The 1,153,433-nt window shown below is 38.8% G+C and overlaps 8 protein-coding genes, 2 long non-coding RNA genes, 1 other non-coding gene and 2 pseudogenes across 25 annotated transcripts; 7 read left to right on the top strand and 6 right to left on the bottom strand.

The window, feature by feature from the left end:
• The first annotated feature begins 16,336 nt into the window (after positions 1 to 16,336).
• Positions 16,337 to 28,914, top strand: MLANA (melan-A). Of its 3 annotated transcripts, none has more exons than XM_019727151.3 (5): positions 16,337 to 16,987; positions 18,447 to 18,548; positions 22,686 to 22,782; positions 27,209 to 27,322; positions 28,612 to 28,914. In XM_019727151.3, the coding sequence occupies exons 2-5, from the start codon at positions 18,472 to 18,474 to the stop codon at positions 28,678 to 28,680; spliced, it is 357 nt and encodes a 118-aa protein (XP_019582710.2). In that variant the 5' UTR covers positions 16,337 to 16,987; positions 18,447 to 18,471; the 3' UTR covers positions 28,681 to 28,914. The 3 variants fall into 3 exon arrangements, with proteins under 3 accessions (XP_019582710.2, XP_074186556.1, XP_019582711.2); XM_074330455.2 differs by lacking the exon at positions 16,337 to 16,987 and adding an exon at positions 17,082 to 17,293; XM_019727152.3 differs by lacking the exon at positions 16,337 to 16,987 and adding an exon at positions 17,083 to 17,349.
• Positions 28,915 to 37,043: 8,129 nt separating this feature from the next.
• Positions 37,044 to 119,415, bottom strand: BRD10 (bromodomain containing 10). Of its 4 annotated transcripts, none has more exons than XM_019727148.3 (8): positions 118,534 to 119,415; positions 94,645 to 94,845; positions 79,317 to 80,734; positions 68,606 to 68,685; positions 60,754 to 60,843; positions 48,774 to 48,889; positions 43,231 to 43,358; positions 37,044 to 41,367 (listed from the first exon to the last, which is right to left on the bottom strand). In XM_019727148.3, the coding sequence occupies exons 1-8, from the start codon at positions 119,124 to 119,126 to the stop codon at positions 37,727 to 37,729; spliced, it is 6,267 nt and encodes a 2,088-aa protein (XP_019582707.3). In that variant the 5' UTR covers positions 119,127 to 119,415; the 3' UTR covers positions 37,044 to 37,726. The 4 variants fall into 4 exon arrangements, with proteins under 4 accessions (XP_019582707.3, XP_019582706.3, XP_019582708.3 ...); XM_019727147.3 differs by having other exon boundaries at positions 43,171 to 43,358; XM_019727149.3 differs by lacking the exon at positions 60,754 to 60,843 and having other exon boundaries at positions 43,171 to 43,358.
• Positions 119,416 to 121,912: 2,497 nt separating this feature from the next.
• RANBP6 (RAN binding protein 6) lies at positions 121,913 to 126,643 on the bottom strand. The gene has a single exon (XM_019727145.3). It carries the CDS (start codon positions 126,535 to 126,537, stop codon positions 123,220 to 123,222), a length of 3,318 nt encoding a protein of 1,105 aa, XP_019582704.1. The 5' UTR covers positions 126,538 to 126,643; the 3' UTR covers positions 121,913 to 123,219.
• A 101,228-nt stretch (positions 126,644 to 227,871) lies between these two features.
• IL33 (interleukin 33) lies at positions 227,872 to 262,054 on the top strand. 4 transcript variants are annotated; one of them, XM_074330452.2, is made up of 8 exons: positions 227,872 to 228,000; positions 250,182 to 250,325; positions 254,775 to 254,900; positions 255,499 to 255,633; positions 257,013 to 257,123; positions 257,670 to 257,720; positions 258,583 to 258,680; positions 260,040 to 262,054. In XM_074330452.2, the coding sequence occupies exons 2-8, from the start codon at positions 250,229 to 250,231 to the stop codon at positions 260,241 to 260,243; spliced, it is 822 nt and encodes a 273-aa protein (XP_074186553.1). In that variant the 5' UTR covers positions 227,872 to 228,000; positions 250,182 to 250,228; the 3' UTR covers positions 260,244 to 262,054. The 4 variants fall into 4 exon arrangements, with proteins under 4 accessions (XP_074186553.1, XP_019582701.1, XP_019582702.1 ...); XM_019727142.2 differs by lacking the exon at positions 227,872 to 228,000 and adding an exon at positions 228,008 to 228,154; XM_074330453.2 differs by lacking the exon at positions 227,872 to 228,000 and adding an exon at positions 247,382 to 247,513.
• Positions 262,055 to 297,379: 35,325 nt separating this feature from the next.
• Positions 297,380 to 306,520, top strand: TPD52L3 (TPD52 like 3). Its single transcript, XM_019727170.3, is given in 3 exon segments — positions 297,380 to 297,472; positions 305,587 to 306,227; positions 306,229 to 306,520. Coding segments are annotated over 3 exon segments (1,026 nt in total).
• A 32,723-nt stretch (positions 306,521 to 339,243) lies between these two features.
• Positions 339,244 to 343,494, bottom strand: LOC148755008 (uncharacterized). Its single transcript, XR_016019293.1, has 3 exons — positions 342,614 to 343,494; positions 339,963 to 340,078; positions 339,244 to 339,344 (listed from the first exon to the last, which is right to left on the bottom strand). It is a non-coding gene; the product is annotated as an uncharacterized LOC148755008 (long non-coding RNA).
• Positions 343,495 to 343,524: 30 nt separating this feature from the next.
• Positions 343,525 to 411,900, top strand: UHRF2 (ubiquitin like with PHD and ring finger domains 2). Of its 2 annotated transcripts, XM_019727140.2 has the most exons (16): positions 343,525 to 344,037; positions 349,921 to 350,154; positions 359,746 to 360,005; positions 376,864 to 377,082; positions 385,765 to 385,874; positions 388,244 to 388,430; positions 391,059 to 391,182; positions 391,498 to 391,605; positions 393,896 to 394,000; positions 398,124 to 398,230; positions 401,573 to 401,735; positions 402,457 to 402,597; positions 404,988 to 405,087; positions 405,411 to 405,568; positions 409,751 to 409,849; positions 410,869 to 411,900. In XM_019727140.2, exons 1-16 carry the CDS (start codon positions 343,885 to 343,887, stop codon positions 411,013 to 411,015), a joined length of 2,415 nt encoding a protein of 804 aa, XP_019582699.1. In that variant the 5' UTR covers positions 343,525 to 343,884; the 3' UTR covers positions 411,016 to 411,900. The 2 variants fall into 2 exon arrangements, 1 of the variants encoding a protein (XP_019582699.1); XR_012495715.2 differs by lacking the exons at positions 409,751 to 409,849; positions 410,869 to 411,900 and having other exon boundaries at positions 403,057 to 405,087; positions 405,411 to 405,459.
• Positions 411,901 to 422,797: 10,897 nt separating this feature from the next.
• Positions 422,798 to 496,937, bottom strand: GLDC (glycine decarboxylase). Its single transcript, XM_019727139.3, has 25 exons — positions 496,329 to 496,937; positions 495,651 to 495,729; positions 481,129 to 481,264; positions 472,968 to 473,132; positions 471,770 to 471,847; positions 470,640 to 470,787; positions 470,123 to 470,319; positions 468,657 to 468,753; positions 466,056 to 466,161; positions 464,555 to 464,694; positions 463,886 to 463,966; positions 461,855 to 461,952; positions 461,265 to 461,349; positions 461,052 to 461,093; positions 459,950 to 460,092; positions 447,701 to 447,776; positions 441,913 to 442,038; positions 440,327 to 440,476; positions 438,965 to 439,077; positions 437,443 to 437,584; positions 434,955 to 435,066; positions 428,687 to 428,782; positions 425,772 to 425,944; positions 424,044 to 424,124; positions 422,798 to 423,508 (listed from the first exon to the last, which is right to left on the bottom strand). Exons 1-25 carry the CDS (start codon positions 496,599 to 496,601, stop codon positions 423,365 to 423,367), a joined length of 3,081 nt encoding a protein of 1,026 aa, XP_019582698.3. The 5' UTR covers positions 496,602 to 496,937; the 3' UTR covers positions 422,798 to 423,364.
• On the top strand, positions 451,270 to 452,608 carry LOC109445131 (DCN1-like protein 2; annotated as a pseudogene).
• A 1,972-nt stretch (positions 496,938 to 498,909) lies between the features above and the next one.
• On the bottom strand, positions 498,910 to 519,093 carry LOC148755009 (uncharacterized). The gene is made up of 2 exons (XR_016019294.1): positions 516,699 to 519,093; positions 498,910 to 503,160 (listed from the first exon to the last, which is right to left on the bottom strand). It is a non-coding gene; the product is annotated as an uncharacterized LOC148755009 (long non-coding RNA).
• On the top strand, positions 516,328 to 900,283 carry KDM4C (lysine demethylase 4C). Of its 6 annotated transcripts, XM_088793095.1 has the most exons (23): positions 516,328 to 516,505; positions 519,111 to 519,173; positions 589,206 to 589,366; positions 592,332 to 592,507; positions 593,594 to 593,708; positions 621,467 to 621,660; positions 640,813 to 640,862; positions 653,088 to 653,191; positions 657,423 to 657,560; positions 734,651 to 734,844; positions 737,781 to 738,019; positions 740,062 to 740,375; positions 743,413 to 743,521; positions 759,256 to 759,437; positions 761,054 to 761,267; positions 763,097 to 763,173; positions 784,842 to 784,897; positions 787,129 to 787,237; positions 840,051 to 840,236; positions 861,882 to 862,052; positions 890,597 to 890,716; positions 893,839 to 893,931; positions 899,205 to 900,283. In XM_088793095.1, exons 3-23 carry the CDS (start codon positions 589,223 to 589,225, stop codon positions 899,379 to 899,381), a joined length of 3,162 nt encoding a protein of 1,053 aa, XP_088649221.1. In that variant the 5' UTR covers positions 516,328 to 516,505; positions 519,111 to 519,173; positions 589,206 to 589,222; the 3' UTR covers positions 899,382 to 900,283. The 6 variants fall into 6 exon arrangements, with proteins under 6 accessions (XP_088649221.1, XP_019582697.3, XP_088649222.1 ...); XM_019727138.3 differs by lacking the exons at positions 516,328 to 516,505; positions 519,111 to 519,173 and adding an exon at positions 553,477 to 553,739; XM_088793096.1 differs by lacking the exons at positions 516,328 to 516,505; positions 519,111 to 519,173 and adding an exon at positions 553,930 to 553,950.
• On the bottom strand, positions 524,112 to 526,452 carry LOC141571233 (prefoldin subunit 6 pseudogene; annotated as a pseudogene).
• Positions 843,998 to 844,071, top strand: TRNAT-AGU (transfer RNA threonine (anticodon AGU)). Its single transcript has one exon. It is a non-coding gene; the product is annotated as a tRNA-Thr (tRNA).
• Positions 900,284 to 1,153,433: the final 253,150 nt, after the last annotated feature.

Genomic DNA, 1,153,433 nt, shown 5'->3' on the forward strand with positions numbered 1-1,153,433 from the left:
AAGTGGAGAAACATTGTAAAGCAGACAAAACTCTCTACGAGACAAAACATTCTCCCACATCAGATTCCTTCGCCCCCTCCCTCACCCATCAAAACCCACTGTCAAAAAAAAAAAAAAAAAGAAAAAGAAAAAGAAAGCTCGTTGATAATAGAGTAGAAGAGATTGATAGCAGTTTTGCTGAGCTACCCTGCCCAGGGCTATTTACATTTAATATATCTAAAAACTTTAAGCTAAATGATCAAAGCTGTCAAAATGTTAGGCCTTCACCAACAGATGGTAGAGACATTTGCGGGGAAAGAAACCAGCCTTTCCAGATCTATGAGAATTTTAGCACCCTCCTTACAAGGAGGTGGGCTGGTCTGCTAGAAGAGGGTGATCACTGGACAGAAGGTTTGTGTTTCAATATTAACCCCTGGACTCCCAGACACTGAGTTCTAAACTTCGGTTAGCAGGTGCCCTGCAGAGTTCCTTGGGACTATTGGTGCCTAATGTGTATGTGTTGATGCTGAGTTCCAGTGCAGTGACGTGATGTGAAAATGAATAAGCTAAAAGCTGTCAGGCTGCTTCAGATAGAAGAGGGGATCTAACCGTTGACCCAATAATATTTCTCCTGGGAGTTGTTTCAAGGGAAACATTACTATGGAGAGAAGAAAAAAAACCCCGTATTTATGAAGATGTTTATTGCAACACAACTGGCCAACCACTCAGAAATGGGATAGTAAATTATGGTGTAAAACTGCTGGATTAAAAGTTATGCAACCACTGTGATCTCTCTCTCTCTCTCTCTCTCTCTCTCTCACACACACACACACAAATATTATTCAGTCATAAAAGAGGAGGAAATCTGCCTTTTATGACAATATAGATGGACCTTGAGGACATTATGCTATATGAAATAAGTCAGAGAAAGACAAATACTGCTATGTTCTCACTTATAAGCAGACCCTAAAAAAGCCAAACTCATAGAAATAGAGAGCAGAATGGTGGTTGCCAAGGGTTGGGAAATGAGGAGATGTTGGTCAAAGGGTACAAATTCCCAGTTACAAGATAAATAGGATCAGGGGATCTAAAGCACAGCAAGGTGACTATAATTATCAATATTGTTTTATATACTTGAAAGTTTTTAAAAGACTAGATCTTAAACATTATCACCACACACACATACAAATCATAATTATGTGAAGGGATAGAGATGTCAACTAACCTTATTATAGTAATCATTTTGCAATAATATATACATGTATCTAACCATGACACTGTATACCTTAAATTTACATGTTATATGTCAATAGTATCTCAATAAAGCTGGGGAAAAGTTATGTAACCATTAAAAATCATCATCAGGACATGGGAAAATACTCTTTATATAAAGGTAAATGAAAAAATTGTATATGCAAAACAGTATATATAGTATGATGACCAATTATACTTTATAATCTAAATGCAAATGAAAGAGTCTAGAAGGTAATAAACCAAAGATATCAGAGGTTATGTCTGAGCTCTGAAATTAACATTGATTTAAATTTTCTTCCTTACTCTTTTTGCACTTTCCAAGTTTTTGGTAATAAGTATGTATTACTTTTAGAATAATAATGTTTCTTTATCAAAGAAACTATAAACATTTTTATCACTATGTGATGGTGTATATGGTAGAATATAAATGAATAAAAGCAGGTTTCAAAAACTTAGTCATGCTATTATGCATAGTCATTACACATGTAAAAGATTCAAAGTAACCAGAGGGTAAGGGGGGTGGGGGGTGGGAGATGAGGGTAAGGGGGATCAAACATACGGTGATGGAAGGAGAACTGACTCTGGGTGGTGAACACACAATGGGATTTATAGATGATGTAATACAGAATTGTACACCTGAAATCTATGTAATTTTACTAACAATTGTCACCCCAATAAATTAAAAAAAAAAGATAGAAAATATAAAAAGGATTCAAAGTAAACTCAGGGAAAGGAAAGCCCTCCAGTTTGGGGGTTGATTGTGGGTGAACCCTTCCTTTTACATCAGTTTGCGTTAGTGTTGGGACTATGGGTCAGCTGAGTTACCTCAGGCAGTTTTGGGAGTGCAAATAGGCTCATGCGGGAGGCTGGGTACAGGGACCCAGGCCACCGGGTAACAGGCTCTCTGGAGGGGATCCCATGGAGAAGGTGGGGCCTCACGTTTCTTGCTGGTCATGTCACTCACTGTCTGGTAAAGGCCAAGAGCAAGCAGCAGAGAAAGAAAATCGGATTTTTCTATAGGAAAAATTGTTCTAATTTAATGCAAAATAATATGCTAAAACAGAATACCAGAATTAAAAAGTAAAATGCACTCATCTTAAGCAATTTAGAATGTGTAATGAAGAAAATAAAATTATTTTTGTGGGGTTCTTTTTGGCCGTATGATTATGTATACATAATATTATATAATTGGACACAACAGTATAAAGTACATTAAATGATATATCCTTATTTTCACATATCAATTACTTTTTCACATCATTAAGTATGTTCTTCAAAATAGTTTTAATAGCTGCAAAGCATCCTATTGGATGGCTGGACTATAATTCTTTTAACCATTATTAGACATTTAGGATAGTTCTCTCTCTCTCTCTCTCTCTTTTTTTTTTTTTTTTTTTTTACAGCTATGAGCAATGTAGCCCTAAACCTTCTGTAGTTAAATATATGTGCATATCTCTGATTATACCCTGGGGTTGAAATCCTAGACACGACTCACTAAGGTCCTGCACTCTCCTGCCAGTAGAGAGGGAGCACACAAACTTCCCCTTCCAGGGCACCTTGGGAATGAGGAGAAGGAGGTGGACGGCTGACACAGATCCACGCAAAATCATTTCAGGACATAGTGCTAAAAGGTGAGGGTCTCAGTGATGACAGGTTGAAACCCATGTGTCCACAGGAGGGCTTCTCTGTTGAGATTCTCACTTCGGGAGTCTGTTCTCTAGGCTCCTGGCCTGTTATATCAGACACCCACCTCAAATTACCTCAAGCTAAAGGGGAATTAATTGGAAGAATACTGGAGTATCTTATGAAATCAAAAGAAGGGCGTGTAGCCAAACCATGGGAGGGCACAGACATAGCCAGGCCTCCGGGGAAGTAGGGACCAGGAGCTGAGTGATGTCAGCACATCTCCATTCTGGATAAACCAACCAATCCAGTAGGACAGGTTCTATGAGAACATGAAAACTCCTGCATATGCCTCGTGGCATTGGGATAGGGGTGTTCTCAGAATAGGGGCATGCTGTTCCATGGAGAAAGGGAAAGGTAATAGCTTGTGGGGTCTCTTTTTCCAAGAAGTTGAGGTGGCATGGTGAACCTGGGCCAGGCCTGGGACGTCTGGGAGTGCTGGGGGTGTTGAGTCCAGTTTTGCTCAAGGCCTCAGGGAGGAACATTCTCTTTTCACTGGGGTTGTCTTTCCCTGTTTCTTCCTGCTGTCAGGTGGTGAGTCCTCTAGAACGAAAATTAGGGCATGGACCTTGGGACAGAGGGGAAGGCAGTCAGGAGAGGGGCTAGGCCTCAGCTCAAAGGTATCAAATTAGTGCTTCTGGGTCTCATGAGCTTCAGCCAGCCCAGCACTCCTGGGAGGGGGGGTCCACACACAGGGGGTTGGGCTCAAAAACTAGTCAATAGCAACTGCCACCCCGTGCATATCTGCCTCCTGCACGTGGGGGGGCAGAATGCTGAGGAGGGCTAGGAGCCCATGTCTTCATGGCTATCAAAAAGGGAAGCACATTTTAAAGCTTTTGAGATATCGCCAAAAATTGCACCAATTTTACACCCGGTCTGGTAGCCAATGAGAGAGTCCAACCCAGGCGCCTCTTGCCGTCCTGGACTCAGCACCATCTCAACTGGCTGCAAATAGCACATCCGTGTTCTGCACGGTTTGGCGTTTTCCTCAGAACCAATCCATCAAATATGATGATCACAACCATACAATGTCACCTGACAAAATATTGGGCTGGTTCCTTTTACTTAGTTTTTTTTTTTTTTTTTTTTTTTTAATAAATTTTAGGGGGCTGGTGTATTTTCAGCTAGTGTAGCATTCAGAAGGATTTCTTTGGGAACTTTGTTTTGCTGTGCTTTTTTCTCCCACTGAAGTTTTCTATCATGAGCACAGGCATTAGCACTTGGGGTGTGGCCTTTCTGCTTTTTCAGTGGTTGAGATCCATTTTCTGAAGACTGGGCAAATGTGGATGGATGCCTCATTGCAAGAGCTGCCTGCCATGACTTTCCTAAGCAAACATGATGGGACTGACAGTGGGCTCTCAGAGCATGTGAGGGGCCCATGCCAGTAACCAGACTGGTAGTGGCACATCCAGCCCTGTCTGTAGTGGCATGATGGAATCAGAGAGTGGCAGAACTGGAAGGACACTTGGACACCACCTATTCCAACCCTCTCCACCAGAATCTATGCACCTTATGAGATGAAGGAACTGAAAGAGGGAGTGGAAATGGCTTGTCCATGATTATACATACAGAGCAATCAGGCAAAAATAAGGTCTGGGTCTCCTTACCCCCAGACAAGAGCTCTGTCAAAAGTTAAATATGTATTTAAATAAGAATTTAAGTTGTGTTGCTTATGTGCCAAGATTTTAACACACATGAAGAATGGTCAGTAAGTCAGGCCCCATATAGCCCCTGTGTGCAAATACTTTGCAATTCCAGGACTCCAAGTCTTAGTGGGGAGAAATGCGCTTGCAGGAGGTTTCACTACAGACCAGTGGTAACCGTACAAGTGCGTAAAGACATCTCTGCTTATAGTATTTGTTAATGATTATCCGTTGTTAGTGGCTACGGGGTCAGATTCATCCTGTATAAATCAAGAATGCTAGTTTGAGGTCACAAGACTAAGTTCAATTCAATGCTCTACTTCTTTAACTATGGGCCCTTAGATAATGACCTCTCTGAGCCTTAGTTTTCTCATGTTTAAAGTGGGGAAAATAATCCTTGCCTCATGGGTTAAAAAATAATGAATGTACGCAGCCTAGTGGTAGGGTACGTAATGCCCCCAAAAATATCCTGGTCCTAATCCCTGGAACCTGTGGATGGTACCATATATGGGAAAAGGGTATTTATAGATCTGATTCAATGAAGGATTTTGCGATGGGTAGATTATCCTGGATTATCTAGGGAGGCTCTAAATACAATCAGAAATGTTTGTATAAGAGGAAGGCAGATGGAAATTTGACTATAGACAGAAGATAGAAGGCAGTGTGATCACAGAGGCAGCGATGAAGCCACAAGCCAAGGGACACTGGCAGCCACCAGAGTCTGGAGGAAGCGAGGGGGAGATTCTCCTCTGGAGCCTCCAGACGGAGGGCAGCCCTACCTCACCTTCATTTCAACCCAGTGAAACTAACTTCGGACTTTTGGTAATTTGTTACAGCAGCCCTCGGAAACTGAAATAGAGCCCATTGAAATATAAGAGGATGTTTGAATTACAGGTCCAGTGATGTCTTTGACTTCCCCAAAGTCCAACAGTTCCCTGAAAATTAGAAAAATGTAAATCCCCATGCTCCTACGCTAGCCAGTTTGCTAGAGAGAAACAGAGGCAAAATTTAGGAGAAATATGGTTCAGCGCTGAGGGCAGGCGGGTCAAGTTCAAAACTGAGGTGGCTTTCCTGGGGCTTAACACACTTCTTCACAGGAGACGGAGAAGACTGCTCTCATATGCCTTTCAGTCAAAGCACTGTGTATCTTTAGTGACATTACAAAAGGAAGAAAGTGAGGCTCCAAAGGCCCTTATGGGGTGGGTGGAACTGTCCTGCTAGAAGAGGGGCAAACTTTCTGTTGGTTTTGCTGTGATTGAGGGGCAGAGAGAAGAAAGGGAACAGAATGAGCTAGTTGCCAGAGGGCGGATTGCCTGTGATGCCTCTTTCAACCACTTCCATCTTCGTTTTGGTTACAAAAATCATGAAATGCTTTGTGTAATGGATTCCACCCCCTCCCTGGATTTGACTATGAAAATTTTCAAATACACAGAGAAATTGAAAAAACTAATTTTTTCAATGAATTTTTTCCTAATCCCTGGAAACTGTGGATGTTACCACATACAATTAAAGTCCTTTCCCATCATTAAACTCATATATCCACGACTTAGATTTTCCAATTAACATCTTACTATATTTGTTCCATAAATACTGTGTTTCCCCCAAAGTAAGACCTAGCCCGACAATCAGCTCTAATGCGTCTTTCGGAGCAAAAATTAATATAAGACTCTGTATTACACTATATTATTAGATTAGATTATATAGTAAATCTTATATATTATATTATATTATATTATATTATATTATATTATATTATATTATATTATATTGTAAAATAAGACCGGGTCTTATGTTAATTTTTCCTTCAAAAGATGCATTCGAGCTGATTGTCCAGCTAGGTCTTATTTTCGGGGAAACACAGTAGTCATTTATGTATGCGTCCTTCCCATTCATCCAATAATCCAGCTGATGCATTTCTAAGGTGCAGACATCAGCATCCTTCGTCCCTAAACTCTTTAGCGCGCACATCTTTGTTGAAGTGGTTTGAGTCGATGTTGTGGTGAGAACCACAGAAGGTGCTTGGCTTTGCTTCTGAACTGATACAAGGAAGAACCCAGGCAGCAGATACGGACATAAGAGCACAGGTAGAAGCATGAAGAAGTAATGCCAATCAGGGCACTGAAATCTGGGCAGGGGCTGGTTTTCCACAAGGCCAGGAATTGGATTTGGAGATAAGTTCAACCATGTTTCCCGGGGGCAGTGGGGATTCCACCTGATGTCTGTACTGCAAAGGCCAAGGGTCTTGTGATCTGCGTGTGGGCAGATGAGGGTGGAATGATGCTTATAAGCTCATTCCTATGGTGGACACGCAGTAAGCACATCCATCAGTGCAAAATTTTAAAGGAAAAGGATCCCTAATTTAATTTTTAAGATATCACCAGAGGCAGAAGAAAAAGGACAGAAGAGATATTTGAAGAAATAATGACTGAGAATTTTGCCAAATTAATGTCAGACACTAAATCAAAGATCCAGGAAGCTCAGAGAACACCAAGCAGGATGAATGCAAAACAAACAAATAAACAAACAAAAAACCAAACCAAACAACAACAAAAACAACATTAAAAAATTACACCTAGGCATATCATATTCAAATTGCAGAAAATAAAATACAAAGAAAAAATCTAGAAAGAAGCCAGAGAGGAAAAACACCTTACCTATAGAGGAGCAAAGATAAGAATTACATCCAACTTTTTGGAAATCATGCAAGCAAGAAGAAAGTGGAGTGACATATTTAAAGTGTTGAGATCAAAAGACCACCAACTTAGAATTCTGTATCCTGTGAAATTATCCTTCAAAGGGTGAAGGAGAAATAAAGGTTTTCTCAGACAAAGATAAGTTGAATTTGTTGCTGTTGGACCCACCTTGCAAGAAACGTTAAATTCTTCAGAGACAAGGAAAATGATATGGGTAAGAAATTTAGATCTAAAGAAAGGAAGATGTTAGAAAAGGAATAAATGAAGGTACAATTTCACATTCCTGAGGTAAAACACACACACACACACACACACACACACACACACACACACACACACATTCCCCATGTCATGTGATTTGTGAGTATTATGGCTGGAGAGGGGAAGGAAACATGACTCAATGACTAGCAGCCTTTGGGGGAAGACTCCCTCCAGGAAAATGGAAGGAGGGAATTTTCCAGAGCTAAGAGCCTGGAACTGTGACTTGGCTCAAGCTTGCATGAGGGGGACTTGCTTCTGCCTGGGCTGGGGGCCTGGCACTCCCCTGGGTGGGGAGAGCTCAAGAGGAAGGCTTAAACCTGCCCATCAAAAGATATCTTGTCCCACCAGAAGCTGGATGTTTAGCTCTCAGGGAGGCTGGAGGAAAGAAAAAAGCAAGAGAGGCCACGTGAGGGAGGCCTCTGATCATTGGAAGCAGCAACTCCAAGGCACTACCCAGTGGCCACGTGAGGGCTGGGGGTGGTGAAAATCTTAGACACCCCAGACGTGGCTCTGCGTCAGAGCAATGGGATGGGTGCTGTGGACCCAGAAATCCGCATGAGCTTGCCTCCATGTTGTCCTTTCCTGTCCCTGTAGCTTGAAGTGGCCAGAGGGGAAAATACAGGGGGTGCCAAAAAATGTACACACATTTTAAGAGTGGAAAAAACTATTAAAATTGTAATAGTATATACTGATAGCAAAAGATGAATACAAGTCATGTTTGACGTCTGCGATTACAAGAGGTGCTCAAAGTGGTTACCGTCAGCGTCCAGACACTTGCGATTACAGCAAACTACTGCTTGAGCAACATTGACCAAAGTGTCCACTTGTACGCATTTTTTTGATTCATAGCTTTCCTCCCTGTGTTTTGTGCCGTGTTAGCTACAGACAGGGAAATCCCCAGGCTGGAGATTTGAACTTCTAAGCTGAAATGGAATAAGAGGGCACAGGACACCATTTGGAAGGGAGAAGGGGAAAGTTGGGAAATGGAGCCGGGAAAGGCCTGCTGGGTTCACCTCTCGGAGACCGTCCTGCCCTCAGAGCTGACTATGCTGGCAGAAACAAAGACAGGCTGGGTCCCTCCTGCTGGGGACTGTCTCCCTCTGTTCAGTCATCTTCTGTCAAAGATGATCAGACTGCTTCGTTCAGAACCAATATGTTGGTGTAGGTATTTGCCTCATTATGTCACAGGACCACCAAGGTAATACCAGGGATGGGACTTGCAATGCTAATGGATGTGAGTCTTGGTAGGTGCCAGGGGCACTGGCTTCTAGGCCTGGCTGGGCCATTGACCTTTGTGTGACCTGGGCAGGTCATCTCACTTCTCTGTGTCTCTGCCTCTGCCATAGGAAGAGACGTTCATCGCCTTCAATTCATTGAGACCAGCCCATTCTTTCTGTGAAAGACAGAAGGCGGCGCTGGGCTGGGTGTCTGGTGGAAGGGCAGGGTACCCTTGTCCTTACAGCTACTATACTCAGATTGTGAGGTTGAGAATGTTCCCACAAAGGCCTAGTCTTAGCAGACATCCGGCCCAACACTGAGGGTGTTAACTTGCTGGGAGGGATGGGTGTGAGGCCAGCAAGGGGCAGCTTACGCTTACGGGACACCCCTGGCCTCTAAGGAACAGGATGCCCAGGCCTGGGGCTGTTCAGACAGCTTTCCTGGGAAGCTGTGGGTGGATTCACTGCTTGGGATGGGGTTTTCCAGGGCTTTCCTTCATTAGCCTGCACTTCTGCCCATGCCAGGGAACTGAATAAAGTCAGATACGGACATAAGAGCACAGGCAGAAGCATGAAGAAGTAATGCCAGTGAGCTTGTGTTAGAATCACCAGGAGGACTTGTTAAAACAGATGGCTGGCCCCACCCGCACAGTTTCTGATTCAGCAGGTATGGAGGAGCCCTGAAATGCTTCTGTAAGCACTCCCAGGGGCTGGAGCTGCGGCTTGTCGAGACTACACTTTGAGAACCACTTAACCACAGGAAACCAATTTTATTTCATGTGTCACCCGGGTAGACACTATATCATCTCTCTTTCTGCAACAGAATCAAAAGCCTCAGTTATAAATGGTCGCTCACCCAAACTACAAAAATAATGGGAACTTGAAAATGTCAGCCCTTAGAAGCCAGAATTTTTCACGAGACTAAAAATTTGGTGGCCACGGAAGGAAGGTTGGGAAAAAGTGCTTCCAGAGCGGAAGATGGCAGCCCAATACTTAAAATGTTTACCACTTACAAAAACTTCCGGAACGCCTTTAACTTTTTGATACTAAAGGCAAAGAGGGAAGCTTGGAGAGCACTGCTGTCTCCCCAGGGGCGCCGGGACCCAGGGAATCCTCAGGGCTGCCCTCCGGGGCATTCTCTCCTCTGAACACTGTGCCTGGCAGGGACTGTTAGAGTTGTGAACATTGACTAAGTCCTTTCCCATCGTTAAACCTCTGCCAAGTCTTCTGAGCAATATCGATCAAAAAAGGTACCTGGCTTTGGGTGATGGTAGTTGGCTACGGAAAGGAGGATTTCTTTCAAACTTAAAGACAAAAGTATACAGACACAGACAATTGTTGTCCTTAGTGTTGAAATGTCATTTTCTTTGATGGTGCTACTTCTTAAAAACCTCATTGGAAATGAGATCTGAGCAAAGGTTCAGTTCTCTGAGTTTCTACCATGTGCCAGGGTCTGTGCCACGGAGACACAGAGCTATGTAAACCCTCTCCCCTGGGAGCTCAGAACCCACGGATACGTCAGAGATGAGCAAGTACATAGTCAACATCACGCAGTAAGTGGTGGAGGGGGAGTACAAACAGGAAGCGCCTGGCAGCCTTCCATAGTCACTTGCAGGATTTCCTCTCACCGGGCGCATTAGGAAACAGCAGAGGCTAGGGAGACTTCTCAGGGATAAATCCCAGCTTAACGAGCCCTACATAACTGCACTGGCCACCATTTGCCAAATGTTGTAGCAGACACGAGACACAAGCCACCCAGACAAGATTCTCTAAGGAACCTTGTCATGCGGGGGACCCTGCTCGTTGTGCCATTTGTCGGGCGGGGCGGCCTGCGGGGTCTCTGCTCCTGCTCCCCACACAAGAACACAGGATATGGTGAGGCCAAAAAGGAACACCCACGGAGCCATAGGTAGGGGAGTCATACCACTCTAGTCTCGCTAGCGGCCCGGTTGGAGACACAGGATGCAGGAGCCACACGATCCGCAATCTGCCATCCACTTCTCTGCCAACCAACCCACCTTGCCAGCGTAACCACGGCAGTTGGCCAGTGGCTAACCGGTAATAGCTGATGGCCATCCAGCCACAGCAGATGGCCATCTGCTACCCGAGCTGGCACCTTTCCATGTGAGACCGAGAGCTTGGAAACTGCTCTCTGGGACTTTGTCCATAGAGTAGGATACCTTCATGACCTCCCATTAATTTCCTTATACCCTTAAGTAGCCAAGGTTGAGTTTCTGTTGCTAGCAACCAAAGAACCCTGATACAAGAGTTCATTCCACACCAGGCACACAAACCCTCACCTAATAGCCTCCCCAAGAGACAGATACTGTGTTCCTATTCTGCAGATGAAAATACTGAGCCCGAGAGTCTTGTGTACCTTAGGATACCCAACCAGCCCATGCTGGAGCCAGCATTTGAATCAGAATCTGAAGCCCAGGCTTTCTCCTATTCATCCCTCCACGTCACCAAATCTAACGCCCTGTCAGTTAAAGACAAGCTGCTGCTTCTAAATCTCATGCCAATATGATCTACGGTTTACAAAATGTTTTCACCCAGTAACACATGTAATCCTCACAGCCACCTGGAAGGAAGATATTTTCATGACACTGGAGAGTACGGTGACCCCAAGTCTGATCAGCCCCGATTTTCCCCCCATTTAAAACCTTTCTGTGACTCAATGCAGCCAGCAAAGTAAGTCCAAAAGCCTCTGCATGGTGTTCCAGGTGCTTTGAGATGCAGGCCCCCGGCTTCAGTCTGCACCTTCTTCTTGGTACTTCGAGTTCCGGCCGCTAGAACGATGTGCCGTGCCCCAAACCTGCTAGGCTGCTCCCCACCTCTGAGCCCACCCTCCACCTGAATGTCACCTTCTCACTCTCACCCATGTCGTGACTAGTGAACTCTACTTATCCTCCACGTGGAATGTCCCCCATCCCATCTTGTGCTTGCTGAACCCTGCTTACCTTTCCAGACTCAAACGGAGCTCTTCTTCCTCTGGGAAACCTCTCCTGTTCCTGCTGCCTCCAAGAAGAACCAATATCTCCACTGTACGTTGGCTGGAATCTGGAGATAGCTCCGGCATTATTTGACACCAGAGTGGACATGGAAGTTGACCCCTCAATATTGTCCATCCCCAAAGTCATTAGAACCCAGTCCTGCAATCCTGTCCTTCTTGGTAATGACTGGCCAGCAGTGACCACGGGATTATTAAATCCCATTTCTGACTGATTGGGGCTCTTCTCTGCCCACTGGAACAGCCTTAGGACCTGGGCCATTGTTCTCACACTTAAGTCAACTTCTGTGCACACGTGGGAGCTGACATTGTTTCTCCTGGAACAACTTTCCTCCTGGAATGGGAGCTGACGGAGTCCTGCCACCTCCTTCTCTGGAATCCAGACTCTTGTTCTTCTGCTGTGCTCCAGTTGCCCCCAGGCTGCCAGTGCTTCCCCATTAGGTCCCCACATAGACACACTTTCATTCTGTTCCTTCTCTACCTCACCACTGCCTCTGCACCTTCAGAACTTCTCCACCCCATATCCTTTTATGCCACAGGCAATAACTTGTTAGCTGATTAGCACTTAGCAGCTATCAGGTCACAGCTGACCCCGAGTTCATAGGCTTATCCAATTATCCTTCCTTCTCAAGGCTATTTGCACATTTACAGGAGATCTCAGAGGTACTAGCTTTTCTCAGGTTTCAGCAACTTGCCAGGCACTACACTAGATGATTTTACACATTTCTCATTTAATTCTCACAGAAATTTTATAATGATTATTTATTCTCATTTTGTAGATGAGGCTGTTGAAGCTCAGAGACATTAAGTAACTTGTCCAAGGTCACACAGGTATAATAGGAGCTGGGATTGAAGGCCCTTCTGTCTGGGTCCAGGATCCCATTGGGGGTAGGGAGGAATTATTGTCTGCAGCCTGCCTCAAACACTGCAGATGTGCCTACTTGTCTTCTCTGCCTTCTGAAAAGCCAGTTTTGTTTTACTAGCTTCTCCTACAAAAGGGCAGCAGCACCCATCTCATTTAAAGCAATGTCTTTATAACATTCTAGCATTTTCTGGTAGTGTGTGTGTGAAAGAGCAAAACTCACAGTCCAAAGTCACACAGATTGAAAAGATAGAGCACAGGCAGTTTGGACTCTAGAGCCCCTGCTGTTAACCTGGGGGAGGGGGACGTGATGACATAGGGGGTGAGGGAATGGGGTGGGGCACTGCACTCCCAGAGAAGAAAGTAAGTCGCTAGGAAGTATGGAGAGTCAGGGCAGGCAGGGCCTGGCCTTAGCTGCTCTGGGGCAGAGTCAGAGGCTATGCCAGTTCAAGAACAGTGACTTGCGCTGAAGAAGGTTCTAAGCCCCAAGAAGGATGAGTGAAAAGGATTCCGGCTCCTGAGCACGATGAGTGGGAGAGTTCTGTAAAGATCAAGCGGCATCTCTGCAATCAGTCTCGCACTGCTTCGTCCGGTGGGCCTGTGATGCAAGGCCAGGTCCACCAGGTGGCAGCAGAGAACTAGCCAGTAGCGCGGAAGGAGTAGCTTGGTTCAAGCTCTAACCCTGGGGCTGGGGCAGGGGAAGTGGCAGCGCCACATCCAAACGCGAGGCAGGTTTGAGCTGGGCCAAAGGCTAGTGGGTCAGGCAGCCTGGCGGTAACAGCTTACACTATGTTGCTAAACTTATTCTGTGCCAGGCACTATGTCAAGCACATGGTAAGCAGTCCCTTGTAACTCTCACTGTAATTTAGGAAGTAGATAAATTTATTAGCCCTGCTTTCTTAGATGCAGGCAGTGAGGCTCCAAGAGGTTTATGACTTGCCCAAAGTCACACAGATTGAAGTGCAGGCAGTTTGGACTCTAGAGCTCCTACTGTTAGCCTGGGGGTGGGGGTGGGGGGGCTACACTGTCAGAAGTCACTCAGAAGCATCAAGGATGAGAGCAGGTAGGGCCTGGGCTGGCTCTGGGTTAAAGCCTGAAGCCTAGGCCAGTCTAAGAACCCTGACTAGGAGCATAGTGAAAGAGAACTTCTGGGGGCACTTCCAGGAAACAGGATGTGGTTGAATTTTCAGGCTGAGGTTCCCTGGGAACCCTTATTTGAAGAGACCACCCCAGCCCATCCTGGGCACTTTACCCTGACAGGACTGGGCACCTCTGAAGCTGCAAAGTACTCAAAGACCCAAAGAGATGCCCTTGTAAGATCTGATCAGGACTCCCTTGCCGAGCTCCGAAAAGCAGAAGAGCTAGAGAGTATTTCCCCAGACAGGTCCTAGTGTCCCCATGGTGCTGGATCTAGTCCTGTAGCCCCCCTCTGAAGGAGGGGATGATGCCACCTGCCTTGTGGTCTCCATCCTGGAACAATGCCCAGGCACCCACAAGGCCCCTGAATTAGCACCCATCCCCAGAAGACTTGAGCCAAATCTGGGAGCTTCCCCTTTCCCTGAGATCCAGGTCAGTACTTCCCTCCTCTCTGATCTTGCTGCCAATCATCCAGGGGCCCATTTAATTGTAGAGTCCAGCTTAGTGCAAACCTTTGGCTTCTTGGCTCAGAACTTCATCCTTCTTTTAGACCTGTACCCACCATGAGGCCTTTCTGGGAGTTACCAGACATAACCTCAAGGTCCCGTTGAAGTTGTTCTCCCCAAATCCATGGACACCAAAGGCTTGTATTGTCCCTGATTTTTGAAAAAAATGTCCTGAATCAGCCTCAGTTCTGGGAACCCAGACTAAGTTATGTTCTATTACTCTGCTTCAGGACCTTTGCACTGGTTCTTCTTTCTGACATGCTGTTCCTCTATCTTCAGATGGTTGACTCCTTCTCATTTAGATCTCAGTTTACATTTTCCCTCCTTTTCCGAAAGGTTTTTCCTGTCTGGTCTAATAAGGATCAATGCCCTCCTTGCCATTTCCATACAACCTGGAAGGAATGGAGTTCTCAGATGTTATGAGAAAGGGGAACTTAGTGGCCATTTAACCTAAGTCCGTAGCAGATGAGAACTTCACATTCCTTAATTCTGGGGGCTGTTTTGTTTGTCCACAATGGTTACAGAGAGCTGGTGAGTGAAGGTAACTTCTGTCCCACTGAAATGCTTCTGGGCTATACACATTTGACAATCAGGATAGATTATAGTGTCAGGTCAAATTAGTTCTGGTTTCAGTTAGAACCTTTAAAGAAAAAATTTTGTCTGCCCCTTGCAAATGCACAAAATCCACTCTCCTCAGGGGACACTTATCTCTGAGGATGTTACAAAGAAATCAGGGATCTTCTATTTCTTCTTCTTGATCAGGAGGGGGTGGGCCTAGATGATATCTAGGTCTGAGCCTAAAGGTTCTTTAACCCTTTGAGGTGGGGATGAGGGAAAGTATAAGGTACCCAGTTACATCAGAATTTCAGATAAACAACAAATAATTTTTTGAGTAAAAATATGCCCCATGCAATAAGTGGGACATACTTATACTAAAAAGTATTGTATGGGGCACAGTTATACTAAAAAATTATTCATTGTTTTTCTGAAGTTCAAATGTAACTGGGCATCCTCTATTTTATCCGGCAACCCTATGAAAAAGGGATGAGCATTTAAAACAAATGGCTTCCCTAGGATGAACCCTGGGCTGGGGAAAACAGAGGCCATACTTTTTTTTTTTTCTTCAGATTTTTATTAAAATATAGCTAACATACAATATTATGTTAGTTTCAGGTGTATATCATAGTTATTCAATATTTGTATACCTAAAGAAGTGATTGCCATGATAATTCCAGCAACCATCTGACACTGTACCATGTTATCACAATATTATTGACTATATTCCCAATACTGTACATTATATGCCCCTGACACATTTGTTTTATACCTGGAAATTTGGACCACTTATTGCTCTTCACCTTTTTTCTCCCTTTTTAAATTTTTCAATTACAGTTGACATTCAATATTGTTTTATGTTAATTTTAGGTATACAGCATAGTGGTATGTATATAATTTAAGGAGTGATTCTTCTGACTAGTCTAGTACTCACCTGGCACTATACATAGTTATTACCATGTTGTTGACTATATTCCCTATACTTTACATCCTGGTGACCATTTTGTAACTATCAATTTGCATTTCTTAATCCCTTCACCTTTCACCCTGCCCCCTAACACCCCTCCCATCTGTCACCCCGATAAGTTTAGTGCCCATCTGACACCATGCATAGTTATTACAATATTATTGGCTATATTCCTTATGCTCTACCCTACATCCCCATGACTGCTTTGTAACAACCAATTTGTACTTCTGAATCCCTTCCCCTTTGTCACCCACCTCCAACCCCTCTCTCATCTGGCAACTAACTAAATGTTCTCTGTATCTATGAGTTTACTTCTGTTTTGTTTGTTTATTTTCTTTGTTAGATTCCACATATAAGCAGAATCACATTGCATCTGTCTTTGTCTGTCTGACATACTCCACTCAGCACAATACTCTCCATGCCACCGCAGGTCCATCCATGCCACCGCAGATGACAAGAACCATTCCTGTCCCTGGCTAAGCAATATTCCACTATATATATATATATCACCTTCTCTTTATCCATTCTTCCATGGATGGACACCCAAGCTGCCCTCATACCTTGACATTGTAAACAATGCTGCAATGAACATATGGATGCACATGTCCCCTCGAAGTAGCATTTTGGGTCTCTTCGGATAAATACCTAAAAGTGGGATTACTGGGTCCTTCTTTGTCTCTTCTTATAGCCTTTGTCTTAAAGTCTATTTTGTCTGGAATAAGTATTGCTACCTCAGCTTTGTTTGTTTGGGTTTTTTTGTTTGTTTGTTTGTTTGTTTGTTTCCTTTTTCATGAAATATCTTTTTCCATCCCTTTACTTTCAGTCTGTGTGTGTCTTTTGATCAGAAGTGAGTCTGTTACAGGCAGCATCTGTAAGGGTCTTGTTTTCTTATCCATTCAGCCACCCTATCTTTTGATTGGAGCATTGAATCCATTTACATTGAAAATAATTGTCGATAGCTATGTAGTTATTGCCATTTTGTTATTCATATTTTTATCTTATCTTCCCCCCCACCCCCATCAGAGCCCACACTTTTAGAGGGGAGAAATGCCATTGGTTTCTTTCATACTAATTAAGCAGTCACAGATGACCCCAGTAGAAATCCAAACTCATGACTAACATGAGACTCAACACCAGGGGGGAAAAAAAGATTAAGGGCCAGAGAAGCAATCTTCACACACAGAGCCAGCTGCACCCAGAGGACAGTCGCATCCAGGAAGGTAAGTGCATCGCCTCCTCACGCTTGGTTGTGGTCCTGTTCTTTCAGCACAGGGTTTGGGAAGTTCTGGTGGACTGTCCACCCTCCCCCATGCCTCCCTGATGATTGGCTGTCAGCAGAATTTCTCAACGTTTGTAATTCTCCAAGGGCTGAAGGTTCACAAAGTCTCCTCCTAGGAACCTCTCTCTAGACTGCCAAGCAGCAGAGCAGAGAGCCCCAAAAAGCCATGACTCAGGCTGTAGCGCTTGTGAGCAGTGCGGTTCTCCCGCCATCTGAAGGACCTGAAGGACCGTGTCTTCTGGTGCGGGTGGGGTGAGGGGCATTTGCTGTCCCTACACTGTTTGCCTTGACTCTGAGCTGGAGGTACAGATTAACAAAAACGTTTTCACACAGAACTAATTGGGCTTTGTGCCTGTAATTTTGAACATAGCGTTCACCTCTAATTATTTACCTGAGCTGAACAGTGAGTTCAACTGTAATTTCTTTTTTCCACTGGGAAGGGTAAATTATACATGAAATACCCCAATGGAAAGGGTTCAGGTGGTGAATTCCCCACTGTGCTCTCCCTCTTCTTTCCTGCTATTCTAACCAGGCTGATTTATAAAACTCTACGGGGATCAGACCTTTGAAATTCATAAGAATAATAAGAGGGAAGAAAAATACATAATAGCAAGGAAAGAAGAAAAACTGGTATTGGTTTTTAATAAGCACACTTTCATATGACCACTGCAGTTCATAAGCTTTTTATTTGTATTATAGTTTAAATTTGTATATTATATGTTTTATATTATTATATATATATGTATATATTGGAAACCCCAGTCATGAGACTTGAATGAGGGAAAAGCAGCAGTTGATTTCAGTGGGAGGGACAAAAAATTGTTAGAAAAGTCAAGTCGTGGGCTTCCTCAGCTTGTTTTGGGGGGAAGGTGGACTTGACCAGGAACCTGCATGGGGTACTTTCCTTTGTTGGAAAGTGGGTTTGGGGTTGCTGTTCTCAAACACACATACATTACGTCATCATAACCTTCTGTTTGTCCAAGGATTGATATCAAACACCTTTGGAGAGAAATTACTTCTTTTCTTTTATTAACCAGTCTTGGGCCAGGGAAAGGAAGGACTGAATAAAAATGCTTTTTGTTTGCTTGTTTCTTTACAATTTATGTTATAGAGTGAAACTGAAGGCAAATGAAGAGCATTTTTCACCCAAGTAATAACTCAATTTGTAAGTGTTTTGCTTTTGTTCGTAGTTTCATCTTTGAACTTAATTTTTAGTTGGTGGAAGGGGTTAGAAACCTGAGCCATTCCCACTCTATATCAATGCTAGAAGCAGGCACACATCCTCTCACAAAGAGAAACCAGAGACACGCTGAGTGGAAGTGTCTTAGTGGGTCTTTGTGGCATGATGAGCAAGGACGCGCTGGATGCACTAAATGATGCATGTGTGCCTCTGCTCTCAGGTGTCCCGTGTCCTGACCCCACAAGATGCCCAGTGGAGAGGCTCACTTCGTCTATGGGTACCCCAGGAGGGGCCGTGGCCATTCCTACATCACAGCTGAAGAGTAAGTTCAAACCTGGGCCCTGCGGGGTTGCCATTTGCTGACATAGCCTCTGACTCCACCGGCACAGGCCTGGGCATAATTCTCTCTAGTGTTCATTTCTGCAGAGGGTAAAAACCGTGGCAATGAGGTGAGGAGACGCTGTTGTTCCACAAGGGGTTCACGAAAGCTTCACTGAGGTCCAACAGGCAAGGAGGTATGAATGGTCGAAAGTTGGAGCTGGCCATTTTTGCCTGCATTCTTGGCTGTAAGGCCTTTGCCATATGCTCCCAGGCTGAAATACATCTGTCTGGGAGTAAGCTGCCTCTTTCCTTAAGCTGTGTTCTGTCTGCTCCTCTCAGGCTCCTGGAGATGGAAACAGAACCAAGGTGAGTTGCCAAAAAGTGAGTGAGCATGAAGGGCAGGTGTGTGTGATTCCACCTGCGGACTGACTCCAGGGCGAAGATGATGGTCAGAACCTTTGCATCATAACTTTATCCCATGGAAAGGCATTTGGTTAGGATATTATGAATCAATGAAAAAATAAGTATTTATGTGACTAAGCATTTCTAAGTGCTAAGCATTGTATAACCCATCCAAGATGCTATTCTTGTCTTTGAGAAAAGTCTTACAATCTAGTGGGAGAGTTAGGCATGAGAATAATTTCAGCAAGAGTAAGTGCTGTAATGGGAACACAGACAGGGACCTGCTCTGTGAGTGGGCAAGGGTGTGGTGGTGGGAAGGGCTCCACCCTCGCCCACAGGCAAACAAGGAACCAGTTGTTCATTTGGACCATCTCTTAAGTGGTCTGTTGAGAACTTCCTGCAAACCTACTCTCCCTTAGGGGAGAACTGTTGATGAATCTTTACTAGAGGGGCAAGCAAGCCGTGGAGCCCTTCCAAGGCACTGAGGAAGCATTCAGGCTGGGAGCATTTCCTCAGAAGACCCTAATGGGATTCTCTAACATCCCTGCATGGTCAACTGGGGGTGGGGGTGGGCAGATCTTCTGAGGAAAAAAAGCAAAAACATGTCCCAAAAGCAAAATTATATACTTTGGGGGGTACACTGCACATGGTATTGGGTAGGATATTGTTCTGGCTTTTCCATGATGACTCAACAGACTCAATTGCTGTGAAACCTCGTAGCGAGGGATTCTCTCAGTTGAGAGGGCACAAGTCACCCATGGAGCTTGAAGAAATGGTTTCCTAGGCACTGCTTCCTAGAGGCTGATTCAGTAGGACTGGGGGTGGGAGCCCAGCGTCCGCACAGTAACTTGCATCTCAGGTCACTCCACAGACAGGTATTTGGGTGACACTCTGAGGCTCCCAGCCTAGTGAGGTAGTGAGTTCTTCTGGCGTGTCTGGTGCATGCTGGTGTTCTCCGCTCTCAGTCAGTCACTCTGTGTGTGTGAGTGTAATGCGGCTGTGTCAAGAGCTGAAACAGAGCTCCGTCTGTGTGAAGATATCCAAGGAAATAACCGCAGAGCTAGGGGATAAACTCAGAGCGCAGGCATGCTGGGAATCGCATCAGCTGCCTTCAGTCATGAGAGCCAGCGCCCTGGGTGCTCCTCGTGACGGCTTCATTTCAACAAAGGGTGATGCGGCAGGAAGAGCGCTGGCCCCGGAGATGGGAGTCCTGGGTCTGGCCCAAATCCTAGCACTCAGTTGCTGGCTATCTTGGGCCAGTCGCTTTGAAAGCTGGTTCTTCCCCTTACCTGTTGTGCAACCTCAGGCATTTACCAGCCTAAAGTCCTGGGATGTCAGTTGTGAAATGAATATCATACCTACCTCAGAGGATGGTCGTGAAGATGGAATAAAAGCATCTGTGTGGGGGCTTGGCACAAACTGGTTCTCAGTGAATGGTAGAGTGGCCGCTAAGGGGTTGGTGGTCGGGATGAATCGTGGTAGGTTTCAGCTTTATGATCTAGAAAGTGGGGCGACTGGCCTGTGTAATTAGTTCAGAGTTTTATCCAGTATTGTCATCTCATATTTCTCTCTCTCCAGTTTGGAGATGGACAGGACAGGCTTTCTGCCTCTCTGGCCCTGAGATGGAGGTGGTCCAGTAGGTGGTACAGGCTTCCAGCAGAAGCCTGTTGGCTCTTACTTCGCCTGCAGCTGCTCAATCTCTTATAAGTCACCCAGCTCTGGAGAGCCTGTCTTTAGCAAGACACAGATAAAAGACTTGGCACTTTCCACTCTGTTGATGTTGCTCATGCTGTGAAGTGGAAAATCAGGCAAGGGTTAGTTAATTGACAGTGTTATGCAGGGAAAGCAGAGCCCCAGGCCCTGGAAACAGGGTGAGTAATGCTTCTCACGGGCCACTGGACACAGGGCTGAAAGGCTGGCTTAGCCTCGGGATTGCATCCTGCTGCGGATGATCAGAGCCCTCTCAGGGATGGTACAGCTTTGCTCCAGGTTTGGCTCAGACACTTCTGCCCAGGGCTGATCACCCGCCGCCCGCATTGCTGTTTCCTTTATTAACCCAGCTGAGAGGTGTTTACTCTCTACAGAGTACCTGACTCCAAATGTCAGCTGGCCTCTATGACTTCGCAGTCAGGCCGGCTGGTGGGGTCAGGTCTCTAATCTCTGCCTCCTAAGGGCTCTGCCCTCAGCTCCATTTCGACATGCCTCGTCCAGGTCACTCAGGTGAGACTAGAGTAAGGAGCAAGCACTGACCCATCTGGTCCCGTCCTTGGTGACCTGCACTGGATTCCTAGAGCAAGTGGAGGCCTGATAGCAGCTTATTTGGCTGAGCATAAACATGGGACGTGTGTCCTACCAGCTGGGCTGGGCTCTGGCATCCCTAAGCAATGGTTATTGTCTCAGAGACATCTCAATCCCACAAGACCTACTTCCATGCACAGTCAGACTATGCCAGCTCTAAGACCTCAGGGGCTGGGTTTCAAGCTCTCGCCTTCTCATTACCTTCTCTCCATCCCAACCAAAACCTGCCTGTGGAAAGCTGCCAATCTCCTCATGCTCACTCGAGTGTCAATGACCTACAGAGGTTAAAGTAACTTTCTGCCACAAACCCACATGTTTGTAAATAGTTATTTTAAAGAAGACAGTAAATGGCTCATTCATTTTGCAGAGAGACTGGTGTGATGGGGAAGAGGATATGAATTTGTAATCAGCCATAATTCATTTGTTCATTTTTTATTCATTTGTTTGGCCATCCATACAACTGTCCATCTATCCATCCATCCATCCATCCATCCATCCATCCATCCATCCATCCATCTTCAGGAATGTTTCTTGAAACACCTATGTGCCTGACCCTTTTTAGTCGCTGAGGACACAAATTAAAAAAACAAACAAACCAAAACCTAACCAGCACCCCCGGGAGCTCTCTCTGCTATTTCTAGAAGGGGCAGGTGAGCACACTGCTGATTACCACCGCAGGGCTGCCTGTGAGAGAAGGCAGGGTGGGCTGCCATCATACTGGGAGGAATGATGCTGAGTCTAGGAACATGAGTAGATTATTCAGGGCAGGAATGGAGAGAGGAGATGGGCAAGGACTTGGGGAGGGTGGGGTTGGGCAGAGAGGGCACAAACGCAACTGAGATAGACTCAAGTTCAAATCCTAGCTCTGCCCTGTGCTATCTCTGTATGACCATCAGCAAGGCACTTAACCTCTGCATTTATTTCTTCATCTGTGAGATGGGGAGGATAAGTGATGCCTACCTTACAGGGTTGCTGTGAGAATCAAATAAGCTAATACCGCTAGTGTGTGTAGAATGTCTAGCATTACACCCAGCGTGTAGTAATTAAGTCAATGAAAATTTCCATTTCCTTTTTGATAGTGGAGAAAATGATTTAAACCAGCCCTGATGAAAAGATAATTCAGTCGCAATAAATATATTGCCCACATAAGGGCCAGTTGCTACGGCACCTCTTGCACCAGGAACTTGGGTGCTTGAGCCCATGCCAATTAGTACGCCGCCCGTTGGCACATACTTGAGAGGCTTCTAGAGGAGGTGCTGTCCCTGGACACGAGTGTTGGGGGTCTGGGTGGTGCCTGGTGTGGCATGGGTTGGGAAACTATTTGGGGACCAGGAGCTGCTGCTCTGGGCTGGCGAAGCCCCAGTGGTGAGAGAACGGCTCATCACAGTGTGGAACAAGGCTTCTGCACCAACACGGATTTGTCTATCTCTTGGGCCAGGGCCGTGGGGATTGGATTCCTGACAGTGATCCTGGTAATTTTACTGCTCATCGGCTGCTGGTATTGCAGAAGACGAAGTGGATACAAAATCTTGAAGGTTGGTCAAATTCCTGCTGCTGGGATCCTTCCCGATCCAGAACCCTGCTTCCTCTTCTTTCTCTGAACTTGTGGGGAGTGGGGTCACGCTCTCATGATCACCTCTAGCTCTGATTCCTGGTTCTGATCGGTGCTTCTCTACATTGTACTTCTCGCAACTCCTCCTTGGCCTCTGCCCAGGCATGAACCCAAACCAGGAACTTGACCCCTCCTTGGTTCCGCTCATAGCAGACTCGAGTGCCGGGCTGTGTGTAGCTGAGCAGTGACAGTCCGTGGGGCACAGGGGAAGGGTTTTTGGGCTTGTTCTCTTGCACATCCAACAGGCATGTGAGGCGCTCTGGGTCCTTCCAGTCGGGGGTCTCTCACTGGCTCTGCTACTCCACTCAGTGGCCTGCTTCTCTCCCCGGGCCTCTTCACACCTTTTCTCTCAGGCTGCCTGGGAATTCCAGGTTCTTCTAATTGTGTTACACCAAGCAACCCAGAGTACCTAGGACCCATGTAGCCATCAGTGCCATGAGGAGACCATCCACTCCTGAGCAGCAAAGGACCACCAGGTTTTTAACAGGCTCCATCCTCCTTCGATGGCCAATGTGGTTTTAACAGGATGTTTTCCTTGTTTGCCCATATAAACAGGAAGCTAACAAATGACACAGTCTGGTCTTGGGGCAGCAGGTTCTACCACAAATGAGAAACTGAGGCTCTAAACTGTAAAAACTACAGATTTCAGAAACCTCGCTTCAAAGCCAGGTAGCACTTAAGCATCCAAAGGCCCCCCCCCCCCTTCTTATAATTACAGATCTGAAAGCTTCTGAGATTGATACATAACAGGGAAAAAATTATCTTTACAAAAGATGTTGGAAAGTCCCATTCCTCACTCAGCAAGCACCTCATTCAGAGGAAAAGGTTCTGTGATGGAGGGGAGTTGGTGTGGGTGGCAGGCAGAGCTTTGAAGACTGAGGAGGAGAAGAGGCAGGTGTGAGCTATAGCTTCAAACTCTTCTCCTTGCCAGGAAGCTCGGGCAGTCCCATGTGTCCCTTTCCTTAATGCCCACCTTGCCAGAGTGTCCCAAATACAAACCAGAGAAGGGCGAGTCAGGGCTGGCATGCCACCGAGCCGCAGCCCTCCGGTGTGTTGGCATTCAGTGGGAAGGAGGGGAAGTCCTGAGTCTGAATACGAATCCACACCAAGCAGCACAGGAAAGCCGTGCGTTAGGAGCTTTGGGATGGGACTCCCGCTCGCTCCGGTGACACCTCTCTGTGGCTGTCCACAGACGTTAGTTAGGGAGGGACTTGGCTGGACTTTGCTGCAGAACCCCACTTGTACCTCTAGCATGGGGTTATGACATTGCCTTGTCGTTGGCTATTGTTGCCTTTTCCACCTCTTCCCTTTCCCCCATTTACGAATTGGAACAGAGACTATTTGTTACTCACCTTTGTGACCCCAGTGCCTGGCATACAGCCGTCACCCAGTTGTATGCCATCAGGACGTGGTCTCATTGTCTGCCACTGACTTGCTTCGTGACCTTAGATTTTAACCTGTCTGAGCCGCCTTTTCTCTTCTATACCTAGACCTACGCATGTGATATAACATGATGTATTATCAGTTTTTATGTAATATATATTTTCCCTATATATTTTTTATTTCATTCTACGTTTCTATATAAAAAACACAATGATTTAGTTTTTCAAGGAGTGAAAGTTTTACAGACTCACTACGTTAGTGCCCATTTCCTACTGTCCCACAATTGCTGGCTTGACGCTACTGGACGAAAAAACAATTTTTTTCCTTTCTGCTTCAACACTCTCATCTTAAACTCATTCAGTTTAAGAATAACCAAGAACCTTAACCTCATGGGTTCAGACACTGGGAACATTTTACTTCGTAAAGTTCAAGTTCAACCTACCGTGCCTCCATTCCTCTGGATCTAGAACAGTGATTTGCAGAATTTCTGGAATTTTTATGAGATAGAACTGTGTTTTTATTCCCTGGTTTCCCTACAGTCTAAAAATGCTGTCATTTATTTTTTAAATTAATAATAAAATCTTGTTTTGAGACTTTCCTATCTCCTGAAATGCCAGATTGGAGATCAGCGATCTGAGAAATGTAGGCAAAATTATGTAAAATAGTGCATTAAGTACTGCATTTAATTACATAATTACCTTCCTGTCTCTCTTTGGTGATTCTATTTTCATTTTAAAACAGAACATAAATGACAATAAATGCAAGCTCCCAGGACCTGAGTTACTCACCTTTAGCAACCTTCATTAAGCTTTGAAATGTCTGCTTTCCCACGTTCAGTGACCACAGAAAAAGATTGGTTGGAATTAAGATCTCCTAAAATTTCTCCCTTGGCTAACAGTTCCCCTTAAACCTGGACAACATCTTTTGAAAGGAAAAACTGCTTTCTGCAGCAATGTGTTTCTGCAGGAAAATGATTTGTAAGGCACTGGAAGTTGGTTTTTGTAGTTACCAATTTTATTCTTTCACTTGGAAGTTTAGAACATAATGCTTTTGATTCTTGGAGATGATTCTCGAGACCCCTGCTGTTTCTCAGTGGTCAGGGGCCGCTGCCCTGGAATCACCTGGGGCTCTTGCTAAAATGGCAGATTCTGGGACTGTCTCTGGTGGTGAGACCCAGGAACCTGCGTTTAACGGGCACACTGACCTTGAAGGCAAGTGCAGAGAGCTGGCAGTGAACTGGAGGAGCGGATCATGCTCCCATTCTATGGCAGGTGAGAGATTAAAAAATAAATACATAAAATAAAATAAAAGCAATAATTGAGTCAAGAGAGAGAACACATTAAATACCTTTTCTGAGGTGCACGGCTGGAAGTTGGGGAGGGGGGCAGAACTGCCTTGTGTCCTCATGTCAAGATTAGGGAGGTAGGATCAATGCTCGTTTCAGGCCAGAGTCTAGGGAAACTACAGTCTGCAGACCGTGTAGGTATCAGGCCAGTCCATATCTCAGTCTCATCAGATTGACAGTCCAAACGCTTCTCCTCCCTGGGAAACCTGCTTTGATACCCTTCTCGTCTGACATGGTAGCTAGACCTCAAACATTGGCCACGGTCTGCAGACAAGCCTGCAGAGCCGCTCGTCACCCACACAGCCTCCCTGTTCCAGCTCCCTCAGCCAGTGCCCCAGACAGCATGCCGCTGAGGTCCCACGGGCTGGATTTGGCTTGCAGATATATTTGGGCCTGTGTTTTTAAAAATTGAATTAGGTGCCAACATTTAAAGTAATATTTTACATAAAAATCTCGATGTCTTCTTATTTTTTTTTAATCAAAAGATCTGGGGAAAACTGGCAGCTATGCAGTGGTTGTCCCTTTAGATGGGATATATACTCCCTCCTTTCCTATGGCCCCCACCTGGCCCCCTTGACCCCCTTGCATTACTTGCCTTGTCCCTCTAAGCTTAGCTAAGTTGATCCAGGCGCAGGTAACATGGAGCTGCGTTGTCTGTGGGGCTGTGGGTCTGTGTGGCCCTGAACCAGCAGTACCACCTGGTAATTTGTTAGAAATGCCAATCTGTGGGCCTCACCCCAGACCTATTGTGTCAGAAAATCTGGGTGTGGGCCCAGCAATGTTTACCAGGCCCTCCGCGTGACACTGATGCATGCTGAAGTTTAAGAACCACTGTTGTAGAGAATTTAACAACAATAAAAGCGACTAAAAGTGAGTCTTTTATTATCATGATATGCCAACCATTTAAACAATGTCAGTGATAAAATACCTCACCAGGGAGGACCGCTTCTGCAGTCTCCACTTTGGTTTATGTCTCTGTCTTGTACAAACTGTTGTCGTTCTATTCTAGGGATGGAGAGTATCACCCTCGAAACCTACGCAAAGCACTGAGCTTTTACCTCCCCTTCCCCCAATAACTCAGGTGCATAACTTAACCTGAGACTGCCATGTCATGTTGTTACAACTTGACTTGGAAGCTCAGGGCAACAACCCCAGCATTTCTATCACATCATGTGCATTCGTAGAGTTTAAAATATTTTGCTGTCATTATAGGGAAGGCAGAAATTGACAGTGTGTCCCTACTGTCAAGTTGTCATACGCTTGTCCTCACTATGATACCAGCTCCTGTCTCACTAGCTCTGGTCTACTCCACTTGCAATCATTCTCTGAGGTTCGTTTTTTAGAGTCACTCTTTTTCCCCCTTCCCTTTAAAAATATCCATTGACTAATGGGAGTCAGGCACGGTACTAGGTCTTTTACCTTTAGTTAATTCCCACAACTCTGACAGGTAGGTGGTTATTATCTTCATGTTACAGATACAAAAACGAATTCAGAGAGGACACACAGCAAGTAAGTGGCAGAACCAAGATTAAAACCCGTTCTTAAAACTTTGGCTTCTTCCTTTTTTAAGGAACTCAATTATTTCTTCTCACCCATTGACCTTCATGAATTCACATTTCAGGACAAAAGCTTTTATGCTGGGACTCAAAGTACTTTAATAGGAAGGTGTCCACTTCAGGGGCTTGGTCACCTGGGCAGCAAACTTCCTTTTCAAGAGAACAATTGTGAACCTGTGGTAAGTTGAGATCTTGCATCTTGGTATTTTCATGTATGGCTGCTTTTAACACAAATAAATAAAATTATTTCCATTTAAAAAGCAAGGGCAATGTGAATATATTTAATACTACTGAACTGTAGACCTGAAATGGTTAAAATGGTAAATTTTATATTATGTATAATTTACCGTAATAAATAATAAAGGTAAAAAACAAGGGAAAAACAGAGATTTTCTTAGATTGTATGTATCCTGTCTCACCCAGATTTTCCAGAGTCAATTATGAGAACCCTACTTGTAAGATTCAAAGGAAGAACTTGGTCCAGGATACAAAATCCTTTTGTCTTATGTTTTTAATATATTTGTTGTGTCCTGAACATAGATATATCTAAGGGAGAGAAAGAAAAGGACCAATTATTAATTGTATAGAGCTGTGCTGTCCAGTAGCATAGCCACTGCCACGTGAAACACTGTAGTTTGAATGAAGATGTGCTGCTGTACATTACCAGATTTCGGACAGAGTCTGAGTTAAAAAACATAAATAATTCATTGATGATTTTTATATTGATACATGTTTAAATGATTAAAATTTTGATATGTGGGGTTAAATAAAATGTATTATTAAGATGACTTTTACCTGTTTTATTTTTTTAATGTGGCTACTAGAAATTTTAGTCACATACGTGATTAAAGAGTGGGGCACTCTTTCTGTGGCACAGCGCTGGTACAGGTGCAGTGTACCAGTGGTTGAGGGCATGGACTCTGGAACCCAATTACTGTGCTTGTTCTTAGCTCCACAACTTACTAATTGTGTGACCTTGGGCAAGTGACTTAACTTCCCTGTGCCTCAGTTTCCCAACCTATAACATGAAAACACTCCTAGGATTATTGTGAGCAATAAATGAAGGCCAGCCGCATTTGCGCTGTCGATAGCAGCGATGGCCTTTAGACAAGACTACAAGGATGTATCTATGTGGTAAAGCAGCAATATGTATGAGTGTATGTAAACAGGTTCATGGATCCATTATTTAGGGCTTGGGCTGCCACTGACAAGGATAATCCAGGTATAGATTTTTGAGATTTGGGGAAGCCCCATAGCCCTGTTTTCCTCTACTCTTGCCCCCAACAATGTTTCAACATATTGTGAAATTTAACAATGATTATCTCGGGTGGAAATTAGATGTGGACACTTAAAAGTTTCAGTCCAGAACAAAAGTATAAATATGATGCTAACTATTTTGACTTAATCACTCGCCCAGAAACATATGCACTGTTGCCAAGCCCGTACTCTCCCTTTTTCATTCTCACAGGTTCCCAATGCTCCACCTGCCTATGAGAAACTCTCTGCAGAACCGTCACCGCCACCTTATTCGCCATGAGAACCAGCAAGGCCCTGGAGAGATGCTGAAATGATTTCCCTCACACTTTTGCTTAAATTTAATATGGTCATTTAATGTCCTGCTTCAGAATGCTGTAGAAACAGTGTACATCATTTCTAATAATAAGCTTATGTTAAATTCTTAGTAGGGCAACTAGCAATAACAATTGAGGAAATGATGAAAAATATTAAAATGGGAAAACTGTGTCAATAAATATTGTAATGCATTACACTATCTGTGCCAGCAGTAATGCTAGTAAACCTACAGTGTTATTTTCTGAGGGATAGGATTCAAGTGTGTGTTCTGGGACCAATCAATTTCTTTTTAGTTGAAATTTGGCTAATAACTAACAAACTACTATTCTGATATTTGAAGAAGAAACCTCTTGACCAAATTGAACTCGAACGGAATTGTTATAGGTGAGTTTGTGCTATGGAATGCTCACAAAGGATACCTTCCCAGATTTAAGACCAAGAGCTGAATGACCCACCAGATTATATGGTCAGATTCATCTGATCAGGAACGGGGTCAATAGGGTCCCTTTGTGTTCTAAAATTCCACGGTGCTACAATAATATACTACAGAGATCCTGTATCTTAATACATATAATGCAGTTCCAATTACATTTCACTTCAGGGCTCAATGCTATCTAATTCATCACAAGAATTTTTTGTTAAGAAGGTGGTGTCAGAATTTAAATAAGTAAAAGCTACTATAGTCTGATGGCGTGCCTTAAATGTCCCAATGACAATTTAGTTCTTTTGGACTCCCAAATCCCTCTCAAAAGAATATATAGAAGAAATGATGAATAATCAGAAATTCCGGAATAGTATCATTATTTGCACAGCGACATTATAATTTATTTTGTTGATATCTACATATCACCAATACTACTATTTATCTAATATTTCTCTTTCAGTCAGCTCATTTAAAAAATTTTTTGGCTTAAATTTATATCACCACCCTAAATGGAAAATCAGTATCATTTTCCATAAGTAGAGGATGACTATACAAATGAAAATAATGAAAACAAATTATTTTTATTAAAACCTAGGAAGATACTGATGAACGCAGAAGACTGTCAACTTGAGAGCTGCTCTTTGTTAAAGAGGGAGATTAGCAAGAATCAGAGAAAAGCTTTTAGCGTAATTAAAAGGCTTGCAAGGGAACGAAATGACTGTCTCACCATGTGACTCAGTGTTATCTAATGCTGAGTCAGTAAACCACTTAAAATCATCTTGTGTCATTGGAAACACCAGTGTAGCATAACTGCATCATTTTCTACAAAAGATTGCACTGCAGAGAAAAAACACTGAGTAAAGAGACTTTTTACACACACTGAAAAAAGTGTCATTCAAGAAAATACTAAAATACCCACTGCGCTTTCTGATTCTGTCTAGTCTTTTCACTTAAAATAAGCCCTGCCCCTCCCATTTCGAACAAATGAATTCTAAACAAAGTAAACTCCATCAGGCATTTGGCCAGCTCCTCTCATCGCAAGGCCTAGTCTGAGCTTTAATCCTCCACATTATAGAATAACCTGTGGCTTGACCCCTGGACTCGTCGAAGGTCCCCAGACCACCATCTGCTGAGTTCTCTCCTTTCCCTCTGGACACAGGAGTCCTCTACTGCTGCCTGACCCACCATAAGGCCCTGACACACTCGTGGGCAGAGAATGGGTAATGGCTGGCACTGCTTTAATCTCCTAGGTTTCCTGCAGGATCAGGTTAGGACTAGAGTGGTCAGAGCTCACGGCTGGTCTCCTCCGGCTGCAATCATTGTTTTCTACTTGCCCAAATGCACTGGACAAATAATATCACTTTCTATTGTGCACTGAGCAAAGTTAGTGAGCTCTGTTTTATAAAACCTGGTCTTCCTTCCTCTTCCCGCTCCCCACCAGCCCTCAGATATTGTTGTCTGATGCTTGATTCAAGGCCCACGTCTCTATAGGTTTCCCTAGGAGATTCTCATATGGATGCTCTGATTGTTTTTAAAGTAAAGAGCAGGCATACTTTAAAGAGGGAGAAAGAGCCAAAAGATTCTCTGCCAGGTTAAAGTTCAGTGAGGAGATGAGACTAATTATACAAACCAATGAAGCCCTTGAGTCACCTGCAGGGGATACTAGTCCCCTGAAGTTTGCCAAACACTGGGTTTGGCAGCACTTAGAAATATCTGGAGAGGTCCACTCATCACTTGAGAATATTGCAGAACTTTTCCAAAAAGAAAATAAGTGGGCACCCTAACCTTACATTTCATGTGCTGACCTTAAGGACTGGCAGTCACTCTAAAATGCAGCAAAATCCCTCTAAAAAAAAAAAAAAAAAAGTCACTCAAATGCAGCAATCTCAAGTGACTGATGACAAAACATCTTAAAAGCATCTCAGAAGAATGCAGAACTACTTCAGAGGGAAATCCTGGATAGTTTGTATGAAAACACTCATTTTTAAGAAAGCGTAAAACTCCTATCCCAAGGAGCTGTGAGATCGAAGTGTGGGAAATGAAGGAACAAAAACAAAAACAAAAAAACAAAAAACAAACAAAACTAATTCTTGACCACTTGAAAACACGAATGAAAGAGGCTCTAAATGAAAAGGAGAAACCATTAAAAAATCTCTGAAACTGCACTAAAGGTAAGTCTGCCTACTTTTTTAGAAACGATTACATGGATGATGGCAACTTGAAACTGGACAAAGAAAAAATAAAATTGAGACCCCCTCTACTATCAATCAGAAGTCAGTCAATTTGAAGAAATACATTGATCCTGTTAAGTGTTTCATTAAAGAGGTTTGAAGGAGAAAAACAAGGACTCTTTAAAAAGTTAAGTGAAGAAGACTAAATGAACAAATCACAGTTCATTTGGTCTCCAAACAGAACAAATATATGAACAGTTTGAAAGCGAGATTCAAAAGTTCAGCTAAAACTTCAGCTACTGCCTGAACTACGTCAAGAACATGTAATGCAGGAGCGGCTGGATGGCTGTTGGTTACAGCGCGAGCTCTGAGCAACGGGGTTGCCGGTTCGATTGCCACATGGGCCAGTGAGCTGCACCCTCCACAACTAGATTGAAGGCAATGAGCTTCTGCTGAGCTTCTGGAAGGGCAGCTGAACGGCTCAGTTGGTTAGAGCGTGAGCTCTCAACAAGGTTGCTGGTTCAATTCCCACAGGGGATGGTGGGCTGCGCCCCCTGCAACTAAAGATTGAGAACAACGGCAACTAGACTTGGAACTGAGCTGTGCCCTCCACAACTAGATTGAAGGATAACAACTTGGAACTGATGGACCCCGGAGAAACACACTGTTCCCCAATATTCCCCAATTAGAAAAAAAAACACAAAAAACCACGTAATGCAAATTTGCAGAAAATCAATTGTAGAATTTACTGCTTAGAAATCTAGAAGAAACTTCCAAGTGTATGAAAACATTAGCCATATACATCAGAAGTACAACTCCTACAGGAAGATGGCCTTACGAGGAAGGAAACACTCTCCCATGAGAAAAAAGCTCAAGAAAGATAGTTGGCAGCCTGGCTGAAAGCTCCCTGAGCCAAGAAAAGAGTCACAACAGACCAAAATTGGCTGAAGAAGTTTAAATTCCAGCTTTTCCCAAGTGGACCCCATTGTTCCACATGCAGCCCTGGGCAGAGGCTGGGGAGTGAGTACGAGGGCACCCCCTGAGTCATCAGGACCCCAAGGAAGGAGGGGAGTTAAGCTGTGAGGGCTCAGCCATCTGGGTCACCTGCAGGTTTGATTCAGGTTTACAGCAACCAACTCCTAAATATCCACAGCAGGATGTTTTCTCTTTAAAAATAATTTAGATCAATCTTTCCATTTACTCTTTTTACTTATTTGATGCTACATTTGCTCATATTGAAGTTTGACAAGATCATTATTCCTAAAACAGTGTTTTGAGGATCTAGATGATTTTAATAAAATTATGATGGAAATTAGACCATTTCATTAGATTTTCTAGAATTAGATCCGTATTATATTTAGATAGAACTAAATGGTCCACTATTACTTAAGCCATAAATGAATTTTTGTATCAGGGAGAGACATTTAAATCAATAAAGACCATTTGTATACGCTACAAACTATTAGAAGAAATCTGTAAAAACTTAGTATTTACAATGAATTTTGGTTTAAAAAAATGTAAAACAAGAACTCCATTAAAACCCAAACTGAATAAAACGCCACCCCAACTAAACCTATTACTATTTTGTAGCACTAAATTCATAGATTTAGGGGAGACTAACACTCTACTCGTGATATTCTTGGCTGTTTAAATGTTTCTAAATTTTATGCAGTCAAAATAAAAGCTTTCCCTTAGGAAAAAAAAAATCCCTTTCTCTATCCTTCTCAATCTGAATACAGGTCTACCTCATGGATATTGCAGTTCAGTTGCAGACCACTGTAACACAGAGAGTGCTAATCTTTTTGCTGGTGGAAGGTCTTGCTTCCAATTTGTGAAAAAATGAAACATCTGTGAAGCATGACAAAACAAGGTTAAGCTTGCAGGGTTTTCTTTCTTCTCTACTTCTCCCATTACTGTCAGAAAACAGGTCTTCACACCACCTGGTAACTTCCTAATTGGCCTCCCAATAGCAGCTACTATTTATTATGTGGCAGGCATTGGGCCAAGTGTTTTACATAAATTATCTAATCCTCATAGCAATCCTGCAATGTCATGATTTTCATTCTACATGTGAAGGTTATTACCCTTGCTTCAAAAGCTTCAGTAGCTCCCCAATTACTTTCAGAATATTTTTTAGTCCTCTATCACCCAACCCAGACTATTTTTTAAATCATTGGTGCGCTTAACCCATAATATTCTTTTCAAACTCAATTGCTTTATTCCCCATATGCTTGTTTTTTTTTAATTGATATAACTGACATATACTGTTGTATTTGTTTTAGGTGTACAACATGACAGCATACGTATATATTGTGAAATGATTACCACACAGTTAACATCCATCGCCACACAGTTACAATTATTTTTGTGATGAGAACTTTCAAGATTTACTGTTAGGAACTTTCAAATATACAATACAGTGTTGTTAACTTCCTTGTGCTTTTCTAAGACCAAGTCTGTGTAGGCCCAGTTTTAAACATACTTTCAGTTCTAGCACAAATGTCACCTCTTATCTGAAACCTTCTTTGGCATCTCCCTGCAAAACTCTTGAGAGTTCTTCACTCCTCTATTTAAACTTGTTATATTCTCGTGTGTGTGGGTATGTGTGTGTGTGTGTTGAGAACAGGGATGGGACTTCACTCGTCAGTGTTGTTCCCATAGTATGTTCTGTATTTTATGGTTCTCAATAAATGTGTAGAATGAATTTATACCTCTTTGAATTTGAATTCATATTGATAATTATGCTTTGAATTTACTTGATAATTATTTTAAGAATATTGAAGATCACATACATGAAAATACATACTTTTGATTCTCTAGCACTTCTTCACATATTGCTTTTAACTACAGAAGTTTCTCACATTCAGATTTTGTCTCCAAGTAAACTAAGAACCTGAACTATGCCATGTCCTGCACCTTTGTTTATTGAGAAAGCATCAAGCACCACCCTGTGCATAATAAATGCTTGTTGAATAAATTAGTAAAATTATTTGGGGCAGATGACAACATTATAGTGACAATGAGACTTCAGGCTCATGTGATGGTAAAACTTCTGGAATGACTTATGGTAAGTCATTGTGTATCATCTGTTATAGTACGGTGTAATTTTGTATAATGTCCCCATAAAATTTCTTAGATCACTTTCAGAACTTGCCACATTTTCAAGCTTTTAATATTAAAGATTTCTAAATTCCCTCTCCAAGTCAATGCTATATTGGATCAAGTAAACATTTTCATTTATCTTAGTGTACATATTATAGACATCACTGCTTTAATCATAAAACTATTGATGTCAATTAATTGTTAAACATACCAATAAAATTGGAGGCTTTGAATGGAAGCAGGGATCTAAACTTAGTATTTATATACATTTTAAAAAATTATTTTTTTAACTAATCACAAAAATTGATTTTTGTGTGTGTGCAGGAAAATCCATAGGAGAGAAAAGAGAAGAGCTAACACATCAGAAGGAGATATATTATTTCAGTGTGTTTTAACTTAGCATTTAAAGTGATACTGAACAAACATCCAAACGGCCTAACTCTATACTAAGTGTGGAAATATACCCTTCTAGTATCGTGAAGCCTTTTAGGCACCATGGTGGTGACTTTTCTTTCTTTTCATGCATGCCTTTATGGATGACCTTTAAGGAATAGTTAATGATAACTGAATACAAAGAATTGAGGAATTTTACTTTGTACTTTTTGGCCAAGATCCCAGAAATCCACATGACCTACCACACTGGAAGCAAAGGGAAAAGAATTTGGCTTTCTGATTACATAAATCCATTAATTTAGTCAAATTTCTAGTAAAAAATGGAGTATTATTTTCAAAAAGTAAACTAGATCTTAAATAATATAGTTACCTAGATTTCTCACTCACTCAACTGTATTGGATGTCTACTGTGTGCCAGTCGCTGGGGTGACAATGATGAAGACCACTGACAAGGTCTCTTTGTAAGAAGTTACATTACATAAATGCATTACATAAATGCATACATAAATTTTTACTACAGTTGTGAAGGAGTGCTATGTCCTTTTCAATCTGTCCTCAATCTGTGAATGACTGCAATATCATGCTGCTGGCTGGGGTATGGTAAGAAGAGGGAGTTATGTAATACGCAATGACAACCTGCAATGGAACATTAAGTCAAAGAGAACAATGGAAAGAACTTGAGGTGTCTCAAACTGTCTAGGAATTAAAACAAACAAACAAACAAACACAAGCAAAAAACAGCACAATCAGCAAGGAGAATAGGTTGAAATGAAGCTGGGGAGGCAAGCTGGAAGAGAATGAAGAACCTTTTAAGCCCTAAAGGGGGAGGGGAGCACTTCACACCAAAAGGTTCAACAGATCACACAGAGCTTTGAAGGTCGTATTCAAAGTTTGGGTTTAGGAGTTAGAAAAGAATAAGTGGTTAATAATTAGTTTAGGTCCTTCACTGAGATTAAAGTTGGACCATAGGTAATTCAGTAAATTAGTTCCTGGAAGTGGCTTAGATAATTCTATTCAGACAAAAGATAGTTTTAGGTTGTTTTGTTTTAAAAGTTGAGCATATAAACAACAATCACTTATTGAGCACCACCTATGTACAATGTAATGCACTTCAACATCACCTACTTCCTCCTGAAATCCAAGGTTTTTCTAAACTGACAGGGAAAGGGGGAGGGTGTCTACAGAGTAGAACACAGATGTGATTGATAAAAGTACTGTCTTAGAGCATAAATATAGGTTTTTGGAAGCCTTTAGCAGTGAGGGAATACCTTCACTGCCTTCTCCATTTTGATAACTAATGCATTTCAATGTAGTTTCAAAGGAAGTCTTTAAACCTATTCTTCCCTACCATTTACACCCTAGACTATAACTCCATGTAATGAGGTTTAACATTATTATAAATGGAACGTGGATGAGTATAGTGCCCCAAATAAGATAATGGATATAAAGATCCAATTAATATAAAAGCTATCCTTTATTTAAAATGAGGCATATTCTGAAATACCACAAAGTCAAACCCTGAGAATAAGCTGACCCATAAAAACTGCTTTATGATGGAATTTAAGTAACTGCTCTGTAATAAAAAGCAAAGAGTACTTATAAATAACTGAAGGTGTCCACATTCGTTACTCTGAACTAAAAAAAAAAAATGTTTTTAAAAATACCATATTGAAAACTCTGTCACTATGAACCAACACCTTAATATTAAAAAAAAAAAAAATGGGGAAACTAGGTCAACAGTACATGCGACCTTTCTGTACTATCATTGCAATTTCCTGTGAATCCAGAATTATTTTTAAAGTTAAAAAAAAAAACGTATCTGGGGTGTATAAACAGAGTCTAAATAAGTTGGCTTGAAAGATTACTTATTTTGGTTAATGTAGAATTTGGTGCTGGACTGAGAAAAAAACTTAAAACAATGAACTCTAGAGTAAAATTTTATAACAGAAGTAATGTAAAATCATGGAAAAAGAATTTAAAGCATCGTGTTCAAACACGGGCTCTACCACCCACTAGCTGGGTGACCTTGGGGTACATCACGTAACCTCTCAAGGGTACTGTGAAAATCCAATGAGATATAAAAGTAAAGTTTGTAAACTGTAAAGCCTCGTACAAATGCTATTATTAATTCAAATTTCACAGCCTTAATTCATTTTTGTGAAGGACTGTCTTCATTTTATATCATATTTTTTCAGTGGAACAGAAACGCACTTTAAAAATGGTATCCAAACAAACAAATACAGCAACTCAGTTTATTACATGCAGATTCTTCTGCATTGTTGCTAACAGTTCACTGGTCCAAAATTACTAAAATACTTAAAAAACTATACATTATGTAAACAAAACATAAATAAGACAGCATAGTTCTTTGTACATATAGTTTAGTACAGGTTGTTAGGGATTTAGGAATATGTACAATTTTACAACATGGACTGCATTTTCACAATGCATAAATATATATATATATATATTTTTTTACAGAAACAAAAATAAGGTATCACTAATGACACAGAATACAATATCAAAGATACGTGCCCCAATAGTCCAAATTCAAGAAGAAACATGTCAATGTAAGTGTGCAAAAGGCTAGCTTACTCCAAACTAGTCAACCTTGACTTTGTTTAGTTTATGTTATACAGACAGGTAAATCCTGTCTACTTGAAACAACCTCTGAAAACATATTCATACCAATGAGTGAAATGGAACATATTTTTCCCTCCCCAAGAAAATAAAGTCTTGTTGCAAGCTAATGAAAAAATACATTAAAACACATACACACACACACACACAAACAAACACACACACACACACACACACAAACTATGTATAGTATGTTTTCAACAGTATAATAAACAGTTAAAATTTTTATGGGAGTTAAAACAATGCCCCATTATTTAAAAACTGGCTCGTTTAGTCTAAATTCAAGATGCAGCTGTGTCAGGCTTCTCTAAGCCGGATGATTGAAAAGCAGGGAAGACAGAGGCAGGATTTCGACTGGCAGATACAACTATTTGAGAGAGAGATGAAGAGAGTGAAGAAACTTTAGATGCTGGAGTATTTATGGTATTCAAAATGGCTCCTTCTGGACTAACCAACAATTTTTTGACTGATGTGTCCAAATGAAACACTGAAGTGCTACTTGGCAGTGGAGGACTACTAGAGCAAATGGCAGAAACCAAAGATGTCTTAGCTAAAAGAGTAGCTGGAGGAGACTTAATTACTGAAGTCAATGACACCGTCGATACAGGAGGCGGAACAGAAACTTTAGCAGTTGTATTTACGATTTGTGGTGTTGTATGTACTGTGGGTAGAGAACTTGCATTCCCAAGAGAGTTTACAATTTTTGTGGAGGTTCTTAGAGACTGTTTTACAGGTTGTCCACTTAAAGAATTATTTGATGCTAGTGTGATCTTCTGGCCAGGATTATCTACTGGTGTAGGCTGAATGCCGTGGCCACTGTTAAAAACTAAGGGAGGTCCATATTTTGGATTAGTAGATATAAGGAGAACATGGCTGCCAGCTCCAAGACCTTGTGGTGGAACAATAAACCGGGTTCCATTAATCATGATTTGAGTACCAGGTGCCAAGGGTGTACTGGTGTTGATGACTATTTTTTGCTGAATACAAGGTTCACTGAACTGACCGCCCCCCACACCAGTTACATTTGATGGTGCTGTAGCAGTGTGAACAGCAGAGCCACCTGGAGTGGAACTGTAACTGGAGGTTGGCTTTACTAAAGCAGGGGACATTTGCTGGTTTGGCAGAGAAGAAAAATTGGAAATATTAATTATTTTACCTGGGTTTGGTGAAAGGGATGGCAATTCAGTTTGAGGTTTATTTGTGTTTATATTTGTTGGCACTGTAGCTGAAATCCCTGGTGACTGAAACTGGACAGAGGTCCGAGATTGTCTTTTAGAAAGAGATACAGAATGTGTGGTTCCTGGTACTGTTGCCACTTGTGGAACTGTGTTGATTATTTTAGGGGATATAGTCACAGGTGTAGGCAAGGCAACAGTAACAGGGATTTGCAAAGCTGATGTTAAACATTTAGGAGACACTGTTGGTTGTGTAGTTGAAATCAGAACAGATGATGCAAGATGTCCTGTTTTCACAGTTGATATAGCCACAGTGTTTCCGAGATTTGACGTGCAAAGTCTATTTGACAAAATAGGCATAATTCTTGAAGAGGTATCATTTCCACTGACTAAAACAGGAGGTCGTGTCCCAACTGAAGCAGAGGTTGAGGTCACTGAAAGAGAACCCAAAGATACATTTGCTCCTGTTACTGAAAACATGTTTACTGCTCTTGCTGCAGAAACCACTGATTCATTAACAGGAGTAATATTTTGACTCACAAAATTTGAGCTTACTGGAATTGAATTACCACTTGTTGACAATGGCAAAACATAGCCCTTGGTACTTTTTTCTTCTCCTTTGGGGGTTACCTTTTGCAGTATGTTAATTGATGGTACAGCTGGCACACTGCCTGAAGTATTTACAATTGCTTGACCTATGTTTAATCCGATTTTCACATCTTTTATCTGAGACACAGTTGGTGATGAATTTATTTTTATTGGTGCTCCCACTGTCGATGGAATCAGTACTATCTGGGGTTGTTCTGGAGCCTTAACATATGTTTTATTCAAGGGGGGAGGAAGAGTCTGTTTTAACGGTTCTGCCACAATAGTTGGGGTTGAAGTGCCACTGGGAACTGGAGCATTAATAAAAACTAATTTCTGGGCAGAAACACCTGTAGGTGTTGGTGCAGGTGTCACAGTAATTGCAGTTCCACTGCCAGAAGAAAGAACAGGTGGAGCAGACACAAGCATAAGTTTCTGAACTGTAGTCCCACTGATCACATCTCCATTTGTTGCTGCTGTTGCTTCTGATCTTGTAACAGGCTGACTTTTTGTGATATAATCTACTTGTTGCTGTTTAGTTGGAGTATGAATAACATTTGCATTGGTTTGTCCAAAATTTCCTGTTGATAGGCTAAGTACGCCTACTGAACTACTTGCTGTTGATGGGAGCAAAGTGCTAGAAGAAACAGAGGACTTTAAGGGAGAAGAGGGCGTGTGTGAAGTTTTATCTATTATGTGGGCCAAATTACCACTGTAGGAAGGTTGACCTAATGTGAGTTTGAGATTTTTCCCTAAGGACGGATTAAAGCCAGCTGGAATGGAAACAGAAGTTGGTGTTTGACCAAAAGGTGGGAGACTAGATGCAGCAGTCGTTCCAGACACTGGTGAAAAAGCAGAGGATGATGAAGTTGTTGATTTTGGCACCAGAAATGCCTGAAGCTGAGGAGCAAAAGTGAAAACTGAACTTGGAGATAAACTGTTGGGTGAATTTTGATCTGGATTGGTCTGTACTTTTACAACTCCAGTGTTCCCACCTCGTGTCCTAACCAGAATTGACTGTGAATCTCTTATACATACAGTTTTCAGTTCTTGCTTCACTTCAGAAGAATCAGCAGTTTGTTGTGCAAAACAGTTGAGGGAGCTACCAGGATTTGTAGATCCACTTAGTGTTGTTGCTGATAACAGAGGCTGAACTGTTGAGGAAATGGTGGGTGAAGCGATGGGCTGGGGGAATGTGGCTGCTAAAACTGCGTTCTTGACTTTTCCTGCCTCACTCTGGCTATTTTTAACTGGTGGTAATAAATTACTTACGGAGCTTACAGGTGGCAAAGGCTGTGGTCTAGCATTACTCAAATTTGACAAAGGTGTAATCGTCTTGTTGAAAACTGCATTAGGTAAATGCGTAGAAACAGCTCCTGCTGAGTTGGCAAGGACTGAGGCTAAGGAAGAGTTTGTATTTGCTGTCTGTGGGAAGGATAAACAATGTTGTTCTGTACCTTTTTGTTGAAGCGGTGGTATTTCTTTTGCAACTGCTCTCCCTTCCTTGTGCTGAATCACAAAATTCTTAGGCAGAATGAGAACCTGCTGCATGATTTTTTCTCCTGTTTTAGGATCTAGCACAGGTTGCATCTGAATCTTTACAGAGCTGTTATGAAGATCTATGGGCAACCACTGGCCACAGGGCATTTTGTATACCATCTGTAAAGGACCTTTTGTATTGGTGTGGCAGGTCAATGCTGGCTTTATGGGGCTTGCTTCTGGAGGAGATATAACTGGCTTTTCTATAGCAGAAGCACTTCTACCTGTGGAAAGGGGCAGTTGATTTGTTAAGGTCACTTTGTTCCCAATATTCTTTGCAAGCAAGGCCTGAATAGGTTTGGTCCCTTTTTGGAGAGTAGACACTGGTGTTGAATCCACTGAGGCAAATGACTCTGGCAACAGTGGCTCTGTATGCTTCGATGCATTCAAACAGTCAATCTGCATATCACTTTCCGCATTCTCAACTGTTGTCTCATTTGTGCTTAACTTTGCTTTCTTCCTTGGAGAAAGCTCTTTTGTGCTATCATCCAGATAACTGGTTTGTTTTGACTGTCGCTTAAGTGTTTTAGGCAGTGTCTTCAGTACATCTTTAGAAGGCAATTCCTTTTTCAACAACTTGCTTCTGGCCATAGGAAAATCTATTTCTGACAATTTCATATCATCTGAAAATTATAAAACAAGCGTTTTGTTAATATAAAACAGCAAGTGAATAACAATAAGACCAATTATAAAAAAGAAAGTCAATCTTTGAACTGGTAATTTATGAAGAAATCTATAGGGTGATTCAAAAGCCCCAGCACCACTGGTGGAAATTAAGGTAAGGTGATCTTTGACATGGTAATCTTGATATCATATGCATTTCCAAGAACAACCTATTATTAATAAGAAAATTACTTTTGGTCAACTTCTGCTAATTTTAAGACTACAAGTGCAAAAGGAAATTTTACCTCCTTAAAGAGATCAAACCAGCAAGTAGGGTTCAGAAATTTAGATTTGGAAAGGAATCTACCCTAATTCTCTTCTATATAGGGAAACCTTGATATTAAAGAGAGATGGTTCTCCATTATTTTATTTATTTTTAAAAAACTTTTATTTATTTATCTTAAGTGTTTTTCCAGGACCCGTCAGCTCCAAGTCAAGTAGTTGTTTCAATCTAGTTGTGGAGGGCGCAGCTCACACTGGCCTATGCGGGAATCGAACCAGCAACCCTGGTGTTACAAGCATCGTGCTCTAACCAACTGAGCTAACCAACCACCCCAATGGTTCTTCATTCTAATCTATTTTTAGAGACTCTAAAGGATGAACAATATCTAGCTTTTTTTGGTGTTTAATTATCCCAACAGTAAAATAAAATTATGTTCATATTTGGTTGAAGCAAGTTGACGAGAAGTAACTCTTTTCAATTTATCAAAGACATAAAAACAACAGATTAATTGATTTGTAACCATAAAATTTCATATTAACCTCTTATATAACTAAAGAAAGTTATTTAACTAGATTTACATAATCATAATATTTGATGAGTTGAAATGAATTTCAGATAATCTAATCCAGGCTCTTTTAGTAGAACTGTGTGTCTAAACGATGTGTCTAATCTCAGGTCTCATTAGGCCATCAACCTTGGTCATTCCTTATAAAAAAATCTTCAAAGTATTAGGGACTCGTCAAGTTCCATTTAAAGCAAACATCATAAACAGTGCTTCAAAAACAGTGATAATAAAAAGAAGAGGATGGGCCGGCCTGGTGGCTCAGGCGGTTGGAGCTCCGTGCTCCTAACTCTGAAGGCTGTGGGTTTGATTCCCACATGGGCCAGTGGGGTCTCAACCATAAGGTTGCCAGTTCGATTCCTCGAGTCCCACAAGGGATGGTGGGCAACGCCCCCTGCAACTAAGATTGAACATGGCACCTTGAGCTGAGCTGCCACTGAGCTCCCGAATGGCTCGGCTGGAACGCGTCCTCTCAACCACAAGGTTGCCAGTTCGACTCCCGCAAGGATGGTGGGCTGTGCCCTCTGCAACTAGCAACGGCAAGTGGACCTGGAGCTGAGCTGCGCCCTCCACAACTAAGACTGAAAGGACAACAACTTGACTTGGAAAAAAGTCCTGGAAGTACACACTTTTCCCCAATAAAGTCCTGTTCCCCTTCCCCAATAAAATCTTAAAAAAAAAAAAAAAAAAAAAGAAGAGGATGAACCTATTTCAAAGGAATTGAAGACCAAGGATGTGTGGTCTGTAATGAACAATGATACACCTACAGTTTGGGGTCAGGCACTGGCTCCAGAAACTCCTGGAAATATAATAATGACTTCAAAGAATCTTTTAGAAGGAAATAGTACACCCTCAAAACATATCAGATTTCCCCAATCAATATACGTCATTAACCAGATTATCCTTTATCTCCACAAACGATATAAAAACTTCTCTTTGTGGTTCTAGTGTTGATTTAAAGAAAGTTTTAATGCCTACCTGAATCAAAGTGATCTTTCTCCAGGATATCTAGAGGTTCTGTTGAGTCTATAGACTTACTGATTTCTATTTTAGGAGATTCTTTACCAGGATCTCCTTCACCTTCTTCAGTAGTCCATAGTTCTCTAGTAAATTTTTCATGATCAGGATGTCTTCTGAAATCATCATAGTCTTTCTTTAGGCGGCTCCTGAAATATATGTTTGCCCAATATAACAAACAATACATATGTATTAAACTAACTTTTAACATTTTAAACTATATATTAAAATATTTTCAATTAAGTCACTAAAAACTGTGTTTTAATCTCAAGTGTGTCTAAGAGGCTTACTTAGTTCAGTCTTGCCAATTATTATTGTTCAAGAAGACAAAACCCAAGGTTTAAGGCATAAGACACTGAAAAGATTATATCTGCAATTTCAGAATAAAGTGTTTGCACATACCACCTATTTGTCTTCCTAAAGGCTGTTGTTAAACCTAGTAAATGAGAGAAAGGTAATTTTTTTTCTAGGTACATTGGTAAAAATAAATTTTAGACAGTCTTAAAATTATTATAGTTTAAAAAGGTCATTTAAAATAGTTAATCAAGAAATTCTAAGAAATGGTATCTATTATTTTTTACTATTATACAGAGAATAACAAACAAAAAACTCCATCATTTAATCCTGAGAGTAATTATACCTAAACCTTTGGGTCTCTCTAGAAATACTTCTTTATTAAGCATAGGGAAACAAAGCTGAAAGATGGTCTTCGAGATCCTTTTCACAAACAAACATAATGGAAAATTTCCAAATGATCATATGATGTTGTAGAGATCCTTTATTATTCCTTTTGCTTTCAACTGACTTTCTCTATTCTACCCCTAACTTTTATCTTTAGCTTACCATTTTGCTTGTTCTTTTAAAACAAAATCTGAATGTACATTCTCCAACTTATATTTGCTACAAATTCTTGTGCATAATGATGTTTAAGTCTCACCTCTGTTACTTAACAGTTCTAAGACTTTGGGAAAGTACCTTAAGCTTTGTAAGTGTCAGTTTACTTATTTGTACAATGGGGATAATAACAGAGCTTACCTCATAGTATGTGTGGCACATAAATATTCAATAAATGTTAGTTAATAATTACTCTCAATTTATTTGTTTTAAATTATTACTTAAGGGTTTTATGGAGATGAGGGCTATAAGATACTAGAATGTGTTACACCAAAGGATAACTGTAATATGAATTTCCTTTTAGAAATATCTACGCAGGAGTCGTATAATTTCCTCCCTCCTCAGTCGTTTCAGCTAGTGACTTTGATTATTTCAGGGAAAAAAGAAACAATCAGACAAGAACTTTCACAAGTCATCTGCAACTTAAGACCTTCATTTGTCCTTATGTTCTTTGTCTTCCTATTTAAGCTAACCGTTCCACTTAGGCATCCTCTCTCACCTCTTCAAGAATATGACTCTACCAGTGTCCCTTCCTTTGCTTGAGTCCATTTTTGCCTCTCTATTAGATAATTTACACCAGGATACAAACATATTATTTCTACCATTAAAACAACAACAAAAAGCACCACCTCTTGACTCCAACCTGTCCTTCTAAGCACTGCCCTATTTCTCTGCTCTACTTCATAACAAAACTCAAATTCCTCTCCCCTAATTCTCTTTGACCAACTTCTCTACCCACACAGGTAGCTCATCAAGGTCATCAATGACCTCCATGTTGCCAAATGCAATAATGAATTCTTAGTCCTCATATTCCTCAATCTACCATGATCAGACCTCTTTCTTTACCTGGTTTCCAAGACGCCACTCTTTCTATTGGTCTTCTACCTATCATACTGAACATTCTGCTTTTCAGTTTCTTCTGCTAAGTACTATTCATCTCTACCACCTCTAGATGTTGGAATGCTTCAGGGTTTTCAGTCTATCTATGCTCTATCTATGCTCACATAACTAGGTGATTTCTTTTCCAGTGTCATATCTTAAATATAATCTATATCCAGACAATTCCCACTTCCTACTCAATAACTCTAATTAGATGTCTAAAAAGTGTATCAAACTTAACATGTTGAAATCTAAACTCCTGAACTCCCTTTTCCCTCCCAAACCTGTTACTCCAGTTTCCCCTATCTCAGCTAATGGCAATTCCATCATTCCAGTTGTTTAGGCTAAAAATATTGAGCATCATCTTTTCACTCCTTTTTTTTTCTTTCTGACACTCCATATCCAAGCCTTAAGCAAATTCTATCAATCCTACCTTCAAGATATATCCAAAATCCACAACTACTTGCCATCTGCTCTGCAACGATAATGGTGCAAGCCACTGTCATCTTTTTTTTGGCTTGGATTATTACACAGTACAACTGATTTCCCTGCTTTCACCTTTGCCCCACTACACTAACCTTAACATAGTAGGCAGAGTGAGTGCTTGAAAACGTAAGTCAGATCATGTCCTTCCTCTGCTTAAAACACTCCAATGGCTTCTCATCCCAGTCAGAGAAAAACCAAAGCCCTTAAAAGACCTGCATGATCTGGTGACCTTTCCCTGTACTTCTCTGACTCTTCATTTTTACCACTTTCCTACTCACTCACTCACTCTGGTTACACTTTCCCCTTTGCATTTCCTCTAAATGACAAGCATGTTTCCAATCTTAGGGCTTCTGCATCTTCTTTTCCCTCAGATAACCATATGGCTCTCTCCCTCATTTCCTTTAGATCTCTGTTCAAACATCAATTCATCAGGGAATATACCTGACACCCCGGTAAAAGAGCAATCATCATCCCATCCAAACCAGACATTTTATACTTCCCTTACCCTGCTTTATTTCTCCTCATAGCACTTATTACCATCTGACATTTGAGTTTGTGTTTGTTGTGCATTAGAATATAAGCCACAGAAGAAATCAGTAACAAAACAAAAACTGGAAAATTCATAAATTTGTGGAAATTAAACAACATACTATTAAACAACCAATGGACTAAAAAACAAATCATAAGGGAAATTGGAAAATACTTATAAATGAATCAAAATGAAAACACAACATACCAAAATGATGGGACACAGTGAAAGCAGTGCTAAAGAGAAATTTTATTAACTGTAAATGTTTACATTAAAAAACAAGAAAGATCTCAAATCACCTACCTAACTTTATAACTTAAGAAACTAGAAAAAGAACAAATTAAACCCAAAACTAGCAGAAGGAAAGAAATAACAAAGATTAGATAAATGAAATAGAGAATAGAAAAATAAAATCAATGAAACCAAAAGTTCGTTCTTTGTAAGGCTCAATAAAATTGACAAACCTTTAGCTAGAAGGACTCAAAAAAAAAAGAAGACTCAAATGATTAAAATCAGAAATGAAAGTGGGGCCATTAGTACCAATTCTGAAAAGGATTATTAAATGAACTATGAACAACTATATGCCAACAAATTGGATAACCTAGATGAAATGAAAAAATTCCTAGAAATATAAAACCTACCAAAACTAAATCATGAAGAAATAGTAAATATGAATAGATCTATAACTATTAAGGAGATCATATCGATAAACAATAAAATCTCTCCACAAACTAAAGCCCTGGACCTGATGGTTACATTGGTGAATTTTATCAGACATTAAAACTGAAACGGAGGAAACGTTTCCTAAGTCATTCTTTGAGGCCAGTATTACCCTGATGCCAAAGCCCAACAAAGACACTACAAGAAAACTACTGACTAATATCTCTTATAAACACTAATGCAAACAACCTCAATAAAATACAAGCAAATGAAGTTCAGCAGCATATTAAAAAAATTATACATCATGACCAAATGGGGTTTATTTCTGGAATGCAAAGATGGTTTAATATGTGAAAACTGATTGTCATATACCACATAACAGAATGAAGGAAAGAAACCACATGATCATCTCAAGTGTTACAGAAAAAGCATTTGACAAAATTCAATATCCTTTCATGATTAAAACAATCAACAAAGGAGGAATAAAAGGAAACGGCCCTTAGATGAGGCTAAACGGGGTCAAATATACAGTGATGGAAGGAGAACTGACTCTGGGTGCTGAACACATAATGTGATATATAGATGATGTATTACAGAATTGTACACCTAAAACTTACATAACTTTACTAACCATTGTCACCCCAATAAGCTTTAATTAAAAAAAAATAAAAAAAAAAATAAAAGAAGGAAATGGCTTTAAGAAAAGCCATACATGAAAAACCCACAGCAAACATACTCAATGGTGAAAGACTGAAAGCTTTTCCTCTAAGCACAGAACAAGGCAAGGATGCCTGCTTTTGCTACTTCTATTCAACACAGTACTGGAAGTTCTAGCCAGAGCAATTAGGTACAGGCAACAAAAGAAAAAATAGACAGGTTGGACTTCATGAAAATTAAAAAAAAATTTATGCATTAAAGGTACTATCAACAAAGTAAAAAGCTAACTCAAGGATGGGAGAAAATACTTACAAATCATATATCCAATAAGGGACTAATAGCCAGAATACAGAACTCCTAGAACTCAACAACAAAAAAACAAACAAGCTGATTCAAAAATTGGCAAAACTCTTGAATAAACATCTCTCCAAAGATATACAAATGGTCAATAAACACATGAAAAAATATTCAGTATCACCAATTACTAGGAAAATGCAAATCAAAACAACAATATACCACCACTTCATACCTGTTAAGATAGCTCCTATAGAAAGAAAATAACAAATAGTGGTGAGAATATGGAGAAACTGGAATCCTGTGGGTAATTGGTGGGAATGTAAAATTGTACTGTCACTGTGGAAAACTCAAAAAACTAAAAACAGAATTATCATACGATCTGGCAATTCCATTTCTGTATATACCAAAAAAACTGAAAGCAAGGTCTTGAGATATTTGTACATCCATGTTCATAACAGTATTATTCATAACAGCTAAATCATGAAAGCCACCCAAGTGTCCACTAACAGATGAATGCATAAGCAAAATGTTGTACATGCACACAATGGGATATTATTCCGCCTTAAAAAGTAAATTCTGACATATGCTGCAACATGAACCTTGAGAACATTATGCTAAGTGAAATAAGCCGGTCACAAAAAGACAAATATTGCATATTATATGAGGTACTTAGAGTAGTTAAAATTATAGACAAAATATAGAATGATGGTTGCCAGGGGCTAGGGGAAGGGGAGAATGTGGAGTTATCGTTTAATAGGTAGAGAGTTTCAGTTTTACAAGATGAAAAGAGTTCTGGGGATGGATAGGGTAATAGTACACAATATTATGAATGTATTTAATACCTCTGAACTGTACACTTAACACTGGTTAAGATGGTAATAAATTTAGTTTATGCATTCTACCACAAAAAAACAAACCAAACCAAAAGGAAAAAAAAAAAAAAAAAAAGGAATGTAAGCCACAGAGTAGGAGTAGGAGTCTTGAAAAAAAAAAAACAGTATTTTTTTCAGGGCTTAGGAAGTTCCCTGCACATAGAGGGCACACAAAATATCTGCTGAATTACAAATCAATAGAAAACTACTAAGTGATTCCAGGATATCTTCCCATAATCCTTATTTAAGAGTTCTAAAATAAGTAAAATAGATTATAAAGCTTGAATTACCTGTTTCTTTGAAAAGCTTTCAATAACTTTGGTTCCCATGGCAGCAATTCATTTAAAAGACGTATCAATGTACTATGCAATTCTTTTACAGCTTGCCTCCGATGATACCATTTGCCCTAAAAACACAATTTTAAAAGTAAATCCCTTAGATTTAATCTAAAAGTGAACGTCAAACCTTCTTTTCTGAGTAAAAAACAAAGCACCAATACCCGTCCAAGTGTCTCTTCTTTAGGTTGCAGAAAGGAGAAAAGTATCCTGTAGTAAATCTTATTTGATATATTTTAAAGATTGTCAATTCTACAGGAGAAATTAAAATCCATTTAGTCGAGACAAAATTTTTTTAAAAGTTTGTAATTGGGTCAACTGTAAATATTTTAATAAATAATTTACTAAATACAGTATGTCACATTTACATAAATTCATTAAATATGTAAAGGCTATGGCTCACTTCTGTAAAGTTTTTCTATTTTTTCCAAAGAGTGAGGGAAAAAAAGAAAAGTCAGGATTGTTATCATCGAAAAGCAGTCTTCTTAATAAACTTCCTTGGGAAATTTTACAATTTTAAAATGTTTCCAGCACAGAAAAGCAAACAAATGGTCACCATTTTCAATATTATGATGCTACACTAAGAGTTACTAATTACTAACATCCTCTCCATTTGCTAAGTATTACCTGAAGTATTTCCTTCATATATACAGTGTGGGGGGGGGGGGAGGGAGAGAGAGGGAGGGAACGAGTGAGCATGACAGCGCACACACACTCTAGCTGTTAAGAAAACCCTTCTGAGGTATGTGCATTTTAGTCTCACTTAACAAATGATGAAACTAAGGCAGGCTCACAGAGATTAAATGATTTGTTTAAGGTCTTATGACTTGAACCCAGATCTGTCTGATGCTGAAATCCATGTTCTTAGAACTATATCACTATCTCTTAAAAACTGTATCACATAAATTCAGTATGACATAGGTTATAAAACCCGCTAGTAAAAATATACCACCAGTATTTTTACTGGTATTTAAAATTATCCAAATACCATAGGATAAATAAGTTTATGGAAGTTGTATCTCTAGGTACCCACGTCTCCCATTCTCCACAATGTTAGTGTACACCTATCCACATCACCATCATCATCATTTACAGTTATGTAACCATTCGTATTTTTTTCTGTAACAGCTTTGAGATGTAATTCCCATATCATACAGTCCACTCATCTTATTTCTTTTATAACAAAAGACACCCAACTGTATGTTACGGATCACATTTAGCATGCATAAAATCAGATTTTATCCCATAGCAACTGTTGAGTCCATTTGCATGCATGTAAAACATGAAGGCAGAAAAATTACCACTCCCTAGAGATTTATGTATTCTAAATCTATACATAAATTTCCCAATTGTATATATATCTGAAAGCTTCAACATTTCAGTCATGGAAATTTTAGTCACATACAAACCTAAGTATAGTTCCTACGCCCCCAAAACTTTGCGCTTTGAATCGACAGAATGTTTATACACATAAAAGTAAACAACTATATTTCTACCCTTGAGGGTTTTTTTTTTTTTAAATCTTGGAAGGGAAATTCTTTATTAGAAGAGTAGGAAGATGTAGGATTTTATGTGCATATGAATATAGAACCTAGGCTCACAAAATGAATATAGAAGAACCTAGGCTCATTAACTCTGTCTCTTCTTAGTGGCATGACAAATCATATGGTAAAAACAACTTTTGAGAAAAGTTTACTTTGTATAATATACTAACCTACACAGACATATCTTCCCTGTTGTCAAATGCTTTCTAAAAGAACCCAACTTCACGAGTTATACTTCAAACTTTTATTTTTTCTTGAGGAAATGTTATAAAATAGTATAAAGTGCTTACTATAACCCACGAAAACAAAACTATTAAACAATAAACAATAAAATTGAACAAGAAATAACTTTTATCCAGGGAAAGCTAATTGAGGAATGCAAAAAGACAAATGTCAGCCACTGTAAATCCTTTGTGGAATGGGGGAGGGTTTTATTTCAATAAACAGTAGAAAATAGAAAGTGGAGATCTGTTCCCTTAACGAGGCATGTCAGCGTAATTTTTCTAGTTCTTAACTATTATTTGGCACAAAAATGAAACGGTGAGAGTAGAAGTAAACTTTTCCTAGGCTAAACAGAGCAAAAAGAGGAAAGGAATGAGGAATGAAAGTGGGGAGAATATCCTTTTTCTGGTAAAGTTAATTGAATAAGTGTTAAAAGACTAGGGAGTACCAGGCATGCTACATTCTTTTTAATTAGGGGTTATTTGGGGAAGAATGGCAGATGCAGAGTTAACCTGGGCAGTAAGGTTTCTATTATCTAGATTGGTGGGGTGGTGATGGGGTGGGGAAAGCAGAAGGACTAGCAGTATTATGGGATCTTAGGACTAGGTAGATGAGGCACAAAAGGGGAGACTGTGTAGCTGGATGTTATTTTAAGACATTTGTCAGCTGTGTTTATGTCTCTAATAAATTACAATATTAATTTTTTGTAGAAAAGAGTTTAAAAAAGATTAGGAAGATTTCACCTTTTGGTTTTATTTTGGTTATTAAATTTTAATTAATCCATTGCCCAGAAAATATATTACTGAACTAGCCGACTGTATACAGGGGAAGGGGTCATAAATATTAATCAGAGAATAGATTTCTAATTTTCACATAATTCTGTCTTACCCAACGACCTGCTTGGGAATGTCTACGGCCTTCTAACAATGTATTTTTTGGCTTTCTTCCTTTTCTTTATATTGCATATTCCCAACTTGGGGTAATGGTGGTATGGTATTTCATTTACATCTGAAAATGCATATTTAATCATTCTGTATTTGGAAAACAAAAAGTCTATTATTTACATAACAAAAATTACAGAGTAAAGACTGATAAAATGTTTTGACTGGAAGATACATATAAATAATACATTGACCTTGACAGAGGACATCCCTCTACCCTGCCATGGGGCATGCGCATCCATTGTTTTTAGGTTGATCAAAAGGGAGCACAGGTTTTAAAAGTTCAGAATCACTGCTCTGGGATTGGTATTTGAGGTAAGGTGCTTTAACTACTGGACAGCAAAAGAGAAACTTACATTGCTTATTTCATTTATCATCTTCTTTGGTCAATACAACCCAAATGGTATTAAAATATGTCCCTTTCTACCTAGTGATAGTCTCAAGAGTGTCACAGTATACAATGGAACAAATGTAAAGAGAAGAAAAATTATGAACTTTCAAAAGTCAGAGATGGTAACAACCTACCTTAACTGCAGTCTAATATAAAAATCTACTTATGCTAAGTGAAATAAGTCAGACAGAAAAAATCGAGAACCACATAATTTCACTGATATGTGGTATATAAAACTGAAAACAACAAAAGAACAAGACAGAGAAACAAAAACTCATAGACACAGACAATAGTTTAGTGGTTACCAGAGGGTAAGGGGGAGAAAAGAGGGTTGTAGATGAGGGTGAAAGGGATCAAATACCATGTTTCCCCTAAAATAAGACCTAGCCAATCAGCTATAATCAGCTCTAAAACTTAATATGAGACCCGGTCTTATTTTACTATAAGACTGCTTTTATATTAAGTTTTGCTCCAAAAGACGTATTAGAGCTGATTGTACGGCTAGGTCTTATTTTTGGGGAAACACGGTATATGGTAATGGACAGAGAACTGACTCTGGGTGGTGAACACACAATGTGATATATAGATGATGTATTACAGAACTGTACACCTGAAACCTATGTAACTTTACTAACAGTTGTCACCCCAATAAACGTTAATTAGAAAAAAATCTACTTAAAATCAAGTAACTATTTTCTGAACTTTAAATCAGGTCATTCACTACAGCTTTTCTTACTGATCAACTTCATTTACATATATGGATAATGGAAAAACTAAGAACACTTATCATGTTTCTCCTAGGATAAAATTATTAAAGCTAAAAGGGAACTCAAAGGACAGAATTTTTATAGAAGGAAACTGGCTAAAGTAACATACAGGGAAGTACTTGTAGACAGAAGTAGACTTGAGAATAGAATTCTAGGTCTCCTCAATGCTAAAATCCCCTTCCTTCCATTGCACAATGCTCTCTCTCTTGGCCTATACAGAAACAATTCCGAAAGAAGAAAGAGACAGTATTTTGTAAATACCTGTATTTACATGTAGGTATCTATGTAATGCAAAAATCAAAATCTTAAATAGTGATCTAAAATTTAAAAGTGAATTAAAAAATAAGGAAAATAGCAAGTTCCCCTATTTTCAAACACATGAGAGAATATGGATGCAATAAAAACCAGAAGGATTCTTACAATCTTTATCCGCACTAATCAATAAACATGGTAGGTAGAAGGAGTAGTAAAAGGTCATTTGTGGAACAGTGCTATGTTTCTTTAATAAAACATACATTAAAAAGCTTTATAAACAGGTATCTGACTTTCTTTATAAACAGGTATGTGAACGTGGGGATAAATGAACTGTTTTCAATGTTAGAATTCTATTTCCAGAGATAAAAAATATTTTCTAAGAATCCTAATGTGTTATGTGAACTTAATAATTCAAACATTTACTGAAAATCACTTTTAAAAAGAGAGTAATTTTTTAAAATGAATTTATTATCAAGTTTAACATAACATAGAGTATGAATTTCAAGCATACACCATGGAACCAAAAGCATACAATATGGTTTCAATTTGAAGCTTACCTTTCAATACTTTCTCATCCAATGTCCACAGCAGCTGCAGATTGCCAGGTCCCTTTCCAGGAGATGCCCCAACTGTCAAACAGTGGAGGTTTTATAACCTCATGGGAATTACTACAAAAAGGAGCTGGTCTATGGTCACACGATAAGGTCTTTATTGTATTATGCAGTTTTATAAGTTTTAAATGTGATACATTAATAACCTAAGGTATCATATGGAAAAGAAACTTTAAAAAACTTACAAAACTACACAATATTGTAAAATGAAAAGCTAAGTCTGCGTGTGTGAAATGAGTGGGGAGGGAAACTTACCTTATAACTAAAGAACAACTCCATTCTGCTGCGGTAATCTGGGATGGGTATGACAGCACCAGCATAACGCTGGCTGGGGTGCTGCAAGGAGAGGGAGTTGGCAATCTACTGATGCTGGGGACATTGGTCACCTAAAAGGAAGAAAGAGAAAATTTTAAATTCCACATCTATTAAGTATCTCACCACCATGGCCATATTTGCACATATCGATAAATTTAGATGGTTTGAATGTTAAACTTAGGTGAAAATAACTTTTTTACACAAACCATCCTGTTACTTACATAGGTTTTCTTATAACATTAGATCTAAACAAAAATAGGTATTAACAGTTATATGAAGGAAAAATTAAAATCATCTATAAATATACAAAGAATGGTATTTTAAAATTGAGAGGGATTAGTGCTAAAAAAATTTTTTTTTGTAAAAAAGAACAGAAACATGACGGATATAATAAAAGTGTACCAATACTATTTTTCTCCATGCTTTTACTTACAAATATGTTGTTAGAGCACAGAAACATGGATCACGTGACAATTTTTTTTTTTTTTTTTTTGCACACTTGGGTCTTGTCCCAGACATAAATACCATGGTGAACAAGGGACTAAATAACAATATAGCATGCTTCTCAAATAAAATGCAAACAACTTTTAGAAAAGTCAAATGGATCTGTACACAAAGAATTCTCATTTAAAATCACTAGCAATATCCAACGGAAGGTTGCAAATAATTAAAACTCATATGTATAAAAACACACAAATCAAATCAACTGTAATTAACTGTTTTAATAAACTAATCATTTGACATTTTCCTAGTCTAAGTAATATTAAATAAAAAGGTAATAAATATATATTTTTTCTTATTGCTTATCTTAAGAAACTACCACCACATTCATAAATTCCTGCATATTCAGTTTTGGAGGTAAAACATTGCATTCATCTTGTTGGTAAACAGTTCCTTGAAAAAGTGTTAATAGTATGACAGTATAGTGAAATGTCTGCATGTTAATATGGAAAAAGTTAAGCAGTATTTTAATACTGCCAAATGTTCTAATATGAACTATCATATACTAATATTTTCTCTTGAGGTACTCTCACACATTTTCAATTAAGACTAATTTAACAGAAAAGGAAAGCATTTATACTTTATTTTAAAGGCATTCCACACTGAATAGCATATAAAACATTTCCATTATATTTCTAAATTAGAATTTAATTATAAAGTATGAAGACAATTACATCAACACTCACAAGTTTCAGTGTCATTTGGCTTTGTAGAGAGGAAAAACTTAATTGCATAGTGAGGTAATCACTATTATTGGGGAAGAAAATCTAACAATATATATGTAACTGACAGTATCTAGCTATTTTTATTTACAAAGAAGAAAGAATTGTTTTGGAAATTAACCACTGGCTGAATATGTGAATTTGATAATTTTCAGTAAATTGGTGGTCAAAGAAACTGATAAAATTTTATCAGATCTATACCTGGTATCAGAAAGGTAGGCTCTGCAATTCACTGTACAATCTGAATCACTTAAGTAATGTTACACTTGGTATCATCAGAGTTCCAAGTAAGTGAAATTAAGAGTGGGAATATCGTAAAAGCAGGGACACTATCCTACTTATTTTTACTTTCAGATTCTATCACAACACTTAGCACAGAGTAGGCCCACAGTAAGTATTCAAACTTCATAGGTAAATTTCTTAGCTAACTGAGCGTTTCTCCTTAGATGTAAAAGACTTAAAAATTGATAGAAATGTTCCTAAGATACATGTCTTCCAGATTTTCTGAATATACAGTGATTATAACTTAACTGTTGATGACCTGGGTCATCATTATGGACAAATTAATGTGTTGTATTTTAACATAGGGACTGTCAGGCACTGTTCAGGTTTCTAGGGTTACACTGCTACGTTATTAATTATCAATATGTTTGGACTCCTAAGATCTGCTTTTGTAGGTTTTTTTCAATTGTCTATCAGTGTTTCATGCTGTCAATAAGTCTGCCTCAAACTGCTCTTGCTTTAATTAAAAGTTCCTACTACTTGTTAGAATTATATCTTTACTATGTAAGGAATCACTTTTCTATTTTAAAGTACTAGAGTATTTACGTGTGGACTCTCTGCCCTCTACGAAGGCTACTTTCTGCTTGCTGCTGGATTCTGGGTTAATTTTCCTTCAAAATATAATGTATCATTTTTTTATTTTTCCGAAGGCTCTGGTAAAATGGTAGGCAAGTTTTATTAGTGTTCAATCCTCTCAGTTTTGTGATGCTATTTCCCACTTCACAAAAAAGACACTGAACTATTTTACCTCTAAATTTTAGGGTCTTTCCAAAGATTTTGGTATCCTGTAATATAAAAAACGAGAATGATGTGAAGCTCTTTTTTTTTTTTTTTTTGGCCTTAAGCACCTCAAGGATTTAAATTCATTTTTTTCAGAACTCTGGTCTGTGAAAGACAGTAAAGTAACTATTAAATAGATGATAATACAGATTTTCTTGGGGCTTTGAAAAATATTTGACATTTTAAAATTGTTACTTGTATTTGAATAAGAATGTGCGATTTGTAATTCAAAAGTTTAAGGCAAATTATAAAAGCCACACTATGCAGCTCTAACTTGAGAAGACTCTGTTGCCTAGTTCAATTCTTCCTTGAAGCTCATTCCATGGAATATACAGCAATTCTCTGCCTAATGTAAAAATACCAAACAACTCTTTTCCCTTTTAATTGGAACTTTCTTTGGAAGAAAAGAGGTTTGAAGTCTATCTTAAATCCTGCTCAGTGTTGAAGTGCTTAATTGCTAAAAGATGTATTAGAAAAGATATTGCGTGTAGCTGGAAGGGCTCCCACGCAGAAGGACCTTGAAGATGGGCCACCCCACCCAGCCACCACCCTGCACACCCCTCCCCAGAAAGGCAGGTCAGACTGGGCTCAGTCCCCACACTCTATGTGATGACTTCTGTGAAATTTTGCTGTAGCGATGACATTGTTTTCAGGATTTCCAAAAAAAAGAAAGAAAAGATATGCTTATATTTCTATTTCAGTTTATCTATATTGGTAACACTATCATTTACCATTATATAATCCAGACAAAGTGTCTTTTCTTATAAATATTAGTAACATCTTTTTTCTTCCAAATTGTTCACTTTTCCTTATACTCATTCTCTATACAGATCTTTTGTTATTAAAGAAAAAAAGATGGAAACCTCTTTGAAAATATAAACTATGATATAAAACATAAGGAAATAAAGCAGATGTAAGAAAAAAAGGATCACATGAAAAACTCAAAATATACCCACTTCTGTAAAAGCTTGGCAAAATCTTCCAATTTTAATTATAAAATAACAATGTATAATAAATTGCAAATTAACAGGATCAAATTTATGAATATCTTAGCTTTATATTTCTGAAAAACTAATATATTTCCTAGATTAAATAGGATATTTTCCAATAATTAAGCAAAATGTAAATTCTTTCTCTAGACTACCACAAAAATAAAAATAAAATGCTATAATTTCTCCTTTAGCTTACTAAAGAATCCTATGATCTAAATAATAATGAGAAAGGTAAAATTAAAGGACTTTGTCAAACTACATCCCTCTATTTATCTCAACCAAATGTCTCACTTTAAACAAATCTCAGTTAGATAATATTAGGTATAGCACCGTAGGATCTAAAGGATGTTAAGCATTTTTTGAAAAAGCCCCTAAATGAAGTAATGGGATCAAGTGAACTGGAGCAAACTCAAGCAAATTAAAGCATTTTTCTCTCACCCCATTATTAACCATAAATAGAATTAGTTGTCTTGCAAGAATGAGTAAACAATCTACATTTTAAAAGACTGTAAATCTTCCAATACAAGAGCAGATCAATGGCAGAGGCTCTAAGTGGTTAAGGAAGCTTTTTTAAAGGAATATTGACATAGGTGAGGAAATGAGATAATTCTTCTTTGTTGCTTTGGTAGGAAAAACTATTTGGAAAGGCCCTGCAGAGAAGAAGTCCCCTACAGCAACCAGGTATTTATATGAATCCATGTTAAATTCTTCCTCACATATATAATTTCTATCTTTAGTAATCACATTTATGACAACCAAATGTTTATATAAAATATACCCTTTGTTATTGGAGCCATGACTGTAAATCTGAAAGTTAATAATCAATAAGACAATTGTTTTGACTCTAAATACTAGTTTAGTTTTGACAGTGATATTCCTATTAAAATCAATATTAATACTTCATTTGTCTGACACTAGTGAAGGAAGCCTACAAGGCAAGAGATCAGTCAAAATGGCTATCATTTTCACCAAGTTCATGCATTTCATTTCTAAGAAAGGCTCCCAGTTCCTTACCATGAACTCAATTCTAATAAATATGGTTACTTGCTTTGTTATCCATAGTATATATCAACTAAGGCAAGTACATGGACACACACAAGAAATGACAAGCTGACAATGAAGAAAGAAGCAGAACAAAAGCAAAAATACAAACAAAAACCTTCAAAATATATAGCATATTTTGGTGAATGTTTAGAGTTACTCATAGCAATAGATGTTTAGGGCATCGGTACAATTATGGATACCATAATGATCCTTGAGTCATCAAGAAAGGGTTAAATTGTGTCCAATATAACACAAGGAGACAGGGAAGTTTTTCATTAAATGATTAAAAGAGCTTTAGTACTAATTTCAGTTATGTAGAAAATTCAGTTATGTGGAACACCTTACTCCTGAATGATGCCAGACAAATAAACTAGTATTCAACATTAACATAAACATTCAATAAAGTTAATTCCTGTAACTAACATGGATCACACTCAGTATTAGCTTTTGTAAAAAATAAGGAATTATACTGAGATGCAAACTTTTACTGTCTATTTCCTTTATCTTGTGTGGCCATTTCATTGGTTGGGATAAGCTGTTCATAAAAACAACCTTTTAGGCAGTTTAAATTAAAGGGAAATACCTCATATGTTGATAATCTCAATAAGCTTATCCCCATTAAGTGCAATTCCAAGACTTTCTATTTCTTGAAGAGAAGAAATCATATTTTAAAACTGATACACAAATATCAGGAGTAATGGACAAGTTTAAAATTTAGATATAGAAAATTGAATCAATTAAACCCTACATATACCTTAAACTTTTCTGATAAACATGCCCCCAAGCACTAGAATATTAAGTATTTATAATTTGTTTTCTTTTAGTCCTCTTCTATTTGTTCCTGTGAAGGAAGGCAATATGCTTATACCTCATACTACATGGAAGTGAGGTGGCTGGCTTTACAGAAAAACTCTAGGATGTTTGCAGAAGTCTTTTTCTCTTAAAATACATACCATAAGTACATAAATCAATTATGCTTAAAACTATCCACTAAAAACAAATCCCTAATTTATAATATGGAAACAAATTTAGATTCCATACATTGTTTAACTGTAGTATAAAAAACAATTAGCAAATTTATTTAACAGAATTCTGTTTAGAGTCATGAAGTATGGACAATGTACTAAAAATAAACAACTTTTGCAAAATGCTAGGAATAACACCCTGATTAAAAGATTATTCCTTCCTATTAAAGAACAGCAGTCCTTTATGAGTATGTGATATCAAATATATTAAAAAAACTTTTGGCTGAGGATAAAATAGTCTATTATAAAGATGTTCGTGAAATATGTTACAGAGGTAAATTTTAAAACAACACTTGGTGTTCCACATCAAGAGATAATCCATATACCAAATATGTGTGTGTGCACGGGCGTGTGTATTTATATTTACACACACACACACATATACACACGAAAGAGTAAGAGTCTAATAAGGGTCTAAACCATTTTAATGGAAATATTTCTAAAACATACAGTTGTCTGCGTTCTCAGATTGTATACTGAACATAATGTTTTCTTGTTAATTGATGGCTATCATGAACATTATTCTCTCTCTCAGATTATAGCAATATTCTCACAGGTATCACATGAGAGACTTCTGAAATGTTTAAAGTTGTTTTACCTCATATCAAAATAACCTCAGAAGGTTGTACTTTTATGGTACTTCAATCTCCTCCCTTCATAGTGCTACTAGTCTTTTCTAAACAGCATATAAAATGACTACTACAAATCTGCTGATACAAAGCTTGCTGTATCACTAACCTTATTTTATACATAATTCTAGATTAACAAACAGATTCTGAACAAAGATCTAAAAGTGGCTTCAGGACATTCTTAAGGCATAAAACAAAGGGATTTTTTTAAAATGATAATTTTCTTCAATGCTTTATTGGTGTGTAATTGTGTTTCAAATCTATGATGTAACTGAACTATAAATGTTAGTTAAATGGGTATTACTGATATAATAAATAACATAATTGAGTGTTTTACCAAGTGTTGAGTGAATAAATACAATACCCTTATACTCTATTCTCTCAAGAACAACAAAATAATGAAGGTAAAGATTGTGAATCAATTATTTAGACTATATAGTGAAAGTTAAAAAAAGACCTTCAGCTGACAAAGGTTCTTAAAAAAGACATTGTTAGACATATATCAAAAACATCTGGGGCAAGATTAAACAATTTACATCTGTTATTTATGTCACAGCTAATTAAAATTTTGTTACTAAGCAATAAAATTCCATTAAAAGCACATAATTATTAAGAATATTTGCAAGGTAAGCATTACCCCAAAAAACTACCAGTCAGAAAACAACCAACCAGTATGTTGGGAAATACCTGATATAAACCAGGCAAACAAAATTAATTTACTTGCTCCAGCACCATTTTTGTCTATTAAAAATGAAAACTAGACCACACAGGAGAAATAAAAGAAATAATGTTTCTATTGTTCATTGCAAATTTTTATGTTATCCAGGAGAACAAGATAAAAAAGGCTTTAGAAAAAAGCAGGAATAAATTTTAATGCTGACAATAACAGATAGAACTTTTGGATCAACACCTACCGATTTTTTTCTACTGTTTTCCAGATCTTTGAGTTCATTCTCGATTTTTGTGATTAATTCCCTGAGTTCATCAAGATTAGTGCAAATAAGCTAAAATAAAACACAAAAACACAGCTTGATAACACATAATATAAAACACCCAAAATGTGGTAACAGAAGTTGTTTTAACACACACTGAATTCACAATTATTTGTCTTTGTAATAGTTAAAAGTAAAGAAAGCTCCGCAGTTTGTATTTTAAAAAGTATTTACTTGTTATGATGTATGAACTTCAGGCTTAGTATAAAAATAGCTGAAATTTCAACATTGGTGGTTTCATCCCATATCCCCACCTCTCAGTTTGCTTTATAATCTAGGTACTTTCTTAACATTCTTAACTTTCATCCCAGAATGACAAAGATCTGGAAACTCACCCTAGATTTCACAGGTTACTGAATCACCTTGTAAGAAATGCTTCAAGCAGTCTCATAGTAGGTGAATAAATGCACCCGTGGAGAACTGTCATTATACTTTGCTTTGGTTTGCTAACTATACAATTAAACAAACTGTATTATTGCTGTTGGGATTGCTAATAAAGAAGGAGTTCAACTACATGTGATATATGCAAAGAAGTAAATGAAATTAAGCAAATGATCTTAATATTAATATGATTCTTAATATGATCTTAGCAGTCTTGAGTAAGAAGACCATTTGCACAAACAGCATCTATTTCGTTTCATAATTGTGTGGCTCATTTTATTTCACTGCTGAATTACTAAAGTTTTAAACAATGAAGTGTCAGCAGCAACAACAAAAATATTAGTAACTACATTTCAGTTCTTATAAAATTATACTAAATTTTTCCAATTAGCTCAATATATTTAACTTTTACACTAAAGTAATTTAAGCTCATATTTTAAAATAAAACATGTTTACAACAAAATTGCAACCACATATAGAAGTTTTAGATTAATGAAAGTCTTGTTGTAATGTTTATACTGTGTGATAATTAAAAATATATACTATACTTATAAAGCTATTAATTCACCACTACTTTTTATCAGTCATGTTTGTTACATTCATTAATTTATGTGTAAGGGTATTATTTTCCTAAAGGGCATACTTTCTTTTAAAAGAAAACTAACAAAACAACAAAGGAAAGAGTAGGTTAAAACAAGATCATTCCCAGAGATTACTGAGTGACAAAACTGGGAGACTAGGAGCCCCTTACACTTCCTTTATTATTAGGTTGAACTATATGAAATTGCCTTCAATCTACAAAAATGGCAATATGGTTCAACCTAACAGACTAAGGAAAATTTATCATAGATCTTATAAATTGTAATTAGCATTAACCATTATTAGAAATATTTACATAACTTCAAACTTACAGAACTGACAAAGCAGGAAAGATGTATTTAAATAATCCAAATTAAACAATTTCAGAGGAGAAAACAGTACACAATGATGTAGTAGGACAGTGCAACTGATACTTATTACAAACTACACATTCCCAAATCTAGAGTTAGGGAAGAAATGCTGCCAGTCAAGCAGTGGAGTGGCCAACTATGTAAATGCCTCTAGAACTAAATAATGTCTTTAACTTCTATTTATAAAGCCTAAGAACAATGTTGGCCTTGCACCAGGTGTTTAGTAAGTACTCAGTGGGAACTGAACTTCCCATTGTATAATCTGCTATTATGACCACCATGTCAAATTTGTCCCCGAGCTTGCAGATGATTACACCCTTTTTCACTGAACTTGGTGTACTAGTTAATATCACAGCAAAGATTTTTCATTTGCACACAAGGCAAAGCTCAGAGGAATTTTCACTTGCATCTAAGCTATCTCATTATACAAGGAACGAAGCATATTTTGCATGCAGTTTTTAGAAACTTACAGTAACAATGAAAACATATACCCTTACAACTAAACACACCCTTAAAAAGTTCAGATCTAATTAGCAATTAGTCATGAGGTCAACACATATTTGTATTCCATTTAAAGGAATAGATAACACAGTTCTGAAGTCAAAGCATGAATGATTTCCACTGCCTAAGAGCAATATAAAATAACACTTTCAAGTGGCTTACCTAGTTATTAAATTGTTATAAATTGGTGCTTCTCAAACTTTAGTTTAATGTGCATAAGAATCACGTAGGAATCTAGTTAAAATGTGGTTTTTGATTTACTACGTCTGAGTTGGGACCTCAAATTCTGCAATTCTAACACGTTAAGTTCCCAGGTATGGTCTGCAGATCACACTTTTGAGCAGTAAGGTACTGAATGATTGAGAATTACAAACATGCATGCCTACTGAAACCTTCTGGTACTATGGAGCTCATAAGTACGAAAATTCAAAAAGATTAATTTCCAAATAGGAAATGGAATATTGAATTAAATGCACAACGATAAGACAAATGTTCCTTAAAATAAATGACATGAGTTTTAAACATAAATTTTGTTGAATTTGAGGGTCAAATATTTTTAGCAATATTTACTTTTACGTTATCTTAAAATGATTTAGTATCTACATAACAATTTACACTCTTTATATATACCTCTCTCTATATATATTTGTTATAACCTAATATACCCAAAACAGAGTCGAGTTAAGCTATTAGAAAACTCTTGTATAGGAACATAATTCTAATTTTGCTACTAACATTGAAAGAAAAAATAATTTGATTTATGTCAATTCTGTCATATACACCATCTATTCCTTCTCTTTTAGAAAGTAAGGCATACATGTGTCTTTTAAACTCAACTTCAAATGGTACTTTTAAAAATAGAATCAACCCAGTAAGTAAAGTTAACCTTAAAAAGACAACAGATGCAGTTTTTTGAACCAAGCAAAACACCTTATTAAAATCTCCTTCTCATTACATTGAATCTGAAAAACATATCCGAGACACAGGGCCTCCAGGGGTGAAAAGGAAAGCTCCACAGCAGCTCAGATTACAGTTGGGTCACACTGCTAACATTCATGAGAGAAGGTTTCCATCACAGTGAAGAGTTTACAAGAGTTTTATCCCCCAGGAAGAACTTCTTTATAACAGTCACTCTCTCTCCTCAAGTTCACCTTTCATGCGATGCAACCCATGACAGAGCCACAAAATTATAAATCTTAGGGCTGAGAGGGACCAAAAATAATGTAATTTGGTCCAAACGTTGGCCTAGGCCAAAAAGGTGTATCTCCAATTCATATATAGGCGAATTAAAACTGACAGAGGTCAAGTAACCTAAGATGACACACTGGTACAGAAAACTATAGAACCTAGATTCATCCTCCTCCTATGTCATATTCTTTAAGGGGTCTTTCTAAATAAAACAAAACAAAAAAAATCTAACAATTGAACATGGATTATAGCTTTAGGATTTAATTTATACCTAACCTTTCACTTCTGTCAAATGGTACATATTAAAAGGCCCTCTCTACAACTCAAGAAGCAAAAATGTACGTATGCAGTGGGGGAGGGGAAGTCCTGCAGATATCAAAAGAACTTCATGACCACATCTCAGAAAAATTACAAAATAAATCATTCCTTACTTTATTACTACTTCAAGCTAGAAATTATGCCCTTTGGGCATATACTCAATAGGTGTGAAAGGTACTTATTTTATTCTACAAAGGACATAGGAAGCATACAAAAATAAAATATAGTAAATTAGATTAAAAAGCAAAGGGAAAACAATGCAGAAATGTAAAAATGAACCAGTCCAAATGAAATGGATCATATTCACTACCATTCTAATAAAACAATCCTACAATTTATTATAAAAATTGTAAGCAAAACACTAAATGCCTGGTATAAATTCACAATTTATATTGTATTTAAACTAAAATTATATTAACATCTGTTAAAATTATGAGAAGAAAATTCCTTCTCACTTCTTATGATCACCATAGCGTCAATAATGAATACTTCAAAACCTGCAAATAAGGATACCAATGTGTGACGTGAAAAATAAGTCTGATTAACAAGTTAAAATATTTTTATTACTACATGATTCAATAACAGACCTTTCTCTTAACGCACTATATTTAAAAATTAAAAGAATTTTAAGGGGGAAGTAAAAATCCACAGTTGTTAAAAGTGAAACAAGCTGAAGTTGAAAATACTTCTTTTAAGAGGTGGCAATTCAAAATATTAATGTAATCAAAAGGTCCTTAACACAGTGAAGCAGTTAAATTCTAATTTTAATTTTGGTCCCAATTTGTTACACTGAGAGCAGTATTGTATTTCATATCCCTTAGTTTCTCCACTGCTTAAATGGAGGAACATTTATTTTTTTAGAGGTCTATTAAGGATTAGTGAGCTTATGCTTACATTTGAAAACACTACTACTACATAAGTCTTAGCAGCTGGATTCTGGATTTCCTCTGCAAAGCAGCCTTTAGAATAAATGACACATATAGAACAGGAGCAACTATGTATTACATGAAAGATTTTGGTTACCGATGAAATGGTAACTAAGGATCTTAAATTATTTAAAAAAATACTGAAACTTGACACTCTAAGTTTTTAAAATACTTTCTATGACTTTGTTACAACTGTGTACAAAAAGAATTCATGTAATATTAGGTTTCTCTAATATTAAATTTAAATAAAAGGCTTTTTGGTAAAAATTAACTTTATTAAGAAAATTGATATTCACTTCTCAAACAGTCTTTATTACAAAACTGATAAAATTAAAAACTAATTGAGTAAATTTAACAAAGTCATAAGTAACTGGTAAATATGATGTGAAAGCTTAAATCACCAAATATGCTAAATACTAAAAACAAAAATATTTCCTAATTTTTTGCAACTATTGCTAACTAAAAACATCTGACAAGTTCCCCTACAGGACAACTGTATAACTCACCGTAACACTAGAGTGGGGCTAAGCATAAGTTTTTCCCTCTGATTAAATATAATGATGCAAATACTATTACTTGGTTTTTCACTTTTCAAATTCTTGTAGGATTAATCATGGGATTTCATGATTTATGAAATCTGACCAAATCCAAGATTTATTCAAGGTCTTAAGTAGCTGGAAGAAGTGGTAAAGGTCAATTAATTCATACTCTTAAGACCATTCTTAATTGATTTTCCTACTCGTAACACAGTATTTTTTTTGTCTGAAGCATCTGGCATGCTTTTTGAAAAAATAAATAATGCAAATAAATAAAATAGTCAGCTCTATCATTTAATCTTAACAACCCTTTGAGGTAGGTACTGTTATTACTTGATTGTATAGATGAGGAATTGAAAGCACAAAGAGGTTAAGTAACTTACCTAAGGTTACAGAGTTAGAGGTAAAGTTGCCATTCAAACCCAAATAGCCTGGTTCCAGAATCCATATCCTTAACCATTATGCAGATTACTGGTACCCACCCAAACCCACTGAATCAAGGATGAATCCAAGGAATTTTCATTTTTAATAAAGGTATTAGATTACTTTTATACTGCCCAAAGTTTGAGAACCGCTGACATAACTTAGGAAAAACTGACACAGATAAGGTTAGGCCTTTTATATTACACACAAAAATATAAATCCAATCTACCATGTGAATACCTACAGTGTATACTTTAAATAGGGGTGGGATGATCATTTTCTGAAAGTGAGGTAATAGATATTAGATGTGTATATAAATAAACCTGGATTCTTTCTTAAGCAAATAGGCAGACAAGTTTGATTTCTAGCTTAGGTGAGGTCAAAACAGGATTCATTTTAATTCATTAGGACTTAAAAAAACAAAAAAACTTCACAATTTAATCCCTGAATTTTTCTATCTAAGCACGTTTTACTGTTCATTTAAAGATGACCAGCCCTTTGGCAAATAGGTCAGGTTTTGCAATAGGGATCTAATATCTATCCACCAACAGTTTCATTATTTTAAGCAATAGGTATTTTAGAATGAATACTATGAAGAAAATCTTCTGGCTAAACATTTCTATGAAGTATTTTTATGTTTAATATTAGAAATGTGATACTTAAAACAACTTGGATAAAATAATTTGCAGAATCTGAGGGTGCTCAATGTCATAATGTTACAGCTTTTGCGAAGGAAATAAATTCACTTCTGTATTACATAATAATCAGTCTTCTTACAAGTGGGGAACTTGAAAATAATTCAAGAAATAAACTCTACATAAACTTATTTTGAGAGTCAAAACTGTAAGTTTTGCATGTAATAACAAAGTTTACTAGTGACTAATACTACCTCCTATTCTTTGCTTATTTGAAACAAATGACCTATTTCCTAGGAGATAGCTGTCATTTTCTTTATGAATAATACCATGGTATTCAGTGTAAACTATGCATAAGAACCACTGTTCTCATAAGTCTATTTCCTACCCCTAGCCAAACACACACACACACACACACACACACACACACACACACACACACACACATATCGAAACCAAAGTTTTATGAAACAATATTACTCTTACAATATTTGACACATTCTTATAATTTCTTTTCTATTTTAACTTTATTAGCTTAAAAAAATGCTGGTCATACAATCCAATAAATTTATTTCATGCCTCACTAATAAATACCATCTGCTTATTTTAAAACATTGTCTATGGCACTTATTACATATAGAAGTCCATACATATGAAAGGATACAAATATCAACATCGAACCATATCTGTTCTGAGATAAATAGTCCCAGGAGAGATTAAGAGATTGAGGGAAAAAATGAGAGAAATAATAAAGGCTAGCATGACATCAGTGAAAAATGACAATATACTATTATAACATTAAATAACATGTACAAGCAATGGTACAAAGGCCTCCAAGTAAATAGTAAATACACATTTTTTACTGACTATGCTGAAAACAACGTTACTTTATATGAAAAAAATGTAGAAATGTTTGTAAATCATCCTAAGAATGTCATTAAAAATACTCCATTTTAAAATACTAAGGGAAAAATATTAAACTTTTACAAATTAGTAACTTACTTAAAAACTCTTCCAAAAATCGAACTTTTTACTGAAAAATAGACATGTCTACAGTTTTGGATATATGTAAATGTCAAACTCACATTACATATTATCAATATTTTCATAGTTATTGCTCCTTTATTTTCTATTTTCTTCTTTACTTGAATTGAGACAAACAAATTCATTTTAACATCACTTTTGTTTTTTGGCAATTAAGTATTAAGTTATAAAAGGTTTGAAAATGGACTGGAAACACTAATACAAAGGAATTTTTAAAGAAAGAATCATTTGTTGAAGAAAACGTATCTTTTATAAAATAAAAAATAAAAATATTTAATTAGGGTGAGATTCTCTGCTTATTCTAATACCAGCTTCAAACAAAAAACTTCACATAATCATATGGTAGTCATGTAATTATTTTTTCCTTTCTGCAGAAATGTTTAAAGGCCATTCAACTAACCTTTACTTAATAGTCTCTCTAAAGTTCATATATAGCTAAGAGTTAAAAGTTTTGTTTTTCAAAGTAACAAGTCTACCATTTCTACAGTGCTGAAACAAAAGAAAATGGAATACCTAGGCAATATTACACCATGTACATACTGTGATTTATTCTTGGAAGACTTTTGTTTACACATTTATTTTTATATATATTTCTATTAAACTATTTCTACAAAACAGTATAGTATATAAAAAACCACAGAGATTTTTGACTATCAAGAGACAAACATAGACGTAAAAAATTTTGAAATCCTAGCAGATTAACTCATAAATACTAGCTGTATCTGCACTTGTAGGGAAAAAAGTCATAGTTGGAAACATTTCATTGAAAGTATGTGTGCTACAGTGGAATTTAGCCAAGCTCTAGAAGAACCATATAAACATTGAAACAAAAGTTAAACTAAAAAATGTTGAGACAAAATTGAAACACTTACCTGAAATTCTGGTACAGTAGGTGTCTTTATGACAGTTTTCCTCTTCTTTGTGACTGCTTTTTTAGATATGGATTTTTTTCCTTTTAAGATTAAAAGAGAAAAGCTTCATAATGCTGTTGCTAGCACTTCATTAACAAAAACCAAATTACATAGAACCTTGAAAGTTAAATTATAACTAACAGACGGATCCTAGTGAGTCAAATAAAAATGATGAATCAAAACAAGCCCTAGTAAAAGCAAACATTAAACTATAACTACCTGTAACAGACATATTAACAAACATTGTTTTCCTTATATATGAACCAAACTATTACAATCTCCACAGTGCACAGTATCAGACTTTATTACAACAAGATTTGCCAAAAAAGTCACATTACTACTACTCAGTTAAAATCTAATTCACAACTTAAAATGAGGTTATATAAGGAAAAACCTTACCTTTAACAATAACTTTGGTAGTCAGGAACTTGCACAGAACTATACTCTGAAGACTATGGCTTTTAGCCAACCCAATGTGAAAATCCTCTCAGTAGAGCTCAGGAAACAAGGTTTTTCTGTCTCTTAGCTCTGCACTCACCTAACTGTTCTTCAAGGGCTGCCTTAAGTATTCAATAACCAATTTTAAAACAAGGTAAACATCTCCCTTTAAAGTGCACCTAATCATTTGTGCAATCAGAAATCACTGGGAAAAACAAACCTACATTCTTAAAAGAACTCCAAGTCATAGCACAGATTAAAGTGTATCACTCTGTGTATTAAACTTGACAAAAGATACATATATATATATATATATATATATATATATATATATATAAACTTATTTTTAGTAAGGATCATGTTAAAGTAAATATGTTTTTTCCCATTTGCAATGAGCAAAATCAATTAATAAACTGGTTGTTAATTATTCAACAAACACAACATACATGGCACTGTACAATTTATGGGGACAACAAAGAATTATAAAATGGAAATCCTGTCTTCCAGGAGCCTACAATCTATGCAAGGAAATAAAAAATTAATTGGAAATACTTAAAAGTTAATTTTAGTTCACAATCATTTGAAGGCTAAAATCAATTTAAACGTACTTTGCTTTACATACACCACTATTGCTCCTTTATAAACATTTTCCTATACAGATAAGATCTTACATGAAAACAGTCAATCTGATCACAAGATTTTATTTAAGTTGTAGGCACAATTCCAGTTTACAAAATAATTGTGTTTTATTCTGTATTTCTTTTTAAATATATCACAGAACTGTAATTCAGTTTACTAACTTTTGACTCAATGAAAAGCACACACTATACTTGACTACTGCAAATTTTGAGTTGCTGAGGTTCTCATGGGTTTTACCGTCTTGTTCTAATAAGTATAACCTGCTGTCATTTGACATTGTTTTTAATTAAATTAAAACAACCTAATACATATATTTTTCTCATCACTGTTATTTGCTTCTGTGCTTACACGGTACATATACCAAAACTAACTCCTATAAGAATAAGTGGGTGGGCTGCTTAAAACAATCAATATTCAGGGAAAAGTGATTCAACTCTTGGTATCCCTATAACACAGCTAGTAAAATTAATTTCTAAACTGGGTACAATAGGCACCTCTTGGAGGATGCAGGAATCTGAACACCAGGATGTCTTTTCTCTACACACTACTTTCACAATTTTTTAAAGTTCATGGGAAAAGATTTAATGACCTTACTGATCGAAAAGCTGGGAAGGCCATCAAGACAGCAATTTGAAGGAAATGAAATCCTTCCTTAATCTCATCTCCTTGATGCCCAACACCCGAGCACTGCTCTAATTAGCTTTTTTTTAATCATGTTACTTTTTTTTTTTTAAGATTTTTTTTTTTTTTTTTAAATTATTATTGGGGAAGGGGAACAGGACTTTATTGGGGAACAGTGTGTACTTTCAGGACTTTTTTCCAAGTCAAGTTGTTGTCATTTCAATCTTAGTTGTGGAGGGTGCCATTCAGCTTCAAGTTGTTGTCCTTTCAGTCTTAGTTGTGGAGGGCACAGCTCAGCTCCAGGTCCAGTTGCCGTTGCTAGTTGCAGGGGGCACAGCCCACCATCCCTTGTGGGAGTCGAACCGGCAACCTTGTGGTTGAGAGGATGCACTGCAAGCAACTGAGCCATCCGGGAGGCAGCTCAGCTCAAGGTGCTGTGTTCAATCTTAGTTGCAGGGGGCAGAGCCCACCATCCCTTGCGGGACTCGAGGAATTGAACTGGCAACCTTGTGGTTGGGAGCCCACTGGCCCATGTGGGAATCGAACTGGCAGCCTTCAGATTTAGGAGCATGGAGCTCTAACCGCCTGAGCCACCGGGCCGGCCCTCTAATTAGCTTTTTAAAAATTATTTGATTTTATATTTATTTATATGCACAATAGCGGTCGCTCTTGATATTTCCAATGAATTTCATATTGTTGTCACATAGGCACTAAACTCAGGTACTAAATTCTCAGTTTATTGTAGCAGCCACTATATTTGAATGGATTAAGAAGCTGAGGTGGTAGTCACTGGGCATTTTCTTTCACCATGTCATTAGGATACTTAAATGTTATTTAGCAACTGGAGGTAATACTGTATAGTGGTTTTAAGTTTGAGTTTTGGAACTTAGCTACCTGGGTTTGAATACCAATTACAATCACCTACCAGCTAGCTGTAAGACCTTGAAAAAACTGCTTTATTTCCTTATGCAGTTTCTTCATCTGTAAAACAGGGATAACTCTACTTTGTGAGAATTAAATGAGTAAAACCTGTAAAGAGCTGAGACTACTGGTAGGCACATGGTTTAGGGATCAGTAAATGTTAGTTATTATTATCTGCCTTAGCTAAGAGTCTAAATAAAATATTTAATCTTCTTCAAATTTTTTTATTAATTTACGCCTTCATCTTAATTCTTCTTGCTCATATGTCCTCTGTACTACCTCTACTTTGTACACATCAATTAATACAATACTTACCATACATTATTATAATGATCTGTTTGTTTCTCTTACTAAATTGTGGATGATTGATGACAGAAATCACATTATTCATTTTGTATTCATAGCATTTAGCATACAGTAAGTTATGAGAAATGATCCTTAAATATAAGAATCCTACTTTTCATCAGAATCCTACTTTTCACCAGTCTGGGGATAGGAAAAGGGAGGCAGGTTTACTATTGAGACCATTTACTATCCATCCGAGACCATTTTATAAAGGAAAACATTGACAATGATTTTAAACAATTTACAGTTTACCAGAGTTTCACAACATGACCTCGGTGTGGCAGTAAGAAAACATTTATTGAGAGCCTACTGTATATCAGACACTTAATAAAGTGATTTTATAAATTATCTGATTAATTCTCAAAACAACCCTCCAAGGTAGGCAATTCTCCATTTTAATGTGGGATTACTAAAGATCAAAAAGATTATTTAATTTACTCGTTACACTGTAAGTAAGCATCACAGACAGGGATTCTAATGCCAAAGTCCAAGCTTTTTCCCTTATGCAATTCTAACTTCTCAAAAATCATGTATTGATTCCTACAACGTGCCAAGCACCATGTTAGAATATGCTTTGCTATTCCACTTAATCTTTGTAATGATACAGCAAGGTAGGCATTACCTCATTTTTCACAGAGAAAGAAACTGGCTATAAACAGGTAAAAAAATCGATGGAGGACTTATAGCTAACATGCACTGGAGCATGTATTTGTACTAGATCTGTCTCACTTCAAAGCTGTGCTCTTTTTATGGTAAAATACTGCATTCTTTCAAACTTTCTGCAGGGATGTAATCTGTTCTGACTGATTTCAGAGCATTCCTTTTTATTAGGGTTAGAAGATTTGCATATTCAGTATTAATCTCTTTAGTCTATATACTCATAAAAACAATTTGAATACAAAATTTCCTGTATTCTTCAATAAAAATCATCTCTTCCTTTTTACTGAATATTTACTTTTAAAATGGAGCATGGGATACTACAAAACCACACAGCTTTTATCTGGTAATCTGTTTTTGTTCCAGGGAGATACATACAGGACAAGCTACACACTGCCCCCCAATGGGCTTCCGCAGTGCTAAGTCACCTGCTCCCATAAAAGAGAATGTAATTCTCAGAGCGAGGATTGTGAAATCAGAGGTCAGTTTAAAACATACACAGAATTTCAACTTAATTCTTGAGCTTAAAACACACACATGGGCAATAAATTGAGTGTCAACTTGTACCTAGAATATGGATAAGGAAAACTTAATATGGCCTAGTAATTAATGTTACAAGTGCAGCCTAATGAAGCTTTTTAGAACTACGCTTAGAACAGCTCTAAAAAAGAAAGCTCAACTTGAGAAAGAAAAATATAACTAAAAATATACTTCACACTATAACTTAGGCACAAAACTCTATTCTTCTAGAATGTGAAGATACACCTCTTACTAGAAAAATGAAGCTGATCTTATAAATTATCATCCCCAATCCAACTCCTCTTTCCTCATCTTTCTCTCTTCCTTCACAGGGCTGCCCTCCCTCCCGATCTTCACTCCTGGCCCCTTGGACTATTCAGAGACTTCCACTTCAATGTCCTCCTCGATTTATTTGGCCCTCCCATGTTTAAGAATTATCCCGACACATTCACTTCCCTCTCAGTGTTTTCGTTTTAGGACTCATAAGTGAATGGACAATAAGACATTAATCATTATTAAAAGTAAAAAACCCAAGGGCATTTGTATTACTAAATAGTAAATCTGGGAAGTACCCAGAATGTGAAGCCACTACTGGAGTCTAAACTTGACTTTTATTTACTAAATGCGCATATCTTGAACTAACATTTATATTCTATAGGAATTTCTGGAATGTTCTATCTTTAAATAAACAAGTTGGTCTTAACAAAACAGTTGATTTTCCTTCCTCTGAACGAATTTCGCATCATACTGGCCATTTTTTAACCGTATCATATAATTCAATAACTGTTGAATACATATTTCCTTTTTTCCTCTCTAATTTAGAATAATGAATGAGTTGTTAATTTCTGCTACTTATTGAAACATCTCTCAAAAATTTTTTTCTGTCAATGTGATAGAAAAGTCACACAATCACTCCTACCAGGATTTAGAATTTCCTATTTCTGAAGTTATCTTCTATCCCTTCATCTAAACCCTGCCAGTTTCTTTTTATAACTCTTTAATGATGTCCTTCCTAATTACCTTGCTAGATCCTTTCTCCTAATCTTGCCACTTACTAGCTGTCTGACCCTGTACACACTAATAACTTAGTTTTTTTAACTCTGTTTTTTTAACCCATAAAATCTATATAATGGAGAATAATAACAGCATCTACCTGATGGAGTTTTTATGAAGGTTAAATGACACAATATGTATAAAAGCTTAGAATAGTGCCTGGCACACAGTAAGCATTATATGATTATTCACTTTTGTGGGGGTGAGGTGGGGTGGGGTGGAGGAGTAGAAGGCACTAAAATAAAAGGACATAGAATACAGTTTATCCTTTCACTCTCATATTATCTTGGGATCTCAAGCTGGTCCTTTGGTAAGTTTTCCCCATAAAGACACACAGTTAGGTTCTATAATGCTACCAACACAGAACTACACAACCTTTTCACAAATATGGGCCTGGATGTAATTAAATGTTGTAGACTACATTACTTTCTCAGTCATTCCCTATAAATCAGCTCATTGCTTTTTACACATTTAATAAATCTTATTTCATGCTCATTTCCTTGCACTGGGCTCCTGATTGAATTATTTAAAATAGCACCAACTGCCCAGAAAGATATCACCCCAAAATGGCATATTCTCATCACTCAAACAGCTTCTTAAAACCTCAACTTTTCCTTAAGTGTTTTTCCTGCGCTAATTTTTTCAGTGACACTTGGCTTAATTATACCTCCATGCTTTTGCTCACGTTATTAAGCGTTTTTCATCCATCCAATCCCCATTATTCTTCAAAGCCCTTCGTCCTCAGTGAAACCTTCCCAGACTCCTACAGCACATACTGATTTACCCTTTACTTGACATTGTATTGAATGGTTTTTATTATGTACTTAACAATTACTAGAATGAGGTTATTTACCATTCTGAATCTTAGTTTCTTCACCTATTAGAGAATAACACCACTTGTCTTACTTAATCAGTTTAGAGAAGATACCACAAAATGATTTGGTTGAAAATAATGACCATGTAAGGAAGGAAAAAAACCCTCCAAACCAAATAGGCTGAAATGAATAACTTAAAACACCATAAGCTTTTTGTAACAATTAATGTATGTTTAATAATTTTTGTCTGTTTCTTCAGGCCTTATAAAAAGTCCTCTACCTTTTAAATTTTCTAATTAATTTCAGTCAACTCTACCTGCTCTACAATCTATAATAGTATATTATTGAAAACAATCAAAATGTCCAATAAGGAGGTTGGTTAAATAACTACAAAATACACATAACAGAACCATACACAGTCATTTGAAATGCTGCTGCAGAAATCTACTTACTGCACAAAGATGTTCATGGTATACTATTACGTGGAAAAAAAGCAGATTGTAAAATGGTAGGTATAGATCATATTCAAAAATATAAATGCCTTGAAAAGGATGTGAGAGATACATATCAAGGGGTTAATGTTAGTTTTAACTGGGTGAACCATATTATGTGTGCACATTTATTTATTCAATAGATTCCTACACAATGTGTCAATCACTGTGCTAAGTATTTGGGATGCAAAACCAGAAACAATTCTTCTGTCCTCAAGAATGCTATAGAATATTGAGAAACAAAACATAAAAAATAGCTAACCTGTATATAGTCAAAACCTAGGCTTTTTGGTCATTTGCATGATATCACCATTTTCCAAATAATACCCAGGATGTTCAGTAATTCTATGACACAATTTCATCAGGCTGCAGAGAAACAGGTCCAAGCCCATTGTGGAAGAAAAAGAATTTGCTTTGTATTTTTACCTGCCTAAATCATGTATTTCACATTTACTTCGATAGAACTTGTACAGGAGGAGTAACATTCCTCCCTCCAAAACAATACACTAAATTTTCATACAATGACTAGATATTAGGTTGGTGCAAAAATAATTGCGGTTTAAAAAAGGTTTAAAAAAAATTGCAAAAATCGCAATTACTTTTGCACCAACCTAATAATTACAACATCAAGAGGTCAAGATCAATGATTCCAAGGCTGGCCATAAATTCAACTTCTAGTGACAAATATAGTTTCCAATTTTAAGTAATAAACACTGCTCTCCATAATAAATACTGTAACAAATGTAGTACCTTGTAACACAAACTAATGGTCTCAAAATTATTAGTCAATGGTTTTTCCAAGATTTATATTAAGTAAACTTTTCACTATTACAGGAAACTCTGCCTTTCTAGAAAATTGACTTAGCCTGAAAATCAACTCTATGATGACTAGATACACGTTAAATATAAGTTTAACCCCATTTTTTTGGTAACTGGTGTATAAATATTTTCTAATCTTTCTACTCTGTGTAAGGTAATGCTTGCCTTCTGAAGCGCACTTTCATCGACAACTTACTATCCTTTCGAATTTACTGCTATAGAAATTATTAAATTTAATTTCAATCAAGGCTAAGAAAAGAATGTTACAGAATAGAGGGGAGACAATCACCAAAATAAGCTAGACACAAATGCAACTGTTATGACTAAATCTTATAAATAAGTATTATGAAGAATTATCTGATGCTGTTAAGTACAAAAAATGAGGAAAATTCTGATGTTTTCCTGTTTCATGTTTCCAAGAGTAAAGAACAGGCTAAAAATGAATTCAAAATTCAAAAAGCAGAAAGAAAACTCCAATTCTGAACAATGGATAAAAATGCTTAGAAGTTGCAAAGCTGCCTCAAAGTGCACTAAAATTATCAAATCACTTTCAATCAATTTGTCTTTGTGCCTTCTACTAAAAATTCATCCCCCATCACAATAAAAAGGCTTACTAAATTTGGAGAACTCCACCAAAAAGAAATCCTGTAGTGATCAACATAAAAGGGCCCTGATTAACTACATATAGAATTTAGTCCACCCTAAGTTAAGGTTCATAAATCAGTCATGGATGACACAGCTTATACCAAAGTATATTCTGCAGAATACTATTACTTGAAGAAAAAACTCTACGTTCAAATAAATTTGAAAAATACTAGGTTAAAGAAAACTCAACAGTTTTCGTCAAGACTTTCCAGAGTCCTTAATGTTCAGGCCCAGAATCACTTGTCCACAATTCTAAAGTCCAAAAGATTCTGAAGTTTAAAAAAATAATTTATATGGTAGCAAAACCTGACCTGAGCAAAACCTGACCTGAGCTTTATAGTCCTCCCTTCATTTAATCTGACTATTCAACACTTTTCTGTAGAAATTATGTTTGATTACAGGGAATGCACGAAGCTACAGAAGGATGTTACTTAATAAACACTATATACATAATGCCCTTCTAAAATCGAAGATTTCTGAATTCCCAAACGAATCTGTTACAAGAATTTGGTAAAATGTATTGTGAACCTGTAATGATGCACAATGTGAATCTATAAGAGGAGTATTTCCCAAAGCTGTGACTATGGAGCTCACTTTTTAAAAGAGTGAGAAAGGAAATACTGGATTAGGGTACGCTCCAAACTGACTACATATAAAAGGCCACAGTATCTCATACCTAATAAAGGAGCCCAGGGCAAAGCCTCAGAAAGATGAAGCCTCAGAAAGACGAGTGTACTGAAAATGATGTAAAACAAATGTTTTGTTGTTATAACATTTTATGTAACACTGTAGTAACAGAAAGGAGTTTAGTATCTGATGCATCTGATGAAGAAAGAGAATTGGCCTCTGCTTACCCAGCATAACAAGGGAGAAACTGTCCTTGCCACATCCAAGTATTTCTGTCATTAAAGACTGACTTTCTAAAATTTGCTCTGAAGATAACAATGAGTAAGTCTATAGGCAAGTGCATTATTTTCTTCTATTTCATGCCTGTAAGCCTTCACTCAACTGAACAGGCACAGAGAGGGTACATAAGTACTTGCTGAATTTGCTTCTGAGTTTTTTCATTCACTTGTCTAGTATTGGACATGAAAATCCCATTAATTTTCTCTGATCTACGTTCTGAACTTCCATTTAAAAAATGTAGCAACACTTTATTTCCTTACAATATAAATTCCTTTAAATCCAATCCTTAGCAGTTAATATTTTTTTCAGCTACTGGTACAGTCTGTATAGGAGCTATATCAATACTATTTTATTTTATAAACTACTTTAAGTCATATTTACCTTTTAACACATGAATAGTAGGTTATAAATAAACACTTAATAAAAGTAAGTAACAATGGTATTAATAAAACAATATTACATATTTTATATTTTAGAATTGGAAAACTTTTCAAATTTAAAAACATTATTTAATATTTTAGAGGTTAACATTTCAAAGAGAACTTGCCAAATGAATCAAACTGAATTTATATAGCCTAATGAATGGCTTGTAAAATTTAAAAGGCTCACTTCTGAAAGTTTCTTTAAAAACTTGTAGCTTTTCATTGTTTGGATCAATGTGGACCACTTTGCAATTTTCAGTTCAACAAATTAAGCCTATTCTTGATGGAAAATTTTATACTTCTTTATCAATGATACATTACATATACATTTAAAAATACATTCAATTGTATTTAATGATATAATAACTAAGGTAGAATAGCAACTACATCAGCTAAAAATAATTCACTCCCTCATTTGCCAACTTATTGTCAAATCTTAATCATTTTTGTTACTATTGAGGGAAGAAATAAAAACTGAAATCTGCAGATAATGATGATAAACCACAACTCATTTTTAATAAGCAATTCAAGTTTTTCCCAATCAGGCAACTTTTATTAGGGTTAATAAAGTTAATCATCAGTTTTTTATCTCACCTATCCTCTCAATAAATGAAACATTTAAAGTGATTAAAAGTCAAAGAATAGGAAAAGCAAAGCACCTGAGTAATTAAAAACCAGAGCGACCAACCACTGAACACTTTACTTACAGGATTTTTTGTTTTTATTGTTTAAGCAGGCTTGTGACAAATATATTGGGTATGTAAATTTGGTGTAAGACAAGCTTACAAATCCTTTAAAAAAATGATTCATGTCTTATTTGTTATAATTCTTTCCTTAGATTTCACAACATTTTTCTGGATATGAAAATATATACTGAAAACAGAGTGCTGGGAAAATAATATGATGTGAGAAAAAAACTGAGACCCAGAAAGATAATCTGAATTGCCTTGGTTTAAGAAGCTCGTTGCTATGAACTTTAGTCCTCAGAATGCTTTTTCCTGATAGTGTTTTTTCATTGCATTGTACTGCCCTTACCCAGGGTAAAAACCAAAAACAACAACAACAAAAAAACCTACTTCTCATCAGTGATGGAAAGCATCACTTCTGGAGAAACTGGTCCAAAGAAACGTAAAAACATAACGTCCAAAGACTTGCAACCGAGAATTAAATTCAAATGTACTGCACCAGTATTTTTCTGTTGGTAATAAAAAACCTCTTCTGCTCTGGGTTTTAATCACGGGGAATAATATAAAACTTGAGCCTTAAACACACACACACACACACACACCACTTCATTCTGTTCATCAGAGCCTTTCATGATGCTTAACTGAAAGAACTGAAGTATGCTAAACGTAATTCTCACCCATTTGTGTTGGCTTACCAGATTTGTGCTTCTTGTGTTTTGCTTTCTTTTTGATGATCAATAACTTATTCTGTATCTCAGGTTTGTAAGACTTGAATGCAAGAGAATGAAGACCTTCACGCTTTCTCTGTAAGTTTTCATTCAAAACATCTTTCAATTTCTTTTTTTTCTTTTTCTTCTTTTTTGCCCTCATTTTAGTTAGTTTGAGTTTCTTGTGGCTCTGCAGTGACTGCTCTAATAGAATATCCCTTACAACTTTGTGGCAGTTAATTTCTGGATGATCACTGTGACTTCCATTTACATGTATTTGGCAAGATTTTAGAGCATTTTCTTTGAAAGAACTGGGTTCAGGTTTCACTCTGGAAGCTTCACCGTATCTTTCCTGCTTTTCTATAAACCGTATTTCCCCTGGACTGAGAGGCTCTCCAAAGTCAGTAACTTCCCCTGGACTCCCTGGTTTCTCTAAATTTTCTTTACAACAATCAGTTTTTTTAATTTCGCAGGGCCTGCGAATTCTAATTTCACAATTGGATTTCACTTCCATTTCAAAAGAGATGTCATGATTATCCAAGTTCATTTTATCAGGGTAGCAAGTTGGATCAAAATTAATTTCTTGCTCTTTCTTGAAGGAAGAGGGCAAGCTTTCTCTACCACACTTATGCTCTCCATTACTTGTACTAAAATAGTCACACTTGAATTTCTCCAGTTTAATCCGAGGTACTCTTTGTATTTTAATGGGTGGAATTGGAAATTCTGGGGCCTGAAAAGGTCTCTGCTTGTAAATCCGTACATCTGCACCACAGAACTGTGGAAAATGTACGTAAGCATTCTCCAAATAATCATAACCAAGGATAACTTCCCTGCATTCATGAATAGGCTGTCCAAGTACAGCATCTTGAACTTCTTTTTGTGTTTCATACACAAAGTCACAAAGACCCTTAAGTAACCATACTTTCTGGTGGAAAGATAGTTCGTGAAAAGGTTTTTCTTCCAATGGATTAACTCCTCCAAGAACTTTAAAAAACTGAGGACACAACCCAAGTTTTTCAGCACAGTTATTGGGATTTTCAGTCTGTCCTACAGCAGTGTACCACTGCTGTACTTTCTGTCTCAGTGCTGCTTCCCAGGTCCTATAAGGCAAAGTAGGTTTTCGATGTAAGGTAGGTCTGCGATGAGGAGGACTTAATAGAGAAGTCATTATTTTAGATAGGAAAGCATTACACTGAGGCATCAGAAGACAACGTTCCAATTCGTAAAAGACTATTTCTGGCAAATTTAGAATTTGCTGAGCTAAACAAAGGAAATGACCGATAGCTGGAATTTCCCACATGGTCTCCATACAAGTTGGAGCTGCTTGAGCTAGAAGTTTTCTTTCCCATTCTTCAACTTCCTTTTGACTAGCTTCTTCTGCTTCTTTTCTTTCCTGCTCCCGAAGCCTAAAGAAAATTTAACAAAATACACTATTATTGCTTAGAGTAGAGAATATCATAAAATACTACATTTTAAGTATGTCATAGTATTTATCTTCTGTCAACAAGGCAACTGGCTGTTCCAGTTTTCAACATCAGTACAAAATGTCCCAGTAGATGTACCACTATTTTTTTTCAGAAGAAAATATACACATTTAACTTGACCATGGGTTTTGATAGATTATCACTGACAATATTGCCACTTAAAGTAAATTCTTCAACTTATAATGTGCATCAACTTCAAAATAAATGAAAAAAATTTCAAAGCCTGTTTAATAAACAAAAGCACACTTTAGTGCTTTCTAGAAGTAATGTGACCTCATATAGGAGTTGTAAAGATGTTTACATTGTTTGATCCCATAATTCCATTCCTAGAAAATTAAACTAAGAAAATAATTCAATAGAGGCAAAAAGTTATGTGTCTGTCAGTGTTAACTGGAGTTTTGTCATATAACAAAAACAAAACTATAAAGAAGTTGTGGGCCGGCCTGGAGGCTCAGGCGGTTACAGCTCCATGCTCCTAACTTCGAAGGCTGCCGGTTCAATTCCCACATGGGCCAGTGGGCTCTCAACCACAAGATTGCCATTTCAATTCCTCGAGTCCCGCAAGGGATGGTGGGCAGCGCCCCCTGCAACTAAGATTGAACACGGCACCTTGAGCTGAGCTGCCAATGAATTCCCAGATGGCTCAGTTGGTTGGAGCGTGTCCTCTCAATCACAAGGTTGCCGATTGACTCGAGCAAGGGATGGTGGGCTGTGCCCCCTGCAACTAGCAACGGCAACTGGACCAGGAGCTGAGCTGCACCCTCCACAACTAAGACTGAAAGGACAACTTGAAGCTGAATGGCACCCTCCACCACTAAGATTGAAAGGGCAACAACTTGACTTGGAAGAAAAGGCCTGGAAGTACACACTGTTCCCCAATAAAGTCCTGTTCCCCTCCCCCAATAAAATCTTTAAAAAAAAAGAAAAGAAGTTGTATTCCACAACTGGCAAATAAGCTGGCTATATTATGTAGCCTTAAAAATTGAAATTACAAATATCATATATAAACACAAAAATATAAGAACACAACATAGTACTTAACAAATAATAGCAATAATGAAAATATGCATACACTGAACAAGGACATGACAGTATTTCAAAAATAAATTATTCCTAGGTTGATGGGATTATGGGTGTTTTGTCCCCCTTAAAAATTTCTTTACTGACACTGCAACAAAATCTTCTTAATTAAAACAATTTAAATTAGATGAAAAGAAAGAAACAAATCTTTGTGATCTTGTATTAGGCAATGTGTTCTTAGATATGACACCAAAAGCACAGGCAATAAAAGAAAAAATAGAGAAAATTTTTGCAAATCATATATAAGAAACTTCTATGTAGAAAATATAAGGAACGCTATAACTAAATAATGAAAGGACAAATAACCTGATTAAAAAATGGGCAAAGGGTCTGAATAGACACTTCTCTTAAGATATACAAATAAGCACATGAAGAGATGCTCAACATTGTTACGCAGACAGAAAGGTAAATCAAACCCACAGTAAGATACCAATTCATACCCATTAAGATAACTAAAAGAGAGAACCACAAGTATTGGTAAAAAGGTAGAGAAATTGGAAACTTCATACACTGGAAAGGATACAGCTGCTTTAGAAAACACTCTAGCAGTTCCTTAGAAGGTTAAACAGCATTATCATGTGAGCCAGCAATTCTACTCCTAGGTATGTACACCAAAGAAATGAAAATTTATGTCCACACAAAACAACTGTACATGAATGTTCATAGCTGTATTATTCATAACAGCCAAAGAATGGAAACAGCCCAAATGTCTATCAACTCCTGAATGGATAAATAAAATGTGGCATATCCATATAACAGAAAATTACTTGGCAATAAAACAAATGAAGAGCTGATACATGCTACAATATGGATTAACCTTGAAAACATGATACTAAGTGAAAGAAGCCATCCACAAAAGACCACATATATTGTATAATTCATTTCCATTTATATAAAATGTCCAGAATCTATAGAGACGGAAAGTAGATTAGTGCTTTCCTAGAATTGGGGAGGTCAGGGAAAATGGGGAATCCCAGTTAACAATCTTGCTTTTTGGGGTGATGCAATGTTCTAAATTTGACTGCGGTGATGATTGCACAACTCTGAATATACTAACAACAACTGAAACTACACTCTAAGTAGGTGAACTGTATGGTGTACGAATTTTACTTCAATAAAGCTGTATAAAAAAGAAAATAAAAGTTTTGGATGAGAAATTAGAATAACAACAAAGGAGGGAAAAATGTAGTAATTTATCTTACTTTTGCTTTTTCAAGAGTGAGAACACTCCTTCTAGAAAAGATGTATGAAAACATTGAAATGTGACTAATTCTGGGCTCTAAGTGAAAACTGAAGTATGTCTGACAGCCGCTATTTTTCTGTACTATCATATTGCACTTTGTTAAAACAAATACACAGTAAGAACATTATTTTAGCAGTATTAGGATTTTTTTTTTTAAGCCTACTTTTACATTTTTAGCTGACAGGTCACACTCTTAACTCCTTGCTATTACAGATATAACAAAATTATCTGATCAAATAATGTTAGTTCATTAAAAAAATTAATAAACTCATTTATGATTTGGCACTTACGTATATTAATCACATTTAAACATCCAAATAATGCTAGATATTCTTAATAAAATTTGTTTCTGAAATGTGCTTATAGTTTTAAAAAGTTTTAATTTTTTACTGAATGGGCGTGGTGGTGGGCTGACAGAATCTGGCTTCCCCAATACAAAGCTGGGACTCCAAAAGCCCACATAATCAGTAGGAGTGTGTACTAGAAACAACACTTCCTTTCCCCGTCCCCAACTAGGGGACTGCAAGGAAAATTATCTTCACAATAGGAGTGGTGAATGGAAAAAAATAATTAAAATCTGTCCTAAGATTTTATAACTACAAACTGACTCTCATGTGGATTTTAATTCCTCCAGTCACAAATCCCAGGGTGCTCAGAAAAACATCACTAAGAAATGTGTTTAATGTGATCTCATGCCCAAACTGTTGTCAGAAAAAATATCAAATCTATAAAGGAAAGAAACTTATACTTAGATCTTCAGAAACTCCCACTGATACAGTGACAAGTTCATAGTCAAATATAACAAAATATAAAAGGAAATAAGGTACTATGAGGTGCAGGAAAAAAACATGGCCCCCCAAAAACTACAGATATAGAAATTATAGGACATGGACGATACAATACTTAGTGAAAAGAAATTGAAAACATGGGTAAAGTCAAGGAGAGTATAAAAAATTTTTTTAGAAAGACAGAGCAGTAGTTTTCTATTGTTATTTTTTAAAGTGTATTTTTCCAGGACCCATCAGCTCCAAGTCAAATAGTTGTTTCAATCTACTGTGTTTCCCCCAAAATAAGACCTAGCCGGACCATCAGCTCTAATACATCTTTTGGAGCAGAAATAAATATAAGACCCGGTATTATATTACATTAAATTACATGATATATTATATTATACGAGGTCTTATATTAAAATAAGACCAGGTCTTATATTAATTTTTGCTCCAAAAGACACATTAGAGCTGATAGTCCGGCTAGGTCCTATTTTCAGAGAAACACGGCACTGGGTGAAAAAAATACTAACAGAAGCTGTGCCTAAGGTTATTTTGGTCATGTATAACTTAGTAGGAATATTTCTAATGAGCTTTACAAAAAAAATTATGTTTTAAAATATCTTAATATTAATGTTACTACTTTTTAAAACTTTTATTGAATGATTACCATGTGTGAGGATGCAAAAAGGTGAAGCTCTTTAAGAAAACATATATAGGAGCTTTAATCCAAAATAATCCATTAATTCAGGAACCAAAACAATGTATGCAAATTAGTAGCATGAAAAATGAAAGACATTTATTTATATTTTCTAGAGTGACTAATACATGATATTGTATTTTAGGAAAACCAACCATGCATTTTTTTTTTTTAATTAAATTTACTGGGGTGACAATTGTTAGTAAAATTACATAGATTTCAGGTGTACAATTCTGTATTACATCATCCCAACCATGCATATTAAGTGTTCAGTCAAGCTTCCTACGTAGCTGCCAACGAAAGAATTTCTTCTGATTAGTCAAAGCAGAAAAGGAATTTATTTAAAGATTAATAGGGAGCTTACATAAACTCTGTTAAGGATCAGAGAGCCAAATTTAGAAGATAGGAAGATTTAAATCCCAATTACACTTTGGGAGACTCTCCAGGAAAAACTAGACTGTTACCATTACTTGGCACCTCTGATACTAGGAACCTAGAAAAACCAGAAGCTCCCACCACCACTTGTATCAAAACACACACTCCCCTGCCCAAGACTGCCACCTCATGTAGCTCCCAAGCAATTTCAAGTGTGAAGAATATGACTGGCCATATGCCTCTATTTTAGCTGTGTTGAGGGTATAAGGATATAAATTTTCTGGCTTCTACTTTGGGAAGTAAAACTTATGAGAAGTCACCAAAATGTACGGAAGATGTTCAAAAATGTTGGGTGGTTACAAACGATGAATGTGTACTTCATTAAGTCACTTTGTTACTTAATGTTATGGAGAATTTGAAAATAAATCACTTAATCATACATCATAGTTTCATTTCACAAAAATATAGAAAACATTTTTGTTTTAACTCCAGTGATTTCCAAATCAATAAAATACCAATAACTTTATACAAATATATGAAACAAGAGTATAAAAAACATATACACTATTTCTGGTATCCAGTTGGCAAAAAAGCATGGTTAACAGATCCAATATTTTGTGTGTGTGTGTGTACACACACATGTGCAAATACACACACATCATTTTTTTATTTTTTTTTTTAAGGAGGGCGCAGCTCACTGTGGCCCATGCGGGGATCGAACCGGCAACCTTGGTATTACTAACACCATGCTCTAACCAACTGAGCTAACCGGCTACCCCGAGATCCAATATTTTTTTCAGAGCTGGTGCTCTAACCAACTGAGCCATCTGGCCGCCCCGAGAGCCAATATTTTTAATGCAGCTAAAGTAAACTTTAATGATTAAAACTGCTAATAATGTCATATTTCAGATTAACAGAAATTTATTTGATGAGAGCTAACATTTAATTTTAACCAATTTTATTGTTTAAATTATCTAAAATGTATTATATACTTTCCTGCTTATTAAACAAGGTATATAAAATACAATTTTTCCTTAATGGCTCAAGGTCACCATTATAAACAGAACACAGTAGTTATAAGTACCTTAAAAACTGTTTCAGCAACTATAAATTAATCAGCCCTTTCATTCCGTTTCCCCAGAACTTTGACTTGTAAGTTGCTGTCTCCTAATCAACAGTGCCTCTGCATACCAATCGGCTTCAAGATCACTTGCTGTCCTATCAGCATTTACCTGAAGATGGTCAGACTATGAAGCCATACTCAATATTTATTCCTCTTTGTTCAACATGCATCATCTGTCATCTCCTTTGCATTGGTTTCCAATGCTGTCCAAATAAAGATAGTAATAGAGGAATGCCAGGATTTTGGATTTTTACCATGTGATATAAGAAACCATTATTTGTTATGGCATATACTGTACAACAAGGAAAACTACTGTATAAAAGTTAAAATATGGAGTGGGGACTCCCTTCCTTTAACTGGAACTGAGCACAAATCAGAGACCTAACTGTTGGACTTAACAGATTAAAAAAAAATTTTACTTTTAATATGTATTAGAATTGTTCAGCTTGCTGTCAATGTGGATTTCTGATATAAAAGTTGTTTTAAAATACTTGGGTTGGAAACTTTATCTTCTTACCTCTTGTGCCAAAGGTTTTAATGAAAAAAAAAAAAAAAAAAAACCTATGCCCAGGGCTAAGGCAAAACTACAGTAATCAATTTTATGATCTTTGCACTCTTCCCTGTCTTCCAATATGACCTTTCCTTATGATGATTTCAAAGTCCCTTTCTAGACCTAATTTTACACTATCAGTAATCTCTACTAGCTTCTGACTAACTCTTGACAGAATATTATATTGATAGAATTTCAGGTATCATGATATGGGACGGTAATTGTAAAGAGGAAGGGAGTCTTTGTTTAGCAGTCCCATGTATTTACTGCTTAAACGTCACACTTTCCTTCTGAGGACTCAAAAGAAATCTTGGGATAGGCTTAAAAGACATTTAAAACACTCTGCCTGTTGCACATTACAAATTTTAATACTTCTTCTTATAATTTTCAATTATAAAAGAAAAGCATGCTTACTTTAGAAAATTTAGAAAACAGGTTAAAAATCCCACCAATCTTGATGTATTTTACAGGTGTTCTTATGTGAACTCTAAATTTGTATGCACATAAAGTTAATCTTTTATGTGGCACTGAAGAGAGGAAAAGCAAGCCACTGTAGCTACGATAACAAAAATGAGGGAAAGATTATGAGATTACAGAGGTACGATGAGGCCAAAAAATGAAAGCAGGGTCTTATAAATTACACTTAGTCATTAAAGTTTTTTGTGTGTGCAGCTGACTCATGAACAACACAGGTCTGAACTGCATGGGTCCACTAACATGAAATTTTTTTTTCAATAAACATATTGGAAAAATTTTTGGAGATTTTCTTACTACTGTGAAGCTTGTACTGATTACATGAGGCTACCATAAAGCAATCATATTGCTGTTTCTTCATTATTAATGCATAAATCATTATACCTGTAAACAAATATGAATTTCTTTTTCACATTATCTTTTCATTTTTGATGTCTAATGTTAGTAATATACAGTGTTTTGTATATAAGACAATACTGATATAGGTACTGATAGACAATTCGTCTTATAAACAGATGACATAATTTACAATATTAGTACATTACAGTAAATGTGTTTCCTCTTACGATTTTTTCTCTAGCTTATTTTATTATAAGAATACAGTCTATAATGTATATAACACACAAAATATGTGTTAACCAATGGTTTATGTTATTGTCAACAGTAGGCTATTAGTAAAGTTTTGGGGGAGTCAAAAGTTTTATGTGGATTTTCGACTGTGCGGAGGGTCAGCACTCCTAACCCCTGTTGTTCAAGGGTCAACTGTACTTGCTTTGTTTTAGGTATATGGTAGGTAATGGAATAGGTAAGTGGCATGATCAAATTTACATCTGGAAAAGTTCATTCCAGCTTTAATGTGAAAAAAAGACTGGAATGAGGCAAGCATTGACATTTAAACCAATTAAGAGAACAGTAGTCTACATGAGAGATGAAGGAACTGAATGGAGACAGAAAAGATAGAAGGAAGTGAAGTGGGCAGACTCAGGAGAGATTTAGGAAATAAAATTGTCAAGATTTGGAGATGGATTTGATTTATATGTGAGAAAAAGTAAGGTGTCATAGATGAATCCGTATATAACTAAGTAAGGTTCCTAAATTGCATAATCCAATAGACAATGGAGCCACTCACCAATATAGGGAACATTATAGTAGGATCAAGTTTCAAGAGGAAAGATCATCCTTTCATAGTAAATTTTAGATGTAATCAATTTGAAGAAGATATCTATAACCAAATCTTTTGTTTGCCTCCAGATCTACGCTCTGCCCTTCACTGTATATTTTATCTATATCAACAAGCAACCTTACTCACTAGATTTTTTTAGGTTCAGTCAAGGAGGGCTGGCAGGTGATCAGAGAAATTAGGGTAAAGTATTTATTCCACTGGCTCCCTCTCTGTGAGGTTGAATTGGGCTGTGTCCTTCAAAAGAAGGTATCATCTCAATACAGTCTCTTCTTTGTAACTTTCTCCTGGGTACCAGTAGCTACTCCCTCTAACTCGCCCTGGTTAACAGCCTTATCTCTTAATGTCCCGCTGTATGTATCCCAACCCCTTTGGAAATAAACCCTCTTTGGAATATCCTACTTTGAATGCACCACATATTTCCTGACAGATAAGAGACACTGACACTGACAGATAACACAGAGAACAAGTAGGCAATTAGATCTGAAACTTAGAGAAGTCTGGGCAAAAGGCATGGATCTATAAGTCTTCTGCATATAGGTGGTATGGACATGGATGAAATCACTCATGAAGAAAAGTATAACATGAGAAAAGAAGAGGCTCTTGGACAAAAATTTGAGATGTGGGTAGTTAAGAACCAGATAAAACTAAAATATTGGACAATGATGACATTTAAGATTGAGAAAGAGTGCCTGGAGTTAAAAAGTCTGAAAATTGATGTGTTGTTGGGAAGGAGGTACATTAAGTTTATTCTTTAAGTTAAGGATACATGACATTTTATTGGTATAATTTAGTACTTTATATAGAACCAATATGATGGTAACTACTTTATCAACATAACCTCAACTTTATCAATATAACAACTTTAAGACCACATTATGGTGATCAACATTCCCTAAAACATTAAAGAACTTGCCATGACCATAAGATACAAAGCAGACTGAATATATACACACACAGATACAAATGAGGTTGGACAATTAAGTTCATGAACTCATCCTAGAAAAAGTGCTACATACTTCATTGCTGAATATCCCTACAGTCACCTTCAAAGTACTCCCCTTGGGAAGCTATGCACTGATGCCAGTGCCTAGTCCACCCTTCAAAGCAATTTTGGAACTCTTTTTCTGGAATGGGCATCAGGACTGTCGTCGTATTACCCTCAATGTCCTGAATGTCATCCAAATGTCTTCAATATTTCCTTCATTTTCGGGTAAAGAAAGGAGTGCTTGGGGGCCAGATCATGTGAGTAGGGAGTTATTTGTTTACTGGTTAAAAAGTCCCTCACAGACATTGCCATGTGAGCTGGGGTCGTGATGCAAGAGCCATGAACTGTTGGCGAAAAGTTCAGGTCATCTAATTTTTTCACGCAGCCTTTTCCAGCACTTCCAAATAATAACTTGGTTAACTGTCCAGATAGTAAAATTCGTAATGAATAATCCCTCTGATACCAAAAAGGCTTAGCAATATTGTTGCAACAAGTTCGGGAACTTAATTGTCACATCTCCTATTACAGAAATGTACACTTGAAACCTATATAATTTTACTAACCATTGTCACCCAATAAATATATATATATGAAACCATGTTTTTTAGACACTGAATATCAAACAGTCAGAACTGTGATCCCCCAAAAAGTGAAAAAAGGTGATCCCTGTAATCACCTGGCTTTCTGACTAAAGGCAATTTCCACACTACAATAGCAGGGAAGGAAAACCCCAACAGTCCAGTGGAGTTGAGTTGAGGAGATGGAAATATGCACTGGGGCAGGATAAGGCACCTAGAAGTTGTAAGACAATTCCAAAAAGAAGGAAGCCGTGCAGGAAAAAGCTTCAGAAAGCTACAGAAGCATCCCCTTGAGACTTCTGAATAATAGCTCGTGACTGCGTAGAGTAAAACTTGACAAAGTTTGACAAGAATGGCCAGGAAATTGTAAACTCAGAGAGCTTACACACAATGGGGAGACTAGATGAAGTGGATAGTCCTCAGTCATCACCTGGGGGAATTCAGTGGAGACCCCCAAGAGGTCATACCTCATTAGTAGGGTTGAACTGGTAAAGGCTATTCCAGATCCACCCTAGAACAGTTTAAAACCTGGACTTGAAGGGATCATCAAATTGATCCAAATTCCCTGCAAGAACAAAGCCCAATCCCCTTAACTCAACAAGGTAACATTCACAGTGTCCAGTTCCCAATTAAGAAAACAAAAACACCGACTGTTCCAAGAAACAGAAAAATGTAACGTATAACCAGGAAAAATACCATTCAATTCAAAGACCTAGAAAAAACTAAGACCTAGCAGATAAAGGACATTAAAACATGAGCATAATGATGAGAAAAGAAGATATTAAAAAAAGAGCTAAATGTAACTTATAGAGTTGGAAAAATACAGTATCTGAAATAAAAAGATCCCTGGATTAGACACTGCAGAAGAGAAGAGTAAGCGTGAAAACTTATCACAGAGAGGAAGACTGAAAGCCTATAGCATAGATCAGAGAAGCAAAAAACCCTGAGCAAGATAATCAACACAAACATACATAAACTCAATCCCAAGCCAAAGGCACATTACAATCAAATTGCTGAAAATCAGTACGATAAAATCTTAAAAGCAATCAGAGAAATAAGATAAATTATGACTAGAGGAACAAAGATAAAGAGAACAGAAGACTTCCCTTCAAAAACTACATATGGTAAAATATGTCATGCTTAAAATACTGATAGGAAAAAAGAAAAACCAAAAAAATAAACAAAAACCTGTAAACCTAAAATCATTCTCCTTCAAAACATAAGGCAAAACAAAAACTTTTTCAGACCAAAAAAATAAAAGCTCAGAATTCATCACTGGCAGACCTACATAAGAAATGCTATAAGAAGTTCTTTAGGCAATAGAAAAATGACAACAGACAGCATTATGGATTAATACAAAGGAAGGCAGAAAATGTTGGGAAGGGTAAAGGTATAGATAAATATAAAATACTTTTTCTCCTCGATCTTAAATTTCTTCAAAAGGTAACTTTAAAACATACACAATAACAGTTTATTGGGTTTATAACACAAGTAGAAGTAAAATGTATGACAACAGCGTAAAAGATGGGAAAGGTAAATAGAAGCATCCCATAAAGTGGTACAATATTCGAAGTTAACTGTGATTAGGTTAAGCACATCTTGTAAACCCTAGAGAAGCCACTAAAAAAAATTCAAATAATGATGTATAGCTAATAAGCCAATAGTGAAAATAAAATGCAACATTAAAAAATGTTACAAATATTATCAGGGATAAAAAGGGACATTCATAACAATAAGAAAGAAGTCAATCCATCAAAAAAAACAAAAACAAAAAACCCTAAGAATCATAAATATGTATGCATCCAATATCAAAGTTTCAAACTACCTGAAGCAAAATCTTTCAAACTCAAGAGTAGAAATAGACAAAAGTTTTTTGATTTTCACTATACTAAAATCAATTGTATTTCTATATATTAACAACAAAAAATTATAAACTGATTTTAAAAGTAATTTACAATTGCATTGAAAACATGAAATATGTAGGGACAAAGTAAACTAATATGTGGAAAATGTGTACACTGAAAACTATAAAACACTGCTGAGAGAAATTAAATAATTATCTTGAAATAAACTGATAAATTCCACTCAATCTCAATCAAAACTCCCTCAAGCTTTTGGTTTGTTTTTGTTTTTTTTTGTATGAATCAACAGTATGATTCTGAAGTCACACAGAAATACAAAACTCCTAGTATAGCCCAACAATTTTGGGAAAAAAACACACCAGAAAGTAAAACACAAAGTTGGAAGATTCATATTATCAAATTTCAAGGCTTTCTATAAGGCTATAGTAATCAAGTCAATATAGTATTAGCATAAAGACTCACCTATAGATAAATGGAACAGAAGTCCAGAAAGACTCACAAATATACGTTCAACTGATTTTCAACAAAGATGCAAAAGTAATATAGTGATGAAAGAACAGTTTTTTTCAACAAATGATACTGGAACAACTGGCTATCCATACAGGAGAAAAATAAACTTTTATCCTTACTTCAAACCACATGGAAAAATTAATTTCAAATGGATTATAGGCCTAACCATAAAAAAATAAAACTTAGAAATTTCTGGGGAAATAAAAAGGAAAAAAAAATCTTCATAACCTTGAGTAAGCTAAGATTTCTTAGATCACAGAAAGCCCAAAACATTTAAAAATAAATAAATAAAACTCAAAGCTAGTATTTTCTCTTCCTCAAAAAACACTGAAAATGAAAAGGCAGGCCTTGGACTGGAAGAAAACATCTGCAATGCATACACCTATATGACAAAGAACTTCCATCCAGAGTATATAAAAGAACTGTTATGTGTTTCCCCGAAAATAATACCTAGCTGGCCAATCAGCTCTAATGAGTCTTTTGGAGCAAAAATTAATATAAGACCTGGTCTTATTTTACTATAAGATTGGGTCTAATATAACATATAATTAATATAATGTAATATAATATAAAATACCTGGTCTTATATGAATTTTTGTTCCAAAAGATGCATTACAGCTGATTGTCTGGCTAGGTCTTATTTTCGAGGAAACATAGTAAAATTACAGGGAATCTTGATTATACATGTTTAATTTCTTTAAAAATTGCTCAGTAGTGAGTACATGGGCCTTTATTATAATTTTATTTATTCTTTGATCCATGCTTAAAAGACTTAAAAAAGAAAAAGTAAACACTGTACACAAAGAGAACTTAATTCATATTACTCCATTACATTATCATAGTCACTAAGACATTTAATGAAAGATTTCCCCCCATGTTTTATTCACTTATGGACACACAAAAATATATGTAAAATTGGAGAAAAGAAAAGATGTAGTCATATTTGTATTTTCCTATTAGCCATTCCTTCTTGGATGCTTAATGCTGTCTCATCACTTCAAACAAATTATTAAAAACCAGAGTTCACTGATCTCTCCCCACACCACAGACTCAAGCTCTTCTTTGTTCTTTGCTGGTTCCATCATCTTACAAGTTACAAGAATAGCATATTGCTTAAGAGCACAAGTTCTAGAGCCAAACTGCCTGTGTTCAAATCTTGACTACCACTCAAAAATTGCCTGTCCTTGGTCAAGTTTAATCTCTCTGTGCCTCAAAATAAATGTTGAATCCATATAAGGTGCTTAAGAGCTAAGCCTGGCAAATAGTCATACTCAATAAATGTTACTTAATCTTTTTTTAAATCTTCTTATTGCTATTATCACTATTATTACAACTACATCCTGACTCATCTTTTGTTTCTTCCTTGTTCCTCCTATATCAAGGAAGGTACTAAGTCCTAACGATTGTTCCTAGGACAATGACCTCTCCATATTTCTGGACTCCAGTAGTGGAAGCCTACCCAGACTACTTATAGCCTTCTTCCCACAAGACTTCCTTTTCTTTAATTTCTCGCCATTCTACTCTATTACAAACTATTACCAGATTAACCTTTATTCCTTTCCATTAAATCCCCTTTGCTATAGCACAAGTACGAAATGCTAAAGTATTTTACAGTGGGTTCTCAATTATAAAAACTGTGGTGGTATAAAGTCTCAAGGTTGAGTGTTAATCCTACAAATATCAAAGCAAGCTATATTTATTACTATGAGAGGAGCAACAATATATTATAAATTGCCTTTTAGTAGCATTAGCAGTTCCCTATTACATCAACAATCATTCCTGACATAGTTTAAGACTTGATTTAGTATAAAAATTAGCAGTCTCTTTTGAGTGCTCACTTACCTGTTTGGACTCTAGTCTCTTTTGTCTTAAGTAATAAGTATCATCAATCTATGTTCCCAGACCCTAGAAGGTTAACACTAATTGAGCAAAACATTCGTTCCTGACGAACCCCAAGTAAGCATAGTTATCTGGGAAATTAATATCACTGGAGGAACTCGCAGAGGTGAACCTATGTGTCATTTTAAATTATGTAATCTATGGAGTTTCTCCTAATTTTAAAGGTCTATGAGTCTATTCTAAAGCTATACAAATCTATATACAATTCCTCTAACTTAAAATTAATAATTCATTTGAAAGAAAATCTAGAAAACATTCTGAAATCTTTTATAAAAAGTATTTTTGTATTGCTTCAAAATAATTTGGTTTAAAAACTGTATTTTTAAACAAATTCATGGTGATATTTCATTATAAATTCATACTTAGGTAACAAGGCATTTTGGAACACTACTAAAACGGGCCCAGAAATTTGATACGGGCACAACAAAGTTACACAGCTACTCTTTGAAAAGTAGTTCCTGGAAATTTGAACAACATGAACTTAATTTTTTTTTAACATTTACCTTTTTTCTTCTTTTGCTCTCAGCTGTTCTTCCTGTCTCAAAACTTGAACCATTATAGATTCAAAAACTCCACTTGTCAAGCCTGCCAAACTTCGAGTTGTTGACCGACGCCTTGTTGAAGTACATGCAGTTCCCTTCTCATCCTCCAATCCATAATAGCCTCTAGATGTAACTGCTATCGTTGTCTTTTCTCTCAAGTGCCTTGGAGAAGAATAAGTCAATTCACAAGGTCAAACCTTCTGGGTAAGCAACAGACCCCCTTAACCAGCATCTTAAGAAGAATCCCTTTTGCTAACTATATAAACCTTACTTAGCTATGCTCCAGATTTTTACCATCCTGACATATTTTATAATTTTCATGTCACAAAATCAGTCTGAGTGATAGTCCCTTCCCTACATTTAAAAAAATATAAAACTGAAGCATTAAAATTAAGGATTAAAGCACTATCTCTTTAATGGAAAAAAAGTTTACTGTTTGCAAAATTAAATGTAGCTTATCTTCACATCTCTTCATGTATTTCATACTACCTACCTATCATTGGTATGTGAAAATGTACAATAATACAAAAAGATTTGGGGACAGAAAATTTATGATAAACACTGAAGAAATTATAAACATGTGTACATATTCAATGGAATACTACTCAGCTAAAATAAAAGATGAAACACTGCCATTTGTGACAACATGGATGGATCTTGAAAATATTATGCTAAGTGAAACAAATCAGATGGAAAAAAGTCAAGAACCATATGACTTTACTCATATGTGGTTATCTAAAACTGAAAGTGACAAATGAACAAGACAAACAAACAAAAACTCATAGACACATACAACAGTATGGTGGTTACCAGAGGAAAGGGAGGTGAAAAAGGGTAAAGGGGGTCAAATATAGGATGACAGATAAGACTTGACTTTGAGTGGTGAACACATAATGCAATATACATAAAATGTATTACAGAATTGCACACTTGAAACCTATATAATTTTATTAACCAATGTTACCCAAATAAATAAAACTAAAAAAACATTAAAAATAAAAAATATATAAATGAAGCATTAAAATATATAATTAAGTTGTAAGCATTACACTATATAATTGTAAATTTGGAAACCTGATTAAACTATAAAAAGAATCTAAGAATCTAGATTTCCTCTTCAAACTCACCACAACTATTTGTCTCCCTGTTCTATATTTTATTAATACAGTAAGCTACTAATCTGATATTTAAAGATATTGATGAAAAAGTTTCTCAGCAATTTGCTTTATCATCCATAAATCCCCTTAGTGAATTTGAAATAACTGATTAAAACCACTTACATTGTAAAAAGAAACATTACATTAAACTTTATGAAGTATTTAAGTCTAGACTAAAAACTGACTTCTGAATTTGTATCTGTATTAATTGTAAAAAGCACCAAGGAAAATATCTGCTCTTCTACCTTTGTAAAATATACCACAGCCTCTGAAGCTTTTGTATGTGTTGTTGTTTCCACAATGGCAAAATCAAGTCAATACTCAAAGTAAGTATTCAATGTGCTGGATAAGAATCTATATAAATTAAAAGTTGACCTTGTAGTTGTATTTTCCTGCTTTCCTATAGATTTTAATATAAAATAGGCTAAATGTTCACCAGAACATAAACCTTTATAGCATGAAATACAACCAAACGCCTGTCCATCTTGGACTATGTCCACAGTGGTTTACTACTCTTAGAATAACTTTGTAACAATCTTACACAAATGGTGTGATTGCACGGTTCTATTGAACTGTGCTCTATCATGTGTTTTCTCTGTTATAAGGAGATATTTTGACTAATACAGCTTTAAGGCATGAACTTTAAAATGGTTTGCCAGTACTTCTGAAGAATTTGGGCTAATCTAACCATACTCTTCAGGCTGTGATTCTTTTATGCACAAAAACATTACATCTGTATGATGTAAATTGGGCTGGGAGTAAGGAGCGTAGGTCTAAAGAAAATAAGATGACTGGCAATAACGGATACTAAATGGATATATCATCCTTGGGTTCATTTTAGGAAACGGTTTTGACTGGTGAACTAGGTCTGTAATTTTAATTACTTCCTCATCAATACTAATAGAAGAGAACATTAATAAACAATATTACATTGAACATGATAGCATCTCAAGAGGTCACAGTGTATGTAGAATATTGGCAATAAGGAGAGTTGAGGGAAATAGTAAGTCATATGGCTAAATTGTTACATAAACAAGCCAGAAACTCAATTTTACCCTTAACTTCAGTCTCGTAAGTAGAGAAGATGAAATTATAAATTATTTTTAATAGTATTTTCTCAGAAAAAGACCACAGAGGAATGAATATCCTTTATTACTCATCAGAAATAAAAATTTATAAGCTTTGATACTTATCGTTCATAATTAAAAAACAAAAAAGAAAACTATGATGTTTCTCTCAAATCAACAAAGATTAAAAGACTGATATTTTTTTAAAAAGACTCATATTACTCAGTGTTGGAGCAGGTCTAAAGAAAGAAAAATTCTCATTTTACATTAGTGAGTGTGTAAAATTGGCACAGCCTTTTTAGAAGTCAATTTGGTAATAATCATGAAGACTTAACTTGCATATATCCTTTTACCTATCATGCACCTAGGAATTTACCCTATTAGACACAACATGGAGCAATTACACACACACACACACACACACACACACACACACACACAGTGTTTGTTATTTAAAAAGAACAACCTAGAAATAAACATCCTTTGATATGAGACAGATCAAATAAGGTAATGTACCGAAAACATGAAACAGCATCCACCCATTAAAAGAAATTAGGTAAATTGATATGTACTCATTATAAAAGACATCCATATTATACTGCTAAATATAAAAAAGAAGTTTCTGAACTATATCTTTTTAACCCAAAAGGAATTATATACAAGTATATATATAAACATACATACTGCACTGAGTAGTGTGTGTACTTGTGTACATGTACGAGTTCAAATTCTCCCCTAGACTATTGCACTCTCTTCATGACAGGTCTCCTGAGTTCTACTGTGATCTCTCTACAGTCTATTCTTCATGCAGTGACCCTGGCAATCCTTTTATAAGGCAATCAGATCATGTCATTCCCTGCTCTGTCTCCTCCAAAGCCTTCCAGGCTACTTAAAATATAATCCTAAATTCTGAAGGCCTACAAGACCTAGTGTGACATGGCCCTCATCTACCTTTCCAGACCTCATTGTCTACCACTCTGCCCTTAGCTTTTTGTATCCTGGCCACAAAAGTGTCCTTGTTATTCTCAGTCACACCAACAACTACTTTGCACCTCATCTTCCTCTTGGAAGGCCTTCTTCCCCCAGATTTTTGTATGGCTAGGAACCATCACTTCACTCACATCTCTGTTCAAATGCCAGCTTATCTGTGAGGACTTCCTTAACTGGTATAGGATCCCCAGTCACTCTCTATTCCCTAACCCTGGTTTTCTTTTCTTCATATTATCACTACATTGAATTATATAATTATGTATTTATTTGGTAATTAAATTAATTAAATCTCCCCACAAAAATGAATGATCCGGAAGGATATGGACTTTGTTTTGTTAATAGCTATTATCTTCACAGCCTTGTGTGTGTGTGTGTGTGTGTGTGTGTGTGTGTATTTGTACACATGGTATTTGGATGGATACAAGCCAAGCTGTTTATTTTTCATTTTAAATTTACAAGCATAATTAAAGTCGAAAATTCTAGTCATCTATTTTGTCCATAGTAAAAAATTCCTAAGTAAACATCTGTTACTAACTACTTGAGTTTCATTTATCGGGGAATAAAATGCAGTGTCTCACCTTCAAATAAGAATTGTCAGATAATTAATCAATGATCAAATAATACACTAAAATAACTCTCCCTTTCTAAAAATTCAAGGTTTTTCCTGCATATTAGGAAAATTATGTCATGAAATCAGTCTGCTAGCAGTTTGAAAATAATAGACTGCTACCTATAAGCAGGAGCTCTGCAATAATTATGGTTGACTCACTGAGTTTTATAGTTACCCTTTCTTTTCCTTTATTTCCCCCCACAAAGCATGAATGGTCTTTTCTGTGTTGTTAATACATTCCAAATATGAGAATTCAGAGACTCAGTTCTGTCTGAAATTATTAAAATAAGTATTAAGAAGGAAGTGAACTGATAGTAAGCTCTACTTATGGTTAACATATGGACTAACACTGGCCCCCTACTAAAAGCAGATGTTTGGAAAGTTTTCCACTATTATTTAATTTTGTTGTTGTTGTTATCAAAACAATGATGTAAATGTGTCACTTATAAAAACTGAATCTGTACAACTAAAACTTGGAGACAGAATTCTCTAATCTGCTTTAAAATATTCTAAGTAGTTTCAGTCACTTTTAAAAATCCATTTACTTAAAAAATATTAAAATGCAAGTATAATCCTCAGGGTGCTGGCAAGAAAGAATACTAAAAAGGAAGTGATGTTTAATGAAGAGACTATTTACAAATGTACAGGCAAAGTTAAGGGAAACTATGAAGGGATGGTGAAGCACTCCTGGGCTAGCCAGGAAGCTACCATCATTGTAGGCCCAATAGAGGAAGGAGAGGCAATAGTTACTGGAACTAAAAGAGCTGTGATTGTAGAAGAGCATCACACAGTGATTGAGCACTTACTGACAACCTGCAGTCTAGCAAAGAAAAGGCTGTTAGAATAAATATCCCTACCGCTCTGTCCTCCTGTCAGTGCCTCCAATTGACTGACTCCACCCAGAAATCACAGGACAAGGCAGACTAGTTGATGCAGTCCTTAGAAATCAGCCTCCTGGGGCCCAGAGCACAGTGCACAACGGTGCAGAATGGATTTGAAAGGGCAAATGAAGGTTATGCAGCACAGCAGAACCTTAATATTAGTTTTCAGAAGCAACTAACTGAAATTAGGAAAGACAGAACTTTTACTGGTAGATTTCAACAAAAAGTTCTGCACATTTGCTTGATAAGGATCATGATGTAGTCAGCCCAACCTGCAACAAATGCGCTTCTTCAATGTGAGTTTATGTATCTTCATGAATTGAGAACTACAACAGTCAGTAAAACCAAGTACCAAAATAAACCTAACTTAAAACAAGCCTTTCAAATAGCTCTAACAGCCAAGTATTAAACCAAGATTTTCAAAACTAATGAAATACCACAAGCCCTCACTAAAACTGTTTGTAATATTAAAATTTAAAAATTACTTTAAAATATGCTTATTCTCACATTTTAAGTATCTAGTTTAATGTTTTATGTTTTACAATATATAAAACATAATAGTACATAATAAGTATCTATATAGGATTGATTTATAAATAAATATGCATACATTGGGGGTACATACTAAATTTTTTCTGCTTAGAAGCCAGATAATTAAAGTTTGGAAACGTCTGCTCTCATCTGCAGCTATATACTGGATACCCAAAAAAGATTTTGGGGAAAAAAAAAAAGTCTTCATTCCTACAAAATAAAAAAAAGCATTTATCACAGACTATTAAACTTATTTCCTACTTGATCCTCTTTACCTTTTATTCTCCCTGTTGTTACTCTTATTTCCCCTACATTTTTAACTCATCATCACCCAGACCTCCAATTCCATATTTGATTCCTTCATTTGCTCTAACATAATTCAGTCTCTTTCAGTTATTCATATAGATAACTAGTTGGTACTCATTATACGAGTACATGACTTACCTCTTCTCTTATCTCATCTCCCTTAACCAATTATCTTTCTGGCTCAGGCACCCAACGGTTCTCTTGCATCTCATCCAAAAGCTCCTATACCTCCACTACTAAGCACTGTAGGAAAAAGTCCACCTGTAATGTTGTCTAACTGTAACCTACACTGGGCTCAATCCTGGCTAAGATGATTTCTTTGAAGGAAGTCAACTCCCTCATTGGTTCTCCATAACAGCAATTTCAAATGCCATCATTATTTAAAAGCTTTACCCCACCACCCATCATCACTTACAGTTGAGTTTGCCTACCACTTATTTCATAGAGAAAATGGTAGTTTTTAAGAGCTCCATTAACCTAATGTTTCTCTAAAAACAAAATTATCTGAATCCAAACAAAACTATCTGAATGCAACTTTAAGTTGCTGTGAAAAATGTGCCTCCAATCCTCTTATCAAAAACGTATCCACTATATTGGCTCACGCGATTGGAGCTCCATGCTCCTAACTCCGAAGGCTGCCGGTTCGATTCCCACATGGGCCAGTGGGCATCTCAACCACAAGGTTGCGGTTCAACTCCTTGAGTCCCGCAAGGGATGGTGGGCTCTGCCCCCTGCAACTAAGATTGAACACGGCACCTTGAGCTGAGCTGCCTCCCAGATGGCTCAGTTGGTTGGAGCGCGGGCTCTCAACCACAAGGTTGCCAGTTCAATTCCTCAAGTCCCGCAAGGGATGGTGGGCAGCGCCCCCTGCAACTAAGATTGAACACGGCACCTTGAGCTGAGCTGCCGCTGAGCTCCCAGATGGCTCAGTTGGTTGGAGTGCGATCTCTCAACCACAAGGTTGCCGGTTCGACTCCCGCAAGCGATGGTGGGCTGTGCCCCTGCAACTAGCAACGGCAACTGGACCTGGAGCTGAGCTGCGCCCTCTACAACTAAGACTGAAAGGACAACAACTTGAAGCTGAATGGCACCCTCCACAACTAAGACTGAAAGGACAATGACTTGAAAAAAAAGTCCTGGAAGTACACACTGTTCCCCCAATAAAGTTTGTTCCCCTTCCCCAATAAAATTTAAAAACATAAACAAAAACAAAACTTATCCACTATAGATTTTCAGAATTTGTATTTCATTAATTATCTTCTGCATCTTCAACATGGACCTGCTAACTGCCTTTAGCATATAAACATATCTAAGTTTATATTAACAACAAACCATTCCCCTTGAAAAGAGGATCCAAACTGCTGGTCTGTCACCTTTCATTTACACCTTAATCTGATATTTTGCATGCATCTCCTCTACTGAAACCTGTCTTCACAAATGATCTCCTGGTTATGAAATGTAAATGATATTTTTCAATTCTCTTTACTCAATCTCTCTATACCACCTGATTAGTCTTTTGTCAAGAACTTGAACTGAACATTGCAGAAAGAACAGCTTTGGATCAGTAAGAAAGGAAAAGAAATACTAATTAAGAAAAACATATTCAAATTCATTCAAAATTTACTGAGTGACAGGGATTCAACAATGAACATGATGACAGTTTGTATATGCGGAATGAAAGTACAAAAATAAAAAATGACTTTGATATTACTATATTCAGGTTGAAACAATGGTGATACCATTGGGGGGAAAATGTGAAAGTTCAAAAGAAAAACAGAAAATTGGGAAGCAGATCTGGGTTAGAAATATGTAGTTTTTTCCATTTTGAGATAATAGTTGCACAACAAACTGGAAAAGTTCTATGGACTGAAAAATGAAACTAAAACAAAAGGAAAGCTTCAAGATATTGATTTGAGAGTCTTAGTGATCAAGTCTTAATTAAAACTAAATGATCTCTCCACAGAGAAATAAATATAGGGAGATAAGATCTAAAGGCATAACTTTAGGGATTATCCACAGTTACAAGGGAAAACACAGTCAAAGAAGGGGAAGACTCAAAAAATAAGAAATAGTTTAAGAAATAGCACAACAGAGGACAAAGGGGAAAAGTTTTAGGTACTAAGTGATCTAAACAATTAAATTTTCCAGATATATGGAGAAAGAACTAAGTAAAGCCAAGGATTAAGATGACATTCATTAGTAAAATTCAAGAAGGCAATTTTAATAAGGATATAATTGCAAAGGTCTTTATATGTTTAAAAAAACTTTTCAAGGCCTTTGTTCATATCTGACGGGGTACCAAATAAATGACTCAATTCCCCCAAAGAAGACTGAAGACCATCATAATTATTAAAAAAAAATTTTTTTTTGCTTAGAATAAGTTTCCATTTCTTGATTTTGTCTTTCTAATTTAGGCACAAAGGTAAATGTAAAGTTTTTAATTACATAGAAATGGTATTTGAAAAGTGCCTTAACAATCTCAACAACCTCAATAAGCATTTTTAATAAATTAGGACTGCTCTGCTGAACATCTTACCACCACAACTATTCCTCACCATACGCAATCAGGAGTTCTCAGTACAGGCAGAACAGAAGGCTTTCTAGGTCACCCACTCTCATACAGTTATGTTCATGTTCCATAGAAGATGCTCAAGTTGTGACAAGTCTGCAAAGTGGGAAGGTAGATACTTTAGCTTCTTGTTCTTGGCCAACTCCTCTAACCATCTGCCAAGTATAGCTGAAGCTTTAAAGTAGAAGACTGTACATACAGGACACTTTCAGACTGAGGCACCGGGAGAAAGGAAAAACAGGAAAGCCAGGGCAATTCTTGCCCTTGCCTACCTGAAATAACAGGTCATAACAAAGGAGGTAGGGACCCGGCAGGAGCTGAAGACATAATTGAACTTAGGAGGATGTGGCAAGTGGCTATTATGATGTCCATGGAATGGGAAGAGTATCATTTTATTCCCCACAAAGCAGTGATTTCTATTGTTCTCTCACATATTTCATATGCCAACTGACCAAAACATGAATGATGCAAATGTTGATTCCACTGTACAATTTAAAAGTACAATTTTAATATATTATTAAAAATATATTACACTATTACAAAGTATCTTATGGAAAAATAAATACATAAAAATTTAATTTCTGTAAAATTCAGAAAAAAAAAAATCCTTTGACAGAGGACTCATCCTACCAGATATGAAAATGGATTTTTTAAAGTTACAGTAATAAAGAAGTTTAATATAGGAAGATAGTTAGACATACCAACAGCACAGTGAAGAGAGTACAAAAATAGATCCAAACACACCGGCAATTTAATGTATTACAAAAATGGTAAATGAAAGCAGTAAAGAAAATGGACACTGTGACAACTGGCTGGAAATGAGGAAAAAACATAAAGCTGGATTTCAACCTCACTTCTTGACCAAAACAAATTCCAGATAGATCCACTCATTTGTTCATCCATTCATTTATTCCTCCATTCAATATTACTTAAGTACTTACAGGCAGCAGGCTAAGTATTGGCATCAACACCTATAGGCAAGATTCCTGTCCTCACCAAGCTTACATGCTAATAATACACAAAAAATAAGCAAACAAATATGTACATACGTAAGTTCTAAGTTAGATACTATAAGTTCTGTGAAAGAGAGGCAAGAATAACTTATCTGAAGCACTGACAGGAGAAGGAGCTAGCCATGACAAAAACAAACTTTGGAAATAGAGTGCTCTAGATAAAAGGAAGAATAACTGTATAAAGGCCCTCAGGTGAGAAGTGGCTTGGCAGGTATGTAAAGAACAGTAAGCTAAACACCTTACTATAGCCGAAGTGCCACTAAAGTGCTTTAAGCAGGGTACTGACTTCTCTTGATGTACATTTTAAAAAATTCACTCTGGCTGCTGAAAATGTACTCTAGGAGGAAAAAGCAGAAGCAGGAAAACAAGTCAGGAAACTACAGCAGTATTCCAGGAAAGAGATGATAATTTTGTACTTAAGTGGTGACAATGGATAGAAATGGACAAGATTTAAAATACCCTTTAGAGGAAGGAAGCTAGGAACTGGTTCATATGCTTAATATGGGAAGTAAGTGAAAAGATAGAATCAATGAAAAAAGCTAGCTTTTTGCCCAGAGCAACTTTGTAGATAGTGGAGTCATCTCAGAAGATAAGAATAGGCTTAGAAAAGCAAAATTAAACAACAAACCAGAAGTTCAGTTTTGAACATGTTAAAATTTGAAATGGCTACTGAATACAGGAAACTAATAATAGTAGTAGTCTCTTAATGGTAGGGGACCATGGGACTGCTGAGAGGAGGAGATATTTTTTTATTGTATTACCTTTTGTACTGTTTAATTTTTGCCACCAGATGTGCACATTATTTTTTAAATTAATAAACTAGTAATAAAACAAACACCAATCACTGGATTGCTATACAAAGTCCATGTACAGTAGTTACACTTCACCTACTTCCTTTACATTTTCATAATAGTTGTATTTTATATGCATAATAATTTTAATAATTTATACTGCAAATGCTGTCAATCCTACCACCACAGGTATCTGAATGCTCCCTCCTCCTTGAAATCTTTTATAATCCTCTCTCCCCAGCCTCTCTCTCAGGTAGAAAAGCTCCTTTCTCTCAATCCCTACAGCTCTTTATTCATAAGCATCATAGCACGGTGACTAGGTACCCGAGCTCTGGGATCAAACTGTTTGGATTCAAATCCAGGTCCTGCCACTAACAAGTTTATTAATCTTTTGTGCCTTGTTTTTTCATTTGTAAAACAGGTTATGTAAATCAATAATTACCTCAAGAGTTGTGGGGATTAAATAATTTAATATAGGTGAAGCACCAGAATGACAGAGTGGCACTCAATAACTGTTAGCTATTACTAAAATTATGATAAATAAAACGTTAATTTCAAACTTGCTGCTGGGTTTTTGTGTATTAAACGCAGCCAAAACAGGCTGTTTCTACTCCTTGCTCTACACTGGCAAATTAATCATGAGTTCTGTTGAAAAGGATAGTTATAAAACATAGTAATAAAAATATTGGAGAGCTAGCTAACTTGTGTGATTAGAAACATTAAAATATATTTTTAAGGTATATTCTTACTATAAATTTTACTAACTCATCATGGCATGAATGATGGCTTCAACCTACTTCTTAATGACTTAGGCTAATTTTTACTGGAAGTGGTCTGTCATTTTTTTTGTTGGTAGTGAAACAGCAAAATATAGCAAATCCATGTGGCATAAAATAATTTTTAAAAGAAAAAAAACAACAGAATCAAAACAAAAAGAACACTATAAGGTCCTACTGCTGTTATCCTGTCACTTACATGTAAAAACATGTAACATCTGATTAACTAACAAGTAAAATAAAATCTCATAGGTAATAAGCAGAGTATAAAACTGCCTACATGGCAAATCCAAATTTTGTACTTAAAATTTTTTTATGTGTAAGTAATACATATGCATATAGATGAAATCAAGAAAGCTAACAAGTGATTACCTCTGTCTGGTAAGATGGGTGATTATTTTAATTTTTTGACAATTTTCTATTTTTTTCCAAATCTTCACAGAACATGTAGAATGCTTAGCAGAGTACTTAGACCTCAGTTACTCTATAATTTACAGTTTTGCCATGAAAGTTTTTATAAAATAAGACTTGACTATAATAACTTTTGAGTTAAATTTCACTACCAACCAAATTCCCTACAGTGCAATTAATAAGTACAGGAAATTACTAAGGTACTGGCTGACAATTGTACCATAATCAGGGATTTAGAGAAATTGGAGTATATGTAGTTCTCATACTTGTTCAGTTCTCTGTGGATCACCATGAACTACTGTAATATTTGTTTCTAAAAACCTTTTATTTTGGATGTTGTATTATTAATTTTACAACTATGTTCTTCTAAGTGTCTGTTACAAATATAGATTTGGATCTATAAAAACCACACTGTCAAATTTAAGTATAACCAACTAATATTGTCAATATGTGCTTGCAATTTCTTAATTATATTTGTTATATTCATTTTTTTATTATTGGCAAACAAAGTTGTTGAAAATAAATTGGTATAATTCTGTATTTAACGTAATTTTTTCCCCTGAGAACTGGGAAAAGACTAAAATTATGCAATTAAAGAAACAAAACAACTAAGTCCAACCTAAAATATTCAGATATTTAAATCTAGCATATTATCTAAATTATCTGGCAAAAGAAAGTACTGTCTTTCTCTTCTTTCTAACATTACTTGGATTTCTGCTTAATATAAAACAAATTTTTCCAGATATATTTCTATGTAATTCTTCACCAAATCTGATACCTGAGGGGAAACAAAGTCAAATGCAAAATTAAAATTAAGATGAAAATTAAGAGATGGGAAAAGACCAAATTGATGTTAGTTTTCCCCTTTAACTCATCTCATGTGTCCTTTGTAATTCTCTAGCTTAAAAGCTTTTAATAGAGTAACTCGCTAAAATGGAATATCAAACTCTGTAACAGCACGACCTATTTGGCCCTCTATGATCTGGCTCCATAACCTGGAGCTCCCAGTCACACCTGTCACTACTTTTCTCTATATATACATATATAACTAGACTCTGGCCAAATTAAACTAATTGCCATTCCCTAGCTGTATATAGTGGCTTTTTTCCCTTTGCACTTTTGAACATGCTATTCTTCTTGTTGCCTGGAAGGACCTCTAATCTACATCAACTTGGTTTATCAACTCCCATCTTTCCACATTCATCTTTGAATCCCTCTACAGTGCCTATCAAATAATAATAAATGTAAATGTATGTTGAATAAAATGAACTATATCTGTCTTACTACATGAACCACACACTACCTTCTATTACGCTTTTAAATACTGTATCTACCCCTTAAGGGAGCATATGGTATCTGCATTCAATTTTTAGCATATGTGCTGCCGAAGCGAGCACAGTATCTGCATTCAACTCAACAAATATCTACTGAGCTTCTTTGCACTTGAGGTGATACAAAAATGCATAAGACAATCTTAAAATGTAGGGTGGCAAACAGACATGCAAACAGATAACTTCAATTGATCAGTTTTCAAAACCTTCAGTACAAATCATAGGACTCCAAAAGGTGAGTTCTATAAGAACAAAGGAATATACATAACCCATGCTGAAAAGAAGAGGGAGGCAGAGATGTGCAGAATTTTCCTCAGGTGATGACAACTCTACTGAGTTTTTTAAAAAGCGGAATTTTGACTTGATATAACTGAGTATTTCATTTGCTTTTCTTTCATATGCTCATTTATTTTATTAATTCAACAAATATTAAACAACTACTATGTATGCCCAAACTCCTGGACATACAATGTTGAGTAAGACATATCCTCTGCCCTCACAGAGATCACACAATACATACAGGGAGACAGACATACCCCTATTTTTTTTAAATGTTAACAGATGCAAAACAAGGAATCATGGACTACAGGGTAAAAAGCAATTAATTCTGCATCAGGCTTCGTAGAGGAGGAGGTGTCATCTGAGCTGAGCCTTAAATAATAATTAGAATTTCACTAGACATAAAAAAAAAAAAATAGACTTCTAAGTAAACAGGGAAAAAGGCACTCCAGATGTTTTGAAATTATTCTGAATTTGATGAAGTTAATGGCCAATGACAGTAAATGGAATTCTAGAGAAAGCCAATGTCTAATTCAACACAAATGTCACTGGCAAAACCAGAATTAAACTCACTTTACTCACAGAGAGAGGTATGACATCTCCACTACAATAAGTGATATACTAAGTCTTTCAGAGTTCTAGAATACCAAGAGAGCTATTTCCAAGACATTTTCCCTCTAGTGATTTACAAGACCAGATCAACTCCCTGGCTAGCGGCAGTCATACTACAGAAGCGCTGAGGAGTACAGCCACCCAAGGTGGTATCTGTCTAACATTACAAGAGAAATGTCGTTTCTGGGTAAATAAGCCTGGGGCAGTTTAAGAAAACATAGGAAAACTAACAGATCAAGCCTCTAGACTTAGGAGCAGGCGGCTCAATGCAGAACAAAACCACTACTTAAGTTAAGCAATTCTCCTTAAACAACTTACAGCATAAACATGAGCATAATGTAAGAATATTTATCTTCAGGTACTATTCAGATTCTCTGTTAAAGGCCTAATTTTTTCTTTAGTTAATTGGAATTTTCTCCACTTTAACCAAACATCATCACAACTTATTCTGTGGGTTAAACCTATGATTGTTAACCTTTTTTGGGTCTGGGCCCCTCCACTAACCGAGTAAGGTTTTGCACCCTCTCTTCAGAAAAACTTAAATGTGCATGCACACATACACGTACACAGTACACGTGTACATACATACACACACACAGACACACACTTTTGCACACTATATTTGTGAGTGGGAAGGTGGGGTTTAGAACACCAGTTAAAAACTTTAAACTTTATAAAGGCTTGTAACTCATACTGAGCTATAAAAGAGAATCACAAAATTAAAAAATCAATCAAAAGGCTATGAAGTCAATTGATATAATACTTTACCTAACACCTTGGATCTCTTTTCATTGCTCCCAAAAATCAAATGAGAAACACAAAGAATAGTATTATTATCCACAACTGATATATAATGTAAGATCATACAAACAGGTTTAAATGGATACAAGTGGATGGGAAAAGGAACCAGGATTTTTAACTTCAGGCTTTTAAAAAAATATTGATGCTATTTAACATACTAGCTCTATGTAACAGAGATTACTCATAGAATTAATGCTTTAATGTAATTCCAAACTAAAATCAATTTTCTCAGATTATAAATAAAGTAGCTTGCTCTAGAAATTAATTTCATGTTCTAAACTTCACTGAAGGAAGAAACTTAGAATAAATTGCTTGTCATATAAATTTCAATAGATGAGTTTAAATGTAAAGAAAATAAACAAAAACCTTATTATAAAACCACTACTCATTAACTTTTTAACAAATTCAGCAAAATTACATTGTGCCAATGTGTTAAACCTAATAATTCATAATTGATTTAAAACATAAAACCAGAAACAGATGGATGAACACATTACCTAAGGAGGTAGACTTGTCCCCCCCACCTCCAAAAACAGGTGGTCCTGAATTTTATGGAGCTTCTAGAACAAACTATCAATTTATAGGAAATACAGAGGACAAAAAAATGGGATGCTATTAGCAAAACCCAAGACTATAGGAGACTCCAGACAAACAACCTTGTTTCTTCAACAAAATCCTTGCAAGAAAGAAGGGTGGGGGGTAGGAGTGGAGGGAGAAAAGAAAGGAGAGGAAAGGGAAATCTATAAATTAAAAACATATGAACCAATCACAAAGTTTGAATTTATTTGGATCATGATCCAAACAATAAAAACATTTTTAAATTATAATTTTTCAAACAATTTGAAATGTGAACACTGACTGGCTATTTGCTATGAAGGAAAATTTTTTGGTTTGACATGGTATGGTAGTTACATTGTAAACAAGAGGGTCCTCATCTCTGAGAGTTAAAAACTGAAGTGTTTATAGAATAACCTGCTGTCAATGATTTGCTAAAAATAATACAGAAGGAAGGAATATAGAAGGTACAGATGGGGCAGAACCAGCCATGAATGAATACTGTTGGAGACTGGGTAATGGGCACATGAGGGTTCAAATATTGTTTTGCTTTTTCATATGTTACAAATTTTGATAAAAAGTTTAAAAACTATGTAAAAACCAATCTAAAAATAGAGATTGCTTTGTGTAACCGTCTATGACAAATTCATGAAATTTCAATGTTTCTCCATTTTTTTTATGGAGAAATACAGGTTGGTGCAAAAGTAACTGCAGATTTTTGCAAACCTTTTACACAATTACTTTTGCACCAACCTAATAATTCAAACACCTACCTAGTATCATATCATGTCTCCTTACCTATCCCACTCCCCAACACGCTCTCACTTTTTACCAGTTACCTCTTTAAGTTATATTCCACATAAAGACATGAGTGTGAGTCTACTTCTCACTTCTCTGCTGCCTTCCCTTCATTCCAACTATAACCCAAAATACAATGCTAGTAAGCGTTAACAAGTATAAAAGCAGGGCTAAAAATTACTCCAATGAAAGGAAAACTCTAAACTGTGAAGTGAAATCAAACATGAAACAATGTTACTATATGCTGAAGCATCTGACTTCAAACTTTATTGTGTATAAAAATCAATTAGGGAGCTTTTTAAAAATGCAGATTCCTAAGATCCCACTCTGAGAATGAGTTAACAACTTTAAACATGCTATTCTGGGGCCCAGGATTGACTTTTCAACAGCATTCTAATGCTGGCAATCTGGGAAACACTGTTTGAGAGAGAGACACTGCTCCTCAAAACCTTTTAAAATGACCTGTAGATCTTATAACCACTTACTGCTTAATTTCAAGTCAACATTTATAGAAATCAAACAGCAATAAACTAAGCAGAAAAAGTCCCTGCCCTCATAGATTTTACATTTTAGTGAGAGGAGAAAAAGGTATATGTAATTAAATCATATGTTAGGTTTCAATAAATGTTATGAAGGAAGGAAGTTACCAGATGTTGAAAATTGCGCTTATGGATTAACATGAAAACAATTTATATAACTATTTCTATGGGAAAATATTTCTATGTAATACATTTTTCAGATGGTCTGTTTCTCTCCTTTACTGCAAATGAAGTGGACTCTGTTCTTATTTTTAAAACAAACAAGAGAAAAGCCCCTTGAATTCACCAGGAATTGTGTATTTAGCAGAATTTTGGTGTTCCTTACTCTGTTAGGCAATGTACCACAGAAATTGAAAAGCAGTTTAAAAACATAAAACATGAGACGCCACAGGGAAAATAATCCCAATATTCTACCGGTATGCACATTTTGTGGAAGGGATTTTCTTTCTGGTATCAAATAAAAGAACTGAGAATGTACACCACTACCATAAGTCAATGCACTAAGGTAGTATACATTACAAAATTTAAATAAAACTGTTCACCTTTAAAGCTTTTGCAAACCCAAATGTAGTTATAAATTGAGGTTTACCATTTGAAAGAAAGCTGATGTCTAGCAAATTAGATGTACCTGAGACAGAGTGGATGCTATCCTTTGGAAAGAGATAAGATCCCCCAAATAAAATACTTCCTGTGCTAAATAACAGTTCAAACACTTTCTGCATTATATCTTGACAGTGTTTTATCACTAACTCAAATTTAGAAGGCTTAAACTCTCACAGAAGAACAATATTAGTACTTACAAAATAGCAAGAGGTTTGTTTATAGTTAAACAGTTTTACCTTAAACTGGTTTATCTCAATCTGTATTCTCATCTTTTTTTTAAATCTTGTAATGGGAAGCCTACACAGAAATGAACAAGTCTGACTTCCTAGACAAACATTTAAAGAGATATAAAAGCTATCAGAAGTTACTTTTGTCTGAAGGTGCCTTCAGATAGCTGTACTCAAATGCTTTAAATATGAAAGTTTAACGTGAGTTCTTAGCACTCGCTATTTCAAGTCCTTAACACTGTACCTACAAAATCTATAGATTTTACATTTTGAATAGTATTAAAATAACAATAGTAACACATGGTCACTGTAGAAAAAAATTCGAAAGAATGCAAAGGAAAATTAAACATCACCCACAGTTCCACTACCCAGTTACAACATTCAGCATGAGTGTACTACTGTCTTACAACTTTGGTGATGCATATTTTTAACCCAATTTTTTACTGGTATAGTTTATTCAAAGTTGTAAATACTAATTTCCTTTAAATAAAATCTTTAACCATAAAAGTAATATGCTTACTGTAGAAAATCTAGGACATTCAGAAAAGTTAAAAGAAAATGAAAAATACCCAGTCTCTTTCTACTTACAAAATAACAACCACTATTAACACTTTGTTGATTTTCCTAAGTCTTTTTTCAAAGTGTACGAGTATATGCTTAATAACCTTACTTTTAAGCATGATTAACTCTGGAACATTCATAGGTCCCAGGTGGAAGATGATATACAAAGGGCTATGTGACAGACAATACTACCAAAGGGGTTTATTATCTTTCCCAATTAAAAAAAAAAAAAAAAAAAAGAACCATCTCAAGTAACTTAATAGGTATTTTAAAGATTCCTATTACTATGCAAGTTCCTTAGAAATTAAATGGCTATTAATCGCTCTGTGCACCTCTAATTTTATGGAGATAGCCTACAGATGATTTGAAAGCTAAAATACAACTATGAAAGGGACTCAACTGTCCCTCCAAAAAGAGTTTTTTTCCTAGATTTTTTTTTTTCCCTCTAGATTTTCCTTAGAAATGAAAATAGGGAGTATTTGAGATCTTGTTCCCAGGCATATGGCATCAGTTTGGCTAAAAAATTCTTACAAAAATTAAAAAAAGAAAAGAAAAATACGAGGGCACAAATACAATGAGAAACGGACAAAAGGTAAAACACACCATTCTCAAATTAGTATTATCAAATGGAATAAAATCTTCCAAAATACTAAAGTCTACTACGTTTGTTATATTCTAAATAATATCTTTTACTTATTCCAGAATAAATTCTTTTCAGCTTTATTAACTGCCTTTTCTCAGTTAAGCATTTCAGCTTTTAATATAAATCATACACACTTTATCATATTCTTCTAAACTTTCGTTTTTCCAGGTTGAAGACACTCAATCCTTACACAAAGTCTGCCTTTGGTCCCCTTGTGTTATACTAGACTCTGTCCTGGGCAATCTCATTCACTATTTTTTTCAAACGTCATCCTTCTGCAGGTTAATTCCTAAATAAACAGCTCTGATCTAGCCCTACTCACGCTACTGAGCTCCACATGCAGCCTTCCAATAATTCTCAGCTTCCTATCTTCAAATGAATGCCTCCTCTCATGTTCCCTCAGCATCACCATCATCTGGGCTCAAATTCATTCTGGACATCATCTTTCCACACCCCACATCCATAACTTGCCATTTTACCACTTTCACCTGCTGAATGTACATACCTCTTTTATATCCTCATCCACCTTTTTATTCCTACTGCTTGTTATCTTTTGATGGAATTAACTCAATAGCCTTTTACTTGGTTTCCTTTCTTCATTCTCTCTCCTTCAATTTCAGCTTTCAAACTTCAAAATACTAGTAAAATTATATCACTCTTTTAGCTAAAACCCGTGGATCTATATCACCTATATTCTAAATTCCTCAGCAATCAAGAATCTCCATAATTAGCCCCAGCCTATCCTTCTAGATTTATCTGCCACTACATACAGCCCCTCATCATCCCACAATCTAACCACTGGGTATAAACTGTTACTCTGCAATACTCTGTACTTTTCTGGCTACATATCTTGGTTTATTTCCCTTTACCTACCAGCTTGACATAAGGGATAATGTCATGTTTATCACTGTATCTACAGGGCTTTACATACTACCTATCATAGACTAATTTAATTAATTACTTAATGAACTCCTCAACTTCACCTATCAATATTCTACCCACCCTCCAAAACTATAATCTCTACAATAAAATCTAATAAAGTGTTTTCAGCTTCCTCCCCCCTCCCCAGTTAAAACTCCTCTGCACTCCTCTAACGTTCTATGATAAAGCTCACCACAGCAGTCTTCAAAGTATGCACCCTTGGAACGTAGTTATTTCATGAGCTGAACCAAAATGTACTATCCAAAAGTGACTAGGGCCTCCCAATTTGTAGGGGGAATAAAATAGGGTATCAGAATCTCTCCAATTAAAGGTTTCTTCCCATAATTTTACAAAGCCTTTTGGATCCCCTAGGAAAAAATCATTGTGATACAACTAAATATATCAATATTTCAGGGTGTTCTACAAATAGTAGGATGACTTCCAGGGGTTCTGACAATGTAACAATTTCGAGAATGAATCAGTTTTAACATATTTTACCTTTTAACCTAACTGTACCATCTTTTAAACCTCTTGGGGGCAGGAACTGTCCCCCCAAGTCCTAGAACAAAGCAGGGACTCAATAAATATCTTGTTAATTCAAATCCTTCATCCTATTATCACTGCACTTAAACATTTTCTGAACCTTCTCTAAGTGACACAACTATTTTTTTTAACAATGGCAACTATAATAAATAGAACTAGATGGAGTATCAAGCTCTATCTAACATTTTATAGTTCTGAACAAGAGGCAAATCCAGATTCGATTACCAAATGTCCTCAATTTTTAAAGATTTACATAAAAAAGAGAATTAAACAATCCAGTGGGGATAGGAGGAGTTAGACTACTAGGGAGAAAAAAAAGACTACTAGGGAGAAAGAAGCATCTTGTTAAAATTCCCAATTAATTTCTGGATTTTGATATTGAGAATAAGCAAGTCAACAAAATTAAAATTTAACTCAGGAGGAGGTTAAAATTGGTCTATGAATTTCATTTGTATTTCAACACTACTTGTACTTTGAAACTTCTATTTTTACATTTTTAAGGCTTCAGGATGATGCTTTTGTACTCTGATCCCCAAGAAAAATATTTTGCCAATTAAAAATCAATTATAAAAGTAAATAACCTTTAGCTCTATTTTAAGAAAGCCTTTTTACCTGTGTACCATTTAACAACTTAATTTAGAACCAAAAAAAAAAAAAATTTAAAAATATAATAAATATATATATACAAGGATATATTATATTCAAGCTTATTTTCACCAAAATATTGTTTAAAATGGCCAAAATTAAAATTTTAAGTTCAGCTCCTTTGAAGGTCACTGGTGATGTCTCTCCTATAATTACAACCTTTTAAAGCTAGGAAAGGCCATCTTCTGGCTACATAGCAATATTCTTAAAAGCTTTAAAAAAATATCATCATTTAAATTTGCAAGAGGTAAAAATTCTTATTAATATTTCAGTTTTTAAAGCTCGTTACATATCTTCCTAATTATTATTTTCTATTCCTTTCCACTTAGATTTCCCCTTTTTTCTAATGTTAACTGGTATTTCTGTTGTCTCAAATAAATGAGATCCCTTCTAAAATATAACTTTCTTCAAAATAGATTCGTCATCTAAGTCTTAGTCCTAGTTCTATTACAAATATTAAACATATTGTTATATTACTAATATATCTTTATATATAACAAACTATACTTATAAACTACAGATTATATACTAGTGCTATTAAAAACACCACAAAAAGCAAACCAAAAATAGGAATTTTAAAAGGATAAAATAAAATGAGAATATACTGAAGTTGTAGTATTTTATTTCTCCGGAATCTATCGTCCTGCATACTCCCTGGGGTGCTGACACTACTCTGTAGACCATACTGTAGCATCCAGACATACCTGTAGTTCCCAGAAACACTATGCAGTTTCATGCCTTGTATTCACTACAGTTCAGCATTCTGGAATGCCCATCTCAAGCTTCCAAAAAAATCCAGTAGCAATATTCAATTCCTTCAAGAATTGGTTCAAGTGTAAACTTCTCTACGACACATTTTAACTACTGTTGTCTCTTTCCCCCTTCTCCTCCTTTCTCTCAATTCCCATCCCTACACTTACCCCCCCACCACCCCCCTTCAGATTTAGGTCTCTTTCCTCTTAAATTTGCTTTGTACCTTGTTTATATGTCCATTATAGAATCATTATCTTTTTAAGTGTCTGGTTCCACACTACACTAGAAACCACTTAAGGGCAGAGAACTTATCTTTTGATATCAGGGACCTGAATGTCTAGTTCTGGCAGATACATATTTGTACAACCAACTAATCTATCCTAACACTCTCAAAGTACAGATGAAGAAACCGAGATTCAAATTATACAATGAGTCCAAAGTACAACTGGGCTGCTCTGTAATGATAATGTGGCATCTTCTTTATCTAATGTACCTTGTTTCTTACTCAATAAAAGGCTCACGAGTATATGGAACAGCTACAAAGTTCTCCTTACAGTAAATTTGAAAATAAGAGTTAATTCAGTATACTACAAATATATACCAGAAGACAAAAAAAAGCCTCAATAAAATCTCAGTGATTGTTTTTTATTACTAAAATAACACATAGCACTTCTTTACAAATAAGGTATCTGAGTCATCCAATTGCTGAAAATCATATTCATGTGAACAGTCGACAGAACATTGTTCTGGAACATCTATATACTCTAAATGCATACCAAACAGTTGTCATCTATGCTTTTTCTCAAAGCTGCACCTACCACTTTGCATTTATTTAGTAATGACTCAGATTTCAGGCTAGTACATAAAAAGAAATGATTTCCTAGTATCAATGAGTGAGGTCTGGCAAAAAATTTCATATTATTTACGAAATGTTTGTATACATCAAATACAAAAATGTGAGAGAATCAAAACTTTAATCATCTCTTTGAGACCATCATATTACTTTTGCTACTAAAAATGCAAGAATTTTCTCTCTCTTGGACTAACAATATCAGAAATACATTATGTTTATAAAGAACAGGATGTTTTAAGTTTAAGATCTAAGTATGGATGCTATATGATTTATATGGGAATACGGTATTCTGAGCATTAGCCAATGGGAATGAAAGCATTTAGAAACTCACCTTTATGTAAAAGAGAAATAGTCCCTCTGCTCTTTTGTAGGATTCATGAAATGGCTTATTATACTTTATGGCACTGCTTTTGAAAATAAACCTATAATTCATTCAAACCTATATGCTACTTCTTAGCACTTGCATACAGCCATTCTTTTGCCTCATTCTTAGTCTCTGTTTCCACATCTGTAAAACTAGAAGCTTGGACTACATGAACTCTATAGTTCCTTCCTTCTAAAATCTTGTGACAGCAATTTGGAGTATAGTTTACTACTTAAAAATAATGACATGTATGGATTTTTATGTCAGACATAACTATAAAGCACTGTGGAGTCAAGGGTAACAAATATACTACACAAATATAATGTCACTAAAGTATTAAAAGTAATTTACAAAGCAAATTTGTGAATAATTATTGTTACCAAATAATTCTACTTTATGAAAGGATTCAAGAAAAGGTCCTTAGTGTAAATAGAACTTCCCTGAGTAGAGCACTATGTTAATTCTTGTTTTCAGTGAAAGAAGTTACTGATAGTCTTGAAAACAACATACAGAAGCCAAGGACAGATGAGATTTTTTTAAAATTACAACTACAAATCAAGAACCAAAAAATTAACACAACTTTTCAGGAAGTATTCCATAAAAACACTAGTTAGTACAATGCCCAGTTCCAGATATGAGGAAAATATTCATTTTATTCAACTACTACTACTATTATAATGGTTAAAACTTATATTGGGCTAACTATGGGACAGGCACTGCTGACTTTACACTTTAACTCAATTAAACCTAAGGCAACCCCGTAAGTTAGGTACTATTATTATCCCTATTTCACAGATGAGGAAACTGAAACCAAAATGGTAAAGTAATTGTTCAAATTTACTTGAACTGGTAGAGTCAAACTACTGTTCAACTACCACTTCCAACAACAGTCAATTATTTTTCTACTCCTAAAAAACTACCTTGAGAAATGAATTTAACTTGTATCAATTATAATTATAAGTTAATAAGTTTATCTCAGTAGCTCCCGTTATTTCCTCTTACTAAAGAAAAACTGACTGGCTATATGGGTGAAGTACACCAAGAGCAGGGTGCCACCTAAATAGCCTATGATTTCTTGTAGAATAAACACAAACATCTAAATGTACTAACAATTTTGCACTGATGCACCCACTATCATTGCAAAAATTCAGTCTCCTCAGATGAAGCTGAGAGAAAAAATCAGGAGTACACCAGAGGAATCCTTAATCATTTAGTAACACTTCATAAATCTCCGATGGCCGCGATGGGTAGTAAAATGAAACGATTATTTTTACTGGTTTGCAACAACCACCTGTTTACATAAACTAAAATTATTTTTCTAACGATATTTTATCCTAAAACTTTTAAAACTCTCATGCTAAAAAGAAGTCTAAAAGTTGCGGGTCCAACTTCCATTCCACTAAAACTTTTCCTCTGCCTGGCCCTGTAATTCTTCCTACGGGCACCATTTCACTTTTCATCTACAAACTTCACCTGCTCTTCAGCGCTCTGGCCTCGGCTTCCTTCTCAGCTTTTCAGTTGGGTGCTGTGTTCTTTGGCTCACACCCACCACACCCCAGAGGGACCCTGCCCAGCGCTGCTCCTCCTCCCTGGGTTCTCCAGCACAGACTCAGCACCTATCAGCGACGCCCCCAGTCCCCTGGCCCAACCCATCCTCGGACACGTGCGAGGGTGTGTTTGTGTCAGTCCTTCAGTCCCACCTGAGACTGGGCTCACTTACCGAGAGAGAAGCGCCAACTTCTGCTCCAGCATCATCTCCAGCTTCTGGCCCTGTCTGGACATCCAATGGTCCACTCCATGAAGGCGGTAGCACATCTCCAGCATCGACCTGAAGTCGGCCACGAACTCGGTGATGCCCCCGTACTGGCCGCTAGTGAACTTCTCCTCCATCTTCAGCAGACACATGCCCTGCCCCGGCTGCTGCGGGAGGGAGCGACTGCCCCGGCCCCCGCTGCGCGGTCCCTCAGCCTCCTCCTCCTCCCAGGTGGCAACGCCCCCCAAGGGTTGCAGGAAGGGGGCGGTGAGGCCCCGGTGCTTTTCCTGCAGGAACTCGCCCAGGATGCGGTAGCCTTGCTGCAGCTCGTAGGTCAGCTCCTGCTCCTTGCAGCCACCACCCTCGACCACCATCGCCTCCTGCACCTCCTCCTCCTGGTCTTCTGCGCTCTCCCGCGAGGAGGCACTCCTCCCTTGGGCCGGCCCTGAGGCCCGGGCCGCAGCTGCCACCTCTTCGTCGTCCTCTTCCTCCGCCGCCGGTGGCGGCCGCTCCTCCTCCCCGGCCGGCTCCATCTCCCCCGGCGTCTCGGGCACGCTCATGCCCCCGGCAGGCCCAGGTTGGGCTGTATGGAGCGGCCGCTCGAGGCGCCGGGGGACGCGTGAGTGAGGGCCGCTTCCTCAGGGCTCGGCCGCGCCGCGCAGCCTCAGCCGCATCGGGCCTCGCTCTCCTCAGCCGCTAGCTCGACTCGGTGCGCGCGGGGGTCTCGAGCTCGCCGCCGGCGGGGCGGGGTTACATGGCGCGCGGGGGAGGGGGGAGAGAAGAGGAGAGCCTAGGTGCCCTCCTCTCCCCTCCCCCCGGCGGTGGCGCGCGCGCGGCCCTCGCCTGCCTCACCCGTCCGCGCCCCGCCCGCCCGCCCGCCCGCTCTTCACCCGCCAGGCCCGGCCTGGCCGCCGCGGCCTTGGCGCCCCACCCCCTCCCGGGCCGACTAAGTGGCTGGGAGGGGGCGAGGAGGAAACGGTGGGGGTCTTCTCTCGCCTCCCCGGAGGGGGCCGCAGCGCAGGGCCGCGGCGGCTCGGGCTCCTCCTCCTCTTCTCCCCCACACCCCCTCCCGCCCCTCTCTACCTGCGGGGGACCCAGGCAGGAGGAGGCAGTGCGCCGACCAGGCCGGGCGACAACTGTCAGTTAGAAGCCCCGCTGGGCGCTGGGGGGAAGGGGTGAAGGGGAGGGGCAGAGAGAGAAGGAGGAGGGCACTGAAGCTTCCCCCACCCCAGACTGGGGCGAGCTGTGGAGATAGGCAAAGAAAGAGGCACCGTCGCCATCCACGGTGCGCATGCGTATTAGACCAACCAACCACCCCGCCCCTCGCTTCGCGTCCCGCCCCGCTACGGGAAAGCACGAACTTCGGCTCAGCTACAGGTCCCCAGGCCTGGTAGGTTGCGCGGACCAATGATGTCATCAGCATGTAGACGACTATAAAGGCGGAGTGGAGGGGGAAGCAAGGCGCCTGCGCAGCTTTACTCGCCACCTCCAGAAAGGCCAGAGGGCTTTTAAATGCAAGTGCTGCAGTAGGGTATTTCTTTTGCGAGACCCTCACTGGCCCTAAAAACTTACAGTAATCCAGAAGGATCTTGCTAGATAACCTTTGTTAATAGCAAATGAAAAGTAATAAGGCACAAAATGTAAATCCTATCGTATTGTAAAATTCACGTTTTCTTTGCACACAACCTCCCCCTTGTGACTAACGGTTTAATAAAGCTAGAATTTTGAAAAGTGTAAAAAGTTTCAAGAACGAGACCAAATGAAACACGTTCACGTGTAAAAGAAAACATTATTGTAAAAGTCGAATTTCTGAAACTCCTGCCTCCAGTTCTTAACATCAATTCCTATTTCGGAAATTAACCTCATGTTTTCTGGTAAAATGAGAGAACATATTTCCACATTTTTGAGTCTTGAGATCTGCTAAGAATAGAGGAAGGAGATGCAACCTCATTTAAAAAAAGACCCTTGGCACTAAAAACAGTCTTCAAATATTTAAAGTTCTAAGCCGTACCGCATTAAAAAGTCATTAGTGTGGCCTTATCATCTCACTACACATTAAAAAAATTACTGTTTAGGTAATGTCTAAAAAATGGACATTAATTCACATATTGCTTAAAATAAGTGGGGAGAAAGGAGTTAATAGTTCTAAAAAGCAGATAATTCTGTTTTCTCACGTTCTATTTGTAAGATGCACATAATACTCTTTATACTTAGAACGTTCTTGCTTGAAACCTAGAATTACTTAAAACACAAAAACGAAATTCTAGAAATGAAGCATTTTTACAACTAAAAGCTATATAACCAAATGGTCAGGATATTCTGACTCAAGATTGTTTCTCACTAATGTGGATCTTTTAAGACATTTGTAACTTATTAGGAATTTATAGCATTCTCATCTTAGAACCCATAGAATCACCTCACCTCACTGGAACAAAGGCAGAAATCAGTCCTATTTCAGCAACTGGTAAACAAAAATGTGTCTGGACATCCCTCACTTCCTTTGACAAAGCCCAAGAATCTGGACCCACCCTACACCAGCAAATATCCCTTCCACTTTAGTCACCAACCGTTTCAGGACTCTCAATAATATTAGCTTGCATTTGTTGAACCCTGTGCCACTAAGCACTTTTTATATCTTCTTTAATTCTTACAACAATCCTATGACATAGGTATGTTTCTCTCATTTTTCAGATGGAGAAATTGATGCTTAGGTGAAGAAGTTTGCCAAATTTCAAATCTAGGTTTGTCATACTTAAAAATTCTACAGAGATCTAATTACAAGTCATCTGGCAGAATTTCCAATTTTGCATGCACAATAGTGTAGGAAACTGCTAGAAATGTTTATCAAGGGCTTTGTAAGAGATACTAAGATAAAGAGGTATGGGTGAGTTGAAGGAACCTCAGTTATATAGGTCATGGAGAGGCCAAGATGATTGTGATCAGGTCCTTGAATAATAAAATATATATATATATATATATATATATATATATATATATATATATGAAATATGTTGGTTGTAGGTAAATTAGAAAATATAGATAAGTGAATTTCAAGAAAAATTGCCATTTATTCCTAGAGAAAACCTCTATTATTGTGGTGGGATTTTTCTTTTTGCCTATACTTTTTTATCTTAAAATTGTGACTATACTGTACTTAATGTCCTTTTTCCCCTAATTAATAAATAATTGTAGGGAATGGACAGGAACTGCATATCTAAAATCGACCATATCTCTGACCACAATGGCCTACACGACTTGCTTATCTGAACTGGTAGAAGGCGAATCACAGAAATTTTAATGTAAAAGGAATTCCAAACATAAAAAAAAACCAAAAACACAGTGGAGGTACAAACAACAACAGCAATGATAGCTACCATTTATTAAGTACTTAGTAGGTCTTAAATACTTGCCAAATACTTTACATACACAGTACTCACAATGCTGCCAGGAAATCATGACATGTATTTTTTCTTAAATTTTGGATCAACAATTTGCTGAATAGAAGCTTTTTTCTACCCTACAAAAGCTCGACATTAAAGACTGACATTCCAATTAATATAATTAAACCTAGATTTATAGAACTGTTTTCTTATAATGTATAATGCACATCTAATGCTAAATGTCAGGTCTCAAAGCTGTTTTCTTTTTCGTGTTTAAAGATAAAATTAAATTTGCTTCCCTTTCATTTTCACAGAATACTCTTCTGTGCTACTATAGAATCTATTTAGAACTTCTTCAAAATAGAAATCTATTTAAGCCCCATTTTGAATTAGGACTTCTCTTCTTGTTGAGCTGCTTTGCAGGGGAAAAATAGCATACATATACAATATTCTGCTCAAACACGTAACATTGATTGACTCCCATAAACATTGATCACTATCTGTCAAACACTGTGTTATAAAGTATGTTACATGCTATCAATGTTAGACGTACCAAAACACCCTTTTCAGTAACCATGATTCCTAGAGTCTTAGATAACTTAACAAATAAAGACCAGTCTGGCTAAGGAGATTCTAAAATTCTCCTAACTCTCAGCTGGACACCTTGGGAACTAGAATATAGATACGTCTCACCCAGCTCTCAAGAGGGCGTTATGAAAAAGTTCATATACATTACAGAGAAAACTCCCCACATCCACGGCAATATCTCAAAACTCTCTCCCAATTTCAGCATCCTCCTATTACCATGAAAACCAGGAGTATTATCAAGGAAGAATAAGCCTGGCACTATATTCTTCACCCATCCTAATTCCAAAGATATTTACCCTGGAAGTTCTGCTATCCTATCTTTGTGAAGTCTTAGCATCTTGTGATAGGCAGCATGACATTTTGACACCAAGTATATTGCTTGCCCAGCACCAGTAATTCAGACAAATGGCAACACTTTGTATACTTCACATCAACTAGGGAAAAGATGACAAACATTCTAAGACAATGGAAGCACAAGTTATCCCCAAAGTCTGTGTTTAAGAGATAAAACATGCAAGGTGGACAGAAGGCTATAACACTGACTAATGCTGGAAAAACATGGGGAAGGAGTACAAACTGCTTAGCAGAGAGAGAACAGTTCTCTCAATTATAATGGAATCCATTCACAACACTTATTTGGAGTTACTTTTACGGTAGATGATAATTCAAGTGATATTAAAGTGCTTCAAGCAAGATTCAGCAACTCCTGTAAGGCTTCCCGATGCTCATCATCAAGTTGCGATACACATTCCAACCATAATTCTTCAGAAGTTTGTACCTGACGCACAACATTAGCTAGGCGTTTGGCACAAGGATTTTCATAGTTAATAGTCTCATTAATTTTTCCTTCTGCAATTATACTGATTATTTTGGGAAGATTGGAATTATTTGGACCGAGTACAACTGGGTGGTTACTTTCAATTAAGTCACAGAGAAAACTCAAAGTCTGAATAGCTTCCTCTTTATCCTCATGAAGTGGAAGCCATGACAACCAGTGAGGAAGAACTTCATCTACATTTACACAGTTAGGCTTAAACCTCAAAATCTTGCCTACTGCTGAGATACAGTTCTCCGTAGCAATGACATTTTTTTTGGTTTTGGAATTTGCACACTTAATAACTTTTACCAGCAGTGGAACAGCTTCTGAACATAAAGAACGGTAATCATCTCCACCAAACTGTGCCATAACACCCAGGCCATAAGCAGCAGCTTGCCTGACTTCAGGGTTGTTATCTCGCATATTTAGTAGCATCGGCCACCGAAAATATTCTACATATTTAAATGAGGTTGGACTACAGTGCTCTATGATATCATCAAATATGCATAATCCCCACTGTCTGTCTGGCCATGGCCTATTAGAACAAATTAGATTTACAATTAATGGAAGCAGTTGTTCAAACCATGGTAAAATCTTTTCCTTGTAAGTACTAAATAATGAGTGCAAAATGTCAGATACTTTGGTCAGAATGTAAACATCACATTCATCCTCATCTTGCAGAGACATTTCAACTTGTTGGTCATAGTTTTCTTCCTGTCTTTTAACCTGCCTCAATTCTTGATTTTTAAAGTGACCTTCAAGTTTTGCTTTCAATATTTCTCTCAGTTCTTCCAACTGTCCATCATTAAGGCACCCATCTCCCATTACTTCAATGCACTTTGCAAAAGAATTCATTATTTCTGAGAGTACATCTGTATCAGGTTCAGTCCCAATAGCCTTGATTAAGGGATCACATATGAACTGCCACATCTGTGCAAGATATTCTGGGCCACGAATTCTTGCACATTCCAGGAGAAAAGGCATGGACTCAGCTGCTGCCACTCGAACATTGTCATGGAAATAAAATTTCAGTAAAGGAACCATCAGCTTTACAACTTGTTCTGTATATTCCACAAATCCTTCCCTTAATTCCTTAGCATAGTAAACCAACATCTGGCAAGCAGTTGCTTTTGCTTCAAGTCCTGAAGTTTTAATTCCAAAACTTTGCTGGTCTCCAAGATTTACAAATTGCCAGCCATCATCATCACTCATATTCTCCACATCTTGTGTGTCTAAGAGAGCAACATCAGGTTTAGCTGAAGCAGTCTTAATAAGAGGCTCAATAACCAGTGGAAGATACTGTTGAAAATCATTTCCAAGAATTTTACACATTCTAGCCCACGCTGAAACCACGTAAGAGGTCTGAGGATCATCATCTTCCATATTATTTAAGTCTGATTGTGTCTTCAACAATAGTTGCATCACATTTGATGCATCTTGCATAAATTTTTCCTTCCCAACAGCAAGACCAACATGGCTAATGCACTCAATAGTTTTTCCTTTCAGAAGCTTGAGTTCTTTTTGAACAGCAAGCTCAACAATGTGCTTTAGTGAGGGCATAAATATATCATAATATGGAATAAATTTTTCTTCTATTGTATCCGCAACTGAGGCAATGGTTGTCACAAGCTGTTCTAAGGCCAACTTAGTTCCATTCCGAATCAACTCTTGAAGTTTAATCACCAAGATGGAATGTAGATTTCTCACCATACTATCCAAATACAGAACTAGCAATGATTTGGGGCAGTCTTCAATAAAAATAACAAGTGCAGAAGCTGCATGTGATTGCACACGCTGATTGCCTTGATTTTCCATGGTACGCAACAGAGCTGCAATCACTGTTTCATGGAATTTCTTTTGGAAGTTAGGCGCAAAATCTGTAGCCATCTGTCCAAGTGTAGTACAGGCTGCAGCCCTCACCCTTGGATGAGGATCCTGAAGAAAAAGCAAAACAGAGTTAACCATTTCATCTAGAATTGGTTCCATTTGCTGATGGCATCCTTCTCCAATGGCGGATAAGGCCATTAATCCAGCATGTCGATATTTCCAGTCAGGGCTCTGAAGCATCTGCATGATATGCTCCTTAGTGATTGGTAAAACAAGTTTTCCACCGAGCCCGCAAGCCAGTCTGTCTAGTGCACTCTCAGCTGCAACTGCATTGCTATCAAAATCATCTTCTTCCATTTCATCAGCATTTACCCAGTCCTCATCATCTTGTAGATCAACCATCATTGCTAATATATGAGGAACTGCCTGTGCAATAATATTTGTATGTTTTTTCAACATTGGGGTTGCAGTTTCAGACAAGGTGACTATTACTTCAAGGGCCAGCTGGCGTTGCAGATTACTAAGCCTTGAGTCTCCACATAACTTTAGACTCAACTGCAGAGTATCTTCTAAATACGGACCCAAGTATTTAGGTACAGTATCTGCAATTTCAACAAGGGATTCTAGCACTGAATCATCATCCTGGTAGCATGAGTCATTCACAGCCTGTAAGATTCCAGGGAGCAAGTCTGCAAAGTCTTTGAAAAGAGCAATATTACTCTCATTGGCAAGTACAAATGCAGCTGCAGCTCTAGCGGATAATGTCCTGATTGCTGGATGTTCTTGATCTTGAATACACTGGTCCAACAACCGTTTGATGATATCCAAATCGTGCCGCTCTTGGTTCCCAAAAATCCCAGGAAAGTGCCAGAAAACGTGAAGTGCAACTTCCCACAGAACCACATTTTTAGAGTAGATTGAATCAATAAGGAACTTCAGACCTTCAGGCCAGTGGTTAGTGCCATCCTCATCTATCAAATTCCTGGCCAGCACCGCAAAAATATCACAAAGTTTTTTCCTCATACTAGCATGTGTTTCTAACTTAACAGCCAGTATCAGTTCAATCTTCACGTCCCTCTGAACATCAGAAGGCAGATTTGGATAGACTTCCTCAAACCCAGAGGACAAAAGCCGTCGTAGCAGTGCGGCAGCCATTTGTCTCACCTCATAACCTGCTCTTCTATTTCTGACGGCATCTAAGAGGAATGTAGTCTTACACAGACCTGGGATGTTTTCATAGATTTCCTCTGCCTGCCTCCGCACCATACAGCTTGGATTGATCAGGTTCTTCAGAAGCTGGTAAAACTCTTGCTTTCCCGACACGGTCGCCGGTGCCCCTGCAGACCCGGCCGCCGCCATCGCGCTCTGTCAAAGCAACCGCGACCCGGAAGGAGGGAGGGGGTCGTGGCTCCCAGCAGTGACGCAAGCGAGGCGCCGGCGGGGATAGGCGGGGCCGCTTCTCGCTCCGCTCCGGGCGCACTGGCTGAGCTTTGAGAGGTGGGGAGCGGGGTCCGAGTAAGGGGCATCCTCCATCTGTTTAACAGATAAAAATGCACATGCAAAAGGGGGAAAAAGTACAATTATGATGTTGATTGTATTAGAATGGGATTATGGGTGATTTTTTTCTCCTTTGCTTTATTTCTAAATTATCTCTATTGTTACCCTGATAATGTTAAAACAGGTACAAGATGACAACAGGCTAAGTGAAAGAAGCTGATCACAAAAGGCTAAATATTGTATGATTCCATTTATATGAAAGGCCTTGAATAGACAAATCTATACAGAAAGTAGATTAGTGGTTGCCAGAGGCTGGGGCGAAGGGAGGAGCAGGGAGAATGAAGAATGATGGCTGTCAGGGGGTTTCTTTTGGGGTGATGAAAATGTAAAGATGAAAATTGATTGTGGTGATGGTTGCACATCTCTGTGATTATACTAAAAACCATTGAATTGTACTATTTAGATTGGTGAATTGTATGGTATGTAAATAATACCTCAATAAAGTTGCTTATCAAATAAGTGCAATAAAAGATAAAGACGATTATTACCACCCCACTACCATACCTAATGCAATAGAACAGTGGTGATCAAACTCTGGCATGTGTCAGAGTCACCTGGCCTCTGGATTATAACAAAGAATGAGAAAGACAACTGAGTAAAGTATGGTGGAAAGTGACCTGAGCTAGTAATCAGAAGACTTGAATCCTGCTCTTACCTCTAAATTAATTTTGTATCCTTGGTCATGTCACTCAAGGTTTTCCTTGCACGTTGCCTAAACTGTAAAATGCTTTTACAGTTTTCCTTTCAGTAGGAAGCTGCTGAAATTATTCCAAAAAACAAATTCCTCTGAGGCTAAATATTATTTCTTTAATTCAGGACAGGTGTATCAATCAAAAACAATGATCATTCTTTTAACAATGATTCAATTTTACTTTTGTATTATTCCTGTGCCATTCTGTCACTCTGACCCTTATGCAGGTTTGCAAGTTTGGTAGAATAGGTATAACACTATATAATTTTAGATGAGAAATGGAAACTCAGGGACATTAAGGGCTTTACTTAAGATAACACAGCTGAGTCTCAAATTCATCTCTTCTGAAAGCAGCACCAATGCTCTTTTTCTGTACCACTTTCCCATGATTACTCTTGGTTTTGCAACATGATAAGAGGTCTTCACCTATTGCAAAGTCTGTCTTAAACTTCTCCAAATGGGTTTACTTTTAATTTTGTAAAATGCTGCTGTATATACCCACAAAGATAGAAAAACGCAGCTTTAGCATTAACCAGGTGATAGACAAAGTAGTCAGTCTCATAAATTGCATTGTAATATATAATACTATGCTCCTTTAGGAGGAGACCTTATTCTATAAACAGTGTTTATCATTCTTTGGACTGAAAACCAACTGCATCAGAATCACTTGAGATACTTACTTATAGATATAGGTCCCAATCTCTAAACTACTGTATCAGAATTTCTGGGAAATGTAACCCAAGAGTGTTCATTATTAACAAGCCCACTGGGTTTTCATAAAATACCAAAATTTGAGAACTATTGATGAGATCGATTGCAATTCTGATTCGAAGAGCTTGACTATCGTTCTGCATCTTGCTCCAGACTCACTGGTTTTCTTATTGCTCCTTGAAAAAGTCTAACTGCAGGGCCTTTGCATTTGCTATTTCAGGAAGTGTTCATAAGTATATGTGAGGGGAAAGGCTTCTCTTAACACTATATCTATTAGCATACTAAAAAGTTATTAAAAGCTATGATGAGATACCACCACAGACCCACCATAATGTTTTACATTTAAAAGACAATATCAAGGATTGGTGAGGATGTGAAAAAACAGGGAACTCAGTTATGTTTTTGGTGGTAGTATAAGTAAATTGGTACAACCACTTTGAAAAAAATGTTTGGAAAATGCTGGGTTAAGATTATCCAATAATTCTTTTGTTCTCTCAGCAAACATTCATTGAGGTTACACTAAAGCATGGTGCTTGGTGCTGGGAGTACAGATGAAATACATGAGGATATTCATGAGAGACAGTAAATGTCACAGTGTAGTGTGGTGGTCACTGTGGTGATGGCGAGTCTGCCATGAACCACATGAGGTTGTGGAGGCAGCTAATGCACTTTGGGTGTGGGGGAGATCAGGGAAGCCTTCCCAGAGTGGGTGATACCAGAGCTGACTTTTGAAGGATGAATCTTCATTAACTATTTGAAGAAAGAGAAGAAGGTTTTTCTAAGTAGAGGAAATAACTTTGTTGAAATGCAGAGAGGCCTTACAGAGTAGTGTGGTGAGAGTTCTGCCAGTATTTCAGAACTACTGGAGCATTGGATATGGGACTTGAGAGGGCTGGGGGATGACACAGGAGGCAGGAAGGAGGGAGACAGAAAGTTAAATAGAGGCCAGATTATGAAGGTTCTTATATTCCATGTTAAAAAATTTGGATCTTTTTTCTAGAGGTAATGAGCTGTTTTAGGCTTTTAATCAAGAGCTGTAAAATATTCAATTTTTAGAAAGATGACTTTGATAAAAGTGTGAAAACTGAAGTGTGAAGACTGGAGGTATTTAGGAGAACAATTACCTATTTTAGTCAAACTGAAAGTCTAAACCATAGCAGTGGTGGAGGGAAAGAAAAGAGGGCAAGGATTGGAGAGGTTTTAAGAACATATCAATAGCGCTCAGAGGGAAGGAGAAGTGTAGGAAATCTCCCCAATTTTCAGCCTGAGCATCTGGTTGGAGGTGCTGTGATTTACCTATTTACCTGTATATGAATAAAAAAAAAACACAGTGTTATTGCAGACCAAAAGACTACTAACTCTTTCCTAAGGCTTCCCTAAGAGGCTTCCCTAAGAAGGTGAGTCCCAGAATCTGTATTTTGGTAATTTACCTATTTACCTGTATATGCTCTGACATGCTATACTGATAGTCATCATTTCAATAGTAGAAGCTAAACTGAATCCATTTTAGGAAAATCGTTTATGATATTTTATTTAAAAAATACATACACTGATTTAAAATCTTAAGGTACTTCCTCTCTAGTTTGCATAATTCTGTTATATTTATTTTTTGCATTATTTCCTTTCTTTTTTCCCCTAACGAGGGCACATGATGCCAAGATTTCAAGATAGGACTTGCAGAATTGGTTAGAGTTGAACAACTTTATTAGATTTTGTAATTAAAATAATTGGCTTTTAAAATTGTTTGAACTATTGAGAGGCCGTTTAAGAATGTTTTCATGAAGTGGCTCAATACCAGACAATGCAAATGTTTGTTAGCAACCTTCTAAATGGGGAAATACAAATAAGTTGCAAATTTCTTCCAAGATCTGAGAGATTTAGAGTCAAATAAGAGGGATAGAATTAAATTGACATAGTTGACATTTTTATGAGAATAATCCAGAATAAATAAAAATACAGCAAACAAAAAAATATCATGAAGGCTTCCGTTGGCCTAAAATGGGACAATCTAAATATCAAAAAGAACAGTGCCTGCAATGGATTAAACCACACCAAATATATAAAAAGTGATGAGTTTCTAATATTAGTTCATTCATCATCTTTGGAGTTTGCTAGGTCACCAACTCTGAAAATTGATGAAGAGAATTAATAAATATTTTTCTGTCTTTCCTGTACAAACTGTATTTCAGGACAACTAACGAGTTGATGAGGGTACATTCTTCTTTATAGAATTCCACCTAATAAATGCACAAAGAATGATAAAAACAGAAAATTGCTGTGTCGTAACACCAAATGAAATAATGAATCTAGGTAACACTAAGCAACGGATGCTAAAGCCGTTAAATGAAACATTAATTGGGAATTTAATAATAGCAGGATTAAGCTTAAACCATCTGAAATTACTGATTAATCTTAATATTATTAAAAGTGGGATAAACCACGATGTCATTTACCTGTTGTCCTTCAGCTACACCTCCATACATCCTATAATTTGTTTTCTTATGCTGAGATTAGGCTCTGGAAACAAAATTTCTCTTTTCATATCTGAGTCCCTGGTAATTTCCATCGATAGGAGCCACTAAAGATGGGAAGATAGAAAAGAGACAAAAAAGGGATTAATCATTCCTGGGGTTTTTTTCTTTTTTGTTTTTTCTAGTTTTTTTATTTTTTCTAGTCTTTTTTTGTTTTTCCTTTTTTGTTTTTCTAGGCCCAGCAGAGGCCCTTCTTCCTAGTGGCAGCAGGAGGGAGTTATCTCCTCTAAATTACAGATACAAGTTCTGTTTTGTTCACTCAGCTTTAGGGGCGAGAACAGCTCCTTCAGTTATCATCTTTTGATTACCTCAGCGCTATTTATTTACTGTGTAATAAATTTATTTGGTTATTTATTGTGTAACCAATTTATTTATTGTGAAACCAATCTTTTAAATTATATCTCCCTTTGAAGTGCTTAGTGTGGTTTGTTTTCTCAAATAGACCTTGACTCATATACTAGGCATGAAGTGATGCATTAGGAAGTACACTGCACCACTTATAAAGTCTTTTTATTTTAAATCAGGTTTATTGAGGTATAATTCATATGCAATAAAATTCACCAATTATAAGTGTATACTTAGATGAGTTTTGACAGTCAAAGTAATCATGACCACAATCATATAAAACACTTTCATTATCCCTAAAAGGTCCCTGTGTCCCTTGATAGAAAATCTCCTTTGCACACTCCTGGCTCCAAGCAACCACCGATCTGATTTCTGCTGTTTATAACTGTGTTTTTTCTAGAATTTCATGTAAATGGAATTATTTGGCATGTGGTATTTTGTGTCTGGCTGTTTTTGCTTAGCACAATGCTTCTGACATTCATCCACTCTGTTGCATGTTTATTCCATTTTATTCTATTATATGAATATACCACAATTTGTTCATGCATTCATTAGTTGATAGACATTTGGATTGTTCCCAGTTTTAGGCTATTATGAATTTATTCCTATAAACATATAAATAATATGTTATACAAACATATAAATACAAGTTTTGGGTGAAAATATTTCATTTCTCATTACAAACACTAGGAGTGAAATGGCTTGGTCAAATGGTTAAGTGTAGATTCATTTAAAAAACTGCCAAATGCTTTCCAAAGTGCTTGTATCATTTTGCATTCTTCCAGCAATGAGTGCAAGTGCCAGTTGCTCCACACATTTTCAGCCTTTGGGATTGTCAGCCGTTTAAATTTGAGTCATTCCACTGAATATGTATGTTGTGGTATCTGTGAGTTTAGTTTACATTGCTCTTGTACACTAACAGTGTTGAACATCTTGTTTTATGTGTTTATTTGCCAATTGTATATCTTCTTTGGTGAGGTGTTTATTCAAATCTTTTGCCCATTTTTTTTTTTTTTTTTTTGAGATTTTTATTGGGGAAGAGGAACAGGACTTTATTGGGGAACAGTGTGTACTTCCAGGACTTTTTTCCAAGTCAAGTTGTTGTCCTTTCAATCTTAGTTGTGGAGGGTGCCGTTTAGCTTCAAGTTGTTGTCTTTCAGTCTTAGTTGTGGAGGGCGCAGCTCAGCTCCAGGTCCAGTTGCCATTTTTCTAGTTGCAGGGGTCGCAGCCCACCATCCCTTGCGGGAGTCGAACCGGCAACCTTGTGGTTGTGAGGTCGTGCTCCAATGAACTCAGCCATCTGGGAGCTCAGCGGCAGCTCAGCTCAAGGTGCCCTGTTCAATCTTATTTGCAGGGGGCACTGCCCACCATCCCTTACGGGACTCGAGGAATTGAACTGGCAACCTTGTGGTTGAGAGCCCACTGGCTCAGGTGGGAATCGAACTGGCAGCCTTCGGAGTTAGGAGCATAAAGCTCTAACCGCGTGGGCCACCGGGCCGGCCCCTGCCCATTTTAAAAACCTAATTTTTTGTCCTTTTATTATTGAGTTTTGAGTTCTTTATATATCCAGGATACAAGTCTCTTATCAGATATATGTTTTCAAATATTTTCTCCTTTTCTTTTTGAAACTGTGCTTTAAGAATCAGAAGTTTTTCGTTTTGATGACGTTCAATTTATCAATTTTTTAATTTTAAGAAATTAAATGTGCTTTATATGTCCTATTTAAGAATCTTTACTCAACTCAAGGTCACAAAGATTTTCTCTAATGTTTTCTTCTATAACTTTTATAGTTACAAGTTTTACATTTAGATCTAGAATCTATTTCAAATGGATTTTTGTATATGGTGTGAGGCATGGGTTGAGGTTCATATCTTGTTGCATATGTATTTATACTTACTCCAGTTTTACTCCAGCGAATAACCTTGAAACCTTTGCTGAATAGCTTTCCAGTAAATCTTGAACCCAACTAGTTATAGTCTATCATCTTTGTTCTTTTTGAAAAAGGACCCAATTTCTCATCCAAAAAGAGAAGAAGGATTGTTATAGAATAAGAGGCATGAGAGACATAAAATCTCTCCCGTCTATTGAAAATGTCAGCTTGAAAAAATATCTAGTAGAGATATTCATTGTTCTTTCATTCATTTGTTCATTCATTCATTCTAATATCTTTTTGTTATGAACTCATCTCTAATTTTGCATCCACAACCCATTTTATTAACTTGGGTCTTTTTTTCTAGCTTTTTTGTGAAGAATAATTATTAAATAAGATACTAGAAATCACTGAACACTGTAATTTTTAGAGAGTACTCTCCAGGCTACAGTAAATTTAAGGTAGTTTTAAGCTACTTGAGGTCCATATGAATATATGAAATTTAAGTAAATTAGAAACTTTTTACAATTTATATGTACTGTGCATTGAAAATTTACATACTGGGCTAGATAAAACTAAAAGCAAATTTCCTAATTTATTTTCACTGTATACTTATTTAGAATAATATCTCAACTTTTCCAAACCACCCAGAACTTGTCCCAAAAAAACAGCTAAGGAGAAAGTTATTCTTGATATCTGGGGCTGTATCCTGAATTAGCTTATGCTTTAACTTACAATTTTTATATAAATATAATGTTCTAATTGTTAATAGTTTCAATCCCTTTTTCATATGAAATGTTTTCTCTCTAAGCCTTTCACTTCATTCATTTATTCAACAAATATTTTGAATACCTACTATGTGCTAGGCGCTGTGCTAGGCATTAAGGAAATAGTGAATAAAATAGAAAGAATGCCTACCGTCATGAAGTTGACAATCTAGTCTAGAACTTCTTAGCTCATACCAGGAAGACCAGCCATTTTTAACTTGTGGTTTTGTGTATTTTCCAGCATATTATCTCTTACCTCCAGGTATATGAAAAATACAATAGTAAAACACTGCTATCATCTTTAAGAACTGCATGGCAATAATTCAGAATATCAAAAGTTGAATAAAAATATAATGAATTGGAGGGAACAGAAAACTTGCTATGTGAATACTCAACTGGCTTCTGCTCCAGATGGTTGAAAATATTTACATAATAATTGTAAGTATTAATTGACTTAATTCTTATGAAAAATAAAAGAGATACATATATATGTATACAATATATATGTATTTAATTTTCATAAGAAATAAAGGAGATAGGTTTAAAATGTTTTATATGTAGATTCAATAACAGACCTAGAGGAAAGTTATAACAGTGATGGAAGATGTCAACCATCCAGGTATTTGATGTCATTTTGTTCTCCTAAAATTAGAATGTTTGGCTCCTATTCCCAGAGTTAGACAGAGCCCAGTTGAAGCACTGCCCAAGGGCAGAGGTAATCGAGAATGAGGAAAAAACCAAAGTATGAATCAGATTGGGCCCACTCAAAACAATCATTTATAAATTATATTAGCTGGAGTTTTAAGAAAGAGACAAAGCAGACATATTAAACTGCCTTATAAAGATAAAACACTTTAAAAAGTGACTCTGTAATATTAATACTACTACTAATAATAATATTAGGGTTACAAAATGAAAATATATCTGATTAATTAGAGAAAATGTTTTCGACAGTTTCTTGGGTAATAGACAAAAATGTAAATTATAGAAGGACCTGTCAGTTAGGTAATATATTTGGTAAGATCATCTTGGAAGATGCCAAAACATTTCATCTGTATCTTTAGCTGGTGTGAGAAGCAACCCTGACTTTCTAGGTAAGTTGAAGAAATTATACCATGAGGAAGAAGTAGTAATAATAATGAGATGTGCAGAAATGTGAGAGACCATGAGTATCAGTATGTGCTGGTTGTTCTCCATTGTATTTCTCTCTCTGTATCTTCTCTGCCATTTTCTGTAGCCCATGAGTCTGACATCTATAGACTGCACCACTCAGGCTCCTTTGCTCTCTGGCTTCTGGTTGGATTGGCCAATAAGATGCATCAGCAAAAGACTGGGAAGAGGGGCTAAAGTATTCAGTCTCCATCTCACCACCCTGTTCTGTCCCCACCTTGTTGCTGTTTGGGTACTGGCTGCATTCCACAGTTACAGTTCTTATAAGGGGTGGGGGGCTGCTTCCATCTACAAACTCTCTCTAGGCTCATTCTCTCTCATATTCCCTTTAGGCTTAAAGACAATAAAAGTGTATAATTCTTTCTAGCCCCTGTGCCTTGTTACAGTCTCTTATCCTTGCCTGCATTTTTGTAAATAATCCTTCCATTACATTCTCTTCAGTAACACTTCCTAAATATGTTTTCTGTTTCCTGCCAGGATTCTGACATGAACTCATAGATTCAATTAATCTTGAAATGAGAAAAACCAGAAATCAATAAAACCAAGGATTAGAAAGGTAGTTTAACAAAAAAATATTAAAAATATGTATATACCATTATCCTTAATGTGCTACTTTATGCAGATATATTTCTACAAATATATGAAATCAATACCAATGAAACCCTTTTAGGATAAGTTATAGAATATGACTACACAGTGACAGTGAAATTATTTGAAAATTCAAAGATTCCAAAGTACAAAAGATTTATATCCTACTTGATAAATGGCCAGAGAAGATGATCTACCAATAAAGAAATATAGACTATAAGTCTCAACATGAAAAAATTCCCAATTTTGGTAGTAATTAAAGCAAAGCAAATTAAAGCCACAACCACATCTCCATATAACTAGCCAAGATAAATCCCACCAACAACACAATATATTGGTGGTCTATTGTAACATAAATGTATTGCTGGTGGCCCCTGATGACAGCTGAGAATCTAGAATGGTGATTGTAAAAGTCTTTAATGCAGCAGTTCCACCTTGGGCAATAGATCCTAAGTAGACGCTACAAAAGAAGACAAAAATGAGATGCGTGTTTTTTAAAACAGATGTAAAATTAGATTAATTTAAAAAATTGAAAATAACCCAATAATGGGTAGGATAATTATTGAATACACCATGATATTTTAAGACCTGTTGAAATGTTTATGTGGAGAAAGGATACACAATACGTACACACTTACTGAACACAATATACTTTGTATAAAATATGGCTCTATGTTCATTGTGTTTTGTTTTCCTATGAAATTTCTTAGATTTCTGACTTATTTTTAAGGTGTTAATTTTCATAGCAATTTAGTGCAACATTAAGTTTATGGCATTTACTTGGTCTTGATCTATGTGGTTTTTTTTGTTTTTTTTAATGGAGAAAATGATTCATCAACAAAATTAATGAAAATGTTATAGAAAGTGATAGAATAATGACTGGACCCAGTGAGTACTCCTAAAGAACAATAAAAAACCTTATAGATTAGCATAATTGCAAGTCATTCATTGACAATGGGTACAGAAGTTTTCCTAGGCTCAGAGAAGTAACTGTTTTGGCAATCACAGAAATTCCCTGGCTGGCCCAGCATCTAAGTGCCTTCCTCCTTTTATTTATATGGAAGGTAAATTTAAAGCAACATCAGTTAATTTCTTAAAATATTTCTAATCATTGTAGTCTTTCTGTGGAGCTTAATTCTATAGAGCAAGACAGATGGGAATATACCAATGACAAATAAAAGACCACTGAATAAGCAAGACTCTTTTCTTGATAAAAGAAATAGGAATTGAGGATTGAAGGTCAAGAATCAAAATAAAATTATCTATACTGATTACAGAGAATTAGTAGTGGAAAGGGCTTCGGAGACAGACAGGGCTGGATTCAAATTTGAGCTTCATCCCTTAAGGGATGTGAGACTTTTGGAGAGTTACTAAACTTCAAGCCACTGTTTGCTCATTTAAAGGGGGGAACAATAAGAACTAGTTCACTGGGTCACTGTGACATCTAAATGTGATAAAATGTAGGTGTAGAAAGCTGTTTTTTTGAAAATCAATTCATGTGGGATTTTTTTTCTCTATTTTTTCCCCTTTCCCATTTTCCAAGAAGGTCCTTTGTGTACCCCTTCCTTGGAAATTATTTACAAGGAAGAAAGCAGTTGTCCGAAGATGGATGTTTTTCCTGTGTTTTGTGAAAGCTTAAACTCATCAAGGAGATTGTTTTAGGTATGGGGGTGGCATAGGGTTAGGTGCCTTTACAGAGAAAGAAATAGGAACAGAGAAAAATTGGAAATTGTTCCCAAGTTTATGGGAGATGAAGACGTTCCATGAGGATGGGGAACTACTGTTCTGGTGGCTGGATCCCCACAGGAGTGTGGTGTGTGGGTGAGACTGGATGCTAATACTGGGGCTCCCCACCCTGGGAAATATTACTGTGCACAAAAGGAGCTAACTGGATACTTCCAAGGGACTACTTGGGCTTGGGTAATGTACATCTCAAGTGGTAGACCAAAGCCTGGGAGGTTTCTCCATTTATTTTGCTCTTTATAAGACCCATTGGACCTTTATGTAACTCAATTGGATGGGAGTGTGTCTTTGTCTATATTCCGTTGAAATCATAGCTTGAGACAAAAGCTTCAGTGTGGGTAATTTATTTGGGAAGTAATCCTTCGGAGTAGGAGTATGACATAGGGAATGAGGGAAAGTTAATACAAGGTTGCATTACCAGGTTGGTTACTGGCATGGGCTGAAATCAAACCTGTCCCCCAAAGGGACTAGGAGCAAGAGGGAGAACCATTTATTCATCTGCTCCTGCCTCCCATTGGTTGGAACATTAAGCTCTCTGGTTTGTACCCATGTAAGTGCTGAGCAGGCACTTACAGGATCTCACAGAAAGGGATCAGAGAAGCCTGGAGGTAACAAGGGACAGAAACAAGACACAAGCCTGAGGTGAGGTGCTGTCATTGCAAAGAAGGAGAAAGCCTGCAGGAAGCTGTTTGCAGCAGCTATGGCTGGAATCTGAGTTGCGGTCTAGAGGATATGAAATGGGGCTCCAGTTGTCTGATACAGGGAGAGAGGCCCAATAGAGATGAGCAATATGGAGCATAAAGACTTAAAAGCATTATTTTTTTTCCTGATTAAAAAAGTAACATACATAATTTGGGGATAGAAACAAATTTAATTTGAATAAATACAATTGTAATCTTTCTGACATATCCTCATTTGGGGTCTAAGACTTAATACTGCTATAGTAGCAAAATGCCTAACATAACACATGCTTAAAAAACAACAACCAAGGTTAGTTCCCTTCCGCTAATCACACAATACCCATAAGCACATACACACAACACATATGAGTACAACCGACCCTTGAACATCACACCACGGGGTTTAGGAGGGCCCCCACCCCGCAGTTGGAAGTCTGTATATAACTTTGGATTCCTCTGGGATTGGTTCCAGGACACTCGCGGATACCAAAATCCAAGGATGCTCAAATCCCTTATACAAAATAGAACAATGCTCCTTGACAGAGCAATCAGGCAAGAGAAATAAATAAAAGGCATCCAAATTGGGAAAGAAGAAGTTAAATTATCACTCTTTGCAGATGACATGATGCTATATATAGAAAACCCTAAAGACTCCACCAAAAAGCTATTAGAAACAATCAACGAATATAGTAAAGTTGTCGGCTACAAAATCGACGTACAAAAGTCCATTGTGTTCCTATATACTAACAATGAAATCTCAGAAAAAGAAATACAAAAAATAATTCCTTTTGCAATTGCAGCAAAAAGAATAAAATACCTAGGAATAAACTTAACCAAGGATGTGAAGGACCTATATGCTGAAAACTATAAGACATTTTTGAAAGAAACTGAAGAAGACACAAAGAAATGGAAAGACATTCCATGTTCATGGATTGGAAGAACCAACATAGTTAAAATGGCCATATTACCCAAAGCTATATACAGATTTAATGCAATCCCCATAAAATAAAACAATGCATACAGTCGACCCTCTGAATTTGCCAGAGTCCCAGCTGCAGATCAACAATACTCTTTTCCATCTGTGGTTGGTTGAATCTGTGAATGTGAAACCCAGGGACAGAAGGCTGACTGTAAATCCACATATAAGTGGACCTGTGCAATTCAAACCCATGTTCAAGCGTCAACTGCCTAAAAAGAAGAGGAAAAATTCTTAGGAAGTGCTTTGATTCCACTGTAAATGGAATTTGTACCTATGTGTTGTTAGCGTTTGGCTCTGAACCTCCAAAGAACTGGCCTCGGACCTATCTCCCTGCTTCCCAAAAAGAGCTGTTTTGGGATCTGATGTATACCTCCATTCATTGTTCTGAAGAGAATCCCTATAGGGAATATTGCTTCATTTATAAACTCTGTCCTATAGAGTTTATTACTGCTTTTACTGCTTTTTTTTACCCAAAGCAATATACAGATTTAATGCAATCCCCATAAAATAGAACAATGCATACAGTCGACCCTCTGAATTTGCCAGAGTCCCAGCTGCAGATCAACAATACTCTTTTCCATCTGTGATTGTGGTTTATGGGGATTGCATTAAATCTGTATATTGCTTTGGGTAATATTACTGCTTTTTAAAAAACTTACATATTACATATAAAACTTACTTTATTGATATTATTTGTGTATTTAGCCAAGAGATTTTTGATCAATAATAAACATATGTTGTGATTTCTTAAACTTATATATATTTATATTCCTTTGACATGACATTGTTATCAATGTATATAGTTTAATCTTAACCACCTTTACTTTCAGTCATTAGCACATTCTTTGAAGTGCCTTTGTCTTTTGCTATTGCACATTGCTAAATAATTCGATTAGATATTGCTAAATAAATTAATCCCCCCAAAAAAGAGAACAGCTTCTCAAACTTTAATCTGCATACAAATCTCACAAATAGATGTTCATATACAACCCCAGTTTTGTGTTTCTCCTTAGCACTTATCATCTTGAAACATATTACATATAAAACTTACTTATCACAGTTATTGTTTGTTTCCCCAGGTAGAATGTAAACTTCACAAGTTTACATTGTGGGATTTTTGTCGGTTTGAATCTCTGGTGCCTAGCTTATAATAGGCACTACATAAGTATTTGTGGAATGAGTGAATAAATATTTAATTCATCAATTTAAATTGCATTTTAAAGTATATTGAGCACTTGCTAGATAGATATCAAGCAATGTGAGAGGTGTTTTGTGGAATAAAAAGATAAAGTAACACTGAACAAAAAGAAAAAAATAAACACTGGGCCTTCCCTTCAGGAGTTGATAGGTTAGTGTGGGAGACAGACATATACAAATAAATGTAATAAAGGCAGAATAATCAAAAGCATGGTTGAGATGCAGCCAAGTGCAGAAGGAGCCCATGGAATCAAGTATCTCTTCTGACCTGGGGCTGCACAGAGAGACTAAATGGAGGCGGTAGCACGTGAATGATGGTAGAATTTTTACCTATTGGGAAGAGGAAGAAATTCCAGGTAAAGGAAACATCTGGAGCAGAGATCTAGTGACAGAAATATTCTTAATGTTTTATTCAAGGGATAATTTCTCTACTGTAACTGCAACATGGAATTGGGTTTTGTGAGCAATAAGTTAGAAAAGATTGGGTGGGGCCTGATAGTAAAGAAACATGAAATCATAGTCTTTGATATTATGGTCCTTATTGTAGCCAAATATAAAAAATACACATGCCCAGGCCTGTACTGAACTACGCATGTGTATATGCAAAGCTCCACCGGTGGTCCTGATGGGGAGCTGGAGTTAAGAAACACTAACTGAAAAGATGACTTGGGAGGCAGTTGAGAAATGAGACGACTAAGAGGAGGCAGAGGCTGGAGGCGAGGAATCCAGGTAGAAGACTCGCAAAGCCCAGGGAGGATTTGTGGGGAAAGCAAAGAGGAATCCACTTCAAATTAGTGAGGAGAGGTTGGTAGGACTCTTACCCACTAAATGCTGAAGATGACTCAGGATCCACAGGCTAGAAACAATCTTCCCTCTCGCCTTCCTGGTTCTATGCATTTATCCTGCTTCTATTGGGACCACGTCATGTAGCTTCGAACAGGTCTTGGGACGTAGGATGACAGAGTAATTAAGGAGACATGAGGTAGAGTCAAAGGACTCACCCTGCTACATGACCTTGGGTGAGTCCTTAAACTCTCTAAGCCTCAATATCCTAATCTGAAAAATAGGAAGAAAGGAAATACATGTATGAAGAGGACTGAACATGAAAACACTTAAAGCATTTAGTTGAGTACCTGGCTGTGATAGTCAAGATGGTTTGTGTTTAGCTACAGTAATGAGTAATTCCCAAACATCTGTGGTTTAAAATGAGATTCATTTTTCGGTCATGCTATACATCCACTGTGAGTCAGCAGGGGAACTCTACCCCTTGTAGTTACCCAGGACCCAGGCTGACAGAGTAGCTACTATCTTGAATATTATCCTTCTCTATGTCAAAGGGAAAGAGAATTCTGGATGGTCTTACACTGACAAATAAATGTTTGACCCAGAAGAGATACATGTTTCTCCTGCTGACAACTCATTGGCCAGCACCAATTGTATGTCCCATCAACTACAAAGGGGCTGACAAGTGCAATCCCGCCGTATGCCCAGGAGATAGGAGAGCCTGATATATTTGGTCAGTCTTTATTATTGCTATTTACTTATAACCTAAGATCTGTAGTGTTGTCTTCCTTCCCACACCCCCAGCCTCCTCCTTGAGCCCCCATTTCAGAGGGCTTCAGTCCAATAGCCACCCCTCACCTGACCGGCAAGAGTCCTCACAATGCCTTTTAGTGGTACCTGGAGGTGTCTCTGAGGGAACTTAACTCGGAGCTCTCCAGAACAGAATTTACGCAGCAGAGCTGTATAACAGCATTAATTGTCCACTTCGCTCCCCTTTGTAGTGGGCCTCAGACAAGCACACAGGGCAAGCCCTTATGCTTAAGATTATCTTTTAGGAGTCCTGTGAAATCCATGCTTTCTCCTTGGCAGGAGTATCCAAATTTCAAGTATTTAAAGGACCTGGATACAAAACCCAACTTTTTTCACTGTTCAGACTGTTTTAATTGCGTAGAAACTCTTCTGTTTCCAATATTACCATCTCCCGTCTTATAATATATATTATGTATATAAATATTCATAGACATTAAGCCAAAACCATTACATAATTTCTGAATGCCTAACTGCAAACATTGTTAGAATAAAGATCTTCAATTACAAGAATAATAGAGAGGAGTTGCTTCTGAAAGAACCATAATTTCATGTTCCTAGTTTCCTATTACAGCTTCTGAACTGGAGTCCATGGACACCTGGCTACAACACTGTTTACATATAAATGGTTTCCTTTGTAATTCTATGTATTGTAGTTTATGCATTTAAAAACATTAATCTGAGAAGATGTTCAAAACTTCACCGGACTGCTAAAAAGTTCTAGTGTGAGGAAATATTTTCATCTTACCACAGGGTGGTGCTATTGCTTTGAGAGCAAGGAAGAGTAAATCAGGCTCCTTGAACAATACAAATTACCTCAGAGAAGCTTGAGGAACAAAAAGGGGTGATGTGGCTACAGAAAGTTACAATAGTCTTAGTCTTAAGAGAAAGTTTCAAGTTATAGCAAATAAAATGCAAATCCATTATTATCTAGTACATAAAATGTGATTAGTAATGGGTTTTACTATTTTAAAGCAGTATATAACACAAAAATGCAAGGTTTTGAGGACCTGTTAGCAAACCAATTCTCTAAATATTTATTCTACACAATATTATAGATTTTCTTCAACATAGAGATAGCTCACTATGGTATCATTTTCCTTCCCCATGTTGCCAGGGTTTTATTTTTCCTGTTAGCTCCATTCTGGATTTATGTGTGTAGACATCATACTTAATATGTACTGAATTCTAGCTAGGTTCAATCATCTATTTGATCCACATGGCAAGTTCAAAGGTAGAAGATACAACTCCTGAATAGAAACTGACAATTATATGATGAAAATTGCACGAAGAACCCAAGGAAGAAACATAAAACAGAGCTCTTTATGTTAGCAAAAGCAACAGGTATGCCCTGCTTTTTGAAAGTTTGAGTTACACCACTTCGCTTTTCTGAAAGATGTACATTAGTGCCTCTTTTTGCTAACCGAAAGAAATCTGAAGAGGATTTTTGAATTTACGAATAAAGGTGAAAAGCAAAAATAGCATGCAGCGTTTGTTTTGCAGTGAGGCGTTACAGAGGCAGGGCACACCCTGAGCAGTGAGAGCGGCCCTGCCTTGCTCCTTCCCTGCAAAATCCACTCAGCATCTCAGCATCAAGCCCCACAGCTTTGAACTGTGTCTATGAGCATCTGTACTGTATCTTAATTTATTTTGAGCATTTCTCCTTTTGCTAGATGATAGTGTTATTTTAGGTTTTATGTGTTGTTGTGATTAAATAGGTTATTTTTGGAGGTCTGGGAATGCTCAAAATTTTTTCCATATATATGAATGGTAATTGCCTTTTTTTTTTTTGCTTTATACCATTTTGGCTTATGAAACATTCATAGGAATACTGTACTTTCGGATAGCAAGGGAAACCTTTACTTGAAACAATTTGCTTCAAAGCAATCTGTAGGGGAAGATGGTGGTGGGGAGTGGGTGGTGATATAGATGAAATAAGATGACTATGTGTTCATTGTTAAAGCAAGGTGTTAGGTAAGTGGGGGTTCATATAAGATCTTTATTTTTGTATACGTTTGAAATTTTTCATAAAGAAAATTAACACACACATAAAATAACAAAATTCTGAAGGGCTACATAAATGAATTTTTGGTGATTAGAGTCAGGTTTGTGAGAATACACACCAAGACAGAATTAACGGAAGGAAAGGATGAATACTGATATAGAAAATGTTGTATGGCACAGGAAATGAATAAATTGGAAGAAAGTGTGATCTGGGTTTGTATTACTCAATCTTCATTTAAATTAAACTCTTTTAGTGAGAAAAAGGTTTTATAACATTTTTCTATCAGATCTAAAAATCAGTTTTTAAGAGACTTGAACTCTCCTGACTTTTTATTTGGGGCAAAAGGATTTGGTGAGAAGGTCAACAAAGAACTACGTGTTAAGAAGCACAAGAGACACTATTTCCTGTATTTTTAGGCAAAAGGGGCCAGAAGAAAGCTGGTCTTTCCAATTAGCTTTGCAAATTCTCCATGGCTTTAAGAAAATATTTAATTTATTTTTATTATCTACGATCCACTTGAAGATATTTGTTTTGAGAAATTTGTGTTATCTCCACGGACTAAAGAAAATCTTCCCAAGTTGTTACACATGTGTGTCTATGGGATTTAACATTTTTTGAAAGATTAAATTAAATTTTTTTTTAATCCATAAATACCTCCATTTCTGCTCTAACTACAAGGAAAACAATACCTTTAGTTTAATTTTTCTTAGCACTCAGAAAACTCATTTTTCACTTTTTGCAAGATAACATAAAGAAGACATTTTTATTTTTAGTTTTACAAGGATAAGTAGGAATCAAAACTTACTTTCTATCACTACAAGAATCACACTCCACCTTCTTGAAAAAAAAAAAAAGATTAATAGTAACACACTGCATTTTTATTTAAGCCAAAAATATTGATAACCCAAGTTACTAATGCTATCAGTTCATATGTGTGTGTTGTGGGGGCAGGGGGGACGGTGTAATATTTTAGATTACCTCTAATTTAAGTTGTATCAGTGGTAAACTGAGTTTTTTTTGCCTCCAACACCATGTCCATCATAAAGGTTTAGCCACGAGGTTGGAGTCTGGAAGAAGGAGAATATGACTTACAGGAAGTGGATGTCCAAATGCTGTCCCTCCTGGACTGTTTTAGCTGTGGTTGTCCAGAGAAACAGATCCAATAGGATATTTGTAGATATATACGTAAAAGGAAATTTATAATAGAAATTGGCTCACGCAATTATGGAGACTGAGAAGTTCCATGATCTGCCATCTGCAAGTCAGAGACTGGGAAAGTCAGTGGGGTAATGCAGTTCAAGTCCAAACTGATAGTATAAGCTCCAGCCCCAAAGGCCCAAGACATGGGAGTATCGATGTCCGATGCCCAAGGGCAGAAAAAAATGAATGTCATAGTTCACTCAAAGAGAACAAAATTGCACTTCCATCCTCTACCTTTTTGTTTTAGTCAGACTATTAATAGATGGGATGATGCCCTCCTACATTGGGTAAGGCAATTTTTTTTACTCAGTTTACCAATTCAAATGCTAATCTCTTTCAGAAACACCATTACTGACACATCCAGAAACAACGTTTTACCAGCTATCAGGTCATCTTTTAGCCCAGTCAAGTTGACACATAAAATTGACCATCATATGGCCCTAGGGAATTGTGGGGGAGGGGGAGACTTTGAGGAGAGATAAGGGCTGAGGATCAAATGGCCTAGTCTCCCCTTTTTGAGCTTTGGCCAGAATGGGACCATCCCTGGCAGAGGACTTTGCCTCATTCCGCATGTGGGGCTGCAGAGGGAGCTCTTGCACCAACCTGGGGGCAGTCACAGCAAAGATACCAGTGGCACAGCGTGACTGCACAGTGGTGGGGTCTGAGTTTAGCTTTCCTGAACTGCCTGTAGTTTCCAGGTGGCAAACATTCCAGGAATATTCCTGCCTGCCCTTGAAAGAAGGGGAGCCTGCCATGGATCTGCTGTAGCAAATGGAACAGCTTAGGTGGGCATCACAGGTCAGAGCTCAACAGGAGAGGCAGCCTTTTAGAAGAATCTTCATCATTAGGAGGAAAGATCAAAGAAGCCAGGGGAGATAAACACTGTGCTTGCCTCATCCTGTGAACAAATCAAAATTACAACTAGATTATAGAAGAACTGCAGAACCATCTGAAGACTAACTGAGCAGAAGTTTTATATCTAAGGGTATAAAGAAGAAGCCATGTCCAGACTGGTAGGAAGGGCAGAGATGTGAAATGGGGTGGCCCCAAACATCTGTGTGGTGGTTGAAAATTGGGAGGGATATCTCAGCCATAGAGGTTTCCTATGTGGGGCAATGAAGGGAAGATTAATTATACACCAAATAAGAAATTACGTATTTTCTACATATCAGAGAGTAGTGTGAATACTTTTGAATCCTTATTTATACAACTATAAATAAATATGAACATTTTTCTTTACAGAATCTAAAGACTTTTTAAAAAAACTAGGACTGTGTATAATGGAAAAGTTAGTGAAAACTTCCTTTAGTGGTGTATTCATTCTTTAAGTTTATGGTTTATACTGCCTCTACTTCACAAAAGGAATTGAGATAGTGTACAATAAAGTAATGATAGCTAATATTTACTGAATGATTTCTCTTCCTGCCAGGCACTGTTTTAAATGCTCTAAAGTATATCATTAATCTACAAAATGAGTGATTTGGATTATATTCATTTGACAAATGAGAGAAATGAGGCTCAGAGGTGGAGAACTGGCCCAAGTTTCTTCAGCTAGGAAGCGGAAGAGTTGGGCTACAAACCTACTTAGCCTTCAGAGCCTCTGTTTTTTCCACAGTGCTATTGAAATAAAAACTTAAATACCTCGGGGAGAAAGATAACAATTATATCTAGAGATGGCTAACATATTTGTCATAACCAAACATTAAATTTAACTTACTCTACCTCCAGGCCAATTAAAATGATCTTTGTTTAATCAGGTGACCAGGAACTGAACTAAGAGGGATTTATGAAATGTGACATTGGACATTCTGCTCAATAATGTTCACAGGAATTTTTTAAGAGTCCAAGATAATAAAAATATCTGTTAACTAAAAGTAGCTTGGACTTTTTGCAATGTGTCAGGCATTTTGTCAAATGTTCCATGTGAATTATCTTCTCTAATGTTTTTAATAAACACTCTGTAGGTGGGACTTTATCCTTATATTATAGATAAGGACACTGAGTGTGGGGACAGAGCCAGGAGTGCAGTTTCCAGGCTCTCGGCCTCACATGGAAAGGTGCTGGCTCAGGTAGTAAATGGCCATCAGCTGTGGCTATTTGGCCGTCAGCTGTAACCAGTGAGCCATTGGCCACTAATATAACTGCCATGGCTATGCCAGCAGAAAATGGGGGCTGGCAAGAAGATGGTGGCTGGCAAGCGTGGACTGCAGTTAGCACAGCAGAGTGCGAGTTGCGGATTGCAGAGAAGTGGACGGCACGTTGCAGATAGTGTGGCTCCTGCTTCCTGTGTCTTCAACCCAGCCGCCAGCGAGACTATGGTGGTATAACTCCCCTATCTATGGTTCCGTGGGTGTTCCATTTTGGCCTCACCGTATCCTGCGTTCTTATGTGGGGAGCAGGACCAGAGACCCCGCATGAGTCCCTGCATGACACTGAGGTTCAGGGAAACCTTTTCTTTCATTTATAAAGAAAAAGTTTATTTTCATCACAATAAGTACACAGACTATATACAGTACAAACCAACAGAAGTAAAAAAAGTGCATTATGCGTCTTCTGCGAATTCACAGTACAAAAGATACTGCCTTTTAAATAACCCAATATAATTTAAAAAATAACTGATATTACACAACATACTAGAACCCCTGGCAGCTTCTGAAAACCAAAGGGCAACCTACGTATGTTGTGTCCTGATTTGGGGGGTGGGGTCTCTGTACCTGCATTTTGTTGCAAAGAGCTCAGGACACCAGAGAGGAATACAGGGTGGCCTAGGTGGTGATAAGAATCTATATGAAAGAAGAGTTCAACTGTGTGATAGGAACGGGTGAGGGGCTGGGCTGCGTTCTTGAGGGCGCATGGACCGCGCCCCCCGCAGCTGGCTAGCACACCAAGTTTTATTCTTTCCTCACTACTGTGGGACTCAGAGAGAGCCAGCGCCTGCCTCCCCTGCAGGAACTACCAGTGCCATTTCTAGCAGTGGTCCTTGGACAGTTGTGGGCACAGGCATAAGACTGCACAGCAGATGAGCACAGGTACGGGACAGGGAAAACTCCAGCCCTAATGCCAGCCACCACTGACAAGGCAAAGTATCCAGTTGCAGAAGGTGAGAGCTTCACAGTTTCTCAGAGTGAGCTTCTTGAGGGCCCATAGGAAAGAGCAGGGTTGGGATTTGATCCTGTATGCTGACATAACACTGTTCCTGCAACTACAGAACATCATGATGTTTATTACATGGTTACTGCCCGGACTCACATGCGGGTGCAGCCAACACAGATTTCTCATGATTGACATCCATTGCAATTGGTCTGTGCCCTGCTGTTACTTGTTATACATTTCTAATATTGTCTCTGTCATCTTCTGGTGAAAAGAGTAGGGCACAATAATAGATATTGAAGATATGGTGCTACACAAGGCAGACATATTTTGGATGTAAGTCTTTTGTCAGATAGATGTGTTGTACATATATTCTCCCATTCTGTAGGCTGCCTTTTCTTACTGGTGTCTTTTGAAGAGTAAAATATTTTAATTTTGATGAAGTGTATCAATTTTTTTCTTTTATAGTTCGTTGTTTTTGTGTCCTAGCAAAGAAATCTTCGTCTGCCCCAAAGATTTTCTCCTATGTTTTCTTCTAGGAGTTTTATAGCTACTTCTATTTTATGGTTTGTGGGAATAATTTATCACCTGGTTTTGTCGTAAATGCTAACATTTTTTAGCTTACTATTTAGTTGCTCTGTTTTTATGTGGGGATTCAAAGAGATTTGAAAGTTATGTCACTACTACTGCTGTATTTCCAGAATGCCCCTATAGCATTTTATGACTTGTAAAACTGTTACATCCCTTTAGTAATAATTATCTTTATTTTTATTTGCTTAGTGCTCTGTACCTTTCACTAATTAATCTCAAAATTTCACAAAGCTGTATATCTATTGTCAGCATTGACATATTAAATAACCAGTTCCATTGTGCTCCTGGAATCTTTTATCTTCCTGATCCAATCAATCTATACCTGTGTCTTTGAAGCTTTCTGCACTACTCTTGTCATGGGCCTTCCCTTCACTGTCAATATGGAAAATTTCCACTTTTCTCCTGTGGTAGATTGCATAATTCCTGGATCCCACATCTTCTACTTGTTTGGTTTATTTTTTGTGAAGAGATTGATGGTTGCCTGCCTGCTTAATATTTATTGTTCCCTATGGAGAATCCACATTTATTTGTGGGTGATAGTGAGTCCAGCCTAAACCCATATTTTTCAGTCCACTTGTAGATAAATATAGCCATGTGACACAGTTCTGGTTGATGCTATATAAGCAGAAGTTGTTGGGTGAGGCTTTCTAAAAGAGGTCTTTAAAAGGTAGGGGTATAGACACTTTCAGGTGGTGCTGGAGGGAGACTGGAAGGCTGGAGAAAGCAGAAGGGCTTGGTCCTTCTTGTCTTTTTCCTCTCTCTCTCTCTCTCTCAACTAAAGTTTATTGGGGTGACAATTGTTAATAAAGTTACATAGGTTTCAGGTGTACAATTCTGTAATACATCATCTATAAATCCCATTGTGTGTTTACCACCCAGAGTCAATTCTCCTTCCATCACCATATATTTGATCCTCTTTACCCTCACCTACCACCCCCTCCCCCCTTACCCTCTGGTAACCCCATTTCTCTCCTTGCACCCCAGCGAAGGATCTTCACCTTGAATTCAGTGCATCCCATTGGCCACAGTTGATTCTAGTTTGCAATTTCCCTACAGTCCTCGAACCAGCTCCATTGCACCTCTCCAGAGACACCAGCCTCAGCTAGCTCATGTCGTTTCTTCAGAGGTCTCAGTCCAGCTCTGTGGTCCCTCCTCCCAACACCCGGAGCCCCGCTAACCGCTGAGCAGCACCCCCTCCTCAGACATCTGAGTGCCAATCCTTAAAGGCTTCTCCTTGAAGTTTCTCAGATTTGATTTCCAAACTCTTTTCTTCATTCTCCAAGCTCTAGCAGTAATAGCTGCTTTCTTCCATTTCCACGATACCTTCAGTGTTCCCTGTTTGCCTTGTCTGTTCTCTAATACCTGTCAACAGTTCTGTACATTAAATATGTGACAAGATGTCATTTAAGTCACCACCAGGGAACTTCCCAGACCATTTGTGCATTTATTATTCATCTCTCTCTCTCTCTGTTTATCTTTCTACTGAGCTAGTTAGTACATTTTTATCAAGAATTTTACATGTTTTGTAGAGACCATTTGACAGTTCGACTTGATGTAAACAATCCTTTTCATTGTGTGGTTTGAAATATACCTTCTGGCCCCAGCATATCTCCCTCCCTTAGGAGAGTGTTGCCTACTAAAATTTCCACCCTCAGAGGAATCATCTGTTTAGGATGAGTTTTGCATCTCTGGAAATACTCTTACAATGCAAATATTCATCAGAAGATAGAGTATGATATCATTTCTATTATAACATAGATTAATTAGTAGATCATACTGGAGTACAGATCACTGGAGTGTAGTTCTCCCAATTGGCCTATGAACCTTTATCCTGCGTGTCCTCCTGTATTGTCCAGGACCTTCTGGGCGACTTGTGCACATTATGCCCTCAATGAGTATGTGTCAAATGCATGGGGCAGTTGAGGTGGGGAAGAGTTGGTGTGGGGCAGGAGACAATGTTTAAGTATGTGGACCTCACAGCCAGGAAGCAGACTGAGAGCGATGGCTCCCTGACAGGGGGGAGGAGTAAAAAATGGCAGGAAAGAATGATGAGGGTAAACTTTGCTTACTTCAAAAGTCTTGGCTCAGGTTGGCCCCCTGAGGCAGAGATTGTGCTGAAGAGAAATTAAATTGACAGTAAATAGTCTTTTCTGGCTGCTGTGATAAGAAATGATCACAAACATCAGGATATTGACACCCTCCCCCACCCCACCCTTTCTCTATTCCATCATAATTAGTGTAAAATTAGTCATAACGTCAGATTTCTCATGAATCATTGACTAAGGTAAACTCAATATGTGGAACAAATCACAGATTAAGAAATTGTGTTTTTTTCTTCAATCCCTTTTCTCCCTTGGGTAAGACCAATTTTCCTTAAGCAGTTGTGAAAGTTTGCAACTGACGAAGAATTACTCACCTATCCCTTGTTATCTCCATTTTTATTTCATTCTCATTTACAAGGTTTCCAGCATTGACACCTCGCTCTCTTTTTAAAATTAGTTTCAGGTGTACAAAAACAATATAGTGATTAGACCTTTATATACTTCACACAGTGATAACCCCAATAAGTCTAGTACCCATCTGACACTATACATAGTTTTTGCAGTATTATTGACTATATTCCCCATACTGTACTTTACATCCCTGTGACTGTTTTGTAACTACCAATTTGTACTTTTCAATCCCGTCATCTGTCTCACCCAGCCCCCAAGCCTCTTCCCATCTAGTAAGCACCAGTTTGTTCTCTGTATCTATGAGTCTATTTCTGTTTTGTTTGTTTATTTTATTCTTTAGATTCCACATATAAATGAGATTGTCTTTCTCAATCTAACTTATTTCATTTAGCATAATACCCTCTATGTCCATTCATGTTGTTGCAAATAGTAATATTTCAATGGAATATGTCATGTGGGGAGGCCTGCGGGGTCTCTGCTCCCGCTCCCCACATAACGCAGGATATGGTGAGGCCAAAAAGGAACACCCACGGAGCTATAGGTAGGGGAGTCATACCACTATATTCTCTCTGGCGGCACTATACTCTCACTGGAGGCTGGATCCACACTGTCCGCAAACCGCCATCCACACTTGCCAGCCCAGCCACCATCTTCTTGCTAGCCCCCATTCTTTCTCTCTCTGCTAGCATAGCCACAGCAGTTATATTAGTGGCCAGTGGCTCACTGGTTACAGCTGACGGCCAACTAGCCACAGCTGATGGCCATCCCATCACAGTTGATGGCCATTTACTACCTGAGCCAGCACCTGTCTATGTGAGGCCGAGAGCCTGGAAACTACTTTCTGGGGCTCTGCCCCCACAGTGGGTCATAGGTAGTTCTATTTTTAATTTTTTGAAGAAACTCCATTCTTTTTTCCATAGTGGCTGCACCAATTTGCAATCCCACCAATGTTGCACAAGTGTTCCCTTTTCTCCAAATCTTCGCCAACACTTATTTGTTGATTTATTGATGTTGCCATTGGTATTTTGATAGGGATTGCATTGAATCTATGATTGTTTGGGGTAGTATGGACATTTTAACTATATTAATTTTTCCTATCCATGAGCATGGTACATGCTTCCATTTATTTGTATCTTCTTTAATTTCTCTCTTCAATGTCTTACAATTTTCTCAGTACAAGTCTTTTACTTCCTTGGTTAAATTTATTCCTAGGTACTTCATTATTTTTTTTTGATGCAATTGTAAATGGGATGTTTTCTTAATTTCTCTTTCTGATAGTTTGCTATGGGTGTATGAAAATGCAAACTATTTCTGAATATTAATTTTTTATCCTGATACTTTACTGAATTCATTTATCAGTTCATAGTTTTCTGGTGGAATCTTTGAGGTTCTCTCTATATGGTATCATGTCATCTGCAAATAATGACAATTTTACTTCTTCCTTTCCAATTTGGATGCCTTTCATTTCTTTTTCTTGTCTGATTACTGTGGCTAGGACTTCTGGTACTATGTTGAATAAAAGTGGAAATTGTTGTCTTGTTCCTGATCTTAAGGAGAATGCTTTTAGCTTTTCCCCAGTAAGTATAATGTTAACTGTCATACATGGCCTTTATTATATTGAGATATGTTCCCTCTAATCCCACATTGCTGAGAGTTTTTATCATAAATGGATGCTGGATTTTGTCAAATGCTTTTTCTGAATCTATTGATATGATCATATGATTTATATCTTTCATTTTGTTTACATGGTGTATCATGTTAATTGATTTGTGGATATTGAATCAACCTTGTATCCCAGGAATAAATATCACTTGATCAACAAATGAGAAACAGAAACTCATAGACACAGACAATAGTTTAGAGTTACCAGAGGGTAAGGGGGGTGGGGGGTGGGGGGTGGGAGATGAAGGTAAGGGGGATCAAATATATGGTGATGGAAGGAGAACTGACTCTGGGTGGTGAACACACAATGGGATTTATAGATGATGTAATACAGAATTGTACACCTGAAATCTATGTAATTTTACTAACAATTGTCACCCCAATAAATTTAATAAAATAAAATTAAATAAAAAAATAAAAAAATAAAATAAATAAATACCACTTGATCATGGTGTATGATCTTTTTAATAGATTGCTGAATTTGGTTTGCTAATATTTTGTTGAGAATTTTTCATCTTTGTTCATTAGGGATATCAGCCTATAGTTTTCTTTTTTTGTAATGTCTTTGTCTGGTTTGGGAATCAGGGTAATAGTGGCCTCATAAAATGAGCTTGGCAGCCTTTCCTACTCTTGAATTTTTGGGACTAGTTTAAGAATAGGTGTTAATTCTTCTCAAACTGTTAATAGGTGATAATAAATCCAGAATACCATATTACATTTAATCATATTTCCTTAGGCTCTTCTTGGCTTGACAGTTTCTCACATTTTTCTTGTTTTAGATAGCCTTGACATCAAAGAGTACTTGTCATGTATTTTGTAGAATGTTTGTCAGTTGAGATTTGTCTGATTTTTTCCACTCATGATCAGACTGGGGTTATGGGTTTTGGGGAAGAAGACTACGTAGTAAAGTGTCATTCTCGTCACATCATAGCCAGCATACATGCTATCAATATAGCTTACCACTGTTGATCTCAACTTTGATCATCTGGCTGAGGTAGTGTTTGTCAGGTTTCTCCACTGTAAAGTTACTCCTTCCCCCTTTCCATACTGTATTTTTTGAAAGGAAGTTATTGTGTACAACTTACACTTAATGGAATGCTACAGTATGAAGCCTTTTCAGATGGGCTCATTTTATTTATCAATATGCATTTAAGATTCATCCATGTCGTTGCATGGCTTTATAACTCATTCTTTTTTATTGCTGAATTATGTTCCATTGTATAGATGTATCACAGTGTGTTTGCCTATTTACCTATTAAGGACAACTTGGTTGCTGCAGTTTTAAATGATTATGAATAAAGCTGCTCTAAGCATTTATGTACAGGTTTTTGTAGGAACATAAATTTTCACATCAGCTTAGGTAATATTTAGGAGCATGATTGCTTGAATGTATTGCAAGACTATGTCTAGCTGTGTAAGAAACTGACAAATTATCTTCCAAAGTGGCTGTATCATTTTGCATTGTCACCAGCAACAAATGAGTTCCTGTTGCTTTGCATCCCCTCTAGTATTTGGTGTTGTCCATGTGTTGTCTATTCGCTATTCTAATAGGTGTGTAGTAGTATCTCATTATTGCTGTAATTTACATCTCTTTAAAAACAAATATATTGAGCTGTTCACATGCTTATTTGCCATCTACATAACTTCATTGATGAGGTATTTATTCAGATCTTTTGCATTTTTTTATTAAAGTTTATTGGGTGATAATTGTTAGTAAAGTTACATAGGTTTCAGGTGTACAATTCTGCAATACATCATCTATATATCACACTGTGTTTTCACCACCCAGAGTTAGTTCTCCTTCCATCAGCATATATTTGAAATCTTTTGCATTTTTTAAATTGGGTTGTTTGTTTGCTTATTGTTGAATTGTAAGAGTTCTTCGTACATTTTGGATACAAGCCCTTTATCAAACTTATGATTTATGAATATTTTCTCCCAGATTGTGGCTTGTCTTTTCATCTGCAGAGTAGAAATTTCTAATTTTAATAAATTCTAGCTAATAATTTTTTCTTTCATGGATTATGCTTTTGGTGTTGTATCTAAGGACTCATCAAAAAACCCAAGGTCACATCAATATTTTCCTTTTTTTTTTCTAGAAGTTTTATAGTATTGCATTTTACATTTAGGCCTATGATCTCTTTTGAGTTAATTTTTGTGTAAGGTATAAATTCTATTTCTGTGTTCATTTTTCTGCAAATGGATGTCTAGTTGGTCTAGCACTATTCGTTGAAAAGACTATCCTTTCTCCATTGAATGCCTTTGCACTTTTCTAAAAAAATTATTTGACTATATTTGTGTGGGTTATTTCTAGACTATTTGTTCCATTGATTTATGTGTCTATTCTTTTATCAATACCATTTATCTCATTATTGTAGCTTTATAGTAAGTCTTGATGTTAGGTAGTGTGAGTTTTCCAGCCTGTTTCTTCATCAATATTGGATTGGCTATTCTAGGACTTTTGCCTTTCTACATAAACTTAAGAATCTGTTTGTCAATATATATGAAACTGCTTGCTGGGATTTTGATGGAATTGTGTTGAACCTATAGATTAAACTGGGAAGTAGTGACATCTTAGCAATATTGAGACTTCCTATCCATGAACTTGGAATATCTCTACATTTATTTACATATTCTTTAAATTATTTCTTCAGTGTTTTGTAATTTTTTACATATAGATATCCAGATATTTTGTTAGTTTATACTAAAGTATTTGTTTTTTGGTGTGATTGTAAATGATACTGTTTTTAAATTTTTAATTCTAATTGTTTATTGCTGGTATATAGGAAAGTAGTTGACTTTTGTATAATTGACATTGTATCCTGTGATCTTGCTTTTTAGTTCCAGAATTTTGGGGTGGGGTGTTGTAGATTCTTTTAGGTTTTCTATATAGATAACCATATCATCTATGCACCAAGGCAGTTTTAGGTCTTCCTCTACAATTTGTGTACCTTAAAACTCTTTTCTTTCCTTATCGCACTACCTAGGACTACCACTATGATGTTGAAAATAGGGGTAATAGAGGACATCCTTACTCAATCTTAAGGTGAAAGCATCCATTCTCTCATCATTAAGTATGATATTAGCTGTAGGTGTTTTTGTAGATATTGTTTACTAAGTTAAGGAAGTCCCCAATAATTCTTAGCTTGCTAAGAGTTTTTATCACAAATGGATGTTGAATTTTGTCAAATACTTTTTTTTGCATCAGTTGCTATTACCATACATTTTTCTTTTTCAGTCTGTCAATATGGTAGAGTACATTGACTGATTTTTAAAATATTGAACGAGCTTTCATACCTGGGATAAATTCCACTTGGTTTTGGTGCATAATTCTTTCTATGAATTATTGGATTGACGTGCTAATATTTTGCTGAAGATGTTTGTATTTATGTTCATGAGGGATATTGGTTTATAGTTTTTATTTCTTATAATGTCTACACCTGATTTTTGTGTTAAGGTAATATTGGTCTTAAAGAGTGAGTTAAAAAGTGTTTCCTCTCGGGGGCCAGCCCAGTGGCTCAGGCAGTTAGAGCTCCATGCTCCTAATTCTGAAGGCTGCCGGTTTGATTCCCACATGGGCCAGTAGGCTATCAACCACAAGGTTGCCAGTTCAATTCCTCAAGTCCCGCAAGGGATGGTGGGCAGCACCCCCTGCAACTAGTAATGGCAACTAGACCTGGAGCTGAGCTGTACCCTCCACAACTAAGACTGAAAGGACAATAACTTGAAGTTGAATGGCACCCTCCACAACTAAGATTGAAAGGACAACAACTTGACTGGAAAAAAGTCCTGGGAAGTACACACTGTTCCCCAATAAAGTCCTGTTCTCCTTCCCCAATAAAATCTTTAAAAAAAAAAAAAAAAGTGTTTCCTCTCATTATACTTTCTGGCAGAGATCATAGAGAATTGGTATTATTTTTTCCTTAAATGTTTGGTAAAATTCGCCAGTGAACCATCTGGACCTGGAGGTTTCTTTTCTAAAAGGTTAATTGATTATCCATTCAAGTTATTTAATAGATATAGGAATTTTCAGATTATCTCTTTCTCCTTATGGTTTAATTGTATCTTTTAAAGAATTGACCCATTTTAGATAAGTTGTCAAATTTGTGGGCATTAAGTTGTTCATAGCATTCATTTATTAATCTTATTTGTTGGAATCAGTAATCATGACCCCTCTTTCTTTTCTGATATTGGTAATTTGTGTCTTCTCTCATTTTTCCTTGGCTAGACTGACTAAAGCTTTATCAATTTCATTGAAGTTGTTAAAGAACCAGCTTTTGGTTTCACGGATTTTCTTCATTGTTTTTCTTCTTTTCAATTTCATTTATTTCTGCTCTAAGTTTTCATGACTTATTTTCTTCTATTTGCTTTAGGATTAAATTGTTCTTTCTCTAGTTTCTTAAGATGGAATCTAATTCATTGATTTTAGATCTTTCTTCTTTTAATATATTAATCTAATGCTTTAAATTCCCCTCTAGTCTCTGCTTTTGCTGCATCTCACAAATTTGGATAAGTTGTACTTTCATTTTTATTTAGTTCAAAGTATTTTTTGTTTTCTGTTGAGACTTGGTCTTTGACCCATGGGTTATTTAGAAATGTGTTGTTTAATTTCCAAATATTTGTGAATATTCCAGCTATTTTTCTGTTGCTTATTTCTAGTTCTATTTCATTGTGGTCTGAGAACATTCTTTGTGTGGTTTATATTTTTTTACATGTGTTAGCCCAGAATGTGGTCTATCATGGTGAATGTTCCATGTGCGCTTGAGAAGAATATGTATTCTGCTGTCATAGGAGTGTTCTATGAATATCAATTAGATTAAGTTGACTGATAGTGCTGTTCAGGCCATCTATATCCTTTCTGTTTTTCTGCTTTCTTGATCTATTATTGGCAAAAGGGTATTGAAGTCTCTGTTCCAATAAAGTGGATTTGTCTTTCAGTTCTATTAGTTTTTGTTTTGTATATTTTGACACTTTTGTTAGGTGCATATACATTTAGGATTGTTACGTTTTCTCAGAGAATTTACCATTACGTAATGCCTTTATCATTCTGTAATGCCCCTTTTTAACACTGATAATATTCCTTGTTTTGAAGTCTTTTATCTGAAATTAGATACTCCATATTTCTTTTGATTAGTGTTAGCATGGTACAGCTTGCTCTATCCTTTTACTTTCAACTTAATGAAATCTTCATCTTTAAAGTGGGTTTCTCTGTTTTTTTTCCCCTCACTCTGATCATCTCTGTCTTTAAATTGGTATAGTTAGACCATTCACATTAAAGTGATTATTGATAGTTGGGTTAATAACATTCATATTTGTAATCATTTCCTATTCATTGCATTTGTTCTTTGTTTCTTTTTTGCCCCCCTTTTCTGCCCCTCCTGTTGTTTTTTGTTGTTGTTGTTGTTGTTGTTTTGTTTTTTGCTTTTTACTGATGTAAACCAGTTTTATTGAAAATTAGCTTCAGTATACTTAAATTCAGTAGAACTCTCCTTATTAACCAAAGTTAGTCTGTGTTCATATCAGCTTAATTTTGCATGTTTATTTGTAGGTCAAAAACCTTTTATATGTCTGTGACTGATTAGGATTAGGTGTCAACATTTTAAAACTTATTACTCAACACATTAACCAGAAAAGTTAATCATGGACTCTAAAACTACTAAACAATCAAACTGGTGACAAGGCCATACCACCAGCCCAAACAATGAGACAAGTTTACTTTTTTAAATGTGTCTGAGAATGTTGCTTTAACAATAAAACATACAGTTTAAGGAGGCAATGGGTATTAGCATGTGACTAATCTTTATACAGGCACATTTTAGTAGACTGGTCTCATATTTAGTTAAGAGGCTTTTCCAATTGATGGCTGATATTTTGCAGAAGTCTTTCAGCTCCCAAAAGTTTTCTTCCTTTGAATAACAGCTGGAATGCTGGATGAATCATGTTTCCTTTACATTTGGCTCTCAGTCATGAATACGTGAATAATATTTATGAAGCTGTTTTAAATTAGATAAGAAATATGCTGCATTACTAAAAGAAGATTTGCTTTCCTTAAGTTTATCATATTTTATTTGTTTCATTGTGGTTCTAACTATTGTGCTGGCAGGGCTGTGGTCAGTAGTGCAGGATTTGGAATCAGATCATGGCTCCCCTACTTCTTAGGAGTGCGACTATGCGCTGTTACCTCCCATGCCTTGGGTTGTTCACATGTAAAGTTAAAATAATGATGTGCTCCTTTTTTCTTTCTATGTGTTTTCAAAATATACAGATATACCTCATTTTATTTTGCTTCATTTTATTGTGCTTCATTAATGTTGCATTTTTTACAAATTTATGGCAAGGCCCTCCACCAGCAAAGATTATGACAAGTTTTGTTGAAATATTTACTTTATTGTAGTGGTCTGGAATCAAATCCCCAATATCCCCAAGGTAGGCCTGTACTTTTCAACTTCTAAAATTGTATCTAGAAAAAGAACTAAAGAGGCTGGTCTTTAAAATATGCCTGAGTCTTATTATATAACCTTATTGTATTAGTAGTGATAACCCGCTTTACAGGATTATGATGATTAATGAGTTAATATGTAATGCATTTAGGATGATGACCAACATATATAAGAAGTTTTATTTTTTTAATTTTAGCTATAATTATTATATTGTCTTTAATTTTCTTATTTTGGCCTAGGCCAATGAAAGGGCCAGCACCTTATCATGAGCCAGCACCTGTCCATAGACTAGATTTGGAGACCAACAAACTAGGTACCAATTCCTCCTTCTTCTAAATTTCTGTGCAGCTATTCTTTAAAACTTAGTACTTAATTATAGGCTGTCTTTTCTGATGCCACTTTCTCAAGCTATTTAAAACTTCTGAAGAGCAGACAGCATATGTGGTACTGCTTATTCTTCCACTGCTTTACTGCCAGTCTACCAGCTCACACAACAGTCCTGGCCAATTGTCTTCTCTTGATTTAATTGAATATTTTATGTGATTCCACTTTATCTCCTGTTTTAGCCAATCAAGTATCCTTTAAAAAAATTGTAGTGGTTGTCCTGGAGTCTACAATATACATTTTATTTCAAAGCCCCTTTCAGATACCACTGTACCACTTCACGTGTACGGATACCTTAAAACAGAGCATTCCCAATTCCTCCCTCTCATCCCTTGTGACATTGCTGTCCTTCGTTTCATTTATCCATATGCTATAATGACTGAACACATTGTTATTATTATTGCTTTAAATGATTATCTCTTATGTCGGCTAAGATAAAGAAAAATGAAAGTTTTATTTTACCTTCATTTATTCACTCTCTAATGCTTTCTCTTTGTTTATATAGGTCTAAGATTCTGAGCTATATTTTTTTTTCCTGCCTGTAGAATATCTTTTAATATTTCTGCTGGTGAAAAATTCTTAGTTTTTGTTTGTTTATTAGTTTTTTGTCTGAGAAATTCTTTATTTATTCTTTACTTTTGAGGAATAATTTCATTAGATATGGAATTCTAGGTTGATGGGTTTTTTTTTCTTCACAACACTTTAGCTATTTCATTCCACTTTCTTCTTGTTTGCACGGCTTCTGACAAGAAGTTCATTGTGATTCTTATCTTTGTTGCTCTATGGGTAATGTATTCTTTTTTTCTATATATTCTTTTTAAGATTTTCTTTTTTGTCTTTGGTTTTCTGTAGTTTGATTATGACACACAGTTATATATGTATTGGGGTTAGGTTGTTATTTAGTTTTGTTATTTGTTCTTCTTGGTGTTCTCTGAGGTTTCTGGCTCTGTGGTATATCTGGTATTAATTTTGGAAAGTTCTTGGTCATTATTACTTCAAATATTGCTTCTGTCCATTTTTGCTTTCTTCTCTTCTGGTGTTCTAATTACATGTATAGCACACCTTTTGATATTGTTGTTACCGGACTGAGGACCAGTGCTGCTTGCTGCTCAAAGCCCAAAAAGTTTGATGATAAGGGTTGGTGAAGAGAAAAGTGTCCTTTATTCTAAATGCCGGCAGCTAGGGAAGATGGCCGACTAATGTGCAGAAAAAAACACCTTCCCTGAACGGAGAATAATCAAGAGGTTTTATAGTCAGGCAGGCAGGTGGGGGAAAGAACAAAAAAAGTGGAGTTGGTCATGTTAGTTTCAGGGCTGACAGTTGAGAAATCACCTCTAATGGCCTGATCTGCTTCATGTTATCTCAGATTTAGCAGCCATGGCTGGAGTGTTTCATGCATCATCAGCAAAAACTGTAAGGGAGTTGCAATCATGGATCCTGGTGTCCAGGTACCTGAGAATTGAGAAATTGTTCTTTCCAGGTTAGTGCTCTGCTGATTAATTAGATCAACAAGGTAGTATGTACAGTCTTAAGAAAGGGAACAAAGCAGAGTCATTAAATCAAACAATGAGGGGGAAAACAAAGAGAAAATAGTGGAATATCAGGTGGCTAAATAGTGAGCTATGAGGTGAATCAAACTGCAAACTAGCTAAGTCTAACTACGTTATTGATACCCTGAGTTTTGCCCTTACATTGGTACACCTTTTGATATTGTCTCACGGTTTTTGGATATTCTGTTCTGGTTTTCTTGTCTTTTTCACCTCTTTGCATTTCAGCTTGAAGAGTTTTTATTGACCTACTATATTCAAGTCCACTGATTCTTTCTTCAGCTATGTTGTTTCTACTGATGAGTCCATCAAAGCCATTCTTTATTTCTGTTACTATTTACTTCTATAAGAACTTGGCCCACAGGCAGATGAACTGGCATGTAATCAAGGTCTCCTGACTCCATAGGAACACTGCTTATCAGACAATCAGTTGTGTATGCTGGCAAGCAGTCAGGGTCTCCTGCCTTCTTGGGCTGCAGTGTACATGAGAGTAGGCCCTGCAGGCCTGATGATTTCTCCCATGAAATGTTCTTTGTTTTCCTGATACTGTATAACCCTATTTCTTCTCTGCCAGTGGGCAGATCACTACCCCTCTGGCTGGCCACCATCAGAGACTCTTCCCAGTCAGCACGTCTCAATAAACCTGTGTTTTGCACTCGGGCACCTTGTATGTTCTTTGGGCTCCAGACTTCTCAGGCACAAATCTTGGAACAACTCAGACTCAGTCCGAACAATTTCTATAACTTCTTTTTTTATTCTTTCTTAGAGTTTATGTCTCTGCTTATATCCTCCATCTGTTCTTGCATGTAGTCTACTTTTTTCATTACAGCCCTTAATAAGAATCATTGCTATTTTAAATTCACTCTCTGGTAACTCCAATATCTAGGTCACATCAAATCTGGTTTTGCTGATAGCTCTGTCTTTAGACTGTGTTTTTTCTTGCCTTTAGGGGATTAAAATTAATCTGGTTAGAAGTTGAGCAATTTTAAATGTTGCCTGTAGATATCGGTGCCAGAGGCTTCAAATTCCTATCGGTGTCCTAATTTTTATTTCATCTGTTGACTGTGGGCTTCCTCCTCACCCCCGTTCTACTCATCAGGGAGTCTGTGCATTGCCTCTCTTTCAGCTGTAATCCACTGTTGTTCTAGTTCAGCCCCATCAGTGTGATGTGGGTGAGGGGGAGCATTTTATTACCCTCTGATTATATCTCAGTTTTTTAGTGGGCCTATGTCTTCAGCTGTGACCTTCACGAGTGTTTGTTCAGAAATATAGTTTTTCCATCCTACCCCCTACTTTCTGCCCTGATTTCATCTTTCTAAACCTACCTTTGTGAGGCCTTGATGCCTGTTGATTATGCTCCCCACCCCAAAATTATGTGAGACAGGAAGGCTAGAGGAGGCCGAAGTAGAAGAAATGCCCTTTCCCACTTGTGGTAAGGTTTTGTTTGACAAAGCACTTTCATCTAGAGCAGGCGTGTCCAAACTTATTTCAACGTTTTTCACCCAGGGCCATATGCGGTAAAATACACAAACAGCCGGGCCACTCACTCGAGGTGAAGTATGTATTGCCTCACCTGGTTTATTTAAGTAAGCCGCAGTTTGGACACCCCTGACCTAGAGGGTGAGTCTTTGTTATGCAGAAGATTCTGGGTGTATTTCACAATGTCTATTCTGCATTTTTCCCTGCCAGAACCACAAAGAAATCTTCCTTAGCTCTTTACTGTGAGAACCTCATGGGGTAAAAGCCAAAAAATTGTAGTGGCCCCTCACTTTCACACTAGTCCATTAATCCACACAGCTTCCAGCAATTCATCAAAATTACCACATAAGTGTTATACCAGTTTATGGCTCTAGTTAATGGCTCCAGCAGCTTTTGTTTTAGGTAAAGAGATCTCAGCTTTGTCTCTCTGAATGTGCCTGTATTTCCAAATTCCAGAGTGGCAGTTTTTCCTGCAACCTCAGTTATCTGATGGGTCCATGAAAAGTTGTTAATTTTCAGTTTATCTAGCTTTTTCTTGTTGTAAGAAGAGGAATGATAAATTCTAAGCTGTTTAGGTGTCAGAGCTGAAACTAGAAGTCATTTTCCTCTATCTTTTCTTTAATAAATTCAATCTTACCAGCCTTTATTGAATTTTTAAAGTTTTGGTATTTCTATTTTTTATTTTCAAGAGCTTTTTCTGGTTTTCTAAGGATTTAAAAAAAGCATCCTGTTCTTGTTTTATGAGTGCCATATCTTCTTTTATCTTTCTAAGGATACTAATATTTAAGTAGAATTCTAAAGACTGTATGGATAAGAGTTTTTTGGCGTTTCAAAATTTTACTTTCACAATTTAGAATTAATTTTTTTCTCACTCTGTTTGAGAATAGGTTTGCCTCATTAGAAACATTATTATATTGGAAACCACTATTTATTTCAGATTTTGTATTTTTAACTAGTTATGTCTTAGCAGATATAATATCTAGCGAAAACTAAAAACCTTAGTTAAGTTTTAAAAAATTTTGGTTTGGACTATAGATGTATTAAATAATTGTGTACAACATATGGACAGCTCTCTTTAACTCTTTGCAGATTCCAACAAATGTATAAAACTTAAAATATCTGCACAGAAATACAAAAGATCATACAAGAGTACAATGAAGGACTATATGCCACCAAATTCAACAACATAGAAGAAATGGACAAATTCTTAGAAACATATAGCCTTCCTAGACTGAATCAAAAGAACTAGAAAATCTAAATAGATGGATCAACAGTAAGAAAATTGAATCAGTCATCCACAACCTCCCCCAAACCAAAGATCCAGGACCAGACGGTTTCACCAGTGAATTCTACCAAACATTCAAAGAGGATTTAACACCTGTCCTCCTCAAACTCTTCCAAAAAATTGAAGAACAGGCAGTATTTCCTAACTCATTCTATGAGGCCAACATTACCCTGATACCAAAACCTGGTAAGGATAACACAAAAAAAGAAAACTACAGACCGATATCTCTGATGAATGTAGATGCAAAAATCCCAAGCAAAGTTCTAGCAAATCAAGTACAACAATGCATTATAAAGATTATACATCATGATCAAGTGGGGTTCATCCCAGGGGCACAAGAATGGTTCAATATACACAAATCGATCAAAGTAACACACTACATAAGCAAAATAAAAAATAAAAATCATATGATTATATCAATACATGCACAAAAAGCATTTGACAAGCGACAACATGCATTTATGATTAAAACACTTAAAAAATGGCTATAGACTGAAAATACCTTAACATAATAAAAGCTATATATGACAAATCCTCAGCTAATATCATAATTAATGGTGAAAAACTGGAGGCTTTTTGCTCTATGTTCAGGAACCAGACAGGGTTGCCCGCTTTCACCACTGCTATTCAGCATAGTATTGGAAGTCCTTGCCAGAGCAATCACACAAGAGAAAGAAACAAAAGGCATCCAAACTGTGAATGAAGAAGTTAAATTGTCACTTTTTGCAGATGACATGATTCTTTATATAGAAAACCCTAAATACTCCACCAAAAAGCTATTAGAAACAATAAATGAATATAGTAAATTTGATGGCTATAAAGTCAATGTATAAAAATCCATGGCATTCCTATATACTAACAATGAAATTTCAGAAGAAGAAACTTAAAAAAAAAATTCCTTTTGTAATTGCAACAAAAACAATAAAATACTTGGGAATAAACTTAGCAAAGGATGTGAAGGACCTATACACGGACAACTATAAGACATTTTTAAAAGAAACTGAAGAAGACACAAAGAAATGGAAAGATATTCTGTGTTCAGGAATTGGAAGAATCAACATCATTAAAATGGTGATATTACCCAAAGCAATATTCAGATTTAATATAATCCCCATTAAAGTCCCAATGCATTTTTTAAAGAACTAGAACAAAAATTTCTTCAGATTTGGGTGGAATCACAAAGAACCCCAAATAGCCAAAGCAATCCTAAGAAAAAAGAACTGGAGGTATCACACTCCCTGACTTCACCTTGTACTACAAAGTGACAGTATAATCAAAACAGCATACTGTTGGCAAAAACAAACAAACACACAGACCAATGGAATAGAATTGAAAACCCAGAAAGAAATCCACATATATATGGGCAGATAATTTTTGACAAAAGAGCCAAAAACATACCATGGAGAAAAGAAAGCCTCTTCAATAAATGGTGCTGGGGAAATTGGAAAGCCACATGCAAAACAATGAATCTAGACTGTTATTTGTCACCAAGTAACAAAATTAACTCAAAATGGATCAAAGATATAAACATAAGACCTGAAACAATAAACTGCATAGAAGAAAGCATAGGTACTAAACTTATGGACCTTGGGTTCAAGAAGGATTTTATGAATTTGACCTCAAAGGCAAGGGAAATAAAAGCTAAAATAAATGAATGAGACTATATCAAACTAAAAAGCTTCTGCACAGCAAAAGAAACCATCAACAAAACAAAGAGGCAACCAAATGAATGGGAGAAGATATTTGCAAACAACACCTCCAATAATGGGCTGATATCCAAAATATAATACATAAAGAACTTGTACAACTCAACAACAAAAACCCAAACAATCCAATTACAAAATGGGCAGAGGACCTGAACACACTTCTCCCAAGAAGACATATAAACAGCTACCAGATATATGAAAAAATGCTTAACTTCACGAGCTATTAGGGAAATGCAAATCACAACCACAATGAGATATCACCTCACATCTGTTAGAATGGCAATCTTCAACAAGACAAATAATAAGTGTTGGAGAGGCTGTGGAGAAAAAGGAACCCTCATACACTGTTGGTTGGAATGTAAATTGATACAACTGTTATGGAAAGCAGTATGGGGATTCCTCAAAACATTAAGACTAGAATTACCACATGACCCAGCAATGCCTCTCCTGGGTATCTACCCAAAAAATCTGAAAACATTTATCTATAAAGATATAAGTACTCCAATGTTCATTGCAGCATTATATATGGTGGCCAAGACATGGAAACAACCAAAGCGTTCTTTGATAGATGACTGGATAAAGCAAATGTGGTATATATACACAATGGAATACTACATGGCCGTAAGAAAAGATGAAATACTGCCATTTGCAACAACGTGGATGAATCTTGAGATTATAATGCTAAGCAAAATAAGTCAGACAGAAAAAGTAGAGAACCATATGACTTCCCTCATATGTGGGATATAAAACTGAAAGCAATAAAGGAACAAGACAAACAAACAAACAAAAACTCATAGACACAGACAATAGTTTAGTGGTTACCAGAGGGTAAGGGGGGAAAGGAAGTGGTAGAAGAGGGAAAAGGGAATCAAATATATGGTGATGGAAGGAGAACTGACTAGGTGGTGAATACACTGTGATACATAGATGGCGTATTATAGAAGTGTACACCTGAAACCTATATAATTTTACTAACCATTGTCACCTCAATAAATTTCATAATAATAACAACAACAATAACAACAACAACAACATCTGGGCAAAGAGAGATTAATAAGGCTGTCCTTAAAGTGGAGGAAATTAGCATTGCTGTCAGAGAAAAAATTCTTTCTAGTTCTTACAGGTGATAATTAAAATCCTTCAATCGTTTTGTTGTATTTTGCAAATAACATAAAATGCCAATGAATCTCTGGCTAGAGATAACCATAAGGCTGCTATTTAAAAAAAATTTTTTTTTTGCATTGTGGACTTTTGAGAAACATCTTAAAACATCTTTTAAATAATTCGTCACTAAAGACTCTTTTGTGGAAGATGTCCAAGCTTGACATCCAGCATTTCTGTAGTCTAAAACACAAGATTGTTTACCTCTACATGCAAAAGTTTCTGTCAATATCAATACTGTTAGTTCAAAAATAGAAAAACAAACAAACTGCTGTTATTACCATCTGCCATTTGTTGAGTCCTGTTAAATGCCAGATACTAGTCTAATCTTGAAAGATAACTAGTATTGTACTCAAATCACAGAAAAGGAAACTGAGGAATAAAGAGATTAATGACTTGTTCAAAGTCACGAACTAGATCAGTCAGCAGCCAGAACTCTGGTCCACATCTCTTGGCTTCGTCCACTCACTGTACCTCCTCTATTTTCAGATTTGTGGCCATTTTTAGGAGTCTGTTAACATTGTGAATGGTTTTATGTAATTTTCTGTTCATGACTATTTTCTCATTCAGCCAAGAAATTTCAATTCTAAGATCTCTTCATCTAAAGTTTTCAGAATTCAAATTTTTTATATCTGTAGAAAGTATTTTTGATTTCTTTACAAAGCAGTACTCTATTTAAATTGTCTTTTCCTGTGTAAGACTTCAATGGATAAGATTTCCATAGAAGTAAAGAAGGCAGTCACAAATGCAAGGACCAGGAACACCTCCTCTATGAGATACTCCATAAGTCTTTACTTACCATTGGCTTCTGTGAGACTGGACTTTTAGACTGTCCTTGAAGTGGAGGAAGAGGAGCCAGGTGACACCTGAGTTTGGGAACCACTGTAACAAGTCAATCACTGTGGCTACTGGGAGTATGATTCAGAGTTACTAAAGATGGCTGAAGCTTATCCAAATAATGACCTGAAATAAAGCACACAAAACCAATCATCTCCTAGGAAATAGTCACTATCTTTTTGGACAGTGCAGCCAGCTACCAGCCCCATGAAAGATTAGAGGAAAGCAGTGGGTAAAGAAGCCTCCCTGGAGATAATAAAATACAAATGGTCATTCGTCCACTGTGAGGTATGCTGAAAATAATCAGATAATCAATCTAGTACCCATAAGAACCTGCACAAATCATGGAAAGACAGAAGTGCATCTAAAATGTATCCAAAAACTCCAGGAAGGCCAAGTTTCCTCTGAGAAAAGATGAAGAAAGGGCAATTCCATGAAAACCAAAAACTCCAAGAGCTACAGCAACTTCACTTGTCTCATGCATAAAATTTAAACAAATTGCCATATTTTATTATAGCCAATAAATATTTAAATTGGTGTGTGATATTAGTTCTAATTGTATTTTTATGCCAAACATTGATGCTTAGATTTGAACTAATTTCTTGATATCTCATCATTTCAGCTCCAGAGAAATGTAATGCTGTACCCACCTAATTGAAGACAAGCTAGTTCTCTACAGGGAGGTGCAAATTAGCTTAAAAGTCACAGATTATTTATTAACTGTGAAATAGAGGAGATGAGTGCCTTGTAGGAAGAAGGATTTGGACATTAGAAGATATATCTAACTTTTTAAAACCAAGGGAGTATTTTGGGGATGCTGTCTCAATTTAAAAGGGACTTTTTATCCATCACTGGCATCTGAATAATCATTTTTCTCTCTCCTTTTAAATAACATCTTTATTGAGGTATAATTCACATATCCTCAAATTTACTCTTTTACGGTATACTATTCAGTGTTGTTTAGTATAGCCACAGAGTTGTGCAATCTTCATTATCCAAACCCAGAACATTTTTGTCACCCCATAAAGAAACCTCATACTTATTAGCAGTCATTCCCTATTCTGGCCTCCTTTCCAAATATGGATTCAGTCTCTTTGGTTCTGCATATTCTGGATATTTCATATAAATGGAATAATATAATATAAGGCCTTTGGAGCTGGCTTCTTTCACTTAGTGTAATGTTTTCGAGGAACCATTTTTTTTCTGTCTTTTATCTTTTGAGCAGAGTTTTACAAGGTGTTCTTGCCTGCCCTGCACCCTGTGGACTCTCTATTCAAGTGCAAATTTCTATGATCTGTACTTGAATCATTCCGCTCAACTTTGATTCCATCATTGTCCCAACTCTACTTACCTGACTCTACAGAGAAAAATACCAGTCAGATACCATGCCCTCCAAGTGTGTTCGGAAACTCCATGGGAATGTGTCAATCTATGACTTTCTGTGGTTTTCCAAGAAATATAATAAGTACATTAAAAATATATTTGGAATTATAACTACAAAAGGAAGCTCTTTGTGGCAGATATTGTTAGCTTGGAGCAGTTTCCCAAACAAATGCTTATAATTTGACTAATGTATATAATACAGTAATATACATGTCCCTGCTTTGTTAAATGATTGAAACACTTCCATAGTTTATTAAAAATATCAGATGAATAAGGAGATTTCCAGTCAAGATGGCAGAGTAGGTAAATGCTGTTCTCACCTCTGCTCAGGACCACATCAATTACAACTAAACTACAGAACAACCATCAGTGAGAATCACCTGAAGTCTAGCTGAACCAAAGCCCTACAACTATGGACATACAGAAGAAGTCACATTGAGAATGGTAGGAGGGGCAGAGATATAGAACGGGCTGGTCCCACACCAACGTGTGACCATTAAAAATTGGGAGGCATATCTTGGCTCTGCAGGTACCCCCCAGAGGAGCAACGGGTCCCAACTCCATACCAGGCTTCCCAGCCCAGGGTTCCAGTGCTAGGGAGAGAAGTCTCCATAATTTCTGGTTGTAAATACCAGCAAAAATTGTGGCTGAGTCAGATGGAGGGTGGCTGAGCTCCCAGGCACTCCTTTTAAAGGGACCACACACAGACTGACTCACTGACGGACTCACTCTCCAGTGCGGAGGCAGCAACTTGAAAGGTGCCAGGGACATATGGGGACAAATTGAATTGTATGGCTTTAGTGCAAGGGCTGGAGAGGCAACTTTCTCCCAGACAGAAGAGCTGGTGGAAGCCATTATTTCTTTGTTGAGTTCTCCCCCATTCCTGCATGCAGACACAGGCAGATTTCACATCTGAGTCTCTATATCACCTTTTGTCTTCCCCACCTTAGTGATTCCCAGAAACCCCGCCCCTCAAATGTTCACAAAACCCAAACAAGCAGCATCTGGCTTCTGCAAGTCCTGTATCTTTGGATAGGAAGCCCTAAGCCTGACTCCAGTCACAGCTGGTCTTGGTTCACAGCTTAGTCTCTCAAGGCACCTCTATGCTCAGTGCAGGTGGCAGCCATCTGCGGATTGCTTTGTGGCTCATACCAGGCGGCCCTGTAAGAGCACTAGCTGTGGCTAAACTTGATCTGCAGTGGGTCCCCTTCCAGGAGGCCCCAGGGCTGGGACACCTAGTGGCCAGTTTTGGACCAAGCTGGAGCATCACTTGGCTACCTCCAAGGATGACACACTCAAATGGAAGACCAGGCAGGCACCAGAGCCCCTCTAAATTCTGCTCTGTAGGGTCAGCCCTTGCACCACAGCTCCTCTACTACAGTCACAGCCAGTCCTCACAACAGTCAGCCTGAAAGTCAGTCCCTCTCAATGGCGTGCAAACAGCAATCAGTGCTCAACTACAACAGAGGGCACACATAACCCATACAAGGGACACACCTGGAGCACCCAGCACTGGTGACCAGGAAGACTGCACCACTGAGTCCCCCAAGGCACCTATTACATAAAACCACTCTACTAAGACTGAGAAGCAGAGCAGCCCTACCTAATATATAGAAACAAACACAGGGAGGCAGCCAAAATGGGAAGACAAAGAAACATGTCCCAAATGAAAACATAGAACAAAGCTCCCAAAAAAAAGGAAGTAAACAAAATGGAGACAAGCAATTTACCAGACGCAGGTTCCAAACACTTGTTATTAGGATGCTCAATGATCTTAGGGAGAACTTCAATAAAGAGATAGGAAACATAAAAATGGAGATAGAAAGCATAAAAAAGAACCAGTCAGAAGTAAAGAATACAAAAACTGAAATGAAGAATGCATTAAAGGGAATCAACAATGGATTAGATGAAACAGAGGATGGAATCAGCAATTTAGAATATAAGGTAGCAGAAAACACTCAATCAGAACAGCAAAAAGAAAAAAGTATCCAAAAAATGAAGAGAGTTTAAGGGGCCTCTGGGACAACATCAAGCATACCAACATTCATATTATAGGGGTACAAGAAGGAGAAGAGAGAGAGCAAGGAATTGAAAACCTATTTGAAGAAATAATGATGAAAACCTTCCCTAACCTGGTGAAGGAAATGGACATACAAGCCCAGGAAGCACAGAGAGTCCCGAATAAGATAAACCCAAAGAGGCCCACACAAACACACATGATAATTAAAATGCTGAAGGTTAAAGACAAAGAAAGAATCTTAAAAACAGCAAGAGAAAAGCAGTTATTAACCTATAAGGGAGTTCCCGTAAGATTGTCAGCTGATTTCTCAACAGAAACTTTGCAGGCCAGAAGGGACTGGCACAAAATATTCAGTTATGAAAAGCAAAGACCTGCAACTAAGATTACTCTACCCAGCAAAGCTATCATTTAGAATTGAAGGACACATAAAGAGCTTTCCAGACAAGAAAAAGCTAAAGGAGTTCATCACCACCAAACCAGTATTACAAGAAATGGTAGTGGGACTTCTTTATAAAGAAGGAGAAGGAGAAGGAGGAGGAGATGGAGAAAGAAAAGGACAGGGAGAGGGAGAGGGAAAAAGAGAGGGAGAAGGAGAAGGAGAAGAAGACAAAGAAGATAAAAAATATGTAGCGTTGTGAAGCCCTTTGCTCTACGTTCAGGAACACGACAGGGCTGTCCCCTATCACCTCTGCTTTTCAACATAGTGTTGGAAGTCCTCTCCAGAGCAATCAGGCAAGAGAAAGAAATAAAAGGCATCCAAATTGGGAATGAAGAAGTTAAATTGTCACTCTTTGCAGATGACATGATGCTATATATAGAAAACCCTAAAGACTCCACCAAAAAGCTATTAGAAACAATCAACGAATACAGTAAAGTTGCCAGCTACAAAATCAACGTACAAAAGTCCATTGCATTCCTATGAAATCTCAGAAATAGAAAAAACAACAACAACAATTCCTTTTGCAATTGCAGCAAAAAGAATAAAATACCTAGGAATAAACTTAACCAAGGATGTGAGAGACTTATATACTAAAAACTGTAAGACATTTTTAAAAGAATTGAAGAAGAACACAAAGAAATGGAAAGACATTCCGTGCTCATGGATTGGAAGAATCAACATAGTTAAAATGGCTATATTACCCAAAACAATATACAGATTTAATGCAATCCCCATCAAAATCCCAATAACCTTTTTTAAAGAAATAGAACAAAAAATCATCAGATTTGTTTGGAACCACAAAATACCCCGAATAGCCAAAGCAATCTTAAAAAAGAACAATGCTGAAGGTATCACACTCCCTGAATTTCGCTTGTACAACAGGGCAACAATAATCAAAACAATGGTATTGGCAGAAAAACAGACACATAAACAAATGGAATAGAATTGAGAAACCAGAAATAAAACCACATAAATATGGACAGATAATTTTTGACAAAGAAGCAAAAAACATACAATGGAGAAAAGACAGCCTCTTCAATAAATGGTGCTGGCAGAATTTGAAAGCCACGTGCAAAAGAATGAAACTGGACTGCTGTCTATCACCATGTACCAAAATTAATTCAAAATGGATCAAAGACTTAAGCATAAGACCTAAACAATAAACTGCATAGAAGAAAACATAGGTACTAAACTTATGGACCTTGGGTTCAAAGAGCATTTTATGAATTTGACTCCAAAGGCAAGGGAAGTAAAAGCTGAAATAAATGAATGGGACTAAATCAGACTTAGAAGCTTCTTCACAGCAAAAGAAACCATCGACAAAATAAAGAGGCCACCAACTGAATGGGAGAAGATTTTTGCAAACAGTGCCTCCGATAAGGGGCTAATATCCAAAATATACAAGGAACTCATGCGACTCAACAACAAAAAAACAAACAACCCAATTGAAAAATGGGCAGACGACCTGAAGAGACATTGCTCCAAAGAGGACATACAAATGGCAAATAGACATGTGAAAAAATGCTCAACATCATCAGAGAAATGCAAATAAAAACCACCATGAGATATCACCTCACCCCAGTCAGAATAGCTATCATCAACAAGACAAATAGTAACAAGTGTTGGAGAGACTGTGGAGAAAAAGGAACCCTCATACACTGTTGGTGGGAATGCAGACTGGTGCAACCGCTATAGAAGGTAGTGTGGTAGTTCCTCAAGAAATTACGAATAGAATTACCATATGACCCAGCAATCCCTCTCCTGGGTATCTACCCAAAAGATCTGAAAACATTTATCCATTAAGACACGTGCGCTCCAATGTTCATGGCAGCTTTATTTACGGTGGCCAAGACATGGGAACAACCAAAATGTCCTTCGATAGATGAATGGATAAAGAAGTGTGGTATATATACACAATGGAATACTATTCGGCGGTAAGAAAAGATGATATAGGAACATTTGTGACAACATGGATGGATCTTGAGAGTGTAATGCTAAGCGAAGTCAGTCAGACAGAAAAAGCAGAGAACCGAATGATTTCACTGATATGTGGTATATGAACCAAAAACAACAAAAGAACAAGACAAACAAATGAGAAACAAAAACTCATAGACACAGACAATAGTTTAGTGGTTACCAGAGGGTAAGGGGGGTGGGGGGTGGGAGATGAGGGTAAAGGGGATCAAATATATGGTGATGGAAGGAGAACTGACTCTGGGTGGTGAACACAAAATGTGATTTATAGATGATGTATTACAGAATTGTACACCTGAAACCTATGTAACTTTACTAACAATTGTCACCTCAATAAACTTTAATAAAAAAAAATATGTAGAGCTGGGGATGTAGTCATGGGGATGTACGGTGTAGCATAATGAATATAGTCAATAATTTTGTAATAACTATGTATGATATCAGTTGGGTACTAGATTTATTGGGGTGATAAATGGAAGGGGGTTGGGGACAGGGTGAAAAAGGGGAAGGGATTAAGAAGTACAAATTGGTAATTACAAAATAATCATGGGGATGTAAAGCATAGAGAATGTAATGAATAATATGGTGATAACTATGCATAGTGTCACGTGGCTACTAGACTATTCAGAGAGATCACTTCTTAAGTCATAGAAATATCTAACCACTATACGCTGTACACCTGAAATTAATATAAAATAATGTTGACTGTAAAAATAAATAAATAAATAATAAAGTGTAAAAAACTAAATAAAATAAAAATATCAGATAACTGACAAACTATAAAGTAAATGAAATAAATATAAAAATCACTTGGAAATCATCTATCCATTTGCTTTGTAGTTAACCATTTCCACCTGTAGAAATAAGGATGACTCTTCATTTCCCGCTATTTATATTATGCTTTTTCTTCACCTACATCAAGCATTTTTTAAGGATCAAGAAGAAGAAATCTTTTTAATCCAACATTCTCATTTTTATTTTGTTTCTATTTTAAAATTACAATGTGTATTAAAGTAAATTTTTTAAAGTAAAATATCCATCCATAATCCTGACACTCCTAGTAAAATCGTTACTATGTTTCTATTCTTTTTTTTCCCCAGAAACACACATTTTTTTGTATTAATTGTCTTATATGCCTTTATGATAACTTACCACTGTTTTTCATTTGTTTTAGGAAAACTTTTGGAACCACCCATGAAGTTTCTTTCACATATCAACTATAAAAGATTTATTTCCGTCTTGTAGGTTTCTGACAGGCTTGTTCCTACAAACACGAGAATCTGACAAATGCTATTTTACATGATCTGTAACAAAATTCCTTTCCATGTGGGCTTTTCCGTAGAGCTTCTCACAACCAGGGCACCAGCAAGAGAACATACTCCTTTTTTACCTACACATTTTCTCACAGCTATAACACACCTTGCACATATTTTTGTGTCCTTATTTTTCCATTTAACCCAGTTACTTTTACTTATCCCCTGTACAATATGATTACTTTAACAGGCTCTGATTTTTCTATATTTTACATAATATTTTTACTTACAGATTTTCTGATTTGGGGGTAATATGGTTGTCTCAAATTTTTCAAAAGTATAATTTGGGTAAGGGACACTTTGAGACTACTTGGGAGAAGAAACGAAGGCACCACACATTGAGTTTAAGTCTCCCCACTAGATAAAGGGAGATTAAGGCTGCCTTAGGGTTAGAGCCTGGGAGGAGTAGTATAGGAGGTACAAGGGGAGGCCAGGACCTGTTGTTGATGTCCGCAGCAATTGAGAAATGTGGGGCAGCATTCGAGAAGAGTGTTCACAAGATTATCTCTCTTCTTCCACCTACTTTCCAAAGAATTCCTGTCGGTTCCTCCCTAGAAGCAGCCCCAGACTCAGGTTGACCAGGTGGTTGCTTAATGGCTAAATCACGTAGAGGGCATTCTTCCCAAGGGCTGGGGAAGAGCTGGCCCATCTGCAGGGAGTAAGTTCTTTCCCCTGGGGAGAAGCCCCATGGCTCTCAGAAAAGTGGTTGGATTCAACGGCACTGGCAAAGATGGGGCAGGAACAGAGCCGGTGACTGTCATTTGTTACCCTCTGAAGCCAACTTATCATTTTTTGTCCAACTCTGTTTGAGTTCAGCAAGTCCTCCTGGGCTACAGAATGTACGACAGGTCCCACCATCCATCCCGTGACTCACATGGCAAACCTGGATGTCCACATAACACTGTCATCTTCTTCAGCTCCTCAAACCCAGCCAATTAAAAGGTCTTGATGATTCTGATCAAGTATTTCCAGAAGCACATAGGAATATTTCAGTAAATAGGGAATCTAATCCATGACCAAATACTGTAAAGTGGCTGAAGGAATTATTAAATAAGTGGACTAACACTTATTAAAGATTTTTCTTTGTGTAGATGTGAAAAACTATAGATATTTACGGATATATTTATTACTAGACTCTTCCATTTAGATTAATCTTCAATTAAAACAATCCTGACCAATCATAGTTTACTTAAGATTGCTTGCATCTGAAATATAGGAAGAGTTTCATCAAACTGGTATGGTTTTCACATGATTTCCACAACTAACAATTTTTGTTTTATTTCTGACTGAAGACAGTAATTCAAATGAACAGAACTACTCTTTTGCTGTGTTTAAAACTTTAATATTTTAAAAATATTCTATCTAGTTTCTTTGACAAATAGCAAGGGAAAAAAGAGGGGAAGATGAACCTATAGAAAACCAAAGAAACATAATAACAAATGCAAGAGGAGGGTCTTGTTTAGACCCTCATTTAAACAAACAGAAAGTTAAAAAAAAAAAGTATGAGACAAGGAAATCTGAATTCTGACTGGATACTTTATAATGTTAAAGAATTAATGCTATTTTTTAGATGTGATAATGGAATTGTGTTTTTATGCTTTGAAAGGAGTCCTTTAGAGAAAGACAAATACTACATGATCTCACTTAAACTGTGGAATCCAAAAAAGCTGAACTCAAAAACAGAGTAGAATGGTGGTTGCCAGGGGCTGGGGGTTGGGGGAAATGGGATGTTGGTCAACAGGTACAAACTTTTAGTTATAAGATGAGTAAGTTCTGGGGAGCTAATGTACAGCACAGTGAGTATAGTTAATATTATATACTTGAAAGTTGCCAAGATCTTAAATGCTCTCACCATAGACATACACACACGTACACACTCACACACACACACACACACACACACACACACACAAAGGTAATCATGGTGAGGTGATGGATGTGTTCATTTTATTGTGGTAATCCTTTTACAATATATTCGAGTATCGGATCATCCTGTTGTACATCTTAAACCTACACAGTGTTATATGTCAATTATATCTCAATAAAACTGGCGGAATAAAGAGTCCTTATACAGAAACATAATGAAGGATTGACAGATGAATTGAGATAATGTCTGGGATTTGCTTCAAATAATCTAGTAGGGTGGTGGTGGGTGGATGCGTGGAAAGTGGATGAAACAAGACTGGCTCATGTGGCGGTTTGGCTGGCCATGACCCCTCATGTTCCCCCTCCACCTTGAGGCCCTGACTCTCCCCACTTCATGGCTATACTCTGCATCCTTTTGACTTTAGCTTCTGATGGTAACTACCTCAGTTACTCAGTTACTAATTCAGAGGTAGCAGGAACTTGGAGCTTGAAGCCCCATCTCTTCTTTAGTTGGATCTGACAGCTCAGATTACTCTCTTCGGGGCAGAAATGATACTGCCCATGCATTTGACAGGCTTCATTTAGCTTAGTGGCTTTTCAACTTTTTTCCACAGGCAGAAACCTGTTCTCAAATATAATCTTACATAAAACTTCTGTATATAAAAATACAGATGTGAAGCCACTGTAATTGACCACTCATTAAGAGAATTCCTATGCTGGTTCATATCCAGTAAAGTGCGTGTTCTAAGATAAGCCAGGAGGGAAGATAGATGCAAAGCTACATCAAAGCAGGGCTCTTCCTAGAAGTAAGAAATGAGGAAAGAGAAGGTACAGTCAAGGAATTGGAGTAGGCTTTGGGCACAGGCTCTGCACTAGCCTGTGGTCCTTCCTTTCCTCCAGATCCCCTGTTGTTGGGGAAGTTGCTTGGTGCAATTTCATCCTCATCGTGGGAACCACTCTACTCTTGCCCATTATGACTGTTTGCTCATCCTATGCACTCAGGCAGAGGCATTTCTCACTCCAGCTGTCCCTGCTCCATTTTTCCTGGTACAGGTTTGATTGTCGGACTGATTCATCACTCAGTCCCATGCCAATGTGGGTCACGTATTACGTAACGTCTATACATGGCCTTATTTTCAAGAACTGGTTAGTTTTTTCTTGGCCAGATTTAGGATAGCTTATCATGTATAGGAGAATCCTTTCTTTGGGAACTTCGGTTTTAGTATGTACTAAGCTACCGGATAGAATCATGGTTTTCTTCTTTAGAAGCATCCATGGAATGTGAATCCCAAGGCCCAAGATTCTTTGCCAAAAAATTGCTGGAGAGGAATGCTACAGATGTGGATCCCAAAGGCTTAACTCTCTTGATATTTACTAGTGTGTTATGTCAATACACATCTGCAACTTTTCTCATTCCTAATTTTAACATATACTCACCAGCTGACAAATTCGACTGTAGTACATGGTGAGGTAAACAAAATAGGGACTCATTATTATTATTGATATTAGTGTGGTTGTAGTTATGGTGGCTTTTTAAAAAAACTTCATTTTTAAAAAAGTTTTAGATTTACAGAAAAATGTTTTATTTTGACCTAGATATAATCCCTGTGCTAATAGCACAGGAGACTATAATTATCTTCTTAGAGTCAACCATTCAGTTCTGCCCCTTTCACCAATATCCCAATCTGTAAGCACACTAGCCAAATCACTTTGGGTCTTTTGGCAAATCCCACTCACCAGGGTCCAGTACTCCAAAATCAGACTCATGGAGGAGAGAGAGTGGGGATACCAGACATGGTCCATAGGATATACTCTTAGAATCATTAACAGAAGGTTCTTGATACCGGCCAAAGGGACCAGTTAGTGCATACCAAAAAGATAGGTAGGAAGGAGGAAACCGACTGCAAACTGAGGGAGGGAGTAAAGGCGAAGCCAGCAGCCCAGGGTGTCAGACTAACACAGGCTGGAGCAGAGGAAAGTACGAGAACTTCAGGAGGGTTCACCACAGAGCCAACAGGGCTGGCATGAGGCTCGGGCAATCGAGGGCCCAGCTTCACATTCTTCAGAGGTGCTAGGTCCCGATCACTACGTGCGTTTCATGCATGGCTTGATTGCTCTGAAATAGTTGGGGCTCAGCTGGTCCACAGAGAGAATGCCCTGCACAGCAGTGCCCTCAGCACTCTCATTCCCTGCAGCTTCCAGAAAATTACCTGCCAGGCTCATTCTCCAGAATGGTAGGCTGAACACTGGACTCATCTAGGGGCTTTTGAACTTTACCAATGTCCAGCCATGGTTATGAACTACCACTCTCAAAGACCAAGCTTTTTCTTATGTTCCCGGAGTGAAGCCAGAGAGAAGGGAAAAAGACACAGGAACCATGGAAAACTCTTGGAGGGGAGAAGGAGGATGACAGCTTCCTGTCCCCAGTACCTCTCCCTAGACATCTACCACCTCCATCAGGGAGGGATCTACCCATCATGGCCCCATCAGCCAGCGGAGTGGGAGAGTGGCGAAACTCCAATCCAATTCCAGGAAAGAGTCAATATCAAAGAGTCTTCAAATCTGAGGGTGTGGGCCTGTAAAGTGGAACTGTAAAGTGGAAGGGCTATCAGATGAAGAACTAGGCACATCCAGAGAAACAGAAGAAATGAAGAAGTTCTGACCCAGGGCAGGCACCAGCGCTGCTAGAAATAAGGCAAAAGGGTCGGGCTGCACTGTGGCTGCTGGCCAGATGGATTCTTTTCTGGCTCAGGATCCATTTTCTGCTATCCCAGCCCCCCACATCTCTCCTGTGCCCTGATCCACCTCCTGAGAACAGCTCCATCCATGCATTCTCTAACTCTGTAATAAGGCCCTATCAAACAGATCCTATCAGGAAAACCACAGCACCCCAAACAGAGAAACTGAGGGTTAGTAAAAGAATCTGTTCCCAAAGTTTGGGAAGGATGAAGGGAAACGAAGGATGGTGCTGCTTCCTGTGCAGGAAGGGTCAAGGAGAAGAATCAGGGCTGGGGCCAGGGAGCACAGCTTTAGAAAGGGACTTTCTGGTGGCAAGTGAGGGTTCAGCACAGGGAGTCTGCAATCTGCAAAGACTTGGTGAGGAGGGAGTCCAGGAAATAATAATGCTGACCTCACTCTCTTCCTACATGTCCCAGAAGTGACTGATCCTTGGACGAGAAGACAGATGTGTGGAGCAGACCTGCAGTGCTCTCACACCCCTAGTTGAGCCACAGAGCCACATATGTGCCACCGTTAGCTTAGCCCTTGTGACCATGAGACAGAAACAGATATTTGCTGTAATAATATGAGGTTGTTGGCTATGCAGCATCACTTGGTAGAAACTCACGAAATCCCACCAGAAGCCCAAGGGTAAGATTGCCAAGCAGGGCAGCCCTTAAAGTCAGCCTCTGTGGTCATGGAGCTGGGTTGTGGGGGGTGGAGGAGTGTGGGCTTGGAGGGGCACAAAAGGCATCCAGCCCAAAGGTAAGGGGTCCCCATCTCTAGCTGTCTGCCCTGGGCAGACATCTCTACTAAGGACCAGAAGACTAGCCTGAGGCAGAGGTGACAGCTTGGTTCCAAGGTCACTGGGTGTCTTCCTGAACTGACACCCCTCTCCTCGGGGAAATTCCTAATGGCTCCTCATTCTTCCTTGTATCTTCTGTGCTCAGCACTTGTCCATGGAGATGTATTAAAGATGTAGGCACTGAGTGTGCATAGAACCACTATTTCTGTCACATTAGTTTCAGAGGATCATATTACACTAGACCCTCTGGATAATCTCTTACAATTAATTTGAAAGGTTTTTCCCCTCATTGTCAAAATGTTTGTTGAGCAGAGTGTGGTATGACTGGATAACGTGCTACTCAGTTACTGTATGCGCTCTGTCTTTAGTCTGCAGCTGTTAGCTCTTATTCTTCTTTGATTCCACAGGAACCAGGATTGCTGAAAGGTTGGACTTCTCTTGTAGTAAACAATAGAACACAAAGTCTTGAGGTCAGCCAGGGTAGAAAAAGCTAAAGTTTAACCTTCAAATGCTTTATCAGGAATCACTAATTCTCTTCCAATTTTCTCTTGACTTAAAGATCGTATTGGGTAATCTGGACCTGCACAGATGCTGACAGATTAAGTGGCAAAATTCACAGGTGTGTCTGCCTCAAAAGACATTTTAGTAAATAAGAGCTGTGCCTGGAATTTCCCGCTTTTCTGTTCCATTGGTCTATGAGTCTGTTTTTGTTTTTGTTTGCTTTGTTTTGTTTTGTTTAATATGAGGTTATTTATTTGGGATTTTTCTTGTTTCTTGAGATAGGCCTGTAATGATACAAATTCCCCTCTTAAAACTGCTTTTGCTGCATCCCCAAAATTTTGGTAGGATGTATTTTCATTCTCATTTGTTTCTATGTATCTTTTGATATCTCCTCTAATTTCTTCTTTGACCCTGTCGTTCTTTAAAAGCATGTTGTTTAATCTCCAGGTATTTGTGGTTTTTCCTGCTTTCTTTTTGCAGTTGATATCCAATTTCAAAGCCTTGTGATCAGAGAATATGCTTGGTATGTTTTCAATCTTCTTAAATTTGCTGAGGTTAGTTTTATGTCCCAATATATAGTCTATCTTTGAGAATGTTCCAGGTACACTAGAAAAAAATGTATAGCCTGATGTTTTAGGGTGAAGTGCTCTATAAATGTCAATTATGTCCATTTCAACTAATGTGTCATTTAGAGCTGCTATTTCATTTTCATTATTTATTTTCTGTTTGGATGATCTACCCATGGCTGTCAATGATGTATTTAGGTCCCCTAGTATAATTGTGTTTTGGTCAATTTCTCCCTTTAGTTCTGTTAGTAGTTGCTTGGTATATTTCGGTGCTCCCTGATTGGGGGCATACATATTGATGACTGTTACGTCTTCTTGTTGTGTAGTCCCCTTTACCATTATGAAATGTCCATCTTTGTCTCTTGTTACCTTTTTCACCCTGAAGTCTGTTTCATCTGATATCAGTATAGCTAAACCTGATTTTCTCTGGATACCATTTGCATTGAAGGAGTGTCAATTTCCACCCTTTCATGTTGAGTCTATGTAGCTGAGATGTGTCTCTTGGAGACAGCATATGGTTGGGTTTAGTTTTTTGATCCAATCTGTGCCTTTTTATTGGTGAGTTCAGTCCATTTGCATTTAGGGTGATTATTGATATGTGAGGATTTCCTATCATTCTATCTTAAGTTTCTGGTAAGACTGTCTCCATTGTTTTTTTGACTTTTTGTTGTTGTCTATTATTTCTGTGTGGTGGTATTCTATGATGTTTCCCTCTGTTTCTTCTTTTATTACAGTATATATTTTATTTCTCGATTTTTTTTGAGTGGTTACCCTTAAGTTTATGTAAAAGAAAGTTTGATATTTAGAGTATTCCATTTTCTTCAGCGTGCTTACTTTCTCCATTCCCATATTCCGGTTCAGGCCTTTACTCTCCCCCTTTTTATGTTTTGGTTGCCACAAATTGTCCCTGTTGATGGTGGTTGAATAGCCTCCTTTAGTATTTCTTGTAGTGCAGGTCGTGTATTAGAAAATTCCCTCAGCTTCTGTATGTATGGAAAGGTCTTTATTCCTCCTTCATATCTAAAGGATATCTTTGCTGGGTATATTATTCTTGGCTCATAATTTCTCTCTTTCAATAGTTTGAATATTTGGTTCCACTTCCTCCTGGCTTGTAGAGTTTCTGCTGAGAAATCTGATGATAATCTAATGGGCTTTCCTTTGTAGGTTACTGTCTTCTTTTTCCTGGCTGCCTGCGACGGGCCAGCCGTCACGAGTCGATGGGTTCCCGAATGGGGGAGTGGGAATGATTAAAAGACACTCTCACATATGATGGCGATCGTGGAACTTCAGTGATCCTGAAGACCCTAAGTTTATTTTACTGCACCCATATAAGCAGTTTGAGCACGTGCAAGTATGTATTAACATAACAAATGTAAATTCTTTAACTTTCACATAGAGGATACAACATTCACGAAACTCTCACAAGTAATTATCTTATCAATTGCCCTGATAGGCATCAGCCTTCTGTGTCTGGGAACTGGCCGCTCCCACCAAATTCCTCAGCAGCTTACAAGCTCAAGATCCCCCCAGGTGCAGGCAGAGACAATTGCCTCAGGGGGAGGAAACAGGTAGCATAAACGGAGCCATTCTGCAAAGCTCAGAGTTTCCTGTAACCATGGCTCCGAGCCCACAGCTGCCTTGAGGATTCTTTCTTTGTCGTTGATTTTTGACAGCTTCAATACAATGTGCCTTGGAGAAGGCCTGTTGGGGTTGAGGTAATTAGGTGTTCTATTTGCTTCTTGGATTTGAGGATCCAGTTCTGTCCACAAGTTTGGGAAGTTCTCATCGACTATTTGTTTGAATATACTCTCTGTTCCCTTCTCTCTTTCTTCTCCTCCTGGTATGCCCATTATTCTTATATTGCTCTTTCTGATGGAATCAGAAAGTTCTTGTAGAGTTCTTTCATTTCTTTTAAGTCTCAAGTCTCTTTCTTCTTCCATCCATGTCATTTCCAGGTTTCTATCTTCGATGTCACTGATTCTTTCCTACATCTGGTCAACTCTACTACCTAAGCTGGCTATTTCATTCTTAATTTCTTCTATTGAGTTCTTAATCTCCAGAAATTCTATTTGGTTCTTTTTTAAAATTTCAATCTCTTTTGTAAAATGTTCATGTTTTTCTTTGATTGTGTTTCTGAGTTCATTAAACTGCCTTTCTGTGTTGTCTTGTATCTCGTTGAGTTTTTTAAGAACTGCAGCCTTGAATTCTCTGTCATTTAAGTCACATATTTCCATATCTTTAAGTTCCTTTTCTGGAGACTTTTCACTTTCTTTCTGAGCTGTCTTGTTGCCTTGGTTATTCATGGCAATTACTGATTTATTATTTCTCTTCCTAGACATCTACAGGAGTGGGTTCTGCAACAGGTTGATAGGAAGAGGTCTTTCTTTTGTTTTCCAGTACGTGTTGGTAGAATGTTTTATTTTCTCTCCGACTGCAGCCTTTTTTTCTCTCTCACACTGTAGTGTTATGTTTTCTCTGCACTATTCCAGCTTCTCACACAATTGGGGGGATTCCCTGGAAGGCGGGCTTCTCCTCTGTTTACAGTTTGCCTGGGTCATAGGGCACCACGTCCCTGTGGGTATGCGGAGAGCTTTTGAAGTTCCAAAGCTCTTCCTGCACCAGATTCAGAGCCGGTGTGTTTCAACAGTTCTGTCTACGAGTCTGTTTTTAAGTCAGATCAGTCTGTTCCTGATTGGAGTAGAAAAGAATGCATTCACCAAATCTTTGGCTGTATACCACTTGTTGGAGGCCTTATCCATCTTCTTTAGTAAGGATACCATGCCTGGCATTATGGTTGGGTAGTTCTAGTTAACATCAAGTTACTTTGTACTCTGAAGTGTAACAGATTCATCCAAGTGGCTTTCTGAGGAACTTTAACCACAACCCCTTCACATTTGTACTTGTATTCAAAGTAGAAATATTTATTTCAATAAATATTTTCTGAGTGCATAAATGAATGGGGGGATGATTTTCTGAAGTCTTTCAATAAGACTTTTTACTTCCATGACCATTGCTTACTTTGAACCATGCACCAAACTAAACACCTTACATGTATTATCTCCTTTAATCCCACAATAACTCTACGAGGTAGATATTATTTATCTTCATTTTACGAATTTATAACTAATGTTTAGAGATGTTAAGTGACTTGCTGAGTCGGCTTTCATAACATATTCAGAATTTGCTCTTTTGTTACCACTTCCACTGTTCTCCAAGTCACCATCACCTCTTACTGGGGTTACTGCTATCGCCTCTTCTTAGATCTCCCTGTTTCAACCCTCATCCCCTACAGTCTATTCAGATCATGCCACTCCTTTTGCTTAAATTCCTGCCCTGGGTCCCCATTTCCCTTTGAGTAAAAGCCAAGTCCTTTTATTGAGCCTAAAGCAGTGCCTAAAGTGCCCCAGTTAATTACCTTATACCTACCATGTCTCCCTCAACTCTTCTCCTTGCTCAGAATGGACTTACTATTTCTCAAACATGCAGATGTGTCACTCTAGCCTTGTGGCCTTTGTCTCAGCTATTTCCTCATACTGGAACACTCTTCCCCCAGATAACCTGCACGACTAAACTCATCTCCTTAAATAATTTATTTAAATGACACCTTCTCAATGAAGTCTACCCTCACCTTCCTATGTTAAACTGCAACCCACCTGCTTTATCCCTCTGCATCCCCCACCTCTCTTACTTTCTCTACTCTTTGCTATTTCCATAGCACGTATCATGTTCTGATATACTATATGTAATTTATTTACTTAAGTTTAGCGGGGTTCTTTTCTGTCTTCCCTACCTCCCCATGCTAGAATATAAGCTCCATGAGGGCTGGCAATTTTGTCTATGTCATTCACTGTAACCTAAATACTTAGGACAGAGCCTGGCACATAGTAGGTACTCAAAACACATTTCCTGAATGAATGAGCTAAGTCACAGGGTGATAAGTTGGATCCCAGAGAGAAACCCAGATCTGACTGACAAAGCTGATATTCTCAAACAGATATACCACCTGGTGCCCTAGAGTAAGCATTATGGTCTATTTAGTCCACTGTCACTATGAACCACTTCCTGACCCTTCTGTTTCCTGTCTTAGTCTGTTTCCACTGGTCTTAGCATTCCAGAGCTTTCCACCTTGCCTGGTATGAAAAAGCTATAGATATATGAACATATGATACTTTCAGGCTCTGTGGGAGCCAGATCCCCCAGGGTCAGTCTGGATTAAAGTTGCCTCTTATGCTTACTCCAGGAAGCTGTTCAAGTTTTATTACCTTCCATGTGTGCTAAGTGAAAAAGTTTGGCAAGCACTGCTTTAAGCAATCATGTAGATAGTTTAAGTTCTCTGATTATCTTATTGTTAAGCAAGAAAGGTACACAAAAGAGAAGTTAATAACTAAACTTGCTTTAAAGTCTCAGAGAGATGCTTTTAAAGGCTCAGAAAGATCAATATTCTTAGGTATGAAATGGAGTGAATATTTAATTACGTATGTTGCAAAAAATCAACAAAGCTAACATAATTCACATAATGTGGTATTGGCACAAAAACGGACAAATAGATCAGATTGGTGTTTTCCTTTCTTTTTTTTTTTTTTGTTGCAAACTTCAAGTTTACAAAACATTTTTAATTTTTTGAGGAACTGCCATACTGTTTTCTACAGTGGCTGTGTGAATTTACAATCCCACCAACAGTGTACAAGGTTCCCTTTTCTCCACATCCTCACCAACATTTTTTATTTTTTGACTTTTTGATAATGCTATCCTAACAGGTATGAGGTGATTGTTCATTATGGTTTTGATTTGCCTTTCCCTGATAATTAGTGATGTCGAACACCTTTTCACGTACCTGTTGGTCATCTGTATATTTTCTTTGGAAAAATGTTTATTCAGGTCACTTGCCCGTTTTCAAAATTGGTGTAGAGGAAAGACTATGCCTTGACATGAATGCTCCTGAGTAATGCCAGACTTGCCAGCTAGATTCGGGGCAGAACAGAGATTGCTTGCCTTAAATTCTCTCAGAGATTGTCTGATCAACCCTCCTCTTTGCCCCACAGCCTTCTAGTTTGTGCTGGTTTCTGCAACAGGCCAGAGTCCTGGCTGGCACAAGTGATAGGCATTTTCACCTTTTCTGGGGTGGGTCACTACCCAGTACCTCTATCCATCCTGCCCTGCCCTATATAATCCGTTAGCGCCTGCCCCTCATTGTGGAGGATATCCATTGCATCTGTCACAACCCTGGATGCACCTCATATATATGTTCCTTAATAAACTCTTAATGTAATGATAGAGTTGTCAGCCTCTTCCTCTGATCTCTCAGCCATGGAAAATTTTTCCCAACAGTTGGGTTTTTAGTTATTTTACTTTTTTTTTTGCTATTGAGTTGTATGACATTTTGGATACTTACATATTTTGGACATTAGACCCCTATTGGATATATGGTTTGCAAATATTTTCTTCCATTCCATAGGTTGCCATGTGACATTTTAAGTCTCTGGTTTTTTGTTCTGTTGATTGTTTCCTTTGCTGTGTTGAAACTTTTTAGTTTGATGAAGTTCTACTTAATGATTTTTGCTTTTGTAGCCTGTGCTTTTGGTTTCAAATCCAAAAAATCGTTGCCAAGACTGATCAATGTCAAGGAACTTTTCCTCTGTTCTCTTATAGGAGTTTGATTAAATTATAAAATGGTCTTATGCTTTAAGTCTTTAATATATTTTGAGTTTATTTTTGTGTATAACGTAATATACAGGTCCAATTTCATTCTTCTGCATCTGGATATGCAGTTTTAGCAATACAATTTATTGAAGAGACTATATTTTCCCATTGTGTGTTCTTGGTGCCCTTATCAAAAATTAGTTGACCATATATGTTTGGGTTTGTTTCTGGGCCCTCTTTTCTGTTCCATTGGTCTATGAGTCTGTTTTTTTGTCAGCTGAGACTGTTCCTGATTGCAGTAGAAAAGAACGCATTCACCAATTCTTTGGATGTATACCACTTATTGGAGGCCTTATTCATCTGCTTTAGTAAGGATACCATGCCTGGCACAGCAGCTGTTATTAGGTTACTACTTGGTTGAGCTTGTAGTAGTTACATCATCCTTCAGGATCTAGCCATGTTCTGCAGGAGACAGACTGATAAATCAAATGGAGATATGATAGGGACAATTACTGATGTGTCCTCTAGGCCTTTAAAAGTGGCACTAATTTCCACTAGAGCCTGCTCCTTCAAGGATGAGATGCTGTGTTTTTTACAATTTAATCAATATCTTGGACATGTGGGTTAGGGCAGTTTCAAAAGTTTTTACATCTTTTTCCTACTATTATAGCTCTTTCCTCTTAGGTCAAAGACCCAATGTGGGGGTTACTCCAAATGCCAAGCATATAAATTCTAATTATACCCTTGGGATATAGGGAAATAACAACTGGGTGGGTGAGTGAACCTACTGGTCCCCTCTATGAGCTGGACTTGATCATAACTATTATTATCGCTCTATCAAAGGCCATCATAATATTATGTGTCTTTGGGTCTTTTGTTATCAATGTTACTCAGACCCTGCATCTGAGAGTTCCCAAAATGTTCGGGCATTCCTCTTTCTCCCGTGTATAGTCACCTGAGTAAATGGTCATAAGAAAGAGCTTAAAAAAAATCATTATAGTATATACTTGCTATCATGTTTCAGGGTCCTTCCTCCTAGGTACCAGGCCACCTTTTCAATTAATGGAGTCTAGATCTAAAACTCAGCCCAGGTCCAGGAACTGAGTAAAGTGAGAATTATTGGAGCTACTGCCCTCAGCTTCCTTGTCCTCCATGCTTGCCCCTCCCTTTTTTTTTTTTTTTTTGCTTGCACAGCACTCTTGTTACGAGTGCCTGCCAGAATAGCTGCCTGTCTGTTTTTCTCCTGGAGGTGCCAAACTCCACGATCATTGCCACAACTTCCTACAGATCAAGCTTTCTTGGCAGCCCCTGTGATTTTGCTGGCCATTATGATCTATGTGACTCCTTGGCTTTTGGTAGTTAAGCACTACCACATGGTCTCTACTACCTCAGGGACTCCATCATCCCTATGGATATACGAGTAAATGAGCCCAGCTCTGTGATTTTAGCTTCTATGGTCAACCCAGGCATGTAAAGAAGAGCTACCACTGAACTTCTTAATGATCCCGGTATCCTTCTGACCAGTGCATTCCTAATAGCTTGGTGAATGACATGTTCTGAACCCTTCCATGGAACATAACACTCTGGAGATCTTCTGGTTTCACATACTATATTCATTTCAGCATGCCTACTTCCTTCAGCCTCTTTCTTTATTCTGCTACCTTCTGGGAAACTGCATTAGCCATCACTCTTTCCAAGCTACTAAGAGTCACCCTGTCGGAGAGTTTGTCCTATCCCCTGGAATCCTTGAGAAGATGTTAAATCTCATATTCCAAGAAAGTGTTCCGAAATCATTGAATTCTTGCTTATCCAGTTTCACATTCCAGGCCCCTTGATCAAGCACCCTTAACATTCAATCTCGGGGTAGTCCCCAGGCACCGGCTCACACATGCTAGCTAATTCTTGCAACTTGTTTGGTATATGATATTTTCCCTGTCTGTAGGCTCAGCTTAACCCAACTGAGTTATGCTGAGATTTAGCCCTAGGACCAACTTAGTGACTAGGGGAAGACATGAAGCAACTTCTTAGAGGAAAATATGATCATAAAGAATGAAAAGATGATACTCGCAGCAGAGAAATTGAAATTATTAAAAAGAAATGAAAATGGTAGAACAAACATGTACAATAACAAATTTAAAAAAATCACTGGATGGGCTAATGAGATAATTGCTGATGGCAGAAGAAAGAGTGAACTTGAAGTCGAACTGAGAGAAATGATCCAATCTGAAGAATGGAAAAGAAAAAGATTAAAGAAAAATAAATAATCTCAGGGAGCTATGGGACAACATCAAATAAGCTAACATGTGTATGATTAGAGTCTTAGACAGAGACGAGAGAATGGGCAGGCAAAATCTTTTATGAAATAATGGTCCCAAATCTTAAATTTGAAATTTGACAAAAACATCAACATCTAAATACAAGAAGTTCAGCAAACTCCTAGCAGAATAAAATACCCATAAAAAGTGCACATATGGGGCTGGCCCGGTGGCTCGGGTGGTTGGAGCTCCGTGCTCCTAACACTGAAGGCTGCCAGTTCGATTCCCACATGGGCCAGTGGGCTCTCAACCACAAGGTTGCCGGTTTGACTCCTCCACTCCCACAAGGGATGGTGGGCTCCGCTCCATGCAACTAAGATTGAACACGGCAACTTGAGCTGAGCTGCCTCCCAGATGGCTCAGTTGGTTGGAGCATGTCCTCTCGACCACAGGTTGCTGGTTCAACTCCTGCAAGGGATGGTGGGCTGTGCCCCCTGCAACTAACAATAGCAACTGGACTTGGAGCTGAACTGTGCCCTCCACAACGACGATTGAAAGGACAACAACTTTACTTTGAAAAAATCCTGGAAGTACACACTGTTCCCCAATAAAGTCCTGTTCCCCTTCCCCAATAAAATCTTAAAAAACAAAAAAAGTGCACATATGTGCTCTACCTGCCCCTCCCACCTTTCTCTCTCTCTCTGTTTCTCTGTCTCTTTCTGTCTCTCTCTTCTCCCTCTCTCCTAGGCACATCATAAACTGCTAAAAACCAAAAGTAAAGAGAAAAGTATTAAAGTGCCAGAGGAAAAAAGATACACTAACATATATGGAAACAATAATATGAAAAACAATGTTGTACAAAGACAATGGAATGAAATTTTTAAAATGCTGAAAGGAAAAAAACAAAATTCTGTCAACACAGGATTCTATAGCTATCATAAATATCCTTCATAAAAGAGGGTTTTGGGCCTTTACCTTATGCCATATAGAAAAATTAACTCAAAATGGATCAAATATCTAAATGTAAGAGCTAAAACTATAAAACTCTTAGAATAAAACATAGGGGAAAGTCTTCATCACTATTTGGTGATGACTCCAAAAGCAGAGCAATAAAAGAAAAAGTAGATAAATTGAACTTCAACAAAATTATAAACCTTTGTGCATGGAAGGACACTCTCAAGAGAATGGAAAGACAACCCACAGAATGGGAGAAAATATTTGCAAATCATATCCATAATATATGATATCCAGAACATATTCAACGGCAAATTCATAGAAACATAGAAGTATAATAGAGGTTGCCAGGGGCTGAAAGGCAGGGAAAATGGGAGTTATTGTTTAGTGGATACAGAGCTTTTGTTTGGCATGATGAAAAAGTTCAGGAAATGAATAGTGGTAATAGTTGTATAACATTGTAAATATACTTAACGGTACGGAATTATACACTTAAGATAGTTGAATGGTATATTTTATATTATGAATATTTAACCACAATATAACAAAGTTTAAACATCCTCAGATAAATGAAGGCCTCAAGAACTTATCATGCACTGTCCTTGAAGCTTTATCTGTATTATTTTACTTAATTCTCATACTAACTCTAGGAAGAATATAAAGTTTCTATTGTACAAATGAGGAAACAAAGTCTTAAAATAGTGACTTGCCTAAGATCAAAGAGCAGTAAGTGGATAAATAGTGATTTAAACCCAGGTCTGCATGTTTCTAAACACATGAACTATATTCTTTTTTTAAATTAGTTTATAAATTCCTAAAGACTATGATCACTTTACTTTTCTCTGTTTTTATAATATTTCTCTGTTGACTTCTAATCACCTCAATAGCCCATTGCACTGTTGATTGGAAATGTTAAGACAATTTATTTTTCTTAATAGAAACTTCAAATGTTCAGAAGTTTCTGGGTAATATTTAAGTTATAGATGAAGAATCCACCATTTCATATCCAAAATTTGATTCTTTCCCTTTATAAACTTTGTTTTTATTTCAAAATGCAAATCTATTTTTTATTATAAATAACATACATGTTGATATTTTTAATGATTTTAAAAGAGCAGATAAGTAAATAAAAGTGTCCTCATAATCTTATTCCCCAGAGATAACCCCCCCAAAGCATCATTTGAATATTAGATCATTTCAATTGTGTTTCAACTTTATATAGTTTTGTGAATTTTTTATATAATTGTAATTTTTTTGTTTCAATCCCTCTCACTGAAACAAAAAATTACAAAGTTATTGCCTGAAGTTCACAAAATTAAGTAAGTGTAAAATTAAGTAATTTTCAAGGAGTCGTTTTGCCAGTTTTTAGCCTACTTCTAAGGTTATCACAGTTTAAAAACTTCACTGAGATTTTTGAGACATTTGTATTTCCAAGTCAATACTATAACTTCACCTTGTTTATAAACCACAACATAATTTCGTTGGAATAGATATGCCACAATACAAGTTATTTCTCTGAACCAGCCTGAGTTCTGTAATATAAAATGAGAATAACAAAAGTCCCTCTTAAATTGTTGTAGGGGTTAAACAAAATGATGCTTTTTAATGCTGGAGGGAGGTGGGTAGAGACATGGATAAGACTTTGGGTATAGTCACAGGATCACCCTCCTAGCTACCCCTACCTTAAAAAGAGGTGCAGCAATTTGGAATGCTTTTGCTAAGCTAGAAGCCCATGCTCAGTCAGCAGATTCTGAAAGATGAAAGCTTGTTTTAAGAACCTCTCATACCAGACTTAACTAGGTAAATCATAGGTCCCGATAGAATCCAGTAACCACTCAAGCTTCACTTGATCAACAGTTCAGATCTAAAGCTGACAAACCGAGCATCACTAAGGACAATAAATGCAGTGGATTAAAACATTGAATATGTTTAAAACTATGCATTCATAATCATGCAAAAAAATCTTAATAAGATGCTAGAGAACCAACAGATTATTTTGAAAATTTGTAAATAAAGAGCAAGACTCAAGCATTTATCCTGCCTTTGCAATACAGACTCTACTATTAGATGACTAAAAAGTAGATGAGGGAAAGTTTCTCTTGATATAATAGCTAACATATAAATGAAGGATAAATGATAAAATTGGAGAACAGCATTTTGCATATCTAATGAATTAAGGATCTAAACATTAAGCATCAATGGCTGCTAACAACTCAAAGCAGTCATTATATGCCTCTTACTGCACAATACCACCTGTGAAGCAGTTTTCACTCTAAAAAATCAAACTTGATTCTGATTATCCCAACTACCAATTATTGGAGATTTAGAGGACAGAGATGCACACTTGAGTGATAAAGCTATAAATAAAAGCAAGGAAGTGATTACTGTAAAGTGATTACTGTAGAGTGGTTATTCTTAGTGAGGTGTGGGGGTTGTGTTTGGGAGAGAGCTCATGGGGAGCTTCTGGGATGGCTGGTAAGGTTCTATCTCCTTTGATGGGTGGTGGTTAAAGGGATGTTTGACTTAAAATAGTTCATTGAGTGGTATATTTGTTTTATGCCATTTTTCTGTGTATGTGTTAATTTACCAATAAAAACACTGAAATAAACCATAAAGTCTGAAGGTTATGGCAGATTGAGATTTGCAGAGATACGAGATTGGACAATTAAGTTTGCAAACTCATCCTAGAAACAGTGCTACATACTGCACTGTTGAATATCACTTTGGTCACCTTCGAAGTATCCCCTTGGGAAGCTCTGTACCGATGCCAGTGCCTAGTCCACCCTTCAGAGCAATTTAGGAACTCTTTTTCAGGAATGGCCATCAGAGCTGTCATCGTATTACCTTTGATGTCCTGAATGTCATAAAAATGTCTTCCTTTCAATATTTCCTTTATCTTTGGGTAAAGAAAGAAGTCATTGGGGGCCAGATCCGCTGAGTAAGGAGGGTGTTCCAATTCAGTTATTTGTTTACTGGTTAAAAACTCCCTCACAGACAGTGCCATGTGGGCTGGTGCATTGTCATGATGCAAGAGCCATGAATTATTAGCAAAAAGTTCAGGTCAACTTTTTCACACAGCATTTTCAGCACTCACAAATAGTAAACTTGGTTAACTGTTTGTTCAGTTGGTATGAACTCATAATGAATAATCCCTCTGATATCCAAAAAGGTTAGCAACATTGTTGCAATAAATTCATGAACTTAATTGTCAGACCTTGTATGTACTCTAGCAGAGTAAGGCCAAGAATCAGTTCCAAGAGGGCAGGTTGGAGAGAGTAGGAATAGAGTAAACAGAAGCATCATGTTTCAGGGCATCTTCCAAGAAGAAAACAGCAGCTTTATTCACTTTTGGGAAATAACAGCCATGATTTCCAGCTCAGGCTCTGGGAATTGGAAGAGGATCAATTTATTCTGGGAACCCCTGGGCTAGAGGGTGACGATGGTGAACTGCTCTTTCAAGGTGTTGAGGACTGTCAATCTAATAAGGCTGGAGATTCCATCAATAGTCACATTCCAGCTGTGGAAACACTTTAACAGTTCCCCATAAAAGTTAAACATAGATTTCCCATATGATCTGGCAATTCTAGTCCTAAAGAACGGAAAAGAGGTACCGAAACAAATACATGTACACACTGTTTATAGCATCACTATTCACAGAAGACAATAGATGGAAATCTGAACGTCCATCAACAGATGAATGGATAACCATATTGTGATACTAACATACAATGGCATGTTGGTCAGCTATATAAAAGAAGTACTCATACATGCCACAATGCGGCTGAATCTTGAAAACATTATGCTAAGTGAAAGCAGCCAGACACAAAGGGTCACATATTGAATGATTCCACTGTTATGAAATATCCAGAATAGGCAAATCTATAGAAAAAGCAAACTGATGGCTGATAGGGATTGGGGGAAGGGAGAGTGGGGGAGTAACTACTAAATGGGTAGGAAGTTTGCCTTTGGAATAATGAAAATGATTTGGGACCAGATAGAAGTGGTGGTTGTACAACAATGTGAATGTACTTCACATTGAAGTGTACACTTAAAAATGGTTAAGATGGTAAATTTCATGTTGCGTGTATTTGGCCACAATTTTTAAAAATTTCTTAAAATTTATAGTTTAACTTAATGTTACATGAATTTCACCTTAATAATAATAAAAAATAACCATATTGTTTCATTTACCTGACATCCACTGAGTACCTCTCCTGTGCACATGAAAGAAAAATGGCTCCTGATTTCTGAATATTAATTTTGTATCCTGCTACTTTGTACACCTGAAACTAATATGAGTGAATGTCAACAGTCAACTGTAACTGCAAAAAGAAATAATTAAAAAACAAAGAAGGAAAAAAGAAAACTTCATGTGAAAAAGTCATGTCAAAAAAACAAAAAAACGGGCCCCAGCCTATAAGGCACTCATAAACCAGCCAGTAGGACAGAGGGAGTGCATATGAATCCCAGTGCATAAAGGTGGAAGTGCAAGAAATAAAACTTGTTATGTTTCTCTCTCGTTCAACCTAATTCTTATTTGAAGCTTTTAACTAGAGTGATTTCACCAAATTTGGGGTTCTCACCTCCTTTTTCCAGATCTATACCTAAATTCCTGGGACTTACCTAGTGCGAAGGCACAAGGGATGCAGTGGGCCCAGTCAGGTCTTCAGTCTCTGCCTCCTAGATAACTTTCAAGGCATCCAGAAGCCCAGCTGGCTTCTGGACCAGAAACACAGCGTCTGTGATAATGTCGTGATAAAAACAGGTTGTCTTCCATAGTGCTTATTATGTGCGAGGCATTATCTATACAGTTGCAAACATTATTTAAACAGCAATCCTTCAAAGTGGTACTCTTTACCCCAATTTTACAGATGAGGAAGTCAAAGGACATAGAAGTTACCTGATTGGCACAAGGTCACACAGGCTGGCAAATGGCAGAGATGGTACTGCAACCCAGGCAGTCTGGCTGCAGAGTCCACATGACCAGGAGGTACCCCATCCTATCCCTCATGCCCGCTGTGTGGCTCCCTCCAGGAGGCCAGCTCTCTCTGCTGTTTCCCTGACAAACTCGGAATCTCGATAACCTCTCTGCTACCTCTACCTCTGGCCTCTTTTCTAGGTATGTGCTGTTTGCTGGCCAGGTACTCTGCCCAGATATTGGGGACAGAGCCACCTGCGCTTCAACTCGCATCAACTTCCTTCTCTTTTGCTCCTCTTGTCCCTGAGGAATCCTTTTCTAGTCTCTAGGGGGGAATTCCCTACCTCTATTAATTTTGCTGTTTTCCCTAAACACTGTTTTGTTTTTGGACTTTGATTTTTAGAAACCAAATCAAGAAATAGACTCCTTAAAATGTGTGTGGGGAATGGCATGGGGAGGGGCGGGGAGGATGGCAAGAAGGGAAGGGAGGAAGACATAGGGAAATAGCAAATAAAAGAAAGAAGTTAATTAAAAAAATATTCTGCCAGTGTCTTCTGGTTAAAGTTAGTGGATTGACCACCATGTTTATGGTCTTCCTGAGTACTCCTAATTTTTTCAGGGTGTCCTCAAGGACATTTTGTGTGTCCTCAGCCAAGCAGTAACAATGCTTTGGTGTCCTCCCAGGGGTCACTGGATGCGTAATTTTTGGTGCATGTGACTGCCACCTTCTCACTGATGTTCGTGTGGCTTTAGTTATTCTTCCTTTTTGTCACAGCAATGAGTACAACAGGAAATAGGTGCTGTTTGGTAAAAAGCTGGGAGACTGATGTGGTAAAGGGATTACAAAATAGTCTCTGTTTTCTTTCTGTGTACTTACATTACATTCTTTGCAATATGATATTGCAGTCACTCTCACAAAGAAGTGGCATCTATTTCTCCACCCCTGGAATCTGGGCTGGCCTATGACTTGTCCAAGAGTCAGAATTGTCTGTACTGCTTCTAAGCCTAGGCCTCAAAGGCGTTACATACATCAGCACTCTCTCTCTCTCTCTCTCTCTCTCTCTCTCTCTCTGCCTTCACTGTGGGAACATGTTGAAGCAACCATTTTGGAGGATGAGACACATGGTGCAGAGCCATTCTTTCCAGACAAGGTCACCCTAGATCAGCCAAAGGCCAGTCAACCACTCAATAGGAAAATGAGTCCCTGGTGCAGCCGTTATGGAAGGCAGTGTGGAGGTTCCTCGAAAAATTACGAATAGAATTGCCATATGACCCAGCAATCCCTCTCCTGGGTATCTACCCCAAAAAATCTGAAAACATTTAGAGATAAAGACACGTGTGCTCCAATGTTCATTGCAGCTTTGTTTACGGTGGCCAAGACATGGAAACAACCAAAATGTCCTTCGATAGATGAATGGATGAAGAAGTTGTGGTGTATATACACAATGGAATACTATTCAGTGGTAAGAAAAGATGATATAGGAACATTTGTGACAACATGGATGGATCTTGAGAGTGTAATGCTGAGCGAAATAAGTCAGACAGAAAAAGCAGAGAACCATGTGATTTCACTGATATGTGGTATATAAACCAAAAGCAACAAAAGAACAAGACAAACAAATGAGAAACAGAAACTCATAGACACAGACAATGGTTTGATGGTTGCCAGAGGGTAAGGGGGGCAGGCGGTGGGGGGTGGGAGATGAGGGTAAGGGGGATCGAATATATGGTGATGGAAGGAGAACTGACTCTGGGTGATGAACACACAATGGGATTTATAGATGATGTAATACAGAATTGTACACCTGAAATCTATGTAATTTTACTAACAATTGTCACCCCAATAAATTTAATTAAAAAAAAAAAAAATGAGTCCCAGCTGTGAGAGAAGCAACACCCAAATCTGCAGAACCATCCTGCCAACCCACGGAGTTGAAATAAATGGTTGTTTTGAGTCACCAAGTTTTGGGGTGGCTGGTTATAGAGCTTTATTATAGCAATAGATAAGTGTTCCAACAGGGTTCTCTCAGTATCTTACAAGGTTCCTAGGTTGGGACATTATCTGTTTTTAAAACTCACCTTCGCCAGTACCTTGCTGCAAATTCCTTAACATACTGATTTGAGAGGTTAGAGCAACCCACCTTAGGGCAGGAGTATAGGAACCAATGCCCTGGGAGTCCCTTTGGTGCTGAGAGTGAGGGGCAACTTATCCATTTGAAATATTTCAAAATAATGCCAGCCTTTTCTTAAAGCCTCCAGACTTTAATAATTTACTTCTTTTCTTGTTCTTTTCTCTTCGGTCTGAGACAAGTAAAGTGGGATTGCTCGTTTCCTGCAGAAACACCAAAGTGGATGCTGGAATCACAGACCTTATTTTGAAAACTGCTTTATAACAGTCTATTGTCTTCATTTTCCCCACTAGATTGGACACTATTCAAGAGCCGAAATCATTCATCTGTGTCCCCAGCACTCAAAACAATGCCTGGCATAGAGAAAATGTTTAGTAAATGCTAAAAAAGATGAATGAATCAATGAATTACGAGGTTCAAGACATTCAAATCACCTAAGAAGAGGTGTATAGAGGGGAGAGTGTGGGTATCTGAGTGCTGGATGTTGGGACTAGCTCACAAAGAGTAAACAGTGTGTACTCTCTGCCCTAACACAGGAAGAAATCTTGAGGCCCATTGGCATTCTCCTTGGATGTCACAATAGTAAACATATATTGCTAATGGAGTAAGGATTCATACAGACATTTATTTAGATCAGATAAAATCCCTAAAGAACCTATAAAGTCCAAGAGGCTGTAGTACATTGAGATGATTTTAGGTGATTCCATGGGTGGATGTTGTTATTTTAATAGTTATGCTGATTAGTTTATTTTCATTCATTTCAGTAAAAAAAAATTCTAGGACATCAAAGTTATGAATTTATGACTATTGTTTTGAGAAAGGTCTCATCTATTTAAGTAAGAAAAAGATGAGATTAAAGAACAATATTACATCAATAATATTGATAGGGAATAAGGAAAAAATTGTGAGAGTCACAAAGGAGGCTCAGCTACTCCCCAAAAGTTTGCAACAAAAGCAACTAAAATGTTAACTCTTCAATCTCATTAGTAATGCACATTTGAGGTGTAATGACTTGTGATACCATTATAAACCTAACAGTGAAATCCACTGAGGCACTGGGCTCCAAGTAACTGATGTGGATAATTCAGACTGGGAATAATAATAGTAGCTAACATTTGTTGAGTGGTTAGGATCTGCCAGGAATCATTTTAAGTGCTTTACAAGTATTAACTCATTTGAGTCCCTATAAGTATGTGTGTCATGTGTTGTTGAGTTGGCTTTGACTCCTGGCGACTATATGAATGAGTGATATCCAGTCTCCTGTCCTCACAGCCCTGCTCAGCTTCTGTAGACTCATGGTTACTGCTTCTTTTATGGGGTCAATCCATCTAATACTTGGTCTTCCTCTTTTCCTGCTGCCTTCTATTTTACCCAACATTATTGTCTTTTCCAAAAAAATCCTGCATTCTCATGATGTGCCTGAAGTGGGACGGCTTCAGTTTTGTCATTTTGCCTCCAGTGATGTTTCAGGCTTAATTTGCTCTAGGATCCACCTGTTCATCATTCTGCTCATCCACGGTATCTATAGAGCTCTCCTGCAACACCATATTCCAAATTAATCAATTTTATTCCTATGAAGTAGTTAATTCCTTATGAGGTAGGTAATTATTATTATGTCCATTTTATAGATGGGTCTACTGAGGCATGGCGAGGTTAGTAACTTGCCGATTATCTACCATTAGTATGTCACAGAGAACCCTCTTTTTCCTGAACAAGTCTCACACCCCACTCTGCTTATTTTGAAGTTACACTGGATTTTAGTTTCTGGATGCTATAGCTTATTTGTTCTTAACTTCCCAGTTTTAGCACAATATCTGGTACTTGGTTAAAAAAATGAAATAAAAAAATAAACGAATGATGGTAGTGGTTTGAATGACACTAAAATTTTTTCCACATATAGTTATTTTCCATTTAGAACCATAGAATCTAGGCAACTCAATCAAAGAACTGAATGAAGTCCCTTGTCAAAGGCTTCCCGCCTCCCATAGATTAGGCTATGATTACTGCTAGGACTGGGCAAACCCGCAACTCAGCTGCTTAGAAAATACAGCATAAGCTGAGGGTTTGAATTGCCCAGATGTGTTAAAAAGTCCACTTTTTCCACTGATGCCCTATGACCTTTTCAATATGACTACATCATTGCTGTCATAGTTCTCTTCCCACATCACCTCCCTTCATTAAGAATGTTCCCAAGACCAAGAAGAGCTTCTTCCAAATGGTCAGTTCTTCTGCAAAGTGAAAATGTGTGGTTACCACAATGCTATAAGAGAGAGGTGTAAAGGGGAGTAGGGATAATGACACTTAAGCCTGTCTTATGTATACCAGGTATAGCCTCCATGACTTTAGGACCAAGGACCTTGAGTTGGGGCTCTTAGCTATAAAGTGAGTGAGGTGTTTTCTGCTTTCTAAGTTGTCTACTATCCTTGGCAGTTAGCCCACTGCTACATAAGTTAAGAACAAATATGAACTTTTGACCCTTTTAACAAGTGAATTCAATCTCTTTGCACTACGCTCATACTTAGTAGAGCAGGATAACACCTTCATTCCACAACCTCCACCACTCATTTCTCCACCCTACCTAAATTGTGAGTAAATTGCATACCTTAAAGCAGACACGTCATTTCCTGCTTTCATAATTTGTGGCTGAAACCTGGCAATTATTAAATCAATGTCATTCAGGAACAAATATGAACTTTCATCCCTTTGTCAGATAAAGACAAAGCTTTTTATACAGACCTCAAGAATGTTGGTCATGTTAAGGTCATGTTAATCTAAGGCTTTAGAAGAAAATAAACTTTCATTATTCATCGTATTGATTTCTACCCATGGGCCCTTACCCGGAAATTACTCATTGATGGGCAAGGACAGAGAGAAAACAGATACAGGTCCAGAATCTTCTTAAGACATTTCTATTCTCTCTAACTTCATTTTTGTACTCATTCAGTTATTCATTTAACAGATGTTAACTACCTTTGATGCTCTATATTTAGCTGAGTCAACTGGGCCTGATTCTAAGCTGCACATTGGTTCCGTGGGCTCCCAGCACATGTTTTTCTTCAGGGTGATAGCAGAAGTGCAAAAGAGCAAGCCCAGCTACACAAATGCATTTCTAGTTTCTGACGGTGTCCAGTCTGCTAACATGTCATTGGCCAAAGCAAATCATTCAGTCAAGCTCAAAATCAAGACAGGTAAGCACACTCTGTCTTTCATGGGAGGAATTGTAAAGTCACCTGGCAAAATGTATGGATACATAAAGGAATAAATAATTGGGAACAATTACACAATCAATCACACTGACAAAAGACACAATGATATAGTTTCAAAAAGCCCAATGAACCCCAAGAAGTATAGAATACCTAAAAAGTCAAACTTAAGCAGGTCATAATAAAACTTTCGAATAACAGAACCCAAATGTTTTAAAATGTAGGTTTTATTATTATCCTGGTATGTTATGGCTAGCAGAGCAGGAGATGATTGCCATTGAAAAGATAGTTTGTTACTCAAACTTCCCGAGCGGAGCGGGCATGCCGCGTCACATGAGGAAGCATCAGCGACAGTCAGGAGGTGGAAAGAGCAAGGGGAAAACTTGGGCAAGTCTTTATTGTGGTTTCTACAGGAAGGAATGTGCAAGGCGGTGTGGTTTCCGTGGGAAGGAACGAGTCGGTTAGAATTGGGTAGTTTGAATAATTTCAGTGGGCTCTAGAGTGTTGGATGTGGAGAGCAGGATATAAGCTGACATAGTCCGTGCAGCCTCCAAGGTCATCCAGGGAGGCCTCGCCTCAGCATCTTCCCCCAGAAAGAACAAGATAACACAATTACAGCCACAGGCATACAAACTTACATATTCACAGAACAGTATGTTCTAATACTTGCTTGTTCTACTAATACTAGCTTGTATAGGCAATTGTTCTAAGACTATAAAAACCATGTGAGAAATAAAAACTGCGCCACTGCTCCGCCATCCATGGACAGTGGACCAACCTCCTGATCCCAACCTTCCTGTCTCTGTGTTTTTCTTAATCTCCCACCCTTCCCCCTCAGGCCTAGCCATCCTGTCTGTGCTGGACTAACCAATTGGGACTGTCTCTATCTGCCTAGTAAGTACATAGGGTGATTAAAACAGGGAGATAGTGGCGTGGTATTATGAGAGCCCAGGAGCATAGGCTCTGGATTAGTTGGTTTGCATATGAAACACACTCCTAGGCAAGTCATTTACAATCTCCAGGATTTCGTTAGCTTTTGGAGGTGCAGTCTCTCCAGGGTCAGCAAGGCACCATATGTCAACGCGTCAGAAGAGGGAAAAAAGAAGACATGATTAATACACCAAGGGAATACCTTAAAAGCAGTCAGTGAATGAAGGCAGATTTCATTCAATGAGCAAGTAAACTGATAGATGACTTCTCAGCAGAAAGAAGTAAGAATACAATATCTTTAGTGGACAAGAAGAGAATAACTGCCAACCTAAACACTCTATGTCTAGAGAAACTATTCTTCAGAAAGGAAGTTCAAATAAAGGTATTTTCAGACAAATGAAAACTGAGAACTTATCACTGCTAAAGGAAATACTAAAGAGAGTTCTTCAGGCAGAAGAAAAAGGAAACCAGAAAGAAAAAAATTACTTAGAGGGCAAATAAATTATTAGAATGAATTTTGACTGTAAATAAACAACACTAATAAAGTTTTGTGGGATATATGAACTATAAATGTAAATATATGATTTAACATATTGTTAAAACACATGTAATCATTGGCAAAAAAGGCAGGCGGCTGAGGGGGGAGCAAATGGATTTAAAGTATTCTAAGGTCATTACTTTCTCCCAAAATTTATCTGTAAAATCAATGCAATCCCAACATAAAACTAAATAAGTTTTTTTGGAGGAAAGAATAAGAAAATAGAATTATAAAATTTATATAAAAATACAAAGGGCCAAGAATAGCAAAACAATTTTAAGTCTATTATTGTGGAAAAAGTCAAACATATACAAAACTAGACAGAAAAATATAATGAACCTGTCACCCATCTTCAGCAAATATAAGGTCATAGTCAATATTGTTTTATTTACACCTCCACTCACTTTCCTTCTCTTTGAATTATTTTGAAACAAATCTCAGACATCACATCACTTGAACTGTAAATATTTCATTATGTATCTAGAAAAGATAAAAATTTATTTAAAAACAACCACAATAACATAATACCATTAAAATAAAATAAAAATAACTCCTAATGCTATCAAATTGTGCACCCTATTGCCAATGTCCAAATTTCCAGTTTTCTTCTAGATGTCATAAATACATGTATGTGTGTTTATAGTTTATTGTTTGCGTCATGATCCCAAAATGTAATTAATTGATATGTCTTGTGAATGTCTTTTAATCTACTTAATTTTTCCTTACAATTTATCTTTTGAAAAGCCAAGGCAATCTTGAAAAAGAATAAAGTTGGAAAAGTTACTTTAACAGATATTAAGACATGTTATAAAGCCACAGTAACTATTGAGTGATGATAAAAGTGGTCCCGCAAAGCAGCAGGAAAAGTATGGTCTTCTAAATAAAGGTTGATGTGACAGCTGCATACCCTTATGGAAAAAAGAAAACATAACACTTACCACATACTACATATAAAATAAATTTCAGATGCTGTGTAAATCTAAATATGAAAGATAATACAATAAAGCTTCTGAAAGAAATTATAGAATAATGTTTTTATAAGCTTGAGGTAGGGAAAAATTTATTAAGCAAGACTTAATAAGCCCTTCCAATGGCCTTTGCCGCCCAGGCCAGGAGCCCTCTCCCTGCTCCACCACTCCTGGAAAGTTAAGTTTAAAGATAACAAAAGATGAATACAAGTCATGTTTGACCTCTGCAATTACAAGAGGTGCTCAAAGGGTTACCCTCAGCATCCAGACACTTCTGATTGCGGCGAACTACTACTTGAGCAACGGTGACCAAATTGTCCACTTGTATACATTTTTTGGCACCTCCAGTGTGTTTGTACTTAGAATATATATAGAACTGCTACAATTCAATAAAGAAAAGACAACTAGAAAAATGGGCAAAAGATTGACGAGACAGTTCTAAAAAGAACATATTTAAATGACTAATAAATACATGGTAAGGTGCTTTATTCATAATTGCTAAACTGTAGAAGTTATCCAAATAATAATTAGTGAGTGGAAAAACAAATTTTGGGTCATCTATACCATGAATACTATTCAGCAATAGAAATGAACAAACTATGGATAGATGAAACAATATGGATAAATCTCAAAGATTATGCCAGTCACAAAAATCTATGTGACAGATGACCGCTCAAAAGAAAGAACCAGTCAGGAAACCATGGAAATATAGTTTTTATGTGCTAAAGAAAACTAATTATCAAACCAAAAATTCTATGTCTAAAGAAAATATCCTTCAAAAAGGAAGACCATATATGATGGTTAATTTTGTGTCAACTTGACTGGGCCACAAGGTGCCCAAACATTTGACCAAACATTATTCTAGGTATGTTTCTGAATGAGATTCACGTTTGAATCAGTAGACTGAGTAAAAAAGATTGCTCTCCCCAATGTGAGTGAACCTCATCCCATCATTTGAAGATGTGAATAGAACAAAAAGCCATCTAAGAGGGAACTCCTGCTTGACTGTTGAGCTGGGACATGTCTTTTCCAGTCTTCTGATTTGGGCTGAACATTAGATCCTTTTGGATCTTGAGCCTGTTGGCTTTTAAACTAGAACTTACATCATCAGCTCTCCTGATTCTCAGGCCTTTGGACTCAGGCTGAAAACACACATCTGTTCTCTACACATTTGGTTTCCAGCTGGGACTTCTCAGTCTGCATTGCAGATCTTGGGACTTTTCAGTCTGCATTATTACATGAGTCAATTACTTATTATAAATACTCTGGAAAGCCCTGACTAATACACCAGATAAAATCATTTTCAGATAAATAAAAACCTTGAGAATCTTTTATTGCTAAAGGATATACTAAAGAAACTTCTTCAAACAGAAGGAAAATGAACACTTATAGCTGCACAGAGGTGAGAAAAACCTTGTTTCATGCATAAATGCAATCTTTTTTCCTTCTTGTGTTTACAATATTAATGATTAGATATATATTACTGAAATGGAATATAATATAAAAATCATTAAATGAAAAATTTAAATGGTTTTATATTTGGAACAACTGGATATCTCGGGAAAAAATCTGAACTTTGATTCCATGTCCCACCAATGGGAAAAATATTAATTTGACCTGGATTGTAGACCTAATTTTGATAGTTAAAAGTATAAACTTCTAGGGAAAAAAGCCAACTGTAGAATGTCTTGAAAACCTTAGAGTAGGCAAAGATTCTTAGGTCATAAAATGCAAACAAAAGAAAAATGCTGAAAAATCAGACTTAATTAAAATTTTCTGTTCATCAAAAGTTATCATTAAGAAAGTGAAGAAGAAAATGAAATAAAAGACTTCCTGATTAGAGGAAGAAATAAAATTATATTTTTATATGACGTGATTGTGCATATAGAAAAATCCTAAGGAATCCACTAAAAAACTATTAGAACTAATAAATGAGTTCAGCAAGGTTGCCAGATACTAGATTAATATATAAAAACCAATGGTATCTCTATGTAGAAGCAATGAACAAACAAGAGAGCAATTTTATTTCCAGGCATTAAAGAAAATTACTTAAAAACAAAATTACTTAAAAAAAAATTACTTAAAAAAATTACTTAAAAACAAAAGAAGCTCAAAATTTACATTTGTGAAACTATAAAATATTATTGAAAGAAATTAAAGATCTAAAGAAATGGGACTATATCCCATGTTCATATATCATAGGACTTAGTATTAAAATGCACTTACAAATCTTACAAATTGATCTACAGCTTCAGTGTAATTCTTATCAAAACCTCAGCTGACTTCATTGCAGGAAGTGATAAACTGATTCTAAAATTCATATGGAATTACAAGAGATTCCAGATTCTTCTTTTTTCAATCTTGAAAAAGAACAAAGTTTAAGTATTGACACTTCCCAATTTCAAAACCTACTACAAAGCTACAGTAATCAACACAGTGTGGTAGTGGCATAAGGACAAACATGTAAATCAATGGAATCAAATTTAGTGTCCAGAAATAAACCCTCACATTTACAGTCAATTGATTTTCAACAACGCTGCCAAGACAACCCAATGGGACAAACAATAGTAATTTCAACAAATGGACTGGGACAACTGGATATTCAAGTGCAAAATAATACAGTTGGACCCCTACCTCACACAATATACAAATACTAATTCAAAATGTATCATAAACATAAATGTAAGAGCTAAAATGATAAAACTCTTAGAAGAAAACAGGCATAAAACTTCACAACTTGGGGTTAGAGATGACTAAGAGGTATGGTGTTTCTTTATAGGGTAATACAAATATTCTAAAATTGATTGTGTTGATGGTTGCACAAATTTGTGAACATACTAAAAACCATTGATTCATACACTTTAAATTGGTAATTTGTATGGTATGTAAATTGTATCTCAATAAAGCTGTTTCTCAAAATGAAAAAAAATGATGTTGCAGACAAGGGGAAAATAAGGCAGTACTTATACTAGTTAAGACTTATATCAAGAATAAAGAAAATCTACAAGTCAATAATGAAAAGAAAAGCAAACCAATAAAAATGTAAAAACAAACAAACAAACAAAAACTTGAAAAAGCAGTTTACCAAGGAAGATATCTAGAAGGCCAATAAGCATACAAAAAGGTGCTCAACATTAGTAGTCACCAAGGTAATGTAAATTAAAACCACAATGAGATCCACTGCATACCCTCCAGAATGACTAAACTCTAAAAGACTGATAATACCAAATGCAGGCAAAGATGTGGAGCAAAAGGAACTTTGATTCACTCACTGATGGTGGGATTGTAAAATGGTATAACAACTTAGGAAATCTATTTCGCAGTTTTTAATAAAGTTAAACACACATTTCTGTTGTGATATAACTTTTCCTCTATTATGAAAATGGTAGAAATAATTGAGAAATTATGCATATGTCCACAAAAAGACTTGTACATGAATGATCATAGCAGCTTTATTTACAATAGGCCAAAAGTGGAAATCACCTAAGCATCCATCAGCAAGTGAATGGATACTGGGATGCTATTCTGGGATACTGGGATGCAATAAAAAGAAATAAATTATTGATGCATGTAGCAACGGGGATAAATCTCAAAAACGTGTGGAATAAGAAAGCCAAATACAAATGAATACAGATTGTATGACTTCATTTTATTTTTTTGTAATTCATGGACAAAGAAAAGAAATCTATGGTGTTGAAATAGAGATTGTTCACAACAGAGATTACTACTGGTGTGGGTGTGGAGGAACTTTCTAAATCAATCTGGGTGATGACTATACAGATGTACACATTGCATACAGATGTAAATTCATTGTAATATACTTAAGGTGTGCATATTTTATGGTATGTAAAGTACATCTCAATAAAGCACTATTAGCCAAAAAACTAAATTAAACTAAAATAAACTAATATATCATGTTAAAATTCAGAATAGTGTTATTCTATTTTAAGAAATTATTATGAGATCAACTTCCAGCACAACAGCGTGCTGACCTCCCCCCGAGTAAAACTGGTGAAAATTATAAAAAGAAACCAAAATATTTAAAGCCTCTAGACGTGGTCCTAAAGGCAAACAGCAAATGAAGAAAACAGCCCTTCAAGAAAATGTTCAAAATTTGGTAAGAAACGTGAGAGTCTATGTTATTGGAACTCTCTTCCCCTTTCGCTCAGGGAAGCTGAGATTCCTCTCCAAGCTGCTGCAGCCAAGAATACAAGGTCTCTCTCTTCCCCCAGCTGCCAGTCAGAAGGCTTTCTTCCCAAGAGGAGTGAAACTTCAATGTTCTTCATACTGTCCCAGCTACCTGTTGCTGAGGCTAACTTCCAGGAAAATGTGGTCAAGAGGTGGAGGCTCCGTTTTTCCGTCCAGCCCCAATGTCTGAAACAGAGGCTCTATGTTGGGCATGGTGTGCTGAGAATACTGGGGACCCAGTATAGCCTTGCCTGCCTCTTGAAGTGGCAGCTCCTTTCCAGGAGAGGAAGCTGAGAGGACCTTAGACTTCTGCCTGCCCCCTCCACTGAGCGCTCAGCTTCTAGAGTGGGCTATCGATCAGAGAGATGTGGGCCACTGTCCCCACTCATATCCAGGGCCCTGGCTCAGAGATTTTGCCTGAGAGAAGCAGGCCCTTTAAACATGTTTAATGTTTCCTAATGTTTTTCCAAAAGAATTGACTTCATTTGCGATACAGTGTGACGTTCAAGCCTAGGCAAACTCTCAAGAAGAGTGGAGGATTTGGTAAAAGGCAATTGGGAGGAGATTTAAAGAAGATACCTTCTAGACTGTAGGTTGGTTAGTTTTCAGAAGAGAATCAGGGAACAAGACAGCTAGGAGGAGCCTTCCTGGGGTCAGAATATGTGTTTAACATTGACCTCAGAAACTAGAATAATTAATGTCCCAGGGCATTGCTGAAAACAGACTCATCAGCCAGTAAGTAGTGGTTTCACAGTTGGGTGTGACCAGGGAAAACAGAAGAGAGTCATACTTATACCACTGTCATCCTAGGGTGACTGTGGACATAACCAAAGCTGTGCCTCCCTAAGGAGCAACATTAGAGACTTAACACTCTGTGTGCACAAGTGTGTGTGTGTGGGGGGGGGGGGGGCGCAGGGAGGGCAGAGATAGACTTTACTAAAATGATCCAGCCAATCACCACGCAAATAAACAAGTGAAAACAATAACAAAGCCTGGAATGAGGATGGGGAAGGACCAGTACCCAAAGTTGCTGCAATATATTACCTAAAATATCCATTTACCAATGAAAAATTATGAAGCAAGCAAGGAAACAGGGTAGTATAGCCAATACACTGGAAAAAAGCAAGCAACAGAAACCGCCTGTGAGAGCAACCCAATGTCAGATTTAACAGCAATAGACTTCAAAGTAGCCATTTGTAGCTATGCACAGAACTAAAGGAAAGCATAATTAAAGAAGTAAAGGAAAGTATGAAAACAGTGTCTCATCAAATAGAGCAATTTGGAGAAATTGGTACCTCCATACAATGTTGGTAGGAATGTAAAATTGTACAGTCACTTTAGAAGACAGTCTGGCAGTTTCTTGAACAATTAAACAGAATTGTCATATGATCCAGCAATTCCACTTATAGTCATATACCCAAGAGAAATGAAAACATATATCCATGGATGTTCATAGCAGCATTGTCCATAATAGCCAAAAGATGAAAACAACGCAACTACCAATCAATTGATGAATAGATACACATAAATAAAATTTGTTATAGCTACACAATTGAATACTATTCAGCATTAGTAAGGAATGGAGTACTGATACATGCTACAACATAAAGGAATCTTGAAACCATACTAAGTGAAAGAAACCAGTCATAACCTCTATCTTTTCCTACAATCCACAGCAATCCTTCACTAAGTCTTGCCAGTTCAGCTTTCTTAACGATTCCAAAAATTATCCTTGTTATTCAAGACTCTTTTGGTTGTAAGTAAAAGAAATTTACTCAGACCAACTAAATCTGAAAGAACAATTTATTAAAAGGACACAGGTTGGGAAATGTGTCTCTTCCTCGATCTCAAGAGAAAGAGAGAACAGCCAAGTTCATGAAAGACTGAACTGCTTTTCCCACGATCATCAATGATCTTTCAATAATCAAAACCAAAAGACTCTTCTATTTTTATCCTACTTGACCACTCCACAGAATTTGATACTATTTATTCTTTCCTAGTCACACACATATGCTCTATCTATCTCAGTATGGGACACATTATTTTACATAACAAGAAGTTCCAATATATGGTGGCTCCAGGATTAGTTAGTTCATTGGTATAATATCATGAAGAATCAAGGTTCTGGAGACAACCAAGGTGGCGCAGTAGGTAAACGCTGTGCTTTTATCTTCTCTCACAACCACATCAAAATTACAACTAATCTACAAAACAACCATTATTGAGAAGCGCCTAAAATCAAGCTGAACTGAAGCCTTTCAACTAAGGGCTTTCAGAAGAAGCCACCTCCACACTGCTAGGAAGGTCAGACATGCGGAATGGGCTGGTTCCACACCCGAGTGTGACCATTAAAGATCAGGAGGGCTATTTCGTCTGTGGGGGTTCCCCCAACCCCCAGAGGAGCAAGAAGGCCCAGCCCCACCCCAGACCAGGATTCTAATGAGAAGTCCTCATAATTTTTGGTTGTGAAAAACAGCGGAGATTGAGACTGAATGACACAGTGTGGCTGCACCTATAGTCTCTCCTCTTAAAGGGATCGCGCACGGACTTACCTACCAATGGAATCACTGGCTCTGAGCTCCAGTGCTGGGGCAGCAGCTGGAAAGGTGGCAGGGATGTATGGTGGGGAATTCAGTTGTCTGGCTTCTGATGGGGGCTGGAGAGGCAGCTTTCTCCTGGATGGGGAAGCTGGTGGAGGCCATTGTTTCTTTGTTGAGTCCTTCCCCTTCCTGGTGTATGAAGACAGGCAGCCCCCATTTCTGAGTCTCCACCACTTTTTTGCCTTGTCCTGGCGATGTGAGACCTGGTCCCACCCAACTTTCGGGCACATCCAGGCTGCTTTCCATGGCTTTTTCATGCAGACTGTTTGCCTTGGCTCAAGCTGCATTTCCTTAGGGTCTCCCAAAGGTTTGCGGAACCCAGACAAGACAGCATCTGACTTGAGTGTGTCCTGTACCTTTGGCTGAGCAGCCCTAAGCCAGCTCTAGTGGCAGCTGGCCTTGTTTCGCGGCTTCGCCTTTCAAGGAAAAGCACAGCACAGGTGGCAGACATCTGCAGATTTCTTTCTGGCTCCCACTAGGTAGCCCCAGGTGGCATCTGGGCTGTGGCTAAAATAGACCTACAGCAGATACCCTCCAAGGTGGTCCTGGGGCTGGCACCCCCAGTGCCCAGCTTCAAAATGAGCTGGAGCATCACCTAGCTGTCTCCAAGTACGACACACCCAAGGAGCGGATTGGGCAGGCACCAGAGTCCTGCTGAGGCAGATCCTGCTCCATAGGACCAGCCCCTGCACAACAACCCTTCCACTGTAGTCAAGCCCAGTCCTCACAACCAGTGAGCCCAAGGGTCAGTCCCTCATATTGATGTGCAATTATCAACCAAGGCTCAACTACAAGAGGAGGGCACACACAACCCACACAAGGTGCATGGCTCAGGTGACCAGAAAGACTGCACTACTGAACCCCACAGCACACCTACTACATAAGGCAACTCTACTAAGACTGGAAGACATAGCAGCCCTACCTAATACATAGAAACAAACACAGGGAGGCAGCCAAAATGGGAAGACAAAGAAACATGTCACAAATGAAAGGACAGAACAAAGCTCCAAAAAAAGAATTCAGCAAAACAGAAATAAGCAATCTATGAGATGCAAAGCTCCAAACACTGGTTATAAGAATGCTTAATGATCTCATAAAAATGGAGATGGAAACATAAAAAAGAACCAGTCAGAAATAAAGGATACAATAATGGAAACAAAAAAATACATTACAGGGAATCAACAGTAGGTTAGATGAAGCAGAGGATCCAACCAGCGATGTAGAAGATAAGGTAGCAGAAAACACCCAACCAAAACAGCAAAAAGAAAAAAAGAATCCAAAAAATTAGGAGAGTTTAAGGGGCGTCTGGAACGACATTTGCATTATAGTGATACCAGCAGAAGCAAGAGAGAAAGGTATTAAAAACCTATTTGAAGAAATAGTGACAGAAAACTTCCTAACCTGGTGAAGGAAACGGACATACAAGCCCAGGAAACACAGAGAGTCCCAAACAAGATAAACCCAAAGAGGCCCACACCAAGACACATCATAATTAAAATGCCAAAGTTTAAAGACAAAGATAGAATCTTAAAAGCAGCAAGAGAAAAGCAGTTAGTTACATAAAAGGGAGTCCCCATAAGACTGTCAGCTGATTTCTCAACAGAAACTTTGCAGGCAAGAAGGGAGTGCCAGGAAATATTCTAAGTGATGAAAAGCAATGAAATACAACCAAGATTGCTCTACCCAGCAAGGCTGTCATTTAGAATTGAAGGACAGATAAGGAATTTCCCAGCCAAGAAAAAGCTGAAGCAGTTCATCACCACAAAACCAGTATTACAAGGAACCTTGGAGGGACTTCTTTAAGGTGGGAGGGAGGTTAAGGATGAGTGAAAGGGGAAGGGATTAAGTACAAATTCATTGTTATACAGTAGTCATTGGGATGTAGGGTAGAGCATAAGGAATATAGTTAATAATATAATAACTAGGTATGTGCCACAGAGGTACTAGATCTATCAGGATGATAGATGGGAATGGGGTGGGGGGCAGGGTGAAAAAGGTGAAGGCATTAAGAAATACAAATTGATAGTTAATACAATATGGGGAATATAATCAATAATGTTGTAAAGATCATGTAAGGTGCCAGATGGGCACTGGACTTGTCAGGGGGATCACGTCATAGACCGTGTAGATGCCTGACCAATGAATGTGCTATATGCCTGAAGAGCTGAAGTAGGATAATATTGAATGTCAACTATAACTAAATATATAGGTATATATAATCACAGAACATGGAGTAAAACATAGGAAAGATAGTCGATGGTATTGTAACAGCCATATAAGATGTCAGACGGGAAGTAGCAGCTTGGTGGGTGGATTATCACTTTATGAGGGCTTTAAATGTCTAACTATTATGTTGTTTTGTACACCTGAAACTAATAAAAAGAAGGAAAAAATATTTAATAAAAAAACACAAAGAATCAAAGTTCTTTCAGAATATCTTTTTGCTCTACCACCCTCCATTAGTCAGCTTTGTCCTCAAACTAGCTTTCCTTGTGTTCAGATATACCTCATTTCCTATTGAATCTTAGACCTTGATTCTGGGATCATTTTTTCCTTCCAGAAGTAAATTCTTTATATTTTCTGTTTTTAAGTCATCTGACAAAGAGTCTTTATTTTACTATTTCTTAAAGGATAGTTTTGGTAGGTGAACAATTCAAGATTTACAGTTCTTTTTCTTCTCTTTTTTTCTCTCAGAGAGTGAAATAATATCCTTAAATAATAGCATATAATGATATTATTTCACTCTCTCTGCCTTCCACTGTTACTATTAAAACAACACAGTTACCAGTCAAGATGGTGGAGTAGGTAAATGCTGTGATCACCTCTCAGGACCACATCAATTACAACTAAACTACAGGACAACCATCATTGAGAATCATCTAAACTCTAGCTGAACCAAAGGACTACGATTATGGACATACGGAAGAAGTCACCTCGAGACTGATAGTAGGGGCAGAGACATGGAACGGGGTGGTCCCACACCTACATGAGGGAGGGATATCTCAGCTGCAGAGGTCTCCCTGCAGGAATGAGGGATCCCAGTGGCACACCAGGCTCCCCAGTCCAGGGTTCCAGTGCTGGGGAGAAAAGTCCCTGTAACTTTAAGCTGTGAAAGACAATGGAGATTAAGGATGAGTGAGCCAGAGGGCGGCTGCAGTCCTAGGCACTCCTCTTAAAGGGCCTGCACATGGACCTACTCACTGATAGACTCACTTACTCCAAGCTCCAGCACTGGGGCAGTGACTTGAATGGTGTCAGGGATGTATGGAGAGGAACTGAATTGTCTGACTTCAGGGCAAGGGCTGAAGGGGCAGCTTTTTCCCAGATGGAGGAGCTGGTGGGAACCATGTTTCTTTGTTGAGTCCTTCCCCATCCCTGCGAACAGATGCAGGCAGATGCCACATCTGAGTCTCCATCAAAATGGCCATCACTTTTGTCTGCCCCACTCTAATGATTCTTGAAGAACCCACCCTACCCAACTTTCAGGCACACCCAAGTCACTTCCAGTGGCTTTTCCATACAAACAACCCACCTTAGCTCATGCTGCGGAGTTTCATAAAATCTCTCAAAGGTTCACAAAATCCAAACAAGCCACATCTGGCATTGGCGTGTCCCATACCTCTGGCTGAAAAGCCTGAAGACTGGCACTAGTGATAGCCAGCCTTGGTTCACAGATTGGCCTCTCAAGGCACCTGTAAGCCCAGTGCAGGTGGTGGCCATCTGTGGATTGCTTTGTGGCTCATACCAGGTGGTCCTGTGCAGAGCACAGACAGTGACTAAACTTGGCTTGTAGTGGGTCCCCTCCCAGGAGGCCCCAGAGCTGGCACACCTGGTAGCCAGCTTTGGACTAAGCTGGAGCATCGTCTGGCCATGGCACACCCGAAGGGCAAACTGAGCAGGCACCCCACTAAAGCAAACCCTGCTCTGTAGGGTCAGCCCTTGCACCACAGCTCCTCCACTGTCATCACAGAGTACTGTATGATCTTACACGTGAAATTTTAAAAATATGAACTCATAGAAACAGAGTACTGATTGGTGATTTCAAGTGGCAGGAACTTGGAGGTAGGGAAATGGATGAAAGTGGTTAAAGGATCAAACTTCCAGTTATAAGATGAATAAGTTCTGTGGATGTAATATACAGCATATTGACTATAGCTAATAATACTGTATTGTACACTTGACAGTTGCTAAGATAGATCTTTAAAAAGTTCTCACCATAAAAAATGTAACTATGTGAGGTGATGGATGCGTTCAATAAACTTATTATGGAAATTATTTCATAATATATACACCTACCAAATTAGTACATTGTATACCTTAAATTTATGCAATGTAATATATTAATTATATGTCAATAAAACTGGATTAAAAAAGAAAATGTAATGTATAAACAAAACAAGAGCAATCAGTCCAGAAAAAGAAAAAGGCATCCAAAATGTAATTTTCAGGCCCAACCCCAGGCAATTACAAAAGCTTTACCAGGGAAAAAATGCCCTCCAGACATCTCCAGAAAAGACGAACATCAGATGTGGTGCACAGCCAACGCACTGCAGTCTCTAAAGGAAGTTGTAGTCAAGGACTCAATATCCCCTGGCCAGCCATGCTTTTATATACACCTGCATCTCCATTTGGAGGGCTCATCAGGGGACTTAGAAAATACTTTCCCCAAGCTGACATAGTATTCAGTATTTTTCCACTCCTAGCCCTCCCCTTCTTTCTGTCCTTTGGCCCTAAAGTCCATAAAACTGCAGGAGCGTTTTGTTCGAAGCTCCCTCAATAGTGAGTCAACCCCATCCTCACACCATTCCATGGTGGAAAATGAAATGGAGGGAGCTGACACTTTCTCTGGTTTTAGCCTCTTCCTTGTACTATTTTGTAAGACTTGACTGCTTACTTTCATTTTGGCTCATTTTTAATCAGCTAATCAACACAAGACAGCTCAGCTTTCTCTGGCTCAGTTGAGCTACTGACAGAGAGAAGCATGTGGATTCCAGAGATACTTGGAAGATAGAGTTGATAGGTTTGGTTATTGATTAGATTCAGGGTGGAATGGGTAGAGAACAGTTAGGGAAGATAAGAATCCAAGGACGCTGCCTAAGTTTCTTATTTGTGTAACTGAATAGATAATGCTTCCATTCACTGGAACGTGAAACAGGAACAGGAGAAGAGCAGCAGGGAGATACTTCCATTTGGAATCTGTGGGCCATCCAAGTCAGATGTTCAGTAAACAGTTGGATATGTGAAAAGGTATTTAGGGGAAAGGTCTAGATTTTGATATGGATTCGCGAGTCACTGATTGATAAAAGGTCATTTTAGCTATGGATATGGATAAAATGGCCCTGTGAGAATATACAGAATGAGAGAAAAGATGGTCTGAGAAAAGGCCCACCATCATCTCTTCTTACAGGTGACCTCTTGAGGTTCTCTAGATAATTCTTTAATGATGCATTTTTTCTGACTCTATCAAAGCTTTTGTAAACTTACTGAATAAAAGAGAGATAGCAGGTTATGATGGAGAGCAAACATTTAGAGTCAACCTCATCATCCCTCTTCTCTGACCTCCATATCTCCTCCCCCAAACCCCCACAAGCTGGAGGATGATGGACCCAACCAGGCCATTTTTTCTGTTACGTTTCCATGGAATCACACAATCCTGACCTTCCTTCCTTTTGGGCCAAGCAAAGGAATGGCCAAAATTTAGAGTTCAACTCTTTCAGATTTTTTATCTGACAACAGAGATAATAACACTTAAAACTGCATAACATTCTGTATTAAATGAGGTAATGTAGATAAATTACAACATCCATGACAGAGCTTACAGTGTGGTAGATACTCAGTAAACATGAACACCCTTTCTTATGAAATCTGTATCTCAGAGTTGTTTTAAGAATCCTAAGAGCTGATTAAAGTACCTGGTTAATGGCAAAGCTGTGCTTAAACGAAAGCATTTGTCATCACAATTACAGATGGTATATTTGTTTCATACATTTATATCAATTGTGTGGAGGATTATTTCTTTTGGTTCACAGCAAAGATTACTACCTCTAAACCAAACCCGATTAAGCACATTACTCGAGGGGAGGAATCATGTCTCTGAGTAAAACTGCAGAGTTATTTCTTGAATCTTTTTAATTTTTATTTTCTATTTTCTATTGGCAAGCTGAACAGGGCAGAAGGCTGAATCCCCAAATAGCCAGAAATATGGGGGGAAGGTCACTGTGTATAACTTCAACTTGAAATGTTGAGATTAAAGCACTCTGATAAAGACAGGGATTTCCTGATTTTCTAGTTCTATTTATATTATCACATCCCTTTGTTTTTGTCTCATAGGCACTTTCGAAACAAAGATCTGGCAAGAAGCCTGAGTAGACTCTCTGATATCTCTTCCATCTCCTGCGTCCCCAGATGGAAGGCAGCATAGATCCCACAGTTCTATGGAAATAACACAAGTTTTGGAATAGGCAGACTGGGGTTCATGTGAGCCTCACTAACCAGATAAGTGACCTTGGATCAGCCACTTAACCTCTCTGAGCCTTAATTTTTCTACCTGTGCAGTGAGAACTTGGTTGGGGTTCTGATGTCAATTAAATGAAATAATGTGTATAAAACCCCAGTTATACAGTAGGTGCCCAATAAATGGCAGCCATGATGATATTTATAATGGAGCTTAGTCCAGTCAGGAGAATGGAGCAGGCCCAGAAAACATTCCTTGGCAGGAAGACAGAAGGGAAAGAAGGAGGAGTAGACAGAGTATAAAGAGAATGTCATGACTTTTTATTAACTTCTCATGGAAGTTGGAAAGGACCATGAGGATGGAAGGGTCACTTGGGGAGCTCTCCTGGATAGAGAGGATGACAAGAAAGGTTCATCAGGTCAAAGAAGGGAGTTAAAAGTTCATTAAAACTTACATTTGCATCCTAAAAGAAAAATTCTATTTAGAGATGGGGCTGAAATTCTCGGGGAGGAGAAATGGATACTATTTTCCCAGAGAAATCTTGAATGGATTCAGAGTAGAAGGAGGACACTAGAGAAAATACCTAGCAATGGGGACTGCAAAGGTAGCTGATTTTGTTTGTTTGTAGGTTTGTTTGGTTTATTTCCTGCCCAAGAACCATTTCCATATCTTTGGGTGACAGATCCCTATTTCACTTTGGGAAAATGACCCTTCCCAATGAAGTTGTCATCCTTTCTAAGATTGACCAATTTAATTATCACGTCTTAGACTTTAAATCTTCAGTAGAAATTAAAAAATGAAAAATAGTAAAGTGAATTCCTCTAAGCAAGGGTGTGTTGCAGAGCTCTTAACCCTCACCTTACCCCCATCAGTTCCTGTTTCCCAGATCTGGTTCTTACTAAACTGCATTCTACAAATGTCCTCTCAAGTCTGTAGTCACCCAGTGTATGAGTACTTCCAATGAATCTTGTTTTTGCTTAAGTATGAGATGGAAATCCAGTTGTTCAGTGATGGCACTAAATCACTCTTACAATGCTCTCTGAATGATGAGAAAAGAGGCCTCTAAAACTAAGGGGAGGATGGAAGTCAATACTATATTACTCCCTGGGAAAACTGATTTTTAGCTTCATTCTTGCCCTTCAGCATTCTCTGTATTGCAGGGTGCTGGAAATCTGCAAGCTAGATTTTCTAGGTTTCCTTACCAGGTAGATTTCAACTAGATTCCACCAAAGCCAGATCCTAGAGAAAGACTAGAAGGCAAGAGGAAGAAAAAAAAGACATCTTTTCTATTTACTGTCTTTGGATCTAGGAGTGGCAGCAGGCAACCATAAGCTTCAGAGGTTCTGCCAGTGAGTCTAGGAGCATTATGCAGCTATGGGCTCCCATGTTCTTGCAGCTTCAGGAAGAGTGAAGATTCTCGGCTTTCTCAAAGACAACAGCAATCGTGACAGCAATCACAGAAGGGATCCAGCAGCATAGCCTCACATTCTTGCTCCCTCTGGCACTAGCACCTGCATCAGGTGTGCAGACTGCTATCTTCATGGCTGCCACTGATCTGGGAGAAGAGGAATGGCTAGTGGGCAATTTAAAATACCACAGAATTCTCTTACTTCAATATATCAGCTTCTTTCTTCATTAAGCTTTACATGATTGTAAATTTTTACTAGATTGCAGGGTTATGTGAAATTTGATTTTAACAGTTTTTGCCAGCTTATTAGTTGCTTTTGTGGAAGGATGGAACCCTAGGATTGCCTACTCTGATATATTCAGTGACATCAACTGAAATTGTTCTGCAACTTACTTTGTGAACAAGAATATGCTTAATTTTGTAAATGTTCTATGTGTGCTTGAAGAGTATGCAATCTCCATTCTTAGATGGAGTACAATTCATATATCCACATGACAGTTTATTGATTGTATCATCTAAAATTTTTGTATTGTTAGTAATGTTTTTCCTGCTTAACAATAATTGCTAAGATATATGTATTCAGTTTCTCACTAGAATGATAGATATATGTATTTTTCCCTGTAACTCTGTTTATTTTTGTTTTATATACTTCGGACTGTGTTAATAGGTGTTCGTTAGTTTAGATATATTTCTTTCCAGTGAATTGAACATTCAGTCATTATTCAGAAACCTTTCTTCTTTAGGTGTACTTTTTATCTTAAAGCATAACATGAATGAAGCAGTATCAGCTTTCTATTGATTAGGATTTAACAGCATATATTTTTCTATCTTTTAATTTTAACTTATAGATTTTGTATATGTCTCTTAAAAACAGCACATAGATAGATCCTTTCTTTTCAAGTCTAATAATATTAGTTCTTTCATTGGAGCATTTAATTCATGTAATGAAATTATTGATATATTAGGATAAATCGATTACATTTTGTCTTTTCTCTTTGTCTTGCCTTTCCTATGTTTTATTCTCTCGCCTTTCTTTGTTTTTATTCTATAGACTATTTTTTTTTCTCATTCTATTTTTCTTTTTCAATAGTTTGGAAATTAGTGTCCAAAATTAATTATTTTGAAAATCCTCCTGGAAAATGAAATATGCATAACTTAATGTATATCAGAGCCTAAAATTCAGGTATTTTTATCCCATTCCTGAACAACACATGGTCTTTGGGAACTCGCATCCCTATCATCACCTCTCCAGGGCTATTTTTGTCATGCATTTAGTTGTACCTTATTTTTCTTAGTATTACAAGATATTATTATCATTACTTACAGTTAATATTTATTTAGCATTACCCCCATATTTATCATACTCTTTATTCTTCAATTCTACTTGAATCTCATTTAGGTTCAAATCCCTCTGTTTGCAGTATATCCTTTACAATTTCATGTTTTAAAGTCTGTTAGTAGCAAACTCTCAGTTTTAGCTTTCTTTCTATTTTAGGAACACAATAATATCACCAGATCTATTATGTGTCTGTCGGTCATCAAAATTGCAAACAGTCTCCTGTATACCTTGCATCTACCCTGAAAGGAGGCAATGGTAGAGCAGATTTGGTATTTGAGAAAGAACAAAGGAGGAGGAAGAACTATATTAAAAGTCATAATACCTGGTATGACGATATCTCAGTGTTCATCTATTACTCTGGCCTAATTACTAATATGATTCTTCATTCTCAAAAGTTTTATGGTTTAGATAATAAATTCTCTGCTCACATGAATAAAGCCCAAATCACTTATAGTTCTCCTAGTTTCTGGAGCCATGATTTCATTTGTATTTAACTCAAACAGCTAGGGACTTTCACTTGTGATGGAATGGAATAGTTTGTGGCAGTCCAATGTTGTCACTTGAGAATAAGCAGAAAAAGCAGATTAGGGAAAAAAAAAGATTGGAGGAGACGTCATCAAAATGGCGGCGTGAGGTGAGCCTCTGTAAATCTTCCCTGGAATTTACAACTAATCGAACAACTATAACTCCACAAAGGACTCCCTGCACAGCAGACAGGCAAGACAAAGAGGCCCACTACTGAATTCACCTAAAGGTGGGCGAATCACGCGAGCAGGGGAGGAGGGAAGGGAGAAGTGCGGAGACAGAGCAGCGCGGACGCAGGACGCAGACCTAGCTCAGTGCTCCAAGCTCGCTGCATGCTGGAACTATCGCAGCTATGGGAGAGGGAAGAACTCGGACTGCTAGGGCTCCGTTTATGGCCCACAGGGCTGAGGGGACAGCATATAACACGGCTGAGCCCAACGCTCACGGCAGAGACCTTGGAGAAAAGACTGAGGGAAGAAGGCTGAAAATGGTGCTTTAAGCCCTCTTGCCTAGCAGAGAATGGAAGCCTTAGGCACTGAGACTAGCCGCCCCCTCCTTCCCCTCCCAGAGCTCGACCCGCCCCCACCTGCCCAGTGCTAGAAGCGGAACAGTAGCAGTGTCAGATCAAAAGAACAGAATATTTGCTGTTCTGAGAACTGTGGACTGCAGACACAGATTCGCAGCCCAACTAGTCCCAGAAAAGGGGAGGGAGCTGTGGAAGCAGGACCGGCTGTGGCGGTGATCACCACCATTGCTCTGGGCCACCTCTCAGAACTCACCCTGCCCCTGGCCCCCCTATCTGGGCGGATCCCTGCAGGAGTAAACAGAACTGTTGAAACACACAGGCTCTGAATCTGGTGCAGGAAGAGCTTTGGAACTTCTAAAGCTCTCCGCATCCCCACAGGGACACTGCACCCTGTGACCCAGGTGAACTATTAACAGAGGAGAAGCCTGTCTCCCAGGGAATCCCCCCATTGTGTGAGAAGCTGGAATAGTGCAGAGAAAACATAGCACTACCATGTGAGAGAGAAGGCTGCAGTCAGAGAGAAAATAAAACATTCTACCAACACGTACTAGAAAACAAAAGAAAGACGTCTTTCTATAAACCTGTTGCAGAAGCCACTCCCGTAGATGTCTAGGAAGATAAATAATAAATCAGTAATTGCCATGAATAACCAAGGCAACAAGACAGCCAGAAAGAAAGTGAAAAGTTTCCAAAAAAGGAACTTAAAGATATGGAAATATGTGACTTAAATGACAGAGAATTCAAGACTGCAGTTCTTAAAAAACTCAATGAGATACAAGAAAACACAGAAAGGCAGTTTAATGAACTCAGAAACACAATCAAAGAAAAACATGAACATTTTACAAAAGAGATTGAAATTTTAAAAAAGAACCAAATAGAATTTCTGGAGATTAAGAACTCAATAGAAGAAGTTAAGAATGAAATAGCCAGCTTAGGTAGTAGAGTTGACCAGATGGAGGAAAGAATCAGTGACATCGAAGATAGAAACCTGGAAATGACATGGATGGAAGAAGAAAGAGACTTGATACTTAAAAGAAATGAAAGAACTCTACAAGAACTTTCTGACTCCATCAGAAAGAGCAATATAAGAATAATGGGCATACCAGGAGGAGAAGAAAGAGAGAAGGGAACAGAGAGTATATTCAAACAAATAGTCGATGAGAACTTCCCAAACTTGTGGACAGAACTGGATCCTCAAATCCAAGAAGCAAATAGAACACCTAGTTACCTCAATCCCAACAGACCTTCTCCAAGGCACATTGTATTGAAGCTGTCTAAAATCAACGACAAAGAAAGAATCCTCAAGACAGCCAGGGAAAAGAAGACGGTAACCTACAAAGGAAAGCCCATTAGATTATCATCAGATTTCTCAGCAGAAACTCTACAAGCCAGGAGGGAGAGGAACCAAATATTCAAACTATTGAAAGAGAGAAATTATGAGCCAAGAATAATATATCCAGCAAAGATATCCTTTAGATATGAAGGAGGAATAAAGACCTTTCCATACATACAGAAGCTGAGAGAATTTTCTAATACATACCCTGCACTACAAAAAATACTAAAGGAGGCTATTCGACCACCATCATCAAGGACAATTTGTGGCAACCAAAACATAAAAAGGGGGAGAGTAAAGGCCTGAACCGGAATATGAGAATGGAGAAAGTAAGCGCGCTGAAGAAAATGGAATACTCTAAATATCAAACTTTCTTTTACATAAACTTAAGGGTAACCACCCAAAAATATTGAGAACTGAAATATATACTGTAACAAAAGAAGAAACAGAGGGAAACATCATAGAATACCACCACACAGAAATAATAGACAACAACAAAAAGGCAAAGAAACAATGGAGACACGGCCTTACCAGAAAACTAAAGATAGAATGACAGGAAATCCTCACATATCAATAATCACCCTAAATGTAAATGGACTGAACTCACCAATAAAAAGGCACAGAGCAGCAGATTGGATCAAAAAACTAAACCCAACCATGTGCTGCCTCCAAGAGACACATCTCAGCTACAAGGACAAGCATAGACTCAAAATGAAAGGGTGGAAATTGACACTCCAAGCAAATGGTATCCAGAGAAAATCAGGTGTAGCCATGCTGATATCAGATGAAACAGGCTTCAGTGTGAAAAAGATAACAAGAGACAAAGATGGACATTTCATAATGGTAAAGGGGACTATACAACAAGAAGATATAACAGTCATCAATATGTATGCCCCCAATCAGGGAGCACCGAAATATACCAAGCAACTACTAACAGAACTAAAGGGAGAAATTGACCGAAACACAATTATACTAGGGGACTTAAATACATCGTTGACAGCTATGAATAGATCATCCAAACAGAAAATAAATAACAAAATAACAGCCCTAAATGACACATTAGATGAAATGGACATAATTGACATATATAGAGCACTTCATCCTATAACATCAGACTATACATTCTTTTCTAGTGTACCTGGAACATTCTCAAAGATAGACCATATATTGGGACATAAAATCAGCCTCAGCAAATTTAAGAAGATTGAAATCATACCAAGCATATTCTCTGATCACAAGGCTTTGAAATTTGATATCAACAGCAGAAAGAAAGCAGGAAAAAACACAAATACATGGAGATTAAACAACATACTTTTAAAGAATGACTGGGTCAAAGAAGCAATTAGAGCAGAGATCAAAAGATACATAGAAACAAATGACAATGAAAATACATCCTACCAAAATTTTTGGGATGCAGCGAAAGCAGTTTTAAGAGGGAAATTTATATCATTACAAGCCTATCTCAAGAAACAAGAAAAATCCCAAATAAATAACCTCATGTTACACCTTAAAGAACTAGAAAAAGAAGAACAAGTAAAACCCAAGGTGAGCAGAAGAAAGGAAATAACAAAAATCAGAGCAGAACTAAATGAAATAGAGAACAAAAAGACAATAGAAAAAATTAATGTGACAAAGAGCTGGTTCTTTGAAAAGATTAACAAAATTGACAAACCCTTGGCTAGACTCACTAAGATAAAAAGAGAGAAGACACTAATTAACAAAATCAGAAATGCAAAAGGGGAAGTTATCACGGACACCACAGAAATACAAAGGATCATCCAAGAATACTATGAAGGACTATATGCCACCAAATTCAATAACCTAGAAGAAATAGACAAGTTCTTAGAAACATATAGCCTTCCAAGGCTGAACCATGAAGAACTGGAAAATCTAAACAGACTGATCACCAGTAAAGAAATTGAGTCAGTCACCCAAAACCTTCCCAAAAGCAAAAGTCTGGGACCAGATGGCTTCACTACTGATTTCTACCAAACTTTCAAAGAGGATCTAATACCAATCCTGCTCAAACTCTTCCAAAAGATTGAAAAAGAGACAGTACTCCCTAACTCATTTTATGAGGCCAACATTACCCTGATACCAAAACCTGGTAAGGACAGCACAAAAAAAGAAAACTACAGACCAATATCTCTGATGAATACAGATGCAAAACTCCTAAAGAAAATTCTACTGAATCGAATACAACAATGCATTAAAAAGATTATTCATCACGACCAAGTGGGGTTTATCCCCGGGGCACAAGGATGGTTCAACATACGCAAATCCATCAATGTGATACATCATATAAACAAAATAAAGGACAGAAATCATATGATTATATCAATTGATGCAGAAAAAGCATTTGACAAGATACAACATCTATTTATGATTAAAACACTTAATAAAATACGTATAGAAGGAAAATACCTTAACATAATGAAGGCCATATATGACAATCCCTCAGCTAATCTCATAATTAATGGTGAAAAACTGAAGCCCTCTGCTCTACGTTCGGGAACACGACAGGGCTGTCCCCTATCACCTCTGCTTTTCAACATAGTGTTGGAAGTCCTTGCCAGAGCAGTCAGGCAAGAGAAAGAAATAAAAGGCATCCAAATTGGGAATGAAGAAGTTAAATTATCACTCTTTGCAGATGACATGATGCTATATATAGAAAACCCTAAAGACTCCACCAAAAAGCTATTAGAAACAATCAATGAATACAGTAAAGTTGCTGGCTACAAAATCAACGTACAAAAGTCCATTGCATTCCTATATGCTAACAATGAAATCTGAGAAAAAGAAAAAAAAAACAAAAAAACAATTCCTTTTGCAATTGCAGCAAAAAGAATAAAATACCTAGGAATAAACTTAACCAAGGATGTGAGAGACTTATATACTAAAAAACTGTAAGACATTTTAAAAAGAAATTGAAGAAGACACAAAGAAATGGAAAGACATTCAGTGCTCATGGATTGGAAGAATCAACATAGTTAAAATGGCCATGTTACCTAAAGCAATATACAGATTTAATGCAATCCCCATCAAAATCCCAGTGGCATTTTTTAAAGAAATAGAACAAAAAAATCATCAGATTTGTTTGGAACCACAAAAGACCCCAAATAGCCAAAGCAATCTTAAGAAAAAAGAACAATACTGGAGGTATCACACTCCCTGACTTTAGATTGTACTACAGTGCTACTATAATCAAAACAGCATGGTATTGGCAGAAAAACAGACACATAGACAAATGGAATAGAATTGAGAACCCAGAAATAAAACCACATAAATATGGACAGATAATTTTTGGCAAAGAAGCAAAAAACATACAATGGAGAAAAGACAGCCTCTTCAATAAATGGTGCTGGGAGAACTGGATAGCCACGTGCAAAAGAATGAAACTGGCCTGCTATCTGTCACCATGTACCAAAATTAATTCAAAATGGATCAAAGACTTAAGCATAAGACCTGAAACAATAAACTGCATAGAAGAAAACACAGGTACTAAACTTATGGACTTTGGGTTCAAAGAGCATTTTATGAATTTGACTCCAAAGGCAAGGGAAGTAAAAGCTAAAATAAATGAATGGGACTATATGAAACTTAAAAGCTTCTGCACAGCAAAAGAAACCATCAACAAAATAAAGAGGCAACCAACTGAATGGGAGAAGAATTTTGCAAACAGTGCCTCGGATAAGGGGCTAATATCCAAAATATACAAGGAACTCCTGAAACTCAACAACAAAAAAACAAACAACCCAATTGAAAAATGGGCAGACGACCTGAAGAGACATTGCTCCAAAGAGGACATACAAATGGCAAATAGACATGTGAAAAAATGCTCAACATCATCAGAGAAATGCAAATAAAAACCACCATGAGATATCACCTCACCCCAGTCAGAATGGCTATCATCAACAAGACAAATAGTAACAAGTGTTGGAGAGGCTGTGGAGAAAAAGGAACCCTCATACACCGTTGGTGGGAATGCAGACTGGTGCAGCCACTATGGAAGGCAGTGTGGAGGTTCCTCAGAACATTATGAATAGAATTGCCATATGACCCAGCAATCCCTCTCCTGGGTATCTACCCAAAAATTCTGAAAACATTTATCCATAAAGCACGTGTGCTCCAATGTTCATTGCAGCTTTGTTTACGGTGGCCAAGACATGGAAACAACCAAAATGTCCTTCGATAGATAAATGGATAAAGAAGTCGTGGTATATATGCACAATGGAATACTATTTGGTGGTAAGAAAAGATGAAATAGGACCATTTGTGGCAACATGGATGGATCTTGAGAGTATAATGCTAAGTGAAATAAGACAGAAAAAGCAGAGAACCATATGATTTCACTGATATGTGGTATATAAACCAAAAACAACAAAAGAACAAGGCAAACAAATGAGAAACAAAAACTCATAGACACAGACTAGTTCAGAATAGTTCAGTGGTTACCAGAGGGTAAGGGGGGAGGGGGGTGGGAGACGAGGGTAAGGGGGAACAAATATATGGTGATGGAAGGAGAACTGACTCTGGGTGGTGAAAACACAATGGGATTTATAGATGATGTAATACAAAATTGTACACCTGATATCTATGTAATTTTACTAACAATTGTCACCCCAATAAACTTAAAAAAAAAAGAGAGAGATTTCAAGGTAGGAGAAAGTTGCTAAAACTTTGAGGATGAGGAGCCAAGATTCAAAGGAGAGATGAGCTGACAGTTACTGCTGCTTTTCCTCCAGAGGCTTTTGCCAATTCTGTGTGTGCAGCAGAAGGCCGGGATTCTGAATTTTGTCTAGGAAGAAGGCCACTGCTAGGAGACAGAGAAATGAGCAAAGCCTTTGATTGTCTTCTGGGGCTGGATAGACAAAATTGGAGGCTTCTAGGGCGAAGAAGTCAGTGAAAAGAGAAGACTAGAGAACTGAGCCTGACATAAAAAGAGTTAGCTCCTTAAAACATTTGCCAAATTATTTAGTTGCATGAGGCAGAGACAAAATAAATAAATTAAATTAAAATAAAATTGGAAATCCTCTTGAAAGCAGGGCTGAAGTTTGGGTAGTTTTTTTTGTTTGTTTGTTTATTGGTTTTATTTTTTGTTTTCCAGTGTTACTCTACTGAGGAGACAGGAGTTATAATGTATGGGAAAATTTCATAATTTTTTAAATTGATTAATCCATAAGAAGGAAGAAAAGGAAGAAAATGAGGAATAAACCAGGGGGACAAAACAGAGAAACAAAAGCAAGTTCGTAAAAATAAATCCAAAAGTATCAGTAATTACAATCAATGTAAATAGACTATTTCAGTTCAAAGACAATGATAGTCAAACTGGTGAAAAAAACACACCATATACTGCTTATAAGAGACAAATTATTTTTTTTATTGAGGAATATTGGGGAACAGTGTGTTTCTCCAGGGCCCATTAGCTCCAAGTGATTGTCCTTCAATCTAGTTGTGGAGGGTGCAGCTCAGCTCCAAGTCCAGTCGCCATTTTCAATCTTAGTTGCAGGGGGCACAGCCCACCATCCCATATGGGAATTGAACCGGCAACCTTGTTAAGAGCTCATGCTCTAACCAATTGAGCCATCCCACCGGCCCAAGACACTTCTTAAATAAATAGATAAAGAGGGACATTTTATAATGAAGAGTTTAGCATACATGATAAAGCCACACTGTTTATCCCTTATAATCTCAGTATCTGTAAGAATTCCCAGGGTAAAGAATGCTGACATTCCCTTGTCACTTAACATTATTTGTCACCCTGACATTATTTGTCACTTTTCCTTCCCATTTACTGCACACAGTGCAATTCCCTGTCAGCACGTGTCATCTCGGCCTCCTGCCTGTCTGCCTTCTGTCTCCACTGCTTTACCCCAAGAGTGGACACAGCCCTCTTTCCTCATTCCTCACAAACATAACACTATGGCTTGTAGCAGTTAATTGCTCAGGTTTGGGGATGACAAAAGCACATTTCTACACAGAGCAGGAAACAGTTTTAAACTAGATAAGAGATTTCCATGTTCCTTGGTTGTTTTTTCTCAAGGGGACTCTTATCACAGTCATAAGTTTCCCAAGCCCTGGCCAGCTACCTGTTGCCATCTTAGCTTCACTTTCCCCTGGATTTTAGAACCCTAAAATTCTATTCCTCACTATGCCAAGAGTAAAATGAAAAGATTCCTGTTATTTAATTTTACAGAACATTTTTTCTGCCCCTTTGTTTCAAGTTCATCCTTCTAAACTTGTGGGTTGGATAGTTGTGGGGGTTTGCTAGGCCTGCGTGTATGTAACAAACAGCCCATCACAATATCCTTCTAAGTACAACAGCAGTCTTTCTTTGGATGTATGATCTTAGGATATAGAAACAGCCCGAGTTTTTAAAAAGCATCTCTTCATCTCTTTATTTCCTACTATGGTTATATTACAGATGCCAAAAGAAAGGGAGAGAAGGCATGTAGGAGCAACATTTTTCATGAGGTAAAAAGAGCTAGGATCTATACAGTTCAGGACTTGCTTTTGCAACTAAAAGCAATTATCTTCTGTGAGATTTTTTTGAGGTGGATGAAAGGATAAATAGACAATGAGGAGCAGAGAGGCAGGTCAGATATGTTGAGATGCATGGACTATCTGAGGGATCTTATTTGCAGATAAGCTGCATATTACTGATATGCAATAGGAAGTGACCCTATGCATAGAATAAAGGTCAAAGAATAGAGGTATAGAGGTCAAAGAATAAACTGACCTCTTAGTGAAGAATGTAAATAAAAAAAGCCAATGGTCAAAAGTATAAATAAAGTGACAAAAGAGTTTCCAAATAAACAGCACTGAAGGGAAGTTATTAAGTTCAACACTGAAGGAAGCCAAGTCGACACGTGTGCGGGAAGAGATAAGATATTGAGTTGGAGATGGGGTGGGGGTTGCATTTGAGGTGATTCTGATGTGAGTTGAAAGGAAAAAAACAAAGACCATAAAATCCATAATTGTTGGATTAATTTAAGATGGAGATGGGGAGAAGGCAGAAAGCAGTAAATCACAGAGGTTGACAGGACTGTAAAGCTACTGGCTTTTTACAGGCAAGTAAAACCCTTCTAAAATCTCACCCAATCAGATTTCCCTTTTTATGGTAGTTTGGTTCTTTGCCAAACCTTGGGCAACAAATAAAATCTGCAAGCTCTCTTAACACAAGGTTGCAACATTGCAGGGCAGATATCAAAACAAGACCACAAGGTAAGAATGAAACCACTATTCAGATATATTTTTGTCAGGTTTTGCAAAGTAAGATCTTGGGAACCATGAAGAACTGTGTTTTTTTTATTTGTATAAAATGAGTTAGGCTGATTTCTTATTATTGTCAATAGCAGTATAAATTGATGGTGATAATTGCTACTAACTTGTAAGTCCATTGTAATTTCCTTTGGGGATTTGGAAAATTATTGATTGCTAAAATAAATTGTAATCGTCTTATAGTAAATGTTCCTCTCCCCACCACAAATGTTGATAGTTCTACTTCATACTCCTAATGCTTATCCAAGACAAACTTAGAATTGTTTGGGTGTCATCCCCTCAAAATCGTCTGTTCAAAAATAAACCATTTGTGAAAGAAATAAGGAATTGACATCCTAAACAGGTAAGTTCAAAATCTCATTAGTTTTGCTGCTCTTCTTCATTTAGATTTTCCTTTAAAGTTCATTTTGTTCTCTATTTCTTGCTGTCTACCTTGTGGCAATTTTTTTCTCCTTGCTCTTTTATCTGCCTTACCTTTCCATGCATGAATATACGTCGTCAGACTCTTTTAATAAATACAATGGCACAAAATCCAAAAGTTGTGTGGCTGTACACAAATTCCAGAAGTTCTTTGGAGACTTGAGAGTGGAGTGTGTAGGATAGGACTGGATCTTCCTGACTCTCACTCCTTCCTCAGCACTGTGCTGCTTCAGCTTAAAGTAACCCTGTATGCCACTGTGGTCCTATGCTATTTCCAGCATCCCTCCCTATTGCTTCTCACATTTGTCTTTCAGATACTTGATGTTCTTCTTTTAATTTCATCCCAGAAAAGGCAAAACTGAACACAGGTTCAGAAAAATTCAGAATTCTCTATTTCCCAAAGTTTGGGGTGCTTGAACCGAATCACATAGCTGGGTAGTATCCTTTAAATAGTTAAGAACTCTGCGCAGGCGTCGCTGTCTACAACTCAGATTTCACATTTTCTGCATTCCTCTTTAAAAAGGCCCCTGGATTTCCTACTTGACTGGTAGCTGAATAATCCATTTTCTCGGCAATGCATTGATGTAGATATTTCGCTCTTTCTCATCATTGTTTAACTCACAATATCCACAGCCAGAATGTACTTCCTTTCCCTTCCCATTTATACAGAGGGAAGAATTCTGAGGGGAACTTTCACTTAGGGGTGGATATGATAGGGCTGAGAGTAAGGAAAAGACTGAGAAATGGGAGCTGCCACTGCAGAGGGTTAAAGAAACAGCTTGCAACTAACTTCAGGGGATGTGCTTGAACTTCAGTGGTAAAAAACGTTCTGCTCCCTTGACATGATTAAGTCATTGCAGGAAAATACAGGGGTTGGGTGAGTGGGGAAGAAAAAATACTCGTGTACATCTGGGAAATTTTATGCTGGTAAATCTGATAGCATGAGGTCGTTTTTGGAGATATGAATAGGATTGTGTCAAAATCAATGTATCTTTCATTCAACAAGCTGAAATTTTGGCAAACACAGTGGGAATTAAGCATGTCAGTCAGAATTCTCCTTTATATCAGTTTGCAGCAGGGACATTTAAAAACATTAACACCAAAAATCATCTCCTTGGACAGCAGAAAGAAACCTTAATTCTGTTAAAAACTAAAAGGATATTTGGTTCAAGGACTTCACGAAATTATGGTAGAACCTATAACCTCTTTTTGGTTTCCCTCTGGCTCTCTGGTACTGATACCTGCATGCAAAAGCAACCTTTTAAAGGGACACAGCTATAGAGGACAGGCAAAGTTCATTGTGGCGTAGGGAGTAGTAATGGGGAGTGAGGAGTGTGGGGTACCTCCTCCCTGTAGCAGACTCCTATCACAGGCTCATATACTGGCCTTATTATTGTTGGTAGATCATGCTATATCTGTGAAGGTTTTTATTTTTGTTTTAAGTAAAAAGTAAAGTAAAGCATAAGAATAAAAAACACAGATTTTTTTTTAGAGTGAGACAGGTCTTAAATCCATCATCTATCATTGACTAGCTGGGTGATTTGGGATCTTACTTAACTTTCCTGAGCCTGAATTTTTTCTCTGATGCAAAATGTAAAACAAACAAATGACCACAAACCTCCTTACCCTACAGAGGCACTGTGATGCTTATGAAGGTAAAGCAAATCAGAAGCATTTTGGTAAAGGTAACTTACTAACCACTGAACGTGTTCTAAATGTGAGCTATGCTTCCCACATTATCCCATTTTATCGTTACAGCACCTCTGTGAGACATATTTGTCCTTCTCCATTTATAAAATTAAACAAGTGAGATTTGGAAAGATTGTACTAACCCAAGATGACATAATCAGTGAATTTCAGACCAGACATTAAAACGCAAACTCAAGTCCTATGAAGGAAAAAGAACCATGAAAGAAGACAGATTCCAAATAACACATCTCTTATCTTCTTCATTTAATGCATCTCTAATCTTTGTGAAACCACTTTCTGTTCAGTTTCCATCATTTTCAAACATAAAAATATTAATGGGATGACATTAAAACCTAACACGTATTTTCTTTAGGGCTACATTCATTGTCAGCTGGGGAAAAGGATACCATGTCAGCCACCATTCTCTTATGTAACTTTCATTTGCCATTTCCATTGGTATTGCCAGAACTAAGAGGAGTCAACCCACAAACTTGGCTAGGTGCTTCATTTTTAATCAGCACACTAATCTACATTCAATTACCCTTCACTTTGTACACCTCATAAATTACATGATTATCACAATTTTCCCTAGCAATACTAGTGCACCGGAGACATTTTGCAATTGTAAGAATGTTTTGCTCATTACTTCTCTTGGATTTCCTAACCAAGATTCAATGTTTTCTTAAAGACTTTAACAGAACTTCATAGTTTTCCATGTCTGCTGCGTTCCAGCCTCAACCATTCTAACTTCTTAGCCTGCTTGTTTATCAGTGTCAGTTGTTTAAGAAATGCTATTTAAGCAGTTTCTACTTCCTTTACAAAGAAGAGATCATGTGTTTTTTCTCATGTTCACAAACACCCAAATCTATAGATAATTTTTTATAAGAATTTATTTGAGCCAAACTGATGACAATGCCCGGAAACTATCTCAAATGCTCTGGGGAGAGACAGTTTTGCAGTTTCCTTTATTCCTTTGGAATTTAGGAGGGAACATAAAGAAGATTACATGAAAGCAGACTACAAGATTACAAGAGAAAGCAGGTGGGGATTGGATTACAAAATAGTTAACAAGATTACATGCTCTCTTGAAAGTAGTTTTGCCTTAAAGTGCTATTACTTCTGCTGTTTCAAAGGTGTGTTAATCTAGATGCACAAGAACAATGAACAGGGCTGGCTTAAAAACCTTTCATTAAAAAAAGTGTTAAAAGACTACCCTCTATGACCTGCCCAGTTAGGAATTTGTAGTCAGATCACTCTGTGAGATTACTTTCGGTTAGACATATTACAGCTCCCCTTTTTCGTCCACACCCCAATAATAAAACACAGATTTTTAGAGTCAGACAGGCCTCACATCCATCATCTGTCTTGACTAGCTGGGTGATTTGGGATCTTACTTAACTTTCTTGAGCCTGAATTTTTATTCGTCTGGTGCAAAATGTAAAACAAACAATAACAAGGCCTCTTTCATTTGGGGCCAAACATGAATTTTCCTCTAACCTGAATTTATTGTAAAATTTTTCCTCCTGAGGTAAAATTTTTCCTCCTGAGGTAAAATTTTTCCTCCTGAGGTTTTATTTTTCCATTATTGTTTATCCGTATAGTATGTATTACTTGTCCACATTCTTTAGCAATCCTGTTTAAACAATACTTGATCAGTACAGCATGCATGATTGCTTCATGTCAGTAAATTACTAGTAGTAGTATTAAATTTCCTTGAGTACTATTTCTTTGTAATCTTTTAAAAAAAGTTTCAGCCACAGACATAGGTGCCAAAATTCATTCCAATATAACATAATGGCTATCTTCAGCTTCCTTTTTAAAAAAATTTACTATTACTTGTATAAGATCCATATTACCTGAATATGTGTGTAGCACTACTTTATCAAAGAAGGTTCATATTTTTTCTTCACTGACTTACTCAAGAGCTATATGGTTTATTAAACCATAATTGTAATTGTCACCGTGTGCTGGTCATTTAATAGAATAAATTGGATGTTAGTAACTCAAAAGGAGTATAAACTGTTTTTCTCAGAAATTCTGGAGGGTCCCATGCCAAGACATGACATGTAGTGCTTACATCTGGCTGTCCCATTATTACCATCTATTACATCAGCTGGAAGGATTTCTCCTCAGTATTATGAGGCCATGAGAGCAGATTCAGCATTTAGAAGCAGTAAAGTCATTTGCATTGTGATGTCCCAGTGGGGAAAAATATTGTTTATAAATCCTTCTATCTCTTAATTCATAAAAGTATAAAAATTAGATAGAAGTCCATGTTTTAGCAGCATCCAATTTTTTTTTGCCCCTGGTTATTTGTGGCAGATGCTCCTACAAGAGTTTAGACGGGGTTTAGACTCATTGGCTCTCCCTACTATCTAGGCAGAACCACGCAGTAACTAGTGTAACTTCTAGGGCTGTGGTTCATAATTAGGTCCGGATATCTTTTGTACCTATTATACGCAAGGCCTCTTCTTGGCAAAGGAAGGGACATCAGTTACATTTCTTTGCTCTATATCGTTGGGTATACTCAGAAAGAGGTCATATCTGTCCAGAGGAGGAAAATGATTAAGGCTTAGCTTGAAGAATAAGACACAGAGGACTGTGTGTAGTACAGTTTTCCCACTTTAGTAGTTTTCACCTCAAACCCAACTACCAGGTAACAAAGAGTCTATTTAGAGTCTCATGTAAAGGATGAAGTCAGCAATTTGGGGAACAGCTGGAGCAGTCCGAGGTGGGAGACAGAGGCTTGTCATACCATGGTGGGCACATTTCCAGACCTCTGGGCTGTGTTTTCTGATCATTCACAAGGCAGCTCTGTTTAAACTTTTATGGGAATTATGTATCCAGGGTGTGGCTTGTGGCTCAGTTTGTTCAGGTCAATGACCAGAAACTCACCTCTGTGAGTGGAAAGCTTCCGTACCCTTAATTTTTAAATGTCTTCGAATAATCAAATTTAATATCATCTGATACACGGTTCAGTGTATTACTTGGTGGTGATCACATTTTTTGGCTGTGAAAAAGAATCTCGGGGTCTATCCAGGGGTGATGTTCAAAAACGTTTAATAGCTGGTATGGCATTAGCATAGGTAAATGAAAAAGGAACCAGCCACATGGAGCATGTGTCCGTTTCCCATCTGACTATTTTCCAGTCAGCTCATTTCATTCTTAAATACAGATATTGACAATCCTTTAATTTTTTTCAACCATGAAATAGAGTGCTTATTTAATTCTGTCAGTTAGTCTCGACCACCACACTTGAGAATGTGGGATCCATATATTTTAAAACCTGCTGACAAATCATTTCCTTCAACTTAAAAATAAATTTCATAGGATAAAAATCTTCCCTAGGATTGATTGTAATTTTGGAGCTGAGGTACTTCTCTGTGGTGTCCCACTCGCAAGGCAACATTAATTAGGGAAGAAAATAAACCATCATATTGTATTGAGGTTTCAGAAAAAAAAAAAAAAAGTCAGGAATCACTTTTTTAAAAAATGTTATACGATAATAGAAAAAACAAGGGTTGTTCTCTTAACCCCATGGTCACAAATTGAATTTTGATAGACCTTGAATATAACACATGTTAAGAAAATTTAATCAAGTTATTGTTGATCATTATGAGCTAATAAAACTCGACCTTCAGTAACATTCTTAATTAATACATTGTTCAAATAGCATATCATTTAACAAAGTATCTGCTTTGTACAATTTATCACAAGTATTTGATAAACCTGATCATATAGAGGTTCTACTTGTGACATCGAAGTACTAAACGCCGATTGGTTGACACGTTTGTTTTTTGTTTTTTTTTAGCACAAGGACAATTCTTATCTTCTTGGATGTCAGGATCTTTAAAATACAAAGTTCAGGCAAAACAAAGTGCATTTTTGAAACTTATCCATAGTCTTCTTAGTATAATTAGCAAGCACTTTACTAAACCAGTAGTTGACTTCCATTCTTAAGGAGAAAACTTTTTTAAAAGAATGTTTTTATTTTTAAAGCAGGGCTGGTCCATTTATCTTCCACCATTGCAAAGTTTTGCTACCTCATCTGGTGCTTGGGGCTTCCTTCTCTTGCTCCAAGATTATAGAGACTAGAGTCTTTCTTTCCCCTTTTCCATAAATGTCTGGCTCATTCTTTTAGAAACTCCTCCTGTTATTCCTTAGTATTCCAAAGTGGTTTGCAAATGAAGCCTACTAGTTCCCAGGATCAATTCCAGAAGTATCTAGTAGTATCCACTGGGAATGGAAGTTAGGTACACTTTCACTGGCCTTAAACATATATATGTGGAATCTGGAATAAATTTCATCTTATCAATGTTGTAGGTGGTTGAAAAATATACCATACCCAAATCAGCCTGCTTCTTTACAATGGCCAATTTAAAGATATATATTGCACTCTACGTTGAAGATGAGCTTCAAAATCTAAAGCTTTGCCTGTCTAAAAATCTCATGTTTCTCTTAAAAAACAAACAGCAAGTCACCTGATAGAATTTAGAATAATGCCCAAAGAACCATATCTTTGTTAGGATTTGGAATTGTGCAAATATTAAAGCATTTTAGGCTTCGGAATCTGGGCACTATTCCTAGACTCAAGCTGACATTAATGCATAAGTTTTTATCCTCAGTTGAGCTATTTGTTTTGATTGTATTGTTGCCAATTCCAGATGTTTTCACACTTGTTGGCATATATTTGCAGACAATTAGGCAAAATCTACAAATAATTCATCCAAACATTCATACACATACACACAGAGATGCAATTACTATCTTTTCATGAATAAACAGAGATGATACATTTTGATATATCAGTATTGACTACCCTTGCAAGTTGTCTTCTTTTGTGGATCTAGGTTTAAACTTTTTAGAAAGCAAAACAAGCCAGGTCTAAAGCAGTGAACTGAATTAAAACAGATTGGATTTTACCTCCAGTTTTTAGTTGATTTATGATCCATGACTCAGGTATATGCCCATGCTGTGACTGGCCACCTGCTTTTTCCTTGATTATTTCTCAGCAAAGCATTTATCCAGGCGGACATTTTGTTCCCACAACCTTGTTCCTACCATCTTGTATAGAATGCTGTTCCAGAACTATTTGTTGTGACTCAGCTTTAATCACATCTTCTAAAACCTTTCTCTACCCTCATGCTGACTTCCTTACGAGCTAGAAGTAAATGAAAAAAAGGCTGCATCCCCTTACGCCCATTCAAAAAAGTGAGCAGTTTCCTTGGTTCCTAGAGATGGGATATTGCACCATGTAAGAATGTAATCAGTTATTAAACCCCGTACATGAGACACAGAGACAGCACCAAAAGGTTCCCTAACAAACTGGAACTGTTCCCTGTACTTTCTTTATACTTTGTTTGTCTTGCTGTTGTTTAATATTTTAAAGAAATAGCAGCAAGATACAGAGGAAAACGCAGTCACCGATATTGCTCCATGAGTTGGAAGAACTGAGTTCTGGTCCTGGCTCCACCCTATACCCACTCACTAGTTGTGTGACTTTGAGTAAGACCTGTCCTGAATGTCACTTCCCTCATCTGTATAATGAGTTTTAGTCCAGCTCTGCAGTTGTCAATGGTACTCAGTGGACTACAGAGGTAGTTTATTTGTTCTGCAAATATCTGATGTTAACTTCACAGGTTCTGGGGCTACTGTAAGACTAAACATCCATCTATACACCCAATCAAAATTCCCTTTTTGCTTATCCAAATAGTTTCATTGTCCTCACTGACTGACATTACAATCTTATTTTTAAAAATGTTCTGCAATTTTATAATTAATATATCAAGATATGGATTTCTTTCTTTCCTTCTTTTCTAACCTGCTTGGGATTCATTAGGATTCTTGGATCTGAGGAATGGAGTCTTTCAATAATTCTGGAAAGTTCTCAGCCTTTATATCTTCAAATATTGTTCCTTCTCTATTCTATCATCTCCTTCTAAAATTCCAAATAGTTACACATTAGACTGTCTTATTTTGTCCTCCAAGTCTCTTACCCTTTTTTACATATTTTCCATCTGTATGTGTCTCTGGATTGTATTCCAAACAATATCTTCAGAAATATTTTCTAGTTTACTAACTCTCTTCATCTGTGTCTAATCTGCTGTTTAATCAATCCATGGAGCTTTAATTTCAATAATATAGTTTTCATTTCTAGATACTTTATTTTGATCTTTTTCAAATCCATTTGTTCTTTGTTCATGTTTTCAATCTTTTTAGAACTCTACCCAAACATATCAAAATCAGTTGATTTACATGTCATTTCTGATTATTCTAATACAAGAAGCCTTTGCAGGTTGGTTTCTGCTGTCTGTTCTTACTGTGGGCTCTCACCATTTAGAGGCTCTTATCTTAGTATTCTTATACTTGCTTTATAAGTCATAACTTAAATCTACTCATTCACCTTGAAAATTTTGCTGTGTGAATACTTTGTGGCTTGGGCTGCAGCTCAGTTCATCAAGATAAGATTTGTGTTTGCCTTTCCTATTTGTCTTGGAACACTATCAACTTAAAACCATTTTATATTAAATCCTCTATTTCAGACTTTTGGAAGCATATAAGCAGTGTGATTTCAGACTGTAAACCCACATGGGAGCTGACTTTTCGTAAGGAGATAAAATCTCAGAGGAATAGTTTTCTTCTAGAATTGAGACAAACAAGCTTCCTAGCTATCCCCTTCTGCAGGTTGAGTTTATTTATCTCAATCACCTTTACACTGTGAGTATATCCCTTTGGGCATCCACGTTTATGCAGCAGTTTCCTATTAGAATCCCCACCTTAGGCATATTTTGGGTTACATCTCCTGGCCCCTACACTTCATGTAGTTGTTTGTCTTGTCCCTAGCATTTAGCAGACAACTTTAGGAAAAAGACAAACTTGCTTGCCTTCCAGTGTTTTAGACACCGTACATTCTTTACTTTCATGTCAGCTCAACAGTGAGTTTGGAACAATTTTTAAAACATATTTTTTTAGCATTTTAGTTGTTTTTGTCAGAAGAGTTGGTTATAGTAACTAAACCATTATTATGCTGGAAACAGAAGTCTCTGATTAATTGACTATAATGAGCAAATGTTATAAATTTAAACATATAAACCATATTTATCTTAATTAATAAATTTCTGTTTTTTATCTCTTGGGGATTTATGCAATATTTCTTTTTCAGAAAAGGATTTTATTCCTTTAAAAGTTCTGAAAATTCCCTCTTCCAACCATAAAGTGTAGTGATTTCTCCTTATAATGCTAGTAAATCTACTCACTAGCTAGACCACCACTGATGGTATATGAATTGGGCTTCTGTCTCACTCTCTTTTATAGGGTCATATAATCCAGGTGGCATGAACCCATACCATGTCTTCTAACTTTCAGTTTTGTTTTCTTAGTAGCAAAATATTTCTGACCTAGAAAACTTTTAAGCAGAAGTTCAGTATGAATAAGGGGGTTTCTGCTCTGAGTGTGCAGGGTAGGAAAGAACATCTGAAACCCAAAAGGTTTGGATTCCTTCACCCCTTTCCTGGAGCACCTCATGAATTTTGAAAATGTTTGCTTGAGGTTTTAGCTGTGGGACCTTGGGAAAGCTATTTGATCTCTCTATGCCTGTTTCCTCATCTGTAAAATAGGGGAAATGAGAGTACTTCCTGACAAGGTTGCTGTGATGATTGAATAAGTCACTTAGTATATATAGTTCTTGGCATATAGTCAACACCATATAAGGGTTAATTTTTAAAAACACAGAACTTTTAAATCTGCATACTCCTATTGAATATTTTATACTCCTCTGATTTTTTTTTACAAAATTCATAATTTGTACATTATGTGTCCAATTTTACTTATAACAAGAATTTTAAAAGTAAAAGAAAGAAAGATCTCAACTTTAAATTTGAGTTAAACTAAAACCAAAGACCTATTCCTGTTCTATGGTGTTTCTTTCCCACACAGTGCTTTTTTCTAGCATTTAGAGCTTTCTGAATCCAATATATATATATATTGGTGGATATATATACCGGATATATATATATATATATATATATATATATATATATATATATATATATATATATCAGGGGTGCCAAAAAAATGTATGCAAGTGGACACTTCGGTCAACATTGCTCAAGCAGTAGTTTGCCATAATCAGAAGTGTCTGGACACTGACAGTAACCACTTTGAACACCTCTTGTAATTGCAGAAGTCAAACGTGACTTGTATTCATCTTTTGTTATTGGTACATATTGAGTATTATAATTTTAATGGTTTTTTCCTTTCTTAAAATATATATACATTTTTTGGCACTCTGTATATGTGTGTGTATAATATATATATATATATATATATATATATATATATATATACACATATATACACACACACACACACATATATATATATTTATATTTATAAACTTTTCTTTTCAATGTAATTTTTCCTAAGACAAAATGTAGTCAAGTCTGTGGCTTACCTGGATTTCAGATCTGCCTCGGGCTAAGACATGACTCCAGGTTATTTCCCCATTGTCTGCCTGCCTCATCCTGCCTGCTGTAAGGTTAGTGAAAGGAGAGGAGAACACAGGGCTGAGGCAAGGCTTGTGCATTTTCCTGCAGGTGGCATCTTTGGGTGGGCAAGAGGCTGGTGCAGCTGCTTGTATAGAAGCGGGCCCAGAGAGAGGGGAAGGAAGGGGCTGAACCGGGAGCCTGTACAGGAGCACAGGAAAAAGAGCCAAAGGGATAGAAGAGACTGGCTTTCATGCACCCTCTTTGTTTTTGAGATAAAGAGACTGAGACCTGGAGAAATCCTGCGTCTAAGCTTCAGAATGGGAGGTCATTCTACCTCTGCTTCTTCAAAAATCACTAAAGACTTGGTCCAACACAACTGGATCTCCAAAGTAGATGAGGCATAAGGAAAGGTGCTGGAGGGGAATGAAATGATCTGTTGAACAGAAATAATTAGAAATGTTTGGTCACATTAAATCCACCTGGCCATAAGCCAAACAGAAAGTCAGCTTCTTTAAATGCTTTTATAAGGGCACTGGCCTAAGAACAAGAAGACTTGGGTTCTGTTAGGCTGAGGCACATAAAACTGTCATTTTGGTAGATCAAAACGAAGTAGTGGCATTTACATTGTTCAGCTCCATCACTCTGTAGAGCTTTGGGATTTGGACAGGGTTTCCACATCTGTCCAGTAGGCGATGCCTGCCTTACCTAGTTTGTAGGGTTTTTGGAAGAACTGATCCAAACGACATAATATTTATGAGTACCTGCTATGGATATTTGCTTGGGAAACAAAGATGACTAAAGTACAACCTTTGCTCCCATGGAACTAGCAGCCCAGCAGAGGATACTGAGAAACAGAGTTGGATCTGATAAGCAAATAAGAGAGGAAGCAATACATTCTGCTTGATTGTGGGTGATTAGGGAGACAAAGGCATATGAATTGACTCTAAGGGTTAAATAGAAGCTTCCCAGGCAAAGAGGAAGAGGCATCTGTAGCAACAGGAACAGCTTGAGCAAAGGCACGGAGGTGTGAAAGTGTGTGGTGAATTGAGGAATAGTAAAGCCGTCCAGTGGGTCTAAAATGTACAGGTGTTGAGAGAAGGGCTGCATGAGGCTAGAAAGGTTCAAGGGGCAGGTAGTACCAGTGTATAAACATGACTGGATAAGAAGACTGCATCCAGGAAAACTACAGAAGAACATAGAAGTGCTTTACAAATGTTACATGAAGATATAAAAGGAATTTTCCTGAAAAACTCACCATCCCTCCCTTCCTCTCACAAGGAACTTGGCTTGAGTCATAGAATGATTTGCCTGATTTCTTTATAGAATGTTTCTCTACCTAGGAGAAATGTTCTCTCCTGGGTCCAGGTAAGTGACACGTAGGAACTTGCAGAATGGAGAAGAGTGTATGTGGGGGGTGGGGGGTGGGAGGGGGATAGGGAGCGTGAGTGGGGAACAGGAAGTAATTCATTTGGGGTAAGGAGAATGCTGTCTCATTGCTCCCTGATCGTCATTCTCCCTTTCTTCCACGTCACATATTTATTCTGCTCTGCCCCAAGAAAGAAGTGAAACCACTACACCCAAAGGGGCAGAGGGTTAGTGTTAGTGCTCTCCCCTCTCACCCTCTCCTTTCTGCTCTTCTGCAAAATCTCCCAGAATGAAGCCATAGAGTGTTGCTAAGTTTAGTCATGCACCCTATTTCCTCTCCCTCCTACCAGCCCAGGCCAGCATGGGGTCACTCTCTTCTTCCAGTAATATTCTAGTACCCACACAATGGGTTCACATGACCCTCCCAGGCCATCATCGATCCTCTGCCCATACAAGAACATGCAAGCTTGACAAGACAGTGAATAGAATTTAAGAACCAGGAATTCAATTCTACTTCATTCTACCAGTGGCTCCCATGGAGTAAGAGAAAGAACCAGATGGGCTGGATTTCAGATTCTGGCTTTGCTCCTTATCAGCTATGTGGCCTTTTACAAGACACTTAATCTCTCTGACCCTCTATTTTTTCACCTCGAAGACAATCATACTCAAATACCAGGGTCCTGGTGACAATTAGAGATAATGTAGATAAAGTATCTGGCCCACAAAAGAGGACCAAGACACTGGAACTGCTATCACCACTATCATCATCACCATCACCGCCAATATTAAGAGCTTGAACTAACGCAGACTCAGACTCCTTGCTGGTTTTATTTCTTTCCTCTTACTACCCTCCATCTATTCCTCACATGGCAGCTAGAGTACTCTTTTGAAAGCATCCCATATTACTTAAAACCCTTCTTTGGCTTCCATTTGCACTTTGAATAAAATCCAAGCTCTTTCTCCAGGACTCCAGGATGCAGACTCCCCCCACACCTCCTTTTACCTTCTTCAAACTTCTGCTCCCTTCCATCTCCACCCTCATTACATTATATTCTCCCATTGCCCACTCCACTCCAGCCACAGTGGCCCTTTCATTTCCCAAGACATGACAGGTTTTATCAACGCCTTTGCCCCTGAGGTTTTCTCTGCCCAAAAGGCACCTTCTGTCCCATCCCTTGTATATGTCTTCTCATCCTTTGGGTACAGCTTAAAGGCCACCTTCTGTGACCATACCACCTTAGTACCACTCTACTCCTGTATCTTCTTTATCAGCCGAATTCCTATTTACCGCTGTTCATAAACGATTTATTTGTATGACTGTTTGCTCCATGTCTAGCTCCCCAAAAAAGAATAAATTCTAGGAGGGCTGGAAACAGTTTGCTTTGTTCACTGCTGTATCCCCAGCACCTAGTCGAGAATGAGACATGTGTCTGATTTATTATTGTTGTCATTATGAGGCTACACTCTGTGGTTTAGTACAAACAGATACAAATCCAGCATCATTTGTGACCTCAAGATCTCAGGGAGGTAGGATTTCCTTATAATGACTACTAGTCGTGTTTCTTTTCAAAGCGTTTAACTGTTTACTAGGGCATCAAAGGTTGAACTTTCAATTTTCTGTATCATCCATATTTCCCATAATAAACATGTATTTTTAATAAAAATTTCTTATAAACTCTATATTTTAACAATACTCTTTATAGGAAATCAATCTGATTGAATGAATTTGTTTTAAAAGTAAAATTTACAATAAGGAAAGAAAGACCAACAGACAACTTAACATTCTTATGGGTATCAGTATTTTAAGAGGAAAAATGCTAATCAAAGGGCATTGTCTGAAATATAAGAGAAGATTAATGGTTCAATAAGTGATTTTCCAGTTGGTTAAATGTAGATAATATGACAAAGTGAAATGAAAATTTTCATGCAGTGCCCCACAGGGCAGTGCTGATGGAATAGATAGTCCCTGGCATATAATGAGCATTCAGTATTTGTTGAATGTAAGTTTCTGGAAGCCTCAGGCCAAGGAGGCAACCCCACATATTGCAACATTGGAAAGGACTATATGCCATACATTTTCGTTGTTGCTCAGAGGTGAATTTCTATTTAAGATACTATTTCTTAATAGATTAAAATCTTCTTTCAGGGTTTTTAAATAAATAATTTAAATGTACGTCATTTCCTCTGGCATGTTCCCTGCCCACACACATGCACACTCCTTATGCTCACCCTCCTTTTTTCTTAAAAAGCTTTTTCCATTTCCTTTTATTATCTAAAACGTGGTTTTCCTCTGGTGACACCCTGACTGTGTGCCCATCTCCCAGAGCCAATGGAGAAGCTGACACATTTCTCATTTTCCCACTGCCCTTGCTAGCCCAGCCCTGGGCCCAACTACTTATGCTCATTTCATTCTATTCTGGTCACCAGGAACCTGGATGTTCTTTTCTATTTCATGTTGCTTCTGCTGTCATCACCCTTGAAGACTTGAATACCTGTTTCGATGATTCTTTAATACTCTTCCACAGCTCATCCATGACACCTCATCCTAACTACCATTATCTTTAGAACATCTCTTCCTCTAGGATAGAGAAAACGGGAGTTTTCCACCCCACCCACCCCATCCACCCCTGTCTTTCTACTTCTCCCCACCCCACCCATCCCTGTCTTTCTACTTCTCCCACTCATTTTTTAAAAAGAAATGTTTAATAGTTTTCAAAATTGTGGTAAAATATACATAACGAAATGCACCATTTTAACCATTTTTAAGTGTACAGTGCAGTGGCATGAAGTATATTCACATTGCTAAGCAACAATCACCACAACCATCTCCAAACCTTTTTTCATCTAACAAAACTGAAACTCAATGTCCATGAACAATTGCTCCCCATTCCTTCATTAATTCTTTTATACCTTCTCCAGGGAGCTGTTTCAGACTTTTCCTACTTGTCCTCAAAAATTCAAACTCATGCTTATTTCTCTTAATCTCTATAACTCTTCTCTTAATCTGCTTTATGTAGATTTGAGCCATTTACAAGACCCTCAAGTTCATGTTCCTAGAACTTAAAATTTCACATCTCTCTCATTCTCTCATTTTTCCTCCTCCCTTACAGAAAGAAGTATGCCTCCCCCTTTGCAAAGTTGACCCTTTCACTAGAGTATTTTCCCTTCTCTCTTCTCTGTCTCCTCTGGGACTTTATTATATTAGTTTTCTCCTTTTCATTGGTTCCTTTCTCTCTGCATTAAAACATCTCCAAGAGTCCTATATCACAATAAAAACATCAGTAAAAACATGTATTAAGTTCTTACTATGTGCCAACTACTGTGATAAATGTTTAAAATATACCTTCTCATATAATTTTCACAAACCCAATGAGTTAAAAATATTATGAGGAAAATTATTATTATGAGGAAACTGGGGCTTCAGACATCAAATAACTTGTCCAAGACCAGCTGGCTAGGAAGCATCATCTTCCCTTCTTCATGCTACTCTGTCAAGATACCATTCTCTCTTTCTTTGTTTCCCTTTCATTACTATAGTTTTTTTAAAAAAGTCTCACTTCCTCCTTCACACTGTGTAGTCCAAACAGTTTCTTGGAGATTCCCACCATGCTTAAAGCACTCTCTCCACGGTGTCTAATCTCCAGGTGGGTCTCTGTAGGAACATCACCAAATGTTCCTTTAAAAAATTTGTTTTACTAGTTTCAGGTGTACACAACAACATAATGATTAGACATTTACACCCCTCACAAAGTGATAACTCCCCAAGTCTACTACCCATCTGACACCATACATAGCTGTTACACTACCATTGGCTATATTCCCTACGCTGTACTTTACATCCCGTGACTACACACATATATATATACACATATATATATATATATACACACATATATGTATGATTATATATTATATATAATATATATGTGTGTATATATATTTAATTATAGTTGACATTAGGGATTATTTTACACCAGCTTCAGGAGTACAGCCCAGTGGTCAGGCATTTACACAATCTATGAAGTGATCCCCCAGATAAGTCCAGTACCTATCTGGCACCCTACATAATCTATACAACATAATTGATTGTATTCCCCATACTGTATTTCACGTCCCTGTGACTATTTTGTGAGTAACAATTTGTAGTTTCCAATCCCTTCACGTTCGCTCCCATGCCCCAAAGCCCCTCCCATCTAGCAACCGTCAGTTTTTTTTTCTCTGTATCTCTGTGTCTATTTGTTTTGTTTGCTTGTTTATTCTGTTATTTAGATTCCACATATAAGTGAGATCATACGGTATTTGTCTTTCTCAATCTGACTTATTTCACTTAGCATAATAACCTCTAGGTCCATTCATGTTGTTGCAAGTGGTAAGATTTCGTTCTTTTTTATGGCAGAGTAATACTCCACTGTATAAGTGTACCACAATTTCTTTATCCAATCATCTCTTGATGGGCATTTCAGTTGTTTCCATGTCTTAACTATTGTGAATAGCACTGCAGTAAACATAGGGGTGCATACAGTTTTTCGAATTAGTGTTTTGGATTTCTTTGGATGAATACCCAGGAGTGGAATTGCTGGATCATAAGGTAGTTTTATTTTTAATTTTTAAAGGAAACTCCATACTGTTTTCCATAGTGGCTGCACCATTTTACAATCCCACCAACGGTACACAAGGGTTCCCTTTTCTCCACATCCTCGCCAACATTTGTTTGTTGATTTATTGATGGTAGCCATTCTGACAGGCATGATGACATAATATCTCATAGTGGTTTTTATTTGCATTTTTCTGATGATTAGTGACGTTGAACATCTTTCCATATGTCTATTGGCCATCTGTATGTCCTCTTTGGAGAAATGTCTCTTTATGTCCTCTGCTCACTTTTGAATCGGGTTTTCCAAATGTTCCTTTTTGAGATGATTGTCTCCTTTAGCCTTCATAATATGACCTCTTCTTTTCTCCTGCTTCTCTTTCTGGTCTTCTTTGCTAACTCATTTTCTTCTTTTACCCCTTAAATGTACAATTCTATCTAGATACAGCTTTCTCTTCCTGCTCCACACTCAGCTGAGACAATCCCGTTCAATCCCACACCATCACACTTATGCCTGCACAAATGAAGAGCAAATCCACATGGCTAAGTCTGCCCGTCCCCCCCCCACACACACCCAATTCAGTTCCAGCTCCCTTCTGAAATTCCCATATAATTGTTCTTCAAGTAACTCAAACTCCACCTGCTCCATACCACACTCACAACCTGTCCCTGTCAATGAACTCCCCACCTGATTTTCCTACCTGGAACTTCTGGCACCACTTTTATTTCCCTTCACCTCCCCTCTCCTCCAGTCCAGAGCAGATATACCCACATTCAGAAAGAGCTGTGGAGGCGCCGTGGCAGACACAACCTGAACTGAAGTGAGACTTGGGTTCTAATCCTGCCTGGGCTGCTAGGGGCTTGTGACTTAGTGGAGCAGGAACAGAGATCTCTGGGCCTTTTCTCATGCTAATATTCAAGGACGTCTGAAATGCCTGCAGCATTCATACCTTCATCCCCCTCCTTAGCAGCCTAATGTTGCCCTGGTTCTTTCTTGCCTGGGCTATTTTAATTGGCCTCCAAACTGGTCTTCTTTCCTGTCTCTTTTGTCTTTCCTTCCTTCAGATGGTCTTTCACACAGCCATAAAATTACATTCATAACACACATTTAAAAAAAATTATGTGTCAGTTGCTTAAAAAACTTTCAAAAGATTCCTGCTGGCTATAGGATAAAATTCAAACTTCTTACTGTTGCACTTACAGCGCCCCGCACGCAAGTCTCAACACATGAAACTTCACTTTGTCTAAATTGGATTACATATGTGGTTAGGATAAGCACTTGAGGGAAAAAAATCTCTAACTTATTCTTTGTACTAAAGGTAATAGTAAATCAAACATTTAGGCATTAAATAGTAAACAATAAATATTTTAGAAAATGGCATAATAAATTTATAATCTTGGAGAAGGGCAATTCTTTTGAAGCAAGACACAAAACCTAGAAGTTCTAAAAGAAAACTGATTAAATTTTAGCACATAATATTTGAAAAATTATGTATAGAAAAAAAATGCCATTAACAAAGTCTAAAAATCAATGGTATTGGGGAAAGTTTTTCAATATGTATCACAGACAAGGGTTTCATTTCTTAATTTATGAAGAGTTCATATAAAACAACAATGTACAGAAATCGACAATAAACATGGTTTTTAAAAAGATGCTCAATCTCATTAAATAATTAAAGAAATAAAATTTGAAACTATGAGATATTGTCCACTCTTTAGAAAGACAAACATTTTAAAGGTGATGACATCCACTGCTGCTCAGGCAATGGAGAAAAAGGCATGAACCTGGATTGTTGAAAAAATAATAAATCAGTACAAACCATTGGAAGTCAATAGGTAATATCTATTAAAATAGAAGATGCATGTACCCTTTGATCCGCCAATTCCACTGCTAGGAATTTATGCTACCAATAAAATTACAAACATTTACCAAGAATCATAATACACACACACACACACACACACACACACACACACACACACACACCTGTCAATTGCAGCATTGGTGATATTAGAAGAAAAGAAAGGGAAAAACTGGGAAAAGATGAAGTGTTAATCAATAAAAGATTAGTCATGGTATATTTCTATGATTCAATGCTATTTATAATGCTTCCTATAAAATATTTCAGACATCAAATGTTCATGATGTAGTGTTAATTGGAAAATGAAAAAAGCAGCTTACAAAATAACATTTTGCAGTATGATTCTATTTTTTATTAAAAAAATAGATATGCATAGTATTTCTACATTGAAAAAAAAGTCAGGATCTATAGCATATATGCTTTCCTGTCATTTACACATTTTCTAAGTGCATATACATCATTTTATAAACAGAAAAAAATTATTTAAAAACTTTTCAACTTTCTGCACGAAAGAGAAAGGCAATTAAACAATCTGTGCCCTTGTATACTCTATACGAGCAGTAAACACTAACTAGAGTCCTGCTATAAAGATATGATAAAAATTAATGATTAACTCGCTATCATTCATTGAAAGTACTATAGCTAAAGTAATGTAAAAGCTCTGTTTAGGATTTGGCTGTGGGAATAAGATATACTCCCACTCATTCTAACCCATTCGACTAGTTCTATTTGCATTGCCTCATTTATCAAATGCTGTCACCCAATGTTGCTTAATCCAAGTGTGTGTGTATATATAAGTAAAGTTGGAATATAACTGCATCAACTACTACCAGTGTTAACGACAGGAAACCTCATCATTTGAGACCATCCCTTCACATTTATAACTTAGGTGAGTATCATAACGAGTGTGCAAAAGTGTTTGCTATAAGTTATTAGAAAAGCAGCACAAAAGAACCAGTGATGTTGATGTTGCCATGTATTCTGAGATATTTCTGATTTAAAAGGAGGAGAGTAAACAGTAAATTTTAAGTCTGAAAAAATGGTGAAAGGAGTGATCACATATTTAAAGGTAAAAGATTTGTGGGTTGTTTAAAGAGAATGCTTTGTTTTGTAGAATAGGATTTGAAAACGTTTCCTGACTATACTTTTGACTTATTACGTGATTCTTAAAAAACAGCTGACTTTCTCTGTGTCAATGACTCCGTTGTAAAAAACAGCTGACTTTCTCTGTCTCAATGACTCCGTTGTGATTTCAGCTGACTTTCTCTGTGTCATGACTCCATTGTAAATGTGTCATTTCTTATCTACCTTGCTTAACTCTGCAAGCTAACATTGGTTTAGAGCAGAGTTCCTCCAATTGTGTTCTTTTAAACTAGTCTATGGGGGTGTTAGTACAGGGGCTGGGGCGGTTACAAGATAAAATAATTACTGAAAATAGTTAAACAAAGACACCCATGATTCTTCAATGAAGGACTGTCAGCACCTTTACTACCTTAATGTGAGTTCTGACTTCCCAAGAGGTGGACTATAGATTGAACTATTTCCCAGATTTATTTGAAAATGAAACATTTTTTTTTTTTATGTCCATCCAGGATAATTTGTTTCTAGGATATAAGGATCCTTGGATAAAAGAGAAAACAAAGAAACAAATAAAAAATTTAGCAATGAAATTTTCTTGTTATCTGTAAAGTGTCACCCGAACACCTACTGTGTTCAGGGTACTATTTGAACTGTTTTCTGTGAAATTTAAAATTTAGCTACAATAAGGTTACCTAACTACACTATTCCACATGTTATGATTACCAATTAACTACCACATTCAGAAATTTATTATTTCAAAAAAAGTTGAACAACTGGTTGAGTGTTTGAAATTTCCAATTCTGATTATTTTCTTCCTACACTTGATGAGGGAGAAGAGGAGACAGGATAGGGAAGCTCTGGCATAGAAATGGAAGTCAGAAGACTAGATTCTGGCCCAGTTCTGTTTTTGTGATCCTGAGCAAGGCACTTAACCTTTCAGTCTTAACCTGCTCACCTATAAAGTCAGGACTTAGGAAAGTGATGTCTAAGGTTCACTGCTTCTAAGTGTTCTTGATCAGTAAAGGTGGGAGAATCAAAGGAAGATAAGGATTGATGTGAGGTCCTCAAGCTCTGTGAAGATAATATTCACTCCCAGGGACAGAAAAGGGAGTACTCAACTGCTCTACCACTGAAAGATTTTGCTCACGGGACTGGCTGTACATAGGATGGCTGCATGGAAGATTCTAGTTCCATCTAGACAAGAAAATTTGGAGTTTCAGCCTATTGGGGGTTGTCCAGGGATAAAAATAAATGTGCATGGAATTTATCTTCCAATGATTTCTCTAACCCAGGAACTCAATGTTTCTTCCTTACTTTGCTATTAGGTTGGAACAAAGGTAATTGCGGTTTTTGCAATTATTTTTAACCTTTTAAACTGCAATTACTTTTGCACCAACCTAATAGAAATTTATAAATATGAAGTTTATAAAAGTTTGAAATGGTAACCAGTCCTGGGATAATTTGGATTTTATCCAAATTGTATCCAAAAAGAGGGCAATGCTTAATAAAAAAGTAATAACTATTAGCAGAATTTCAGGCAATGTCACAGAGAATTTAAGACTGGAGAAGAAGTCCTGCTACCTTCACAAGCCATAGCACTACTGCCTCACCTTGATGACGAAGCCAGGTTGCAGTACCTTACTGAAAGAATATGGTGTTCTCCGTCATGAATTTGCAGAAAGCGCCATGTTCTTTTAATAGGGGACTGACACCCAGCTTGATAATCAAGATACAGCATCCACTGATGATCCTTGCCTGAATCAGTGTTAAATTGGGGACTGTAAGATGGTAATGTTTCTAATATTATCATTTCTTCTGTAATGAATACATCCCTCATTCATTCTTTCTTGAGAACTGCTATGGACTTGTGGTTTTCCTTTTTCATTCAATGATTTATAGTCAATTCCCATCATTATTCTTTTTGTTGCTGAAATTGTACCAAATTTAGCCAGCAGGAGATCCTTTCGACACCACCTCACTAGATTTTGAATGACTCACTGCTTTGTGGAACAACAGGATATTCATTGTTCACTTCTATTTTTCCAGACCATATCTAGAGTCCTGGTTCCCATTAGTGGAGAAAGTATTTAGAAACTTAGATGAGTGCACACTGATACTGCTGATTCAAATGTAATATTACAGGGATATTTCCCCCACGGCTTCTTTTATTTTATATTTACATCTCCATTCTCCTACAATGAAAATCCTGTAACATCAGTACATCTACTTATTTGCTTTATCATATAGTATAACAAAACAGTCCCAGAATTCCAATACCAATATTATCACTAACAAAAAACCCACTAAACAACATTTAATATTTCTGTGCAGTTCTTTTTGTCCTGTGACTATATTCCAGCATTGATATATATTCAGAATACTATGTTCAAATTTTACTGAAATAATTATTTTCTCTAGGTGGCTATGTTATCAATTTTACATTGAGTTAATTACAGTTGTTTCTGTTTGTTTTCAAGTTGAAACAATTGAACTAATATATTTTAACTCAACGGAAGCCTGAAAAATGAAGCGTACAATGAAGTATTCAACCACCAAAATTTCCTCAGCAAGGATGAACATCTCATCAGGCAGAGCCCTGGTAAAAGCTTCCAGGTTGAGAAGTAAGGCCTTAAGAATTTCTGATTGTTTACACACTGGTTTTTATCTGTTATCAAATATTTATTATTCCAATTTTCATACATGCTGCCTTCCTTGCCAAAAGTTACTAAGAATATAAGAGCTAAAAATTGAAAGGGAAAAAAAAAAAATTGAAAGTGATGGCTCATAAGTGTGTAATACAGCAGCCTTTGGTGTTAAACAGATTACGTAGAGCCAACTCTGGCTTATTTGATAAATCACAGGACAGGAATGGCTCAGATAATTTAAACCTGCTAATAGTGATAAAGCATAATTATAGCCCTTCATATCAATCCCTTCTTTCTAGCCACACCTCCTGCCACCAAATCCCAAAAACCTTTTCCCAAATTAGCTAACCAAATTTAAACTGATCCACTTTCATTCAAGGAACATTTATTAAGACCTTTGGTGTATCAAGCTTATGGTCTTAACTTGTCATTTTTGATAAAGGGGAGAACAACAAGTGAAGATATTTGTATAGTCAAGGCCCAAAATAAAGCAGAATTGACCAAACGATGCTCAAGTCTATCCAGTTGCAAACTCAAAGGGTGTGGAATAAATTGAAGAGTAACTGAAATCAGGTAGTAGCCATACTTTTAAAATGAAAGGGCTATATAACTCTTTGATCCTTAAATTGTCTATCCTCAGAAAGAATTATGCAAATTTATATTAGTGTTTTTCATACAGAGGAATTACACAAAAGTGGACTAGAGCAAAAAGGGAGGATGAGGAATGACGGTGGGGACTGCATACCCTTGTCCTTCGGTTCCTCTCCATTTCCTTGAGCATCTTTAAAGCTAGAAGAGAAAGCAGTGCTAACGTTTATCATTTCTCTCCTCCCTAAATCTCCAGCACACCCACATTGTTCTTTGGTAACCTGGGAAAATACTAATGCTTGTGGTTTCTAAACGGCCAGGAAATCACAGTGAAGCTTGTCTTTTTATCTGAGTCTGAGTCAAAATGCTCTGTTGTAGAAACAGTGACTCAGTGGAAGTGAGTCTGCATCCTCAAATTCCCTCTTAATAAATAATGTATTTTCTTTTCTTTCTTTTTTTTTTTTAATTAAAGTTTATTGGGGTGACAATGGTTAGTAAAGTTATGTAGATTTCAGGTGTACAATTCTGTAATACAACGTCTGTATATCACATTGTGTGTTCACCACCCAGAGTCAGTTCTCCTTCTATCACCATATATTGGAAGAATGTATTTTCTTTGTACTTCAGAAGACAGGCTCTTGAAGATGTTGGAATAAGGAAACAGGCTGGAGTTTATGTCAGAGTGATGCAAAAATTAAAATGAAACTCCTTTTTTCAGGAGTGCAGTGGCTTATTTACACCATTTAGAAAAATAGTCATAAAGATAACCCCCAAATCACTTACATGACTTTGGAATGCATCCTATTTTTATTGTCCCATAGCAGATTTTCCTTTCCAATAATACTGGCTCCGTTTAACACTAAAATTTTCATGATTTAAACACTCGTTGCCAAAAACTCAATGGGTAGCTGTGAGGTGTGTGGCAGGTATGAACTATTTCTTGTGTGTGGCAGGTATGAACCCCTTCTCAAAACTCAAGGTGCAAGAAATGTCACGTATTTTTCTAAACTGCTCTCAGCCCCCTAGCAAGAAAACATGCCAGCTCATTTTAATTTCTTTTCCGCCCTTGGGCTAGCAGGGTCTGCCACAATCCACAACTCACAAAGCCACAAAACTCATTATCTGACCACGACAGGGATCCATACAGGACCCTTGTGAGTTCTGGTCACCAGCAGGGCATTTCACTTGTATTGACAACACGGTACAGGAATTCACGAGCTGTAGGAAAGTCCCTTCCCAAACTCATCCTCTTACCCGTTTCTAGGAAGCTACTCCCCAAGGTCAGGCCATTCTCCTCTGCTACTTTCTCTCCCCCACATCCATCAACCCTTTCCTTTCCCTGACAATCCAGCTTCCTTATGTGCACAGCCAGAGGTCACAATGTGGGAGTCTTGAGACAGATCCACCCAGCAGGAGTATTTTATTTGGCCTGAATAGTGTGACTGATGCTGTTTTTTAAATTGAGACAACAATGAAAAACTAGGAGATTTTGCATAAAAATCTGAATGTGAGGTTTTTCTCAAAAAATCTGAAGATCTAGCAACACTGGCCTTATTTTCCTGCATGGCAATAGTGGGGGATAGAACTGAGCAGAAATCACCCCCCTTTAGTTTGGTTCTGTCCATGGAAGATCTTCTGTCACAGTGAAGGAGTTTGACTTTATCCTGTGGAGAATAAGGAACCATTGAAAGTGTTTAACTGAGGGGAATGACAAGATGTTTTTATTTTAGAGAGATCACATTGGTGGTGGTGTGAAGAGAGAGTGAGGTGGCAAGAGCAAAAACAGAAATGGGTCAGAAGTCTACTACATTCATCCAGGGGACTGATAATGAGGACCTGACCTAAGACAACAGAAAGGAAAGGAAGGACTGAATTTCAGATACATTCAGAAGGTGAAATCAATAAGATTTAATGACACATTGAACAAGTTGAGGGACAGCAAAAGAAGGAAAACATGGATGATTCTCAGCTTTCTGATTTAAGAATTGAGCAGACAATGGTAGGTGGTGGTACTGTTTTTTCAACATAGGGAATTCAGGAGAAATATACTGAGGGTAGGAAAAGATAACAGGTTTTTTTGTTTTGTTTTGTTTTTATAAGTATATTTGAACTTGGAGGAAGCATGAGTCATTCAGGTAGAGATGTCCAGAATTCAGAATGCTCTATAGAGATAGAGGCAGAGATCCTTGAAAGGAGCTAAGTCAAAATGCCTTGTGCAGAAAGAGCAATGGATACAAAGCTCAGGAGAGAAACTAAGGGGAGAATTACAGGGCGGGGAATCATCAGCATATAAAAGATGACTGAAATAAGAGTACTCAGAAAGAAAGTCTAGAGTAAGAGGAAAAGACAAAGGACAAAATCCTGAGGAACAGCCACATTTTAGCAGGCAAAGGAGGAAGCACTAACAGAGACAGATGATTGACCAGAGGGAAGCAAGGAGACAGATGACATGACAATGAGGGGAGAAGGGTTCACATAAGAATGTGATCCCCAAAGTCAAATGCCACAGACAGGTGAAGGGTAGTAGGCAGTTGAAGATACTTAAATGTAGATGCCCATCTAAATTGGCATCTATAATTAGCTACTAAATTCCAAATAGTAGCTTACAAATGTTTATTCCACTTGACTTTGAAAAGCATACTAGAGAATAAAAAATGATCATAGAATGGATCCAAAAGTCACACTTATTATTTTCCTTTTTTTATTACTGTGAAAAATTGAAATTTGGCTAGCTTGAAATTTGGCTAGTTTGAGATACAAATTGCTTGATAAGTTATTTACTATCATGTTGAAAGTCAACATTCTATGACTCAAGTATTACAACATTCTTTTCTATTTGACTCTGAAAAGCTTCTGATGAATTCCAAGTAGCAAATTTAATTTTTTTACTTGAGACTTTAATTTTTCTTTGGCTAAATGAAATTAGAGCTACTGAATCACTGATTACATTTTTTACTTTAACTGATTTAATTTGAGTTTGCATTTTGTTAGTCCCTAAAATTGCACTGTTGTATTTTCTTAGATGAAGGTAGGTGGAAAGAGTAGCTTTACTCTTAATATTAGGCACAACTGAATCACAGCTTCTCACCAGACCTGTAACCTTGACTTTGTGTTGTCTGCTAAGAGCTTCAGATCATCATCTGTAAAGTGAGGAGGATAATATCTTAAATTACTGTGAAGGATTAAATGAAATAGTATGTAAAATTATTAACACAGTAGTTGGCCCACTGTAGACACTTAGTAAATGACAGGTATTTTTAAAATCAACTTTTATAGGCTACAGATATCTCTTCAAAATTATTGAAAGCGTATTCTAGATAAGTAGAAAAGATTATAGACATCATATGGCCATAAGAGTTCCCCCTCAGTTATGCAAAGATTCATATACGTTAGATGTAAAGCCACACTCCCCAAGATGGAATTCTGAAAACTCCAATTTTTTCTAAAGATTTAAAGTTTTTCATAACTCATTTGGCAGTAAAATGTGACCTGAACTTACTAGACAGTTAAAGCCTAACTTGAACAAACATGAGGTCTTTATTTCACTTTATGTAAATTTTCCTATGTTTCACTACAAAATTATTAATTTTTTATTCTGGGGTACTGCCCGAGTCCATGCTGGGAGTGCTACATATATACAATATATGCTTTACATGACAATTCTAAAATCTAAAAGACTGAATTTTGAGACACAACTGGCCCCAAGTTTTCTGATACATGTTGTAATAGATCTGTAGTTGCTTTCTTGGTTTGCTACACTCAGGGTTTGTAAAAGGATTTGTAAAAGGATAAAGATAGATGAAATGAAACAGTATCACAATATTTTCATTGGTTTAGAATCCCAACAGAGGGCTGGAGAAGTTTGCCAGATGTACTTTATGCAGCTACGCTCTGGCTTTATCATAGAAAAGAAGGCCTGTTTTTTTAGGAAAGAAACCACCAACGGGTATTCACCAAAAACAGGTAAGGGGAAACTATATTTCCTGGTAATTCTTCAATATAGTGATTCAGAGCATCTACTTGTCTTCTGCTGCCACATCTAAGTATATAATTTGTTTTCCCTCACCCAAATTTTCCCTCTGGAAAAGACTAGAGATGATAAACTAATTTTAGCCCATTTTTAAAAAGCATATAAAGAGTGTTTAATAGCATGGGAGAAATGGTTATGTTATCATGTTAAGAGAAAACAGAGGATATAAAATTATATATACAGACATACCTTGGCGATATTGCGAGTTTGGTTCTAGACCATTGCAATAAAGTGAGTATCTCAGTGATTTAAAGGAAGTAAACTAAAATGTTACTAGTGGTTGCCTTTTGGGTGCTGAGACCATGGGTGACTAGTTTTATTCCACCTGGCCTTCCATGGGTGTGTCCTTCTGGGTGTAATGTGCCAGGAGGTATTGATCCCTTCAGACCGGGGTGGCCGAAGACTTGGGGCCCATCAGCACTGTCAGCAAGCAGCCTTGCCTGGGAATCCTCAAAGCAGGAATAAGGGGAGCAGGGAGGGGGTCTGGGCAGAGTGGGGACTGACAGTGCACTTCTACCCCTACCCCTGCAGCTGGAAAATACAAGGAGTCACATTTGGTATTGGCTGACTGTCCGCAGCACCTGGAACGGTCTGTCGAGGGCCTCAGCTTTGATATATCTATGGTCCAGAAATATATGAGAGCAACTGGTTATTCAAGTATCCAAGGTGTGACTGGTCACAGGGGTGGTGTGGGGATGAGCAGGGACCTAAGACACAGGATCCTGTCCTGGCAAGCGCCAGTCTAGGAAGCAGCCACAAGCTTATGTCTTCATGTATATCAGAAGCTTCTACTCTCTCTGTCTCCTAGGTGAGGCTGTCTCCACCAAAACAAAAACAAAAACAAAACAAACTTCTGTCCATTTGCTGCTGATGTGCCCATTTGGTGGCGTACAAAATAGGCGCAGGGTAGCTGCTCTAACAATGCACGTGCATGCTATAGTTAGCACGCCATCGTTAGTTTGAAATGCTTGCTATGGATTGGCATCCCATATACATTTTCCTGGGGAAAATATATTATCCTGGGGGAAAAAAATACATTATCCCCCTCAAATTTCAACATTTTGACAACAAAAGAAAAGGAAGCGCTATTACATTTGTGAAGTATAATTTTGACTCTTAAACATTTAAAATAGTTAAAATGGTTTTAAATTGTGTCACCTACTTGTGTGAATAAAGTCCAAGTTGATGGCGACTGTCAAAAAGGGAAGAGGTCATTAAGAAAACTTGACTGGGAATTGCATGTTGCCATTTCAAGCATTATTCCTGATATAAATGTCTTAAGTTCCCAGAAGCATATTGAAATTTCTCACTATGTATTTTTAAATCATTTTATTTTATACAAATTCAATATTTAATATTCTCCTGAACATTTTGTATACTTTTCTTAGCATAACTCTATAATGCAAAGACAATAGAATACTTTTTTTTCCTCAGGACCCAGAAAGGTAGTCCCTAAATCTACTCCAGTTTACCCCAGCATGCTCATTTTCTATGTGTGCTGACACATTTGAAAAAGTTGGGAGTACTACTCTGTCTCTGTTATTTAGCCAGAGGACAGAGTGGGGGAATTCTATTTAGTCCTAGAATTCTCTAGGACTGTTGAAAGTCTCTCAGTAACTCCACACCTTACAGGTAGGAATTCATTTATCCACGTCTATTTCAATACAGTCCCTTCTTGCCCACAGTCCCGTTAAGGGGTAGTCCAGAAGTGGAAGTTTCCTCAGGCAATGTCTCACCTTTCCAGGTTCATTCTCCCTACCAAATCTTCCCATAAACACACTAACATAGCCTCCCCTGGCCTTCTGCAAGAAATTAGCATTTTTAATCCCATTCAGGTGGCACACATCAGACTTTGAGACTTTTAAACTTGCACCAAAGACTTTCATCTCTCCAACAGTGATGGACAAAGTGTAGCTCAAATTGGAAAACAAAACAAAAAACAAACAAAAAAAAAACTTTGAGGAAGTACTTTTTAAAAATTGCTAAAAGATTGTTCATGAGAACAAGTTTTGAACTTTTAATGACAAGATTTTCACTTGTTGCAGAACGTTCTGTTTCCCTGAGGACATTCAACGACCAATGCATTACTTTTCCTTTTGCGGCAGATGGAAGTTATGAGATCTCTGTTGAAGATTCGGGAAAAAACCAAAAGAAAGGTAGAATATTTATTTTTGTCTATAATCATATAATGATGACTAATAAGTAAAAAATGAATCTACTAAACCATAAACAATGGATTAACTCAGGTATGGTAAATAGATTTCATGACGTGTGCTAACTCTGATGCATTGCAATGGATGCCTGAATATCACTGCGTTGAGGAGGATTCAGATGCTTAGTCAGGGTTTGTCAGGCAAGAACACTGATACTGAGAAGTGGTATCTGTTGTGAAAGATGGAAGAGGACCGCACATGTTTGATACCGCTAAATTACTACCTGATCTTTCCAGCCTTATCAATGTCACCAAAGTAAAAACTCTAGTGAAAGGATATACCAGAGATATGAATATTTTAAATATTTTAATAATTGTATTGGAGAATTCATCAGAGCATTTTCATACATGTTGGAGACCTTCCTCAAAACCATGAAAGTTTTGTTTTTGTTGATATATATAATAAGATGGCATTTTCTGATATTATGTGTATGTTAGAACTGGAATCTTTTGATAAATCACCCAAGGGATTTTATGCATTCTCTTTCAGACAAGGTGTTATTCCGTTTCTATGATTCGCAAATCTCCACAAGTGAAACAGGTAACATGGAGGTCTGGGTAGCTGTAATGCTTGCATTCTCAAATTTGGGTGAAGACAAATCCAAAAATCCTCCCTGAAAAAGGAAGGCAGTCTTGGAAGGTTCTCTTGAGCACAAGTTCATAGTAAAATCTCAGATTCTTAGAGGATTTACTGCATCCCATCCACTTTACAGCTTAATAGGATAAAGATTTGGCTACATTTAATAGAGATCCAGAATAACAGTGGTTTAATCTACAATAAACTTTATTTCTTAGTCAGGGCTGGAATGGCACCTCTGTTCAACAGGTTGTCCACGGACCCACCTCCTTCTCTCTTTGTGGCTCTGCCAACATCTACATGGTTCAAGATTACTTGCTACCATGTCAAGGTCTAATTGGCAGTTCAGAAGAAGATGGGTACATGAATTCTCTTTCCCTTTAAGGACATGACCTGGAAGTTGCATCTGACACTTCCACTTGCCTCACATTGGTCAGAATTTAGTCATATTGCTACACTTAGCTACAAAAAAATAAAGAGGCAGGCTGGGAAATGTTCTATGATTATATAAGAAGAGAAGCTGGCTATTAAGGGACAATTATCAGTGGCTTGACATGCAGACAGAGAACCTGACACCCTGAGAAACACTCATTAGCGTCACAATTCTCAGTTAGAAAGCATATTTAAAAAAAACGAACCTCTCTTCTTCAAGGGACTTAGAATTATCCCCTATTTGTCCAATGACTCTTGAGTTTCATTCAGGTGCAAATATTTCTGAAAGAAGCAGTTAGTTTATATAACTAATTCTTTTCCTGGGTGTCACATTGAGTTAAATTAAAATTAGTTACAATTCTTAACTTCGTGACTTATATTTTTTAATTGCAAGGTGATGGTGTTGATGGTCAGAAGTTAATGGTAAACCTGAGTCCTACAAAAGACAAAGACTTCCTGCTGCTTGCCAATAACGAGGAACACTCTGTGGAGGTAACAGAAATACGCACGTAATTGTCATGATTAGTGCCACTCATTTGTGCAGATTTGGGTGTGTGGGGTATTTTGAAGAAGCAGTTTTGTTTGTGCTATTGTATGTACAACACAGCCAGTCATTACTAGGAACTTGCTTCTGGAGTAGGGAAGGGAGGGAAATGGCTGGTCCAGCCTTCCTCCTGAAGGTCTGCTCTCTGCCAGCCGTACGGCATCACCCGGGAGCTTGCAGGATTTCAGGCTCCCTTACAACTAAATCAGAATCAGCATTTTAACAAATCTCCAGGAGAGCCACATGAACACTCAAGTTTGAGAAGCACTGCTGTATAGAATGATCTCAGATCCTTCCTATTTGGCTTTAGGAACTACTCTGTTCTTCCAGGATGAGTTTCTTTGTAAAATACAGTTTTCTTAGGCAAATGCAAAAATAATTTTACACTCTGAGTCTGCTAAAGAGAAGGTCATAAACATTTCCATGTGCCAAGATTTATAGAGAGCATAGTAACTTACACTCTAATCATAGGATTCACTGCATAGTCTTCTTCAGCTAGTAAGTGGCAGTATTATATTGGTCATGATGAAGAATTAGAAACATCTTGAAGAACAAAGAAGCCAAAAGTGGTGACAAGGAAGAAAACATGAGAGTATAATATAGAAGATAAATTATATAAATACACAAAATGATGAAGCTAACTCATACAGCCATGTAAGTTATCGACATGAACACTGAATGGTAACCACAATCTCCTTTCACATTTCTAAGTGAATATAACAGTGCTTGGCATACATAAGTACTCAATAATAAGAGCCAACCCATACTGAGCTCTATTATATACCAAGCATTGTGCTAAATGTTTTATAAGTACTATCTCATTTAATTATCAAAGTAACTCTATGATGGAGTTATTGTATTGGTCAGGTATTACTGTGTAACAAACCAATCCCAATGTTTACTGACTTAAAAAATAATCATTTATATCACTCACATGTCTGTGGGTAAGTTGGGGTTTGACTGATCTCGAAAACTGGTTCAACTAAAATATTAAGGCCCAGGTCTCAGAGATAATACAGGGCAAAACAGGAGTACTAATGCAGAACTGTTGCACCCAGATCCAGTCATTCTAAGTTCTAATGTCTCTGAAAGTATACTATCAGTGAATTAAGTCAAATCCTCCCTCTTTGACCCTCTACTTACTTCTTACTTCCACCCCTTCCCATCCCCTACTTAGTAATAAAGCAGGCTTGCTAGAAATACCAAGTTACAAATAATTATTCCCCTTTAGGTTCTAACACAGGGATGTGAAGTTGACTCTGGACTTCCCACTCATATATTGGTTGCTTTCTCTCTTGTTTCCTAAGCTACAAAAATGTGAAGACCCGTTGCCAGACCAGACCTTCTTTCTGCTTCACAGGGAGCCCTCGTCCTCCAAATACGTTTCATTTGAATGTAAGAGCAATCCTGGAGTGTTTATAGGAGTAAAGGATAACCATCTTGCTCTAGTTAAATTAGGGGACCAAACTGGGGGTTCAAGTAGGGAGAATATCATATTTAAGCTCTCTTAAACTTAATGCGATGGAAAGCTGTGGACACTGGGTTGGTAGCCTAAATAGCTACCACTGAAGAAGGGATGAGAAATTTTAAATACAGAAATAGATAACATTTAAGGGAAATAGAGAATGCTTAGCATACTATGGAATATTTTCCTTTTCATGTATAAAAATACTTTTTATAATCCTTCAGTTCTGTTTTTTATTTCTCTTTGTATCACTGCATACCCAATACAAGTCTTAGTGTGTTAAATATGGTGTTGGTAAAGAGACTCACCAACATTCTGAAGAGATATAGACCTTTACTTTTTGCTACTTTCAGTCCAGAAGGAAATTCATATTTATAGTTGAGACCTCTGGAGAGAAACAAGGGTCTTAGCCCAAGTCTCATTTTAGACAAGGATCCATTTTAAAGAGTTACATAGGGACATAATTTTCCCTGGTTGCAAACACTAGAGCTGCTAGTAAAAACACAATCAGATGCTTCATAGATTGACCATTTCACAACTGGAATAAAACACCATGTTTGTAGATAATCTGAAACTTCAGATGCCTACATGACTAGGCATGCAATATAAATATGTGAAAAAGGCAAGGATAATTTTAAAATTAAGAAAAATAAATCCATATTTGTAAAGTGAATAATTTCACCTCTAATTGTTGCATTTTTAACATTTTGATTTGTATAGACTGAGTTAACTATAAACAAGGCACTCTTACATTAGGAAGTGAAATAAATTTTAGTTCAGACATAGAATTGGAATCTAACAAACTAAAACATTTTTTAAGAGAGTACTAAGCCACAACATAAGAAAGTACGATGGTGGGGCCGGAAGTCCTCTAATCCTAGTAGATCCTAGTTGGGACACAGGATCAACATTATAACGTCAGTAACTGGCTAGCCCTTATGTTTGTGGCATACCATGTCCTTCTGATTCAGGCTTCCAGGAACCAATGACTTAACATACTTGTCACCTTGGACAAAATTTCTTCTAATCCTTTCCTCCCATGTGCACAAGTCTTTTTGTTGGCCGGCTTCCCAATGACACTGCTTACTATGAAACATTCATTTGATTTCTGTTCTTTCTTCATTTCTTCTGACCAACCGTGTCCTTAATATATCTTTGGCACACCCTGAGCCTCACTTCATGTCACCCGACATCTGCATGCCGACACCTTTATTCTGCTTTGTCTACCTGATGTTGTAAAATTTTACATAAACCTATTGATGGCAATATTTTTATTAAATATCTTCATGTTTTACTGTGAGTAAAATTCATACTCAATCATATAATAACATTTTCAACTACTAATGGAATAGACTTTGCTGATTTTAAGACCTTAGCAATTTCTAGTACAATGTTCCATAGGCTTAACACTAACAATAAATGGTAAACATAACAAAAGAACACTTACGAAATGACTTTTTCTGAAAAATGTAGGCTTTTTTATTTCTCATTTATTGAGATCTACGGGTTATAATTGCTGGTGGAAAAAAGATAAAAGAGGCTGAGAATTACTGTGTGGGGGCAAATAATTGTAGAACATATCTTTATTTCATTACTTTGTCAATAATTTTACTATAGAGACAAAAGTAAAAGCAGAATTTATATCAGCCCTTTCGAAAAACACTAAATGTTGACCATGTGCATCTGTATGATATACTTAAAATGACTATTATTAAATAACCAAATATATCCATTACATTGTTTATATTGTTCAATAAACTATTTTTCAAAAGTATGTAAAGCCATAATGATTTTATCAAAAAATGACTTAACATTCTGAAATTCTTAAGTAAAAGTAAGCATATCCTAATCCACCAATCTTGGTATCTGGAGTTGTTTATTTGTCTGATAGTTTTGGTGATTCAAAACTAATGCGATTTTCCAGAGTAGGGATTGTGTCTTTTTCACCTTTGTACCCCCAGTGCCCATCTCGGTGATCAACATACCCGAGATATTCAGTGACTTTAACCCAAGATCAAATAGCCAACATGCACCTGCATTAGAACTTTAACCCAAGATTTCTCACTCCTTATTTAGATACCTTTCAACCTGGCTACTTTCCATGTTTAATAGTCCTCTTCCTAAAAAATACTTTCCACCACCATTATTGTCGATGTTATTTGATTACAATATTCAAATGTATGGTGACCTTTTGTTGTTTACCTGTGTCTAGAGTAGGACATGTCTTTCGACGGTCCATAAACACATTACTGGAAGGAATTGTGCATGTATCAAAAGAAAATTATCTAAAAACTTATTTTCCCTCATGTTATTTATAGTCTTCAGATTTTTATGTGTTGATTAAATACCTTGAAATAGTGTCAAGAAAATTTTATTTGAACAAGTGACTTAGAATTGGAAAAGAAAACTGAGAGTTGAGATTTGGGGGATTTGGAAAGAAAATTGGTAACTTAATTAGAATGCAACAGCTGGTTAAAGTCTAAAAAGATTGATTAATAACCCCCACATATACAGAACAAAACAAGCCAAAAAAAATAACAATTTCAACCTTTGTGCCTCATGCTGAGAAATTGTGTGATGGATAGAAAAATCTTCAAGTGGGGTACTCCCCTGGGAGTTGGGACAGGCTTGTCTCAAAATTCATTCTTTCCTCATACTATTACCTTTATAACTCAGAAATCTTATCTTCTAGCAGTTAGTCCTTAAATTCATGCCATGTATGCTGGACTCTGCTAGGTACCATAAAAGCACAAAAGAAACCTTAGCTATGTTCCTTGTCTACATGGGACTTAAAATATGTACAATATGTATTAAAACTCCAACTCTGCAGTATATAATTGCCCAAAGATGAGAGAGATCAATGCGAGTTTCTCATTAAGGAAAGAAGTAGGACTGAATTCTCTGTCTTCATGCCCTAGTACCCACCCTTGAGCTATTCATATATCCATTCCCAAGGTCATGCTAAACACATTCCTTCTGTAGATCTCAGGCAAAAGGAGGTAAATTTGATTGTTCCAAATCCCTAGTAGTCAGGGTTGGAGCTAAGGGATTTAAGAAGCTGAGGAATGAATGCAAAAGATGAAAGTGAAAGCCAATTGGTAGAAATAGAATGAATGAGCTATTTCCTGTTGAGGTGCCAAGGTGATGAAACACTTGTTCAAGTCCAATAATAATCCCTAGCCCAGAGGACACTCCCATAAAGAGAATGCATGAATCACTGCCCAGCATATTAAAAACATAACCTTAGTTTACTCTTTATAGTCAATGCAACTTCACAAATTATGTAACCTCTCTTAATCTCTGTTTATCCTCTGTAAAATGAGGAGGTACCACATATTGTAGTTGCTTGCCTAATACCCATCACCACCACCCCAACTTCCTTACTAACAGAACCTCGTTTTGTACTGGGAAGCAATATGCTAAACTAAAAACACACTCTTTCCCAGACTCCCATGTAATTGATGTAGTAACCATTTGATATTGTTTTGGACAATAAATGTAGGCAAGATAACAGTTTGAGAAAAATTTTTTTGAAGGGGACATATTCAACTGGCATGTCCTTTTTCAGTCTTTCACTCGCTCCCCTTCCTCCTACCCCAGACTACAGATACGGGGTTGAATGTACAACAGCCAACTTCTGACCATGAGGTGATGAGCATGGGGATAAAGGCCTACACGTTGAAAACGGCAGGAGGAAAAGTTGGAAGAACTCTGGTGTAGTGAACAATATAGGTGTTCTGCCCAAATCCCCTTAGATTCCTTTAGACTGGGTTCTTTAATAATATATCTGTGTGTACCACACACCCACACCACCACCACCACCACCACCACCATCTTCTGGGTGCTTTCAATATCCAGCAATTGCAGCTCTTCTTATAAGAACTGCTCTATGGTACTGATGCTGATTTGCCCTCTTGCATGGAGAGACTCAAGTTTCTGTGAGTTTGCATTCTTCCCATCAGCCTCTCAAAGCTTTTGAAAGCCCAGCTTCCTTGTCTTGGGTGAAATAACTGTCTTAAATTTCACTCAGAAATTCCCCTATAGGGTTCATGCTGAAGTTACCTCTGCTAGACTTCATCAGAAGATCACATTCTTACTTAGATTCCTGTCCATTCCTGTCCTGCCCAACTTCCTTAGCAGTCTTTCTTGGGAATATTTCCTTAGTAAATCACATGCTCATAAATCCCTAATTCAGAGTCTGCTTCTAGGGAATCTAATAGAAGACACCATGTTATATGTGACACTATTTTCTGCCTTCCTAGTCTTAGAGTATGAACTTTAGATATTCTTGTTGAGAGAGAAAAATAAACCCATGTGTGCTTTAGTGTTGGGTTTTCTGCTGAATGTGGTTTAAAGCAAACGTTATCTGTAGAAGAGACAGTGGTCACATCTGATTATTAGGACAGTAATAAGAATTGGCTTTTATATTGCAAGGACTCAGTGAATGTTAGCTTAGAAAGACAGGCAAACTTGATTGATAATAACTGAGAACAATTTTTCTCAGGTACCATTAAAACCTAAAAAAACACAATCAAATTCCTCCATGACTTTAAGAGAAGTTACCCTGTAAGTGATAAAGTGAGGGTAAAATCAGAATAGATGAGATCTGACTGGCATAGAAGTAATCCACCAAATTCACAGGTGTTTATTTGATTATACTGAACCTATAAATAAGATATATTTAGTCTTTCATACATATCAATATTACATTATAAATATAAAAATATTTAACAGTAAAAATGAAAAAATGACCCATATTCCTTCAAAAGATCATTGGATAATATAAAAGAGGTCATGGGGCTGTAATGTACAGCACATGGAATATAGTCAATAATATTGTAACAACTGTGTATAGTGTCAGATGGGTACTAGACTCATTAGGGTGATCACTTTATAAAGCATATATATGTCTAATCACTATGTTGTACACCTGAAAAAATTATAACATTTTATGTCAACTGTAATTGAAAAATAAACTTTAAAAAAATCATTGGAGGGGCGGCTGGTTGGCTCAGATGTTTAGAGCACAGTGTTTATAATACCAAGGTCACCAGTTTGATTTCCACATGGGCCAGTGAGCTGCACCCTCCACAACTAGATTGAAAAGAATGACTTGACTTGGAGCTGATGAGTCCTGGAAAAACACACTGTTCCCCAATATACCCCAATACAAATTTTTTTTAAAAAATTGGATAAAAGTATAGGTGTTCTAAGATATAGGAATGGAAAACCAAAAAAATTATGTAATAATTTATTATTATTCAATAGTCAGAAAAACAATAGAGCAATCAATGAAACCAAAACTGGGTGTTGGAGAAAAATCAATAAAATTTATAAACTTTTAGCCAGACTGATCAGGAAATAAGGAGATGATACAAATTACCAATGTTAATAAGAGATTTGGCATCGATATAAATTCTAAAGATATTAAAAGGATAACAAATGGGACTATTATGAACAATATTTTGACAATTTTCATGAAAATAGACAAATTCCTTAGAGGCACAAACTATCAAGAAGTCACTCAAGAAGAAACAGATAACACGAATAGCCCTATATCCAATTTTTAAAAAGTGAATTTGAAGTTTAAAATGTTTTCATAAAAGAAAAATCAGTCTTTATTGGTAAATTTTTCTAAACATGTAAGGAACAAATAATATCAGTTTTAAACAAACTGTCAAAACATTGCAGAGGATTGAATTCTATTGGACTCATTCTATAAGGCAAGAATTACATTGATATCAAAACCAAAGATATTACAAGAAAAGAAAACTACAGACAAATATTTTTCATGAACACAGACACAGGAAATCTAAATAAAATTTTAGCAAATGAAACCCAATAATATTGAAAAAGATATATAATATGTATAAAGGATATGCATATTAAAAGAATATAAAATACATCATGACCAAGTGGGTTTATCCCAGGAATATAAGATTAGTCTAATATTCAAAAATCAATGAACGTACTTTACCATTTTAACAACCTAAAATAGAAAAACAATTTATCATCTCAATAGATGCAGAAAAGCAGTTGACAAAATCTTACATCCATTCCTGATAAAAATACTCCATAAACTAGGAATAGCATGAAACTTCCTGAGCCTGATAAAGGGCATAGACTGAAACAAACTTACAGCTAACATCACAATGAAGAGTAAAAGACTAACTAGGAAAAGACTAAATAAGATCAAGAACAATAAAAGAATGTCTACTCTCACCACTTCTATCCAGTATTTTACTGGCAGTTCTAGTCATTGCAATAAGCCAAGACAAAAAAAATAATAATAATCCAGATTGGAAAAGAAAAAGTACAACAGTCTTTATTTCAAAACAACATGATCATCCATGTAGAAAGTGTGATAAAATCTACAAAGAAGCTAATACCGTGTTTCCCTGAAAATAAGACCCAGCCGGACAATTTTACTATAATGTAAGACCTGGTCTTGTATAATATAACACAAGACCGAGTCTTATATTAATTTTTGCTCCAAAAGACGCATTAGAGCTGATTGTCCGGCTAGGTCTTATTTTCAGGGAAACAGGGTAGAACTAATAAATGAATTTAGCATGAATGCAGGATGCTACGAGATCAATACACAAAAATCAATTGTATGTCTATATAATAACAAAAGACAATTGAAAATTGAAATTTTTAAAATACCATTATAGTACAATTAAATTTTTTTAATGATTTAGGGATAAATCTGATGAACATGTGCAAGACCTATACACTAAAAACTAACTCAACTTAGAGAAATTAAAGAACTAAATAAATGGAGAGACATACTTTGTTCATGGGTCAGAAGACCCAATATGATTAAGATGTCCATATTCCCCAAGTTTATATATAGATTTGGTGCAATCCCAATCAAAATCCCAAGTTGATTTTTAAATTTACATGGAAATGAGGAAGACATAGAATAGCCAAAACAATTTTGAAAAAGAACATTAGAGGTCTCTACTACTTGCTTTCAAGACTTACTCTAAAGTTACATTTATGCAGTCTGTGGTGTTTCCATAAAGATAGACAAATGCATCAGTGGAATAGCATAGAGATATCAGAAATAGATTCAATCATATATAATAACTAATTATTTACAAAGGTGTAAAGGCAATTTGGAAAAAGGATAATCTTTTCAACAGATGGTGATGGAACAATTAGATATCTGCATGCAAAAAACAAAAACAAAAAAACAAAACACTGAACTCCAATCCATACCTTGCTCCATATACTAAAATTAACTCAAGATGGATCACAGATATAAAAAGTAAAACCTAAAAACTATAAAACTTTTATATAAAAACATAGGAGAAAATCTTTGTGATATTGGATTGGGCAAAGATTTCTTACATATGATATGAAAAACATGATCCATAAAAGAAAAAGAAACAATAAATTGGAATTCATCAAAATTAAAAAGGTTTGCTTTTAGAAGGCCACTGTTAAAAGAGTAAAAAGACAAGGCACAGATTGTGAGAAAATATTTGCAAAACATACAGCTGATGAAAAATTTGTATCTAGAATACATAAAGACTCTCAAAACTTAATAAGAAAACAAACAACCCAACTTTTTAAATTGGACAAAATATTCAAATAGACACCTCATGAAAGAAGATATGTGCATGAAAACCACATGAAAAGATACTCATCATCATAAGTTAAGGAAATGTAAGTTAAAACCACAATGAGAAACAGCTTTACACCCACTAGAATGCTTGTAATCAAAAGACAAACGATAACAAGTGTTGGTAAGGATACAGAGGAACTGAAACTCTCATACATTGCTGTGGGAATTTAAACTTGTACAATTGCTTTGGAAATAGTTTGGCAGTTCTTTTTAAAAATTCCTTTAAAAGTTACAAATAAATTCACCTTACAATCCAACAATTCCTTTAAGAATCTATCCAAGAGAAATTAAACACATAGCCACTTAAAGACTTGTACACAGATGTTCATAGGGGCATTATTCATAATATCCAATTACTGGGAAATAACCCAAATGTTCATCAACTGACGAATGGATAAACAAAATATGGTATTATGCATACAATGAAATACCATTCAGCAATAAAAAGGAACAAGGTACTTATACATACTAAAACATGCATGAATCTCAAAAGCATTATATGAAATAAAACAAGCCAGATGCAAAACATTGCATATTGTACGATTCCATTTACATGAAATACCCAGAAACAGCAAATCTGTAGAAACAGAAAGTTTCTGGAGCTAAAAGTAGGAGCAGTGAGTGACTGCAAATAGAGACAAAGGTCTTTTTGAGGTGACGAAAATTTTCTAAAATTGGGGCCTGCTCGGTGGCTCAGGCAGTTGGAGCTCCATGCTCCTAACTCCGAAGTCTGCCGGTTTGATTCGCACATGGGCCAGTGGGCTCTCAAGCACAAGGTTGCCAGTTCAATTCCTTGAGTCCCACAAGGGACGGTGGCTCCGCCTCATACAACTAAGATTAAACACGGCACCTTGAGCTGAGCTGCCGCTGAACTCCCGGATGGTTCAGTTGGTTGGAGCGCCTCCTCTCAACCACAAGGTTGCCGGTTCGACTCCCACAAGGGATGGTGGGCTGTGCCCCCTGCAACTAACAACGGCGACTGGACCTGGAGCTGAGCTGCGCCCTCCACAACTACGATTGAAAAGACAACAACTTGACTTGGAAGAAAAAATCCTGGAACTATATACTGTTCCCCAATAAAGTCCTGTTCCCCTTCCCCAATAAAATCTTCAAACAAACAAAATTTCAAAAACTGGTTTATGGTTATACAACTCTGCAAATTAACTGAAATTCATTGAATTGTATGGATCATAAGGTATGTGAATTATATCTCAATAACACTGTTTAAAAAATATTTTAAAATTAACTAAACATATATCTAAGATATAATCTAGCCTTTTCACTCTTAGGTATTTACCATATTACCTTTGTGTCTCTGTGTAAAGACTTGTGCATGAATGTTTATACCTGTTTTGCTTGGAATAGCCCAAAACTGGAAACAACCCAAACGTCGATCCACTGGTGAATAGATGAACAAATTATAGTATACCTATACAATGAAATTACTCCTCGCCAATAAAAAAGAACAAACTATTAAGATCCACTACAACATGGACAACTCTCAAAATAATTAAACTTAGTGAAAGAAAACAGATTAAAAAGAAAGGAGTGCATACTACATGATTCTATTTATAAAAACTTTAGAACATGCAAACTATTTATAGCGATAAAAAGAATATCAGTGGTTGTTTGGGGATGGGAATGTATAGGGGTGGGGAAGAAAGAAGTAATTACAAAGAGGCATGAGGAAACTTCTGAGCATGATTCATTTGTTCACTGTCTTGACTACCATTATGGTTTCTGAGATGTATTCATATTTCAAAACTTATCAAATAGTCCATCTTAAATATATGCAGTTTATTGGCTGTCCATTATATTTCAATAAAACTGTTAGAATTTATAAAGGTATTTAACAGATCCACAGTATCAATAGTTAATAACCGCATTTTTGAAATGTGTTTTCTCTTATTCACGTCCTTATTGAATTGTCCTTATAGTTTTTCACCACAAATTACTTAAAGTAAGTGATTAACAGAATTAATAAAAACTGTAATAGAATAGAGACATAATTCACCAAGTGATGTTGCATGTTGAAATTTAAAAAAATGAAACAGTTTTTCAGTTGCCAGACTTGGGTTGGCAAATCATGACTTTAGTTTTATTAGTAAGTTACTTTTAACATGTTTCAGCTTCCATTTCAGTCTATGCAGTAGAATGATAATAAGAGCATCCTCAAAAAGCTGTTTGAATTAAATAAGGTAATACCGTGCCTGGCATTTCATAGGCACTCAGTCAATGGTTATTCCTTTTCTCCTAAGGCATAGTCTGGATCGCAGAAGCATTCACCTAAATAAAACTGTTTCTAAGGAATTATCTGAAGATTGTGTAAATAAGAGTTAGAAAGTGAGAACAGTAGGCATCTCCAAACGTTAACCGTAGCTATCACTGGGTGGATGGAGATATGGGAAACTTTCAATTTTCATTTTCATCTTAATAGATGTTTGCATTATCTGAATGCATTACAATGAGCAAAGATAGAAACATAATAGTTATTTCCATTTTAAAAATAAAATTAATTACTTGAAAAGAATATTAACAAAACCACAATGAGATACCACGTCATACATACCAGAAAGGATGTATTTTTTTTTTTTTAAGATTTCTATTGGGGAAAGGGAACAGGACTTTATTGGGGAACAGTGTGTACTTCCAGGACTTTTTCCAAGTCAAGTTGTTGTCCTTTCAATCTTAGTTGTGGAGGGTGCCGTTCAGCTTCAAGTTGTTGTCCTTTCAGTCTTAGTTGTGGAGGGTGCAGCTCAGCTCCAGGTCCAGTTGCCATTGCTAGTTGCAGGGGGCAGAGCCCACCATCCCTTGTGGGACTCGAGGAATCGAACTGGCAACCTTGTGGTTGAGAGCCTGTGCTCCAACCACCTGAGCCACTGGGCCGGCCCCAAGACAATCAGTTCTTGATGAGGGTAACTTTAAGTCCTTTCTCCTTGCTCTACATAGAAACCACAACTTTAGAGGAATCCTCCAGATTCCTTTCCAATAAATCCAAAAGGCAATTTTTTAAATCCTTTGTCCAACCTCTCATACGTAGAATAAGGCCTAATTTTTCAAAAAAGGATCTTACAGGTATTTTCTGTTAAGCCATATTTAGGCCAGGAGCAGAAACCTTATCTTAAAAGCCATCTAGTCCAGCTGGCCCAGTGGCTCAGGTGGTTGGAGCACCGTGCTCCTAACGTCAAGGTCACCGGTTCAATTCCCACATGGGCCAGTGAGCTGCACCTTCTATAGCTAAGATTGTGAACAATGGCTCGCCCTAGAGCTGGGATGCTGTGAGCTGGCGTCAGCTGCCGTGGGCTACCGTGTGCTGTCAGGAGCGGCCAGTGGCAAGCCGGTGAGAACTGCCATGAGCTGCTGTGAGCGGCCGAGCCACTGACAAATCTATACAACTAAACTGAGAAACAATGTCTTGAACTGGAGTGGGAGGAAAGTGGAAGAGGGGAGAAAAAAAAGCCATCTTGTCTCTATCCTCCTGTCTTGTTTTATCTCCTAGGGGCGTGTGATCAGCAAAGCTGGGGTCTGGATGGACCTGGGTGGTCTGGACAGTGACCTGGGGCCAGGGTGTGGAGCTGGCAGGCTTGCTCATCCCTGAAACTCTGTTATTGAAGGGGGAACAGCCTCGTTTACCCCATCCTATAAAACTCCATACCCCTCTTTGCTGGAAGAGGTTATGGTCTTTTCCCTCTGCTCTAGCCTGAACTCTCGCAGCTCAAACATGCCAAATAATTTGTAATAAACCAATCTTGGTCTCCCGCGACTCATTCCTCTGGCCATGCCTAACATTTTCCAAAGGCCTCATGCCTATGAGGAGGATGTTACGTTTCCCAGAGAAAAATTCCTCTTCATTTTCTCCAATTCAAAGGAAGAAATCCAATACTACGTATTTTTTTTCCCTCCTATTGTTTTAATTAGTTTTTGGTGTCTTCATTAGACAATGTGAGAAAGGGGAGAAAAGAAGAGGAACTAGTAATGGCTAGTGAAAACAATTCATTACAATGTCTGTAAGATAATAGACTCTAATATTTAGAAGTTTTAAAAACAACTTTTTTGACAAATAACGAGCAGATTCCAAAGTTTTGTGGAAAAGTCTCTATTAAACCAATTCAAAATTTTCATTTTTGGTTACGAGAACTTTCAAGAAAAGAGAATGACTAAGATAAACATTGTTATATTAGGTACAACCCCCACGCAAAATGAATGTCTGGTTAAAGAAAAGTCACTAGAACTACCATATGACCTAGCAATCCCTCTCTTGGATATCTCCACCCAAAACTGAAAACATTTATCTGTAAAGATATGTGCTTCAAAAACAATAAAATACTTAGGAATAAATGTATCCAAGGAAGTGAAAGATATATATATGTTGAAAACTATACGATATTAATTTTAAAAAAAAAGTTGATGAAAACACAAATGGAAAAATATTCTGAGTTCATGGATAAGAAAAATTAATAATGTTGAAATGTCCATACTACCCAAAGCCATCTGTAGAGGCAATGCAATCCCTATCAAAAATCCAATGGCATTTTTCACAGAAATAGAAAAAGCAATCCTAAAATTTGTGTGGAACTACAAAAGATTTGGAATATCCAAAGCAATCTTGAGAAGGATAAAGTTGAGGACATCACACTTCTTGGTTTCAAACTACATTACAAAGCTATAGTAATCAAAACAGTGTGGTATTGACATAAAAATAGACACGTAGGCCAATGGAATAAAACTGAAAGCCCAGAAATAAACTCATGTGTCAATTAATATTTGACAAGGGAGCCAATAGTACTCAATGGGGAAAAGACAGTCTTTTCAATAAATGTTGCTGGAAAAACTGGACATTCATACGCAGAAGAATGAAATTAGATGCCTACCTTGCACCACTCACAAAAATTAACTCTAAATAAATTAAGGACTTAAATGTAAGACCTGAAACTATATAACTCTTAGAAGAAAACATAAGGAAAAAGCTTCATGACATCGGTCTTGGCAATGATTTTTTTTGGATATGACACCAAAGACACAAGCAACAAAAGAAAAATAAACAAATGGGACTAACTACATCAAACTAAAACATTTCTGCACAGCAAAATAAACTATCAACAAATAAAGAGGTAACCTATTGTGGATGGAAAAAGGGGCCACAGGTTAAACCTGACAAGCTCAGGAGACTGAGAATAACCACATAAGGTGGTGTGAACATAAAAATTCCTAACTAAGGTGGGCCATGGTGGGAAGTCATTTCTTTAACCTGTGGCTTCCTTGACAAAGGTCAGTCTTTACCTTAAATGAGCCTGTCTATTGTCTTTTTGCATCTAGGATAACATGCCCTTGGAGAATGTCAGTAATCCCTTTTGCCAGACCAGAGCAGGAAACTACAGAAACCCTCATTATTATTCTTTTCCCCTTATTACCATCTCTACGTGCTATAAAAAGTGAACTATTAACTATCTTGTATCCACCTATGTGAAAAAGTACCTGTCTCTCCAATTTGCTCTTACCCAAGCCAAGAGATTCCCCCCTCCCCACTTTGTTTTCTCCCACCCCTTTAATCTACCACCAATGGATTTCATGTAACCCTTCTCCTTTGATTCTACATATAAAATAAACTGTAAACCACAGAGTATTTTCTCAATCCGCTGAGATTATTGCTTCCTGGCAATTGTCGTCAGTTTGGCTTAAATAAACTCTTATAAGCTTTCTCTTAGGCTGGATGTTTTTTCATTGACACTATGGAACGGAAGAAAATCTTTGCAAACCATACATCAGATAAGGGGTTAATATTAAAAAAATATAAGGAACTCATACAACTCAATAGCAATTAAATACATAATCCAATTAAAACATGGGCAGAGAAACTGAATAAACATTATTCTCATGAAAATATACAACTGGCCCACAGGTACATGAAAAGATGCTCAACATCACTAATCATAATGCAAATCAAAACCATAATGAAATATCACCTCACACCTGTTAGAATGGCGATCATCAAAAAGGCAAGAAATAAGTGTTGGCGAAAATATGAAGAAAAGGGAACCCTTGGGCACTGTTGGTGGAAATGCAAATTGGTTCTTGCCCTTATAGGAAACAGTATGGAGGTTCCTCAAAATGTTAAAAATAGAACTACAATATGATCAAGCAACACTACTTCTGGGTATATATCCAAACAAAATGAAATCACTATCTTGAAAAGATATATGCACTCCCATGTTCACTGTAGTATTATTCACTATAGTAAGACTTGGAACAACATAAGTGGCCACTGACAGATGAGTAAATAAAGGAAATATTGGTCAAAGGGTACAAACTTCCTTATAAGATGAGTTCTGGGGATCTAACACACAGTATGGTAACTGTAGTTAATAATATATGCTTGAAAGTTGCTCAGAGATATCTTAAATGTTCTCACCACAAAAAGAAAAAAAAGTAATTACTTAGGTGATGGCAGTGTTGACTAACCTTATTGTAGTAATCATTTCACAGTATATGTGTATCAAATCATCACATTGTATGCCTTAAATTTACACACTGTTATATGTTAATTATATCTCAATAACCTGGGGAAATTTTTATTGAATAATAGAATAATAAGTGAAGAAAATATATCTATCATCACTATAGCTGATGATGATATAGCAACTTCCTAGAATCATTCTTTTCTGTAATAAGGGTTGGATTTAAGTCTGCGTTAGAAAAATATAACCAAATTCCAATTAGAAAAGTTCCCCTGAAAGTCAGACTGTCTCCAGAATACACAGCCAATTTTCTGATAGCCTGAGGGGTAAACCATACTTTCTATTACTTTTCAAAGCTATGAGGAAAGCATTACCAGTTGGATTGAGTTTCATGTGTGAGAATGGTCCAGCTCTGGCCGCAGCAATAAAGCATGCCAGAGCCTCAGCTGCATTCAGACCACCACTGCTGTTTTCTTTCTTTACCTCTAAGGGTTTCTCAATCCTAGCCACCCTGACCAGGGACCTATGCACTATAATTATAGTTGTAACATTCTTTTAAGTTTCTCAGCAGGCATCTCTCCTGGAGAGGGATCCACTTGAGACAGCTTCAAAGTGATGCAGGATAGCTAGCAGATCCCTAGGTAGACAGGGAGGTCCCTGGTGGAATAAATAAACAGAGACAGCCATGTCCTAAAACTCCAGGTTTTGAAATCACTCCTTCCGCTCCAGGACAAAATGTAACAAGGACTTGAGGTTAATCATAAAACTCCCTTTGGCCTGACAAATGGTGGAGCAGATCTGATAAGAGTGGGTTACTTTGCTAATTCCTTTAGGACGGGCAAGCAGAACACACCTGGTAGGCAGATTTCATTAGAAGGCGCCAGTTCCCTTTTTCAAACAGTTCCCTTCTTCAAACAACTCTCCTTCCCCAAACAGGCAAGGAAAGGTATAAAGGTAAGAGCTTTTGCCTCAGTCACGGGCCAACCCCTTTTGGGACCCTGTCGTGCGGGGGACCCTGCTCGCTGCGCCATTTGTCATGCGGGAGACCCTGCTCGCTGCGCCATTTATCGTGCGGGGCGGCCTACGGGGTCTCTGCTCCCGCTCCCCATACAAGAACGCAGGATATGGTGAGGCCAAAAAGGAATACCCACGGAGCCATAGGTAGGGGAGTCATACCACTATATTCTCTCTGGCGGCACTATACTCTCAATGGAGGCTGGATCCACACTGTCCGCAAACCGCCATCCACGCTTGCCAGCCCAGCCGCCATCTTCTTGCTAGCCCCCATTCTCTCTCTTTCCCTCCTCTCTCTCTGCTAGCGTAGCCACAGCAGTTATATTAGTGGCCAATGGCTCACTGGTTACAGCTGACGGCCAACTAGCCACAGCTGATGGCCATACAATCACAGTTGATTGCCCTTTACTACCTGAGCCAGGCACCTATCTATGTGAGGCCGAGAGCCTGGAAACTTCTTTCTGGGGCTCTGCCCCCACAGACCCTCTCCCACTTGGGAGCTCTGACTCTTTGCTTTCAATAAACTACCCCCTTTTTAAAACTGTTTGCCTCTCCTGGCTCCGTGTTTCCAATCTTTGGCTTCACGAGACAGGATCCCGGCCCACACTGAGAAACTGCCGGCAGATCCTACATCATCTACATCATTTGGGGACTCACAGGGAAAATATTCCTCCATCAAAAGCAGCCTCCCTCCCGCTCAGGTCTAAAGCAGAGATATATGCCTATGTGTCCAGGGTAGATGACTGACACTCATGGATGATCCTGGATTAGTCTCTGATCTCCAGCCCATCTTGTCTTCTTAAGACTCCCTGTGCATTTTCTTCTGTCCCTTCTTTCTTTGAGGAGTGTCCCTATAAGCAATTGTCCTAATCATTCCTCAGAAGCACCCAGGACCCACGGCTCACATATTTTTAGAATGTTAGGCTTATAAATAAAGTATTTGAATATAATTATTTTTCAATATTTTCATTAAAGGAAAGCAGTGCTCCGTAATAAACTCAACTGAAATAAGATAAATGCCTAGCCCATCTTTAAGATCCTCTTTTTTCAGCATACTTTAACATCCTAGATTACTTACTTCATGATTTCCTACAATTATTGAGGGCCGTTATCTTGTAAGGAGACCATCAGACAGCTCTGATGAATGGGCGCTAATGAGGCTGAGGGGCCTGGCGAAAGGCTCAGGTGTGCTACACAACTTCTCTCTACCCTGGGGGCACAAACTGCACCTGAACTGTTTTTACTAACAACACTTATGACAATAAAGGTGTGCGTTTTTTTCAAATACTAATTCTCCAACTCTCTGGATACCAACTAGGTGTCCTGTAATTCATTGCCATTCTGACACTAATGCCCCAGAGTTAGCTTCAGACGCACAGGTTTAAGGGCTCAGTCCTACAAGACTCTTCCCACTTCAGATGCTATTCATGAATCCCAGGTTGCTACCGGTACTTTTGACTGACTGGCTATAGTTTTGGGGGTTCCCACAACCCCCATCTCAGGTTCCATAATTCACTACAACAACTCATGGAAATCAGGAAAAACACTTCACTCACTACTGCCAGTTTATTATAAAGGATACAACTCAGGAACAGCCAAATGGAGGAGGTGCATAGGGCCAGGCCTGGAGGAAGCAATGCAGAGCTTCCTTATTGTTGTGCGGGAGACCCTTGCTCCCTGCGCCATTTGTAGTGCGGGGCGGCCTGCGGGGTCTCAGCTCCCGCTCCCCACATAAGAACGCAGGATGTGGTGAGGCCAAAAAGGAACACCCACGGAGCCATAGACAGAGGAGTCACACCACTGTAGTCTCAATGACGGCTGGGTTAGAGACACAGGAAGCAGGAGCCACAGGATCCTCAATCTGCCGTCCACTTGTCTGCCAACCAACCTCAGTTGCTAACTGCAATCCGTGCTTGCTAGCTCAGCCACCATCTTCTTGCTAGCCCCCATTTTCTGCTAGTGTAGCCACGGAAGTTATATTAGTGGCCAATGGCTCACTGGTTACAGCTGATGGCCATCCAATCACAGTTGATGGCCATTTACTACCTGAGCCAGCACCTTTCCACGTGAGGCCAGGAGCCTGGAAACTGCACTCCTGGCTCTGTCCCCACACTTATCCTCTCTGGGCACACCACCCTCCCAGCACCTGTATGTGTTCACCAACCCAGAAATTCCTCAAACCCTATCATTTAGAGGTTTTAATGAAGGTTTTGTTATGTAGCCACGATTGAGTAAATCACTGGCCATTGGTAATTAACTCAATCTCCAGCCCTTCTCCCCACCACAGAGGTGTGGGGTGGGGCTGCACATCCTAACCCTTTAATAGTTTATCTAAAGCCATATAGGGGCCCTCAGACACCAGTCATTCATTAGCATACAAAAGACAGCCTTAGCACTCCAAACATTCCAAGGGTTTTAGGAGCTCTGTGCCAGGAACTGCTACCAAAGACCAGATGTTTTTTTATTATGTCACAGCACCCTAACTCCTGCCTCAGTCACACCTAGCTAGCTAACTCTTGGCCTCAGGGGCTGATCTAATGATCAGAATAGATACATTTCAGCAATTCATCATTAAAATTTGAAAAAAACATACAAAAGGCACATTGAGAGGTCCGTAGCATGATCTCTATTTACAAAAAGTGCAGTAACAGTGTAAAAGCAGTTTTAGGGCCTGAAAAACAGTGTTCACTCCTCGACCTACTAAGACCCAAGAGCAAATCATTAACAACTCTGAGCTTTGCTCTTACCTGGTTTGTACAATGAGAGATAACCCATTTTACTTTACCATTTATTTATATGTCTGAAATCAAAAAAATACCTGTTGTTAACCTAAAAATAAAAAGCCGCAGTGAGAAGCAACAAGCATTTATTTGAGATCAAAGGACTGAAATCCAGAAAGCACTGATTCAGGCAGAAACCCAAATAGTGTTCCAATTTCAGAGTGCAGGCAAGGGGGGTTTATGAGATAAGAAAAGGGAATTACATGAATAGAAAAAAAGGAATTTCTATTGGTGTTAATAAGCGAAGTTACTCTTAGCGACACATGGCTTGTTACTGATCCTACAGTATGTTCATACGCCGTTAGTCCTTGTGTTCTGGATGTGTGCTTTCCTGTCAGCTTGTTTGTAAAACAACGTTGATTTGGTCCAGTCCAAAGGTTATTTTGCCCAGTTCAAACATTCCTAAGGTTCAAGGAGTAAGACATGCAAGACAATTCCTCTGAAACAGCTGCTCTAGTTCTATATTTAAGTTGCTCCATTTATGTCAACTTTTCACAATGTGTAAGTGCTTGGCTAACTGTATAAAGTGTTTTGTGAAAATATTATATAAAGGACGGGGTTTCATATTTGGTTTCCAGGAAATCATTCAATTTCACCAAACAATTCAATTAGAAAGAAGCTCTTCTATTATGTTTCCTTTTACTTATATACCACCTTGATATTGCTATTTTGAAATAGCACCGTTAGCCTATTTATCTCACTTTTGTTTTAAAACTAAGAGTCACTAGCTAACTCTACCTAGCTGTAAATGTTTTCTGAAAACTACTGCGCTTTGGAATGCTGAGCAGCAGATTCATAACTTATTAAAATTTTTGAAAATATGATTTTATTTCAGGTGGTTAAAATATAAATGAAAGATATAAAATATTTATATAAATTTATATATTTATATTAAGCTATGTATTATATAATATATATTGTTTATGTAATATATTTGTATGTTGTATATTTGTATAATACATTTTTATCATATTAATATAAAAATGTAATGGGAGATTTGGCTGACCTTTGTCCCTAGTTCCTGGGAGGCACCCTACAAATCCTTGGACATGTCCTGAGTGATAAGGGTGTCTTTGTTATTCATGATATAATAAACCTCAAACAACACTTAATAGTTCATGATAATGAGATGATGACTCAGAATAGGAGCTGGCCACACCAGAAAGACCAACAATGTGATTCAGGGTTGGGGCTTTGAGCCAACACAGTACCACCATACCACCATGACCTCCAGAAAAAGAGAAAACTGGAAACGGAGTTCAATCTCCTGGCCAATGATTCAATTAATCATGCTTATGTAATGTAACCCCAATAACTTTTGGACACCAAAGTTCAGGTGAATTTCCCTGGTTAACAGCACAATATTTCCCCCTTACCCAGGGGGAATACGTTCCAACACCCACCCCCCAAGTGGATGCCTGAAACTGATGATACTTTTGAATCCTATATATACGTTATTTTTTCCTATACATATATAGCTATAATAAAGTTTAATTTATAAATTAGGCATAGTAAGATATTTACAATAACTAATAATGAAATAGAACAATTATAACAATATACTACAATAAAAGTTATGTGAATGTGGTCTTTCAAAATCTGATAAAAAATCTCATAACCAAGAAGGCTACTAAGTGCCTAAAAAGCATGAAGTGTTTGCAGCGTGGACAAAGGGATAATACACATCTTGGCAGGGCATGGAGAGGGACATCGAGAGGTTTCGTCACCCTACTCAGAACAGTGTGCAATTCAAAACTTATGAATTGCTATTTCTAGAATTTTCCATTTAATGGGTTTGAATCACAGTTAACTACGGGTAAGGGAAACCACAGAAAGCTAAATCACAGATAAGATGGGGCTATTGTACTCTGTGGGAATTGTTACACATCAATGAGCTGACTTCTTGGGGAGGGACATGAAAGCTTTGCACTTGAGACCCTCCCAGACTTCTCCCTGTGGTCTCTTTTTGGGTGTCCTTATTTGTGTGTTTTCTGTTTTGTGCTATAACAAAATTGTTATCACAAATATAGCACCTTTCTGAGCTTTGTGAGTTGTTCTGGCAAATGACTGAAACTGAAGGGAACGTGGATACCCCCAAATTTGTAGCCAGTTGGTCAGAAGTGCAGATGTCCTGGGAACCCTGGAGCTTGTGGCTGGTGTCTGAAGTGAGGGCAGATTTGTGGAGGTCTGTGCCCTTAATCTGTGAAGTTTGAACTAACTCAGGGTAATATCAGAATTACATTATAGGACCCAACCCATCCTACCCACGTACCCATTTCTCTTTTGTACTCCTCTATCAGAACAGAAATGAAGGAATCATTTGAAATTTATGAAATCACTTGAAATGATAGAATCTTTGAGGCAAGATTGTCTATTCCTACCTCCTCAACTTTTCAGGACACAATATTGGAAGATGGTAAAAAGACATTGGCTTTGAAATCAGAATACATAGGTTCAAAACCTACTTCTCTATTTCCCTAGTTATATGAACTTGAGCAAGTTATTTAACTTCTCAAAGTTTCACTTTCTTCATCGGCAATATGGAAATATTAAAAGTAGCAACCTATTTGTACTACTTAAATGAAATAATGCTTAGCACTATGCTTAAATACATTAAGCACTCGGTGAATGTTAGCTATTCCTTTTATCATTATTATTAAACTTGAGGAAACAAACCAAAGAAGCTAAGGTTCTTGCTTGAAGACATACAGCTGGATAGAAATAGAGCTGGGCTTGGAGCACAGGTCTCCTTACTTTGAAACTTTTATTTTTCTCTTTTTATATCGTGATTCCTCACTGTTCCTCTATTTGGAACATTCATTCCTACCAGTCTATTTTTTCACACACTTGAAATAGCCTCATGCTTCTGTTCTATCAATGTTATGACTATGCTTCCTTCAAAATCCAGCTGTCTCCATTATCTTTTGAAGACTTTACGGATGACTCTAGCTAATTGTGGTGAAAAAGTTGACTGTATTCTGCCTAGCATTGTATGTGTTGGGACGGTTTTATCCTGCAAGCACAGCCGCTAGGAGTTTTCCGTCCCCCTCCCTCCTCTGATATCTTATCGGAGCAGTTTCCTATGAGCACAGCAGTTAGAGACTTTCCTGTCAAAACAGTATTGAGCGATCACAGCTGTTAGGGACGGACCTCTCCGGCACCCCAGCCAGATTTAACCAATCCCTAGTGCCGCAATAGCAATGGCGCAAATCCCCCCCAAACCCGGAGGCCTAACCCTATAAAACAAAGCACCCGACCCCAGTAAGTGCTCAGTCTTTGGGAACAATCCCACTGAGCCTGCCGGCGTAATAAAGCGTGTTCTCCTTGATCTCTGCGTGCCCTTGAGTCTCTCGGTCTCTGCCATTTTCCACAGCATATGTATGCATGATTTATCTACCTATGACTTACTACACAAGGGTGTATGTACTTTGTGGGCATGTGTTCAACTTGTTTGGGTTGTGTGTGTGTGTGTGTGTGTGTGTGTGTGTTTAAATCTTATCTATAACTAGGACAAGTTAAATTTCATTCTGTTCTTATTCATAGATTCATCACAGAATTGCAACAAATTTTGTCAAAACATGTCTTTCTGATACTATGCCAAAACTCAACATTCTTAGTTCTGTCATTCTACTCTTAAACAGTGAGGATAATAACTGCATTAATGCTTGAGATCTGGGTAAAGTCTTTATAAGCATACCACATTATTGATGCTAAATTCTCACAACTGGAAAAATTGAGTTTCCACATTAATCTAATGGGGTGATTAAGAGAGGGACTAGTGATGCAGAAGGCTGAAAAGCAGGCACAGGACATATCATTTAGGGTTTTATAGGTCATATTAAAGATTTTAGATTTATCCTATGTGCAGGGGGAATCCACCAAAGCTTTGGAGCAGGAACATAACAAATCCAATGGATTGGAAGGGAAATAAAAACATAGAAATGGAGACAATAGTTAGAGAGCTACTGTAGCAATCCAGGTTTTGAAAAATGATTTGGATTAGAGTGACGGTGGTAGAGATGACGGGGTGAATAGACAGACTGAAGATATATTTGAAGGAGATTTAAATAGCACTTGGAAATGAACTGGATTAAGAAGTGAGGGATTAAAGGATTTGGGAATGACTCACATTTTTGGCTACAGCAGCTGGATGCACAAAGGCACTGTTTACTAAGATTAGGAAGTCTGAAGAGGAACAGATTCATGGATGGACAAGCAAGTGTTCCATTTGGGATAAGCTGGGTTTGACATCCCAGCTTATGCACGTGCTGATGTCAAACAAGTCCCTATCTATGGTACTCTGGAGCTCAGAGGCATTATTTGCAGAGATAAAATCTGTACCATAAGTGTTTTTGCTGTTACCCATTTTCAGTGAGAAACTGTTGTACCAATTTCACCATTGTACTTTCCAGACTAGTCACCACAAAGTTGCAGTTTACATGTTAGCATAAACAAGGCAGTATAGAGACTGTTTTTGAAAACTGTGCAAAACACACACACACACTTTCAGAGCAATCTTTGACAAATGAAATGGATCGCTGAACTCAGAACCCAGGGACCCCCAACCTACGGTGTACCATGCACCCACCATGTGCCGGGCTACGTGCTTTACATGCATTATCATATTCTCATAACAAGGTGGCTCTATTCCTCTGCCTAGTTTACAAATAAAGAAACCAAGGCTTAGAAATATTAAGCAGCTTACTCAATGCTAAATAATACAGCATCATATCCTAGTTAGTACTAAGTGATGGAGCCGGAAATTCCAAGTGTGTCTGAACCCTTCAATCTTTCACTGTTTTCTTGGGGTTATTGCTTTCCATAACATGACAACTGAAAATGTCAGCAGTATTTTTTCCCCTAGAATATGCAATACAACTCCCCTGCATCGCCCCAAGTCTCCTTCCCCCCACACACACACAGGATTTCCTTCCTTTCTCTTGGAAAAAATGAAAAACAGAAAAGTAGCTCTTTCCTGATAGGGGAGGAAAGACAGGTAAGATTCAAATATTCCAATGACACTGGTAAAATTGGGCTTTCTTAAGGTACTGTTAAATATGCTTGTAACTGTGAGATGCGGAGAGAAAACATTTGTCTTGGCAATTCGGCATTCACTAGAAAACCATTATGATTTAATGGGTGGGGAATGAACAACTCCTTTAGCAGCTGTTGTATTCATTAATTACGCCAGTAAGCTCAGCTATGAGGAAAAGGCAGTCTGCTCATTCATTTAGCCCAGGGCTGTCCAAACTGAGGCTCCCGGGCCAACTGCGGCCTGCAATCCATTGTTAATTGGTCCACAGCAAATTCCAAAAATATATTTAGTTTACTTAAATAAACCAGGTAAGGCAATACGTACTTCACCTCGAGTGAGTGGCCCGGCTGTTTATGTATTTTACTGCATATGGCCCTTGGTAAAAAACGTTGAAAAAACTTTGGACACCCTTGATTTAGCCTGTTACTATTGCAAAAATGAATGACCGACCACACCCCGTTTGACTTTTGTGATCTCATTTCATTAGGGTGTAAGTCAGCTTCATAATTGATACCAAGCTGGTATGCAAGTCAGAGAGACTGCCAATTTGATTTTAAAGTTGGTCTTGAAGTTGTTTTTAAAGTTTTCTCTTGTATACACCCACTCCAGACTTTCCAGAATGCAGGAGTTCAATGCAGTAAACTATTCTTCTCTTTAGCCAACTGTTGACGACATACTCTTTATCTCTAAAGACTTGTGAGTTATTCTTAAAGGGAAAGGAAAAAAAAAAAGAACATAATGGACCATGCTAACATTTCTTGAAATAATTTGAGTTATTTTGAATCTTCCTTGCCAGTATGGCAGACACTATTTATGAACCAGATGACACTTGGGAGTCATGCCATCCTCCTCCTTGTTCATGAACAGTAAGGTTTATAGTTGTCAAAGGACATTTGAGTGTTTTCTGGTTTTTGCTATTACAAACTACACCGCTATGAACATTCCTATATTTCCTTCACACATTTCCCAGCATACATTTGAGAGAATTTCTCTGGGAGTGGAACTGAAGAATCATAAGATGTTTTTATATTCTTTTATTCCAAAGTGGTTATACCAATTTACATTCCTACCCACAGTGTATGTGTTACTCTTGCTTCATATTCTCTCCAACACTATTTACTGTTAGAGTTTTGAATTTTTGCCAGTCTCATGGGTGGGGTGACATGGTATTATGTAATGGTTTTAATTTGTATTTCATAAACTACTAATGAGGTAGAACATTTCTTAGTAACTTAATTGGCTATTCAGCTTTCTTTTTCTATGAAATGCCTATTTAAGTTCTTGCCCATTTTTCTATTTATTTTTTTCCCTAACTGATGTGAGAACTTATATATATCCTAGATTCTGACCTTTTGTCAGTTTTATCAGTTGCAAATAGGTTCTCCCAATTTGTGCCTTGTATTTCCACACTTTATGCTGTCTACTAGTAAAGAAAAATTTTAATATAGCTAAAATTATAAATCTTTTCCTTTATTGTTTATTCTTTTTACATCTTATTTAAGAAACCCTTCCCTACTCCAAGTAATGAAGATATTTTTCTCTATATTTTTTCTCACAATTTCATAATTTTACTTTTCATGTTTAAATATTAATGCATCTAGAGTTTGTTTTTATCACATGGATAATCAATTTTCCTAGCATCATTTATTCAAACTTTCATTCTTTGCCCCACTGATTTGCTTTAAGTTTCCATATACCATATATAGATCTAATTCTTTTTCTTTTTTTAAAAAAACTTTTATTTATTTAAGTGTGTTTTTCCAGGACCCATCAGCTCCAAGTCAAGCAGTTGTTTCAAATCTAGTTGTAGAGGGCACAGCTCACAGTGGTCCATGTGGGGATCGAACCAGCAACCTTGTTGTTAAGAGCACCGCGCTCTAACCAACTGAACTAACAGGCTGCCCCAGGATCTATTTCTTATCTCCCGATTCTGTTTCTATTCTGTTCCATTTTTGTCTATCTTTGAACTAACAGCTTTATAAATTTTGACATCTAGTATTCTGGTAAAGCAAATCTCCTAATCTTATTCTTCCTCAGGACTGGTTTATCTATTTTTAGTCCTTTGTATTTCCACATGAATTTTAGAATTGGCTCACTAGGTTTAAATATATGATTGGGATCTTAATTGGAATTTCATTGAATCTGTAGATCACTTGGGATAAGTAAAATCATAACAATAATATGTCTTTTAATCCGTGAATGTGGTATACATATATTTTTTTTTGGTCATATGTATTTTCTTTTTTATTTATTTTTTAAATTTATTGGGGTGACAATTGTTAGTAAAATTACATAGATTTCAGGTGTACAATTCTGTATTACATCATCTATAAATCCCATTGTGTGTTCACCACCCAGAGTCAGTTCTCCTTCCATCACCATATATTTGATCCCCCTGTATATTTTTCTATTTAGGTCTTTTCTAATGTCTTTCAATAAAGTTTTGTAATTTCTGCCATAAAGTATTTGGACACTTCTTGCTAGATTTCTCCCTAGAACTTAGCATTTCTTTCTTTCTTTCTTTTTAAATTTTATTAGGGAAGGGGAACAGGACTTTATTGTGGAACAGTGCGTACTTTCCCGGATTTTTTCCAAGTCAAGTTGCTGTCCTTTCAATCGTAGTTGTGGAAGGCACAGCTTAGCTCCAGGTACAGTTGCCATTGTTAGTTGCAGGGGGCTCAGCCCACCATCCCTTGTGGGAGTCGAACAGACAACCTTGTGGTTGAGAGGACACGCTCCAACCAACTGAGCCATCCGGGAGCTCAGCGGCAGCTCAGCTCAAGGTGCCGTGTTCAATCTTAGTTGCAGGGGGCAGAGCCCACCATCCCTTGTGGGAGTTGAGGAGTTTAACTGGCAACCTTGTGGTTGACAGCCCACTGGCCCATGTTTTCTTTCTGATGTTCATTGCAGCATTATTTACGGTGTTTCCAAGACATGGAAACGATCAAAGTGTCCTTTGATAGATGACTGGATAAAGAAGATTTGGTATATATACACAATGGAATACTACTCTGCCATAAGAAAAGATGAAATGCTGCCATTTGCAACAACATGGATGGATCTTGAGATTATTATGCTAAGTAAATAGGTCAGACAGAAAAGTTGAGAACCATATGACTTCACTCTTATGTGAGATATAAAACTGAAGGCAACACAGGAACAAGCTAAACAAATAAATAAACAAAAACTCATAGACACAGACAACAGCTTAGTTTAGTGGTTACCAGAGGGTAAGGGTGTAGGGGAGTGGTAGATGAGGGTAAAGGGAATCAAATATGTGGTGTTGGAAGGAGAACTGACTCTGGGTGGTGAACACACAATCCAATATATAAATGATGTATTATAGAATTGTACACTTGAAACCAGTCTAGTTTTGTTGACCACAGTCACCCCAGTAAATTTTAATTAAAAAAAAAAGAATACGGAAAACAAAATATATTGACTACAGAAGAAGAGGGCCCTTTTGGGGATACTGGAAACACATATGTACATGTATTTGTTTTTCTAAATCTCTCTTCTACACAAATGAGAAAAGAAATACCAAATAACAAAATGTATCCACCTTGTAAAATCATGTAAAATAGTTTCTTAAGGATGAGCATAGAGCTCAGCTTATCCACAGAGAAATGTCAATCTAGAAAGCATTATAAAATAAGGGTGCCAAGTACACAAATCTTAATTCACGTTGGCTCAGTTGAATAGTCCACCATCAGAAGAGTTTATACTACCACCTAGCGGTTCATTTAGGGAAAAGACACTTGTGACTCAAAATGTTTCAACTAGATAGGCAGGCAATCTAGTACACAGATACAAATAATAGGCCATTTTGTCCTGAGAGAAAAGATGTTAAGAGCAATAAAACAAACATTTAGGTATAGAGTAGGTCACGGTGGACAGATCATTGGATTAAAAGTCTGAGATCTGAGTTCTAGCTCTAAGTTCTACTGTTCATAGCTATATGATTTTGGACAAGTTTTACCTCTCCAAGCTTTTACCTTTCCATTTGTAAGATAAAGTGATTGTACTAGATTGGTGTTTCTCAAGTGGCAAGTTATAACATAGTAGTCATAACAATCAATTTAATGGGTCATAGCCAGAATTTTAAAAAATTGAACTTTAACAAAAAATATCAGTGCATCACAGGTTATTTGATGAAGCATATAAATGTGCAGATGTATTACATGTGTGTGTTTCCTGAAACACTATAAAATGTGTCTGTTACTATGGACCACAGCCCAAAAAGTTGGAAAGCCTCTAAGATTCCTATTAGCTCTAAATTCCTATACATGTTCCTATATATTGTGGTCATCAATCCTGCCTTAGAGAGAGTATTGACAGGGTTTGAGTCTGCTACTTTATAGACCTATCTGCTAACCTGCGAGACGTCTTTGTTTCTCTTTTACAGTAACTCAAAAAAACTCCAATCAAAAGAGATAAAAATATTTGCCTGGTTTTGTTATATGTTTTGTTTTGTTTTCTTTTCTTTCTCCAGAGACTACTACCAATCTTTCTCATACAGTCGAGGGCCGTGGATTTACCTGGTGTGCTTATTTAAAATACAAATTGTTGCTTCCCCTTTCCACTGCCAGATCTTCTGAATCAGAACCTCAGGGAATAGAGTTCAGTAATCTTCACTCTCCTCAAATAACCTAGATGATTCTTATGTGCCCTAAAGCTTGAGAGATACTAGTTTACTTTGCAATGATATTTTTGAGGAGAATGCTCTTAGCAAGTCATTTTGTTGATCCCTGTCTATCCTAACATCCTCTGTGCTATCTCTGTCTTTTCCTCCATTTACCCCTCCAAAAGGAGATGATCCTTGCTCATTCCTGTCTCAAGAGGACAGGTCTCTAATATCTATGGAGAATTAGGCCAATGGAAGCCTACTAATTCCAAATATAAGACCTATAATATCTAACTAACATAGCACCTGAGACTGAATATGATTTTGAATATATCAGGATAGACTGAAAAAATATTAGACATAATTGTTCATTTGCATATATCCATGCTCGATACTTTTTAAAAAAGCCCAAATCCTTTCTCTCCCAAATTCCCAAATAAATACTTCTAAATATTTGTGGTTATATATATCCTTGATGCTCAAAGTGTGGTCCCTTTCCCAGCGCATCAGCATTGTCTAGGAGACTGCTAGAAATAGACTGTCTTGGGGCAGCCAGATGGCTCAGTTGGTTAGAGCGCGAGCTCTCAACAACAGGGTTGCCAGTTCAATTCCCGCATGGGATGGTGGGCTGTGGCCCTGCAACTAAAGATTGAAAATGGCAACTGTACTTGGAGCTGAGCTGCGCTCTCCACAACTAGATTGAAGGACAACGACTTGGAGCTGATAGGCCCTGGATATTCCCCAATATTCCCCAACAAAACTTAAAAAAAAAAAAAAAAAAAAGAAAGAAAGAAATAGACTCTCAAACTCTACCCCAGAATCTGAATATCTGAATTTAAAAAAAAATTCTTTCAGGGAACTATATGTACACTAAAGTTTAAGAAACACTGCTTTATAAATAGTGAACATGAACTAGTGAATCAATAAGTGCACAAGTGGTTACAGCCAGGGTTTTTGATGGAGCTCACAGGGAAAAACAAAAAGCAATGACTTCTACACATTGTTATGGACTGAGTGTTTTTGTCTCTTACAAATTCATACGTTGAAGCCCTAATCCCCAATGTGATGGTATTTGGAGGTGGGGCCTTTAGGAGGTAATTAGGTTTAGATGAGGTCATGAAGGTTGGGGCCCATGATAGAATTCGCACCCTTATAAGAAAAAGAGATACAAGAGTTTTTTCTGTTCACCATGTGAGGATACAGTGAGAAGGTAGTCATTTGGTAAGCTAGGAAGAGAGCCCTACAAGCCAGAAAGAGAGTTCTCACCAAGAATCAAATCTGCTGGGATCTTGACCTTGGACTTCCCAGCCTCCATGACTGTGAGAAAATAATGGCTGTTGTTTAAGCCACCTAGTCTATGATATTTTGTTATAGCAGCCCAAGCTAAGACAATGTACTAAAGAGTCTTTCCAAAACTAGAATGTTCTCTTTCTTTATTAATACTCCTCATTTCTGTGTAGGAAAGCTCAGAGCAACACACAGGAGAGAGTAAGAGAGAAGAAGGGAGGGAGGGGAAAAGGGAAGGAAAGAGAGAGAGAGAGAGAGAGAGAGAGAGAGAGAGAGAGAGAGAGAGAGAGAGAGAGAGAGACTGAGAGAGAAATTTTTAGAGAGAACCACAAATCTCCATGTAGTTATTGAAGGTTCTGCACTAAATGAAGTGGTTGCAGGTGGAGAGACTGAGAAATAGCTGTTAACGGTATGAAGTCCCGGATACCAGGAAATGAGCAAATCAACTCCAGGAGAATCTGACACAGAAAAAGGTCAAAGCCAACATAAACCAGTAAGATCCTAGAATAAAACTATAGTAGCATGTCTTTAATTGACAATTGCAGTAGATACATTACCCAGAGTCACTAAAAGAAGTATTATTTTCCGGGTGGTCACATATTACACAAATCCCATGGTTGCTGTCACAATATTTTTAGAAAAGCTGAGTCTGTTTGGGGGAGCTACCTAAATAGAAAGGGTACAATTTTAAGACTTAAGGCCTAAGGACTTGATATTTTTGATCCAAAGGGCAAGTGATAATAAAATTATAATTGTAATATCCTTGACATTAGCGGTCACTTCTTTCTTAAGAGGGAGAAATGAGCTATATGAGAACCAAATATCAATAAATGCCCAGTCAGACCATATATTCTGTCTCGCTCTTAGAGCAGTCTCCATAACTTCTGGTTGTGAAAATCAGTGGAGATTGTGGCTGAGATGGAGGACAGCTGGAGTGCCAGGTGCTCCTTTTAAAGGGACTGCACACAGACTTATTTGCTAACGAACTCACTGACTGACATCAAGTGCTAGGGCAGCAGCTCAAAAGGTACAAGGGACATACAAGGAGAAACTGAACTGTTTGCCTTAGGGTGAGGGAGGCAGTGGCAGCTTTCTTCCCAGATGGAGGAGCTCACAGAAGCCATAATTTCTTTGTTGAGCCTTCCCCATCTCCCTACGTGCAGACACAGGCAGACACCATATCTGAATCTCTATCAAACTGGCTATCACCTTTCATCTGCTGTGCCTTAGTGATTCCCGGAGATCCCGCTCCACCCAACTTTCGGGCACACCCAAATCACTTCCAGTGACTTTTCTGTACATACAACCCATCTTAGCTCATTCTTTGGAAATTCATAAAATCTCTCAAAGGTTCACATAACCCAAACAAGCAGCATCTGGCTTCAGCATGTCCCATACCTCTGGCTGAGTAGCCCTAAGCCCAGCACTAGTGGCAACCAGCCTTGGTTTGCAGATTGGCCCCTCAAGGCACCTCTAAGCCCAGTGTGGGCAGTGCCAATCTACAATTGCTTTGTGGCTCATACCAGGTTGCCCTGGGCAAGCACAGGCTGCAGCTAAACTTGGCCTGCAGCAGGTTCCCTCCCAGAAGGCACCAGGGTTGGCATACCTGGTAGCCAGCTTCAGACCAAGCTAGAACATCACCTGGCCACCTCCAAGGATGACACACCCAAAGGGCAGACTGAGAAGGCACTGTAACCACACTGAAACAAACCCTTCTCTTGCACTACAGCTCCTCCACTGTTGTCACAGCCAGTCCTCACAATTAATCAGCCTAAGGGTCAATCCCTCCCACTTACAAACAAATGGCAACCAAAGCTCAACTACAACAGAGGGCACACACAGCCCACACAAGGGACACACCTGGAGCACCTGGCTCTGATGACCAGGGAGACTGCACCACTGGGCCCCACAGGACACCTACTACATAAGGACACTCTACTAAGACCAGGAGGAATAACAGCCCTACCTAATACATAGAAACAAACACAGGGAGGCAGCCAAAATGGGGAGACAAAGGAACATGTCCCAAAAATGAAAGAACAAAACAAAGATCCAGAAAAAGAACAAACAAAATGGATACATGCAATCTACCAGACACAGAGTTCCAAACGCTGGTAATTAGGATGCTCAGTATCTCAGGGAGAACTTCAACAAAGAGATAGGAAACATAAAAATGGAGATAGAAAACACGCAAAAAAATTTTTACAATAACTGAAATGAAGAATACATTAGAGGGAATCAACAGTAGGTTAGATGAAGCAGAGGACTGAATAAGTGGTTTAGAAGATAAGGTAGCTGAAAACACCCAATCAGAACCAGCAAAAAGAAAAAAGACTCCAAAAAAGTGAGGAGAGTTTAAGTGGCTTCTGGGATAACATCTAGTGTACCAACATTCGCATTACAGGAGTACCAGAAGGAGAAGAGAGAGCACAAGGAATTGAAAACCTATTTGAAGAAATAATGACAGAAAACTTCCCTAACCTGGTGAAGGAAACAGACATACAAGTCCAGAAAACACAGAGAGTCCCAAACAAGATAAACCCAAAGAGGCCCACACCAAAACACATCATAGTTAAAATGCCAAAGGTCAAATACAAAGAGAGAATCTTAAAAGCAGCAAAAGCAAGGCAGTTAGTTACCTACAAGGGAGCTCCCGTATATCAGCTGATTTCTCAACAGAAACTTTGCAGGCCAGAAGGGCTTGGCACAAAATATTCAGTAATAAAAAGTAAGGGCTCACAACCAAGATCACTCTACCCAGCAAATCTATCATTTAGAATCGAAGGACACATAAAGAGCTTCCCAGACAAGAAAAAGCTAAAGGAGTTCATCAACACCAAATCAGTATTATAAGGAATATTACGGTACTTCTTTAAGAAAAAGAAGAAGAAAACCAAGATAAAAAATATAAATAGTAAAATGGCAATAACTACATGTACTGTGTTTCCCCAAAAATAAGACCTAGCTGGACCATCAGCTCTAATGCATCTTTTGGAGCAAAAATTAATATAAGACCCAGTATTATATTATTTTACATTATATTATGTTATATAATATTATACCCAGTCTTATAGTAAAATAAGACCGGGTCTTATATTAATTTTTGCTGCAAAAGATGCATTAGAACTGATTGTCTGGGCTAGGTCCTATTTTCAGGGAAACATGGTAAGGTGTTTTTAAGAAAGAAATACAAACTAAAACAGCAAGATGTAGTCTTTTCCCTATTAAATTGATAAAGGCTAATGATACTGTGTTTCCCAAAAATGAGACCGGGTCTCATATTAATTTTTGCTCCATTAGGGCTTATTTTCAGGGGATGTCTTATTTTTTTCATGTAGAACAATCTACATCTATTCAAATATAGCCATGTTATCTTCTTCTGGAACACTGTCATAACATACTAAACGCGTCAGTCTGGCTGATGATCTTAACTGGGGCTTATTTTCAGGGTAGCTGTTATTTTCGGGGAAACACAGTATATCTAGTGTTATGAGAACGTAGGAAAACAAACACATTCTGCTGGTAGAAGGTAAATTGTTAAAATTTTTCTGAAGGTTATATATATCAAAAATCTTACAAGTGGGGCCTAGGCATTCTACTTTTAAGAATATACCTTATGGAAATAGGCATGCAAAGATTTAAATAAAAGAATATTTATAAAAGCAGAAAGAAAATCTGGAAGCAAACTAAATGCTCAATAGCAGATGATAGATTAAACAATTACATACTATTTATCCAATGAAATATCATTGAGCTAGATATTTTGTTTGCTTCTGCAGCTTCGGTCTCCACTCTTTTCGTCCCTACTCTATGCCCTGGAAGGTTAACCTTTATAGACTACGCCAGTTTCCTTACCTTCTGGCTTCAGGTTACGTATGGCAGACAGAAAGTATCAGCAAGGGATGGATGTGCTGAACAAACAGTGGAAGGAGAGAGGTCAGGGAATTTATTCCTCCTGCTTCCTAGTTTGGCAGTGATGATTTGCCTCTATGGAGGCTATAGTCTCTAGAGTTTTCTGTGACCATTCCCTCCTGTACCCATTCAGGATTAGGGATAGTAATGGCTTCCCTGTTGCTAGTGTTGGCTGCTGCACAATCCCTCAACCCATCATAAACTCTCTTCAATTATTCATTTTAAGTAAATCATCTATTTCCAACTAAGATTCTGACTCTGCTGCCACTGAAAATCATGTTTCACTGTGATATTACAAGACACTGTATGGGTTTCCCACAATTTTATTCAACTAATACCCTACTACAGAACATTTAAATTGTTTCTAATCTTGGTGAGGAGTCTGACTCTGGCCAAAAACCTCTGTGTGATCTCTCAGGCCAGAGCCCAGGCAATTACAACAGCTTTACCTGGGAAGTCTCTTGGGAAAGCTGCCCTCCCATAACAGACTTGCTGCACAACCAGTGCGCTGCAGTCCCAGAAGGGAGTTGCAATCAAGGACTCAGGCCCCACGGCCAACCACGGCGTTACACATATGTGCGTTCCCAGCCCAGGCGCCTCCATTAGGAGTCCTCTTCCTTAGGGGCCTTCACCGGACATCTCTGCTGAGACCTCCTTATGAGAGGAACCTTGAAGACACTTTTCTCCACTCTGGCTCAGGACTCAGTGAGTGCTATTTTTCCATTCCTACCCCTTTCCCCTCTCCCTTCCCCCAGCCCCTGGGTCCATAAAATGTCAAGAGCCTTTTGCTCACGGTTCCGGTGATGGTGAGAAGATACTCACATCTGTACTGATTCACCTGACCCTCACTGGGTGCTGCTCCAGGGGGAAGAATGGAACACTAGGGAAGCCCACACTTTCTCATGGTTAGTCTCTTGCCTTATACTACAGCAGTAAGCAATGAAAGGCTTGACTGTTACTTTCATTTTGGCAGCTCAGCTCTCTCCAATCAGCCCTTGACACTTCTCTACTATAAACATTGTTACAAAAATCAATCTTACATATGTATAATTTCTCACATGTGGGAGAATATAATAAATTCTTAGAAGTGCAATTCTCGTCAAAGAATAAATGCGTAATTTTGATAGCTATTGCCTAATTTCTCTTCATACAGATGCTATCCGTTTACAACCCCCTCCCCCCCAGCATTGTATAAGAGTGAACTGGGTAAGTTATTTAAACTCTGTGCATCAGTCTCCTCTTCTATAAAATGGACATAAAAATAGAACCTACTTCATAGAATTGCTGTGGATGAAATGACATTACAAGTAAACTATTTGGAATAGTGCTTTACTATTATTATTGTTGTTATTACTTCTTTATGCTCTTGACAGTAAAGAATACCATTTCCTTTTTGCCTATCAGGTGAAAAATGGCCTCTTGGTGTAGCTATAATTTGTATTTCACTTAATATGAGTAAAGCAAGCATTTTATCATATGTTAAAGGACAAGAACGCTCTTGATACTGATGTGGAAATACTGATGTGGAATAATCTCCAAGAAACCTTATTAAGTAAATAAAGCAAGTGGCGAACAGTACACAAAATATTTGTGCATAAGAAAGGGAAAAACGGGGCAGCCAGTTAGTTCAGTTGGTTAGAGCGCGGTGCTCTTAACAACAAGGTTGCCAGTTCGATCCCCACATGGGCCACTGTGAGCTGCGCCCTCCACAACTTGATTGAAACAGCTACTTGACTTGGAGCTGACGGGTTCTGGAAAAACACACTTAAATACATAAATGTTAAAAAAAAAAAAAAAGGAAAGGGAAAAAATAATGTGTATATATATATTTTACACGTGCCCAGAATAGCTCCAGAAGAATATACTAAAAACTGGTAACACTGGGTCCTGGGGGTGGGGTCAGGGGGTAGCCAGGGCAAGGAGAGGAAAGAGACTTTTCATTACACAGTGTTTTGTATCTTTTGAATTTTGTTTCTTATGAATGCTTTACATATTCCCCCATCACCACATACACACACACACAAATTTTTTAAAATGACAATCTTTTAGAAAATATTTTTAAACCATTGTAAAAGAATGTATGTTTAATGACATGGAAAATGTTTATGATGAACTGTTAAGAGAAAATAACAGGTTATAAAACAGAAATGTATATATAATCCAAATCTAGTAATCATATATGCATAGAAAAATAGCCTAGCAGTTACAATCAAAAGCATTAAGAATAATTACCTCTGGATAGTGGAGCTACCAGTCATTTTTATTTTATTTTCTGTGCTTTTTCCAAATTCTCTGCTTTGAAAATGTATTACTTTTGCAGATAGAAGGAAATGATAGCTTTAAATGGATGTTATACATAGCAATAAAAAAATATGTAACAAAATAAACACACAACAACATAAATAAATCTCAGATATACTTTCAGTAAAAGAAGCCACACAAAAAAGAGTGTATATTACATGATTACATTTATAGGTTGTTTAAGAACAGGCAAAATTTATGTTTATAGAGGCCAGATTAGCAACTACCTGTGTGAGGGAGATGGATGCTTAGAAAGGGCCATGAGATAGTCTCCTGGAGTGTTAGAAATACTCTATGTCTTGATCTGGGGGTTGGTTACATAGGGGTGTACATATGTGCAAGTATTTTGAGTTATACATGCAAGATTTGGCCACTTTATATATGTTTTATCTCAATTTTAAAAATTAAGCCTGGAAGGATATATTCTTACTACATACACACAAATATATTATGAGAGTTATAATATGCCATATCTCAAGAGAAAAACAGCATAATGGGGATGTTCCAGGGAACTCACAGTGGTAAAGAAAGTGGACTCTGGAGTCAGAGAGACCTAGGTCTGAATTCCAGCTCTGTCACTTATTAGCTTTGTGAATTTGAGCAAGTTACTTAACCTGTCTCTGTCTCAGTTTACTCATCTGTCAAAATGGAACAATAATAGTACTGACTTCACAGGTTAATGTCAGAGTCAAATGCGAAGTGCTTAAAAGAGTATGTGGGTCATAATAAGTATTCAGTAAAAATTTCTTCTGCTGCTAAAGGTCAATGCAGAAGTCCTCCTTGTTGATCCAACACAAGAGCTTGCCCATACATGGGCACCCACTTGCACACACACGCACACATGCACACATATACAGACACACACACACAGATTCTCATTTGTAAATACCTCTATTCTACTGGCCCAAATTACCAAGAAACAGAGAGAGAGAGAGAGAGAGAGAGAGAGAGAGAGAGAGAGAGAGAGAGACACTAACAGCCAGGGTGATACCATTTCCATGGGGGGGAAAAACACAACAACACATCATTAGACAAAAATATTTTAGAATATGCATAGTTGGGTTTGCATAAAACATTTTGTGAAGTTTCCAATGAAATTATCAGAAATCCCAACTGCAAAAGAATACATTTTAATATTCAGAATCAGTATTCAAAATTATCACTTAGAATTGCAAATAGAAAACTGAAAAATGCATCAGAAAACTGACATATAGATTTGTAAATACAATTTTCTTCCCCTTTTAGAGGGGTCAAGACCAACCATTAACTATGCAGTGAACAATATTAAATCTTCATTTGTAATACTAATAAATGCTGAAACATACCCTGGGAGTCTTTTGCTTGGGCCAACGGGAAGAAAACAGTAATAACTCTTTTTCATAGATTATTAATCAAAATTGCACTCCTGGCTAGGGAACCAGAAATATATCAATGGATCAATGGCTAAAAGAACTAGTACTCTGAAGAGAATTTTCAAATTGTAAGTAAATATAGCATAAGTTTAATAACTGAATAATACAAAAAATAATAATAATAGGGAAAATACTAAGGAGTCTCCCACAAAAGATTCTCATTGGCAGACCATGCAAATTTTAAGGAAAAATACAGCATTTTAGGGATAATTCAAAACTCCAAGAAACAATAAGACAAAGATCTTCCCATGTAGTTTCCTTTTTATCACTGAACACTAACAGTTTAATTTTCTGAGGTAAACAGAGACAGGAAGACATACATAATAGAAATATACAAATCTCATGTCAGCCAATAATAGCAATAATAGTCAAAGCTTATATCCTACTTTCTCTGTGCCAAACCCTGTTCCAAGTGCTTTTCATGTTATTTATAATACTAATTTAATGAGTAGATGCTATGATCTTCACTTTATAGATGAGGAAACTAAGGAATAGATAAAGTAACTTTCCCAAGTTACACATTAATAAATGACAGAGTTACAATCTGAATTCAGTCTTCTAATGTCAACATCTATACTCTCACCATCCAGCCATTTAACTAAAGATGTTAAAAAGTATGTAAACTCAGTGGTGAGTCATGTTGATAGCACACACCTTTGAAATAATGTGAAGAGAATGGCATTCTCCTCTGTGGTCATTCTCTCCCAAATCCATAACCCCTGTCTAACCATGAGAAAAACATCAGACAACCTCAAATTGATTGACATTCTACAAAATACTCGACCAATACTACTCAAAACTGTCAATGTCATCAGAAACAAGGTAAGTCTGAAAAACTATCACAGACCAGAGGAGGGTAAGAAGACTCTAGGCCTACATATAATGTGGTATTGCAGATGGGATTCTCAAATAGAAAAGGGACATTAGGGAAAAACCAGGAAATTCAAATTGTAGAATTTAGTTAACAGTAATATACTAATATTGGTTTCTTAGATGTGACAAATACAGCATAGTACTCAAAAGCTTTTTTGTTGTTGTTTTTTTAAGTATGTAACAAAGTAATTTGAATTTTACTTCCCATCCCCACCCAAAACCCCATCTCTTGAGGTATTTCTTGGTGAGATGTCTAACAGATAAGAAGCTGGTGTCAGAATAACACAAAGAGAGAACCAAAGGAGAAGCTTTCTTTCCCATGCCAGAGAACTTATTCCAGGCAAAGAGGATGAATTTTATCTTGTTGCTCTTGGAGAAAGTCCTCTGGAACCTAGCCAAAAGTCCTGAGGCAAATGAAAATAATATGTAGTTATCCATCTCTTTCTTACTACTATGCAAAACAGACATTTTATACAGTCTTTCCAGGCACAAAGTGCAACTATGGGGTTTTATTCAATAATATATTAGACACTTGGGGAAACCAACTCTGACTAAACCCTGAGATAAAAGCAGGAAGCCCCCTTGGTTAGCTCAAGGAGAAGCCCCAAACTAGAATATAGAGGAGGAAGGCTTTTGTAACCAGACAACTGCTGATAGGTGAACAATAGTTAGCCAGGAAATAAGCATTCCAGGCAGAAAGAACAACAAGGGCAAAGGCCTAGAGGTGAACTTGCATTTTCAGAAATGCAGTAATTTAATATGCCTGGAGTATAAAGTATATGGTGGGAACTAGAAGAAATAAGGCTGAAGATGTTTCAGGATATATTATAGGAAGGAAAAGTCCATTATAAATAAATATGAAGTCATGTGTATCAAGTCATGTGTAAATATGAAGTCAAGAAAATATCAAGTGTATGTGCAGGAATGGACTTCAGAAAGGCCTGAAGCCTGCAGTGGTCCACCAGAGAACCTGACCTTCAAGTCACTGTCTCAATATACAACCTGCATAAATAGAATATATAAATATGTTGTGGTATACGCATACCATGGACTACTATACAGCAGTGAAAAATGAATAAACTAGCAATACCACCAACATGGATGAATCTCAAAAACAATGGGCGAGTCACAGAAGAATACAGGCATGATTCCATCTATATAAAGTTCAAAAATGGTGACAGATCTTAACTAGACTTATGGTGATCATTGCACAATATATATAAATACTGAATCATTATGTTGTTCACTTGAAACTAACATAAAGATATATGTCAATTATACCTCAACTAAAATAGATTAATTAAAAAGTTCAAAAATAGGCAAAACTAAGTAATACGTTATTTATACATATATAAATAAGTGTTAAAAACTTACAAAGAAAAAAAGAAATGATCTCCCCAAAATTTGAAGTAGAGGTTAACTGGAGGGAAGTAAAGAGAATGAGGACATGTAGCGAGCTTCAAAAACATTGAAACATAATACTGTTTTTTAGTTGAGTGGTTGAGTACACAATTATTTATAATTTTTAAAGGTACATATATTATATATACTTTTGTATGCATGATATATTTCAGAATTTTTAAGAAAGAGAGTAAAAAGTAAAAAAAAAAAAAAAAGTTTAAAAAAAAAACCCTAAGCAATCCTGGGTTTAAGATTAATATCCCAAGTTTGCTACTTAATAACTATGTGACATCAGACAAGTTATTCTCTGTGTACCTTGGTTTCCTGGTCTTCAAAACTGGGGAAAACTGAGTCTCACAGAAATTAACAGTATTTGTAATACCTACCTTTCGATATTATTATGAGGATTAAATAAAATAACACATGTGAAAGGACTCAGAACATTTCCTGGCACAGATTAAGCAGCCAACAAACATTAGAAATCTCCATTATTTTAATTGTTGTAGCAGATATTTAATAAAATGATAATTGACCTCTGTCCTTTCATTCAGAAAGGGAAGAGAAAACAGTGTAAATGAAGATCCATTATGAATTCCAGTAGAAAAATCAAGCACAGCCATTAATTATTGTAGTTTGCTGCATGACTACTGTATTTCTTCAATTCTAAAATGTGTATTTTGTGGCATTTGAATGTTTCTAAAGTTAGAATTGTGTCTTAAAATCAATGTAAAATATAGTAGGCTTTTCCTCCTAGAAACCTTTTATTAAAATGATGATGTGTCTTACAATTGATTGTGTCTCAGAATCAGAAAATAAAGTAATTATGCTGTTGCCATAGCAGGCATGACAGTTTTTAGACAAAAATAGCTATGCAACTAGGAAATAGAGTCCAAGCCTCAGGTTTTTCATGTTACAGCAAATCAACCACAATGGTGATAACCTTTAAAAGATCATGAACTTTCTGTTAATCGCCTGATTGTCCCCAGACCTCTACAGCCTGTGGATACAAGTGAGTCCGATTGTTTTGGCCCCACATGTTGCTAGGTCTAAACCTTCAGTGCCAAGCTTCGGACTTCAGCACACACACCCCCAGTCTCCACAGTTACTTCTGGGAGTCTTCTGTGTCCAGGGTCAGCCCTTCCACATGCTTCTGCTCTGCACTCTCTGTAGACGTCCACTTTGTCCCCAGTCACTTGAGGGAACGTGTATCTCCCAGTGCTCAAAATCTGAACATCCTCCAGATAAAATGTTCCCTCAAGGAATCTGGGTCCCCTGCAGATATTTTAGCAGAAGCCTATGCCTTTGTTGGAACTGCATATAATTCAGAAGGTGTGTTCATTGGGGAGGAGTCTGATAGTGAGAAGCAACTGTCAATCTTCTCTTTTTCCTTTTAAGGCATCCTCTGAATTTCTAGATCCTGACTAAAGAAACAAGGCAAGTTCCTTGGCAGAGCACAGATGACCTGCATCTATCAACCCACTTGACCAAGTCTTTTCTTCTTTCTTCTCTTAGATGACTCCCCACTGTTGCCCCTAGGACCTATCTTCCAACCTGCTATCCTCCAAAATACAAAAAGAAAACAAAGGTCAAAACTTCTGGAAAGGGAGAATCTGTCTCCACCACCACCCCCTTTCTCATCCAAATGAAAAAAAAGAGAATGAGAACACCTTCCATTGTGAAATTCCCCTAAAGAATGCCCATATTGCCCTAAATAGAGGGCAATGGGCTTTGACACGTAGTTCACGGGCTTTCTTGCCCTTTATCTTCAGCATTAAGAAGGCAGTTTCTGGTTCAGAGTCTGGGAGAATTTCTGGAACCACTAATGTTCATGCAAGCATCAAAGGAAAAGTACATCCTCTGGAAAAAAATACAGTGTTTAAGAAGCCTTTGCAGGCCTTTATATAGACAGCCTTCATATTTCCAATAAGAAGCATCTTCATTTTTAATCTAGGGAAGTTCCTGCATCTTTTGATCATTTTCCTTTCCCTTCTCTCCATCCCTTCATCTCTCTGCCATTCCTCTTCTTCTACCTCTGAGGATCTGTATACAAAATTCCTCCTAACAAGCCCCTTCATCCTATACATATCAATTTATGTAAATGGACCCTTGAGGGGAAAGGATGCTAGTTTTTCAGATTCAACCATATTTTGAATGGAAATTGATTCCCCCCGGGACTCCTGCCAAAATTATATACACCACCCAAGAGAGTGAATAACAGTTAGTAATAAGGCCCAATTTAATATCCTGATAGTATGTTTTGGCTTCAGAGAGGAAAATACTATTCTATAATATACCTAAGTATTTTGTAAATTAATTTGTCCATGTAGGAGGGATGCTGAAAGGAAATGTCATCCTGGTCCTAAACGAAGATCAACTCAACTATTGAAATATGAGAATTGCTAGCAATAACACTTGCCGCTGTAAACTGCTGCAAATATCCCAGTTCGTGCTGAAGACTAGTTATGGGGAGGGTGACTCACTGCATATATTATTCATGGAGCTGGGCTATGATGTGAGATTGTAGTGAAAATAACTTGCAAATTGAAATCAAATATAATATTCTGGTTTTCCACAAGAAAAGCCCAACTACTAATTTTCTCCTCCTACTCTTGAAACATTCTGACTGTATTAGGGTTTCAACTATATGCCTTGTTTTCAGGCTCAATTAAATATTTAAACATTTTTCCTGGTATTCAGCTAAAATGAACAAAATGTTCATGGTAGTAATTCTGTAATACTAGAAATAAAACCCCAGAGAACTCAATAAAGCTAACAGTGCAAATGACTGGACTGCAGGGTAAATTGTCAGTTCTTTAGAAGCAATCGGAACCACTAATGTGTGCTATTTTATAAGTCAGTGTAGTCAGAAAGCTCTATATTGATCTTTTATAACAAAAGAAGTCAAATGGTTAAACCTGCTGTCACTGATAAAAGTCCTTAATCATTTCTAGATTCATGTATCAATTACTATAATCTCACTTCTTCCATCCCCAAACAACCCAGACCTAGTGAAGGGTATGGCTTTAGTTTTTACATTCAAGTTTCAATAATTTATTTATAAAACATAACATACAGGCCTCTAAATATTAAGAGGAAAACAACCCATCATTTTGTTGTACCATTTACCTTTATGTTTACAAAGGATTGGTATGAATCCATCAACCTTACTAGAGAAATAATTCAAAATTCATTCTTTACTAAAAATGGATCAATCATATGTCTTCCTTAGAAACAAAAGATAGCAAACCATTGTAGTAGAGTTAAAAACAATTCTCAAGTTCATTCTTCATACATTACTGAATCATATTTTTTTTTGTTTTTAATACCTAAATATCATCAAAAAGCTTTCAGTTTTACATGAACAATTTTGTGAGCCTTTCTATGTAATATAGATTATTTCACTATCTAATCTAGAGATGCAAAATTCTAAAACCATGGGGCAATAGTTTGGAGTTTTACTATTTAATTAACAAAAAGAATAGTTTATTCAAAGAATTGGTTAGAGTCACTATAAATATATGAAATTTCATTTGATAGATCTATATTTTCAAAATATAAACTGTTGTTTTGTATGTGGTTATGCGTAAGCCTAATAAAATAAATTGTTCCATTGTGCTACTTATGTGTCCAGGTCTACTCAGGTGGTCAGAACTTTGCTAGATAGGAGGCCTTCTTCCAGAGACCATGTTTTGATTTGGCATAAGTTGCTGAGAGAGGTCAAGTCAATTTGCTATGAGGGAAATCACTACTAAAAGGAATCAAAGTTTAACAAAGGAGTTCATACTTCGAAGGGTGAGAAAGAATAGAAATAAAAAACTAGGTAGTGAGGTTGGTAGCTGAAACAATTCAGAGAAGGGCAATCAAGTGCAAGTTCAAATATGGTGATTTGGAATCTCAACTTTGAATGGACAATGTATGTTCCATGTTATTTAGCTTAATTCAGGGGGCTATTTACCCTTCATCCTTAGTTTTGAAAGAGGAGATCTGGTTCAGAGTCATAGCATTCCTAAAACCGCTAATATTTCTGCAAGTGAAGGAGGAAAAGTTCACCCTCTGGAACAAAATAGTTTTTAGGCAGTCTTTGTTGCCCTTTTCTGGCCTTTAGACATGTAGCCAAATCCATCATCAGCCTTTCATGTTTCTAATTCCAGTGTTTGCATTGTTCCAAGAACAATACTCAATTTTTTAATCTAAGGAGAGATAATCAGGGCAAGACAATAAACACTACCGAGTTATGTGAAAGGGTTATTGAATATAAACCCAAAGCAGGGCTGAAATTGGTTTGTATGCCCCGCTAGATGCTTCATTGGAGATACACAGGTATGGCTATGACAAATTGCTGAAATTTGCTGACGATCGCATCATGTTCCACAAGATCATGCTTGCAAGAATTACGAGAATATCCAACAAAATCACCAGAATCTAAGACTTGCTCAAGGCCATTCCCTGGGAATCTGCAGCCAGGCAATGAGCTATGGGATTCCTGAACACCTGCCCTCACTAGATTGTAGTCCTGATGTTTCCACTGTATAAATTACAAGCTCTGAGTAGAAATAGTGGATATGGTGGATTGACATCCTGACAGACCCTATCCAACTACTTCTACTTTACTGTGCAGATCACCTCCCATAACTAATAATCATGTATGAAAGCTAACGGTTAAGTTGGCTAACTCATCCTAGAAAAAGTGCTACATATCTCATTGATGAATATCACTATGGTCACCTTCGAAGTACTCCCCTTGGAAAGCTATGCACCAACGCCAGCACCTAGTCCACCCTTCAAAGCAATTTTGGAACTCTTTTTCTGGAATGGCCAGCAGAGTCGTCATCGTATTACCCTTGATGTCCTGAATGTCATCAAAATGTCTTCCTTTCAATATTTCCTTTATCTTTGAGTAAAGAAAGAAGTCATTGGGAACTAGATCAGGTGAGTAGGGAGGGTGTTCCAATAGTTATTTGTTTGCTGGCTAAAAACTCCCTCACAGACAGTGCCGTGTGAGGTGGTGCATTGTTGTGATGCAAGAACCATGAATTGTTGGCGAAAAGTTCAGGTTGTTTTCATCTAACTTTGTCATGCAGTCTTTTCAGCACTTCAAAACAGTAAACTTGGTTAACTGTCCTGTTGGTACAAATTCATAATGAATAATCCCTCTGATATCAAAAAAAGTTAGCAACATAGATTTGACTCTTGATTTGGAACGACGGAATTTTTGGTCATGGAGAATTGGCTGACTTCCACAGTGTACTTTGACGCTTTGTTTCAGGGTGGTATTGATACACCCATGTTTTATCACCAGTGATAACATGGCCCAAAACATCATCTTGCCTCTCCAAAAGGTCTTGGCAAACTTCAACTATTCTTTACTTTTGTTCATCAGTGAGCTTCTTTGGGACCATTATGGCACACACCTTTCTCATGCCAAGATTTTCAGTGAAGATTTTCCTAACTGTTTTTCTCTCAACGTTTACTTGGTCTGCTGTGCTTCTCAAAGTCAGCCGACAATTTTGACACACAAGTCGATGAATTTTTGCAATATTTTCATCAATTCAACTCGCTACTGGCCGCCCTGACCTCTCTTCATCAGTGATGCATTCTCTCCCCTCAGAAAAATGTTTAATCCATTTGTACACTGCTGTTTTCTTCATGGTATTATGCCCATAAACTCGGACTAACATGTCTGATTTCACTTCCACTTTTGCCAAGTTTAACAAGAAATTTAATGTTTGTTCATTGCTCTAATTCAAGCTCAGACATTCTCGCAATGGCACACAAAAACATGCAACAACAATAATGAACACCACTCAGCAAGACACCACCACACGTTGCCACAAACACAGCTGTGAGACACTGATATACCAAGGTTATGAAACCTTACTGAGCTGTTTGTACAGTGCTGCCAATGTAAGCGCACGGTGGCAAGTTCGCGAACTTAATTGTCAGACCTCATACGTGGGCAGACATGCTTTCAGAAATGTGAGTGAATGTTTGGAAAGGAAGAAGCAATATTTGCAATATTACAAATCCATGCACCATCCATTTACATATGTTTTATTGGTTCTCTCCTAAATTCTCACAGTACAATAGTCTTTCCTTATTTATTAAGTTTAAATTTGACACACCTATTATAGATTTACTCATTCTCCTTCCTTCTCCCCACCAAAATAACAGACAAACGTGACTGGTCAGATTCACTTTCTGAATTCCGCTATGCCAAGCCTCTGGCACTGTTGATACTTCACGCCATGGGAACACTTTAGTCACTATGGGACCCAAGAGTTCTGAGGGACCTTCAAACACCCTTTATGAGTGGTGCTAGGAGTTTCTCCAGGTCCCTTTGGGAACCTGAAAAGGGAAGATGGGTAGGGTATGAAGCCAGGAGTTGTAGACTCCCTGCCCCACTTTGGGGCAGGTTTTATTTATTTTATGTATTGGGCTTTTTCATACATTTCTGTCTGTACTAAGAGTTCAATTGATTTTCATGGGTTTAAAATGAGTGATGTGGTAAAAATAGGTCTGTAAGGAGAGTCAGACTTGGTTAGAAAGTCAGGACCTGTCACTTACTGTGGCAGGAGGGACAATGCCTCTCCTCTCTGATAATAATCTCAGCACTGCCTACCTCACAGACTCGATGTGATGTCAAAACACCACTGTGAGGGCAGGGGGCACGGGGACAGAGCCTAGTTCCACTGCCATCTTCCAGCCGGAAGTCCCGCCTATGCGATCCTGACCCTGCCCAGCCCTCCACCGCTCCTCACGTCACTTACCCTTCACCCGGAAGCAGGCCCCATGGGCCAGACAGTCCACTCCGCACGCCAGGACATCGACCTGCAGGCCCTGGCATGGATTCCACCAGCCAAGATATGGATCCTTCCGGCCTGGAATCCCTACGCACTGGCCAAGAGTCTGACCCTGCAGCTCTAGGTTTCAACTCTACTGGCCAGGATTATTTCTCCAGTGGCCACGAGTTCTACTCTCTCTACCAAGAATTGGACCTGGACTCTCTTAACGAAGATTTTCTTTCTCAATCCACACCAGGTGCCATAACAGAGACCTCTACGGGCACACATGAATCCCACCAGGCTGCGGAACCACAGGACCTCACAGAGGCAGATCAAAAGGTGCTCAAATCCGAGCTCACTAAATTGGAGGCAGAAATTGTAAGCCTACGCCATGTGTTGGCAACCAAAGAAAGACTCTGTGCAGAGCTCAAGAGGTATCTGGGCCTCACAGCCTTGGTGGGGCTGAGGCAGAATCTATCCAAGAGCTGGCATGATGTTCAGGTCTCCAATGCCTACATGAAACAAGACGTCAGCTGCCCTGTCCACCATGGGCTCTACCATCTGTAGGAAGCTTGCACACATGAAGAACTCGGCCACATTTAAATCCTTTGAAGGTCTGCTGGGGACAATCAAGTCCAGAGTCGGAGGTGGCAGAGAGCTTGGTAATGACTGCCTTCCTTCTTCAGGGGTGTGTTTGGATGATCTGCCCCTGGTTTCAGGGAGTAGGTATGATCCACTCCTAATTTCAGGGAGTGGAAATGATCCAGTTACAGAAAGTGGGGATAACCTGCTTCCCTTTAAGGAGCGGGAATAAGCCCCACTGGTAACCTTCCCTGGCCACCTGACCAGTGCAAGAACTCCCTTCCCTCATCACAATTGTAACTCTGCCCATCAAAATGAGCAACCTAACCACAATGATAAAGTTAATTCAGAAAATGGACCGAGTTCAGATTTGAGAAAAGTAATGTCAGTTTGTACATAGATATTTGCTGATGTTGAGATAAAGAACCTAACATTTTGTACCCGGTTATTTTACACTAAAGTTTGTAGATGAAATACATCATTATCCCAGCCTTCCTGAGGTTGCATTTAAATACACAAGACAATGGCTCCAGAGGGGTATAAGGCTAAAGCCCAAACTCTTTTTTGGAAAACTAGTCTTAGGTGCTAAGGATTCAGCAGTGACCAAAACAAACAAAAAAATCCTTGCCTTCTTGGAGCTTAATTCATAAGTTAAATAATATCACAAATACCCATGCACCCACCACACTACTTAAGACCCTGCATAGCTATTTTCCAGAGGCTATGAACACTTTGTAAAAATTCCTGGTGAAACTGATTCCTTCCTAAGTAGCTTGTCTTCACACCATGCTTAGCCTCTCCTTTTTATTTTGTCACATTTTAACTTGATAGTATGTTTTCAAATATCCTAATATTGACTTAGAACCTATATTGTAAACCAGGCTGCCATACTTCTGACCAACTGGCTACAAACCTTTGCAGGTTCTTACCACCCCTTCAGATTCTGTAATTCACTGGAAAGACTTACAGAACTCAGGAAAGCACTATACTAATGATTACCATTTCACAACTATTATAAAGGATACAAATCAGACTGGCCAAATGAAGAGACATAGAATGAGATTTGGGAAGAAACTTGAAGCTTAATGTCCTCAGGACACATCACTATCCCAACACATCGATGTATGATTAGCAACCTAGGAAGCTCACTCATGCTTCAGATGTCCAGAGTTTTTATTGGAGTTTTATTACATAGGTATGATTGATTGAAGCATTGGCCACATGATTGAACTTAATCTCCAGTCCCTCTTTCCTCTCCCAGAAGTTGGGAGGTGAAGTTGATATCATGTGGCTCAAATCCCCAAACCTCTAATCACATGACTGGGTCTTTTTAGCACAGCCAGTCCCACCCTGAAACTATCCAGGGACCCACCATGAATAACAAAGACACTTCTGTCACTCAGGACTTCCAAGGATTCAGACGCTCCCTCCAATGAACCAGAGACAAAGACCAGCCACATTCTTCCTTGTACAACAAAATCAGGCAATAGGAAGCTACCCTACAAAATGGTCCCTCAAGCTGCACAAACACAAGCAAAGGGTACTGTGCCTGTGTCACCACGCAGCAGCCTGTTTGTTTCCTTCTACCTGCCCCCAAAGAAAGGAGAATCTGCAAGACGGATCCTTTCAGGGACTTTGCTAAACCTTTGTGTTTGCACCTTATGCCTCCCTGTTTGGTCCCAGAAAGATGACTGGACAGTCAACGACGAGTAAGATTCCTCACGGAAGGAACAACTCAAGCCAGACACAGTCACGTGGGGACCAACAATAGAACCCACGGGGTTCACAGAGGTGGGCACAGCCCGCACCTTCCTTAGGCTAAGGAAAGCCTCAGCCTCTGTGGCTGCATTCCTTCCCACAACCTGCAAGGGAAGTGATTCAATGAAGTGCTCTCCATCTATTCATATGCATATAGGTTTTGTCCCTTGGGGAAGTTGAGACTTACGGTCTGGTTGCCGGTCCCTTGACCTCCGCATTTAAATTCTATTCATGGCTACTGTCTTTTCTTGACCCTGCGCCGCCCTCCTCGCTCCCCCACAACCCTCGTTGTGCAGGATGCGACATGCCTGCATGCCCCCTACCCCCATATACTTCTTATAATTTAGCTGGTCAACATTCCTTATTACTGCCACAAAAATATTATATAATAATTCACTGCATTGCTCTACCATCCAAAATAGCTCTTATCACTTCCAGACCATTATTAACTCCAAATTCCCCAAACATTAGTCATTATTAGTAACACCATAGTAGTTGGCACAGGAAAAAGCCAGACTACAAATGGAGGGATATAAAATACCTTCAGATGCACCAATGACCATTAGGTTGAGGCAGCAATGGAGATGGAACATCTACTCCACTCAACCCTGCACAAAACTGGAAGAATTCTCCCTTAGCATATTCAAAATCTTTGGAAGCTCATATCTAATTATTCCCATCCCTGCATATTCATCTTGCCCTCCATTGATCCTTGCTGAGCCTGGTCCATCTAGACTTTATCCACCTTCACATATTATCTCCCAGCCCCAAAAACCTGGACTGGGAAGCCAGAGCACATAGAAGTATTAGACACCTCCTGGTTGAAACCTCAGCTCTCTCTATATTTAATACCACAAAGAAGTTACGGATACAGAAAAAGGGGGTGGGAATCACCCACCTATTGCAAGCATATCCTAGGCCCTGGCCAGGGCCTTTCATCGAGCTTTCCTAACGGGGCTGGGTGGGAGATTAAGGAAAGGGGGGTGATCCTTTGCTTCAGCCATCCTGGACACCCTGGCCTGTTGTCACTCTGACTCTCCTTCTTCCTCTAAACTCTGCCCCACCTCTGTCTGACTCCAAATCTTTGGCTCTCTACACTCCAAATTTTGAGCCTATCTCTGGGCCTGTGGATCTGGGATTCAAACCAAGTGTTCCCATCAAATGGCTCTTGTTTTTCCCTAATGGACTCTTTTATTTAGTTTGCATTTTGATCTCTGACTCTGTGTTGCTGTCTATGAAAGCTTGATAAGTCCATCCGAAACTTACAGGAGAGGAGTCAGGCAACTCACACATTTGGAGTCACTAAAGATTGGCTTGTTTGCAGTGTTTATATTGCCGAAAGGGCAAACATTTATGGTAATAAGAGCTAATATTTATGTCACTTACTGTGGACCAGAAACTATTCTAATATGTTTCATACTTTAAGTCTTTTAATCCTCTCTATAGCTCCCTAGGTTCTTTATTATTCCAATTTTACAGATTAGGAAACCCAAAATCAAAGAGGAAAAGTAACTTTCCCAAAAATACACAGCTAGTAAGTGACAGAGCTATCTGAAAACCAGGAAAAGAGGTCTCAGCAAAAACTAACCCTACCATCACCTTGATCTTGGATTGCCAGCCTCCAGAACTATGAGAAAATAAATGCCTGCTGTTTGAGCCATGTTTAGTCTGTGGTATCTTTTAATGATAGCCCACCAGACTAATATAATCTTCTTTAAATTTTTACCTAGAAGTCACCCCTTTTGGCCACACTACATATAATTTTAAACACCATATCCCCATTTATGGCTTTAGCACTATATACCATGGGTTTTATTTTTGTTATTTATCTTTCTCATTGTCTGAGAACACTAGAATATAAACTTCATAGAGGCAGAGATATTTTTGTCAGTTATATTCACTATTATATCCCCACCATCTAATGCAGTGTCTGGTACATAGTAAGTGCTCAGTAAATAAATGAGATGAGGGAAGAAAGTCCAGGAGCTGACTGGGTCCTCCTACATCTCATCAAACTCCATAGAACAGGAAGGAGACAGTGCTGGGCCAAAACGTGAAACTGGGTTGTACTTAGAATGGGGTCAACGTGATGACAAATATCAACTTCAACAAAAGGTCAGAGTAGCCAGAGTCAGAAAGGCAAACAAGGTCCAAACCAAGGAGACATCTGAAGTCACTGACAACTTAAGGGCATGTAGGCAGCCAACAATTAACTCTGCCATATACCTTATTAAGCCCTGTGGCTTTTACTTCTGCTTGCTTCTACCTGCTCAGATGTCTGCCTCCAGAAGGCTTTAAAGGATTCTCATTCCTCTTTTGGTACTCCTGTCCTTAGCCCAGGAAGGCCTGGTAGAGATCTGAGGAATGTTACTCAAGTCTACTCAGTGCCATCCAGTTTCCTTCCCTCCTAAGATACGGAATGGGCCTCACACCTGCGTGTGGTGAATGAGAATCAGGAAGGATATTTCAACTGCAGAGGTTTCCATAGAAGAGTGAGGGACCCCAGCCCTCACTGGGCTCCCCAGCCTGGAGTACTGGTACCAGGAAGAGGAGTCCCCACATCTCTCTGTGAAAAACAGTGGAGATTCCGACCATCCGGGTGGGACAGAAACCTGCGAGAAAACCCAAAGTCCTCTTAAACAGCCCGTGAACAGACTCACTTCCTCGCAGGCACTCACCTTGGGCTCTGGTGGAGGGATGGTGACTCAAGGGTTTTCAGAGGCATACTGGAACAGACTGAGGTGTGTTGCTGCATGGTAAGAACTGCAGGACATTCACCATTTTCACTGCTCCCTTGCAGCCAGCAGGTGGGCTATATCTTTCCTGTGTTGAGCCCGCCCCCTCTGGCCAAATCTGAATCTGATTGGCCTGGTGAGTTTCGCTGCTCTGCCCTGCTGACTCCCCCAATGCTAGAGGGACTTTCTCCAAGAGCAGCCGGCTGCACCTAAACTACATTCTTTCTTGGAAAACTATTGGAGTCTGCGGGCTATAGGCAGGCAGCGACTGCCCTCATTGTGCTCTGAGACTTTGGCTGAGTAGCTCCAGGCTCAGCGCTAGCACCATTTCAGAGTTTATATTAACCTGGTAATCACAACAACTCTTCCCACTCTAGTGACTCCCTGAGAAACTGCCTCACCCCACTCTCGTACTGCATGAGCTTTATCAGTGGTTGAATCTTAAGGGAACCAGCAGGTGACAGCAGGCCGCAGGGCATCCTGGCTTTCTGCAGAGCTACCCCAGGCTGATGGCAGCCATCCTCGGTTCTCAGGATGGCCTCTCCCACTTGCCTCCAACTTTAGTACAGGCAGTGAACAACGCGGGATGCTTTGTAGCTTCTATTAGGTAGTCCCAAGCCAGTTACAGGCAGTGTGTGACCTGGCCTTCACTGGAGCTCTTCCCAAGAGGCCTCAGAACCAACATACTTGGAGACCGGCTTCAGACCACAGCAGAGCACCACCCAATTAAGACCTCAAGTGGAACACACAAAGGGTAGTCTCAAAAGGCACCAGAGCCTGCTGGGGCAAATCCCACTCAGTGGAGTAAGCCCCACACACAGCAGGGGGCCAAACCTCACAGCCAAGCAGCCTGAGGACCAATGCCACCCACTGATATGCCAATAGTAACCACAGCTCAACTATACCAGGAGGGCACACACAACCCACAAAAGGGACACTCCTGGGGTACCCAGAGCCAGGGACCAGGGAGACTGTACCAGGGCTCCACAGCGTACATACTACATAAGGCCACCCGGCCAAGACTAGGAGACATAGCAGATCTACCTAATACATAGAAACAAACAGAGAGGCAGCCAAAATAAGGAAATAAAGAAATACGTCCCAAATGAAAGAACAGGAGAAAACTCCAGAAAAAGAACTACACAAAATGGAGGCAAGCAACCTATCAGATACAGAGTTCAAAACAATAGTTATAAGAATGCTCAAGGAACTTAATGAGAACTTCAACAAAGAGATGCAAGCATTCAAAAGGACATAGAAACCATAAAAAAGAATCAGTCAGAAGTGAAGAATACAATAATAAAGAATGCACTAGAAGGAATGAAGAATGCACTAGAAGGAATCACCAGCAGACTACATGAGATGAAATTGGGTGCGTTTAGGGTGGCATGGCCATAGACATCAGCAGACTAGATGAATAAAGATCAAATCAGCGATTTAGAAGGCAAGGTACCAATTGGAACAGTAAAAACAAACAAACAAACAACAACAACAATAACAAAACAAAAAAAACAGAATCCAAAAAAATGAGGGTAGTTTAAGAGACCTCTGGGACAACAACATCAAGCATAACAAGATTTGCATCATAGGAGTACCAGAAGGAGAAAAGAGTAAGCTAGGGATTGAGAACCTATTTGAAGAACTAATGACTGAAAACTTTCCTAACCTGGTGAAGGAAATAGACATACAAGCCCAAGAAGCACAGAGAGTCCCAAACAAGATGAACCCACACAGGCCCACACCAAAACACGTTATAACTAAAATAGCAAAGTTTAAAGACAAAGATATAATCCTAGAAGCAGCAAGAGAAAGGCAACTAGTAACTTACAAGGGAGCCCCCATAAGATTGTCAGCTGATTTCTCAACAGAAACTTTGCAGGCTACAATGGATTGTCACAAAATATTCAACATGATGAAAAGCAAGGACTTACAACCAAGATTACACTACCCAGTAAGACCATCATTTTAAAATCAAAGGACAAAGAGCTTCCCAGACAAGAAAAAGCTAAACGAATTCATCACCACCAAACCAGTATTACAAGGAATCTTACAGGGACTTCTTTAAGACAGATTTTTTTTAAAAAAAGAAATAAAAATTATGAATAATAAAGTAGCAATAGCTACATATCAATAATTACCTTCAATATAAATGGATTAAATGTTCCAATCAAAAGACATAAGAGGGCTGAATGGATAAGAAAACGAATCCTTATATGCTTCCTACAAGTGAGTCACATCAGATTGAAAGACACACACAGATGGAAAGTAAAGGGATGGAAAAGTATTTCATGAAAATGAAAAAAATAAGCTGGGGAAGCTATACTTACACCAGACAAAATAGACTTTAAAACAAAGGCTATACCAAAAGACAAAAAAGGACCAAATAATCCCACTTCTGGGTATTTGTCTGAAGAAATCCAAAACACTACTTCGAGGGGACATGTAGACCCACATATTCATTGCAGCATTGTTTACAACGGCCAAGATGTGGAGGCAGCCTGGGTGTCTATTGATGGAAGAATGGATAAAGACGAGGTGGTACGTATATACAATGAAATATTGCTCAGCCAGGGAAGGGAATGGGTTCTTGCCATCTGCAGAGGCATGGATGGACCTGAGGGTATTGTGCTGAGTGGAGTGTCAGACAGAGAAAGATAGATGCAATATGATTTCACTTATATGTGGAATCTAAAGAACAAAATAAACAAAACAGAAACAAACTAATAGAGAACATTTTGATGGTTTCCAGATGGGAGTGGGGTTGAGGATATGGGTGAAAAAAGGGAAGGGATTAAGAAGTACAAATTGGTTGTTATGAAGTAATTATGGGGATATAGAGTATAGCACAGGAATACAGTGAATAATATTGTAATAACTGTGTATGGTGTCGAATGGATACTAGATTTATTGGGGAGGGGTTTGGGGGACAGGGTGAAAAAGATGAAGGGATTAAGTAGAAATTGGTAGTTACAAAATAGTCATGGAGATGTAAAGTAAAGCATAGGGAATATAGTCAATATTATGGCAATAACTATGTATAGTGCCAGGTGGGTATTAGTCAGGGGGAATCACTTCTTAAATTATGTAAATGTCTAACTACTATGCTGTACACTTGAAATTAATATAAAATAATATTGGATTTGAATTGTAATTGAAAAATTAAGAATGGGGGAAACGGTGTAGGGGAATATGAGGTTCAAATCTCCAGGTATAAAACAACTAAATCATGGGGATATAATGTACAGCATGGGGGGTATAGTCAATAATATTGTGATAGCATAGTGTGGTGTGAGATGGTTGCTGAACTTATCATGGTGATCACTTCTTTAAGTATATAAATGTTGAACAACTACAGTGTACACCTGAAACTGATATAATGTTGTATATTAGCTATATTTTGTAATAAAAATCTTTTAAAAATACAAATAAAATTGTTACCCATTTGATAGCTATTCAAAAAAAAAAGTTTCCTTCCCTCCTAGAGCTTGAGAGTCCTAGGAAAGAAAATGGTCATAGTGCTCCCCCATGTAGTACCTGAAGTCGCTCCAGGCTCCCCTGGGAATCTCTTGATTTGGCCTACCTTCCCCCACTGTCACTTTGCCTGCCATTTGGATTTCACCTCTCACTATTCCTTTTTGATGGCACTGTAGTTGTGGTTTCATTCCTGGATGCTGCTTCTTGAATTACCTTAAGCACTTTACTCATCAGTCTCTAAGCACCTGAACCCAGCCTCTGGGGGCTCCTGCTCCTATAGGGGTGGTTTAGAGCAAAGGAATAGAGAGAAACTATAAAGCACCACTTCTTACAGCCATCTCCTCCAACTCACAGCTTCTCAACATGAGGGGGTGCTACTCACACAGTCATTTCACCCGGTTTTGTGCCACACAAACTCTATTGTCATGCTTTTCACCCCTAAACTTCCACCAGTCACATCTCTTTATGAAATGTGTATCATTAAAGCCTTAATCTATGATGCTCCATGAAATATGGGTAAACTTCGCACCAGTTTCTTAAGTAGAAAAAGACTTACTGTTAACTGGGGTTTTGACTTTAACTTGTAGAACTTACGTGCAATACTGAGAAAGGAATCAGGAAGATTTTGTTGTTAACTCCATAAAGTATCTGACAAAGTCTGTGTATTCACTTCAGGACCAGGCAAGCAGAGGGAACTCCTTGTTCTAATACAAAATGAGAAGAGAGAAATCCTTCTCAGAAGGATGAGATTGTGGCAGTGGAGGGAGAAGGAAGAGGATCAGTTATTGGGGCTAGTGGATGAAAAGAAAGGAAATATGCCAGGAGCTACTCTGAAGATGAACAAGAAGGGATTCTTAGCTTCTCGCAACACATCATCCCCCAGTCCCCAAACTCCAAAAGCCTCCAGCTTGGGGGCAGTGGAGGAGGGAAGAGTCCCCCATTCTTGGCATCCTTAGTTGGATCCCTGAACACATCTTCCCATAAAAATATTGTTCATCAAGTGGCAAAATCCTATAGTTCTGTTGCAACTCTACTTCAGAGCACTGTGGGTTAAAGATAGCTAACCACCATGCATAATATGGTTTCTATGGAGAATGCATTCTGATTTCCATATAACTCACTTCTACAAATGAACCACTGGAATTCTGCCATTCTGACATGGGGACTGCAACTCTCAAATGTTAGGTTCATAGGACAAGGAAAGATTGTGTGTCCTTTTTGCTTGAGAGCTTTCTTATATTGCCTTTTGATCATTCTAGAGATACGGAAATATGTTCCCTTCTTTCTGGCTAGGCCTCAAAAGATTCTGAGGTCACGGACCAAAACATCCTTTGATTCCTATAGAGTCAAAGCAAAGATACTGTGTCTCACTTGCTTAGAAATAGAAGCGAACAAGTAAAAGTCAGAGGAAGTTTAATTTTAGCTCCTCTAGGGCAGTTTGATCATCAAAACTACTAAAGCATATTTGATAAAAATGCACTTCTTTACCAAAGCTCAGAGAATTAAGTTTATTTAAATTCAGATTATTAAACTGTATTTTAGCTGTTTTAATATAATTGTATATGTGGAGCAGGGATGACTCATACAGTCTTCTGAGTGAAGCTGAAAGTCTACTTAACTCTGAAAAAATGCCATTACTAAGTGAGCTATAGCTCATTGTTTACATGCAAGCTAGGCACCAAATCATATTTACCCTTTTGGGGGACTCTTAACGAAACAATGCAATCAACTTCTAGTACATGGAAATATTTCCACACTGCAAGCCCCACCATCCCCCCAGGGCAAAAAACAAAAAACATGATTTGAGAACAGGAAGAGATAAAACAGGCTTTTTTATATGATGATTTGATCATTAACATTTTTACATACAAGAAATGTCCTGCAAATATTTAAAGAGCATTCATTAGCATGAGGACTGTGCTCAAGTCCTGTCAACCTTGGTGTCATGCATTTGAGCACATGCTATGTGCTAAGGATTTTACACCTATTATCTTCTATAATCCTCACTGAAGCTCTTCAGGGAAGAAATTAACATTCCTATTTCACAAATGAGGAAATTAAGGCAGAGAAATCACGGGATTTGCCCAAGTCTTTGCGGCTTGCAAATGGCCGAGTGGATGTTTGAATCCAGGTGCATCTGACTCAGAGCCAGGCTCTCAGCTGCCTGCTGCCTCCTAAAGGGTAGAAGTCCTGCTGCCACTATTAAACATTAGTCACTATTGCCAAGGATTGCCCAGGGGCATCTTTATAGTGCAAGCATCATAGGCAAAACATTCACAAAGGTTTCCTCTGTAGGAAAGAGGGCATTTGCAAGAGAAAGGTGATCGCGAGTATTACTGCCAGTAACAAATCCTTAAAATTTTAGTATATGTGCTGCCGAAGCGAGCACCAAATCCTTAAAATTAATCTATACTTTCTGTGCAATAAATGGTCTTCAGGCAAGTATCTTTTAGGATTAGAATATGAATAATGCGATCGGCATAAAAACAGGCATAAGGTGTTGTAGAGATATAGGTGCCCTGCTTGGGGGAGCTGGCAGAGGGAATAGGCATGCACACATGTACACATGTGAGCACACACATGCGTGCACCTTGGGGAGTGGTCCTGCTGCGGGGGAGGAGAGAGAGAGAGAGAGAGAGAGAGAGAGAGAGAGAGAGAGAGAGAGAGAGAGAGAGAGGAGGCAGTGTGCCAGTCCCATCTCTAGCCTTGTACAGAGGCTTAATTACTGGGATGCTCAAGTCTGGGGACCTGAGCTCGCTCATTGCATGACCTTCTCCTGAGGCTGTGGCTAAACTGTGGTGGAAGTTTGGATGCTCCCCCTCATTTCCTTCAGGATAGACCATAAAACTGTAGAGGTGTCAATCCTTCCTCCTGGCAGGTGAGTCCTATCAGTCCCTGTGGGTGGACCTTTGTTGCTCTCCCTGTGGAAATGGCTGTTGGCCTTCAGGAGCAGAGCTATTATCTGCCATATTTCCTAAAGCGCAGTATGTTAGAAATACAGTCAGTGTGTACCCACCAGCACTCCCCCCAACCCCCAATTCTCAACCAAAACTCTGGGTATTCATGAATCATTATGGCTGCTTAATTTTAGAGAGTTCTGCTGAATTGCCTCTAAATTTCTCTGAATAAATGAATGGGCTTAGCTGCCCACAGCAGTTGCTATCCCCAGTATCTGTGAAAGCAGGGTCTGTATCTGCATTCCAACCTCCACTGACTGGGTGGACCCTGTAGGAACTGTCCTCAGGGCTCTGAATTTTGTCACATTCCCCAGTCCCAGGGACTAAAGAAAAGCAGAGCCATTGCCTGTTGCCAGGGCAACCAAGCAGGTGCTCTGAATCTAGAGGTTCATAACAAATGCTCCATTTCTTCTTGCTGGGAGGCAGACGTTGTTGTAGCTAGGGCGGAAGTTAGATTCCCAGTGGCCAGAACTGGAACTGTTTGCCATGCGGCATCAGGAGGTCAGAGGAGCCAGTTAAATCAGCTGACATTGCAAAGCCGGCAAGACAAAGAGTTAATACATAACCCAAAGGCCAGAGGTTGGGATTACAGAACTAAGACTTGAGAATCAGGCAAACTGGGGTTCAGTTTACAAGATGGTAAGGAGCAAAGAAAGGTGTCCAAGGGCACTCCTGTAAAGAACCTCAGGTATTTGTACATGAAACCAAGACACCATGAAACATAAAAGGCTACATGGGCAGTTTGGGGACAGAGCCAGGAGTGTAGTTTCCAGGCTCTCAGCCTCACATGGAAAGATGCTGGCTCAGGTAGTAAATGGCCATCAACTGTGATTGGATGGCCATCTGCTGTGGCTAGTTGGCCGTCAGCTGTAACCAGTGAGCCATTGGCAACTAATATACATGCCGTGGCTACGCTAGCAGCAAATGGCGGGGCTGGCAAGAAGATGGTAGCTGGCAAGGGCTAAGTGTGGATTGCAGATTGCAGAGAGGTGGATTGTAGTTAGCAACTAAGGTTGGTTGGCAGAGACAAGTGGACGGCGGGTTGAGGACAGTGTGGCTCTTGCTTCCTGTGTCTCCAACCCAACCACTGGCGAGACTATAGTGGTGTGACTCCCCTATCTATGGCTCCGTGGGTGTTCTTTTTTGGCCTCACCATGTCCTGCGTTCTTATGTGGGGAGCGGGAGCTGAGACCCCGCAGGCCACCCTGCACGACAGGCAGATTTGTCAGCTTCATACCAAAGCATGCGTGCAGTCTTCTGCCTCCTGCCCAGTTTGGGGTGAGTTGGAACAGGCCTTGTCTCCAGTTTCAGGCCAAGGATGTGTGCCTCAGTGTCATGCGGGGCAGCCTGTGGGGTCTCAGCTCCCGCTCCCCACATAAGAACGCAGGACATGGTGAGACCAAAAAGGAACACCCACGGAGCCATAGGTAGGGGAGTCATACCACTATCGTCTCACTGGAGGCTGGATTCACCCGACATGCGATCTGCTGTCCACTTTTCTGCCAACCGACCGACTCCCCTAAACTCATCAACCAGTGCAGCCGCGGCAGCTACATCAGCGGCCAACTGGCTAACCGGCCACAGCCGATTGCCATCTACTACCCGAGCCAGCACCTTTCCACGCGAGGCCAAGAGCCTGGAAACTGCTCTCTAGGGCTCTGTCCCCACACTCAGCAACTCATATTATAGAAAAGCTCCTTTCTCAGGGCTGTGATATCACCTTGGCTCCATCCAAATACTTTGGTCTACTTTGACCTCTGCTTGACCACACACTAGCTAAAATCTCAAGCCCCTCCTTTCAGAAGGTCTCCTGCCCAAAGCTTTCAGATAAGCCTCAGACAAGGCCCAAGTCAGATCCCACTGAAGGCTCTGCAGATTTAAATGCAGTCTGACTGGCGAATCAGCATACCAATAAAACAAAAGTGCAAACTCCTTGTCACGGTCTTCAAGGCTTAGTTCATCAATTTCATCTCATTACCACAGACTCCCACACTGACCACCTTCTAGCCTCACCAGTCTTTTTGGTTCTTGACCATGTCGAGCTCCCGTACCACCCCTAAACCCTGCCCCGAGTCCTGAACTTTATGTCCCATCTACCCTTCCCTCCCTATAGAATGAGGTTCACAGGCCAAGGAATACACCTATCAAGACCCAGAACCACCCACCCTTCTAGACCACACTGGAGATTCCTGGGACCACAAAAGGTTCTGTCCAAACAGCCTCAAGCCTGATCCTAGAGCCTGCAAGGACTTCTTCCCCAGGTCCATCCTCCCGAGGGGACCACCCCCACTAGTATGTGCATCTCTATACTCTGTTACACAGCACATCATAGGACACAGTGATACAGAAAATAATTACTGAATAAATAAACAAAATTACTCAACATGTTTGGTTAGGTCTGCTGAGAAAATAAACAGGGTAGGGGGGGTGTTGAATTAAAAGCAATGTCTTCTGATGTGCCCTGAAATACAACACATTAAGACTTCGTTAAACCAGAAAGCAGGGAACCTCAGAGCTCGTTTCCCTCAAGACATGTTTAGTTCTTGCCTCTTTTGATGAAAATCCAGGAACCTCTTAATCTTCCAATATACTCAGTGCCTCAGAGGTTTGAGGATTAAACCCAGCATTTCACAAGTCCACTGCTGAACTAATGCTACAACACAACCTTTGTCATTGATGGTCAAGACTGTCTCTTAAAAATATTTTCCAAATCAGAATGTCAATCCTACTTGGATTCTGGCGCAGAGATTAGAATATTCAGTACTCGCAATCTTAAGAGTTGCTCGTGGACATTGGCTTGCTGACACAAACTAAATTATAAATGTAAATAAAAATGACCAGATGATATATGGCTATTCAGAAGGTCTATAGCTCCAAACAATATTAATTTTCTTAAGGAACAGTGAGTTAATTTATAGTCTAAGATAGCTAGCTGGTTATTATAGAGGTAACTAGAACTTAGATTTCTGTTGCACAAATATTTTTAAATGCAATCTGTGGTTAACTTTTAAAAGCAATCTATTTGATTTTTACTTCATCTTCTCCATTAATATTCATAGAAATAGTAGGGAGCAGCTATCTTTCAGAACTTATACCTGCTTACCTACGGATTTATGTTTCCCTTTCTAAATTCAGCCACCTGGGGTTGGGTATGGAGAGTGTGGCAGGCCATTTTTTTAGCTCAGATTTCTTAGAAAACATGAAGCATAACTTTGTGCTAATTCTTTATTGGAGACTCAATCCCAGGGAGGCAAGAATGAAGGGAAAAAGCAAGTGAGGCAAGGAAGGAGAAAAAGGTAATAGATTCTTTTGTATATTTACTGAGCCGGCCATACCTTTAAAAGAGGCTTAATGAGTTGTTTGGTAATGTGGGATATCTCCAGAAAAGCATTTTGGAATTACTGCATCTTGGAATCTTTGAAGGGCAAGCAATTTATCTTTTAGCTTTTTTCCATCTCCTGTTTCCCATTGGTAAAAGATTACACCATAGGACATTAACTCCATGCTGTTCCTGCCATGTCAGGCGAAACAGATTTTGATACTCTACTGGTGAGGATTGGAAGAAAAGCATTCATTAAACTGATAACTGCATGGCAAATGCCAGAGAATAAATTATGTGCTTCTTTAAAGACAACCATATTCTGCCCACTAGCCATGACCGGGACTGTCACTAGACTCGAGGTATGGTGACCCACCATCATCCATCTGGTTTTGAGAAAACAGAGAGATAATTAAAAGGGAATGCGATGGGAACTCCCCCCCACCCCCACCACCCACATCCTTCAAGTCTGATAGTGGCACTAATTGTTGCAATCCCTTCTGGGGTGAGACACTGTTTCTAATTTACATTCTTGACCATGGTGTGGGGGTAGGGGGAGGGGTTGTGCCTGTGTCATTTTCTGGTATTTCCATTTGGCCTTTCTGAAAATAATGGCTCTTAATCCACACAGTGCGGGGAGCCCATGTAAGACTTCTGATATCTATTCCAGCTGATACCTATTCATTTATGTATTCAAGGACTAAGGAAATAACTTCAGGGCAGGACTGCTGACTCACTGGTCCTACTATAAATTGGATTTGAGCTAATATCCATTTATCATCTGGCTACCATAACTCGCATCCTATTGTAGAAGACAAGGATGATATTTGGGGTTTCCTAAAATCAGTGCCAGTGCCAGCTCAGAGCTCATATCTAAGAGATTTGAAAAGCTAGGGTATAGCCCTTTCCCCTGGCACAGTTACTCTGATAAATGACCAAAAGTCTCCTTAGGGAAGGACCAGAAACATATTTATCATATATACTATGGTGGCATTTCCAGGTTTTTCCTCAAGAGGACCTGTCCCCTCTTCAGTCAATGAACTCTGGGTTTATATACTCGTTTAGTTCTAGAAACTGGGTTTTGTTCATTACAGCACTGATGTCCGCTTTCCAGCTCTCAACTTTCTATTATATAAATCAAACTAAACTCTGGTCAATTCTCCATTTATCTTGCCTCTATAATCACCATAGACCATATAGGCCAAGGCACTCTAATTGATGCCCATTGTAGTAATTATGTCCATCTTGCCTCTGAGAATTAAGTCCTGCCACTGGCCTCTGTCATTCTAGAATCCCATCATCATCTAATTTCCATGCCGCATCTGCAGGCATAGCCTGCAGAAAACAAGCATCACCAAGCTTCCTAAAGAAACTGGTGTACCCAGCACTAGTATATTTTCTATTGTCTCAGAGCAAGAAGCGAGCTCTGGGTCCTTCCAGGAAACATAGTCAGTAATAGCTTCTCAGGTCGTACGTAGTAAATCCAGTCTAACATTCCTGCTTCCCTGATCGGTATGTCCTCTTTGCTCAATATAATGCCATGACTGCCAACTTCACCTCACATATTCTAGGCCATTGTCATGACCAACTCTTAAAGAGCAAACCTGACAGTGTGTTTAGACCAACTCTAGGTCCTAGAGCACTGAATCCTGAGTCATGGGGAATACCTCCATCCCTGTGAATTCTTCCCTTTCCAGCCTTATATTCCCCCCAAATCCATTCCCTTGTTACCTTGGTACATAATAGCCAGATCCTGTCTTTTGTTTGATAGGTAGTCTATTTCTACCCTAAGTAAGGACTGTTTCTTCCTTCTCAGGCTATGCCGATATATGATCCTGGTTAGTGGCTCGGAGGCAATGAGGTATGGTGGAGGGAGCTTTTGAAAACAAGCAGTATCTTTACAGGTACCTGCTTCGGGTGAGGCCATTGCATAGTCTCTAGGAAAAGGGAGGCTGATTTCCTCTGGCAAAGGAAGCAGGTGGATTCCACTGGCCCAGGAATATTCCAGAGAATTTTTCAGTTCAAGGTTTTTAGGTTTATCCACTCAAATATCTTTATTGCAGGTCTTTGTGCCTTCTTCCCCATCTGGGTCCTGATTTTACTATAGTATATTTATGGAAGTGACAAATTTAATTTCCTTTACATCTCTATTGTCCTTATAATTAGAATCTGGATCTGGTTTTCAACCCATTCTGCCCTGAGGTAAGACTGCCATTGATACCTCCGGTTTTCAGATGATTCCTTAAGTTAGCAATTAGAAGCCCTGGGTCTATCATTTTCTTTTTATAAGACTTCACTGACACCAAAAGCAGCAATAAGTCTTATAATCATTTTATACATAATGATCTCACAATACCTTGTGTTCTGCCTTACATCTCCTCCCACCTACCACAGGCCAGACTTCATTAATTGTGATCCCACTGTCAGGGGTTATTATCACCCACTTACCACCAGCAATGGGATCTCTATTGCCTATAGTCAAGTAGGCAATCCAACTCCAAAATTCCATCATGAGAGTTGGTTTCTTAGGGCTAATCCTGGAACCAATTTATATAGCCTCAGTTCCCTAAAAAACCGAGCTTTAGGCAAAACTTTTGTGCTAATGTTTTATTAGGCGGTGCAATGTGAGGGAAGCAAGGGTGAGGAAAAAAGAGAAGTCAGTCAGGAAGGAGAGAAGGCAAATACTAAGCTGACCATAGTTTCCTAAGACACACAATGAATTAATTGCTCAGTGTCTTGGGACCTCCCTAGAAATGCCATATGAAGACACCATGTCTTGAAATCATCTGTTGGGGAGAAGGAGGGTGGGCAATTTATCTGCTGATTCCTTCTTGTTTCCTATCTCTCTCCAGTCAAGTTTGTCCCATACAGTATTGATGCCCCTGCCCTTCCACATTCCCTCTGAACATCCACTGGTTCCGGATGGAATAGACAAAGCCCTAGAGGTACTGTGATAAATAGCTGAGAATCTGTAGGGTTGAATGGATCTCAGAAGGCACATAAGCTGTCTGGTATGGGGTTCAGGTCGGGGTGGGAATCTCACGATCAGAGTCCTTCAAACTTAGTATGAAAACTGTCAAGGAGAACTTTGAAACTAAAGTTCTAGCTGGACACTAGTTAAGGGCAGTAAAGACATTTACTGAGCAACTACTGCAGTAAGGAAGAGAGTCCAGTGTAAAACAAGTTCAACTTTGATCTGTGCAGAGGTGACTGGGCATCTTAAAGTGAGAATGAGGGAGTAGGAAGAGAGAATAAGTGGGAGCTCAGCAGAGTTATGGAAGTGAAAAAGCAGGTAGGTATGTTGGTCAATGTGATTAGACCTTCTGAATTTACTAACTGGTACTTATCAAAGTTAGGCTCCTGCCCTCCCACAGGGACTAGGAGACAGGTGTTGACTGAAACAAGCAGTAAATTATTTTGGCAGACTGGTGATTTCCTAGGCAGGAACTTCAGAGATGCTTGACTTTCCCAGGTATGTGGCCTTGAGCATGGTTAGAAACTATGCTAGAGTTCGTTCAAGTCTCTTAGTGTGTATGGGGGCGGAGGGTGGTAGTGACATTGTTTGTGTTGAGAGTCTGAAGTCTTTATAGGCCAACGCTGAGACCTAGTTGAAAAGAGGGCTCAGAGGAGCCTGTGTTTGGTTAAGGAAAGAGTCTTTGTGAACACATCCATGAACTAAGGACTATCTGATACGTATCATTATCTGACATCAGCCAATTCTTTAGAACATCCCATACTCATACTGTTGATACAAAAGCAAGCCTTGTAGAACTGGTCCCTTTTACTGCAATACTTTTGTCTTTTATTTCAACCATTTTTTAACTTTTTGGGGGGATGATGATAATGTTAAATGAGAAGATGTATGTAAGAAAGCATTCAATAAATGTTAGTTCCCTTATCTGTTAAACTTCACTGAGAGATACTCTGATACTCTTTGTTCCTAAGGGTGATTCCCTCACCAAACAAACTCTTCAGTGGAGCCCTGGACTTTCAGACTGATGCTCATGTATATTTAGTCCCCCATTTCTCTGAGAAGGCTGTGGTCTTTAGCAGTTCCTGCCTGACTCAGAGATGGAAGCCTCAGGCACCTTAAAATAAGATCCCTGGTTCAGCCTCCTACCGTGTTTCCCCAAAAATAAGACTGGATCTTATACCTCGTAGAGTAACAGACAGTGTTCAGTTCAACTGTGCCCTCACCTCTCGGCATTCTCTTCCTGACATCCATTGGTTCTCAAGGCTGACTCAGTGTCCTAGGGCCCCAAGTTGGCAAGAAAAGTTCAGAAACATCACTACAGTAAGAAAATCATGTTTCTTTGCAGCTGAGTACCAAGCCCTCAATACTGACAAAACAGCAAGAAAACCCGATAAATACCCCCTCACACTCTTCTCTGCAAGACACTGGTTGGCTACACTGCAATTTAGTCAAGATTAAGCCCCTAAACCTCTACAGGTGTTAGTACATTAACTCTAGTTTTTTATTGTCCAAAAGAAATGGGTATTTTCCTGCCACTGATGATCTTTTAGGGGATAATGAGCATCGCCTCCTACTTCGTATAAATTCAGGTTTTAGTATCACTGACTTGTTAGAGACATAGTTTTTGGAGAACAAATTCCTTCATTTACCTGGCTGTAGGTTTATTTAAATTGAGCTTAATAGCAAAGTGACTTGTGTGAAAACTAAGGAGAGGTTGCCACTCGGAAATTGCTTCGTATATAGTCAATAATCTGAATTATCTCTGAATTCTAACCCAACTCTATGAAAAACCTGCCTGGTGTGCTTCAGAGGATTTCACCCCCTACTGCATTTGGACTTTTCAAAGATCTAGCTTCAATTTTTAAAAAAAAAAAATCTGAATATTACATTATAAAAATCTCTATCATAGAAAAACTAGACCAAAGGGATTCTTTTCTAAACGTCATTTTTTGAGAAATAATAGATTGGATCAAAGAGTGGAAATGATCTAGATAGATTATTTTGTTATCTTAACCAAATTTTGTTAGAAGACTGTCTGTGGTCAAATGAGAATCATAGAATCTCATCCTTGAGTTAAATATTTTGACTGATCACCTGCCTAAGAAATGCTTGGTTGACATTATACAGATTCTTGGGACGAACCCCAAATAAGAATCTATTAGAATGGTATGTCAAGAATCTGCATTTTTAACAAGCTCTCCAAGGATTTTTTGGCCACTGAAGTTTGAGAACTAGGGTGAAAGGAGATGAGGACTCGCATACATTGCTGATAAGAGGGCAAGTCAATGGTACTTTATTGGAAGGCAATTTAGTAGAAACTCTCTCAACCAACCCAGGATTAAGTAAGTTATTAGATAAACTGACATTATTACTTCTGTAAAACACACTGCTGGCCGGGACCCATTGAGTCCTTGATACCAATAGGCTAGTGTTTGATCTCTTCTTGCCATTTTGAATATCTGCTTACCAAAAGTCAGTGTTTCTTAAAAAAACTTTTAAAGCAATTGTACTTGTTTTGTAATTATGTTATTTAATCAATATTATGTTTTTAAAAAGTTGTTTCAGGGAAAACTAATTTGAATGCTTTGGATAGATTCTAAAAGTACATCACACACATACAAATGTCAAAGTAGGAGCAAAAATACTGGAGGAGGAGTATATGTTATTTTCAGTTCTTGCTCCACCTTTGAAAAAAAGAGAAACTATAAAATTCTATACAATTCATTATAGATGTCATTTATCTAAGAAAGATTACATGGAACTTTAATCAAGGGTTCCATTGTCAACAACAAATTCCTTTGTCCTAAAAAGAAATCTTAAAATTGAATCTAAGTTAGTGAATGAATATGCATTTATATTTTTAAGTTAAAATAAAATGCTTAAGGTATATGTTCATATAATTTATATGTATATGTAAAATATTTTATGATTCTTCTCTTTAAGCATCTATTTTGATTAATTTACCAGCATTTGTCTATTTGGTAAAGAGGGCTTCTATGTATCAAAATATGTATGTTCTTTAATCCAGTAATTATACATGCAGGAACTTATTCTAATGAAATAATCATTTATGTGTGTAAAGATAGATAAGTATATATAAATACATAGACATATAGATATTAATCTGTATGTACGTGTTCATGTCAGCATTGATTATAGTAGCAAAACTATTACAGAAGTTTCTCAAATGTTCATCAATGGGGGTTTGTTAACTATTATCCATTCAGTTGAATATTATACACAACCATCAAACACATTAAAATACCCCTATACGTAGTGACAAGGGAACAGTGTTCAGGTTATTCCGTTCAGTGTTAACTGTAAATTATATATACATCGAAAAATCTCTAGAAGTATTTATATTTAAAAATTCACAGTGGTTTTCTCTAGAAGGTGGTAGAAATTCAAGTGATTTTTCCCCCAGTCTGTTTATCTCTATTTTTCTACAACGAATATATATTGCCTAGGTATTAAAGATTATTATAATAAAGTGAAATGAAAACAGTTTGGCGCTCAGAAAGATAATTTTTGTTGCTTTAAAATAGACCAATTCTGATTTTTTGACTAAAAACATGTTTATCTTTGTGGAACTCAATGTGAATTACCACATTGTTCTTTAAATTTTCTCCTAAAAGCAAGGTACCAGAATCTTTAGAAAGCAATTTGTCATTGTAATGGAGTTTCTGTGGATATTACAATAGATTTTTATCATTGCTTTATAGGGTTTTGAAGTGCATTTATATACCACTGTCAGAGGGGGGGAAAAAGAAAGGGGAAAGACTTTCTCTTGATTTTCATAAGCCATTCTAGAAACTATTAAAGTGAGACATACAAGTATATACACATTTATTTTCTCTCAGAAAACATTATTGCGCAGCAACAACAAAAATATCTTACCTGTATTTTCAAAATCAAGATATTTTCAGTGGATAAAATCTGTGGTTATAGTTGCTGGAGAAAAGAAACAGATTATAAATTTTTCTAATTTGAATTTTGAAGTCAATTAAAAATGTCTTTTATTTCGATAACTTTATATGACCAAAATGTCATATTTTAAGCCTTAATGAAGATTTGGGACTTTCAAAATAGGGAGAATTTCTCTGAGAACAAGCACAGCGAAACTTGCCAGCACTCAAGAGCAACTCCAGACTGGCAGACAAACGAAATGAGCAGCCACAGGCTTCTTCTTGTGCATCCACACCATGCTTATTTAAAAAGTAGGCGAGCCAAATCAGAACAACAATCATCTTTCCAAATTATTCACCTCAGTACACTCTTTCTTCTTTTCCCAAAATGAATAGAATAGCTATCTTTTTTATTATTATTAATTTCAGGTGTACAAAGCAATGTAATAGTTAAACATTTACACCCCTCACACAGTGATAACTGCCCCCCAGTCTACTACCCCTCTGACATCGTATGTATATAGCTGTTACTGTACCATTGACTCTATTCCCTATGCTGTACTCCTTAAGACAAAATGTACATATAGCTTCTATCTCTTTGGGTTATATATACAAAGCTCTTTCTTTTCTCACTACGTATTTTTAGAACTTATTAATATGAATTATTGAGTTCTTTGTTATTTTAAGGAAAACATTTCTTCTTAACTAGATTTAGAAAGAAAAATTCTTTACTTTGGCTATTTTAGTATTAATATGATTCGTTAAAAGGGAAAAGAGCACAGATTTTTTTTTACTTTGCCAACTTTTTAATTTGCAAAGTGAAAAAGATACGATCATTGTATTCTTTCTCCGTGTCATTTTTCCATGCAGTTGTTTTTTGTTATTTACTCGTCAGTGATCTTACTAATATTTTGGATAACTGAATTTTTAAGATTAATATTTAACATGTGGTTATAATTTATTTAGCTTTTAACAATCTGAGGTTCTACCCTGCTGAAGTAAAATTTAAATTTCAAAATTATTTCCAGGGGATTTTCTAATAGTAATTTATCCTATTATTTGAGGTATTTTGCTGTTTATAATTAGTAATAAATTGTAATCATAAAAGGAAAGTGGGTAATGATAGACTTTCAAGTTCATGAGCAATATCCCATGGACTGAATTGCATCCCCCTCCCCAAAATTCATATGTTGAAGTTTGTAAAAATTAATAAAATAGATTTCAACAAACATTGGAGTCGGGATGGCCAGAAGGGTTGTCCCAAACAAAAAGAGAGGTGCCTTGCATGTCCAACAGGTAGATGTTTTCTATTCTACCCCAGCAGTAGGAAGGAAGATTTTCACCTCCCCTTGAACAACAGCCCAGCGAATGAAACGCCACTACACTTCAAACTTCCAGTTTTCTCCAACAGACTCTAACACAGCTCCTTCCAACTTCCCCATTCCTCTCATGTGTTCTCTGGACTTGCCTATGGTTTTGCCATAGCTTGCGTGTCCTGAGTTGCAGTTTTCTGCTATTCTTGAATAAGATAATTTTTTCTGGTAAAATAACTTTAATTTTTAAGGTCAACAAGTCCTAACCCCCAATGTGACTGTATTTGGAGACAAGGAATTTAAAGAGGTAATTAAGGTTAAATAGGTCATAAGGGTGAGACTCTGATCCAATATAACTAATATCCTTACAAGAAGAGGGAGAGGCACCAAAGACACACATGCACAGAGAAAAGATCACGTGAGGACACAGCAAGAAGGCAGCCACATGCAGGGCAAGGAGCGAGGCCTCAGGAGAAACCAACCCTGCCAACACCTTAATCTTGGACTTCTAGTCTCCAAACTGTGAGAAAATAAATTTCTCTTGTTTAAGCCACCCAGTGTGTGGTATTTTGTTATGGAAACCCTAGCAAACTAATACAACATCTGAAGTATTTAAATCACCAAGTATTTTTAAGCCACAGATAAATGCCTACCAATGAGAATAGAAAAAAATAAATCACTTCGGGAATCTTGCCAATGATTTACTAGAAAATTATAAACTGGTTTTGTAAACAGTAGCAAATAGAATGACCATGTGGGTCTAGATACTTTAATGACTACACCATGGTGAATTGACGGCTCCAAAACTGGGCCTCATTCAGAGTTACCATCTTAATCACTACACAAGTATACGGATTGGGACTGAGCCCAAAAAAGACACAGGGAAATCACACTTCCTCTGTGAACCACACTACCTCTAGAATTGACCTGATTGGACTTTCTGCTTCAAAGGAGGCATGGAGGGGCATCTATTCTATTTCTATTTACATTCCAAGACTGGAACATATAAAAATCTTCCAGCAATATTTTGAGAATTGCTTTGCTAAAGCCACTGAATACAAAATCTGACAAGGGCATGTGCTTGCCTCAATTACATTCACACTCCTTGAGTTTCTTTTGACCTTTTTGGCAATTAAATTTCATTTAGCATATTTGCTGACTTCAGAAAAAGTTGCTGAAGGTATACACCAATTTTAACCACATTCATTTCTAATCCATGATTTCCCCCCACTGATCTATGAATAATTCAGAATAAATGAAATCCTCAAGGAATATATTTTGAGTATAACCATACTTTCATTATTATTATTTCTACTTTGGTTCCATTTGTCCCCATAATCTCATGATATCAGGAAGCTAAATGTAAATACATTTTGGCTCTTTATTTTGCCTTTTAAAAATTATGTACAAGAAGTATTTCAACAAATGAGAAAAATCCAACAGGTCTCATTTTTTCCTGTCTTCTCATTCATGTGTCATTCTAGTCTCCTCATCAAAGATCGTAAACCACACTGTGAGCCAAATGTCTGCTCACTCTCCCTCACCTTTCCCACCCCTGCCTCCCCTCGGGGGTGGGTGTCCCACCCCCTCCTGTATCTGTCCATGCTACAGCAGCTTCTGTGCTGCCACAAGATTCTAACCACCACTACCACAGTGGGGTTTGGTTCACTTCACTCCTAATGGCCTCCTGAATTCTAGGATCACCATATTCCTTCTCTGCACACTGTGGTTCCAGTTATATTGACCTCGGTGAGGTGAGGTGGTAAGGCTGCTCTTCCATCTACCAACTTGTCCCTTAATTCCCTACCCTGTCCCCCGTCCCTGTCCCCACAAGACCACTAACATAAGGTCTTGTTAGTGACCACAAGACCACTAACATAAGGCTGCAGAATGAGTACTATGCTATTCTGAAGAATTGAGGGAAAGAGAGAGTGAATTACAGTGTAGAAAAAAACATAGACCTGGATACTAAAAGTCCAAAGGAACAGAAATAAGGGTCCCCTTGGGCAAGCACCACAGTTCCTAGACTTGATTCTACCGCCCTCCTTCAAAGTTCACTTTGCCCCAGAGAGCTCCTCCTTCTCCCTTCACACAAGATTCCGACCCTACTTTAGAAATATCCCACTCCCTAACACAGGGCTCTGTGCTCCACCTAGAGCCATTCATCTGAAGCTGACATTTCCCCAAATCTGCATTTAAAAGTACAATAATAGCACTCGAGATCTTCAGCAAAATTTTGGGACTCAAAGCAATACACCCTTTCAGAACTTTTGCTATCTTAGAGGAAAGCTATGCCTCCTCACTCTTCCTATGAAAATCTAGTAGAAAACATACATGTGCACTCATACACACTCATGTGCACACATACTCATATATGCACCACATGTGCACAGAGTATATGCATACACATGCATACGTATTCACACACGTGTGTGCATGCACACACACTAGCATATCTTTCCAAAAAAAATAAAACAGCCAACCTTTCATCAATATCCTTAATGGCAGAACCTGCAGAATCTTTTACATTTAGCTTTTCTTCACTTTCAACAAGATCAAATTCTTACACTGGACTTTCTCCCTAATTAATCTCTGAAAAAGGAGAAGAAAGAGCAGAAAGCTTTTTAATTTTTCTGTATACATCAACCCTGAGGCTGGGGATAGGATTTACATTTTCATTTATACCACCAATAGATAGATATTTTAAAAATTTACTTTTCCTAAGAAGGATATCTGTATAATTACGTGAGTATAGATACACGAGGTGTGATCAAACAGCACAGTGAATGTTTAAATAAATAAAAAATTTATTAAAGTAAAAGACCCATTGCCATTAATCCCTCTCAAAATATTCCCTTCACTTAGAACACACTTATCCCATCATTCTTGCCACTTTCTGAAGCAGTTCTGGAAGTCCTCTTTTGTGAGTATCGTTAGTTGCACTGTCATGGCTGCCTCCATGTCCTGAATCATTTTGACTTTAGGGAAGAGCCAGAAGTCGAATGATGCCAGATCCAGTGAATATGTGGATGAGGACACACCATAATGCTTTTATTTGACAGAAATCACCATACCAGAAGCGACATGTGACACGGAGCATTGTCATGATGGAGGATGACTTACGGCACACTTTAAAACACACCTTCTCTCAACCATAGTTCACATCTGACTGACTGCACCAAACAAGTTGAAACTTGTCACACACTGTTACTAAGGTTTGATGAGCTGCTTCTTGTATTGCAGATCCCTGCCTATCCATTGGATGGTATTCGGCAGCAGCATTCACCTTATTTTGTGATCACAATGGAAAGGTTCCGTGTCACACTTTGCTTCTGGTATGTCAATTTCTGTCAAATAAAAATACTACGGTGTGTCCTCATCTACCTTATTCACTGGATCTGACACCGTGTAACTTCTGGCTCTTCCCCAAAGTCAAAATGATTCAGGACATCAAGGCAACCATGAGAGCACAACTAAAGACACCTACAAAAGAGGACTTCCAGGGCCGGCCCGGTGGCTCAGGAGGTTAGAGCTCCATACTCCTAACTCCAAAGGCTGCCGGTTCGATTCCCACATGGGCCAGTGGGCTCTCAACCACAAGGTTGCCAATTCAATTCCTCGAATCCCTCAAGGGATGGTGGGCAGCGCCCCCTGCAACTAAGATTGAACACGGCACCTTGAGCTGAGCTGCCGCTGAGCTCCCAGACGGCTCAGTTGGTTGGAGCGCATCCTCTCAACCACAAGGTTGCCGGTTTGACTCCCGCAAGGGATGGTGGGCTGCGCCCCCTGCAACTAGAAACGGCAACTGGACCTGGAGCTGAGCTGCGCCCTCCACAACTAAGACTGAAAGGACAACAACTTGACTTGGAAAAAAGGCCTGGAAGTACACACTGTCCCCCAATAAAAGTCCTGTTCCCCTTCCCCCAGAACTGCTTCAGAAAGTGGCAAAAATGGTGGTATAAGTGTGTTCAAAGTAAGAGGGGTTGTTTTAAAGGGGTTAATGGCAATGTGTCTTTTACTGTAATACATTTTTTAAAACATTCACCATATTTTTTGATCACACCTCTACATAAATATTTAATTTACACACAGTAAAGTGAACACATCATAATTGTATAGGTCAGTAAAGTTTTACATATATAAACCCTCCTGTGGCCACTGTCTGATCACAATATAGAATGTTACTATCACTCAGAAGTTTCTTTTGTGCTCTCCCCAGTCAACACCACCAATTTCTCCATTCCCCAAAGTTTTGACTTCTAACACTATGGATTAAATTTGCATCTTCTTGAACTTTATATAAAGAGATTCATACAGTACATGCCTTTTGTGCTTGGCTTCATTTACTCAACATAATTATTTTGAGATTCACTCATCTTGTGGCATATATTAGTAGGTCACTCTTTTTATTGCTGTATAGTATTCCATTGTATGAATATACTACAATTTGTTCATCCATTCTATTTATAGACAGTTAGGTGGTTTCCAATTTGGAGCTATTATAACTATAAACATTATTGTACATATTTTGTTGGACATATGAACTAATTTCTATTGCATCTATACCTGTGAGTGGAATAACTCCTAGAGTAGTAGTTATGTAGAAACTCCCCAGGTTTCCACTTTGATTGAATCAATTTGAATTCCCACCAGCAACATATGAAAGTCCCCGTTGCTCTATATTCTTGCTAACATTCAATATTATCAGTCTTTTTATCTTTAGTCCATTCTACTGGGACTTGTGATAAGTTTCAAGAAACTAAATTTTAATGTGATACTCTTAAAAGCAATTTGTATTACTATGTATCAAAACAAACAAAAAAATACTTTCCAATGTCTTTCAGATTGCACTGTGATATATTCTGAGGGGTGACTTAAGAAAGTATACAATTTTGCCTTAGCTGGGATTAGATAAAATAATACTGGATCACAAGTTTGAGGTAGATCAAAGTTTACCAGCATCAACTGGTCATGTAACAAAAATATTCAGCCTGAACCAGAAAATATGTGAAGCACACTTACAGCAATAATATGTGGTAGACTGAGAAATTAGAAGATTATGAGAAATAGTAACAAAATTATGAATGCCATATAAAGCTACCAATGAGTAATCTATTACAACTAGTTAATAGGAATTGGTGTTTTAGATTAATTTCAAAAAATGCCCATAATTATTTCCTTCTCTACCTCTTTGCAACGAATCTTTGCAACTCCTCCTATTAAGGGGAGTTGATTTTCCCTCTACTTGAATTTGGGTTAGACTTGTGGTTTTGGTCAATAAAACAAGGTGATTTGTGCCAATTTTAAGCCTCGGCCTCAAGAGGCCTTGTAGGCTCCACTGTCTCTCTTAGAACCTGTACATCCACCATGTGAGCAAGCCCAGCCCGCCATGTGAGCAAGATCCATATGGCGCAGGGACAGCTCACCTAGACCGGTCTAGACCATCCAGTGACCTGAAGAACTGCTCAGCTGAGACTAGCCCACATTGTTAACATATAAAACAATGAGTTAAATAAATGGCTATTGTTTTAAACCTCTAAGTTTTGAGGTGGCTTATTACGCAGCAAAAACTAACAAATACAAGAAATATATCTCAAGTACTTGACGGAGAAGGAATTCTTAATTATCATTATGAAAAACTCACACATACATTGCTTCTGAGTCCTGCGAATAGCTGCTGCTGATATGGCAGTCAATATACACCAAATGGTATAGTAAGTAATTACATGTGATATCTCATTAATTCTTACCACAAATCTGTTAGGTACCTAATAGATTATAATTAAGGAAACGTGAGGTTTGCCTCACACAGTTGACTCTAAAGCTGACTCCAAAACTTAAGCTCTCAATCACTGCATCATCAGCTAGTGGTTTACTCTAATCCAATACAGCCATACCTCATTTTATTGTGCTTTGCTTTTATTGCACTTCACAGATGTTGTGTTTTTTATAAAGTGAAGGCAAGACCCTCCACCAGCAAAAAGATTATGACTCGCTTTATTCTGGTGATCTGGAACTGAACTAGCAATATCTCTAAGGTATACCTGTACCACCTTTCCTGCTCATCTCAATTTACAGATAGGAAATTAATAGTCAAGGAAAGCTACAATTTGTCCAAAGCAGTCCCTTGTAATTCCCAGTCTAATGTAATCTTTGGCTAAAATTCTTTGTAGTCTATAAATTACATTAATGCTCATGATAAAAAAAAATCTTCCTGGGAGTTTGTAAAAGAAAATACGTAGGCTAAATATCCTAGAAAATTCTCTTTCAACATTCTAGAAGGGATAACAAAATTTCCTCATTGTATAGAAATTTTATAAAATGCAATTTTAATAGTACAATTTTGGAAGGAGCACATTAGATGTATTTGGTTTATTTGCATTGTGTAAATAGCATTTCAGGTACCAGAGAGAAAATGAGATTATTATGTTGTAAATATTTTTTGCAATTGCATTGTGATATTTTTTCTTTTTTGGCTTTACAAAGTTTTAGGTTTTGTCGTTGGGGTCTGGGAGTGAGCAGAGAGAAGGCTGACAGGTGATCTTTTTGAGTTGTGGAAATCTGGGATTTCATAAAAGGACAGAAAGTTGTTTAAACTGCCTTAAAAACATGATTTGCTTGTTGAACTAATAAAACATCAAAATAATTTAGGTATGTAAATTTGCCAGGCAGAAGTTAGGAATTTATAATTTATCTCCATCTTGAGTTGCCTGGATCCCATAGGAAAGAACTCCCTACAACTCATAAACCCAAAGCCATAAGATGCTTTGTAAAATGACAACAATGTTTCCCATTCCAAATTCTTTATTGTCTCAAATCACCAATAGAATCATTTGAAAACCAGAAAAAATTCTCTTGAATGCACTCAGATATTGTAACAAAAACAGAGGAAAGTAACCATTATTGAGTGCCTATGCAATGAAACTTTGTCTCATTTGGTTCTTATGATACTGTGAGAGGTATTATACCCATTTCAGATACAAAAATCAAGGCTCAGAGAAATTAAATAAATTGCCCAAAGCCATAATGCTGGTAATTATCAGATCCCAGATTTAAATTCAGGTCTATCTGACTCTAGAGCCCATGTTCTTTCCATTATGCTACACACCTTCATTAAATCTACATTAAACAAACTAATTACTAAATGAATATAGATAAGTTATCCAGGATTTCTTGCTTACGCAAATCAGCAAAGTAATGTCAACATGTGTTTTCAACTGGAAAACGGGGGGAAAGACCTTTCTATAGAAAGTATTTTAATGTCCATAAACTTTCCCCTTCATAGGCAATAATCTTAATAGCAAGCTAAATATATTTGTGAGATTGGAAAATTAATAAATAGAAACCTCATTTAACTTTGGAGGGCCTGCAGGGGGAGCTTTCATGCCCTATCATTCACTGTCAATTATCCCAAACAGGAAGAGATGAACGTTCCACCGCAGCAAGATGTTTTTCTACTCCACTACTCCAGCATGAAGAATGAGAATCTTATCCTCACCCGGCAACCACTTTTAACCAAGGAAAGACTGTTACAACTCAGCTAAGGAAAAGCCACTACACTTCAAACTCCCAGTTTCCTCCAATGGACTCTTTGTTTACAACAGCCTCTCTGAACTCCCCCTTTCCTCTATAAAAGATCGTTCCTCTCCTTTGTTCTTTGGAGTTGTGTGTGGTTCATCATTAGACTGCATGCCCTGAATTGCAATTCTTTGTTTTTCCCAAATATACCAATTTTTTGGAGAAATATCTGGCTGTTTTTTTAAAGTCAACAGATTGAGACACTGTATTTTTCCCTCTAAACTAGTCTAGAAAAAAGATCTATTTTTAATTACCTCAATTTTCTTAGCCTTCTTCATAAATAGTAATAGTTTTGAGTATGTTCAACCTCTTAGAACCTGGGAGTTTAGATTATAAAAAAAATGCACAACAAAGTGTTTTCTATGCAAAAATTATGGTTATCTGTATAAAAGAAGACAATTTATCTACCTCCTTTCAAAAAGGACGTAGGAGGGCATGAAGAAATGGTCTAAGGTAAGGTGGTATAGAATGATGAACAGAGAATTATCTCCACTTTTAGAGGCCTGTGGATTATACAAATTTGTTTCTTGTTCCAAGTAGACATCTGAATATACTCTAGTTCCTCCCTCTCTTCCTCTCTCCCTTCCATTTTTCAACAAGTTATTAAGTATATCTAGGTGCCAAGCTCTGAGTTTTGTGTTGGAAACAAAGATAAATAGAATGCATCCCTGTCTCCTAGGGAATCAACAATTTAATGGAGAAGACAGTTATGCAAACAAATAATTATAGCTCTAAGTTAAATGTTAGAGATATGGACTAAGTATGGGAATACAGTATGGGAAAGCATTCTCTTCACCTGCGAGGTGTCAGGAAAGACATCCTGCAAGAGGTGGCATGTGAGGGAAATCTTGAGATATGAGTCGAAGTTTTCTAGGCTGAGAAGGCAAAGTAAAAAAGGGCCAGGCTGAGTTCAAAAGATGGTATCTAGAGGGGACTAAAGGCAGGAGCTTACTGACCCTTACCCTCAAGAATAAAAGATGAAAACTGGAGTTCAACGAAGCTTTCCAGAAATCAAAATCTAGCAAATCTGTCAATTTTACTCCTAAATCAGTGTTTCTCAAGATTTCTTAAGGCAGAGGAGCATAATAAAAGGGATTGGGGGAGGGGGTGCAGCGGTCAGATGGCTCAGTTGGTTAGAGCGTGAGCTCTTAACAACAAGGTTGCCGGTTCGATTCCCACATGGGCCAGTGAACTGCACCCTCCACAACTAGATTGAAAACAACAGCTTGAGGTTAGAGCTGAGCCGATGGTGGGCGACTGGTTGGCTCAGTGGTTAGAGCGCGTTGCTCATAACACCAAGCTCACCGATTGAAGTCCCACATGGGCCAGTGAACTGCGCCCTCCACAACTAGGTTGAAAACAATGACTTGACATCCTGGAAAAACACACTGTTCCCCAATAATCCCCAATAATAATAATAATAATAATAATAATAACAATAATAGAATACAGACACACCCATTCACTTACATACCAAGTAAGAGCTACTTCTGTACTTCAACTGCAGAATGAGTAGTTGCAACAGAGATGGTCTGACCTCAAAAACCTAACATATTTAACCATCTGAGCTTTTAAATTAGTATTAAGCTACATATCAACATGAATAAATCTCAGAAAAATAACATTAAGTTTAAAAAATAACTTTCAATGTTATAAAGAATCATGTTATATAAAGCTTAGAAAGCCCCCAAATTTACTGTTTAGAGATACATGTACATGTATTGGGCACGTATTAAAAGTACAAAGACAGGGGGTGGGGGGTGAGAGATGAAGGTAAGGGGGATTAAATATATGGTGATGGAAGGAGAACTGACTCTGGGTAATGAACACACAATGGGATTTATAGATGATGTAATACAGAATTGTACACCTGAAATCTATGTAATTTTACTAACAATTGTCACCCCAATAAATTAAAAAAAAAAAAAGTACAAAGACAGACATGACAATAACAAACGTCCAATGTAGGACAAGTTTATCTCTTTGGAAAAAGGCAAGAAAGAGAAATGTAAGCAACGATGGTTTTAACCATCTGAAATGTTTTATTTTTAAAGCAAGGTGGTGAATAAAATAGTGTTGATCATATTATTCACTATACCTTTTTTGCATGACTGGTATATTTCTTAATTTAAGAACTCTTTGGTCATAAAAAAATTGCATTGAAAAAATTAGATGGAGTAGTTGTGTTGCAGATTCTATTTCCCCAAAATGGTACAACAATATCATCCATCCATATGCATTTCTTACAATGTGACTTTGACACCCCTTCCATCACGAGGTGGGGTTTCTATCCTCTCCTCCTGAAACTGAATGGGCTTTTGTCAATATTTTGGTCAAAAGAATATGGCAGAAGTGACACGATGTGACTTTCAAATCAGGCCATAAAAAGTGACACAGCTACACTTGTTCAGTGGAATTCTCACCCTTTAAGTCTTCAATCACCCTCTATGTAGCCTGACTGCTCTCAGGCAGCCCTGCTGTGAGAAAGCCCAAAGTAACCCACAGAGAGACACCATGTAGAGAAGTCCTGAGACTTCTTGGGGAGAGATTCCCAGCTAATTCCCAACTGCCCTAGTGCCCATTCTTTCCGTTTAACCGCACCTGACTGCAGTGGAATGACAGATTCTGAGCCAGACTCAGGCTTTCCAATTGAGTCATTTCAAAATTCCTGTCCCACAGAAACTGTGAGGGATAGGAAAGTGACGGCTATTATTTTAAAACTGTAGAATTTATTTTGCAGAGCAAGTTGAAGTTGAAGCCTAAGTTGATCCCATCATTAGGAATTTGAATCCTAACTGCCTTCATGGGGAAATGAGCTGAATTGATCCAAAGACTCTTAGAAAGGTTCAGCAATAGGAAGAACTAATCTCAGAAGACAGAAGAAGGTATGCAACTGAAAACAGGAATAAACTGCAAGCCTTTAGTGAGAATCCCAGGCCCCAGTCCTACCTGAGCTGTCAGGTATTCCAAAAAAAAAAAAAAACAGGTACTCACCGCAGGAAGGATAAGGATTATTCTCTGGACCAAATGAATGGAGAAGCCTCTAGAGAAACAAAAGAGGGAGAGCTGAAGGGTAAAGAACCCTGGAAGGATACTGGGGAGTTAAGCTCTTATGCTGTTACTCATTGATTACATGTCCTTGTCCAATCATTTTCTCATTTAAAGAAAAGGTTAGACCAGAATGATCTCTAAAATCTCTAAAGATTTCCACAATAGAAATCAGTGATTCTACTAAAAAGAAAACACACGCTTTAAAATATGGCTAGTTTAAGTAGTGAGCCCCAATATGAAGTATTTTTCAGTCAATGGAAATTCTAGTTTGCTTATGATATGTAATTCTTTTTTAAAAAGGATTAGAAATTATAACAGGAAACCTCCAGTTAAGGTAGTTTAATGTTTCTTCTTTCCCCCACCTCAAGGGACCAATTAAAAGGGTGTCGGCCAAGGTATAGGGAACTGAAGGAATATGCATGATCTAGGACTATAAAGCTGTTACAATTCCTATATCCAAAGCAACAAGAGGAGGAAGAGGTTCCCAGAACATGGAAGAGTGAGTCATGGAGAACAGGCCATTTGAAGAGGAGTAGTAACTTCCCAGGAAGGCAACAGACAGCCCCAGGTAAACTTTCGGGGAGAAAGCCAAGGGAATAAATATACTGACCTCATTCTCTTCCCATCGTGCAGTTTCCTGTCCGTGCTTCCTCATCACTGGCCAAAGGCTGAGAGCACGGACCCCATCGGTGTACTCCTGCCCTTAGGAGAGCAGGTAGAGAATGGCTGTGGAGGAGCAAAAGGAAGACAGCATAGAGGTGTGGATGAAAAGGTGGTAATCATAGCTTCAGAGAGCCAACTGAAATTCATTTTTAAAATATATATATAAAAGTTCTTGACTTTGGGACATTAGTTGAGAAAACTGGAGATATTCTGGGTATAAGATTCTAGAATAATTAATTCTACAATCAATCTTTTGTCTTTCTATTTTGCCTCTTTTGACTTGGACAAATACTGAATCATGACTGATGGCCTAAACTTTAGTATTTGCTCTTCATCCATGTAAGTAATTTATTTTTTCTTTCTTTGTTCACATCCAAGTTGTTTCAGCTACACATCTGGTAATAAGGCATGGTATGTCAACGCTGTCTGATATTGTGGTTTTTGTCAGAAAAGTTCTATCTTGTTTTTACAACTGGGAAACTTCCTAAGGATACAGCAACAGCATTGTATGTAAAGAGATAAAACCTTAATACAATATGTACTGTATGGAGAAACACAGAAGGATGTATTTTGTTAGATATAGAATCACTATTTACAATTACTTATTTATGTCTTAAATAACTTACTACACACATGAGCTTATGTCTCCGGATGAAATTAATTTGGTCTGTACAGAACAAATATGCCTTTTCTGAGTCCCACATCTCTAAACTCTGGCCTGACAATCCTTTGGGATCTATATTGACTAAAATAACACAGATCCTATACAGTCCTTGTAGATACCTAATTTTGACAATGGTTTCCTGCCTCTCCTGCAAAGGGTTCTCCCTTAAAGACCCACCACATTGAGAAGGATAAATTGCCTCTTGAGAGTGAGTACAAGAGGTCTTGACTAGTTCCTCTTTCAGAACTTTTCTATTTCGCTTCATTTATTTTTATACGCTGTCAGTTAGATATCTCCATCAAGGTATATTTTGGATGCATTTCAAATGTAATACAGCTCAAATGGAAATCAAATGCAGTTTCCCAACTTTCTTCCTCTTCTAGTTCAGTTAAGAGCATCACCGTCTACCTAAGCCATTCATTTAAGTCTCCCAAGCTAGAAACTTGGGAATTATTCTCAACATTCCATTTTCCTCATCCCTCATATCCACACATTCCACAAGTCTGATAGGCCTGATTTTCTATAATACTCTGGAATCTACCTTTTTTTCTCTTACCTATTGCCAGAAATTTCACCAAAACTGATAAAATTGCCTCTTCGCAATGCTTTTTGACATCTCTCCTGCCTCTCCCCGTCCCCTAGTTTTCCCCTAAGGTATTCTTCCACATTGCTTCCATTCCTGTCTTTCCAAGTGCATACCGCATTTCACCGAAAATAAGACCTAGCTGGACCATAAGCTCCAATGCGTCTTTTGGAGCAAAAATTAATATAAGACCAGGTCTTATTTTACTATAAGACCGGGTCTTTAATATAATATAATACTGGATATAATATGATACCGGGTCTTATATTAATTTTTGCTCTAAAAGACTCATTAGAGCTGATTGTCCGGCTAGGTCTTATTTTCAGGGAAACAGGGTATTTAATCACATCAGTGGATTTCTCAGTTTCTTCTTGGGGCCCGAAAAATCTACTGCTTTGAATGCCAATCTTCATATTCTGCCCTTTTCTATTTAGTCAACCTTCCTCTGATAAGAAATCCTTTCTGACCTGTAAAAATGCATACCTTCTGTGTTTGCTTAAGCACTCTCTCCTGTTTGGGCATTCTCTGTTTATCTAAATCCTCTCCATAATAATAGCACAAAAGTAATTGTGTACCAACAAGGGATAAGCTACCATAGTACACTATGCTAAAGCTTTACATTCATTATATGTTATAAGCACCATTTTACGTTGAGGAAATCGAAGCAAATAATTTGTCCAAGATCACAATTTCAGTAAACAGCAAAACTGGGATTACAGTTGAGATCTATCTCAACCCACGAATGAACATTTAAATGCTATCCCCATTACAATATGCCATTGAATTCAGGTCAAGTTGTACGCTTATCCTTAAACTCCCAGATCATTCTAGTCCTTCTCTCTTCTCTGATTGCTGTTTTGACCAACAGTAGACTGAACAGTACTAAACTATTCTTTAATATTTTTATTTTTTCCTAAATCTTATCTGAGCTAGATTGCAAATTCATTGTGAAGAGAATTAAAATAATTTTTTAATAGGCCTCCACAAGGGCATAGCATATCCTTACAATGGTAAATAGCCATTTCTTATTGCTTTATGCTATATCTCTATCACCACATTTACACATGTAATGAATAGTCAATATTTGCTTTACTTAAATAAGGAGCAGACAAGATAAACTATAGAGGATATAAGCGAATGTAAAATTTTCAGGCAAGAGCAAAGACCAAAAATATGTATATCTACGTCTGTCCCTCTTGTGCTGGCCATGCTTGTTTATGGACTTCTCTGTACATGTAATTACTTTAATTGGTTATTACAACAATGTTTCTCTACACTTATGGAAATAATTAGCACCGGTCTCAATATTCAAGTGATGGATTTTGGCAGAGATAAAGTCCAAGTTATATACCTATGTATATTTTCTACTTTCATATTCTCGCTTCCTACTTGGGAAGACGTATTTTCATTTTAAATAAGCTCAGTTCGGTAATGCTGCGTTGGGCCTATTTCTGAGAACTTATTCCTAGCAGGATCTCTGGAGTTCTTTCTTCAGAGGTGTGTAGTTTTGCATCTTTTAAAAATGTTTTCCATACTCCGCAATCCCGCAGTCCAAAAACACTAACACAAGAGATCCACAAACGGAAACGTCCGGTTCTGACGAGCGGCCCTCTGGGTGGCGGCACCCGCACCACCGTGGCCAGAGGTCGGGGTGTAAGCGCGGCGGCGCGAGAGGCGATCCCAGCACAAGCCCGCGGCCTTCGGGACAGGGGCCGCCACCTCAGCCCAGCGGCGGGAAACCCCAGGAAGGTTCCCGCGCGAAGGAAGCAGTGGGGACGGGCGGGAAAGGAGTTCGCGAAGCACAAGGGTCCCCGGAGCCTTTCCAGGGCGGCCGGCCCCACCAGGCCGCGTGACGGACGGTGTCCCGGTGAGCGCGGTAGAGCGGGCTCATTTCCTTATGTGCTTCCTCAAGAAATTTAGGCCGTGCCCGCCCGGACCCCGCTTTCCATGATCATACAAGTGGACGTCAGAGTTTCTTATTTTTGGTGTTTTTGAGACCACAGAACCGTGTCCACTAAGGTCTGAGGTGTCGCTCGCCCCCCGGGTCCTGATAGCAGGACCAAAACGGCATATAGTGTAGCGGCCCTCGTGACTACCCCAAACCCGAAGGCTAGAGGAAGTGTCCAGTCCTCAGGTGCAGGCGGAGTAGCGACTAACGGCTCTGGGCAGCCCCGCCCCTCCGCCCCGCCCATTTTAGTTCCCTCTGGTCTACAGCCACTTCCCGGGCCGCTTCCTCTTTAAGGCGGAGCCCGGCGTGGATCTCGCGAGATCCGGGTTCGCGCCGTGACCTCCATGTGGGAGCTAGCGCTCTATAAGTAAACACTCCGCGCCGCGCAGACAAGGCTTCTTCCTATTTGTGAGGTGGGGGCTGCAGCGGCGGCGGCGCCTCCGACTAGTTCCGGTTTCCTTTCCTCCTCTGCTCGGCTGGGCGGGTACGCGGTTTAGGAGTTGCGGCCGCTTCTCCGGCCCGGCGTCTGGTCGGTCTTCCTCGCTTGTGCGCGCACTCGCCCGCCGGCCGCGGAGAGCCGGAGCCACCGGGGAAGCGGCGCGGGCCGGGCGGGGCGCGGCGCCCTGAGCACAGGGGGAGACAAAGCGGAGCCGGCCCCCTCTCCCGGCGCCAAGATGTGGATCCAGGTTCGCACCATCGACGGCTCCCAGACGCGCACCATTGAGGACGTGTCTCGCAAAGCCACAATTGAGGAGCTGCGCGAGCGGGTGTGGGCGCTGTTCGACGTGCGGCCCGAGTGCCAACGCCTCTTCTACCGGGGCAAACAGGTGAGACGCGCCCAGCGCATCCCTCGGGAAGCTCGGGGCGAGGGCAGCGGAGCGCCTCCAGGACGCGTGGGCTGGGCAGGCCCGAAGGCTTGGTGCGCCGCGCGCGCGGAGCGCACCTGGTTCCACGTCGGGTGGGCAGCCCGCGAACCTCAACGCGGGCCTGGGCCCGCCGAGGGGGCGCACCGGGGTCCCCGCCAGCCTCGAGTGCAGGTGTGCCCGGCGAGGCCGTAGGCAGGGGCGCCTAGAGCACGGAGTAACGTCTTTCTCAGCGGGGCAGCAATCGCAGGCACAGCCCGCCAGAGCGCCTGGGTTACCTTGCTTCCCGCGCTCAGTGGGGTCAGGAGGGCGGGGAGGGCAGCGGGCTGTGGAGGCCATGGCACAGTGCGGGTGAGGAGGGCCAGCGGCCCCGGCTCCCAGCGGAGCTTCCCCTGCTAACAGCTCTCCTCGCTTCCGCGCTTCCCCGCTCCCAAAGAGGAGAGGGGGAAACTTACGTATTGCTGGTTCTGGGCACAAGAACCCTAACTCTGTCTTCTCACTGTGGAAAGGATTTGTAGACACTGAAGATTCGCAGAGTTTCCAGAACTTAGGGCTCCCATCTCTCATCTCCTCTTCTAGAATTAGAATCTGTCGTGGGGGAGATTAGAGACCTGGACTGAAGAAGCTATTGATGTAACGCGGGACCGTGTTTAAATTGCCTAGTGTAGGCCAGAGAGGGGTTATCCCCAGAAGGGAAAGGAGTATAAAAGACAGTTTTGCTCTTCTTCCTTCTCACCTTCTAATAGTCCTTTCACCCAAGTTTTTAATATAGCAACTGGAGTAAGCCAGCGGCACATATTTGAAGGCTGAAGGTATTTTTGATGGTGAAGGTGTCTGTGGGCGTCTCTGGTAGTTGTATGGTATGGCCGGGGTCTGGCCCATTGAAGAGTCTTCCTATTTCATAGGTCTCTCGTGGTCTATACCTAGAGACCCAGACTCATCCTATTTTTCTTGTCTTTTTTTTTTTTTTTTTTTTTTAAGTGTTAATCCACCAGAAAAGTTGGCATCCTCCAGTTGATAGACCAAATTTGGCTCCAGTCATGTGGTTGGAAATAAATGTAGCTCTCTTTGATTTGGTAGTAGTCGTTTTCCTACAGCCACAAAGGATTTGAAAGGAATCTTTTTCTACCTTTGATATGCATACCCTTCTAAAACTGCCCAGAAATTTCAGAGTGACATGATTACACTCTGAGATAGAGTGAGCCTGGGGATGTTTTAATTGTTTTTAAATCAATGTGATGGCATCTTTGATATGTGTTTGCAGCCAGTTTCTATTGATCCTTTAGTGTTTGACTTGTAATAAAAACAGGTGTTTAATTTAGTTACAAACTTTGCTTTGGAAATAATTGTATGTGTATTAAACACTATGTAGATTCAGATTCCTGTGCCATCAGTGGCTGATACTTTTCTATATTTTTGGTCAGAGGTGAAAAGCATGTAATCAGATGTTCTGAATTTTATTTTCTAGCGAGGGACAGTAATAGTATATGAATTCCTGGGATACTTTGGTGGCTTCAGCACCAGTGATAGAAATGAAGTATGAAGATGTATTCCTGGGCAACACCCCTAAAGTCTAGTTATCAAATACGCTAAAAGAGGATGCACATGGCTGTCTTGAGAGAAAGGTAGGGATTGGGTTAAATTCAGGGCAAAGATGTAAACTTCCAGTAAACCAGGAAGCTGGTTCCACGTTCAGGGGAAAATTGTTGAGGATGACAATCATTTGTACTTCTTCCCCCAAGGCAGTGAATTACTTGTTTGATTTCTTCAGCTCAGTGATTACCCAATAGGGATGAGGAATGGACGTTTGGTGCCCCATTGAGTTGGAGACAGAGATGGAAGACACTGCTCCAGCTGCGTTTGTTTCTTTATAAGCTTCAAAGTAGCCGTGGGGGTGATTATTATCTCCATTATCCTTTCCTCTTTGGAGTCCACAGCTGGTGGACAGGGTAGTGTGTCCAAACCTGGCAACTACTGGATTGGTGTCAACAGGACTGCCCCATCCTGTCATTTGCCTCCTTCATGCTTATTAGAAAAAGTCACTCTTTCCTCAAGATGCTTTACTGCCACATTGTGAAAAATGTCAGAAATAAAAGTAAATTTACAGTATCTGTGATGTAAATGATAACCTTTCCTCCTTCCCCTCCCCTTTGTACATTAGGTCTGCTGCTTTTAATCTTCTGTGTATATGAGAATCACCTGTGGATGTTTAGTATCGATGCTCAACTCACCCCAGAATTGCAAGTAGTTGAATTTAACAAGACCCCTCAGGAGATTCTGATGAACAACAGAGTTTGAAAATGAAAGTTGAAGGATAGTCATTCTCCTACTAGTTTCTTAATATTCGCAGTGTGGTCCCTGGATCAGCAAGACCAGCAGCATTAGCTTCACCTGGGAGCCTCACACCAGACCTACTGAAGTAGAATCTATTTTAACAAGGTCCCCAGGTGATCTGTATGCAAATTAAATTTGAGAGGCAGTGTAATTGACTCCACTTTTGAGGGTCAAAATGGAGAGCAGCAATTCAGGGCTATAAATTTTGGTTAGAGTAGGGTAACCTCATTTGGATAGTCTTCTCTGGGGGTTGCATTTGATGCACCCTGGGGATTGGGTTTTTTCAAGAAAGTAATATTGGTGAGTCTCCAAATCTTTTGAGAATCCAGAGCATTTCCTACTTTAGAAGGGTTCTCTTCCCTCATTTCATTCTTTCCCTTTTACCACATAGAGATAACCTTAGAATTGATGGTGGATGTACGGCATGAACCAGAGCAGAATGAAAATGGAATAGTTAGTTATCTTTTGCCTCTGGACTCTTAGTTTTCACACAGTATACAAAGTTAAAAAAAAAAAAGTGCCTACTTAAAGAGGAGAGGGAGAAAGAGTTGCGTGTTATATATGTTGTGCATGCACACATGCTCTGCAATGTGAAAGATACATGAAAGTTACTAACTTAATGCTCGCCACCTACATGCTTACCACTAGTCTTGGGAATGACTCCCCCACTGCCTTCTCACTTGGTGTTTGCTTCCTTTCCCCTCGCATCACTGTTACGGTTCTTCCTGTTACCCAGAATTTCTTCATTCAATCCATAAAAATTCAAGAGTGCAGTCTGGCAAAACAAAATTGTAGGACCGTTCCTGCCTCTCTAATATTAGATCCTGCAGCCCCATCTTCTAGGATAAATTCTCAAAACATTTCCTGCTATGAGACATTAATGGATTTTGGTTACATGCCTGAAACTCGTAGATGTTTTAATTTCTGAGTGACTCAATCCCTTTCTCCCCACTCAGAGCATTATTTAAGTGACAACTAACTTTCAGTCTGTACTTTCATAAGATTTGGGAGAACTTCAGTACTTTTCAAGTAATAAATCATTCCAACATTCTTCACAACTTCACAGTGAGTTAGCTGTGTGGAACTTGCTATGCAATGGATAGTAACTGTTTTTGGAAAACTGGATGGGTAGCTATGAATTAGGGATGGAAGTGGATAATCTGGGTAAAAGTGGCCATCATAGTAAGCATGAATAATTGGAGGAAAAGTGGTTACATGTTAATGCGAGCTTAACTTCTATCGTGTGGTCTCATGCCTTGATAATGCTTAGTGTTTCTGACTTTCTCTCAGACATTGCTTTTCCTTCAAACCAAGTACCCCTTGAAGCAGGTTGTATTTACTTTGATTGATCATTTGATAGAAACTAATCAAAGGGGTTGAGTATAAGAATGCCCTGAGGTCCCTCTGACTCTTGTGCCTTAAAGTTCCATGGAAAAATGTTTATGGAAACACTTTGGATTTCCAATTGTTTCACTACCTTAACAGCTATCTTCATTTTGGGGAATGCCCTACCATTTAATTTGCGTGGTCTAGGCTGTTAGAGTTTGTTTTCTGCTTTAAACAATTCCATTGTTTTATACTTGTCATAATATGCAACAGTTGTATGTTTAATCAAGTTGTGCTTTTTCAGCTGTTCCTGAATTAGTGCGTTCTGTCTTGGGTAGGGTGGGGCGCTCTTGGAGAATGTCAAAATGAAAGTGTAAAGGTATAGGTTTCTTTTTTTGTTCCTTGAGTTGTTGTTTTTTCCCCCAGGAGTTCAGGATTAGAGGGAGTTCTTGTTTGTTTTTTTAATAAGCTAAGCAATATTAACATTGCCATCCTTGTAAGAGTTTATCTGCTGAATTTTGGGAGACTCCTTCGACTTATTTGGAATCAGCATATTAACTAACCTGTGAGATAGTATCTACTTTAATTCCCCCACTGAGAAATTTGTGAATTTCTTGATTCCTTGTTCTGTTTAACAATTGTGAACACCTGTAATGTGCAGGATTGTCTAGGTGTGTTCTTGGACCACTTGAATTAAAATTAACTTATCCAGTATATTAGTAAGTGTATCATTCAAGGGTAGACTTTTAATTCTTTCCCTTTGGTTGACTTCTCAAGCATGGTCTTACTGTGGTAGAGAGTTGTAGGTGGTGACAGGTATTACATACAACGAGGGGAAAAGGAACAATTAAATTGGTAATGTTTCTGGGGAAATGATAGTTTTGGTCTTGAAGGAGTTTAGTTTTCGTATTGTATCATAGTGAAATAGTCAACTGAATTTTATAAAGAAACAATACGGAGACTTAGTTTCCTAGGGCTTCCGTAACAAAGTACCAAAGCCTAGGTGGCTTAACAACAGAAATTTATTGTCTCTGGGTTCTGGAGGCTATAAGTCTGAAATCAAGGTATCAGCAGGGCGGTGTTCTCTCTGACAACTCTAGGGAAGAATCCTTCCTTGCTTCTTTTAGCTTCTAGTGTTTACTAGCAATCTTTGGTGTTCCTTGGCTTATAAATGCATCACTCCTGTCATGTGGCTGTCTCTTACTTGTGTGCCTTTACATCTTCCCTCTGTGTGTCTGTCTCGATCCAAATTTTTAACTTTTTATAAGAATGCCAATCACAGTGGATTAGGGTCCACCCATGTGACCTAGGTTTAACTTGATTCCCTCTGTAAAGACCCTGTTTCCAAATGTCACATTCTGAGATACCTGGGATTAGGACATCAAATATTGGGGGAAGGAGGGTTTAGGGGTGGATTGACACAATTCAGTGTCAATTACAGAGACCTTGCCAAAATATGGGTAAGTTACAAGATAATTTATTCACTATTCATCTTGGAAGACTTTTCATGATCCAACTTGATAACCTTTACAAATGGATAAAATTAGTGAACTTTAGGCAAGTGGAATAGCATGAGAAAGAATTATAATTATTCCTGCTTGAATTTTTTTTTCCTGCTTGATTTCTTTTTTAAATTACTGACACTCTTCAGAAAGATAAAATGGTTAACTTAATCTCTTTATGAACACAGGTCATAAAACAACTCTTTTTCAAAATTTACCACATCTTGCAGTGGATTTAGTTACTATTCACTGAAATAAAACTTGGTGAGAAATCTAGAGTTTTTCTACCTACATGATGAAGTCACTACAGCAATGATACCTGTTTGTTTGTTGTTTTTTTAAGGAGGTCGCAGCTCACAGTGGCCCATGTGGGGATCAAACCGACTTTGGTATTATTAGCACCGTCCTCTAACCAGCTGAGCTAACCAGCCACCCCAGCAATGATACATTTTTAATTTCAGTGGCTATCAGTGTACCCTTTACCTAATATGGAATTATTCTTAATTTACTGAAGTCCTGAGTAGATGCTGACATCAGAGACCATAAAATAATAGGAATGACTTCAAGATCACTGATTGCAATACTGTGAATTTTAATTTGGCTAGGGCTTTTGGGTAACTAAAGATGTAGAAAGATCATGCTTTGAGAGAAACATTTTAATCTTTTTCTGCCTTTTTCCTTCTAGTTGGAAAATGGATATACTTTATTTGATTATGATGTTGGACTGAATGATATAATTCAGCTACTAGTTCGCCCAGACCCTGATCTTCCTAGCACATCTAAACAGACTGATGTACAGGCCAAACCCTGTTCTAATAATCCACCTAAAGGGAAGAAAACCCCAAGAGGGGGACCTTCCATTCAGCCGTCTACATCAACTCGTGATTTTCTTATTGATCCTGGCATTGGACTATATAAGGTAAGTTGTCTTCTTCGAATATTTCAGTTGTGAGAATGCAGATGTCTGTTCTCTTTCATAATACATGGTTGCCATTTGAAAGTAAAGTTTGGGCTCTTAATACTTTGAAAAGTAGTCTTTTAACACGTTGCGTGCGGCGGGGTTTAAATCCCTTGTGAAGATTCTCGTGATCCGTACACAACGTGTTAAAAATTATAAAATACATAGGTGGATGTGTACAATGTATATGTACAATTTAAAGAATAGTAAAACAAACACCTGTGTAATTCCACCAGTGTTAAGTAGAATGATGCCCGTTCCCTTTTAAAGCCTGTGTGCACCTACCAGTACATGTCTCCCTCTCTCTCCCTAAGAAGTAAATTACTAGTTGTGACTTCTAAGGATCATTTTCTTGTTTTTCTTTAGTGTTACTAAATGTATGTAGTGTTATTAATGTATGTATCTCTAAACAGTATGTTTTGTTTGGCCTATATTTGGATTTTGGAATTCTACTTTTTTTTTCAACTTTGAGAGCGTCTCATGCATAGAGTTGTATTCTGTTTTTCACTTTAATGTTACTCCATTTTATTAACATGCCACAATATATTTAATCTATGATTATTAGCTATTTGGGCTGTTACCATTTTCTGCTGTTTTAAACAGTTCTGCTTTGAACCTTCTATGTGTATCTTGGTGCACATGTTCAAGAATTTCTCTGGGAGTTTTTTTACCTAGCAATAGAAGTGCTGGTTTGTTCACTCACAGGATACTGCCAAACTGCTCTCTGCTTGGTTCCATTGGTCTGTCTCTCCCTGTGCCCGTCCTGTTATAAGTACTGTAGCACTGTTTTGATATCTCCCTTTCCTCCATCTCCCATATTTAATTCTCTTCAAGGGTGTATTGGTTTTTGGGTTTTAATATTTGCATGTAATATTTTTAGAATTAGCTTGTCAAAACTCTACAGATAAATAATCTGGTGGGATTTTGATGGGGGTTGTATCTGTAGGTCAGCGTGGAGAATTGACATCTTTACAATGTGTAGTCCTTCATTCATGGACGTGATGGTCATCTCCGTTAATCTAGATTTTTGAAATCTTAATTACTTGTCTCTACATATCTTGGTTTATTTCTATTAGCTTTGTTTTTGATGCTGTTATAAATGATTACCTTTTAAAATTGCAATTTGTTTGCTAATATATAGAAATTCACTTGAGTTATTTATTGACCTCTGTATCCAACTTTTTCAAATTCTATTCCAATAAAATTTGTGGAAATAATTGAATGACGGTTTTGCTTCATCGTTTCCTATCTTTATAACTGTGTTTTTCTTAGTTTTTATTGGTGGGGATAAATTGGGACCCATACTCAATTTTAGAGAGCGTTTTAAGGTTAAAAATTAAAAATTGGTAGATGGAATGAATTATTTAAGAAGATGCGAATAGAAATGATTTGGGATCTGTGGAAAAATGCAAACAGATCCATAAATATAGAAAGAATCAAGAAAACTAGCAAAGAGCTGATGAATTGCTTTAAACCTATGAAGACTAGTTACGATGTTACCTAAATTGATCTACAACATAAAAAAAGGAAAGCCTCCCATTGCTTTATAAATTTAGTATAACACTGGTACCAAAACATGACAAAAAGCACACCAGTATCAATGTATATTGATGTAAAACCTAAATTGCATTTAGCAAATAAAATTATGACATATATTAAAAGAACGTAATACTTTATCAAGTATGGTTTGTCAGGAAGGAAGCAGGGTAGTTTATTATTAGGAAGTGTTTTAATATAATTCATCATATTAATCCAAAGAAAAATGATCTGATCTAAAATATTTTCTACATCTAAATACAAATTTGAATCCATTTCTGATTTTTTTAAAAAATCTGGTAAGAGGAATATTTTTTTTTTTTATTAGTTTCAGGTGCACAAGACAAAGCAAAACTTAGACGTTTATCATTTATATCCCTCACACTGTGTGAACCCCCCTCCCCCCATCTACTATCCAAGAGGAATATTTTTAAACCACACACCCAGCATCATGCTTAATGGTGGGGAAAAGCCAGAAGCATTCCCATTAAAGATGGCAGCCAAAGAAGCCAGTTAATGCTGTTGTTATTTAACATCTTTCTAGATGTACTATATAAAACAGTTAGGCAGGAGAACAACAAAGTGTAAATATTGGAGAAGGCAAAGTTATTTTGAATACCTGGAAAAGCTGAGAAACTAAACAGCATTATGAGCAATCAGTAGAGTGGGTATTTAAATTCAGTAGCTTTCCTTGCTACAATCATTTAGTAAAAGAGAAAATTGCAAGAACAAAACAAAATAGTCTGGGAATAAACTTAAATGATATGGGCAAGACTTATGTAACTTAAAATAGTGTTTTATATAGTTCTCACAATTCAGACAGAACTGTTAATATTGAAAGCCCACTTGCCATACTGTTGTCTGCATCACCCATTTATTGATTTCATCCCTGTTTCATTTACCAGTGCTTTCTAAGTTGATACTTTTTCACATTGTTGCTTTTTAAATAAACTTGTTACATATTTTCAAACAGTTTTAGATTTATAGCATAATTCAGAAGATACTATAGAGTTTGCATGTACACCATCCTACACCTGCCCTGTGATTAACATCTTATATTAGTATGATACATTTGTTACAATTAATAAAGTGTCGAGTTGGCTTTTCTCTTTCTGTTCTCTTTCTGTTCAGAATCCCTTCTAGGATACCGCATTACTTTTACATTAGTGTTATACTAAATAATTGTCACATCTCTTTGGCACCTCTGGACTGACAGTTTCTCAGACTTTCATTGTTTTTGATGACCTTGACAATTTTGAGGTATACTGGGCAAGTGTTTTTGTAAAATGTCCAGTTAGGATTCATTTGTTTTCCTTATCATTAGACTGGACTTATGTATTTTGGGGAGGAAGATTACAGAGGTAAAATTCAGTTTTCATCATATATTTAGGGGCATTTACTATCAACATTCTATTTGCTAATTATAACTTAGGTTTTACATCAGTAGTAACTTATCACTGTTGATGTGAACCATAGTCACCTGGCTGAGGTAGTGTTTGTCAGGTTTCTTCATTGCGAAGTTACTCCCTCGTACCCCCTAGTCCCTTTCCCGTACTGTATTCTTTTAGATGAAGACCCAGTTTGCAGCCCACACTTGAGTGGGGAGTTAAGTACTTCACTTTCTTGAGGTCAGATTGTCTACAAAAATTATTGGGAATTCTCTTATGTGGGAGACTTTTGTCTCTTCTACATTTATTTGTTCAGTCATTTATTTTCATCAGTATGGATATTTTTTCTCCTGTGTCTCTTCGATGTAATCCTCATTATTGTGGGGTTTATTGTTGTTTGTTTTTTGTTAAAGCACTTTCTTTCTGGCACTAGAAGGAGCTCCAGGCTCATCGTGTATATTTCCTGCTCCAGTTCTGGAATCGACCATTTCTCCAAGGAGCCTTGGTTCCTTTAATTGGAGAATGGTATTAGAAACCAAGCTGGACTCGAGGTGTGTTCCTTGCTACTGAGGTGTCATTGCTTTTAGGGCCCTCAGCTGATGGAGCAAGGAAATATATACATGTACCGACTCCTGTATAACTGTATGTCCATAAATATTTATGTAACCATCTGCATTTATATTAATCTTACATTGTTTTTAACTTTTTGGTGAAGGGCAACAGTTTAGGAGCTGCTACTTTTGACTTGATTTGGACAGTAAAGGTATGAATTTGTTTTCATGGGAAGGTCTGAGCTTCATCAAGGTTAAACAGTTCTGGTCGGTTTACATTCTTTCTGTTTAGCACAGGTCCTGCCACGTCCCCTCCCTTCGATCTAATTCAGAAAAGCATCCTGAGAAACTACTTCCCTCACCACATCTTTGCTTTTTATTTTCAGTGTTAGTGCTTTGGTTGTCAACTTCTAGTACCTAACTTTTGTCTTTTTCACATCTCGTACATTTCATATTAATAAGTAGCATAGATGTTCAGGACTTCAGTGATGTCATCAGACTTGGTTTCAAATTCCAATTCAGCTGATTCTGAGATGTACAAATTTGGCATTGTCTGTCTTCATTTAGAAACACATTTGGAACCTGGCACTTAAATTCTCCAAAGGCTGCAGTTTTTGTCAAGTAACATGTTTAATCAAAGGTGCATTTAACCTTAAGGCTGAAGTGTCTAACATAGATTTATTTCCTATTTTGATGAAGTTCAGTAATTGTCATAGTTATTTGAAATTTTGACTGGTAACTTTTTTTCACATAGAAGTGCTTATTTCTGGATAATTTATTCATTGAATGAATGTTTGACTCTAGTGTATGTTTGTACTAGATACTAGAATTAGGGGTAAGCAAATGATATTGCCCACTGCCTTCATGGAATATTATTAGATATTCTTTTGGGCTAACCTGGAAACGCTCAGAAGCTGCTACTTTTTTTTTTTTTCATTACTTTTTAAATTGTTTTTTAATCTAGAAGCTGCTACTTTTTAATTGATTTGTTTTGAATTTGCTTTGAATTTTGTCTGTTTTCCTTAGTGCAAGTCTTTTAATAGGAAGTACATCAAAATTCCATTAAGTTGTTTCTGGAACACTTAAAAAATGGGAGGGTTTTTGTTTGTTTTGTTTTTTGCCTTTATCTTGAATTCTTACGTATGTCACTTTTTGTAAAGATTTTCCTTTTAGACATAGAGCTTTCTATAATTAAAGTTTCTTTATGGATGAGCAAACAAATTTTAGGGCTTTTCCTCTCTTTTGCATAAAATTTTCTTTGGACCTCATAAGCAGATACAAAAAGTAAATTTTCAAATTAGCTTACTCCAAACTGACCTAGGTAAATATTTAAACTTAATACATTAAAATGAAAGTGTAATCTGAAGTTATCCAGTATCCTTCCTTTGCCAAATTTGATAACTTTTAGCAACATTTAGTCAGTTTCAGATATCTTTTCATATGTCGTAAGGAGCCAAATATTACTACCACATTTGGAGAGCCTGTGGAAGATTGTGCAGACGCTTTCCCATTGTATAACACAAATTGAACCAGTAAAATAAATTACTCTAGGAAGTAATTTATTTTCTGAAACAAGGTGGACTTTTGAAACCTGAATTTATTTTAATTCTTGTTTTTGTATATGTGGAGTTTTGTATTACTCATGTAAGATCCTACTTTGAAATGACTATCATCCTGGCCTACGTAATACCTGTTTAGAATGATGATAGTAAGCTTTAGGGTCTCGCTCTGTGTGTGGCGCTGTTAAACTTACATGTTTTCTTATTGTAGAAGATAAAGGAAAGAGGAAAATTAATGATTACAAAGTAAAAAATCATGGATATTTTAGTAATTCCCGTCTTTTGTCTACAGTGCAACTCTGATATTTAACCTTTTTGATTATAAAACTTAATAGATAATACAAAAAAGAATAGAGCTTAAAGAAATATTACGAAGTCAATATCTGTAAATACCACTCAAATTGAGACAGAAAAGCAGTACCCCCAGGAACTTACCATGTGCTCTCTTAATTATAATGATTATAACTCTCTTCTCCCTAGTTGTACCTACCTACCCAAACTTCTATGCTAATCATGTCTTTGTTTTTTATTAACTTTATCCTATTATTACCCTTTAACAACCTCTTAAGAACCTTTAACCTGTGTGTACATCCTGACTTTTCTTCTTTCTGAACTTCATGGAAATGGAACCATATTGCATTTTGATTTGTAATTCTCTGAAGAAAATGGTGTAAGGAGAGTATCATGTTCAGAGTTGGAGGAACCTTTATCAGCTTAGCTCCTACTTTCAGCTGTGTTATCTCCTGAGGGCAAGTGTATTTCACTTCTGAGCTTCATTGGAAAATAAGAGTGACTTTGTATTGTAATTTTTAAAGGAGGTAATGTACATAACAGTAAACTGCTAATAGTTTACTATGCAGAGTATGGTAATGAGACCATACTCGGAGTTTTAATGAGTCTTAGCATTGAACTTACTGATACTTAATGGAAGGAGACAATTATTTCATGTGTATGTAGTATATACTAGTTAGGTTGACACTTCATAAGGATTTTGTCACCTGATCTCAATACACGACAAAGTATGTTGTTTTATAAAGAAGCTGAGGCTAGGACAGGTTAAGTAACTCGTTCAAGTTTACACCTAGTAGGTGATAGATAAGGATGTAAACCTAGGTTTATCTGCAGAGCTGGTGTTTTCCACAGAGTATATAAAGTGTTTAGAAGCATACCCGGCATATAGTACATCCACAAATATTTGCTGTTGGTATTTTATTTTTAATGATTGCTCCTTGCATTCCATACTTCAGGGTTTTTATAGATATGTATATGTATACTGGTGTGCCAAAAAAATGTATACACATAATTTGTATTCGTCTTGTTATTGGTACATATTGATTATTACAATTTTAATAGTTTTTTCCTTTCTTAAAATGTGTATACATTTTTTTGGCACCCTCGCTGTATATGTCAAATACTTGGACATGGAAGTCTCCTTAAATGTGGCTATGTTTTGACATGAATAAATCCAGCTCTTAAGCTTAGATTTATGGGATTGGTTTTTTATTTCAACTTAGGAATTTTCAGTTTAAACACCCTCCCGCATTAAGCATGTTTTTTTCTCTTTTATGATGTTTTGTCATCTTTGGGGTGGTGGGGCTTGCTGCCTGAGGATAGACTCCCTCTTTCAGGGCTAGCTAGGAAGAGACAATAAACAACTTGTTAGCGAGCCTGCCTTTCATATACAAACCAACCAATCCGGAGTCCACAACCCAGCCAGCTCATTCATCTAACTTACATACCACCCGGTATTCCTATGCTCTAACCTCCCAGGGTCAGGTACCAGACGACTAGAGAACCACCCTTAGAGCCCAGAGCCTGCCACTGTTATTCAGATTAGCCAAATAGAAACTGTTTCCCTTGCCCTGCCTTGCCTTTTACGTGGAAAACGCAATAGTCTCTGGGCCATGCTTTCCCCTTGTTTCTTCTGAGTTCTGACCAAACCTGATGCTTCCCCCTTTTGGTCCTGCATGGCGTGCCCCCTTCTCTTGGGAAATGTAAGTAATTCTTCATGTGACATTAGCCTCTCCATGTTGTCAGTCACCTCCATAAATGAAAGTCTGTGGGTGCAGTGAGACTCCCCCCGCCACCCCCCAACACATATTCTATTTTCCTCTTGCCATCCTGTGCTTTTTTTATTGCTCTCTTCTGACTAATTTTCAGTTCCTGGTTTTTTTTAATAGACTTTACTTTTTAGAACAGTTCTAGGTTCACAGCAAAATTGAGTACCTGTACACATGCATAGCCTCCCTCACTAGCCTCATCCCTGCCAGAGGGTACATTTGTTAGACTTGAGGTACCTACATAGACACAGCGTCACCCAAAGTCCATCGTTTATATTACGGTTCACTCTTGTTGGTGTACGTTCTGTGGCTTAGGGCATATTTTTCAGTTCTTAATTTCAGAAGTGTCCTCTGTTTTCATATTAATCATACAAGTTTAAGTATTCTCTTCATACAAGTTTAATCATACAAGTTTAAGAACCATCTTCAAAACCCAGGCTATACAAAAGAGCTTTAACCTCTTTCATGCAGTTTGACCCATTCAAATTTTGCCTAACTTAGTATGTATATGTAATGTGCAGAAACTTTACTTTTGAATTTAAAAACTTCTTTCCCACAGTTTACGTGCTTTATCGTGAGTGGTTAATTATACGTATATGAAAATTTGTACTTTATAAGTTGTTTCCAGTTATAAATCTAGGGTTAATCAAAGAATGCCATACGTTTATGAGCAGTAAGTTCTCCTTTATGTGTGATGTTTAAGCAATGGCAGTATTTTTAGACTGACTTAGGTTTCTGTTAACTCTAATTGTATTGCCAAATACTAAGGTATTCAGACACTAGATCTGCTTGCTGGTTTCTTATATGCAAATTAAGTATTTCATTTGCACCTCTTACTGTTCCATAATAAGGTTTATATTGCTAAATGTATTTTTGCTGTTACTGTTTTAGTATCAACTATATACTCCATTCTCTAGAATAATTTTGTTGTACTTTATGAAACCTCTTACATTTTGATTTGCTGTGAAAGAGTAGTAGCCTCAGTTTATTCTCCGAAGTATGATAGACCTTAATTAATACTGATTGCTTTTGGTTTTAGCTAGTATGCCTCTATGAAACTAGAAGTCTCTAAACTTGTCAGTGATTATTATGGAAGAGCCCATGTCCATTTAATGGGCAGAGTTAATTTATGAAATGTACAAGTATACCATGTTCCATCTCTGATTCTTTGTTATGTCTAGCCTTGTTGGCCCTTAGGTCTTTTCCTTTTCACGTCGACTCTTCATTCTTATGTTACATTGAACCTTTTATGTCTTTCAAGATGTTTCATTTCTATAATGTTCATTACATATAGCTCCTATGGTAGAGTATTATACCTCTTCTGATACTGATAGTTAATAATTTTTGGTTTTGTCTGTATTCCCTCTACCCTTATTAGCTTGGTGGTTTGAAACCTTTTCATGTTTTTGATACCTTATTTCTAAGTTTGTTTGCTTAGCCTTTGAGGAGCCTATTTAACTATCTTGTCATCTTGTCACCAAGCTTCATGATATAGTGGCAAGAACATAAACTTCAAGGTCAAGATGTCTTCAAATTCTGGCTTTACATTTCATTAGCTTTCACTTGGAGCAAGTTAACTTGTCAGCCTTTGTTTCCTTATCTTGTAAAATAGGAATTATTAATTATTAAGGTTGTTAAGAGTTAAGTAAAGGAACCTTGTCTAAATAAAGGTCTTGACCTTTAGACTAATTTCCTCAGATTTTTTTAGGAGAGGATTTTTTTTTTTTTTTTTTAAATAAACCAGCTTCTATGTTATAACTCTTGTACACTCTGTTTTCCTTTTGTTAGATTGCACGGTTTAGTTCTGGATCATCCACTAGACTAGACTACATCTGTTTTGCATCTTATAGCTCTGTTCTTTTTATAGTTCACCTTTGTTCTTTGAGGTACTTAATAATGCATTTGCTAGTGAGTTACTAATTCGTGGTAGAACTTACCCCATTTTGTATAGATGGGTTCACTAGGTTCTTCCCTTTGTATGTTTGCATAATTCCTTTATTTTTGAGTTTTATTTTCTTTTTAATGCTTTACTGTTTTCTGGTTGGACTGATTGTGTAAATTCTCTTTAGGATTCTGAAGAAATTAATGGAACAAATTAATAACAGTCATAACGCTTTAAAGTCCTGGCTTTTTGTTAGTGACATTCTTATTGAACGACTTGCAAAAACACTCTTGAGTACATAAGAATTATATTTTTTAAAGTCTAATGTAGATATGGGAGCACTTACAACACCTATTTCACTAGAGGAAATTTGGAGGAAAGTTAATTTTCATACTAGTAAATCACAGGTTTGACGGTACAATTCAAATAGAATAGTTTTGATGTAATCTTTGAAATTAAGCCTGAGTGGCTGTAAATATTGTTAACCACAACCATAAAGATAACTTGAGGTATAGTGAGGTTTTTGAAGCAATAGATGAAATTAAGCTTCATTAACTAATTTTCAACTTTTTTTAGGTAAATGAATTGGTGGATGCCAGAGATGTCGGCCTTGGTGCTTGGTTTGAAGCACGTATACATAGTGTTACTAGAGCTTCTGATGGACATTCACGTGGCAAAACTCCACTGAAGAACGGCAGTTCTTGTAAAAGGACTAATGGAAATGTAAATCATAATTCCAAAGAGAAAACAAATAAATTGGACAATGTACCCTCTACATCTAATTCAGATTCTGTTGCTGCTGATGAAGACGTTATTTATCATATCGAGTATGATGAGTAAGTGCGTGTGCTATTGAGGACTTCATTCGTGTGTTTGTTTGTAGAAGCAAAGCCTTCTGTTTCAAGAGTGTTTTCAAATACTAGTCTTTCTGAAGAAATTGTTTAGGGGTCTGTTCAGTCTATTACCATTTATTTGTTTGTTTGTTTGTTTTGTTTGTTTAGCAGTTGTAATATAATAAGGGCTCCTTAACGCTCCATCATCTCTGGCTTCTAAGTGGTTTGTTGTATTAAGAACTTGATTCTAATACTGAATTATCATTTTCTTTACCTGTTTTCAAAATCTCACTATACAAGTTACTATTGGGGCAGACTTAGTATTTATTCAACACACTAAATGAATTTTAGTCCTCACTCAAGTGATACTTCAATATGAATGGAAAATATGCTGCCAAAACTTTACTGAGTGGAAGAATTCAAGATCCTAAAGTGGTTGTGGTTTTTTTGTTTTTTTTCTTATCCTACTACAAAGTGGTGGTATAAAAGATTTTGGTGTCAACTCAGATTTTCAGGATACTTGGAAAGGGTCAAAAGTAGATGCCTTTAATCTTAACTTTTTTGATACTTTTTAAATTGTTGTGAGTAACTTGCACCATCCTGGTTTTTAGAACCAACAACTAGAATGAGTGTTAAGATCTGGGATTGCCCATGACTGACACTAGTGTTAAATCGATGTGTTGATAATAATCAGTCTCTGGGTTTCTTATTGCCGTGGCAAAGAGGCAAGATACTGTAGTGGGGGGGGGGACTTTTGCTATCTGTATATCTGCTGTCACCAATTAGAATTCTTGATTTACTTTGAGTTTTATTTCTCGGAGAATGGAAGAAACAACTAGGAAAACTGCTACCTGGGACCTGATTTTATACTGGTCAATAAAGGAGTTATTGTTTGGCAAAAAATACTGTACATGGCACAGCATAGAAATAGGGTAAGAAGCTTTAAACACGACATGAACTAAGGTTTATTCAATTTTTACAGTTTTAGGGGCTGTTAGTTTGGGAGTAAAACCTTCCAAGAGATAGGCCTGATATAATATTAGAGCACAAATCACAGTTCCTTAGTGTTTGGCTTTTTTTTTTGGATATAAGAAATTTGTCTTGATTAGAATGAATGTTAGTAAATCCAACATGCATGAGAAGACTAAAATTATCTTTCCTAAATAATTTTACATGACTGAATTAAATATTTCAGTGCTGACAACTTAAAGATATGAAAGCTGAACTTTCTTTGAGAAATAAAAGGTAACAGAAGCTTAGTGGTAGATAAATGTCATTCACATCTTTACAAAGAGAAAAGGACTATATAAAATTGAGTATAAGATAAATAGATGAGCTTCTAGGTAAGAGTACCAAATAACAAAAGACTAGTGTAAGCACCCAATGTGGATGTGATAACAAATCCTGTTAAAGTTTAATTCTTCATGGTAATTAGAAAAGTAAGTTAGAAACTATGGTAAAGTACATGTTGATTTCAGTAAGTTATTAAACTAGTTCTTACTTGGATGGATGATGATGCATTGGAGAGAGCTTTTGGAGTGGTGTGGCTTACGCAGTAGAAACGGACGTTTTTATTGAGTAGTCAGCTCCAAGTGAGTCAATAGAATGTGGCTATCAAACAGCTATATCGAAAGGATGTTTTTTAGAAGTAAGATATCTAGAACAAGGCCAGTGGTGCTGCTGTTGTAGTGGGCTGGTTCCCTGCTTAGAATATTGTTTTCCATCCCCTGTGCTTTAAGAACAATCCCAGCACGACCTGGCGCGTCTTCAGAGTAGAACCCAAAATGTAAAAATGTAAAACCATCAAGAGTAGCTGAAGGAACTAGATATTTAGCTTGAAAAGACTTGGATCATGCTAGCTTTCATATTTTAAAAGCTCTGTCTAGAAGGAAGTTCTGTAAAACAGAAGTTTCAGGACAGTGTAAACTTCTTACCAGCCACATCTTGAAAAGTAGCCAATAAACAAGCATTGGCCATCTTCAACCATAGACTGGGAACATCAGTAGAGACATTACATTGCAAGAAAATTTATGAGGTTAGACTGATTGGATTAGATGACCTCTAACTTCTGTACAACTTTTACTTCCAAGACAGTATTTCTCAGGTAACGTTTTCGTACTTTAACTTAGTAAATAAGCTTTAAGTACTTAATAGGCTATATCCCATGTCATTTATGACACTGATTAAGTATTATTATTTTCCTCAATAAAATAACTTCATTTTTCTCCTACCTAGAGTAAATTGAAAGTAATCTTTGAAGATAAGTTGAAAGTAAATTGAAAATTAATCTGCTTCATTAATAATCATATCTCCAAACCTCTGAGTATAACAGTGCAATTTGAGCAAGCTGTCATTTAGCCAAGGCAGGGAGGTATCATACATGGGACCCCAGGCAACCTGCGTGAAGAATTCTTTTGGGATATGCAGTGTTTGTTAGTTTAAAATGGCACTGTTTAAAAGCTATTTCTATAGTGACCTTACACGTCTAACAGGCTAGATGAATTCTCAGTCATTGAAATGAACTTTGTTAAAACATTTGCTGGTTCAGAACAAGAAATAGTTATATAGGCTCTTGCATCTTCCACCCCCTCTAGCCAGAGCAGAGTTAAAAACATACTGTTCATCTCTGAGGAATGATAGGTATTACAGATTTATAGTATGTAATAGGTAGAGAGGTTTCTTAACCTCCAGAAGGCCAAATAAGATCTAGTAGTGGACATCATTTATTTCCTAATGTTTCTTTGTTTTTCCTCAGAATTACGGATACAAACATTGTAAGTTCATGAAAAGCAGGTTATGTTAAGAGATTGGTTTGAAATGTTTCAAAGTTGAATTTTACTGTTTGTAAGGGTCCCTTTTCTGTAGATTCCTAATGAACATAGACTAAATTGTTGAGGGCGTCTTGTGAAGATTTTGTAGTTTGTCAGTCATAAGGCCTAGGTTAGGCTTGTCAGCTTTGATTCACATCTTATGCAAACAGTATAAAATAAACATGGAGTTAACATCAAAGTGCCTGGTACAAAGTAGATATTGTGGTGTTTTCTTCCTGATTGCTATGCTGTACTACTTATCGGTTGTCACCTTGGTCTTAGCAAAGGTCTTGTATTTTTAGAACTTAGCCAGCCTAGTAAGTACTTGGGGAGAAAGAGTTGGCAGTAGGAATATTAAATTTAGACTTCAGAGATTTAGATTCTAAACGATTCTTAAATACTCCTTAAGGTTTTTAAAAGCACCCTGTTAGCAAGCATACACAACTTGGATGTGAGAGCTGCCTTTTTTCCCTCCAAAAGCCATCATTACAGGGGAGAGACTATGCGTGGTCGAAACCTGTTTTTAGTGGTATTTTGGACAGAATAAAAAAGGGAAGGGATTCAGCAATGAGCAAATGTCGGTAATATAGGCAATTATAAATCATGCAGTGGTTAAGTGGTCAATTAAAGAAATAAAAGGAGGGAACATTGATTTTACCTTATCTTGTAGTAAGCTTGTACTGTATACTCCATAGCTTTCTACAAGTTGTATTTATTCCCATAAATTATCCTCTCAACAGTTAAGGTACTTAGAGTTTAAAATTTTGAGGGCCTTGAACATCTAAATTCACAAAGCTTTGACTGTGATCTTGTAGAGACCCTGAATCATTGTGACGAAGACACATGATGTTAACTGAAGGGAAGTGTAGTAGACTTGGAAAAGGACAATCATTTTCTTCGTATTTCTAGTAGGCTAATATGTCTGTGGCATAACTTACAGCGGTTTAGATTTGTGTGCCAAACTCTGAGCTAACTTTTTATATGGATGCTCATGTAATCTTTAGCATAAATATAACGTTAGTTACATTAACTACCATATGAAGAGACCGAGACTCAATTATCTTTAAGTTGCGAAAGGTCACACCTATTACATGATCTGACTCCAGAGTCTATAGTCTGGCAATAATATGCAATATTGCCGCTCAGCCTAAACATGGTATATGTGGAATTGGTAGTAGCTTACACTTCTATTGCCTTCAAAGGTCAACCATTTTGTATGACTTCTAAAGATTTGTTTTAGACTTTGGGATTTAAAGGAGGCAACAAACATACAACTTCTGTTGAATTAAACCCTAGTTACCCTGTTTCCCTGAAAATAAGACCTAGCCGGACCATCAGCTCTAATGTGTCTTATTTTATAAGACTCCATCTTATAGTAAAATTAGACAGGGTCTTATGTTAATTTTTGCTCCAAATGATGCATCAGAGCTGATTTTCCAGCTAGGTCTTATTTTCAGGGAAACACTGTATGTAAGCAACTGTGGCCACCCTGTTGAACTTAATCTTTAGTTATCACTTTGGCTGCTTTATCAGCAGATAAAGGTTAAAATCCTTTTGTCCTAAGAAACATCTTTTCTCAGTGGATTTGGTTTAGATTCATTTTAATTAACTAGATAGTGGTTCTCAACCCTGGCTACACATTACTTGTCTAGGAAGCTTTAAAAAATACCGGTGCCTGGGACCTACCCCAAGAACTTCTCGTATGATTGGTCTGAGGGACCTCCGCATTGGTGTTTTCAAAAGTTTCCCTGCGCTTCTAATATGCAGCCATGGCTGAGAACCACTAACTCAGACCAGTGGTGCTCAAGTGTAGTCTTGGCGGAACATCAACATCAGCATCACTTACTAGAAATGCAAGTTCTTGGGCTCACTCCAGACATAATTCAATCTCTGGGGTGGCCCAGGAATCTGTGTTTTAATCAGTCATCAGGGTGATTGTGACACACACTCGAGTTTGCGAACCACTCATTGATAGATTGCTTTTGGCCCAGACTTATCAATTGTTATCAGGTACCTACCTGCTACTAAGAACAATAGGGGAAAGGGGTTGATAATGACAGTTTAACTAAATATAATAAATCTATTTTATTAAAGGCCAAAGACCTGATGAATCTGAGTGTTCATCCTTATTTTACTGCATGTCTAGGGGTTTATGGCTTGCTGACTTTCCATTTTGTTTCCCTGTAGACAAATTATTAGAATTAAGTCTTTCTAAAAGAAATTGTATTTCATTCAAGCTAAATGATCTGTATGTAACTTTAAATGAGGGACTATTTTCCACTATGCAGTTTTTATCTGTATTAACTTTGCATAGAAAGCAATGTCCATAATGTGTTTGTGGGGAATTTATCTATTATGATCTGTTGGTAAAATTCTTGAATGGGAGAAAATACTCTGTAATAGTTGAATTTTTGTTCTGAGATCTAGTCCTGGTTTTCCTGTTTAATGAGGCTCTTGAGTATACCAGTCAGTCATTGTAAGACAAGCTTTCTGAACTTGACCTAGTGTGGAACAAGATCTCAAAATCTCCCGATACCTTCTTGTTTCTAAGGATTCAACATGTACCTTTAGTACTACAGGTCAGTTAAAAAGGTGAATTTGGGCATGCTATTCTTGTTAGTGATTTGCTTTCTTTAATTGCTTTATTAAATTTAGTTGTTTAATTTAGAGATCTTGATTTATAAATTTTAGCTGATTTCTATAAAGAGAAAAAGCAAGTTAGAAAACACCCAGTAGTCTGAACAAGGAGTATATATATTTAAAGAAGGAGAATGCTTATGAAAGTTATTTTATTTCTCAATCCTATCTTAAGAATGAATAATTATTATCTGTAGCTAAGCAAAATTGAGACCTTTAAACATGAGTAAATGATTGCTAAGAGTTTTCATGACATAAAAATTGCTATATGATCTTCCATGCTCTATAGTGTTCACATTAAAATAGAATTGTTAGTTTTCCTCAGAAACAAAAATTCTTTTGTTTTGACTTTTTAGTAAATTATTCCCAAGTATCCTTTTAAAGTATAGTAACTTAAGCCAGTAATTCTCTTATTAAAATAACACTATGTACCAGGTACCGTACAAGTAGCTTACCTAATTACCTCATGTAATCCTCATTAAAAACTCAGTGAAATAGATACTTTTTATGTGTAAAGTAAGAATAACTAGAATTTAGAGAGATTAATTTGCTCAATGTTGGACAGCTAATAAGTAATGTGGTAGATCTGGATTCAGAAAAGCACATACTTGGAACCACTCTATCATACTATCTCTCATTTTAAGAGACGCATGCTTTTAAAATAAAATAATGTACATCATATAGGATTGTTAACATAATTTAGAAATTTTCTGTAAATCTCTCCAGTTATGATGCTTTTGCAGAACTGATACCTTTAACCGCAGGTTCTCTACCTGTCTTTAAAAGCCTGTGTGATTTTTTTTCTTTCGGGAGAATTCATAGCTCTTTAGTATTAGAAAGATTTTTAAACCAAATAGGTTAAACTACTTTTAAAACAGTATCAAGTCACTACCATGGTATTGAAATCAAATGGAAATGTCATAACATCACTTAGGATTTGGAGGATAACTTAGGCTGTAACTAAAAGCTAATGTCTTAAGATGATGTCATTGCTCACAGTATTCTTTAAGATTTTTCAAGCTATTCTCAGCCTGTGATGCGTGCTATAGAGTAGGTTTAATTATGGCTACTTCAAATAGAAGTCAGGGAGCCAATTCTGAGTAAAATCAAGTGGTATTTTGAGCAGTTTTTCTATAAAATAACAAAACTGATTTTCTTGAAGATTGATACAGCAATCTATTGCTAAAGGAGTCCCAAAAATGTAATGATTTTTAGGTTTAATGGTAGAAAAGGAGTAGGAGATTTTTCTTTAATCAAGCCAAAGTGTCATGTTGATCTTGAGTACAGGGACCTGGAATGAAAGGTTTAGTTCCAGAACCCCGGTGCAGTGACCAGTTTGCTTCTTGGTTGTTACTAACATACTTATCTACCAAAGACATATTTCCTCTAACTTTATGACTTGGCAGCATTCTGAATGGATAACAATCAAAAGGAGGATGGAAGACGTTAGACAGGTCTGTGACCTTACCATTTCTCTCTTATTGTGTTATAAGATCACTTGGTACTTAGAAAAATGACTTTACAGGTAACAGTTGATTTCACCTTTTCAAATTTATATGTCATCTCCTTACATCAGTGTTTCTCAAAAAGATGGTCAGCAACACTCCAGATTCACCCAGGTAAGGTGTTTAAAATGCAGGTTCCTGAGGGACACCAGACCCCACCCCCACTTCCTACATGGGGTGGGTCTGAGGTAGGGCCCAGGAATCTGCTTTTCAAACAGGTACCCCAGGGGCCTGTTAAGTATTCACAGCAGGGGTTCTCTTTCAGGCTGTATTGTTCAGGCATTAGAATCAGAATTTGGTTTGAATTGTAGATCTTTGGTTTATTGGTAAGTTTTTTGTTTAGTTGGAATTCTTTCAGCCTTAATTTCTTCATCTGTAAATATCTGCCAGACTTATGTTATTTTTTCCTAATAATCTTGAAAAGTACCCAGTAATAATAGAATCAGACTTTCTGGTTTTCATTTATTTATTAATAAAGCCAGGTTATTTTGGTAAGTACTCTTAAATAATACAGATTTATCTTTGGCATAGGTATTTTTTAACCTAATATTGTTTTCACCATTATCAAAACAGTTATTCACCATTGTTAATGTGTTCTACAAATGAGATTTATTTCCATGTAATATGTAAAGTGCTACTGTAAGCAGTTTTAAGTAAGTTGTGAGTAAGCTTTACATTTAAGGTGTGAAACTTAGTGATGTTATCTATTAGATTAAGAAATGCTTTCTTTTTGCATGTGGTGTGTCATTAAAGATTTGCTAAACTAGAACATGCCTCCAGATGAATGGTGTCCTTATTTAAGTATATTAGTGCCAGGAAGCCATATTTTAAATGAAGGTTTCAATTGATGCTACTTTGCTTAATACAGTTTTAGTCTTCTAAAATTATTAGCTTACAAGCCACCTAAGAAAATGTATGTAGTTTTACTATTTTATAATGAACCTGTCTTTTTAAATAGTGCTTAATCGATTTCCATGAAATTTAATTCTCCAGACTTAATGTTTGTTTTGTCAGTTGAAAACAAAGTGAGTTTAGGCTAAGATGTTACATAGTTAAGGATAACCAAAAACTGCTCCTCTGAAGGATAGCTCTAAAAGACATCCAAAGAGTAGTTGAAGCAATAAAAGTGTTACTGGGAAAGCTTAAGATTAGGTATATGTATGGATTATTTGATAATACAGACTTTATAACACCAAAGTGGTTCTAAACTCTCAGGGATGCAAAGTAGCTAACTAGAATAATTTATCTTATACCTATATTAGAATAATACCTTGACTTCAGGTTCTAAGAACAAGAGGTCATGTAATACAAGAGAAAAAGGACCCTATTTTCATTCTTCCATAGGTATTGGCTTTGCTCTCAGCACAGTGTAGATAAAATTGGCCTGCATACATTCTCACCTCTCTGTGCTTCAGGTCTTTGTGGATATCTTGAGCCCTGTTTTAGAGTTGTTCAGGCTTCCAACACTTCTAAAATATTTCATACAGTCTCCTGCACAGTTTTCTTCAGTGCAAATGCTGAAAGAAATCAGCTGCTTGGACCAGCTTGCACTGGTTATCTTCAACCATACATTAAACCTCACGGGAGGAGGGAAATGCTGTGTTGGGAATTCCCTATATTTGAAACGACTTTCTCTTGAGTACTGTTATAATTAGCAGTTCAGCTGACTACACGTTTTTCATTTTTTAAGAACACCAAGAACATTAAAAAGCCCTTTTCTTACTACTTCTGCGTAGAATTCTGTGGTCCCATACATCTGGAACTGTCTAGATCAAGGTTTCTCAAGGAAGAAGAGGCGACAGAGCAGAATCAAGGGGATCTTTTTGAAATACAGTGGTCACAGTTTATTATAGTTGATGAAGAGCTTTAGTTATATAAAAGCAGACTTTTCTATTTAATGAGTTGATTGTTTCCAAATATTTGTCGGCCTGGTATATTCTAAACACACTTTAAAGTTTGAACACAGGTGCTCCTCAATGAAAACTGGGTGTTTTACAGTGTAAATACTGTGATAGAAATATGCACACCTTCCTTTTAGATTGCCTAGAGCTCTGAGTGTACAAGATAGAAAAGATACTTCTGTATTCCTGAAGGAGAACAGGATGCCAAGGATAAAGTCGTAGAAGATGAGGGGTTACCTGAGGGGAGGTTCGTATGGCTGGAGTGTAGGAGGTGTACGGTGAGTAGTAAGGTGAAACTAAAGGTGAACGAAGATTTCCAGGTAAACATGGCAGATTAAGTTGGATGTTTGTTTCCACTTCTTAAACCCTCCTAGAAGACAATAAAAGAATAAATGCATAAACTCCCAATGATAAAAAAATGGGATAGAAATAAAAGACAGAAGAGAAAACAACAAAATTTTGGAAGGTAAGAAACTAAAGGGTAAATGACGCCTAATTTAGCAGGCCAGAGAAAGCTGAAATCTAAGGATGTGAAGCCAACAAGCAAGAAAAATGGCATTGAATCTTTGGGAGGCTCAGGCCTTGGACTCACCACGTACCTTGGAGGTAGGCACATGGAATAAAACTGAGAACAAGAGGATTGGTTAATTTATATAAAAGAGCATTTAAACCACTCCCACCCTACTCAAGATTTAAACCAAGAAAGAGGAGGGAATAGTATTTGGGAACTAGGATTCAACATAGGACGTAGTGAAAGGAGATCCCAGCATGACAGCTGTGAAACAGGTCTGGGCCTACAGAGCAAGCTGTTCAGGTTAGGACAGGACAGAGGTCTCTAAAAGAGATGTCATGAAGCCCAAAAGATGAGTTTCTGAAATGTCTGAACGCAGAGGAGTTTTACAACTGGTAGAATGGAGATAATACTACTAGGTATATAGAAAACTAAGCAAATAGGAACTAAAAAGCACTGAGTACTCTATGGAAAACAAAACTGTGGAAGAAGACAATTATAGCATACTGTATTATTTAGCTGTGAATATTTAGTCAACATGTAAAAAGTTTTGTGAAAAAAGACTGATTTTCACAAGCAGTTTGGTTTGTACAATGTGTTTAAGAGCAAGAAAAAGTTGGTCAATATAAGCGTATGGGTCTAGAGCCAGATGATCAGTTTGAATCATGCCTCTGCTTATAGCTGTCTAAACAACTCATTTTGCTTCTGTGCCTCATCTGTATAATAGGCATAGAACAGCTGCTGCCTCTACTTAGAGTTGTGGAACACTTAGAGCCGTGCCTTGTGTTAGCAATTATGAGGGAGAGGAGGGTAGAGGCAAATGAACTGTACGGAGGGATGGGTAGAATAACAGTTTAAAGTAAAACGCAAAGTCTAAGTGTGTTCCTTAAAAATACGGCGGCAAATAAGAGAAATAGCTAAGCATTGAAAATGATTGCATCTAGGAAACGAGTCAGGAGTGTAGTAGGCCGGGGCAGGAGGCTGCTTGTCCTCGTTATAAGCTTTGATGGTTAACTTTTTGAATTTTATACACGTACAGGAAAACTTCAAAAAGTAGAAGGAGCCTTTTGTTTGGATTTTAACTTGAACTACAAAACATTTTATTTTTGTAAAAATCTTTAAATTTATGCAGAGAACGGTATGGTGAACCCATCACCTAGCTTCAGCCATTGTGAACCCGTGGCCAATCTTGTTTAATCTATAGCAGCATCCCCAAGCACCACCGGATTATTTTGAAGCCAGTCCCAAACCATATACCATTTCAACCAGAAATGGCTTTAGCAGGTATGGTGGGTGCACTGCTCAGAACTCTCTTCAAGAACTTGCTGACCAGCTGCAAGAAGTGAATGCAGTTAGCTGACAACTTTTAATCACAGCATTTTTGAGATCTGCCAATGTTTGAGCCAAGGCCACACTCTTCCTGGCATCCCACCCTGTAGCCAGTGACTAGGTATGGCAGCAGTTCTAGGGCCTGGCAATTTCTGCCCAATGTAGGACCCTGTGGTCCGTCTGCACCAAAGCTCACCAGTGGACTCACCAAGACTTAGTCAGACTTTGTCATGCTTTGTCATGCCCAATCTTTTATTTCCTTTCAAAGTGACAGCATTATGGTCTAAGGGCTTTTGCTACCGAGTCCTGTCTTTTTCTCCCTGTCTTTCATAGGCTCATCTTCATCTTGACATCTTCTCAGAGCGTTCAACTAACAAAAGATCTAAAAGGATCCTTCTTCAAGTGTGCAAAAGAGCTAACATGTTAGACCTGAAACTATGTTTTAAAAGGTCTGTTTGTGTGGTTGACCTGTGGCTGGTGTTTGGGAACTCTTGTTTCAGGAGGATTTGCATCATTCCCTGACAAGAATGGCTCACTGTGCCTAAACTGTTTGTGTAAACAGTATGGTTTATGCTGAACACCTGCTTCTGGGAGTCTGGAATTTTGGTATGTGCTAGGCAGCGAGTGCTTATGTGACCAGCCCCTGATAAAAATCTTGGGTGTTCTTTACATCTGTAGTAGGTAATATTTACATATGTTATAATTTGTTGCTGGAGGAATTAAGCATGTTTTGTGTGACTCCACTGGGAGGATTCTTTGAGTTTGCACCTAGTTTCCTCTGGACTTCACCTCATGTGTCTTTTTCCTTTGCTGATTTTGCTTTGTATCCTGTCACTATAGTAAATTGTAGGCATGGGACCAACTATATGCTGTCCTGTAAAAATGAGTCCTGTAAGTTCTAGCAAATCACTGAACCTGAGGATAGGCATGGGGACACTAACACATTAAAAAAAAAAAAAAATCTAACATGAAATTCATAATGATTCCTTAATATCAAATAGCCAGTTAATGTTCAGACTTTCTTAATTGTCTTTTTAAAAAACATACTTAGGTGGTTCAAATAAGGATCAAAAACAAGATCCATCCATTACATTTAGTTGATAGGTTAAGTCGCAACCTACAGATTCCCCCTACTTTTTTTTTTCCCCTTGCTATTTATTTGTACAAGGCAAGTGACAGTTTATTCAGTTTTCCCATCATCTGGACTTCACTGATTACATGCCTATAATGGTATTAAAATGTTTCTCTGTTAATGTTAGTTTTCTGAAAGCTTATACTTACATCTAGAGGTTTGATTGGATTCAGATTGTATTATTTAATAAGACTAGTTGAGAGATAGTGTTTACTTACCGATATGGCATTGGGAGGCACATACTGCCTGCTTCACTTTTGTGGTAAGATTTCAGAAGTCGTTGGCCCAATCCATCTATTATGAAATTTGCTACCAGCTTTTAATGGTTTTAGCAGCCATTAATCTTTATGTATGTCCACTGTTTTCATTAAGTGTTGCAAAAATGGTGATATCGCATTGTCTTCATTGATTAACTATTATTCTTTCATAAATAACCAGTTGGTTCATATATGAAAGGTCAGATAAGTGATTCATTCTTGAACTTTTTCGGTGTTCAGAGTGAATAAGTTCCCTAGCATCCTCCAGAGGTTGGCCAGTGAGATTTTTACTTTTAAGTATCATTATGAACTGTTAGATTTTAACACTTGTAATCTAACTCAGAAATTGTCCCATCTCTGGCCTGTGAAAACTCCTTCAAGTTGAACGTGACATAATGGTTTTAAAGAGCTGCTTTGCATTCAGGTGCAAAAGAATGTCCCAAGCTAGTTTTCTACTTCCTGCCCAGGTTTGGATTCAGCCATTTCTTCAAGGAGCCCTAGTATTTTTTAGTTAGAGATGCTACTTAGAGCACATAGTCTGGGCTGCTCATTGATACTTGTTTGATCGGGTTTCTAGGTCTCATGGGACACAGCTAGGAAATACTTAAATACACCATAGGTTTATGTTGTTATGGCCAATTAAATATGGAGTTAAAGGGTTATAATTTAATCTTCTATTTACTTTTTTTTACCTTATCTTGAAAATCATGGTTCCTAATAATACCATTGATTTGCTTTATCCTACTCATAGTTTTAGACGAGCAGTACTAATATTGCAAACAATATGATTACTGAAAAGTGGGTTTTTTGTTTTGTTTACTTTATGTCCTAAGGAAATCACTCCATTGGGAATATATAGTTAATTTAGTTATTTTCAAGTCACTTGTAATATTTCCTGTCTGTATAGTTAAGCCATCAATTGTGTACTTTTGTTTCATTTTGCTTTTAATTTTTAGGGATTTGTCACATTTTGTTAATTATGTTTTATAATTATATGAAACACTACATGATTCTATAGGTAAATCTCCATTCTACAGGTAAATCTCCAAATCAAGGTACATTAAAAGAAACACTGTCCATCCTGGTTCCTACTACCCTGTTTGTTAATAGTAACCATATTTATTAGTTTTGGTTTACCTTTCTGTTTCAAAATATAATGGTGTGTGTATAATTATATATATACTCACATATATTTGTATGTGTACATATGCAAGTGTATATGTACCATCTTTTGCTGTGTATAATGTGCACACTTTTACCCAAATTTGTTAGGGAAAAATAAGGATGTGCATTATACATGGGTAGTACTAATTCCATTTCCCTGAAAGTTTGGGCCAAAAACTTGGTGTGTATTACACATGGGAGTGCATTATACACGGCAAAATACAGTATACTCAATATTTGTATTTCTGTACACATTAGGTAAAACACACACTGTAAATGTTGTTTGCATATTGCTTTTTTAAGTTAACATATCCATATATATCACTCCATAGCAGATAATCATATTCCTTTTCTATACAAGCATAATATTCCATTATATAATTGTATCATGTTATTTTAAGTGGTTTCCTATTGTGAACATTTGGTTGTTTCTAGTTATATTACAGATAGTGTAGCTATGAACAGACTAGTGTAGTGTCTTTTCATGGAGATTTTTGTTATTAATGTTTGGGTGGATTCCTAGAAGTGGGATTCCTGAATTAAAAGGTAAATATATATGCAGTTTTTCTAGCTGTTTCTTAATTCCTCTTTACAAGGGTACAGTACCACTTTTAGTCCCATCAGTAATGTACAAGAATACCTGTTTCCCACAGCCTATGAACATACTGTTATCGAACTTCACAAACTATTTTAGGTACATCTGTGGTTTAGAATCTTTGGTAAAAGTATGATACGTACTGTAAGGTATGATCCTAAAAACAAGGAGATGTGTTGGGCCTTAACAGTAGAATCAGAGAAATGCAGGTCTTAATGGGGTATAGTTACATTAAAGAAATGTTACAGGTATAGCATAAAAAGGACTTAGTAACTGGGTGGGGATATTATGAGGAATTGGGGATAACTCCTAATTTTCTGGGACTATGCAAAGTTTCCTCTAGAGAATATTGAGCATCAGCAGATTATGGGATGGGGGGAATTCCATCTTGGATGCTTTGAATTTCAGGTCTTCTGAGATATCGGTGTTAGAAATGTAGTTGGATATGTGACTTTAGTAAGTGTGGTTTATGTGCCCCTTCCATGTTTTTTTAAATAGCAATTGACTTAACATCTCTTTGACTAGAATGAGAAAAATGTTTTATTTTCATGAAATTGTTTACAGAATTACTGTACACATATAGAGTATATGTACATATTCTCTATAATATAATTCTGTTCTGAAATCTTACTAAATATAATCATACAATATAATTGTGTTCTAAGTTGCTAAAATTTAGTTCCAGGGCAAACAGAGCTTACATTCCCTTGCTCTGATGTATGGAATGATTTATTTTGCTTTATCTCCAGTAAACATGATTTTATATATAATTTTAAAACTTTAAGTTTTCTACTTTGTTCAAAATATTTCCATTTTTGGTGTCTAATTTTGCAAACGTAGGCAAATAAGTGTAGAATATTTTGCCGTTGAAATATGTTTTTTCACTGTATTAAGTATACAGAAATACATGATAATAGGACATCAAAATATAATTTTCACATTACAGTTGAGGAAAGAATCTCATATAAGAAAAAAGCTTTCTATCCTATGTGGCCTTAAGAATATTGAGGCAGGAAACAAATTCACAACTTTAGAATTAGAAAAACCCTAAAATATCTAGAGTAACTTTTTTGTTTTATAGGTTATTTTCTGACAGATCAATGTAAAACAACATGAAAAGGACCTGTAAATTTAGGTTTGACCATTAAAAATGGAATTGAAATGGGAAAAGAGTAGAACCATAGACATGACTTTGTACTTGTTAGATTTTCTTTAGGATTATTTCTGTGATAATAACAAAATATCAACAACTGGCATTTACTTACCAAGCCATCATCTACTGTTTTAAGCACTTTACAAGTCTACTCATTTTAGTTCACAGAACAACCATATGAGATATAGTTACTTACCATTAGGTACATTTTACACATGAGAGGCAGTCGCAGAAAGGTTTAGTAACTTCCCCAAGGATACACAGTAGTAAGAAGCTAAAAAGATAATTTAAACCCAGGCAGGCTGAAAAATAGAACATATTTTGAGTGAAGACACCAGGATGATAAGATTCAAAATCTTGTCATGTAAGTTGAAGGAATTCATTTAAAATGTTTTTGTTTGGGAGAGAAGATTGAGGATGGCAGGGACACTTAGACTGTCAAGTATTAGGTCTCATTCAAGACAGCGTATAGATTTCTTCATGGAAATGAAGAAACCTGTTTCTTCATTTCCATGAAGAAATGGCATAGGATGAGTTCCAAAGCTTATTTTGATCCAGTATTAAGTGTCTTCTGTTCCCTATGTCAAAGCTATGTGAAGACAGAATGGCTTTTTTTTTAGGGTTAAACCCGTCTCCTCACTATTTGTTGTTTGAGCAAAGGTTGCGTGGTTATTTGGAAGGCTTATGGTAGAAGGGGATTAGGGCACACTGAGAGGATAACATGGACCCCTTGCTAATCCTGAGATTTTCAATTAACTAAAAATTGAAGTGACTTGATTAATGAGTTAATTAACTGAAGATCCCAACAAGGATTAATATCCATTTATTCTAAATGAATTAGATTTCTGTGCGAGTTCTAGGCTTGCATACCGTGCTTCCCTGAAAATAAGACCTAGCCGGACCATCAGCTCTAATGCGTCTTTTGGAGCAAAAATTAATGTAAGACTCGGTATTATATTAATTTTTGCTCCAAACGATGCATTAGAGCTGATGGTCCGGCTAGGCCTTATTTTCAGGGAAACACTGTAGTTCTTGCTTGATTCAGAAGAACCAAGGCTAGCTGCTAGAGCTGTTTCCACCTTCAGGCCGACTTATATTTGGAAGGTCTAAGTTCAGATCAGATATAGGTTTAAGTTTACCTTTAGAAACACAAAATCAAGATTCTGCTAGAATTCTTTTACATGGTTCTACTTTCTGATAGATAAAAAATTCTGGAGTTTTTTTGTTTCTGTTTTTGTTTGCCGTTACTAGGGAGCTGGCTACATGTAAGAACTAGACTTTTATTTTTCTTCCTGGAAAAACTGAGTCTATTGAAACGTCTGGGTTCATGTTCTTAGTATTCGTAAAGCAAATGGCAGAGCTGGAGCTGGTTCCAAATTCAGGAAGAGCTTAGCATCTACTCCTATTAAAGTAATTCTTAATATTGTAATTATGTATAGTGCCAGGTGGGTACTAGACTAGTCAGGGGGATCGCTTCATAAATTATATAAATGTCTAACCACTATGCTGTACACCTGAAACTAATATAAAATAACACTGAATGTCAACTGTAATTGAATAATAAAAAATAATTTTAAAAAACGAATTCTTAAACTTGAGTTAAGACAATGTGGGAAAAAAAAACACTTGTGTTTCTTTTACTTAACTGTACTCCCATCCCCCCACTTCACCCCACCCCCCCCAAGCTAGCAAAGAATGTCTCACTAAGATTTTATCAAGAATTACTTATTTTGGCAGTTAAAGTCATGAATAAATAAGTGCCATTAAGAATAATATTAAGTTTTTATATATGTTACATGTAATTGTAGTCTTCTTTAGCAGTTATCCTAAGCAGTGTTCTGTGATTGTTCTCTTTCTCTCTCCTCAGATATCCAGAAAGTGGTACTGTAGAAATAAATGTGAAGGATCTTCGACCACGAGCTAGAACCACTTTGAAATGGAATGAACTAAATATTGGTGATGTGGTAATGGTTAACTACAATGTAGAAAGTCCTAGTAATAGAGGATTTTGGTTTGATGCAGAAATTACTGCATTGAAGACAATCTCCAGGACCAAAAAAGAACTTCGTGCGAACATTTTCTTGGGGTAAGAGTCTCTTCATGGATGCCATTTAATTACTGAATTAATCAAGGGATGTAATTTTTAGGTATTAAGCACACGTTCCTTAGTTTAAAAACAGAGGAATCTATGAAAGACGGAAAATTTTTTTTCTACATTCTTGAGAATTTTTAATTAAGAATGGCCCTTAAATCTCTGTAGCTACTTTAATCCTGGAGGTATATTTGAAAGGATCTTGTAGATAACTAAGTGTTTTATAAGAGAAGTTCTTGCTTACCTCACAGGATTCTTATAGATTAAGCCAAATAATATACAAGAACATTTCAATGGCCAGGTTGCTATGAGGATCTGTGTTGATGTAATAGCTGTGAATGTCTACCTAACCAGCTATTTACTGGACTCGCAAGACTATCTGAAATTTTCCTTTATAGTAATTTTCTTCAACCTACAGAATTTAACAAGCTTAATGAAGAAAATTCAAAAGGTCAAATCACCAAAATACCAAATCACTCAGGTATTTTCATCATTAATCTTTTAAGAGAAACTTTCAGATACTTCCCTCAAGTGATATAGTACTATGCATTGTTTCACAACTACCCTTTTACACTTGGGAAAATATTATCACCATCTTTTTAGTCCAGTTCTTCTGAATAGAGTTTATTGTATGAATAGTCAATTAATTTAAAAAAAAGTCCGTTAATGTTTGATATAGGTATTTTGTGGATATGCTTTCCTGGGTTTAATTTGATGATATTTTGTGTAAGATTTTTGAATGTGTGTTGAGTAAAATTTGCATATTAAAGTTTCTTGTCTAGCTGTCCTTCACAAATTATGCTGGTTTTATAAATTAATTTGGTGGAATATTATTTTTCTAGCTTATGGTAGTTTTGTGTCCTTTTCTTGAATGTTTGGTAGAACTTGTCAGTAAAGTCCTCTGTCTCTGAGTTTTCTTTGTGGGAAAGTTTTTTGATTGATTCAATTTCTGTAATGATCATAGGACTATTCAGATTTCCTAGGAGTGTTTATTTTATCTAAATTTTAATTTACTGTCATAGTTTATTGGGTAGCCTCATCTTTTAGTGTGTACAGTCTTCGTTATAATGAAAAGATGGAGAATTTCAACTGAAAATTGGCATCTGTAAAATAATCATATGGAGATTTAAGAACTAAAAAATATAGTATCTGAAACTAACACCTCATTAGATTGGCTTAACAGCAGGTAAGATACAGCAGAAGATAGTATTAGTGAACTAAAAGGCAAGTCAATGAAAATATTTTAAACTGCAACATTGAAAACATCACAGAATAGACATAGACATATGGGACTTAGTGAAAAGATATGTGTTGGATTTATTTACAGTTCCCAAAAAGAGAAAGTATGATGAAAACAATATTTGAAAATGCAGTAGCTAGAATTTTCCAAATTGATAAAAGATGTCTGCCTAGATTGAAGAAATTTTGTGAGCCCTAAGCAGGATAAATGTAAAGAAAACACACTGGCATAAGCCTGTTGAAAACTCAAGATTAAAACGAAGGGAAGATGAGTGAGTTTTCATCAGACATAATGTAAACTAGAAGACTGGAATGTCATCTGAAAACACTGATAAAAAATTCTCAACTTAGAAATACATTTCTAATGAAAATATCCTACAAAAATGAAGCCAAAATAAAGACATTGTTAAAGCAAATATGAGAGCATTCATCACCAACAGACCTAAGAGAGAGAATTCATCACCAACAGCACTAAGAGAAATACTTGAAGGGAGTTCTTTAAGCAAAAGGAAGGAGATCTCAGATCAAAACATGGAAATACAGGAAGGAATTAAGAACAGAGGAAGGGTAACTATATGAGTAAGTACAAATAGATAATTCAAAACAATAATAGTGAAGTTTAAAGTATGTGTAGAATAAAATGCATGACAACCATGTGAAACATGGGGTTGGTAAGTGAAGCTGTGAGATTCTGGCATTATCAGTGAAGCAGAGAAAGTAAAACTTAAATAGTTTGATTTGTCAAGTTTGCATGATGCAACTCCTAAGAACCACTAAAAGTAAAATATTTGCAAGTGAATAGAGTAGAAATGGAATAATAAATATTAGAATAATCCAAATGAAGACAATTAAAAGTAACACAAAAAGGTGGATAAAAATAGAAAACATAGTAAAATTATAGAAACCCAAATACATCAGTCATTATATTAACTGTATTTGAGCTAAATATTACAATGAAAGATAAAAGATCAACAGACTAGATGGAAACAAAAAGCAAAACCCATATACTGCTTATAAGAAAGACTCCTTAATTAAATATGAAGTCACAGAAGGTGAAAATACAAGAATGGACGGCTTCTAGGTAGATGACAGCACAGATTTTAATCTCCCTAGATGTCCTTATGAAAACATCTAGAGCGACTAAAATATCCAAAAACTCCTGGGCAACATCTGCAACTGTTTACGGTGACGTGGTGTTCCCCACAAACACCAAAATAGCTGGTGGGATAAACAACTGAAAGCTACAAGACCTTTGTGGTGTCAGTGTCTGTGCACTAGGAAGGAGAGGGTACTACAGGGTATATGGTGGACCAAGTAACTCCAAAATAACCAATTAGCTCAGCAAGCTGTTTTAAGAATAGCAGCTATGGTGGCCACCTTTCAGAATGAGCCCCAGTAATTCCTGCTTCTTGGTACTCATAGTTCCTTGCATAGTTCCCTCTCATATTTTACGAGGGTTGCTCTGTGTGGCCACCAGAATATGGCAGAAGTGGTTGTATACCACTTCTGAGATTTGGTTATAACAACACTGACATTTCCATTTGGGGCTCTCTCAGATAGCACTTCCTCTGGGGGAAGCCAGCTGCTGTGTTGTAAGAATTCAGACAGCCTGTCATGTTAGTCTTTCCCCAGTTGAACCTTGAGATGAGAATGTAGCCCTGGCCAGCAGCTTGACTGAAACCTTGTGAAAGATCTTGAGCCAGAATTACCTCGCTAAGCTCCTTCTAAATTTCTGATCCACAGAAACTGTAATGCTGCTAGTTTTAGGGTGATTTGTTATGTAATACATACAACCGCTGAAGCTAGAAGGGGTAGGCACCCCAGTTTGAATGAGTACAAGCAGTTTGCAGTGAGGTCTAAAGGGATTAGAACCCTATGAACTTTCAAAATTAGTCAGCTAAAGTTCCATTTCAGGACAAAGCCCCATGCTAAGAAAAAACTGTGAATGCAATCCAAATTGAGTAGGACAGGGACAGTGAAGGGGAAAAGGGTCCAGTTAAAAACAGGGGAGGTGAACAGAGACAGGAGATTTCAGAAAGTAAGCTTCCGTAGTGTCTTTTTAAAAACAAATAATTTTTGAGGCATAATTTAATCCAGTAATAATGTAGTACATATCAAGTGAATATTGACAAGTTATCTACCCATAATCCAGGTATAGAACATTTTCATCATCCCCAGAAGTTCCTATGGGCCCCCATTAAAGTGTGGGGAGCCCATAGGAACATAGGTGGTGGTGGGACCACCACCACCACACTCAGCTTTGGCCCCAGACAACTACTGATCTGATTTCTGTCCAGTCAGATTAACTGCCATAGTATTGAATGCTTCTCCAGAAAGCAACAAAAAAAGTGAGCTCTGTGGAACTCTCTGGCTGTGAACTAGCAAAGCTAAGTAAAATTATACCATCTAAAGTTTTCAGAAACTCAATTTTATGACAACAAGAGAAAGAAAAACATTGATGTCAAATTCCATACAAAATTAGAAGAAAAAAGAAAAAAGAAGGAACTAGGATAACACCCTTAGAAGGAAAGCATCCCAGAAAGACATGCGTCAGTCAAGCAAAGGTGAGCCAAGGATTTGAAGTCTAGCCCAACTGGCCTTCAATATAAAGGCTGGAGACAACACTCATCAACTTGGAAGAACTAGGACAGGCATTGGACTTCTGGACCTTGCCTGGGGGATTGTTTAGAGAACTAGATTCAGACCATCGAGATGATTGAAGAGAATTTGACAAAGAGTAATTGTAAACATTAAAAATATTGCTACCTTTAGAACTAAGACTAAAGGAGATATATAAAGGAGAAAGTGTAATACGTAATGGTTATATAACCTGATGCTGTAAATATAACAGATATGGGAGAAATATATGGAGAAATTTTAAAGCATTTTCAGTAATCATAACGACAACTGGTGAGAAATGTGTGTAATGTGAGATAAAACAAAGAAGTATTTGTAGCTTTCTGATTTAGGCATCACTGGTGTCTTTGAGAACTAGGAATTTCTGATTGGGGAAAAAAGAAGAAACAGATACATACTTGTTTTTTTAAAAGTAAATTTACCTTTTAGTCCTGAATTTTCAGAAAGTATTTATATGAACTCATGAGGTATTTGCTACAATGTGTTAATGTGTATGTTTCAATTCTAGTTCTGTCCACTGAAAAAACCTAGAAACAGGGATCAGTCCAGTTGCAATAAGCTTTTCTAGTGCTAGGTTGTGGTCTTGAAATACCATGTCCACCTAAAAGAAACCAAGCTTCCTTGGAGATAGGACTCCAGGCTGGGGGAAGAAAATGTACAAGGTGAACTTGGAACATCTTGTCTTATGGATAACAAGGACGCCCACAAAGTGCTAAGTCTTGTCAGAAAAATTTGGGAGTCAACTGGATGATCCCATTGGCCAAAGATGAGACGATTTGAACATTGATAAGGAAAATAAATAACTACAGTGGCTTGAAACACCTCAAATATGTGAATTCCTAGTAATATAGAAAATCACTGGTCACCTATATAGGATGTTAGAGGAACTATTACTTTTAAAAACTGCTAAAGAAAGCATTTAATCTATATTTGTTAAATGAGCTATACCACCGACTCAGCAAATAGTTCATGAAGTCAAGTTTCTCTTTATGGAATTATTCCAGTAAATAAATGAGAAGGAAATGATAGAACTGGAATATCAACATTTTCTAATCCCCGGTGAATCTAGGCATTGAGCATCTGTGGCTGCTGTCATCATAGGAAAAGACCACTAAATAACTAGATGCTTCCTGATGGAAATAGACCTATAAATAGTTTTACCAAAAAATGAACCTGGATTTGATTAAGCATTTATAGCAAGGTTTGACAAAATTTTTTTGTAAAAGGCCAGATAGTAAATAGTTTAACCTTCAGTGGCCAGATGGTTTCTGTCAAAACTACTCAACTCTGCCATTGTAGCAGGAAGCCAGCCATAGAGAATACGTAAACGAGTAGGCATAGCTTGTTCCAGTAAAATTTTGTTTACAAAAACAGGCAATGGGCCAAGGATTTTTTACTTCTACTATGGATCCAACTATCAATTTACTGGAAATACAAACACCAGAAAACACTATTTAAAGTATGTTTTGGGAATGCAAATATCAAAATCAAGACTGTGGGGAACTCTATAGGACAAATGAATTGCAAACACTTTGTTGCAGTTCAACAAAGTGCAATGAAGAAAGCGATAGAATGGGAATTTATAGTTTAGAGTATTCTTTTATTTTTTATGTATTTATTGGGGTGACATTGGTTGGTAAAATTATATAGGTTTCAAGTGCATAAATCTACAAAACATCATTTGTATATTGCATTGGCTGTTCACCACCCAGAGGCAGGTAGTTCTCCTTCCATCACCATATATTTGACGCCCTTTACCTTCTTCTACCACCCTTCTATCCCCTTACCCTCTGGTAACCCCTAAACTGTTGTCTGTGTCTATGAGTTTTTGTCTTGTTCATTTGTTGCTTTCAGTTTAATATCCCACATGGTTCTTGACTTTTTCTGTCTGACTTATTCCACTTACCATGATAATCTCAAGATCCATCGATGTTGTCACAAATGGCAGTGCTTCATCTTTTCTTGTAGCTGAGTAATACTCCATTGTATACATGTACCACATCTTCTTTCTCTAGTCATCTATCAAAGGACACTTTGATTGTTTCCATGTCTTGGCCACTGTGACTAATGCTGCAATGAACTTTATAGATAAATGTTTTCAGATTTTTTTGGGCAAATACCCAGAAGAGGGATGGCTGGGTTGTTTGGTAACTTAATTTTTTGAGGAACCTCCATACTGTTTTCCATAGTGACTGTACCAGTTTGCATTCCCACCAGCAGGGTATGAGGGTTCCTTTTTCTCCACAGCCTCTTCAACACTTGTTACTACTTGTCTTTTTAATGATAGCCATTTTAACAGCTGTGAGGTGGTATCTCATTGTGGTTTTAATTTGCATTTCCCTAATAGCTAGTGAAATCGAACAGTTTTTCATATGTCTGTTGGCCATTTGTATGTCTTCTTGAGAGAAGTATCTGTTCAGGTCCTCTGCCCATTTTTTAATTGGATTGTTTGTTTTTTTGTTGTTGAGTTATACAAATTCTTTATATATTTTGGATATTAGCCCCTTAATGGAGGCATTGCTTGCAAATATCTTCTCCCATTTAGTTGGTTGCCTCTGTTTTGTGGACGGTTTCTTTTGCTGTACAGAAGCTTTTCAGTTTGATATAGTCCCATTCATTTATTTTTGCTTTTATTTCCCTTGCCTTTGAGGTCAAATTTATAAAATCCTCTCTGAACTCAAGGTCCATAAGTTTAGTACCTATGTTTTCTTCTATGTATTTTATTGTTTCAAGTCTTATATTGAGGTCTCTGATCCATTTTGAGATAATTTTGGTAGGTGGTGACAGATAGAATTCTAGTTTATTTCTTTTCCATGTGGCTTTCCAGTTTTTCCAGCACCATTTATTAAAAAGGCTTTCTTTTCTCCATTGTATGTTTTTTGGCTCCTTTGTCAAAAATTACCTGCCTCTGTACATGTGGGTTTATTTCTGAGTTTTCAATTCTATTCCATTGGTCTGTGTGTCTGTTTTTCTGCCAATACCATACTGTTTTGATTATTGTCGTTTTGTAATATAAATTGAAGTCAGGGAGTGTGATACATCTAGTCTTGTTCTTTCTTCTTAGGATTGCTTTGGCCAGTTAGGGTCTTCTTGATTCCATACAAATCTGATGATTTTTGTTTGTTTTACTTATTTTAAAAATGCCATTGGAATTTTGATGAGGATTGCGTTAGATTTGTATATTGCTTTGGGTCATATGGCCATTTCAGTTATGTTGATTCTTCCAATTCACGAACCCAGAGTATCTTTCCATTTCTTTGTTTCAGCTTCAATTTCTTGTAATAATGTCTTCAGTTTTCAGTGTAAAGGTCCTTTACTCCCTTTGTTAAGTTTATTCCTAGGTATTCTTTTTGTTGCAATTGCAAATGGAATTTTTTTTTTTTCATTTCTTTTTCTGAAATTTCCTTGTTAGTATATAAGAATACAGTGGATTTTTGTACATTGATTTTGTATTCTGCCTCTGTATTGTATTTGTTTATTGTTTCTAACAGTTTTTTGGTGGAGTCTTTAGGGTTTTCTATATAAAGAATTATGTCATCTGCAAAAAGTGACAGTTTGACTTCTTCATTCCCAATTTGGATGCCTTCTATATCTTTCTCTTGCCTGATTGCTCTGGCTAGGACTTCCAATACTATGTTGAATAATAGCGGTGAGAGTGGGTATCCCTGTCTTGTTCCTGAAAAACATGGGCAAAACTACAGCATATGCTTAGGGAGGCAGACAGGTGTTAAGATGGAAGAAAATTAAGGTAAATGTAACTCTTGGGAGGGAGCATGTCAAGGACTGAAGTAGTTGGCAGTTCTATCTCCTGTCATGGTTGGTGATTACAAGGCTATGTACCTTACATTTTGTTAAACTATATATTTGTCTATGGAGTTTTCTGCATTTGTGTATATTTGACATTAACAGTTTTAAAAGAAAAGGTGAAAGGATGTAAAGCCATCAAGCAAATGCTGACCAAAAAAAGGTATACTTTTGAAACAATTCATTAGTAGAAATAGAGACATTTCATAAAAAGGTTTAAGAATCCTAAATCTGTACCCAATAACATAGCTTCAAAAATATAAAGCCAAAGTTGACATTAAAAGGAGAAATGTACATATCCATAGTCATAGCAGGAGACTTTGAAGAAGCATATGTAAACAGGTTTTTCTTTTTAATGATTTCATTTTTTAACCTAGAAATTTAATATATTTATTGGAAATGTGTTTAATTTTTTTATTTTAATTGAAAATATCATTCTTTCTAGTCTTTAACTTAAATTTACAAAGTAGCTGTCTTCTTACCACGTAATCTAAGTGATGTCTCTAAATATTTTTCATAATACGATACTAAATTACACTTAACTTCAAATATTAACTAGTTACTATTGTATTTTTTTTCCCTATTGGAAACAATAATTCAGAGTAATTGGAATAACTACTGTATTTCCCTGAAAATAAGACCTAGCCAGACAATCAGTTCTAATGCGTCTTTTGGACCAAAATAAGGCCTGGTATTATTAGTATAGTATGGTATAGTATAGTTTATTATAGCATAGTATAATTATATTATAATTATATTAAAGACCCAGTCTTATATTATAGTAAAATAAGACTGAGTCTTATATTAATTTTTGCTCCAAAAGACGCATGAGAGCTGATTGGCTAGGTCTTATTTTCGGGAAAACACGGTATAAATCACAATTTGTAAACAAAGTTCAGTGAGTTTCTAAATTGACTTTTAATTATTATTTGCATTAGATTTTGCTGGCAGAAGTTAACCTTACTTCCTTTTTTTTTTTTTTTTTTTTTTAAATAGGGGTTCTGAAGGAAAATTAAATGACTGCCAGATAATATTCGTAAATGAAATCTTCAAGATCGAGAAACCTGGAGCCCATCCTCTTTCATTGGCAGATGGAAAGTTTTTAAGTATGATTTTTTTGTGTGTGTGGGCTTAGACTACATATGTTGTACATGGTTGTCATTTTAATTGGCCAGGGAATAACTTTTGAGGAAGAGTAAAACTGTAGACTATACAAATTTATTTTCAAGACAGCAGTTTTGATCTAAGATCCTTTTCAGTCTAATGGATTTTTCTCAGATGATAAAATTTGTTTTCAAAGAAATATTTTCTCATGTTGGCATTTTGTTGCCATTTTTCTTCCTGTTTCCTCTATTATAGTTTCCCACTATAATATAAAAATCCCACTTCAGTGATTTTGTGGCCATCCAAAATTAATTTTTAATAATAAGACTTGTTGCTATACTAGTAGAGCCTGAGAATAATAGTGCCGATTGATCCTTGAACTTCTGGGAGGTGGTAAATGAGATTTATATAATCCTTAGAATATAGCCCTACCTCTTCATTGTACATATTTTAGTTGCTTACTATCATACAGCTACTTGGTCACAGAGGTGGGACTAGATTCTGGGTTTTTTCATTCATGATTCAACTTGCAGTCTTTCCAAATAGTTTATAGTGTCTCATACTTTCTTAATTCTCAAGTTTTTGTGGTGAGCAGTCCAGCTACATGTCAATGGTATATGCTGGAAAAGACAAAATGGGTCCTGCCTAACCTCTGCTTATCACAGTTGTGCAAGATTACAAGACAAGCACTTTAACAGATCGATAAATAGACTTCCACATTACCAATCTAGGCCATTCCAGTTTTTTGAGGCTGTAATGTTGATATAGCTAGATTTGAACTAAGAACTTTAGGGCACGTTCTGTATGACTACTTGTATGGTTATGTTTTAGGAATAAAGATAACTTGATGAGTAAACCTATTTAATGTGACTTAGTCTTTCTCAGTAAAACACAGTAGAAAACCAAGGTTGACTAGGTTATTCTTGTGTTTTTCTGTTTTCTCTCACTCAGTATACCTGCATATATCTTTTTGTTCACTAATGCTTAATCACCTTATAGTTAGTTACGACTTTGAAGTTGTATGTAAAGAAACCATTTCAGAACCACAGCCAGATTTACATTGTTCCGAACCAAAATCTAAACATGCCTTGAAACTAATAAAAAATAAAATTAAAATAAAACAGTAAAATTAAAAAAAACACAAAAACATGCCTTTGGCAGTTTAGATGTTATATTTCCATTACTTACATGTTGTCACAGCTACTTTAGTAGAAGTGAAACAAAATTGTAATCTTCCTTAGTAAGAATAGGCAATCATCAGTCAGAAAGTTAGTACTAAAATCGGTAGCCTTTTCCTTCTTCCTCTCATTTGTCAGATTTTTCCCCATTTTCCTTATATTGCTAGATCAACCACGATATGGCACATTTCCTCAAATGTGTACATTTGTAAGAAATTCATAGTATAGAACTATATACATTCAAATAATATAGAACTCCCAGGAGGTAATCACTCTAACAATGTATGTCATTCTAGACATCTTCCTCTAGCTATATAATTTATCTTTGTGTATTTAACTATTTTGTTTAAAAATGTTATTCTATTTCATTTTTTAATATACCTGGCTACCTCTGTGTTTTTTCATATAATTTATCCAACTGTTCCTCCTTTGATTGACATTTAACTTTTGGTGTGTAGAACATTACTGTAAGACTTTTTTTTTTGTACATACATAAATTTTAAAGGGAACACTTTGTTAAAAGGTGTTTGGATTTAGATGAGGAGGGGGCAATAAATGGTACCTCTTATTTGCCAGAGTCCTGAACTAATTGACAAGTAAGATAAAAATCAACTGAGTTGGAAATGCCACTTCTGTCTTAATAAAGAGAACGTTGAGGGCATAGCTTGTATGGGAACTAAAATGGGCTTGCTAACTCCTAACAGCCCTCTCCCCCCTAGTTCAGCCTACCCAAGGAAAGGTTTGGATATGTAGAAAAGATGGTACCTAATAGTTCCATTTATTAAATAGATAGGTCCAAACAACTTTATTCAATAGAGTGTTGCATTTCCTGCGTAATTTTAAGGTACGGTTTCCCGGTGAGTTCACTGCATTGTCTCTGGGTATCTTGGTGCTGATTTGGGGAACCGTGAGTCTAGTCAGTGGAGACTTCTAAGGCTATACAATATCCTCGTGGTTGAGGGTAATTAGATTTATTACTGACACATGCCTGGGCCTCTCCCTGAACATTTGATTCATAAGCCTAGAATGAAGCTGCGGTATTTATTCATAAAGTCCCATACTTGATTATTTCTTATGGTTCCCTTTTCTTCGTTAAAAAATCTGTATGCCATTTTCGTAAGTTTTTCTTTATACGATTCATAGCTATAAAAATGATTTTAAGACTGGGCTTGCTATATTTTTGTTCTTAATAGGGAAAAATGACCCTGAATGTGACTTTTGTGGCGGAGACCCAGATAAGAACTGCCATTCTTGCTCCTGTCGTGTGTGTGGTGGAAAACAGGAACCCAGCATGCAGCTTCTCTGTGACGAATGTAACATGGCCTATCACATTTACTGCCTGAATCCGCCTTTGGATAAGGTCCCCGAAGAGGAGTACTGGTATGATTTTCCGGGGTTTTGTTGTTACTGTGTTAAAAACTGAATGTGAAATAGGTATTTGAACCACTGAAAATAGATTTCTGAAGATACGTAATGTACATTGAAGTGCTTACCATTGTAGAGCCAGTAGTTATTTAGCATTGATACTTTTATTCGATCTTTACAACAGCTTCTGAACCAGTCTCTAGCTCTGTATTTAATCCCTCCGGTCGCTTCTCACACAGAGTCTATGTTCTTTCAAAAATGCAAATCTGATTGTGTTACTCATTTGCTTTAGAGACATTATGTTGCCTTGCAGGACCCTGCACAATATTTTTTAGTTGATTTCTCCAGCTATATTTGTTATACCTTTTCTCTTCCATTTCCCCAAATTTTCTATGCTCTAGCCAGATTAAATATCTTTCATGTCTTTGAATAAGTCATGTTCTTTCTCTTCTCTGGGCTTTTACACTTAATACATTTTCGTCTTGGAAATATTTTCCGCTTTGCTTGACTTCAGGATGATATTTATTCTTTAGGTTTTCACTTAAATATGACTATCTGGGAAGCCTTTGTGGATGCTTCCCTTTAACCCCAGTTATTTTACATGTACCTATTATGTTAGATAATAGTACTTAATAATTATTAAGTGCTCTCTATATGCTAGATACTAACAAAGTGCTTTATATGGATTATTGTATTTAATGCCATAAGGTTAATAACTAGAACCAGGCATTAAGGTCAGACATACTTAGCAGAATCTGTATTTCCTCTATTGAGTAGTGTTAGCTGCAAAAAGAAATGATTAGAAAGGAGACTGGGAAAAATGTGCCCAGTGGAAGTTATAATGAACTTTTTAACATATTAAGTTTTTTTTTCTTTTTAAACTATAGGTCATATTGTAGCGTGGAGGGTGTTTAAGTTGGAAGATGACATACTCAGAAACACTAGCATCACAGTGGGTAGCTGGTATTGTAAACAATAGATTGTTCTCCTTTCCTTTGTGTGCCTTTCCCCCCCTTCCCGCCCCAACACACACACACACATTGGGAGGGTTTTATTATATTACAACACTGTAGGAGTGATAGAAAATGGAAGGGATATAACTGCCTTTCATCCCCTATCACTAACCCCCATTGTAACTCCCTGAATTTTACCATCACTAGTAAGTGTATTTCCTCTGAAGTCTCCTTTTTTTTTTTTTCTATGAGTGGTATGTTCCTACGTCTCTAAAATGCAAGCCCTTCTACCTGCTCTCACAGTTCCTTATCATTTTTCACTCCAGTGAATTCCTCTCCCAAAGTGCCATTACTGGGTCATTCTCATTAGTATTCTAGAATCTCTGTTTTCAAAATGTGTGTGGGCATGCGTATACGTACGTATGTACGTGTACACACACACACACACACACACACACACACACACACACCCTCTTGATCCCATTTTTCCCACTAGTTGCCTATTCTATCTCTCTGCTCCCTTCAAGGCAAAGCTCCTCAAGAGCTATTTCTACTGACTATTTCCATACTTGATAGTATTTATTGCTTTCTTATACATAATTTTACCTTGAATTTGTGTCTGTATTTCACTGCCTAACTAATTTTCTCAGAATCAGGTACTGAATTATTTAGTTTTCTATCCCATAGCACTAAACAAAACATATCTCATAATTAGGCAGTTAAAATTAACTAGTTGGGTATAGGTGTCTTCTTCTTTCCTCTATAGGCCATATGGAATGGTCCTGTAAAATGGAAAATATGGACAAAAGGAATTTAAGACTAAGGGGGGAGAGCAGCCAGCTGATCTTTGTTGGGATATTCCCAGAGTTTCCATTCCTTGGGGACACGATAATAGCCCATTTCATTCTATACACATGCTCATACTTTGCTTTTTAGAAATGATTTAAGGCAGCTTATGATGATGTACAGGCATACCTCGTTTTATTATACTTCATAGATTTTTTTACAAATTGAAGGCAAGGCCCTCCACCAGCAAAAAGGTTATGACTTACTTCATTGTGACACTCATTTTGTTGTGATGGTCTGAAAGCATACCTGAGATATCTCCGAGGTATGCCTGTATAAGTTATAGTAGGTGACCAGCTACAAATAGGCTAAAGGACAAACAAGTACAGGGAATTAAAATTGAGCTAGTGATAAGGCTAATAAAACATATTTGAATACTTAGACTATACATTTTTCACTTTGAGAATTCTGATAACCAACTTAGATGGGGAGATGTATCGGTTGCATAGTTCAGTCTCAAATCATCTATTCTTGCTACTTTTGTTTTAATGATAAGAACTTCAAATGAGTAAATTCCATTCTCAGGATTAGTGATGAGATCAGAAATCATGATACCATTTGATTGGGATGACTATACGTATCTGGCTTTTGAACTGAAGTTGAGAATTTGCGATGCTAAAATCTTGCCAGTTCTCTAAAGGAACGACAAGTTTTTTTTGTTTGTTTGTTTTGACAAACCCAGCCATGTAACGATTTTGAAGAGTTTAATACTTAAATGCCAACTGAAGCTCTATAATATATACTAATTATAACATCCTTAAACTCGTTTTAACCTAGAAAGGCCATTATTCTGTTATTGGCTTTAATATAGTATTATCAAAGTTCTTCTTTCTTTCTTTTAAAGGTATTGTCCTTCCTGTAAAACTGATTCCAATGAAGTTGTTAAGGCTGGTGAAAGACTGAAGATGAGTAAAAAGAAAGCAAAGATGCCATCAGCTAGTACAGAAAGCCGGAGAGACTGGGGCAGGGTAAAGAAGAAAGTCTCCTTTCCTTCCTAGTTATAATGTTCATAATAACTCTAATGCAATGTTTGAATAACAATTGTAGTAATGGTATAAATGATACTTTATCAGAAATATTAACTACATTTAATATAGTAACTATATAAAACAGTAACTGTATTGTTTATTGATATAAATTATTAATTTATGTTATAATTGTTTAATAGTATAAATTGTTATATATTGTTAATCATCTAACTAGTTGGGTTTCTAGTCACATTTTATGGGAATTAAAATTTTAACATAACTGATTTCTCAAACATCTTGTTCTGTGACTTGTAGGGAATGGCTTGTGTTGGTCGAACTAGAGAATGTACTATTGTTCCTTCTAATCATTATGGACCTATTCCTGGGATTCCTGTTGGATCAACTTGGAGATTTAGAGTTCAGGTATGTTTTAAATTGGCTTAGTTAAAAGGGTAAAATTGAATATAGATCAAATTGTAACAAATGTCACTGTGTATTGATTGTAAATGGACTATCTAGTATAAGGTGGCATTCAGGTGTAAGAATGAAAGATTTCCTGTAGGATGGGTAGATTCTTCCCCATAGCTTAATGAACAAAGGACCATGCATTATGGAATTACGTATCAGCTATGCCTTTGTTTTACTCTTGTGTTACAGTTATGGTAGTTAACATTATTGTTAAGCTTTCTAAAGAATTTTTCTTGCCAAGAATTTAATGTTTGAAATACTTAATTTTTTTCTTGAAGTCATGCGGTAAGTTCTCACTTAATGTCATTGAACTCTAAGAAAGCTCAAGGTGTTTTCTTTGGGGCTTATCCTCCTGAATGATTGTTTTGATACTGGTCAGAGAAACTGCCAGATAATGCAAAAATAAAATTACTTCTGTTTTCCCCTTGAAGAAGTCTCTATTGTATTTATTCCTGATTTCTTCTTTGGAATGGTAATTGTATCATTATGAAAAACTTAATGTGGAAAAAAAAAAGGTAGAGCCGTTTCTAGTCAGAGACACGCAGGATTTTGAACTTTACTTTAAAAAGAATAGAGTGGTCCTGGTGTTTAGACCATTGATAACAGTTTAAAATTAAAACAGTGTAATACATGTACATAGCTTGAAAAGTTAAATACTAATATGTGACTTATATTTTAAAAACCAACCCTTTTTGGTCCCCATTTTCTGTTTCTCAGAGATAACCACTTTAACATTTTAGTAATTTCTTCTGGATTTACCTCCTTATTTCTAACAGACATGATTATACTGCTTTTGTCTTTATATATTTTATTTTCTTCTATGGAAGGTGAAGATTTAGTTTAAGACACACTGTCCTCCCGCCCTCGCAATGGTTATAAATAATTTTGGCCAAATCAGTACTCAATGTTTGTCTTGTTATGACTTTTGATCTATAAATACAGCAAAATATTATAAACAAATACAATAAAATAAAAATACACTTTGTTTTTAATTGTCTTCTTTTTTTTCTGTTAGCCTTTTTTTTTTTTTTTTTTTTTTTGTATACCTGTCACTAATGCATTCCCGAACTCTAAAAGCCCTGTTAGTACAGTCTTAGGTGATTTTGAGGTTGTTGGCCTGGGCAACTGGAAGAGTGAATTTGCTACTTAGAAAACGGGGAGGATTTAGAACAGATTTATTTTTATCAGGGTTAGTGAGATTGGGAATCAACCTCTGAAGTACCTGGTACTTCCAAGGCCTAAATCCGGGTTCTGTTGCCCTTATCAGCTTCTCATGGGCTTCTCATGTGCCTCTTTCCCTAGCCCAGATGCAGGCTTGGGTTTCAGCTCCTTTTTCTCTGCTAAGAACTATTGTATGTTAAACAGATGAATTAAAATACTTCTCTCAAGGAGTTTGATATACACAAAGAAGTGACACTTATTTCAAATTGAAGGTATATGGGAAAAATAGTAGGCCATTGAAGTAGCAGAATAGCATGAGTAAACTAAGAAAATGGGTAGCATGTTTGGGTAACATTGAGTAGTTTGGGTTCAAACATAGAGACTCCATGAAGGAGAAGCTGGAGATAAGGAGATAGTAGGTAGGAGCCAGATTGAGAGAGGACTGTGTAATACTTAACTTGGGCTTGATATAAGTCCATTTAATATATTTTAAACAGTAGAAAATTAATAGCAGATTTGTTCTTAGAAGGATCATTCTGTTTGTAATAGGTAGAACGGATTTGAAGGAACAAAACTGGAGGCAGTGAAGAAAGGTCTTTTAAACATTAATGAGTCAAACTTAGATTATTGCAGTGGAAGGAGAAAAAGATGGATTTGAGAGATTTGGGAGATCAAATCAGCGGTATTTATGAACAAATGGGTTTGAAGAATAAAGGAAAAGATTGAGGCTACAATGACTCTTGCCTTTCTGAGTTGGCTAGGGAACAGTGCCATAACCAAAGATGAGAAATACGGGAAGAGATCTGGAACTCTGATAGTAAATTCTTTTTTACCCGAATTGAGCTGGAATTATCAATAAATATAATTTGATGATTACATAAAAGTTATTTTGAAATCCATCAGCTTAAAACTAAGAGCTATATAACTGGGGAGAAGTAATGTCAGTGAGCAGAAGGTAGAACTCTGGGTGACATGCAGTTCTTAGTTGGAGGCTTTTAGGGTCCAATAATATATGTGAAAGTATTTTGTAATTGTAACTTAACTAACTATTCAAAGGTATTTTGAGACTTTATCTGTTTTATAGGTGAGCGAAGCAGGTGTGCATAGGCCCCATGTTGGTGGAATTCATGGTCGAAGTAATGATGGGGCTTATTCTCTTGTCCTGGCTGGTGGATTTGCAGATGAAGTAGTAAGTTATAATACAACCTTGTTCTTTAGAACCCGTCTTGATCATTCAGTAAAATACAGAAATTTTGTCTAGGGTGTATCAAATCCTGTCTCTTTTTAGCATGACTTTTATGTCGAAGTGGTCAGTTTTATACAAGTCACAAGGTAAATCAGTTGGTAGTCTTTAATCTTTGTGTGTATTGGTTTGATTTATATATACATGTGGTAACTGATTTTTGCAATGAAAATAAATTCTCTACAGCGTTCATTTTTAAAAAATTAAACTTACTATTTTGGGGATAATTGTAGATTGACGTAACATTAGAAATACTATAGAGATCTTGGTGCCCTTTACCCAGTTTCCCTCAATGGTCATATTTTGCAAAACTGTGGTTATTATCCCAGCCATGATACTGACATTGATACATTTAGGACACTGACCTTTCCCTTACCAGGATCCCTACTCCTGTAGCTCTTTTATAGCCAGGCCTGTATCTACTCCCCAAACCCCTCCTTAACCCCTGACATCCACTAATCTGTTCTCCATTTCTAAAATTTTGTCACTTTAAAATTCTTCATAAGTGGAATCATATAGTAGTGTGTTTCCCCGAAAATAAGCCCTAGCATGATTTTTCAGGATGACATCCACTGAACATAAGCCCTAATGCATCTTTTGGAGCAAAACTTAATATAAGACCCAGTCTTATTTTGGGGGAAACATGGTATGTAACCTTTGGGACTGATTTTTTTCACTCAGCGTAATTCTCAAATTATGGCTTGTATCAGTAATTTATTCCTTTTTATTGCTGAATAGTAGTCAATGACATAGGAGTACCGCAGTTTGTTTATTCACCCATGGAAGAACATCTGGGTTATTTCCCATTTTTGTCTATTATAAATAAAACTGCAATGAACATTTGTGTACAAGGTTTTGTAAACACAAGTCTCCATTTCTCTGGTATAAATGCCCAAAAGTACAATTGCTAGGTTGTATAGTAGTTGACATGCGTATTTTGAAACTATATCTTTAAGTATTTTTCAGGAATACGAAGAATGTTATATAGCTTGTTACAGCCAGCACTTAGAACTTTTTTTACAGGTCTATAACAAAACAAACTAAAAGTGGAGTCTCTAACTTGTTTTTAGCAACCAACTAGTTGTATTGGATCTGGGCTATGACATTTGTGTGTGAGACCTTAGTCAAATTATTTAACTCCACTAAACCTCAGTTTCCCCATGTGTAAAATAGAAAAAAATATAATTTTATATGAGAAAGTCATTGATATTAAATGAGGTAATTTATGTAGTTCTGGGCATATCACAAGGATTCAGACAATTCTGTGGTCTGGCTCAAAAGCTGATCTTAGTATATGAAACGTATAAACATGTAATTGTAAAGCTAACAATGAGTACCAAGTTGAAGTGGGATGGGTGTTACTTCTTTTTTTCCTCATCTTTTGAATATAGTTACTAGCCAAACATTAAACATTTGTGGTTGGGGGAAGGGGGTGGTAGATGAGGGTAAAGGGGATCAAATATATGGTGATGGAAGGAGAACTGACTCTGGGTGGTTAACACACAATGGGATTTATAGATGATGTATTACAGAATTGTACACCTGAAATCTATGTAACTTTACTAACAATTGTCACCCCAATAAGCTTTAATTGAAAAAAACAAAAACCATTTGTGGAGAAAAGTGCTGATGAGCTGTTAATTATGTATCTCAAGCAGTTAATTCTAAGTATTAAACAATGTAAAGACTATTTTAGGACTAAAACACATAGGCTTAGATTGCCAAGTAAGATGTATCTGGATATGTTACATTTTGTAAGCATTTTCAATCTTTTGATCTTTTATTGTAGGCAAGTCAAATCTACAGAAATAGGTGGAGGAAACCTGAATAATCAGCTTTTCACATTCAAGAAAAAAATTGTTCAGAAACCTTTAATTTGGTATAACATTCATGGAACCAATGATCTTTGTTCTGTTTGGATGAATGGACATGAAACTATTGAATACCTGCTGATAAAGTAGTTAACATTTTAGTCTCGTAACTTCAGAATTAATCAAATGCTAGTTTAGTGTCTCATGTTTGGTGACCTCACCTGAGAAATGAGGACCCCCCAAGATGATCTGCTTCTTACAGTTGTCCTGCGAAGTAGTTTGCTCAGTGATCAGAAACAGACTCTGGAGCCAAGCTGTTTGGGTTTGTGTCCCGGTGCCATCTCTTATAGCTGTGGACCTTAGGCAAGTTACTGAACTCCTCTGCCTCATCTATAAAATAGGGCTTACAATACCTACGTCTTAGGGTTGATGTGAGGGTTAAATGAATTAAAATATGTGAAATGCTTAGCCTAACCTTCATACACACACAGTAAGTGTGTGTTAGGTATTCACAGTAGTCGTGCTAGTACCCAGTTTTGTGGGCATTTAAGGGGTATTCTGAGAGAAACTGGCAAAAATTGAGGCTGTTTTCTAGACAGCCATGAATTAAGGAATCATTCAAGGTGTCTGGGAAAAGTTGAATGATGTTAATTGTGCTTTACGATGTATATCTGATAGTCTTGTGGGGTAAGAAGATTGGGATGAAGGTCTTTTGCTTGATAAGGGTGATGGCAGGAGCGAGAGCACCCAGCTGATTGTGTTAGGCAGCTGTTTTACAGCTTCTAAGAAGAGTAGAGATTGGAAAATCATGGGAAATTGAGTCACTCTGGAGCAACTGATGACTTCTTTATGTACACTTTTCCCAGGCAGCAATCTCGTTTAAGCTCCTGCCTCACGGGTACGACTTAGGAGAGCCTGGATTAGAAAATGCAACAAGTTTAGGCTGATTATTTTCCTTAGGAAAAATAGCCTGATATAATATTGACTGTGTTCTTACAGTCTGGCAATTTTTCCTCCCAATGATAATTTTGTTGGTGTAAAGATTAAAGTATAGATGAGTTAATAACATAGAATTTTAACTATTTTTACTTGATTATTTGCTGCTTGAAGAATAATCAGAAATGTTTTTGTTCTTCTGTTTTAAACACTGTTTAGCTTAGGTTGCCCCTCTTGGGCTGTCCAAGTTCCCACCACTTTTTCCTTTCTATCATTACCACAATTATAACTTTAAAAGTTGACAGGGTTATGAATATGAAGATTGTGAAGTCAATCCAGATACCATTTGGAAGACTATTTCTGATCAATTTAAGAAGTGTTCTGGAGTGTTCTAGATGTACTTATTTATTAGAATTTCTTGAAATGGAATATACACTAAAGATGAAATTCCTTAATGCCTAATCTTTAAAATGCAGACCTCAACATTGGATTAACAAAAAGTGAATTCAAGGTCTTTGGACAGACTTTTAAAACCATGAGATTTTAGCTATGACTTTCAAGCCAAAGGAGAAACAAGATGCAAAATAATTGAACTAATTAATTAAAAGAATCTTGCATCAAAGAACCACTATTTAGATAGTTTTAGTAGAATTAATTTGTATACTTATAGTTAACTATTCTCAATTTATTTTGAGGTAGAGACTTACTTAATACCAATATAATTTTATAGCTACTACAGAAATATTTGTGAAGCTAGTGTACGTACCGTCTTTTGGCATTTTTTTTTATTTTTTACATTTAGTAGACACTTTATACAGTTAGTGATAGGTGGTTATTTAACCTGAATATAATTTGAGTAAACGTGGGGAACTTGCCATGCTGTTAGGATTTTAAATTTTAAATTTAGCAGCAAACTTGGTTATGGTATAGATTGCTGTCAGGAAATCAGTTTTGGAGCATTTACTAATATGGTATTGATGTTTATTTTAATAACACTACATTAAATGAAATAATATTCCCAAATCATAAGATTTTGTTTTGTAACGTTCTATACATTAATTGATTATATATGTTCACGTGAGAATAGCCACTTTTGGAGGTGTTGAAAGCTACATAATTTTAAGTGAAATCTTTAGATCAAGTGCTATAACTTGAAAGTATTACACACAAGATTGCATTTGAATTTTGTCTTATTTTGGTAGATGCCTTAAGAGAACATGTCAATTCATAACATCCTAACCAAGTGTTCTGACTCTAAAACAAAAATTGATGAAATTATACTTGGGTTTAGGTATCTTAATGACAAAAATCTTCTCCTGCAGGACCGAGGTGATGAATTCACATACACTGGGAGTGGTGGTAAAAACCTTGCTGGTAATAAAAGAATTGGTGCACCATCGGCTGATCAAACATTAACAAACATGAACAGGTACTCTTTATTGTTAGAGTTTGTAAAAACTATTTCGAATTCGGGCTTTGTATAAATGCTTGATCAGAGGACTGTAATTTATAACCTAGACTGTAGAGGAGAATCTTAAATTGAAAGTAAAAGATCTAAAATTAATGTCCCATTACCTGATTATATAATTGTAGCATCCTAACTTATTTTTTCAAATTATTTTTAAAATGATGTAATTCCCAGTTTTAATACATGTGCTTTGCATTTGAAAACACGTTGAAACCTTTGAAAGAAAGAAGCCTATATAATTTAAGTGAAATTGAGGACAAGGTGGCTTATCTACTACCCCATTGGTCAAAGTTATGTTCTACTCAGCATAGATTTATCTTTTAAAGTGACAAACTTCTTTTTAGAGGAGACTTATCAATGTGAAACTGGCTTATGTTTGGCAGCCACATTTATGCGCATAAGTGAAACATCAGATAACTTAAACAGAAGTACACTCGAGGCATTTTTAGGATTTATAACAAGATGTCTTCAAATGTAAGAGAATGTTTATTTAGTTACAAAAGTGACCTTTTCTAACTAAATGCTTATAAGGCATTACAGAAGAGCCACCTTGTGTTGACCTTTTTTCCATAGAAGCATTAATGGCATTCCAGCTTCCCTGGGAACAGAAAATGTGATCAAAATGTTTTATTTCATAAATGTATGCTAATATCAATAATAAATTAAGTAACTCAAACCATCAATAGCAATGACCGCATTATAACTTGTTATACTGATAATTTTATGATCATTTCATAAAGTTGAAATTTTTTGTATTCTAATAAGGACGTTTTGTGGGTTGAGTAAAAGTCAATATTTTTCGCTTTCTTGAGTCTATTATCACTTGGTTTTAATTAGTGTGCCCTTAATTTCTGATTGCCATGTGAGGTAACGAATATGCCAGTATGGTTACAAAATTTTGTTGCATACCAAGTTATACAGAATCTGTTTTTATGTCTTCCTTCTATATTATTTCTGACAGTAGGATTATTTTACTGAACCAGCAGAGGAGACAGGTCAGATTTGCTGGTGAAAACATTCCTGAGGCAGGAGTCCAGTCCCTAGCTAGTCTTTTTCTAGCAAGATAGCAGTTCTTTAGGAGAAATGTTCTTAAAAGGAGTTAGAAATATTTTGGTGTGTTTTTGTCCATGAAAATGTATACTGAATTTGCAAAAGGCTTTTTCAAGTTGTCAAATCTGAAAATTATATTTTTTCCTTTAATAATAATAGATTATTTTGCTTAAATGAAACTTCTTTTATAACTACCTGCACTTGTACATGGTAGATTCTTTTCAAGCTTTTGAAGAATCTAATACATATACCCTGTTTACCATATGTTATAATCTTGTTAGAAGATAATTGACAAGTAGTAAGAACGTATTAAAAGGAAGATAGTGACAATGAAATATTAACTCAAAACAATTTAGGATTGACTTATCAGAGACTCTTAACATCCATTCAGGTAATTTATACATTAAGCTGTGAGTATGCCTTGTGATTGATTATAAAGACCTCTTGGGCAAAGGTACCTACCTCTGTGTTTGCTAAATACGAAAACTGAAGTGAAAGGCCCTTAACTCTGACCTACAGTATACTCTTTCCTGTCTAGTACATGGTCCAATTCATTTTTGCTTCTCTGCTAAGAAGTAGTTTGACACCTGCTTCTTGCTTTTGAGAAGTTTGTTCTTACTTCTTCTCAGCTCTTCCACTTTATGAAACTGAAGAGGGCCGCAGGGTAACCTGGCTCTCCTGTATCAGGGTAGTTCGAGGCAACCGACTGAACTGTGGGGGGAGTGATGGAAGAGCCTTGTTGTTTTGGCTAGTTTCATCCTCTTGGACTCTATTCACATACTTGAACAGCCTGAATACTTATATGAAGCTAGAAGTGAGTTAATGCCAGTTAGTGGTGGCAGACATTATGACTGAAGGTACCTGTGAGCACCACAGCATTCCACTCATTAACATGAAGATAGTATTTGCCCTTATTCTTTCTCTTTAAGAAGATGAGGTATGGATAGCTCAATCGGTATTCCGTAAATAAGATGTAATACTAGCCCTAGAGTTGATGACTGTATTTCCTTCTACTTCTCAGAATTTGTGTGCATCTCCCTTTGAGATAAAAAAAAAAAGATAACTTGGTAAGCTTTAACTCTTTGACCACGTTTATACAAGTTTTTTTTTTAAAGAAACACTTTCTTAAATTTACTTACTTAAACTATAACTATGATCAAGATATTTTAGTAGATTATTCATTTAGTCTGAAGGTCTATTTTTTTTAATTTGAGCTTGCTTATAAAAACAGTTACACCTTGAACAAGTATTTTATATCCTATCTGATTTCACCAGATTGGGGGTATGTTGGCGTGCGTGCGTGTGTGTGTGTGTTTGTGTGTGTGTGTGTATGTGTATTTTTGACCTTACGAGTTCTCAGTGGTTTCTTTTCACTTAAGTTAGGAACTAGGTGACTTAGAGGAAAAATACTAATTTTAAATAGATTCTAGTTTGGTTTTTTTTTTTTTGGCAGGACTAAGTTCTCCCAAGAAAGGTCTTCTAACATCTAATAACCTTACTGATTAATTCCTACTAAGTGAGTACACATATTAAGGAAGCTTCAGCTAAATCAGGTGCTGCTTCCAGCTCAGTGTTCCTCCTTATTCCTGTGTCATCAGTAAACTGTAGTGCTCTCAAGCAGCCAAAAATCTTTATTGTCATGATTTAGCAGAGACATTTGAATGCTTCAGTTTTATTTAAACTTATCTTTTACTGGAGGCCTTTAAAGGATATTCTCATATTGAACTTGTTCTTTATGTCTTCTAAACGTTAAGGAATCTCTGTTGTCTGGAATGTGGAAAGTGGACCTAGAAAGGTCATTTGTATCTTGCTGACAAATTTATTTTTCTGGATTTCTTTCTACATTATTCCAGCAATTTACCTTGCTCCCTTATCAAAAAATTAACTATTATACAACAATCACTTGCTTTAGTTTTCCAACTTTCTCCCTTCCCTCAACGAACGTTATTTAAAGAAAATTCCATGTATTTCTAGTTGTTTTCTATTATACGTGGCACAGATGTTATTACTTTCAGAAGAACCCTACAGGCTATCTGAGAACCAATCCCCTGGCTTGGGGGTGACATCAGAAAACTGATTTGTCTTCTCTGCTGGTGGGGGAAAGCATAATCCTATTATCTGGAATAATATGGAAAGAATCATAGAATCTTAACCATCAGGTAAGGCATAATTCACCTTTTAATTGAGCTAATGATGCGATTATATACTTGAAGAAAGATTACTTGGTATAAAGACTTTGTTTTATTTTTTTAGGGCATTGGCCCTAAACTGTGATGCTCCATTGGATGATAAAATTGGAGCAGAGTCTCGGAATTGGAGAGCTGGTAAGCCAGTCAGAGTGATACGCAGTTTTAAAGGGAGGAAGATCAGCAAATATGCTCCCGAAGAAGGCAACAGATATGATGGCATTTATAAGGTGCTCTATCTGGCATGACCTCTTGTTAGTCATTCTTCCTGGGCTTTCAGGACAGGGTTACCACAGGGAACTACTTTGTTGTGGGTGGGCTGGAGGAAACATTAGATCATCTTAGCTGATATTTCTACTTTTTCTGGAAATACAACAGATGCACACAGTGAGCTCTTAACTTTGATACTTTTAAGGCTAATTTTAAGTCTGTAAGGGCAGTGTTATATTTTCAATTAAGCTTTTTATAAGTATGTTTGTTCTGTGTGATAAAACCATTCAAATGACTTGGCCATTGTAGATTTCTTATATATCTTTCAAAGTGATTTTAATTGTAGTCAATTTTCAAAGCAGAGCACATTATAATTGTTAAAATAGGTTGTATTCTTTGTTTAAAAAACAGGCATCTACTGCCACCACTTTTTATCTACCATTATGCAAACTTCTATTAATCAGTGAGCATAATCTAGTTAGTATTTCAAATTTATAGCAACCTATACTTATATGGGAAGTATCTTAATAGGAAATAAGGTCAAAATAATATTTTAGCGAATATTCTTAATTTACTGTTACAGCAAAACAAATACCTTTTGAAGTTTAATTCTTAATTAATTTACTGTTACAGCAAAGCAAATACCATTTAGTTTTGGCAAGTTTAAACCACTAATATGATGGCATTATGACTAAGTTTAAACTTTAAATCTCAAACTAGTACTGAAATATTACGATTTAGGTGGTGAAATACTGGCCAGAGATTTCATCAAGCCATGGATTCTTGGTTTGGCGCTATCTTTTAAGAAGAGATGATGTTGAACCTGCTCCTTGGACCTCAGAAGGAATAGAACGGTCAAGGAGATTGTGCCTACGTTTACAGGTTAGATTACATTTGTCTAGGATACTTGTATATTCATAAAAACATACACCTCTGTACTATCAACATGACTGTACTATTAACACTAGATATAACCCACAGCAATTGATGAGTGGACTGTAAGGGGTGAGGAATGAAATCATGCACGTATACAGAAGGAAAAGAAGTAAAATGGTAGCATTCTAGGTGTCAAACCGCCTTAAGACCAGGAATTGGGCTTGGGAAAAGTTAGGCTGTCAGTGAAAAGCAAAATATTTCCAATTCAATTTGGAAATGACTTGAAGTATGAAGGGGAAAGGATACATAAAATTTAAGTATAGGAGGCCTTGAGAAGGGAAGTTTATCCTAGAGGGCATAGGGGGTGTGACTCTGGTAGGGGAAGGGGGGAGGTGGCTTATAAGAGTGGTCTGCTTCCTACCCTTCTCACTTTTCCTCACCCCTTTTCTCTCTTCCCCCTCAAAGCTGCTTCCCTGTCCTGTCACCACCTTGAGTGCTGCGCCTTTTTTTTTTCCCCTTTTGCCCATGCTTAGCTGTTAACCCATATAAGACTTTGCTAGTTTTGTGTGCATGGTGGATGGTATGGCTGCATTTCCCCTCCACTCCTGTACACCCCGGACTTTGTTCCTGACACTGACTTCAGAGCATGGTTTGAGTTTATCCTTCATCATTCCCCATTGTTGTGCTTCCTGTAAAGACTACCAGCTTTGTCATTTCCCCTGGCTCTGCCCACACTGCATGTGTAGGGGCTGAACTGTGGGCAAGTGTCTGACCACCCAGGCAGGTGAGTGTGTGTCTTCTAGTGCAAGTCTGTTTCCGTTGTTGTTTTCTCTTTAAACTCATAAGAACTGATTGTTTAAATGAGACCCATCAGCTGCTAAAATAACTGCTAAAATACAGTTGACCCTTGAACAATGCAGGGGTTTAGGGATGTTTACCCCAGTGCAGTCGAAAAATCCACGTATTGTCACACCCCCCCCCCCCATGAACTTTCATTTAAAAAAGAAAATCCACGTATAACTTTTGACTCAGCAAAAACTTAACTAATAACCTATTGTTGACCGGAAGCCTTACTGATAACATAAATAGTCAATTGCACATATTTTGTATGTTGTGTGTATTATATACTGTGTTCTTATAATAAAGTAAACTAGAGAAAAGAAAATATTAAAATCTAAGAGTAAATACATTTACAGTACTGTTCTGTATTGATACTGTAAGTTTACGTTAATCTGTTTATAGGCTGAATCATCTGTCAACACCTACATCAATATTGTCTTATGATATAAAACACTGTAGATGTTATATGTGGTACTAACATTAGGCATGAAAAATGAAAAGATAATGTAAAAAAATATCTTTAGGTGTAATGATTTATTCATTGACAGCGAAGAAGCAGCAATATAATTGCCTTTATGGTAGCCTAGTGTAATAGATATTGCTTCGCAGTAATAAGGAAATCTCCAAAAAATTTTTCATTATGTTTACTGAAAAAAAATTCACATGTAAGTGGACCACACAGTTCAAACCCGTGTTTTTCAAGGATCAACTATAATTCTTTTTGTAACTGATATTTTTAAAAAACCCATTGTTAAACCCATTTTTGAAAGATTTTTTCAAATCTGTTCATCAGAGAATGTTCTAGATAGGTTAGATACGAAACTGAGCAGAAGCATGTAAGCCCATCTACTATAGTAAGTTAATGTATCATTGATGAGACCTGAAACATATGTTGAGCTTTAAAACATGAGTGTTACCGCAAAGCATGTCAAAAAAACAAAAAGGGCAACCAGTAAAACACAAGAGTAATAGGTAGAATTTATTCCTTAAAATCTAACCTTTGGCTGATAAAGAATTCAGTAATTTAGTGGCTTTACATCTTCTAAAAGCTTTTATTTCACCCCCTAACTTTGAGAGATAATGAGTTTGACCCTTAATGTTTTGGTGGTTTTTTTGTTTTGTTTTTTTAGATTGGCTCCACAATTTAGTGTAATTCCATCTACATGAGTACCATCTATTGTGCTCTGTGGTTGACGTCCACTTAGCTTCATATCTAATTCCACTTTCCTTTCTTCCTCAAAATTTTCAAGCCCCCTAGTCACAATTCCTGAAAACTTATCTTTCCTGTTTGAGGTCTGAAACTAAGATCATTGTATTATAAAACAGAATATCTTAACAATCAAAACTACATGGTTTTACACTGAATTTGGGATTTTAATAGCCTTCTGTCCTTTGAATTTTGTTTCTTTAAATGTCTGTTTCCTTTGTAGAAACTCAGTTCAGGGAAAGTATAGACTCCTTCCTCCTCACTTCCCTTTTAAAATTTCTCACCAGGATCTAGAACTCCCCTTCTCTGTGAAGCTTAAGTGTACATTGTACTTTTTCCCCCCCATCAGTATCCAGTAGGTTACCCTTCAGATAAGGAAGGGAAGAAGACTAAAGGACAGTCAAAGAAGCAGGCCAGTGGGGCCTCAAAAAGGCCGACTCCAGATGATGGTATGTAATGATTACAAAAAAGAAATCCTAATAACATAGTTTCTAATAAAGAGAAAAATTAAGAGAATAAATTGAGAAATTCATAAGAAATTAAAAGCAAAGTGAAAGGGGTGTTTTGGTGGGAGGGGAGCTTTTTTTTTTTTTTGGAATTTTCATAGTGTTGGAACCCAAACAGCAGCAAATATAACTCCAAGGGAAGTTAGATGCTGCTTTATGCAGGTTATCTTCATGCTAAACGTCACTGGTGCCAGTTAACTCTTTTGTTTCATAGTTCTGCTTAGAACCACTTGTAAGTCTGCTGATATATTTTTAAATAAATCTAGATGATTGTCCAAGTGCCTCCAAAGTGTTCAAAGCATCAGATTCAGCAGAACCAGTTGAGGCTTTCCAACTAACCCCTCAACAACAACATCTAATCAGAGAAGATCATCAAAACCAGAAGCTGTGGGATGAAGTGCTTGCATCTCTTGTGGAAGGACCAGTATGTAAAGATTTTTTTTTATTATTATTATAATAATTATATGCTCTTTCATTTATTTTTTAAATTTATTTTTAAATTATTGTATTAGTTTCAGATGTATGTACAACATAGTGATTAGACATTTATATGCCTTATGGAAGTGATCACCACGATAAATCTAAGTATGTGTCACTATATATAGTTATAAAAGATTTTTAAAAATAATGTTCTGATATTAACAAATGAGGAAAAATAATTTCTCTATGAAGTATCATTCTCACAAGTCAGTCAAAACTATCCTTTTATCTAGTCTCATATAGTGCTATCAGCTTTTAGAAACAATCTGAGGCAGTTTTTAAATGCTTTTAAATTTATTTTATACCTCTTAGATGTTGGTTTTTGACCTCTCTGTGCCTGAATTTAGTAATTTATGTTGAGGTACTGTTCTTGGGAAGAATTTTTAGTTGTGGAACACCCTCAACTTAATCAGAAACTCATCAGGAAAGTTGTTATACTTCAAAGTTGCCTGATAGCATAAGTCTTAAGCAATTTAGCACAATTTTCAATGCCTACATGTTCAACCGAGGGGTAAATAAAACAGCAATGATTTATTTAAATATTTCATATGTTTTGGATTTTTTTCCATTTTTTGGTAATCGTAAAATTTCAAAGTGAAAAGGAATTACAAAGTTAACAGATGTGTGGATTTTGTATTAAGCTGTATTTTGCAAACGAAGCTTTCTTATCAGATCCCCAAAGCTAGAGGTTTCAAATATGGATTGTCTGTTCATTCCTTGCTCACTTGCTTTTATTGTCTTAAATTTTGCTTATGTATTTTGCTTATGTTTTATTAGACATTCACCCCTTGTCATGTGTAATATAGTTACTCTTCTGTTTTCTTTGCCTCCAAAGTATTACGATGTGCTGCTGTTGTGGGTGAGCTGTAGTGTCCTTTCTTGAAATTCCATCTTGTCATCTTTTAGTAACTTCTTCTGTTCCTTTTCTTTTTCTCTACATTAGCCGGAACTTCTCGTGTGTCTGAAATGGGGTTAGTGAATATCTATATGTGCTTTCTGTCTATCTCTATTTAAAGGGAACTCTCATAGGGTCTTTGTGTTGCTTCTTGTTTGAGAACTAGTCATAGTTATGATATTAAGGAAGAACCTTCCTGATGTAATTTTTAAACTTTTAGAACTGGGTAAGGTTTATCAAATACCCTTTGGTTTTATATTGGAGTCATCACTTCCTTTGCCTAAAAATGTGATATGTTGGGTTATCCTTGGTAGAATGAGGCTTACACGTTTGAAAGATGGAAGTAAAGTGATTTAGCTCTGTGAGAAGTGTTACATGATTTTTAGCCAAGAGGCCCAGGCAGAAGGAGAGTCTGACCCTGGTAGGTCAGACTCATTTTCACTTGGAGCAAGTAAGACACAGCAAGCAGTTGTTGATCATGGTCTTACATTATTTGGTTGGAGAGGATACAGCTGGTTAGTGATAACTTGGGGGAGTTGTAGCTGTGGGTGGGCAGAGGATGAAGTAGCAGATAGGGGTGAAGAAAAGGCCACCGGAGTACACACACAAGTTCTTTGGCACATCTCTTGTCTGCGTCGCACATGTGTCCTGGGCTTCACGTGAGGCTTTTAATATGTATATCTTGGTTATCAATAAAAAAATTATCAAAATGGTTGAATCCTGTGAGATTTTTAGGCAAGGGTGTACAAATCCATATACTTGACTTTTCTACCTTTCAACATCTTCTTTCAATGCAACTTTCATATGCAATCAAGTCACCAATTGACAATTATCATACCAGAAAAAAAAAAGACCAAAAAAAATCCTGTCTGCTGGTGGCAGGATCTTAACGTGCCTGGGTCGGATGATGTGATGTTGCTGCAAGTGATTACCCTGGATGTTTATGTACTGTTATTGCTCTGGGTGGGTTTCATGCCCATTCTCTTCACATAAACCAGGAACACATTTATTAAGCCAGAAAAATCAGGTGTTGGCCAATGGTGACTTTTAAATAAATATAAACACGTAATATTTGCATTTATGTCCAAATGCTTTCCCAAGATTCTACATGACCTGTCATCCCTGTCTGCTGCTGTAGTTTCTTCTTGCTACTCTCAGGCCTGAACTGCTTTGGCTACAGTGATCTCTGTGTTATTTAACACACTCAACTCATTCCCACTGCTGGCCTTTACACATACTATTTCTCTCACTGGAATTCTTTCCTCTACATCTTCATTTGGCTCACTCCATATCCTGTAAGTTTCTGCAACAGTATTACACTCCTCAGGGAGGCCTTCCCAGACTACACTTCCTAAAACAGCCACTCTTTTCTCTGTTGCTTTAATTTACTTTGTTTCCTCAGTCATTACTATCTGAAATTGATTTTTTTTTTTTTTCCGTCTCCTCTCCTAAAGGAATATAAAGTTTCAGGAGAGCAGCGACTTTGCCTTTTTATCACCACTATGTGGATGAATGTCTAGCATGTTGTACCAACTCAAAATACCTATACACATATTATAGGCACCGTGGAGGTACCACGGAAATATCAGCATCAACAAAGGAATTGTCAGGAATAGGGTACCTGATACTAATTTATAGTTTTTTTCCACATCCCTCCCCCCAACTAGTACATTTTTTTAATGTGTTGCTTTTAATTAATACTTTGTTGATAATACACTTGACTTTCATAATCCATGTTTATAAATAAGTTAGTATCGAGATACAACTTTGAAATGGGAGCTTTGATTTTTCTCTAATTGAGGTATAATTAACAAACTACATTATATTCATTTTAGGTGTACAACAAAATGATTCGATATTTGTATATATTGCAAAATGATCACTACAATAAGTCTAGTTAACATCTGTCACCGTACATAGTTACAAAAATACTGTTTTTTGTGATGAGAACTTTTAAGATTTACTCTCTCTTAGCAACTTTCAAATATGCAATACAGTAGTAACTATAGTCATCATGCTGTACATTACATCACCAGGATTTACTTATTTTATAACTGGGAGTTTGTACTTTTGATTCCCCTTTACCCATTTTGTCCCTCCATCCCGATGGGTTATTTGATGGTCTGTTTAGTTTCCACATATAAGTGAGATCATACTGTGTTTGTCTTACACTTTGAGCTCTTTAATTTTTTTTTATTTTTACTTGAAATTCTTATAGATTCTACTTTTTCTATTAATATAAAGAAAACACATAAAATACACTCCTCTACTACCAAAAATAAATGAATGAAGGATTATCCTTGTGACTATTCAAAAATCTACTTATCTTTGTAGTTTAATAGTACAAACAGCTTGGGTAAAATGGAATCAGTAATGGTTCTGAAGAGTATAGACTACCCATTTGATCATGTTTGCTTTAGATGGCTTTACCCTTTATAATTTAGTCCCAATTTGAATAAACGTTAGCATCAAGAAAATAGGGGATTTTTGGATTGAGGCAAAAGTATCACAGAAGATAATCTTAGGAAAATAAATATATTGATTTTTTTGGTGATCTTAGGTACTACAGAGTATTATTGCCCATTGCTTTTTTTTTTTTAAGCTTAAAAAATAAATATTCATGTTTTGTAGCAAAAGATTGAATAAATAATGCATATTCATATACTGGAATGCCATGCAGCTTTTTGAAAAATATATGTATTGACCTTGAGATAAACTGTCTGTGATTTTTTAATAGTGGAAAATAATCTCTAGAATGTGAGGTTTAAAGGGACATTTACTTTTTAATGCCATATATTTTTGACTTTGCAACCTTTTCAACCCAATCCTCATATTAAAAACTAATGTGTAATGGGGATGTCCGGTTAGCTCAGTTGGTTAGAGTGTGGTGCTGTTAACACCAAGGTTGCCGGTTCGATCCCCACATGGGCCCGTGTGAGTTGCACCCTCCTTAATATAAGTAAGTAAGTAAGTAAGTAAATAAATAAATAAATAAATAAGATATCACTAAAAAAAAAAGAAAAACTAATGTGTATATCTTACAGAATGAGTTTTTATTTCAGTTTCTATTATATGTTTGTTAGTCATTACAATTACTCCTTGATTTTTTTTCTTAATAGAAAACGTATTAAATATTACTTAGACACTTTTTAAAATCACTTTGAATTTTATTAATATATTATGAAATGTGAAATGCTAACCGTTTTTTCCTTCCTTTTGGGTACCATCTAGAATTTTCTGAAAAAATTGGAACAGTCTTTTATGTGTGTCTGCTGCCAGGAGCTAGTTTACCAGCCTGTGACAACAGATTGCCTCCACAATGTCTGTAAAGTAAGTAGAATTTTTTTGTTGTTATTTTCCCTTATTAGGCCAGAAGGCACACTAACCTCTAAACCTGTTTTCAGTATATAAAGAAGAATTTTTCCTAAAACAGAATAGTTAGGGAATCTTGACAGTTCAGAGCATTTAATTGAATCTTGGTTGTAAATGCACACTTTAATTCGATAGTAATAGCAGTTCAAATATATATAGTTGAGGTATTCTATCATGTTTGGCATTGTTGAGGAGGGGTTGAAATGGAGACGAGAAAGTAAGGGTTTCTCTTTTAGTTTTTATATGTTTCATGTTGTATAATGCAAACTGCAATAGTTCCATGCACTTAGTGGAATCTAAAACAGATTCTATCTGGCAGTATGCCCAGAGTTGTTGAATATGTGTTATCAGTGTGGTGTGAAAGGAAAATTTGAGTTTTAGTAAATACAAGGTTGGAATCTTGCTTTATTGCTTTGTGATCATGTGCCCTGACCTAACTTCTGAATTTGTTTCTTTTGTAAAATGGTAAGAAGCCTTCCATATAGGTGTTAGTTAACTCTGTAATATATTTAGTACTTCTTTATTTTTTGAAGACACATTGTATGTTAAGTGATTTAATAAAATATATATAACTTAGTTCTAAGCAGGGGAATCCTGAATTGTTTTTCTTTAGTGCTTTATCAGGAAACCACAGGATTAAAATCCCACCTAGAAAATGAGGCTAGTGGGAATCATACATAATCTAATACCCTCATTTTACTGGATGAGGAAATTAAAGCATACAAAAGTTAAGTCATTTACCTGAAGTCTCACAGTATGTGCTAGACGTGGCACTAAAGCCATGTCTGTAGACTAGTTTTCATAGCACAGATTCAGGCCTTTACAGTTACTCACCTTTTATGTTTTTCTTGTTGCCAAACAGTGAGTTTCTAGTTCCTATTTAAAGCATAAGTTGTTGAGTGCTTTTCTGTGTTGCTTTACCCTCGGATGAAGTTGGGTGTTTTCTGGGTTTTCTGTTCTGTTGTGTTTTGCCTTAGGATTGCTTACAGCGCTCTTTTAAGGCTCAAGTTTTCTCCTGCCCTGCTTGTCGGCATGATCTTGGCCAGAATTACATCATGACTCCCAATGAGACTCTGCAGACTCTACTTGACCTTTTCTTCCCTGGCTACAGCAAAGGACGATGATCTGTCTGCTTCTACTGTGTTGCTCCTGGTGATTTTTTGGACAATAAAGAATCTAAAATGGTTGGGGGTGGGTGGGGGTGGAAGCAACGGTGGACCATAATTCTCATGTTCTGAAGCAGCTAATCCTCTTTCCTACATAGCCATCATCTTGTGTGTGTGGTAAGAGGCCCATTTCTCAGCTGTCTTTTAAATATCAAAAGGTAGTTCCTGTAAGTAACAACTAGTTGTAATGAGTAAAAGTCAAAGCCACAGCTCTAGTTGATAATCCAAGTTATGATTTATTTTGCAACTACCTCAGGACAGAAAAGATTTATGGGGATTTTTTAAATCATTGAATAATTAGTTAAATGAAATTTTAGCTACACACTGCCTCCCAAATATTAGTTGTGCCTGGTTCATGTAATTTGATTTTACAGAAAAGGAAGTGACACTTGAGATCGTTGGAATGAACGCAGCTTCTGTAGTGTGCATAATACATTTTTAATGTCTTCTTCCATTACGATGTGTGTTTTGCAAAGAACAGGTTCGTTTTTTAGCCCATTTTTGTGAGCTCCATTGTGCTTTTTTCTGGTGTTTTATGCAAGTTGACTACTAATGACTAATGAGAACAATATGAATGCGTTGTTGCATTAGTGTAATGTGGTGTGGTTTTGCACTTAAACAGAGGTATTCAGATGCTCTCATTGTAAATGTTTATGAAAAGCCTCTTCTGTACTCGTCAAACTGCTTTTAGTGAATCCTTCCAGTGGTTTTACATCTGCAGAGCATTGCGGACTGGGCTGACTTTTGAGAGGACTGAAATTGCTTCATATTGTGATCCTAAATTTTATATTCACTATACTCCCTAAAGTATACCTTAATAAATATTTTATGACCAGCAAAATAGCTCATCTTGCTTCACTGTTTTATATTTGTCTGTCTTATAGTATGTATTTTTAAGAATCATTTCCAGAGTATTTCATTGTACATTTTTATTGAAACAGACATTTTGCACAATTTTTTACTCTTGATTTTTGGTAATGAGAACTACTATGAAATCTTAAGCTCTAAGGACAGATTTCACCCTGGGTCTGACACTCCCCCACCCCCCCACCGCACCCCACTAAATGGGAAAATTTTTCAATATAAGAGCCTAGTGACTGTTCTTTCATCTATAACAACCTCAATCTTACTTTCAACGTTAGCATAGTCAGTGTTACTTTTTATTTCACAGTCGCAAGAATATTCTAAAACGAACGTAGTTCTAGTCTCTGAAACTATATTGTTACATTATCACCAGAGAAAAGTTTTAATTTGATCAAACCATTTTTCCTACCCCTAAATTCAGAGCCATATATATAGCCAATCTTTATTGAATGTTTGCTTTGTACTAGTCATTTGTATGGTTTTATATGTATTCATTTAATACTACATCAATCCTAAGAGGGAGCTATTATCCCCATCTTATGGATGAATGTCAAAGGTATAGAAAGGTTAAGAAACTTGCCAGAGTTCATATGCCAAGGAAGTAGCAGAACTATGCTATAAATTTAGGCAATCTGAATGCAGACCTGGCAAATTTTACTTCTGGGCTATATAGGCTCTCACATTTGACTATAAGCCAGACTAGTTTCATTACTTTTTCTGTATTAAATTAGAAATCATGTTCAGGGAAACATTTACAGCATAGTAATTGGAGCTGTATGTCACTTAGGGTTATAAATGTTGGAATCATTTTTATTTTGAAGAATCAGATTTAAATAGGACCTTCTTAGATTGACAATGAATCATTAAATTGTGTCATCTGGTGTAATTCCCTCCGACATTGGCCGTATCTCTGCATGAAGGGTAGGGAATATCTCCCAGTTTCAGCTACTTGAACTGGTTTAGTTCTACCACTTTTTTAAGTAAAATAAGTGATTCCCACAGTTACATTATCTATTGTCTTAACTTTACTATAATGATAGACTAGAAAAAAAAGCTGGTTATAGTTTAACATGTTCAAAAGTGTCAAGTATGGTCCAAAGCCAAGCAATTTTTTTAAAGACATCATTTTTTTAACATAAGTATCTCAGTTTGTATCTGAAAGATACGGACTTTTAGAAAACATAACAATACTCTTGTCACACATGTAAAAAATAAAAATTTAACGGTAATTGAGTAGCTAGTAAATGTTCAAATTCCTATTGACTCATATGTCATACGTGGATATTTTAAGTTAGTTAGTTTGAATCAGGCTCCAAATGAGATCTTGCATTATTATTACTATCTTAAGTATCTTTTAATCTGTATATAGCCCGTCTGTCTTTTTTCTTTCCTTTACCTTTTACAATTTGTGTGTTGAAATTGTTTTGGAGTCTTTCTGACACAGATTTTTCTGCTTATAACGACGGGGAATGGTTTAACCTGTTTCTCTTTATATTCTGTAAACTAGTAGTTAGAATTCAAACATGACCATATTCAGATTTGATTTTTTTTTTTCAGAAATGGTGTGGTTGTCCTTCAGGTGGTACATAGTATCTGATTGTCTCTTAGGCTTAAGTTTGAAAGATGAGCTTTTCCCTGGATTCTGTTACACTTAGTAAGTTACTGTGATTGCTATTACTCAGCCACTTCCTTATGGTAGGATTTTTTGCTTTAATTTTTTTCTAGTTAGAGTAGGCAGGGCCTCTAGCTTTAGAACTCACGTCTGAATAATATGGTTCATTCAACAAATATGTGCATGCTGGTATGTTTAAGGATATTAGGTAACCTTTCGAAAGCTGACTATCTAAAACACCCTTAGCTTTCTCACAACCCTGTTGTGACAATTCAGTTAACAGAAAGGGGTCCTATAAAACAAAGCTTTGGATTTCAGTGTAGATCCTACTTACAAGAGCTGTGTAGAAGTCTGCTCTGACTTGCCCACTGTCTGCTATTTCTTTCTTTGCCCATTAGGGACCATACCTTTCCCCATTCTTCTTCAGAACAGCTTGAAAGACAGAGGTCATGATTGTCTACCCAATTTCAGGGAATTGAGTTTGATGGCCCACTTGCCAACAGCTCACATTGGGAAGAGTATTCTTGTCCACTGTCTGCTAACTGGTCCCCATACTAGACCTTTAAATCCCTGAAGGAAGTGATATTTAGTAACCTGGAATAATCAGACACTACCCAGAAGAAAAAAATGATGAAACACCAATTGCTGGACATAAGAAATCAAGAACTAACTGTGGATGACCAAACAACTACTATTTAAAAAAAAATGAATGAAAGAATGAGTTTTACAACTATATCCTCAAGTATGAAATTGCATTGCATTGATGGAAGAAGAACAAGCTGCTGTGTGAAGAGTAATTTGAGATTAACATTCTTAAAACTAAACATGATTGTGGAAAAAAAAAAGGTAACAGACAAAACAGAATGGACACTGCCAACATTTGAACGTATTGCTGATAATCCGTTATATATGGATATCCCACAATATGTTTATCTATTCATCTGCTGATGATATTTGGGTTGTTTCCCGGATTTTGTTCTTATAAATAAAGCTGCTGTGAACCGTTGTGTGTAAATCTTTGGGAAATAGTTTGACAACTTACAAAATCAAATATGTGCTTACCATGTACTTCAATTTCATTAATTGTTATTTACTCAAAAAAAATGAAGAGGCGTTACCAAAGTAGTTAATATCATTTTATATTCTTGCCAATAGTCGATGAGAGTTCTGGTTGCCCTACATTGTTACTAACGCTTCATTTTGTCCTTTCTTTTCATTGTAACCATTCTAGAGGGTGTTTAGTTTCCATAGGAGACAAGAATGGGTTGAATATTTAGTGACCAGAGTGAGTTAGTCATTTGTAATCACCAGCTATTTCTGGCTCTCACATGCATGTGTCAGGATTGTACATCCTCGCCTCCTTGTGGTTTGCTAGGGCCATGTGACTAGTTGGCCAGTTATTTGTAACAAAAGCTATGTGTCACTTCTAGGCACAGCATTTTGTTGCCCTCTGGAATTTACTTTCTCCTTCCTTGGAGACCAGTAACACCAAGATAGAGCTTTCATATCAGCCTGGGTTCCAGAATGAGAGTGACCAGAGTCCCCAGCCAATTTGTGATGGGCATGCAACATGAGTGAGAAGTAAATCTTTAAGTCCTTAAGGTTTTTAAATTGTTAACATGACCTAGCCAATTGTGATGGATAGAAGCCTTCCTAAATTCCTCAGCCTACCAGTAGCCAAGGAAGTGAATTTTTTGTTGATCTTTTAATGATATGGAAGTAGAACTAACACTATTTTTAAACTAAATTTTTTAATATCCAAATCAGTTGACTATGAGCTGTTGATAAATTGGTTGATAGTGTGGCAAGCAACCTCTAAGATGGTCTCCAGTGACCCCCACATCCCTGGTCTTCATGCTCTGTTGTCATCTCCTCCCCTTGAATGTGGGGCAGGACTTAACTGATTCTCTTGTGTTGAATAGAATTCAGCAGAAGTGATAGGATGTCACTTCCAAAGTCAGGTTACAAAAATACTGTCTTATACTTTCAACAACCTCTCTTGCTCGCTCTGAGAGAAGCCAGCGATCATGTTTTGTGCTACTTTGTGGAAAGGCTCATGTGACAAGAAACTGATGTCTCCAGGCAACAGCCATAGAATGAGCATGGAAATGGATTCTTCCCCGGTCAAGCCTTCAGCTTCCGTGATTTATGATCATCTGTTATTCATACTGTGTAATGCAGTGAGTAATGTCTTGTTTTTCTCTAGCTTCTTTAAAGACTTTTTTCTTTGTCTTTAATTTTCAGAAATTTGATGATGAGGCGTCTGAGCATGGGTTTCTTTGGATTCATCTTATTTTGGCTTCCCTCAGCTTCTTGAATCTAGATTATATCTTCTGTTAAATTTAGAAAGTTTCTAGTCATTACTTCTTCAAATATGATTCAATCCTGCACTCTTTTTCTTCTTCTGGAACTCCAATGACATGAATGTTAGCTCTTGTTATTGTCCCAAAGTCTCTGAGATTCTGTTCGTTTTTATTCAATATATATATTCTCTATTCAGATTAGATAATGCTTAATGATCTGTCTGCAGGTTCACTGATTCTTTCCTCTGTCATCTATACTCTGCTATTGAGCCCGTCTAATAAGTTTTGTTTGGGTTTTTTGTTTGTTTTTTTGTCACTGTATTTTTCAGTTCTAAAATTTCCATTTGGATCTTCTCTTTATTATTCAAGTTGATTCTTGAGTAATTTTGCATTGGATCCTCGACATTTTGAGTATTATGAGAATCTTGTTCCTATTTAAATCTTCTATTTTATAGGACAGATTCTGTTCATTTTTAGGTTTAGGTTCCGAATGCATGTTCTGGCCCACTTTTGTGGTACAATGTCAGTTTAATTTTCAAAGTCTTTGTAGCACTATTCTCATCTGTCCCTAGTTGGATACCACCCAGAAATCAATCTGAAACCTGGATAGTAGTCCACTGGTGGACTGTTTGCTGTGTTGATTATGGTCAGTTTCATGCATGGGCTGCTTGAGAATCTGTCCAGGACTTCATATGGGGTCTGACAAGTAAGTTTGTGAACTTGTTGCAACACTGTTGTTAACCTTTTTTGATATCAGAGTAATTAATTATTCATTATGGATTTGTACCAACTGGACAGTTAACCAAGTTTACTATTTGAAAGTGCTGAAAAGACTGTGAAAAAGTTAGACGACTTGAATTTTTCACCAACAATTCATGGCTCTTGCATCACGACAATGCAGCAGCTCACAGGGCACTGTCTATGAGGGAGTTTTTAACCAATAAACAAATAACTGTATCAGAACACCCTCCCTACTCATCTGATCTGGTCTTCAATGACTTCTTTCTTTACCGAAGATGAAGGAAATATTGAAAGGAAGACATTTTGATGACATTCAGGACATCAAGGGTAATATGACAACAGCTCTGATGGCCATTCCAGAAAAAGAGTTCCCAAATTACTTTGAAGGGTGGACTAGGTGCTGGCGTCGATGCATAGCTTCCCTTGGAAGGTGACTGTAGTGATATTCAGCACTGAGGAGGTATGTAGCACTTGTTCTAGGATGAGTTTGCAAACTTAATTGTCCGACCTCGTAGTATATGTAAGTACTGTTTGCAGTTTCAGGCATCCAGTGGGGATCTTGGAACGTACCCCCCCACAGATAAGGGAAGACTACCATATTTAGCAGCAGTAATAGGATAGAATATACTTATTGTATCTTGTGTGGAACTCTAATTCTCCCCAAAATAGGTTTTTATCTACCAAGAAACTAAAACAGGTTTAGTAATAAAGGAACCCTATTTGAGAGGAAACTAACATTAAGTACTTATGTGTCAGACACTATACTAAGTGATATTAAAACTGTCCAACAACCCAACAAAGAAGACATTTCCTTTCGATTGTTAAAAAAGCACACTCAAGACAGAAGGAAGTGACATCTATTCCATGCTCTGTGTCTATTGGGGGTTTTGTTTGTTTTTAAAATATGAAAAATTACAAAGAAACTGTAGCAAACACCTTGCATACAGACTCGCCAGTATTGATCATTGTTAACATACTAATTTGTTCTTAAATAAATTAAGGAACAAAATATTACAAGCAAAGGTAACATGCTTTTATCACTTTCCCTTTCCCATTTCTCTCACCACCCAAGAAACTATCATGAATTTCATGATGCCTTTTCAGTTTAGTTTTTTGTACTTATGTGTTCATGTATAGGTATTCACAAACAAAGTACAGTATTTCAAATGTTAAACTTGTTTTTTGTTCATTATTCTGTATCTTAGGGCAGCCTTTAATAGCTAAATTTAGTCTCTTTACATTTATTATGATACTGAAATACTTAGACTTTTTCCTATCATTTTGTTTTGTGTTTTTCATTATAAAAGAGCAGCACTAATTCCTTTTTTTAATTCTTCTCATTTTTATATTAAAGAGGATTTGATCTTCCCGCACCCTTGCACAGGACTGAAAGTTACTCATTTAGTCAGTTTTTGTTATTTTGTGGGTATTCTTAAGCTTTTAATATACCTGTGATTTAGAGAATATTAATATTTGTAAAATGGTCAGTGCCTTAGTTTCTTTCCTAATTAAGACAAGTATCTCACCTTATTTTTATTTCTCTTCATATTCATTCTTAAACACAACTAATTTCTGGGAAATAATGAAATTGTTGAAGGATTGTATTGAGCCTCCTTAACTGTGGCACCTTTCAGCCTCTCCTCCCAGAACTGCCTCATGCTTGGTAGCGTTATACTTCAAACTGACAGCACTTCTCTGAATGGCAGACACTGTCTCAGACGAAGGGCTCTTTCTGACAAAATACAGAAATAGTGCTAACTCTCCCCAGTCCCCTGCCCGCCCCTCCCAAAATGGCTGGCACCACATATTACACTCACTCCTTTGCTATTTGCAAGTTTATTTAACAGCCTGCCCAACTGTCTCCTTCCATGGAAAGTATTTTCCTCATTGTCTGTTGGAATGCATTTGAAGCAGCTTCTTTTAACGGTTAAAAACATCTAATTCTTCTATTTTGGGGAACTTTAATATTCCTGTATTCCTGTATAGTCACGTTGGATAAAATGTCTTGAACACAAGCGAGTTATCTTTTTTTTTTTCCATTCTTTATGCCAGACTTTTAAGAAAGAATGTGTTTGCATCTAATTCTCCTTTGGCTGCTTCTGCTGCAGTGAGTAGCACTTTTGGATCAAGTTCCCAGTCGCAGCACGGTCGAGGAAAGTCTGCATTTTTTTAGAATGACTGACATTCTCCCGGTGCCATTGGATTCCACCCCATTTTCTGGGATTTTGGCTGTTACTTCAAGCACTTAAATCTTCTGAGTCTCACCAGGTCTTTTTTGTTTTTTCAAATGATCTTCAGAAGTGCTTTTGTAGGAAATTTAAAATGTCACAATCGAAGTTTACAAACCCTTTTACTGGGAGGTTAAAGTACAATGCAACAAACAGATCAAAAGCACACTAAAGTTTCTCTGGCATCAGTTTTGAAAACCCTAACTTCTATAAGAGGTCCAGACACGTGGAAAGTTTTGTAGATTTTTTTCAACCCTCCATGGAGTGTAGTGAATTCAGAAGAATTACAGGCAATCACCAATTGGCATTTCAGAAGTTAATTTGTAAAAGGACAGCCATGATCTTGGACTTGATGTAGGTTGAAAATGAAATAATCTTTTTGTGCAAATTTGTACAAATGGTTCCCATAGCAACAATGATATAGAGGAAGGGGGTAGTTTCCCAGGTTAGCCTGTGAAGCCTATGAAACCATAATCTAGTCGCACTGCTTTTATGGGAAAAGTGTCCAATACCCTTGCCAATTCCAGGCACCAGTGAAGTGACCTCCCCCTGTCCCAAACTGACTACATTTCCAAACAAACTTTGGGATGGGTGATCTGATAGCTGGGATTGTGACTTCTTTACTATCAGGAACTTATCACCATCTGCAGGGAGTTGTATGTATGAGAGGTGGAAAGGAGACGTGGGAAAAGCTCCAGATGAATAAACAACAGGTAGGGTACGAAGGCCGGGGAGTTAGAACCTGGGAAGGCACCCCTGAACTGGGAGGACTAGAAAAGGGGGTATGGGAAGGAATCAAGTGCACAGTGAAGCCAGCGATGAGAATTACGTACGAAGAGGAGGAGAAAGGCAGCGCTAGGAAAACAATGTCATACTCTCAGGCACAGTCCATGTTAATGATACACGTCAGGGGACCTGCCCACATGCACAGCCAGTAATGAGCAAGTGGGCCCTGCAGCCCTGTTGCCAGGGCTTCGCTGTAATGGACTGTTTTCAACTTTGCAGACATTCCCACCCCTGCGATATTTGCTCTCTCGCCTCCCACTTGGTCCCCTCAGTTCAACAATCTTGCTGCCTAGACTTCCAAAAAGTCTAGTTTCCAAAAGACTTCCTTGCTCTTCCTTTTGTCTCAGGGCCCTCCCCTCCCACACACCTTTCCTTCCAGATCATGGGGTCCTCTGTCTCCCCTTTGAGAGGCCTTCCTACTTCACCAACTTTGCTCTGAACATCGGGTGCTTCTCCCAGCTCTTTCTCACTGGGGAACTTGAACCCCAGGTCTGTTGCTCCCTTCACCCCTGCACGATTATTCCTCTCCTGCCTTCTGCTTACTGCTGGCCTGCCCCCCTCCTGCATTCCACCCCTTCCCTGTGCCATCTTATGCCTTTCTCCCCTCACCTCTGTACTTCCTCCTTCTGCCATCATTCAGCTGATGTTTTTTTCCACGTTCACATCTTAACCCTTGACTTCTCATTCCCACCATAGGCCTTTATCCACCACCTCTTCCCTTTCCTTCCTGACCTGCATCTTTCTCCTACTTTCAATCCTGCTTTTTCCCTCCCTCCATAATTACAAATCCTTCCCTCCCTGCCTGACCCAAGGTCCTACGCACCTTTCCCCCTTTTTCCTCAAAGCCCTTCTTCTCTGGACCCTATTTTCGTTCTCTAGGATCTTGACTGTAGGCTCAAAGTCCCCTCACGATTTCTGATTCCCACACCTTTTCCCAACCCCAGCTGTTATTCTTCATCTTATTTCTCCCTTCTCTATTTTCTGGGGATTCTTAAAACAGCCCCTTGGTATGTATACAGAGGTGTCGTGGGGTTTCCAGACTGGGCACTTGCCCTCGCTCACACATGCCTGCGAGGCGAGGATTGCCTCAGGAGTGGCCTGTGGCCTGTCCCAGGGCTAAGAGGAGGAAGGGCATTGCCTGAGTCACAGGATGTGTGTGCATGTTACCTCAGACCCCTCTTCCAAACTGCTCAAAAGGTACATTCTGCACAGCATTGCAAAAGTACTGAACTGTAGAATTAAACAAGGTTAAAGTGGTATATGTTATGTGTATTTTACCACAATTAAAAAGAGGGAAGCATCCTACACAAAGCCTGTCCAGGTGCCCTGTCTTCAAGGCCTGGCATTTGGTACTTGGCTTGAACAGAACTGCTCACAGAAGGCATTGGAAATACCGACAGGGTCCCTCTTTGAAATCAAGGATCATTCCTGTACTCTTTCCATCCATGTTTCTTTCTGTTTGTTGAACATATACTACAAGACCCTGGCCCAACTCTGGGAATCCAGGGACGCGTGAGATATGGTCCCTGTTCTCTGGGAACTTGGTCTAGTGCGGCAGACAAACACCAAGTCAACAGAATAATTACCAATGTGCTAAAGGTACAGGAAGACAAACCAAGTGCCAAGATAGAAAACAGAGCCCGCTTTACAGAGTGTGTGGAAGACCTTTTTGAGATGCTGAAAGGTGAAGAACAAGCAGGAGCCAGCAGAGCAGCACTGGAGGGGAGAGTGCTCCAGGTGGAGAGTTGCACACGGGCAGAGCCCCAGCGGAGGGGAGTCCGACATAAGCGTCAGTAAACACGAGTGACTTGACAGTGAAGGACAAATAGTTCACTTCAGCTCTTAATCACCTGCATTTGCCTCTGATGTATTTGAGCGGCAAACAATGGATGACCCGCTGTGGAAACAAATTTGATACTTAACTACTAACACTGTACAGTCTGATAAAGAAGAAAAACCACCTTGATGATTTGTTTTCATGTTTGTCCTTCTGCAGAAGGGGCTACCCATGCCCTCATGTCCAGCCTGGGTTGAGCCTGGTTTCCAGCTCAGGAGGGGCCGTCTTCAGGTTTGCAGTGACCATGGCAGTGTGGTGGCCTGCTTTCACTGGTGGGCACTGGAACTGTTCAGCCTGCGTTCAAGTTCTGGCTCTCCCTCACCAGCTGTGTGACCTGGGGCAGCTCTCCATACCATCCCTCTCATGTGTAAAAGGGGAATGTTATGAGGCTCCAATGAAATAATATAACACTTAGAATAGCACCTGACAACTGAGAAATAATAGATATTAATTATTTAATTATGTCTCAAAGGACCCATGGATCCCGTCACTTCTCTACTGCTTAGGCTAAAATAAATTGTTCTACACTCTTTGCAAGTGTGAGAATAAGTGGACCGCTTACAGAGCATTCGGTACGGCACTTGGAACTTTTGTCCAGATGAGTATGATAGGTTGAATAATAGTTGAGTAAGCTGCCACGCAAGGAACGAAGTAGTCAGGGCTAGAGCAAGTGCTCAGCAACTTCAGGGAAGAATATCGGGAGCATTTGCTATTTCTAGGGGAAAGCAATTTGTGGCAGGCATGCTAGTCGCCTACGTGAAATCTTTTCTTTCCCCTTTGATTAACAAACTGCTGATTTTCTATGGGGCAGTAACATGCCTAGGTAAAAAGACCTCCCCATAATCCCTTGTAGCCAGGAGTGGCAATTTGAACCAATCCTGGCCAGTTAGAAGTAAGCCGAAGTTACTGGGTGGAACCTCTAGGAAAGCATTTCAAAAGAAGCCAACTTGGATGGAATCTGCCTTTTGTCTTGTGTTTTCCCCCGCTTTCCTAGCTAGAATGGGTATGTGATGCCTGGATATGCAGCAGCCACGCAAGACTGAGTGAGGATGAAGCCTGTATGCCGAGGGAGGCAGAACAGGAAGACTAAAGAAGCACTTGTGCTTGCCTTATTACCGCTGGATTTACTGTTAAATGAGAAAAGATAAACTATTTGATTAAACTTCTGTAGCTGGGTTTCAGTTACACACAGCCTAACACAGTTCTAACAAAAAGGGCCAAAGTGACATTCACTAAGAATTACTGTTTTTTTAGCAAAAGACAAACTGATAATGTAACAGTGGATATTGGGTTAGGGGTTCTCATTTACCCTTCAGATTCCTCTGAACCTGTACATGGGAGTAAGATTGAAAAATGGACCAAGAAGGCATTCTTCAAATTGAAATGCTTTTATTAGAGTACTAATAATTGCAGATAAAAAAAAAAAACATGTAAAAAGAGAAACACTCAGAAACGCTATTACAGATTAGGCAAATCAGTCAGAGGAAAAAGATTTCTGTAGCGTATATAAAATGTAAACATTTGCCCTGGGATTTCCCACAGATGGCACAGTCCATAAGGACTTATTTGGAACAAAAATGAGTCTATCGAATCTCCAGTATCACTTCTATAACGTATGCAAACTTGCTACACTGAAAGTTAAAGTTCCTAGTACGCCCAAAATGTTCTATGCAAAAAACTAAAAATGGCTCCCAATCAAGGCAACTTGAACATCAACTGCTACATGTGGAAACAGCACCGAAGCAAATCAGTATTCCAACGACGAGCTTCCACTCACTATGCTAACTGTATTTACATTTACCTTGACAGAGATTACAAAAATATACGTAGTATATAAAACCCCAACTTGAGTCTGGGGTTGAAGATGAAATATTTCTTGCTTATCAAATGCTCCAGAGAGGCACCAAATCAGTCACTTGAACTCAGGCAGAGGGGACTAAGAAGAGGCCCTCTTCTGTTCAGAAAATGGAGATTCATAAACTTCCATGGGGGGGCAGGTACAAACCAGGTGCTGATCGCCGTAGATGTCATCAATCCGGGCAATGGTTGGCCAGAATTTGCTCTCTGGTTTCACAAAGGGCTACAAGGGACAAAAGATAGAAATATTCTAGGGTACTGTGAAAGGTTTCTCTTGAGAGAGGAGATTACAGTGATACCATGAAAGCCTAAGACCACTAGCCCAACAAGTACTCAAAAAGTATAAGCTAAAAGCCAACTCTTCATTACTGTCCCCAAAATCCAACATTTGATGTTGTCCCCACCCCATCAAACAGACTACAGAGCATCTTCTTCATATAAGAATCAGAAAGTAAAGGTTGCATTTGGGGCCATCTCCCTGTTGGATGATGGTAGAGAACATCTGCTTGCCTGGGTCTTCCTCCACTGTGCGCCCTGCCAATTCCCAGGCCTGTGGTGACACTCTGACTTCAGAGCTTTGAAAGCTGATACCTGTGCTCTGCGTCCCGCATCATGACCCACATTTCACAAGGTGTCCCATATATAGTTACTATACTAAGGAGACTACAAGACTGGGAGCCCCTCAGAGTAGGTGATGGCCCCTCATACGCATGTGAACACTATGCCAACTAGTACATTAGCTTCAGAGGAGAACTTACGAGTGGGAATGCTGCCACCTCTCTGGAATATGGCCGATCCCAGTGGGAGGACGTGACACAGGTCAGGGAGTGAGGAGACATCTGAGACAGACAGGGATGGGAGAGGGATCAGAGCAGAACACCGCCTTTGCCCACACTTCACCTCAACCAGTGAGCTTCTGACGGAAGCCCATGGACAGAAACGGCTGTTTTGTTTTGATTCAATTTAGGGGGAAGGAAATTTTGGTAGGAAATTTTTTATTGTGAAATATTTCAAATATCAGAAAGTTATGGTAACATAATAAGCACATCTACCACGACCATAAATCAACATTTTGTCATAATTGCTTAATCTTTTAAAGTAAAAAAAAAAATTACAGATACAGTTGAAACTGGCTGCATATTTCCTCTTCGTCTCATTGCTCGCCCTCTTCCCCAGTAATAACCACTATCTTATATTTGGTGTTCACCATTCTCGTCATGTTTTTATACTGTTACTTCATATATTAATAAACAGCATATAGCATTTTTTGGTACAATTTTAAACCTATATCATGCTACCATGTTTCCCCGAAAATAAAACCTAGCCAGACAATCAGCTCTAATGCATCTTTTTGGAGCAAAAATTAATATAAGACCCTGTCTTATAGTAATATTATAGTAAAATAAAACCAGGTCTTTTATATTATATTATATTATATTATATTATATTATATTATATTATATTATATTATATTATATTACATTACATTCCCGGTCTTATAGTAAAATAAGACCGGATCTTATATTAATTTTTGCTCCAAAAGACACATTAGAGCTGATTGTCCAGCTAGATCTTATTTTCAGGGAAACAAGGTATGCGTGTTATTCTCCACTTGCTTTTATAACTCAGTGTTATGTTCTTTACACGTCTATTGCCATTTTGAAAAATAGCCTAAATCCTGCAAGAATCAGCAGTATCTAGAGAAAAGAGAAATAACGAGGACAGTAGAAACAATCATACTGTATCCCTTCATTATCCTGTGAAACCCACACTCTGCCTTCTCCTGCCAGCCATTGGCCCCTGTACTCCACCCGCAGCTGGACATTTGGGAACTTGCTTGACTGGTTGTCTAGCTTGAAGGCCCTAACAACACAACCATGGCCTTCACGGCTCTCAGTCCATGATCCCACAGCTTAATAATGTCTGGACCTAACAAGAAACTTAGGGCTCTGATCAGATAGAAAAATGAACGTGTTCTGGACGAGGCAGGATAACACCTAACAAAATTTTCTCCAACATAAGCCATAAATATTGTAAAACATTCAGGCCAAGTGCCAGCCTGGGTCTAATAGAAGTACTTACCTTTATCCCGAGTTTGTGAGGTAAATCATCTCTAGTGAGTGCATCCAACAGGGACACAAACACAGAATGCTAAGACTTCCTCGACTTAAGCCCTGCAGCCTGTGCTCCCTCCTTTGGTAACCAGTTGGATGTGTGGAGGGTGTCGAGTTCCCACAACCCCAAACTAATTACACGAAGTTAAAACCCATCAGAAAATATCCGCATTATACTTGAGTAACCACTGCTATGTTCAAGAAGCAGCTTTAAACTTCCAAGGAATGAATGCATCATCGTCACAGAAGAATGGCCTTATTCTAGGCAAGAATATCATCTTCTAATGAGAGTTCAGGGTTAGCTAGCACCCTGATCAGACACCAGTTTCTGCTCGAGGGGACATTTTGAATCAAGTACCAGTGCCTACGCACCTTCAGTGGGTTAACCCTCGGGTCAATACGGCCCTCCTCGATGTCGGCGATTTCCTGCCGAATGCTGATCATGGCGTCACAGAATCTATCCAGCTCTGCCTTGTCCTCCGACTCAGTGGGCTCAATCATCAGAGTCCCTGCCACTGGCCAGGACATGGTAGGGGCATGAAATCCTGCAAGGGAGACAGAGACGTGTGTCACTCATTTTGACCTCCCAATTTGGAAGAGATCCTCCCTATCTTATAATTTATCCTAAGGAAACCATCAGAAAAATTTGCTAATATATGTATCTGAGGATTCGTCTCAGCACTGTTTATGGAAGAAAATCTTGGGAAATAACCCAGCATCCAACTGATCCAGGATCAGTTAAACAACTTTTACAGGTTATCCATACAATAAATATGTAACCATCAAAAGTGTGTAAATTTACATTTGTTAAATTGGGTCAACATTCAAAAATATTAAGTGAAAAAAACCCACTACATCATGATACTCCATTTTATTAAAAATATATATATATATGTGTATATATGATACCTTGAAGAATAAATACTAAAAATATTATAAATAAGCATAAATACTAAAAGAATACTAAAGAAATAAATAAATACTAAAGAAAACTAAAATTTTAATAGGTGTTATTGCCAGAAAATGAGACTGAGATTTTTATTTCACTTTGTGATTTCGAGTCTTTCTATAACGCTCATGTATTACTTGCCATTAAGAGAAACTACAGTATTAAAGCCTATTAAATGATAAAAAGGAGTCTGGAGTGTCATTGTCCCTGTCCTACAGACAGGGAACCGGTACGTGGAAAGCCTTTGGCTTTGCACTGAATACAGGCTGAAGATTTTCTATGTTTCCATTAAGATGAATGGTCGAGAGAGATTTACTGGACAAAAGCCAAAAACTACTTTTGCCATTTCTTACCCTTTTTCTGAAACTTTAAAAGATGAAGACTGGCTCCTGGGTTGATATACCTGCCTGCTAAGTTTGCCCTACAGGACTACAGTGACTCCCAATTCTGGTGCATCATGACAAGGGATGCTTTAGTCATTACTATATGCTTTAAGGATCGTCTCCTCAACATTTTATTACAAAAATTTTCAAACATACTGGTACGTTAAAAGGAGTGAACACCCATATACCTTCCACCTAGATTTTATAGTGATGCTCTGTTTGCTTTATCACGTATCTATTCATCTATCCATCTACCTTATTTTTGATGCATTTCAAAGTATGTTGCAGTCATAAGCTCACTTCTCCCTTAAATACTTCAGCATGCATTTCATTAACTAGAATTCAATATCCACATATTTTTGTGATAAAATGGACATACAGGGAAATGCACAAATCTAAGTGAACGATTTAATGAGATTTCACAAATGCATAAAACTGTCACCCAAATCAGAAAGGGATTTTTTTTTTTAAACAAAAGCTGGTCTCATTAAATCTGAAACAAATTCAGCCCAATATATTCTGCTGTAGTGGTTTCCATATCTGGAACCATCTGAGTCGTCTAGAAACACAAATTCCTGGATCTCTACCCTGATTCAGAAAGTCTCACGTCAGGCTCAGAAACCTGAGTGTTAAAAACTCCCCAGGTGATTCCAGTCATTGGTTATGTTTGGAAACCTCTGTCCTAAGGCAGCATGTCCCACACTTGTCTGATAAAAGACTCAATCTGTGAGACACTTGTTAAATATACAGATTACTAGGCCTTTCCCCTGGAAATTCTGCTTCAGTAGGTGTCATTACGTCCAGAATCTATGTTACCCTTTTCATTGTTGTTTTTTTACTTAGCCATTCATTCATTCATTCATTCATTCATTCTCTGTTACTAAATACATATGAGTACCTACTATGTGCCAGGCTCCTGGACAATTGTGGGCTTAGGGCAAGTGTGGCAATCACTCTATCAAACATCAAAATAATGTCAAGGTTGGAGATAACAAAGGACTTGGAAATGCTGGGCGGTAACTTAGTGGAGTCACATAGGACTCCACATCCATTGAAAGGCAGTGAATGTTGTCTCCCCAATTTAGCCTTCCTGAGAATTGAAGGGTCTTTGATATTATTAATACTGTGTTTCCCCGAAAATAAGATCTAACTGGACAATCACCTCTAATGCGTCTTTTGCAGCAAAAATTAATATAAGACCCGGTTTTATATAAGACCCGGTCTTATAGTAAAATAAGACCGGGTCTTATATTAGTTTTTGCTCCAAAAGATGCATTACAGCTGATTGTCCAGCTAGGTCTTATTTTCGGGGAAACACGGTAATGTCAGAAAATATATTTTAATAAGGGTTGTGTTGAATGAACATCCACTAACACACAAAGGGCCCGTGTCTCTAAAATCCTTTAACGAAAATTGCACCTTTGTGAAAACAACATGCACCTACTTCTTCAGCTCTAGAAGCAGCTGAAACAGCCATGCCATGACTGAGACGGTTATAAAACTCAAATGCCATTCATTTCTAATACTTCTACAGGTTACTTGCTCCACTTCCTTCCCTGTTACTCCAGCTTACTTCTTCATGGACTTCTCTGTTTACCAGGAATGGGATAGGAGTAAGAATTTACCAGAAACATGGGCACAGAGCAACAATTATTTTGTTTGGGATTTTTAATTTTAACTATACAGACTTCTTTTCTTGGCTGCATAGATTCAAGATGCATGATTTAATATCTTTCAAGGGGCACTACAAATGTCATAAGGGAGAGTTTTTCTCTATCACTTTGAAGGTTGCCGAGAACCCTGCACTCCCCATTTAGCCTATGGATCAGTGTCCTGTGGTGCCTGCACATTCGGTTTGTGCCACCAGGAAGTAGTCCACAGCCAGCAAGGGCAGCTGCATGAATGTCAAAAGCCCGAGTTCCCCTACAAGGTGTCGCTCCCATGAGGCCACTCACCGTAATCCTGAAGCCTCTTGGCCACATCCACAGCCTCAATATTTGCAGACTTTTTGAAGGGTCTTGTATCCAAAATAAATTCATGAGCCACATAACCTGTTCAGGAAAATTGTTTCATTTCAAGATTAGCATCAGCTTATGGTTTTACCCAAACAAATGAGCAAATACCAGCTTTTTAATGCATATTAAAATACACGGGCACTTGGTAAGTTTATAGTTGGAAACAAAGATTTCACACAAAAAATTTTAACATGTCAGGCAAATGTGTCTGATCCTTAGTGTGCGGCACACTCATGAGCCAGCAAGCTAATGGGATGTGGGGCTTTGGTGCCAATGTACTGCTGGGGATGAGATTATTTCTAATGCTGAGGACCTAAAATCTACATACAACGTTTATCACAGGCCTGATCCTTTTATACAAAATATTTTTAAAGCTAAGGATGCATTGACACCCTTTTCAGCATCCTGCCCCCAACATCACATAACTGTGTCTTCTGCATGAAGTACATTTACTAAACATACATCCATAGGACACGTTCAGAATTTCACGTGATTCTTCAAAGGGGTATCTGAAGTTTGGGCTTCACACTGAGAGTTAGAAATAGGGGCTGTCAAACAGCACACCACAAGTGGCAAGGAGTTGATGGAGCCAAAGTCTCTGTGGGGCCAGTTCACTTTGTTGTAGTTTATAAACTGATTCCCTGTCTATGCCCAGGCTGCCATCTCCCCAGAATGAGCTGATGACCATCCATCCATCATCAATAATAGACCACCAATCAGTCAGCATTTTCATAAATAGAACACTCCTGGGGGCTTTCCAAATTCCACGGCCACATAACTGATGCATTTCCTTCGAGGAGTATCCACACATGAGACAATAATGTATCCTTCTTGACCTGCTTTCCTGACTCAGCAAACGATGAATCTACTTACAGATACTTGGAGCAGACAAGTGCTTAATCCTGCGCAGAACGGCCGCAGTTATTAACCATCCTGGGTAGTCTGTGAACTGCTGTGCTTCATATGGAACACACACACGTGACAGGATTGGTTTTGTTTGAAAATATAAGGATGAGAGCCTGAGACGTTGAATATACTGTCACTGTATGTTTTTAAAACACGATCTCTAATGACAGGGATTCAACTTGTGAGTTGTGAGGAGAGTGATTCAAAAGTCAAAAGTTGTACTCATAGGTAAACTCAGAAAAACAAGCGCCAAAAGGAATGACCAGTTGGAATGTTCAGGGGGAAAATTGTGAGATTATTTAAATCCTCATCAACTATTAAGTCTAGGAATCCTAAATGCCCTACTATGCTTCCCCATGTGGGGAGCCCAACCTTGGACCTTTCTTCTCTGAGCCTCTGGCAGCCACCCCAGCACCAGCACTGTGACAATGACACGAGGAAGAAGGCGAGTGAAGCTCATTGCTCTGAAGGACGCAGCCGGGAGGGGAGGAGGAGAGGGAGTCGCTCTTGCTGGAGGAAGGAGAGCAGAGTCTTCCAAGCAGAAGTACAGTAATAGCTGAAAGTCCCCACCAAGCTGAGGCCAGTGCTGCTAACACCAACACTTCATCTCGGGCCCCCACCGCAGCCAAGTGGTTTGGGAAGAGCTCCATTTGCAAAATGAGGTTCAGATGTTATTTTCTAAATCTATATTCTAATGCCTTCAAATGGAAACGAGTAGAATTTCAGCCTCTCTCTCTCTCTCTCTCTCTCTCTCTCTCTCTCTCCCCCCCCCCCACCCTTGAGTCCTGAACGGGGTAAAATTTAAACTTGGTAGTTATTAAAGGCCAGATCCCAAGATGTTCACCTTTTTTGCAGTTCTTAAGGCAAAAAGATATATGAACCTTCCATGGCATATGGTGAGTCAGGGCAATCTGAAGTAGAAATTGTATACACTGATCAGCGCAAGTTTTAATGTTCACTTAGTAGGTGTTTTCGCTGGGCCTAACCATGACTATAACAGAGCCTGCAAAGATACCAAGTCAAAGGAGCAAGGAGAGGAGGGGTAGGAACATGGAAAAGCTTGGCTCTAAGCTTAGAACATCCCCCTCCCAGCACCCCAAATGTTAATGATCTTCCGAGGCTGCAAATGAGATGGGAACATGCCAGAGAAAAATAAGATTTCTCAAAACCCGCCTTGGGAGCTAGGACTGGACCTTACTGATCCCACATCCTCAGAATGACTGCCTAGAAATAAATGGACCTCACCAGATAATTACGCTATAAAGCTTGGATGGCCAATGAACGCTCAGACAAGCTTTTCAGTTGCAATCCAGGGACCACAACTAACAATCAAAACTGCCTGTTTCCCTGGGAATGAGAACAGGCAGGCAGGCCCCTGGCCTCAGGAGGGTCACTTCCCAGCCGGGGATGTGACGGCCCGGCCTGAGGCCCATGTCCGCCCACAAAAGCCACCGAGAAACTTCTTCACAGGAATTTCCAAACAGAGTTCGGTTTGTCCAAGATCAGAAAGAAATAGGCATTTAAGAATTTAAAGCATAAATAAAACATTGGGATACTAACAAAGTTGTCTAGTCCACTGGCAGGAACTTCATTTAGACCAAAAAGTGAGCTTAGCCTCCCACAAGAGTAAACATCTGTGAATTCTTTAAATTCCTCCATTAAAAATATATCATCTTACCTGAGGTAATTCCTTTCTTTCCTCATCCTAGCAGAATAAATCTGACTGTTGCTCCCCTATCTCAATTCTTGCCTATCCCTTCCTTACTTAGCAAAACTGTAAGCCTCAACAGTTTAGCTGGTATTTTCAAATCTCTCAAAGAAATGGTTCATAAAGGGAAGCCTGGAGTTCATTAAAATTATTGCCTCATAGTCATCCAAAGTAATTCCAAAGTCTTATTTAGAGCTAGTAAATAGGATTAAGATGAATAACGGTCTTCAAATATTGCTGTTAGACATTTTGGAATACAGTGTGTTTAAAAACATTTCTATGTTGTGCCCTCGGGAGGTACAGTGATAATTCTTTTCTAGGCCCTAAATTACTAAGCCTGAAATTGTATGAGTGTGTTTACCAGACCAAACATAAGACAATTTTCGGTTTCATGAACTTCGGGATTGGGTAATCACCAATCCATTTCTGCTTGGGATAAGCAATAGGATTCATTATTTCATTCTGGGGTAAAATGTCAAAACAAATGGAAATTTCATCTATCTTTTTGTGCTGCAAATCTCCTCGGGCTGGGACGACTCTGCCCAAAAGCAGCCACTTAAATGCCAAGCATGTGGGGGGCACCTGAGAAACCATCTCGCTCACTCGCCTCTCCTGGAGGGCCGCCCCCTCCCCACATAGTCTGGATCACACTGGTTCTTTCTTGCTTTAAAAAACTAAAGTTTGCATCACACAGCTCTGTGCACATACTGAAAATCACTGAATTGTACATTTTAAGTGGGCAATTTGTATGGCATATGAATACTATCTCAACGAAGTTGTGAAATCCAGATACTCTGAAGGAAGGTTTCAAATATAAAAATATTAAAAATTAGGAAAAAACCATCAACCTTGTAAATTAAAGCACAAGGATCATTTTTCACCCATCAAATTGGCAAAGATGTTTCGTTTTTTGTGTGTCGCTTTTTCATGCCCTCAAGGCCCTGGTGTGTCGGTCACTGGCAGGTGCTAACAGTGGGAAGTAAATCGATCTGAAGTTCCTGAGGGGACAAGTAGGCCGTACGTATCACAAGCTGAAATGAATTCATATCCTCTAAACTAATAATTTCTCTTCTAGGACTCTAACCAGGGATTTGCTGCTGTTTTTAATCTAAGTAAAGGACATTCGTTGCAACATTGTTACAAATGCAAACAACTGGGGGTGGAGGGGACCCTACAGAATTGCTTAAATCAGGGTACATCCATACAATAGAATTGATGTAGCCACTTTCAAAGGACATTTAATGACACATGGGGAAATGATCACAATATAAGATGAAGTAAAAAAACAGGATACAAACTGCGTAAAATGATCTCAACTATCTAAGACGCGAAGGAATACAGCACAGTATTAATAGTGGTTATGTCTGCTTGAAGGAACCATGGATCATTTGCATTTCCTTCCTCGTAATTTTTTATTTTCCAAAATTTCCCTGTTGAGCATCTATACATTACTTCTATAACGATAAAACAAATACATAAGCTAATCCTCAAGGCCAGTACATAAGCAGGATCCATTTCATAGCGCAGGAGCAATGTTTGAATTAACTAGTAGCTCTTGTAGCTTCTTTAATACCCACGTCAGAAGGATTTTCTTGTGTTGCTTACAGACATATTGCCCACAACTTTCTTTCCTACTCTATGGGGAGCATTTCTATCCAGGGCTTCAGGTTAGTTTTTTCTGTTTTCAAACTCCAGAACCACCCACTTTGGATACATATTTATAAGGCAAGACCAGCCTTTAAATGAAAGATCACAGATGTAAATGATGGGCCAGAGAAACCGAGAGCCAAAGAGGGGCCTGCTTCCTGTGGCCCGAGGTCTGGGGGCGCTGCTTACTGACTGCTGTCTCTCACCTCCAGGGGCTAGGGATTGTGCGCCCCCACCCAGCGCTGCCCACACCCAGCACTGCCCACACCCAGCACTGCGATCTACTAGGCGCTTAGCCCCAGTCCTTCCCATCACCTCCAGGGTGCCTTTGTTCCATATCTATTATAGTCACTTCACTCTCCCCTCTTCATAGCCTTTTCCCTGGCAGCTTAAAATCATGTCATTCTCTTATTTAAAAACAAAACAAAACTGCACCTTATTTGAAGCAGCTTCCCCACCTTCAATACCAAACTCCCACAAACCATGAAAACTTCACCCTTCTCCTCCCCAACCTCAGTGCAATTATCAGCCCGTTTTCACCTGGCATCTGCCTCACGTTTTTGCCCTAACGGCTTTCAAAGGTGACTGAAGGCTTCCTAATTGTTAAAAGGCAGCGGTGCTTTCTAAGACTCCTATCATAAGACCAGCCGCGCGCTCTTGGGTCTGTCTCCCTGGTAAGCACCACAGGCGCATCCGTTGGTTGATCCCGTGCTGTGCCAGACATGATGCCAACCAAGTATGGGAGCAAGAGAGTTGTCGTGGGCACAGGCCCCACCCTGCAGGAGTTCCAAGTGATGGAGAAATCCTCAGTGCGGAGGGAGCCAAGAGGAAGCAGTTCTCTGGGCTCAGAGCCGAAGGCTTCAGGGAGGAGGCGGGGCCAGAGCAGAGGCAGGAAGGCCAAGCAGGGGGTTTCCGAGACAGGCGCTGTGACAATGCTGCAGGGGCGCTGTGACAATGCTGCAGGGGCGCTAAAGCTACCTCAGGAATGGAGTCCCCCTCACCAGCTGCCCTTTTAATGCAGCTATCTGCTTGAGGGGTTTTGCTCTGAATTTTCAGATTCTTTCCTTGGTTTTCACCATTTCCAAGAGTCCGCTCTCAGATTCTGTGCCCATCTCTGCATATCTCTGCATATCTACATGGCTTCATCCACTCCCATCACTTCTGGGGTGACTTTGTTGCTCCATCGATTATTCCCTCTAGTATAAGCCTACGAGGCTTACCTAAAATGTCTCTTCACACTCAACTTATCAGTAACAGTCCTACGGATTCTACTTACATTAGCACGTTCACCCCCTGCAACTGTCTTAATGATTTTCACATTCTCTTAATCCTGTCTTTCTTCTGCTCAAAAACCTCTGGCTCAAGGGTAAAGTCCAGAGCCTTCCAAGACCTTTAAGGCCACGTGCTACCTCTCCAACCTCATCCTCACTTGCTCCCTCTCCTCCTATCCCATCCTTCCATCCACCCAACAGTCTCACCACCCCGACAACTCCTTTTTCCCTGGCTTCCTTCTGCAGCTCTGTTTACTGGGCTTCGGGTACTCTTCCGTTCAGGCTCATCTCAAACGCCTTCTCCCATAAGGCTCTCCCAAATAATCCATCATGCCTCTGCCCAGTCTTGAATTACTCCACTCTTTGGGGGCATTCCCATAGCACTTTGTGATGTACTGAGTTTGTGGTATTTATGTATACTTCTCTCAGTGCTGTGGGCTCCTTGTTGACCTGGGCTGTGTAGACTAAGTTCATTGAGAGCCTTGCAAATACTGACACCCCTGAACTGTTCATTAAATTGGAAGTTATTTCCAATAACTATGCTTTTCTCTGGTACATGCTAAGAAATACAAGTTTCCCACCCACTTCAGAAAACAACACATATTAGATCAAATGTGATTTAGAGGAAAAAACAAAAACAAAAACAAAGTGATGGTAGACTGAAGTTAATACTTGCCTCTTGCACCCCGGAAAAGGACTCTATAGTGTTTTTCTAATCGCTTGGCCATGTAGTTGGCATTTAGTATAGCAATTTCTGTGGCCTGTTTCAGGCCCTTGCCTCCCATCATCTGCAACAGAGGGAAAAAGAGCCATCAACCATGGAACAGGTAAATCCAATGGACACTAACCAAAGACACCCCCAGAAAAATCCCGCTACAAAAGAAGTCAGCCCACCATCACTCTATAAATTGCAGGTGAATGGAAAATCCTAACAAGGACATCTGTTGGTCCTTGCCTGAAATGATTTTTGGTTTTGTCCTTTGAACAATAATTTTGCATTGCTTATTATACTAACAAAACTTATAGCAGGGCAAAATTGACTGTTGGCTAGTGTGTAATCTAAAAAAGAAAAAGAATTGTTTTTAGGTTATACTCATTTGGGGGAGTTTTTGTTTACTGTGAATTTGAGCTATCTTGATAATTGCCAAGAATCCCATGGGATCTTGACCACAATCCCCTCAGAATCGTTGTGTGGTTTGTCTTCCAACTGTCCATAGTCAAGGTCATTTATGTTTAACAACTGCCAAATTCAATCTTATCCTTTTCTGGGGGTTCATAAATCCCTGTGATTATATGGGGTGAACATCATCACCAGCAAAGAGAGTGAAGTCAAGACTGCACCAATTTGTATTGCTTATTTCCTTCCCAGAATACAACATGTGTGATGGAGGTTTAATATGTATTAAATACATAACTAATGCACATGAGAAAGCATGAAATGAAACAACAGGGACACCAAAGTCCAAAGTAAAGAGAGGACACATTTTGTCAGACTAGTCAAAAAAGCCTTCCTAGAATAAGAGAACCTGAGCGGAAACTTAAAAATGGGTAGAATTTGGATAGACAAAGAGAAAGGGGAAGGCACTCCAGGTGAGAAGAATACCAAGTCGTGGAAGGGAAGGCCCGTGGCTGAAGTCTGGGGGTTACTGCAGAGCCTGCTGAGTTGTCACAACCTCTTGCAATCCTCAAACCTTTGCTAGCCACTGGCTCCCAATTTGTGTATCAGAGTTACCGAGCAGCTCTGATGGCCCAAGACCTATCCCACATATACTGAATTTGATTCCCTCTGGGGTGGCACCTAGGCATGTGCATTTTGGAAGAATCCCCTAAGGATTCTATGTAGGCTAGTGAGAAGCAAGGAGAGGACTGGGGGCCTTAGGGGGAATCTAGCAGGCCCTTAAGAAGTGTCCAAGATGGAATATGAAGCACAGAGAGAAGAGGTAGTTCTAGAGTCCAGGGGATAGGTAACAATAGCCTGAAATAAAGAGAGAGCCCAAAGTCAAAGGAGTAGCTTAAACCCTACTTTATTTCATTTTTAAACCAAGGCTCTGTCTAGTGTTCCTGGCATGTGCCCAAACCAGCCTCGGGGCATTTATTTTCTGTATGTGGGAAATCATCTCCACCCCAAATATGCCTGTAACAAATAACCTGGGTTTATGGGACATCGGGACCGAAAGGAAGCTGGGAATTAGATTCTGTTTGCAAAGAAGCAGACCTTTATTATGATTGTTTTTGTTGTTACTATTTGCAAAACAACTTGAGTATCATTTTAAGAAGGTTTTAGTCTCTGAGGTACAGAATTGTTGTTCCAGCTTCCCAGAAAGTTTTCTTTAAGAATCATAAATGCCACGCTGTTCAAGAATAACAGCCAGCTCCAGAGTCGTCCAGCATGATTTGCATAGCTGAGTTTTGGGGTTTTGTTTCCCCCTTCCTTTAAGGAGGGGAGCCAGTTTGGGAAGGCTGCTTTAATTAGAGGCTGAACAAGTGTTCTTATACAATGCAGTCTTGTCAATGTCAGCCCAGGAGACTGGCAGGCCAGTTTGAACAGAGCTGTTCAAGCTCTCACCCTAGCGTTTTTTGGAGAAACTCAAAGGAAGGAAGCCTGTTCCCTGACAAAGTCTAATTACCTCCGAGAGTACAGTTCTACAGGCCATAAAAGGCAAAGAACCTTGGGAAACCACCACATAAGCAAATTTCTGCCACTTCTCCAGGCTCCCAAGAAATATAAAGCGAAGTGAGATGTCTTCCTAAAATTTATCCCAGGATCTCAACCAAGTGTAACAATTAGTACGAGCACTGTTTTTCACTTGCAAGGGGCCATACCGATGTTACAGAAAACCAAAGGATGTGGCCAGAACATCCATATGACTCAGAGAATTAAACTTTGTCTGGAAAAATATATCTGGTATGTCCATTTCTCTGATGTTAAACCCACGATGAGAACCCAAAGGAAATAACATCATGAAGACGAGATGAAAAGAATTTTAGCTGATCTCTGTAGGACAGTTTCTTCCACCCAAGTCATGAGCAATCTTCACTGCATCGCAGATCGAGGATTTTTTTTCATTTTTATGTTAAGAAGGTCGGCAGTCCCCTCACCACCACCACCCCCCACACACCGACATCAGTCCCCTGCCTACCTAACACACATTCACAGTCCTCACCTTAATATAAGCCCAAGAAATGGGCAAGATGGAACTGGAGCCCCACGGGGCTGCGCTGACAGTGCCCACAGGCCGGGCGTCCGCATCTGGCTTTACTGAAATCATAGGGTGGTTGGGCAGGAAAGGGGCAAGGTGCTTCTTCCTGTATTTTTTCAAGTACAAATTCAGAAGATGAAAAAAGATCCAGTCCAACCACACAGGCAAGGGCTGGGCCCTCAGGAAGCTCTATTCCTAGTAGAGGAACTCTGACAGTGGAAGTGGCCTGACACCTGCTAAGAGGCAGATGTTCAGGAAGTGTTGCTTCCTTCCTCCTTCGCTGGAAGCATGGCTCACCGGCCATCAACGTCCCACTGGCTCACCCAAGAACTGTGGCGGAGGATTTGGCAGAGGCAGGCAGCCATGGAATAGCACGCAGAGCCATGGGTGCACCAGGATGTGGGGACATTCCAACCCCACACCCCTCCCTCCCAGCTCCACGTCCACGCCCTTTCCCAGGTGTCTGGGGGATACAGAAGGGTGCTGTTAAGAAGCAGCCCGTGGACTACACGTCAGAGGCCATCACGTGGAGACCATTCTGCTGAGGCACTGGGGCTCCTCCACTTATACTAACTAATAATAATCAAAAAGGAAAGTGGAAAAAGCAAAGGGGGCCAGAATCTCAGCAACCCTGAAAATTGGCCCTTTTAGCACATTTTTGGAAGATTGAAGCTCAGGAAATGGCTGCTCAGCATCATTTTCATAAGAAGATTCAATTTCACAGTATAGAAAGTTAACAGCTACAAGATACCCCTTTAGTCTTAATCTGACTCCATCCAATTAGTTCTAGTTTCCTCCTTACTTACCTCAGATGTAATAAGAATTCAGGCTGCAAAGTATTCAACACCTTACGTCCAATTCATTTGGAGGGAGAGTGTAAGAACATTTAAATTCTACTCTCTTAGCAAATTTCAATTACATAATACAGTGTTATCAACTATCATCACCCTGTTATACATTAGGTCCTCAGACCTTATTCATCTTAGAGCTGGAAGTTTGTACCGTTTTACCAACTTCTCTCTCTCCCCCCTGCCCTGCAGCTCCTGGCAGCCACTTTTCTACTGTGAGTTCTTTTTGTTGTTGTTAGATAACGCACTTTCAATGTGACCATCAGCTGATTTTAACAGGAAAGGCAAAAAAAGGAACAGCTTCTTGGAAGTCTGAGCTCAAGCCTGAGAGGCACTTCCAGGTACTAGTGTTCCAATCCTGATCCGGGAAAGCTGACTCTTCATTACTGTGCATAAACCTGCCCTGTCTGTGCATGAATGGGAACAGAGTGTGGCCAATCGAACACTCAGTGTGCTTGTAAGATCTGATAGCACTCCTCTTTTAGTGCCTACCCTAAAAGCAGCCCTTTCACTGCTCTTCCCCGGCCCCAAAGACCCCCTGGCACTTCAAAACCTCGATGGGAAGAACAGTGAGTTTGGGGCCATTCTATCATTGTCAGTCTTCACAGCCATCCTGAAACCAGCGGCCCAGAACTCACACTCCGATGGGCCCCATGCCAGGGCCGCCTCCTCCATGGGGAATGCAGAAGGTCTTGTGAAGGTTTAAGTGTGACACGTCAGACCCGAAGTCTCCAGGACGACAAATTCCCACCTGCCACACAGGGAAGGAACAAAAAGCAAACGTCAAGAGCTGGAAACGGTGCTCTGGAGAGGCGGCCATGCTGTGTGCTGCAGCCTTTGCCCTCAGAAAAAAGGCAAGCAGGACTGTTCACAGACACATCCTCAGCACCGGGTGCGTTCGCGGGCAAAGCCTGCTGTTCTACAGGCAGCAAGACTTGTGGTCTCTGTGCAAACAACAACCAACCCTTCCGCCTTGTTTAGATTCTAAAATACAGATTGGAATATATAGTCAATTCCTAATTATCCACCCCAGGAGGGAGGAGAGGAAGCACCCCTAGCACAAGAAAGGATGGACTCCTTGCTATTGGAACAGGCAACTTTCACCCCAGCAATTCTACTCCCCCCTGCACGGTTGGCTTTGGGTATCGTGCACTTTACCGAGGGCCCCTTCGGACACTTGATAGAAGGGGCTGGCAGGCTGCCCAAGAGGATGCTGAGCCCAGGGAGAGGAAGGGAGGCTGACACTTTTCCTGAGACCATCCTGATGCCAAGCACAACATTCAACAGGCGTCCCTGCCACACTGGCCTTAGGGCTGACTTTGACTGTGGCCACAGATAAAGAATGCATTGATGCTACTGAAGCAACAGACAATCCCTAGGCTTCACGTACAAAGGGAATCAGACAGAAGCAAAGCAAAGCAGGAAGAGTCAGAAATAGTAAAACAAACAAATAACAATGACCAAGGCGTTAAGAAGACCGAAAGAGATGATGACACTCTACTCCAATGACTCCCTCCACCGTTTCCTTAGAGGTGCACATTGCATGGATCCCCCGCCACACCCCAAAGTCAGGATGACCCTTCAGGGAAGAGCTATTCCGCTGTTTCACACGGCTGAAGCCGAAGCGAGGTTAATGGCTTGTCCGAGGCCGTGGGAGATCAACATTCACCAGTGGCCAGAGCTTGAGTCTGGATTCCCTCGGGAAGTCAGTCAGGTGACCTTCTTGCATGTAACACCCCGCAGAGGGATTATACCCTCTGACAAGCTAAAGACATTCATTTCATTCTCTGCTTCCTTTCAACCTTCTTGCTTCTCCCATCACCTCGTCTAGGATCTGCAATCTCAGTGAAATTGGGATAGTTTGTTTGAAATTGGCAATAAAGGAAGTCAGCCTTAGTTCTGATTTCAATGTCATGCTTTAAGGCAACAGTCAAGAAGTCAGAGAAAAAAATTGTTTTCACTTAACAGTTTTCTCAGGAAGCCCCTATTGTGTTGCCCACCTGAGCATTCATATTTGCCCCATCTAGGTAGACCTGGCCTCCATGTTGGTGGATCAGGTCACAAATGTCACTGATGTTCTCTTCAAACACTCCATTGGTGGATGGATACGTAAGCATGATTGCTGCCAGGTTCTCCTTGTGTTTATCCACCTGTGGGATAGAAAAGGGCAGAGGGGGACAAAGGAAGAAATGTTTCTTTCTTGGTCTCAAACCCTTGCTTTTTATTTTAAAGGTTTCAGAAAGATGGAGTCTTGGTCTTCTCACTTCTAAAATTGTCTCAAAGTATGACGACAACAATGTAAGATCCATAGTCATCATTCCCTTCATTAGTCATTCCCAAAAAATAACAAGATCCCTTCAGGCTAGGTCTCCATGGTCAAGACCAAAAAGACTGGATATTTTGGGCTCAGCTCTCTAAAGTTGTTTTCCCTTCGTTCAAGTCATCTCAGCAATTATTTTAGATCTTTTTGGTTTCAGACATGTCTATTCTCACAGTTACTCTCTCTCTGCTCATCTAGCCATATCCATTCTCATTCCCTTTCCCTCCCATTCTGGTGAAATTAGAACTCCCACAAGGAGTGTTCCTGCTCCGATTTTTAAAAATCTCCCTCATTTTTCCTTCTGACAGAAGACAAGCATATATAAAAGGCACATTTCTGGTTTTTTGGCCAGCAAGTCTAAACAGACTTGTGTGGACATTTAAAAAATAAAAATATTTCAGGGTCATACCCTATATGAGAGAGACTTAATAATTACAACTACTGACCCAAAATATTTGTCGTTACAAACTTTGCGGGGTGATGGAAGAGTGGGGGTGGGTGGGAGAGAGGAGCGGTGTTGTATATTGTCAGTTTCCCTTTGAAAGCAGTTACTTGAAGTTCTCAGACTCCAAGCCTAATAACACTGACAAAAATCACATTGCTATTCAACTGATTTCCTTCCCTCTTAAGATGCAGCCTCCAGTCCACCAGTGGAAAGCAGATACGGTTGCTAGGCAACCTCTTCCTGGAGGTTGTGAGGTTGGGAGTGGGGGTTGGTGTTTCAGGAAAGGGGGTGAAATGCTGACAGAAATTCAGCAGGTAACGGCTGGGATGGCCACAGACATTTGCAAAATCTACATTTATGTTTTAATTCCCAACACAAAGATTGAGAAAAACTGTGACTGCCAGTTTGATTATTAATGGGGAAAGGAGGGGTAGGTTGAGCAGAAGGAATAGACAGGTCCTGCAAGGAGTACCCTCACTACCACTATGAATAATTCATTCAGTTTCTTACACATGCATGAATTAGAGGATGGGATTTCAATTTAAAGAGCCTTCTCCATGTTGGTGAAGGAAATGGTGAAGTAGACTATGGTCAGCTTTATTCTGGACCAAAACTGTGACTGTTGCTCTTCATTGTTCTTATAGAAATGGTTAGGTTTTCTGATTTTATGCCATTTTCCCCAGACCGATTCAGAGGAGGAATTGCAGTCTTTTAATTAGAACGCAAAAGAACATAATGTTGATCTAAATCATCCAGTCCCTGATCCCCACCACCTCTTCCCAACCCAGACCTCGCCCATCTGTTAAGTGTAAGACGGGTACCATGGCCTTGAGGTGAACTGTGTCAATATTTCCATATTTATCCACCTCCACAGGCTGAATCGTCATGCCTGCCATGTGGGCACTTGCGGGATTAGTTCCATGAGCTGATTTTGGAATGAGGCAAACCTTAGGAATGGAATGAAAGGAAAGAAGAAAAGGAGAAACAATAATCACCAGGTTATTCATAACAACAGAAACGACCTACAACATTCTTGGAGCCAATATTAAACTAGGCACCACATCCTTCATTGAAAGTGACCACTACTACTGCCTTCAAATCTGCTATACTTTCATTATTACCGTACGGCAAAAACAAAGTCCAAAAGAGGAGTTTCCATTTGAATCCCCAAATATTGTTCCTTAAAGACTTTCAGAATATTAGTACTCTCCTCCCTTATCCCAACACACCAAAAATAGCCCTGGGCTTATTCTAACTTTGTCTCAATTATAATATGCAGAAAGCATCTTACACAAACATGAGATTGGAAGTTCAACTCTAGGACTCAAATGCCCAAAACACAGCGCCAGTGCTTTGCTTGGCTCTGTTGAGATCCAGGAGAGATGATAATGGTAAACATAATTCCAAGGCCTCCCAGTGGCAATACACCAATTATGTCATCATTTATTGGATGTTTATTCTGTGCAGCGAATCCTTAGTTCCCATGACAACCACAACTAAGCATAAAAACCGGTCAACCCCTGCCCTGTGCTCGCAGGACTCGTTTGTTCACGACAACACTGGCATACGTAAAAATGAATGGCTAGAGCCACAGGTGCTGTAGGAACTTGGAATAAAGGCAGGTTGCTTCAAGTTGAAGAGATCAAGAGAAAGTGTCTCAAGAGCTAGAGCTTAAAGATGTATTGAATTCTTACGGAAAGTGGATGGTTGGGTGCATTGTCAGAATCCCCAGATTTAAATCATTTTAATTTCCTCCCCAAAAATCATGTGAACACAAATGAACGTACATGCCCTGGTAGATCTGATAATGCCCCACTACAGGAAAGTACATCACAAAGTTTCCTTAACAGAAAACAAAAAGGAGAAACATGATCACCCTCTTGTTTGGTTTTATTTTTCAAATCCCAGAACCAATATTGCAACCCCTTGAAGACAAATGAATGAGCATTATAAAATGGTCTTACAAAGGGAAAACTTAGCTTACAGCTGTTTCCTCAAAAACAGAAAAGTCGACTACTTAGTAAAAACACATGACTGTAAACTAGAGGCACACATGAAATTACTGCCACTCTTCTACCGACAGAAAGTGTGTGCCTCTTTTGAATGGCTTTTGTTCTCACAGTGGTTATGCTGTGTTGTTCTCAAATCCTTTTTCTTGTTTAAATGCCTCCAATTTGTATTGAATTTTTTTTTTTTTTTTTTATCAGGACCAAAGCTAGAGTCATTTGTCCTTTATCACAAGGTACTTTTATTCTACTGAAAGATTTTTGGATAAAAGGATCCCTTTTAGGTAGAACATTGATCAAGGAAGGGTATCGCCACGCAGCAGCCTACCCATCTGTCTCCTTGTACCTGCCCCTAAAGAAAGGAGAGTCTGTGAGATGGATCCTTTCAGGGACTTTGCTTCACCTTTGTGCTTGCACCTCATGTCTCCCTGTTTGGCCCCAGAAAGATGGCTGGCTAGTCAAAGATGGATACAACTCCCCACGGGGGGAGGGGGCAACCCAAGCCAGACACAGCCATGTGGGGACCATCTGGGAAACTTGCAGGTCGATAGAGGTGGGCTCAGCACCCCACCTACCCCTGGCTAAGGAGAGCCTCTGCCTCTGGGGCTGCATTCCTTCCTACAACCTGCAGGGGAAGAGACTCAATGATGTGCTCTCCATCTATTCACACGCATAGTTTTGTCCCTTGAGGAAGTACTTATCCTGAGACTTATGGTTCAGCTGCCTGCAGGCAAGGGTGATTGGCTTAAATCAGTTTCCTACTGTAATGTATGGGATTCACAGATCTTGAGATTGACAAGCTTTATTTCTTTTACTTCCACACCTAACTAATAAAAGCCATGCGTTGGCCCGATTTGGGGCTCCGTCTTTAAGGCTGCAGTCCCTAGGCCAGGCTTGCACACTACTTTCGTCTACTGTCTTTTTTAACCTTGTGCCGCTCTCACTTCCCACAACTCTTGTGCTGGATGCGACAGAAGGGAAAGGCGAATGTTAAAAAATGAATATAAAATATTTGTTAAAGGCCTGAGTTACGAATTCAAACCAGGGAAGTTCTGCTGAAACAAAAAGACTCAAGCTAAAAATGTCAAACATCCTGTGATGCACTGACTAATGGGCCCCTGCAGATGTCCACATCTGAATCCCCACAACCTATGAATGTTACCTTGTGGAAAAGGGACTCTGCTGGTGTGATTAAGCTAAGGATCTTGAGATGAGATCTTGAAATCTGGATTATAGGTTGGACCCTAAATATATTCACAAGTGTTCTTATCAGAGGGAGGCACAGGGAGATCTGACTACAGAAGTAGATGGATGACTGAACAAGAGGTTGGAGTGATGGCAGGAAGAGACCATAAGCCAAGTAATGTAGGAGGCCTCCAGAAATTGGGAAAGAAAGGCAAAAAAAAAGGCAAAAACGAAGTCCAAAAGAGGAGTTTCCATTTCCAGTAGAGCCTTCAGAAGGAACCAACCCTGCTAACAGCTTGACTTTAGCCAAGTGAAACCAATGGAGACTTCTGGCCTCCATTAACAGCAAGAAAATAAACGTATTATTTTAAGCCACTGAGTTTGTAGTAATCAGTTACAGCAGCCACTGGAAACTAATACACATCCTGATATAAGAAATAGTGGAAAGAAAAGTCCGTGGTTTTGTCAATGATTCGTTTATATGTTGCTGTTAGACATTTCTGGTTTTTACATAGATTTAAGAAACTTTATTTTTTTTTAATTTTACTTTTTCCATGCTTTAGATTTGTGGTATTGTGAGGGATATGGAAACAGGACCCAGATTTGATGCTTTAGTTTATCCAAAATGAACCTACTTTGCTGCATATTGCCCATTTAGGGATGCTATGTTTTTCTAACTCCCCAGTGTGCCTGGCATAGACCTAACTCTGCTCATCCTCAAAGGATTCAGGAGGAATCCTTTGCAAGAGAAATTGATTTCTTACTGCTGGTAAAAAGCAAACAACCAAAGGCCATTATTTTGCCTCGGACAGTTGGGGAGAAAAAATACAGGTTTTTTGGAGGTGTTTTTTGGTCAGTATTTTCCCTTTGTATAGGAAACTCAGTCGCTGGCAGCAAACCTGAGTTAATATTTGACTAGCAAACTGAGTTATTATAAAGTGTTTAGGACCGTGCCTGGCACATGGTAATTGCTACATAAGAATTTGTTAAATAAATTTGTACTCTCCCAAATTAAACCAGTAAATCAATAATTTGGCTGTTGCATTTTAGGAGCCCCTGAAATTAAACGTAACAGCAAAGTAAAAATAACTTCCAAAAACAACTTGAAACAAAACAACCATCAGGAACCCAGGTGGTTCTGAAGCACATGATTTCCCCACACTTGTTTTCAAAAAAGGATGCATTTTACTGGATTCCATTAGGGTCTATTGTGCAAGAGCAGCCATCTCAGACTTTTCTGATACGGAAAAATCCTCCCTGATTATTTGAATAAGTCAGTTTCTTCTCTAATTAAAAAAGTCAGCTTTAATTAAAATCTTTAATCTAGAAACGATACTAACGTTTCCAAACTTACAATTTCTGTATTCCTACCAGCTCAGTGACTGGGGGGCCTTCCCTGCCTCTTCCACCCTCTCCCCTCCCTACAATGCAGTGTCCAGCTCCTCTTTCTCTCTGTTCTTCAGAATAGAATAGCCTCTCACAACACTTCAGTGACAATAGTGTGGACAATGGTGCCAGAAGAAATGTCCCACACAGGAGGATGGAGAGAGAAGGCAGGACTGGAAAACACAAAGAAGGAAAAGGAGCTGGAAAGAATCTGTGAGTCACAGAGGAACGCTGCTCAGGCCCAATCAAAAGGTCTCGCCTCTTTTCTCCTCCATCTTTCTGGTTTGGTTCCCACCTGCTCAACATTCACAGATACTTCTGGGTGTCAGACCGGAGGACTGGGAAACAAAGAGGGTGGGAAGCATCGCAGAGTGGACGGAACCTGCATTTTGGCTGGCCCTTTGTTATTAGCTCCTCACCGGCCTTCCACGGGCTCTATAATGTGGATCTCGGGGCCTCTCCATAAAGCAGGTGGGGAGTGAGATGGGGAGGGGAGCAACGTGGAAATGGCCACACAGGATGAAAGGACCCCTTCCCAAGGTCCCCAGACACCTTGTGGTTAGAGAGCGTGATGATAAGGAGCTCCAGGGACGACCTCAGCACATGGAGGCCAAGGAGGAAAAACAGGAGGGAGCTTTTAACATCAGTCATCTGTTAACCTTTCACTGGACATCTGGGGCGTCACCATTTCCTATCTGAATCACTGACAGTGCTGAGACTCTGTGGTCCAAAAGACAATTACATAGTTCTAAACTAACCCTTTCTTAGAAAGCTAAAGAATTCAAATCCACAAATAAATGGAAGTGAAAGATAACCAAGTCAGAATGTCAGGGGCTGTCTCTCTGCACTGGCACAGACAGTGCCTTGTATGTGGCCAGTGTCCAATAATTTTTTCAAGTAGTGAACGTCCTGTGTTTCAAAGTTCTTTGAAAATCAATTCTCTTCCCCAACCAGGACAAAAGCCTGGGAAAACACACCTGTGGAGTTAGGATTAATAAGGGAGGGAACGTGAGAGAAAATGTTCTCCCCCCCCACCCCTCCCCTTTCTTTTTGAAAGGAAAGTGAAATAATTTTTAGATTCTCTCATTGTAAATTCCAGCAAACAATCCCAATTTTAATAAAACCAAGAATGGACTAAGATCGGGCCGCCACTTACCACACCCTACTTACTCGGGCAGCCAGACCCCCCAGCACCCTTTTCTCTAACTCTCCTGGGATGGGCAGCTGCTTGTGTCCTGCTCCTGACTCTGCCCGCGGCTCCCTCTAAGAACCCCACCTCCAAGCTCAGCGGAAGTTCTAGCTTAGTGTTGGTCCTCAACAATATGAGGGCCCCAAGAACACAGACGAGCTTCAGCCACAATTTGAAGCCTGTGTCAGATCAAATGCTAAAGGCACTGCCTCTGGGAATCCCCAGTGGGGTCCCATAGAGCCCGTTAGCACCTGCTGGTCCCCCCAGGCTCCCAGAGCAGTTTGGATCCAAGGCCAGACTCTCATACCCAAAGCAAACAATGAAGCAGAACCATGACCTCTGCGCCACGTCTACTTTTGTTGCTTAGTGCTGACAGTCATTTACTAGGGCATTTGTTGATTCAACAAATATTTTTGGAGTATACATATAAGCAGAACTGTGCTCAGGCACAGTAGGAGTTACAGAAGAATTAAAGCTCAGTCTCTGCCCGCTGTCCAGGCTTAGGGCCAGGGCTGAGCCAAAGGGAGGAGGCTTGGCTACGTGCCTGCCCCTTCCTCCCTCTGCTCCCCTGGGTGAGCAGTTCCACAGCCAACTGGCTGGTTTTTACAGAGTGGGTTTGACCGAAAGCCTTTTATCTCTGAATGTTTTCCCTACAAATGGTCCAATAGTGTCTTAGAGGCAAGGATCGCAATGGCCAGTTCACGGAAATTTGTTTCTTGGTTATATGTTCCTTCAGCTACTTCCAAGAAGGCTTGGAGGAAGTGTCCCACAGAACAAAAGTGACCCTGGGAGCTGGACCTGCTGCCACCAGGTGGTGAGCAGGCACCACCTGTCCATACTCACCGTTCTGTGTGTCTCTCCTTTCCCTTCTAAGTAAGCTCGGATAGTGGCCAGCCCAGCATATTCCCCCTGGGCTCCACTGAAAAGACAAGAAGAGCAGGATCAGGAATTTGGACCTTTTCGTGTTCATTTACTCATTCAATATTCATCAGGCATGGGCTGCGTGTTTGCCAACATGTGACACAGTCACTCCCGACACCATGGAATGCCCACCTAGGATTTCTGCGTGACCTAAACGACTTGAACACCCAGTTTGTGCACTAAAACTCCTACTCAGAGATGGGCCTCTCGATCCTCACTCAGGACCGTGAACCAAAAACATCTTTTTTATTGTGGAAAATTTCAAACAAAAATAGAGAGGAATATAAGGAACCACATGTACCTGTCCCCCAGCTTTGACAATTACTGGATTATGGTCAGTCTACTATATCCCTCACTAACCCTCCTCATTCTGAACTATTAATAGATTGTTTTGAAGCAAAACTCAAGCATCGTTATCATTTCATCTATTCAAACTTCAATATATATGTTTCAAAGATAAGAATTATTTTTTAAAATATAACTACAATTATCACACCTAAAACCATGAACAATGATTTCTTAATGTCACCAAATACTTAGTCAATGATCAGATTGTCCCAAAGGAACTGTGCACTTTGAATGTGGCACCATTCCCGTCAGTCTCGGGTCTGCTTTCCCAGATCTCACTTGCACATGGCTGCTAGTGGCTGGCCATAGCCATCAAAACAGTCCACAAAGGCACCACTTTTAGAGCACCCTTAATGACTAACATTCCAGTGAGCAATGCTGAGTCAATCATAAACTGTTCCTTAATGTTCTCAGTACTCTCTGCAGGAAGGAAAGGGAAGTGAGTAATAGGTTTTTAAATCCCATTCAAAAATACGTATTTCCTCCATTTTGCAAAATTACACCATCATTTGACTCTGGAAGACCCAGTGGTTTTGGCATTCATCCCCCCAGTCACCTGGTCATATTCGAGATCACACTCTAAATGCACATGGTGTAAGAATAAATTAGATAAACTTTCTTTCATTTCTTACCTAACAGCTAAAAGTTTGAGCACAGGAAAACTTTTCTTTTTTGAGAGAATTGCCATAGAACCAGTTGGATTTGAAATATTTGCAAATTAGTGTAGGGGCATGATGGTTTGGTGTCGGTAGTTGGCAAAATTGATCATTTAGGGCTCAGCATGAGGAGAAGAGAGAGAACAGGGAAATATCTGGAGATGAAGGGCTTTGAGCATGGCTGGAGAAAGGGAAGGAAAGCGGTGATTTCCACAGCGTGGGCACCACAAAGCAATAGAAAGGACTAGATGTGCTAAGTCATAATAATAGTAACAGTAAACATAAATTGCTCCACTACTTAAGAACTTATTTACCAGGCACTCCGCGAGCAGATAGCACAGGGAAACGGCACTATTGCTGTTGCCACCAAGCACTTTACGTCATCTTATTTAATCCTTCCAAGACCCCATGAGGTACGTACCATCGCCCCCATTTTACACATGACGAAACTGAGGGCAGAGTATCACATGCCCAAACAACCAACAGTGACAGACAGACTTCGGTAGAAGTCGGTCAGTCTCAAGGAGCCTCATGCTTGCCTTGTGAGCAGTGCAGGTCCTCTGAGCATGTGATGCAAAGAGAGTTGTGGGAGCAAACAAGGGTTTCCCTTCAAAGAACCCTCGCCTGAATGATGCAACAAAAGAAGGCCTGACCCCAGAAGACCTGGGGCACCCAGTTGCTTGTCACCCACACCGAGTGAGCTTTGCCTCTCTGCACTCTTCAGAGGGAGGTAAACACTGGTGTTCTGTTTTGCTGGCTTCTGACAAGCAAGTTCTAGCTCATTTGGTGTTTTTTTTCTTTTGAGAACAGAAAAATGAGTATGCCACACTTCAGCAAACCACTAACACCACTAGTTGCTTAGGCTTTCTGTGCCTCTGTGTTCCTGTCTCTAAAATGGGGATAACTGCACCAATCTCGCAGGGCGGGTGTGATGACTAATGAGATGATCCATGGTGAAGTACTTATCACAGCGCCTGGCACAAGGTAAACACTCAATGTATCCTGGCGACTATCACCACTCCTTTCATTGTCACGGTCACCATCATCATCATCAATCATCTTCATCATCGGCGATGCAGCAACCCTGACTGTTCTGCTACTCAGGCACCACGGATGGGTGACCACAGTATCTGAATGAGCACGTCCATGACCCTCTCTTTCCCCTCCCACCAGCCAAATTCCACTCGTTCTGCAACTAGCCCCTACTCAAGTTCCACCTCTTCCATAAAGCCTTCCCGAAAGTCATGAATCCAGCTCCTTACCCTGGTCAACAAATCCCCACATGAGCTGTGGCTGCTGCCTACCTCTGCACCCACCTTCTGCCATTCCTCTCCTTGCTCACTGTCCTCCTGCCACCCAGGCCTTCTTCCTTCCCTGAAACATATCAAGTCAACTCCTGCCTTGGGCCTTTTGCACTAGATGGTCCTTCTGCACGCAAAGCTCCTCCTCGTGATCTTCAAATATCTGGCTTCTTATCAATATTTAGGCCTCAGCAGAAATGTCACTTCCTCGGAGAGGCCTTCCCTGAGGGCAGAAATCTTCCGTGTCTTGACTAACATTGTAGTCTCTGTGCCAAGAACACGGACATAGGGGATGTTCAATAAATATTGATTGATTGATTGATTGATTCTTTACCTCCTTCAAACTTTCATAGTATTTGACTCGCTCTTCTGATAACATTATCCTGTACATTTACTGTACATTGGAAATTATTACAGATGTCACATTTACTTTGTATGCCTGTCTTACCTCAGAGTGAAAGTATATGCTTTGAGGATAGGATCTAGGTCTCAGAGCTCTGCACATTGCCTCACAGGGAATAGATAGAACAGTACTCGGCATGGAGTAGCTCTGCAATAACTGTTTAGTACATTTGTTCAAAACTGAGTTTTCGTCTCCAGCCCAGGCAATCAACATTTATGTTGACTTTTCCCCCTTGGAAAGGGGCCTCAACAAAGGGATTTTGAATTTTCATGTTTTCTGTTCATCTTGTTTTGTTGGAAGACCAGTCAAGATGTTTAGACTAGAAATAAAGAAGAGACTAGATTTATGAGCTGGTAATCCAAGAGAAAGGCAATATGCTAAAGACTTGATCAGAAATGCTGGAGGTATTTTGCCTAAGACCCTCTTAAAATCAGCTGTTTCTACTAAACAGTACAAAAGATACGTTCTAAATGCCATGCAAGGTTTTCTGCTGGGGTACTATTAAAGTAAGGGGAATTATTAGTGCCACCTGTTGGTGGAAAAGTATTAAGAAAAACAACTGCTTATCTGCATAACCCAAATTAAGAGACCACTAGAAAACTACTGCATGTGGAGGGGCAGCTAGGACAGTGGATTTCTGACATCAATTTAAAATGAAACAGTTAGTGGCCTGGACCTGCAGACCAGCCACAGCAAGGACTCCAGCAGCTGAGGAGCCACAGACCCACAGAAGTGCCAAGTGAGCATAAGCTTAAAGTTTTAGAAAAACAAGGCCCTCCAGTCATGGCATGTATTCAGGCTGGTGAAAGAACTACTACATGTGATACTATTTAACGGAGAATTAGTGAAAACTAACAGAAAACAGCTTCCAAAACCCAGACTCACTCTACAAAGAATCCACAAGATACACAGTAGACGAGAAGAAACTAGAAGACTGTATAACAAGCACAATAACACCCCCCACCCCCCAGGTGAAAATAAATTAGAATTGATGGAATTCAACTGTTTTGTGATGATTTAAAGCTAGGCCCTATTAGTAACAGTGTATCATAAGTGAAAAATCAGGGCAGCTTCTCAATGTGAATTTAGAAAACAATAAAAAGGGTGGTGTGTTGGAATTGGAAGAGCCTATGACACGGCTGGCGTCATAGTTCAGCTCTTTTGCCAAGATTAGAACAAGAGTTTAAGGACACAATAAACTTCAAAGATTTTTATCATTTTACCTTTACCTTTGCTAAGAACCCTGCGCAAAAAAAGGTTGAGATTTATAAATTCTGCAATGTCATCCTATCTTGGAATGGTTCAATTTTTAGATCTTTGGAACACATTTTTATTGGACTCTCCCACAAGATCAATCATAAGGGCCACTTGGAAACTTTTGCTAGATCTTAGAAATAAGATTGCAGATGATATGTCTATGTTCGATGAAGAAGGAACGTGGTCTGCTCTGATAGATGGTTTTGCAGAATATGCACGGCCAGTGGTCACAGGTGGAAAGCACAGCATTTCTTAAGCATAAAACCTCACATGGATTAAGGTTACAAATGAGTTGCATCCTGTAAAGAAGGCATTTTGGTCAGTTACTGTGTACATTTGTCACTGATGTACACACTGTAGAAGTCATCCTTGATCTGTCACGAAATAACCTCTTTGTTCTGACTAAAGAATGTGGTGTCTGACTATATATAGACACCATAAGAAATTTCTCAGAAATTGGCTGCATTGGAATATCTGAAGGTAGATTATTATAGCAGCTGTTCTTAGAAGAAAGATTTCTCCATGGTTTTCATAGTTATGAAAAAGTAACAGAACCCATTTTGCAAGACTGCAGAATGTGCTACAATTCATGACTCAACGTGAATCCCAGCAGTCACCAAAAACAACTGCAGAATTTTATTTTAATTGTACCGAGAAGACAGTATTTGTGTTCTCAAGTAGGATGTTGTATTTATACAAGTAAAAAGGTGTGAAAATGTGCCATAGAGAAAATGATCACGTTATGGATTGTAACGTTTTAAAATTTTGGTGCCAGTAATTTAAGATTTATACATTTTTTTAAAATTATCAACTATCTAGGTTTATCAAATCTATTCTTGTTTTAATTTTCTCTAGCTATTCTTCTGAAAATCATTTAATAGTTTTTAACACACCATTATAGTGTACACACTGGTGGTCATATTTAGGGTGCGATTTTAGAGTTTTCTTTTAAGCCGTTTACAACTGAGTGAGACTTTTTTTTCTGATAATGTTTGAACTTCTTAAGAAGTTTCTTAAAGTATGCTGTTTAAAAAATGTGTATATTTTATTACATTTAAAAAGACATTTTTCATGAAAAAGTTTTCATGTGATGAATTCTAATTTTAAATATGAAATAAATTTTGTTCAACCATCTATAATACTTATAATGCCTAACACATCTAGCCCATTACACAAGTTGTAATATTTAGAAGCTAAAATATACACCATTATATAATAATACCAAGGTTTTTGTAGATATAAACAAGGTTATTCTAAAATTGATATGTAAAGGCAAAGTAACTGGAATGGCTACATTTTGAAGAAGAGAGTGGGAGGAATCCGTCTGTCTAAAACCCAGCAAATCTCCACCATCCTAATGTAACCGTTCCGTTATATTTCTAAGCACAGTCACTGCTGATCGTCACAGAGCCATGTTTTGCGCTGTCTGTGTTTTTTACTGTCCCTTTCTAAGCAGTCTGGCCCTGAGCACATCACTCCTCTGGATCTTAGCTGCCTCATCTGTCACATGGGGATATGCCACCTAATTCACAAGTGAATTTAAAATTTTTATCATGAAAGCAACACATTGATGTGATTTAAAACTTTGCACCAGTGCAAAAGGGTATGAAGCTTAAGGCAAAAAAAAAAGAAAAAGAGCACCCTCTCCCATTCTTCCCAGTCTTACTCTCCGAAAGAAACACTTAAATTTCTTATAATAAATAATGCTTTGATGTTGGACATTTTGACGCCAAACTCCCCTCCTCTAAACCCTTCTTTACTTTAAAAATACCACCATCAAATGGTCAGGAACAGAAGTGATCCCAATGAAACATTAGCTAAAAAACTGACATTATGGTAAAACTGATGGGAGTAAAATGATCATAACAGCCACTGTGTTGCAATGAACCACTCTGTTCCTGGCAACCCCATAAGACTATTCCCAAGAAAATATGGTAAAGATTGGTGCCCAATTCCTACCCTACAGGCCAGATAAACAGACTGACTGACAATTTACCAGTACATATACCCTGGAAGCAACAGGATTTTAATCCGACTTTTGCATACCTTAAGTACACCAAACACTACCTGGGTCTCTACTTCTATGAGCTTAAAATGAAAACCCCTCCACATGTCATTCTGAATGTTCTTATCAATCTGTATCTAATTTGACATAAGCTAAATTCTACACTTACAACTTTTGAATTCTGGTCAAGAAACATCTGGATAAATCCAGCTGCTCTAAGAACCTTTGATACCTGAAGACTACCTTCAAGATGTGATTCTCAAACTCAGATCCCCAAATAACAGCGTCAGCATCACCTGGGAAGTCGTTAGAAATGCACATTCTCGGCTCTCCCCAGCATGCTAAATCAGAAACCCTGCGGGATGCATCCTAGTGTGAAAATCACTGCGCTAGAGCCCTACAAAGCGCAAACATCAAATTATACTTTCAAGAGTTAGGGAAATTGCAGGAGGAGAGGCTCTTCTGTCCCTTGCTTTATATGTTCCTCCAAATGGCTCTTCATCTTTCACCCTTTTTTCTCTTCTTCTTGGCATTCTGGGTGTTTCTTTAGGAAATTGGTCCTTAATCAAGGGACTCTGATATCTGGCCTCACCTCGCAGAGTTCTCTGTAGGGGAGAATTCAGAAGCCACAGGGGAGAATTCAGAAGCTGCAGGAGGCTCAGTAGGAAAGCTTTTCAGAGATGATCAATGACATCAACCATGAGCTCAGGAAAAGAGGAGACAGAGGTGGCAATTATCAGGTGTTTGACTCTGCTGTAAACTATGCATATGACTGGTTGTGGCTTCAAAGGCCATTTTCAAAGTTCACTCTACTGAAGGATGTTAGTCTTCATGAGAATCACCTGGGGAGCTGTGATACCTCCATCCCCAGAAGATTCCGATGTAACTAGTTTGTGGAGTGGGGCAGGCATCAGTATTCTTCAAGCTCCCCAGGCAATTTTACCATGAAGCCTGGATTGAGAACTGCAACCCCAGCGGTTTTCACAGTATGCTGGCCAAACCAGCACATCCGTGTAACCTGTGAATTTGTTAGAAAGGCACGTTAAAAATCTACTACCATTCAGTTTGTGGTCTCTGTATTTTGTCGATGGTTTCTTTTGCTGTGCAGAAGATTTTTAGTTTGATATAGTCCCATTCATTTATTTTAGCTTTTACTTCTCTTGCCTTTTAAGTCAAATTAATAAAATCCTTTTTGAACCCAAGGTCCATAAGTTTAGTACCTATGGTTTTCTTCTATGCAGTTTATTGTGTCAGGTCTTGTGCTTAAGTCTTTGATCCATTTTGAGTTAATTTTGGTACATGGTGACAGATAGCAGTCTATTTTCATTCTTTTGAACGTAGCTTTCCAATTCTCCCAGCACCATTTATTGAAGAGGCTGTCTTTTCTCCATTGTATGTTTTTGGCTTCTTTCTCAAAAATTATGTCCATATTTATGTGGGTTTATTTCAGGGTTCTCGATTCTATTCCATTCGTCTGTGTGTCTGTTTTTCTGCCAATACCATGCTGTTTTGATTATTGTTACTCTCTAGCACAAGCTGGGGTCAGGGAGTATGACACCAGCATTGTTCTTTTTTCTTAGGATTGCTTTGGCTATTGGGGGGTCTTTTGTGGTTCCATACAAATCTGATGACTTTTTGTTCTATTTCTTTAAAAAATGCCGTTGGGATTTTGATGGGGATTGAATTAAATCTGTATATTGCTTTGGGTAATATGGCCATTTTAACTATGTTGATTCTTCCAATCCATGAACACGGAATGTTTTTCCATGTTTTTGTGTCTTCTTCAATTTCTTTCTAAAATGTCTTGGGCAGCCAGATGGTTAGAGCACAAGCTCTGAACAACAGGGTTGCTGGTTCGATTTCCATATGAGCCAGTGAGCTGTGCCCTCCACAAGTAGACTGAAGGACGATGACTTGGAGCTGATAGGCCCTGGAGAAACAGTAATTAACACCTTCCAAGGATATCTTCCAATATTCCCCAATTAAAAAAATTTTTTTTTTTTTTTAAATGTCTTACAGTTTTCAGTGTATAGGTCTTTCACATCCTTGGTTAAGTTTATTCCTAGGTATTTTATTCTTTTTGCTGCAATTGCAAAAGGAATTGGTTTTTTATTTCTTTTTCTGAGGTTTCATTGTTAGCAGATAGGAATGCAATGGATTTTTGTATGTTGATTTTGTAGCTGGCAACTTTACTGTATTCGTTTATTGTTTCTAATAGCTTTTTGCTGGAGTCTTTAGGGTTTTCTATGTATATATATAGCATAATGTCATCTGCAAAAAGTGACAATTTAACTTCTTCATTCCCTATTTGGATGCCTTTTATTTTTGCAGACAATGCCTCCAATAAGGGGCTAATATCCAAAATATATAAAGAACTCATATATCTCAACAACAAGAAAACAAACAATCCAATTAAAAAATAGGCAGAGGACCTGAATAAACATTTATCCAAAGAGGACATACAAATGGCCAATAGACATATGAAAAAATGCTCAACATCACTAATCATCAGAGAAATGCAAATAAATAGCACAATGAGATATCACCTTACACCATTTAGAATGGCTATCATCAACAAGACAAATAATAACAAGTGTTGGAGAGGCTGTGGAGAAAAAGGAACCCTCATACACTGTTGGTGGGAATGCAGATTGGGACAGCCACAATGGAAGGCAGTGTGGAGATTCCTCAAAAAATTAAAAATAGAATTATCATATGACCCAGCAATCCCTCTCTTGGGTATCTACCCAAAAAATCTGAAAACATTTATCTGTAAAGATATTTGTGCTCCGATGTTCATTACAGCTTTATTTATGGTGGTCAATACATGGAAACAACCAAAGTGTCCTTCCATAGGTGATTGAATAAAGAAGTTGTGGTATATATACACAATGGAATACTATTCTGCCATAAGAAAAGATGAAATACATGGATGGATCTTGAGATTATAATGCTAAGCAAAGTAAGTCAAACAAAAAAATTCGAGGACCATGTTATTTCACTGATATATGGTACATAAAACTGAAAACAACAAAGGAACAAAAGAAACAAATGAAGAAACAAAACCTCATAGACACAGACAATAGTTTAGTGGTTACCAGAGGATAAGAGGGACGGGGTGGGGGGGTAGATGAAAGTAAAAGGGAATAAATATATGGTGATGGAAGGAGAACTGACTCTGGGTGATGAATACACAGTGTGATATAGATGATGTATTACTGAATTGTACACCTGAAATCTACGTAACTTTACTAATACTTGTCACCCCAATAAACTTTAATTTGAAAGAAAAGTACATAGAAAAAGAAAAATATATCAAAATATTAGTAGTAATTAACTCTAAGAGAAAAAATTATGAATGTTCTTTATTTCCTTATTTATGAGTTTCTGTATTTTCCAAATTTTCAATAAAATAATCAATTATCAGAAAAAAACAAAAACAAAAAAAATGGCAAATTGTCAGGCTCAGCCAGACTACTGAATCAGAAACCCTGGTGGAGGGGGCTTAGTAACTTAACAAGCCCCCCATGAGATTCTCATGCACAACAAAGTCTGAGGGCCATTCATTATGCCCTGTTCACACCTCTGTTAAAGAACCTTCCTGGGAGGAGATTGTAGGAAAGCAACTGCCAGGTCTATCAACATTCAAGATAACAGCCTGCAGTTTTTAAAGATAAAACAACTTCCTCACTCTTGTAAGCCAAGTGAACTAATAATAATTTCAGTTTGTCTTTCATTTCAGATATCCTTGGAAGGTGTTAATTACTGTTTCTGTCTGCCTTAATCATTGCATTATACATAATTCTAACCCAGCAATTCCTAGAGTGTGTTTGTGAATATAAGAGTGTCAAGAGTGTCGCAGTGTTATGGGAACAAACTGAAGCAATCATGCTGGGCACAGTAGGAAATGGAAAGGTAATTAAATATTGTTTGACTATGTTCTCCACAGAGCTGGAAATGCTCTCCAGGTTTGTAAATTGAACAAATGAATAGGAAAGATGGGGCAAGCTTCTTGACATTTTTGTTGTAAGTCCTTTAAACACTTTTGGGATCTAACTACCCCAGAAAATAGAAAGTCCACGTGAAGGCTTGGCTCCATGAACCAAAGGTCTCATGCCCTAATTTGTGGTTATACAATCCTCTATCATCCCTATTTATCGGCCATTTCTCAATTAAATCTCTGGAGCTGGAGAAGGTATCACTGCCCAGAACTATATCCCAATAGAGATCTCTTTCCCTCCTGCAAGACTCAGATGGGTTACTGAATCTCGCAACCAGTCATATAAATGAGGAGAGTAGGACAGAGAAAGAGCATCGGATATCCTGAGGAAAACAACACAGAAACTTCTGAGATAGTAGTTCTCAACCTTGTCTGCAGATCGCAATCACCTGGGGAGCTTTAAAGAAATACTCATGCCTGGGTCCCTTCCCTCACTTCTTTTTTTCCCCACAGAGATTATGATTCAATCTGGGTTGTGATCTGGACATCAGAATTTTTATAAACTCACCATGTGAGTGTAATTTCCTGGGAGGGTTGGGAACCACTGCTTTATGGGAAGGCAAGATTCTTCACTTTAGGTCAGCCTTCTGGAGACTCTGGCTGGGACCTCAGTTTACTGCAAGAGCTAATGACAGTCTTGAAAAATGGCTCTCCAATGTGACACTAAAGATGTGATCATATTCCACCACTAGAGGGCGAAGTTTCCTCACTTTCAACATTCAATAACATATTATTGCCTCAGGTTAAGAATTCAATCAGGTTCCTCCCACTTAAAAAAAAAGCTGAATGATTACATTTTAATGAAGGTACACTAAAGCCTGACTTTCAGGAATGTCAGTTCCTTCCTATTTATGAAATGAAGGTTTGAGAGGCTATTTATTACTAAAAGAGTTCCTTTCATTTGCCACATGTCCTCTTCCTAAAAGGTTTGTGGTTTTATAGGCTACATCGTTTTTACAGATGCATGGCTTTGCTGCATAGCCAATGTTACCAAATAGGAGGTAGGGCTTGATATCTGATTAAGATTTGATTACTTTCTAATTTAGAAAGTGAAACAATAAATATCTGTTTTTAAATCATTTGATTTTTGTATCTTGAAATCAAAATTTTGCATTTCTAACAAGCTCCTAGGTGATACCAAAGCTGAGGCTGCTGGTGGAGAATTACACTGTGAGTAGTGGGAGGTAGAGAATCCTGGCGGCAGATACTGACTCCTCTTCTGAAGATATCTTAAGATTTTAACTCACACTGATAACATATCTATCTATCCATCCATCCATCCATCCATCCATCCATCCATCCATCCATCCATTCCCATGAAGACAGAAAGATCACAAACACACCGGATTCCAAATTGGCTGTGTTATAATTAGTTGGTTGCTTCTGAAAAATATTCTTAATCTCAACCCCGAAGATTATGATCAATAGGAGTGGAGAAGGGCTCAGGAATTTGTATTTTTAATAATTACCCAGAAGATGTGGCTAGAGCCCTCTGCTTTTGAAAATCATTGTTTTTCAAAGTTTTTCCTTTACGGACAGATAGACCAAGGCCAGAAGAGGAAAAGAGAACTTTCAAAGTTAGTCACAGAACAAACCAGGATCCAGGTTCTCCTGGCTCTGCTACATTGAGACATTGCTACTTGTTAGGAGTTAATATGCATGCTTGATTCTAATTCTCATGCTATGTCATTGATGGGTCTATAACTAGTTTCCAAAGATAGTCCACAATAAACCATGATTCTCAACATTCACACTTGTGTATTGTCCCCTCCCATATTCAACCTGGGCTGACCCCATAACCTGCTTTAATAGACAGAATGCTCTGGAAGTAAGGCTGTTTAACTTCAGAGGCTGAGCCTTAGGTTTGCAGTTCCCTCATCCTTCCATCTTGGAAAACTCCACCTTGAACCCAGACGTCATTTCATCAGGAAGTTCAAGCAGCCATGTGGAAACGTCCACATGGAGAAGAACCAAGGCCCAGATCAACGCCCTCAACTGCGCTCACAGCCAACAGCCCATCACTAACTTCCCAGTTATATGAATGAGGCCACTTTGGACCTTCTAGTCATCCACTCCATGGAGTATAACTGTCCACTCAATTCCCAGAATACAAAATAATTGTTTTTTGAAGCCCCTCAGTTTTGAGGTGAGTATTATACCACAAGAGATAACTGAAGCAAGAGGAGAAGAAATCCCCTTACCTATTAGGCTGTAAACAGATTCGGTCATAGCCCGTGAGCTCACACAAATCCTTCTCCAGCTCTTGGAAAAGCTGCTGGTACCCTTGAGCTTGGTCCAGAGGCACAAACGGGTGGATGTTTGCAAATTCACTCCATGTGATTGGCTGAAAAGCAAGAAGAGAGAAAACATGCATATATACATATTGCAATACCAGTAGCAATACTAACTTTGATGATGATGATGGTAGCAATAGCTAACACAGAGTGCTTACTATGTGCCAGGAACTGTTCTCAGCAATTTATATTCATTAATTTAACTCTCATCACAATCTTACAAGGACTGTCTTCATTTTACAAGTGGGCCACAGAGTCCCAGAAAGGGAACTTATACAAAAATATAACCTTTTTCTATCTTTTTAGGAACAAAAAGGCTCCAAAATAGATTTATATCCATGAAACCCAATGAGTTGTTTCAAGTATAATTTATTCAAACTCTTATATAGCACATATATTATTCTCTCTTCATTAGGCCGAACAAAACACCAACAGAAAAGAAAATGGGGGGAAACTTATCACAATATAAAATGATTTCCTTTGCCTGATATGATTTGTCACATCAGAATAATCCTATGGAAATAAAGGAACACAATAGCATTGCTAAAATGGATCCTAGCCTAATAGACATACTTACCAACTATAGCAGCAAGTCACACAAATCTTCTGTTGACACAAGAAATAAATTAAAACCTCAAATCTCTATCCTTCTGGCCCTGTGAATGGATTTCTAGAAAGAAGGCTTAAGGTTCTTAATTCTACCTGAGTTTAACAACTACAAATTGACAAAAATAAAAGCTTTTAACATGGCAGGTTTAAAAAAAGAGAGTGAGGAAGGTAGGCGGTAATAATATTATGTTTAATTATTTTAATATTTAAAAATAATTTTACTCATATATTTAAATGATCAGGTTGTGATAAAATTAGGGTTTCTGCCAAGACTGTTGAATAGCAAGATAAAGGATGATGAAAGTAGTTATCAAATCACAGGGCTAGCAGTAGCTTTCTCTAGTGATCCGCTTACGTACAAGCCAGGCAAGTTCCCTCTGAACAGAAGTGACCTACTTACTGTGAGTTCAGCTGAACTGTTGAGCTTCATGGTACAGGACCCCTTTAAGAAGATACAGCCAAAAGGTATCACATTAGTGATTTCCTATCATATGTAAGATCAGCCCAGCAATCTCCCCGCATGGCCACCCTGACATCCTTCTTGCATATTAGATGTGACCCAGGGAGGTGGGATCAGGGTGGGGTTAGAAGTGGGACTAAAAGCAATAATTACCAGTGGAATCATGCTGTGAACAAGGGAAATGTCTTTGTTTTCTAATTTCTTCATATATCGAACAATATTTGTTTCTGAGTGATAGCTGTGAAGACAAAACACATGATTTGGGCCAATATAATTAGATAAGAGTCCGTACATGTCCTCCTGAAACATAAGACACATTGAGCTATACCTTCAGCATACAGATCAAATTGAGCCACGGCCAACATGCCAACAAAGCATCAGAGGGAAAGGCATGGAACCCCCACAAACCTCAGACGATGCCCCAGGATAAGAAGCTGCCTGTAGGCATGAGAGGAAATTTGGGAAGAAGAGGATGCTGACTTGCTGGGTGTGCTCTTCAGCCTAGTACCTATGCATCCAAACTCCCCTCTTCCTGATGAGCAGAATTAGGGCTTACAGGACCAAGAGAGCAGGGCCAGCAGGAAATAACATGTGCTTTGCCCACGTCAGAAGTGGGATCCTTCCAGTGATGATTCAGTAGGGAGCCACCATAACTCAGCCATGTCACGGTCGGCGTCAGAAGCCACTCTCCCGTGTGCTCTCAAGCCATGACACAATGCACAAGTCACACTAGTCACACAAACCTGTTGAAGACTTGATTTGTGAGGAACGGGCTAGTTCTCTGGAAGGCAGTCCCCAGAATACCTCTCTGCTCCTCGCCCATGCTTTCAGCAACCAGCTCCTGCATGGAGAGACCACAGAAACTAAGGAGAAGGAATTGTGCCTGGAACCACATGTGGTCCCCACGGCCTCCGGTCAGCGTGGATCCTGACAGGGCACCACTCACCACTCACCCCCCCCAAGCATCTGGCATGATGTCATGTGACAGGGGTCAGGAGTCATGAATTGTGACAACTCTTCAGAGCACTGTTTTTAAGTCCTATTGACCTTAACCACAGAAAATAGGAAAATTGTACAATGTTGACTGCAAAACATAAAGTTGATAGCTTCTGTATGTTCCTTGAATGATAAAGCAAGTCCCACTAAATTATTTTAAAAGGCTAGCAAAATGTTACCGTATCACTCATGTAAGTGTTCTCACTTGACACTGCTCTTTTATCTTTGAGAACAATTCTCATAAAATACAAGTGCCAAGTCCATTCAAATGGTGCTGAGAAAAGTAGATATACACGTGCAGAAGAATGAAGTTGGATCTTTATCTTACACCATATACAAAAACTAACTTGAAATGGATTAAGGACCTACATTTAAAAGCTATAAAAACCATAAAATTCTTAGGAAAAAACATAAGAGCAAACATGCATGACCTTGGATTTGCCAATGGTTTCTTAAATATGACACCAAAAGCGTAAGCAACAAAACAAAAAAAGGTAAAACAGACTCATTAAAATTAAAAACTTTAGCACATCAAAAGAAACTATCAAGAGAGCTAAGAGACAAACCATAGAATGGGAAAGAATATTTGCAAATCGTATATCTGATAAGGGTTTAACATGTACAATATATAATTAAATAGATGGCTCGCTCCTCATTCTGCCTCAAGCTGGTAGTTCGGCCATCTAGAGGCTTTAGTAGACGCTCCATAAATATTCCTGAAATGCGTAGAACAAATGCCTATGATTAAATTTAGCACAGAACTCTAGAGGGAAGACGCTCATTCAGTCCTGTTTATTAAAGTTTAAAAGAGAACAGGGTATTACTTCTTTGATGATTTACATTTGTCCCCGATACTGAAGTCCTCTCTCGAAGAGGACACAGACAACTGGGACAGAACCATTTAACCCTCTAGAACCTATTTCAGCTTCTTTAGTAAATGCTTCCTTTCATTGATTCATTCGACAAACATTTATTGAGTGCTTCGTGCGCACCAGGCCATGTAGTGTTGTGATTAACACCTCGCCGCAGGTCTGGACACCTCTCTTTCATTCTCATTCCATTTCATTGTTTTAGAAACCAACTCAGTCACACTCAACTGCTTGTAATTCTCATGTAATCTCTCTCCTCCGAGCTTTTGTGGCTGCTTTTCCCAGTGTCTAGAACACCTCTGGCCATATCCTCCTTCTCCTCAATTGTGCCATCTTAGTCTGGATAACTCTTACTCATCTTCCAGATCTCCGCTTAGGACAATTTCTTCCAAGTCTTGGTGAGGAGCCCCTCCTCTGTGCTCAAAGAGCATCTTCAGACATCACCCACTACACACATCACCTGGATTGCAATATTGGGCTTGTTTGAATCCTTGTTAGACTATAAGCTCCATGAGCACAGGAATCATGTCTAATTCACCATTGTCCTCAGGGCCTAGCATAGTACCTGGCGCATATTAGGTCTTCAATAAATATTTGTTATATGAATGAATAGCATAATTTTCCCAGAATCAACATATCCAGATGCCAGTGTCATGAATCTCTGTATTAGGGACAGTTTCAGTTAAACAGTTAACAATCCTTCCAACTAGCTTGGCTACACAGCAGTGACCTCTAAGTATCAGCAGTCACAGTAGCAAGGGACAATCAGTGGCATAATTTTAACAGCAGGCCACCCAATGTCACATGTGGGCCCCCCTCCCTCACACTCAGGCCCACAAGAGGCAAAAGCCACCTATGACGCCACCTCAAATCGTCTGTCTGAAGAGCACATGTTTTTATTTCACTTACGGCAGACGATTCACAGCCAAAGATCCACAGCAAGTCATCCAAATCTTTTTCATTGACTGTTTCATCCAGAGAAATACCAAGCTAGAGAAGTGAAAAGGAAAGAGAAAAAACATCAGATCTAAATGCCAAGATGAGTGAAGAATCCCCAAGAGAGATCAAAGGGGAGATGGTGCTGCACAAAACTCCCAGGCATTCTGAAATATCAGGGTGCAGTTATATCTAAATTGGCCTTTAGGCAAAGGCAACCAGACCAGTCCCAGATTTCACAGGGTTTAGAGGTTTAGAAGCCACTTCTGACTGTGGCTGCAGGACACTCCTATTGGTACTGGACATGCTCACCTTTTTCTTCCTTCACTTACTTTATTAGATCACCTATCATAGCCTTTACCTTGAATAGTCCTATTATGGAGAGGAGTATCATGAGGTCTTAGAGTCCCATATATGAAAACACAGAGTCTTAAGGAAAGCTGAGCATGATTTCTCCTTTAAAGGGTCACAGTGTTCCAAACTGGAAATGAAAATTGTTTACAAAAAAAAAGATTGTGCCCAACGTTCCAATATTGATTTTTCAAAAATAAACAGCAAAGCTTTCAATGAGCAAAGTCATGAAAAATGTATACATAGAGTTGTAAAAACAAAACAAAACACAGAACTGAAAGTTTGACTTACTGTGCCATCATCAAAAACTCGAAAATTGATTTGCCGCTGAGCGGCCCTGCCCAAGACCTCCTTCACTGAGCAGCCACACTGAATCTTCAAAGTGTCAAAGAACAAGTCATGCTGAAGTTTGTGCCCTGCTCGCTTGAGACCTAGACAAGATAAGAGATCCTCTGGTTTCCAGAAAGAAACCTGTTCCTCCGCCATTGACATTTCACAGAGAAATAAAGAGGTAAATCCTACTATAACTAAAACATAGTCTGTTCCTGACCTACCCTGTGTTTTGGTGGCTGCTTTGAAAAAATAAACTGTTTACTACTATACTATAGAAAACTGTAAAATACATTACGTTGGTGCAAAAGTAATTGTGGTCTAAAAGGTTAAAAATTGCAAAAACTGCAATTACTTTTGCACCAGCCTAATACTGTGTTTCCCTGAAAATAAGACCTAACCGGACAATCAGCTCTATGCGGTTTTTGGAGCAAAAATTAATATAAGACCCGGTATTATATTATTATATTATATTATATTCATATCATATCATATATCATATCATATCATATCATGTTATATGACCCGGTCTCATATTATAGTAAAATAAGACTGGGTTTTATATTAATTTTTGCTCCAAAAGATGCGTTAGAGATTATTGTCCAGCTAGGTCTTATTTTCAAGGAAATACGATACATAAAAAAGGGGGGAGGAATCACTATCCAGAAATAACTAGTAGTTACATTCTGGTATACATTCCTCTAAAAGTTGTGTGTGTGTGGTAGGTCATATACATATATTTCCTTACCCTTTAAACATTTTTTTAATATATCATGAAAATTTTGCTTTTCTACCAATCAAAACCCATCATTATTTTTAAGGGCTGTTTATGTTCAAACTTACAGATGTATCATAATTTAACTAATTACTTATTATTGGGCATTTAGGCTATTTTCAAGATTGTGTTATTCTAAACAGTATTTCAATGGACACCCTTTACAGCCCTATCTGATGATTTTCTTTGGATATATTCCTAGAAGTAGAATTTCTGGATCAAATTGTCAGCACATTTTAAAAGCTTTTGATCATATTAAGTGCCCTCATAAAAGTCATACCAATATCAGCATTCTCTTTCATCTTTGCCAGTGTAATGGGAGAAAAAATACTTTATTGTTTCAATTTACATTTCCTTGAGTAATAGTGAGGTTGAAATTATATATGTTCATTGACCACTTATTTGTGTACTTATTTCTTTTTAAATTATACTTAATGTCCTTCGCCCATTTTTCTCTCAGGGTTTTTTATCCTTCTCAAGTATGGGATGTGGGGAGTGAATAAGAGCTCTCTATAGTAAAAATACTAACTCAGTCTCTGTCACAGAAGTTGAACATATTCTTCCCAGTTCTTTATTTGACTTTTAGTTCTATATACAGTATGCACATGCAATGAGTTTTCAATTTCACTTACTCATGTGTATCAGTCCTGTTATGCACCAAAGTTTCAAAATAGGTACCTGACTCACCTTCAGACAAAATCAAAGTGGCATTATGTACCCTTCTAGCAATATGCTCCAGCCCACGGGAACCATGGTAGATTGCAAACATGGCAGCCATATTCGCCAAGAGAGCCTAAAATGACAGAGAACATTTAAAGAATCATGTTCAACAATGTGATGGAAGATGATTAGTGGGAGGAATTACTATTTTCACTTGAGAGACAAAAATAGAAAACAGAGACAAAGCAACATGACAAATTTCCTGCATTCTCTATGATGGTTGGGGACCATCTATAACATGCCTGAACACCTGCTGGGGAAACATGGCATCCAAGATGCTCTGGAGTCACTACACTAAACCTTCAAATTTGACCATTATAAAGGGGTTTCATGTAATATGATCATGTCACACATAAAGGGGAAGATCAGGCTGTCATCAAACATCCAGATGCAAATTTAATGTTGGAAGACACAAGAGCAACAAAGGGCTCAGGAGGGAAAAAAAGTGAGATCTAAGAATTTTATATTCAATCAAACAGTTCCTCAAGGATAAAAGCAACAAAAATTTTCAAAAACAGAACTCAGGGAATATAATTCTCCTAAGGCCTTAAATAAAGCACTAGAGGCTGAATTTGAACAACCAAGAGATGAATGGAAAAATATGTGGCAAAGAACTACCAAAGATAAAAATGCAGAAGGCAGGGGAATAAAACCAAAATGAGTTGGCAGGACATATATTAAAAAAGAAAAACCAGAACCTACTGGCTTATTCCCTGCGGACAGCACTTACTTAGATAAATACGTATCTCTTGACTATTGGATTGAAGTTTCATGAAAATATTTACAGGGAAGTGTGTGTTCTAGTGTGACAGGAAACAGAAAGGAATGGCATTGGATTCTCTCAGAGATAAGGGACACAGTTCCACAGATGCTTCAGTGAAGGAGTCCTGCCTGGGGAGCGAGGAAGGGAACTCTGTGATGGCACCTCGGGCCAGGGAAGAGGATAAAAAGAGGATGATTAGGGCCAGACGACAAAAGGAGCATCAACTTGGGGGAAAGTGATAGCGGCCCACCACTTGCTTCTCCTCCTCTTGGCCCCATCCCTCACCTGTTTTTTTCACCTTAGATCCTGCCAGTAAGCAGCCTTCTAACCACACAATATCACCCTAAGTTACTTGTGCAAACTCAAGTCTCCAAAGACATAGAGTGTCCAAAGAACAACTCAATAGCTAGCAGTCATCTCTTAACAAAAGAGAATAATTTCAAGCTAACAAACAGAATGGTACTGGAGTTGCGGGCAATTGTTTTATGCAACCAATCATGAAAAGGAAATGCATGAAATACAACAGATAATAGAGAGATCTCCAGAATGAAAAGGTGAAAATCAAGGAAGACAAGAGTATGGTGATCTCCAGGGCAAACATCACTTTAATAATTACTGCAAAAGATAGAGCCTTTTATAATCCAAGTTAAAAAAATAAAACATCAGCTATAATGAACTGGAATAAATTAAAAAGTACAAACATAAGATTTGTTCATTGTAGACAGTCCCAGTTCACTTGGGAAATTCAAAAACCCTTATGTACTTATGATCAGACACCTTGTGGAAGAACATGAGCAGAAAGGGCAAGATAGGAGCAGTCAGCTGCAGAGAAAGGGAAAACCTGCAAGCAGAGAATTCAACAAATGGAGGGTAAACTGCAGAAAGTGAAGGCATCGTATAAAGATCCATTTGCTGTCAAAAGAGGAAAAGGCTGTGACAACTGGCTCCTTCCTACGATACTAGAAGAGCTCTTCCCTGAAAAGAAGCAGCCACCTTCCAGAGGCAAAAAAAGATCATACAAGAAAATCAATGAGGAAACTGCTCCAAACACCAATGGCTACAGAACCAACTATAAGACCTTGTCATCTACTGCCTTCCTGGAGAGATTTTTCTACAACCTGGTGGTGGTGCTTTGAGCCAATGCCCTGAGAAGGAAGAGCATCTGTGAGCTCTCCCTCCTTCTCTGACCTTGAATGCTAGAGAAGGACCGAGAATAGACCACATGCTCAGCAGGGGCCCTGCACCTGATCTTCTTTACCCCACCCCATTCCTCAAGTGGGTGGGTAAAGAAGAGGAGTTGGCTGGACATCAGAAACACCGCTCCCCCTGACCTGAACCCTTGGGCAACTTCCAGGTAACTCTTCTTTACCCCACCCACGTGAGGAATGCCTATCAGTAAGAGTACCCTATGACCACGACCAGCTTGCCAATCTGGGTCATCCCCTTCAAGTACAGTCACCTCCAGATCCTCACTTTGCCTTCCTCACCCTATCCTGGAGGGCCTCCATTGCGGCCCAAAGAGACGGCACCCAATGACCACCCATAAAAACTTGCCCTATGGACAAGAATGCTAGAGACCTTGAAGGGTGAAGGGTATGCATACACAGAGCACCAGTAAAATACATTGTATTTTCGTTCTGACAAGACCATAAGACTTCTCTACCAATAAGATCTTAACACTTCTGGTATGCACACTGCTCAGTAGGTGGTGAATAAATTAAAGAACAACTGAGTGGATGAATGAGTAGTTCACTTCTATAGATGTAAGGCATTCATTCAAGGTGCCGGTCAGGTATGTGATCTACCTGAGCTGTACAGATGTTGCTGGTAGCCTTGTCTCTCCGGATGTGTTGCTCCCTGGTTTGAAGAGCAAGGCGATACACTTCTTTCCCGGTGGCATCTCTGGGCCAAGAATAAAACAGCCAATTAGCACAGATAATCATAGCACCAGGAGTTGTCATAAATGGACCTTCTTCTTTTCTTCCCAGCTTGAAGTAAATGCAGCAAATTTACTTGGGCCATAAAGTAACAATTTCCAAACCATCCTCTTTAAAATAGGACTACGCATTTTTAGTTTGCACTTTGAGGATTTGAGGCACCAAGAGATATGTATATACAACAAGGCTGGAAACCTTAAAAGGAAATTTTCCAGGAATTACCCAGCCTAATATTCATATAATAATGGTGATTGAGAATTAACTTTAACTCTGAGCTGCTTGGCAGACTCAGGATAAAGGGAAGTATCTGACAAAGGAAACAGCATTTCTGTACTAGAAATCTGAAGTGCCTATATAGCTATAAATAAAAATGATGTTAATCAACTTATCTGTCCCTAATAATTTTTCCCTTCCTAATGCAATTAAAAATTTGGATAAACACAAAGATTTAGCAGACTTATCCTTTATTTCATCAAGGTCTAGGGTCCATTTTCCAGAAGTGTAAGTTCAATACAAAAATTATTGAGTTAATAATTAACATTAAAATTTTTGAATTAGAAAATTTTGTCTAATTTCATTTTGTCTGGTGAGGAAACATCACGGAAAGAAGCCAATGTAAAAATACTTTAAGGAACTGTTATTTTTCCACTAAAAAGTAAAGTGCCTTTTGCTACCCTGTGGCAAATTGAGAATACTTTAGAATTTCACAGCACCATCACATCATTCACTATTTCAGACCACTCCCTGACTTTAATAGATCAGCTTTTATGAAAGGTCAAAAAGATCATGCTAAATTTCCCAGTAATATTCATGGCATTCATCGAAGTTCTTAATCTGAGGAGCTTCATCAGTGAGAAGCACTCAAGAAAGTACATTTGGAAGTAACTCCAATGGTCCCATGGCAGGCCTCTAGGAAATAACATGGATCCTACTGGGTGTCTGCATGACAATCTCTCATTGCACCTTCTTTACATAACTGTGTGGCATGACACCTCCAAGAAAGAAACTAGTTAGATATAAAACACACCTAAACTATTCAGTCTCTCCAGGTTTTCATCAATCTAGATAAATTCACTTATATGACTTCAGTACAAATATGTTGTGAATTATACACACACTTTTTCAAATATATGCAAACTCATGGCATTTGAGAAGAGGCACTAACTCGTTCATACCCAAACAGATTCTCTCTTCTGAATCTATGTTGTATATTTCTTTAATCAACCCAAAATGACCCAGTAGAGTTCAAAGAGCAATCAACAACTTTTGTGATCAAGAGACAGAGCAGGGAAAACCATCACCACAACAAAAGTGGAGAAACATGAGCTGTTTACCTTGTCACTCCCACCATTCTTCCAGGCATCATCCTCACCAAGCTTTCTCTGACAGCAAAAAAGGCTGCATGTGGTCCGCCATAGCCCAGTGGCACCCCAAATCTCTGTGAACTTCCCAGGGCGATGTCTACCCCAAATTCTCCAGGAGGCCTCAAGATACACAGAGCTAAAAGGTCAGTAGCACAGCAAGCCAAGCTCTAGAAAGGAAACAAGAGAAAATGGATAAGGTTGTTACTTTCCCTGAGAGTAGTGGGAGAGTAATAAATTATCTCTATTATAGGCAGACTGGCAGAGTTGGTTCATATCGTGTGAACTTCATTTATTCATTCATTCATTTAAAATATATACTGAGTGCCTCCTATGTGCCAGGACTCAATGAACAAATAAACTTGAAGAAGGGAGATAGGAGGAGACAGTTTTACCATTCCAGGTGATAAAGCTACAGAAATTAAGACACACCAAAAATAATAATAATAATTCAAAGTTGAGACATGCCCCCACAAGGAGGTCTGCCTACCCCAGCCTGATGGGCTCTCTCTACGAGTTCGGCATAGTCTTCCACCTTCCCCTCCGTGTCTGGGTACTGGAACAGCACTCCACTGACGTCTTTTCCACTGAAGTCCATTTCATGGGGTAACTTCAGCTCAATGAGGACTCCAGCATATCTGGAAAGAGAGAAGACGAAGACCAATCACGTTTTTGGTTTACAAGGGAAAATCAAATTACCTACAGTTTCTTTTCCATGATACAGCATTCATACTCTGTCCTTCCTCAATGTCTCCCCACGACCCCATGCCAACACACACACACCCCAATTCGACACATGGCCCTTCAGTAATAACAGTGCTTCAAACCAACTCAGTGCATTCAATGGCTCAGCTTCTGTTTTTCTCTTCCACCCTTACCACTCATCCCCCTTTCCTGTCTGAACCAGCTCCTGAGAGAAGACCAAAAACATGGCTTCCTAGGGCTAAAGAACCAACACCTGAACCAACAGAGGCATCGCTACTTTCCCACTGGATCAGTCTTAGGTGAATGGAAAACCACCAGTAAGACAAGGAGGAGACCTTCCTTAGGTTCCTGAAACCATCTAATTCCAATATCTGTGAGAAACGCCTTCTGAAGAGATGGTGGAATGGGTGTCAGGGAGATTACCCAGCTTTTACAAGGAGCAAGGAAACAAACACACCCACAGTGGTAGTTGTACTGTCTGTTTTATCTGATTAGAGCACTAAGCAAATACAATAAACTTTCATCTGCATCATTCTATACCCACAACAGACTATAACTATGTTTGCAGGAACACACACAAAATCTTCACAGTTGTGTGAGAGTTCCATTTATTCCCTCTGCTTTTCAAAGTTTCTGCAAAACTGTTGAAATTTTTAATATTTAAAATTTTATTTTTACATAAACAGAATACAGAAAACATTATTATAACTTAATACAAAGCAGAAGCAACTACAGCTATTTCCCCTCAACTCTGACATAGTTTACTTACCAGCAAGATCCTGGGAAGTGGGAGGGAAAGTAAAACCCAGCAACCCCAGTTTAAACCAGGTTCACCTCCAATTAGTTTGGAAGTGAGAAAATCAGCCGAGATGAGTCTATTATTTCTGAGTTCAAAATATGAATAAAATTAATTACTTGGCTCGAGTTTGGATGACAGCTATTGTCTGTGGGTGGCAACGAGGGTCAACAAAAAATTTCCTCCTCTTGTTGTGTCTGTTGAAAAGGAAAATCACATTTAAACATGAAGGTTCTCTGGAAGTAATCTCACAGGGTAATCTGATAATAAATTCTTAACTGGGCAGGTCACAGTGGGTAGTCATGCCCTAGGCATATAACTTCTTTAATAAAAGGTTTATCTTTGCCTTAAGATAAACCCACTGTTTCCTTGCATTTAAGTTAACACACCTTTGAAATAAGCCCTAACCACAAAAAAGTACATATCTTGTTAACTACCCTATAATCCAGTCTTCGCCTTGCTCCCCCGCCACCTTGCTTTTTCCCACCCCTGTGTAATCTTCCTTATAGTCCCTCCTTAATTTCAAATGCATAAAAGAAGCTGCAAACCTGTTATTCTCTGGAGCATTTGAGATCTTGCTCCCCAGCATGTCATCAATTTGGTTCAAACAAACTGTTACAAAAATTCGCTACAGGTTTGGATGTTTCTTATGTCAACAGTATAAAAAAAATACTGAGTCCTTAATGATTAATAATGACCATTACTGAATAGATTTCCACTGAAATACAATTCTCATTCCAGCACTATTTAGCAAAATCAGTGGTAGTGAATGGGAAAGAAGCGAGAAAGTGGATGAGGAAGATAGATGAAAATGAGTGAAACGCTCAGCATAATAACCAGGAGTGGGTAAGCAGCATTCCTTTGTAACTGTCCATCCATGACAGGAGGAAGGGCCTAAACCCACCCTACAGGGCTACTTGGAAAGCAGAAGGGCCTGCGGCTGGAACTTAGAGGCCGCCATAGCTGCTGAGCAAATTTGGGGCTCACCACCTCTCAAATCTGTGGAAGCCAAGAGACTTACTCGGGCATTCGAGGCTAGAGGCACAAAATCTCAGACAGATACATTATAAGGGTGGGCAGATTTCCCAACCAGATGACCGTCTACATGAGAATTCTACCAGGAAGGTAAGCTCAAATTACTCAGAAGGCAAAGAAGGAAGGAAGGTCAGGAACTGGAGAGTGATCCTTAACTTACTATACACCATGAACCAGCAATTCAAATTCTAGAAATGCATCCTCAGGAAATACCAGAACTTCTGACAAAGCAGGAAAAAGGCTGTCCCTTACCCTGACGGAATCTCAGGCTGGGCCTCTCACCTGTGGCACAGCTGCATTGCCTCTGCAGCCGCAGTCGCCTCATCCAGCAGGGATGCGTTGGCCATGTCCATGCCCGTAATGTCACACACCATGGTCTGGTAGTTCAGTAAGCTCTCCAGTCTCCCCTGGGACACCTCTGGCTGGTATGGAGTATACTGGGTGATCCTGTGAGGGACACAAAAGGCCATGTCCAAACTTTGACCCCACTATTCAGAAAAGTTCATGAAATGTCTTCAGTTTAGAATTCAGTACCTGAAAATTAAGTGTACCTCTTTTGAGAGTTATATAATAGATCAGTAAGCTTCCCTTTTGGCCTCTGTAAGGAAGCTCAGAATTAAATCACAGTAACAATATTATTCTTTGGGGATGATCAGGACTTACTTTCCTATCCCATTATTTTTTAATTTCACATTTCTATTTTAATAATCTTATTGCAGGGGAGGCCGGATGGCTCAGTTGGTTAGAGCGCAAGCTCTGAGCAACAGGGTTGCCGGTTCCATTCCCACATGGGCCAGTGAGCTGCGCCCTCCACAAATAGATTGAAGACAACGAGCTGCTGCTCGGCTTCCAGAAGGGCAGCCGGATAAGTCAGTTGGTTAGAGCACGAGCTCTCAACAACAAGGTGCCAGTTCAATTCCCACATGGGATGGTGGGCTGCGAACCCTGCAATTAAGATTGAAAATGGCAGCTGGACTTGGAGCTGAGCTGTGCCGTCCACAACTAGATTGAAGGACAATGACTTGGAGCTGATGGGCCCTGGAGAAACACACTATTCCCCAATAAAATTAAAATAATAATAATCTTATTGTATGTATGTGCTTTATTGTAAGCTGGTTTTTAATATCCACTTGAGCCTACTTATGACGACATAAACAGAAATTTCACTTCCTATTATCTTTCTTTTGGCTAAAAAGCTCATTCCATTCACAGTTCACAATTGGAAAATAGCCAAGAATCTAATTTCTAATACTCAAAACTTGTTTTTCGGGAGGAAGAATATTTCTTTTATACTAACCAGAAGTTCTATGTGCTCCTAAAAAACGAATAGAGGTCTATTTAAGAATTCTCCCTATCTAGTTATTAAGAGTCTGTGTAAGTTACCTACATAGCTATCAAAAATCAAGGATAAAAATTATTAGAAGGCAGCATACACATGAATTCTAATCTTATAGCCTCCAGTTGTTAGCCAAAAATGTGTGTTTAGGTATATGAGGTTAACTCACTCAGTGCTTTCATCCTTTTTTTCATTCCTTCATTCATTCACTCATCCTACAAATATTTATCACACGCCTACTAAGTGCTGAGAACTACAATAGGTTCTGGTGACACATCATAAGCATGATGGATAACAGTCCCTGATCTCAAGGAGAATAGATTGTAATGAGGCAAAAGAGACAAATAAAATTATTTCAGAGTGATATTTTAAAGAAACAAAATAAGGTGATAGGATAGAGGGTGACTGTGGACTTATAATAGAGCTGCTATCTCTTCACCAAGAATCCATTCACTCTGCCCACCACCCACGTGGGTCAGACTGCGGACCATGCTCCTGCATGTGATTAAGTTGTTTCCTATCTCTTATTTTGTCCTTCCATGCCAGAAGAGTATTCAGACAAAGTTTTAGGTTCTTTTGTTTTGTTTTCATTTTTCCAAGCTTTTTGTTTTCTGATTATCTTTCATTTTTCCATTTTCCTTTCTCTCATGTTCTTGTAATCACATTCAGGATATTTCCATCCTTTTTTTCCCTTTTTTGAAGGCTTTGAAATCAATGTCTCTTCTTACCTTTCGTGGTTAGTGGGGTGGGGAAGCTTGCCTTACCCAGCAGTACAATGTGAAGACTGAAATAATTTTCCTGAAACTTTTATTGGGTGTGTGTGTGTGTGTGTGTGTGTGTGTGTGTGTGTGTAACAGAGTACATTTTTGCTTCAGTTAACTCCATTAACAGCCTGGCTTAGTAACTGTAATCACATTGCCAAATTCTAAGTGGGTGGTGAACTGGAATAAATGAGGCAGACAATACATGACGCAGACAAAGTAGGAAGGGAATCTGAGCAGAAATGGAGTCACACAAAAGGTATAGACAAGGGGCAATTGTGACCTCAGAGCAGATAAAACATTCACACACAGCAGGGCCACCATTGAGACATGTTTACATTGCCTTGTAAACTTTCATTTTACTCGGAATCATTATTTGACATATGGAGTGATACACAAACTTGCACACATGCATGTACACACACACATACACATGTACCAGTTAGTCCATCTAATAAATGGGAAAGATTCAATATATCCATGATATTAATAGATATAGGATATACAATAGGAAGAGAAAGAGTGATGCTCCAAAGAATTCATCACAGCGCTGAATATAAAATTGAAAAATGAACAACAAACTGAGTATCCACTAGCAGGGGAATGATTAAATAAACTAGACAACTGCATGTAATACTATGCATTTATTGAAAATTATGTGTAAAAGAATGTTTCCTGATATGGAAGATGCTCATGATATATTAATTTTTAAAATTAAGTGTAAATACCATGAAACTATTTTTGTAAATTTGTAAAAACAAGTCAATGAAAATGTAAATGTAAACAGTGATTTTTCTTTGAGCAGTAAGATTAACCATATTTTTCCTTTTTTATTTTATGTTCTAAATGTTAAAGACATCAGTTACTATTTATTAACCATCTTCTATGTGTCAGGAACACATTCACAACCTTTCTCTGATTATCTTATCCATGGTCATTGTAAAAAGGTCAGGTAACAAGAAAAATAACATCACCCATAATTCCAAAACTCCAAGGGAACAACAGTAAACATTTTCATGCGTTTCTTTTCAGTCTTTTTCTCTTTTGTGATGGGCACACTCAAGTGTGCTGCCCATTTTTCTGTTGTCTTATCTGTCCCTTTTCTTCTTGACTTGTGATTTTTCATTATGCATTCTTTTTTTTCCCCTCCAGCTTTATAGAGTTATAATTGAAAAATAAAATTGTATATATGTAAAGTGAAGTGTGCAACATGATGATTTGGTATACATGTATTTTATGAAGTGATTACCACAATCAAGTTAATTGATTTCAGTCTCTTTCCTACATCATAATCATATGTATATTTAAAGTAAGATTACACTCTATAAAGTTTTGTATCATGATTTCTTTTTCCATTAACATTATTCCATGGGCAGTTCTAATAACCAAATATTATACAACATAATTTTCATTGTTATATGGTATTAAATCATTTTATTTATCGTAATTTATTTAAACTATATAGCACATTTGGAAATGGTAAAATCCAGCCCAAATGTTAGTTGTTTTAAAAAGTTGTTTTTGCTATTTTGGTCTTTTAAAAAATTTTTAAAGTAAACACTCATAGACTTCTCCCAAAGAATTTAATCACTGTTCTATTCAGATATTATTATTAGAGATTTCTACTTGGAAACTATATTTTCCTGGAAATTCATCACACCCCATGTCGTCTTCACATTTCCTGTTCTTCATCCAACTAGATCCCCAAACAAACTAGTCCCGCTTCCCGAATATTCTTATTCCTTCAAAGATACCACTATTCTACCAATTCTCAAGGAGTAAATTCTAGATTTTTTTAGCCCCAAATAATAACCTATGGCCATTAGTCTTCCTTCTGACATCCCTTTAAAAGCAGTGCTTAAAATAGGAACTGATCGAATATTTGTGGTGCAAGTGTGTGTATTTGATTCTCCTGCTCAAAGGGGGCTGGCTTCCCATTACCTGCAGGAGAAAGCCCCAAACCTCCCAGGCATAGTCCGTCAGACCGGAGACCATGTCGTTCCTTCTATCACAGCCTTCGGGATTTAATTTTACCTCCCTCTCGCTCAGCGGTTCTCTCCTTGCTTGACCCTTTTATAAGTCCAAAGTTAGGCTGACGCTCATTAGCACTGTTAACTGTAGAGAGCTTCAGAATTGTTTTCTTGCAAAGATGACAAATAGATGAGCCCACTTCTTTTACTTGTAAACTTTTTTTATAATCTACAGGTTTTTACACTACTAAAATAAAACAGGCATTAACTGTCTTCAAAATCATCTATTAAAGGATTCTTAGCTTGGTGAGTCGTGATCCTGGAGATACCAAATAAAACTTCATTTTAGGAGAAAAATGCGTACACAAGGCCTGTCATCCTGCATCAAAGGGTTTAGTTGCCTCGTTAGGCAAAACATAGTGATTAAGAAAATGTGTCTGATCTGCAATGTCTATGTACCCACTGACTAGTTTACTCAACTGGTTTATGTTTCTAGGTGTATTTTAATATTAGAAAACAAAAAATATCTGCATATCCAAAAATGTATTTTGTCCCATTTAAATAGAATGCTTCATATATTCAACATGGCATTAACATTTCCTCCAAAATATTGAGTATTCTCTATGATTTTGGCTTTTGGATTCTCTATGATTGTGACTTTCTTTTGGAATTGAGAAAGAGGGAGGTAGTGGGGTGTTTTGCAGTAGAATAAACATTCATAAGATTCTCTCATTTTAATCCCAGTGCCAAAACTACACAAAAGAGAAATGGCCACAAAGAAAACGTAGATTTCTTTTTTATATTAATTACTGATGTTATCAGCATTCGAAAATTTGCAATGGAGGACCCCATAAAATAAATTCTAGACCTGTGGTAAATTTTCTTGTAAGAGCCCAAATGTTTGTATTCTTTCGAGGCTATGTTGTCCATTTATTTTCACCTCACGTTGCCGGAATTTGTTGGTTCCGTCTCTATGGAAACCATTCAGAAGGGTGATAATGTGAAATCTAGCACCCTTATGTGCACAGCTCTCCCTATCACTCACTGGCCAGGTGCTGTAGCACCCTCTGGTCCAGATCCGCTTTCGGAGAACGGAAACAAACAATATTTAAATGCGCCCAAAAACCAGGACTGAAAAGCAAAGAACAGCATTGTCTCCCTCTCAAATTGCTGGCAGCTCCTAAAGTAAATGAACACATCAGCTCACAGCCAGGAAGCAATATGGTGAATATTCTGTACAGCCAGCACGAATAAAGGCCAACTGGCCAGTATTCAGACAGCCATAATGCTGCAGCCCATTCATGTACTGTCGTAGCTTATTTTGTAGTAGGAAGAAAGACAGGCCATTTGCTTTTGAAACCAAACTTGGAGTTTACCATTCAAACTTTTACCAAACACCACAGTGGAAAGGAGCCCTCAACAGTGCACATAAATTCACACATATACCCAAAGCAGAAAAACTAGTTTTTTGATGGTTTTTCCCTCTTACTGATAAAGAAATGGAGCATATTGTAAGTAAAAGCTCTGGATGCAGATGGCAAGGCAGAAGTGATTATGCTAACAGATCTGGCTCCTGTCGTTATGGAACACTAATAACTCCATCTAGGACAAAACATTCTCACTTTCGCAGGAACACTTTTGCACTTATGCAAAAGCAGATGAAAGATGCAAAGGTGCTGTGCTCCCCCCCAGCCGAGCCTATGCCGTAAGGTAAAGCAACGCTTTGGTCCTCAGAACGACAGGTCTGGACTTGAGGCAGATGATGACGGGCTGTGCTGGTGGCCACACACACAGTCACTCACAGACTCAAACACACAGAAACCAGTTATGTTTGTGGGTGGTAAGAGGGAAAAGTGTAAGTTCACATGTCATAAGTAGTTGCCATAGCGTGCCTGATGCTAGGACTAAGAACACTTTGTACAAGGTTTAGAATTAAGGAGCGTGTCAGGTTTACTTTTCAAAATATCAAAGTTTGTATTCTTACATGGGTCTACATTTCTCTACCGCCCTTTCCCCCTCCACCATGCATGTATTTTAGAGGTGACTGGATGTTTTAAAGACAGAATGAGGGAGGAGAAAGAGAATGAGCAGAGACTCAGTAGAGTCAGGGAAATGAGAAAGTACAAAAACCAGGAAGAAAGAGGCTGGTCCATGGGCACCCATCGGGGTTTGCTAACTGATGTTCATAAAAGTTAGGCTCCTACCCTCCCAGAGGCTGGGAGACAAGTATGGTCTATACCTATCTTCAGGTATTGACTGGAACAAACAGTAAAAATTATGGCAGCTTAGAATTTTCTCAGACAGGCACGTATTTCTGTTTTTCACGTGAAAAATGAAGAACTCATGGATGTCTCAGTGGTCTGTCTTAGGATGGCAGGTGGAGAGATTCTCTTATGAGATGATTATATCACAGTGAGAATTCTGGTCACTCAGAACTGAAATTAATTCGGACAAAATCGTATTACGTAAAACTTACTTTTTAAAAAGATGCAAAATATTCAGTGAATGTTTAAGATTTATTGCTCTGGAGTATGCACTTGATATTTCAAAAGCTCATTTGGAGGGAGTTCCATGATTTCCCACAGGGAAGCCTACCTTCCCTTTACTAAAGTTGACTTTTTCTATATATGCTAACCTAAAAGACAATCTCTGCATCTTGCTATAAATGCTTTTCAATTGCAAAGGCGACCACTTATTCTGTCCTCATATAGTAACAGTCCTACTAGAAATTAAAATGACCTCATACTCTAACTAAAAAAAAAAATCACCTAAGAATTATCATCGCCTCTCCACACTTGGTTTCTATGCTGGAAAGAAGTACACACATTCCTTTGGAAACTAAGGCATCAGCTGAAATAGTTTCAATTCAAAGATGCTGGTATATAAAACAACTGATCCAAATACAAGGGAAAGAAAGGCCCAGGAGTCCTCATCTTTCCTCCTCCATAGTCAGACAATGTTTCCCAATGGGCAGAAGCAGCAGGTGCCCTGATCTGCTCCCAGGCACCTTTGGAGCCATGGCCTCTGCTTGTGAAAAATATCCAAGGTGTGCTTGACCACTGCAGTGTACACCTGAAGCTGAATAATAATAATTATATATATATATAATATATATATATATGGTTATGGTTATAATATATATATATATGGTTATATATAATATATATATGGTTATATATAATATATATATATGCCAATATATATATATGGTTACAGGATGTGGAGTACAGCATAGAGAATAGAGTCAATGGAATTGTAACAGCTATATACATACAATGTCCTCTGAGAGATAGTAGATTGGGGGAGAGGGGTTTTCACTTTGTGAGGGGTGTAAATGTCTAACTAGTACATTGTTTTGTACAGCTGAAACTAATGAAAAATAAAAAGTGAAAGACAAATATATTTCAAAAAAAAAAAATGGTAAGGGCAGATGCAGGCAGGTTGGGGGGAAAAATATCCAAAGTATCTTCTTGTTTAGTATTGGAATGTGGACCTCTGTTACAATCTTTATATTATACAGCAAACAGCAATGTAAAATAGCCAAATAGCATGGAAGTGGACTTGGGAAGTTTTCCTCTAGTGAGGGAAAAACACTTTCAGTATTGTGCAATCAGTGGCAGCCAGAGCAGGCAGGTACAAAGACACACACACACACACACACACACACACACACCCACCCCTAAAGGACTGGGAATGAGTTACCTGATAGGTGATGTAAGAACTGAACAAGCAACTGAGCATGCACAGCTCAGCCCCTTCTTTATCGTTTCTGTAAGAGCCTGTTCACAGGATACACATGTTCTCTTTCTCTACAAAGTGCTAAGTAATAAAGCTGATGTTTTGATCTCCATTTACCTGACACTATGTCTTCTTTCTCAGTTGGTTGTGAATCTAGAACATTGACGGTGGAGTAGGATGGGAGAGACAATGGGTATTCCTAAATTCCTGACAGACAGCAATGGACCAAGATTCCGACTCACTGAATCAGACATAGCCTAAAATCCCAGTGTCTAAAGAATAAAGCCCTGAATCTGCCCTTCTGTAGGTTTGACATCTTGCTCAAATATGCTTACAAAGACAGAATAGACATTATCAGAGAGAGAAAGAGATTACTAGCATCCACAATTTAGAGCTCTAGAATGTTTTGTGAATTAAAGTGGAAAGACGCTTCTACTTCCTCTAGGTTTGAGGAAGAAAATTTCCCAAGCCAGAGAAAGCCAAAGCCAGGTAGGTTCCTGGAAGTTAGCAACAGCATGGGAGTGTAGGTGTCAGTGGATAATTTATGAGGCTCCCAGGGCAGGGGGGCGTGGGAGGATGGGGAGAATCATGCAAATTAAATCAGGGTTACTCCTGTTGTTAATCAAGTAATACATTACCATCCTGAGTTCTCCAGTAAGTTCCGCAAAATTGCCTGAGGCACTGAGCAGTTATAATAGCCCATGCCAATATACGATCTCCAGATCTGGTTTTTGCTGGAAATTGCACGTAGAGTTGTAAGGATTTCATTTTCACCTGATTGTAGGAAAGAGAGAAATGTTATAGAGAGAAAATGTCTCAAAAGAGAGCTCTAATTATAGTTTTAAACCCTCTTTTTGTTTGAATATTTATATACAGAGAACAGCCATGTAGAAAATATAAGAACCATCCCCCCACACACAACACTAAATATTGTGTGGAAATCTGAAGAAAAAAAATCCCCAAACAGCATTCAATTACTCCTCAAAGTTGGTTCCTCATAATTTTTTTAGCTCTTCTTTTTTTTTGGCTTTGTCAGAATTGCCCAGTTTTAACACTTGCCTCACTCCAGGTTTCTTTTGTCCCCTTTACATTTCTTTTGTATTTAAACCAAATAAAAATTCTGCTTTCTCTTAGTAAAATATTGTTTTCCCTTTTAAATTGTGTTATACCAACAGTTGATACAAGTCTTAAATAACACATGGTCTACATTTTTCTCTAAAATTGCTCTACTTCTAACACTTTATCCTTTGTGTCACTGAAAGAGCTACTTATTAAAAGCCCTTCATTAAAAAAAAAAAAAAGCCCTTTACCCAACAATGTAAAATGTCAGTTGTAATAAAAGACCCACATGCAGTTTTAACCAGCATTCTCAGTAGGGCACTTAGGTAATTAGGTAGGAATTATAAAAGTTTTTGGATGCAGGTGACATCCTATTTTGAGTCATTTGTATAACAACAAAACAGTAACAGCATCTGACATTTCTGAGTATTTATTCTATGCCAGGAATTGTACCAAATGCTTTTCATGCAGCTTAGGAAACGAGACTTGAAGAGGATCACTCCCTAAAGCCACACCTCTTTAAATGAAAGGGTAACAACTCAGTGTAACTTCAGATTCCATACTTTACCCACAGGACCAGGTTCACACCTGCTACATGTGTATCAGTTATACTGAAATACTTTCTAGATACAAGTGACCTTAGATGGTTCTTTCTCTGCCCCTCTGCATATAGATAGAGCATGCTACTGAAATTTAACTGAGATTTAATGACTTGGGCAAATATCTGGCTCTTTTAAGATCTTCTTAAAGATTCACTTAAATCTTGGAATTGAGTGACTTTATTATTACAGATCAGAGAAAAATCTAAGTTCAGCAATCTCTAAAATGGCACACTGTCTAGGAAGATGCTTCATGTTGTTTTAACCCTACTACTCTATGTGAATATTATTCTCATTAATCCTTCTTTATCCTCAATGAAAACACTTTTACCTTCCACCCCACCCTCCCACTTCACATGCTTTCACAGGAAATAAATTCACAAGAGGTGTGCCATTTTGCCAGACTGGGTTAAGCAAAGAGGATAGTTCTGTACGTATCAGTTTGATGGGTAAATATAATCCAACTGCATTATGATAATCTGGCCTCCTTCCACTGAAATTTTAGAAAACAAAAGTGAAAATGTCATAAACCAGTATCTGAGGAGAAATGCCAAGTACAGCATCCTTAGGAATAATCATGCAAGAAATCCCAAAATCATCTTAGGGCAGAGTGGTTGACAAGCCCAGTAGGAGGGGTGATTAATTAGTAGTTCATGGCAGGCATATGATTCAGCAGGACCAGCTTCAATTAAGATCCTGTGCAAGAGGGACAGGTCCCTGTTTCATATTATGTTATGAAGACAAAAGGTCCAGGTCTCACATCAGAACAGTCTGAAGGGCTTTGTCAAATCATAGAGTCACAGAGTATAAAATACTAAGATTTGGGCCGGCCTGGTGGCTCAGGCGGTTAGAGCTCCAAGCTCCTAACTCCGAAGGCTGCCGGTTTGATTCCCACATGGGCCAGTGGGCTCTCAACCACAAGGTTGCCAGTTCAATTCCTCGAGTCCCCCAAGGGATGGTGGGCTCCGCCCCCTGCAACTAAGATTGAACACGGCACCTTGAGCTGAGCTGCCTCCCAGATGGCTCAGTTGGCTGGAGCACGGGCTCTCAACCACAAGGTTTGCCAGTTCAATTCCTCCAGTCCTGCAAGGGATGGTGGGCAGCGCCCCCTGCAATGAGATTGAACACAGCACCTTGAGCTGAGCTGTCACTGAGCTTCTGGATGGCTCAGTTGGTTGGAGTGCATCCTCTCAACCACAAGGTTGCCAGTTCAACTCCCGCAAGAGATGGTGGGCTGTGCCCCCTGAAACTAGCAACGGCAATCCACAACTAAGATTGAAAGGACAACAACTTGACTTGGAAAAAAGGCCTGGAAGTACACACTATTCCCCAATAAAGTCCTGTTCCCTTTCCCCAATAAAATCTTTAAAAAAAAAAAAATACAAAGATTTGTTTTTCTACACCATAGAAAAACAATTCTATTGGTAGTGTGGATATGTCAGAAGGGAGACCCTGGACACAGGAAAATATGTAAGATACCAATACAATAGTCCAGGATAGAGATGAGCAAAGGAGTATTGTGGGTTGAACTATGTCCTCAAAAAAAATATTGAAGCCCTAACCCCAGGTACCTGTGAATGTGATCTTATTTGGAAATGGGGTCTTTGCTGATGCAATCAAGTTACGATGAAGTCATGCTATGTGAGGGTCAGCCCCAATTCAGTGACCGTCATCCTTGTAAGAAAAGGGACATTTGGATACAGCACACATACAAGGAGAGCACCACGTGAGGATAGAAGCATGACAGAATCAACAAGCCTTGCTTCTCAAGCTTGACTTTTTTGTGTCATGACTTATTTTAGTGACTAAAAGATTTTCATTTTTGTTACAAAATAAATAAGCCACAGGCATATAATCTACAGCATAGAGAAAATAGTCAATAATATTGTAATAACTTTGCAAGGTGACAAAGGGTTACTAGGCTTATTGTGGCGATCACTTTGTCAGGTATACAAGTAAGTGCTGAATCAGTACGTTGTACACCTGAAACTAATATAATACTACATGTCAACTATATGTGAATAAAAAATAAATTTCAAAAAAAGCTTTTCATGGTTTCCCCTTAAAAAGTTGGGCTGTGGCAAGTGAGTTTAATGGGAATTGCAGAAAGAGGAGCCGCAGAGGCCCAAGGAGATGGCTGCAGTGAGCCCCCAATACTGCCCCACTGCTCCTAAGATCTTCCCCCTGGAACCCTTTCAGCTAGAAACATCTGTATTTGGATTGATCTTTTTTATGCTTCTGGGTATTATCTATCATTAATTATTATGTTCTTCATTTGTGCCAATTGGCCTTTTAAAAATTTCAGATGTTTCATTCAAGTGCATAAAACAAGTGGCTGTTACAAGGGGAATGCTGATGTGTATCTGGAGACCCTAAACTCTCAACTAGAATGATGGAAGGATCTGATTTTCCCTTCTGCAAAAACCCATTTCTTTTATACCTCCCAGCAGGACTGTCCACGAAGGAGAGCGTCAACTACAGCCCAGTGCCCTTCCTCCTTCCTTCAGGAGCCTCCTGCCACCCAGGCCCTGGTCCTGTGCTGCCCATATGCCGCCTTCAATAGTGAGGAAGAGAAAACACCAACTCAGACCAGCCAGGAACCCACCGGCACCTTCCACATCAGTTCCAGGTCTCCAGATACACACCAGCATCCCTCACAGCTGCCACAATGTCTTACACACTTGAATGAACACTTGAAAAAATTTAAAGGCCAATTAGCATAAACAAAGAGCAAAATAGTTAAGTACAGATAAGACCCAGAAGCATAAAAATGGTCAAACTTGAGACACAGAAGTTCTAATCCTATAACACATATACTCTAGTCCCTACAGGACCAAACTTCCCAAGCAGCTGCAGGCTCTGCCCTTACCCAGCTTGGGGGTAATATGAATATTCCCTGACTGGCCCTCATCTTAGTCTGGTCTTTACAACCAATTTTATTTTACCTTCTACTGGGAACAAAGTGAGTTAATAGAATGAACAATTCTCTGTACACCAAGCGAATGGACACTGCTGAGCCATCAAGAGTAGGATGGGCACTTGGTCATGCTTCAGAAAGAGGGAATGGTGTGAAAAGCCTTTCCATTCACTCGTCCATTGCTTATCATGACCAAACTTCCCGGCGAGAAGCCAAGACAGTCTGTGACTTAAAGAGCAGAGACTTAAGCTGCTTCTCACTATGATAAAATCAAGACCTCAGGTTTTACCAATCACATATTATAAAAAAAACATTTTCCAAACACACAGCTTACTGTCTGAATTGTTTCAAGTGTTTGTTCACTGGATGCCATTTTTCATCCCCACTCAATGAAATCTCATTTTTGGCCCAATTGGCAGAAGAGCCAACCCAGTGTATTTAGGAGCCCAGAGTTTGAGTTACCATAATATGTTAAAAGATGCCAAGATCCAATGGACATGGAGAAAGGGAGAGAAGAGGGAAAAGTTTACAATCAAAGATCTACCTGTTGAATCTACCTGAAATGGAACATAGCAGAATCAGTCTCTAAGAGCAAATTTTGCGGGCATGATTGATCTAAACAGAAGCACAAATCCTAGCCATGCAATGTCCACCACTGTACTCCACCATACATTGAGGTCCTCTCTCCCTAGAAAACGAACTCCTTTCTAGAGAAAATAGTGTGGGATCCTGAATTCTAAAGTGACAGCCTTTTTTCCCCTCCCTAGTAAGAGAAGCATTTTTAAAAGGCAATTAATTGTGCCATCCAAACCCTAGGCAGCACATCCCAAGAAAAGCTGTGTGGACAAAGGGGAGAAAGGAGAGAGTTCAGATTTCCCCCAGAGCAAACCCCACAGCAGTGCACCTTCCTCACACTTGTCCTTCCAATTTGACAAAAAAAGTGTCCTCCTGAAAACGTGCCCAATGCCAGCACTTCTCTTCCTTAATGGGAACAACAATGAAACTAACCAGGGAAACAATGAGACAGAATGAGAGAGCATCCATTAAAACACACTTGGAGACAACCTGTCCTTCTCCAGATACCTGCCTGGCAAGCCTGGCAGGGCAGCCAGACGCTGTGTGTTATTGTGCAATCCCAGGCATGAAAATCCTCAGGCTATCCTTCAGGAATCTCAGCAGTTAAGTTATTTTCTAGTGTACAAAAACGTCGGCTTCTGACCTTAGTTCTTTTTTTTTTGTTTTGACCTTATTTATTCTTCTGCCTCAAGCATTGCATAATGCCCTAGTCCTAATGTACCAAGAACAGAGTTCAGTGGCCTCGGCACCACTCCCTAAGAATCCGCAGGTGGGTCTCACTGTTCCAAATTCTCAGAATTCAGAATAAACGCTTTCTCTTTACACATCAGAGCCTTTGCAACAGCGGCACCTGAAATAGCAAGGAGAGCATTGTACCAACTACTACACCAAATAAATCCTTTCTAACAGGAACAAGCCAATTTAGTTGTTAAATACTCCATGGACTGCTGGGCCTAGGTTTCAATTCTCCGTATATATGTATTTTGACAAGACCTGGAAAGCTGTCATTAAAATGGACAGGCAAACTGTATGGGTCAAGATACCTGCTATACCTACCCAAACACACACACATATTCACATTGTTCCCCACCCTTAACCCACTACCCCAAACACACAATCCTGTGAGTTGTTTTTTTACTCAATTATATGGAAAAATGTAGTCATGGTTTGCTTTTGCTTTTTTGACAATCTAAAAAAATTATGTCTAGTTCCCACAGAGAGTATATGTTATTCTGCCATTTATACTTTTTTTAAAAAAAATAAATATATACGCATATGCTGTATATTAACAGAATATCTCTGGGACGATTCTCAAGAGACTGCTAATTGGGAAGGAGTCTTGCTTTTCCCTGTATATCTTTTCGTGTTTTTTTAATTTAGGACAATGTGCTTATGCTACTTATTCAAAATTTTAAATTAAATTAAAAGGTTATGCCCAGAACAAAATCCTCCTTGTGAAATAGATGGGTACAGGTACCTGTCAGTCCCCACAGTGGCTGTCTGTCCAAACAGCATTTTCTGGACAGCCCAGCAGCACCCAACACAGAGCAGCCACTGAGCCAGCGTCAGCACCTCCCTCCCACTCCCTGCCCTGTGTGCTTGGCAAGATACTGGGAAAAGGTCTCCAAGGAAGTCATCAGGGCTGAAAACCAGCACACTCATATTTGAATTTTCCCAGAAAGGCCTTTTTCTGCCAGAGGCTTAAGGGGAAAGCTGGGACCAGAATGTGAGAGCAGAGCCTGCCTTGGCACATTTTCCTTGCTAACATGTGGACCTGTGGCTTCAAAGCTGCTCAGGAAAGCATGGGGTGGGGTTGAGGGTCTCAACCAAGAAAAACAGACCATGAATGATAGCATACATAAGGATTTTCTGATGAGTGGAAATCAGAATTTGCGTACCGATTCCTTCCTAATATGTAGCTAATCATCTGTAGCACCCCTGTCTCCCCCGTAACAGCCTGGCTTAAACTCACTTACACAGAGCATAAACTCTACTCCCTCATGTTTCCTCCTCCTGTAGAGGAAGGTTTCAAAACCAAAGTTTGTGACAATCACAGAATTTGTTCATTTCAGGAAGGCAAACCAATCCATAAGCTCTGGGTCGTGTAGAATAACGACATGGAAACTCTTTGAAATGACTTCAGGCCTGGCAGAGGGGCACCCACACCATGTGACAAGATGTGGTCAGGACCGCACCATGCATGCCTGACTTGGGGCTCTGACCCACCTCGCCCTAATCCTGCCAGGCTCTTCTCCGTTTTCTTGATCAGCCAATTCACACCCCACCTCATCCAACCCCTCATGCCCCTCAAGAGTTAGACCCCCTCTGACAGGCACCTCCCGCTGAAAGGAGCTGAGAGGCATGTCCAAGCTGTGTTTCTGGTGACTCCTTGGCTCCTTGGCTCCAAAAGAGTATACGGACCCTACAGCTCTTCCTGCTCTCCCAAAAGATACACAGGTTCAAGATCTTTAGATCAGGGCTGGCCTGGTGGCTCAGGCGGTTAGAGCTCGGTGCTCCTAACTCCGTAAGGCTGCCGGTTCAATTCCCACATGGGCCAGCGGGCTCTCAACCACAAGGTTGCCGGTTCAACTCCTCCAGTCCCGACTCCTCCAGTCCCGCAAGGGATGGTGGGCTCGCTCCGCCCCCTGAACTAAAATTGAACACAGCACCTTGAGCTGAGCTGCCGCTGAGCTCCCAGATGGCTCAGTTGGTTGGAGCACAGGCTCTCAACCACAAGGTTGCCGGTTCGATTAAAAAAAAAAAAGATCTTTAGATCAGCTGCAGGAAAACCAGAACAGCTCCCCATAGGGGGGAAGCAGGAACGAGAGGTGCCACATCTGTTATTTACTCCTTGAACTTGGGTCACACTTTCTGAGAGGTCTTCTCCACTGCCTCTCATTTTCTAGAGAAATGTACAGAGAAACATCAAAATTCATATTTATCCGGAACACCAGTTGACCTATGTAATCAGGTCAAATGGTCAGTTTGAAATGAGAATCAGGATGGAAGTCCTAGAGTATTTTGTTTTTCTTTTTTGCTTCCCTGTGGGTATGTTGTTATGGCCAGCAGAGCAAGAACAAAAAGGGAAGGATATGTTCTAAGAGTCCAACTCAAACAATTGAACATGCTTGCAGGAAAAAGATAATTTTTTATAGATCAAAAGAATAGGCATATGGAGAAATTTGTAGTCCATCCCAGAATCTCACGAATTATAATCTTTATTTTGGCAGGGGCACAGCAGCTGCTAGGCACATAGTAGGTGCTCATAAAATACATGTGAATCAAGGTGCTGCAATGAAAATTCTCTTAAACTCCTACACACAGCTAGCTCAATATTCCCAATAACTCACCCTTCACAGAATCCATGATGACAAATCAATGCACAAATTGTTCTCTCATCCCTAAAAGCATGGGCTTCAGAGAAACATTTATAAATGGAAACTTGAAGCTATTAAGCAAGTTCTGTGAAATAATGCAGTGCCTACAATAATTTCAGATTTTCCAAAATGTTGTTTTCTCGTGGCTTAATCAATTAGTACATCGATGATATAGACTATGAGAATTCTTACTAAAATTCCCAGTTTGCATTTTTATAAAAATAACTTGGGTTCAATAAGTAAAACAAACCTGAGCAGTCAAAACGCGATCAGTTATTCACACATCACATGATGGTGACTTATTGAATTCAGGCTCAGTGCCATTTGGTGAGGTGGAAAGAATACAGAAAGAATAGAGTTGGAACACAGACCCACCCACAAGCAGCTCACAACCTCTGCAGTCTAGCGCCCACCCCAAAGCTCCTAAATCGATACCAATATAAGCAGCTCGGGCCCCCACTCCAGTCTCATAAGGTGGTCACTGAGCTTCCATACCAGTAGCCTGACAGGACTGTCTCACCTCTCTCCCACCCCAACTGGCCTGTGCTGACTAGTGGCCCTTGAAGGCCTTGGGCTCTTGACGTTGCCAATCCTCAACCTCCACTAAATTCAGTCACCACCTTTTTCTCTGTTCCTGCTCCCAAGTCACTAAATGATGCTGGGGTGATGGGATCCTAACAGACCTTACAATTCAAGCCATTCAGTCACAGCAGGTCCTCCATGCAGATTGATCTAGGTTCTTCACTACCCAGATTTCACAATAGCTCTTCTGGAACTTTTCCTCTTTCCTCTAACGATCAGTCTCACCCTTCTTGCCTCTCACTCAGATCATCAGACAGGCAGCCCCTCAACTCCTCACACCTCAGAGTGTCTTTATGTCTTCAAGTGGATTTTCTTCCTTCCCTCTTATCCCTAAGACCCAGAATACAACACTTAAGTCTACAACCCCCCTGCCTGAAAATTGATCATCCAGCCTTTTGGATTACTTCATCTCAGATTGCTCTGTCTCCCTCCTTTTACATGCTCCATTTCCAAACATCCTGGCTTCCACTTTCTTCCCCATACTCCACGCCTAGGAAATTTCATTCATTCCCATGAATTCATTCAGCAGACTCTCTACAACTGCAACTCCATCCTTATCTCTCTCTCAAGCTCTAGACTCATATTTCCAACTATTGCTTCAACTTTTCCAAATGTGTGTTCCACAAGCACCTCACACTCAATTCTGCTCAAACAAGATTCATGATCTCGCCTTCCCCCAGAATGCTCTGCTTCTGTTTCCTCTCTGATGACAATATTATCATCACCTCAAGATACTCAGCCTAGAATGTGACTGACAGCCCCACCTGTGACCCTCTGATCAACCACCACATTTGAACCAAAACCATATTTCCCACAGGCTCCCAATCAATAACTAAGCCAAGCAGAGAACTACTGCCAACCCATTTCTGCAAGATGGGGGACTTCTCTCATTGCAACTTTGGCTCGAAAACTCCCATTCGGACTGACCAAACTTTCTTAGATATGTGCTACAGTCTAAGACGCTTCCTACACCTTCCATCTGTCTCCCCTTCCACCAGGGTCAGAACTGCGTCAACAGTCTTCTCCTGCTCCCACCACCAATAAATTTCTTGTATATCTAATGTCATCTTGGTGACTGCTTCCTGCTAGACCTGAACTAATGCATTCAACATCTCACTTTTAAACTCTCCAGCAATCTCACAGTTCATCTCCTTGCCACTGATCTCAGAGGCACTCTGTAAAAACACATGTTGAATCATGTCACTTCCCTCTGTAAAAACTGGTAATGTCTCATAACACAGAGGAAAACAAATCCCTTATCAGGGCTCTGAGCCCTCCATACTTTGCTTTTCATGCCTCTCTGCAGCCTAGTGTTTTACACATGTAGTCCACTCACCATACCTCAGATAACCATGTTATGTGCACACTTCCATGACTCTGCTCATGCCATAACCTCATTCAAAAGTCATCTTATTTGCACACCTGTAGAGCTTTTGCTATTGTCTCCCTACCAGTTGTAACCTACACTCAGGGATCATATTTTTATCATTCTTTATCTCCTGATTCTTGTACCCTCAGTGCCTAAAACACTATCTTATCTTCCATAGGAGCATCTTACTAAATGAGGAATGAATGAAAGCAGATGGAGGAAGCTGTAGAAATAGATTTGGTAATAGTAGCTTATAACTCAATGGTGACAAAAGTAAGTAAGCTAGGGCATTGAGTGTATGGACAATGGTCCTATGTACCTTAATAGTCCTCAAGGGTAACATTATATTTACAATACAGTTTAATTCATTTCATTTTGATGGCAATAAATATTTTTTAAAGTTAGATAAAATTCAGTAGAATTTAACATAAGAAGTGTGTGTTTGAATGAATGTGGTAGTTAAAAAATGTATCTGTCTGCAAAGGATATTTAGGGCAGTGAAACTATTCTGTATGATACTATAAAGGTGGATATATGTCATTATATATTTGTCCAAACCAATAGAATGTACAACACCAAGAGTGAATGTAATTACATCCTAAGGTAATCTATGGACTTTGGGTGATAATTATGTCAATGTAGGTTCTGTGATGGCTAATGCATTCTGTGCTGGGAGGGTGACCTACCCCAGTTCCACAGGGACAGAAGCTCCTGTGCTCGGGATCCTTCCAGACCATGCCCTACGTACCTACAAATAGACAGTGGCCAGACCATATATAACCATAGAATTTTCATCCACACCCTGCAGCAACCTACTCAGAAGATCAACCCCCTTACCTACAATAAACCACCCCAGAAGCAAGCCTTCTATAAGTTAGATTTGCAGAAAGCCAGATTGCTATCTTCAGTGACAATCCAGGAACCTGCACAATAACTTCTGTAGCAATTGACCCAAATGGCCAGAACTTGATAAATAACTGATAGCTTCCTTAATTTTGGTCCCTGCTTCCAATTTAGGACCAACCAGATAAAGCCAAATGTACCCCCATAACCAATCACATAGGAAGCCTTGCTTCTAGTTAGCCTACCTACAGCTTGTGCATGCCAACAGCTTCCAAAGAGGTAATACCTGAAGCCTTTCCTTTATTCCACTGTAAGCCTTTACCACTCCTTTGCCAAAACAAAAGCTAATTCCTCCAGCAAGTTCAGAATAAATAGTGTTTGCTTTCCTCATTTGGTTGGTCTTTGTTTATATCCACAATTGCATAAAGAAAATCCACTAGAATCACCTTAAAGATGAAATAATAATTCATTTAAGCTGGAAACTGGAGGAGCCAGATGGCCAAGGGAAAGCCTTGTCACAGACTGAGGAGTCTAAAGGCAGGACCTGATGACACACATCATCTGACTGGAAGACAACGGACATCCTCAGCCTGGAGAACAGCTGCCCTATCTAGGTGTCCTTGGGCTCAGTTCAGAAGCGTACCCAACTCCACTGGGTGACAGAGTTACCACCTGCAGCTGCATTACACAATACCCCTTCCCTCTGCTCACTGCCCTACATTAACCATTTATTAAAAATCACTCTAGGTGATACAGCTTAGAACACTGAGTTCTACCAAGTCCATCAAAAGTCTCATTCTAACAGCTTAGCTGCTCAGTTCTGTTGACCAGTTTGAACATTAGGAAGTTTAGCTTCTCCTCTCTCTTGCTAAGCATGCTCACAATAAGCAAAGTGCAATTTTGTGTAAACTTTAAACCCTGCAGCTTCTGTGAAATTATGGGCTAGTTCAGTCTTGTTAATTTGAGATGACTTCCCTGAAAATAGCATACGGTGAGGCATACCATACCTAAAAGTGACGGGCTTCAACTTTAAAATACTTTTAAATTTTGTATTTATTACAAAACGAAAACATAGCTGTTGTAGAAAATCTAGAAAAAGCAAAGTAACAAAAAGAAAGCTAAAACCATCCAGCGTGGCACCATCCAGAGAAACAAATGTTCCCACTGACATATATCCTTCTAATCTTTTTTCCTTTGTGTATATATGTGGATGAGGGAGTGAGGATTCACTTAATAGGATGAAACCAATAGGGTTTTGAACTGAGTAGTTTTGCCTGTTTCTCTGAAGTATGACTTACTGAGAAGTCACCTGATAATCAAGGTATTCTTCCAAGGAACCTCCTTAAAGTGTCCAAGGTGATGGGAAACGACCTGCCTGACAGATGAGCCATGTGAGGCCATTCTGTCCTGTACATGCTGGTCCCTATGCCTGCAGCAGCCTCCCCGAGCTTTGTCCAACAGAGTATTACTACTTAGCCTGCAATACCCTGGTCCTGCACCATGGCTGCCGCGGTGTGTTCCTGTACGGGTGCTCTTAGCATGCTGCTGTGTGTCCACTAGGGCAGTGGGCAAATGGCAGTGATTCCAGTGTGACTGGATTTGTGCACATCTGTAAACTGGATACTTCAGAAGAGCCAGGACAGGAGTTTTCTGCTTCGTACATCCACCCCCTTGCAGAGGACACAATGAAGATAGTGTAGACCGGTGGTTGGAGTGTGGACACTGCAGTCGGACTACCTGGGTTGAATTCTTTTTTTTTTTTTTTAAGTTTCGTGCCTGGGTTGAATTGTCTTCCCCAGTTACCAGCTGTGACCTTAGGCAAGTTACATATCTTCTGTTTGCCATGGTTTCTTCATCTTTAAAACAGAGGTGATAATGGTACTTACCTCATAGGGTTGTAATAAGGATAAAATTAATACATGAAAAGTACTTTATAAAATGCCCAGTACATGGTAAACATGATATAAACTCTTGAAATTATTAAGTTCTGCATAAGAACTGACCCAAGTATCTACATGCTGCTTAAAGTTAGTTCTCACAATCTGTTTACTCAGCTATGAGGGCAATGAAGACTCGTATGACTAACTAGCTCTTACTAGTTTTCTCTGTACGTGGTAAACAAATATTTGGTCCAGAATTCCTCTCTGACTGCAACAGAGCACAGGCATTCACATGAAAGTTTGATAACTCTGCCCATTATTAAATGGAAATGCTAGTACTGGAGGTTACCCGTACCTATTTGCTCTCCCTATGTGGAGAACATTAACCAACCATGACATCTGCCCCCTTCAGAGTAAAACATTGATGCCTCCCTGATGCATTCTGCCCCGACCCCACCCCTAGCTCACTCTTTCCTGGAGAGCCAGTCCACTTCAGGGCAAGGGTGGGGACTCCTGACTGCAATCCTTTGTGTTACCTCAGACTAACCAGATGGAACCAGCCCCAAATCTCAGAAGCCACTAGGTTATAAGTTTACATTTAAGTTGCAAATTACTTAGCTGGAGCACTCTTTCAAGGAGGGAGGGAGAAGGCGAAGGAAGGAGTGAGGGAGGGAGGGAGGGAGGGAGAGAAGGAGGGAGGGAGGGAAAGAAGGAGTGGGGGGAGAGAGAGAGAGAGAGAGAGAGAGAGAGAGAGAGAGAGAGAGAGAGAGAGAGAGAGAAAATGTTAATTCCCCGATGTTCAAATTGTTCAGCTGGAAACAAGGAGCTGAACTAACAAAGGATAGACAATTTTTCTGACATATTTCCTAGGCACTAATGCTCTTAAAGAACATGTTATTTTAAATTACATGGTAAAAAGGGCTGACCTAAACGTTCTCTGACTTTGAAAGTCTCAGGAAGGCACCGACTTGTTCAAATATTCACCTAAGTCTTGCTCGAAAAATATACAACTATTCCCTCTTTAAACATCCAATGAACCAGGATTCTGATTTCTTCAAATTGAAATAGATAAGGCTCCAGCTATTCCTAGGTCTCAGCAAGTTCAACGGAACAAAATGTGCAGATTTTCTTCTATGGGCAAGGCCCCCGCCATCGGGTGAACTGGCTCAGATTTGAAGCAAACAATGGGAGCAGTCGTCCGCATAGCTTGAGTTACACTCGCCAGCAGGAGGTGGACCAGCTTCATACTTCAAGTTGTCTACTTTAAAACAAAATAAAGCTTGCCTTCCATATATCCTCTCTGTCCTAAAACCTAAAACAAGACAAAGACCGACTTCTCTTCAGTTGACTCCTTAAGTAAAAGAGGTTATTGCATCTCTATGATTCAAAACCAGATAACTCCATGAGAATTCTTTCTGGTTTAAAAAGGGGGGAGGGGAGAATTCTTCAGTTCTGCCTGTCCCCTTGACTCGCGCTTTCCTGTCTCAGTCCTGGAAGACCTCTGAAAGGCAGTCTTCAGACCATTAAAAACATTTTAAACATAAAAGAAAATTCTAATAAAGTGTATGAGTAAACTAAGCTCTCTGAACCAAGCATTAATCTTATTTATTCTCTATAAAAATCATCATTCAGACTTGAAAAGTACTGTTGCCTTTCAGTAGGGGACTGAGAAGTGGGGCACGTGTTTGTACACCGCCTTTGCTGGCACCTCCAGAACCCTCAGAGAAAGACCTAGCGAGGCGCTGCACGGACTCCACCCGAGGGTACAAAATGGACTTCTCTTCGAACTATATATTCCACCCTCTTCCGCCCCTTGAGGTCCCCTCATCTGTTTTATTTTAAGAAACATATTCATTCCCCGTCCTGAGCAATCCTAACCCAGAGCTGGAGTTTCATAAACCATAGAAGACAAATAGGCCAGAGCAAGCGGCGTCTAAGGAGCCCTCCCGGCCACTTACAAACAGGGTCTTCCATTTTCAAGGGTCTTTTCAAACGGATGCTGGCAGGGACCGTCTTCTCCATCAGTTCATCAACGCTCTATAATTAAAAACGCAAGGCCGTGAACACGAAAGAGAGTAAAGTGCTTCGTTCAGAGTGAAGAGTCACCTGTGTTTTGCATATACAAAGGCGTATGGGAACCTCATTTAAATCGCCTAATTGGGTTTCTTTCTTTTTTCCCCCTTTCCTTCTCTTGTTTTTTAAAGAAAGGAACAACTTTGAGCAAACTAGAAATCACTTGGAGAAAAGAAAATTATGAAGCGGGGTAGTGATTCAGCCACTCAGGGTTGGATTTCAATTGGCAACTGGAGATAATCGGATAAACCACGAGGTCCTCCTCTCTCAAAGTTCGAGCTCAAACGCAGGGCAAGTTGGGTTAAAAAACAAAGGGTTTTGATGCGCGGAGAGCGAGTGGAGGGGAAAGTACGCGGGCGGGAGAAAGCTAGGGCACGGGGATCGAGCGCGCGAGCTCGCTTCCACGCCAGGGCCCAGGACCGCGACGCGGGTCCGACGCGGGTCCCACGCGGTGCGAAGCAGAGCTCCCAGCTGGGGTGTGGGCGGCACTGCCAGGACCCGGGCGGGGCGGGGTGAAGCCCGGAGGGCCGGGTGGGGGTGGGGGTGGGGGTGGGGGTCCTTACCGCCAGCCCCAAGGCCTGTAGCATATCCCTCTGGTCTTTGTCCCCAGGTCCGATGTGCCTCCGAGCGAAGTCGTCGTGTCTGGGCAGGAGGCGTTCGAGGAGGCGCGAGGCCCCAGCCCCGCCGCTGTCCCCAACCCCGCCGCTGTCCCCACCACCGCTACTGCTGTCGCGGCTCCGCGGCGCCGAATGCTGCCCCGCGCTGCCAACCAGGCGGCGGCCGCCCCTGACTCCACAGCCCAGACGCAGCCCCCAGGCCTTGGCGCACGTCTGCATGGTCGCAGCCACAGGACCCTGCCCCGGCCTGCGAGACTCAGTTGCGCTCTCGGCGTCTCTCTGGTCGCGGTCCCCCGGGGTGGCAGCTGCCTCCGGCCTGGAGCCCCTTCCACAGGACGACCGGTGCGACAGATGGATGGATGCTCCGGCGCGATGAATGGGTGCCGCGCTCAGCCTGGACACGCGCGCAAAGTTGTTGCTCCACGCAAGGCACCTGCTCCGCACACTTTAAGTGTCGCCCTGGAGGCGGGCGTTGGGATGGGGCCAGCAAACGCTCGGCCAATAGGAGTGAACGGAGGGGCGGGGGACGGACAGACCCCACCCCGCCCCCTCTCCCTACCCCCTTCTTGGGGGCCCCACAGAGTCCTGCTGCTCCCGGCATCCTCAGTTACTCCTACTCCATCTCTGGCTGAAGCAGAGGCCAGGGCGCACCCTGCGCGGGAGGCCAGTCTGGGACCTCACCGGTGCGGGATCCGGGTGGACCGCGGTGGGCGAAGTTCCTGGGGGACTCAGCCGAGATGGAAGATGATTCTGACCGGGAGGCCAGACACTTTGAGTTGGTTCGACTCCATTCATTAATTTTGGAATATCTTTCCGTCATACCTCATGGTAACCAATATGAGCAGATCAAAGTTCTTTTATAGTTGTAGGATTGTGAGAAAGTTACTCAACCTCTGAGCTTTAGTTTTCACATCTCACGGAGCTGAATTTAAAAAGAGATTATACGAACGTTGAAAACACTGCCATAACAATAGGCTTGAACTATGCCGCGCGCTTTTGCGCTCTCTCTCTCTTTCTGTGTGTGTGATATTAAGGTATACATTTTGCACTATCATCTCAGTTGGAAAATTTATACCTAGATATTTTGTAAAGCTAAGCTTTCTAGCTATTTCTTGAGATTTTTATCAAGACAATGAACTTTTAAAATTCCAATTGTCCTTCCAATATGAGGAAGAGAGAAAAATGTTCTGAAGTCATCAGAACATTACTTGTACTTAGACTAGGGAAAAAGAGAATCTGTCCTCTTTCTCCACTAAGCTTCCTCCTTCACTCCTGCTCTGCACACTGGGCTCTCTAACTGACAAGCACAGAGACTAGTGGAGAGGCAGAAAAGTATAACAAAAACGGTAGGCAAGATGTGGGTGTATGACAGGCAGGGTGAGTGGTGAGCTAGAAGGGCTGGATTGAATGTCTGAACAGTTTTCATCCACTTGGAATTGAAATTACAGCCTTCATAACAGTTGGGAGATACTCTCATTGCTAGATGCCATGTGGGGGAAGCAATTTGTATTTATCCCCATTACTGTCTATGCTCTTTCTATGCATCACAGGGACTAGAAGCCAGAGAACTATAATTCCCAGATTCCTTTAGCTCCAGCGTTCTGGGTGTTATTAGTCTTTTGTCAACAAGATACACTTGTATAAGAACTGGAACATAGAGTAAAAGCAGAAAGAGCTATCTAATGCATATTGGCACTGGAGGGTTTCTGTGTAGGTGTGGGTTCTAGACCAAGGAAGAAGGAATATAATACTGAAATCATTGATATGTTTGTAGCAGCAGAGATTGTGGATTTAGTGTATATTAGCTCAATCAGCCAGGAGTTGCTCTAAGGATTTGATGAGCTGGTTGACTGAAACCAGACTCAACAATGGCCTTCATTAAATTAGGTACTAAGTTAAGATGCTAGTACTTTCTTGGTATAATAGAGAAGGAAGGATCTCTCTTTCTTGGTAAGATAGAAATATTGGAATGAACTCATCATGTGCAACATACTCTTCAACCCTCTCAGTGTGTCCCTCAGGAAGGCACAGAGGACACTTCACATTAACACTGAGAAATCCATTAGTAAGAGGAGCAGCAGTATTGTACTTTCTGTGTGGGCACATGTGATATGATAATGGAAGATGCCACACTGTTGAAATGGGCTCCCTGAAATGGAGTCCCAGAGTGGTAAGTCAGTGGCAACACTAGAAAACAAAGAAAAGTGAGCAAGTTGTTTAATGGGCAACAGAGGCAGAGAGGTAACTAATGAGGCTTGATTCACAAGGATCTTTGGTGCTCACTAATTAATGAGCAGCCTATGAAAATCTTTCTTAATCCAGTGAACCAAAATTTGATATGTCACCCAAATGGAGAGACCCAGTCTCTTAACCAGTTCTCTTACGTTAGCTGGTTCATGACCCGACCCTCTCAGATGAAGGGACCTTCAGAAAGAATCCTTGAGAAAAAATCTTATGACCCTGCTATAAGTATACATACATATAAGATACCTGTGGCCATTTACCAAGTGAAATGCTTAATTTTATGTATCGATTTGGGCCACAGTGCCCAGATATGTGATCAAACATTACTCTGGATGTTTCTATGAGAACGACTTTGGATGAGATTAACATTTAAATCAGTGAACTTTAAGTAAATTGCCCTCCATAAAGTGGGTGGGTTTCATCCAATCAGTTGAAGGCCTGAGTAGAACAAAAGACTGATGTCCCCTGAACACAGGCGAATTCTGCAGCAGACAGCTTTTGGACTCAAATGGCAATTGACTCTTCTCTGAGTCTCTAGCCTGCTAGCCTGCTAGTGCAGATTTTGGACTTGCCAGCATCTATAATCACATGAGCCAATTTCTTAAAACACACACACATATATATGTGTGTCTTAATTGCTATTGGCGTATCAGTGGGTGGGATTGACCCTCAGGCTAATTAGCTGTGGAGTTTGGCCATGTCTACAGTTTATGGGCTGCTGTGCTGGGGTTTACCCCAGTGAGTGAAATTCACCCCGGCAAGCTCTGGTGCCTGTTGAGACCACCCTTTGTGTGTGCCGCTTGTGGGGCTAATTGGGTGGTGCTCTGCTGTGGTCTGAAGCCAACATCCCCGTATGTTGGTTCTGGGGCTTCTTGGGAGGGGGTCTGTCATGCAGGGTGTCATGTAGGGTCTCTGGTCCCGCTCCCCACATAAGAACGCAGGACATGGTGAGGCCAAAAAGGAACACCCACGGAGCCATAAATAGGGGAGTCATACCACTATAGTCTCACTGGCGGCTGGGTTGGAGACACAGGAAGCAGGAGCCACACGATCTGCAACCTGTCGTCTGCTTCTCTATCAACCAACCAACCCCACTTGCTAACTGCAATCAGCGCTTGCGAGCCACTGTTTGCTTGCTAGCCCCCATTTGCTGCTAGCGTAGCCAAGGCAGTTATATTCATGTCCAGTGGCTCACTGGTTACAGCTGACGGCCAACTAGCCACAGCTGATGGCCATCCAATCACAATTGATGGCCATTTACTACCCGAGTGAGCACCTTTCCACGTGAGGTTGAGAGCCTGGAAACTGTACTCCTTGGCTCTGTCTCCACAGGGTCCAATACAGGCCTATGTCAACCACTGCCTGTGACCAGCCAGGAACTACCTGGTAGGAGCTACAAAGCAATCCATGGTTGTTCATTGCCTGTCCTAAACCAGGAGGCACATGGGAGAGGCCACGCTGCAAACAGAGGATGGCTACCACTAGTACTGGGCCTGGGGTAGCTCTGCAAAAACCCAGGACACTCCGAGGCCTGTTGCCACCGGCCAGCTCCCTTCAAGTTTAGCTGCTGATAAAGCCTTGTGTGGTACCAAGTTGTGTGAGGCAGGATCTCAGGAAGTCAGTAGAATGGGAAGAGTTGTGGTCACCAGGTTAATGTAGATTCTGGTTTGATGGTAATGCCAAGCCTGCAGCTACTCAGGAAAAGTCTCAGAGCACACAGAGGCCAGTCATCAGCCGCCTGGGGCCTGTGGACTCCAATAGTTTTCTAAGAAAGAGTGCAATACTGGTGGGGCAGTCTCTTCATGGAGAAAGTACCTCCAGAGTTGGAGGATTTGGGTGGGGTGGGATCCCAGTGAGTCTGCAGCTTGGAGCAGTGAAGCTCACCAGGCCAATCAGATTCAGATGTGGCCGGAAGCATAAGGGGCAGGCTCAACACATTAAAGATGGCGGCTGCCTGACCAGGAGATGGACCTCACACAGGGAAAATGATGACTGTCCTCCAGCCCTGGCCTTGAAGCCAGACACCTCATTCTGCTACCTGTATGCCTCTGGCACCCCCCGAGTCATCATCGCTCTGCTAGAGCCCAAGGTGAGTGGCTGCGAGTGAGTGAGTCTGTGCGGGCCATTTAAAAGGACATCTGGGTTTCCTGCAGCCTTTTGTCCCAGCTGGATGGTTGGAATCCCCACTGTTTTCCACAGCCAGATGTTGTGAGGGCTCTTCTTCCAGGCACCAGTACTTCAGGCTGCGGAGCCTGGAGTGGGGCTGGGGTCCTTCACTCCTCCAGGGCGAACCTTGGCAGCTGAGGTATCCCTGCCTGTTTTCAACCACCACACGGAGATTTGGGACCAGCCGGGTTAGCGTCTCTGTCCCTCCTACAAGCCTTGATGTGGCTTATTTTTTATATCTTTAGATAAAACTTCTGTTCAGCCAGACTTCAGATGGTTCTCCAGTTTGTTGTTCTGTATTCTAGTTGTAATTTTAATGTGTTCATGGAAGGAAGCAGGCATGGTGTATATCTACTCTGCCACCTTGGAGCTCCTCAAAGAGAAAATCCTTTTAAAAGCCAGGGGGGGAAAACACCTTACCTACAGAGGAAGAAGGATAAAAATTACAGCACATTTCTTGTTAAAAAAAAAAAAAAAGTATGCAAATAAGAAGAGAGTGGAGTGAAATATTCAAAATGTTCTTAAAAATCAGCCTATCATTCTATACAGTGAAATTATCCTTTAAAAGTGAAAGATTAAAAAAAAAAAAAAAAAAAAAAAAGATGTTCTCAGAGAAAGATTGAGGGAACTCATAGACAGCAGACATTAGCTATATTTTTGCTCTTTCCATTGTTCCTTCTTCCTTCCTGGTATTCCAAGAGTGTTTCTTCTATCATTTTCTTTTTGTTTAGAGAACTTCTTTTAGTCGTTTTTTAAAGGCATCTAATTCTCTTAGTTTTCCTTCATCCAGGAAGACCTTGATTTCCCCTTCATTCCTGAAAGATATTTTCACAAGATATAGTATTCTGAGTCAACAGTTCTTTCTTTCACCACTTGGAAAATATGTTGCCCCTCCTTTCTGGCCTCCATTGTTTCTGATGAGAAATCGGTTATCATTCAAATAGTTTATTTCCTCCTATAGATGTCAGTTCTCTTTTGCTTCTTTCAGCATTTTTCTTGGTCTTTAGTACTCAGAAGTTTGACTATGACATGTCTTGGCATGTCCATAGCACTAAGCTTCTTAAATATGTAAGTTTGTATTGTTTGCCAAATTAAGGAAATTTTCAGATATTATTTCTTTGCTCAGCCCTTCCCTTCTTTTTTCTTCTCCTGGGACTTCAGTGACATGAATGTTAGATCTTTTGTTGTAGTCTCATATGTCCCTGAGTCTCTGTTCATTTCTTCCTTTTCCTGTTTTCTCTGTTGTTCAGATTGGGTAACTGTTATTGTTTTACCTAGAAGTCCACTGATTATTTCCTCTGTTCTTTCCATTCTGCTATTAAGCCAGCCATCAATTTTTTAAAAACTTGTTAATGTTATTTTTTTGTATTTTTGGTTTTTTGTTATTTTTTGTATTTTTCAGTTGTAAAATTTCCACTCAGTTCCTCTTTATATCTCTCATTTAAGTCAAGGATTTTCCTTGTTCTTGACGAGTAATTTTGCATTGTATCCAGTACATTCTGAATATTATGACATTCTGGTTCCTATTTAATTCTTCCATTTTAGAAGGCAGTCAAACTGTTTAGGTTCAGAATGCATGTCCGGGCCATCTTTTGTAGACTGTATTTCAAATGTCAATTAGTTTTCAATGCCTTTACAGTGCTATTCTGGTCTGCCCCACTTGGGTGCTACTCAGGAGCCAACCTACAACCTGAGCAGTAGCCCACACATAGTTCAGTTTGCTGCGTTGATTATGCTGTTTCATGCATAGTCCACCTGGGGTCTGCCCAGTAGTTCATACACAGCTTTAAAGAATCCCATTTTCCAGTTTCCTTTTCTAATTCTCACCCAGTCACTAGTTGGGATGGAGTGACGTGCTGCCTCTTTGCTGCTACGGTCAAAAGTGCATTATCTCAGTCTCTGCAGTGCCAGGCTAGGGGAGTGCTTCCTCTGCTTGTGTTAGTGCAGGGTAGGGATGGTCAACAGGGCTCCTTCCCACAGTCTTGGCCAGACCCACCAACAAGGGGCATGGGTGTGGCTTTTATCATGGTGTTTATCTGGAGTAGGACAGGTATAATCAAATGGCTTTTGTCCTGTATGGTCACCATTTTCCCATTCCTCTGGCCAGTGAAAGCAGGCTTCTTTTACACTGAAGATTAGATACACAGGAGGCAAAATAAAAACCTCAGCAATATCACTGCTGGGTCATTTTTCAAGTCCCAAAGTGCCTAGCCAGGCCACCTTCTTTTCAGAGTCTTTGATGGGTACTTTATGTATTTCAACCAACCATTATTATAATTAGCAGGCAGAAAAGGAGAAGAAAATACATCTACTCTATTTTTCCAGAAGCAGAGGTCTGATTCATATGTCTTTAGGTCTCCTGCTTGATCTGTGCAAAAGACATAATTTTAGAGATTGATAATGGATTATGAAAATGTATTCCAATTGGAGCTGTTCTTACTGAATAGTAGAGCAGATTAACATAGCCCCTTGTAACTGGTGTGTGGCTATTAATCTGGACAAACTATTATTTCTTTATACCAATTAGTAAAGACTGTCAGAAGCACTTTATTCACTTGTCAGCATAAGCAGTACACTCTCCTATCTAACCACGGGGCTGTGTCAGCTCTTCAACTCTCTGTCATAGTCTAACCTACCAGGACTTTGATTGTCTTGCTCTCCCCTAGGACTTAGTGCTTGAAGGACCTGGTAAGCAGAATGTAGCAAGTCTCCTTGTTGCCTTGATAGGACACATACCAGAGAAGTGGGAGATAAACCTCATGAGGATTCGGGAATCTACTACCTCAGTAAAGTTCCTGGGGCTCCAGTGATCTCAGTCCTGTTGACCCATAGACTTCAAAGTGAAGGACAATTTTGTACACCTTAAACCCCCTGCCATTAAGAAAGAGGCACACTGCTTGGTGGGTCTCTTTGGATTTTGGAGGCAGCATTTCTGTATACTGCTCCAACCCATAAGGTTGACAGTTCTGAGTAGAGCCAAAGAAAAAGGACAAGCTGATCTAACCCTGGGGCTCATAATCCAGTAAATCCAAGGATGGTCTGTCTGTGGCACACAGGGGTGCTCTCTGGAGCCTCTGGTAAGCACTAATGGGAGAATCACAGAGTAGACCCACAGGTTTTGAAGCAAAGCCATGCGCTTTTCTTTTTAAGAAACAGTTCCTAGGCCACAAAACAGCATTCTACAATGAATTACTAAAAGATCATGTGAGCTATGATGCCCACAATGAAATGGGTGTTATCTGACCCATCAATCTTTAAAGCTGGGCATGCCCAGTAGCACTCAGTCATCAAATGGAAGGGGTATGCTTTCCATCATCCAGTGGAAGATGGGCTAAAGCAATTTCTGAAGGCTCCAGTAAGTTTTATGAACAAGTGCTCAGATTCCTGAGGCACTTACTTGTGCTGTATTGTCTCCTCCCCTTCAATCCATGTGTATTGTCTCATGGAAGAAAGAATTTAGGCTTGATGTATAGTTGGTTCTTCATGATATTTAACATGAACTGAAAGAAACTGCTATAAAATTAGTCCCACTCAGGGATTGTATTGAAGGTGACAGGAAAGAGAAATCCTCCAATGGGCAGAACTTGAAATAGTTCATTTGGAAGGAGAGATGTCCAGAGATACAGATCTCACTTCCTCTGGGACAGTGGCGAATGGTTTTACATAGCAAAAGAAGAGGATTGGTGATAAGGAGAGGGGTACGTGGTTGGACATGGTTAGAATAGCACAGAATGAGAAGACATTAGCTTGCCACATGAACATTCACCGAGGAGCACCAACTGCAGACAAGGCTCCCAATAATCAAGTGGACAAGACCACCCATTCTGTGTACGTCAGCCAGCATCAGTCCCCAACCACCCTACTGCTTGCTCAGTGAGCTCATACTGAAAATGGCCATGGAGTTAAATATGGCCTTAAAACTAGGGAACTACTCTCATTCCATGGTTTTGGGCTCTGTAGGGTTAGAGAACTTAGTTCTGAAAGAAAGGAATGCATCTCCCAGGAAATGCAACAATGATCCCGTTGAACTGGAAGTTAAGACTGCCACCTGGACATTTGGGGCTCTTCATGCCACTAAATCCACAAAGAAAGTGATTACTTTACCAAATGGGGCAATTGATGCTAATTATAAGTGGCAAATACGTTTATTGCTTCATATTGGGAATAAGGGGGTGTATATCTAGAATTCAGGGTATTTCCTAACGTACCTCTTAGTACTTCTATGTTCAGTGACTAAAATGTAATGAAAAACTATAGCAAACCAATAGAGACAGTGCCAGTAAGAGGTGACCCTTCAGAAATGGAGGTTTGGGTCATCCCACAGGTGGTAGAGAACTATGACAAATTAAGGTACTGGCTGAGGAAATAAAGACTAGGGTATAGGTAGTGGATGAAGGAGGTTATGAACACAAGCTATAGTCCAATGACCAGTTGCAGAAACAAGGATGAAGTTCCTATATACACTTTTCCATGTTTAGTTATGTACATACTTATCACTCTATTTTTTCTTCCCTTTCCCTGTTATTTTATATAAGGTATGTTGGTGTTAGTTAATGTTATAAATTAATCCAGTGTATAGAGATTATCAAAAGGGGATTGTGACTGAACTAGAAATATCATTCAGAAATAGCATAGTGACTGATGAGAGTTTGGCTGTCCCCTTCTAGGGGAAAAGGTGGGCACGCTTTCCTTTGTATAAGGAATACTTGCATTAAATTAGGAGGAGGCATGATATTTTTGCCATTGTTGTTTGTAAGTTTAAATATAGGTAGAAAGCTCTGTATGATTGCTGAGTAGCCAAACAGATAGACTGTGCTTTTTTTTTTTTTTTTTTTTTTTTAATCCAAGATGCAGTCCCGCTCCCTTCTTGGCTCTTCTCTGTATTACAGAGTAATCTTAGAACTATATTTCTCAGGTCCCATTGCCTACAGGATCCTGGATGCAGTTTACAATTAGCCACAAAATACACTTTGCAATATTTGTAAAGCAGAAGAGAGACAGAAGCCATTTCTTTCTTCCTCCGGCAGAATGGGCAGGTGTGTGGGATGAGGCAGATGGAAAGTGCTGGAATGACCATAGGCATTCCACTGTTAGTCACTCACCTCTGCGCAACAAAACGGTGATGATGATTGGTGCCTAGTTCCTGTAATTCCCTGACCTGTGTCACTTACACACCTGCCAAAACCCAACTGGTTTCATCCCCTCAAGGGAAAATTTAAAAAATATCAACAACAAACACTGCCTAGAAACACCAGTGCAGCTCCCATTAAATAAATGTTTAAAAAATATCAAAAGGAACTCCAAATTATCAGCTTGAGTGAGGTGCCACCATGTATCAGGCAGATCCTACTTGCCCAAAGTTTGGAATTGTCCCGGGGCCTGAGAACCCGGGTTGAACCTGCAGGTACAGGGTGGCTGGTCCCAGCTATGGTGAGAAGAGGCCCAAAAGTTTTAGTTCCGTCAGGACTTTCGTTTCAGCATGAAGGAACATTTTGCAAATAGTCTATTGGTGAAAGGAAATGATCTGGGGGACTAGGGAACAGTTGAGTCTTTAAAATGATTCAAGTTGAGGCTTCAGAGAGTGGTATAGAATAAAAAGAAAGCAATCACAGCAGTGATTTTTCTGGGTGAATTATTGAATTCCCTGTTCCCAGAATTACACAAACCAGAACATTGTTTTTGAATTCTATTTTTAATAATAAAAAACAGCTGAATAATAAAGAACTTTTATGTTTGTATCAAGTAAGGAATTCCTTATTCACATGTATTTCATGTCCGCCTTCATAATAATGGCAATATTTTTTATGACATACTTTTCCTAAGTTACTATAGACTTCTTTCCTTTTCTCTTGGGTCTGAAATGAGACCAGTCCATTTCACAGTCAATACCCCTAAGTAAAACATGGGAGAAGAGAAGGAAAAAAGGTAGAGAAATCTTGGTCCCCATCAGTTTGTGAATCATGTACCTACATGCCGCTGTTACCACACCGTTCCCCACCCCTCCTCTTCCTGGGAAGAATTAGTAGGGCAGGATGATTTTTCTGCTGGTGGGACTCTTTTTTTTCAATTGAGGTGACGTTCACATGGTATACAATTAACCATTTTAACGTGAACAATTCAGTGGCACTTTCCCCAGGTCTAGAGCCGGTGATGAAGGGCTGGAATTGAGAGAGTGATAAAGTGAGGGATGCAGCAGGTTCTAGTCATCTAATGATAAAAGAATGGAGGAAAATCCCATGGTGGCTTGAGGAAACAGCAACAGATGGTTTTCAAAGTGGGCAGACCCTGACCCTTGTGGCATTGGGTGATACATTCACCTAGGTCACCTCTTCTGAGGTCTTTCCATGTAGGGTTTCCTGGACCGTGCTGGCCTCAGTGGTGTAATCCAGCACTCGCTGGTCAGAGTTTTACACCAACAGGTATCAGAGTCAATTCCAAAGTTCACTCTAGCTTGTGAAAAGAGCAAATAGACCATGGGTGTTTCTTCCCCCTCAAATCCTATTATCTCTATAAAAATGACCTCTGGAATAGCACATAGAACCTCTACCCATTTGGGGGAAAAAAGTAAATTAAATATATAGACACTGCATCAGAAAAGGAATAGCTCATCCATATGTCTGGGGAAGTTGGAGCCCAGATAAATACAGTCCTCACACAGACACACAAAAACGTGGGGAGCTGGGGGGAAGGCTGAGTAGAGTGGAGATGAAAACACATACAAGATGAAAACTCCTAACATTATCAGGCTGGCGCTAGTTGCTGTTGGTGGTGCCTCCTGAGTTGGGGACTGGAGAGCTCACAAAATGGGAGGAGTCATGGGGCCAGTTCACAGTTCAGGGGGGTGGCATAAGGGTGGGAGTGGGGATCCTTCAGGAGGTTGGAATCTGGGAAGTTCAGCTGTTAGCAACAGCCACTGTGGGTGGGTAGATCTTTCACCACCAGCAACCAGAGGTTGGTCTCAGGCAACCTTTTTTTTTTTTTTTTCAACTATAGCAGGCAGAGGTTCTAGCAAGCATTAACTCCAAAAAAAAATGTCTATTCCCTTGAATTTGAGCATCTAGAGACTCTGGGGTAATAGAACATCCACTGGAAACTTGGCGAAGTCATTGAATGATACAGAATGCTCACTACTGAAAATCCAGGCGAATCTCAGTTATTAGAACCAAGGAATAGGGTCCAGGTGGATCACCACTCACCCCCACCGTGGGCTAAGCAGGAAAACAAAGTGCCTAAGTATTTACCCTGCGTAGAGACCAGATTAATGGATTACTCTCAGAGTCTGGGGTAGGTCAAGTCTTGCAGCAGGGAGGAAGTGATAGGGATTTGGGGCAAGAACCAGGTCAGTCATTGTGAAAACTATAATGTGTGTCCAGCTCAGCGCTGGGCACTGACTCCTAGAGTGTTTTCCACCACTACCTACAAAGCAATTGTAGGGGTTCAGAATGAGTCACCCCAAGATGTGCCACTGTGGTATGTGAATTATTTTGAGCTACAGGCAACCGACCACCCCCCTTTAACTACCAGATAACTTTTTTGACCTATCTGTATGGCAGGGCAAACTACTAAGTACCGAACATCTGCTCTTCTTATCATGCTGCAAAGATCCTTTGAAGCTCCGAGACACTTTATCTCATCCTTAGCTCAAAATGCCATACATATCTATCTCATTTTAACTTTCTGACCCAGAACCTCTCCTGTATGTAGGCTTCCCATGCATACATATGTAATTAAATTTGGTTATTTTTCTTCTTAATTTGCCTCATATAGATTTAGTTAGACCAGCCAAAGAACCTTGAACGTAGAGGAAAGTTTCTCCCCTCCCCCACAATTCTCCAATTCTCAGGGGACACCAACTGGGTGTCCTACAATTTAACTGAATTCTGACACTATCTACCTAGTGATAGCAGCAGATCCCACCTGTTAAGGTCTGAGTCCACATGACTGCCCTTCCCCCTGTCCCACTTCAGGTGGCAATTGCAGGTTCAGGTTGTTACCTATGCTTCTGACTGATCAGCTATAAATTGGAAGTGCCCAGGACCCCCTTCTCAGGTTTGATATATTTTCTGGAGTGGTTCACAGAACTTCCTTATGTTTACCAGTTTATTGTAAAGGTTCTTATAAGATATAGATGAACACCCAAAAGAAAAGGTATCTAGGGCAAGGTCCAGAGGTGTCCTGAATGCAGGAGTTCCCCTTCTCATGGAATTGGAGTGTGCCATCCGCCCTGCTCATGGTTGCGTTCACCAACCCAGAAGCTAATCAAATCTTGTTCAAGAGTTTTCCTAGAGCTTACTCTGCAGCCCACCCCCTCCCCCCTCCTGGAGTCCGTGGGTGTGGTTGAAAGTTTCAACCCTCTAATCTCTAGGTCGTTTGGTGACCAGCTCCATTCCGAGGCTATCTAGGGGTCCCACCCTAAGTCACTTCATCAGCATAAACTCAAGTGGGCTCAAAAGTGGCTTCTTATGAATAAAAAAAGTGTTCCTATCACTCAGGAACTTATGAGGGTTTCAGGAGCTTTGTGACAGGAACTGGGGACAAAAGCCAAATATATTTCTTATTGTACCACTCCCCATGTGGAATCAGAGTGGGCCATTCCACTGTGGCATTCCGGCTTTTTGACATCCAGTTGGAAATTCTTGGAGCTCCCTGGTCTCTCTGATCTCACCCCAGGCTAAGGAGTCTTCTCTGGTTCTAAGCAGTGGATTCCAAGGGCAGACACAGGGTTGGAGGAGAACTGGGCCTGTCCTGGGTTCTTGCCCTTTCAGCGCTCCAGAGTAATAAGTAGGTCTTAAGAACTGACTCAGTCACCCATGGTAGCTCCCCCACGGTCTTCCCTCTGCAGAAACACCACGTGTATGAGCCTCTGGCCTGAGGGCAAGGACGACCAGGAGCCTGCACACAGCAGATCATGTCTTTCCTTTTTAATTACAATTTCCACTTCAGTGCAGCCTGCTTTCCATTCACTCCCCTGCGGGGTCTTGCTCCTATAATATTGTCATCGCCAATTACCTCATGACTCACTTATTCAGGGCATGCAGTCTTCCTTTTAACCAGCCACTCTCCTCTATCTCCTCTATGTTAATCAGCCCAGCGTGAAAGCAGACTGTTCGAGGGGCAGAGAAGCTTCAGGTCAGGAGGAGTCAAGCATCAGTCAGAGGCTGAAGACATCCCAGACAGGCGCAGAGACCCTGTGCCAGGGGCTTCAGCAGCCTGAGGCTGGGCCCACATATTCATTGAAGCACATGGAGACTGAGGAAGTGTCAGCTATGTCTGTCAGCCTGAGCACTTGCTTCTTCAGAATCTGGGCCCTGCTGCTGGGATTTTCTCTTGTTTCCTGCTCCATTTCATCAAATGTGGGTCTGTCTGACTCTAAAGTCCATGCTTTAACCACACTGTACGTGCAACAAACACAGAGGGAGTGGCCTACACATCCCCCGCTGTCCCCTAGAAACAGCCAATTCAACAGGGATTTGGAGGGAGAGACCTGATATAATTGGCATCTGCACATCACCTTACAGTCCAGTGTTTGGCATGTCATTAGCTTGAGAGTCAAAAGTATGTGTTGAAGTGAAAAAGTCAAAACTATTCAGGTGTGGGGGACTAGAATGTGATGTTCCTTACCTCACTGTGGGTAAGATCTGTGGGTAAGACCAGAATTTGAAAGCACCAAGGAAAACACTAACAGGGACTAAACTGATGGTGGGTGCTGGGTCGGCTGGAGAACCCTCCTCAGTGGTCTACCTCACTGGTATCTTCCACCTTGGAGCAGATTTTTACACTCTTCCTTTCCTCTTTAAAAAAGGAACTGTTCACACACATTTCTGTCAGACTTACACACACTCCTATGGCCTGTGTGTCTTTGTTCATGCTGTACCCAGACGCTCTTCTCCCTCCATCTGGCCTATCAAAACTCTGGCATCCTGTAATGCACACCTATTACTTGATATTCTGAAAATATATCTGTATTCTTTTAAGTTGAAACAAAAAGTAGCAATTGTTACCCATCCATAATGCCTTATTCTACCCCTTCCTGTCTCTGTACCTGTGGGTAGATTACTTACTCTCCTTAAGACTGAATTTCCTCACCTGAAAATGGGACTATTAAAAACCACTTAACATACTTTAAAAATAAATGAAAATACATTTTCGTAAATGAAATGCTGTATGTAAAGTGCCTAGCAGTGTCCTGGCATATAGCAAACTTTGAATAAATGTTAATTCCCTTTCTCTCTTACTCTGCTCGTCCCAATATAAAATGATTCATATCTCCTTTGCTGTCCAATAACACTTCCTTGTGAGAACAAAATGTGCACATCATACATCCCACCTTGTCCTCTATAATTGACATGCGTGTTCTCTTTCCTCTTCAGGGTTAGAAGCTTAACCTTACGTGAATTATTTTACCAGCATGGCCCCAAACTGACACACTTTGTACTTTGAACATAGTGCATACTTAAGCAATACTTGTTTTGTTGAAAGCATGAATGAAAATAATAAAGGAGGAAAGGAAGGGAAAAACAGCAGAGATTGAAAAGTAATCTACCTGTCCATCCATTACGATAAAAATGAAATCACTTCATGTTCATTTTCTTCTAATGAGTTTAATATACACATATACATATATATGTATATACATGTATATGTGTGTGTATATATATATATATACACACACATATATATATATATGGTGTTTGTGGGCTAGGATTTTGTTTGTTTATTTATCTTTGTTTTACCATATATAACGTGATTAGAACAGTGCTTGTCAAAAGTAAATACTATGTAAGCTTTTACTGTTATTCCCTCCCCTCCCAAGTATACTCTTTTAGTTTAGTCCCTAGGAAATACTGTCAAATACTGTTCTTCAATTTCTGTTTGAACTGAGACAAGCAGGAAGATCTCTGGGCTTTTGTTCTGCTTTGGGGGAGGCAGGCTGTAGGTGGAGGGAGAATCCAATTGGGCTGATACAGAAAATCCCACCTGAATGTTGCCATCTAGTGTTCACTTCATAAAGCTAGAAGCGTCCTAACAAATGAATCGCATCCTTTGAGCGAGGACCATTTTAACATTGTTTTGTTATTGGATCCCAGGTTTGAGGAAATTTTGATAACCAAAAGTACAACAGAATTTTGGCAGTAATGAGGTAGTAACTGAGGAACTGGAGAGTTAATATTGCTATCCCCATTTTAAAGATAAGAAAATAGAGGCCTACAGTTTAACTTGCCTTCTTTTTTGAAGCTAGTTGAGAAAAGAATCACGTTTGTACCCATGTCTATCAATGTCATTTATGCCCCGGTGCCTGTTAAACTTTTGGAAATCCAGAAACAGCCCACAAATTCTGGTTAATATCCTCATAGATTTCTATGGCCTCCTTGCTTGAGAACCACTGCACTAAAGAAACAAAACCCTCTGCATATTAATATTCTTGAAATAAATTATACTACTGAGACCTGAACCAAGACTTTCAAATATCTAAGTTAGAAATAATAGGAGCTAAGTTCAAATCAACTTGATTCAACTTTGAACTAAATGATAGTTATTTAAAGGGGAAATGATCAATAAATAATAAAATACTAACCTTCCCCAAAGCACCCCACATCCTTATCTTTAGGAGAATTAAAACTAAATAATATGCTATATTGCTATAGAAATTATGGAGATGCCATTTTTAATGACTTCTAATTAAAAAATAAGCTTGTGTTTAACGTTTACAAGGTTTTTTTAGACAAGGGAAACAAAATTAAAAAGTAAGAATAATCTCTAAAATCCAATCACTTAATCTTTCTTAATGTTTTGGTGTATACCTAAAGTATTAAATGTACATTTGAAAGCGTGTGTATATGTGTGTGTGATTTTTAAAATAGCAACATGCTAAACATGCAGTTTGGTTGTCCTTTTTTAACTAAAATACATGTATGTTGGTAACAGTTTTACATGGCAGAATTGTTATTCTACATGTTTTTAATGGTTGCATTGAGTTCCATTTTATGGATAATCATAGTTTATTTAACCAGACTCAATACAGACATTTAGTTTGTTTCAGATTTTTATCAATACAGGATAATGCAGGGGTAAATAACTGCATACCTAAATCTAACGTATATCTGTGTTAACATTAAGATAAGCAGTGAAATTGGAAAGTGACTTTAATCAACTATTGAAGAAAGCAGGGGGGGGGGGGGGCAGCCAAAGAGGTAACAGGAAAATAACAAATGATGGATTAGACTAAGAACCAAAGCTGCCTGAGAATTAATCCTCTTGTCTTCAATGTTCCAAATGAAGTTGACAGAAATTGCTTTCCCAGAGCGAGGTTCTTAGCGTTACTGTGTGCCATTACAGCAAAGCTAGAAAGAATCAGGGTGCAGTCTAGAGTGACTAATGGCAAACTAAATGCTTGCACAAAGGAAACCATTACAAGACCAATTAATATTTCTAGACTGGGCTCCCAAATACAGACAGAGGTAAGAATCTGAGGTAAAGCAGAGAAACTAAACTAGAGACTAGCACCCCATGAAGTCATGGTTCTGGAGGGGGGCAGACCAGTGTTGGAACCCCAAATCTGCCAATTACAGGAATTGTGAACTTGGGCTAAGCACTTAAACTCCTTGACCCTCACTTTACACATTTTCTTCATTTTTTTTAAATTAACGTTTATTTGATACTGAATTTACTCCCGGCCCTAAGTTTTTGTTTCTTCAGCTTCTTCTGTGAGATCTTTTTCTTCTGTGCAACCTCCTCTTCTGGTTTAGAACAATCTGCTCTTTTTCAGTTAGGATCATCTCAATGTGGCAGGGAGAGCTCATGTGTGGGTTTTCAACCCGTGAGCTCTGTAAGTTCTGCACTGCATCTTGGGAGCTTTGTTCACCTGGATGTGCTCAGTGACCAGAGAATCTACATCTAAACCCTTAGGTTCCACATTTACTCTCTGCATTTTTAAGTATATGCAGCAAAAACTCTGCACTCATTTTGGGCCACCAACCCTGCATCCAGCCTCACTGTTTGGCCTGGGCACACCTCCCAATTCCACCATTCTACCGATGGATTGGGACACATTGCTTTTGTAACATGACATCCTTTAGATACCGGTACTTGGTGGCTTTTCGGATATGCATACCCTTGATGGCCTGGGCAGTTTTATGAGTGTTCTTAAAATGAACACGAAGATTTGAACCTCTTGATTTACATGATTTTGTTGGTCAAGCAAACAGTGAACCATTTTCAGAGGTCACTTCAGACCACTTATGGGAAGAGCCACATTTTCTTCATTTTTAAGATGGAAAAAGTGATAATGCCTCTCCCTCAACATTGTTAGAATTGAATGAAATAATGTAGCTTCCATGCAGAGCAAAGTGGATGACATGAAGTGGAGGCTCAAGAACTGGCAGCTGTTGGGGTAGCCGGATGGCTCAGTTGGTTAGAGCTCAAGCTCTGAACAACAGGGTTGCCAGTTCGATTCCCTCAAGGGATGGTGGGCTGCGCCCCCTGCAACTAAAGACTGAAAATAGCGACTGGACTTGGAGCTGAGCTGCAGCCTCCACACCTAGATTGAAGGACGACGACTTGGAGCTGATGGGTCCTGGAGAAACACACTGTTCCCCAGTATTCCCCAATATATATTTTTTTTTTTTAAAGAAGAACTGGCAGCTATTAACCAGGAAACAAAAACAAAATCTTGTCTAATCAGGGGAGAGGTTGCATGGTGCTTTAGACTCGGAGGCAGGAACTAGTTAGAGCTCAGCCCAATGGGAGGCTAGATCCCAGAAACCAGGATGACACTTATGGTTCATGAAGAATAAAGTAAGGAATGTGGGAGCACAGCCAGAGGTTGAGTCCAGAAAGTAGGGTCCCCAACTGGAACTCCTCTTATTCCTCTGGTTTCCGTAACAGCCCCCAAAGCTGGACAGCTTTTACTTCTCCTTTTACAAGAATTTCCTTCTGTCCCTCTCTGACTCCCTGGGTTTGCCTCAAAAGTTCCATATTGACCAAACTTTCAATGTATACCACCTCTTGAAGAGTAAAGCCTTATTCTAGAAAGAATATAAAGTTTGTTTTCCTGGGAGAAATGAGAGGAACCTTAGATTCCTTCAGAAAAGCTGGGCAGCTCTCTCAATCAACTCATCACATTTAATCCAGCCCCAAGGATCCTACTTCCTAAGTGTTTTGTCAGTATCAAGTTGGTACTCCCTTAAGGTTGCTTTCATACTGACTATAATAGGAGAAAAAAAGAAAAGAAAAAAAAAATCCCATCTGTGAGTTATGTGATCGCTGGGAAGCGTTTGCTCAGATTTGTAGCCTGGGTTAGCAATGACCCAAGGAACTTCAATCCATGAAAACTAGTCTTATACTGAGAAGGCCCTAAGGCACCTAGCAGGTGCAAATGAAAATCCTTTTTGGAAGAATCCACAAATACTTTTTCTCACATAGTTTTTCAAGAATACGGAGTGAACACACAAGGAAATGAGACACCATGGACCATACACAGAAGAAATAGACAGCAGAAAGGAACTGGAAAATAATTTAGACATTAGAATTATCATGATAGATGACAAAACAACTGTGATTATTATGTCTTTTAAAAAAAAAAATCCAAGTACCAATTAGCAGGAAATAGGACAAAGAAACATGTCGAACTGCTCTGCATATATGGGATCTGCAAAATCCAAACTGGGAGAAACTAGTCAAAGGCCCCAGATGTGTCGACAGAACATTGTTAGGAAAAGAAAACTTTCAATGTTTGGTATATGGGTTTTTTTGCAGATATCTTTTATCAGTTTAATTTCCCTTGCATTCCTGGTTTTCCAGGGGTACTTATGATGGGTAAGTTTAATCATTTATACATTTGAGATGAACATATTTTCTCGATTAATCAATTATCTTTAATTCTGATGTTAAAACAACCTAACTTGCTCATAATGTATTACTCTTTTTATATAATACAAGATTTGGTTAATATTTTGCTTACAGGTTTTTGCACCTCCACTACATTCATGAGAAAAACCGGAATATAGTTTTCCTTCAATTTCCTGTCCTTGTCAGGGTTTCCTATCACGGTTATACTAAGCCTCCTAAAAAGTTCAATTGTTCTTGTTTTTGCCTCCTCTTCCCCATTTTTCTGCAAGTATTTGATTAAGATGGAAATTATGTTTTCCTCATAATATATTTGGTTTAACTTGCCAAGAGAAAAGCCAGGGAGGCCTGGAGTCTTCATTGTGAAAAGACGTAGGGCTATTCTTTTGTTTCCAAACTAATATTTTTGTTTTCCATTTCCCTGCACAGGGACAAAGAAGTACCGCCCCCCGCCCCCGGCCCCCGGCCCCCGGCCCCCCTCCTCCACCCCCGACTTCTCCATTCCGGGAAGCAGACTGCAATGGCCTCAGGCCACAGAACTGAGGAAAAAAAAAACGCTTACAACATACGATCACCATTGGCCAGGTAAGATATGGCGCCAATACTCTGGGCGTAGCCGAGCGCCCAATGTCCCTTCCCCTAGAAGCCATGTTTTGACGTCACCACGCAGCGGCGCCACATAGCACTGCCACGGAGCCTATTGCATTGTGGGACACGCGTGGACACTCTCAAGTCTTAGTGCATTCGCGCGTTGGTGCCCTGTTCCTTCCGCTCCAACCTCTTTCCCCTTTGTGAAGATGGGGGGGCGTTCCCGTCCACGTGGAGCAAGAGGATTCGAGAAAATGGCGCCAGTCTAGGTGCCATTAAAGGTATTGGAACCTGACCCGGGCTTGAAGCCTATCAGAGGCTCACGTGACTTATTAAGTGCTACTAGTCTCCCCAGGGCCCGTGTGTCACGTGACAGGCGTCTGGCCCAGTTGTCACATGACTTCCGCGCCGCCATATTGCTCTTGAGAGTACTATCCTCGGGCATGTACCCTTCCCGCCGCTGTACCTCCTCACCCGCTTGCGTCCATGTCCCGTGGCGTACGCACAACACACGACTGCCTCCTGCGTTAAGTCTCCCAAACCCCACTTCCATTTCTTCCTCCGCCGTACAGAGACGTGCGCATTGCTGTCCGCTTCTCTTGGGTTCTGGGGGAGAAGGTAATCCCGGAGTTGGCCGTCAGGGGAGTCGGGACAAGAAGTTTTCACTCGTATCTGCTGAGACTTTAGTGGTCGCCACCCAGAGGGGGGGAGGAAGTGTGGGTGCCACAGGCAGGGCTGTGTCCAATGCTCTCGAGACATCCAGAGGTGCAGTAGGGAGCATGCGTGCTACGTAGTGACTCGGTTCGGCCTATCCCGGTCACCTTCTCTCTCCCTTGGCCCATTTTGGGAGTGAGCTTGTTTCCGAGACACCTCAGGCGGGACGTCCCGCAAGCGTATTCTAACCCATAGGCTAACTACAGCGTCTCTGTCCTCCGCTGAAGCTTTTCAGGGCCTTACACCACTTCTTTCTGGACTTCTGCCTGGTAGCTTGTACATCGCCCGCACCCTACCCCTGGCTTAACTCACAGCTGACCTTACACCCATACTGACCTGCCCATTGTTCATATGGGTATAGAAAATAATAAATTACCTCCATTTTTTTGGGATTTTTGTTTTTGTTTTTTAGGTTTTTAGCTACCCAATTCAAGAAATGCTTTCCTCCTTGTCCCTGATTTCCATCCCCACCCCATGGTAGTAGGACTAATCCGCCGCTACTAGACGCTTACTACTGTATCTGGCACCCCCCACCCGCTCCTCTCATGATATTTGACATAATTTTCCCTGGCTACTCTTGTTGAAACACATGCTTCAAAAATCTCAAAAGTATTTTCTGCTGGTTATATAAACAGGTTTGCTGTTTTATTAGAATGTAGTTTTCTCCTTGTACTACCTTGTCATTCCCAACCAAATAATTCATACCTGATCTTTACAAGAACAAGAATATTTTTTATTAGTGCCAAGACCATTTCAAAGTGAGGTTGTCTCTGCTCCATACATGCAACAGCAAAATTCCTGTGTTAGCAAATATAGATGAGACTGATCATTTCAAATGTCATAAGTAATACTTTTTAAGACAAGTTTTGAAAATAATTATTTAGCTGCCTGTTTGTCTTTTACCTAAGTTTAGTTTGTTGAAAACGTTTTGTGAACCAGTTTAACACACTGTAGAATACATTTTTATTGAATGAATGAATGGCTTTATGAGGTTTTTAAGATTAAATACATGATTTATCTGACAAGTGCACGTGTTGGTAGCCCTGCAGAAATGCTATTTGTCAGTTTGCAATTCCAAACAATCTCCTTTCACTCTGAACCATAGAATAAAGCATTCAATGCACTACATCACATTAAAAGGAATTGTTATAAATGGACCTCTGCTTTTCCTTCATAGTTAAGCAAAGTTAATTCTAAGGAATTGCTCTCAAAACTTCTGTTACTAAGGGTAAGAGATTTAGTGATTTTTAAAAATCCAATCTATTTTAAACTGAAGTTTGGTAAAAGGTTTTATGTGATTAAAAAGTTGTAAAAGTATACAGTGAAAAATCTGTTTCATATCCTTCCAATATTTTTTCTTAGTTCCCAACACAGCCCACCCTAAGATAACTGGTTGGGAATTTATGCATAACCAAGGAAATACAAATACACTTACTTTCCTACTTCCTGTTTTTACACAAACAGTAACCTAATATACACATTCTGCTTGCTGCTTTTTTTCTTCCTAAAATACAGGTATTTCTCAAAAAAATGAGTGAAAAACTATTAACTACTTAATATGGTACAGTTTTGTAAAGCATCCATCAAGTTGCCTGTCCTATAGTTAGCACTCAAATATATTAGTTTGCCTCTTTTTTCCTGCTTACCCTGATACAAGATGATAAAATGCCATTTGATAGGACTTCATTTGTACTGCTACCAAAAATGTTCATGCCAGAAGTTGTACCTTACTCTGACCTTTATGTCACTGTCTTATTTCCCCTATAGACTGCGGTGGTCTGAAGTTTAGAGGGTTGACCTTATTCAAATGTATTTTCTAATCTCCTTCAGTGACAAACTGATACATGTAACAAGTTATACGCTTGATAACTACTAGTTGAAGGCATGAATGAAAGAAAAATGGGCAGAGTAGAGAGATTTTTAAAAAGAAGAAAAAGCTGAAAAAACATGCTATCATTATTTAACAACATAAAGAGGTCTATAGGATTGATTCAGGAATATTCCCTTCTCTCCCTGCTCCACTCTTTCCATCACTACAAAGATGAAATCACTTTGTGTTTATTATTTTAAAAGGAAAGTGAAATATAATGGAGGGAGAAGCTTGCACATTTGTTGTTTCTGTTTTTTATTTAATCTCTCTCCAGAAGCCTCTAACGGTGCTTCATTTTTTAGGTCAGTCACTGCTGTCCTGGTGGAGGCAGGTGGGAGAGTCCCTTGGAAAGTAGGATCCCCTGGGTAAGAAAGATTCCACTTCGGGAAAGTCGTGGCTTGGATTTTTGTCAGGAAGAGGGTGGAAAAAAGGGGTCTTTGACCGAATCTTATCAGAAATCTGCCACCTAGTGTTCGTTTCTGAGAATATGTCCTGACATGCTAATCCTGTGGTTCTCTATCTCAAGGACCATTTTCATTGACGTTTTATTGTTAGCATCAGATTTTAAGACAATTTGGTTACCAAAAGAAATACAATTTTAGAAAAGAGTTACGTATTTTGTTTCTTTTAATCACAGACGTATAATACTTACAAAACAGGATTTAGGATCAGCAGATTAATATTTCTAAAAGAAATACCATACTCAACTGATGTAATAGCAATTTAAAAAAGAATACTCAGGTTGCCATCTCCAGCCCTATTTTTAGCAAATGTTATCTGTAGTTTTTATCAGATAGAGGGCAAGGAGTGAAGCATTTGTTGTGCATCAGTATGCTGGACTGTACAAACAGTAGCTCATTTAAGCCTTACAACAATCCTTTGAGTTATGTACTGTTACCCCACCTCAGGTTTATTGGGGTATAACTGACAAAATTTGAGTTAAGTATTCCTCTAACACCATCTTACAGATGAGAAATTGAGATGAAGCCATTGACTTTATGTCAGAGCAAGTTGGCTAAAGAACCCACATCTGTCATGCCTCAAGTCCATGTATACTCTTTGAATTTCAGGGAAAGGCTTACAAACCCCCTTTACTGCTTTCATAAACTGTTAGAAAGTCTAACCACCTTTGTTTGGAAAGCACTGCATTAAAAGGAACCTCCAAACTCCCACATTAGTCTGCAGGACCATTTCCTTAAAACAAGTTGTACTCTTGAGACCTGAACCAAAATATTAAAAATCAAAAATTAAAAATACTAGGGTAGTTGTATTCTTGAGTTTTGCTAGAATGAATTCATAAAATATATGAGGTTTTTTTAGTTATGCTTCAATTGTAATACATTTCAACTGAAACCCCATGTTTTACATTACATTTCCTTAAACCCTTAATTATTCCGTATTATCTCAGGAATCCAGATTCTTGCATGGAATCACTCAAATACGCTATGCCCACCAAATCCCAATTTGTATACAAAGTATATTCGTCACAATAGAGAAAAAACATACACAATTAGTTTTTTAAATTAAAGGAACGTATTAAATTTCCTAGGTTCATTGTATAATGTATTTAATCACCTTTTGAAATTTGATAAGTATTTAACACTAAATTCCCTAGTTTGGAATAAATATTTTAGAGATTATTAATGAATCATAATGAATCATTAATGAATCATTTATATTCAGCCTCAGACACAGTCATTCACATGGTCAAGTTATCTTTCTGGCTAATATTCCACAAATACATTCAGACAAAATATTCAGAAACGAATTCTTCACATTTCATACATTTTTATGAATTGAAGTTTCATGGTGTCACTTTTGAAAGTGTATCTGTATATATGTATCTTAAGTGATCGGCAAATTAGCAGTTGTTCTTGATACCTTAAACAAACACACACACATTTATTTTTAACTTAACAAGCTATAATATGTTTGTAGCATTCCAAGCTCTTTTTAGGGGGGTAATTATTGTGTCTGTAAAACAGAGACTGCGTGTCAAAACAGAGCTGCTTTCAGTTACACATATTTACATTTTAGTATTTATTCAGTGCCTCCTGCTGGACTAAGATTCTTTATTTCAAATGCAAACGAATTCCATACTCCTTGGCCTTTAATTTAGGTTTCCTTTGAATAGTGTGAAATTACCCTATTTTTATATATTTCCAATTACTTAAAAGTTAGATTTGGGGCAGTAAAGGAGTTAAATTCATTAAAACACACCTGGGGAGCAGTCTTAGGTTAATTTCACATGAAGAGATGGCCTTACTGGAGCACAGATCTTTTGGCAGGTAGGTGGATACTCCAAATGCTTCCTTCCTATGTGTGCCCTCCTGAAGGATACATAACAGGTTTCGGGTGATAATGCATCAAGTAATTAGTCATATATAGAGGGGAATTTGGAGGTGATTCCTGCCATCAAATAGTTCCTGGCAATCCCAGAAGAAGGAAATCTGGAGGCTTGTGAGTCAATACAGGCTGCTTTTATTTTTTTAAAGCAACTTTTTAATAAAATGGAACTTAAATAGCAGTGGCAGGAAAAATGCATTTAAACACTGATGCCATATTAAATTACTTTTATAGTCAACAGGATTTTTGTTTTCCTTATTTTTTTTAAATTTTCAATTTTTCAATTACAACTGACATTCAATGTTACTTTATATTAGTTTCAGGTGTACAGCATAGTGGTCAGACATTTATGTAATTTATCAACTGATCACCTCTATTAATCTAGGACCCACCTGGCGCTACACGTTATACAATATTATTGACATTTTCCCTATGCTTTACTTTACATCCCCATGACTATTTTGTAACAACGAATTTGCACTTCTTAATCCCTTCAACTTTTCCATCCAGCACCCCCCAACCTCCCTCCCATATGGCAATCATCAGTTCTCTGTTATCTATAAGTCTGTTTCCGTTTTGTTTGTTTGTTTGTTTGTTTGATTTGTTCTTTAGATTCCACATATAAGTGAGATCATACGGTATTTGTCTTTCTTATTTTATTAAGCATAATACCCTCTAGGTCCATCCATGTTGTCGCAAGTAGAAGGTGGTTTTAAATTAACAGCAGCATAAGAGAGTTGCTGAGGTTTATTTGGGCATTGATTTTTCCAGCGGTCATATTTTTACCATGGTTTCATTTATACGTGGTCCACTGGAAGGCCTGTACTTAGGGTTTATCATAGGTATGCCACAAGGCAGTATTTACTCTCAGATCTGGGCAAGCGGGCTCTGCAATGTAGTGGCCCCCACATATCACAAACATACTAACCTGCTAAGTCTTGTAGGGGAGGGAAAAATTTTCTTTTCCTTCCATCCATCTTAGGTTCTCTGGCCTAGGCCCTGTACTGACAAAAGACAGACTAACAAGAGAGAAATAAATAGAGGTTTATTAACGTGTATTGTGTATCCACATGGGAGGACTCAGAGATGAGTAACTCAAAGGGTGGTTAGAACTTGGCTTATATAGCATCTTAACAAAAGACCAACAGATTTTTATAGAAGTGACAAGACAAAGTAAAGAACTTTGTTTCTAGGGCAGCAAATTGTGGGAAGACAAACGTGTGGGGGAACTAATGGAAAATAAGGGCCAGTTAGTAAAATTTATGATGGAGATTCTTCTGGTGTCATCTCTAGGTTGATAAGAATCTAGAGTTGTCTCTAATAATTCTGTCCTTGGTAGAGAGAAGAGGGGGAACATGTATATGAATTTATGTCTGGCTTTTAGGCAAATAAGGGTAAGGCAGAAAGCTTCTTTTATATCTGCTGCTTCTCTATTGCCTTCAGCTCAAAATAATCCTGATGTCAAAGTGGCATATTTTGGAGTGGTATTATATATTCTGCTACCCTCAGGCCCCAGGGAAATAAATACCTCAGCACATCCCTTGTCCTCAAAAGAAAATGCAACTATGTCCAAATGCTGTGAAGGCTCCTCAGTTGTGCATGGCCAGCATCAGAGATGGATACTGCTTCAGAGACTAGAGAGGTTTTAAGTCGAGGAAGCACCTCAGTAGGAGAACATAAATTATTTTGCCATATCTTGTCAGATAGCATGCAATACATGGGATTCTTACATACCCTGTTTCCCTGAAAATAAGACCTAGCTGGACAATCAGCTCTAATGCGTCTTTTGGTGCAAAAATTAATTTAAGACCCGGTATCACATCGCATCCACATTACATCACATCACATCACATCACATCACATCACATCACATCACATCACATCACATCACATCATATCACATTCCGGTCTTATAGTAAAATAAGACCAGGTCTTATAGTAAAATGAGACCAGGTCTTATAGTAAAATGAGACCAGGTCTTATAGTAAAATGAGACCAGGTCTTATAGTAAAATGAGACCAGGTCTTATAGTAAAATGAGACCAGGTCTTATATTAATTTTTGCTCCAAAAGATGCATTAGAGCTGATTGTCTGGTTAGGTCTTATTTTCGGGGAAACACGGTAACAGTTGTCATTGCCTAATAGTGTGGAGCATCAGTTTCTTCTCTTCATATCTCAATAAGTGGTTCCAGAATTACTCATGAGTTAGCTTAGCATAGTATTTGCAACAGCTGTGGCTGAGAAACAATTAGGAACCTTAAACAATTCATATTATCTTTTAAGTCCTAATATGTGTGTCAAGACCTAATAATACACATGAAATATGATGCTGACTGGTGACATTGCTTTATTTTTATAACAATATTTAGTGAGACTTAATTACATTTTCCAAAAATAAAGGTTGTTCAACTTTAAATAATTTTGACTTAAAATCTTTTTTTTTTTTTAAAGATTTTATTGGGGAAGGGGAACAGGACTTTATTGGGGGAACAGTGTGCACTTCCAGGACTTTTCTCCAAGTCAAGTTGTTGTCCTTTCAATCTTAGTTGTGGAGGGTTCTGTTCAGCTTCAAGTTGTTGTTCTTTCAGTCTTAGTTGTAGACGGCACAGCTCAGCTCCAGGTCCAGTTGCCGTTGCCGTTGCTAGTTGCCGTTGCTAGTTGCCGTTGCTAGTTGCCGTTGCTAGTTGCCGTTGCTAGTTGCAGGGGGCACAGCCCACCATCCCTTGCGGGAGTCGAGGAATTGAACTGGCAACCTTGTGGTTGAGAGCCCACTGGCCCATGTGGGGATCAAACCGGCAGCCTTCGGAGTTAGGAGCACGGAGCTCTAACCGCCTGAGCCACCGGGCTGGCCCCCTTGACTTAAAATCTTTATATCCTTTATAATTGTAACGTATTTTGCCTTCCCGTTTTTGGAAGATAATTCTGAAAACCTCAGAAGAAAAATAACTTTCGTAAACTGTGAAAATAATTTTAATTTTAAAATTTTATACAGTAATTTAATTTACATTTGTTGAGGAAAATATATTAAAATCTATACAATTGGAATACAGTTACACTTTATATTTTTTGTCATTTAGGTCAGAGATTGGCAAACTTTTTCTGTCAAGAGCTAGAAAGTAAATATTTTAAACTTTGTGGGCCAGTCTCTAGCACAGCTACTTAACTCTGCTCAGTCTCTAGCTCAAAAACAGCCACAAACAACACACAAATGAATGGGCATGGCTGTATTGCAGTGAAATTTTATTTACAAAAATAGTTGGTAGACCAGATTTGGCCGATGGATATAGTTTGCTGATCCCTGATTTAGATTATTACTGTTAATAGAACCTAAATATGAAAAATTTTAATTATAACAACATAATTAGTATAATAATTTTGCTTAAGTGGGGGCAAGAAAAATAATTATGGAATGAAAAAGTTTATGAATTGTGTCTTAATTTTATTACTCCTCCCAACATCAGTCCATCAACAGAAAACCTGAACAGGTGCATATTAGTTATTAATAGAATCAGCAAAAAAAAAAAAAAAGACTAAGCAGCAGCAAGTGAAGTGGGAGAAAACCAAGAGAACAGGTGTCCTGGAAGTCGAGTAAAAAAAGCATGTCAGGGAGAAGAAAGTGATCTTACGGATTGATGGAGGGAAAAATCTAGTGAAATGGCTTTGAGGGAGAACGGGAGATGAGTCACTGAGACCGTAATTATAGAAAATGTATCCAGGCCAGCATCATTGCTCTTATTGTAATCACTCATATCACCTTACCTCCTACGTAGAGTTAGAAGCCTGATATTGTACACCCTGTTAGGCATACGCCCAATTGTGTGGTAGTGTAGGGCAAATCTAAAAGTTTTGTGAGTGTGGAAACTTTTTTACCTTACAACCATGAATACATATCATGTTCCCTTTATCTTCATTGTGCCCCTTGGAAACCAAGAGAACATCTGGGACTAGAGACCACAGAGGTTCTATAAGCTGCAATTAGAGTTTTGTAGTATTGAAATCAGAGTACAATATAACCTGAAACAGGAAACAGCCATTAAACTCTGCCTAAATCCATTGACTAGCATAAAGATTGGGCTAATTTTTCTTAGTTGGGAGTACTATAGAAGAAAGGCTCAAGGGGGCTGGCAGTTGAGACACTTTCAGGCAGTTAAGAAAAATCGTTTTGCCTTTCCTGAATGTTTGCACAGTGTGCCACAGGCCTCTGGCAGTACGAAAAGACCTGAATTTGACACCTTGAAGGTCTGATGTTTTAAGTGCAAAAAACGGGGGCTGCAACAACCTGAGTTTGGTCCAGTGAATGGAACCAGTGTGCATCCGCACTTCCAATTTTCTTTTTTTTTTTGGTGTTTTCACATTTTATTGGCTATAATATAGACCCTAGAGTTACCTTGGTCCCTCCCCTCCCCTCCTCTCCCCCCACCACGGGGTCAGGCTTTCCCAGGAGCCCCTGCCTTTGCTGCCTGGGCCCGCTGGAACTCCTGCTGCAGCTGGGCAAGGGTCTCCCTCTGTTGCTCTGACTGCTGCTCCAGGTCCCGGAGCTGGGATTCATATCGCTTAATTTCAGCTGTCGTATAGTCCAGCCTCTTCCCCACTGTGGCTCGAGCCTCCCCCAGCTCCTGTTTGACCAGCACGGGACCCAGAAGTTTAAAGACCACGTTGGACCCGTCCAGCAGGGCCAGTTCCTCCTTCACGATATTATTTTCTGTTAGTTGTGCTTCAAGCTTCTGCCACCCTGATATGGATTTACTCAGTTCCTTCTGTAGCTGTTGATATTTCTCCGCTTTTCCCTGTAGCTTGTTCTGAATCAGCTCAGCCACGGCGGAGACGAAAGCGTTCTCCCTTCAGTGTTCATCCAATTTTCTTAATTTCAGCCCCAAATGGGCTCAGTCCACGCGTTCCTGAGAAAGTTTCTGTTCAGGTCCCCCGTCTGAAGGTTTACACTTGCGCGTCGGAACATGCTGCACACAGGTGCCCCCAAAACACCGCACTTGTTCTCCCTGAAGCTTACATCAGTCACTGCTTCAGTGTCCCCTTGTAAGGGGTCCAAACAAGGATACTTAAGCCCACCCGGACCTCCCCACTTAGCAGAGGCTAGAGGCGCGAGCTTGAGGGAGACCCGCTGCACGACGAGACCCCTCGGATCCAGGCCAGCTCTGAGGCGGCGCCTGACGTCGCTACTCCGGAAAGCCCCGTGCGCGGGCGTGTGAAGCCATCACCAAGTGGGGCGCGCTGACACCCGCAGGCCCCTCCGTAATGGAATCCCGCGGGTGATGGCACCAGTTTCTCCTGACTGCCCATATCGCTCCCCGCTGTGAGGACTGGGTCAATCCGCCCCAGAAGAGCAGGAAGCTTAAAGGCTGTGGCTTTACTTTTACATTAGGTGCTGCGCGGAGAGGGCGGGGAAGAAGTTCGGCGGTACCGGCAGTCGACCCATGTGACTCGCTGGGGCCCGGCCTACCGGTGCTTGCTTTCCCGGGTCACAGGCACCTTGAACCCAGGGGGTCACGTGAGGTCCTAAGGAGCAATCGCGATCGTTGGCATCGAGGTCTTTCTGCGCGTACGCACTCGATCTACCACCTACATGGGAAAATCTCTGAAATGACACCATTATTACTGGCCCCCCTTTGTCCCGCTACCTTCGCCTCCAAGATCGGGACACAAACCTAAGTAACAGCCCTTTCCCAGCGTCCAGTGCTTGCTGGTGGAGTGTCGGACCAGACAGCCAAAAGGTGCTGAAACCACTGGGATTAGGGCAGTTTCTCTCATATTCGCGTTGTCTGCGACATACCCGCTGTCACGTTGAACGAGCTGTGGACCCTGAGGGCCCTGGCCCTGCGGGGTTTTCGATTCGCAGTCTCGCAGCTCTCTGGAAGACCTGAGCTGGCGTCCCCGCCCAGCGGAGCGTGGGTGCCTGCGGATGTCAGTCGGTGCCAGAACCAGCCCTGTCACTCACCCCTCGTGGACTTTTTTTTCTGAAATCACCAGCCTCAGTTCCCGCAGGATAGTCCCCAGACCCTGCGGCCAGCTTTTCCATTTTTAGATCCTGAGGCCAATACTTTCTATGGTGTCCACAAGCCAAAATATCCCACCGCCAGGAGGACCTTCACCACCAACTGGTCGTTCGGGACTGTTTCCTGATTTGTGGAAACCGATGCACCTTTTTCCACCTCTCCTTTCTGGTAGGCTATCTCTCAGGCTAAAGGTATTACATGTTTTCTACCTGTAAAAACGGATCACCCCTTTGGCCTTTAAGACTATGTACATTAAACTGACCCCATCTTTTTTAGACATTTTAGTGCTCCAGCTCAGATTGTCCTTTCCTCATGGTCCTTGATTACTAACCCATCTTAAGGCCAGAAGAACTAATCGACCTTCTTTACCAGGTGGAGGTTTGTTGGCATTCTTTTCTCAGACTGCTTTGTTAAAACACGCGTTTCAAAATCAGGTATGAATTTTCCTTTGGTGTTTAGGTTTAGCAATTTTATGAAACCGTATTTTTCTCTTTGAGCTGCCCTGGCATCATGCACGTCTGAACCAAATGATTCATGTGATCTTTATATCAAAAGAATAGGTTTGGCATTAGCTACAATTGAAGACCACCTCAAAGCCTCTCCTCTGAACCTTTCTGCTTGGAAGTCAGTTGCTGCTGCAGAGAAGCCCAAATAAGCTCATATGGAGGAGAACAGAGACCTTTGGCCAACCTGCCCCAGCTGAGCTTCCAGTTGGCATTTACCAATAACTGGCAGCCTTGGGAGGGAGATCATTTGGACCTTCTTCTACATCTCCAAGATTGGAGACCTTTTCAAGATGTAGTACATGCGTAAGGTTTGGGAAAAACAGATACCAGTTGGTATGTTGCAGTGGGATGGGAATGCATGGCAAGCAAGAGCTGGCAGAAAGGAATGAATGTCAATGGAATCCCTGAGAGGTGATTCTAGACGGCAAGAGGCGTGGATGATCCAAGAGTGAGGGGCTTGAGGGGAGCAAAGTACAATAGGCACAGATACTGAGCTGGGAAGGAATAAAGAACAGGTGCTAGGTCCAAAAATTAAAGAGATACCTGTGGCAGAAAGATGGATATCCATCACCAATTGTACGTGATTAGTTTAGAATTTTGCCTTATCTAGATACATGAAGAGCCATCCTATAAGAGAGCAAATAAAAGAATGCTCAATAGTACTATTATTAAATTATACTTAAATTTAAAAAACAGGGCTCTTTCATTCTTACATTAAAAAGTACACATTTCAGAAGTTTTCATGATTCACCAAACAGACTCATTCACTCATGGGGTTATTTTTGTACAGGTATTTTAAAGGGCTTGATAAAAAAAATCCTAAATTTCCCCAGTTAGAATCATTGGGTTCCTTTAAGTATATGGCTTAATATATCATCACTTAGAAATCACTTAGAAGAACACATGGAAGTTTACAGTCAAAGTAGCAGCAGTTCTGGGCTGGCCTGGTGGCTCAGGCGGTTAGAGCTCCATGCTCCTAACTCTGAAGGCTGCTGGTTGGATTCCCACATGGGCCAGTGGGCTCTCAACCACAAGTTTGCCAGTTCAATTCCTCGAGTCCCTCAAGGGATGGTGGGCTCTGCCCCCTGCAACTAAGATTGAACATGGCACCTTGAGCTGAGCTGCTGCTGAGCTGCTGCTGAGCTCCTGGATGGCTCAGTTGGTTGGAGCATGTCCTCTCAACCACAAGTTTGCCGGTTCGACTCCTGCAAGAGACGGTGGGCTGCGCCCCCTGCAACTAGCAACGGCAACTGGACCTGGAGCTGAGCTGCACCCTCCACAACTAAGACTGAAAGGACAACAACTTGAAGCTGAACAGCACCCTCCACAACTAAGATTGAAAGGACAACAACTTGACTTGGAAAAAAGTCCTGGAAGTACACACTGTTCCCCAATAAAGTCCTGTTCCCCTCCCCCAATAAAATCTTTAAAAATAATAATAATAAAATAAAAAATTAAAATAAAAAAAAATAAGAGAAAATTTTTTAAAAGTCTCTAAAGAGATTTTAAAAAAAAAAAGAACGGAGAAAAAGCCACTCTATTCTGAATCATCAAGGGAAGACATGGGGAAAATCAAAATTGTAATATAAAAGATAGTGATGTTTTATTTACATCATGTACCCTTTGTTACTCTGTCAGCCTTACTTGACAAGTATTGCATCCAACCTGGAGCTGGTAGGGTTAGGAAGTCTTTTTGGAAGAAAGACAGAGCCACGTGGGCCAGGTTAAAGGCTAGGGTAAGACTCCCAGGGATCGGGTGGTGGCTGCTCGTGCCTAAGTGATAGACAGGAGGCGGGAGTAAGGCTCCTCCCACTGTCATACCTGTTAATAGAGTGTGTGGGTTAAGTGATATGAGAAGACTCCCCGGGATCTGAGAGTGTATACTTCCTGTTAGTGAATATTTGGAGGCTTATAGAGGTAAGTTCACAGTCAGCTTTCTGAATTGTGCCTCAGTTGTTTATTTGTTGAAACTGAGCATATAGCCACTTAAATCTGAAAGAAAGTGCAAACCAGTGCTTACTGGTGTGGAGCTGCTCCTGCTATGACCCCCCCCCCCCACCTCCCCCCCATCTCTCCCTCCCTCTTACCCCGACCTCTACTACTTTAAGAAAAGAAACTTGCGCTCTGCTCTAACTAACCTCCTCTGTCCTGTCCTGAACTCCCTGAAAAGGTGACATGGTGTCTGGGCAGCTGTTGTAACTCCTGAAGTGCCTGTATTTAACTCCTTGGTCTGTGTTTCTCTAAACACTGTCTGAATTCAGTTGATAGACTTTGGGCCAGACTTACAGGAAAGAGAAAAAAGCTAATGAGCTAGGGCTCTGAGCCAATTCAGTGTACCACTGTGAAAATGTATAATTTAAAAGATATATTACTTTCTTGTATTATGAAGTTAGAGAAAATTCTTTTGACATCCAGCATTTTCACTGTGTAAATAATGTCTGTTGGTTGACAAATCAAAAGTTGTAATGTTATCAGATGCTTGCTAGCAGGTATGATTAATAAACCCTGACAAAATTCAGGGCCTTCTTATCAAGTAAAGTTTGGTGGGTGGTTTTACCACACTGAAACCTCTTACTAGGTAAAGGACTTTTTCTTACAGAGTGCCTATGTACTGCCAGACTTGTAACTCCTGCCAAAAGTTCACCTGCTTATCCACGGTAAAAGAGGCCATACCATTGTGGCCCTTGAAACTTGCCTGTATTATGTTTTATTTGGTAAGTATTTCACATACCCAAGCAGTTGTAACTGATACTTCTGAATATATTGTGAGAACAGATGCATATTTGTAATACTTCTCTTGATTGTAAGGAATATTCCCAGTGGGGAAATGCCACCAATAAAGCAGTGCTCTTGGGATGAGTACACAACTAGGAGCCCATCTGTATCTTTCAGCCCAGTTATATGCTGCCAGTAGAGCAGTAGAGGAAGCCAGGTGAAGGGAAGAGAGAGGATGAAGAGATCACTGTACTGATTAAGGAGCCGGTAGAAAGAAGGTGTGTAAGGCAACTATCCAAGAAGCTATACAGACAGTCCTCCTGTTTGGACCACTTAGTTCTAATGAGCCGTTTAAGCTGCAAGTGTCAGTGATGGACAGTTACATAGACTGGAGCCTCTGGGTTTCAGACACAGCAGTTGCCTGACACCACTGCCTGGTATACTCCATTTGTGGGGCAAGTATTGGCTTGTTCTTGAGTGCTGGACGCTGATCAGCTAACTAAGCGACAGCACATGATGTTATATTCTGACATGCCCATTTTGGCATGGGTCAAAAATGAAAATGCCAACAAAGTGGGTATTGCTTAGCAAGCTTGCATTATTAAATGGAAATGGTATATTTAGGAAAGCAATAACCTGGGTGTATTACTTTCTTATTGGTGCTGTAGCAAATTAGAACAAACTTAGTGGCTTAAAACAACACAAATGTATTGTCTTACAGTTCTGAAAGCCAGAAGTCCAAAATGGGTTTTAGTAGACTGAAATCAAGGTGTTGGTCGGGCTGTACTCCTTCCAGAGGCTCTAAGGGAGAGTCTGTTTCCTTGCCTTTTCCGGTTTCTGGAGGGTCTCCTCATTCCTTGGCTCATGACTATTTCCTCACATCAATCCAACCTCTTGCTTTCATCATTACATCTCCTATAGCCAAATCTCCCTCTGGTCTCTTTCTTCTGAAGACACTTATGATTACATTTAAGGCCCACATAGATAATCCAGGGTAATCTCCTCACTTCAAGATCCTTAACTTAATCACATCTTTAGATCCCTCTTTATCGCATCGAGTAACATTCACAGGTTATAGGGATTAGGACCTGGAAGTATCTGGGGGCTATCACGCAACCTATCAAAGCGGGCATTAATGGAATCTCATAGCTACATACGCGTAGTCACCACGGAAATGTGGCTATCTCAGATGCAGGGTCTGTGTCATCACCTTAGGCTTCTTGAGAGCCTGGGTACACTGAGGTTCCCCAGGATGCCTGAGGCTGGTTCATGGATGTAGCAGCTAAATTAAAGGCCAGTGCAGTTGTACAGGGAAGAGTTAACATAGCAGGTCTGAGCCTGCTTAGCCTTAGGAAGTTCTATTTACAAGCTTGGCCTTTGGATGGTATCTGGGAACTGCAATTTGGGGAGACTTCCCACCATGCACAGAACTAATAAGAATGACTCATTTTACCTAAACAGTTTGTACAGCCAATGTGATTAATGCTGGATACCAGCTTTCCTCCTGGGAGTCTAGAAGTTTGGTATGTGTTAGGCAGAGGGCACTTCCATAACCAGCCCCAAATAAAAACCTTGGACAGTGAGTCTCTAATGAGCTTGCCTAGAAGACAGCATTTCACATATGTTGACACAGCTTGTGTCCTGTGTGACTCTACTAGGAGAGGACTTTTGGAAGCTTGTGTCTGATTTCTTCCAGACTTTTCCCCATGTGCCTTTTTGTATTTGCTGACTTTGTTTTGTATTTTTTAACTCTGATAAATCTTAGTTGTGAGGACTATATGCTGAATGTTGTCTGTGATAGTGAATCATCAAATTTTGTGGTGGTGGTGGTCTTGAGTTGATCTCAGAAGTATTACTTGCCAACCCAACATTAGGTTGTGTCAGACTCGGATTTGCCAGCCCAACTCGGACTCACTAAAATATGGCAAAAGCATTGCTTGGGAAAAGTAAGGATGAAAGCAAGGGGTGACAAAACTTTCGTGTTTGGCTGGCTATGGCGTCATCCCTGGTATGAAGCAGCAGTCTTTATAAGAGGTAGAAGTTACGTATGGAATTTGAAAATGATATTAATAGTTCCAACTCCCAGAGAGTTGGCTTGCTGCATCTCCTGGCTGTTTGGGGCTGTACCAGCTAAAGTGAGGGGATGGGAGGAGTGCAGCCTTGTGATGCCTTTTTGTATTTTGTTCTGTCCTCCTGGTGGGAGGAGAAAGAGCCCCAAAGTGAGCTTGAATGGGGCCAAAAATATTAAAAGTTTGTATTGCCCTTTCCTCCAAGTGGAAGCAAAGAATGTTAGATCAGTTCCCAGGACTGGAGCAAAGCAAACCAAAGGAAAAAGTGGGGAAAACCCCTGTAGCCATTTCTTCAGCCTGGCTGCCATCACTACTGCAGTAGCCCTACCCCACCCTCCTACATCCAGCAGAGAATCTTCCTTGGTAGCTGTACTGTTAACCTAGTAAATGTTCGATTTATTGGTGAAGGATTGAATAAATTTCCATTTAAACGGCGGTAGGAGGGCAGTGGGGTTAAAAGCTCTGTGTTTTGTGACTATTGCTTCTGGATGTAGGATAAAAATTGATGTAAAATGTTATATGCTTGTAACTTTTATAAATACTAGATGGATCATCCTAATTAGGGAAAGCTGAAAAGGAAAAGTTTTAGTGGGACACACAAATAATTGTTTTTTGCCACTGGTAGGTGGGCTGAAATTCATATTTTTAATGTAAAAATAAAATAAATCTCTGTAATTGATGATATTGGTTATACTTTTTGCCAATTTTGAATATGATGTGTCTTTCTGATTAAGGAACCTCTGGTAAAAAGGAAACCATGAAACCATGAAACCAGATGGAAATACTCTATTAGAATTTTACAAAGAGGATTTTAGGTGCTAATGAGCTTTTGTAAAATCAGATGTCTGACCCATTAAGGCTGATGATTTTCCAAATCAGATGTGCATATTTTTGAGTGTGTCTATTTGAACTTTAAAACGGACAAGATAAAAAAAAGTTTAACAAAGCCTTGCTTGTCAGTTGGACTTGGAACTTGGCTGTCTGGCCTTGCAGCATTTGGGCTTTGCTGCTGCTGGACTTTTTGCAATCCTGATCTTTAGTTGCCTAGACCTGACTTTAAGCTGAAACCTGGTACTTTCTGGTATTGGCAGCAAGCTAACTCTCTGGGTTATTTCAGCCTCAACACTAGCTGTGCCAGGGTAAAAACTGATGAAGTTGTTTTACTCAAAAAACAAAACTCGGACTCTGGGACAGTTGCCGATTAAGGCCAAGTTGTGGAAACATGGATGCTGGTTGGACCATCTGAGTCACCAACAAATGCCCACAGAAAAGGGCACATCCCAGGGAGTGTGACCCTCCAGCCATTACTGACAGGCCCGACTCTGGGCCCTGTCTCAGAGTCGACTCACTGCTGTTGACTTGTGTCTGGCTTTCCAGATTAGTTGCAGTTGGCAACAACGGTGTTGCCTGACTTGACTTCCTCACCTTTCTCCTGGTACACTCATCTTAGTAAGGCGGTCTGATTATTAAACGCAGCTGTCCTCAGAGAGGGATTAATCTTTTCTAGGCTGCTCTCTGGATAAATGATCAGGACAAAAGGGATGGAAGGTTATGTAAACTCATTAAAAAAATTTTTTTAATTCAAGATTTAATTCTGACGAATTCTGAATGTAATGTGTCTTTCTGATTAAATTGTAGAAAAATGTTTTTCTGTGAAAATGCTTTATGCCTCGGGAGCCGGCCCGGTGGCTCAGGTGGTTGGAGCGCCGTGCTCCTAACACCGAAGGCTGCCAATTCGATTCCCACATGGGCCAGTGGGCTCTCAACCACAAGGTTGCCAGTTCAATTCCTCAACTCCCGCAAGGGATGGTGGGCTCTGCCCCCTGCAACTAACAACGGCAACTGGACCTGGAGCTGAGCTGCGCCCTCCACAACTAAGATTGAAAGGACAACAACTTGACTTGGAAAAAGCCCTGGAAGTACACACTGTTCCCCAATGAAGTCCTGTTTCCCTTCCCCAATAAAATCTTTGTAAAAAAACACATGCTTTTATGCCTCTTGCATACAACCCTTCTATATGAAAGGTCTAGATGAGAGTAGGTGATGATTGAAAAATATTGTGATTACTGAATAAGACACAACTGATTTTGTAATGACAGAGGAAAAAACAAAACCCCAGCTCCTGAAGGCAGGGCAGGGGGAGACCATTAGTAATCTCTGTTTTTCAGGACTGTTCCTGGAAGCCTTGCCCTCTTTCTAAAGGAAAACTCACTGTGTGCCTTTTCAACCTGTGAGCACTTTGAATTCAAACTGGTTGCGGAGCTAGGCTAACACCTGACCAGCACTGACCCTGAGATGGCAGGGGGTGACCCCCAACACGGGTCTTTCCTGCAGAACACCTACAGATGGCCTCCATACTTAGAAAGCAGTTGAACCGATTGTTAGAGACAAAACTGTTTGGAACTAACTGCCTTAGGCAGTTCCCTCTGAAGCCAAGGTCTGAACTGAATGGTGTGGACTGAGAACCGAGGGTGGGAGGCCCCACAGTAGAAGGCCACACCGGGGACCCTGTTAACCGGTACTGCTTGATGAATGTACGTCCTGCTTGGCATGCCCCAGTAATTGTTAGCTCGTTGTTCCTACGGGTACCATGTGTGCCCTCTTGGATTGCACTTCTTGTCTGTGCTGCACAGCTAAGCTTACTAGATTTGGACACTTATGGATAATGATGATGATCATGGATGTGAAATGACAACTCCCAAAGAGCTCCTCGTGTTACCCACATATCAGAGGATGGGACGTGCTCTAGAGGTGAGGGAGTTCATTGGTGAAGTTGGAGTGGGAACTGGGTACAGGTAACAAGACTGGAGTTCAGAAGAGACAACAAGACTGGATATTGTCCATGTACATCATTTTATAGTTTTAATATTTTACCATGTGAATGTTAACATCATAATACCTCTTCGATACTAAATTTAAAAACAAAATATCATTATTTTAATAATTTGAAAAGGTATCTCTTAGAAAGGTTTGAGAATGATTTCTTTATGATGGCTCATCTAAATATGTTTATAGAATTCAGTTCGAGTTAATTAGGAAGGCATCAGACCAATTTATAACAAGTACAAGGAACATGAACATGGGCCATAACTGAATACTTTGATCTTGAGTCCATTGATGAAACTTGGAAAGAAACACATTGCCCTGAATTGCAGACTCAAGAATAGCTTATCCTGCAGGTTAGGGCAGAGTGAGAGAGGGGAAAAATGGTAGATGACAAGATCATAGAAGCAATGAAATGGCCCCTTGCTCATGGCCTATTGTGGTGAGAAGCAGTTCTTTTGAAGCACTAGTTTCTGACTGCAAAGTTCTCCTACCCTGCAGACTCTTCCCTCTGCCTAAACGCTGTGGATGTTAGGCTGTCATCCAAGAAGAGGGAGCAGGAGCCAACACCCTGAAGCGTCACAATTTCCATTTGCACTTAAGATGGGACTTCAGTTTGGCCGGATTTCTTTCACTCTCTGTAGAAGCCAGTTAATGAAACAGTTTTCTCACCAATTACTTCCTGACAACTTCCTCCTTCAGAACGCATGGTCCTCTTTTGACCATCAACACTCTTCTGTGTTGACATGGAAGAATATCATTTGAGGGGTGCAGAAATTCAAGGTCTTTGGGATTGGGCAGTAGTCAGAAATCGCACTGAAGAGAGCACTGAACATATCCCAGGCATGGGAGGGGAGGGGTGATCCCGGTGGTATCAGAAGGGCAGCCTGAGGCTGTGGCTCACATAGTTACGGGCCACCCCAAAGCTCATGGAGATTGTGATTAGTCCAACGTTGCTGTATAAAACTGAGTTTTTCAGACTACAAGGACAAGGCTAGCGTTTTCACTCTTCTCTATGTCCTCCATCCTCCAGTTGCTGGCTACCATTTATTGAGCTCTTATTAGGAGGCAGGCACTGTGCTAAAGCACTCAAATTTTCCTGGTCCTATATTAAGTCATCTATATTCACAAGCCACAATTATCATGATCCCTATGTTACAGAGAAGGAAACAGGCCCATAAAATCTCTGTGTGATCAAGTTGATACAATTCACAAGGATTAGAACTTGGACTTGAACCCAGTTCTGTCTGTCATCAAATCTATTCCCTTAACCACTCTGCTCTACGACAAGGAAATACAAAGGAACACCGAAGGAGCTCATAATTTGACAAGGAATTCGAGGGAGGCCTAAGACATAATTTTGAGGCAGGGCCTCCATTTGACTCATGTTGGCTATTATAGCCTGGGGCAGGCTTATGGTAGGGGCTTAAAAACTATTTATTGAAAGGAAATAATAGGCGTTACCGCCAGTATCCTGAGTAATTGGTATATTCACTTCTGTGGGTTCGGTAGATGGAGTATAATGCAGAGCCATCAGGGAAACCCAGAGGCTCAGCAGAAGCAGGGCACTAGGTCAAAGGGAGAAATCCCAGAAATAATCTCCTGCAGATGTATTGATACAGGTTTGGCCCCTGTGCAGATTTAAATGATGTCTTTCTTTCCTCCTGTTTAAATTACATTTTTATTTGTTTTTCAATTATAGTTAACATACAATATTATATTAGTTTCAGGTGTATAACATAGTGATTAGACATTTATATAGCTTATGAAGTGGTCACCAGGATAAGTCTAGTAACAATCTGTCACTGTACGTAGTTAATATGATGTTATTGACAATATTCCCTATGCTGTGCATGTGACTTTCCTCTCTTTCTAAAGGCGTTTTTAGGTCTAAGAACTTAGTATCTGTCTACAGGTCGCCCCATTCCAGTCCCAGCCTGGATCCCCACCACCATATCTCCCCCCAGCCTCAATGTCTGTGTTGACGCTGTTCCTGACTGCCTATTTCCTGCCTTCCAATCTATTCCAATTCTTCTAGCCTTCAGTGAACACACATAAAATATGTATTTCTTAAAAAGGCAATTATTCATTTACAAAAATAAAAACAGTAACAGACGCTCCCTCTTCCACATGCAATCTTTAGAGGCAACCAGATCTGGATTTAAGCTTGGATTTGTTGCTTACTATCTCGAAACTTGCCCAGGTTACTTATCTTCCCCAAGACTAAGTTACCGCCTGTGAAATACAGGCATTGTAATAAATATCTAACAGGGTAAAAGTGATTTGAATTAAATCATGCATCTAAACCATCTAGCTCAATACCTGTCCTCCATATATGTCAATAATTGCCTTTTTAAGAAATAAGTATTTTCTTCCCTTTCCACTATTCATCCCAGAATGAGATAATCCTCTCCTTTACATCTGATGACACTTCATAGGCATGTCTTACTTTCTACCTGTAACAAGGTATTTCTTTAGTTTTATTATGTTTTCCCTGTAAGACTATAGGATCCTTAAGGAGAGGGGTTGCTTAGAATTCATGATCCACTCTCTACTTCCACTCTACTTCCCTACATCAACTCCCTCACCCAACCCCATTTACACAGTTCTTTATACACAGTATGTTCTTATTAAATATTTGTTTAAGACATGATTAAAATAAAAGAAGGAAAGAAAAAATAGATGAAACAAAAAAGACTGTTGCGTTAAAAAAAATATGTTGAAATCAATCATCAAAATGGCTCAGAAGATTCCCAACTCATATCTACTTTTCATTTAGATTCCCAACTCATGTCTACTCCTCTTCACCAAATTGTAATGATAAAATACAGCATGTAGCTTTTTTTTTTTTTAAAGTAAAAATCTTACAGAAATGGATCTGGCTGTTTGGGTTTCAGTGAATGGTATTTGTTCATTCCTTTTCTTCCCACAGAAACTTCACAGATACATGGCTTTTCTAATTTGGCCCCGTGGCAACAAGGTTCCCAAATATCTCAACTATCACCCAAAAAGAGGAAAGCAGGAGGATGGTTCCACTCTCTGTATCAACTGGCTAGGCTCCAGGATTGCAGAAAAACCCTAACTAATTTGCAACCCAGAAAATCCTGTCTAAAATCTGCTGTCTAGTGTGGGCTTCGTAAAATTACATACATACGAGGTCTGACCATCAAGTTTGCGAACTCATCCTAGAAAAAGTGCTACATACCTCATTGTTGAATATCACTATAGTCACCTTCCAAGGGAAGCTATGCACCGACGCTAGCACCTAGTCCACCCTTCAAAGCAATTTTGGAACTCTTTTTCTGGAATGGCCATTAGAGCTGTCATCGTATTACCCTTGATGTCCTAAATGTCATCAAAATGTCTTCCTTTCAATATTTATCTTCAGGAAAAGAAAGAAATGATTGGGGGCCAGATCAGTTGAGTGTGTGGGGGGGGGGTGTTCCAATACAGTTATTTGTTTACTGGCTAAAAACTCCCTCACAGACAGTGCCGTGTGAGCTGGTGCATTGTCGTGATGCAAAAGCCATGGATTGGTGAAAAATTGAGGTTGTCTAACTTTTTCATGTAGCCTTTTCAGCACTTCTAAACAGTAAACTTGATTAACTGTCCAGTTGGTACAAATTCATAATGAATACTCCTTCTGATATCAAAAAAGGTTAGCAACATCGGTGCAACAAATTTGTGAACTTAATTGTCAGACCTCCTATTACTGGACACATTAATCCTATGGTTACCAATAGGGCTTCCCTCATGGGCACTAGATTTGAAACTGTAAATTCTCAAACAAAATTATCAAAAGTGTATTAAATTTGGTTTCCCATTTGATTTTCATCATAGATATATATAGAAAGAGATAGCTAGCCAAATAGATATAAATTGAGCTTTCGATAAGCATGGTAAGATGGTATTGGAAACCTTTAAATATAAAAATTATCTCATAATGAGTTTACATAATTGGTAATAAAAAACCAAACATATTCCCCTTGTTTATCTTTATTATTGGTAAATGTCATTCCTGATAGGAGGGGATGAATAGAAATGTATCATTTGTTGGGCACAGTCTATGTGCCAGACTCTTTACGTACTTCAGTGTCATTTAGTCCTCATTAAATGTTTGAGGTGAAATATTACAAACCCCATTTTACAGATAACATAACTGAAAGCATCAGGGTTTTCACCCATATCTGTCAACTCCAAAGCTCATGCTCTTTCATCTACTCCATCACACTTTTTGAAATGTTGGAAATAGTGTGCAAACCTCCACTATGTAGTTAGTGATAGTCCCCTTTCATTTCTGATGTTGGTAATTTGTATGTTCTCTTTTCTTTCTCCATCTTGCTAGAAGTTTATCAGTGTTTATAAAATATTGTGACTTTTTGTTCCTACACTCTTTTTCTAGTTCTTCTTGTGTGCTTACTCTGATAATGTCATATTGTGAGCAACCCTATGGAGAGGCCCACATGGCAGGGAAGGGAGGAGGGCCTCTGGTAAGCAGCCATTGAGGAATGGAGGCCCTCAACCTAATAACCTGGGAACAATGGAATCCCTTGAACAACATGAGTCAGCTTGGAAGCAGATCCTGTTTTAGTTAAGCCTTCAGGTGAGACCACATCCCTGACTGACCTTTGATTACAGCCTTGTAACAGAGCCTGAAGCACAGAACCTAGCAAAGGTATGCTGAAATTTCTGACCCACAGAAACTGTACAATAATAACTGTATGTTGTTTTAATTCACTTGTTTTCAGGGTAATTTGTTACACAGCAATAGATAACTAATATACCCACTCTATCCCTGGTAATTTTCTTTGTTTTGTAGTCTACTTTTGACATTAAGTTACCTACTCTGGCTTCCTTTTTATTAGTGCTTACTTCCCCTCTCCCCCCCCACCCTTTAAATTTCAGTCTACCTATATCATTATATTTGAAATGAGTTTCTAGTAGATATGTTATAACTGAGTCATGTTTTTTAATTCACTCTGACATTCTCTATCTTTTAATTGGTGTGCCTAAGCATATGATTAGTGATATTTAAATTTCAATCCCCTATTATCATTTTATTATCCATTTATTATCCATTTATTTTCTGTTTTTCATTCCTCTCTTGTCCCTTTCTTACTATCTTTTGGGAAATGAGAACAGTTTTGGTATTCCATTTTAATTTATTATTTGCATTTTTAGCTGTCTCTTTGTGTAGTTTTATATAGGGGTTGTGACAGAAATTTTGGTGTACCGTGTTTCCCTGAAAATAAGACTTAGCCGGACAATCAGCTCTCATGCGTCTTTGGGAGCAAAAATTAATATGTAATATAAGACTGAGTATCTATTATATTATATTATATATTATATTATATTATATTATATTATATTATATTATATTATATTATATTATATTATATTATATTATATTACATTACACTGGGTCTTCTAGTAAAATAAGACCAGGTTTTCTATTAATTTTTGCTCCAAAAGAAGCATTAGAGCTGATTGTCCGGCTAGGTCTTATTTTCGGGGAAACACGGTACATACTTGACTTTTCACAATTTGCTTAGAATCTATATTTTATCATTGCAAATGGACAGCCATTTAGGTTCCTTTACCTTTCCTCCTTTATGTTATAACTGTCTTTTATGTTACATCTCCTACTTTGAAAACTCAATTAGACAATGTGATAATTTTTGCTTTCAACCATCAAACATATTTTGAAGCAGTCAAGAGGAAAAAAATAAACTGTTTTATTTACCCAAGTATTTACACTTTGTTATTCTTCCCTACTTTCTGATGTTCGTTTTCTCTGTCTGATATTATTTCCCTTATGTTTGAACTTTCTTTTGCCATTTTTAAAAGCAGGTTTTTTGCAACAAATTCTCCTAGTTTCCCTTTTTCCTTTTATGTCTTTATTTCAACTCTTTTCCTGAAGGATATTTTCACTGGATATAAAATTCTGAGTTGAACATCTATTACTAACATCTATTACTACATGAAATGACCAATAACGTTAATTTTTTTTCCTAAACCTAACCCTACATCTTTAATTGTGTGAAACATGAAACCACCGTACAAACTCCCATATGATGGAGTATCGTGGAGATTTCATTTTTTGTTTTTTAAGATTTTATTGGGGAAGGGACTTTAGTGGGGAGCAGTGTGTACTTCCAGGACTTTTTTCCAAGTCAAGTTGTTGTCCTTCCAGTCTTAGTTGTGGAGGGCGCATCCCAGCTCCAGGTCCAGTTGCTGTTGCTAGTTGAGGGGGCGCAGTCCACTATTCCTTGCGGGACTTGAGGAATCAAACTGGCATCCTTGTGTTTGAGAGCCCACTGGCCCATGTGGGAATCGAATTGGCAGCCTTCAGAGTTAGGAGCATGGAGCTCCAACCACCTGAGCCACCGGGCCGGCCCTCATTTTTTTTTCTTATTACCAGAGTAATATGTGTGGAATTCAGAGCTTTTGAAAAATAAAGAAAAGTACAAATTTAAAATGACACATATATCTCTGTAATCCCAACATATAAAAAGGAACCATTGTTAAAATTTGGAAATGTGTGTTTCTAAGATTTTGTTCTTTGTAAATATGTATATATTTTAAACAAAGGTAGAAACATTTTAGATATTGTTTTGTTACTTTTTCATTAACAATAATATATTGGCCAGTGTTTTCTATGACAATAAATATTATACATTACAGCAAGCTTTTTAATGGTAGCATTGAATCCTATTTTTAGTCAGAACAACACCATGAACATTTAATGTTTCAAAATTTTAACTATGGGGGGGGTGAATAGGGGGAAGGGATTAAGAAGTACAAATGGTAATTACAAAATAATCATGTGGATGTAGGGTAGAGCATAAGGAATACATAGTGAGTAATATTGTAATAACTGTGTATGGTATCAGAGGGGCACTAGACTTATCGGGAGGATCACTTCGTAAATTATATAAATGTCTAATCACGCTGTGGTACACCTGGAACTAATATAATATTGTATGTCAACTGTAATTAAAAAATAAAACAATTATTAAAAAATGAAACAAAATTTTAACTATCAAAATAACTGTAGGATAAGATTTCATACACATAACTATCACCTCCAATTGATTCCTTGCAAAAAAATGCCTAAAGTAGAATTGCAGGCTTAAAGGCAGTGCACGTTTTTAAGGATTTTGACACATATGTACAAATTGCCTTCTAGAAAAGATGGTTGGAATGTGAATTGATACATATTGTTAGGTAGTTTTTTCCTGTTTTTATTTTGAATTAATTTTAAACATACAGAAAAGTTGCAAGACTAGAACAAAGAACTCCCATACACCTTTTACTTAGATTTAACATTTTGCTGTATTTGCCTTATCTCTCTCTATCTGTTTCTCCCTCCCTCCCTACACACACACACACACACACACACACACACACACACACACACACACTCTTATGGTTTATACTTTTTGAACCACTTGAGACTGAGTTGCTCAGGTAATGTTTCCTTACCCCTGAAAAATTTAGTGTGTATTTCCTAAGAAAAACACTATTCTCTTACATAACTACAGTATAGATATCAAATATAGGAAATTTAATATTGATAAAATATGTTATAGTCCATATTCCAATTTTATCTAGTCTATACTCTAATTTCTTTAATTGTCCTAATAATGTCCATTGTAGCATTTCCCTATCTATTTGTCTCCAAGTCCAGGACCACATATTGCATTTAATTGTCATATCTTTTAATCTTCCTTTGATTTGGAACACTTTCATGACATTAGGATTTTTGCAGAATACAGGACAGTGGTTTTATAGATTATTCCTCCGTTTGAGCTTGTGTGATGTCCTTCAAAAATTTAAATGCTAAGGCTAGGTCTAAAAAGGAAAAAATGAAGCTGAAATAGCATCACACGTAGATAAGGCTTTTATCAACAGACATTCTTGTAGGGAAAAAAATGGTGCTGACAAAGGATTACCCAATATGAAAATAACAAGAGGTCAAGGGGACTAAACAATACAGCTGCTAGATAATTAATCCACTTATTTTAAGTATAGCTAATGAAATTAGGTCGACAGAAATGGTTTTGTCAGCAGTGGAGGCTCTTGCCTTTTCAGTGGCATCACTGAGACACTTCATGCAGGGAAAGCCATATCTACCTTGCTTACAACTATCGCTAGCATCTCAACAATTCAAAGAGGCAAGCCCTCACTGAATATCCATTCACGGAGTTAATGGGTGGCAAGGATTATCCGGAGTATGCATCTTTAGTCTCATGGTTATTTTATTTTGTTGTTTGCTGCTGTTAAATACCAGGAAGCTAGAACAAGGAAAATACAAGATTTTCTGCCATCTATATGGAGTCTGCCGCTAATCCTTGTTCACTTGACTTGTGGGGGTGAACCTAGTAGCTAAGAGACTCAACATGAAATCCTCTTCAAGTCTGCTCACGTGAAAGAGTGGATTCACCAGACAATATTATGCCACCCATAGCGGGTGGGGAGGGATGGGGAAACAGGCTGACTTCTGCAGTCTCAATAGGGGCAGTCTTTGGAAAAACTTACTTCTGAACAGGAAAGCTCAGGATCTAGTTCACATGTGACCTCCTCCGAAAATTAGTAGCAGCTTAACTTCTGCCAAGCAAGAAATAAATGGAAAATCTTTGGCAAAAGATCTGGCAAACATGAAGAGGAACACAGGAAAATGGAAGTAAAACGAGGTGTTAGTCGCTTCTGCTATGACTGTTGACGAGGAGAAAGTGCTGAGATATTCTAAATTAAATTACAGCGTCGGAGAGTGAGAAAAGGAGACAAAACTGTTAGTCTGTTAATGGTTGTTGACCAGTTAACAAAAGACTGCTCACATTCCTGTTTTGCCTGTTGGGTTTCGGATTAATTTCCAGGTGGCTATTTCCGCAGATTATTTTAGCCAGACACCATCTAATTCCAGGAGCCCCTGTGCGTTGTTTACACTTGGGCTTTCCTGACTGCTGCCTCCAGCTAATCTACAGGAGTGGACATTTGTTTATGCGACTGTGCCTGTCCCTGAGCTGGCCCTGCTTCACCTTCTCCCACCCCTGGCCTAAAGCTAATGTAAACTCTTTCAGACTACCTCTTTCTTTCCCCTTCCCCCTACCTGATGTGTAAAAACACTTGCAAAACTCTGGGATGACGGACATGCTGGTTTTTCTACTTAGCTATGCTGCTGGCGGTTTAGACTGCACACCCCAGGAACAGGCATTTTATTTTGGCTCCATAAAAAAAAACCTTACTTAAAATACTTCAGTCATGGAAGTTAAAAAGTTTTTCGTTTAACATGGTGGAAGAATTAGCTCATAGGCCATTGATAAGTAGGCCTATGCCAGTATAGGAGTGGAAATATTGTGGGTTCAAGTGGAATTTTTGTCTGCACATTAATGTTTGGGAGCAATTAAAGAAAAATAAAAAACCTTACAATGTAGGAAGACCTTACAGAAAAGCTGAAAATTCTATAGAAGTCTCTGTTTTGGTGAAAAAAGGTGGCTGGGTTAGTAGCTGCAACCCCCCCCACCCCCCCCCCACACACACACACACTTTCCCACCATGTTAAATTATTTTGATAAGCTATGTATGCAGATGAAAAATTCTGAAGACATTTCTCTAGGTGTTAATAAAATGTAATAAAGAATGCTATCCCTCAGATAAGATTATAATTTTTGATGAAATTTGTTTGTAATTCCTTCGGGAACCTACCTGGTGTAAGGAGGAAGCTGGTTCCTTAGTGTCTAACTAAGGCTACCAGAGATCCACTAAGAGTGGCCGCCACACATTCCCCAGGACTTTTACCTGTGCAAGCCAAGGGATTGTTAATGTTCCGGATGCAAAACAATGGGCTTGTTAGCGCTCTCATGGGTTTTCAGTGGTCTACCCCAAAAGTCCCAAAAGTCCGCAAACGCACCGAACTGTGTTTTGGGACCGTATGTTTGGAGTTATTGCGGAAACGCCTGCAATAGAAAGGCAATCTCCCCGTTTATATTTTGCAAAAAACATCCCACACCCCTCTCCCAGAAAGGCTATCTGTATTGTCCTTGAGGTAGGGTTAGGCACACACACCTCAGGAACCGATTTGCTCCTGGGGAAGGGATGGAGGGGAAGCAGGAAAGTTGGGAACCTGGGAGGTGACTGGCAGGCACAGGAGATGCCGGGTTTGGGGGGCGGGCAGGAAACGCCTGCGCCCTCGGAGAGCCCCGCGGAGGTCCAGGCCCAGCGGAGCACGGCCCGCGCCTCCTCCTCCTACTCCAGGGCCTGTCCCTTGCTGCCCCTTCGCCTTTGACCCCACGCATCTTCCCCCAACCCGCTGGTCCACCCGGACCCCGCGGCTGTGGCTTCGGCCGGCAGCCCACGCGGGGATGCCCCGCAGCAGCAGCTCCGGACCCCTCTTCAGGGTCAAAGGCCCCTAGAAAGGAAAGGGCGCTTCAAGGAGGGACTTACTGTCAAAGGATGAGAATTAAGGAAATTTAATCTTTCTTAAGGTAAATTCTCTCATGCAATCCTCAAACATAGGACCTCTTTAACACTCTTGAAAATTGTCTTCGTGGGTAGATCCATCGAGATTTATCATAGTATTGGATTTTAAAACAAAAATTTAAAACACACTACTACAGAAGCGCGCACATTCCATTAGCCTTCAGAGCAGTGGTGAAATTAATACTGATCGCACCTTTGGAAAACTCCACTGTTAGAGAGAATGAATGAAAGCGAAAAAGGGCAAGTAAAGTCTTAGTGTTATCATGAAAATAGTTTTAAACTTGCCGATTCCTGTAAAAAACAAAACAAAACAAAAAAAAACTTTGAGAACCACTGCTCCAAACAAATCACAGAAACAGGGCCTTCACTTCCTTGAAGGATTTAGCCTGGAGCCCCGTGGAGCCCAGATCAGGTCTGTGCTGCGCGCAATCTAGACGCTAACCTGCCGCAGTGACAGGGATGCCGTGGAATGTTGTCCTTATCAGTCCTCTCTAGCATTTGACCTTCAGTCTGGAGAGGATTCCTTTCCGAAAAAGAACAGATTACATCAAGTATCTAAACGTCAATTGCTGAGAAGGATAAACCTCAATTTAAAGGAATAAAAACAAATTCCTGAAAAGGTGTCAGAATATCAACAGAAGTTTCAAAAAGTAAGAACTCGCTTGAAGAGAACAGCCAATAAAATAAGAAAGCACCTCTTTGTGGAAGGGACTGGCTAAAATCAGGAAAATTTAAGAAAGTAATATAAAGCTAGTGAAAAAAACTTGTTTTGGTATATACTAAGAAGAGAAAATAAATAAATCTGTAGAAACGTTTTAAGTTCATATAAAAATAATGAGAAAGGATTCAAAAAACCTTTCAGAGCTAAGATAGCTCTAATGAAACAAAACTGCTTGAAGAGAAAGTCAATGTGGGCTCCCTTCAAAAGAGGAAGTTGGAATGAGCAAAACGTCAAGCTCAGGAAAAACTGACAGAGAGAGGGAAGAATCTCTTGATTACAAAAGTGATGTCGCTAAAGTTTTGAATAATTGTCTTGTGCAGATCAATTGAAACTGAGGAAAAAAGTAATTGGAAATAAATTGTATTTTCTGAATTAGACAAGGGAGAGGCAGGGCATCACCAAGGTGAGAAAGTGACAGAGAAAACAGTTCTGTCAGTTATCTATTGCCCCCAATAACCCCACAACTTCCTGGCTTAAAGCAGTAGTGATTTATTATTATTTTTTATGATTCTATTGGTTGGGTAACAGTTTATCTGCCGGTTTTGCCGGGGCTCACTCTTGCAGCTACATTTAGGTGTCCTAGGGCTGGAATGTCCTTCCCTCACCTGTCTGGCAGTTGGTGCTGGCTGTCTATTGGAGCCTTAGTTCTTTTACATGTGACCTCCTATTCTCAGAGCAGCATCATAAGAGGGTAAAAGTAGAAGCTGCGGTGTTTCTTAAGACCTGGCTTTGGAAGTCACATAACACTGCTTCTGCCACATTCTGTTGATAAAAGCAAGTCATGAGATCAGCCCGGATTCAAAGGGTGGGGAAAAAGGCAACCTCTTGATGGGAGGAGGCTCAAAGTCGTATTGCATAGGATCATGGGAGGAATTTGTGGCCATATTTTGCAATTAATCACAACAGGAAATGAAATGGATATGCGAGAGGCCCGAACTATATTAATATTGGAGAGGCACCATTTACAACTTTTAGCTGAGTGAAGAAGTGTCAATTATGCTTGATTGGAAGAGAACCCAAGGAAGGTGGAACAGGATACTTTTTCATTGTAGTCAGTGTAATGCCTCTAGAAAATATCTTATAAAGTTTCAAGCTCAAAATTGAACTCATTGATCAGAGAGAATACCTTACTGGAAGAATTTGAGCAGAAAAGATTAGGAGCAGTCAACAAAGGAAGGGAAATATTAAATCAGTAAATTCAACAAAACAGAGGTAAACTATAGAATATGAAAATATAAGGCAACATTTTGTTCTTTACAACAATACCCGTGATAATTGGATCCTTGTTTGTGATATGAAAGAGCCATGCTGGAGAGATGCAGCATGCCACCTTTCTGAGACAGAAGTTAATAGAGGAACAACAACAACAAAAAAGTTGGTAATACTCTGAAAACCAGGGATTGTTAAAGCAACTCCAAGAAGACATTTTATGGTCTCTTTCCAATTATACATCAATTTCATTTCTAAGATGCCAAGTGCTTTGTTTTCTATTATGATCAGAGACTTTGTACAAATAGCAATACAATGTCTAATGTCTCCCTCAATGAAGGAATCTCTTAAGTTCATGCCTGAGGGTGGAGGGGCACAGTACTTCTTCTCAGTGATGAAAGATGGCCTGTGAAATTACTGGCACTATGTGACCAATAATGGAAGTGATGTGCTTAGACTGTAATCCTGAGGCATACTAATCAATATCCAAAAAATTTCTTCCCCTTCCATAACAATGGAGGGCTTGGTTCACCCTGGTGCAAATTCCAACCCTTCTCAGCACTGCCCATCACAAGCTCACCACGAGCACCTCCACCTCCTCCTGGTCAGTTTGGACCACCTTCCCTACCACTTCAAGGGCATAAAACTCTTTTCTATATCTTATTCCTGGAAGGCCTCCACCTCAGGCCTAAGAGAAAGCATACCTGGCTTCTACCTGAAATCATGACCTTGTTCTATGGTTACTAAATTTATAAACACTGACCTCCACGTTTTATCTTTAGTAATACGTTTTCAGCGATTGCAAATAATGCTGCTCTTAATATGTATTTTGGTGCATGTATATATTATGTACATACCTGGGAGAGAAACAGCTGGGTCGCAGCGTATGCATATGTTCAACTTTAGCAGATAATGTCAGTTTTCCAAAGTGGTAGTATATACTTAAAGGACATATAAACGTAAATGAAAGCAGCCTCTTTGTCTATCATTTAAGAGTAACTTGCTGAAGACCCCAAAGCAATTTTTTTTTATTGAAAATAAGAATTAACCTAGGATGAAATGAAACACAGATAAGGTATATGCATATACATAAAAAAATCAGTAGAATTTGTTTTGATTCTGATTGGATTAAGGTCACAATAATTTCTCTACCGTAGAGATCATTTCCTTTCTATAATTCATGCCAGAGTACTATTTCCTAGCACATTTTGGTAAGAGTTGAATGAGTGAATAATAGGTCTTCTCTATAGATTGGTTTAAATCACATACACTTCAATACACTGGAAATTATATGGCCTTTATTGGTTAGATATGTGTTTAGATAGAGTTACTTTTTTTTTTTTTAGATAGACTTATTACTCTCAAGTTTTTTTTGAGTCTACAGTGTAAGCCAATGCACCTCCTTCCCAGGAAATCCTCTGGCCTACAGACTACAGCAGTTGGTTAACACACAGATGACATTATCATATGCTGTCATAAATGGACCTGCTGCTTTCCTTACTAACCTGAAGTGATTTCAGCAAACTTAGGAAGAATATATTTTAAAAATAATCCCCTTTTTACTATTAAAAATGTAATATAGTCTTTGGCTACAGCTAAACAGGATTTGAAATATATATATACTGGAAAAGCTAAAAAAAAACACCTACTTACTCTAACAAAATTATTGTAATGGAGTATTACATTTCATTCTGAGCTACTGACAACCCTGGTTAAAAAAAACAAAAACAAAAAATCTAAGTAAAGGAAACAAAGAGTTAAGGAGAGAAAATCCTTTCAGTTACTGAAATTCTTAAGCGTCAATAGGACCAAAAGGAAAAAGGAGTTCAGTTTCCCATTCACTTGTTTTTGCCTTAAAGTTTTCCCCTTTTTAAATAAAAAAAAACAAAAATTTCTATGGAAAAAGAAGGGGAAGTTTCAGAAGTTTTACCTTTTAGTTTATCAAGTTAAATTAACCTGGATTGTCCATTTATCAAAGGTGGGTAGGTAAGAAAGTAGATAATAAAAAATATACAAAAATTAACACACTAAATGTTTAAAAAGCCTTTTGATTTAAATGTCACACATAGAAAAGTGCACAAATCATAAATATACAGCTTGATGAATTTTCACAATTACCACCCAGGTAAAAAATACAGCATAACCAGCATCCTATAGGTTTCTTACTTCTTCCCTCCCAATCACTCTACTTCCTTTCTCTTCCTCAAAGGCAACCAATGTTTTGACTTTTAACACTATGGAATAGTGCTATTCTTAAATGTTATATAAATGGAATCACTCAGCATGTATTTTTTTGGGTCTGGCTTCTTTCACTTAACACTGTATTTTTGATATTTAGCCATTCTTTTTTGGGTAGCAGTAATTCACTTATTTTCATTAGTGTATAGTTTTCTGTTGTATAAATGTATCAGCATTTATATCTGTTTCCAGTTTGGGACTTCACAAGTAATGCTGCTATAAACCTTCTTCTATATGTCTTTGGTGCATATGTATATGTATTTCTATTGGTGTTCATGTTTCTCCATATCATCACCAATATTTGTTTCTGTCAGTCTTTGTATCCTTAGCCATTTTGTGGGTGTGTATTGGTATCTCATTGTGGCTTGTCTGTGTACTCCAGAAGGGCAAAGCCACATCTGTCCTGTTCATGGCTGTATCACCATCCAATACCTATCCACAAAACAGCACAAATAATAATAAATGACAATAATAAATAATAATAAAAAGTAGGATTGATTGAAACTATACTCAAGAGTTTGTAACTTCAGCTTAGGTTTGTGGTTTTATTTTTATTTGTTAAACTGAACAAATATTTAGTTTTTAATATTGTGTTATGATTTGGATGTCATAAATAATTTCCAATATTTTCCTTGGTCTGAAAAGCAAACTACCTTATTAGTTCCTTTGATACCCCACCTTCCCAAATGCACACATGTACAAGCTTAGGGCAATGGCCCAGAGAGAACTAGAAGCCCTAAGGAAAATATGATATATTTCTCCAGAGCTTTAATTTTATTCAAATATTTTGATGGGAAAATTAAATGATTTAACTAGTTTGTAATTTTTGGTATTCCTATATTAAGACACATGCAGGTATAATGGTACCCAAACTGATTGAATGAGTATTTAATTTACACAGGAAGCTTAAGTCACTTCAAAGTTCTATCCCCAAACCCCTGGCCACCATACTCTTTTTGGCATTGTGACTCCTTTAGTGGAAAAGACTGAAAAGTTTGATAATGATGGGGAATTAATGAAGTGTTTCAATTGGGTGGAATTATGATTTGATTTTTACTTTAGGAGGATAATTTTGGTTTGCAGTACAGAAGGATGAGCTGGAGGGGGAAGGGGCAGATAGAGAATTCATTGGAGGTAGAGAGATCATTAGGAGAATATTCTAATCATACAGGTGAGTGCTAAATTGGCTGAACTTTAGAACACAGGACACAGAGAAAAACAGCCACCAAGGTTTCCAATTTCATTAGTACTCACTATTATATTCACTGTGATCCTTTAAAACATCATCTAAACATCTAGTTATTGCTTGGTTTATAGCATATCTGTATAAATAACATACATATGTGATAACAATAACTATAAACATTAATGAGTATTGCTATTATTTAATTCTTCAGATTTACAAGTCTAATGGACTTCAATATATTAAAAATTAGACTATATTATTTAGGAGTGTATTAATTTACTGCATTATACATATTATAAAAAGTGTGTAAGTATTGTCTCTAAGGTGATCTAAACAATAGTACACATAACATATAAGCTTTAAGGGGAATCTGTATATCCATTATACAGCCTCCAACTTATTGCAATTGAAGTTTCTTTTTTTTTTTTGAACAATTTTATTTTTAAAAATTTTTATTAAAAATATAGCTAACATACAATATTATATTGCAATTGGAGCTTTAAATTGGGCCTAAATAGTCAACTGTATGGCTAAAATGTTAATTTTCATTGTTAATTCACAATATAGAGGTATTTTGATACATTAGGGACACAACACTGTCCTCTGTGCCATGAATCCAGTTGATTTTTCTGGTAGGCTCATTTCAATTTCTAAAACGAAGTGCTTTACAGATTTACAGTACTTTATAGCTTTTGAAGTGTTTTGACATTTCACATTATCTTCTTTGATATTCAGAAATGCTCGAAGTCAGGTAAGCTGGTATGTCACCCTCATTTTTTAGGTTAAAAAAATGAGACTTGACTTACTGTGTTCAACAAATGTTATTAGTGCAACATCATGCATCTGCAAATTGTGAAGGGACTGGAATTCAGGTTTCCAGACTTTATTCTGGTGTAGAAGGTTCTTAGTCTAATACAGCATATGGCTTCCTAAGGACCCTGGATTGTAGTAGCTATTTGACATATTTATTAATCTGTATACATACTTTAATTTTCATATCTGTAACAAGGACATAATTGAATGAGTACAAGGATTAATTTAGTTAATACATGTGAAGTTAAGACAGTGTCAAGCTCACAGTGAGCCCTAAATAAATGTTAAGTTTTATAGGTTTATTGTTTTAGCATATCCAATTGACTTGTAAGGGGGGTTGGGATCCTCATAGTACACACATTTGGAAAATTCCTAGTTGAGTGTACATATTAGCCAAGTGTCAGACGTGTATGTGGGTTACAGAAATGTGGTGTCCGATAATCCTATTAGCTTTACTTAACCACATTTCATCTGTCCTCAAAATGCTCCTCCCAGCGAGAAAAAACTTCCAGGGCGTGGTAAGTGGACCTGTTGAGATACTTTATAAAGCCGAAATCAGTGGATTGTAATAGAAAACCCAGCATATTGACGGCCCAAGTGTGCTTAGTTGAACGATCTGCCCACTCTTTCTTAGCTAAAAACACGTTAGGGGAAACGCCACAAGAGACCCAGATGGGAACTCCGCCGAAATTAAAAAAAAGAAGGGTTTAGTTTTGCAAAACATCTGGTGCTCAGCCTGTGTGGTTCCTTCTGACACCTTGGCAGGCGGAGTTACAACGCAGAAGCAACAAGTTGTGGCAAGCTAATATAAGCACGTTCTCGGGGTTCCGAAGGCACCTGCACTTCCTGTTACTACAATTCAGGCCAAATTGCTGTCACCCCTAGTTTTGGGGAAACCCCCCCGGGTCCGGATTCCTATTGGGGACACCCTCGGGTGTCCCCAGCTCAAGCGCACATCTGCGCAGGGCGGGAAGTGCTCCGCGTAGGTGCCTGGATCCCGGAGTTTCGTTCCCATAGGCTAACAACGCGGCCTCGGCTTGAGTTACTTGTTAAAAGGTTGGCAGGTGGACACCACACCCCTTCGCTCACTCGGGATCACCCATTGTGGTTAGGGGCCTCAGAAGCCCGGCAGTAACAAGCTGTCGTTGCCGCCCAGCAGCGAGCCCGGACATCCTCGCCAGGCTCGGCTGGGCACTCTGAGGCCCCACCCATGGCAACGCCAGTCTGACGTCCGCGCGCCCGAGGCCGCCATAGGCCCGTGTCGGAGCCCAGGACGACGTGTGGCGCGTGGACCCCATCAGGGACAACCCTGCGGGAACCCGGTCAGCGCTTCCGGGCCAGGTTCTGTGCACCTGTTCTTTCCTTCTGCTCAAGTGTCTTCCCACTCTGGGAAAAAATGGACTTGCCCGTCCCCAGAGAACAAGATGCGTATTACCGCGCCTAGGTTAAGAATAGCGCGGACGATTAAGGCCAAAGTAAGAAGGTGCTAGGCACCTTTAAGCTGTTTGGAAGTTCACGTGACCCACTAAGTGCCGGGTCCCAGTGGTCACGTGACGGCGCGCGCGCCCTCGCGCAGGGAGAGCCAGCTGGCGCTGTGCGCGCGCCTTCGCCGCTGCCTCCCATCCCTCGACGGGAGGGTGAGGAACTGCGGAGGGCTAGGCGTCTTGGGCCGGGTGCGCGTGCGCGGCGAACAGCTGTCACCCAGTGCGGAACTAGTCTTCCAAATTTCCCAAATCTCCCTGGGCCGGAGGCCACCGTCTTCCGTCTCCTTTTCCTCCTCGGGGTCGTGTCCTCGCCTCACCCGCGAGCCAGGTAACCGCTTTTCCGGAGCTGGGGGATGGGGACGATGGGGGGAAGGGCCCGGGCAGTCTTCCCGGCATTGCCCCCTTCGCGTTGGGCAGCTGGGGTGCCGGCGTCCGATGGAGCCGAGACGCCGGATCGGAGACTCTTGTAATGCGGCCGCCGTGACTGTCACGCTGGGGAGTGAGCGGCCGGCCATGGTCGCAGCGGAGGGAAGCGGGAGGTAGTGACAGCCCGTTCCGGCCCTCATCAGGGTTCGGTGCCCGCGCTCGCGGTTCTCCCGGGGGCCGGAGTCGGGGTCGCGCTCCTTGGCGCAGAGGAGCGCGCGGGTGGTCCAGAGATTCTGACTCCTTTCCTTTCCCCTTCTAGCCAGGTCTCTGGCGGACTCGGGGATCCAGGGCCTGCTGTGCCCCTCGGGGCCATGTCTTCTCTGGGATTGTCACCACCGTGGGGTGAGGGTGGGGGTTCCTCTCCATAACACCCAGTCGCAGGCAGCCAGCCTCTATCCGGGATTGATCCTCGGTCCCCGTGGCTATCCTTTCGGTTTTTCCGGCACGAGGCCATTTCTTCCTGCAGTGCCCGACGCCACGATGCAGTGTAGACAGTGGGTGCTTAATAAGTATGAGTTGGATCGGGTCGCGTGGAATGCCAGGTACGGGACGTGGCGTGGGGTGGGGATGTGGAGGAGGGAGCCAGGTAGGCTGGGGCTCCGGGCTTGAGTTTGGGTTTTTCCTCTGAGCTCAGCCAATGAAACCAGCAGGACTCGATTCGGTTGCTTTCCGGGTGAACACGGAGCCAGTCGCCCCCTGAGCTGCACGGTGCACGTCTGCACCGGGTGGCTTTGGTTGTGGGTGATGCCTGGGAGGGGTTTTGTCTGGTTCTACTTCCCGGAGAAGGGAGGGCAAACTTTTTTTTTTTAGCACTTGGTAAATTACCACGCCAGGTGATAGAGCAGTGCTTCGGAAGTGTAGGTTAGAAGTTGTAGTTGGTCCATCTTTATCTCGGTGAAAGTTTCTGGTAGGCTGCCTGCAAAACTTTGCCCTATTTTACCCACTTGAATTTGTAGTTTGTTTTTGTTTTTGTTTTTTTTTTTATGTTTAACCCTGGAAACTCGCCTTCACTGTTTCTATGGCAACGGTTACTAATATTCTCATTTCGAAAACTTGTGGTTGAAAATTAGTGGCTTTAATTCTTAAAGGTCCATTTTTATTTTGCAGCACTCGGTTCTCCTTTAAGATCATTACTCATGTTCTACCTTGATGTTTCCCCTCCCATCCCCCTGGATTGTTTTGGAATGTATTTCATGGGGGTTCCGGTTTTTTAGGCCCTCTTTCTCCCAATTTAAGGTGTTATGAAAAGTTTGACAACTTTTCTAATCTTTACAGCATTCCACGAACTTGTTAATACAATGCAATTTAAATCGGAGACTTGTTTCACATTAACAGACTTTAATCGGTTGTTTTTCTATGTTTTAGGGGTGGCTGGTTAGCTCAGTTGGTTAGACTGTGGTGCTATGTAATAATACCAAGGTTGTGGGTTCCATCCCCACACGGGCCACTGTGAGCTGCGCCCTTATTTAAAAAAAAAATAAAAAAAAAAATATATATATATATATATTTTAAGCATTGTGCACAAATACTTTTTAAAAAGTCCACTAACCATTTTATGGAAATGAAGATTTTAATAAGCTGAACATGTACTTAATTTTTTACAATGCTTTTTAGATTTTTAGATTTCAATTTAAGAATGAAAATCTGGTGTATTGTTTTTTTCTTGCACACTGTCCACCTTCTGGATCACCCAGGGCTGGGCTAGGTTAGGTTAGTCTTTTTCTTTTCTTTTCTCATTGTTTTGTAAATGCCTCTTGACTTTTCTCCCTGTTCAGAAGATTAGAGCTTTGAGGACAGATTCTGTGTTTTTTTTCTTTATCGTATTTTCAGTGATTTACCACGGTGCCTGAGGTGCTTAAAATTTCCTCTCTTTTTAAATAACAGCTTTATTCAGATGTAATTCTCACATCATACAGTCCACGTATTTAAAGTGTACTATTCATGTGCAACCATCACCACAATGAATTTTAGAACATTTTTAATCACTTCAGAAAGAAACCCTGTTCCCATTAGCAGTTTTGTCAGTTTCTGTCCACCTCCCCAACCCTCCAGGCTTAGGCAAACACTAATCTGCTTTCTCTCTCAGTAGATTTGCTTATTATAGACATTTCACATAAATGGAATCACATAATATTTGGTCTTTTGTGACTGGATTCTTTTACGGAGTATAATGTTGTCAAGGTTCATCCATGTTGTATACATTAGTACTTCATTGCGTTTTATGGCTTAATAATATTCCATTGTATGGATATGTCACATTTTATTTATCTACCAGTTGATGGGCATTTGATTTGTTTCTACTTTTTGACTATTATGAGTAATGCTGCTATGAACTTTCATGAACTAGTTTTGTGTGTGTTTGTGTGTGTGTGTGTGTATGTATGTATATATGTTTTCTTTACTCTTGGATAAATACCTAGTGGTGGAATTGCTGGGTTAAACACTTCCTCCTGAATGAATAAATAAGCAAGGAGGGGGCAATTAGCCTTGAGGGACACTGTCTCTAGGCCTTTAAGGGGCCTGCTGACCCTTTCCTGCCTGCCCCACTACCAAGTCCATTTCTCCAGAGGCCAGAATTCTCTGTGGGGGGCTTTGTGCTGCAGATAGAGCTGGTTTTTTCTTGTCTGAGTTTCATTAAGATCATCCCTTTCTGTTAGCACAGTTAATGATTATTCCCTTGATATTTATTTATTACATATTAGAAATATGGTGATAAAACAGGTATATTCCATACTGTCAATAAACTCAGTGTCTAATGTAGGTCTTTCAATCTTTTTAAATTCGTTTCCTTTTATTAAATGTGAATATCTTCTCACTCCCATTTTGAATAGGAATCTCTTGGGCGTTGTGCCGTAAAGTCACTGTATCATCTTTATCCCTCCCGATCTAGAAGGGTTTGTGGAACCTTTTACATTTTAGTATAAATTTAAAATATTGGATAATTGTCTTTTTACTTCCCCCAACTCCCCCAAAGAGTCCCCTTTGCCCCTACCCTCCCTGCCTTTGGGGAGAAGATGGTGATAATCTATGTTCACCGTGCAGGGAGAAGGACTAGGCCCACTGAAGCAATGAGAACAGTTCCTAAATGCATCTGTCTGGCTGAGATCTTAACTGGGGCTTATTTTCGGGGAAACACGGTAGCTCTCAGCTCGCTCAGTAAGTCCAGTCAGTCTCCTCCTTTCCAACAAACTCATCTTTCCCCCCAGTTTCCCGGCTGTGTTGGGTTTGGTACCCTGCGCACATCCTTGTTTCCTCTGCCTGGACCACTACCCCTACCTGCTCTTCGTCTGGTTAATTTCCCCTTATCTGTCTGGTAGCTCCGCTCAGTTGTCACTTCGTCAACTTAGTCTTTCCTCAATCCTGTACACTTGCCATAGAAACATTCTGTAATCTCCTTCATAGTCTTAAACAATTACACCATTCATTGTGTATCACCCTTTGCTCTACACCCTCATATATACACAGAAAAAGTCCACACAAAATATTGAAAGTGGTTAGTTCTGGGTGATGGAATTAAGGGCAATTTTTCAGGTGTGTCTGCATTGTCTGAGTTGTATCCTGTTAATATCTATCCCTTCATGAACAGGGAAAAAAATAAAAACCCATGTTTGTAGGAAAATCTGGAAACAGGAGAATTTAGAGAAAAAACAAAAATCATCACTAATAGCCATTTTGGTAAATTTCTTTCTAACCTATTTTATTTTGTTTTAATAACCTAGATGAGATTTTACTATAGCTTCAACGTCAAGCTTTTGTTACATTTTGATTCTTTCTCATATCTAGGGACTTCTAGAGAATGGTGAGGATACTTACTATAAGTTGCCTAGGGATGAGATTTCTGGTACTGAAATTACGCTGATTCTTTTTTTTTTTTTAAATTTAGTTCTTTTTTTTTTTTTTTAAGATTTTATTGGGGAAGGGGAACAGGACTTTATTGGGGAACAGTGTGCACTTCCAGGACTTCTCTCCAAGTCAAGTTGTTGTCCTTTCAATCTTAGTTGTGGAGGGCGCAGCCCAGCTCCAGGTCCAGTTGCCATTTTCCTAGTTGCAGGGGGCACAGCCCACCATCTCTTGCGGGACTCGAGGAATTGAACTGTCAACCTTGTGGTTGAGAGCCCACTGGCCCATGTGGGAATCGAACCAGCAGCCTTCGGAGTTAGGAGCATGGAGCTCTAACAGCCTGAGCTACCGGGCCGGCCTTCGCTGATTCTTAAGGAACAGAATCTGGCATCTGATTCTGTTAGCGTATGAGAACTAAGTATGTGCTAAATAACTCATTTCCATTTTTGCTTGAGAAACTTCCTTACTAATACATTTGTATGTCTCTTAGTAAGTACTACAGACTTCCTTGCACTGTTGCTTGTTATTTTTACTATTTATCTTCTTTTGGTGGTTTATCCTGCCTAGAAATGGGTACATTTCTTCCTGTTAGTTGTGGAGCAGACAGCAGTGAACACAGTAGGCAAGTGGTCTCTAGAATTCATAAAAGAGGATTATTTGAGTCTGAATGTTTAGTTATACTGTTGCTGTCTATATTTACAGATACACAATGGCTTCAGCTATTATGGTGTTTATAAACTGCTGCTCCATAGAATCTTTAAAATTTATTCTAGATTCTTCTGGATTTGTGTTATACTTTACTGTGGGCAAATATTTTGGGAGCAGAACAATGTCATCAAAACCCTTTTGGTGATGACTTCCCTTTTTATTTTTTTATAGTTCCATTCAGTTCCAGTTATTAATTTGGCATCTCTATATTTTAAACATAAGTTGAACTCCATCTTTTTTCTCAGCTCTACTTCTCTGGGGTTTCTCATGGATTTCATCCCATTTCATTGCTCATTCAAGAGTTATCCCAGACACTTCATGGTTCCTTAGCCCTCACACCCAAACCTTCACCAATTTTTGTCACTTCTGCTTCCTAAATATGTATCAGATCAGTCCTCTGGTTTCTCCACCTGGCAGCAATCTCAGCGCCTGCTCCACCTCCTTCCCGTCTCTGCTCCACTCATTGAGCTTTTAAAATGCAAATCGGATCATTTTCACTGCCCTGAGGATATTTAAAATTCCTGCATTATCTCCTGCCCCAAGCTCCCCTTAAACATTTTCTGGATGGTCTACTTTTCCTTTCTGCCCACTGGCTTTTCTTTTCCTCACACTGCCCAGGCCCTTGCTGAAAGTGCTGTTTGCTGAGGCAGACTTTTCCTCCCACTTGCTTCCTTTCCATACATCTTTCTGGTCTCGGCCTGAATGTGTTTCCTTAAAGGATCCTGACCTGTCACCTCTATCTCTTCCCCAATCTAAATCAGCTTCACTAATAATAATCTATCTTAATTCCCTAAAATTTTCCTTCCACAACACTTAGCAGTTTATAATCTTATATTTATGTGATTATTTGATTATTTCTAAGCTGTAAGAATTCTACAAGGGCAGGGATCAAGTATTTTTATTCACTTTTATCACACCAGCACACCATTCTTATCAGTACTACACTATAGTTGCTGAAAAAACATTTGTTGTACAAATTAATGACTTTTACGTATGTGAAAAACTTAAGGAAATTAAAATCAGGCACACAGTAGAAAATATATTTTACCCACACTGACCCAACACACAGACATATATGAAACTGAAACAAAAATTTAACAAAACAGAACTTTGCCAGTTGTGCTGTACACTGATATTGTCTGTTTTGTTCTATATCACATATAAAAATATTGATACAACCCACTACATTAGGTAGGACTGCACACTGCAGTTTGAACAGCAGGTCCCTAAAGCAATACAAGGAAAAGCTTTCATTTCCATTAGCCCCTCCCCCGTTCTTTGAAACCCAATTGCTATTTCTCAGTCTTTTCTGATGGAATACAAGTATAGCTTTAACTACCACCCCCCTTCTCCCTACCCATTTCCCATGAAAAGAAATGACTGTTGCTGTAAGTTAATTCTACTTAGAAGTTTGGGCCTAATCTCAAAGGAGAGTTCGTTAAGGTCAGGTTGAGAAAAATCTAAACCTGACTCTCCCTCAGGTCTTATCCTCCAGGTTTCTCTGGGCCTCTAATGGCCGGTACTCTTCCACCCTACTTGGCTGAGGTCCTTACAGGTGTGTGGTCAGTCACTGAATTTTAAGGTTTGGCCTGTCATCAGTTTTCTTTTCTCAGTTTGTTACAAACCCAATTCCAAAAATGAAAACAAGAGGAATCAAGGCAAGTCAGTAAGTATTTGTGAATGTATGAATTAAGGAGCCTGGCTGGGTAAGGGTGTCATGTTCAGTGGATCCCTAGAGCTGATCCCTAGAGCTGTGGTTCTCATCTGTTCACTTACCACAAGAATTGGTGCTGTTTGGTCCCCTCATGAAACATTGATCTTTTATCTATTTTGCTAACTAAGTATTAGAAATAACCTAGTGTCTAGCACAAGGGCTATTTTAACTGAACACTATACTGTGATTGATATTCACAACTTGGAAGAATATTTAAAAACAGATAATTCCAAGCCTTCTATGTTTAATGACAAAACAGTATACAGAATTGTATATATTGTATGATCCCAGTTGTGTTTAAACATGTTTATAAATGTGTATGTGTTTAAAAAAACACATTGGAATGTTAACTTGGTGGTGGGATTACTGGTGATTTTGATTTTCCTTCATTGAAAAATTTTTTTGAGAATGAACATTATTACATTTATAATCAGAAAGGCTCAGTTGAAAAACCAAATTTCCTATACAGTAACATACTCGCAAATAGGAAAAATAACACCTTTATTAAAATGCTGGATAGGGCCCAGGTTTCGGTAGCTATGTTTTAGAGACCCCTGCCCAGCCAGGTGGGACGTACTTTCTACGTTCATGTTGTGTAATCTTGTACTGCATCGTCACCCTATTTTTGCTCCTAGCTTGAATTTTTTTCTTTTCCTGTCTAAACTGTTGAAGTTTACCAAGCCTTGTTTTTCATCTTTTTTTTTTTTTTTTTCTGAAATAAGATTCTGTTTCTCCTTACCCCGCTCAAGCACGTTGATAATGAATGTTCACTTTCGGTGGTCCATAGCTCGATAATTTGGGAAGTTCTAATATCCCATATTAAAACCCAGCTGTCTGTCATGAGTTGAAGGAATGGAGAGAGTTTTGGGGTGAATTAGGAAGTATACAGGTAATGTCTTCTTTCTGTTAAATTTGGGAAATGCCTAGTTCTAGTGAGACAAACAAAATTGAAGGAAACATACAGTGATAGTTTAAATGCATACTCATCAGTATATTTTCCCAAACATATGTTTGAAATTGTTTAGTCTTTTAACACTCAAGCCTTAGTAGATTAAATTAAATATTTGAAAATAAATTTGACAGCTACACAAAATAGGTATTCTAAATATTGATTTACTATTTATTAGCGTGTTTCCCTGAAAATAAGACCGGGTCTTATATTAATTTTTGCTTCAAGAGATGCATTAGGGCTTATGTTCAGGGGACGTCATTCTGAAAAATCATGCTAGGGCTTATTTTCCCGTTAGGTCTTATTTTCGGGGAAACACGGTAGGAAGGAATGAGAAAACTTGAAATTAAAAGTGTTAAATAAGGACAGTCGGCTGGACAGATAGGAGCTTTTGGGGGATGTGTGTTGGTGTGTGTGAGTGACAGCACTTTTAGGGGACTTCATAGCCCTGTTCTCATTTTCAGCATTGCAGGTTCACAAATCTGAACTTGATCCAGGGTATGACAGGCCTCGGACCACTGATGTCCTCACTGTCGCCCCTAATCAAACTCACGGGAAGAACCAGAACGCGGATTCAGAGCACACGTGTCAGCTCTTCAGGGCTCTTTCTAGAATGGCCCATGGAAAAGCACATGAAGCACACATCGTTCGGTGACAGGTCCTCACAGATGGAGTTGGGTAGCATTGAAGAGTAATCTGAACAGGGTTTTTCACCTGCTGGGCTTCTGTGACGCTCAGGAGTGTTCACCTCGGCTCATCAGAACATTCTTCTACTGATACTTTTATTGGGAAGAAACTTACAGAGAAATATCTTTAAGATGTTGAGTTTTCTTGCCCAAAAATATGGTATATGATTTAATTTAGATCTTAAGTCCTTATGATGGATATTTTACATATATCTTTACGTGGATCTTTCACATTTCGTAAATTTATTCCTTTGTATTTATTTTAAAAATAATTTTCTTTTTTTACTTTGGGACAATCTCAGACTTTTAGAAAAGTTGCATTATAGTACAAAGAATTTTTATTTCCTTAAACAATTTGCCTTCATGCCCTATCACTGCTCAATGCTTTGGTGTGTATCTCCTACAAAGACAGTTTCCTACATAACCACATTATATCCATCAAAAATCAAGAAGTTAACAGTGATACATTACTGTTATCTAATCCTTAGACCCTTTACATTTCAGCATTTGTTATAGTAATGTTCCCTCGTGGTTAAATTCTTGAGGCATCTTTGACAGGAATATCACAGGTGATGCTGTATTCTTTTAATTACATCTTATCAGTTGACACACAATTTCATTTTGTTCTATTACTGGTAATATTCACTTTCATTGCTTGGTTAAGATAGAGCTTCTCATATTTCTTTGCTCTAAAAGTACTGTTTGTTTTGGAAAAATCTATGTAAAATATCTTGTTCCTTATCAAGCTTTTATTCATTTATTTTTTATCAATTTGGATTTATGGTTTCCTCTTTTATTCAGAGTTGTAATCTGTTAATATTATTTATATTGATGCTTAAATTGTGATAGGTTTGACCCATGGGAACTCTTTAAATTGAATTTTGTATCCTTTTGACATGTCCCATCATTCTTTGAGCACTCCCTTTCAGGTACAGTGAAATATTCAGGCTCATCTAAATATTTGGAACTACCCCAAATATTTAGAAGCCAAGATCTAGGTGCTTGTTGATATTGGGGGTGTTGCTTCCATACCCTCTTAGTAAGTAGAGCTAGAGAATAGTGTGTATGTTCAGATTACATTTATATGTGTAGGTAGTTTATATACTTACCCATATACACACGCATTCACACATACACCAAAAATTATGTAAGACTTGTACTTATATCGAAACCTTGTGTTCCTGGAATAATCTTTTGGTTATGGTTTATTATTTTAATGTGCTTTGGATTTTGCTGGCTCATTTTTAAAAGAAATTTTCATCAATGCTCTTAAATGTGATTGTTTTTCAGTTTTCTTGGGCCAATTGTCAAATTTTGTTACCCAAATTAGGCTGGCTTCTTAAAGGATTTTAAAGCTTGCTATTTTTTTTCTTGTGCTCAGAACAGCTTAAATAACACTGGATTTGTTTCTTAAAGATTGAGTATGATTCTGTGAAACCATCTGGGCTTGGTGCTGCAGATTTCTTCTAAATTCAGTGGGACTTGTTTTATTTTTTCTGTGGTAGCTGGAGAGCCTTGCAAAGAGGTCAGTTATATTTGGGGCCTGGGTTTAGCAGATACTAAATGTGCAGTGAGTTTATTGCACCTGCTTGCTGTCTGACTTTCAGAAAGTCATTTCCATTTCTGAGCCTTAGTTTCATCATCTTTCAAGTGGAAATAATCACAGTCTGCTAATCTCAGAAAACTTTTAAGAATGAAAATGAAGTATTGTATGTAAAATAGAGGAAAGAACCAAGCAAATGCTAAGTTTATTATTTTTTTCTCAGATGTTCATTTTAATAAGATGTTGGTATTTAAAGAGTTGTCCATGAGGATAGCTCTCAGTATAGTGTTGGAGTTTGCAGAGGTGACCTGGGCCCCTACCCAAAAGACCAGGCAACTGGAGAAAGACCGGGTAAATGGAGATATTTGTATTGACAACAGAGAAAAATTATGAATCAAACAAAATGTGGCCTAGATAGAGTTTATTTTGTGAACATTAGTGAGGGTTTGGTCTTCTATTTACTGAAACCATCTTTTATAATCAATGAGAAGCACTGGGCAACAGATTATGATTTTCCTTTGTGCTTGTATCATGATTGTATTTGTGTTTATTATAATTTGGTTAAATACTTGAGATTTTGAGGAAAATTAAACTCATCTAGTAGACATTGAAAATACTTTTAGATGCATTTGTATGTCAAGAAAGCCCTGTGTTATCAAGATCGAGAGAATAAGTGATCAGCAAATACCTGTGCTAAGTACTGTGCAAAATAATGCATATAGGATGAAAATGTAGCAAATCCTTTTCCCTCGAGCATGGTCTTTTGAACAGGTAATTACCAAAAATGTACAAATTGTTATATTTCTTTAAAATGGTATTCCTTGCATTCGTTAGTAATGAAACAAGCAAGGACCATCAGATTGTTGTGTCTGATGTTTTTCAAACTTTTTTTCGATATAGCTGATACTGTATATGTGATTGTGAATTTTTAGGAATAATTTCAAAGTTAAAATACTAAATTGCATTTAAATGCTTTCAAAATATTTAAAATTTTAGGCCTTGTTTTTTATATTTGAAACTAAGACTGGGTGATTTACGTGGCTTCCGGTGAGTTCTTCTGATAGGCCTAAATAGGTAATCTCAGATGTTATCTTACTGGACAGCTGTTGGTGATGCTGTTCCACCCCTGGTACCAGGGAACCCACAGGTGCGCAGGTGGCGCAGTCGGGCAGTTGATGGGGATGCGGGCCTACCAGCCTACCTGCTGCAGGGCCCCGTGGGCCACCAGGGGGCTACATGATAGGTGATGCAGGGCGGTGATAGCCAAGAAGTCGCAGCAGGTACCATGGGTTCAGGGCATCCGGGACCTGTGAGTATCAGGTAGCTTTTGCTGATACCAGGAAGCATTTCTTCCTTCCCAGGCCTCTGGAGGGAGACAGTCCAAGCCCAGCAAGCTTTTAGTTGGAACTCCATGTGAAATGCAAGTTTTGGAAACTATTGAAATTGCGTTCTTTGGCTGTTTTGTGTGTCCTTACCAACTCTACTACATAATAATAGGAAATTAGAAAGCAAATCAGGTTTGTATATTCATAGTCACAAAAGTACCATTCTTTTTTCTATTCATGTTGAAATATTAGTTGGCATTGATTGCGTATTTTTTTGGTCCTCTTGGAATCCAATTTTTTGTGTAATTTTGTAATTTGCCAAAAAATTGGAAGTAATGGAGAATTAAGTTTTTTGAAAGCTAATATTTATTGAAAACTGTTCAGAATTTCTCTTTTTAGCCCTTTTCATAAGTCATGAATCTCATAATCAAATACAATGTTAAGTTTGTATGTTTTAAAAATGATTTGTACATTTTTCATAACTTTTAAGGCATTTTTATTCCTTGCTTAGATGTTTTATTGATATGCGAATTACAGATTACTTTTGGCTTCAAGTTAAAAATAGTGGGTTTGGAAGGAGATTCTAATAGTAAAGAAAATATTGGCCAATTTTCATTAGTATTTTCTAGTCTTAAAAATAAACAATGTCAAGATGTTTTTCTTTCTTTGTCTAGTAATCATAGTCTATCAGGTACTTTTCTATTAAATGTACTTTCTATTATCACTTTCTAATTTATTTTTTATTTTCTTCCAAAAGAGGATTTAACACTGTCTGCATTTATACTTACAGAGTTATGTCTGTCTTCTCTGTATCTTGGACAAACTGAATTGTAAGATGTGATATGACATTTTCCTGTATCACCATTTGAAAAATTGCTTTTATAAAACACTACAAACAACTTTCTTGATAAACAGATTTATTTAGAATTACTGCTGTTTGTAAACTTTCTTGATGTCAAGATTTCCTCCCAGATCAAAGGGTATTGGTAGAATGCATAGTCCACACAGCTAGAAAAGATTTTTATCCTAGTGTGCAAATGTTTTCTATACAAATTACCTTTTAATGTTAAAGTCATTGTTGATGTTATAGTTGATGATTATTTAAAAGTTATTTTACCAAAGGAGCCACACTTGACTGTTCATTTAATCTGTAAATATATAGGTATTTATAGTTATGTTATATTGGTTGTGTAGCAGAGTAAGATTAAGAGGAGGAGACCTAAGCAAATTATTTCCATTTTAATTGCTTGAGTACAAATATATAACCAAATCACAAAATACAATTAAAAGCAGTTTAGAGCTCTATGTTAGGATGTTCATGCAAGTCTGTCTTGCTTTTGATACATTTAATATGCAAAAATACGGATTTGTCAAAATTAAAAAGTAGGAATGTTTGTTTGTTATTACAGAATGGCTTCAACATTGGAATTTTAAAAAATTCTTGTTTTCATTTTGTAAACCAAAATTAATTTTAGACTGTAATAAAGAATAAAAAGCATTTATTTATTTGAGCAAAAGTAACTGCAGCCCGGGAGACAGATTCAGGTAGCAACCTAAATTGTTCTCCACCAAGGCAAAAGGGAGGCCATCTTTTATAGAGAAAATTCCCATCCAAGTTCCCAATTTTATGCATCTGAGGTTTCCAAATTGTGCAGTCCAAGTTGTGCAATTCTGATTGGTCGGTATAGATACAAATGAGGATATAATTTGTGTAGTTCTGAATGGACAGGGCAGGTCTCAATCCACTGGTAGAAAGATGAAACCAGGGCTTCCTTGCAGTGGTCAGTTCAGACAAGTAAACAAGCAGGGCATAGTGCAGGAGTCCTCAGTCTAAGGTTCTTCCTGGTGGTATACGTGGTAGGCGAGGACCCCCTGTCAGCAAGTGGGCGCTGGATTTGTATTATTCATAAAATTTGGGTCCTCAGTTGACCATGGAGAGTCCATCTTTGCAGATAAATTCCTGTTGTGTTTTACGTCAAATGAATCTTCTCAGGGGCCACAATTTAAAATTTCTTTCACTTTTTCAGGTATTTTCAGAAATATGTCACTTGTATTGGTTGTTTTATCATTTAAAACAAGGTTTTAAGTCATGCTTGAGGCATACAAAAGACGTACAATTCTGTGAATTCACCAGATAGAACTTTGTGATTCTCCGATCCCATGAGCTTTTCCCTTGGGAAACTTGTTTTGATTTTTGTGTTCAGTTTTTCCTTGCTTTAAAAAAACGGATTTATTTTGTGAGCATTTATTCTAAAGGAACAGATTACATTTTATTTTTTAGATTTGCAGAAATGGACATTTGCTTTGAATATTTCAAGATTAAACTTTCTGAGGTTCATTCATATTGCTGGGAGTAGCTTTGGTTTGTTCATTTTCACTGTTGTATAATATTCCATTGGGTGAATATACTCTGATTTATGTATTGAGTCTCCTTTAGATTTACATTTGAGTTGTTTTCAGCTGTTACAGAAATGCTGCTGTGCACAGTATTGTACGTGATTATTATTGAACACATGCTAGAGTTTCTCTAGGCCCTAGAGCCAGGTTTTTGAATTTCTGCGCTATTGACATTTAGAGGTGGATAATTCTTTGTTGTGGGTGCTTTCCTCTGCATTGTAGGCTGTTAAGCAGCATCCCTGGCTGATACCCACTAGATGCCACTAGCACGCCTCCACTCGTGACAAACAAAAATGACTCCAGATATTGCCAGTGTCCCCAAGGGGACAAAAATCATCCCTCGTTAAGAACCATTGTTGCCTTTGACCCATGAACAATTTAAAATTATCTTAAAATTGTCATGCATTGTGGAAATTTTAATTTATCTCTTAATTTATAATTTAAAAATTTCTCTGTTTTAGTAAACATATCCCACATAAGTAAAGCTCTTATTATTGGGTTCCTCAATAATTTTTAAAAGTAGAAGGGGTCTTGCGACCAAAAAGTTGGGGAATGTTGGTCTAGGCTTCCAATTCCTCACTTACAGAAGAGGGTAACTAATAATACTTTTCTTCTAGGGCCCTTGGAAAGATTAAATAACAGTATTTCTTATGTCATTGTTGTTATTGTGTGCTCCCTATCTTCCATAGAGTGATAGCTCACCTTTTTTTGACCCAAATCCCATTTACCTTCAAGGCCCATCTCAAACTCACCTCTTCTCTATGCCTTACCCCACGATACCCATCTGTGGCCTTTTTTCCTCCTGAAGAACTCCTATAACATTTACATTTATGTTTATACCTTGAAGTTGAGTCTTAAATTACATATTGCTCTGTATTGTCACTTTCGCTAGGATTCCTTATGCTTTTGGATTTTCACTTTCTGACAAAGGGTACAAAGGGGAAGGAATTCTTGGTCAATTTTCCAATTTTTATTACTGTCCTTCTGATTTTGGTCAAGTTAGGCAGTTAGCCAGGGAGGAGTTTTTTTACTCTTGGCTTCTGCACCTAGAGCCAGATGGCTGCAGATTTCAAGCATCCAAGTCTCTTTCCACCTACCTGACCATTTAGTTTCTACAGCAAAATCCCAATTAACTCCTATGTTTATCTTTTTTAAAGCTGTGTGACCTTGAGTGAGTGTTTTAATCTCTTGGTGTTATATGAAGTGCTTAAATGTTAGCTGCCTCTGCTGTTAGTAATATAAAGATTCTTCCTTCCGCTTCTACTTGGACACTTCAGTAGGTATTGATGGGCAGTTTTAGGACCACTTTGTGGTCTACCTTCATTATCTTTTCTGTGGTGGATGTGGCTCTTTCAATAGTCAATGCCTGTATTTTCCATTTTTGAGATAGTTCTCTTATCTTTACCAATCCTAGATAAGAAAGTTGTATTTTTTTTCTTCCTTATTGCCTCCAGGTCCTTGAAGTTAAAGAATTTTGTCAGGCAAATTCGTTGATTAATTTTTTTATTTAGCTATAGAAACAGAGAGTTGTTGAATGAATGAATGAATGAATGAGTGAATGATTTAAGAGGGAGAGTTAGAAAGTTCTGAAAACCTATATACTTTGGAAGAAAATGATAGGACTAGTTATCTTGTTTGTCAAGCTAAAGAGTTTGAAGTTAAAGTGGTTTCTAAGTGGAAGCCATTTTTACTGAGGATGATTTATTAAGAATGTTACATTTGGAAGATTCATGCATTTAGGTGGAGGTTGGAGGTTTTGTAGAATTCAAAGATCAGAAACCAGGAAAGTATTGGATAAATAAGGACTTGAACTTGAGTAAGTTACTTGCTTTTTTACATGTAAATCAGTTCCTTTCATCCCTTTACCCTCTCTTCCTTCCTCTGTCTCATATAACATTGGGACCATGAAGGACCTCGGAGATTATTTAGTTCACTGGGTCCCAGAGTTCCAGATTTGAAAAAAATATATACGAGGTATGATCAGAAAATATGGTGAATGTTTAAATTTAAAAAAATTATTACAGTAAAAGACACATTGCCATTGATCCTGCTCAAAATACTCCCCCTCGCTTCGAACACACTTATCCCATAATTCTTGCCATTTTCTGAAGCAGTTCTGGAAGTCCTCTTTCGTGTCTTTAGTTACGCTGTCATGGCTGCCTCGATGTCCTGAATCGTTTTGACTTTGGGGAAGAGCCAGAAGTCCCACAGTGCCAGATCCAGTGAATGAGGTGGATGAGGACACACCGTAATGTTTTTATATGACAGAAATTGCCGTATACCAGAAGCGATGTGTGACATGTAGTGTTGTTATGATGGAGGATGAAGTAAAGACACTCATGAAAGAGGACTTCCAGAACTGCTTCAGAAAGTGGCAAGAAAGATGGGATAAGTGTGTTTGAAGTGAGGGGGTGTATTTGGAGGGGGATTAATGGCAATGCATCTTTTACTGTAATGACTTTTTAAAAAAATTTAAACATTGACCATATGTTTTGCTCACACCTCATATAGTTCTGTTAATTTTTAATTTTCCAAAATAAAAATGATCAAACTTACTACCTGATGTTACATCCAAAAAATAGCATCAAAGCAGAAAGAGCATTTTCTAAGAATAAAAGATGAAACTTTGAAAAATCAGAGCACTTTCATTCCTATTTTTCAGTGGGCAGGTGGGACCTTCTCCCCAGTGTTAGAACACTGCATTTGTTTAATTTCCTATGTTCATAGGTTATTAAGACTTAACGTTAACAAGGATGACATGCTTAGGTGAGGTCAGACCTCTAGGTATTGATGGAGCCACAGCTCAACCCACCTCTGTGGGTGAGACCTAGTTCAGTGGTTCTTAACTATTTTTTGGGTCATATGTGATGTTGAGAGTGATAGGAGCTGTATAGACCTCACCTTGGAGGGAAACATTGGACAAGAACATTAGGGCTGAAAAGAGTAATGAACTACATTGGCATGAAAAGCTCGTGCCAGTGTATTTGAAGAAATAGTTTTCTAGAGAAATATAAATTCTAAAACAGATGCAAGAAGTCGTGGAAATATGCCATTTAAGAGAATTGATTCTGTACTTATATGTATAAGCACAAAGAAAATACCAGATTCAGGTGATTTTGCAGGCTCATTCTACAAAGGATTCAAATAATACTTAATTTCAGCCCTCACAAACTCAAAGTTTCCCTCTTTCAGAAACACTTCCCAACTCATTTTTTTCAGACTAGCAAGTCTTAGTACAAGCACCAGACAGGATAATGTAAATAAGGAAAATTACAAGCTAGCCTCACTTATGAAGATAGGATATGAAATCTAAGGTATAATACTATAATAGCATGTGCAATTCTGATCATACATCATCACGTTGGGTGTATTATAGTAATATAGGTTGGTTCAACATAAGAATCATATTTAATCACAATAATAAACATGAAAACTCATCATAACATTTAGAGAAAGCATTTGATAAAATGCTACATGTATTTGTGATTTCAAAGCAAAACAACAAAAATCCTCCTAGAAAAAGGAATAAAACAGAACTTTTCTAACCTGTACCTTTCTATGCACAGTAAACATTCTGACGGATAATGGTTAGAAGCATTTCCCTTATAAATAAGACTTTCCACTGTCACTATTTCTCTTTAGCACTAAGATGTCCTAGCCAGGCCAGTAGATGAGAAAGATAAATAAAAAGAATAACTATTGTGGGGCGGACGGGTGACTCAATTGGTTAGATCGCGAGCTCTGGGCAATGGGACTGCCGATTCAATTCCCACATAGGCCAGCGAGCTGCACCCTCCGCAACTAGAATGAAGTCAATGAGCTGCCTCTCAGCTCCTGGGTGGCCAGATGGCTCAGTTGGTTGGAGCGCGTGCTCTCAACCACAAGGTTGCTGGTTTGACTCCTTGACTCCGGCAAGGGATGGTGGACAGCGCCCCCTGCAACTAAGATTGAACACCGCACCTTGAGCTGAGCTGCCGCTGAGCTCCAGGATGCTCAGTTGGTTGGAGCATGTCCTTTCAACCACAAGGTTGCCGGTTCGACTTCCGCAGGGATGGTGGGCTGCGCCCCCCTGCAACTAACAATGGCAACTGGACCTGGAGCTGAGCTGCGCCCTCCACAACTAAGATCGTAAGGACAACAATTTGACTTGGAGAAAGTCCTGGAAGTATACACTGTTCCCCAATAAAGTCCTATTAAAAAAAAAAGTATTGTGAAGGAAACAACAAAAAATCCATTCTCTGACAATTTTCCCATGATAGATAGAATCATTAAAGAATCTATAGACAAGTTATTGGAAGAAAGAGATTATTAACAAGGTAGCTGGATATGAGATCAATTTAAAAATGACATTTTTATGTACCAGTCACAAAAGGAAAAATACTTAGCTTAAAACATACCATAGCACCAGAGGGTAAGGGGGGTGGGGGTGGGGGGTGGGAGATGAAGGTAAGGGGGATCAAATATATGGTGATGGAAGGAGAACTGACTCTGGGTGATGAACACACAATGGGATTTATAGATGATGTAATACAGAATTGTACACCTGAAATCTATGTAATTTTACTAACAATTGTCACCCCAATAAATTTAATTAAAAAAAGAAAGATATTATGATGCATGCATTACTTTTACTTAATTGACATTTTTAGTGAATACATTTGTATTTCAAATAAAACTATGGTTTTTAATTAAAAAAAAAACAAACAAAAAAAAAACATACCATACCAAAATGAGAAATGTTCTATGTAAAACAAATAAATGTTCATTTTCTTTCTTTCTTTCCCTTCCTCTCTCCCTTCCTCAATTTCAGTGAGCACCTGGCACCATACATAGTTATTACAATATTATTGACTGTATTCCCTAAGCTGTATTTTACATCTCCATGACTATTTTGTAATTACCAATTTGTACTTCTTATTCCGTTCACTTTTTTCATCCAGCCCCCCAACACTTCTCCCATCTGGCAACCATTAGTTTGTTTCTAAGAGTCTATTTCTCTTTTGTTCATTTATATTGTTCTTTAGATTCTACATGTAAGTGAAATCATATGGTATTTGTTTTTCTCTGTCTGACTTATTTCACTTAGCATAATACTTTCTAGGTCCATCCATGTTGGTGCAGATGGCAAGATTTCATTCTTTTTTATGGCTGAGTAATACTCCATTGTGTGTGTGTGTGTGTGTGTGTGTGTGTGTGTGTGTACCACATCTTCTGTTTTTTTCCCCCTAGTTAAGCAATGATTTTATCACTTGAGTACATAGACAATTTATGCAACCATGGCAGAGGGTGTGGATGACTCATATTCTCAATTGGAGGGGAGGACTTGTTTGGTCTTACGATATCGAGCCAACTGGTGAATACAGCTATTGATCAGAATCAGATAGAATTTAGCATCCTTATCCTTTCTGTTCCTCTCAAGATGCTTTTTTTTTTTTTAACTTTTATTTTTTTTAAGTGTGTTTTTCCAAGACCCATCAGCTCCAAGTCAAGTAGTTTTTTCAATCTAGTTGTGGAGGGCACAGCTCACAGTGGCCCATGTGTGGATCAAACTAGCAGTCTTCTTGTTAAGAGCACCATGCTTTAACCAACTGAGCTAACCAACCCCTTAAGATGCTTTTGACTAGCAACAGCTTTCTTAATTAAATGGTAGAGATCCTCAGGAAGATCAGGAGCAAGTCCTTTGGACTTAAATATTCTCAAGATTTTATTGCCTGTCACAAAACATACTTGGACAATACCATGTGAGTCTCTCAGGATCACACCAGTTAGTGAGGGAGTCAGCCTCTTCTGGCCATTTTGTGGATTTACACCTTCACATCATCAAATGTCAGCTTCAGCCGGGGGGAACGCTGCACCGGTAGGTAAAGGCCTTTCCTGGGAGCATGCAAAGAAGTCCCTGTAACATTTCTAGTAATACTAGTTTGGTGTTGATGAACTTTAACTTTTTCTCATGTGGGAAGCTCTTTATCTGTCCTTAAATTCTAAGTGATAGCTTTGCTAGGTGGAGTAATCTTAGTTGTAGGTCCCAACTTTTCAAAACTTTGAATATTTTGTGCCAATCCCTTCTGGCCTGTAAGTTTTTGTTGAGAAATCACCTGACAGTCTTATGGGAGCTCCTTTGTAGATAACTACTTTTTTCTTGCTGCTTTTAAGATTCTTTCTTTGTCTTTAACCTTTGGCATTTTAATTATGATGGGTCTTGGTGTGGGCCTTTTGGGGTTTATCTTATTTGAGACTGCACTTCTTGAATTTGTGTGTGTATTTCCTTTTCCAGGTCAGGGAAGTTTCCCAGCATTAATTTTTCAAATAGATTCGGAATCCCTTGCTCTCTCATCTCTTTCTGGTACCCCTATGATGCAAATGTTGGTATGGTTGATGTTTTCCCAGAGGTCCCTTAAAGTGTCCTCATTTTTTTAAATTCTTTTTTCTTTTTGCTGTTCTGATTGGGTGTTTTCAACTACCTTATCTTCTAGGTCGCTGATTTGATCCTCTGCTTTGTTTAATCTGCTGTTCATTCCTTCTAGTGTGTTCTTCATTTCTGACTGGTTCTTTTTTATGGTGTCTGTGTCCATTTTTATGTTTACTGTCTCTTTGTTGAGGTTGTCACTGAGTCGATCTGTTCTTCCCCTAAGTTCATTGAGCATCCCTGTAACCAGTGTTTTGAAATCTGCATCTGGTAGATTGCTTGTCTCCATTTTGTTTATTTCCTTTTCTGGAGTTTTGTGGTGTTCTTTCATTTGGAACATGCTTCTTTTCTCTTCACTTTAGCTGCCTCTCTGTGTTTGTTTCTATGTATCAGGTAGATCTGCTAGGTCTCCCAGTCTTGGCAGGGGGGCCTTATGTAGTAGGTGTACTGTGGGGCTCAGTGGTGCTGTCTCCCTGGTCATCTGAGTTGGATGTTCCAGGAGTGTCTCTTGTGTGGATTGTGGGTGCCCTCCTGGTGTAGTTGAGTCTGGATTGCTGTTGGCATGCCAGTGGGTGGAATTGGCTCTCAGGCTAATTGGCTGTGAGGACTGGCCAAGACAGTGGAGGCTGACTCCACGAAGCAGGATTCTCCCCAATGGGGCACTGATGCCTGTTGAGACCACCCATCACCTACCTGGGGCTGCAGACTTTGAAGAGTTTTTAAGAAAATTTGCAGTGTGGGCCGATGCACAGCCTCTGGAAAGAGCTAATAGCGGTGCATGAGTTGGGTGGAGCAGGGTCTCAGGAAGTCACCAGGGTAGAGCAAGTGGTGTTTACCCAGGTAATGCATATTCAGATTTGGTGCAGGCCTGAGCCTGCACGTCTTGTGGGAGGAGAGCAACACAGGGACAATGATGGCCCTTGCCCTGAAGTCACACAATTTAGTCTCTCCCCGTGATGTCTTTGGCTCCCCTTGAGCTGCTGTTCCCTTTCTGGAGCTTAGGTTGTGTTTGTGAGTGTTTGTGCATGGACCCTTTAAGAGGACATTTGGTTTTCTAGCATCCCTCCATCTCACCGGCATGTAATGGATCCCCACTGATTTTCACAGCCAGCTGTTGTGGGGACTCTTCTTCTTGGCACTGGAGTGCTGGGCTGGGGAATCCGCTGTGGGGCTGGGATCCCTCACTTTTCAGGGGGGGCCTCTGTGGCCGAGATATCCCTTCTGTTTCTTAACTGCCACACCTTCAGTGTGGGACCAGCCTGTCTCATGCCTCTATACCTCCTACCAATCGCTGTGAGTTCTTCTTTATATCCTTAGTTATAGGAGTTTTGTTCAGTTAGTCTTCAGGTGGTTTTCCAGGTTGATTATTCTTAATTTAGTTATAATTTTGATGTGGTCATGGGAGGAGGAGAGCACAGCGTTTACCTATTCCAGCTTGACTAGAAACTCAATAAATGTTCTTTTTAAATGTTAAAAACAAAATGATTGTATTCTTAAAAAAATGACAGTGTCATTAAAGATAAAGAAAGGCTCTGGAAATAGTCCAGATTAAAGAATACATAAGAGACATGACAGCTACATGCAATACTTTACTGTGCTTCCCTGAAAATAAGATCTGGCCGGACCATCAGCTCTAATGTGTCTTTTGGAGCAAAAATTAATAAAAGATCTGGTATTATATTGTATTGTATTATATTATACCTGGTATTATATTATATTATATTATATTATATTATATTATATTATATTATATTATATTATTTATATAAGACCCAGTCTTATATTAAAATAAGACTGGGTCTTACGTTAATTTTTGCTCCAAAAAATGCATTAGAGCTGATGGTCTGGCTTGGTCTTATTTTCGGGGAAACATGGTAATGCTAGACTGAATTCCCTACTGGAGGAAAAAAATGCTATAAAGGATATTTTTGGTTCACTTGGCAAAATTGAAATACAGAGATTAGAACAAGCATTGGATCTATGTTAAACTTTTAGAGTTGAAAGCTCTAGTGCACCTGTGTAAGAGAAAACCCTATTCTTAGGAAATGCACAGTGGTTTTTAGGGGTAAAGGACCATGATGTATGCATCTTAATCTTAAATGGTTCAGAGAAAAAAACTGTAGACATAGACACACAATATTCTATCCTATTTACTTTATTGTGTTTGTTTATATGTGTGTAGAGAGGGAGAACACAAATTGATAAAGCAAATAGGTTAAATATTAATAGATGAATCTTGGTAAAGTGAAATTCAGGTTCTTTTTTTCCTATTCCTGCAATTTTTCTGTAAGTTTGAAATTATTTCTGAAGAAAAAGTTAAAAAAATACTATTTCTAATAGCAGCAAGTATAAGAATAAACTCATAGAACTTTGCATATTTCTTTTTATTTTATTTTATTGGGGAAGGGGAACAGGACTTTTTTTATTGGGGAACAGTGTGTACTTCCAGGCCTTTTTTCCAAGTCAAGTTGTTGTCCTTTCAGTCTTAGTTGTGGAGGGCGCAGCTCAGCTCCAGGTCCAGTTGCCGTTGCTAGTTGCAGAGGGCACAGCCCACCATCCCTTAAGGGAGTCGAACCAGCAACCTTGTGGTTGAGAGGACGCGCTCCAACCAACTGAGCCATCTGGGAGCTCAGCTGCAGCTCAGCTCAAGGTGCCGTGTTCAATTTTAGTTGCAGGGGGTGCTGCCCACCATCCCTTGCGGGAATCGAACTGGCAACCTTGTGGTTGAGAGCCCACTGGCCCATGTGGGAATCGAACCGGCAGCCTTCGGAGTTAGGAGCATGGAGCTCTAACCGCCTGAGCCACTGGGCCGGCCCCTCTTTTTTTTTCTTTCTTAAGTGTGTTTTTCCAGGACCCATCAGCTCCAAGTCAAGTAGTTGTTTCATGCTAGTTGTGGAGGGCGCAGCTCACAGTGGCCCATGTGGGGATTGAACCCGCAACCTTCTTGTAGTGCACTGCGCTCTAACCAACTGAGATAAGTGGCCGCCCCCGTGTTTTTCTTTAACTCAAGTTAAACTCCCTCATTGATTTGACTTTCTCCTCAAGCAGGGGTGGAAGGCTGGGCAGTATGGAAGAGATAAGGGAAATAGTTATGTTTAGACATAAGGAAAGACTGACAATTTTTGATCTTATATTATTTTATGCCTGTTTTATAAGATAGTATTTTTTTTTTTACAAAAGTTATTGTGTACTTTTTATTTTGGTTAAAGTTATGAATCACAAAGAAAGATATGTATATCTATTATTTTATTTTTACCTAAAACTTATTCATTTATTTATCTTTTGGTGTAGGGCAAAGCCTTTTCTTTGAGTAAAGTTTGGAGTCTTATTCTTGCGTTTCCTCTTTTGCATAAACTGCACCCACTATATGGCATCTACCACTTTAGATTTCTTTTTTTTTTAACATAGGGTGAGAGTTAAGACACTTCAAGCAGCATGAGCCAGAATCCCATATTTTACAAATCTCTCTACCCGCTACCCTTTTACGGTTGCAATTCCCGCATTTCATTTGACATCTTTTTTTTAAATGTCATCTTCACTGGATCTTTCCAAAAGATTCACCTTAAATTTTGTAGAGCCGATAACATTGTTGTATTCATACTTCATCTACTTACATAATATTTAATTATTTCACATAATGGCACAAATGACATAAACTGGATTGGAAATAAATACTGTTGATTGGTAAGCTTGCAAGTCAACTGATAGCCTTGCCTGTGTTGTGAACAGCAGTGTTTTTCAGAGACAATATATGGTAGCTTTCCTTATCAGGTCAATCCATTAAGCAGAAGGTTGTTGAGAGCTGCTGTAGTAGGCCAGTAAGAGTAAGTAGCTGTGAGTGCCTAGCTACTTTGTTAAATGGCTCAGTTAGTAATTATACTCAATACTACCAAACGAATTTTGGTTTTATTAAGATGTACCAAGGAACTAATTATTAAAAAGGACTGCTGGCAAAAGTCAAATAGGTATGAATAAAACCTTCATTGGATTCACCCCTGGTATTTGTATACCAGGTTTCTTTCGCACTCACAATTGTTAATCAGTTTATATTTGATCATCTTATCAGTTATGATTCAGTTACAGATGATGGCGACTGCCCTGGTTAACTGAAGCAGGAAGGGGATTGCTCTTAGAGTTGTTGATGGGATGCCTCCCAGAACACCACTGCTGGAGGGGCCACCATCCCTGCTATGGGAACTGCCATCTCTTGCACAAATGGGAAACTGAAGAATTAGCTTTCAGGATCATAGCACCTTGGCTGAGTTCTGGGGGGCAGGAAGTTGCTGCTGCTGCGTAATGTGTTTAGAAAGTGTGTTCTGTGTTTTTGTAGGCGTACAGAAGAGAAATGAGGGAGTTGAACCAAAGCTGGGCAAAGCAGCAAAGACTCTTGGAATAGTTAAGTGAAGAAAGGAACTAAGCTTGACTTAGATAGTAACATTAGGAATAGAGATGAGATAATGGATATGAAAGATATTCAGGAAGTTGAATAGACAACAACTGGTTGCCACATAGAAATGGAGAGTGAGGGAGGGCTCAGAGCTTACTGGGTTCACGATTGGGCCTTGCAGTGTAAGAGGTGCTCTGCCTTCCAGCTTCCCTCTCCACCCTTTACCTTGTTAAAGGGTTGGATCCTGCTCTTCCTGCTCTAAAGGCTCTGTGGTGCTCTGTGCTTCCCTTTGTGGTAGCACCTGGCCTGTGGTATTATAACCACCTGTACTTGTTCCCTCGTGCACTTGTAAGCTCTGTGGGGATTGGTGGCAGTCGTGCTGGCCACAAAAGGCAAACAGAACTGTGGATGGATTGAATGAACCCCAAAATGAGACCGTGGGAGAGAAAAGCAGATTTCGGAGGAAAGATCCCTTTTTATCCTTAAGTTTGGGGTTCAGTTTTGTTTCTGTTGAGTTTGAGCATCATCTCCAAATGCCTATGCCCAGTAGGTACTTAGATTTACTGGACTTGGATTCAGGGGAGAGAGGTCCTAGTTGGTACATTGTGAGGCATTGGTAAAGATGGTTGAGGCTGGTGTGGATGAAATGTCCCATCGTGTCTGTGTCCGGGGAACAGGAAGACAACCACAGAAAGAACCTGCAGTGTACCGATAGTGATGGGTTTGGCTAAGGAGAAGCCCAGAAAGGAGTTCAGAGAGTGGAGTGACCGTAAGAGAGCGAGTGGAGGATGAGGTGTGTCCCACCATCTGCAGAAGCCACGCCAGGAGAGGGCTTGTTCAGCTTCTAAGGGTGTAGAGAGGTTGGTAAGAGGACCGAAAACAATATATTGGATGCAGCAGTTGGAAAGTCACTGTCAGCCTTTTCCAGAATGATTTCAGTGCACTGGTGGATGGAGATGTCAGGTTGTAGTGGGATTGAGAGGATCGAATAGATGAAGTGGACAGACGACTGTCGGTGTTCGCTGGGGGTAGTTATCTGTGCGGGATCACAGAGGGAATGCTGTGGCTGGGATCTGTCTAGGAGGGGGCATGTTGTATAGGGAGCCTCTAAAAATTACATGGGAGAGATCTGAGCATAACTGTGGGCGGCAGGGAAGAAGCTAATAGAAGGGATTTAATTTGAATAGTTTTTGTTTGTTTTTTAAGCCAACATCTGTGTGCTTACTACCTGTTGGCAGTTTATTGAATCCCCACCACAGTGCTGTAGGGGAGGTAGTGTTATCCCACTTTACTGATGGGTAAACAGAGGCCTAGTTTAAGTAACTTGCCTGATGTCTTGCAGCTATTAATTAAGTGGGGGAGGCATGTAGGAGGAATTAGAATCCAGTCTGTCTTGCTCTAAGGTCTAGTCTTGCCTCTTTACCTGGCTGCCTAAGTGAGACAGTCACCATTTGAAAGAAATATGCAAGGTGATTTACAAGCTCAACTCCTACAGTGATGATAATTTTGTATAAGATGTCATCCTGTTTGGTTGAGATTACCATTGTGATGTCAGTGTAGTTTAATTGCTAGAAAGCCAAGTAACTGATCTGTTATAGTAACCTTTTGTTTAGTCTGGTGCTTTAACCTACGGATTTGGGCATGGCCTAATTAATCAACATGATTGCTGGTCATTGTATTGTTAGGATGAATGGAAACTATCCCAAGGGAAAAGGATAATAAAACTTCTAACAATTAGGTGGTTATTGTGTTGCACATGCTATAACTGAATGTAAATCTTTCCTCCTCTCCCTATTTTTTAATACAGCAGTTCCCCCTTTTCCATGGTTTTGCTTTCCATGTTAATCATGGTCCAAAAGTATTAGATGGAAAATTCCAGAAATAAACAATTCATAAGTTTTAAATTGTGCACCGTTATGAGTAAGGTGATGAAATTTCATGCCATCCCACTTCAGGACGTGAATCATTCCTTTGTCCAGTGTATCCACGCTGTCCTTAAGTACAATAAGATATTTTGAGAGAGAAAAAGACTACTTTAGCATAACTTTTATTGCAATATATTGTTATAATTGTTCTATTTTATCATTAGTTATTGTTGTTAATCTCTTACTATGCCTAATTTATAAATTAAACTTGATCATAAGTATATATACAGAGGGTGCCAAAAAATATATACACATTTTAAAAAAGGAAAAAAAACTATAAAATTACACTGATGGTAACCACTTTGAGCACCTCTTGTAATTGCGGAAGTCAAACGTGACTTGTATTCATCTTTTGTTATCGGAATATATTGAATATTACAATTTTTATACAGTTTTTTCCTTTCTTAAAATGTGTATACATTTGTTTGGCACCCTCTGTATATAGGAAAAAACATAGTATATGTAGGGCTTGATATTATTTGAGATTTCAGGCATCCACTGGGGGTCTTGGAACATATCCCCTGCGATTAAGTGGAGACTACTATAATTGCCTGTTTACTGTAATGTAACTGGTGATAAAGGAACTTTGACATTCAGCCACTGAACTTTGTGAGTTGAAAATAGTAGGGCAGACAGTCAGAAAAAGTCTTGTGTATTGATTATAAAAGTTTCGATGTTCTAATTTATGTTTTTTAAATGAGGATAGTCTCAGGTTTACAACAGCAGAGTATGGATATGTATATACACATACATATGAAGTATATTAAAGATGCTTTGTTCTAGTTGTGCTACTGATCTTTTAATCTTATTTTTTCTCCTTTGTTGCATTATTCTACTGCTTTTCTAATCAAATATCTGGTGAGCAGTAGTTGATGTATATAGTTTTTATTCATATGTATCGTGTTTGTAAGGGTCCCTTGTTCCCACCTCTGCTGCGCTCCCTCCACTCCCCCCATTGGTTTGTGGAATGTAGACTGTCCCAAATCCTGAATTTGGCATATTGCTTTCTTGTGGTGATGTTCAGTTTGTTTCCCTAGCCTCTGTGTTTCCTGAAAACTGGTAGTTAGATTTAATGATTCATTTTAGTTTCAGGTTTACTTTTTTTTTTAAAAGATTTTTATTGGGGAAGGGGAACAGGACTTTATTGGGGAACAATGGTCAAATTGTTGTCCTTTCAATCTTAGTTGTGGAGGGTTCTGTTCGGCTTCAAGTTGTTGTTCTTTCAGTCTTAGTTGTGGAGGGTTCTGTTTGGCTTCAAGTTGTTATTCTTTCACTCTTAGTTGTGGAGGGCGCAGGTCAGCTCCAGGTCCAGTTGCCGTTGCTAGTTGCAGGGGGCACAGCCCACCATCCCTTGCGGGAGTCGAACCGGCAACCTTGTGGTTGAGAGCCCGTGCTCCAACCAACAACTGAGCCATCCGGGAGGCAGCTCAGCTCAAGGTGCCGTGTTCAATCTTAGTTGCAGGGGGCAGAGCCCACCATCCCTTGCGGGACTCGAGGAATTGAACTGGCAACCTTGTGGTTGAGAGCCCACTGGCCCATGTGGGAATCGAACCGGCAGCCTTCGGAGTTAGGAGCACGGAGCTCTAACCTCCTGAGCCACCGGGCCGGCCCTCAGGTTTACTTTTTAAGATAAGAGCGATTAATAGGTGATGCTCTGTGTATTTTCTATTGCTTCGTATCATGTCTGCTTATTCCACTGATAATGAACCTGCTTCCTCCATTGTAGTTTCCTGTTAACTTGTAGCCTCATGATTTTAACATCTATTGATGACTTTTCCCTAGATTCTTTATTTTATTAGGGATTGTAAAAAAAAATGGTGATCATCTAATTCTGTTATTTTTTCTACATTGAACATCTGGAATTTTTCTATAAAAAAAGAACTTTCTACCATCAATTCTTTTCCTTTTTTAAATTTTATTTTATTTTATTGGGGAACAGTGTGTTTCTCTAGCGCCCATCGGCTCCAAGTCGTTGTCCTTCAATCTAGTTGTGGAGGGCGCAGCTCACTGGCCCATGTGGGAATCGAACCGGCAACCCTGTTGTTCAGAGCTCATGCTCTAACCAACTGAGCCATCGGGTCGGCCCTCTACCATCAATTCTTTGCTTGCCTTCCAATACTATTTGTTCAAAGTCACGATAAGGGCTTGATTCCATTCCCTCACTGATGTATTCCAATGGTGATTGATACTTTTATTTTAAAGAGGAATATTATAGATGTAATGGATTTTAAAATATTTTGTAGTGTATTTATTTCACTATGGACTCTTGATTTCTTGTTTTATTTAACTGATTACAGTCCATTATTTCATTATTTGTTTTGATACTCAATTTTCCCCAGATTTAGCTAGTGGAAACCCCTTCAAGTTGGCTATTGTGTACTTTTCACGTGTCCCCCTCATTTTTTGAGTATTTTTTTACTTTTTGGCACAACAGAATATTACAGGCCTACCTTGTACTTTTCTTTCTCCTGCCCTGAAATCAATCTTTTATGCAAGAAGCTCTGTTGCTTTTAGTGGACAATGGAGTTTAGAAACCAGGATTTGAGAGCTCATTGCTGCTGGAGTGTTAACTGTTCCCAAGGCCTTTCAGTGGGCAGAGCTAAGGAATTATCTATACATAGACATGTATCTGTATGTAAACACATATGTACACACACGTACACACGCATACACACACACCGTGAGGTACACCAGTATTTCCACATTCCAATCTAATACTATAGGTTAACTCTAGTTCCCTCTTCTCCATATTTGTAAACTCCTTGCTCTGACAGGGAGAAACTTGGCTTCTATTATTGGCCAGCATGTATCCAATCTGTTGCTGCTGCCACACGGCATGGATGTCTTCCTTATCCCAGTCAGGCTCTAACACCCTGCATGGGGTCACCCAGGTTGTCTTCTACCGCCCAAAGTTCTTGCGTCCTTTTGACATGACCCTCATTAGTTGTTGTTTTAACTTTTTGTTTTGAAATAAATTCAGACTTTCAGAAAATTTGCCAAGAAACAAAACAAAGATGTTCCCCTACCTTTATCCAGATTTCCCGACTGTTGAAAGTTTTTCCATGCCTATCATTTTCTTGATCTTGCTCTTACTCTCTGGTACTCATGCGAGTGTATACATATTGTTTTCTGAGCCATTTGAAATAATTTGTAGATATAAAGCCCCTTTATCCATACATACACTATCATGTGTTTCCTAAAAACAAGGACATTCTCTAACCACATTGTATTTATCAAGAACAGAAAATTAGTCTTGACACAGTACCATTAGCTAATCTACCGATCTTATTCAGATTTCACCATCTGTTTCACTAATACTCTTTATAGCAAAAGAAAAGAGAAATTTGTTTTGTTTTTTTTTGGTCCAGTATCCGAGGATCAAATAATACATTAGTCTTCTTTTAATCTGGAATTGTTTTTCATTATTTGTCTTTCATGACCTTGACATTTTTGAGGAGTATAAACCATTTAGCTTTAAGAATGTCACTTGGCCTTTTCTGACGTTTCCTTATGACTAGATTTAGGTTGTACATTTTTGGCAGGAGTAGCCATACCTAAGTGATATTGTATTCTCAGTATATCCTATCAGGAGGCACATGATACGTAATCTTTCCAGTACTGATGTTAGTTTTAATTTGCTATCTGCCTTCATTAGTCTGTGATAGCTTGCCATCAAAGCCGTCTCTTTCTGGAATAACATGTTTCAGTCACATCTTTTACATTTCTTGACCCAGACTTGGAACCAGCCTTTTCTTCAAAGATAAGACCCCTGGTTCTTTTTGTTGAGATATGGTATTTGGAGACCACAATTTGTATGCGCTGGGTAACCTTTGCTGCTGTATTGTTATTGTTTCTGTGCCCTTTTCAGTGGGCAGTACCTGGAGATACACATTATTTTAAGAGAAAAAAAAGCATGAGTTCATATTGATATTTCAAATTCTAATGAAAAATTAAGTTTTATGTAACCCAAGAATTTTATATTGGTATCTCTTTATACTTACAATGAAATTCTTGATACCTAATGACATTAGCATTACAGCATTACTTACTTGCTGTATCTTAAAGTATACCTGTAATTGTTTTTTTTTAAAACCCAATACTAGTATTACTGCTAATAATCTGAGTTTTCAAGGTGGCCTCCACTTCCGTTTTCCACCTGAGTCTAGAACCAACTGAGAAAGATGAAGGAGTCCAGTGGAAGGTCGGAGTAGTATGAGCTTCACTATTGATAAAGCTGGGCTGGGGAATGTGGCACTTTACTTCTTTCCTTCCAAGCCTGGCCCTTGATACCTGTGTTAGTTTGCTAGTGTGGCCCTAATAAATTACCACAAAGGTGGATGGCTTAAAATGAGAGAAATTTATATTCTCACAGTGCTAGAAGCCAGAAGACCAAAAACAGGGTGTCAGCAGGGCCGTGCTTTCTGTAAAGGGGCTGCCATACCTTGACTGGCAGCCGAATGACTTGAGTCTGCCTCTGTTGTCACATGGTGTTCTGCCCTCTGTGTTTCTCTCTTCTCATAGGAGGACACTGGTCATATGGGACTAGCATCCATCCTAATCGAGTATGGTCTCGTCTTTACTTGATCACATCTGCAGAGAACCTGTTTCCAAATAGGGTCACACTTACAAGTATCGGGGGTTAGGTTTCAACATGTCTTTTTGGGGGACACAATTCAACCCATAACAATGCCTGACCAAGGCAGTCTGCAGAGCAGACACTAACTTGGCTCCTGTGAGCCCCCATGGGGTGAGCTGCAGCGCTGAGACTGAAAGGCCAGACCTCCCGCTGCCTCCGCTGGGGCCCGGGCTGGCCTCTGGTGAACTTAGCACAGGGAGCTGGAGTAGAGCAGGGTGCTACCTGCTTGGCCTAAGCTGCTCAGTTCCTGCAATCTCACTGTAGGAAAGGACACGTGAGCGAGGGCTGGAGAGGATGGGTGAGTCCTCATAGGAACCCTGAGGCGGCTGGACTCGCGGCCTCTTCTGACACTAGCACTGCTGGTGGTTGTGCCTTGGTTCATTTTCTTTCTAGCCTGCTGCATTATCTGCTTACCCCAAGTGCTGGGTCTCCCAGGGGCTTGCGCTGCACAGCAGATCCTGAAATAATCTCTTCAGGGGCAGTTGCAGTTAGCATAGACCAGCTCTGCGTCAGGCGTTGTCTAAGAAACTAATACTCCCGTGATGGGAGCCATCACGTTTTACTCTTTACAGAAATTGTTTAAATAACAGGACACAGGTCAGGAATACAGGTGTGCACAAGGACAGCAGTATAGGACATAGATTTGCATTTGGAGGGAAAGCATCAGCCTCAGGTTCTTATTACCAAGTAAAGACATGCTATTAGAATAAGGAGAGTAGGTGTTTTTCCTTCATGATAAGGTAAAATTTGCAGATAAGAAGCTTGGGAGAGATATTTATGTAAGTATGAATTAGAGCTAGACTTTTCATTTAATGAAAAAGATCTTTAGTTCATTAAGGAAAACAAATTCTTAGGGTGCTTACTATAAATATGATTATTTGGTTTAGGTGGTCTCAAAAACATTGAAAGCAGCTCTGTAAAAGCAAAATAACCAAGTTATTATAGCATCACAGATATTGTTGTCACTCACTTTGGGGACTCGGTCTCTAAAGAGGTTGTAGCATTAAAAAATGACTATTACATCACCTTTGGTTGAAAATCATAGAGATGTTTCTTAAAGAAGAACAGCCCTTCTCTGACTAGGAAACATTATTTCAAGAGCATTTTAAACCTGCTTTCCTGCTTGGCTCAGATACATAAAGGTAAAAGAGGAAAAGGGGGGTCTGAGAATTTGATTCTAGCAGCATGGTTAAGTTTAATAATGATAAAGTGGGTTAGGAAAACTTCGAGGAACAGAAAACTTATAAACTCCCTTTTAAGGGTAAAGAACATAAGTGGGCAATGAAATGAAGATGGTTATAAATGTTGAAAATTGATTAATATCACTAGTAATTGAAGAAGTGCAGCTTAACACCAGACTTCTTTTTGCCTGTCATATTGGCAAAGATTTGAGTGGTGGGATTAACATTAAATTCTTAGATGCTTTAACATATTTAAAATGTTTTACACATATTTAAAATTTTATGATGATCGCATAATATTTATAGAATCAGTCTAAACCTTATGATTGAAAAAGGTGTAAAACATAAGCTACCTAGGTCTTTAGTATGTACCTGATTTATAGGTAGAACTAGTTTTCTGTAATCAAGGGAATAGTGATGCTAGGAAAAGGCAAAGTATATTTCACAGACCAGTTAGTAAACTAGGTCAAGGGCTGAAGTTTAATTCTGATTGCTACTAATTTGCTGCCTATTTTAACAGTCTCATTACTTCAATTTCTTGTCAGAGCCAATGTTTCGTTTTTTCATATAAAAAAATCTTGACTCCTCTGTTTCTCTCACTTGTATCAGGAAATTTTGTTCAGACTACATCTGCAATCTGACCATTTCTCACTGCTCGCAGCTGGTCCAAGTCACCATTTTTATCTTGCCTGGGTTGATGTAAATTTCCTCTGGTCTTTCATTCTTGTCCTTTTCTGATACAACAGCCAGAGTGATGACCCAGCTCACTACACTGCTTGAAATTCTCAAGCGTTTCCTTAGAAAGCCTTGTCATCTCCTTGAATGGAAATGCTTATTAGAGTATCAAGCATGGAATGTACGAGAAAGGGAAGAAGCCCAAGATTACTTCCCCTCTCATTCAGAGTAAAGGCCAAGCTCCTTTTCTCCCCAATCTCCTCTCTCACCCCCCACCTCCTCTCTCACCCTCATCTCCTCTCTCACCCCCATCTCCTCCCTCACCCCCATCTCCTTCATCCCCACCTCCTCTCACCCCCACCTCCTCTCTCACCCCCATCTCCTCTCTCACCCCCCACCTCCTCTCACCCCCACCTCCTGTCATCCCCCATCTTCTGTCTCACCCCCATCTCCTTTCTCACCCCCCATTTCCTCACTCACAATTCTGTCCTTTGCTTTACCTAGTTCCAGCTATACTTACTCATTTTCTCACTATTCTGTGAAGAGTCCAAGAGGCTCCTTGTTGTTGTCTCAGCCTAAACTGTCTTCCTCCAGATATCCGCTGATTTATTCCCCGCTTCAGGCCTCTGAAATGCCTTCCCCTGCCTACTCTGTGTAAAATAGCTTTCCCTCCTATTTGCGCTCCATCTGCTTACCCTGGTTTCTTCTGCTGCACTCCACTACTGGTAGGGTCTCGTTTCATTCCTTCCTGAGTGCCCACCCAACAGTTTGGCACTTAGGAATACTTGTTGAATGACTGGGTGGATTTCCAGTTCCTCCTTTAGTGGCTTCTTCCTCTGCCTGAGGAAATATGCAGGCTACTTTTATTCTTTGGCCAGGGGAAAAGTAAGGCTGCCTTCCCTGTACAGCTATTTCTACAAAGGTAATCTGGGAGCTTCTTCCCCTTTGTCACTGTGCAGAGTTTTATATTCTGTTATTCTTTACCAGTCAAGCAGATGAATCTGTTTTCCAAGTAACTTGTCTGTGTTTGGGACCAATGCTTTTCCTTTTTCCTGCATTTAGTATCATTTTATGGAACTACTTTAATAACGTTTTGGCATTTATTCCTTCATTCAGTTAGCAGTTATTACAGCAGATATAACGGGGCCAGAGTGGCTCCCAGGGTTTAAAAAGGTGGAGAGCCTGCGTTTCCCTCGGGGAGCTTGGAGTTCAGCGTGCGGTCGGCAGTGCCAGCCCCTGGCACAGGTGCCTGCTGCACGAGGAAGGCAGAGGGAGGTGGAAACAGGTGGTTTACCTCGGTCTGCTCCAGAGGGTTGGGAATCTCAACAGTAGGCAGGAGTTTGCCAGGGGAGGAAACAGGTAAAGGATGCCCCAAAAGGAGGGAGTAATTTGGACAAAGGCATAGGAGCTGTGCTTGTTTAGAGAAGCACAAACTGATGAGTGTTGTCGGGGTGTAAAGTCTCATACAGGCTGTAGTGGTGGGCAAGGCCACCATAGTTACTCAAGGGCTGATGTGGACGCTTCGAAAGGAGTATGTGTGTCCTGTACAGAGCTGAGACTATCGTCCTGCAGCCCATGGATTTGGCGCGTGTGTCTGTGTAAGTGTGAAGGGAGGTGGGTAGGGAGGTGGCCCAGAAAGTTTGTTTTTTGCGTGCCTCTTCCCTTTGGCAGGGGGAATACAGGATATTTTCTGTCATATAGCAATGGATATCCATGCAGAATATTTTCTCCTTTAGATTGTAAGTTCCAAAAGGGTGGCAGGGTTTAATTTTGATGTATATCATTTTCCTCACGTGTACTTTGTGAGACAGACGTTTATTTAAACTTTAAATGAGTGATGATTACCTCTTTATCTATATGTGTAGTCCTGATCTGTTTTAACCTGTTATTATCTCATGACATGTTTTCCCTTTATTTAATCCATCCCTCACTTCCCAGTTTCTTTCTTTGTCAGGCAGATTACATTTATTTTAAATAAACAGTACAAGGAAAGCTTTGTTCTGAGGGGATTTGTTGTTTGAGTTGTTGGATGCCAGGCAGTATTACTACACCTGTAAGTAGGATGGGGTGGGTGGGACTCCTTTCTGGGGCAGGTAAACTAGTGCTTCTTTCATCTTTGCATTCCCTCTGCCTGGCACATACTAGGTGTTCAGTAATTGTTGAGGAATCGTCCTGTTCATTGACAGCAGGATTAAAGTTTGTGTTTTTGTAACACACCTACTGCCTACTTTTCTCCTTTGATTCTCTATAATCTTTTCTTTCTAAGCCCCAGACAAATTAACTTCCCCTCTCCATACCTGTAATACTTCCAAGTATTTCTACTGCCACGGCTACTTTTTCTCTCATCTGTCAAACTCCTACAACTTCTTGTAAGTCTTAACTCTGCCCCTTTCTGAGTAACCCAGGTGGTTAGTGACTCCTTCCTGTGTACTGTTTTGTATTGCAGTTTGACCCCTAGAAAGTGAGAGTAGGCGATGAAGACAAAGCTTAGCCCTTCTTGGGTCTAGTACTTTAGCTTGGTGCCTGGCAATTTGATTGAATGGCTGACTGGAAATTATTATCGGAAAGCATGTTATGACAAGTGGAAACACACCTGAGTAAACTGTGTTGAGGATGTTGAACATTTTCCATGTTCTGTTCCACCCAGATTGGGCCTTTATACAGATGCGTATGTGAGAGTCTGTTTCCGAATGGCACGTAGGAACATCACCTGTGTAAACTTGCAAAGTCAGAAAATTCAGTCTTACTAGGAAGGATTTTGAGGAGGCCAGTGAGAGAATTAGGTCAGTGACTCAATCCCAGGAATAGGAGCTTGGGAGGAGTAACTAGAGGCAGTTTTTTTCAGCAGTCCAGGGAGAGATGAAGAATCATGGGTCATAGAAGGGAATGATAAGTAACTGAGAGTTCTTGGGGGAGCTGACATACAGGGGGGAAATGACCACCAGCCTTAACCGTGTAATAATTCACTGCTGACCATTGCATCATCTTCTCTGCAGAGACTGCTCCAGCCATCATGGAGGTGGCCGAGGTGGAGAGTCGTCTGAATCCCAGCTGTAAGATCATGACCTTCAGACCCTCCATGGAGGAGTTCCGTGAATTCAATAAATACCTCGCATACATGGAGTCTAAAGGAGCCCATCGAGCAGGGCTCGCAAAGGTGACTGTCCTCAGATCCTTTAAACCAGAATGGTCACTTGGCCTTTCATTTATGCTCTTAGTCTTCGTGATGTGGGAAGTTGTTTCTTCCAAAGGATGGTATTTGCAAAATCTTAGTTCTTGTTAATTCATATGGAGCACTTGTTTTTTTCAAAGAAGAATAACTATCTCATTTTTATTTTAACTCTTTATACTGTGTTTTTTTTTAAGCCAAAAATGATTCATAGAAACCAAAGAGAACCACATACAGTTTCAGAGGTGTGAGACTATTCATAACTTTCACCAGTTTCTCACAGGAGACAGTTATTAGCCTGAAGCTTAACCACTACTTGCCTCTTTGCTTCCCCTGACTCCTCTTCTTTCCTTGTTTTTTTTTTCTTTCTCTCTTCTTTTTTAATTTAAAGTATGCAATTCAGTGGTGTTTTGTGTATTCAAAGAGTTGTACAACCATCACCAATATCTAAATCCAGAACTTTTCTTTATCCCCAAAAGAAACTGTGCCCATTAGCAGTCACTCTTTATTTCCTACTGTACCTTCAGCCCTAGGCACTAATCTCCTTTCTTTCTCTTATAGATTTGCCTGTTCTATTTTGTTTTCAGTTATTTGTTCACCAAGTATGGAGAGTGCATACTATGTACTAGGCACTGTAGTATGTGTTCTCAGTAGCATATAGCGAGGTTGTCTATAGTCTCATCTGAAACTAATATACCGTGGAGGAAATAAAATGTGTAATATTCCCATATTGCTAATAAAAAGTAAGTTAATATTAGACTTGGCAGTTTACATTCAATTTTTTTTGAGTTAATACTGTCATTTGCCAGTTGTGTACCATGGGCCAAGTCACTCATCCCCTGACCCCAAGTGTCTTCATCTGATGAAGCTTGACCCAAATCTTTCACAAAAGCCAGTTGCAGATACATTATAGATCTAAATGTGAAAGACAAAGCCTTAAAACTTTTAGAATATAAAATAGAATGTCTTTATGCCCTGGAGTAGGAAAAATACTTTTAAACAGAAGATCAAAGCAGTACCCATAAAGGCAAAAATGAACAAATTGAATTACATTAAAATGAAGAACTTATGTTTTTCAAAAGATACCCTCAAGAAAGTTACAGAGCAAGTTATGGAGTGATACAAAATATTTGATACACATACATGTAAATATTTACAAATGTACTCATGCACACATACACATCCAAGAATAACCAGAATACATAAAGAATCCCTATACATTAGTAAGAAAAAGACTGACAGTGCAATAGTAAAATGGGTAAGAGACTTGAATAAGCACTTTACAAAAGAGGATATTTGTAGGACCAGTAAATATATGAAAAGGTTTCTTTAGTTTTGCAGATGCAAATAAAACCCCGGCTTGAGTACTATTACCTACCAGGAGGATTAAAATTATATTGAGCAACAATACACAGTGATGAGAATGTGTAGCAACAGGAACTCTCAGTCATTGCTGGTTGGAATGTGAATTGGTACAACCACTTAGGCAAAACTTTGGTAGTAACTGGTAAATTTGATCTACACATATCCCCTTTATAGTAATTTCAGGGTTATGAATGTCTGTGTATGTATGAGTATTTTAGAGAACCATGTGCGCATGTACAGCTGCAGCTGTGTACAACCATATTAATAGCAGTGTCATTTGCAATAGTCCAATAGTCAATAATTAGAAAAGAACCAAGTGACCACCTGTGGTCACCAACTTATAAATAAATATTTATATGAAGGGACACTGAGTAGGAATGAAATCAATGAACTTCAGTTACATAGTCCATCATATTTGAATCTCACAAAAATATTTAGTGAAATACAAAAGATAAGCCTCAAAGAATATATGTATATATGGATGACTACATTTGTATATAGTTCAAAAATGGGTGTTAAGGATGCATCCCCGGGCATAAAACTATATAGCCCAACAAGGAAATGAATAGCATAAATTCCATGATAGTGGTTACCTTTCAGGCAGAGAGGGGTATGTTTGGAAAAGGGCACTTGGAGGGCCTCTGGGGTGCCAGCAAGAGCCTGCTTCTGATACCTGGGTGGTGGGTACTTTGGTATGCTTTACAATAATTCACAAAGATACATATTTATGGTTATCTATTTTCTGTATGTGTGCTATTTATATTTTGCACTCAATTTAAAAAAAAAGTTGTCTTAAATAAAAACAACTTCTAAAGGTAGATAAATTCCAGCTAGAAATCTAAACTTAATTCATAACTTTGTCTCTTCTAATTTTTAATTATCTAAATATGTATTTGTGGTCTTAGTGTTTACTCGTCTTTCCATTATTAGTAATTAAGTGTTTAAATACTATGGGAAAACAGTGGTGGGCTAAGCTACCTCCTCTTACAGGCACATAAGAATTGATAGTTGACATCTTTTTCCTACTCCATGTTCAGTGACATCATGTTGGTAAGCTCTAATTGGCCATGGTGGTAGTAGTTACCATGGTAACAGACAAAAGGTACAAGTCAAGGTTTCCCCCATCTTCCCAGAAAGCTGGTTGTTAAACATTTACTAGCACAACACTCTGCTATTTGCCATATTGTGTGAGAGGTATTAAAGAAAATAATATTGACTAAACAAATATTTACTTATTTTTCTTATTAATATAAATAGTACTTGACCTTCAAAAGTTATTTTACTCGTCTGTGTGTCTCTCAATTTTACATTTAATTGAGAGGTTAACAGTATCAACTAAAAAGTGAAGTTAATACGAGTACAGTATTTGATACAGTGAGTACTCAATACATTTTACTGCTTAAAAAACGGTATCAGTAAGGTGAATATTTGGGAGAATGTGAGCATTTCCTGTAATGTGAATCTTCACAGTTCTTTTACATGTTTGTCATAGAAATGCTGACCAATTCTTCCCTTGTATTCTGTTGGAATATGAAAGCTAAATAACTACCTGGAATATTTTCAAGATAACATTTTATTTTATGTTTAGGTGATTCCTCCTAAGGAGTGGAAGCCAAGGAAGTGCTATGATGACATCGATAATTTGCTCATTCCAGCACCGATTCAGCAGATGGTCACAGGGCAATCAGGACTGTTCACTCAATATAACATCCAGAAAAAAGCCATGACGGTGAAGGAGTTTAGGCAGCTGGCCAATAGTGGCAAGTGAGTGGCTTCACTTTGCAGTTTTTATTTCTTTCAAAGATGTACATGGACATGACCAGAAACCAAGTAGACAGAGGAGCTTGTAGTGAAAATGAAATGAATCTCCTGCACAATCTCTTGGAATCTAATTTAACTGTTTTCTGTTCTTCAGGTTGTTGCCTACTTACATTTAATTTACTGCTAAGAAAATTATTCCTCATGCTATCATCTCATTCATAGTATCTGTAAATGGGGTTTTAAAAAATCTTCACTGCCATAAGTTTTTTTATTATGCTCATGATTTATCTTTGTTAGACAAGTTTTCTTCTTTGTGTGACAATGTTTAAATCTTAAATGATAAATTACACATATTAGAGAATGAATAATTTAAAAAGAAGATCCTTGAGTGACTTAAAGGGCCACCGTTATTATGTTAGGTGCCAATTGCGGATTGAAAATATTAAAAAACAAATGTTACGTTGCTGCTGACATGTACTATGTAGTTAGGGCTACAATGGTTGCATCTGTACTGAAAATGCACATTGTTTTTTCTTGTCATTATTCTCTAAACAATATAGTATAACAACTATTTACATAGCATTTACATTGTATTAGGTATTATAAGTAACCTAGAAATGATTTAAAGTATATGAGAGGATGCATGTAGGTTATATGCAAACACTACACCATTTTATATAAGGACTTGAGCATCTGTGGATTTTGGTATTCGTGGGGGGTTCTGGAACTAATTCCCTGTGGATACTGAGGGATGGCTGTAGAGTATACTTGTATTTGGTTAAAGATTTAAAAAATATTTTGAGAGCTGCTATGATTAATTTTCTGCTTCTATTATTGATACTTTCAGCAAAGTGTTTTCCTTATTAGTCAAAATATGAAGTTTCTTAGAATTATTTAGGAATCTTAAGAGTATTCAGGTATCTATGACAAATGCATTTGTATATTTACCTGTTAGATTTGACAACATGAGCTGCTTGTGATATTTTCATTTTGATAGAATTTTCTTTAGAAAGTGATTTAAATGAAATGGGTGGGGAGAATCTTAAAATTGTCTTACTATTTATCCTTTTCTTCATTTACCTTTTGCAGATATTGTACCCCAAGGTATTTGGATTATGAAGATTTGGAGCGCAAGTACTGGAAGAACTTAACTTTCGTGGCACCCATCTATGGCGCAGACATTAATGGGAGCATATATGATGAGGTATAGTTATAATATGATAGGCTTTGTAAAGGATCATTTTATGGCACTATTTTTGTTACCATTTTAGGTAGTTAGCAAGTAGTCATTTGTGACACTTTGTGTGGTTCATAATTCCTCACAGGACAAGAGGAAATAAAGACACATTGGTGGGATTTCAGCAGCTGGTAATTTTCAAATTGAAACCAGCTAATTGTACAAATACCTGATTGTTCAGCAGTAATATACTGTGTGGCTCTCTGACTAATCTTTAAATTATATTATATTTTCTTTGAAAGAAAAACTTATAAAAATATTTGGAAAACAGGAAATATTATCCATAATACAATATTGAGGCAAAAGCAGTATTTTAGTATTCTTCCAGTCATTTCCCCCTTATTTAAAAAAGTTGTATTTGAACAGGCTTATATTCTCCTTTTTTTTCAGACAGATTATGAGTTTTTTTTTTTTTTAGAGAAGCACATATTATTAGTCTTTCCAGTTACTTTTCATGAGAACATAATCCGCTAGATACCATCTAATCCTTTTTGTCTCTACCCGATACTTGTAAACCCTATTTCTAAAAATCTTTCCTTTTTGAAACCTTTTAATCCCTCTCTCATTGTTGTACTTTGAAAAATTTCTTGCTTAACAAAAGGTTGAAGTAATGCACGGAACACCTGGTACCCTACACCCAGTTTTACCAGTAGTGAATGTTTGGCAAATTTGCTTTATGTTTCTCTGTTGCTCTGTCTTTGTCTCTGTCTCTCTGCTGTAACATTTGAAAGTAAATTGTAGACATTATGACAGTTCACCCTTAAATACTTCAGCATGTGTCTATTAATTATAAGTCAATTTAACATTTATGTAATATCATCTAATATACAGACCATATTCATAGATCCTTAATTGTCCCAGGAAGGTTATTTATAAACTGCTTTTTTTCTCCCCATTTGAGGGAACCAGTCAAGGACATTCCCATATAATTAATAAGTGACCTATAGGGTGGTACTTAGAGGCTACATGAATATCTTTTTTCCCAATAGCCTTTTGGTGAATTTACATCCATTGATAATCCTTGATGGAGTCAATTATTAAGTATTTTGAAACCTTTTATATTTTGAAATATAAAACAAGCAGGAAAGTGCATAAAACATAAACTTAAAGCTTCATGAATTATTGTAAGGTGAACACCTATGAGTATGTACCATCACTGACATTAGGGAAAACATTACCTGCACCCCAGAGTTCCTACATGCCCTCTTTACCTGTCATACTCTGTCCCCTTCCTCCAAGGATAATCATTCAGACTATATGGTAATCACTTCCTTCTTTTCTCTAAAGATCTTGTCTGTTGTGTCTCGTTTCTGAATTTTATATAACTAGAAGAGTCATTCAGTATGTATTCTTTTATGTCTGCCTTCTGTCATACCTTATTACATTTCTAAACTTAATACATTGTGTATACCTGTAGTTCATTTATTTTCATTGCTGTATATTATTCTATTGTACGTATGCACCAGTTTATTTATTTGTTACGCTACTAATGATAATTTTGGTTGCCCCTAGTTTAGGCTTTATGCTCAAAACTTCTGTGAATGTTTTGCACATGTTTCCCAGGGTATGGAAGCATGCATTTGTATTGGGAGTATGCCTAGGAGTGGTTATAAGGTATGTGCCTGGGTGTGCTTTAGAAAAAAACTGTTTTCCAATTCACACCTTCTATAGCAATATTTGCGAGTCCTTGTTGCTCTCATTCTCTGTGAACTATTATCGTCAGTCTTTTAATTTTAGCTACTCTGTTGGGTGCACGTAGTAGTATTTTCTTGTTTTAAATTGCGTTACGATTTTTCCCACTTATTTTCAATGGCTGTTTGGATTTCCTCTTTATCAAAGTGTCTATTCAAACCTCTTGTACTTTTTTCTTTTGTGTCATGCTTTTCTTTTTGATTTATAGTTTTCATACATTTTGGATATGAGGTAGTGTCACAATTTCTGTTTTTCTGTATGCATTTCCAGTTATTGAACACTGTTATTGAAAGGACCGTTCTTACTTTTGAATGTGGACTGGGTATTAGATGATATTGTGGAATTACTGTTGTCCTATTACATGTAATGATGGCATGGTGGATATATATATGTATGTATGTGTATATATATATATATATATATATATGATGGTGGAGATACATATACATATATATGCATATATATATGTGTATATATATATACTTTTTTTTCTTATCAGTTGAAGATGCACACATGAAAAATATACAGGTGAAATTACATGGGGTCTGGGATTTGTTTTTAAGATATTTCATAAACTAAAATGGAATGGATATAGTTGAATGCAAATTAACAAAATATTGGCAATTGAAGCTAGATGATAGATTATATGATGTCTTAAATATGTATGTTTGGAATATTAAAAATAAAAGTTAAAAAAAGAGAAAACATCCTTTTCCATTTTCCTTTTGGATTTTTAGTAGTACAAATAACTTTTGTATTGAGAATTTTTTGTTTATTAATAAGATAGTACGTGCCCATGTATGAAAAATGGAAAAATAGGGAAAATATGCAGAAAAAAAATAAAAAATTACTTATAAACTTACCAAACAGGAATAATCATTTTATGGTTTCCTTTTGGCTTTTTATCGTGTGTGTGTGTGTGTGTGTGTGTGTGTGTGTGTGTATTTGTGTATTCTTGTTCTTGCATATGTGTATGTATTTCCCTACTAAAGAGCTGAGGAGGTTTTAACAGTATTTTGGCTTCAGAAGCATTTTCAGTATTGGTCTCCCGAGGATCATTTCTGTATATTCTACCTCCAGCCATTTCTAAACAGCCAGTTTCAAATTATACCTTGTATTAAGTCGTTGCTATTTCAATTGCAAGTGTATTCTTATTGATTTATTCTCTAGTGATAATGAATCTCTTTTAAGTTTAACATGTTATGGTTATTTTACACTTGCGAAAGTGACTGCTTCTGTAAGTCAACCCTATAGAACATAGCACCTCGTCTTATTAAACTAGCTTCTGGGGGATTTTCATTGGCATGGGTGAAGGCATGTAAATACTGTTGCTATTTTACAATTGAGGCCCAGAGAAGTTACATCGCTTTTCCAAAGTTCTGAGGCCAGCAGAGGGGCTGCCAAGTGCGCTTCTTCCACACACCAGTTTTAAGGAAGCAGTTATGTATAGTTGTGGAAATGTGTTAAACTAGGTCAAAGTCAGCTACCAGTTTCGCCTGAGCTGATGGTTTATTTTGTGCCTCCTCTGTAGTTCCTTCCCTGTGGTATCCTGGCAAGCTTTCAGGATTCTGAAAGGAAGACTGAGCTGAGGAAAATCATTTGGATCCGGGGCTGAGAGGTTGCACGCCCAAGTGCTCTAAAATAAAATGAAACTTGGCCTAAGTTATTTCTTTCTAACCACCCCTTGGGATCATTGAGTTCTTTATTCCTTTTTCCATATGTAATTAAGAGTTGGAAGCACCATGTTTGGGACGATTTTCAGAACAATTGACATAAAACTGCCCCGAACTAGCTTTCTATATTTGATTGTGAAATAACAGCTGGTATTAGCCCAATGGACTTTGGTTTGCTATGATTATCAATTTACTGCTGGTGTTTGAAAATTAGCTTCAAGGAAACATTGATTTTAGACAGCAGATTTGAGTAACTTAAGTTATTAAAATCCAGTGAATAAAATCCACTGGTTTGTAAACATGCAGTTTTAAAATATCCTCATCATTTACAGGCTTGGGAGCCAGGAATCTGTCACTTTGGTAGGACCTACAAGGCATAGTATTTCATGGAATTCTTGGAGGCTCTGCCGGAGCATTTAGTAGCTTCAGAGCTGAGCTGACATTTTCAGTGCTTTTGTAGCATAAAGAAAGTCATGAGAGAGATGTTGTAAACTGCTGCTGGTAAACAAAACCAATCACACTAAAGACATCTCAATGCAGACAAACAAAAAATAACTTGTAGTTGCCTCCTTGAGGTAGATGGAAAGTAACAAGAAAAAAGGGTGCATTAAAGAGAGATAAAGAGTGAGTGGAAGAACAACCCGTAACTGTCAGGAAAATTCAAAATCATCGCAATGAAAAAAAGCCCATGTATTGTTTTGCTCTTTACTGTTGTATCCTTGCATTGTTTTACTGTTCAGCTCAATATTTAAATTGTGTTGGGAACTGGCTTGTTATGGTTCATGGCATTATTTTGAAAGGGGTTATAGTTATCAAATTGCGGTCCCCCTAATTTCTGGTTATGGCTGTTTCCTTTAATCTTAAAAGAATGATTGAAAAACCATAGCACTTTTTCTTTCTTTTTCTTTTTTTTTTTTTTTTTTTGGTGGGAGTGGGAGTTCTTTGAGAGGGTGTGGGGAGGTAAAAGAAATTGTTGGTGCCGGGTACAAAGATGGATAAGGATCGTTGTTCTCAAATAATTTCCAGAGGGGTTAAGGGGCAATAAGGTGTAATGAACTTGGCCATAAGGCAAGAATGGGGTTCCATGGAGCTTGGAGGAGAGGCACTTAGAGCAGTTTGGCACTGAAGGAAGACTTTCTGGAGGAAAGGGCTATCTGAACTGGGCCTAGATGAGTAAGTTCGAGTTAAGTAAAGGACGGAGAGGGGAGGATAGTGCAGGAACTGGGTAAATTTGAGGGTAAGGCCACACTTAGTAATCTCTGTCCTGTTGCTGAATTTGGAGGCTTTTAGCTGCACTGGGCGTGAGGAAGGTGAGGCAGACATAGGCTAATGGCTGTGGGATCAGCCTGAGGCTGGAGACAGGGCTCCGGGCCTGGGCCCCCATGGTGCCGTGGCGGCCTGTCCTGCTCAGATGTTTGTCTTGTGGTGTCAGGCAAGGAGGTCTGCACAGGAGTTGGGGAAGCGGGTGTTCTTGAAGGACTACTTGAGAACAATTGGCCTTGATAGTAAAGCGGGAAGGGCCTGCAGATCCCAGGGTATGAGTGTTGGCCCCTGGTTCATTCTGCTGCTGCTTTCAAAGCTTGATTTTATTGGGAAATACTAAAAAAAGCCTGTCAACATCATAGGCAGTAGCCTATGGCAGCAGTAGCAGTAACATAATTTAAACAAACTACTATTTTTTTAAAAACAAAATACCAAGACTATCAAAGGCATGCAGTGACAAAACCCAACCTTTATATCTATGATGCAGAGCAGGGCTTGGCAGTCAGATTCTGCCTGTTGCTTTTCTTTGTAAATCAAATTTTATTGGAGCATAGACTTACTCATTTACATATTATATATGTCTTTTTTTTTGCCCTGCAGGCAGAGTTGAGTAGTGACAGAGAATGCATGGTTCACAAAAGCTAAAATATTTACTGTATGGCCCTTTGTAGGCAAAGTGTGCCAACCCCTAATATAGAGACATAATTATTTGCTCTCGGGAATGGATGCTCAAAACCTTTTTGAGGTCGATGGGATAAAATTCTGAATGTTCTCAGGAGAATGAAATTCATATACTTTGACTGCTTTGATACCTAGAGGAAATGAAATTGAAATGTGTCTTGATGTCAGGAAACTTCTATAATTAAAGGAGTTCCTGAGCTTAGAAGTAGCGCCACCTGTGTTTTTGGGTGGCCCTATGTGATTCCTTGATAACAGTAACATTTGCATAAGAGTCCTAAGATCTCTACTTTTTTGTGTTATGTTTCACTAGTTAGCCTTTGCTAACTGTACATTTATAAAGTTAGCCCTTTGTTAAAAGAAGCGTGGGTCTTTCTTTAGGACACAAACACACAAAAACGAAGATACAAAAGAGAAACAGAGAGAAGAGTCCTATAACTGTGTGGGATGATTTGACTTGGGTAAGGGACATGATCGTTAGCAGGTATCTGTAGGAAATAACAGAAGGTAGAACATTTCTGGGGTAGCTAATAACCACGTGCACTTTCGCAGACCTTTGAAGGCAGAGTGCATCTCTTTGCTCTGTGTATGAGAGCTAAGAGGCATCAACATTATTTACTTACACTAGTGCAGTGCAGAGTGAGTCATTCAGGCTTGTGTTTTATGCTATTTTGGGCTGCATTTCTAGTAATACCTGTCATATAGTATAATGGTGATCCTCATAATGACGATAGATAATGGTTCATTGAACCGAGGTTTGCAATGAAGTTCTATATGCTTTACTTAGGCTGGTGATTATCTTCCTATTCCTTAATACTAGAAGGATCTCCAAGAGTATGGTCAGATTTCAAGAGTCTTTGCAAGATTTTCCCTTAGTTGAGTGGTGACAGCCCCTCCCGTAAGCCTCACCCACCTCCACTATCACCCAGGCTTTCTGGTTTGAATGCGTCGTATCATTACAGGCAATGCAGTGTGCAGCGGCCCTTGGGAGCTGATGTTTTCAGAGTAGTGCGGCAACCAAGAGTGTAGCTTATCCTCATCATTATAGTTCCCACTTAAGAGCACTTTAGCTCTCTGTGGATGCTTTATGACCAGGTACTTCTTCTTTATGACCAGGTACTTCTTTCTTCTGAAATAAACCTATGAGATGGCATTACATTAAGATTGAAAATTTCCTTTGTGTGTTGCCATCTTTGATGATAGTTTTCTGCAGTTCACTGGAGGAAAACAGCTACATCTCACAGTGAGGGGAAGCTGCTTCGCCCAGGATCTATAACTTGTGCCACATCACTATTCTTAAGTCTCCCAGATTGGTGTTGAAACTCAGCTCCTTCACGGAATCATGTTCTTCCCCTTTTGCAACTACCTCCAAATACCCAAGGGTGTCCAGCACCCTCTCCTGTACCAGCCCGGGACTCGGTGGTCACCTATCCCGAGACTGGCTATCAGTCCATTGCACAAGGAATTTGTCTAATTTTTGAAATATTGTGTTGGCTTAAGTTACAAGGTTAAGCTTTCCAGGAACAACATTGCTCTCTTCAGTAGATGGAGACATGTCAAGATCATGCCTCGTGCTTCCCTCCCTCCATATGTGTTGTCACCTCCAACTCTTTCTAATGTGTGGCCTTTTATGCTCACTGACCTTCTTCTTGGGCGTGTTCACTGTCTCAGAAGATGTTTTCCCTATATAATGATGGGAAGATGACAGCAGTGATGCCTAATACATTTAATGTGGGCACAAGGTATAACCGTGTTGGAAGAATAGCTGAGGTGCAAGTGAACTGCCGCCTACATTCTTTTACCTGGATTTGTATACAACTGAAAGGATTCTGTGGGTGAGTATTCACAGTCATTATAGAGAGTTTTGGATTCGCATAGTGAATTTTGGGTAAGGAAATATAGTTGTTACAAGAAATATTTGGAAAGTAAGTACAGAAAGTGAAGGGTACCTGTATTTATGTGACTATTTCTTCTTCAGTAGACTCTGAGTTCAGTGATGGCAGCTACCATTTCTTAGAGGTTCTCTAGCTCCTATCATGGTGTCTGCTGCAAAGAATGCAACTAAGTAATTACAGAATTGATGAGTGTGTGACATTGGAAAAATACTCTGAGGCCAGATTATGGAGTTCCCTGAATGTTTTTGGTAATTATTCTGTACATCTTGAAGAACCATTTAAGATTGTGTAATGGGGAAGTGATAGGATCAGAATCATACTTTGAAAAGTGTTATCAGACAATGGTCTGCAAACTGGACTTATCACAGCAAGAGGCTTAGAAAGTGCCTTGAGGAGGAGGAAGAGAGATGGGTTAGAGTGATCTTCTCTGGTGTGTGTGTTTCTGAACACTAATACCCTGAGATAGTGGTTTTCAAATTGTTTGGTCTCCGGACCCCTTTAATTTTTTAGTAGTTTATTGTGGACCTCAAAAAGCTTATCTTTATGTAGATTATGCCTATCCTCATTATATTAGAAATTAAAACTAAGAATGTTTAAAGTATTTATATTTAATTCATTAAAAATAACTTATTTTTTTGATAAAAATGACTACATTTCCCTAAACAAAAAATTTAATGAGAGGAGTGACATTATTTTACTTTTTTTTTTCTCCAAATCTCTTATGTCTAGCTTAATAGACGAACTCTGGATTCTTGTCTCTGCTTCTGTACTTAATCTGTTGTGGTATCACGTAGCCTCTGGAAAACTCCATCTTATGTTCATGTAAGATTGAGGGTGAAAAAGGCAAATACTGCCCTGGTATAATGAGGAAAACAGTTCTGATGCCACAGACCCTTTGATGGGCTCTGGGTGTCTCCCCGTGGTCCCCAGATAATACTTTGAAAACCGCTACCTTAAGATATTTAGCAAAAGATTCATTCTCTGATCTCACTCTACATAGGTGATGTAGGGCCCTTGCGGCAAGGTGAACGATTCTTGTTTACTGACCTTCAGGTATCGCATCCTTGGTACGTACCTCAAATACCTAATCATATCTGGAGATGGTGGTTCTCAAACTGGCAGCCATGGGATTCTTTGGGGAACATCATGCCATATGTTCTGAGATATAATTCAGGAAAAATTTTACAAGCAGAAAATGGACTTAGGATGTGAACTCAGGCACTGCATCTGAGAATGTATAAAATGTTTTAAATTATATTTCCAAGATTTTCCTTTATTATCAATTTGCTAGTTTATTACTTGTGTCATCGAGGTATTTATTAATAGACAATTGATAGAAAATTCAAAACAGTTTGAAAAACACTGGCGAACTTCAAGACAAAAATATAACGTCTTATACTTTATATTTCTTCTTGAGAGCCCAGGAAAATTTTTTTTTTGGCCATGCATGTACTAGGTGGATGGGTGTGTGTATGGGGCCCTCTTTCTAATTTCCATTTTCAGTTTTCTTTATAGTCTGTGATGACAAATATATGAATTTTTAAGGTAAAAATTACCTTTTGTTAATATAAATGTTAAATATAAAAAAATTGGTATTAAGTAAGAGAAAATTGAAATCGCTCATAATCCTGGCATTCAGAGACACTATATAGCTGTCAGAGAAATTTAGTGCATTTCTTTCTAATGTTTTTTCTTGATTTAATGCTTGATAATTGTATATTTTTAAAACAGATGTGGTATCCCAGTGAGCATAGTTTGGTCTTTTCTTTTCTCCCTCCCATGTAAACACATTGTGAATGCTTTTCCATGATAATAGATGTTCTTCAACAGGTGATTTAATATTTATTTTATCTGTCTTAATTTTATTGGTAGGATGGTTTTCTTAGATAGAGGATAGCAGATGAATCTAATGTGAACAGGGTTGCAGGCAGGCTGTGGAGGCACGGAGGGCATGACAGTTCCTGGTCTTGTGTGGGTCAGTGTGGGGTAGTTCACAGTCTGTAATGGGGTGGCCAGGTTGTTGCTCACCTGAGAGACTGGCAGTTTGCCACATACACTGACTACCTGATGTCTTGCCTTTTCTTTCCAGCTTCTTGAAATAGGCTTTATTAAACAGTACAGAACACTTGACCCATTTACTTATATAATCAGGGCCTCTAATCCCTAGCTGTGATTTTCAGGGATGCTGTGTCTTTGCTTTAGAGTCTTCTTCTATAAAGGCAAGAAGCTCTCTGAGTTTCCTCCCAGTTTAATAATGTTTGCTTTATAATCCGCAACATTTCTTCAAGAAGGTGAAATGAATTCTTTGATAGGGAATTTTTATGAGTTTTAGATTTCTTTTGTATTAGAATTTTGTCAAGATCCCCTTTACAAAAAAATCTGTTGGCTGACGCCTGGGAATCTTTTCATACCAAGACTTTTTTAGTCTTACTAGCAATGAGGTTTATAAGATGCCTTTTTTTCCTCTTCCCGCAATTGGGTAGCTTAATACTTTCATCCACCAGATGGTGCCCTTGGACAACAAATACACGCGTATCTGTGGGTTTCCAATGAGGCAAAACAGTTTCAACTGTTTGAGTCACCAGGAGAGTTCCTTTCTATTTTGTATTTTTATCATGTCAGGTTATCATTTATCCTGAAATAAGAAATGATTTGAAGCCAGAACACTAACTGTGTATGTAATTTTCACATCCAAGGTAAAATGTCATTATTCTAGACATGTTTTGGTGCAGAGCAAACTATTGGCCTATAGGAACGTGGCTTTTAGATTTCAGTTCTGTGAAATAAAGCTTATAGTTAATCAAAACTCAGTATTTGCCAGCATGTTATGGCTCATCTTCAGTGAATGACGTCTTAGCCTGCGTGATCCCCAACTATGCCATCCAGAAAAGGGAGGTGATGGTAGTTTTATTCACATTGCATCAGGAATGTTCCATCAGTCTGGAAGCTATGTTTTCTGAGAGGTATTGCCAGGGAATTGTTTGTTGATGGAAGAGGGTGAAAGCTCAGGTGCAGGGTGACCTCAGAGTACATGGTTACTGCACTCAAGTGTGTTGCATGTGAGAGGGTTAGGTGGGACCACTGTGGGGAGAATCAATATTGTCTCTGGAAGAACTTTTCTAAAGAATAACAGCTGCCTCAGAACAGATTGGGCTGCTCTTGGGATAAGGAGCTACTGACCTTGGACTATTCATGGGAAAAATGGTCTGATCTTATGTTGAAAATGACTTAGAAGAAATTTGGGTTGGATAGAACTGATCATTTTTATTTCACCTCTTCTCTTTACCTGTCCACTGGTAAACCTCACCATTCGAGCATACTTAGGTGTTCAATAAAGTGCTACATTGGTAAACCAACAAATGTATGTGGAGCCCCATGCTGAGTGGTTATGGGAGTGTGAGAAGCCTTGGGGATATCATGTGTTTGCCAGTGTAACGTGCTTACTAGTTAGCTGGAGAGTCATGAATGGTTTCCTTAAGGGATAAATAACATGTACTGGGCAGACAAGGTACCCCGGGGATGGTAGGAATATTATGTACCATAGGAGTGTAAAGAGGTTAAGCTTCTGGGGACTTGCACAATCCCTGAGGTTGTGGTGAGAATTCAGGGTACCAGTCGGCATCATACTTGAGAGCCACTGTGAGGAAAGAGGACACTAAAGTTTTCTTTTTCTTTTATTTATTTATTAAATTTTATTGGGGTGACAATTGTTAATAAAGTTACACAGATTTCAGGTGTACAATTCTGTATTACATCATCTATAAATCTCCTTGTGTGTTCACCACCCAAAGTCAGTTCTCCTTCACCATATGTTTGATCCCTTTTACCCTCATCTACCACCCACTTCCCCCCTTACCCTCTGGTAATTAAGTTTTCTGAGGGTACTGGGTGGTCAGTATGCTTGGTGGGTTGGATATCTGTGGGAAAGTGTTAGGAAAACAGCAGTGGGAATTACTGAAGGGTAAAGAACATGAAACCCAGAGGTGAGAGAACAGAGTTTTAGTGCTGAATTTGGTGGTGATCATAAAATCATTGATGATTTCACGTGGAAGGAGTCTTGGAGATCATCTGTGGGAGCCAACATATTTATAGTTGAGGAACCTCAGACTGAAATACTAGGATCTATCCAAGATAAACTCACTTAGTGACAGACTGGGAGACCCCTTTTCCCATTCTCTTTCTACTATTTTAGACTGTCCCCAGGAAGGATGTTGAGAACTTTGAGCTATGTTGTATACTCTGAATATCTTCATCTTTTGGATTACTATTTGCCAGTGTCTTCACTGGGTGCTAGTATCTTCAGAAGCAAGCTTCTTCTGTTCCCACAGCAGCTGTGGCCTTGCTGGCAGGTTTACACAAGGATTTTGATAAGGAATGTATATTTGAAGCCCAGCTCCCACTTTGGTCCCATTTAAAAAAAAAAGGAAGATGAAGGTAATCTAGATTTCATCTATATTACAATTTTTAGACAGGGAAGCAGGTGTTTTTTTCTTTTTTTTTAAAACAGGGAATTTATAAATAGAGTAGAAATATTCAGATAACTATTGTCAAAAGGAACTGTTGATCCAAACTTTCTACTTCTAGAATCTATTTTAGAAATGATCAGAAATGATCAGTGTTTATGCACCAAGATTATTTTCTAGGTTTTTTTTCTACATTAAAGCAAAGAATGTAAGACAACCTATATATCACAAAGGAAAATAATTATTCAAATTGCTATAGACATAAAGTAATGTGTGCAATAAAATAAATGTTAGGGAAATGTTCACAATTCAATAAGTGAATAAACCAAGATTACTGTGTGTAGAAATATTCCCAAGATCTTGAAATGCCCACGCTGTATTGTATAGTTATTGTACTGTATTGTATTGTATTGTATATAATATGTATTATGTATACTTCCCTCATAAATCATCTGTTTGACCATGGGAAGAGAGTGGCAGGTCTGGCTGAGATGGAGAGGTTGGGGAGCTGCTTCCACACACCAGCTTCTTAGTGTGGATTCCTCAAAATAAGTCCCCACTTGTCAGTGGGCTTTTGGGGTCACTAGATCAGAGTTAGAGCCATGAATTCTAGGAGTGTGATTCTAATTATGTTCTAATTAATTAAAAAAATTTTTTTTCAGTTAGCATAATTACTTTTTTTATTAGTTTCAGGTGTACAAAGTAACGTACTAGACATTTACACGCCTCACTAATTAAAAACAATTTTTAAAAATTAAAGTTTATATATCATTAAAATGATAACATGGTTTTCTCTTATTTGCAGGTTTAAAGTTTGCTTTAAAAATAAAAACAACTTATATTCCAAATGTTCTACAGTGAGAAAATATAGTTTAATATTCAGGAAAATTATTGTTTGTTTTCCTTTTTTCATTGAAGGAATAATGTTCAGCCTATGTTTATGATCCAAAATTTACATTGTGAAGAATGAAAATGAAACCATTGGAAATTCCTTAGGTGGTTTTTCTTTATGAAGAATGAAAGGAAAACTTAACACGAACAGCCCTCTGCCAAGTGTTATGAGAGTGTGTTAAATCTCAAAGTGCCTTACGTGAGAAATAGCAACAAGAGAGAAATGAAGCAAGGTGGAAAATAAACAACGGGGAGAAACACAAGAAAGGTAGATAGAGTCCTCTTGAGGAATTGCAAGAACCTGGCATATTCTTTATTTAAACTGGGATTTTCCTGGAATTAGTTGTTATAAAAAAGGCTTAAGTTCAGCCCATACTTTGGTACCATTTAAAACACAAGTGGCTTCCATTTTTTCTCTAGTGGGAATATAGTAGTGTCACAGATACTGATATGTTACTTTCTTAATATAATCCACTAGAGAATAGGGGAGGTTGGGACCTACAGATTTGGTTACTAAAGAGGAAATGGATCAGTCAGATATTATTTTGCTGTCAGGAATAGAGACCTTAAAATCAATGGCCAAAACAAATTAGGTCTTTAATTTTCATGTAAAAATTTACGGCAGGCAGTTTGGGGCCAGTGTATTGGTTCCATGATGTCATCATAGATCCATACTCCTGGCAATTTCTTCTGCCATCCGCACTATGCGATCCATACCCTTGTGCTTTCCTCGTGGCTGCTCGAGCTCTACTAATCACGTCTGCATGTCTGGTGGATGGTACAGGAGGAAAAAGGAAGAGTACAGAGGACCTGTGCCTGCTGAGGCAGCCCCTTCAAAGGTCTCTCCTGGAAACCTTGCCCAGTGGTGACCACTTACACTTCATTGGCCAGAACCATGATGTACCATGACTAGCCTTAGCTGCAAGAGAAGCTGGCAGTGCAGGTTTTATCGCTACATTGTTCTTTCAATTCAATGGAGTTCTAATAGTAAAGAAGGTGAAACTCGATGCTATAAACCTAGGCCGTCTCTGTCATAAAAGTTTATTATAAGATACAATGATTTTGAAATACTGTGTTATATTGCAGTATAATACATTTTAAAGAGTTGAATGAGACAAGGGGCTTAGTAGTCTAGAAAATATGAATGCATTCATAAAGATCACTGTGTTTTTAATTTCCTATATGTAAAAATAACTTGTCAGGGTCTGAGTATGGGGTTTTGCTATTTTATTAAATGTTGAGATATTTGATCCTCTTTAAAGGAGAATAGAGCTTCACATAGTTCAGGTTCCCTTTAGGATATTCTAGAAGGGCTACATGTTGGTAGGTATGTAAAATAAAGTTAAAAATTCTGTTTATTATTTCTGTGATTTTTAAAAATAGAGTTCATCTGTGGGTGGATCCTGTATGCCAGGGGTGTCCAAACTTTTTTCAACGTTTTTTTACCAAGGGCCATATGCGGTAAAATACACAAACAGCCGGGCCACTCACTCAAGGTGAAGTATGTATTGCCTCACCTGGTTTATTTAAGTAAACTAAATATATTTTTGGAATTTGCTGCGGGCCAATTAACAATGGATTGCGGACTGCATTTGGCCCGTGGGCCGCAGTTTGGACACCCCTGCTGTATGCCTAAGCCTAGATTTCCAAGTCATCTTCTTGACAGGTAGTCCTTTAATAAAACAGAAAGTGAAAACTACAATCACTAAATTAGAGTCTGTCCCTGACTTAAAATGATTCAACTTATGATTTTTTGGCTTTATGATGGTGGGGAAGTGATGTGCTTTTGATAAAAACAGTTCTTTAAATTTTGAATTTTTTTCTTTTCCTGGGCTAGCCATACATGGTACGATCCTCTGTTGTGATTCTGGCAGCGGGTGGCAGCTCCCAGTCAGGCCTGCAGTCAGGAGGGGGAACAACCGATCCTCTGCAATGTATTCATTGTGTTAGATGATTTTTCCCAACTGTAGGCTAATGTAAGTGTTTTTAGCACATTTAAAGTAGACAAGGTTAAGCTATGATGTTTGGTAGGTTAGGTGTATTAAATGCATTTTGACTTAATGATATTTTCAACCTAAGGGATTTTCAACTTACAATGGCTTTATCTGAACATAACCCCAATCGTACGTGGAGGGGCATCTGCACTAACTTTCCTGTCTAGTTATTGGGGAATAGAAGGATGTTTTACCTTCTTCTTTTTTTTTTTTTTTTTTTTTAAAGATTTTATTGGGGAAGGGGAACAGGACTTTATTGGGGAACAGTGTGTACTTCCAGAATTTTTTTCCAAGTCAAGTTGTTGTCCTTTCAGTCTTAGTTGTGGAGGGTGCAGCTCAGCTCCATGTTCAGTTGCTGTTGCTAGTTGCAGGGGGCAGAGCCCACCATCCCTTGCAGGACTCGAGGAATCGAACCAGCAACCTTGTGATTGAGAGCCCACTGGCCCATGTGGGAATCGAACTGGCAGCCTTCGGAGTTAGGAGCACAGAGCTCCAATCTCCTGAGCCACCGGGCCGGCCCTTTACCTTCTTGATTATGTAAAAATAGTTAGTTCTGGCTCAAAATGGCATTGATAATAGATGATAACAATGTCTACCTGATAGGGTAAGATGAGAGGACATAGATGATACACTTAGCTCAGAGCCATAGTATGTATTGAATAAATGTTAGCTGCTGCTGCTGGCAATATATTTTTTTAAATTTATTGGGGTGTCAATTGTTAGTAAAATTACATAGATCTCAGGTGTACAATTCTGTATTACATCATCTATAAATCCCATTGTGTGTTCACCACCCAGAGTCAGTTCTCCTTCCATCACCATATATTTGATCCCCCTTACCCTCATCTCCCACCCCACACCCCCCTTACCCTCTGCAACCACTAAACTATTGTCTGTGTCTATGAGTTTTTGTTTCTCATTTGTTTGTCTTGTTCTTTTGTTGTTTTTGGTTTATATACCACATGTCAGTGAAATCATATGGTTCTCTGCTTTTTCTGTCTGACTTATTTTGCTTAGAATTATACTCTCAAGATCCATCCATGTTGTCACAAATGTTCCTATATCATCTTTTCTGACCGCCGAATAGTATTCCATTGTGTATATATACCACAACTTCTCTTTCCATTAATCTATTGAAGGACATTTTGGTTGTTTCCATGTCTTGGCCACCATAAACAAAGCTGCAATGAACATTGGAGCACATGTGTCTTTATGGATAAATGTTTTCAGATTTTTTGGGTAGATACCCAGGAGAGGGATTGCTGAGTCATATGGTAATTCTATTCATAATTTTTTGAGGAACCTCCACACTGCCTTCCATAACGGCTGCAGCTGGTGGCAATATTAAAGCAAAACGAGACAAAAATCCTGAGGCTGCAATGAGATATTCAGTGGTTGATTCTGACTCAGAGAACTGTGAAGAATTCTGTTCTGTAATTGTCATTTTACATGTAAGTGCAACCTGCAGCCCAGCAATTCATACTTTCTACTATCTGTCAAAGCCTGTCAAAACCCTGAAGATGTTTGTTTAGAGGTTAGTGCGTAAGAAAATACCCCTGCTGATTTGAAGAAATATACCACCATCTTCTTGTCAGTAAGACAAGGTACCAGGACACAAAAGGTGCCATGGGATGTGACACAGGAGGTGTTCTCTTTTTAATGATTTTTTTCCTTCATATTTTTGGAATACAGTATCTGATTATATGTTTGCAATGTGTTTAAGTTTTAAAGCACAGCGATTCACTGAATACCCCCAATCCACTATGCAGTCCAACAGCTAGAATATTAACAATACTACTCATGGACTGCTCTTTCTACTGTCCTTTCCTGTGACCCACCCCAGCACCCAGGGGTGGCCTGGATACAGGCATACCTTGGAGGTACTGAGGGTTTGGCTCCAGACCACCACAATAAAGTAAATGTCACAATAAAGTGAGTCACGCCAGTGTTTTGGTTTCCCAGTGATATAAAAGATACGTTTACACTATGCTGTAGTCTCTAGTAAGTGTGCAGTAGCATATGTCTGCACAAGCAATGTACATACCTTAATTACCAAATACTTTACTGCTACAAAATTTTGACCATTATCTGAGCCTTCTGAGACTTGTAATCTTTTTGCTGGTGGAGGGTCTTGCCTTGATATTGAGGGCTGCTGACTGATCAGGGTGGTGGTTTCAGCAATTTCTTAAAATAAGGCAACAGTACAAATGGCTGCATTGATTGACTTTTCTTTTCACAGATGATTTCTCTGTAGTATGCATTGCTGTTTGATAGCATTTTACCCACAGTAGAACTTCTTTGAAAATTGGAGTCAGTCCTCTCAAACCTGCTGCTGCTCTATCAACTAAGTTGATGTAATATTCTAAATCCCTTGTTGTCATTGCAACAATCTTCACAGCATCTTCACCAAGAGTAGATTTCATCTCAAGAAACCACTTTCTTTGCTCATCTATAAGAAACAACTCCTCATTCGTTAAAAGTTTTATCTCGAGACTGCAGCAATTCAGTCGCATCTTCAGGCTCACTTCTAGTTCTAGTTCTCTTGCTGTTTCCACGACATCTGTAGTTACTTCCTTCATTGAAGTCTTGAACCCCTCAAAGTCACCCATGAGGGTTGGAATCAATTTCTCGCAAACTTGCTAATGTTGATATTTTGACTTCTTCCCATGAACCACGAATGTTCTTAATGGCATCTTAATGGTGAATCCTTTGCAGAAGGTTTTCAGTTTGCTCAGTGCAGTGTTGTCAACAAACCTTCAATTTGTAACGCATTATATGCTAAGAGCAATAAAGGAAAGCACAATAAAATGAAGTATGCCTGTATTGTGTTTTATTTCTTGCCTTTGAAAAATAGTTTTCTCACACACGCATATTTTTAAAAAGTATATTTAATTTGGCTTATTTTTTAACCATATTAAAAATAGTATCACTTTATGTAGACCTCTGGGACTTTGATTTTTTCACCTAGTGGTAGGTTTCCCATGTTTATTTGTATTATTGTATGAGCTGTTGTTCAGTCATTTTCATTGCTGTATAATATTCCATTTTGTGAGTATACATTTTATTTTTTATTATCCTGCCAGGGAATATTTTCTTTTTCTTTCTCTTTTTAAAAATAAATACTGCTGCTGTGAACATATTTCTGTACATGGTTCCTGCACATGTATAAAAGTTTCCTTAAAGCACTTACCTAGGACTGGAAGTGCTGTCTCATAGAGTGTTCAACTTTACCCCAGATACTGTTGAATTGTTTTCCAAAGAATTTGTACCAATTTAGGTTCCTCCAGCAGTGTATAATTATTTTTAAGGCAGTCTTATTGACGTATAATTTACATACCACAAAATTGACCTATTTCAAGTGTATTATTCAATGATTTTTGTGCAACCATCACTACCAATCCAGACTTAGAATGTTTCATCACCTCCAGAAGCTTTCTCATGCTTACGTGTATCCTCTTTAGCACTTAATATTAGTCACCTTATTACTTGTTAATCTTGCGACTGTAAAATGTCTTGTGTGTGAATTTGCCTTTTTCTGATTACAAATGATGTAGAATACATATTTTCATGTCTGTATTAGCCATTCATGTTTCCTCTTTTGTGAAACGTCCTCTACTTATTTTTCTATTAGATTATTTGATGTTTTCTTATTATTTGGAATTCCTTATGTATTCTGGATACCAACACTATGCCAGTTATATTTGTTGAATTGTTTCAGTTGTGCTTGTTCTTTTCATTTTTTTGTTTCTTTTATTTTCAGTGTCTTATGTTTTTAGTAGTAATCCATTTTTTTGGAGATTTTTTAAAACTTTTTCTTTTTAAACTTGTATGTATTTTAAGTGTGTTTTTCCAGGATCCATCAGCTCCAAGTCACATAGTTGTTTCAATCTAGTTGTGGAGGGCATAGCTCACAGTGGCCCATGTGGGGAATCGAACCGGCAACCTTGTTGTTAAGAGCACCGTGCTCTAACCAACTGAGCTAACCGGCCGCCCTAGTAATAACCCATTTTAATTGTAGCACCTGAGGCTGTAATAAAGGGTACATTTTATAAACTTCACAGGACTGTTGTACACATTCAGTAAAGTGACAACTGCACACTACCACTTAGTATCTCAAAATCAGGAACATACTTTTGAACGGTTTAAATGCAATGTACAGAATTAAAAACGAAATCAGAAGCCATTCACAGTAATACTAACTGTGAATTAAATGTTTTATACTGAGTGCTTGATATAGCAGCCAATATCTAGTAGAGGATGTTGAAAGTGATTCAAGATTCTCATCCTGTTGTACTCCTTTGGGACGGTGTCTTTAGTAAGTATGTGACTGGCTTAAGGTGGGTACCACCAGGACCAGAAGAGCAAGTAAAGTTCTACCACAGTTTTTGTAGTTTTCATTTTTCTCCATTAGGAATGAACAGTGAGAATTAAATACCTATCTTTACATGTATACTAGGTATACTGTGAAAGTATATGTTTACAAACATATAAAAATACTTGGTAACTAATTTGATAAGGAAATAATGTATAAAGGCGTGTAGAAAAACAATCATCTCTTACCCTGGAAAGATCAATTTTGTATTTTATATTACATCAAACAAAACAGTTATAGTTTTTTTTTTGAATCCTTTATACAGAAATACTTGAAAAGGAAGACAGAGTTATTTATTTTTACCTTCATTTTGATCGTGAAAAAAGTTAAATTAAAAAAACAAGAACATTGAAATGCCTAAGTCCAAAATGAGCCCAAATATTTAGCCACATAGAATATTATCATCTCCCAGTAAGTCAGTTATACTGAAGGCTTTAGAAGCAGTTTTTAATCTGTAAATATAGTACACATTTTCATACTTTTGGCCACTGGAAAACAAAAGCTGTAGCATCAGTAAAGATCAGCGATACCTGTTTTGTAAATTCAGTACAGTGGTTAAGTAAAGTTGACATCAAAATTTTTAGATAGGCTTATTTACAGTGTCTTTTAATGAACAAAGACTTTAATTTTAATGTAATTGATTTTTTTTATCAATCTTCTCTTTTATTAATTATATGTACTTGTATTTGTATCTCTCTTGGGACTCTGACCCCATGAACGTAGACATACTTATTCTGTCCTACTTTACCTTTCAGATTTTCCATATCGTATTTCTGTACTGCACTGTGTGTTAACGTCGTTAATTTTATCTACTCTTGTTTAACCCTTTCATTGAGTTTTTTTGTTTAATAATGATATATTTCACTCCTAGAAGTCCACCCTTTCCCCCCAGATCTGACTGGTCATTCCAAATAGTTTATTTTATTTGCTTGTCTTTGCGATTCCAGGTTTTATTTCTTTAAGCATTTCATATTGTTTAATGTCTCTCTGTTAATTCTGATATCAACAGTCCTGGGATGAAGGAGGGAAACATTTTAAATGCTTTGTTGGTTGTTTCCGCGAGCTTTCTCCAGTGTTAGCTTGCCTCCCTGGGTACATGGCAATCTTTGGTTGTATGCTTTAGCTTGATCTTAATTTGTGGAAAATTTACAGGTCGCAATAGAAGCTTTTCTCCCAATAGGATTGAGGTTGTTTCTGCCTGGGACCAGGGATATCATTAACATGAAATCCTCAATCCTCAGACTCAAGGCAGGAGTACCGAACTCTGTATCTGTAGGCCTTTATTTGACTCGGCACTTCCCCCTTTTTCTTCTCTGTTCTCCTCCTTTTTATACTCGTATTTACCTTTTAAATGTGAACAGTCTCTTCATATGGTCCTTTTATTGCAGAATTTTTTTGTTTCTTTCAAAACTTGCTCTACATTGGTTATTGTCTAGACCTTTAGAAAGAAAAGAGCACTGCTATAAAATTGTAGGTATTTTGGTGTGTAAAAATGCAAAAAATGAAAAGTGGTCTGTTTTAAAAGTAAAAAGGTTAGATAATGTGAGACACTTTTGTGGAAAAGAAGAGCAAAATGAGCTAGCATATCACACATTGTAATTAACTTTAAAGCAAAATGAATCTCACATGAGTCTTAATTTTATTCTTACTGTGTAAAGATCCAAAGGAAATCCTCAGTCATTTAAAAATGTGGATCAGAGCTTTCATTTCAGTTATTGAAAGGTACAGTTTTCACACATTACATATGAAGTGGATTGAATTTTGAAGTCTTGAAAGTAGTAACCAAGTTTTCTTTTTCTTTTTCCATGTGTATTATCTTTGCGACTTAAAGGACTTGTTACAAACATATGAATTAGTGGAAGTAATTTACATTAGCGTAGCTTTAAGTTACCAGAAAATTAATGGAGATTGGGTGGATGGTCTTTTGTTTGGATCACAGTACTCTAATAGATGTTGGTTGGGCCGTGATAAGGGTTTTGTAGGAAGGGGTGGTAAGAGACAAATGAGGAAAAGCAGAATATTTTAAAAAATACTTAAAAATTAGTATTTTTATTTAATTAGTTTAAGCAAAAAATACCTAAAAAATACTGCAGAGTACTGTGCTAATGAGAAACACCATGTCACAATGCTGAGTTATAAAAATGGGACCAGCACCAGTATTTATGAAGGGAATGCTTACAAAGAATTGTGATTTGCTAGACTGACGATACATTTGCTGCTGAGGAGACTGACTGCTCTGTCTTAATTCTCACACAGGATGGGCCGGTTACTTACTGAGCATCTTCCATCTGTAAAATGAGGGTGTTTTGCTTTTGTTTTCCTAGCATGGGGATTGTCCCAGTGCATTATAGTTTCCTGCGTTAATAAAATAATTACTCAGTACCTACAGTTTCAAGACTTGGCACTAGATTTTTGGTAAATGCCAGATTTAAAGAAAATGCTACTTTTATTTTCTAAGCTTGTTTACTAATTTTTAAAAGACATTTTTGCGTACATTGCCTTGTTGCTTCTCAGTAATCTGATGGGAGATACAAGTCATGTTATTAAGTATAAGAGAAGTCCCCAGTTCTATAGTTGGTAGGCTTTGACAAAGGCAATTTAAATAGGTGATAGCTGTGTCAGCTCTTGTGAAGACCAAAAGCACGGCATTCAGTTATAACTCTGTGATCACATTTTTGTGGTAGAAGAAATACTGGTCCATCTGTATTTTGGTCCATTTTGTAATTTGGTCCATCTGTAATACTGAAGGTGCTGAGGACAATGGCAGGATTGGGGTGGGGGTGGGGAAAGAAACATGTGAGTTAGATGGTGACATTGATGAGGATAGAATATAGTGATGGTAATGGAGATGCTGAAAGCCGTGAGAGAGTGACAGGTTAGTGGTGCAGAACTAATTTTGGAGAACAAGGGCCATATAGACTCTTCCTCTTCTACTCTATGAAAGGTACCATAAAAATATAATCAGTAATAATGGAGTGTGTCAATTTATCAGTTGTTTCTCTATGGCCACCCAGACTTTTGTGTAAAGCAAATGAGAAGGCAGCTCCCAAAATATGTAGAATAGGGAGAAAAAATTCTTGACTGTATTGAGTCTTCAGTTGCAAGTGTTTCCGTGGTCATCCAAGGCTTTTTTCACATGCTTGTTGTTGATAGTATAGTAATTTCTTGTATTTACAGGCAAGTGATTTTAGCTATTCTGCAATGTAGCGTCAGGTTGACATTAGTGCAGTGTAGCTCACAGAATTGTCACCTATGCATTTGGCAGATGTGCATGGTGTGGTTAAACCCTTGTACATCTTTCTTCAGCCCCCTCATCATTCTTATCCTGGTTCCTGCTTCTCTGAAGAAGTGACACAGTTTTGTTCAGGACTGTTTTACTTAAACCTGTGTGCTAGATTCCACTAATTCTGCAGTTGGTTATTCAGTTTTTACAACTGTTCAGGCTTTGCATTTCCCCATTTTACTCGGTATCTCTCTGTTTGCATATTTGATTTTTACACAGTGATGGAAAGTGGGGGGAAACAAGTATATATAGAGAAAATTCCTGTCACACCACTTTCACAATCTCACTTTAGTTACTGGACACATTTATGGAGTACCTAACATGGTTATTTACTGTTGGGCAACTATATGATTAGTTTTTAAAATACGGAACCATTTTCTTTGCCCCAAGCTCATAATCACTAACTTTGTATTTACAGCCTATCTCCAAAACTCCTTCCTCCCTTTTAAATTATTGCAATAAATGTGAACTCCTTAATATCTGCTACCTTTTTGCGAATGTGGTCACAGATATATTTTGTTTGATGCACATAGTTTTAAAAGTTGGTTAATGTCACATAAAATTTGGATTTTGGGCTTTACTTAAAATACCAGAGGATCTGGCAGCATTCCCAGTGACAGCAATACATAGGAGGAGCTGAGTAATGGCTGTCCCCGTTAGACAGGATAATAGATGGTGTCCAAATTATCTCCCCACCCCTTTTTTGATCTACACCTGGTTGTCGCACTCATTGATGTTACCTGCCTGGCTCTTTGGGCACCTGAGCTTGTAACTCCTGCTTTATCGCTCAGCTCTTTACTTCCTGCTGTCCCCTCTGGAACTCTTGTTGAGGTGGGATAGGCTCTGAACCCCAGGGGATACCACTCAAAGAAACTGTGGTCCTGAAACTGCCTCCCACATTTTTAAAAGAAAAATTTAGTGAGAAAGAAAGATTTAAAAAATATTTTCATATGCATTTTGCAATCTTGTCTTTATAACTGTCCCTTGAGGGAGGCAAGTCTGGATTTATGTATGTTGGGAAGGCTTGGGTCCCCACTACTGCTGGCAAGAGTGTATTTTTTTAAAGTAGATCCAGTGCGAGACTAGACCTTGACTGTGGCCGTTTCCAGGTGGCCACAGTCCTGTCATGGCCTAGTTGGCAGACTTGAACCTTGGTCACTGCTTTGCCATGAATGACCATTGAGAAACCATTCGCTCCTATAACTGGTGAGTGGCGGAGCCCCCAGTATTTGATTAGAGAACTTTCGACTCCCTTAGAGCATGCTGCTTTTCTGATAATTGTGTCATTTTTTGAGGTAGGAATTCTTCATTTCATTTTGCTTTTAGCATGCAGAAAAAGAGTATGTGTGCTAAACTTTTTATAAGTTTACTAATTTGTCTTTTATCTTAGAAGAACATTTTCGTAAGCTTTAATGGGTGTGCCCTCATTTTTACATACGTTACTTTAAAAAAAAAAGCCCATTCAGTACAATTGGTTCCTAGTTTTAATCTTTTAGTCTATCTTCATTTAGAGATACCTTTTTGGGATGTTTTGATTGCTTTTCATTTACACCATCTCTGTGTATTTTGAGGTGACACAATCAAATTACCTATGTGTATCATGTCAGTAGATGTGACCATTTTCTGGGTGGAATATGGGTTCTTAAATGCGCTCTCTTCTGTGGTCGGAATTATTCTGTTTTCCTCCTGAGTTAGTATTTGGGCTGGGCATTGAGGGAACTGCCTATTACAATGCTCTGTAATGTGCTTTCCCACCAGAGCTATTTTATGGGATGTTCATATACTGTATAAACAAAGTTTCATGGTCAAACCGTATTTGGGAAATGTGGAGTTAAGCAAAGTCAAACAGAATTCCTTATGGTAGGTCCTCTCAGAGCCCTCAGAGAGCTTCTGAAGAGAAGGAGGAAAGGAGGCCAAAGATTTTTGACCGCGGCCTCTGGTATGGTTAACATTCCATTGACAATATTTTGGGAAACATTGGCTTACCGTGCTTTTGCATGGTTTCTCTCTGTTAGGTGGGAATGGCTCTTTCTTGGTGAGGTTTCTAACGACATGTTACTGCCGTGTCGTCCTTCCATCTCTGAGTGACTGAGTGCGTCAGGGGTCGTGGATGCTCTCAGTCCTAAGAGGAGGGTGCTCACTGGCCTGGACATGTCCCCGAGTGACGGGGCTGTGGACTGACACTTGGTATAGTCTCTCTGTGTTGGTTTGTAGATGCCTCGTTCATCCTTTGATGTCAGTTTGGGGTACTCACTCCCTCTGCGAAGTCCAAAGCCTGGTCCTTCAACAGCTCCCGACTCTGGTCATGCTAATAAAGGTTGAAGCGTTCTTTTAGACTGCCATCTGATTCCTGAGAGGCGGAAGATAAAGGAAAGATCCTTGATAAACCTCTCAATTATATATATATGTGCACAAATCATGGTTCCAATGGTGAATTATTTCAGCAAAACGACAGACAGCGTAAATACACAAATGGAGCAGGACAGGCCTAGAATGCTGACTGGGTAATTGGGGTGAAGGGACGCAGGAGGAAACGTTTGTCCAGTGGAGGTCAAGTGAGTGACAAATATTGTGTAGAAGAGGTTTATTTGAGGGGACAGAATCTGGGAAGAGACATTTGTCTATGAACTTGGGCTGATGTGTGGACTTCCTGCTGAGATTCCGTGGCTTTAAGTTTTGAACCGTTTGACAAATTCTGGGGTTTGTTTGTATCAGGGCTCTTTCTGGAGACTTTTACACTAAATCAGTTCTATCACTAAATCCCTTCCCGTCCCCCCTCCCCCGAACCCCAAAAGAAGCATTTTTTATTATAAGCCTTGCCAGTGTTTGTTTAGAATGGCTTTACCCCTGGGTGGGGGGAATGCAGCAGTTGTGTGTGTTTGCCTGTCCTAAATTTTAGCTCTTTGTTGACAGTTGTTGCTGAGAGAGGAGGATGATATGTTGTATTTTAAAATGATCAGAACTGGAAGCATAGAGTTTATGAGTGAAGGCCCAGGAGTCAGATAGAGTTAGGTGTATCTTTGCTGCCTACTACTTGCTAGGAGTATTAGTTTTTCCATTTGTTCTTTTGGATATACTGTTACCTATTTTGCGGGATTGTTTGAGTAGGTGTGGTGTGTATGTCGTGTATGTGTTATGTAATGAGGTAAAGTATGGTGTGACACTTTGCCTAAATGCCAGGCTAGGTGTACTCCTTGTCTGAATTTGTGGAGACCTGGTGCTCTTCAGTTCAGAGCCTGTCATTGGAGGCAGTTAAGCCAGTTCAGCCGATAGTAGAGAACAGCAATTGGAGAAGGAATTTAGAAGCAGTAAGATTTATCCTCAGTCTCTGTTATATGAGTTATTCTTAATATTTTAATCACCTCTTTAACTGGAATTAGATGAGTTTTTATTTTAGCAAAAGAAATTAAGTCTCAGCATCATGGCAACCTTGGCCATTGTTTGGCCATGCTGCAAACTTGTTATTTGCCCATGAATGGGGAGAACTTCAGTAGAAAATTTCATAGGACTTTATTTTCTCTTATCATGTGTTCAGCTGTTGTTTTGGAAGAAGCTTTCCAGTAAGATTTACTAGAGAATAGTAGAGGTATTTATTCCATCAGTTCTAAGAAATAATAAGTTTTATTTTCTAAAGGTTTTATGTCCTTTAGCGTGTTTAGCACTCCAGGCGTCTCTGGGAGGGTGCTAGCACTCATGTTTTCTTGAAGAAAGACTGGCAGCTCAGAAAATCTCAGTGAATCACCCTGGTCAGCGACAGAGGTGGGGTTAGAATCTGAGTCTTCTGCAAGCACTGTTTCTTCTCTACCTTCATCCCCTGAGACCCACAAGTCTAGGGATGTCAAATAATTCATCCTCAGTTATTTATAATGTCGGTCAGTAATAAAATTAAGACTTCTCCAAATGTAGGAATTTCGGAGGAATAGTTTGTTCCTAAATTTGCACGCTCATTCAGTTTAAAAATGTTTCCTATAATATGGCTCTCATTTATTACTTCAGATTCATTGCCTCAGTAATGACTTTTAAATAGGACTTTATTATTAGAGTGATTGAACTGAAGTCCGATTGGACTAGAGTTAAGAGATTGCACCACTATAAATAGAATGAGATAAAATATTCTACATAATTTGATTGAACTTTTATGAGTTCTCATAAATTGGAATCTAGGATCTTCTCGAAAAGGATACTTACTTTGACCAATTTCCTGATAACAAACTTCCCACTGTGGGATTTAAGATAGATTGGCTACTTAGGAGAATTTGGGGATTAAATTATTTCCACTGGCACTTTGTTACCTGAGGCAGAGCTTCATTAACTGCTCCATCAACAATTTTTTTAACCAAGAAGCTTGAGGAAGTAAGAATAGTACACGGATTAGAGAATCATCTGTAGACCAAAACAAAAACAGAATAGCCGTACATTTTTAGTGTATAAGGGAAATATTGGGTGTAGTTGTCTATGAGGCCATTGCCATAGTTATTGGAGAGCCTTATTGGTATACATGATTAATTTAATGCCCCTCCTTAATAGCACCATGAGGAGGTGGAAATGGATTTAAAGGCATTGCAGTTTCCTCATGATTGCATAGGAATGGCACAATCTCTGATATTTATATTTGATTATTAGAAAGGCATATGGGAAAAATACATAGTTTGTATATATTTTGAGCAGTTGATAATGAATTAATATAATGAATTAATAATTGATTGGTAAGTTCTAATAAAACCAGAATCTTTTCCTATCACCTTAACTCTTGTACCAGCAACTCTAACCTTTTCTCTCTATCATCACCAGCCATGTTGGGTTACTGTTAGAAAACTACATCATTCCAGCAATTTTACCAAAGTTTGGATAAGTATCGTTAGCAGTTACTCCATGTTTAAATTTTTCCATTAACATAAGATGTTAATATTTCATTGAAGAAGCAGTAAAAGCACAGTGATCTGGGGCCTAGGATAGTGCTAAGAGTTTTTCCAATAGAGTTCAATTTTAAGGAAATGATCTATTACATGGTAAAATTGAAATGGGTAGGGATGAGGGAGGGATGAAAGAAGATGTATTTTGCTAGTGATATCTTGAAACGATGTCTTATGTTGACTGACTTCTAAACTAATATACAGGTAAACAAACACACTGAAAAAAAAAAAAGAACCTCCACACAAAAAGGTGTGTCAAAGATGGAAAGCACACTACACGTATGCTTTGGAGCAGGGATTTTTTTTTCCTAACAGCAAATGGGGAGTGGGGATTCAAGATCCATTTCCATTGGGAATTGGAGTTACTTGGTATAATTTTATCCTAATATTTATACAGAACCACATAATGCTTATGATAATCTTGGATAATTAATAACAGATATGTAAATATATGTGTGTTTCTTATATAATGATTGCTTTATTTTCCATTCCTAAGTGAATGAAAATATGCAGTGTAATAATTTTGGCAGATGGTAGTTTGATTAGTAAATATTATTTTTATTAGTGTATTAATGTTTGATTTTTTTCTCTCTCTTTCCTGGTTCCAGGGTGTGGATGAATGGAACATAGCTCGCCTAAATACGGTCTTGGATGTGGTTGAGGAAGAGTGCGGTATTTCTATTGAGGGTGTAAATACCCCGTATCTCTATTTTGGCATGTGGAAAACCACATTCGCATGGCACACCGAGGATATGGATCTCTACAGCATTAATTATCTCCACTTTGGAGAGCCCAAGTCTTGGCAAGTTACACGTTTAATATTCATTTGCTTTGGAGATTTGAAGTTTGGGCAATATGAATCTACTGAAGAGGATGTTTTCCCTTTGGTGTATTCAGATTTATATGAGCTGCGTAGGAAAGTTTTTGTTTGTAATTATTGTCTTCCACTCTGCCCAGGGTTTTGCTGAAAAGCATAGAGCTAGTGGTGACTTGTCTATCTAAAGTTGCCTACAGACCATTTTGTAGGAGATGATGGATTGACAGATATTTCAGTTGTAAAGAATTTGTTGGGCATCTTTACTTACCTGAGCATTTGTTGGAAGGTATGTAGGAAAGTTGAATTCCTGGATGTAGAGTACCAAGTAATCTTAATGATCTTCTGGTTCAGCTTTCTCTAAATGACAAGTTCCATTTAGTATGTGGTGGGATAAATCAGGAGGCCTATTATTGCTCTTTGGATGAGAGGCATTGGTTTTTACAGAGTAAGTTAATGTTCATATGTGTTTTTAACTTAAAATTTCATGTGTTTGTGAGCCTCTCTCATCTTTCTGAGCAATGGTTTTAAGATTTACCACTCTGTAGAATGCATCATATAGTACATTCACTGCACATTTGTAATTATTATGCTGTTGATTACCCTGGTATCCTTTGTGGTCAGCTAGCTTCATGTTTTAAACTGCTTTTTGTGGGATTTTGTCTTAGGAGAGTTTAAATATCTGTTCTATTTTCTATAATACACGCACATGCAGCATAAGACAGAAGCATATGAAGCATCAACATGATGTTTTTGATGTTTGAGAACATGGTTAGGTGCTCTTCGGGGGCTTGTGCCAGCCCAGCAGCTTTCTTGGCTCCAATTTAAAGATAACGACCTCTTTCAAGTTCTCCTGCTGATCAGGTACAATGCTATGTACAATACTATGTACAATACTATGTACAATTTCTATTCTCATCTTGCCATTGAGGTTTTATCATTTGGTGAAGTGGGAAATTGTAAACTTTCCCTAAAAAAAATTCAAATGTAGTAAAACTTCCTAATTATCAAAATGACATTGAATTGGAAGGAAAATTTTAGGTGGAAAGGCAAAATTCTTAGGTCATACAAGAGAAATCCAGGCAGTTCTTCGTTTTCTATGGTGTTTTGTGATCTAAAAAAAACTAAGCGGGATGCTGTTTAAATTATTTTAAAGATGTTTTACTTGCACATTTAATTTGATAAATTCTTAGCATTCTGTTCTCTTAATGGAATAAGTCAAGCTTACACATTTTTAATAGGTGGTCTAGGATCTAGAGAGGCTTTGTGACAGTGTGATGGTATTGTTTAATACACAGGTGTTTACCGAGGGCCAGTTGTGAGTACAAACTTTAGGTCCTATGCGTCTCCATTTGTCATATTTCTTCAACACCACTCACACGTCTGTTGGCATGTCATCCTTTAGTACTTTTGGGACTTAGCTATGAGAGACTCGGAGAAATATATTCAACAATACATGGACTTCTGGTCAGTTTTTCAGCTGCATAGTTATCTCCATGCTCTTTCTGACACTCAATTTCAGTGTAGATAAAATTAAATGAAATGGATAAATTCAACATGTTGATGAAATCTAATATATAGGCAACTATATACTATATTTCCCTTAATAAATCTGAAAAGTTAGTAGCAAAACTTTTCTGGAGGTTTGTTAGATATTAATTAAGAATGCCTGAGATATTAATTTGAGTTTTTAGTATTAGAGGACTTTAGATGAGGTCTCTGCTTTCTTATGAAGAAAGATGATTTTTTTTCCCTTGTCTTGGGAGTAGATTATTTTGTCTCCTGAAAATCCCTTAGGGGAGGATATTCTGGTGAGGGATAAGACTGATTTAGAAACTTGTTTGTATCTTTGGGAAAGATTACCATAGTTTGTAAGTGAGAATAATTATGCCAGTTTCCAAAGGACTTCTTTCTCCCAGCATGTATAGTTTCAGTATTTAATTACTCTATTAGTTATTAAGCATATAGACTCCATTATATATGCATTGAGGGTAGATTTATAATAACATGATTATCTTTAACCTTGACCATTATTTATGATGATAAAGTAATAAAACACAGCAGGGAGTTATGACAGCTAATCTACATTCCATTTTCTAAGATAACTACTGTAGGAAATGAGTGATATAAATGACTCTAAGGGTATTTCCCAGTAGATTTATGAAAGATTATATTAGCTCAGCATAAATAATTTTGAGGTAAACTATAATCATTAAAATTCATTTTAGTAATCATCATAATATATTTGAAGTGAGCTTTGAAAGGTGGTAGAAGCAATACAAATTTAGGTAAGTATTGGGAGGCAGGTGGTGTGTGTGGCAAAGCTTAGACTTGAGAAACCAGCAAGCAAGGCTCTGGTCCTTATTCTGCTACTAACACGCTTGGCTTTGGACAGATAACTGTACTGTGGATCCCAGGTTCTTCACCCACAAAATGGCAAGGTTAACGAGGGTGATCGCCGATGCTCTAATTCTGTGACTTGTGATCAGAACTATAGGAATATGTTTACTGTACAAAACGAGGATGACAGGGTGTTGTAAGGTTGTGTGTGTGCGTGTGCAGGCCCTGGTTTCCCTTTCTGGTGCTGGGTTGTATCTGGGACAGTTACCTTTTTTTCCTCCAGGGATGACCTCTCTCAGGCTTGACGTCTCTGTCCCAGGCTGTGTGTCTTCCTTACAGGCTGACGTTGAACTTCTGCTTTTTCCTCTTCAGTTCTGGCACCAGTTCTGGGTATGATTATTGCAAAGACTGCTGCCTAAGGTCCCCTTCCTTCTTTCATGTCTCTACTGCCTTCCTCTGCTCCTGTATCTCTTAGATTTTGCTGGATGTCTTTCTGGATCATGTGCTGTCCCCACTATAGGCATGTGTTTGCATCTTTCAAGTGGTTGTAGACCCCCCTTTCCTATGCCTGCCTTGAAGTTGGGGTCTGTGTCTGTGCCTTTGAATCATCGGCAGTTAATGTGGGGCCTGGCTAGAGGACTGATGCTACGTAAATTATTCTTGTTCTGAATCAGAAGTGTTAAATTATTTTGGATCAATCTGTTTAAGGGCAGAGAAGGAAATATATATATATAACATTTTATAAATATTCTTGTCTAAAATGTAAGTATTAAGAACACTAAGTTTCCTGAGATTTCTGTGTAGCTGCAGATATGCACAGCTTCAGGTGGAAGCTCCGAGACATACTTTTCTGGGCACTACATGTGGCAGATTTTGCCGAGTAAGTGTTCACGAACACAGGGTTGTACTGAAGAAAGAGACTTTAGAGGAGCTGATGATTTATGTAAACATTTATGGCACAGAGGTTTAAGGGAACAAGAATGCTTAAAGTAAGCAGATAGAAAACTGCTTTGGCAGTCAGTGGTAAAGTTATTTATTTTCTTGGAATTAATATTGACTTTGGAGCAAGAAGACCTGTTTTAAAATCCCAGTCTGTCATTTACCAGCTGAATGACTTAGGGCAAAACACGGTACTTCTTTCATCATAAGTTTCTTTAACTGCCAAATGGTGGCATGATTTATTCACTGTCTACTTATAGGATTGCTAGGAGGGTCCAGGGATGTACTGGAGTAAAAAGTGCTTTGGAAACTGTAAAGTACTATTCAAATATTCACAATTACTATTATTTTATTAACCTTATGGAAATAATTTTTTGGTCATACTACTTACTTTAAGCCTAAACTTGGCATATAATGGAGTAAGAGTTTCAAGGTTAAATAAAATATAATTTTCCCTTCCATGCATCATGTGTGATAGTGGTTAGCTGCTGGGGGATATAGAATTTAGACGATGTCTAAAATCCTCCTTTCTGAGGCCGTGCCCAAACACGAGACTTTCAGATTTACTCTCTAGAGAATGAGAGAGGTGAGGTTTAAGAGGACGGGTCTTAACCCATGAAAAGGTTTAAAATCAGGAAAGAAGGTTCTCCTGAATGTTTTTAGAAAATTAAGGATGGGCTGCAGCATTGTGGACTTGGTTAAATTTTGTTCAACAAACTGTGAGGTTTTGTTAAAATGCCATGTAGCAATAAGTGATGTCAGATTATTCGGAATAAGCTCAGCTCATGCTTTCTCATTATATCATTGTTTAGTGTTGTGTAGTATTTGTGAGCACCGGCTTTTGCACCAGCCTTGTCTTTTGAGTTCTGACATTACTTTTTGACGAATATGTGACCTTGGGGGATTATTCTATAACCCTTATTTCCTCTTGTTAAACACTCAACGTGGTTCTGGTGCTCGCTTTGTAAGGCAGTTGTGTGGGTTAAATAAAATACCATGTACATAGCATATATCACAGCTCCTACTGTTTCGTAAGTGCTCTAAATGTTAACATTTCATACATTCATTTACAAATATACATTGCATATTATATATAAGGTTATATATGAGGTCATGTATAAGACCTTATAGATCTTATATGAATAAGGAGTCTTGGTTCTAAATGATAGAAACCCAACTTAAGCAATAAGGTTATTTGCCATTGTGTGTAGTTGGGAGAAGCTAGAAGCATGGTGCAGTCTAGGAGATAAGATGCGGCCCCTGGGTGTCTGTCTCAGCCTCTCCCTTCATCTCTCCCTCCCTTCTTTCACTCCCTCCCATCTCACCTCTACCCCTTCTTGTTTTTCCTTTCCCTTTCTTCCTGGTAGAGGAGAAGCTGTTTACCTGTAAATAAAAATTTGATTATTGTTGAATTTTAGAATTCAAGTCGCCCTCTTAAAAGGAACAAACAAGTTATGTGGTGTCACATTGACCTAAGTATGTTTAGTTTACATTTTTTTCATCAAAATATGAGCTCCCAGGTGTGTATGGGGGGACTGAATAGCATGTCTACAGTGCCTGGCACATAGTAGGTACTCAATAACTTTTTCTTAAATGAACGGTCTTACTGAAGGAATTCCTTGTTGAGGTTTTCTTCTTTAGGCACCTGCAGTGGAACATTACTTTAGGGATTGGGCAGCTTGATAATATTTAATGATGTATTGAATTAGCAACCCATGCTACTAACCCCTGCTTGTTACCTATTTGGTGAATTTAGACTCATTAATATATTCTCACTGCAGATGTTAGACTAATTGGATAAGGGTAAAAGCTGTGTCCTTTTGATGGTTTATATAGGAAAAATACTCTTTAAAGTAATAGTGGTTTGTTTCTGGTTTTAATTACTCTTCCTAGAGAAATTGGCTCTCTAAATAAGAAAAATAGACTTTAATACTTTTAAATCAAAGTATTAATAAAATTAATTGCATAAGTTATTCTGATCACTGTAGGCATATCTGTCTATATATTTTTAGATAATATTGCTTAAAAAGTTTTAAAAAATTGAACCTATACCCCAAAAGTATTGTATGAATTTTGTGCCCAGGCGCTAGCTATATTTGTAGGAAGAAGAGAGTACAGTGGTAATTGGTAGCAAAAATTTTTATTGATCAAATTTTACTTAGACCCGAGCCTGACTTGGAGATGCATAGAACCACATGCACACGCCTGCATTCCATACAGGGAGTCCTGGGGACCCCACCCAGCTCAGCACAGAATTCCCTAAAGGAAGCATCAGTGAAGTCTAGTATTTAGGATTTTGAAAGTCAGTCTCACTCTTTTCCCTGAAGTGATGAGATGTAATGGCTTTTCACTAACTGATGGGTAGCTGTGGATTTTATACATGAACTGTAAACTTATATTAATTAAGTACTTTTGATACCCCTGATAAACATAGCATAAATTCCTTCAGGACACTTCTTATTTCTTTGTTGCTATTCTTTCACTTAAAGCCACCACCACCACCACCACCACCTACAAGAACTAGAGAAACCCCTTCAAATGAAAAGAAATTGCTGAATGGAATCCATAACTGTTAGGGAAAAATCAGAAGGTTAATGCAATTTTTTTGCCATGTAGATCACTGAAAACAAACATTAGCGCTGTTAGCCTTGCAAATTACTGTGCAGATGTAGTAGTTCACAAATATTTTTTCCTAGCTTATCTTCCCCCCCCATATTTCTCGCCCTCCTTTTCATGCTGTTTAATCTTGCTCTTTAGATCGCACTTTGTAAAAGATACATATTATTTGATATTTGTTTTGCAAAAATTATTTTTTAACTTAAGCATGTAGGAAAGCAGCTGGTGTGTGTGTATGTGTGTGATTGCACTTCTACAGGTAGGCTGGCAAATAGATTTAGGTTACTTCTGTGACCCCACATATGTTCATTCTTTGTAAGCTTATTTTTCAAGGAGTAAGGCTATACTAGGGTGGTGAAGTATTTTGTGTTCGGTGACTCCATTTAATTTAGTGAAGTTTTTCTTTGTGTGCCAGGAACTGTAATCCAGACAACAGTTATTTTAGGTAAGTTTTTTTTTCTTCTGCCTCATTTTTAAACTGAGGACTTTGAGACTTAGAGCCTTGTCTGTTTTATCTCTTGATGAATGAGTCTTGAAGCTGGGATTCAGACTCTTTTATTTATCAGACTCTTTCCATAGACTCAAAGAGAAAAGGAAAGAGTAAAGATGAAGGAATAGGCAAGGAGAAAGTGTGCCTTTCTTTTTTATACCACCAACTTTCTTCTAATGAGATTTTCTACAAACCAAAGAGAAACTTACATCTTATTTTTTGGGACAAAACTATGACATAAGAGAGCATATTTTCAGAAAGTAAAGTGATTTTCAGAAGCAGATTTTCAGTAGCTAGGTTCTAATTTGTGATAATTGATGGAGATCCTGGGGATGGGAAGACCCCTGGAGGTGAGAGTGGGAGAAACCACTGGCCCAACTATTAGCTTGGCACTCAGGTTTGTTCTTGCGATGTTCCAGTTGGAAATCCATTTGAAGTCAGAAATAAAATACCACATTTTAGAAAGAATGAATTTTACCTTGAAGAGGATCTTGTTTCCCTCTAGGGAATAGGTGGCGATTCTTCAATTAGCCATCTATTTAGATTCTGTCCCCTTCAATGAAGCTTTGGAAAAAAGCTAGTCTGTCCCTGTCAAGAGATAAGAGTGCTGTCTGTCAAACCTATCAGATAAGAACTGCTAGGATGGGGACAGGGGAGGCAGAGTTGGATCCCAGCTTCCGAAGGCTATAACACAATTTTCCTTAGTCTTCCAGTTTTGCAGGTCTACTGATTATTACTTTAAAATTAATTTCATGCATTTCCTCATGTTATTTAGAATCTATTTTAATCTATTTCAAGAATGATGCCTGCATTGGCTTTCTCTGGATTGAGAATATTTTGTTGGGATTGTCTTGGCGCCTTAAGATGAAATCCAGTATGAACTTGCTTAGCCAGAAAGGAGAATTTAATTGGCTTACATAGCCATGTACTGCCAGAAATTCCTGGAACCCTTGGAAGTTGCCAGAGTGTGATAGATACTGGGCCCCACTTTTCTTTGTGTGTTGCTTTCATTTTCCTCCCTGGCTCATGTATTCCTAGGTGTGTCCCCAAAGGGGAAATCTGGGGAGGGATCATGGATTTTCCTGGCTTGGGTGCTGTGCCGAGCTCTTGGTGAAGTCACAGAGGCCAAGGATAGGAAGGTATTAGGATTGTCTCGCTGGCTTGGGTCATGGGCAACCTGTGTGGCGGTGGGTCAGAGGCGTGAAGAATGGTGGCCCCCATTAGGATTACCTGTTTGTGTTTGGGGGAGGTTGTTGTTCCCCATAAGAAGGAGAGAGCTGTTACGTGAATTATACTGCACAGGGGAAATAAAACCTGATGTCTCCTACAGATCCTATGAGGCACAGAAAAGTCCCAAATAAATGTTCAAGTATTTGCTTAAACTCTTAGGAAGGCTGCTTGGATTACCCCAGCTGGCTCTTACTTCATTTTCTGTAAGATTAGAAAAAATATCCTGTGTGGATATTTCTCTATTTTAGGATATTAAAGTTATTAAAATGTATGCTTGTTTAACTTATTGTAAAGGCATTTTTAACAATTGATTGGTAACTTTTACCCAAAGTACAGGCAGTTGGTGGAAACTAATCTATACACCTGACTTGAAACTAAAGAATATATAATTTGTAAGTTTTTTCCTGACTACTTGGACCAACATTGCTTTCTTTTCTTGTGAGATCTATATATCTGTATCTAGAGATATAGCTATATCTATAGTTATACCTATGTCTATCTATATCTATATCTATATCTATATCTGTATCTATATCTATATCTATATCTGTCCGTTTTATTACTTCACTATGTCCTATTCTTTTTGAGCTCTTCTTTCATTGATTGGTGTGTTTTGGTTTTACCATCTAACCGAGACTTGAGCTTCGTGAGGGCAGCATCACCTTTGTAGGGCCACGAACCGTAGTGGGCTTATAGGCTTGTTTTGTTACTGAGGCAGGTTTTTTTATTTTGTTTTGATCTGCTAATTTGTGTATCACATATGTGCACAGCTTTCTGCTTCTTTCAGTCTTTATTGAGCTTATAATATTCTCTTTGGCTCCTTATGGGTAAATACTACAAAATTAACCTATAAAATAATATAGTCATGCCTCCTGCCTGATGCCTTGAATAGATTTAACCTGATGTCTAGAAAATTTTAGAAGCTACAAAATACTGGGTGTTAGATATTTTTAGACACTCTGCTATAATTTGCCAGTGATAACAGTTTTGATAGCTTGCCTAAGAGGAATCCACAGACAATACACTACAAATTTAATACAGCCAGTTGTGAGTCCATCACTCTTCCTTTCCTCCAAATGACTAATTATTTGTGAGGGCACCATAAGTGGTTTCTTTATTTGAAGACGCATGCATAAAGCTTCTGGAATGTTCTTCTACATCATATATTTTTGAGAGGGCATAGCATCCAGTTGCATGATCTCTGAAATTATTTTTTGATCAGGGACAAAAAAGCCCATTTACAATCTTCCTTGAAATGTAGAAAACAAAAGTGAATGTTCTTTGGGAAGATAGGTATCAAAAAGGACTTGAAATAGATGGGTTGCCTTGTCTGTCTTCAGCTCCTATGTTATCTCTCTCTGCCTCGCTAATGAAAATTAATATTATTAAGGAAAGTCAAGTGTTGGCAGAAACATACGACTATTTACTTTTTTTGGGTTTAAATCAGTTAGGAGTTTGTTTGTTTATTTATTTATTTTTATGTTACATGAAGTCCAGAAATAAGCAACCCATGGTTGGTAGTGCCAAATAATACCGTGTGTCCCTGTTTTATAATTAGTAGCCTGTGACTGTCATCCTTTTGGTCTATTTTCTAGGAAAGAAGAAGAGATAAGATAAAAGGCAAATGGTAAAGAGAAAATACCAGATCAGATGCTCCCACTTCCATGGGTTTCTTTAGAACCCACAAGCAGTGACATCTCACTATTTCTCATTGGCCAGGACACTCATGGGTACTCATAGCTGCAACAAAAGCTAGGAGATGAGTCCTTAAACAATTGTCCACACTGCCCACTTGAACATAATTGTAGTTTTGTTACTTTAAGGAAGGAAGAAAAAAATGAATGTTGGGACAGCAGCTTATTGTATCTGACACATTAGCCCACACATAGCAAGTCTCCAATAATTTTCTGTTTGAATCTATGTCATTTGGGATCTGTATTTGAAGACCATGCATTCTGTGCATAATGTGATTAAATTAGAAATCTATAACTAAAATATGCAGAGTCTGCATATTAAAAAATACATTTCTAAATAACCTATAGGTCCAAAACATCTTGATGCGAATCAGACAATATTTAGTACTAAATTACAATGAAAACATTATCTATCAAAACTTTTGTGATGTAAATCAAGGGGAACTTAGAGTGCTACATAGCACTTAATACTCATCAATCAATGAATTGTTGAACTTTAAGGATTAAACACTCAACTGATAAAGACAGTCACAGAACTACAACATTTATAAGGTTGGTCCCCGGATAATGTAAGTTGAGAGTTGTGCCTAAAGGCTTTCTACATTGGTCACAATAAGGTTTCTATCCAGTGTGAGTTCTAAAATGAGGAGTGAGGTGTAAAGGGCCTTTTTTTCCGTCTTTTCTTTCTAAATTGTGTGTCCCTGAAAATAAGACCTAGCCAGACCATCAGCTCTAATGCATCTTTTGGAGCAAAAATTAATATAAGACTCGGTTTTATTTTAATATAAGACTGGGTATACTATACTATACTATACTATACTATACTATACTATACTATACTATACTGTACTATACTATAATACTGGGTCTTATATTAATTTTTGCTCCAAAAGACGCATTAGAGCTGATGGTCTGGCTAGGTGTTGTTTTTGGGGAAACGTGGATTTGAGGCTTTGTAACTTTTATTGTGTTTTGCATGTTACTTGAGTTATTTTTGGGTAGCATGGTTGCTTTGTGTAATATGCACTTTTGAAAGCCTCTTAATTTTCAAAGAGGCAACTGCAAAGAAGCTGAGTAGGTAGTTTTGCCTTGAAAATTAAACTTTGATCATAGGAAATCTTGAAAATGCTTCAGTACTTTGTTGGAGTTAATTATGGTAGAAATCTGTAAGTGAATTGTAGTGGAACCCTTTAAGTCACTTTGTCTTATTCATGGATGGTATAATTATCATTTCATTAAATGATCATTTGGAAAGGACACTATTTTCAAAGATTTTCATATAAGGTAAGATTGTTTTTTGTTGGGAAAATATTGGCTCTAGAAAACCTTTGATATGGGCATATAGCTTCTTATAGGGACTTTTTCGTTTATTAATTTTTGAAGTTACTGTATTTTAGATTCTTCTTGAAATGCCTTTTTTCCCCATTTTATTAATGCTTGATTCTAAGTATTATAAAACATTGCATCTGTGTTTGGTGTTTTTTGGTTTTGTTTGTTTCTTTTCTGTTTGTTCATTAAATATTTTGTGAGGACCCCACGTGTCAGGTACTGAGCTATGTGTACGTGACGCCATGGTGAGCAAGACATCGTGGTTTTCTGTCACTTCCCTCCTTTGACATCTCTGTGTTGATTTGATGAGGAAACGGGAATAGAATATGGGGCTGGAGAACGTACTTGGGCTTTGGAGTGAGATAGATCTGGGATTGTGTGCTGGCTCTGTTATCCACCTGTAAGTAAGTTAATTCCTCTAAGGCTTGGTTTCCTCATCAGTAAAATGGAGGTACTGGTAGTAGAGCTTGTACAGGATCTTAGCACTAAGTCTGATGTATTGTAAGTGTTCATTCACTAAATGGTAGCTGTGATGAGCTCTAATCATATTTATCAGCCACTTACTCTTTTCACTGAGCTTTCAACCCTTTAATGACTACAGAAATCAGGTCAGACACACAAGCTTATGCCAGTAAATGAAGGGAGGGTTAATTTAGAGTTGTCGTCTGTCAGAAAACTGTCTCTGGGGAGATGAGCTTGATTTTTTTCAGGGGAGATAATTGTGAGCAAAACAGCAAGATGAAGAAGAACTATAAGCAAAGGAGGAAAGGGCTACTTCATACATCGTTGAGGAAGGGATCTGCCTGGGCGTGGCATGGACCTAGAAGGGCTTCTCCCTCCTCTCTGTATCCTGGGCTTGATGAGACTGCCCTGGATGTCACGGGGTGGGTGAAGCTGGGCCCACAGGAGGCCCCAGCAGCACCTGTTAGTGAGACTGGCAGAGGGACCCCTGCAGCCACTATGTCATACAGCACAGTGACAGAGGTATGGGCAGTGGGCGGAGCTGAGAATGTAGTTTCTGAGCACATTGCTGACAGACCCCAGGGTTCGGTTCCCAAATGAAATTAGGGAGACTTTGAGGGAATGATCTGAGAAATAGGAGCTACCTCTTGAGACGTGCTAATAAACACTTCTAGTGGACTCAGTGTATCTTGAAAAAAGAAATAGAGACCAGTTCATAGAGAAAGTCTGAATAAGAGAAATAGATCTAGTAAATTTTGAAAAATACAGCTTTATCTATTGCCAGTTTGAAATGTCAACCTGATGATTATTCAGTTCAAGATAGTGTTTATATTATAACTACCAGGATAGCATATCATTTTAGGTCTATTCTTTGAGTAAACCACCCAAAGATGTGCTTAGAGAGATTATTATTTCCCTTGGCCTTCAAATTAGATCTTCTTCTTCTGCTTCTCTTTCTTCTCCTCCTCCTCCACCTTCTTCTCCTCCTCCTCCTCCTCCTTCATCTTTCCTTCTTCATAAAAGATTCTGGTTTTAGATGAAACATCACCTCATAAATATCTAATTAGTGTGCGCATAGATCATTAGTGACTCATAGTTTCTTAATGTTAGCAGAACTGTTTGCAATGTTCATTTTGTATGAAACAAAAACACTGTCCTAAAGGTTAAATGAAAAAATAATTTCAACAAACTGGTATGTACTTGAGGGTATACAATGGTCAACATCTTATTTAGTGGTTTCCAAAGGATACAAAGAAATATGAGACATATTCACATCTTCAAAGAATGAAGAATTAGCTGCATAATTGAGCGACTGTGGCACATGATAGAGTACCTGGCTATGAACCGGGCACTCACCGTACAAGGAAGGTTAAAGAGGATGATTCATGGGAAAAGTTCTGGGCTGTGGTAGGCTTCTCTGTTTCAGAGAACTCAGTGCCTAGCCAGACAAAAGTGATTTATGCACACCAAGTAGCAGCTAGCTAGGGAAGGTAGCAGATGATAAATACTACATGAACAATGTAATGGAAGGGCTCTGGGAGGAAGAAAAGGGGTGAGATCGCTGAGATTTATAATGGAAAGCTTCAAGGAGGCAGTGGAATCTGAGCAGCACGTGGGAGGTTGGGCTTTGAAGCAAGATAGAGGGGGCTCTTTGAGGTGAGGAGTGAGGTCAAAGCCCAGGTAGTAGTAGAATAATTCACAGTCCAGCCTATTGAGAGTGAGCTGTTGATATTTAAGGCTGGGGCTAAATAGGAATGGAAGTCGAGTCTTGAAAGCCAGGCAGCAAGGAATAAAGGTTTTTGTGCTCTGGTAGTGATATGAGGACTACAGCTGCCGAGGGAGATACAGGCAGAGAGTTCACTTATAATTGTAGTCTTAGTTGGGGGCAGATCAAGGTTGAAATTGAGGTGATGCTGCAGGGAGGTAGATACGAGGTTTTGAGACTGTGGAGCAGATGGGACTTGTGACTGGCAGTGGGACCAGAGAGGATGAGAAATAAAGAAGTGGCTCTGATAGTCACAGTTTGGAAAGCTAGGGGAATGGAGTTGTGAACTGAAATAGAAATGCTAGGAGGAATAACCTTAACTTAAAGGGGGATACATGAATTTGATCTTGCGTATGTCAAGACTTTCGAAGTGATGGGATACTTTCATGGAAACACCTAGGAGGTGCTCAGGGCCATACAGCTAGGACTCCTCTGACTGAGGTCACTAACTGTAAAAACCCTTCTGCATACGGGCCCTCCAGCATGCCTCTGTTTAGTCACCAGTTCTTCCTGCTACATAGATTTTAAACAGGGAAGCAAAGCGACAGGATCTGATTGGGCTGCATGGACCAGGGCGGGCGACTAGTTAAGAGGCTGCAGTAGTAACGTGTGTGATGGAGAGTGGTGACATGGGCCAAGGCAGTGGCAGTGGGGATCGAGAAATGTAGGCAGATGCATGAGAACTCTCTTGAACAAGTAAAAGGTAGAACATGTAAAACTTGGGGATTAATTGGATAAAGGGAATACAATCACAACTCCTACATTTTTGGGCAGTTGGTTGGATGGGGAACTCTGGAGGAGAAGCAGGTCTGGCAGGAAGATGATGGAGGATTAAGCTTGGACAGATGGTTTGAGGGCTGCCAAATGGACTTGTTCAATAGCTGATTGATTTTAGTGGTCCGGAGCTCAAGAGAAACGCGTGGAATGGAGATGTGGTTCAGCAGCATATAGATGATCTTGAAGTCTTGAGCAAAGGTGATTCTCTCAGGGAAAAATGTGGAAGCACTGAAACACGGAGCCCTACGGAATGTCAGTGTTAGGTATGGCAAGAGCAGAGGTAGAGGACCCCTGGAAATGATTTGGATCGTAAACCCAAGGGAAGTGTTTCGAGAAACTAGTAGGATAAGTTAGGCAAAGACTAAAACATATGGCAGCCTTTGTCTACGCAGTTATTTTGAGAGTGATGATGACATACGGTCTGGATTGCACTGGACTCCGCTGTGAGTGGGAGTCAGAAATATGGCAAGCACGGAACATAGTATGTGTAGAGGGAAGAAAAGAAAGCAGATGGGTGGTAGCAGGATGAAGGACACAGAAAAGTTTATCACCTATCGATCGATCGATCGGTCTGCCAGAAGAGCTACTCATGTTTAAAGGCGGATGACAGAGGGTCACAGGGACAGACAGGCAGGCAAGGGTTTTTATGCTGTTATTTAAAACAAGATATTGAGAATTGCTTAGTGTTTCCATGAAGTAGTAGTATGTCAAACAGAAATGAACAAAACCTTGGATGTCATCAGAGCCGCAGGATTTCAAACTTCTTAAAAGCATACTAGTGATTTAGGTTTTTTTTAAAGGGCCTTTTCCCCCTATGGCTTGCTGTTCCAGCTGTAGTCTGACAGTGGCTTATATTGATTTGTAAAATTGTTTAGATGAAAAATACTAACCTTATGAAGTTGGAACTTTTTGCTGGTTGACTTTTATGTATTACTCATTTTTTCTTTTTTATCAAAGAATTAGATGATGTTTTTCAGTGCTGGCTGCTACATTCGTAGGAGCTAAATTTTTAGGGCAGTTATATTGGGAAATGCTTAAATCCTGGGAGACAGAAAGTTTTGATTGAAATAGACATTTGAATGGACCAGAAAGTTGAGGCTGGCAGTGGTTGATTCTGGGTATGCCAGGCTGACATTGTAGTCAGGAAATGAGGTATTGGCTTATATCGTTACTCACCCTTTCCTCCCATTTCCCACTTTCATGATTTTTTCCCTTCCTCCTGTATCCTTCTCCTCCACATCTTTCATCCTGGTGGAGCAGCAACACAATTCATCATTTGAGAGCAAAAGTCAGCAAACACTTACTGAGCATCTGCTCAGCCAATGCTTTGTTTCAGGAGAAAGAAGTGAGCTTGAGAGGGGAGCAGGGAGGCAGAAAGGTAAAAAATTAAATTCTGGGTGCCATGGTGGAAGCCTGTACTCTGTATGGTTGGCTGATGCAACACAAGAGGGAGTGGGAAGCTCTCCCTGGGGGTAACTGAAGCTGAGCTTGGAAAAAGGAGTGGGTGTTTTTGTTGACTGGACTGGTGGTAAGGACATATAAAGCCCAGAAATAGGGGATGGAAAGGTGCGAAGGTGTGAAATAACAAGGGCACTATAAGAAACTTCAAGTGGTTTGGCAAAGCCAGAGAGCAGGATTTGATTAAGACAGTGGTCAGCAAGTACAACTGAAGAGGTGTAAAGATGGCAGCAGGTCTCTGTGCCTTGCAAAGGCGTTTAGCTTCTGTCCTTCAGGTTACACTCAGCCTTTGGAGGCTGGGGCTTTGTCATGATCAGATCTGTAGTTTGTGGAGGTGACTTCAGCACACTGTGGAGGGTAGTTTGGAAGCAGAAAGTAGGGGCCCACCTGTAATGCTCGGTTACACCTTTGTGACCTAAAGGGCGAGCTGCATGGAGGAGACACACGCAGTGCCTTGTAGTCACGTGTGATGCATGGAGAAAACCTTTCTGATGATTACCACCAGAGACGTTTCACTAGAACCCTTGTAGAAGAGGATTGATTGAAAGACTCTGTCAAGGACATTCTTTATCTTTATATTTTATGGGTGGTAGACATCTAACAGTTTAAGGCTGTTCTGATATTCTTTTTTTTAAAAGTGTATTTTTCCAGGACGCATCAGCTCCAAGTCAAGTAGTTGTTTCAATCTAGTTGTGGAGGGTGCTGCTCACAGTGGCCCATGTGGTGATTGAACCGGCAACCTTATTGTTAAGAGCACTGCGCTCTAACCAACTGTCTGAACCGGCCGCCCCCCTGTTCTGATATTCTTGTTTAGGATAGGAATCCTAGAATTGTCCCTGGTGTCTTACAGGTGCTTAGTAGAACTGGGAAGTAATTTTAGAAATGTAAATAAGTGGTGATACTATACTTTTTTCGTATTTAAGATTTACTTATTCTAGAGTTGAGATATTCTAGTTCATCTTCAGTGGTGATACCTTTGGGAGGTTTGAGAAATCGAAGGTCTTCCCTGTCTCCTTTCCCCCTCTTCTCATTAGTTCATATAACTGCCACGTGGTAGTAAATCTGCATGGAAACTTAATGTTCCTCAGATCCCTGTGCTGCAATTCAAACTTCCTGAAGACATGCATGTACATTAGTCCAGATCAATGTTAGCGATAGTTGTGTGTTTCTGTACCCACTTCCACTTACATGGAAAATGTCTTGAGTTCTTCCTGCGATGCTTTATACATGGTAAGTGCTCAGTAACTATCTGTTGAATTGAAGTTGATTATTTCAGTGATTTTTTGGGGGGTATTTTGTTATAGCAGCCTGAACAGACTAAGACAAGTTACTGTCCTTTGTTTATTAGACCCTTGGGCCTTGAGCTTATTCAAGGAATTCTGTAAGTTATTTGTATATGAAACATTGTATAGATGTCTGTACTGATTCATCTGTGTTGAGCTATAAAAGATTTGAACATAAGATTTAAATGTTTAACAAAGAATAGGATCAATAGCACAGAAGAGAGAACCATACAAAATATGTCACAGGTATCAACATGCAGATGAATAGGTTTGCTCTGAGCCAGATAATAACTCAACCAGGGAAGAAAAGAGCCTGTGTCTCTTAAAGTTGTGTCCTTCCACTTGTGGTTCACTGAGTGTGAGAAGTGGCTTTCATTTTGAGGATTCAAGTTCTCCTGAGGAAAACTTGCATCTCTTTAGTGTAAGGGGCTGTGATTGGAAGGAAGTTATTGTTTTTGATAATTTTTTATGCTTTTGAACTATAACAATGGTTAGTTAACCATATGCACTTTATTCATAATCATTTATGGTCTTAAAATTACCCGGATATTTTGAAAGTTTTTAGTTTATTAATCCTCTCGTGAAAAATCTGTACAATCACCATAGTCACTGCAGAATCTTGACTCCTTTTTACCAGCACCAGCCTTGGCCTTTGCAGTCCCCCTGACTGTTCCATTCTCTTCTTGCGTTCCTTTTGCTGTGCTGTGGAGGTCTTTTTCTTCTTGTACAGGCCATGGTTTGCAAGTCCATGGCTTCATTTTTCTTTGCAAGATCTAAGGAGTCGTAAATCATGCCAAAGCCAGTTGGCTTGCCACCAACAAAGTGGGTTCTGAATCCAGATTCAAAGATGACATCCGGTGTGGTCTTGTCCATTTTGGCTAGTTTCTCCTGAATTTTTCTTAGGTATTGTAGCCTTCCCAGGGTGAAGGATGTCAATGACCTTTTTTTTTTGCTGAAGTAGTAATTGGTTGGTTCAGACGGTTACTGTTGTTGTTCATGATGGTGGTTGACCTTCAGGCAGCCAGTGAGGAAAAAAGTTGCATCTTTTATATACAGCATATAAAAATAGACTGAGACATTGTCCAAATCTGAAGAGGAAAATAAATTAATCATCTGGCATTGATAGGAATAGTTGTCCTGGGAAATAGTATACTTGTAGAAAAGAATTTAGGAGATAGGCCAATAAGGGCTACCTGGTTGGAGACACATGATGGTATTGATTCAAATCCTAGAATGAGTAAACTGAGGCTCAAAGTTAGGACAGAGCTATCTCACCCTACCTTCTCCCGATCCTTCTGCACATGAACAGACTTATGTTTTCTGAGAACAGACGGTTGAACTTCAGATTAATTAGCTTTAACTTTGATGCCGATTTTTCAGAAATGTGAATAATGATATTTAGGATATATAAATATCTCCACCCACATCCGACCCTTTGTGGGCAGGCGTATACCCATTACACTTGTCCATGTGTGTTGTATGTATGTTATAGGGGTGGTGACCCTCTTGTCTGGTGTGTGTCTCTGTGTGTGTGTCTGTGTGTTGTGTGTTTCCTTTTATGGGTATATATGGTGATGTAAACCAGGGATTAAAAACTAGTAAGAAGTGTCCATAAATATACATTGGGTGATTGTCATTTAGTTATGCTAAAATTTTATCTTCTCAATTCAGTTGGAATAATTTCATTAACAATGCCTTAAGGAACAGGATATATGGTTGAATTTTCTTTTAGAAAATTGCCTAGTTACATCGGATCTAATTAAGTTTTGCATATGTTATCAGTGGCATTAAATGCAACCAAGTGTAGTGTTAAGCAAAATTAGAAAACTTATTTTACTAAAAAGTAACTTGAACTTAATATATATTGAGCTTGTAAACATGGCAAATGTGGGTCTTAAGAATAATATATTTTTATTTAAAACATGAAGTGATCATTTAACTTTATTTTTAATATCCTTAATTTTCCTCATTAAAACTACTTAAAAAATTAGTATTTGTGTAGTATATTGTGAGATTATTGTTTTAAAATTTATTAGTAAGTTTGCAGTATATAAGTTCAAGTATCTCACTTTTGAAAACACCAGGAACTAGAAATGAGTTTTTCTGTTCTTAAGGGTGAAAAACTATTATTCCTAAAATCAAGATTTTTAAAAGTCATATAATCATGAAATAAATAAAAGCTGTCTTTTTATGGCTGGTGATTTTTTAACTTAAAAATCTATTTGAAAAGTATAATGTTCTTAGAAAGTTTTGGTAGAAATATAAATGTTGCTGTAATAATTTTGTGTTCTATCCTGCTTGTCAGTAAAAACATTTTAAGAGGTTAAAAAGAGCCCAATACCCAATTCCCATAAAACAAAGGCAAACGAACCAACCACAAAACAAAAAAGCATACAACCCATAACAGCCCTGGATTGCTGGGGTGCAGAGTGTTGGAGAGAGGTTGTAGTCACCATATGAGGCTAGCTGCCTTCTTGGTCAAGCAGCTTTACTGGTCTTGGGCCTTTGCTCCCTAATCTTTAAAATGGATTGGGAAGGTGAGCTCTTGGGCATTGAAATAAGTGACTCATGTTTATTTTTCTTCTGTCTAGTGTCCAAGGGATATGAGTCTGTGATTGGCTTTTAATCTCTATTCAGTTCATTTAAGTGGAGTTTGGTGTTGAATTTTTTTTATACATGACATTATTTAGGAATAGACATCCTTAGGATACTAGCTGAACAGTTATAATCCTAAAATGTTTATGTTTAAAATTTTAGGTATGCAATACCCCCGGAACATGGGAAACGACTTGAAAGACTAGCTCAAGGTAAAATTGCTTTCTGTGTTTCTCATCTAGATAGGCTCTTTGTTTCTGAGGTATCTTTACAGTGTAGAATGTCAATCTGTTAATTTTATCCTTTTCAAGTTATGGGCTTTGCAATATTTTTCTAATTGAACAGTTTGTTTTTCACCTAATGTGTGCATATTTTTCCCTGTTACATAATCTTCATAGTTATTTTAATTGGCTGCTTAATATTTCATCAAGGGATTGCACTTAACCTAGTTTAGTTATTTCCATTTTTTCCTCTTTTATATAATGCGTTTTACGTCTTTTGTCAATAATATTTTTCCTTCTTTTAAGTTACATCCTTGAGATAAATTCCCAAAAGTACTGATGCTGCATCTCAGGGTACATGTATTTTATGAATACTTTTCATGTTGCCGTATCATTTCACCAAAGGGTGACTTCTGACTCCCAGTTCTTATTTGGTCCCCTGGGTCAGGGACTGCCCTTATGGAAATATGAAGGTGAATGTCCCCCGGTTACTGCATGAGCATGAGATTGTGTGTCTTCTTAGAATGGCAAAATTAAACATACTTTACTGGAACTTGAATTATTATTTTTTATGGCTTTGTCCATCGTTATTTCTGGGAAGTCTATTTTAGTTTAACTTGGTGATCACAGTCTGCAGAAAGTACCTTCCTTTTTTCTTCTCTGTCTTAAAGATATGCCAGGTTACCTTGCCCTCACCTCCTTACACAAGGGAGAAGTAAGTATCAGGGAACGTAAAGTATAGTATAGGGAATGTAGTCAGTAATGTTGTAGTAATTATGTATGGTGTCAGGTGAGTACTAGTCTTATTGGGGGGGGTGTTATTTCATGAATTATATAAATGTCTAACCACTATGCTGTACACCTGAAACTAATATAAAATAATATTGACTGTCAACTGTAATTGGAAAAAAAAGGGAAAACCCCATTCTTTGACTTGACAATTCTGAACAGAAAGTGTGACTAACATCTCAAAGTTACTTTCCTCCAAATTATAGAAGAATATTAGAAGGAACAGTTACGTATCGAATTTGTAAGAAGCATTATTATAATTTTGGCAAGCTAATAATTATAAAGTCTTGGTGTTTTTATAATATAATTATAGTAATAATAGCAATGTTATTGTAATCTTGAACTTTGTTAAGGACTATTTTCATAAATATTAAGGTAGATGAATCCTGGTTCTGGGTAATAGATTAGAGCACAGCTTAGAAAATGATTACCATAATCCTTAAATACACAGGCAGTGAACTTTGTGCTAATTCTATATGCTGAATTATCCTTTTCTCTATAATAATTATTCTAACATTTTCCATTCGCCTCATCACCAGAGAACTTTTAAAATGGAGCCAATGTAAACTTCGCAGTATGGAGTCACGTGCTAAAATTTCAGCTAGAATCTACATGTAAACACTTTTACGTAATTTATCTGAAAATAACATTCCAGGAAAATGGATGCCATTTGTTTAATCAGGAAGAGGTTAATAAACTTGAAGGATGAACAATAACTTTAAACTCAACTGCATGTTTATTCAAAACTATTTTGCAGCATTATTTTGAGAAATGACACAGGGAAAAGATCCTGTAAGATAGTGGGGGATTCCTATCCGCTGACCAGATGTCAGCCAAATTAATTGAATTCTGCTAAATAATTAAAATGATAAAGTAATGTAGTAAATGTGATGGAGCATTGTAGAATGTCTAGGTCAAGGCAGCACTTGATACATAAAATGAAAAGCAGCCTCGGATATTTTCCATTATCTTGTCTGCACATCATAATTATCACACTTGCCTTTTATGCATGAATGCTTTCATCTTTGGTTTCTATTGAAATCTTGATTGACTGTGGCACCTACAAATATTTTATCTGAAAGACATTAAGCCTGCATCTAATAAAGCCAGGAGTTTGATTTTGCCCTTCAGCTGCTTTCTCATTTATACAGGTTTTTTTTTTTTTCTTCACTATTATATAGACATAAATGTAATAAAAAACTCAAGTGAATTGTTGCAATTTTTATACTTGTTATGTTCGCCTATAATGCCATTGCATTCTTTCTAATTTTTGGTTTGATACAATTGAATGGAAAGTATAAAGGAGAATAGAGGTATAATGTTAAATCATGAATGACAGTTTTGAAGGTTTTCAGTTTTCAGAATGTCTAAATCTCATCTGTTTTAGAAATAAGACAATATCTTTGCTGTTCTATTAAGTTAAGCAAAATATGGATTAACGACTATAGGGAATGGCTAAAAACTTTTGTGAAGGACTGTATTCCCTTGGTTTCTTATTTTGAATAAAATGCCTATAAAGATGATTTACTTTGGTCAAAATTTTGGTTACTGGGAAAAGAATATGTGAGTTAGGACTATGTGCAGCTGGTTTTGGAAGTATGAATGATCAGCAGGAATCCTGTTTCAAATGACAGTGTGTGTGGTAGAAGTGAATAAATGGTTTCCTTTAGATCCTTATATTTACTTGTAACAAGTGTTTTAGTTTTGACTTACTAAAAATGCAACATTCAGCAAAAAGAAATGGAAGAATAATTATTATGAATGATAAACCTAGTTCATTTTTAAAAAAATTATTTTTGGGATGTGTGTATGTGTGTGTGTTTAAATGGCTGGTAATCTTGAGTTGAAGCCTGTGGAGCAGATTCTAAGCCTGATATACAGGGATCCCTGTTCCAGGAGGTGGATCAGGGTCTGGGTGGGATGCAGGCAGTCTGTGGACTCTCTGAAATTATATTCAAAATTGGGCATACATGTGCACTTCTGGGATGCACATATATGTGCATGTATGTGCATTTTTGGTGCAAAAGAGATTATGAATCACTGCTGTCAAGGGACTAGATGAGTAGCAATAAATAACAAGTCATTTTAAATTTAGTGAATATATTCTACATTGACCTGTTTTCATAGTGTCTAGGAATTAGGAAAATGTACTTTTACAAGCTCTCAAAATAGTGAATACATTATTCTGGTAAGCATTTATATAGCTGATGGTCTGAAAATATTATATTAAAGTGTCTGGTTTTGAAAGGATAATGAATGCAACACTCCTGATTATAAACAAATTAATTTTAAGGGGCTCCTCAAGCCATAGCAAATGAAGAAGTCCAGTGATATATCCTCTGCTTTCATGCCTAACTCATGCTTCAGGCATTGAGATCAATATGTGGTGTTTCAGGGTATGTTTGTTTTCATCTTACAATCAGCTGTGTTGCATTAAGAATGGTAAAACAATTCCTAAACTTAATTTCCTCGTAATTTGATGTTAGATATCACTGTCTGTGTTTATAAAGTTTTGAATATTTTATAGCCAGCCATGTTCCTATCCTAGTAGGACTTTAGACATTGGACAATAATATATAACATACACCAAGCTAGCACAATTCCGGTCTCCTTGAGCCATGGGATGAAATACAGTTCTGAGAAGTGACAGTAGAGAATGGGGAGAAAGAATTCAGGGAGAGAATGCCAACTAGCAGGGACGAATTACCATGGAGGCAAATGAAGTGTTCTTTGATTCTGCAGGGTGGAAGCTGGGCCAGGAAAATTCTGGTTAGCTTGACTGTGATCTATTTCAGCCCAAAGTTCTTGGTGTGGGAAGTCCTGGGTAACCTGTGCACGTATTGTTCATGTGTCATGTCAAGGGGGGGGGGAAAGCGGGAACTGAAACAAAGTAATCTTAGGAATGCAGTAAAAAAACAGAAATGTACACCTGAAACTATGTAACTTTACTAACAATTGTCACCCCCAATAAACTTTAATTAAAAAAAAAAAAAGAAAATTATTTACAAAAGTAAAACAAAAAACAAAACAAACAATATGTCATGGCTCATATGCCAGTTAAATTGGGTGGAAATTGCCAACCAGCTTGAAATGGAAAAAAGTTGCCCATTACATAATGCATTATATTCAGGAGATAAAAATAAGGCACTTGTTTAGGAGAACCACCATCCTTCTCGATAGCACAGCCAATATGAATTTCTCCTGGCTCTACTCCTGCAGAGCTCCGTGGAGTTGTATGTCTACCAGTAGAGATCTTGATGGATTAAGGGACACTCAGAGCAGAGTGAAGCGTATGTTGATGGATTATAGGATACTCAAGAGCTGAGTGAAGTCTGCAATGTGACAATTTTCCCTAATCCTGAGTAATTAATTGCTGCATGGAGAGGCCAACTCTAGCTTAAACCTCTAATGTTGACCTCTTAAGTAGGAATATGGGTGAAAATGACCAGTTTTTCCCCCCACATTATGTAGCTCATTGGTTTATTTTTTATTTTTTAAAATTTATTTTTTAAATTTATTGGGGTGACAATTGTTAATAAAATTACATAGATTTCAGGTGTACAATTCTGTATTACATCATCTATAAATCCCATTGTGTATTCACCACCCAGAGTCAGTTCTCCTTCCATCACCATATATTTGATCCCCCTTACCCTCATCTCCCACCCCCCAAGGTTTATTTTATTAATAAGCTTTTATGTGTAAATGCTATCTAAAAACATTTCCCACAGGAGCAGTCCTATGTATACTTTCTCTGTGTTTTTCTTTTCTTACCATTTGTTTGTATGGTTGCAATATTTTTTAAGCTTCATATAGTCATATGAATATTGCAAAAACCATTATAAAAGTCTACCAAAGCATACTTGGGTGAATTTCAATTATATTGAATGAAATTATCTTAATCAAAATCTGTTGCTAGTGTGGACATATATTTTACATGTCTGATTTCTCCATCTTTCCTCCCTCCTTTTTTCCTTCTCTTCTTCCTTTCTTTCCTGTAAGTGATTAATAACTAATTTCAATTTCTCCAAACTATTGTTTAGAAATCCATGAAAACTGGTAATAAACTTTGATTTCTAAGTCTTTTTCCAAGGCTGAAACTTTGGTGATTTAATAGCAACAACATGATTTTGTGTTTGTCATATAGGGTTGGGATTTAAAAAGAATTCCTTAATAATATCTAATATGTTAGATGTAAATCAATTGACAAGTTGGGAAATTTCTTACCTGATGGAAAGAATACACTAATTTTAGAGCACATCTCTACTTCTAAAACAATTTAAAAACATTTAATGATTTTTTGGGGGTCAAATTGATTGAGGTCAAATGCACCCACAGTAAAAACCACCCCCGTTAAGTACACATATAGTTCACTGAATATACAGTGGGGGGCTACCATCATTATCATTTTATAGAACATTCCCAGTACCCTGAAAAAGTTCTCTAATGCCCTTTTGCCCTCATCCCTCCCCCCAGCCACTGGCAACCACTGTCTGATTTCTGTTCCTAGAATGTCGTAAAAGTGGAATTTTACAATATGTAGACTTTTGTGCCTCATTTCTTTTACTTAGAATATTGCTTCTCACATATGATCACTTTTATTACATTGAATACAGGGCTTCCTTGGATGTATACAGCATCTGGTCCTTGAAACGGCTTATGCGATTCCATGTGTCCCTGCGCTACACAACTCCCAGCAGTACTGGGGCAGTCTCAGCAACGGTGGTTGTGGGATGCTTTTAGGGTTTCAGGGCTCTGTTGGGCTCTCTGGAGTACGTGCTCCTTATGATGCTAGCCTTTCATCTCTCCCACATGTTTGGATTGGAAGAATGATTCCAAAGATCACCTTCACTTGCTTACCACTGTATAATATCTTAAAAAAGAAAAAGTATTGGCTTTATTTTGCTAGGGAGTTGGCAGACAGCAGTGTCCTGTCTTTGTAGATAGTACAAACAAGCTATAGATTCTAAAAGTTGGGTTACTGAATAGCTTACCATAACTTTGTATTATTGCTCTCCCCCTTGTCTTGGATGCTCTAACCACAAGAGCTGATTCTTCTTGAAATGAATGTTTAAGCTCTTTTGCTCCATGAATCCTATGTAGTATTGCAGTTTGTTCTAATTTTGAATATTTATTTAAAATGAAAATGTATGTTTGTATTCTTACTATTTAATGGTTTGGTAGAAACATAGTTTGTTTTTCCAAACTGTTTTTTCAGTGTTTTCACTCCTAAATCAGATACCATTTTATTGGGAGCTCATTGGTCTACTTGTCATAAAAACCCTAATGTGTTACTTGTGGAGAGGAGTTGGTATGGGGGGAATAAGTTGTAGATTGGTTCTCCCTACTAGTCTCCATAGCTTGAAATGTGAAATAACTGATTATCTTCTCAGTCTTATTCTTTCAGTTTTGTAGGATTTTTTATATTGAAGCCCATTTGTGAGTAATTTGGAATTCAGACTAAATTTTAATATTTAATTTTAAAACAGCAGAGTTAGAGAAGGGATAGAAGAATATAGAGGTGAATACAAAATAAAACATGAATCAATGTAGTTTAACGCTAGTTGTGCTTGATTGTTAGAACTCTTTTATGGGGGAGAAGCTTAGTACTTGCGACAGAACTGCTAGGTTTGAACTGCAAGGGAATGAGATGGTTTTTAAGGCTTAGTAACCATTGATTTCACTTATGGCAACCCTTCAGTTGGCTCTCTAGGTCTCCTGGGACTGTGATTCCCCTTCTCAGGGGGCAGGCTGCAGAGAAGGTGGGAAAGGAAAAGTCATTGAACTAACATGGTGACTAGTGTGCATGTGGTGGAAATGAGTAATAGAGATAATAATAATGGCCACTATTCATTGAATATTACTATGTGTTAAGTAGACTTAAGTATTTTTTTAAATTGAGGTAGAATTCACATATAAAATAAACTGTTAACCATTTTGAAGTATTTAACTCAGTAGCATTTCGTATATTAATATTGTGTAACTGTTACCTCTATCTAGTTCCAAGAGATTTTTGTCTTTCTAAAAGGTAACCCTGTATCTATGAATTAGTCACTCTCTATTCTTTCCCACCCCTCCGCCACCCCTAATTACTGTGGAATCGTGTGATATGTGACCTTTTGTGTCTGGCTTCTTTTACGTAGTGTGTTTTCCATGTTATAGCATGTATTAGTACTTCATTCTTTTTTATGGCAGAGTAGTGTTTCACTGTATGTATGGCTATACCACATTTTTTTCATCTATTTATCGGTTGATGGACATTTAGATTGTTTTCATTTTTTGACTATGGCTAAGTTTTTTTGTGCATTATCTTGTTGGATTCCTGTAAGGATCCTGTGAGGGCAGCCATTAGGGAAAATAGCATGGAGGCTTTTCAAAAAATTAAAAATATTCTGAAGAAACTCGAAACACCAATTTGAAAAGGTATATGCTCACTTATGTTCACTGCAGCATATTTACACTAGCCAAGATATGGAAGCAACCTAAGTATGCATTGATAGACAAGTGGATAATAAAGATGTGATACATACATACTATGGAATATTATTCAGCTATAAAAAGAATGAAATCTTGCCACTTGTAACAACATGGAATGAACCTAGAAAGTATTATGCTAGGTGAAATAAGTCAGACAAAGACAACTGCCATATGATTTCACTTATATGTGGAATCTAAAAAACAAAATAAACAAACAAATGAAAAACACATACAAAAAACAATTAAAACAAACAAACTCATAGATATAGAGAACAAATTGATGGTTACCAGATGTGAGAGGCATTGAAGTGATGGCTGAAAAAGGTAAAGGGATTAAGAAGTACAAATGGGCAGTTATAAAAATACTCACAAGGATTTTAAAATAAAGTACAGCATAGGGAATAAAGTACAGCGTAGGGAATAAAACCAATAAAAAATATTAAAAATAGAATTACCATATGATCAGCAGTTCCACTTCAAGATATATATTTGAGGGAAATGAAATCACTGTGTTCAAGAGATAGCTGCACACACATGTTCATCACAGCAGTGTTTGCAATAGCCAAGACATGGAAACAACCTATGTGTCCATCAACAAGTGAATGCATAAAGAAAATGTGAGATACATATATAATGTATGTATCTCACATCTATCTATCTATCTATCTATCTATCTATCTATCTATCTATCTATCTATCTATCTATAATTCAGCCATGAGAAAGGAGATCTTGCCATTTACTTCAACATGGATTAAATTTGAGGGTATTATTCTAAGTGAAATAAATCAGAGACAGAGAAGTACTATATGATCTCACTTATATGTGGAATCTAAAAAATCTGAATTTATAGATACAGAGAATAGATTGGTGGTTGCCAGAGACAGAGGGTGGGGGAAATAGGCGTAGGTGGTTGAAAGATACAGACTTCCAGTTATAAGATAAATAAGTTATGAGGATGTACTGTATAGTATGGTGACTATAGTTAACAATACTATATTGAAAGTTGCTAAGATAGTAGATTTTAAAACTTCTCATCACATATACAACATATTGTAACTATGTGAGTTGATGGAAGTTAGCTAAACATTATTGCGTTAATCATATCACAATATATACACATATCAAATTATTACATTTAATATACCTTAAACTTATACAATGTTATATGTCAATTATATCTGAATGAAGCTGGAAAAAAGAATCCAGTGAAGAATGTAATAACATTTTTTTGGGGGGAATGTTGGGGAACAGTATGCTTTTCCAGGGCCCATCAGCTCCAAGTCAAGTTGTTGTCCTTTAATCTAGTTGTGGAAGGCGCAGCTCAACTTCAAGTACAGTCGTTGTTTTCAATCTTTAGTTGCAGGGGGCTCAGCCCACCATCCCATGTGGGAATTGAAATGGCAACGTTCGTGTTAGGAGCTCACGCTCTAACCAACTGAGCCATCCGGCCACCTCTCCGGCAGCTCAGCGGCAGCTCGTTGTCTTCAATCTAGTTGTGGAGGGCGCAGCTCACAGGCCCATGTGGGAATCGAACCAGCAACCCTGTTGTTCACAGCTCGCGCTCTAACCAACTGAGCCATCCAGCCGCCCCGTTAATAACATCTTGATTATATGGATGGGGAAATTGAGATGCTGAGAGTTTATGGGACTAGTTAAAGCTATGTGAGTGTGGGAGTTGTGTTTGGAATCCACGGCTGGATGCGTGGCTGAACTCCAATTTCTTCCAACTGTTATTCTCTTTTGTTTTGCTGGACACGTGGACAAAATGAGGATGGCTTCACATAACTCAAATGATTAGGTTTTTGGTCTAAAACTTAGCTCTGCTATTTAATACCAAAGGAAAGGTGTTTGTTGGGAGCAGTAAAGGATAGAGAAAAATTGGTGCTCCAGTAAACTTGTGTGTTAAGTGTGTGAAAGAGAATATTGGGTAAGATTTATACAAAATCCCATAGCAGAGTTTGCACCTCACACACAGTAGGCTGCCTGTCAAATTCTTTCGCCAACTATCTCTATAGGGGAGGAGATTGAAGACCCCCCCAAACTACCCCCCCACCAACATTCATGCAGATTTTGTATCTTGCTCCCGTAATATATTTGTTTTTATGTAAAAGTAAACCGAGTGATTTATCATGACAACAGTATTAGGTTGGTGCAAAAGTAATTGCGATTTCTGCAATTATTTTAAACGTTTTAAACTACAATTACTTTTGCACCAACGTAATAGAAAGATGTGCCAGGTTTATCTGTGTGCTCTTCTCCACCTGGCCTGTTACCTGGTGACCATGGTGCATGTGAGGTGTGGAAGTGGGATGCTAGCTGCTATTTCCCCTACTGGATGATTGAAGGGTCGGTGCAAATGGTTTCCTTATTGGAACTTCTTGATCTTCAGATTAGGAAAGGGTAGACTGTCCCACTGTGTGACCCCCCCAAATTGGAAAGTCGTATGGAATGTTATGGTAGTATCATTAAAATACAACTTTTAGAGAAGATTTCTTTCAAATAAAGTATTCAAAACTTAAAAGAACATCAAGAAAGTAAATATTAGAATAGAAAAAATGATTCTGAAAGGCATGTTTGAAAGAACTTACAAAAATTTTAACACATACTGTGTTTTTATTTTATGACTTTCAAAAAATGGATAGTGTTAAGTTGAATTTTTAGTTAAATGTTATCTTTTCTATCAGACCTATTTTGTTGTTTTTCATATAAGTAACCTCATAGTCGTTTTTTTCATTTACTATGAAAGATACTAATATTTCTTTAGCCAGCATATTTCTAAGTTTTTAACAATATTATCATTTTGTATCTAATACTGTTCTGGTTATATAGGCTTGCTTATATGTTGACTAAAATACTTCTCATAAATGGTGGAGTGAGGGTGACTATGAACTATGTACTCCTGCAGGTATTTTGAGGTAAAATTCATTTTGAGATACATGCTTTGTATATAATTTGTGCTGTTTATGAGGTATTTTCTAGGGTGATGTAAAATGTAATTCTGGTAGCCTGTTGTAAATATAAATTCTGAGCCAATGTGAAGTTCTTAATATACTGCAAATTACCTTCCTTCAGTGGTTTTTCAATTTAAATTAACTTATGACCAGTCACCACATTGTTCAGGTCCTGATTACAAATCCATATCAAAAGAAAATTAAATAGACTCCTCTTTCTTCATTGATTTTAATTTAAAATATAATTCATTTAGTGCTGAACCAAGTTACAGATTTGAAAAGTTTGATAGATCCATTTAAATTGTATTATGAAAACATTTCCATGGGTTTTGTGTTTAGAGTCCTCCCTACTGTTCTTTACTTTGGTGTAGGACTCAGCACATCGTAATGCGTTGATGTGGCCAGTGCATTAGTGTGGTACTTTCTCTCCATTCACCGAAGTCTACATTCTTGCAAAGAGATACTCTTTGATATAATGTTTTATTTTCTCTTTATGTATTATGAATATTAACCATAACAGAGGGCCACATCAAATGACCATATGGGGCAAAATTATTCCTTTTATTCCCGTTGGTATTGTAGAGGATGATAGTATTTCTGGTGCTTCCACTGGCATGTACTTTTAAAAAACATTTCTGTCTATTTTTCTTTTTAAAAATCCAGGTACAGATGAGTAAGCAGAATGTACTGCTTTTTGCAGGTGGTTCTTTATTCCCTAATGGATCTTTCCTGGCTGTTTGATTTGCTTTCTTCTGATGATTCGTGGCATCAATAAAGGCTTATTTACTTTAAAAATATTCCTGTAAAGCGCCACAATTCTATGAGATTAAAAGAGTACATGGTTAGTTAATGAGTGCTGGTAATTCACGTTCTTGAGCTGTTTGGATGCAGTGAGCCACAGAATTAGATAAGTATTAGGTTGGTGCAAAAGTAATTGCGCTTTAAAATGTTAAAAATAATTGCAGAAACCGCAATTACTTTTGCACCAACCTAATATTTCCAGTGGTTTTGTCTTCATTTTGGCAGTGGAGGAGTTAAACAGCATTTGTGCTTCTTCCCACTTAACTCATATACATCACACACATCTTCCTGGTGAGTTCTGCTTCCTTTCTGGATTCTGTCTCTGATTCTCTTGTCTTTTCCATGTTTCTCTTTTTCTCTTCTTGCTTGCCCACTATCCTCAGCGTGGTAGTTTTTCCCTCTGAGTGAGGAAGGTGAAGAACAGGGTATCAAACACGTTCATTTTTCTCCAGCTTGCATACTGAGTTAATGAGAGTCTGCCTCAGACAGAACTGCAGGGTTGAAGTTATCAATGGAGAAAAACAACTGTGTTTTGGTGTATAATATCCTGCAGGAAAAAAGGGTTGCTGCATGTTTAGCTTTCTTATTTAAAGGCCTCCATAAAACACTGCTCCCATATAGGCTGGTGAGGCAGGTTTCCAAGTATTTGATTGGTGCTGGCTGGGAAGTTGTTCAGGAAATTAGTAGCAGTTAAACTGTTGAAAATTGATCAGAAAGAAACAAAGAAAGGTGGGAAACTGCTGTGTGTCTACCGTATGCCAGGCATTGGGACAGGTGCTTCTGGAATGGTCACTTCCAGGAGTCTAAATTGAGAGATTGCTCTATTGAAACGCATATTTACTACTCCTCATCTCCCTTAATATTTTGTCCATTTATCAGATATTAGGCAGATTGAATTTAAATTTGTTACAAATTGAACATTTTTAAGGTTTGGTAATTTTATATGTTATGAAAACAACTCTTGGTAGATCTTTTTGTAAAAAAAAAAGTTAACCTTTGGTGATACAAATATGCATATCTTAATTTTAAGAATTCTGACTAATTTTTAGTATGAGGTTTTATTTTTGTTGGTGGAGTTGGGCTGTATTTGCATAAAAATGTCATTTTGTAAGAATATTAGCACATAAGCTTAAAAAAACTATCTGCACTTTTATCTTAATTGACACATTACTGCTTATATTTATTATTTCCACCTAGGTTTTTTCCCAAGCAGTAACCAAGGGTGTGATGCATTTCTTCGCCACAAGATGACGCTGATATCTCCCTCAGTGTTGAAGAAGTATGGTATTCCCTTTGATAAGGTATACTAGTATTCCTCTTTAACAAATTCATTTAGTGTGTATAGTATTTGTTTTTAAGACAAATTTAATATAAGCTAATACGTCTTTGACTTCAGGTAGGGTTTTTAGGGTGTGGGGAGAAAAATTCAGATTTATGTTTTATAACATAACAATTATTTATCTAAATACTAATTTGCAGTTACTTTTATTTCAGGATCCATTTACTAGAGATTTCAGGCTGTTGTAGTTTACTTATAAATACTGAAAATAAAATGTAGCACATTTGGCCAAATAAGATGTCGCCTTTCTACATTGAAATCTTTTATATGAGCAACATACTTTATGTATATGTGATCTATTTTTTAAGAAAAGAAATCAGAGCAATTATTATTAGTAGTTTGGTTGGTTAGAATCACTGATTATGGTACCAGTATGTTGCTTCTAAACACATTTAGACATAATACAATTGAGGTTTAATTATGGATAAAAGTGCCTGATGATTTAATAATCAGATATTGCTTCTCTGGAGTATTTCTAAAGATTAAGTTCTGTAAGACTGTACGTGCTAGGGCCTTCTTTCTTTGCATCCATGGATAGTTACTGGGTCAGAATTATTACAGAGCATGAGCATTTTTATGTGAAGAAGTTGAAATGAAAAACGCTTTTGACCAGATAAATAAAAGCTCTCTCTCAGTTAGCGGAGGATTAAGTCCTTAGCTACTTGCAGAAGCATTACAAAATAACTCCACTGTCTTCTTCATTTTTTGTTTGACTTTCCATAATCCTTGGTGTGTTCTACCTTAGAAGCTTTCACTTGTGACTAAATCTTTACCTCTTCTTAATCTCAGGCCCTTAAATTGTGCCCCAACCCTTGGCTTTGTTCAAAGTAGAATTTTTGCAAGGACCAAGCACTATTCTCCGACTTGAGGTGACGCCCACTCATTCACAAACTATACCTGGCAGTTATCGCGAGGCATACTTGTCTTGTGTGATGAGGATGCTTTTACTACTGGTTTACAGACATACTTTTAAACATGACAAAAAGTGTGCCTCCAAGATATACACTGTGGGGAATGTCCATGGATGTGGAGAGGAGCTGGTGATGGGCTACAGCACTACTGCAGGCACAGGGGTCAGAGGCTGTGCCCCCTTCCGCCCCCCCACCCCAGGGCGGGCCACTGCCACTGCAGGGCTTTGTCTTACTTGCACCTCTGGGTACCGGGCTTTTCAGTCTTGGAGGAGCGTTTCTTTTAGGTGATTGGCATAAGCTTGATCGGGCACTTTTATTTAAGTTAAAATATTAGAAGGCAGAGGAGAAAGAGTAGAATAGAGTCCCCCAAGAAAGAAAAAACTTGTTCGTTCAGGGGTGGTAATTGTTATTGATCAAGCCGTTCTTTGGAGAGGGGGTTATGTGAAGTTGCAGGACTGAGGGATGAGTTCATTTCCCCAGGATGGAGGCCTTTGCGGCTTGTACGTCCTTTCCAGTCTTTGGGGAGGAAATAGATGCCCTGCACTCCTTTCTGGGCTGTGGCTCCCTAGGTACTACTTGGTACTTCACTAGATGCACCAGGCCCTTATCTGATTTTTTTGAGGATGGGGCATTTTGTGGCTTCTGTGTGAAGTGGCAGGATGTGTTCATCATGAGATGTGAGACACCAGTGACTAGAGGGCCGATCAGCAATTGTAGTTTTTTTCTATGAAACACTGCCACTTCTGCTTCCACCTTGATGAACAGTGTGTCATGGATGACTGTGCTTCTGAAGGAACTGACCGTATTTTGCTGTGCATAATGTGCTCCCGTGTATAATGCGCACCCACGTTTTTGGTCCAAACTTTCAGGGAAAAAATCTTTCGTTTTAATTTTTTAATTCAAATTTTTATTTGTTTACATTTAGGTACTTGTTTTTTTGTATTATAAAAGAATTTTAGCGTTTTGGTTTTTAACATTATGGTACAAGAAATTTTATGTAGCAAATAATTACAAAACACAAGAACAGATACAAGGTAGAAGAAATTTTATGTACTGGTATTATTTTGCATATGGATATTGTTATTGATTTCTAGAGTTACACTTTTAACTCATAAGCATAAATAAAAGAATTAAAATCATTTATATAGATACAGAATTAGTACTACCCATATATAATCCACACATCCTTATTTTTCCCTTACAAATTTGGGCAAAAATATATACATTATACATGACAAAATATGGTATTCTCTTATGATGATAATGTAACATGGGACAGAGTAGCACAGGCTTCAGAATTAAACACCCCAAGTTCATTCCTGATTCTGGCACTTGGGTAAATTACATAACTTTTCTGAGCCTCAGTTTCTTCATCTGGAAAATGGGGATAACATAGTACCTATTTAATAGGACTATTGAGGATGAAAAGAGATAATCTATAAGAACGGCTTTGCATAGTATATGTTATATAGTAACACATTCTTTCTCCTCAATTCAACCCTCTTTTTTTAGGCAATCATTTCACAGTTGGAGTAACATTGTTTTTCCTTCTTTCAATGTATTCGTACATATTCATACATATGTACAAAAAGTACATACTTTTTCAGATGTATATGTATATTTATATGTATATTTAACAAATAGCTAATGTCTGCTTTTAGATTATGTGTACTATCCTTTCCTATTTCTTTCATGACACGGACTTGTAATAAAAGGGACTCATTCTTTTTTCTGTCCTTGTACTTTTTTTTCCCCCTTAATCAATTTATTACATAGTGGCAATAAATTGGCCTTATATTTTGGCTAACAGGGACTGACCTGTTCCTAGAAATTTTACAGAGGCATAAAATTTAAAGTTCCCTTCAATGGGAACAGGTGCTCTTGTTCAACATGGCAAATGCAGGGTTTTCTAGGCAGAGTAGAGAAGGATTGTAGGTAGGATTCAGTGGAGCAGTGACAGTAGTTTCCTTTTCCCAATGATAGCAGTCCTACCCTCTTCCCCCAGCTTTCTAGGGCTAGAAACAGTAGAGCAGGGGAAGGGTTTTTTTTTGTTTTGTTTTTTATCACATAGTACAAGGAAGTTTCTAGTTTCTAAACACAATTATAATTTATGAGATTCAGTGAGACCAGGGAAGGAGAGAATCAGGCTGTGATCTCATGTGGCTCAGAGTGATGGAGCTGGAGCCATGTTGTACACTGATAAGCTATTCTCTGCCTGCCAGGTGGCAGCTGAGTTGCTGCTCATTGCAATAGGACACCTGCTGGGGTGTTATGGGAGGAGGGGTGATGAACTAAATTTCAGAATTGTTGGGAAAGAAAACACTCCCACGCAGAACATTTCAGCATTCCTAAAATGGCAATTGAATTGCAGCATGTGCTCCTGTATTTATACAGTGTGTCTCCTGTATGTTTACACACATGTACATACCTACATATTCATTTCTCAACAATTTAGGACTGAAGTGAACCATGGTGACTGGATGAACCAGTGAGTAATAAACTTGATAACTTAGTAGAGAGTAGGCAAATTTAAAAAAAACAAAACCTGAAAAAATTAGCTTCACTATTTTTCTATGTAGCTCAAAAGTAGGAATGGAATAGATACATTGTTTTCATCTTTGCTTTAGGCTTCTGACTGATTTACTGAAGTTATTTTAATTATATTTAAAAATGCACTCAGTTACACACACACACACACACACACACACACAGACACACATATACATTTATTGGAATAATTCTTTGACAGAAATGTTACTATTGAATGGAGTTAATTGAATGTTTTATAAATATTATGAAATAATAATTTAGTGAGTACCATCAACTCTTTAGCAACAAGAATTCATAATAAAACCTGTTCAGCATGCGTTATCAAAGTTTTTATAGTCTAACTTAAAAAATATCAATTATGGTGTGTCCTGTTATATAACTCAGGTTATGCATATTTTTAAAGTATTACAATATACACATTGATTGCTAATATTAACAAATTTATTTGAATAACTTAAAGACATTTCATATAAAATACCTTTGATTATGAATTGAATGACTGAACTGCATTGCAGAAGGTCATACATACCCTTTTTAGAAAAGCGTTTTAAATGTTTCCTGAAAAACTATTAACAGATTAAATAAAGTATCTGGGGGGATTTCTTTTATACTGATATAGTTCTGATATCATAAAATTTTTTTCTTTGTTTTTTATAGAAAATATATTTTAATTATATTCACAATTTGGGAAGTCTTATAATTGGAAAATATTATATGCTTTGTACCCTGCAGATCACCCAGGAAGCTGGAGAATTTATGATCACTTTCCCATATGGCTACCATGCTGGTTTTAATCATGGTTTCAACTGTGCAGAATCTACAAATTTTGCTACTGTCAGATGGATTGACTATGGGAAAGTTGCTAAATTGGTAAGTTATGCCTTAAAAATGAAGCATAAATTAAATGTGTATTCTGGTTAGTGTAGTGGGAAAGCTAAGATCACATGGGGCATTTTTTTTCCTCATTGACATTTTCCTCCTTGACAGTGTATGCCTCTCACCATGGTAATTTATTTCAGACTAGATATATTTATGTTACGTAGATTATATTACCATTTGTAGCTACATTTGTCTGTTTTGAAATTAATGTGGTACAGTTTACCTTGAGAGGTAATTTTATGCAACTGATGTTTACTTCCTATAAGGCTACCAGTTGTTTTTTTGCAAGATTTTCTGGTGGCTCCCTGCGGCTCCATGACTGAACTCCTTCCATGTTAGAGTTCGGGCCATGGCTGAGCAAACAACTATTTACAGAAGAAAGTGTCTGGTAAAATTGTAACAACAAGAGGCTGAGGAAAGATGGTAAGAAATGATTAAAACTGCCCTTAGTGCAGAAATGAATTTCTTGAAAATAATAATGAAGAATAAGAAATTTATCTTCATGTTAAATTTGGTATAAAATTTTGCATTTCCTGCCCAGTACATTTAATTTAGTTTCACATACTGTGTATTTTCATTTGCAAGCAACAACTTCTATTAAATTTAATTAATTTCCCACTGTGGCATTAAACAGAAGACACCTCCAAAGTGTTGGTGGCTTCATTAGGTTGCTTCCTTACCTGTGGCTTTTCAGGTTGGCAGAGGGCAGCTTCTTAATGAAACTATGTGTTTTACAGAGTACGTAAAGTTGACATAGATTTAGTGGAAAATGATGCATACAGTTTATGTGGCCTTATCTTGGCCCCTGCGTGGTCAAGCAAGTATTATTCATTTTCTGCATTGATAAAACTTGAATGCGGAACTATTGGGTGAACTGGGATACAAATATATTCAGGAAAGATGACTCTAGGTTTAATTTACATGTGTATTTAGAAAATTGCATAATATGTTAAGAGTATAGCCCTTTGGCAACCCAGGAAACATTTGAAAGAATTCATGACATAAAAGAAAGCTTCCTGCTATTAGAAGACTTTTTCTGTTCTGAGTAATTTCTATTTATGAGGGGTAATTTAGAAAGGAACAGAACTGACCTACTTCTTCCCATTATGCATCCTTTCTATGACAATAAACCTAATAATAAAAATAGAAAACTCAGTGTGTATGTTCGTTGGCCGGCTACTGCAGTGCTTTTGCAGAAATGTAATGCTAGAATCTGCAGTGAAACAGTGTCATAGCCCGAGGTTATAACAAGGTATGTTATTTTATGCTTTTTGCATCTTTAACGATTGACATAGTAAGTTGGCTATTACAGCTGTTCAGAGTCACCAGAAAAATTAATTGGTGTTTGTTTACTACATGTTTCAGATCTAGTTCAAGGTATTGGCCAAACTAGCTTCTCCCCACGGCCAAAATGTCCTGGGTGTGTTTCCACATTTACCTGTGGCTGTAGAGTGGGATTTGGAGTGTGACCAAGTCAGAGGTCGACAGTGGTCCTCTCTGAAATCTCAGCTGTCAGAGCCCAGAGCTGGGGGATTGTTAAGATGTAGTGTACTGTGCTGGGGGAGGCAGGGATCTGAGACCCCCCTTTCTTCTAGCTACCCATGTTACGTCAGGAAAGGCATTTATTACTTTTGTTTTCTTCTTATACAAAATAGAAATACTTTTCTATTCCATAGATTTGTTGTGAGGGAAAAAAAAACTTAGGTGTGTTGGTGTATATCATTCCGTTTAGTCAAGGGATATGACTGACTGTCTTCGTTCTGTGTATTTTACTAGATAGAAAATTTTCGACGGCTATCAGGCAGTTTTTGCCAGTGGATTTAAAATTGTTGTAATTGCATGTGTTTGAGATGTTTTCAGATGTTGTCTCCACCCTTCCCTTACTTTGGGTTACTCTGAGAATGTGTTAGTTTGCTATTGCTGCTGTAGCAAATAACCATAAAGTCAGTGCTTTAAAACAATACCCATTTATTATCTCATAGTTTGCTAGGTTAGAGATCTGACAACCAGCAAAAATCAAGGTGCTTATGGGGCTGCATTCCTTACTGGAGACTGGTGAAGAATCTGTTTCCTTGCTCAGTCAGGGTGTTGGCTGGATTCAGTTTCTTGCGGTTGTCAGACTGAGTCCCCTTTTCCTCTTGCCTTTCAGCCAGGCCTTCGTAGAAGCCTGGCGTGTGGTCCCCTGCATTTCAGGGCAAGCAATCTGCAAAATCCCTTTTGTCATGTAAGATAACACATTCTCGCAGATTGCAGGGATTAGGTTATGGATATCTTTGGTGTTGAGTGGGGGTGATTGGGGGCAGCATTCTGCCTACTACAGCAAGTTCCAGTTAATAACTGACATGGCGATGTATTAAAAATCTACTTTGAGTCATGTAACTAATTTTAGTTATTCTGCTTAAAAACAGGAAACTAAAAACTTGTAAAGGATGCAATTTTGAATTTTTCACTAAAACACCCTTATGCTTTCTTAAATTATCTTCCTCTGTATTAATTTTTTTTGGCTATTCTCAGTTAATAAGTTTTCTTACTTTATAGTGTGCTATGATGGCTTTTTTTTTTCTTTTAGCAGATTTTGGTGTTTTTTTAATTATTTATATGACACATATTTTTATTGATTTCCAAGTCTTTCTTTAGACAGTCTTATGAATGTACTGTATCATTGTGTGTGTGTGTGTGTGTGTGTGTGTGTGTGTGTGTGTAGACACACATGTGTAGTTTTTTTCCCCACACACCTGTGGGTTTTAATCTTAGGGAAATTTGTGAATTGGTTAGTTTTTGTGTTTGCTGGGGTCAAATGTAATTTATGGTGGACTAATTGTGAACTGCACTTATAGGACTTTCAGCTTTGAGGATGACCACATTTGTTCCTTTGTCTTAATTCTTTGCCTTCTTCAATTTATTCTGAATGATAACTATTAAAAAATAGTTTTTTTTTGTCATAAGTGATGATGAGTTAAGCATTTGGGAGGGATAATTTAAAAAATAATGGCATACTTTTTCATAGTTGAAGCGCTGGGGAATGACATTTGCTTTATATGTCATGTGTGAATTTGAGTATATAAAAACATCTGATAAAGTATCTGTTTGTGGTGCAGCATTAATTAATTAATTAATGTGGCACAGAGTGTGGGATCTCTACTATTATACTTCATATCTTACAAACCAGTATTTCTTGTCTCATGACTTAGAAAAGAGATGTTACAGAAGGCTATTTTTAAATTAAGAAAACACCACTAAGTTTTGAAAAGATAACCCCCAGGTTCACTGCTGGTTGCTTTGATGGTCTCAGTTCAGCAGCCCACAGGCTTTGGTTAATAGGACCTTCTCAGCCCACTCTGATGGCTGCTATTGAATGGAGCTCCAATAGTGCTTGTCCGCTGTGTGCCACGCACCGTGCCTGTTGCTATGAATCCATCACTTGGAGGATAACCTGTTTGATGAGAGCACACAAGTGAGAGGAGAGGTGGTGCTGGCAAGGGACCAAGGACTGCTTCCTTTGTTGTTGGCCACTTGCCTTCTGGTGGTGTCTGTGGAGTAGGAGGGGAGGGAAGGGATTTCTGTGGGTTTCTTTTGAATGTATTATTGACCTATTGGTATATTTGCTCAAGAAACGTTCCCTTTATTTAAAATACGCCTAACATTGACTGGAAGGAACTCCCATTCCGTTATTTGTGCTAAGCCCAAATAGTCAGCTTCCAAATTTCAGCAAATTCCTGCATGTTTTATGTTCTCAACTAAATAACAATAATGACAACAAGCAGCAACAGCAACAACAATTATGTGAATATTCTACCACCCATTGGAATATTCTGTTTGTTAGCACTTAATTCCTGTAACACGCTCCCCGCCCACTTTTTTTTTCCATCCTACCTACCCAAACTGCCTCATTTCTCACGAAGGCGCTTTTTGTTGTTGTTGTTGTTGTTGCATAGATTGTGGAGAGGAACTTCAGAAAGGGGACAAAGGTTGGCATGACGGTACATTGATGTCATAACCTTGATAACAACTTAATTTGACTGTCCCTGTTTCTAAAAATCTCTGCTAATGCTCCAGGCCCTTCCTATTTTTCTTGTTTGTCTCTTTCCTTGTCAAGAGGATCATTCAGCTCTCTTTTGCTTTGTCCTGTAAAATACAGCCTAGCCAAATTCTGCACAATGCTCCAGAACAGAAGAGCTTTGCCTTAAGGGGACACACCTACCTAAGAAGGTGGTTGTATAATTTTTCCCCATTTCATTAATCAGAGGTAGGGTTTTCACTGAAAAAAATCGAAGGGAATGTTCCAGGTAGCCAAGTGTCCATTTGCCTACTGAGTTCAGCCTTGGGGAACACTCAGCGAGTCCCACCTCTGCAACAGGAATTGTGCTACATGTGTGTGCAAAGAAGAAAGACGTGTATTCTTTGTCTACAAGGAGCTTTCATCAAGAGCAAAGGGCTTTTAATAATCCTCAGTCTGTAAAGTTGTAGCATGAGTGGCACATGCTATCCTGTTTATTTTAGCCATTCTTATAGCTTTGAACATCAGAGTAATCTGGAATGAAATGCTGTATATATTTTTTCTAGTAGGGATTTAAAAATATATAGCATAGCTTTACAGTTGAAATAAGATATTGGTGCATGTTTGAGATGAATGTGTTCCGTTTGTGGAGCATTCTTTCTTTCTGCGGTGAAATGGAGTCCGTGATTACTTCTCTGCAGTGGCTGTGGTGGCACTCACGGGTCCGCTTCCTGGCTGGGCAGGATCAAAGAGCTGGCCTGCAGGTTGTATTTCATTTTTCCGTTTGGTGGGATGAAGTGCAGTTGTTTTGATGTTAGGTTTGATGGATTTGTTTGCCACTGCATTCATTAGCTTCACATCAAAAAACTGACAGGCTGTTAAATGAAACTTTGGCTTAGATTTTCAGCTTGACTGTTTGGAGACATTTGTGAAGATATTTTGTTTTTGTGTTGCAGAAGCCTCAAGCACTGTGATTGTCTCGAAGGGAAGAAAAGTTATTTACTGTACTGATTTTCTTGAGTAAAAAAGAATCATTGTCTTGGGGACAGTCATATCTAGCTGACACCATCAGAAGAAATGTATTTATGACAGTGTGTGCAATGTGAGACACTTATCTATGGCACGGTAAATAATGTTATCTTCTTGGAAGGGGAGGTAATAGTTGGTGACTCTAAAATGATATTCTTATTTGGCATTAATTTTATTTTAAGCGATACTCTATTAAGGTGATATGCCAGAAAGTTGAAAAATTACATGGCAGAGGCTGGGAATGTTCTCTAATGAACTCTAGGAGCGTTACTTCACTAATTTGAAAGCATCCTGACATTTGAATCCTCAAACATTTGAACAAGTTTAAAAAGAGATGATAGAATTTTGAAATTGATTTCACTTTCATCTGGAAGGGATTTCAACTATTAAATTGTCTTAATGTTCAAAAACCATGATATGGGTTCATTCTATTTTATATTTCAATCCTTTGTAAAATTAAATTTGATTTTTTTTCAAATCAAAGATGCTACCTTTTTGGAAGGTAGTAGCATCCTTCCAAAACCAAAAAACCAAAAAAAAAAAAAAACCGTTAGTATTGGGTAGTCTTTATTAAAACAATCAGGAATCATTTTAATGGTGAGTTGCACTAGGTCATATTGTACTATGCTTTAGATCACAAAATACTAGTGACATTTCTCTATTCTTGTGGCTTGTGAAGGAAATACAGTGTAGGCTGTTTTGCACATTGCTCATTTAATAGGTCTTGGCATTCTAAGTTTAAGTGATAATGCATAAACTTTGTGAGCATAATGATTTTATATTCTGCATTTTCTCTTTTTACCCCTGCTTTGTTTCTGTTTCCTGGGCCCTGGTGTACCATACAACAGTGCTGATGAGTGCCTCGGTGCTGCATTTTTCAGAGAGCTTCAAGGGAAGAAGAGAAAATACTATGTAGAGAAACAGAAGCATACGAACTCATGTCCTTAGGAGCTAGTACTCCAACTGCGGAGTTAGTATTTATATATCTGGAAGAGTATTAAGAAAGAAAACATTCACGTTTGTCCCCATTTTACTCTGATGAAATACTTATTAATAGTTGTGGGGTTCAGAAAATCGGAGACTTCAAGTAGTGTACTAGAAAGAAAGCCAATGGATTAACATATATTGTGTCTGGGACTCGAATCCTCAGAGCGAAGGTGCCTGATTTCATTTATTGCTAACTTATATTTGCTGGATTATGGGGTTTGAATGGAAGGAGGTGTGTGGTTTATGGCATGGATGTTTAGTGCTGACCTGAAACCCAGGTAATATCTGTTTCTGAGGCTTTAGTGTAAGCCACTTGTTTTACCTTATGTACCTTAAGGAAAAGTAAATTGGCTTTTTGAATCACTTACATACTCTTGAGAAAAATGAATTTATCTTTAAGCCATTCTACTTTCCTATGGTTTGACAGTAATAGTAGCTGACACTGATTGTTCCCTATGTGCCAGGTCTTGTCCAGGGCTCTTTCTATGTGTTACTTCATGTCTCTGATGGATCGATGTGATAGCTGTTCTTACTCCAGACATGTTCCCTGCAAGTACAGGAAGGAAGAGGGCAGTGCTGGAACGTGGCCCACCCACCTCCCGCTAGGAAGAATATCTTTCCTTGAAGCCCACCTGAAAAAGTCTTTTATATCCTATGGCCACCCGTGAGCATAAGGAAGGCTGGCTGAGGAAAGGGCAAGTCACTGGCGTGTTCAGGCTGTTTGGGAGAGCGAGCACCTATTAGGTGCTGGGCCCTGCCCTGCCCTGAAGGAAGTAAGCAAGACAGATGTGGTGTCTGCCTAGGGGAGCTGTTCTGAACCCTGAGAAACACTTGTAATGCGGACTCCTGGCCCCACCCAAAGCAGTAGGATAAGAATCTCTGGTGAGAGGACACAGCATTTACATTTAAAAAATCTCCCTAGGTGAGTCTGGTGGATATTTTGGGTTGTGATCCACTGGTCTTTAGTGAGTTAAATAGCCCTTTGTTTGGGGTGAAGTCCTTTGACATTATATATATTTCTTCTACTAAAAGATATTTTGATTTCACAAACCATCAACTTACCTGTCTATAAATTGGAGATGTATAATAATTTCCAAGTATACCATTAATAGCTCCTGTTCTGTGATGATACGTATTTTGGGCACCTGCAGAATTGGAAGTTTCATGGGTTTCCTGTAAGTGTGTCCTTTAGTATTTTTTGAGAGAAGAAGGGAGTGTGTTGGAAAAGATATAATTGAGTAGCATGAATATTAAGGACACAAGTGTCCTGCGTGTAGCTAGTTGTAAAGTAACTATGAGCTTTTGTCCAGTGTAGTGGATTTTGTGACTGCTTTTTGGAGTCTTTTATTTTCCAGTTTTTAAAATCCCTTCCTAGTTTTTCTTCTGTTATTTTTTTTCAGTATGCAAAAATAGGATAAAATAAACTTTTGATCTCTTATATAATAATGCAATTATATAACACTATATCTGGGCTACCAAAGCTGAAACTAAATTATCAAAGAGTTAAGTGCCATCTCTATCTACAATATCCGGAAACAACTTTCTCCTACTTTGTTCTCCCCATAAACCCTGTATCTCCTTTAAGCTTAATTTTCTATTACGGTCTGACATACTATGTATAATATTCTAATTTATTTTATTTGTCTGTCTCCCTTCTACTAGAATGAAAGATCTGTAAGAGTGGGGATTAAAAAAAGATCATAAGTTCATTTCTGTGTTCTCTACCTAGCACGTAATAGATGCTCAATAAATAGTTTGTTGAATGATTAAATGACTTGCCCAAGGCCAGTTAGTCAAAAGCATCAGAACCAGGATTCAAACATAGGAATCTTGTCTGTCTTTTCATTGTTTTCTCCATGAAGACAATGGTTTCTTTTCTCTTTTTCTTTTTTTTTAGTTTCAGCTAACATTCACTGACAGCTCTGTCAAAGAGAACAAAATAATTATAGATGTAATTTATGTATACATGTAAGATATACATTTACCACATTAGAAAAATCTCCTCTGAGAACCTCAAGTTTTCCAGTCCACACCCAAAATCCATTTTCACCACTTCAGTCATCACATCAACTCAGATGATTCCTAAGATTTCATAGAAGAAAAGGAAATGATCGATTTGGAAGGTTTTCGGACAAGAAAAAGAAAACATGGACTATTTGAGTAAAGTCATTTCTCCTTCTACCACCAAGAAGCTCATTTTTTGGGGGAAAATCACTCTGCCTTGTTGAGACTATAATGTGACAGCAGTTGTCCGGTTCCGAAATCGATCGAAAAGCCATGTTTGGAAATGTCCACACGTGACTTAGGAAGCAGCACAGTGAGAAGTAAAGAGCGGTTTGTGGCCGGTGGGGATGGGTTGGGATGTAGTACGTCTTCTTGCTGACCATTGGTTCTCTTGTTCACAGTTTGATTCACTTGATAACTTTGCGACCTGGTTGCGTTCTTAAACCTCTCTCAAAAGATCTGTATAGTCTTGCTACAGTGTGGTAACTTAAAGAAAAAGCTCGTTAAAGGAGGACTTGGGAAAATTCTTTAAGTGGGCTCTGACCCCTTGGCCCAGCCACACAGCGATATTTTTTCTCAGCGGAAGAGCTAAGCGTGAAGTAGGACTTCTTAAGTAAGACATGCCAACTGAGGTCACTGTTCCCTTTCTTTCAAGATACCAGTTCTCTGCTGATGGAAACATAGTGACACATATAGATCCCCAGTTTGAAGCTTTGGTGTGGGAGTTTTGCTTACTTGAGCCTTTGCTATGACCTCTTTGAATCAAAAGAAAGTTTTAATGGGATTTCACTGAGGTCAGTGGCTATAATTAGACTTTAATCTGTGGATTCACAATCTATCCTCCCTCTGCTTTGAGCAAGGTGATAGAAAGGATGAATACTCCTTTCTCAGGAGAGGAGGAATAGAACTCTGCCTGGAAGAACTGTAGCTTGGAAATTCCCCACAGGGGCTGTGGCCACGGGAGTACCCTGTGCCAGCACCAAGGGCCATTCCCAGAAGGCTGAAAGTGATGAAGGTAATCGCTGAATAAGGTTTTGATACTTAAATACCAAAGGGAATAAAGAATGGATGAAAAATCCATAATTAATCTCTATTACTGTTTTAGCAGTCTGTACCTTTGCAATGAGAAGAATCAGCAGAGTATTAGCCAATTCAAAGAAGAAAGGTGTCCCCAGTTTGGCAGACCCTAAACAAATCTGACACAATATAGAAGCTCAGTGCTTAGTTCTCTCCCTCTTTCAGCCATGCCTATTATTTTTAATTTACTTGACTTTTATTCCTTATACACTGTGGCCAGTGATATTTCTTGCCTTTTTCTAAAACAAGGAAGGCAAAACAGGAGTGTCTTCTGGACACCTGGACACTCTGGAGGGATGATTTCCGACCCAATAGCTTAGAGCACTGATTCATTCTTTGTAGCACTATCTACAAAATTTAGTGCTTACAGTTAATTCTGCTAGGCATTGTTTTTGTCTTTCATTTGTATTGATCAGATTGTATTTCCCTAAGTGCTACCTTTAAGTGAGGACAAGATCGATGCTTTTATGCCTTCTTATAATGCTAAGTGCAGTTTTTATGATGGCTTTCTGTGTCTCTTATTGTTGATATTTTGATTTTTATGACCCATGAGTAAATAGTTAAGTAAGAGAACTTTCAAGTTAGAGTTCTAGTGTCATTAAAATACGAAGAAATGACATAATATTGGAGAATTGTCTATTTTGTAATAATAGATATCAGTATTTTTGGGGGGTAGGGGATGAGGGTTACATACATATATCCATGTATTTCAGTTATTGCTATTATTTTATCTTTTAGGAAAAAACTAGGAAAACATACCAAGGAAGAAAAATATAGCATGCCTTATGTTCCATGTGTAATCTCAAAGTTAGTGTAATAAAATTAATTATATCTTGTGTCTCCCTTCCACATGCTTAATTAGAACTGCAGCTCAAGTGGTTATTGAAGTCCCATGATGTGTGCAGGACCGCTGTCAGAATCCCTCACGGGAGGCAGCGCAGGGCTGACATACGCGGACTTCGCCTGGACTCTCGGGCTGTATGTGATTCTGCTGAGCTGCATTCTCCCCATTTATAAGGGAGACATTGCTGGATATTGTTGGAGGGGTACAAATTCAAGGGCTAGTCAGACTGTGGTACAAATTCTGCCTTTCCCATTTACTGTGTCGTCACGGCAAGTACTTAGCTAACCTGTCTAAATCTCCCTTTTCCCATGTGTAAAATGGAGATTGTAGCTTCTTTATAGTTCTGAAAAATCAATGAAATTATATATGTAAGGAGCCTGGCAGGGTTGCAGTGGGGACTGCGTAGCTATGGGGTGGATTGGGATTGTGTTTGCACTGTATCTTCCTTCCAGAATCCAGTCCGGGGAGTTGACTTAGTTCTGTGGAGGGCCTGTCTAGTGTAAGGGAAGTGCCGTGTCTTGTTCCAGTGATGCTGGATTTGTTCGGTGGGCCAATCCTGGACAAACAGAAGGGCTGGTAGGATTGGTGGAGACATAGAGGAGAATGCCAGCTTGCCCTGGGAGAGTAATAGGAGGCTCATCTCTCTGGATCAGGACGAGAAAGCACAGAAGTCTGCTACCTACAATGAGAAGGGACATCAGACCTAGTTTAAAGCCCATGCTTTGAATGCCAGACTAGAGAGATGAAAAGGTTCTCTTTAAAAATCAAAGCCTGGAGCAAGCTGGCCGCTGTTTTATTTTTCATAACTTTGTCAGAAATACAAATGTTCATTGTTTCATCTCCCGAGTACTTCCTTAATAAAAGTGTTTTGATGGCTAGCTGTGAGTGCAGGTAAACATAAACCCAATCCAATTACACAGCCCTGTGCTAGAATTCGGGTTCTCTGTGAGGTACTTGCGCAAGCTGCCTCTGTGAGCTGTACTTTTCCTGCCTGCAAAGAGAACTTTAACTGGCACCGCAGCGGGCTGTGGTGAGGATGGGGCAGCCACCCAGCGCCATGCCTATCGCTGAACACATGTTTTAAAGCGACTCATCATCATCATTTCTAAGGGAACTCCCTGATACTAACTTGGGGAAGCCGGCGGGGTTCAGGCCCTTGGTGCTGAGACGCAGCGGCTTTGGGGATGGATATTGTTTGCTGGATACATGCTAACAGCAAGCTGGGCAGATGGATTGCTTATATATTTCTACTGATTTCTCACATCCATTCACTCTTACTTCCTACCAAAATGAGGGCAGTATGAAAAGAAATGACATCTACTAACAATGTTTGGGGTTCTTTGGGCCAGATTGCTGAGAGGAGGAATTTGAAGGAGCTATTGCTTTTGTCTTCAAAAACATGCTGTAGCTCTTGGGCCCTGTGTTGAATTTGAAAGACCATGTGTTGTTAAATCCTTGGGAAGAAAACTATCACGGATGTTAGAGATTCCTGTAAAGTTTGACTCTAACCCACACGTGGTTCTTACATACTTTAGGTTTTTATTTGAATGAAGATTTTAAAAGCAGGTAGTTTTCAGCAACTTTCTGATTTTTCATAAAAGATATTTTTATAAGACCTATCTATAATAATTTTCAGTGATTCTTGGTAGAGTATTCCTAGTTCTCAGGACTATGTATTCTGGGTTGCCTTTTAATTTTAAGTATTGATTTAAAAAGAGTGGACGGTTTTGACAGTTAGTGAAATAGCATGAAAACCTGTTTCTGGCTGGTAAATAAAATTGAAAAATTGTTCCAACTTCAGTATTATTCAGAGTAATAGTGAAGGGTTTCTTTTTTCTTGTTGTATTCGTGCAAATAAAAGGAAAGTTGCCATTGCTCATGAGAATGTAGTTGGTATGTGGGAACTCGGCGCTCGTGTTGGTGGCAGTATAAATGGCCTGAGCTTCCCGAAAGGCAGGTGGGGAGTTTGTGTGAACACCCGGCAACATCTCCATGACCCTTTGTCACATTTCTGACACTCCTAGGAAATAATTGAAAATGCAGACATTCATTCACAAAGATGATTGTTGTAGTGCTGATTTTATCAGCAAAAATTGAACTATAACTAAAACGTCCAATGATACATGAATCATTGAGTAAATTATGGTGTATCCATACAAGAATCCTTTTACTTTTACAGAAAAATTATTTGAAAGGTAATCACTGTGGCTGTTAACATTACTACCCCAATACCCATTTTTCAAATGTATAAAAATAGGAAAAAAAATATATGCTCATGATAAAAGAAAAAAAAATTAGTGCAGAGAAATGTTTAATGACATCCTTTCCAGTCCCTTCCTTAAAGGTAAACCCTGTTCATTTCTTGTATATCCTTTCAAAAGTATCAGCCTATGTTCACATCTTTTCAAAATTCTATACAAAGTTGTTCAATATTATAATACCTTGTTTCCCAATGTCTTTCCTTTTAACATTTTCCTTTTATTATGTCTTTCATTTATGTCAAGTAAAACGTTTTTAGAGTATAGATGTTTATTAGAAAACTCTATCTTATCCCAATAGAGTATGGCAGGTGGTTTGCATTGGATTTTTTCCTGAGGGGTATCATGGATTCACAGTAGTGCAAAAGGGTTCATTGCACAGATCTTGTTAACAAATCAGGACTTTGAAAATGAATGCCTTAGTTCATTGTTCTCTTTTCAGCCCCTGCGTGCGAGCAGATGGCTGGGTGGACCTGGTGCACTTGCACGTTTCCAGTTCTGTCTTTGTTGACAGGCCCTGCCCGCAACTGCCATCTCAGCTTATTCCACCACAGTTAATACTAGGGTAGTTAATGCCATCATAGTTGCTGTTTTACTGAGTGACAGCATTTATAACTGTGTCCTCATTTTTGAAGAATTGGATTGGTCAAATAAATTTTAATAAGTTCCTTTAGAATTGTACTTCTCTGGCCCCGTGAAGGATTATCTCAGTGAATTTGGAAGACATGACAAGAAAAGTAACTAAATGACTTTTGTCAACAGTTCTATGATAATGGGAAATTGAAATAGGAACAGCACAAAGGGGAGATAAAACCCAGCCTGTTTTCTAAATATACACATAGGCAAGGAGGGCTACATAAAATAAGAAAACACCAACTGCAATAATCATAAAGAATACTCTAGATTTAAAACACGTACATGAAGTAAGACAATCAGGAAATTATTGCCCATTGTTGCAAGAGAGCAGATGGTGTTTTAAATACCTTTTAATTTTATGTCATTCTTAAAATCAAACAACCAAAGAACGTATACCATCTATATTTAAAAGATGCAAACTTTTCTATTTTGGGGAGAATTCTAGGGTAGAGTTGAAGAAGAACAAATGCAGCATTAATCTGTCAATAAAGACACACATGGGAGGGTGTCTTGGCAAGGGATTGAAGGGGTAGGGGAGGGAAAGATGACTAAGAAAGCAGTATTCCAGACCCTACTTAGCTCCCGTGTGAAACACTTCTTGGTTACATAGTTACCCGAATGGCTCTAGTGAGTGACTTGATGTTGAATGTTTAAGTTCTGAAATGTCTAGCTTATTTGTCTAAAATCACATCCATTTTGGTACATTGTCCTAATTTTTAGAAATGTGATTTCCTGCTTTAGTATTTCACATTTGAATAGAGAATGTCAGAGAGGTTTTTCAGAATTTTGGTGCTGCTTACACTCATGACCTTCAGAATTAATGCTGAATCCTAAGCCCTGAAATGTTTAATTAGAGTAAGCATGACCAAACTTCTTAATAGGTCAGCTGCTCTTCTCATTCTTGTACACAGGTTTATGCTATAGCAGTGGGTCTTAGAAGGCGTTTCTGTTGTGGAGGCTCCTTTTGATCAATTCATGGTGGTATTTTTGCCCAATTACTATATAGAGGTGTTTGCTGGTACTTGTTGAGATGGAAGGAGTCTGTGAAAAAGCTAAACCAGTCTGTGATTTATTCAGCCACTCAGTGCTGGACTGAAAAATGTTGGTGCTGAACTTAGATTCTTGTTCAGTTTCTGTTCTGCTTTACTTTTGTTCACATTGGTGATCCTGCCACTCAGAGCAGCTTATGTGAAAATGAAGAAACGGAACTGGAGGTTCAAATCCGTGTTTCAGAGTGTGCGCTCTGAGCTGTGCAGTGGAGAAGCCGAAGTCCACGCTTGGTTATCAAGTAGCTGATGTAGTTACTTACCAAGAAAATTGGGATGATACATGCAATTCACTGTGCTTTCAAAGAAACATTTTGAGGATGTGAAGTTTACAAACCCAGAATTTCAATGGGTACATGTAGACTGTTGTTTTATTAGATTGATATAATGCAGTTTGTGTTGATTTCATTATAAGAGAACCCTTTTCTCTGTTTACCTTCTAGAACTGATTGACACGATAGCAGATTGAATCAGATGTATTTTCTTGCTCTTTGTAATTATTAAGCTTTGAAGGAAATGGTACTGCTTATTTATGGAAACTCCACAGGATAAAGCCGAACAGGCACCACCAGGCAAGGAATTGTGTTCAGTGGAATTGTGTTCATTTTTAAGGACATGCCATATGTCCAGCTCCTAGGTGCCTCTTGTCAATCTCTCAGCACAATAGGCTTAGGCTCTGTGGACAGAGTAGTCCGCAGTGGATAGCGGAGTGGTTCTGGGCCTCCTGCTTCACTGGGTTTGTCTTGGAAGCAGAAGGCCTGGAACCACTACTCCGTGCCTACCAAATTTCTCAGACAGTCATTTAGTTTCTCAGACAGGCATTCGACATTTGTGCATTGCCCACAGTGCAGTGGCCTGTGATTCGGCTTTTGGGAGGAGGCCCCTGTCTTGTATTGTAGTTATTCTAAATACTCTGGGAACCTAGAGTCAGTTTGATGAGATCATGGACCCACTTCCCTGAGCCAGGCTTTTTGTCATGTATATAAGTATTTTTTTAAATTGGAACATTATCAAATACATAAAATTTTGTATCTTGTTACATCATTATTGTTTTTGAATAGTTTCTCATGCCTCTCTTCACTGTCCTCAAAAATACTATTTAAAAAAGCTGGGTATTTCATCCTATGAATGTACCCTAATGTAACTATGCTATTGTTATGGAGTTTGGTTGTTTACGAATTTCAGTATTACTAATTACAATGCAATGAAGAGCTTTTTGCATAAATTACTGTCCAACTTTCTTTTTTCCCTAGGGAATAAGGATTTAGAAGGCTAATTATTGAATCAAATAGTATTTTGGATACATGTTGTCAGATTGGTTCCAGAATTTGTACTCACATAAGTAACAGAAAAATGATTTTTGCCAACACTGAAATTGTTATTAAAACAGTTTTCCTTTGTTTAGAAAAAAGTTTAATCTTATTTTTTTGTTTTCGCTTTTTAAATCACTAGGGAATTTAAACAATTTTAATACCTATATTCTTCTAGTAATATTTTAGTATTTTAAAATATTTTATTATGAACATTGTTAGGAGTTAAGGATATGAACCTTGGGCTCTATTTCCCACAAATATTATTCTCAGTTTGATTTGCTTTTCATTTGTATTAGAGTATTTTTGCATTTTTATTTATAGAAGTCAGTGTTTGCTTATGGCCCAAGCATTGAGCCCGTGTTCCTCTTTCTTCTTAGCTGTCACTCACTATGCACCCACCTGGACTTCCTGTCTTCCAAGTACTGACTGTGGAACAGCCATAGCTTTCCTAACGCCCCACTCTGTCCCTGTAGCAAGTTGTAGATGTCCTTTTTGTCTTAACACTTATACTGCAAATAATTGCAGGGAAACGGGATGGAATAATACTTTGTGGGAGTTGCAGAGGTTCCAGGTAGTAGTATGTCCTGTCTGCCTCACAGTGTCAGGGGATAAGGATCATCTTTCTCCTGGTGCCTTTGTCCCTGTGTCTGAGTAAGGAGGTCTCTACTGCTTCCAGGCTCTCAACCTACATTTCCAGCTCCACTGCCCACTTCTTACTCTCTTATGCTTCAGCTTGGCTGAGCTGCTCTCTGTTCCCTAAACAGGTTTACCTTGTATAGGTTATTGATTACGTATGAAAAGATTTCTTGAAAAAAACTTGTAGAAATTCTAGTCATCTTTCTGAGTTCAGCTTTCTATTCTCCCCCTTCCCCCCCGAAACCTGTCTTGGGGCTGGGTATCTTTCTGGGGCAATTATAGTCTGTTATATTCTTGCCCATCACTGTCCTTTGGACCTGCTTTTATTAAATGGATGCTTTTTATTGTACTCATCTTCACAGAGCAGGACATGTTATCATAATAACCCAAGTGGTCAAGAGAAAATGTTCTCTGCCTGCCATTTCTAGAGGCAGTGACTATGAAACCAAACCCACTGCAGACACAGTAGTCTTGATTTCATCCAAAAGCTGGCAAGGCAAAGGATGAGGCAACTCCAGCCTTGAGAAAATAGAAATAGGGCACAGAAAGTCAAACAGGTACTATAGACTATTCATTCACTCGCTAAGCTATACACTTAACAGAGGATGGATGACAGGCTCTTTGGCAGTTTGCAAGGGGGTGGAAACAAGACCAGTTCCAGTCTGTGGATCTGTGGTTTTACAAACCATGTGTGTGGAGATGTGCAGACAGTGAGTACATGCTTCAGTAAATTTACCAGCAAGGAGCCTGATGGCAGCTTGAGTGTTTATGCCTGTGCTGTTCATTAATAAACCTTCAGAGGAAATTTATAGCTAAGTGAAGGAGGGCAAAGCCAGCCCATTTTACGCTAGGTTATGGTTTAAACCTGCAGCAGAACTAATCGCTGGAGTTGTGTGGATTACTGAACAAAGATGAGCAAGGTTGAACTTCAAGGAATTGTGCTGTTTATAGAGTTGTTTGTATTTTCAGTTGGGTATTTTATCTGTGGTATAAAAGAGTCATGTAATGAGGAAAAATCAGTGGGATGCTAAATGGTGAGAGTGTTATAGGGTTATAACTCGTGCACTATGTTTATGAGAATCTTAGTGCTTTAAGGTGAAAATATTTAAATAGTCAAAAACATATGAACACTCAGATCAAATTTTTCACAAATATGATACACATTTGCCCTCTGTACAGGTATAGCTTTAGGTTTTTAAAGATTTCTCCTTGAGTCATTGAAAAGTATTGGCATTACATATTTTGATACAGTTGTTGCATATAATTGTAGACTCAACTGAGTTTTAAAATCAATCTGCTTTTAAATGTTGGTTTGGCAAAAATAAAAACTGTACTACTGCACAGTATTTATATGTGTGAAATACATGTGTATTTTGTTTCATTAAAATAGTATGAGATTTATGATATAGATCAAGGATTCTAGAAACTATTCTTGTGTCCAGTTTTAAGCAAGGATATTTACAGCACTCCCTCCCGCCATTTCACTTTTGTGAAAATATGCTTACTAGGAGTAGAGGATTGACTGAATAGAATTTTAGAACATCTGTACTATGCAGCTGTTAAAAACAATGGGGGTAAACTTACATGTACTGATATGACAAGATCTCCAAAATACATTAAGTAAAAATCTAAAACCTGGTTAATGAGTATCTTGTATAGTATGAAGCTATGGTTTTTAAAAAAACCAAACTTTAAAAATGGATAGAAAAAGAAACGAAATGGATAGAAAAAGAAACGAAAGGATACACATGGTTTATTATGGTGGCCTATGGCCAGTGGAATTAATTTGAGGTGTATAAAGCAGGGACCCTCACACTTTGTGCACTTTACTTCTGTGTCATTGGAATATTTTTTTTTACAAGAGTGTTTTCATGTATTATTTTATGCTCTTTTAAAAATACCCAATAAAATGATTTTCATATTTTTTAGTAGTATCTTTATATGGAGCCCTCAAACTAATGTCTAAATGTGTCTTATTGGCACACGGTAGAGGTATTTCAGAATCTGTCTACTTCAGGATATTTAGCTTGTAGCCAAAAGTTCACTGTGGGGGAGGAAGGTAATAAATACATGTGCCTGTACATTCTCATAGTACTTTTAAAGCATTTAAAACTTTATTCTATATTTACTAATTAATCTCTAAGTAAAGTGACTTTCCTTATTGATTCAAAAATAGAAAAAAATAAACATTTATACACATTATTTAAAAAATTATTGAAATAATTAAAATGGAAATTTGCTTTGAAATTTTTCAAATAGACTATGTTCTGTATTTGTTGTAGTAAAAAAAGTCTGAAATTGCAGATTGGCTTTTGCTAAAACATGTACTATGTGTGTGTACGATTCCCATAGAATCAGAACTCACTGTTAGACTCTAAATTGTATCAAGGGTTATGGTGCTTAAATATTAACATATTTCATTACCTTTGTTCTCAAATTAAAGATTTATTGGCAGTGTGTATTGTTTACCAGCAGAGGGCAGTGTCTCTTCACATTATTTTCCTGCAGCGCTTTGGGTTTCCCTCATAGCATTTGACCTAATTTAACTTACAGAGTTGAAGATGTTTATTGATTATACATTTACTTAATATGTTTTATATGAAAGAGAAGATGATAAAAATGGATGTAACTGAATGTAGTAAGGGCTATTTATACTATTTTTTATATTCCTCCTAGATTAGTTATTTCTTAAAAGTGCTTATTTTATGTATAGGAAGTGTGTGCATTTAGCCTAAAATGTCATGAAATTGAAGTGCTTTCTTTTGTGAAATGAAGTTATAATTCACCCAAATATATTGCAAGCTGTCCATGGGTTTGATCCCTGCATGTTGTATACATGTAACTGCTGTGCACAGGGGGAGTGTGTGCGCGCGTACACACACACACACACACACACACACACACACTGCAAAAATAAAAAAAATTTTAATGAAGGAAAACTTACAAGCTGATACGTAGCGGTGTGTGCAAGATCCCCCAGGGCTCATTCTCTTGCAGTGAGATGGACCTGAGTGGGGCATAGTTGGGAAAAGGCTTCAGTGGAAGGATCCAGCCTTGACCCAATTATGTGCTCCTCTTATAAGGAAATGGGGCAGAACACATCCATGGGACTAGGTACCACAGGAGCTCACTGGCAGAGGCAGTGGTCCTTGTAGAAATGGAAGCTTCTACCCAACATTTAGGCACAGATGTTCTCCGGAGCTAGTAACTTAGACCTGCTGAGCCAGCTCTCTGCTGAGCTTCTGGAGGGCGGAGGAAGGAGCCTCGCTGGGGACATTAAGTGGCATTTAGTTGTGAAGAGAGGACACTTAATTTAGACTGGGCTTGAATCCTGGGCTGGTCATTGATAGGTAGTATCATTTTGGGCAAGTCATCTACAAATTGGGAAGATAATACCATGCTATAGGTTAGTTGTAAGGACTAAATGAGGTAATTAAGGTAAAGTACTGGAATAGTGACTTACACAGCATGTGATAAATGTTCGTCTCTTCTCTCTCTCATGAGGTGTTGACGTTCATTAAACCGTTAAAAGCACTTTGGGATCCCGATTGGGTCAAACTGCGCCATGGCAGTGACCGCCAGGGCGTTCCTGCTCTTTGCTTCCCAGATCGGCCCCAGACACTAGTCGTAAGCTGAGTCGGCTCCTTGTTCTGTGTTGACGCCTTTGGTGGGAGCAGATCCGATGCCCTATCATGTTTGAGCAGCTATTATTCAAACACATGCTAGCCAGGCCATGTTAACTGGCCCTTAGAATAACTGGAGGGGTACCAAGCGTGAGGCTGTGTTCTTAGGATCTGGGTTCTAAGGGATTTCAGGGAGCTCAAAATACTTAGCCTTTGGTGTTCACTTGGGCTGTGTCCAGAACATACTAAAGGATTGTGTAGTTTGTAAAAAAAGTCAGTCTCACACCAGAGATAGAAACTGTACTTCTGGGAGAACGGTTCAAATGCCAAGACACCTGTCCTAAAATATCCATTGGTTCTTTTTTATTTTATTTTATTTTATTTTATTTTGTTTTGTTTTGTTTTGTTTTGTTTTGTTTTGTTTTGTTTTATTTTATTTTATTGAGCCCTTTTTTTCTTTTTAAAATAAAACAAGAACATGAAACATTTTGAAAATGTAAAATCGTACTTGAGAGTGTTTGAAGTGAAAATTGTAATTTTTTAACTTGGTGGATATATACACTCAAAGAAGAAGGGTTTGCTTTCAGTCCAACTCTAGTTCTCTGAGGTTGTGGAATCATGTTCTTCCTTCTGTGGCCGTGGCCCAGAGAGCTGTACATATGCATACAGAAGGGGACAGACAGCTTCCCAGATCAGCACTTGGCCTCTTTGATATGGGCCAGAAAGGCTCCATAGTGCAACACGTTTCTTTACTCCTACAGGTCATTAATCTGGATGTAGTGTGACCATCAGGTCTGGCACATCCAGTGGCATTGATGCGTATTGGGGATAGAAATTTAATTTTATAAACTCAAGCTATTCAGCAGTGGCTGTGAAAAATCACCAGAGATGTAGATAGATCTTTGTCACTGTCAGATGTTTCAAAGATTTCTTCTATTAAATGCTATTTCCAAAATGATAGAATGCTCTTCATTTTTTTTAATAAAAAATAAAATACCATATATAATATGTTCAAAAGTACCCATGTATTGTAAATTATCGAAAGGTATTCATTAAACTGTAACATCATCTTGGGTAGGATTGTAATTGTCTTTATTTTCTACAGCAACCAATTATTACATGTGCAATTAAAAATTAAAACCTTGTTTTTAAAAGAACAGTCTTGTATTTTGCATGTAAATATAGATTTCATAGTAGTGAATTTACTTAAAATTAAGTGAATGCCAGTTGGTGAAGTGCTTTGAAAATGGAGGTAAAAAGACAAGAACAGTAGCTTAGGAAAATATCCAAGATAAAGAATCTGATAGATCAGGGTTTACATAAATTGCTAGATTTGATGCTTTAGGTAAGTTACTTGTTTTCAGCTTCAAACCGGAGTGTAAATATCAGTAATCTCTGAGTTTGTACAATTGTATCTGATATTTATAGTGATGACTGTGAGCTGTGAAGCTAGTTAATGATTTTGATATATTGCATACGGTGATGAAGATAGTAAGCATGCATATTAGGGAATGTTAGAATTAATAGTGTTACTTCATGCCCACCCTTCTCATGGTACATTTCACTTGCTACCTGTGCTAGATACGTCAGTCCTGTTCAATAATTGTATACAAATATTCTTATTTCAAGCTAAAGGAGGGGATTTGACTAATCTCCTGTGGATCTCTAAAATCATTTATTATAGCTGGAATTGCGGTGAAAACTTCTTTGGTTGCGAAGCTTTTTTTGAAGTATTTGAAAGGTGTATTTATGAATATGTGTGACGTAGCTAGTTGCCTCTGGTCCTGCATGGGATCATAGGGGCTGAGGGAGGGAGGTGGCAGGGGCTGACACTGTCCCCTCCCTGAGAGGAGCAGTCCCCTCACTCCTCACCCACGCCTGCTGAAGTGAGTAAGGAAGGGACCTGGTGCTGAAATCCCTTGCCAGCGGAGCTGGGGAGGGGCCCGCGTGGTGCTCTGTTGTGACCTGTCAGCCTTATCCCTCCTTCCGCCTCACCTTACCTACACCAGCTTTTCCCTTCCTGCCATCCCACACTTCTTTACAACCCTTTGCCGGGAATTGTGCTGCTCCTTCCCAGTCTGTTGAACACTGTACGTTGTGGGTCTCAGCGGTGCTTCACTTCTTACAGGCAGCATTCCTGCGCCCGCACGTGCAGGTTTATCACGATCATACCTGGCCTCCAGGCGTATTCTGCGGCTTGTACGAGAACATGTACACTCAGTGCTTGCACTCCTCACAGGGCCCTTGCTAGCTGCTGCTCTCTGAGGCAGAGCTGTAGGAGCCCACACAATCCTGGCAGTCACTGTAGGAGGAACAGAAATACCTCAGCCAAACAACGGATCAAAACAGAATTGCACTTTCATGTGTGTGAAAGGAGTAGGTTGCAGATACAGAAAACCCATGTATACAGTTGTTTACTTTTTTGTCTAACGGGTAACATGCTTGGGCATGACATTTTCCATAGTGTGTGGTGAGAGACAGAATGTGTATCTTCACAGCCTTATGTGTTAAGTAATTTTTGTTTTGCTGTCGTCCAGAGGCATTGCTGCTAGACAAGCAGGTGTTTCTTTCCCCAGTAACTCGGTTCTAAGCAGGATGGCATGTAGTAGTGTCTTCTGAACTGCTAGTTGCTCTCAGAGATATGTGTATATATTGCCTATGAGTTATGATGGAAATCTTTTCCCTATTTGTACTAATTTTGGTATAAAAATAAAGAAGAAAAGAATACATTTTCTCACCGACATTTCTACTATTGATGTTTCAAGAATTGTTATACTGTATTCTTGGAGATATTTTTCGTATAGTAACTTTTCTATATTGTTGAAAATTAGTGGATATTTTCAGCATGTTGAGATATTTAACAAAACAGAAAAGAAAAAGCAAACCAAATACTAGATATTTCAGTCCTTCTGAAAAAAAAATGGAATGTGAAGATTGAGATACTTTAGGTATAACCTTAGTTCAGTAATCACAGTTCAGTTCTATGTTTTCAAATAAACAACAGCAACAACAAAAAAATCCTACCAATACTCATACCAGGAAAAGTAAATGATCAGATTTCTTTCTAGGTAATATAACTTGCTTGTATTCTTTTAAAATTAACTGCCCAGGGATATGAATTGAAAATGAAAATTCTTACACAAAAATGTTTCCTTAGTATAAAAATTTAAATGCAAGCAAATTGGTTTAAAACTTAAAACAATAGGTATTCTGAAGCATATGGTGAAACAAATATATTAATATTTCTTGCAATGCAACAGTTACAGAATTTATTGCACCATCTTAGGCTCAAAGTTTGCAAAATGGGTTTTTATGAAATATATCCTTCTTTAGTCCATACCTTGGGCCAGCTGGGGAAGAATCCACGTCACATTCAAAGTGCTTCTCCAGTGGGATTGGTGAGAGTCAGGTCAAAGAATGCTATTTGGTACCTCATTTTGGAGGTGTGGGTCAGTGGGCATCACATTCCTTCATGCCCTGTGGGTAGGCTTGGCAGAGGCCCCTTAGGGGAGCTATCTCAGTTTGGCAAGATGCCCTGATAGCCTGTTTCCCTCCCTCCCTCCTTCCTTCCCTCCCTCCTTCCTTCCTTCCTTCCCTCCCTCTTTCCTTCCCTCCCTCCCTCCTTCCTTCCCTCCCTCCCTCCCTCCCTCCCTCCCTCCCTCCCTCCCTCCCTCCCTCCCTCTCTTCTTCTCTCACTTTATTCTCTCCTTTTCCTTCTTATCAGTGAAGTTAGCCCTTGGGAAAAATTGGACAGCTTTTACTTTATTGTGATAAAACACATAAGCAGAATTGAAAATTCCCAGATGAAAATTCATACAATTACTGTTAAAATCAAACAGCTGTATTTGACACCCCCTGAGGCTAGCTGATGTCAGAGTTTCTGATATTTTGTGCAATTTTAATTGAAACGTATTGCTGTCAATGTAGAAGAAAAAGATAGCATGACGGTTGTGTACAGGTACTAACTTAAGGGTGAGAATGCTAGGAACTCTTTTAGGAGCAGCCACACTGTCCGCTTTTCTACTTTAATGTTGTTCAGTTCTCCTTGTTTGCAGTTCATAGGCTAGTTCTGATCTTTGTTGACATTTCTTATTTTCCCGCTCTAAATAGGCTTGTCTAAGACAGTGACGAAAGAGCACATTGTTCCCTGGTCAGTTGTATTAATAATACACTTATGGTGTGCGATGTAATTTTGGTAAAATCAGTGTTTATGGTGAGGAATGCAGAGGTATTGAGCCAACTTATGAAAGCCCTTTGACATTAAAAAACATTAGAATTATTCACATTTCTTTGTGTGTCTTTCTGATTTTGCCACTTCCCTATTTTTCTTTGTTTTTAGGATTGTGTTAGGAATGGTCCACATTTAATGAAATTCTGGAGTTAATTTAACTTTTTCAAAATTAACATTCTGAAAGCATCTAGAATGATATAATTTTTTTATGAGGTGTTTTTTAGTTTAGGAAATTTATAAACTTTCTTTACTGCTTCTAAGATACATCATCTTATTCATTTACTAGAATGCATTATACATTAATTTTTCTTGTAGTAGAAGCATGCGAGAAGCACATTATTTGTTCCTGCTGTTTAGATTATACAAAATGGGTGTTCTCTCATCGGACTATGAACATTTATTTTAGGGTTGGGGGATTGCATGGTAAAAGGGATCGGAAACAAAAGAAATTGACCTTCCCCTGAAGCAATCATGCTCAGTGTATTCTCTTTTAACTACCAGCATGATGAAGAATTGGAGATGCCCCTTTGAGGTTAGGGGGTTAAATTCACTTTCAATTCAAAAGAGACAGAAAATGATTGTTACATCGAGTCATTACGAAGACATTGTCCTCGTTGTAGTTGGCACTTCTTATGCAATTCCATTGTCAAGATTTGATTGTTTTTAATCCGTTAGAAAGAGAACAACAGTATGGGGGGAAAGCCCATTTATCTGTCTCAATAAAGAATCCTCTTTTTTTTTCCCCCTGACTGGTGCGGCAACTTATTATCTTCCTGGGACCTTACTGTAGCTTAAATCTTGGTAAGTATACATTGTATCCAAGGTATAGCTCTTGAAGAACAAGGAAAGGGCCAGTTAAACACATTCAGGTTCCACTGGAAGCTGTCCGCATTTGATTGCCAGTATTAGCTTGTGGTAAAGGACCCACACTGGGGTGAGACGCTCACAAAGACAGTTTTTTGCACTTAAATCTCACAGATAAATGCTGGAATAAAGGCAGTGTGGGAACACAGGACTGGGAGAGTTTAGTTCACCAGGGCAGGGGATTTGAAACATTTTTTGAGAGAAGTGGTATTTGAGCTGTTAAAGGTTGGATGGGATTTTGGTTTGGAAGTATGTGTATTGTGGTTTGGAAGTATGTATATGAAGGAGGGAATAGCAGCTTGAGTAAAGCCATGGAGGCAAGATGTGGTAGGATGTTTCTGACAATCGTCTCTGTGTGGATTGAGATTGTAGTACATTTATAATGGTGGATGGAAGGAACCAGGCTAGGACGTACCTTGAATGTTATATGAAGGAATTTTAACCTTTTTATTCTGTGTGATGGGGAGCCATTGAACATGTTTGAGAAGAGGCTCAATATAAATTCTTTATAAAACATAGTGGTGAAAATACAACAGATAAGCTTACAATTTTAATAGCATTTTTCTGTTTTGGCTAGTTCTTTTGACCAAATAAATTTTTTACCATTTATTTAGCAAATACATATTAAGTTCCAGTTACGTGCAAGGTAGTTTATATGTGGGAATAACATATGAATAAAACCAGATCTGGCCCACAAAGAGCTTTCAACAGAATGCTTCATTTTATTTCTGTTTAAAGCATTGAATATTGTATATCTGTGAAGAGGATTGTGTCTTCTAAAATAAGCCTGAATTTTAAAGAAATTTTAATAACCTTTGAATGTGTTCCATTTTGGCCAAGTGACTGTCAAAGCAGCAGCTCTGTGTTTTCCTGAGCTTGCTGGATGGCAGATTACACTGGAGCCATCCCTGTTCCATTTATTTTTCTCTCTGATTTTTGGGAAATGATATAAATGGTGGATTCATATTCCACTCATTAAAGATTATTTAGGGTGTCAGGCTTTGTTTGTTTGATTAAATGCCCGAGTGAGGAAGCCTAAATCCTTTGCACCAGTGCGAATTATTTTCATTGGCAGAGTGACTTAGAGGCTGGGGGAGTTAGGCATTAGACGCTGGACTGTGGGAGAGGGGTCACAAAGGCCTGGGGGTATCTTACTGGTGGGAAGCTCCTGCTCTGCCCTCCTCTTTCCCGGTGATCTTGTCCCCACCCTGCCTTGGTCAGTCATTGCTGTGGTCTTAGTACGTGCACCATCTTCAGATTCCCAGTTTCAGGCATCCCACCTCTTGTCTTTTCAGCTCATTCCTTCTACCACCCCAACTCCAGTTTACCTTTGGGCCCCAGCAGGCAGTGAAATCTGTACTTTTCGTGGTCGCTCACCCTTCTCACGCTCTCACTTTCTCTCTATCTGGTTAATGTTCTGTGATCCATCATTGTCATCTCTCCCTTGGCTATATACCCTTGTCCTTCTCTCCCTGTGTCATACTCACCTGGCAAAACTCCCATCTTGTTCCATCCAGTTATCTCCCTGTTCTCTGTGCTTGTTCCTGTGAAGGCGATTGTGGCTGGGGATGCAGCCATCCCAACTGCTCTTCCCAGATCCAGGACCTCAGGTGGGCACTTCACGATGCCCAGGGGTCCAGCCACATTTTCCTAGTTCGTTGGCTGTCCTCTTCAGTTTCCATCGTCATTCTCTGCTATTTGCCTTGTTTCTCATTTCAATGAGAACATGGAGAACTTCCACAGATTCCCAGCCGCACGTCTGTCTACCTACCAGCTGTGGTGCTCCCATTCTCTTACTCCAGATGAATTGTTTTTGCTTCTAGCTGAGGCCACTTGTGCACTTGACCCTCTTGCACCATCAGGAACGTTGCCTCACCAATTCCCTACTCTTCTTCCTGCAGCATCAGTTTTTCTTCTCCGCTGGATCATTTTCATCATCCTACAAGCTGCTATTTTTCCCATCTGGAAAAAAGACTCTCTTAATCCCTCTTCTCATCCTACTTACTACCTTTTGTCTTTGCCTCCCTTTTTAGCAGTATTCTTTACAGGAGTTGTCTATATTTATTCTCTCATTTTTCCCCATTCTTTCTTTACCATAGTCTTTGATCCTCTCCATGCTTTCAGAACTGATTTTGTCAAAATCACTGGTAACCCGGTGTTGCTAAGTTGTATCATTCTTTATTGTGTCACTTGACCTATTAGCAACATTTGATACAGTTTCATTACATTCTCCTTGAAGCATCTTCTTCCTTTGATTTCTGAACACACTATACATTTCTGAGTTCCTTGCACCTTATCCAGTTTTTTCTTCTCGAGCTCTTTTGTTGGTTCCTTCTTAGCTCTTTGACATTATAACCTTGGAGAACTCAGGGCTCAATCCTTAGGTTTCTCTTTTGTGTCTATACTTGTTCTCTTGTGATAGAATTTGGTCTTGACACTTTAAATGTCCTCCATATGCTGATGACTGCTGACTACTAAATTTATATCTGAAGCCTGGACTTTGCCTCTGAACTCACAAACTCCTGCTGAGTACTCCAGGCTGCTTACCTGACCTCTGCCCTTGGATGTCTAATGGGCTTCACAAACTTGGTCCAAAAACTGCTCTCTGAGGTTTCTCCATCTCATTTGACAGCAACTCCATTCCTCTAGTTGCTCAGACCAAACACTCTGGAGTCTTCATTGATGTCTCTCATTAATTACACATCCATTCTCACCTTAATTCTCCACCTTCCAATCTGTCTGAAAGTGACTACTTCTCAGCACACTTCCCACTACTGCTCTGATCCAACCACTGGTATCACAGGCTTGAACTGTCCAATGGCTCCCAAAGTCTCCCTGCTTCTGTCTATTGTTTGTTCAGAGGCCAGAGTGACTGCTTGGAAGCCTTGATTCAGATGGGATACTTCTCTGCTCAGAATCCCCCTTCCATGGCTTCCCATCTCACTCATATTAAAATTTAAAGTTCTTACCAGGTGTACAAGTGCTACACGGTCCCTCTTCAGCCGATACTCACCACTTCTGGACACAGATGTTCCTCACCGCATGACTTCTGCCCCCGGCCAGCTCCTTGCCCACTCAGCTCCAACACTCGGCCCCACCCTTCTGCCCCACGGCCTCTGGATTCTATGATTCTTTTGCTGGAAATGTCACCTCCTCCCCATCTGCATGGCTTGTTCTTCCTTAAAGTATTTGCTCTGATTATCACCTTTTCACTGACACTTTAATTTAAATTGGAACCTTCTCCACGGATCCTATTTTTCCTTCCCAGTGTCATTTTTCTCCATAGGGCCTATCATTTGACATACCCTTTCACTTATATATTTATTTTTGTCTATCTTCCCCAACTTGAACATGAGCTCTATGAAAGTAGGAACTTTTGTCTGTGTAATTCACACTTTTATCCCCAGTACCTAGCACCGTAACTTGTACATAGTATGTATTTAATAAGTAGTTACTGAATGATTACAGTGACAAAACGAAGGATGTAAACTTGAACCTGCCACAGTTTAGCCCAATCTTAACTGATGCTGCTATGTTTTCATGAATTTCTATCCAATCTCCTTTACTTTTTGTTTTATGACTGACACTGAACACATCTAATTTCTGTGGCTTTCAAAGAATGCCCTTTGCTAGTGTCCAGGGCATGTGGTTAGTACTGTTGTACTTGGAACCGTAAGTAAAATTACTCTTTCACAGTAGTTTCTCCACAGCTTGTCACCTGTTTTCCAGTTTGCTGGCCTAGCACTACTTACACTCTGTGCTTTAGCAAAATGGAGTTACCTGTACCCTACACCAGGCCTCTTTTCTCCCCGCTTTGCCTCCTGCTGTTACCTGGATTATGCTCTTTATCCAAACTCAACACATACTTCAAGGCCATTTCAGCTGCTTCCTCTTTTGTGAAGATTTATCTGCTTACCCTAAGCTTGAAGTAATCTCTCTACTGAAGTCCCTGGTTATCTTTACCTTAATTATAGTGCTTAGACTTTACTCTCTTGTGTTTGCTTATGTCTAATATCTCTTGTAGGTCATGGAAGACAAATGCTCAGCTCTTGTCTTTTGTTCAATAAAGATTGAAGGAATGAAAGAGACTTGAACTCATTTAAAGAAACTAGTGCCCTTTTATTATTTACTTACCCATTCTGGGTGTCAGTTCTCTTTTAATTGTGTTTATTCTTTCATTTCCAAGTTAATAACAGCTAACATTTGAATGTAATGCTTTACTTTTTACAAAGCAGTGTACATTTATCCTGTTTGATCACACTCCCTCCACCCCCTGTGCCCCAACAGTTCAGTAAGAAGACAGTGTATGTTGACTATAAAATATGGCAGAAACAGTGGTTCAAAGGCCATTTCTCTGGTTAAGTGCTACTCTGTTCCCGTCACTGGTTCAGGAACTTTATTCATTCTGTTGAATTGACTCTTCTTAGTGGCCTTGTTTTACAGAGGAAGAAACTGAAACCCACGAGTTACCTGCTTGAGGTCACCAGGTGGTACCTCAGTTGGGTTTGCAACCCAGATATATCTCTTAGGATATTTAAAAAGGAGGGGTGTAATGTGGGTGCCATAAAAGAATATCTGAGAAGTTCATCTTCCCTATTTGGAAGGAATTGTAGAAATTTTTTTTCAAATGTTTTCTTTAGTTTTTAAGGATTAAAATAGACTTGATTTCTACAACCCTCTGCCACTGCTTTCTTTTATAGCTCATAAGAGTCTCGTTTCTAAAATATCATTAATTTTATTGGCCCCCGAAGGATGTTACTTACTCTCGATGAGTCCTGAGGGTCTTTGGGATATTTAGTCTCATTTTAACTCTTCCTGGTATAATTGGATCAATGTGATGCTTTTGACTTAATTGGTTTCAGTTTGTCAGAGGAGAAAGACGTTCTCCTTGGTACTGTGTTAAGTGTCTCTATCTCCCAAGAGGCCCTACAGAAATCACATTATGCATAGTCAGCAGATCTTGGGCGCTCCGAGAGGTCAGATTCAGCTACCGAAAGGAAATTCTCCAGGGCAGCCCCAGGTAGGTTTTTTGGGATATGTGTGTTCAATTTTCACATCCTCGAAATAACTTCTGCCCTATTCCGTCAATATTTACAGAATTGTCGACATTACTTGTTTCTGTAACGTCCTCTCCAATCTTTTTGTATAAATCCGTTCCTTTTTTTTTCCTTGCACACCGAATATAGAGAATGCCTAGAAAATAAAGCAGCTGCTGCATTTAGTGGCATGTATTTAGAAATATAGTTTGAAAGGATGTGCAGAACGTAACTCCTTCACACTTCTTAAGCAATTAGTTCTCCTGTGTTGTGCGGGGACTCTAATCCAGTAGTTGTGTCACATTAGTGGACATACCGGTAGGAAACCTGGAGAACTTGTAACAAATGTAGAAGCTGGGGCCCGCTCCTCTGTTGCCTACATTTTGAAGCAAGCACCGCAGAGAATAACGAGGCCCATGATCCCCTGCGTAGCTGTCGAGATGCACTACCGCAGTCTGACTCTTCTGCCCCTGTAGCTGCTGTCTGCTTTGCCAGGATCCTTCAGGACAACACTGGCGTTTACAAAGAGTTGCTTAACTTCTTGACTCTTAAGTGTTTGGAGTACTCTGTCTCCCCCACCACACGCACACCTTGGGTCTTGATCCCCTGTAATGAATACAGCTGGCAGTGATGGACACGTACCTTGTTTTTCCATCTAACCCCCCTCGCTCCCCCTGTTGTGAAACTACAGTAGGTTTGTAGTTGCTCAGAGGAGTGTATATTGAAAAAAATAATTCTGTGAGAAATATACTGGTTAACAACTAGTTATACACAACAAATAGCTGTTAGATTTCAAGTTTAAAAAAAGGTCACTGCAATCTGTTTTATTAAGAAACACCCTTCATTTAGTTAACAGGGACACTTCGGCACTCAGTAAACGGCCCTCAACTAAACGTTCATGTTTAATAATAATTTCCTCCATATTTGAGTGAATGTTATCCTTGGATATTAGCTGTGGATGTCAGTGAGCCCTGGTCATATCTTAATGGCAGTCTTCTTCTCTGGGAAAAAAGTTTCCTGTGGAGCTGGGTATCAGCCTATGAGAAAACTACAATTAATTTTCTAAAGAAAGCTGTCCAATTAAAAACAAATCTTAAGTAATAACGTGGCCAGGACTCTGGTTGGGTCCTGCAGGCTGGATAGAGGTGAGTGAGGGCAGAAAAGGAGCCTGAGGTTTACTAAGGAAATGAGCTCTGATGGGCTCTTGCCATCCCTGAATCACTCGTTCCCTGAAGAGTACAAGGACCACGAGAGACATTCCACCATAGTGTGTGGGGTTGGATAAGGCAGAGATGATTCAGACACTGTCAGGAAAATGCTGACATGAAAGGTGCTGGACTCTTCTAACAGGTGTGTGGGAACACACGTGGTGGGGTTATGTTCCCCATCAGACAGGAGCTGCAGCCAGAAGGCAGAGGGGGCAACGTATGTGATGGGTTCCAGTGGCCACGTCAGGCGCCCTGGTTCTCTGGTGCGTAGACTGAGTAGGAGTAGGATTCGGGATCACATTCTTAGGGCCTACAGTACTGGGCTTATAGGAGGAACCTCTAAATCCGTACATTTAGTCATGCCCCCTTCTATACTTTTTAAATCCCTTAGTTTTGGGTCTTCAAGAAATTTTTGTTGATACAAAGGACACATTTGTGGCACAGGCAGTCTGAAATACAGAGAGATACTACAAAATATGGAGTCAAACCATCCTAGCAGTAGCACTAGTCATTATTCTTTTTACATTTAATCCTTGCATGTTATTTGACGTAGCAGAAACTGAGACAGAGAGGTGAAATGTCTCCGCCAGTGCACACCCAATGGAGCAGAGCCAAACTCCAACTCATGTGTGGCCGTTTCCACAAACTTACTCGTTCTGAGCCCTGGGATGATGATGTCCCTAGAGGACATTTGACAATGTCTAGGGGCATGTTTGATTTGTCACAAATGGGGAAGTGCCACTGGCATCTAGTGCATACAGGCTATGGGGCTGCCAAACACCCCACCTCAAAGAGTGATCTGGCCCAAAAATGTCAGGTGTGCAGGGGAGCTAGCACACTTTGTAACCGCTCTTTCTGCAGACTTCTGTTAAGTTTTTCTCTTAACTGGAGAGCCCATTTCAGGAAAAAACAGTTTATCATTTTCTTGTTTTTTTTGTTTTTTATTTTAATTGTGCAGGAGGTCTAGTGAGTTAATTTATACGTCTTCAGTAGTAAAATCTTAGTTTTTAATTCCGTAAGAAACGTGTATCTCATGTGCTAAGTAATACTATATTTAAATGGCATAAAATAGACTCTCAGCATAAATTGAATCAGCTTTTCTAAAGCACATTTTGGAATTTTCCTATGGGAACAATAGGTATTCGGATGTTAAGTTTAGAAAGGCTGTAGTAAATTCTGACAGGTAATTATGGCTTCAGGTTCCAAATCCCTAGGTTTCTTTAAATCTGCAGGTGGTGCCGTTCACCTAAGGGAAAGATAATTGCCAGCGTTACCTGCCTATCTGAGGCAGATCCCAGTTATCTGCAGCATGCACTGCTGGTGAGGGGCACAGCCACCAAGGCGGAAATGAAACAAATTCAGGAAAGGAATGGTTTGTTCCACATTCAGGGTTGACTTTCCTTATGGAAAAAAAGTGATTCTGGTGAAGGAAGGTTTTTCCTTTGGGGACCCAGCTCTGCAAATAACTTTAGGCTAAAATCTTATATACAGTTTTTAAAACGGATGTGATGTTAATAGTAAACTTTAAAAGGGCAAATAAAAAGCCCTTCCAGTACAATTGAGATTATAGTTATTTGATTAATGTTTACTTATGTATAATTTTAATATACACATAAGACAGTGTATAAATCTCAAAAGGAATAAACATTTTAGTCAAGAACATAGAGGCTTGATGGTGAATAAAGATATAATATAATGGCAAGGATTTTGATATCTTTGTTTCTGGAGTGAATGAATTTTTGAATTACCATTTTCCAGTCTTATATTGTCAAAATCAGAGTTGGATAATGTTTTCTAAAGTTAAATTTCAAGACAAGCTTATATCTTCCTCTAATTTTTATTGAGAATTTTCATTGAATATGAGCTGGTCCTTTTTAAAAACTTAAGGTTTTATAACCAGGATGAAGATAAATTGTTAATATTCAGGATTTTTAAAAATGATATTTCTAATGTTTAAAGTGTGCCTGTATTACTTTTCTAATTTTTTATAACCAATGGTTTTTATTACTAAAATATTCTAGGACTTTGTTTTTATTAGTAAGTATGGTGTAAAACAAGAGATTATAAAAAGGCCTTTAAATATGTTGCTTTACTATATCTGTTTGTGTTATTCCTGTTGTCACTGAACAGCAGTAAGTTATTGCAAGGAATTACTTGCCGGATAGAAAAAGAAAATTCCTGATTACTGCCAACAAAGAATGTATATTCCAAATTTAAATCTTGAATTTTTAAAAAGACATTATGAAAAGTAGATGAACAAATAGTAAACAGTAATAACTTTTAAATGTCAGCTTCCTGTTTAATAAACCTATTACATTACATTGACAGATAAGTGTACTTACGTTTAAGATTTCACATGTTTTATTTGGATTTTAAAAAATAATTTTGTTTAATTTATTTTGGCTTTCAACTGAAAACTAGAATTACTCAGAACCAGAAGGTAGCTCCAACACATGGAATTTATTCAAATCCTATATCGAAGGGAAACAAACCCATAAACCAACAACATAAAAAAAGATACTTTGTGATTTCAAGATATCCAGATGTTTGTGTTTTCTTTTTAAACTCTATTACTTGCTAAATTGGTGTTTTTACTTAAGTTAGAAAGATTTTTCTTCCACATAATTATGTAACTTTGTATCTATTTTTAAAACTACATATGCTATAGAAATTGGAGACTTGTGAGTATGTGTATACGTACGTATATAAACAGTATTACTTTACATGGACTTGATTTGATAAACAAACCTGTGCATAGATACATTTATCCATAGTTAACAGGGCTCCAAGGAAAGATATTGCCATTGGATATTTAATATTTTCACTTTTCATTTCAATTAAATCATCATCTGTTTAGATCAGGGGTGTCAAAACTGCGGCCCGCGGGCCAACTGCGGTCCACAATCCATTGTTAATTGACCCGCAGCAAATTCCAAAAATATATTTAGTTTACTTAAATAAACCAGGTGAGGCAATACGTACTTCACCTCGAGTGAGTGGCCTGGCTGTTTGTGTATTTTACTGCATATGGCCCTTGGTGAAAAATGTTGAAAAAGGTTTTGACACACCTGGTTTAGATAGTCCAGTAAATTAGGTGATAGCATCTTAAGATAAATCCAAGGGTTCCCAAATGAAATCATTTAGACAATTCTCTTGAGTTTTTTCGGCTTGCTTCTGGTGCTGTAGTTAACTAGTTTAGGTTGACCAATCGAGCATTCTAGTGAATGAGAATGACCCTTGCCTTGATTATTTAGAGAGTGAGAGTGTCCATTCTCTGGGATCCAGTTTGTAGAAAGGCTGCACGAGGCAACAGTGTTTTGGGAGGTAGAGTGTAGTGATTAGCAGCAAATGCTTTGGAGTAACAGGACTCTGCCTTTCATTCCCATTTCTGCCCCCTCATAACTATGTGCCCTTCTTCAAGGTACTACTACCTATCTCATGGAGTTATTGAGAGGTACTTTATGTGAGAATTTTAGCACACTGCCCCGCACTTAGCACTGAAGAAATGATTAAATGTCTGTTATTACTGACCAGATTTCAGGTTGCAGATTCTAGACCCAGATCCACACAGTTACTTAAAATCCTTTGGTCATTTTATGATACAGATTGTATGGAAACCATAGCTACTTTTATCAGAGAAATAGAAAAAGCAGAAAACTACAACCATTTATTATTGTAGTCAATAGGAAATAGTAGAATTAAAAGTTTATTGATATTTTCCTTGTTCGTTGTATTTACAAGACTTACTGGTCTCTTAACTATATAGCTTTCTAGGTTTTTTTTTTAAAAAAACTATACAGCTCTGTACGTTTAAAAAAAGAAACATTCTAGGTTTTGAAAATGAATCATCATCATCATGAAAAATTAAAGTTATTCCTGCAAAAGCAGTAGCATCCCTTTAGGGAGATAGTCTTTGTAGTCCTTTTAAGGTTTGAGCATTGATCAGTAAAAATAGATTTTAAGTGGAAGACTTTAACCCTGATTTTGTGTTTCTAGTGTTAAAACATACTTGTTTGACTCAGAAATTCTACATAACCAATTGAATTCAGTTTGTGCGTGTGTGTGTGTGTGTGTGTGTGTGTGTGTGTGTGTGTGTGTTTTGTTTTGGATCTCATGGAAGTTCAAATTTAGGCTGCTGTCATGGAGGAGGAATACAAGACCCCGGGATTGTGATGGGAGGTGAGGAGGAAAGACTCCCTAAAAAAACAAGCAAAAAGGATGGGATCAGAAGGTATAGTTTTCTAAAGACATTATAGCAGTCAATCTATACATAGCCTTACTTATTTCTCCTCATTGTTTTGCTTGTAAAGTTGGGTTTCAGAGTTGAAGTTTGATACTCTGAAAGCAGAAAATGCAAATCAGATTTTAAAAATAGATGGCCAGTTAGTTAGTGGAAAGGTAAGTAGTTGAAGGTGCGCGTCAGATTCTCCTGTGTATCGTACATAGCAGTGTGTCCTTAAGAAGAACATTCATCTTGCCGGGTGAGTTCGTGTATGTAGTTAGGTTTTGTCTGGGGGTAATGCCAAGTGTTTAGTTTTCCTATTTGTAATATAGTAGAGTTATTCTTGTGACTAAAAGCAGTCTTTTTTTTAAATTAGTTTCAGCTGCACAGAACAATGTAATAGACATTTATACCTCTCACACAGTGATAACCCCTGCCCCCAATCTACTACCCCTCTGACATCGTATATAGCTGTTACAATTCCACTGACTCTATTCCCTATGCTGTATTCCAGATCGTGTGACTATATATATATATTAAATTATAATTGACATTCAATATTATTCAGCTTCAGCCTCAGGTGTACAATGCAGTGATCAGGCGTCTACACCATCCATGAAGTGGTCTCCCTAATAAGTGTCCATCAGATACCCTACAAAATTTTTACAACATTATCGATTGATTGTATCCCCCGAACTGTCTTTCATATCCTCATGGCAAGCTTGTGGTTACTGACTGTGCTTTCTAATCCCCTCACCTCCCTCATCCTCACCCCCCTCCCATCTAGCAACCCTCAGTTTTTCCTCTATGTCTCTGAGACTGTTTCCGATTAATTTGCTCATTTATTCTATTCTTTAGATTTCACATATAAGTGAGATCACATGGTATTTGTCTTTCTCTGTCTGACTTATTTCACTTAGCATAATGTTCTCTAGGTCCATCCATATTGTTGCAAATGGTAAGATTTCATTCTTCTTTATGGCTAAGTAAAACTCCATTGTACAAATGTACCACAGTTTCTTAATCCAGTCATCTACTGATGGGCATTTCGGTTGTTTCCATGTCTTGGCTATTGTGTATAATGCTGCAATAAACGGGGGATACATAAATTTTTCTGAATTAGTGTTTTGGATTTCTCTGGATAGATACCTAAGAGTGGAATTGCTGGGTCATAAGGTAGTTCCATTTCCAGTTTTTTGAGATACCTCCATGCTGTTTTCCATAGTGGCTGCACCAATCTGCAATCCCACCAACAGTGCACAAGGGTTCCCTTTTCTCCACATCCTCGCCAGCACTTGTTGTTTGTTGATTTATTGATGATAACCATTCTGACAGGTGTGAGATGGTATCTCATTGTGGTTCTTATTTGCATTTCTCTAATGATTAGTGAGGTTGAGCATTTTTTCATGTCTGTTGGCTATCTGTATGTTCTCTTTAGAAAAATGTCTCTTCATGTCCTCTGCCCATTTTTAAATTGGATTGTTTGTTCTTTTGGTGTTGAATTTTTTTATGAATTTTAGATATTAACACCTTATCAGATGTATCATTGATAAATATCTTCACCCATTCAGTAGGATCCCTTTTTGTTTTATTGATGGTTTCTTTTGCTGTGAAAAATCTTTTTAGTTTGATGTAATCCCATATGTTTATTATTTCTCTTACTTTCCTTGCCTGAGGGGATATATCAGTAAAAATATTACTAAGGGTAATGTCTGCAAATTTGCTTCCTATATTTTCTTCTAGGAGTTATACGGTTTTAGACCTTATATTTAAGTCTTTAATCCATTTTGAATTTATTCTTGTGTGTGGCATGAGGAGGTGGTCCAGCTTCACGTTGTTCATTGTGTCTGTCCAGTTTTCCCAGCACCATTTATTGAATAGACTGTCTTTACCCAATGTAAATTCTTGCTTCCATTGTTGTAGATTAAATGACAATATAGGCATGGATTTATTTTTGGGCTCTCTATTCTGTTGTATTGATCTATGTGTCTGTTTTTATGCCAGTACCATGCTGTTTTAATTACTATAGCCTTGTAGTATGATTTGATGTCAGGTATCGTGATACCTCCCACTTTGTTCTTATTTCTCAAGATTGCCGAGGCTATCTGGGGTCTTTTATGGTTTCATATAAATTTAGCAATCTTTTTTCTAGTACTATATTATTGGATATCTACCTGTCTTGTAGCAGAACAAGCAGTTCTTACCTGTTGTGCCAATGCAACTCTCCCATGATGAGAATGCACCCCACTAAACTAGCTACAGAATAGTATAGTGTCTCCTGAGCCCTGGGACCCCTTCCCTTCTTTTTTCCTTCTCTGCTGCAGAGTAAATGTTTACATTTACCATCTGAGTCAATTGCTTTCCATACTTTTACAGTTGATGACATATCTCATCTAAATGGGACAGAACAGAGTAATTTATTCTAATTATATACACAAGGTATTCTCCAGATCTCCTCCTCCTTCTTCCTCCAGCCCAAGGTTTCCAAGTCTGTATGCATGATGTGTATGTATGTGTATATGCATGTATAATTCAATATATATTGACACATCACTTATGGTGAATGTGTATCATATTTATATATTTGATATATATACTAACATATTGCTAATGAATACATTTGTTTCTGCTCCCCCACAACATAACACCCATTTTCAGAGGGTTGTTTGTGATCCTTCGGAAATACTCCAGCTGGATAAGGAAGGCGATGATGTTACGAAATGAGTAAAACTCAGGTCTAAAACTTTTTTAGGACAAAAGGAAACAGTTAAGTCTTGTGTTCTTTTAATATTTTGTTTGCTCCTCCTGTTTAAAGGCTCAGAATGTAGCTTTACAGTGTCAAAGAAAGGGAAAAGTGAAACCAACCACATAAAGCTGATTTGGAAGATACTTTAAATGAGAACCATCTTCCAAAACTCAGCTGGCTTTTCAGTCGGCTGCGCCATCTGTTTGGTTTTTCGGCTGGCACTGTCTTCAGTCTCCCTGATTTTTATAGCTTCCCCTTGGGAACCACAAGATTCCAAATCATCACAGCATTGCAGAGCTTTGGAAGAGCTGTGTGTGGCTTGGAGGCTTATTTGTCCGTCTTTTATTGTATAATTCCAAATGTTTTTTACTTTTGTGGAATTTGTGGTTTTATAAATTTTGGGAAGAGGGAGAGTCTGGGAAAAGAAGAAAGATGGTCAAATTTGTTTTTCTAATATAAGCCTGTATTTCCCACATACACCAATAATAAAATGGTAGCTCTGCCACTGAGGTTAACTTACTCATGTTTCATTTAATGGAAATGCATAAACCTGTTACTCAAAGTAAAATTGTATTATAGTTTTCAGTTCTACCATTAGTTTGAATTATTCTCAGGTCAAATTCAGTGATTTTATAGTTTTATTGCAAAGCAAACATGCCTTAAAGGGTATTGATGTTAAATTTATTTGTACGTTATCATACTGATTATAGTTTCTTAGAACTATGGAATGGATATTTTTAAATTGATGCATAGGCATCAGTGTGTTTCTAATGAATGAGTGGTCCTTGATGTTTTAAAAGTTAATCATGTTTGTCAGGATACATTTGAATATTATCATATGATGGCCAACAAGTGACTGTCTTCCTGGTATTTTATATGTGTGTGTGTATGTGTATAAATCTATATATTTAATATATATATATATATATTAAACTCTTAGCAGAGGAAATAATTGATTAAGAGATTTAGACTTTATCCTGTGGGTAGGAACATTTTGTTTTTCCTGTCACATGTGCACTAACCCTCAACCTGTGTATCATTTGAGCTTCAATTATTAGTTCCACTCCCGCAAAAATAGGACCTAAATGCCAGAGGATTATACTAATGAAAATAAATACTTGAATTTGAAACACTTAAAATCATCTGCAAGGCAGAAATATTCTTTAAAGTCATTTCAGCTCTAAAATCTCATAATTATATTGAAATAATGGAGAAAAGTATAGCCAACATTTAAATACTTAAGTTTTATTTCTGTTACATATTTTACTAGCATCATATTTGAACCAATCAATACTCATCTTTTACAGTCATAGAACTATCCATACATCACTAGATATACAATTGTACCACTTTCCTTCCCTAGAAATTACTTCATTATCATTTTAGTTCCTTTTTGGCTGTCCTCATTGGGTGAGCTTATATAACATTTATTCTTTTACTTGATTTTGAAATCAGAATATTCATCCTGTTCAGACTGATTCCCTCGTGCCTGAGGAGAAGGTATCAGGCAGATATCTCTTCCTTTCCTAACTGAGTCATGTGTCCTCATTGTCTTTTCCCAAATAGTTTCCTTGGTCTTCACCTCTGGGGCTTCTTGTTTTATGTCCCACAAGCACGTTCAGGCCTCAAGACGGCCTTGAGCTCTGGACTATTTCCATCCATGTTCATTAGCAGTGGGCTCACAGGTTTCTCCTCTCTTTCCCTCTTGGGAACATTTCCATTTTTATTCATTTATATTTCTTTGCAACATTTTCCCACAATGTATTTTATATGCAATCAAAGCTAGCCTATTTTATCAGAAGATTTTCCTGATCTTTATGTTTCTCTTGTGATTCTAATCCCTCATCTTAGACCTTCCGCAGGTTTCTCTTCTCTGATGGCACTTGTTCTCTCCTTACAGAAATTAGATAGCTGCCTTGTATTTATTGGCTGCTCAGTATGTGAATTAAAAATTTAATCCCATATTAAAACTTTTTTCATATTGAGTTAGCTTAATTATAAACTTTCTTCATGTAGTGAGGTTGAAAGTGCTTTCCCCTTCTCTACGGAAGGACAATGATCAATAATTCATAAGACTTGATAAAAATAATTAATCTGGTGAAGACATGAATATTGATTTTATTCTTTCTGATGAATGGTGTCATAGGCAGCTAAGAGAATATGTTCATTCCTATTTTAGATGAGACTAGTGATTGATAAAGAGTGAAGTTACTGTATTTCTATGAATTTTATCCTAAAATATAGGTTGGTTATAATTTCCTGTTTTGTGGATGGATTCCTAAAGAAGGATCTTTACTTTTTTTGTTTTAAATCAAGACGTGAAATTTTACTGTTTTGGTCCAGCGTAGGATATAGATGTATTTTATTTATTCCATTCACAATTTTTGCTGTTTAAAATTGATTTTTTAATTTTGTTTTGTGGTAGTTAATTTTGTCTCTGCTTCTCTGTGTAAGACTATCTTTGTTGCTCTTTTCCAGAATAGTTTTTCTCTGCTTCCAATGACTTAATATATTTAAAGATTTATTATTTTCCTAAAGCATTTATTTTTTAGAAGCAAATGTATAGTAGCTCAAATTATATAAAACAAATTCATGAGATTATTAATGGAGCATATTCACGGGACAATGAAACATAAAAATTTAAAAAACTAATATGTTTCATGGACCAATAATCTCATTTTGTTTTTTCTTGTGTGTGATACGGAGAGTAAAGCATGTCTGTAGCTAAGAGAAGGAAGAGAGAAATGGAGTGACTTGCTTATTATCAGTTGTGTCATTAATACCCTCATGCTTGTTCTGGTGGAAGCAGAGTCAGAAATGTCTGTCTGCACCTTGCCATGGTCATTGTCAACTTGTAACTACACCAGATTCACCTGGAAGCCCAGGAATTGGTACCTGGCAGTCTGCAGGCCTTGACCAGCTTAGTGTGTGAGCACTGACGTCCACAGTGAACTCCTCCTGAGCTCTTGCTGCCTGAGTGAGCTCGGAGGGAATGAGCTTGGAGTGAGCTCGGAGTGAGCTTGGCAGTGCAGCTCTGAACCTGCCTGACTCCTGTTCCTTTACAGCTCCTAGTGCAGGGGGCAAGGAGACCTTTCTAACAGGATTGTGGATATTAATAGGCAGAGCAGTTATTCTGAATGTATATGCTTTCATCTTCTTTAGGAAAGGTTTGATCGTATTGTGTTTGCAGGAAAATGTAATTAAGAGTTTGCCATATCTATTTATTTTTCTGTTTCTAGTACTCAGAGTTTTATTTTCTTCTCTCTGTAATTACCCTCAAACATAGTAGCTAAAACTTTTGTAATCTGGATGGCTAGGTACTGAATCTTACGGCTGCTTCTTTTACATAAGACAGCGCTCACATTTTGTGTCTTAAACATCATAGCATGTCACTTCTACCATTATTACTCTTTTGGTACCCAGAAGACACGAGCTTAGCATAAACTGTCACATGTTTTCCCTCAGTTATGATCCTTATTTCTTTAGGGGTTGTGAACCAATTGCTAATTTTTCCTTTGTCTTAGGCTTGTGAAGTTTATTATTAATATGATTATCTATTTTTAAAATTTAAGGCCTTCTACCTTTCTTTAGAGAATTTTACCCTGATGTTTCATATAATGAAGCGAAGCTCAAGGTAGGAACATAGAAGCATAGAAAACGCAGAATATTCTGAATTGCTAAGGAGTGGTTACCTCTGTGATAGGATTTCAGGAGATATTTAGTTTTGTGTTTATTTCTGTTGTCTAAGTTTGAAACAATTGAACATGATTTCCCTTAACTAGAATAAAAGTTATAGACATTTTTAGGGCACAAATATTAAGAAAAATAAGTTAGTTTTCTTTAGAAAATTGTAAGCATTTTATAGTTATCATCATTACTCGAAAATTATTTTAAAAATTTTGTGTTCCTTCTTTGACAAAACAGAGGACACCATTAAAAAAATTGCACGAGTAATGGTGTGCCCAGTAGAAACATTTTGGTCTGCTACTAACGGGTGTTTTGGTACAGTGTGTACAAGTACGGCTTTTTGTATCAGAACCAGCCGAAATGTTTGTTAAAAATGTAGGTCTGGGCCTCATTTCAGGACTCACTGAACCAGAATCTTGAGACTACTTGAGAAAAATTGCATTTTTTACAAACTCCCTGGGTGTTTCCTGTGCTTGCTGAAGTTTAGATCCACATCCCTGTACTCGGCTGCCAGGAGAGCAGCGTTAACATTCAGACTTGATTTTTACCTGGATTCTTGCTAATTTTCAGTCATTCTTGGCTTAAGTGTAAAATGTTATGATGTGTTCTTTCAGGTTAGCTTAAATTTCTGTATCAGATAAAACTGCAGTTTAAAAGATTGCTTCTGTTGAATTATGTTGTTTAAGAAATCTTCTAAAACGAAATTATCTACAAGTAGAGGGTGCTGTTGAATAGAGTGTTTGGAATTTATTACTGATTGAACATCCTTACATTTGAATTTATGCCAGATTCAGAAGGCCTAGATGGTGCCAGGAAGTGGTTAATAATGAAATGCTAGTTGAGTCTTTTAAGTGCTTGGAAGCTAGGGTGTTAAACTCCCTTCTGCAAATTGCTTTTCATTTGCAGGACTTCATGTACATCAGTGATGGAATGGCGGTGCCTTTAAATAGTTTGAAGCCCTGGTTCAATAGATACGCAGTGTGTGTCTTTTGGTGACTCTAGAGTATGGTTCATGTCTTTTTTTTTTTTTAACCTAAATTGGGTACAATCAAATAAGTGAAAACTATCAAAGTATTTTGGCACATATTCTCATTGTGAAAACTTATTATTTTTGTCCCCCTAAAACATACGGGTTATTTTTGGATGCCACTTTAACGTAGAATCTTTTGACTCTTTGCAACAAAGGAAACAGTACAGCATGGGGAACTCGGCATGCTGGGAGGGGCTTATTATTGGGTTTGGATTTGCTTACTGAATTTGAGGAGTGGGTTCAGTGGAAGAGTAGTTTTGGTTTGGATAGGATGCTGGCAGAAAGTGGGGGCAATTGTATGACCTGGTATCTCAATAATTTTAACTATAGGGCAAGAGGAACACAGCAGGCTAAAGCTGTAATTGATAAAGAAGTAGCAGTTACTCGTATTACCTGGAACTGGGGATGTGAGGTTATTGTGGTTTGTATAGTATTCTTAATTTTGTCTGTTTCAACATATTTTGTAGTGATCTTGTTTTTGTCTTGCTCCATCCATCCTGATCACGGAGTGGCCTTTTCTGGTCTCGCTCTCATTCTTGCTCTCATTCTTGCACACACACACACACACACACACACACACACACTCACATACGCAGAAACTTTCTATCTTTTGTTTTAGTCAGCTCATTTAGGTGAAGAATAACAAATAAATATAATTTGCCTTTTATTAGTTAGAATCAGTCCAACCTTTCTTTTTAAAATAATTAAGCCGACTTTTTTACTTGACATGCTGGCTGTAAATATTATGTTGGGCAGCATAAATTCAAAGTGATTTGCGGATTATAATAAACCATCTAAAAGTAGCATTGATGTATTTTATATTGATATTCACTTGCCTAAGTGTTTGTTCCTTAAACTCATGATTAAGGAGAAAATGGCATAAGATTAAATTAATTAACTTAATTTTAACAGAACCATCACCTTTCAAGTTGGACTTACTTGATAATATTAATAACGTACCTATTAAATTTATAATCTAAGAATTAATCTGAAATAAAATGGATTTTAATACTTCTTGGAAATTAATAGATGTAAGTTTAATTATCTTTTCAGATTTTAAATACTCGTATGGTTTAAACCAAATAATGTTTCATTAAATATAGTTTTAATTTGAGGTACATACTAATATTTCTTGAAGTTAGTGGAAATAAATTTTTACATGTTAAAGTGTTGAATCACAGGCAAAGTATTTTTTATTTGCTCTCAGAGATGTTAAAGAAAAAGGAGCTTTTACTTGTCATGCAAGGGACTGGACCATTTAAATGTACTTAATTTCATATAAGTCAGAAGCAGCACAATTGGAAGTTTTTAAGATATTTTGTTTGATGCAGATGTGCCTTTCCTATTGGAATTTTTGGCAAAATTTACACCATTCAAATGAGAATTCAGTTGTGGTAAATGAACATAATTTTTTATAAATTTCTTGTGACAAACATTTTTTGTCTGCTTGGTAGTCATTTGATGAGCCATAATCTTATGGTGTTACATGTAATCAGAGGTGCTAGTGGTTCCTACTGATTGGAGACTATGTGGTGGTTGTAATTGATACTATAGATGCAGGGATTTTAACTACCTACGTATATTTAAAGAAATACTGTATTTTAAAATTTAAAACAGTAGATTATGCAAAGTGGAGTTCTGTTAATAGTATATCAGTACTATAATTTCATATTATAATTTTATTTTTAGTTAGTTACATAGAGGTATACACGGCATCCCTCCATAACATCTTTCCTTACTTTTTTGGTTGCCTATCATTGAATTCCACTTTATATCACTACAGTTTGGAAGTGATTAATTTTTCGCGCTGGCATTAAAATTTTGTTTTTTTGGTTATTATGCTAAAATTTTTAAAAATTTAGTTTTAAAACATTTCTTTTATTGTCAAAACTCATTATTCATAATGCCATGCAGATTTTTTGGTTTGATGTCCAGATTTGGGATAAACCTCTGTCAAGTTTCTTTAATATGTGAGCGATAATATTTCCAGGCTTTTCAAGAGATTTGTTTATGTGAGTGTGTTTATGTATGTGCATGTGTGTACAGTGAATAATTAAATATTAATGTATTCTTTGAATTGATGGCAGTCAGTACCCCGTGATTTTTTTGTAATATCTTGTGAATTTTACATTATTTTTATTGTCAATATTTAATGTCCCACAGCAGAAAACTTTCTTTTTTACTTTTCCTCAGTAATTTGATTATCAACTAATCCTGAAGCTTTTTCATTACAGTATTTATATTTAAATATTTACCTCTAATCTCAAATTAAATGCATCCCAACTCAGCTGCTGCTTGGCTAGATCCCACACGTTCCAGCAGCGCTCTAATGCCACCCAGCGTAAGGTGAAGTGGGGGGAAAGGAAAATGAAATGGAAGAGGTGAGCGCTTTGAACAGAGTAAAATGCACATCTTTTACTTTTATAAATTAACTAACACACACAGCCAGGTAAATGCATTTTTCTAGGTCCTTCCCAGGATAATCTCTGTTCATGTTCACTATTTCATGCTAGATTTCTTTCAAGGATGCCAATTTATAATTTCTACAACTGTATTTCTCTGTACCCTTAATAGCTCTGGATATGAACACTAAATTTCTTTCTAATTTTGTTGGAAAAAATGAAAGTTATTTCAGTTTGCAGTTCTTTTATTTCTATAAGAGATTGAACATTTTTCATTTTTCTTTATGTCATGTTTTTAAAAAAATTTCTTGTTTTTTAAATTCTCATTTTTCATTAATTTTTTTCCCTGCATTATATGATCTTTTTGTTTAGTTAAGGATAGTCATAACTACCAGTTTTCTATTTTCTTATTTATTTACTTACTTATTTGTAAAATGTGGGAAAAGGTATTAATTGCATTTACATATGTGGTTTTTGTTGTTGTTTGTTTTTCGTTTTTGTTTTTTTTAAAGAAGGGGGAAGTAGCTGAAAGTAATGTTTTTCGATCTGTGATCTTGGGAAAAGATGTCTACATTGTGGTGCCATTTGCTTCTGGCGCCTGGGGATTGGCCCTGGAAGTCTTTAGCTTAAGGTCACCTGTGAGGACTGTCTCCCAGGTGTCTTGAGAGCGATGATCTGGGTCTGTTTTGGCGTGGCGAGCATGCACCCAGGAAGGCTTTTGTTTTTACTTTATGGCTATGTAGGTGGTCAGTAGTACCTCATAAGGTCCTTCCTAGAGAGGTGACAGCATGTGATTTCTTCTCAAGGCCTTGGTGTACACCCAGTCTCCTGGTCAAAGGCACAGCGATGCTTATCAGTTGGTGGGGGCCATGCCCCTTTACCTGTTAACTATATGCTTCAAGTAAAGTAGTTCTTGTATATAACTAGTCATGGCATCAAATTGTTCACTTAAATTCCCATAATGTTCACTTAATCCAGGAATGGAAGGTTTAGAAATGTCAGTAGGCATTGGGTGTCCAAATACTATCTCAAAAGGGGTCAATCCGTGTCTCCTGTTTAGAGTGTTCTGGATCTTTATAAGAGCCGATGGCAAAGCTTCTGGACATTTAAATCCAGTTTCTTCACAGATCTTTCCTACAGTCCTTATTGTATCTAGATTTTTATGTTCTACTTGCCCTGATGACTGAGGATGATAATGGGGTATGAGTACTCCAGCGTTTTTGCAATCAGGTGGTTTATTTCAGCTGTGAAGTGAGTTTCTTGGTCTAATTTAATCCATAAAGGAATGCCAGGTTTATTTTTTAACTCATGTTTAGCATTTGATGTTATGCTCAGAAAAGTTTCCCTTACTATAGCATTATAATCTCAGTACCACTTAGGTTATCATTTATTAATTTCTTTATATCACCCAGAATTAATTTCATTGTATGGTGTGAGGCAGACACCAAACTTAATTTTTTTCCAATGTCTTCTTATTTCAAATTGTTTATTTGAAATTGTGTTTTAAATTCATTTCTTTTTTTAATTGAAGTTTATTGGGGTGGCAATGATTAGTAGTAAACTTACATAGGTTTCAAGTGTACAATTCTGTAATACATCATTTATATATCGTATTGTGTGTTTACCACCCAGAGTCAGTTCTGCTTTCTGAATCAATTTATCTCAAACCTATTTATCATCTTCTAATATGGCCATGTATTAGTCACTTGGAGAGTTTTTAATCAATATTGGGAACCCATCCCAGAATGAGTAAGTCTGAATCTCTGGGTGTATGGATTGTTCAATGGTATTTTTTACAAGCTTGTCATGAGATTATAACATGTATCAAAACTGAGAAGCACTGTACACTTTCATAATCATTTACATTCATGTCTGAGTTTTCTTTTTGTTTTTATTGGTCTCTGCATCCCATATTTGTTATTTTATTTATTTTTTAAAGATTTTATTGGGGTGGGGTAACAGGACTTTATTGGGGAACAGTGTGTACTTCCAGGACTTTTTTCCAAGTCAAGTTGTTGTCCTTTCAGTCTTAGTTGTGGAGGGTGCAGCTCAGCTCCAGGTCCAATTGCTATTGCGAGTTGCAGGGGGCGGAGCGCACCATCCCTTGTGGGAGTCGAACCGGTGACCTTGTGGTTGAGAGGACTCGCTCCAACCAACTGAGCCATCCGGGAGCTCAGTGGCAGCTCAGCTCAAGGTGCCGTGCTCAATCTTAGTTGCAGGGGGCCCTGCCCACCATCCCTTGTGGGACTCGAGGAGATGAAGCGGCAGCCTTGTGGTTGAGAGCCCACTGGCCCATGGAGGAATAGAACCGGCAGCCTTCGGAGTTAGGAGCACGGAGCTCCAACCACTTGAGCCACTGGGCCCATATTTGTTATTTATCCATAATAGATTTGCTCATTGTTATGCTTCCAAATGTAATTTGATTTCTTGTTATTCTAGGAGAGATGGTATAGCTTCTCTTATTCAGTTGAGTTTTAATTTAGCTTTACGAATTGAATCCCCATATCTATGGTTACTTCTGAAAGGAGTTACTTGATACTAACTGTAGTATCAGTCTTTTTAATTTGTAATCTTAGGAATTGCTAACTAACTTCATTAAAGAAAGTTTACTGTTTTGTGGCATACGGACAGATAATTTTTGACAAAGAAGCAAAAAACATACAATGGAGAAAAGAAAGCCTCTTCAATAAATAATGCTGGAAGAATTGGAAAGCCATGTGCAAAAGAATGAAACTAGACTGCTATCTGTCACTGTGTACCAAAATTAATTAAAAAATGGATCAAAGATCCAAAAAATGGATCAAACATAAGACCTGAAAAAATAAACTGCATAGAAGAAAACATAGCTACTAAACTTACGGACTTTGGGTTCAAAGAGCATTTTATGAATTTGACTCCAAAGGCAAAGGAAGTATAAGCTGAAATAAATGAATGGGACTATATTAAACTAAAAAACTTCTGCATAGCAAAAGAAGTCATCGACAAAATAAAGAGGCAACCAACTGAATGAGAGAAGATTTTCGCAAACAACGCTTCCTATAAGGGGCTAATATCCAAAATATATAAGGAACTCATAGAACTCAACAACAAAAAAAACAAACGATCCAATTAAAAAATGGGCAGAGGACCTGAATGAACATTTATCCAAAGAGGACATACTAATGGCCAATAGACATATGAAAAAAATGCTCAAAATCACTAATCATCAGAGAAATGCAAATAAAAACCACAATGAGATATCACCTCACCCCAGTCAGAATGGCTATCATCAACAAGACAAATAGTAACAAGTGTTGGAGAGGCTGTGGAGAAAAAAGAACCCTCATACACTGTTGGTGGGAATGCAGACTGGTGCAACTGTTATGGAAGGCAGTGTGGAGGTTCCTCAAAAAATTACGAATAGAATTACCATACGACCTAGCAATCCCTCTCCTGGGTATCTACCCAAAAAATCTGAAAACATTTATCCATAAAGACAAGTGTGCTCCAGTGTTCATTGCAGCTTTATTTACGGTGGCCAAGACATGGAAACAACCAAAATGTCCTTCGATAGATGAATGGATAAAGAAGTTGTGGTATATATACACAATGGAATACTGCTCAGCGGTAAGAAAAGATGAAATAGGACCATTTGTGACAACATGGATAGATCTTGAGATTGTAATGCTAAGCGAAATAAGTCACAGAAAAAGCAGAGAACCATATGATTTCACTGATGTGTGGTATATAAAACTGAAAACAACGAAATAAATACTGAACAATAAAAACAATAAAACCGAAAACAAGACAAATGAAGAAACAAAAACTCATAGACACAGACTATAGTTTAGTGGTTACCGGAGGGTATGGTGTGAGGAGGGTTCTAGAAAAGGGTAAATGGGGTCAAATATATGGTGATGGAAGGAGAACTGACTCTGGGTGGTGAACATATAATGTGAGATATAGATGATGTATTATAGAATTGTATACCTGAAATCTATGTAACTTTACTAACAATTGTCACCATAATAAACTTTAATTAAAAAAAATTGATTTCTTTTTAATATGAATAACTTTGCAAAACTGCCTAAATTCTCCATTCTAATTATTTGGCATTCATTAGCGCTCAGCTAACGCCTTAGCAGAGATGCAGCATGTGTAGTGACTTCTTGTAGTAGGTATTTGATATATGAGAATAGTAGAATAATGCTCTAAAATACACACACACACACACACACACACACACACACACACTCACACACATACAATTGGAACTTATAGAAAGGCAAATGGTAATATAGAATGATGTATGTGGCTTTTTTCTTTCCCCTTTTTCTCTTTTTTCATATATATATATATATATATATATATATATATATATATATATATTTTTTTTTTTTTTTTTTTTAGGGAAGAAAAGGGATGAGAATGTGGTAAATTGCTATACTTTTTGTATGTTAAGACCCTGTATTCAACCTCCTGGCTGATGGGTTGAAGGGACAGCAGATGTTCTTATCCTTTTTATTTTCTCAAAATATTATGTTTTATTTAATATGCCATTTTCCATCAGGTCCTGGGTAAATTTGGCTTTTTCTAGCCTAAAGGATTTACATTTCTTGATAGTTAACTTTTAAACCTTCTAAGGCTGCCTATGTCTTTGAGCTATAGATTAAAATCCTACAATGAAACCTGTCTTCTGGACTCAGAAGCACAATTACAGTTTCTTTCAGCCATGATCCAGTATTATGTAGTTGCTGATAGGGGTATTGATACATCCCATGAGACATGGGCACCACTGGTTGCATGTTGTTTGCCATTGGGAGTTGGCTTTCTGAGAAATTGAGGGTTGTCTTGGAAACTGGCATCAAGAATACATATTTATTACCTGAAACTAAAAATATTAGTATTTCATGTAAAAAAAATAGACATTGTCAAAAAAAGAAAAAAGAATGCACATTTATGGCGGTGGTTGTTAAGTATCTTTTATAACCGAAATTGGCCACTTTAGCTGAGCATTAAGCTCTGTGCAACCTACAGATCATTATAACAGGACAGTGACATCCAGGTATGCAATTTAGAAATAACGCTGCAAAAAAAACTTACTACATTGAGAATTTGATTATCATTCACACATTTTATACATTTAATTATAAAATAACCAGAGACATTCATATTCATTTACAAATAAAAGAGTAAAACTCATGTGATTTACTTCAGTTTAGTACTTTGTATGTAAATTGGGAACAAAATCATAAAAGCAGTAAGTAGCAGTATTAAATAACTTGTATTATTATTATATAATTTTTGAAAATTGAGATGTTTTATCATTTTAAGTGTGTTTAGATGTTTCCTCCTCTTTATTCTTTTTAATACCAGGAGTAGGATAATGTGATTTTTAAAAATTTACATTGCTATTATTTAGTTCATAATTTAAGAAATACAATAACTAGAGTTTATAAGGATGAACTTGAACTGGCTAAAACATATATGAGTATTGCTGATGATATCATAAGTTGATCTAATCTTTATGAAAGGAAATTGGAGAAAAATGTCTGAAAAACATTAAAAATGTGCATATCCTATGATCTGACATTTTACTTCTAAGAATTTGATCTAAGGAAATAGACATGAAAAAATGGTTATAGATACATGCAAGATTATATTTGTGAAGATGCTTAACATAGCATTATTCAAAACAGTAAAAACAAAACAACCTGACAGCGCCACTGTGTGTAACAGTAGAGGATTAGTGACATAAATCAGGGTGCAGTTACACAGGAGAATATTGTGGAACATTCAGCAAGGTTAGGCGAATGCTTAAGGCCATGGAACATTGTTCATAGTGTGTGTTAAGAGAAACACCACATGCAATATTGTTCCAATGACATAAGTGCACTTAGAAAGGCGAATCCAAGAAAACTACGTTAAATGTTATCGCTCCCCCTAGGTGGTTATTTTCTTCCTGGTATCCCCTGCTATTTTTCAACATTACTTCAATGAGCAGGTTTTAATTTTGCAGTTGGGACTGGGGCAGGGTGGGGGGACCCAACACATATTTTTGAAGATTTTTCTTCCAGAGATGACTAGTACTTGCATTTTTATGTGATGAGTTTTTATAAATGGTTTAAGGCATCAGGATGAATATGATATAATATGTAACAAAATGTAACACATTATCTGAGCCATTTTCATGATTAATTGATACTTTTCTATTTTAGATGTTAGAAAATTCCTTGCCAACTTTTCTCTGAAATGGCTGGAATTGGCAATAGATCTTTTTTGTTCATTTCAGCACATTTTATGAATGGATATTTATTATGAAAAGGATCAAGCATCTTCCTTTCACTAAGAGAAGACAGCCAGTGTTCTCACTCGATTGAGCTGATGGCATATAATAGCCTGTTTATTTAATCACTTTTGCTTCCTCAGCAATTTTAGTCCAGGATGAAATAGAGACTCTCCCCGCCTTTATTTTTGAAAATAAAATTGAGAGATTTAAACACAATTTATTCTGCTTTGACCTATGGTTTGAATTAACTTTGCTGTTTGCATTCATTTTCAAGAAAAACGTTTAATCCTTACAAAGCAATAATCGAATCAACCCCTTTGTTTTTCCAATTGCTCTGGAGACAGCACTAAGCTGCCTAGACAATAAAGCTTTCTTTATTATTAGAGTATGAAATACAAAATTGAATTTAATAGCTCATTTGAAACCAATATATATTTAAGAAAGTAACATTTTGTTGCAAATAAAAGTCTCAGTATATGATGTTATACAAACATTTCCCCAATGCATGCTGACCTTTTCTTGCTGGTCCTCACAGAAGACTAGTGAGCTTGAAGAGAATTGAGGATTTTTGTCAAGTGTTGTTACCAAATTGGTTCTGGGTGGTGGTAAATGCAGTATACTGATTTTCCTAATACACCACCATTTCACCTCTCTTTTCTTCTACCAAACTTTTCGAATGTGTATATTACACATTCAGGTGTAGCTGCTGGGCAGTCAGCACAGTGCTTCCCGCAGACGCCATCCATGCTCTTTTCTTTCACTCTATTCCCAAATACTACACCCCATTCTATATTCACATTGAGCTGACCAGGCCGTACCCCTTCTAACTGAACTGTCCTCTCCCTACCTTCCCCTCCTTCATTTTCTATTGGTCACGATCCTATGTATCTTTCAGTGTCTACTTCAAATAGCACGAGCCCCTTCCCATGCAGTAGGACTTTCTCCTGGGTCTCGGTTTAGAGCTCGGTCATATAATGTCTTCATGGTACATTTGTTATGCTCCTAGAAGAGTGGGGCTGTGCTTTTTACCTCTGCTTCCCTAGACCCCTACAGAATTCCTGCGCTAATAGGCCCTCGATGTTTGCTATACTGAAGCAGATTAAAGATTTTATGTGGTAATGAATTATTCTGGTAGCCACGTTTGCCAAGTAAGATAGACAGATCTTTCTTGGACACGATCGTTTATTCTTCCTTATAGGAGTACTTTTTCTGGGGTCCAAGGAGCGACCTCAGTGGTCTGTGAGCCCTATAAAATTGTATGAAAAATTCTTACATCTATTCATATGTGCATTTTGCTGGAGTTTGTGTCTATAGCTTTTCATCAGATTGTATGTAAACAGCAACTTTTACAAGGTTAAGAATATCTACTTAAAATGATTAAGCATTCTAAGTATTTTCTTAGAAGTGTACAGGCTCAATGAAAGAGAATCAAAGCCAGTAACTACTGTTGGATAGTTCATTTAGACTCTGTACCCTCTCCCTATTTCATGGGTTTTAGATCGTGGGAAAATCAGAAAATTCTTGTTCAGTTCAATTTTGGGTTAAATAAATTGCCCAGGGGTAGCGTATGGCAGCTTGAGAACTGAAGGCGGGATTCTGGTTACTTTGCTTCCACTCCAGTACCTTACGATGTAGCAGGGGATTTCTGTCAGTGCATGGGAACTCTTAGCTTGCTAGTGTGAGCAGTTGTACACTCATGGAATTCCAGGGCTAGGTCACTTCTCCCCCCTCCCCTTTAGAAACAGGTGAGTACACTGGAGGTGTAAAGGGCACGTTACTGGTATTTGTCTGTGGAAACCTCTGGACTTCTGCATAGAGCTTATGTCTGAACGCTTCTAGGTTTCAGCAGAAATTTTGCTACTATGGGGTGGAAAACGAGACATGGAAATTTAAGAGGATAATTTTTTGGTCAGTGATATGAGGCAAAAGTAATCAGTCAGTTATTTAAGTGGGATAAAGCACAGAAAGATGAAAGGCTCTGTGCACAGCTCTATGTGGCAGGAGGATTTTGGTGTTCGTCTCTGAATGGAGACAAAGCTGTCTGCCATTTGTTCCTTGGCCTTGGTTCACGCTTTCTTTTTCATGGAGGGCAGTGGTCCATTACCCAGGCTCCCAAAAGCTGAGTCTAGAGGATCCTTCTCTAAGAACTGAGTTAGGGATGTCCTTGATCTGCATTTACGTAATCATTCAGCTCTGCCACTGTGTTGCTGGCAGATTTGCATGGAATTTGTGCTATAACCTTATCAAGTATGTCTCCCAGAATGGAAAGCGTGACCAACTTCTTCTTAGTGGCATGAAGGCCTTTAAAATTTGGCACTTGAAAAATTTTTAGCCTCCTCTTTTCTGTTTATGAAAACAGTTATAATCTTTTGGCTTCTTTTCACGTCTACCTTATCAGCAGTACCAAGTCAGTTAACTCAGTTTGGGGAAAAATACTCTTTCTATCTAAGTATCTCATAATTTGATGTTTTAACTTTAATTTTAATGGCAAGCCGTTAACCTCAGATGGAGTGCAGCAACAATTTTGTGCAATACAAAATTATTCTCAGTCTTTATAATGGGAATAAAAAACATTCCAGCCAGTTGCCTGTGACTCGGGTTGGACATACGTGTATATGAGAGCTCCAGAACCGCTGACCGTGCCTCGTTTCCAGAGCCTCCTACATCCTTTCACATGACTGTGTGGGTGCTGGTAACATCAGTCTTTTAATTTTGTGTTGGCTGCCCATTCAAAAGTCAAATGCCACCTCACCTGTTTTTCTGAAACTGCAGTTTCCAAGTCAGGGGTTGGCAAGCGTTGGCCCTCTGCCATTTTTGTAAATAAGGTTGTATTGGAACACAGCCATGCTCATTTGTTTTTGTTTATCTATGGCGGCTTTTGTACCACAGTGGCAGACTTGAGTAGTTGTGACAAAGATCATATGGTCCAATATTTTAGGCTCCATATGAGGAATTCCTTTCTGGAATTTTTCAGCAAATAGATCGCTGAGCCCTTCTCTGTGAGATCTGCCTGGGCCCCGGGACCCGTCTGCACAACTTAGGTGAAGAACCTGCTGGCCTGCTTTACACTTGTTAGTAGCAGAGAAATGTTTCTTTCCTTTATCAAAGCACGTGTAGTGGAATCTCTTTCCTTGGCCTAAGAACACATCGGGAGCTCTATAATGCTCGGTGGTGGCCTTCTATGTCATTATTACTGGTTCCTAGCACTATACTCGCTTCCAGCATCCCCATGCAAGGCTGTACTTTTGAAATGTGTCAGGGTCAGGCTGGTTTGAGCTGCGCGCCTCACACGAGCACGTGCTTCACTCACACTGGGTTGGCAGGGACAAGGGACCTGCTGTCTTTGTGGACTCGTTTAGTAATGGGGCTGATTAGCATGAAGCATAACCTCTTGTTTGTGATATTTTTCTGGCTGCAGCATCTAGAGGTAGAAAGTAATGACTTTGGCATAAGCTCTTTTATTTGTAACGCCCTGCAAACACATGTGCTAATTCTCCCCGGCACACAGCTGCTTAGGGAGATTATGCTCTGCAGAATGCCACCTGTCATCACTTTTGATATTTATTTCTATCACAAATCCTTTACTATGTTTTATTAAAAATATTACAAACTAAACCTACACCATTTTCTTTGCAAAATGAATATCGTAAGGGTGAAATCTATGTCCTAGGTTTCATGGAGGTTTTTGGCATTTGCCACTCCAGTTTTCTATTGAAACCTTTCTTAGGGGATCTTATTCCTCCAGGCAAAAGAAGGCTGCATTTTGGCCAATTTAGAGCTTGTCAAAACCATAGTGGAATTAGAGAAAAAATTTTTTTTCTCTGCAGTAACAGCTGCAATCGCAGTGGTGGCAGCCATGTCACTAAAGGATATTTGTGGATCATGATTCACCACTTTTATAAAAGATAAAACATAGAGAGTCCTGTTTCTCACAAGGCCGTGGCATTCTCTTCTGTGCACAGAGCCATGGTTTCTTCCCGGAAGTAGCTTGTGTTACAGATGATCTCTGTTGTGCACGCCTCTGTGAACGGGGGCGCGTTGGTGCTGTCGGGGGATGGTTAACATTCTGTTCTAGAGACACAACTTTACCGTCTGTGAGATGGAACCAGGAATGAGTCTGGGTGTCCATGCTGTCATGGAGTCATGGCAGGTGAGGTGGAGTGATGACAGGGTGATACGTGCTCAGTCAGAGAGCTGGACCTCCACACCGGCTCTGCTCTTTATTGCCAGACAACCTTGTGCAAACTGCCTGGCCCTTCTGAGCCTCTTATTCCTCTACAATAAAATGTACCGTTAGAGTACATCTGTTTATGGTGCTGATAATAAAACGTATTATCACTAGAAACCTATAGAGTCCATGTTTGAGGGCCACACAGAGATGTTGAGCAGTGAGATGGTATGACATCCCAGGATATTATTCCTCTAAGGGAAAGAGAACAATTGTAGGCACACAAGCATTAGTCGCATTCAGATAATCCTGATTTTGTGAGCAACATTTGTGGCTTTGCTGTAGCAACGTTCCCTTTAAAAAAATTACTTGCAGATTCTCTTTTCATTGCAGGGCAAAGAAAAGTGTTATCCAGCTAGGTGTTTCCAAAACTGATTTATAATGCTGGACTTTCTCTGTCAACTACTAAAAGTGTTCTCTGTAATAATCAATTTTTGGGACAGCAGCTAAGGACAAGTAATATAGCGCTGAATAAGAAATCATTATTTCTTTTTTCAAATAATTCAGCTATGAAGTTTACGATACGTTCTGCCTTATTTTATATTTAATTTTATAATAGCACTATTACAGAGGAAATGATAGAGTTTTGTAGAAGGTATTGTAGAGTCCTAGAGGGGAATCATAAGATTCCTTCTATGGCTCCTTTCCAAAGCCTAGAGCCTGGAATAAAACATTTATAGTCACTTTCTCTTCCCTTTTCAGAGAGATCCAGGAACCCCAAAACCAAATGACTTAGTTTGATGTAGCTCTACCTCAAATACTTTATCTAAAAGGAAGTATTTTATCCAAAAGGAAGAGGAGAGCTGGAGAGTCTCAAGCTTTCTTCATGGTTTACAGTCCTTTAAAATCCCGCAGGGGGTCTCGCCCTGCAGTCTTGGACTGTTGCTCCTCACGTAGCTGTAGACAGAGGAGAAGATGCCAGTTGTTCCTTCTCTCTTTAAAGTGTTGGTCTTTTCGTTGCATCACTGCCATTTTCTTTTGAATTTTAGATGACTGTATGATGTCTGTCAAGGACTCTTGGAGAATATGCCTTGTATTGTTATTGCTGAACTTTTACCTGCCTAATAAATTCTAAGTGTTTTGATTATAAGCATTCAGATTAATCCTGCTTGTGGTTATCGTAGCGTAATGCCACCTGATACACAGTCATGACGTATTTACTGTGAACAACTGGAAAATCTACTTACGGGGGGTTACTCTGGTCAGATTTACTGAGGAAGTGCATGCTACTATCGTTCTCTAGATTCGTTTCCATTTGGAGTTCCTATTATACTTCATAAGACAACTTCAAGAACTGTAAGTGACTTGTAATTTATAGCCATGCTATGTTAATTTTATGAAATTGGAGTCTAGTTAGGCTATATGAATTATGATTGCAGTTATAAGTTGTTTACACCACACATGATAGGTATATATGTCTTCCTTTGAATTGTAATAGCAGGAAACACCTGTCAACTTAATTTATCACCAGGCACCTTCATATTTATTGAAAGCCCTTTATGGTGACATAAAAGCTTGACCTAAAGATTATGGTTCCTGCAGACTTGACAAGCAGCTGTGACTGAGGATAACATACTCTAGGAGCCTTGACTGCCATAATAAAAGCTGGTAGCCAATAGGAAAAGCTGTTACATGAGGTGAATATTCTTAGATGTTAAAGCAATTCAATTAATCCTTCCCATAAGAGATCTAAGAACGTCTAGTTCAAGTCCCCAAGAGGTAGGTCAGGTTAGGAACTTTCCCTTGTCACACTTCCGGGAACTGAAATCTCAGTCAGTGTGCCTTCCGGGTTCCTCTCTGCTACAGGGCAGAGCTGCAGCCTGGACATTTATCACAGATGCTGAGACAGAAGGAAGAATGAAAGGAAGCACTTCAAAGAGTGTCATATGGAGAATTATGGTTTCAAAATTCATGCTGACTCGAATTTTCATGTACGCACGCATCCATCTGTCCCATAGTTGTGTGCCCGCCTGGGTACCTTGGCAGTAGGGTTGAGCAGAGTGCTGCAAGCAGGGGTTGGTCCCTGTCCTCCCGTAGCTGAGACTAGCGCAGGATTTCCTGAGCTTAGCACTGTTGCCACTTTTAGACAGATTGCTGGTCTCTACTCACTGGATGCCAGTATCAGCTCCCAGTTGTGACAACCAGAAATGTCTCAGGCATTCTCAGACGTACCCTGGAGGGGCGGGATTGGGGCAAGCTAATGGCCTGTGGTTGAGAACCACTGGACTTGCAGGCACTACTGGAGTGAAAGGCAGGCAAGCACACAGGATTACAAGTACTAAATACACAGTGTAGGACAGACTGGACCTGAGCCACATGGAGTGCTGTGAAAGAAAAGAGGGAGAGGTGTCTTCCAGAGCACTTTCAAATTCACTGTCTTTCTCCCAGGCTGACATTTAACCACATTCTAGTGCCTCTTGAATAGCTAAACAAATTGTTTATATTATATACAAATTTTGAGTTTTCAAACATTGAAAAAAAATTTGTTTACTAAAGGCAGTATCTAAAAGAAATATGTTTTCTTTTTTTAAGTTAAGTATTGCTAGCGGTGAATAGCCATGAAGTATCAATGGATGGTTTTATAATTATCTAGTGGCAATTACATGGTACAGTCCTGCCCTCATGTTGCTACATACGTACAACACTGAGCAGGCAGGCGCTGGTGAATTGAAGACTCGGTACAAGCGTATGGAGAAGAATCAGGTGATTTGCTTACAGGTTTAGTATATTGTATTTTTTGTTACTGACTGACTAGGGTAGCTACTCAAAGTTATCCATCAGAGACAGAAGTGATTGTACAAACTATCAAAAAAAGGTTTATAAAGTTTCTGTTTGTATAGAAAGTCACATTTTGACTGTTTCTCAGCAGAAAGGATATAGCATTTCTAGAGAGAATAATTCTTTGGTAATTCATAAACTTTTTTATATCTTCTTATATCTTAAATGTGACTTAAGTTCTAAATTATTTATAGAGGTAATCTTTGTTATCAAAATTCAAACTTTGTAACTGTAACTTGCAAAGTAAAGGTCTGTATCCCTCTAAAAAAAAACAAACCCACTAACCTCTTTGATGGTATTTAATGTTGTTACTTTTCTATCATCTGTTTACTGCCACAGGTATTTTCCCATGTTATTGCTTCTGCTGCATAGAAATTGCCATCATTTTAAGCTCCTTCCCTTACCGGCCCGTGATGTTTGAAGGATGTTGTTGATGCAGTTTCTGGGCACTCCTGAACGAGTGTATGCTTTAATCAAAGACTATGATGCCCGCTGGCACTCACTTCACTTATAAATCAGCTGTTGGCTAGCTTATATTTACTAACATTCACTCTATGTCAGAGTGGTGGGGAAATGTGGCGTCATGGTGGGATGCCTGACGAATACAAGTGGCTCCTTGGGTGTATGATTTTGAAGAAAATGAAATAAATTGATTGACCGAAAAAGGCAAAATTTGACTGAAGGTGATTAGGTATATATCTTAATGTCTTGTACCTAGGGAACACTCAGAAGAACCTGCATCAATGTACTGAAGTACAGGTTCTTACACTGCAGCATAAGCTCCCTTCCTATAGCAGTGTTTTATCTATTTAGCAGTGGTGTAAGAAAATATTCTATCTCATGCATTTGAAGACCAGATGTATATAACCCATCCAGTTTTCTAGTATTCAGAAATAGAAACTTTGATCCTTGGATACAGAAGCCATTAATGTTCAGGTGAGTTAAGGATAATTGAGATTTTCACCTTCTTTGGTAATCACACAATTAGACCATATGAAGGCAATGCTTTATGGTTTATTTTAAAAACAAATATGCACAGTGATCATTTTTGTTGGCTTGATTTTATTAAAGGAAAAAGAAGTACTATAAATGTTTTAGCATTTATGTAGTAAATCTTTTATAGCAAACATGATAGTCAGTAAATAAGATGCTTATTTTTTTGTTCCATTAAACAAAAAACATAGACATCAGCTTTAACGACTGCCTTAGTTCTGACATAGATTTATGTTTCTACTTCAGCAAATCCTCTGTAACATGAAAACTTTAATTTATCTATTTCTTCTTAAAATCTCATGTAATATTTTCAATTACTACAAAAAGAAGAGCTTAGCATCAAGAATCTGTTATTGACGTTTTCCTTAATTCATTATACACATATGAGAATTGCAGGACGAAAATGTGAAGTCCCAGACCTTTAAATATTTTATAGGATAGTTACTTTCAGTAGCTTTTTTGGACATTATTTTGATAACATTGTCTTAAAATTACTTTGTAATAACTTATAGAACTAGGCTGCCTGGGTTTGAATCTTAGTTCTTTGGGCAAGCTACTTATCTGTTCTGTGCCTTGGTTTTCTCATTTGCTAAGTGGGGGTAGTTATTATCCCAACTTCCTAGGACGGAATTATTAAATGTAAGGTGATTAGAACAGTGCCTGGCATTTAGTAAGTGCACTATGGAAGTGCAAATCAGTAAGTAAATAGATAAACAAATAAGTGCAGAGAAATGCTTTCTGTAGTGTTAATAATTTGTTGAAAATATATCCAAGGACGCATTTCTGTCATTCAGTTTATTATTCAATTCATGCAAAAAGTATTTATTGATCACCTTGGTTTAGAGTCCCAGTGATGAGCAGGACAAACACAATCTTTGTCCTCTCTCAGGTAAGCCTTAGGGAGTGACAGTTATTAAATAATTACACAACTGACTACTTAATTGTGACCGTTATTTGTGCCACATATTCATGGCATTGGGTTGTTTGTAGTATGTGGAACTGACCTAGTGTGTATGCATTTAAGGTGAAATACAAAGGATGTTAGCTAGATAAATATGCTTGGTATAACAAGAGGATGGGAATGTTTCCAGTAAAGGTAACAGTACATACGAAGATGCATGATGTAGCATAGGAATAACAGTGGGGAAAAATCACAACATCTGAGTGGATAGTGATGTTTTCATTGATGTTCAACTTCATGAAATCTGCTCTTTTCCCTGTAATGTGCCCTGTTGTCTGTCCTCTGACACATTCTTCCAGAACAGTATCCTTTTCCCACCACTTAGTCTTCCTTGCTTGTCTCGAGAAGCAATCTGTACATTTTTCTACTCGATGGTGCTTCCATGTTGTCCTGTTGTTTCCCTGACACATTCCTATTTGAATGTCTGGAAAACGTGTAAGCAGAAGCTTCATTTGAAAACTGTTGGAGCTAATGATAATTTAGCCTATTTGAACACTAAGAACATGACTCTGATGGTATTTTATTGACTAAGGAAATCTTGTTTTTTTGTTACTTATGACCCAAGAGATGTTTTAGTTCAGATTTTTTTTGAGGTCATTGAAGACTAGCTTATTTAACTTCTGCCTGAGTTACTCTCCTAAATAATGTTTTTATGTCTAGCCACATTTTTTATCTTGTGTTGTCTGTTTCTTGAATACCAAATCTTAGAAAAATGGGAATTTCTAAGAAATTTCTTTATATCTCCTTTCTCCGTTACTACATCTTGGGAGTTACATCACTGTAATGAGAGAGTTAAGTATTAGTAGACAGTAAAAGGAAAAGTATTGTGTAAGCATAGGAATCTGTGAACTTAAATTAAGGCAACTTGCAGGGAAATGCCTACAACCACACATTCATTTCATGTTCATTAATACAGATATATGTTATAGCTGAACTGTGTTAAAGTGAAGGTAATTGATGACTAAGTGGCATTTATCTCCAGAACACAAGTGTAGTACTCAGGTTTCTCTGGAATGAACAGGATACACACACACACACACACACACACACACACACACACACACACATATTTCTTACAAGGAATTGGCTCACTCAATTATAGAGGCTGCGAGTCGCAAGACCTATAGTCAGTAAGTTGGAGACTCAAGAATAACTGATGTTTCAGTTCAAGTTCGGAGGCAGGAAAAAACCGGTGTCCTAGCTCAACAGTCAGGCAGGAAAAGTTCCCTCTTACTCCTGGGAGTGTCAAACTTTTTGTTCAGTTCAAACGTTCAACTGATTGGATGGGTTCTGCCCACATTATGGAGGGCAATCTGCTTTATTCAAATGCTAATTGCATCCAGAAACACCTTCTCAGACATGCCCAGAATAATGTTTGACCAAATGTCTGGACACTCCATGGTCAAGTCAAATTGACATATAAAATTAACCATCACAATAAGTTTGGTAACATTCAAAAATCAGTTTAATTCATCATATTAACAGAATAAAAAGGAAACACCATATGGTCATTTTAATAAATGCACAAAAAGCAATGGTCATTTGAGATAAAAACTCTCAGAGAGAACTTTCTCAATAAAGTTAAGTACAATAAATATATAATAAATATCATTCTAAATTGTAAAATATTGCACAGTTCCTCCCTAAGATTTGGAGCAAAGAATTTTCACTCTAGCCATTTCTATTTGTCATTTTTCTTAAGATTCTAGCCACTGCAGTAAGTCAAGAAAAAGAAATGTCGGGCATAAAGATAAAAAAGAAGAAAACTGCCCCTATTTATAGATAATATGTTTGTTTTGAATAATATATACATATTTACATGTAGCTCTAATTCTTATGTAGATCTAACTCTTAGTCAGTGGAAGAGAAGAGAGAACCCAAAATAGACCCACACTTATGGCATTTAATTTTTGTCAAAGGCACCAGAGCAATCCAGTAGGGAAAAGAACCTTTAATATTTGGGGAAAAATGAACCTTGAACTCAACCATTTATAAGTACTAACTAAAGATGGATCCTAAACCTGAAAGAGAAAACTGAAATATAAAGCTTTTAGGAAAAAAATATAGGAGAATATCTTTACAACTTGGAGATAGACAAAAGGTTTCTGAAGTCACAGAAAGTAACAGTCATAAATGAAAAAACTGATGAGTTAGACTTCATTAAAATAAAATACTTTTGCTCATTAAAAACCATCTGTAAAAAAAGGTCCAAATTAGGAGCAAGTATTTGCAAAACACGTATTTGATAAAGGACTAGTACTGGGAATATACAAAGAACTCAAACAACTCAATAATAAAATGACAAAAATATCTCAGTGAAAATGGGCCAAAAATTTAACAGACTTCGCTGTTAAATTTAAAAGAATATATACAAAATTGAAATATATTCACATAAAGACATGTACACGAATGTACAGTTGTTCCTAGTAGTTTTGTTCATAATAGGCTGCAAAATTGTTGGAAGGACTAGACAAGTAAAAAGGTGTATGGGGAAGGTAGTATAACCTATAGTGGAACCTAGAGCAGGAGCGCCGGGGAGCTCTTTTGCTCCTGCATCGCTCAGCCCCTGGTCTGTTGCTGCTCCTTCCCCCGCGGCCTGCTGCTCAAAGCTCTCTCAGAAGGCTTTTCTTCTGCCTTCTAATCTCTGCAAGTCTTCTCAATATCAGAACCCAGCCAGATCCCTCTTGTCATGGGACAGCTCCACGCAGGGAAGTGTTCAGAAGGACTGGGATGGTACTGATTATCGGTACTTCCTCTCCTGCTGCTACTTCTTGACAGTATACTGTCAATCTAGTGCTAGTTTTTAGGGGCACTGGTGTTGATGCCAAAAAGAAATGAGCTCTAGTCTTCATCCTACCGCTTGCTTCATTCATGAACTTTGGCAAATTATTGATTTCTTTGTTTCCTACATGAGTAAAATAGGGATGTTAATATAGTAGTCCCCCCTAATCCATGGCGGATACATTCCAAGACCCCCTGTGGGTGTCTGAAACTGGATAGTACTGAATCCTATGTATATATTATGCTTTTTCCTATATCTACATATGAGGTGTGATAAAAAAAATACAGTAAATGTTTAAATTTAAAGAAATTTATTACAGTAAATGACACATTGCCATGAATTCTCCTCAGAATACTCCCCCTTGCTTCAAACACACTTATCCCATCATTCTGGCCACTTTCTGAAGCAGTTCTGGAAGTCCTCTTTCATGAGTGTCTTTAGTTGCACTATTGTGGCTGCCTCGATGTCCTGAATTGATTCAAAACGTTTACCTTTCATGGACATTTTGACTTTGGGGAAGAGCCAGAAGTTCCATGGTGCCAGATCCGGTGAATAAGCTGGATGAGGATACACCATAATGTTTTTATTTGACAGAAATTACTGTACCAGAAGCGATGTGTGACATGGAGCCTTTCCATTGTGATCCCAAAATACGGTGAATGCTGCTGCCAAATGCCATCCAACACAAAGGCAGGGATCTTCAATATAGGAAGCAGAGTGTGGAACCTTAGTAACAGTGTGTGACAAGTTTCAACTTGGTCAGTGCAGTCAGTCGGGTGTGAGCTATGGTTAAGAGGAGGGGTGTTTTAAAGTGTGCCGTCAATCATCCTCCATCATGACAATGCTCCCTGTCACACGTCGCTTCTGGTACGGCAATTTCTGTGAAATAAAAACATTATGATGTGTCCTCAGCCACATTGTTCACCAGCTCTGCACAGTGCGACGTGTGGCTCTTCCCCAAAGTCAAAATGACCATGAAAGGTAAATGTTTTGAATTGATTCAGGACATGGAGGCAGCCACAACAGCACAACTAAAGACACTCATGAAAGAGGACTTCCAGAACTGCTTCAGAAAGTGGTAATAACGATGGGATAAGTGTGTTCGAAGCAAGGGGAGGGGGGAATATTTTGAGGGGTATTAATGGCAATATATCTTTTACCGTGATGAATTTTTAAAAATATAAACATTCACCCTATTATTTGATCACACCTTACACTTTATGGCTTTTCTTGGTGTATCCACATTGCCAGCATTACTACTCTTGTGCTTTGGAGCTATTATTTGGTAAAATAAGGGTTACTTGAACACAAGCACTGTGATACCACAGCAGTCAATCTGATAAACAAGACGGCTACTAAGTGACTAATGGGCAGGTATACAGCATGGAGATTCCAGACAAAAGGATGATTCGTGTCTCAGATGGGACAGAAAGGGATGGTGTGAGATTTCATAACACTGCTCAGAATGGCATGCAATGTAAAACTTACGAATTCTGTATTTCAGGAAGTTTCCATTTAACATTTTGATGGCAGTTGACCATGGGTAACTGAAACTGGGGAAAGCAAAACCATAGATAAGGGAGGCCTACTGTAGTTTCTCATAGGGATGTGAAGATTAAATGAGCGAATACAAGTACCGATTCAGTGAGAAAATGCTTTACATTTATCACTGTGTTTGGTACATAATAAGCACAGTAAGTGGTAGATGTTTGTTATTCTAATCGTCAGCTTAAATTATCTTTAATTATAATCATTTAAGACCTTTTAAAAAATAAGATCTGGTATTTAAGATAGGTCCCCTCCCTCCATCTGATACTTAAGAATTTAGGAAACTAAACATAAATGAAAAAATACCATGAATAACTTGCCATTGGGCAAAGGAAACCGTGAGTACCATTGCTGTTACTGAATCGATCGTTCTTGGTGAGACAGTTCTTCGTGCCGCCTCCACTGTACGTATTTCACATTCTGCTTATTCAGACCTTCTCACAGGCAGGACCTCTGGGCTGCGATGGACAAGATTTTCGGATGTTGCTGCTGCCAACTAATAATTAAGTTAAACTGTTTCATAAAGAACATAGTTGAATATTAAAAAAAAGATTACACATTTACTTTGAACTGCTGGAAGAAGTTCAGAGTAAAGTAAGGGTTCTCTTTTAAAATTAGGGTTCTAATAACCTCGGTAGTTCAACGCCAGTAATTTACTATTATCTTTTGATTTGTGTTATTTTCAGGCACTCAGTAATTTTATATCTCTGATTACAGGTTGCCATAAATCTGACATTTTATTGTAAAATTAGTATTTAGATCTGAGTATTAAAGTGAGATGGTATTTTAGATTAGGCTTTTAAAATGTATTTTCAATAGTGTGTTTAAAATTTTTATATTGGTCTGGGATATCGGAATATGTAACTTCTGTTGTCTTATTCAATAATTAATTGCTGTTTTGATATTTCTTGATGATATACAGACAGAAATATATTTATACATGTACAAACTTTTCTTATTGAAACCTTGTGTGTGTGTGTGTGTGTGTGTGTGTGTGTGTGTGTGTGTGTTGTGACTGGTATTTAAAATCTTGACTGCTTTAAACAGCTATGTGAAAATCAAATTCCCAGATTAAGAATATGAAGTTAATTTACTTGTTTACCTTTAAGGGCCTGATGTTCTAAACATGTTTATTGAACATAATTGTTTTGAATATACATAAAAATGGAAACTTGAAATAGTATTCCTTTTTGGCAAATTCCTATATATAACGTTCTGTTACTGATTGTTTTGTTAATTTAACTTTTATATCTGTATCTGGCTTACAGTATGTGACTGTCTTACTTGATAATCCATTATATCCTATTCTGACTATAAAATTGTTTTTTCATAAGTCAAGTGCTACTAGTTATGCTCTGGTTTCAGATGTAGGTACATTTCCAGTAACAGGCTGGAGAACTAGATTTAACATTTCCTCTGAGTGTATCATATGCTTAGAAAATATGGATTAAGTGAAGATTCTGTCCTGAGATGGTCTTAATGGGTAAACATTCTTAAAAGTTGTATTTGTCTAACTCCTACTGGTAGAGAGAGAAAATGGATTACTTCCTTGATGTATGTCTTCAGGACTCTCTCTGGCTCCATTTATAACACTTTCTTCTCTCCTGGCTTCCTTCTTAGGCAGCTGTTCCCCATGTTGCCACGAAGATGATTGTTGGCTTATCTAGGCTTTTAATAAACTAGGACCAAGTCCTGATGTTGAATCCCATTGGGCTCATTTGGGCCATGTGCTCCTCCCTGAGCCAGTCCCTGTTGCCATTGGGATGGAATGTTTGATTGGCCAATCTGGCATCACCTAGAAGAACACATGATTTGAGCTTGGGGAGATAAAGTTGCTCTTTTTAGTTAGAAAACATCCTAATGAAGTCTTAGGAGTGAATAGTGGAGTGAAATTTAGTAATTTAATTCTGTCACATCAATTGCGGTAAAATTTTTTGAAAAATTAAATAATGATTAGTAAATAACAGATAAAAACAGTCCTATCGAGTTCTTAAAAACTCAGCCAATATTGAAAATTGAAAACTTTTTTCATATTTTTGTCCTCACTCATGTGGCTGCTTATTTATGAAGTTAGGTCACTGAACTCATATCTCTTTGTTTATATTAGGCGATCAGATGTTTGTAGAATGAATGCTGTCATAGCTTGTTACTGTGGACATTATTGCAGCTGTACAAGTATTCAATTAAATTGAAAATGGATGTAATTTAATATTTGATTAAAGAACTGAATCTTTTAGTTTTCTTTCCAATATACATTTCACAGAGAGGGGAAATAAAAACCTGCGTTGGGGTAGGCTTCATGATTTTGGACCATGAAAGGAAGGCCTGCCATTTACAGTCTTGGACCAGAGATTATATGGATCAGGTGTGGTAATTTTGCAGAAAAATTGATTTCCCAAATGGAATTAGAATAGTGGGAAGCCATTTTCAACTTACTTGCTGTGTTCTTGGACAAAGTAAGAAGGCAAGGGATGATATGTGCAACTGTTTATTGCTATGAAAAGTCCTCTTGACCCCCGCCCAGCTCCTCATGCTACCTCAGCAACAGTTTTTGGAACAAAAGAAGAACCAAAACCAAAATGGTGAATGACTGTACTAACCTTGTCATTCCCGGTGCTCTACCTTCTTCTCCCATTTAGTTGGGTCTCTCTGATCCCACGGGGAAAGCTTTTTACATTTTGATTTAATGGATCGCTACTACAACTTGTATTTAGTCACCAGTGAAGATGGAACATTCTTGTTTTTTTTTATTTCTTGACAGTTGATGGATTGTAATAGGCAGCCACATCTGAGGAAATAAGTGAAACTACAGCCCTGTAGTAATTTCTTATTATACATATAGATGAACAGTCTTTACCATGATTATTGTATAAGTTATACAAATGTGGGGCTTTTTTTTTTTTTTTGGCACCAGAAATACTGTTGGATGGAATTATTTTAAAGTGGTCTTTACTTCTTGGAAGAACATGAGGCTGATATCAGCTGTATTTATGATTACTTTCTGGACTCAGTCCAGTCTGGATTTCAATATATTAAAACTACATGTGAATATGAGGAAATGTAGATCATTAAAATTGCATTTGTTATGTGACCAGCTTTTAAATTTAAACTGATGAATGAGTTTCCGTAGAATTAAAATAGAGCACATCCAACCAAACCACTTTCTAGATTTTATCAGTAGACCCATTGCCCTTGGGGTAGTGAAGGGCTTCTCTTGTCCAGAGCTTGTTCGTGATTCATTACAATGACAAGTCTACATTTTAATTTGAATTAACCAATTTCTTAGAAAGTGGGTGTAGAGTTAGAAACAGAAGTTGTAGTTTGTAGCTGTGTGTCATTTACTGGACAAAAAAAAAAAAGCTCCTTAGCATTTATAACATGTTTCCTATTAATTAAGGCAGAGCCCCATATTTGCTAATGAAATAGTCTGAGATCCATCCAATATTCTACATAATGATCAGGCAATTCAATTTTTGAATAAATTATGTAAATAGAAATGAGCCAAATCAATAAATGATACCAATGCAGTGAGGTCAACATTTAAGAGTTTAATTTTCATTTTTGTCTTGGTTATTATGTTACCAGCAATACTTTAGTTTTTTTGCAATCATTCAGCTAATATTTCTGGAGCATGTACTATGTGTTGATGACAGATATGCAGTGATGAACAGAGCTGACTCCTGTCCTTACAGAATATCGGTTCTGGTGGGGGAAACATGTTAACTAAATAAACACATAAACATGTGATTGCAATTTGTTGTTAGTGATCTGAAAGAAAAGAAGAAGGTGCTAGGAAATGAAACACTTTTGGTTTGAGATAAATAGAGAGATCAAGAATGAAGAACTTTGTCACTTCAGAAAGGGATCTACCTATTCATGGATATTTCCACTCCAAGTGTATAGGGTTTGAATCCAAGCAGCCTCCTCCCGCTGTGCCCACTTCTAGTTATACCCACCACCTCTGTCCTGCACTGCTCCCCCAAAATCAGATGCAGGGAAATGGACCAGTCTCTCATGTGTGTATGTTTATTTTAGGTACATATATACATGTATATTACACACATGATCACATGTGTAAGGTGCTCTCTCCACCTAATGGTAATGGTTTTCCATATTATTAAATGTTTTTCCATAATTTTTCAAAAAGAATACCATGATTTTTTTAAAAAAGGAATAACCAATTGTTTCTAGAAAATGATTTTTCCATTTTTTAGATCTTTTATAGACATTGCTGAGATGAATATTCTTAAACATAAGCTGGTACATTCATTAATAAGTATTTTCTTAGTATAAATTCCCAGTTGCGTTAGTGGTCACACATTATTCATAGCTTAAAAAATTATTACATGTTTAAAAGTTTTATGTGTTGCCACAATGTTGGCATGATTTATTCTTAACATGTCCTGGGTTGGTTTAATGCAGTTTCATTTTGCTGTTTGTGAGCCTGAAGTCAAGCAGCTAACGGTGACAGTCATGGAAGTTAGTTCTGCATGTTGGGTCACTTTGGGCCTTAAACTGATTTAAATCCCGTTCTTCCCATCTTGATTTCTTAGAATAATAATGAATCTTATACGAACTGTTTCTCCACTTCCCTATTGATGGTGTCCTAAATTTGGCCAGAGAGAAACTGAAAAAGCACTTAAAATCCATTGTATGTTTTTCTTTCTTCTCTTTGTTTTTCTTCTGATTCATGTTGAATATACCTGCCTGTTCTTCTGCTTGAAATCATTTCACAAAATTAATAACCGAGAAACGGTAATAGCAGTTCCAGACATATCCTCACACTTGAGTAGGAACACCGGAATTGCCAGATAACATGAATCTGAGATGCTGAATTATTTACCTCTAGTGCTGCGTGGCTTTCTAAGGGAGTGTTGCTGAAAAAGTATGTGTTGTCAGTTAATTTAAAATTTTTATTTCCAACAAAATTATTTGTTTTCCTTTTAGTATTTAGTGTTCAATTTCTAGCCGTATTGTTAACATTGTAAAGCCTATGATAAATTATACTTCTTTCTAAAGGCATTAATTTTTTGGTCTAGTTAGCTTTCATCAGGGTGTTTCCTCTTTTGGAAGTAATACCAGAGAATTTTCAGGTGGCAAGAGACATGTGATCAGAATGCGTTGAGTGTGAGATAGAGTTTGTGACATGGCTATTCAATAAATAAATAAAGCTGTCATTTTTCCTGAGACATTCAAAATTCTGCGTGAAATACAGGATTTAATAACATAACCTGGAATTTATTTGAAAGCTGTTACCAAGTTATTTTTGTTTCTCCCAAGCAAGAACACCCTGAGTATATATTATCCAGAGCTTTCATTCTGGGATTGCATTATGCATACATGGCCATTTTATTAATTGTTTTAAAGTTACTCTTCCCCCTCTTTAAAAATATTTCTTTATTAATGTTTTCTTACATTGATATTAGTGTTTGAACTGCACAAACAAAGATGGAAACGGGTTAGAGGATGCTGCCTTTGTCTCTGATTTTGCAGAAGTGAAGAGATGAACATCTCCACCGTCAATCTGGTGGTTTTTAACATGGCCAGCGTTTTATCGTGAAGCCAGGCAGATGGGCTCCTTTTGTGTACAGCCCCTTGCATTACTCAGCGTGCTCCTATGTACTCAGTTGTTGCTGTGAATGGGAAATGGAAAATCCCAGAGAGGCTGGTCAGTAGGAAACTGAGTCTTGAAACTTTTTTTTCTAATTCACTACCCTTGTGATACCAGGAAGTCAGTGTTTTTGTGCCTCTGTTTCTCACCTGTGACTTATATGATTGGAGTGGATGATTTACTTAGCTAAATTTCATTCTGAGTGCAGGATGAACTTCTAATTGTGTCCACTTAGTCATTTATAAAGAATGATCTGATTGGGGCGGCCGGGTGGCTCAGGTGGTTAGAGCGCGAGCCCTTAACAACAGGGTTGCCCGTTTGGTTCCCACACAGACCAGTGAGCTGTGCCCTCCACAACTAGATTGAAGGACAACGACTCGACTTGGAGCTGATGGGCTCCAATATTCCCCAATTAAAAAAAAATTAAAAAAAGAAAACAAAGAATGATCTGAGTGACTCTCAAAAGTCAATATATCTGAGCATTATAGAAGGATTATATGTTCTCTGCTTCCATGCCATTTCTGATGGCTCTCATACATGATCTCATAGACTCTTATCAGCAAATATTTATAACCATAAAATCCTTAGATCCCTGAGACTCTGCAGAGCCCTATTTTTATCTGATCTTGCCCAAATTTATCACCCATATAAAGTGTGACATGCAATGCATGAATTCAGAACAAAATAACTTCATCTGTTCCTCCATATGAAGGAGTTCAATTTCATGCTGTGTTTTGCATGGCACAGCAGGAGTGGATTGTTTAATATCTGTAACTCTGAACTTCCACAACCTTTCTATCAGAAATGCAGGTAAGTGTTGAGAAGCAGAAATTCTAAAAATAATTTCTACAGAGTTTTTGGAGACCCCTGGAGCAAGCTGTTTGAGTCCATTCCCCTTCTTTTTGCATAGTTTTTCTTTGTCTGTTTGAGCTGTGTTCCCATGGGTCAGAAAGATAGAGTTTCTAGTCTCATACCTTAAATTGCTTTATAATTGCCTTACTTTATAAGGGAGACATATTCTGGCATGGTGAAGCCTGAAAATATTCAGAAGAAATTAATTTGAACCTATTAGAAGCAGGGGGAGCGGAGGAAACATATTTTGGAAAATTGTTAGCTAGACTGGATAAACTCTATCAACACGGCATGATATCATGCATAAAAAAATGAGACCCAGACTTTTGTTCTCAACAACAATTTCAGTTTGGTTAGGGGTCACAGAAAAATAAGTTTGAGATGGAAAAATATGGCCCACATTTAAGTTTAAAACCATTTAAGATGTATTGAATGTAGTTTCGTTTTGGAATTTCCACAGTACAGTGGGTAAGAGTATGGGAGTTGGTCTAGATTTGAATGTGGCAAAGGCTGTATTACTTGTGAGCTGTGTGACCTTGTGCAAATTAACTTAAGATCTCTGAACCTCTGTTTTCTCATGTTTTCAAAAAAGATTATTTATCAAAAAAATATTTTTAAGGGCCTCTCAATCCTGTAGGTACCTAGAATGCTCTTCTCAGTAAGACAGACACAGTGTATATTTTCACAGTGTTTAAAACTAGAATGGAAGAGAAAGGTCGGATATGGCAACAACATCTGAAACAACTCACAATGACGATTCATTAAAATTAGAGTAAGATATTGGTTCTAGTATCACACTTTTTTACTATGACTGTGATATATCTTTTTAGCTTTTAGGGAACTTTTAAAGCTACTCTCTTTTTCAAGTCAGTGAGAACAAAACATTTCAGAAAGTTTTTGCTGGGTGTGTATATTGGAATCCCCGGAACTGTCAAACGTATTGTGCACCTTGACAAAATCAGGGTTCTGTGAGCTCTGCAGACCAGATGGGGAAAACAAGGGATGTTCAGGGCTCCCACAGACCTTGCTTTATTAATGGACATAAGAACAAAGGAAATAACCTTTGCATTCTTTATATACCAACTTTGTTGATTAATATTGATCTTAGAAGTGTATTTCTTTTTTCCCCTTTCTCAGTGTAAACATAATTATAGAGTTTACTTTTCATGTACTTCAGTGAAACAGCCTTTTGTCTTTGACTGGTATTATATGAAATGTGACCCAGGAAATCAAAGTGCTGTTCAAATATTATTTTCAACTTAATTAGATCTGAATATTTTAAAACTCCATTTCCTATATTAAAATAATTCTTATCAATTGTCAAGGTAATTATAATAATTTTCTCCCAAATGTATTTGCGTAAGAGGGTACATGTACAAATGAGCAATGACTGAATAAGTACATAGATTAAATAAATCATTGTTATAGTTGATCTTACATATGACTAAGGTCTGAAGGTCCATTTGGGTATGCATTGATGGGTGCCTAATATATTTCATAGATAGCTCTTGGCAGGAAACAGGCATTTTCTCTTCTATTACATTAGTTTCTTGCAGATTTTTTTAGCTTTGACTAGCTATTTGAAGAATCACGTGGCTCTACCATCTTTGCAGAAAAATTCTGTAAAACATAAGTATTTAGTATTTAAGTACAAACTGAAACTTAAAAATTTTTCTTTGCTTTACATCAGCATTTTGCATCATCTTCAGTTTTTTTGTGTAAAGGAGGGTCAGGGAGATCATAGTCATAATTATGTTTAAAGAGCTCTTTTGACCCAGTATATTTACACACTTTTTGGTTTTTGAACCCCTGTGACAGAGCTAGGAAAGCATTTTTATGTGAAGAAGCTGACTCAGAACTCATGGCGTCCCCAGTCTTACATAGCTGATAACTAGAAGAGCTGTAGGCAGACCAGTGTTCAGCAAGCAGATAGAGTAATGTGGCTATTGCTTATTAATCATATTAAACACAGTCATATCCATTAATATGGTGGAATAACCACCAGTGTGGACTTTTTTATGTCTAGCTTCTTTAGCTCAGCATAATGTATGTTAGAATTACCTACATTCATTATACTGATTCTGAATTTCCCCTTTTAATGTAATTTCTTAGAATGAAATTTCTAATTTCTTGAGCCAGCTAAAAAATACTAGGATGTTGGAAGTACTCCAAAAAGGGTGAAATTCGGTTCAGATTTGTAACTGGTAATGAAAATTTTACGATAAAAGAATGGGCTATAGAAGTAGAATATCCTGCTTAATTAACTTTTGGAATTTCTTTAGAGGAATACCAATATAAATAGACCCCCTCCTTTTTTTTTTTTTACAGTTAATCCACATATTAAATACTTTTATTCATTATTAATTGTCTGGTGAAATGTACAGAAAAAATCTTTAGCAATTTTTTTAGTATCTCATTAGGTTAAGTATTTCTATAAATAGTAGACTGATATCCTATCAATCAATTCTGGCTTTATTAATTGAATAATGCATCTATTTTCTAAAATTGTTTTATTTAACAACTGTTTAAATTAGACAATGTTTCTGTTAAAATGATTGATTACATTACATTCCATAAAACTTGAGTGGCGTCTTCATTGGAACATAATGCCAGAAAATACTGATCAGAAATACGAGCCTATAAATTAGAGTGCATATTGCAAAATACTGTTCCTCACTCATATCAGAATCAGAAATAACTAGTCATAAGTATAGCAGAGAAGGTCTTGGGATTCCTGGACATTTACAGATTCATTATGAGTTAAGAGTGTGGCAGTTTCCCAAAGAGCTGGGCCTGTTCTCTGTTTGTTTGTTATGATGCAGTGGAAACCTACACCATTGATATTGTTTACATAGAGGTAAGATAATGATGAAGATTGAGGAGTTCTAGTTCATTAGAGCAACACAGTTCATGTTAATGCTAACAAATTACTAGCAGATTATTCTTTGCACGTGTAGAGAAAGAAGTGTTTAGGGTTTCATGACTAAGTTGAAAATGGATAAAAGGGTTAAAGAATAGGAAATAATGAATGTGATACAAATCTGGATGAATAAAGAGTAGATTGTAGATCGGTTGGTCAAAAAATCAGGTTAAGAAACACTCATCACAGCCTTGTCAATTTAATAACCACAGTCTGTAGTTAAGATTTCTTTGATGCTCTATGCCTAGAATTGTCTACATAGTTTTTCAGTGAAGTATCTGAATTTACTGAGTACTAAATTATTTGTTAACATAAAAGGTAGTTTGATGGTTTAGAATAAAATTATATTTCAGTCATATTTACTGATTTTGGCATTAAATAGTTAATCACCATCAGTTACATTTTTGGTTAAATAAGAGGTTCCTATGCCTGATACTTTGCAATGTTTTTGTTACTACTTAATGTGGAAATAGTGAATAATTCTGTCTAATTGTGTTAATAACACATTATTCTTAATTCTTGTTGTGGCTAAAGAAAGTAGGTTGTTAGAAAACAATGAAATAAAGAATATCTGTCTTTTCTTTGTTCTTTATTTATGAAATATTCATTTAAAAGGAAACTTGTACAAACTTTTGGGCTCTCAAAGCCAATGAAGGGTGAGTCCATTGAACGTTGTATATTTTTACATTTTATACCCAGTCCCATATTTTCATAGCTTATATATTTGGAGATGTAAGACAGTGTCACTATGTACTGAACAAGAAATGGATATTTCTTTTTTTTACTGTAGTTCTGATCTAACGTAGAAATTTTGTTTTGCCATAAAGATAATTAACTGACAACCTTCAAGAAAAATAATTTTTGGGAGTGGGCTAGATTTTGATGAAAAACATGGGGTGTTAAAAATCAACTTTTTTGATTGATTTAAATTTCTGAAGGAAATAAGAATTAATATGTTGCTTGTGTTTTTTTAATATGAGCCATTTATTGGTAAATACAGTTATAATGGTTATTACAAGGGACAATATCTTACAGTGATCTTTGGTTTAAAGACACACTAACTACTCATGTGTCAGTAGAAGACAGCAGTATATACTTTATTTGGATATTCATACATCTTCAAAACAAGAGCTTGCCATCATTGCTCTTCCCTTCTTTTTGGTTGTCCTAGTAGTAATCTGATTCATTTTCTTTTTCTGATCAAAGGTGACTTCACAAGCTAATTTATTTTTCTGTGATTGCTGTGATAACCAGAAAAATTAATTTTGAACTCTAGTTTTTTTCTTATGAAGAATTTCTTACTTCTTATACCTTGAGTTCCAAGACAAAAGGAAAAATTTGGATTTTTAGCATCTTTACCATAAGAATTTCCATTCATTTTACAAACACTAGCTATAATGTATTAAGGATTTCTTGTAGGAAAAAAAAAATCATAAAAGGATGATCATCAGTATTAGAGCCAATGTAATAGTGGAAAGAAAATCATTCACCATCCTTGACCTTGGAAGGTTATTAAGCTCTTTGAAATCAGTTTCTTCTGTTAAAATGGAGATTTCTGTGTCTTACTTTCAAGAATATATGAGGATTGCCTTTAACAATGCAAGTAAACCACCTAACTCATGAAACATACTTGGTGTTTAGTAAACATTAATTTCCATCCTCTTTTATTTTTTAAATTTCATTCATCCCTCTACCCTTCCCCTTTGGCAACCATTAGCTTGTTCTATTTGTGGATCCTTTTCTGTTTTGTTTTGTTTATTTATATATTTTTTAAGATTCTACATATAAGTGAAATCTTACGGCATTTGTCTTCCCCTGTCTTACTTATTTACTTCATTTAGCGTAATACCCTCTAGTTCCATTCATGTTGTCACAAATGACAAGATTTCATTCTTTTTTATTTCTGAGTAATATTCCATTGTATATATGTGTGTGTGACACACACACACACACACACAGACACACACCCCCCCCCCCCACATCTTCTTTATCCAGTCATCTACTAATGGACATTTTCGTTGCTTCCGTGTCTTAGCTATTGTAAGTAATGCTGCATTGAACATAGGTATGCTTATTTCTTTTAGAATTAGTGTTTTTATTTTCTTCGGATAGATACCCAGAAGTGGAATTGCTGGATCATATGGTAGTTCTATTTTTAATTTTTTGAGGAATCTTTGTATTGTTTTCCATAGTGGTTACACCAATTTACAATCCCAGAAACCATTAGAGTTTATAATCTGAAGCGTACGAGGGCTCCCTTTTCTCCATATCTTTGTCAGCACTTGCTGTTTGTTCATTTCTTGATAAAAGCCATTCTGACAGGTGTGAGATGATACCTCATTGTGGTTTAGATTTGCATTTCCCTAATGATTAGTGTGGTTGAACATGTGATACGTCTGTTGGCCATCTGTATGTCCTCTGTAACAGCCTGAGGAGATCCTGTTAGCTTAGTCCTGGTCATTGTGGCTTTGCTCTTGGAGTCATTTTTCCTTCATTTCATCCTGTTTGTCCCTGTGAGTCTAGGCTGGCAGCACTTCTGCCCAAATTCCATGCTAATCTTTATACGTAACTTATTTTATAAGATATGACTCATAAGTATGTATTAATAAGAATCAAAGTCCTAGTGAATTCAAAATAATAGTTTCTTTGAACATCTTACTTTAGCACTATTCCTTCTTCCTAGTGAATATGTTTATAGTGATGGTGGTGGTTATTTTATGATATGATATAGAAGTGTGTTCATTGCTCACTAATTGTTGGTTACTTTGTGAAAGTATCTATGTTAATAAACATAATGTGATTAAAATATATCTTGAAGAACATTTATCTCAACCCATTGGTTTAATTATTCTAATCACATTCATGGGCTACTTTTATTCATTTGCCAACTTAGGTTTTCAGCTTTACAGACCTCTCAGCTTTCAGCTCAGTGATACATCCCTGTGACGGGCGCGTAATCCTTCTGTTGCAGGCATGCTTTCAAATGCATGCTCCTTCCTTTCAGTTGTTCTTGGTAGACAGTTCCCTATGAACTCTACAATGCCTTTGAACATATTTTACCATTTATAAATGTGAATATACAGGTTCTCACCTTCATTCAGAGGAAATTGAGTTTATCCCCCACTGAATGTTTGAAAATGTAAAACATTATCCTCAATTATATGGTGACTAAATATTCATGAATGGTCCATTCATAGTACAAATCTGTGTGACTTTATGTAGCTAGTGAAATGTTTAAAGCACTCCAATCCCATTATGTTTCAGTGCACCTGCAGGAAAGACATGGTGAAAATTTCAATGGATATCTTTGTGAAGAAATTTCAGCCAGACAGATATCAGCTGTGGAAACAAGGAAAGGATATATACACCATTGATCACACGAAGCCTACTCCGGAATCCACCCCTGAAGTAAAGGCGTGGCTGCAGAGAAGGAGGAAAGTAAGAAAAGCATCCAGGAGGTAATGATCCCACCCCCACCCCATCCCTCTTGTACTAACTCAATTAAAATGGGTCACGAACGTGATGTTTTCACAGACTATTTGCCTTTTTTCATATTTCTTCATCATAATTGTACTTACTATCTTACTGAAAATTTGAGGCAAAGTATTTGTAATTCTTGAGAAATGTAATAAATAAATAGAATGTAGGAAGAGATGTATTTTGTGTATGAGAATATTCCTGGAGTTATTATACATGCAAGTAGAACAATACTGGAACTTCTTAGACCTCTTACGCTAATATGCTTTAAAGTGGTCTTGGTGCTCTCTGTTCATCTCCATAGTTTATCTTCAGTCACGTGATCTTTTTCATTTTGCTACCAATTTTCTTTCTGATGTTTTCTTCATTTGTCAAACGTCTGAGATATTACTTTTCTCATTGGGATTTCTATATTTTGCTGCATTTTATATACTTTGCTTTATTCTTTTACAAGATGTAAAACAGAGCATGTAGTGTTTTTGTAACATGACTGTCCCTGTGAACTTTATTCTACATTCTGTTTTTGTGGCCAGGGCCATTTCAGAAGCCTGCATCCTGTTGTGGGCATCTTGCTGTTTTAAACTCATGAATAGGATATGTGTCATGTTGCTAGGGCCCTCAGGCAATCTTTTTAGGCTCTTATGTTTTCCAGGGTTATATTACATTTTCACTTTCCAATATTACTCATTTTTTTCTTTCAGATTGTAAAAGTAATATTTGTGCACTGGAGAAAATTTGTAAAATAAGGAAAAGAATAATGAAGGAACCCCAAATCACCCATAACCTCACAATACAGAGATAACTAGGTTAACATTTTGTATATATCCTTTACATATATATTTATTATTTATATAATATTATATACCTTTCTAAAATTGGGGCCATGCTCTATTAACAATTTGATGACCAGTTTTGTGAGAGTTTTTATTTTTTTATGTAATTAAATGATTCACTACACGGTAATTTCTAATGCCTGCTTGTATTTATTAACTAATCCCCCATATTTGGACCTGTAGCTTGTTACCAGTTTTTTGCTAACTAAATAGCACTGTAATTTCAAATCTTTGGCCATATTTCTGATGTTTATTTTCTGATTCTCTTTTTTCCCCTGACATTTACTTTCTGCTATTTTAGAAAGGTAGTGAGCGGAGGAACCTTAGGAACATGGAGTCAAACGTCCTCATTGTATGAAATACCTGAGGCACAGAATAAGTTAGTAGCAGAACTCAAACTGAGGTGTTCTCATTTCACCCTACAGTTTACAGCACTGATTTTCAATGATTCGTTTTCAAATCAATTTAATAGGTTAGGAACAACATTTTAATGTAGGAGGTAAAATAGAATAAAAAGTATCATAGTCCTTCCCATGTGGTAAGGGGGTAAGTATTAATTCATACATGTGTGAGCACATGTGTACGTACGTGAGTGTTGTTTCACCATCTAAAATGTATAACTTACTATGGGTTGCATTCAGAAAAGTCGGGGAAACACAGATTTAGAGAGTCAGTGCCTTTGATAAATGTGTTATCCACATTACCAAAAAAGCTTGCTGTGGGAGTGAGTAATCTTGAGTTTAGAAGAAACACCCGCAGAACATCTTGAGAACTGTTCTTTAATGGGCAGAAATCATAATACACTAATTAGGTGTACGGTCTGATCTCCTAGTTACTAACCACGGTGGCCCTTTTGGGTTGCCAGAGAACAAGATCTATGACATTGAACTAATTCGAAATGCCCTTCAGTGTGCTAAAATGATCAATAGACTTTGCTCACCCAGGTTGAAAGCCTAGTGTTAAGGGGCTTGTCGATCATGCTCAGCCTTGTGGCTTCACCATAGTTTGCTGACTCCCTTAAGTAATAACCTATTTAGGGAAATCTAATGAAGGGAATGATGCATTGAAATCTCAGAGATGTCAGCCATCTTATTTGACATGTACTATGCTAGTAGTAATGTGAAGATTTTCTGCATAGGCCAGTGCATGGGTTCTCAATAAATGTGATGATGGTGATGATGATACTGGTACTGTTACTACCACCAGCAGCCAAAGTGAGTTTGCACGGGTTACCCCTGGCTCCTCCTTTATCTCAGATCTCTGTCCTCCCTGACTTTCTACAGTGGCTAGTGGGGTGTGTGTGTGTGTGTGTGTGTGTGTGTATGTATGTGTATGTGTAGTATATGTGTGTGCACTGAAATACACGTTGGTTCGATTTGAGTTGTAATTCTTCCTAAAGAAAGCGTAAGAAATGTGTCATATGCAAAAGGCATCTATGACAAAGCTATCAAGCGACTTTCTGGAAAATACTAAAAGAGGAAAAAAGTGGTGTCCACTGTGAAAATAATAAGTTGATATAAGATGTTAAATTCATACAGTTGGCCTCCTTCCCTCTTATTTCTTTTAGCTAATGATGATTTGGCATTTAATTTTAATAATTTCCATGCGTATTTCAGAATTATACAAAACTCAGGTAAATGTGGGCACTTGTTTACCTTAGAATGTAATGAATCTACTCAGATTTTAGCAACAGCTTTCTGGGTGCTCCTCATTTCCTCTTCTGTTTATCATCATCTAAATAATATTTGATTTATTGATTAGATTTCCCATGTCGTCATTTTTTATTTTTATTTTTGGACCTCTTTTAATGTTGTTATAAAATTTTAGCAGACTTTTCCTCCAATAATGTTTAACAATCAATTGTTTACAATTGTTCTAATTTTAATTTTTTACATTGTTATTAAAACTCTGGTTAAGATTTCAGTTTCAAATTTAATTGGTTAATTGTGAAGATTATCTCTGCACAATGATGAAAAAACTGTGTTTTTCTTCTTTCCATCAGTGAAAATAACATTTGTATCGGTATGTGTTTTAGCCTGTCCATTGCAAACATTCTGCTCTGACCACAGTTCTCTCCTTAATAGCTCCCAGTGCACTGGCCCTCACTCTAAGAGGCCTAAGAATGAGGGGGACAAGGAAATGCCAGCTGCAGTCAGTGGGGCAGAGGGCCCCACCCCTGACCCAGACGCAGATGCCCTCGAGGTCAGTGAAAAGCCAGAAGCAGCAGCAAAGCTGGGGAACACAGAAGCACCTTCAGAGGAAGTAGCCTCTGCTAGCAGAATGCAGCTGGATCAGAATTCATCAGATAATATCAGACTCTCAGGTGAGAATCTGGCTGCTTGTTTGAGAAGTAGTAGGTAGTTGAAGATCTGATGCCTTTGATCTATGTTCTCTAGGACAGACATCTTACTTTTCCACATAGCTTACGCAATAAGCTTTCTAAAGGTAGGGGGTAACTCAGTCAGGAGGCCAAGGGGATGTTTCAAAAGTCAGGAGCGCCACTGCTACATGTAGTGGAATTGTAAGACAAACAGCCAGCAGTGCTTGTTTGGTTTAATAAAAAAGAATATTCTAAAATGAAAAAGTTTTTTTCAGTGCAACTCAATTTACAATATACAATACGTTTTTGGAAAGTTTCTCTTGAATTCATATGGCACAGAGAAAACCAATTACAGATAATTCTTTGCAGATTCTTAGCTCTTGACTTAATTTTAAGAAGCAAATAAAGACTATAGTTTTTAAAAGGAACAACAAAAATCATTCAGTCTTGGGAAATGGTATGTGTAGTCAGTCCCCTGGCCATTTCTCTATACTAAAGCCATCATCTGTAAGTCTTAACTGCTTTGCTTATTTCCCCCTTTTATAGCATATTTCTCTGAAGCTGCTTTCATGCTTTGCTTCTTTAGGTTAGGGTGTTTGTCCTTTTCTTCATTGAGCTTGTTGGTAATTCCTGTCTTCCTCTCAACACCCCTTGTCTAGTCTGTCCTTCACTCGTGGGATTCTTCTGAATCTGGCTACCCCCTGCCTCCTCCTCGTTTAAGGCACTATTGTCTCTTGCCTGGACTATTGCAGAAATGATTTCCTTCCTATTTGGCTACATCCACCCTAGACACCTCTGCTAGTCAGTTCTCCATATGGAAGTCATGGTGATCCTTTAAAATGACATAGCTCAGGTCTTGTCCCTTACCTTGTTTTTACTTGTCTTCCACTTAGAGTACAAAAAAAGTCTTATAGCCCTAATTAACCCGACCTCGGCTGCTTTTCCCTCTTCATTACCTCTTGTTCTTGAAATAGCTGTGTTAACAGAGCTTAAATCATAGATTTTTCTTCAGTGAGTTCATACTTTAGTGAGAGCTAGACAAATATAATTTCAATCCAGTGTGATAAGTGCCACGATAGAGACAGCATAGGAAGGTGCTGGTACACCAGGGACAAACCTGAAACAGACGGGAGGCTGGCCTGGCAATGTTTTTGGAGTGGGTGATATCTGAATTGACTTGAGATAAACGGATAGGTAGCAAGGTGGACCAGGTAGAGTAGGGAATAGCAGCAAACAGTGCAGAGACGACAGTTATGCAGTACATATGGCTTCTTTAGAGTCCTTCACCATAGTTTAATGAACCATTGCATGAATTACTGGGTGGTGTAGGCGAAGGGCACCCAGTTCTGTTAGTTCTGTCACTACACAGTTCCTTGCATTTTGACCTCCAGGGTTTGAATAGAAGATGCAGCTTAAATAGAAGCTACACTTAAATAGAAGATGTAGCTAGGTTCAGCGTCAGAGCTAGCATGTAATAGGTGAAATTATGTGCGTGTGCATGTGTGTGCATGTGTGTTTGTGTGCACATGTAAGGGAGGGAAAAGGGTGCACAGAGATGGCAGTACAAAAGAAGTGCTTATGATATTCTTCTATATGCTGTCATTGTGTGACACAAGATTAGTGTAGGAAATAATTTTTACTGGATCTGCACAGCCTTACATATATTCTTTACATAAATCTTCTGACCTGGAATGTTTCATCAGTAGCAGCTCTTATCATCATATATTGGAATATAATTCTTATTTTTAGAAAGATTTCAAATTTCTATTGCTTTGGATAATTATTGTTATTGCCCTGGATTTTGACATTAGTCTATAGTGGAACCACTTTTTAACCCCTTGTTTTGTCAAATATTCTTTTGCTAAACTCCAAGGTCTCAGTTTTACAACTATGAAGACTACGTGATACTTCAAAGACCTTTCCCACCCATGTCTGTGGAAGTTTAGAGGGGAAGCTGGAAGACAGAAATTTAGTTGAGAATAACGATTGTACTTAGTAATAATACAATGCAACATTTACTAACAGTCTTTCGTTTTACTTCTCAGGAGACAGCTGCTTAAGCACATCTGTAATGGAGGAAGTGAAAACTGAGAATGGCCAAGCCTATGTCATAATTCCACCTTCGAATTCCAGTGAGGCTGATGGTTCCATACCTAGTGGCCATGTGACGTCCAAGGAATCAGACCCACCCAAACTTCCTTGGCCAAAGTCACCTGAATCGTGCTTCTCAGTGGCAGAGAGTAACAGTGTGTTGACAGAGGGAGAAGAGAGTGATGTGGAGAGCTGCGGGAGTGCCCTTGAAACTGTGGAAGTCCCAGTGGTCCCCAGTGGAGAGAGAAATGGCTTTAAAGTCCCCAGCGTATGTGGCAATGTCCGATTTTGCTGTATTTATTGTGTGGTTAGGGAACTTTCCGAAAATTGTGCTGTGCATTGAAATCTTGCTGTAGTGCAGATGACATCCCATAATTATGGGTCTTAATCATATTCCCTTTAATGACTGGAAGGTAAGCCTTCTGCGAGCTCTGGCTTACATGGCGATAGTTCAGATAGCATGACACTTTTGGCCACGTGGTGGAGCTTAATTTTCTTCATTTTTAAGTTTTTCTAAAATTAAACTCTTTATTTTGAGATAATTATAGACTCACATGCAACTAAAAAAAATAGTACAGAAATATCCCATGTACCCAGTTTCCCCCAATAGTAACTTCTTAGAAAACTGTAGTAGAATATCCCAATGTCAATATCGCTGGGATGTTCTACTATAGTTTTCTAAGAAGTTACTATTGGGGGAAACTGGGTACACGGGATCTTTCTGTACTTTCTGTCAAGATACAGAATGGTTCTATTACCTCTAATATGAATCAGACTGGAAATGATTCACCCACCGGGCTCTGCCCTCCTCCTGCCAAAGGTTAATATTTCAGGGTTCCAGGCTTTCCATAGCCTCTATTTTAACATTAGGGCTTGCCTGGTCATCATGCTTTCCTCTCACTCTTTCCTCAGGAACTCTGATTCTAGGATCAGGCTGACTGTTCTGGTCTTGCCCACTGCCAGAAACAGCCCATTTGCCTCTTGGAAAACTCAAGAGCCCTCTTGATTACCAAGCTCTTCATTCTATCTGTTTGCATAGGGCCTCCCTGTTTCTCATATGTTCTTGCTAATATCATATGCTTTCAGCATAAACTGTTGCTGTAACTAAGATTGTGATCAGGCAAGCTCTGATTGTGTGTAGTGATGGCAAGCATTCGGTAATCTCTTTTGACCTATAGAGCTAGATGAGGGAATTCAAGTGGGTAAGGAGAGCCTCCATTGTTTGAGCTGATAAATTGAGCAGTGCCCTGAACAGACCCACTTCTTGATTTGCTCTTGCTCATTTCAACTCACCACTGACCTTGTCTATCACATCTTTGAGTAGTAAGGGAGATTAGATAAGGAAATCCACTCATCTAATCTCCCTAGTTTTAAAATGTCAAATAACATATAGATAATTTCCTAATTTGACATAATCACGTTTATCATTTCATGCATGATTATATATTCTACTGAACCATAAAATATTTATTAAAACATATGAGAAATAGAAAACAATGGCCTAATTTATTTGAAAAGGTGGCTAAAGGGAAGTTTGAAAATAGTATTCACATACTACTTAGTAAACCAATTTTACAACTCAATTTCATGTAGGGATTAATTGTACCTAAACAGATATTGGGATTCTAGAGTGGTGAATAAGTCAAATGCCTATTTAGGTTATATTCAGTCACGTACTTTAAACTGGAATGGAACTGAAAGTAACTCTTCCGGTTCCTTGCCTTCAGTGGAGGCGCTTCTACCCTCAGTGCCTTTAACCTTCATCATTACTATTTCACTGAACAGAGATTGCCCTCCGAGGAAAGCAAATGCTGCCCTTAAGGGCTGGGTGACTTGGTTTGCCCTTCTTAGAAAGAGCTATACGGTATTCTTTTCTTACATCAGGGTGTCAGGCAATCGTTCCAAGTAATATAGACCCATTTCATTTTTGTGTCTTATTTTTAAGTGTAATACTATGTGTATGCTAGTAGCAGTCAGCTTTAGTCAATCTTCTCAAGAAATAATTAAGTTACTTTCTGAACATTATCTGTCTCTCTATCTATAACTGGGCTCCATGCTCTCCCTGGAATACACCAAATATGTTAACGCTTCACATGTTATTCCTGCTGTCCAAAGTGCTCCTTCCCCAGAGCTCTAAATATATTGCTCCCTCATTGCACTCATGATTACACTCAAATGTCTCCTCATCAGAAAGGCCTTTTCGAATGACCCTGTGTAAAATAGCCCTCTCCCCATATCTTTCCGTTCCTTTGTCCTACTTTATTTTTTCTTTATCGCTTATCTACTTAATAGTACCTGATAAATATTTACTTTGTACTTATTTCTTATCTGTGCTCTTCCCTCTTATAATGCACACTCCTTGAAAGCAAGGACCTGGTGTATTTTTTCCTGCTATAACTCAGCTTTTAGAACAACGTGGCACATAATAAGAGCTTAATAAATATTTCTTGGTGTTGACTAAGTTATAATTTCCCACATTACTTTTTAGCTATTATAAACCACAGATAAATCTCACCCAACCACTGCTTCTTCAGCTGACAGGAAAATTTCTGACAGACTCCTTTCTTTCCTAGTCAACTGTTGATATAAACCTATTAGTTTCAAACGCTGTCTTGGGGAACCCCACCACCCCCTTTTTTTTCTTTTGGATTGAGTAGGCAAGAAAGCTTGTAATTGGTTCACTCTGGAAGGTGTCAGGGTACGCATGACTTTTTCCTCTACCTTTGAAATGTGAAGTAGTTTGTAGAGCCCAGGGCCAAAGACTTTATATAAAATTTAAGTGGTTTCAAGATGACAGTAATTTACCATATTTTAAAAAAACAACTTTTGATTTCTTGTTATATCCTCAGTGAAGTGGTGATTCGTTTCTGAGTGAAAGGAAGTGTATGGGCTCAGTTTGGCGTCTGGTTTTCTCTATGGATAGAAAGCAAAATAACATGTCAGATACTCACAAGTGACCAGCATAGAGGTGGCCAAATGCCACGGTCCTATATGGTCGTGAATATATAATCCTAAATGTAGATTAGTTTTAAAGACCTTTTGGAACCTTGCTAACTGCTAAGTTTATTGTAGTCCTGATAAGCCTGCTCCTCACTACAGACAGTGTTTTAATATGAAGTGGAACGATAGTTAATTGACCTCTTTGTAAAATAACTAATAGAATGGCCAGGAAGTGGAAAAATAAAAAAAGTACAGGAGTTCTTCCTAATTAAATTGTCATAAATCATTATGAACCATAGTTTTTTTTTGTATAAAATAAGTCTTTACCTGTGGGTGTTTCTTCCCCATTTTTGTTCTGGAACCAGAGACTAGAGGGAGAAACCAAAACTGCTAAAAGTTGGCGCCATCCACTTAGCAAGCCTCCAGCAAGATCCCCAATGACTCTGGTGAAGCAACAGGCAACAAGTGATGAAGGTAGGCTTGTGATGCTTTTCAGTATTTTTTCTGTGTGTATTGTACCATATTCAGTATTCTGTCAATTTGCTGTAACAAACTTTTCTAAAAAATTGCTTGGTGGAGAAGTAATTTGACCAAGTTGCAAATACATACCATAGGGGGATCATAGGTAATAAACAATTTATAGGTAAAAGAATTTTGGATTTTAGGGATAAACACTTACTACACATAATCTAGCCATGTTCCCAGTAAAAGTCTACCTGTTTTATATGATGGGATAAAATTGGTCATTCGAACATTCATCTTAAGATACTCTAGAAGTTGAGAGTCACTTCTTTAAAGTTGTCAAATCATGGAATTAACATGCTGTAGGTTTCTTTGCATTGTCTTTATTTTTAACTTGAATTCTTTAAATTTATAAACACCATCTTGAGCAATACTTCCTTATCCTGTTATACCTGGTGTGTGGCGAAGTGCGGGAGGAAGGTGGTAACTGAGCTCTCAAGAAATGGGGGAACTCCAGAGGGGATTCAGAGAGAAATGACATCCAGATTAGAAGAGGAGAGCTATTTGGGGGTGGGGAATAGGCCAGGGCTAGAGGAGAGGTAGGGAAATCAGAGCTAAGATGTAGGGTCCCTCAGGCACACAGAACCTACACCCTTAGATAAGGGCAGACTAGGGAAAAACAAAAACCATAACTGGCCATAGGCACAGGCAGAGGACAAGAGGACTTGTCACCTGGGTTTGGCCTTGTATTAGCAAAGGTGATAGGATGAGAAGAGAAAGTCACCCTAACAGTTCTTAACCCTGGGACTGCCATCAAATTTGTAGTTTTTTATTCCAAGGCAAAATTTAAAGTAAAAGTGGGTCCTGACTGTGAAAGCCTCCAGGACATTTAGCAGAAGCAATTACCAAGTCTTATGAGTGCACGCTGAAAAAGAATCTGTTTGACTAATGGACAATAGACTCTGATTGGAGTCCTGGGTTTATCCTTCATAAGTTTTTTGACTTTGGGCAAGTCTTATCTCTGGCTTCAGTTCTCTCTTGTGTAAAATGCGAGAACAGGTCATCAATGATCAGGGTTCCTAAACTATAGGTTCATGCGTAGATTTTTGGCATTTCAAATACCCTGAAATAACAGGGAGAGCTCAGTATGTTGAGTTCATTGCCATTGGACCAAATTTTTGTTTGTAACTCTTCAACTATAATTTTATGATTTCTGGAATAGTCATACAGAAAGATTGAAAGATGCAGATACCCGCCTGTATTTGTTCACCCAAGTGCAGAGGTGATCCCACCTACAAGTTTGAAAATTGAGAAGATTCAGATTAAAGCCCTGGTTATGGCTCTAATTTTCTCTAATCTGAACTGTCTGGATAACTCATCGTAAATCATCAATTCAGCCAATGCAGTACTGTAATGAGCTGTGAAGCATCTCTTTGAAATTAAAGACAGCTTAGACCCTGATTCCTATCTCTATAGTGTCTTCATGCCTTGAGGGTTTGATTCGGACTATATTTCAGGCAGTGTTACAGCAATGTATTTTTTAGACAGTCTGTCTATTAATATTATAATTCATTTAGTAATGGATTAAATATTTAAATACAGAGATGGAAGAGATAGAAATTGCTGCTTTAATTAGAGATTATTCTTGGTGTTTGACTATTATTTAACCCATTTTACATAGGTTTTCAGTTATTTTAAAAAATAACATGTATACAGTTAAGTACAATTAAGTAAGGAAAATCTCAGGAACTCAAGTCTGACACAATTTGATTACTTTCCCAAATGTTTTTCTCTTTTTCACACTCGTTTTACTAAAGTGCTCATGTTTATGATGCGATTGAATACTCAACTGGTTCTGAACATATTTTCCCAAGACTAGAACTACCCACTGATTTCATTTTATTGGAGATTTTGGTTTTCTTCTGGGATCGCCTGATATTTCCTGTGGTAGTTTCTGAAATTTACCTTGTGTCATTCAGTCACTGTAACTGCTACTACTAGTGTACAGCCCTGCTCTTGGGCACTTTGCAGTTAACCCCTCACACAAAAGGGCACTGTTTAGAATTGGCTGTTTCACTACCTTTGGCAGATAGATGTTTTGGGGGGAGAATTATGCCCTCCTGCCCCTGGTGTTCTGTAACTCCCTTCTTTCTAAAGAGTATTGGTAAAGATTTGTTGGTCTTCATTTTATTTCTTGTATTTCAAGGAAGGCTTTTATGAAGTAGATATATAGACCAAATATAATAATGTCTTTTATTGATTCAAGCTTGACAAATATTATTTTAAGTAATAAATAGCAATTTCATTTTAAATATTAAAAGCACCCATTTATTTGTTTTGCCAGATAGATATGGAACCATGACTCAATGTTTATGGCAGGTAATCTGAGACCTGCCTTCTAATTTCTCCTGGGCTGTTAATGGCTATCTGGCCTGGAGAACTAAGTCATGTATTCTGTGTGAGGCTCATTGTATGTTTATTCATCTATATAATGAAATGGTTGGCTTAGTGATCCCAAAGTTTCATTCAACTCTAAAGGTCTTTGATTCTATGAAAATACGACGATAGGAGAGGATACTATGTAGTCCCCATGCCTCATGCTAGACTTTCAATGAAGAGCAAAATAGTGAAGTATAGGAACATCATCAGTGTTTCTCTTGTGTAAAAACTCCGTTTCTCTGCTAATTTTGGAAAAAAGTGCTCTCTTATGACTGTTGCATGTCATGCTCCAAATGTTATTAATTTTTACATAACGATGTCTTTGTTCCATCAGTTCTTATTAACTTGAGGTAATATTATACTTTCATAATAAGCACAGTTATAGTTCTGTCTGTTTAAGTAATAAAACAGCAACTTCAGCATATTACTGAGTAGACTGGCTTGGAATGTTTGTTGATAGGTCACAGCCAATGTTTTCCTGCATTATGTAGACATAAAACATTAGATGTTGTTGGCACTCAGATTTAATGGATATTTTATCTAGCACTCAGCTGTGTAATAATAGTCGGGCATTCTCAGTTTAGTTTGATTTCTCTGTCAGTAAATTCCATTTGGAGTCCCAATGGCAATGACTTTTACTGCAATGCGGGGAATAAAAATCAAAAACACCTTGCTCTTATTATGCTAGTGTGGCTTCATAACGGTTTGATTAAATTAGAGGAAAAATGTAAACTTTTTAACTCATGTTATACGGTTGCTTTCTGTACTTTTTCAGAATCAATCTTGAAACTTTTCTAAACATGGTTGGTGTGAAGTATGATCAGGTCTCTATATGTGCTGAAAGTGTTGGGATTGTAAAATGATAGTCAAAACTGATTCTTTTGAATTCCTGTGTGCCTTGTGACTCCTAAAGTCTTGTAGAAAACACCTGAGGGAGAGTTTTTGATATAGTTGTGTTGTTCATTTCATTCTTTAGAAAAATAAATGACTGTATTAGGCTGAAATGTATGAAATTGCTAATATTTGATTTTTTTCAATCTACAAAAACTGCAGTTTCATACAGCTTAACTTAAATGTATTACATTTCCTCAAATTTGTACACAGCCCCCTTTCCCTGGAGACAGAGATGTCTTAACCCTATAGGCCATTGAATTATCCCTTATTTTGTACCATGTTTTCTGCATTTCTATTTCCACCTTTTGTTTGGTTGTGAAACTAATGATGAAGATCAAGAATAAGCGTGCAAAGTTTGCGTAGATTATTCTTTATTTTCTTTATTTTGCCTCTGAAAACTTAGTCCTGGGCTGTTAACTTTCTGCAGGCTGATATTTGGGTACTTTCCACTGCTTGGGGTGGGGGTGGGTGGTGCTTAAGTGACATGTATAGCCTCCCAGATAGTGAGTGGTTAGGAAGTGGCTCATTTTATCATCATTTTAATTATATAAAGTGGTGTTTTATTCCTTTTCTCCTTTTGGGTCTTAGGTTCCCAGTTTTAGGGAAATGATGAGGTGATTATTTTTTATACATTTCAAATGGACTTCTAAATTCTACAGTGATATTCTGTGATTTTACTGTTCATGTTTTTTTTTTTGGGGGGAAACATTTTCAACATCGAAAAGTGCAGAACTTTTTGTTGTGCTAATAATAAAGAGTAGAAACTTAAGGAGAAAAGGGGACATATCTGGACATAACTCAAATTTTTCCATAGTTGTTAAGGTCTCTTCTTGAAGAAATATACTTCATAATGCCTTTAAGTGAGTTATCCAACGATCTGGGAGTGTCTTGGGAGAGAATAATGAGTATAAAAGCCCCAAGGAGGGAGTGAGTGTGGCATGTTTTAAGAAAAGCAAGAAGTATAGTGGCTGACAGGACCCTGGATGGTCCTTTGCCTTTTGGTGGATGGCTGTTAATGTGGAATGACAGAATGAACGTTTGCCACCCTGTCTTCTTATTTCTGTACATTCTCTAGAGAACTCCTCAGTAGTCAGCATCATGGCAACCCTGCATGAAGTCCTTCACTCTCTCCTTAGCAGCTGTTTTGCGTGATCGGCCAGGCGCTATCCCTTTTAGTTCCTGGGTCAAATGTCTAAGGATCCTGCTCTCCTTTACGAAGATGACCAGAGCTGACTTTTACCTAAGGGGAGCTTTTTTTTTTTTTTGCAGGTAAATTGCAATATGCTGGTGGTTTTTTGCTTAGAGAACTTGTTCAGCCATTTTTTGACTTTGTAGTGTAGATAATGTTAATGAAATAGCTTAAGAAACTGGAGGTTTATCCCATGGGAAATTTAGAACTTCTTGAAGGCTAGGGACTGTTTATTTTGCTGTTTTCAGCATCTGTCATATTGCCTAGAGCACAGTGAATTTCATATGCTCGCTCTTTCACCTATCTTTGATTTGATGCTCTGAATAAGTTCCTTTTGGTGCCATGTGTCATCGAATTTTCCAAAGATACGCCAGTTTCCTTATAGACATTTTCTTTTCCCCTCCCCCACAAAGATATGAAAATGCACTTGTTGCTTTCTTCCTATTGTATTCACTATTAGCAATTATTATTTACATTTTTAAAAAGATAGATGGTGTTATCCATTTTATTATTGAGGAAACTGAAGCTCAGAGACATTCAGTCACTTGTCCAAGGTCACAAGGCTTGTAATTGGTAGATAAAAGCCTTTAAATCCTAATTCCCAAGTTTGCATTCTTTCTACTTTATCATGAGCAATGCCCAATAATAGCCTCAGTACTGATAAAAGAAGCCAGGTGAGCACATATGAATGTCTGATGAGAACCAGCATCTTTGTTGATAGAGTAGATCATTTGCAGTATTCCTTGTTGTCCATGTGTATTGTAAGAATATATGTTAGTAAAATATGAGCTAACATTCTTTAAAAAATTTAAGCAACATAGATAATGCCAAAGTTCTCTCTGACACCCAACTCCCCAGAGATACCATAAGTATCGGCATTTTTATGTAACAGGAATTTTGAAGGACTGTGCTTTGGAATGTTTCTGTTGCATAAAACAGTCTATTGAATGAGTTGACTGTATCCTTTTGAAACGTTTTTGACATCTCTGTTATTGCGAAGTTATGCGTAAAGAATAAAACTATGTCTATCCATTCAATTTCTTAAGTGCTTTAGGCCTAAAACAGTGGAATTCTGTTATCCATTATTACATTAGCATTTTAGGGGTACTGTAATGCAGAGTTTAATTTTTCCTTTATGTCACCACTTCCTAATATCATACCTACAAAGTCATATAAATTTTTCCGATTTTGTACTTTTGAAACATACCCTTACAAACCTTTGAAATTCAGGGTTTCATAAAATCATTGAAATATAGTTTGTATACAGATTATATAGTAGTTTGTATGGGAACAATAAAGTTCTCAAGTTTGAATTTCTTTGCTTTTATTCAGTAACTCATTCTTGCCCTCTTCCTCTCCCCACACCCTCCTCCCCCACAGTTTCCTCTAGGACATTTGAAACCATATATGTAATGCCTCCCAGGGCTGAGATTTTGCTCAAGTACCTGAAAGATAACAGATGCTGCTGTGCTCTTCATAGCAGAGAATACTGCTATACCAGCCAAAACACTTCACTGGAACATAACCTCAACAGCAAAATCATTGTGGTGATTGGTAAAGGGAAATTGTACTGTAGTAAAGTCGATGGCTTTTCCCATCTGCCAGGTTCCATCAGCAAGTCCTGGCAGCAGTTCTTCCACAATGGCCCAAATGTTTTTCTATTGAGAAATCACCCTACATTTAGTAAGTAAAATTTGTTCAAAAAGACTGTACTGGGGAGTGAATAAATCTGACGTATGTCTGCTTTTAAACTAAGGTTTTCCCCAGTTCACAGGACCTACCTAATATAATTCTGAGTGCAGTTTTTTTTTAACTTTAAAGATTGTATATACTATTTATAACTATAAAAACTTATAATCCTCCTGTCCTTTAATACTTTTAAATTTATTTTTTATGGAATGTCATCATTCTCTATATAGTTTTGTGTCCTGATTTTTCATCTATTAAGATAATATTCATATTCACTTAATATTATATGTTATATAGTGTTTATATTTATGTTGTTTTATATTTCATTAATATTCTTCAAAAGTACCTTCCTGATGCTGGCATAATATGGCCATGCCATAATTTATTTAAATATTTTTAAAGCGGTACTTTTGGGAAGATACTTCTGTAGAAGACATTAATCGTTTTTGTTATCATAAATAATATTCAGTGTTATTTTTGACTGAATGGGAATTAAACACTTTTATTTCTCTGAAAGGATAAATCTTTTAGTAGAAATGTTTATATGCAGGAGATAACTGGGTGTCTGCCTAGATCGGCTCTTCCTGTTCTAATTTGTCTTGTTAAAAGTTTAGTGTTTAGGGTATACATTTAAGTAATTTTCTGGATGAAAATTTTCTGGATGATCTTTGCAAAGGTTATGCTGGAGACTCAGAAGGAATGGTGGGGGTGCAAAAAATAATTTTCCTCCCACCCTTCTAAGTTCTTCTGGCTGGACTAATAATCAAATTAACATGAGACAGATTAAAAGAAAAAAATAACCAAATTTAATGTGTATGTTCACCTGGGGTTCCATAAGAATATGAGACCCAATGACAATTGGGCAGTTGAGGTTTATATGCCATTTTGAGCTAGGAGAACTAGCTGGGAACTTCACAGGGAAGAAAGGCAGTTCACATGGAGATGAACAGCAAATGTTTGGTAAATAAATGTTTGCTGGGCCATCTTTAACAATGGGACGCAGAGAGGACTTTGATCAAAGGGTCCTTGCTAGGTTCCTCACTGTCTGTCACACACTAGTTCATATTAAACTATGGTTATATGTGATGATATCTCCCTTTCTGGAGCAGGCCCTCCATCTAAATTCCTTTTAGAGAGTTAGGGGGAAGGCCAAAGGTTTTTCTTGAGCCACTTGTTTCTTAAAAATAATTAGCTTAAAATTATCAATATTCCAAAAGGCATATTTTGGGGTGGCAAACTCTGGTTCCCTCCAGAGGAACCACCATCTATTGAAGCCCTAGGTCTTCATGCTAATGAGCAGCTTAATGGCTAGTATCACATATAACCTGTTGGTAAACCCTGTGATTTAGATCATCTTATACTCATTTTGCAGATGAAGAAACTGAGGTTTAGAATTATAACCAAACTTTAAGGCAGCACAGATTACATGTGTAAAACACTATTTTAATTTATTCTAATAAGAGTTGGATCAGACCTCTATTTCTGTAGCCATGCGTACCTCAGAATAGTTGAATATCTGTTGTTCTAGAACACGAAGTCCAGACCTTTATTACATTTCTTACCTAATTTATTACATTAACTGTATGAAGTCAATTTTAGATTAGTCATAGATTTAATCTTGCAGTTACTTGAACTAATATTTTTAAATATTATTTTTTTAGTTTTACTGTATTTATGTAAGCTTTTTTCTTTTTTCTTACTTTTATTAGCATTTCTTTGATGCTGAATTTACTTTCAGGCCATAAGTCTATGCTTCTTCAGTTTCTTCTGGGAGAGCTTTTTCTTATGTGCAACCTCTTCTTCTGGTTTAGGAACAATCTGCTCTTTCTCAGTTAAGATAAGATCATCTCAATGTGGCAGGGAGAGCTCACGGGTGGGTTACCTACCCGTGAGCTCTGTAAGTTCTGCACTGCATCTTGGGAGCTTTGTTCACCTGGATGTGCTCAGTGACCAGAGAATCTACATCTAAACCCTTAGGTTCAGCATTACTTTTTGCATTTTTAACAATGTGCAGCAAAATTCTGCACTTGTTTTGGGCCACCGACCCTGCATCCAGCCCCACTGTTTGGCCTGGACACACCTCCCAAACTCCACCACTGTAACGAAAGAATGGCTCACATTGCTTTTGTAAAGTGACATGCTTCAGATACTTGGTGGCTTTTAGGATATATATGCATACTCTTGATGGCCTGGGCAGTTTCACGAGTGTTCTTAAAGTGAACACAAATATTTGAACCTCTCGATTACATGATTTTTGTGGGGTTTTCTGGGTCAAGTGAATAGTGAACCATTTTCAGAGGTTACCTTAGGCTTCTTATGGGAAGAGCTAAGCTTTTTAAAACCTATACATACTTTTATATAAAAAGCAGTATAAATCGTTTCATGTAGAAAGTAACCAAAATCAATACTTAATCATTAAAATTAAAAGTGTGTATCCATGATAATCCTAAGATCACTTCTTAGTGGGGCCTCCACAACACCTTGGGAAGTTTTATTTATTTGAGGGAAAAATTGTTCTCCAAATAATGGGGTGTACAGGTTACCTCAAATTAGTATAAGTAGAAATGTTAAGAAGATTCTGTCCATCTTAAGATTCTCAAGTGAATTGCAACAAGCCTGACTTTCTTTTTAGAACCAGAAAGATTTTAGGATTTCTTGAGCTCCTAACTTTCTATGGTCTTCCTTTTCTTTCTCCTTAAATACTCAGTAGGGTCTTTCATGCAAACTTTCTGGCCGCTGTAGAGACATTGGGTCAGCGTCAGACGTATTACTGACTCTCAGATTTCATAGTTAAAATATCAACAAGACACATTTTTAGTTATCCCTTTGAGACTGGAGTCAACCTTTTGAAAAACAGAGTTGTTTATAGTCCCAAGGAGAAGGCAGGTACTACAAGTAAGAATACTTCTGACAGCAAATGTGTGGGTTATTTTTCCCAAATCAACCAATTCTCCAACTCTCCGGATACCAATTGGGTATCCTACAACTTAATTCATTTGACACTCACAGCGTGGAGTTAGTATAGCCCCCACAGGCTGAAGACTCAGTTCCGCAAGATACCTCCATTTCAGACACCAATTGCACATCCATCCTTATTCCTGACCAATGGGCTATAAAGTCTGGGAGGTTCCTACAACTCCCTCCTCAGGTTTGAGAATTTGCTAGAATGGCTCACAGAACTCAGGAAAACACTTTACTTCCTTTACTGGTTTACAGCTCAGATCAGCCAAAAAGAAGGGACATACAGGGCAAGGTATGGGGTTGTGGGAGGTGTGCTGAGCTTCCATCCCTCTCCAAATCCATTACCTTCCCAGCACCTTAATACATTCACCATTCTGGAAGCTCTTTGAACCCCGTGTTTGATTAAGTCATCGTCTGTTAGCCATTAACTCAGTCTCCAGCCCTGCCACCCCTTCCCCCCCCCCCGCCCCCTGCAAAGGAGGGTTGAGGTGCTAACCCTTTAATCCTGACTTGGTCTTTCTGGTGGCCAGCCCCCATCCTGGAGCTGTCTAGGGGCCCCAGCCACCAGTCATCTCATGAACAAACAAAAGATACCCTTATCAATTCGGAGATTCCAACAGTCTTAGAAGCTTGTGTGAGGAACTAGGATCTAAGATCAAATATTTTAACCAGTGATGCTCCACTCACCCCTGTCACTCGGGAAATCCCAAGGGTTTTAGAAGCTCTGTGCCAGGTACCAGGACAAAGACCAAATATATGTTTCTTTTTATATCACAGTATCACAATGAGTATAAACAGTAAGCAGGGACGATCGTTTTGGAGCGTTTAAGACACACTGGAGAAGGATGAAGGGGAGTTGTAAGCAGGCTGCTTGTGAGAGGCTACTTACAAGTAATTGCAGAGGCAGAAGTTGTGGTCCATCCTTTAGTACCCAGCTGTCACATACATGAATCAAATATTGTTGGTTTAACTCTTATTTCTGCTTGAGTACTATTCTTGGGTTCTGTATGCATATCTATTTCCACTACCTTTCTCAACGTGCTTTTATTTTTGCCAGAACTAGTCAGACTCAGAGGCACAGTTTGGTTTCCCAGGTTAAGTCAGAAAGAGTGTTTTTAATATGGCTAAAAAGCAACAATTTTAGTGCATTGTGTGTATGATCCAGGAGCTTGGTGTTTGGTCTGTAGGCAAGTTCTTTTATAGAATAAAACAACTTACTGTTTTTTAGTGGTATGACTGAAAAATTTCAAAGAAGCTATTGTAGCCGGGCTGGTATGTCAGCAGCATTTTCAATAGGTTACTTCAGTATGTTTATCCAAGATAGTATCTGTTTTGCTCCAGGGCTTGTTAGGAGGCTGGCCATCCTTCATAGGAGGCTGCTGGACAAAGTTCGTGAGCACAAGATGTCCGGAGCTGTGTTATGACGTGCTTCTGTGAATTTAGTAGAGCTATGTAAATTGCTGTGTGTTTAGGCTCAGGCTTTTCTTGATGAACTTTACTTGCTACAGAGTAATGGGAATGTTTTTGTAAATATAACAGTTTAGAAGTCTAGATTTCCGCCATGAAGTAAGAGACTCACTAAGAAAAAAGAAAATTAAGTGCTATTGGCATAGAGTTTTTGTTTTTTAACTATGGTTGGCAAATCTTGCAGCCCTTAATGAAAGAACCAAGAGGAAAGGAGGCCTTCCTGCAGTGTTGACTTGTTTTCTTTCTGCTTAAGCATCGCACATTGATTGAGGAAAGCAGTTGATGGTATTCTGGCCTGGCTGTGAGAACAGTCTACACCAGTTTTATTGGGGCTGTATTGTTCACCAGTGACTCTGTGATACAAATGCTTTTGGATAAAAATGAGAAAATGTATGTATATTCAGTGATTCTCAGTGTTTTTGGTGTCAGGACCCCTTAAGCTTTTAAACATTTTGAGGACCTCAAAGAGGGTTTGTTTAATCTCATCTTGTCCCTTCCCTTCCGTTTTCTCTTTCCCTTCTCTTCCTTTCCTATGGGATTACCTTATCAATACTTATTTGCTGGAAGTTAAAACAGGGAAAATTTGAAATGTATTAATTCATTTATCAGTAACAATTTATTTATTAGTAGCAATAATAAATACATATGCAGTTACATTTATTTTCATAAAAAATAACTATTTCCCCAAACCATAAAAAAAAAAGAGCAGCATTACTTTACATTTTTGCAAAGATCTTTAATACTGGATTTAATAAAAATAGTTGGATTTTCATATATGCTTCTGCATTCAATGCATTGCATGATGTTGTTCTTATTGAAGTATATGAATAAAGTCCGGCTTCACACAGATATGTGGTTGGAAGGGATGCAGTATTTTAATAGCCTTTTCAGATAATTACGGATATTCTTCTTTGATACTACACCAAAATTTGATAAATAGTAGTTTTTTAAAGATTAGTTGCAATGTGGAATCTGAATTCACATTGGTGAACCTTTTGACTTTATTAAATGAAAGATTCATTGGTGTATCTTGCACTTTGAGTGGTTCTTTTACACATGCATGATTTTATAACATCATGCATTGGTAAACAAATGTCTGAGTTATACAGGTCTCTTTATATAATATTTGAAAATTACATTTTATATTTTCACCATCAATCCCATCAGAAATAGCTTTAAGTATTGGGAAGCAATCAAGCTCACAATAGTGGATATAAGTTTTCCAAGATTCTCATTTGAACTCATAAGATTGAATATTTGTCAACAACTTTTCTTCATAGTTTTTTAATTAAAATGACAGGCTTTCTTTGTCCATTTTCATCAAAATTGATGCCCAATACACAAGTCTGAATAGTTTGCCTATTAATCATTCTTTCAAGTACAAGTGGTGCTTCATGGAAAAGACAGCTCATTCAACTTATGATTCAACCCCAAGACAACTATTGAACTTGAAAGTACCGCAGAAGTACTTTAGGCATACATCCTATTTTATCACAAATTTAGTAAAATTCACACTTTTTTTTTGCTTCATCAGAGCAAAACTCCTCCCTCCCCTTCCACACACACTAAATACGAGGTAGTCAAGAATAATGACTGCATTGGTGCCATTGCCTTGATTCAAGTTCAGACAGTTTCAGACACCAACAGTTTTATCCTCCATTGCTCTTGTATCACCGTTTCAAATGTCAACAGAATAACATAGGCAAATAATACCTTCAGGTTATTACGCAAGTATTTTTGACCATGTAAGAAATTGTGTGTGTGTGTCTCCTGGAATCCATAGACCTTACTTTGAGAACTGCTATTATACTATTAGCTCTGCTTTTGTTCTTGGGAAAGAAGGGACTTCTATGCTGGTAATGCTTTCACAGATATCCCAGACTTTAATGCACTATACCAAGGGATCTTCCCTTTGCCTCACTCTCTCCATTCTATAGCAAACTGGCATTCAGGATGAGACTCAGAGTTCTGAACAATCCTCTGATTGTGATGTTAAAAAAAAAAGAGATATAGTAATAAAAACATTGGTGTTCAATAAAAACAATGCCTACAGTATCCATGTCTTCATATGTTTACTAATATCTGCCTTTGCCCTCTTTTATGAAGATATTGTGAGAACTAATTTGATATTTTAAAAATTGGAAAATCTATAAAACAGTATGGTCTATTTTCATGGCACAACAGGTTACAAAACACATCATGTTTTGTGAGGTAATTATATACCAATGAGATTATAGTGAAACAGTTAGAGGTTTATTAGTCAACTGTAGTTGAAGAAAGGGAAAAAAGAGGAAATTCCTAGGCAGAGTGATGTTAGATAATCAAAACATTTAAAAGCAACAATGGAGAAACGTTTTCCCTCTGCTGTAAATTGGAAGCTAGAGAGAGTATTTTTCAAAAAAAGTCAGCAGATGAAGACACACTAAAAGGAGCCAGGAACAGGAGTAGAGGTACGTGTTTAGAGGCTGAAAAGGAGAATTTTCCCTTGGAATTGTGTGATGATGAGAGTACTTAGATATCCTGAGAAGACTTTTCCCCTCAGAACATTCTTGGTTCCCTAAGGGATTGAGACTTGTAGTTATGTGAATATTGTAGTCTGAGAAAGGCAATAGCCAGGGTTAGTCTATGCTTGAACAATACCATGGTTCAAAGGGAAGCAAGAGTTCTAGGAGGTAGAGAAGGGATGAATAATTTAATAAGGAAATTTCAGGGAAGCAAAATATTTACCTTCAAGAATGTGCCGATATTTTTTACTTTTAAAGCTAAATTGAAATCTGAATAGTCACCATCATATACTTATGATTAAATGCAGTCTCTTTTTCCCCCTCATAAAATATTGCAGTATTGAACTGACAAACAGATCAAATGAAATTAGACAATTAGATGGATTTTATGTAATAATATATACATTTATGTATCCCTCTAGAATTTGTGAAGAACTTTAGCACTTTAGAGTTTAAAAAGAAGTTTTATATTTACTATTTCATTTTAATCTTAAAAAGAAGAAAACAACAACCCTGAAGTAAGTGAGGAAGGGATTCTCGTTTTGTGAGAATCTATCTTACCCAAAGCCACAGTGCTTCTGAATGGAAGGGTTTGAATGTAAAGCCAGGTCCCTGGATGACGGTTCCCTGGACTTGGTGCTGCCCGGCGTTGCTGCCATGCTAGTTCTGACTTATGGGGTGACGTAGTTACGGTGTTCAGTGCCTGCCTGTCCCTGAGGGCAGCCAAACAGAAGACAAATGCTTTTTGCACCAGAGTAGACCTCATCTTTGGGGAAGGACAGCCATAGACCAGGGTCCTCTATCAGGTCGTTGCTGGGAGGTTTGGAGGACAAGCTCAGGTTGCATAGGCTACCTTATGTCAAGTCTTGCCGTAGGCCTTGCCCGTACCGCCTGCTCTCCGGCTCCATTAGCAGGAATTGTCCTTTCCCTCTGTTTCTTTTTCATTGTTGCTAGGCTTGTAGGAATTAAATAGTGTTCCCCCATCCCTCCATCACAATTACATTAACTTATGACCAGCTAAAGGGATAAGGACATCAGCTATCTTGATGTTGTGTTTCAATCTTTTATAGTAAAGCAAGTGATACGACCAATTTATTTTGTGCCAGTAAGTAGCAATAGTTATGCAAAACTAAGGATTTCTTTTCGTTTAGATCCCATTTTTAGTATATATGTGAGAGATATTAGCCTCTGATTTAAGGACTTAATGGTATTTGAATTTCCTGGCTAACTTTTCACTCCCACCTTTCATTTGTCAAATCTTAGTCCTTACAGTAAGTATTCTGTAGTTTACTGTTGGGAAGTTTATGTTTAGAGGCAGATTACTTCTGGGGGTACAATTGAAATACATAATTGGGGGTGCCAAAAATGTATACACATGACTTGTATACATTTTTTGGCATCCTCTGTATAGACAAAGGTTCTTACCTTTTGCTTTGTTTTCAAATACTGCCTCTGGCTGAGTACTAAGCATTTTCCATTGTAAATAATGTAATAATAATAGTACCACAGCCAACATGGAAGTAGGTATGTTCCCTTTCACTTCAGTTGGCATCTGATGTCTTTTGAATTATTTTCAGCCCCATTCATCCCTTCCTGTTTTGTTTTGTTTTGTTTTTAAGCTGAGTAAATCTGTTTTGACTTTTTCTAAAACAGGTAAGTCAGCAGTTCAAGGGCTGGAGCCCACTGCTTCACAGAAACACCCATGCTGGGGAGTTGAGAACACTGCTCCACAGTATTTATTCCTAAGTCTGTGACAGCTACTAGTGAGGCATTTTAGAATGTGTCACAGCTCTAGACATTAAGTACTAGATGTAGCTATGGTTGCTGCCACCTGCCCTGATACATGGTCCTCTGATATTGGCATGAGGAATTTTATCTCTTAACTTTTTATGTCTTTCTGTATTTGTCTCCCTTCTATAAAATTTTGTAAAATGATATATTTGTGGAATAGATTTCTGCCCCTTTTATGTTAACAAATATACATGCTTAAAGAAATTGAACCCTCTGGAGGTATCATATTGAACAAATAAAAAAGATTTGACATAGAGATTGTCTTTTACTTCCATGTAATGGCAGTGTATTGTTTGGCACATGATATGTGCTATGTAAATGTTATTTGTCATGAATTCCTGAGCCCAAAAGTTAATTAAATGAAGTCCCATTAGTAAATGTTATCGAATCATGTACTATGCCAGGTGAGGAAACTGAAAATATTGGTAAGGCAGTTACTGGGCTAGCAGATTCTCTGCTAACTGGAAGGAAGGTAATCTCATACCTATCGCCTGTTTTACCACAGGAGGTGTTGTGGTAGCAGGAGAAACAGGGAAGTCATGAAGTGGAGAGGAGCGATCCTGGCAGGGCACCAGGAAAGGTGTCAAAAGAAGGGTGGTTGTCTGGCCGTCAGATCTGATTTAGTCTTTGAAGATGACGAGGATGAAAAGAAAACTCCTTTTGTTGCACTTCTCTCAGAATGCCTTGGAAGGATAAAATGGGTTTCCTGTCTCCCGTTAATATCAGATACTTTGGAATGTTTGCTTATTTTGTAACCAGGGTTGTTTTTCCCTGGGTGCCATGCTCACTGTTTTCACGCCCTGTCTCTTCAGAATTGCCTGAGGTTCCATTGATTGAGGAGGAAGTGGAAGAAACAGAGTCTTGGGCGAAGCCCCTGGTCCACCTTTGGCAGACGAAGTCCCCAAACTTCGCAGCTGAGCAAGAGTATAATACAGCCATGGCCAGAATGGAGCCTCACTGTGCCATCTGTGCGCTCCTCATGCCGTACTACAAGGTAATGAGGGGCGGCGGGTCATTGCCAAGGTTTCCTTTCACTGCTGCACTTGCTCTGTGGCTGTAAAAACACAGGGGAATCATTGCAAGGTAAATATTCACATGAAAAGGAAGACACTAATACTTACGTAGCCGATGGCCATAATAGGGCAGCAAACAGAATTTCTAAGTGCTCCTTGAGAGACATTTCTCTGACAGTGCTTTATCATTTTTGAATAAATGATTGGTTTATTTGTTGACCTTTATTTGTCAAGGGACAATTCCAACCTTTCTACCCCTTTTTCCAAGACACACAGAATTTAAAGCTTACCAATAGTAGAAGCTCGCAAGAGAAAACTTGGACCTAGACTCTGCTTTTTGTTTGAAAATGTGACTCTCAATAATACAAATGTCAGCTCTAGGACCACACTGAATATGTCTCCCTTTTTCTTCCCACGTGGAACATGCAAGAGACACAGCAGAATTCAATTCACACGCAATTGTGTAGTTCACCCTCATCAGTCAGCTGTGCCCCGTGTGGTTTTCAGTATCATTCCATATTTGTTATACTGGTAGCATTTTAGCTCACCAAGGGCCACATTCTCCAGCTCTCTCACACACAATGATGTTTTTTAAGATACAATAACGTGTATTGATGTGAACATTGTGTTCTGGGTTATACTCTCACTAATTGAATGAGAAATATTTTATTCAAGATCACATCTTTCTTAGAGTTCCATGAAAAGTAAATGCTTTTCTGTTCTGATGTTTCAGAGCATGGAAATGTGTAATATGCCATATTTTTAGACCTTTGTAAATAGAGGAAGTAGTTTATTTACTTGTCTTTGAATGTGACCCTGGTGAATGAGAAACATTACTTTTGCTTTCTTTTTAATCATTAAATTTCTGTGTTTTCTTGGAAAAACTTTACTTTTTATTTTTTATTTCCATATCTGGCTGTGTATTTTCCCAATAACTTAAAAAAAGTCCCACCAAAATTGTAAGACTTAAGGAAATTTAATGTAAGATCTCTGGAGATAATAGGACAGTTATTAGAGTTTCAAATAAGCAGTAAACATTTTTTGTAGATTTTGGTGAGAAGTGACAATTTTGTTTTGCACATTTTATTTTTTATTTAGTGACATTTACCAGCTCTTTCTGTCTTGATTTTTTGAAACTTTGTGATGAGGTAAAAGCCTTCCAAAATTCCCTAAATATTGTTGTGCGGCTTAAAACTGAGGTCTTTAAAACACTCCTTCCAGTGTATCCAGGTAAGAGTCTTCAGTAAATGACACCAGGTCTGTTAACCTAGTGCAAATAAAGAACAAAAAAAAAAAAAAAAAAATTCATCAGAGAAATCGATTCTTTCCATGAACTATTTATGTAAGAAATTAGTAGCTCATCGCTTTCTCATACAAGCAAATGTGCAGATTATCCTCTTATTCCTGCAGCTTAGCACCAGCACGGGAGCCTGAGGAGCGTTGATAAAAAGCGAATAGTTGGGTCAGGGAGAACAAGAAGAGGAGCAGAAGCTGGCAGTTAGTGGATGAAACAGCTCTTAGTAGATTTGAGTGACTAGAACAAATGATGAGTTCTTTTCTGTGTTTTTTACTCATGTGGTGATATTGTATTTTTCAGCCAGACAGCAGCAATGAAGAAAATGATTCTAGATGGGAGACAAAATTAGATGAAGTGGTTCCTTCGGGAGGAAAGACTAAGCCCCTCATTCCAGAGATGTGTTTTATTTATAGCGAAGAAAATATAGAATATTCTCCACCTAATGCCTTCCTGGAAGAGGATGGAACAAGTCTTCTCATCTCTTGTGCAAAGTGCTGCGTACGGGTTCATGCAAGTAAATGAATCTCTCATTCATCAATGCTGGTTGTTCAGTGATCAGTCTTTACTTCTCACCCCTTTGTAACCTACCAAATCTATTGCATTGAACTCTTGGCATTCTTAATGGTTAGGTCATTCATTCTCTCATTTTTTCTAATGAAAGTATGAGTGGGTATAATCTTCCCCTTTTCTCCAGTTTTATGCAACAGCAGTAAAGAGCACATCTGGTTTGTTTGTTTATTTGGCTTTCAGACACTGAGTCATCAAGTTTCACATGCTTGAATTTTACTTATTTTAAGATATAGTTTGTAAAAACTTAATTTTAATCTCTGATGTTGATTTTGACTGTTTTCCTTTGTGACTTCCTAAAGAGAAATGAGTATTGCTTTGGTGATTTTGGGAGTTGTTGAATTTAATTATTGAGTTAAATTTTTATTCTTTGTAAAGGTAGGGTTCCTGTTGCCTTTCAGGGGATAACAGTCATTACAGTTGTTTCAGCCAGGACTGAGGTGGTTAGTCTCCATACCTGTCTGTTTGGTGTTTTTACATAATTGGATAAGTGATAGATGCATTTTTTTACTCGGCCTGCCTTGTAAATCTCTAAAATGATTTTGTATAAAAGAGATCTATTATATATTGTAACTCTGTTTGAAAGCATTTTAACATTCCAGATCTTACTAAATCACATTTGCTGTTAACATACTTATGTAGGGCTTATTTCTACCAATCTAGTCTGAATGGTTTATAATAATAAGTATTACCTTCTGTATTTATGCCAGAGTAATACCAGTCTTACATTAGGGCTGGAATAACCTTACTCTCTGTTATTTATTTATTAATTGGATACTATTCAACTTCCCCAAGGGATTTGAACATAATCTGCTTGAAATATAATTATAGCAACCTTCTTATTGTGTTTATGTCAATTTGTATCGCATACACATATATATGTATATGTGTATAAGAGGCAAAGCACCATTTCACAGAAACATTGGGATTTTAATCTTGACTCTTGAATGCACTAGCTATGCAATTTAACCATAATATTTCATAAACATGTGCTTGAACTAAACATTTTGCGGTCTTGCTTAATTATGATAGGCTTTTCTTTGGGTAATTACATTTCTGTTATTTTCTTTTCCCATCTCAAATGTTATAGAAATTTGATACTAAAAACTACTCATTTAAATCTTTCCAAACCCTTTATTTCAAGAAGTCAGAGTAACACATTTGTTGGTGTCATGTGATTGCTACATGTATTTGCATCATCAGCTCTTTTCTTACATAGTTATTTTGAGTCAGGTATGTACTGAATAGACAAGTAGAATTGAAGACATCCTTTATCACTGACCATGAACTGTGCTTCCTTTGTCTCGATCACGGAAATTAAAGACAGTGAAACATAATTTTTGAAATGTAATTTTAAATTACATTAATTAGAAAAATATGTCAAAGTTTATTGTTTTATTTTGAAACTTCCCCAAATTTTGCTCATGAATTGCAATTTATTTTGAAATATGTTTTGCATGAGTAAAGTAGTAGACCTGCAGTTCATAAATTTTATTGCCCATTTAAGAATTATCCTCAGTATTCTCTATTATGACTATTGCAAGCATTAGTTACTATTAAGACCCATACTCTCATGTTTTCTGGGACTGATATTCTATTAGCTATGAGGTGTGAGAACCAAATGTATCTTTGAGACAGCTTTGCTTATGTTTTGTTCTAAGAATCAAAAATTATAGGGCAAACAGTTGTTTTGATTTTATTTATTCAGTGCTAAGATGTGTAATATTGTCACAGTGCCTAAGACCTAACTCATGAATTTATACCATTATTTTACAGGTTGTTATGGTATCCCTTCTCAGGAGATCTCTGATGGATGGTTATGTGCCCGGTGCAAAAGAAATGCATGGACAGCAGTAAGTGGGTTATTTTAGTATCTGTTAACCCCTCTTCTCACTCCTTCCACTGTGAGCACATTGAAATCTAATGGTAAAGTAAGATTGTATGCGTGCTTTTGTGTGCAATTTCATTCTTACCCGTATTTCTAGTCTTCTCTTTCTAAATCACCCTACATGTGACTCTATATTCATTATGGAAATATTAAATACATTTTTAGGTGTCACAGCTCATCTTAGGAACCTACAGAGAATGCCAATTTATCAGAGCAGGTCCAAAATATTGCGCATCCCCAAATATTTGCAATTCTTGAAAATAGGTATTTGAAGTAATAGTCAAAGTGGGGATCTTCACTGACCCCTGAGGAAACCATGCTCATACCTAACTCTTCAGCTAGCATGAGGCCTGTCCTCATTTGTTCATTCATACGTTCATACTTCAATGAATTCTAGAATGTCGATTCTGTGCCAGGCATTGCTGTGAACTTGAGGCGGAACCTTCGACAATGAAAGATCTCCCACTTGAGGGACACAGATTCCTCTTCATCTAAATTATTTTTCCTGGAGACCCTGTGGAAACTTCAGCTTATATCCAAGCATTGACTCTCATTTCATTAACCCACTTAATCCACAGATTTTTTTTATAAAAAATTATCTTTTCAAGAGGTATCAGACAGAACATTCTTGAAAGTGGGAACCTGTCAGATCTCAACACTGTATCCCTTACTCTTGATCTCAGAGTATATGCTCAGCCTGATGATTTTGATTGTAATAGTAGCAATTGTTTTATTCCTCAGTGATTGCTAATGACAATGATTTAAATTTCCTTGCAACCAAAGTTAAAAACTTGAAGGACAGTATAAGGAAGATGCCTTGCATGATGAAAATTTATGTCATGATTATGTATGTTTAGCTCTCAGTGTTGAAATGGACATATGCTGACTGTAAATTAAAGGCATCCATGGGGATGTCCTTCTGAATGTTTCTTTGCTGTCATTGACTTTGGCTAGTGAGGGGAAAATGGGTGAAAATGTGGACATTCTTTATAGTTCAAGTAATCTGATCTATTTGATGTTAGAGGTTATATCTCCAATTTAAGAAGTCTTTTCTTTAGTGAGCCCAGAACACATTTTGATATTTCCCTTGGTGTGATCATTATGTTAACAAAACCTATGTAAATGTGGAACATCTGCAAATTAGCCAGGAAGTCCTGCTATAATAAATATGTTCAACTCTCGTTTACCATGTAGGTCCTATTTCCTCTGTAGGAGCTGAAGTAAAGCCTTGCAGAATCAGTTTGAACAGTGATGTCCTCCCATTCACCCTGAGGTATAGGTTTAGAGATTAGAGGCATGCTAATCCAGTTCACCAAGGTGTGAAGAGTTCTCTGTTCCATCCACAGTTACTGCCTGGCTCCTGTGCTCACACACCTGAGCAGTCCTGTTATTTACCCAAGGTACCACTCTCCTTTGCATGGCAGAGCCAGGGCCAGGCCTAGGCCCCCCACCCTGATTCCCAGGCTGCTTCTGATCGATGATGCTGTTTTCCTTCAGCATGTCTTAAGAAGGAAATGCTTAGATTAATCACACTCTGGAATTGATATAATGCTTCATATCAATTAATCTTTCTATTAATCTGAACCCCTGGCCCCCTCAGAATATACAGTAAGCCTTTTGTATTTTAATATTGATACCATGTGAATCTCTTTCCATTTGCAATAGAAATGGAACAATTAAATAAAACCTCACAATGATTTTTTTTTTTAGACCCACACAATTTCTTATTTTTAAGTGGAAATAATTCAGATTCACAGTGAACCAATTGTTTTTTCAATGTATCCATTTTGGGTGCACTTTGTCTATGAAGCTCTATTCCTAAACTTCTCTCCTGAGAAATAGTTGAATTGCAGCTTAAGCATTGTTGAGAAGTAACTGATAATACTGACATTTTAGCTTTACCTTGTTTAGTGTGGCAGTGAGTGTTGCAATATTAATTTTTACTAAACACTTACGTATGATTCTTTGGATTTCGTGGCTGGAATGGTTGCATTTTAAAAATATCCTTAGACCTGACTTCTTCAAGAATCAATCTCACATTGTGAGTTTTAGGTTCCAAAGGAGCCCTAAACCTCCTTTTAAATTGAGGCTGTAAAGGAGGTAATGGAGACGTAACAGTCCTGGGAGGTCAGGTGATACGTCATTGCTGCTTGCATTTCTCTAACTCTAATTCCTAATTATTTCCTGGGATTTTCTTTTTCCAACATACACTGTGAAGGTAAGACTTACTCATCATGAAGGCAAACTACTCCAGTAACATATTTTGCTTCGAGGGATATACATTTACACAACAAATGTGGTCTAGTTAATTCTGTTCCCTTTTGTGATGAGTGCTTTGAAAGTCTTGAGGGTGAGAAGAGGGCAGCCGGAAATATCTTGTGTTCATTCTCATGAGGTATTTGTGGGGATTGTATATGATGGTTCTTTTTTTACGGATTCTTTTTAAAAAGAATGTCCATTGATGGATCAATCGATAAAGAAAATGTAGAAGATATATACAATGCAATATTATATTCAGCCATAAAAAAAGAAGGAAATCCTGCTATTTGCAACAACATGGATGAACCTTGGGGACATTATGCTAAGTGAAATAAGTCAGGCAAAGACAAATACTTATGCTCTCACTTATATGTGGAATCTTAAAAAAAAGAAAAGAAAAGCCAAACACATAGAAACAGGATAGATTGGTGATTGCCAGAGGTGGAGCAAGTGAGGAAGATGGGTAAATGTGGTCAGAGGGTTCAAGCTGCCAGTTGCAAGACGAGTAAGTTCTGGGGATCTAATATACAGCATGGTGACTATAGTTAGCAATAGTGTGTTGTATATTTGAAAGTTGCTAAGAAAGTAGATATTTAAAGTATTCATGACACACACACAAAGGTAATTGTGAAGTGATGGATGTGTTAACTAACCTTTTGGTAATCATTTTTCAATATATACATATATCAAATCATAACGTTGTATACCTTAAACTTGCACAATGTTATATGTCAACTGTATTTCGGTAAAGTTGGAAAAAAAGGAGACTATAATAGTAACTATATCATAGAGTTAAGCATCAGTAATTTAAATTTTGGAAGAAACAAAGGCAATCCCAGACAATAAGTAAATTCATACATTAGAAGGTGATTACGTTTGTCAGCATCATCCTGGGCAAGGTAGCTGAGGATTTATACAAGGCTAGCATCCATGCTCACAGACCAGCTGACTTTTTATTCACTAATTCTAGAGTGCATGCTCTGGACACGACTGCCCTGCTAGTCTTCAAGTAACTGGAGGCGAGAACTTGGTCTCATTTATGTCTGCGACAGCCTCGCACCTGGTGTAGTGTTGGATCATTTCTGAACTGGTAGAGCATAAAGAAGGCTGTGATATGGGCAGGAACTTTATCTGTGACCTTTAGGTGCTTTCACCATTTCCAAAGTTTCAGGTTCCTGCTCACTGTTTCATTTTGCTACCATGTCTTTACTTTATTCATTCATAGCAATTAAAATATGGGTAAGAAGCAAGCTGTATTGCAACTTCATGTGTTGGAGGAAGAGATTCGTTATAATTTTTCTTTCTTTTCTTTTAAATTAAAATTTATTGGGGTGACAATCATTAGTAAAATTACATAGGTTTCCAGTGTACAATTCTGTAACATATCACCTGTATAGTGCATTGTGTGTTCACCACCCAGAGTCAGTTCTCCTTCCATCACCATATGTTTCACCCCCTTTATCCTCTTCTACTATCCCTTCTCCCCACTTACCCTCTGGTAGCCACTAAACTGTTGTCTGTGTCTATGAGTTTTTGTTTCTTTGTTTTGTCTTGTTCCTTTATTGTTTTTTATCCCACATATCAGTGAAGTCATATCGTTCCCTACTGTTTGACTTATTTCGCTTACCATAATAATCTCAAGATCCCTAATTTGGATTCTAGAATCCTAGCTCTATGTCTAAATTGAAATGAAATGAAATGAAACAAAGAATCCCCCAATACCCGTCTATCTTGAGATACAGGTTGTAGGTACATCATTCTAAGTAAATAGCATGTCTTTGTGTCTATTCGTCCTATTTCAGTACTGCTTAGATAGACATAGCTATCTGAAAGCTATGTTTGAGTTTATGGTTTATAACCCAGCTTTATTAGATTATTTTATTTTCAGTTCTGTTTGTTTTCATCCTTTTGTGACTAGTTATATAATTCGTTTTAGAGCAATTTTTTACTCCGTCATTATAGTACCACTTCAGAGCACATTCAAACGTTACCAAGTTCTGTTTTTAGGTGTAGAATGTCAATACTCTGATTCTTGCATGCATTTCTTAGTATTTTGATTTTTAATGTGAATCAAATCATTTTGACCTAAATTACTGTAGTTTGTGTCTAATCTGTTTTTTGATTTCCATGGCATAATGACTACAAGTTATTACTAATTAAAATATAATGCTAATATTTTCACTGTAAAAATACAGAATTTGTATTGCTTTCTTTCAGGTTTCCCCCCACTATTTTCTTTTTTATCCCTACATTGAAAATCTTTGTTTGAGTCTGGGTATTTCTGTGAAATACCTGAACACTTTTTTAGGGCTAAACTTGTGTTAGGTTGGTGCAAAAGTAATTGCGGTTTTTGCAATTGTTTTTAAACCTTTTAAACTGCAGTTACTTTTGCACAACCTAATAATTATGAAGGAAGATGTTCGTTAAATGTCTAGTAAGGAATGGTAACCTAAATACTTATTTTTATTCTAAAAATTAATAACCTGTGTGATTAAAACTATGTAGAGTATTAAGAGGTAGTATGTTAATTTAAAATATAGGAGGATTTTCTATGTCTTCTGAAGAATTTATAATATAGAATTCAGAAGAGTAAATAAACATAAGCTGATTAAGAGGTTAAACAGGAATATAGGTAAGATTTTCTCTTTTTTAAAATTTAGAGATATTGTAGTTCTCTGGTGGTAGGTTCTCTCCAGGAAATTTGGATCTTTCTTCAGGGACCTTTCAGGGGATGGGGGCTCTCAGGTTATTTTAGTGCCATAAATGGGAGTGAGAACTGCATATATAGATTGGTAACATCATACTCAGATTTATGACTTTGCAAGTCATGAGTTGCCAATCATAGTTTTTCATTGTTAGTGTGAAAAATTCCGAATAAAGTATCATTTCTGTTATGCTTTACTAGGGGGCTTTTTTATTACCTTAAATAATTCTTAGTGGCTGGAACAGAGTATACACAGTAGCTCACATGCCTATAATCTAAACAAAATCTAAATTAGAGGAAATTTTAAAAGCAATATAATGAGAAGTTTTGACTAGAGATATATATCTAAGTTCTCACTGACCCTAATGTCCCTTGATTCTGTGTGGCTTTGTATTTCCATTTTGCTTTAATTAGTTTTCTTTAAGAATTGGGGACCTTCTAGAGAACTAAATTTAGTTATGTGTTGTTTAACCTAGTCAGAGATGATGAGTAACAGAAAGTGTAGCAAATAGAAGTGACACTAGTAATTATTGGTCAGATCAGTGCAGTTTTTATGAGCTGAAGATAACTTCCACTGGTTTTTTAAAAAAGCGAATGACCTCAAGGTCTTACTATAACTTTACATGCTGTTCAGGAATGCATAGCAATAGGCATTATCTTCTAAATTCCTTTTTATTTTAATATATTCCATTCCAGTTAATTCAGGAGAATTTGTTTGAATATTTTCATTCGAAAGTAATATAGTGTAAAAAAGATCTATAGTATTCTTGGATGAATATTGCCATGCTATGAAAATGTAGATTTTTGTAATGAAAAATTTGAAAAAACACTTTATAGGCAAGAATTTTCATTGTATAATTTTCATTTGTATAATGAAATGTATAAGCTAGGTAACTGCACACATTTGTTATCTATTGAAGAGCATTTATTGTACTTTGTGGAATAATAAAGTTATATATATATATAAAACCAATATGACATTCTAGTTTTTTCCCCCAAGTGGTTTAAGAATCAAAGTCCAGGCATGAGATAGGTTTTCACCTTGGCCATACATTTATTCACTGTGCCCTTTATTTTGCTTATTTGTTTGTTTTTAAAAATAGAGTAATAATATAAGCAAGCTATACTTTGATGATCATTTGGAGTTAGCATTTTCTTTCCTCTTAGAGTGGAATGTGCAATTGTGATGATTAAAAACAAACATTTTGGTGTCTATTTTTTGCTGCTTGATGGTAAGTGGAATCTATAGATCTGGTAATAGTTGCCATTCATGCCCTCCAAGGCTGCACATAGCTATTTCATTTGGCTTCTGAAAGAAACTGAAATCTTTTCTTTGCATAAATCACAAAGTTATGTTCTAGAAGTACCTGAGGTGATGGTCCTTACAAAACCCACCCCCAATGTTGCTAAAAGCTCGTGAACTAAGTCATTTGTTGGAACATACTTATCTGAACTCCGTATCTTTGGAGTGTACCTTAGTCTTAACTTTCAATTTTTAAGTCTCGGGTAAATATGATCTTTGTTTTGGGACGCTCATAACTCTTAACGTCCTTGTAAACTATGAAGCCCCCATAACCCCTGTAACTCTCTATTTGCTCAGCCTAATGATGGAGGACAGTGGTCTGTTAGGTAGAACCCTTGACTCCCACACTGCATGGAGGCTGGGTTTTAGAGCCATGCATCTGCTGTGTAGCACCGCTAACCACACTCTGTTGAATCTGAAGATGCTGCTTTCTCTCCTCTCTCTAAATTAGGAGTTCTCTAAGTGTGGAGATTATTAAAGAAAATTTGTGTGGTTGAGGATTATGTGACTTTTACTTCATAACACAACCTCGTATCTCCTCTCCAACTCCAAATAAACTCCTCTCCAAATAAAAATGGTGGTAGTGATAATAGATGTTAGAACTTGCCAATCATTTGGCTCTTGGCGGTCTTCTGTTTTAAAAGAGAGTACAATTTCATTTTTCAACTTTTGACCAACAAATTCTGAGTTATTGATTTAAATATAAACTAATACAAGTAACAGGGTTAGAATTTTCTTAGTTTCCTTAAAAGTTAATACTGACAAAGACTGAAGAGTCTTTGTCTTAAATCTCATTTTACAGATAATGAACCAGGGGTCTGAGAGAGTAAGTCCTTTGCTTGGGATCACCCCACTGTGTTGTCAGAGAGCCCAGATTCGTGGCAATACTCACACTTCCAAATTCCTAGGCCCAGACTCTTTTTTTCCCCCCTCTCAGTTATTTATTTTCAGAGTGGGAAGAAGTCCGAGTAACTGGCCTAATTCTGAACAACATTTTTGAATGATTTTTCTTAGTTTACACTGAAAATAAAGCCAGTGCTAAGTTTTATCGAAGTTGGTTATCTACTTAATATGGAATAATTAGCATTATTGGGTGGTTGAGTAGAGCAGTTTCTTTCCCCTTTCATATTTACTCTAGTTTCTACCCAGAGGGCCTTTCCTCGAACTGGATAATCTCCTGAATCCAATTTCCCACCTGACAACAGCATTGACATTTTTCTTTTACGAAGAGCTCTGAAGTGGCTTTGTAGATCAGAGCCATTGATTTTTAGGTCAGATTGGCTTATGGCCTTGAGAGGTCACAGTGGCGCTGCTACTCCCTGGGATGTGTTTTATGCTGTATTTTTTGGTATGTTGCATGGGATACTGTCAAGACCTGGTAATGGGAGGCTGTCAGCCTAAAAGGCTGACTTTGATTCTCATACACAGTTAAGCTAGTCGAAAAAAAAAAAAAAAGGCTCCGTTCTTGTTACAGACAGGGCTTTCACAGGTAGGCCGGGGCCATTTGTAGCCAAGCAGCTGCTGACACCATTACTCCTGGCCATTGAGGTGTCCCCATAAGCCTGTAGCCAGACCACACTCTCCCATATGAGGTCATGCATTTGGGTTCAAAATTACCTCCTGCCTCCTGAGGAGGCAGATTATTCTGAACAGTTGCAGACTTAAACCTTGGCTCACAAAGGCTGGGATGGTAATAATTATTTTACTTTAACCAAACAGAACATCACATTTGAGGATATCAGTTATCCTGAGGGCATAGCTGTAATGTGGAGGTCTTTCAGTTAGGGAACTGCTTATAGGCTAAAAAGTCACACATCCTTCTTTTCTGTTCTTTCTTCTCCCTTTTGCTCAAGAAACATCATTCCCTCTGCCCCCCCTCCCCTTTGGTAATGGAGAGAAAGAAAGAGAAGTCTACAAAGCTTATTGTAAGTGGAACTATATTCATAAATAGCTTCTTGATTGAGAACGAATGCCTCATTAATCTTAAATGCTTCAACCAGCGAGCACAAGAAAAGTCAGGAAGAATAATGAGTGACATTATGGGGAGCATAACATACTGAACTATACACCAGGATGTGCAAGCCTGGAGGTCACTGGGCTATAAGGCACAGCTCTTTTGCAAAGAGGAAAGAGCCCTAGGAAGAGTGGAGGGGGGAAAAATGCAGTGCAGGCATTTCTCATGAATGGCAAAATTTAGTCCAGTGGGAGGATGAAGAAATCATGTACTTTGCTATTTGTTATCGGAGGTCATGCTGGGAAGAAAGAGTAAACCAGCTGAGTTTTATTTGAAAGCCGAACGTTGTATAATTTTAACAAAGTAAGATGTATGTTCAACTTGAAGTACTTTGCTCAGGATCCTGGAAATACTGTTATGTAAATGCAGTAAGTTTCGTGTAGATTACCTCTGACCAGTCAATTATAGAGGTGCTTCTCCTTGCATCAAGCATGTGCCCGGCTTGCTACCAGACAAGTGCTCTGCAAACCTCAAATTAATTTATTTGTGTAAGTAATGCTATTAGAAAGATAAATCCAGGAAAAAAATAATTGGAAACAAACGCAGAGTATGACTTATTCTTCTGTTTACTTCCTTTCCTACGAATGGTGGTATGATATTTAAGTAGTTAAAATGTAGTAAATACACCTCCCGCACCAAGTTTCCTCATCCTGGGTGTACCCAGTGCAGTCACAAGGGTTCTTTAAATGTGGAAGAGGGAGGCAGAAAAGGAGGTCACAGTGATATGATGTGAGAAGTACTGGACCTGCTGTTGCTGCTTTCAAGGTGGAGGAAGAGGACCATGAGCCATTGAGCCTGGAAAAGCTGGCGAGGGCCAAGAAATGGATTCTCCCCCGAAAGCAATGACCCTGCTGACACTTGATTTTAGCCCAGTGCGACCCATTTTGGACTTGTGACCTGCTGGTCTGTATATATTTGGGTTGTTTTAAGCCATTAGCTTTGAGGTAATTTATTGTTGCAGTAATAGAGAACAAATACAGTATTCAACAGAAAGACAGCCTTGTGAACGGGTGATTAGTCCTAACGCTTAGCAGTTTGGCATTTCCCTCGTGGCTGTTAGGTATGCTGCATTTTCAGTGTCACCTCTCAATTTCAGCCATCGTTCTCACTGCCTTTTTCTGTCTTTCTAGCTCATAGGCTGTAGTTCCTGGACTTCAGCAGTCCTTGAACCTCACGGTGACAGTAACGCTCTGAACATTTCATTCTCCCACTCCCCTCTTGTACTTAACTTCTGTTTTTAGCTACTACATTCCTTTGCATACACTGCCTGCCCCCTTGCCACTTTCTGACTTTATTCTCCCTTTGCATAATTTGACCCTAGTAAATCCAACTATCTGTACTCTGTACCCGCACCCTGTAGCTGAATATGGCTGTGGACAAACACCCAATACATAGATTGCTCTTGCTTTCAATTTGTAACTAGGTGAGTCCTCAGCGGTGCCAGTAATTCATATCACCATCACCCCTTCACTCTACCACTCCCCTGGGTGACAGTTTTATACCTTCCATCACCTGAAACTTCCCCATCTCCTCCCCCATCCTCGCTCTCACTTCACAAACTCACTTCATATTTCACTGCGAAATAGGAAGCATCAGTAGAGGTCTACAAGCTTCCACCTCCGTCATATCTATATTATCCCTGCTCTTACCTAAAGCCATCCCCTCTCGTACACACAGGATCCCAGTTCCAGTAACTCATCCCTATCTCCCACATCACCGATGTTCCCCTCTCTAGATGGTTCTCATTATCATCCAAATAAGCTATTACTTCTTCCGTTTTCAAATAAACAGAAAACCTCTCTCGATTTTTCTTCTCCACCAGCTCCCACCCTATTTCACCAGCATGATCAGTTGATCGCTGCCTCCCGCTGGAAGCATCATCTTCACTTTGCTTCTAGAATCCTGCACTCTCCTGCTTTTCCTCCTACTTTACTGGCCGTTTCTTTTCGTGCCACAGAATTCAAAATGGAGGCCTCTTCCTTATCCTACCTAACCCATTGGTAATCGCATCCTGTCTTCTAGCTTCAGTGGTTTTATGTAGCATCTAGTCATTGATGGCTTGTACCTTTCTCTGTCGAGCTCAGCCTCCCCCGAGAGGTGCAGCTCCATCTGGCACCTTTTTGAGCAGCACGTCCGGTGGATACCTCGAATTCACCCTGTCTCAAGCTGAATTCCAAATCTTCTCCTACAAGCTTCCTTATTTCCAGACCTTCCAGCTTCTGAGGCCAAACATTTTAGAGTTAGATTTGATGCTTTTCTTTTTCTCATACCCCATATCTGTCTGACAGTCATTCCTGTCTTGTCTAACTTTTAAAATGAATCTAGAATCCTGGTCACTTCTTAATCACCTCTGCTGATATTACCCAGAGTAATCTCCATTATTACCTCTCTCCTGGATTAAGGCGGTAAGTAACCTGCTGATTGCTCTTCTCACGCGTACCCTTGAACCTCTCTCTTCTGCTATCAACACAGCAGTTGGAATGATCCAATTAAAATGTAAGTCAGATTCTGTCCTTGCTGTGCTTTAGCCCTACAGCGGCTTTTCATCTCTGTCAGAGTAAAGTTGTTCCCTTTTTTCATGGCCTATGAAGCCTTACCAGATATTCTTCCACTTACTTTCTGACTACCAGGATTTTCCAGCATCACCTTTCTCTAGATAACGCCATAGGCCACAAACATAGCACTTAACATCCTCTGCCATCTGAAATAACCTACTGAATTTAGTTTGTCTGCTCTCCCAACCAGAATGTAAGTTCATTGAGGGCAGATTCTTTGTCATTCACTGATGTTGCCCAGTGTCTAGAACATGGCGATTAACCAATATTTGTTGAGTGAATGTATGTTTTCACTTATAATACAAATTAGATGTGTGGGCATCTAAATGAGAGAAATCACTTGCTGCTGTAAAATTCATTGGAGCCTGTTCAGTTTCCATTCAGAAGATAACTGCAGGAAACCTGTCATTTAATTTCCTAATTACTCAGAATTCATGCCAGCCGTGTCCTTCTGTGAGATCCTGCCCTCTCTCCAACCCTGATAAATGAGCCACATCTCCAGAAATGGTTCATCTATGTTTTGTTGATCAGCACTTTGTAAGTTAGTTTTCCGTTAATGTGATTAATTACTCTTTGTTTTCCCAGCTCAGACAGCCCTATTTTATGGTTTTGCATTTCTGTTATGAACATGTCAGATAAATAAGGGTGTGGGGAGGTACTTCAATCCCATAATTTTTCTGTAGCACTGAAAATCGGCTTTAGTGGCACTTATGGATATGTCAGCTAAAATGAGAGCTTCTTACGAGGCAGCTTGAGAATCTTGGTATTGGCATTTCTTTAACTGATGTTTTATAGAAGAGCCACTGGAACATGATTTCCCTCCACTACAAATAATGAACAACTGTGATCGCCATATTATAACAATGTCCTTCTCACCATTATTGTTAATGTTGTGTCAGCACTTTGATTATAAACACTCTTTTTCATGGTTTAATAACTGAGCCGTAAAAAAATCATTCTGTGTTGTAAATTGGTATGCTAGCTGTTCATCTCAGTGGTGATTTTTTATGAAATCGAAGTTTAAAAATACTTGGTTTTGCTAAAAGGGGATTTTGTGCATGATATTAGGTGAAGGAAAGGGACCTAAGCAGGAAAGGTACAATGTTCAGAATATGACCTGAATTTATACTTTTTCATTCAGCTTTTGGCCGCCCTGAGATGGTGGGGGAGGGGATACAACAGAATGGCTCTTTTAATGCTGCACTTGGGAGATAGGAATAACAGCTGGCTGTTGTAACAGGCATTCAGTATATTTTTTGTTTTGTTTTAGGAAACATTGGTTGACTAGCAATACATCTAAATCTTTATAATAGTGAGTCATCTTATACTGTGTGTTATTATTCCTGGAAAAGCATGCTCATTAAATGTGAGATAAAACAAAGCTGGTAATGAGCACTGATTGTTTAATTTTATTTATTTTGTTCAGCAAGGCTGAACAATTTTGGTATCTCCATAGGTTAGATTGGAAAGAAGTTTTGATACACGGAAAGACTCTAGAAGACATCATGGGTGTCCATTTAAAATTTTCAATTCAGAGTAAAAAATTTTTTTAAAAAATAGGTTAAATCTTCACAGGTCTGTTAATTTAAATTGCACATATTTAATGGAAAAAAATTTTAATTTCTTTGTATGTCTTTGGCTTTTCTTTTTTTAATATAAAAGTACTGCATTTTATTAGGAAAGTTTCCTATTCCCAATTCTCTCAGATTCTCAGATTTCATTTTTTACGGAAAATTACTGATACTGTTTGTCAATCGACCTTTCAGATCTTTTTTTTTTTTTAAATTTATTGGGGTGACAATTGTTAGTAAAATTACATAGATTTCAGGTGTAGAATTCTGTATTACATCATCTATAAATCCCATTGTGTGTTCACCACCCAGAGTCAGTTCTCCTTCCATCACCATATATTTGATCCCCCTTACCCTCATCTCCCACCCCCCACCCCCCTTACCCTCTGGTAACCACTAAACTATTGTCTGTGTCTATGAGTTTTTGTTTCTCATTTGTTTGTCTTGTTCTTTTGTTGTTTTTGATTTATATACCACATATCAGTGAAATCATATGGTTCCCTGCTTTTTCTGTCTGACTTATTTTACTTAGCATTATAATCTCAAGATCTGTCCATGTTGTCACAAATGGTCCTATTTCATCTTTTCTTATCGCCAAATAGTATTCCATTGTGTATATATACCACAACTTCTTTATCCATTCATTTATCGAAGGACATTTTGGTTGTTTCCATGTCTTGGCCACCATAAACAAAGCTGCAATGAACATTGGAGCACATGTGTCTTTATGTATAAATGTTTCCAGATCAGATCTTTTCTATGCATAAACTGATGTTATGTCTTGCTATTATTCTTGGGGTACCCAAATGGTATCACAGTTTATTTAACATGCCTTAGTGTTTTCATTTAATCTTACATCATATAATTCTTAGTAAGTCAGTATTTATGGATTTGTTAGGTTGATGCAAAAGTAATTGCGGTTTAAAAGGTTAAAAAAAATGCAAAAACCGCATTTTTTTGCACCAACCGCATTACTTTTGCACCAACCTAATACCATGTATTGTTCATTACTGTTTTAAATTTCAAGCTTGAATCTATTCTTACTGAAAAATTCAGACATTACAAATAAAATCTAAGTAACTGGTGATTCCAGTTCCTCCCAGAGGTAATTATTTTCTCTACTGTAAACCAAAATGAAATGATAGTCACTGTATATTACTCCTTCTACATAGATACAAATATTTATCTAAGATAGATTCCAAGAAATTGAATTGGTGAGTCATAATTTACATGCATTTAAAATTTTGATTGATAATGCCAAATGCCTCTCCAAAGCCACTGTAACAACCCACATACTACAACACTATGTATTTTCTGATTTAAAAATCTGAAGTTATATTTCATTATTTTTCATTTCCTTTATTCTTAAAGTTGGGTATCTTTCATGTGTTTATTGGCAATGAGGAGTCTTTGAATATTTTTGCCTATTTTTCGTAAGTGTGAGTTTAAAAAAAATATTTTCTGTTTTATGTCAGAAATATTTTCTTGTTTTATCATTTTGTGTTAATTTATTTATATTGGTGTTTTATTCTTTATAATTTCAAAATTTTGATATAGCCAAAATTTATTAATTTTTCCAATATGCCTCTTGTCTTTTAAATGTTATATTAAGAAGTCACATTTACCCTAAATTCATCAATATATTTGCTTGCAATTTCTTTTATTACTTACATAGTTCTATTTTGCTTTTGAGGTTAGGTCTGTAATTCAATTGGCATGTATTTTTATGAACCAGAGCGCCTTTCTCTCTTTGTCTCTCTCTCTCAGACACACTCTCAGACAGACAGACACACACACACACACACACACACACACACACACACACACACACACATCATTCAGTTGAATTCATTATTGAAGAGTTCATGGTATTTACTTTTGATTATTCATTCAGCTCTATCTTTCTGTTTTCTAATTCTCCCTTCAACAAAGAGTAGTCTGCTGTTTAACATATCCTGTAAGTTTTAAATTTCAATTATTCTTTTTTGGGTTATAGAATTTCTATATAATTTTTAAAAATGTGATTTGTCATTTATTTATAGTTGCTTATTTACATTCTTAATACCCACATTAATTTTTAAACATGTTAAAATGTTTATTTTACATCTTGTGTCTGAGATCATTATGCATCTAGTTCTACTGTTTGTTTTTTCTGCTCCTCAAACTCATATTTTCTTGAATGTTTTTTGAGTTTTTGAGTTCTGATTGTGAGCCTATATTCCTTAGAACAATATTTGTGAATTTCTTGAGGCCTTTGTTATAATAGGTGGTTGTTGAAAATTACAATTTTCACTTTTAAATGATCAGAATCCACTTTCCAATAATATCATCCTACTTCATGAACAATGTCAGAATATTACAGTATAATTTCATTAATTCCCTTTCCCTTTGTGGTCTTATCTTGCATTTTATTTCTATATACACTATACTCCACAGTATTGTTATTTTTATTTGAAAGAGTCAAGTCTTTCAATGAAACTTACAGTCTCTCTTGCTCTGTCTCTTTGTCTCTTCATTCTCATTCTCTTTTATGTGTTTGTTTTGGATATACTAAAAATTCATTTTATATTTACCCTTTTTTGATGTTCTTTATTCCTTCCTGACAATCCATTGTTCAAGTTGGTATAATTTGTCTTCATTCTGAAGGTTTTTTTTTTTGGGTGGGGGGTGGGTGATGGCCATTTGTTATAGTGTGAATCTCCTGGAAACAAATTCTCTTCAGTTTTTGTCTATGAGAATTTTTTTGTTTTGTTTTCATTTTCAAAGGATATTTTCTCTGGAAGTAGAATTCTAGGTTGCCAGCTTTTTTCTTTCAGTATTTTATAGATATTATTACATTGCCATTTGCCGCCACTATTTCTGGTTAGATTTCTGGTGTAATTTATACTTGTGCAGTTATTGACTGAATGTCTTTTTTGTTTTGATTTTAAAATATGTTTGTTACATTTGTTTTTCAGAATTCTGACTGCTATGCATTTAGGTGTGTTTTCTTTGTATTTATCTGCTTAAGTTTGCTGGGCATCTTGGATTTGTGGGATGATGTATTTTATCAGTTTTGGAAAGTTCTCTGCTATTATGTCTTCAAATATTTTTACCCATTCTGTCTTTTCTCTTCTTGGTCTCCAATTATACATAAAGTAAACAGGTTGTTATTTTCCTTTAGATCTCTGTTTATTCTTATAACTGCTCTTTTCTTATATTTCTTATTTATGTCTTAAAGTCACTGAACTTTTACTCTGCCAAAGTTTTTTTGAAATCTGTCTACTGAATACACCATTTCTGATGTCATATTTTTTTCATTTCTACCATTTTAATTTGCTTTCTAAATAGTTCCCATGACTTTGCTAAAGTTTTCCTATCTCTTCATAAATTTGTTGTCTATCTTTTTCATTAGGTCCTTTAGCATTTTGAACATACTAATTTAAAATTCAGATAATTCCAATATCTTATCCATCTTTGTGTCTGATTTTATTTCCTTTCTTGATCATAAATCATATTTTCTTGCTTTTTTGTGTACCTGTACATTTTTTGAGTGTGTGCTGGACATTTTGTAGCAAATGAAGTGAATATACGTATTTCGAGAAAGGGCATGCCCCTTCTTCTGTCAGGTTTCTAGAGTAGTAGAGAAGTCAATCTGATTTGTATTTGAGATTTGTTGCAGTTTCAGTTAGATTCACTCTACTCTGGTTTCAGATGTTTTAAGGGTGGGATCAGGACTTTCCCTCAGCAGTGTCTGTTCTCTGAGCACTGTGGAGACCCCAGCATATGTCTGCTTTTCGTAGCTGAGTTGGCAGCTTTGAAAGATCTCTTCTTGCGTTAGAACTTAGCTGCCTGGATTTTGGGTTCCTGGAGAGTTTTCTTTCAGTTCTGCTTCTTGTTTTTTTGTACCTCAATAGAATTATTAGTGACAGATCCATATTTTGTTCCTTTGTGTTAACCAAAGAAAAGGTTCAGACGGTTGTAAAGAACCAAAAGCATTTATTTGAACAAAAAGAGATACAATTCTGGAAGCACAGATTCAGGTAACACCTTAAATTGTGCTCCAAAGAGAACCAACGAAAGGCAGGGTTATTTAGTGGTGAAATTTGTATGTGTGGATCCTGTTTTGCTCCTCCACGCAAATGATGCATTCTGGCAAAGTTAACAGGGATTGGTTAATTCCGTATGCACAAAGAGGAGGCAAAAACTACAAGGAGGATGTAAAGTCTATATATGTCCATGCAGTACTGGTGTTCCAGAATGTTTATGGCTTGGCTTTGAGCTGAGTTTACCAACAGGTTCTCCTGACTCTATTTTAAATGACTCTCTCAGCAATGCTTATTCCATTTTATCTTCTCCGTTATCACCTGCTAAACCACTGCACCTGGCTTATCCACTGGCATTGTTATATGGAAGTTGTCTAGTGCCACAGTTAACCTTTTTTTTACATATTTAACCACTGTTCTTGTATTTATTGTGTGTTTATGAAATGCTGTACATTTATTAACTAATTTAAGGAAGTAGTATTTCCCCCCTTTGACAAATAAGATATCTGAGGCGCAGAGGGTAAGTAACTGGCCCACGATCATACCACTAGTAAATGGCACAACAGTAATTGGAACCCTGGCCATCTGCATTTTGTTAAACACCATAACATACCTTGGTTCTCTGGTTTTATGGTGCATCCTCTCAGGTAAATTGGATTTATGTAGCCTGAGGTTAGACTGATCAGACTGACTAAAATGTTGCTTTTGCCTGAAACGGTATCATTTTTGAAGGATGACGTGGAGATAAATTTAATGGTTTCATACCAATGAGTTTGATTAGCTAGATAATGGAACAAATGGGAATGCAGATTGTTATATAATCTATGCTGCTTGGTAACACAATTTGTTATGCTATGTGTTCTTTTGGGGGGATTGGTTTTGAAAATGAATTCTTACTTATTTATAGAAAAGATGAAATGGGGACTTGGTTATGCCCTTATCATTATCTTCCTTATAGTATGGTTAAGTACACATGGGTCGTCTCCCTTCCTCAACTGTGAGCTCTGAGATGCTCAGTCTCCTGTTTATTTTGACATTCTGCTTTGATAGCTTGTGCCTTGCCTTGTACTAGAGGCAGAGGATGCTGGAGAAAAAGAGCGTGGACAGACACATGGTCAGGCAGACCTGAGTTTGAACCCCATTTGTTCCCTTTGCTGGTTGGTTAGGGGTTAGAAAACTATAGCCTGTGTGTCAACTCCAGCTCACTGACTACTGTAAATAACATTGTTGTTGGAATACACCCTCATCCATTTGTTTACATATTGCCTTACAATGGCAGAGGTGGTTGTTGTACCCACTCTGTAGCTGTGCAAAGCCTAAATTAGTAAATATCTGGCCATTTACAGAAAAACTTTGTGGCCCTGGATTGAATGATTTTAGGCAAGTTACTTAATCTCTTGAATCTTAGTTTTCTCATCTATGAAGTGGGATGTTAGTTACTCAATAAGTTTGTGTTAAGGAAGGGAGGTAAAGTATATCCTGTTTCTGGCAGGGTATCCAGAATGAATTAGGCCTTTAATATAGTCTCTATTCTTCTAATAGAAGAATTTTTATTATTGATAACCAATTTAATGAATCAGTTGCCCTGAAAGATACTTCCTACTTTCTCATCCAGTTCTTTCACTGAATTTAAAGATGAACAATAAACTAGTACAATTAGTATATTTGTGCCAACCTTTATGTTTATCAGGCGTTGCATGGATTCTTAAGAAAATTTGTGCTGCTTTTCAAGTAAGGGTTAACCTATTAAGTTTTAGAATCATTAATTTTGTTCTCTCACAATAAAGTACTATTTAAACAAAAGAAGGAAAGGTTTAAAGTTATCCTACCTGATGTTGCCTTCTGTAGGGCTATGAACATAGACATTTAGTCAAATTCATTTACAAATGAATGGACAAGTTGACATTGTTGTGTTTTCTACCAGATCTGCTAGTTTGACCCATATGAGGGGTGGTGATTCAAAAAAAAAAAAAAAAAAAAAAAAAAAAGATGTAACTGGACATGAGTTTTTCCTTTTCTACTTATTTTTTTTCAAAGTTAGGTGAATCACATAAATAGCTTTACTTGGCCATAAATGTTTTTGATTATTACTAAGAAATACGATTTCTCAAGTAAATCATGGCAAAAATAACTTCATGTCAAATCATTGTTTTTTAACTCCACGTTACTGGAGCCTGCAGCTTCCTTTCTTTAGTGTCCCAGTATGTTAAAATGGTTTTTGCAATTTTTTAATCCTTTGGTAATGTTTTTACTTTGCCCTGTTTTGCCACATTTTCTCGTTTATTTAACAAATTATTATGGAAGGTATACTCTGTTGGGTATCATAATATAGAAAGAGTAACCGGAGAGATAGTCTCACAACACTCATTGAGTTTATCGTGTAGTGAGGACAGCAGAAAGAATTCAACAAATAATTGACAAGAGTAATGAGAGAGAAAGAACTGAGCCAGGGGATTAGGAGACGTCAAGGATTTGTTTAGTTTAATTAATGAAGAACGGAGCGCTGTGTGTCTGATGTGTTTGGGTGCAGAGGAAACCTCACGCAGTCCCTGGGGTGTCTGAGCACGGAGAGTAGTGCCAAATGAAGGGTGACCAGGTTATGGCCTGATGATTCTGGACCTTCTAAGGCATGTTAAATACTGAGAAGCATTAGAATCCATTCTGGTAGATTCCACATTGACTGTGGGGTGGCATTAGCAGTAGTTTAGGTCTGATGAAGAATGCTGGTGGAATCAACTAAGATGATAGCAGTGATAATGGAGAGGAGAGGTTGGATTTGGGGGTGGGATTGACAGAACTCAATTGATTAGAGATAAAATGAGAGGAAAATGATGTCTTCCAGCATGAGCTAGAATGGATGGTTGATACCACTGATGGGAAACAGTGGGAGAGCATAGGCTTGAGAAGAAGATGTGAGTTCAGATTTGCATGTGTTTGAGATGCCTGTGGAGCTATCATTCAGACATCTTAGGAGATAAATGTTTGAGTCATTGGCCTTTTGAGAATCAGGGTAGTAGATGAGGTGCTCAATAAGCAGGGAAAGAGAAGCCTGTTAAAAGGAGCTGAGGATCAGCTAGAGATGGAGTAGGACAATGAGGAGAGTGTGGGGTCATGGAAACCAGGGTCATGATCAACAGTGTTGAATGCTGCTAAGCGGTCAGGCAAACCAAGGACTTGGAATCATCTGTTAGCTTTTGTGACATGGATGTCACTGGTGATCCAAAAAAACCCTCGTTACATACTGTAGTAGGTGGGAGTCTTCTAAACTCCACTTAAAATCTTAAACCTACACATTCTGCTTTAGAGGACTGTTTCCTCCTGTTGCAGTCTCACCCTGCAACTTGTGTACCTTCTAATGATCCTATCAGGTGCTTTAAAGCAGCTTCCATGCTGCTTTGCTGTATTTAACTCTGCTAACTCGTCCCTTCAGGCTCTTCTCTCTGCCAGTTTCATTAATCAGACATCTCATTCTCTCCGTGTCTGAGCGCCTCACTGTCCACAGCTCCCCTTTGCTGCATTCCCACTTTAATACCAATATCTTTTTATATACAGGTGTGACCTCCTATTTTGTTTTCATTTTTATCTCCCCCCATAGAGGGTGTATTAAATTACTAAAAAATACTTCAAGTTAGTAATGTTTCATGAAATTATTATTGAATACTTTGTATATTATTGAGTAACTTGAATTATTGCAGTTCTCATTTTCAATATTTGGAATTTGAAATTTTCCTTTCATTGTGTGCTTCATCAGAACAAGTTATTTTAAAGGCCTCTGGAATATGGTTTTGTGGTATGGATAGACAAAATTTTCTGTTGCGTTATCTCCTTGAGCTGGGTTTATTATAGATTCAAATGTATATGCACAGGGCAGCTTTTGCTACTCTGAACCATGAATATTCACCTAGGAAATTTCAAATAGACGTGCAGAGACTTACCGGACACAAAACCATTGGACATCTCTGGTTGTTTGCCTTTTTTGCTTCCTGTTAGGAGTTAATACAGATATGTTGGTTCTCTTCAGTTGTTTATTACTGTTCTCCTTGGAAAACTAAAAGCTATGGAGTTTGACACTCCATTATTAATAGTTGATACCTTAGAAGGATTCCCTGTAAAGCTAGGCAAAACTGTCAAAATTAATTAAGGGAGAGGAGAGCACCTTGGAGAACAGATAAAGAATTTTATATATACAACTTGGAGCCGGGGGGAAATAGCCTATAACTATTTTAAAAAAAAATATATTAATGAAGTAAATTGGAGGACAAGCTTGAGGTTGAAAATAAAAACGTTACCTAAGTATTTAATAAAAAGTTCTAGGTCAAAAAAAGACATTGCATTGTTTTCTGGCCCTATTTTTTAATGGACTTTTTCATAGGATTGTAGTGAGAAATGAATAATAAAGTCTGTATTTGTAGTACAGGGAGTTATCTTGGAGTGAAAAAGTCTTTGCCAATCTAAGGCACATAAAAATGCCAAAAATATAAACTTATGAGGGGAAGATAAAGATAAACATAAACATGTTATGGCACTGTTTTCTGGGGCTGGATCGCCTGGGTTTGTCAGAACATTTTTCCAACACCATTTGCCCACAGTAAAACCCAAATGATACTTTTGTGATCTCTCGTTGAGCTTCAGCTTCCTTTGACAGGCATCTCTTTCCTGCTCCTTAAACACTGTAATTTCTGTGATAGACCCTATTCACCTCTCTAGCCACATCTTTTAAAAAGAGCTTCCTGCTTATCCCGATATCAGAACAAAGTCTGCCAGTTCTCAGTTTTTCAGCCATTGTGTATACCTGAGTGGATTCCCAGAGCACAAAAGAACCCAGTCATATTCTCTGTTCTAGAATTCTAGTTCATACCTCTCCAGACTACCAAGTTCTCTGTGTCACAGCTTTCCTCCAAAGTGGCAGTTGAACATGATACCAGGGTAATGATGGTTTCCTCTAGGGGATATATATGCACACACTTATTTTTTTTTTTTTAAGAAGGCCTATCTCTGAGGAATTCAGTAAGGGAAAGGAAAAGGTGAGTTGGGAAGGTGAAAGTACATCCCTTATTAAACTGCTCAGAGGTAGGCCTTCATGAAATTCTTGATGGTTTTCATTTTAAAATAAAAAATTAGAATTTTTGGGAATATTTGGATAAATACTAATGGTTTTTATTTTATGTGTCTGGTAATGGTGTGGTGTTTTTTCTCCCCTAGGAATGCTGTCTCTGCAATCTGAGAGGGGGTGCTCTGAAGGAAACCAAGGACAATAAGTAAGTAATAGGTTAATGTGTTGAATCTCATTGTTTCCTTCTCCTCTCTAGAGTGGTTGTGCCTCTGGGTAGCAGTTTGCATTACCTCTCATTGCACATTGTTCCAAGGTTTGTGCTGTCCAGGTCCGAGGTTGGGATTCTATGCTTGTATTCAGAGACCGTTACTGCCACTACATTCTCTATGCTTGTATTCAGAGACCGTTACTGCCACTACATTCACCTCATCTGAACAAAGGGTTCTAAGTCCTGCTTCTGTTCTATGTCTTTGACACCGTGAAAATAACCCCCCTTTTACTAACAATTTTTTAAATGAAGGCAGCCCATCTCATCTAGGTGCCACTGGAATCCTAGTGTTTAATATGATGGATCCTATTAGTCTAATAAAAATAGTGTATGCCTGAAAACAGAGAAAGCTGTTATCTTCCGAGAAATAAAATCAATCATGGTCATAACATTAAAACAAAACCATTTATTTTTAACACCAGCAAATTAACAAGAATGTGTACGTACTAAAATAGAAACACAGGGAGAAAACACTGATTTTAAGATTTAAAGGGGACAGTTGGAGAATATGAAAAGAGTTTTGAAAGAAGAATCGTAAGTGAACGTAAAGAAAGGTAATTTGGTTTTTATGGCGGTTGTTGAAATATATTTTTGCATGAATTTTATTTTCATGACTCAATTTTAATATTTAAAATGGGGCCAAAGCATTTTATAGGCTCCTGTGAAAATTGCAACATGTAGAAATGGTTTAGGCAGAGGTTTGAAGCTGGCACTTGAAGGCCAAATTCAGAACCAAGATGTTTTTATTTGACCGACCCATCATTTTATAAATTTGATCCAAGTTTTAAAAGTTGAGAGGTTTTTGGATTAAAATCTAGATTTTTCATCTTTACTTGAAAAATGATTATGCATCTCTCTATGGCATTAACAGGGTGAGAGATAACCTGGCCTATATGGGCACGCGCACCCCAGGTTTCCATTATTTACCAGCTCACATTTATTTGTTTCCATCCTGCCTGGCCCCACAGGCACTGGACTTGGGACCCTGGGTGTAATGTAATGATGGAGTTTGCGTAATTATGTGCATTGCACGTGTTTCTGATTGCTTATCAGGAAGAATAAAGTCATTTACCATTCCTGTGTTGATAAAGTTTAGTCCAAGAAACTATTTTTGCTTAATTTGGGATCTTCCACTTTCACAGTCTTAGTAAATGTGATTGGCACTATGCTAAAAAGTATTGCCTAGTTCTAGGATGTTGCACAGGTCATGAGACTATGAGATGACTATGAGATGACAGAAGTGATAAGAACTTCTCTTCCTACTCTTGAGCTTGGACAAAAAGAAACATGTTTGCTGTAGAATCACAGTAGTTAGATATGAAAGAATGCCACAATGGGGTTGATACTTGTTTTCTCTTCCTGTGGTCTTTACAGGCAGGATGGAGTCTTAGGTTGTTTGAGTGAAACAAATATTTGACTTAAAAATAGGTTGATGGATGTGATAGTCTTTTAGGATCTTTTTAAACCTCAAGAGTCTTTTATTTGTTTGGGGCATAATATTTATGAGAAACTTGATAGTGTTAATGGGGATGTTGTGATTTTTCTGGAGTAATTCAGAATTTGAAAGGAAATACTAAGGTTTAAGTAGGAAACAAAGGAACAAGCTAAATTTCATTTCTCCTTATCTCTAGGTTCCTTTGATTATAGTAGGATTGCAATGACAATTTAATTACTTAATCAGTATTAGTTCTTTTAGAAAACTTTCGCAATTTGTTCTAGTTTGCTTTGTGATATTTGTATTATATAAAAAGATTATATACAGTGCCCAGTTCATACCTTTTGTTAATTGAACTAATCTTTTGTCACATATTAATTAGCTTACGTGTATTAAACACCTCTGTATTTCAGCATCAAATGGAATAGCAAGCCTACATTTTAGTATTTTGTCGATCAAGTGTAGAAAACTACATATATTGGTAGGATCGAGTCCTTGGTCTTCACCTAGTTTTTCATGTCACAGAGGTGGGCAGCTGTGGTATTGAATCCATCTAGGTATCATCTAATAGGTTTAAAATTCAAAGAGTAGTCTGTTTGTGATGGACTTAGGTGTTCAGCTTTCTTTCTCATCTGTGTGTTTCTCATCTGTGAGAATTGTATCACCTGATTGAAGTACGAGGTATGTAAGTTTAGGGAACTCTTGTTTATGTTTAATGTCTCCTTTCCTGTAGGTGGGCCCATGTCATGTGCGCCGTCGCGGTCCCAGAAGTTCGATTCACTAATGTCCCAGAAAGGACACAGATAGATGTAGGCAAAATACCTTTACAGAGGTTAAAATTGGTGAGTGGCAAAGCTTCTTTTTTACCTCATAAAATAGTATTAATTTCAAGTTCTGAATATTTCTATTAATACACACATTCCCAAGATAATTTTTCTCTTAGCTTCGTTTTTTTTATTCTACCCTTTTCTCCCTTTAGCTTAAGTTTACTTATCTATACATACTCTTTTCCTGTTGTATTATAAGTATGTTTATAATCGTCCTCAAATTCTGTTTGAAATAAGGCAAAGGAATACTACATTCCTGGATTACTGTGAATTTTCAAACTATAGGCTATTTGGTGAGGTTTTTAAGAAATGAATCTGAGCTATCTATCGCTATTTAACTTTAGTTTCCCTGTCTCTTGCCTCTCTTTGGTTGGTCTTGATTTAGCAAAATACATCTAACCTGATTTCATCATCTCTTCACCAAGAGACTTGCAGAGAAATACAGAAACTATTATTACTACGAAGGGATTTACTTACAAATAGATACCAGTCACTTAATTTGCCAAACTCTTTGGCCGATGATCTTCTGACCTGTTTAGAAACTTTCATAAAAATCTTCCCACTGGCTGTCATTGTTGAGAGTACTTTTCATTGAAAAGCTAGGCCTTTAATGTCCTCAACATTGAAATAACCTTGGAGTTTGACGAAATTGTGAGCCAACAGGTCATTAGGCCCGTATAGTTCATATTTAATGAGAATTTTCCCTAAAGTTAAATTGAATGACCTTAAAATACTGGAGCGTGTCTTACACATGGACTTTAATACCCTACAACTTCTTTGGTTCTTGTTATTTTTAACTTGAGGTCTTTCCACTATGGAATGTTTCAGGCACTTTAGCTTTAACTCTCTACCTGCCTATTATGTGTTTTGTTACTAGTCTTTTCCCCAACGAGGAGCTGGGAATACTTGGAATCTAGTCTGTTGTCTTTCCTTCTCACGGAAGGGACAGTGAACCCTTATTTCCCATTACAGCTCCATCAAGTATTTCACATTGCTAGAAAATATGTGGCCCTTTATGGAGCTGATGATTGCTCTTGGCAGATATGTGTCTTGAGACCAGGATGTTCAGGATGTGATAATGGAAGTATTGTGAATGAGACAGAAATGAATGGGCCATTTAAACGGCCCTTTAAAGCTCACAGTGACTCTCCTAAGAGAGTGAAATTCTTGGGCTCCTGGACTTCCAAAGGAAAGCTTGAAATCTTATATTTTGGTCACCAATTTAAAAAACAACAACACACCGATAAGAAATAAACAAAAAACATTTTCTAGAATTAGGACTACCAGGCAGAATTTTAAAAAATATTGAGTTCACTATGTCAAAGAATTTAATATTTAGCGTGGCAAATACTAACAGATATCTTACATTTTTTTCTGATTTATAAGTAATATTTATTTGCAAAAATTCAGACACTACATTTAATAATCACCTTTGGTTCTCTCTTCTGAAAGATGACTTCTGTTATCTATTTCAATGCCTCTCAGAATGAGTGGTCACTGCTCCTGGTGCTTCCCTTTAAGGACCTATATCCTGGCTCCTGTTGTCCATGAATGTTTCCTTAATGATGTATTGTTATTCACACCAGTCCCAAATGGGTTTTTAGGGAGAAGCAGGAAGGGACAGCATGGATCATTTCAATGCCATTCAGGAAGTTGTATCTAGAAATTTGAAGTCTGATGATTACATGGGAAAGTGGCAAAGCTTATTGTTTTTTTCACAATGCTATGTTTCACCTTGATTGTGTATGTCACATATTCCTTATGGAATGTTTGCCATCCTTAAACAATTGGTACCTTTACAAGAGTACTCCTTGACTGAATTTAAGATCACCTAAAGTCTATTTCAAATGTCAATGTAGAGCTGTTTGTTGACATATAGATGTCCATGACACATATTTGGGTGAAAATTGCAGGCTGTAGATCAGATTTTATTCTGTTTTTAATGTAATTTTACATGCTTGGAGAATTTCCTTTTTTAATTTTTTAACTTTATTTTGAAATACTTTTAGATTTACAGAGTTACTGTATATTCTTCATCCTGCTTTCATTAATGTTATAATGTTAGCTCTTTACATAAGCGTAGTAAATTTGTCAAAACTGAGAAATCAACATTGGTAATTCCTACTAACTAAACTAGAGAATTTATTTGGCTTTCTTTAATTTTTCCGCTAATGTCTTTTTTATGTGTTCCAAGATCTTATCTAGCATGCCACATTGGGTTTAGTTGTTATATATCCTTAGCATCCTCAAATCTGTGACAGTTTGTCATTCTTTCCTTGTTTTTCATGACCTTAACAATTTTGGTCAGGTATGTTGTAGAATAGCCCTCAATTAGGAATTGTCTGATATTTTGTCATGATTAGACTGAGGTATGTGTTTTAGGAGGCATACCACGGAGATGAAGTGTCCTTCTCATCATATCGTATCAGGGTAACATGATATAAATATAATTTATTACTAATGATATTATATACTTGGATTAGATGGAGTCTGCCAGGTTACTATTTTCTTTTTCTTTCTTATAATTTTTTTCAGTTACAGTTGACATACAATATTATATTAGTTTCAAGTGTACAACATAGTGGTTAGATAGTTATATAACTTACGAAGTGATCACCCTGATAAGTCTAGTACCCATCTGACACCATACATAGTTATTGCAATATTATTGACTATATTCCCTATGCTGTACTTTATATCCCTGTGACTGTTTTTATAACTGGCAATTTGTACATCTTAATCCCTTCCTCTTTTTCACTGCATGGAGAATTTCTTAGACTGATACTTATCAAAATGTTCATAGTGGTTAATTTAAGTGGGAAAATAAAAGGAGAAACTTCATTTTGGAGAAAAATAATCATTCAAAAATGCTATAATTGTTTGAAAGGGGGCAGTAGCCAGAAGTCTAGATAACTTTTTCACCAAGAATCCTCAAGAAGACATCACCCTTGTGAATCTCCTATAGGGCATCTGTGCCCTGGTCTTAAACAGTATCCTTTGGTGATCGGCGTGGGGTAGAGTGCACCTTTCCAGAGAATAGGATGCTCTGCCCTGTATGTACAGTCAAGTATACTTTCTGACACTAGCATTGTTTTGAAGTTTAAGTACTTTAAGAAGAGCATGGCCAGCCAGAAGTCAGAGTAGTTTTGTGCGGTATTTCACCCAGGCCAACATACGTCTAGGCAAATTATTTTACTGTTTATTTAGTGAATGTATGTGTCTTCCAGTGTCAGTTTCAGTCTTTTTCTGGAGCTGTAGCCAACCTTTTTCTGGATGCTCTACTTTCCACCCACCCTGGATGTTCTACTGTCTACCCACCTTTTTGTTTACACAGATGGGGGATATCAGGACTCAGATGTCAGTTTCAGTTTATCTCACCAAGCAATTACTACCTTACCTTGCCAAATACTTAGTGTACATTTTTGAGTAAGACATTGCTCTTGTCTCTTAACTCCTATAGTCTAGATTGGGGTTTTTCAACTTGGCACTGTTGACCTTTTAGACAAGATAATTCTTTGTTGGGGTGACTGTCATGTGTATTATAGATTGCGCATTCTTGAACAAACATACAATGCCAGATATCCCTGGGAGGCAAAATCACTCCCATTTGAGAACCACTGGTCTGCAGGGAAGACATACATATAAAGAGAAATTTTTCATGTTTGTCGTATTTAGACAGAGAATATCTTGGTTGAAAGAAATAAGGTGGAGACTAAGAGAACAGAAATTCTTAATTGGTTTTAAAAACATCCCAGAGACTTTTTTGGCAAAATTTTCAAATTTCTTATTTGTCAATAAAGTAATAGAATTCGGCAACATATGTGCATATTTTCTACTGTATTATATAATCTGATTTAATATTTTAACATTTATTCTTATAGAAATTGAACCACCATGAATACTAACAAAGTTTCATAAAGGTTAAAACTTTGTGGGGTGTGTGTGTGTGTGTGTGTGTGTGTACACACATATGGTAACTACTGAGTAAATATTTATGGAATAATTAAAAGGCAGCACATTGTTGTTTATTATTTGTGCTTCTGGCTTAAAATTATTGTGGCTGGAAGCTTTGATCAGACAATACCAAAATTGTGTGTGCCTTTTTATTGTTTCCCTTTAAAAGTCGTGGTGATAAATGCATGCACAGCTCTGTGCATGCTGCTCACCCATGCAGCACTTGCCCTGTTGTCTGAGAGTTCTGATCTTGGAAACTCTAGTCAGTTGTGGATTGAAAACTAGAGTGACTTGATGTAGGCAAAACAAATTTGCTCATCCTAAAGCAGCAACGTGGGGTGGGGGTGGGAACTTTGAGCCTCTCTCCCATTCACGCTAGGTGGTGCTGCTGTACCATTTTCTCATGTCCTTGCCCTTAAACCACCTCTTAGCAAGTGCCTAATCAGAGCCCTGCCCACACTTGTAGGGTGTATGTGAGTGAGAGGGGGTGGGGGTTGGGGGATAGGGGAGAAAGAGAGTGATATGCATGCTGGGGTGCTGTAGCCCAAACGATAGCAGCAAAGCAGGGAAAAGACTGCGTGCTGTGCATTCTAAAGTGCTGAATTCCAGAGGGCAAGTTTTTAGTTCAGATTTCATTTAGTCATCTAAAAAGAGCGGATTTCCTTTGGGGCAAGTTAGTGTTTTTCTGTACAAGTACTCACCAACATTAGAAAAGCCAGTAACTGCAACAGGCTTAAAGAATAACTGAGGCATACATGAGTTCAAAATGTCTTCTGAAGTATGAAAGCTGTGTATTTAAAAAAATGCTCATTATTAGCAATCTTTCTAGAACATGAAATACTGGAATTTATGCAGAAGTATTTGAACATTTTGGTAATATTGTTGTTTGCCTTTTATTTATTCATAAGTTCAACTTGCAGCTTTTGAAATACCCCTCTGTATAATTATTTGTGTAGAAAGATTTTTGTTGAGGATGTAAGAAAGGATTTGTTGACTTTAGCAGATTTTCCTTCTTATAATGACTATTAAAAAAAGAAGAGACAGCAAATGGAAAACAACAGTTTCCGTGCTCTTTCGTGGATTATGTTGATCCTAAAATAGTGTGTGCTTTGAGAACCTTTATCTCATGCAGCCACCTTGTTTGGTAATAGCATTAGTGTGGCCTCTACTCATCAGATAACTAAATGGACAGCCATGATGAGACTAGACTTATTTTCAAGATACTGTATTTTATTTTATTCACGTTGCTGACAATTTGAAATATTTTAATAAAATTCCTTATTTTTTAAAAACTAAACAAAATGTAGTTTTAAAAACTAAACAAAAATGTTTGGCTACAGTGGTCTTAGTTTGTTCTTTCCTTTTTTTTTTGTTTAATAAGATTCAGCTTTGTGTAGAGTAATTATCTCAGGGGTTATTAAAGTAATTGCCGCCTCATCTAAAAATGCTACAGGTTGCCATCTAAAAGCACCAGGTTATTAAGCAGAGCCATCCTTTCATAGGAAAGAAATCGCTGAATAGGCTATATCCAAAGTAATATCCAAAAGGGAGAACCATATTCTCTGTCAGTTTAGGCATTCTTCAGATTATGAATGCATATTCCAGATTACTTAGTATTTTTCTTATCTGCTCATTTAGAATGAACTTCTTTGCTTCTGAATGACTTTTCAATACAGGAATAATTGTCCTTGTGACAATGTCTGTCATTTCCAGTGCCTTCCCCATATCCTTTAATACCTCTCCATTTATCCAGAAAACATGTGACATTGGCACCTGGTAGGATGCTGAGGACATTTCCTACCTCCCACTTGAATGGTGTGCTCACGGATAACCAGCCCAGGGGTTTGTTTGGATCTCAGATGTTTAGTGTGCCCAAGGATGAAAACAAAACAATTGCCCCCACATGATACAGATTTTAGAATTTACTCAGTCATTTCCTTTTCTTTTTCCCTTCTGTTCTGTTTTCTCTACTACTATGATTGGTTGGCCATGGTCATAACTGAATCTCTGAAAGAGGAGCACAATTATTTGAAGATGAGAACACAAAAAAAAGGAAGTAGAGAGATACAAAACACACATGCGGTTAGAATGTCTGTTTGTGCTTTTCACAATTGGAAAAAAATACAGGTAAAAATTATCAGGAGAAGAATTAAGGACAGGAATTAGAGATGGCAAGCATAATCTTTATAATATGATCACACAGAAGCTAGAGGACTAAAACAGCCTGAAGTTGTGGTATTTGTTACCAGAATGTCTATTACATACATTGATCACTTTTTGAAGATTAAATTAAAAATCTATAGAATTTATTTATTTTTTATTAGTTTCAGGTGTACAAAACAACATAATAATTAAGACATTTACACACCTTACAAAGTGATAACCTCAACAAGTCTACTATACATCTGATACTGTACATAGCTGTTCCAATACCATTGTCTCTATTCCCTATGTTGTACTTTATATCACGTGACTACATGTATATATATATATATATATATATATATATATATATATATATATACACGTATATATATGTTTAAATTATGTTTGACATTCAATATTATTTTATATTAGTTGCGGGTGTACGATGCAATGGTTAAGCATTTATATAATCTATGAAGTGATCCCCCTGATAAATCTAGTACACATCTGACACCATACATAATTTTTACAGCATTATTGACTATATTCCCCATACTGTATTTCACATCCCTGTGACTATTTTGTGACTACCAATTTGTACTTCCTAATCCCTTCACCTTTCTCACCCATCCCCCCAAACCCTCCCCCATCTAACAACCATCAGTTTGTTCTCTGTATATATAAGTGTATTTCTGTTTTGTTTGTTCATTTATTCTGTTCTTTAGATTCCACATATAAGTGAGATCATATGGTATTTGTCTTTCTCATTCTGACTATTTCACTTAGCATAATACGATCATATGATTTTTACCTTTCATTTTGGTTATGTGGTATATCACATTAATTGATTTGTGGATATTGAACCACCCTTGCATACCAGGAATGAATCCCACTTGATAGTGGAGTGTGATCTTTTTAATGTATTGCTGAATTTGGTGTACTAATATTTTGTTGAGAATTTTTGCACCTATGTTCATTAGGGATATTGGGCTGTAGATTTATTTTTTTGTAATGTCTTTGTCTGGTTTTGGAATCAGGGTAATGGTGGCCTTGTAGAATGAGGTTGGAAGCCTGTCTCCTCTTCAATTTTTTTGGAATAGTTTGAGAAGAACAGGTGTTAATTCTTTTTTGAATATTTGGTAAAATTCATCTGTGAAGCTATCTGGTCCAGGACTTTTGTTTGTTGGGAGCTTGTTGATTTGATTTCGTTAGTAGTAATTGGTCTGTTCAGATTTTCTGTTTCTTCTTCATTGAGCCTTGGAAGATTGTATGCTTCTAGGAATTTATCAATTTCTTCCAGATTGTCCAATTTGTTGGCACATAGTTACTTGTAGTATTTCCTTAATTTTTTTTGTGTTTCAATGGTGTTCATTGTTACTTTTCCTCTTTCAGTTCTGCTTTTATTTATTTGGGTTCTCTTTCTTTTTTTCTTGATGAGTCTGGTTAAAAGTTTGTCAATTTTGTTTGTCTTTTCAAAAAACCCGTGCTTGCTTTCATTGATCATTTGTATTGTTTTTTTAGCCTTTATTTCATTTATTTCTGCTCTGACCTTTATTATTTCCTTCCTTGTACTCACTTCGGGCTTTGTTTGCTATTCTTTTTCCTTATATGTAAAATTAGACTGAGATTTTTCTACTGTCTTTAGGTAGGCCTGCCTTGCTATGAAATTCCCTTTTAGGTCTGCTTTCGCTATGTCCTACAGATTTTGGTTCATTGTGTTCTTATTTTTGTTTTTCTCAAGGTATCTTTACTTTCTTCCTTGATCTAATTGTTGACCCATTTATTATTTAGTAGCATGATATTTAGCCTCCATGTGTTTGTGTGTTTTTCAGTTTTTTTCTTGTAATTGATTTCTAGTTTCATACCATTTGTGGTCAAAGAAGACACTTGATATGATTTCAGTTTTCTTAAATTTATTGAGACTTATTTGGTGGCCTAATAAGTGGTCTATCTTGAAAAATGTTCTATGTGCACTTGAAAAGAATGTATATTCTGCTGCTTTGGGGTGAAATGCTCTAAAAATATCAATGAAATCCATCTAGTCTAATGTGTCATTAAAGGCCACTGTTTCCTTATTGATTTTCTGTCTGGAGTATCTGTCCATTGGTATCAGCAGGGTGTTAAAGGCCCCTACTATGATTGTGCTGCTCTTGATCTCTGCCTTTATGTCAGTCAATATTTGCTTTATATATTTAGGTACTCCTATGTTGGGTGAATAAATGTTTACTAAGCTTTTGTTGGATCGATCCCTTCATTATTAAGTAAGGTCCTTTTTTGTCACTTATAGTCTTAATTTTTAAAGTCTGTTTTGTCTGATATAAGTATTGCTACCCCAGTTTTTCTGCTCATTTCCATTTGTGTTAAATATCTTTTTCCATTCCTTTAATTACTTTCATTCTGTGTGTGTATCTTTCGATATAGACAACATATGCATGGATCTTGTTTTGTTATCCATTCAGCTGCTCTATGTCTTTTGATTGGAGCATTTACACCATTTACATTTAAAGTGATTAATTTATAGGTACATAGTTATTGCCATTTTACTCATATTTTTTATCTTAATTTATTTGCTTTCTCCTTTCTTCTGCTTAAAGGAGTTCTTTGAACGTTTTTTGTAATACTGGCTCGGTGGTAATGAATTCCTTTAGCTTTTTCTTGTCTGGAAAGCTCTTTATTTCTCCTTCAATTTTCAATGATAGCCTTGCCAGATAAGAGTTGTGTTGGTTATAAGCCCTTGTTTTTCATCACTTTGAATATTTCCGCCACTCCCTCTGGCCTGGAAAGCTTCTGTTGAGAAATCAGTTGATAGTCTTACGGGAGCTCCCTTGTAAGTAACTAGATGTCTTTCTCTTGCTGCTTTTAGGATTCTCTCTTTGTTTTTAACCTTTGTGGGCTTGTTTCGGTTCATCTTGTGTGGGACTCTCTGCACTTCCTGGGTTTATATGTCTATTTCCTTCGCTAGTTTAGGGAAGTTTTCAGTCATTATTCCTTCAAATAGGTTTTTTGATCTCTTGTGCCCTCTCTTCTCCTTCTGGTACTCCTACCCTGTTTCCCTGAAAATAACCCAACAGTCAGCTCTAATGTGTCTTTTGGAGCGAAAATTAATATAAGTCCTAGTATTATATTATATTATATTATATTATATTATATTATATTATATTATATTATATTATATTATATTATTATGTTATATTAATTATAGACCGGGTCTTATAGTAAAATAAGACCGGGTCTTATATTAATTTTTGCTCTAAAAGATGCATTAGAGCTGATTGCTGATTGTCCGCTAGGTCTTATTTTCGGGGAAACACAGTATGATGTGAATGTTTTTACACTTGATACTATCCCAAACATCCCTTAAACTCGCTCTTTGTGTGTGTGTGTGTGTGTGTGTGTGTGTGTGTGTTCCAGTTGGGTGTTTTCTGCTACCTTGTCTTCTAAATTGCTGATTTTATCCTCTGATTCATCAAATCTGTTGTTGATTTCTTCTAGTGTAATTTTCATTTCAGTTATTTTATTCTTTATTTCTGACTGATTCTTTTTTTATGGTTTCTATATATTTCTTTATGCTTACTGTCTCTGTTGAAATTCTCACTAATTCTTTAAGTATTCTTATAACCAGTGTTTTAAACTCTGTCTCTGGTAGGTTGTTACCTCCATTTCATTTAGTTCTGTTTATGGAGGTTTCTCCTATTCTTTTATTTGGGACATGTTTCTTGGTTTTCTCATTCTGGCTGCCTCCCTGTGTTTGCTTCAATACATTATTAGGTAGATCTCCTACGTCACTCAGTCTTTGCTGGGTGGTCTTATGTAGTATGTGTCCTGGGTGGTCCAGTGGCGCAGTATCCCTGGTCTCTTATATATGCGTTCCAGGAGTGTCTCTTGAGTGTGTTCTTCTGTTGTAGTTGAGCCTTGATAGCTTTTGGTGCATCAGTGGGTAGGATTGCATCCCAGGCTGACTGACTGTTAGGATTGGCTAGTCCCACAGTATGTGAACTGCTGTGTGGGGGCTGACCCCTCAGACAGGGATTTATCCTGTAGGCTCTTGTGCCTGTTGAGACTACCCTTTGGGTGTGTTGCTTGTGGGGCTAACCAGGTTGTGCTCTCGTGTGGTCTGCACTGACCTCTGAGTGTGTTGTTTCTGGTGCCTCTTGGAGGGTGTCCTGTGCAGGTCAGTTTCAGCCTTACCTGTAACCAGCCCATGGCTACCTGGTAAGAGGTTCAAAGCTATATGTGGTTGGCTGCTGCCTGTGCTGGACCTGGAGGCATGTGGGTTTGGCCTTGCTGTGAACTGAGTCCAGCTGCCATCAAATACTGATGCCTAGAGCAGCTTAGCAAAAGGCCCAGGGCCCCCTAGGCCTGTTGCCACCTGCTGGCTGCCCCTAAGTCTCAGCCATTAAAAGAGCTTCCTTAGATATACAGACCAGGCTGGTTGAGCCTGTGTTGAGATTGTCTCTGGCCATGCAGCTCTAGTTGGGTGGGTGGGGCGTCCCAGGGAGTCACGAGGCATGGCCAGTTGTTTTTACAAGGTTAAAGCAGAGTCAGTTCTTGTGTCAGTGCCTGGCCTGTGACCACTTTACAAAACGCTCTGAGAACACTGCAGCCAGCCACCACTTGCCTTGGGCCCACAAATCCCCAAGAGCTGTCCAAGAGAGGCTGTGTCTCAAATTGTGGCTCATTACCTACCACCAAAAGTTCTCCAGGCCGTCCATTGTTGTAAAAGGCTTCCACAGTTGTGGGCTGGGTCCAGCCACCCAGGAGCTGAGAGTGCCCTTGGCAATGCAGTACTACGTTGGCGGGGCAGTATTCCAGGGAGTTAGGGGGTGTGGGCAGTGGTTTTTATAAAGTTAATGCAGTTTCGGTTCTTGCACCAGTGCCAGCCCTGTGACCATTTCGCAAAAATGCTCTGAGAACACCGTGGCCAGCCACCATTCGCCTCAGGCCTGCAGGTTCCCGAGAGCTGCCCATGAGTGGCTGTAGCATAGGTTGTGGCTCACTGCCCACCCCCAAAAGTTCCCTGGGCTGCTGTAGACTGTGCACTGCTATTAAAGGCTTCCACAGCTTGTGGGGCAGAACTGGCATCCAGGAGCCAGGAGTGCCTCTGGTGATATAGTACTAGTAATGCAGGGCAGGGACTCAGGGCATCACCAAGGTGGTGCATGCGCGTGGATTTTACCAGACCAATGAGCTCTCAGATTTGGCTTTTTGGAGGAGAGTTCAACATAGAAAAGATGGCACCCTCCTGTAGGCTACATGTGAGGCAGGCTTCACACAGCGACAGTGACTCCTGTCGCCCAGCTCTCACCTGGAAGCCACATAGCTCAGTCTTTCCCAGTACATCTCTGGTGCCTCTTGAGTTGCCATCCCTTCACCGGAGACCAGGTGAGTGTTTGTAAGCGAGTCTGTGTGCGGGCTCTTTAAGAGGGCATCTGGATTTCCAGCTGCCTTCTGTCTCACCGGGATGGACAAAAAGAGTCCTTGCTGATTTTCACTGCCAGATCTTGTGGGAACTCCTCTTCCTAGTACAGGACCCCTGGGCTGGAAAGCCCGGTGTGGGACTAGGATCCCTCCCTCTTCCAGGGAGACCTCTGCCAGCTGAGGTTCAGTAGGTGTTCAGCCACTATCTGTGGGTTTGGGATCAGCCCATTTTGTGTCTCTCTTCCTCCTACCAGTCTTGATGTGGCCTGTTCTTTATATTCTTAGTTATAGGGGTTCTGTTCAGCTAGCCTTCGGATGATTCTTAAGGATTGTTCTATAATTTATTTGCAATTTTGGTGTGATCTGGGAGGCAGTAGGCATAGCGTTTACCTAATCTGCCATCTTGGACCTTCAAGATCTATGGAATTTATATAAGTAAAATAGCAAGACAAGTTTGTGCAGTCTAAGAAATCTTGGAAAACTGCAGCAGACCTAAATGCTGTCATTAGTTTTAAACATTCTTCCTGTTTGGAAGGAAAAGTCTCAAGTAGAAGTGTTGTAAGGATATTTAAATATTAAATTGCAGGTATTAAAGCAAGTGATGTCTATCTTGATTGCTGTTATGGCATAAAAACTTGATGGTGTTCACTGACCACACATCCATCCTCACAGTGGCATAGTACAGTGCCTCTGGTTTCTAAGTCTATAGACATTCCTAGGATTTTTACATTTGAAATCCTATTTCTACAACCAAATAGAGAGAGAAATGAATTTTGGAATAGCTGAAGTTGCCCCCAGGCATTCGATGACCTCCATCTGATTTGTATTTGACAAGTGAACCAAGCACAGGCACAAGTGTTCTCTGAGTGAAGAACATTATTTTGAAAAGGAATTTACACTGCAATGATGACTGAGCTACAAGCCTTTTAGTATCTGGCTGAGACCAACTATTCTTCTTAGAAGCCTCTGTACACTTTAAAATTTGTACCTAAAGGCAAATAATAGTGAACTTGAAAGCCAAAGATTATAGTTTTGAAAGGTACATCAATTCTGAAAATAGAGTGGTTTCACTGTGGTATTCCATCTGAAGAGTTGAATCAAGAAGGGAAAATACATTCAGCCTTCCTATTTCTTAGAAGAAGGCCCTTGTTCTCTTGCTAACTGGCTTATGTTATCAGATGTACTGAATACTAAAGATGGAATTACTGAGAGATAGAGATGGGGTCTGCCTCCCGTGCTGTACGATCACTCTGAGTCCTATTTAGTTAATGTTACAGCAGCGTTAGAGAGCAACTTCACTTTCTTTCTAGAGGAATCACAGGGCCTCTGTTAATGCATTTTGGGAAATGTAAAGACATATTGATTATCTTTCATCACTTTAAAAGAAAAAAGTAGTGTTGTAAAGGCAATCAAAAAAGTCATTATATCCCACATTAACTCATGTGCTGATTTATTCACATCTTCAGTTATTTTTAAAGGCAAAGAGGAATTCTAAGAGAATAATAAACATTGACAACGATAAGCAAGTTTAGTGTTTAAATGCAGTTGAGGAAAAATTTGCTTTTTAATAGTCAACTACTGAAGGAAGAATAAATAAGCAATACTACAAATGAGATAATTGTGGTATGGTATATAGGGCCCTATTATTTAATAAGTCCAGTTTAAAATTTACAGTATCATTAAGAACATTCTTCGGGACTTCAACACACACATGTCCCCAACTTTGTAAGATTTTTAAGTAAGTGTAGTGTACAAAAAATGTACATTTAGTAGCTGTATAGTACTTAACTGTCAGAATGATTTGCTACAGGGACTAGATCCTATTGCAAGCTGTCAAATTTGTATATTGCTGTAATACCAAACCATAAAATCTTTTGAGTAAAATGGAAAATGTCAGATGGGCATGACTACAAGTAATATACTTTCTGAAGGCTGTAGATGTCTATAGGAGAAAATGTGTAAATGCATGAAATGTTATCTTGTTACTATGGATTTTTCTTTATCTGCTGAAAGAAAACTGTGAGGCAAAAGGAAATTGATTGGAGCCTTTAAATTTTTAGTTTTGAACTCATTTTTCCTGAGGACTAATTTTAAACACATTATTAGACAGATAAGTAGAACTTCAGATAATTCATGATTAAAGAGTGTTGTTTTATCTTATTTTTTAGCTTGCAATGCTGAATGGTCCATTTTTTCTGATCTTGTCTGTGTGATTACTGATGGATCTTTTAATTCAGTGAGTGGGCTGGGGCCAGGGTTCCTGAGCTGGGGCCAGGGTTTCCGAGCTGGGGTCACCCCTTTCACTCCTACATTGACTGGGTCAGTACCAACAAACACATGCCAAACCAAGGCAGCTGCCGGCGGCTCTAAACAATCTCTAGGGTTTTGCTTGGTCAACAGTGATTGACAATTGAGAGATTAGAATTTTCAAAAGGTATAGTCATTACTGTAAAACAGTGGACTCATTGTTATTTGTTTTTCTAATATTTTAGTGTAAATTAGGTTATTTATTACCTCAGAAGTGTGTTTTAAAAAGCAACAAAAAATTATAAAATGCTTTTTGTACAAAGTGAGAATCTTTTCTTACTTGTAATTAATTTACCATGAGTCATTGTGGTATATTTTAGGCATATTCTCACAATTTAGTGATGTCATTTTCTAACATGAGCTCATAGATGCAGGTACCCTGTTTCCCCAAAAATAAGACCTAGCCGAACAATCAGCTCTACTGCGTCTTTTGGAGCAAAAATTAATATAAGACCCGGTATTATATCATATTATATTATATTATATGACCGGATATTATGCTATATTATATTATATTACATTATATTATATTGCATTACATTACATTACATTATTATACTGGGTCTTATATTATAGTAAAACAAGACCGGGTCTTATATTAAGTTTTGCTCCAAAAGAGCATTAGAGTTGATTGTCCGGCTAGGTCTTATTTTCGTGGAAAAACGGTACCAGCGCAGTTTTAGACAGCCACAGTTTGGATTTATTGATTTAAAATCTAAGGTTTTCTGCATTTGTCTGGATTACCCTTTGGATCACATGATTCTTAGCCTCTGTTGCACTGAGATTGAGTGTGCAGTCTCTCGTAAGACTGTTTTGAGTCCTGTGTCCTCCTCCTAGGCAGATTTGGCCTTGCAGATTAACCTCTCTGAGCCTTATCTGTAAACTGGGGTGGCTGTGAAGATGCAGTGAGCAAGTGAAAAGCCTGGCATGTAGTTGCCTTCCAACTTCATCATTGCTTATAGCGAATGAAGCAATCCCTTGCTGCATAAATAAGCTGTCTTTTTGCCAGTCAGGACCAGAGCAGATAAATATTTATCAGGAGGGAGTAGGTTCTTGGTGTTTTCTCCTCTGTTCATTCATTCATTTGTTCAATAAATATCTCTTTAGGATTGGCTATGTGGTTAGGTGATAAATGTGCTTTATTTTTGCTTTTATAGATACTATAGAATAATGGAAGTTACTGAAAATTAGACAAGCAGTCGCAAAGCAGTATGAAAAGGTCTGTTACCACAAAAATCCAGAATACAGTGAAGGACCTAAGTAGATAAGAGGTATGAGGGTTGGTGGTATATGGAGTGTAGAAAAGCATCCTGGAAGGAGGAGTACCTAATAATGCCTAATACGAGGCCTGAAAGATGAGAAGAGCTAGCTGGAGACGGGGTCAGGCGAATACCAGTATGCTCAGTAGCCTGCAAGTGGGAGAGAATTGGAAGGTCTATGAAATTAAATTTCAGTAGAGCTGGAGCATGAAGTATGAAAAGGGAAAGATGAGTCTGGAGAAGAGGATCCTCAGATGACCTAGAACTTGTGTGTCCAGTATGGTAGCCACTGGCCACTTACAGCTATTGAGCAGTTGGAATGTGGTTAGTGTTACTGAAGAACTGAACTTCAAATTTTATTTAAAATAAGCTAAAATTTAAAACTAAAGCAGCATAAACACATGAAACACAACTATGATTTTGATAGGTCTACGTTTCACATTTCATACACTTGAAAATTTCATGTTCAAATTAAGATGTGCTGTAAGTGTACATACCACATTTCAAAAACTTAGTATGCAAAAGAGAATGTAAAATAGCTCATTAACAGTTTTTATATTGGTTACATGTTAAAATGACAATATTTTGGATTTGTTGAGTTAAATAAGATATTATTAAAATTAATTTCACCTGTTTCTTTTTTTATTGTGTAAAATATGTTTAACAAAAAAATTTTCATTTTAATATTTAGGTGTATAGTTAGTTCAGTGGCATTAAGTATATTCACATTGTTGAGCACCCTTCACACCCCTCTATCTCCAGAACTTTTTCATTTTTCCAAACTGAAACTCTTTATACTCATCGAACAGTAACTTCCCATTCTCCCCTCTTGGAAAATTAAAAATTACATTGTGTGACTCCAATGTATTTCTTCTGGACGGTGCTGCTTTAGAGGATTTTGTTGCTTTAGAGGATTTTGTACTTTATTCTGAACAGACGGGAGAACGTTAATGCCCGATAAGAAGTGGAATAGTATGATCAGATTTGTATTTCAGAAGGGTATTCTGCTTGTGTTGGGGACAATGACTCGAGTGAGCAGCACTGGAGGCAGAGGGGGCAGTTTTGATAACCATGTGAAAGTGATTTGGGCGTGAACCAGGAGACAGAAAAGCTAACTGATCAGAGGCAGTGTGGCTCAGACTAGGTGTGGAGGAGCTGGGGTTCTGCCACAAGCACCTGGGGGAGTGTCGTCCCATGCACGGGGAAGTACATTTTGGACATATTTAATCTGAGGTCCTTGTTGTCCATCTGTGTGGCTCAGGAGAGAGATGTGCCAAATCCTACTTCTGGTGGCTGTGTAGATGTATAGCAGCTTGCTCCCCTGTTGTTAGGGCTGGAGCTGTGTGATGTCCAGTTACTGTTGCTGGTCAGTATTTCAGGGGCAGTGAACAGCTGCGCTTTGTCTGGATGAGAATTTGGTTCGTGAGAATACTGGTAAGTGTAATAGGTAAGACAGTGTCAGCCCTGGGAGTTTCGTTTATGTTCTGTCTTAGAGTAAAGAAATGAAATACATGGAAAATGAAAACAAAACCTATAGAGATGAAATAGTTTGTTTCGCAAAAAGATGAGCAAGAAGAAAATTCCAGTGTCCTCATGAGGAAATGTGTCCTGTAACCAGTGAAAACATAGTCTACACTGGGATATTGTCGCTAAGATGTGTGGCTACGTATGAAACAGGATGTGTAGTTAAGAAGCACAAGGGATTGCACGAACCCATAAAAAGTTATTCATTTCAGAATTGTTTTGAGTTTTAATTTCAGTTTAATTTTGGTTAAAAATCGTCTTTTCACTAATAGTTTTTTAGATCAAACCACCTTTAAGATAAAATTTTAAATTGCGGATTTTTCCTGTTTGGAATATAAAATACATTCCATCTTTCTTTAGAAACCAAGTATTTTACTTTAGATAAGTGAAAAAGTAGTCAAATAAATTGACCACTTTTCATTAGAGGAATAGTGCATAAGGTTAATTAAAACTTTCAAATTTTTCTCCTAGAGCCATCTATTACTCCTTATTGATTTAAAAATTCATCAGTTTTAAACACTTATTTTCTATGCACAAAGAAAAAAATGTTGTGAAATATTTTCAGTAAATAGCAGATATTTTTCAGTAAAAGAATCATGATATCCTGGCAAAGGTATAATTTTAATAGACTAATGAGCTTTCTGAGCAGAGTCGACTGAGCCTCATCTGATTTTTACAATGATAAATTGACTGTGTCAAAATTTGCAATCTAGTCTGGTGAAATATTTTACTATGAAAGTTTAATTCTCATTTTTTATTTATGAAAGCAGTGGTAGTGTCACAGCAGCTTATAATATGCTGGCCATTTGGTATGATTTATTTCAATGAATGTCACTTGTTGATGTGTTTAGTCATTGTTGACCCATACTTAATTCTAAAAACTCTAAGTGGTGTGAAATGTAATAAGTCAGCCACTGTAGTTAAAACACACACACACACACACACAACCAAATCATAATCCACTGATCCATTCAGTTGTCTTTTCCTTACTTTAGTGATGTCATAGCTTCATATTTGACGGATGTTGATTTTGGAAGAGTACAAGCTTTCTTTAGTATTGTGGGGATCTACTTAGAATAATTTCTACCACAAAGCATATATTTGAAATGTAACATAATCATCTTTCATTACATAATTTGGGGATTCTAGCTTGTTGATACTTTAAAGGTTTAGAGGAAAATTGTGGAATCAAGAGCATTTCTTTCATTCATTTATTAATCTTTTATTGAACAAATATTTTTGGAGCTGATCACAGTGTTTGGTGCCCAGTGATGGGGCACGAGATGGAGAGGGTCATTCTTCTCATGGAGATTACGTTCTGGAAGGATTTAGATATAGAACTTCTAAGGATGTCATTTTTCTTTTGGTAGTTTTGAAAGTCAGAAGGGAAGACCTAGATTAAGGCATTCTTCTTCTAAAGCGTTTCTTTACAGAGATGTAGTGAACATTTCTGTTTCCTAACGTCAGGATATTTATCTAATATCAATAATTTCGAACAAATAGATTAAAATATTAAAGTATGCATTTTTCAGAAATGATGAAATTAGTTTGAGATCATTTTAGAAATAATAAACATCTATAAAAACAAAATTTTTTAAATGGTATATTATTAACATAAAATTTCAAGTTGTTCATAGTTCACAACATAGAACCTTATGAACAATGCAACATTCAAATGAAACATTCTTCATAATGTGTACTGTTTCAAATACCACAGTGTCTTGAAGTTCTTTATTTTGTTTTTAAAGAATTGAGGGATTATGTTGTTATTTCTTTTCTAGTACACAGTGAAAGGCATAAACTCAGTACTGCTGCAGAAATGTGCTTTAAAATGTCTCTAGGAAGAAGCCTCCAGAGATAATTATCCTTTGGTATTATCTCTTTCTTATGTTTCTCAAAGCTCTTCATAAATATTTTTCAAATAATGATGAGAACATTACAGAACACATTAGTTGGCAGGTCAACTTAGAATTAAAAGGAGATCGGTAGCCCAAATGTTTTTAGAAACAAGAAAGTTTAAATACTTCTCTTAGGTACCATTTCTCTAAGAATCCTTTTTTATAATTAGAAAATGAAGATGCCAGCAACAAGAAAATCACTCCTTTTCCTGGCAGGCCCAGCAGTTAATATATGTGCATGTTCAGGCTTCTCAATTTGACAGGGGGCAATCACCATTTAATTTCAAAACTCTGTTTATCTTAATGATGGCCTTAGAACTATTGCGTCTCGATTTCCTGTCTGTGACAGTCTTACTGTTCTGTGCTCTTTGCCACATGCTGATTTGGGGAGCTTTGCCCTATGGCTATGGCACATAACACTACCTCAATGTACATTCCGCATAGATAAAGGAATGACAGCCTTTTAACCTCAGCTTGCTGTGCGTGCAGAGGATGACAGCCCACCTGCACTGGGGAAAGCAAACAAGCAGGAGTGATGTGTTCGTTCTTAATCACGTTCTATTTCTCCCAGACATGTTGAGAAAATGACAGGCCACGCTCCGAGGCCTGGTTATCAGCCAGAGACACGCCAGGCACAGGGCATCTCCACCGCAGAGAAGGCTCAAGTGTACTTTCGAACTTTGACTTGTTTATTTCTTGTTAGAATTTTAATATGTAGATCACATAAGGCTCTTGGTCCTTATTTTTTAATTTTATTTTCAATGATACACTGTTTTAGTTACAAAAATAATGTCGATTTGTCATCAAAAAATTTTTTTAAATACAAATTTAGTTAAAATACAAATGAAAGTCATGTCTAGCTCCATGCCGCTCCACGGAAGTGATCACATTTAACATATTGGACTAATGATTTTTTTCGCTTTTCTATGGAGAAAACAGCTTGGAAGGATACGGCATTTTACCATACTGTGTTATAAGTAAGAGTGTGCTTCAATCACGTACTACATACTATGTATGCTATTCAGACACATAATATGTAAATCTGTTTTATAAAAATATCACCCACTTTCTTTTAAGGTTAGTTGCGTTTTTCCTTTCCTTTGCTTACTATGAACCTACCAGCACTTAAAACATTTCAAGTACTTATCTCACTTAGAAATTTTTCAGGCTGCATTTTAAAAGTTTTTTTTTTTTTTAAATAAAATTTAATCACCTGAATTGCACTAAAGCTAGTGCTGACTAGTCTTCAAATGTGTCATTTGCTGCAAGTGTAAAAACATTTGAATAATAATAAATAATAATAAGTAATAATAAAGAGTATGAGTTTTGGGGCCTGGCAACCTGGGTTTACATCTCAGTTCGGCCATATACCAATTATTTGTGGATATGTCATCCTCCTTGGAAGTCTGTCTTTGATTTTAATGACAGCTCTCTGTTGGTGTCCCTTCTCTCTCTTTGGCTACTGGATCTCAGGTTTCTTTGCATGTTCTTCTTCCACTGTCTCTCTTGAATGTTTATGTTTCCCCAGTTTCTATCTGAAGCTCTTCACTCTTTACATTCTCAGTAAGGATTTATAAAATCAGAATCACAATAATAGTACCTTCTATCATTGTTGTATCAAGTAAGATAAGGCATGTGGAGTCTTTCATCCCGTGCCTAATCATCGTTAAGTGCTCAATAACTGTTTCTTCTTATTGTTATTATGATTATGCTATGTTGGTAATACCATTATAATAAAACGATATTAAAATAACAACAATGTATAAGTAGACTGCAATTTGTAAATCAATGATATGAAGTTTGTTTTTAAGTTTACTTTTTTCACTTGGAACACATTTTTTCATACATAAAATATTACAAATAATTAAATACTAGTAAAGTTCCCAAATGTTTATTTAACTTAAAAAAATGTTGATTTTTAAATAATTACAGATTCAGAGGAAGTTGAGAAGGTAGGAGAGAGATTCTTGTGTGCCCTTCACCCATTGTTCCCCTTTGGTTACCTCTGATAGAGCTATCTTACAATATCAAAACCAGGAAAATGACATTGGTACAACACGTGTGCATAGTTCTATATAATTTTATCATATTTATAGCTATTTTATTGCAGGGAAGTGTAGTTCTGTAGAAATGGTTAAAAGGAAGGTGAAACAAAAATCGTGGTAATGTATTGTGGTTTACAGCATATGTAGAAGTAAAAAGAACTCTTGACACTCAACATAAAACAACCCTATAAAAATTGTGCAAAAATTTGATCTACTCTTTATCAGAAGGCAAATATGATAGCACCTAAGCACATGACAAGATACTTAATATCATTATCCACTATGTAAAAGCAAGTAAAACCACAGTGCAATGCTGCCACTGTGTTTCCCTGAAAATAAGACCTAGCTGGACAATCAACTCTAATGCGTCTTTTGGAGCAAAACTTCATATAAGACTCGGTCTTATTTTACTATAAGACCGGGTCTTTAATATAATATACAATATAGTATAATATAATACCGGGTCTTATATAATACAATATAATATAAGACTGGATATAATTAATACAATATATAATATATAATACTGGGTCTTATATTAATTTTTGCTCCAAAAGACACATTATACCTGATGTCCTGCTAGGTCTTATTTTCAGGGAAACACGGTACATATCTATGGAATAGTTAAATCAACAGAACTGACAATACCAAATGTATAGCAACAGGAACTCTCTCCCATGCTGCTGGTGGGATTGCAAAATGCTACAGCACGTTGTAAAACAGTCTAGCAGTGTCTTATTAAGTGAAATACACAAGTTACCATGCCTTCCAGCAATCCCAGGCCTACAAATTTATCTAAGAGAAATGAAAATTTTATGATCACACAAAAACCTGTACGTGATATGTATAGTGGTTTTATTAATAATGACCAAATCTGGAAACAACCCATTGTTTTGCAGTTGGTGAATGAATTAACAAACCATGATACATTCACATAATGTAAGACTGCTACTAAGAAGGAACAAACTCCTGATACCATCTATGTGGAAAACCTTAAATGCATCATGCTAAGTGAAAGAAGCTCGACTCAGATGGCTTCTGGAAAAAAACAAACCTATGAGGACAGACACCCGTTTAGTGCAGAGATTGGCCTGGGTGGCGTGTGGATTACAGAGGGACACAAGGGAATTTTTTTTGTGCTGGTGGAACTGTAGTATAGCTTGATTGTAGTGGAGGTTCCATGACTGCATTTCGTGGTCAAAATCTATGAGTATAGAAGTCTAAACATTAAAGGGTGAATTTTACTACATTGTAATTAAAAAATTAAGTGTAAAACCCTATTTTTAATGTTGCCAGATTGACTCTGGAAATGACTAACGATACTAATGATAGCTTAGTGGCATAGGTTGAAGGAAAACATGGTGCAGAAAAGTAGGAAGAGAGGAAGTGAAAGGAAAGAATGTAGAAGATAGTAGAAAGGGAAGTGTTTTGGGAAGTGAGAGGTAGAGTGCATGATTTCCCACATCCCATCCCACACTCATTGTTTGTGCTCCTAGGCAACATTGGACTTTTGTGGGCAGAATCTTCCTCTTGGAAGGCTTTCCACACACGTCGATCTCCTTCCATTCAGAAAGTTCTGATCTCAGATAGCTGTTTCCATAGCTAAAATCCTATTGCCAAAATCATTCCTAAGAAAGTTATTACTTTTAGTTTCTACTTCATCATCATAATCATCATCTCTCTGAGGATTAAAGAGATATTTGTTACATTAGCACATGGCTGGCACTGAATAATGAAGTGATGATTTCAACTCTTATTCAATAGATGAGAAATCAGAGTTTGTTTAAAGAGGTTATGTTAGCTAGATAATAATTGGAGAGCTGTGTTAAATCTGGCCTCCTGACCCAAACCCCAGGCTCTTTGCTACCAGGCTATACTCACCTTTGAGTTAAGTAGCTCCCTGATCTTCTCAAAGGCTGAAAACAAACAGATGTGCAGAAGTTAATTTTTTCCAGCATTTTCCATGAAAATGGCCATTTCTGTTTAGATATACTACCTGTTTTTTTTTTGTTTTTTTTTTACATTAGAGGACTTTAAATGAGTACAGTAGTTAAAGTCTGCGTTATTTAAGTCCTTAGGAGAAGTAGATTGCAAGGGAATGGGGGAAGTATTCTTAAATTAAGTTTTAAAATATTCTCACATAGTATCATTAGCTTTTCAGGGCCCGTCAAACTCTAGTTCACTCCTGCCTGGTGTCGGATCTGTTGGAAAGCTTTGACAAACAGTTGGTATGTCAGAGACAGCTAAAAGCCTCAGAGAGGTGCATGGAGACACATAAATCTATCATCTAAATAAACTCCACTAGTGGCAGGTGTCTGAGAACTCTTAACTCATCGTGATGTGGGCACATGGGTTTTGTTAACCAGAAACAGCATTTTAACATTGACAGCTTTTAAAAAGACAGTTCTAGACAGGAATTTGCTATCTGAAAAACTGCAGACTAAACTGGCCTTCCAGTGAAAAGATTGTAGGGCAGCTCACTTTATAAAGAGAAGAATATCATTATTGGGTTTATTTCCTAACATCTGAATCTTTTATGTATATAAACGATTTTTATATAAGCTGTTCTTGACCAGAATGAAAACTTTGGTTATAGAAAGTTATGTACAAGTAAAGTTTGACCACTTTATTTTTATATTTGTGATCAAATCTTGGTAAAGTCCACTTACTATCTTTATATTGAAAAACATGCAGACACTTTTGAAATATTCCAGATACTGTATTAAATTCAGTGTTAACATTTCACCTATCAACTCTTTGCAATTTCAACTATTTGAGAGTAACCCTGAAAGGCCAGACCACTGTAGTTCGTAGTTTTGTCGAGCCTTTTGTGTCTGCTGTAGAAGGCATTAACGAGTGAGCCTAGCTGACCATGTACCACCGACATGTAAGCACAACCCTTTTGCCCCTGATGTTTTACATGCAAAGGTATGTGCTCTGTGGGTTGGCATGAATTTGGGAGTTTACAGAGATCTCAGGACGTCTGAGGAAACCTACCATATATGGTGAATGGATGATTTCCATCTTTGAGAATGATAGCCTCCTTCCTTTGTGTGTGTGAGACAGTGAACAGAATCCCTCTTTTTTGAGCAAAAGGAGGGATGTGAAACAATTTTCTCCCCAAGTGGACCCTGGAGGAAAGCACCCAAGCTGTGATGGCAGGCATGGTATGCAATGAGTAGATTGTCAGCCAAGCAGTCGTGCATTTGGGTGTTTTGCCAGTGTCCCCCAAAACAGATCCCAGAGCTTAATTCCTTTGCATTTTGTAAATTAGTTATAATTCTTTCTGTCTCTGCTGAGTTTTCTACATGCTTTAAAAAAAAATTCAACTGACCGTGTAGCAAGTGGGTTTGACCTTCCTTATCAGGAAGGATAAGCTAGCTGGTAAAAAAGAGCGAGACCCCTTCTCTTGGACTTTTCATTTAGTCATTTTGAAAGAGTTTTATTTGAGAGCTAAATTACTTCTTGGTTGCAATGATTTATCTTGTTAGTACGCTTAAAACACGTCAGCCCTCATTGTCCCACTCATGGAAAGGAGCAGGAGCAGCACAGCGTGTGGGACAGAACTTACATGCATCGCATGTGTGCCCTGCGCTGGGTGCTGAGCGCTGCCCTCACGTGCATCACCCTCGTGGGCCTCCACAGCTCAGGATGCGTTGGGTCTTTCAGGCCCCTCTTTGCCACACCCTGTTGTAGGCACCCTCCTGTAATGAAGCAACAGTAGAAACAAGTAAGAAAAACCCAAGAGCTCTTGCTCTTGTGATGTTTCATGCTAGGCATTGTTTCATCCTGTTTTTATTGGAAGTTCAGATGATTTTAAGGAAATTAAGCTAAATGAAATCCATTTAAGGTATACAAATGGGAAGTGGCTGGGCGGGGATGAAATTGATCTGTATCACATTAAAACTTGCTGTTTGCACAACAATTCATTAATGTCTGGCATTTGGACCCCTTGCGACTTTTGATACATTGTATATTTCAGGGTAAAATGGAAATCTAGACACAGAGGGACAGCAGCAAGCATGAAGGCTGACTGTGAAAACTGCGGTTCAGTGGGAACCGGAAGTTACATGGGCACTTCCTCCCCACGCCCCATCCTTGTTTAAGATTCTGTTTCTCATCCTAGATGGGAATAGCCAGCATCATCTCTAGGATGGGAATAGAGCAGCCTGAGCTCCTACTTGAGTCAATCCATGGTTTTTCCTAAAATATGTCACCTGTCGTTTTCCCCTGGTACCTTAGGACTGTACTCAGATATTTTGTTTTGTTTGTTGACCTAATGTGTGGATAAAGCTACTTCTTTTGACTAGTTATACTCTGCCTATCCTGGAATCTCGCTTTCCTTTTGTAATTGAGTTTAACATATATCCTATTACAGCCTTGAAAATAGTGACTGGAATCAAAATCTTTCCAAAGTGCATCGAGTTAATGATTTTGGTACATCCTGGGGTCACCTCCTGCAGCATGGAGGCATTTAAATAGGAGCCTCAGAAGCAGAGCTGTTAATCCTGCAGGTACATCACAGGCCCAGGGGCTTGTTTCCTGGGGAATCTACTTTGTATCTCAGCCTGAATCCTGCCTTCCTGCTGCACATCAAAGCAACGCAATATATTTTGACTTTTGGTGAAACTATCACTCATTCATCAAAGTTCTGTCTGGGTGATAATTTTTGCTTTTGAAAACAGATGTGGAAACTGAGCTGACAGATGTTGAGAATGGACCTGTTGTTGAAGCTCACGTTGTCACACATGATGTATGAAGACAGGTTGTTAGCGTTTAGAATGGAACACCTACAGTCTGGTGAATCAAAAATCCTGTTTGCATGTGTCTTGGATTATGTAGTTTGATTTGTGGTGCTCTGGAGGTAATTAAAAGTTGTCCCCACTCCCACCTGATCCGTGCTAAAAACCATTAAGTATAAAGTAGGATAGCTTTTATTGTATTTTAGTGGTTAGCAAGACGTACTCATGTTTTTGCGTTGAATATTTTTTTTCGTTCTGGCTGTTCCTGTGCCAGCCATGGTCTAGGTAATCCTCCAGCAAGTCTTTGAGGGTGATACCGTTATTCTCACTTTCCATTTGATAAAACTGACTCTAAGAAGAGGTCCGTAACTTGAGTTTGTACAGCCACTAAGCAGCAGAACTCCTTCCTCTGAACCACTGCTTGTGGAGTGGGGTGGAGTCAAGCACAAAATGGAGAAGTGGACGCTCCGTAACTCAGGGATCCCTTCAACCTGCCTCACGGCGGCTGAGCCTCTTGTCACAGAGTCGTCTCACAGCCCCACTGTATGAGAGTCAGCCCACCAGGCCAGCGCAGTGCACGGTGACGTTCTCAGCCTTCTCGAGCAGTCTTCCTGGGGAGAAGCATCTGGGTTCCCTGTTCACTTGTGTATCTCGGTCAATACCAGCCTGAGCCATGGCAGGGACGTGTGGCCAGGTGCTCGCTCGCCTTAGGCTCCTCAGCTTCCGGGGCCGGTGGATATGTGGGCTCCTTGCTCTGAGACCTCCACTTTCCACTCGTATCTTCAACACAATTAAAGGAGAAAAGAACAGTTCTTCAACATGTCTGTTTAATACATGTTATGAAGAATTTTTCATAAACATTTTGATGAGAAACAAAATTTAAGATAAATTCTATGTGCAAAATGTTCCCACTTCAATAGGGAAAAGACTTGAAATGTGATATTGTGGTTGCCTCTGGATGGCAAAATATTGGGTGATTAAAAAAAAAATTTTATGCGTACTGTTGTGTATTTTGCAGCTTTTCTACAAGAAGCCTTGTAGTGCTTGTGAAATCAAAGGAAAAATAGTAAAAGTATAAAATTGGGGAAATTGTTATTTAAACACCTTGGTCTTTTCTATGCCTTTTTCTCTTGTGAGGTCAGCAGGAGGGATATAGGACCAGCTTTTAATGGAGAGCATGGCCCTAGGTTTCCTCTGTTTGTTTTCTACACAAATACCCTGACTCATCTTTTTTGTTTCTCTTTCATTTCTGGACATTTTTTTCCGTAGTAATGTTCACAGTTGCATATTCGTCTCCTCCTTAATGCTTTCTTTCGATGTGGAAGGTTCCCTTCTGATGTTTTTGGTAGTAATTTTTAAGGGAATCCTTGTTTTACTTGCTAGCTATGACCCAAATCTGTATTTTTTAAAATGATTTCATTATCTGTCATTTTAAAAGTATGTTACTTAATTAAATTGAGTATAAATCGCTTTCCCCCTTTTCTAGAAGTTCCATATCCAGGAAAATAATTTAAATTTTAAATGTACTAAAATTTCTATCTTAGCATGTTCTCAATATCCTAAATTCAGTTTAATTTTATCTGTCAAATGTACTTTACATGTGTGTTTGGGGTCTCTAAACCACCCCCATGTTTGATGATTCACTAGGAGGACTGAACACATAGTTGTACTCACAGCTATGATTATAGTGAAAGGATACAAACCAAAATCAGCAAAGGGAAGACACATGGGGACAAAGTTTGGAGGAAACCGGGTACAAGCTTCCAGAGGCCTCTCCCAGTGGAGTCACACAGGACTCCTTAATTTCTCTTGGAACAGTTGTGGCAGCATGTGTGAAGTGTTGCCAACCAGAGAAGCTCGTTAGAGAATCAGCACCCAGAGTTTTTACCGGTGACTCTTCACATCGGCACCCTCTGCCTAGCGTGTACCAAAATTCCAGACTCCCAGAAGGGAAGCAAGTGTTCAGCATAAACCACATTGTGCTATACAAACAGTTTAGGCACTGTGAGCCATTCTTATCAGGGAATGAGGGGAACCCTCCCAAAATCCAGGTTCCAGGACACCTGGCAGGGACCAACCATGTAAGCAGGACTTTGCTGACGGTAGCAGCCTCAGGCGTTTCTACACAACATGCAATAAAAGTTAGAAATATCTATTTATACCAAAGGCAGAAATGAGTTTGCTTGGGTAAAGAATGGCCTCACTATGTGCATTAACCTCTAAAAGAGTGATTTGAACATTTTCCCTCTAGCTCAGTTTTCACCTCTGTAAAATGCACTAGTACTTTGCACTTTAGAATTCTGTGATTCTGTATGTTCTCTAATATTTTATATGTCAGCATTAGTTCTCCAGCTGGAGTCCGTGTACCTGAGGGTTATGTGAAGGCTGTCTTAGAGGACAGACCCGCAACTTTTGCATGAACTCTTTCCTCATATTGGTCTGGATGAGAATGAACCTTGGAAGAGGCTGCTGGTTCTCCTTTCCCACTAACCCTTTTCTTTAGCAAAGAAACACATTGCTCTAAGGTAGATAAACAAAAGGATAGATTCTGAGGGCAAGTCTGAAGAAATCAAAGCAAAGATAGATGAGGTAATAAGTACTGGAAAGCAGCATATTATTTCACCTAGGCCATACATTTATTGCAAAAGTTGTGACCTTATCTGTTAGCTGCTCACTGAAATCCGCGGTTTTCTCTTCCTTCGTCCACAGTTAGTCCACATCACCCAGCCTCCCTTGCGGAGAAGAGCTCAACCAACGGTATGGGAGCAAACGGTGATGGACGTCACTCCCAGGCTTGGCTCCTGAATATCCCCAGGTGCCCTCCTCCTTACTGTTTTCAGGAATGGAGTTGACCCATAGAGAGACCTCAGTCCCCAAATGCTGAAATGGCAACCCTTTTGCCCCTGAATGACCATGGAGGAGTGCTACCCCACTGAATTATCTGCCAGCCCAATGTGAGCCAGAAATGAATTTCTATTGTGTTTAAGACATTACAGAGTTGGGGCCTATAGTTTACCCTAATACGCTCTTGATTATCTCTTTGAATTAGAATTCAGAAATGGGGTGCTTGATATGGGGATGCATATTAATATGTTTATTTTTAAAATGAATTCAGACTTTTCCTGATAGAAAATAAGTCTGTTTTGGCAGATTGGTTTGATAATGAGGACTGCCTTTGCCGGTTGGGTTGTCTGTATGGCAGACGTTGGGCTTAATCTGCTGTCCCAAAGTTTGACCAAAACATATTTAAAGCATACCTATAACTGTATCCTAGAATTCTGTGCTAGAAAATAATATCCTTTACTTTAATCTTAAAATTTTTAAAAAATTTATAAGGGCTAACTTTAACATATATAAGGAGAGAGACAGTTTTTCCAAAAGTCTTTTGGGGACTATTAAGCAAAAAAATATTTAAAGATCACTAGGGTATGAAAGAGGACTGTTTGCAGTAAGTACTTTAAATGAGTCTTGGTTGACCTGATTAATAAACAGGCAGTTAGTTATTCACTTGTGTGAATGAGCTAAATGTTCAGGGCAAATTTAAAGCAAACCGCAGAGACTAATGCTACAGCTTGAACAACTTCTGTTGTTGTAAGTCTTCCAAATTACCCTCTTAAAATGTGTGTACATCTCACCAGGCAGATGAATGGAAAGGTTGAATAAGTGATCTTCCTGTGAGGAGAGTGTGTGGGTAGGGGGATTACTTCACTAAGTGCTGCTGTCAGTAAACCTGAAATTTTATTGCTCCTTCTCCTTTCCTGAATCTCTTTTATGTGCCAGGAAGACACGTAGATAGGGGATGGACCTCAGGACCTGGGCCAAGTGTTTGTAGGAAAGAAACTGAAGAATAACTAGGTGACTAAAGTGCAAAGGGAAGGACTTAGTCTAAGAGAATGCAATTTCCTAAATTTATTATTTGGCAGCCTGGTGCCCATAAGGTTTTGAATAACTTAAGGGAAAGGTTCCTACCTGTGCCCCATACAGAAGACCAAACTCACTGCAGCAAGGAACAGCAGAGGGAAACCTCAGCATTCTTCCTCCGTGTCGCTGTGTAAAAGATCAGAGAAAATCATCAGTGCTCACAGCTGGTCCTCCCGCATTGACTAAACGTGTCTCCAGGAGTGTGTCCCTGGCATTCATCCACTTTGAAGATGTTGACAACCATAAATGCCAGAATCACACCTGGCATTTCTGTTGAAAAACACTGAACTCCCCGTGGGCCCAGAGCCTGCAGGGATGATGGGGAAATCTGGGAAGTAGAAAACTGCTGTGCATGAGGAAGTATGAAGACAGACCTCTTCATGTTGCTGGAAGAAATCCTTTGGGTTCCCAGTGTCTGCGGCCCGGAGATGAGTTCAGAGGGGCCAAAAGGAGAAGGCAGATGAGGTGCTGGTTACCTCAGAAACTCCTGAATTCCTTTGCTCCTACGGAAGCTGTATGACAGCAGGATCCTAGACAGCTAATCGCTGGGTAAAGGGACTTTTTAGGAAGGTATTTAGGTGGACGACGTTTGTACATCAGGTGTCTTCACTTGGCCTGGCCCGTGTCCCTGTGAATGGCATCATGGTGGCTCTGAGAATGGAGTCATCAAAGAAATACTCCTGAAGCCTCCTTCCCTGGAGATTCTTTCATTCCTCCAGGGCCGAGACCGTGACCTGTTCATCTTTGCCTCACTAGAGTCTCACATGGGGCCTGAGCCCATACTCAGGAAAGGTTCACTGGTGCACGAATGGACCCGTGACAAGGTTTCCCTCCAGCCTTGCCCACTGGAATGGCACAGCGTTCCATTAGGAATACTCTGTGCTCACCCAGGTTTCATTTCAGGATCCCTGGCAGGTGAGATTCAGGAGTGAGGAGGAGAGCTCAGTCAGGCACTGTCACTGAATACTGTGATGAAGACGACACTAGGGGCGGACGCATCCCATTTACCATGCTCGTCAGACCTTCACCGGATCTTCCAGAGCCTTGCAGTTCCAGCCTTCTGTGAGGGTGAGGAAGGAAAGGGTAGTGCTCCATGTGTAGCCATTTGCAGAAGCAGAGCTCTGACTGCTTCCTGCCTGTGAGTCCCAGGGAGCCTAAGGGGCTGCAGGCAGTCCTTTTCCTACGAGTCTGCTTCGCTCCTGCAGCCAGCGTTGTCTGCTGACTTGACACTTCATCTCCAGACTACTGGGCTTGTCACGCTCAGCGCCTGATCTCACACTGCTTTAGAATTGCTTCCTTGAGGGCAGGAAGATCTGCAGGGAATAAAAAGATGAAACAGGCAATTTTGTCAAGCATTTGCAGTAGCAAAACAGAGAGCTAACAATAGGAACTTATGTGTATTGTTCAACAGAATGAATGATCAAGTTGAACGCAATTGAAGGAAATTGTCAGATTTAGGAGGAATGATAAAATACAGCACCATTAAGGGCCTTTTCTTTATTTACGATTTACGCTCCTAGCCATTGTTAGGGTGCACTCCCAAGCGGGGACGAGACCTGTAGTTCTCTATTGTCTGTGTGCATGAAGAAGTGTGCACAGTATTAAATTATTTATTAAATAAGTAGAGTTATCTCAGTTCACCAGCCTGCATATACTCTCTATTTCAGGACCATATCTCCTCCTTATTCTGCATCTGTTTTGTGTGGGGTGTGTGTGTGTGTGTGTGTGTGTGTGTGTGTGTGTGTGTGTGTATTTATATAAAACACACATACACAGAGGGTGCCAAAAAATGTATACACATTTTAAGAAAGGAAAAAACTGTATTAAAATTGTAATAATATATACCAATAGCAAAAGATGAATACAAGTCGTGTGTGTACATGTTTTTGGCACCACTGGTATAAAAAATATGTGTATTTAGTATGTGTGGGTGTATGCATTTGTGTATGTCAAGGGAGAGGGGTTAATGATATGTACTTTGGAAATAGCTAGCTCAAGATCATCGGAAAGTCTAGGTTAGCGTTTCTATGCAAAGGGCAGAACGCCAGGAAGGATCTTGTCCCACTTCTGCTGCTGGCTGTGAAGCTTCAGGCAAGGAGTTTAGTCTCTAGATATCTAATATTGCGACCTGTGAAATGAGATGACCATATGTAGCATTCAGAAACACAGCGATACATGACTTACTGCGTGTAAAGTGCCTGAGGCAAATGCAAGTTAAGGTCGTTATGAGACAAGGCGATATAATTTAAATAGTAACATTGCTGGACAGATTATGTTCCTTCCATAATATCCCTTCTTTCAAAGGAAATGATAGGAGGGGTCTGTCCACTGTACCGCTATGAGAATTTGGGTCCAAGTCCTCAAGGGGTTTTTCGATTGGAGAGCAGTGATGAGTAAAAAGCCTGGTGTAGAGGCAGCACCAAAAAGCTGTGGAGAAGTATAGGAAGGACTCAACTGCTAGCCCATGGTGTGCAGTGGCAGAGGGGGGCCAAAACAATCACCTTTAGATCTCCGTAATCAAGTGCCGAGAGAGGACAAGGCTCTAAGTGACCAGCGCTTGCTGCCGTAGAACATTTTAGTGAAAATGAGAAGTTTAATGGCATCAGTTGGTTGATTGTAATGCACTGGGGAACTTAGAGAAAGAAAATAATGAGCTTGGGGCTTTTAATTTAACGGAGGTGGTAATGACCTGTGCTGCTGCTAAACTAAAGCTTTAGGAGCCACTGCGTGGTGCCACCGTCTCTCTGGTTTCCCAGCTGTGACAGTGGTGTGGTTCAGATGGGGCTGCTGCCTCTGCCTAGGTCCCAGATTAAAGAACACCCAGAGAAGGCACACCAACATTGACCATGAGCAAGAAAGAAACATTTTGTGGTGTTAGCCGCTGAGGTATTGGAGATTGTTAGTACTGGAACATGAAAGGTGATGAACATAAATCTGTTGGCATATGCTTTTGGAAAATGTCACATAGCATCCTAAAATATAACAGGGCCCACTATGTTCATACCGTAGGTGTGTGCTTTAATAATAGTTTCAAGCGTCGATAATGTCTTCATGCAGGTTTCCATGACCATTCGTAAATCCGCTACCATAAATGATACCCAGTGCCATGTCATGTGTATTTTAAACAACACTTTCACTTATGAGCTGTGTGATCTTGGTGAAGTACTTGAATGGCTCTGTGCCTCAGTTTCTTACATCTGTAAAATGGGAATGTTACTATTGCCTATCTCATGGAGTTTAGAGGACTAAATGTATTATATAGTATGAGTAACACCCTCAAAACAGTATCTGATATGTTGTAAATATTTATTAAACTTATCTATAAATATTTAATGAATGCATACCATGTTCCAGGTCCTCAGCAGTTTATAAGGGCTTATACGGATGTACAAGAACATATTGGTTCCAATGTTCTTGGAGCTCATAGGTCTAGGAAAAGAGATATGTTTAAAATTTTTGAATTGTGAAGAGGTGAAGTGCCACAAGAATGGCCATCGGGGAGATTAACCTCATTTGGAGGGTCAAGAATGGATGGCCCTGAAGCAATGACATTTAAGAACTAAAAGATGAGTAGGTGTAGCCAGGATGAAGATAGGGATGGCAGAGGACCTTATCCAGGTACAGGGAGTGGTATGTTCAAGGACCCTGAGGCAGGAAGGAGTTAGGCACAACAGCGAACTGAAGGAAGCCAGTGGGGCAGGCGCATGAGAGGGGTAGGGGCCCAATAGACCACGGAAGGAGCCCTGTAGCAGTGCGGCCCAGGAGAGAGCGGTGGCCTCTAGGGGGTGTCTTGGCCAGGGTCGTGTGACTGGGCAAACACTGATTTTCTTCAGGCCTGCTATTCCTCATTTCTAAGATAAATGATCCTTTCAGTTCCAAAATTCCCATTCTAGAATTTTTCTTGCCTTTTCCTTTCCTCATTTCAAAGAGGCAGTGAGGTTGTGCTGAAAGTTGTTTCTAATAAACTCCACTTGTTTAGAGAGAACGAAGAGGAACAACCAAAGGGGCAAAATAGGCTCTTTCTGGTCTGATGCTTAACCTGACTTTTACACTGTGAAATACGGAGTCATGATGTCTGACCCGCGGCAGCTCTGGGTCTTTGGATGACATTTACTTTTGCTTGAGGATGGCACCTTTGTGACAGCTCCCGCCAGACACAGAAAGGCGGGAGTTAGGGTTATGGTCCTGCAACCCTCCTCTGTTCATAGGAGGGTGGGCTTTCTAACGTTGTTTTCCTGTTGTTGTGGTTTTCTTCTCAGACTGCATGGTGAGATAATTTTAGCATTTATAGAAAACGGTGCATCCTACTGGGCTTACACTAGTTCACCCCTCCTGAAGTGAATGGAGCATGCAGTGGAGCAACTTCATTTTTTTTCTTCTCTTATTTTTCATTTTTAAAAAGTTAATTAATCTCTAGTACATACGAATGCTAGAGCAAGCAGGAAAGTTTTAAAAATTGTTAGGTAGTTCTGTATTTTAACATTCCATTGGCCCTAATTGTGAATTCCTGAGTTGGGCCACATGGGATTCTGGTTGTGTGTCCTTTAGGTACAGTGATTGCTGCAACACGAGTGTCAGAATAGTTGTTACTCTGTTGAGTAAATATGTCTTCTGTCACATAGGGAAATAATTATCCGCATTTGTGTGGTGTTCCTCGGTAGAATCTTTATAGGAAAGTGAGGCTAGGGGAGATGGGAGAGGCCGGAGAGTCCACTTTGGAACTGGCTGGTCTAAGAGAGACACCCACCCTCTCTGTCAGTTCCAGCCCCTCCCTGCCCCACCCGCCACACTGCCCTGGGGCAGTCGTGCACTGTCCTGGTCAGCCTTCTCTCCTGTCTGAGCTGCCATCAGATTCTCTTCCCCTTGGACAGCTCTGTAGCTGCCCCGAGAAGACTCCTGGGAGCCTGGACTGCAGGATCATCTAGCAGGCACATCCGTACCCTTTGTAAGGACAGGTGCAAGGATAAGTCATACTTTCCCCTGAAGTGGATCTGCCTGAAAGCAGGCCTACAGTCTACAGGTGTTTCTGTCCCCCTCCCCCTCACAGTCTCCCGCGTGACTCTCATTTGTCTCTAATCTCACTGGGGTACCTGCTCCGTAGTGGAAGACCTCTAGCACACTAAACAGAGGAATGATGCAAACCGCTGGCCTTAGTAAAGTTGAAAACGAGAATGAATGGATGTAATGTAATGACGGTACTTATTTGCAACTCAGGTGGCTCCTTTTGACAAAACTGAAGGCGTTAAAAGAGTTTTGAGCATAAAAGTATCTTCAGATAAAATTCTGTGGGGAAAATGGACTAGAGGTAATATAAGTTTAAAGAGAATAAGGAATGCTATAACAATTGTTAAAGAACCACCTGTTGTTTTATTTTTTTAAATGATAATGGAGGTATCAACTCACCATGGTATTTAGAGATAATATGTTTTATTTCTAAATGTCAATATTTAATACATAAGAATTATATAACTTTCACAATTATTTAAAGTTACAATGAGAAATTTTACATGTTTCCTTAAAATTAAGTAAAGGAGTACATAGAGTTCCAGAATTCTCTCTGCTTCTGGTTCTGGAAGGAGGCGGGTTTGGGATGCCACAGTGGTTTCCAAGTTTGACTTGGGAGTACGTTTTAAAAATACAGATTTTTGGTCTCCTGTTCAGAGCTATGAATCAAGTTCTAAGTGGGGGATGGGGCCTTATTCTTAACACGATTCCCTCATTCTCAGTGACACTGGCGCAGACAACCCCAGACCAGTGTTGGTTCCCCCGTGTCCATGTGCTTCTCCTTCCAGGCCTGAAGCCCTGCTTTGTCCTCCTGGGAAGGACTCACAAGGCAGGAGGTGGCAGATTGCTGTGGAAGTGGTGCGGTGGCAGACATTCAGGTGGGAAGGACACGGAGCCAAAAGTTCCTGGGGTGATCACCCGTGGAATGGGGACCTAGCACAAAGGCTCTTTTGTCCATTCCCTTTTCGGGGGGTTCACATCCTCTCCTGAAATGGCCTTTGCCTAGCCTTATCCAAATGTGGCTTTTTTGATCTCTCCTTTAAGAACTTTCAGTTCTTTATTGCAGTTTTCTAGACTTATTAATCAGGATTAATATTGGCCCAAGATCTACTTGGGATCAGTCAGAAAACATTGAAAACTATTTGGCTCCCACAATTCGAGTCCATCAAAAAATCAGAAGCAGTCAGTGATTTCCAGCTATCCTTCTGGGTCTTTTGATGATTAAAAAACCCCTCAGAATGTGACATGTGGCTGTTATGAGGCAGTATGGAATAGTCTGAAGGGTTTGACTTAATGGACTGAATTTACTACACATTGCTAGGGGTGCATTGTCCTTCTTTTTTCTTTCTTTTATGTGAGAAATTTGTTGCCGTTTCCTGTGTCTCAACAAGATAAATGAACTAATTTAAAATATTTTCCACGCCTCATCTGTCCACTCCACAAGCTGTCAATGGGCTTGGATTGGGAGTCTGTGTGCCAGCAATCCTCAGCCAGAGAGAGCACTGTTACTGGGAAGAAAAGAATGTCGTTTCCATAGCAGCTTGGAACGCCTTTGCAAACGTGCTTTCACATTCTTGCAGGATTGGGTAAGAAAGTCGATATTTGGTCGAGCTTTCAAGAGCACATTTGCTTCACTTAAATGAAGTCGTTACAATTTTTTTTTTTTTTTTAATTGAAGAGGTGGGAGAAAATTTTCAAGAACTGATGAAGGGAAAAATATTCGACGCGAGTTAAAAACCAAAACAAAGAAAGAGGAAAAATATTGGCGTTATTAAAATTTAGAATGATAAACATTAAAATTGGAAAAAGTATTTTCTTTCAAGATGTTTCTAATTTTATATATTTTAATATATTTTGTGGGTTGAGTAATTTTTAAAAAAGGTGGAATCTTCAGGTTTATTATTTTTTACAGTCTCTCGAATTGTCCTCCGTGGCACATTTAAAGGAAAAATTGTACACGGAGCTTCACAGTGGCATCCAACTTGAAGGCATTTTCATTCTCTTTTGCATCAGGATCGAGTTCTTCACAGCATTTACTTAGTGTTTTGTGGAGAAGGCAGAGCGAAAGAAGTGATAAGTTGGAAAGCATTTTTACTGTTTCTGAGATAGTACAGACGGTTTCCTTTTGGAATTTCTGAACTTTTTTCTACTTAATAATACATTTTAATGAGTCTTTGGGGGAAGTCATGACTTTACTACAGTGCTTATCACAGCCCCCTGCTCACAGGACACAATACTCTTGTGAGGTATAATATTAAAATCATTTCTGGCTAAAAGTGGATTTTGGCTTTTAGCCTAACACTGAGCAAATAACCTTTCCAGTCCAAGTTAAATGTTCCCATAAGCTCCTTAAAACCAAATTTTCCTTGTTAAAAAAAGTTACTGAATATAATTCCCAAAGGGTAAGGTATGGAAGCTATTTAAATTAGACTTAAAAAAAAAAATCCTTCCCGTGATTTGCTGGCTTAGCCTTTCTTTTGCTAACAATTGACGGATAGTACTTTGCTAGGTTTGAAGTGAGAGGTCAGAATTCTCTCAAGGGAGTTGATGGTCCATCATTTGGGTCCAGTTCCTTAGCGTGAACTGTGGCTTAAAGCAGAGCGCAGCTGCCTGCCACCCAGTGCCAGTGTGCCTTTGTTAGGGAACCACTGCAGAATCTCTCTCAGGCCCCCATCTTTGTTCTTGGCTGAGATCTGCTATTGTCCAGAACTCTAAACCCCCAGCATCTACATTACACAAGGCCAGGCTTTCTATGGCTTCCCCAGTAGGTTCCCCAAGGTAGATGAAAATTTGATAGATGCACTTATAACCTCTTCAGAGCTTTCTGTATGAACTTGACAAGTAGATTCTTTCTCCTAAATATTTTAACACACAGCCTTTAAAATGACATTTACCTATTCTAGGGTCATTTTTGGACAGCAGCATGTAGCATGTAGTATTTTTATTTTATTTGAAAACATCAGTTGGGGTTTTATAGAAAAAAATAAAATATTTATCTCCCAGCTTATTATCAGCAGGGAGGAAAGACATTCTTGGATGGATGGAAGGTTCACTGGTGGAAGGATTCAGGAAACTATTTTGTGGTAAAGGATTTTCTTTGCACTTTTTCCTCTAGTCAAGTAGATTGCTTGTGAGTTCTTGCTAAGAAAAATAATCTCTTTGGTGCTGCTTTTAATTTGATCACGTTTAAAATGTTTTCAGAAGGGGTAAATTTCCTTTGCATTAGTGTCTGGTGTGGTCAAATGAAGGAATGGCTATGGAATGGGCTAGATTTGTTTTTATGGTGTGCGCTTTGACCTTTCCAGAGAAAGTTCAGTACAGTGGACCAGTCAAAACAATAGCACCATTTTCAGTTGACTTTGAGATATGTGGTATATCTCCCCAACAAATACAACTGTTCTAAGCATATTTTTATTTGACTAATGTATAAAAGTTTTTGATTCCTGTGATACATAACCAGTGTGCTCAACTGTCACTTTCAAAAAATAGGCACAGACCGTAGTATCACCCAGTCATGATTTCTCATATATGGCTACTGATAACTACACTTTACCTGCAAAGGGAAGAATTAATGGTACATCCATCCTGTTCTTCTTCATTAGGTAAAAGTTTGTAAGATAAAACATAATCCTGGTAGAGCATAGAAGCATTTTATGAGCAGGTGGGCTGAGCTGTGAAAAGACCATCATAAAGCCTAAAACCTGGGGGAAAAAAACAAAATCCTCTACTGCTTGGGGGCTCTATCGTTAATCTGATCCTCTGCTGAGTTCATGAATATTTCAAGTGAACCTGAACAGGTGACTCTTTCTTCCCTGGAGGCTCTCAGATGGTTTCCAATAGAAACTTTTAGTGTGTCACTTTCATAGGAATAGCTTTAACCCAATATAAGTTAAATGAGGTCTGAATTCACATGAGAGAGATAGAGAAACCCTGTGTGGCATTTTGTCCAACTTCACACAAGTCTAGTAATAGAATAATTTTTCCATTCCACCATATAGATGTTTTTTTTAAAACTAAAAACTTAAAATCATTTAAAGGAAGATTCTTTTTCCTTCTTGAAGAAAGCAGAAATACATGTTCCTTATACTTTAAGAAGGGTCTGTGAGCACAAAAGCTAGTGTCTTATATTTTGATAAGTGCTAGACAGACACATTTTAGTGACCCTGATTTAAAAAAAAAAAAAGTTGATTAAACATGGCTAGGGTAGAAAAAATGAAGAAACTACTTAAAATCCTGGATGAACCCTGAGCCTGGTAAGGAGAGCTTTTGTTCCCCCTTCCGTCATAAAAATAAACCTGAAAAGCTTACACTGGCGATGAAGAGTTAACTTGTGATGATCACATCTGCCATTGGAATGGGAAGCTGGGATTGAAGAAGGAGCACCCCTGCTTGTCAGCAGGACAACAGCAACAGCAACAGCAACAACACACGGCACTGAGTGTGGCTGAACAAGGGAACTTGGGACAGACTCATCTGAGAAGAGTTTTGGTGCTTCTCCTGACACGGGGCTCCAGCCACAGGTTCAGCGAGTTCCGCCACGCTGTTTTGTGAAGATTTGTTTAAAAGTCACACTCTTCGTCCCTTGGTGGTACACTCCCCTGGTAACCGCTGTGATCTGTTTTTCTGCCGCATATGTGTTGTATATTCAAGCCCTTGTGCCTTTTGCTTTGGCAACCTGAAAGGAACTGGTGTATTATCATTTTCTGTTCTTTCTTTCTTTTTTCCCCTTATCCTTTAAAGAAAATAGTAACAGTGGCCCTGTTTGTACAGCCTTTTATGTTTAGAGAACACTCCTGCATCCATTATCCCATTAATTCCCGCAGTGATCCTGTGAAGTACAGCTGTGGAAACGAGGGCTCAGAGGCACATGGGCATACTCGCCCAGGTACCCTGCTCTTTAGTGGGACAGCGGAAGCTCCCACTACATTCGTCAGTGCCTCTACTCTGGCAGATAGGGGGCAAGGGCGTTACATTAGCCTGAAAATCGCTCGGATACCAGCAGGCAGTATGAGCCTCAAATCTTACCTTTACAGCAAAAAACAAAAACAAACAAAGCAAAAAAAGAAAAACAAGAGGGCTTGAACTCCTCTTTCTGTTTCCTCATTTCACATTAATCTGTTGAGGGCTATTTAAGGCGGATTCCAAAGAATAATATTGTTTCTTTGTAATTTACCATTGAAAAGTACCACTTTGGACTCAATATGGAAGCACTGAAATATATATATGTACACGTACTTAGACAAAAGCAGTTTGTATTTTATTACCCTGAAGCTAGACGGACTCCCGTTGCATGGAGCAGCTGAGGGACCTCTCTCTTTATGCTTAGGCCTATACACAAGAGAAATAAAGGTGTGTGAATTTCAGGATGAGCTGGGTTATCTTCATCTTTTAAAAAAGTAATGTGGATGATAGAAGACAACACTTTAGTTTTATGATTGCCAATGAGCCATAATATAAGCAGTAAATGTCTCTCAGAGTATGCACACGTCCTTCCCACATCTGCTTGGGTAATTCACTGTTCTGTTTGAAAGGATCTCACAGAAATGGAATTTTTAAATATTGAGAAAATTCCATTAAGAAATAGAGGGAGAATGAAAAGCTCATTATAAAAGCCAACCCACGAATAAGTCAGATGTGGCCTAGCATCTGAAAAATACTTACTTTTTAATCGAAACGATGTTTTAAAAGAAGTTAACGTTTTCACCCTTTGGCTGAAGAGTTAATTGCTGGGCTAGTTGAGTATCTGTTTGAATGTGGTCAGCCAATTTTTTTTTATGGCAGAGAATATTGTAGGTAATGTAAATAAGGTATTGTTATTTTCATGAAGAAAACTGCATGTCTGGAATTACTGTGTTTCCCCCAAAATAAGTCCGGGTCTTATATTAATTTTTGCTCCAAAAGACGCATTAAGGCTTATGTTCAGGGGACGTCATCCTGAAAAATCATGCTAGGGCTTATTTTCTAGTTAGGTCTTATTTTCGGGGAAACAACGGTACTTTATTCCTCTGTTGCAGGTACACCTTCTTAATGACCTGTTTATGGCTAGTTGCAAAGGCAGGGAAACTGAGTGTAATACATTGTGTCTTTGGTTCACTGTGTGAGCAAATCTACCAGTTCTGATTATGAACCGACAGGAAGGTAAAAGTAGCTCTATGTCATGGTTTATGCCTTATCTTTTATTATTACTGTAAAAATATTAAAATGACAGCCTTAAAAAGGAAAAAGATAAACCCAATTCCAGTAAGCTAAACATGATGTTTTTCATTTTTTCTTATTCACTGAAATCTCTGTTGATGTGTATGCATGGTTGTAATCTCTGTGTTCATAGCGACTGTAGACATTTTTGATTGTTTTCTGTTGGGGATTCCTAACTCTTAAGTTTTTCATGGACTCCTTTGGCAGTTTTTGGTCAAGACTGTGGATCTATTTTCAGAAATTTGTTTTTAAATATTTAAAATAAAATATGCAGGTTTACAAAGGAATAGTATTGAAGTGACTTATTAAAATATTTTAAAAATTTGTGATATGGTAACTTGCTTTTCTATCAGTGCATTCAGTAATAAGATGTGGCAAATCCATAGCTATATAATTATGAGCATAAATGTTTTGCAACTGTCTGTGGCTCTGAAGGTGGAGAGGAGAGCAGGGCAGTTGAGGAATTTCATGCCCGATTGTCCCTGTTACCTGGGTGAAGGAAGAGGCTCAGTTGTCTTTAGCAGGTGAGGAATTGGGCTGGGGTTGGAGAGTGATATTTTGGAACAAGTGGGGCAACATCTCTTAGCTCTTACTATTTCTCAGCTACTGTGTGAAACCTCATATGTGTGTTATTTCTTTTAACCCTGAGAATAGCTTCGTGAGGAGTAATTGCTGTTGTACTCTTTACTTGACCAATATAGCAACTAAGCTTGGAGAAATTACCCACAAGTAGATCATTGAAAACATATTGACCATTTACTAGCCCTCAAATGAAGTCTGTTTAAATCATCCAGAAGCAATATCCTGATTAGTAATGCAATGCAAAGCCACACTGGGGACGGCGTTCGGATTCAGTCCCAAACCTTTGCCCAGAGACTCTTTTACTGCCTGTTGTCCACTCCCTAATTGGGAAAGATAAAAAGAATATGTCAAGTGACTGGAAACCCTAAATTTGATTTCTCTAGACAATGAATCCCCAAACTCACAGTTAGGTGACTTTTCTCCTGAAGCAACCATCTTAGAAACCTGAATGGAGAATGGTGGTTGTTAGGGGCTGCAGGAGAAGGGATGGGCTCCGAACTGGACAGTCTGTGTTCACACAGGGGACCGTACCCCGAGTCAATTCTTCTCAGGGCCACAGTTGTCTCCACTGGAGAGGTTCTTCCTATGAAAGGTCACCTAGGACATGTCTGCTCTGCATTGACTTTATAGCTTTTCATCACTGCTCCCTCAGTTGTATTTGGAGACATGATGCTGGGGTATTTTAACTTAAACATAAATTTTCTCAATGTGGTCTGCTGCTGGCATAATTGAAAGTCAAGAGGCAAAGAGGTTGGGGTAGGCCACAGACAGAACAATTCATATGTGATAGTTTCTAATAAAGGTCAGGTGTATTCCGGGTCCTTGGGACAGCTTCTGGTATTCAGAGCAAGAAGCATGCCCCAACAGAGCAGCTTGTGTAGTTACCAAAGAAAAATGATGAGATCTCTTTATTTTTCCTTTTCCCGACCACTCAAATAAGTACCATTCATCAAGATAAGTATATGCAGCAAGAGTGTATGTAAATGTTCATTTAAACTTAAAAAAAATGCCGGTGGGGAGTTGGATAAGAGAAAGGTGCTTAAAACCTGACTTGTGGGACCTAAGTCCTTTATTGCAGATTAGTGAATGGGAGATGCCTTTGCTGTTCAGTCCCAGACCTCACCAATGAATGCAATTTCAGTAAATATACTGAAAACAGGGCTTTGAGAAACCATACACATCTCTCTAAGAAAACAATGAACAAAACAACACTGCAACTTTCATGGGATTGGATGTTTGCACTGTCTCAAAACAAATATTACTATGGATAGTTTGTCTTTATCTTTGATTTATTCTGTATTTTTGGTCAGATATCTTTAGGCCTTCAAGCTCAAGGCCAGAAATAAATAGATATGTGTCCTAATCTATGATTTGATAATACCAATAGCAAATCGTATCTTATGTTCATAATAAATAAAGAATTTTTTTTTTTGGCCTGTCCTTGGAGCAGTAGAAAGCTTATCAGTCAGCCTACCTAAATTGTGTCAAACAGGAAAATTGTGTTTATTTTTAAATTTTGCCCTGGGAATTAAATGATTAAAATATTATCATTTCTAACATTAATTCAGAGATCTAAAAAAATAGAGTTTAAACATCCTCTTAAGTTATAAGTCACTTTGCAAATCTCAGTAAATTTTTTGTAGGTAGAGAGGCACATACATCAGTGACTTTAGCAGGGCCCAATTGTACCAAATAAGACAGAGTGCCTTTTGTTAAAAAAAGTAATCAGTAATTCTAAGGTCAATTAAATGCTTTATTCAGGGAGAGTAAGACTAGCTGTTTGATCTCTTGTAAATGATAATTTCAAATAATGAAATGTCCTCTAGGAAACAGGTGCTCTTTAATATTAAGAAATAAAAAGAAATAAAAATGCAAATACGAAAGTACTTAGAGAATGTTTATTTTGTAGTTTAGGAAGCTTGCTTTCACTGCCCATCAGCCGAAAGATGTTTAGTGACAATAAGTACTCAGAATAATATTTGTTCTAAAGCTCTCTGTATGCTGTAATTGTATGCCCCTGTTGCCCTTTAAATTTGAAATAAACTTGAAATGAAGGATGGAACCCAAACAGGCTGTTAGAGAAGTAGAAATGATAAGTGATTGATTTTTTTCAGCAAAGATAGCATCACCTATTTTGTGATTCAGCAAATGCTGGTATATACTGTTGGTGAAATGCCTCTTTCAACATGAGATTGTGATGTTGCCTTTAATATTTACTTTATTTACAAATGCTGTTTTGATGTCTGGGTTTTCTGACAGCCCAGGTAGTAAGTGCAGAGGTGAAGCTCTGCTTTCTGCTGAGGGGCTTTAGGCGAGAAGGGCAGGAAGCATTCGGAGGCTAGCTGGTTTCCTTCACATGCTTCTCGCCCCTTCACTTCTCTTTGTTCTTGCCATGTTATTTTTGCTGTTCCTGTGACTTGCCTTTGTGCCTGTGCTGAGCTAGAATTCAAAACCAGGTCTTCCCAGTCCATGCTTCTAACTACTATGAAATACTGTCCACGTAGGGAAGACAGGAGGAATGTAGTATTTGGTCAGGGTTCTCCCCAGATACTTAGTTTGTACACTGTGCCAGGTGTCTTTGATAATAAGATGAATAGAATTTGTCCAACCCCAAAGGAGCAAAAGATGGACAAGCAAAGAGACATGTCTGACCAACAGACACTCTCAGCCAAAGGTCGTTCTGATTTTCCGGATGCTTCGGAGAGTTGCGTGGTTGCCTGAGGTTTAAACCTAAATCACTCAGAGAAGTGTAATAAAATAGTCCTATTTTCCATCTGAAAATCAGCTGCCACTACTAAGCCATCGTCATTCTTGCACCTTGGCTAGTGAAAGTGAAGTTCATGTCAGGGTACCGCCTAAGATCTTCTGAGGTCTTGCCTTTCTAGCCTGTCATCTCTTGGCTGTGCTCACACTTCTTGACTCCATTTTGCCTCGTGGTTTTCCGCCTCTGAGCGTTGTTACATCCATCTACAATGTCTTCTTTCCTTATCCCACTGCATGCGCACTGGCTGAAACCTGCTAGTTCTTCAAGTGAGCTCCAAGCCCACCTGCTCTTGCCGGCTTCCCTAGTTTTCTGAGACCCTGCTGGGCAGCTGCACTGAGCCTTGGGGCTGCCCTGTGTCCCCACTGCTGCAGGCTCAGCCAGTGTGCAGCAGGCATGTCCCCAACAGTCTCCGAGGCAGTGCCAGACCTGGTACAGAAGCATTGCACATAGCCAGTGAATTCCAAGAAATTAATTGAGGAAACTTAGGACTGTGGAGAAACCGCCTTTTTACTACATACATTATGAGTCCTTAGGAGCCAACCTGATGGAACTGACCCAGCATTGCCTGGACTTGGTGACTCGTGGCCCTCACTTCAGAGTGGTGCACAGGTACCTGCCTCAGCCCTCCTGCCAAGTGACCTGAGCCGTCCGAGCAGAGTAATACTTGCTGATTTGTCCTGTATTTGGTGTCCCTTAAGTGACTGTCATGAAGTTCATCCTCTATTGCCCCTCTTCTAGATCTCAGTAGAAGAACAGTGGAAGTGCTGGGTCGAGGTAGGTAACCAGCTGAGTCGCATCTGCTGGCCATACCTTTGTTCCGCTAGTCCAACCCTTCTCTCCTTCCAAATCCAGTAGCACTTTTTTGTCCTGCTTATCGTGATTACCACTGCAAAGCTTTTGTCACGGCTAGTTTTGTATGCCAGTTTAAGCTCCTTGAATACACAGATTTTATCTTTTTTATCTTTGTATCTTTTACCCCATTTTTCAAAATTCCTTTTATATAGAAGATACTTAAGTATTGCAATGGCTGAAAGAATGAATTAACACATACATAATAAGGAAACAAGCATTCGTTTACTCAGTGGATATTTATTGAGCACCTACTATGTGAAGTTAGTGTTCTGATGCTAAGATTAAAAGGTTTTTCCAGAAAGATTCCTTCTTGGTGTTCTTCCCTGTGGTGTAGCTGCTGATTCATTTTTCATCCAAAATGAAACAAAGTGGGATTGGGCTGTTGACCAGTACTTTTCAGAAGAGTTCATTGTTAATTCGTCATTTTATGTCTGAATTGCTTTGGCCTTTTCAGTTCTAAAATTCTTTTGTGATTCTTGTTTAACCTTTCTCGGGGCCACCAGTGACTCTCTAGCCTTGTTTTGAGTAAGTGCAGTCTTCGCTCTTACCCTCGCCACCTCTGCCAAGTCTCCAGCTCTGTCCTTTGGCCTGGCTGAGCTCATTCTGCTTGATTTTTGCCTGCTGCTTGATTTTTGCTTAGCTTCTCACCTTTTGCAGGATGAATCTCACCAAACAAAAAACAGTGAGATAAATGGCTTCTGATGCATATTATAAATAAGGGTTTAATTCAACACACTTGACAGCATGAACCATTTATTTTAATGCTCTCAACTGGAAGTGTAGAAAGAACTGTTCTTGGGGGTGGCTGCTAGCGAGACAGGACTTAGGAGCTGATGCATGCATATTCAGAATTGAGTTTTACTGTACCATGTCATGGGATCTGCTATTTGTAATATCCCTGGACAGCCGAGCAGAGAACAGACCAATTCTGTGTGGCTAAAGTGGTGTGAGACTGCATATGAATTGCTGCCTCTACAAAAGCAGCTCCAAGCCTCCCCGCAGTGAGCGTCAGTCCACTGCAGACCTTGGATTTCCATGTTCTCTTTTCCCTTCCTCTCTAGCTGCTCTTTAGCTCCCTGGGTAAACTGATTTCTCTTGGTATCAATCTACTCCTCACTCTGCTCCTTCTGACTCGTGCTGTCTTAGGACAGCTGTTGCATTATGCTTTCCTCCTGGCTCAGTTTTTCCTCCCGGCTCATTGTTCCCCCAGCACTGGCCAGTTTTGGCACATGAGTGATTGACATCATGAATACTGACGAGCAGCACGTAAATTTTCTGAGTTTAAAAAAAGAAAAGGAGTCTGCTTTAAAACTTGTATTAAAGAGTTGGAGCACATTGAAACTTTTAGCCTCAAACCTCTGACTTTCCTGCAGCAATGGTGACATTCATTGAGTCCTGCATTATTCCCTGTTTGAATTGGGAACGTTGGTTTGCTGTGTAGTGCTTGGGGAAAAAAGTGTCTTTGGAGAGCAAAAGGAAAAAGGAATTAGCTAATGTATCATTATCATTAACTTATTTGTCTGATAGGGAAGGACTAATTAAAATAAAAAGCATTTGTGCCTGTTTTAGAATTACCTATCTATTTATGGAAGAAAAAAGAATCATAAAATTAGCAAAACAACAATAAAATCGCACTACCAATCACACCAAAAGAAAAAAAAAGGAAAGTGGTGTGCTTTGAACCTTGAACTTCTTCACAGCTCATCATTTCTTGATGCCCTTTGCCAAGTTCTGTGCTGAAGGAATCTAATGATACACAAAGCCTCATTGCCAGATACTTCATTAATTCCTCAATCCATTAGGAGCCTTAATGGCCTATGCCATTGGAATAAGTTTGGAAATCCAGTCCTCCAAGAAAGTACCGTGCTCTATAAATCATACTCGCCTAAGAATTCTCGCAGCCCTGACAGAGAATAGATGAAAAAACGTGTACTTCCTGAATTCCCTTATTATTGTAGGAGGCTCTCAGAATAATCAACACCCTTTAATTTAACCCTTTAGCCCCCAGCCCGTAGTTCTCAAAGTGCGATCCCTGGGTCATCAGCACCCCTGGGAACTTGTTAGAAATGCACATTCACTGTTGCCAGCCCAGAGTACAGAAGCTCTGGGGGTGGGGCCAGCCTCCTGGTGATTCCCCAGGCGGCTTAGTTACATAATGAGGGTCTTTATTTCACTGTTGAGGAAATAGATGAGCAGGTCCATCACTTTGACCAAAGTTTTGTGTGAATTCAGTTCAGTTCAGCAAACATTGACTGAGCAGCTGTTATGTCTCAGGCATCCTTACTAGGAAAGCGTAAAGGAAATGACACCTTAAAGTCACTCTAGTGTCACCGTTGTCAGCGTTTTCTCGCCAGGCTGGGTTGGTCTCCCTGGACATCAGTCCCTCCCTGACTCTGAGCGATGCGGCTGCCCCATGTGACTTCTCACACCGCCGTTAGTCATTGCCATCCGGAACGTGGCTCCTCATCCCTTTCACTAGCACCTCGAACAGGGAACTGCAGGAAGAATGGCCCTGTCTTTCTGAACCTTCCCTGCTTTTAAGTGCCTGATAATCTTACTGTTCACCAGCTCCCTTCTATTTCCATCCCTCTAGAAATTGGCGTCGCCTCTATCCTTATCCATTTTTAGACCGAGGCAGCTGCTAGAGAGGTTCTTTCCCACACAAGACAGACTGTCCAACCCTGACCTTGAGCTAAATAGAGTCGTTCTATTTGGAGGTAGATACAGACTCTCTGTCAACAACCGGCAAGAAGAGTAAAAGACACTCAAAATTTACCTTCCTCCTAATAGCCATTTCCTTAGTCCAAGTGCTCACCATCCTGTCTCGTGTATCCATGGCTTCCTTATACTTTCTTTTCCCACCCCTTTATCCTTTATACACCTTGCTGCTACAGTGATCTTTCTTAAATACTCATTTTATTATTTCACAGCTTACTAACTTCAAATATGTGGCCTATGGCAGGGGTCAGCAAACTAAGCAGTGTGCTTGTTGTTGTGAATAAAGTTTTATTGGAACACACTACCCCCATCATTTGCAGATTATCTGATCGGTTTTGCTTGCACTGCAGTGCCAGGGTTGAGTAATCGCAACTGGGACTGCGCGGCACACAAACCTAAACTATTTATTATCTGGCCCTTTAAGAAAAAGTTTGCTCTCCCTGGTGTATACGGTGAAGCTGAGTCTTTTTACAGTCAATATAATTACTGATATATTTGGGTTTAGTTCTACTGATTTACAATGGCTACCCTTTGTTCCTAGTTGTTCTGTTTTTCCTTCCTTTCTTGTTCTTGTTTGAATTTGTTATTTTTCCTTATTCTGTTTTTTGTGCACCATTAGTTAATTGCTACTTTTACCCTTTCCCAGACAATTCAAGAACATTAGATAGAATATTTAAAACTTTACTTTTACCACGTTCTCCTTATATGCTACTGTTTAAATTTTCTCTAGATTTAAAACCCAGAAGACATTACTATTATTGTTTATAAAGTCAATATTCATTTAGTTTTATCCATATGTTTAGCATTTTGGTTGCCCTTCACTTCATGCATATTTCTGATTCTTGAATGTAAGAAAGAAAAAATCGTTATGTTTGCCCTCACATTTGAATGATAATTAGGGTGGCTATAGACCAAATTTAATTTTTTTTCAGCAGTTGGAAGACATTGTTCCATTGCCTTTCAGCATGCACTGTTGCAGATTAGAGATCTGATGATCAACTGATTTTTCTCTTCTCTGGAAGATTTGGGAATTTTCTCTTTTTTTTTTTTTTTTTTTTTTTTAAGATTTTTATTGGGGAAGGGGAGCAGGACTTTATTGGGGAACAGTGTGTACTTCAGGACTTTTTTCCAAGTCAAGTTGTTGTCCTTTCAATCTTAGTTGTGGGGGGTGTAATTCAGCTTCAAGTTGTTGTCCTTTCAGTCTTAGTTGTGGGGGGCACAGCTCAGCTCCAGGTTCAGTTGCTGTTGCTAGTTGCAGGGGGCTCAGCCCACCATCCCTTGCGGGAGTTGAGAAATTGAACTGGCAACCTTGTGGTTGAGAGGACGCGCTCCAACCAACAACTGAGCCATCCAGGAGGCAGCTCAGCTCAAGGTGCCGTGTTCAATCTTAGTTGCAGGGGGCACAGCCCACCATCCCTTGTGGGACTCGAGGAATTGAACTGGCAACCTTGTTGTTGAGAGCCTACCGGCCCATGTGGGAATCGAACTGGCAGCCTTCGGAGTTAGGAGCATGGAGCTCTAACCGCCTGAGCCACCGGGCTGGCCCCAGGAATTTTTTCTTTTTTATTTGAGGTTTAAGATATGTCTGGGTTTTTTTTTGTTTGTTTGTTTTGTTTTATTTTTGATTAATCTTGCTTATTGGGTCTTTTTTCAGGTCCAGAAATTTTTTTGTTATTTTCTGTTTTTCTGTTCTTCTGTAATGTCTTTTAGAAAAGTAATAGAACATTTGGATCGCTTCTGCATATTGTTTAACATTTGTGTTCCATTTTCCTTCTTTTTCATATTTTCTTCTATGTTCTGTACAATCTAGAGGCTCTGTCTTCCAGTTGCTCATTTGATCTTCAGGAGGCTCCAATATTCAGCACATCTTGCTTTTATTTTATTAGTTTCAGGTGTACAAAACAACATAATGCTTAGACATTTACACCCATCACACAGTGATAACTGCCCCATCCCCGCCAGTCTACTACCCCTCTGACATCGTATATAGCTGTTACAATTCCATTGACTGTATTCCCTATGCTGTACTTTACATCCTGTGACCATATATGTATTTAATTATAGTTGACACTCAATATTACTCAGCTTTAGCTTCAGGTGTACGGCACACATCTTGCTCTTTTTTGATAATATTTTTATATTCTTAGAAGTGTGTGTAGTTGTTACTGTTTTTTTAAATTGATGGGAAATATTTGGGAATCTCTATCAAAATATGTACTATGCCTCTTTTAAACTCATCTTCTGTTTCCACTTACCTGACTCCTTAAGTCAGATACTCTTCTAATTAATTTTTATTAATTTTGGCACCTCTCTTTTACGGGATTGGTTTTCCTTAAACGTTTGTGATTTTTAAAGTATCTGTTGGTATTTTAGTGGCACATCTTGGATGCACTGACTCCTTTCTCAGCCTAGTGAGGACCCACTTGTCTTGTTGGTGAATGATGGGTCAGATCACAGGTCTCAGATTCAGATCAGATCAATCAGATTACCTCACGTGCCGAAGATGATTGGGAGCAGGGTGGGACATGGGCTGGCCCGACAGCTGGGTAGCTTGTCTTTTTGGTATTTACTTCCACTCTTGCCCAAACTGTCCCCTCAGAGACACCTACTAATAGCTTCGTGCTGGGGATCTGCTGCTTGGAGTTAGTTGCACCCTTTCTTGTTAGTGCTATTGAGGTTTCATTCTTTTCCCTGTATCTTTATTTAGGGTTGGGGTTGGATGAATGGTAGCAGAGGCTGAGCCCACCATCTTGATCCAGTCAGTCATTGTGTTTCTTTAAAGCCTTTTTCCTTCTGTTACCCCTAAGCATAACACATCGCACCGGTCATTCTAGTTCCGTATAGCATTTTGTCCTTTCATAATGCTTATTCCATTGTAACTTTCTTAAGTGTCTTATTTGTCTCAATTTTTGCCTTACGGAATTAAATTCTTCAGCCCAGACATGTGTGTGTGTGTCAAATTGCAACAGATGTTTTTGCCAGGGTAGAGAACAACTGGTTTAGTAGCAAGTGAAAATGGGGTTTGGAAATACAGCAAGTCCTTTCACTCAGTGTTGTTTCTTTAATGTTGATGAGATGCTGTAAGAACTTAACTCTTGTTTATATCAATTAGCCTGTGGTAAAATTGGTTTTGTTTTACATCGTTTTGCTTAAAGTCGCAGACCCTATCAAGGAAGATAATTGAGGACTTACTGTACTACGTAGACTGTACTGTAGGACACAGAATGGTTCCCCTACCGGGTTTTGTGGCATTCTCTGTCTCAGCCGGAATCTGTTTGCTATGGAAGTCAAACTTCTCAACCTGTGAATAAACATATCCCAAAGTATTGAATTACAATAGTCTATGGTTAGGTCAACTTTCTAAGGATACTGGTTCTTTCCTTAGAAATGACTACCTCTGGTTTTCATCAGAAAAGAGGGTACTTTCATTACTAGATTCCAAGGCTTGAATCCTCACTGGGCTTAAGTGTATTCTGTCTCTTTCACCCTGTCTGGAGGGCCTCTGTTTAGTGAGGAAGTTAATAGTGGAAGAAGCTGAGAGTTACCAGTTCATTAATTATTGTTAAAATACTCTTTCCCACGCTTAAAAAAAATCCTGTTTAATTAGGAAAACAGGAAACAATTTCTCCTTTTATGCATCTGTTAATAACTGAACTTATGCAAATGCTGACCTCTGTGTAGTATGACTAGGTTTTTAAAAGATTGATTACGCCTGGGGCTTCTGATAGGAGTTTTTGCTATTATATCTGTCATCACATTTCGAATGATTAGAACTGTTAACAAGATACCAAAATACCAAGAATTACCAAGAATGTACTGAAAATGATACCAAAGAGATTTCAAGATAAAATATTAGGTAATGCTTTTATTCAGATTATAATGGGTCTTGTTTTAGTACCATGGTGTGTTCGTTTTCTCTACCACCCCGTGTAATTTCTTAATCAGCTAAGCCACATCCGTAACCTCCCACTTAAAAATGTTTAATTGTCCATTGAATCCAGATGTGTAGGAAGATCAGCTAAATGTCTAGAATGCAGGGCCCTTATGGGGACTAGTGAGAAATAATATTGGTCAGATGGACCATGAAAGAAGGGCCTTTTTATAAGCTTTCCTCTTCCATCTCATGCTGTTCCCTCTTTTTCTGGAATGTCTTGGAGATAAGGAGAAGCTATCGAAGGACATTAAGCAGGGGACGACATAGGATTTATGTTTTAAAGAGATCACTCTGGCAGGCCTGGGGAAGATGAATCACAATAGAATGAAATAAAGAGATGGAGAGACCAGTTAGGAGGCCATTACTATGCTGGGCAAGATACCATGGGGAGAGGCAGAGGCAGTGGCCATTGGTGTAGATGGGTAGGGAGAGATCAGAGCAAGATTAAGGTGAAGACTCTATAAGACTGAAGTGGCTGATTAGATGTGAAGGCAAAGAGAAGTTAGAAGTTAAGTGCACATCGATTCTTGCAGGTCTGTGATAAAATATTGCAGCCCCCAAAAGGCATTGAGTTTAAATACCTTTTTTGTCCAGGAAGGAAAATGTACCTATAAAAGAAGAGCAGTTCTACCAGCATTGGATTAGATGGCAGATCTCTTTTATCATTAGGAATGAAAAGTTGAGCTTTTTGATCATTCTGTTTCTTCTGCTTTCTAAACCTGACCCTATGTTGTTATACAGCCCTTTTTTCCCTAACCCTCAAGTATCAGTTCACACATCTTATATTTAGTGAAGCTGTTTGAATCTTCCCATCTCTCATAACAATTGTACTAATGATGTTTAGGGCTAATTGTATGCAATTTAATTTTCAGATTGTGGTAATCATTATTGCTGTTTTTTTATTTTCATTCTCTCTTCCCCAGGCATAGGCAGCTATAGATATTCAACAAAATTATGCCCTTTGGAATGATTTTCAATTTTCTCACTTTGGGAGGCACATTTTTTGTGTCAGTCATGAAGGGTTCAGATTTGGATTATTAAACACTTGAACCCCGAGTTTCCACATTGGACCATTTAACAGTTTACGTTTACTTGCAAATGGAAAACTTAGCCCATCTGTGTGCTATTTGGGTATTTTTGAAGACCTTATCTAATTTAGGCGAGTATGTGCCTGTCCTCCAAATCCATATTCTGTCTCTTGATGTACAGAAAGGCCTGCCATGCCGGAAATAAAAGAGAAGTAGCTTTAGCTTTCCTGGGTGATTTACAGCAGCACCCTTTCCTCAGCTCTGTGCCTAGAGAACCATGTGCAAAATGGTTCGGCTTTCCTAATCACAAGAAGTATTTCAACATATGTCTGGTAGTATGTGAGTGTAGCAGTGTATTTTCTTGAAAGTATGCAGCTTATAGTGCCACAATTGCTGTCACTACTTGGGCCCCTGGAGAGTCAGGACTTGTTGATGTAATGAGCTTTTTTCATCTCTAATTGCTATTATTCTGTGAAGTGTGGAAGTTAGCTGAGTCACAGAATTGGAATTGATGCTCTTCTTTGTTTTAACCCTCCAGAAATGCATCTTCTGCAGATACCGGGTTAAGAAAGTCTCCGGAGCCTGTATCCAGTGTTCCTACGGCCGCTGCCCGGCCTCCTTCCATGTCACATGTGCTCATGCTGCCGGAGTGCTGATGGAGCCTGACGACTGGCCATACGTGGTGAACATCACGTGCTTTCGACACAAGGCCAACCCGAATGTGGTAAGGCCTGATGCTAGGCGTGCATGTAAATTTCCTCCTGGGTTAGCACGTTCCGCTCTGTAATGTTACTCATTGTTGACATGTCTAGACTTGAGGTATGGGTTCTTTGAAGGCAGGGATTATACATTATTATTTACTCATATTTGCCCAGGACCCTTCAATGTCTGGTGCATGCTAGACACAGTAAATATTTATTGGGTTGAATGAGTGAATGAACCGATGAATGAATAAAACTTATTATGCCTGTTCTGGTTTTGGGTCTGTATACAGGGCTGCTGAGTATGGTTGTACAGATGGTGCTCTGCACATATCCAAGGTGAGGATGAGATCATTTCTGAGTAGAGAGTGATGTGAAAGCACCATCCGAGAGATTGTGCAGTGCTTAATGTGTGCAACTGTACTCTCTAGACTTGGGGTTTAATTTCATCTCTTCTGGAAGAAACAAAGAGAGCAACACAATAAAGGGAGACGGAGGGTGGTCATGAACATTGGGGCCTTGCTTCCTGAGATGGGATAAGCTAGGGGAAGCATGGAGACCGTGAGAGGACTGTGGACAATCTCAGAAAAGCAGAAATGTCAAAGAGAAGTATAGAGATCAGTTTTTTCTGCCTTTACCATCTTACTCAGGACTGAATCTATTTCTGGGAAAAGAGTGTTTGCAACCAAATTGCGCGTGAATTTAACTATAATTCAGTTTACCTGTCCTAAATGAATGGAATCTTTCCTCTGTTTTAAATGCTTAGAAAAATTATGACAGTGTAGAGATGGTTGCTATGCCTTTGGTAGCTTTCCAGTTCACCGTAATTGTTTTTGGCTGCCAATGAGGAAGCTAACGCATTGTAGCGAAGCTCAGCTTTGCTAACTTGCTGCCCTTTGTTATCCCTGGGAGGCTTGGCCACAGACTATTTGCAGCCTAACATGTTTGTCCTGTGTCTCTGATAACCTCCTGTGAGCAGCCTGCCAAGTCGTCTGGATGGGCTTGGGGAGCCATGACCCATACACAACAAATGTCCCAGCTTTTTAATAATTCCAGCAACTTCCATGGCCGTCTTGAGAGATACTGGATGTTTATGGGTTGGGAGTCTGTGTGGTTGTGTGTGAAGGTACAAATGTACAAAATGACATCACCAACTGTTACCTCTCAAAGTTATTTTCCATATTTTTCCATTGTTTTTGGTCTCAAGTAGCATATTCATTTGTGGTGTTGCTTTAGTTTCTTGAGTTCATGGGCTCTTACTAAGAATATTGTTGTATATTCAGTAGAAAAATATATTTCAGCAACTGTGAAAATGTTACAGTAATAAAGCATTGCATCACTGTGTTGCTTTGCCATTTACAACATTCAGTCAACAGCATGACCTCATTAGATGGCACATGGGATGCATTTGAGATGTGAATGAGGTCATGACCTCTGGAGGGAGTCAGAGAAGTTGGTGTTCACACTTAGATTCCGCCAGAAACACATGTGCAGCCTTATGCAAGTTCCTGTGTCTGAGCCCCGGCTTCTTCCTCTACAAACAATGGCATACCTACCTCACCGTGTGTTTTTAGTCCATAGCACAGGGTAAGCCCTCAGAAAATGAAAGTTGTATTACTGTTTTCTCTTTTTACAGCTACTACTACTGCTTGCTGGCTTTGCTATTACAATTCTATGTGAACTCGGACACATGAGTAGTATTCTTGCTTCAAGGATAAGAACCCTAAGTTCAGAGAGGTTCAGTTCCTTGCCCAATAGATTCAATTAATGAGTGGCAGGTGCTGAAATGTAAATACCTTTTCAGCCCACACTCTGTTATTTGTTGAATTCTAAACTGCAAACCTTGAATGGTGCAGGAGGTGTTCATCCATGCTTGAGATCATGCATTGCCATTTTAATATTCTGAGGTTCTGTGGTTACTGTTGATTATATTGACGCTGCTATTAAAGAGATCCAGGTGTTTAATCAGGACCTCATTCCTTTTAAGTATGATGTGATCGGTCAGCTTTATGTTACTAATGTGTTTCATAAATGATGAAGAAAAAGAAAATATTTGATTTTGAGGTGATTTAGAAACGACTCCCCCCATTCTTCCCCACAACTTTAAGCTTGGTATACTTTACAAAGGGTGGGGAACACATCACGTAATTTATAGCATTACATGTGGCAGTTTTTTTTTATGATGGGAAAATTTTAATGTTTGTGAATTGCCTTTGCAAAGTTCTCTAGTGGGAAGCACTACGAGCACTGGATTTCTGAAATATGTTCCTGTTAGCTCTTATTTAGCCATTACTCTTCAGTTAGACTCCAGGTATGGATTCCTCCCCAAAATGTCTGACAACTAACCAGAGGGAATTCATTGAATCTAGCAACTTGGGTTAAGAGCATTGTGATTTTCCCGATTGCATTCAATGGTCTTTCCTTTTCAAGCATAAAAAGTTCAAATTCACCAAGCCATTTCTCTTTGTGTAAATGTGAATGCTAGGGGATATGCTCCCTTAAAGTTGGAACTGTAGTTTGTCTATGTTCTCAACCATGCCTTGGTTATTTGGGAGTAATGGGCAATTGCTGAATCATAGCAGTGGATACTATAAACTTCAGGCTAATTTGGTAGCCTAAACCTGTCATTTTCCAAAGAGAGGATACCTGTACAATTTAGGTAAGTGAAGTATAAAGCTATGGTTACTTCAATAGGGTCTCCCTTTTTACTCACTGTAGGGTTTTTGTTTCCCTTATTTATTTTTTTTTGTTTTGTTTCTCCCAATTATTTGCGTTTTGCATCAAAAAGGACTATTTTAAGGCAAATTCTACTCTTCCTTCAATGCCATGAATTATTTTAAATATACTAGTTTATTCAGTGTTACTGAGCTTTGGGTGTAAAATCATTCTGCATAATGGTATAAAAATTTCATCTGATTTATTATCATGTGCTCTTTCATCAAACAGTAAACATGCTCTGTAATTAAAAAGATACTATTTGAAAAAATTAGGTAGCTTTCAAATACTTAAGGATAGAAGGGAGTATGTAGCAGAAAGTGCATGGCTAATCCCTGTTATTTTAATCTAAATTTTAATATGTATTTTTTCAGTGTTTTTGTCAAACGTATTTTTTTGACTGGTACTAGCTGTCTTTCAAATGTAAGGTTTCATTGATGTGTGCATATGTGTGTGTGTGCACATGTGTTTGTGTGTAGTGTTGTGGTACGTGACCACTCTTTGCCATGACCTAGGATGACATATTTCCTGACTCTATTTCTGAAGGTTCCATTGGATGCATTCCATAAGTGAATGTTGCACAGATACTTGTGAGGAAAAGAAAATAACACAATAAATAGTGAAATGGTTTTGAAACTGGGAGCCTTGAAAGCATATTCCTTCTCTAAACCAAACAATAAACTACTCATAAACTACTTCCTGCGGAGTACAACACCACAAGAGGCCATCTCCTCACACCTGAGTGAACTAGACAGGTGTCCAATGGAAGAGATGCTTGAACTACTGAGGGAAACAGATCAGAAAGATGGCATGCACAAATTTTTTTCCCCGAGAAAATTACTTCCATAAACCTTCATATTAGATTACAATATTCCATATATACAGTGTAATATCACTGTAATCACTTTTACTTTATGCGTTAATTCATTGCGATGAATAAGGCCTTATCTTAATACCCTCTCCTCACAGAAAAATGACATTTGAGAAGTTAGTTTCCTTCATAGTTCTCTAGGTTGTGGCTATCAACATGCAGACAGGCACCCATTCAAAAAAGAGGAAGAAATGGGGCGGCCGGTTAGCTCAGTTGGTTAGAGTGTGGCGCTAGTAACACCAAGGTTGCTGGTTCGATCCCTGCATGGGCCACTGTGAGCTGCGCCCTCCTTAGGGGAAAAAAAAAAAGAAAAAAGAGGAAGAACTTTTATGGAGAAAATACCCTAGTGGTCAAGATTTTTCCTTGTATTTTTTTGTTCAATATTATTTCAACTAGGTCATACTTAACCAGTTAATTATTTTAACCTGATGATTTAACTGGATGTAACTAGATTAATTAGCATTTTGTATTTTTATTTCCAGCAACTAGCACTTGGCCATTTATAAAAGCTGCTTGGTATAAATTTGTTAAAAAGTCTCTAATGCTAGGGAATGGGATTAGTGAAGAAGGAAGAGAACTAGTATTTATTGAGCATCTTTTAATTGCGAGTTGGGTATTTTACATGTGCATCTTATTTCAAGGTAGTGTTTGTTGTTGGTATGGATAATGGAAAGTAGTGGTTATATTGGCTTCTGTATTGGTACCTCTCACTCTGGACGTTTCTCTGTTTCTTGCAATTCTGCCTCTCTAGGTGTCCTTCATGTTCTGTTCTGGCAGTCATCTTAGTAATAGACTTGAGTCCTTGTTCAGTACTTACTGACTTCGTTTTCCCAGCCTTTGTGTCTTCAGGCCAGCTCCCCAGGCACGTTCAGTACTGCTCCTTCCCTGCTATCATTCTGCTGGCTCGGGACAGGAGAGGACACACTGACTGCACAGGGTCTGGTGAAGGGCTCAGAATAAGGCACCTCTGCTGGTTAAAATGCGCTTCAATAGCTAACATTTGGGTGGGAATACCTGTCACCACTAACTTAATAAAACCTTTCCTTGCAAAGTATGCAAAGACTGCTCTCACCTTGCCACCATGTGAAATAATGGATGATCAAGGCCCCTCAATTCTAAATCCTAGAATAGTAGTTCTTATCACAAGAAAATATGGTATAGTGTGCTATACTTTTAGTATCAATTATTGAGAAAACACATAATGACAAGAAATTAAGATATCAATAACACTATTATGTGAATTCATTAATTTTAAAAGAGCCTGCAGTGTTTCAGATTTATTAGGAATTGATAGGGAGAGACCCCAAACACTCATTCCCACTGTAAAGTCCCACTTAATTAGCCAAGGATTTAGAGATGTCATAGAAATGGTTTGTCTAGAAAGGGTGGAAGTCAATGCAACTAATCATAATTAAACTTTGCCTGCACCCTGTTTCCCTAGTGAGCATATGCAGTTGCTTGTGTGTAGGGTACTGCCATATCTGAAACAAAAGATACTTTTGCTGTTCCACAGGCTTTCATACTTGGGACTCATTCAGGAAAACTGATTATCCATTTTTTTCATTTAATAAAATGTTTATAAACAAGAAGCTGTCCTAGTTATTAAGCCAGAATCAAAGTCAACAAGATGACATACTCTACTAGGGGAAGAAAGTAGACTCACTTTCCAGATGGGTACCTGAACAATATCTCCTTCCAGCTTTCTAGAATTCTATAAGGCCTGTTTTACAAGAGTCTACCTATGGCTCTGGTTTATGACTTTTAATCCAGTTAATTCCAATAGACATTTGGGTTTGGAGACCAGAATTATATTTCACCATATTGTGTCCCTTCCACCCCTAATGGGTGGTCACAGGATAATGGTTTTGTAATCAGGCAGCATTTAGTTAATTTACATCAGTAGGTAGGACTTTGCTTAGCTACACTTTATATTATTTAACCCTTTTGAACATTATCATGGATTATAGCATTTTATTGACCCAGTGGGTACCAGTTGATTGTAATTTTCTTCTTGATTCTCTGGTCACACTTCGACCATGTGGATTCAAAACTAGGCAGTCTGACTTTGAGCCCAAACTCTTAGCTGCTATACTCTATTACCGTAATAAGATAGGTTAAATAAAATATGAATAAAATGTTTGGGGAGCCCAAAGAAGGACACCGCTACTTCTGTTGGGGACAATCCGGTAGAATCACAGAGGAGGTAACATTTGTGCTGGTTCTAAAAGGAGAGTTTGAGTTTGTTGGTAAGATAAGAGTAATAATGATGTTCCAAGTAGACAAGATATATGTGCATGAACTTCTGCAAAGGCCTGTTTATCTGGAAAGTTGAAGAGTTCACTGTGACGGGTGTAGGACATGTTGGGGTTATGGAGGGCTCAGGGAGAGTGATGATAGGTTACACGAGGCTGGAGAGGTCAGGTAATCAGACAGTGGAGGCCTTGTATTCAGTGCCCCCCCCCCCCCCCATATGTCCCTGAATTAATATAAAAAATTTCTCTCCTTCAAGTTAGGAAAATGAGCTTGGCTAAGCAAGGGTGTGTTTTTAGGAATGAGATGGGCTGGAAGGTGTATCATTTCTAAAAGAGGTGGGCTGTGGTGAAAAGGAGCCCCCACCTCCACCCCACCCCCACCTCCGCCCAGGAGGAGGATCAGCAGATGCTTGATCTGCCCCTTGATTGGGTGCAAACATAAGCTACCCAGCTGCTGCCTCATATACACATGAAGAAGGACGGTGCTAAGACCAGGCAGGAGAAGCTATTAGTTGTGTTATTTCAAGAGTTTCTCAGCCTGACACAGCGCTTGGGATTTCTCATCCATGTGCCTCGGGGCATTCCACTGACTCCATGGCCACTGCTTTATGACTTAAGGGAGTTCTAGTTTATCCTGTCATTGAGCATCCACCATAGGAGGTGTATGTGCAGGAAGTGGTAGGACCCCCTTTTCTAAGACTGCGTGGAGATTGGTTGCAGCGCAGAAGAGACTGAGGAGATGCAGGAAGGCTAGTCAGGAGGGCTGCTCTAGTGAGGGGAAAGGAGATGGGGAACTGGATTTCTACACTGGTCCTGTCGGGGCTGGAAACCTGTTGGTAGTATGCTCATGGCCCTTAGTAAGAAATCAAGTGTAGAGGGGAGGAGGAAAGAGACAACCAGACAACTGCGAACTCATCACATATAAGACTTGTCTGCTTTCCATGTGCCTTCTGATGCCAGTGAGCTTGCCTTAGCTCCAACAGGGTTGACCCATCAAATGCAGCTATGGGTTGAATCCATCCTTTTTATTTTACCTTCTTTAGTCTGGAGCTCAATCCCATGGCTCAAATCTGTCCCCTTTTAGTTTCCCTTTCATCCTTTTTAAGAAACAGAACCACAACTTAGCTAACACTAATCTAACAGTGACCTGAATGGTGCCATTTCCACAAACCCTCTTCCTGGCTCCCAGATCTGGGCATCTTTGAGTTTTGCTGAGTGGAATTGTTTTGCTGCTGGTGGTTTTTCCTATAACAATTTGGATTTTGCTAACTTCCATTCTGTTCAGTAAAGTTTGTTATGACCAACGATACTCTTCTCAGACTTGTGGATATTTATCTGGTATTTGTATATGGTTTGTTTCTTCTACATAAGTTATTTTCCAAATGTCCTGCTGAATTTGCACTGATACTGAAAAACAATATTCTGATCAAATAAGAAATTCTTAGCAAGGATTAAAAAAAATACCACAGTGACTCAGGCCTAAATCTGACCAATCTTCTTAAACATACATTTTAAAAAAAGAAATCCCTCACTCTTTCATCAATAGAAGTGCTTTATTGAGATCTCAATGCATTTGTCCCAGATGATAGGAAGTTAAGGCCTGGTTTGCCTGGAAGGAGAAATACAGAGCGTGCCAAAAATATGTACACACATTTTGAGAAAGGAAAACTGTATTAAAATTATAGTATTCAATATATACCAGTAACAAAAGATGAATACAAGTCACGTTTGACTTCTGCAATTACAAGAGGTGCTCAAAGTGGTTACCATCAGCGTCCAGACACTTTTGATGACAGTGAACTACTGCTTGAGCAACGTTGACTGAAGTGTCCACTTGTATACATTTTTTTGGCACCCCCAGTATTTAGCACAGACATTTTAGAACATTTACATTTGGAACCAGTCTTTCCCTTGCTCACGTTATTGGGTAAAACCAGTAAAGACAGTGTTTTAATTAATTTTATTAAGATAATTAAATGTATCCCATTTCAAATTTTTGTACTCTCTTTAATACCCCCTCATTTTCGTTTTCACTCCTGCTTTGTAGCCATCTGCGCAGGTAGAGCGAGGTCAGTGAGTGTAGAGCTTTTCTCCTCCGTGCTCTGTCAGTAGGACAGGGCTTGAGTGGATCTGCGCACACTCCATGCCCTGAGCTTTGTTCCCTTTGGGGACCCCATAGTTCTTGCCTTCTTAGCTAGTGCAGTTAGGGAGCACCAGGGCGTCTCACTGTGGTCCATCCTGCCTTCTGCTGGGCCTGCTGTTCAGTCACCAGGCCTGGCTGTGAGCATAGAGGGAAAGTTCCACTGACTCGGGCCCCAGGCGTTCCCCACAGTGACTCACAGTCTCTGGCCAGAGGCTTTGCTGCCTCCATTGAGCCATCTTCAGCCTACTCTTCCGTTCTTTTCCCTTTTCCACGTCTTTTTCAAAGTCTGGCCACTTGGGAAAGGTTTTTGTGCCAATCCCTGTTTGGACACCAGCTGCAGCTGTTCCAGACCCATTTCTGATACTAATTAAAGTGTTTCAAGGGCAGTTTGAATTTGTGTGAAGAGAAAACAGATGCCTCCATTACAGATTCCAATTTTCATCAGCCTAAGATACAGAAACTGATGGGATGGGGAGACCATGCAGACAAAGCAGAGGCTGAATGCCTTGGTGTGGCCCTTCTCTTGCCATGGCTGCCTGGCGGGGCTCTCCACCATGGCCATGTCTACACAGGGTTGGGGACTGTTGGCCCCGAATAAAAACCTTGTTTTGCTGCCATACCATTGCTCTATATAGGGGTTTATATCTCTATTCTGGGAGAGTTTACTCCTAACAGTCTGGACCTTTCCATTTAAGGAAAGTTTTGCAAGCAGTTGGCTCTTGATTCAGACACAGGGTCAGCAAGGCCACATACACATCTGGGGGCAGAAAGCAGTCAGTTCCCACGTGGCTCAGGCCAGTATCTCTGCCCTTACTCAGGGCAGCATCTCTGCCCTTAAATGTAGCCTTTCTCCAGCCTCTGATTTTCTACCCTTTCGTCTGGTTGGGTAAAACAACATTATTCAAATATGTACTATATTGTAGTATAAATATAACAGATATAATAGTATAATACAAATATGTAACGCATCGTACAAAATGTAAAATATTTTCCCTAACTTTTTATTCTGGGCCTTGTAAAACCACAAATTAATCCTGATTTTTTAAACAAAAATTTCAAGAAAAATCCGCATCTTGGTGCAGGTGTTGGTTTTTATCACAAGAGCAAACTTGTCAGAATCCCCGGGAGAAACTTGGCAGTGTTGTGTGTCCCACTTGGCTCTGTTACCCCCACCATGAAGTACGTGTGGGACTGAGAACCAGTCAGCTGATCTAGGGTTCCACTGCGAGGGGCCAAGTGCATGCGGAATAGTTACCCGGCACAATTGATACTAGGCCATTCTAAGGACCACACATACTGAGGGAAATCAAGTTTTCCACTCCAAGGACTGCTTATCTCGTGACATGTTTTAGTGTAGGTAAGATGTGTTTCCATGTAAAACACTTGCTCACTTTTCACAGAGTTAATATTTCTCAGTTCCCAGGAAATTTTCAGCTGTTCAGCAAATTATACTCCCTTTTAAAAAAATAATTAAGGCATGTATTATTGTCTGATAGCTTGTTAAGAAAATGAAGTAGTGACACTAATCCCGTATTTTAACATTGATATTAGAGTCAAGTACCATGAATACAGTAGAGAAATATAAATGGAATGTGTCAACAGACACACACCAGCAAAGGGTATTTGACATTTCAACGTCTTGTAAAGCGTAAGAAGCAGGCTTTTCATTTCCTTCATGTAGAAAACAGTAATAAGATGTCATAGTCATAATGAAATCCATAGATACTGACAAAATGTAATGAAAGTTTAACTTTTTAAGATTATTAACTGTAAGCAATAGAAAATGCAGTTAAGTAAGTTCCAACATTTCTATCTAAAAGGCTACTATCTAGGTCAACATTATATGTCCACTCTTCACAAACATGATGTATAAAACTCTGGATTAACTAGAAAGACCTGAGGCCTGTTGTCAGGAAGCCAGTCAGCTTGGGGATACCTCTGCTTCTTTGTCTCGCCCTTCCACAGAATGTGGGTAGCCATCTTGGACTCTGACACATTTCTCGCATGCAAATCAGTACTTCTTTTCAGGTAAAATGGGAGGTTTCTTGACCATTCCTTTATCTGAAGTTGGCTGGTTTTCATTGTGAGATATCATCCTCTCTTGTCTTCTTGTCCCACAGTGGGTGCAGTGGGTCAGTGAAATTACAGAGTGGTATCTGAAGAAATATAAGAAATTCCTGTTTCTACATTTTTCAATAAAACATTCTTTTAATTTTTCTTTCACTCATTACTGGATTGACCTAGCACTCAGCTTTTGCTTGGGCAGGAGTCAGGAAGAAGTGAAACCTTCTTGTTTGTGGGCCTCGGATGTCCTCATGAGTTATTTTCTATTCTGTTGATCCCTCCTGGAGTACTAGGTGGGCCTGTTAGTCAAGTTTGTCTGCATTTCTCAGGAATTAGAAGAAGATACAGATTTCTCAAACCCTTATATTCAACAACTTTTCATTGTGCCTTAAAAATCTGTTATCACATTTCTTTATCATGTATTTGAGTAAAAAACAGTGTCCTTACTAGAGACTGAGAAGTAGCTTTTGCTGAAGCTGTAGGGACCACAGAGCTGAACTTTGGTGATGTTTGTGAGAACAGGAGGGCTACAGGCATGAAACTTGAAAGGAAGGGGTTCTAGCTGTAGAACCTTCCAGTTCTCCTACCTTTCCTACCTGCACAGGAACCCCACACACCTCTCTTTCACACACAGTGCTAGGTACATACATACATTTAATTACCGCTTGACAGACTGCCAGACGGAGATTAGCTTGCTTGATTAATAACGGGCTTTAAAGAGTTTGTGGCTTTATCCCCTTTGATTAACATGATGAAATAGCTAGGCAGACTCTGCATTGTCCTGCTGCTGTTGTGATGGGCAGTAGAAAGCTTTTGGCTGACTTTTTCAATAAAACGCCGTTCCTTTGGCTATTTCTCCTAAAATTTTGAAAGAACCCTAGGAAGCTTGCGGTTGCTCAGTCTCATTCAATCAATCAGTCTCTTTCTGATGCTCACGTAAGTAGTGTCTTCATAGAACCACAATCGCCTGTTCCACCCTAATTTTCTGTCCTGTTTAAGGTGATGATGCTCCTTTGTTGAGAGCAGTGTATCCATGTAGATAAGATAAAAAAATAATAATAATAGCTAATATTTGTACAGTGCCTTTTATAGTTTACTGTGTATTTTCATACATAGTACATTATCTCATTTGGTCCTCACAGTAACCTTGTGTGGAGATATTATGATTGTATTCATTTTATATTAATAGACGATGAAATGGAACTTCAGAGGTTCAACAATCATTAAAAGCTATAGAACTTCCAGGTCATTAGAGTTCAGAGCACATGGCATTTCGTTTAGACTGTGCTGTTTTGGCAGTAATTTTTCCAACTTGAGACGATGGCTTGGATTAGCTTACATGTTTCGTGATTTACCTGCGCTTCCTCCTGGGTGGCACAGTAAAACTGTTAAACCATTTAATTGGCCTGTCTTGCTTTGGGTTTCCTTCCTAAAACATTTTTGCATCTAGTTCAGCTATTTTTTACCCATTCACCAACTGTAACTGAGATTTCAAAATCCTGATTGGCCAGAGTACCATCCAGTGATGCCCGGTATACCCTTGCTTCTGTTGAAAATGTCTCATCCAAATAATTTTTAAGAAATCGTTGTATTATCTTAAGATTGAATAAATGCTTTTCCTCCTCATTTCCTTGAAATTGTAATTTCTTCATCTTTTTTTTTTTTTTCAAGATTGCTTTGAGTATTTTAGGTCCTCTGCATTTTCAGATAAATTGTAGAATCAGTTTTTAACATTTTCTACACACACACACACACACAGCCTGCTGTGAATGACTAGGATTTTGTTGAATCTAATAATTCTCCCCAAATTTTACTATTGCTACTCAAGAAGCCTAAAGAGCTTCTGAAATTATGAATGCCTAGGCAGAGCTCCTGGGAGCAGGCTTCCAGGGACTCAAGTATTTTCTAGCAACTAATGAGACTGGACGTGACTTAGGAGGAGCTCACGTCAGGTTCCATCTCAGCAGTGGGACGCTGCCGTGTCCCTCCAGCTCCCCCAGTTTAACTGATGTGAGCTTTCCTCTCTGCTCTTTATGCAGTTCAGTTGCTTACTCTTCCAAATGGAAATCAAGTGTGCTTACCAGTTGAGAGTTTCCTATTATACATTAACACAGTGAAGCATCTAAAGATGGTTCTCCCACTAGCTTTTCTTCACTTACCTCCCAAAGAAGACCACTACCTCTGATGTGAGCTCATGACTCAGATGGAAAAGAATTTGCTTTTTTTTTTTCCCAGTGTCTTCTGCAGTCTATTAGTTATACGTCTACAGACGATAAAGTGAGTAAGACCTTGAATCTGCTGGGAAACTGCTTACCACCATTTCCCATTATTATGTTTGTACTTAAAAACCCACGAGAAATAAAAGTACACGTGAACAAACAGACATATAGAAAATTAAATACTTGTGACATTTTTATGAGTCTGCATGTGCATTTGTTCTATAAGAGCAATTATTTCTTCACGAAGCCCCAGGGCTTTAAGTTTTTCTGGGTAGAAGATTTTTACCTAGCTCTCATAATTTTACAAAGAAAGCTTTCCTTATTACAAGGAAGATTTAGATGAGTGACTTCTGCTGCATTAGTTTGGTCAAAGAAGAGTTTGCATTGATTTGTTTACTCAAATCCCTCTAGGAATTTTTATAAGATGAATACTTGAAAAAATACAGTAATAATATCTCACAGGTTATTAATTTATAGAAATTAGGGAGGAAATAATAAAGTTGAAGAGGTGAAAGGGTCATTGGACATAAATGGAAATGTGCTTTTTGGTGTGTTCATTGGATAAGTTACCTGGCTTCGTTTCTTCAGCTCTCCAGCCTAGCTGGCTCTATGAGCCTCTATGTACCCCGTTTTATTTGGATTTACACCCTTTATTGACATTATATAGATGGAGAGAGAACACAGTCAGGGATTTTCCCGAGATTACATCTCTGCTTATGACGCACCTCGTCTATGTTGGGTGACCCTCCTTCAAGATGAGAGCACAGATCAGCCTTACCAGGCTCCGTAAGAGAAGATCCATCTTGCCGAAGCAGAGGAATCTTCCTTTCCTCTACCACACAGGACTCCTTCCCTCTGAGCCCTGGCTATAGAGGTCATGTTTGAACTAACTTCCCTCTGCTCTCTGTCAACAACTCATTGGGAGAAATGAAATTTGTAAATGCAGTGCATATTTCAACCTCAGTATTTAAGTTAGATTCCTGTGTCCGTTTAGGTCACCCCAAAGTTACCCATTTTAGCCTCCATAACTTAACCCATCACAGAGGTGCCGTCATTGAGTTTCATTTCATTGCTACCGGTATGTCCTTTTATGGACAAATATGCAAGCACCATTACATAGATACACTGTTGTGATTTTTATAAGGCTGTTGTTAAAAAGTTGCCTGCTGTACCTTTAAATATTCCAGGTGATAAAATCTTTTTAAATAATTTAGTATCAAGAAAAATTTCTGTTAGAGCATGAGAAAAATATAACAATTTTCTTTCTCTAAGTTCTAGCTGGAATTTATTATAACAGTTCTGTCAGTTTTGAGCACAGGCAACGATGGCATCAGCAGTTTCTGTGACTCAATAGAAATCATGTTACCATTGTAACAGAGATTTCAAAATATTACTTACACTCACCACAACTTTGAAGTTAGGATATTAATATTTATTAGATCTGCCACTAGATTTTAGTATTTAATGCATTATTAGAGAAGCATAGGTATTATATCACAAATTTGTTTTTTCAACATTATTTCAATACAATTTGTTTCTTTTGTGATATTTTGTGCTCTGTTTCATGCATTTGAAAACATCAATCTGAGTAGGGGTCCGTAGGCTCACCGAGTAGCCAAAGGGGTCCCTGGCACTAGGCACTCCACTGTCAGATGGCCTTCTGGAAGTGTGTGCATGTGGGCTTCCTGGCTCCTTCGGGCCTGGGTCACATGTTCCCTGGGTGAGTCTTCCCTGGAGGACCTCTTCCTGCCCCTCCTGGGCTCTCTTAATACCTTGCAATATGGTCAATCATGTCTGTCTTCCCTCCTGCTTGTGAGCTGTTTGAGAGATGGGACTCTCTCATTCTCTTATTTTAATCCTCAGCACCTAGCAACGTGCCTTGCTGGTAATAAGCACTCAGTAATTGCTTATTTAAATGCTACATTTTTACTCCACGTCCATCCTTGCATTGCTTTTCCTCTTTGCGCTGTTTGCTATCTAGTTCTTGGCTCTTTGGCTCAGAGTTTACTGCTTTAGAGTGCTTTTCAGGTAAGGAATGGTGATTTTTTTCTTCATCCTATTTTGTCAACATTGGCTTCAAATATTTTGGAGTCAGCTTGTTGGATGTCGGTGTCCCTTTGACATGCCAGTCCACATTTTAGGAACATCATCATCTCGCTATTCAGACTACAATCATTGGTGGTTAGCTATCTTTTCTCTGAAGTGTGGCCATTTATTTCAACATCGGTAGAGTCTTAGGAAAGCCCACACCTGATTGAAAGCATCATGGTATCCATGGAGACAAAACTCTTCTACATTTAGATAATTGGATCCTATTATTTGTGTTGCCCTTTAGAGATGCTTAGTATGATCGGAAGGACAGGTATAGTAATGAGTCCCAACAGACCCGGTGAGGGTTTTTAAAAAATTAATACAGCCCCAAACCCGAGAATAAAATCTATTCATTTGATTGAACCAACATGTCTTAGGAATCACTAGTGATTATTAAGAACAAAATAAAGGTGTCTTTTTTTGTTATATTTGGCCTAAATATAATAGATATAAGTAAGTCAGATGAAATTTTATAACTAAGTTTGTGTATCATTCTACTTTACAAGGTGTTCATTTCCTCAAGTTCTTCTTATAGTTATTGAACTAAATGATACATGTTGAAGATGGTCTTTTCTTACCAAGTAATTTGGCTTCAGCGTTTTTTAAGCATCTAATTAAGTAGATCTCACTGTGGATTGGTTGTTACTTAAAGAATTTAGAAACTTGCAAGTGCTCTTGTATTTATTACATTCAGTGTTTTCAATAATTATTAAAGAAATACATAATGGAAAGTACAGAGAAGTACGTAAAGAAGAAAATAAATAAAACCCCATTACCTAGATTTATACATTGCTAACAGTTTAGCATATTTTTTCTTAGTATTTCTTTCATATATATTATCGTGTGTGTGACAAACCATCACAAAACTTAGTGGCTTAAAACAATGACAACTTTTAGCTGGTGATTCTGTAGGTCATCAGTTTAGGGGCTCAGCTGGATGGTTCTTCTGTTCCAGGCTGGTTACCTCATTCATCTGTGGTCAACTATAGAACAGCTTGCCTTCTCTTGGCTGAGTTCTCTGCTATTTCTCAGGCAGCCCTGGTCAATGTGATCTCTCCTCTGCCAGCAGGATAACTTGAGTTTGTTCGCATGACAGAGTCTAGGGCCCCTACAGAGAGAGCAGAAGTGAGCAAGGCTTCAAGTGAAAGGCTTTGAATTAGCATACCGTTACTTCTGCTGTATTCTTTTGGCCAAAGCAGGCAAAGCCACAGGCTAGCCCAGACTGTAATGGATGGGGAAATAGACTCCAGCTTTTAATGGGAAGGACTGCAAAGTCAAATTGCAAAGGATGTGGGAAAAAGGAGGCGTGGGTGAAGATTTGTGGACATTTTTTGCAACTTCCCTTATTGTGTGTTCATAACATGTATACATATATGAAAACTGAGAGCGTGTGCAATTATACATTCTGCATTTTTCATCACCAGATAGGCTCCAAATCCACACTGCTAATTCAGTGCTGTGAGTATGCTGGGGAGATTAAATGCATCCTTGTATGAGAAGGTCCTCAAAAGGTGTGTCGAACAGAGGAGATACTCAATAAATTAGTTAAAAAGAAACAAAAAGAAAATGTAAGTTCTTTAGGCAACTGCTTAAATGCCATAAGTCCCATTTTCTGGTTGGTTTTATTTCTCCTCTGATTTCTTCCCACATTTATTCTCCTGGTTGATGATACCGAGGCATTCGTGATAGGAGAGCACCTGCTTCTGGGCCCCACTTCAGCTTCTCAACAGCTCTGAGATCTTGGAAAAATTACTGGACTTTGTACTTCATTTATTTCTATTTAATGAAAATAACAACTACCTCACAGAGTTATTGGGGAGAATTTAATTTCATCTATATGGACATGTGTTGGAAACTCTAGATGTGTTACTATTTCCCAGGAATGCTGATACTTTTGTGGAATTTCTAGAACATTTTCTTAACACTTTTTTCACATCCTCAGTGTCTCAAACTGACTCTAGCTTTTCTTTAAAAGAAGTTGTGTTTTCTTAAAAAAAACACACTTGATTTCTGCTTAATGAATATTAAAGAAAATTAGACTTTTCTTTTTTTTTTTAAATATTATTTTTTAAATTAAATTTATTGGGGTGACAATTGTTAGTAAAATTACATAGATTTCAGGTGTACAATTCTGTATTACATCATCTATAAATCCCATTGTGTGTTCATCACCCAGGACTTGTCTTTTCTTTAATCTGATGGAGCCCCCTTGCATAACGTCTGTCTCTCTGATCAGAAATGACATTCTTAACATCAATGGATTCTTAGGCTTTTCTGACAGGAAATGTTTTTGAGGATGTATAATCAGTTATTGGGTATGCTTACCAATAAATTTTACTTGCAAAAATAAATCAGAAATCCTATCAAAATAGCATTATGAAAAAATCTGTTTTCCTTAGTACTTCCAGTGAAATGGTCATGCTTGGAGCTTACGAAAATTTTTATTTAGATGAAGGCTGTATATTTTATTTGTGTGCTGGCCATCTTTCCAACCAGTCAGTTTGCATAAATTTCATGTCCTAAGCAGGAAGAAAATGGTTGTAGTCTAGAGTCAACCTTTTATCTGTCAAGTCTGTGTCACTTTTCTTGTCCCTTGACTGGCTGCTTCTACTTAGCACACTGTGTGAATTTCACCATAAACCTTTATTCTTTCTCGCTACCCACATGCATACCTACCCACCCCAAGAAAGAGGAACATCTTCCAAAAACTCCCTTTTGTTTTTCTTCATTTCCTAGACAGTGAGTGAATAGAATTAATCCTCTCCCATTTTGATAATGTGTTTGTATCCATCCTCATAGTTCATTCATTCGTTTTTCATTCATTTGATCATTCATTCATTATTCAGCAACAGTGTTGTACACAGCCTGCTGGGAGCCATGGATAAAAAGAAGTGAGTCCTGGCGCTGTCCCATGGATTTGCCCTGTCATAGGAGAGATAGCACGTGAAAGTGACTTTTGGCCAGGCCTTTAAGCGAAATGCAAACACAGGCTTTAGGAGCCTTGGGGTTGTGGGGGAGGAGACCACATGGTGCCTTCCTCCCTAAGGACCACAGCTGTGTGCTCCTACAAGAGTTAGAGTCAGGAGAGGATGAGATCAAGAGCAGGACAGCGATGATTTGGGGCTGGACTGAGCCTTGTCATGTGAAATTAGGGTACTGCATAGGCTTGTGTGCCAATTACTGAGTACAGTAGGGAAGAGTGGTGTGTTCACCCGGGTCTCCAGTATGCTGTTAATTTCCTAAAATGAAGCCAGTTGCCTTTTGCTGTGAACAAACTGCCCAGAGTCTAGGTATTTTATGTACTCCATCCTATTTTACAGCAAACCTTTCATGTAAATATTATCCTTTCTGCAGATGCACAAACTGAGGCTGATAAAGGTAAAGTAACGTCCCCATATCACACACCTTTGTAAGAGGCAGAGCTCAGAATTCAAATCCAAACTGTACTGTCTCCTGAAAGGGTAAATCCAATTTTAATAACATAGACACAAAGGAACTAATATCACAGTAAAACGCAGTACTTGCAATTCTGACCGTAAGTGTTTTTAAATGAGTTTGACGGAGAGGGATATTTGCAGAAAAGTATAGCCAGGATGAAGCTCTGTTTGTCCCGAATCCAGGTCACTCAGGGCGACCGTATGTGTCTACACAGCTTGTGAATTTTGTCTCCTAGAGTTAAGTGTAATGTATACAATCTTTTTTTTAACCTATACAATCTTAAATAGTAGTCGTAGGCCCAATTTTTGAGTTACATAACTGCAGACGGTGTCTTCACTCGTATATATTATTACATCTATATCGTTCTCTTACGTTAGAAGGTTAGATGTAGTTAAAGAGGCTGAGTAGAGAAACGAAGTAGGAAACTAGGTAATTATTTCGGCATATGTAACATACTCTGGCCTAGACGTTAAAGTAAAGGTTTTTACTTCAAGCGGTAGTGTAGATTCAGATCACTACAGGCCTCTTACTGTTGTTGTCCTTTGCTAAAATGTTTGCACACCTAACTACACCGAAAGGCACAGAAAATTTTCCCAACCAACCCAGCAGTCGCTGGGGAATGATTTCAAGGAGGAAAATATCCTCTTGTTTTGTCAGGCATTTGAGAAATGAGCTGGCTGAGCTCACGCTACAAGTAGCAGACCCTTAGGAGCATGTTTGTGGGAGGTGCCCCTCGTCCAACCATGAGCATCTTTGTCCTTTGTTCCTGACTCCAGGCCGTCATCTGCCACCTGGACTGTCGCAGCGAGCTCCACCAGCCCCTTCTCCACCTATAGCCATACAGACATGGATCATTTTTTCTTTGGTACCCAAACCCCTCAGTGGCTTCCTTCGAGTCACAGGATCAAGTCCAGACGCCTTAAGATGACATAAGAGCTGCCCCCTTCCTCCTACTTCCTCCCCCCCCCCCCCAACAGCAGGACCTCTTGCAGTTCCCGGAACAGCCGTTTCCTGCCTCTGAGCCTTTGCTGATGTCCATCTCTCTGTGTTTCATTGCCTCCTCCCCTAATCCTGCCCGTGAATATGAAGTCACGCTGCACATGACGTGCTAGACTATGTCCCATCAGCCTTCTAGCATGCCGTCGTGGCACATACCTGTGCGAGCGTGTTCTAAGGAATAGGAATCAAGGTTTAATGGTTTTTGTATATTTGAGTCCCCAGCACCAGGGGAAATGCTTAGTGCTCAAAGGCTAGTGACAAATGACTGTTGAAGGAATTAGTGAATTAATGACTCCCTGGGCCTGTCTTCGGTGTCTAGAAGGATTTTTCCTTCTGAGTTTTTCATCAAACAGCACTTTATTTGTCCCCTACAAGGTACTTTAGCCCTTATTTTGAAATTCAGGGGGGATAAAGGTAAAGCCTCTAATAGAACTGAGATTCTGAACGACACTGTTTCCCAATGATGTTCTAAGTACCCCTGCTGGAAAATCCTGGGATTTAATGAATCCTGGCTTGTTGCAGGTTTAGGTGACATGTCCGACTCATGTTCTTGTCTTGGGGACTGTGAGCTGTGCCTGCCAGGACCCATTTCTCAAAGGGCCTGGACCTACCCAAGTGCTTTATTCTGGGCCTTCTAGTGGTCAGAGCTTCAGGCATCAAATGAATAAGGTCCATGAATGAACGAGACCTGGAGTCGGGGAGAAAGGGGTGCTTGAGAGCAGGCTTCTGCATAAGATGGGGACTGTCGTCTCTGCCTGCCAGGAATGGGGTTTGTAGGAGTTCCTGAAAGGGGAGCAACAGCCTTATTGTGAAAAACAAAACAGACAAAAATCTCAAAGGACAGTACAATACTAACATTTCTGGAGTACTTACCGTCCTATAAGCCAGGCACTCCGCCAAGCGTTTTCAAGGAAGCCTTTATCCTGAAGCCTTCTGCTTCCATAGCATGGTGTGGAGAGCTAGCCGTGGTGTTCCTGGGGGGCTATGGACATGTGTGGAAGGAGAAGAGTAGAAAAAAGAACAGTGGCAGCTGCAGCTCATGCGTGTGGCCCTTCATGACTGTGCAGCTGTTATTACCCTGAGTTGATAATGGAACTTTATCCTTAATGCATAATTTTAAAGTGAAATGATCTGTCTTGTGGATTACTTTTACTTTTTCTAGTCTAAAGCTATTAGTTCCGCTCCCCTACAGGTCCTCACAGAGCAGCTGGGTGTATTGTGGGATTGAGCAAATGAGTAAATGGTTCATGTTCTCGATGCCAAGGTTCTCGCTGAGAAGCAAGGGCCGTACAAATACAGGTGGGGAGGTGAGGAGGAGCCCCTGGGCGTGAGGAGAGCTTTCACCGTGAGCTCAAGATCCCTACCATGTGCACATGTGTCTCTGCATGTATGTGTATGTATGTACACGTGCATATATTTCCTTGCTCTGTCTTCGGAAAGGGTCAAGATGCAAAGATGGCTCTGTAGTAATTAGTAATAAACACACTTAAGTACCTGCATCTTCATCTCTCCCATCACTGCCCTCTAAAACAAACCACATTCCTCAGGGAAATGCTAATTCCAGGGCTGGGGTAAGATGCTTCTGGGACATCCTCTTAGGCCAGAAAGTAAGGAACTGCTTTAAAAAAATAAAAAAGATGTCTGAAGGACACAGGAAACAGCTTGAATAGGCCTCTGTTGGCCAAATCTGGGATAATCTGAGCACCAAAATAGTTAAGTATAGTATTAATTATAAACAACTGGGGAGGGGGAATTATTCAGTCAATACTGATAATGGATGGAAGGATGGAAGGATGTGGGGAGAGGAGGAGCCTCCTGCCTAACAAACGCCAGGTACCAACTAGTAAATGCAGAGGGCGTGGGGGGCAGGAAAACGCAGCGCGTCAGCGGCACCGCAGTAAAGCCTGGGTCAGGCAAGGCTCATCAGTGGATGCTAAATCTGAGCAGAAGTGTATGGGAACAGCACAGTCGCATTGTGTTACAGTTTCTCCCACAGATTGCTTATTAGTTGTAAGGGAAAAAGAGTAATTACAAAGTGGAGATTGGAACGTACTTTGACCAGGATAAAAATGCACAGCTCCCCTGAGAGGCAGACAAGTATCACGTGCCTCCAGGTGTGATATCCTGAGAACACAGCATCACCTTTGTAGTGTTCTGGCCAGGAATTACCACCTGGATCATGAGGAAACATCAGACAATGCTCTACTGAAAAAGCAGGGGGAGAGACAACTGTATCCTTCCCAAGTATCACGATCATAAAAGACAAAGGAAGACTGGAAATGTTCAAGATGAAAGGAGGCTAAAGAGATGTGGCAGCTAAATGCAGTACGTGACCCTAGACTGGGTCCTGTGCTTGAGAGCTGGGGTCGGGCTGCAGGGGTGCCATCAAGGTCATTATTGGCTCAACTGACACAATTGAAATAAGCATTGTAGACTATTGTATTGATGTTAAATTTACTACAGGTAGTAACTATAACTGTTACATAACAGTGGCTTTATAAAGGGAAATAAATCCCTATTCTTAGAAAACACCCACTGACATATTTAGGAGTAAAGGCCCATAAAAGGTCAAATGGTTGGTGGTGGGGGTCTGTGTATATATATAGAGAGATACATAATATGCAAAAAAGGAAATGGTAAAATGTTAATAGCGGTAGATAACAATAGATGAATCTGGGTTAAGGGTCAAAGAGTATATGGGTGTTTTTGTACCACTTGTAATACTTGCAACTATCAGGTTTGAAAGTATTCCCCAATAAAAAGTGAAAAAAATTTAAAAAGCTATATCATTACCAAGTCAATGATTCTTTTCTAAATAAATGTTTTTTATTTTCCGTCCTTTCTTCTCTATCTCCTCTTTCTCTGCCCCTCTTTAGAAGTGCAAGGCTGGCGAGAGGGGCATCTCCGTGGGACAGACTGTCATCACGAAGCATCGGAACACCCGGTATTACAGTTGCAGAGTGATTGCCGTGACGTCACAGACCTTCTATGAGGTCATGTTTGACGACGGCTCCTTCAGCAGAGACACATTTCCTGAGGATATCGTGGTGAGCTCCTGGGGTGCCTGCTCCCCAGTTTACTTTTTATGTAACTAAACCAGCTGAACCTTTTAGGAATCTTTCTTTTGGCTTTTGGAGTAACTCATTTCACCTACTACTTGATCCAGGCGTGCTGTTTCCTGCAAAGAAATACTGTTTTCTAAGAGGTTGCTTAATCTTCTTCATTCTAAACAGTTAGTAGCCAGGTGAACTCAGACTCATCTTCCCAGATTTTTTTTTAATTAAATGAGAAACGTATGTGGCCAGGAAATAAAATACGAATTCACCTCTTCTTTTCTGTGACAAAGTGTTAGCATATTTGAATCCTTTATTACTGCTTTTTCTGTGTGCTTAACTGGAGAACATTGCTTTTATTAATCTGACCTGACAGTGACATCTGTGATCTGACGGAAACATCTGTGGGTGTTTCATACGAGAATAACAAAAATCACACAGAAAAAGGCTGTGACTTCACTGAGTTTCTTCACTGTGATCTGGAATGGAACGTGTGTGTGTGTGTGTGTGTGTGTGTGTGTGTGTGTGTGTGTGTGTGTGTCCTCCAGTCTGTCTCCTCCATCCGTTGTCCCCTCAATGAATACATCAGGGCTTATCCAGAGGAATGAGCGAATGTATCTCGGGAGCTTGTTTTTAGCAGGATGTTTCACAAGAAGAGCACTTTCCACAGATGGTTTTTTGAAATTGAGATCAATCACATAACTGGGATCAGAGTTAGGCTAATGGTCATCTTGTTATCCCTCTGTAGTTAAGAGAAGTATCATTTTGGGAGGCACGCCTCAGGAATATAGTTGTAACTTCTGCCTTATTCTAGGCCTGTTGATGCTTTGCTCTTTGTACTTGGAGAGACGTTTCTTAGTGACTCTTTAGTAGTGATGATTATGCGTCACGTGCAGTTGATAATTAAATGTAACCGTATGCGATTGCTTATAGATATTTCTAGAACTTTGGTCTCTTGTGGCCAAAGACACATTGATTTAGTCAGCTTGTTGAGCTAACTTCTCTATGCTGTTAAGAGGGACAAGTTTGTAAACAAAACTGACCTTATTTGGAAGATTTTAAAGCAAATGAATTTAGACAAATTAACAATGCCAGGATTCGGCCGTACACCAAGAAGGTGAATCACGCTTCTTTGCAGATTTGTAGCTGGAGCCACACTTTGCTGCATGGCCACTGCCACTGCCACTGCCGCTGCCATTCATAACCAGCAAGCCTTAAATAATAAGCTCTCCTCATTAGAACACATCGTCCTTTTAAGCACTCAGCCCACAGTCACTGAGGACCTGTGTGCCAAGATCACACTGCTGGCAAAGATTATGAGAAAGAAGGTGCGATTCCTGCTCAGTCTAGGGGGCAGGCAGGATGGTAAATGGGTGTTTTCTGTAAGTGCGATACTTACTATAAATGAACCAGATGCAACTTACCACCTGTGGGGTCCAGAAGAATGAGTAAGAGACTCCCCAGGGTTAGTAGGGCTGACAGTTCCTGATGTGCATGAGCGCATTTCCTCCTCACAACCTGATGTGCTAGGCATTGCTGTTCTTCCCATTTTGCTTCTGAGGAAACGGAGGCAAAAAGAGGTAAATAACTGTCCCAAGATCACACATATCTATTAATAACAAGTGTCAGAAAGAGTATTCGATCTCAGAGTCTGACTTTAGAGTGCATGTCCTGAACCCTGGGGAAGAAAGGACCTTTAAAGCAGGAGGGGAAGGGATTTACAAGGGCACAAAAGACCTGAAAATATACAGGAGACTGAGGCCCTTGGCTTTCGCCAGCCCTGCCCAAGGTAAATACTTCTTTTTTCAGAATCAGCCTCCTTTTGTGCAAACTGAATGCTGAACCTGCAAAAGAGAGCAGACCTGGATGGGAGTGTGGTGTGGGTGCGATAAAAGACTTGTGAGCACTAATCCCCAGACCTGAGCAAATAGGTAGGTTTTTGTCCATGCTAGTATTTAATGAATCCAAAATTCCCTTTCACTTCACAAGCCTCCAAACACCCAGCCGTTTTTAAGCTTTCCTGGAATGTCTTTAACTTGTACATTGGAAAAGAGTGTCTGTGGTCCTGAAAGTTGTTTGAAATTACACACGTCTTTTCTTTGACACCTTCTGTTCCCACCCTCTGAACCCAAACAGGTTTGGTTTTAAATATGAATGAGTGTGAGAAGAACATGGGCTCTAAAATTTATAAGATTGTTTGGAAGCCCTATGGCATTAAAATCAACAAGAATGAAAAAGCAAAATTCTTTACAGCCTGATTAGCATTGCTCAGTATATTTGGTCAAGGCTTGAGTGTGTGTGTGTGTGTGTGTGTGTGTGTGTGTGTGTGGTCATAGCCCTCGCCTTGGAGGGAGGGGCACGTGCAATGGCATGAGTGGCAAATATCAGAGAGGGGGATTCGCCCTGAATTTATGAGAATGAGAATTTCTTAAGTGAAAAAAATTACAGTCATCTGCGAGCAGATCTTCTCTCCTTCATCCAATCTTTACTCCCTCGATATTCCCCCCACCCTATCCCATCTCTTACATTTTTGGTTACTTTTTTCAGGCCTCTTACATCAAATAGGAATGTTTCAATTATGTTGTATTTTCAAATTTCACATACTTTCTGATAGTATCACGATTCCTTGCCTTCTGTGGCCTCTTCCTTTTGTTATCTTGGTGCTGAAAGAGACATCCCCAGCTTTACTTCTTTGGAGACACTATAGGACAGTTTTTTTTTTCTTATAATATTGTGTGACTCAGAGTTCTCCAGAGAAACAGACCAGTAGAGTGTGTGTGTGTATGTATTTAATATAATAAATGTGTATAGTGTGTGTGTGTGTGTGTGTGTGTGTGTGTGTGTGTGTGTGTGTGATTTATTGTAAGGAATTGGCTCACGGTTATGGAGGCTGAGAAGTCCCAAGATTTGTAGTTGGCAAGCTGGAGACCCAGGAGAGCCAGTGGTGTGGTTTTAGTCCAAGTCTGAGACCCAGGAAGAGCCGATGTTTCATTTTGAGTCTAAAGGCAGAAAAAAGCTGAGCCCCAGTTCAAAGAGAGTCAGGCAGGAGGAATTCCCTCTCGTGTGTGTGTGTGTGTGTGTGTGTGTGTGTGTATGTGGGGGGGGGGGAGGGTAGTCACACTTTTTTGTTCTATTCAAGCTTTCAGTTCATTGGATGAGGCCCAATGGGGAGGGTAATCTGCTTTACTCAGTTTATCAATTCAAATATTAAACTCAACCAAGAACACCCTCACAGACACACCCGGAGTAACGTTTGACCAAATATCTGGGTACTCTCTGGCCCAATCAGGGTGACACGTAAAATTAACCATGACAAATACATTCTCCTGAGGCATTTTAGAAGATTTTTTTAGCTTGTGGTGCCAGAAGCTCTGACTGTATAGCAGAGTATAGTTTCCTTCTCTATAAACCATGAGCACGTTGTCTTGGTCAGTTTGTAGCACTCTGTATGTAGATCCACTCCTTTACCATGTGCTTCGCCTTGGTCATCATCTGGGGTCCCGCAGGCGAAATCATAGTATTTTAAGGCAAGCTTTTAAAATTTAATGGATTATCGAGGTTTGCTTGGGGTCTGTATTGCTCACTGAAATTAATGAAAGCTACTTGATTAAATGCCTTTGTAGTATGTCTCCTAGTCTTCAGTTTGAGATAGGGGAGTTCAATGTTATATTTTAAGATGATGTATATAATTAAGTCTAGTATAAATATATTTACATATAAATTATATTGATTCCCCTATAAGATATAATGTAAATATGTTTACAGCAACATTTTTTAGGCCACGTGGCTTAATTGCTATAATCATCCCACTTTCACTTTTGATATTCATGTACCATCAGACTGTCTTCTGGAAGATGAGACTCTGCTTGGTGCCCTAATGTGAAGTTTCATGAAGAGATAAGAAAAATATAGTCAGGTCTGTTTCTGTCTCAGTGTCTTGCAGATGGTGGCAGAATAATTATTTGGTAGAAACACTAAATGCGTTTCACATTCCTCAGAGAAATCTTGTTTTCACTAGATGACATACCTGTGGCATCTGAAACTGGTGGTAGAAAATGATTTTTCCTTCTGTTTGTCTGAAAACTCTCTAATCCACACAATGTGCTTATCAGGTGTGAGTGCCGCAGGGAAGGCTCTTCTCGTGTGACGTCAGTTACTGGCTACTGAAGAACTAGCTTCTCTGAGCTGCGGTACTTGCTAAGTAGAGCTGCTGTAAGGGTACAGCACAATTTCAGTTTTTTAACTATGAAAATCAAATTTAGAATATCAAGTTTAATCATCCCAAACTATTTATGTGTGACATAAATATCTTCCCTTATGAAGCCTGACGCGTTAGCAAAGAAAGTTCCAGTCCTGTATTTATAGAGTCACTGATTACAAATCATTTTATAAACCCGTAGAAGAGAAACATTTAATGCAGGCTGACCTATCCATGTTGGAAACTAAATTTGCCAGGCATTAAAATGCCTATGTTAGGATTATGTGACGAGAGTATTTGAAGCAGTACAGAGAAACATCCTTTGTACTAACCAGGAAATTTATTTCCATACCTAGATATTTTATGTCTGTGATAGCCATAAAAATGTCCAAAAATTTTTCTCAACAATACACCTACAGAATGTGTGTATCAACCCAGTTAAGCTCAGCATGCAATCTGTAGCTGTCAAGGGCAGTAATAAAAGATGTATTGCAACACGCCTCCATCTGTCAGTCTATGAAATTGCGACACACTTCCTGATGAATTTTTTTGTCTCCTACTATTTTGATGGGAATGAAAGTTGCCCACCCGAGAGAACTCAATGAGCACAGAGATTCCAGGGCCCCCTTTTAACCTCTGCTAAAACCTGGCATCCTCTGGCGTGCCCATGTTGACAACTAGAGTGATGACTGCTTCCTTTCTTCTGAACTTAGACCTCATTTTGAGGGAGGAGGTTGGTGCAGCTTGCTCTGGGTAGTTCCAGGATGAACTTAGCATTCACCACTGGCCGTGAGAAGAGAAACAGGACCATTTAGAAATTCGACAGCAAGAGTCCGTCACTGAAAATTCCACGAGGACTTGCTACATTTTTCAGCCTCTGTTGAAATGTGAAGGAAGTATGAGAACTCTTCATGATTTTAGGTGTGGATTGCCTTGGCCGTTAGTTTTTCTGGGCTCTGTGATGCAAACTGAAGTTCTTAGCGGTAATTATTACCTGACGTTATAGGCAAATTGCTTAAACTTTGGAGCCTCAGTTTTTTTTCCACCATTAAAAAAGGAATAGTAATTTCCACCTTCTAGGATTATTGAGAAGACTAAATGAGCTAACTAATCTATAGTAGGCGCAAAACCACATTTTTCAGGATACTGACTTCAGTCTATAGCACTCTTATTTTCCCTCTTTTCCTCCCCATCTAGTTTATGTTACCTTTTCTGGTCTTGATGCAATTTGTTTAGAAGACATATCCTTACAACTGTGTTTCTATTTGTTAGGTTAAACATGTGCTTGTATGTGTGAGATTTCACTATGTCAGCTTATTGTTTCCCTTTGGCAAGTGTAGGTATAGGGGGACTCTGGATGTTCTTGAGGCCAAAGAAAATATCTGGGGAGTGGTGTTGGAAAAACTAAGAAAAAGATCGTTCCCAGTAATAATCTATGCTATGGGATCCTGGGAAGTATTTTTGGATTCCTATGGGCTCCTGTATTTTGAGGTCCCCTGGATTTTCAAGTCAGGTGGAAGTCACGCTTCATCCCAGACCATCTGTGTTGGGTTTGCTCCAGGCTAATGCCCCTTACCACCCCTGCCCCCCACCCACGCCATCCCAACACCCATGGTTCTTCTAGAATCAATGGAAATTGGCCAGAGAAAGCTCTAGAAACTTTTTGTTGGTTGAAGATTCTTCAGGTATGCCCCACATGGCAGAATTGGTGCCCTAGCCTCTCTTTCTTGACTGAGGAGCTGAGAGCCTGTGAAGTGAAGGCTTTACCAAATTCCCATTGATTTTTACTTCCTTGGGAAGCCTTTTATACATGTAAAAGTATATCTGTTATTAGTTAGATTTTAATGAACATTCAAATTAAAATTGTCTATGCCTTTAACTTCAGCTGATAAATTTTATTTTATTAATATATCTAATGATTTTTGCATAAAAATAAACTCATTTGTTCCTTGATTTATATAAAATGTATAAATTTGACAGATCAAGTCCTATTTTACATTTTCCCATTTTACATTTAAGTAATCAAATTTCCTTGGATATCCTAACTGTGATTGTAGATTTAATATATACTCGTATGTCACAATTTTTCTAAGCACATAGTACCTGTAACTCAGACATTAGTTTAGTTGTTCAAATTCTCCTAAGTATTTCAAACGTCTTCAAAACAAATAACACATAAAACAGTACAATATTTACAAAACACATTACTATACTTTTATAAACACAACTTACAGTGGACAGATTGTACTTAAACACAATTTAATTGATAGATAAGTAAATAGAATTACCTACTAAAGGGGAATAGTGTTAAGTATCTTGACTAGTTTAGTAAGAAAAAAATAATCAAAAGAACCTCAAGGCTATTTATAGGCACAGAGTCTGGTTGTACCTTTGAAGACTAAACACACAGTTGCTGGGCAGGGGCTCTTACCTGATTCATCAATTCTCTAAACCATGTGCCTTTCACTGAGGTCCTAACTAGTCTCATAAATTTCATGAACTATCTCAAGTTAGTGGGTTGGGTACTTACCAGGTCCTGGGATTTTACTCTCTTTTATGTAACTCTTCGGTGGCTTTTTGCCTTAAAGCCTGGGGCGTACTAATGGAATGTTGAAGCCCTTATTTGAGTTGCACTCCCTTTCTTTTTTATAAATTTATGATCTCACGGACCACGATTCCGTAGCCATCATATTGACAATTTCTGTTTAGCACTGGTGATCCTCTGAAGAAAAGTATGTCTTTTTTGCCCTTGTGTCCTATGCAGGAGATTAACCAGTTGCCTTGAAGACATGTTGTCAGTTACGTTTTTCTTCAAATATATACCTTCCTCACTTGACAGTATTTCTCTTATTTCTCTTTTGGTAATTATCTCAAGGTGATTGGTTTGGGGGACTTATTCCCAGGAGACAGGATCCTGGTGTTTCTTTCCCATCCTTTTCTTTTTAAGAGGACACACGTATAGCATCTCATCTTTAGTCTACCTTGAACTTGAGGGCAATGTTATTAATTTCCAGGACTTCATCATCTCTTTTCAGTGCAGAGCTTAAACCCAAAAGTGATAGCCACTGTGAACCACATCTGTATTTGGAAATATCCAATGATCTCATTCTTTTTTATCTATGTGTTCACCACTGTGCTAGGTACCTTAGGGGAGTCAAAGGTGTTATAAACGTAGGTGTCGGAGTTATCCTGGGTGTTCTGGAGGCAAAATTAAAGTACCCGGATGGGTTTGAGAGACTTAAGAAAAAAGTTCCCAGAAACATTCTGTGCCATGGGATCCTGGGAAACTCCTGGATTTTTAAGTTGGGTAGCCATGTGGACATTATGTTATAGTGGCAGAGACCAGGCTGACGAAGAGACACCTGTTGTCAGTGAGTCCATCTCAGCTATGAGATATCATGCCCCATCCCAACCCATCTGTGTTATTTTGTTCATCACGGATGCCCCTTACCTCAGCCCCAACCAGAAGCTGACCTGAAAGATTTTACAAGAAAAATACCCAGTAAAGTTTATTGAAAGTAATTTCAGAGGTGGACGTCATCACGATGGGCCAGATGTTGAAGGACATTACACTGGGGAGGAGGGAGATGAGTTGGGTTATTGACCTGGATGAATTCTCTGTGTATTCTAGATACAAGTTCTTTGTCAGATGTTCTGCATTTTTTCTCCCCATCTGAATAAGGTTTCATGGTATGAATATACCATTTTGTTTATCCGTTTACCAGTTGATGGACATTGGATTATTTCCAGTATGTGGCTATTGCTGTAATGGTGTTATGAACATTTGCTTTCAAGCCTTTGGGTGGACATGTGTTTTCTTTTCTCTGGGCTAAATCTCTAGGAGTGAGATTCCTGAGTTATATGTTAAGCATATGTTAAGCTTTATAAGAATCTGCGAGACTGTTTTCAAAAGTTGCTGTACCATTCTGCATCCCCACCAGCAGTGTATGAGGTTTTAGTTTCTCCGCATCCTCACCAACACCTGATGTTCAGTCTTGGATAATAGCCATTCTAGTGGCTATGTCGTCATAAGTCGTATCTCAGCATGACGTTAATTTTTATTTTCCTGATGACTAATGATTTTGAGCACCTTTTCGAGTGCTTATTAGCCATTTATACATCATCTTTGTTGACAAGCCTATTCATGTATTTCACTTATTTTTTAATTGAATTGCTCAAGTTTTTATATTCTGTAAATTAATTGTTTATAAGATATATGATTTATAAATATTTTCTCCCAGTTTCTATCATGTCTTCACTTTCTTAATAGTGTCTGAAGAACAAAAGTTTTAAATTTTGATGACGCTCAGTTTATCAATAGATCCTCTATGGATTATGCTTATGGTTCATATTTTGCAGATCCACTTAATATTAGGAGTATTTTGGAAATGTGTATTTTATATGTCTCTGGAAATTTAATTTCAGTATTATAATTTCTATACCTTTAGAGAAAGAGTATGAAATACCAGATAAAACAGTGGTCCCTTCTGCAATGAGATTGTAAATACAATAAATATGCTTAGACCTAAAAAAACACTTAAATGTATTTTAGAAAGTGTTTCCAAGATCACATTTCAAACCAGGATATGTTTTGTTTTTCCAAAGAAAGAAAGAAGGAAGGGAGGGGGATAAAAGGAAAATAAATTTTTTGTTAGGAGTATAATGGAAATTAATAAACAAGTGCTTACTTAAACAAGAAATTAACCTCCAAATTTTCCATTTTAACTTGAACTTGTCTGTCATGGCACTTATCTCAGTTTGATATATGACATGCACTTAGCTTTGAGCTTCTTGAAAACTAGGACCATGTCTGTTTGAATTACTAGTATGTACTTGGTTCCCAGTACAGGACCAGGTTTATAGTAAGTGCATGATACATACTTATTGAATTAAATAAAGACTAAATAAATTAATAGTAACAGCCATCACATATTTAAGTATTAAATTTGTTATTCTGAGTTATATTTTAGATAATTAGTATGTTATGTAAAATTCATTATCAATGTAAAGAATTATTCTTAAATTTGAGTCCAAGTTCATATTGTAAGTTTCATATCCTTTCCAGGTAAAGAATATTTAGCTGCTAGAGTAGGGCTGTGTTACAACAAGCCTTTAATGCATTTGGCTTCCACATAAGATTTCTTTAAAGAAGAAGGTCTCTGGACCTGAAAATATTTGAAACCACTGGTTCAGATGAATTGTTATGTACTGTCTGTCCCGCTGCCATGAGAATGAGAAATCTCTGTGTAAAGAGGGCTCCAGGACCCATGGTGTTAATGCAGCTGCTGATACCTATGTCTGCCCAAGAAAAGGATTACTGGGAAATTACTCCAGTTGTCTTAGGCTTTCCTATGAATGTTCAGCTCTGGACTGTGGATATTAGTGACATCAGTTCTAAATCTCAGACTAGGCTAAATAAACTCCCATTTAATAGAAAATACAAACATTATGAAAATTCCTTATTCTTTTAAATAGAGACATGGCCAGATGTCACTGTTGCTTCACATCATGGTATCAGAATGTCAGTGGTTATTATTGACCCATCTTACTCTTTAGATGAAAATGGTACACTAGCTGCCTGTGATGCAAAGTTTCAAACTTTTCATTCTTTCCTTGTTCTAACTTCATTTTGATTTCAAAATGAGATACTGTGACCCTGTTTGATAATCACATACGTTTCACAAATGCCTAAAATTTTCCAGAGCTGACACTTCCTGTAGCACAGTGGCAAGCACAATGTTCTGCATACAATTTCTGAAATATACAGCTAACACTGAGAGCTTCCTGAGGCAAGTAGTCAACAGGGAGCTACCTGTTTACAAGCCCTTTTCCATTATCTTTCACCCAACGCCGGGTGTGAACACACCAGGATACAGCACATAAACTGATGACATAGCCCAGAAGATATTGGGCTCACAAATTAACAGAGTTTATGTTCCTATTTGACCATGGGGTTTCAATTATTTTGGTAATAGACTGAACTTAGCTTATTGTTTGGTAAGTGCATCCAGAGGAAATCAGCACTGTTAGGTTGGTGCAAAAGTAATTGCGGTTTAAAGGGTTAAAAATAATTGCAAAAACCACAATTACTTTTGCTTAATACTTAGTGAATTTCCTCTTCATACTTTATTTGAAAGAGGTTAGCTGATTTTTACTGGGTGAGAGAGAACCAGTAATAAATCTGGCCTTTCGTTTTACTAAACAAATCATATTTTGGATTCAGAGTATGTGAGTAAAGGGAGAAGATGTAAGGTGTTAGGAAATGTGGAGAGAGATCGGAATGAGTGTGTTTTTTTCCTCCATATTCTAGTCTTTTGCCACAGTGAGAAATGTTCTCTGCTCAGAAGTGGGTGAAAAACTTGGAAGCTGTGACGTGCTGTAATCTTTGTTGGTTGTATGTGTTTCTACAAGTTGACTGCCCTGCACCACCTGATTTCTTGGCTTCTGTAAAATGGAGGGTACTACGTTTTCAAGTCTTCTATGCTTTACATATTTTATTCAGGCCCATTAAACATAAAGAATGTTTAACTCCTTCTAAATGTTATAATAGTATGAATGCGTTGAATAATGTTTTATACATGGTTTTTCAGATCCAAGTAGGGTTTTCCACTAATAATTAATGCTGGTGTGACCTGTGCCTGAAAAAGATTCCTTTTGCAGATGAATGGCTAATAATAACTCAGTGAAAAGGAAGTAGGGGCTGAAAATTTACGTATTTCCAGTAGTATAGTTATAATGATGTATTTATAGGTTATTGTTTTTTAAACATGCCTGATATTTACCCTTTAATTAAGAATAATGTGACCCAATGATTCCTTTATGGGACTAACAGATAAAATTAAATCTTCTGAAGCAGTTTATCTGATTTATACCATGAAAGTAGTGATTAGCACAAAACAAGTCAGGCTTTAGTAACTGCATTCATTCTAAGCAGCCGGTATCTGAAGCCTATTGAAACAGGAACTATAGGAGAACTGTTGAAAGAATGTGAACGAATGGGAGCACCATTGACTCGGCTGAGATTCTGTAATGATATGTAGTTTAAAGACCATCTCATCATGCAAGAAGCCGTATACCAGGCTGCTAATGGCTACAGAGGTCCCACAACTGCTTCCTCTTCTTACTAGGTATTTTATTCCCTCCCTGGGCAAGGAATTTTTCAATGATGTGTGTATGGAATTTAATATATAATTTACAGTTTTAAAACTTTTTTCAATATTATTAAAACCCCTTTCCTATATTATTTATGCTAAAACTCTACCCCATGTCATTAGTTATGTTTCTACAGGGTTTTGTTTTGTGTTGCTTTGCATTTGTCTTTGGATGAAGTTGGAAGTGCACATATGTAACCATTATCTAGGGGTGGGCTTGCTCTAGACGTGTAATGAGGATGGGGAAACAGAGTGGGTTCTGCTCAAGTCCTCCTTCTTCTCCAAGAGCGAGGGCCTTGTATCAGTGTGCAAGGCTGCTGCTCCCAAGGAAGCCCTCCCTCTTGTGGACCTGTGATAAGTCATATCCGGGCACCTACATACGGCAATTTATGGAGATTCTGTAATCAAAGGATAGCTCATTGTTCAATGAGTGGCAGCCGTACCAAAAGTTTGCTTATGGTAAGCACCTACTCTGGAAATATGATGGTGAGAAATAAAATTAAAATGCTTTTGGCTGTCATGGAATTTACAGTCTAGTGGGAAAGAGTAGCATGACAGTCACACTAATAAAAGTGTATTTCAAATTGAGATAAATCCTGGGATGATAGGAATATAATCCTATAAGAACATGTAATAAGAAACAAACAAACCTTATTTAGATAAGCGATCAGTGAGACTTGAGCTAAGATCTACAGGACGTGTTAACTAGTCAAAGGGCAGAGGGAGAGTATTCCAGGCAAAGCGTGCACAGAGGCTGTTGGCAGCAAAGAGCTTGACCTGCTTAGGTTGCTGCAAGAGGTAAATGATGAGCCTAGAAGAGGAAAGGGCCAGACTAGGTTCGGCCTTGAAGACCTTGTTAATAAGGTTGGGACTTTAAGAGCAGGGGGAAGTCATTGACAGTCTTAAGCAGAAGTCAACATGAAGACATCTGTTAGGAAGCATTTTCTTGGGCTACACTGAAGAAGAGGAATAGGAGAGTGGGCTGCAATGAATGCTGGGAGGCCAGTTTGGAGAGCATTACAGCAAATCAGAGGAAACGATGTAGCTTGGACTAAGTTAGGAGCACTGGAACAATTTGAAATACATTTAAGGAGGTAAAATGAAAAGGACTCAGTGGTGGACTGCGATTGGGGCTGAGGAAGAAAGAGGTGTCAAAGGTAACTCCCTGAGCTCTGGCTTGCTCAGCCTGTCAATGAGACAGGGCACATTGCCAGAATCCCAGGTTTCAGGTCCCAGATTTGGCCATATTGGGGTCTCTCCCCTTCTTCTTCCCTGCTTTTCTCATCTAGAGTGATCATTGCATTTAGAACCGTTCCAAGATTCTTTGTTTGCAAAGCATAGGTCTTGAGTTTTGTTTTATTTTTTGTCTCAGAGTCGAAGGAATGCTGAGTGAAAGGCCCCCATGCCACAGTGTGAGAACAGACATCCCATATTTCAGAAATAAAATGGCGTGGTCAGGCCCTTCATTTTTATCTCTAAATGGGTATAATGTAACACACACACACACACACACACACACACACACACACACACACTCACACTCACATAATTACCTAACTCTCACCTATTTGATAAAACAATGAATGTTTGTGCAAGTAATGCTTCAACATGACAATATGGCCACCAAAATGGATGATTCAGATTTATTCTTTATGGGGCTTCCATCTTGACACACAAAAACTTAAATTGAGATAGCCGCACATATGTAGACTTGGCCTCACTGTAGAGCTCGTCGTAACTCCCTTAGTCCATAGCTCTCTTCAGTACTCGTTTACCTGCTTTTGCTTCCTCCACCCTTATTTTTGGCACATGTAGCCTGGGTGGTCCCCCCAGAACTTCTACTTCTTCTTTGCCTTCAGTGGCCATGCTTCCTGTAACCCAGGGCTCCCACATGCTGAACCAGTGTAAGGGTGATGCATCTGCTGTGTGCCCTGGGAAGAGCGCTCATTTTCTGAAGGAGACGGACTGCATGACCTTCCAGAATCTTGAACACCCCTCATTTTTGAGATTCATATAACTTTTTAAAGGGAAAGGATCACTGACTTATGTTGGTAGACAAAATGTGTTTGGTTAGGAGCAATAATAAGAATTAGCAGCTGATACTTAACAATCGCATATGCACAGTGTTTTGTATAACATGCTCGTGGCTGGCTGAAGTTCAAGAAGTACAGAGGGTGATGCGATGAAAAGTACAAGTCCTGCAGCACCCCACCTGGGTGCAGCCCCAGCTGCTTCTTGCATATTCTCCCAGGATGCTTAAAATGCAGAGATAAACTGCATGGATGTGTGCGCTCACATGCATGTCTGTTTGAATGCATCTGGCGTCTTACTGACTTGCTAAAATCTGGGAATCACATTCTGTGTACGATTAATATTATTGCTAATTGGTTGTTAGTGACGGATGTTTAAAACCGGCTGTTGGCAAAGCCATCTCATTTTATCTTACCTTCTTCTACCTACCTGTTTACTTTTTCACAGTACCATCCCTGGGGTCTTACTCCCTCACCTCTCAGTTTAACCTATAAAAGCCAGACCCAGCTGTTCTGGCTGTATCAGCATTGACCCCTCTTTCTGATGCCCAAATACCCACTGCCCCCCTCCCTTTGGCATGGCTTTGGTTCACAGTTACCAGTACATGCAAATCTACATCAATTCAAAACTATGCGTGTCTGTTTCAAGGAAAATAATCAAGGATGCTAACAAAACCTCATGGGGGTTACTTAGGGGTGGGTGTGGGGGGGTGGAGATAGAAAAGAAACATATCATAATTGAAATATTAATTAACTCAGTGTTCATTAAGCAAATCAGATGTTAGCAAGAATCAGGCTTCAAAGAAAGATTAACATCCGGCGTGAAAAGAACAGAGAGGTTCTATTTCCAAGGTTCGGTAACTATCAGAAAAGGGCACAACATAATCCTCAGTGTGATACTGAGTCGGGCATTGCAGGCTGGAGTGGGATCAGTAACGTTAAATTCACCGCCCTCCCCTAAAGTGTTTTTAAGCTTTTGGATTAAAAGCTCATGTTTGGATAAATCTGACAATGGTGTATTATCTATGTATCATTTTCATTCTTGTCTGGGAACATACAAACAGAAAAATTCTCCTTAATTTCACATTAAGGTTATTTGGATTTGACAGTCCTTTGACAACACAAGAATCATTTGGGGGAGTTTCTGAAATTTCTGCCTTCCCTTTAAGGGTAATAATGTTGAGTAAACAGATTGAGCATTATCCTCTCCTCAACCATCTCATTTATCTGTCTACCATTTGTGACAGACTGTAGCCTCTGTGGAAATAAGCTGGTAGTAATTACACACATCCTGTTCTTCATAAGGAAGTCTGCTGTGAACATGATGGTTTAAGTGTACGCATTTGCATTAAACCTGAAAGGAAGAACATGTTAAATTAACAGAGATAGAAGCAGTGGCTTACATGGAAAGTATTTATAGGATAGAGTTGCTCACATTTTAATTGCTATGCTCAGGCACATTTGCAACTTTGAGGAAATTCTGATTACTGTGTGTGTGTGTGTGTGTGTGTGTGTGTGTGTGTGTGTGTACATTTACGACTCCTCTGCTTCTGAATTTAACATAATATGAGCTGACATTTTTTGACAAATCATGTTCTTACAAATCCTTTCATTTGTTTTCACCCCTACCTGATTTTCCTTTTTAATCCTCTATTTAAAATCCTATCCAGATGTTACTCTTTTGTGCAAAACGTTGTACTGCTGGGCTGTGAAATGCAAAATGAAATTAAATTATAGCCATCTCTTGGTGAGTTTTGACTCTGTGCAGGTCATTTCATTGTTCAGTCTTTCTCTTTAAAGTGGGGACATTTGGCCTAGAGGATCCCGTAGGCCTCTTGATTCTGGCAAGGGAGAAAAGCAATGGGTTATCCACAATCGTCTCTGACTGTAAGTATTGGAATGTTCCCCGGCCCAGCCATCCACTCTTTTGCACACAGACATTCCCCTTTCTCCATTCCAGGCCTTAATGACCGTCTGTTTGGGCTGTGTGAGGCCAAGATCTGGAAAGTGGCTGTTTATTTGGACAACAACCCCACACTATGACATGGCACGTCATTTATATATTGCAGTATCATTTGGAGGTTAGAGCGCCAGGCCATTTTAGGCCGCAGCCCAGGAATAATTAATCCTTGACATACTTTTACACACAATGAGGTCTTTTTGCAGTTGTACATTTTACTACAGAAACTTCCTAAAAGCCTTTTCCACAGCAGTAGGCTGAGACCCACTCACCTGTCTCATCATTTCTACCCATTTGGAAGTCACCCGATTAAGTTAAAACAGCCCTTCTTATGTGCCCACTAGAGAACAAGGTAGTGCTGAATGAGTAGGTCTCCTCTTTGGGGTGTTGATTCAGAAAGATGCTTCCTTTCTTCGGCCATAGAGGAAGCTGATATTATGAAGAGCTAACGGAGTGTAGCCAGAGAGTGACTGAAATTAGATTAAGGGAAATGATAGTTGTCCCTGTGTGTCTGATACTTTTTCCATTCTTTTGCATACTCCATTCCTAACACTGGTGAAAGAAGAAGAGCACTAGACAAGGACTTGAGAAATTTAGGAACCATCATCCTAGCTCCACCTGTCACTGCCAGTGAGACTTGGACAAGTTGTTCAGTAAGAGACTCTGAACCAAGGGGTCTCTTGTCTAGGAGTTCTGGGCAGCCATGAGTCAGTTCAGGGCTGCTGCATAAATAAGACAGCCTAAGGGGTAAATGTGCAGTCCCCTCCCACCACAGCCGTAAACCACCTGTTCCCCTCCCCTGATCCTCCTCTGTGACTCCCTCAAACTCCCGCCCACTGTGGGAAGTCTCCTCTGCCATACCGCTGGCGAATGGTTCTCAGGCCCTGTATTGAACAAGTGGCTGGTAGTTCACTACCAATTTATTGCTATCATTATTAGGAAGCATTGGCTTCTTTGTGTGGAGTCTAAATATTGCCTGTGAAATACTCCAAGTGTCAGTCTTAGTTCGTGACCTCTAGAGCAAAACTAAAGAAACCCATTCTCTCTTCACTCACAGCTCTTTTCATGCTTATAGAGAGCTATCAGTTTCCTCCTAAGTCTTCTCAAATCCAAACAAAATGTTCCCCTGCCTCAATCACTTAATACATAGTTTGTTGTGGGAAGGGATGAATGATTCAATGAAAACAAAGTGGTTGCAGAGTGCTCTTCCTCCAGGACACTCAGGATGAAATCTTTTGGACAATGTCCCGCTCAAAGTGTTGCTCTCAGGTGTGAGAACACAGTGCCGGAAATCCAATCTGACATTGCAAACATGCGAGTTCTTTGTTCCTTCGATCTCACCATTGAATACTTACCAATGCAGCGAGGGGGAAGGTTGAATAAATTATTTATGCAGCTATTAAAAATCATTTTCAGAGGATATTTAACAGCACAATATGATAAATGAAAAATCAGGCTCAAAATTGTGTATATAGTATGATCCCAACTATATTTAAAAATATAAATATGCAAAGGAAAAATCCTCAAAGGAAATGCATCAAAATGTTACTGATTATCTCTGGAGACTGTAATCATGGGTGATTATGATTTTCAACTTTATCACCTTCTTACAGTATCCATATGAGCATGTTTTATTTTTATAATCAGAAAAAAATGTTATTTTTTAAAAAGATCTGAAGCCTTCCAACAATTCTTTATATCATGACTTGTTTTCCTTGATTTTCTTTATCTGGATTCTTTCAGATTCTTGTGTCACAATTTCATTTTTGGTCTCCCATGTCTCAGCGTGGAGCTCTCTGGGATCTAATAACCACATAGAGCGCTAATCATCTTTCTGCTAAATGCTTCTGCTTTCCACGGTACTTCTATGACATTGGAGTTCTTACACTTATCTTTTTAATTTATTTTTTATTTTAATGCCTTCATTTTCCACTAGAGTGGCATGAAGTAAAAAAAAAACAACAAAAAAAAAACACACCACATCTGTTTTTCTCACTACTAATCCTAGAGCACAGGAGATGCTTGAAAATTGCATGTTGAGTGAATGGCCGCCCCACTACCTGCTTCCTAGCTGTGTCACACATCAAGTGCTTCTTTACCTGTATAGAGGATGATACCTGCCTACCTCACCGACTGGGTTGTTTTGGATTTCAAATAGGATAATATGGTCTGATCATCTTCTATAGTCGGTTATTGGCTTCTCACTGTGTCATTCCCTCACAATTTTAAATCCCAAGGGTCACCTTCTCCCAAGGTTTTTCGTCCCCTCCTTCTTCCCCTCCAGATGTTCCCTGTTGATAGGAATTATAGTCAATCACAGTTCACTTCAAACTCACCAGCTGTCAGTCACTGTGCTTTGCTGTTCTGTTCTCGCCTGTTAAATATATGAGCTCTAATTCTCCCCGGCAACCTGGTAAGGTTGTGGTACCATCTCCATTTGATTGATGAGGAGACCACGACATGAGGCGGTCAGATAGCACGCGCCTGATGACAACAGCCCTTTGACCCCAGGCTGTGTGACTCCGAACCTTGGAAGCACTAGTCTGTGCTTTCAAAATGACATGTCCCATGTAAGCCAAGCATGCATGTGGAAGGTAGAACATACACTGAGGAGCAGAATGGGAGTGTGCCGGGGCCGGAGGGGGACGGGGGGACGCTGGCCCCACACTGCTGCCTTCACCTGAGTCCCTTGGTGTGACGTGTGAGCACAGGGCAGCCTTCTTTCCCCACAATGCTTATCTTTATCTTCCCTTTCATCTTTCTTTTCTCAGCTTTTGGAACTGACATTGAATTTTAGAAACCACTACAGAGATATTCACCTCAAGCCTATCTTTCTCCATTTTGTGACATAAATTTTTATTGACATTATAAATATTTTGTTCCCTTCATGTGTGTTAGCCTCTGCCAACAACTATAAAAAGAGGGAAGATCTGTCCTATATAGATGGAACTCTTGCCCATTATTTGAGTCTGAGGAGTGATAGTCCTAGAGCTCTTACACATTAGTGTCTGTGGGAAAAACAGGAGGAGGATGCAGCCAGCTCAGGGCAGTCCTTCTAAATGCCGTTGGCTGTCTTTCCAAGGTGGGAAGCCCCGGAGGTATAGCAAACAGTCATGCAATCTTGGGCAAGGGGGCTGACACCAGTCACCTTATCCATAAATTTGAGATAAATACTCAGATTATTATTGGCATGATTGAAATATAATGTATAAAGCAGTTGGGGTGGTGCCCAGCACATAATAAACCCTCAGCGTGTTTGTTACAGTGGTTGTGGTTATTATCGGTGCTGGTGTTGGCCAGTAATTTGCAGTCAGCTCCTTGGTCACAGGATCCCTAAGCACAAGACTCCTAGCAGCACTTGGGTGGTACATCTCTTCCATACCTTTAGCAAAGGAGAGGTTATTGAAAGAAGATCTAAAAAGAAGTATTCAAAAGCTTTTAAACGTATAAATCTCCTTTTCAGGGAGTTTGCATAGCAAAGGCCTTTAGGAGCTGAACCTGAAAGATTGTGTATTTTGGCTCCTGGTGTGATGGGGCATTGGCTCTGGGATCATCGGCGGGATCATCCAGGACACTCTTGAGAGGGAGAGAAGGGGTTCAGGGCTGCAGCTCAATTCTCCTAGCCTGGCCACACCTCACAGCATGGCCAGTGCAACAGCCTGACCAACGGGGGGAGCCCCAGCAAAATCAAGGTGCTGATGCCAGAGCCTCCAGCAGTGAGCCCTGCAAAGCGCTGCTGGCGCTGCCAGCTCACTCCCCCTGTGGCAGCTGTCTAAGCACTACCGTACTGCTCTCACCACAGCTCACCTAGTCAGGTGAGTGTAGGAGAGTTTCAAATGGGGACTCTGTGATTAATTCAGTTCATATGGAGGGTGATTTAACACTGAGGGAAGGCACGAGGAATTTTGGTTAACCATAGGGGAACGTGCTTGATGCAGTTGATGTCATAGGAGTGAGTCGTGGACAGAGAGTTGCTATCTCCCTGTTATCATAATCGGTACCTGGTGTGGCAGATATTCATGTATATGTTCGCGGTTCCAACTGGACTCTGAATTCCTGGGGAGAAAGGACTTCGAAAGGACCAGTTTTGTCTGTTTTCCCAAAGCTGAGCTCAGTGCCAGGCACAGAGGAGACACTCAGTATATGCCAGAGCAAGGGAGTAAAGGCCCGAAAGAAAGGACAGAACAAAGGAGGGGCAGGGTCTCTCTCAAAGGCGGTAATTGGTAAGTAAATGATCCTTTCAGTTCCATTCATACTCTCCAATTCCAAGAATGAAGAGGACCCTTCCTTGGTATTTCAGAGCCGCGCCTCTAATCCCTTATGCCCACGCGTGCTCACTACCTCCTCTGTCTCTCACAAGCCTTTTCAGTCAGGTCAGCTCCCCAGGGTCACCCCTGATTCTGGTAAGTGACTTTACCATGCTCCCTCACTTCAAAACGAACCAGAAGTTAATTTCCAAAAGAAACTGCCTAACTTTTTACTTTCTATGCCATTTAAAGCTTTTGCATGCCAGAATCTCCTCTATTTCTAATAACATAAGGATGTGACTTCATTTAGAAATAAACCTTCTGAGGCTTAATGCTGTAGTAACTTTCAGAAAACAACCTCCATCTCGACCTCAGTGCCTTTACCAGGCATGTGTTCGTTCACTCTTGGCTCATAGCAGAAGGGGAAAAGCGCGTACTAACAAACTAGGTGACCCTCAGGAATTCAACTAATGTCAGTGCTATTCTTTCTGTGAAGAAGACACTGTCTTTTAGAAGATAGGTATGGTTCAGTGTCAGGATATTGGCGAAGTGTGGCTGGTGGAAAAGAATTTAGCTGTTTGAGGGAATAAGGAGGACATTGCTCCAACTTAGGACAACTAGAGCATCTCTGGGTAGAGAAAGAGAGAGAGAGAGAGAGAGAGAGAGAGAGAGAGAGAGAGAGAGAGAGAGAGAGAGAGAGAGAGAGAGAGAGAGAGAGAGAGAGTGTTTCCCTTAAAAACAATAAAAAGGAAACATGGACATCAGACTTGGAGTTTTCCCAGAATAGTGAGTATCAGTGTGGAAACAGGTTGGCTTGAATGCATTATCCTAAAAGCTGATAGCGTTTCATAACTAGCACAGGACTTAGTTAAGATACCTCAGTGCAGGAGCATTCCAAGTTTTCTGTCAGGTAGGTTAGAAGGCTCTCACTACAGAAACGCAACAGTCAGAGGGAGCAGCATGGAATTAATTCTTTCTTTATATTTAGGATGTTCAGTGTAATTTGGGAGGTGATCTTCTCACGTAGTGGTTCTCAGTCTGGCTGAGCCTCAGATTGCTCAGGACGGCGTTTAGCTTGGACCCTACCTTGGACCCACTGAATCAGAATTTTCTGTGGTGGTGAAGATAAGATTTACTGCACTAGAGAAATGAGTCTGATGTTGAATTTTTCAGAGCTAATGAAATCAACTTTATAAACAGTTTATATACTTTTTACCAAGTATTATAATTCCTGTCCTAGGAGTCTATTCTAAGAATCGTCAGTTATTTGGACAAAGATTCATGGAGAAAAATATACAATAACATTATATATGATAGGGGGGAATTAGGATGACCTAAATATCTCACAATAGGAAAGTGTTTAAATTAATTGTGGAATATCCATAATGTTGTGCATATTCTGCCAGTAAAATGGAGTTTTTAAATGATAACTTAAGAAGATGTTCATACTATAATTATAGGTGATAAATAAGGTATAAAATTATACATGTACACAAATAGACAAGTATTGTATTAGTTCACTTATACGAGATACTTAAAATAGTTAAATTCATAGAGACAGAAAATAGAATTGTGATTACTTCCTAGAATGGGGTTGGGGGAGGGAAATGGGAGTTAGGGTTTAATGGCTATGGAATTTCAGCTTGGGATGATGAAAAATTTCTGGAGAGGAAGGTAGTGATGGTTGTACAACATTGTGAATATATGTATGGCAACTGAAATATGTACTTGAAAATGGTTAAAATGGTGAATTTTACATCTGTTTTACCACAATAAAACAAAGACCCCTCCTCTCCAAATTCTGTGGAATGAATGAAGGAACGTGGCATAAATAGCACTCCTGAGCTGTTCACGAAAGGCAGCCTTATTGGCCTCTTTTGAGAGAGCTTGGTTGTACACTCATGTGAGAGCAAAATGATTGTAATTGTGAGAAAAATTACACACACACACACACACACACAAACACACACACAGGAGGTCTGACAATTAAATTCGCGAACTCATCCTAGAGAAAGTGCTGCATACTTCATTGGTGAATGTCACTATGATCACCTTCGAAGTACTCCCCTTGGGAAGCTATGCACTGAAGCCAGCACCTAGTCCATCCTTCAAAGCAATTTTGGAACTCTTTCTGGAATGGCCATCAGAGCTGTCGTCATATTACCCTTGATGTCCTGAATGTCATCAAAATGTCTTCCTTTCAATATTTCCTTTATCTTTTGGTAAAGAAAGAAGTCACTTGGGGGCCAGAGCAGGTGAGTAGGGAGGGTGTTCCAATACAGTTATTTGTTTACTGGCTGAAAACTCCCTCACAGACAGTGCCGTGTGAGGTGGTGCATTGTCATGATGCAAGAACCATGAATTGTTGGTGAAAGTTCAGGTCGTCTAACTTTTTCACGCAGTCTTTTCAGCACTTCCAAATAGTAAAGTTGGCTGACTGTTTGTCCAGTTGGTACAATTTCATAATGAATAATCCCTCTGATATCAAAAAAGGTTAGCAACATCGTTGCAACAAGTTCCTGACCTTAATTATCACACCTCGTGTGTGTGTGTGTGTGTGTGTGTGTGTGTGTGTGTGTGTGTGTGTACACACAGAGGGTACCAAAAAAACATATACACATTTTAAGAAAGGAAAAAACTGTATTAACACATTTTTTGCGGGAAACGAGTAAACTCGTCATATCGCTTTTTATACCAAAGCGCGCGAGACGAGAATAACACATATTTTGCACCTCTTTTTAAACTAAAACACTGAAAGTTTCATAGAAAAATATCAAATAGATCGAAAGATATGAATATTTTACGGAAAGTCTAATTTTGGCGAGAAAATGTCAAAAAAGCCCCGCGTTACGACGCGATTTGGCCGGAAAATGCCCGCTTACAAATTAAAATTGTAATACTCAATATATACCTATAACAAAAGATGAATACAAGTCACATTTGACTTCTACAATTACAAAAGGTGCTCAAAGTGGTTACCATCAGCATAATTTTAATACAATTTTTTCCTTTCTTAAAATGTATATATATATTTTTTGGCACTGTGTGTGTGTGTGTGTGTGTGTGTGTGTGTGTGTGTGTGTACAGACCGAATTCAGGAAGCATGTGGCCACCTCCCCTTGTGTGGTCAGCCTGGACCTGGGCTCTGCCATCAGTACGTGGATGCTTCTGCTTCTGCTGTGTTCTGGGAGTGTTGTCTCCTTTACTGTTCTCTGTATCTCTGGTCAAAGGTTCTACCTCCTGGGCAGGTACAGCCAGCTGGCCAAGCCCCTGTCCATGTCTGCTGCCAGGGAAGCTGGGCAAGAGAGTATCTGGCATTTTCCAGCATCTATAATGGCAGGTCAGCTCTGCCTTCCCCTGAGACTCTGAAGGTGAGAAAGGGGGTTCAGGTGCTGGGCAGCCAATCAAATGACAGACAGCCAGTACGATTAGTACCTGGCTATTAGTCAGACTTGTTAATTCCTGCCAGAGTCCAGTATTGAGCAGGTGCTTATCCTTCAAAATGCCAGCAGCTGCTGCCGTCAGTTTGCCCCCCACACCCCTCACTTAAGCATTTTTCCCAAGGGTCACATGCTCCAAATTATATGTGGATTAACTATTGTGATTTCATGTACTATGTCTTTATCTGGTGTGGCTGGACTGACAGGGCTGCCTGTTCTGTGACTTATATTGATAAAAGTAGAGGTGGGTGTGGTGGGGAGGAGGGTGGTACGACAGACAACATTCAGGAGCAGCAGCTTGGAGAAGTCCATTTCAAAGGGCCCAGTAAGAGTTCCAAGAGCATGACTTCAGGACTCAAATAATCAGGCTGGCAGCTGAGCTTTTCTCTGTAGTTGGTGGTACATGTGTAGGAGTTTGGCCCAGACTTTGGCAGGAATGTGCTATGACATGACACAGCCTCTTGCCTGGATTGATGAGCCATCTCAGTCCTTTAATCATAACCAAAAGTCCACTCTTGACTGTGATTATTATTTTCACATCGTCTATTTAGTACTTTAGCTACCAACTTGGTGGCAGCTCCAGACACCTGTGTCCCTGTGGACAGGATTCTGGCAGATTTTAGGGGAGTTTACACATCCCTGGAGGCAATACAACAAATGGTAAACAGCTATGTATGTCAGGTGAAGGCAAACTGCCTCCGAGGGTCTAGACAGCTACTGAGAAAAATGCATTAGTCAAGGTTTTTAATGCATATAATTTTCCAGCAAAGGTGTTTACTTTCTCCAACAACACATTACAAACTGCATTAGGAAAGACCCCCTTAGCACTTTACATCCTATAATATAATACAGCTCAAATTCTAGGATGCTTTAAAAAAACCCAAAACACCCAGGTCACGTAGAACTATGTTGAGAGGAGGCTGGAATTCTCACTTGTAGTGTGTCCCTGTGGTTGGGACGGAGAGGCTTTGCTCTGCTGTCTGATTCCTCATGCACAGCCCAGGAAGATGTGAGCCAGCTGAAGACCTTTAAGAGAGAGGGCAGACCATTCAAGCTGTGGTGTTTCACAAACTACCCTCATTTTCAGACATTTTATTTTATTTTTTCAGACCTTTTATTTTCAACAGAAACCTTTTTTTCCACATGAAATCTTCCTCAGAAACCCAATGTATAATTCAAATAAGAGAAGTTCTATTCTGGCTGAAGTGATCATGGGGGCCTATGCTGATGTACTCCACAAAGATTTCAGCCCTTTCAAGGACCCGTGAGGCCCCCATTCCACACATGTCATGCAGTGACTCAGTTCCCGCTCCCCACACAAGAACGCAGGATATGGTGAGGCCAAAAAGGAACAACAATGGAGCCATAGGTAGGGGAGTTCATGGACACAAAAGCAAACATCCTCCAGTACCCCAACGAGGGGTCTTCCCACACCCCAGTCTCGCTGGTGGCCAGGCAAGACACAGGAAGTAGGATCCACAATGCGCTTGCCAACCGCACCTGCCAGCTGCAATCCGCAGTCCACTTCTCTACCAACCAACTAACTCCCCAGTGTAGCCACGGCAGTTATATTAGTGGCTAATGGCTAACTGGTAACAGCTGATGGCCACCCAGCCACAGCAGATGGCCATATGATTACAGCTGATGGCCATCTAATAACCGAGCTAGCACCTTTCCACGTGAGGCCAAGAGCCTGGAAACTGCTCTCTGGGATTCTGTCCCCATGACACAGCTGTGGGGCTCGGTGTGACAGGCCTCCAATATGGACAGGATGCCCTCTGTCTGTCCCTAGCTTGGGAGCTGGACATTGTTGACTCCTCCAGTGGTCAGTAAATAGATACTGTATTAGTGATTGCAACAATTTTGAGGCCACCCAGCAGCTTCTACTTTGGAGATTTGCTACATAGCAAATCTTTCAACTTCTCATCAGCCCACATGATCCTGGTTCCATTTCATTTTAAATGCTTTATACTCCGTAGAGTATAGAAACTAGTCACAGAAAGTTTCGGCAAACTCAAACTTACAGGCAGCTGATGAATTGAAACCATTTCTCTATGGAGGAAACTAGATGTTACAGAAATAACTCTTTTGTGTTTTATTGTGGGCTGCCTTAAACCCATCTGGGAAGTAGCTCTGGTGTAAATAATGAATAATACCTACTGAATGAAAATTATATGTAAATAATGAATAATACCTACTGAATGAAAATCAAGTAGATCCACTTAAAGCTAAACGACCTGGTGAGAAGGTCGGCATCCTGGTGAAGAATAGTGTCTCCTGGTGGTGCAGTGTGGGAAAGAGCTACAGAACAAGTTTACGTCATATGGTTGGTTGCTTATTTTTCTTTATTCTTCTATGAATAAAGAAAAGAAAGAGTTCTGAAAGCAAGAAGACTGAGAAAACAAACTGAAGCATCTTTCCTCGATTTTGACTTGGAAGAGTACAAATTTATCTTTGGCTGATAAGGAGCAAAGCAGGTTGTGGCTGAGTCAGAAGGAGCCCTTTGAGGTTAGGCCTTTTCAATGTCGAATTAGGATTTGTTGTGAGTAAAGGGTTGATTGACAATTAGCAAGAAAGGTAGCAAACTGTATCTGAGACATTTAGCTTTCAAACACTTTTTTTAAATGAAAGAATTGTTTCTCATTCGGTAAAGTTGCATACACTTAGTTCATTAATAAAGCTATGTTTTTATGATAAATACCTCAAGTATACTTTATACTTTGCTTAGGCTACATTTTTAAAACAATTTTTATAAGAGTTTGTTTGAGCCAAAGTGACGGCATGTGCCAGGGAGCATGATCTCAAATGCTCGGCAGAATAACAGTTTTGCAGCTGCTTTTACTTATTTGAAATTAAGGAGGGTAAGTAAATAAGATTACATGAAAGTGGGAGGAAGCAATGGGCTGATGGGACTACAGACAGTTAGCAAGCTAAGGACATGTTTCTGTGGCTATTGCCAGACTTGGTGATATGGTACCTCAAACTGGAAGTCACGATTTGTTTGGGAGAGTGCTTTTGAAAGTTAGAAAACCTCTTTTGAAGATTAAATCTGTCAAACTAACTCTCCCATTTGGTGGGTTAGTAAATGGGGAGTGTAGTTTCCATAATTCCCTGAGGCCTTCATACATCTCTATTGAGATTGAAGAAGGGCCTAATAAATAGAACTTATCATCCTGTCCAAGGAAGAGTAATATAGAGAGACAAAGGAGTCAATTTGGAGATTAAAAATATCTCATTTGTTATGAATAAAGCAGTTCCTGTAGAGTGTGGCTTACATCTGTGGGCAGACAGGTTTCCTAACAGTGGACCTAGGAATTAGACAGGCCTCCTAGTGACAGGTGGTGCAGGACACTGCCATCTCCTCTCTGGGGGAAGAGCAGAGCAGAATTCGAGTTCTCTGCCTGCAGAGTGGCTCCAAAGACAAAGGGAAGGTGAGGGGTTAGGACAGAGTTACCAAACTGTCCTGGCTCACAAGCCCCGGGTGACTCAGTGTATTTTTTACAGTGCCCCTAGGCCAAAAGAAATACCAAATAGTTCTATCTGTGAAGTAAGTTAGGTCTAAACATAGTAGTAGTAAGCTGGGTGTCTAAGTGTCGCTGTGCTTCTCCTGAAAATATCCCACAGAGCCCGTGAGTTGGCTGTGACACCTAGGCCAACGCCGTGCCGTTTGGAAAATAGCCTCCTTCAGAACTCAGCCGTAAAATTAAGTCACTCTCATTCTTTTAGAAGAGTGAATGAATGAGGGAGTAGAAAAAGCCAGGAGCATTACCTTAAAGGAGCTTCCTCCACACGGAAGAAAACTTTAGGGGAGGGAAGACATATTCTTGTCCCCACCCCCACAGCATCTCCAAAGCATCCAGGATTCAGCTCAGAGTTATTCCACAGCTGATGTGGCTTCCTGCTCTAGGAGCCCAGACAGTGTGTATTTAGAAGCTATACCTTCCGGTGTTCTTAGTACCACGTACCCATTTGGAAGGGAAATGGAAAGTGAGGTGAGAACCCAAGGGCATATGTAGAATACATTTCTATCGCCTGCCCTTTCAGTTCTGCATGCCCGAAGTCAAATATTATGAAGGCCCAAAATAAACTTACTTTCATTGGACTAAGTTAGATGTAGACTGTCAATTCTCCAGGGCCTCTGAGCACACAGTTTTTTTCTTTGCTTATAGCTCTAAATGGAAGCATAGCCTGTAGAGAGAAAAATGAACAGTTGAGCCTTTCACATGTACGCCGACCCCAACGATAGAATGGCGGCTCTCTTAAAATGCAGGATTTCTATTAATAATGGAAAGTAATACATGGTGGATTTCTCATCATAAACAACTAAATATTTCCTGTGTGTGCCTCTCGTCTAAACCACAGAACCATGCCCTGTCTGCATTTGTAGCTTAATTGGTCAAGTGTGCATTTCAGACAGTCAGATTGGCTTCATCAGTAAAATACGAGTATTAGCAAAACACGAATTGCTAAAAATGCAAAAATCTTACCAAAGTAGTCAAGTATTTAATTCCTTTGTATTAAAATGTTATTGTGCCATACTGAACACATAAATTTAAGAGTTTACAAACTATGGCTGTAAAAATGTTCTCTGATTTTACCCGTACCCCTTCCTCTATTCCAAAAAAGTACCTTCCAGGATGAACGAATGGGAAATGTGCTCTAAATTACTGCCTCCGGGAGAGGCAGTGTTGAGTACAAGACTTGAAGTGCGCAGACTGGTTATGGCTGTCACAGTGATTACCTGTGGAAGGAACTGGGCCAGTCACTTAATGGGAGGTGCTGGCAGAAGAGTGCTTGTTGGGGGAGGTCCAAGGGTCTTCAGAAGAGTCCTGCCAAAGAGGACACATCGCTCCCAGCCTCACCAGCCATGCTACAGAAGCTCCCTGCGTTCCTTTTCTCTGTTTCTTCATCGGGGCCTACCAGCTCCCACCTCACTATACGTCTTTCCCCACCCCACTTCTTACCTGGGTGTCCTCTGCTCTTAATTCTCCTATTCAGCCTCACTCCTCCAGCAGTAATGACAATTTCAAGGAGCTACCTCAGAGGCTCAGTTTCCTTGTCCATAAAATGGGATAATTAATAATCTGCCTACTTCATGGAGTGATTATGAGAATCAAATGAGATGTATGTTAAAGCATTTTGTTAACTGCAAAATGCTACATAAATGTCAGGTGTTATAAATCTTTAGCTGGTCTATTTCTCAGCTAAAGCAGTTTTTATGCATATTTTACTCATCGTCTGAACAATTCTTTGTCAGATAGCAAATGTGTAAATGCTGCTGTTTTTCCCTGCCTGGATTATGGTGGTTCCTTTGCAACTTTATGATGTAGGCTGAATCTTTAAGTACTCCTTTGGCTCATAGCTCTTCCCCTGAACACCCATGGAAGATCATAATCCATAAAACACAGAGGCAATAACTCCTTTTAATTGCCAGGAGTTCATCATTTGCTAAGTTCTAAATACAGTCACTTAGACACTTGCCTTGAAAAGCCTGTCTCTGTTTATTCCGTAGAGCCGAGACTGTGTGAAGCTGGGCCCTCCCGCCGAGGGAGAAGTCGTCCAAGTCAAGTGGCCCGATGGCAAGCTGTATGGGGCCAAATACCTGGGACTGAACGTTGCCCACATGTACCAGGTGAGTGCTGCCTGGTGTGTGATGCTTGCTGAGCTGGACAGGAGGAGCCAGAGGGCAGACGGTATATCCAGTGTGTTACTGATCAATAAGTCACATCAGTTTGGCACTTCTTATTTTATAAAAGAGGCAAAGATTTGATGTCTGAGCACCCAGATATTGGAGTTTTATTGCCATGTTTGACACTGGGAAACCCTAACAACATTTGATGAATGGTAAGACTGTTGTTAGACTGGAAAGATAAGCAACTGGATGTGAGGCTGCTTTCCTGTGTTTTCATTATACGGGAAGAGACTAACTGGCTTGTTTGTCTCACCATAAGGCAAGACAATAATGCCAGTTCATCAACCAACAGCCCCTGAATTGGTGGCTTTTGCCTGAGAGACATACCCCATTGGGCGTCTCAGCAAAGCTAAGCTAATAGTGCACTGGTACAGATGTGGACATTCATACACCCGAACTAAAGGAGTGCTTGTTTAATGAAAAGTACAGCTATCCGCTGGGCATTCCGTTCATTAGGGAGCTCTACATTCTGTTAAAGAGTCTGTATACAATTAAAAATGAATTGTATCCCTATCAAAAATGAGATTGAGTTAAACGCCAATAAGGAAAACAACATGGACTGCACAAGTGCATTTATATTCCTTCAAAAAGACTTTAAACAGGAAGATTGAAGTAAAGGGAGAAAAAGCAAAAGGCTCAGGCTGTTAAGTTAAAAACAGCTTAAGAATGATAAGATTGCCAGTTTCAGCAGAGGTATTCGAAGACCGATAAGGGGCAAGGGCTTAAATGGAAGAGTACGTTATAGGACACTGCATCAGGAACTGGAGCACAGTATAATCAAAAGTGTTCAAAGAAGTTTGGAAAACAAGGCGGGGACATTTTTTTCAGGTCTAGAAAAACCCAAGGCAGTGGGGAATGGGGGGGAGCGTGTGTGTGTGTGTGTGTGTGTGTGTGTGTGTGTGTGCATGTAAAATGGCCTTTAGGCCATTTTCCTCTTTGTATTAATGACAATGTTAAGTTGCAGATTAATAGAGTAGGTGCTGGATCTCCTTTGCATCAGAATGTCCAAAGTTAGACTAAAATCATAAGACAGCCTGGTAATACTGGAGACTCCTAGGAAAGAAGCATGATTACATCATTCAACAGAAAATAATTACATTAATTAAACAATAAATGCAAAAGTGAAGCATCTCACATGTAGCAGAGTTATTTGCTACATTATAAAATTATCATAATGAGGATGTCGCAATTCAGGCTAATTAGTAATAAGTGTGTTAACTTCAGTTGAATTTATGATCGTCTATCAACATAGAACTATGGGCATATTTATAGACTTAATGAAAAAGTTAAAACTAATATTAAAATTGTCTCTCAAGTACAAGTAGTTTAAAATTCCTCATTAAACCAAGTGGCCTTTTGAGATCATTTTGTGTTTTATGTCTAATTATTCAACCTCACCATTGAATAAGCAAAGACATTTACACAAACAGGCGTAACTAAAATACCTACTGCACCGTGATAAGTATCCTAAGTACATCCATGTTTTGACCCTTACAGTAGCCCTATTAGATAGGTCTTTTTTACTCTTATTTTACAAACGAGGGCAAAAGGGCTCACTGAATTTAATAATTTTTTTAAGAGCACACAGCTGGTAAAGAGAAAGGCCAGAATTTGCTCTCAGCTCTGTCCCCGCTACAGTGAACAACCATGTCTGCTTGCCAGGGACAGTCCTGATTTTAGCCTTGAAAGTCCTGCATCCTGGGAGACCCCTCGGTCCCCAGCAAACCAGGACAGTTGGTCACTGTAGCATACTCTCTTTTAGTTTTATAATTGCCTTTTTTCTCTTTTAGAATTTTCAAATTATCTAAAACAGCAAAAAGTTAGGTACAAGTGGTTCTAGCAATGTGATCAAATTCTATAAAGGAGATGACAGCTTGGCCTAATTAAATATTGAAGAAACCGTCCTGCTCAAACAAGGCCAGGAAGAAAAACCTTCTCACCTCAGCCTTCTGGGAAGTAACAGGGAGAGTTTTCCTGTGGCTGACACCTAATTCCATCCTTTTGTTTCAGCTTAATCAAACATGAGCCGGACATGGATAAAAAGTCTAATTATATATTTAATTATAATATTTTTTATTAACATAGATCTCACCTCCATGCATTAATTTACCTTTTAACTACAAGTACAAGCATACTTGTATTTCTTAAAAGTAAAGAATTCAGACAGACAGACAAGTAGGGACTTCAAAAATATCATCAATGGTTGAGAGTTAGGACTATTAGATATTCTACCCTGTTTGCATCCCTTTTGTTGTTTTCTCCTAGAAGAGTTCACGTGGGATTGAACCTGAACTAAGAACAATCCCTTTGAATAGGGCATTTGATGAATTTCTCCTAGATGCTCTAGAGGTCTGGTAGCCAGTGTCACCTATACCGTTTTCTCTGACAAAATCTAAAATGTGGGGGGGGAGGGTGAAACTTTATGAAATTATTGCTGCCATTTGATAAACTTGAAAAAGTTTTAAGCATTTTTATTTTGAGTAATAATATTATATTTTTGCACATTAGTGTGGTTTACATATAATGAGGCTGGAACCTGGGGTTTTCCTGGCCACTTGGTTGAATTTGACAAAAGTGAGTTTTGAATGTTAAAGCTCTGTAAGAACATGTGAAATTATTTTTTCTGGGAGGATTATTATACAAATGTCAAGATATCATTTCTTTCTTGTAAAGAAACAGTCCTCCCTTTTATGTTGTCAGAGCCTCTTAAAGAAACAAACGGTGGTCCCAGCCTGTCTTACTGCTAAATTGGCCACAGTCTCAGGTTCTGAGAAATTATTTGAGCAACAGCTACTTTCCTTTGTGCTTTGGGGATAAAGTTTTCATGTCACATATTCCAAGACACTCATTTTCAAGAATTTTAGCTTGTATGAAAACATCTTTTGTTCTTAGTTTGATACGGGAAAGGCCTTTTCTTCCTTCCTTGGCTGTTAGCTGTTTCTCCTTCCTTCCCTCGTTTATTCTGCTTCCTCCTTTTTAATGTAGTTAGTTGGAACCCTGAAAAAATTGGTCAGTGCTTGTTTGTTTTTTAATATCTATCATGATGTCTTATTTTTCATTAGGTTGAATTTGAAGATGGATCCCAGATAGCAATGAAGAGAGAGGACATATACACTTTGGACGAAGAGTTACCCAAGAGAGTGAAAGCTCGTTTTGTAAGTGCTGCCTAATGCCATTCGGGGATCTGCCCTGTGATTCCCTTATCCTCTCCTGCTGTTTCCCAAGTCCAGCAGGAAACATGCTTAGGCTTCTGGATTGATTTTGAAGAAAGCCAATGCAACTTTTCCCTTATTTGACCCAAAACAGGGAAACCACAATAGGTTCCTTATGCTTCTTTCTAATGAGGTCAGATGATGCTTCTTTGTGTTGCCATTTATTGGCATACAGAAAATAATTGTTGAATATGTGCTCTGTGTATGCAAGGCATTGGGCGCATACGGAGAGCCATCAGGCGTTTACAGTCTTGTGAGGAGAAGCAATATTAAAGGAAAAGTTTTTAGTACCGTGTTTCTCCAAAAATAAGACCTAGCCGGACAATCAGCTCTAATGCGTCTTTTGGAGCAAAAATTAATATAAGACCCAGTATTATATTATGTTATATTATGTTATATTATATAAGACCCGGTCTTATATTATAGTAAAATAAGACCGGGTCTTATATTAATTTTTGCTCCAAAAGATGCATTAGAGCTGATGGTCCAGCTAGGTCTTATTTCCGGGGAAACACGGTAGTAAATTAGAGGGGACTCGGCGTAAGTGAACGTGTGGTTTCCTATAGCCTTATCATATACTGATTAACTTAGCTAATGGGGAAGTTAACTTCTCTTCCTTTCTTCTGTTACAGGTCTAACAAAGACCTAAAAAGCTTAATAACTTGTCAGAAGTTCATTAATGTTTGTATCAGTTCATAATTAAACAAAGCTCTCACTTTTATAACAAAAGGAATAAAGAAAGCCCAAATATTAGTTGTGGGAATACTAAAGCAGTTTTGTAAAAACGAAAATGCTATTAGTTTCAAGCCCTATATACATACTGTTAAAAGACAAATAAACATGGAAAAATAATCAAAGCTGAAGTTAAAAAATATAATTCACAATAACTTAGTTTTCATTATTGTGTCATAAAATATTTAGTGGACCCTGAAATGAAGTCAGTTTTACTCATTTAGAATTTCATCTACTGCATCTGCAAAATGATAAATACCAAACAGGGAAATTTGAATGAATGGGATTTTTCTGATGAAAATGAAATTTTTTTTCTGAATAAATGGCACCCTTACTTTGAGTTAGTTGCTTCTACTAACAAGATCGTGCGTACTTATGATACATCTTTCTGCAGTGACAGAGTTACCATGGATTGATTTGGGAAAACCATGGGTTTCCTAAAATGTTCAGTTGTGTATATGACTCGTTTCCTATCAGGTGGGATCCTGAGAATAGACAACTGTATCAGGTGTGAATTGACTTTCCTTCTCAGCTGCATCCTTGACAGGAAGGTCCTTCAAAGTGAAGTAGTCAGAAGAGGAGTGATAGTAATAGTACTGCTACCCACCCACAGGGTCACAGAGGGGACCACTCGCTGTAAAGTAGATTAACCACCGATGATAAACTGCAGGGAAAGAGAAAATCAAATATTCCTATTGTGAAGATAGCTGCTAAATCCTAACAAAGACCTAAAAACCTGAATAATTGTTTTGTCAGTGTTCTAGGTCTTGAAATCTCTTGAGAACAACTATCTTTCCAAGCAACTGGAGATGGTTGCCTCTCATCTATGCTCCTGTCTTCTATGGGTTCTCCCTCCTCTCCCCTCTCCTACCTCCTTTTTTTCTTTTTAATTAAAAAAAAACATTTGTTTTTAATTATCTAGAGATTTCGAGGATGGAAAATGGAGTAGGTTGCCCTCTGAAAGTCTCTCAGGTCTTTTGACTTTTTAAAATCCATGTATGGTTAAGCATCCTACCGTGTTTCTGCAAAAATAAGACCTAGTTGGAGCATCGGCTCTAAAGCGTCTTTTGGAGCAAAAATTGATATAAGACCCGGTCTTATTTTACTATAATATAAGACCGGGTCTTATATAATACAATATAATATGATTATAATATAATATAATATAATATAATATAATATAATATAATATAATATAATAATATACCTGGTCTTATATTAATTTTTGCTCCAAAAGACGCATTAGAGCTGGTGGTCCAGCTAGGTCTTATTTTCAGGGAAACAGTATCAGCTGGGTCTTGCAAATTTCAAATGCTACTTCCTAATCACAGTAAAAGAAATATTTTTGCTTTCTGCTCTGATCACAATCTCTTTGTTCCACAATAGATTTGGTTCCAATACCAGGGTGCTTTCCCATGTAGCTTTGTTTGAACTCAGCTCCTGAGTTTTTTAAGGTCCATTTCTCTGAACAATTACACCAACATTCAACAATTTTTTTTAATTCTCAAAAAAATTTTAATGAGAAAATGGCAGTGAAAAATCACATAAATACTCTGAATGTAGCCTGTTATGTCAAACAGTTGAGCCTAGTAGAAAATATTTTCAGGAACAAAGGTTCACAGTCACTAAATCCAGCTCACCACCTCAGTTTTTATTGAATCAAAAACTTACGCGATTCTATTGTAGCAAACCGGCTTTTCCTTAGGTTGGTGTGTAACCCTCTGGCCCTTGGTTAGTCTGTCTAAAACTGCCATTTTTTTTTCCAGTTGGTGAAACAAATCTAATTGAAAAACTCATTGATGGAAGATATTTTATGACCAGAGAAATCTCTTTTGTGTATTTTAAGGAGGGGTGGGTTAGCAGCCCTCGCTGGGAGGCCTTCGTGTTTTAATGACTTGTGCTCACCCAGACACACACTGACTTGGGAAGAAATTTTTCAAGAGAGTCAGCAGTCCACCTCGGTGATTGTGCTGAGTTCTTTCCCACTAACTTCAGAAACAGCCCCATTACCTTTTATTGTCTCACAGAATAACCATAGCAACGGTGCATAATTAACTAGAGCTATTGGTAAATCGGTTTTATTACTGTGTTTGAGAGGCTGACTTTTGCTGTTCTCACACGGTGGCAACAGTTTCATAGATGTTTTATTTTCTCCTTTGATAACTTTAGCACTTACAAAAGGGAAAGATTACTCAGAGGAAGTACTTTGACAAGAATGAATGAAACAAGTGTTTTCTCCTAATGGCAGAGAATGCCCAAACAACCTGTGGTCTCCCGAGCGAAACAAGGGTAGTGTCTGGTGGCCTGTGGAGGCCGTCGGTTACCCTGGATAACCGGCTCCTAACTGGCAGGAAACACATCCAGCTGTGCCCTTGGGTCCATTTTGTAGTTTCCAAGCTTCTTTGTAACTATTCCATTGTTTGTCTCTTCTTCATGATTGACGATGTGTTTTCAAGCCCTAAAAGCTGGACTCTGCCTTTGTCACCAACTAAGGGAGGTGGCCTCAGTGACACAGTAAGATGCACTGCACATTGGTGTATTTGAAGTGATCCAACTCAGTGAAAACCAGTTGGGAACACATTTTAGGAGGCAAAATAGTAGGGAATTAGGAAGCAAAAATAATGCTTTATAATGTAGACTTTACCTCAGCATAACAGAAAAGGCCCACACTCCTTCCTCCAGCTAACGCTTACTGAGCTGTGACCTAGTGCTGGGCATGTTGCTTGGTGTTGAGAAAATGTATAAAATTCAGTATTAGTCCCTAATATCCTCACCCTCAGTGTTTCAAGGAACCCCTGATGGGGAGAAACTTAGCTGCCCCTCATCCCGGCCACTGCCTGCATTCTATTTCACTGACATATAAAGGAACCCAACAGCAGGGCCCTCAAGTTTGCCTGTGGCAGAGAAGGAATATCTTCCATGCAAACAAAACAGCACCTCTAAAGACAGAAAAGCATGAACGAGCCAGTAAAGTGTGGCCAGGACCTGCAAACAGTTGAGTCTGACCAGAGCATGGGGTGGGATTATGCCAGGTTATGTAGGACCAGCCGAGGGATCTTGGATGTTACCTTGAAGGCAGTAGGGCTGTTGAAAGATTGTAAGTAGTCCTACATACTGTGTTTCCCCGAAAATAAGACCTAGCTGGGCAATCAGCTCTAATGCGTCTTTTGGAGCAAAAATTTCAGACATACAAATTATATAATATAATGTAATGGCATGTATGTCCTTTATATGTCAGTGAAATAGAATGCAGGCAGTGGCAGGGATGAGTTTCTCCCCATTACATTATATTATATAAGACTGAGTCTTATATTGTAGTAAAATTAGATCAGGTCTTATATTAATTTTTGCTCCGAAAGACGCATTAGAGCTGATTGTCCAGCTAGGTCTTATTTTCGGGGAAACACAGTAGGAAGTTTTTAGATAACTTCTTCTAGTGGTTCTGTAGAAAATAGCCTGGGGGTGTAGCAGTTGTTGCAGTGCTTTAGGACAGGAAGTGTGAGGGCCTGCACTGAGGGGTCCCTAGGGATAAAGAAGAAAAGATGGAGGGCTTCAGGTAGGGAGGGGTCCTGGACAGGGTGGGGCAGGGGGAGTTTACTGTGACTTAGTTTTCCCATCAGTGGAGCTAAATGGATGGCGATAGATGTGCTATTTATGGAATATAGGAAGGCCAGCAATGGAGAAGAAAGACTGAGTTCAATTTAGGACAGGACGAGTCGAAGTGCCTCTATGATAAACACTCAGATGCCCATTGGGCAGTTAGACATGCAGGCTTGAGCACAGGAGGAGGTCTGGACTGGAGTGAGAGAGGTCAGCATCCTGGGAGTAGATGCAGGAATTGAAGCCATACGTGTGGGTGTGAGGCCTAGGGAACATATGTGCAGAGGAGGAGGCCAAATGCAGAACCCCGGGGGCATCAGAGTTGAGCAAATAGTGAAGAAAAAGGAACCCCTGAGACATCAACAGTGAGCAGCCAGAGGAGGAACAAGAGCAGGAGGAAGGGCTTATGGCCGAGAAGACGGCTTATAGCAATAGGTGACAGCATAGCCAACTAAATTTAGGGTATAAAAGTGTTGTGGGAACCTAGGACTTGAGCAAGGACAGTTTCCGGGAGGCTGCAGGGGCAGAGGCTCAGAGTAAAGAGGAATAGGGGTGAATTAGAGAGGACTTAACACATTTCTCAAAAATCTGGTTGGGCAGGAGCCAGAGGAAAGATGGAGAGTGAGGGAAATTTAAATGAGAATACTCCTGCTTGTGTTGGGGGGAAGTCCCTGGGGGTTGGAGATCTGAAGCAAGGGGGGTTGAAAGGAGGCAGGAGACTGGAGCAGGTAGGAAGATTCCAGAGCCGCCAGCATAGGGCCATTCCACCTGGGCTGCCGACCGGACCTCAGGACCCACCCCCAGCTGCCTGGGTCAGATCTTTGTCCATTTTTGTCATGGACAAGTGCCATGCCCTTCTGCAATGTAACACTGGCTAATTTTAGTCCACAGCCTCTGACATGCGATTTGAAGACACGTTTTATGGAACAGACATAATCCAAGGGGAGAAAAAGAGACAAAGAGTGCTGAGCTCCAGGTTTAAGAATGAATACGTGGATGACCCCGTGTATCGCACTTTTTTGAAGAGCTCTTTCCAGAAGAAATGTCAGAAGAGACAATAGTTTGCATGCGCTGCAGGCAACAGAGCAGCTTGGGCTGGAAGAGGGAAGATGAAGGGACAGCCATGGGGCTGTGCTGTGTGTTTCACTGCGGTAGGTGACGGGGTGTCTCTTGACAGTGGAAAATGAGGCTTCCCAGAGCTTGGTTGCCCAAACCACAAAATACACATATTAATTAGATACAACAGTCTGAAGCCATCCCCTGGTCTTGCTTTCACTTGTGAACAATTATCTTCTATGATCCCAAAGGATTTTTCTACGTGAAATGAAACAATAGTGAGTCACCCATACAAAACAGCCACTGCCAGAGAAGGTGGGTCCCCACATGTGGCTTAGGCCCCTTGGCAGGAAACACATGGAAACTTCTCTCCCCAACCCCAGGTGGGAGTCTCAACACCCAGGTGGGAGGGTGATAATTTATATGTTTTCCACAGTCAGGGAAGGACTCTCACTTATTTGTTTTCAATGGCAGTTTTTATAAAACATTTTTAAAACACAAATGGCATGTATGGTAATGAGATTTACCCGTGTGCGATCTGTATTTCCCTTGTACAGAGCTTTTACATTTTTTTATACCCCTATTACTTTTGATTGTGTCTGATGAGAACTGAGTTGTTGGCCTTTGTGAAATTTTTGGCTCTTGAGAAAGAATTCTTATAAATTGTATGGAAATTTTATATATTTAAAGAGGGAGATCCAGGGCTGTTATTTTTAAACACTTTTTTTCATAATACATATTCTGAGTAGATATTTATAAAATATGTTTTTTTTCATTATGTGTTTGTAAAATTAGAGTTTAAATAAATATGCTTTGATGCATAGTTTTGAATTAATATGATTTTTCCTTTTTAAAACAGCCTGAAAATGTACTAGTGTTTAAAAATAAAGATTTCCATTTTCTTCAATTCTGTCTTCAGACTTGCTTATTTGTCCAGGTTTCAACCAATAGAAAAACAAGTTTTGTTTGGGAGCTGGCTTTCAAGAAATACTGGCGCCCGGGTTTGTCAGACCCCTCTTCTGTCATGGACTTTTTACATAGTTGTGGACACATCCCAAACATTCACAGCGTATCAGTGGGGGTAAAGGCTTTTCTGCCTGCCCACAGCGCCAGCTGGACTGTTTCTTCCAGCTCCTTCTTCTAGGCCTGGAGGAACTCTGAGCACCTGGAGTCTGGCGCTCTTTTCATCCCAGACACCATTAGAAGAGGCTGTAGAGGCCCTCCACCGCTCCCCTCACTGTATAGATGAGGAGTGGAGCACAGGCAGGAAAGGGCTTGCCCAAGGTCACATGGTCCCTAGTGATGCTTCACTTACCTGTGATCACAGTGATGCCGCATCACAAGTAACTGGACCATTGCAGCGGCCGCCGCGAGAAGCACTTCTGTGCTTAGGAGTCTGTAGGTTGGCTGATCCAGGCTGGGCTTGGCTGGGCAGCGGCGCTGACCTCAGCTTGGTCTGGCTCATGGATCTGCTCCACATGTCTCCTGTCAGCCCACGGGACCCAGTGGTAACCCAGGTATGTGCTCATGTCTTTGGCAGAGGTAGAAGGCGAGCGAGCCCAGCCGAGTAAGCACATTGCAGCCTTGCCTGTGATGTTGGTTAGCATCCTATGGCCCAAACCCCAGAGCCAGGCGTTGGAGGGCATTTCAAAGTTTCGTGGCAATGAGTGTGGATATATTGGGTTACTGGGTAAAGAGCAAAGAGCTGAAACAGTAATGACAGAGCCACAGTTAAATCTCTTCTCTAGACCGCTTGCTGGCTGAGTGCTGAGTTTCCAGGGTGCCTCATGGCTGAACTCTGGGCTGGGGAAGAGCCCACCAGCCTTATTTTTACAGACTGAGCACTCTCCGTTCTCTACCAGTATAGTCGTATTTTTATCAAGTAATCAAGCTTGCATTTTCTATCTCCGGCTTGTGAATGGAGCTGACCTGCTCTCTTCAGGATATGCCAGGAAAGTAGGCCTATGTACGGCATTAAGAGGAATTAATCTAAATGGGATCATTCGTTTTGGACATGTTTGCCTGTCAGCAAGATTTCTGATTGGCTGCCACTGGGATAAAATGCACAGGGTCCTGTGTGATCTCAAATACAGCTGTTTTTTATGGTCTCACTTAACTAATGTTCCCATAACCAAGTACAGCTGTACATCGCCTTAGCAAAACAGTGCCAGCCCCACATGCACTTTGGCTCTTGAGAAAGAAACCTTTGTTTCACTGTGTCCTGCATAGTCGTTATTACCTCTATCACCAGACAGACTTAAAGCTTTTCCACTTACTATGACACCTCCGTTGTAATTTTAATTTCTTTGCGTTACAGTTACTGCCTTTCTAGGGTGTATGTATAGCTTGAAATCCTTCTAGCATTTACAAAAATATTTGCTAGCTGTGATAATTCTAATGTAATTCTTATTGCAAGCCCTTTCTCTGGAGGTTAGAGGATTAGTAAAAACTGCCTGACAGATTTCACAACATTTTAGTTCTTTTATGTATGTTTGACATGAGAGCAATGTGATCCTTATCAGTTGGCTTTTATTATGGTACTTTTGTTTAGTTCATCTAGAGAGAAATTGAGAAGAAGCATCCATTACAATATCACATGTGTTCTCAGAATACTTTATAAATTGCTAGTGGGTAATAGTGTATGAAAACCTGAAGCTCAGAATACAAAAATATGTAGGAGTGAATGGGTCGGCCACCTCTCTCTCTATCTGTCCGGTGTGAAACGAGGCTAAAATTCGTATGTTACTGTAAACAACTGGAGGTCCGTGAGTAACCATATTGGAGTAGGACATATATGCTGCAAGATAACAGTATGCTTTATTTTTGCCTTTAAGTCAAAAGGATTGGAAATGAAACCATCTTTATTTCAGATATTAATCAGCCCCCTAAACTTGAAGCTAACTAGAGATCCTGAGGCATTCACATCACATGAAGTAATTGGTTGGTTGCAAAACTCACTTGTACTACACACTGAGAATTCAGCTCGCAGTCATTGGAAGTGTTATGTAGTCTCTCGCCCGGTGCGTTGTGTAGGCATATAGCACTGACTGGTGGGGAGAATGATTCCTAATCTCTGAGGAGGCCAGCTCTTCTCCATCAAGTGGGCAGGCAATTTAGAAACCCTATGCTCCATCCTCAGAAGGTGCAGGTCTTCTGGAAGAAATGCAACTTCGTCGGAGAAGCCGATACTAATGATGCATTGAGCACGTATGCGTATCTATCGTGTATACCCAGCCTGGTAGGCTCCTTTGTGGCATTAATCTTATTTAACCTCCCCGAGAAATTAGCAAAGTATCATTCCCCCCTTTCATGGAGAGAATCTAAGTCGCAGAGAGGTTAAGTAAGTTTTGAATCACTCAAAGTTCTCAACGCGTGAAGACAAAAGAGGACTCTAAACCTGACCCAAACAAAAGATAGATGAGTATGAAGCTCAAAAGACAGGGTAGGCAAAACTATAGGGACAGAAAAGAAATCGGTGGTTGCTGAGGACTGGAGCTGGGGAGAGGATTGACAACAAAGGGGTATGAAGGAACGTTTTGGTGGTGATGGAAATAGTGACCTTGGGGAAAGCATTTCAAGTGGTTTCATTCAAATTGGTCTTCCCTATTGGGCATGCACCCCCTCCTTTCTCCTTTCAATATTTTCTTCTTCATCTTTAGTTTTCAGAAGTTTGATAATTATATGCCTTAGCTTTGATTTCTTTGGGTTTATTTTGTTTGGAGTTGGTTCAACTTCTTGGCCTTTCACCAAATTTGGGAAAATTTTCAGCCATTATTTCTTCTTCTTCTTCTTCTTCTTCTTCTTTTTTTAATTGTCAAAAGTATTTTATTTTACCTGCCTCACTACAATCCTCCAGTACAATCTGCACGACCAGATTAAGGCCTGCTGATGACCTCAACACAGCCCAGTGAGGGTCTCTCTACACACTTTCATTGCTTAAAGAGCTCCAGCATTCATTATACAAATCAGTGGATGAGCTAACTGCTAGCCAGCTGTGTTTACTCTCAAATGAAGCCAAACAAACGTAATATTTGATGATGCCTTCAAACTTTAGTCACTCACCATGCCAAAGAAACACTTTTTTTGGTTTTATTGAGGTATAATTGACAAATAAAATTGTAATATATTTTAAAAGTGCAATGTGATGATTTTTGATATAGGTATACATTGTGAAAGGATTACTACCACCCAAGACCTCAATTATTTACTTTTTTTGTGTGTGAGAATACGTAGTCACTTAGCAAATGTCAGTTATGTTATCAACTATAGTCATCATGTTATACATTAGATCCTCAGACCTTATTTGTTTTATAGCTGAGTTTGTACACTTTTATCAGCCTTTCCCTATTTCTCCCAGCCACTGGGCCCTGGCAACCACCATTCTACTTTTGTATAAGTTAGACTTTTCCCACTTTCTTTTAGATTCCACGTATAAGTGATATCACACTATTTGTCATTTTCTGTCTGGCTTATTTCAGTTAGCATTATGTCCTGAAGGTCCATCCATGTTGCAAACGACAGGGTTTCCTTCTTTTTTAAGTATGAATAATATTCCATTGTATATATGTACCACATTTTCTTTATCCATTCATCAGTGATAGACACTTAGGTTGTTTCCCTACCTTCGCTACTGTGAATAATTCTGCAACGAATATGGCAGTAATACAGATAGCTCTTCGAGATAGGGATATCTTTTTTTTGGGATATATAACCAGAAGTGGGATTGCTACATCACATGGTAGTTCTATTTTTAATATTTTGTGAAACCTCCATACTATTTTCCATAATAGCTGCCCAGGTTTATATTCCCATAAAAAATGCACGGGGTTCCCTTTCCTCCACATTTTCATCAACATTTGTTATCTCTTGTCTTTTTTGATAATACTTATTCTAACTGGTATGAGGTAATACCTCATTGTAATTTTGATTTGTATTTCCTGATGATTAGTGATGTTATGCACTTCTTTGTATACCTGTTAGCCATATGTATGTCTTCTTTAAAAAACTGTCTATTTAAGTCGTTTGCCCGTTTTTCCCCCCCAGAACAGTAATTTCATTTTTAATTAAATTTACTGGGGTGACAATGGTCAGCAAAACTACATAGGTCTCAAGTGTACAACTTTTTTTTTTTTTTTTAATTAAAGTTTACTGCAGTGACGATTGTTAGTAAAGTTACATAGATTTCTGGTTTACAACTCTGAACCACATCATCCATAAATCACACTGTGTGTTCACCATCCAGAGCCAGCTCTCCCTCCATCCCCGCACATTCGATCCCCCCTACCCTCATCTACCACCTCCCGCCCCCTTTACCCTCTGGTAACCACTAAACTATTGTCTTCATAGTATTCTTGGATGATCCTTTGTATTTCTGTGTCATCCGTGATAACTTGCCCTTTTCATTTCTGATTTTATTTATTAGTGTCTTTTCTCTTTTTATCTTAGTGAGTCTAGAAAAGGGTTTGTCAATTTTGTTAATCTTTCCCCCTTTTTATGTTTTGGTTGCCACCAATTGTCCCTGTTGATGGTGGTCGAATAGCCTCCTTTAGTATTTCTTGTAGTGCAGGTCATGTATTAGAAAATTTCCTCAGCTTCTGTATGTCTGGAAAGGTCTTTATTCCTCCTTCATATCTAAAGGATATCTTTGTTGGATATATTATTCTTGGCTCATAATTTCTCTCTTTCAATAGTTTGAATATCTGGTTCCACGCCCTCCTGGCTTGTAGAGTTTCTGCTGAAAAATCTGATGATAATCTAATGGGCTTTCCTTTGTAGGTTACCATCTTCTTTTCCCTGGCTGCCTTGAGGATTCTTTCTTTGTCGTTGATTTTAGACAGCTTCAATACAATGTGCCTTGTAGAAGGCCTGTTGGGATTGAGGTAACTAGGTGTTCTATTTGCTTCTTGGATTCGAGGGTCCAGTTCTGTCCACAAGATTGGGAAGTTCTCATCAACAATTTGTTTGAACATATTCTCTGTTCCTTTCTCTCTTTCTTCTCCTTCTGGTATGCCCATTATTCTTATATTGCTCTCTGATGGAGTCAGAAAGTTCTTGTAGAGTTCTTTCATTTCTTTTAAGTCTCAAGTCTCTTTCTTCTTCCATCTGTGTCATTTCCAGGTTTCTATCTTCGATGTCACTGATTCTTTCCTCCATCTGGTCAATTCTACTACCTAAGCTGGTTATTTCATTCTTAATTTCTTCTATTGAGTTCTTAATCTCCAGATATTCTATTTGGTTCTTTTTTATAATTTCAATCTCTTTTGTAAAATGCTCATGTTGTTCTTTGATTGTGTTTCTGAGTTCATTAAACTGCCTTTCTGTGTTTTCTTGCATCTCATTGAGTTTTTTCAGAACTGCAATCTTGAATTCTCTGTCATTTAGGTCACATATTTCCATATCTTTAAGTTCCTTTTCTGGAGACTTTTCACTTTCTTTCTGAGCTGTCTTGTTGCCTTGGTTATTCATGGCAATTACTGATTTATTATTTCTCTTCCTAGACATCTACAGCAGTGGCTTCTGCAACAGGTTGATAGGAAGAGGTCTTTCTTTTGTTTTCCAGTACTTGTTGGTAGAATGTTTTATTTTCTCTCTGACTGCAGCCTTTTTTTCCCTCTCTCACACGGTAGTGCTATGCTTTCTCTGCACTATTCCAGCTTCTCACAAAATGGGGGGATTCCCTGGGAGACAGGCTTCTCTGTTAATAGTTCACCTGGGTCACAGGGTGCAGTGTCCATGTGGGTATGTGGAGAGCTTTTGAAGTTCCAAAGCTCTTCCTGCACCAGATTCAGAGCCCATATGTTTCAGCAGTTCTGTTATTCCTGCAAGGATGTGCCCAGATAGGTGGGGCCAGGGGCGGGGTGATTTCTGAGAGGTGGCCCAGAGCAATGGCGGCGACCACCACCACAGCCAGTCCTACTTCCACAGCTCCCTCCCCTTTGCCAGAACTAGTTGGGCTGTGAATCTGTGTCTGTGGTCTACAGTTCTCAGAACAGCAAATATTCTGTTCTTTTGATCTGACACTGCTACTGTTTCGCTTCTAGCACCGGGTAGGTGGGGGTGGGGAGAGCTCTGGGAGGGGAGGGAGGGAGCGGCTAGTCTCAGTGCCTAAGGCTCCGTTCTCTGCTCGGCAGTGAGGGCTTAAACCACTGTTTTCAGCCTTCTTCCCTCAGTCTTTGCTCCGAGGTCTCTGCCGTGAGCGTTAGGTTCAGCTGTGTTATATGCTGCCCCCTCAGCCCTGTGGGCCCTGGCGGAGCCCTAGCAGTCCGAGTTCTTCCCTCTCCCGCAGCTGCGGTAGTTCCAGGATGCAGCGAGCTCGGAGCACTGAGCTAGGTCTGCATCCTGCGCCTGCGTGGCTCCCCACTTCTCCCTTCCCTCCTCCCCCACTCGCGTGATTCGCCCACCTTTAGGTGAATTCAGTAGTGGGCCTCTTCGTCTTGCCTGTCTGCTGTGCAGGGAGTCCTTTGTGGAGTTATTGTTGTCCGATTAGTTGTAAATTCCAGGGGAGATTTACAGAGGCTTACCTCACGCCGCCATTTTGATGACGTCAATCAACCTCAGCCATTATTTCTTAGAATACTTTTTTTAACCCCGTACTCTTTCTTTTCTCCTTCTGGGACTTAAATGACAGAAATCGTTTGTTGTTACACAGGTCCTTGATCTTTTAAGTCTGTTTTCTCTGTTCAGATTGGGTAAATTGTGTTGATCTACCGTCTAGAACACTGATTCGATCCTCTGTGATCTCCAAACTATTATTGAGCCCATTGACTTTTTTATTTTGGTTATTGTATTTTTCAGTTCTATAATTCCCATTTCTGTTGTTGGTGTTCCAGTTTGCAGGCTTCTCCATTTCCAAGTCCAGGATCTATGAGAGAGAAAAAGCAAAGCCAGAGAATCTCCCCTGTGTAGTTCCTAAATTGTGAAGCCCCAAACTAGTCTGTGTGCTTCTCAATATTTCATAATCTTCTTATGATTTTTTGTTGCATTACATCCATGGTTTTTAATTATACTTAGTCAGGAGGAGCAGGGAGAACGAAGTCATGTCCATCTTGTCCAGGACAAGAAGTCCTCCATTTTTCTTTTAGATAGGAGAAAAGAATTGATTGCTACGGGCAAAGGACTAGTTTAAAGTCAGATATTGAAGGTCTAAAGGTCTAAAGGAATCCTGAAGGGAGGAAAGGGGGTTGAGAGCAGAGGTGGAATGGTTGGCCTCACACAGAAAAGGTTTCATCCATGAAGACTGAATTCCTGATTATAAGAGCAGAGGTGGCAGATTATAGAATTGTTTCAGCAAGGAGTTTTCCAGGTGGGTTTGGTGTATGGAAAAGGGTGTGAGAGAATTGAAGACGCTAGAAAGAGGGTAATTCTACCCATTTGTCTGGGTCAAATAAGGAAGATAGTTGATGTCAAGAAGGAATTGACTGACAAAATATTGAGGGATCTAAGAAGTGGATGGCTATAAAAGACTGAATAATGTTCCCTTACCCCTCGCAAGATGTCTGCAGCCTAATCCCCAGAATCTGTGACTATGTTACCTCACATGGCAAAAGGGACTTTGTAGTTGCTGTTATATTAAGGACCTTAAGATGGGGATGATAATCCTGGATTATCTGGATGGGCCCAACAGTAATTACAGGGTTGTCATACGAGGGAGGTAGGAGGGTCAGAGATAGAGAAGATGTGATTTTGGAAGGAGTGGGTGAAGTGATCTGCTTTGAAGACAGAGGCAGGAGCCAGAAGCCAAGATTCTGGAAGGTGGAAAAGGCAAGGAAACAGATTCTCCCCTAAAGCCTCTATAAGAAACCAGCCCTGCTGATGCCTGACTGTAGCCCAGTGAGACTGATTTCAGACTTATGTCCTCCAGAAAGGTAAGAAAAACATTTCTGTTTTCTTAAGCCACGAAACTTGCGGTAACGTGCTGTAGTATCAATGGGAGACTAAGACAACTGCTAAACAGACACAGCAGAAAGGAGGGTAAGAGAAAGCTTTCAAGGTCAGAAGCAGTCATCAGAGGGAGGGCTTTAGTTTGATTTCTACAGTTAGGATTCAAGTGTTGACAAGGTTTAGGGTGTGGTTATAGGAGTGGAGTGAAGCTTCAAGTCATTTCACTGAATCTTTTAACTATTTAGTTTTTTTAGAGTTAATAATCTATATAGCCATAAAATTCACCCTTTTAAAATGTACAATCTAGTGGTTTTTATACATTCACAGGGTTGTGCAGCTGTCACTACTATAGATAGAGTGTTTTGATTTAACAGTGCTCGTTCTGTCTTCATATATTACAGCATTTAAACAAATAGTTGATATTTTGTTTTTGTTTTTTGGTTTTTTTTTCGTTTTTTTTTCTCTGCAGATCCTGGAGAGACTGAAAGGCCTAAGGAGAGTATTTTCTTTCTTTTCTTTTCTTTTTAAAAATATTTTATTGGGGAATATTGGGGGACAGTGTGTTTCTCCAGGGCCCGTCAGCTCCAAGTCGTTGTCCTTCAATCTATTTGTGGAGGGCGCATGTCGTGCAGGGCATCCGGCGGGGTCTCTGCTCCCACTCCCCACATAACACAGGATATGGTGAGGCCAAAAAGGAACACCCACGGAGCCATAGGTAGGGGAGTCATACCACTATATTCTCTCTGGCGGCACTATACTCTCACTGGAGGCTGGATCCACACTGTCCGCAAACCGCCATCCACGCTTGCCAGCCCAGCCACCACCTTCTTGCTAGCCCCCATTCTTCTCTCTCTCTGCTAGCACAGCCACAGCAGTTATATTAGTGGCCAATGGCTCACTGGTTACAGCTGACGGCCAACTAGCCACAGCTGATGGCCATGCAATCACAGTTGATGGCCATTTACTACCTGAGCCAGCACCTGTCTATGTGAGGCTGAGAGCCTGGAAACGACTTTCTGGGGCTCTGCCCCCACAGCGCAGCTCAGCTCCAAATCCAGTTGCTGTTTTCAATCTTTATTTGCAAGGGACGCAACCCACTATCCCAGGTGGGAATTGAACCAGCAACCTTGTTGTTGAGAGCTCATGCTCTAACCGACAGAGCCATGCGGCCACCCCGGAGAGTGTTTTCATGAGAATATATACTTGAGTATGAAGAATTCTTCTTAATTTACTCACCCATCTGAAAAGACTATACACTGGGACAAATGGAGACTTGCGTCCTGTTGGTTTGGCAAGGTTTGTGATTGTGGTGGTGGTCGCAGTGGGTCTTTTCAGTGGAAGACAGATTACAAAGGGGGAAAGCAGCCCTGCCACAAAGCTGCTCCTGAAGATCGGGCCCAGGAGCCTGTGGGGAGTGTGACTCTCAGCTCCAGCAGCCACCGGGAGCCCAGCAGCACAGACCTTTTGCAGCAGCTCTTAGGAGAAAGATGGATCCCAGCTGACACGCAGTGATGGGCTTTCACACCCTCCTGGCAGGTGTCCCTCGGGTTCCAATAGAGATCAGTTCCCTCACTTCACTGCACCGTGGTTTCTTCTAGAAATATTATGGATGATCCAGTCCTCCTCTCTTTCCCTCTCAGGGGTCCTCTCCTCTCCTGGGTGAGTGCTCTTTTGCTCCAAGAGATTTTTCATAACTCATTAATTGTTTAGAAGCAAACTTGACCTGACCTGAACTGATACGAGGCTGTTTATATTCTTTATCACATTTAGTATGAATATTCAAACATATCACTATAGAATATTCATGTGGGGAGTTAGATAATGTATAATATTAGGTAGGAAATTACTTTTATAAAATCCTAAAAATTCTGAACTCACACAAAATAAATCTCGCTCCAAGGATTCCAGATAAGGGAGTGTGGACCTCTTATTTCACACCCACTGCTCACCCCCTCCCCCTTACTTATCTCCATAGTCCCTGTGGTCCCCTGTATGTGACAGCCTCACTGAGCTTGCCCCTCAGACTTATGCTCTCACTGGGCTAGGGACTCATGACATTTGTCTTAGTTTCGGGCACTAAATTAACATCACCAGGCTGGAGAGTTGCAGTCCTGCTGACCAGGGGCAGACACTCTGCCAACTGAGGTTAACTGTGAACACTGCAGGGCCCCGAGGAGGGAAATAGTGGCACTGTGCCATTCTGGTGGCTGCCCATGGAAGGGCCAGGTGTCGCTAGAGGGTGGGAAGGCTCACTCGCAAGGCAGAGTTGTGCTGCAGGCTGCTCCTTGCTTCTCTGTCTCCAGAGGGCAAGCAGGTTCTTCCCTGACTCTGAAAAAGGATAGGGCTAGACCTCCCGGATAGGGAGAAGCATTTCTTGTCGGCTCTGAGACAGAGATTTGGACTCTAGGGGAGGTATTGTCCGAGGTCTGCAAGGCTGGAAATGGAAAAGTCTGCTTAGTCTATAGAATGCCCTGCATCAAGGCTTTGAGGCTGCTTCCTGTGGGTTCTCAATGTGTGACTTCACTGTGATACAATTATGAAGCTATTTATTTCATTTCCCCCAAAAGAATCACAGCCATAATAATTTCTGCATATTTTGGTGACAAAGAAAATGGCTATTGATGATGATAATAAAAACTGCTATTCATAAATGTGCACCCTTTGTTGCCATTTATAAAAGAGACCTTGTATAGCAAGCTCATTAGTAGCTGAACTTTATTTTGTCAAAGGAAATGGAGTCAAGAGAGATTATGTTTCATCTTTAATATGGCTGTTCAACAACAATGCCATTATCCTGAGTTTCAGATGAATTTAATTGAACTTTAATGAACAAAATTAGTTGTTTTATGCAATTAGAATCCCATTTAAATGGTTTAGAAAATGAATAGAATGGGGAATGTGGTTGACTTGATTTTCCTCAAGACTGACTCTGTTGGCCCCTTTCCGCCTCTAGGTTTTCTCCCCCTACTGAATAAGAGACTAATGTGTTTAGAATTTAAGAAGATTTTTGAAGGCCTGTTTTTCTCCCAGGCCATAGAAAATACCTGAGACTTCCACGGAGGTGGGAGGCAAAGGGAACTGACCAGTGGGAACCAGCTTCAGAGAACTAAGGTAGAAACACTCATAGTCCAGTGTGGCCAGCCTGGCACACCTCAACTCCCTTCCTGTCGGGTGAGAAAGTGGATGTTGAACAGCATCTAACCAAAGGTAAGAAGGGATAATTTGGGTGCAAAGCTTCCCTCTACCACTCAATAACTTGGTGACTTGGTGTATGAGTCTTGGCATTGGAAGGAACCTCAGTTTCTCCGTCAGTACAACGAGAATATTAATGCCGATTTCTTAAGAGTGATGGTAAGCCCTCAGTGACAGAATACATATGAAGTATTTGGCAAATTGCCCAGCTCAAAAAGTGTGAGTTTTACTATTATTAGTATTACTGTTCGTCTTTATCATCATCATCATCATCATCATCTTCATCTTTATCTTCAATCTTACAACTTTTTGGGACCTTGATGTGATGAAGATCTTGCAACTCACCTAACTTAGGTTGGTGTTTCTGGTCAACAATAAGGTTTCCCTACTCACCTGGAGGGAAGAGATGAGAAGAAAAGGCAAATTTGCTTAGGGTGCTGGGAGGGTAGGCACTCTTCTTGGGGAGAGCAGCAGAAGGTGGTAGGCTTGAAAGGTCAAGGTAACATGAAATTCCTGCAGAGGGTCACATAAAACTCTCATCAGTTCCCTCCTCTGCCATGTGAGGAAATCCCTATGGACCTTTCTAGCTTTAAAGCGCTTACAATTCTGTAGCTACTATCGACTTCTGTTTAATGGACCACATTCCAGTGATCCAGCCGTTGCCAAGAAATCCTCCGGACTTGCATCAGAATTGCTGAAGCTTCCTGCTGAGTGTTTCCGACCAGCATCGGTGTTGACTCAGGGCTAGAGCGTGGCTTCCTGAGACACAGCAGAGGTGAGAATGAGGACCCATGGGATTTGGCACAGCCTTAGGAAACAGCCTTTTCTGTCCAGAATAGCTCTTGACTTAGGTGAGATAAAGGAAAATCAAAGGAAAGAATTATTCATGTTCCCCTCAACCTCATCAGACTGAAGGTTTCAATGGGTTCTCAGTGAAAATTTTAGAAACAGTATTATTTTTTTTTTCCAAGTCAAGTTGTTGTCCTTTCAATCATAGTTGTGGATGGTGTGGTTCAGCTTCAAGTTGTTGTCCTTTCAGTCTTAGTTGTGGAGGGCACGGCTCAGCTCCAGGTCCAGTTGCCATTGCTAGTTGCAGGGGGCGGAGCCCGCCATCCCTTTCGAGAGTCGAGGAATCAAACTGGCAACCTTGTGGTTGAGAGGATGCGCTCCAACCAACTGAGCCATCCGGGAGCTCAGCAGCAGCTCAGCTCAAGGTACCGTGTTCAATCTTAGTTGCAGGGGGCGCTGCCCACCATCCCTTGCGGGAGTCGAGGGATTGAACTGGCAACCTTGTGGTTGAGAGCCCACTGGCCCATGTGGGAATCCAACTGGCAGCCTTCGGAGTTAGGAGCATGGAGCTCCAACCGCCTGAGCCACCAGGCCGGCCCCCAGAAACAGTATTACTTTTAACTACAAGATGCTATTGCAATATTCCGGTCTCCTATCAAATGCTCCTCAATTATTTCTGACAGTTCCCAAGGGGTATCTCAGATGCGATCATAAATAAATCCTCTTAGTTTCCACATGGTGACTACCATTTTGCTCTGTTCCTTCTCCAATATAACTTCAGAAATGTCGCCTGCCTGAGGGAGAGGGCCTTTCTTCTGTAACCCGTTGATAAAGTTGAAGCTGTCCCACAATGTACCCAGAAACCAGTGTGGACGATGCCACTGTTGTAATGACTAAGACACAGTGACGTTGTCGTCCTGGCCTCACTGGCTGCACTTGGGGATTGCAGGGCTCAGACTGCCACCACGTTCTCAGCTGAGGTTGATGCCGCTGACGTGACCCTATACCAACCCTGCTCATCTCTGAAGCAGAAAGAATTGTCATCCCTCCCTGTGCCTCTTTCTGTGTTTGTACTTATCCCAAAATAGTACAACTTCATGCTCTTAACCTCTCAAGGAGACTGTTTGTATACACTGCCCTTTGGGGGTGGGGGGTGTTGTTTTTTGCTGTCCGAGCTTTCATGAGGGATTAGGGCTCCATAGAGCTGAATGTTGGAGGCTCTTAAGGATGTGAAGAACAAAAAGTCAGATTACTTCAGTCCTGCTGGTCTTACTGTAGGGATAAGAGGATGCAAAACTCAGCCACAAAGCTGAGCCTCATGGAAATGAACCTGGCTGGCAACAGGAATATTTTCTTGAGACCTGTTTGTCTTCTTGGGCCCTTGCCCTCTGTTCACTGGTCTTAACTTTTTATTTTTTTCCAGTATAATCCTCATCCCTTTTATTGAATAGTTTCGTATTTTTTAAATTAGTTTCAGGTGTACAAAACAATATGCTAGTTAGACATTAAATAAAACACTTATTATATTAGTATCTGATTTATACCGCTCACAAAGTGATAACTCCCCTCCTTCAAGCTACTATCCCTCTGGCATCATATATAGCTGTTACAATTCCATTGACTCTATTCCCTACGCTGTACTCCACATCCTGTGACCATATATATATATATATATATATAAATGTTAAATTTTTCTATCATCTGCAACTACCTCTCTCACACTTCCTTCAAAGGCCTTCACTGCCACATGGCAGCCTTTGATTTTTTTTCAGCTTCTGCTCCCAGTACCACTGACTCTCTACCCAGATGCCCAGACCAAATTATAAGCAGAAAATAAGTTTGATGAGGACATGGATTTTGGTCTCTTTTGTTTTGATGTTTCCCTAGAACTTAAAAGACTGGTTCTACCACTTAATAAATGTCTAGCCTTGGGGCAAGTTATTTAGGCTTTCTGCTCTTTACTATTATTATTTTTTTGACCTTCAAAATGAGGATGATAATGTAAGGGTGACACTTAAGAAATCAGTAACTTCGCCTATAGCTAGTTTCACCTCATAGATTACTATTCAGCTGTTTTTCTCTTTGTTTCTCCCCATCACTGCTTGATTTAATGACTCGGCTTTGTTCCCTTTCTCCAGGCTACATATACTTCGCTAATCCAGTCAATCAGCACAACACTAACAGAAAAACAGTAATTCCTTAGTCCTCAGGCATCCAGGCGCCAGAATCCATTTTGTGACTCCCTTGCAGTTTTTACTGGTGACGCATAAAGCCCCCAGCAGACTTTGGTGGGGGAGCCGAGATAACTTTATCTTGAAACAGACCAGACCCCCAGGAAGTGACATCAGCCCTTGGACCTGCCTGACCAACTCCCTTACTTCTTGTTCTTCCCCCAACCTGTATGCCTATAAAACCCCTTGATTGTCTTCAGCTTGGGGAAGATGGCATTTCTCAGGACAGCAGTCCACCATCTTCCCTGGCTGCTGGTATCCACAGTAAAGAAAATACTTTTTCTTCTCATTAACTCTTGCCTCTCAAATTTTTGGGTCCCGTGCAGCAAGCGGCACCAAACCTGGGTTCGGTAACAGTAATCTCTAATTTATAGAGTGGTTATTAGAATAAAATTAATATTTGTAAAACAATTATATTAGTATCTGATTATATGTTCAATAGAAGCATGTGTTAAGTAAAATTAAAAGATACTAAAGTATCTACGTATAGTTGGTGCTCAGTAAATATTTGTTGAAATACATTTTTTTTAAAGTGTGGAACAATATTTATTTTATTAAGTATGTTGTTTTCATGTAACTCTTTTTTTTTTTTTTTTTTTAATTGGAGAATATTGGGGAACAGCGTGTTTCTCCAGGGCCATCAGCTCCAAGTCGCTGTTTCCCAATCTAGCTGTGGAGGGCGCAGCTCAGCCCCAAGTTCAGTCACCATTTTTCAGTCTTTAGTTGCGGGGGCCACAGCCCACCATCCCATGTGGGAATTGAACCGGCAACCTTGTTGTTGAGAAACTGTGCTCCAATCAACTGAGCCATCTGGCCGCCCCTCTGGAAGCTCAGCAGCAGCTCATTATCCTCAATCTAGCTGTGGAGGGTGTAGCTCTCTGGTCCACGTGGAAATCGAACCGGCAACCCTGTTATTCAGAGCTTGCGCTCCAAACAATTGAGCCAGCCAGCTGCCCGAAATACATTTCTTGAAGAATCAGATGGTCTTAATTGCTTTCCGTACCTGAGAACTCTTGCTCAGGCCACCTCACATTCCTCTTTAGCCTCTATTGACTGCCCTTGGATCAGGTTCTCACTCCAGGCCATTTGTTGGTCTAGGAATTTGGAGTTTTTGGGTTACCAGAAAAATGATTTATGTAGAAGCAAATCTCTTTTAAAAGAGGGCTCTGGAAGTGGTAGGTACTCTGGGGCATGCCTGACTGGTCTGGTGAAGACCTCACACCATAATCAAAGTCATTCTTCCCCTCTAATGGCTGAGTTATTGTTTACAAATTTATGTACCTACTCCTTCCTCTTTCCCAGAAGAGTTCTCGGTTCTGACTGCTAAAATGTGTGTAGTGGTCTCTCCCACTGGCCGACCAAATAGGCTCAGTCTTCTCTTACTCTCTATGGTAAATCAAACACTGAGACTCTTGTTATACAGCTCCTTTCTCTTTCTTCCTGTCATTTTTTGACCTTTTTTAGCTCAGGGACCTTTAGGTTCCAGAAAAGAGGCCGCCTCCACTGTGCACTACTGTGCATTCATGCACATATACCTGAATTTTGATGTGAAGATGCTCCCTCTCCAACCTAAAGGTATTTGGATTTTACGTTTTCCAGCTAAGATGCCATCTGAGAACCAGCGATAACATTTCTGGGGCTGCCAATCAGATAACGAGCAGAGCTCTTTATTATTCTTTCCCTCTGGCTCCTAAGAGAGCTAAGTTCCACAAGAGGTCCTAAGTTATCAGGAAGGAAGTTTTTCAATTTAATTTTTTTCAGGAAGTTGGGTCCCTGAAGTCCCGCAAGCTGAAATGGAGCAGTGGAGAGAGTTGACAAGGGAATCTCAATTATGTGAGTTGGCAGACCAGGTAATGAGGGCAGAAGTAAGGTCTACCAAGGGCCAGGAGGAAGAGAGGAAGGGATGAAGCTATTAGCTTAGACTGTGGCAGTCTGGGATGGCTGCTGTCTGGATGGCTAAACTGTTCTGGGAACTGGCATTTGATTACCCTCACCATAAAGCCTGTGAGACCCCTCCAGATCACGTTCATGCCCTTTAGGGCAGTGGTTCTCAATCAAACTACATGCCAGTATCACCTAGAGAGCTATTTAAAACTATGGATTCTTGGTCCACACTCCAGACCTTACAAATCAGAACCTCTTGGTGTTGGAGTCTAGAAACCTTATGATTCTTTAAGCCTCTATAGATCGTCCTGGTGTGGGACATCATGGGCCAATCTGGGCAACATGCTAGAAATGGATCCAATCCTATTGGGTTGAATGCTATTCTAGGTGAGTTATAAAAGCAGAAATATTGCCACTTGGAAGAAGCATGGACCAAAGGAAAAGCATCAGCTCTGACATTCCAAGACCTGGGTTTTAGTCTTATCTCTGACACTAAGCTGGACTACTCTGGATAAGCCATTCAACCCCTGTCAGCTTCACGTTCCTCATTCGTAAAGTGGGAATAGCAACACCTGCCCTGTCTACTTTATATAGTTGTTTCAGAGACCAAAGGGCATAAGTACATGGAAGTGCTCTGAGAACTGGATAACAGTATTCAAATATATCATAAAGCTGTATGAAGAATAATGCTATTTATATTCTCTTCATGAATTTGTGATGAATCCTATGAAACAAATAACCCTGTGTGACTGTCTTCTCTGATTCTGCCCCATGTACAAGTGCGCAAGTGAGAGAAGTTTATATTTAAAGTCTTTACAAGTCTTTGGTCCCACCAACACCAACAAGAATCAATCACTAGCCAAGATATGGAAACAACTTAAGTTGTTTGAAGAATGGATAGAGAAGTTGTGATACACACACACACACACACACACACACTCACACACACCCCACAATGGAATATTATTTAGCTATAAGAAAGAAGAAAATGCTGCCATTTGCAATAATATGGATGGACTTTGAGGGCATTATGATAAGTTAAATTAAGCCAGACAGAGAAAGACAAATACTACATGGTAAGACTTATATATATGGAATAAAAAAAGTCAAATTCATAGAAACAGAGTAGAAAACTCATTATCAGGGGCTAGGGAAGTGACAGAAATAGGTAGGGATGAATAAGGTCTGAGGACCTAATATATAACGTGACTATAGTTAATAACACTGTATTATATAATTGAAATTTTTCTAAGAGAGTAGAACTTAAATATTTTCACCAAAAATAAATAAGGTGATGAATGTGTTAATTAACTATTAGGATGGTGCAAAAATAATTGCAGTTTAAAAGGTTAAAAATAATTGCAAAAACCACAATTACTATTACTTTTGCCCCAACGTAATAGATGGTGAGAATCCATTCACAATGTGTATCAAATCATCACATCATACAGTTTGAATATCTTACAATTTATTTGTCAATTATATCTCAATAAAGCTGAAAAAAGAAAAAGAAGCAACTGTTGGACTCCCAGATGAAGATGAGAGAAATGAACACATACATTTACTTCTGTCCTTACCCTAAAGCTTAGTAAAATAAACTTTTTAATTACATAAAAACACAAATACAAAGAAATGGGAATGAAGACAATATTATTTAAATGGCAGCTAGAAAGCCAAAGGATGGCCAAAGATTTGGTAGACTTGAAAATGTTGAGTCCTAAACTGGCAGTGGGAGAAAGCCAAGAAGCAATGCAACTTAACACACAGAACCCTCCTGTCCTTGCAAGGCTCAAGCATTAGTAATTCCATATACACCAAAACATCAGGTGAAGGTAAGGTTGAAAATAGAAAAATTGTTGAAAGATTGTGTAAGTAAAAGTTTTAAAACAATGCAATGGACACCCCAGAATTCCCCCCAGGCTCACAAATTGGTGATTACATATTTGTGTAGAAGTGGGGGTGAAAGTAGAACTGAAAATAGTAGGAACGTTCAAAGAGTTTTTAAGGAGAGACGCTTTCTCAACCCCTTGCTACAAGGGGACTCTTTTCTGACCCAAAGGAAGACTGGAAGTGTGGTTTCTGGAAAGTGTAAGAACTATGGGCTAGAGGACAACAGGCACAATTGAGAGCAGAGCCATATTGGTTACAAAGGGATTAAATGAAAGTTCACAAACTGACTGAGACTCTGCCATCTTCCTTCACTTAGTTTCCAAAGTGCTGGCAACTAAGCTTATCTTCTACAGCCAGGAAAGTGGAATCTAGTCCAAGAGAAAAGATCTTAAAGTTCTCATATTGGAGAATTCCCCAATAAAATGCTCAGGACATTTTACCTAACAGGAAAGCCCAGACTTGTCAAAGCCTTCCCTTGTGCACTGAGCTTCCAAATAAGTGTGTGTGTGTGTGTGATCACTAGAGCATCTAATATGAAAGGCAGAGAAAACCAAACAAACAAGAAAACTCAATTGGAGAAAATTGGCTCTACTTAGGGAAACTTAAAACAAAACAAACAACAACTCCCCCACCCCTCCAAACCTACTGTTGATAGCTTCTGGAAAAAAGAAGAAGCTACAAAAAGAAATATTCAGAGAACTTAAAGGAGATTTTGAAAATTGGTATAAAGTTAAGTAAGTCTCTAAAAAACAGAGCAATACAAAAGATAAAAGGAAAGGCAAACAAAAAGATAGAGAACCAGTCCTGCTGGTTAAACATGCAAATAGTTGGAGTTCCAGAAAGAGGAAACCAAGGTGAAGAAATTGCTAGGGAAATAATTAAGAAAATTCCCCAAAACTTTCAGACAGGAATTTTAAATGATAAGGACCCACTGAGCACCCAGCACTTGGTGATGAAAAGAGAGCCATATAAAAGTCATCATTCTGGAATTTAAGAATTGTGGATACAAAAACTAAGAGTTCATATAAGCTTCCGGATTTTATACAAAGAATCAATTATTAGAATGGCAGGAAACTTCAACAGCAATAATGGAATCTAGAGGACAAGAGAGTAAAGTGAAAAAATTATTTCTAACCTTGAATTCCGTATCCAGCCAAACTATCAATTTAGCTCGAGACAAAGATAATTTCCAGACTTAAGTAATTTACCTCTCATGTTGCCTTTTTCATAATGTTACTGGAGAATGGATTATACCAAAATAACAGAATAAACCAAAAAGGGAAAGATCTGTCCTGCTAATTATTCTTAGTTTCCTTCTTCAATTCTTTCTCCATCCTTCTCTGTGCCCCAGGAGACTGGTCTCTATGTACTATATTACCTGGGTTCCTTTGCTGGCTGATTTACAATTGGATTTCTCCAGTAGAAATGCTGGTAGAAGATCAGCTGGAAGGAACTGAGGCAATAACATTTATTCCCCATGCTTTCTCCTTACTGGGCCTCAGTTAGGTAGAGGCTGTATTCTACCTAAGACCATGACTCCCATGGGTTGACCGCTCTGCCATGGCTACAGCTCTTACTAGGTTCAGACAACAGTTTCTTCCCTTTGCTGTTATGGCTTTCTGCTGGTCAAGAAGAGGAAAACAATAGAATCCTTAATGTTCTTGAAGGTATTGAGGGAAGAGATACACAACTGGAAGGCAGATTTGGGTTGAATTAGTGTTAAGAGCATAAAAGCAAACAAATGAAAAAACAAACAATATGAATATTAAATTCAGGAAAAACAAAAAGTTGTGCTGGAAAGGAAAAGTAATTGTAGCGTACTACGTGGCTCAGCTACAACACTTATTAGTCATAATAATGTAACTGAAATTGACCTAATCAAAGTTACCATATGACTCACCATAGAATAGAGAGAGACAAGAGATGATATTTTGGTTGGTGAGAATTGGTGATTGTGGTGGTGGCAAATGAGATTTACATTCTCATCTTCCTCAGTGGGAAGTCAGTAAGTAATACCTAAGAATAGAAACCAAAGAAATAGCAGAATATAATATAGTAGAAATAATCTAGGAGCAGATTAATTAGAGTAATACCCAAAGAATCAACTGAAAGAGGTAAAAATATTTGCCTTTGGGGAAGGGAATAGTGAGGTAAAGATTTACTGGTTTTGTTTTTTAAACAAGTCATGTAGAACTAGTCTCTAAACTATGGTCAGGTATATAGATAAAAATAAAGCTGATTTTTCTTTAAAAGGGAGGAAAGCAACTAGCTTCCCAATTTTTTTATTCCTACCGCAAATACTATAACTCCCTAAACTACTATGCTGCCTTCCAGAAGAGCAGAACTCATAACAAAAAGGTCAAGGAGCAGGGAAGTAGAGAGGGTGGGAAAGCTTTGTGTGGGGTAGCATCCTATTAGGATGGTGAACTACCCACCAATGACAGAGGCAGCAGAGGGAACCTGTACCCAAGGAAGCTCCAAGCGGAAATAATCAAAGGACCCAAGCAGAACCAGCTGAACTGTTCTAGACATCAAGAGATAGCCTTAAAGGAAAGAGCCATGGAATTATACAGCAAGCCATATTCCTTAGCTTGGCCTCAAATCCGCTGCCAAGCTTTTGGCAGCTAAAACTCAAAACTGGGGCATGAACTGTTACATAATCCTTATAATCAGAGAGAATTATGGAAAGTTCCTCGGGAGAGGTGGAAGAACTTTTCTTAGCAGTAAATTCTCAAAGAAATATTTCATGTGGGGCTTTTATAGGAGGCATTCAGTGATAGAGGTGACAAGGCCCTCAGTAACACCGCCTCAGGAAGTGGAGGGATGTGTTTGTTGCCTGCACTTTCTTTGACAGAAGCCCGAGGCAGAGAGCTTTGCAGGGGCTAACTTAGGAGCTAGTAGCCTGGAAGCGGGGCTTAAGCAGAGAGGTGCCCAGGAATGGCTGGCTGTGGGATTGACCGAGTATCAAAGACAGAAGTATGTTTAAAAAAAATTGAGAAATGGGGACTGGTGTGACCAGCAAGTGAAGCAGATATTGGGAGCAGTTTTACAGTCAGAAAAATAAATCAGGAAAGTAAGAAGCATCGTGTGGGTGTGAGGGTAGCCAGGGTATCTCAAGGTTGCCAGGAGAGGAATTGATCTAACATTTAGACAGACAGAGCTCTGCTTTCCCCAGGTACTGGGAAGGGACAGGGAAAGCCACAGGTACCTTGGAACCAGCTTCTGAAGGTGTGAGCCTTCTGTCCTGGGCATGGAGTGTGGGCCCCAGGGTTTTCTGGGTTTGATGACTGAGTAAGGGTGGCTGAATTGTGTCCTGTTTCCCTTCTCACTATATTATACCCAGAGTATTCCACACTTGGCAGGAAAGTTGTTATACCTTTGCTGTGCTTGTACTTCAAAGGGAGACTTGAGAAAACAGAAAGACTTCTGGATTTACTAACCTTAAAGGTGCCATGGAAGCTAAGAGTAGGACAGGTTTATTCCAATTTGGAGGTTGGAGAGGCTTCCTGGAGGAGATGGCTTTTGGATGTAAGGCTTGAATGATGCAGAGATGTTGACACTGGTGGTGGCATAGACGGTCAAGCTCTCAGGGACAGGAAAGATAAGAGCAGGGGAGTAGTCAGGTATGGCCAGAGTGACAGATGTTTGAAGGAAGCTGAGATAAATGACTGAAAGCAAGACCAGGATATGCTTGGGAGGGTCTTGAATGATAGGGCAGAAGAGCAGCAGGCATCCAGTGGCTGGCGCCAGCTCTCGTGTCCAGTAAGAGGGCTATCGATTGAGAAGTAGGGGGATAGAGGAGGTATGTGTGTGTTGGGAATGTTACTTCTCCTTGTGTCCATTGCCTAAATACCATTTCTAACCTTGGGCAGCCAGGCTGTAATCTCCTTCCCAACTGCTAACATGACTTGACTCATACTATGAGTCAAGGCATTGTACCGGGTACCCCACATCTCCACTCAGTGAAGTGGGTACTGTTTTATTATGATTTTTTAGCAAGTGAAAGCTCATAAAAGTTGGGCATTTTGCTCAAGGTCACATAGCTGGTAATGATGGCACTGGGTTCAGAACCCAGCCCCGTGCTTTTTGTTCATTGATACTTAGTGTCCCCCTCAAAGTAAAAAATCAGCCCTTCTTTTATATCCTTACTGATCAGTACAGAGCAGGTGCTTGAGAGATTCCTCCTGGGCCCCTGACTGTCCGAGTAGGATGCTAGGAAGACCAGCCTGGCTCAGGCAAGGGAGACTGCTTCCCTGGAGATAGGCTGGGACTCAGTTGCTAGGGGTAGCAGTGATTCCTATCTCCCAGCCTGTTTTCCCTGCCCTGTCCCAAGCTCGGGAATCTCAGCTAGGACCCCTCAAAGTTCTATTTCTGGGGACAGGGCCCAGAAAGGCAAATGGGTGGCTGCCTGTTCCAGGTGGGTTTGTGTGAAGGGCCCCCAGCTCTGTTCTTGGCTCCAAGACATCTAGTTAGAGCAGGACTAGGCCATGCTAGTGCCCTTTAACAATGAAGGGGCCTGCTCTTGGGGCTGTGGCCTCTGCCGCTCTAAGTAGAGACTGGCTGAGGTTCCTGGCATGGCCAAGGGTGTCTATCAGGGGAGACGTTGGCCCTGAGATGTCTGCTCTGAGTTCTGGAGTCAGAGTGGGGTGGGAGGCAGTGATTCAGACTCCTCATGGGAATTCATATTCCCTCACAGGAAGCCTGGCCACAGGCTTATCAGCCTTACCAGTCAGGGAGTCGGCAATTAGATTGGCTTTCTCCCCATTTCATATCATGGTGTCTAACATTTCATTACTAGAAATCTATATACTTTCTGCCTTTTGGAGTGTCCAGTAAAATGCGGGTCCCCCTGGCAAAGACTATATTTTAAGTACCTATTACCTGACTTCTCAGCTAGGAATATTTAAGTGAGAAAATTACAGGAAACCTAGAGTAAAAACTTTAAAGGGATAGAATGGAGGTAGGTTGGTGGAACTGGGTAACTACCAGCAAGAGGAATGGAAGAGGGACACTGAATGGAGAATTTTGAGGCACTTAGGAATAGCTCTATATAACCATGTCAGGAAGGACAGGTTCTAGAGTTTGAATAAAACACAACAGTCATTAAAATAAATTATCGAGCGAGGGATAGGTAGGGAATTTGTTTATCCATCCATCTACCCACCCACCCACCCATCCATCCATTCTTCAAACAGACAAGGGCCTACTTTGTACGTAGTACTGGACCAGGTGCTACAAGACTTACTTAAACAATTGAGACATGCTCTCTTCCTCTCTAGGAATTTTAGTCTGGAGAAGAGATAAGTAGATGTAAAAATGACCTCCAAACAAGATAGTAAGGGTTAATGCTCACCAGACAAGGAGAAATAAAGCACTCTAGGAGTCCAAAGGTAGGCAAGCCCAAGGACACTGGGCAAAGCTTCCTGAAGAAGGTGGCATCTGAGCTGGGCCTTGAAGAGTGGGTAGGATCCCACCACATTCAGCTAACACAGGACATCTGGACATAGGAAGGAAATAGGAAAGGAAAGGAGATGGAATTGCAGGATACATCGGGGGACTAGGAAGTGGCCTGTGTGGCTTCACAGAGCTTGTGAAGAAAAGATGGGAGATAAAGCTAGAAGGGCCCCAGACTTGACTCTAAGGAGCCCTGGGGCTTTGGCTTAGGGTGTACTCTGTCCCCAGAAGTAGGGTTGCTTTGCTGTTATGCCCCAAGAAGCTTGGGGAGGGCTAGTGATGGTGGGCAGAGCTTTGTGAGACAGTGTGATGGAAAGGGTGGAGGGAAGGGTGCTTAGAGTTATACAGGCCTGAGTGTGATTCCAGATTTTCTTTTTACTATGCTGAGAAATTTAGAGCCAATTATTTGGTTTCCTATACCTTCAGTTAAAAAAAAAATTCTCTAAAACTCTGTTTCTTAAATGAAACCATTTAACATAAGCAGGCCTGAGATGTTTTCAGAACCTTCTAATACTGGAGGTTGTGCCCCATGGTATTCTCCACATCAAATTATTTTTAGCACTTGAGTTCCAGAGGGGACAGAAGCAGTGTCTGTTTCAACTCTCCTGTGCCCTGCCTACCACAGAGTGGGCACATCCCTCTGGTTTGTGGAGGCTGAGTGTAGTGGAAGTAACACTAATAGCAGGGGACCAAGTGATTTGTGGATCTTAAATGTAGAGCAGAGTTTCAGTCTTACAGGAGTGATTGAGCCTGGGCTGGGGCAGCCCCACATTGAAAACTGGCTCAGTATGACCTACAAGAAGTATACAATCAGGGCACCAGAGGTTTATAACAGTGAAAAATTGGAAACAACCTACATGTCCAAGAGGCGATTGATAAATTATGGAACAGGCATGCTCTGAAATACCCTGGGACCATGGTATCGATCTAAGTTTATGAAGTAATAGCTTTATAAAATAGTCGTTAAGAAGTAGATTTTAAGTATTAATTGTATAATATTAGCCTATTACAAACATGTATATATTCCCTTCTATTACAATTAATAAATATCTATTATCCTACGAAGACCTATCACTGTACTGTGCACAAAATCATATTCATTCAACCTCCTCTAGGGCTTGGGTCCAGCAGTTCTCTCCTCTTTTCATCATTATCATTTCCTTCTTCTCTTCTGGATTATTACCATCACCTTAAAAAAGTGCTATACGATGACTCATCCAAAAAACAAATAAAATATGCAACTTTTCTTGACTCCTCCATTTCCTACCAGTTACCATATCATCTCTTGGCTTCCCTTCATAGGAACACTTTTGGAAACAGTTATGTACATTTGCTTCTATCTCCTCTTCACTCATTCTCTCTTAAACTCACTCTGATGATTTCTTTTGTTCCTGCCACTCCACCAAAGCTACTCTTGTGAAGTAATGAATGCCAAATTTGGCTCTACTTTGTCAATGAAATGGTCAATTTCTCTTCATCTTATTCAACCTTTCAACAGCATTTGTTACAGCTGACCGTGCCTGCTTGTCACACGTCTTTATTTGGCTTTTGGGACATCAAACTCTCCTGGTTTGCTTCTTATCTCTTTGGCTACTCTGTCTTGGATAATAGTACAGATTCCTTTATTTACCATACCTTTAATGTTACTTTGCCCTGGACCTCTTCTCTTTTCATTCATTCTTTTTTTAACTTTTCTTTTTGTTAGTTTCAGGTGTACAAAGCCACATAATAGTTAGACATTTAAAACCCTCATAAAGTGATAACCTCCCCCCCCAGGCTACTACCCTTCTGACATCTTATATAGCTGTTACATTACCATCGACTATCTTCCCTATGTTGTACTATATACATGGGATATGTTGTACTATATCCCATGACTATATACACCTATATATTTAGTTATAGTTGACGTTCACTATTATTCTATTTCCACTCTTCAGGTGTCTAGCGCATTGGTCAGGCATCTACACAGTCTATGATGTCATTCCCCTGATAAGTCCAGTGTCCATCTGGCACCTTACATGATCTTTACAACATTGGTTATATTCCCCATACTGTATTAACTATCAATTTATATTTCTTAATCCTTCACCTTTTTCACCCTGACCCTAATCCCATTCCCATCTATCACCCTGATAGATCTAGGACCTATCTGGCACCATACCTAATTATTAAAATATTGTTGACTATATTCCTTATGCTATAACCTACATCCCCATGACTACTGTATAACACTCAGTTTGTATTTCTTGATCCCTTCCCCTTTCACCCATCCTTAACCACCCTCCCATCTTAAAGAAGTCCCTCTAAGAGTCGTTGTAATACTGGTTTTGTGGTGATGAACTGCTTCAGCTTTTTCTTGTCTGGGAAGCTCCTTCCCAGCCTTGCTGGATAGAGTAGTATTGGTTGTATGTCTTTTCTTTTCATCACTTGGAATATTTCCTGCTATTCCCTTCTTGCCTGCAGTTTCTGTTGAGAAATCAGCTGCCAGTCTTACAGGGGCTCCCTTGTAGGTAATTGACTGCTTTTCTCTTGCTGCTTTTAAGATTCCCTCTTTGTATTTTACCTTTGGCGTTTTAATTATGATGTGTCTTGGTGTGGGCTTCTTTGGGCTTATCTTATTTGGGACTCTCTGTGCTTCCTGGGCTTCTATGTCCATTTCCTTTACCAGGTTAAGGAAGTTTTCTGTCATTATTTCTTCAAATAGGTTTTCGATTCCGTGCTCTATCTCTTCTCCTTCTGCCACCCCTATAATGCGAATGTTGGTACTCTTGATATTGTCCCGGAGACCCCTTTAACTCTCCTCAGTTTTTTGGATTTTTTTTTTCTTTTTGCTGTTCTGGTTGGGTGTTTTCTGCTACCTTATCTTCTACATCACTGGTTGGATCCTCTGCTTTATCTAATCTACTGTTGATTCCCTGTAATATATTCTTTGTTTCCATTATTGTATCCTTTATTTCTGACTGGTTCTTTTTCATGGTTTCCATCTCCATTTTTATGAAATCATTGAGTATCCTTATAACCAGTGTTTGGAACTCTGTGTCTGATAGATTGCTTATTTCCATTTTGCTTAGTTCTTTTTCTGGAGGTTTATTCTGTTCTTTCATTTGGTACATATTTCTTTGTCTCCCTATTTTGGCTGCCTCCCTGTGTTTGTTTCTATGTATTAGGTAGGGCTGCTATGTCTTCCAGTCTTAGTAGAGTGGCCTAATATAGTAGGTGGCTGTGGGGTTCAGTGATGCAGTCTTTCTGGTCCCCTGAGCCACACATTCCAGGTGTGTCCCTTGTGTGGATTTTGTGTGCCATCCTCTTGTACTGTGTTTCCCGAAAATAAGACCTAGCTGGACAATCAGCGCTAATGGCGTCTTTTGGAGCAAACATTAATATAAGACCCATCTTATATTTTATTATATAAGACCCGGTCTTATATTATAGTAAAATAAGACTGGGTCTTATATTAATGTTTGCTCCAAAAGACCCATTAGAGCTGATAGTCTGGCTAGGTTTTATTTTTGGGGAAACACGGTAGTTGAGTCTTGGTTGATAATTGCACATCAATGTGAGGGACTGACCTTTGGGCTCACTGGTTGTGAGGACAGACGTTGACTACAGTGGAAGGGTTGTTGTACAGGGGCTGATCCTACAGAGCAGTATCTGCCTCAGCAGGACTCTGGTGCCTGCCCAATCTGCCCCTTGCGTGTTTCATGCTTGGAGACAGCTAGGGGATGCTCCAGCTCATTTTGAAGCTGGCCACTGGGGGTGCCAGCCCCAGACCACTTTGGAGGGGATCCACTGTAGGTCTACTTCAGCCACAGCCCAGGCCCCACCAGGGGCCACCTAGCGGGAGTGTGGGGACAGAGGCCCAGAGAGCAGTTTCCAGGCTCTCGGCCTCACGTAGAAAAGTGCTGGCTCAGTTATCAGATGGCTATCTGCTATGTCTGGGTGGCCATCAGCTGTTACCTGTTAACCATTAGCCACTAATAGACTTGCCATGGCTACGCTGGCAAGGGCGTTGTTTGTTGGTTGGCAGAGAAGCAGACGGCAGATTGCCAACGGTGCTGATCGTGTGGATATTACTTCCTGTGTCTCGCCCGACCGGCCGTCAGCAAGACTGGTACAGAAAGACCCCTTGTTGGGGTACTGGCAGATGTTTGCTTCTTGTGTCTTGACCAGCCTCCATCAAGAATATGGTGGTATGACTCCCCTATCTATGGCTCCATTGTTGTTCCTTTTTTGGTCTCACCATGTCCTGCGTTCTTGTGTGGGGAGTGGGAGCTGAGTCCCGGCATTACAAGGAGCCAGAAAGAAATCTGCAGATGGCTGCTGTCTGTGTTGTGCTTGGAAGCACCTTTGAGAGGCCAAGCAGTGAACCAAGGCCAGCTGTCACTAGTGCCGGCTTAGGGCTGCTCAGCCAGAGGACACACTCAAGCCAGATGCTGCTTGTCTGCGTTCCGTGAGCCTTTGAGAGACCCTAGGAAAGTGCAGCTTGAGACAAGGCAAGCCGCCACTAAAAGCAGCCTGGGTGTGCCAGAAAGTTGGGCGAGGCCAGGTCTCAAATCGCTAGGGTAGAGCGAACAAACAGCAGAGACTCAGAAATGGAGGCCACCTGCGTTCACACACCGGGAAGGGGGAGGACTCTGCAAGGAAACAGTGGCCTCCACCAGCTACCCCATCCAGGAGAAAGCCATCTCTCCAGCCCCCATCCCAAGCCAGATGACTCAATTCCCCACCATTTGTCCCTGTTGCCTTTCCAGCTGCTGCCCCAGTGCTGGAGCTCAGAGCGAGTGATTCCATTGATGGGCCAGTCTGTGCACAGTCCCTTTAAGAGGAGCGCCTGTGAGTACAGCCACAATGTGTCACTCAGTCATAATCTCCATTGTTTTTCACAACCAAAAATTATGGGGACTTATCTCGCTGGCCCTGGAACCCTGGGCTGGGGTAAGGTTGGCATCTCTCACTCCTTTTTGGGGTTGGGGGGACCCCCACAGCCGAAATACCCCTCCCGATCCTTAATGGTCACATGCGAGTGTGGGACCAGCCTGTGCTGCATCTCTGACCTTCGTACCAGTCTGGAGGTGGCTTCTTCTCCAAGTCCTTAGTTGTAGGGCTTCAGATCAGCTTGATTTTAGGCAATTCTCAATAATGGTTGTTTTGTAGATTAATTGTAATGTCGATGTTGTGAGAGAAGGTAAATGCAGCATTTACCCATTGTGCCATCTTGGTTGTCCTCGAGGCCATTCTTTTTATGGGATCACTGTGCTCCTGCAGCAGCGAGAGACAGGCAAAGTTGCTTTTTCTTCTCTTTTCTATACACTCTGTAGAGGATCTCATTCAGGCACATGGTTTTAAACACCATGTATACACTGTAAATTCCAAAGTGATATCTCCAGTCTCAACCCCTCTCTGCTTGCATATTTAATAGGTATCCGAAACTTAAGTTCCCCAAATGGAACTTTTGGTATTCTCTGCATCTGCCCCGCCATAACCCACAACTCATAATGCTCCCCTCTATCTGCTTAGGTCATCTTGACTCCTGTTTCCCTCACATCCCATAGCAGTGCATCAGCAAGTCCTGAAATCTGCTCGCTGCCAGCAACCCCTTAAAACATTTCCTGTATCTGACTACTTCTCATTACTCCACAATTCTCCTAGTCTAAGCTACAAATATCACTGTCTTTCTTGTCCGACCTCGTCTAACTGCCTCCTCTCTTCTTTTCTCTGCATAGCAGTCAGACTCGTCCTTTAAAGACATTCATTCCTGCTTATAGCTCTCCAGTGGCTTCTATCACACGGAATAAACTCAGAGTCCTCACTGAGCCCACAAGGCTCTGGGATCTGGCCCCACTACATCTCCCACCTCATTTCCCATCTTTTTCCTCTTGACCATAACTCTGCACCTATACAGCCTCTTTGCTGTTCCTTGATCATGCCCAGAACATTCATGCTTAGGATTTTTTGCATTTTCTTTCCCCCCTGCTTAAAAGTCTTTCTCTCAGATTTCCTGCTGAGTCTGCTTTCTCGGTTTCTTTAGGTTACTTTCAAATATTCCTTAATCAAAGAGGTATTTTCTGACCTCTCATTCATAAGATAATATTCCTCCTTTGTGTTGTGTTATGTCTCCTATCATTACCTATTATGTATGGTGTAGGAGTTGTGCCCAATTCCTGGGGGGATCATTCATATTAATTGCAGTGTGATTGGCTACCCCTGGAGGTCTGCAGTGCACGGTCTTCATAGTTTTATATGGCACACATTATAGCATAAATCTATTTGTTTATTTTTTGACCCCACCACGCTGTAATGTAATATTCCAGTATGTGGAACAGGACGTAAAACATAGCAGATGCTAAAACATTATTTAATATGTGAACTAATATGTGCTTGGTGTATGCATGTGTCTATACGGATGCATGGGAGAAAAAGTCTAAAAAGAAATCTACCAAATGTTGATAGTGATTGTATCTGAGCAATGGAATTACTTATGATTTCTCACTGTCTTCTTTGTCCTTTCCTTAGGGAATGGATATTTTAATAGGAATATATTATTTTTACAAGAATGAAGATATTTTGGAATCAGATAAACCTTAGACTAAACTCTGGTTCTGCTCTGTTGTTTTGTGACCTTTGACATACTTAATACCATCTCTGTGTCTCTTTAAAAATGGAGATACTATCTAGTTCATTGGGCTGTTGTAGAGGATTAAATAACATGTATGTTGAAGCACCTGCCTAAGCGTTAGCCTTTAGTAAACAGTACTGCCTCTCTTCCTCTTATTGTTTTTATTTTTTTATTTTGAGGGGGAAGAGATCACTGAGATGTCAGTAAAGGCCCCCAAGCCTTCAGGGACAAATGGGTCTATGTTTCACCCCAGGTGTCCTTCCCTGATGGTGGGCAGAAGGGAGTGAGGCCCACATACAAGACAGTTCAATAGGCGAATTAATGAAGGAGAAGCCAGGGAAGTGCCATTCACACTTTAATGAAGACCCATTATTAGTAGGATTTTAAGTCTTTTAAGACTTCTAGACACTTATCTACTTTCGTATGGATTATAGCACTAATATGGGCAGGAAGACAAAGGAAAGATCCTATCCTGTATTCTTTCCTGGCCTGGGAATAGTGGAAACCCAGGAGAAAGAATGACTGAGGCACTGAGGGCACACAGTGGGAGCTCTAGGGTCTGCTGGAAGGAAGAAAAACTGCAAGAGAGCCTGAGCCTGTCAGAAGCTCAGTATGTCCACCCTGGGCCAAAGGCCGGAGCCAGAAGAACGTCTTTACCTTGCCCTAGAGACTTCAGGAGCACAAGCTCCACTCTCATCGTGCCATCCTTTCACTCAAACAGCTGAGGGCTGATTTGCTAGTCATAGATTTATGGTGATATTTATCTAGGTCAAATTCAAGTTCATGTCCATCACAATGATGAACTTCATTGCACCCCTCCTGGCTTCCGGAGAGCCCACCAGGGAATGTCTCAGCCAATGGCTCAGTTGTAACACTTCTGGCCTGAATCCTGCTACCCACCACCATGGGAAGCTCAGTTAAATTAATTTAGAGTGAAACCTGAAGATCCTACTTCCTCTCTCTCCTTTAAAACTGAAACAAGCTTTAAGCAGGCAGCTCTGGCCCATTCTCATTCCTATAGGATTTCTAGAGCCATTCTAAGCAGCAAATGTCCCAAGACCACAAACAGAAGAGCAGTGACCAGGAGGACAAAGATGGTTATTGGCTAAAGGTTCTAATTGACCAAGTGTCTTCACATCCAAAAAGATATCTCTTCCCAAGCCTTGAACCCCAAATGTTTCTCCTCAGGCATAATTAAAGGCAGATAAAACCTCTGTTTCTGGTTCACCAAGAGGCACTCCCAGAGATCCCGCAGTCTTTTGAAGGCTTTTCGTGTTAAAAAGGAGAGAGGGCAAGGAAATGAGATTTTCCTTTGTAGGTCTCCAGACCAAGTATACCAGAAATGTCTATCATATCCATACCTCTTTCTAAGAGAAACTGCCCTACCTTAGTACCAAGCTTTAACCCAGTTTTAATGCTTCCACTCCAGCTGCAGACGATTGACTCAAGGACAGGTAAACATTGGCTGGCCAATGGCTTAGGAGGTGGTATGGTGCTAGAGACTCTGTCCCAACAGGAAAGAGCCAGGTCCATGAGATTTTGCCCTCAGGAATTTGAAATAAAGAAAACCTAAGGCTGAAAGTATGCATCTCACAAGCCAAGAGGGGTCATTAACCAGCTGAAGTTGGGATAAACCAAAATGATGAGAAAGCAAAAAGCGTAATATAGAGAAGATATATCGCCTCTATCTCTATCTCTATCTATCTCTATCTCTATCTCTATCTCTATCTCTATCTCTATCTCTATCTCTATCTCTATCTCTATCATCTCTATCTCTATCTCTCCATCTCTATCTCTATCTCTGTCTCTATCTCTATCATCGCTATAAAAAGTGTTGAGGCAGTTCCTGGATCATTAGAAGAGGAGTGGATATGAGGAGACAAACACTGTTACTGGTGATCAGTTGTTCTCAGTGGAACTGTTTGTGGTTTTGGTAGTTTCATAGTCATAATTCTGAGCAACTCCATACATTGACTTGCAGTAGAGAGGCGGAAGCTAGTTTTGCCAGAACTTTTTATTCTCCAGCAGTACATAGAAGAGGTGGTGTCAGTGTCCCCCTGGGGCCTCAATGTTCCAGTAACATCACTAGCACATTGTTAGTGTTCAGAATCAGCCTTGGCAGCCGTGCTCTTCACCTGCTCATCTTTGGTCAGCCATAATGCTATTTTCCATTGAGCCCCTTTGAGGCTCACATGAAGATAATATGAGAGTTAGTTTTCATTTTCCCTGTTTGGCTTCATGTATATTTGGTCTATATTGAATCACAGCCGTACAATTAGATAGGCACATTCTCCCCCCTTCATGTATTCTTACCTTCCTCCATGGGGAAGCCCCAGAGGATTTACAGCCCAGCCAAGCACATTTTATATTTGGTAATAGAGCCCTCTGGGATTATGTGTGAAAGGCAACAGATCAAATCTCCTCAGACACTTTGCTTTATGTTGAATCTTAGTTTTTGCTTTGGTTTCTCTAGTTTTTGCCTTTAATTATGTCCATAGCCTAACCCTCGAAGGTACAATGAGGATTTCAAGAGGAAAATTGGAAGTCATTTTATTTCTTGAAAGAAACTTAGCTCTAATTGGGAGAAGATGAAAAGATTGTAGGATTCCCTCCAGTTTAAAGGTTTTCAGGGATACACATAAAAACAATTTAAATATTTTAAAAGCCAAAGAAATGCAAAATTCAATCAGTATAGCAGCTTGGATAGATGTGGCAAATTTGCCTGAACAGATGAAAGGATTGAGAAGTTGTCCCTGCTATAGACACCTGGGAATCTATGTGTCCCATCAGTGTTGTGGCAAAAATTCCATCATCATCCCATGAGGAACCTCTCCTGTAGGTAATAAATCACCACAAAAAAAGCACACAGAATCTCCAAAAATATTTGGGAAGATAATCCCCAAATTGTTTGGGATTATATAATTAGCATCTTTTAACATCATATAAAGAGGGTGCCAAAAAAATGCATACACATTTTAAGAAAGGAAAAAACTGTATTAAAATTGTAATACTCAATATAAATCATTAACAATAGATGAACACAAGTCACGTTTGACTTCTGCAATTACAAGAGGTGTTCAAAGTGGTTACCATCAGCGTCCAGACACTTCTGATCATGGTGAACACTGTTTGGTAGACTTCTGTGGTGAGCGTGTAAACTGTTCCAATACCACAGCAGAAGAAGCAGGACCTGTTGCTGAGCGAGGCCTCCTGGATCTTCCCTTGTGCACATCACACACAGCACCATGTGTCTCAAACTTATCACGAATGCGTGCAATTGTTAGGTGTGTTTGGAGGTTCTGTTGCATCCTCACGCCTCCATTGTCATTGTACTTCCACAGCGTTCTAGAATTTCATATACCTCTTCAAAATGATCTTGCACTCCTTGAACAACAATCATGTTTCCGCTATTTTCGTTGACTGTCCTGCCTGTCGCATGGTGATGCTAGCTTGCATTGATTAATGCCATCTTTTGAGTGACCATCATACTACACATTGCTACTGTAATTCAACTCAACTTCAAGAAGTAATACATAGATCACATCTCATAAAGTGTGTGTACATATTTTTGGCACCCCAGTATGTAGTTAAGAGTAGAATTTTTAAAGAAAACTAAAAATATGCTATTAATATTTTTGCATTAAGTAATCTGTGAATATTTGATCATTTCCCAAACTTAAAAATAATTTAGCCTGTTAGAATAAACGCATGTCTGGTAATTCTAATTTCATATGTATGCTTCAGTTAATTTATTTAAATTTATGATTTTAAATTGAAGTTACTTTATAAATAGTATTGAAACATGTAAAAGTGAAGATTTACTGAATTTATAAGTTTAACTGATAGTTTTATAAGGGTTAAGTACTTAGTTTTATAAACTAAATTAGACAATTAGTATGCTCCGAAAGCTATAGGATGGTAATGATGATGGATTTAACACCTGCATATCTTCCCTCTCTCTTCAAACCTCTCAAAAACTATAGCAAAGGGATTATTATTATTATTATTTTTTTTTTTTTTAAGACAGAAACTCATAAGAAGGGGGGGAAGTCAAGGAAACAAAGGCAATAAATTTTGGAAGCTGAAAAACAGATGAATGACTTAATTTACTTAGCAGATACAAGAAACATGAATCTTAAACTCAAATTGGAGAAAGCCAAGGATATCCTGATCTAAACCACAGAACCCTCAAAAGGTGCAGAGCAGAAACTGGAGAAGTTGGAGGGTAGTGGCCAAAAAAAAAGAAGCGCTGGTTAAAAGTAGTTAGAACCCTAGATCTCATTCTCATTGCAAACCTACGTGTGAGTAGCTCTCTTCATCTCTGGCAGAGTGAAAGTGGAGGTTTCTCTCTGAGCAGAATCAGAGCGGTTTTAGACTGGAGGACACGAAAGCACAGGTGACAACACGAGCACTATGCCTAAGAAAAAAGAGTAAATAAAGGTATGCGTGTGGCATGCTGAGTGCTGAGACCCCCACAGCACCCCTACTCTCCCATCTCCACCCCAATTTTCCTTCCCCATTCAGTTCCAAGAACCACTGAGAGCTAAGCCTCTATCCTTTTGGCTGGAGATTGGAAGAGTATAGTCTGGGAAATCTGATCAGCCCAAGAGGAAACACCTAGAGATAGTGGCATCAGGAATTCCTCACTAACGGCCCAGCCAGATCCATCTAAGTGAAGCTCAAAGTTGACAAACCCCACCCATATGCTCAGGACTTCCAGTCTGCTCTTTACTTACTATTCATTTGTAGACGTGAGCAGGCAAACGGTTTGCTAGACATCTGAGGAAAGCTCTAACATGGAAGACAGAGACAAAGACCAGCAAGTGGGAGGGAGCAGAGATACACAGGGGAAGGAAACTTACAACAAATGTGACTGTTACAATAGTAAGAAATAAGCACTGATATTGTATCCATGAAACAAGAACAAAGTGGGATAATGGGAAGATTCAGGAAATAAAAAAGAGCTTTTGGAAATGAAAAACTTGATAGCACAAATAAAAGAAATCAAAAGAGGAAATAAGAATGAGGAATTCCTCCAGATAATAAACAAAATAATAGAGACTGTAAAAAGAGGATAAAAGAAAAACAATAGAGGACAAATTTAGGACAACCAACATCCAAATAACAGAAATTTTAGAAAGAAAGAAACAGGAAGAAAAAAAAACAACATAGCAGAGTTAATCATCAATGAAATAACTAAGAACATTTACTAGATCTGTAGGACAGGAATTTCTGGATTAAAAGAGCTCATCAAGTTCCCAGTACAATGGATGAAAATAATCCAAATTGAGTAAAAGCATTGTAGAATATTATAATTGTTGGGATGCAGAGCTGCTAGAAAGAAATTTTTAAAAGTTCACGAATTAATAATTCAAATGGGATGAAACTTTGCGGTAGTCATAACGGAAACTAGAAGACAACTGAACAAAGACTTCAAAATTTGGAGGGAGAATGATTTCCATCTTAGAATTTTCTACCCAGACAAACCATAATTAAATTTGCAGGTAGAAAGAAGTATTTTCAGACATGGAAATATCAAAACATTTAACCACCATGCATACATTCTCAGGAAGTTAGTGGAGGATGTGTGTCATCAAAACAAGGGAATTATCAGTCCATCTACCAGGAAACAACTGAAAATGTTTAGTTCCTATATTCTGATTTTCTTTTAGGGTGAGAAAGAGGGTCACTCAGCTCTGTGTTGGACATTTTAGAATGGTTAGGATTTAAATAGGAGGAGATGATTCTAAAGTGTTCTGTTATATAAGTTATTTAGGGATAAGAAAACTGGAGTGTAGCATAAGGCACAAGTGGAAGGAATCTCTAGGCTGGTGGTAAAGGGAGGTGCCAGGGAGCCCCAAGCAGGAAGGACCACCATCGAAACCCTAGCAGTGAGACTCAAGAGGTAGTCAGATTGTTATCACCACATCATTGGCCATCATACCCTCCTTGTAAATCAGCTAAACTACTGAAGGATGTGCTCCAACAAAATAAGGTGGTACCCTGAGAAGGACGGAGACATGAGATCCAGGAAACAGAGATCTTACTCATGAGAAGACAAAGGGAATTCCTGGGATGACAGTAAATTGAATCACAAGTGACAGTGTGCAGCAGGCCTGGACCGGCCCAGGTAGACAGAATGAAATTTTCTGGGAGGAACATCTCCAAGGGGAAAAGATGGCAACGTTAGATCCTGACATAGAATTTATGAAACATTGTACTGAGATTTGTAGAAATTGTGGGAAGAAAAAGCAAAATGTATAAACAAACAAAAGACTAAGCAAATTTTTAAAAAGCAAGCAAAAACAAAAAATAAGAGATGTTCAGTTTAGAATAACGTTTACCTAGACCAAATAATGTGACCATTGAGAATTGCTTCAACCAAAGATCTTGATATGACCAGTGAGACTGTGGTCTGGAGAAGCAGAGGAAGGTGGTAGGAGAGAGTGAAATACACTTCTGTTTTCGTAGGTCAGAAATGACTCAAATTGAGCTACCAAAAGTTAGTGGTATATGCATATTATTTAGAAATATGGAGAAGTGTATATTCCAAAAAGAAATAGTGGAAAAGGTCAAGAGTAGCTGCCTCTCGAAAAATGGAGAGTGGGTAGTGGAAGAAGGAAACTATTTTTGTTATAAGACTTTGTACTAGTTGGCTGTGAGTTATGTGTATGAGTTACTTAAACAGAAACAAAAAATAATTAATAAGATAACATTGAACATATTAAATTTATAAACACTATTCAAAATGTGTAATGCTTAATCAAGTTTGTGAACGGGACTAGGTTTAACCAAAGATCCTTAAAAATGATTGTCAGATTTGCTAGAATTATATATAAAATAATAAAGTTTGTACGTTGAATGTAAAAGCTCAAGGAAGAATTGGGTTCAATTAACCTGAATAAATTTAATATTATACTTAAAAATGCAAAGTAACTTCTGAATACACTTTTCTCTGCATAAGAGCCCATCTAGAAGGCATGAAATTCCCTCATATTGTCAGATTTAAAAGCCTCTGGTAAGTGCTGAAGGATGGGGAGATGGTTGGGGGTGCATAGCTGACTCATTTTGAAAAACAAGTCTTCAGTTGTGGGCTTTTCATGCGTACCTACCATCTATACACTGGGCAGACGGACTGATGTAGGCATCCTACTATCTCACTCACGCAGAAGCTGGCTTCCTCCAAGCACTTCTGCATCAGATGATCAGGATGGGCTGTCTGATCCTGAAGCTTTGTCTGGTCATTCCTGATCACACACTGCGCTGAGCAGCCTTCTCCACAGCTCTGGGCAATTCCCGGTGGGACAGATAGTAAGGCTGACGAACTGCTTTCTCAGTCCTGCTAGTGACCTTCACTGTCTCATAGTCATTAGGCTTTGGGGAAATGAGCAGTGACTGCTAATTAGGAATAGATTGGGGTGGGGGTGGGCAGGCAGTGGGGGGTGAGTGGGGACCGAGGGACACAGTTCAGAGACTTTTGTCTAAAGAAGTCCAACCTGAAAGGAAGGACAAGTGTAGAATTAGCCCACACTAATGGGCACTCATTTTAGATGATTACAGGAAATGGTTCCACAGTCACCTCAGGAACCAATTTTTTCCACATTTTATGGTCCTCCAAGCTCTTCAGCTTGTGGGGCTGGGAAGACTAAATTTAAATAATCAGGATAATTCCAAAGTACAGTAGTCTCCCCTTATGTTCGGTTTTGCTTTCCATGGTTTCAGTTACCTGTGGTCAACTGTGGTCTGAAAATATTAAATGGAAAATTCCAGAAATGCGCAATTCACAAATTTTAAATTGCATGCCATTCTGAGTAGCACAATGAAATTTCGTGCAACCTGTTCGGTCATGCTCAGGATGTGAATCTTCCCTTTGTCCAGCGTATCCACGCTGTAGACACTACCCTACCCACCCATTCTCAACAGCCGTGGTATTCCAGTGCTTGTGTTCAAGTAACCCACACTTAATAAAGGCCCCAGAGTGTGAGTGTAGTAATGCTTGCAATTCCAATGCAAAAGAGAAGCCATAAAGCGCTTCCTTTAAGGCAAAACGTGAAAGTTCTTGATTTAATATGGAAAGGAAAAAAAAAATTGTGTGCTGAGGTTGCTAAGATCTATGGTAAGAATGAATCCTCTATCCATGAAATTGTGACAAAGGAAAAATAAATTCATACTAGTTTTGTGGTTACACCTCAAACTAAAATTTATGGCCACAGTACATGATAAGTGCTTAGTCGAGATGGAAAAGGCATTGAATTTCTGGGTGGAAGACATGAACAGAAAATATCTTCTAATTGACAGCAACTGTTGTGCCAGAAAACATTGCACCTACGCGTAGACTTGAGCAAGGGATCTCCTGAAAGAAGTGTGTACATTCTCATAACTTTTATTACAGTGTATTGTATAATTATCCTATTTTACTATTAGTTATTGTTGTTAATCTCTTACTGTGCCTTAATTTATAAATTAAACTTTATTATAGGTATGTATGTATAGGAAAAAGAAACATAGTATATACAGGGTTCGGTACTATCCACAGTTTCAGGCATCCATTGGGGTCTTGGAATGTATCCTTTGCAGATAGAGATGGGCTACCATACTCTATTGAACAGAACGTCAGAAGGACTTCTTAGAGAGGGGTCTGCAAACATTTCTGCAAAGGGCCAGATAGTAAATATTTTAGACTTTGCAGGCCATGTGATCTCTGTCACAACTGCTAAGCTCTGCCATTTTAGCACAAAAGCAGTTATGGGCGGTATATAGTGAATGATAACTTTATTTACAAAAATAGATGGTGGGCCAGATTTGGCTCATAGAGAGTAGGTTGCTGATCTTTGCCTGAGAATAAAGTGTGAAAAGGTAGAAATGCTGAGGAATGAATCCCTAATGGTGAAGTTTCAGGTTGTTTGACAAGTGGGTGAATATCAGTATGTGGACAGAGTCCCAGAGAGCAGTTTCCATGCTCTCAGTCTCACGTGGAAAGGTGCTGGCTCGGTTATCAGATGGCTATCTGCTGTGGCTGGGTGGCCATCAGCTGTTACCGGTTAGCCATCAGCCACTAATATAACTGCTGTGGCTATGCTAGGGGGTTGTTTGTTGGCAGAAGACATTTCCTTTATCTTCTGGTAAAGAAAGAAGTCATTGTGGGCCAGATCAGGTGAGTATGGAGGGTGTTCCAATACAGTTATTTGTTTACTGGCTAAAAATTCCCTCACAGACAGTGCTGTGTGAGCTGGTGCATTGTTGTGATTCAAGAGCTCCTCTGGGACCATTTTTGCACCCACCTTTCTCATGCCAAGATTTTCAGTTAAGATTATCCTGTTTCTCTATAGATGTTTACTTGGTCTGCTATGCTTGTCACAGTCAGCCAACAATGTTGCCACACAATTTGATGAATTTTTGCAATGTTTTCATCAGTTCTGCTCATTACTGGCTGCCCTGACCTGTCTTCATAAGTGACATTCTTTCTCCTCAGAAAAACATTTAATCCATTTGTACACTTCCAATTTCTTCATGGCATTTTCCCCATAAACTTGGATTAACATGTCCCTTATTTCACTTCCACTCTTGCCAGGTTTAACAAGAAATTTAATGTTTGTTCATTGCTCTAATTCAAGCTCAGACATTCTTGCGACGGCACACAAAAACACGCAACAACAATAATGGAAACCACTCAGCAAAACACCGCCACACGTCGACATGAACACAGCTGTGAGACACTGATACACCAAGGATATGAAACCTTACCGAACTGTTTGTACAGTGCTGCCCATGTAAGTGCACGGTGGCAGGTTCATTGTCAGACTTCGTAAATGACTTCTCTTTTTTCTCACATTCTCCTCTGTCAAGGGCGTTCTCAATCAGCGTCTCTTCTCAGTCATCCAATGGCTGCCACCAGCTACGAAGGCTAGATACTTCCAGATTTACATTCTGTAGAAAGAGCATGAGATTCATGGTAGAAGACTTGAGAGGCACTCAAATTATACTGGCTTTAACCCAGCTATTTATTCAGTCTCAATATCTGCTAGGACAAGGCTTTCTTCTTGGCTTTCCTTCTTCAGAAAGGTTCTGATTTACTCTGGGCTTTATTTTTCCATGTAAACATTGCAGTCAGCTTATCAATCTCCATGAAAAAGCTTGCTGGGCTTTTGGCTGGAACTATATTAAATCTATAGACCAATTTGGGGAGAATCAACATGTTGATAATATTAAGTCTTCATATTCGTGAATGTGGTATAGATCTCTCCATTTGCTTAGGTTTTTAAAAATATCTCTTAGTAATGACAGCATTTTCCCTGTGGAGTCTTTGGATATGTTAGATTTATTACTAGATCCTTGATAGTTTTTGATAGAACTATAAATGTTGTCATTATCTATTTCTCCATGCTGTTCCAAAATGGAGGCACTTAAAACAGCAATAAACACTTGTTATCATTGCAGTTGTATGGGTCAGGAATTTGGGAGTATCTTAGTTCTGACTTGGAGCTCTCATGAAGTTGCTTTTGGCCAGGGCTGCCACCATCTGAAGATTTGACTGGAGCTAGAGGATCATTTCCAAGGTGGCCACTCACATAGCTAGCAAGTCAGGGTAGATTGGGTGTGGGAGGCCTTTGTTTCTGCCCCATGGGGGCCTTTCCACAAGTGGTTTGAGTGTCCTCACAACATGGCAGCTGACTTTCCTGAAGATGAGAGATCAAGAGAGAGACCCAGGAAAAAACAATGATTTTTATTTTTATGGTCTAACCTCAGAAGGCACATAGCATCATTTTTGTATTTGTTAGAAGTAAGACACTGGCTCATTTTCAATTAGGTGCCACGTTTTGAATCTCAGGAGGGGAAAGAAACACAATCCTCAGTGTGAGGTTTTTTTGTTTTGTTTTGTTTTTGCAAGGAGACCTTTATGCTTATACAAAAATGGACATTTGTTTTTCCTATTTTTACAATGTGCTTACACCAGATACTTGGGTAAATTCCATAGACGAAGGAAGGTATTGTTTCCTTAACACTGTTCTCACCATGGCCCCTGATGGTTTCTGAATTCCAGCCATACGGAACTGATTTCTGCTTCCAATAGATGTTCCAGTCTTGCTGTCATTCCTTTGCGTGTGCTTTTTTCTCTGCCTGGAATTCATTTCACCTGGCTTACTCCCACCTAAGCTTTCCTTGACCTGAGTCTGGATCCCCCTTTATAAGCTCCCATTGCAGCCTGTACTTCCACCATCATACACTAATCATGCCGTAGTGCAGCAGTTCTCAAAGTCTGGTTTCTGATTTCACATGCCCTGAATCAGAACCCCTGGGGTGCGGCTCTGAAATCTGTGCTTTATAGCTCTTCAGATGACTGTGGTGCTTACTCAGCTTGAGAGCCACTGCCTGCACTAATGTAATTGCCTGTTTACTGCTTGTTCGGACCCTATACCAGAGGTCAGTTCTACCCGCAGGGCTGCATCTGTCCTATTCACCTCTGTGTCTGCCAAGCCCATGGTAGATGCTCTGTCAGTTCTGCTGAGTAGTGTGGGGACAGAGCCAGGAGTGCAGTTTCCAGGCTCTCGGCCTCACATGGAAAGGTGCTGGCTCAGGTAGTAAATGGCCATCAACTGTGATTGGATGGCCATCAGCTATGGCTAGTGAGCCATTGGCCAGTAATATAACTGCTGTGGCTACGCTAGCAACAAATGGGGGCTAGCAAGAAGATGGTGGCTGAGCTAGCAGGTGGCAGAGTGTGGATTGCGGATCGTGTGGCTCCTGCCTCCTGTGTCTCCAACCCAGCCGTCAGCAAGACTACAGTGATATGACTCCCCTATCTATGGCTCCGTGGGTGTTCCTTTTTGGCCTCACCATGTCCTGTGTTCTTATGTGGGGAGTGGGACCAGAGATCCTACATGAGTCCCTACATGACAGAATTCGAAAAACAAAGGCAAGAAAGAGTGAGGGAACCTGGTCAGAGAAACTGCCAAGTGTCTGACTTCCGCCTTCCTGCTTCCACTTTCTTCTACTCACTTCGAAAGTCGGCCACACTAGATGTTCCAGACTTTTTGTTTATTTGCTTTTTTTGCATTGTCTGGGGATTCATTACCTTCCAAATAAAATCACCTCTCAAGAAGCCAGATCACGGGGCCCTGGGCAGGCACCATTAGCTTGAAGGAGTGTCCTGGGACAGGACTGACAGCTGGGCTGGGGGTGGGTGGTGGCTCTGCTTTAGCAAGGGAATTTGGCTGAGCTCCAACAAGTCTATGTTCCTCTCTGGGGGCTTCTAACAACTTGTGGTGGGGCAGGTGCATTGTCTTCTCTACGGGAACCTGTAACAGCACAGGAAGTGAAATGAACAGGGCAGAAGCCAGATGACTGTGAGAGCAGCAAAGGGACCAGCAGGGGGACGTGAGGTTAACAACCCAGTGACGATGGCTGCAGCAGCCAAAGGAAATTTAACTGTGTTTATTCGTAGTTCTTTCCCTTCTCCTCTTCCCATCCTTACCCATCTGTTTCTCATGCTCTTCATGTTTTGATGTGGTACCTATCGTAAGTGGTCATTTCCAGGTAGAACAGTGGACCCAAGTAGAAACAATTTTTTTTTTTTTTTTAATTTAGATAAAGCAAAACATTCACTGTACAGAGTTGTGGTGTCTGAGGAGCAGGTTTCCCTGTCTGTGTATGGAAGGGGAAATTGTTCCCCTTGTTTCCAGACTAGCATTCGTCATGCCATTTTTATCTGTCTTTCTCGTGACTGTAGAGGTTGTTGCATGTGTCCTCCTAGCTGTCCTGCGGTAGCTGGTAGATGACAGGGCTCCCCTCTGTGATTTCTCTTGAAGGGAATGGAGATTATTGATGTAAATCACTGTGACCAGACAGTGGTGAGGGTGCTCCAGCGTGGCAGGGGTGGAAGATGAAACCTGCCACAGGGAGCCAGGCAGGGACCCCAACTGAACGGGAGTTTGCCAGATCCCATATGCCCAATTATTTAGTTCAGGGTTTGGCAAAATATGGGCACTGGGTCAAATCCAACTGCTGCCTATTTTTATACATAAAGTTTTATTGGAACACAGTCAAGTCCATTTATTTACATATTGTCTGTGGCTGCTTTACCACTACATTGGCTGAGCTAAGTATTTGTAACAGAGCCTGTCTGGCCCATAGAAGCTAAAATATTTACTCCGGCCCTCTACAAAATTTGCAGACTCCTACTTTGGTGGAATCTTTATTTCCTCTCTATGATCCCAGCAACTGGCTTTAGCCTGGACATGTTTAAAGGGTCCAGCCTGACTTAATCTATGCTAGTGGGCTTAAAATATTCACTTAAAAAAATTTCACTTAGGAATAATTTTAAATTTACAGAAAAGTTGCAAGAATAGGAATAATACAAAGATATCACATACCCTTTACCAGATTTACCTATTATAACATTTTACACTATTTACTTTATTATTTGTGCCCATCCTCTCTATATACAATATATTTATATTTTATATTTCATATTTATAATACGTAGTATTTTTAATCATTTGAAGCCAAGTTACACACATCAAAGCTCTGTACATTTGAATAGTTCATGTATATGTACGGGCTTTCTAAAAATCAGGATTTTCTCTTTTCATAACAAAGTATACTTTTCAACTTTAGTAAGGTTAACACTGGTACAATACTTTTATCTACTCCACCATCCATATTTCAATGAATGTCCTTTGTAGCATTTTCTTTTCCCCTCAAGGATAGCATTCAGGGTTAGGAATTGCATTTACCTGCTATGAACCTTAGGCTTTTGAGGTTTGATTCTATTAAGGAATAAGCAGTTCCTTTGTAGTTCATCTCCCCAGAAAACTGTAAGGAAAAAGCAACATTTTATGTGGTCCTTTAGAGCTTGTTTCTGGGAGCACCTAGCACAGTCTGGGGATATTTCTAGGAACCAGGGAAATGTCCATGGAGCAGGACTTCTGGAAAGGCAGTTCCTGCAGCTGCCCGCCCATCCTCTGACTATGGTGGCAGTAGCACAATTTTGGAGATCATGTGGGTCTCCAAATGACCCTCAGAGAGATGGATTTCCAGCTGAACCTATTTACTGTCTGGCGTGAGGCTGAGAGATCCTTTTCCGTGCTGGACACCAGTCCTAACGGGGAAATGCATGTCAGACCTTCCATCATCCTGAGAATTTGGAAATGTGGGCATGAACCCAATATACAGATTCGGGAGCTGCACATCTGGGGAGGATCTGAGACTGGTAACTTGTTAAGTATCAACTTCCTGACAAATTAAAATTAAGTAAATATATTAAAGTTACCATTTAAAGCATAATTAGTGACCCTTTTAAAATAAAAAGAGAAGGCTATTTTTTCATTAGCATAAGTGGGTTAAACAAAAATTAATTTATACTAGATGCAAAAAAAGTTCGATTTGGTCTATGTGTAACATATGTCCATGTAATCTTGCAGAAGTGTGCATATATGGAACACACTATTCAATCATTTATTCATATATATATAAATTTTTTTTTTTAACCGGACTTTATTGGGGAACAGTGTGTACTTCCAGGACTTTTTTCCAAGTAAAGTTATTGTCCCTTCAATCCCAGCCATGGAGGGTGCTGTCCAGCCTCAAGTTACCGTCCTTTCAGTCTTAGTTGTGGAGGGCGCAGCTCAGCTCCAGGTCCAGTTGCCGTTGCTAGTTGCAGGGGGCGCAGCCCACCATCCCCCGCGGGAGTCGAACTGGCAACCTTGTGGTTGAGAGGACACACTCCAAGCAACTGAGCCATCCGGGAGCTCAGCGGCAGCTCAGCTCTAGGTGCTGTGTTCAATTTTAGTTGCAGGGGGCGCTGCCCACCATCCCTTGCGAGAGTCCAGGAATCGAACTGGCAACCTCATGGTTGAGAGCCCGCACTCCAACCAACAACTGAGACATTGGGGAGGCAGCTGAGCTCAAGGTGCCGTGTTCAATCTTAGTTGCAGGGGGCGCTGCCCACCATCCCTTGTGGGACTGGAGGAACCAAATTGGCAACCTTGTGGTTGAGAGCCCACTGGCCCATGTGGGAATCGAACCAGCAGCCTTTGGAGCCAGGAGCATGGAGCTCTCACCGCCTGAGCCACTGGGCCAGCCCCTATTCCTTTTCTAATCCATGATTTAGTAAGGGTCTATTGTGTGTTAAGTGCTAGGATAGAGAAATGAATAACACATTTTTGAGTATGCTGGGAGGGGCCATCTTTCTGTAGTAAAAAATTTGGATTAAAAACAAGAATTTGGGTTTATCTTTCAGAACTTATTGTTTCTACTGGCACTTGCATGGACCAAGAGAATGTAGGTTTGAAATTTTGAGCTTTTGGGGAGTGGTCGTGCTCTTTTCGAAAACGTGACGCTGTCAGCTTTCTGTGGCTGGACTGAAAACAATGGTAAAGGGTTTAAGACTAACGATTCTTCCAGAACAACCAGCCTGACAATGAGTAATATGCATTTTGGTGTGAAAATTAGAAAACAGGCAGACAAATCTGCAAGAGGGAAATTGGATTTCCAGAGAGACGAATGGGAGGCCATGCAGCTGAACAGAGTTCATAAGATGCAAACACATGCAGGGGAGTTGCAGTCCTCCCTCATTCCCAGTATGTGTCATAAGTCCCTATTATTTATTTGTTTATGGGTGAAAAACGAGAGGTCCATGGTCCTGGTGTTTATTATCAAAATGGATGGATTCAACACCGAGCAGTGATGTGTTCAAAATGAAAGCCACATCATTAAATGTCACAGGCGTTTATTAACATAGTTTCCTCTTTATTTGAATAAAACAGGCATTATCCCACCAGGTCCCATGTGACTTTCTTGTTTTTTTATTTTTTGGCCTCGCTTGATCAGAGTCTCAGTTTCTGAGAGGCAAGGGGGTGGAAAACAAATCTGGGGAAAGCAGAGATGGCCAAGGGAATGTAATGAGGAATGGACAACACCTACTAGACGGTAGCTTCAACAAGGGCGACTCCATCTTCTGAAAGTACAAGTGTGGCTTGTTCTCTTACTGCTCTCTCTCTCTTTTGCTCTAATTTGTCTCATTAGCTTATCCATGTATTTCCCAGCCCCTTTCTCCTCTCATCCTTCTCTCTCATTCCATATTATTGACATCGACAAAAGGCTTCCATACTTGTGTACTATGACTTCTAACCTGGAAACAGCAGTTGGAGGGAGGTGGTAACCTTCATCTCAGGACCCCTGCTCCATACCCCAGCAATTTCATACTAAAAACAACTGCACAGTTTTGAACACCCATGCTCCATTAGAAAGAAACTGACTTGGGAGAAATGGCATGATTCCCTTATTACTGCTCCGAAACCTCTTTCTGCTCTAGGCAGAGTAGATAAATTACCACCCAAGTGATAGAAAGTTAGCTTGAATATTGCATTGGATCAAATACATCAGGATGTCTGGAAATTTCTCTTTTTTTAAATTGCAATAAAGAATGGTTATCAGACCAATAATAGACACTATCATTTGCATACATTTCATCTCAAGAGACTTCAGAAGTTATGCAATACTCATGTGGTTAATTGTTCTTCACACGACTGACATACCAAATTACAGATGATTGGCTCACAAGGAGGGCATCTGGGAGAACTGAAGGAGGGTATGGGCGGCGGGGGGCACTATGGGGCCTTTTAAAGTGTTCCCATGAGGGAGATGAACTTTGCAAGTTTATTTAAAGTACCTTTTCTTCATGTTTTATGATTCCAAACAACTGGACATTCAATGATGACAAAAATGCCAGTGGGTTTTTCTTCTCTTTAATTGTCTTTTTTTTTTCTTCTTTTTTTTTAATCACAGACTTATATTCCTTGAAATAGCTTCTAAAGATGCCATTAATTCCATTTCCCCCCAGAATTCTTATTGAGTAGGACTCTGGTTGCAAATGTTGTGCTGTGGATGGAATTAATTTTTACTGTTTAGTTAGAATGTGTAACATCAGTAGAACCATTTTATTTACTCTGAGCTTTCGGAGCCCAGCACAAAGCCAGGCATGGAAATGATGTATCTTTCTTGTTGAGTAAAGAAATGACTAGCTCATTTCCTGTGGTGACATTCTTCTTATAGTTCCCAATATTACCCGTCTAGCCGTAGGCTACTCTAGTGTGGGGACAGAATCCCAGAGAGCAGTTTCCAGGCTCTCAGCCTCACGTGGAAAGGTGCTGGCTCGGGTAGTAGATGGCTGTCAGCCATGGCTGGTTGGCCATCAGCTGTAACCATTGAGCCATTGGCCACTAACATGATTGTGGCTATGCTGGGAAGTTGAGTTGAGGGGAGTCGAGGAGAGTCGGTCGGTTGGCAGAAAGCGGACAGCAGGTCGCACGTCATGTGAATCCAGCCTCCAGTGAGAATATAGTGGTATGACTCCCCTACCTATGGCTCCGTGGGTGTTCCTTTTTGGCCTCACCATATCCTGTGTTCTTGTGTGGGGAGCGGGACTAGAGACCCCGCAGGCCGCCCCGCACGACATCTAGATACCCAGGTGCTGAGCTGACACAAATGCTAGCATGGTTTGGCATTTTCAGCTTCACCTGAGAGATGTCCAGGTTACCATTTGTAAAGCAGCCTCCCTGCAAGGATACAAGGGTATGTGAGGTAGCATTAGAGGTCATCTTTGTCATGCAGTCACCTCTGTGGCATACACCATGTCACCAACATTCTATGTGTAACTGTGCTTTCAGGCCTCCCCTAGATTAGCACCACAAGACTATGTGAGGCCAGTGGACTCTGAAGAAAAGGTGTCATTTCCCAGCACAGGCAGCTGAGACCCAGTGTCCTTAACTCCAATGTTTTCTGTATCTTTCACGGTGGCTTTGAAGGCGACAGTTTTAGATTGTTCCATTCTAACATGGTGGAGACCTCATCAGCCTGGGTCCCTGGGTGAATGTGGAGCAGTTTCCCTACTGATTACATTACAACTACAATTACAATGTGAGAGAGAGAAAAAAAAAAAGATTTGTTATATTAAGCCATTGAGAGTTAATTCGTTACTGTAGCACAGCGAATTTTAACAAATACATCCCCAGCAGAATTCTTCTTCCATCTCATTGGCCAAACCTAAGTTATACGGTCACGTATAGCCGCAAAGAAGGCTGGGAAAATGGGAAGAGGACTGCTAATTTGGTTAATTGAATCATGGTCTAACACCCCTCCCCGACCTCCCCCACCACCCTGGAGCTGTTTTGCCCCAGAAAAAAACATTGGGGTTTTGTTACAAGGAAGAATTGAGGAAGACACGGAGTATGCCCTCTCAGTATCTGCCACATCACCAGACACTATTCAGGCTAAACAAGGAAAACACTAAAGCCAAAAAGACAGGTGGACATCCAGGTATTTCTGTAATTGCATGCTTCAGACTAAGTGTCCCATAAATGTCTGATGTTGAGTGGCTTCTTCTCCTCTGAGCTGTCAAGTTGCCTGTTTAAATGGCAGTTAAACAGCCTCTTCTTCCTACCTCTTGCCTCCCACCACCCAAAAGGCTGCCCTTGAGGTAGGGAGGGAAGTGATACCAGCTATCCCTTTGCCCAATCTCTCAGAGAGGTTATGAGGCTGAACAGATTTGTGTTTGAAAGGGGCTTTGAGGCTCTGGCGTGAATGGTACCACAGAAGAGAAAATGCCTGCAATTCATCGCCTGCAGAATGAAACAGGAACTGAATTGCTTTAAACTGGAATTCCAGGTCCTGTGACTGGTGTCTGGGATTCACACAATAGTTTTTTTTTGAAAGCACTTTCTTCTGTACAGGCTACTATTTGTTCCCTCAGCTTCTTACCCGAGTTACCCCTCAGTGTTCTCCCCACCCAGCTCCTGTGGAGGAAAGTTTGGCTCTGAGAATTTTATCACATCTTTCCCTGACCTTTTCTAGTATTCATCCCTTCTCCCACTCATCAGCCCTCCCCACCTCAGCCCCTCCTGTAGGAAGAAATTGAACCCCTATCAGCTAGACCCAGGGATTGGCCCCATGGTGGGGGTTGGGTGGAGCATAATGGTTTGACCCACCTCAACAAATTACCCGGTTATTGGGAGAGATGTCAAAAGTGCTTATTCCCAGCCCCAGCCCCGAGCCACTGATTTGAGTTCCAGGGGTCTGCATTTTTCCAAGCATTTTGCTGGAGAGGAGCTCAGGAAAGATCCCTCCAATGATGACTTGATTGTGAAATACTCATATTGTGAGTTCCTATGCTAGGTGTCTTTCCTGTAAGTTCTCATTTTATCTTCCACAAACCCTAGCAGGTAGCTATAGTTCTCAGCCTCCCTCCATTTTCCAGGTGAGGAATCTTGGCCCTGGAACTCAGGCAGGGTTGGGACCAGGTTTTACACTAGCATCTTAGCATGATTGAGTTGTCTGTTTCTTCTCCCCGAGGATTAACATTTTTAAAAGGATTTCAGGGCAAGAACCCAGTGGAACGGATCTCCAGTGGCGAAGGTTCTGGCAGCAGAACTGTTGGGAGGCTATTACCCAATGCCTAAGTGTCAGGAAGAGGTAAATCTTTTTGACAATTCAATAGCCCCCTTTGGGTTTGCCCAAATGGCACCTGTTGTTGAAGTCAATAGAGCTTACAATTTAATTTCATCTGCCTGCAAACAATCTCTCTCATTAGGGGGTGGAACGGTGATGGGATTCTCCCAGCCTTGCAGTTTCACTTTTTACAGGGGCAATGCATAAGTACAGTCAGTGTTTTCCACAGAGAGAGGGAGAATAAGCCCCTTCCCCCACCTCAGTCTGCTTGTATTGAAGAAGTCAGTGTCTGGGTAAGGAGAGATGGGAGGGGGGCGATGAGTGGGGTGAGAAGGGGTGAGAAGTTGTCAAGCACACAGGGTTCCTAAGAGGTAGCTCTGTCTTTTCCCTCTGTGAGCTGTCACCTCCACTTGTAGGCTAATCGTGATGTTCAATAGAACTTGGATGCTTCCATTATCCACACTACAAGGAAGTGGTTTTTCCATGTATCAGAGATGAATTCTTAGCATGGGCATGAGGGCCTCTCTGTTTTCAACTCGGAGTTAACGGGACCCTTTGGTTCAGTAATAAAGGTGATGATGACACTACCCAGCAGTAACAGCAGTGCTGGTAGTAGTTATCATTTGTTTGCGACTATATGAGGTGCATTGCATATATTTCTTTTAATTCCCACAACAGCTCTTTGAGTTAGGAATGTCATGTCCATTTTACAGAGGCAGAAACTGAGACTAAGCTAGAAGAGGGAACTGTCTAATGTCACACAGCTGGTGAAAGAAAGAGCCAGGAGTGGAACCTAAGTTTGTCTGGTTTGTCTGACTTCAAATGTGTACCTTTTCTACTCTCCCCTCCTCACCCATCCTTCAACGGTGTTTTGGTAATGAGATGAAGACCGTTTGCCCCAGTTACTCTCTCTGGATCAGGACGATATCCATGACAACCAAAAAAATACTGCACATTGTATCCGGAGTGTTGAGAGCATTTAGATGCTCCCTTCCCCTCTCCCCAGGGAATTTCTTGGAGGAACTGGCGTGGGGGTGGGTGTGTGTGATACTGTTGGAGATTTCATTTTCTTTTATGAGTTACTGGTGATAGAGTGTACGTGTATGTTTGCATGTTCTGGCAATACCGGTGTTTGACATGTGACCTTTTTTTTAAATTTTTTTTTTATTAAAGTTATAGCTTTTGCAGAGAGCTGGGGTTATTACTGGTGCTTTGGGAGAGCAGGTGTCAAAGTTGGACTCACTCTGGCATGCGGAAGGTGATTTCAAGTTCTTTGCCTGGGAAATGTATATGCTAATGGGAAAAAATTGCTCTTTCTTCTCTTCAGGCCAAGTTCTGAAAGATTATACTAGCTCTGTGGATAGCAAAAGGAAAATAAAAGAACAGACATAGGCCTGGGAGGCAGACTCGGGAGGGAAAGAGAAAAGGAAGAGAGAATAATGTCACTGAGTAAGGCAGACAAAAGGAGGGTATTGTTCCTTTTGACAGTGGAGTACATGTGGCATGTGGCAAACTAGTGAATGCCAGTATATTGTATAAAAAGATATTCAATATAAAAGATTGGCTCTCATGATTATGGAGGCTGAGAAGTCCCATAATCTGCTGTCTGCAGGCTGGAGGCTCAGGAAAGCCAGTGGTGTAGATCCAGTCCAAACCCAAAGGTTTGAGAATCACGAAACTCAACAGTGTAAGGCTCAGTCTGAGTCTAAAGGCCCAAGAACTGGGAAGGGCCACCGGTGTAAGTCCTGATCTGAGTCCAAAGGCCAGGAGAACTAATGTCTGAGAGCAGGAGAAGACGGATGTCCCAACCCAAGCAGAGAGTAAGTGTGCCCTTTCTCTGCCTTCTGTCCTATTCAGGCCCTCATCACAATGAATGATGCCCACACACTGGTGCGGGCCGTCTTCATTCCTTCATCTGCCAATTCGAGTGCTAATCTCTTCTGGAAATACTCTCACGGACACCCCCAGACATAATGTTTTGCCAACTATCTGGGCACTACTTATCCCAGTCAAGTTGACACATAAAATTAACCATCATACAGCCTCATTCTATAGTTGCTAGAATTTAGAGTGCCACACTTTTGTAGTAGTCATATTGGCCTCTGTTTCTATCTTGGCTTTTACACTTCTCTGATAGATTTATCACATTGTTATGGAACCCTTAATGGCTTCCTGTCATCTATGGGAAAAATTCTAGACTTTGGAGTCTGGCATTCAAGGCTTTTCATATTATGGTTCCACTTTCCAGCTGTACTGTCAATACTCTATTACCACTATCAAATTGCAATGTTTGCTTTTCCCTTTGATATTTTTTTTTTTACACTGGCCATTGATTTCACCTTCTCTCTGCTTGCTAAGGTGTTGGAATCTGTCCTACATCTCTGTCTACAGGAATCTTACCCATCACTCAAGATTCCATTCAGATTCCATTTTTCCAGTGAGTACTTTTCTAATGACTCCCTGAAGAAATATTTTCTTAGTTATCTGTAACCTTCTCTGCTATTGAGAGCGTTTATTCCATCATGCCTTGTAAAAGAATTAGTTTGTCTATTTAGACATCTTCTAACTATGTTGTAGACTCCTTGAGGACAGGACCATGTCTTACCATTCATTTCATTTCTTCTTGTATCACTGAATACCTAGCCTTAGATATGGTAGATGCCAACACAGTCCATGAATAAATTAATTAGTGTATTACTCACAGTAGATTCACTATCTGTCAAAACAAAAACAAAAGCTCCTTTTAGAGACGTGTGAGAATTCTATAAGACCTTCAGGATTGGGGTGTTCTTGTGGACCTTTGATAGGATCATAACTCTTTATCAGTGCAATTTATAAACTTAGAGACAGATGTATTTATAGTGTTGGAGGAATAGTATGTTCAAGCCACACACCAATGCTAAGCTGTGGGTAAGAGAAAAGGTTTGTTTTTCCTATAATATGTACCTTAGCACTTAGCATGTAAACTCAGTAGTGGGTACAGGGCCTTTCAGAAGAGTTGGGGGAACAGAGATCTTAAGATTCCAATGCCCTGGTTTCTGTAGTGTTGATTCTGCTGTAAATAGAATGACAAGGAGTGACCTTGGGCAAGTCATTTATCTTCTTCAGGTCTTGGTTTCCTCATCTAAAAATTGGGTCTTGATAATGTTTCTGCCTCATTTGATTGCTAAAAGGCCACATAAAATATGAACTCCTTGGAAGTAAAGGAGGAGAAGTTGGGGCTAGAGGTCAGTGGGAAGAAGAGAGAGTAATGAGAAGGGGGAAGTAAATATGGTGGGGTAGAGAATCGTATAACAGAACCAGAAACCAGCCTAGAGGCACTGTAGATGGAGAGTGTCCTCTTCCATCTAAAAGACAGCAGGGGTCTTTCTGAAAGTGTGTCTCAGGGCTGTAGCAGAGACTCTTTTTGCCTACCAAGATTTCATTCTCCACTGTTCTTCATAATCAGAAACCCCTATATCGTTAGGGGGAACTATCTTGGAAAGAGCAAGTAGTTTTTCATGTGTTGATTTCCTCTTGAGCCTGGGTCTGGGGTCTAGGAAAGCATTTGCATATTATAGGCATTCTGCATGCCTTGGAGAATCAGTAGTGTTGAAAGAGCAATTGTGAATTTTCCTGTGAAAATAAATCACAGTTTGGAACAGAGCTTAAATAACATGAGACTGGGGGCCTCTTTATGGCTTAGGGTGTAAAAGATCTCTTTTTTACCTAGTATCTCCTGGGGAAAGCCTTTTTTCTTCCCTTCCATTACTTCTTTCCTCCCTTCTTTCCTTCTTTCCTTCCTTCCTTCCCTCCTTCCTTCCTTCTACACTCATGCAGTCAGCATTGTTAAGTAGTAGAGAGCAATACTAGGTTTTCTACAAGACTGAAAACAAGAATCTGAGCTTATCCCGTGAGCCCAGGCCAGCACATTTTTTCCTACACTCTTACTTTTGTTCGTTGCTGCTGCAGCCTCCTCTTCTTCTGCATTATGATGATGAATTTTCATCATGCTGCTTACCAAATGAGAAAAGATTTTAAAGCAGCCATGTACAGTCTCATCCCTGTGGTCCTGCTTTGTACCAGTCAGACCAAGAACAGGGCAGAACATTTTCTCCTCATTATCACCTCATCACTCGGTTCCCCTTGTCTGAGTAGGGTCAGGGAGGTGGGGCTCTGAGCGGAGGGTAGGAACTGAAGTGCTAATGAAGAGAAAGTATTCACGCGTGGATCCTGCCCTCTTACTCCGGCCCCATTGAAAATGATAACATGAGGTCATCTTTCTTCTTATTGCTAAGTTTGAATTTCGATACTGCTGTTTTCTGGATGCAGATGGTTTTAGTTCTAAGCAATAAACTGTCCCATGGAGAGGGAAATTAACAAACATTAGATTGATGCAGAAGATTCTTATCTCTACAAAAAAAGACATAATTTGTGTCAGGAGAAATGTTTTAGAGAACAAGGTATAGCAATCAATCTGGTATATCAATCAAGTCTCTTTTTAACAAACAAAATCAGAACACCTGTCTTGTATTAAACTTTGAGCTAGGTGGTAAGAATACAAGTAAATATTTAACATTTATTAAGTGCTTTATTTTTTTTAAAGAATTTTATTAAAAATATAGTTAGCATACAAAATTATATTAGTTTCAGGTATACACCATAGTTATTCAACATTTATATACTTAAAGAAGTGACCACTGTAAGTCCAGCAACCACCTGACACTGTACCACGCTGTCACAATATTATTGACTATATTCCCCATGCTGTACATTACATCCCCAAGACTTATTTGTCTTATACCTGGAGATTTGAACTTCTTATTCCCCCTTACCTTCCCCCCCACTTTTGAAAATTTTCAGTTAAAGTTGGCATTTGATATTATTTTATATTAATTTCAAGTGTACAGCATATAGTTAGACATTTACATAATTTAAGAAGTAATCCCCCTGACTAGTCTAGTACCCCCTGGCACTGTACATTGGTATTACCGTATTATAGACTATATTCCCTATTTTTCACTTTACATCCCCATGATTATTTTGTAGCTACCAATTTGTACTTCTTAATCCCTTCACCTTTTTCACCCTGCCTGCCAACCCCCTCCATCTATCACCTCGATAAATCTAGTACCCATGTGACACCATACATAGTTACTACAATATTATTGACTACATTCCTTATGCGATACACTACATCCCCGTGACTACTTTGTAACAACCAATTTGTACTTCTTAATCCCTTCTTCTTTTTTCACACACCACTCCCACCCCCCTCCCATCCGGCAACCATCAAAATGTTTGCTGTATCTATGAGTTTGTTTCTGTTTTGTTTATTTTGTTCTTTAGATTCCAATATAAGCAAAATCACATTGCATCTGCCTTTCTCTGTGTGACATACTGAACTCAGCACCATACCCTTCAGGTCCATACATGCTGCCACAGATGGCAAGAACCCATTCCCTTCCATGGCCAAGCAATACTCCATTGTATATATGTACCACTTCCTCTTTATCCAGTCACCCATCAACAGACACCCAGGCTGCCTCCGCATCTTGGTTATTGTAAATAATGCTGCAATGAACATATGGACGCACACAGTCCTTTGAAGTAGTGTTTTGGGTTTCTTTGGATAAATACCAGGAAGTGGGATTACTGGGTCCTTCTTTGTCTCCTGTTATAGCCTTTGGTTTAAAGTCTATTTTTTCTGGTGTAAGTATTGCTATCCCAGCTTTTTTTTTTTTTTTGGTTTCGTTTTCATGAAGTAACTTTTCCATCCTTTGCTTTCAGTCTGCATGTGTCTTTTAAGCTGAAGTGAATCTCCTGTAGGCAGGATATGTAAGGGTTATGTTTTCTTATCCATTCAGCCACGCTATGTTTTTGACTGGAGCATTTAATCCATTTACATTGAAAGCAACTGTTCATGATAGATAGATAGATAGATAGATAGATAGATAGATAGATAGATAGATAGATAGATAGATAGATATTGCCATCTTATTCATAATTTTAATTTTGTTTTTCTATCTTAAATGATTAAAGAAGTCCCTCTAAGATTCCTTATAATACTGCTTTGGTGGTGATAAACTCCTTTAGCTTTTCCTTGTCTGGGAAGCTCTTTATCTGTCCTTCAGTTTTAAATGATAGCCTTGCTGGGTAGAGTACCGTTGGTTGTAGGTGCTTGTTTTTCATCACTTTGAATATTTTGTGCCAATCCCTTCTGGCCTGCAAAGTTTCTATTGAGAAATCAGCTGACAACCTTATGGTAGCTCCCTTGTGGGTAACTAACTGCTTTTCTCTTGCTGTCTTGAGGATTCTCTCTTTGTCTTTAACCTTTGCCATTTTAATTATAATGTATATTGGTGTGGCTTGTCTGGGTTCATCTTTTCTGTCACTGTGCTTTTTCTTCTCTCTCCCTACTTCATGGCCACCTTTTCTGACTTCTGTTCCGCTGACCTATAGCAACTCCCACTCCAACCCCAGATATAGAGCCAACGGCCCTCCACATATGTCACCAGCTTCTTTTTGTAGTCCCTGTTAGTGACTTGGATGCTCCAGCTCCCCTTCTGGATGCATGCTTTGCTAATTTCTCCCACAGAAGTATCAGGTCTAATCTCTACAGTCAATCCCGGATTCCTTATCACTCATGTGACCTTGGTTTTGGCACTGGAGAGGCTTGGCGGATTTCAAAGAGACTAGTGGTGAAGGTTTTAAGGAAAGTTGGGAAGTTGATATTGGAGGATGGGGAAAAGCCAGCCCATGATGTGTAGTGGTGAAAAATTAGGTAACACTACGATCTGCAGTAATTTGAAAATAAAAAATACACTTCATGAACTGGTAGAGTTGGTTAAGAAGATCCTAGGAGAATATTGGAAGTGCCAACTGGTTTCTTTTTAGCAATATATGATAAGGTAGAGATAGAGATGAGCTTTAAAGGGAACTGTTACGTTTTTCAGTAGAATTTAGAGGAAATAAAGAGGATTGAAGCAAAAGCCAGCAAAAGGACCTCAAAGTAAGAAATTGTCTCAGGGAGAGGAATAAACTCAGGGAAGTAAAACATTATCTTAGGGTAAAAAAAAGTCAAGGGTCTGACTATAAAACCTGATATTACAAACTCAGAGGTATTATACTTAAGGGTGTGTCTGTAGACCTCAGGTAGCTAATGAGACTTCTAAAAATCTTAATGTGCCGCTTAGATGTTCTTGGCTTGACAAGAGAGCTTTTAAGACTCTGAAGAGTTTATTCCACAGCAGCCTGGCACATGGTAGAAAAGAGCTTATCATAGAAAGAAATCTGGGTGTGACATTTGCTCAATAGAGTAGACTATAATTTGATATATAAGAAACATAAATTTTTAAAAGCATTAACTTGAACTGAAATGAGCAGAGATAATTCAAAATGAAAAGAGGCCTCTGGGTCTTTAAACTAGAAACAAGAAGAAAGTAGGCTGGAAATAGGCTGATAAAGCTACTTAACTGTAAACCCAAGCTGTTTCTGATAGCAAAGGAAGGATGACTCAGTGTGGAACTGAGAGCCCAGAAGGCAGAGCCAAGAGGCACCTTATAGGACCGCCTCTCTACCTGATGGCTTTTTCCAGTAACATGGGAAAAGGGCTTCTCAGCCCATTTAGGAGAGCCAAGATGTGCCATAAACTTAATACTCTCAAGGACAATCCTCAAGCAATGAAGAACAGGAGTTAGTGAATAAATACTCTAGCTTCCAGGTTCCTTAGTAAGCATATTTCCTAGTTCCTCAGAGGCTCTCCAGTGGGAATGAGCTACAGTTGTCAACAGTAATAATGTATTCATTAACATATCTTATTAGCTTTTCTCATTTCACTTTCTCACTTTCACCATTCCTTTAGTCATGCGGCCTGGGATCATTCTGCAAATACACCACCTGCACCCAAATCATGTTTCAGGGATTTGTTTTGGGGGAATCCAAGTTAAGAACAGGAGGGAATGATTATAGCCTAGGTTATACTGCAGTGACAAACCAAAATGGCTTAACTGGAATGATTTATTTTTCATTTACACTACATGTCCATTATGGATTTCTTCAAATATATTTTATATATCTCTTCAAATTACAATCTGTGAGGCAGAATTAGCCACAGGTCTTTACCTAACTGCAAGGAATCTGGGAAATGTAGGGACCAGACAGAATTTTGAGTGACCACCATGTGCTCAAAATGTCTGTCATATTTCCCTCTGCCCCCAATTTCCCATTCTGGACCAGGCTGTCATCAGGAATGTCTGAGTTCATATCTGTGAAGGGTTCTCAAGAATTAAGAAATGTACCAGGCTAGCAGGGTGGGTGGGGCAGGGTAGGCATTGCTGGCAGAGTGGCAGCGTGTATCAGTGCCTCTAGGTGAGAAATGAGGTGCTGAATTTGGGGAACTGTTAGGAGTTTTCATTGTTAACCAACACAAAGCCTTTGTGTAGAATAAAAAAATGTACCTCTCTCTGGGCTAATGCTGCTTGCTAAATATATAGTATATTTATCCAAATTAGGAAAAGGTGCACAGGGATAACTGGGCACCACTTCCGCCAAGATGAGGAAGCCTATCACCCGAGATCAAGGCTTGGCATGTGGGCTGGACTGGATTTCAGTCTCCTCTTGAGCCTTGTGCAGTGTAAGGAGATGACTCTGGACAGGCAGGAAGAGCCGTCGTGAGATGGGCCTATGGGTTGTGCTTAACAGAGGTACCTTGTAGGTAAAGGGCTCTGTTAAAATGTTGTGAGTGGGGGACTGCCATCATTAGATTTGTGTTTTAGGGAGCTTATTATGTCTGCTGTGGATAGAGGAGCTTACAGTTAGGGTCAACACTAAAGGCGATGATGACGAGGGCTTGAAATAAGCAATGTCTTCGGGTATGGGAAGGAATGGACATGTTTTCTAGAAATGGGGAAGGTAGAGTAGATAGGCATTGATGACAGACTGATCAGGGGTGGGAAATTGGGGGCAGAGGTAAATATGGCAGATATTTTGAGCAAATGATGGTCACTCAAAATTCTGTCTGGTCCCTACATTTCCCAGGTTTCTTGTAGTTAGGTGGAAACCTATGGCTGATTCTGCCTCACAGATTGTAATTTCAAGAGATATATGATATATACTTGAACAAATTCATAATAGACATGTAGTGTAAATGAAAAATAAATCATTCCAGTTAAGCCATTTTGGTTTATCATGCAGCATAGGCTATGGAACCATCATCAAGAGACCTCAAGGGTGATGCCTAATTTCTGACTGGGATGATTGGGTGAATGGGTAGGTCACTGAAACCTTGGAATGTGGGGGTGCTGTGTCAAGACAAGAGAGATACATTTTCAGGTCACTAATGGAGAGAATCATCAGTGACTTTTCTAGAAATTAAAGCAGCAGTACAAGAGCAACAGAAATTGGTCATTGCACTGGATTCATTGAACATCTACACAGTGTTCTGGCCTGTGCTGATGCTGGAAGGGAAACAAGGGTGATTCAGGACATAGCCTTTGACTCCTGTGAATTTAGTCTGATTGGCAAGATGAGGCATGTACAGAAGAAAGAGTCAAACAAACAAGCAAGACAAGCAAGTGGCTCAGAGAGGGAGACAACCACGGGACCCAAAGAGAAGGACGTAACTCGTAGAAGAGCTAGGTCCGAATGAAGAGGGGGGTACCCACTGAGACATGCTACCCCACAATAGGAAAACCAAGCTTAATATACATGCGTCTCAAAGACTCCAGAAAAGTCACAGGGAACTATAAAACAGCCTCAGCCAGATGCATATGAGTATGTGTCCCAATGAAGACAATCGAAATGAAAATGAATCCCGTGTCAATGGCAGAGTAGATTTTTCATGCCCAGACCAGCCATTTTAGATTTCCTTCATCTTATGTGTTCTATATCCCCAAAGATAGGCTGGGTATTCATGTGATAAATCTCTCCACGGGCTGGTGATAGAAAGGGATACTAGGACTGGAGGATCCTGTATGGTTTAGAAAGGAGAATTACTATTTTTTAAAAATGCATCTTTTATTCCTACTCCCCATCACCAATACTCCCAACAGGAGCATGTGAATATACACAATGAACTCTTTCCCTCCCTCTCTCTCTCTCTCTCTCTGTCTCTCCCTACACCATCCAGTTCCCAGTCAGGAACACAGAGCTCTGGCCACAAGCCCACAGAGAGCAACACCTTGAATTCCTTCCTAATGTTATGGATCACTTTACAGAGAAACACGGAAATGCAGATTTTTTCCCTACAGGGCCATGCTTGCTAATCTGATGTTAGCAGAAGAACTTCTAGGGTTTGTAATCTGTGTGCTTATTTTATTTAACGCCAGGATGTATGGCTGTATCAGTGCTAACGTTCCTCACTTGGGTTGTCTCTGAGCCTCCTCCCCACTCGCGTGAACTTCCGAACATCCAGCTCCCCAGTGCTATGGAGGCTATTAAATTAGTTTAGACAGCAGGTGGGCACTAAAGAAATTGGAAAACAACAGCTGACCTAAGTCATGGTGCACTGTGGACCCCTGTGAAGGGGATGTGAGGCATAGACTCTATCATGAGACAGACCACCTCCCCACTCCAAGGCCCCAGAAATACCAGCTCCAAATAGTCACTTACAAGGGAAGGAAGAAGAGGGCTGGGCTCCCTTAGCAACCCCTGTAGCATCATCTCTGCATGGAACCATCCAGACTCTACAGGCTGTCTTGGACAATGTGTGTGTGTTGAGGGAGAGGGTATGGAGTGATGATCCTGCCTCATTTTGGCAAAAAAATCAAGGAGCTGCCATGCTACAAGAATGCGGACAGGACTGAGAGAGGATGGAAGAAAGGAAACAGTGAAAAGAGCCAACATTTGTTGGGTGTCTACCTATGTGCCAGGCATTGTGCTTTATATGCAGTGTTTAGATGTAGTTTTCCTAACAACACTATAGTGTTTATATGCATTTTACAGAGAAGGAGACTGAAGCACAGGAAAGACACAATCAGCATGTGACCCTCGGCAATCTCACTCCAGAGCTTATACTCTTCATTACTCTGTTAGCAAAAATGGAGAGGGCGTAGCAGCAAATGGCAAAGTGCCTAGACTGGACAACTGCTAATGGGCAGGGGCAAACCATGCCCTAGTCCCAGGGAAGTGACCAAAGCAGGACATAGAGAGTTCATTGGAACTGAACAAAGAGAACTGTTACTGCCTTTTAGGTCTTTGACTCCCTAACGGGCATGATGTAGATAAGGACTAGCTGGCTCTGCAGAAATAATTCCATCCCTAAGCTCTCTGCTTACTGAAGATATATTCCTTGGATTAGATAGGTGGGAAGAGGAGATCATTTTCCCAGAGTCTTCAGAATGGCTGCACTGGAATAAGATGAACGTGAACCAGCAGCTGCAGTGGCCCAGAGAACCTGGTCCAATCACTGACACCTTCCTGGGTGTCAAGTTCCTGATAATAAACACTGTTAATAGTAGTAAAGCTACTATGCACATGGTGCTTTATTACATGCTGGGCACTGTTCTAAGTGCTTCTTCATACTAATCACTTAATCCGGGCAATAACCCTGTGAGGCAGGTATTGTTATCATTTCAGTTTTATAAATGAGGAAACTGAGGCATAGGGCTGTTAAGGGACTTACCTGAAGTCTCCTAGCTAGACAGAGGCAGAGCTAGGTTTTGACTCAGGCTGCCTGACACTGCAGTTCAAGCCTTTAAGACCTCAGCTTACCTTCTGGGACTTGCCATCTGAGATGTTGTAGCTGTTGGTAAATATGAAGAAGTCCTTGCATCCGGCTAAAAAGCTATGTACATGAGCAGAGGAGAAGAAGCACTATACTGCATTAAAACTTTTTTTTATTACTTTCAGGAGTACAAAGCAATGTAACAGTTAGACATTTAAACCCCTCAGAAAGTGATAACCCACCTCCCAACCTACTACCCCTCTGACATGGTATATAGCTGTTACAATACCATTGACTATCTTCCCTATGCTGTACTCCACCTCCCATGACTACATATACCTATATATTTAGTTATAGTTGACATTTAATATTATTCTATTTCAGCTTCAGGTGTACAGTGCATTGGTCAGGCATATACACAGTCTATGATGTCATTCCCCTGATAAGTCCAGTGCCCATCTGGCACCTTACATGATCTTTACAACACTGTTGATTATATTCCCCATATTGTATTAACTATCAATTTGTATTTCTTAATGCCTTCACCTTTTTCCCCTGACCCCAACACCATTCCCATCTATCACCTTGATAGATCTAGTACCTAACTGGCACCATACCTAGTTATTAAAATATTGTTGACTATAGTCCTTATGCTATAACCTACATCCCCATGTCTACTATATAACACCCAATTTGTACTTCTTAATCCCTTCCCCTTTCACCTGTCCTTAATCCCCCCTCCCATCTTAAAGAAGTCCCTCTAAGAGTCCTTGTAATACTGGTTTTGTGGTGATGAACTGCTTCAGCTTTTTCTTGTCTGGGAAGCTCCTTATCTGTCCTTCAGTTCTAAATGACAGCCTTGCTGGGTAGAGCAATCTTGGTTGTATGTCATTGCTTTTCATCACTTGGGATATTTCCTGCCATTTCCTTCTTGCCTGTAAAATTTCTGTTGAGAAATCAGCTGCTAGTCTTATGGAGCCTCCCTTGTAGGTAACTAACTGCTTTTCTCTTGCTGCTTTCAAGTTTCTCTCTTTGTCTTTAACCTTTGGCATTTTAATTATGATGTGTCTTGGTGTGGGCCTCTTTGGGTTTATCTTGTTTGGAACACTCTGTGCTCCCTGGGCTTGTGTGTGTATTTCCTTCACCGGGGTAGGGAAGTTTTCTGTCATTATTTTTTCAAATAGGTTTTCAATTCCGTGCTCTCTCTTCTCCTTCTGGTACTGCTATGATGTGAATGTTGGTACACTTGATATTGTTCCGGAAGTCCTTTAAACTCTCTTAAATTTTTTGGATGCTTTTTTCTTTTTGCTGTTTTGGTTGGGTGTTTTCTGCTACCTTATCTTCTATATCGCTGGTTGGATCCTATGTTTCATCTAAACTACTGTTGTTTCCCTGTAATATATCCTTTGTTCCCATTATTTTCTCCTTTATTTCTGACTGGTTCTTCTTTATGTTTTCCATCTCCATTTTTATGCTTCCTATCTTTCTGTTGAAGTTTTCCTTGAGATCATATAACATTCTTATAACCAGTGTTTGGAACTCTGCATCTGATAGATTGTTTATCTCCATTTCACTTAGTTCTTTTTCTGGAGCTTTGTTCTGTTCTTTTATTTGGGACTGTGTTTCTCTGTCTCCCCATTTTGGCTACCTCCCAGTGTTTGTTTCTATGTATTAGGTAGGGCTGCTATGTCTTCTGGTCTTAATAGAGTTCCCTTATATAATAGGTGTGCTGTGGGGCTGAGTGGCACAGTCTTTCTGGTCCCCTGAGTCACACGCTCCAGGTGTGTCCCTTGTGTGTGTTGTGTGTACCCTCCTCTTATAGTTGAGTCTTGGTTGATAATTGCACATCAATGTGAGGGACTGACCCTTGGGCTCACTAGTTGTGAGGATTAGCCTTGACTAGAGTGGAAGAGGTGTTGTGCAGGGATTGATCCTATGGAGCAGGATCTGCCTCAGCAGGACTCTGGTGCCTGCCCAATCCTCCTACTGGGTGTGTCGTACTTGTAGACAGCTAGGTGATGCTCCAGCTTGTTTTAAAGCTAGCCACTAGGGGTGTCAGCCCCAGGACCACCTTGGAGGGAATCCATTGTAGGTCTACTTCAGCCACAGCCCGTGCCTCACCTGAGTCCACCTAGCGGGAGCCAGAAAGAAAGCCACAGATGGCTGCTGCCCATGCTGTGCTTGAAAGCATCTTGAGAAGCCAAGCCACAAACCAAGGCCGGCTGCCACTAGTGCCGGCTTAGGTCTGCTCAGCCAGAGGTACAGGACATGCTGACATCAAATGCTACTTATCTGCATTCCGCAAACCTTTGAGAGACCCTAGGAAAGTCTGCATCTTGAGCCAACAGAGGTGGTCTGCATGAAAAAGCCACTGAAAGTAGCCTGGGTTTGCCTGAAAGTTGGGTGGGACCAACTCTCAAATCACGAGGGCAGGGCGAAAGACCGGCTGAGACTCAGAAGTGACAACCACCTGTGTTCGCCCACTGGGAAGGGGGAGGGCTCAACAAAGAAGCAGTGGCCTCCACCAGATTTCCCGTCCAGGAGAAAGCCACCTCTCCAGCTCCCATCCCAAGCCAGACAACTCAATTCCCCACCATACGTCCCTGCAGCCTTTCCAGCTGCTGCTCCAGTGCTGGAGCTCAGAGCCAGTGATTCCGTTGGGTAAGTCCGTGCAGTCCCTTTAAGTGGAGCGCCCCTGAGTGCAGCTGCATTCCATCTCACTCAGTCACAGTCTCTGCTGGTTTTCACAACCAAAAATTATGGGGCCTTCTCTCCCCGACACTGGAACCCTGGGCTGGGGTAGGGCTGGGATCTCTCGCTCCTTTAAGGGATGGGGGACCCCCACAGCTGAAATAGCACTCCCGATCTTTAATGGTCACCGATGGATGTGGGACTAGCCCATTCGCGTCTCTGACATTCCTATCATCTGGAGGTGGCTTTTTCTGCAAATTCTTAGTCGAAAAGCTTCAGTTCAGCTTGATTTTAGGCGATTCTCAATACTAGTGGTTTTGTAGGTTAGTTGTACTTTTGATGTGGTTGTGAGAGAAGGTAAACAGCGCTTACCTACTGCGCCATCTTGGTGGTCTCAAGGAAATGAATTTTTTCACATTATTTTTCATTTAAGTGAAGGAGAATAATATTGCTGGAGCAGGGCATGATACATGAATGGGGGGCTGTGGCTGGAGCTTTCTATGGTCGCTGGGGGATGTGCATATGTGAGTAACCTCTGCTTTCTGGAACAGTCTGGTTCCTTTCTTTCAAGATTCTACTTTGGTTGCTGTCAGAGGAAATAACTTCCTTTCGGCCAAAGGGCCCACAGATGTTGCCAGTTTGGAGAAGTGTCATGATTAAGCCGTGAATACATCCCCTTGCTGCTGACTCGGAACCTAAATCTGTGCTCTCTGTTCTGCTGGAGAATTCATTAACAGAAGGCTGAGAGGCTGAATTGCTGAGAGTCCCATCTGATCTGTGCCATGGGTGGTATGGAGCTCAATACTACGGGAGAGGAGGGTCCAGTGTTGCACTGTGGACCCTGCTGCACCAGGGAAGTGAAGAGTGTGTGAAACAAATGATCTTCCTGTGGGGGGATAAAGAGGGACAGGTTAACCCACCCAGAGCTTAGGACAACCTCACTCTAGGTAGAAAGGTACCATTTAGTCAATATCCATGGAAAAGTAGGGGAGCTACTGCTTATCAAACATCCCCCTCCCCCACCCCACTTTTTAAACCAGGAACCAGGCATGTGTTGTCTCATTCTGTCTTCTCAACTTCTGTGTGAGGATGGTGGTATTTGATTATTTTCATTTTACGTATGAGGAAACTGGAGCTCAGAGAGATTAAGAAACATACCCAAGTATGCCCAGCAAGTTAAGAACAAAGCTGGGATTTGAGACCAGCTGGGATTTGGCCTTTAGAGTCCACTGATGCCTGTGGATGCCAGCACAGCCCACTGCTCTGTCCAGGTAAACTAGTGCACCCTGCTAAATCTGCAGGTGAACTAGTGTACCCATTACTCTGTGATATACCAGCACATCCCATTGATATCTGCAAGTAAGTCAGTATATGCCACTGATTTTTTTGGGCAACCTGAGAGTTATCAGGCATGGTGTTCTAACAGGTGGATGGGATTTTACAGGATAGGATAGAGCATAGAGAAATCAACACACTCATTTTGCAAAGTGAACATTATGGGGAAAGTTGAAAGCACTCTGCAGGGATTTGGTTCAGGATAGAGAAGCCTAGAGAGCCACTTCCATACAAACTTAAGGATATGAAAGTTTCCTTGGTGGCACTTTAAAGATGCATTTATCCAGAGAATTGGTGATGAGGGATGTCTCAAGTATATTTAGGTCAGAGTCAAACAGGAAAATTCCTTTATCACTGAATAGGGAATTATACTCTGGAGATTGTATGTGTAACCCCCTTCCCCAAGTCCTTTAAGTAAAAAGAAAATGCCTGTTAGGGAAAGAGGGTGGATACTGAGGGTTGTTGAGTCCAGCTGGGCTTTCCAGCCCTAGTTTGTGAGCTGTGTGAAATACAGACTTCCGGGCTCCATTCAGACTTAGTGAGTCAGATCTGGAGGTGGGCCCAGGCGTGTGGGTAATAAGCTCCAATGTAGTTTAGACTCACCGGAGATTGACGTCCACTGCCAGAAGTTTTAAACCTGCTGTGAAGCTATAATTTCCAACTAAGTGTAGAGTTCTTGAAAGCTACTACCCACCACTTAGACATTCAGCTGAATTAGGTTTTCTTACCCTGGAGTTAATTGCTGGCTTCAAGGGCCCCAAGAATCCTGTAAAACTGGAGGTAAAATTCTGTGTGTGTGTTTTTGAGGAGAGAGGGTCTTTTATATCCATCAGATTCACGGAGAGGTCCAGGATTCCAACAGTTAAGAACCTCAGCCGTATATATTTTGGCAACTGCTCTGAGCCCATTTAAGATACTTTCATGAGAAGGAGGCTCATGGATTTATAGATATGTTTTCAGTTGTGTGTATGCATTTGTATTTGTGTGTGTATATTGGTGTGTTTGGTGGAGTACAAAATGCTACTACCCAGGGACACCACTCAAGGTATTTACAACATTTAGTTCAAATTAATGAAAAGTTATATGCAGAAAACAAACAAGCAAAAAACAAAACAATAAAAAAAACCCACAAACATTTAGAAAATGAGCATAAGACATAAACAGACATTACACTGAAGAAGATATACAGATAGCAAAAAACACATAAAAAGATGTTCAATATCATTAGTCATTAGGGAAATGCAAACTAAAACCACAGGGAGATATCACTACACACCTATTATAATGGCTAAAATTAAAAGTAGTGACTGGTGAGGATTCAGAGAAACTGAATTGCTAATGCATTGTTGGTGGGATTGTAAAATGTAAGGACATTTTGGAAAACGGCTTGGCAGCTTTGAATGCAACTAAACATAACTACCATACAACCTTACAATCTCATTCTTGTGCATTTATCCAGGAGAAATTATAACTTATGCTCACATAAAAATCTGTACACGAATGTTAGTGTTAGCTTTATTCATAAGAGCCAATAACTAGAAATAACTTAGACGTCCTAAGGTGAATGGTTAGGTGAATGGTTAATGGTTAAACAAACTGTGGTATATCCTTATAATGGAATGTTACTAAGCAATAAAAAGAGCAAACTATTGATACATGCTGCAACTTGGAAAAATATCCAGGGAATTTTGTGAGTGAAAAAAGCCAATCTTAAAGGTTACATACTGTATGCTTCCAAGTATGACAAAGTTAAAAAAATGGATAACAGACAAAGTTAAAGAAATGGATAACAGATTAGTGATTAGGGCTTAAAGACGGGGTGGGGGAGGTGGTGTGCCTGTGAAAGAGCACCATGAGATATCCTTGTGGTGATGGAAATGTTTTGAATCTTGACTGTATCAAGGTCGACACTCTGGTTGTGATATTGTACTATGATTTTGTAAGATGTTATTATTGAGGGGAAACTGAGGAAAGTGCAGACAGGATCTCTCTGCATTATTTCTTATAACTGCTTATGCATCTACAATTACCTGAAAATAAAAAAAAATTTAAAAAATTATATCCACCCAAAAAGCGTAAAGGTTTACCACCACTGATTTCCAAAGAATGTGCTCTTTGCTATGAAGGCAATTCTGAAAGAGAGTTACATATGTGCCTGGGGTGAGGGTGGCAATACCAGGACAATGTGCAGCCTGCCAGGGACTCGGGGAGGGCCACTTATTACGTGGGTGCATCAGCTCTGGTCTGCTGGTTAAACAGTCAGCCTCATCAGTAGCATGCTCTGTGCCAGAGAGAAGAGGTAGTCCTGCACGTTGTCATCCGTGCTTTTGCTTACTATCCAGCATGTTGGGAGTCTGGAATATTACCCCAGCATGGATATGATCTGCTTTGAATGAACCAGTTTGGGTCACATGGTCAAATGACTTATTGAGTGTGAGTTTTGTGTAGATGTGCATGAGCCTGTGTGTGCATGAAAATCACATCGGCAGTGTGTCAGCAAGGTGTTGGCTAGGTGCCTTCATGCGCATTATTCTATTGGATCCTAATGACAATCCTATGGGTCAGACCTTATTATTCCCATTTTACAGATGAGAAAATGGAGGCTTGGAAAGGTAAAGTAACTTGCCTTAGGTCACATAACTAGAGAGTAGCATAGTTAGTATTGAAACCAGATTTTTCAGACTTTAAAATACATGGAACCTCCAGCTCATCATGTGCAGGTCTTCAGAAATTGTCACCTGCACAAGGGAATTTGCAGGAAGCAAGATAGGGAAGGAAATCTAAGGACTTTTTCCTTTCTGAGTCTAAATTTTCAGCTGGTGGTTTGAATGACAGTGGAATTAAAGCAGAGCTGTGTCAGGGAATCTTCCTGAACAAAAGTACGTGTAAAAAGGAATTATTTTTCAGAATCTCTGTGCAATCAAAGGCATACTGATTCCTCTGGCTTTTATCAGGAACTTCCTCTGGTTTCCGCCAGTGCTGACATCTGTCTAGCACCTGGTTCCCTGTGCTAAGGAGAGTGTGTGTGCGATTATGCTATGAGTTTGCACTGCTGGCCTGGGTTCAGTCTGCGTCTCCTCCTTGGCTGGCCCCTGGGGCCCACACCAGGCATGGGGCAGGGCTGGAATCCTTGGAACAGGGGCCTCCAGAGTCCCTTTATTCTTCCCTTTCCTTCTTCCCAGTGGAAATAGAACTTGGTAGAACAAGTGACCAAGACCAAGATGTGACAACACAGTAATGTTTACAAACAAAATGGTAACTGCAGCAATTACACAGCAAAAGCATGAACACAAATATCACCTAATAGTAGTAATGTTACTAAAGTCATGATTGACACAAGAATAGCTGCAACTGAAAATGTCCCGTATTCACAGTTTGATTCACTGAGCGTTATGACTCGTCAGTGTGCTGATCATTTTACATCGGTCATGTAAGTTGACCCAGAAAACCATGAGCTGGGTACTATTATTATTCCCACATTGCACATGAGGAAACGCAGGTAGAGCGAAATTACGTAACTTCTCAAGGTCACACTGGTAGTACAGGAGGAACCATTTTGCAAACCCAGGTAAGCTGACGCCAGAGCCTTTTCTTAACCACACTCTGTTACTGACTCAAAACAGTATTGGCAATGCCTGGTACCAGAGGATCCTCACTATTTAGCAACCGAAGATTTGTGACTTTTCCAAAGTGTTGCATGGCAGCCAGACTTCTCAGAATGCTGAATTAGTGTGTTCCATAAACTCTAATGATCCGCTAATTTAAATTTGGGAATACCAAACGATAGTCACCCTCAGTAACTCGCTCCATGGATTATTAAGGAGTCCTTTGGAAGTTTCTTGAATTGAGCAGCATTCTGAGATTGAACCAAATGACTTGCATTTTTATGTGTGTTTGGAGCCATCAGGGTGGCCTACGAGTCCCAGATCATACTTTGAGAAATATTGACGTACAGGACCAAGTCAGGATTGCTAGAAAGTTCGTTTCCCTAGTACTCTCTCCAGTGAGATTCCCTAGGAACTGGGTAGAAACAGCTCTGTAGAAATTTTACTTCTAGCCAGAAGTCTGGGAATTTGCTTAGCTTATAAAAACATGGCAGTGCAATTGTCTTGCTGACTGTAGGGCCCAGCCAGATTCCTCAGAGACCCTAATGCAGATCTAGGTCTATGAAATAGTTTGGGTTATGTCTTGCAGCTCAGAAGCCACTGAATTTACATGCTTGGACAAGGAATGGGGACAATATCTCCCCATTAACTTAATCACATTTTCCCAGATGCCTAGAGAGACCCTCGTGATGTTCAATACTTAACTATAGATGGTCTCAGGCTCTTGTTAGGAGGGGTTTTCAGTAATTAAGAAAATAGAAATTTTATTGAGCTGCAACATTTTCCATTTGTAATTATCCTCTTGAAGTCCCTTGGTAATTATTCTTTTAAAAAAAAGATCTTCTGTATTAGCATATTTAATCTAAATTATTTAATTAGATGATGGTTTGCTCAAATTGGAGATGAACAAGTTGCCTGTGTAACTCTTGATAAAGATTGTTTTGTGCTTTGGTACATTGATGGAGAGAACACCAAAAAACAAGGGAAAAAGTGAGGATGGTGGAGACAATGCCAGGTGATGATACAAATTCTATTTATATGCTTTAAGCGCCTCCAGCTTTATGTCACAAGCAAACATCAAAATGGCCGATTTGCATTTTGCCAGTTGCCCTGAGCTAGGCTGTTCATTTATTTGTTGCGTATGTGCACTGTGCCAGACGCTTACTAGTGTAGAGCTGGGCATAGAAGAATGAAAATAGCAAGTGTCACAATTTTCATGAGCTTACAGTTTTATGGAGAGACAGATATTCATCAGATAATCACAAGTGAGTTTTACATCCCAGCTGAAATAAGCATTAGGAAGCAAAGTAACATGGTTGCAGGAGAGTGTGCAAAGGAGTGTTGGGAGATCATTCTTTGTGGGTTCTTCACTTACTGCATGTCATATGACAGCTTTTGTTCTGGACTATATTTCCAAGGATATTTATATAGCAAACGGCCTTGGAAGATAGAAATAGTAACTCCCTCTGGAGCAGAGGACACTATTGTTTCCTGGCCAATATAATAAACATGTCTCCTTCTGGGCAAAGATTGGGCAGGTTTGCTAGCAGCTCCTTATAAGATTGGGAGTTTCCTAAGATTGGGTTTCCTTAGCTGTAATGCAAACCCACTACATGTGCAGTATCCACCTGGGCTAGTCTGTATTTCTCCCATGGGACATTTGGGGGAGACATGGAATTGATGCAAACACGGGGCTCACGATGCTCACTGTGCAGTGAGTAGTAAAGTCCGTTGTCTCAGATCCACAAATCTTGTGTCTTCTGCCAGCGTCCATGAAGCTGAGGTAGGGTAAATTCCCAGATCTTCTACAATTCTTGGCACAAATGGGAGTAGGACTAGAGCCCAGTGTCACTCGCAGAGAACTGCTTGCAGGCTCACTGGTATTGAGACCGAAAGCAAAAGTAGGTCACTGGTGAATGCTTTTCTTTTGGAGCAGGAAGCGAACAAGGCCAGACCTACCATCCTGACAGCTCCCTCACCTCCATACCCACAGAGCTGGGAATCCTGTTTCCCACTGCTGTAGAGTATGGAGAAGGGTAAAGAAAGGACAAGGTACTAGACTGCTATTCATTTTCATTAATATTAAGCTAAGAGATGAGGAGCTGATCCTCTCGCCCCAGACTTCATCAGGAAGGAATCAGGTTCTTGGGGACCAGTGATAGCTATTCCCCAATAAAAGATTCAGGATCTGAGACTGCTCCCTCACTTCTGAAGTCAGGGTTTAGCCACTCTCAAACTTCTCGTTTCCAATATTTAGGAAATGTGAAGCTATTTGTCTCTTGTCCTTCCTGCAGGCTGGTTGGGAGCATGTAACGACACCCTTTCCCCACAGCTATATGAAGTTTAAAGTAGTGAGGGAATGAGGTAAGGGGTGGGGGCCTAGCTGAGTCAGGTCCCAGGGCTGGGTCTTGATTTTCTCACTTTGACAAGCCTCTGAATGCCTTTTGTGTAGTAGTTTTTCTCCAATGCCAGGTTTACATAAAAAAAAAATCATGTATTTCAAAAATAGGTCATTTTGGCAGGTAAAAGAGAAGGAATGTGGGATGGTGATGAGTATGCAAAGCCCCCCTCCAGGTGCCTGAGTCTTCTAAATTATGTTTGACTATTGAAACAAAAATTGTGATACCATCTGATGTGATTCTAAATGTATGTAGAGGAAACATTTAGACTTTCGTCATACAGAGGGGAGGGTGAAGTTTCTAGACTTCATGGTGTAGGGCAATTGATTCCAGGAGACTCATAGGACTGAGGATAACTAGGCCTTTTCCACTTTGGTACCATGGCACCGGGTACAGTGCCTTACACTCCGTAGATGCTCCAAAAATGTTTTATCAATAAACCTATGGGGGAAAAAGCAATCTTAAGATCACAAGATGAATCAGTTTGTTTTTCCTAACATCAACTACCCATTAGGCCGTTTTACCTCAGATGAACATCCCACAGGAACGTCACAACTAACCCACAGGTGGTGCCTAGCATGCTAAATTGTTTATGGTCCTTAAGGAATTACTATGCTTTGGCCCAGGGAAATAAAAACCCTGAAAGCGGTGGTATTCGGGAGACACGTATTAGTAAGACCCCCTCAAGAGCACTCCGCATTCTGAGAGCTTCTCAGAAGCCTCTAGAGCGCATTTACAGTAGCCCAGGAAACCAAGGCTCCCAGCTTTTGGGGTACATTTCATTCTGGGCCCAATATTATTTCCTTCCGCTCACATTTACCTTGATCTTCACCCTTAAATAGCTTGTAGCATTTCAAAGGCCATACTCCTTTCTTCCTCCTCCTCTTCCTCTTCCTTCTGTCTCCCTCAGCCCCTCTTCTTCCTCCTTTGTTCTCTTCCTCTTCCTCTCCCCCTTCTCCTTTTCCTTCTCCTCATTTTCTTCTTCTTCTTCTTCACATACACATCTGTGCGAGATTTTTTTTTTCTGAAAGGAACAAATTTATATAGAGAGAAACATGGGGCCAGGGGAGAAATATGGAAAAGAAAATAAATACAAATATAAGCTGTTTTGAAAATTGTTTTATAACCACAACAAATACAGAGAATGCCCTGTACAAAACAATAAAGGTTTAAACATGAAAGTATTTTCTTAGCAGGGCTGAAGATTTCAGTGTCTGGTATTTGGATTTTAGGCTGCAGTCCTTGTTTTGGGATGGATGAAGGGGTACGTGGCACCCAATTTGCTGTAGCTGTGGCTTTTTCTAAGAACAAGCAAAAGGTCCGCAGGGATCGGTTAACAGGCTAGTCACATGCTCTACTGAGGCCATCCCCTTTTTTTCCCCTCCAAGGTGACTGCTCAGCATTCCCCCTCCCCCCCATTTTTTTCTCAATGTGGATGGAGAAGGTCTGCTCTCGTTTCTAAAGCTTCGTCTCAGAACGTTGTAGCCATAATGCCTGTTTACAGCTTTTCTCCTCTTGGTATGGTTTATAGTTTCTCACAGGGGAGAACAGACATTTGATGTTTCCTGGGAAGTACCTGGGTGTGGTGGTGAGACCCCTCTAGAGGGAACTTGGGGCATGGAGAGGGAAAACTGACCTGAAATTGATCCATGGTGTTCTGCCACGGAAAGTTACCTCTAGGACCTTTTAGTCAAGTCCTTCTAATGTAGAAAGTATTGGACGTCAGGAACTGGATTCAAGTCACTGACAGGATGTGAGACTTTGGGCAAATCTCTTAAAGTTCTCTAAGACCCAGTTTCCAAATGTATCAAGTGGCCCTCTCAACAGGAGCAGATTCAATGAGGCGAAATAAATGATAATAGACATCCAATGGTAGGCAGCCCCAAGTTGTTATGGCTCCAGGTTGAGAAAGGTGTCAGCTTCTCCCTACCTTTCTGCTTTATCTTGTTAGCATGTGGTTGCCATTCCAAATGTAATCTCATGGTCTAAGATGGTTGCTGGAATGGCAGTCGTCCCCTCTGACTTTCAGGAGATGAGAAAAGAGGGGGAGAGCAAAAAGGTCATACCCTACCACCAAGTCAGCTCCCTTTAAGCATATTAACTCCAAGGGAGACTGGGAAATGTGGTCTTTTAGTTAGACCGCAGGTGTTCTGTTAGAGAGTGCTGCCTTCTTGGAGGAGATGGATACTGGATGGGCTACCAGCAGTTTCTGCCACAGCAACAATCCAGTCTGGATGGGTATAGGGGTCAGAGTGGGGGAATGGCCAAGCGAAGGTGGGTATTTTCCTGCAGCATTTTGTTTTTTCATTCTGTCAGTTGGGCCTAAACATATTTTGCCTTGCAGAACGGACTTTTTCAGGGCTCTGTTTGGTCCAGTGTGGGAGATAGGAGGTTTACGTGAAAAACAAACAACCCAGCCGGCAGTTGGGCACACATGATAAAATAATGCTGGGTTGTGGGTAGCAGCAAAGAAGCTCTGAGCAGTAATTCTCACCTCTCCTCCTCTTTTATGAACACAGGACCACACTAAACCCTTCACAGTGACAGTTGTTTCAGCACCAAAGTTCAGAGAGGCTGACTTCTAGAGACTTTCAGCATAGGATGTTATTTACCATTTCTCTTATTTGGAAGATGCAACTGTGACAGTCTGGTGGGAAATTTCAGTTATAAGGGCTCAAGATCTTTTCCACTTCCCTCTCTTTTATCTTTCATACCCAGTCAATCAATAAAATTGGTGATTCCCTCCCACCCCCAAATATCTCCTGCCTTCATCCTTTTCTCTCTGGTCACGTTGCTAATGGGTCTGGGTTATGCCCCACACCTCCTAACTGACATCCCCCCACACACACACAACTATCCTACCCACCCTCCAGAGCAGACAGCTCTTCATAAAATGTATTTTTATTCTGTTCCCTACCTGCTCAAAACCCTTCTTCTATGACCTCTTTTTACATGAAATGAGCTATTTATTCTTTTTATATGAAATTACCTATTTATTCATAGGTATAATCATGAAAATGGTTGGTGGGTGAAGGTACAGATTACTCAGATGAATTACAGATTACACAGGCATGTTAGGTTACTCTTTAACATGGCGTGCCTAGGTTTTATTTTCTGTATTGATAAGAAAAATTTATTTTTAACATTTGCTCCCAAGGAAATAGAATAATGGCCCCTGTTGTCTTTTATGTGGAATATTTCATATATTTTGTACAGTCCTATCAATTTTGTGATGTGTGTGTGTGTGTGTGTACGTGTATGTGTACATGTGTGTTCTTGGTAGTTGGGTAGGCATGTACTCCTACTCCCCATGCTATACTCGTTCCTTCATTCATTCACTTATTACTTATCCCAACAAGCATTTTTTCCAGAACTTTCTATTCAGCAGGATTAGCGGTAGCCCTAGAGCAGAGATCTGGGGCGCCTGTTCATCCTTTAGTTGCTGAACATGGGAAGTCCAGAGGATCCTAAGGGACCCACATAACCAGAGAGGCTGCAGACATATTGGGGGGCTCAGGTATTGAGTTTTTACCTCCAGTAAATAGTTCAATATTTTTAAACAACTGGTACTGCTATTCTTGCGCGATTGGCTAAATATTAACCCTGGGGATAGTAATTATACTTCACAGGGCTCTTGTCACGGCCACCAGTTACTGTCATGCAAGGCATACTCTGCATAGCTCCAGGGGCATTATTCGCTCTGAGCCATTGTAGATGTGTGGAGTGATAATGACAATTTTTCTGGCAGAAAATTTTTCAAGTGTCTCAAGGAAAGAATGCCCTTTTCTAATTTGCAATAAGTTGCCATTCAGGTTAGTGGTGGGGCTGGTTGCTGTGAAGATTAAATGGGATAACCCATCCCATGTGCTTAGAATAATGCAGGTGTATAGAACAACCTCAATGTAAGTTAGTTATTACTCTATAAATGAAGTGATACTGATAACACCGACAGTATGAAAAGTAGTTATTTATCATTCAACTTAGTTTTATAAAAAATGCAGACGTTTCCCCAAAGTGGTCATACCATTTTATGCTCCCACCAACATGTATCAGTGTTTACAATTACTCGGCATCCTTGCCGCCATTTGGTGTTATCAATCTTTTTCAGTTTAGCTATTCTATTGGTTGCGAACTGGAATTGTGGTTTTAATTTGCATTTCTCTAATGAATAATTACTTGAGCACTTTTTCATGTGCTACTGGCCATTCATATATCTTTTGTGAAGTATCCTTTACCCATTAAAATTTTTTACTTTGAACTAATTTTACATTTACAAAAAAGTTGCAAAAATAGTACAGAGTTCCTGTATGTATCTTCTCTAACTTCTTCTTATGTAAACATCACGTATAACTACAGTACTATTATCAAAATCAGGAAATTCACATTGGCACAATACTGTTAACTAAACTATAGACTTTATTCAAATACACCAGTTTTCCTACTAATGTTATTTTTCTGTTCCAGGGTTCTATCTAGGATCCCACATTACTTTTAATTTTTATTTCTTATGCCCTTCTCCTATTTAAAAAAAAATTGGTTTGTCTTTTTATTTTAAATTCTGGCATATACTTAATATATTCTGGATACAAATCTCTTGTTAAAAATATGCTTTGAAATTTTATTTCCAGCCTGTAGCTTGGCTATTCATTTTCTTAATGTTAAATTTGACGAGTAGCTATTTTTAATTTTGATGAAGTCTAATTTATCAGAATTTTCTTTTATGAGAATTGCTTTGTGTGTACTATTTAAGAAATCTTTGTTTATCCACAACTTGTGAAGATATTTTCCTGTTTTCTTATTGACAATTGATAGTTTTAGCTTCTATATTTAGACTTATAATCCATTTAAAATTAATTTTTATGAATGATGTATAGCGGGGGTTGTGGCTGCTATATTTTTTCCTCATATGGATATCTAATTGTTCCATGACCATTTATTAAAAAGACATCCTTTCCCCATTGATTGTTTTACTTCTTTGGTTGAAAAATCAGATAATTTTGTGTATCTGTCATTGATCTATTTTTCTAACCTTATGCCAGTATTATACTTAACACTAAACTGTCTTGATTACTGTATCTTTAGAGTAAATCTTGAAGTCAATTAGCGGGAATCCTCTAAAATTGTTCCTCTGTTTCAAGATTGCCTTGGCTATTCTAGGTACTTTGCATTTCCATATAAATTTTAGAATCAGCTTGTTAATTTTTACAAAAGAGTCTGTAGCATTTTGACTGGGATTTGGAAAGAAATGGCATCATGAAAAGGTAGTGTTCTAATTCATGAACACAATAAACTTTTCAACATTATTTGTAAATATTTCCAAAATGTCCATATTATCAGTCTCCCTCCTTGGTTTCTTTCAGCAATGTTTTGTAGTATTTATGTCTTGCACATCTTTTGATACATATATTCCTAAGTATTTTGTGTGTTTTGAAGACATTGTAAACAGAACTTTAAGACATTTTATTTCCCAATATTTGGCTGCCAATATATAAAAAAAGAATTGATTTTTGTATGTTGACCTTGCGAAATTGTCTTAGTTGTTCTAATAGTTGATTTGCAGATTCCTTACAATTTTTCAAGGAAATAATATCATCTGTGATTAGAGACAGTTTTAATTCTTCCTTTCTGATCTTTATGCCTTTCTGTTTTCTTGTCTTACTGTACTAGCTAGGACCTCCAGTAGAATATTGAAGAGAAAAAATAAAAATGCCTGTTTTCCAATCTTATGGGGAAAGTGTTCAATATCTTATCACTGAGTATAATGATAATTTTTTTCTCAGATGTCCTTTATCTGATCGAGGTAGTTACTTTCTATTCCTAATTTGCTGATAAATTCTAGTATAGTGGGCATTGAAATTTGTCAAATGCTCTTTTGTATGTCTATTGAAATGATCAAAAAGGTTTTTCTCCTTTAATCTATTAATGTGATGAATTACATTGATTTTCCTTTGTTAGACCAAACGTGTATCTGGGATAAACTCCAATTGATCATGAGGTACTACCATTTTTACGTATTGCTATATTTTATTTACTAGCATTCTTTGAGGATTTTTTTTTTTTTTTGGTTATGTCCATGAGGGCTATTATTTTGTAACATTGTTTTCTTTTTTGTAATTTCCTTGTCAAGGTTTATATCAAGGATATGTAAGCCTCATAAAGCAAGTTAGGAAGCAAACTCTGAAAGAGTTTGTGTTAACATTCATATCAGTTCATCTACCAATCTTTGATAGAGTTCACCAGTAAAATCACCTAGGCCTGGAGGTTTCTTTGTAGGAAAGTTTTTGATAATAGATTCAATTTCTTTAATAGCTAAATATAGGGCTATTCATATTTCCTATTTCATTTTACAATGTTTTGGTAAGTTATATTTCGTGAGGAATTTGTACTTCCATCTAAGTTATAAAAATTTTTCCTTTAAGTTGTTTATAATATTCCCTTTGTGTCCTTTTAATATCTGTAAGATCCATAATGATATCCTCTCCTTTACCTTCATTCTTGATATGGGTTATTTGTGTTTCTCATTTTTCTTAATTGATCAAGCTGGGAATTTATCAATTTTGTTACTGATTAATAAAAACAATCAGGTTTTGTCTTAATTTTTCTCTGTTTCTTTTCATTTACTTTCACTCTCATCTTTATTATTTTCTCCTACTTAATTTGGGTGTATTTTGCTTTTCTTTTTCAACTTCTGATGGCGGAATCTTAGGTCATTGATTTTTGTGACAGACTGTATTTTCCAAAGATTGTCATAAAAATATCTTTCATCCCACATGCTCTTCTAGAACTTTATCACACCCTGTCAAAAGTGAAGTCTAATTTCCCTCCCCTTGAATTTTGAGGGCTTGTGATTGACTTGTAACCAACATAATGCACTGGAAGGGATGCTGTGTAACTTTCAAATTAGATTATGAAAAAGCGATGCAGCTTCTGACTTGTTAACCATAAGTTTTATGCTTGGAATTCAAGGCTTCTTGTAAGAAGGCCAGTTACCCTGAGGCCTCAATGCTGTGAGCAAGCCAACTATGGGTAGAGGCCATGTGTAGGTATTTGAACAGTCCTAGCTTTCAAGTCCTCTCAGCCCTGGAGTCAGACAAGTGAGCAAATGAGTATTAAGACGATTCTAGATTCAGCCATTAAGTCTTCTCCAGCCTTCAAGTTTCCCCACTTGATGTCTCTTCACTTTCTAGATGTTACAGTAGTCCAAGATTCAGCACCCTAAGTGGTGCTTGCTGAGGCCTGCCTGCCAGCAAAATACAATATAGAAGACAAAACTCACCCAGGGCCAATCTTTTCTTCCAAGTATCAACACTCCTCTAACTTCTCCTTACTTCTGGTGACTCTAATGCCTTCGGGTAGGTTGGTCTTATTGAAGCTCCTCTGCCATTCATCACCAGAAGTGGAAATGCAGCCTCTATCTTTAAATCCATGACATGTCATTATTTGCTATACTAGCAGAGAGTTAATCTGTTCAATTCAGATATTTAGTATTTGTCACAATTTTAGTAAACTTGTTTAGGAATATTTTTCAATTTTTAACATATTGGGAGTCTCCTTTCTGGATGACTTATGGTCCCTCTAAGCCTGAGTCTCCATTAGCTCCCAGAGAGTATCATGAGGAGAGCCTGAATTCAACATAAGCTGCTCTTCCCCTCGAGTTTATATTGAAGGCCCACATGTCCCGTCCTAGATAACTCACCTTGGAAACCTTAGCAGAGTTATTTTGCTCCCTAAGTAAACTTTTCTGAGAGTAGATACAGCCTAACAGACCCAACAAACAAACGAGGAAGAAAAAGAGAAAAGTGGAGGAAAGGCTATCCTCTGGCAAGAGATCCTTAAAGCAACCGGCTGGAGGTGCTGGGGGCTGTCAGAGAAGGCCCCACTTCTGGCCATGGTGGCCTCTACACCAAGAGGGCGTTTACCTCTGCATTCATTTCTCCTTCAGGCTGCACTGAGTTTGTTTCAGCTGCACTAATGGCATCTGCTTTTCTATGATGTCTTGTTTTTGCTTGAATTATTTTTGGCTGGGGTAGAATATGTGTCCACCTCTTTTCCAGGAGGTGGCAACAGAAATGGCTTTGTGGGAAACCAAAAGCGAGACCTAGTCTCAAAGTCAGTTGGAGCCAATTGTTATAATGTATTAAAAGTGCAGTTCTGTTCAGAACATGATGGGGATAATGGCTTAACAGACACATTCATGAGTGTTGATTCATGCACAGCTGAGAAGGGACCCAAGATAAAAATGGAGAAGGGGTAATAGTGCAGAGAGAGGACCAAAGTTTTAGATTAAGGTCACACCCATTCAACTGTGGAGGTTATCACCAAGAATTCAAGAAATGATCCTCACATAAGGAGATCTGTAGTGTTAAGTGTGTGTATGTGTATGTATGTGCATGTTTGGGGGAGGTGTGGGTGTGGGAGATGTGTGATATGGGAGAACAGGCTAAGTATAGAAACTGGGAAAAAAATACCAGGAGTCTTCCCACTCTCTCTTTTTTCTTTCCAGTCTCTACACTTTTTCTTTCTTTTTAAAAAGTAAAGCACAGATCTAACTTATAGTATATTGCAAATTCTATCTGTGTGACCTGAATTTTCAAATCTGGATAATGGGAAAAATGATAAGCAAAGCCAAAAGATTATTGTGACAATTGATTGAGATAAACACTTAATACAGTTTCTGGCAATAGCAGTTGCTAAAGTTGGCTTAGTTTACTCCCCTCTTACTCCTTATCTCCTCCTCACCAGGCCAATTTCTTTTACACATAATTCAAGTGTTAATTGGGTGTATTGTTACAATCTGTGTTGCACAGAATTACAGATTCATATAATCCTTGATATGGAAGGAATCATAGAGTGTAAGGGACTTACCCAACAACTTTCAACTTGTTATTGTGTAGACAAGGCCTTATATAACACTCTCTCTGTGCCTGCCAGTCACTGTGGGATACAGCAGAGAACAATATCGACCCAGTCCTAGCCATTGTGGAACTTAAAACCTAGTAGGGGAGAGAGATTTTCTTTAAGCAAAATATTACACAGATAACTAATAATATCATGACTGTGGTAAGTGGCAAGAAGAAGCGAAGAGCTCTGTGCGTATAGTGGGGAGCCTGAGGTAGACTGAGGTGTAGAGAAGAGAGCCACAGAGACGTGTCATTGAGTTGAGACAGGGAGGATGAGTTGGAGTTAGTTTGGTGAAGAGTCGGGGCAGAGGAAAGGAGACACATCTGAGAAACTGAAAAGCGTCAGTGTAGCTAGATAGAGGTGGGATGGGTGGGGAGGGGTTGAAGGAATTGGGTGAGTTGCATGGTTGGAAGCTGTTGAGAGAGGAAGCTTAAGAGATGCTAAAGAGGTGAGGTAGACAGAGGCTAGATCATACTGAGGAGGCATGTCCAGGGAATTGACAGCATGACACAATGTACAACAGTGGCTTCCTCATGTCTTCTGGATGGTTCTTGTGAACTCCCCATGGGCAATCCAGGGCTGTGGGAGCATGTGTAAGGTATACACACACAGCTGACTGAGGGCTTGAAGCTAACATGTTAAAGGAGTCAAGATCAAAGAGTGATTTCTTTTCAACTGGATTAATGAAATGCTAAACAATGAATCCAGATGTTCATGAAATGTATTTCTAGTTGGGAACTGGCCAGAGTGGAATGTTGACAGCAAATTGTACAGGTTTTTATTTTGCTTAAAAATATGTACTTAACTTGCTTTTGAGAATGGTCTCAGAAAATACTTTTTTAGAATCTTTCTGCACAGTTCATTGTTAACTGTGGGGAATCCCTCACAGAAACCTGTAAATAAGCAATTCTGGGATTAAATTAGCTCCCAGCTATCTTAAGCAAATATCCAACAAGGGAAATTGTATTATCTAACTGGCCAGTGGATTCTTGGCTTTTGTCAGCTTCAAGAAAGAATTTAAATGGGATCCCTGTGTGTTTCTCTCATTTCAAATCCTCTAGAGCAGATAAACATTATCATGAAACTGGTCAAGGATGAAATTTAAATAAGTAGTGATTGGAAAGGATGACAGTAAGAGTTTCCAACTCACAAAAACAGGCAAATTAGTTTAATTAACTGCAAAATTTGGAGGACAAAGATATAAGGGGAATTATTTATGTTGATGTGTAATGCATGCTCAATATTTTTGTAAACAAACCTATTAGGGGAAAGGAACCCCACCGATATAATTAACCCTCAAAAATGCACCACCAAAGAGTAATTTGGAGCCAAGAGCACGTTTTTCTCCTTGTAAGTTACTGTCCCTTTCTAAGGCGGTGTAGATGACAGACCTCCCCTCACCAAATTGGGTCTTCTTCTAGTGTGCCATTACACTGCCCATGTGTCTGTGGCTCAACCAGCCTGTGTATTTGTGTGGGGATCATGTTCACGTGGGTGAATCATTGTCTAAATGGAGGAAAGAGAGGCTGCCTTTATGCTAAAAGCAGTGATCTTGTCCTGATGATTGGGGCGGAGGGAAGGACTTTGACCTAGATAGCAGATCATATCACAGAGTGGTGGAAAGCCATTACCTTGGCCCAGTAGTTAGCGAGAAATGCCTTCCCAATGAGGTCGATAGCTATAATTGGCTATCCCTCCAACCCCAACAGGAAGCCACATATGCGCTTCAACTTCAGCTTGCTCTTCTGTTCCTCTGGTTGTGTAGACAAGGATTCATCCGGGTAAAGTAGAGATCAGTGTCTTTTAAATCTGGAGAACTAGGAAAACAGTTTGGCAAGGCCATGGCACAATGTAGTTTGTCTGTTTCTGTAGGGAACATCTACTGATTTTGTCTATCTAGGAATTCTAATGTTTTTTTTTTTTTTTTGAGAACTCCCCTTTACTCTTCCTTCCTTTTACATTCCCTATCCTTCTCTTCCCCTCCCTGCACCACCCACCTACTATTCCCTGTGGATCTGTCAATCATGGTAGGTGGAGCTGTCAATCTTGATACAATATACTCTAGCTATGTACTGTAACTCAGGTCCTGGCCAATCACAATACACTATTTCTCTGGCACAGTGATTGGTCCATAGTTACGTCCATGATCCAAGCAGGGCCCATCAGAATTCTTTCCTGAGCATGGTGGTATACAGATATTGGGAGAGGAGATTACTTTCTGTTGGAGAAGATAAACTGGAAGGAAGTGATGCTAGGGTTGCTGCTACCATCCTTTTTGCAATCTGGAGAGACACCAAGCTGAGAAGAGTGAGATAAATAATTTTGGCATAGTTGAATCCCTAAATTATAGCCCTTCCTTCCTTCCTTCCTTCCTTCCTTCCTTCCTTCCTTCCTTCCTTCCTTCCTTCCTTGTTTCCCTTCTTCCCTCCCTCCATCCCTCCATTGCTTCCCTCCAGTCCTTTTCCCCTTTCTTCCTTTCATCTATTCAACAATTTTAATTGAGAATTTATGATGTTTCAGATACTTTTCTAAGGGTGGGGGAAATTATGGTGAATAAGATAGAGAAGGTCCTTGTTCTCTTTGTCCTTACATACTAGGGAGAGGAAATACGCATCAGATTAGTAAGTAATAACTATGAATAGTGACAATGCTGTGAAGGAAATAAAATAGAAGGTGATGTGATAAACCCTGACTCAAGCTGAGGAAGATAGCTAATTTCACTTGAGTGTTCAAGGAAAACTTCACTGAGGAGGTGATTCTTGAGCTGATACCTGAAATACAGGAAAGAACTAATCACGTGGAGATCTAGAGAGCAAGAAGTTCAACAGAAGAAACAGTGAGAACAAAACCTCTGATGAAGAAAAAATTAATGTTCAAAAAAGGAAAAAGTAGAAAAAAGGAAAGTATGAAGGAAAAGGTGGAGTAAGATGAGATTGGAGACTTGATAAGATTTACAAAGATTTTGGCTAAGAGATGAGATTTAACCTTGGAGCTGACGAAATATTTAGGAAAGTTTTCAGCAATAGGATGACATTATCAAATTTGAATTTCAAAAGGACTGCTTTGGTTACTATACAGAGAATAATTATAGGGAAAGCGTAAAAGCCAGGAAGCCAATTCAGTGTTTTGCTCTTGTTAATAATGATTATTCTAATCACAAAAAAGCTAATAATAATATTATTTTATTATTATTAATATAGGTACAGTTCCAGAATGATTCTCCAGTCTCACAAATATCTTTCAGGACCCAGGCTCTTTCCATCTTTCAGCAAGTTATGCTCAGCATAGTAACTTGGTTTAAGGGCTCTATTCTCTTGTTTACTGGAAGGCTGCCCTAGTTCTAGGCATCTTATGTTGACACACAATGTCCAGATGATGAAGGAACCATCCTCTAGTGATCCTCTTTTTATTGTAATAGCAGGGAAACCCTTTCCAGAGCCCCCTTCCACCCCAAAGACCAGGATTGGGTCACATGTCAACAGGGAATAGAAAAGAATTACCATGGTTTTCTTAAACCTGCTGTGGTTCACTCCTTTCCATGAGCACATGGAAGCGTGAATATCTGAACAAAATCAGGATTTACCAGCAAGGGAGGCAACTAACAGTGTCTGCCATGATTGACCTGATTCCTCTGAATAATCCAGATAACTTTAAAATAACCTTAAAGTCCCCCCCACCCCATCTTTGTTCATATTAAACTCTTTGATAGAAGAGGAGACCTCGCGCAATGATGCCCTTCCAAACATCTTCATCACAGTTTGATTGAACTTTGAAAACCACTATAGGAACTATAATTCATAGTGACTCTTTCCAAATTTGTCATTTAGCAATTCTTCTTTTTTTTTTTTTTAAGAGGGGTGCCCTTTATTCTGAAATTTACATTTTCCCAATATTTTTGGTAATAAGAGGCATAATCTTTTACGATGACTGTAGACACAGTAGATGTTGGCAACATGAAAATTTGGTACTCTGCCCCTTAAGAAATCTAGTTTGCAGGCCTGTGAGAGCCTTAAACCCAGTAATTCCACTGTGAATAGGCTGCTCAGATCACGTCGCCCCACCAGGAACAACCCTGCTGCCCCATTCCTAGCAATTCTTCTTGACCAATGAGCTCTCCTTTGTTGCAGTTGGGTCTAATAGAACTAAAGAGGGTGATTGGCAAGTCCAATAATTGACACTGTTGCTCTTTGTGGGTTGGTCCTTTTGAGACCGCTATGAGATCAATTCAAATCATCACTCTCCTGGTCCATTTCCTCATCCTCTTTGTCATTTTTGTTTTGATCATCAATGCACCCATCTTCATTTTTCTGTGTTGGTGACCCGATGTTTCTTCTCCTGAAACCAGCTGGCATTATTTTCTTCTGATTTTCCGTGCTCTGGATTACTTTGATAAAGGTTCTGGCCCAGCAACTTCACCATAAAGCACTGTTTTTCTCCAATTGCCTTCACTGCTGCTGCTGACCCTCCTCCACCAAATTATTCATCCTCCACTTAGCTGGAGGGTCATTTCATAGAGAGCCCCCAGAGAACAATTCTGGATTCCTTTCTAAAGCCAGATTGCTACTGCTATTCTATGGGGTATCTTATTGTCCAATAGGGCCAACATAGTCATTTCTTATTGAAGTTACTCTGAGTTGGATTTTGGTCACTTGTTACCAATATTACTGACTAAATATCCTTGCTGCAAATAGATTGCTTTCTCAATGGAAAGAGGAAGATAAGTTTAGATAAGTAAGGCTTAAAAAAGAAGACTGCCTTGTCCTATTTAATCAGCTGAGTCAGTGACAGTACTGCGTAGAATTTTCTTGGCTGTTAGTTTAGTGGTCTTTCCACTCTCTTGAAACCTGTGAAATTTCTTTCCCTATCCAGCCTCACTCATTATTTCAAATCATTTAAGTCAATGTTACCAGGTCCCAAGAGAAGCAGGGAGAGTCCACTCTTGTGCATGACTTTTGCAACTCTAGTGTCATGCTTTATTGAGTCTCCAGCCAGAAGTGTCTTTTAGCTGGATATTGGTCTGACTTTATGTACAGATCAGGTAAGTAGCAATGCAATTGGAGAGATTCAAGAAAAAATTACAAGACCCTCTTGCTTTCCATCTCTCCATTAGCTGCTGAAATTACAATATCTCTAAAGAAAGCAAAATCCAACTGTCATCTGGGAGGAGAGAGTAAGGTTGTATAGCAACTCATCATATCATCTTGAATTTGTTTATTATATTAGCTGATAAATTGATTCACTCAGAGTGGTAAGGAATGGTAAGGAAAAGGACTGGGTACTTTTTATTCTGGTATGCTTTTTTAAATTAAATTTATTGGGGGTAACAATGGTTAGTAAAATTATATATGTTTCAAGTGTACAATTCTATAATACATCATTAATATATCGCATTGTGTATTCACCACCCAAAGTCAATTCTCCTTTCATCACCATATATTTGACCCCCTTTACCCTCTGCAACCACACCCTTCCCAACCCCTCTACCCTCTGGTAACCAATAAACTGTTGTCTGTGTCTATGAGTCTTTGTTTGTTTGTCTTGCTTGTTTGTTGCTTTCAGTTTTATATTGAACTGTGTACATCTTAATAAAGCTGATGATTAAGTGAAATGCAGTCCAGGATAAGATCACAGACTCTTAGGGTTAGAAGGAATCTTCGAGTTTGTTTTATTTTCTTCCTAGACCTGGGATGCTTAATTTAATGTCTAGACTTTAGGGGGTTTACAAACCCCCTAAGACAACATGTAAACTTTACAGGTCTGGGCAATTTTTGGTAAAGAACGTCAATAGGTTTCCTTAGATTCTTAGAATGGGATTGTTACTAAATAGAGTTACAGTCACTGAGGTCCAACCTCACCCTTCTCATGTGTGAAGTCTTCCAGCATCCCTCCCAGTGCATGGGCATGACAATGCCGAAAGCTATCCCCTTCTTCCCTCCTTGCAGCCACTTTAGGGCCAGCTTCTGAATCCGGAGTGAGCAGACCCCTGAGGCATGTGAAGGGGGATGCGAGACTCTAGGATGAACATGGACCATCCTTCCAGAGTGAAACTTTCACTGGAAGATTTGAACAAAACTTGGTTTAATCGCTAAGAAAAACCTCATATAACATAATAGAGCAAGCATGTAACATTTATATGAATTTGTAAGCTAAAACATGAGGCTTACACTCAGCAGCTCCTTTGGGTTCTACCCATTCACCCTGATGCATGAATTCATTCTTCCCAAGGGATATGAAGTGTACTTTGGTAGAAAAGTTGCAGGGGCACTGGCACATTAAAATGTATACATAGTAGAAAAACCTGGGTTCAAAACTTGCCTCCTCCTCTTATTATCTCTGTGTCCTTGGCAAAATAGTTCTAGCTTCAGGGAGTTATCCTTTCCTCAGTTATAAAATAAAGCTAATAAAACTCCCTCTTGATGTGTTGTGGGCTTCAAGGTAATGAGGACTGTGGGGGTACCTGGCTTACAGTAGGTCTATTCTAAATGGTGCTTTCCCCTCTACTTACACGATGAACTGAAATCTGCCTCCAGGAAACTCTCTTATTGGTCTTAGTTCCATCTTCTGGGACCTGGGAAGTAAGTATATCCATCTTTTTCCTTCAGTACAATCCTTCAGTCACATTTGAAAAAATTGTGGTAAAATATACATAGCATAAAATTTACATTCTAACCATTTTAAAGCATACAGTTCAGTGGCATTTAGTACCTTCACAGTGATGTGCAACCATCACCTCTATCTAATTCCAGAACTTTTTCATCACCACAAACAGAAACCCCATTAAGAAGTCGCTCTCTATTCACCCTTCCCCCCAAGCTCCTGGCAACCAACAACCTGCTTTCTGTCACCATGGATTTGCCTATTGTGGTTACGTATCTCATAAATGGAATCATACGATAGGTGGCCTTTTGTGTCTGGCTTCTGTTATCCTTGAGCTCAGAGCAATGAAGGGAACAAGGAGAGCTCAGGTGAAAGGACGGGAGGAGGAGAACTTAGGGATTGACAAGGGCAAAAACAAACATATTTTACCTCATTCTGTAGCCCCAGACCCTGCTCTTCTGCCTGGCAGTCAAAGTGCAGCGATGTTGCTACAGGCCACAAGGCCTGGCATGGGCATCTGTGCCAGTCATCTGAACGATGAGTCTGAGGCCAGGGGCACTGTCAGAGCCAAGGTCGGTTTGGGCAGCAGGTGCTTGGGAAGCAATCTTTCAAGCTCGCCGAGTCCAGCTGGATGCCATGTGCTGTTTATCCTTGTATGGCACAACGGAGCCTCATTATAGGAGCAGCACTTGGCCAAACATTCACAGGAAATGCAAACCAGACTGGCCTGGCTGTGGCCTTTGGAAAGGCAGAAGGCCACTCATGTGTGCAGCCAACGAGCTGCATGGGCAATTAAATCACTCCCAAGGAAAATCTTGTTTGAGCACTAAAGGTCACGGCTATGATTTGTCTGTGATTCTTTGTCAATACGTTTTTCTAACGAAGTACCACATAAAGAGTCCATTATATGGGCTTCGGTGCTGCCTGTGCAACCAGGGATGGGAACGGAAAAATCTGTGGGCAGGCCCTGTTAAATGCACCATTTAACACTGCACGATCGCTCTCCATCCTTTCGTCTGCCTTTTGTTTATTCAAGTCCTAATTCATGTGTGTGGGGGAGGTGAAATTAGTGTAGCAAGAAGTTTAGGGTCTCATAAAAGGCTTTAACTAGTTTCACAAAGATATTCACAGATGGCTGCACAGTAAACATTGTAAAGGCCCAGAGCTGGGTGAGAAGTTGGGAGAATAAAGCCCTGAATTGTGTTTGCATTTTGCTGTCATGATTCCAGGTTGGAACGGTAAATCACCAGGTTAAGCGCAGGGATTTCTGCTTTTCCCCTGGGTCCTTCCCTGTCCTTTCTCACAGATAGGACCTAGAGAAGCTGCTGCATTGAACTCTGGCTTAGGGCTTGAGAATCGTGGGCATTTCACAGGCCCTGTTAGGAGCTGGTGTTAGATAACAGCTCAAGCAATTGGGTCTGTCTGTGGGAGCAGGAATGCCTCTGAGTGACAGGACCTTGACCCTGGCCACCCAACCCCACAGAAAGAAAGGAGAGTTTCCAGTTGCTTAAGGAGCAGCCCAAGTAGACAAGCATCTTTATGGAAACTTCAGCTCTATCCCTACCTTCTGCATGAAGCCCTAAATAACTTAGAAGCTTTATTTTTCATCCAAGAAAGTAAGACCAGGGCAGGTATGGCAGCTTCATGACACCACTAGAGACCTATGCCCCTTTGATCTTTCTGCTGTTCTATTCCTTAGTCTGTTGTCCCTGTTCAGCTGGGGCTATGTTTGTTGCATTTAGTGTAAAAACAATGAAAGTGTATTCTCAATTTTTCTCTTCCATGAAAGAAATCTGGAGGCAGGCAGTCTAGTTTTGTGATTCCTTGATGTCCCCAGGGACCAGGCTCCTTCTACGGTAGGCTACCACTCTACTGTTTCTAGGGTAGGGCTCTCATCCTCAGCCATCAGATCTGAATTCTAGGCAATGCAGTGGAGGAAGGGAGAAGGGTACACTCTGACCTTGTTAAGAGTGGGAAAAAAAAAAAACAACAACTCAGAGTTCGGAGGCCAGGGAGATGAGGGTAACAGCCAGTAGTTGAGATCAAGTTAAAATAAAGTGGTAATTTTATGGATTTCTTCTAAAATGTAGAAAAGAATGAACCCATGATTTGAAGCCAGGATGCTGGATCCACATCTTGCTGTGTGAAAATCTGACCTTTGGTTTCAATTTCCTCATTTATGCACCAAAGGGGTTAGATATAGAAACCAGACCACGAGGCTGTGCTCCTTAGGTCAAGAATGTGGAGGATCTGGGGACGAACCAAAATGGGTTTACGGGCAAGTGAGGAGTCCGCTGGGAGGATGAGTCCAGAAGGAAAATGCTGGGTGGAATCTAGGAAATGGAGCAGAAATGCTGAGAGCCAGCAAGGCAGGACAAATAGCACATGGGGCTGGAGACAGTAGGCTGCAGAGGAAATGGGAGAATTAAATTTGAAATTGAGGTAGCCAGAAATCAAAGTACCCAGGGGTAAAATGAGCTGTGTAAGAACTAATCAATGCAGGTGGCCCATCTGCCCAACATCCCGCTTATGTCTGAGTTGTTGGGTCGGGGACAAGTCCTTGAAGGGGGTGGAATCTCTCAGGATAGGGATACGTGGGGCTCAGGTCTCTCATGGCTCTAAAACTACTGTGATTTCAAGTTGAACGAAGAGGTGATAAAAATTCTGAGTGATAAACAAAAATGTAAACTGCCCTGGGAGCTGCTGCCTCTTATCGCCTTGTCCTCCCTGGTCTGGGGGTTGGGCCACAGGCTTCACTGGCTCTGGAACAGGAATGGGCAATATTGGATTCAGGGTATTCAAAGGAAAAAAAAGTTCTTTGTCAGGTGGAGATGAATGGTTTAGTCCAAACCAAAAAGACAGTGGAGACTTTCGGAGAGTAGTTGTGTTCATCTGGCTTTAAAGAGGATGAACTCTGTGTGGTGTTTCTCTCTGGTTTTGGGGAAAAGAGGAAAGATTGGGAGGGCATTAACAAAGGCAAAGTAACCTTCCAGAAAGATTTAAGTACTGGATTTTAAAATTTGTGCAGGTAAATAAATATTCTTTCTTGGGAAAGACAGATACTTTTTTAATACTTCCTGAGGATACCAAGAATTTTTTAGATGCTCTCAAGTAAGCAAGCAGAGTCTGGTTCATGCTGTGCATAGGCTAGGATTTCAACTCTCTAGAAATCACTGTGATCTTACCCCAATTCTCAGTAATTGCTCTGCATGTAATATGCACTCCTGTGTGGTACTCTTGTATTTTATTTGATTGATGGCATGTGCAACAGAGAGACAGGCATGGGAGAATAAAACAGAGGGCTGTATTTTCTGCAAGGAACAAGCCCCAGCCTCTCGGGTAATGGGCATTTATCCTATCATAGGGGAAGATAGGAAGACAGGATTCTGAAGGGAAATGGGTCAATGCACCGTGCTGAGCTGAACTGCAGTCAGCGGGCTGGAGGGAATTTTGTGGTGTATTGAGAAAAACTGAGGGTAGTATTGTGTTTCAGACAAAATAAAGGGGCATTTTGATTTGCTTCTCTCTTGTATGTCTTGTGACTCTATCAAAAAATAGAATCTGGACGTGCTTTGGCAGTTAGACATTTCTATATTTCCAGGTGGACTCAAATAATTTATTAGAATTTAATCGCAGCAGATAGTCTCATTTTTATGTTAGGAAAAAGTACCTTGTTGACAAGATAAATAGCAAATGAGTCAAAGCACTCTGAAAAACAATATTTTGAAGGTTTGCAATCATGTTAAATCATTAAATGCTCATGATTGAAGATATTAATTTCACTTAAATTATAATTTAAAAAATGTAGGGAAGAAATAAGATTTCCCATAATCTGCAAAGCTTAAAAAAATAGTTTGAGAAAAACACAGCTATCTACAATTTTGGCAACATTCTCTTTAATGGAGAAAAGCCAGAGATCAGGTCGAGGAATATCTTCTGTGGCACATTTTCAGGTATTACAGTATATATCAGTTATTTCTCTTAAGGTTGCAAGAAAGATACCTGAATAAATGAATGAATCGAAGGTGACCTCTATTTTCAAGAAGGCAAGATACATACAGGAAAATAGAACACATGGCTGCCTAAGATAAATGCTAAATGAGAAGCCTCAGTTCTGTTCAGAGTTTCACCATCTGCTTGATAACCCAGGAGCAGAAACTGAGGGTCATCTTTAACTTCTTCCTTTGCCTTGTCTCCCTACATGTGTTTCCAACTCTTGACCTTTGTTTATGTTTCCTCCCCCTGGATTTCCCTCCTCCCTGTGCTTTCCATCCCTTAAAACCAAGGTCAAATGCCAACTCCTGACTGGAGACTTCCCTGATGTCCTCGGTACAAGGTAATTTCTGAGGCTTAAACCTACTTGCAAAATTCTAGTGATTTAGGGTGGACCACATGGAAACTGTCTTTTGGCTGGGCTAGAGGAGGTGAGAAACCAGAATGGTTCTACTTTTCTCTTACACAATCCAGAACTGAACTGACTCGACTGACCCTCCACCCTAGGTATTTTCAGGCTGGTCACTCAGACTTTCATACTTTAATTGGTTGGCAGGAAAAATAAGAAGTGGTGGTCATGCATCTTTTCAGAAGAGTCCTGGGTCTCTGGACCATACTAGGAGGGAGGTTGCAGGAGTGGGAGACAGGCAGACACTGGCTGGGCTGGGCCCTCTTCTGGGAGGGAACAGGTCCAAACCATCCAAACCATCCCCTGTCTCTGGCTTTATGACAGCAGCAAAATGCGGCAGCATAATTCCTGTGATCTTTTGTTCTTTCCCATTCAGTCAGTGGCTGACTTTGCTTCAGAACCTCAAAGAACAAACAGGCAGTACTTGACTTTCTTATCAGAAACTCATGACAAAAATAAGAGTCCTGAGAGGTGGAGGTAGGGAAAAGCTTTAGATTTTGTGTGTGCCAGAAACAAGAGGCTAAGGAGGTGAGACAGATTTATCCAGCTGTCTAGACTGGAGAAAGACTCCTAGGCACAAAGCAGAGTTGTAGGGAGCTGGGTAGTTAAATTTGGAGCGTGACTGAGGCCCTACACTTCAGTGGAGGTCCTAGAACAGAGTGGATCTGTGTCTTCCTTTTGAAGTGAATCCCAGGAGGTGTTAAGCGTCTCAGTTCTCATGCACCATCCAGCTTGGCATATGGCATGTCTTTCAGCAAAGAGAACTGAGGTAGACAGCCCCACTGATTTTCCTACAGCCCCAGGGTGGCATGGGAGAACATCTGAAAGTCCCCCATATGTATGCTACCTCAGAGAAGGCCTCTCACATATCTGTGAGAGGACCAATGGGCCAGAAGAGGACTTGAATCTCTGAAACTTTCTGGGCAAAGCCATAGGAAAAAAAATCCTATTTTGTCTGAGCTTACCCTGCCAAACATGAAGCTTCTATTAATAAGAGAAAGAGGGATTTGATATATATATATATATATATATATATATATATATATATATATATAATATGTATGTATCTCGGGGGTGCCAAAAAATTATACAAGTGGACACTTTGGTTAGCGTTGCTCAAGCAGTAGTTCGCCATAATCAGAAGCAACTGGACATTGATGGTAACCACTTTGAGCATCTCTTGTAATTGCAGAAGTCAAACGTGACTTGTATTCATCTTTTGTTATTGGTATATATATTGAGTATTAAAATTTTAAAACAGTTTTCTGTTCTTAAAATGTGTATATATATATATATATTTGGCACCCTCTGTTTTATATATATATATATATATATATATATATATATATATATATATGAAAGAAAGATACATTTATTTGCTTACCTCAGTTTGTGGCCTAACAAAAAATCATATCTGCTATACAAAGTATAGTAAGAGATACCATATCCTTGAATGTTTCCTGATTTATTGGCAGCATATAGAGCCCCTCCTATTAGTACAGCTGCTAATAGGATGTCCTCAAACCTGACCAGCTATTTGTTCTCTTTGGAGGTGAGCTGAGCTGGGGGGTGGGGTGGGGGAGGAGACTTGAGCCTCCACTAGGGGCCACCAGACACCACAAAGCAGCAGACTCCACGGTCCAATACAACTGTAGCCACTTCTGTAGAGTTCCTGCATGCCACTTGGCAGAAGTAAGTATCACACTGAGCCTTCGCCTCATCTTGCACTGAAACTTTCGGTGTGGATCAGAGGGCTCTTTGCTTTGAGGCAGCTTTGCTGAAAGATTCTCTTTGAAAGGAGGGAATGCTTTATCGCTGAGATATGTTTTTGCAAATGGTTCTTTTCTTGCAGAGAAGCTGGTAAAAATCATTTGGCAGTCTCCAGTTTCCTCAGAGATGTAAGAGATAGCTGCGTTCTCGATAGGAACTCAGCAGTGGTGCCTTTTTCATTGGACTTCTGATTGATTGCATTGAACTCTTGTCAGTTACTATGAGACGTCTCCAGATTGGGAACAGCTGGGAAGAATGCTTTACCTTTGTCCATTTCCGGGACATGTAAGCACTTTAAAAGCCATCTCTTCAGCACTTGGGAACCTAATCAGTTGAATATCTTAATTTCACTTTTAGATATGGTCTCTGAGTCTAGGTGTTAGATACAACAAAAGTGATGAGCAGCTTGGAAATGCTCTCCTGGCCTATTGTAGTGAGCAGTCAGCATCCTTTTTGGGGCAGACCCAGGCTGACCATCCTCCTCAACAGCCATCTAATTTTAAAGTCAGATGAAAATCCTCCGTAGATCTCCACAGAGTGCTAACTCCTTAGCATGGCATCTGAGGACTCTCTTGGCCTAACTTTACCTTGATGTCAGCTCTCACCTCATCGCCCCTGGTAGCCGGATACTCCAGCTACAGAAAAATGCATGTAGTTCGTAGAACACACCCCTGTGTGCTCTTACTTACACTGGTACCCAGCATATCCTTCCCCTTTGCCCATCTGGTTAATATCTACTTGTATTTCAGTCCTCACCCCCTCCCTGAATCCTTACCTGAGCTTCCAAGCAATCCCAGCTCTATATCCCTGAAACATTTGCTACACCTCAATTTATAGCCTCTTTAGCCGTCTATGGGAGTAATTGACTCATGTAGCTGTCACCCCTTCTAAATTGCGAAGATGCTGAAGGCAAAAACTATATCCTAGCTAACTTTGTGTTCCTAATGTCTGGTGCCTAATAGGTCTTCAGAAAATGTTTCTTGAATAAATGAAACCTGCTTTGATTTCTTGCAAAATCTTGTGGTACTGCTAGTTCAACAACGGTGCCGGGAAGCTCTTTTCCAGTAGCCTGGGTGTTGGTTGTGCTGAGGAGAAAAATTCTGCCTCAGGATTGGGAAGATGATGGTGATAATCAATCCTGACTCCAGGTCAAAGGGACCACCGCATCGCAAAAGTATTTCTTAAAGCAAATAATTCAGCAACCCAAAACTGGATAAAGGATTTTATTGCAGTTCATCTTATATGGTCTCTTTTAAGAGAGTTTAGTCAGCCAACCAAAACCACACCTTCATCTGAGGAGCTCCAAAAAAGCTCTTGAAATTAACTCCTGGGAAGCTTTACTTGAAGGGCAGGTTCCAAGCCAACTGTGACATAGAGGAAATTTGTCTTCATTCAGCAATTTTTCCTCCTCTCTGGTTTTCCCTCTCATCTCTCAGATGGTGCCTGAGAGGTTCAGACTGCCACTTTCACCTCCTTTTAAAGACTACCAACTTCTGAACACCTCTCATTATTAACATACAGTTGCATGTTTGTGTGGTTATAGCCTCTATGAGACCTTGGGCTTCTGAAGGTCAGGACGGTGTATCCTGTTTATCTTTACATCCTTGGGCTCTCTATGTGCTGCAATAGTCAGCACTTGATAAATGTTAGTTGAATGAATATATAAGTAAACAGTATATAGATTTCCTACCTCCTACTATGATTATCCTCCTACTACAAATTTCCTTTTATAGAGAAGCACAAATTTCCCTGGAAAAGAATATGCTCCTGTAAGTTTTAGACTATGTAAGCACACAAAACTTATCACGGATCTCAAGATTGTCCTGATTCAGTCTTGGAACTGGAAGAGTCTATACTCTCCATCTGTGGTGTACTTTATAGTTTAAAATGCATAGTCACCACCTTTTCTCTTATTTGACTGTTCTAATGATGATGACCTCATGAGATGAGTGTAACTCTCAGTATTTTACCAATGAGAAAACTGGTATTCAGAGAAGTTAGTGCCATCTCAGAAGTTGTACAGCCCACAGTTTCCTGGGTCAGAACTAGAACTGCAGTCTTTTGAAGAGAACTCAATGTTCTTTTAATTGAATTAAAGGCTGTGTTCAATAGAATACACAGACTTCTCAGCTCAGTCACCTCTGCACCTAGTGAGGCCTCTGATGGCAGTACCAATTTTGGATGCAAACTTAATTGAAATGTTTTAAAACATGAGACTAGTGTTAGTGTTTTCCATTGATCTAAGAATTATGCAGTAAATTATTAAAAAATATATTCCTGTATTTCAGACATTATGTTAATACTACACATATTGCAAAACAGAATCACTAAAATACTCTTAGCTCTCTGCTGCTACAGTGTATGCAAACTATACTATGCACTCTAAACTTTTTACTTAAACCCAACATAAGAGCAATGGAAAAATTCAGTAAGTGAAGATATCTGCAGCCTCTTCAATTTGTGTATTCGCTGTATCTATAGTACTAGGCAAATATGAAACTTTGTCATATCTATGCAGTGTTTAACAATGAAATGCTTTGCTTGGGAAAATAGTAAACCAAATGCATGTTGCACAGTAAATTTGGAAGTTTGACTCTTGATAACCTTAGGTATTGTCAGATTCTCTACAATGCTTCTAAATCCTTCTGCTTTATGGTTTTCATATATCGGAAAAGATAAGTACTATGTGTAAAATTGGATATTTTCCAAGCAATGTGTCTTTCATTTGTAGTTCCTGAAGAGCTCCACTATATGCAGTAATATATTTACGTTTTAAAATGCTGAGTATGGAATAAAGTACTACACTTAAATATATAATACCTCTACCATCATTCCCTAAAATGTTTGGATAAACATGGTTTTGACTTTTATATAATTCATTGTGTTCTGTCACGCCATCCTCATAACTCCCACTTTGTATTTCAGAAATTTGAAAACATAACTTATTTCTACCATTAGACTATGGATTCCTTGAGGGCAACATCTGTACCACATGGGATTGTGCTTAGCTACCAGTAGCAGGGAACTTGAATAAGGGGCTAAAACAAATAGGGGGTGAATTATTTCATGGAAGTCTGAGGAAGCGGCTGGGGCTGGTTTGGTGGCTTAATGATATCAGGGCAAATTTTGTTGCAATTCTCTTGGTCTTTTCCTCACGCCTGTTGCCTCTTTGTTACAAGAGGGCTGCTATCTCTCCAGTCAGCAAGTCATTGGTAAATGCAGGAAAGGGGAAGGGCAGCAGCAGCTGTTTCTATCTCTTTTGTTCCTCAGAAACCTGCTTGCAGACTTTCAGTTTACTGTCTCCTTGGCCAGAGCTGTGACTTGGCCCCTGTTAGTTGCAACAAAGCCTGGTAGAGTGGGTATTTAGCTCTTCTAGATTTTATGGGGGAAGGTGGCAAAGTGGAAGGTGGTTGGGAGTGGCCACTGGGTCAGCCAGCCTGCAGCGTTCGCCGTGAGTCCTTTTTCATTTCTCTGAATCTCCTGTAGTCCTAACACTGTCTTGAAGAACATAGTTATTTTCAAATAGATAAAATTTGACTTAGAAATCATTACACTGGCCTTGTTGATGTAGGTTTTCAAGGCAAAAGGAACTAATGTGAGTGCCTGTAAGGTCCTAGTAGGCATTCCACGTGTTTGGACTCATTTAATCCTCAGGACAATCCCCATATCACAGATGAGAGAGAAAACTGTAGCTCAGGTGTGTGGAGAAGTTCAAGGTTGTAGCCAATGAGTTGAAAAGATTATTTTGAAAGATCTTTCTGATGCCAAAACCTAAACTCTTTCCACTCTACCACCCTGACTATTGAATGGTTCAAATCACTTTGATATGAAGATCATTCTAGTAGACTGGCACATTCTTGATATTCCTTATAATTGTGAAATGGAAAATCCTGACTTAACATTATCGGTGACCTCTGAGATACCTTTTTTTTTTTTTTTTTTTGTCATAGGCTGTGACATCATTAGTTAGATGTTCTAAACTGCTATTGCTTCTGAAAAAGTGTGTGTGTAAGCAGAGGTTAAGTGGAGATGCCTGGGGTGGAGATGAGTGAGAGACAAGATTTATACCAGCCTCTGTTACATCTAGGGGTAGAGAGAGCATTTCACCTTGGATATGACTTTCTTTGCTCAGGGAAGAGTCATTTGCCCTGGAGCCTCCTTGTTATGCAAACTGAAAGTGAGTAAATACTCCTTGCTCAAGGAGGGCATCAGGACCTTTTGTGTCTTCATTAGCACTGTCAGGTATGCAGAGCTGATTTAATTGAGGAGCGTTTGCTGCTCCGGTCTAGAGCCTTTGGGGCAGGAGGGGCCTGAGGCCGTATCCCCTGCTTCCTGAGATTCACATTAAAGGCACCTATTGGTTGGTCCATTGACAGAAACACCAAAGGAGCAAAGAGAACCCCTCCAAGGGTAGTCTTAGGCAGTGAGCAGAGTCCAGGCAGCATGTGGAGATTCAGGGGGCCTCTGGTAGGGTGTCCTAATCTGGGGAACAGAAATGAATAAATGAATATTAATGAGAAACACTAATACCAGTCAAGGCATCACCGTAGCACGCAAAGCACTGATAGGACTAGCAGGACTGGATCTCTTTTGTGACTTCATGTGGCTATCGGAGGCAACAGCGGAAGTGGACAGATCAAACGCTCCAGTTCTCTGCTTGCCTAGAGTTTGGTCATTACAACTCCCCTGTGGGCTGAGTGAGCCCAGGGTCCTTGGGGTGGACCATAAGAATCTGAGAGGAAAATCTCCAACTTGTAGCTCGTAAGGGTTAATATAGGGTCTGAAGTCATTCCCAGGAGAAGGAAGCAACTGTGTTTCACAGTGAGTACATAGGTTATGCCATGAAGGTCAAGACAAAGATACTGCTAAGTTGGGGCTCCGTTGAAGCACTGATATATTTTTAGAACTTCATGTGGGGGTAACTAAGGGCACTGCTGGATGATTTGGTATTAAGTTGTTGGATGTAGGACCTAAGGGTACAGAAGAAGGTTAATGAAGTCATCTCTTTAATGAGAAGTGATTCCTGATAGAGATCAACAAGATAGAAATGAAGGTTACAGGGAGTCATAGTGTGTGTACACACGCTGATAACTGAGAGTGACTAAGTGATTGGAAACAAGGGATGAAAGAGCTGAGAGCAGAGATTAATGGGGCTAACTATGCAATTTATTTGTTTTTGAATAGGTATGTTCACACATTCAAAATTCAAAAGGTTTGAAAGCATATTATGAAAATGTTTCCTTTTCTGTCCTGATCCACTCAGTTCCCTGCTTTAGAGACAACCAAGGTTATGAGGTCCTTGCATACTTCTTGAGAGATATTTTATGCATGTATATGGGTGTGTGTGTGTGTGTGTGTGTGTGTGCACCTTTTACACAACTGGTAATATAGCATATGCACCTTTTGCATCTTGCTTTTTAAAGAAAAAACTTGGCAATATGACTTGAAGCTCATTTCATATTAGTACAGAGAGAATTTTGCCATTTGTTTTTCTTTTTTTTGCAGCTGTTCACATGCCATTGCTGTATGTGCTATACTTCATTTAACCAGTCCTCTCTTTATGGACATTTTAGATTGTTTCCAATATTTTGCTATTGCAATGTGTTGCAATTATTAATATTGTCTCTACATCGTGTGTGTGTGTGTGTGTGTGTGTGTGTGAGAGAGAGAGAGAGAGAGAGAGAGAGAGAGAGAGAGAGAGAGAGGGAGAGAGGGAGAGAGAGAGAAGGGGGGGAGAGAGAGAGAGAGAGAGAGAGAGAGAATCTTTTGCTGGAATAAATTCCTAGTCAACCATGTATTCTAATATGTGAAAACTTTTTTACAATGGCCCTGACTGTTTGTGCTCTACAGCTAATAAACAGACCATGACGGCTCCAGCTTTAGTTATGATGTTCAGTTTGATCTAACAAGCTCTGCTATGATCGATAATAAGAAATTCTGGAGAGCCATGTATGTTTCCCATCTTACCTCTATGAGGCTTCCTAATTTTCCATCACAGTCTTGGGGATGGATGGCATTATTATCTTCTGACTGTAGCAAGACATCAGCCTAAGGAGATACTTCTAGATCCTCTAAGGTTGGGGCCTCTCACTCCCCCATAATTTCCTCAGGTAAAGGAGATGTCTGATTTTAACTGTTCCTACTCCAAAGGCACCCCCTTCATCCAGGTCTAAGAAAGTGTAGATAGAGTCAAAGTAGTGGTTTTGGTAACAAGGTGTGTAGGCTGGCAGAACAGATACTCAGTCAGGCCAGTGAGGAGCTAAAATTAAGATTTTCTTTTCTTTTTTTAAATGACAGATCTACTTGTAGATATTTGAGAGTTGACTATAATTGAATTTTTATTGTTCAGTTGAAATGCAATATATTCACTGTCCTTTTAAAATTTTAATTGAGGAGACTTATTTAAAGTTTTAAATTACTAGATCTATAATGCTATGATTGGCCACTACGCAAAACTAGACAGAGTCCATCTATAGTGGCACCTAATAATTATGCACCATCAATCAAATTGTGTTTCTCCATTTTATTTTCTACCTCTGCTATTAACTTGTCACTACCAACCTGCTTTTATTCTTTCACATGGTGTGATGAATTAAACTAGTTAGCTGGCCAGATAAATTATACAGAGTACATTAACACTTAGTGTTTTTGATGGAATGCTGAGCAAAACAAAAGCCATTCCTTACAGAAGACAATTAAGCCTGCTGCTTGCTGAGTTTCGGACTTTTGTGGTTCTCACTTTCTCTGAGTGGGCAGATAATGGCCATGCAATCATCTTAGTGCAGGCACATTTAATTAGTTTCTTTTTAAAAAGGCTCTGTTACCGCATAATAGTCAGTCCTCTGAGTAGCCAGTATCCTTGCATCAGGCTTTCCTTCCCCCTGCTCCAGTGTCTATTTTTGGAGAATGACTGAGAAACTTTTGAAGCAAACTAACTCCACAGGGTCTTTGTTTCTAAGAAATGGGCCCCTGGGTTTCTGAGCAGGTAGCTCAAGAGATTTTCTCCAATTTTCTCTGTTTAGTTGACCCAGCTTTCTGTTTTATTTTCTCTTCTCTAGAGGCTGGATCAAATCAGTCAGGTGCTACTCAGATCCCTGACCTCCACATGGCTTGTCTCTGCCCTCCCCACCCCCCGCCCCAAGAAAGACAGGTAGCCTGTGGGGGTGGCCCCTAGCTGATTCTTCTTGTTGTTCAGGGCTCACGCCGGTGCTCAGCTGATGCTGTTACCTGCTTGCTCTTAGTGGGTTCGAATTTGTAATCTTCATGGAAATGCCATCAGTATTCTCTCAAGTACATCCATGGCCAGGACAGATAGTGACTCTGGTCACCTGTGGTCCAGTCACTGCTCCTGAGAAAGTCTAACACCTTTGGTCATCTTGACCCACGTCTTTGGTAATGTTTGGTGTCCAGGTTCAGGGCCCAGAGTGTTTCCTCCCTTTCATGTAGCTGGTGGGACTCCTGTGAGTCCAGGAAAAACTGCAAAGGAGCTGAGGGAAGGGCTGGTTACATTTCCTCACCACCCTTGTAGCACTGGGAAGCCTGGTGCTGTAAACTTCCTGCGGACTCATTGTGGCAGGGTGATAGTCACTTGAAAGAAAGCTGATCTCCAGCAAACTCTCTCGGAGACTGGCCTAGTTCCCATTGGCAATCAAGGTGGGGGAATGAGGAGTGGGAGTGGCCAGGTCTTTTCCTCCTTGCTTGTACCTGCGGGGAGAGGCTGGATCTTGTCTATCTCTACTTCCCCACAGAACAGGAACACAGTACCTGGCCTGTGCCACTGCTCAGCCATCACTCCACATTGCTGCTACGTCTACTCATAATACTAATAAGGGTAATAGCAATCATCAAGGATGTCTTCTATGGGAATCAAAATGGGGCCTCTTGCCAGGATTTTTTAAAACATCAGCTTACCTAGCCCCTCATCTCTAACATCATTCATCACCTGAGAGGTGAAATATAGGGTCTCACATTATTGCTCTTCTACCAAGCGTGGGTGTTTTACATAATTGATTACTGATCTCAGCATCCAGAGCCTGCCTTTATTAGTTGTTATATCCTAGGTGCTGTTTTAGGTTATACATGCCATCCGGTCCGCACAGTAACCCTGTATTGTAGGGGCTCTTATCTTCCCTGTGGCAGCATGTTCAAATAAACTTTTTAGATCAAAGATGTCTCATAAAATAACAACAGAAGCCATAGCAGCAGCTGCTAACATTTGTGGAGTACTTAGCATGTACCAGACTTGTTGATTCATTTTAATCGCAACAACCTTATGAGCTGTGAGGTAGGAAGTATTATTTATCCTCATTTTACAAATGAGTGGAGCAAAGCACAAGGAGATTAAGTAACTTTCCTAACCTTACCTGCTGATGAAGCTTTCTAGCCATGCTGTAAGATAGGTATCCTTATTTCCATTTTAAGTATTAAATAACAAGAAATCAATGGTATTTTTAGAGCTGGCAAAATTTGAGCAGATTGACCAAAGAAGAGGCAGAATTAGTCTCTCTTTCTGAGACAGAATTATTCTTTTGCTTAGGGAAATGCCTTAGTGAGCCTGTTATTAAAAACAAGTTATCTGGACATCCCTGGAATTGATGTTTACACAAAGATAAGATCACTGCTCTGTAAAGTAGAAATAATGAAAAATTTGGGGTTGGCAGAAAGGAAGGTAGAAATAGGAGAGCGAGAGAGATGGAAGGCAGGGGTGCCGAGACTCTCAGTAACATGGTGGGAGGGTAGGATTCTTGAAGGAACATAGTCAGTGACACATTCCCTGTGGAGAGAACCACCAGTGAATTTCTTGGAACAGGGATGGCTGACATTCACTGTGACGCTGTTTCTGCATGTATAATAAATGCTCTTTGTTAAGCTCAAACCTTCAATAATAGTTTGCTACTCGTACCTAATGCTGCTGCTTTGGAGGAGTGACGGGAGAGGACATGGGCCAGGCTTTCTAGGCAGTGAGCAGCAGTAAAAGGATTTAGACCCGTGGGTGAGAGCTGGGAGTGAGTCCAAGGCAGATGGCAGCAGAGAAGCAGGTTGAAGTTAGACTCACTTGGAAGCAGGTGGAGAGCCTCCCAAACTCCCTTTCCCAAATGTAATCAAGGGAAGTGAACCATATAAAGGCATAGAGGTGAGAAAGAACAATTGGTGACTTGTGTAATAATCAGTTATTTTCTAAATTGGAAGCTGTGTATCCTTCAGGGACTTAGCCTCAAGTAACATAAAGAATTGTCTCAAATGGAACTAAACAAGGAGGGAATGTATTATCCCACACACCCAAGGTCCAGAGGTAGGGTGACTTCCTAGATGGTTGATTCATTAACTCAACCATGTCATCAAGGATGTAACTCCTTTCACAGTCCTCTGCTATCGTCAAGGTTGGGGTCCTCCCTAGGGTGGTAGCAGAATAGCTGCAGAAATTGATTCCCAACCCTGGAACTTGGACTCCTCTGGAATTGAATTCTGCTGGACAGGACCTCTTTTAGTGTCTGAGCTACCTACCTGTCATCACCAAATGGCTGCCGAGTGGTACTTAATGTCTTCTCTTTGTATCACTTCTTTGTTTCTGGTAGAACAAGGAGAAAAGGGATGCAGGGAGAGGCAAAAACATGGCCTTTTCTAGGGAAAAACAAAACAAATCAGGGTTTGTGGGGAAATGGTGAATTCCATTTTTGGGAGAAAAAACGTATGAGGTAAACATGGAACATCTTGTAATACCAGAGTACAAGGAAACCATCAAAGACTTTGGGAGTTGTGTTAAGATTCAGGAGCCTATTTGAAGGACTTGCACTGGCCAAAGATGAAACAATTTGAGAATCAAAGAAAAAATAAATCTATAACTGTGAATAGATTGAAATACATAAGATAGATTAATAGACATGACTTATAATCACACACAGAAACATTGGTCCCCTTTGTGGGATGCTAGGGAACTAACCCATTATTCTGAAAATAAGCAAATACGAGCAAAGAACTCAATCTTTAACTTTTTTTCTTGTATATGACCTGTACCTCAGAGCAACAAAATAGTTGATGAGAGAAAGTTTTTACTTTATAGAAAATTCCAGTTACTGAATGGAGAATGATAGGTTTAAAATATCAACATTTCAATCCTTAATGAGACAATTGATCTAAACCAATTAACATCAATGCCTGCTAAGACCGTCCATTGAAAAGCAGATAGAGAACACTAAAATGGATGAATCAGGCTGGTAACACCTGAACTCGTTGATCAATATTAACATCAGCCTTTATGTACCTCCTGATGTGTTACAATAGAAGTACACAGTACCACCTATGAAGTCTCCTTGCCAAAAAAAATTGAACCAAAATATAATTAAGCCTTTTAGCTTACAGGAAATATTGGGGCTTAGGAACAAAATATAATATATGGACTGTTCTTTTGGATTCTAATTTAAGCAATCTAACTATAAAAAAATATATGAGACAATAGGAAAAATTTGAATATTAACTGAATATTTGATGATATTAAGGAATTGCTAAATTTTCAGATATGATACTTGTATTATGGTTATATTTTTTAAAGTCTTATTTTTTTATAGATACATATTGAGGTATTTACATTTGAATTAGTATAAAATACGGGATTTGTTTCAAAATAATCCAGTGTTTGTGTGGGGGAAGTGCGTAGGAGTATAGATTAACAAACTTGGCCATGTATTGATAATTCCTGAAGCTGGGTGATGGGTACATAGTGTTCACTCTAGTGTTCGTTTGGCATATATGTAACCTTTTCCACAATGAAATGTTGAAAAGAAAAGGATCAGCTATGGTCAAACACCTCTGAATCATTTTATTTCTGGTTTCCACTACCTTGGCTGTACGCAGGGGCCTTGATGCAAAGGCTTCTGGCAAAGACAAATGATGGCTGTATAGAGGCTGTCTTGGAAGTGAGAATTGCATTCCCAGGGCCTCTTTAAATATATGAAATCATTATTTTTCAGGTCTCAGCCACATTGGCATATTGATCTTACTTTTCTTGTTCTCCACTTCCTCTCCTCTCACTTCTGTCATATTCTGGACTGGTGACAGGATTCAGTGGAACAAAGTGGGTAAGAGAAACTGTGGAGAATTTGTTCTTAGGCATTGTGGTATTGGCTCTTAATCAGCCTACCTCTCGTTGCTTACGTGGTGATTCTGGGAGTTACCACAGACCACAAGTCAAAAAACCATCCTCTTCTACTGGTGGCTAAGATTTGACATCACTTCTCCACAACCAAACATAAAACCTTGGATCCTGTCGAAAGATAAAGCCTGTGAAAAGTGGCTGACTTTGTAACCTATTAGTTTTCAAGTTAAGTTTCCAAGAAAAAACTCATCCTCAGAGGGTTCTGTTACTCATCTGGATATGGCCGTTTTGATCAGCAGTAATAAACACGTTAAATCTAAAGATGGGATATTATCAGTTATAAAATTGTCTCTAACTATTTTCATACTCTTGGCATATGCTATGGTTTGTATATACTAGAATCTAAGATGGTATCTGATTTAATATAGAATTGTCTAATAGATTTTTATTTGTATATAGTAAATTTTCATGATATTCCAAGAAGAACACCATGATTTTCAGGGTCTCTGCTACCGATCAAATTTGAGAACAGAGCACTAAGGTATAATTATTTACATTTTAGTGTAAGTGAAGGATTGAGGGGTCAGTTTGATGAGATGCAGAATAGCTTCATTCTGGGTGAGAACTGAGAATAGAAAACCCCAATGCAATCCTTGTCTGGTTTAGGAATGTGTTTCCTTGTCAGTACCATTGAAATGAAATGACTTAAGTGAAGGTCAGACTCTCTTAGGGGCATCACCCAAGCGGGGAGAGATGTTTAAGCACAGTTCTAAGCTCTAAATTTTGGGCATTAGTGACTGGACCTGCCAGCCATAGGTTGTGATATTTATTTCTTGCTTTAAAGGATGTGGTTAGTTGTAATGACACAAAAAATGGAAAATGATCAGGAAATTTTTCTTTCATTCTTTCTCATCTATGTTTAAGTAGTTCAATATCTTAGCTAAGGGATGGAGAGAATTGTTGGTAAGAAAGGAAGCTTTCAGCCTGGTGTTGGACCTTGAATAAATTGGAGTAGAAAGGGACACATTTAATTTAATTCACATTTTTAATCTGCTAAATTGGAAGAAAGGGCAGGAAGCATTTAGGCCATCAGCTAATAAACTCTTATTGTCTCAGCCCCCTATTTCAGCCCGAGATAGCCAGATGTTGCTTAGGGACATCATGTTAAAATGGAGTCACCAGAACCCTGAAGACTGTGATTATTATTATATTTTTTATTAGTTTCAGGTGTACAAAACAATGTAATAGACATTTATCATTTATATCCCTCACACAGTGACAACCGCCCACCCCCCAACTACTACCCCTCTGACATCGAATACAGCCATTACATTTCCACTGTCTCTATTCCTAATGTTGAACTCTACTTCTTATAACTATATGTATATATAAAATTGTAGTTGACATTCATTATTGTTCAGCTTCAGCTTCAGGTGTACAGTGCAGTGATCAGGTATTACATTATCCCTGAGGTGGTCTCCCTAATAAGACAAGTGTCCATCAGATACCATATAAAATCTTTACAACATTATTGATTACATTCTCCAAATTGACTTTCATATCCCCATGGCAATTTTGTGGTTAGTGATTGTGCTTTCTAATCCCCTCACCTTCCCCCTTATCCCCACCCCCCCTCCCATGTAGCAACCCTCCGTTTTTCCTCTACATCTCTGAGACTGTTTCTGATTAGTTCATTCATTTATTCTTTAGATTCCACATATAAGTGACATCATATGGTATTTGTCTTTCTCTGTCTGACTTATTTCACTTAGCATAATGTTCTCTAGGTCCATCCATATTGTTGCAAATGGTTAAGATTTCATTCTTCTTTATGGCTGTGTAATACTTCGTTGTATAAATTTACCACAGTTTCTTAATCCAGTTGTCTACTGATGGGTATTTTGGTTGTTTCCATGTCTTGACTATTGTGTATAGTGCTTCAATAAACATCGGTGTGCATAAATTTTTTTGAATTAGAGTTTTGGATTTCTCCAGATAGATATCTAGGAGTGGAATTGCTGGGTCATCAGGTAGTTCCATTTTCAGGAACTACCATTTCCATACTGCTTTCCATAGTGGCTGCACCAATCTGCAATTCCACCAACAGTGCACGAGGCTTCCCTTTTCTCCACATCCTCACCAGCACTTGTTGTTTTTTGATTTATTGATAGCCATTTTGACTGGGGTGAGGTGGTATCTCATTGTGGTTTTTATTTGCATTTCTCTAATGATTAGTTAGGTTGAGCATTTTTTCATATGTCTATTGGCCATCTGTATGTCCTCTTTAGAAAAATGTCTCTTCATGTCTTCTGCCCATTTTTTAATTGGGTCGTTTGTTTTTTTTGGAATTGAGTTGAGTGAGTTTTTAATAAATTTTGGATATTAACCCCTTATCGGATATAACATCGGCAAATATGTTCTCCCATTCAGTAGGATCCCTTTTTGTTTTATTGATGGTTTCCTTTGCTGTGAAAAAACTTTCTAGTTTGATGTAATCCCACATGATTATATTTTCTCTTACTTTCCTTGCCCAAGGGGATATATCAGTAAAAATCTTACTCCGGGTAATGTCTGTAAAGTTTCTTCCTATATTTTCTTCTAGGAGTTTTATGGTTTCAGATCTTACATTTAAGTCTTTAATCCATTTTGAATTTGTTCTTGTATGTGGTGTGAGGAGGTGGTCTACCTTCATTTTTTTGCATGTAAGACTGTGATTCTTAACAGTGCTTGGTATCTGTTGATTGTCTACAATTATGCTCTGTAGATAGAATTTGTCATTTATTACTACAAGGATGAAAACAAGTATCAAAAACTACCTTATATCTGTATTATTCATCCCATTCTAGTTGGATCTAATTTTTGTATTTTTATCTCTTTCTCTCAAGTCAGTTTTCTTGTTATCTCACTTCTCTCATAATATACACCAGAGTTGTGCTCTTTACTAGCCACATGTGGCTATTGAGCACTTGGCATGTGGCTAGTCCAAATTCAAATATGAGTATCAACTAAAAGACAAATTTGGAAGAATAAGTATGGAGAAACGAATATAAAATATCTCAATGTTTTTTTTAAATGTTGATTACATGTAGAAATAAAAATATTGTGGATATATTGCGTTAAAGAAAATATATTATTAAAATTAGTTTCATCTGTCTTGAAAAAAACTTTTATATATGGCTATTAGAACACTTGAAATTACTATGTGGCTCATGTTATGTTTCTATGGGGCAGTGCTGTGCAGGGAAGTACTCGTGACATGACTGATTTGTGATATCTTGAGATCAATGATGTGAGTTTCAGAGCTGGAGTCCTAGTTTTGAATTCTGGCTCTCCACTTCATACACATGTGGCCTTAGACAAGTTCTATTCCCTTCCAAGCCCCGGTGTCCTCCTCTGAAAAAAGGAAAGAGTAAAGGTTGCAGCTGCACTGCATGGTTATGAGATTGCCTATAACAGTGGTTGTTACAAAGCAAGTTATGAGTATTTTTCTTTACCTTCTGCTCCTGCACAGAGGCTCTACTACCCCAGAGTTAATCCTCTTTCTTGCCCAGAATCATACACTGTTGAAAGGAGGCGTAGGCACCAGCTATTCTAATTCCCTAATTTCTATAGCTGAGGCCACTACCTCCTCATTTATACTTGCATTCAACTTCATACCAACATGTCCATTGAACGTTTGAGGGCGGAAATTGCACTTTTAATTTCTTTGTTTAACCCACAGTGTATAATAAAGACACTCACTAAATAATTACTCATGAAAAAAGGAGAAAATGACTTATCTCAAAATATTATACAGATTTGGTGATCATAACAAGTTTACCTTTGGAAGCATGCTGAGATCCTATGACATCACCACGTCATGTCCTTTGTTTCTCATGGCAACCTGTAGGATAATCAGATTGATTATTGACTGTTGTTTTTAAGCAATACACACCCAGAATTCCATCCCAAAAGGAAAGCCATGCATTTTTTTCAAAAACGAAGAGAATGTATAATGTCTGGAAATCTTTGTTAAACATCATTCGTTGTTCCATAATTATGCTTGCCTGTTTGATATTCTGTTTCTGTTAAAAGTAGAAACATGCTCCTTCATGCCTCAAATGAGCTATAATAATGGTGATAAGAAGCCATTCTTAAACCTGCCTCAGGGAGGAAAGGAGTTATGATGAGGTGTTCTACCAACCCTCAGTCTTTGCTCTGAGGAAACAATCAGAAGCGGGAATACACGTCTTCCTCTGCAGTGCTGATGGAGGCTTAGCTGTAGGTATTGGGTACCCCCTCTTTTAGCTGTCTCCAAAGGTCAAAGTAACTCTCATAGTCTGGGGTACAGGCCCATCTGGATAAATGAAGAGCGAAAACTTCAGGTGGAGGACAGAAGCAGAGCTGGGACTGTCCTGTGGCTTGGCCCTGCATTCTCTAGGGAATAAAAGAACAATAAATCCCCGGGGTCAGTCTCTGTCATAACAACCACCTCAGTAAGATAAATAAATCTGAATGAGTGTTGGCACAGACTGGGATAGCCTCCCTGATTTAGCAGCTTTTAAAACTGGCCACCATCCCATTCTGTAAAATGTTGTTTATCCAGTATTGTGGGTACCAGATAACTACCCTCTGCCATTTTACCTAGATGTAACTTTCACGTATGTCACATGAGTGGGGTATTTGGTAGAGTGTGAGGATGATCCCAGCCCCAACTCAGAAAACCTCACTGGAAGGCATATTCAGAAAGAAATGGGTAGATAAAACCCAAGTATTAATGACGAGATTTCATTTATTTGTGGTGGCTGTACTATAGGAATTCTGCTTGCTGACTTATGGGGCTAATACTTCATTCCTCTCGGCAAAATGCAGAGAACAAATAATTTTACACAAACCTCAGAAAGCCACACTGCACAAAGGAACAGGTGACCAGAAGGCCACTTGCTTCTGGCTATTTCCTCAGACGAATTTATAGAACAAGTAACAGTCCACTCAACAACCACAGACTGATTCGTTCTAGTTTTCTGGATCTGGTCTCTGTCTGAAGTCTTCTTTGGACCTATACTGTTCTGTGTCCCTGCCTCTTCTGGGTAAAGAACAGCCATTTGCTGTTCAGATAAAAAGTGCTCTGTGAGAATGAAAGTAATAACGCTTCACTGACCTTCAGAGGTGTCCTGGTTCCCATCATATCAATTTCAAACTCCTTTGTCCAGCTTTCAGGACCACCCCGTACCACCACCACTATTGTCAAACACACATCCTTTTCCCCATGGGTACATTCCATGCTTTTAATGCCTTTTGTTTGTTGCATCTAAAGTAGTCTTTTCCTCCTTATGTTCTGACTGACATTTCAGGCTTCATTTGTTCTACCTCTTCTGTGAAGACTTCATTGTTTCAGCTTTTCTGAGTACATTTAATCAGTATCCACACCATGAACACACTACCCTGCATTGTTCACTAGTGCTTTAGGTGTGTAAATTGAATCTTCCAGCTTGTAGCGGCCAACCACCACTTGACACTTTACTTTTCACCTCCAAAACCTAGCTACTGATAAAGACACTTGGCTCTTACCACAAGGCCATTTCTGACAATTAGAGCTGCACCACATAGAATGAGGTCCCTTGGCACATAGTGAATTCCTTGTCACTGGAGGATATTAGCTAGAGACCACCTGAAAGGGCCTTCCTAGAGTATAGGTCTTAGTCTTTGTTTTATACATATTTCATGAATGAATGAATGTGGGGTGTTGGAAAGGAGATTCAAACAGTTGGGAAGGCCTGATAAAGTTCTTCAACTCCGAGCTTCCATTATTCTATAAAATGGTTGTTCACTAAAAATTAAGCATTTGTTGAATTCATGGAAAACTCTTTTCTCATTTGAAAACAGTTTCACGTATATTACCTCATTTGATTTTAGCAAACTTGTGACAGGAGTGAACCTTCCCCATTATCTAAGTGTTACGCATGAGGAAAATGATGGAAATATAACAAGTAGTACATAAGAGGAGAGGGACACACAAATATTCAGAATACATTGGTCCTCACGTTCTGGTCTCAGGCCAGTTGATGGTAGAGAGCTTGGAAGAGACATCGGGTAACAATGGCAAATTAATCCATTGTTGACTTAACTTCTCTGGTATGGGTCTAACATCTTCACTTTTACTTGGGTGTCTTGTACTACCTATTAAATCAGCACTCTGTGCAAAAGCTGCTGATTTCACTCTTGAACAGAGAAGTTAGAATTACAATTTGGGTGAACATTTTTAGTTGAGTCATAGTTACTATTTGTTACGCAGTGATAGAGTCCAAAAATCACTCAGAAAATTTGAAAATTCCAAACCATTATCCTCGAGAGGATATATATGTATTTTTTTCTGCTTTGAGGATGATATTTTGATGGTATGGTATATAGTTATCATATAACAAGGAATTCTTATTTTCAGAGTAGAATGTATTAAAGAGCTGAAGTAAACCATAGCAATTTTTGCTCGTACTGTCTTGTAAACCATGACAGTGTAATACCAGTTCAGGAACAAAGTATCAATCATATATTATGTGCAAATAATTTTGCTGAGCGCCTGTTAAAATTTTGGTTATGCTTCCCCTTGACGAGGACACCATGAAAACACATGGGCAGTATTATAAGCATGAAGTAGGAGATTGACAAATTGATCAGCGTGTATCATATATGGTTATATTTGTTTTCTGTTGATGCATAACAAAGTATCACACACTTAGGAGGTTGAAAGAACATATATTTATTATCTCACAGTTACCCTGGGTCAAAAATCTGAGCATATCTTAGCTGGGTCCTCTATTTAGGATCTGGCAAGGCTGAAATTAGGATATTGGCTGGGTGGCACTGCTTTCTAGAACTCAGAACCCTCTTTCAAGCTTTCTCAGGTTGCTGACAGAATTCAGTTCCTTGTGGCTGTGGGACTGAAGTCCCTGTTCTGTAGCTGACTTTCACCAGGGGTCTGCTCCCAGGGGCCACTCAGTTCCTTGCCACATGGTCCTCTCACATTGGCAGCTTATGTCTTCAAGGCCATCAAGAGAATCTCTGATTTCCTCTGTTTCTGGTTTATAGTCCCTCTTTTAAAGGGCTTTCCTTATTAGGTCAGGCCTACCCAGGATAATCTCCCTTTTGATGAACTCAAAGTCAACTGATCAAGGATCTTAATTACATTTACACAAATCCCTTCACTGTTGCCATGAATGCAACTTAATTATAAAAATATCGTCCTGTCCTATTTACAGGTCCTGCCCACACTCGGGAGGGGATTATACAGAACATGCACACCAAATGCGGGAATGTTGGGACCATCTTAGAATTTTTTCTCTTAACACTGGGCAATCAAAAGGCAAAAACATCATTCTGTTTGTTAGGGATTAGAATGGGGTCATGGGAAGGTATGTTTTTTTCAACACCAGTTCTCCCACACCAACTGGGTGTCCTACAATTCACATCAGTTCTGCAGTTAGCATCAAATCTCACAAGTTAAGGGCTGAGTCTCACCAGGCCACCCTCACTTTTTTTTTTAACTTGAAGTACAATTGCCATAATATTAGTTTCAGGTGTATAACATAATGATTCAATATTTGCAAATATTGTAAAATGATCACCATAATAAATCCAATTACTTTCCATCACCATATATAGTTACAATTATTTTTCTTATGATGAGAATTTTCAAGATCCACTCTCCTAGCTACCTTGAAATATGCAATACAGTATTATTGATTATAACCACCATGCTGTACATTACATTTTTATGACATTCATTTATACCTGGAAATATGTACCTTTTGACCCCCTTCACCCATTAGCCCACACCCCACCTCCTGCCTCATACAACAACCAATCTGTTTTCTATATCCATTAGCTTGTTCTTTTTTTTTTAATTTTGTTTTTCTTAAATTTCATATATGTCAGATCACGTGGTATTTGTTTTTTTCTGTCTGACTTAATTCACTTAGCATAACACCCTTACGTTCCATCCATGTTGTTGCAAATCAGACTGTCCTCACTTTGGAGGCCAGCTGCATTTCTAGGGGGCCAGCTGAACTTCTACCTGCTGAACTACAAACTTGGGGGATTGTGTGACAACCTCTCAGGTTCAATAATTCACTAAAATCATTCATAGAACTCAGGAAAGCACTGTATATGTACAACTACTGATTTATTATAAAGTATAAATGAATAGCCACATGAAAAGATGTGGCAAGGTCTGAGGAGGTGGTGGGCACAGCCCACCATGTCATTTCCAGGTGGACCATCCTCCCAGCACATTGCGTTCAGTAACCCAGCTTAACAGCTGAAGTCTTTATAACAAAGACTTCCTGAAACTTGTTGTTCCAGAGGTTTTATATGCAGTGTCATTATATAGCTGTTCTGGACTGAATTTTTTATTCCTTTCAAATTTATATGTGGAAGCCTAAGCCCACTAACGTGATGGTATTTGGAGATGGGGCCTTTGGGAGATAATTAGTGTTATATTAGGTCATGAGAGCAGAGCCCTCATGATGGGATTAGTAGCCTTACAAGAAGAAGAGAGAAAAAAACGTTTCTCTCCTTGTCTGCTTGCATCAAGAAAAGGCCATGTGAGGACTTAGAGAGAAAGTGGTCATCTGAAAGCCAGGGAGAAGTTCCTCAACAGGAACTGAATCAGCTGGCACCTTCGTCTTGGGTTTCTAGCCTGCAGAACTGTGAGAAGTAAATTTGGTTTTAAAGCCACCCAGTTCTAGATTTTCTTTCTCAGTGCATTCATGATTTTCCTGATCTCATACCAGTCTACCTCTGACTTGGATCTATGGTAGATGGGAAGTCTCAATTGGGCACCAGGACTGACAAAGGACCTCGGGAGAATTTTCAGTCCTCCTGGATGCATTTGCATTATGTCTAAGCTTTGTAGGGGCATCTTCATAAGCTGGGTGTCTACAGGCAAAGTTTATCCTGTTTTTATTTATAATTGCATTTCTTTCCAGTGCTGAAACTCAAGCACATTGCCCTCAGCTGTTGTCCAATACTTAATAAGAGCTGCTTTTTCCTCACGGTTATTTTAGTGGGGTTTTCAAATCTATTTTTGCTTTGAGGACAAGAAGAGTTATCTTCATGCAGAGAAATGCTTCCAAAAGTTTTCACAATTTTTCTTAAGCTATGTCCCATATTGCACTCTCAAATGTATCCCTTAGTTGCAGCTGTGTGTGTCACCATTTCATTTCCATCCATGCTTGTGCTATATATGTAAAGTACTTTAAATTGTTCCTTAACTGTTCCTCAGTGATTTAACACAGCTCTGAACTGACACTGTGAACAGAATAACGAATGTCCTCTTTCTCCTTGAGGGTCACCAAGCAATAATGTATGCCTGTCAAAGGGTCTCAGAGACAGGTCAAGATAATTATCAGGAGTATGAAAGAAGAGGAAGAAGGAAGAGGAAAAGACAAGGTAAGGGAAAGATGGAAGAAGATATAAAATAAAAGGAGAGAGAAAGAAACTAGTCTACCTGGTAGCAGAGGACCAAAACAAAAAAAACAAAAAAAAAACAACCAAAACCAAACCCCTGCCCCAAACCCAAATAATTCCAAAGGTACTTCAAGTGACAATTAACATAGTTGTAAAAATAATTTGGGGGTTTGAGGTGTTCTCTGTAGAAGTAGCCTATACCAGGCCCCAAATGGGCTAACTGAAGACCAAGAACCCAGATACAGGATCAAATGCGGCAGAGAAACTAGCAGGAGTAAGGAGAAGGGGTGTGGGTGAGCCTGAAATAAATTCCAAGGTGGAATGAGAAACAATCATGGTATTTTTTATGGGGCAACTTGTCTAAGGTCTCAGAGTTTGGGGTGACAGGGCAGGACCTAGAAGAGGGTCTCCTGACCCTACTGTGAAGCACGCTGATCTCTGAGGCCCAGTCCACGCAGGAGGGCAGCACATCTGATTATGTGACTCTGACAAAATGTCAGAGAAATGAAAACAAATGGCTGAGCAGTCCCCGGAGGGATAAAGACTTCAGTTATTAAGCTCCCCGACCAGAAACATTGCGATTTAGTCATTGAGGATGATTTTATTCCATCTTCTATTATGGGCCGCACCACATAAATCTGTGTTTTATTGCTGGAGTGAGATGCTGGAGAATTTTGAGATGACTTCTGGCACTGTCTGAGTCGGCTTACTGCTGTGCTGACAAGTGCTTGTGGAAAATTAGCCGCGGTGATATTAATCACCTTTGGGGCTCTTTCCCCCCACCCTCCTAGAGCTTTGTTTTGTCCTTCGTCTTTTGAAAACAGAAACTACCCTCCCCACTTCCCTACCCCCAACTCTTCTACAAGTGAAGTTAGAAAGTGAGGTAGTTGAGAGGGAGAAGTGGTAGTCATGTCCTGGGACTCCTGGGGGGAGGGGTGCAGGTATCAGTTGTGTGATGATGTTGTTATGTGACATATCTCATGCCTGGAATTCTCTGGGCTGTGGCTGCTGGGAAATGGAAGGAAAACAAGAAAAAGTGGTATGGAGGAACATGAAAGCATGGCCAATTTTCTTGTTTGATCAGCACATTCAATAAGTGCATTATAAGAGTATAAAGGAAAGTGAGAAATTAGAAGTAGATGGGTGAGGGATTTGAACACACACAGATACACACCCCTGTGAACACACCACACACTCATGAGGCAATGAAAAAAGCAATTTACTTGGGGGTCAACTGCCTTGACAATTGATGCCCCCCTTCTCTGTCCCACTCTGTCAAATGCTCTCCTATCAAAAGCGGATTTCATTTCTCCCCTCTACTATCGTTGCTTCCCAATCTTCTTTATAGTTCCAATTTCACTCCTTTTTCCTAAAGTATCTCCCCAAGGTTTGCCCTTGCCCTGCCTGCTTCTGATTTTGGGCAACCACATCTATTCAGTGTCATCTATCTGTTGATGACTTCCAAAGTGTATCTCAAGCTCTGCTCTTTCGCAAGGAATAGATATTGCAATTCAACCCTGGGTGAAACAACGGGAGCAAACATAAAGCATAGCTTGTCTTTCAATTGCATACCTGGGTCTATAGGGGGCAGGATGCTGAGTAAGGAACAGGGTAGAATTTTGTCTATGTTCTAATGTCCTCCGTACCCTGAATATGCTGGATTTGATCTGACCCAATTAAATAAGGTAGGACCTTGTGAGAACTTGCAATGGAGGCTGTCTTGGAATTGTGTGCTTAGGAAACAATGAGTTCAGACTAGTGATTCCCATGAGCCTGGGAGTCAGAATGCTCAGAGTCAAATCCTGACTCGTCCATGTCCTTGCTGTGTGCTCCTGCGCAAGCTTGGTGAGTAGCTCTCTACTTCTCTGGCTCCTTATATGCAAAATAGGATAACAATTGAATATCTACCCTAGGATCCCCATGAGGATTAAGTGAGATGATGCATGTAAAATGCTGAGTTCTGCACATAGCTAGAACTCACTAAATCTTAGCTATCTCAAGCCATTTGGCTTGTTTCTCTCCCAAAAGAGAGAAGAATGTCTTTTCCAAGAAGCCTATGACAGAAAACAAAAAGGCTTACTGTGGAGAGCCCTTTATTTTGTGAAATAAAACGCTGCACCAAGGTCTGAGGCTTTGTGATGGATTCATTTATTGCTTATTATGAATAGGTTGATGAGAAGTAGGTGGGTTAAAGATGAGTGAAAAGCTTTATGATGGAGTTTATCCTGTTTTCTGGGCCCAGCTTTCCGAAAGCTGATTAAATGAGACTGGGGTTGTGCAGGGCTGCCCTACTTAAGGCTTTGTCAGCACGTCCTTTGTAGATTCTAATTTCCAGCACATAGAAATGGCGATGTTGAAATATTCTGTGAGGGCTTGAGCTTCGTGTGGAAGATCTTTATCAGGCCCCAAATAATATTGTGAAGTTTTTAAAGGAGGAAGAAAGAAATAAAGGGAAGAAAATGTTGGAAAGGGGGAATAAAGGACTAAGACAACAAAAGAGAGGAAAGAGTGGAGATGTGAAGAGGTGAGGAAGAAGGAAGGAGAAACGGAATTCTGTTTGGAGGTTTTTAGACATGCACTTTGAAATAGCACCTCTGTGCCAGACATTTTTCCATCATCCTTGTCTAGGCCCTGTGCTCTTGTAATTCATTGGAAAGAGCTGCACACAAGAGCTTCCTGCTGTCTGTTCCTAAGATGTGTCCCCTCTTCCCACGAAAGGAACACACTATTGGTTGCCTGCCCTCCATTTCTGCCAATATGAAGTTGATCTGTTTCTTTTCCATCAAAGAGCTACACCAACCTGATCTCTGGCATCTTTCAAATTTGAGGCTATGTTTTCGATGCCCTAGACAGGTTATCTTCCTGGATGGTACTAAATGGGCTTAGAACCCAAGGCAAGGCATGGGCAACGATCTACCACGGAAAATAAGGCACAGTTAGGTCTAACGGCCTGCATACTCGCCACAGGAATTCTGCAGTGTTGGGTGCCCTTGCATGAGGGCTCCCAGTCCCTGTGGCAGCGTCTATGTGGTGACTTGAGAGGGTCTAGCGTTGGGTTTGCCATGTCGGGCCAGGCACGTACTGAAGAGGTCTGAGTGACAGTGCCTCCACCCCCATAGGAAAGTGAGGGGTTCTTACCACACACTAAGGAGAATCATTAGGGATGCCTTATCTGGCTCTAGGAACTCTGAGAATTAATCAGTAATGTAGAGAGAGGAGCCACATTCTGCAGCTCCCCATCCCCTGTAATATTTGGTCTAGTCCTGTCAACACTGGACGTGGTAACAATAAAAGAGAAGACTGACTGCATGTGACTAACTTTGCTTTTCCTTCCCAAGACCCACTAAAAAATTGGAAAGGAATTAGACAGATACAAACCCACAAGTACCAAGAGAACAAAGAAGATAACTGGAGAAGAAAGAAAACTCCATATATTTTAGGAAGCTGGACTATGGAGAGGAGACTGGTAGCTAATTTAGCCAAGTGGAGGCAGTTGTGAGTCCTCTCCTCAAATTGTGGAGGTGATAATCAGTTGTGCAGAACTTCAGAAAGTCCTAGGACCTGAGGGAGTGGTGAGGTAAAAAGCTGAAACCAGGGGCATTAGCTAAAAGTGAGTACAGAGTGGTCTGATTCCAAGGTACCCTCTCCCCTCACACAGACAGGCCAGCAACTCATTTGAGTACGAAGTACAGAGATCCAGGGTGGTAGTGATGAAAGTCAGAGCTGAAAACAGAAGGGATTTAGTTAAATGCAAAAATTGAATTGTGGGAAAGCCTCATATCCACTGTTTCCCCAAGTTTCCGGAAATCCTATATGTAGGTAGAGTTATAGGCAGCGGGTTGGATGAGCCTTTTCTGGAAGAATTTGGGGAGGCTCACAGGGATGTCCAAGAGAGGACTCAACCTGGACAAGGAGTGACCAGGTTCTTGTCTTCGCAAGAGAAAGAATTCTAGAGAGAGACAGATGCTGGAAAGCACAGGAAGTTTATCGAAACCAAGGTACACACTTGGGAGCAAAGTGCGGGCGAACTCACAGATTGAGTGGCACCAAGGAAGTCCTGACCGTGGGTATTTATACCTCCCAGGAGCAGGTTTTGGAACTGTCCCATTGTAATCACCAGAATGTAAATGAGATTATAATGACATTATAATTAGCTAAAGGTCAGGTACTGGTCCAGGGGGTTAGCCTTGCTGGATGAAACTGGTTCTTCTTCTCCAGCTGCAGATACTGGATTCAGTCACTTGTTACTTGTGTAACCAGTGAGGTGCCTCACCCTGTATCCTGGAGGGAGCTGTCAATTTCCTAGGCTACCTATCTTGCCTCAGTGAGAGTCATAAGTTGACAAGTCTTTCTATTAGCTTTTAGTAATTCATTTTTAGGTCTGAATAGCAAAGCAAAGACCACAAGATATTTTAGGAACTCTTCCAATCTATAATAATATAGATGTCAAGTGTGCATTTTTCTAATACTTCACCATATGATGTAGTATAGAAATGTATACTTGAAACCTAATAACGCTACTAACCAATACACCCCAATAAATTTAATAATAAAAAAGAAATCAAAACAAAGAATGTAGAATACCTCCTCCCCTCCAAGAAAAAGAGACAATGCAGGAAGACAAAGAAAATCTAAAATATACATAATTATATTCTACGACAGATGGGGTAAATATTATTGGTTGATGCTCGCCTTTAAAGCTGATGTTAAAGCTTTAACATCGGCAATGCCAACTGACCAGAATCTTGAGGGAGGAGGAGTGATGAGTACTTACATCTAATCTCTAACCTTTGGCACTTGGGCTTTACATAGGTCCTAGAGAACTGATACAGAAGCCAGATCAGAGTACTAGCTTTAGTAATGAGGGTCCCTTGGTTGCCAAAGGCCAGGGTACAGCCAAGCCAGAGAATGCAGAGGGGACCTATGGCCAAGGTGGACGCTGCCTCTCCTGGAGCCTGTACAGTGTCTCCCACCTGTGGGTGAGCTGGCCCTGTTGAGCAGGCTCTGACAGCTCCGGACAATCGCTGCGGGAAGTACCACTGTTCTTCTGACAAAGCCTGGTGCTGGCACAGTCGAGAGCTGCAGGGAGGGCAGGAAGGCATTGGAGGTCTTTCGGGTACTTACCACTTCTGGAAATCCAGGAGGAGAGCTGGAAATTCACACTGTTGTATGCAGGAGACTACATAAGGGAGGTGGTGGAGATAGTTTTCTACTTTTGTTTCTTCTCCACACCAGTGTGTGATTTGATGGATTGGGCTCTGCAGTGGACCGAAAACCTGTCCTATGGGGAGGTGGTGGCCAAGGGAAGATAGAGAACCATAAAAGTTGGGTCGAATATTACTGTCTGCCATGGAGTGGGGCATAAAATTTGGCTCCTGTGGAGACCTAGAGATGATGGAATGAAAGTCTCCCCAACACGAACTGTGGGGGATGTTTCCTCTCCCATTGTCAGTACATCCAAAGAGACTTATGATCAGCCTTTGATAGTTGAGAATTAGGAAGAAGAACCTCTGGGGATTTTGACCCAAACGATCTACGTGAGGAGGCCAATTCTTGGTCTCTTAATAACAGATGACATCAACTAGAATTTAACAGGATAAACTACAAGAATTAGCAATTAGCATGGGTTCCTAAAGAGTCTTGGATTCTGAAGAGTCAGAAAAGCCTATTTCCATTTCAGCTCTTCCAATCTTAAATAGCTTCCAACCTTAAATGAGAGTCTATAGCTGCTAGAGGCCTCAGTTTCCCCATGTGTAAATTGTTACTTGGAATTGTTGCAAGCGTTAAATGAGAATTCAGTCACTCCATTCATTTAAGTTGTATTTAAGCTTTGGAGTGTTTGGCATCTATCATGTGTCAGGTGCTGTGCTGTGGATGTAATTAAAGAACTTGGCACTACATGGAAGTTAAGAAACGTTAGTTTCTCCTCTCAGACAATTTCAGCTCTTTGGGTTCAATAGTCCCAGTCGGGGCCTCATGAAGTCAGAGCTTCGTTCTAGGGGAGTAGGGTTGGCTGTTTGCAAAGCAGGAGAAAGTCATTGTAGATTATCATTCATGCTCTGGCTGGGCTTGCATTAAAAATGTTCTGGCACTCTTTTCATCCATCAGAGCTGTCTGCATTGGTTTAACTGTTCTGAACTCTGAAGTCTCTGCCAAGCAACAGCCATTTCCTCCTGGCCTCCCCAGCCCTGGCACCTCTAAGCAGGGCTCAGCTCCATCATGGGGACACTTTCAGTGGCAAGAGGTCCTTCGGTGTCTGTGGTCTTTGCACTGTGGACAATTGTAAGTGAGGTCACCTCCTTTCCTCAGAGGAAGAAATGGTCTGATGGGGTGCTCTGGGTCATGGGGTATGCTTCTGTCTGCTTAGACTTGACAGAAAGCAGCTGAGTAAGGATGACTAGCCACTTAATGGACGTTAATTACTGCTTGCAGCATCCCTGTAGGTCAGAGGATAGGAAGATTCTGATGTCAGGGCTGACATGCTGTGGCTGGCGGCAGGCTGGCACTTATATTTGATTAGGGTTGTGGCTAGTTTAGCACAGCCAGAGGAACTCAGAGGGAAAGTCTGAGACTTATCTAACTTGTAGAAGGATAGTTCACAGTTACGGTTTTCTTCAGTGAAATTTGTACAAGGAGCTTTGGCCTTTGTTTCCTCCATTTTATACCCGACTATCCCACAGGGCTTTAAACCAGGACCCCTGAGGTGTAGTCTGGTTTCTGAACTCTACCTTCCTTGATGGAATTAGAACTAATAATTCTAGAGAGTGTGGGTTTATCCTGAGTCCTCTTTTGCTGAATCCCTGCATTGTCGCTTTGCAATTCTTGTTTAAGTGTAGAGGCAGATTAAAAAACACAAGGGTAATTAATGGTATTACAAATTGGAGAAGCAAATGGTTGTCCTATTAATGCTATAACCTCTGGTTCCAGCAATAAAGCAGAGATTTGTATAGGCTCCGATGCCGTGCATCATTTTAAAACATAATTTTCTAAGCACTCGTTCTGTTTTAGCCAAGCTGGCATAAGGAAGGTGTCAGTTGTGAATATTTATTGGGATTGAAATGGACTCTTAAGAGGTGAATGCTGAGGGGAAGCATCTTTTGATATTAATAGAGCCCATATATGCCACCCACAGGATAACTGATGGGCCAGCCATTTCCCTTTCCAGGAACTGGGGAGTGGTTCCTTCTGGGAGTGGTGCAGACCATTGCAGTCTGTAGAGCTCTGTATCACCTCCAGCTGTTTGGGATTATAGGCATTTGAATTCAAGAACAGGTTGGGGAAAAGTTACCCAGCCGAGAAAATAAGAGGTAGGTTTTCCCTCTCATTTAACTGAGAAGTTTAACCTTGCGAAGAGAGCCTTCAGCTTTGGCAGTGCCCACGGGACGCGCTTGCCCTCTCTCTATTTCTGTGGTAAGTGCATTAAGACAAAAAGGGCTCTTGTCTCAGAAACACAGCTCTGGAGGTGAACACAGTTGACCCCAAGGAAGAGCTTTCACTTTTGATCTCAAATGCATGGAAGCAGCCAAATACACTGAAGGTACCTTGGACTTGTTAGGAAGTTAAAAAATATTTGTCTATCACCATATAATTGATCCCTTTTACCCTCATCTACCACCGCTATCCCCCCTTACCCTCTGGTAACCACTAAACTATTGTCTGTGCCTATGAGTTTTTGTTTCTTCATTTGCCTGTCTTGTTCTTTTGTTATTTTCAGTTTTATACACGACATTATCAGTGAAATCATATGGTTCTTGATTTTTTCTGTCTGACTTATTTGGTGATAGAAAGAAAACCGACTGTGGGTGGTGAACACACAATGTGATATATAGATGATGTATTACAGACTTGTACACCTGAAACCTATGTAACTTTACTAACAATTGTCACCCCAATAAACTTTAATTAAAAAAATATATATATTTACTGTTATCTCAAGACCATTAAAAAAAATATATATATTTTTCAGTGAAAATTTCTAATGTGGATACCAATGTAGTTACATAGAGTTAATACGTAATACACAACAGCTGTTGATAAATGAGTATTTTTTTAAAAAACTTTTTGTTAAGGTATAATTTCCATAAAGTAAAATGCACCCTTTTTAGTGCACAGTTCTATGAATTTTGACAAAAGCATCAAGTCATTTAATGAACACTCAACCCAGATATACAGTAGTCCCATCACCCCCCCAAAAATTTGTGTGTCCCTTCGTAGTCAAAACCTCAGGACCTGACAATCACTGATCTGTTTTCTGTCTATGATTTTGCCTTTTCCAGAATGTCATATAAATGGAATTACATACTATATAGCCTTTTGAGTATGGTTTCTTTCACTTAATATTGAAACATTCTTTCATTAAATATTGCATTTGAGATTCATCCATGTTGTTTTATGTATGAGTACTTTGTTCCTTTTTTAAGTGTTCCACTCTAAGCATTTTATTGTAGGGATGTACCACAGTTTGTCTATCCATTTCTTAGAAGGGGGATGCTTGGATTGTTCCAATTTTTTGGCCCTTATGCATAAAGCCACTGTGTACAGATTTCCAAGTAAACATAAGTTAATATTTCACTTGGGTCAGTACTGAGCTCCGGGGTGGCTGGGTTGCATGTAAGCGCATGTTTCACTTTATAAGAAACTGCCAAACGGTTTTCCAAAATCGGTGAACATTTTATGTTTCCACGAAAAAAGGATGAGATTTCCAGTGCCTCAGATCCTTGGCAGCACTTAATATTATCGTTTTTTAACCTAACTATTATGATAGGTGTTTAGTGGCATTGCATCACAGTTTTAATTTGTATTTCTCTAATGACTAATGGTGTTGAGGATCTTTTCACATTTTTATTTGCCATCTGTAGATATTCTTTGATGGAACGTCTTTTCATTTTTTACCCATTTGAAAGCAAATTGTTGCTTTGAGGGAAAGCATGATATTATTATTATTATTATTATTATTATTATTATTATTATTATTTGGTTAGGCTGACATTTTCATTTTTCTGTTAGCCTGATGAGCTAAACTATTCCCCTCCCCATAGCCTTTGCTGCGGGAAACACACTGAGATCAACATTTAGTGTAGATAGTGTCACATTTTCTCTAAGTCAGACAGTAGAAAACTATACTAAATGGAACATTTTTCCGGATGGCTTTGAAAGTAAAAAATAACTGCTTCCATTCTCTCTGGACCAGCCTGCCCCATCCAGGGAAATGGTATCATTAAGTCAAATTCCCCTTATAGGAGAAGAAACAACCATAGACAGTTCTTTGAAGAGGGTAACTTGTTTTTCCTAGAGCTATAAGGCACCAGAGGATTATAGGATTCTGGTTTTTAAAATAGCCCTAAGATTTCCTCAGGGCAAATATTGATTATTTGTGACTTGAAGTCTTAAATCAAGTAGGACAACATGCTTCAGATGTCACTTTAAAAAATAAGAAGTTGATGCATTTGTAAGACTGACATAGTTCTTTTAGATATAAGATACAAATAGAAGTAAAGCAACCTCTACTGCTTACCCGATTGAAGAAAAAAATAAACAAGACCTTGAAATATTTTCTTGTTTTGGTGGAATATACTTGTAGTGGAACTTCTTTTAGGATTTCTCCCAGCTGCCAGTGTTTTCTTCTTTGAGGACCACCTTCATTTTCATGCCATTTCTCATGTTCCACAGGCCTTGGACCTCAGCAGTCTTATTTGCAATACCTATCCCCACCCTCCTCCTTGGTCAGAATTGATGTCATCAGAGGTACTTTACCGGCCTCAGTCTGGGCCGACCAGATCTTCTCTACTGTTGCCGCATCTGAAATAACGTCAGTTTGGGAGGCATGACATTTCTTGTTCCATGGATTTGAAATTCGAGAAACCCATTCTGCAAATAACATTAAAATGAGGCTGATTCTTGGAGTGACCAAGATGAAAGACAGAAAAAGGGCACTGCCTAGATTCTTGATGGTCCAGCCCTTTTCCCAAGACCCTCTGCACTTGAAAACCATGAGACACTTCAACATGCTTCCACTGAATTCCCTTTTAGATAAAAGGTAGCTTGAGTTGCTTTCTAATATTGCAATCAAGAGAGTCTAAACTAAGGTAGCATTAGATTTTCTTAGCTAGGAAACCCTTCTATCTGAGCTGGCATCCTGCAAAAATTCTGAGTCACAATTGACACAAATGCTGGGCTTAGTAATGTCAGATGAATAACTAGAATTGAGAGTAGACACAGTCAATTTGAAGGTAGGTCTCCATGAAGAAATGGAATTATTTATTTCAAACTTTAGTAAGGATCTTAGCTTTGGAATGGAACTTAGAAGTGGTATAGTTCATTTTGTCTATCCTTTCACACAGAACAGAGTATCTCTTTCTTGAATTTGGCAGATGACTATTGGACCTCTTATGGTATTAGTTGGTTCGATTCAGGATCTACACAGACCTAGAAAGATAAATGCTATTTTCTGATGTAAAATTCACATTTCTTCCTCCAGACCCTCTCAAATATTTTAAGACAGTTATTACTCTTAATATTCTCTTGATATTCCTCTTCTCTTTCACTTCTAAGGCCATCAGTAGATAATGAAGAAATTTTTGCCAGCAGGTATTCCAATTTGGATTCAAAAACACTGATCAAACTTACTTTTCACTTACTGGTTGTGTCTTTATGACTCATGCCCCCAGTGCCTTAATTCATATCTTTCCCAATGCATTGTGGCCCACTCCTAGAAAACTTGAGACAAGGACATTTTTGATGATATTAAAAGGACTCGCCTCACACAGACTTTGCTTATGTCACAAAAGTCAGCCCCACGATTGGGGGGCTTACACAGACCAATGATGGGAAGAGTAAAATGGAGGCATCTATGCTGGTACCTGTATATAGCAGATGACCAACCTATTTGGTGAGCCGAGTGAATGACTGGGGACCAAGTCAAAGCTGTTCCATGGAGAGAGAATTTCTTTATATCCTTTGCCCCCAAACTGGAAAGAAAGTAGCTGTGAAGCTTGTGATTAGGTTTCTCTCCCCTCACTTCAGAACAACAGCGAATGCAGGGTCTATGGGAATAGCCCCATTTTGTAACTAGTTTTAAAGTGCCACAGACCAGCTGGGACTGGAAGTTCTCAGAACTTCAGAGTTGTGGGGCTGTGTCAGACTGATGAATTATGTAAAACCTGTTTCCCTGAGTATTATTAATCATCCTCAAGCAAATGAAGACATGCTAATTAATTTGTGGTGGTTTTTACCTGCAAATGCCAAAAGGAACTAAACCAAATTAAATCTTCTATTCTCTTTAAGACCAGCACCCTGTTAAATACCCTATGACTTACTCAATTCAATTTGAAAGATGTGTCTTTTTTGAAACTTAGTTTGCCTGTGGTTTCAGAATCCTAGTGTCTCTTTCTTGAAAGTGTAGCCCAAAGTTTTATGCATAATGATTTGGAAAATGAGTGGATGGAATTCATTGTTATGATTTACAAAGGACCCAGCATACACCAGACTCTGCATTAGATAGTTCACTCATGTTATCTCATGGATAAGTATTACCAAGCCTAGAGGTTGGTATTATCATCTAATTGTACCAATGAGGAAACAGACACAGAGACATTATATAAATGTCGCACTAGACAACGTCATGGTATAGAGCTAGAATGCAAACCCAGGTCTGTCTGACTCCATAGTCTATGCTTTTTCCTTTGTACCATGGTTCTCCTGAGGAGACAATGTACTGCATATGTGAACCTTTGCCAGCCGGACATCTATGTGCTGTGTGTTGTACACTTTGCACTGTATTTGAAGAATTAGGGTTTCCCATTTTATTTCCCCTATTGGAGAAAAGTTTTAGAGAAAACAGTTTTAGGGTTTTCTAATGACTTTCATTAGTACAACATGGTAATACTACTCCCTTTTCACTCTCAACTGCACGTGTACTCTGTTTCTGAACCAGGTCATTTCTTTTTGGTAACAACTAAAATATTGTTGCTCAGATAAGAGATGCTTTTCTATTCATTGCCATGAGCGTGCCATGTGAGCCGTGTTTAATGTGCCTCTCAAAGCAAGTGGTCTCAGCACATCCCAGCAGGACACTGGGAAGACTGAGAGAAAGTAGCAGACTCTAAGTGACGAGAGATGGTTCGCAAGGGATAGTCCCGTGCACTTTATGTCCTTGTCCAGTGCAATGTTTCTGGTTTTCTTCCCTGACACTACCTAAGTGACTGGAAAAATGAAATTGAAGGCTGGTTTGGGGGATGTTGACTGCCATTGCTCGTGTTTCCCTTGGCAATTACCTGGCATGCCCACAGTGGTAATGCCACAGAGGCTAATGCTCCATCGATTGTTTAGGTGTCAAAGTGAAGTCCTTCTAATACACCGCCTGAGAGCAAACCCATTGATGATGGAAGTGCTGCATCGGTATTGACTCCTGGGCTGGTCACGCTCCAGACAAGAACCCAGGAAGTATGGTCCTGGCTGAGGTGTCCTTTTGGGGACTTGGAGCTTCCTTTCCTTCATGCATGTTTGGGTGATCACCAGCCTTCTTTCAAGGACTCAAAGGCACTAGAACTGCTGTTTGAGGAGAGGCCTATGAAACACTTTACTGAAGACAAAGAAATTATGTAAACTGATGTGCACTCTGCTGCTTCTTTGGATGACATGTAAATTATCTTCACTGTTAGTTATTTGACTTATTTTTGTCCTCCCCCAATTATATAAATACTTGCGATATATAAAGATTTCAGACTTGGGCATCTCTCTTCTTCACTGTTTCAAGCAACAGATGTCCCTGTTTTGCCAATGAGTTAGTGAGATATACTCTTGAGTTTTTGTCTGTCAACTAACTATGTCACATAAGGCAAGTCACATTCTCTCTGAGCCATGTGTTGTTTTTTTCCTCACCTGTGAAATGGGATGATTATGCCTGCCTTAGAGGGCTGTGCTGAATGAAGACTACATTTTGAATGAAATTAGCAGAGTGTGGCATATAGAGGATGCTCAAAATGCATGTTTTCTTTTGCTAAGATGAAGGCCAATACCTTTTATCTCTAGAAGGCCCTAGAGCCCTCCCTTATCATCTCAACACAACACACACACACACACACACACACACACACACACACACACTTCTCTGTGTGTTTTCTAGGCAAACATTTCAATACTTTGTGATAGTGCTTGCAAGTTGCAGTCATAATTAATAAGTTAAAAATTTCCTTAAACTTTTTCTCTTACCCTGTCCTCCTCTACAGTGTAGAACAAGAGAGATGGGAATTAGACTTGCATTGTAATGTGCTCAATTTTTTTCTGACTCCTAATTAGAGCCTCCTTCCACGTGCGCATACACACACACACTCTCCCTCTTTATATTTTTTGTTCCTCCTTCTTTTTCAGATGTACGCACTGTACTTTTTTTTTTTTTTTTTATTGTTGGATGTGTTTCTGATGGAATCAGAAATAGTGGATGTGTCTACTTTAAAGTGACACAGTAATGCATGTGTTAGGTGACATTGTCAAGCTTTCATGAAAAAATGGGGAAAATGCTCCCATTATCTCTTGGGCTAGTCAACGGGGTAAGTGGCAGGACTTGGTGGGAGAGGAGTGACAAAGGAAAAAAATGCTGTTGCTTTCTCCAGGGAGAAAGAAGGATATAGGGAACAATGGGTGAGTTTATGTTTTCCTAGAGACTGAACTGAGTGCATAACTGTCTTAGAAAGAAAATGAAAATGACTCCCTCTGAATCCCACTGCCCTTCATAGTGAAGGAGCACGAAATTGTCTTTCTTTTTGCTAAGCCCTGTCTAGATGCTTATCTCCTTGCTGAAATAATCTCTTCTGGAGCCAGCTCTAAAATTCAAGACTTCTTCTGTCTTTTTTTCCCTAGTCATTCTTTCATCAGTTCCACCTTCCCTGGCTTGAAAGCACCTGGTAATGTCAGTGAGCTTCCCTGTGTGTGAGTGAGATGCTCACCTGACAGCAAGAATGTGCAAGACAGCCTCCAAGAGTGACCTAATGATCCCGGCCCCCTGATAGGTACACCCTTGTGTATTCTCTCCCATAATGTGCTGTGCTTAAGCTGTGTAGCCAACAGAATATACCAGAAGTGATGGTATGTCACTTTTGAGATTTGATTATAAAAGATGCTGCAGCTTCCATTTTGGCCACACAGATTCTCTCTTGGATCACTTGCTCTGGGGGAAAGCAAGCTGCCATGTTTTGAGGATACTCCAGAAGCTCTGTTGGAGAAGCCAGTGAGGAACTGATGCCTCCAACCAACAGCCCTATGAGTAAGTGTTCTTGATATTTTGTTCTTCCAGCCCCAGTCTAGCCTTCACATGACTGCAGCCCCAGCTGATAGCTTCACAGCAATCTCATCAGAGACCCTGAGCTAGAATCACCCAGGTAAGCCAATTCCAGATTTCTGACTTCTAGAAACTGTAAGAGAAGTATTTCTTGTTTAAAACCACTGTCAAAAACTGAGAAGGATCTGAGATCTTACCCTACTTGTAAACTAGCAAATTAGCCTACCACAGTTTTATGGACATATATTTGCATTGGTTCCTATTGCCTCCTAACTCCTACAAGGGTGGTGCAGGGCTACACACAGGTGCATGCTGTATATCTAGTGGGTTTGCCTCACAGCTGAGGAGCCCTCAGCTTAGGAAACCCCAATTTTTTATCAGAGAGTTTCAAGAAAATCTGCTCAAACTGCACACTGAAGGAAGGCATTATTTTTATTATACTGGATGACAAGTAATTCTGGCCTCTGCCAAGAGGGATACACTGTTTCCATCTTCTAAGGTTGTTTGCTACACAGATATCCTAAAAGAGATAATCTGGACCAAGAGTGGTTAGTGCCTCTACTCACAAGGGGCCCGGTGGAGACTTGCCCGCAGCTGCCACAGAGTTTTGGAATAATTTTTTTGTGCAGTAACAGGTAACTCATGCAATGGGGACACCTGTGTCTGTGCCTCACCTGTCAGAGACACCATACTGATGGCACATGTAGAAGAGTTATGTCTATTGACAGAAAATGAATGCAGTGTCCTTGACTTGAGTAACAGGGGAAGGTGCAGGAAGTCTTGTGGTTTGGAAGTGGGATAAAAAGTGAGAAGAGGAAAAAGAGATGAAGGGAAGGGGCCAATGGGTAGAACTGACTGGATTTGACATGCTTAACTTTCTCTAGAAACAAAGGTTTTACCTAGAGAATAGTTAGATTTGTTAGAGAGAGAGAGAGAGAGAGAGAGAGAGAGAGAGAGAGAGAGAGAGAACTCATTATTTAGCATTTTGCTCTGTTAAAAAATCTTTTTATTTTCACTAGGAAACTCTTTTTTTGGCAAACTGGGGGGATGTTGGTAGTGGTTATTTTTCATACTTTCCCCCCTAGTGAATGAACATGATGTACATTTAATTTTGAAGCAATCCATAGTGAACCACATTTAGAGAATTCCCTTTGAAAGGTCCGTGAGAGAAAATACGTAACAGATTGTTTTTGTATGTTTGCTTTATTCTGTGAAAATAAGGAATCAATGAAAAGGTATCTTGGGTTTTCTGCCATTAGGCAACAATATAGTCCATTCTCCTCATGAAATCAACTGAAGGGACAAAGCTTTGAGAGTGATTTTCATTTGAAATGATATTTGGTTTTATGTTTTCATTCAGTTTTAGGAATACAAAGTCTCAGAAATATCAAATGGTGTTCTTCACAGAGTCATTTTTAGAAACACAGAATGGCATCCAAAAGTGTGAATGAGCCCATAAGAAAAAGACCTAAGATGCTCAATAGATGACATTTCTCCAGATTTCCCCCAGCTGGGTCTCACTGATTGGACAGGGCTCATGCATGCTTTATTAGTTCTCTAATATGTAATTCCATAGCTGGTGATCCAGATTTTCCACAAGATCTCTCTATAAAGGTACCCAGGCCAAGTTGTAGTCTTGATTATAGCTTGAGGGATTTAAGAGCATAGGTTAAATACAAGCTCTTAATTTGTCTTAGTTTCTTCACCTCTTAAAAGGGAACTGTAATACTAATCTCTCAATGCTGTTGTGAAGTTTAAATATGCTGAAGTAGATAAAGAGTTTAGCATTGTTCTTGGATTATAATAATACTCAATAAATTATGGCTAGTCTTATTAATCCTCAAAGATATTAGTAATGCTTCTCCTTGGGTTATGTCAGTTCAAATACAGTACAGTGCTGTGAGAGGACATCTGGCTCTGTCAGGTCCTACTTAATTATCACATTACAGATCAATTCATACTTCTTATTTGTATAGAGGTCTCATTTATACGGGGTTAGGTGTGGACCTCTCTTCCCTGACACATGGTAAAGTCTCTCAATACATGTTTGCTCTTGATCTTGTCATTTCGATACTAGAAAGATAATAAATCCTACCTAATCACCGAATTCTGCAAATCCTGGCGATTCTCAAAGCATACTGATTTTAACTTTTTCTTAAATGGGAAGGCTGTTTACGGAAAATTTCCCTAGAGTTTGGAATTCCTAATGGGTTCAACCTGTTTTGTGTCTTAAAACCACAAACCTGGTCCAAGTGGAGGCCCGGACTGTGTTACCCTGCAGGTGTGAGTAGGGATGTAGTGCCGAGTCTTTGCCCTTCGGGTAAGATCTTTTCAGAGGTGAAAAGCCCCTAATGGTGTAGGCAGTGGATCCTGACAGTATTCCCCAGGCTTGTCACAGTCTGGAGAAAATCATCGTGCAGCTCTGGCAGTGAGAGCAGGCCTTTCATACCCCAGGGGCCTCCCAGTGTGTTGGAGAAGAGACTGAGGGTGCGGCAGAGACACTGTGCCTTCCCCACATTCCCTTAGCACCCTGCCTTCCTGTGCATCCTATATCATGGCTTCTGCTGTGAACCTTTGCCTAGGGTTTTCTCCTGACAAAGGAGTCCTCTCAGCCCAAGGTGGCGGTAGGTTGGGAGTTAGCCCTCTGAACTAAAGGACTTGAAGACTAATGCCAAGCTCCTTTGCCTTTCATGTGGGGAAACTTGAAGGTGTCCTCGCCACTGTTTCCCAGAGTTCCCCAGTGTGATTGAGCTGCCCTGGCCCAGAGCGGTGCCATGCTTGCTAACATTCTCTTGATCTGCTTCCTTCTCCCTCCTGTCTCACTTCTCTGCTCCCTAAACAATGCTTCCTAGGATCACCTCTCAGACAAACTCATATCCTTGTCTCAGAGCCTACTTGGAGGAAGCCAACCTAAATCAAAGGATACTCTATCATTGTTTCACTTCCTCTATCAGCAATTATAATGCATCCTGTGGGGGCCCATTCCCCAGAACTCTTCTTCTCTGTATCTCATAGGAGGGAGGGAAAGAAAGAGAAGACTTGATGTCCTAACCATCCACAATATGAGTGATTTCAAATTCCTCAGCTCACTTATATTTCATTTCAGTGCTATGATGTAGTAGTATCATTTTACAGATGAGAAAACTGAGGCCAGAGGATTAAGTATCTTGGTTGAGGTAAGATACCAGCTTCTCAAAGAGGTAGGACTGGATCCCAGACAATTGGCTCTAAAATGTTCTTGTTTCCAGTTAATGTCTGAAGGTATGAACAGATCAGGGGAGGAATAACATACATTTCCACATTCTGCGTTAGACATTATAAAAAGAAGTACAAGTCACATCATTTTACTCCAAAGTTTTCGTGTAACAAGTACAATAAAATACAACTCCATCTTAGAGCCTGTACGGTCCTACAGGATCTGGCTCCTACTTATTTCTTTGCTTTCATCTGATTCCCTTTCTCCCTCCCCTATGCTATTCTAGCCAAACTGACCTCCCTGTGTCCCATGCACACACCAAGCTCATCCTGTTTTGTGGTCTGTGTCCTTGCTGTTTTCTCAGCCTGGAATGCTCTTCAGATCTTTGCAGAGCTACCTCCTCATAAACATTCTCATCTTTGTAGAAATAAGACTTCCTTAGAGGAGAAATCCTGCTTTCCTCTTAGCTAAAGCTAAGCTGAAGTACCTGCTCCCTGCTCTGTCTACCTGCCTTGCCCCACACATTCTCTCTCCAGTTTTTCTTTCTTTCTTTTTTTATTATTATATTCAGTGCACTCACTTGCTTCTTGCTTATTTCCTAATGCTACTAGCTGCAAGCTGATTGAGGGCAAGGACCTCACTTGTCTTCTTCATTACTGTTTTCCTAGGGCCTAGAACAGTGCTTGGCACACGGTCGTCAAATGAATATATAAATAAATGGAGGTGAGGCAGTAGAGAAGGAAAATTCTAAGCATGTATATGAAAGGACCTTAAAACATATTTTGTGTATAACTAAGATTTATTTACCCAGATCTCTGTAATCAGCAGAATTAATATAACTTGAAAGCCAATGCATCTTGCTGACATTTTGGAACCTGCGTGCATGCATTAATACCAATCAATTTAAGTGTGTGTTTCACAGCATGCCATTCAAATGAGAAATGCTGGGAATGGAGAAGGTGGACAGCTACTTAGCTTCTTTTTTTCTGGCACATTTAACATCATTCCAGTAAACAGGGCTCTAGGTTTAATTAAAGATTGTTTAGGGTGTGGAGAAGGGGTATAGAGAAAGTCTTAACAATCTTTCACATCTTGGACTTTACTTGAAAAAAAAATGTTATGGTTAAAAGCCTATAGTTTAAGTCATCTGAAATTCAGTTTTTTCCTCATCTCTTTTATTTTAATATTTGTATTTTTGAGCAATGATATTTTTTAGGAAAATAAGAGACAGAAAATGACACATATGCCTGTGCTCAAGTACTTGTTTTGATAACATTCCTTGCTTCTCCTGATTATGAGATTAACTATATTCATTCAAAAAATTGGAAAGTAAAGAAAATGTAAAGAAGAAAGTAAAAATTGTCCGTAAGTCTTTCCTTGAACAACGGCTGCTAACATTTTGAGGTGTTTCATGAGAGTTGTTTTTCCAGGATTATGACTATCTGTTTGTACTATGGTTCTTCATTTCTAAGATACTCTGTTGTAAAATGAAATATTGTTTTAGTTATTGTATTTCAAGAAACACAAAAAGTTAAAGATACTTTTATTTTCCACTAAAAAATTGGCAATTACATACCATTTTCTTCTCTCGAACTTTGAGACTATGTTTCCTTCTCATTCCAAGTCTAAAGTTAATTCAAAATCACTTTTGGCCCAGCATAACTCTACAAATCATCCCTATTATGTGGTGTTTCCTATTATGTGTGCTCCAAATCTTGACCCCAGTGACATCTTTATCTATAGTCTAATGTCAAAATATATTAAAAAATAATGGGATTTTATCTGCATTTCCTGTTTGGTTAAACTCATAATTTTTTTCTGTATTGAATTGCACATCACAAGTTGCTCTTGAAATTCAGCCAGAAACTTTTACTCATGTATTTTCAGTGCCCAAATAATAGTCCTTCATAACGCATGAATCAGTCACACCACACTATCCCAGCTTTAAAGACTGCATGATATATTTGGAGAGACCGGGCACCGTTCCCGTATGCATTACAAGAAACGACAACCATGTCACAACTTAATCTATTTGGCACCTTGTAAGTTCTTTTTGATATAAATTATTAAATGTATCCTAATTTAAAAAAATATTAAGGTGTGAAAAAACATGCACTATAGAATCAAAGATGTCTGGTATGTGTGTAGCAACGTGAATATCTTTATTTCAGCATGGTGGGTTTTCAACTGTGCTGCACATGAGAGTCACACGAATATTAAAAATAAATCTATGCCATAATCATACCCTCAGACTCTCCAGAGAGGCCCAGGGAGTAATATTTATTTGAGAAAACACGCATACACACAAAACAGCACTTCTCAGAAATTCCAATGAGTAGCCAGGATTGAGAACCACCGTTTTCATAGCTGACATATCAGGATTACTCTTTGGGTAGGAACTGTCTTTATTTGGGAAAATACCTGGATAAGCAGCCTGAGAGAGGAGGCAGGCCCCAGAGAGGACTGTTGTCCAGGACCTCGGCTACAAAAGACAGAGTTAAGTGGCTTGCACGGGACAAAGAGAATTTATGACATTGCTCTTAAAGGAAGAGAGGTAGAGAGAAAAGGGAGGGTGAGGAAAAACTGTGCTCATGAACTGTGTGAGGCTGGTGGATCTAACAGGCACATTCATGGCCAGTGGAAATTTCCTGTGGTGGGGGGGCTAAAATTAATTTTTAAAAATGATAATAGTTAATGTTCAATTTGAAAACAGTTTGCATATTGTGAAATTAACTTCTCCATCTTCTTTCCACATTCTTGATGCTGTTATGCTCTTGAATGCTTTATGTGATTTTTTTTCTTGGTGGAAATTAAGGAAGGAGCTGAACTAAAAACCTGAGCTCTGGGTTGATGCAGGAGAGAACAGAAAAGGATCCTGGAGCTGAGGTGACTGTGACGATATCACCCTTCAGGAAACCTAAGAAATGGTTTCCTTTTTTTCATAAGGCAGGCAATTAGTGGCTTAAGCCAACTTAGTTCAACATGTAAATCCATACAAACATACACCTATGTCTCTGTACTCATATTTTAAGATAAGTTGGGATCACACTGCACACCCAGTTTTGTATCCTGATTTCTTCACCTAATACAATGCCATAAACCTTTCCCCCTGTCATTAATTATTCTGAGAGGGCTTGAATTTTAATTGATTGTCTATCTTGTAATCAAATAAACATGATTTATTTAAACGTTATCTTAAGGGACATAGTAGAGGATAATGTTAGTACTCAGACTCTGCAGCCAGTAGCTCTGCGTTCACTACACCAGCTGTGTTGCTTGGGCAGGCATTCCTATACCACTGCCTCTGTCCTGACACAATATTATCCTTTCCAAAAGGATTTGCACTTTCAATGGCTAAAAATTGTGTGTAATTGTTTTAAATGTATGTTGCGTTGATAATTAGTGACTTTGAACTCCACTTCACTCGCTCTTAGCGTTTTAACAATTTATTCTTCTCAGATCAAATTTTCAGGATTGAAATGTTAATTTATTTGGATAACTATGTATCCATGTTGCGCTATTGACAAAGAAAGCTTATGAATCATCGTAGAGAATGCAGATCTGCCTCAGAGAAGGATGTTGGCTCATCTACACGATGAAATAAATCATACCCACTTCTCTGAGAGCAAACACTCCAAAGTTACCTACCAAGTGGGACCAAACCCTTCAGAAGAGATCCAGCCGAAAAATCTAACCAAGAATAAGGTAGAGAAAAGCAGAAAACCAATGAGCTGCCAAGTGCCAGGAGGTTCGTGTTAGGGTATTATTAGGGAATGATTTAGAATAACTGAGCATCATCAGCTATAACCTGAGGAGCATAGCACAGGGGGTGCTGGGTACCCAGCCTACCAGACAATCTGGCTAAGTTTACTGGGCTGTGCATGGAAACCATGGAAAACAGTTTATATTCCATCTTAATGGCTACCTCTCAGCAGATCATTTCATTAACAAAATCGGCGTAACAGTTATAATTGATGTATTTTTGAGCGGGAGAAACAGTTTATTGAACAAAGAAGATTATGCTCCTTGCTTTCACTGTTTAAAAGAAAAGCAAGATGATGTTTTCTGAGTGCTTTGAAAGGTCCTTTATAGGAAAGATTTGCTGATCCCTGTATTAAGCCATCTCAAATATCCGTGCCTACATCAGGCTGCAGAATGTTTCTGTGGCCGCTTTCGGTCCCCTCATCTAAGAGTCACCTGTTTACCTACACTACGTCTGCAGAGATGCCCTGATTTGAGAAAGAATCACATGGTGCCTCTGTGAGCCTGAGAACAGGAGAAGGTGAGAGGAAGGGAGAGGAATTCACAGCTAAATCTTAGATGAGAGGGAGTAATGGAAAAGGGCAATTTAAAGATGGCAAATTTATGAGATGCTAGAGGCAAAATCCTCCCTGACTCAGTTGGCTTGGCAGCCAGGACTGTGAGCCAAAGGAGGAAAAGATGGTGAATGAACTTCCAATTCAAAAGGAAGGACCGAGGGCAGAGTGAGAAGCTTTTTAAAGAGGAGGCAATGGTCTCAGAGAGACTTAGATACCATTTGACTCTGTTAAAGATACTTGGAGAATATAGAATACATTTAAAAATAGCAAAGCTGTTCAGGCCAGGCTTTGGCTCAGGGGAAAGGAAAGAGAAGGCAATGGCAGAGATCGACAGCCTTGGTAACAAATGCTTTCCAGGAGCCAAAGGCATGATCAGAGAATAAGAAATAAAGAGCCGCCAAGGGTAGAACTTCTGAAAGGGAAAAACTGGAGGAAAATGGGGATGGGTTAGCACAGCCACAGCACCCAGCAAGAAGTCAAGATGGGGATTGCAGCTGTGTGCTACTGGGGTTTAACAAAACTACTTTATTTTTATTTTGAAATCTTTCTAACCCATAGTGAAGACCCCCAATTCCATCTTCCTTTTTGCATAGACACTCTCACTTCTCTTTTGACAAAGCATCCAAAAGAAGGTGTGGCCATTACAGGTTACTCCTAAATATGTCAACATGTACCTCCTCAGAACAGGACCAGTTTCTGTGCAACCACAGCCCTACCACTGTACCTAAGAAAAAAATGATTCATTTGGTAACATTAACAACAGAGGCCAAGCTCAAATTTGCCCAGGTGTCCCCAAAGTGTCCTTTGTAGATGTCTACCTCCCGCCCTCCAATCCAGGCTCCAATCAAGGTTCATAAACAGCATTTGGCAGTTATGTCTTTTTAGTCTACCCCAGTCTAGGACAGTCCCACTACCTTCCTTTTCTTCCTTTTTTTCTTCCCTCCCTCCCTCCCACCTTCCTTCCCCTTTTCTCTCCCTTCCTTCCTCCCTCCCTTCCTTCCTTCCTTCCTTCCTTCCTTCCTTCCTTCCTTCCTTCCTTCCTTCCTTCCTTCCATCTCTCCTTCCTTCCTCTCTTTCTTTCTTTCTTTTGGTTTGTTTTTTAAAGTCAGGCTTATTGAGGTAAAATTTACATAATTATAAAATATTTTAAAAAGTTCACTCCTTTTAGTGTACAGTTCTATGAGTTTTGACAAACACATAAAATTGTGTTATTACCATCACAATCTACGAGTAGGTATAGCATAGTTTCATCAGTCTCCAAAATTCCTTAATGTCCTTTTGCTGTCAATCCTCCCCTGCCCCCAGTCCATGACAACCACTGATCTATTTTTTATGTTACTATAATTTTTCCTTTTCCAGAATATCATACAAATAAAATCATATAGAATGTAGTCTTTTGAGTCTGTCTTCTTAGCATAATTCATTTGAGATTCATCCACATTATTGCGTGTGTTAGTCACTTGTTCCCTTTTATTGCTGAGTGTTATTCCACGGCATGGATATACTATAATTTGTTTATCCATTAAAAGAGATATGGATTGCTCTTTTAACCAGTTGAAAGAGATTAGGATTGCTTTCACTGCTAGATAATTAAGAATAAAGCCACAGTAAACATCTAGGATAAGTTTCATGTGAACATATGTTTTCATTTGTCTTGGGTAAATACCTAGGAGTAAGAGTAAGTATAAACTTATCTTTATAAGAACCTGCCAAACTGTTTTCCAAAATAGTTGTACAACTTTGCATTTCTATGACCAATGTTTGAGTTGCAGTTTGCTCTACTCCCTTTGTTTTTAGTGACATTGATTCCTTCTGAAGAATCATGGCGGTGGTTCTGCAGGGGATCCAACATTCTGGTTTCTTCGGGCTGGTTCCTCATAATTAGACTCAGGTCAGTGTTTCTGGCCACAGCACCACCTGGGTGACGATGTGTCACTCCCGCAGCATCACATCAGCAGGCCCCCAATGCCAAGCTGTGTTCCACTTTTGGAGCTGCCAAATTTGTCCTCTGAGTTGTGACAATCATACCTCTCCGTTGTAAACATTCACTTTTTCCCTTTCTAACAAATAAAAATGGATAAGAGGTTACTTTGAGTCTACATGAATATTTCATTCTCCAGGAAATGTTCCCTTTCCTTTAGCATTTATTGGTGGTTTTGCCTGAATCAGCTCTCATATTGGGTTTCAGAATGGTAATTTTACCTTCTGTCATTCCTTTTACATTTTTTAGCTGGCATTCTTCTGTAGACGAGTTTTTCTCCCTTCCCTCTCTACTTCTCTACTTCGTTTTGAGTATTATGATGGACTCATATTTTTTTCCCATTTGTTTTAATTCATTACCATCATTGTTCTTTTTAATGATCAAATTTGACCAGTGGCTATCCCCTTGGGCTAGCTTCTGAGTTCATTAATTTTTAAGTACTCCGTTGCTTTTTGGTACAAGATGTTCTATATTATCATTTTGTACTTTCCCTGTCTCTCACCTGGAATCAACCATTTCTCCTAGGAGCCCTAGTGACTTCTATTAGAGAATAGTACAAGAATTAAGCACTAATTGTGACTCACTGCTATGGAGATTAATTTCTTCTAGGGCCTTTTCAGAATACAGTTAGGAAATTGTTTTGTTGATACCGCAAATTCAAAGTCAAATAGACATTTACCAGCTTTTTTTTTTTCCGTATTTGTTTCCCTTTCCCCACCTTCACATAAACACCCTGGTTTTCTACAACATCAACATATTTTTAAAATTTTCTCTCTCCTGCAAATACAAAATGGTTTCAGAATTATGATAGCATTCTACTACCTAGAACACTCCTACTCAGTCAAATTTCAGACTTCATTGCATTTTCTTTGTCTTTAGGGCATATCCAGGATAATGGGCTCTTTTTCTAGTGGGCACAGGTGAACTTCAGTGAAGGCTCCAGATTGTACTGGGTTTATAAGCAGAATGGGACTTGGGAAGACATCAGGTTTTTCAGATACATAGAGAAGGATCTGTAATTAATTTTAGAAATTATCTGTAATCAATCCATTAAAATACATATTTTCAATATTTTGATCAAGTTTTACACCTCTACAGTAAAGTGGTACACATTATAATTTGAAATTTTATTTGTCTTCTAATGTTTCTTATCTTAAAGATTACTTTGGCTGATGTTAGTATAGCAACTTCAGGTCTTATTTTTGTATCCTTTACTTTCAACTTTTCTATATACTTCTATTTAAATGTGTATCCTATAGATGATGGATATGTCTGTGTCTTGATGGTGATGGTTTCATGGGTGTATACTTATCCCCAAACTCATCTAGCTGTATACATTAGATATGTACAGCTTTTTACATGTCAGTCATGCCTGAATAAAGTGGCTTAAAATATGTGTCCTGTAAGTAGCAGGTAGTTGCTTTTTAAAAATCTGATTCCTTTAATCTTTAGCTTCTAATTTAAAGAATTAGTTCATTTCTGTTTAATAGTACTAATATATTTGAATTTAAATCTGTCATCTAACTTTTCTATTTGTCTCACTGGCTTTACTTTTTTGGGGGGTGGGGGGGAGAGGGCTGTTTCTGTTTTCTCTCTTTTTTGTTGTGGTAATGAAATGTTGTCTCCTGCTATGCCTAGTTATTTTTGATTGATGTCAGTCGTTATGAATACAAATTGTAAAGATAATCTGAGGCTCTGAATGATGTTACATTCCTCCAGAGAAGAATTACTTTTGTTTCTAGTAGCACTTAAAGTGGGGACAAATCACCTTAATGTAATAAGAGAATAAGCTGATCCAAAGCTGGGCTTTGGTCTCATGAGTGCTGCTTTGTTTTGGGTTCACCTTTACTTCAAGTGTATTCACTTTGGGGACCCCTAGCTAACAGCCTAAGGTTTATAGCACCCCTCCCTTTTTGGTGGATCCTGAACTCCAATTTTTTTGCATCCTTAGCTCCACGAAATGGCAGGTGCTCTGATCAGCTTCTTTGCCTCTCAAATTCAACTTTCAAATCAACAAATGCTTTAAGAGGAAACCTGGTGTCAAGTGTTGACCTCCCACCCCCAGCCCCTACCACCTCTGCCAAACCTCTGTCTCTGCAATTCCCTTTCTCTGAACTGATTCTGCAGTTTTCTGATGACTTAAATTTAATTGTTAATCCCCCCACCTCCATATTTTCTGGTTGTTCACAGAGAGGCAGTTGATCTGTAACAAGCTACTTGTTCTATTATGACTAATTATCCAATTCCAGAAATGGAGTGAGAAGCAAGTTTTTTCTTCTCTGTAAGTAGTTTGTCATACCTTTGGATGTCTGGCATGAGAGCGCTTTCTTAGCTTTGAGCTCTCTCCATTTTATGTGACAGTGTTCACATCTTTTGAAGTCAGAATTTTGGCATATGAGCTTCGAATCCATCAGTTAGAGTACCACAGACTTTGAAAAAGATGCTGGTGACACAAAGAGCAGAGGTGATGGAGGCAGAACTGGAGGTCACTGCATAAGTATCTAGAGGTGCCAATCAATGCTAACTATTCTAGCCACAAAGCCCAATGTCAAATCAGTGGCACGGTATCAGCAGCACGAGCTTGGCATGAACCTTGCAGTGGCTCCTGATGGTGTGATAGCCGGAGGATGTCAGCCCTCCTACTCTCCCAAGAGCAGGTTCTCTCTGGAAGGGAGATCTGATAGTGCACTCCCACATGTGTGGCTGCCACACATTAGTAGTAAGTTTGGGGTGAGTGTCCAGTTGCTTTAGATGATCCAGGGGATGAAGGGTTCAGACACACCTAATTCACCAATCCTTTGAAAATATATGCCAAAGACAATTACACTGTGACATTTCAAATGTAGTTAAGTTCAGACAGCTATATTAAGTTTCTAACATTCAATTTACGATGTAAAGCTTCCATATTTCCCCGAAAATAAGACCTAACTGGAAAATAAACCCTAGCATGATTTTTCAGGATGCTTGTAATATAAGCCCTACTCCAAAAATAAGCCTCAGTTAAGATCGTCAGCCGGACAGACACATTTAGTACATCCATTGCAACACACAGCAGACATATTGAATTATAAAATAATATTAATATATAATTAAATATAAATAAATATTATTGATGTTAATACTTAAAATAAATGGTAATATAAATTATAATTAAGTATTTGTAAATACCCAAGCAGGCGCCTTTGGATGAGAGGTAAACGCTTATGTAAACAGATGAACTTGAGACTTATTGCCGAATGACCAATTGGAGAATAGACACAACACATTAATAACGTGCGCACTTGATAATGAACAGATGTGGTTGTGTCTAATATGAATCTTCATAGTTCAATACGTCATGTATTGTAACAGACATACTTAATGCACTCATATGAAATAAAGAAACGTTTTCTGAATTTTGGTGCCTGCAATTTTTTGTTGCTTTTGTGTGGACCATCATTCTTAATTGCCATCATTTTTTGTTGCCACTCCTGTCTCGTAAGTCTTCAATTAACACTTGATTTATTAGTAGATTTAAAGGGAATAATATTTTGACCCCCAGACAAGATGAGTGCAAAAAGAAAGAGCTATTCCATGGAGTATGAGAAAGGAATTGTGGAGTACTCCCAGGGCAAGAATCTTACGGCTTTCTGCAAAGAGAAGAAGTTGGATCTCCAAATGATCTGAAAATGGCCAGCAGAGTACGATAACCTCAGTCAACAGGTGGACAAGGGAAATGCTAAGAAGCCCAAGTGTGGATCAGGTCGGCAACCATTATTTCCTGAGCTGGAAAATAGCATCTGTGAATAGATTGTTGATAGGAGAGCAAAGGCTTTGGTTGTGCGCAGGGCTGATATTCAAGCATCTGCCCTTGCAATGGTACCACAGTTAGAAATATCCCCAGAAGAATCCAAAGCATCACAACACTGGCTGGATGGCTTCCTTCAGCAACATGAACTGTCTCTAAGATCGACAACACTGTTCAAGCTGGAAGATACTGAAGTTATTAAACATGCACTTGCATTCAAGTCCTTTGTTGATGGCATCGACTTTTCTACTAAATACCAACTCTCCAACATGATTGCTATGGATGAAACTGCAGTGTTTATGGCCCCAGGATCTCAAATGACAGTTGATCAGAGTGGTGCCTCATCAATCTACATTCCCTCCACTGGTTACGAAAATGCACATGTTACCTGTACTTGGGCAATTCATCTGGATGGAAAGAAAGCCCCACCTCTAATCCTCACTAAGGGCAAGAAAGATAAGGTTGAAAGTGTTTAAGGCAATTATGTTCTTGAAACTGAAAAAGCCTGGTGCACACAAGCAGTTATAAGGAAGTGGGTTGATTTAATGCTGCCACTTGTTTTGCGAGGTGGCCAAAGAGGTCTGCCAGTCTGGGATTCAGCCAGCACTCACTGTGCTAAAGACATGAAGAACTTCCTTGCAGAGAGAAGAATAGATCAAATAATGATTCCCGCAGGAATGACTGTCTATCTCCAGACTTTTGATATTGCAATAAACACGCCATTCAAGGGCCATTTGTGCATGGAAATCAATGACTACATTGAAAATAGAATGGAGAGAAATCAGCGTGGAAACTTCGTGCAGCCTAGCCTGCAAGAGGTCATGACTTGGGTGAAGAATTCATGGGATAAAATCACTGACAGCTGTGTTGCCAATGCATTACGAGCAGGCTACATGGACAAGAAGTGCTCATTTAAGGAGAGCTCTATTGCTGAACATGAGTGATTGGGGACAATGGTTCTACAGGAAATGGAGTCACAAGAAATTCAAGCCAGAATTCGGGGTTTGGAGAGTTATGACAATGTTCCAGAAGAAGATGACATGACTGTATTTGAATAAATGTAAATTTTTGTACATGAATAACTGAATAAATGCAGATTTTTGTACATGAATAACTGAATAAATGCAGCTTGTTGTATATGAATAAATGTAGATTGTTGTACATGAAAAAATAAGACATCCCTTGAAAATAAGCCCTAATGCATCTTTTGGTGCAAAAATTAATATAAGACCTGGTCTTATTTTCCGGGAAATATGGTATATCAGAGGACTATTTAGTGATGGAAAAAAGGAAGGGCTATTACAAAATGGCTTTACCACGTGAAAAGGGTGGAAAAGGGAGAAGATGTTCTAAACTCCAGGGAAATAGTCATCCAAGATTTTATGCATTTGATGAGTTTTGACAAATATACATACCGATGTTTATATTCTCTTCAACACTTGGAATTGTCATTGTTTTTAATTTTAGTCATTCAAATGATTATACAGTGGGTTTGTGTGTGTGTGTGTGTGTGTGTGTGTGTGTGTGTGTGTGTGTAGTTTTAATGTGCATTTCTCTGATAAATAATGATGAGCATCTTTTCATGGGTTTACTGTTCTTCATATATCTTCTGTTGTGACGTATCTTTTCAGATCTTTAGCTCATCTGTTATTGGGTTGTCTTCTTATTATTTAGTTGTAAGAATAATTTATATTCTAGATACAAATCTTTTGTCAGATTTATGTTTTGTGAATAACTTCTCCCATTGTGTGATTTGCTTTTTCATTTTTTTGACTGTGTCTTTGTCTCACAAGGAGCAAAGTTTTTAGTTATGACAAAGTCTAATTTATCAATATTTTATGGCTTATGTGTTTTACACCTTATCTAAGAAATCTTTGTGCTCATCCCAAGGTCACGAAGATGATCTCCTATGGTTTTTTTCTGAAAGTATTTTATTTTGACTTTTACATTTAAGCCTAATATTCATTTCAACTTGATATATGCTGCATCTTGCCAACTTACTTATTCTAGTAGGTTTTATGCAGATTCCTTAAGATTTTCTATATAACCAATTATATTATCTGTAGATAGAGACAGTTCTCCCTTTATAGTCTTTAGTGTTCTTATTTCTTTTTCTTGTCTTGCCGCTGCTTAGGACCTTCGATTTTGAATGAAGTTGGTAAGAACAGGTATCTTTACATTTTTCCCATATGAAGGAAAAACTATTCAATATTTGTACAAAATGTACTATTAGCTGTGGTTTTTTTTTTTTATAGTTAGCCTTTGTGTGATATAGAAAATTCCCTTCTATTCCAAACTTGTGAGATATTTTTAAAAAGTCGTTATTAAGGTTTGCTTATTATACATTGTCTTGTAGACTTTTGGCAAAATCTTTTTCCTTGTGTCTTACTGCAGGCCTGTTTGAACACTCTGCTCTATGTTTTCCTGAACTTGTCATCCCTTGCAGGAGCAGTAACCACATGCATGCATTATTAATGGTGTGGGTTCCATTCACTGAAATCCCACTGTGCTGAAGCCTAAAAAAAAATAAAAAATTCATTATTGAATATTAAATATTGTTTATGCTTTTGCTGCATATTTTGAAGGGATCATATGATTTTTCACCTTTTTCCTGTTAACATGATAAATTAACTTGATTGTTTTTCAAATTTTTATCAACATTGTATTCCTGGGGCAAATACTACTTTGAGATTTTATAGATGTAAATGCATATGTCATCTGTTAATTGCTTACAGGATTTTATATATGAGGGACAGTACTCTGTAATTTTTTATGATATATTTTCAGATTTTGATATTAGGGTTGTGCTATGCAAAAAGAATTAGTTTGGAAGTGCTTCCTCTTCTTTTATGTTATGAAAGATTTTATGTAAGAATACTGGTATTTCTCTTTGGAATATTGCGTAGAATTTGCCAGTGAAATCATCTGAGTTTTCTTGCTTGAAAGATTCTTTATAAAAATATTAATTTTTTCTTGAAGTTGAGATATAATTGACTAAATTTCTTTAGTAGATATGATGCATAAGATGTTTTTGTCTCATCTTGTGTCATTTTGTTAAGCTGTATTTTTCAAGGATTTTGAAGTGGTTCAACTAAGTTATCCAGTTTATTGTCAAATAATTGATCATAATACAGTTTACATCTTTTATAACTTATGCTCCCTTTGTTTACTTGATCAGTCTAGTGACAGCTTTATCAATTTTATTGATCTTTTCAAAAAGCAGGTTTTGGGCTTTGTCAATTTTCTCTATTGTTTCCATGATTTTTATGTATTTCTGTAGTAATCTTTATTATATTAGGTTTATTTTGCTCTTCTTTTTCTAGTTTCTTGAGTTGGAGCCATAGGTAATTGATTTTGGGACTTATTTATTTTCTAATGTAAGTGTTTAAATCTACAATTTTTCCTCTAACACCGCTTTAGCTCCTTTCCACCATCTTTATGTTATATTTTCATTATTATAGATTTTGAAGTAATTCTAATGATCTTTATGATTTTTTTCTTTGATCCACGGATTGTTTAAAAGTATGTTACCTTCCAAATGTTTAGGTTTTTCCTAGATATTTCATTGTTATTAATTTCTAATTCCATTGTGTTCAGAGAATATACTCTACAAACTTTGAATCCTCTTAAATTTAATATGATTTGTTTTACAATCTACCATGTGGTCTATCTTGGTGAATATGCTATGTATACTTGGAAATTATATAAATTCTGAAGTTGTTGGGTGTATAGATATACAATGTCAATTAGGTCAGAATGTTTGGTAGTGTTTTTCAGATTTCTGATGTCTTAATAATTTTTGTCTATTCATTCTAGCAATTACAGAGAGAGGGGTTTTGAAAGCTCCTATTATCAGTGTGGAATTGTCTATTTCTTTCTTTACTTCTGTCAATTTTTGCTTCATGTGTTTTCAGGCTTTGTTATGAAGCATATGCATATTAATGATGATTATGTCTTTCTTCATAAGTTTACTATTTTATTAATATGAAATATTCCATTTTATTGCTGTAATACTCTATTTTGAAATTTATTTTATCCAGCCTTCTATTGCTTACTGTTTGTATAGGAAAATTATTTACATTCATTTACTTTTACCTAGTTCTCTTTCTATTTATACTACTTATCTTATGACAGCATATTGTTGTTTTGTTTTTCTTTTTAAAATCCATTCTTATAATCTCTGCCTTTTAACTATAGTGTTCAGTCCATTAGCATTTGACATAACAATTGATATTGTTGAATTAGTTCTACCATTTTATCATTGATTTTATTTTGTTCTTTATATTTTTGGTCCTCTGTTTCCCTTTTTATGCCTTCTTTTGGATTATTTGAATATTTTTAGTATTATATTTTAATTTATTAATTGCGTTTTAAAGTATAGCTCCTTGCATCATTTAGTGGTTGTTCTATAAATTACCGTACACATTGTTACATTTTCATAGTGTATTTAGAATTAATATTACACCATTTACATAAAATGCAGAAAACTTGAACCTGATAAGTCCATTTATCCACTTCCCACCATTTTTCTGCTCCAGTTGCAATACATATTATATCTGAGCATATGTTTTTAAGCCCCATAAGCCAATATTATATTTTTTATTCAATCATATATATTTTAAAGAAATTAATGGGGAGAATTGTGTTATTTGCCCAGATATTCACCATATCTGATGATCTTTGTTCTCTCTTGAAGATCTGGTTTTCCTTTGGTACCATTTTCATTGGACCTTAAGAACTATTTTTTTTATTTCATTTCTTATAGTGTGGGTCTGTTGATGACTAATTCTCTCAGCTTTGTTTTTTCTAAGTATATCATTATTTAACCTTAATTTAAGAGGGATAGTTTCACTGTGTATAGAATTCTGTGTTAATAGATTTTAGTCTTTTAATACTTTACAGGGTATTTTACTTGTTTTCTGGCCTCCCTAGTTTCTGATGAGATGTCTGCAATCATTTGAATAATTCTGGCTTACCTTATTTAATATAACTATATTATCCTGAAAAACTGGTCTCAAAGTATCATTGCTACTTTAAAATCTCAGAGTTAGAGATTTTTGGAGGGACCCGGTGTAACTTTCCTATTAACTAATGAGGAAATGGAAATTCCGGGAGATTAAATTCATTTATTCCCTCACTCAACAAATACATTTTGAGCACTAACTATGCGTCATATACTGTGCCGAGTCAACAGAGACAAGTTTCCCAAGGGCACTCAGCCGTTGGCAGAACTGAGACTAGGACTTCACGTCTTCTACTTTATAGTTCATTGCCTTTTCTGCAATTGCTGGGGAAAATGAGAGAGGGAGATGAGAAGAAGAAGCCCTTAGGGCCCAGGCTGGGGTCACCAAAATGACCAAATTTTGGTAGTTTGAATCAGATACTGAGCTACAGCAGTCTTAAGTTCTTAACAAATTTTTTTTCTGTCAGACTCTTGGGGACTCAAGCCATTCATACTCATATAGAAAACTTTTCTATATATCCTATATATTCATGGTTGGTGGAGTGAACATATAAGATGTATCTCTAAACTGCAAGTGCATCTTTCACTTAACATACTCCAGGTTTATCCAGGTTATTTCATGTGACGGGATTTCCTTTTTTCTTTTTTTTTTTAAGGCTGGATAATATTGCTTTGAATGTATAGATCACATTTTCTTTTTCCATTCATCTATTGATGTGAAATAAATAAAAGTGAAATAAACTAGTCATAGAAGGACAGATGGTGCCAGATTCCACTTGTCTAAAACAGTTAAACTTATAGTAACGGGGAATTGAATGTTGGTTGCCAGGGCCTGGAGTGGCGGAGGGGGAATTGAGGAGTTGCCTTTCAACAGGTGTAAAGCTTCAATTATGCAACATGGATATATTCTAGAGAACTGTTGCCCAATATTGTGCCTATAGTTAACAATACTGTATTGTGCACGTAACAATTTGTTAAGAGGGTAGATCCCATGTTAAGTGTTTTTACCACAATAATAAAAAAATATATGGAACAAATAGCAGCAACAACAAAAATGTGCCTTAAAACTCACCTTAGAGAAAGCTATCTGATGCCCCTTGAAGCACAGCAGGTTTGAGAGTGATATAGTTATTGCAATTCTGAAAAAAAAAAAAAAAAAAAAAAAAAAAGTCTGACTTTTACATACTAATGTCTTCAGCCTTGAATCTTGGCTAAGGAGTAACTGCCAATTTCCCATCCCTTTAGGCTTGTGGATTACTTCTTCCTGAGCACTTACTGCCACATGGCTGTCTATGGCTCCCGCTCTGCAGGCAGTAAACAAACCCTCCTGGCTGTGGGGGTGATTGACTTAAATGGGTTTGATTTCTTTCCAAGTGGAGACCCGGGTATTGGCTCTGTAAAAATACACAGAGAAAGAGAGGGGCAGAGGCAGGAGAGTTGAAACCTCTTTGTCAGACCTTTTCAATTATTCATGGAAAATCTATGTACTTCGTTATCAGCTTTAAGCAAAGCAACTTTGTTGTTTCTATTGATCATGAAATTTATTATCTTTATTTAAACTCTTTTGGCAATAAATAAATAAAAAGCAGTTGGAGGGAAGAAGTTTCTTAGAGATAGTAATTTCCCAGGCAAGTAGTTTAATCTTCTTAAAATTAGGTTTATAAACTTAAAGGTAGTATCTGATTATAATATTTGATCCCCTTTTAAAAAGGTCGCTGATCTTGGTTTCTCTGTTTTTGCTGAAATCTTTCAGTTTGCACTTCTCTCTTCACCAAACTCTATTTTCTTTGCACTCATAAATTAATCTACAAAGAGAAAAGTAGCAAAACATACTACAACTAGAAATCAGAAAGCTTCTATCTGAGTAACAGTCTCATTTCTCTATCCCTTCCTAGTAAGTATAGTTTACTTAATCTCCTTAAGCTTTATTTCTATCATTGGTAAAATTGGGACACTAACATTTGCCCTTTCTACTTCATGGTCAGATGACGATTACACAAGATAATAATGATGATGAAATAAATTTTGCATAGTAATTCATGGTTCATTAAATTATTTAAGTTTTATTTCTCTAGGTCTTTTGATGCTAAATCCAGTTTTATTTTTTCCCCCTGAAATACAGCATGTGTAATATTATAAAATTAGAGGGTTGAATGAGATAATCTGTAAGTTTTTTTTTCTGATTTAAAATGGTGTGATCTTATAGTTTTTCTTTCAAACCAGAATTCCTTTCAAACAAGAAACCTGTAATAATTTCTGTTGTGATTTCCCCCTGAATCTTAGGAAAATTGTCATGGGAAGAGTCTACTTCTTGGGCAAGTGGACATTTTATCATCTTCACATATTTTCATCCTCCCCCCTGCAGGTCTCCTCTCTCTACCTCTAGATCCCTGATTGACTGTGTTTATTGAAGACGTGCTTTCTTTTCCTCTTCTGACTCAGTTCTGTCAGAATGAACAGCTTTTCATGTGCTGTGTGTTGTATTGGTGTGTCTGGAGCCATGTTGATATTCTCTTTGTTTACTTCATTTGTGCCTCCTCGTCTTACTGTTTAGGGCTATGCTATGGGGGAATTTCTTAGATTTACTCCTTCCTTCGCCTTTGTTGGATAAGTATCTCCAAGTTATCTTCATCAGTGAGAAAATCTCATTTTCTGAACTGACTCCTTTTTATTTAAAAACAAAACAAGTCCCTTTCTTAAGATAAACATTGCTTTACTTTCATGTATGAATTTACAGACCCTTGAATGGTCTCTGCATGGGCACGAAAAAATCAACAGGTGAAGATCTAGTTCTTTTCTCAAGTGTGTGTCTAATTATAATTATGTTCCTTACCCTTAGGAATACAACAGAATATTCCCCCACATATATTTAGTGTCCTTCAGAAAACGCTAGCTTATTATTTTGAGGCAACCCAGGTGCTTTTGACTTTAAATGCATCTTAAACCAAAATCCTCTGAAGATTAGTTATAAATGATGCTACTAAACCACGAGAGGCCATGGCCCTGTTTTATGCAAAAGCAGCATGGTACAGGGGGATGATCATGGAGGAATGATCATGGCTTGCATCCTGGCTCTGCAATTTACCAGTTTATGAGCTTGGAGAGGTTACTTAGCCTCTCTGTGCTTAATTTTCTTATCTCTAAAATTGGGCAATAAAAATAATAACTTCATTGGTTTGTTGTGATGGCCAAGAGACTTCACTCATGAGTGAGTAATCCCTTCTAGACTGATTCATGGAGTAGGAGAATTAATTGCCATCATCTAAGTTACAGCTGACTGAGTAGAGAGTGAGCAGGAGAAAAGAGAGGAAAGGGGTGGAAAGATCAATGACAGAGACAAACAGTGAAGAAATTACCAAGCCTTACAGAACCTAGCAAAGAAAGAAAAACATAGGAGCAGCTGAAGAAGAGTAGGTTATGGGAGCTTTGTACTCTGAACCTTGGGCCAGCTCCTGGGAACAGAACTTTGAAGGAGAGGAAAAAGAGGGACAAGCTGAAGATGGGGTCAAAATGGAGGCAAGGAAGGATAAAATGAGGAGAAAAAGGGAGAACAATGAAATCAGGTGAGCAGAGAGGCAAGAGCAGCTGAAAACTTTTTTTGTGCATTTTGGGTTCAAAAGAGGAAGCTGGGGGCAGAAAGTGAGATATTTGTTGAAACAAAGTTGTTTTACAACTTTTCAGGAAGAGGCTGTGGTGAACCCAAGGCATATAAACGCATGAATCAATATTAAAGAAATCAGGAGTATGGGACGAGCTTTAGTTTAGCAGAGAAACCTCTGATTTTCATAATATCTCATGAGAAAGAATGACTGTTGAGGGGTTGTTATGAAAATGCTACTTGGGCTAATGACCTAAATGACCTATACTCTTTTTAGGAAAGTCTGACCAACTGGTTGATCTCAGATTTTATGAGATTTCCCTTTTCTTTTCTAATTTATGTTCTCTCTTTGCTGGCACACATGCCTCAGTAGTATCTTGAAAAATGGTGCTTAGAAGGAAAAATGTTTGAGACTACATGATCAAAAATGTTTTTCTCCTGCTAGCTTAATCGATAGTTTGGTTGAGTATAATGATCTGGTTTGGAAATAAATTTTCCTAAGATTTTGAATGCATTGTTTCACTGTTACTTGGCTGTCAGTGATGCTGCTGAATAAACTAAAGTCAGCAAACTGTATCCTTGTGGCCTGATTTTATATGACCTGTGAATTAAAAACAGGTTTAACATTTATAATGTGCTGTAAAGAATGACCAACCAACCAACCAACCATCTCTTGGGATAGTCAGATTCTCCAGAGAAAATTATTTCAATGTCTTGTCTAGAGAGTAATAGACTTATTACCATTGTTTTAGGAACGAAGTAAGGGAAGAGGATTGTGGGTTTCAGAATTTAACATGTAATAATTGTGGGGACAGAGCCCCAGAAAGTAGTTTACAGGCTCTCGGTCTCACATGGAGGGGTACTGGCTCGGGTGGTGAATAGCCGTCGGCTGTGGCTGATTGGCCGTGGGCTGTGGCCGGTTAGCCAATTGGCCACTGGTATAACTGCTGCGACTACGGAGGACTGCCGAGGATTGCCGAGGAGCCGAGCAGAGCCGAGAGAGAGGAACAGAGGAGAGAGTGGAGAAGATTCGGTCGGTAGGTTGGCGGAAAAGCGGCTGGCAGGTCGGCGTCCGGTGGGCCCAGCCTCCAGTGAGACCGTGGTGGTATGGCTCCCCTACCTATGGCTCCGTGGGTGTTCCTTTTTGGCCTCACCATGTCCTGCGTTCTTATGTGGGGAGCGGGACCAGAGACCCCGCAGGCCGCCCCGCACGACACAATTCTCTTAGCCTTGTTTCCAATGATACTTCCTGTGCTCTTAGGATGTCTCCTAGTTGAAGGACCCTCTGTTTCACCTTCTTCAGGGAATTAACTTACAGTCCTCAAGTGAGGTAAGAAGGGCAGTCACCAAACTGCTCAGAGAGGGACAGGATTCTGAGAATTCAACTGTCTTTAAAACAGGTTTTCAACCCATCGTCCTCTTTTAGCTCCATATTCCCCTGTACTTCCAGCGCTTTGTATGGCCAGTCTCTGAACTTTTAGGTGAAAATCAAGTTGTTTTTCAGCTTCCCTATTGTCAGCATAGGAGTCCCTCTTCTCAGTCCTTTGAAATGAGAAATTTCCACTTGCTTTCCAGCTTTCAAAATTTGTTTCTGTTGTCTTCTTTCCCATTCTCTTACTCCTTTTAGGTTTATGCCTTAAAAATATATGTATTTATTTTTTTATTGGGGTTTGGGAGGGAACAAAAGTGAATATTTGTTCTCAATCTGCCGTCGTCCAGTTTAAACAACACTTACCATTTTGCTGTATTTGCCTAAGATTTTTATTTTATTTTTTATTAGTTTCAGGTGTACAAAAACAACATAGTGATTAGACATTTATATACCTCACAAAGTGATAACCCCAATAAGTCTGTTGCCCATCTGACACTGTACATAGTTAGTACGTTATTATTGACTGTATTCCCTATGCTGTACTTTATATCCCTGTGACTATTTTTTTAAATTATAGTTGACATTCACTATTATTTTATATTAGTTTCAGGTCTAGAGCATATTGGTAAGACATTTATATAATTTATGAAGTGATCCCCCCAATCAGTCTGGTACCCATTTGACACTAGATATAGTTTTTACAATATTATTGGCTATATTCTCCATACTGTACTTTACATGCCTGTGACTATTTTATACCTGCCAGTTTGTACTTTTTAATCCCTTCACCTTTCTCACCCAGCCCCACAACCTGCCTCCCATCTAGTAACCATTAGTTTCTCTGTAGCTATGAGTCTGTTTATATTTTGTTTGGTCATTTATTTTGTTCTTTAGATTCCACATACACGAGTAAGATCATGTGATATTTGTCTTTCTCAGTCTGACTTATATCACTTAGCATAAAACCCTCTAGGCCCATTCATGTTGTTGCAAATGGTAAGATTCCATTCTTTTTTATGGCAGAGTAATATTCTGTAACATATATGTACCACCATTTCTTTATCCAATCGTCTATTGATGGGCATTTTCATTGTTTCCTTATCTTGGCTACTGCAAATAGCACTGCAGTAAACATAGGGATGCGTATATCTTTTTGAATTATTGTTTTGGATATCTTTGGATAAATACCCAGGGGTGGAATCGCTGGGTCATAAGGTAATTCTATTTTTAATTTTTTGAGGAGCCTTCATGCTGTTTTCCATAGTGTCTATACTAATCTGCAATCCCACTAACAGAGCACAAGGGTCCCCTTTTCTCCACATCCTCACCAGCAGTTGTTGTCTGTTAATTTATTGATGATGGCCATCTGACAGGTGTGATGTGATATCTTACTGTGGTTTTCATTTGCATTTCTCTGATAATTAGTGATGTTAAACATCTTTTCATATATCTGTTGGCCATCTGTATATCCTCTTCAGAGAAATGTCTATTCAGGTCCTCTGCCCATTTGTTAATTGGATTGTTTTTTGGTGTTGAGTTGTATGAGTTTTTTCTTCTTTCTTTCTTTTTTTAAAAATAAATTTTAGATATTAACCCCTTATTTTGGATATTTACCTTATCATTGGCAAATGTCTTCTGCCATTCAGTAAGATGGCTTTTCATTTTGTGGATGGTTTCCTTTGCTATGCAAAAACTTTTTAGTTTGATGTAGTCCTGTTTGTTTATTTTTTCTTTCGTTTCCCTTGCCTGAGGAGATATATTAGTAAAACTATCACTATGGGTAATGTCTCAGAGTTTACTACCTATGTTTTCTCTAGGAGTTTTATGGTTTTGGGTATTACAATTAAGTCTTTAATCTATTTTGAGTTTATTCTTGTATATAGAGTAAGAAGGTGGTCCATTTTATTTTTTTGCCTGTATCTGTCCAGTTTTCCGAGCACAATTTATTGAACGCTGCCTTTACCCCAGTGTATATTCTTGCTTCTTTTGCCATAGATTAAATGACCATATAAATGTGGATTTATTTCTGGGCTCTGTGTTCTGTTCCATTGATTTATGTGTCTGTTTCTATGCCAATACCATACTGTTTTGATTACTATGGCCTTATAGTATAGTTTGATACCATGGTAGCCTGATGCCTCCCTCTGTGCTCTTCTTTCTCAAGATGGCCTTGGCTATTTGCGGTATTTTATGGTTCCATATAAATTTTAGGATTATTTGTTCTAGTTCTGTGAAAAATGCTATTGGTATTTTGATAGGGATTGCATTGAATCTATAGATTGCTTTGGGTAGTACATTTTAGCTATATTAATTCTTCCTATCCATGAGCATGAGATATGCTTCCATTTATTTGTATGTTCTTTAATTTCTCTCTTCAGTGTCATAATTTTCTAAGTACAGGTCTTTTACTTCCTTGGTTAAATTTATTCCTAGGTATTTAATATATATAGCAATATATATATATATATATATATCAATATCTATCTATCTATCTATATATCTATATATCTATATCTATATCTATATCTATATCTATATCTATATCTATATATATATATATTTGGTGAAATTGTAAATGGGATGGTTTTCTTAATTTCTCTTTCTGTTTGTTATTGGTGTATAAAAATGCAACTGATTTATGAATATTAATTTTGTATCATGCTACTTTACTAAATTCATTGATCAGTTCTAATAGTTTTCTGGTGCAATCTTTGAGATTCTATATAGTATCATGTCATCTGAAAATAATGACAGTTTTACTTTTTCCTTTACAACTTGGCTGCCTTTGATTTCTTTTCATTGTCTGGTTGCTGTGGCTAGAACTTCCAGTACTATGTTGAATAAAAGTTGACATCCTTGTCTTGCTCCTGTTCTTAAGGAGGATGCTTTTCGTTTTTCTTTATTGACTATGATGTTAACTGTGGGTCTGTCATATATGACCTTTATTATATTGAGATATGTTCCCTCTATTCCCACTATGCTGAGAGTTTTTATCATAAGTGGATGCTGGATTTTGTCAAGCATTTCTTCTGCATCTGTTGATATCAGCATATGATTTTTATTTGTAATTTTGTTTGTGTGGTGTGCCACGTTAATTGATTTTTAGGTATTGAACCAACTTAGCATACCAGAAATGAATCCCACTTGATCGTCGTTTATGATCTTTTTAATATATTGCTGAATTCAGTTTGTTAATATTTTGTTGAGAAGTTTTGCATTTATGTTCACCAAGGATAGTGGCCTATAGTTTTCTTTTTTTGTTAATGTCTTTGGTTTTGGAATCAGGGTAATGGTAGCCTTGTAGAATCAGCTTGGGAGCCTTCCCTCCTCTTGAAGTTTTTTGAATAGTTTGAGAAGAATAGGTGTTAATTCTTTTTTGAATGTTTGATAAAATTCACCTGTGAAGCCATCTGGTCCAGGACGTTAGCTTGTTGTGAGCTTGCTGATTACTCATTCAATTCCATTAGTAGTAACTGGTCAGTTCAGATTTTCTGTTTTTTCTTGATTCATCCTTGGAAGATTGCATACTTCCAGGGATTTATCCATTTCTTCCAGATTTTTCAATTCAATGTGTAGGCATATAATTGCTCATAGTGTTTTCTTAAAATCTGTTTGGATTTCTGTGGTGTCTGTTATCAGTTTTCCTCTTTCATTTGTGATTTTATTTATTTGGGTCCTCTCTCTTTTTTTCTTGATGTGTCATCTAGTTAAAGGTTTATCAATATTGTTTATATTTTCAAAGAACCAGCTCTTGGTTTCATTCATTTTTTATATTGTTTTGTTAGCCTCTATTTCATTTAATTCTGCTTTGATCTTTATTATTTCCATCTACTCACTTTGGGCTTTGTTTACTGTTCTTTTCCCAGTTCCCTCAGGTTTAAAGTTAGATTGTTTATTTGAAATTTTTCTTGTTTCTTGAGGTAGACTTGCTTGCTATGAATGTTCCTCTTAGGACTGCTTTCTCTGTGTCCCATAGATTTTGAGTTGTTGTGTTTTCATTTTCATTTGTCTCAAGGTGTCTTTTGATTTTTTCCTTGTCTCATTGTTAACCCATTCATTGTTTAGTAGCATGTTATTTAGCTACTTATATGTTTGTGTGTTTTCCAGTGTTTTTTTCTAGTTGATTTTCAGTTTCCTACCATTATGGTCAGAGAAGACATTTGATATGATGTTAAACTTCTTACATTTTTTAAGACATATTTTGTGGCCTAACATGTAGTCTATCTTGGAAAATGGTCCATGTGCACTTGAAAAGAATGTACATTCTACTGCTTTGGGGTGAAATGCTCTAAAAATATCAATTAAATTCATCTAGTCTTGTGTGTCATTTAAGGCCCCTATTTTCTTGTTGATTTTCTGTCTGGGAGATACATCCATTGTTGTCAATGGGGTGCTAAAGTCCCTACTATGATTGTATGACTGTCGATCTCTCCCTTTATGTCAACCAGTATTTTTTTTCATATATTTAGGTGTGCCTGTGTTGGGTGCATAGATGTTTACTAGGGATAGGTCCTTTTGTTGGATTGACCACTTTATCATTATGTAATGTCCTTCTTTGTCTCTTATTACAGTCTTTGTTTTAAGGTCTATTTTGTCTGATATAAATATTGCTACCCCAGCTTTTTTTTTATATCCGTTTGTGTGAAATATATTTTCTCCCATTCCTTTACTTTAAGTCTATGCGTGTCTTTCAATCTGAGGTGGGCCTCTTGTAGACAACATACGGATTGTTCTTGTTTTTTTATCCATTCAGCTACTCTATATCTTTTGATTGGCGCATTTAATACATTTATATTGAAAGTGATTGTTGATAGGTATGTAGTTATTGCCATTTTATTATTTACATTTTTAAATCTTCTTTTGTTTGTTTGTCCTCCCCATTTTTCTCTTAAAGAAGTCCTTTTAACATTTCTTGCAACACTGGCTTGGTGGTAATTAATTCCTTTAGCATTTTCTGCTTTTCATCACTTTAAATATTTTGTGCCACTCCCTTCTGGCCTGCAAAGCTTCTGTTGAGAAATCAGCTGATAATCTTATGGGAGTTCTTTTGTAAGTAACTAGTTGTCTTTCTCTTGTTGCTTTTAGCATTCTCTCTTTGTTTTTAACATTTAGCATTTTAATTACAATGTGTCTTGGTGTGGGCCTGTTTGAGTTCATCTTGAGACTGCACTTTCTGAGTTTGTATGTCTATTTCCTTTGCTAGGTTCGGGAAGTTTTCAGTCATTTCTTCAAATAGGCTTTTGATCCCTTGCTCTCTCTTTTCTCCTTCTGATACTCCTATGGTGTGAATGTTGCAGTTCAACATTCCAGAGGTCCCTTAAACTATCCTTTCCTTTTTTTTTTTTAATTCTTTTTTTCTTTTTGTTGTTCTGATTGGATGTTTTTGCTACTTTGTCTTCTAAACCCCTGATTCTATCCTCGGCTTCATCTAATCTGTTGTTGATTCTTTCTAGTATATTCTTCATTTCAGTTGTCATAGTCTTTATTTGTGACTGGTTCTTTCCTATGGTTTCAATGTCCTTCTTTATGCTTACTATCTCTTTGTTGAAGTTCTCACTAAGTTCCTTAAGCATTCTTATAACCAGTGTTTTAAATTCTGTTTCTGGTAGGTTGGTTGATTCCACTTCATTCAGTTTGTTTTTCTGGAGTTTTTTCCTGTTCTTTTATTTCGGACATTTTCTTTGTTTCCTTATTCTGGCTGCCTCTCTGTGTTTGCTTCTATGTATTTGGTAGATCTCCTGTGTCTCTCAGTCTTTGCCAGGTGGCCTCATATAGTAAGTGTTCTGAGTGGTCCCGTGGCACAGTCTCCCTGATCACCTGTGCATGTGGTCTACGAGTGTCCCTTGTTTATGTTGTTTCTATTCTCTGGTTGTGGTTGAGCCTTGATTGCTTTTGGTGCATTAGTGAGTGGTTTCAGGTTGGCTGGTTGTGAGGGTTGGCTATGCCCACAGCATGTGAGCTGCTGTTTGGGGGCTGACCCCTCAAAGGGTGATTCGCCCCAGTGGGCTATTGAGACTGTTGAGATCACACTCTGGGTGTGCTGATTGTGGGGCTAATTGGGTAGTACTCTAGTGTGGTCTGAGACTGGCCTCTGGGTATGTTGTTTCTGGTGCCTCTAGGGAGGGTCTCCAGTGTAGGGCAATTTCCGCCTTGCCTGTTACTGGCCTTGGCCTACCTGGAGGAGCTACAAAGCTATATGTGGATGGTTGCTGTCTTCTTTGGACCTGGAGGTATGTAGGGGTGGCCACACTGTGAACCGAGGTTGATGCCACCAATAGTGGGCCTGGGGCAGTGTAACAAAAGGGCCTGTTCCCCTCCAGGCCTGTTGCCCCCTGCCGGCTGCCTGTAAGGCTCAGCTGCTGAAAGATCCTCCTTAGGTGCACAGGCTGGGCTGGTTGACACAGTGTTGACAGTGCCCTAGGTGATGCTACCCCAGTTGGGTGGGTTGTGGTCCCAGGGAGTCACAGGGTTTGGCTGGTGGTTTTCAGAAAGTTAATGCAGATTTGGTTCTTGTGTCTGTGTTGAGTCCCACAAAACACCCACAGAATATCATGGCTGGCCACTACTCGCTTTAGGGCCTGTAGATCCTCGAGAACTGCCCTCAAAAGTCTGCAGCATGAGCTGAGGCTGACCATCTGCCACTGAAATTTCCCCAGGCTGCTGTGGGCCACCCACTACTATAAAAGGCTTCTACAGCTTGTGTGGCTGGGCTGGCCCCCCAGGAGCCGAGTATGCTACCAGTGATGCTCAACTAGTTGACCGAGGTGGGGTGCCAGGGATTCACCAAAGTGGTGCATGTACAGATTTTACCAGACCAGTGCAGTTTCAGATTTGGCCCTTTGGAGGAGGGTTCAACATAGGAAAGATGACACCCTCCTGTAGGCTATACGTAATGTGGGCTCCACACAGGGATAATGGCAGTTGTTCCCCTAGCCCTTGCTCTGAAGCCACACAACTCAGTCTTTCCCTGTGTGCCTCTGGTGTCTCTCAAGTTGCTGTCCCTCCTCCCATAAGTGCTTGCAAGTGAATGAATCTGTGTGTGGGCCCTTTAAGAGGATGTCTGGGTTTCCAGCTGCCTTCCATTTCACCAGGATGGTGGGATGGAATCCTCACTGATTTTCACTGCAAGATGTTTTGGGGACTCCTCTTCCCAACTCAGGGCCCCTGGGCTGGGGACCCCAGTCTGGGCCTGGGACTTCTTACTCTTCAGGGGGTGCCTCTGTCACTGAGGTGTCCCTCCTGGTGTTCAACCACTACTTAAGGGTTTGGGGTCAGTGTGTTTCATATCCTATCAGTCCCTCCTTTCAGTCTTGATGTTCCTCTTCTTTTTATCTCTAGTTATATGGGTTCTGTTCAGCTAATCTTTAGATGATTCTCAAGGTTGATTGTTCTATAACTTAGTTATAATTTTAATGTATCTTGGGAGGTGCCAGGCATAGCGTTTACCTTTTGCACCATCTTGGACCTTCTTCAAGTTTTTTGTTTCTTAAGAAGTAAAACATTACACAATCAGTTGAAACTCCTTTGGACCCCTCTCCAGTCTCATTTCTCTCCCTCCACCAAGGTAACCATCATCTTCAGGTCAGCTTATATCATTCTCTTCCACAGTTGTCTACCTTTATTACACATGTATGTGTCCATTACAATGTATACTGTTGTTCCATATGTCTTAAACTTTAGATAAGTTGTGTGATATTATATGTAGCTTTACACAATTTTCTCTTTTTGCTCAACATTAAATAACTGAGGTATATGCATGGTGATAGATTTAGCTCTAGTTCACTCATTTTTACTGCTTAAAGATATTCCATTGGACATATATGTCAGACTGCTTCCTGTGTTTCTACTAATTTATATTCCCATTAGCTGTATAAAAGAGCTGTTTGTCCACATCTTCTCCAACACCTGATATTGTAACATGTTCTTCAAATGTTAGGTGGTGATAACATGAGTTGTGTTACCTGTGCACTAATTGACACAAAATATAACACAGATTAAAGCAGAAGTTACTATGTAGTCCTGAGACACTTAAATTCTTTTTGGCCTGACCACTCTGTATCTTAATTTCCTAGAATTCTCTTTGATCATGATTGCTGCTATTCATGATGATATACTTTTGCTTAAATGAACAAAGTCTGAAATGTGAGAATTTTGGGATTTGGGTACATAATATAAGGAAAGTGTAAAACTAGTCCTCAGAGAAATGGTGATGCTAGTTCTAGGAGTTCTACTCTCTCTCATTATCTTTCAACTTTCAGATTCTGATGCCAAGGTACTCATTAATCAGTGAGACATGTTTAGAAGTCTAGCTCTTAAGAAAAGGCTCACTGTTTGACTTGTGCTGCCTGGTGTGAGCACGTCTTTCGAGACACAGTGCAATCTGGCTACTGTGATAGCAAAGTCTTTGCGTAACCTTTATTAACACAATCAGCTCACCGTTGCTAAGGGGGAAATATCATTCCTCACAGAGCTTTTCCTTCACTTTCCTCCTCTTAGGCAGGGCTCTGATAGCAGAATGTAACAGAAAGTTTTGACATGGCTCACTCATACTTTAGCCCTTTCCTTGCTAATAGAAATGTAGTCTCAAGGCCTCTGGGTGTTTTGCTAATTTGTTTTTTTCTTTTCCAGAGAACATTGAAAAATATCTTTCAGATATAATGTATAGCTGAAAATGTGAAATACATGAAATTAAAATACATGAAAGTTGAACAACAGATACCTCATAAGAGAATATCAGTCATAAAGAACAAAACATATTTTAAACTTCTTAATTACATCTTTCCTTTTGTATATAACCTTCAGTATTACATTTTCCATATTATGTAGATGTTCTTTTTGTTATTTTCCTTTGCGTATGAACACACAATCAGCTGGCTTATATCCAGGAAGAATTCAATTTGGGTTAATGATTTTCTGCTATTGGCATGCCTGATCAGTTTCCTCTTTGTCTCAAATAAATTAAGTGTATGACACCTATGCATTTTATTGCTAGTGTCAGCTACTTAATATTTCTTGTTTACCCTTATTTATAAAATAGGGAAAGTAAAGAATAAATTGAATAATTGTACAAATAGTGCTGTGTACACAAATGCAGTAAGGCTGCTGAAATGTAACCATTGGCTGAGAGGTGATATGTAGCTATTGGCTGAGAAGTCATTTGTCAACTGAGATATGGATGTCCATGTTTAGCATGGAAATATATTAGGATTACAAATATCTGTGTCTATGTCTATGTCTATATCTACATCTATGTCATCTATCTATCTATCTATCTATCTATCTATCTATCTATCTATCTATCATCTATCTATCTATCTATCTATCTATCTATCTATCTATCCAAATGTGAGTTGTTTGAAAACTGAATGCATGAACGTTGAGACTGTCTGGATTCCTGCTGTCTCATCATTTTGTATCCTTTTAATTTTTTCAAGCCCTGGGTCTTTCCCTTTCCAAACATTGGTATACCACTCTCATCCATTGCATTTCCATGACAGAATTTATTCAGGTCTCTACTATTGCAGATGCCTTTGACATAAAAGCTCATTTGATCATCCCTTGTTGGTCATCCCACCAACTCCTTGTGAATTTCAGGAAAAAAAATGAAGAATTCACAAAAAAGCATGTGAGCTCATCAGAGCATATTACATATCAATGGCTTGGGAAAGGGTGGTGATGTTAATTTTCTTTGACTCTTGCCTGCAAAGCATCAAGTATAGGAGGCCTGAAACGTAAAACACCAAGGGTCTCAAATGCCCAATGTAGCACAAATGGATAGCATTTTAAGTTCCTGTAGCTATAATACTATATCCCCCAAGAATCTGGAAATAAAAGACATAAGATTGTTGTCTGGGAGTTAAACACTTAAAGTAAACATGTAATGCCTTTTCTCTATAAGAAAGAGAATGTCTTGCTTGTCTATAAGACCAGAGAGAAAATTTACTGAAACTATCAATATTAGTAAAGAAAATCTATGTCGAAGTGCGAATTTGGCTAAAACCATTTGGGAAGAGAGAGGGGGGAGGAGGAGGAGCAGGAGGAGGAGGAGGAGAGAAGGGGAGAAGGGGAGAAGGGGAGAAGGGGAGAAGGGGAGAAGGGGAGAAGGGGAGAAGGGGAGAAGGGGAGAAGGGGAGAAGGGGAGAAGGAGAGAAGGAGAGAAGGAGAAAAGGAGAAAAGGAGAAAAGGAGAAAAGGAGAAAAGGAGAAAAGGAGAAAAGGAGAAAAGGGGAGAAGGAGAAGGAGAAGGAGAAGGAGAAGGAGAAGGAGAAGGAGAAGGAGAAGGAGAACCTTTCCAAGGATTTGATATATCTGGTCTAATAACCTCCCTATTGAAGATATTAATACATTGTGTAATTTCAACCCTATGCCAACTCATAAACTAACTCTCCTAGTTTTGATTCTGTGTTCATCAAGTTACTTTGTTATTATAACTTGATTCCCTGGGTTGTTAATGCACCTGTAAAAGAGAATGCCTGGACCAGGGTTGATTATATGGCTCTCTTGGCATTTTATTTCATTGTAAATAAATAAATTGGTATTCTGGTTTCAGATATTAGACTAAAATTTCAGTCAATGTGAGCCCAGCTCTGAGCAATGGATTTTTAAAAAATTCACCAAGGTAATATCACTCTGTGAGGCTACTTTTGGATTAGCCAGCTGGTGACACATGTCCCTCAGATCATGGAGTTAACTGAGCAAGTATACCTATTGACCATAAGACTTTCACTCCTAAAGAAGGAAAATGCAGGAAAGGAACCAAACTGTCTTTGTTATTATAGAAAATCTGGCTTTAGCTCTATCTATTCAGCACCAAGATATGCTATGTACATGTAGTGCCCTGGTTAGTCTCCACTATTCATCCTTCTTCCGTGTTTTCCCTGCTCCCATTTTGATTATTTCAGCCACAGACGGTTTCCATATTGTAGGCTCTCCGAATCCTGTCTCATGTTCCTTACCTGCAAGCCATTGTTGTTATAGCCACTAATTTTCATAGAATGACATCTATTCAAAGGGAAAATGTCAACATCAGGGCTTTTCACCTTCCCTGTCACAGGAATTAGGGTTGCATATGACTCAAGGAAGTCCCTGATTCCTTTCCTAAGGCAGGGTGCAAAGTTCCAAGTACAGGGCAAAGTCCTTCAACTGAGGGACTTCTCTAGAGCAGTGAAGGCAGTGAGAACCCCTGGGCAGCCTAAGGCAACAGCTGCTTCCTTCTAATCATTGCTTTCAGGGAAAAACCGTGCATGTGGGACCAGGTCAATGAGAAGAACTCTTTCAAGACCAATGAATACATCCTGATTTCTTCCTAACCTGATTTCAACATCATTAGCATATATATATATATATATATATATATATATATATATATATATATGTAAAATTGTGTGATCAAAAATATGGTGACTGTGTGAATTAAAAAGTTTATTAAAAAGACATATTGCCATTAATCCCCCTCAAAGTGGGCATACCTCCCCACTTTGAACACACTTATCCCAATGTTCTTGCCACTTTCTGAAGCAGTTCTGGAAGTCCTCTTTCTTAAATGTCTTTAGTTGTGCTGTCATGGCTGCCTTGATGTCCTAAATGGATTCAAAATGTTTACCTTTCAAGGTAATTTTGACTTTGAAGAAGAGCCAGAAGTTGCATAATGCCAGATCTGGTGAATAAGGTGGAAGAGAACACACCGTAATGTTTTTATTTGACAGAAATTGCCATATACCAGAAGTTATGTGTGACATGGAGCCTTTCCCATTGTGGTTACAAAATACAAGGAATGCAGCTGCTGAGTGCCATCCAACTGGATAGGCAGGGATCTTCAATACTAGAAGTAGTGCATAGAACTTCAGTAACAGTGTGTGGTAAGTTTCAACTTGTTCAGTGCAGTCAGTTGGATTTGAGCTGTGGTTGAGAGAAGGTGTGTTTTAAAGTGTGCCTTAAATCATTCTCCATCATGACAACACTCTGTCACACATTGCTTCTGGTATGGCAATTCCTGTCAACTAAAAACATTGCAGTGTGTCCTCATCCACCTATTCACCGGATATTGCACCATGAGACTTCTGGCTCTTCTCCAAAGTCAAAATGATTGAGGACATGGAGGCAGCCATGACAGCACAACTAAAGACATTCACAAAAGAGGACTTCCAGAACTGCTTCAGAAAGTGGCAAGAACGATGGGATAAGAGTGTTTGAAGTGAGGAGGAGTATTTTGAGGGAGATTAATGGCAATGTGTCTTTTACTGTAATAAATTTTTTAATTCAAACATTCACTGTATTGTTTGATTACACCTCATAAAACTGAAAGCAACAAACTAGACACACAACAAAACTGTACAGATATTTTAAAAATCCTAAACAAAATTTTCCAGGATGATAAAAGTAATTAATAAAGTATATCTGAAAATACAATCTTCCCCAAATAATAAGAAAGAAGCCTGTCTTCAAAGAAAGACAGGAATAAAGAAGCAATGCAGAAAGCAGTGGACACAAGAAATGCAGCAAAAATACTTCTTAAGATTCTCCAGTTTTCCAGTTGCTAGCTTCTGTCTTTTATTTCTGGCCTTTGGATTAAATGAGACACCTCTGTATATTCCTATCATAAAATCTTCCTTAATGCTTGAATTAGCTACTTGTAACCCAAAGAGTCTTAATAGAAAAGAATAAACAGGATATGCCAGACTACCAGTGTTCCAGCTTTTCTCAGTAAGTGTTGTTCAGCTTGAATCTAAGAGTTGGTTTTTTTGTTTAGTGTTTTATCTTCAGGAAATTGGTTAGGTCCCATCTTTAAAGAACATGTTCATTTGAAATATTGTATATTTTTCTCTGAAAAGCTGCTAATAATCTATTGGAACATGTGATAATCAATGTTATCTCAGAATCAAGCAAATGCAGCATATTAATGCAACACAACACACTTTATGTCCTTCTTCATATGAATATGTCTGGATTTCCAGATACTTGGACTGTAAGAAATGGCTGACCTATTTTCAGGACTCCTGTCAAAATGATTGTACTTGTAGAATGGTTGATTTTATTTCCCTAAGACATTTTCTTTGACCTGGGAAAAATTTTCTTGTATTATTTTCTTTTCACAAACTGAAGGCAATAAAAGTGGAGGGATATACCTGGCTTGGAAATCTAAACCCCATCACTGAAATCATTGCCACTAGGAGAGAGCTGGTTGCCTCCTGGACCTCCTGTGGGGTCTCCCTCATAGTGACATCCTTCTCACATAACAGACCTGCATTTTCATTTTTGCCGGATACTTAGGTGATAACAAAAGCAGTGTGACTTTTCCTCAAAATTAAATAAAAATAGGAAAACTTCAAACATGATGTTGTTGAACAATAATGACAATTCTTTGAAATATGAAAGCTTTGGTCCTTAAATAGATGCCATTTACTTTCATTACTTAGAACTGCCTCTTAGGATAGTTTGCAATTTAAATACATAAAACCACTAGAATGAGTAATAGGAAAATCAATCTTTATTCTTTCAAATTAAATAAACCTCATGAAAAATATCTTACATGAATATCTGAACGTATCTAGAGCTGTTTTTTTAAGGGGGTCATTATATAACAGTGGGTAAATCTTTTAAAGTAGATGATTTCTTTCTCTTTGTGGGAAGGCTGATCCTCAAGAGCCTGGAAATTCTTGGCTCCAAGTTCATACCAGAATGTTACAGTGGGGAAATGGTGGGTTTTGGAAACAGAGGAGATTTTTCTAAAGACTGGCTTCTGTACTAACTGGTGGTATGTTATTACACAATTCACTTAACCTCTCTGAACTTCAGATTTCTCAGCTGTGGTATGGTTCAGGATGATCAGAAAGATTAGAGAAAGTCTGTAAAATGACCAGCCCTAACCAGGACCACCACTGGTCCTGTCATATGTCTCTTGAGATCATTATCAATCACATGGGTGGGTCTGAGTGGTAAGACCCAAAGCACAAATCTGTTCTCAAACCCAAAGTAAAGGAGATTAGGACATAGTGTTTTGGTTTGTTTTTTTTAATTCTGTGTTGAGAAGATGGGATCCACAATGTGGAGAATTAGCAGAAGATTTTGGCAGCTACAAGTGACAGATGTTCAGCATCATGTGTTAGCTATGTTAGAGGCATCTTATTCCTGTCTCCCCAAGCTGTCAGGGCATGAAGGCAATCCTTGTAATCAATGTAATGGCCACTGTCATCAAGATCTCTAGGGTCTATTTTCATCATGTTGCTGCCCAGGTTACCAAGAGACAAATTGAAAATACAGCTCATGTTTCACATGTTTTATGATTTACGAAGATCTTTTCATTATTATTACTTTTTTTTTTTTCTCACAAAACCTGGAAGGTGGTCATTTTTAGTTCCATTTACATATAAGGAAATGGATGATCCATGAAAGTGTGTTTTGCCAAAGGTCATTCAGCAAGGAATTGTTGAATATCAGGGTACAATGGAGGTTTTATCCAAATTGGTTGTTTCTAATTCAAAATTCACAAATGTTTGAGAAAACAGACCTTTGGGTCTGACAGATGTGTGATCAGATCCTAGTCCTGCCATTTATTAGTTTGCCATTTAACCTCCTTGAGCTCTAGCTTTCTCATCTGTAACGCAAGAATGATGGTAGTATCTATCTTGTAAGGTTACTGTGATGGTTAAATAAGGTACCATAAACAGAGCTCCAATGCAGTGTCACTGGAGGCAGTCAATGAATTGTGTGTGATATCATTTCTGTCATAGGGATAATCGTTTGTATTATACCACACCACCTAAAGAGAACTGTGTGTGCATATCTCTCATATCCCCATGAATGTGTGCTCTCAACAACCCTAGACAGAGGCAAAAAGCTTATTTATAGTGTGCTCAGGCAGACAGGATTTTAGCTCTATTTATTGACTTTTTAATAACTATCATTTTTAGAGTTGTAAGCAGTTTTCTTTCTCTAGGAAAGAAAATTTATTCACTCTTGGGCAAGTTTACGTGGTTCTGGGAAGGACCACCAAGTGACCCCTTTAAGGTATTTAGGTATCTGGCAAAACTCCACTCTACTCTTGTATCTTTCCACAAATTTATCTTGTGTCCAAGGAGCCTTTGAAGTTCTGATGGACTGGGGCAAAGCCTACCTAGGTCAGAGTTCGAGAAAGGTTGGCAGGAGCTCTAAGAGGAAATCACCCTACTGGAGGGAGGAGTACAGACCAGTGACACCCAGATTGCACTAGGCCCAAGACTGTTGGCAGGTGAACCCTTTCTGGGTACGGTCACTGACTGGTACTAGAAACTGCTCCAGGATGTGGTTCTTGTTGGAGAAAAAAAAAAGGGTGAGTTCAAAGAGTTATGAATGTAACAGTTGGAACTCCAGGGATATCCATGGTTGAACCTGACAGTTGGGTTCAAGAAGCCACTGCAGGGGATGGCATTGGGGCCATCAGCTTTGGGAACCCCTTTGGTTTGGGTAATGACAGTGTCTCAGTAACCAGAACAATAGTGGAAACAAATGGGCATTACTTCCAGTTGCCAGGTTTTTCGAGTGCCTGTTCTGATGAACAAAGCTTTGTTTCCCAGGGGCACCTTCCTGATTTGGTAATAGTGTCAATATTGGCAGTGAACAAGGCATTTCTTTGGCTTGCCTGGACCATCACCTTTACCCTTAAAGCAAGAGAATCAAGACTGAATCTGAGGACTGAGTAAACATACTTGGAGTTTCTGATCATAACAAGGAGGGAGCTTCTCCATGAGAGGGTGGGAAGCTTAGACTTCTGCTAATCTGAATATGTGGGGGGATTTAGTGGCATTGTAATTTGTGTATGAAAGGAAAATGTAATGTTTTGTTGTGAGCGCACTCTGGTAAAGTCCAGGTTATGTATATAAATAACTATTGTGAATGTGCTTAGGAAACAAGTGCTATTGAAATTGAAGGTGGTAGTTTATCAAAAACCAAGGAAAGGTTGAAGACTAACACAAAACAGTGAAAGTGGTGATTTTCAAAACACACAGGCTAAGTGCCACTTGGCATTCAGGAAGTGGCTAAAATGTCTTTTTAAGGCTCAGCTGCGAAAAGGAAGGCTTGCAAGAGGGAAAGGTTTCCATGGTCCCACCTCTCTGCATTCCTAGGGGAGACCCCAGGGATCTAGTGGAGAAAGCATGGACTCGGAGTCAATTAGAACAGGATTTCACCTAACCTTTCTGAGCCCCACTTAACCTTTCTGAGTCTCATCTGAAAAATGGGAATGAATACACCTGCTTTATGGGGCCGTGATGACCCTGGCATGACATAACATAGTAAGGGAGTCTAGCATGACATCTAGAGGGCATGTTGATTTCTTACATTCCTTTCTCCTTTTCTATGTTCAATAGGTGTGGGAGAAAAGAGTGGGACCAGAGGCCAGTGAGTGCTTTCTTCATGCCACCAACAGGCCTCCAAAAGACTGTTCTGTTAATGATTTGATAGTTTTCCCCAAATCCTAAAATAACACTCCTCTGGTGGCTTTATGATTTGAAAATAGCTAGGAATTTTGGTGATTTGGACTAGTTTATTGGTGTGTTATAGGACTGGGCTGAGGAGGTCACAGGTGCCACTGCACTGGTGCTTTGCTTCTCATAAATAAACATCTGTTTCAGTCTATTGTCTGCCTTCTTTATTCTTGGTGGCTGCGGGCCTAGATTCAGATGGTGAGGAAATGTGGTGAACCTGATGCAGGCCATGAAATTGTACTCACCTTGAAGGGAAGGGTTGGGGAGGGAGGAGGCTACCATAGAGAGGCCAGGGATGGTATAACTGAAGGGCAACCTGAACGACGGCATGCCCTCTAAACCTGTCATTATATGCCCAGTCCAGGAGGAGGGTGGCTTTAGTACCATTTTATAGAAGAAAAAGCCGAACCTCCGGGTGGTTAAATGACCTGTTGAAGAAAGTCTGGAGTAGAAATAAATTCTATGGCTTCAACTTCAGAGAGCTTATCCACTAGGCAAGAGACGAAGGCCGCGCCTTCCTCTTTTCCATTAAGGCAGACTCTTTCGCTGTTAAATTTGTCTCGGTTCTTTAGACTTGCACTGAAATTAATAAAGGTCTCCTTTCCTAATTGCACAATCAAAATAAATTATGTCCACAAATTAGAAGGCAAGGAAATTGCATGCACATTTTGGGTGCCCTGATAATGTCCTGCAGTAAATTGTTTTCGTATAAATTGCATGCTTAATTAATCGTTTTCAAAAATGCCCATGTATTTCCCTGCAAATACATCTTTGCCTGCAATTCATAAAATACAAAGACCAATTAAATTGCTGAAACGCCATATAAGAATGTCGCCCTTGGTGTATCCTGGCAACACTCAGTCATTCTGCCCTCTTTTCAGCAAGTGCAATAAACCCAGTGAGCCTCTTCCTTTCGGAGTTGCCCCTGGGTATCTGATTCAACAGATTTGAGGTCTCTCTTAAATTACAGTCAGACAAGGCAATAAAGTTAATGTGTGTGCCACAACTAGTTGCATTGAAAATCTGGCTGGCTCAGGTGACTCCTGAGATTCTCAGACTGAAAAACAGCTTGACGCAGTGAGCTTTGGGAAGGCTAGCCACACTGAAAATAAACATAAATAAATAAAATATGCCCAAACATCCAAAATTTAAAAAAGAAAAAAAAAAAAAAAAACACTCCCCACAAAAAAAATGCATGCATTGTTTTGATAAAAATGTAGAGAAGTGTAAAAAATTTGCCTCCACAAATCCTAGTACCTGGATATACTCACAGATAATCATGTGCTCTATGAACAGAAAATTAAATGTTAGAAAAATTAAAATGACCATTAGATGAGGTAGATGATTTGTTTAAAAATTATCTTTAATTTAGGGATGAGTTTGACTTTGCACAATTTTCATTTGTTAGAGAGTTTTCCTCTATTTTGAGCTCCCACATACAGTATGCAAAAGTTAATGCTTAGAAACAATCCTGGTGTGGCCTGCCTGCTACAAATCCTTCTCTTATTTCTAGAAAGGAGTTGTGATAAAAGAAAGTGAAGGAAATGTTTTGCTAGCTATTAGAATTTATTTGTCAAAAATAATTCAATGCCTGAAAGTTTTGTTTTTAAAAAATATTTCAACAAATGTTTTCGATATAGAAACCCTCCCTCTGGCTTCTGCTTCAACACAGGGGGAAAATGTCACCAGGTGACTGTTGGCTCAGCCAGTATTATCTGAGGTGAGAGGTGACCCAGCAGAGCCACTCTCATCAACCAGCACAGCTTGTCCTTAGCTGATAATTCTTGCAGCTGGCACTGGAGGGATTCCTTTCGAAAGCAAAGAAAACACAAGTCAGAAGGTATTGAGATGGTCCAATTTGTGGGGTGTCTGAGCTAAGGTGCCTATTTATTCCTGTGGAGACCAGGGTGGACATCCTATTAAGCTAAATTGTAATCAAAGAGTTAAAATGAGGGTTGAAATTTACTGAAATGTTATTTCCAGTGATGGCCAAAACCAAAAATCAAAACAAAACTCAATACTCCACTGGTACATTTTTGCAGATGTTGTGACTTGGTCTTGTTTCTGGCTCCATTGCTAATTCAGGGTGCATCATGGGAAATTTGGCTTTCACAGGGGCCTACTTCCTCCCTCAAAAGGCAGCATCCGAGCTGTTGTTTGGATTTGAGAAGCTGCTATCTCCCCACACCATACCTGTGATTGTACTGAGAACTTTCTGGCTGACTCAAGCAGCTACCCTGTTTCCCCAAAAATAAGACCTAGCTGGACAATCAGCTCTAATGCATCTTTTGGAGCAAAAATTAATATAAGACCCAGTATCATATCATATCATATCATATCATATCATATCATATCATATCATATCATATATCATATCATATATCATATCAGACCCGGTCTTATATTATAGCAAAATAAGAACAGGTCTTATATTAATTTTTGCTCCAAAAGATGCATTAGAGCTGATTGTCCGGCTAGGTCTTATTTTCAGGGAAACATGGTATGGAGGTAGAGATCCTCTCAGGCTCTACAAAAGTCTGACAAAGAGTTGTTTTCAAATAAATTCTGCTTTGGGTCCTACAGATGTATTCAAGTGAGAAAAAAGGCAGCCAGATAAAAATACTGAGACCAAATTACACATTTGGTAACTGTCATTTCTTCTCATTCTTGCATAACAGCAAAATAAAAACAAAAAGAAAATACCAAAACATTAACTACTACCTTAATAAATTATGCTACCAGAAAATGTTAGTTTAAAGAGTATAAATATTCATTTGAGATATATGCATGTGACATGTGTCACATGTACACACACACACACTGAATGGAATGTTGATTCTTGATAAGCTTATGAAACCAGCAAAATTTGTATTCAATATTTTTCTAAACCATCTCTTTTGTGGTTACTTTTTGTCTTTCGAGGGTTGTTAAGGCCCATATCTCCTAATTCTTTCTCCAACCATCATTTCCCACTGACATTTGCTTTTTGTTTGATGACAGTGAGTAACTTGCAGATGAAATGAGTGTTGAATGCAAATGTGCTCTTCTGTGGAAACTTGAGTATCTGTGAGTATGTCCACAAATATCCTGTGTAAAATATCCTGCACAGAACTACACCACTGCCCACATATAAGTCCAGTGATTTCCAACTTGGTGATGTGGGTCCTTTTTATAACCTGGACCCTCAAGCCTCGTAGAGATAAAATGGTGACATTTTCTTTGAGGAAACAGGTGACTATCTCCCCACCCTCCCTTTCTTAGGCTACCTCCTTGAAAAACATAATGGATTCAATAAGAGGCACAACCTTTCAATTTTACAAAGCAAGTTCATGGGCCTTTTGACTGTTGGAGCTGTAAATTCATAACTCAGAAATTACTCCCTCCTGAGGTGTATAGGAGACAATTACAAGGTACATCCATTTAAGGGTGGGGGTTAGGAGATGAGGGTAAAGGGGATCAAATATATGGTGATGGAAGGAGAACTGACTCTGGGTGGTGAACACACAATGGGATTTATAGATGATGTAATACAGAATTGTATACCTGCAATCTATGTAATTTTACTAACAATTGTCACCCCAATAAATTTAAAAAAACAAAAACCATTCTTAGCTCATGGGTTGTACAAACAGAGGCCATGGGCCAGATTTGACTCATGGGTCACAATTTGATTATTCTTATAACAGAACAATCTGTAGTACAAAGAAAGATAAAAAGGAAAGGAGATCATCATTTTAAAAACAAAGCAATCTGGGAGCAGGGGTTATAGGGAGATACGCAATTTTTTCAAGGAACCAAAGAAAAGTTTTCCAAAAAAAAAAAAGGAAAATAAGAGAAATTGTTGCTCTTTCTTCCACTTCACTGTATACGTTTGTGTGAAAATCTGTCCAGACCTTGTAGTCACTTTGGTACTTACATCTGTACTTTAATGATAATGCCCATTCTTTCGTTTTTACTGATATGGTGGAGTCTTTTGTTGGTGGGATTGTTTTATTTTCCCAAAAGCCTATACAGCTTTCTAAGTATAGCTATGCCTATGGGCTTCTGAATATTTTTTTAGAAAAGAGATGTTTGAGTGTGGAATGATTAATATTACATGCATTCAGATGGTGATACAGTTGGAAATACATCCTTGTGGTTATCAGTGACTGCTAGCAGGTTCTTACATTTTGGAAGGAGCAGATATGCCCAGGACTGAGATAGGGTCTAAAGAGAACTGATGCATTAGAACGTTGACATTCAGTTATTTCTGGTGCATAGTAGACACTCAGTAAGCATTTATTGAATGAATGAATGTCTGATGAGTTGTAGTGGGTTTGCTAGAAGTCTGTTTTTTCAAGGTACAGAGGAACCTCTGGGGAAAAGGACACTGGTATGACAACTTGGCTTTGTTATAGCCAAGTATTGGCTGTCAGAGAAAGGGGGCTTTCTGGGTATAGTCTGAAGGTTGCCACTCAAATGTATCTCTTCTTTCTGGCCCAATCTCAGGAATTCATTTGTGGTTCTATGGAGATAAAGGGATGTTGGTAAAAATATGACAAAGTTATTGCATTTAAAACACCAGAAAAAAGAAGAATAGAAGTAATACTGCTTTCTGGCTTCCCTGAGCAGGTGTCGCATAGCAGAGGGGTGAGAGCCATCTGTTTCCCCAGGTTTGGCACCTTGAGGGCTTTGGTGTGGTAGTTGAGGTGATAGAAGTGGTAGCAGTGGACTGATTTGTGAGCACATGTAAGACCTGTGGAATTATTTCATGGAGGACTATGGTCCTGTAGTAGCAAGTAGAATCAGGAGTCCATGACACTTGAGTTGTCATTGTCACTATAACTGTTATAAAACTTTCGGATGGATAAGATTTACGTGAACTTGTGTTTTAAAAATAAATATTCTTGCATTACCCCCTTAGACAGAAAACTTTAGCACTTGAACCCCGATTCCCTCACATCTATTGAGAGAAGTTATAATGGTCAACACTTAGGTTTTCTCAATTTCAAACCAGTTATGAGCACAACAATGCAGTTTGCCTGGTGCCAACAAAAGTGATATTCTGTATATCCTTTACTTAGACTTTTACATTTTATTACTCTTTAACAGGACAAAAGAATACGATATTACACAATTCTCTAACTGTTGCTTCCAAACCAAGATTTCAAGGCAGTTGGTACACGGCCTTTACCCCCATTTCTCCACTCCTACTCCCCACTCTCATGCCTTCTTAAAATCTTTAACTCCTCCACCAGACACTACAAGAAACTAAGCTCCACACATCTGTTTTCTGTCATCTCAGCTGACAGTATATTTTCAGAACTCTGGAATTTTAGCCATCGCTTAATCTTATATCCGGGAGCAGAATCTATGAAGCTAGGGCAGGAAGTAAAGTCTGTAAACTCTCTGGGATTCTGTCCTAAATTTTGCCTTTCAGAAGGGTTGGGGAGGCAGCTGTCAAGCTTCAGTCTGCCAGACTATGTGCCCGGCTCCCTGGGACTTCCAGCAATAATGAAACAATGATTTGTCAGGCCTCTGAAGATGGCTGAGTGAGGAGCTGGTGGAACCTATAAAGGAGGTGCTTGGTTTTGAATGAGTCCCAATTTTGGAACAGGATGTAGAAAATCAGAACCAGACAATAGCAGAAATGCAGGAAGCATGGCAGAAGGATAAAATTAATTGCAGGATTTTCAGTTGCTCAGTTGTAGAAGTCAGCTTTCTGAGGCATGTAAGTTACTGCTCAGAGAATACCGAAAAGAAGGGAAATTATTGTCAAGTAGGCACATAGCTCTTCCAACACACAATCAGTTTAAATAGGATTTTCTACAATATACAGGGCTGTTCTTCATCCTCCAAGAGGGCGTTTCTTCCTGGGAGGGAAAGTGGGGTAAAGAACAAAAAGCACAGGCTTTAGCACCAGGAGATCTAGGTTTTGTCATGATTTGTGGGCAAAATCTTAATCTCTCATGACCTCAGTTTTGTGATCCACAAAATGGGATTGAAAACCATCAAATTATATATCTCTCAGGATTGCCATGAGGATCAAATGAATTATTATGTGAAAGAGACATACGGCAGTAAAAGAGCCTACCCACCAGACCCAATCAGGTTCCACCCAGCTCCCCACTCTCAACTACCTCCAGAAGCCCGAGAAATCATTGTTTCATTTTTATTGGAAATTCCTGGGAGTCTGGCACATGACAGATTGAAACTTAACAGTTGTCATCCACCCCTCTGAGAAGCAAAATTTAGGACAGGATCCCAGAGAGTTCACAGACTTTCCTTCTTGCTCTAGCTGCATAGATTTTGCTCCTGGAGGTATGATTACACAACAGCAAAAACAGTAAAGTGCTGCTCTGAAGTTGGTTCTGTGATATGTCACACTTATGGATGGAACCTAAATAGTTCCCTGATGCCAGCTCAACTCTTCCTTTCTCAAGTGGAGGTTCTACTCATTTGTGACATCAGATGCTTCTTGAAGAAACTGGTGCTCTTGGTGACTTTGCTTCTTTCAGGTCTTTGACCAAATAAAGAACAATTTTGTGGCAAGCGCCAAGTTGTCATTGAATAAATTCTCCATAAAGTTGCTTAATGTCCTGGTCACTCTATTTCTCAGAGGCTGTTTCTTCATCTGTAAAATGGGCATGAGAATGGCTATATTGCAGGTTTACTGTGAGCATTAAGTGAGAAAATATCTGGCATATAGTCACGTTCAGTAACTCAGTTTCAATTTTAATACAATTAATCTCCATTTAACTATTTTCTCAACATTAAATTTTGGTTTCCCATGATGCAGGTTATACTTTCTTTTCGTTAGTTAATAAGTGTTGTGCAACTCATTATGTCTGTAGGGTAGTTCAAAGCTAGATTATAGGTTAGTTGTGATAAATATACTTAGCCTAGAGTTTATGTTACAGTGATTTCTCTTCCCCACACTGTCTCATTCTTCCACATCTCTTATTTTGTTTTATCCTTATTTTAATGATTCTAGTGTATGTGCCAAGTGGGTTTGTTTTTCACTTAGAAGCCAGTACAAACCTTTATGGAACCAGGGATTGCAAGTACTAAATTTGGAAAAAAAAAAAAAGGAAGGAGGGAAGGAAGCAAAGATAGATTGCTGTGTCTTTTTCATTTGCTATTGTCCTGAAGTCTTTCTCCATGAACGTTTGTTCGGTGAATGCTTAAACTTTGCCCCTTGAAAGATGACTGTGAATCCAGCTGTGGCTATTTCCCTGGATGTTTTGTTGGAAGGAGGCCTTCCAGGTCTCACCCACAGGGTTTCCCCTTTCCTCCTGCCCAGGACTCCCTTTTTTCAGCCAAGGTCTGCTCCATCAGCTATTTTGCCTGTCCAGCCTCATAACTCTGACCTAAGTTTAGCAATCCCCCACTTCCCTGTCCCCACACAGTTTGTTGATGGACAGGTGAGCTGATTGATATAACATTAGATTTGAAAAAAGCCCTCAATGCAGATGAACATGTGAGATAAGATGTTTCTTGCATGAAGGTAAATGATCCGTCTTCAGCCAAGGGGTGTCATATTTGGTTCTTACAGTGGGATGTTTGTCCTTCAGCAGGACAGGAACAACTAACTGTGTGGCTTTATTATAAGTCCCGAAACTCCGAGAGAGCCTTCTCAAACTCAAGGTAAGGTGAGTGTGAAAGGAAAAGCTAATGTCTTTTTCTTTACATGGATACATAGCTCATTCTAAAGTTTGTGCATTTTGTAATCATTTCTTCCATTTTTTCAGTGTAAATCTTGAACGGATGGGCCATGGCAGGAAGAGGGAAACAGATTATTCTGGCCACCAGTGTCAGACCTTTTAATGATGGAAAATGGATTTGGGGGAATGCATATCAATACATAAATGCTGAGTCTAATATAGAAACTGGAGCAACCTGACAGAACGCCCTGGGTTGTGTACTCTTGGAACAGAGCAGCCAAGCCCTGAGGGGCCTCCTGAAGGAAGAGTCAGAAATAGAAGCAGACATGCTTGCTGTTGGAAGGCATGGAGTTCTCTGGGGAATGCTGGAAGCAGCAGGGCGGCCTACTTTTCCATTCTATCTCAGGTCTTCTGATAGGGTCCTGGAATTCTTGTCCTAAATCCACTTGCCATTTGATTGTAAGTGGGGTGGGGTAGGGGAATGAGTGTGTGTGCGTAGAGAGAGATTTTTGTATTCTGTACTTCCCTAATGGCTGTTATGTTTCACATTCCTCATCTTGCCTTTAGGATACCATGTGCTTTGTAGAAAGCCCATAACTAGAGAAGGATACCTCCGTCTATCTCCCCATGAAAGTACGACTACCAGAAAATACGGACTTCAAAAGTGGAAGTACCACGTAGGAAGCACGTAGTATCCTACAGGCAAAACGAAGGATGTGAGACATAACAACTGTTAGGGAAATACGGAACACAAATATCTTCTCTCTCTCTTACACACACACACCTCCCCCATACCTACCCTTTGCCCACTTACAATCAAATGGCAAGTGGATTTAGGACAAAAATTTCAGGATCCTTATCGGAAAACCTGAAACAGAATGGAAAAAAAAAATTATTATACAATTATATAATTTATATAATATATAAATATGTTATATACACATATACATGTATATATCTATAGTAGCTGCTGTTGTTAAAGTTATATCTATTTGTATGTGTGGTATCATTGTGAAATAAAAATGGTGCATGCACAGTGGCTTGAGCTTGAACACAGCATGCCTGGCCTATTTTTCTGCCTGGGGGCTCCTCCACGGTTAGCTTCACTAGTGGCCATATTGTGCTTTTCATCAAGGTGGATTCACGAACTGTTTTTTACACATTCCCACACACACGTGCACACACACACACATACTTACCAACTTATTTTCACCTGTTCATTCATGCCAGAAATTACCTTAACACACCAAGCCTGAGGGGGTGATGCATTAGCTTCTGTTCACCTTGTATGAATGAATGTGTGAAATGAAAAGCTTTCCTGAGAGCAGTTTGTAACAGGGAAGTGGCATTGAGCGTTTGAGTAGTAATAATGCCTTCCATTTGAATAGCATTTTATAATGTACAGAATATGTTCACATTTCTTTGTTATCGTCACCTGCTAAGATTGGGTCTTCTTGGAAGCTCTTCCCATCTTTGGATTCACAGAAGCCCTGCAGGAATTGTTGTGGTTCCCGGAGGGTCTTCAGACCTGGAAGAGGCCTTCCTTGTTTTTATTCCACAAAGATGCTGCTGTAAAACTTGAGCCCTTGCCCATCTCTTGATTTTTTTCCTTCTTTGTAGACTAGGCTACGAAGAAGCCTTCGCAGTGACTGTCTCCACCAAAGCCATGTCGAAAGCTCCCCTCCCTGCTGAGATTTAGAACACAGGCTCAGAGCAGGCTGACATTTTTTGAAGAGGGGGAGGGATTAGTTTTTCATTTTTTTCCCCAGGTCTATTAGAGAAACCAAGACAAGATAAAAATTATCCTAATAGTTATTTTCTGCCAAAACCCTGAAAATGTAGACATGGTCTTTCAGTGCAATTCTCTCAAGTTAAATCATAACATCGGAGGATAGCAACCAATGGCTATGGCTTTACAAGGGTTAACACACAAGAAGCGAAAGTGTCCAAGTCACCTGCATTATGTGGGATGTGGGCCCAGACAACAACTCTGCATACCACATTGCTTGTCTTTACACACATACAGCACCCAGGAAAGAGTGCCACCCAGGTTTCTCAAGACCGAGATCTAAATTTCCAAATATCCTTTGGATATCACTATCTGGATGAAGTAAGGGACCTCATATTATTCTCTAATTGAACTTACTTGCCTTGCGAACTCGCTCCCCTCTGCTGCTTTCTCCTGGTCAATGGCATCACTAGCTACCCAGGCAACCAGTATAGAAACTACCAAATCATCTCTGTCATTTTCCTTTTCTTCCAAATCTTTCTTCAAAACCCAACTTTAATTGCATCCTTTCCATAAAGTTTTCCACTAGTACACCAGACTTTTTTATACCTCTGTTAAGAAATTTTTTAACAAGTCTGGTCTGTGGGTCTCAAATTTCCCTCTCTAAGTATTGTCTTCTCTTCCCTGAGCCACGCTGGGGCAGTTTTAATGCCTTCTTCACCTTTGTGTTCTTCTGCCTCCAAGTATCTAACACAGTGTCTACCATGTAGTATGGACTCACCAAATGCTTGGGGAAATTGAAGAACTTAGACCTGTCAGATCCTCATCTCCATTTCCATTGTGATCCTTTGGTGTCTTGATCAGTGGGTCATGGGGTTTTCTGATATTCTAGTAGCAGATTTTAAGAAAAAAATTAAACTGTTCTCATTGTCATCTTAGTAGCACTCTTAATGTCTTCTTTGACAATCCAACTTCTCGAAACGGAACTGTTTCCGTAGAATTTAGTTGCAGGGCCCCATGACACCTGGTACTTCATGTTTAGGCCACTTCCTATTGCGTAGGTCTCCCACTGCCTTCTCCGTGATCGTGAAACTTGCAGCAAAGCGAGGAGAGAGGCAGGAAAAGCATGACTCGTTAGCTGTGGCAATTGTACATTGATTCCCTGAAATGTCTTGAGGGGCTTCCTAGGGTTGCCTTTTAGGAGATGGTTTCTACTATATGCTCCCTCCTCCCCCAACTTATTTGCCCTTTTGTTGACACCAGGTTTAAAGAATCATATTGTAGATTCTTAAAGGTATTTAAACAAGATGGTCTTCTGGATTCTTAAGATCCTGTTAAATGCACCACTTTTGATCTCAGCTCAGCTGTGAAATCTTTTCTTTTTTACAAATTTGGGAAAAATCAAAGTCAATGGCTGTAAGGTACTGAAATTAATCCCCACTCACCCCTGCTGTTTTCTTACATGCCATTTGATTTTTTCCTGAAATAAAAATGGTCTTTGGTTTCAATGGGAATAATTATGTTTTTCTTGGAGAATAGTAAATGCTAATTCCCAAGTTATTCAGATAATGAAGGTAAAAACTTAGTATCTGGAAGACCTAAGGGTTATGTGGTTTGGGTAAAAGGTTTCCCTAGTGGGTATCTGTGGTGACATCTTTCCACTCTCCCTGGAATGTGAGGGATGTGGGTGAGAGAGTCATGGTCTCTTCACCAAGCAATGAGACTATACACTGACCTCTAATATAGCTCATTGAAAATATCCCTTTCCACAGCATGTTTACACAGCAACTATCTGGCTGTTAAGCAAATACAGTATTTAATAGGCCCAGAGTGATCTGCTTACATGGAAGTCTGTAACACTCAGAGGGAGACCATTCCAGAATATTAAGAAATTAATACGTGGCTTAGACAAGCAATGATCCTTGAAGAGAACAACAGTACGTGGAAGACAAGATGAACACCACCTGCCACAGTGACTCCAGGGAAAGATCCAGGGTATGGTCTCCTCTGGAGCAGAAGCAGTTTTCCAGTATCTTGAACAGCCAGCTGAGGTGGAACACTAGGAGAATGAGTCAACTATTTGGTTGTTCCCTGGGTAGTCATCTCCTACATCACTGGGGATGGCATTGTGCAAATCGTAGCAGCTGGTGTTTTCATGCCACCAAGCATGCTTCCAGCTTCTGTGGCACCGTATAGATATATGTGGAACCTCAGAAGATCTGTGACAGTCACAGTTGTCATTTATTGCATTCTCACTCTATGCCAGGACTAGCATATATGTGCTTTATGTACCTCATGTCATTTAATCCTAATGGGATATAGGCATATTTTTAATCTCCATCTATAGATAAGGAAATAGTAGCCCACAGAGGATAAGTGACTTGTCCGAGGCCTCACAGCTTTTAAATGGTGGGCATAAGACTCAAGCACTGATTCTTTTTAATCCAAAGCCACTGAATTAGTGTACTTATTATACTGTGATCAGAGGAAGGTCAGAGAGTTGCTGGATAAACAACTTCATAGAAGCAAGTCATTGTGGGGTCACAAATGTGATAGTGACATCAAAGAGTGTCAGCTTTGATAATCCTCAGGGACTGCAGCCTTTATAAGGTGACATGGGTTTCCCTGACCCTTGCCACTGCCACAGTATCTACAGAACAACAGGTACTTAAGAGAGCATTTGCTGATTTGAGATGTTTCACTTCTAAACCTACTCCCCTATGACACTCCTCTCACAGGAAGCAGTGAAAATTTATTATACCCCATATCATTGCATTCTAAGGTGTAAATAATTATGAGGGGCAAAAAAATTAAGGTATGACACCCTTCTGTTAATTTCTTCAGATCCTGGACTTTGTTTTGCTGATGGGGATAATGAGTAATGGGAAGAGAAACTAAACTGGTTTTTCAAATAGAGCTTGAGAAGAGAGTTTGGAGAGGGACAGGGAGAGGCAGTCTGGAGCTTGATGGGGACAGAGAGGAAAAAATTTGTAGCAGCTGCGATGATAAATAGACTGTGTGGCCGTGAGCGGAAAAGAGAATCCTTTAGACGTTAGTTGTCTCATAATCGTCTAAGCTGTTTCAGAATTGATTTTTGTTTCTTTTGGACGTGGCACTTCTAGGAATTGCCCGTGAAGCATCCAGCAATATTTGTGTCATGCAGGGTGTCATGGGGGGTCTCTGGTCCCGCTCCCCACATAAGAACACAGGACATAGTGAGGCCAAAAAGGAACACCCACAGAGCCATAGGTAGGGGAGTCATACCAATATAGTCTTGCTGGTGGCTGGGTTGGAGAAACAGGAAGCAGGAGCCACACTGTCCGCAACCCACCATCCTAACTGCAATCCACACTTGCCACCATCTTCTTGCTAGCCCCCATTTTCCTGCTAGCCCCTATTTTCCTGCTAGCGTAGCCACAGAATTTATATTAGTGGTCAATGGCTCACTGGTTACAGCTGATGGCCATCCAATCACAATTAATGGTCATTTACTACCTGAGCCAGCACCTTTCCACGTGAGGCTGAGAGCCTGGAAACTGCACTCTGGGACTCTGTCCCCACAATTTGGATTATGAAAAATGCTACTCTCCCATTCTCACAGCACTTTACAGTTTAGAAAGCATCATCACACTTGATTCTCATAACACTACGATGGTATAAAGGAGGAGAGAGATAATCAAGCTCATTTCACAGATGAGTTCATGGAAGTTTTAAGACTTGTCCAGAGTCACAGAGCTTTTAAGAAGCCAGGCCAGCACAAGAGCCCACATTTTTTCGTACTTCTGTTAAGGGCTCATCTGAAGGCTACCATTAAGAATATAAGAGCAAAAGATATGCCATATTGGGTCAATCTAGTGGTTCATTCCACCAAATATTTCTTTTGAATAGGCTGGATCCAGGGATGTTTTGTAAAGGAGTGTGGCAGCTGCCTCTGCAACATCAAAAGTCGGGAATGCATCCAAACCCCTCAAACTTCTCCTTGACAACCGGTAAGAGATGGGGCATCTGCAATTTTTCCAAATACTTCTTGAACTTCTTTACATTTCTTGGCTTGTTCACCTCTTGGGGAGTAACAAGTTCCACATGTTTACCACCTGCTGTGTGAAGAAGTACTTCCTTTGGTTATTATTTTAAATGACTGCTTTCCAGGCTTAAGTGCTCCTGTACCCAAATCCCCTCCCCAACCAGTTGTAGTCCCCAGAATGCAATATTTGTCTGGCTCACAGCCTCTGGCATGCACACTTCTATTGCTGTTGAGGTGAGCCTGGTAGTTATATCTACAGTATCACAGCAAGAGGAGGCATGTGCCCATGGAATTGTTTTTGGGGTGCAAATTCTACCTTAGCATTGGAGTAAAAATTGGAATGTGGGTTCTCCCCACAATGCCCTGACAACTTGAAAAAGAGAAGCAAGGATTGCCATTATGAAACTTTTGCCTTTTCTGTGATTATGTCCTTCTGAAAACCTTCACTGTTCGAAGGAATTCCACACTAGTCCAAATGAAATAACAACAAAATCATACTTGTGTGAACGTGCTATTCCGGTTTGAATCCTTTCTAGCGACTGACCTTGCTAATGCGAACATGTTCATATGGTTAAGATTAATGAGTCAATTATTTTTATACAAGCTATCCCTCATGTAAGCTGTTTTCCTTGACTTGACTACGCTAATTAATAAAAGCATTCAATCCGCCTTCTATTTCAGTTTGTGGTTAATCAGGTCCAATTATCAATAAGGCTATGCTGAATTTCTATGTGCTTGGGTACCTCTAATGAAAATAGGATATATTTGGCTATGAAGAGAAGTACTTAAATTTCTTCTTCAGTGAGTGCTTCCAGAAGGAAATAAGGCGATGGATCTTGGAAGGCATAGGCTGCCATTATAAATATAGTTGTGTTTTTAATTAAATAAATACTGAAACAAATGTGATTGAATATGAGATAATCCATTTGTGTGGATATTATTTCATGTCATGCCTTAAATTAATGTTTCCTAGGGCTTGGCCTGGCTCTTGCTAGTTGAAGAGTGGAGTACACAGTGTATCCTCCATAAATACACAAAGTCTTGTGTGCTTTCGGTCCACCTGCGTCAGAGTTCTGAAATGAGAACATTGCTTTAGGAAAATCCAAAATAAAACAATCTCAGTGTTACCGAGGAATTTAAGTAGCAATTGTTTACACCATCAATGGTTTTGTTGCTCGACGGTTGTAAAGTAGACTTACATAAAGCAGTTTGTTTAGTGACTGGCCTATAGTAAGCAGTTTGAATGCTAATCATCATTATTATTATTATTATTATGATACCAACGTTCCTTTAAAAATGATCTGTCTTAACTTAACAATCTTAATATCTGATTTTGTTTTTATATCATTTGTCACGGACATAGCTCTTATATGAAATGAAACATGCTTAAGGACAGTTTTGTTTTTAGGGTGAGATGGGTAAAGCAAGAGTTTCGGACCCCTGTGTGGTTGGTAGATACCAAGCCTTTAAAAAAGGGAGTAAGTTGAATTGATGCCTTACTGGACTTGTGTGTTTTAGGATGGACAGATGAATTTAGTGAATGGTCGGCTTGCTTTAGTTGAGGTGAAAATACTATGGATTTTGAAATGTCATAAGCTTTTGAGACCCTGAGAATATTTGCAAATACTGAAATACCATTTCCATGAGAGAAACTTCTATAAGCCTGTTTCTATCCACATACAAAATAAAATTTTTACTCACGCCTGCTGCCATTGAAACCATTTTAATTAAGGACAATGACTCATTGCCCAGAGAGAGGTAAGGTATAGCAATGCTTGTGGAAACAAGGCAGTTACTGTAATTCAGTCTGAGGTGTAAATGACTGCTACCAGAAACTGTTTTAGTTGTACTTCATGTGGGAAAGGGGAAGAGATAGAAAGAATACTGAGAACCTACAGAGGAGTTTGGGAAACTGAGGACAAACCTCATGAACTTAATACGACCAGTTCATTATCTAAGGGGATAGGAGTGCCAAAGAAGATGGAAAGCTTCCTGTGACGTCACTCATTCAAAAGGCATTCACTGAGGACCTACTCTGGGCCACGGAGTGTGCCAAATGCTGGAGCGATAACAAAATATTGGTAATGTTCCTGCCATCAAGGAGCTTGCAGTTTATTGGAGACAGGTGGAACAGACATACAACAAATGACTATATTAGACAGAACAGTGCCAAGTGTAGTAGGATAAAAATAAAAGAATGGTTGATTTTTTTTCAGAGAAGCACAGTGGTACATAGCAGCCAGCTTGCATCAACTCATGAGAGCTGACTATATATACCTCTCCCCCACTATGTGTTTAGTGATGTCATACTGGTATTTTAAAATCAGCCATGATGGGAGAATTTACACTACATAATTGGCAGACACTGAAAATTAGGGCTTTCCCTGCACAGAGAGAAACAGTTACTAAACATTTACTAACATACAACTGCCTGGGGGTGGGGAGGGGCTATCTAAGGAGAGGTATTATAGAGAAGGGGATTATTGGGCTGAATCTTGTAGAGCAATTAGAAAAACAGCCACTCTTGGATTTTTAGGAGAGGAATTTGAATGTTTTTGGGGGGGAGAAGAACTTTTTTTCTGAGAAGACAGGGAAAAGTGGGTGTTGTATCAGATAAGTTTCTGTTGATTATAAACTCGAGGCAATGTTTTAATCATCAATTGCTCCCTGAGGTCAGATTCTGGATTTTATTTATCTGTGTGTGTGTGTGTTTGTGTGTGTGTGTGTGTGTGTCCACATATATATGATGGATAGACAATAAATGTGTCTTGTATAAATGAACACATTTGATATTCCTCAAACCTCCTATCTGGATGAGGTCAACCTTTATACTAACTATAGCCAAGCACTGTGCTAGGTATTGTATATAATTATATATATACATTTTACAGAAGAAAAAATTAAAACTTGGAGAGGTTAAGAAATCTGCTCAAGGCCACAGAGCTCATAGCAGTAGAAGCAGTATTTAAACCTATGTCTGTTTCTCTCCAGACAGCACATTTTTTCAACTGTCCACATTTCCTTTTAAGTCAGGAGCCGTTTGTTACATGTGGATAATGAGCAGAGACAGTAAGTACTTCAGGAATGAAAGATCATCAGGGACGGTGGACATAAAGTAGATGGTCTTTAGTCTGAAAATTACTGGTTTGGGGTGATATTGTTTCCTCTCTATTTGACTCTTTTGGAGACATTTACATTAGCACCTTGGCTGATATGTGATAACCTTTTCCATGGACTCCTAATCTGAAATGCAGCTTGACACACTTATAGTACAGCAGAAGGCTGAAGAATGAGGGTTGGATTTCTTTTCCTATCCCATCTTCAGTTCAGTTACCAAGAAAAGATCCTTTAGATCAAAACATTTTATCTCCCCACCCGCAGAAAAGATGTCAGACAAAAATGTTTAGAGATAATTTTGGATGTGGTACATTTGAGTACTGTATCTGAAGACCAAACAGGACAGATATAAGGTTTAGGATTATCGATAAGCCAAAAACGAAAGACTAAATTTTGGTGCTTCAACAGCTTGCTTCATGCGACTTAACTTAGCCCCTCTTATGACCTCTAAGTGAGGCCATATACTGTGTTTTTCCCATTCTTTAGACTAGGAAATTAACTCTTACTCCTTAAATCATAACTCAAGTGACTCACCACTCATGTGTACTGCTTTCAAAATTCTCACAATGGTGGACAAGAATACAGAAGGAAATCTGCTCAGAGTTGGATTTTCCATTTGAGGATTTAGGAACTGGAGAAGGGTTTGTATTTAGACATTGTCATATTATATACATCTGTGGGGTGTAGGACCGTGTGGGTAACTTCTGGATAAAGGAGCAGTAATCAGAGCCCCTTATATTACCCTGCACTAATAGAGTTCTTGGTTGGAAACAATCAAAGCCTATTCTGGCTCAATGAAAGAAAAGAGGAATTCCTTGGAAGGCAATTGGGTAGCTCATAAAATCCAGGAAGTTTGGACAACAAGTAAGTTCAGGTAGTAATCAAGAGAGGCAAGGTATGGTTGAGGCATTATCATGAGATGATCCTGTTGGAAACACTTCTGTTTGCTACTTGGTGACTCTCTGCTGCTGCTGGCACCAGGCAGTAACCATTCATTTCGTGCTGCTGGATTGTGTCTCTTAGACACTTGTTTCTCTGCTGCTGGATCATCTGACCCACCACAGCTACCATGAAAAGTCTCTGACAGGTCCCACACTCTTCTTTTAAAGATCTGTGGGAGCCTAGGGTGGAAGCATATATTAGATGGTGCAAAAGTAATTGTGGTTTTTGTAATTATTTTTAACCTTTTAAACCACAATTACTTTTGCACCAACCTAATAATTGGCTATGCCAAGTCACATGGCCACACTCTAGCCTCCTTGGAGGAGAGAGACTATCTGTCTTTCTCCAACTTCCCCAACAAGAAGTGAACGCTGTCTCCTACCAATTCTGTGATTCACCTAACTAGGAGTTGAGTTTAGATGCTGGGCAGTCATAAATGAGTGATGTTTAGCTCTACATATCCTAGTGTTTGTATAGGAATGTGCCTAAGAGAAGCTGAAACAGCCTTGTTTGTATGAAACACTGTTCAAACAAGGCTTGCTGTTATACAAATGGCAATGAGTCTGATTACGATGCATTTATTTCTCTAAATCTATGGCCCTCCTGAATCAATTATGTCCACAAAGCGAATTTGTCCAAGCTCTGTGTTTGTCTGACTCAAGCAAGAATGCTTGCACATAGGCTGACTTCTTTCTCACTGTATGGCTTTGCAATTCTGAAGATGTAAAGAGGTTTTCCCTGGTTTTCAGCCTCCCTATCTATTTTGATCATGGAGGTTAATAATGCTGAAAAGCACTCAGAGTATATAAGGCCGCTGAGGAAATGAGAGCTCTATGTTTTATGGCTGAGACATGACTGGTAATGCATCTGCTGGGAAAGTTGCCATTCAGAACGCTGCAATGAATATTGGATTCCATCAATTCTCAGTTGACTTCACCGTTCCCCCACCCACCTTGCCCCTGTGCCTCCCATTTGGGAAGGGAGCATTCAGAGCCCATATCTGAATATGCTGGTCTCTGCCAGTGTTGGGCAGTAGCTTAGCACTCTGGTTGCCCATTGGAATCACCTGGGAGCTTTCAAAAAGCCTGATGCTCAGGTGTCACCCTAACCTCAACATGAATTAACCTTGCTTCAGGACAAACAGTGGACGTCAATTCCAGACAGCGGAATTAGAGACAACCCCCTACACTCCCCCAGTTTTTTCTTTCTTTTTTTGCAGGATTGAAGTGGCCATTCCTGAAACAAGTGCAATTCAATATAATGAATATGGGCTTGCATTCCAGTTTTCTAGCTATGTGGTCCTGGGCAGGTTACTTTAGTGCTCTGGCCTTCATTTTCCTTGCCTGTAGTAATTTCTGCCTCACAGTGTTTTGGGAAGGACTAAATAAGAAATTTCATTTCAATTTCGTAGTGTAGTACCCGGCACATAGTAAGGGTAGGTAGCCCAGGTAGCCTTATTGTTGTACAACTCTTAGAGTTTTGAGAGCATTTCCATGTCTACTGTTTCATTAGATTTTTGGCACTAACCTTTGGCATAAGCTAGTCTGTAATTTTTTAGAGATGAAGACACTGAGATCCAGAACATATGAGTGAATCGGTCACACTCACACGAGTGGCATCATAATAGTAGGACTAGGATTTCACTTCAGGTATTAAGTCCCAGACAGAGGTGGTCAAATGAAGAAAGAAAGCGGAGATAGCGTAGGGATAAGCGAGGTGGGGGGACTCTGCTGACTGTAAATGGGAGAAGAAGAGACTGTCATAGGGAAGCTCCTGTGTGTTGGACTTAACCTTGATGTGTTGAAGTTATAAAAGTAACAATCAGAATCTATTCCAGTAACTCCTTGATTCAACTTGTGCTTCACTGTTGGTGCTTTTATAGAGTTTGGGCGTTGAGGCGAGTAGTAGAAAGTTGCCTTATATGACCTAGGAACAGGACGGGGATGAGAATGAAGCTAAAAAGGCCAATAGATTATTATGAAACTGAATCAATGACTGTGACTATTACCTGATGTGTGTGTGTGTGTGTGTGTGTGTGTGTGCACGCTCATGCTCACAATCACAAGTGAGTGTTATAGCCGCGTGTAAGCTTAAGAAGAGAGGAAAATACGTAAAAGGTAGGAAGTCTAAAATTGTTGTCACAGAGTGGCTAAAAGTGCATCCTTCAGAATCAGTTTGAGTTAGGTGACCGTATTAGCTACACTTTGAGCAAGTTACCTGTTTGCTCTGACACTTGATTTCCTCATCTGTAAATTGGGTTGATAACAACACTTAGCTCATAAGACTTTATGAAGGATTAAATGAAGTAAAATATGTTAAGTACTCAGTCTGGTATATGATGCGTAGTCAACTCTCAATAAATGTTGGTGGAACCAATCAGTCAATCAACCAATCCATCAATCAGTCAGGAATTGGAATTCTGGGCACCTGGCCACCAGTCCCTGTGATTCTCCTCACAGAGTTTTGAGACCTCCATGATGTCAGATTAACATGTATCTCCATCTATGTGACAGTAAAAATTTATCCTTGTTAAAAATTAACTTAGACTATCTGCTTCTTAAATGTCACTTGAGAAGAGGAAAATTAGGGTGAAATCATCCTTATAGCAGGAAGGAAGATCTAAGAAGTTCTAAGATTTATTATTTAAACACAAATCCTATACTTTAAAATGGCCTGTGACTACTATTACATGTTTCATACGGTTAAAAGTTTCCCTTCAATTTGGTCTTCCATCTATTCAGTTCAAAAGCACACTGTGTGTATTATATAATGTACATACTTGAATATTTATGGAGAGATGCAAGGTGATACTGACATACTGGTCATTTCCTGGCCTTCCTGTTTTCCCTGTTGTAATGTCCCCTGGCTTGTGGCTCTTCCACAGAGCTGTACTAATGGCAGATAGCACACGATGGGAACAACTCCCAAATGTCACATTTTCTGCCCTAGCTTGTATGCCAGACAGTAACATAAGAGCCTCCTGAGAGTTGGAAAAAGAGAGGCTGACAGAGAAAAGTGATTTTCAGGGGGAGGCTGGCAGTCATGTGGGCATGGATAAGGGTGAAGTTCTTGGAGTTAGCTTCCTCTGGACCTTGTACGTGTATCTTGGCATTGCTACCGGCTGTGGGGACTGGACCAAGGTATAGTCTTATATAAAGAACTTACCCAGTATCCTGAGCATAATGAATAACTGGAATTCAATGTACTAAGATACCTCTCTACAGCCCAGAGTTGTCATCTCTAACATGGGAATAATAATAGTAAAAGGCTTATTCTGAGGATTAGATAAGAGAATCATTATAAACTGCTTCGTGAAGTTCTTAGGACATAGAAAGCATTTTAAAAATTGGCTAATTTTTAATACCTTTATAAGGTGATAATTTGTTCTTTGTTTTCTGGCACAGATCAGAACAGAGGGGAGGAATTTAGTATTTAGTGGCTATCTTTCTGGTTTCAGGAACTTTGCATATTATTTCTATGAATACCCTCCAGAATATTATACAATGTGAATTTTTAATCCTATTTTACAGATGAGAAAATTGAGACTCAGACAGGTCATGCAATTTGTTTAGGGTCAACACAATTAATGAGTTGTAGACTATAAATTTAAACTTGTATGTGATCCTAAAGCCCATGCTTTTTCTACTTAATTGAACAGCATCTATTAAATGAGATTAGAAAAAAATGCAACCCTTCTCCCTGTCATTAGGTTTACTCAATACCAAATCTGATGACACAACTGATGATTTTATTGAATTAACTGGTTATAGGGATCAGGTAGACCCAGTAATTACTCAGTCTGGAAATGCTTTCTTCCACTTGAGATTAAACAGCCTACCAAGAAATGTAGTAGAATCTCCCTCTGCCAAAATTCTCTGAAAACAGAACAGGTGATTTGTCTCTGCCCGTTTTATCGCTGGCCTTTGAGCGGGTAATGGGAGAAAAACAGTTTTCTGGAATTTCTTCCTCATCTGTTCTGTCTCTGCAATAGGTTGTAAAAGGAATTTCTTTTCATCCTAAGCAAATCCTGGGAGTAACTTAATATATAACATAGTATGGATGAAAGAAGTCATTCCTAACAACTAACATTTGTATAAGCAAAAGCTTCCAGAGCTCCTTCACGTATGTGTTCACCTAAAACTCATACCGTGTTTCCCCGAAAATAAGACCTAACCAGACCATCAACATTAATGCATCTTTTGGAGCAAAGATTAATATAAGACCCGGTCTTATTTCAATATAATATAAGACCGGGTCTTATATAATATAGTACAAGAACAGGTCTTATATTAATCTTTGCTCAAAAAGACGCATTAGAGCTGATGGTCCAGCTAGGTCTTATTTTCGGGGAAACACGGTATCGACTATGGAAATAAGGATAGACTATTATTATTATTTGCTTTACTTTCCATGTGAAAAAACAGAGGCTCAAAACTTAAAGAACTTACCCAGTATCCTGAGGGTAATAAGTAACCAAGTTCAAGCTTGAACCGGTCTAACTTCACAGCCAGAGCTCTCTACCTAAGACCTCACTATTCAGAGCAGGGTCCTAGGATGAGGAGCTGGCAGCTTGTCAGAATGCAGAATCTTTGATCCCACCCCAGACCCGCTGAATCCATATCTACAGTTCAGCAAAAGTGCCATGTGATTCAAATAGTCAAGTATTCTTCTCTGAGGAGAGCTAATTCTTAGGCAACACCATCCCTCACATTTGTATGTAACATTTGTATTAATTATATTAGTCTGAAGGCATGAGACTCACCATAAGGAAGAATGCAGTTACCTCCCTCTGAATACTGCCTCCTCCCCATTTTAAGTAAACGGGAATTTACTTGCTCTTAAGCATAAAGAAATCTTGTTTTTATCTTCTCTTGCTGCTGTCTTTGACTCATGTTTTGGGGAGTCAGAAATGACTAAGTCGGGGTAAGGTGGTAGACATCACTCAGACTATAGTGCTGAACCAGGTGGAAAGGAAGCCCAGGCCACTGGTCATGAAACCAGGACATCCTGTGGTTCTACAAAGCACATCCTGTGAGGGTGACACAAACCGTAGCTGGCTATAACCGAGAACGATCTCCAGGTTTCGAAGCAGTTATTTCTGGCTCACTTACAGATGGGATGTACTGAGGCCAGATGCCCTCCTTGAGGAGACTCCCTTCAGATAGCATCTGGCTAGCATCCTTCAACCCCAGCAAAGACCCAGAGAGCTGGAGCAGGCCTTTGCTGCCCAATGCGTGGGCTTTCTTTTCTTTACAGCCAGCTGTGTTTCTTAGAAATGTGTGCTCTCCAGATGGACTCCCTCAGTTACACAGCACTACCCCCACCCATGGAAGAAGTGTTCAGAGAAGGCCCAGGGGCCTGCTGGCATCATGGCCCTGGCCAGCACGTTGTGCTTTTGCCAGGATTCCTCTCCATCCTCTGCTGGGTGATGCTGGTACGTGAGGAAGAGCACGCTTTAGCACATTTTTGCCCTGCTGTAAAAACAAGGAATTTATGAGCATGCTGGTTTGAAAAGAGGGTCTGGGGAATCATTACTGAAAGCATAAAAGACTAATTTTCCCCATAAAATGGCAGCAATAAATGTCCTGTAAATATGGGCCTCCACTGACTCCTTCTTCAAAAGCATATTTTTACCCCCAATCAAGTAGAGACTATTTCATGGTTAAACAGAGGAAATGACATAGACTCAGTGGCTATTCTCACACACCTGGAGTGAGGCAGTATGTACTAAGGCAAGAGAGAGCAGCCTGGGAGGACATCAGTCAGCTCTGGCTGCCTCCAGTCTGGGAGGGAGGGTGCGAAGGAAGGAAGGAAGGAAGGAAGGAAGGAAGGAAGGAAGGAAGGAAGGAAGGAAGGAAGAAAGAGGGAGGGAGGGAGGGAGGGAAGGAACGAAGGAAGGAAAGAAAGGAGGGAAGGAGGAAAGGAGGGAGGGGATAAGGAGGAAGGAAGGAAGGAAAGAAGGAAGGAAGGTAGACGTGGATATGAGCAGGAAAAGCTGGCAAAAGAGCAGCAAAGGAAGTTGTCTGTGTGGGAGAGCCCACAAAATTAACAATGATGAAGTGGAGGCATTGCCCTCCTGAAGCCCCAGTAGTCTGGGAGAATTCTTTGACTGATTATTAAACATTAGGGAAAATCTTATTTTCATAACACATAGGTACTATTAATGAAAATTAAGCCCAAATTTGGAAATAAGTTCTATAGATTTCCCCGTCCCCCAATTTGTGGATGTAACAAAGCACTTGAGATGAGAAAGTTCTGAAAAACTTTGAAATTTTCACTTACTTTTGCTTGGTCAGCAGATCAGCAAGGGGATGCTGAGTTTGTGGGGTGTCAGCCAGGAAGAGGATCCTTGCTCTTCTGAGATGCTGAGAGATTGTGGCAGTCCAGGCAGTGGGTCCGTGGGAAGGAGGTACTGCTATATAGGCTACATCCCTGGGTGGGGGTGGGGTGGGGAGTGAAAGCTGCGCCAGCTGGTGGCCAAGCAGAAGGAAGGAAAAATGTACTCTTCCATTGTCAATGAGAGAATCTCTGTCAGCAGTAATACTGATTTAAAAATTTTAAAAAAAGGAGAGAATTGGCAAGTAGAATGTTCTCGATCCTTTCTATATATATCCCAATAAACCTGTAAAATATTTCTTCAGATTTTGCTTTCTGAGAGGAGGCCAGTAGGGCTTATTAAGAAGTACCAACCTGGGAAGATCTAGGGAAATAGGCTCTGGATGGAAATTATTGTGGGAGGGGGGACGTTGAGTGGCAGATAGACTTTGCTATTGTCATCTCTTTATGTCACCTGGTTAAAAATCCAGTTTGAAAGGCAGAAAGGCATAGGTGTGGAGGGAAAAAAATCTAAGAGCAAGGACTGCAGAGTCAGACATGTTGGGTTCAAATCTCAGTTCTACCACTTGGCAGGTGGGTGACCTTAAGGAAGACATTTAATTTGTGCCTTAGAGTCCTCATTTTGAAAGTGGGGATAATAATAGCGTTGGTGTGACAGTTAAAGGAGTTAATATTTATAAATGACTTACAAGAGTGCGTGGCATGTAGCAACTTTATATGTTGTTGAAGCTGGCTTCATGTATCTGTTGGCAACTACGTTAATATGAGTTGCATGAATATCCCACTTGCCCTGCTATGTGTCATATACAGGAGAGTGTCTGTTATTAAAGGGCTGTGTTCTTCTCCCACACACACTTTGGAGGCATCGCTGATGCAAAATTGTGCTTATATATTTAGTCAATGAAAAGCACACATTTTTAGATGAACTCAGTGACTGGTGTATGATTCTGAGAAATTTGCTTCACCCCCACTTTATCACACTCTGGTTCTTTTTGGGTGACTTCATTTGAGGTAACTGAAGATTAGGCGTATTCTAGTTCGTGGGTTTTCTGGTGACTGTGTTTAAATTCCTGATGTCTGAGTTATGATCTCTTCTCCTCTCTCATTTTTCTAATGTTCAAACTGTGATCTCTCCTCTTTTGGAGGTGCCTTCATTCCCAGGTCCTTTTCTAGCTGCCTCACAGGCTGTCACCACCCTGCATGACTTGTGCTTCATCATTCCACCATGGGAAGATGTCTTAGTCTCCTTACTCTCAGTCACCATCATTTTCCTCTTGTTCCTCCATGACATCCCATCTGCCCCCACACGGGAGTCTTGCATGGTCTCCTGTGGCTCTCACAGGAAGAACCTCTGAGAGACTGTCTTTGAGAGTCATGAGATGCTAAGAGGTGAGGGCCCCACTAGGGCGGTGTCGGGTGTGGTGGCAGGGCAGGTTGGTGCTGGGGAAAGTTACGTCTCTTTCTGGGGTGGCCACATCTACACTAGCTTCTGGGTGAAGAATGGGAAGGATGTGTCTGCCACTTCTGAACACTGGGAAACAGGTTGCTGAGGCAATTCAGTCACCAATGAGATGTTAAGCGTGTCAGCGGTGCCTCAGACTGTTCTTTGTGTTACAGGGGGTTGAGACAAAGGGTAGGAGACATCCTTTAGGCACAAGAATATAAACAATTACCAAATTGTTTTTTTTATGAATAAAAACAATTAGGAAAATCATGTTCTGAATTATTAATCACGGTCTAGAAAAATAGTAGAAGCTTAGCGATAGAGTGAGGCCTGGTGGCTTCCAAGAGAAAGTGAGATTTGAAGGAAGAACTTGGTTTGGGTAGAGGGGCTTGGACAGGGATGAGGAGACATTCTAAGTGACAGTAGAATGTAGGGTGTGAAGAACTGTGTCCATGCTGGGCTGAAGTGCTCCAGGTGGGGCAAATGGGAATAACAATAGCAAAACCCACTTAGCGAAATACAGTGCTTGTCTGTTTTCCATGTGAAGTCGTATGCAGTATCTGATTGGAAATGGAATTGGTTAAGTTGGAGATCACAGAACTTTGCGAAAATGAGATCACAGACCTTGAAAAAGGGGGCGTGCTCTGCCTGCCCCTACTGGAGTCATGAGATGGGTTTGTCTGGCTCTCTCATCCCAAATCCATGGATTCTTTATGGAAAGGGAGCAGTCCTAATTGAACTGTTCTTTAGGTGTCTGGGAACTCAGCCTCCGTTTGGTGGCCTTGTGCCTCTGTTTCCCTTACATTTGATGACCCAGCCTTCCATTTGCGTCTCCTGAGGTAACTCACCTTGGGTCCAAACGTGAGTCCTGTTAGAGAATGCCAAAGATCTGTACCGATTCTCTCTTTCACTTGATTAAAAAGAAGATAGGCCCATCTGTTTATAGATTATTGGAAATAATTAACTCTTTTCTTTAACTGGGAAGAAGCCCATGCTAATATAGTGGGGTCTTTTTTAAAGGAAAAAGGAGAAATGCATATATTAGTTTGATTTCATGCTTTATTATTAGCCATCATTTTCAACTTCTCAGAGTGCTGTCACCCACCTCCCAGGACCTTCATCGGGCTGATACTGGCACCGATTCAGATTATATTAGTGTAAATTTGGGTTTTCTACTGCCTGCTGCGTAATAACTATCAGCAGGTTTTGTCCCAATAGTATCATTAGCACCTTCTCCCTTCAGGTGATGACTAGGGACATCAGAAAGCCCCCAAGACTGTAGCAATTTACACCTATTGCCTCTCCCTGCAGCTAATTCATCTTCATGATCTGTCAGATTCTTCACTCAACTTCTTAACTCTCTCACTACTCTCATCGAGTTGGCCTGTCCAGAGTCAACTGATTGTTGAGCCTTCTAATAAAGTTAGGGAGACAGGGACTTGGCAGATCAGCTTGTTGACATCTTCTGTTTTCTGGATGATGTAAGTGAAGGTCAGAGAGGTTAAGTGGTTTGTCTGAAGTCACACAGGAAGGAGTAGAGGCAGACCTGGGCCTAGACTCTGCTCACCCTAATCCTCATTCCATATTCTTTCAATTGCCCTGATTGTAGCTTGGGACCAGGCAGGTACCCCCATGACCCAGTCAGCTCTTGGATGTGTGGTCCCTTGAGATGGAGGCCACAGCATTAAGGGACAGTCTCTCAGTTGAACTGTCACATTTTAATGTAACTTAAAAAAAAAATCTAAACTCAAAGGTTGCAGGAAATCTTGTAATATTATAACACGTGTTATCCTCAAAAGACTGCACACATATTAAATTTCTATAGAGTGTATTTATTCCTTACCCTAAGGGGTCAAATGGCCACTCTTCACTTTCCCTTTCTCTTTGCATCTGGTCAGGTATCGGTTTGGCTGAGCATTGCCTCTTGAAAGTATTTCTCAAATTCTTTCTTCAGTTCCTGCTGCCAAATCTCTCTCCTGTTTCAGATTCAAATGACTGCAATAGTTCTTAGCTGGTATCCCTGAGCCCTGCACTCTCGACCCCCATAAATCTGTCTTCAACATTCATTCCAGGGTCATGGTCTAAAACTGATGCTGTCCTTTCTCAGCATATTTTATAGGTGGTGACTTTTCACTCAGAGAACGGTCTCCAAACTAGGCGACACACAGCCTTTCCAAGGGGTACACATGCCTGGGTGGATTTTAGGAAATCAATTTCCAGGTCGTCAATATCTAATGAGCCTGCAATCACAGGATTCTTCTACCCCTTAAAAAAAAGAGGTTGGCTATTTACCCATGCTAAGTCTTACTCTGGTGTATTGCCGTAGGATGAAACAACATCTCAATAACAAATGAGGGGATGAACTGAAATACTGGTTTTTAGAAAAACTTCCTTTACTGGTTAATCACTACACCTTGATCCCTCAGCTGAAGCAGTACAGTAAAAGGTTAATGATGCTGAGTCTCGAACGTAATTGTAATGCTGGGGGCTTTCACGTTTTTCAAGGTAATTGTATAAAAGCCAAAGATAAATATTTTACATGATTTCTCTCAGAGTCAGTGTGCTTAATGAACAGGGAAGTTAAAAAAATCTATTTATCAAATCATAAAACACAATGGTTGTTTTGTAAACAGTCAATTCTTTTTATTTGATAAAATGTTTCACATTTTCTGTGTCCTTTTATTACAAAAAGTAAACCTATGATGAAAAAATTTACATATGTGTGAGAGGTAACGTAGTTTTTTCTCTCCCAACATTTTTGTCATGAAAAAATTTTAAACATATAGAGAAGGTCAAAGAATTGTGCAGTGAACACCCATATATGCACCACTTAGACACTATAAACCTTTTAATATATTGGCCTTATCACATATCTAGCTGTCCATCTCTGCATCCACCAATCCATCTTTTTTCCATGCAGTTCATTATGCACAGGTTGTTTTTTTCTACTTACTTTAGCAGGTAAATGAGCGGGAAAAGTTTGAGGACCATGGACTTACAGAAGAGAGCCTGAACCTCTCAGCCTGGCTTTGAAAGGCCTCAGTGGAGTGCAGGACCACGCCTTTGAGAGGCTGTGGTTTTTGTTGTGTCTTTTCTTTTGTGCTTTCTCCTTGGCATTTGCTGCATCCAGTGCTCTAAGACACAAAGCCATTTAGAGTTCCTCAGCCCCACAATGATTAATGCCTTTTTGTCATGGTAGCATAGTCTGTTCTCTCAGCCTGGAGCTTCCTTCCGGCCTCCTGCTTTTCTGTCTCACTTCTACTTAATCCTTTCAGACTCACCTCAAGGGGTGCCTCCTACATCTAGAACCAAAAACAACAACAAAAAATGCTTGTTGAACTCTCCTGAGTGCAGTATGGTGAAAATGCCTTGTGTTGCAAATCAGAAGATCTGAAAGTAAAACGCGTCCCTCAAAATTCCTCTCAAAATATTTTTCTGCACTTCTCATATTTTGTTTTAATGTGTCTCTCCTCTCCCTCTTATTATCATGGAAGAATGCTCCAGGACCTGAATCCTTTGTGATTGTATTTAATTATATATAACTGAATAATAAATATTAAATGTATGTATAAAGTAAATGTAAATATATTAGTATTTATATTCCTATGTTCCTGATCTTTTTAGGGAATGACATCCAAAGTCCAGGACCCATCGATACCAACTGTGTAGTTTACAAAGTTCCTTTAATCTTTCTAAATCTTAGTTTGCTTACTTTTAAACAGAGTTAGAAATACCTGCTCTACCTACCTCATGATGTTTTCTTGAGGATCAAATATATGTGAACTAATGTTTCCAAGTGCTTTGGAAATAGAAGTGCAGAGTGTTCCTGGTTGTTATAGGCCCTATGCAGGGAGGAGGCATTCCTGGTGAATGTCAGTGGTGTGGACACCAGTTTTGTTTGTAAGACTGTGTGATAATTCTGGCCATACCTCCTCCTCTCCCTTTTCTTCTAAATTCTCCCACATGGTGGCTTCTTGGCTCCTCCTGTCTAATCTTAGTGTCAGCTGAATCCAGTGTGGGCCAGATCCGTGACCCAGTCGACAAGCTCCATGTGAGAGTCTACCGAGAAGAGTGCAGAAGACTCTGATCAGAACCACATTTGAGCCTCAATGAGAAGCTTTACAGAAAGCCTTTACTACATGTATCTCATGTAAAATCTGATGACACGGAACCATCTCCTAGAGTTCATGTCTGTGCCTATTTCCCAGCCAGAGCAGATACCTCCTGGGATCAGTTAGGAGCACCTCAGTGCAAGTAACAGAAACATGAAGCAGCTGGCTGAAGCAGGAAGAACGTTTATTTTCTTGCATAGCATGGAGTGGAGAGACAGGGACTCCAGGGCTGGTTGATTCAGTGGTATCGTTACTAGGATTCAGTCTCCTTCTACTTCCCACTCTGCCAGTAGCTCCGGGTACCACATCCGGACAAGACAATGTCAGAGAAGAAAAAAATGGCCTCTTCATTGGGTTGAGGAAATCTTTCCTCCAAGTCCTGCAGTGTAATTGGCTAGAATTGTTTCACATGTTTATTCCTGAACAAACTATGACCGAGGCTACCATGAAAGACTGGGCCAATTAGAATCTGTCCCTTTGGATCTGGATGGGGTCAGCCTGTCTTGAAGCTCAAAGCTACTTCAACAAAAGAGGAAGAGAGAGGATAGATGGTGGAGAGGCAACCAACACCATCCGCTAAATTCCCTCCATCTAAAGTAGTAACCTAAGGGAAACTGGGGAGATACTTACAAAGTAAGGATGATGAGAATAATTAATGCAAACATGTCTTGTTGATTGATTTTCTTCCCTCCTCTCTTGTTCCCTCTTTCTTCCTTCTTTTTTCTTTGTGGCTGGGCATTTTGACTAATTATTACTGTTTAAGTTACCAAATTACTAACCTCTGCAATTCCATCAACTTATATTATCCTTTCTTTTTATCCCTTAAAAATATTCAGAATTCTCTCTTAGATCTTCTCTCAGAATTAAAGTCTGTCTCCTCTGTATTTCCATACGTGGTTTGATAACTCTTAACATAGATTCCTTCTGCAAAGTTATTTCAGTAGGATTTGTTTTCCCAACAGATAGTGAATCAACAGAGCTCAGAGGTTATCTATTCTCATTTCAGGTCCCTGAGCACCTTTCCAGTATTTCACACGTACCGGTAGCAGGTGATTTGCTACATGAGTGTTCATTTGAAACAAGGGCTCGTGTCCTGGGCTATATGCATGTGGTCAAGAAGTGGTCTCTTTATTCTTCTTTGAGTGAACCTAACAACTATGACTTTAGTTTCTTTGTTTCTATGTGCTTTCGCCAAAGCTTTTTTCAATTAGCCTACAACCCTTCTAAGGATTAAAACCCAAAAAATTAAAAGGCTCTGTGATTTTCTTTGGCCTGAGGGGAGATTATCTGCATTCAGCCCTTTCTAATGGTGGTTTTCAACCAGATACATTGGCAGCGTTCCCATCCTTTACAATAGTCTCCTCCAGTGGCTCTAGCCTCCAGTTTCTGAAAAAGCTTTTCTTTAGATGAAAACAACTGTTTCTTTAGTTTGAGGGCAGCTTTACTTTTACCATGTCTTTTTCCTTTTTTTTTTTTACTCTCATTGCACAGTGGCCTTTCTTGTACACTTTGAAAACTTAGCCCCGAAAGCTGAGCTCCTTCAGGAAGACTGTACACTTTGCGTTCATTCTGGGATGTGAACCTAAGAGCTCCCTTGCCCGACTCTGGGCTAACTGAACTCCAGCAGAGACATACTTCAGTGGAGAAGGTTTCTGTTTCTGTTTGTTTAAGCTTCTTCTCTTTCCTTCAGAACTGCTCATATAGTGACATGCAGACACCTGACACATGAATGTCGTTTACAAATGAAGACTTGGTTTGTGATATATTAAAAGAGTAATGGATTCATCATGGGTCACTAGAGGATCAGGAAGTTCCTTTGAACCAATATATCATCTTTCTGATCCTAAAAGTTGATCAGTTGTGTCTGAAATGGGAAAGAGAAAGTTATTTACAATGTGGCCTTGTTCTATCCTTGGTTGTCTACCCCCATAGGTCATGTCAGAGAGGAGGAGAAAGGGGTAGGGAGAGGGAGATGTGTTTCCTGATACTTTAATATAGTATCATGCCCTGAGTGGAAAAAAATGCTATAAATAATGAGTAGGTTCAAAGGTTAACCAATGAAATTCTTCTTAATCCATAAATGCCTGAAATCACAAAATATCTATCATAACTGTAGTTATGGTATGCTTTGGAGGATACTACATTATTTGACCTTAATACTGTATGATAATATTATTGTTCCTATTTTACAGATGAGGAACATTTCTACTTACAGTGTCTAGCACTTATAGTAAGTGCTCAATGCATGTTTATTGGATAAATGGGCAATCAGTAGAAATAGTATTCTCAGTATTACATGGTATTATGGTGAAAATGGGCCTTGAATGAAGATCTTCTGAGTCTTGGGTCCAGCCCAGGGATCTTTCTATCTCATTGTTTCTCAGGCTTGCTCACAGATACACCTCAATGTTGGAAGAGAGTCAGTGAATCAACTAAATTTGGGGACACAGCCTGCATTTGCTAGTAAGAGATTTCTTAGAGTCTATGATTTATTGGTTGAAAAAAATATTTTCCCCACAAATAAATGTAGACACGCTTGTTGGAAAAAAGAAATTCAAACAATACAAATTTATATAAAGTAATCACAGGGTTAACTGCCCTTTACAGTCTCTGTGCATATCTGGGCTTTATTTTAAAGGTTCATGTGAATTTAGCCTTCCGCTGCATATACTCATCTATATGTTATGTTTGAAATGACTTATCACCAAGTAAAACTGATTCCAAAGACACCTGATTGCATCCGGTGACTGTGGAGTTCCTGGTACATTGTGGCTTGCTCCTGTGGCTACAGGGAGTATCTCATTTAGAGGGCAAAGGGGTCATGTCACTGGTCCTGCTTCTTAAGTCAGCATAGATTATGAGGGCTGGCCTCTTACTCACCATAACGAGTTTCCATGAGGAAATACATGCTTAGTCCTTGACAAATGAACGTTTGGAACACTAGCTGGAGACTAACTGTGTGCTTATGAGGTTATTGCTGATCTCAGAGCAGTTTAGTTTTAGCCTCAAACTTTTTGTAAATCCCAGATTCCTTGGGCAAGCTATAAAATTCTTCCTTTTCCTTCCTGTCTCCCATTGGCCATATCTAGAGATATCTGGGGATTGGTGGTGCCTTGTGTTGGTTGTCACAGCACCACAGGCTCAAGGCTGTGAAATCAGCATGCCACCATTCCATGCTTTGATGCTCCTATCAAACCTCTCCTTCAGCATCTTTGAATCTACTTTGGTATTTCCACGCTCATCTGCTTCTGACCACAACTGCCCTGTAAAGGTCTTTACAGAGAGCAATGAGGGTTATACTTTGTTGTTTTCAGTCACACTGGTGTGATCAGAACAGTGAGCTTCAGCTTTGAATAAGGAGAGGGAGAGACTGTTGCTTCCTCCTTTCATCCTTACCTTGGATCTACCTGGTCTGTGGGTCGGCTTCTGAGAATAGAACATATATTTTCTCAACCTTCCTTTCCTCTTCCACATCATCCTTCAGATCTGCATGAACCAAGATGGATGGTCTGACTACACTGGGGGAGGAAATCACTCTAATTTATATTTTGAAAGGGGTGGGAAGGGGGGAGACCAAAGATCAGTTCAAGAAGATAAATATTGTACACAATGATGGAATTTTGGATAATCCCCGTTTGATTATGTTCCTGCCCATTTCAGGAAATGGCCTATTTGTCTAGTCGTTGCCTCCCTATTGTGTTAGGCCCATCAGCCAGGCATGACTTGGATGATTAAAAGCAGCACATGTACTAGGTAAACAATAATATAGCTCTTCTAAAAATTTACGTGTCCTCTATGGTGTCATCGTATTGGGAGCCAGGAAAATGATCTCTACTCTCAGGAGAAGTAAAAGGGATAAAGAATCCATGGTGTCATTATAACTCACTTTCCCCTTAGCCTCGCTTGTGCATTGCAGTTTCTGGCAAATATTTTTCCTTCTCTGCACTGTCTTAGTACCTTTCACTAAGAAAAACTGGTACCTGCTGAATTGTGGCCCTGTGATCAGAGGGATATGCTTTCCTCTTATCTGTTTTACAGTAAGCTGTTTGAAGCGGAGAGACCTTGGGTTTAAATTAAGATGTCACTGACAAGCATGAGAAAGTGTTTAATTAATGTAATAACCTGTTACTAAGAGGAAATATGACCTGAGATATGTTGGAAGTGGCTACCTGAAATATAATGAAATCCACTAAACAAGCTGACTCAGAAATAGTTATTGATCATTATCCCTCTTGGAACTGGAAGGAGAAGAATCAAGAGAAGAAAATTAACATTTATTGAACACTTACTGTGCATGAGGCACTGGCTTTACTCTAAGGATGACATTTAAATCTGTAACTTACACTTTGAGGGAGTTTATTTTATTTTATTTTTTTTATTTTACAGATTAGGAAATTTAGGCTTAGATCAGTTCAATGATTTACCCAAGGTCATACAGAGCTGAAGTTTTGCATTCAATTCTGCCTGACTGTTCCCTTTATACTGCACAAAAGGGAAAGTGTTAATTTTAGTATTTGTGATAAAATTAAACATATATAGGCACATTTTATAAAGCACAATTTGAGGATTCAGAGGAAGATCAATGCTCCAAAATAGATTCTCTATTAGTCTAAAATTCTACCATTAGAAATTTATTCCTCTGGGTTAAATGTTAATTCTTTATAATATATGGAGAAATATAATATTTGGAGAATATATGATGTTTTAAGATTTGATGCTCAGTGCTCTTCTAAGAAAAGACTAAATTTCATATATCCCTAATCTTGAGAAAACTAGCAGCTGCTACCCTGTTTCCCCCAAAATAAGACCTAGCCAGACAATCAGCTCTAATACGTCTTTGGGAGCAAAAATTAATATAAGACCTGGTCTTATTTTACTATAAGACCGGGCCTTTATAATATAATATAATATAATATAATATAATATAATATAATATAATATAATGCAATGCAATGCAATGCAATGCAATGCAATACAATACACAATACAATATGATACAATATAATGCCGGGTCTTATATTAATTTTTGCTCCAAAAGACACATTAGAGCTGATTTTCCAGCTAGGTCTTATTTTCAGGGAAACACGGTAGTAGGTGGAGATGGAGTGGTGGAAGTGGAATGGTAGTGGGAGGGCAAGTCAACCAGCTATAAGCAGGGGAGGGGACCAGCCACCACGTTACTTTTCTTAACTCTTGGAAGTCTCAGTAAATCAGGTTACGACATTGAGGTAGTAGTTCTAGAACTATTTGTCACAAATTACCAGGAGCTCAGAGTCCATCCAAACCTTAAGGAAGTGTCTGGCAGAAGCAGGGAGAGGTGAGAATGAATCCCACTGTGGGCTCAGACTCAGTGTGGGGGAGGGGGGAGGAGACTGTTAGGGATGAACTCATCATCTCTCCTAAAACCCTCTTCTGAATTCCCCAGTGTTTGTTTATGTTATGCGAATCCTTCCAGTCACACTCAGGCCCACAATCTTAGTCATTTGTTATTTCTCTGGTCTGTCACCCATCCCCTCCTCCAATACACACACACACACACACACACACACACACACACACACACACACACACAAACACATATACATTTATCGATGACATATCAAAACCTACTAGGATCTTGCACAACTGATTGTGAATGGCTTTTTACAGATTTTCCGGTAAATACGTAGTGCTAAGGTGTCTGTAGGTGGCACTCTTAGCTCTGATCATGACTCTCCTAGCAGGAATTCGAGCTGGCTGTGGAGAAAGTACCGATGGATGCTGAGTTTGGTGGTTGGCTCTAGGACAGGGAGTCCCAGGTAGGGCTCAGTATCTCTTTGGCACCCAGAGGGGGTCTCATCAAGGCTTATGTACTCCCTCAGGCTAACACCCTGGACCTCACCTCATTCACCAGCACCACAGCCTCTTCACTTCCCATTTCTAAATCCTTGTCAGCAGCTGTATGTTACTGTGGTTTGACCTCAGTGCCCACCCTACTGGGTTACCCCTGGTAGAAGCTCTAGGTGGTTCAGTGTGATTTTGGCTTCCCTAGGAGATCCTGTAGCTGGCCACAGTCCCCTTAGTACACCCCCGTCCTTAACAGAAAAAAGTTGAATAAGCATAATTGCTATGAATCTATACACTCCCAACACCACTCATGCCTTGGTGGAATATCTGACCAAACTTTGGCGGAGGGTAGCTCCCTACCTCTCCGTTAACAACAAACGAACAAACAGCAGCAAGAAACCTAGAAAGGAGAGAGGGGTGGGGGAAACCCTCGATTCTTTCAGCTGCATTTGTCCTTCATATAGAAGCAGGGAAAGCTATAAATGTTCTGACAAGAATTGCGGGTATTTTCATGTTGACAGACGCACATATGGGAGCCGCCTGTGGTACCACTTTAGAGAGAAGGTTCCCAATTGCCCGGGTCATTAAAGCCAGGTGTTCTTTCTTGCTGGAGTCTTAACCTCCATTTGGGGAGAAAGCTTACATTCTGTCCAGACCAGATTGGTCCCACTGGTAAGCACAGGCTTGTGTTTTTTTGGAAAGAAAGACTATCCAGTTCAAAAAGAAAGAGTGGTGTTTATTGCGAGCTGATGACAAGGGATGTAGCTTAGACCCCCAGCTCTGCTTCTGGGGGCCCAGAAGACTTGGAAATGGCTATAACAGTTTATAAACTGCCAGCAGCTCAGAGCTCGGATCTGAGGGCAGTGACTGTAATGCTGAGCGAGATAGGGGGTAGTGGGAGGTAGTGGTATTGTGAGTTCAAGTTCAACAAAGATAAAAATGAATGTTTCTTCTCCATGCCTCCCACTCTTCTGATTTCTTTGATTCTGTGTATGCTACCAGAAATTCCCCAAGGCTAAAAATCTGAACTTCCTGCATCCTCTGCCCACTTCATCTCTTATATCCAATCAGCAGCCATATCCTGCTAGTTTTACTTTGTCCTGTAAATTTTACTTACATCTGTACTTCACACACACACACACACACACACACACACACACACACACACATACACTACATCTGTCATGCGGGAGACCCTGCTCGCTGCGCCATTTGTCGTGCAGGGAGGCCTGCAGGGTCTCTGCTCCCGCTCCCCATACAAGAACGCAGGATATGGTGAGGCCAAAAAGGAACACCCACGGAGCCATAGGTAGGGGAGTCATACCACTATATTCTCTCTGGCGGCACTATACTCTCACTGGAGGCTGGATCCACACTGTCCGCAAACCGCCATCCACACTTGCCAGCCCAGCCGCCATCTTCTTGCTAGCCCCCATTCTTTCTCTCTCTTCTCTCTGCTAGCACAGCCACAGCAGTTATATTAGTGGCCAATGGCTCACTGGTTACAGCTGATGGCCAACTAGCCACAGCTGATGGCCATGCAATCACAGTTGGCCATTTACTACCTGAGCCAGCACCTGTCTATGTGAGGCCGAGAGCCTGGAAACTGCTTTCTGGGGCTTTGCCCCCACAACATCCCACCCCACATCTTTCCATTTTTTATCATCACCACTGTAGCTCAGGCCTTTATTAAGTGGCTTTCCCGCCTCACTTATCCTTCTGCCAGTTCATGGCACTCACCGCTGTGAGACTGAGTCTGATCAGGTTACTCATCTCCTCATAAATCCTCAGTGGTGACTCACTGCGCAGTAAAGATGGTAAAGCCTAGACTCCTTACTTGAGGACTGTATGCTCACTGAGGGAGGAACCATATTTAACTCATTTATTTTTAAAGGGTTCCTAGTACCTAGTAATATTTACTGATTTGCATCCAAATGAATGAAATACAAGGGCTTTGACGCTGCCTCATAAGTTGGTGTTTTAACTTTACTGCCTGTAGTCGATGCTGTCAGTGGCTCACATCGTCTCCAGCAGCTTCAGTTAGTTGAGTGTTCCTGGTACACGCGAAAGGCTTCTTGCCAGAAGTCCCCTGTCTCCTTGCCTGAGGGTTTTCTCTAGCTGTGGGGGCATGCTCAGTGGCAAGTGCTGTAGACTTAACATCCCTGAGGCAGTAACCTTCAACCACTGGTGGATGGGAGTTGGTGGATAACTACCTCAGCTTCCTTGTTCCTTGGGAGGACAATTCTGAATTGTGTTCTACAGTCTTTCAGTCAGTCTCTAGTGGGAACATGTTCCAGTTGCCCACAGTGGCAACCCATTAATTCACCCTTTATTGGCTTTCCCTCCCTGCCCTGGCTGATTTCACTACTTCCGCTTGAGTTTTCTGGAATCGCTCCAAAAGAAGCTATATAAACCCAAAGTCTTATCTCAGGTCTGCATGTATGGAGCTCAAGCTTCTCTGCACAGCTCTAGTTCCACCCAATGGGCTACAAACTCTTGTCTGAACAAATGCTGTACATTTCCACCTCTACCTGGGTTGTTCCCTTTGCCTGGACCACCTTCCTTTCCTTTCTGTGGATGAAAAGTCCATTTGTCTTTTAAGATCTCACAATTTATGCTTCTCCTAAGATATAAAATATATTCTCCCTTACGTGGTAACATTATGCATTTGCTTTGTATTTTCTACTTGACTATAAGTTCATTTGAAATATGGTGGCTTTATCTTTGCATCCATCATAGTGTCTAGCACTAGTAGATGCTCAATAAATGTACTGACTAATAGTTAAGGGAAGGGGGGTCAGGGATGAAAGTCTTTGTCTCCACATGTCTGATTCCTTACTGCCTGACACACTGCAACTGGAGCACTTCTCATTTGCAAGACTCCAGTGGATCAAGATCTGATTCTCATTCAGTTGGTTTAAGGATTCCAACCATTTACTGACTACCCCTACTCTGCAATTCCAAAAGCAGAGCAGCAGAGTCTGATTATTTTTTCAGACTTGGAACAAAGTAATTGCTACACCTTCTGTGATGCCCGCAGCCCTTGTGTAATACCAGAGCTGAACTGTAGTAAATGTATTTTTAGTGATCTCAGAGCACATTACAACCTCATCTTGCAACTATAATTCTTTCTCACCATCTTGAATGATCCAGAGTGATTACTAGGGGTATAAAAAGAGGGAAAGCTAAGTGGGGTTAGATAAAAAGGGCTGATAGAATACGTGTGACTTGTGACTGTCCCCAAGGGGTCAGTCATCACACATACTGTCCTTCCTTCTAAAAGTTGGGAACAAATGCCTTAGCTGGTTCCCTGCCTGGCTGCCTGGGCTGCATTAATCACAAATGGTTGACTGGAGGTCATACTCTTAGGGTGAACAGTCAGAACACAGAAGCTAACTGTTGACAGGGTCCCAGATCCCTCAAGTTGGGGTGGCGGCTGAACTTGAACTCTTGACAGACTGTCTCCAGCTTTTGGTGTCTTCCATGTCTCACCTGAAGTAAGACCATGTGATGTGTGTCTGTGTGTATGTATATGTATTCCATATGGCATATGACCCTCAAGTCTCTTGAGATGTAATGGGATTATAGTTCTAAATTTCCTCAAGAGAAGTAAAATGAAATTTGTAGTGATTTTTGTCCACACATCTACATACCAAAGCAAAGGGGAGGCAGTTTTATTTTGCCTTGATTTAAAATGTTTTTATTTTCACTGTTGCTTATATCTGTATGCTTCTTGGGAAGTGAAAATTTGATTACCAGCAGGAGTAGGAGTTCTATTTCCTTCTTCCACCTAGACTTGGACCATGTAGCCAAAAGGTAGTCTTCACTTCATAATCACGGGTCTGTCCCCTTCTCCTTGAATATCTATGGTTTAATTTATACGATTCAATTACTAGATCGTGGGCTATGTAAGCTGTGTCTTTTCCCTCCTAGTTTTATTGAGATATAATTGACATATAACACTGTATAAGTTTAAGGTATACACTGTGATGATTAGGTATATGCATATAATGCAAAATAATTACCACAGTACAGTTAATTAACACACCCATCAGTTAGTTTATATAGTTACAATTATTTTTTTGTGGTGGGAACTTTTAACTTTACTCTTTCAGTAACTTTCAAGTATGTAATAAGGTATTACTAACTATAATCATCATGCTGTACATTAGATCCCCTGAGCTTATTCATTTTATAATGTTGTACCCTTTACCAACATCTGTATACTTTTGATAAAAATCTCATTTCCCCCAGCCCCCAGTTCCAAATAACCACCACTCTACTCTTTTTTTCAATGAGTTTGGCTATTTCAGATTCCACATGTAAGTGACACCATACAATATTTGTCTTTCTCTGACTTATTTCACTTAGCATAATACCCTCAAGTTTCATCTATGTTGTTGGCAGGATGTCCTTCTTGCTCATGGCTAAATAATAACCCATTATACATATATACCATGTTTTCTTTATCCATTCATCTGTAGATGGACACTTAGGTTGTTTCCATATCTTGGCAATTGTAAATAATGCTGCATGAACATGGGGGTGCATATATCTTTTTGAGATAATGATTTCTTTTTTTCTGGTATATACCCAGAAGTGGAATTGTGTGTCATATGGTAGTTCTATTTTTCATTTTTTGAGGAACCTCCATACTGTTTTCCATAGTGACTGTACCAGCTTACATTCTCATCAACAGTGTACAAGGGTTCTATTTTCCCCACATCCTTGCCAACACTTATCTCTTGTCTTTTCTTACACTAGCTATTTTAACAGATGTGAAGTGATCTCATTGTGGTTTTGATTTGTATTTCACTGGTGTTTACTGATGTTGAACCCCTTTCCATGTACTTGTTGGCCATTTGAAAATCTTTGGAAAAATGTCTGTTCAGGTGTTCTGCCCACTTTTTAATTAAATTATTTATTTATTTATTTGTTTGTTTGTTTGTTTGTTTGTTTGCTATTGAGTTGTATGAATTCTTTACATATCTTGGATATTAACCACTTATCAGATACATGATTTACAAATACTTTCTCCCACTTGATACGTTGCCTTTTCATTTTGTTGATCATTTCTTTTAATGTGCAGAAGCTTTTTAGTTTGATGTAGTCCCCACTTGTTTATTTTTGCTTTTGTTCCCTTTGCTTTGGTGTCAAATCCAAAAAATTATTGCCAAGACCAATGTCAAGGAGATTAATGGCTGTGTTTTCTTCTAGGAGTTTTATGGTTTCAGGTCTATGTTCAAGATGGTTTAATCCATTTTAAGTTAATTTTTGTGTATGGTATAAGACAGTTATCTAGTTACATTCTTTTACATGTGGCTGTCCATTTTCCAAACACTATTTATTGAAGAGACTATCCTTTCCCCATTGTATATTCTTGGCTCCTTTGTCACAAATTAATTGACTACGTACACATGGGTTTATTTCTGCACTCTCTGTTGTGTTCTATTGATCTGTTTCTGTTTTTATGCCAATCCCATACTCTTTTGATTACTATAGCTTTCTAATATACTTTGAAATCAGGAAGGGTAATCTCTCCAGCTTTGTTCTTCTTTCTCAGGGTTGCTTTGGCTATTCAGGGTGTTTTGTCGCTCCATATAAACTTTAAGGTAGTTTCTCCCATTTCTGTAAAAAATGCTTTTGGAATCTTGATAGAGAGTTCATTGAACCTATAAATTACTTCAGGTAGTATGGAATTAACATGTTAATTCTTCCAACATAAACATTAACGTAGATATCTTTCCAATTATTTGTGTCTTCTTCGGTTTCTTTCATCTGTATCTTATAGTTTTCAGTTTAGAGATCTTTCATCTCCTTGGTTAAATTTATTCCTAAGTATTTTATCGTTTTTGATGCTATTGTATGGGACTGTTTTCTTTATTTTTATCCAGACAATTAATTGTTAATATATAGAAATGCAAATGAGTTTTGTATGTTGATTTTGTATCATGCAACTTTACTGAATTAACTTTTTTTTGTGTGTGTGTGGAGTCTTTAGGATTTTCGACATATAAGATTATGTCATCTCCAAACACATACAATTTTACTTCTTCCTTTCTGATTTTGGTGCCTTTTATTTATTGATTTTTTTCTTGCCTGATTGCTCTGGCTATGACTTTCAGTACTATGTTAAATAGAAATGGTAAGAGTGGGCACCCTTGTCTTGTTCCTGATTTTACAGGAAAAGTTTTCAACATTTTGCCATTGAGTATGTTGTAAGCTATGGGTTTGTCATATGTGGCATTTATTATGTTGAAGTATGTTCCTTCTATGCCTAATTTGAGTTTTTATCATGAATGGATGTTGAATTTCGTCAAATGCTTTTTCTGCATCTATTGAGATGATCATATGATTTTTATCTTTCATTCTATCAATGTGATGTATGAGGTAGGACAATTAAGTTCATGAACTCATCCTAGAAAAAGTGCTACATAACTCATTGCTGAATATCAACTATGGTCACCTTTGAAGTGCTCCCCTCGGGAAGCTATGCACTGACGCCAGTTCCTAGTCCACCCTTCAAAGCAATTTTGGAACTCTCTTTCTGGAATGGCCGTGGAGCTGTCATGGTATTACACTTGATGTCCTGAATGTCTCCAAAATGTCTTCCTTTCAATGTTTCCTTTATCTTTGGGTAAAGAAGGAAGTCAGTGGGGGCCAGATCAGGTGAGTAGGGAGGGTGTTCCAATATAGTTATTTGTTTACTGGCTAAAAATTCCCTCACAGACAATGCCGTGTGAGTTGGTACATTGTCATGATGCAAGAGCCACGAATCGTTGGCAAAAAGTTCAGGTCGTTTAACTTTTTCACACAGCCTTTTCAGCACTTCCAAACAGTAAACTTGGTTAACTGTTCATCCAATTGGTATAAATTCATAATGAATAATCCCTCTGATATCAAAAAAGGTTAGTGACATTGTTGCAAAAAGTTCACAAACTTAATCGTCAGATCTCATACACAATACCCAAACTCAAACTGACACAGAATTTATCTTTTTAAAAGGAAGACAACCTCTTATGGAATACTCTGACCTAATAACAGTGACTTAGAATTGTTAAAACAATTATTTCAAACAAGTCTCTTTGTATCTCTAATGGAAATACTTCAGTGTTCTTTGTCCTGGGAGTACAAAATGTCTAACCAGTCCCTTCTCTTTACTTCCAATGAAGCAGCTAAGCAATCCATTGCTGGCCCTTTAGATTTTCTAGACAAGTATCAGGAGCAGGTTCACCATGCCCCCAAGCTGCAGGGCCATTTTCCCTTGAGGTAGGAGCAGGTACTCTTCCACCTCTGCCCTTGGCTGGCGGTGGAGAGTGAGAGTAGTTGGAATTACAGCCCACCAGCCTTTATCTTTAAAAAAAATCCCCCTGTGTAATATTTGTGAAGACACTTTTATAAGGCTAGGATGCAACACTTCCTTCCATTCATCTCTCATATGGGGAGAGAATGTGGCCATGCAGCATTGCTTTCTCCAAAAGAAAAAGTAATTTAGTCAAAAATAACTCTTTTTTCCCACCGTTCTCTTTTTAAATCTTCCATTCTAACCCTTATACCCTAGATGTGATGAGAAGTTTTAGAAACATAAAATTAATTTTTGTCCAGATCCTGTGTAAATTCTGTCATCCTTATATATGAATGCAATTTCCCTTATATCTGATGATTTTTTATTGTCCAACAGGTCCCAGATGCCCAGTTCTCATTTGTTTTTGTATTTCTGTTCGGGTAATTTCCATTGACCTGTATTCAAATACGTTACTTCTTTTCTCTCTGTGTTCTATCTGCTACTGTGTTTCTCCGAAAATATGACCTAGTCAGACCATCAGCTCTAATGTGTCTTTTGGAGCAGAAATTAATACAAGACCCATTCTTATTTTAATATAATATAGGATTGGGTATAATATAATATAATATAATATAATATAATATAATATAATATAATGTAAGACTGGGTCTTATATTAAGTTTTGCTCCAAAAGACACATTAGAGTTGATGGTCCAGCTAGGTCTTATTTTCAGGGAAACACTGTATTAGTCCTTAGAATAAGTTGTTCATTTCTGTTACTGTGCTTTTTCATTTCTGGTGTTTCCATTTGGTTCTTTTATATAATCTCCATCTATCTGCAGAAATTGCATCTTTTAATGCATGTTTTCCACATTTCCCCTAGATTATTAAAAAAAAAAAATATATATATATATATATATATATATAAGTTATTTCCTTGTAATTCTATATCTTTGTTATTTGGGGGCCTGCTTCTATTGACTATTTCCTCTCTTAACTGTGGGTCACATTTTCTTCTTTGTTTATGTTTCTTATAATCTTTGATTGTATGCTGGATATTGTGGGCAAGAATAGTAGAGACTGAATTGAATAATATTTACCAGGAGAAAAGGGCACATCATTTTTCTCTGTCAGATTTTTAGTAGGAGAAGCTGAATCAATCTACTCTGTAATTACACAGGGCCTGGGCTTTGTTGCAACTTTAAATTCAGTTTCTTATTGACTTCAAATGTTTTGAGGACAGGATTAGGACTTTCCCGTTAGGATTAGTCCCGATTAGGACTAGTCCTGATTAGGACTTTCTGATCTTGATACCTGAGTATCTGTGAGAAGACAGTCACCAAATTCCTAAACTGTGATTGATTTCTCTGCTTTACTGCCTGGATGCCAGATTTCTGGGTCACTAGAGAGTTTACTTTGTTCTTTTGTCTCTTTCCCAGAAATCTGAATGCTGGAAGATCTCTCTTTTCCTGCCCTAGCTTTGGGGGGATAGCTTTGTTATACCAGGGGAGGGCTTGGATTGTCTCCTGGAGTATTTTGAAGGATTTCTGTCAGCTCTCTTGTTTGTCTCTATCCTCCAGTAAGCCACTGCCTTGGACTTGAGAAATACCCTATGTGCCTCATGTAAGATTTCTCTCAGCAATATTTCCCTGGCACCAACCAATAGTGTAGTATAACTTTGACACTGAGAGGGCTGAAAGAAACGAGTTGATAGGTGGGTATGGACTCAATCTGTGGCTGGCACTCATCAGAATTTTAATTTGTCATGGTAGCTAACATATAGCCATTAAAATTTTGTTAAAAATACAGTTTGTGTCTTCTCACCCTCATTTAAGATGGATTCCTCTTCCGTCTCTCTGCCAATGATGAAAGCAGCTTTATGTCTCTTCTCTTGTAGAAAATGCTGTCACTTTAAGAATTTTAGTTCATTTACTTTTTTTTCTATTTTCAGCTCTTTGACAAGTTTTTAAAAAGTATGGTTTTGTAGCTTATCTGTTTTTTTCTTGATAGAATGAGAACTAAATTCATTTCACTTTTAATAGTTTAATTGGAGGTAAAATATGAAAATTATTATGGTCTATAACTATACCATGATTTATTTAACTATTCACCAGTAACTGAGTGTTTGGAATTATTCCAATTTTTCACTATATTAAATAACTTTGCAATAAACATCTCAGTTTATAAGTCATAGTCTCTTTTCTTGAACATTTCCTTAGTATTGATTTTTATAAATGGTGATTGGAAGGGGAATATGGGGGACTTCTGAAGTGCTAGTAATGTTCTGTTTCATAATCATTGTGCTGGCTGCACTAATGTGTTTATTCTGTGAAAATTTCTTGAGCTCTCTGCTTAGGATTTTTTTTTTTTCTTTTCTGTTTGTTAAACTTCAATTAAAATTTACTTAGAATATTATTGGGTTAAAATTTGTGTATTCAGTTTGTTCCTTCTGAGAATTATTTGTTAATATTTCATGGGTTGATGATTTAGATCAAATCATTGAACTTTTTTACACTTCATTTTTCTCATCTATAAAATGGGACAATGAACTTCATCAATACTCATGTAAATGAGATAAATACTTGAAAATACTTTGAAGACTTGGAAGTTGTATACAAAAATAGGTAACATTTTTTATACTTGACTATATATCAATTTGATTCACACACAATTCTAGATAACAATAAACATTTAAGAAACAAATGAGTGCGCCAGAGAGGGCAGTACTATGTGAAATTTGGGAAAATTCAGAACTAAACAGAATAGCACTGACTCTTGGCACAATTTTGCAGTCGTTAAAGTTTGCATTTAGTATCTTTTTTGTCCTGGAAACTCTGTCTAACTTCAAAGCCAGTGCAGTTCCTATGCCTCCTTACTCCTTATCTCCAGCAGAGAGATGGATTATTCTGGAAAAGTAGTTGCCCTGACTTCTGATTGTACAGTGCTACCATTTCGTTCATCATGAGTTTGTTTGCTGCTTGCAAAATGTGTGGTTTCATTTGGCTCATTCACATTGGATATTGGGTCAAAATGAGTATAAACAGCAAAATCCTGAAAAAAAGGGGGCACATAGGAATAGGTTAACGTTTTTTATAGAGTGTTTTAGTGGTCATTTGTAAGGAATAAGGTTAAAATGAGTCAACCCAGGTGAAAATACCAAGTGCTACATCTGGCACACCTTAGACCTTCAATCAATGGGAAGTCAAAGTTCTTTTCTCATTTCTCAGTATCATGTTCACTTTTGTGTCAGTGGAAATATATTTCTTGGAGCTCTCTCTTTAGCCTCCTTGCCCTAGAAAGAATTCCTACTTGTTAACTAACCAGGGAGGAGGGGCAAAGCAGAGGGGTCCTGGCAGTACATCCTGCTAGGAAAGGACTATGTTCTACAAGCTGGTAAAGTACTTTTTGGTGCACTCTTCAGAATGCACAGTGCTGAGTGCAAGGTATCATTACTGTAAACTCAACCAAAGTACAGCCTAGTCACGGTTTACAAAGGGAAGGGTGGGAGAAGCCTGCAATTCACTCTTTGAAAATCGATGATGTTTTCCCTGAATGATACTTTTTTTCCTGCTAGGATTTTTCTTGACTGTACCTTTGTGGGGGCTGCCATCAACCTTATCAAATATCAGAGTCTTTGCACTAGAAGAGTATTTAAAAAGTCCTTTAGGTCAGTTTCCTGAATATCTGTCTATAGTAATGGAGATGATGTGGTCTATATTTGGTAAACATTGTCAAGCCCCCAATCTTCCAACACTGAAATTACTTCTTGGATTTATAAACCAGAAGAGCTAAAACTTTTGTGATGATTTAGTTCAACATCCTCATTCTCTTGATGCTGCATCTGAAGCTCAGAGATGTTAAGTTATTGATCCAGTGCCTCTGAGTTAGTTAGGGCCCAGGGGTAGAACTCAGGTCTAAGCATTCCTAATCTGGGGCATTTTCTGGGACTGGTAAAGAAACACAGTCACTTTATTGGTAATTGTATTAGTCGGTAATAACAAATTACCACAGACTGGGTAATTTAAACAACATAAATTTATTTTCTCATAAATCTGGAGGCTAGAAGTCCATGTGATCAAAGTGCTGGAAAATTTAGTTTCTGTTGAAAGCTCTCTTCTGGACATACTGATGGCTACTACCTTCTTTGGCTACATACTGATGGCTACTACCTTCTTTGTGTGTTCTCAAATGAAGTTTTCTCTGTGTGCATGTCTCCTTCTCCTCTTATAAGAACACGAATCCCATCGGATTGGGGACTACGGTTATGACCTTGTAAAACTCTTGCAAAGGCTCCCTCTCCAAATACCACCATATTGAGGTTTAGAGCTTCAACATATGAATTTTGGAAGATACAATTCAGTCCATAACAGTGATGAAAGGCCATTGATTTGTCAAAGTGGAAATCTAACTGCTACTATACACAAGAAGGGCCTGGATCTCCAACCCATGGACTCTAACTATGGAAGCCTAACCATGGATGTTAGAAGAATTGGAAGGATGTGGAGGTGACTCTGAAGAGAGCAATAAAAGTATTACAAACAGAGGAAAATTTAAAAGATTAAAAAATCAGGTCTAGCCAATGATGGAAGAGGATCAATATCCAGTTCTGACCTGAATTCTGACATCTTCTGCACCTCGTTATTCCCCTTGGCTTCCTTCTAGTCCCATATCTTACCAGCCTTTCACCGTTAGAGAACTGAGATGGCCCAGAAGAAGTCCCTCAATTCCCCTTTTCAGTCTCCACATTTTTCTTTTTATTCTTTTGTGAGTATGCCTCCTTCTTGTCAAGATTAATACCTCCACTTATATGCTATTTTTACAGTCATTTGTATTTCCAATTTTTCTCTAAACTAGCTATCTCAAGATGATTGTTCCATCTAATCAAATGTCTGCTCCCTTTGTTTCCCATTCTTTTGCAAGCTTGGAGCACCAGATCTGAGTTACATACTGGAAACCCAAAGCTGGACAACGCAGGGTCACAGCTCTTAAGACGTTCAGAGATGAGTGTGAGATATGCAAATAAAGACACATGAGAATGCTATAGGTTGTAAGAGAAGATAACCCATAGGAAATAACATCAAACTTTTCTAACCGCCCAGCTAATTCCCCCTTTCATTCTCCATTTTCTTTCTGCTAAAAATTCTCTCTGAAATGTCACCAGATATCCTCAAATCATTTCATGTAACAGGCTTTTCTCACTCTCCATTCTAGTTAACCTTTGAGCAGTAGTATAACACATGCTGTACCTCAAGCCTTATCTTGGTATGTTGCTGATAGCTCCTGGTACTTTGGTTGTCCTTCTGATTCTCTGTCCTCTCAGTCACCTTCACTAGCTCCTAGTTCATGATTGTTCATAGGATGTAGATACCACCTTTCTCATCTCCCTCAACTTTCTCGCTCTTTCCCTGGCAATCACCCATTAATTTAATTCTCACCTCTCTCCCAACTCTCCGACCTGATTCTAACTATTTGCCGGAAGTCTCCATGTAAATGCTTTAAGAATTTGAAAACTGAACTGATTATCTCTCTCCTCAACACTTTCCAACCAACTCCCACACCTGTCTTCTCAGATTCTGAGTTATTTTAAATTTTGCCTTTATTTTCTACTTATATCCAATCACTCAAAAAGTCCCATAGACTTTACCTCCTAACATTATTATTGTATTTTTTTTTTACTCTCATACAGCCCCATCAAATTTAGGGCTTTATTGCATTTAATCTGGTACAATACATTAGTTACCTAACTAACTTCTTTTCACACCAAACCATTCTGAAAATGACTTCCAAATATATCTTTCTAAAGTAATTTTCTGATTATTGTTCCTTTTTTTGTTAAAAAAGTTTCAATAATCCCCAATCAATTAACAAATTAATTTCCTCACCTTGATACTCAGATCTTTTAATATTGTGGACCAAACTTATCATTAAAACTGTTTCTCACACTCCCCTGTACATCTCACTGTGTATATTCTAGCCTCCAAGGAGACTCAGATACTCAACACTTTGAACTTCACTCAAACCTCTATGCATTTATTCTTGCTTTCTCTTCTATTAGGATTGTCCTACCTCCTCACTTTTTTTGTGTATTACAGAGGTATTGTTGACTCTCCAACATCCATTCACCTTATTGTATAATAAGGGAAAATTTCTAATAGAGGAAGGATGAAAGATAGTATTTGGTTCAAGGACCAAGACCAAAGTTGACCAGAGCGAATACAATGCGACTCCCATTGGACTAGTAAAAAGGAAAATAAATAAATTTGACCCATGATTGGGGCAGAGGTACTTATTTTCCATTGTGAACAGAAAGCATATCGCACCATTTGCTGTTAAAATCATATTATGGTCATGAGGGGAACCAGGCTTAGAAAGATACTGCTAGTGAGGACTGGAATAGAAATATTATTGAACAGAAGATACCATTGAGTCACTGAGTCAACCAACTGAAAAGCCTGTTTTACTTCTTGATTTTTGTTGATGAACAAATAAATTTCCTAATTATTTAAGCCATTTGAGTAGGGTTTTCTGTTGCTTGCAGTTAAAAATAACATAAAAATACACCTATCTATTTTTTTTTTAGTCTTTGTCTACAGAACACCTCTATATACCAATAAATTGAACTCTTTACTTTTGAAACTTGTAGTAGTATTTACTTTTTTGTGAGATAGCACATATTTTATTATACTTTTAATTGTAGCTATATGCGTTCTTGATTTGCTCATGTATGAGGCCCTGGGAGTTAGGGGATATGTTTTCCTTATACTTGTGTCCCCTGCAGCACCTATTGCAGTAACTGTGAAGGTTGTTGAATGGGAGAGATTGGGTGTAGTTAAAGTGTCCCTGTCATTCACAGGGATCCTCTGTAACCCTGGGAAAGTCACCCTAATATCTCTACGTCCCAGTTTCCTTGTATATAAAATTAAAAGATCATATTAAGTGATCTCCAAGGTCCAGGATTTTCTCATTTAATGCAAAATTTTAATCAAAGACAAGAAAGAACAGGAGAGTTTATTCCTTTTTCTCATTCTTTATTGAGACGAAACTATAGCTATCCATTTCATAAACACCCCCCTACCCCCACACAAAAAGAACAATTTTTTTCCTCAAGAGGAATTCTACTGTCCTCTACGAACAATTGGCTCAAGCAGCAGCCAGCTTTAAAAATAGCATTTTCCTCTATATAACACAAGAAGGATAATGGCTATAATGTGAACTCACTATAGCAATTCAATGAGATATCTATCATTACTTGTCCAAGTAAGGGAGCAGGTCAGATGACCATGTAGACTTATTGCATGAGCTAATGAGACTCTACCTAGGATTAAGAAAGTATTCCACAAGCTAAGAACCAGTGACTCTTTGGAAGGGCTCTGCAGATCCATTATAAATATTGGTATATTTTTTTTGTGTGTGTATGCTATTCACTGATTTTTGAAAACTTGCCTTAGTTTTCTCTTCTATAAAATAGAGATTTGCTTTACTTAGAACTATTATGAGGATTAGATGAGGTAATTTATATAGTGTTTAACACAATGTCTGGCATCTAGTAAATGATTGATAAGTTATGATTACCTTTTTACTTTTATTGCCTTTATACTGGAAGGAAGGGGACAAATGAAAAGATTGAAATGGAACTAATGAAATTCAGAAAAGCAAAAGCAAATGCTATGCCAAACAAATAATCCAACCTTAAATCTGTCTCAAGGAAAGAAAAAACAAGACACAGAATATTAGAAAAATCAGATTTAGCATTCATTTTATGGAATAATGGTGGTCAAAGGCTTTGTATTTAGAAATGATTTGGAAATTCTTGCAGAGTCAGGCAGATGGGCAAGCACAACCTGAAGCCAAGAAGCCACTCAACCATCAACATCAAGCAATTAATGAAGAACCCAACAAATCATTTGTATGAAACAGAGGAATGTTAGTGAACACAGGTAGCTTACAGTGTTTCCCCGAAAATAAGACCTAGCTGGACAATCAGCTCTAATTCATCTTTTGGAACAAAAATTAATATAAGACCTGGTCTTATTTTACTACAATACAAGACCAGGTCTTATAATATAATATAATATAATATAATATAATATAATATAATATAATATAATATAATATAATATAATATAATACGGGATCTTATATTAATTTTTGCTCCAAAAGATGCATTAGAGCTAATTGTCCAGCTAGGTCTTAATTTCGGGGAAGCAGGGTATTCCACATTTTACAAAGCCCTTCCTTATTTCATTTTGAGTTTCTCTCAACCTAGTGAGGTAGAGAGGCATTAATATCTTCCTTTTGCCATGTGACAAATGGGCTAGCTATGAGAGTATAAGGGACTTGGTAGTTTTCATATGCTGATAAAATATGTGATCACAAAAGTCATTTTATGATTCATCGGCAGAAGCTAGTCTTCATCACTTCTGGTTTCCAGGATTTGCCTATTTTGAACAAAGAAGGGAGACCCAATTTCTATCCTTTTATTTCTTTCCCTTCCCTTGTCTACCTTAAAGTTTTGGTTGAATTTATTATAGCTGCTAGGAGTGGAGTGTGTGTGTATGTGTGTGTGTGAGTGTGAGTGTGTGTGTGTGTGTGTGTGAGAGAGAGAGAGAGAGAAAGAGAGAGAGAGAGAGAGAGATTTAGAGACAAGATATGCTATTACTTCCTGTAATAACCTAACCCATGTGTTTTTTTTTTTGTTGTTGTTGTTGTTTTCTTGTTTTCTTTTGAGCACAGGGACTCTTTTTTTTCATGTCATGGTCTTTAAATCTTCAAGCAACAGCAAAACTGTATTTTCCACTATTCTTTTCAGGAAACTTCCCAGTCTTTTTTTCAGAGAAAATACTTATTCCCTAATCATAAACTTTTCTTCCATGTGGAGGAATCTCGACTCTTTCTAACCCTACCGGACTCTCTTTACCTGCCTCACTGACTTCTCACTCGGTAGGCTGGAGGAGGGCTGACTTATTCAGCTGGTGATTTTAGAAAGATAAATGGGACATGCATAGCCCAATCTTTTCTTTTTAGTGGTTTGCTTCCTGAAGTATACACGTCATTCTTCTTTTAAGCAACTGCCTATGTGAGGGAATGTTTTTAGCTGGCTTGATGTCCTTAGGGTGTAGCATATTGCTTGAATATGAGCCATACAGTTGTAGTTGAGATCAATATTAGTATATATGGAGAAGCATCTTTCCAAATTCAGACCTGTTAGGCACTGGAAACAGAACAGCGTTTGCCGTTTGTAAAGCAAACATCAGCTGAGTTGTGAATGTACTATAGAACACCAAAAAGCCTGGCTTTAAACTCTCAGAGCTCACGTCTGATAGACAGCAGTAGAATGGCTGGCCAAAATTCCGTTCTGAATTTAGGACTGAGGAAAATAATATGATAAGGTTACAGTGGGGTTCAGGTGTTTTGTATTCAGGCTCAAAAGTCATCGACCATCATTTTGTTCCAAGTTGACTCTAGGTGAGTTCATTACAAGTGAAGGAAAAACATTACCTAAGAGTTTGTTTCTTAGGCCTCAGAAATTCCTTATTAAGAGTCAGATTAAAAAAGAAAAAAGACACTGTGATACAACACTGAAATTGACTGTTCACAAGAGAATATAGATGCCGTGTCACTAGATAGAGCCTATACTCAGTCCAGTCCTGAGGTACCAGAAACTGGGACCTCAAACAGGAAATAGAAATTAGGAGGCTTTAAATATACCAGATGGAGAGAAAGCTTCCTCAAATAACATCTGGTGACAGTAGTTGCTGCTTTTCAAAGAAAACTGCACTATCTTCTGAGGAAGAAAGACAACGTATTTTTCCCTTAAGATGTGGTTGAATATTTAGTGCCAAATGCGTAGTTCCAAAATTAACCTCTTGATGAATTTAAAGTTCAAATGTGCTTAAGCTCATAGATCATGTATACTAGCCACCTGGCATAGATTAACTGGCATCTTGGCAGGACTAATACCAGTGAGGAAAGCATGGTGGTTAGGAGTACAGGCTCTCAGGTCAGGTTGCCTACTATTTGCATCTTGGTGGTACTCCTGACTAGCCAGCCATATGCCATTGGGCAAATTACTCGAGGGCACTGGCTTATTTCCTAAATGTGGTGGGTTGCAAGGCCAGTGCATGGCCTAATTGATTAACTTTAAGAATTCAGGCACAATAAAAACTTAGCCTTGAAGTAATTTAATTTTGGAGATCCCGTAGAAACCACATCCATTCCAGTGAGAGACCATTGAGCTATCACTGTTAAAGCACTCTATCTCCACCCAGGCATTGAGAACTCTGAGACCCAACTGACCAGGAGAAGAAATTGGAGAAAATGAATTCGGACTTTAGTTCCTTAGAACTTTGAACTCACAAGGGAAAAATAATATAACTTGAGACTTTAATTTCTTGAGGCTTTAACGTCCATGGAAATTTAATTTTTGAACTCTAATTACTCCTGAAGAATTTGGTAATGGGAGTTTATATTAAAGTTTGGGGCAATTGTTGGCATTTTAATATAGCAGTATTATATTTGTTTTGTTATTGAAGTATCATGTTAATTGGACTTGGGGAGCAGGAAGTGGCAAGTATTCTGGATGCTCTGGTCAGATACATGCACAGTGGAATGGGAGACAAACTATACCCAAATCAGGTGAGAGAATGGAATTGGTAGGCAGGGTTTTGAGATAGCACAGACCACATTTGGAAATGTTCCAACTCATTTATGTGACTTGTAAGGACACTGATTTTGAATGGGGTGCAAAGAAAAAGGTCTCTATAGTAATATCAGTTTTCAGTACACGTTCAATATGGCTGGTTGGGCCATATGACTCAGCAGATCCCAAATTATTAAAGGTATCTGTGACAGGGTCTCTGGCAAGCCCCAACAGGAGAGGCAGAGCACAGACCCCTGGAGCAAAGCCCATGCCATCTGCAGCAGAAAAGTATTCATTATTTGAGATGCAGTTCCTGGCATGCTCCTCAGCCTCATGGAGGACATTCAGTGATTATGTAATTGGAGCTGCTCATGATGAGTTGGATATTGTCAGACCTATTAAGTAATAAAGTCAGGAGAACATAGCAGCAGTCCATTGTATGATGGAAATTATATACTCAGGATTAGGCCTGAGCATGTCCAGAGGGCACAGCTGACTGAACAGGTGGCCTACACTCCCATGTCATCTACCCCTCTGGTATTGAGCTCTCTTCTTTAGCTCATGCCTATGGCTTCAGGGGATTCACAATGACCTACTAATTGATGAAGAAAGTATCCAGGCCTGGGTCACAAATGGGTTGGCTCAGTATGGGCTATTGTTGCACTATAGCCATACTCAGGTGACCATGGAAGATAGTGGAGAGGGGAAAGTCTCTCAGTGGACAGAGCTTTTGAGCAGTATGCCTGACCATTCAATTTGGTGGACAGGGAGAAGTTGCCTGAAGTAAAGATATACATAAGTTCCTGCGAAATGGTGAGTGGGTTTGCAGATAAGTTAAGAGCCTGAAAGGAGCAAGACTAGAGACTGAGGACAAAGAGATGTGGAAAGGAAGCATGTGGACAGTCCTATGGTATGGACAGGTCTCTGTGTCTCACACTGATGTCGATCAGAGAGCTAGCACTGAACAACCAGGCTGAATAGATGACTTGTCAAATAGAAATCAGCAAAGTTTTATCTTCGTGGCCACCAGAACTTGTGTAATGGACTCATGACCAAAGTAGCCATGAGGTGGCAGGGATGGAGACTATGTCCACCAGCATGATCTCTCTCTTACCAAGGCTGATCCAGCTGCTACTGGAGATTGCCCAAAATATCAGCAGTAGAGACCAATGCTGAGTTCTCATTATGGTACCATTCTTTGAGAAAAAAATTAGCTACTTGATGGCAAGTTGATTACATCGAACCCTTTTCACCAGGAGAGGGAAGATATTCATTCTTCCTTGTATTGGTACATATTCTAGGTATGAGTTTGCCTGCTGTCTTAATCTGTTCTGGCTGCCACAACAAGACACCACAGATTGGATATCTTGTAAACAACGGGAATTTATTGCTCACAGCTCTGGAAGCTGGAAGTCTGTGATCATAGCACTAACATAGTCGAGTGAGGATCCTCTTTCTAGTTCAGAGCTGGCACCTCCTTGCTTTGCCCTCATAAGGGCTAATGAAATCTGTGGCATCTCTTTTATAAAAAACATTAATCCTATTCATCAGGGCTCCACCCTCATGACTTAACCACCTCCCAGAGGTCCTACCTACTAATGACTATCACCTTTGAAGATTAGGATATCAACCTGTGAATATTTTTGAGGGGAGGTAATGTTTCACAAACATTCAGATCGTGGCACCTTACCTGCCTACAGTGGCTTGGTTGGCACGTCTGTCTGAAGCCGCAGAGTGATCATGTGCTTACTGTCTTATTTATTATCATAGGATCCTGCATAATCTTGGATCAAGCAACCTATTTTTCTGGGAAAAAGATGTTAAAATAGCACATGACCACCATGGGTGGTCATACTTCCACGCTTCCTGGGCACAGCCAGGGCCTCTCAGTGCACTGCCTCTCAGGGCACAGCCATGGGACCCACTGGCCTAAAGATATACGTACCACCCCATTCAGGAGATGATGTCTGGTAGAATTGTTGTAATGGCCTCTTAAAGCACAGCTAGGCAGCTAGCTTGGTGAACATGCTCTTCAGTGTTGTGTCTTTGATAACCAGAAAGCATGAGTGTGGAAAACAAGATGTGGAAGTAGCAATGATTTCCTTATTGTCATTCCCAGTGGTCTATGAGGGGAATTTGTACTTCTCACCCCCACAAATTTAGTCTCTACTGAACTAGAGTTTCTGTTTTCCACTGGGAGTAGGTGGGGGACACTTCTTTTGGGGGACACACTAATGGTTCTACTAATTAAAAGGCTATAATTGCAGTCTGGATATTGTGGTCATCACACTCACGTAGATAAGCAGGCCAAGAATGAGCCGTACTATATTATACTGCACTGTACTACACCATACTATACTATGCTATACTGTACTATACTTGTCATGCAGGGTATCATGCGGGGTCTCTGGTCCCGCTCCCCACATAAGAATGCAGAACATGGTGAGGCCAAAAAGGAACACCCACAGAGCCATAGGTACTGGAGTCATACCACTATAGTCTCACTGGCAGCTGGGTTGGAGATACAGGAAGCAGGACCCACACGATCTGCAACCTGCCATCCACTTTTCTGCCAACCAACCAACCCCACTTACTAGCTGCAACACGCGCTTGCTAGTTCAGCCACCATCTTCTTGCTAGACTGCCATTTTTTGCTAGCGTAGCCAAGGCAGTTATAATAGTGTCCAATGGCTCACTGGTTACAGCTGACGGCCAACTAGCCACAGTTGATGGCCATTTACTACCCAAGTGAGCACCTTCTCACATGAGGGCGAGAGCCTGGAAACTGCACTCCTGGCTCTGTCCCCACACTCCACCCCTACAGGGTCTCGCCTCACAATCTATGCTACAAGTGTCTTCAGCGAGGGGCCCTGTGCGAGGAGCTTGGAGGTAAATGCAATATCCTGGACACAGCCAGGCTGTGGGTTTCTCAGGGCACCACCAGTCCTTCTGGGCACAGCCAGACTTCCTGGGGTTCTTAGGGTACCACCAGGCTCCCTGGGCACAGCCAGGGCCTCTCAGGGCACTGCCACTCTCTCTGGGCACAGCCAGACTTCCTGGACACACCAGGACCTCTCAGAGTACTGCCAGTCTTTCTGGGCACAGCCAGTCTTCCTGGGCACAGCCAGGGTTTCTCAGGGTACTGCCAGTCTTTCTGTGCACAGCCAGGGTTCTCACATAATCTCGATGGCGGCTGGTCGAGACACAAAAGCAAACATCCGCTACTTCCACTACATGGTGGTACGTTCCCAAGCCAACAGTCAAGCAGTCCATTAAATTAGGGATGGAGCCTATTCCCCATAGTCCACAGTCATTCGCCAGGACTGTGCGTTAGCCTCACAATGTGTGCCCTCTCCTCAGGGTGAGGGCTCCAAGCCCTCTGCAACCTGGGGGTGAGGGCCTCAGCAAGCACTTCCCAGCCCACAGGGCTGCAATGACCTTTGCTTTCTCCGGCCTATGCTGGTTGGGAACTGTCTACATCTTCCCATCTTCCCATGGGGGTCCAGCTCTCCGGCAGCTGCTCCTGCTGGTCTTCCTGAGACTGAGTGTTCATACGCACAAACTGTTCCACTGCCCTTCGGAGAGCTTTGGCTGGCACCGTACCCTGCTCACTGCACCATTTGTCATGCAGGGTGTCATGCGGGGTCTCTGGTCCCACTCCCCACATAATAACGCAGGACATGGTGAGGCCAAAAAGGAACATCTACGGAGCCATAGATAGGGGAGTCATACCACTATAGTCTCGCTGGCGGCTGGGTTGGAGACACAAGAAGCAGGACCAACACGATCTGCAACCTGCCATCCACTTTTCTGCCAACTAACCAACCCGCTCTTGCTAGCTCAGCCACCATCTTCTTGCTAGCTCCCATTTTTTGCTAGCGTAGCCACAGCAGTTATATTAGTGGCCAATGGCTCACTGGTTACAGCTAATGGCCAACTAGCCACAGCTGATGGCCATCCAATCACAGCTGATGGCCGTTTACTACCCGAGTGAGCACCTTCCCACGTGAGGGTGAGAGCCTGGAAACTGCACTCCTGGCTCTGTCCCCACAATACTATACTATACTGTACTATACTGTTAAGGATAGATGGCCCTGATTATCATGCAGAGATAAGATTGCTGCCACTGTATTTAATGGGAACCGAGGAATATATGTCTGTAACTCAAGGAATTCACTGGGTTACTTTTAGGTGTATTCAAGACCAGTGTTCAGTGTGAATGGGTAAGCGATCCTAGTAATCACAGCCTGTCAAGGACATATTTACTAGGAGCTTAGAGTATAGAAGATGAAAGCAACCTAGATCAACAGAAGTGCTGGCTAAGGGTGAGGAGGATCTACTAACGGTGGTAGAAGAGAGAGATGAAAATAATCCTTTGTGGAAGTAGACTTTAGTTTCTCCCCCTAACCTTCCTGTAGGAAGTTTTGTTTTCAAAATTGATTGGAGATATTAGCTAATTCTATGATGGTGATCATTTTGCAATATATAAATATATCAGATCACTGTGTTTTTCATCTTAAACTTACATAATGTTATATGTCAATTTTATTTCAATTAAGATGGAAAAAAAAAGAAATTATGACCACCTTGGAGAAGCAGTGACAGTATGGAGTTCATTTAAAATGTGGGACATTGCAAGGAATATAATGTAGCAGATGTTCTCAATGTGCACCCATATCCCTTTAAAGCACTAGCATTTACTTATTTTTACCTAATGGCTTCCTCCAATGACTGGAGGCCACTCTGCCGGTGTGTCCACAAGCTGCCAGTTCCAGAGAATTACTGGTTTCTGGAAGCAGCCCTCAACCATGCCCGATGAGAGCTGATGTGTCAATGCCCTACCTCTCTCAGCTCACGTGTGGAATATCTCTGAGATCGCTGTCCCATACCAGCTGCAAGTCCTAAAGTTTGAAATTGTATTTGCCCACAATAGGAAGCTTGCATAGTAACACATCCTGTATTGACTGCATCCCTGTCCTATCTCTCACCCCCCAGTCCCCAGTGTTTCCTGGGATCATCTCGCAAATAAACCTCTTGCATGTGAATCTTTGTCTCATGATCCGCTTCCGGGAGAACACAAATTAAAGCAATACCTAAAATATATCTCAAAATCAAACATAAAACAGCTTTTTTACATTTGATGTTTTGTTACCTGTAATTTATCTCAGTAAAGATACATGGATGTTCACTGTCTTTAGACATTTGATGAGGACCTAAACAATGCAGTGCTGTCTATTTGCCTAGATCAGGGATTGACATCTATTTTTCTGTAGAGGGCCACATGGTAAATATTTCAGACGTGTGGGCCACATACGTGTACATTCAGTGTCGGATAAAATTCTTGGTGTGTTTTTTTAATTTAAATATTTTCTTCCAACCTTTTAAAAGTATAAAAACCATTTTTAGTTCACAAGCTATCCAAAACAGGCCGCAGGTCAAATTTGTCCCACAGGTTCTAGTTTGGCAGACCCTGGCCGAGGCAGAAACAACTAAAAATAAGGAGATCCTAGTTTCACAACATAACCTTGCCTCACATGTGAGGATTTGAGTTTCAAACAAGTTCTCCTTCTTCACTATTGATTTGTATTTACACAGATAGCCAAGGGTCTTGGCTGCAGGACAAGAAGTTCCTTAAACTTGTAATGATCTGAGTTTAAGTAAGACAGAAATGTATGGATTGAATTTTCTTCCAAAACCACATGAAGGGAGAAAGTGCTTGGCACCACTTTCTCTGGTGGGGGAGGGAAGGGTTGTTATTTTAACAAAAACATTTGTAAAATAGTTCTGGAGATTCAACAAACCAAAGAGGTGATTGACTTTGCCCTTAGGAGTCATTCTGCACCTTAAGCCTACACCCCAACTATGTTGACATTTCAAAGTAGAATTTTTGCTTTTATAACCTTCACCAATGTGCTCCCAGCTCTAAATATATTGAGAGAAGAAAGTCCAAATGGGGTGATTTATTTGAGAAATACCCATAATGGGGGAAGGTGTCTCTTGAAATGGTGGCCTCAGGGAAAGAGTATATTATGATATATTTAGTAAATGATGTTGAGGGAAATTGCAGAGGACTATATAAATTGGGGGTTGGAGATGGAATAGAAAGAGAGAAAAATATTTTTCCTGGATGAGATTTATGAGCTAAGAAATAGATAGTTTGGGAAAGAAAAATTTTCCTTTTGTTCCCTTAACCCTGATAGACGAACAGCCTTTGGAAAACTGAGGTAGAAGATCATTTTCCCTTCCTTATGCTTTTGCGTTACTCCTCACCATTTTTCTATAGTACAGTGCATGGCAATATGTTTTCCTGTCTCCATTCCATGGTCACCACACAAAATAATACGAATTTCCAAACTCTGTTGCTTTCAGACAAGCACAGTTTGAAATCATAGCCATTCCTCTTAGAAAGTGTGTAGCTGTATTGGTCCTCATGGGAATGAGTACAATTGTCCATGGCCTAAATGAAAAAATCACGTTTCTGCTTAGCAATCCTGGCTTCTGTGGCAAAGGGAGTTGGTATGACTCAGCATCCTTTTACTGACAAGGCCGTCTGAAGCATCAGTTCTCTTGGACTTTGAAATGTTTAGCTGACTCAGTTCATCCACAGTAATGGGGGACCGGAAGAGTATGATGGCCAGATTTCTCAGAAAATGCAGAAATTGCTGGTGAGTCTGATATGCCCTCCTTCAGCTTTTCCCTTGAAGCTATTATATGTAGCAAAATGGATGAGCTACACATCTGGCTCCTAACTGATTTTCTGGTACAGGTGATATGATCAGAGAACAAGACAAAAATAAATAAAAGAGGAAGAGAGAACTGCAAAGAATATGAAGTTCTCATTACTAGATCATTAATCTGCACGTGATTGAAGATTAGGTTATATGTAGCTTTGGGAAATTAATTTCATAATTTCTTTTTTTTTTTTTTTTAAATTTATTGGGGTGACAATTGTTAGTAAAATTACATAGATTTCAGGTGTACAATTCTGTATTACATCATCTATAAATCCCATTGTGTGTTCACCACCCAGAGTCAGTTCTCCTTCCATCACCACATATTCGATCCCCCTTACCCTCATCTCCCACCCCCCATCCCCCGCCCCCCTTACCCTCTGGCAAACACTAAACTATTGTCTGTGTCTATGAGAATTTCATAATTTCTAAAGTGCCTTTTCTTCCCAGTCAAGAACCTTTTATATTCTGGTACATTGGATCAAAGGTTTGGGGCTCTTTGGAGATTGTGATAATTTCTATAGATCACCAGGGAGAACGAGGTAATGTTAATATATCTCCTGTCTGTGAGCCTCAAAATTTGTCAAGAACTGTTTATGGAGCATCTTCTATGTGCGGCCTTGGATAAAGTACACTAAAGGGAAAAAAAGAAGTATATTGCACTGGTGGACTTTATGGTACACCTGAGGAAAGACACTGTCATATTTCTAAGCATTTACAAATGCAGTTTGTTTTGCTTGTCTCTTCCAAGCTACCAACCTGGAAAATGCCTACTCATTCTTCCAGATTGAACCCGCATAATCCTTGTCCTTTGAAGTTTTCCATAACCCTCTCAGAAGCGAGTGTCCTTTTATTTTTGCTCTTATAGTGCTGTGAGGACTGGACTGGTTACGTGGTACAGCTACGGTATCATCTATTTTCTTATTAATTTCCTCTGAACTGGAGGCAGACCCTGTGCAGGCAGGAACTCTGTTGAATGTCCTCCAGCCCTTAGCACAGAACCTAAAATATTGTGTGTTCAATTAATGGCCAACAGCCTAGAGGCCTGACATAACCTGCATACATGTTTGCTTTTGCCTGAGAAGTGTGGAGCTACAGAGTGCTTTTAACTCCGTTTGAATTAATTCCCTATTCAACACAGAGATCCAAATGTATGATACCTCCTGAAAAACTGGAAGATACAGCAGCATTAGGCTTCCTCTCTTGCGTGGACTAGTTGGCTGGAGCTAAGGAGAGGCTCTTCCATGTGCAAAGAAATGAGTGTTTTCCAGCTCGCCACAGCTCCAACTATTCCCTAAGACCAACTTGACATAGGATGCTTCATTTATTTACATTACCTCCCAGGTCCCTGTTGATATTGGAGATTGCACCTTGTTTCTCAGAACTACTCAGAGCTATGCTTGTTGTCAATTCCTTCCCAAAATCATTCTGGTCCCTGCTGCCCCATCCATGAAGTAATCTGCATGCTTTGAACTCCCGGTCCAGTGATCCTTAAAGGGGAAGCGGGATGTGCATATCAGAGTCACTTGGAATGCTTTTTCAAAATACTCTTTTAGAATCTTAAGGTAGTAAAAACATATTTGAGAAATCTTCCACATATAACTCTCTTGTCCACTTTAAGAACCACCGCATCTGGTTCTTTATTCTCTTTCTTCTATTATAGTTATTGGGCACACGGCTGGTCTCCTCTACTAGATGATAAACCCCTAGTGGGCAGGATATTGATTTATTTCATTTCTGTTCTAGAAAGTGTATTGAACATAGCAGACACTCAATAATCATTTTTTTAAAATAAAAATCTTAAGTACTGTGGCAAAATGCAGAGAAAGGAGACCTGAATTGGCAGAGGGTCCATGAAATATGGTGGACTCGACTTTACCAGAGCAACATTGTCCCTGTGGCCAGTTTCAAAGGACCATCCCTTTTGGATGCATGTCCAATATAGTCTGCCTACAAGGCCAAATTTCCAAAGGTAGTAGTTAAGGCATGGAAAGAATCTGACTTCCTTAAAGAAAAATACTCTATAAAAGAATCTTCAGATCACAAGGTATTTGACACTCTCCCTGTACCTTTACTGAAATATCTGTTTTTACTGAAGAAGAGAAAGACAAACAAATAAACAAAAAAACACACAGGAATTGCCCGATGTCACTGAGGGAAAAGAATCCACTGAAATGTTTTATATATATATTGTCTCTGTTGTTTAAGACCTTAAGGTCTTAAAGGAGACACAGATAGTTGAAACTTGTTGGATTAATATACTTAAAACCACATGAATGTTGTAGTTTCTTTTTTTTTTTTAATGAAGTGTGCCTTGTTTCTATTAAATTCTAATTATGACTACTGTAAAAGAAAATGAAGTCTTTCTAATTACCACAAGAGGGAGATATATAAATAAAAGGCTAGGCACTTGACTTGCTTCTGTTTGGTACTTAAGCTTGATGAGTTCCACATTCTAGAGTCCTCTGAGAAAAGAGAGCAAGAGAGAGGTTTTATGCTTTATATTATCCCCTTATTATGTGAAATCAACTATCTTTTTTGTTTCGTAATTACTTCATTCTGCTCTAATGGTTTCAGCATCCATAACCTTCTTGTAAATTTGATAGTATATATGGGTCTACCTCACGTTATGAACATGTTTGATTTGAAAGAATTCTAGTTCTGCTCAACAGATTCATTCTGTTAATATACATCTGTTGCATAGTTTAGACTCTGGGTTAAGTAGAAGGGATATAAAAAGAACAATACAATTTTTGTCACCGTGGACCTCTCACTCTGGTAGGGGTGTGCCAGCACTAAAACACAAGATGAATAGGTTTAGTGAGAGTGGTTCACAATAAATGCTTAAAGGATCCAGAGAGAAGGAAGTCATTAGTTCTGACAGGATTTCAGAGAAGGTGAGCCATGAAGAATGAGTGGTAATTTCACAGTTTGAATATGAAGGAAAGGCCATTCCATGGATACTGTAAGCAAATGGAGAGGGATTCTAATGTGTTTACCCTTTTAGAAGAAATGCAAGTCATCAGTACAGCTGAACTGAAGGATGCATGGAAGGAATAACGGGGAGAATGATAGAGAAGACTGGAACATTAGGATGACATTTCTTATACGTGTAAGTATAGGGAGTAGCTTTATTTAATTCTAACCTCTTTCTAGTGAGCCTTTCTCTACTTCAGTCTGAAAACCTAAAAAACGAACTTCCCCAAATCCCTTGCAGTAGATAGACTACACCAATCAGATGCTCTCCCATGAGACTTGGAAAGCAGAAGTGAGGCAGAGCCCATCTTTCTGCTGCTTTTGGCTGTATCTGTTTGCAAGCACAGTGGTGAAGAATTTGCATTTTCCCAGTGTCTAGTGTTTAGCTTTTGTGGGTGTTGAGAGGCTGTCATGGTTGCAGTGATTTCCTGATCCTAAAATTTCAACTACAGTAATATATTTTGATGTCAACAGTTTGAGTGGTAACCTCCTGATTATCCATGTTCTTGTTTGTGGCTGAGGCAGCAGTGCTTTTGGGGGGCAAATTCTGTTCCATTGATCTGGGGCTCATTCCTGGAGATCTGGCCTAGAGCCCACTCCGTCAGCCCTTCCAACTAATTTTTAAGCCTCCGATTCCCTGGATTAAAACTATATCTGCTTCAAACAGACAGTGTGATTTCTGTTTCCTACAACTCTTATGGAATTTTGTCCTGAGGACAAAGAGAAACCATTGAAGGGTTTTTAAGTAGAGGAATGAAATAACCAGGCCTATGTGTCAGAAAGCTCAGGATATTGACAGAATAGAATGTGGATTAAATGGGAGGAAAATTGTATATGAAGTTATTAAGAGGTGGTTGCATAGCATAAGGGTAATCAAGGGGGTGGGGTAAAATACTGACAGACTGGTTTGCCTCCAGGAAGGTCCAGCTTCATGGACTTGTCATATAGGACTATGTGCATAGAAGGGCCCCAAGCTTGGGGTTGAATATTCTGTTATCGCTGTTGTAAAATTCTTAAAAATTTTAATCTTTGAGTTTGTGTTTTGTAGGTGAAGTCTGATAACAATGGAGCATAAAACCTCAGAGGAGTCAGAGCCTTGGCTCATGCTGGGTCTCCTTGTTTCCCTGGGACAGGCCTTTGGCTGCCTGATCTTCCTACTTCCTGGTGCCTCAGATCTACCCATCCTTTGCTTCCCCATGACTGCCCAGCTGCAGCTGCCACCTCCCATACCCACCTAGGCAAGGGCCTGGGCTCAGGGAGGTGGGAATCTGGTATGTGCCATGGCAGGCCATGACAGTATGGCAGGCACCTCAGTAGGGTGGGCCTCCTGGACACCCCCTATTCAGGTACTAAATGTGTGCTGGCAGGGAGAGTGCGATCTATTCCTGTGGGAAGAGGAGACTGGCTTCTTTGCCTCTGGCCCAAGAAGTTCAGTCCAGTGGGGAACCCAGCATTGGTGTTGCACACTGATTCACAGGACAGGGCCCTTGGGAATCTGTGAAGGGTTGCACATTTCCAGCAAGTATCACTGTGCCTAAGAGGTGGTGACACTAAATAACCAATAAACCCTACCACACAGGTCCACAGAAAAAACACTGAAGAAAGCAAAAAGTTTTATAGTTTCCTAGTTTTAATGGCACTTTCCCCCCGTCTCTTAAACAAGGTGCCCACGTTTTTATTTTGCACCAGGCCCAACACATTATACAGCTGGCTTTCCTCTACGTAGAGCACATAAAACAAATCAGACCTTTAGTAATGGAAAGAATAATCTTGTGCTTGGAAAGGACCTGTGGCTTATATGCTAAAAGAACAGTGGTTTCCTCTCCAGATTTCAGTTACCTTATAATAGAACACACTCTGTTACCAGAAAGAGTGGAAGAAGAGGAAAATAAATTTCTTTTTCTATTTTATCTATAGACTCCGCATGTGGAGAGGTAGGGGTGTGGGTGGGTGGGGCAGTTTATAAAGGAAGATAGAATGGGAAAGACAGAAAGAGAAAGAGGTAATGGGACAGAAGATTCAGGAGAGAGAAAGGATCACCTCTAATACAAAGTTGTAAAGGAGAAAAAAAGGGACGTTGATCAAGAGCATGGGGGAAAGTTTTGCATCTGGTAAAGAGATGGAGGTGCTTCTTCAGAGAAAGAAGGGAAAGAAGTGAAATGGATGAAAATAAAAGTGCTTTTAGAGGAGGCTGGGTTGTATATCTTCTATTTCTCAGTTATGGTTGCCTGAAAGTGAATAAGGATGAAATTTAGTGGATAGAAGAAAATTGAAACGTTTGGCTGTGGGAAGCGGGAGAAGGGACAAGCTGGAGGTAAATAAAAAAGACTGGAATGGATGATATGCTATTTGAGAAAATTTCTTGCTTTTAAAGGAGTCATCCTAGGATTACTACAAAGAACAAGTTTTTTTTTTTTTTTTTAGCATTGAATACCCATGAAATGGGTAACAATTTTATTTTTTTAAAGAGTTTTATTAAAATATGGCTAACATACCATATTATATTAGTTTCGGGTGCACACCGTAATTATTCAACATGTATATACCTAAAGAAATGATCACTATGATAAGTCTAGCAACCATCTGACACCATACTGTGCTATCACAATATTATTGACTGTATTCCCTATACTGTACATTATATCTCTATTACTTACTTGTTTTATACCTGGAAATTTGGACCTCTTATTTTCCTTCACGTTTTCTCCCCACTTTTTAATTTTTCAATTACAGTTGAAATTTGATATTATTTTATATTAATTTCAGGTGTACAGCATAGTAGTTAGACATTTATATATATATATTTTTTATTTTATTAGTTTCAGGTATACAAAGCAATGTAACAGTTAGACATTTATACTCCTCACAAAGTGATAACACCTCCCAATCGACTACCCCTCTGATATCGTATATATATCATGTTTCCCTGAAAATAAGACCTAGCCGGACCATCAGCTCTAATGCATCTTTTGGAGAAACATAAATATAAGACCCGGTCTTATTTTAATATAAGACCGGGTCTTATATAATATAATATGATCTGATCTGATCTGATATAATATAATTAATATAATTAATATAATTAATCTAATATAATATAATACCGGGTCTTATATTAATTTTTGCTCCAAAAGACACATTAGAGCTGATTGTCCGGCTAGGTCTTATTTTCGGGGAAACACAGCAGCTGTTAGAATACCATTGACTGTATTCCCTATGCTGTACTCCACATTCCATGACTATATATATGTGTATATATATATATATATAATTATAGTTGACATTCAATATTATTCAATTTCATTTATATAATTTAAGAAGTGATCCCCCTGACAAGTCTAGTACCCACCTGGCACTATACATAGTTATTACCATATTATTGACTATATTCCCTGTGCTTTACATCCGCATGACTATTTTGTAGCTACCAATTTGTACTTCTTAATCCATTAACATTTTTCACCTGCCCCCCCAATTCCCTCCCATCTATCACACTGATAAATCTAGTTCCTATCTAACACCAGTTATTACAATATCACATAGTTATTACAATATTATTGACTATATTTCTTATGTTATACCCTACATCGCTATGACTACTTTGTAAAAACAAATTTGTACTTCTTAATCCCTTCTCCTTTTTCACCCACCCCTCCAGCCGTCTCCCATCTGTCAACCATCAGAATACTTTCTGTATCTATGAGTTTGTTTCTGCTTTGTTTATTTTGTTCTTTAGATTCCACATACAAGCAAAATCACGTTGCATCTGTCTTTCTCTGTCTGACATACTCCACTCAACCCAGTACTTTCCACGTCCATCCATGTTGCTGAAGATGGCAAGAACCCATTCTCTTCCGTGGCTGACCAATATTCCATTGTATATATGTACGACTTCTTTATCCATTCATCCATCGATGAACACGCAGGTTGCCTCCACATCTTGGCCATTGTAAATAATGCTGCAATGAACATATGGATGCACATGTCCCACTGAAGTAATGTTTGGGTTTCTTTGGATAAATACCCAGAAGTGGGATTACTGGATCCTTCTTTGTCTCTTGTTAAAGCCCTTGTTTTAAAGTCTATTTTGTCTGGTATATGAATTGCTACCCCAGACTTTTCAGTTTTTTCGTTCCATTTTCATGAAATAACTTTTTCTATCCCTTTATTTTCAGTCTCTGTGTGTCTTCCAATCTGAATTGAGTCTCTTGTAGGCAGCATATGTAAGGGTTTTGTTTTCTTACCATGCCTCCCTCTAATGTCTTTTGATTGAAGCACTTAATCCACTTACATTGAAAGTAATTGTTAATAGATATGTAGCTATTGACATTTTATTTTTCATAATATTTATTTATTTATTTATTTATTTATTTATTTATACCTTAAAGAAGTCCCTCTATGGTTCCTTGTCATACTGGTTTGGTGGTGATGAACTCCTTTAGCTTTTTCTTGTCTGGGAAGACCTTTATCTGTCCTTCAATTATAAATGATAGCTTTGCTGGGTAGAGTAATCTTGATTGTAGATCCTTGCTTTTCATCACGTTTAATATTTTGTTCCAATCCCTTCTGGCCTGCAAAGTTTCTATTGAGAAATAAGCTGACAATCTTATGGGAGCTCCCTTATAAGTTGCTAGTTACCTTTCTCTTGCTGCTTCTAAGATTCTCTCTTTGTCTTTAATCTTTGCCGTTTTAATTATAATGTATCTTGGTATGGACCTGTTTGGGTTCATTTTGTTTGGGACTCTCTGCACTTCCTGGACTTGTATGTCTGTTTCCTTTGTCAGGTTAGAAAAGTTTTCGGTCAATATTTCTTCAAATAGGTTCTCAATCCCTTGTTTTCTCTCTTCTCCTTCTGGTACCTCTATGATGTGAATGTTATGCTTGGTGTTGTCCCAGAGGTGTCTTAAACTATCCTCATTGTTTGGGATTCTTTTTTCTTTTTGCTGTTCCGATTGGGTGTTTTTTGCTGCCTTGCGTTCCAAATCACTGATTCAATCCTCTGCTTCATCTAGTCTGCTGGTGATTTCTTCTAGTGCATTCTTCATTTCAGTTACCAAATTCTTCACTTCTGACTGTTTTTTTTTTTTTTTTTAATGGTTTCTATGTCCTTTTTTATGCTTGCTATCTCTTTGTTGAAGTTCTCACTTAATTTCTTGAACCTTACAACCATTTAAAAAAATTAGTTTCAGGTGTACAAAGAACATAATAGTTAGACATTTACACCCCTCTACCTATGTTATACTCTACCTTCCGTGAATATATATATGTGTGTGTGTGTGTGTGTGTGTGTGTGTGTGTGTGTGTGTGTGTATAATTATTTAACATAAAATATTATTCTGCTTCAGCTTCAGGTGTACAGTGCATTGGTCAGGCATCCACATAATCTATGAAGTGATCCCCCGATGAGTCTGGTGCCCATCTGACACTTTACATAATCTTTACAAGAGTGTTACAACCATTTTTTTTTTTTTTAAACTCTGTCTCTGGTGGGTTGCTTGCCTTAATTTTCTTTAGTTTTTTTATTTTTTTCTGTTCTTTAATTTGGGATGTATTTCTTTGTCTCCTCATTTTAGTTGCCTCTCTGTGTTTGTTTCTATGTATTAGGTAGATCTGCTATGTCTCCTAGTCTTGGCCAGGTGGCCTTATGTAGTGGTGCCCTTTGGGGCCCTGGCACAGTCTCCTGGTCAGCTGTTCTGGGTGTTCCAGGAGTGGCCCTTATTTGGGTAGTGTGTGCTCTTCTATTATAGTTGAGCCTTTATTGCTGTTGGCATGCCATTGGGTGGCATTGTTCCTCAGGTTGATTGGCTATGGGTTTTGGCCCCATCCACAGCTTATGTGCTACTGTGCAGTGGGGTTATACCACTCATTTGATTTTCCCCACTGGGTTCTGATGCCTGTTGAGACTGCCTTTTGTGTGTGCTGTTTATAAGGCTAATTAGGCAGTGCTCTGCTGTGGTCTGAAGCCGGACTCCAAGTATGTTGGTTCTGGGACCTCTTGGGAGGGGCTCTGGTGCTGGACTAGGTCTCCCAATGCCTGTTACAGGCTGGGGACTACCTGGTAGGAGCTACAAAGAAATCCACAGTTGTTTGCTGCCTGTGCTACAGTTGGAGGCATGTGGGAGAGGCCACGCTGCAAAACTGAGGATAGCTGCCACCAATACTGAGCCTGGGGAAGCGCTGCAAAAAACCAGCACACCTCGAAGCCTGCTGCCACTTGCTGGCTCCTTTAAGGTTCAGCCATTGATAAAGCTTGTGCGGTATGCGAGTTGGGTGAGGCAGGGTCTCAGGGAATCACTAGAGTGGGAAGAGTTGTGGTCACCATGTTAACACAGATTCTGGTTTGGTGCCTGAATCTGGAGTGACTCAGCAAAAGTCTCAGAGCACACTGAGGCAAGCCACTGCCCACGTGGAACTTCCATCTCCAATAGTTTTCCAAGAAAGTGCGCAATGTGGGTAGGGCTGCTGCTCTCAAGGAAAGTACCTCTGACATTGGGGGACTTGGGTGGGGTGGAGATCCCAGTGAGTCAGCAGGGAAGAGCAGTGGAACTCACCAGACCAATCAGATTCAGATTTGGCTGGAGGGGGAGCACTCAATACAAGAAAGATTGTGCCCACCTGCTGCTTACACAGTAGGAGAACCCCTCACAGGGAAAATGGCGACTGTGCTTCATTCCTCATCCTAAAGTGACACACTTTAGTCTGTCCCATATGTCTCCAATGCCCCCCAAGTGACCGTCCCTCCTCTGGAGCCCAAGGTGAGTTGCCTGTGAGTGAGTAAGTTTGTGCATGGGCTATTAAAAAAGATTCCTGGGTTTCCCATAGCCTTCCATCCCAACTGGATGGTTGGAATCCCCACTGTTTATAACAGCCAGATGTTTTGGGGTCTACTTTTCCTGACACCAGTACTCCAGGCTGTGGAGCCTGGTGGGGGCTGGGGTTTCTCAGTCCATGGCCGAGTAATCCCCAAGTCTCATTCACCACGTGCAGGTGTGGGGCCTGTTTTGCATTTCCACTCCACCTACCAGTTTTGATGTGGCTTCTTTATATTCTCAGTTATAGAGCTTCTGTTCGGTTAGACTTTGGATGGTTCTCCAGGTTGTTCTATAATTTTGTTGTAATTTTAATGTGCTCATGGAAGGACACAGACACAGTGTTTGTCTACTCTGCTATCTTGGATATCCAGCCACCAGCACCTTCTATGCATTAGAAATGAGTTTGTTTCAACAGATTTCTGTGACACCGTTCATTTGGCATATTTATTGCTTAAAGCAAAAAATATTTTAATTTAAGTTTCTTTTTAAATTTTACTCGGCTTGAGTGTGTTCCTGGTTTGCTCTCTGGGGCCTCAGCTTTTCACTCTTTGCTTTATCTTGTGTTTTCCTTGCTTAGATTTCCAGGGAATGCAGGTTGCAGCATCTGCCAATAGCTTTTTTTGGCTCATGGACCCTGCTTGTTAAAAACAAGCTTCAAGGGCAGGTTTTAGTTGATATAAGTGGATAGAACCTTAAATGGCCTGACCATGCCAGGAACCATATCCTGGAACTTTTTTATTTGTCAACACTGCGGCGTTGACACTTCTTACTGAGGCTCTATTCCTAAGTGGCTCTTATAGATTGTTTCTGCAACAAAATAGCCCTTAGCATGTTTTGTGAGGCTCTCTGAGTATTGCTCTGGAAGAGGGCAAGACCCTGCCTTTTGTGGCCACTTAGTGTTTCCCTTGGGTCCACAGTTCTATTGTTTTTGACCTTCAAGAAAAGAAAATCTGTTAGGCGAGACATTTGTTTTGACCCCCAGGTGTCAACACGGGACCATTTTTACACTGTTAGGAAATCCGTCACAATTGTCTTTAAAAGCCAATATTTTTATACAATGTTAGAAACTAGTTTGGTTGTTTTTCCTTGGCCTAGAAGAGTGAGTAAAGAAGATACCTTTATAGTCTGTTCCTCTGTATCAGTATTAACATATCTTCATAGAGGGTAGCATGGTGTCTCATTTGGTACTCTTTGTTTGCAAGCATAAAATCCCTCTATGGTTAACTCAGAATGAAAAAGGGTATTTGTAACAAGGAAGTTAGGTAGACACCAGAATCCAAGCATCTCATTCTCCAGTGACTGATTCAAGGGGAAAGGAGATATTTGTAGCAAAGAGATTGAGTAGATCCCAGACTGTAAGGCAGAATTGAACAATTGGATCTTGTCAAGACTAGGAATCAGGAGGGTTCCCTGGAGCCAGATATGAGGAACTAAAGGACAGACGTGCTCTTCTCCTAGGAGTTTTTATTAGAAAGACTCACCTCCTACTGTTTTCCATTTTTAATGACTCATACATGTTTCAGATTGCCAGGAGAGAAAGTATGATTGACCTCACACTGCACACATAGCCACCACTTGGCCAGGCACATGGGGCAGATTGATTGCAGTTGCACCATGATTGCACCCAGTAGGAGAGGGGACATTCCCAAATAAGCACCAAGTATGTGCCAGGCACATTTACAATTGTTATCTCATTTAGCCATCAATACCAGCCCACACTCTATGTGTATATGTTATTACCACTGCTTTCCAAACAAAGAAGCTAAAACTCTGAGAGGTAAGTGAACTACCCATGATGACAAAAATTAAGAGGACTAGAGCTAGGATGGAAACCTAAGGTGAACAATTACACATGTTGGGTACTCATCACCTCAATGTGAGGAAGACGATGATGATGATGATAATGATTTTAGGGCCATTAAAAATCCTCCCCTCTCCCTTCAGTTTGGTTGGTTTATTAATAGGATATACTTATAAAGGTTTATCCTGCTTAAAGTTTCCTTCTTTCTCTCAAGTGAATGCATCTTCACGTGTCCTTTTTCAAAGAAGAAGCCCTCAGAGCTTCACTCTGAGTTCCCTTATATTGACATAATTCTAGAAGAACTAAATTTTAACTTCAGAAGTGGACTAAAGAATCAGCCATATAAAAAACTGATAAGAACGGCAATTTGTGACTTGGCAGAAAAAAAAGAAAAGTGGATTCAAGCAGACACCAGAACTCAAAAGACAGAAAAATAGGGAAACAAGAAGCCTAAGGGCAGATGCCATTTATATTTCAGTAGGTATAGAGGGCTTCACTATATTAAACTAGAGGACAATCATCATTGTTTTAAAATAATATTAAATTATGCTCAATGTCTACCATCTAATATGCATGAAAGGACAATGTTTATTCCCACCCAAAGTGGAGGTGCCACAGCACCTCCTGAGTCTGCTGCTCTGAGCTGAGCCCCCATTAGACCCTACCAGCATAGAGCCTTCCAATAAAGACAACCCTTCCATGAGCTGTGTCCATTTATCTTCCTGTGTCATAGGAGAAGAGCATCAAGGGCAAAGCCATGATAATATACTGTGGTTTCTGTAAATGTACAGTGGATTTTAAAAACATGCATCTTTCTTCTTTAATATGGAAAGTACTCCGTATGAATTTACTTACTTTAGTGGAACTGGAGATGAGGTTTCAGACCTTATTTCCTACTATCAGAACTTTACTCTCTCTATATCCTTTTTAGTAGCTCCTCCTATCTTTTACTGAAAGTCCTAAGCACATACTTTGGCAGTCTTTACTGCATTCTTTCTAGAGTATAAGGTTACTTGAGGGGAGAGATCGTATTTTGACCATGTTTTTTTTTTCACCCCTTGCTTACTTTTCTTTCACACATTTCCTTCTCTGACTAGTGAAATCATAAGGCTTTCAAATGCTGTCAGAAGGCCTTGGGGAACAATATAAAGGTGTCATTGTCACACGATTATCAAATATCCTGTCATGCTCTAAAGGAATCAAGACGATTATATTAGGGACAGGATGATGCTTTGGGATGGGAGTAGGAGTTAAGTAGAAGGAAAGAGTGACTCAGAAAACATTGGCCTCAGGAAAAAAAAAAAAAAAGTAAATGGGCTGGGGGATCCTGGAAGGAACTGTGGCAAAACAGAGAGTGAGGCAGGTCATTAGAAGAAACAGCTAAATCTGGGACAAAAGAATGGAAATTATTTGTACTCAGAACAGGTGCCTTAGAGACAAGGGACCCAAACCTTAACCATCAATCTACATAGGAACATGTTCTTGACCGCAGTGCTTCTCAGAATCTTTGCTATGCTAGTTTGCATAGCCTTAACCCAAACCTTAACCATCAATCTACTCTTCTCTAAACCTAACCCGTAATTTAGAGGAGGGAGTTTTAAACCTATGAGGGAGGAAGAGTATATGCCTTAACAAGAGTTAAAACTTGTGCAAAACTAGCACAGAATTACATTTGTGTTTGTATTCTACCTCAAATGTGTTTAATTTAATCTTCAAGATTCCCAGAAATTGGTCAAATTTAATGGTATGTTTGAAATTATTGTGTGCTGTCATTATTAGGACCATTTCTAGAGAAGGGCCACTAGAGGAAGCTTGGGACCTAGGTATGTAGTCATTGAAGGAAAAAGCTCTCCCAGGTATTCCTGGAGGTCAATGGATGGGTTCCATCTGCATTTGTCAAAGATATGCTCTGCCACTTCATCTTTAGTGATAATAACTCAGGTCAGTTTCCTGGCATTCCCATTCCTATGAGGCCTTATAAAACCCCATTAAGTGCACATGTAAAACCAAAACGGAACATGTTCTTTACTGCAGTGCTTCTCAGAATCTTTGCTATGCTAGTTTGCATTATAAAATTTTTGCTTTGTGAGGATATAGTATGGTTTTTCTTAAATCAATTTGACCATTGACTACTTTGCCATAGGGACTACATTTCCAGAGAACACACTTTGGGAAACACTACTCTAAAGTATTTATTGGCCAGTAATCTAGAGTGACCTGAGTTTTGAGATCTTTGAAAAACATTTGCTGTGTTCTTAGAAAAACACATTTTCCAAAAGCCTTGAGATTTCTTCCACAATCCTACAAGGCAAATCCCTTTAAACCACTTCTCAAGTTACTATATATGGAGACACTATTAATTGCCTATGAAGCAGTCATTTCCTCCTCTCTCTCCCTTAATAGGTCAGCAGTATGCCCTCTTTCAGGGGATGATTCATGAAAGGTTTAATCAAGTATTGGCAATCATCTTTCCTTGTGTAAGTGTTGGTCTATGGGTGTCGTGTGGGAGACCCTGCTCGCTCCACCATTTGTCGTGCAAGGTGGCCTGCGGGGTCTCACCATGTCCTGCATTCTTATGTGGGGAGCGGGACTAGAGATCCCAGAAGAGACCCCGCCTGTCTCCCTGCATGACACATGGCGCAACGAGCAGGGTACGGTGCCGGCCAAAGCTCCCCAAAGGGCAGTGGAGCAGTTTGTGTGTATGAACACTCAGTCGCAGGAAGACCAGGAGGGGCAGCTGCTGGAGAGCTGGAACCCCGTGGAGGGGTGGAAAGATGTGGATGGTTCCCCAACCAGCATAGGCCAGAGAAAGCGAAGGTCGTTGTGGCCCTGTGAGCTGGGAAGTTCTTGCTGAGGCAGCCCGGATGCAGGACTTGTAGTCCCGAGAGGAAATGCTTGCTGAGCCCTCCGTGGGAGCTGAGGGTGATGTCAAGGTCATCCCTCACCTCCAGGACAGCCCTGGCGAATGACTATGGACTATGGGAAATTGTCTTCTATCACTAATTTAATAGACTGCTTGACTGTTTGCTTGGGAACATACCACCATGTAGTGGACCTGGCGGATGTTTGCTTTTGTGTCTTGACAAGCTGCCATTGAGAATATGTAAGCACCTTGACTGTGAGTTGCTCTTGTTTCAGCACAGTACCCTGAGAGTCCCAGAGAGAGTGGCAGTGCCCTGAGAGCCCTGGCTGAACTCAGGAAGTCTGGCTGTGCCCAGAGAGAGTGGCGGTGCCCTGAGAGCCCTGGCTGAGTCCAGGAAGTCTGGCTGTGCCCAGAGAAAATGACAGTGCCCTGAGAACCCTGGCTGTGTGCAGGAAGTCTGGCTATGCCCAGAAGTACTGGTGGTGCCCTGAGAAATGCTGGTGGTGCCCGGGGAAAATAGTGGTACCCTAAGAGGCCTAGGAAGTCTGAATGTTCCCAGAAGGACTGGTGGTGCCCTGAGAAACCCTGGCTGTGTCCAGAGAGCCTGGTTGTGTCCAGGATATTGCAATTCACCTCCAGGCTCCACGCACAGGGCCCCTCGCGGAAGATGCTTGTCGCGTAGATTGTGAGGCAAGACCCTGTAGGGGTGGAGTGTGGGGACAGAGCTAGGAGTGCAGTTTCCAGGCTCTTGGCCTCACGTGGAAAGTTGCTGGCTCAGGTAGTAAATGGCCATCAACTGTGATTGGATGGCCATCAGCTGTCGCTAGTTGGCCGTCAGCTGTAACCAGTGAGCCATTGGCCACTAATATAACTGCTGTGGCTACGCTAGCAGCAAATGGGTGCTAGCAAGAAAAATGGGGGCTAGCAAGAAGATGGTGGCTGGCAAGCGTGTAATGTGGCAGAGTCTGGATTACAGATCGTGTGGCTCGTGCCTCCTGTGTCTCCAACCCAGCCGCCAGCGAGACTATAGTGGCATGACTCCCCTATCCATGGCTCCGTGGGTGTTCCTTTTTGGCCTCACCGTGTCCTGCATTCTTATGTGGGGAGCGGGACTAGAGACCCCAGAAGAGACCCCGCCTGTCACCCTGCATGACACTCACTGGAGGCACTATAGTCTCACTGGAGACTGGAGCCACACGACATGCGACCTGCTGTGCTGTCCGCTTTTCTGCCTGCCAACCAACCCACTCCCCAACCAGCGCGGCCACAGCAATTATATCACTTGCTAATTGGCTAACTGGTTACAGCTGACGGCCAACTAGCGACAGCTGATGGCCATCCAATCACAGTTGATGGCCATTTACTACCTGAGCCAGCACCTTTCCACGTGAGGCTGAGAGCCTGGAAACTGCACTCCTGGCTCTGTCCCCACAATGGATTAGGCATGTAACTCTGTTCTGGCGAATAAGACAAAGAGAAGTTGTTCTTCTTGGATTTTTGCAAGAATGTATAATTTTTTTTTACTAAAAAAGACAGACTTATGAGGAGCAAACCCCATTTTTGCATGTTCTCTTCTTCCTGCTTTGAACATTGTCAGGTGGGTTCACAGCACAGGTTGAAATGTTCAGGAGAGTTGCAGAAATTACATCTATAGGTTTAATATGTTTGATCCAGTCCTAGAACCATCCACTTGTGAGATTCCTGTCAAGTGAAATTATATAAGTCTGTATTATTTAATTCACATTTATCTAGGCATTTTCTTACCTCCTGTAGAAAGAATTCTGATACTTAAGGCATGTGGAATGACAAGTCACATATTTCCTGGGTACAGCTAGGGATGTGGTCCTACCTAGAGCACTAATTGTAAGTCCTCATCCTCTTCTCTCTCTCTTAAAAAAACATTAGAATGAACGTGAGAGTAACAATATTGTACGAATCCCTTTGAACTTGTTCAAATTTAGAAAACAAGAACATTATTTGCAAATTTTATGACTTTAAATACTACTTACATGTCACAAATGGTTCAGGACATCTTACAGCTGAGTGATAAACATCAGTGCACTGTAACATTGTGTTTAAACCTCTGATACAGACGATCACTCCATAGGTTTTGCTTGTCAAATTAGCCTTGTAGATAACAATCCTAAATGGCCTAGTCTAGAGGTTGGCAGACTTTCTCTGCAAAAAGCCTGATAGTAAATATTTTTGGATTTGTGGGCTGTATGGGTCTCTGCCTTAACTGCTGAACTCTGCCTTTGCTGTGTGAAAGCCGTCACAGTCTGTAATCATGGCTGGGTTCCAATCCAACTTTATTTATAAAACTAAATGGTAGGCTAATTTTAGTCTACTGGCAGTAGTTTGCTGACCCCTTGGCTAATCCACCAGTTTTTTTCCCCTCTTACTATTTTCTGGCTAATATTTGAAAAAAGAAATTCCCATTTTATAGACTAGCAATTTAAAGCTTAGAGAAGTTCAATGACTTGCTTTTGACCAAGTCACAGGCAAGGTAGGATTCAGCCTCGGTTCCAGTTCCCAAACCTGTGGTCATTCCAACACCCTGCCCCTCTACCATATTTGGGACCTTCTCTGCAGATCAGAAAAGGCTATTTTGGAGCCAGAAGTCCACTGTGGTGGTGCAGGAGAGGCACCAAAAGGGCTCCTTATGAAGAATGAAATTTTAATCAGACAAGTGAAAATTGGAAGAGCTGAGGTAAGCTCCCTCTTCCTCGTCTTGAAATTGTTCTTTCAGTTTATTCCTAGGAATGAGAAGGCTATCTTTTTTCTGACCTTGGATCTGCCAGGCTGGTGTCTTTTTTAGGTTTATCAAAAGCTGACATGGGCATTGCTTTTGAGTCTCAGCCCAACGAAACCAGCTCTTCTTGCCTGCTAATAAGACAACATTTTTCTTGGATCATTTGTTCTCCAACTTGGGCCACCTCTGAGCCCATTTCTGTCAAAGACTCTCCTTTCCCACAGGCCAACTCCTCTCCTATAAACTCTGAAAGGGCCTCTAAAGCCAACACTGTTTACCAGTTTGTTCTTAAAAGTGTCAGAACTGTAATCAGATGAGGTCAAACAACAATTTGCACAGCTGTTATAAAACATTGCTAATTGCTCTACGGGCTTAATAGAAAACACAGTGTTTGTTGCAGCCTGGAAATGTTAATTATTGTGACTCAGGTTTCTTGGTCTAAATTCCCTGTCTGCATGTTTTCTTCCAGCCAAGAGGAAAAGAAAAAGGAGAGCAAAACACCAAACACCCCGACTTTAATAATTAATAATAATGCAAAATCATACAAAGTATTCCTAATATTTAGAAGAGTCGTTCTGACTACTAAAATTGGGATCCTTTGTCAAGAAGGCAGTGTAGAGCTCACAAGTGGAAAGAAACTCTGAAGCTCTGGATTCTCTACCTCATGTTAAGAAATATTGATTGCAACCCGTGAGAAAGCTTTCACTTAACCACATTTTAAAAAGCTTTCATAAATATTGCAATAAAATGAAATTCATTGCTAGTTAAACTCTAACACCAGCATGAGCTTATTTATCATCCAGATGACTGAGCTGCTGGTGAGAGGAAACAGAGGGACAGTCGGGGATTTATATAGCACATCTCGAAATATCTTCCTGCAAGGTAATAAAGGCTGTGCTCCACATTTGGATCTAATGGCCAATAAACAATCGTAAGAAAACACAAAATAAAGGTGGTGGAAATAGAGATCATTGGGAAATTCCATTTATACTATAGTCAATTATTGCAGTGTTCAGCTTTATTACAAACTTTTTCCCCCCATTAAGTATAGCTTGTCAGAAATCCTATACTAAGGGAATAAAATGTCAGGATGGTGTCCAAACCATTGTAGCATGTTTCTAATAACAGATTCTTCTAGAACCTCTAAATGATTTGTGACAGCATTTGTGAGTAAAATTAGTCAAGTGATATTTTTTAATGAAGAATCTTTGATAAGAAGAGCTGTTTGAATTGTCGGCTGACACTTATACGTGATTTTTTTTCTGCCATGTTTTCATTCACAAAATGAAAAGTCCTGTCCAAATCTATGCTTACATGTGCATCTTTGAATATGATACTGCTTTAATAGAGTTTATAGCCCTAGAGTCATCAAAATAAAACCAGTATAAAAAGGAGAGGTAAATTTATTGGCAAAAAACTAGATGAAACTCCCATTCTATTTGCAGTGCACTTAACTTTAAAGGTGAAATGTAATATAGACAATTGAGGAAATCAGATTAGAGGGAAAATGAAGATAGAAAAATATGAAAAAGAGAGAAGTTGATATACAGAATATATATACTATACACTCATTTCTTAGAGGCTACAAATTTCACTCTGAGCTTCTTAGTTTCCCAAACAAAAAAGGTAAGTAGCCACATGATTCAGTGCCTATAAAATAAACATAAGGCAATTGTGTAGGTAGGTGTAAGTATTTCAGTACTGAGACCAAATGATGAGAAATTTGTCCTATGAGTTCTTATAAAGAGAAAACTATGCAGACTAATAAACTATATCCTCAAAAACATTATGATAGTAAGTGTAGTAAAATATCTCATAAAGCTCTTTCTCATAATACCTCACAGTCTAGGTCAGTGTCAAATTGGAGCAGCCCAATTCAGCCAAAGCAGCTATAGTGGAGAAGAGCTAAAACACTGCTCTGTAACTGGAGAGCCTATAGTTTCTCTTTGTTCCTGTCCCTCCATGTTCCTGTCTTTCCTCATTAACTGTTGTTTAAGTTTTCATACTTGTTTTCTACATCCCCTTAGGCTTACCAAAAAAACCTGCTATAGGAATTACAAGTAGAGAATACATTTTCCTCATAGAATTATGGTCAGATGGTCATGTTGGGACTTAATTTATGTATCTGTATATGTTTTGTGTGTGGGTGTATGTATGCATATCTGGAACTTTAGGTCAAAGCAAATGGCTACGTTTCTGTGTAAAAAGGACCTGAAATTATGTCCAGTACAGTCCTGGCTTTTGCCTGCCATCCTGGTGTAATTACAATAGTGCCTCCTTTCATGCTCAAATGTGTCTGTCTCCGTTTGGAAGCTAAGTACTATGGTCACCTTACCTCTAAACACACTAGAATCAAAGGAGGGAGGCTAATGATATTGCCAACTAGTTTTACCCAGGCCAAGAGACCATTTACTGGGGAACTAGGCAGAAATTTCATAGCAGAGGAAATAGCCTGCAAGATCAAAGCTACCTTTGAATGAACTCAAAGAACTGGAGTCATGAGGCAGCCAAATTATCTGTATCATATCAGAGGTTAAGCCCCTTTCCACTTGGAACTGAAAGAGTTCTGACTTTTATGGAGATATGGGAACTTGGATCCAGCAGCTGATTAGGAACTTGCAGCACCATTTATAGCATCATCAACACAAAGGGACAGGATGGTATTCGGAGGTGGCTGAGTTAGGAGCGGTGACATTTAGTGTCTGAAAGAAAGATTAGAAAGGTCATCAGCCATGTGGGATGTAATGGGAAGTGGGAGAAAGGAGAATGTGTTCTTTGAATCTATGTATGAGAGAGACATCCTTTATTACTACTTAAGGTTAGAACCATAACTAGTGACATTGATTTATTTGTGTGTGTGTGTGTGTGTGTGTGTGTGTGTGTGTGATTGAAAGTGCAATAGAGAGCATAAATGAATAGGGAAAGATGGGGATTGGAGCAAGTAGAGTTTGCTGGTGATTAATTTGGACAAAACTGAGAAGGACCAAACATTTCTGTGACTGAAGACCTGGCTGTAGGGAAGCAAGTAATAGAAACAGACTTGACTTTAAAATCAGTTTGGCAAACAATGTGATGTGACTTTAGATGAAAGTCTTTTGCTATTTAACTTAGAATTCTGTGTTAAAATCCTATTTTTAAAGTGTAAATTTTTTGCCTTGTTTTCAAAAGCAAAAAAGAAAACAGAAGTAAAGACTGGAATACCAAGTAAAGCAGGTATAAATATAGACCCTAGGGACAGGGCATGGTCACATGCCCTGTCACAGGCACAAATGACCCTGACCCAGATAAAGTGAAAGAAAACAGATTTGTGTCCACTACATAAGGACTAGAGCCTCAAAAATCTACTCATGAATAAATATTTGGAGAAGTAGATGTTTGCTGAGCTACTCCATGGGCTTTATTGTGTCAAAACAATCATCTAGGAGAAATCAAAACCCAAAGCTTCTAGTCTGGGTAGGCAAAAATTCTGCATTTACACAGCTCATGTGGCATTGGAAATCCAAACAGGAAATGAACATAAAAATATATCCAAGAAAATTGATAAATTAGGCAGAAGGAAATGAGAATGGTTCTGTGGAATGTACTCAAAGTACAGCGCTAATAGAACTCCCAAAGATAAATAATCCTTAGTGAAACTGAGTGCACAATAAAAAAATTTACAAATCTGTGAGTCGACAACAAGAAAGAAGAGAACCAATACTTTAACAAAAGTCAAATAGTAGAAAATATTGGAAAATACTGTAAACATTTTTAGAATAGAATAATAAAAGAAAGATTAGAAACAATAATAAAATGGGTCTGCAAGATGATGGATCTATAATAAGCAGGTAGGCAAAATAATAATTTTGAAAAGTGAAATAGAAATTGTAGAAATAAAAAATGTAGCATTTGTAATTGAGAACTCAGTGGGTGAATTAAATGAAAGATTAGATACAAATGAATGGAGACTCAAGGAATTGGAAGGTCAATATGAGGAAATCACCCACAAAACAGAGCTCAGTGATAGAAAATATGAAAGAGTAGTTAAGAGATATGAGGGAGAACATGAGAAAGTATAAAGTGCATCTAATGTCAGTCCTACTAGGATGGAATAGATAGAATGAAGAATAGGCAACATTTTAAAAGAAAATTTCTATGTTTGAAAAAAGAATTGCATCCTCCAATTGATAAAGTACACTAAGTCCTGAACAGGATAAATAAGAACCTAGACACAGTTTGAGAAACTAAAGAACATCAATGAGAAAGATCTTAAAATCAATCAGAGAAAAACGGAATTTTCTCTAACGGAGGAATCACAACAAGATTGGTATACTTCTCAATAGTGACAATGGATGGCAGAACACAATGAGATAGTGTCTTCCAGGTGCCAAGGGACACTCTATACCTCATTAAATAATGTGGGTAAAACAAAACATCTTCAGAGAAAGAATTAAGGAGTTTACAAATCATAGACTATTATAGGAAATTATTAAACGATGTTCTTTAGTTTAATAAAAAGAAAAAAAGTAATGAATCAAAAATGAAGGAGTGGGAAGCAAAAAGAGATATTAAGCAAAACCATTGTAAATATATGAACAAATCTAAGCATTCATTGTAAAAATACAAATCTTGCAGAAGATACTTATTTTAGGGGTAGGATTGTTAAAAACCAATGGAACCGAAGTGCTAAACAATAACACAGAAGAAAAAAGGGATGACTTAAAGCATTCTTAGGTCTTTGTATTATTTAAGAGCAGAAAGAAGGTATGATTAGTTTTTAGACATTACTGAGTCAAATATACATGGTAAAAAATTAAGGGTAGCTCATAACAATAAAATTAGAATGTCTGCTTTGATCCCAATTGAGAGGGTAAGAAGAGGAATAACTAAAGCTTTATCATTTTAACTAGAGAATGGAAAGAGAGCAAAGAAACAAAGAAAAAGTGAATAGAAAACAAAATGAAGTGGTGGAAATGTATGATACATTAGGAATCACAACACAAATGATATAAATTTATATGCTAAGAGAAAGTTTCTTACATTGTTCAATAAGGGAACAAAAATAGAAACCATATCAGTAGTAAGATATTCACAAGAGCCAAGCTAATGATGGTGAGAGATCAAAGCAAAAGGGATATAAAGATCTACCAGAGATGACAAAGGCTCTTTATTGCCTATTCAGCAGTGATTCTAGATGCCCTTCTTGGCCCTTTTTTTCTTGATGGCAGAGCACTTATCACACTCTAGATGATAAAAATCCCCGATTCTCAGGTGACCAGTCTCTTTTGAAACTTGCACTGATCTGTGTAGGTCTCCTGGGCTTTGTGTATTTACCTCTTGCCTAGATTCTTCAGCAGCCTCATCCATTCTGACATTATACCTCCTTCCCCCCTCCCATTTTAAAAGGTGGAGTTCTATGTTAACTATATTGTTTTACTACTAGAAATTTTAATTTTTTATTTTGCTTTATCATTTTATTTTATAAATTAAAGTATAGTTTACATACAATATTATATTAATTTCAAGTGTACAACATAGTGATTCTATATTTATCTACCTTACAAAGTGATCACAATATGTCTAGTAACCATCTGTCACTGCACAAAGTTATTATAATATTTTTTATTATATTCCTTGCGTAGTACATTATATCCCTATGACTTATTTATTTTTTATCTGAAGTTTGTACCTCTTATTCCCTTTCACCTTTTTTACCCATCCCCCTGTCTCCTCTTTGGCAACCATTAGTTTATTCTCTGTGTCTATGAGTTTGGTTTTGTTTTCTTTGTTCATTTTGTTTCAGCTTCCACATATTGGTAAAATCATATGGTATTTATCTTTCTCTATCTGACTTATTTCACTTAGGATAATACACTTATGTCCTTCCAGGTTGTTGCAAATGGCAAAATTTCATTCTTTTTTATTGATGAATTATATAACATTTATTTTTTAACTATGCTATTTGTTTTATTACAATTGTTGTTTTCACACATTCTGGCTGCATATGCTTTCTACTAGATGGAGCTTTCAGGAAAGCTTCTGTTTTCCTGATGTGAAGACACAGTGATGTAAAGACATAGGCAAAACTTCTTCCTGTTTGGAACACAGATGCCTGTAGGTGGGTTCACCACGTTGCAACTGTGAAGATGAAGACCACATGCCAAGAATAGTAGAGGAGGGAGTTAGAAGGAGCCAGGGTCTTTCTGAATTCCTCAAACATTGGAACTAGCCTTGAGCTGCCTGCTTCTGGACTTAAATAAAAAAGAAAAAGATTCCTATTTAGTGTAAGCCATCCTGGTTGAATTTCTCTTATATTCAATTGAATATAATCCTAACTAATACAAATTATATATTCTGAACACTAGTTAGACATTAATGAATAATAATAATTTGCATATTGATAGTGCTCATGAGCGTTTGCACCCCATTTTAAATTTGATCTGCCCGAGAAGTCTAAGGTGAGTAACATTGCTGGTATTATTCTCATTTTCCAAATGAGACCATTGAGGTTTTGACAGATTAAGTGACTTTTTTTCAAGGTCACATAGCCAGTCTTTAGCAAAGTGGCATAGAACCCAAGCATCCAGGTTTCTAGTACAGTCCATTTCCACAACACCAACTTATCGGATGGTACGCACATTTGTGGTTAGGCTGACATTTACCTGGATGTTCTCACCAACATTAACTTCAAAGCCGCAGAAAGGTATAAGGTTCATATGACTGTTGAGATTGACTTTTCAGAGCTAAATGTAAATCATCACCCAGAAAAATAGGCTCCATTCTGGCCTCCCATTACCAACAGGGTCTGCTTCTGCTGATTCCAGCGTATAGCCTCATGGTGGTACATGAATCAAATATGAGAGCGCAGGCTGGGGCTTCTTTCTTCTCCCTTCCCGCCTATAGCTTATGATCTATATTCGGGGGGGGGATAATGATCCTGCTTAGCAGGATATTCTTAGTGTGGTTTTCCAGTAAAAATAAATCAAAATTTCCCATGGAAGGAGAAAAATGAGTCATGGGGAGGAAATCTTTGTGAGGGAAGATGTTTGCACCTGTAAAATGTGTCACTGAGATTTCAAAATGAAACATCCAAAGCTCTTTTTTGGAATTGGAAACATTTTCTTTAAGAGAGAAACAACACAGTTTAGATCAGTGCTTCTCAAACGTTAGTGTGCATCAGAATCATCTGGATGACTTGTTAAGATGTTGGGTCGTACCACTGCTGCCCCCCAGATTTCCTGACTCTGTAGGCCTGCAGTGAGCTCAAGCATTTGTATTTCTAACAAGTTCCTATATGCTGCTGCTGGTCCAGGAAGCACTGAATTCGGCTAACGGAAATCAGTGAATGTCAGAACTGGAGGAAGCATAAACTTTTCTCCTGCCCACCTATTAGCTATGTCAGATGATTTGCCCCAAGTTACATGGCAAGGTAATGGCAGACTCTACCTTAAATTCTAAATTTCCTGATGCCCACACAAGGACCATTCTATGTTTGTTGCTCTGTTCTTGAATTAATTCATGGATTTATTTTGCTCTCTTTGAGAATATGATGATGATGACGATGATAACGATATATATATATATATATATGTACATATATATAGGGGTGTATGTTTATAAGTTTCTAGCAAGACATATGATTTGAATTCAACTTGAGCACATTCTGTTACCCTGTTTCCCCAAAAAAGAGACCTAGCCGGACAATCAGCTCTAATGCATGTTTTGAAGCAAAAATTAATATAAGACCCGGTATTATATTGTATTATATTATATTATATTGTATTATTATATTATAAGACCCGGTCTTAAATTATAGTAAAATAAGACCGGGTCTTATATTAATTTTTGCTCCACAAGATGCATTAGAGCTGATTGTCTGGCTAGGTCTTATTTTCGGGGAAACATAGTAACAAGACAAACAAATAATACAGTGGCTCAGAATGAGAGTTTCAAATTCTTTTGTGCTTTGAAATTACCTATTAAGAACAATCTAGTCCTCTTCTTTTCTTTATCTCCCTTGCTGTACATCTGAACTGTGCTCACCTCTGTTCAGTGCCACTCTCTTGCGATCCCGTGCTCCTAAAAGGTGAAAAGTATGAATATCTTAAATGAACTGATGTTCTTACTAAAGACACCTGAGCAATCCTACCACTTCTTATTAACCTAAACACTGCTGTACCTCCCATCAGGTGGGAAGTGATTGCCTCAACCAAGAGGCAGCAAACTATTTCTGTAAAGGGCCAATTAAAAATATTTTAGGCTTTGTGGGCATACTATCTCTGTCAGAGCTACTCAACTGTGCTGTTTTGGTGTGAAAGCAGTTGTAGCCCATATGTAACTAATGAACATGGATGTGTTTCAATAAAACTTTATGGACACTGAAATTTAAATATCATTATTTTCACATGTCACAAAATAATATTTGTCTTTTGGTGTTTGTTCAAGCATTTAAAAATGTGAAAGACATCCTTTTCTTGTGGGGCATATAACAAAAAGCAGCAGGCTGGATATGGCCTTTGGGCTATAGTGTGCTGACCACTAGAGAACTAAACCTCAGGTTCTTCCCTCCCCACTTCCTGTCACACAACCTCTTCCTTTTCCTAGTGGGGTCTGCTGGTTGAAATGCATTTCTTTTCTGCCATTAAAATTCTATTGCTGGTAATTTTTTAAATTTAAATTTTTTTTTTTTTTTTTTGGTTACTGGTAATTTTAACATGTAGAAAAAAAAAAAAAAAAGATTCAACCTGAAATAGAAACTAAAACCACAAGGAGGTGTCACATTGATTTAGCAAAGGTATGGAACAGGCTATAATCAGTGCTGATCAGGGACACTA

Source organism: Rhinolophus sinicus, chromosome 16 (genome assembly GCF_057876585.1).
Source record: "Rhinolophus sinicus isolate RSI-liver-muscle chromosome 16, RSI-T2T, whole genome shotgun sequence".
NCBI classification, from domain to species: Eukaryota; Metazoa; Chordata; class Mammalia; order Chiroptera; family Rhinolophidae; genus Rhinolophus; species Rhinolophus sinicus.

Bases quoted from the DNA above. Each gene is read 5' to 3' on its own strand.
- UHRF2 (XM_019727140.2), top strand. From the start codon at position 343,885: ATGTGGATCCAGGTTCGCACCATCGACGGCTCCCAGACGCGCACCATT. The intron at 401,736-402,456 runs GTGCTCTATCTG...ATTACGATTTAG, and splicing joins GATATGATGGCATTTATAAG to GTGGTGAAATACTGGCCAGA. The intron at 405,088-405,410 runs GTATGTAATGAT...AAATAAATCTAG, and splicing joins AAGGCCGACTCCAGATGATG to ATGATTGTCCAAGTGCCTCC.
- MLANA (XM_019727151.3), top strand. From the start codon at position 18,472: ATGCCCAGTGGAGAGGCTCACTTCGTCTATGGGTACCCCAGGAGGGGC. The intron at 22,783-27,208 runs GTTGGTCAAATT...TTCACATTTCAG, and splicing joins GTGGATACAAAATCTTGAAG to GACAAAAGCTTTTATGCTGG. The intron at 27,323-28,611 runs GTAAGTTGAGAT...TCATTCTCACAG, and splicing joins AGAACAATTGTGAACCTGTG to GTTCCCAATGCTCCACCTGC.
- RANBP6 (XM_019727145.3), bottom strand. From the start codon at position 126,537: ATGGCGGCGGCCGGGTCTGCAGGGGCACCGGCGACCGTGTCGGGAAAG.
- KDM4C (XM_088793095.1), top strand. From the start codon at position 589,223: ATGGAGGTGGCCGAGGTGGAGAGTCGTCTGAATCCCAGCTGTAAGATC. The intron at 593,709-621,466 runs GTATAGTTATAA...TCCTGGTTCCAG, and splicing joins ATGGGAGCATATATGATGAG to GGTGTGGATGAATGGAACAT. The intron at 893,932-899,204 runs GTAAGTGCTGCC...GGCTAATTTTAG, and splicing joins AGAGAGTGAAAGCTCGTTTT to TCCACAGCCTCTGACATGCG.
- BRD10 (XM_019727147.3), bottom strand. From the start codon at position 119,126: ATGAGCGTGCCCGAGACGCCGGGGGAGATGGAGCCGGCCGGGGAGGAG. The intron at 94,846-118,533 runs GTAAGTGAGCCC...TTCTTCTCCAAG, and splicing joins AAGTTGGCGCTTCTCTCTCG to GCACTTGAGAGAAAAGACAA. The intron at 60,844-68,605 runs GTAAGTGTTTCA...GTTTTATTTTAG, and splicing joins CTACTGTACCAGAATTTCAG to CTTATTTGCACTAATCTTGA.
- GLDC (XM_019727139.3), bottom strand. From the start codon at position 496,601: ATGCAGACGTGCGCCAAGGCCTGGGGGCTGCGTCTGGGCTGTGGAGTC. The intron at 466,162-468,656 runs GTAGATCACATA...CTGTCATTTTAG, and splicing joins GCAACATCTGTACAGCTCAG to GCTCTCTTGGCGAATATGGC. The intron at 464,695-466,055 runs GTGAGTCAGGTA...TATCTTGTCTAG, and splicing joins CACTTTGATTTTGTCTGAAG to GTCTCAAGCGAGCAGGGCAC.
- IL33 (XM_074330452.2), top strand. From the start codon at position 250,229: ATGAAGCGTACAATGAAGTATTCAACCACCAAAATTTCCTCAGCAAGG. The intron at 250,326-254,774 runs GTAAGGCCTTAA...TCATTGGTTTAG, and splicing joins AAAAGCTTCCAGGTTGAGAA to AATCCCAACAGAGGGCTGGA. The intron at 258,681-260,039 runs GTAACAGAAATA...TTGTTTCCTAAG, and splicing joins ACGAGGAACACTCTGTGGAG to CTACAAAAATGTGAAGACCC.